Consider the following 1153433-nt stretch of genomic DNA (forward strand, 5'->3'; position numbering starts at 1 on the left):
CTCTCACAATACAGCACCCCGGAAATGTCTGTCGCATCCCGTGACAGTGGCCAGACTTCGTGCCCCGTTGCACAGGAGCACACGAGGCTCCGCACCCTCGCACGCAGGCCCTATGTTCCATCGTCAGCATCTTCTCAGGCAGGACCACACTGCCTGTTTCCACTCTCAGCATCTAGTGTGCTCATTATTCCTGAGGCCTCATGTTGCAGACCCCAATAGCCTCCTGTCCTCCTGCATTGCCCCTCTCTGAGGGCTCCTGTGCATCTTCTCGTGCTCTTTCTTCTCCGTGCCCCAAGTGCCGTGGGACAGGCTCTCCCCATGGTTGGTGTTATTCCCAGCACAAGTTAGGGGGCAATTTGGGCTCAAAGAGTGCATCTTTGTTTCACTTTTATCTGCCATCTCAGTCATGAATGTGAACATTTCTGAATAAGGCCTCATCTGTGTTAGTTCTAAGCTCACCAGTATTCATGTTTGGTCCTCATTTATTGCATATATTTATATAACTTTTTAAGTTGTGGCAAAGTGTGGGCCAGAAAATCAAACCCCAAGCTTGTCTGGAGCCTCACCCTCCCCAGGCACCCAGAAAATGCATGAGCAGGTGTCCCTTGCCATGACTGGCTGCTCCTGTGGGCCCCACCCACACTGGTGTTCCTGGGGGTGCTCTCTGGACCGCTGCTCAGTGGCCTGCACTCTTTGCACTTCTATTTTCTGTAAGTCTCCTGCAAGAACATTTCTCTTCCAAGTCTTCCTGCTGCCTCAGTTTTCAGATTCTGCATTTAGAGTGAGATCAGCAGCTTCTTCCCCGTGCTCACTGCATGCTGAACCCAAGTGGCAACCCTTGGGGGTGTTGGAATCTCGAGACCGTGAATCACTAGCACTGGACAGACAGGACACAAGCCAGTGTCCTTGCCCTGTCCTAACTCCGCCAGCTGCTCTGCAGGGAGCAGGCTCTGCTCTTCACTCCCAAGCCCAAGGACCTGCAGGGCCAAGGCCAGACAGGTCTTTCTCAGATATGGTGGTTTCTTTGTTTTTGTCATTTTGAGTCTGGCTTTTTCTAGACTTTCAATAAGAAATGGTTTTGGTTTAAATAAATTCTTTCTCACTATTTTTTCTTTTCAGGAGCCTGTTCATCCCCTAGCACAGGGTTGATTTTTCATAATGAGGCTCTAACTACAATATGTGACATGACAACTTAAAACCATCTCTGTATTTTAACACTCCCTTGCCCTGTGTCAGCCTTTACTTAGGAAACCAAGAAAATTGAAAACATGTTTTCTGTTTCCACAGGTCTTAGTTGAGGGTCTTGTTCAAGGCAATGTGAGAAGAATGTTTATAACAGTAAAACTGAATAAAGTGAGAATGTCACCCCGCAAGGCCATTCTATTGAATGGGAAGAAAAGCAAGAATAACCAAATGCATTTCTCAATTTAATTTCTCCATAGATTCACCAAGGCCTGAAAAGAGGGAGACCAAGTGCCCGATCCCTGGATGTGATGGCACAGGACACGTGACGGGGCTCTACCCCCACCACCGCAGCCTTTCGGGGTGCCCCCACAAAGTGCGGGTTCCCCTGGAAAGTGAGTACCACTTGTCCCTCAAAGCTTCTGCTTATGCACACCAGATCATCAAGATGTTATCCTCTTTGTCTCCCAATTTGGAATTAGGAATGGAAACAAACTTTCTTAAACTATGTCAAGCCAATTCCATCTAGCTGTGGGTTTTAAAATATAGTGTATTTATAGAAAATTCAAGGTGCAAGAAAGCCAACAGATCAAGAGACAATTGCCATAGGAAAGACAGCTAGTTCCTCACAGTGTCCAGAGGAAGGGCCAGGCCACAGCACAGAGGGCCACACAGGAAAGCACCAGGGAGTTCAGGGGTAGAGGGAGTGCGGACAGTGGGCCAGAGTCTTTATGGTGGTTTCTGATGGGATGGGGTAAGCAGCCTTAGGACTGGCCAGTTTGACTGATTTCAGTAGGCTCGAGGGCATAGGGATTGTCCCTAGTTGTCTGGTACCTGCCTCTGGAGCGATCAGGGCAGAAGAACAGTGCCCCAGAGGGTGAGCGCCCAGTAAAGGAGGTAGTTGGGCTGTGGGTTCCAGATTGGCTGGATTGCATTTTTAAAGTGTGCTTGTGGGAAAGTTGTTCATTCTCTCTGGGAATTGGCTAGCCTGGGAGGGGCAGTCCCTCCAGAGTTAGCAAGGCCCCAGATGTTAAATCACCGGAATATAAAAATAAGTCATGGTTATTAAACTGTGTGACTACACAATTCTGTTTCACCTGGAGGTATGGATTCCTTAAGCTCAGGACCAGTCAGCCTTGACGCATCACAAAGCAGTCACCATTGTCCTCCTGGCCTCCTCTCGCAGTGGGAACATACTCCTTGGTGTTGTCTCAGGACATCCTGCAGCAGTGGAGGGCCCTGAGTAGGAGCAAGCCTTGGCCCCCTCTCCACCCTCAGCCCCGCTGTGAGCTATCTACTGGCAGTGAAGCAGAGGGCTGCCACCTTCTACATTGTACAATGTCAACCTGTTACATCTTCCACTTTGTGAACCTACTTATTGACACATCTTTTGGGCCAAAACAAATTGCAAAAATGGAAGTGCTCAACATCATTCTTCTCAAAAGTGAGATTTTGCAAGTCACTAAGTCTAATCAGCTCAGTGCTGTCCTGCCGGATTAGCAGTTCCTCAGACTGGTTCTCTGGCTCTTCGCTCAACCATACTTTTCTCCCAGTAACCAAATGGCAGTGGGGTGTGGGGAGTAGCGGGTGGATGGACAAAGAATCAAAATAATATCACTTAGAAAATAAAGAAGACCATACGCAGAACTTCAAACTGCAGGGAAAAGATAGAAAGAACTATATGACAAACGGTGTGCTCCATCCATCCCCCAGGGAAAATCACATTCATGTGATGGGAAGGTTACAAGCTTTTCAGTTTACGTTAACTATAAGCAGAATCATCTCACTGAAGTCTAGTGTAAACACAACGTGGAGTTTAGAGAAATTACAACTTGATCAAGCTTGCTGGATTTAATTTCTGAAGTTCTTCCATGCTCACTTGTTTGTGTCTGAATAGAGAGAGAGAGCATGGTGGATGATGGAACTAAAGTCATTTAAATGCAAAGTTGAGAGATACATGTGTTAGTGTGCTTTGTATTTATGGTAAAGTATTCTTTCCTTTATGTGTTGTTTTGTGCTTAGTTCTTGCCATGCATGAAAATGTGCTCAAGTGTCCCACGCCGGGATGCACAGGAAGGGGTCATGTGAACAGCAACCGCAACACCCACAGGAGGTAATTCTCATTAGATGATAATCATTTTGCATTTAAAAAATGTGGTAGAAACGTTCCGCCAATAAAATAATGGGTTACCAATGTGTGATGAAAATTGCTGCATCATTATCCAATATGTGACACTTGAAATAGAGAAGAAATATTCTCAGCATGTGCATTGTCAAAAAGAAAGGACCTCATCATTTCCTTTCTTAGAAATTTGTATATTAGCAACCAGTTATGATAATGAAAAAATATTATATTTGAAGTTGCTGTGGTTACCTATTCATATAATCATACAAATAGAATGTGCTGTCTTTTGCTCCAGAACCTCACCATTGCTGTTTTGACATTGCAAAGAGTTGCTTCTAGGTTATCCTGGATCCTGTCCAATAGACATTAAAAAGGTACCAACAGGGCTTCAATGGTTGTAACTATAAATCAGGTGTAGGGTAAACATCACTTCACTGAAATTGCAACTAGCATAACACACACATATGTGCATTTACATGAAAATGTATTGTGTGTCTATAAATATTTGGGGTGAAAATGCTGATTGTTTGATATTCACATTTTATATTACAAGTCGATTATGTGGCGATGAGGTACTATTTGACTTATAAGCACTATGCCAGCAAACTTCACATTCTGCACTTTGAATTTCAACTAAGGTGAAAAACTGAGTTCCTAAAGTTTTTCTAAAGATGCTAAGATAAGTCAAGGAGTTATGCTAACTTCTAGAGTTGGATACATTGCAATTGGAATGAGCACATTCACTTAGAATATTAAGAAGTTTCCAAATGCTTTAGTTATTTATCCCTTACATAATGTTTTGACGTTTAAAAATGAGTTTGTTACCTTTCACCTCTGAGATGGGGATGGGAGCAAGTGTTGACACTGTAGTTTGCAAAACCCTTTGGGATCTTTCAGTGTGTGCGTGGTGCTAAGTGAACTATTAATATGACTTAACATTTAGTGTGTGCCAAGTGTGCTGTGAGGCACATGCCAAAACAAATCATATTATCATTTTAACTAAAATCCTCCTGTGTTTCTTTTTTTAAACAGTCTTTCTGGTTGTCCAATTGCTGCAGCTGAAAAAATGGCAATGTCCCAGGATAAAAATCAGCTTGATTCTCCCCAAACTGGGCAGTGTCCTGACCAGGCCCACAGGTATGAACCCCTAACGATGTTCTCGGTGCTCTCTTCATCCAGGCTCCTGCACAGCAGGGCCTCTGGTCCTTCATGAGTCAGTTCTCTGTGGCTTGACCTCCCCTCTCAGCCCCAGTAGACCTGGGTGTGCAGCCCACTCCACTAGACCAGAGGCTGGTCTAGTTAATGACATCGTTGCTGAAATGAACTACTAAACTCTCCAGAAGTTTAACTTGAAAGTCATCTCTTTGCAAAGGTAACATAATAGGGGTGAATCTAAAAGAATTAATATACCATAGCTTACATTAATCAGAATTGTGGGTTACTAAGTATACCCACAAGTCAGATGAGCACTCCTTCATCACCTTTCTGCCTGGAGAAAATGCCATCAGAAGTCACTCCTGCCTTTCCTAAATATGTGCTGTTATATATTCATCCTTCAGTTCCACAAACACATATAATGTATTTAAAACAAAAATTCATTCCATGATTGACAGCTATTAATAAAATATCTCCTATTGGTCCTGGTAGCTCCCAGCCTCTTGGTGATATCTAGAAATTTGGAAGATTTTATATCTAAATACTAAAGTATATATGATGATATTTAATGTGAAGTTATATGTTTATTGCCATAAAATCATTTTTGTAAGGAAAATGATTTCAGGATTAAGCTAGATGATCAGATAACTATTGTTACTGAGTCACTGAAATATAAAACCAGTTATTAGACATTTCAACATTTTCAAGATACGGCTTCCCTTAGTATTTTGCTTCTATAGATTTGATGAAGAGAGTCAAAATTGGCATTTAAATCACATGCGTGAAGAACATATGTCAAGTGAAAATTATGAATTACTGAATAAGTAGCAATTAAAAATCTTAAAGTAAGATTCTTGGTTGGTATGACTGTACACTCTAGTTTCTCCCCAAGTAAGTTAGTTAGCAAATATAGAAAGAATATTGAATTTCATTTTGCTCATTTCTTAAAAGATTAATATTATTTTAGATTAGAATATATATGCAGCTTTAAGGCTCTAAACCAAGTTATACAGGCAATAAGATCAACTAGTTGCTCAGATATTTTTATATAGCAGCTAAAAAGCTTTTCTAAAATCTAATCCAAAAAAAACTCATTGGAAACTTTGGCATTCTGATGAGTTTGACAGTTTTTGGTGGAAAAAAGAGAAAAATATATTTTTTAATATTGCTAAATTTTGAAAGGTATATTTGTTTATGTTCTCTTACCATTAGACCACAGCAGAAAATCATTTGTGTTTTATTTGGCTGGAATCAGTGCTACACAAATCTGATGCCCTTGTTTAATCCAAATACATCCATTCTAAAAGAATATATAATTCACATTTAGCTTAGATTGTGATAATTATGTTGAAAATGTGATAGATACTATAAAACAGTAATTTTGATTCATATTAAGATGATGGCAATTCGATCGATAAAATATTGAAGTGCCATTTAAAGTATTACTTAAATCAGCAAAAACATTCTGATTGAAGGCAGGGAAAAAAGGTGAAAAGCCCAGGAAGAAACTCCCGATTCAGGAATCAAATCTCTGGTGTCTGTACTGCCCCTCTTAGGCATCAGATTTCTGCCAGCTCTGCAGGACTGAGCAGAGCCTAGCATCACTTCTGAACAGAATATGATGACACTTGCTCACTGGTCACAATTGTGACTACTCATTGCCAATCTAATGAACAATTCTAACAAGCAGAATGTGCACACCTTGTCAGCACCTTAACCAGTATTTACTGATGGTAACATGGCTTTTTTGTTTTTTTTGAGATGGAGTCTTGCTCTGTCTCCCAGGCTGGAATGCAGTGACATGATCTCAGTTCACTGCAACCTCCGCCTCTTGGGTTCAAGTGATTCTCCTGCCTCAGCCTCCTGAGTAGCTGGGATTACAGGTGTGTGCCACCACACCTGGCTAATTTTTGTATTTTTAGTAGAGACGGGGGTTTCACCATGTTGGCCAGGCTGCTCTCGAACTCCTGAGCTCAGATGATCCACCCACCTTGGCCTCCCAAAGGGCTGGGATTATAGGCGTAAGCCACCACACCCACCTGACATGGATTTCCTTTAAGAAGTTTAAGAACTCAAAATGCTAATAAGCATCAAATATTTGCTCATGATGTCTTCATAAGATGAATGGAGGATTGCATATTCTTAATTTGCTGATGGGAGGACTAGGACCCAGAGTACGCAGCATCACATAGTGATGTAGAGCCCAGAGCATCTTTCCGTCTCGCCCTATGGGTCCGGAGCACGCTGCTCTGTCCTGCCATGGCCCCATCTCTCTTATTGTTCAGTGTCTCTGTGGATACCTTCAGGAGTGACGCATGTAGCTACTGTAAATTCTGACACTAATGTGCTCACCAGTAGTTTCATTGTATTTCTTTTGAACTGCTTCACCCCCCTTTCCAGGACAAGCTTGGTGAAGCAAATTGAATTCAATTTCCCGTCACAAGCCATCATCTCTCCCAGAGCCACAGTGTCAAAAGAACAAGAGAAGTTTGGAAAAGTACCATTTGATTATGCCAGTTTTGATGCCCAAGTTTTTGGTAAACGCCCTCTCATACAAACAGTGCAAGGACGAAAAACACCACCATTTCCTGAATGTAAGCTTTGAGCTCTAATGCTCGTTTCCCCAAAATGCTTCTTGTGTATGGGTGTATGTGTGTATTGGGGGCCACGGGGCTGTACTTAAATATATGATGTACTACATACAGCTGGCAGGAGAGAAAATATATTCAAGTGAAATACCATAAAGAAAACGATAATAAGTTGATCAATGTTATTGATTTTATGCTGAAGTTACACATAATATAGTGAATAGTTAATGAATTAATTATTCTACAAATATGATGCTATTGTTGAATCTAAGTACAATAATTCTAAAGAAATATTTAACTCACAGTTAGCTGGAGCTTGGATTACTATATTGAAAAATGTGATGACTGTTGTAATGCAGTAATATTTATTTGTATTGAAATTATGGAAATCTAATAGGTAAAATGTTGAAATGCTGTTTAAAATATTATTTAACTCAGCAAAAGCATTCAAACTAAAGGTGGAAGGGAAGGTAAGAAGTCTAAGAAACAATTTGAAAGTCAGGATTTTACTATAATAGAAAAAATTGTGTGCTGTGGAAATCTTTACTCCCAAACTGAAGCATGAATATGGAAACACTTAAAATACATTAATATTCTTTAATGCTAACACATCCGTATAGAAGACCATAACTCACATATGGTATAGTGTATGAAACCTGGTGTTTTTTCTTCTTACACATTTCTTCAAGTTGTTGGGGTCCTTAAACATTCTAATGAAAAGGTGTGAAAGTAAATATTGGGAACCAATAGAAGTCATGATTTCTTCATTATGGTCACTTGACTTCCAGAAAGGAAAGAGCTAAATAACGTGCACATTGAGTTCTCCTAGACAATGAATTTTTTACAACATTCTGCATAGCCATAGAATCCCTTTGAACTTACACCAGGCTATGGAAACTGAGCGCTCTTAGGAGCACAGAGTGTTTACCTCATTGTGTGATGTTGATGAATTCTTTCAGAGAACTAGAATTTCATGTAAAACCCAGTAGTAAACAGACTTGAAAGGAATTTGCCCATCAGGGAGAGGTACATTACACTCTAAAAGATATTTTACCTAATCTTACCAAAAATAGCTTCCAACTAACATAAATAACCACTAACAACCTGTTAGATTTAAGGGAAAAGTTATACACACACAGTTTTATATCTATCTATCCATGCAATTTTGTGTGTGCCTATACAGATATACAATTTTATTATATATACACACAATATACGTACATACGTATATGTTTAATTCCAGCCAAGCTAGTTAATAAGAGCATTCAATGTACTCATATAGTACGGACATTGATTTTTAACAGTGCAAAACATTCAGTGACATTTTCATATTCTTGTAATTATAGAAATATAACATTTGCCAGTGTTTTAAGTTTTGTTTTATGAAAAGAATCAAATATTTAAAATAAAAAAAGTTAATATAAAATAAAAAGCTAAATGCTTTTTTATTAGCTCACATTAAATCTTGAGTGTTTCTCCTGTAACCTTGAGTGATGTTTACAAATACTCAAGAATGAAGAGAAATATGTTTAATTCTATCTCTCAGTAATGCCTTGGTACCCACAACAGAAACATAAAATGGAAGCTCAGCCTTGATAACTAAATTGCCTTTCTGTTCACCTTGAGAACATTTCCTCCCTACCCTTTATTTATCTCTCTCTCCCTAAATATGCAAAATGCCAGCTCATTAAAGACTCCACCATCTATTTAGTTCCATCTAGTTGGATGAAGAACAACTTCTACTGGTTTAAGGACAAAACAAGTCTGCATATCAAATAATAAAAATACAATTCCATGTCTAAGTAGAAATTGTTATTGTGAAAACAAATATTGAAAGGACACATTTTTTTTTCCGCCACTGGAATCACTGGTCCTCACATATATGCAGTTTTCCAACGGGCATGCCTTAAACTCTCTGTAGTCCCTGGTAGGTTTTGCTAGTGTGTTTTTTTATCTACAATTTTTGCCACAAATGTTGCCAGTGCACCTGCCCCATAACATTAGTTATGGAGTTTTTGTCATAAGAAGCGTAAATACAAAAATATTAAGAGAATAGGCATTCTCTCCCAGCAATTATGTCATTTGTTCTGTGAATCTCTGTGAAAACCGGTCTGGATAACCTTCATTTAATGTTCCCATGGATAATGGAATGTGTTTTAATTTATTCTTCACATATTTTAATGCAAGAAGTTACATTTTTAAAAAAACAAATCAATTTAATGACTAAAACCATATACATGCAATTGCTAATCAAATCTCTCTTCAACAGCAAAGCATTTTTCAAATCCAGTGAAATTTCCTAATCGACTGCCTAGCGCAGGCGCCCACACCCAGAGCCCTGGCCGTGCCAGCTCTTATAGCTATGGTCAATGTAGTGAAGACACCCACATAGCAGCAGCTGCTGCCATCCTGAACCTTTCCACCCGCTGCAGGGAAGCCACAGACATCCTCTCCAACAAGCCACAGAGTCTGCATGCCAAGGTAGGCCAGTCCAAGAGCCCGGAGGGTGGGCCAGCGACTGAACTGTGAGAATAAACTGCCTTTCATGTTCCTAACTACATTCACTACTACTCTGCTCCCCAACCTCTGAAGCGATCCCCTCCCTGTCTCAGGAAGAGGCTCAGAGGAACGCAGGCAGGGATGAGCTTGGTGGGGTCAAAGAAGGATGAAAGTGTGCACATCCTGCTCTGTGGCTCCTCTTGAAGTTGGGGTACCAAAGTTTGGGGAGAAGTGAGTTACAGAGATGGGTTGGGGAGAATTTACACATTTCAAAGCTATTTTTGCTATGGGGAATTTGGCACACAAGAAAAGAGGATTGCTATTAAAATAAATCTCAACAATGGAAGCTTTTCAGTGTCTGCAAATCAAAGAAGGTAAGAAATGTGTGATCAAATGGTGACTTGTAAAACATTTGCAAAATTGACCCATGAAATTTTATCATTGCGTATGTTACTACTGTGTAACATTAGATAGTCTAAGTTGCCACAGTATTCTCCAGAGACACATGGTAGAACATGAATACATTAAATCAACAGGAGATGATTCAGGGAGGGTTGAGAACTCAGGGCATTCAAATACAAAATCACATTCTGTGAAGTTTTAAAAACACCACACTTCTGAAGCCCATGAAATTAATCACATTTCTCCAATACCCTCTCCTTTCCTTCCCAATTGACAATGAGAAGTAATTTTATGAAAACCAAAAAACAAAGATCCTTCATGCCCTTTGACAGCAAAGGGCTTCTGATGCCACAGTCACAGCGATCCACAGAGCTTGTAAAAGCGGCTCAGCCATTTGCCCCTGCTGTCAGCTGGAACAGGAACTCCTATTTACAGAAAGGGCTTCAGTTCAAAGAAATGATTTCCCTACCTAGATGGCTGAAGCCACTGAAATAAGTTGCCTAGACTTACTTGAGAATAAATGTTACCCTGCTTTATGTGGAAGATTTTCTGCATCGAATGCTAACCCTGAAACCTGGGTACTTGAAGACCATGGCTCCCCTTTCCCTCTTCAAGTGTGCCGGTCCCCGGCATGGTCAGCTGCTGCCTGTGCTGTGCCAGGCCTTCAGGAGAGCAGGTAACACGGTGCCACCAAGCATTTGACAGAAGAATCAGAATTAGCTTCTGGACAAAGCTGAGCCAAGTAAACCCCAGGAAGAGTTGGTGGCCAAAAACCACTCAAAAACAATTTTTAAACAAATGAGGTTCTTAAACAAAGAGAAACACATCCTCTAAAAATAAAAAATACATGCATATGTATACCAGACGATCCAAATTCAAAAGATTCCTAGTCACAAATTATTTACATAGGTGATTTAGGGAATTTTTAAATGCAACTTTATTTTTAAATTCATTTTTTTAATCTGAATAAATTCCTTCTTTTAAAAGGTATATATTCTAGTAGCCATCTACTTGGAGAAATACTAAAATCGCTTCCTTCTTAGTGCCTTATCATTTGGTTATTCAGGCTGTCCTATGAGAATACAGGAACCAATATTATAATTATTGATGTTACTGAAATGACTGCGGTAAGTGGTTCTAGAATGAATGCTGTCCATCTGTGCCTGTAGATGTGTTCCTGTTCCTCAGAATTCTGCCTCTCACCTTCAGATGCTCCATCTTCTATGACAATGACACCAAGCAACATATCAAACAAAGATGACTAAAATTACAGGGCTTTTTCCCTTATCAATATGTGTTCTATTTTAAAAACATATCTTTGGTTAGAAAAGCAATTGTTAAATGGACACGTTTCAAAAAATCAAATAGTTGATTTTTAGTGTGTGTTCTTGGGCTCCTGGTGGGAGTGCTCTGTGCCAGACTGCTCCACGGAGCTCATCCTGCATGCCCAGGTGACAGGAGCTCACCGCATGCCTCAGCCTTTCAGTGCCAACCAAGTCTTAACCACAGAAGCCAAACAATTGATGTGGTGACGAGGGTGGAAGAAACAGAGAGCACACAGATTGACTTCCCAAAGGAGTTTGTTATGCTGGGAGTTCTAAAAACCATTTTCCCATGAAAATTGTCTCCTTTGCATAGTAGTTGCTAAAATGGGATAAACATGGTGCCCTAGATTATCACTTTGTGCTGAATCCTTCTGCCAGTGCATGCGCACACACACACGCATGCACACATGCACACACGCACGTGCACACATTTGCACACAACTGTAACAGTTTCTAGAATTCTGTCCTGGTTGGACCTTATTTTCTTAATGTTGAAGAGAATCTCATTTATTCCTGAATTAACAAGATAATTATTTTAGCAAAAGTGAGAGAAAGCCAAGGTAATTCACCCTGAAATGGAGCCTCTGATGAAACCATGCCTGATGTAGGCCTTTTCTGTTGTCAGTGCTGCCATTTACTTAATGTAGGATTAAGCAGAGACCGACTTCACCTCCACATTGAATGCTAGCCTGATTATCTCTCTGCTATTATTTGATTCTTCCACCATGGCAGGCTATTGAGAACACAGCTCATATCCATAGATCTCTGGAGTTTCATGTGTAGAAATAAGCGTTCTGAAATGTACAGCTTCTCCTTATTCCAGACTTTCACAGCTGAGCACTTTTGATATATTAGCAAGACATCCTGGTGATGGACTCATAGCTGAACCAACCAAAGGTCTCTAAGTGCTGGACTGCCCCGGCCACAGATTAGGGTCAGTCATAGACTTTGCCCTTGAGGAGCGTACCAGCAAAGCAGGAGAAAAGAAGTGACCCTCTGGGAGCTGTCCCTGCCTTGCATGGCTCTGGGTAAAGAGCTAAGCTTGAAGAAGTGAGCTTCCTTTCATCCAGGGCAGGCCTGGTGGCTTTGCAGGGAATTTGACCAGAACTTGGGTGAGGGCTGATTTCTCAATTCCCTTCTGCTTGCATCCAGTTCTTTCCTTTACACAATGAGCATCTCTCATTTGCATAAAGCACCTCATAGGAGTATGAATTACAGACCTTACTGTCACCCATGGGCACAATCTTTTTGACATCAAGCCAAAGAACACTAACTTTGAAATTGCCTTCATGCCCATATATTGGGGCTAATACATGTTAACTGGCGTATGCAATCTCACAACAGACTCCAAGCTTAATGGGCAATCTGAATTGGTGCTTTGTAAAATTGCAAATGATCTTATAGAAGATCATGGGAGCAGAGGTTGTTTTCAGAGGGGCAAAAAAACTTTGATTTCCTACACACTCTAAAAATATAACGAAGGATGATATGGACATTCCAAAATGCTATCCTCCTTGCAAAGTCTCTTGGCCTCCAAAACTGGAAGACGTCACTGATCCACCCCTTCCCAACACAGAAGGCTCATGCTGCTGTTCACATGGTCATCCATTCACTCAACAAGCATCCCTCAAGTGCCGGCTCCCATCACACCCCAGCCTGAAGGCACCAGTGCTTGTGACATTGCCAATCACTGCCCAAACCAGAGCCCATTATGTCCCAGAGGCAGAAGATTTTCAAAGGAATTATTTATTTGTTAAAATACAATCCAACATATATATAACATATTTGTACCACCAATATTGCCTACATATGTTTTAAGTATCTCTTTGAGGAATTAAATCAGAGAAAAACAATTAACACTACTGGTGCTTAGTGGATGACATAATGGTTAAAGGTAAATTTGTCTGAAGTATTAGCTTTATTTATTTAATTTAATTTTTTTTTTTTTTGAGATAGAGTCTCACTCTGTCACCCAGGCTGGAGTGCATTGGTGTTATCTTCACTCACTGCAATCTCTGGTTTCTGGGTTCAAGCAATTCTCCTGCCTCAGCCTCCCGAGCAGCTGGGACTACTGGTGTGCACCACCACACCCGGCTAATTTTTGTATTTTTAGTAGAGACAGGGTTTCACCATGTTGGCCAGGCTGGTCTTGAGCTCCTGACCTCAGGTGATCCGCCTGTCTCGGCCTCCCAAAGTGCTGGGATTACAGGCGTGAGCCACAATACCAGCTTTATTTTGATTCTAAAACTTTTTTTTTCTTTTTTTTTTGAGAGGATCTGCTCTGTCACCTAGGCTGGAGTGCAGTGGTGTGATCATAGCTCATTGCAGACTTCAACTCCTGGGCTCAAGTGAGATTCTCCTGCCTCAGCCTCCCAAAATTCTAGGATTACAGGCATGAACCACCATACTCAGCCTGATTCTAGAACTTGGTTGTAAGATGCATATAATGTCCTTCATTTTAATTTGGAATTAATATCATTTGGAAGACACAAAGGGGCCACAGCTCCAAAGAGCTCCCCTTTGGTCTTGCCACGGGGCCACAGGTGGGAGAGAGTCCTGGGTCTGCTGGGCCTCCTGAGCATCTTTCTCCGGTACAGGCCCCAGGCAGATGCACTCCCGTTTTCTTCCTTCCTCCCACCCTGATCACCAGAGGTAGGAACAGGCCTTGCAGTCTATCTTTATCCTCATCGCTGCTGCTTGCCAGGCATTCTGTTGTTTGTTTTGGTGTTTTCCCCACCTGTTTAGACAAAATGGCATATGCAGAGTGTGCCTTAAAAGAAAACAAAAAATTGACACTTGCTTGAAATGTTTAAAGTTCAAAGTCTGTTTTGTGCTTGAACAAGGCCTAGAAATAACATGATGTGGCACCGCCATTCTTGCCGCCTGGTATCAGGAAGTCTGGCGGCCCTCTGGGCGGTGAGAACCCTGATGCCACCTTTTCTGGTAACTTTAAGAGCAGGGCAGATTTGCCACACATTCTGAGTGAAATGTTATGAGGGTCTTGGGTCAGGGATCACAAGGCACTGGTTGATACAGGTGCAAGGAAACAACTATTTAATAATTGGCTTTTTAGCCCTGTGCACAGTAGCCTAAGAACATGTCTCTTTTCGTATTCAAAAACCTAGTCCAATCCCCTGAATCTAAAGTAGAAGTTGGAAAAACAAACTCAGTCAAATTATTATGATTATCAGCTGTCATTTATGGAAGACGTATTATGTGCCAGGTACTATAAGCAAGCATGTGGCTCACATTAATCCCTTTTAATCCCTCTAGAATTTCTGTAAAGCAGATATTATTATCCCATTTTGCAGATAAAGAAACAGTAGTACAGAGATACTAAATTACTTTCTCTGAGTGGCACAACTATAACTGTTGAAACAGAAATTTGAACTCATGCCTGTCTAACTTCTCATCTTAAGATCTTAGAGTAGCTAAGCTGCTGGCCAACCAGCGTGGACCATGATTCCAAGTCCCAAAGATCTTGGGGAAGCTGTTTTAAATTTCACTTAAATTTTATACCTTACATTAGTTATTTCTCCTCTGATCATTTCTCCTCTATTTATTTTGAGTGTATTTCACAAATTTATAATCTAAACAGCTTTAATAATTACCGTTTAGTAAGAGTAAGATATTTTCATTTCATCTGTTTACTGTTAATACCCTGCCTACTTTGAAAGCATATTTAAGATAGCTTTCAGTATGGAAAAGATACTCCCAAAACAAAAACCTTGAAGCAAGAATAAAAAACATCAGCTGCTAGATGAAAGCCAGGGGCTAATTATGGCAGAAACCTAATCAGAAGGACACTTAGTTTTGCACTTCCTCTCAGCCAAGTCAACAGGGAAAAGATGGCAGGTGACCCATCCTGTATTCATAAGACAGCTTGCCAAGTCAGGAAAACAGTGCTTTCTTGTTTTATCAATGTTTGGAAAATTAATAATTTTCACAAGATAACATTTAAGTTAAAATTCCAATTTTATTTTTACTTCATCACAAACTTTGAGTGTGTGACCACTTAAAATTGCTAAAACAATATAATGTTGTCATTTGCCTGAAAAATAATGGAAGAAAATAGCCACAAGCCTACCTTCTACATACAAGGACCTACAGTCGCTTTTGTGTTTTCCTTTTTGTTCTTTTTCAGAAAACACATTTCTCTCTTTTTTCCCTAGTTGTAAACATAGTAGGAATGCCACATTGTTCTCTGCTGTCAGTGATACAAGTATTTTCCATGTGGAAACAGTGTTCATAATTATCACTTTCCTGACCACATAATGTGCCATTAAATAGGGGTAGCATATTTTCATTAAGTATTTCTCTGTTGGTGGCCATCTAGGTCACTTCTTATTTTATAGTAAAGGTAAGGATTACAATGAGTAATTAGTTCAACCTTCAGTTTAATTATAATTTACATTAAATTTATAAAATTACCTTCACTAAAAATCTATATGCATAAAAAAGAAATTTGTTGAAGGTAGAAACAACCTATTCTCCAATTTTACTTTCCCTAGAATATAGTGTCTTAAAAATATGAAGTACTTTCTTAATAACTTAATGAATAAATAAAATGTAGGTAGCATCAGGTAGCTCAAAAGTGGCTGAAATCGATAGCCTGGGATGTCCCCTCTAAGTCGGAAAGAACATGAATAATAGTAATCCTATACCTACCCCCAAGAGAACTTTACATTTAAATACTTAAACTAAAGATCCAGAATAGCACTTGAAGAAATCAGAATATTAGAAGTTTGAGGGGGTGGGGATGCATATCTGCCACAGCTTCCCCAGCCCCTCCCTCCTTTTTGTGCTGCCATTTGGAGTTTCAAGCACAGAGAGAAGTGATGCCCATTGATACTGCTCTGAATAAAAGCCCATGCTGTAAACGTGTGATCGCCCATCTATGGGCAGAAAGGGACCCTTCTCTGGTACTGCATGTAATTGTTGAAGGCATCTGTGCGCTCACTTAAAGCCCATCTGTACCCTGCTCCCCAGTGAGCCGCCCGCTCTCTCCCAGTGAAGTCAGGTGCTCAGAGCAGCAGGCTGGGAGCAGGATGCAGGAAAGCGCCTCTTTTAAACATTAGGAGTAATTGACTTGAAATGTATAATCGTAACAACTCCTAGAATCTATCATTGTCTTAATGGACTATTTAGAATTTTTGCCTGTAAAAACTAAAATATATATTAGTCTTGTCTTGGAAGAGTTGATATTTTTCAGAGAAATCGAATCTGCACTATTTATGGGTTTTACACTATAAAACTCTGCAGCCCAGTCACATGGCTTCTTTTTCCTAAGCCATCTGTCACAGAGGTCTGGAATTTTATGTGAATGTTGGTTGTGCAGTCTTAACCCAAGTTTTTTTTTTATTTTTTTATGAAAAATGTCAGCAACTACAATATTTAGCATTTTACTTTACATTGGCCATTAAACTTGATTACTATAGCTCTGTTTCATTGCTATTTACATATCAGCTACGAAGCCAAAAATTGTTCTGATGCACTCCTGGCAGAATACATTGTGAGATCATGGAGAGAGAGCACACGTGGCACTGATATGGTTAATATCTTGGATTTTTGTAACTAAGGTTTATTAATGCTGGTATAAAAATGTATTTGATATTATACAGATGGCATAAGATGTTGTGGTTACTAAGTTATTATCCCGGATAAGCTGTACTGCCAAATTCGGGGCTTAAAACTATCACGAGAGATTAAACTATTTACTAAAAAGGGACAGAAAGATACGGCCAAAGCATCTTAGTACAACATATTAGAAGCGTATTTACCTCCCACAAATATAGTAAAGCATATCTATCTCGTAGGCTGAGAGATTCAAAATACAAACTGTGCAGGTAAAATAAGCAAATAAAAGAAGGGCTTTTATTTTCTAAGTCGGGCACAAGCAGCAAGCCCAGCTGATGCAGCCCAGTGGCGCCTGTTTGGGGGTTGGGACTGGGGGTTGTTTAAAGGGAAGAGTTAAAACAAATCCCCTGGGAAGTAGCTGGTTACCACAAGAGTTAAGGATCTTGCTAAATATTCAAAGAAGAGTGGCCAGCCAAGAGAAAAAAGAGAGTAGCCAAATTGTCAAGAAGTTAATTTTAAATTGATGGATGATGGCGAAAATACTAGAAAGGTGTTATTCGACCCATTTAGAAAAATGACAGGCAGCTTCCTCCTACCTTCTGAGAATGACTGCACAGTAATGTTCACAATTCATGACACCACATGAGCCATGCCAGTGTGCGAATCTTGTAGAACATACAAGGCACGTGAGCAGTTTGCTGGAGCTTGAACCAAATACAGAATGGGGTACTGTTCCTCCCGACACAAAAAAAACAAAACCAAGAAATAACACATGGCAAAAGGTAGAAGGTATCTCAAGGAGAAATATTGTGCGGTGGATTTAGTTTTAAGTCTCACACTAAGTGTGGAGAAAATAAGCTGTTTTATAGTATTCTTAAGTTTGCACTATAGGGCTTCAACCTCAGTCAGGCTGTCAGCTGCTACCCAAAGCACCCCCCCACCACCACCGGTGTGAAGCATGGTTTGCACTCCCTGCCTCCCTCTCCCTGCCCCCCACAATTTAGCAAAGCATTTCCGGCTCACATAGCCTAGGGTAAAATGTTGCTTTTATATTAGTTTAATATTCCAATAAAAATTCTCTTCCAGTGGGTTGTTTTGCATATTTCTCATGTGAGATTAATATTATGATTTGAAGGGTTGGAAAGTTATACATGCCTTTTGATAAACACAAATGTGAATGCTTTAAATGGTGAATTGGGAGTGATAATTCTGTAAACTAGAAAAGAAGATTTAAAGCTAAACTTGTAAATGTGTGTGTGTGTGTGTATACACACACACACACACACACACATTTTCATAAAACTGTTTTAGCCAATATATTTAGTATTTGGAGCATCTTATTTACATTAAGCTTACTTTATTTAAACCCAGAAACACAAAGCTCACTAATGGGGCTGTTCTTAAAGTCTGCCTAAGAATTGAACATTACCCAACGCAAATCAGAAAGCTAGATTTAAAAGCAGATATACTTACATAAAAGCTTACATTTAAAATGATCCCTTAAAAGCCCCACATGGCTAGGCTGTAACTGCAAACTGCTTAAATGTTTTTCTGTTTCCTATTGTATACCAGGGAGCCGAAATAGAAGTGGATGAAAATGGCACATTGGACTTAAGCATGAAAAAAAATCGAATCCTGGACAAGTCTGCACCCCTAACTTCCTCTAACACTTCTATTCCAACTCCTTCCTCTTCCCCATTCAAAACAAGCAGCATTCTGGTCAATGCAGCATTCTATCAGGCTCTTTGTGACCAAGAGGGCTGGGACACTCCTATCAACTATAGCAAAACTCACGGGAAGACAGAGGAGGACAAAGAGGTATTGTTTCCATATGTCAATCAATAAGTTGAAGACAGCATGATTGCAGGGTATCACTAGCTTTTCCCTCCTAAATTATATTTCACATTCCTGTTTAGATAATACATAATTCTGTACTTTGTTTTAGATTTTGATAAAGTGGTGATTTTTAATGTCAGAGGAAATTCATTAACAAATCCAACTTTTATTATCACTTGCCTAAAATAATGTCACTATAGTAGATTTTATTCCTATTAAGGCTGAAATTTTGTGCCCTGCACAAGAGATTATATTATCTATCCCTTCATATAGCAGCTGTAAGGGGCAATGTATTGCTCAACATTGAAATGCCAGCTTACTAATTCTTTCTGAACCAGAGGGTTGAAGATGAAATCAAATCAGGGTCAAGTAAGAATCTTTGAGTCATGTCAAATTTCTTTCCATGGTTTTGTGAAGGAACTGTGTTAGCATACCTATGTATAGACTCATTGTTTAAGGCATTGGATCGAAATGTTGGATGTCTAAATTGAATTAATCTTGAAGTCAAGGAGACCTATTTGTGTATTTGATTATCTTGGAGGTGGTTTTGGCCCTGAAAGCCAGATGGTCCGACAGTGCAGGATTTCATCTAACCTTCGCCTTATGGCTTGAGCCACCTGACTAGGCCTGATTAGCCATGGACTACTCGGTGTCATTCGAAAGAACTGACAGCCAGAACCCTCAATTGTTTAGACTCTATGTAATTGCAGATGTGACCTTAATTATTACAGTAAGTCAATCCTATTTTGCTCTTTGTCAGGGAAGTTGCTGATGGGCTTGCCAGTTGATATGTGTAAAGAACTGAAATAGCCATTCTCTGCAGAAGTGTGCAGCGCCTTTTACAGCTTTTTGAAGTTTAGAGACTTTGGGTGATGAGATCTAATTTGATTTTTGCACATGCTTAACATCTCAAAGTATAAGTCAACGTACACAGTTTTGATCACAAGATTGGGCTGTTTTTCTTTCCCCCTTCCCTTCCCTTCCCGTCGCTCCCCTCCCCTCCCCTCCCCTCCCCTCCTCCCCTCCTTCCCTCTCTCCCTTCCTTCCTTCCTTTCTTCCTTCTTTCCTTCAGCACAGTTTTGCCAACATCTCCAAGTCCAGTCAGTGACATGGGACCTGGAGATACAGCAATGAATAGGACACACTTCCACCATGCTTGTGTGCCACAGTCATGCATGTGCTCAGAAGACTGACCTGTAGCCAAATACACTGATAAACAGAGTAGCACGCACAGGCACACAATGTGGAGAGGGAGGAATGGCTAACTGCATCAGGAGGCTGGGTGTGGACCCCTGGGAGACATCCTCAGCATCTGAGGCAGCCTGTGTGTCTCCACCACTCAAGCCATCACATGGAAGGATGAGGGGATTCACACACTGCAGCTTTTGATTAGATTCTGTCATACTGGCCTTAGTCATTTTATTCTGCTTGGCTTTTCAAAATTCACCCAAAGCATCCAAGGATGGCCTTAATCAATCTATCATAGTACTATTTTAGAAGAATCATTTATTAAAATAATACATATTTGACGATAACGAATGTGAAACTGATGCCAGCAAAGTTTAAGAAGCTCATTTGCCTCAAATGACGACCACAAACTGGCAAGTGTGCATCTTTCCCCTGACCACTGTGCCCACTGCCACCTCAGGCTTGTGCCAAAAAACAGAGGTTGCACCTAATTATGTCTACGTGTATCATCTAAAAGTCTGTCAGTGTTCACATCCCTCGAGTATCCTGCACATCTTGTCTGAAATGGAATTAAGCAGCAAGCCAGGAAGTGGACAGGTTAAGAGGCACAATTGTGATGAGATCAAAATTGTTGGCGCAGTCCTACTACATACGAGTTAGCTTTGGGTAAGGGAATGAGCTTCAATTCACATGACTGCTTAATCTCCAGCCAGGCCACTGCTGCTCAGATCATGGCACATTGCATCTACAGACCTAAAGGGAAACCTGACCCTTGGCCCAGGATGTGTGGATGTGGGTCCAGTAGAAGTCCTTATGCTACAGGAAGGACAGTGTCTCATGAATTAAGTATAACTGCTTCATGCAGGTTCAAAATCCCAACATGTTCTCATTTCTGGGAGTATCTCGATGCCATATGCAGAGTGGCACTTGGGCTTTCTGCACTCATCCTTATGATTATGGCGAATGTATTCACCAGAAAGTGTCAGGCATAAGCCTCCAATCCTGGGTAGTAACAGAACACATTTGCTTCACATAGGTTCTCATCTTCATCTAGGGTGTCTTGCGTTGTTTGACACTGATTATACTTTTGTGCCCTCAGCAACGATGTCAACATTGCACTCTTCAGATTCTCGGAAACCCGTTCCTATCACTTCCTTAGCCACAGTTCTTATCACCCAGGAAGCCAGAAAACGAGATTTCATAAGAAATATTTTATGTTACTTTTTAGTCTTGTTTTTTGCTTAATTTCAAAAAATCATCTGGATTCATCTTGGTAGACTTGAGTCTGTTTTTATCTCATGCATATATATCTGGGACAGTGTTTCATTTCCCAGCAAATTCACACACACAAGATGGGATTCTTTAGAGTGGATTGATGCTCTTTACAGAATGGCTTACTTACTCCAGGTCTGACAACACAGGCTTGGACTGCTACAGTTTTCAACCTAAGTATTGTGACATCTGGAATTTAGAAGCTATGTGGGAATTCAGTGTCACTAAGAGTATCAGAGAGGACTTTGGAGATGCTAAGTGAGGTCTTGGACTCAATGTGCTTGCCCTAGGTTTGAGCTGACAGAATATTTGTTTAAGCTAAATGCTTATTGTCCCAGCTATCTGAACAGGGTGATTCATTGGTTGGGAAAGCTGAGGCTTGGAGACACACACATAAAAGTACTTCTGAATCACTCTAACTCCTGATGTGGTTTCTCACTCTTGCTCTCTGTTCCTTCATCCGTGCCAAGGTAATCTACTAACAGTATTTTTCACATCCTGTTCTGAATCTTGAAAACGAAAAATGTAATGTTTGGTAGGCATTATTTTGAAAAATTAGATTGTATTAAATGCGCTCATTGACAAGCTATCAGAGGGATACCACGTACAATAAAATACAGATAAGGAACCTTTATACGCAATGTCTCATTATCCCAACAATCTTGAAAAGCAGGATTATTATCAGATTTTTTAGAGGAGAAATGTGAGGGGGGTAAAGTTTTTGCTCCTGGTCATATGAAATTAAGTAATAGGCCTGGAATTCCCTACAACGAAGAAAAAAACGAGAAGAAGGTAAATGAGGAAAAGGAAAAGAAAAAAAAAATCACCGAAAACTGGAGACTGCTTAGGGGATATTGAGAAAAATTTAATAGGAAAGAAAAAAGAGAAGAATGAAGAAATGCAGGTGGCAAGGTGTGTTGGCGGCAACAGTTGTCTAAAATGTTTCTGCGGGTGCAGGACTGGAGCTCCTGTGATCCAGGCAAGTCCACGCAATGTGACCACAAAAAACAGTTCCAGGACTGATCCTTTCTTGTGACTTTCCAGTGAGCTTCCCTGGAATAGCTATGTGCGTTCCAGACAATCTATTGTTCACATTTGGAGACTGGAATATGGTATGTCCCTGCTCCCACCCACATCTTTCCCTTTGCCACTTCCCTCTCCCCCCACCACATAAGACACATACACAACCAGAAATTGAGTGGTTATTTCTAATTCATTGTTATCTAGTTCATATGCACAACAGTTGCTTAATTTTGGTGGTAATTTTCAGAAAATATTGTCTGTCTCTCTCAGTGAAATAGCCTGTCCAGATGCCCCCTAAAAAAAATTCCTGAATCTGGAAAAAACTCAAAATATCTCGAAAGGAAAATGTTGAGAAATAACTAGGGCTGTCAGTTTCATTCAACTGTCAGTTCTCCAAAGATTTCAGGGCTTAAAATGTTAAGAGTGCCAGATGCTATTATCTGTTATTCATGTTACCATTATGTCCTGGTCTTTACTGAAATCAATATAAACTTCCATCTGTACGTTAAAGGAATTTCATTGCATGCATGTACTCTCTAAACACACACATATATACCACATCCTCTTTTACACAACCGCAAAATAAAATTATTATTTTCAAAATTATACTTTAAATTTTGGAAAAAGATTTTTACAAATGCTATTGATTTACACTGGCTGCTGTTTAGGTATTCATTCAATATAAAATGCCTCCATAACAAAACTAATTATTTAGTGACAGCCACCTGGATTTTAATACATACACTCTCTGCAGGTTTCTAAGGGTAGAATGTTGAGCAAAGAAAAGGGGAAAAGACAATTATTTCATAAAACGATTGTATGCATATGAGTCTATGTGTTAAAGTTACAAAATATTTAAAAGGTCATATGCAATAAAATTATCCTGTTGAAACATTACCACATATTACTATACCAAAATAAATAACATATATCCTGCAAGCTTTATGTTTATATTATTTAGTAAAATAACTTAAACTTTCATAATTGATTATTTCTTTCAAAATTCCCCATTCTCTTGCCTTCCATAATTATAGATTCAACCCTAAAACAACAGCTAGAAACTTGTGATAATCTGTAAATATACATGTCTTCTTAGAGAGACTTTGTTCATAACTTTGCCATAAATAATAAAATGGCTCTTTTTACTTTACGCCGTTTTCGTTAAAAAAAAAAATCAGCATCTAAACAGAAAAACAAAGGCTGTTCCACATCGAGACAATATCAGATTTAGCAATTGTATCTACTTTCAAAAAGCCAAGACATTTCTAAATTATAGTGGAAAATACTACTCAGGCCAAATCCAGATAGGACTAAATAAAGTAGATGGTGGAATTATCAGGTTTAAGGCCTTAAAATTTGGAATTTTTTCATTTTAGCCATTTACAGCATAAAACTTTAAAAGGTAAGTGTTAATCATCTATTTTGCTGTGGATCCCATGGAGGCAGCATTAAACTAGCACTTCTCTTTGCATCCTAGTGTGGAATTATTATCAAGCACACATTTCTCTTTATTTTAAAATCCTGTCTTTTTATCGGCTTCTGTTTTCAAACATTTACCAGTAAAACAAAATGAAACACTTAATACCATCAATAATATGGATAAATTGTACTAAATCAGGTTTCATTAATGTAATCTGAAGACAATGTCACTTGAGACTGTGTACCAATGTATTTACTACGGTATGCTCTTGTGTAAAACAATTGATCGAATTGTTAGCCAAGTAATTAATGAAAAAAATTACATTTGCCTTGATGACTGAGATCGGCGTTTAGAATTTTTCTTTGGCTGGGAAAATCCAGGAATTTTGTTTTCTTCACATTGCTTTTGAATATAGACTCAGACTTACTAAAATTATATTTTGCTATAGTATTTTTATATTCATTTAATTTTAAAAAATTATTTTGAACGATTCAAAATAGTTTACTTACCTTAAATACATCAGTACTTATGAGATTTAGAAGACAGTTTTTTTATTAGTTCATCTGATTTTAATATTAAAACCAGAAAGTATTATATTTACTGGATACAAGATTAATGATGAAAGTAAGCTAATTATGTGATTGAGAAAAACCATCATTTGTTGTCTGTGAAATAATACATCACTTGGTAAATAAATTGTTTGATAGGATTAGTGAGTCTTCTTTATGAAATCAAGGTCAGTATTAAACTTAAGAGAAGGGCATGAAAATTAGGAATATCCAACAAGAAATTCCATCCAGGAAGGAAAGTGCTATAAGATACCCATTTAGCAAAAGAAGTAATTTCAGAAAAACAGGAAGTAATATAAAAATAAAAACAATTATCCAGAAAGATCAAATTAAATGCCTAAATTTAATTTAGCCTCAGTTATTACATATTTAAACAAATAATTTAGGTCTTAATTATCTGTACATTAGAAAGGGCATTCAGTTAACCAAAAATTCCCCCTTTTCTGTCTAAAAGTTTGTGTGATTCATTTCTGCAATATTTCTTTGGTTTTACTGCTGTTATGACTGCTGGACATAGAGCTGGAATGCTCTCTAGGGAGCATTCCTAATACAAGAAACCTTGAAATATACTAAAATATTAATTACATGGCTCAAGAAATACCTACCTCTGTAATCATATTTGCCAAAATGTGAACTTTTGAAAGGTCTTCCATATCAATTACACTTTTTCATTCTTCACTTGGGATAAAGATCTGTAACAACCAGGACATATTATTATTATCTCATTTATTTCTTTTCTTTTTTTTTGAGATGGAGTCTTGCTCTGTCGCCAGGCTGGAGTGCAGTGGAGCCATCTCGGCTCACTGTAACCCCCGCCTCCCGGGTTCATGCAATTCTCCTGCCTCAACCTCCTGAGTAACTGGGACTACAGGCACGAACCACAGCGTCCAGCAAATTTTTGTATTTTTGGTAGAGACGGGGTTTCACCATGTTGGCCAGGATGGTCTCAATCTCTTGACCTCGTGATCCGCCTGCCTCGGCTTCCCAAAGGCCAAGGATTACAGGCATCAGCCACCTCGCCTGGCCTATATTATTTATTTCTTATACAAATCCTCTAAGGTATTTCAGCCAAGTCCAAGTCCAAAGCCAAAACTCAAACCTGGCTTCAATGATTTTAAATCTAGTTGTCTTTCCAGGGTTCCCTAATGGCTTCTGTGTTTTGTTTGTTTTTTGTTTGTTTTCCAGAAAGACCCAGTGAGCTCTCTAGAAAATTTAGAGGAAAAAAAGTTTCCTGGAGAGGCCTCTATACCAAGCCCTAAACCCAAGCTTCATGCAAGAGATCTCAAAAAGGAACTAATCACGTAAGTAGTGCCCAATGCCATGCCCTCTAAGATTCTGGAATGAAGATTCAAGTTCATGACTTAGAGTTACAACATCCTGGCTTATACAGTTGATGTTAGGGTGATTTCTACCAGTCAGCAGTTAAACGTTAAACATGCATCTAACCTGAACTAAGAGGGTGTACGTGATCTTATGCTAACAGAATTAAAAGCATGTTGATTAAAAAACAAAATAAGATAACACAATTAGAAATGCTTCTTAACCTGATAACCATTTACCTCCAGATCTAAGGGTTGGCTTCGGGGACTCTACTAACCTTCTAACTGTTGATGCAAATTGTTATTTGGGCAAGGGAGTTATTGATTTTCATCACATTTTCAAAGGGGTTCTGAGGCCCAGAAGAGGTTAAAGAGCAGGGTGCCCGAAGGCAGTAAGTACGAGTTATGTACTAGCGGGTGAACGAGTGAATCAAATGCAGGAAACTGTTTCCCATGTGTAAGTGATTAAATATTAATCAAGTCTACTCATATATAAATCTATTTAAAGCTGCCAGTTAATGAGAGTTTACAGCAAGGAGTAACGCGTCCACTTAGGAATCAGGCCTGTACCCTCTCTTCTGTATCCCTCATCAAAAAATACGTTTAAACTTTTCCAAAAAAAAAACTGTAAAAACCTCTCCTGACCCAGCTTCCACCTGGACTCTCTGTCTCCCCTTCCTTTTCCAGCTGAACGTATCAAGAAAGTTGTTGCTACTGTGTGATGCAGTTTCCCTCCTGAATCTTTCCCAGACCGATCTCCAGGGACCTCCCTTCCCTCGGCATCCCCTTCGCCTGTCAGAATCTCGGTCCTGGAGCCTCCTGTTCCTACTTGACAGATAGCAGGATGCCACAGAGCTGATCTCCCTCCTCCACAATCCATTGTCTACACTTGGCCTCTAGGATGCCTCACCTCTGGACTCTTCCCTCATCTCACTGCTAACCCTTCTAGACTCATGTGTAGCCCTCTAAAGAGCGGGATGCCTCTGAGCTCCGTCCTGGGACCCTTCCTTCCTGCTATCTGCACTTATTCCTGCTGTGGACTCCTTGGCTGCCACCCCGCTGTGACCTCCAGATGCCCACCCACCACCCCACAGGGGCAGTGAGTGCTCCCATCCCCCAGCCTCCCACTCTGGGCTTCTTGCTTCCCCTAAGCTCTCTAGGAATTAGGCAGGGCCTTAGGGTTGCTGTTCCCTCTGCCCAGAATGCTGTCCCCAAGGCTTCTTCAGGGCCCACATCCTGTCCTCCCTCAGCGCAGCTCTTCTCTCAAACATCACTTATGTGAGAGGCCTTCAGGCTACTGTGCTTCCCCACCCTCAGCCCTGATGCTCCCATTCCCAGATCTTTTCTTCACTTCCCTCCACTCTCTATTTTCTGCCTCCTTTCCCAAGAACAAAGCCTCAGAGGGCACAAAGTGGGGACGGGGGGTCTTCTCTCCTCCGTCTTTGCTCTCTACCTTGTCCACATCATTGATGCATAATATTTACTATGCAACCTCTTATTTCCCCTTATTTCCTCTTCTGTACCTTGTCCACACCATTGGTGCATAATATATGCACTGTGCTGTCTCTTATTTCCCCACCTACATGGACAGTGACTTGGGAGCAGGGAATGCATTTCAAATGCTGGTGCCAAGAACAGGGCCTTGCACATAGCAGGTGTTCAGTAAAAATTATTCCGAGTCCGTCATCAGTTTGCCCTATTGGTATGTGAGCGACTTTAAAATAAGCTTAGACTTTGCATTCTCGAAGGATTTTGTAGGCAAACATTACTGGCTGAAATAGCATTCTCCCTTGTAAACTTGATGTCCACCTGAGGCTTGGTGGTTGACGATACAACGGATGGTTCCAAACATGCTGGAACTTAAATCGGCTTGAACACTGTTTCAGGTTCAGTGACTTGAGACCTTAGAAGTCACTTCTAACTTCTTAGAAACTTCTTAGAAGCCACTTAGGCCAGCCAGACACCTTTTCCCACATGGACCTGCTGTTTGAAACTTTTCATCTTTGTATGTATTTTTTTCATGTGTTATTTTTAATATCTTCAAAAATGGCAAAATTTTATCCTTTGAAGGTAGATTGTTGGAAATTGCTAAAAGTCATGCCAAACTAAATGTAGTGTAAATGATTGAAAATTAACCTGCAATACCATTTTGGGTAAGAAAAATGAAGCATGATTATTTTGCAAAGGGCACTTCTCCATGGTATGAGGGTAAATATAAAAGGGGAAGGATTTCAAAAAGATATTGAATGATTTTTGGAATATAATCATTCCAAAAATTCTTAAGAAATTACTCTCTCAGAGGCCTCTTAGTTCATCCATTTTATCTATCTATCTATCTATCTATCTATCTATCTATCTATCTATCTATCTATCATTTATTTTGAGATGGGGTCCCGCTCTGTCGCCTAGGCTGGAGTTCAGTGGTGCGTTCTCGGCTCACTGCAAGCTCCACCTCCCAGTTCAATCTCCCACCTCAACCTCCCAGGCAGCTGGAATTACAGGCACCCACCACCACACCCGGCTAATTTTTGTATTTTTAGTAGAGACAGGGTTTCGCCGTGTTGGCCAGGCTGGTCTCGAACTCCTGACCTCAGGTGATCCACCCGCCTCAGCCTCCCAAAGTGCTGGAATTACAGGCGTGAGCCACTACGCCCAGTCTAATTCATGCATATTAGACAGGGTGAGTGCTTTGATGGATATCACTTATTTGCATGTGTCTGAGTTGGTATATTTGTCTTGTAAAAGTCATACTACATTCCATGTCACCCTGTCCTTATTATATTTTGCTTTGTGTTTCTAACAGTACCTTGATTGCTTACCAAAAACTTTGTTTAGATTAGGACTTTTTGGATGTCACTAATTGTCTTAGAATTTCCTTACGGTTTCAGTGCCACTTACTGAGAAAACTAGCTAGTTTCTTTCTTCCAGTTTTTGTATTTTCATCTGAAAACCTTCCCAAAATATATCACCCAACTAATATTGGCACATGTCATTATGTAAAATTTTTCACTGTAGATTAGGAATTTAGTCTAGCTATCAAAATTCCAAACTGCAACTTTCCCCTGTATAATGTTGTCTCCAGTTCTTTATTTCTTGACCTTTTAATACCACCAAACTTAAAAATAAATTATCAGCTAATTGAATGCATATTTCATTATCATATTTTATAGGTAATTTATAGCTGATGTTTAAAAACCTCTGGCACTTCTTGGCTTCTCCTGGCAATATTAATGGGAGTAATTTAAAAATATAAAATAGGCCGGGCGCGGTGGCTCATGCCTGTAATCCCAGCACTTTGGGAGGCCGAAGCAGGCAGATCACCTGAGGTCAGGAGTTCGAAACCAGCCTGACCAAAATGGTGAAACCCCGTCTCTACTAAAAACACAAAAATTAGTCGGGCATGGTGGTACACGCCTGTAATCCAAGCTATTCGGGAGGCTGAGGCAGGAGAATCGCTTGAGCCCAGGAGGCAAAGTTTGCAGTGAGCCGAGGTCGCGCCACTGTACTCCAGCCTGAGCGACAAAGCGAGACTCTGTCTCAAAAAAAAATAAAAATAAAAAATTATATATATATACATATAATGCAATGCTGTTTGTAACACTAAATGGCAATGTATTTCTAAAGTGGGAATTCCCAGACAATTGAAACACCTCTCACTCTGAATACTCCAGTTGTATAATGTTCAGAAAAGATTTTTTTACATTTAGTGAGTGAATGGCACTTGCAAGATAACTCAGCCGAAATGTTAATAACTGGTTTTTGTCTCTACTTTTTAACATATATTTATAGCTTTTATAGTTTTTTTTCTGATATCTTATCCAGGAAAAGGGATGGGGAAAGGAGATAGATGACTTAGCTTGGATCAGACCCTGAAAATCAAACATTCCTTTGAAAGATGGGAATGCTCTAACTCTTACAGTTTCTTTAGATACCTGAAAATGATTGGAAAGTGGATCACAGGAAGAAAAATACTTAGAAAGTGATAACTCAGAAAATATAGGAATAGCGTTAGTTTATCCCAAAATGTCCCTTCAAAAGGCCAAAACATGTGTTCTGTATATCTGGATAAGTCCTCGCTTTAGGCAGGATGTCAAAAAAAGATCAGATGCATGACTGGTGTAGTTGATGTTCCCCTCTGATAATTGACACCACCGCAAATAACACTGAGTAGGCTGGGGTCCACCTGCTTATTACAAATGAGTGACTTTCAAACACCATCAGAGGAAACTAAATGACTGAGAAACCAAGGAATCTATTAATTGTGGAAGAAAACTGCTAAGGATAACTAACTACCTTCTTACATGATTATTATTATTTTAGAGATGGGGTCTCACTTTGTCACCAAGGCTGGAGTGCAGTAGCACAATCATAGCTCACTGCAGGCTCGAACTCCTAGGCTCAAGCAATCCTCCTGCCTCAGTTTCCTGAGTAGCTGATTACATTATTTTTACAACACACATAAGGTGGACAGGATATGACCAGGTTCAGAGATAAAATGAAATGCAGGGGCACACATCTTAATGGAGTGAGATTCTTGGCAGATGGCCTGAGAGCCTATTCTTAGGCTAATGGTGAATTAGCAATTGTCTTCGCTGGCTTCAAGCTTTGGATGAAATTGCTTGAATGCTTTACAGACTAAACTTCTTGCCTGCTTCATACTGTCAGCAACTTTCCCACCTAAAATATCAGTTTACATTTTAGTCAAAGATTTTCAGTGGTTTCTAAAATGTTTATAAAGTTACTAGGTTGCCTTGCTCTTAAAAACTCACAAAAATTTCTTTCTGGAATATGTCATATAATGGGTGCTGGTGTTCCTAAGATCTGCTATCATAGTAAAGCGTGGGTTTCTAATATTTATTTTTTATAACATACGTATTTTTCTTTTTCTTTTTTTTTTTTTTTTTTTTGAGACAGAGTTTTACTCTTGTTGCCCAGGCTGGAGTGCAATGGTGCAATCTCGGCTCACCACAATGTCCGCCTCCTGAGTTCAGCCGATTCTCCTGCCTCAGCCTCCGAGTAGCTGGGATTACAGGCATGCACCACCATGCCTGGCTAATTTTGTATTTTTAGAAGAGATGGGGTTTCTCCATGTTGGTCAGGCTGGTCTCGAACTCCCAACCTCAGGTGATCCACCTGCCTTGGCCTCCCAAGTGCTGGGATTACAGGCGTGAGCCACCATGCCCGGCAACATATACATTTTTCAAATGAATTAAAACATCTTTGATTGCTAACTGACAACATCACTAGGACATCACTTTCCCACATCAATGGAATCAAATAATCGAATGTGATGTTGAAACAGATACCTAAGGAAGTAACTCATCATGTTATGATTTTTAGTTTTCTTTCAGTCCACTATATATATTATATAAGAACTAGTAGTCCACTGGTTCTTATATAATATAAATCCTTGATACACTAGCTTCTGCATGTCCTATACTGTGTTAACTTATCTTGCACAGAGAAGCTACCTCCTCCATAATCTACTGGGCAGAGGAAATGAACCTGGGAAATGTGCTTGACTCTAATGATGTATTTTCTATTGACTCAGCTGTCCAACACCAGGATGTGATGGAAGTGGCCACGTGACAGGAAACTATGCATCTCATCGCAGGTACCCTATGACCTCATGTGCAGTCAGATTTTCATGGTCTTGTTCTATTTTAAATACTTATTCTCACCCTTTCTATCCATGTATTATCTGAAGCAGGAAATGGAGAGTGAGTTGGTTGGGTTTTTGGTTTATTTTCTTTTTCAAAAATAAAATTATGTGATATAAAAATCATGATTCTTGGTCAAAATGGTTTTCTGATCCTGTAGTCCAGGTTATAAGTGAAAAGTTGAGCTCATGTCAGGCTTCGGTTCTGTGTGGCTTGAGGACTCATGTGGAATGAGGAATAAATACAACAGTGACTCAAATCGACCATTTGCCCGAGGAAAAGTAATACCCTCAATCCTGGGCAAATAACAAATTGAAGCATTTGAGAGATTAAACAGTGCAAAGGAGTTGCTTTAATCTTTCTACTCACCATCTCCATTGATGGGATTTGTCTTCCCTTTGGAAAAGCACCATCACCTGGCTGTGCAGCAGGAATGGACAATGTGTGTGGGTGATCATTGCATCCCTGAGCTTTAGAGTTGAGGGGTCTCATTGGGCTAAAGTCATTCATTTGATAAAGTGAAAATCTGAGTCTATGAGAAATAGTTGAAGTGCCACCAGCCCAGACTGGCAAGAAGAGCAAAGCCAGATTCAAAGCCAGTTATTTTTTTTTCCCAATCCCCAGTCACCAATAATTTAACGTATGTTCACGACTCAGGATGCCATTTGACTCAGATTTGTATATGTCACTGTTGTGTTGTGTTTTTTTCCTCATCCCTCTCTAGTGTTTCTGGATGTCCTTTAGCAGATAAGACTCTAAAATCCCTCATGGCTGCCAACTCTCAGGAGCTTAAGTAAGTGCGGGAAGCGTGGCCGGCTTGCCCTTCATCCACACGGTAGGACCCTCTCGTTCAGTGCCCATTCATTGCCCAAGTGATCAGCAACAAGCAGTATGTCCTGCCTGCCGGGATCACAGCAAAGGCACTTTCTCACTAAAGCGCTGGGATGACTGAAACAAAATCACTGTAATTTAATTTAGTTAATTTGCTTGCTTCCGGGGCTTTGTATTTTATAATAATTTTTAAAAGAGTGATGTAATAGTTAACACAATACTTTTTTCTGTAAATTTCACAATCTATGTATTAAATCAGACCTGTGAAGGAGTCTCAAAGCATACCTGCCATTTAATTTTAAAGAAATTGCATAGTCCTTAACCTGCTGGGTATTTTGATTCGTACAACTGCCTTTCACCCTTGGGTGCCAAAAGCAGTTTGGGCTCATTCCTGCCTCACCTACGAGATCTCAAAGTCACATGTATATTAACTTTTACTTTGTGATTTCATTTTTACTGCTCATCTTCTTTTAATACAAAGTTCTCAGTTGTTTATTTTCGTATCTTATTATATTACGTATAGAACAATAAACATTTATAGTCTACCTTTTAGTCCTTAAAAATATGATAGGGCATAAATTTTTGTAAAAGATAAAGAAATAGGATTAAACAAAACTAATTACATCTTTTTACAAATAATAAAGCTTTAGAAAAAATGAGTATTACTACATCTACTGGTAAAACAATATGCGTAGACAGCAGCATCAATGTTTGGTGTCTAAAACACATGTAACATTTCATGTATTATATTTTCTTAGTATTTTGTTAGTCTTTCACTTTTTTAAGCTGTTTAAAATTTTTTTTTATCTAAAAATTTTAAAACCTAAGTTTATGAAAGAAGATGTGATAATGGACAGATATGAAAATTTGGAATCTTAGTACCAAAAGTAGTAAAATAAACTGTGAAATATACTTTTCTCATTTTCTTTCTTTTTTTCTCTTTTCTTTTTTTCTTTCTTTCTTTTTTTTTTTTTTTTTTGAGATGGAGTTTCGGTCTTGTTGCCCAGGTGCCCAGGCTGGAGTGCAACGGCACAGTCTCTGCTCACTGCAACCTCCACCTCCCAGGTTCAAGCTATTGCCTGTCTCAGCCTCCTGAGTAGTTGGGATTACAGGCATGCACCACCAGGCCCGAGTGCTTTTTGTATTTTTAGTAGAGACACGGTTTCACCATGTTGGCCAGGCTGGTCTCAAACTCCTGACCCCAGGTGATCTGCCCGCCTCGGCCTCCTAAAGTGCTGGGATTATGTGAGCCACCGTGCCTGGCCACTTTTCTCATTTTCAGTGTAAAGTGCAATTTACTTTGTCAGTGTGGATTTTAGAAGTCATTTTATTGACTGGCATTTTTCTAGACTAAAATATAAGTAGTAAGTAGAGACTAATAATTAACAGACTGAAAAGTGAGATGTACCAAAACATCTTACTAAATTGCTCTAAACTTCTACATTGCCACATCTTAATTATAGCTATTGGGTCTCTTAAATATTTTCTCTAAAACTTGCTTCTAGAAAAATGTTGGTAATACACTGAAAACATGTAAATTGAGAGATCCTATAGGAATACTCATTATTTAATATTTTATACAGCTATCTAATAAGTAATGTCTTTGGTTTTTTCCATAGATACGTTTTTTCCATACAAGAAAATTTCTTCCATGCAAGAAAAATCAAAGAGACATTTTATTGACCTCTTGTTTAGATATTCATGGGGAATGCCCCAAAACGGTTACTCAGCACAGATATTTCCAATCAATATGCTATAAAACCACTTTTTTACTAAAAAATGTTAATAGTAAAAGACCAGCATGTAAAACTTTCTTATAATGGAAGATACATATTATGTCTTTAAATGGTTGATAAAAGACTCAGTGCAGGTTGCTCTGGTTAGCCAGAAGAGATGCGTGCTCATTTTATATTACATTTGAAAAAAGAAAAAAAAAAGGCATTTGTTCCCTATTTTCTGACTCAGGCTTGAATATAAATGCATTCTGTGAAAGTTCAGGGGAATGGAATGTAAGGAAAGGGATAGTAAACACATTTTTCTTTGGATTATTGTTTTTCTCAAATGGAAATTTGATCTGAACCACAGTGTGCATTCAGAAAAGCAAGTATTTTGTGATGGCCTCTAGTTTTTGTTTGTATTGGGGATTTTCTAAAAAGACAGCAAAAAGGTGAAAGTCTGCGTAAAATTTTATATTTAAGAATATTTTGAAACCTATTCCTAATCAGCATTCCTAGTAGAAATTGGATTCCCTGTCATCTTTCACTTTTCTCATTCCAAATTTAATGGTTGATTGTTGATGTAGTTATTGGTGGATTTTCCCCCAAAGACTGTTTAACTTGGGCCATGAAGCAGGACAGACCAGGTGCAAATTATTGAGGTTCTTTGATAATCCCATAAATGTTCCAAGTCTCTGCAGTTCACGTGTATCACTGTTGTTCATCTGAAATCAATGGATTATCATAGTCGCACAGCGTATCAGAGAAAATAAATTATTCATAAAAATCATTTGGAGGCGGGGCACAGTGGCTCACGCCTGTAATCCCAGCGCTTTGGGAGGCCGAGACGGGCAGATCACCTGAGGTTAGGAGTTTGAGATCAGCCTGGCCAACATGGTGAAACCCTGTCTCTACTAAAAATACAAAAATTAGCTGGGCATGGAGGCATGTGCCTATAATCCCAGCTACTCGGGAGGCTGAGGCAGGAGAGTCACTTGAACCTGGGAGTTGGAGGTTGCAGTAAGCCAAGATCGCAGCATTGCACTCCAGCCTGGCCACAGAGCGAGACTCTGTCTCAATAATAATAATAATAATAATAATAATAATAATAATAATTTGGAAAACTTTTCTTTTTACATAAAAGGTAAGAACTTTGCATGATGTAGACAGAAGCCCAGCAATAAGTTGTGGACTGATTTTCAAGTCCCTTCTATATGAGGTTAAAAAAAAAAAGAATGTACAATAAATAACAACTAATCCATTGTCACTCAGTAGTCATATATCCTTAAAAAATATTTAAATTGATTATTAACCAAAAGATAATTATATTTAAGCAAAAACAGTCTCACACAAAAAGCAGCTCATTGTTTTTAGTTACATTTGGCTGTGTGACCCCGCCTCCCTCCACGTGAACTACAGAGACTTGGAACATTAATGTGATTACTGAAGAACCTAAATAACTTGAGTGTGACCCCCACTCCCCCAACTACAACCTCTCAGCCCATGCTCTCTTCCTGTGCCTTCCAGGTGTCCAACCCCAGGCTGCGATGGCTCGGGGCACGTGACTGGAAACTATGCTTCCCACAGAAGGTAGGATTGATCTTATTTCTGAGATGTGGAAATGAGCTTGCCGGCAGCAGTCAGAGAGATCACATAATTTTGCTTTGTTCTTTGTCGGGTCCCTATTTCAGCTTGTCCGGATGCCCTCGTGCAAGGAAAGGTGGTGTCAAAATGACCCCTACCAAGGAAGAAAAAGAAGACCCTGAACTGAAGTAAGTGCAACAGTTGAGACATGGGGGTCAGCAGTCTCTTCTTGGTAAAATGGGAGGGAACTTGGTTGGGATGCAATCGAACACAGATTGAGTTTCAGGGAAGGTGTACCCTATTAAATATAAGCAAGAGTCAAACTATTTGGTGGTTTGAGAAAAGTTTCCAATTTATAGCTACATTTCCACAGCTCTTTGATAATGCAAAAGATTGTTTTAAAAATTAACAGTTTCATACATTTCTCAATTGTTTTAAAGGAAAGTAGTATTGTGGAAGTACTATACAATGATAAATATGGCAGCATTTTCCCCCGAAATTTTAATTTTGCTTAAGGTGAAATTATATCTAAATTGAATTCCTTCCTCTAAGAAAGGTCATGGATGATATATGCAGATATAGATTAAGTTGTTTTCTCAACAACAGTTCTAAATGCAATATTTAAACATTTAGAAACTCAAATTCCAATTCTGTGAGTAATGTGCTATGCAGCATCTGCTAAGGCAGTTAACATGTTATACCTTTGGTCTTCGGAAGCAACATAACATAGTCCTTATGTGGTTGGCTCTAGACCTAAAAAGTGTGGGCATGAACTTGGCTCCACTTCTTATAAAATGGGCGGCAAGTTACCTGAGCTCTCTAAGCTTCATTATTCCTCATCTACAAAATGGGATAATAATACTCTCTACCCAGTAGATTGTAGTGAATATTAAGTGAGATAATGCATGAAAATCACGTAGCTCTGAGCCTGTTTATGCAATGCTGTTTTGCTAGTTATGGTGGCATCTTTTATTAAAACTCTATAATTGCATGGTTTGTTCTCTGGAGAGCATAGGACTATCACTGCCTTCTTCCTGGCTGGTAATGTCTCTGCTTTCTCTCTAGATGTCCTGTGATAGGGTGTGATGGCCAAGGTCACATATCAGGTAAATACACGTCACACCGCACAGCTTCTGGCTGTCCTCTGGCTGCCAAGAGACAGAAGGAGAATCCTCTCAATGGAGCCTCCCTCTCCTGGAAACTGAACAAGCAAGAGCTACCACATTGTCCCTTGCCAGGCTGCAATGGGCTGGGCCATGTAAATAATGTTTTTGTCACCCACCGAAGGTAACATGAGTTTTCTGTCTTTTTGTTGTAGTGTTGTGATCGGTTGTCACCTAGGCTGCCTTGGGGAGAGGGTTGTGAACAACCCCCTAAAGGTTGTTCACTGTAGCAGTTGAGATGTCATAACATGAAGTCTTGCTGTACAGATATTGGATGAGCATGAAGAATGAAAAATGTTATTTTCTCTATTTCTTAAAATTACTACACAGTTTTCAAGTGCTCTAGAAAATGTACAGTTGGTTTTATTTGTATTCTAAAATATTGCTTAGGCTGCTATTTCTTAATGGTTCAGTCATTTAATGGTTTACTTCAGTTCCAAGTGGTGATATCTATTCTATTATGTTATGTAATTTCAAACTTGTACTTTACATATTTATAGCATTCCCTCTGTCTTATGGACTGGCTCAATTTGGGGGCAAAATTGCGGTTATTTTGCTACTGGAAGGATGTGACTCATCCGCAGCAGCCAGAAAGAAAATGACACAGTGACTGCAAAGTGTGCAGCAGGATACAGGAGATCTAGAAACCCTTTTATAGTTTCCCAATGACTGAATTCCTTTACCACCAAGTGTCATGCATTCAACCAAGCCCTTTCTTGGGCAACAGTGATCTTTGTCCAGCTTTTTGGTTCACATTCCACCTAAAGGAAAAGATTAGAAGCTTCCCTACATATTTCTCCCAACAGTGGGGTCCTGTCTTGTCTTTTGGGCCACTGTACCTGATGCTGGTTTAAAATCCAATGAAGCTTTAGGAAACCGTTGATGCTTTGTATATGAGCAGTGTAAACATTGAGCAAAATTGGGGCTTTTTGAGATTTTGCTCAGTTCTAAAGATATATACGGATGATATCGGAAAATAAAGCCTTCCAGGAATTGCTTGTTTAAAGATATTTAAATATTCAGTAAAACCTGTTTATGGAGAAAACTTGACTTTTTCCAGTGGTTTATTTTTTGACGGTTTTCAAATGTAGACCTATGTCCACAATAGCACACATTATTTTATTCTGAATTTGAATTAGTATTTCATATTCAGGAACTTCAGTCACAAATCAAGTGTGCCTAATGGCACATTTACTGTACAATAGCTTGAATTCCTTGTAATGACCTCAGTAATATCCATGTTGATACTCCTAATGAAATATTAATGCTGTACTGTGGTGAGCACATCCCTCAGTTAGCAATAATGAAGTTATCTTTAAAAATTGTGAAGAAGTTTTAAATGATGATGCCAAGGCTTGGTGAGGATGTGGAGCAACAGATACTTCCATACTCTGTAGGTAGCAGAGCAACTGGTAGTGCCACTTTAAGAAGCAAATTATCTTTAAAGAGTCAAGTTGAAAACAACAAATGCACTTGCCCCAGCACACACTCAGACTTATGCCCGGAGGATCTCTGCATATGAGAACCCGGAGATCTGTCTGACCACATCTGAGCAGTGTTGCTCTACTAACTCCAAACTGGAAACAACCTTGGTGCCCACTAACAGTGGAGTGGGTAAATAAGTAGTGCTTATTGATGGTGGTACATGCCTGTGGTCCCAGCTACTCAGGAGGCTGAGGCAGGACGATTGCTTGAGCCTGGGAGTTTGAGGCTGCAGTGAGCTGTGATTGCTCCACTGCACTCAAGCCTGGTGACAGAACAAGACCCCATCTCTAAAAATAGAATATTCTTTTAACTGCAAATACACATCAGAGGTTCCTGTTTACATATTATGTATTTCATAATAAGAAAAAGAAAATTCTGATTTCAAAAATATAGGCTGCAATATTAATGCCAAAGTACTATTTTCTTTCCTTTCTTTCTTTCTCTTTCTTTCTTTCTTTCTTTCTTTCTTTCTTTCTTTCTTTCTTTCTTTCTGTTTCTCTCTCTCTCTCTCTTTCTTTCTTTCTTTCTTTCTTTCTTTCTGTTTCTCTCTCTCTCTCTCTTTCTTTCTTTCTTTCTTTCTTTCTTTCTTTCTGTTTCTCTCTCTCTCTCTTTCTTTCTTTCTTTTTTGAAACAGAGTCTCACTCTGTCGCCCATGCTGGAGTGCAGTGGGCTCGAGCTCGGCTCACTGCAACCTCTGCCTCCCCAGTTCAAATGATTCTTCTGCCTCAGCCTCCTGAGTGGCTGGGACTACAGGTGCATGCCACCACACCAGGCTAATTTTTGTATTTTTAGTAGAGACAGGGTTTTGCCATGTTGGTCAGGCTGGTCTCGAACTCCTGACCTCAGGTGATCTGCCCACCTTGGCCTCCCAAAGTGCTGGAATTACAGGCATGAGCCACCGCACCCAGCCTCCAAGTTATTATTTTCTAGGAGATGGGAAGCAGTGAAGAATTTAGACAAAGGTAATTCAGATTTCAGCATTCTTGACTCGAAAGTTCTCTTGCAATTTAAAATATTTAAGAAATTGGATTTAACTTGGGGTATACTCTTTAAGGTGGAATACTCTTTCTTTTCTATGTGTAGAATTTAATGGAATTGAATTTCTCTTGTGATTTCAAATACTTAAGAGACTGTATTTAATGTGGGGTATTCTCTTTAAGGTGGAATGCTCTCTCTTTTCTGTGTGTGGAATTTCTTTTCTTTTCTTTTCTTTTTTTTTTTTTTGATGGAGTCTCACTCTGTCACCCAGGCTGGAGTGCAGTGGTGTGATCTCAGCTCACTGCAACCTCCGCCTCCCAGGTTCAAGCGATTCTTCTGCCTCAGCCTCCCAAGTAGCTGGGACCACTATACCCAGCTAATTTGTTGTATTTTTGGTAGAGACGGGGTTTCACCATGTTGGTCAGGCTGTTCTCAAACTCCTGAACTCAAATGATCTGCCTGCCTCAGCCTCCCAAAGTGCTGAGATTACAGGTATGAGCCACCGTGCCCGGCCTATATGTAGAATTTAATGGAATAATATGGCAAAACGCCTCGCTTATGCCTCGCACGCAGTAGGGGTTCAACACAGATGATCTTCTTTCCTGTTTGTGAAGATAATATTAAGCCTATATGTATATATGCAGGATGACTTACATGACTTGGAATATAACTCACAACTGGCTTTTATATGTTACGTATTTTGAATCTGAAATCTCTGAGATTGTTCATATTCTTTCTCATCACTTGTTACCTAGTAATAGCTGACATGTATTCAGGGTTCTTGCCCGTGAGCTATAGGTATTATAATTATCCTCAGTTGACAGAAAATGAAACAAGCACAGGAAAGTTATGGAATTGCTTTGAATACAGGTTGGCACATGAGAGCCGTTGTCATCCCACTTCCCCTAAGGTTTAATGATGGGTCCTCACCATGGGCCAGGCACCAAGCTGAGGTGTCACAGGCACTAGTGCATAGACTTTTCTCAACCAAAATGGGAATCATTACAAAACACACTTTGTAGGATGTTTAAGAACAATTTGACCCACACACTATATCCACATTATATTTATATAATAACTACCTTCAAACCTTGCTTTAAATCTCTATGTGACAAAATTTTCCCTTTGAAAAAAATAGCAATCTGAGAAGACAAGTGATATATTAAAACACACACACAATTATGGATGTTTGTAGCTTTAAAATCAGAAGTCCTGTGATTGACAGAACTCATTTAGTGCTATGCCATATCTTTGTGGTTTTATTGAAACTTAGTAATAATATATTGTAAGCAATTATGTTCACGACATACATTGTATCACCTGCCATTTTGCTTTAAGAAGGCAGATGAAGATATAATTTAAAATTGCAGCTGGGCACTGTGGATCACGCCTGTAATCCCAGCACTTTGGGAGGCCAAGGCGGGCAGATCACTTGCTGTCAGGAGTTCAAGTCCAGCCTGGCCAATATGGTGAAACCCCGTCTCTACTAAAAATACAAAAATTAGCCAGGTGTGGTGGTGTGCACCTATAATCCCAGCTACTTGGGAGGCTGAGGCAGGAGAATTTCTTGAGCCCAGGAGGTGGAGGTTGCAGTGAGCCAAATTGTGCCAGCGCACTTCAGCCTGGGTGGCTTGGTGAGACCCCGCCTCAAAAAAAAAAAATCCCTTAATATGTCATAATAGAATGGTAATTTTGGTCAAAACCATATAAGGCACGTTTTTTTCTGCCTTTCCAGTATGGAGCCAAATACCTCAGCCTCTTAAAATCTGCCTTCAAAAGGAAAAAGGACTTTTAAAATATTTTTCCTGCCCTTTTTTTTTTAATTTAAGATTCATTTTACATCCTGGAAGATATTAAATCTCTACATTGGAAGACACAAAATCAAGTGGCATTTTGGAAGCAAAGCCTCTCTTTCATAACTATATTCTTTGCTTCTAAGTCATGTAATTATGGATGGATGCTTCATTAACTTTTCCACAACACTGTGTCACCCTGAAAGTTCTCTGGCATGTTGTCTGCACAGAGTAGATCCTTTAAGGGTGAGGATCAGAGAAGTTCTAGTGAGGTATTAATATCCATTATGTTACAAATGGACTTACTGAAGGTCACCTTTAAATATCCAGTTTACCAAATAAATATTCATGATTATTTTCTCAGAATACAATATGTGACATAAAACAAGACAGACATGCAAACTCCCCATAAAACAGATAATGAAACTTTTATAGGCCACAGTTGACAGTGAGAAGCTTCTGAAAATAGAAGACACAGTTTCCAAGTTGAGTTTGTGCTTTTCATTATTTTATTTTTCAGTGTAGAAAAATCTATAGCTTATCAAATTAGGCAAACTGCATAACCTTTTCTATATATGTAATAGTATATGTCTATTATTTTCTATATTTCATAGACTCTTAGTGTAGAATAATTAGTATTCTTGAAAAAATACAGTAATTAAGCACACATTTATTAAGGGCTTTTCTTCAGAAATATTTTCTTTCACCCTGCCAAATGTCCCAAGCTTCAGAGTGAAATGATTTCTTTACAGATGAGTTGTAACTAACTTTCTGCAGAAAAAAAGACTTTAAATGACTGATTATGATCATCACTATTTTGATCTAAAAATTGTTTCTACGAAAACACAGCAAGATTGCAAAAGAATTAATGGCTGGATAGAACAACAAAATTATCTGATCATAAACGATGAAAAACAAGTTTTCTTCAATGTTGTCATTTATCATGCTGGTGCAATTTAAATAAAACAGATGACATTAAGGGAAAGAAACCCTGCTGAAGAGTGCCACTACTAAATGGAAGGGTTATAAACACCACTGCAATGTAATAGACTGCCTCTGCAGTGATTGCATCTGAATACACTTGTGGCAGCTCCTCTTATTCTCCTTCCAGGGTAGAGATTTTTTTAATGAAAAATGTTGTAAAAGTTAAAGAAAAAAATTAAAAACATTCCCATAACCAAACTGAATTTGCCATGGGGGCGTGGGGTAGGGCTTTATTTTGAGTTGTATTAATTTGAGTCATTCTATAAAGGTCAAGGGACACTTTATATAAAGGCAGGAAGAACTAGATTCTGCTTTATTACTCATGGAATTTTGACTAATTGGGAACAATTCTTATTCATAATATATATGTACAATTTCACATTTACAGAAAATAAAGTAACCACTACTAAACAAAAGAACTTACTTGAATGGAGATGGAGAGCAATTTAACAAAATAAATTAAATAATAATTGTGTATCAGCAGTAACTATTTGTACCTTGATTTAAGGAAAGAAAGCAAAACATTTTACATTATTTGAGGGCCTTTGGCCTTTGCTTTAATGGGTATGTATTCATTACTCTCTACAAAGAGACTGTGGGTTATAATGTAATTAATCGGCAGCAAAAACACAAATAGTAGGTTGTGAACAAAACATTTTAATTTTTATAAGAAATCATATACATTTCATACATTAGTACAATTTCTATTTTCACAGCTTATCTGGATGTCCTCTCAATGCACAAGTTATCAAAAAGGGCAAGGTTTCTGAAGAACTCATGACCATCAAGCTCAAAGCAACTGGGGGTAAGAGCACAGGGCTGGCTGTCACCACCTCCTGCAGGGTGTAGACCCTGGCTCCCCAAAGCGTTCCGTGTGTCAAAGTATTCTCTAGGTGGGAAGCATAATTTTAATGTACAAGAAGAAAGATTTCCTCAGATTTGAACTAAAATTATAACTTTGTTTAAAAACAATTTTTTGGTGTCTTCCTTATTTTTAAATGAGTGATCTCCAACAGAGAAAGTCAGGCAGTGGGGTATGATGGATTAAGATACACTTGTGGTTGGCAGGGTATGCTGGCTCACGCCTGTAATCCCAGCACTTTGGGAGGCCAAGGATAGAGGATTGCTTGAGGTCAGGAGTTTGTGACCAGCCTGGGCAACATAGCCAGACCCCATCTCTAAAAACAAAAATATTAGCCCAGTGTGGTGGGGCACACCTGTAGTCCCAGTTACTCTGGAAGCTGAGATAGGAGGATTGTAGAGACCAGGAGCCCAGGATCGAGGCTGATGTAGTGAGATATGATAGGGCCACTGCACTCCAGCCTGGACAACTCCGAGAGACCCTATCTCTAAACAAAAAAACAACAACAAAGATACACTAGTGGAAGTTTTGTCCTTCAGTCTCTCTCATGTGTGCGTGTTCTCTTTCTCTCTCGTGTGTGTGTACGTGTGTGTGTGTGTGTGTGTGTGTACATGCACGTTTTTCTGGTATAAATCTGCTATAAAATTTCAGGAAGCAGTTTCTGGCATCTGTATGTGAATCCTTCAATTGTGTTCTTCTGTGCTCAACATGATATTTTTATAGAGATTCTGGAAGGTTTGGACTTAGCATCCAGATCTTTACCTACGTCTACATTTCCCTAGATATATCCTTAGTGTCAATCCCCTCTCCAAGTTCAGAGACACAGTTTCTGAGTTCTCTGTTTGGATCCTCCAATTTTCCTTTGATTCTTGAATGCATTTTCTTGAGATTTCTAATGAGCATTATCTGGGGCCTGTGTTGTTTTCCATCAAAGATCGTTCCAAAGCATTTGAGAAACAATGACAGAGCGATTATTTTGCTCTGGAGACTTTATTTGATGGCATCTTTGGCACATGACTAGAATTGAGCTGGGGACTTTCACTGTTGCTACTTTCCCTGAAAGCATTGCTCAATCTTTTTAATTTGTGTGTGTGATTTTTAAAAAGAAGACATGCAGTATCCAAGGGAGGGAAAGCACTCGAGCTTCCTACTGTTTCCTTCCGAGGCCTTCATCTGCTTTATTTAAAGCGGTCCTTGTGGGGGATGCTCTCCCTCCGTGGGTCCTCACCGCTAAGCGCCAAAGGAGGGGAGTGTACATGCAGAGGAGGAATAAAGCCCTGGCTGCTGGGTACAGGCCTGCCTCTTCCAGTCTTTCCAGCATTCACATGCTCCGTAAAAGAGCTTTTCACTAGATGTTCTGACTGCTCCTTGGAAATACTGCCCATTCCCTAAATACCTCTCAGTACATATTCAGTGAAGTTGGGACAATTTAATGTGTATTTATTTATCTCCTTATTTCAAATAGTATTTAAAGGATAAGGACTGCAAAGCTACATGAAATTTTTCTAAAATGCTGGTTAAAAATTTAATTCAGCCAGAAACAGTGGCTCACATCCGTAATCCCAGCACTTTGGGAGGCCGAGGCGGGCAGATCACGAGATCAGGAGATCAAGACCATACTGGCCAACATGGTGAAACCCCATCTCTACTAAAAATACAGAAAAATTAGCCAGTGTGGTGGCACACACCTGTAGTCCAAGCTACTCAGGAGGCTGAGGGAGGGAATTGCTTGAACCCTGGAGGCAGAGGTTGCAGTGAGCCAAAAAAGCATCACCGCACTCCAGTCTAGGCAACAGAGTGAGACTCTGTCTCAAAAAAAAAAAAAAATTAATTCAAAAATGAGACAAAGGAAAGTCGAAGATAAGAATGCAAGATGGAGCAAGCCTGAGGACACTAAGACATGTGCAAAGAGTCATTTCTTGCTGGGTAAATAAGGATTGCAAATTTGACCTTGCCTTTTAGAAGCCAACACAAAAGAAAGCTATAATCGCCGTGTGAATCACGTGGTAGTAAGTAAACTCAGAGCAAAACTCCTTCTGGAACCCAGTGCATGAAGAAAATATTTCTTATGAGTTCTCATTATGAGAACACCACTACCATCCATACTGTAAACAGAATATAAATTACAAGGCCACTCCTAAGAAAGATAAAAACAGAACAGTCATCTGGCATTACATCAAATTATGATAGAGCTTTGCAGGGGGCCAGCAGCAGGTGGTCTGTCTGAACCCACAATAGACTTGCACAGAGACCCAGGAGCAGCAGGGCTGAGCACATACACGTCAAAGGGTCCCTATATGTCTAACATCTTCAGCTGAGCTTTCAAAGAATATAGAGCAGCAGCGAGCTGGGTTGAACCCATTGACAAGTGTCAGGGTGCAGTCATTCTATGTGGACAGGTAACTAACTGGAAAAGTACACGTTTTACAATCCAAGAAAGTAGAGGCTGATGCTCTGTAAAGCTTAAGAACCTACAATGACTTTTCATGAGAAAAAGCCCACCTGAATTCAGGTCAGAAGGACCTAAAGTGGTTTGGGGGTCTGCTCTAACAATGCTATGTTTCATGATCCCTTACCTTAAAGTGTGGCCACAATAATTGTTCTCTGGATGATCTTTAAAGTAGATGTAAACCAACACACCTTCAGACATTACAAATGTTAAATCAAATTGCAATGAAATACAAAGTGCATATGGCTTTACCTTTAGCATACTATGTTAATTTAAACTAGGTACAAATCATTCATGTAATTAGCTGAATTAGATAATATTTTAGGGGAATATTACGTACAAACCATTTCAAACATGGAAGGTCTATATCAAAAAATGTGTACATTAATTTTAGAATAATTGATCTTTAGTTCTCCATCCTTGCCATAATTAAATTGCCACATTAATTTTTAAAGACCTTTACTAGTCCTTGATAATAAAATTAGGCCATCTGTACAAGAAAGAATGCCAGTCCTTCTGTGCTTTGTAGAAACAAGCAGAAGTTATGATAATTGATCTATGTATATGGTCTTGCATTTAGGAGCTCCTTCTAGCTCTTCTCATGTGACAAAATAGTGTGTCCTAAATATCGTTATATATAATTTATTTCTAGATATTAACTCTCCTCACTCCTTTAGTAACTAAATAGCCAAATTTACATTAACTCATTTTCCCCTAAATAAAAAAAAAAGTACAATTTTGGTATGCAAACTCAATTTAAAAATAAAAGTTCGGCCGGGCACGGTGGCTCATGCCTTAATCCCAGAACTTTGGGAGGCCGAGAAGGGTGGATCACGAGGTCAGGAGTTCAAGACTAGCCTGGCCAACATGTTGAAACCCCATCTCTACTAAAAATACAAAAAAACACATTAGCTGAGTGTGGTGGCAGGCTCCTGTAATCCCAGCTACTCAGGAGGCTGAGGCAGGAGAGTCGCTTGAACTCGGAGGGCACAGGTTGCAGTGAGCCAAGATCGTGCCACTGCACTCCAGCCTGGGTGACAGAGTGAGACTCCATCTAAAAAATAAATAAATAAATAAATAAATAAATAAATAATAGAAGTTCACTCAAGAAATATAATAGAATTTGTTTGAAATATAATAGAATTGCTTCATTTGTATAATATGAAAAAACATAACTATAGTACTTAAAGCCTCATAAGTTGAGAATACTTGCTCTATACAGGTATATACATTGCTTGTATAATTATACAGAATACAAAGAAAATATAATATATGATATAATCCCCAAATATGCAAATGAGGCACAGATTAGTACCAAATAAATATTAGAATTATTAAATGAAAAGAAAGCATAATCTATTGCTTTTACATAAATGGATTATATAAAGAATCAAAGTCACTGAACAGTTAAGTAAAATATTTAGTGGAGGCTAGGCGCGGTGTCTCACGCTTATAATCCCAGCACTTTGGGAGGCATGGAAGGCGGATCAGCAGGTCAAGAGATTGAGACCATCCTGGCCAACATGGTGAAACTCTGTCTTTACTAAAAATAAAAAAATTAGCTGGGCATGGTGGCATACGCCTGTAGTCTCAGCTACTCAGGAGGCTGAGGCAGGAGAATCGCTTGAACCTGGGAGGCAGAGGTTGCAGTGAACAGAGATTGTGCTACTGTACTGCAGCCCGGTGACAGAGTGAGACTCCGACTCAAAAAATAATAATAATAATAATAATTTAGTGGATAGTTTATACGGTTTCCTTGATAATCAGCAATACCTAGCTAGTCCAACACTCTACTAGAAGTATGTCTGTAAACATCAGGGCACACCTTTTACTGATACTTCCAAAACAGATGAAACATCTATGAATAAAGATAGTATTTTCATGGTTAAAAGAACATATTCTGGAACCAGAGAGCTTATATTTGAAACCCCGCTGTACCACTTACTTTATACCTTGGCTTCCCATCCATACTTTGAGGTAATAAATGTTTCTACCTCATGGTTTTTAAATGAGGATCATACGATTTAATATTTGGAAGTGCAGAGTGAAATCCAAAGGTTCTTAAAGACTGTGTGCATGGAAAGAAGTTTGGCAGATGAGTGACTCAGTGGAAACAGATAAAGTGATATGTTAACAGGAAACATTACAAAGAAATTAGTTGAATTTGATCCTGTGGCTAAAATAGCTCCCCAGATCCCAGAAATTATAATCAAAACATTAGTTCCTTCACTGATTAATTCTATGAGCATGTATAGGGAGCCTGTTACGTATTAGATCCCATGACAATGTTTCCTTTTTGAGATCTCATCTTATGATCTTCCCTCACAAGCTCCAGCCATCTTTTGTTATTAGGCATCTTCCAAACAGCCCCATCTTGATTAAGAGGCTGGGGTGTCTTCAGGAACATTGGCCCTCAGCGAAACATAATCCTAACGAAATCCCAGAACCAAGAACTCAGGCTGTCACTTAAACAGTCTTCTCACAAGCACTCATAACTTAGCCAAAATTGAACTTTTACTTATCCTACTACAAGTTTCAGCCTCCCAGTCTGCCTCATCACAGAGACAGCTCTACAGTTACCCACCTGCTCTGGCAGAAACAAGCAGTCAGGGTTGATTCCTCTCTTCTCGGTCGATTCCTCTCTTCTCTCACCCCCTACCTCTAGCCCTCACAAGTCCTGAAAATTCTGCCTACAGATTAGATCCTGAGTCTGTCTCCTTCTCTTGACCTCACTTCCCTACACCCAGCCAGGACTCCAGCAATCATCTCCTCATGGGTCTCCTCGCTTCTGCTCTGTCTCTTCTCCAATCTATCCTCTACTCAAAACTCCAAATTATGTTTGTGAAAATTCAGCTCAATCACCCCAGTTCCCCTACCTAAAGCCCTTCCCTGGCTCCTGTTGCACTTGGAATAAACCTAAGCTCCCAGGATGTCCCCATGGCCTGCTCCCATCATTCACTTTCTTGCTGTCCATGGGGCACTCACTCCCTTCCCAGCCTGGGCTCTGGGCTTCCTTCCTCCTCTTGGATGCTCAGCTGCTGGCTGGTTTTTCACAGGCCTGCCTCATTCTGATCTTGAAAGTCTTGAAAGGAGTGCATCTTCTCCAGTGAAAGGCCTCCCAGAACCCTTTGCGCTTCCTTCAGAACACTTCATGTTTTACAAGCATCTCCTTGGTTTTTGTCTGCCTCACCAGATATTATGTAAGAAAATAGCATTCTTTGAGGTGGAGTTTTACTATAAAAAGACAGAAAAGAAAAACAATATGTCAAAGAAATTTATAACAATAGAAGTTTTCGATTGCTCAAATCAGAAAAATTTCAAGTGCTGATAGCACTCCAAATACCTGTTTCATTGAGAATCCAGATATTTCAGTCCTTTCTTCCCCAGCTCTTACCCATCAATTGTCTGAGAGGAGATCCCTGTACCAGCACACCAACCAGTAAAATACAGGGCTCCAAGATGCAGTACAATTCTCCAGACACAGCTGGCCAGTGCAGAACGAATCCTGAGTCCCAGATACTATAGTTCCATGAGTATGGTCCTGGGTAACTGTTGGTTGTTTTCTTAATAGCCATGTCATACTGTTGACTCATATTTAAACTGGTCTAACTACTAAGGTACCTAAGTCTTATATGTTGGTTTGTTTTCCTTTTTTCATTAAATCTTAGAGCCCAGAGTTATATCAATCTTTTGACACACTCTCTTCATTGGTCCATGCATGGCTCACTTTATTCAGTAGTTACTTTTAATAAAGCAGTAAGTACCCACAGAATAGCCATCTGTTTTATCATGCTGTATGTGATGTAACTTTCGGCTTACTTTTTTTCTCTTCGCACTAAATTACTGAGAATCTCCCGTGTTGTTTTTGGTGGGCATGTGGTTTCCTTTCAAGTTGTGCTTTTGGCGAGCAACACTGCTGTGTACACCTTATGCATGCTTCCTGTGTACAACCATTTGTTTTGGGTGTGTACCTAAGGAAGAAATTGTAGGGTCATAGAGAATGTGAGCATCCACCTTCAGGAGGTAATGGATTATTTCCTAAAGTAGTCACCCTAGGAAAGTATAAGAGCCCAGATCTCTTTCAAACCAATGGTCAAGCCAAGCACCCTTTATCCTCCTCTCATGAAATTGCTCCTATGAAGTCTCTACGTGGAAGTTCACATGTCCTTCTTCATTGTCACCCTGGTTCAGATTCATTCTTCTAGGAGGTAAATTACCTCCAATCCTGCTTCCCGCACCCTTAATATTAACTACCTTCCCCAGGTCCTTGAAACCTTTCAAATGTAGTCATACTCCTTCTACAAAGTAATCATGGGAAATAACCCCCATTCACTGAGAGCCTGTGGCATGTTTAGCGCTCTACATTTTATTGCATTCATTCTCACAGTGTAGATAACATGCCTATTTTACAGAAGAGGATACTGAAGCACAAAGAAGATAAGTAAGTTGCCCAAGTTGCAGAACAGGAGTCAAACTCCCAAGCTGATGTCCTTCCCCCTAAATTACATTTTCCTCATCCATGTCCACGCGGAAGACTATGCCAATGTGTTTCTGGACGCTAATTCACCTGCCAGCAGCCCCGCAGCTCTGCCTCCCATCATGGGTCCTAAGGTCTAACTCAACTAAACAGATATTTAATTACTCAGCATAAAACTGTCCTTGCAGCATTTTGAATAAGAGAATGCAAGGGCTTTGAGGTTTAATCCCAGCTCTGCCTCTTAATTTGAACTTGGGCAGGTTATTTAACTTCTGTCAGTGATTCTTGAGGCCTCATTTAACCTCTCTGGGCTCGGTGTCTTCATATGTGAGGAGGGTATAATGCAGCGTGTCCCACTGTAGGGTGCGGTGAGATGTAATTGAAGACATATTTACAAATGCGTCTGGCAGCACCCCTGGGACATAACTGAGCTACATGCAATGGTGGCACTTTTCTACTCCCTCTTTTCTTTCTTACCAATAAATTAAATCTGTAACTTCTCTTATCCACTTTTTCAGAATCCTAGATATGCATTGTTTTGGTAAAAACACTAAATGAAAGTCTCATTTTCAAGTAGCAAATCACAAATTAAACATATAACGACTCATTTGTTAACAGCTTTCAGTTCGAACTAAGGTAGTCTTACTCTTTACAGGAATAGAGAGTGATGAAGAAATTAGGCATTTGGATGAAGAAATAAAGGAACTGAATGAATCCAACCTTAAAATTGAAGCAGATATGATGAAACTTCAGACCCAGGTAAAAAAAAGAAGTAATTCATGATCCTTAATGTAATCATAATCTTTGGTGGAAACAAAACATTGAGATTTTAAAACTTGTGTGAAAATATATGGTATCTTAGAGTCAATATGCTGAGTGTTTCTAGATTCCATAATTATTGTAAAATTCTGAATAGGTGGATCATCCCAGGTTACCATTTATTCAGTAGCTGTGGGCAAGCTTTCTGATGTTTTTGCCCTGGTGGCATCAAAGTTTTTATAACCAAACAAGGCAGATCATCCTATAACCAAAGAGTCTCTGGTGCATTAGAAAAAAAATGTGATGGAAAGGTAAGAATCCTTGGTTTTATTCAAAATTCAAGTAAAATATAGCAACTTTTTATTTAATGTTTTTGGAACACCTCTGAATGTGTAAGTATTTATTAGAAACAGATCTTACTGAACATTTTCTTGAGCAAATTCTTTACGTAAAAGCCCAAGCAATTTCTCAATTCTGCATTCTTCTTTGTGATGTCTGCCTCATCTCCTGGAAATCAACAGTTCAGTCCAAGATTTTTAAAACACGAATCATAACTCTCTTGCAACAAGTTAGCAGCAAAAGAATGAGACAGAGCATACGACTGTCTTTCTCCCCTTCCCTTCTCTCCTCTTCTGAAATGCAGGATTTTTATGCCACCATGGTTACTGGATCTCTTGGAAGTCCTCACACAACAGCTTAAGACAAAGGGTTTTAATCCATCTGAAATTTAGGTTTCCTTACCCAGAGTGACCATTGTTGCCATCATCAATTAATGGCCATCTGGTCCACAGATTGATACTTTTGTCTAGAAATCATGGGAATTCCTCGAGAAAACCATTAGCAAAGAACACAAAGCCCTCTGCCCTCCTGAGACTTATAGTCTAGAAGGAGGAAGCAGACAATAAACAAAAAAGTCATAAATGATCAATGGTGTTGTATGCTAGAATGGCAGGGGGCTGGGCGAGTGGCTGTATTTCAATGCTAAATGGGACCACCAGCCCCCCAGGGAGAAGAAAGCCATCCACAAAGACTTGAGGAATGAGGGAGTTAGCCAAACAAGTATGGAGAAAGAGTGTTTCAGACAGAAGAAACCCTGCAAGCGCAAAAGTGCTCATCATGAGAAGGCCTGGGGATTTCAGAAATAGCAAAGGGAAGTGTGGCCGCAGGTGAGTGAGCTGGGTGGGGCAGGTCACAGGAGAACAGTCTCAGAGACAACAGGGCAGCTCACACGGGGCATCTTAGGCCATTTTAAAGACCTTGGTTTTTATTCTGAATGTGTGCAGAACTGTAGCACTGTTTTGAGCTAACGAGTAACGTAATCCCATCTGATTCACATGCTGACTTGCATTTTAACAGGCGCATCTTGGTGGCTGTGTTGAGGAAAGGCCAAAAAGAGATTAGATGGGGTAATGGCAAACACAGGGCCACCCACGAGAAGGCAGAACAGTCACACTGATGGCTGGGCCCAGGGGGCAGCAGAGTGGAGGGGACAGTGGTCCCATCCTGGATATTTTGAAGGAGGCGCCAGTGGAGGTGAGGTATGAAAGAAAGAGCCATGGGGGATCTGCACTACAGATGAGTTGCTGCTGACTGGAAAAGGGAGACAGCGGATGGAGCAAGTTTGGGGAAAATAGCAAAGTTTACTTTAAACATGTTGAGTTTGAGATATCCATCATACAGCCATGTGGAGAAGTTCTACAATTCATGAGGAAGTCTGGGCTGAAGATGAAAATTTGGGGATTTGATTCCAGCACTTCAAACAATCCAATGGGGCTGCAGCTTCATGTCGAGAAGTTACACACATGCATCTCTGCATCTCTTAGTATTCAGATGCACTTGGTGCATTTTCCTTCAGGGAGAAACCTTTTATGCTCCTTCCAAACTCCACTACTCACATTCCCAAGTTATTTCTATTGTAGATCACATCTATGGAGAGCAACTTAAAGACGATAGAGGAGGAGAACAAACTCATAGAACAGAATAATGAAAGTCTGCTGAAAGAGCTGGCAGGTCTAAGCCAAGCTCTCATTTCAAGCCTTGCCGACATCCAGCTTCCACAGATGGTAAGTTCAAGGCCAGAAACTTGCCGTTCCATTACAAGCGTTTGCAGTGTCATCATGCATCTACCCACGGGGTTGCCACGACTGAGCTTTGAGGAGACCTGTGAGCAGTCACAGAGTGACCACACTTCATCACAGTCTGGCTTGGAGTAATCTCCCTCTCTGGGAACATGGTAGATACACTTATTTAAATTATATGAAGGCCAAGAATTTTTTAGAGGCCAAAGTCATTTAAAAACAAAGGATTTTTTAAAGCTCGGTTCACAATGTCATGTGAAAGTTGAAGGGCAAAACTCCCTCAGTGAAAATGTATTTCCAAGTAGAAGATTCCATGTCTTACAAAATTTGAGACCATTATTTGCATCATCCACCCAAATCAGGAACTGTAACCAAAAATGTTCAATTCCCAATGGACTAGGTGCTTTCTTCATATGGAAGTATGAAGAACCTACTTCAGTTCTCCTCATATAAAATAAAAAGCAAAAAAAATGAACAAGGAATCCTCATTTTCAAAATCTAAGCATGTCTTTTAGGTATGCAACTATAGTCCTCTATCACCTAGTAACGGGCACACGTTCTAAGAAATGTGTCCTTAGGCAATTTTGACGTTGTGTGAACATCATACAGTGAACTTTCGCAAACCCAGATGACAGACCCTACTTTACTTACTTTGCACCCAGGCTATATGGTACAGCCTACTGCTCTGAGGTTACCCACCTGTGCAGCATGTTAGTGTACTGAATACTTTAGGCAATTATTAGTATTTGTGTATCTAAACATGGAAAAACATATCTAAACCATAAAAACATGCTATTGTTATCTTATGGGACTATCATCATATATTCAGTCTATCATTGACTGAGATGTTGTTATGCATTGCATGACTGTATTTGGAATTCATAGAAAATTAACTTCTTTTATATATTCTTAAATACAGACAAATCTTTGGAGGCGAGACTACATTGCTAAATGCTTTTAATTTCCTCAGAACCTAAATTTTTAGAATAATTTTTCCAAAGATGCCCATTTTATATATGAAATTATTTATAGAAGCAGCAATGTGATAAAGAAATGTAATTGGTTTTGATTAAAACATTAAGCCCCTCCATTTTACCCAAGTTCCTAGCATGGAGTTCTTATCTTAACCAATTCCAAATATGTTTCTTGACTCCCACCAGCCAAAAAATCAATAATGTAATAATGAACACAAAGCAAAATAAATGATACCACTATGGTAAGGATTAAGGTAATTATTAAAAATCATTGCAATGTTATTTATTAATGTTGCGTAAATCATACTTTGAATATGCATTCCTTAGTATTTTCTTCTTCACCACTGCCATAAAAAATAGGTACCACACAAGTTAACCTGTGCCTTGTATACTCACCACACAGGGCACTCTAGTGGTGATTTTTAGTGCTGATCACACAAAATGTTACGAAAGCACCAAAGAGTGAGCATTAGTATTCCCATTCCATAGCTGAGGAAATCAGGGGTCAGAGAGCTTACTTAATTGGATCAAGTTTCCAAAGCTAACACAAGGCAAGTGGGCCCGGCCCTGCAGAGTGGCCTTTACCCACTGTGCTACCTGGGTTCCCATCCAATCCCCTGACTCTCCAAGAAACACAAGGCACAACAAAGGCAGGAAAGAGAAGGGGACAGAGAATCATGATTGGACAATACTGATAATTTAGATCAGCGCTTTGCCGAGCAGAGCACAACCAAATAGCTTCAAATTTAGAAAGCTTATTTCCTTAAATAGCAACAATAACAGTACTTTGACATTTAAATGTCCTTTCTTCCAAGCACCTTTGCAAAGTAAGTCTCACGTCATGCGTTTTTAAAGAGGAGGGAAAATGGTGGCAACAGAAATGACTGAGTAGCATTCCCCTTGTGACATTCATTCCGTTTCACATTTGTGTGAAATTTACATGTATCCAGCATTTGCTCTCCTTGAAGCATCACACTGGGTAAAGGAGAGACCAAAACATACAAAAAGAACAGGGAGGCCAAGCATGGTGGCTCACACCTGTAATCCCAGCACTTTGGGAGGCCGAGGTGGGTGGGTCAACTGAGGTCAAGTGTTTGAGACCAGCCTGGCCAACATGGTGAAATTCCATCTCTAATAAAAATACAAAAATTAGCTGGGAGTGGTGGTGTACTCCTGTAATCCCAGCTACTTGGGGGGCTGAGGCAGGAGAATCGCTTGAACCCAGGAGGCAGAGGTTGCAGTGAGGTGAGATCACATCACTGCACTCCAGCCAGGACAATAGAGTGAGACTCTGACTCCAAAAAAAAAAGAAAAAAAAAAAAACCAGGGGATGAATAAATTTAAACTTTGTGAAACTGATATTCTGCTTACAGAGACTGAGAAATTTTTAAAAGTATATTGCAATGATGCCACAGGAGAGAAACAGGCTAAAAGGATCTGAGGATGGAGGAGGAAAATTTTCCATCACAACTGTTACTGAGCATCTTGCTCAAATCTTAAATTCCTTAAGTTTCTGCCCAGTGCTGTTAAAGGCACCACTTAGTACAAGCAACCCTTCCTTCCCAGCCTCACAAATATTCACCTTCCACAAACAGGAGGCATATGTTGTGCAAGGCATGTGCAGTCAAGGCTGAGGCTGCCTCCCAAGAGAAGTAGAAAAGTTTTGTGGAGTCCGAGTCCATAGCCAGACATATACTTTATGTGCTCCAAATCAACCCCAAATACTGTACAAGCCAGTCATATTCGTCTCCTGAATTAAGAGTGAACAGATGAATCCCACACACACTCCGTCTCTCTCCATCCCCTGCAACTCCAGCAGTCATATGCACCCTTGCCTTCCCTCCCGACGCCCGGATCACTGATCTTCAATGTCACTGGGTCCTTCTTTTCCCTCAGCCTGAACCACTGTGATTGGGTCAATGTGTTTTGTCTCCATTTAGGGACCTATCAGTGAGCAGAATTTTGAAGCATATGTAAATACACTCACAGACATGTACAGCAATCTGGAACGGGACTATTCCCCGGAATGCAAAGCTCTACTGGAAAGTATCAAACAGGCAGTGAAGGGTATCCATGTGTAGGATCACAGCGCTGCCGGGCAACAGAAGTTACCAACAGCAGTAAACTCCAGATGGATCTGTTAGAGGTTCATGTACTGCTAAGGCGTGGAGGTTGCCGTACTGCATTTACAATTTGCAACATTGCACTAATTTTATTTTCTCCAGCTGATATAAAAAGGAAAGAAAAACTATGATAGACTTCTTGGATTAAAAGCAATGCAGTCAATTATTAGATCTTATTTATTTTCATATGTTTTTCTTTTATTTCTTCATTGTACTCTTTTTTTGTAAAGTATATGTAAAATAAATGTGACATTTTTATAATTTATTTATTACTAATCAAAGAGTTTTTTATCTTTTAACTGCATTTTGAAGTCTGCCGTATTTTTACAAGTGTGTTTATTAATTTATTTTCCAATAGGATTTAAATAGAAATGCTATTCTCAAGTCATCTTTCTTGCTGGGTTTTAATGAGGAAACAGGAAAGGGTGAAGGAAATCCTTGTCTAAGGACTGCACTATAGTTGAGTTTGATTTTTATTGCACACTTCTTCCCCCACCTTTCACTGGTTTTTGTATTTATAAATGAATTTGCGGTAAGGTGAGCTGCACGGAAGGAATAAGAAGACAAATGGCGCCGACTAGTGGGGAATCCGCACTCACAAAAGCACAGGATGCTGGAAAACAGCCTGCTCGGAATTTGTTAGCAATAATTAAATATAGCAATCAGCAAAGTATTCGACTTGGCTGGACGGTTTTCGTTAATATGAATTATTTATTTGAAATGTTTTAAAGAAACATAAGCCTTTTTAGTGATGCAGATTTGTCTGTTTGTTTTTCAAGTCATATCAGATCGTTGGCAACTCGTATCCCAAGATGAAAAATAAGACTTGGTGTGACCAGCCAGGCTTTCCTGCCATATGTTGGTACAATATACAAGTGACAATATTGGTGTAGATTTGTACTTAGCAAATACAAACACATCCAAATGAAAAATTTTGTAGATACCATATCCCCTGAAATAGCATTTATCTTACTGGGTTGACTGGAAAGGAATGGAAAATATAGTAACACATGAAAAAATGCTACTCCAATCTGAATGATTACTTCAAACACTGGCAACTTGGGTCTCACCCTCCATAGGAAACAAGACAACATTCAATTTGATAGAAATCTTGCCGTAAAACTTCAAATGCTACAAAATATACACACACACTCACACACAGGCATACTCACACACAGACACACACACACACACACACACACAGACTCATCCACACTTCAAATTGAGCCCACTATCTTGAATTTCTGAAAGGATCAGAGTTTCATAGTTTCTATAGTAAAGGCAATGTCTATTTCAGGGATTGTAAAGTAGTTAAGCATTGTTTCAAAAGTTTTTTTATATTTATTTTTTTTAAGGAAAAGGTATAGACAACCAGCTAAACTGCCTTTTTGGTGTGCACAAACATTTCATGTGCAGACGTGCCTCTGTGTAAATGTACACATGAACTTAGTGTGGGCTTAATTTTCTGTGCTATAAACAAAAGTGTTTATTTTTTATTAACCTTATGGATATTTAGATGGAAAGTGATGGCATTCACAGGCTTGATATATTCCACTGTTATTACTGTTACCTGCACAAATGAAAAACAATACTCAACAATAATTCCACTCCCATGAAACTTTGGTCATTGTTATGCATTAAGTGGGGCTTATCTTTGGTTTGGAGTTCATTTGAACTCTTGAACCTTAGTTTAGTGAAGATGAACTGTCTGTTCTTAGGTAGAAACGGTGTTTATTTAAAAATCAATTTTAAAAAATGAGCTACCATATGTGCTGTCTATTATAAATGGGACACCAAACAAAATTTTCTATTACAGTTGTGTACTTGCAAACATTTTGCTATACAGTACTTCATAGATGCATACAAATGAGCTCACTTATTACAAAGACAAACGTTTAATTTGCTAAATATTTTAACAAGTTTGTTATATATTTTATTTAATTTAAAAGAAATCTCTTACCAACCTACATATTTATTACTATAATTTGCTATGACTTCAGGTTAATTTATTTGTGTTTGCATAGTTTGAGCAGGATGTTTTGTGAAGTATGTTTGTATTTATTTGCCTACTTTGTACTTGATGTGTTTTGTAATGTGCACTGAATTTGTTTTCTTTTCAACTATGTTAATGATCAATACTGTAAATTGGGTCTTTTGTAAACAACAAAAAGGCAATGATGTATGCATTTTTTTTAATTTGAGGTAGTTTGTTTGTATACTGTTTCTCCAAACACTTAATATTTCTTACATCAAAGCAACAAAATTGTGTTCAGTGCTGTACATTTGGTGTATGGTAGGAAATAAAAATTGATAACGAGTTTTGATGTGATCTTTCTCAGGCTGTTATCTGGAGACTAGTATCCCCTTCCCACGGAATCCACTGTCCAGAACGAGCCCTGGTGAGGTCCCCAGAGTGCACTTGAGCCTGCCAGTCATTCGGAGACATTTCTGTTCTGACAGCCGGTTTGCTTGCCTTAAAGTGGACAGGACTTTTGGCCAGTTGACAAGCTGTCACTGCCTTTGATGTGGCATTCACCTCCAGAACAGGGAATGCTTTGACATAAGGAACACCTTTGCTACAAGTAGCAGCAAATTCACTCAGATCTAATAAGTGGCAAGATAGAGGGCCCACCCTCCTGATTCCAAAATTACTTTGGATACAGAGTATATCTCTAGATTCATATAAGCTAAAATTAAAGAAACTTGAATTAAAGAAAAATAATAATAAATTACTGATAGCACCTCTTCTGCTTATGTGTTCTTTCTATCTAATGTCAAATAGTCAGCCTAATTTAATTTTCCAGTTTCTGCCCAGATTCATACATCTCTAGAATAAGTTTCCACTTACATTTGATCTGGTTAAAAAAAAAATCTATTTAACCCATGTAATGAAGCCAAATTGACCGAAGGGAAGTCTGGGTCCAAAGAGGAAAGCCAGGGTTGTACTTGGGAGACCTTCATTTACCAGGAGCCAAAACATAACCATTAATGCACAATATAGCTTTCATTTAGTCACCACACTCACGTGTTGAAGATGCGCATAAAATGGATCGCAAAATGCAAATCTGCTCAGTCAGGCTCTTAGCTTACCCTTAGCCAAGCATGTGCATCTTGCCCTGATTGGGACTTTTTTTTTTTTTTTTTTTTTTTGAGGTAGAGTTTCGCTCTTGTTGCCCGGGATGGAGTGTGGTGGAGCAATCTCGGCTCACTGCAAACTCCGCCTCCCGGGTTCAAGCAATTCTCCTGCCTCAGGCTCCCAAGTAGCTGGGATTACAGGCATGCGCCACCACACCCGGCTAATTTTTTGTATTTAGTATAGATGGGGTTTCACAATCTTGGTCAGGCTGGTCTCGAACTCCTGACCTCAGGTGATCCACCCACCTCAGCCTCCCAAAGTGCTGGGATTACAGGCGTGAGCCACCACGCCCGGCCTGATTGGGATTTTATACCAAGGAGTAGTGTCTACAACTCTGTCAACAAGGCGTCATAAGAAGAGCACCGGTCTTACCGGAAATGGTAAGAGCCATCCATTCATCAGAAAGATGTTTACTTGGAACACGATTATGCCGGGCCCACTTCCTTACTCCCATGGGAGTTCAGCCTCGTAGGAGACAATGAAATAAGTGATAGGTATTTCAGTTTGGGTACACACAGGCTCCTGTGGAAACCATGTGAGGGTTACCTAACAAACCTGGATTTCCAGGAAGAATACTGCTTCTGATTCAGCAGGGAAAGTTTGAGAAAAGGTGCTGCAGGCAGTGACAACCGCATGTGCAAAAGTATGGCAATCATCAAGGCAGCAGCTTCACATATTTAAAACATTGAAAAATTGGTGAGAAGTGAGAAGATGAGAGGCCAAAGCCCAGATGAGTGGGAAGAAGAGGAGGTCATATCATAGACTGCCATGCTGAAGAGTTCTAATTTCCACAGACTTCAGCATGTGAAAGAAAAATTTTAAATCAGAGAATGACAAGATCAGATTTCACTGCAGATAATTTGTACCAGCAAGGCAGATGATTAACATTTCATACATCAGGGCAAGAAAATTGTGTTCAGTGCTGTGTATGTGGGGTACGGTACAAATAAAAACTGGTAACGAGTATTCCCGAGATCATTTTCAGGCCAGTGTATAGAGACTATCATTACCATCCCAAGAAAAGTCCTGGGGCCTTCAGACACAGGACTAAAACCCTTCTACTGGAACCAAGGACCTGAATAAAAAGAAGGGGGTGAATAATTATTTGATTTTCCCCATTAGAAAAAGTTTTAAAAATTAACTTGTTATGGTACATAAACATTTTATTAATATTTGTAAAAACTAATGTTTTCTACATCTCTTTCCACACATTACATTCATTTTATTGTGGTCTGGGAAAAGTGCCCTGCTATTTCCTCTCATTATTCAGCAGATAATTATAAAGTAAGCAGATTTAATTGGCTAATAACTATCCACGCTGTCAGACACAATCAGTGATGTTTTGTATACTTCATCTGACAAAATGTATCAAGCAAATATCGCCATGCACAATTAAACTGATGAGGAAACTGGTGTTTAGCAAAGTTAGTAACTTGCTCAAGACCGTAAAACTAGGAAACAGTGCAGCCAGGATTCCACCCCAGATGTGCTTGATTAAAGCAAGGCAAGCCCCTTCTCACTATTTTTACAAAAACAATTCTATTGTGGATAGTCCTTCTCTAATGAGGACAATAGCAGGACTCACTGACTCACACATTTAGAAATAATTGAGCCTCGTGTGGACCTCTCAACCTAGGTGCTGTAACCAACATGATCTGTCTCATCACCTGTCAGATTTTTTTTCCTCATCTGGAGGAAAAAAAATAAGAATGAGGTAAGATTAAGATACATGCCAGGATCCAGACATATTCCAATATTCCTCAATCTCAACACTACGATAATGAGTACATCCCTGAATTCTCTCTTGTAAGCTTCATGGCCACACTGCAACAGAATTATTATGATCAGCATTATACTAAGAGACAACCAAGGGTTAGAGAGAGTAAACTCTAATCATTGTTTGATGCCCCAGAGATAAGTAGCAGGGTCAGTATTCAACTCAATTCTGACCCAGAGGCAAGCTCCTGTCCCTTCTGCAGGCCGCCATGACTGCATTTAGCCATACTTGCTGTGCTGGCCAGCACCTTACCAGCCTCTGTGCACAGTCATTCAGCAAGAAACAGTTAAGATACATGCCAGGGCCCATTCCAGGAAAAGTTGTTCAAAGAAGCATCATTTTCACATTTACACCACACTTTATGATGTATTTTTCTTGCAAAAGCATATCATAAAAATGTGACATCCTAATAACGTATTTGATGAATTGGGATTGAAAAATCTTAATATTGGTTATAATAAATAGCCAAAAATAAGAAAAATGCAAATCCCTCTTTTTTTATTGTTTTTAGAGCAAAACAATATAATTATTTTGTTCTGTCACTGGCCACTTTGTGTATGCCTGACAGTTTTGAATTGGCCTCCGACAAATAAAAAGACAGTTTGTCCTGACCTTTACCAGCTATTAAATATTTAAAACATAAAGAGAATGTAAAGTTCCCTGCTCTTCAGAAACAGCTGCCGTTTTAGTAGAGTTTTCCACCAGATGTATATTCTCATATATAAATGTAGTCATTTTCCTTCTGTAACTGATGGCCTTGTTCAGTTTTAAATGAAATCCAGGGTTAGATTTATGGGTTAGATATTTGAAAGTGTGAGTGGCACTTTGGGGATATGTCGTGCTGCTCTGGTTTGGATATTTGACTCCCAAAACCTCATGGGGAAATGTAATCCCCAGTGTTGGAGGTGGGGCCTAATGGGAGGTGTTTGGGTCATGAAGATGAATTCCCCATGAATAGATTAATGCCCCTATGGGGGTGGGGAGTGAGTGAGTTATCATTCCATTCATTGAGAGAGCTGGTTGTTGAGGAGAGCAGGGCACCTCACTCCGCCCTGCTTCCTCTGTCGCCATGTGACCTCTGCACAGTCCAGGCCCCCTTCAATTTTCTCCATGAAGGGAAGCTTCCTGAGACCCTCACCAGAGTGGATGCCAGCACGGGGCTCCATGTACAGCCTGCAGAGCTGTGAGCCAAATAAACCTCTTGTCTTTATAAATTATCCAGCCTCCGGTATTCCTTTATAGCAACACAAAATGTATGAAGACGCACTTTAACAATGCTCTTAAAGGATCAAACTTTTAACCATCAGAAATCTTTGTAAATATTGATCCCTGAGACTAGTATACTTGAATTTCAAAAATATGCGAGAGAACGCTCAAGTTCTGTGTCTCATCAAAGACCCAAGGACCAAAAACATCCACACCCACGAAGCTGGCTGTTGCCTGGGCCACGGGTCAATGTCTGCATGGACAAGCCTCCACTATGGGATTGACTCCATTAACATGAATTTACTATTCCAGGAAATTCTTGCCCAGGATAAAAAATGGAAAACATCTTCATTATCTGTTCCAAGAACTTCCTAACAATCTATTTACCCGAACCAGATAAAACCAGAACTACTCAATGTACTCTCATAATAAATACCCCTTCTCAGGACACTCATTCATGTCAAGTGATTGTTTACTCTTTGAGACTCACTTTGAAACCTTGGCTTTGCTGTGTGTCTTTCTCCTAAATTGTTAAGTTGTGAACTTGCCCAATTCTAATCATGCCCTCACATTCAAGGGCCCTCCTTAAGCCAGACCCCTCATATCACATAAATACCCTATGCTTGCTAGCCCCCTTTCCTCACATGCTGTTAAGATTCTGTCAAGGTAAACTCAGTTTTGTTTTATCAATAGATTATTTTGGTTGTATTTTGTGGCAGCCAGCATTTGACAGACCCAGGTAATGTCTACATACACCCACCAATGTATCTTCCATCCATATCCCCAATTTTTTGGTAATTAGGTACATAAATGCTTCAATTTTGAATCATCAAAAAGCTATAAGTGTAACTGTAAATGCTTTCAACAACTTTCTTGGATATTTCTGTGAACAAAAAAAAAGGGAATGTTTTTATCTCTCCCATGTACCCTTTTCATCACCAGAGATTCATCTAGATCAGCAGGAAAACTGTACGTAATCTACAAAATCAGGAAAGGAAGAATGGAGGAAAGGAGAAGAAACAAAAATAAGAAAATTTATTCGTACTGATAACATGAGGTTTTTAAAAGTAAGTCAAATGTCAGTACAAATTCCTCAAGGGCAGCAGCAGAAGCTAACAGGTGGGCTTGGAAATGTTCAAAGTCCCCACAGGCACAGCAAGTCACCCTGAAGTTTTTTATAAAGGTGTGTCTGTGTGTTTTAACATTAATTGGGCATTTAGTATTCACCAGAAATTTCCCAAGTGCTTTACACATATTATTTAGTTCCCACAACAATTCTGTAAATTATGAGTTATGATAATCAAGAGATTTTTTTAAAGCATTCGTAAAGTGGCTCAGTAGCGTGGGCACAGCTGTATGCATCTTCTTCTCAGCACTGAGCGGAGCCTTCTCCCCATCACATGGAGGGAGTTCTGCCCTCCATCCCTCCAATCTCTCCTCTTAGCCTCTTGCCCCACTGGCTTCTCCTCCATCACAGCCTGGCTGCACTTCTTAAATCAGTAGCTGTGGAGCACTGAATTATGGCTCAAGACCACAAGCTGAAATAAAAATGTGTTGAATATATTGAGTTAAATAAAGTCTAGTTTTAAAATGAGTTTTCCCTTTTCTTTTTATTCATTTTCAGTGGGAATGCTAGGGAATGCTAGAAAATATATAATTATATGTGTCGCTCTCACCAAATTTCTAGTAAACAGTGCTATTTTACCATTTTTTCTGCAAGAAACAAAAAAGGTGTTCAAAAAGAAAAGCCAAGGAAATAACCTAGTTTTTATCTTTTCTACAGCTCAGAAATCACAATGTTTTTTTCTCTTTTTGTGAGGGAGAAACACCCCAAAACAGAAAATATCTAAAAAGAATGACAATTTTTACATGATCAGACAAAGTAAGTGGCTAAATCACACTCTAAAATCCACAAATGTATCAAATGTGCCTGATTTGATACAACCTGAAAACCTACTCATTTTAGCTTTTTTTTTTTTTTTTTTTTTTTTTTTTAACAATTACCCATCTACATAACCAAATTCTGGCTCACAAGATGACCGTAATAGTTGGAACAGGATGGGCACGGTGGCTCTTGCCTGTAATCCCAGCACTTTGGGAGGCCAAAGCAGGCGGATCACTTGAGCCCAGGAATTCAAGACCAGCCTGGGCAATGTGGTGAAACCTCATCTCTACTAAAAATATAAAAATTAGCTGGATATGGTGGCATGTACCTGTCGTCCCAGCTACTCAGGAGAATTTAATTACCATTTTCACAGAAATTCCATTTATCATTAGGGTCTTAAGAATCACAGAAGAGCTATAGGATGGCTTGGGTTGGCTTATGCAGGCTACCTACCATTCAGTGAATGGGGTACAGTTCATCTCAGCGGGTGTATTTTCATATTCTTTGTGCTGTATTACTTAAGTTGATTATGTTTTCATTGTCTTGTTTTGTTGTATTATATTTCTGATGCACACAAATGAATCAAGCACACAAAACACTTACTGAAGTGAAATGGAGAGGTGGGAATTCCAATATAAAAATTTAAACTTAAAGAAGCATATTCCCATGAGGCAGATACTAACACTCTCACCAATGATAGATGGGGAAACTGAGGCACGGTTTTATTTCATGTCAGCTGCTATAACAAACTGCCATAGGCTGGGTGGCTTGTAAATGACAGAAATTTATTTCCCATGGTTCTGAGTCTGGGGAGACCAAGATCAAGGCAAGGTGAGGGCCTGCTTCCTAGCTCATAGATGGCTGTCTTTTTGCTGCATCCTCAAAAAGCAGAAGAAATCAAGGTAACTTTCGGGGGTGTCTTTTGTAAGGGCACTAATCCTATTCTTGAGGGCTCAACCCTCATGACCTAATCACCTCCCACAGGCCCCACCTCCTAATATCATCACCTTGGGGGTTAGGTTTTCCACACATACATTTTAGTGGCACACAGAGATTCCTTAAGATAGGATTACAAAGCTCCTAAGTGGCACAGCTTGGATTTTAACTCTACCATAGTGGGTCTGGAGCCCGCACTTGCAAACACTATAAAATGCTGCCACAAAATGAGTGAAGGAGACCTGTGCTGTTATTACCCAAAGCCTGTGAGATTTCTTGCTAAATTAATGACTACTTTTGATCCATTATTTACACTTAGTTAGTACTAATTTGGAGCACCTGCTAGGTTTGAAAAAAAGAAGGGCATTAATATTGGAATAAAACTGGCTAAACCTGAATGCCCATCCAGAAACTGTTTCATTCACAGACAGCAGCTGGCACTGCAATATGTCTCTTGATCTTAATGCTGTGTTGGAGGAAATAGGGGACACTGAAAATTTATCAAGAAAGGGAGCGCATGCTTGGTGAAGAACTAGAAAGTGAGTTTATTTTTTTACATATTAGTATGCTCTCTAATAAAGGAGAAGGTGTAGGTGAAATTCAAGATTTTTTGTTATTTATTTACTTGTAGAGACAGGGTCTCACTCTGTTGACCAGGTTGGTCTTGAACTCCTGATCTCAAGAGATCTTCCCTCCTTGGCCTCCCAAAGTGCTGGAATAACAGATGTGAGGCACTGTGCCTGGCCCCAACATTTTTTTGAATAAAGAATGAGATAAAAATATTTCCTCATTACCCTGATAATGCTACTTAAAGCCATCTCTAAGATTTCATTGAGCTTTATCAATTTGGGATCTCAAACACATTCAGCATCTTACCTACACTGAACCTGAACTTTAAAGCCAAAATGTCACAATTTTTAATGTTGAGAAACAAGATGGTAGGGTGTCCTGAATAAAGCAAACTATGAATCAAACAGTCCAATCACCTGAAGTTCAATGTTTCACAGTACTTGATTACTCAATTATTTCTTCACTCACTGAAGAAAGAAATCAATGGCTCATTATTAGATTATTTATTTATAAATGACACTAAGACCAAATAGTTTCCAAAATGCTTCCAGCCCTACAGGTACAACCAAGGAATGAATTAGGACTCCACTTAGAGCTATTGTTCAAGTTCACACTTAATCTCCCAGTGTTTGAATGTGAGGTGTTTGTCACCTTAATACCTTTGAAGAATTGAAATTAGTAAGGAGAGAGAAATTGCAGCATTATTTCTGGGTCCAGTTTCAATTCAAATATCCAGAACTTCCTCTCAGAATCACTAAACAATTGCTATCATCTTAATGACTTATAATTATGTTAGGGTTTCCCAATTTAATAGAAATAAAGAGTAATACACTTAATTGTATTAGATTTGGTTTATCTGGACAACATTAAAGCCCCAGAAAGAGTAATTTTAAAAAAATAGGAAATTCTCTCTCTCTCTGTCTCTGTCTCTGTCTCTGACAAGAAGTCAGCTGGTAAGCAATACAATGAAGCTTTAGTTTCATCTACCTTTCTAATCAATCAACCTGTCATCCTCAAAGTTATCACATCATCTAAGATGGCTGCTAGAACTCCAGCCATTTCACCTGTGTCCTACACTATGGAAGGAGGAAAGACCAAAGAGAAAATGGAACCCCCAGAGCTCAGCCAGATCCCTTTAATCAGCCACCCTAGACATCACCTATTCCACTTGTACTTACATTTCAGTGGCTGGAATTAGTCACATGGCCTTACCTAACTCGAGGGAAGTCTTTTCTTCTGGGTAATAATGTGCATAGCTAAGAACTGGTGTTGGGAGTTCTGTTAGGAAGAGAGAATGGATGTGGGGGCGGACATCTCACTTTCTCCACCAGGAGATGTGAGCCAAGTGCATGTGGAGCTTGAACCTGTGGCTTACTTACCCTGGGTAGAATTGGATGAAAGTTTTTCAAATCATGGTATCACTTTTACTGCAATTTTAAAATTCATTATTTTTATAAGCATTATTTTTGTTTTATTATTTTTAAAATTGTGAACAGTCTTTTTTCTTCCTAAAAATGGACACTTGAAATTGTTGGACACTCATTAACGGATTAAATATGCCCAAAGTTTGATATGCACTTACCCATATGATTCAACTAGAAGGGGCTAAAAGGCCCAGTTTTCCTGGACACCCATCCCAGTGGGTTCCACTCCCACTGAGCCTAACATCCCCACTGACAGGATGGGCACGTATTTGGGACTTCAGATACACCAAACACTTCACAATTTGCGTAAGACTGTGGAGCTGAAACACGAGCTACAGGAGGACCAGAACTCTACCCTGGTCCTCACTGTTCTCAGGAATGGGGAGAGGCCCCGGCACAGACTTGGAATAACGGAGTGAATGAGTCAGTGAAGAAAGGACTTAGCCAGTGACATTGAAAAGGTGATATTGAATAGATACTCCCTATTCCTGTTTTCCCAAATGTAAAATAATATATGACCTAGTTCTGCTCAAGGTTCTTGAATAATAACAGGTGTGAGAACACAGGGTTAACTTTTAAAGAGTAGAGTTGTGTCGTATTTATCTCATTTATATACTCTATATCAACTGCGATCACTATTAATCTTCAGTGCGGTACTGCTTTTCAGTTTTAGAAATACTTGAGGTGCCCTGAAAAATTACCCAATAACTCATGTGACATAATCACTAGTTCTGGAGTTTCTTTCCATTTCCACCATTCTTAATACCGTATGACCTTTCAGGAAAAAAAAAAAAAAAAAAGCACTGAACTTGTCTAGACCCCAATTCCTTCTCCTATGAAATGCAGAAATACATAAAGTTCTAGAAAATGTGGAGAACTCAGTTATTAGGCAGGGTATGCTGAAAAGGATAGGGTTTGAGCCCCAGCCCTCCGCTGGCCAACGGTGCCTGCAGAAAGGTATTTAACCTCTCGCTGGGTAGGGCCGGGAGAGGCCTCGCAGCGTTCCCAGCCCCAACTCTGCCTGGAGCACACAGCGCACAGGTGGCACGCCAGAGCCGCCCCGCCGCCGCCACCCGGCCTGCAGCGCTCCCCCGAAGCCGGCTGCAGCCTCCCCACGGCCCGGGAACCTCCCGGAACCGCACTCAGCCCCAGCCTCTTCCACCTGCCCCTTTATCTCGGTCAGACTCGCCCCAGGTTGAAGTCTGGGCCCACCTCTCTTCCCCTCCGCGCCCTGGCAGGCACTCCCCCCACCCCGTCCGGTCCTGTCTGGGCGGATACTTCCCAGCAGCCCTGAGCTAAGAAGTAGCCTCAGCTTCTACCATAAAGTGGAGATAATCCAGGATAGTTTCCAACATAAGTTCAGGCTTGAAATGTGACACATGCTTCGCCTGGCACACTGAGGGGCACGTCGGAGTCTCCCCCACCCCCCGCCCTCCCACCTATTTGCAGTAACCACGGCTAAACTCCCCCCACCCCCCCGATCGTGTGAAAATCTACATGTGTGGACAGGAAAGGAAGCCAGAGAGGACGGAGACTTGGGAGTTCAAGTATATCATCAGGGATAAGAAGAGCGAAGTGGAGAGGAGGTCCTGAGGTCTGGGCAGGTCCTGAAGTCTGAGCAAGAAGCTGCAGTCCCAGCAGAGGCGGCTCCGGGAAGGGGACGGGAGGGTCCTCTCAGCCCTGCCTGGGGGTTTGAGGTCTCAGCGCCCTGGATTCCTTTAAGAGTGGTGTGCCCCCTGCCTGGGGTGCACACCACTGATGCACCCACTGATGCACGCACCCGTCAGGCTGCCGTGGTGTCGCCAGGGTAGCAGGGCCCGGGGGTTTGCACCCGCTCCCCGAACAATGCCCTTCTCTACCCAAGCTCCCTCTCCCTGACCTACAAGGCTTGGAAGCAGGAGCTACAAGGCCCCCAGAGCTCCCCTGTGGGGTGAGCCCCTAGCCTGGCCCTCTGCCCTTCCATATTCCCATTCCCTCACCATTCTTCCCAGACCAGTTTTCCTTAAGAACACCTCCTACTCTCACATTCGCAAGAATCTTGGTCTCAGAAACTTCTGGTGGATCCGGGCGTGGCCTAACACTTGGCGGATCCGCCTCCCGGTAACCCCTTGAGTCCGTTGTCTTGATTGAGGCTGCCTGTGTGCGCCTGGACGATTTCAGAAGGGCCAGGCGCGGACAGGCAGCCTCACAAAATCCTACTGAGCAAGCTAATCGTTGTTATTGTTGTTGTTCCCACCCGAAACTTCTGAAAAACCACAATTCATATTAGCAAAAACCGTACGGTGCTTCGGCGAAATATGTGTCTTAGAGCCAAAAACATCTGCATCTGTATGAATACAGTTTTCACTTCTCATCTAAAGGTTTTTGGCACTAAGTAGGCAGAGCCTGAAAAATATTACAGCCTGACTCACGTTAGCTAATGTTATATTGATTTAGAAAAACAAATTGGCCAAGACGCAGTTTTTCAAAACTGCTATGCAATAATCTAGTGCTAATTTTTCCACTGCAATTACATTTGGATCTGGCACCAAACAATGAGTAAATCAACTGTTCAATAGCCTTTTTTAGCCTGTTCCTATGACTGAATTACACACATTTCCCACGATGCTCTTAATTTCAAAACTCATTTCCTACCAGAGTGGATAACATTTTTCTGAATGTCCTTCCATGATTTTGAGGCTGTTTCTGTAACTAATTCCTCAAACACCTGATTTGGTTAGGACACAGAGTGCGAGGAAAGTTTATGTCACATATAAATAAACTTTTAACTCTTTAGTGAAAGGATTGGTTTACATGATGTGTGGATTGTAATTCATTAAAATGGGCAGGGGGGGATTTATATGTATTGCCTAGACAGTAACAACAACGACCTTGTTTCATCAGCTTTTAGCACCTCATTGTAATTCTTCTTCCATCTCTTTTGCTCTAACAATTCTCTTTCAGTCAACCCTATGCAGTTTTCTGTTTGAAAATTAGTCTGACATGTTCTCTGATTTAATTTGTCAAAAGCCCTGGTTAATAGATATATAGTCTATTGATTTTCACTCTTTGATTTTGTAGATCTTAATACAAGTTTCTCTTTATAATGTCCTTTAATTGTCTCTAGAATGTTTGGGCTTCTTCTAAAAATTCCCATACTAAGTTTACTTTTATTACCTTTATGGAATGCAAAGATGTGATAAGGCAAAAGCATAACATATAGCTATAGTGTGGCATGTCCTGTTTCTCCCAAGGATTACCAAGCAGACATCACTGCACTGTGTGCAATTTCTTCAGGGGTCATCTGCAGAGCAGCCCCCCAAGCCAGAAGGAAAGATTATCTTCCCTCAGTAATTTCCCACCTAGAACCACAGAGAGAATTCATCTCATACAGCTGGGCCATGAAGCTGTCAAGTGGATGTAACCTCCTCCCTTCAGGACACGTGGTCCTGCCTTATCAGAGAAGAAGATGGAAATGATGAGTTCCAGGAAGCTACTTCCTTGGCATACACCTAACGCTAACCCACTGTATGACAGCTGGGGCTGTCATAACAAATACCACATGCTGGGTGACTTAAATAACAAAAATTTATTTATTTTTTTTCACAGTCTGGAGGCTGGAAGTCCAAGATCAAGATGTCAACAGGTTGGGTTTACTCTGAGGTCTGTCTCCGTGGCTTGCAGATTTGTGGACGGTTGTCTTTTCCCCATGTCTTCACATGGTCTTCCTTCTTGTGTGTCTACATCCTAATCTTTTCTTCTTATAAGGACACCAGTCCTATGGGATTAGGGCCCACCCTCATTACCTCAATTTACCTTAATTACCCCTTTAAAGACCCTATCTCTAAACACAGTCACATTCTGAGATACTGTGGGTTAGGGCTCCAACATAGGAATGGGGAGGGACACAATTTAGCCCATAACCCCCACTTTGGGTGTGTTGCAGCCATTTACTCTACTGGCTTTGGCAGGTCCATCAGGAATTCAAACCATAGATTTGGGGTAGGCTACGGTTTGAATGTGTCCCTTCCAAAATTCAGGTGTTGCCAATATGATAGTATTAAGAGGTGAGGTCTTTAAGGGGTGATTAGACGGTGAGGACTCCTACCAAGTTAACGGGAGTAAGGTCATTTTAAAAAAAGCTTCACACAGCATTTAACTAGCTGGCTAGCTTTGTTTTCTGTTTTTCTGCTGTGTGAGGACTTTAGCAGCTGTCACTGACAACTGAATCTGTCAGCACCTTACCTTGGACTTTCCAGCCTCTGGAACTGTGAGAAAATATGTTTCTGTTCTTTTTAAATATCCCCATCTCAGGTATTCTGTTATAGCAACCCAAATGAACTAAGACAGGATACAATGCTGGAGACAGAAGCCTGAGCCCTATTCAGTTCACTCTCCAGTTCTGCCAACATCTCATAGCTCCTTACCACAGCACTGCACTGCTGGACACGGAAACCCCAAGGGGTGCCCAAGACAGTTGATGCCTAGCAGGGCAGAGGGTGCACATTCCTGCTGGAGACCTGGGGGCTCTTAATCCAAAGCTACTGTGGACTCACATACAGAATTACTCATGACTCTGTGTCCAAGTTGACTCTCCCAACTATTGCTAGAGAACGCCCAGAAAAGAGCCCAGGCTTCAGAGAGACAAGGAATGCCTGGATTTTAGTTCAGCAACAAAGTTGGGCCTGAAACATGAAGACCAATGTAGAGCTAAACTCCTTTTTATTCTTTTCTTTTTTTAATTTCTATAATGATTCAGTTGAAACAAAGACTATCAGAGACTGTAAGTCATAGACTCTATATGGATGGGAAGATGTCCTTACTGTGGAAAGGACCAAGTTGCAGATCTAGTTCTTTTATGTGTGATCTCGGATGAGTTTCTTTAACTGTTTCTCCCACTGTAGGAAACATAGATTTAATTTAATTCAATATTTGTTGCATTTTCATCTAAGAATAAAAGACCCAGTCTCCTAGATAAGTCCTTTAAACAACTCAAAGACGTCATGAGAGCAAGAGCTAGACTGGATACCTTTTTGATATTGGGCTTTGCTTAAAAGATAGGACCAGGAACCTCTCTTCTGCTGAATCAACTCAGTGTCATTACCTCCGTAGACACAGGCCAAGTGCTGCCAATGAGGAAAAGGTGGGATCCCAGGAAAGAGATGCTGAGGTAAAATTTGCATGGAGGAAACTTAATGGGGAATGCCCTTGGGATCAAGTCCTAAGGAGTGAGAAGAAAGCAGGATAGGACAGAAGGAAGAGTTGAACTGTGATGTAGTCACCACCAAGATCTTGGCTGAGTCAGGGGAAGCTCTGGAACTGAGACAGCCTTGTAGAGCTCTTTCACTTTGAGGCAAGGGGACTTGCCCTTTGTAAACCCAGCCATCCCAGATAGATGAGTCCTTAGACTAGCAGCCCAGGAAAGGGTATACTACCTGGTCAAGTCAGCTCGGTTCTAGAAAGGGACTCAGCTGCCAGGGGCCAGTCACCTATACTCCCAGCAGCTGGGAGCTCAGTGCTTCGCCCTGGTCGTTAGAGACCTGGGTGGTGCACACAGCATGCACCTCAACTGCACTCCATTCACCAAGAAGCCTTCTTTCTCATCACTACATCGCAAAGCAGAATGTAGCAAGCAGTGTGATAGAGGGAAAAAATATCCTCAAAATAATGCTCTGAGAGCACACAAGAATAACTCTGATGAGATCAAAGAAAGCCCAGTGGAAGCAATAGCATTTGAGCTGGGATTTGAAGAATAAATGGAATTTTGGAAAACAGGATAAAAGATGGGCATTCTAAGTGAAGGAACCAGCATGAAAAGAGGAAAGATGTAACATGCAGGATGGAGTTTTTAGGTAAATATTGAGTGGTACAAACTGAGTAGAGTAAAGGCAATAAAGGAAAAGAAACCAGGTGTCACAAAAGAATGGTGAGAGAAGACAGGAGGAAGCCTGGGGCCTACAATAAAGAATTGTGACATATCAGTGACACTCAGCAATGAGGTACAGTGAGCTAATAAGATGGACTTTTAACCTGTAAAGTCTGTTTTAGTGCACAGTCTGTCACAAGATAAAACAATAGCTCTGGGCAGCATTATTGATAAGTATTAGGAACATCCTCAAGTTCTAGCTTCTGAATCATTTGGCTATTGAAGGAAACTGTGATTTAGCTCAAGTCTCTACCACATATCCTATGGGCATTCCAGCACCTTCTCCAATACATATTAGGGTTCTCAGAAAGAGTACGTTCTTCTGGTCGCCACTCACTATAAATTCCTGCCCCACAAAATTTCTGGTCACTGCTCAAAGCAGTCACAGCTGCTGGCCTTGTTTCACGAGACCTCTTCCATCATGAACACAAGCAGTGCCCTCCAGAGAGGTTGATGACTAGCCTAAGATCACAGGGCCACCAAGATCCTGGCCCAGAATTAAGACCAGGTTTCCCTGACCCCAAGCCCAGCTTTTCAATCTTTCAACATTAGTGGATGCAAAGGGGGAAAAATAAAACTCCCAGTACCATGTACAGATTTTACTGTTTTAATGTTTAATGTAACTTTTAAAGAAGACATATTATAATGTCTAATATATATTCACTACAAAGATGTGTGTGGCCATCTACTTATTATAACAGAATTATGAATTCTTTTCTCTGATTCACATTGTTTGCCTTTAATAAAAGATAAGGAATTTCATATATCCTTAGGAGAGTCACTTTAGCAACAGCTGGATAAATAATATAACATTATAAAAGCCTACAATTTTGTTACTAGTTCATACACTATTCATTTTGTTTAAAAAATCAGAGTAATAAATGGCTACAATTTCAACAATATAATTTACAGTAATAGACTCATTCTCTTTTCCCTCAATGGAAAAGCTGAAAGAAGTGCAAAGTCTGTGACTGTGTTTAATATATACTGCAAGCAGCTCTTCTTTACTGTATTTCAGGAAGGATTCAGGAAAAAAAAAATCTCCGTATGTTTCTCTTGTCTGACTTCTAGTGGAAATAACAATAATCTTTTTCATTGTTATTTAATATCTGTGCATTTTTTTCTTGCAAATTCTTCTTTGACATGCAAGTGCGTTAGCAAGTAAATATAGAAAAGAAATTACACAAAGAAACACTACAAACAGGTTTTTAAAAATGTTAATCATTAAATATACACATTCTTTATCAGCAGCCATTTCTTTACGTAGCAAATTGTTTATCCTGCCTTCCTCCAATAGTTCCTGAAGAATTTTCCTAACACCTATATATTTTTATAAAATTTTTATCATTAAACAGAGGAGTTGAAAAACCTGATCAGTAAAAACCTTCTTGAAAAACTAGTCTGAAGAAAAAAAATCTGTAATTTTATCCAGAAAAAACATATTACCAGGTGCTTTTGTGTGTCCCGCTGTTCTCAGAAAACATGAAAATTGGATGTGAATCTTGTTTTGATTATACATGCCAATCTCATTTATCAGAGTGCAATGATGAGGTGGTGTGTTAAAGTAGGACAGCTCTGGTGCATCTAGACATTTTTACACCTACTCCCCCCCCCCCCATTTTTTAAATTGTATTTCCCAAAACAACAAAAACAGCAAGGATTAAAAGAACCCAAAAAAACAAAAAACCAACAACAAACCAAAAACCACGAGCATGAAGAATACTACCCAGTGAGAGAGATCCCTGTACAACTGCATAGGTTTTTCTCTGGCTCAATGGTACCTGCAAGACATGAATGAGGGTAAAATCTAGTCCTAACCAAACTTACGTCCTGGTCTAGGCTGTGGCACAAGAGGAAGTGGCTCTGCCTTCTTCTAATTCATCTACTTAAAAGGGGCTCACTACTTGGGAGGCTGAGGCAGGAGTAACCCTGGAGCTCAGGAGTTGGAGTCCAACCTGGGCAAGAGAGAAAGACCCATCTCTACAAAAACAAGGGGGACCATTGTGTGTAATTCACTCAAAGGAAGTCTTTGTCCTCTCAGTGGCCTTAAAACAAGAGTATACAAAAGAGAAGAGCGGTGAGGAGTGTGATGTTTACAGTGGGTGAGAGAGACCTGCCAAAAAAAAAGACCAAGAAGTACCAGTCAGAAATGTAGAAGGCCCAGGCCAGGTGCGGTGGCTCATGCCTGTAATCCCAGCACTTTGGGAGGCTGAGGTGGGCATATCACAGTGTCAGGAGTTCAAGACCAGCTTGGCCAACATAGTGAAACGCCATCTCTACTAAAAATACAAAAATTAGCCAGGCATGGTGGCACGTTCCTGTAATCCCAGCTACTTGGGAGGCTGAGGCAAGAGAATCGCTTGAACCTGGGAGGTAGAGGTTGCAGTGAGCTGAGATCACACCACTGCACTCCAGCCCTAGCAACAGAGTGAGACTTTGTCAAAAACAAAAAAAAAAAAAAGAAAAAAGAAAAAAGAAATGGAGAAGCCCTGGGAAAAAGACAGTATCATGGAATTCAGGGAAGCAGAAGCTCTGAAGTAGGAAGAAAGTTAATATCAAATGATCAAATGTAGCAAAGAGGTCCAATAAGATAATAATGGAAATGTGTTCTTTGGATAAAGCCTCTGAAGATCATTAGGACCTTCCTCGAGCATTAACACTGGCAGTGGAGGCAGCAGGGGCTGTGGCAGAAGACGAAGAAGGAAAAGAGACAAAGGCTGGTGGGGCCCGGCGGTTGAATTTGTGATTGTCTTCAGCTGACTGCAGTAGAGAAAATGTGTGTTTGAGTTGGTTTCAGTAAGAATAAAATTTTTTAGAACACTGTAAATAGTGGAAGTTAAATTTCCTTAATTTCTGGGAATTTTAGGAATATTCAATGATATAAATGCTTATTTATCTGCAAGCCAATCAGAGTAGTGTCCCTTTAAGATATTTTTATAATTTAAGTTACTAATACCATCTGGAGGAAGGAAAATATTACACACTCACACAATGAGAGATAAATGTCTTTCCAAATTACAGACATAGAAACATAAACAATATGACATAGAGAGAAAGCTTATAGCTTCAGTTCAGAATTTCAGCCATGGGTCAAAGTAACACAGAATTACAAAACTCACCAGGCCATATTGACAAGCTGTTCTCTTCCCAGAGAGTATGAATCCTTAACTGATTTGAGCTCAAAATAGATAGTTAGAAAAGATGAACAGGCTAGGTGAAGTGGCTCACACCTGTAATCCAAGCATTTTGGGAGGTTGTGGCATTCAGATCACTTGAGCCTGGGAGTTCAAGACCAGCCTGGTCAATATAGAAAAACCCTATCTCAGCCAGGCACGGTGGCTTACACCTGTAATCCCAGCACTTTGGGAGGCCGAGACAGGTGGATCACCTGAGGTCAGGAGTTTGAGGCCAGCCTGGCCAACATGGCAAAACCCTGTCTCTACTAAAAATACAAAAATTAGCTGGGTGTGGTGGCAAGCACCTGTAATCCCAGCTACTTGGGAGGCTGAAGCAGGAGAATCGCTTGAACCCAGGAGGTGGAGGTTGCAGTGAGCCGAGATCGTGCCATCGCACTCCAGCCTGGAGGACAAGAGCAAGACTTCGTCTCAAAAAAAAAAGGAAAAAAGAAAAATCCTGTCTCTACAAAAAATACAAAAATTAGCCGAGTGTGGTGGTGCCCACCTGTAGTCCTAGCTACTCAGGAGGCTGAGGCAGGAGGTGTGTTTGAGTTTGGGAGGTTGCAGTGAGCTATGATGGTGCAACTGCACTCCAACCTAGGTGACACAGCAAGACCCTGTCTCAAATTTTAAAAAAAGAAAAACAAAGCAGGTTCTCTGTCATTTTTCACATAGCAGACATAAGATTTCTATAAATCATCATTTCATTTACAGAGAATCCCAAATGGTTAGACAATAAAGTCAAAAGAAGCTGGCACCAGATATCAAGTGAATACTCAAAAAGAAGCATAATCAAATCTTACAAGGGGAGGATTTGGACAACAGGCAGAGCACAGGACCAAATGTTGGACATACCCTTGGTCCACAGATGGTGGGTCAGGAAAGAGCCCTGTGAAGAAGGCCTCCTTACTGGGCAGAGTGAACAGGGCTTCACAGATGAGGTCCAATCCTGTGGAGTCACAGCACAAACCAAGTCACAGTGACAAACCAAAGGAGTCACAGTGACAAACCAAAAGCACAGGACAATTCCAGAGATGATTTTATTCAGGTTATTGCGATAGGGAGAGTGTTCATTTATAAGGAACATCTCCGAGAAAAGGAAGCAGCTAAACAAGAGATTCATTGAGTCTTCAAATGGGAGTCATGAGGAAAGATGGAGAAGGATCTTATCTCAGAATATTTGGGTTTATGATTTGCTCTTTCTTTGGGAAATGATGAGAAGATTTTTGAAAACAAAAGGTTGTAGGGGAGTTTCTTCACCATTACTGTTTTTCAGGAGCACAGGGCTCAGGTCAAGTTCAATGTTGTCAAGCATTTGGCTGGGTTTGGAGTATAGGGTAGAGGAGAGGCAAGAGGAAGGATTACCAAGGAGGACCAGGAAATTTAGGGTGCATTGTTCACCCTCTTATCTTGATGGAGATGATGGTTTTACCCATTACAGAAATGTGAAAGAATGCACATTTTAAATATGTACAGTTTATTGTACATCAGTGAACCCTCAAGAAAGATGTTTAAAAACCTGCTTGATAGATTTGCCTCACTGGCATAATATTTCTTCTGAGGAAATATGCTAATTTTGTAAATTACTATATAACGTTCAAAATTTTGGAAGTCTGACTACTATTCAAGAGACATTTCATGTGTTCAAAAAAAAAATGAGCCTTTGTACCAAATTGTATCCTGTATTTCAAAACTAATAATCATTTGGGAGATATAATTATCTTAGATGTCATAAATTGCTACCATTTTTAGAAACACTTAAAATTCAATTATTTGACTTAGGTTTATTTCCTCAAGTCAGCAATTATCATTATAAAAGAACAACTTTTCTGTCTTGTTCAATTCTACTCTGCTTTAATATATTAGAAAACCACCTTTGCAGCTGGGCGCAGTGGCTCATGCTTGTAATCCCAACACTTTCGGAGGCCGAGTCGGGTGGATCACCTGAGACCAGCAGTTCGAGACCAGCCTGGCCAACATGGTGAAACCCCATCTCTACTAAAAATACAAAAATTAGCTGGGTGTGGTGGCACACACCTGTAATCCCCATTACTCGGGAGGCTGAGGTGAGAGAATCACTTGAACCTGGGAGGCGGAGGTTGCAGGGAGCCAAGATTGTGCCACTGCAGCCTGGGCAACAAGAGCGAAACTCCATCTCAAAGAAAAAAAGAGAAAGAAAGAAAACTACTTTTACACACCTCAAGTGGAAACATATTGTGGCATTTAATTTTGCTGTATTGAATTATGTAAGAAACTGCTACAGTCATCTGTTACTTTGCATTAAGTTCTTAATCATTGAAATATATCCTGATCGTATATGGCCATACCACTCTGAATGTGCCTGATCTTGTCTGAAATATATCCAGATTATTTCAGCAGTATTTTTTAAATGAAATCTAAGTTCATTTATATCTACAAAATTGGGCCTACGTATTGCCCACATATTGTGATTCTGTTCACATTGTTTTTGCTCTTCTGTATACAAATTACTTATAACAAAAATACTTTATTCCTGTTATGGGTTGAATTGTGTGCCCCAAAATTCATATGTTGAAGTCCTAACCCCTAGCACCTCAGAATGTGACTATAGCATTTGGAGATAGGATCTTTAAAGCAGTAATTAAATTAAAATGCGGTCATTAGGGTGGGTCCTAATCCAGTATGACTGGTGTCCTTATAAGAAAATGAGGCCGGCACGGTGGCTCACACCTGTAATCTCAGTACTTTGGGAGGCCAAGGTGGACAGATGATAGCCTGAGTTCAGGAGTTCGAGACCGCCCTGGGCAACACGGTGAAACCCCGTCTCTACTAAAATACAAAAAAATATATATATATAGCTGGGTATGGTGGCGCATGCCTGTAGTCCCAGCTATTCGGGAGGCTGAGGCAGAAGAATCGCTTAAGCCCCAGACGCGGAGGTTGCAGTGAGCAGAGATCACACCACTTTACTCCAGCTTGGGCTACAGAGTGAGACTCTGTCTCAAAAAAAAAAAAAAAAGAAAAAGAAAAAAAGGAAAATGAGATAAGGGCACTGCATACAGGAAGAATGCCCTATGAACATGAAGACAGCCACCTACAAGCCAAGGAAATCCTTCCCTCAGGACCCGCAGAAGGAACCAACCCTGCCCATGCCTTGATCTCAAACTTCTTGCCCACAAAACTGTGAGATGATAAATATTTCCTGTTTAAGATATGCAGTTTTTGGTACTTTAACATGGCAGCTCTAGCAAACTACAACAATCCCCAACGAACTTTTATTTATTTTTCTTTTTTTCCCATATACTTTTTTTTGTTTGTTTGTTTTTGAGACGGAGTCTTGCTCTGTAGCCCAGGCTGGAATGCAGTGGCACCGAAACCTCCGCCTCTTGGGTTCAAGCAATTCTTCTGCCTCAGCCTCCCGAGTAGCTGGGACTACAGGCGCCTGCCACCATGACCGGCTAATTTTTGTATTTTTAGTAGAGACGGGGTTTCACCATATTGGCCAAGCTGGTCTTGAACTCCCGACTTCATGATCCACCTGCCTTGGCCTCCCAAAGTGCTGGGATTACAGGCATGAGCCACCGTGCCCAGCCTCTCTTATGCTTTTAAAATGTATCACTTACTCTGTTTATACTGTATTAGATTTTTTAAAATTTTAACCTTTCAGCCAGTCTTAAAGACTGTCATGTGCAGTTCGCCCTGACTGAGATATAAGCAGCAGGCTGACAAACTAATTATCTTGTTACTTCTTCTATCTTGTTTAAAACAAACAAAGAAAAAATAAGTGTGGAAGAGAGGAACTGCTCACACTAGGTAGCTGCAGTTTCTCCCTAGGCAGCTGAGGGGCGCTCAAACAAACGTCCCCACTGGGGCCCCTGCGTAGCTTGTTTCAGCCACAAAAGCAGTCAGTCAGCGTGTGCTGTTTACCTTCCCTGCACCAGCGCTGGTGTGCGGGTCTGAAACTCAGAGACAAAAACAAAGTGTTTCTTATCCAAGGTAAAGGAGCATTTGACCTGTTCTGAGTAAATCCGGGAAACTTGCCTGATAAAAAAACACAGTTTTTGGTAGAAAAAAAAAATGTAGTTGATAAACTTGTTAAAAATTAGTGGGAAACATAAGTCTCAGCTTTCAAAAGTCCATCCTAGCATTAAAAATTGTTGTTAGCTAAAAATGTGAAATAACAGTTCTGTCATTTTACAACTCATGGTATTCTCTCTCACGTGCTCCATATGATAAATTTCAGTAAATACTCAAACACTCATTACGGAGTTGGAGTTTTGTGATTTTCCAAATTCCATTTTTATGAAGGCTGGTTGCTGGTGGGAGAGGGATTCGTGCTGTAGGTGGATAAATTGGCAATACTGCTGTGAGAATGTGGAAGTACATTTTCAAATGATTAAAATAATAATACTAAATGTGGGTGATCACATTTCCTATTGAAAGTATACGATTCTTCATGTTGAATGGATTTTTTAATTAAGTAAATTACTAATTGATGCCATATGTAAGAGTTTTTTTGAGATTAGCGGCCAGGCGCACTGACTCATGCCTGTAATCCCAGCACTTTGGGAGGCCAAGGTGGGCAGATCACTTGAGGTCAGGAGTTCGCAACCAGCCTGGCCAACGTGGTGAAACCCCGTCTGTACTAAAATACAAAAATTAGACAGGTGTGGTGGCAGGTGCCTGTAGTCCCAGCTACTCGGGAGGTCGAGGCAGGAGAATCACTTGAACCCGGAAGGTGGAGGTTGCAGTGAGCCGAGATCACACCACTGCACTCCCACCTGGGCAACAGGTGAGACTCTATCTCAAAAAAAAAAAAAAAAAAAGATTAGAACATCCCTGGTAATTCAAGGAGTAATTTAACTTCTTGTCTTTGGTGAACTGTCAGATTCCTGCAACTTTGGAGTCTAGTGTTACACATTTTCCAAAGTTCTGCTACAGTAGTCCCCCTTCTCTTCAGGGGAATATATTCTAAGACCTCCAGTGGATGCCTGAAACCACAAATAATACAGAGCCCTATATACATACATTTTTACCTCTGATAAATAATTTATAAATTAGACACAGGAAGAGGTTAACAATAACTAATAATAAAATAGAACCATTATCCCAATATGCTGTAATAAAATTTATGAGAATGTGGTCTCTCTCTCTCTCTCAAAATATCATCTGCTTGTGATCTGTTGATCTGATGGCTTGGGACAGCTACTAAGTGCTTACTGGGTGGGGAGCATGAACAGTGTGGAGATGCTGGACAAAGGGATGATCGACATTCCGGGAAGGACAGAGCATGACAGCATGAGATCTCATTTTGCTACACAGAATGGTCTGCAATTTAAAACTTGCAACTGTTTTTTTCTGGCATGTTCTATTTAATATTTTCCAACTATTGTTGACTATGAGTAACTGAAACTCCGGAAAAAGCAAAACCACAGATAAAAGGGTACTACTGTATATACTTTGTAATGATTTCTATTAAGCAGCTGCTCTTAACCCTTTCTTCCCCTTACATATAGTTGTAGGTTCTCTATCCCTATCTCTGTCTCCTGTCTCTATATATAACTGTCTCTTCTTGTCCTCTCTTTATCATTCCACCCCCATCCTTCATTTCTGTAGTTAAATAATTCCATTTAACTTAATTACTTTGTAACCTCTTGTCAAGTTGCATCAGTTAGGTTGCATTGGGCAGCGCATAACATACCCTGGCTACAACTCGATTAAACAAGGACACATGCCATCTCACACAATGAGGTGTCTAGAGATGTGGGGAGCTTTGGGGCTGGTTGGCTCATTGGCTCAGTGAGTTCAGCCAGACTCCAGGGTCTTCCCGTGTCTGTGCTCTACTCTCTTGAGCAGTACCTCTACTCCCCACAGCTCAGGCTGATGTAGACAGAGGATGAAGATGGTCCCCTTCTTCCTATGGCACTCCCTTAGGAACAAGGATTCATTTCCTGGAATATCTGATACAGACATCTCACCCCTCTTCAGCCTTTCCTTGAACCAATTGCTCATTAGGGAATGCGAGACAAATTGGGCTCCTGCTGTCTCTTTCCCCTCCACTCTAGCTATGGACTTTCAGTGCAAAGTAGACTGACACTATCCTCCTGGTCCTCGCCATGCCCAAGCTTCTTGCTTTCCAGCATCCCTGTATTTGCCTAGCCTCAAAGATCCAGCCAGTCATGACCCATCACACAGGACTGATGTTCTCCCCCTGGGGTCCACAGATCCCTTACCTTCAAGATTGCCCTAGCATCTTCAGCCCTTCAGTCGCTATCACTAAGCTGCCCGTGAGCTAATTGCCTGGCCTATCACCATAGAACAAAGTGCCCAGGGACATTCAGCAGAACTTGAGATCTCTCCCAAACCCAGAGCTTTGCAGGTGATAGTGGCCACAGATCTAAGGAGATGCATGATTCAGTGATAAATGGAGAGGAAAGGAAATGTCAGGGCACAGTGTTTCCAGAACCTTCTTCTCAACAATTAATTGCCATTCTTATGGGAGCTCATTTGATTTGGGATTCTCTCACTTCAACCAAAAGAATCCTGTCTTCTCAACCACCCACTAGGTGGGCCTCCCCAAGGCTTGGAGGCCTTTGCTGGAATTACCATCCTGGCCAGAAGAATCACACAGAACTGACATGCCCAGTTTCCCACAGAAAAAAATAAAGCAAAAGCCTTAAGGAGCTTCAAGGACAGCTAGGAAGATCAAATGCTAAGTACAAAGGAATGAGAGTGGGGTTATAAAAAGGAAACAGAGATAAGAACCAAGAGGGTATGAGACTGAAAGAGGGAGGTGCAGACAGAACAAGCTGGGCGGGTTTGCAGATGGGTATAGGAGAGTGACATACTGGCTAACAGGGACAGACTTTGGGTGATGTCCATCTTCTTAAAATAGGATACAATTCTATTTACTCTCAAGGATGATGTGAGGTAACTTTCATAAAGTGCTAAGCACATTGTCTGGGCAAATGGTAGAACTTTTTCGTCCTCAGTTTTTGTCAAAATGAAGAAAATAATGCATAGATGAGTAGTGGAGAAATGTCATATTCTACTTCTTTAATTAATAAATGTTTCTTGTTCCTCCTGCCCTTGTACACTGAGGAAACAGATGTTCTGCATTATTAGGGATCTGAATTCTCCCAGGTAACCACTTCCTCCATCAGTCTCTCCTCACCTTTGTTAATGTCTTGGCTCTGAGTCAGAATCTTAGAGGTAACGTAGGTTCTCTTATCTCTAAAATAATTGATTGTGTAATTAAAAAGTGCTTGGCACATTGGCTGTTAACATTTTATTATTATTAGTGTCATTAGGAACTAAATCTGAGAAGTAAATTTCTGATCTACAACATCTAAAGCAAAAATATATTAATAAAGTTTTACTTAGGTCAGGAGAAACACATGGGCCAAGCAGAGATTTATTGATCTATCTTTTTCTATTGTAATCCAAATATTTTTGTGTGTCTTCCTTCTGAAGCATTTTTCCCACAAGTAGTATATTCATCGAGCTTTGCTACCACAACCTCATTTCTTTGGCAGGTTAGGTGACTTTGCAACAATATATTAAATTAGTAATAAATTAATTATGATGTATAGAGGTGATAAAAATATGTTAATGTGAGCAATATGTAATTTAAATCCCCAATTCAGAATTAGTCAGTTAAATTCTTTAGTAAGCATGTTTATATTATTTCAAATTCTGAGTTTCCTTCAAGAATCAAGGTCACATAGTCTGGAGGAAATTGTTCTAGACTTTCTTTCAAATTTAAATACTTTCTGAGAACAAAATACTGCAAAAAATTGTACCCCAAAATACTACACACACACACACACAGAGAAAGAGAGTCATGATTACATAGATACTGGCATAGAGATCAACAGATGGTTGGGTGGGTGGATGGATGGATGGATGGATGGATGGATGGATGGATGGATGGATGGACAGATGAATAGAGACATCAGGGTAGAAAGAACATTAAATTAAACTCAGTTAACACATATTCTAGCTTTCTACCTGCCTCTAACCTTGGTTGAGCCATTTATGTCCTCTAGCTCAATGTTCCACAATAATACAATACAAAGTTGGATTAGATGATCTTTTAGGTATTTTTTCTTCAAAGGACATATTATTAAAATCCTCCTAGTGAAACAATTTCAACTCCTGCAGTCATTTTGTCACCTCTCTATTGATTCTTGTATCTCCCTCTGAGTCTCCTTTTTAACACAAGCACTGATAATAGAAGCTAACACTCTTAGAACAAAAGTCATCTGGTCAAGGCTGCAGTTTACAATGGATGTTAGATCTAAGCAAAATTAAGAAGGTTAGAGTTTGCTTAAAAAACATATTGGAACAAACAAAAGAAATTCTATGCCCATCAAGAGAATTGTTCGGGAACGAGTAATCTCATTTAATCGAATATTTCCACATTAATATAATTTTCTGTTTGGGGCTGAGTCACATGCAAGCTTATTTATGCATGAACAGATCAAATCAACATCTTTCTTCTAGATTTTACAGCCACTTCCCTAAGAGGACCTAAGGGAAATGATTCTAGTGATGACAGGTTATACTAGAATATCAAATTCACAGTAGAAAAAGATTACAATATGCGTTGAAATTCCTAAAAGGTGGGTACTTTCTAACTTTAGAATGGAGAACCATTAACACATGGTAAATTTCTTCTGATGTATACCATGAGTAAAAAATTTGTTTCGTGACATTATTTGTGGAAAGAAAAAGTAATATTTATATTTTAATTCAACTATCACAAGCTTGGTTTTGAAATAAATGCTATAACTGGAAACCTTTGGTCAAAATTAATGATGTCCCAAATATTTCAGCTAAACTAAATATTGATTCTTTGAAAACGAACAAGGTGTTCATTATGTAGGAATAAGAGACTGAGGCTAGCCAAAGTTTTCTATCATCCATTTATCCTCTACTTTAAAAAGTATTAAACATTTAGATATGATTTACATTAGCTTTAGCCTTCTACTGGAGTTATCCAAGCCATCTGCTAGGGAAATTTCTTTTTTTTTCCAGAGGTTCAAACCAGTTCGGACCCCTACCTTCTTTTGAAGGGCACATAGAGAGTTTAATGTGTAACCACAGGACTGTTTAAGGTCCCCAGCACCCCATATTACTTTTCCTGGGGTAACAGAGCTGATGAGCCATTGTGCACGGAATCATTCTGTATTTGAGGAAAGTTCAATAGGCTGGTCCCTCTTTTCATTTAATAAGAACGTTAAAAGTGCCACAAGAATTAAAAACAGTCGTAGCTTGCTGCCTTCACAGGACTATTTCCATGAGGAAGGGACAGCAATCATGCCTATAAAGGGTCTCTAGAAATGCTTGGTCATATACATTATACTGATATATATGTGTGTGTGCATGTGTGTATGTGTGTGTGTTTGAGACAAGGTCTTGCTCTGTTACCCAGGCTGGAGTACAGTTTCACAATCATAGCTCACTGCAGCCTCAAACTCCTCCATTCGAGCTATCTTCCCACCTCAGCTTCCTGGGTAGCTGGGACAACAAGCACATGCCAACACACTTGGCTATCTTTTCTTTTCTTTCTTTTCTCCTTTCTTTCTCTTTCTTTCTTTCCCCTCCCTCCCTTCCTTCCTTCTTTCCTTCCTTCCTTCCTTCATTCTTTCTCTTTCTCTTTTTCCTTATTTCTTTTTTTTCTGTAGAGATGGGGTCCCACTACATTGCCCAAGCTGGTTTCAAAATCCTTGGCTCATGATCCTTCTGCCTTGGCCTCCCAAAGCACTGGGATTGCAGGCATGAGCTGCCATGCCCACTACTGGTGTTCTCAGTGGTAGAGATGATGAAGAAGAATTGCGACACATAAGAGAAGCTATTTTTACTCTGGACCAGAGTTTCTCTGCATTTCCCACCTGCAAATCTGTGAGCAGCCACAATTGTCTCTTTGTTGCTGTTGCTTTATCAGTTGGATGGGCAGTTGGAAGTCTCCAGAAGGAAGTTAGGTTTTTCTGTCCAGGATGGAGGCTGGTATAAGACTCTTCAGAGGCTGCACCCTGTCATGCTCCCTCTGCACACTCCAGACTGCCTGTATGGATATAGCAGGTGCTCATTTAACTCCTTTATTTATGTCCTTGGGAGTGCTGGTGAAGGCACACTGTTGTCCTCCCTCATTAGCCAGCTCCTTGGCAATCCTATTTCAGAAGGGGCAGACACTTTGTGTGTCTTCCCCATCATCCCTCCCTACCAACTTCCCTGGAGACTATCTCAACATGTTCACCTGAGATGCATCATGTGTTAATGCAAAGTAAAGACACCTGTATAATAACATTTTTAAATAATCAAAAAAAATAGCAAGGTATCAGTGATGACTGTCCTTCACGGATCTCCGTGACTGAGGTCTATGAAGGAGACAGGAAGGCAATGGTTACAGCTGGGAAAAGACAAAGCCTTAGACTCCGGTGCACTGTTCTCTTTCAACTTCAGATGGTTATCATGGCATTTTAATTACTCTCCTATAATAATTTCCAACTGGGTTCCTGTCCCAGGGTTACTTATCCTCTCACTTTCATTCTCTTTCCCCAGGCATCTCCAGACAATTCATACGTGGGTTTACCAAAGCTTGAGCTAGTCTCAAATTTCCTCGTGAAGCAGGCCCAAGGCTGATAACAGCCATGACTGAAGGTCCCTTCTCCTGCCTTTATTCTTCCTTGCTGGGCCTAATCCTTAGCGCTTCTCAGTTCCTACCTGGTGTGAAATCCAAAAGAGCTTTTCTTCAAGTCATTCATTAAACTTGGTGTGCTCAGTGCTTAAAGTGGGTGTTTAATTCTTCCTATTTTATGCTCATCTGCATACAACTTTTTAAAAATCAAAAGGTTATACTTCTAAATGTTAATGTATTAGATTTTATATTATTAATTAAAATGAACTATCTTTATTCATCAAATTAGCAATGATGGGGGTTTTGGAAAATAAGCTTTCTACCAGACTGCTGTCAGAAGCATTGATTGCTTCATTTCTGGAGGAAGATTTGGCAATATGTATCAAAAGCCTTAAACATGTTAGTACCGTTGACCTAGCAGTTTTATTTCTAAATATGAGACCTAATAAAACAAATATATGTGCAAAGATGCTCATAGAAGCCTTGTTTATAAGGAATATATAGAAATATTTTGTTAAGCAAGTGGATACTTTAGTCATTTATGGCACATGTTTACGGTAGAATGCTATATGACCGTTGAAAGGTGATGAAGAGTTAGTCTTCCTCAGTATCTGGGGATTGGTTCCAGGACACCTTCTTCCCCACCTCTCACTGTGGGTATCAAAAGCCCACAAAGCTCAAGTCCCTGATATATAATGGCGTAGTATGTGCATATAACCTACACACATCCACCTGTATACTTCTGTTGTTATTATTTATTTATTTATTTATTTATTTTTGAGACTGGGTCTCCCTCTGTCACCCAGGCTGGAGTGCAGTGGCGTGATCACAGCTCACTGCAGACTTGACTTCCAGGGCTCAAGTGATTCTCCCATCTCAGCCTCCCCAGTAGCTGGGACTACAGGTGTGCACCACCACGCCCAGCTAATTTTTGTAGTATTAATAGAGACGGGGTTTCACTGTATTGGCCAGGCTGGTCTCGGACTCCTGAGCTCAGGCAATCTTCCTGCCTTGGCCTCCCAAAGTGCTGGGATTACAGGCATGAGCCACTGCACCTGGCCCTCCTGTATACTTTAAATCATCTTTAGGTTATTTATATTACCTAGTACAATATAAATGTTATCTAAATAGTACTTGTACTGTAATGTGTAGGGAATAATGACAAGAGAAACGTTTGTACATGTTCAGTACAGACACAATTATTTTTTTGAATATTTTCAATCCTCAGTTGAATCTACAGATGTGGAACTCACAAATACGGAAGGCCAAATGCATATGCACTAATACAGAAAAAAGTCTTACATACTTTCAAGAAAAAAATGTAAGCTCCAGAACAATGTAAAATTGTACAAAATATTATCAGTGGTTATCTTGGGTTAATAAAATTATAGTTGAAATATTTTTAAATCTCCTTTTCATGTGAACTTTTAAATTTTATCACCATAAACTTATTATATCTTTCAAGATTAATTTTTTAAATTTTCATGTTGATTCAATTTTTTAAGATATTAACTTAATGTACCTACTTCTTAATAATATTGAGACAAATTATTAGAAAGGCAGATAAACATTTTTGTAAATGAAAACAGAAGCCAATGAAGGCATGAATAATTGAAATCCACAGGTAGTTTAAAAATTTATCTTTGATCCTCTGTTTTTTACCAAATATGCAAATAAGATATACAGTTACTGAGTTTTGTTTCCACAATTCCTGTGTTCCCTGAAAATTTTGAGGAAATATGTAATAATGAAAATTGTGGGATAATGGAGAGTGACTAGAGCAGGAAGAATCATATATAACCTGCAAATAATCAACCAGTTATGCATATATAGAGCTATTAATTTGCTCAAGTTTGATTATAAGCCCTTGATAATCACTATCCATATTGATCAAAAGAGATTGAGGGGGCCCAGGAATTCTGTGGGGGCTAAGTTACCAGAATAAGTTGTTAAGGAGTGAAGTGTAAACACTCATAGTATTTCTTATCAGAGTATTTTCCACATTGCTTTTTTCTCATAATTACTGTATCAACCTCCTGTTAGGTTGTAAACTGTTAAGAGAAAGGACACATCTCTTCTCATGATTGTAATTTCTTTTCCCTTCATATGCCTGGTATGGCTACACTGGCAATACATTGCCATGTCTTTAATGAATGAATAACGAACTCTTTGTTATTGATGCTCTTCTACCCGTAAAGCATATCTTGAATCTTCAGTTTCCACTGCTCCCTGCAGCCAGGTTGGGCCAGATTCCCTGCCCGCCACACCAGGGGAGACCTTGGGCAGGTTCCCTTCATCCTCTCACTCCCTCCTCCTCAGCCTCAGTGTCCTCATCCAACAGGAGCAATTTTACTTGTCACGGGGAACTGCTGTGAGATCAAGTAGCCAAATGAGCACCTTGAAGGCAGCAACAGGGTCTTAACTCCCCTTGAAACCTTATGGACTAACTGCGGACCTCACCCCACTGGCCTCCATAAATGTTAGGTACTTTTCTCCCCTCCCCTTGGCTATGAGGTTCAACCAGAATGCTAGAGAGGCTTATTTGTAACAGAGAAGAGAAAACAAGTTGTTTTACCAGTGCTTAATTCAATTCCACACATTTCTGAGTCTCAGAATGTCTCAAATAGGAGAATTGGTCTGAAAATCTTCCCTCAGTAATTCTCCAAACTACCATTTGGCGCCTGAATAATTATTAACACCAATCTAATAATGGGAGGACAATCTATTTATAGATATTTTCCTGCAAGTGATTGTGATGGTTTTAGTCCACTTTGTATTATTTGTTTTAAGAGTTTCATCCTTTTATGTCATCAAGCTGTTAAATTTTATAGTTGAAAACTTTCAATTCCAAAAAGGCAAATACTTTGGGACATTCTCCTCCTACCTTTTTTCATTATTCCAAGTGAATCAAAACTTTTCTTCAATAACGAAAAATCATATATTTATCCATAGATTTTGCGTATGCTTCTGTTCCCTTATATATTAAGGTTTTCCCTCAATCCTTTTGCACTGTGCTTTTCAGATAAGGAGCACAAACCCCAAATACAATTCTTATGTAGAAACTCCTAAACGTGATACCCTACCAGGCTTTCCACTGAAACTCCTAGCAGTGCCTTCCACTCAATCGCTAACACTAAGTCCAAGGAATATCATAAACTCCTCCCCATAACTCATTTCACTTCTCTTCTTGGCTTCTAATTTTGACCACTATTTTCCATTCTATTCTAAGCAGTAAAAATTATCTTTATAGAGCATAAATCAGATCATTTCAACCCAAACTACTACTTAAAACCCTTCAAAATCTTCCTATTGCAGTTTGAAAAAAGTACATAAGTTGTATGATATTTTTTTTTGTTTCTTTTTCCCATGGGCTGACTAAATACTATTTCTGTATCCTACCAGACACAGGAGCCAGGCATATAGAGGTCGAAGCATAACCTTTACTTGGGACAACACTGGGGAATGCAGCCTCTGAGTGTGGGCCTGTGAGCTGCTGGCACAGAGGCCTGGGCTAGACAGTGGTACTGCTGGACAACTGTGGGTCCCAGCACAGGAGAGGGTGAGTTCATCCTATGGTGGAGCACGAACCTGACACGTGCCCTCTGCAGGCAGGTGGATCCCCAAAAAAGGGAGAACACAGAAGGGTTGCTCTGCCACTCTCCATGTCTCACCATCTGGTGAACTCACTGGTTTCTCTCAGACAGAAAGAAGCCAAGACCCTTCTCCTAGTGGAAAGCCCTCTCCAGGGGGACATAGGACTCCTTCAACATTCACCACAGCTACAAGCCCCTCCACCATGGGGGTCCCTGCAGCTACTCCACCCTGCAGCACTCTTTCACTACACCTCAGCCACAATGGCCTCCTCCTAGTCCTCGACTCTGTTAAGTGTTTTTCTGCCTCTTCTCTTTGCATTTGTTCTTTTCTCTGCCTCCAAAGGGCACGTCCCAAGGCTGGATGCTTTTCATCCCTAAGGTCTCAGATCAAATGGCCTGGCCTCAGAAATGGCAAACAGAACACAAAATAAGATGGTAGAATCATGTCTAAATGCATCTGTAACCATTATTACTGGAAGGAGTTTTTTTTAATCCAGCAATGTGGCGCTTATGTAAGACAGAAGTAAAGCAAAGAAGCTCAGAACGTTGAAAATAAAGAATTAGAAAAAGATATGACTGGCAAACAAAAGATAGGGCAGAGATATTAATACCAAACAAAAGAGACTGTGAGGATAAAGCATTAAGACAGATGAAGTGAGATGATAGGTAATAATTATAAGGAACAATTAAGCTAATAGATATAAGAAAATTATGAACTTGTATGCACCTTAAAAAGTGGCTCTGTGATTCATGTTGATATAGCAAAACCTGATGGAATTTTAAGGGAAATTGCCAAAACGATCATCATGGTAGAAGACTTTACCACCAGGCTGTGCCACATTAGCTTTGAGGCCAGGCAGTGAGGCAAGCCTGAAGATGCCTCGCCGAGAGGGAAGACCAGAAGCTCCATAAGAAAATGGGGGCAGAAGAATACACAGAACTGTTGCCTTCGTAAATGGACAGGAGAAAGAGCTCCTAATAAAATGATGGATCTGCCTAAGGAGCTTCTTTCAGCTGCCTATAATAAAACCCTGGAGCAATAAAATAAGATAGAAAAAAGTTTTGTTTTCAAGCAGAATTTAGGGTAAATATAAAGAAAAACCACGACTTTAGGATTCCAACATAAAACTGTTTCTCATCCCATCTCTCATAACAAAATATTCTCAGAGTGAATTGGTAATTTCCTCAGAATAAAGATCAAATCCAGGGCCCGCTCAGTAAAAGAGTTATCACAGGAACAAAAATATGTGAAACACTTTGTTAAGACTTCAGAAAGACTTAAGACATTATGGAACAATTCAGATAGACAGTGGGGCTTTTAAGAATCTTAATTCATCCCCTATCACTCTGATTTTGAGGTCCAAGTGGAAAGAGATCTGTCTTGAAGATATTTATGGGTACAGCTTTTATTGAATAAAGTGAATTTGTAATTTGATACATAGAAAATGTATTAACTTTCTAAAGAAATTATACTATATTGAACTCAAAAGACCAGAGAGAGTTTCAAATGAAAAACGAATTTTAAATTGTGCAAGAAAGGGTTAACTCAGTAGACCCACGTTACTCAAACCCTGCACATTCTGAGGGAAAGTCTGTGTTCAGGACTAGTCTTTGGCTGATTCCTGGGATATGAGCTCTATGACCCTGGAATATGCTGCCTAATGAGTGTTTTGGTATGCCTGAGGCCTTGGGACATGCAGTAACAGTTTGACAATTAGTTTATGCTGACAATGTGACTTACAGTGAATGCCTATTTTGCTGAGGGGAAAAGGATTCTGAGTGACTTCCCAACACAAGCACTGGACACCAAGGTTCAGGGGAGCTTCTCTGGTTGTCATACATCCTTGCTGAGAGAATTAAGTACCTTCCACAGGAATGGGACACCTGGAAGCTTGCACCAGGTTACTCCTGGAAGTCACACCATTTGCATCTTTCCTTTGCTGATTTTAATCTGTATCTTTTCACTGTAATCAACCATAAGTGTGTGAATAAAACTTCCAAGACCAGTGAGTCTTTCTAGTAAATCATTGGGCCTGAGGTGGTCTTGGGAACCCCAACATATAGGCTGTGAAAACCACTCAACTCCAAATAAAAGCCATTTCTCATAGGAAAAAAATTGCTTCTGAGGGTGGAACCAAGGGCCATGAAGAAACACTCCCAGAGGGCAGAACTGGGACCTAGTCAAGGAATGAAAAATTTATGTCTTGCAGGATTTCAAAATTTCTATGAATCAGTGGCTACTGTGGGCCTTCTGTTTTCACCCTTTGTAAATAGGAATATCTTTTTGGTTTTCCTGGCACAGCCTTACCTATGTGTGTTAGGGATATGGAAGACAACTTGAATTTTGATTTCATTAGAGAGCCCACTTCTGAAGAGCGTCATCTGCACATGGACCTACATTAGATAAGGAGACCCTGGACCTCAAGCCTGAGCCCTATGTCATAATAGAATGACATCTTTGGAAGGCATTCTAGAGAGTGAATATATAATGTATATGGTAGAAATGTGAATCATTAGGGGTCAGGATTATGGTAATTCATTAAATTAATACCTCCATTTACCCATACTTCTCATTATTCATGCCTATCCTTGAATCTAGGCTGAGCCTGTGACTTAATTTTTAAAATATGTCAGGAAAGATGTTGTGCCCATTCTGACTAATCTTGAGAAGTTCTGTAAGCTTCTACTTTTGCACTCTTGGGAGCCCTGAGCTTTCAAGCAAGAGGTCTGTCTAGGCTGCTGGAAAGATCATTTGAAGAAACCATGTAGTAACACCATGTAAACAGGATACCGGGGAGGGGGAGAGGGGGAGAGATAGAGAGAGACTCCTGAGACTACAACAGTGCAGAACCAAGGAACACAGCCAACAAAGAAATCCAAAAATCCTAGGCATAGGTATATCGTCCCCATTAAGCAGCCCCAACCAGCCCCGAGTAACTGAAGTCAACTTAGCTGAGAAGCCAGAAATGAGTGAAGTGAACATCTTGTATATTCCAGTCTCAGAAGACATCACTTGGCGTGTGATGAACCATCCTGCTGAGCCTTCTCTGAATGCCTAACCTGCAATGATTGTGGTGTTAAGCTACAAAGTTTTAAGTAGTTTGTTTTGCAGCAACAAATATAAAGTTTTAAGTTTGTTTTGCAGCAACAAATATATTCTAGCCAACTTTCTTCTAAGAGTCCACTCACTTTTTGTTTCACCAACCAGTTCTTTCTTCTTGTTCAGAGTTAATTATTAAGTATTCATTCATTTAGTGGGTAGAAAGAGTATGAGATACTGAGTCTGAGGACCTGAGTCAGAGTCCAATTCTACCACATTGGCTCTGTGACTGAATCCCTTACCTTTAAGTTTTGTCTTCTCACATAGAAATGGAAATAATATTCCTCACTGCCTCATGATGATGATTAAGTGAAATGACAATAGTGAGATGTCTTTGAAACAACTAAGCTTATTCTTCCATCCTTTTTCCCCATAACTGAGACTCTAATTTCTAGACATGGGAACTTCCTTCTCCTTGTGTGCCCACTGCAGGACCATGGGTGTGGTGACTGCATGCGGCAGGCTCAGTAGGTGTCTTGGTTACTATAAGATATTAGCTATGCCTGTCATAGAAGGAGAAGCCACAGCCATCCTAGGGACACATTCCATACTTATTTATACAAATATATATATATATATATATATATATATATTTTAAAGTGACTATTTTGATAACCACTGAGATTATAGATCCTTTGAACAGCTGCTTTTCCACTTGGCATTAGCATGAACTTTAAAATTAAACAAACATTGTTTCCTTGTGAATGAGAAAAAAATAAAATTAGTCAAACAGACTTGAAATATTGGCTTTGTTGGTTACTCTGTGTATGATTTTGGATGTGACTTAACTTCTTTAAACTACCTCCTTTTTCCATAAAATGGAAATAGTATACACATCACGTTTAGTATTACATTTTTGATGGTTGGATATAATATTTTGATATTTATCAAGTTATTTTTCCATTCTTCTTCAGCTTCGGCCACAATGCCATAAAAACAAAATAGGTCTAATAAAAATAATTATACTTAAGTACTAGCACTAGAATTTATATTTAAATCTCCATCATAGAGAATTTTTTTGAAAATTTTACATAATTCTACAAAGAATGTACATATTTTCTATTCCATAAATAGACTTTCCGTAGTGGTTGTTTTTAACTAATGTTAGAATAAATTTTTATTGTGTGAATTAACCAATAGATGGCCAAACTTCAGAGAAAACTGAGGTTCTGCTGTCTCATTGCAAAATGCTATCTGCGTAATCCAAAAGATAATTAACAAAGATACAAAAGCTCCAATTCGGAGTCTTTCATGCAAGCTCTGCTTAAGTGCTGTGTTGTCCTCTTTCAGTCTAATCATAATTTGCAAATGTGCATAATTTCAATACAAAAATATTCTATTAAACATGAAAATATGATAATGTGATATAGTGCTAAGGGAGAAAATGCTTTGTAAAATACTAAAAAAGATACATAATTCATTTTAAAATAGATGGCTCTTAGCTTATGAAAATATATTTTCCAGGGAAAAATAAGGTTTTTAGGGTGTTATCTGGAAGGAGATGGAGAGGAAAAGAAAGCTGATTTTTGCAGATTAATAAAATGATAGAGAGACTAGGAGAGAGAAATTGGGAATTATCGGAACCAAGAGAAAAGGCGAGGTGAAAAAGACCCCATAAGAGGGAGCTATCTAAGCTACATGCCTCCCTCCTGTTCTTATAACCACATTTGAACTCTCCTGCAAGGTCTGCAGACTCCTGAAGCATCTTGTCCTTTTGAATATTCTTTAATAGCTCCTCTTGGGTCTTGTGACCTCAGGTACTTTAACGGGCTATAAACCTAGGGCTTCGTTCTGATGTCTATTTGCATACTTTTGCAAATGTTCTACTTTTTTTTTTGGCAGAATCTGCCCTCAAATTCAAATCTACAAACAGCAGCTTGAGTAGGTTTTTGTAAATTAAAATAATTTTCAGGCACATTGGGACATTCACAGCCTATGTTCTGCTGGCACTCTTGGCAGGAGCCCAAGAGTAATTGTACACTACATTAATATTAAATACGCCCTTTGAAAATTTTTCTGAAGGTGGTGATGCAATTTCAGTAACTTTTTCTCCCCCTAGGCATTTATAAATACCAAATTGGTTTAGTAAAGAGGCACTATTAGGGGACTTCATCATAAATTTGCCTCTTAAAATAATCCTTCAACGAACTATGTGGAAATCCCCCAAACTGTGGTGTTGAAACAGATGGCACAATTGTGCTATTGAACATCAATGCCATCCATGGACTGTTAATTTCGATTATAAAATGTAAGTCACGGAGGGGTGGATTATGTCACTGGTAATGGTCACAGTATGTTTTCATAAGGTCACAGATTTCTTGATGTTAAGTTACAAAGTGGGAGAGAGGTATCTTATGACACTTGTACCCAGACCACACCAGAAATATAGAAGCTTAGTTTTTGGACATTCTTGGTTTGCCTCAAGATAGATGTAAAGTCTTTTCAGATAGGTCTCAAGAAGGAGGCTGATGAAACTGCAAATTTCCACCATCTTTCTTCTATTTGAGAGGCTCCTCTGAAGCAAGATGGCAGAATGAAATAATAAAATAATGGCACAATGAGGCCATAAGATAACATCTTGTTTTCTGAACTGAACAAAATAAATATTAACAAAGCTTTAAAATTATTAAAACCATACACTAAGGAAGTGGAATAACCTCATGAGAAAATCTTGAAATCAGCGAGAGAAAAATAAGTGATTATCTAGATGGTGTCCCAAGTAAGATTATAGTTGATGTATCAGAAATTATGGATTCCAAGAAAATGCAGTATATACAGAATGGGATACTTTTCAGCCTTAAAAAATGAAGAAAATCCTGTCATTTGCAAAAACATGGATGAACCTGGAGAACACTGTCTTAAATAAAATAACCCAGGCACAGAAAGACAAATACTGTATGATCTCACTTATATGTGGAATTTAAAAAAGGAATTCATGGAAGTACAGAGGAGAATGATGGTTAACTGGGGTCTGGGAAAAGAAAGTGTGTTTGGGGAGATGGTGGTTAAAGGATACAAAACTTTAGCTAGGATGAATCAGTGCAAGAGATCTATTGCACAACATAATGACTATAGTTAATAACAATGTATTTTATTCTTGAAAAATGCTAAGAGAGTAGATTTTAAGTGTTCTCACCATAAAAAGTGAGGTAATGCATGTGTCAGTTAGCTCAATTTACCCATTCCACAATGTATACATACTTCAAAACAACATTTTGTACACCATAAATATATACAATTTGTACTTGTCAGTTAAAAACTAAGTTAAAGAAAAGTAATGAAGGAGGTCAGAAGAAATGGAAAAAAACTATCAATGAAGAATCTTATATTCAGCAAAGTTATTCTATAGAAATGAAGGCAAAATATAGACACCCCTATGCAAACAAACACTAAGAGAATTTGTTGCTAGCGGACTTACCTTACAAGAAATACTAAAGAACTTTATTTAATATGAAAGCAAGTGATAATAATTATAATCCACATGGAAAAAAATAAAAGCTAAAAATTAATCATTAAAGGTATTCATGTATTTACAAAAGACAGCATAAATGCATATTTCTCTCCCTTCCTTCTCCTAACTGGTTTAAAAATTAATGATAAAAAACAAAAATACATATAATTTTATTGTTGGACCTGTAACATATAAAAATGCAATATATTTGCCAATAGCATTACAAAGGAGGTGAGTTGGAATAAAGCTATACTGGACTATGGAAAGGGCTTCAGATGGCAACTCAAAGCCACAGAACAAATGAAGAGAACCTGCACTAATTTTAAAAAACAGGGTTAATATAACAAAGACTATAAATATTTACTTGCTTTTCTTTTCTCTCTCAGCTTCTTTAAAACTCTTATAAGATTGTATAACATAATCATTTATAACAATATATTGTTGAGGAAGGGCATGGTGGTTCATGCCTGTAATCCCAGCACTTTGGGAGGCCGAGGCGGGCAGATCACAAGATCAGGAGGAGTTCAAGGCCAGCCTGGACAACATGGTGAAATCCCATCTCTACTAAAAGTACAAAAATTAGCCGGGGGTGGTGGCACATGCCTGTAATCCCAGCAACTTGGGAGGCTGAGGGAGAAGAATCACTTGAACTCAGGAAGAAGAGGTTGCAGTGAACCGAGATTGTACCATTGCACTCCAGCCTGGGTGACAAAGCGAGATTCTGTCTCAAGATAATAAAAAAGTATTGTTGAATTTGTAACATTTATAGATGTAATATGTATAACAATGATGCCACAAAAAGTAAAAAAGAATAGAGCTTCATATAAGTAACATTTGTATATTTCATTGGAATTAAATTAAGACAAATCTGAAACTGATTTTCATAAGTTAAGGTGCATATTGTAAGCCCTAGAGCAACTACTAAGAAAACAACTTAAAAAATAGCAAAACTTTATTGAAGAAATAAAAATAGTACTTTAGAAAATATCCACTAAATGCAAACGAAAGCAAAAAAGGGATAATAAGGGAACAGAAAAAACATGAGACATTAACAAAAACAAAAAAGCAAAATGGCATGTAATCATTTAATGTTATTATTGATAGAGTTGGATACAAATCCAATATATGGAATTACAGTTCCATAAATTGGATGTTATAGTTAGATGTAAATCCAACTATAGCAATAATAACATTAAATGTTATCAAATTAAATAACCCAATCAAAAAGCAACTTGTCAGATAAGATTTAAGAAAAACGAGATAGAAATACATGCTGTCAACAGAAGACATACTTTATATTCAAAGATAAAGAAAAACTAAGGCCAGGCGCAGTGGCTCACGCCTGTAATCCCAGCACTTTGGGAGGCCGAGGCAGGCGGATCATGAGGTCAGGAGGTCGAGACCATCCTGGCTAACACGGTGAAACCCCGCCTCTACTAAAAATACAAAAAAAATTAGCCAGGTGCGGTGACAGACGCCTGTAGTCCCAGCTGCTCGGGAGGCTGAGGCAGGAGAATGGCGTGAACCCGGGAGGCAGAGCTTGCAGTGAGCAGAGATAGCGTCACTGCAGTCCGGCCTGGGCGAAAGAGCGAGACTCTGTCTCAAAAAAAAAAAAAAAAAGAAAAACTAAATCAGAAATGAAAGAGAAGACTTTATTTCCAATCTTAGTAAAAAAGAAAAAGGATTATAAAGAAATAGCACAAGCAATTCTGTCAATAAATTAGAAAATTTAGGTGAAATGGACAAATTCCTAGAGAACACAAATTACTGAAACAGACAAGAAGAAATAGAAAATCTGAATAGGGAGAGTGAAGGAAGAGGGCGGATAGGAGACAGGGCTAACGTGCAGCTCCCACTTGGACAGACAGAACATGTGGAGACTCACACCATGAACTTTTGCTCCAAGAAACGCTGCAGGAACATATCAAGAAAACCAAAAGAATTCACAGATCCTTTAAAAGGAGAGGCCTGTCGCTGTAAATTCCATGAGACAGGTGAAAAACTGTGAGTTCCCAAAGTGTGAAGGGGGAAACCTACCTCTGAAAACACATCCCCACTGGAGAACCTGAAAATCCAGATCCCAGGAGAAGGATTTAACTTTACCTGGAGCTGAAACGGATTTAGGGAGCCATGCAAAACATAAAAGTAGAAGCAGCAGCAGGAAGAGCCTTGTAGGCACTCCCAGTATCCAGCCTGGGCCCAGGGAAGACAACCCTGACTATATCTCACAGGGGCCTTGGGGAAGGCAGCCAGTGGAATTAGGGAGGGGTCACAGGGTGAACAGGGTAAAAGAAGTTTCCAGCTGAATTTTGTAATAATTTTGACTGAGCACAAATTTCCTTGAGCAGAATCTGGGGATTGAATGGGAACTGCTGCAGATATGAGCACAGGAGCCACTGCTGGTATTGTGGGCAGATGAGGAGGGATGAGGCCTGAAAGCTGTGCTTGCTTTCTCAGCAACGAAGCTTATGGCCTAGGGCAAGGTCTGAGTCCCATGCACTGGCTGCCTGGTTCTAAACTCACTGTTAGCAGAGCACTGCAGGAGGAAGACCGGCCTCGCCAACTGCATGGTAGCTGAGTGGGGCCAATCACTACTGGCTTTCCCCCATTTCCCTGGCGAGCTAGATGGCACAGCAGAGGCAGCCATAATCCCCTCTGGAACATAACCTCATTGGCCTGAGAACAATCTTTCATCCCCCATAGTGGCTGTGGCAAGCCCTGCCCAAGGAGAGTCTGAGCTCGGACCTGCCTAACCCTGTTCCCACCTGATGGCTTTTCTTTACCCACCCTTGCAGCTGAACATAAAAGACATAAACCCTGGGGAACTTTATGGCCCTGCTCACTGCCTACCCTGGCCTTACTCATCCTGGCCAACTTAGGGCAAGCTTATATCTCCCTTCTACGACTGCAGCTGGTGCTCTCTTGAAAGTGCCACTTCCTGGCTGCAGGCCACCAACTCAGGCTGTTACAGCAAATCATGACAGAATAACTCTACTCCCAAGAAATAGGGTTAACAATAGCTAATTCCAATGCCTGCAACATCTTGGCTAACCAGAGGTCCTGAGCCTACCCATGTATCAACTTCACTACTAGAATACCCAGCATCTGAGAAAGCCAGCACACTAAACGTATCTACAACCAATGACTGTCACACAGTCTACTTCACTCTCCTGCCACCTCCATCAAAGCAGATGCTGGTATCCATGGCTGGAAGACCTGAAGACAGATAACATCACAGGACTCTTTGCAGACATTCCCCAGCACCAGCACAGGATAAGGTAGCCCCACTGGGTGGCTAGACCCAGAAGAACAATAATAATCACTGCAGCTCTCAGGAAGCCCCATCCCTAGGAAAAGGGTGAGAGCACCACATCAAGGGATCACCCCGTGGGACAAAAGAATCTGAACAGCAGCTTTTGAGTTCCAGATCTTTCCACTGAAATAGTCTACTAAAATGAGAAGGAACCAGAAAAGTAATTCTGGTAATACAACAAAACAAGGTTCTATAACACCCCCAAAAAATCACATGAGCTCCCCAGCAGTGAATCCAAACCAAGAAGAAATCTCCAAATTGCCAGAAACAATACAGGATATGAATGAAAAATTCTCCAGATAAATAGATAGCATGAAGAAAAAACAACCATAACTTCTGGAAATGAAAACCACACTTAGAGAAATACAAAATGCACTGGAAAGTCTCAGGAATAGAATCAAACAAGTAGAAGAAAGAAGTTCAGAGCTCAAAGACAAGGTTTTTGAATTAACCCAATCCAACGAAGACAAAGAAAACAGAATTTTTAAAAAATGAGCAAAGCCTTCAAGAAATTTGGGATTATGTTAAATGGCCAAAACTAAGCATAATTGGTGTTCATGAGGAAGAAGAGAAATCTAAAAGTCTGGAAAACTTACTTGAGGATATAATTGGGGAAAACTTCCCTGTCCTTGCTAGAGATTTGTACATCCAAACACAAGAAGCTCAAAGAACACCTGGGAAATTCATTGCAAAAAACCGTCACCTAGGCACACAGTTATCAGGTTAACTAAAGTCAAGACAAAGGAAAGAATTTTAGGAGCTGTGAGACAAAAGTATCAGGTAACCTATAAAGGAAATTAGGGTCTGGGGTTCTATCTTTAGCCTCCTCAAACAAAATAATTGTCAGCTGAGAATTTTATATCCAGCAAAACTAAGCTTCATAAATGAAGGAAAGACAAAGTCTTTTTCAGACAAACAAATGCTACAGAATTGGCCACTACCAAGCCAGCACTATAAGAAATGCTAAAAGGAGTTCTAAATCTTGAAACAAAACCTCAAAATACACCAAAATAGAACCTCCTTAAGGCAAAATTCTCATAGGGTCTATAAAACAATAACAGGATAAAAAAAACCACAAGGTATTAAGGCAACAACTAGCATGATGAATAGAATCATATGTCACATCTCAATACTAACACTGAATATAAATGGCCTAAATCCTCCATATAAAAGATACAGAATGGCAGAATGAATTAAAAAGTCCCTCAACCAAGTATCTACTATCTTCAAGAGACTCACCTAACACATAAGGACTTACATAAACTTAAGGTAAAGGGGTGGAAAAAGATGTTCCATGTAAATATAAACTAAAAGCAAGCAGGAGTAGCTATTCTTATATCAGACAAAACAAATGTTAATGCAACAACAATTTAAAAAGACAAAGAGAACATTATATAATGATAAAAGTCTTACTCCAACAGGAAAGTGTCATGATTCTAAATATATAGGGACCTAACACCAGAGCTCCCAAATTTATTAAATAATTACTAGCAGACCTAAGAAATGAGATAGACAGTAGCACAATAATAGTGGGAGACTTCAGTACTCCACTGACAGCACTAGACAGGTCAGCAAGACAGAAAGTCAACAAAGAAACAATGGACTTAAACTATACCCTAGAACAAATGGACTTATCAGATATTTACAGAACATTCTATCCAACAACATGCATTCTATTCATCAGCACATGGAACATTCCCTAAGATAGACCATATGATAGGCCACAAAATAAGTCTCAATAAATTTAAGAAAATCAAAATTGTATCAAGTACTCTCTCAGACCACAATGGAATAAAACTGGAAATTAACTAGAAAAGGCACTCTCGATACTATATAAATACATGTAAATTAAATAATCTGCTCTTGGATGATATTTGGGTCAACAATGAAATCAAGATAGAAATTTAAAAATTCTTTGAACTGAATGATAATAGTGACACAATTTATCACAACCTCTGGGATATAGCAAAAGCAGTGCTAAGAGGAAAGTTCATAGCATTAAATGCCTACATCAAAAAGTCTGAAAGAGCACAAATAGACAATTGAAGGTCACATCTCAAGGAACTAGGGAAACAAGAACAAACCAAACCCAAACCCAGCCGAAGAAAAGAAATAACAAAGCTCAGAGCATAACTAAATTAAATTAAAACAAACAAACAAAAATAATACAAAAGATAAATGAAACAAAAAGCTGGGTTTTTGAAAAGATAAACAAAATTGATATACAATTAGTGAGATTAACCAAGAAAAGAAGAGAGAAGATCCAAATAAGCTCAAGTAGAAGTGAAATAGGAGATATTACAATTGATACCACAGAAATACAAAAGATCATTCAAGGCTACTATGAACACCTTTACACACACAAATGAGAAAATCTAGAGGAGATGAAAAAATTCCTGAAAATATACAACTTTCCTAAATTAAATCAGGAAGAAATATAAACTCCAAACAGACCAGTAACAAGTAGCAAGATAAAAATAGTAATACAAAAATTGCCAAAAAAAAAAGTCCAGAACCAGATGGACACACAGTTGAATTCTATCAGATATTCAAAGAATTGGTACCAATCTTACTGAAACTATTCCAAAAGATAGAGAAAGAGGAAATCCTCCCTAAAGCATCCTATGAAGCCAGTATCACCATAATACCCAAACCAGGAAAAAACATAACAAAAAAAGAAAACTACAGACCAATATCCCTGGTGAACATAGGTGCAAAAATCCTCAACAAAATGCTAGCTAACTGTATCCAAGAAACAGCTAACTGTTTCATACCAGGGATGCAAGGATGGTTTAACATACACGAATCAATAAATGTGATACATCACATAGACAGAATTAAAAAGAAAAAACTTATGATCATCCCAACAAACATAGATAAAACATTTGACAAAATCCAGTATTCCTTGATGATTAAAACCCTCAGGAAAATCTGCATAGAAGGAACATAACTCAAAGTAATAAAAGCCATCTATGCCACATCCACAGCCAACAGTATATTGAATGGGGAAAAGTTGAAAGCATTCCCCCTGAGAACTGGAACAAGACAAGGATGCCCACTCTCACCACTTCTCTTCAATGTAGTACTAGAAGTCCTAGCCAGGGCAATCAGACAAGAGAAAGAAATAGTGGGCATCCAAATCAGCAAAGAGGAAGTTAAACTATCGCTGTTGCTGATGACCTAGAAAACCCTAATGACTCATCCAAAAAGCTCCTAGATATGCCAAATGAATCCAGCAAAGTTTCAGGATACAAAATCAATATGCAAAAGTCAGTAGCACTGCTATACACCAACAACAACCAAGCCAAGAAACAAATCAATAACTCAATCCCCTTTACAACAGCCAGAAAAAATAGTACTTAGGAATAAACCTAACTAAGGAGGTGAAAGATTTCTACAAGAAAAACTCAAAACACTGCTGAAAGAAATCATAGAAGATAAATGAAACAAAAAGTTGACATAAACAAATGGAAACAAATCTCCTGCTCATGGATGGGTAATATTGTGAAAATGACCATACTGCCAAAAGCAATATAAAGAATCTTGGTGGGACTGTAAACTAGTTCAACCATTGTGGAAGTCAGTGTGGCAATTCCTCAGGGATCTAGAACTAGAAATACCATTTGACCCAGCCATCCCATTACTGGGCATATACCCAAAGGACTATAAATCATGCTGCTATAAAGACACATGCACACGTATGTTTATTGTGGCACTATTCACAATAGCAAAGACTTGGAACCAACCCAAATGTCCAACAATGATAGACTGGATTAAGAAAATGTGGCACATATACACCATGGAATACTAAGCAGCCATAAAAAATGATGAGTTCATGTCCTTTGTAGGGACATGGATGAAACTAGAAACCATCATTCTCAGCAAACTATCACAAGGACAAAAAACCGAACACCGCATGTTCTCACTCATAGGTGGGAATTGAACAATGAGAACACATGGACACAGGAAGGGGAACATCACACTCCGGGGACTGTTGTGGGGTGGGGGGAGGGGGGAGGGATAGCATTAGGAGATATACCTAATGCTAAATGACGAGTTAATGGGTGCAGCACACCAGCATGGCACATGTATACATATGTAACGAACCTGCACATAGTGCACATGTACCCTAAAACTTAAAGTATAATAATAATAAGATTTTTAAAAAAAGAATCAATGCTATTCCCATCAAAGTACCATCATCATTCTTCAAAGAACTAGAAAAAAAAATCCTTAAATCCATATGGAACCAAAAAAGAGCCTCCATAGCCAAAGCAAGACTAAGCAAAAAGAACAAATCTGGAGGCATCACATTACCTGACTTCAAACTATAATACAAGGCTAGAGTTACCAAAACAGCGTGGTACTGGTATAAAAATAGGCACATAGACAAATGGAACAGAATAGAGAACCAAAACAAAGTCAAATACTTACAGCCAACTGATCCTCAACAAAGCAAACAAAACATAAAGTGACGAAAAGACACCCTATTCAACATAGTGGTGCTGTGATAATTGGCAAGCCACATGTATAAGATTGAAACTGGATCCTCACCTTTCACCTTATACAAAAACCAACTCAAGATGGATCAAAGACTTAAATCTAAGATCTGAAACCATAAAAATTTTAGAAGATAACATCAGAAAAACTCTGCTAGACATAGGCTTAGGCAAAGAGTTCATGACAAAGAACCCAAAAGCAACTGTAACAAAAACAAAAATAAGTAGATGTGACCTAATTAAACTAAAAAGCTTCTGCATAGCAAAAGAAATAATCAGCAGAGTAAAGAAATAACCCACAGTGTGGGAGAAAATATTCACAAATTATGCATCTGACAAAGGACTAATGTCCAGAACCTACAAGAAACTCAAACAAGCCAGCAAAATAAAAAATAAAAAAAAATAATCCCATCAAAAAGTGGGCAAAAAATAGTTCTCAAAAGAAGATATACAAATGGCCAAGAAACATGAAAAAATGCTCAACATCACTAATGATCAGGGAAATACAAATCAAAACCACAATGTGATACCACCTTACTCCAGCAAGAATGGCCATAATTTAAAAATCAAAAGATAACAGATATTGGTATGGATGTGGTAAAAAGGAAGTATTTTTACACTGCAGGTGGGAATGCAAACTAGTACAACTGCTATGGAAAACATTATGGAGAGTCCCTAAAGTAATAAAAGTACAACTACCATTTGAGTCAGCAATCCCACTACAGGGTATCTAAGAGAAAAAGAAGTCATTACATGAAAAAACACGGCATACACATGTTTATAGCAGCACAACTTGCAATTGCAAAAATATGGAACCAGCCTAAATGCCCATTAACCAATGAGTGGATAAAGAAAATGTTATATATGTGTGTGTGTGTGTGTGTGTGTATATGTATATATAGTAGTATTCCATGGTGTGTGTGTGTGTGTGTATATATACATATGTACGTATACATATACACATATTTGTATATGTATATACACATATATATGCATATATGTATATGTATATACACACACACACACACCATGGAATCTATATATATAGATAGATAGATAGATTTTATATATGTATATATATAGAGAGAGAGAGATATAGAGAGAGTAGTATATATGTATATGTATACATATATATGTGTATACATATGCACACACACACACCATGGAATACTACTCAGCCATAAAAAGTAACAAAATAATGGCATTCACAGCAACCTGGATGGAGTTGGAGACCATTATTCTAAGTGAAGTAACTCAGGAATGGAAAGCCAAACATTGTATGTTCTCATTTGTTAAGTGGGGGCTAAAGCTATGAGGACACAAAGGCATAAGAATTATACAATGAACTTTGGGGACTCGAGGGGAAGGGTGGGAGGGGGTTGAGGGATAAAAGGCTACACACTGGGTACAGTGTACACTGCTCTTGTGATGGGTGCACCAAAATCTCAGAAAGCAGCACTAAAGAACTGATCCATGTGACCAAAAACCACCAGTTCCCCAAAAACTATTGAACTAAAAAATTAATAAATAATAAAACATTTTTTAAAATTAACAAATTAGATGGGCATGGTGGTGCATGTCTATAGTCCCAGCTAGTTGGGAGACTGAGGTGGGAAGACAGCTTGAGCCCAGGAGGTCAAGTCTGTAGTGAGCCACGATTGTGTTACTGCACTACAGCCTGGGCAACAGAGCAAGACCCTGTCTCAAAGCAAACAAACAAACAAAAAAATTAAAGTTCAAATAAAATAAAAAAATAAAAATCTGAATAGGCCTATCACAAATAAAGATATTAAATTAGTAATCAAAAAATTACCCTCCGTGAAATGCCTAGGCCAAGATGGTTTCACTAATAAATTCTAAAAATATTAGAGATGAATTAATACCAGTTCTTCATAAACAATTCCCCTTCATAAAAAGAAGAGAAAACACTTCTCAACTAATTATATGAGACTAGTTATTAACCTGACACCAAAGCCAGCCAAAGATTTTTTAAACTACAAACAAATATATGTTATGAATATACATGCAAAAATTCTCAACAAAATACTAGCAAGCTAAAACTTGAAACATTAAAAAATAAAAATTATACACTATGACCAAATTCGAATTTATACCAGTAATGCGAGATTTAACATGTAAAAATTAATTGATGTAATATACTATATCAATTGAATAATAAACAAAAACCACGTTGATCTCAATTAATGCAGAAAAAGAATTTGACAAAATTCAATGCCCTTGCATGAAAAAAACATGTAGCAAACTAAAAATAGAAGGAAATTTCTTTAACCTGACAAAGGAAATTTGTAAAAATCCCATAGCTAACATCATACTCAATATGAAAAACTGGTTACTTTCTCCTAAGGTCATAAATAAAAGAGGAATATCTGTTCCTACCATTTATATTCAGCATTCTACTAGAGGATCTAGCCAGGGAAATTTGGCAAGGAAAAGAAATAAAAGGCACCAGATTGGAAGGGAAGACTTAATAGAATTTCTATTCACAGATAATATGACCTTGTAAATTTTAAAAATCCAAGCTAATCTATTTTAAAATTATTAGAATGTATTCAGCAAAGTTGCAGGATATAAGACCAATATACAAAAATCAATGGTATTTCTAAATACTGATAACAATCTTTAAATATAATTATGAAAACAACTTTATATATAACATCAAAAAATGCTTACCTTTAAATTTAGCAAAAGGAGCATAAAACTTATGCTACAAAAATTACAACTCCTTAGTAAAAGAAATTAAAGAATATCTAAATAAATGTAAAGCCATCCCATGTTCATACCCCCCAAACCAATCAATATATCCAATGCAATCCACATCAGAATACCAGCTGACTTTTTTGTATAAATTGACAAGATGATCCTAAAATTCGTATGGAAACTCAAGTGGCTCAGAAGTGCCAAAACAGTCTTGAAATAAAAAATTCAAGGACTTAGTATTCTTGACTTCACATCTTACTATAAGGCAACAATAGTCAAGACAAATTAATACTAGCATAAGTATAGACATATGATCAATGGAATCAAATGGAAATAAACCCATGTATTTATGATCAATTGAGTTTCTACAAGAATGCCTAGACTATTCAATTAAAAAAGAATAATGCATTCAACAAATGGTCCTAGGACAACCAGATACCCACATGCAAAAAAAAAAAAGAAAAAGAAAAAATGAATTTGAGTTCTTAACTTTATACTATATACAAAAATTAATTCAAAATGGATTAAAGACCTAAACTGAAACCTAAAGCTACAAAACTCTTAGAAGGAAACACAGGAATAAATATTCATGAGATAAAATTTGGCAATGGATTCTTAGATATGACACCAAAAGCACGAGCAAAAAAAGAAAAATTAAAAAATTGGACTTAAAATGTAAATGTTTTGTGCATCTAAGGACACTATCAAGAAAGTAAAAAAGACAACCCACAAATTGAAAAAAATTGTAAATCATGTATCTGATAAAGAACTCATATCTAAAATATATAAAGAATTCTTACAACACAATAATAAAAAGACAAATAACACACTAAGATACGGCCAAAGGTAAATCAGTACAGTCACTATGGAGAACAGTTGTGAGGCTCCTCAAAATACTAAAAATTGTATGTGTGTACCCAAAACAAAGGAAATTCGTATATCAAAGAGATATCTGCACTCTTATATTTGTTGCATCTCTGTTCACAATAGCTAGGATTTGGAAGCAACCTAAGTGTCCATCAACAGATGAATGGATAAAGAAAATGTGGTACATATACAAATGGAGTACTATTCAGCCATAAAAAAGAATGAGATACAATCATTTGCAACAACATGGATGGAACTGGAGATCATTATGTTAAGTGAAATAAGCCAGGCACAGAAAGACAAACATCACATATTCTCACTTATTTGTGGGATCTAATAATCAAAACAATTGAACTCATGGACATGGAGAGTAGAAGGATGGTTATCAGAGGCTGGGAAGGGTAGTGGGACTGTTGAGAGAAGGTGGGAATGGTGAATAGGTATAAAAAACATAGAATGAATGAGACCTACTGTTTGATAGCATGACAAGGTGACTATAGTCAATAAAAACTTAATTGTATATTTAAAAATAACTAAAAGAGTGTAATCGGATTGTTTATAACACAAAGAATAAATGAAATGCTTGAGGGAATGGATACCTCATTCTCCATGGTATGTTTATTATGCATTGCATGCATATATCAAAACATCTCATGTATCCCATAAATATATACACCTACTGTGTACCCACAAAAATTTTTTAAAAAATTTTTAAAGAATGCCATCATGAAAAAATAGAAAAGATATGAGCAAAGGATATAAATAGACATTTCTCCAAAGAAGATACACAAATATCCAAAAAGTGCCTGCATGAGATAAACACAGGTCAAAAACCGCAGTGAGATTTCATTTACCACCCAAAAGGATGTCTATAATTTTAAAAAATTGAAAATAACAAACATTGGTGGGCATTTGGAGACATTGGAACCTTCATACATTGCTGGTGAGACTACAAAATTATTCAACCACTGTGAAAAAGTAGTTTGACATTTCCTCAAAAAGTTAAACACAGGATTTCCAGATTATCCAGGAATTCCACTCCTAGGTATATATCCAAATAATTGAAAACAGGTAATAAAATAAATACTTGTAAAGGAACGTTAATACCAGCACCATTCACAAGAGCCAAAATATAAGATCAGCCCAATATTCACCGACAGATGAATGGATGAACAAATTACAGTATATACACACAATGAAATATTATTCAACCATAAAGAGGAATGAAGTACTGATACATGCTGCAATACGGATGAACCTTGAGAACATCAGGTTAAATGAAAGTACTCTGCCACTAAAGACCACATATTGTGTGATTCCATTTATGTGAAATAGCCATAGTAGGCAGAAGTAGATTGGCGGTCTCAGACTTTGAGCCATTGCCCATAGACTAGGTAAATCTCCCTAGCTATGCTCAGTGTGCAATAATACACAGCCCTCAACTAAATCCAAAGTGAAGAAGTGCAGGTCTCAGAGAAGGGATGGACTAATAAATCATCCACATGATGTGAAAGTAATGAGAGGATGTCAAAAACAGTTGCCTACTTTAAACATGGGTGGGGAATGGGGAAAGGAAACAATATTAAAAAAATCTAAGAAAGCGTAGTAGGAAACTAGGTTGGTTATTTATTCAGATAATTAGCCGTGCTTGACTGTACTGAACAAAATCATGTCAAAAGAGCATGGGCTTTGGAGACCTAATTCTTATTTCTGGGCATATTCCTGACTCTTCTAGAATCTTGAGCAAGTCATTTAATGTCTCTGTCCCTAGCTGTAAATCTGCAAAATAAAGTTAATGCCATGTACTTTGCAGAAATTGTCGAGGGGATTAAATGAGGTAATTTATTGAGAGAACCTGTATGACACTCAATCAATGATCACTATTTGTCCAGATTCCAGGGCAGAAAACACAAAAACATGTAGGTGAAATGCGAACTTCAGGTTGATTTGTTGTGAGGACAGAGGGAACACAGAAAATAAACAAGCAGGGACATAGGCATGAATGAGACCCACAGATGACTCCTGACATTGCATGCAATAAAAATTACCATGGTCGTTTCTAAGATCTTACCCAACACTACTAGGCATGTTATATCTGATAGTTCACTTAATTCCCCTAGCCATATGAAGTAGACAATATGATTAATCTCATGTTATAAATGAGGAAACCAAGGCTTAAAGTAGTTAAACAACTTTCCCAAAGTCATGCAACTAGGAGTAATAACATTAGCCAACTCTTAATAGTGCTCTTACTCTGTTGCCCAGGCTGGAGTGCAGTGGTGGGAACATGACTCACTGCTGTCTTGACTTCCTGGGCTCAAGTGATCCTCCTGCCTCAGCCTCCCTAGTACCTGGGACGATAGGCATGTGCCACCATGCCTGGCTAATTTTTTTTATTTCTTGCAGAGGTGAGAGTCTCACCATGTTGCCCCAGCTGGTCTCCAACTCCTGGGCTCAAGTGTTCATCCTGCCTCTGCCACCCGAAGTGCTGGGATTACAGGCATGAGCAACCATGCCTGACCTAAGGCACTTTGCATAAGCTCTTATAAGTCTGTACTATCCTCTCCTCTCTAGGATACAACATGTGAAGATTTAGGTCAATTCCTATAGTGTCGTATTTCCTCAAATCTAAAGTGCATGATTTTTCACATTTTAACACTTCTGCAATTAGTATGCGCTTTACAGATAATATGGTTTTTTTGTTTGTTTGTTTTGTTTTTGAGACAGAGTCTCACTCTGTTACCAGGCTGGAGTGCAGTGGCACGATCTTGGCTTACTGCAACCTCCACCTCCCAGGTTCAAGTGATTCTCCTGCCTCAGCCTCCTGAGTAGCTGGGACTACAGGCATGCACCACCACGCCCGGCTACTTTTTTTATTTTTAGTAGAGACAGGTTTTCACCATGTTGGCCAGGATTGTCTCAGACTCTTGACCTCGTGATCCACCCACCTCAGCCTCCCAAAGTGCTGGGATTACAGGTGTGAGCCACCACGCCCGGCCAATAATATGTATTTTTAATGAAATCATACTTTCTTTTTTTCTAAACCATTACTATTAAATCAGTGGTACTTTTGTAAACTTTCTGAATTTGGGCTGTATATCATACCAATGTATTATTCATAGTTTTTGCAATATAATAGTTCCTTGATAATTACTTGTGAAATAACAAATTTTCAATATTTTTGCATAGGTAGGTCAGGGCTTTAAATGTAGAGCTCCTTTACCCAAATGCTTCTCACACTCCTTATTTAATAAGCAGCTACTTTGCTTCCAACATCTTTTATTTTCAACACTTAAAAAAAAAATCTGCCTTCACCAGATTATTATGGTGATGGATACCTCCTGACAGGGGCTTTTCTGCTTTTCCCACCCCGGTATCAAAGGAATCCTTCTTTTAAATCTCTAACAATCCCACATGAGCTTCCTGAAACACTATGATATTCCCAATCATCAAAAATCCATTTTCATCCCTACTATGTGCTTTTCAATGCAAGAATCCATCCAAGTATCTTTTTTAAATGATGGCACAAACAGACTAAAAGCCAAGGTACATTATGCCAAAGCTAGTCCTGAGACCTGCGATGCCACAGCCCATGTACCCCTAGGACCCACCCTACACAGAAGGGTGGAGCCAAGAGTTGTCAGAAGACTCACAAAAGAGGGAAATAAATAAATGCTGGGAACAGATCTTTTTTCTTCATTTTTTTTATCATGAGATATTTCATACATATCAAAAAGCACTGAGGCTAATATAACAAACACTCATGTACCATGAATCCAGTATAAGAAATCAGACAATATGGACACGTTTTTGTCCGCTCCTGTTTTAACATTCATTTCACTTGTTCAGTGGCCTTTATTCTAACTACACAACAGGAAGTCTGAAATAACATGTGAGCAAGAATTAGAATCAAAAGTTCAGCTCACATCCTTTGGCCGAAATACAGATTGGCTGAAATTTTTTTGCTATAGTTGCTATCAGCTACAACAGGTTTTTATTTTTACTTATTCAAAAGCAAGTAGACAAAACATCACACAAAAAAGACTGCTTCAATATCAATATATACAAAACCTTTTAAAAGTCTCTGACACTTGCCGATGAATGCACATTAAAGAAAGCTTTTAGAGCATCATTGTTAATCACTTTTAAATTTTTTTAGGCTTTTTGTCATTGATTAGAGGTATTCAGATAATTAATGACGGTAACATCCGGTCGTTTTTATGAATGCATACAACACAAATGTGGACAATAGTCACTTCTTCTTTTTGAGAGTTTTCAGGCTTTTTGAATCAAGAAGTTCCCTGAAAGGATTGACAATGGCACACAGACACGGATGTGTCAACTAGCGGCAGAGATCATGTTATTTTATAGTCCAGGAACTTCCCAACATTCCACCAGGAAGAATGGATTTTGAAGTGTAGCTAGTTCCGATTGCAATCAAGTCTGGGAAGCTAGAATAATCATTCAAGCATATACTTAAAAGTCTTGTAAAATTATCTTTGTTAGAAGCAGTTGCGGAAGTCTGAGCAAGGCAAATTTACATTCCAATTTATGAATACTGGTTGGTTTTATGTTGGAAAATATTTCACTAAGACCCTTAAAATCCTGACTTCATTGAATAGTGTTTTGCTTCAATAAGTCAGATGCTGTCCTCCCAACTGTAAAATGGGTTCATTCCCTAATTTAATGGAATGTATATGTCATGTTTATTTTTAGAAGAATTTGGATTAATCATAGTGTATTTTTTAACTTTGGAATTGACTCAAAATTATAATCTATCTGTTATCATTCTCACAAAACATACCACTTGGTAGGAGATAAGGATTTGAAGATAGAGCTCACACATGTTCTCCTTGCTTTCTTGGAAAAAGGGAGATTGTGAGGCTAAATCAGGGTAAACGCTTCATTCCCTATTGTTCATTCAGACCAAAAGTGAAAAATGAAATGAATGTGTTACTGATTAGTTTTCTAGTATGCCATAACAATGTACCACAAACTGGGTGCCTTAAACAACAGAAATGTATTTTTTCACAATTTTGGAGGCTGGAAATTCAAGATCAAGATGTCATCAAGGTTGGTTTCTTTGAGGCCTCTCTCCTTGCCTCACAGGTGGCTGCCTTTCCCCAGATGTTGCAGGGGTGTCTCTCCATGTGTGCACTTGTCTGGCATCTCCGTCTGTGTCCTAATCTCTTTTTATAAAAACACCACCAGTCATATTGGATGAGGGTCCACCCTAATGACCTCAATGTACCTTAACTACCTCTTTAGAGACCCTGTCTCCAAATACAGCCACATTGTTAGGTACTGGGATTAGGATGTCAGCAGGTGGATACGAGGCACATGATTCAGTCCATACAGTTACATGGACGAAAACACTCCAGGAGCCCCAGCTTGAGCTCCAGGTGCTCACCACACTCTGCAAAGCCTGCCCTCTCACCAGCAGGAGCAAGGCTGGGCTCACACACAGTGCCACTTTCTGAAAGAAGCTCTTTGCTTTAATAAAATGAGATGATTTTTATACTCATTTTCAATTCTAATGAAATGTTCACTACTACAGCTGAGTCAAAGAATCTCCTAAGTATCTTCAGAAAGAAAAATAAATTTTTGGACATTCAGCTAAAGAGAAAATGTTCGCCTTACTTTCCTAAGACTAACAAGGTTAGGCTCCCACAGTCCTTCTGCATTTCTGGTGGCTCTGGCATCAGCTAACTACAGAAAAGCTGCTGGGCCCATAGCAAATAGGTCCAGTGATGCCGACAGGAGGAGAAATATTACATTTCTCAGCTGCAAGTGTGATCAGCAAGACACTGGGGCCCCTGACATCCAGGCTGTCTGTACTTCCCTCTCCAGGAACAAGCTGAGTCCTGCTCCAGGGAGGTGAGGTGCCAGGTGCCTGCCTTTTGCCCTGACAATGTTTTCTCCAGGAGTGCTCAAACTTAAGCTAAATACTTTCAATACAGGGTACCTTTGTATGCACGTAAGAAACACATTTTGCCATTTTTATTTTTATATATGCAAAATATGGAATTTTACACAGAAAGTATTTTTATAAATCACTTTATATTCTGGGCACCTAACATTTCTAATCGCTAGGACTTGAGGACTTATTACCATAAAACCTTCATGGTTTCAGGATGCTTGAGTAATCCTTGGTCTTACAACCTCTGGAGTTCAGGGGTCAATTCTAGGTTCAGTGGAGAAGCCCCAGGACAGGACATTGCTCTTGGGAGCAATGCCCTATGGCCAGGGGGAGCTATGAGGGCCATGGGAGCCACAGGAGCAAAAAAACCAAGGAGCCAAGCAGGCAGAGGAACCACAGAGCTACCGGAGCTGCCTGGCCTCTGGCTGAAAGGAGAAAGTATTCAGGCTGAGCACCTTCCTGTGAGGCTCATGCTAGATTTCTCCAGCTCATCTGCTCACTTCATATTCACAAGCCTGGGAGGGATATATTAATTCCTCTCCTTCTTTTCTCTTCCCCTCCCTCTTTTCCTCCCTCCCTTCCTTCCTCCCTCCCTCCTTTCCTTCCTTTCTTCCTTCCTTCCTTCTTCCCTTCCTCCCTTCCTTCCCTCTTTTCCTTCCTTCCCTCCCTCCCTGCTTCCTTCCTCCCTTCCTTCCTTCCTTCTTTCCTTCTTTCCTTCTTGAACCTGAGGTTCAGGGCAGTTGCTTTCCTTTTGGCAAACAGGTTCCAAGTACAAAAACCGATGCTCTTTTGGTAGCACATGCCTTCAGCTGTGTGTAGGGGGGAAATGCATGGCCCTGATTGGCCATCAATGTGTGGCAACCTGATATGTGGCATCTTTTGTGAAATGTTTTCTCAATAGCTTCTTAGAGAAAGCTAATCCACAGGAAAGAAACCATGTAGGCTTTTCACATGTTTGAGGATATGATTTCAAACAAGTATGTTATATGAGTTATTTTTATAAGAACTAACGAGGCTCAGAAGACTGGTTTATGTGAAGGAGGTCTCTGAGTGCTTGAGTATTTGTGCGTGACAGAATAGAGGTGCTTCAGACCCGGTCAGCTGAGGACAGTGGGTTTCTTTGGCAATGAGCATGGCTGCTGATCATGGGGCCTCGGTCCCAGCCCTGCCCCTGCCTCCCTTTGTGTATGTGGGGTTGGGTAAGTTGTTAACCCAAAGTGCCTCAGCTTTCTTGTCAGTAAAATGAATATAAAACCAGTAGATGCATATATAAACAAACTTTGGTACATCCAGAAAGTGGAATGTTATTCAGAGTTATAAAGACATTAGTTCTCAAGCCATGAAAAGACGTGGAAATCTTAAATGCATATTACTAAGTGAAGGAAGCCAACCTGAAAAGGCTACACAATGTATGATTCCAACTCTATGACATTCTGGAAAAAGGAAGAGTATGGAGACAGTAAAAGAATCACTGGTTGCCCACAGTTAGGGGAGAGGGAGGGATAAAAAAATGAGTATAAACTGAGAACCTATCTCATTAAGGCTGTCATGAAGACTATTGAGTTGCTCTTCGTGAACCACTGGAGCTGGCTGGAGCACAGGCAGTGTGGGGAGCTCTCACTACAGTGCTACGATGACCTCTGCTATACTAGCTGTCTAGAGAAGGTGAGCTGCCACATCCATGAACCCTCCAGAACTCTCCAGTGGGCCAGGAATAAAGGAAGGCCTTCCTCCTAACCCGACGTGGCTGAGCTAATCAGAGCCTAGATATTGTTTAAGGCAGTGGCTCACAAACTTGAGTGCTATGGGCTGAATGTCTGTGGGCCCCTAACATTCCTACGTTGAAATCCTAACCCCCCGGTGTGATGGTATTTGGAGGTGGGACTTTTGAGAGGTAATTAGGTCATGAGGGTGGAGCCCTCATGAATGAAATTAGTGCCCTTATGAGAGGATTAAAAAGAGACATGAAAGAGATGACCTCTCTTTTTCTCTCTCTGCCAGGTGAAGACATAGTGAGAAGGTAGCTGTCTGCAAAGCAGGAAAACAACCCTTACCAGGAATCCAACTGGCCCCTACTTGGATCTTGGATGGCCCAGCCTTTAGGACTGTGAGGAATAGATTTCTGTTGTTTCAGCCACCTAGTCTATGGAGGTTTTACTGAAGAAGCCTGAGCTAACACATTGACTGAGCTTCAGCAGTTTAAACACAGATGCTGGCCCCACACCCAGAGTTACCAATTCAGCAGGTATAAGGTGGGACCCAGTAATTTACATTCTAACAAGTTTTCAGGGGATGATGATGGTATTGGCCTGGGAACCACAGTCCTAGAGTCACTGGTTTGCTGAAATGCCGGGTTCTTGGTTAAAGCTGTGTATAATGTCAAATCACCCAGGTAACCTTCCCTACATAGTGGGGAGGCAAGAGGATGGATGCTGCCAGCTGACCCAGAACTCCTTGACTGCATATCTTTTTCTGTGAGGTAGAATCTAAGAACATCTGGAAATATATAGGTCTAAAACGATGGAAATAAATAAAGCACTCGGTTTCAGCAAATTGCAAAGGGAGGGATCAAATGTTTCTTTAAAAAGCTAAACTTGTAAAAATTCATCTGATTATTTTAGAAGAGATCAAGGGAATGGCAGATAAAATAGAATACTAGAGGGATATTACACTACTTTAGAAAATCACGTGGCAGAAAGAAGCATCTATGTTGTTATTAAAGAATCACAAGATATTCATTGCCTGAGAAATGCGAAGTGAGGAGAGGAAGGGTGTGGAGGAGGAACACTGGCAGGGCTGATCCTCTACAGAAGCCGCAGGGCTCTGGCTTCCACAGCATCAGTTGTGTTTCTTCATCTGCCAACAGTGACTCTCCAGGGGAGAACTCCTGCAGCAGAGGCAGACAGCACAGTCCCTGCAACTCAACAGCCAGAGGCAGTGGTGGCAGCCACTGCAGCACAGACGAAGCTCAGGAGGAGGCGCAGGAGCTGTGGCATTAATCAGAGCCCTGTCCTCAGCTCAGTCCTGAAAGGTCAGGGCCACCAGAAAAAGGGGGCATTAGAAATAGAGGTTTGATTACGCTGGATGGGAAAGAAATGCACCTCAACATATCAAGGGTCTACAGCAAGCCCATTACTGGGTATATACCCAGTGGAAAATAAATCATTCTACCAAAAAGACGCGTGCATCCATACATTCATTGTAGCACTATTCACAATAGCAAAGACATGGAATCAAGCTAGGTGCCCATCAATGGTGGACTGAATAAAGAAAATGTGGTATATATACACCACAGAATACTATGCAGCCATAAAAAAGAATGAGATTTTTCTTTTTTATGAAATTCCTTTGCAGGAAAATGGATGCAGCTGGAGATCATTATCCTAAGCAAATTAACACAGGAACAGAAAACCAAATACCCCATGTTCTCATAAGTGGGGGCTAACCATTGGGTACACATGGAAATAAAGATGGCAACAATAGACACTGGGGACTACCAGGGTGGGGAGGGAAGGAAAGGGGCATGGGTTGAAAAACTGCCTATTGGGTACTATGTTAACTGCCTATTGGGTACTATGTAACTATGTGATTGGACCAGTAGAAGCCCAAATCTCAGCATCATACAATACACCCGTGAAACAAACCTGCACATGTACACCCTCACTGAATCTAAAATTTTTTAAAAAATTAATTTAATTAAATGCAAAAATAAAAGTTAAAGAAATCTATGGTCTACAGCTGTGAGCAGTGCAAATGTCTAAATTTTGCAAGAAAATTTTCAAAGCACTGAGGAGAAACAGCCTGCGGAGATGAGCTTTTACCCCAACTATGATGAGCCTGATGAATGAGTCCTGCCATTAAACCCAAGTCTATATAGTGGCCTCCTGGCTGACATCAATTTTCTTTCTTCTGTCAGATGTCACCTTGTCTTTCCCCGGTTGGTCTCAGGTTGGTGCCAACCATGTGGTTCTAGATGATATTAACCGCTGGGTTCTTTGCTTGGGTTAACTGTGATACCAAGAGTGATTTGCTTATGCATGTGTGTATTTGTGTGTGTGTGTGTGTGTGTGTGCGCGCGCGTGTGTGATGGAGTCTTGCTCTGTCGCCCAGACTGGAGTGCAGTGGTGCGATCTCGGCTCACTGCAAGCTCCGCCTCCTGGGTTCATGCCGTTCTCCTGCCTCAGCCTCTGGAGTAGCTGGAACTACAGGCGCCCCCGCATCACACCCGGCTAATTTTTTGTATTTTTAGTAGAGATGGGATTTCACCGTGTTAGCCAGGATGGTCTCGATCTCCTGACCTCATGATCCACCTGCCTCGGCCTCCCAAAATGCTGGGATTACAGGCATGAGCCACCATACCACGTGTGTATTATATATGCACATGTATACATACATGAGCATATGTATGCATATAAATGTACGTACCAAGGGCTGAAGAGTAGAATAGGAAATGACTGCCAGCCCTGGGACAACAATGTTCTGGAGCAAAATGGGAATAATTAAACTGGTTCAACAGAGCAATGCTGCAGGCAAACCTGAATGTCAGGGCACCCACCTCAAATAAACTGGAGCACAGCTGATGAAGAAAACTGCTCATTTCCTGCATTTGGGGATGAACCACAGCCTGTTTAAGGAAACTAAGTGGCAGGGTGTGGTGGTACATTCCTGTGGCCCCAGCTACTCAGGAGGTTGAGGTGGGAGGATTGCTTTAGCCTAGGAGTTCGAGGCTGCAGTAAGCCGTGATTGTGCCACTGTGCTCTGGTCTGGGTTACAGAGCAAGACCCTGTTTCAAAAAAAAGTAAAAATTGTGGCCAGGCGTGGTGGCTCAAGCCTGTAATCCCAGCACTTTGGGAGGCCAAGGCAGACAGATTGCCTGAGGTCAAAAGTTTGAGACCAGCCTGGCTAACATGGTGAAACCCTGTCTCCACTAAAAATACAAAAATTAGCCGGGCGTGGTGGCAGGCGCCTGTAATTCCAGCTACTTGGGAGGCTGAAGCAGGAGAATCGCTTGAACCAGGGAGACAGAGGTTGCAGTGAGCTAAGATCGCACCACTGTACTCCCGCCTGGGTGACAGAGTGAGACTCCATCTCAAAAAAATAAATAAATAAAAATAAAAATAGAAAAACAGGCCCTCAGGGATGTTCACATGCCTTGGCTATTACTGTGGGAGGCTCCTGCTACAGAAGCACACCTGGCCTCTGCCACTGCCTCTGCCTGACACTTGCTATCCCCAAAGGAGGCGTGGCTTCCCAGTTGTCCCCAGAGGAGATGTGGCTCTTCAGATTGGTCAGTTCCAAGAGGGAACTGTGTCTGTATGCATAGCTGTCCTTTCTTCTGTGGCTAGCTGCTTGTCCTCATGACCTGCAAGCTATGTTTGTTCTTCAGTCACCCTTCCCCTGCAGGGAGGCCTGTGGCTTGGGAGGTCAAGTCTACACAGGTAGCAGGAAGTGGGCATGGGGTTGCTGCAGAGCCCAGTCGTGTCCAGACCCCTCTGCACTCCCCACCTTAGACTCCTCAGGAATACAGTGAATACGACTTGGACCACCTGTCTGATTTCTGCATCTATTTTTCTGCTGCTCCCAGGCTTGGAGAAGGAACCAAAGTATGCAGGATTATAGCCACTAAAACCTCAATCATGGTAACAAGGGTTTTACTGGATAAGCCTGGGCTGGTTGAGACTTACAAACAGTGGTAGCTCCAGCTCTCTGTTTCCCGCCTGAAACTGCCTCTCCAGCTCTCCCACCACTCAAATGCCTGGACGTGTGCTCCGGGGAGGCATGACATCTGTCCCTTCACAGGATTTTTTAATCTCTGAGAATCAGCTGACAATTATGCTAGGTGGGGAGGTGAGGGAAAATAAATCTACTTCACTGTATACATAATTCTAAACTACAGTTCCAACTTCCTTCTTAATAGCCTCTTTAACTGCTACTAGTAACAATGACAAAGCCAGGCAACGTTAATTCCACTTTCTTTATGAATCTTTCCTTCCTTTTCCCAGTCACAAGTGCTTGTGTCCCTTCTATGAATTCTCAGAGCTCTTAATGCTTCTCTAGTGACATTTTCCATGTTCTGATACAGTGTAGTCATGGCTTATCTGCTACTGGACTCTAATCTGCCTGAGGGCAAGGGCGTCATCCTATTCATTCCTTGTCTTTAGGATGATGCCCTGCAAAGAGTACTTGAAGCAAGTGTGTTCCAGACATTTTACCTCCTGTCAAAGGCATTTAAAGAGCTTAGCATTACAGCTTTGCACTGTCATCCTGTGGGGATTCATTCTTTACCACCCAGAAATTGTGAATTGCATTTCAGATGAAAGCTTTTGATTAAAACAGGCCTTGCTGGCAGAGGCACCTCATGTCACTGGCTGCAAAGTGGTGCCAGGATGTGAGAACGAGCCAGGTCTCACCCAGCTTTGGGATTTCAATAAACATCAATACTCATATGTTTAAAACTGAAGCAAAATCCCTCAAAAGATCTTAAACTGCATTGAAGTGGGGATGAAAGATACTGCTGATCTTAGAGTTGGCATGACGAAGAGAACTTCGGAACTCTTTGATCAATGCTGAAATAGGCTATGAGTCTCACAATGGAAAATAATGACATAGGTTATGGAGTCAAGACCTTACTTTTATGGGTGAGGAAACTGAGAACCGGGGAGGATCAATGATGGGATCACAGCTGGTCACCTGTTGAGACCGGTCAGAACACTCACTCCCCTGGCTACAACTGAAGTTGGGCTGTGAGGGGCTAGGGACGTCACTGCGGGGAACTCAGAGTTCATTCAAGTCTGGCTGCTGAAAGCCATTAACAGGTTCTGAGCACAAGATACCATGGTCGGCATTTAGGAAGAACAGTCTGGAGGTCCATGCTAGGGGGAGGAAGGAAAGGCAGAGGACAGGGAGGGTTCTGCAGAGACCTGGGCCAGCAGGAGCCATGTGAGGACATGATGACAATGCAGCCATACCAGGGGATATTTTGGATGGACCAGCAATGGCAGCATGCCATTGTATAGGAATAATTTCTTGATAAATTGCTTTCCAAATAAATTGTTGATTATTAACCCTTCACATGCTTTGTTACACTTATTTTCCAATGTCTCCTACCAGATGTTCCTTCTGAGAAAGACATAAGGAAATGGTGAAGTCAGAAATTTTGTCCACAAAAAGGAAGATGTATCCCCTTTCATCTGCCTCAGAGAAGGAAACAAAAAGCTATGATGCACAAAATGGAATGCACCCTTACTTTTGAATACCATGTGGCCATTAAAAGCCTGAGGTATCGTGTGTGCAGTGATGTGGCACATGGACGTTGTTCTGTGACTAATACAAGTCAGGGAACCATCATCATGGCATCACCTTAATGATTTCAAAACAAATCAGGCCATACCAGCATATTCATACCCCTGCTTTCATAAGTACACAGCCAAATACCTCATTGCTCAAGAGATGAAAAGGGAGCATGCCCTCATTAGTCTATATCTATCCCCACTTCACATTTTTGCCAACAAGAGTGTATTTATGTAATTTTTTTAATTTTTACTTTAAGTTCTGGGATACATGTGCAGAACGTGCAGGTTTGTTACACAGGTATACATGTGCCATGGTGGTTTGCTGCACCTATCAACCCGTCATCCAGGTTTTAAGCCCCACATGCATTAGGTATTTGTCCTAATGCTCTCCTTCCCCTTGCTCCCCACCCCCTGACAGGCCCTGGTGTATGATGTTCCCCTCCCTGTGTCAATGTATTTATGTAATATTTAAAAATACATTTTAAAACAGTTGCTGATGTTTGTATTGCCACCAGAAAAGAAATCTCTACCTGATTTTCTTAGCATGTGGAGAGGAGCAAAAACTAGAATGACAAAGCTTTGAGAGAATGTGGCTCTAAAAAGATGGAGTTGAGCTGGTCCAGAAGCCTGTAACTGGGTAGATCCTGGGGGGTCCCAGGAGGGTGAAGTATGCACCTGTCCCAGGAGCCTTCAGCTGTCAGCATGATGAGGTGGCATGCCATGGCTGGCCAGCTTTTGGAAGGCCACAGACATCCCTGAACCTGTGCTATGGGGAGAGCAATTCTAAGTTGTGGGCTATAAGACTTTATTGTATAAGCTACCATACAGTTTAAGAAAGTGTCTGTGTTTCTGTTTCTCTTCTTGATTTTCTATCATGAAAATCTTTCCTTTTTACTCAGTTGACCTTTGAAGATCAAATAAGATCAGCTTTCCATAGTAAGCAGATTTCTTCAACTCAGAGAGCAGCTAAGATGACATTAAAATCTTTTGTCCATTCTCTTTTCTCTTCATTTTTTCTTTTTTCTTTCTTCTTTTTTTCTTTTTTTCTTTTTTTTACTTATTAAGATGATTTGGGAGGCCAAGATGGCCGAATAGGAACAGCTCTGGTCTACATCTCCCAGCATGAGTGACGCAGAAGAGGGGTGATTTCTGCATTTCCAACTGAGGTACCGGGTTCATCTCAATGGGGAGTGCCAGAGAGTAGGTGCAGAACGGTGGGTGCAGCGCACCGTGCGTGAGCCGAAGCAGGGTGAGGCATTGCCTCACCCAGGAATTACAAGGGGTCAGGGAATTCCCTTTCCTAGTCAAAGAAAGGGGTGACAGACAGCACCTGGAAAATCGGGTCACTCCCACCCTAATACTACACTTTTCCAACAGGCTTAAAAAACGGCACACCAGGAGATTATATCCGCACCTGGCTTGGAGGGTCCTACGCCCATGGAGTCTCTCTCATTGCTAACACAGCAGTCCAAGATCAAACTGCAAAGTGGCAGCGAGGCTGGGGGAGGGGAACCCGCCATTGCTGAGTTAGTTGTTTGATTAGATAAACAAAGCGGCCGGAAGCTCAAACTGGGTGGAGCCCACCACAGCTCAAGGAGGCCTGCCTGCCTCTGTAGGCTCCACCTCTGGGGGCAGAGCACAGACAAACAAAAAGACAGCAGTAACCTCTGCAGACTTAAATGTCCCTCTCTGACAGCTTTGAAGAGAGCAGTGGTTCTCCCAGCACACAGCTGGAGATCTGAGAATGGGCAGACTGCCTCCTCAAGTGGGTCCCTGACCCCCGAGTAGCCTAACTGGGAGGCACCCCCCAGTAGGGGCGGACTGACATCTCACATGGCCGGGTACTCCTCTGAGACAAAACTTCCAGAGGAACGATCAGGCAGCAGCATTTGCAGTTCACCAGTATACGCTGTTCTGCAGCCACCACTGCTGATACCCAGGCAAACAGGGTCTGGAGTGGACCTCTAGCAAACTCCAACAGACTTGCAGCTGAGGGTCCTGTCTGTTAGAAGGAAAACTAACAAACAGAAAGGACATCCACACCAAAAACCCATCTGTATGTCACCATCATCAAAGACCAAAGGTAGATAAAACCACAAAGATGGGGAAAAAACAGAGCAGAAAAACTGGAAACTCTAAATATCAGAGTGCCTCTCCTCCTCAAAAGGAACACAGCTCCTCACCAGCAACGGAACAAAGTTGGATGGAGAATGACTTTGACGAGCTGAGAGAAGAAGGCTTCAGACAATCAAACTACTCTGAGCTACATGAGGAAATTCGAACCAATGGCAAAGAAGTTAAAAGCTTTGAAAAAAAATTACACGAATGGATAACTAGAATAACCAATGCAGAGAAGTCCTTAAAGGACCTGATGGAGCTGAAAACCAAGGCACGAGAGCTACGTGATGAATGCGCAAGCATCAGTAACTGATTAGAACAACTGGAAGGAAGGGTATCAGTGATGGAAGACGAAATGAATGAAATGAAGCGAGAAGAGAAGTTTAGAGAAAAAGAATAAAAAGAAACGAGCAAAGCCTCCAAGAAATATGGGACTATGTGAAAAGACCAAATCTACATCTGATTGGTGTACCTGAAAGTGATGGGGAGAATGGAACCAAGTTGGAAAACACTCTGCAGAATATTATCCAGGAGAACTTCCCCAATCTAGCAAGGTAGGCCAACATCCAAATTCAGGAAATACAGAGAACGCCGCAAAGATACTCCTCGAGAAGAGCAACTCCAAGACACATAATTGTCAGAGTCACCAAAGTTGATATGAAGGAAAAAATGTTAAGGGCAGCCAGAGAGAAAGGTCGGGTTACCCACAAAGGGAAGCCCATCAGACTAACAGGTGATCTCTCGGCAGAAACTCTATAAGCCAGAAGAGAGTGGGGACCAATATTCAACATTCTTAAAGGAAATAATTTTCAACCCAGAATTTCATATCCAGCCAAACTAAGCTTCATAAGTGAAGGAGAAATAAAATACTTTACAGACAAGCAAATGCTGAGAGATTTTGTCACCACCAGGCCTGCCCTACAAGAGCTCCTGAAGGAAGCACTAAACATGGAAAGGAACGACCTCTACCAGCCACTGCAAAAACATGCCAAATTGTAAAGACCATTGAGGCTAGGAAGAAACTGCATCAACTAACGAGCAAAATAACCAGCTAACATCATAATGACAGGATCAAATTCACACATAACAATATTAACTTTAAATGTAAATGCTCCAATTAAAAGACATAGACTGGCAAATTGGATAAAGAGTCAAGACCCATCAGTGTGCTGTACTCATGAGATCCATCTCACGTGCAGAGACACACATAGGCTCAAAATAAAGGGATCGGAGAAGATCTACCAAGCAAATAGAAAACAAAAAAAAGGCAGGCGTTGCAATCCTAGTCTCTGATAAAACAGACTTTAAACCAACAAAGATCAAAAGAGACAAAGAAGGCCATTACATAATGGAAAAGGGATCAATTCAACAAGAAGAGCGAACTATCCTAAATATATATGCACCCAATACAGGAGCACCCAGATTCATAAAGCAAGTCGTTAGTGATGTACAAAGAGATTTAGACTCCCACACAATAATAGTGGGAGACTTTAACACCCCACTGTTAACATTAGACAGATCAATGAGACAGAAAGTTAACAAGGATATCCAGGAATTGAACTCAGCTCTGCAACAAGCAGACCTAATAGACATCTACAGAACTTTCCACCCCAAATCAACAGAATATACATTCTTTTCAGCACCACACCACACCTACTCTAAAATTGACCACATAGTTGGAAGTAAAGCACTCCTCAGCAAATGTAAAAGAACAGAAATTATAACAAACTGTCTCTCAGACCACAGTGCAATCAAACTAGAACTCACGATTAAGAAACTCACTCAAAACCGCTCTACTACACGGAAACTGAACAACCTGCTCCTGAATGACTACTGGGTAAATAATGAACTGAAGGCAGAAACAAACATGTTCTTTGAAACCAATGAGAACAAAGACACAACATACCAGAATCTCTGGGACACATTCAAAGCAGTGTGTAGAGGGAAATTTATAGCACTAAATGCCCACAAGAGAAAGCAAGAAAGATCTAAAATTGACACCCTAACATCACAATTAAAAGAACTAGAGAAGCAAGAGCAAACACAATCAAAAGCTAGCAGAAGGCAAGAAATAACTAAGATCAGAGAAGAACTGAAGGAAATAGAGACACAAAAAACCCTTCAAAAAGTTAATGAATCCAGGAGCTGGTTTTTTGAAAAGATCAACAAAATTGATAGACCTCTAGCAAGACTAATAAAGAAGAAAAGAGAGAAGAATCAAATAGATGCAATAAAAAATGATAAAGGGGATATCACCACTGATCCCACAGAAATACAAACTACCATCAGAGAATACTATAAACACCTCTATGCAAATAAACTAGAAAATCTAGAAGAAATGGATAAATTCCTCGACACATACATCCTCCCAAGACTAAACCAGGAAGAAGTTGAATCTCTCAATAGACCAGTAACAGGCTCTGAAATTGAGGCAATAATCAATAGCTTACCAACCAAAAAAAGTCCAGGACCAGATGGATTCACAGCCGAATTCTACCAGAGGTACAAAGAGGAGCTGGTACCATTCCTTCTGAAACTATTCCAATCAATAGAAAAAGAGGGAATCCTCCCTAACTCATTTTATGAGGCCAGCATCATTCTGATACCAAAGCCTGGCAGAGACACAACCAAAAAAGAGAATTTTAGACCAATATTCTTGATGAACATCGATGCAAAAATCCTCAATAAAATACTGGCAAACCAAATCCAGCAGCACATCAAAAAGCCTATCCACCATGATCAAGTGGGCTTCATCCCTGGGATGCAAGGCTGGTTCAACATATGCAAATCAATAAATGTAATCCAGCATATAAACAGAACCAAAGACATACACCACATGATTATCTCAATAGATGCAGAAAAGGCCTTTGACAAAATTCAACAACCTTCATGCTAAAAACTCTCAATAAATTAGGTATTGATGGGACGTATCTCAAAATAATAAGACCTATCTATGACAAACCCACAGCCAATATCTTACTGAATGGGTAAAAACTGGAAGCATTCCCTTTGAAAACTGACACAAGACAGGGATGCCCTCTCTCACCACTCCTATTCAACATAGTGTTGGAAGTTCTGGCCAGGGCAATCAGGCAGGAGGAGGAAATAAAGGGTATTCAATTAGGAAAAGAGGAAGTCAAATTGTCCCTGTTTGCAGATGACATGATTGTATATCTAGAAAACCCAATCCTCTCAGCCCAAAATCTCCTCAAGCTGATAAGCAACTTCAGCAAAGTCTCAGGATACAAAATCAATGTATGAAAATCACAAGCAGTCTTATACACCAATAACAGACAAACAGAGAGCCAAATCATGAGTGAACTCCCATTCACAATTGTTTCAAAGAGAATAAAATACCTAGGAATCCAACTTACAAGGGATGTGAAGGACTTCTTCAGGGAGAACTGCAAACCACTGCTCAATGAAATAAAAGAGGATACAAACAAATGGAAGAACATTCCATGCTCATGGGTAGGAAGAATCAATATCATCAAATGACCATAATGCCCAAGGTAATTTATAGATTCAATGACATCCCCATCAAGCTACCAATGACTTTCTTTACAGAATTGGAAAAAACTACTTTAAAGTTCATATGGAACCAAAAAATAGCGTGCATCACCAGGTCAATCCTAAGCCAAAAGAACAAAGCTGGAGTCATCACGCTACCTGACTTCAAACGATACTACAAGGCTACAGTAACCAAAACAGCATGCTACTGGTACCAAAACAGAGATATAGAACCAATGGAACAGAACAGAGCCCTCAGAAATAATGCCACATATCTACAACTATCTGATCTTTGACAAACCTGACAGAAACAAGCAATGGGGAAAGGATTCCCTATTTAATAAATGGTGCTGGGAAAACTGGCTTGCCATATGTAGAAAGCTGAAACTGAAACCCTTCCTTACACCTTATACAAAAATTAATTCAAGATGGATTAAAGACTTAAATGTTAGACCTAAAACCATAAAAACCCTAGGAGAAAACCTAGGCAATACCATTCAGGACATAGACATGGGCAAGGACTTCATGTCTAAAACACTAAAAGCAATAGCAACAAAAGCCAAAATTGACAAATGGGACCTAATTAAACTAAAGAGCTTCTGCATAGCAAAAGAAACTACCATCAGAGTGATCAGGCAACCTACAAAATGGGAGAAAATTTTTGCAATCTACTCATCTGACAAAGGGCTAATATCCAGAATCTACAATGAACTCAAACAAATTTACAAGAAAAAACAAACAACCCCATCAAAAAGTGGGTGAAGGATATGAACAGACACTTCTCAAAACAAGATATTTATGCAGCCAAAAAACACATGAAAGAATGCTCATCATCACTGGCCATCAGAGAAATGCAAATCAAAAACACAATGAGATACCATCTCACACCAGTTAGAATGGCGATCATTAAAAAGTCAGGAAACAGCAGGTGCTGGAGAGGATGTGGAGATATAGGAACACTTTTACACTGTTGGTGGGACTGTAAACTAGTTCAACCATTGTAGAAGTCAGTGTGGCGATTCCTTAGGGATGTAGAACTTGAAATACCATTTGCCCCAGCCATTCCATTACCGGGTATATACCCAAAGGATTATAAATCATGCTGCTATAAAGACACATGTACACGTATGTTTATTGCAGCACTATTCACAATAGCAAAGACTTGGAACCAGCCTAAAGGTCCAACAACAATAGACTGGATTAAGAAAATGTGGCACCTATACACTATGGAATATATGCAGCCATAAAAAGTGATGAGTTCATGTCCTTTGTAGGGACATGGATGAAACTGGAAACCATCATCCTCAGCAAACTATCGCAAGGACAAAAAACGGAACACTGCATGCTCTCACTCATAGGTGGGAACTGAACAATGAGAACACATGGACACAGGAAGGGGAACATCACACACTTGGGACTGTTGTGGGGGAGGGGGAGGGGGGAGGGATAGCATTAGGAGATATATCTAATGCTAAATGACGAGTTAATGGGTGCAGCACACCAACATGGCACATGTATACATATGTAAAAAACCTGCACGTTGTGCACATGTACCCTAAAACTTAAAGTATAATAATAATAAAATTTTTTAAAAAAAGGTGATTTGAGGTTTTACTGTTCTAATTTATTTTAGTTTTGTTTGGAAAATTACTTTGGCTCCAAAAAAAAGTGATCCATGAGTTAAGTAATTGATTATTTTCAAGATTGAGGATTGCCTAAGCAACTATAATTTTATTACAAATGTATTTTCCTTAAACTACAAAAAAAATCACCGACTTTCTTGAAGCTGGGGGAGCATTATTTATGTAGATTGAAACACATGCTGAATGTGCTCCCTTTTAAAATGAGAAAATAACCTTCAGCTCCTCTAAAATGTAGAGTCTGGCATTTTACTAAATTTCATAGGGAGAAAATGTAATGAGTCAATAAACCCAATTTGGAGGCTGGTTATTGTCACATAAATTAATTTGCCTGCTAAATGATCAGATTCACATCCACCTTTTTCCCCACCATCTGCCTCACAACAAAGTTGGCATTGTACTTCTTTGAGGACGGACTGTAAAAATGTCATTATTTAAAGGCTTATTATCCACCAAGTCATGTTAAATTCCAATTTCCTTGTGCTTGCAGGCTGACCAGGTAAACAACGTAGTTTGGAATTTTCAAAAGAATTACATGTACCGGTGGTGTACCTTGAGGCATCTCTGCATTGGGCCCTTGTCCAAAGGCGAGGTGACTCCCATGACCTTGGACTCCTGCTGGCAGGCCACTCCCACTCAGTGCGACGCAGCCACGTTTCCATGGCTCAGCTCTGACTTGCCTCTCCAAACACTTGTGATCTGTGAAATCTCTCCTGACTGTCACACTGAGTGATCCCATCCTATTTCTCTGCACAATCAGGCACCTGGCAGGCTTTGCCAAACAGAATGCTGGTTAGAGAGGGGTAAGCGGCTGCCAAATCCCCGCTCCAGCCAAGTCCTAAATATGACCCCAATGGAATCCAAAGACCAAGATCATCCTGACCATGATCTTACTACAAGCCCTGTTTGACAGGGGAAGGGGAAATGTGTTCAACAGAAAAAACATGATAGCTATAAGAGAACAGCTTAATAGTTAAAGATTTTTAAAAGTCAGAAACTAAATTCAGAGTCACAATTAACAACCTTTAAAAAAAAATGCTATTGACAGGTAGTTTTGTGTGTGTTTTGTTTTTACTTTTTCATTTGTTCTCCCCCAGCAGTCTAGATGGCTTTATACACACTGATTCATTCTGCATTGGGTAACTCCTGCCATTTAGCCTCACTATATTAACATGGTATAAGCTTGTTAGATAACTCAGTTTGTTGGAAATATGTAAAGTGTAAATAATGACAATTACTCAAGAAATTATTGATAATTATATAACTTTTTTAAAAGTTACTAGGAATATAGTCTGGCCTCAGATTTTTATAAATATGTATTAATCCAACTGTAAGTTCTGAGGACTTACTCTATGTTAAATATGCAAAGACAAATACAATCTAAAGGGAGAAGTCTGTGCTCATTGAGGCTCCTTGTCTAGACTCTGGAAGGAAAATCAGACAAGTAAAAAATAATCGACTGCAGTGTATGAAATAAGCAAGTGTCATATTAGGTCCATTAGAAGGGCAGACTGAGGTCATGGAAGGCCTCCCTTCCATGTGACAGGGCCAGGGGTCAGCACAGCCTAGCATGGATGTGACTGGGAAACATGCAAGAAATAGGGACGAATTCTGTTCTCAAGGGTTTCAAATGCCATGAAAACGATTTTAGAATTTGTTTAGTTGGAAACCTTTGAAGAATTTTAAGCAGGAGTATCATCCCATTGGGTATGAGTTTTAGAAAGTTCCTTTATTCCACCAGCATTGTAGCAAATGTGTTGAGGCGAGGGTGATATTTGAGGTGTAGCAACCAGACTGGAGGCTTTTATGGCTTAATCCAGGCAGGAGATTATGCAGGTGGGAACTGGGCAGTGACAGCGGGAATGAAAAGAAGGGGTGTGTTGAAGATGGGGGTAGGAGCCATCCATAGCAACTGGTGAAAACAACATGAATGGAGAGGCAAGGCAGATGTTACAGATGACTCTCAGATGACTGTAGAGGATAATTCACCACAACAATAGAGTGAATTTCCATTTCCAATTCAAGTTGTGAAAATTAAAAGCAACGAGAGATATTAATGACCAATTTACTTAAAGGACAGACAGTTAACTTTGCAGATGAGAAGTAATGAGATCATGCTAAACCAACAGCTTGGAGGTGAAGCAGAAGGAAAATAACAGAAATGAATCACCAAGTATTGTCTATTGCTCAACCATCTAGAGAAGGATTTGGGGAAAGTAGAACAAAAAGTGCCCAGAGAGAGAGGGAGATATGGAGCAAGTGGGTTTGTGTTTTAATTTCTCGATTTGGGTTGGAAAGCAATGAAAAGGCAAATAAAACATTGGAACATGCTAAGTATGTCTCTCATGGATGGCAGTGGGAGGGATCTTAAGGTTATTAGGAAAAGAAGATTTTGACAAAAGCACAGAGGTCCAGGGCTACCCACCTGCATGTGAACCACCCAAGCACAGAGAGAGAAGCATTGGGTCTTAGAGGAAGGAAACCCCGAAAGCAGGCGAGGGTGCCAGCCCCCATCCGGAGCCCCAAGTTGTTTTTTCAGAGCTTGCCATGTGCAGTCCCTGAGCCAGTGAAGGGGTCCTGCCTCTGTAAAATATCTGTTACTCTTTGAGTTTCCTCTCCAAGATACTGAAACATCTGGTTCCTCTGAATGTTGGGACTCTAAAGAGGAAATGAGAACATTTTAAACAACGGAAGAATACCAAGGCAAGTTCCAAGTGTTGAGAGTTCTAGGCTGACACAAAATTTGTCAGGTTAATTTAAGTTGTAAAAGCTAAATATTGTGGGCTGATTTCTGTCCTTTCAAAATGCATGTGTTGAGGTCCTAACCTCCAGTACCTTATAAGGGACTGTATTTCCAGATAGGCCTTTAAAGAGGTGATTAAGTTAAAATGAGGTTATTAGGGTGGGCCCTAATCCAGTACAGCGGGTGTCCTTTTAAGAAGAGATTAGGGGGCCGGGCGCGGTGGCTCACGCCTGTAATCCCAGCACTTTGGGAGGCCGAGGCGGGCGGATCACGAGGTCAGGAGATGGAGACCATCCTGGCTAACACGGTGAAACCCCGTCTCTACTAAAAATACAAAAAATTAGCGGAGCATGGTGGCAGGCACCTGTAGTCCCAGCTATTCGGAAGGCTGAGGCAGGAGAATGGCGTGAAACCGGGAAGCAGAGCTTGCAGTGAGCCGAGATCTCGCCACTGCACTCCAGCCTGGGTGACAGAGAGAGACTCCATCTCAAAAAAAAAAAAAAAAAAAAAGAGAGAGAGATTAGGATACAGAGAGACACAGAGGGAAGCCCATTTGAAGACACAGGAAGATGACATCCTCTACAAGACAAGGAGAGAGCCCTCAGGAGAACCAACCCTGCTGACGCCTTGATCTCAGACTTCCAGCCTCTAGAACAGTGAGAAAAGAAATTTCTGTTGCTTAAGTCATGCAGTCTGTGCTACTTCGTTATGGCAGCCCTAGAAAACTAATTAACTAAACAAGTCATTCTCCAAGTATTTACCTTCAGATTTACTCATCTGAACTTGGTACGGTTATTCACTCCAAATTAGATAATTTCCACAAAGTCCTTTCAATTACAGTTATGTGTTGCTTAATGATAGCAATACCTTCTGAGAAACGCACTGTTAGGCAATTCCGACACTGCGAACATCATAGAGTACACTTACACAAACCCAGATGGTAGAGCCCACCCCACACCCAGGCTATATGGTACAGCCCATTGCTCCTAGGCTGCAAACCTGCATAGCATGGGACTGTACTGGATACTGCAGGCAATTGGAACACAACGGTGTTTGTGTATCTAAACATATCTAAACCTAGAAAAAGTACAGTAAAAATATAGTATTAGACAGAATAGGACCATCATTACATATGCAGCCCACCATTGAGTGAAATGTCGCTATGTGGCTCATGAATATAATACCGCATAGACTCAGCTTGAGGGATTCATTTCAGAAAAATTTAAACATCCAGGCCGGGCGCAGTGGCTCACGCCTGTAATCTCAGCACTTTGGGAGGCCGAGGCGGGAGGATCACGAGGTCAGGAGATCGAGACCATCCTGGCTAACACGGTGAAACCCAGTCTCTACTAAGAAACACAAAAAATTAGGCAGGCGTGGTGGCTGGCGCCTGTCCAACCAGCTACTCGGGAGGCTGAGGCAGGAGAATGGCGTGAACCCGGGAGACAAAGCTTGCAGTGAGCCGAGATCACCCCACTGCACTCCAGCCTGGGCGACAGAACGAGACTTCGTCTCAAAAAAAAAAAAAAAATTAAACATCCAATCATGCCTTCACTGTAGTAGGCTTCAAGAGGGTCCCTCGCAAATTTAATACCAAAGAAGGCCTGAAGTTCGTTCTACATTGTGTCTTTATGAAAATAATTTCAACCTTCCAAATATAGCTTGAGTATCTGGGGTACTATTAGAAATGAAAAAGTATTCTAGTAAGCAGAGGAATTACATTTACAAATTGTCATGTTTGTATTTTTTAAAATAACATCTATTGTAAAGGTACTCTGTGAATTAGTTACATGATTTCAGCCTACTTACCTGAACAAATGCTTCCATTACTAACTCTAGCACCACATACCAATGTTTAAAACTCTATCCTACACTTCATAAAAACATCATTTTTGGTCATTTATATGTCATAAATGTTAGTGACAAGGGCAAAAATACATGTGAATTAATACCTATCTGGTCTTTATTTCTATGTACTCTAAATTTTCAAGTTTAAAAAAGATTTTAAAAAATCAGCAAACTTTTCCAAAAATTAGCACTAAGTTCTACATTGGCTTCCTTTAAAAGTTTATTCTATTTTAAATGTAGTGAAATAAAGGAATTTTTTTTCCTCTAGAAAAGAGCTCTCAATGTCAAAACAACTTTTAGGAATGTTGACTCACTTTAAATTTTGGAACAAGTTTAATTATGACTACTTGAGTATAACATAGAAAATAAATTTTATTATTAAGATCTTTTCTAGATCAAATCTTTTATGGCTCTGTAAGTTGCATGATTGATTGTGATTTTTGAATTCCTGTAAGATGTATTGTTCTGCCCTTTTTCAGCTTTATTTTTATTTCAATTCATTTTGACTTATGAATTTTTATTCTTTCCTGCTTTTCCTATAGAGTGAAAAACTGCGTATCTAACATGTCCTTGAATATTACACTATTATTCAACAATAATAAAGCACAGGTTTACTACAAACATGTTGGTGTAGAATCAGCTCAAGTCTATGAATGTCTACATTTCCTTTTTCTTCCTGAAAATTGTGACAGATCTGAATGCTAGTCAAGGAAAAAAGCTTGCTATTGGATAGGATTTGCATTCTTTCAATGAAGATGGAAAAAGTAAAAGCTAGTCAAATTTCAGGGATGTATTTATTGCCGACACACACTCATAAACACACACCACACACAGTCACACACACACTACACCCATATCACACACATGCCCTCACATACACCCCACACACACAGAGGTCTTCAGTTTATCAGAAGCATGTTAGAAAGTTTGAAACAAACAAGTATTCATCTCAGAGTCAGATGCCAGAAGATCTACAGTATATGCTCATTATTCAGATCTGTATAAACAAATTTGAATTGGTATTTAAATTGGATTTCTGTTAACTCACTTTGATAATAGGATTAAATGGCAGAATACTATTTGCTCACCCAGAAGCAAGTACAATTCACCATTCACACTGTTCTAACTTGAAAAATACATCGTGTTTTCAGTACTCCATGGCTCTAAGTATTTCTTAAAGTCTGTGAAAATACCAGGTCTGCTATTCAACATAACAAGCATATTTTAACATATTGATTACATTGAAAAATCTGATGAAGAAGAACAACTTTGATTTTTAAGACTCCAGATATCATTCTGAAAAACTCAAAAAGTCATCACTGATAATCATCCCAATGCAGCATTTCTGTCTCTATCTTCTTATCACCACTTGTGATAAACATAAATATTTTTAATTAAGAAAACATTTTCTTAGCTTGTCCTCACAAAATTAATATGGACTCCTATATAGCAACCCCAGCAGATTTTTAAGGAAATAAACCAGCTGGGAAAGGCACTGTCCACTCTCTTGGCCTTGTCCAAGGAGACTTTTCAGATCAAATCCTGGTAGTTCAAAGGCTGTCATCTTTTACCTTAGGATGAGCATATATGCAAAATCTCAAATCCATTTTATAAATATGGCAGTAGGCCCAAGAAGATGAGGTGTCTCTCTCTCTCTTTTTTTTTTTTTTTTTTTTTTTGAGATAAGGTCTTGCTCTGTTGCCCGGGCTGGAGTGCAGTGGTGCAATCCTAGCTCACTGCAAAATTCTGGGCTCAAGTGATCCTCCTGCCTCAGCCTCCCAAGTAGCTGGGACTACATGCACGTTCCCCCATACTCTGCTATTTTTAATCATTTTTTTCTTTTGTAGAGATGGGGTATCACTATGTTGCCCAGGCTGGTCTTGAACCCCTGGCTTCAAGTGATCCTCCCGCATTGGCCTACCAAAGTGCTGGGATTACAGGTGTGAGCCACCGTGCCTAGCTATTTCTATCTATAACTTCTCTGTCCTCAGCCTTACAGTATCTGGTATGTAATGGATATTTAACAAACATTTGCTGAATGGACAAAAAGTCCCTAATACTAATATAATAACTCAATGACAAGAAAAGCTTCAGACAGAAGATGAACATTTCATACATATCTCATATTATGCTGAATTCTGCTTTGCAATGATGGGCAAAGCTCAATATATAGTGAACATATTGATTGGCATTACCAGAGAGTACTCCTCATTACAGGTGGCGGTACACATTGCTCAGAAGGAGCAAAGAGATCCAGGCACAAAGATAAATGCAAACACATCAGCACAAAAGCCTGGGGATGGTGAAAGCATTCTTGAAGCATGACTTGAAGCATGACTTCATGGAGAAGACACCAGCAGTGCCTGGCTTGTATGGCTGAAGACATGTTCCCAAGCACACCAGAGAACGCTGTGTGGAAGCATAGCCCCCAGAACTGGACGTAGAAGAACTCTGGAAATGCACAAGACAATTGGGTGACAACGGGAGCCTGCAGATGGGCAGTGGATACTTTTGAGTCAGAAAATCATACCTGTGCCTCCTGACAGCTGGGTCCCCTAAAGCAACTGGATCCTCTAAAAATTGAGCTTGCTTTCTTTCTTTCTGCGCATTGCATTTCTCATAGAACACTCTATTCCTTTCTCTAAAGATTGGCTGTAGGGTTGTTCTTATTACTCCAGTTCCCTTTCTCTTTGTTGTTTCAGAGTAAAGAATCACATTCTTGTTATATGCTGGCTTTTATTCTACCAAAAGGCAACAAGAAATTTGGATAGTGGAGAGCATGGGACAAGTTTCAAAGGCTCAAGAAACCACCTGAAACTAACCAGCATGAGTCCCTCTGTGAGCTTGATGTTGTTCTAAGCACTAGCTGTGCATTACCATAGCAGAGAAGGACAATCATGATTCACCCTATTTTTAAAGTGAAGACACCAAATTTTACATAATAGTTAGTCCATTACCTGTGTTGTAACGTAGAAGAAAGCAGGCCTTTTCACAGCATTTTCTTTGACTTGCTTCTAAAACGTCTAGGGGTTTCTCTTCTATGAAACTATTTCTCCCTTGATTCCTGGAATTCATCCAGTCTACTCTCACAACCCCCTTTTGACATTCTCTGAATGTCTTATGCCCTCTCTGTCTGGAATAAAGGAAAGAGATGGCACTTACTGGGCATTGTACTAGTTGCTTCATATACATTATCTTATTTAGTTCTCACAGAAAACTTAGGAAGTATTTTCCCCAACGCTCTGAAGAAGAAAATGAGACTCAAAGAGATGAAATGATTTCCTGAGTAGTGGAGCTGGCATGTAGCCGTAGGGATTTGATCCCATGCACTTACATCCCTCTGTGCTGCCTGCCTTTCGGGCAAGTAGTGCATGATAAATGACGCTGCTCACAACAAAAGATTAGTGGAGGTGAAGAAGGCAAACAGCTTGTAGATTCAGAAAATGAAGTCAGTTGCACAGGGGCCAAAGTCTAGAAGTCTGGACTGAACAGGAAGAGAAATAGGGCCCAGGTGTTTACACAGATGTCAGAGTCCCAGTTTCCGCTGGGCACAGAGCAGGAGACTTGCCAGATACGGGGGCTGAGCTAGGCGCATTTCACCTGTGTTGTGCCTGAAGTAAGTCGGCGGGAGTGCATGCCTCGCTTTGCTCTCATACCTGTCTTGCAGGTAATTTCAATGTGCCTCTTGCCGCTGCAGCCTTCGTCCTTTTTCCCTCAGCCCTGCACTGCCTCCACTGCAGCTCCTGAGCCTGGGCAGGACAACTGAGGGAGGAAGGAGAAGCTATGCTTTTATTCTCTGGCCCGCCCCAGCCTAGCCAGTGAGTCCCTCCACCTAGGCCCCAGCTCTGCTAACGCAGTGGCTGCAAACGACTTTCCTTTGCATTCCGGGCATAGCCCTGGTGGTTTCGTACAATCGGTCCACTCCTTGTATGTAGCCTTTTATTAAATCTTCCTAAAATGATCCTCATTAAAGAGTGTCTTCTTATCGCCACAGGTCCCCTGTCTGGTACACACATATAGTTACAAAACCAGTTCCAGGAATATTTTCATCATAGATTCTTAGGAAAGTATAGAAAATAATAGAAAATATAGAAATAGTATAGGGAAAGTATCAAAAAGAAATTATACTTTTCCTGAAAAGTATAATTTATTATACTTATTATCTAAAATTGATTTAAATACATCTATTAAAATTTTTATATTATGTATTTATTTAAAATTAATGTTTGAACCATTGCAGCGATACATTTCCATGCCATTAAAGTCTCATAGTCTGCCCCTGTCCTGCCCCTTCACCCCTCCTGGGCATCCTCCTCAGAGCCTGCCACATTCAATTCATTTAGCTGTTTCCTCAGCATTGACCTTCCTGTTTCCAGTTTTAGGTAGAAACTGTCTCAAATATGTTCGTTGATTTGTTTAGAGAGATTCTCCTGACACCAATGTGAAGGACAGGGATTTAGGTCCTGGTTGCCCCCACTTTTCTCCAGCCCTAAAACACAGTTCTGTAGAAAAGAGGGTGTGTTCCCTGACACCAAGCACGCATCAGAATAGAATAAGAGGCAGGTTCCAGAGAACAGGCCATGAGACACAGAAAAGAGGGAAGCGGGGCCCAGGTGGACAGCCGTGCAGCACAGCTTGGGAGCACCCAGTGCCAACAGGAGCCTGAGCATGGGGGATTCTAGGGAAGAAGGAAAATGGGACCTGATAAACTGCAGGAGGTGTGGGCTCTGCAGAGGACCAGGTCCAAAGGCGTTCAGAGAGCACTGGTGGGAAATTTAAGAATTTATTCTATTGGGAGGAAAATAGAAGCAGATCACAGTTTCCTGATTAATACTGAGTGTAAACACTATTGACAATCTTTTTTTTTTTTTTTTAACTCCAGAGCCAATCAGGGTATATAAACACATTTTCTTTTTTTGATTGTTTGTTTGTTTAATTATACTTGAAGTTTTAGGGTACGTGTGCACAACGTGCAGGTTTGTTACATATGTATACATGTGCAATGTTGGTGTGCTGTACCCATTAACTCGTCATTTAACATTAGGTATATCTCCTAATGCTATCTCTCCCCCCTCCCCCCACCCCACAACAGGCCCCAGTGTGTGATGTTCCCCTTCCTATGTCCATGTGTTCTCATTGTTCAATCCCCATCTATGAGTGAGAACATGCGGTGTTTAGTTTTTTGTCCTTGTGATAGTTTGCTGAGAATGATGGTTTCCAATTTCATCCATGTCCCTACAAAGGACATGAACTCATCATTTTTTATGACTGCATAGTATTCCATGGTGTATATGTGCCACATTTTCTTAATCCAGTCTATCATTGTTGGACATTTGGGTTGGTTCCAAATCTTTGCTATTGTGAATAGTGCCACAATAAACATACGTGTGCATGCGTCTTTATAGCAGAATGATTTATAATCCTTTGGGTATATACCCAGTAATGGGATGGCTGGGTCAAATGGTATTTCTAGTTCTAGATCCCTAAGGAATCGCCACACTGACTTCTACAATGGTTGAACTAGTTTACAGTCCCACCAACAGTGTGAAAGTGTTCCTATTTCTCCACATCCTCTCCAGCACCTGCTGTTTCCTGACTTTTTAATGATCGCCATTCTAACTGGCGTGAGATGGTATCTCACTGTGGTTTTGATTTGCGTTTCTCTGATGGCCAGTGATGACGAGCATTTTTTCATGTCTTTTGTCTGCATAAATGTCTTCTTTTGAGAAATGTCTGTTCATATCCTTTGCCCTCTTTTTGATGGGGTTGTTTGTTTTTTTCTTGTAAATTTGTTTGAGTTCATTGTAGATTCTGGATATTAGCCCTTTGTCAGATGAGTAGACTGCAAAAATTTTCTCCCATTCTGTAGGTTGCCTGTTCTCTCTGATGGTAGTTTCTTTTGCTGTGCAGAAGCTGTTTAGTTTAACTAGATCCCATTTGTCAATTTTGGCTTCTGTTGCTATTGCTTTTTGTGTTTTAGACATGAAGTCCTTGCCCATGCCTATGTCCTGAATGGTATTGCCTAGATTTTCTTCTAGGGTTTTTATGGTTTTAGGTCTAATGTTTAAGTCTTTAATCCATCTTGAATTAATTTTTGTATAAGGTGTAAGGAAGGGATCCAGTTTCAGCTTTCTACATATGGCTAGCCAGTTTTTCCAGCACCATTTATTAAATAGGGAATCCTTTCCCCATTTCTTGTTTTTGTCAGGTTTGTCAAAGATCAGATAGTTGTAGATATGTGGCATTATTTCTGAGGGCTCTGTTCTGTTCCATTGGTTCTATATCTCTGTTTTGGTACCAGTAGCATGCTGTTTTGGTTACTGTAGCCTTGTAGTATTGTTTGAAGTCAGGTAGCGTGATGACTCCAGCTTTGTTCTTTTGGCTTAGGATTGATTTGGCAATGCGGGCTCTTTTTTGGTTCCATATGAACTTTAAAGTAGTTTTTTCCAATTCTGTGAAGAATTGGTAGCTTGATGGGGATGTCACTGAAACTGTAAATTACCTTGGGCAGTATGGCCATTTTCACGATATTGATTCCTCCTACCCATGAGCATGGAATGTTCTTCCATTTGTTTGTATCTCTTTTATTTCGTTGAGCAGTGGTTTGCAGTTCTCCCTGAAGAAGTCCTTCACATCCCTTGTAAGTTGGATTCCTAGGTATTTTATTCTTTTTGAAGCAATTGTGAATGGGGTTCACTCATGATTTGGCTCTCTGTTTGTCTCTTATTGGTGTATAGGAATGCTTGTGATTTTTGCACATTGATTTTGTATCCTGAGACTTTGCTGAAGTTGCTTATCAGCTTAAGGAGATTTTGGGCTGAGACAATGGGTTTTCTAGATATACAATCATGTCATCTGCTAACAGGGACAATTTGACTTCCTCTTTTCCTAATTGAGTACCCTTTATTTCCTTCTCCTGCCTGATTGCCCTGGCCAGAACTTCCAACACTATGTTGAATAAGACTGGTGGGAGAGGGCATCCCTGTCTTGTACCAGTTTTCAAAGGGAATGCTTCCAGTTTTTGCCCATTCAGTATGATATTGGCTGTGGGTTTGTCATAGATAGCTCTTATTATTTTGAGATATGTCCCATCAATACCTAATTTATTGAGAGTTTTTAGCATGAAGGTTGTTGAATTTTGTCAAAGGCCTTTTCTGCATCTATTGAGATAATCATGTGGTTTTTGTCTTTGGTTCTGTTTATATGCTGGATTACGTTTATTGATTTGCGTATATTGAATCAGTCTTGCATCCCAGGGATGAAGCCCACTTGACCGTGGTGGATAAGCTTTTTGATGTGCTGCTGGATTTGGTTTGCCAGTATTTTATTGAGGATTTTTGCATCGATGTTCATCAGGGATATTGGTCTAAAATAATCTTTTTTTGCTGTGTCTCTGCCAGGCTTTGGTATCAGGATGATGCTGGCCTCATAAAATGAGTTAGGGAGGATCCCCTCTTTTTCTATTGATTGGAATAGTTTCAGAAGGAGTGGTACCAGCTCTTCCTTGTACCTGTGGTAGAATTTGTCTGTGAATCTGTCTGGTCCTGGACTTTTTTTGGTTGATAAGCTATTAATTATTGCCTCAATTTTAGAGCTTATTATTGGTCTATTGAGAGATTCAACTTCTTCCTGGTTTAGTGTTGGGAGGGTGTATGTGTCAAGGAATTTATCCATTTCTTCTAGATTTTCAATTTTATTTTCATAGAGTTCTTTACAGTATTCTCTGATGGTAGTTTATATTTCTGTGGGTTCGGTGGTGATATCCCCTTTATCATTTTTTATTGCATCTATTTGACTCTTCTCTCTTTTCTTCTTTATTAGTCTTGCTAGCGCTCTATCAATTTTGTTGATCTTTTCAAAAAACCAGCTCCTGGATTCATTGATTTTTTGAAGGGTTTTTTGTGTCTCTATTTCCTTCAGCTCTGCTCTGATCTTAGTTATTTCTTGCTTTCTGCTGGCTTTTGAATGTGTTCGCTCTTGCTTCTCTAGTTCTTTTAATTGTGATGTTAGGGTATCAATTTTAGATCTTTCATGCTTTCTCTTGTGGGCATTTAGTGCTACAAATTTCCCTCTACACACTGCTTTGAATGTGTCCCAGAGATTCTGGTATGTTGTGTCTTTGTTCTCATTGGTTTCAAAGAACATCTTTATTTCTGTCTTCATTTGGTATGAATCCAGTAGTCATTCAGGAGCAGATTGTTCAGTTTCCATGTAGTTGATTGGTTTTGAGTGAGTTTCTTAATCGTGAGTTCTAGTTTGATTGCACTGTGGTCTGAGAGGCAGTTGGTTATAATTTCTGTTCTTTTACATTTGCTGAGGAGTGCTTTACTTCCAACTATGTGGTCAATTTTGGAATAGGTGTGGTGTGGTGCTGAAAAGAATGTATATTCTGTTGATTTGGGGTGGTGAGTTCTGTAGATGTCTATTAGGTCTGCTTGGTGCAGAGCTGAGTTCAATTCCTGGATGTCCGTGTTGATTTCTGTCTCGTTGATCTGTCTAATGTTGACAGAGTGCCTCTCCTCCTCCAAAGGAACACAGCTCCTCACCAGCAATGGAACAAAGCTGGACGGGGAATGACTTTGATGAGTTGAGGGAAGAAGGCTTCAGACGATCAAACTACTCCAAGCTAAAGGAGGAAGTTCGAACCCATGGCAAAGAAGTTAAAAACCTTGAAAAAAGATTAGATGAATGGCTAACTAGAATAACCAATGCAGGAAGTCCTTAAAGGACCTGATGGAGCTGAAAACCACCGCATGAGGACTACATGGCGAATGCACAAGCCTCAGTAGCCGATTTGATCAACTGGAAGAAAGGGTATCAGTGATGGAAGATCAAATGAGTTAAATGAAGCGAGAAGAGAAGTTTAGAGAATAAAGAATAAAAAGAAATGAACAAAGCCTCCGAGAAATATGGGACTATGTGAAAAGACCAAATCTATGTCTGATTGGTGTACCTGAAAGTGACGGGGAGAATGGAACCAAGTTGGAAAACACTCTGCAGGATATTATCCAGGAGAACTTCCCCAGTCTAGCAAGACAGGCCAACATTCTAATTCAGGAAATACAGAGAACGCCACAAAGATACTCCTCGAGAAGAGCAACTCCAAGACACATAATTGTCAGAGTCACCAAAGTTGATATGAAGGAAAAAATGTTAAGGGCAGCCAGAGAGAAATGTCGGGTTACCCACAAGGGAAGCCCATCAGACTAACAGGTGATCTCTCGGCAGAAACTCTGCAAGCCAGAAGAGAGTGAGGACCAATATTCAACATTCTTAAAGGAAATAATTTTCAACCCAGAATTTCATATCCAGCCAAACTAAGCTTCACAAGTGAAGGAGAAATAAAATCCTTTACAGACAAGCAAATGCTGAGAGATTTTGTCACCACCAGGCCTGCACTAAAAGAGCTCCTGAAGGAAGCACTAAACATGGAAAGGAACAACCAGTACCAGCCACTGCAAAAACATGCCAAATTGTAAAGACCATAGAGGCTAGGAACAGACTGCATCAACTAACGAGCAAAATAACCAGCTAACATCATAATGACAGGATCAAATTCACACATAACAATATTAACCTTCAATGTAAATGGGCTAAATGCTCCAATTAAAAGACCCAGACTGGAAAATTGGATAAAGAGTCAAGACCCATCAGTGTGCTGTATTCAGGAGACCCATCTCACGTGCAAAGACACGCATAAGCTCAAAATAAAGGGATGGAGAAAGATCTACCAAGCAAATAGAAAACAAAAAAAGGCAGGGGTTGCTATCCTAGTCTCTGATAAAACAGACTTTAAACCAACAAAGATCAAAAGAGACAAAGACGGCCATTACATAATGGTAAAGAGATCAATTCAACAAGAAGAGCTAACTATCCTAAATATATATGCATCCAATACAGGAGCACTCAGATTCATAAAGCAAGTCATTAAAGACCTACAAAGAGACTTAGACTCCCACGCAATAATAGTGGGAGACTTTAACACATTTTCTTTTCTGTACAGTTTTATTCATTAAATCATTTATATTAGCTTGATTTTCTATGTCCCTATCATTAATTCTTCTTAAATTTCCCAGAAACTAGTGTCCTTCAGATTTTTTGTTATTCTTAACAAAATTTTAAAAATGTATTTTTTCATATAGAGATGGGAGTCTCACTTTGTTGCCCAGACAAACTCCTGGACTCAAGAGATCCTCCCACCTCAGCCTCCCAAAGGGCTGGGATTACAGACATGAGCTACCGTGTCTCTCCATGTCCTTCAAATTTAAAAAAACAAACAAAAAAAACCTGCATTTTAAGAAATATTTTCTTCTTTTCCATTTTTTTCTCTTCTTTTAATGAAATTCTTAAAAGACATTAAAACTCACAGACTTTTAAAAAAATTATTATCTTTCCTCTCCTGTTTTTCTCTTTATACCTTTTTAATTGCTTCTGGAAGGCTTTCTCCACTCTATCTTCTGAATCTTCAACTGAGTTTTTCTTTCAGTTCTTATATATTTTTCAGAGTTCTTTGTTGTTCCCTTTTACTGCCCTTTTCTTACCTTTCTGATATGTTTTCTTGAATAAAATGTCATCTCTTATTTTTCCAGGGTCTTAAATGTAATTTTTATTGTTTTATTCTAACATATTTATCATTTTTCCCCATTGAGTTCCTTTTTTTTTTCCTATTTTGGTTCGTTCATTCTTTCTCCTTTTCTTCCTTCCTCTCCTTACCTCCTTTTTCTTTTTCTTTTTTTCTTTCTTTCTTAGTTTCTTTCTTCATTGTCTTTCCTCAAATGGCTACTGATTGTTGGCTATTATTTCATAATTAAGAATGAGAGACTAGGCCAGGCACAATGGCTCATGCCTATAATCCTAGCCCTTCGGGAGGCTGAGGCAGATGGATCACTTGAAGCAAGGAGTTAAAGACCAGCCTGGGCAACATGGGGAGACCCCATCACTACAAATAAATGCAAAAATTAGCCAGGCATAGTGACACATGCTTGTAGTCCCAACTACTCAGGAGGCTCAAGTGGGAGGATTGCTTAAGCCTGGAAAATTTTGAGGCTATACCAAAATTGTGCCACTGCACTCCAGCCTGTGTGACAGAATAAGACCCTATCACAAAAAAAAGAAAGAAAGAAAGAAAAAAGAAAACAAAAAACTTTTCTCATGGTTAAATTATTACTTTTCTTTTTCGTTTCATAGAACATTTTGCATTGAACTATTCTTCAAGATAGTGGAGGAAAAACTTCCAGAGAGGAAGCTGTGCTTAGTCAAAGTGTAGTACTCAATATTTTGGACATATAAGGACTCTGTTGAGCTGTCAGAAAGGAGAGCCAAAAGCTGGCAGTCTTTGTAAATAAAACGTTTGTATTTATATCTGTATTAGTTCATTCTTGAATTGCTATAAAGAAATACCTGAGACCGAGTAATTTATAAGAAAGGAAGTTTAACTGGTTCACAGTTCTTCAGGCCATACAGGAAGCATAGAGGCTTCTGCTCCTTGGAAAGCCTCAGTAAACTTCCAATGATGGTAGAAGGTAAAGGGGAAACATCTTACGTGGCAAGAGCAGTAGTAAGCAAGAGAATGGGGAAGGGGAGATGCCACACACTTTAAACAACCAGATCTCAGGAGAACGTACTCACTATTTCGAGAACAGTACCAAGTGGATGGTACTAAACCATTCATAAGAAATCCACCCCCATGATCCAGTCACCTCCTACCAGGTCCCACCTTCAACACTGGGGATTGCAATTTGACATGAGATTTGTGTGGAGACACAGATCCAAATCATATCATTCCACCCTGACCCCTCCCAAATCTCATGTCCTTCTCACATTGCCAAATACAATCATGTCTTCCTAATAATCCCCAAAGTCTGAATTCATTCCAACATTAACTCAAATGCACAAAGTCCAAATCTCATCTCAGACAAGGCTAGTCTCTTCCACCTATGAGCCTATACAATCAAAAGCAAGTTAGTTACGCACAAGATACAATGGAGGTACAAACATTGGGTAAATGCTCCCATTCCAAATGGGAAGAAATGCTCAAAACAAAGGGGCCACAGGTCCCATGCAAGTCTGAAACATGACCAAGCAGTCATTAAATCTTAAAACTCCAAAATCTCCTTTGACTTCATATATCACATCCAGAGATGAGCTCCCAAGGCCTTGGGCAGCTCTGCCCCCACAGCTGCTGTCAAGCGCTGGTGTTGAGTGCCTGCAGCTTCCCCAAGGACATGGTGCAAGCTGTCAGTGGATCTACCATTGTGGGGTCTGGAGGACAGTGGCCCTCTTCTCACAGCTCCACTAGGCAGTGCCCCAGTGGGGATTATGTGTGGGGGCTCCAACCCCACATTTCCCTTCTGCACTGCTCTAGCCGAGGTTCTCCATGAGAGGTCTGCCTCTGCAGCAGACTTCTGCCTGGACATCCAGGCTTTTCCATACATTCTCTGAAATCTAGGTGGAGGCTCCCAAACCTCAATTTTTGTCTTCTGGGCACCCACAGGCCCAACACCATGTGGAAGCTGCCGTGGCTTGGGGCTTGCACCCTCTGAAGCAATGGCCCAAGCTGTACCTTGGCCTCTTTTAGCCAGTACTGGAGCTGAGTGGCTAGAACACAGGGCACCAAGTACCAAGGATGCACAGAGAAGTTGGGTCGTAGGCCTGGCCCACAAAACCATTTTTTCTTCCTAGGTCTCTGGGCCTGTGATGAGAGGGGCTGCTGCTAAGATCTCTGACATGCCCTAGAGAATTTTCTCCATTGTTTTGGCTAATAAGATTTGGCTCCTCATTACTTATGCAAATTTCAGCAGCTGGCTTGAATTTCTCCCCAGAAAATGAGTTTTTCTTTTCTACCATATGGTCAAGCTGCATATTTTCCAAACTTTTATACTTTGTTTCCCTTTTAAACATAAGTTCCAATTTCAAACCATCTCTTTGTGAACACCTATAACTGTACACTTTCAGGAAAATCCAGGTCACTTCTTGAATGCTTTGCCGCTTAGAAATTTCTTCCACCACATACCCTAAATCATCTCTCTCAAGTTCAAAGTTCCATAGATCTCTAGGGCAGGGCAAAATGCCACCAGTCTTTTTGCTAAAGCATAGCAAAAGTGCCTTTGCTCCAGTTTCCAATAAGTTTCTCATCTCCATCTGAGACCACCTCAGTATGGATTTCATTGTCCATGTCACTATGAGCATTTTGGTCAAAACCATTCAATAAGTTTCTAGGAAGTTCCAAACTTTCCCACATCTTCCTGTCTTCTTCTGAGCCCTCCAAACTGTTCCAACCTCTGTCAGTTACCCAGTTCCAAAGTGGCTTCCGCATTCTCAGGTATCTTATAGCAATGCCCTACTACCTTGGTACCAATTATCTGCATTAGTCCATTTTCACTTATAAAGAATACCTGAGACTGGGTAATTTAAAAAGAAAAGAGGCTTAGTTGACTCAGAGTTCCACATAGCTGGGAAGGCCTCAGGAAACTTACAATCATGGTGAAAGGCAAAGGGGAAGCAAGATATATCTTATATGGCAGCAGGAGAGAGAGAGAGCAGGGGAAACTGCCATTTTTAAATCATTAGATACTGTGAGAAATCCCTCACTATCATGAGAACAGCATGGGGGAAACTGTCCCCGTGATCCAATCACTTCCCATCAGGTCCTTCCTGGACACATGGGGATTACAATTGGAGATGAGATTTGGGTGGAGACACAGAGCCGAACCACATCAGTGCTTGAAACACAGTCAGTACTTTATTCCATCACTTAAGAAAAGTGTGTCAGTTTCCTCCTGTGTGGCTGTCCTGTCCTGGGTTCTGGGGAATCACATCTACCTAAGGACAGAGGCCCTTCTCTCATGGGGCTCACACGGGGATGGGGGTGGGGGAGGGGGAGGGCAAGCATGTCAGATGGGGCCTGTGAGAGGAATGAAGGAGGGAGGTCAAGGAAGGCCTCTCTCATGAGGTGCACCTAAGAACCGGCCAGGCATAGACCAGGAGAGAAGCAGACGAACTGCAAGCACCAAGGCCTTGAGGTGGGAATGTGCTTGGGGTGCTCAGGAACCATGCAGAGGCCGCAGTGGCAGAAATGGAGGCCTTCAACGGGAGGCTGGTGGAGAAGCCGTCCCGCAGCAGGCCAGCCCGGGGAGCTGGTAACCACAGTCAGCACTTTGGATTTTACTTCAGGTGAGCACAGGAAGCCTCTGGAAGGTTTTGGTGGACAGAAGAGTGTCATCTTTTTGGGGTCACTCAGGCTACAGATGAATATTAACCTAAAGGAAGGAGGGGACAAAATGGTTATTATAATTATTATTATACTATCACTATGACTGTACTATCATTAATGTTATAGTTATTATGACTAAAATGAAAAATTACATTTGGTGTAGAAATGAGTAGCTGGAATGGAAAGGCCTGAGCCAGTGCTTCTCTGCCTAAGTGGACATCAGAATTCCCTGAAGGCCCTGCTCAAACACCTGCTCAAACATCTATTCAACCACTTGCCCAAGCACCTGCTCAGACACCTACTCAAATACTCAAACATGGATTCCTGGGCTCCGCTGTAGGGCTCTGCCTCAGCCTGTCTGGAGTGGAACCAGGAATGCAGGCCTCTAACAAGCTCCAAGAGGATAGCAGTGCTGCTTGTCCCTGTTCACACAGAGCAGCCTCGTCTAAATGACATTGATTCACACATTGTACTTCCTTAATATCAATCATAGAATGCCCTAGTGGAAAAAAAAAAGGCAAGAATGCCTGTTTGGCCAAAAGTAATCATGAGATGGTTGAAATGTGAGTAGTATAAGTAACTATTTGATTGGAGGCAAATAATAACTCCTGATGGATAAACATTGACTTACATTTTGTTAGTGTTTTGCACTTCAGAAAGAATTCATGATCTCATTGAATTCTTACAACTTAGGACAGATTAGATTTATTTGGCAGATAAGGAAAGGGTGTAGAATAGAAAACCAATCTCCTAAAGACACAAAGGTAATGAATGAGGAGCCTGGCCTTGGACCCCAATGCTCCTGTTGACATTAAGTGTGTTTTTCCACTATACATCGCTGCCCCTCAAGAAGGACGATGAGGACTGATGTTACTTTTTTTTTTTTTGAGATGGAGTTTCACCCTGTCTCACAGGCTGCAGTGCAGTGGCATGATCTCAGCTCACTGCAATCTCTGCCTCCTGGGTTCAAGAGATTCTCCTGCCTCAGCCTCTCGAGTAGCTGGGATTACAGGCATGCACTACCACATCAGCTAATTTTTTATATTTTTGATAGAGACAGGGTTTTGACATGTTGGCCAAGCTGGTCTTGAATTCTTGACCTCAAGTGATCTGCCTGCCTCGGCCTCCCAAAGTGCTGGGATTGCAGGCGTAAGCCCCTGCAGCCAGCCTGATGTTACATTTTGACATAGAAAAAGGCCAACTGAAATTGTTGATTAGATACCATGATATTATCCCTCAAAACTCTCTCAAAATATCTAAGTATATACTCTTTACTATGCATACTCATTAAACACAAAACAAAGCAATGGCCATCTGGAGATTGTTGCAAACCAAAGCAAAACAAGGAGCCATCACACCTGCTGGGCATTGTCAGCGTTCAGATATGTGGATTTCACACTTTTGGATAGAGTTGACTACTTCTTTGAAATACTCACTATGAACACAAAAATATCCTCATGGTAATTTTTTTGTAGGAACGGTTCGTGTTATAGGAAATGTTTGTTAAAAGAATAAATGTAAGCTAAATACCTTACGTTACAGAGTGCTTTGTGATTCGAAAAACACTTTCATTCCTTTTTAAAAAAATTTCCTGTCACAGCAAGCCTAGTAAAAAAAGAGTATCTAGTAGTTTTATGATCATCATTTTACAGATGAGAAAGCCGAGCTCTGGAGGGCTGGCAGCCCGCTCCCAGTCACAGGAGCCATCTGTTGTCAGACATTGATCATTCTACAGTGGATTGATTGGGTATAACTACTTGACATTGCATAACATAATGCTGGGATTAAAATATCTTTCCCTGTAAAATAAATTTTCCTGTACGTATTAGTTAGGATTCCCTGGTTATAAGTAACAGGAACCCACCCTTTGTAAGTGAAAAGGGATTTATTGTAAGGACCTCAAGTGGTTCCCAGAATTGAAGGGAAGCTGCAGAACTGGCCTTTGGGCAGACTGGAACGAAGGGCAGCTCTGGAGACCTGGGAAGCAGGAATGAGTAGACACCTTGACATCTGGGTGTGGTGTCCAAGATGGGTAGAGAGCATCTGGTTGGCCTAGATAGGTCACCATTGATGGCAAGGGACAGGAAAGTACGCCTTGGTTTACAGTGCTGGCAAGACTGAGGCAGTGCAGGGGGTTAAATCCCTAATGCAAAATGAGGGTGCTATGACCAGAAGGAGGAACAAACACGGGGCTGGCAAAATGACATCTGTCCACTCTTCCTGCTTCACAGCCGTGGCTTACTCTTAGTGATGCTGAATGCAAAGTAGCTGAAGCTAATTTGTGCAATTTCCCCATGCACCTTACTCCTAACAAGAGGGAAAAATATGTGAATAAATGTAGAGTTGGGTAAAATCCCAAAGAACTTGAAATTTCCTAGCCAACAGAAATAACTGTTTTATAATTGTTGCTGTTTTCTTCTAGAGAATATAGCTATCAAAGCTGAATAGAACATTAGGAGCTCTGTAATTAATGGCCTGAATTAGGTTTGATTTTGTATTTAACCAAATTTCAAATGATTGAGGACCTGTGAGTTATAAATTCTGAGTTTAAAGGATAGAAGCCAGTTGTTTCATTCTGAAGATAATTTTCTACAAGTAAATCAAGGAAGTAGAATTTGGGTTTCTGGTTTGCCTACCTAATCAGAAGTCAAATTGAAAATACTTTATTATAAGATGACAAGATACAATTTTCTCTCCGTGTTAACTATACCTCAAGTCCAGCTAGAGTTGATATTAATAGAGTATATCATATATATTTCAGTTGCATTCTCTGCCAATGCCTATAGTTAATCTCTGCTTAAATATGCTATCATTCATTCAATAAATATTTGAAAGTTTACTTCATGCTAGACTCTATGCTAGGTACTGGATACAAAGATAGAAGGATGACTAGAACCATAAAGAGATCATAATCTGGACAGCATGTATGGAGAACAAACAATACATCTATTGATTGCTTCATACATAATAGCACCCCAAGATAGACATGATTATTCTCTCTGCATAGAAAAGGTTGTATCTAAAGTCTTCAGAACTGCAGGTGGCAGTGCTGGAATTTAAATCCTGTGCTTCAAAGCTTGTGTTATTTTAATAAGAGACTTGGCTTTCTCAAAGGAGTTAGATTTGTACCATTGCATATACTTTGAACAACGCTCTAAGATTGGACACACAGCAATGGGGCCACAGAAGAGTGCATGATTCTTTCTTCCTGGAGAGACAGTGACAATTGACTTAGGCCTTGAAGATTATGTCATGTTGTGCCAAGCAAAGAGGGGAAGAAAAGACATTGCATCTAGAAAAAACAATTTGCCAAAAAGAGCACAGAGACATAAAACACACAGTTTTCATGGAAGGACTGATTGCCACGTGGTAGGCTATATGCTGTAATGAGTACCTGAGGATGATGCTGAAAAGACAGGCCAGAGCAGGTTCATGAAGGTCACGAAAGACATCCAAATTAGTTTTGTATTCCTTGCATGCTGGCTTGGTTTTTAAGCAGAACATGGTCAGATTAGTGCTGTATAAGATACAAAGTATCACTGGCTATGTGGAAAATGGGTAGAAAGGGGAGATGCCAGAGTGAAGGGGAGCAGAGTGAGAATAGTACAAAGTCTTATTGAGATGGGAAGTCAAGAACAGATTGGAGATGCTGATGAGGTGGCGTACGTTTGATCAAAAGGGGTCTGAGGAAGGTGAGTGGGTGCTAAAGCCATCCATTCTTGGCCAGTCAGGAATATTGCCTAAGCAAGGAGCAAGTGCATATTCCAATGTTGCTTGCTCGATTTATTCTTGTACTCTCAAAATACTGACTGTGGCTGAATGTGGTCATTTGGCAGGAATTATAAACTGAAACTTTCATTTTCTCAATGTAAAAGATACAGATTATAAGCCTAGGGGCCAGAGAAAGAGAGGAGAGAGAGAGAGAGAGAGAGAGAGAGAGAGAGAGAGAGAGAGAGAGAGAGAAATACATAGATATATATTAGAATTAGTTTTCTTTTAATTTGGAATATACATGAATACATTCTCAATATTGACAGTGAAAAATAAGTACTAAATTCTATGTATTACTAACATAATTATAATCAAAACAGTGGTTATCAAAAATAATGCACCTAATTTTACAACTCTGGTTTTTTTAATTCCAGTTTTACAACTTTGGCTTTTTAAATTCTAATTTTCTAAAAACTATGAGATATAATCTTACAGGTACAATTATATCTCATAGTTTTTAGAAAATATATACATTACAGAATGATATGTAGGTATCTAGGTACGTATGTTTTTTCTTTTAGAACCATATCTAATTCAGAGAAAATATATTACAACCTAATCTCTTACCCAAACTCTTAGGGTAGACATAACTAAGAAAGAGAATACTGAGGGAAGATGGAATTGTTTTCAACTGAGATCTTCCAGGACTGTTTGAGGGTAGAAAAAGAAGATTAAGAACAAAAGAAAGTAGATGCCAAGAATAAAAGGAAAGGGTGGCAAATATAAAAAACATGATTTTAAAAATATTTATTTAGGCATCTTCGCTTTCAGAACTATTTTCAAAAACATTTTTTTTCACTTTGTAAAACACGCTTTATAAAATTGTTCATAGTCTAGACATCCTAAATCCTGAGTAGCATTTCACAAGGAATGGGTCAATAGCAGAGGGAAAATAGACAACCTAAAATCACAAAGATGTGGTGAAAATATCATAGAAATATTTAAATAGCATCAACAGTGTTTAAATTAGATGGATATATTGCATCCATTTGACATCAAATAGAATCTTTCCCTTCCCACTGCCTGTCAACAAAATCACATTAAGTCTGTTAATGTCTACGAAAATATCTAAGGCTATTTTTTTCTCATGGAAGTATGCTGACATCTGTGAAATCCAGGTGGTAGGTTCTTGTTACATTTTTTACTGTGTTTTTTGAACATTTTAAATATTTAATAATTAGATATTTAAATGATTGATAGTAAAAAGGAATATTTGTCGGTGCAGAATGATATGAAATTTTAAAGAAGGAAGTTATCTGAAGAGGATCTTCACATTGGTTTGTTCAAGCCTGGCATGACAGGCTCAGAGACGTTCTGTGATCAGGCAGCCTGGCAAAAACCACATTTCTCTAAATGCTCATTTAATTCCAGAAAGGAGGACAAGCTTTATTACGCTTCGACACAACCTCTGAGATGTTTTTCTATGTGTTTGCTTAAGTGTGTATCACTGCATGTGCTGACCGATAAGCTTCAACTTTTATTAAAATAAAAGGATGACTAAGTAAAATACAAAGTTCTCCTTTACTTCTACAGTATAATATAATGTGCCTAGTAATTTCCTTCTTTTTTTACTGTTTAAACTAATGTAATTAAGTGCAGTGAAGATGTCAGAGAGACCCAAGTAAAATTTTTACAGATTTTTTTTAATGTTCAAAACTTTGGTTGAATTTTTGATAAAAGATAAATGACAACTAATTTTATATTAGTTTATTAAATAAACTAATTAATGGCTTAATTATGAGGTATTATAGTGGAGTGTGCCACTGCATTCCGGCCTGGATAACAAAGCAAGACACTGCCTCAAAAAAAAAAATCAAGGTTGTTATTTTTCAGGTAGTATTCTGCCATTTTCAGTAAGATATAATGCAAGACGCCTTGACAAAATCTGATCACCAGGAAGGAGTATTTGAAGCCACTTTATGAAAGATTAGTACATAACTTTAAGTCTTCCTAAATATAAAGTTCCTAAAGGAACTTTAAGTACTTCCTTAAGTACAAAACTTTAAGTCATATTGTAAAATAAATTCTCCACCTAGCATCTCAGGTGGTCCTGCTTAAACACAAGGCGAAAATGGTATTCTTTTGTTCAAATACTGGAGTGGCTTCCTGGTTCCTCAGAATAGATGCCAAAGTTCTGGAAAAGATCAACATGCCGCTGACATCCTGGTGCTAGTCTGGCTTTCACAGCTAAGCCTGGGTGTTCTATAGTGTTGAACACAAACTGTTTCACAGAACACAAAAATCAGACAAGGTCATTCTGTGGTCATGACTGATTAAGACAACCATGATCGATCAAGACAACCATGATTCATCAAGACAATTTCCCTTTGTAAGAAATTCAGAGGTCGGGTGTAGTGGCTCACGCCTGTAATCCCAGCACTTTGGGAGGCAGAAGCGGGTGGATCACGAGGTCAGGAGATCAAGACCATCCTGGCTAACACAGTGAAACCCTGTCTCTACCAAAAATACAAAAAAAAATTAACCAGGTGTGGTGGTGAGCACCTGTAGTCCCAGCTATTCAGGAGGCTGAGGCAGGAGAATGGCGTGAACCTGGGAGGTGGAGCTTTCAATGAGCCGAGATCACGCCACTGCACTCCAGCCTGGGTGACAGAGCGAGACTCCGTCTCAAAAAAAAAGAAAAGAAAAAGAAATTCAGAAAGTAAGTGACAAGCTCCAAGCTCCTGCAATCCATGAAACCTGACTCACCAAAGCTGGTAGGGAAATTTGAGACACCCACTCACTGGGGTCCCTGTCCCTAGTGCAGTGCCATATAATCAGAAAGAGACCTCTTAGCTCCTGGTTTCTCCCAAGTGGGGAAGGGGTTGGTTCCCATATCCAGCACCCCAACTTTCCCAAGAGGGCTCCCCAGAAGATCGACCACTGTCCTGCTATACTTGAAGTGACTCAGATAGGTCTACCACAGCTTACCATCCTGGAGGGGAGTGGAAACAGCAGCCCGGGCTGGCAATGACCATAGCTCCCCATCCCACTCCCCACAGAGTAGCTGAACAAAATTCATAGCTGCTTGCCTCTTCCTGGAAAGGTAAAGATTTGTTAGAGGCCCCCAGAATCTCTGCCCAGTCTGACTGATGGGGGTGATCTTCTGTATGAGGCCAGTCCATGAAGACCAGCAGAGGTGGCTGCTTTGTCTAATGGGCAGACATCAATACAAAGAGTATAAGAAAAACAAAACACAAATAAAGACAGCAAAGGAGGAAAAGAAATGCTCATCATCTCTAAGTATTAGGGAAATGCAAATCAAAACCACAATTAAGTATCATCTCATTGACACCTACCAGGACTGCTATTATCAAAAAACAAAGGACACCTGTTAGCAAGAATGTGGAAACTTTGCACACTGTGGGTAGGAATGCAAAATGGTGCAGACACTGTGGAAAACAGTATGGAGGTTCTTCAAAAAATTAAAATGAGAACTACCATATGATCCAACCATCCCACTCCTAGGTATTCAAATGAATTGAAATCAGGATCTTGCAGAGATGTCTGCCCTCCCACACTCATTTGCAGCATTATTCACAACAGCCAAGAAGTGGAAACAATCTACGTGTTGTTTAATCATCAGTGGATGAATGGATAAAGAAAATGTGGCATATCGGGTACAGTGGTGCATGCCTATAGTTCCAGCTATTCAGGAGGCTGAGGCAGGAGGACTGCTTGAGCCCAGGAGTCCAAGACCAGCCTGGGCAAAATAGCGAGACCGCATCTCTAAAAACAAAAAGGAAAAAAAAGTACATACATAAACACACGTGTGTGTAATGAAATACTATTCAGCCTTTAAAAAGAAGAAAATTCTGCAATATGACACCATGAAAGACCTTGAGAATGTGATGGTAAGTAAAATAAGCCAGATATTTAAAGCCAAGTACTGCATGATTGCATTTATATGAGGTATCTAAAATAGTCAAATTCATAAAATTAAAGAATGAAATGGTGGTGACTAGGGCTTGGTAATGGGGAAATGCGGAATTATTAATCAACAGACATAAAGTTTCAGTTAAGCAAGATGAATATGCTGTAGAGATCTGCTGTATAACACTGTACCTAGAGCCAACAATAATGTATTGTACACTTAAAATTCATTAAAAAATAGATCTCATGTTAAGTGTTCTTACCACAATAAAATGAAAAATTCTTGAGAAAACATTTTTCAAACCACAAAATGACCAAACATCTCCCTCTCCTGGCTAGTATAAGTAACTGCTGCTTCTTTATAAATCACAGCTTCAGCCTTGTTTCTCATCTTGTAAGAAAAGATTCAGCCATCCAGCTGTAAAATTGCCCCTGCCTCCTGACAGTATTGATTCTTACCAAAGCCCCATTCCCTGAAACCCTCTTTCAAAATCACCTACTCCAAACCCAAATCCTATAATAGTTTCTTTTCAACACTCTCTTCCTGAGACATCCACGATTTTCCATGGTGTTTGTTTTCTCTTGCTGCAACAAGCAAGATCCATCTTCCTCAACCACAGTTGTGTTCCTGAGGGTCTTTGGTAGTTCTCCAATATGATGTAGCTTTTTGCCTTTTGCTATGAGTACAAAAACTGAAAAAAATAGACATAAAAAGAGGCTTTTGTGCTGAGATTTTAACTTTTTTCCTAGCAACCAATACACAGCACTGGGTGGTTACCAGGCACCTTCTATCTTAATTAACATGTCTACAAAAATGTAGAGATCTGTCTTTTTGTTCCAGATGTCTGCTTTGCAGGTATTTGGCTATCTATGGTTGCTTTTTGCTAGTATTCACATATCTATCAAAACACTAGGGTGAGGCTCATTATTACTGGTATAAATGTATTTTTCAAATTTTTCTTACTGATAATTTCAATTTTTGTGTGATTTATTGTTAGGTCTGATTTTTTTTCCTGCCTTATATGTGACTGATAATGAGCTTGGTTTGTTGTTGTTGTTGTTGTTGTTGTTGTTGTTGTTGTTGTTGTTTGGAGACAGAGTCACTCTGTCGCCCAGACTGGAGTGCAGTGGCGAGATCTCAGCTCACTGCAACCTCTGCCTCCTGGGTTTAGGCAATTCTCCTGCCTTAGCCTCTGGAGCAGCTGGGATTACAGGCACACACCACCGTGCTCAGCTAATTTTTTGTATTTTTAATTTTAATTAAAATTTAATTTTAATTAAAATTTAATAGAGACGGGGTTTCGCTATGTTGGCCAGGATGGTCTCGAACTCCTGGCCTCAAGTGATCCGCCCGCCTCGGCCTTCCAAAGTGCTGGGATTACAGGTGCGAGCCACTGCACCCGGCCACAAGCTTGTTTTAGGTGTTAGAGTGAGAACTCTACCATTTCTTATTTTTAGCTTGTGTTTTTATTGTTGCCATTATCTTCATGATTTCTTCACATGAATCTGTTTAGTCTCCTGTTCATTTTGTACTGTTGGTTTAGTTAGTATCAGATAATGTAATCTGCAAATATATTTAACTAGGCTCAGCCAAACTATTGTAATAAACTATTACAATATGTTGAAAGCAAACAGAGAGAAGGTGATGCTCTTGATCCCAGGTATAGTGGATTCACACTGTTCTCTGGGAAGACCTGGCAACTGTTCTTGAAAAGTGGCCACACAGGCCTCATTTTGACACAGAGTCAACCCAAACTGAACACTCTTCAAGTTCATTTGCCTTTCTAATACATGAATACATGCAAAAAAGTTCTAGTATTTTCCTCATGCACCCAAATCAAGCAGAATATTGCTTTTCATTATATCTTTAGTGAAGGGCTAATTTTTCTCCCCTCTTCTTGGACAGATACTTTTGTAAGAATACAATAAAAATAAATTACTAGGAAAGTGATTGTTTTAAACATACAAAATACAAATAAATTTTTGTTATTATGAGATGCATAAAATGTAAAACTACTCTGTTATGTCATCGCTGCACGTGTTTCTGAATGCTCACTCTGATTTCCATTCTGATCTCATTGCAGGCCAAGAGTCTGCCCGCCAGCACCAGCCCTGCACCTCCCTCTCGGGAGCTCGGCTGAGACCCGTAAAGGAGACGACCGGCTCCATGAGGGTAGGAATGGCAGCAATACCATTTCCCCCTGTGTATCCAGTACCTGCCATGAAGTCTGGAACGGAGAGTGTCCTCAACAAATATTTGTCCAGCGAATGAATGAATATTAGCAGGAACAATATAAAAGGAGTACCATTCATTCATTTACATTTATTTAGCATTATTATGTATTAGACATTGGTGGAACTATTGGAGATAAAGCATTGAACAAAATAGACTAAATCCCTGGTCTCATGTTGCTTGTTGGAATAGAGTATTCATTAACACTAAATGTTTATCCTAAATGTTAAAAATCAAGAATATGTATCAGGTAAATATCTTTAAAAGGTTCATACCCTTTGGTCTTATTAATTTAGGGAAAAAATTCTAAACATATAGAAATATATATATGTTATATAAATATATATACAGAAACATATACTATGTATACAGAAAACAATTTATGCTCAATAGTAAAAAGTCTAAAATCTGCCACCTAAAAATCTGGCAGGCTACAAAGGAATGTTTAAATACACGTTTAAAAGGTCTACTTGGTAAAGTATGATGCAACTGTTAAATTAGATTTCAATCATACTGAAATACTTGTGGATGAAATGGTATGTCTTGGGTTTGCTTCAAACCACTTCAGGAGGGAAGAAGGAAGAGGGTAAGTAAGTAAAGGTTCAGATGCATCAGTGGCCTCTAGCCCAAACAGTGAACCTGTGCCTTTGCATTCTGACAGCAAATAATAGCATAGCAGATACTTACATGGTGCCCACCACATACCTCGCACTGTGCTAAGTGCTGTAGTTATTTAATTTTAATCTCACAAAAGCATGTTGAGGTTGGTACTAATGTTAGCACCAATTTTCCGGGTAGGGAAATGAGGCACAGAGTGATGAAGTAACCAGCCCCAAATCACACACTTGCCGAGTGACAGAGAGAGGCTTCACACTGGGCCCTCGAGTACATCCTGTAAACTTCCACACACTACAGGTGTAACTGCAAAACCCATGCCAATGGATTTCCAGAATAGACTTCACTTCACCCCAAAGGTGAATAACAGCCTAATTCCTGTCAAAAGAGTACACAAGAGGAGGCTCTGAATCTGCTTTTACCTTCCCATCAAATGTTTATTTCAAACCTCGCAAGGTCAACTGTTGTTCACGTCTCAAAATACTTGTACCTCCCTAATCCCTGTCGAGCAGTCTCTGCTGGAAAGAAGTGTCTACCAAGTCCTTGCCTTAGGAAAGGAACGTAGCCCAGTGTTGATGACAATGAAAGTCTTCTTTTCTCTTTGACATTTAGCTTCATGGATTGTGACACTTCCTTTTTCCATGTGCCACATTCACAAAAACGAAGGCGTCACTGTTAACAGAAGCATACCATATTCAAGAATTTCAGGTGGCTTGGCTTGACCTAAGCAGAGTTTATGATGCTTCACAGGTACTGTTATGCTATGTGCTCTCATCTCCAGGCTTGTACATATGCTATTCCCTCTGCTAAGACCCTCTTCTCTGTCTTCACCTGCCTAATTGCTAACTCATCATTCAGGTCTCAGCTGAGATGCACTTCTTTTGATTCCCAAGTATCAGTCAAAAACTCCTTTAAATTACTCTGGGCTTTCCCTAACACACCTGGATTGTAGTCACCTATTTACCTATACCACCCCCAGGGTGTATGCTCCAAGAGATCAGGAGCCATGTCAGAAATGTTCACCATTGTAATCTGAGCACTGGCACAGTTACTAGCCTGTAATATCCACCAAAAGACTGGATTAAAAAATGCTATAAGGGTATCTTATTATGAATAAGATCCAGCATATCATTGGTATTCAAATGCTGCTAATAGCACATACACTTTAGCAGCAGCAACGCCCAACAAGATGTTCTTGATGTTACGTAGTTTATTCCATTTATAGACTGGGTAAAAATGAAGTTTGGGAAAACTAAAGAATTTATGAATGAATGTTTGTTAAACGGGAAAGGTTAAAAGATAGCAGGAAAACCAAATTAGGTTGTCTAGCAATACGAGATTATTATGTATTTATACAGATCCATTTTAGGGAAGTATTATGTATGTCACCTCAGAGTTACTCTAAGCACAGAGTTCATAGGAGAAAGTGATGGCAAGAGCTGAGATTTTGAGCACCCTTCTATTCATACCACACCAAAGAGTTTTCATTTTTTTACAGCAAGTGGCAAAAGGCATTCTGCAGGCACTCAGTGATCAAGGGACAAGGAAGTAACTTCAGCAGATTCATGTTTTTGTGTGAGGAAATATCTGTACAGTGTGCAGGCAAACAAAGGCAGGGAGAACACCTTGGAAGCTCTTACAACAGTCTAGGAGAATTGATAAGGGCTGAATTAGGGCTGTTTCCTAAACTCGAATGATAACCTCGCATTTTTACTGTTTTTATATGTACAGTAAATATTGGTATCTTTTTCTTTTCAGTGACTCGTTTTAAAAGGAAAGCTTATATTCTTACTACCACCGTAAGTGGCATGACAGTATTACTTGTCATAAACAGAAAGTAGAAAGAAAAAATAAACTCAGGAAAACAAAACCAGGCTCTTGAATCCTACCTCAGCCAGAGGCCAAATTAGAAAGGCTGCTAGGCTGCTAATCTCTCACACCACCAAGCTCCACTCCCTTGCTGGATGTTGGGGTCAGCCCAGTTAAAGAAAATGTTAAGTAATTTCAGGCAAACAGTATAAAAAGTGAAAGATATGAAAGAGAAAAGTATACATATATATGGCAGAAATCACGGAAGTCAGAGAAATGGCAGAAAAAAAGGTTATTTTAAATAAATACATGGCAATGGTTAAGAATCTGTAAGACTATGGGCCCCAAATTCTTTGACTGAAACTTGATTTAGATCATAGTTGAAACTAAGAATCCTAAGTTTTTCACTAAGAAAACCTTGACAAATGCACTTTAACAATACAAAGTAGCAGCTTATCCATTACTTTGTGTTTAGAAAGAAAGACAAGAGAGCTGGGCCAGCAACTGGAGCCTATAATCCAGGACTGATCATTTGAGGCTGCCAGGAATTTGAGGCTGCAGTGAGCTATGATCCTTCCAAGAAAAATATGAAGAAAATTACATCTCTAGTCACTCTATGTTTGTGTATCTCTTTCCTTCTGTCGGTTTCTTAACAACAACAAAAAACACTTTTCTATACAAATGGAAGGTTTACCTTAGTAATTCCAAGGATTTGTAAACTTAAGATTTTGAAACTATATTTTAAGCATATTAATTGTAGAAAACTGTTTGTTTCCTTAAAGTTATAGACAATTTTTCTCATAGGAGATTGATTTTAGTCAACTGTCACATCATAGTGAACTACTAAGACTTCATAGATGTTATTACAATTAAGTAGGCTATTATTTATGAACAGGTCTTTTTTTTTTTACTAAGTTAGAAACATCTAAAAGTATTCACTTCTCCTTGCACAAGGTACTATTTAAGTAAAATATGTAAGTACTTTGACAACTTTGCTTTAATACATAATGAAAACAATCCTAGTTTTTCACAAACTAAAAGATAACACAATGGAAAGGAGAATACAGTCTCAATCATCTAAATCTAAATTAATTCAATCTTGTGTTAGTCAGTTTCCGCTGCTGTAACATAAACTTATTTCTCACACTCCTGGAGGCTGGAAGTCCAAGATCAAGGCACCAGGAGATGCCAGGTCTGGTGAGGGCCTGTTTCCTGGTTCATAGGCGGCTGACTTTTTGCTGTGTCCTTACATGGTGGAGTGGGGAGGCAGCTCTTTGGGGTCTCTTTCACAAGGGTACCAACCCCATTCATGAGGGCTCCACCCTCATGACCCAATCACCTCCAAGGGCCCCAACTCCCAATACCCTCACACCAGGGATTAGGTTTCAACATATGAATTTTTAGAGAACACAAATATTCAGACCATAGTAAACCCACTTTTCCTTCCTAACAAGTGAGTAAAAGTACACTGCAGGAGAGCCTGGATTTCAGTCAGTTGGAGAAGGGAGAAGTGCGTGCGCCCGTGCCCAGGCGTCCAGCAGAGGGCAGGGCATCTGCATCTGAGCGCCGCTGGAGGGCAGGGTTGGAACACGATGTGGCTGAGCCCCGAGAGGGGAAGAGCACGTGCTGCTCCCCTGCAGAGGGGAAATCTCCTTCCTTACCATAAGCCGATAGGCAGTGCCTGGGGCTGTGCAATTGCAGGGTTTACACTTGCTAGAAAAGAGAACAGAATGTTGCTACAACGGTGGAATTGAACCAATTATGGTGAATAGAACTCAAGTCAGTCTGGGGAATTGCTGGAATAATAAGCGAGTGGCTAAAGGAGAGCTAAGTCCCTGTCAGTTTACTTGTAAAGAAAACTAAAATGAAGCTCAGCGCTTTCCTTACATGCAGGAAAGATGGGCCCAGGCCATGGCCCTTGCCCCTTAAGTCGTCCTAGGGTGTCCCCTCCACACCCTCCAGCTACGAGGGACTCACAATTCCTTTCCCAAGCTGCCCATGAGCATCCCCAGGGCCTTTTGCTCCTCTTCCTGGGCCTATGCCCCAGAGGCTGGGCTTGGCCCCCATTTGTATCCTTAGTCCGAGGAGGACTGGCCCGGCGGTAGCTTTTGAGAGTCACAGGCTGCAATGGTGCGGGAGGGAGCCGCGGCTAGCGGAAAGCGAGACCACCCGGTCCACCACCGCATCCTAGAGGGGCACTCAGAGAGTCCCAGAGCTGGAACGTCATGCCTGGACTCCCTCACTATTTGGAAAGGTACGAGGCTAGAACAGGCATTTTAAAACAGTTTTTAGCTTGACTTATACCTTCTAAGTTGTACTATTGCCCCTTAACCTCACAAAAGTCATGGAATCGTGACAGAATCTGTCTCGTAGGTTGGGTGTAATAATGAAAGTCTAAAAGGAGTTCAGAGAAGGGAAATACAAATAGTGAAAATGTGCCAGCAGGTCAGACCTACCCGGGAAGCAGGGCGTCTGAGATGAACAGCGCTAAAAGCAGAGCGCGATCCAGAAACAGATGGAGCAGTTCAGCCTGTGCCACATGCACTTGCTGGCTAAGGCTGCCGGAAAAAAGTATCAAGGACTGGGGGGCTAAGCCAACAGATACTTATTTCTTCATAATTCTGGAGGCTAGAAGGTCAAAACCAAGGTGAGGGCAGGGGAGGTTTCTCTCGAAGCCTCTCTCTATGGCCGGTAAAGAGCATCTCCCCATGTCCTCACACAGCCTTCCCTGTGTGTGTCTGTGTCCTAATCTCTTCCTCTGATAAAGACGCCAGTCATACTGGATTATACTGGATTAGGTCCCACCCATAGGACCTCATCTGAACTTCATCAGTTCTTTGTTTTTCTTTTTTTTTTTTTTTGAGATGGAGTTTCGCTTTGTCGCCCAGGCTGGAGTGCAGTGGTGCGATCTCGGCTCACTACAACCTCCACCTCCCAGGTTCAAGCTATTCTCCTGCCTCAGCCTCTGAGTAGCTGGGATTACAGGCGTGCACCACCACGCCCGGCTAATTTTTGTATTTTTAGTAGAGACGGGGTTTCGCCATGTTGGCCAGGCTGGTCTCGCACTCCTGACCTCAGGTGATCCGCCTGCCTCAGCCTCCCAAAGTGCTGGAATTACAGGCATGAAACACCGGCCTTGGCGTCATCAGACCTGGGCTCAAAAACTACTCTGCTTCTTACGAGCTGTACAATTTCAGGTGCCGTGGTGAACATGCACGATACACGTTTCTCATCTGTAGCTTCCCTGCCCTGTGCAGTGGCTACTGACCGCAGGTGGTCATTGAGGCTTGAAATGTGGCTCTCCAAACAGAGGATCTATAACTGTAAAATTCACAAAAGATTTCAAGAACTTGGCACAAAAAGGAAGAATGTGAAATATCTCATTAACTATTTTTATGTTGATTACATTAGAAATAACATTTTGGATATTTTGGGAAAATACTGAAATTAATTCTACCGGTTTATTTTACTTGTTAATGTGGTTACCTGAAAATGTAATAATACTACATGTCCGGCTCACATTTTCTTTCTACTTAAGAGCACTGATCTAGAGCTCGAGAGGGATGGCCATCTGTCCTGCGGCAGCCGGAACAGTCTAGAATGATGCCCAGTGCCCTTACGAAATCATCCAGTTTCACACTTTCATTGGGTTTTTAAAAAAAAATTAAAGCAGTACTAATAGGTGCATTAAAAGAAGTTGGAATGGGTTTGTGGACCTGCACTCCATACTTCCTGCTCAGTCAGCTACTAGTGTGTGAGACACGTGTGACAACAGAGGCTAACTGAGGTATGCTTGGTTCTGCCAGCACCTGCCTCTCCCTGACCCTGGCCAGAAGCGGTAGTACTCACACCTCCCTTTTACAGACACCTGCAGGCACTTGCAAATTAAAGAAAATTGCGCTCAGAAACTGCTGTATTTACAAATAAGTGTGCATTCTGACAGCTGCAGCTTTTCTGTAGATTGAAACAACACTGCAGCTGGTGTGGACACAACTGTGAATTATGTCTGCACCACAGCCAAATCCAAGTCTTTTCTGTGTCACAGCTTTCTCGACTTAGTAAGATTCCTGTTTTTACCATGCCTCCGACAAAAATGTTTTGTATTATCATCCCCAAACACATTATCTTCTACTTGTCAGAATTTACCCTAGGCTAAGTGCTTCAAAATCTGTAGAGAATTTTCTCAACTAAAAGTTATTATGGTCCATAGACCGAAGTCAGGGGAAAGTACCAATAATTTCAAGTTTATTAGCTCTAAATGCAACTTTGAAAAAGACTGCAGGCAATTTTATTTTTAAAAACTTAAAATAAAAGCTACATTAAAAAATAATTTCACCCAGGCCTGATGGCTCACACCTGTAATCCCAGCACTTTGGGAGGCCGAGCTTGGCAGATCACTTGAGGTCAGAAGTTCAAGACCAGCCTGGTCAACATGGTGAAACCCTGTCTCTACTAAAAATACAAAAATTAGCCGGCATAGTGGCACGTACTTGTAATCCCAGCTACTCGGAAGGCTGAGACAGGAGAATAGCTTGAACCCGGGAGGTAGAGAGGTTGCAGTGAGCTGAGATCACACCACTGCGCTCCAGCCTGGGCCACAGAGTGAAAAAAAAAAGTTTCAGAAAAATACCAGTGCCATAGTGTTTTTTAAATGTCTAAAACATTAATTTAAACATTCGAATATATACCAAGAATAATGATTCTGCTTGTATTATTTTAATGATATCATCAATATAAGGTAGTTTTAAATATTTTAACATACATACATATGCACTATTTTTAGAATTCATATTTGAAAATAGTTGTTAATGTAATAGTTGTTAATGTAATGTAATGTTATGAGTCCGTCCCTATAAGAATACCAATTTGTTGGTTAATCAATTGGTATTTCAAAAATTATAAAATTTTTAGAATTTAGGGGCCCCTTTTCATTCTCAAAAGTGTCCCAGGTTAGGTGGTCTACCATATGGTTACCAAAGCCCAGGGACAATCATGCTGCCTGGACAAAATTCAGGGAGACCATCAACTCTCCAGGGCTGGATGGTGACTCCATGATGACATCATTAGGGACACTTTACATGCACAGCCTTCCAGCTGCATCAGTCCCCTTGTGGCTTCCCAGCCTCCTATGGCTTTTCCCCTCATTTCCACATGCTTCACCTTGAAATGCCTCTACAGTTAGTCTCAAAGTTATTATATCTTATTACTATGTTAAAGAAGTCAATAAGAACTGAATGGTTAGCATACAAAATCTCTCACTCAATTTGTCTTTTCTGAACAGCAAATCTTCTTTTAGGGACTTCATAATATCATATGGGACCAAGGGAAGTGTCTTTTTCTTTGAAATCATTAAGTGATTTATAATGACAATTTATAATGAAATGACAAAATGTCTAATTTTTATCACCTAGCAACTGTACCTGTCAAGAGAATACTAATTAAATCAGGGCCCTAGTGGTGTAATTGTTAATCATTATCTAACTCACCAATATATGTTTAAGTGTTAAACAAAATACAAAGTTTAATTTGTTAGGTTATAATTATTTTAATTAGACTAATTTACTGTATTAATTATTAAAACATCATCAAATGCCTAAGATGGCTTAAAGTGAATGTGTAAATGAAAAAGATGACAATGGTCTCAGAGAGGTTGAAACCAAACTTCTTTTATCATTTTGGGTGAGATTTATGTTTTCTAACAAGTGGTCCTTCCACATTATTTATTTAGACTTTATTGTTTAAAATACAAAATCAAGGCTAGTGAATCAGTAAAAATTTATTCTGCTTTAAACTCTAAAGAACATGGGGATCATGAATTCAGAGAAAAGACGCCAGTTTTCTTTAACTCCTTTAGGGTTACTTTCTCAGCCTGTGCCATGAAGCCACCATGCACAGAAGAGAGCAGCACCCAGGCCAGCAGAGCGAGCGCGGCCTCAGCCACGTGGGCACAGAGCTTCCCCAACAGTTTGGGACTGGATCAGCAGTAGCCTGAAAAAGCTCCCCATTTCTAGAGCTTTCTACAGCTGTATTCTTTCAGAAACTGCAACTATAGGAAGCTTGCTGCAGATAAAGCTCACTGCTGAGATTAAAACAGATTTTAATCAATCTGTGATCTGGATGATGGATTGTTTGAACTTTGAAAAAATTGTCTTGTCCTGCCTTGATGCTCACATAAAGTAACATAGTTTTTTGCTAGTTTATTTAAGTACCATAAACTTTGCCAGTGGAGTTGTTAGAGTGTGCTGAATCAATGAAGTGGTATGAATTGGTATGAATATATTATGTTATTATTCATTGCTTTATTATTTTTATGAGATGCACAAGAAGACTGTATCTTAGGCTTGAATCCTGGATCTGCTGCTCACAAACTGCATTATCTAAGGCAATGTATTTAATTTTTCTGGAATTCTGTATCAGGATTATGTTTGGTTATATAAAGGAAAATCCAAAATGGCAGTGACAAATAACATAGACATGTATTTCTATTACATATAAGCTCCACAGTTATCTGCCCTCCTGAGACTTTCCATCTTTCTGCCCTTTCACCCTTAAATCCTGAGTTCAGTGACTTCCATCTTTAAAATTACTTCATGGTCCAATATGGCACCTGGAGCTCAAGCTACCACTTTCATAGTCCAGAAGGCAGGAAGAATAAAACGGAGACAGTCAGAAGCCCAGTTAAGTTCCTTCAATAGACTCCCAGAAATCTCAAACAATACATTCACTTACATCTCAGTGAACAGAATGTGGTCACATGACCTCACCTAGCTAAATAAGAGAGGGTAGAGATTTAGGCTTTTAACTAGGTACATTGTCAGTTACAAATATAATCAGAATTATGCTGCTAAAGAAGAAGAAAATGGATGTTGGGCAGCAATCATCTCTAACACTGTATTTATATGTAAAGTTGTATAAATAATGCCTACTGAATTGTTTTGAGAATGCAAATAGTATATGTGCAGCACCCAGTTTAGTACCTGACCAATGACTATAATTATTATATTATATTTTGGAAAGCGACAGTGTCATTTAGTATGTACCACTTCAGGTGGATAATTTTGATATACTGGGAGTCATTGCTACCATTGAAAGTATACAATATTATTGATTTTGTATTCTTCCCCTACATATTTAATCCAAAGTTAATCGTGAGAAAACTATCAGACAAATCCAGAAACTGGGACATTCAATGAAAACTGTGGTCTGGACCTTTCAAAAAGTCTATGTCATAAAAAACAAAGGGAAGATGGGAGGAAGAGAGGGAGGGATGGAGGGAAAGAAAGGAAGGAAAAAAAAGTAAGGGAAAAGAAAAGCTGGTCCAGATTAAAGGAGACAGGGCAACCAATTATAAGAAGGAAACTTTATTGAGTCCTGAATTTTAAAAAACAAAAAGAACTTTGAAGGATTTTCATGAACCATTGGATAACTTTGAATACAGACTGGATATTAAATATTATTGAATAAATATAAAATTTGGGGTAGATGGGAATAATAATGTAAAAGGAGAATAGGAGAGATGTATTTAGGCATAAATATCATGATGTCTGATATTTATTCTGAAATGATTCCAAAAAAGTATCTATTGTATAAATATATATACACATACCCATATTTTATATACACGTATATAAAATACAACAACATCAGCCACCAGGCAGTCCCTCCTTAGAAGCCAAGGTCCCAGCCCCACAGTGTCTACATCAGCATCAGTCAAAGGGCATCCTAGTCCCAGAGATCTGTGTCTCTGGGGTCCGTGGGTCTCCAAGCTTCTAAATTTCAAATATTCCAACTTCTTGTTCCACCAGCCCTAGGGATAGTATCTGCTTCCTCAGGTTGCTACCTCGGTGATGTCTGGGTTTTTGAGTTGTCTGTCCTTCAATACTTGGTGAACAATTCTTTGTATTAAATTATCTGCTAAAATAACTTGTGTGGTTCTGTCTCTTGATTTGACTCTAAAGAAAATATAGAAATTTGTGCTATAAGTGGTCCCAGTAAGTATACCCCAAAAAGGCATGGTTTGGATTGTGACTGGGGCCCAAGCGTGGTGCTGACCTCCCTGCTGGGAGGAGGAGCTAGACCTCCCAGGCCCATAGGAGCATCCTGATCAGGCATAACTAGTTACCTGTGCTTGAGAGTAATTAATGACCACAGGATCAACTGGCTGCTGCCATTGGCATTTTGCAGGAATGAATTCTACAAAGACCATGATTTGGAATATCTTCCTCTAAGTGCCCTGGATTGCTCACAGAAAGAAAATGACTGGGCAGGACATGGCTGCACACCTGGAGTCCCAACTGCTCCAGAGGCTATGGTGGGTGGATCACTTGAGCCCAGGAGTTTGAGACTAGCCTGGGCAATATAGCAAGACCCCCTCTCAAAGATAAAAATATGGAAAAGAAAAGACGCACAACTCAGGTGTTTAAACCCTCAAAATCACAGAACAAAAAAAGCTTCTACAGAAGCCCTAAAAGCTTATTTTCCTGCTTTTGCTAAATCTATCATTGGAATAAACACACTCAACAACCGGCAGAATACCCACATTGACCTTCTGACCCTTGGAGCAAGGTCCGTTATGATAGGAAAGGCCTAGTGGAAGCCTTTGAAACATTCTCTATCAGGATAAGAAAACCAATGACAACACCTGATAACCCTCTCACAAAATTTCACTTCCCATTACTGAAACTTTGAGTTCTGCTAGTCTAGAGGTTTTGGTTCACACGTCAGAAATTCTTTCACCAGGGGCCTTTTGATAGCCCCATTGAACTGGAAGTAGAGAACACCATTTGGCCTTTTGGAATCCTCATGCTACTGAAGCAATAGGCAAAGAAGGAGGCTACTTCTCTGGTTATTCGATCCTGATTATCAAGAAGAAATTGGGTTTCTCCTACACCATAGGGACAAAATGGATTAATGTCTGGAAGACAAGGGGCTTTTATGAGTGCTTCTTAGTATATCCATGCACAGTTTAAAAATTTCCAGGAAAATCGTAGCAACAAAAACAACTACTACAAAAATGCAGAACCACTGATAATTCAAAAACTTTGGCAAAGAAGGTTTGGGTGGTTCTGTCAGGTAAAATATCACAATCAGTTCATTTCCTGTAAGAGGGCAAAGGAAACATACAGTAAGTAGTAGAAAAAGAAAGTCAGAGGACTAGAGCAGCATTAACTCATTTTCTCTTCTCCTTCCCTTTATTTTTTATTCAAAATCTGTGGTGATAGTTAGCATGATAGTTTCCTGCTTAGGTAACAGAATATTCACATAGGTTTGGGACTGAATTTGAATAGGATTAACAGTGTCCAGAAATACAGACTATAACTATTGGGGCTTTGTGTGTCCTTGTTTGGAGGAGAGATTGGGAAAGTCTTTGTACTAAGGATAATTGCAGCTAATTAGGAACATGTAGGGAATTGTTTTGGATATTGTATGAAAATCCAAAAATGTGTGGAAAGGAGTGTGCATTGACTATGTCAATTACCAGTGTACTGTCAGCGTTGAACCCATCCTTCTAACTCTGCTAGGATCCTGCAGAGCACATTTATATTCTGGCCACTGGCTCCATGTCAGGTTTCAGCAACCTAAGCATGCAAGAGGGTGACCCACCGGGAGGCTGAAGAAAGAAGAACGGAGACACCACTTCCTGTTTCTTGCCTATCCTGCCTCTGCCTCCTCTTCCTGGCAGCCAGTAATGTTCCCTCACACTGGCTGTGGTAGTTTGTTTCAACAGCATTAGTGGATTTACAGGCCCAGCCTGTTCACGTGCCCTCAGACGGAGGCCTAACTCTGCAGAGGCCCTTCTCCAAGTATCTAAGTTCTGTTGATTCCAACCACTTCCCTTTGTTCTCCTCAGCCCAAAAGGTAGTAGCTGCTTTCTGAAGTTGTTGCCACTATGAAAAATTAGTGTCCACCTCACCAGTTGTTCGTATTAGTTAACAGTTGTCACATAGATTCTCTCTCCTAAAGCAATGGTGTGGTTTCTATTTCCTAACAGTCCCCTGACTGATCCAGTGGGCAAAATAACTTTGGACTCTGGGGATCTGAACGCAAAACCTGGGTGCATCACTTACTAGCTATATAACTTTGGGTCAATTCATCAATCTAAGCCTTAGTTTTCTCATCTGTAAAAATGAAATAATAGTATTGCCTAGGCCGGGCGCGGTGGCTCACGCCTGTAATCCCAGCACTTCGGGAGGCCAAGGCGGGTGGATCACGAGGTCAGGAGATCGAGACAATCCTGGCTAACACGGTGAAACCCCGTCTCTACCAAAAATACAAAAAATTAGCCGGACGCGGTGGCGGGCGCCTGTAGTCCCAGCTACTCGGGTGGCTGAGGCAGGAGAATGGCGTGAACCCGGGAGGTGGAGCTTGCAGTGAGCGGAGATCGCGCCACTGCACTCCAGCCTGGGCAACAGAGCGAGACTCCCTCTCAAAAAAAAAAAAATAGTATTGCCTAAAGCTGTAAGGATTGAGTAACAAAATTCAAGTAGAACAAGGTTATTAATGAAAGTCGTAACTCAAATATAAAGAACTAAAACAATGTTTTTGTATTACAGAAGTTAACTTAGGCTGGGAACGGTGGCTCACACCTATAATCTCAGCACTTTAGGAGGCCGAGGCGGGCAGATCACCTGAAGTCAGGAGTTTGAGACAAGCCTGGCCAACATGGCAAAACCCCATCTCTACTAAAAATACAAAAATTGTCTGGTCATAGTGGTACACGCCTATTAATTCCAGCTGCTTGGGAGGCTGAGGCAGGAGAATTGCTTGAACCTGGGAGGCAGAGGTTGCAGTGAGCAAGGATTGTGCCATCGCACTCCAGCCTGGGTGACAGAACAAGACTCTGTCTCAAAAAAAAAAAAAAGAAGTTAACTTAGCTCTGAAACACACATTTCTACTGATGGTGGAAATAATTTAATCTTGCCTGCCAATGTGATTGCTTCTGTTTAACCCCATCACTCTCAAGTTAACTCCAGTTACAGTCCCTTCTCAGGGTTTCTCTCCTGTCTTTTTTCCTGGCCTCATTGGCTTTGAGATTCATAGGAAGCCTACCACCAGGTCAACATATTGCATCCTGTCCTCATGGTTTTCTCTGAGGCCTTTCATCCACTGTGTCTCCAGGTGTGTGATTCCAGCCTTGGTCCCTACTTCAGGGTTCAGACCACACCAGTCTGTTCTGATGACTCTCAATGTATTGAGTCACCTTCTCCCTCCAGCCACCCCTCCACATGCTTGCACCACCCAACACCCTAAGTCAGACCCTTCCTCAGTCTTTGCTCTGTTCCCAAGGCCTCTGCATCCCACACCCAGAGCTTAGGGAGGTAAAAAAAAAAAAAAAGCTTGAGCCCATTGCCTCCCTGCCTCCAGCACCCCAGGGGCATCATCCTTTCACCCTGCTAGAAAGACACAAAAAATGTCCTCGAACGACCTCAAGGCACTGGCTTTGTAGAAAGAGAATGAGGTGAAAAGAAATGCAAAGGATTTACTTTTCACTACAAATTATTTTGTACACTTTTTGAATTTTCTACCATTCATGTATTTCCCGTGTTTTTTTGTTTGGTTGTTTTTTGTTTTTGAGAGATGGAGTCTCGCTCTGTCACCCAGGCTAGAGTGCAGTTGCGGGATCTCTGCTCACTGCAACCTCCGCCTCCCGGGTTTAAGCAATTCTCCCACCTCGGCCTCCCGAATAGCTGGATTACAGGCATCCACTATCATGCCTGGCTAATTTTTGTATTTTTGTAGAGACAGGGTTCCACCATGTTGGCCAGGCTGGTCTTAAACTGCTGAACTCAGGTGATCTGCCTGCCTCAGCCTCCCAAAGTGTTGAGATTATAGGCATGAGCCACCATGCCTTGCCCCATGTTTTATTTTTTTAATGGCACAGAGATTATCTGGGCAGTGGGACTGTGAATAATTTTCTGCCTTCTTGTAATTTTTTTCTACTAAAAATGAGTCCATGCTTGACTAACGGAGAGAGGGGTACACTGAAAACTTGCAACAGTGTTTGCAGATTCTAAAAGGTCTTGTGACTTGTCCTGTGACCCCCTTCTACAAGGACTCATTCCAACTACTTGCCCACTTGAGACCAAGCGGCCTCAGCACCGTGAAGGAAAGGCACACAATTTGGGAGGAGCAGGACAATTCTCTGCTCCAGTAATTGTGGATTTTAGTCACACAAAGAATATTGCAGGTTTATGCTAAATGAGGCTTGCTTCCAGTTTATTATATATTATTCTGTGAAGCATTATTCATTATTCCACATTTGTGTGAAAGATGATGTCTTTAGTAGGCAAGAAGCAGAACGTGGCTAGGGAGTTTACCAAAAAGAATTGATCCAAAACCATGCTCACTGATTATTATCCTCATTGGAGCAGGGACAGAAAAAGAACTGGTTATGTATTAGCAAAAATCAAATTGTGATTTAAAGGCATTAATTTAGTTAACCACATGTATGCATGTGATTAAAATGCAATATTGCTGTGATTATAATGCAATCAGCAAATTATTAAACTGCAATCAAAATGTAAACAAGTCCTGTGTGTCTGCCAGTCCTCATCTCATTATTTTAACTCAATCTGTAAACTAGTTTATAGTAAATAGACTCTTTCATATTTCTCAGTTGTCACATTTCATTTTTTCTCTTAATTTGAAAACTGAAAAAAAAATATCAGCGAGACATTGTTAAGGAATGTAATGTATCTTTCCAAATGTGATTTTAAAAGTTATACAAATCAGGGTTTATCCATATTACTATACTAAGTTTGATGTGCTAAAAGAAAAATAATTAATGTAAACACCTTGTTTATATATTTAAAACACAAAGATTAAGCAACATATTAATGACAATAAGCTTAACACTATTTTCACGATTTGTAGATTAGTTTACAAATTAATTTTTAAAATATAGTAGTATGTGCTGAAGAAGACACTAGCTAAAAACAAAGATAGTTGTATATAAACGTGTTTTGTTCCCGCAATACTAGCACTGAATATGATTGCACTTTTAAAAATACTTTAATGCAGATAATTTTTAGATGTCAAAATTGGAGAAATGGTGTATTTTATTTAAATCCCATGTTAACAAAATCCCTAGTTCTCTATGTTCTGCCCACATTAAAAAAAAAAAAATACCTTCCTAGGCCGGGCACGGTGGCTCACGCCTGTAATCCCAGCACTTTGGGAGGCCGAGGCAAGCGGATCAAGAGGTCAGGAGATCAAGACCATCCTGGCTAACACAGTGAAACCCTGTCTCTACTAAAAATACAAAAAATTAGCCAGGCATGGTGGCGGACACCTGTAGTCCCAGCTACTCAGGAGGCTGAGGCAGGAGAATGGCATGAACCCGGGAGGCAGAGCTTGCAGTGAGCCGAGATCATGCCACTGCACTCCAGCCTGGGCGACAGAGTGAGACTCCGTCTCAAAAAAATAAATAAATAAATTAGCTGGATGTGGTGGCTCACGCCTGTAATCCAAAGTACTTGGGAGGCTGTGGGAGGAGAATCACCTGAACCCAGGTGGTGGAAGTTGCAATGAACCAAGACCGTGCCACTGTACTCCAGCCTGGGCAACAGAGTGACTCCATCTCAAAAAAATATAGATATAGATATAGATATAGATATAGATATAGATATAGATATAGATATAGAGATAGAGATAGAGATAGATATATATATATATATAGATAGATGTAGATATAGATATAGATATATAGATATAGATATAGATATCTTGCTGGTTTTCTGATCCTAAGTTATACCAGAAGGAAATAAACACTCTCTAAAATATTTCACCCATCCTATCCCAGTACATGCCCTAAACGAAAACGTAAAATATTTTTCATCAATGGTATCCTAATTTCTATTTTAACTTACATTATACTGCCTATTGTTTAATATGAGCTTTTTTTCCTCTTTTCCAGACTTCTTTGGAGTCCTGTCATCTAAGATACAATAAAGCTTTGTTCTTCATTGGAAAAATCTTGCTAGAAAATCTGAGTCTAGCTGTGGTGTTGTAATATAGGTGGGTTGGGCTGCCTTCAAAAGGTTGAGACACAAAGGGCTATTTCATTTAAGAAAAATAGAGTGTCTTGGAATCATTTCCTTAGACTAGGGTGGGTCCCAGTGGCAATTATGGTGGTGGAGCCTTTGCTTCCAAACAGCCTCGGTGAAAGCAGGCATTGTCTATGCCCATGACTGGAAGAGCTTAGAGGTACCTGAAAATTGGCATGGTTGTTAAATAAATCACAGTGTCTCTTCTCTTTACCTTTGCCTTTAAAATAATAATCCACCATGTTAAAAATGGTAAAGTACAACTTTTCTGATTCCATTCTTTAAGAACTCAAAGTTATATATAAAATCAATGGAAAAATAACATTATTCTATTTTTTCTTGTCTCTTTTAATACAAAAATTTTCATGAATCTATTTTTGCATGTCTGCCTTTCAATTTATAATATATTCTGTGGTTTACTTATTAATTCTATAATTGTTATATATTTGAGTTGTTTGTAGTTGTTGATATATTGTGCAACTATTTCATACAAATAATGTTGCTCTACCTTAAGAATAAGTAAATAAAATGAATTGTTGGTGCAATCTATAAAACCAAACATTAAAAAAAATGTTAAAGAGATAACTCATTGAATTTTAAGAACATATTACATAAAACAATAATAATATGTGTGCCAGGCAATGTTCTAAGTGACTTACATATATTCACTTTTAATCCTTGGAACAGTCTCATAGAAGACTATTCTGTGGGACTAAATGGGATACAAATGGAAACTATTTTTTATCCCATTTTACAGATAAAACTGAAGCACAGAAAAATAAAGCAACTTGTCCAAGGTCACACAGATATTATGCAAAAGAGCTGATATTCTAACTCAGGCTGTCTGGTATCAGAGTACACCCTCTCAACCATTATACTACCTTACCTCTGTAATGAGTATACAAACTGCGAAAGTTTATCATACAAAGTGGGTCATTCTTCTTTATCATACAAATTGAATGAAGAGGCCAAGGGTAAAAGTACTCAGGGCACAAAATATTGCTCCAAAAATGTAATTTTCTGCAAGCCTGGCAGCTGAAACTGCCTGCTGTAACTTGAAAACAGTTTCATCTAATGACTACCGAAACAACCTGTTACAATTCTAAGACTAGTTTTGCCCACTGCCATCGCTCACCAATCAGAACTTGCCAGCTCCTCAGAACCTGCCAGTGAAATTTCTCAAACAGCAATATGCAATATTTCTCCTTCCTATAAAACTTCTAACCTCTTTTTCCTTGGGACTCACTAAAGACCTTCCGGTCTGCGTGTACGCCCTGAACTGTGATTCTTTTCTCCCAAATAAAGCATTTTCATTTTAGGGATTTGTCTCTTTATTTTATTTGACTTTGACAAAATAAAGTGTCAAATAAACAATAAAGATTGGATTAAGATAGTAGACTGAGAACAGAGTCCAATTTCTTTCCAAACACAAATCCCTTAAAAATGACACAACACACAAGAAGAAGGAACTGAGGAAAGAAGGGAGAGAGGCAGAGAGGGAAGAAGGGAAGGACAGAGAGAGGCCAAAAGAAAAGAAGGAAGGATAGAAACAAGAAATCCACAACAGTGGTGGGAAACAGGGAATAGGTATGAATGGAAGAGAACTTTTGAGCAATTCCTGGAGGACAGATTGAGGTGTGTAAAGGAAACCATAGTGCAAGCCACGGGGCAGAAAAAAAGACGAAAAGGTGCACACCACAGGGAACCTTAAGCCCCGAGGCGAGGCCAAGGGATCTGGGCCATGATAATGAGCATCTCCTGTGGAGCAGGTGGACCGGTTGCCCCCAGATCCACCCCCACAACACACACACAGAGACTACAGTAGCAATCAGCAGTGGGTCTCAACAAGTGCTTTCCAGCTGAAACATGCCATCAGAAGAAAGAGAACTACTGTCTCAGGAAGGTTTCTAATGGGGAGTAGATACCTGAGAGAGGGTACGTGTGTCTCAAGAACCTCTGGCCCTTCATGACAAGCATAAAAGAATAAAGAAAGGAACTTTCACCCAGAGTGGAAGTCCACAGCCAAGGTGAAGGCGGCTTTCCTTTGCTGCCTTTGGGAACCTCAGTCCATCTGACTGCATCGTGCCCACTGGCCCTAAAGTAAAGCCTGCCGTGCACACAGCCTGCTCCTCTTACGGGTGGCACACGCCTCCACAGATCCTGCATGCATGCAGCTCTCACTCAAGCGAGAGACTTGCTGGAGAGAGAAAGGGACCTGTGATGAATTGCCGAGAAATCCTCATCAGCAATCTGTGGCGGAGGGCGGAGAACCACCAGACAGAGCAATTGATTCTGAAAAGTCTAAAATAATTCAGGAAACAGAAAATATTTCAGAACAAAATTAATTTGCTCTAAAAAAAAAAGCTTTCTTTTTTTTAACTTTTTTTTTCTTCAAGTTTCATTTTAAGTTCCAGGGTACACTTGCAGCATGTGCAGGATGTGCAGGTTTGTTACATACATAAATGTATGCCATGGTGGCTTGCTGCACAGATCAACCCATCACCTAGCTATTAAGCCCAGTGTCCATTAGCTATTCTTCCTGATGCTCTCCCTCCCCCGGACCCCCAACAAGTCCCAGTGTCTGTTGTTCCTCCCCATGTGTCCACGTGTTCTCATCGTTCAGCTCCCACTTATAGGTGAGAACATGTGGTGTTTGGTTTTCTGTTCCTGCATTTGTTTGCTGAGAATAAGAGCTTCCAGCTCCATCCATGTCCCTGCAAAGGACAAGATCTTGTTCCTTTTTATGGCTTCATAGTATTCCGTGGTGTATATATACTGCATTTTCTTTATCTAGCCTATCATTGATGGACATTTGGGTTGATTCCATGTCTTTACTATTGTGAATAGTGCTGTAGTGAACATATGTGTGCATGTATCTTTATATTAGAATGATTTATATTCCTTTGGGTATATAGCCATAATGGGATTGCTGGGTCAAATGCTGCTTCTAGATCTTTGAGGAATTGCCACATGGTCTTCCACAATGGTTGAACTAATTTACACTCCCACCAACAGTGTAAAAGCATTACCTTTTCTTTGCAACCTCACCAACATCTGTTGATCCTTGACTTTTTAAAAATAGTCATTATGATTAGCATGAGATTGTTTCTAATTGTAGTTTTGATTCGCACTTCTGTAATCACCAGTGATGTTGAGCTTGTTTTCATATGTTTGTTGGCTGCATTTCTGTCTTCTTTTGTGAAATGCCTGTTCATGTCCTTTGCCCACTTTTTAATGGGGTTGTATTTTTCTTTAAATTTGTTTAAGTTCCTTGTACACTCCAGATATTAGACCCTTGTCTGATGGATAGATGGCAAAAATTTCCTCCCATTCTGTAGGTTGTCTGTTCACTCTGATGATAGTTCCTTTTGCTGCGCAGAAGCTCGTCAGTTCAATTAGAGCCCATTTGTCAATTTTTGCTTTTGTCACAATTGCTTTTGGTGTTTTTGTCATGAAATATTTGCCCATGCTTATGTCCTGAAAGGTACTGCTGAGATTTTCTTCTAGGGTTTTTATAGTTTTAGGTTTTACATTAAGTCTTTAATCCACCTTGAGTTAATTTTTATATGTGTATTGAAGGGGTCCAGTTTCAATTTCCTGCATATGGATAGCCAGTTCTCCCAACACCATTTATTAAATAGGAATCCTTTCCCCCACTGTTTGTTTTTTCAGGTCAGGTTTGTCAAAGATCAGACGGTTGTAGATGTGCAGTCTTATTTGTGAGTTCTTTACTCTGTTCCATTGGTCTATGTGTCTTTTTTTGTACCAGTTCCATGCTATTTTGGTTACTGTAGCCTTGTAGCACAGTTTGAAGTTGGGTGGTGAGATGCCTCCCGCTTTGCTAAAAGAAAAACTTTGCATAGAAAAAGGAACCAAAACAATAATTTAAAATGTGATTGTAATTTAGGGTAATGGAATTATTCCATATCTTAATTGTGGTCATGGTTCCACAAGTCTATGCCTTTGTCAAAATTCATAGAACTATACCCTAAAAAGGGTAAATTTTATTCTGTGTAAGTTTCACTTAATAAACATGACTTTTTAAATGGTTTTAAATGCAACTGCAAAAATTTTTTTTAAATTAGAACAGCCATGCTTTAAAAAATAGACACGATTAAAGTAAATTAATAATCTAAAATACAGAGTCAAAAGACAAAGTCAAAACTTCTCCAAGAACATAAAAAAGAAAGACAAAGAGATGGACAATATTAGAAAACATTTTACAAGGCAGGAAGGATAAATCCACAAACTCTAACATGCTTTTAGCAGGAGTTCTAGAAGGATAAAACAAATGAAATAATAGAGGGAAAGAAATCAAGAATAATATTTCCCACACACAAGTCCTTTTTTTTTTTTTTGGTCTTGCTCTGTCCCCCAGGCTGCAGTGTAATGGTGGGATTACAGCTCACCACATCCTCACCACATCTTCAACTTCCCAGGTTCAAGTGATCTGCTTGCCTCAACCCCCTAAGTAGCTGAGGCTACAGGTATGCACACCACACTCAGCAAATTTTTTTGAATTTTAGTAGAGATGAGAACTTGCTATGTCACCCAGGCTAGTCTTGAACTCCTGGACTCAAGCAATCCTCACATCTCAGCCTCTCAAAATGCTGGGGTTACAGGTGTGAGCCACCGCACTGGGCTGAAACATACATCTTTAAATTCAAATTGCTAATTGTATTGATCAATTTTGTGCTGCTATAAAGGAACGCCTGAGGCTGGTAATTAATAAAGAGGTTTATTTGGCTCATGGCTCTGCAGGTTGGACAAGGAGCATGCCTTCAGCATCTGCTTCTGGTGAGGGTTTCAGGAAGCTTCCACCCATGGCAGAAGGAGAAGGGGACCTGGCATGTCACATGGCAAGACAGAGGGGAAGGTGCCACGTTCTGTTAAACAACTAGCTCTCACATGAACTAATAGAGAGAGAACTCACTCCTTGCTGCAGGGACAGCACCAAGCCATTCAAGGGGGAATCTCCCCCCATGACTCAACCACCTTCCATTCAGCCCAACCTCCAATACTGGGCATCAAATTTCAACAAGAAATTTGGAGGGGAAAAACGTCCAAACTAATATCACTAATCAGATACCATTTGGGATAAGTAGTCCCAGACCAACACCTGTGCACATCCTGATAAAATAAAAGAACCCAAAGGACAAATAAAGCTGTTAACAGCATTCAGATAGAAGCTGGGGGAATGAGAACCAAATTGGCAGCAGAATCCTTACTGCCCATTAAGTTGCTATTAAGCGATGAACATTATCTTCCAAGTCCTGAGGGAAATGGCAGTTTTCTCCACTGTGAAGATGCTCTTTTTCCCTTTCTGTGCCCCATTTGTTAGAAGCCAGCCTGCAGTCAAGGGGAGGAGAGTCAAGCTCCACCCCTGGAGGGAGAAGTATCAAATTCTGTATGGATCTGTATTAAAAGTACCATAGTGAGGAGAAAATATTTTGGAAGCTGTGCAAACATACTGTTTCTCTTTAAAGTTTCATGCTCAGCCTTTTGCTCCTCCTCAAGTATATCTACCATGTCCCTGCTCCCAGGTGCCTGCCTGGGTGCTCTCCCCCAGAAGGGGAGCATGTGCTCGCCCCACTTCTTCCCGCCTGCACTCAGATGCCTCCTTTACAGCCCTGTCTTAACAGCACCTGCCACCCTTAATCCTTTGACCATCTTTCCTTTCTCTTGGTAGCATTAACTGAGCTCACATCACACAATTACCTACTGCTGAAAGCTCACCATCACACCCTGCCTCACTAGGAGCATAAGCTCCAGGAGACAGGGATTTGCCTCTGTCCTTCTCTCCTCTACAGAGGGCCTACAATAGAGCCTGTTTGCTAAATGAAAAATTGAAAATTAGGACTATTTGGAGTCAAATGATCCTAAGATTGTAATTTATACTCATGCTAACTAGTGTTTCTTGTCATTGTAAAGCCTTAGCCTATTATTCAGCCAACGTTGGAGTTCCTACTGTATGTGGTCAGTGGGTGGAGGGAGAAGGGAAAAGATAATGATAAATAAAACCTTGCCTGGACTCTTGTTTATTCTTGTGTATAAATACACAGGTCTTCACAGTGTTGTAAGTGATGAAGGTGATCATTGGCAAACAGTCTAAATGCTATTGGAACAAAGGAGAAATAACTAGTAAGTCTACCTGCACGAATCAAGAATGATCTCTTGGGTAGAGTTGCCAGTTTAGAATGAATTAGCCACTTAGAGAAGAGAGCAGAGGGTATTCTAAACAGAAGAGGAAACCAGTGAACAGTTGTAATCAGTCATGCAGTCTTGAGGACACAGTGAACAATTGGTGCAATGGGAGCTAGCACTGGCTTACTGCACAACCTTTGCAGTCACGTGTGGCTTGGCTTTCAGAAGCACCCATGGTTGGCTAAATTTTCTGCTGTCGCTGGTTTAAAATTCTTAATAATTTTATCTCTGAACTTGTGCTTTGTCAGTGAGGTACAATGGGACAACGGAGCCTGTGCATGAGCACAGGAGATCAGGGCTGCTCCTTGTAGCCTCATTGATATATAGAGCCCACTGACGCCCCATGACAACAGAATTCCAGTGGACCCGGGTCACACTGGAGTTCAGAGAGATTCAAAGTGAGGACCAGGTGAGTGCCTAAAGTCTATCAGCCAGGCGCAGTGGCTCACGCCTGTAATCCCACACTTTTGGAGGCCGAGGAGGGCAGATTACTCAAGGTCAAGAGTTTGAGACCAGCATGGCCAACACAGTGAAACCCTGTCTCTACTAAATACAGAAAAATTAGCCGGGCATGGTGGCACGTCCCTGTAGTCCCAGCTACCCAGGAGGCTCAGGCAGAAGAATCCCTTGAACTCAGGAGGCACAGGTTGCAGTGAGCCATGATCACGCCACTGCACTCCAGCATGGGTGACAGCAAGACTCTGTCTCAAAAAAATAAAATAAAATAAAAATAAAGTCTATGGCAGACAGCCAAGAGAGGACAGGCTTTCCCTGCAAGCCAGAACTTGCCAGTAGAAGGCAGAAACTGTGCTAAGAAATACGAACCACCAAGGAGTCCTCTCATACTCATTCCTGCTTACATTCTTCCCTACATTTGCTGAAGATAATGATGGGAAGAAAAGGGAAAAGGGGCAACACAAAGTACTTTTACCTTTCAGTTCTCTCTTACTTGTTGCTAAGCCAAAGGCAGAGAGCATTGGTAGAATGTGCACATATCAAGAACCAAAACAGAAAGTTACTTCGTGCAACGTGTCCTCCAAAAGACCACCAGAATTGCTAAACAGTAGAAAGGAGAGCTTTTTTGGTGCTATGAGTTTGCAAATCAGGAAAAGACAGTTTGTAGCAAGGATCGAAGGTGCTCTCTTTGAAGAGGGAAAGGGCAGCTTGGGTTTTATGCCCTGCAAGGTCTGTGTTACATCATAGAGTCCTACGGATTCAGCATGTTGAAGGGGGAAAGCTAGACATACTTATTAGGGGAGCCAAGCACATATGCAATGGGTAAACATGTATGTAACGTCATCCCATGTTTACTTTGGAGTGGGGTTTTAGCATCAGAAAGAGGTGGGACCAGGTGGAGTTGCTCACACCTGTAATCCCAGCACTTTAGGAGGCCAAAGCGGGTGGATCACTTGAGGTCAGGAGTTTGAGGCCAGCGTGACCAATGTGGTGAAACCCTGTCTCTACTAAAAATACAAAAGAATTGCTGGGCATGGTGGCGGGTGCCTGTAATCCCAGCTACTCGGGAGGCTGAGGCAGGAGAATCACTTGAACCCAAGAGGCAGAGGTTGCAGTGAGCCAAGATCCTGATTCTGCACTCCAGCCTGGGTGACAGAGCAAGGCTCCATCTCAAAAACAGACAAACAAACAAACGAGATGGAATTTGGTTCTTTACATCAAAAGGTGAACTACAAGACACAGGGACAGTTTGTGTGCACTTTCTATAAGCTGCTGAAACTAGCTTAAGGTCTGCAGTTGCTTGTCAGAAAAGAGTATTTGTAAGGTCAGTCCTCTGTCCAGAGTTGCAGTGATCTGAGTTATAAATCAAAGTTAGGAGGAACGTGATAATTTGTTTAATAGCTCCTATTCTTAGCAAATTTAGCAAGACCGTGGTTTTTCTTGTAGCTGTAGAAATTTAGGGAGTTGCCATGCCAGCTGCCCTGAACCCTGCACCCATAGGTAACTTTTCTTTCCTTAACTTTAGAGTTCATCTTAGTTGATAATGGGGCATCTATTTTGGTCTCTCAGATCACAAGTATTTTCACTATTCTCTTAAAAATGAAATGCATAGACATGTACAAGTATAACTTGTGTAATTTCTGTGATAAGAGTTAAGTGCTTTACACCTGCATTTAAAAATGGCATTGCACAGTATAAAGATGAATGATAAACTTCATGCTAATATTTAAAATTTTAAATCTTCTTTACTTAATACTAAATAACAAAATGAAAACAGAAACAAAAACCAGTTCAGAAATAGATTTTAGATGAAAAGAAAAAAACTTTATATTTTAGTACCTGTAATAACACTTTTTCATGCTTTTTGAACATGGGACCTGTGTTTTCATTTTGCACTGGGCCTTGTCAAGAGATAAACAAAGCAGGAGGACACTAGTTCAAGTGGTAAGGACAGCGTTTAACCAGGGATAACTGTTGCAATAGGGAAAAGAGTCCAGAATGAACTGAACTCAACTCAGATTTGTGCAGAGGTGACTTTGTGCTATAAAAGGAGAATGAGGGAGCAGGAAGAGGGCCAGTGGGGGCTCAGTAGAGTCAGAGAAGTGAAAAAATACAAAAATCAGTCAGGGGCTGGTCCAAGTGCCTAGGCCATCCGGGTTTGCTAACAGGTGCTCATGGAAGACAGGGTCTTACCCTCCCACAGAGCCTAGAAGACGAGCAGGTTTTAGCTGGAACACACAGTGAATTGTTTTGGAAGCCTTGAGCTTTTCCAGGCAAAAACTTATGGGGTTTGGAGTCATCATTCCAGGGGCATGGCCTTGAGCTGTTAGAAACTATGTGACTGTTTATTCAATCTCTTAGTGCAGAAGGTGAGCAAACTCATCTGTGCTGAGAGTCTACAGTTTTCAAGTTTTCACAGGCAAAGGTTGAGGTTGAGGCCTAGTCAAGAAAAGGGTTCAGAGGAGCCTGACTAGAGTTTGGTCAAGAAGCGAGTCGTTGTCAACCTAGAAAATTATGTAGGCTTTGTGGGGGTGCCTACTGTTCATGACAGAAATGACTGAGGTGTGATAGAAATGAGAAGGGCTTACATTCCAAAATGGAATTTTAATTCTAAATAAACATAATTTTGTAGTACAGACTTTTTCCAAAGGAACCACAGCATATAGTTAGTAAATTCCTTCTAAAAGTGATCCATAAATTTAGTAGAAACCTATCCTCATAGTATCTCAAAAGAATTTAGAAACCATTCCAAACCTTTATGTTAGGTAGGAGAAAACTAGGAACCCGAGAGGTTGACCAGTGGAAATTAAAGGGAAAAATCTGTGTCTGTTGATTTGACATCCAATCAATACAATAAGGTGTGTATTCACTTATCTCTCTTCTTCCTTCCCCTTACACCTAAAATATTTCATTGTTTCTCCCTCCATAAGATAGAAATGGCAGACATAAATCTTAGAATAAACAAAACCTTTACTCATGTATGAGTTTTTACAGATTTTAAGGCATTTTTCATATCAGTGTTTCATCTCGTCCTCACACTATTTCAGAGAGTGTGAAAGGCAGACCGTACCATTTCTCTATGAGTTGGAAATTCTTAGGCCCAGAAAAGTGACCCGACCAGTGTCACTCACCAAATGCTGGATTGTCAGGGACAAGATGGTCTTCTGAGAACCAACCCCCATCCCCACCGCCAAATCCTCCTGAGCCCTCCTCTGAGCCTCATGTGAAAGTTCACTCTTGGAAACCTGCTATTCAACTCAGGCTGCTATTTTAAAAAATACCACAGACTTGGTAGGTTAAACAACAAATATTTATTTCTCAAAGTTCTGGAGGCAGGAAAGTCCAAGACCTAGGTGCTGGCCTATTTAGTTGCTGGCTCGGGCTCTCCTTCTGGTTTGCAGATGGCCACCTTCTCACTGTGTCCTCAGTCTCTTATATAAAGAAACTAATCCCATTCATAAGGGCTCCACCATCATGATCTAATTACCTCCCCAAATCCTCACCTCCAAATACTGTCACATTTGGTATTGAGCCAGCTTCAATATATGAATTTTGTAGAGACACAAATATTCCACCTATAGCAAAACCCTAGCAGCACATGAATGTGAGTTAAAAAATAAGAAGTGTGCTATCCCTGAAGCTGTGTTCACATGCAGTGATAGAGAAAGGACAAACAACATTTGCTTTGGATGCCACCAAATTATAATGCCTTCCAGCTATGCATGTGATATGAAAGGTATCAACCATCTTTGGCTGAATATGTGTATATATATATATATATATATATTTTTTTTTTTAAATATCTTAAACCTCATTCCTGACAACCTAAAAATAACACTTATTCCTTTCAGTATCTGTATATTGATTCTTTAAAATATCAATTTAAATATCCTCCATAATATAGAAAATATGTTATTTTAATATTTACTTATATGTTTAAGACCACATATCTTACGTAATGTCTGACTCCAAATTAAGAGGATTTCCTCTAAATTCAGTGGTGGAGAAAATTAGCTTCATAAAAGTGATTTAGGATGAGATGAAAATGTTTTGGTTCTGTATTTCAAGAAAGCAAAGTAATGAGTCTCTAGGATCATTAAACTCTAAATTAAAAATTCCTCTGCTGAAACATTATTATTATTATTAGATAGTGAAAATATATTTAAAGCCAATAATATGCTATGTAAGTTTGGAAAAAACAACTCATTAAGGGAGTGTGAATGTCACTAAAATATTTAATGAGCCTGTTCACTACTTAAGATGAGCCAGTTCATGATGAGTGGATGTGTTTGCTGAAATAGAGAAGCAACAGGGAATCTAACTTGTTGAATTTTAGAAATCCCTTGTATTACCTTATGGCTCCTATGGGACATCTTTCATTCATCCATACATTTATTCATTTCACAAAGAATATGTTAAGAGTCAGATCAATAATATAAGGCCTTTGCCACCCATCTGGCAGGAAAGGAAGGCACATTCGGATCCTGACCCTAGTGAGGTCGGTCCGGGCATAGTGCATGCAACCTTAAGTAATTTTGAAATGAGTCGAGTCCTTTCTTAGGTTCTCCCAGGACCAGACTCTGAAAAAAGGAGTATGTAAGTCAATGATTTGGGAGTTGATTCCAAGAAACTCTACCGGTAGAGGGTGGAGAAATGAAACAGGAAGGGAAAGAAGCCACTAAGGTGTGTGATAACAAGCGGGTTCCCCTTGGGGCTCCTGGAGCTGAGTCTCACGAGGACACCAGATGCTGGCTCAGAAGTCAGGTCTACTGGCCCTTGGTGACTGCTGGGGACATCGGGAGGGAAGGCACCAGCCATGCATCCCATGGACTTAAGACATGTTTCTCAAACTCTCTACATGAGCATAGAGACCCTGGGAATACTGCTTGCATTTCCCTCAGTCTTCCTAGAAAAAAAAAACAAAAAACAAATAAGGCTAGTTTTTCTACTTCTACTCCCTTCAGCTTTTAGTCTTGTCCCTTCCACTTCTGGTTTGGAAAAACATGACAGGATGAAAACAATCTTAAATGATCCATTTTGCCGCTAATCTTCTTTAACCCAATAATGGCTGCAGCAGAGGTACTAGGATGGTGTCATGGGAATGCAGCGAGGGAGTGGCAGCCTCTGCTTGGCGAGGTGGGGAAGGCTTCTGAAGAGGTGAGGCTTGAAGGGGTGAGGGGTCTGCAAGGTGCAGAGGCAGGTGCAGCTGGCCCTGGGTGAGGAAAGTATTTGAGGCCCCGGGGTGCACTCAGAAGGGTAAACTGCCCTTTGTGCCTGGAGCACAGGGTACCAGGGATACTAGAAAAGAGGCCTAGAGTTAGATAGGGCCAGATAGCAGGCTGGAGGATTAGGGAGGGTGGTTGCCAAAAAGCATGCTTTCCTCTGAACTTGCTAATCATGCTGAATGCAAAGTCCCATAAAACCATATAATAGCAAGCTGGAGAGAAAGGAAGTTGTGGGTGGATAACATGGCTTAATCTTCATTTTCCAAAACAGAAAGTAAAAAATCGTGAGTAATAAAGACAAATTTTAAATGACAACAAGGACGGGCATGGTGGCTCACGCCCGTAATCCCAGCACTTTGGGAGGCTAAGGAGGGTGGATCACCTGAGGTCAGGGGTTTGAGACCAGCCTGGCCAACATGGTGAAACCCCATGTCTACCAAAAATACAAAAATTAGCCAGGTGTGGTGGCAGGGTAGTGCCAGCTACTCAACAGGCTGAGGCAGGAGAATCACTTGAACCTGGGAGGTGGAGGTTGCAGTGAGCCAAGATTGCACCATTGCACTGCAGCCTGGGCAACAGAGTGAGACTCCATCTCAAAAAAACAAAAAATGACAACAAAATATGATATTTAAAAGTAAGACCATTGGACATTGCTAAATAAGCTAAAAGTGATTGTAACTAGGAGCAAGATTTGGGATAGGGAGGTGAAGACAGGAAATTGATGAAGGACAATTTGACTTTTAAAACTATGTGAACGGCTCACACCTGTAATCCCAGGGCTTTGGGATGCTGAGGTAGGAGGATCACTTGAGGCCCAGGAGTTGGATATCAGCCTAGACAACATACTAAGATCTCATCTCTACTTAAAAAAAAAAAAAAAAAAAAAAAATTAGTCAAGCAAAGTGGCTCACACCTATAGTATCAGCTATGTGGGAGGATGAGCCAGGAGGACTGCTTGAGCCCAGGAATTCGAAGCTGTAGTGAGAACTATATCATGCCACTCCGCCACTCCACTCCAGCCTGGGTGACAGAGCGAGATCTGATCTCAAACAAAATAAACAAAAACTACAAATAAGTCAAAGTCATATAAAATATAGAGATAAATCTCTAAATTTAAAACATTTTGTTTGGGAAGCAAGAATTGCAACTCGGGGCATACACACAGATGAGATGCTCTTCAGTGTGTCTGAAGAACAAAGAGAAGTTTGGGCATTTTACAAAAAGGAGCAATGTTACATATTGTTTTGAAAGAAAATTTATTGGCACTAGTAAAGTTTTGGCAAGCTGGCAAGCTCTGATTTGTGCATGACTGGTGGAGTTTCAACAAGTTATTTCAGTAGCTATTAGGTAAACCTGGTTTCAGGCTACAGTAGCCAGCTTTAATAGCCAGCTTGCAGTGGATTACAGTTTTGGAGCAATGTTTTGTGCCCTAAGTGCTTTCTCCTCCTGGCTCTTGACTCTGTTTCAGTTGAGTGTGACAAGAATGACCCCATCTATATGACCAACTTTCAAATATACAAGCATGTGTGTTACTTCAAATAAAAGTAGAGATAATTACATTACAACCTCACAGTTGAATACCTAAATTAATGTAGGTCATCAAAAAATGTTATTTACATGATGCTCTGCAAAGTGTGTCCTATTATCACCCATGCTTCCCTCTAAAAGAGCCATTGCATATTCTGACTGATTGGGAAAGCTCTGAAAAGTATTCTTGCTTCCTTGACATTTATTAGAGTTATGGTCAACAAATGATCATAGCTGTTTAGTGTGTTAAAAGTTTGCTCTGGCTGGGCACAGTGGCTCACACCTGTAATCCCAGCACTTTGGGAGGCCGAGCCGCGCAGATCACAAGGTCGGGAGTTCGAGACTAGCCTGACCAACATGGTGAAACCCCGTCTCTACTAAAAACACAAAAATTAGCCAGGTGTGATGGCACACCTGTAGTCCCAGCTACCCAGGAGGCTGAGACAGGAGAATCGCTTGAACCCGAGAGGCGGAGTTTGCAGTGAGCTGAGATTGCGCCACTGCACTCCAGCCTGGGTAACAGAGTGAGACTCCATGTCAAAAAAAAAAAAAAAAAAGTTTGCTCTGGCTGGGCACAGTGGCTCATACCTGTAATCCCAGCAGTTTGGGAGGCCTAGGTGGGTGGATCACCTGAGGTCAGGAGTTCGAGACCAGCCTGGCCAACATGGTGAAACCACATCTCCACTAAAAATACAAAAAATTAGCTAAGCGTGGTGGCAGACACCTGTAATCCCAGCTACTCGGGAGGCTGAGGCAGGAGAATCGCTTGAACCCGGGAGGGCAGAGGTTGCAGGGAGCCGAGATTGCACCGTTGCACTCCAGCCTGGGTGACAGAGCGACACTGTCTCAGAAAAAAAAAAGGTTTGCTCTATTGTCTGCTTAAATAATTTCTATAAACACAGTCACTTTGAAAATCACTAAAGGCTGCATTAGGAGAACAAAATTAACAGTTCATCATTCCCTCCTTAGAACTCAGCAACCCCTTTGAAGTATTGAACTTTTTAATCTAATTGTAATTTGCAAGTTTGAATGCTAAAACCTTAAGGGAGAGAAGCCACTACAAGTGTACGCTTGGTTTTGGGTTTTCACAATGGAAAGGACTAAACATTAAAATGTTTTCTGAGAAAAAATATCAATAGCCAACCACTATTGTGTAAAACTAATTTTCTAATTAATTTTTTTGCCTTTTTTTGCCCATAGGTAAATGTTATTAACTCTTTACCTAGCCCTGCCTCCACTCCCACAACACAAACCTTGACTGTCGGGTGAGAAAAAAACAACTGAGAGAGGCATTCTTATTTCTAACAGAAAGACAGAGCATTCTTTACTATTATTATATTAAATTTTTTATTTCCATAGGTTTTTGGGGAGCAGGTGGTATTTGGTTACATAAGTAAGTTCTTTAGTGGTGATTTGTGAGATTTTGGGCACCGTCACCCGAGCAGTATACACTGAGACAGAGCATTCTTACGCAGCTCAGCTCCATGGTTTTGTCAAGCACATCTATGTGCTCGTGTGGGTGAGGCTTTCATATAACATGCACATGTGTGTGAGGCTTTCCTATAATGACTGGAAAAGGACTGGTGCTTTAAAGTCCTTTTGTAATGTCAAATACAAATAAAATAAATAATTTTCTCAAAAGTTTTCTATCTGTGACAGTGTATCTGTCACTGGACATTAGTCATTTGAAACGCAAAGATATCTGTTCATCTGGACTGTCATGAATAATAAATAATCCGTCAATAATTTGTTACATAGTGTTTATTACCTCAGATTTAGGATAACAATGACAGCCAGTTACCAAGGAGGATAGTTGCCTGAAGCTGGTTTTCTGTGGTGTTGGTGGATTTCTACCTTGTTATCGCCTCTCACCCAATCCGCTGGATAACTTTTGGTGCATATTTTCACAATGGCTGACCACAGTTAGTTAAAGCCACATTCTATGTCCATGAGATACCACAAAGCTAAGTGACCCATATAGAAACTAATGGAGTTTTACATTTCAAGATTGACTACATTTTCTCTGTTAGCAAAACACATGAATTGTCTCATCTATGCTACTAGGTAAAAAGAAATAAGAATCATGTTACAAACTCTGGTAGATTAAGAACTTTAAGAACCCTGAGTAATACATTCTTCTGCTACTCTTCATTACTGCCACAAAGAGAAAAGGAAAGAATGAACAAAAAGGAAGAGATTAAGTGACATTTTCTTTGCAATAATATTAATTAACAATTTTGGCAAGGAATGGACTTACCAACAATATCACATAAATATTTGTATTGTAAGAGTTGAGTCTGTAACTCTTTTAGGACTACTGTAACCACCCAATGGGTTCACCTTGTCTGCTGCCTAGACAGAGCCAATTAATTTATCAAGACAAAGGACTTGCAACGGAGAAAATGTAATTCACCCAGAGCCAGCTGTGTGGGAGACCAGAATTTTACTATTACTCAAATCAGTCTCCCGGAACATTCAGGGATCAGAGTTTTTAAAGAAAATTTGGCGGGTAGGAGCTTGGAAAGTGGGGAGTGCGGCCAGGTTGGAGGTGGAATCATAGTGAGTTTTTCTTGCTGCTTTCTGTTCTGGGTGGGATGGCAGAACTGGTTGAGCCAGATTACTGGTCTAGATAGTGTCAGCTGATCCACTGAGTGCAGCTATGAGATATTGCATGAGATATTGCAAAATATCTCAAGAACTGATCTTAAGTTTTACAATAGTGATGTTATCACCAGGACCAATTTGGGAAGGTTCAGACTCTTGGAGCCAGATACTGAATGACCCCTAAACTGTCATTTCTAATCTTGTAGCTAATTTGTTAGTCCTGCAAAGGTAGACTGGTCCCCAGGCAAGAAGGGAGTCTTTTTGGGAAAGGGCTATTATCAGTTTTGCTTCAGAGTCAAACCATGAACTGAATTGCTTCCCAAAGTTGGTTTGGCCTACCCCCAAGAATGAACAAGGACCGTTTAAAGGTTAGAAGCAAGATGGAGTGGGTTAGGTCTGATTTCTTTCACTGTCATAATCTCCTCAGTTATAATTTTGCAAAGGCAGTTTCACTACTCCTTGGGCAGTGCTTTGAAATCCACTACAGAAATATTTTGGACTGGAAATTTTGTAAGTAAGAGTTACTCTTCACTTAATTTTTTTTGGTGTCAGTTGTCTTATTTAAAAAATAGACAACTTTTTTGACACAAATGTGATTTAGAAGTATCACAACATGGTCCTATAATGCAAGGTTTACAAGATTAACAAATGACCTTATTTCCTTTAGGACAGGGGTCCCCAACCCCTGGGCCGTGGACTGGTACTGCTCTGTGGCCTGTTAGGAACCGGGCCACACAGCAGGGGGTGAGCGGCGGGCGAGCAACCAAAGCTTCAGTATTTACAACCACTACCCATCACTGGCATTACTGCCTGAGCTCTGCCTCCGGTCAGATCAGCAGTGGCATTGGATGCTCATAGGAATGGCCGGGCACGGTGGCTCACGCCTGTAATCCCAGCACTTTGAAAGGCCAAGGCGTGTGGATCACCTGAGGTCAGGAGTTCAAGACTAGCCTGCTCAACATGGAGAAACCCCGTCTCTACTAAAAATACGAAAAAAAATAGTTAGCTGGCCATGGTGGCAGGCACCTGTAATCCCAGCTACTTAGGAGGCTGAGGCAGGAGAATCACTTGAACCCGGGAGGTGGAGGTTGCAGTAAGCCAAGATAGAGCCATTGCACTCCAGCCTGCACAACAAGCGCGAAACTGCATCTCAAAAAAAATAAGAAAAATAAAAAATAAATTAAAAAAAAGATTCTTATGGGAACACAAACCACACTATTGTGAACTGTGCATTCAAGGGATCTAGGTTGCATTTCCTTATGAGAATCTAATGCCTTATGATCTGTCACTGTCTCCCATCACCCCCAGATGGGACCTTGTTGCAGGAAAACAAGCTCAGGGCTCCCACTTATTCTACATTATGATGAGTTGTATAATTATTTAATTATATATTGCAATGTAATAGTAATAGAAATAAATTGCACAATTGCACTTGAGTCATCCCAACACCATCCCTCCCACCCTGGTTCATGGCAAAATTGTATTCCACAAAACCAATCCCTTGTGCTAAAAAGATTAGGGACCACTGCTTTAGGCAGTATCCCTAAAATTTGTGGCGTGTGTCACCAGGTGGCAGAGGTATACTGCTTCAAGTAATCTAATACCGTAGTTTCTTGAGATCCAATTTTAATCAGGAATTTTCCAGAAATATGTAAATCCATATTTACCCCATGGTGTGTATGCTCATTGAAATGGCTAGACATAAGAGGCATGAAGAGCACATAAGGCACTCTTAAGAGCACATGCCTGGAAGGAGGTTTGTGTCTGTCTGTTCCCTGCTGTGCCCAGATCCTATGGATGATCTGACACTAATTAGCTGCTCAACAAACATTCGTGGAGCGGATGGAGAATGAATAGAAGGAGTCTTCCTGAAGTGGGTATAATTTGGTATTCTCAATAATGACAACTTTATCATTCTCAACAATAAATTACTATATTCTATTTACAGACCTTTTGCCTTGGAGTAAAATCTCTCAACAGACTTGTTTTATTCAATGAACATTCAGTCTGACCTGCGTTCCAGAGTCCCTCTGGGGAAATTTAATTGGCCATGTTTGGAATATTTACTCCTTCAAGGGTATCAATGTGGATTAAAGTAAAAATGTTAATTTGTATTTCCAGCAGTCTTCAATATATCAGGGAGAGGAGCAGATAGGAAAGGATAGGAATGGCTCTGCGGCAAGAATAATATTGTTACACTCAATAGGTGTTGAAATGAGCAGTTTCTAGTTTTCTTTGCCAGCATATGCTAAGTACTGACTGCAGGTTTCCTTGTTATCCTGTTGCGTAGTCTCACCTTTCTTACCTTTAAAATGAGGACAATATTACCTGCCTCCTAGGGTCATTAGATCAATGAACTGCTACACGTAAACTGTCAAGCACAGTACTTAGCAACTCTCACCCAGCTGTAATCAACATTCTAGACTTGGACTATATAGACAATACACTGTGGGAGTGTCTTAGTCAATTTCAGTGCTGTGACAGAATATCTTAGACTGCAGTGATGAATAAACAACAGAAATTGCTCATTGTTCTGGAGCCTGGGAAGTCTGAGATCAAGGCACCAGCAGATTTGGTGTCTGCTTCATAGATGGTGACTTCTTGCTGTGTCCTTACATGGCAGAAGTGGGCAAACTCCTTCTGGCCTCTTTTATGTGGGCACTAATCCCATCCCTGAGGGCTCTGCCCTCAGGACTTAATCACTTCCTCAAAGGCCCCACCTCTTACAACTATCACATTGGAGATTAAATTTCATCATACAATTTCGGGCAGGGAACACAAATACTCAAACCATAGCAGGGATGCTGAATAACTTTGCTCACATGACAATTCTAGTTAAGTGATGGAACTGGACTTTGACCCCAGATCCACCAATTTCAAAACCCATACCTTTTAAACTGTCCTGCAACACTAGCTCTTTTTGTGTTAAGAAAACCTTTGGCCGGGCGCGGTGGCTCACCCCTATAATACCAGCACTTTGGGAGGCCGAGGCGGGCGGATCACGAGGTTAGGAGATCGAGACCATCCTGGCTAAGACGGTGAAACCCCTTCTCTACTAAAAATACAAAAAAAATTAGCCGGGCGTAGTGGCAGGGCGCCTATAGTCCTAGCTACTCGGGAGGCTGAGGCGGGAGAATGGCGTGAACCCGGGAGGCGGAGCTTGCAGTGAGCTGAGATGGTTCCACTGCACTCCAGCCTGGGCAACAGAGCGAGACAACGTCTCAAAAAAAAAAAGAAAGAAAGAAAACCCTTTATGACTTGTTTTCCCCATCAAAATATTACTTTTCCTTCTTCTTTTTACAGTTTCACCTGTTGGGTTCCTTTTGTAAATTTTCTCTGAGCGGTTCTTAACTTTTTTGAGTTTGCATATTCTTTGAATATCTGATAGAAGTCCTACCCCCGCAAAAAATGCCTAGACAAGAAAGTCAATCCCACAAATCTTGCATAGAATGTAGTCAACAAAAGTCTATTCTAAATCCTGTTTTTCTAAGTAGCTTGTGTCTTTAAAAATCACTTTTCAATGTTCAATTGGTACCTCAATAAGAAATATGTCAAACCCAAAACTACTTAATGTCTGTTTCAAATTTTAATTTTAATTTTTTTTTTTTTTTTTTGAGACAGAGTCTCACTCTGTTGCCCAGGCTGGAGTGCAGTGGCATGATCTTGGCTCACTGCAACCTCCACCTCCTGATTCAAGCGATTCTCCTGCCTCTACCTCCATTTTCAAGTGATTCTCCTGCCTCGGCCTCCCAAGTAGGTGGGATTACAGACATATGCCACAATACCCAGCTATTTTTTTTTGTATTTTTAGTAGAAATGAGGTTTCGCCACATTGGCCAGGCTGGTCTCAAACTCCTGACCTCAAGTGATCCACCCATCTCAGCCTCCCAAAGTGCTGGGATTACAGGCGTGAACCACCATGCCCAGCCTAAATTTTAATTTTTTTAAGAACTCCAGCTTATAGAAAAATTGAAATATATAGCAAAGCAAAATGAGTTAGCAATTTACTTTTTTTTCTAGGAATTAAAGATAACTACTACACAAAATTTAGTATGCCTTCTGAAATATAAGTTGAATCATGTTACACATATAATTTTACATATATTTTCAGGTAACATTATGTAAAAACATTTCTCAATTTTATGCATGAAAATAACTGCATTAAACTCCCTCAAATGTGAACATTTTCCAGTTTAAGTTATTTTTCATTTTTTTGACATAAATTTTTGAACATTTGATGCTACTCTTTGAATTAGTCACAGTATGAGATCACTGAATCTAATGTATGCTTTTTTAAAGGCTTGTTGGTACATTCTGACAAACCGTTTTCCTAAATAAAAAATTGCTTTTTATTTTCTGTAGGCAATTCATGCGTGTGTAAATATATGCACAATTTTCATATTTACCAATTTCAATTTTTATGATTTTGTTAAATAACACCAGCCTAACAGCTTAAATCTTAGTTTCCATGTATGTGTAAGAAAGAATTTGACCTTGTCCCGAGAGATACTCTCTAAAACCTTGGAATTTTGGAACGATAGGAGCACCTTTTTTTTCATGTTCATCCTCCTGCAGACCAGAGCTAATGGTTCATGTTAGCAAGTCGACTCATGGTAGGTCCATTTGGCCATGTGATATCAGCCCAACCTTTGGTGGGAAGACTGAGTTCAACCACGGGATAATCAATCAACAGTCAATCATGCCTACAAAATGAAGCCCCAATAAAAACTCTGGACATTGAAGCTAGGGACGCTTTTCTGGTTGGCAATACTGAGCATACTGTCATACATCAATGCCAAGAGGGTAGCATGTCCTGGCGTCAATAGAAGCTTTGCATTTGGAACCTTTCCATAAATATCCAATATATGATAATATATCAGAATTAACCAGTTCCTACAGATGGACATATATGTACATACATGGTTCTTAGAATAGTTTTGAAACACAATAAAACTATTTATTTGTATTGTGATTTTCAGTTTTCAGTACTTTTACATTGCTTGTGTTATTCACCACTGAAGACACTCCTGAGGCTGACCTACCTCTGGTGGCAATCACTGTCCATTGCTTTTTCTAGAGCTCATTCCTCCTTCTTTGTCTGAATACTCAAAAAGTAGGTCAAATCAATTAGTGCCAGACAACGCTGTGGGATTGTCAACCTTCAACCCTCTCTGAGAATAAGAATAAGCTGAGAAGCTTAAAAATAATATTGCAGAGGCTTGGGTCCCACCCACAGAGATTCCAGTTCAATTTGCCTGAGGTACAGCCTCAGCGTCAGTATTTTTAGAGTTCCTTAGGTGATTCTAAAGTACAGTCAGGAGCAAGAGTCAGGGTTCTCATGCATGATAAATTCGAGAATTAAAATCTGAGGCTTTAAGTGAAGTAAAATAAGTTAGCAGCTACTTTTTAAAAATAACCACACCTCATATATTTAAAATAATTACTTAATATTTAATGTAAATGTTTCAGTGATTAGATTAACTAAATAAGGTTTACCTATGTAACCCCTGGAACTTGTATGGAGCAAAGCTGATGTAAAAAGTAAGGCTGGGAGGCGGGGCATGGTGGCTTATGCCTGTAATCCCAGCACTTTTGGAGGCTGAGGTGGGAGGATAACTTGAGGCCAGGAGTTCAAGACTGGCCTGGGCAACATGGTGAAACCTTGTCTCTACTAAAAATACAAAAATTAGCCAGGTACAGTGGCATGCACCTGTAGTCCTAGCTACTTGGGAGGCTGAGGCAGGAGAATCGCTTGAACCCAGGAAGCAGAGATTGCAGTGAGCTGAGATCACAGCACTGCACTCCGGCCTGGGTGACAGAGTGAGACTCTGTCTCAAAAAAAAGAAAAGAAAAGAAAAGAAAAGAAGTCTGGGAGAAACACTTCCAAATTGGTGGGATAAGGACCTCTGAAAATCTGTTCCTCCAAAAAGCAACGTGAACACTGTCAACATGGTCAGAATAAACATCTTCACAACTCTGAAAATTAGCCAAAGGCTCACAACAATCTGAGAAATATTTATTCAAGAGCATGGCAGAAACAGTGAGCTTCACGATGTTGTAAACAGCCTCTTCCACCCCTCTGCACCTATCCCCATGGCAGCCTTGAAAGGCAGCAGCCTGGCAGCTGTTCCTGCTATGAAAGTCAGCAGCCACCGGAAGGAGCAGGACAATGACGGAGCTCCCGGCAAGCCTGATCCCAAGATACAGCTGGGGAAAGCAAGAGCCTGGCCACAAATATTAAAACGAAAATTCAGGGAATGAGGTATCAATAGGAGACTTTGAATACGTCCAAGATATCATAGGAAAAATAAAGACCCACACATGTATAAGGCTGTGTACATAACCAGTAAAGACTTGAAAAGTCCCAAATCTCTCACCTGGAGGTGACCTTAAGGCCTTATGCAAACAGGAAGTCAAGGTTAAGGCAGAGTGGCAAACTGCCAGAGCATTGCAGATGTGCCCCACTATGTACTCAGAGCCCCTTGTAAGAGTGGGAGACATTGGCTCAAGGCCTTCAGGGAAGTTTCTGTCTAATCATTAACTGACCCCTAAGCTAACCAGGCACATACTTCAGAGGCTACACAGAACAAAGAATAGAGGCTTTACTTGTAAACTTTAAACAAACAAAAAGCAACATAAACAACAACAGACCCTGGGGATTGAGGGGAAACTGGTTTTAAGAGTTGCCACATTATAATAGTGTTTTCATTAATAGATTTCCTTTTGTAGAGCCATTTTAGGTTTAATAAAAAATTAAGCAGCTAGTGCAGAGTTCACACGGCTCCTCTGTTTCTTTTTTTTTTTTTTCTTTTTTTTTTTTTTGAGAGGGAGCTTCGCTCCGTTGCCCAGGCTGGAATACAATGTTGCGATCTCGGCTCACTGCAACCTCCGCCTCCCAGGTTCAAGCAATTCTCCTGCCTCAGCCTTCTGAGTAGCTGGGACTACACCTGCCTGCCACCACACCCGGCTAATTTTTGTATTTTTAGTAGAGACAGGGTTTCACCATGTTGGCCAGGCTGATCTCAAACTCCTGAGCTCAAGTGATCCTCCTGCCTTGGCCTCCCAAAGTGCTGGGATTACAGGTGTGAACCACCACACCAGGCCAGCTCCCCTGTTCTTAACAATGAATTAGTGTGATATATATGTTATAATTGATGTGCCTATATTGATATATTATTATTAACTGAAGTCCATAGTTTACATTAGGGTTCATTCTTTTTTTATTTTTTATTTTATTTATTTTTTTGGTACAGGTCCTCCAGTCATTGCTCAGGCTGGTGTGCAGTGACATAATCATAGCTCACTGCAGCCTCAACCTCCTGGGTTCAAGCAATCCTCCTGCCTCGGCCTCCTGAATAGGTGGGACTACAGGTGTGTAAACCACCACACCCAACTAACTTTTTCTTTTTCTTTCTAGAGATCAGGTCTCACTATGTTGCCCAGGCTGGTCTTGAACTCCTGGGCTCAAGCAATCCTCCCACCTCAGCCTCCCAGAAATTACAGGCATGAACCACCACGCCTGGCCCTTTTTTTTTTTTTTTTTTTTTTGACTCCTGGCAAGCTGGGAAAGGTTCACTCTTTATGTTTTGCGTTCTATCAGTCTAAAGACATGAATCCACCATTATAGTACCATATAGAATAGTTTTACTGCACTAAAACTCCACTGCGCTCCACCTATTCATTCCTCATCCCCTCACCGTGAAGCACTGACAACCACTGATCTTTTTACTGCTTCTTTCTCTGCCCCTCCTCCAGCAATTTATTTGTCAGCCCTCAAGGGGTCACAGCTCAGGTGGGATCTGACCACTCTCTACTCCAACAAGGTCAAAATAAGGGTTCTCCCAATACTGTGAAAATGACCACACTGTCCAAAGCAACCTAGAGATTCAATGCAATTCCCATAAAAAATGACAACACTGTTTTTCACAGAATTAGAAAAAACAAACAATCCTAAATTTCATATGGAACCAAAAAAGTGACCAAATAGCCAAAGCAATCATAAGCAAAAAAGAACAAATCTTGAGGCATCACATTACCAGACTTCAAGTTATACTACAAGGCTATAGTGACCAAAACAGCATGGTACTGGTATACAAATAGGCACATAGACCAATGGAACAGAATAGAGAACCCAGAAATAAAGCCAAATACTTACAACCAACTGATCTTTAACAAAGCATGCAGAAACATAAATTGGGTATTTAATAAATGGTGCTGGGATAACTGGCAAGTCATATGTAGAAGAACAAAACTGGATCCTCATCTCTCACTTACACAAAAATCAACTCAAAGTGGATCAAAGACTGAAATCGAAGTCCCAAAACCATAAACATTATAGAAGATAACATTGGAAAAACTCATATAGACATCAGCATAGGCAAAGAATTCATGACTAACACCCCAAAAGCAAATGCAACAAAAACAAAAATAAATAAATAGGATATGATTAAATTAAAAAGCTTCTGCACAGCAAAATAAATAATCATCAGAGTAAACAGACAAACCATGGGATGGGAGAAAATATTTGCAAACTGTGCATCTGACAAAGAACTAGTATCCAGAAGCTACAAGGAACTCAAACAAGTCGGCAAGAAAAAAGGCAAATAATCCCATCAAAAAAAAGGGAAATAACATGAACAAACATTTCTCAAAAGATACACAACCAGTGCTTCTATGGTGGCAATGTAAAAAAGAAGAAGATATACAAATGGCCAAAAAACATCTGAAAAAAATGCTCAACATCACTAATCATCAGGGAAATGTAAAGTAAAACCACAATTAGATGCCAGCTTACCCCTGGGAGAATGGCCATTAGTAAAAAGTCAAAAAACAATAGATGTTGGTGTGGATGTGGTGTAAAGTGATCGTTTATACACTGCTTGTAGGAATGTAATTAGTACAACCTTTATGGAAACAGTATGGAGATTCCTTAAAGAACTAAATGTAGTTCAACCATTTGATCCAGCAATGCCACCTTTGGGTCTCTACACAAAGGAAAAGAAGTCATTATATGAAAAAGATACAGGCACATATGTTTTTTGCAGCCCAATTCACAATTGCAAAGATATGGAACCAACCTAAGTGCTCATCAACCAATGAGTGAATAAAGAAAATATGGTATATATGCACCATGGAATACCACTCAGCCATAAAAAGGAATGAAATAATGTCTTTTGCAGCAATTTGGATGGAGCTGAAAGTCACTATTCTAAGTGAAGAAACTCAGGAATGGAAAACCAAACACCGTATGTTCTCACTTACAAGTGGGAACTGAGCTATGAATACGCAAAGGCATACAGAGTGATATAATAAACTTTGTAGACTCAGAAGTGGAAGGGAGAAGGAAGGATGCAAGATAAAAAACTACATATTGGGTACATTGTACTGTATTCCAGTGACAGTGCACTAAAGCCTCAGAATTTACCACTATATAATTCATCCATGTGACCAAAAGCCACCTGTACTCCAAAATACAGGTGGGCACAGGACACGGTGTTCCAGGTGTCCATGTAGCAGTCTGTTCACATGAGGATGCACTTCTCCTTGAAATTGAAATAAATGATAATAATAAAATAAAACAAGGGTTCTCTGCCCAGGGCACGAAGATGACCTGGGCACACCAGGGGAGGAACCACCTACCCTCAGGCCTGAAGGAGGTGCCACTGGGCTGCCAGCACTTTAGGAAGGAACCAGACCCAAGCCACACTCACTGGCAGGGAGTAAGGGACAGGGGGCAGGGTGGGGGCCAGGAGTAACACAGTCCCATCTGTCCAGGCATGGTGCCATCCCCATAAGCAATGGCCAGTCAGTGCACACATGTTGGCCCCCACCTCATAATGCACATACATGGAAATAGAAATGGTGTGGGGAGGCCGGAGGGTGGCCCTCTGGCTAGTGTCATGCCTCCTGATCACATGTTGGCTTGTTCTCGCTGAAGCCAGGAGTTGTGGGCACAAGACACGGTGTTCCAGGTGTCCATGTAGCAGTCTATTCACATGAGGATGCACTTCTGCTTGAAATTGTCCTGGGAGGCCCCAACCCACCTTCCCAATGTGCTTCCAGAAGCACCTTTCTGCAGGTGCCATGCAATCTGCACCTTCACTTGCTCCACAACGAGCCCTGGGTCAAGACTTCTGCTGCTTGAACCCCTGAAATCCAAGCAGAAGCTGCCCTCCATAGCTCTGCAAAGTCAACCAGACTGAGGCTGCCTGTGCCCACCTAATCTTTTTACTGTTTCCATACTTTTGCCTTTCCCAGAATGTTATATGGTTGGGGCCATACAGTATACAGTCTTCTCACACTGGCTTCTTTCACTGAGTAATATGGGTTTAAAGTTCTTCCATGTCTTTTCTTGGCTTAATGGCTCATTTTCTTTTTATTATTGAGTAATATGCCATTATATGGATGTACCATACTTTGTTTATCCATTTACCTATTGAAGGATATATTGTTTGATTCCAGTATTTTGCAATTGTGAATATAAACATTTGTGTACAAGTTGTGTGAGTAGACATAAAGCTGTAAACAGTAGACACTGGGGACTCCAATGGGGAGGAAGGAGAGGGGAACAAGGATTGAAAAACCACCTATTGGGTATTGTGTTCATGATTTGGGTGACAGTTTCAGTAGAAGCCCAAACCTCAGCATTACACAATATATCCATATAAAAATCCACATATATACCCCTGAATCAAAAATTTTTTAAAAAAATGCCATGGAGGGGGGAGTGAATTATGAACATAAGTTTTAAACTCATTTGGGGAAATAGGAACAAAGTTGTTGAATTCCATGGTTAGATTACGTTTTGCTTTGTAAGAAACTACCAAACTGTCTGCCAAGGCGGCTGTACCATTTTGCATTCCCACTAGTGAAGAATGAGAGTTCCTGTTGCTCCACATTCTTGCAGCACTTGGTATGGTCAGATGTTTGGATTTTAGCAATTTTAGTATGTGTGTCATAATGTCACTATTGTTTTAATTTGCAATTCTCTAACGTCATATGATGTTGAGTATTGTTTTCTATGCTTATTTGCCATCTGTGTACATTCTTTGATGAGGTTTTCTGTTCAGATTTTTTTTTTTTTTTGCCTATTTTTAAATTGAGTTGTTTCCTTCTTTACGGTCAAGCTTAAGGGTTCGTTGAGCTGGGCATGCTGACTCACTCCTGTAATCCCAACACTTTGGGAGGCTGAAACAGGTGGACCACTTGAGCCCAGAAATTAAAGACCAGCCTGGGCAACATAGTGAGACTCCATCTCTACAAAAACTACAAAAAAAAATTAGCTGTAGTCCCAGTTACTTGGAAGGATCACTTGAGCCCAGGAGGCAGAGGTTACACTGAACCAAGATTGTGCCACTGCACTCCAGGCTGGGCAACAGAGTGAGACCCTGTCTCAGAAAAAAGGTGGGGGTTTATTTGTATATTTTGGTTAAAAGTTCTTTATCAGATATGTGTTCCATAAACACTGTCACCCACTCTGAAGCTTGTCTTTTCATTCTTTTAACAGTATTTTTCACAAACCTGACATTTTAAATTTTAACGAAACCCAATTTATCAATTTTTTTCCTTCATGGATAGTGCTTTTGGTGTTGCATCTAATAAGTCATCTCCCACCTAGATTTTCTCTGTTATCTTCTAGAAGTTATGAAACTGTAAAGTTTCTATGGTTTACATTTAAATCCATGATCCATTTTGAGTTAATTTTTTGTGAAAGGTCTAAAGTTTGTAGATAGATTTATTCATGTATTTTACATGAGACATCTAGTTGTTCCAGTGGTCTTTTTCTGGTTTTGGTATTAAGAAAATGCTACCTCATAGAATGAGTTCAGAAGTCCCTCTGTTTCTATTTTCTGGAAGAGAATGTAAAGAATTGCTATTATTTATCACTTAATTCTTTGGTAGAACTTACCAGTGAAACCATCTGGGCCTGAAGCTATCATTTTGGAAGCTTATTGGTTGTTTATTCAATTCCTATAATAAATAAGACTTAATAATATTACATATTTTTCCCTGAATGAATTTTGTTAGATTATGCCTTTCAAAAAAATTTGTCCATTTCATCTTGGTTATCAAATTTGTGGGCACAGACTTGTTTATAATATTCTTTTATTAGTCTTTTTTTTTTTTGAGATGGAGTCTCACTCTGGCACCCACGATCTCAGCTCACTGCAGCCTCCACCTCCTAGGTTCAAGCAATTCTCCTGCCTCAGCCTCCCAAGTAGCTGGGACCAGAGGTGCACACTGCCACGCCCAGCTAATTTTTTTTTATTATTATTTTTAGTAGAGACAGGGTTTGACCATGTTGGCCATGATGGTCTTGATTTCCTAACCTCACAATCCGCCCACCTTGGCCTCCCAAAGTGCTGGGATTACAGGCATGAGCCACCACACCTGACCCTCTTTTATTATTCTTTTAGTGTCCATGGTATCAGCAGTGATGGCTCCTCTTTCATTTCCTATATTAGAATTTTGTACTCTTTCTTTTTGTCTTTGTTAGCCTGGCTACAGTTTTATCAATTTCATTGATCTTCTCACAGAAACAGCTACTGGTTTTGTTGATTTTCTCTATTGATTTTCTGCTTTCAATTTCATTGATTTATGCTAATTTTATTTATTTTCTTCTGCCTGCTTTAGGTTTGTATCCTTCCTCTTTCTCCAGTTTCCTATGGTAAAATTATGAATTTTTATCTTTCTTCTTTTTTACTATATCTATTGAATGCTGTAAATTTCCCTGTAAACATTGTGTTTACTACATCCCTAAAATTTTAATAAGCTGCATTATGATTTTATTTAGTTCAAAATACATTTTAATTTCTCTTGTGACTCTCCTTTGACCCATGTGTTATTTAGAATTGCATTATTTGGTCTCCAAATACTTAGAATTTTTCAGTTATATTTCTATTGTTGACTTCTAGTTTAATTCTATTATGATGTAAGAATATATGTTGTGTAATTTGTATTTGTTGAAATTTCTCAAGGTGTTTTATGACTTAGAATATGGTCTATCATCTCCATAGTCTATAGTAAGTGTTCCATGTGAAATTAAAAATCATGTGCATTCTGCTGTTGTTGAATGATGTGCTCTTTAAATGTCAGTCTGATCCAGTTTATTGATAGAAGTCTTCAGTTGAACTATATCTTTGCTGAATTTCTGCCTGCTTAATCTGTCAGTTACAATAGAGAGGTGTTGAAGTTTTTCAAATATAATCATAGATTTTTCTATTTTTTCTTGCAGTTCTATTAGTTTTGATCCCATATATCTTGACACTTTGTAGTTAGGCACATACACATTAACGATGTTATGTCTTCTTGGATAATTGATTCCTTTATCATTATGTAATTATGTCCTTTATTCTGGATAAATATCTACCCCAGCTTTCTTTTGTTTAGTGTTTGCACAACTAAACATCCATCCGTCCTTTTGCTTTTAATCTATCTGTGTCATGATAAAGTGAATTTTATGTAAGCAACATATAATTGAGACTTTTTTTACCCACTCCATCTGTCTCTATTTCTTAGCTGGTATATTTAGACCATTCACATTTAAAGTGATTGATATAGTTCAGTTAATATCTACTCTATTTGTTACTGTTTTATATTTCTAGAATTTGTTCTTTTTTTTGGTCATGCCCTCTTTTTCTGCACTATATTTTACGTGTTCACTTTTCAACAAAAATTTTATGACACATGCAAAGAAACAGGAAAGTATGGCCTGTGCATAGGAAAAAATGCAATTAATAGAAACTTTTTCCAAGGAAGCTCAGATACTGTACTTTATTGCTGATATAGTACTGATATAGCACTTTACTGCTAAAAGACTTTAAATCTGCTATTATAAATACATCAAAGAACTAAAGAATACAATTCCTCAAGAAATAATATATGACAACGTTGCCTTACGAGATGAAGAATACCAAAAAACAGAGAGAAATTGTAGAAATTAACCAAATAGAAATTCTGGAGTTGAGAAGTATAATAACTGAAAGAAAAAATTCACTGAAAAGACTCAGCAGCAGATCTGAATGGCAGAAGACTCATAAAAGTTGAAGATAATCAAAGGAGTTGAAGATAATCAAACTGAGGAAGACAAAGAATACGAATGAAGAAAATAAAGAGAGCCTCAGAAACCTGTGTAACACCATCAAATATGCCAACATACATGTAACGGAGTTCCTTAGAAAGGGGAGGAAGAAGAAAGGGAGGCAAAAAGAATATTTAGGGAAATAAAGCTGAAATTTATGTTATTATTTTATTATTAAATTTTAGAGAAATTCATGTAAAACATTTATCTAGACAACTAAAAAACTCTATAAACCCCAAATAGGATAAATTTAAATAAATTTACATTATAGTCAAACTGCATCATAGTCAAACTGCTAAAAGACAAAGACAAAAATAGAACCTTGAAAGCAGCAAGAGAAAAATGATACATTATATACAAGTGATTCTCAATGAGATTAACAGTTGATTTCTCATCCAAAACTACAGAAGCCAGAAGACAGTGGGATGACATATGTAAAAGTGCTGAAAGAGAACAACTGCCAACCAAAATTTCTGTATGCAGCAAGACTATTCTTCAAAATGTAGAAGAAATTAAGATACTCCCAGAAAAACAAAAGAAAATTTATCACCAGCAGCCCTGCTGTACGAGAAATACTAAAGGAAGCCCTTCAGGCTGAAATGAAGGACATTAGACAGTAATTCAAATCCACATGAAGAAATAAAGAGGGTTGATACAGATAGCCACACAGGCAAATATAAAAGACAATACACATATAACTGTTTTCTTCTCCAATCTGATTTAAAAGAAAATTGCATATAGCAATAATTTTTAAAATGTATTGATGAGCCTGTCATGTATAAGGTAATTTGAATGACAATCATAGCACAAAGGAGGTGGGGAAGGAAAGAGTGTTATTTTTGTGTGAAGTTTTGGTATACTACCGAAATTAAGATTTTTAAAATTGGGATGCTAGTTGTAATCTCTAGGGCACCACTGAGAAAATAACTCCAAAAAATATAGTAAAAGAAACAAGAAGTAAAATCTAAAGTAGTGAGTAAAATAGATAGTAAGAAGTCAATCAAGAAGTAGAAAGTATAGTAAAATGATACAATAGGAAACACCTATCTAACAAAAAAGAGAAACCAACAGGATGTAACAGGTAAGGAAATCACATAGCCAAATTCTAGAAGTAAATCTTACCTCACTGGTAATTATGTTAAATGTAAATTGATTAAGCATTACAATAAAAAGGGAGAGATTGGCAAAATACGTTTTAAAAGAGAAAAAAATGCTCCAACTGTATGCTGTCTACGAGAGATACACTTGAGGATCAAAGACACAAATTGGTTGAAACTAAATGTAGAAAAAGATCTTGTAAGAGAATAGTAACCAAACTAAAGATAGAGTGGCTATATTAACATTACACAAAATGATCTTTAGACAAAAATTGTTTCTAGAAATAAAGGATATTTTTAATAATTAAATAATCAATCAGGAAGACATAATTATAGACAAGAAAGTAATTTAATAAGGAATAGGTAAATTAATATAGACAGAAAGGTTGCCAGAGGCTGGCAGGAGAAAACAGGCATGAAGTTTCTTTTGAGGTATTATAAAATGTCTAAAATTAGAATATACTGTTAATATGCTATGAATAGACTGTATCTGTGAATATACTTAAAACTACTAAATTGTACATCTTAAAAGAGTAGATTTTGCAGCATATGAGTTACATCACAATAAAGTTGTTATTTAAAAAAAAAGCAAAGACTGCTAGGATGTTGCTATAGTCTTATTATTAACTTTTAGGTAAGTAAAGGAGTCTGGGACGGCATATGTCTAATGTTAGCTTCATTGTCCTCAATGATTCCAGTCTTAAACACTTTTGAAGATAAAACTAACTCCATTCACCTTTGGTAAATAATAGCTAATAGCCTAAATGGTTGCCACATATTTCAGCTGTTGACTAGGAGTGAGAGAGCAAGACATGGAATACTTACACCTTCTGTAGAGAAAAGCATACTGAACCAGTGATTGAAAGACCAACTGTTTGCCTGGTATTACCTTACAATCTCCCTAAGTCACCTCTGACTGAGCAGTTGATTTTCTTCCCAGTCGTTTACTGGAGAAAAAGGAGGCCGAGGGTCCACTGGGATTCTGAGACACCTCCAGAGCTCACCATTCCTGGTGGGTGTTGCTCATGATTGAGATTGTGTCAACAGCATATTTTCAACTATGTGACAAATAACCAGATGCCAAATACTGCCCTATAAAAGCCACCACCTAAAGGAAGCAACGTAGTTGGAACTTACTTAATGAAAATCTACTCTCTTATGTATTTCTAGATTTCTTGAATAAGTAGAAGTATAGAAATCTTAGACATGAATACACACATCTACATAATATGTCATATGCATGGGAGCCTTCCTTATTTCTCTCTCGCACTGTCTCCACTGGGTTTAATACCAAAGTTGTTTAGCTATCATGTCATAAACCTGGCAGAGAAGTGAATTTATATTTGGAAAAAGGTCATGTGATAATGCTGTGTTATGGAAATATCTTCTATGTTACAAGAGTCGACTATGTACTAAATCCTATTTTGCAGTTGTAATGATTTAAGGAGCACTATTTTGGTGTCTCTCAGTTGTCCATGAAAATCAAGAATCCAAGTGGCTTCAAGGTTTCTATTAACATTTTACGAACACTAGTCATCCACTAAGATTTCAAATAATAGAGGAACCATTTGATACATTGGAAATAATTCTGTACTCACTAATAATTTTATAATAGAACTTTTTTACATTGTTGCATGTTTATAATCAAAGCAATGGTAAATCAAACTTTGTATACAAACTACTGTGTTTTAGGAAGTAGAATCCCTCACGAGGCAGATTTATCATCATTTAATCTGCAACTTAGCAAAAAGTTACTGCAAAGAGCAACATTCCAGATCTAAAGTGTGTTTTTCTCTGGCTTTCATCATGCTCTGCCCAAATGCAACCCTTCATGAGCTCATGCAATCACCCTATCTCATGAGCTTATGCAACCTTCCCTAACTTTCTACTATGCTTTTGTTTCTTCACAGCATTATCCCTGTCTAAAACAACATTACGATTTTGTTTAGTTTTGTGATCCTTTCCATCTCCACTACCAAACTTTATATGCAGACATTTTCTTGTTCACTAACACTGAAGAGAATGGCACCTGCACACAGTGAGCACACAGAACACTATTTGCTGACTGAATAAATAAAAGTTCACTTTAGGCTGTGAACACAAAAAGTAGTGACCTTTTCCTAGCTCCCCAGCTATAAGGAAATGTGAAAGTAAATGAATCTCAAGTTCTTCACCAGGGAGGAATTTGGTTTGACCTTCTGGCCTCAGGCAAACTTTTGTCCTCCCTCAGGGCTTGCTTGTGGACACCCCTGACTCTAGTCTAGAGGGTCCTGCTTATCAGGTTCAGGCAGTCTGAAACCCAGACACGTGACATGGACCGCAGAAAGTCTCAGATTCTAAGAAAAGACTTAATGCAAGTTGATTTGTTTAAGCTCAGAGAGGAACAGAAACAGACAGAGGTGCAATTGGCAACAGTTAATATTTGGGAAAAAGAGTGATAGCTTCTATCTAAATGCTTGTGTTATTTTAAACCTCTCTCACAATTGCACACTATTTTAATTTCTAGTGGTGAGTGACGCTTGCCTGGTACAATCCCATCTGCTTCCTTCTGCCTTCCAGAGCAGCTGCGTGTTGCTACAGGAAATTACAAACCGAGCTGAATGGTTTCACTTTAAATTCATGACCACAAAACTGAAATGGGCCCTTATTGCTGCCCAGGAATCCTACTGTGTTTCTTTAGTAATATAATGCTGCCATTTCCCCAGGCAACTGTTTCAAACTTTTTTTCTTTTCTAATCTTTTACCCATAGTTGTCCCATTGAGACTAGAAGCCATGAAATTAGGCACCTTTCTATCTTTCACCACCAACCTGAACACCTAGCCCTGCCTTCCCCAACCCTTTCTCATTCAGTTACAGGAGAAGAAATGTTTTTCCTTGTTACAGGATGTATTATATCCCCTCACCCACCCCCAACATCCCCAACCACCAAATTCATATGTTGAAATTCTTAGCTCCCAGTAACTCAAAATGGGGCTGTATTTGGAGACAGGGTCTTTAAAGATGTAAAGTTAAAATGAGGTCATGAGGGTAGGCTCTACTCCAATGTGACTGGTGTCCTTACAAGAAGAGGAAATGTGGGCACAGACACACACAAAGGGGAGGCGATGTGAAGACCTGGGAGAAGACGCCACCTACAAGTTGAGGGATGAAGCCTGCACAGATGCTTCCCTTGCAGCCCTCAGAAACAACCAACCCCACCAACGCCTTGATCTTGGACCTTCAGCCTCCAGAACCGTGACACAGTTCTTTTTTGTTATCCCTGATACCCAGTTTGGGTACCTGATTATGACAGCCCCAGCAAAACTAACACACTCCTAATACCCAGGGACAATCTCATTATCTGTAGTTTGGTACATCTCTCTACCTGTCTCCCCCAGACAGCACCTTCTTCTGTCTACTCTCTCTTGAATCACCAGTCTCTTCCTGTCTCCAAGATTACTCCTTGCCAGTGTAGAAACCATCTCTTGATCCTTTGTCCAGGCACCACCGAAATGTTTTCTGTCTACACATACGCTGACTTGGCCTCCTTGGCTCACCTTTCCTCTGAGGAAATCCAGTCTAGTTCCAGCCTTGATCACACCACCCAGCCTTGCCAAGCTCATTGGCTTCCCTGTCACTCTGTGCAGGGAACTTCTCTGCCTTTATCTTGGGCAACCTTTCAGTAGCATCCAACACAGCTGCCCAGCCCCAATCCAGCAACACTCTCTCCCTCAGCTCCTGGGCTCTACCCTCTCTGGTTATTTCCTCCTACCTGGTTGATCCCCCTTAATCTTCTTTGCCAGCTTTCTTCAGGATTAGACCCTTGGTGCTCTTTTCTCTCTACACATTCCTCATAGGTGGTTTCATCTTATCTTATGTCTTAAATATCAACTATGTCAGATGCCTCGTACATTTATCATTTTAGCCCAGAACATTCCTCTGAAGTCCAGACTTACATGTTTGACTGCTTGCTTGACTTTTTTATTTAAATATCTCTGTAAACATTCAAATTGGAATGATTTTTTTCCCCTCTAAGCATACCCTTCTTCCCCAATCTTTCCCACCATCCTCCTAATATCTCAGGTCAAAGTCTAGTGATCTATCTTGATCCCTATCTTTTGTTACCCATTGTATCCAACCAGTCAGTAAATCCTGTCGATTTTCCCCTTAAAACATATCTGGAATCATCTACCACTCTCTCTCCCATTCACTGGTGTAGATCACTTCTCATTATAGGGTTTGTAATAATGTCAACAACTTACTAACTGGTCTGCCCCTTACTCAAATCAGTTTTCACCCAGAAACCAGAGTAAAATTCTTAGTACCTAAATTGGAGCATGTGTTAATTCCCTCCTTCAAATCCTCAAGCAGCTTCTGGTTGTACATAAATTGAAACCCCAGCTCAGCTGGGCGTGGTGGCTCACACCTATAATACCAACACTTTGGGAAGCTGAGGCGGGTGGATCACCTGAGGTCAGGAGTTCCAGACCAGCCTGGCCAACATGGTGAAACCCCGTCTCTACTAAAAATACAAAAATTAGCCTGGCATGGTGGCACATGCCTGTAATCCCAGCTACTCAGGAGGCTGAAGCAGAAGAATCCCTTGAACCTGGGAAGCGAAGGTTGCAATGAGCTGACATTGCACCATTGCACTCCAGCCTGGGTGACAGAGCAAGACTCCATCTCATAAAAAAAAAAAAAAAAAAAGAAAAAAGACAAAAAAAAAAAAACCCCAGCTCACAGAACGCAATGCCAATGCCCACCTGGATGGCCTCTTTCCTGCCCCAGATGGGTTCCTTGGTTCCCTTCAGCACTCCATGGCCACTCTGCATACTGCCAGCTTCTTTGCTTCTTGCAGGGCTGGGTTTATATGTTGCCGTCTAAGACAGGACTTCCCTGACCATCGTCCACAGCAGGTTTCCCTCTGTTTCTCTTTCCCAGTGCCCTGATCTCGTTTTTTAATTCATTGCATGTGTCACCATTTTTATTTTATTCATTTTATTTATGTCATTGTATTTTTCACCATCTCCTCCACCACACTGTAAGTTACACAGAGGTAGGGACCATGTTTATCCAGTTTATCATTTTAACTCCAGCACCTGTCACAGAGTCTAGTGAGTAACAGATCAATAAACATTAAGTCACAAAGGGCACATATTATAGAAAATGCACAAACAACTGTACTCTCAGCTCTCAGTTATTCCTAACTACAAAAACAAACAAACAAACAAAAACTAGGATTTTAGCCCCTAACCCTTGAAGCTTCAAATCTATAAAATGGTGACTCCAGTCACATCTTCAACACAGGCAGCACATCATTTACTATTTCCTGACTACTAGTGGGAGGTGTCACAGTGTACTAGGGTAAAACAAAGTAGCAGAAAAGGCAAAAATCACCAGATACTATTTTTTCAAGAATAATCAGCACCCTGGCCTGCATAAGATTAATGTTCCCTATAGCAATATCACACTTTGTATGAAAGAAGAGGCCACTTGGCCCCAAAGGTATTATGTAAATGCCTAATATCATGAAAACATGATTCACTTAGTTCAAAGAGGTAGAGAAATCCTAGGTAAATCAGTTGATTTTCTGTGTGGCATCCTGTCTAACGAGATAAAATTCAAAGGTTAGCTTTACAGTGAAAGCAAATCTTAGATTTCAAGAAACACCTGTGTTAGTCCAGATATTTTATTTTTTTATTTTATTTTATTTATTTTTGAAATGGAGTCTCAGTCTGTTTCCCAGGCTGGAGTGCAGTAGCATGATCTCAGCTCACTGCAACCTCTGCCTCCCAGGTTCAAGTGATTCTCCTGCCTCAGCCTCCCAAGTAGCTGGAATTACAGGCATGCACCACCACGCCCAGCTAATTTTTTGTATTTTTAGTAGAGACGGGGTTTCACCATGTTGGAAAGGCTGGTTTTGAACTACTGACCTCAAGTGATCCGCCTGCCTCGGCCTCCCAAAATGCTAGGATTACAGGCACCAGCCACCGTGCCTGGCCTTTTAAATTTATTTTATTTTATTTTATTTTTCAAAGATGAGCCAGACTCAAGGCTTCAGCTTTGAATGTTTATCTGAGAGGTGCACAGCCAGAATGGTGAGGTGAGGAAAAGACAAAGTGAAGCAAAGGAACATGAGACAATACACTGTGTGTTACAACATGCCACAGTCATCTGCAAATTACAGACAGCCTTTCAACCAGCCTATCCTCATGCAGGACTCTGGAGTAGTCCACAGCAGAATGAAAGGAGGGAGAGGTGTATTTGCCCAGCTCCTTCTGAGGTAGGAAGTGGGACTTGACTTTGGAGGCAGGGTTCAGACACAAGAACAGATTGAGAACTAGCCAAAAAAAGGAAAAGGTGAAGGCACTTCTTCTTAAGACACACCCACTGGTGTGCCATGGCAGTTTACCATTGCTATGACACTCAGAAGTTACTGCCCCTTTCCCTGGCAAAGACCTGATGACCCAGAAATTACCACCCTTTTTCTAGAAATTTCTGCATAATTCTTCCCTTGGTTTGCATACAATTAAAAGTAGGTGTAAATATGCCTGCAGAACTGCCTCTGAGCTGTTACTCTGGGCACATTACCTATGGGGGAGCCCTGCTCTGCAAGGAGCAGTCCCTCTGCTACTGCTGTACACTGTCGCTTCAATAAAAGGTACCGTCTAACACCACTGGTTTGTCCTTGAATTTCTTCCTGGGTGAAGCTAAGAACCCTCCCAGGCTAAGCCCCAATCTGGGGGGATCACCCGTCCCCCATCACTTCTATGTTCCATTTCTCATTGTTCAAAGGTCACTCCTTTGAACAATGTAGGAGTTAGAGGACTAACTCCTACACTTGTGGATTTTGTCATCTGGCCTCACGGTGGCCAGGTGAGAAGCTAACACCCATATCACTTAATGTTCCGTCATCTGTTCTGAAAATGCAGAGGTGACTCAGCATAAGCAAGCCACCAGCTGAGAGACAAAGGAGATAGGGGTCAGGGGAATGCAGCAAGCCCATCTGCAATCTTAAATTGTCTCTCTAATTTCCTTAACTGGAGACAATCCCAGTTAAATTTTAGCACTTCCAGAATAAGTTACCTCCTTCTTTTAGGAAGTTCTAACTTATCTTCAGCCACAGTCTGACTCCCAATGACTGTGTTGTTATTACTACCACTTACAGTGTTTTTATGGAGCACCAGGCAATGGACGGAGCACACTACAAATGTTATCTCATTTTTTTTTTTACAATAACCCTATGAGGTTAGTATGAGTTTCCTTAGAACAAAGATGAAGAAATGAAGCTTAAAGAAATTGACTACCATGTCCAACCTCCCATAACTACTGAGGAGTGAGCTGGCATGTGAGTTTGAGCTGCTGGACTCCAGGTTCAGGCTTAACCACCTTGGTGGACTGACCCCTTCACAACCCATTCATCAGGATTGTTCCTCCTGGTGATACAAAAGCTTAATCTCTCATCAAAGTATAATTCTTCAAGTACTAGAGGCTGCTGTCACACCCTAAGCCATGACTCCACTGTCCACTCTTTATTTATATTTGTCTTGGTCAAGCCACATCAGTCCTATAAAGGTTCTTGGAGATCATCTCTTTATACAGCCATTTCCTAACTTGGAGTGCAAATGAGGAGACTATAAAAAGACCTCCTCCATTCTCCATTTTAATTTGATCTTTCTCCAAGTAACATCACACACACACACACACACACACACACACACACACACACACACACTCTTAAATCTTTTCTCACAGCATCTGGTACTAGAATCTGATATGAAGGAATTTACAGCTGCACTCCACAGCTTGTTTTTCACAACACTTAGGAGTGTTTTTGTTTTCCAGCAGAATTATCAAGTGTTACTATATTAAATGTATTTACAATGTTTCTATTTTGTTTCCAGAAAATTATAATTTCTCAAGGACTTCGTGAAAATTAATTGCCAAAGCCTGGAAAAAGAAAACTAAGGCCAGGCGTGGTGGCTCATGACTGTAATACCAGCACTTTGGGAGGCTAAAGCAGGTGGATCACCTGGGGTCAGGAGTTCAAGACCAGCCTGACCAACATGGTGAAACCCCATCTCTACTAAAAATACAAAAAAAAAAAAAAAATTAGCCAGGTGTGGTGGTGCGCACCTGTAATCCCAGCTGCTTGGGAGGCTGAGGAAAGAGAATCGCTTGAACCTGGGAGGCCGAGATTGCAGAGAAGCGAGATCACACCATTGCACTCCAGCCTGGGGGACAGAGCAAAACTCCATCTCAAAAAAAAAGAAAGAAAGAAAGAAAATTAATGCCAGAATAATATTTGCTGCTCTGTAATCTTTATTTCAAAAGTTCTAAATTCTATATGGTCATAATCCTTATCAATCAAATCTCTAATAGTCACAGAATATTAAATCACTCGAAGTAGAGATTACATTTTAGAATAGAGAAGTACAGAGAATAGTTGGAATACAGATTTGTACAAACTTTGCTTTGGATCATAGCTTTGCAACTTTTACTAGCTGAATGATCTTGGGAAAATTACTTCAATTATTTAAGCCTTGCTTCTGGTAAATCAAGGGTAATGGTTTCTATCTTAGAGGATATAAGGAAGCTTGACACAGGATAACAATAGTTTCAGATTCATTTTTTTTTTTTTTTTTGAGACAGAGTCTCACTCTGTTGCCCATGCTGGAGTTCAGTGGCCTGATCTTGGCCCACTGCAACCTCTGCCTCCCGGGTTCAAGTAATTCTTCTGTCTCAGCCTCCTGAGTAGCTGGGATTACAGGTGCGTGCCACCACACCTGGTGACTCATCTTTAATAGTCAATAAATGGTCTGAGTGTTTTTGACAATGGCTATTCTTACCATAAATTCATAATGTGGAAGTAAACAAGCTTTGTAGTCTTCAAGATAACTGATTAATATCTTTGCTTTATCACATTCAACCCTCAAACACTTTCCACCATACTTAGTGGCTCTATGCAGTTTTTTTTTCAGGCAAATTAATGTCAATATCTCAATATGGCTGCATATTCAAAGATGGGAATACAAGTACAAAGAGAATACCTCGCAATATATTAATATGTTAAAAAATACCCCACGATATATTAATTTTTAAAAAATTCTGAAATGAATACATTTGGGAAACAATGAATATGCTAGTCCCTCTTGACAATCCACATGTTCACTGGAATAATAAAGACTCAGAAAATCCTTAAAGAATCTGTTTAAATTTGTTTTAACCTATGTTTTCTGAAATTATTTGGTCACAATTTTTTTTTCTTTTTTACAGAACATCTAGTACTAACTTGCTGAACTCTAGTGTTACAGAGAACATGGTTTGGGAACACTTTATTGGAACATGTAAGATGATACTACTAAGGTAAAAATCAGACAACTGCAAGCATGACCGACCACAAGGGAGGAATTCTGGAAGAGCTGAGAATCATTATTTGGTGTGTGTTTCCCTGCTGTTAAGGAGCTCTGAGTTACAGAGTAATTACAAGGCAGTAGCACAGTTGCAGTTATCAAGGAAGTCATTTTCATTCAGATCATTGGTGTGAAGCGAAACAGCACATTTGTATATAAGGCAAAAAAAAAGTGTACATTTCTATTGACTCCGGCACTGTGAAAACAATCTGCTAATTTTGGTAGTGCCTATATTAGCATTGCTTTATTTTTACTAATATTGATTTAATTTGTGATTCTGTATTTCAAATACTGCATTCCTTTTTAGAAAGTAAGCAGTCACGCAGGGCAATTTTGTGAGTCTCCTAAAGACAGGGTCTGCTGGCCGGGCTCACGCCTGTAATCCCAGCACTTTGGGAGGCCAAGGCGGGTGGATCATCTGAGGTCAGCAGTTCAAGACCAGTCTGGCCAACATGGCAAAACCCCATCTCTACTAAAAGTACAAAAATTAGCCGGGCATGATGGCGCAAGCCTGTAATTCCAGCTACTCAGGAGGCTGAGGTGGGAGAATCGCTTGAACCCGAGAAGAGGAGGTTGCAGTGAGCCAAGATTTCACCACTGCACCATTGCCTGGACGACAGAGCAAGACTCTGTCAAAAAAAAAAAAAAAAAAAGATGGGTTCTGCTTTGAGGCTGAGCAGTGAGGATGCGAGGGCAGGGCCCACACTTGCAGCCACAGACACTCAGCTTCAGCTCTGCTTCTCGGCTTTGTTACTTGCAGGCTGTTGCAGCCTTCAAAGATCAGCGTCCTCTGCAAGCCTGGAGCAAGATTACTCATGCAGCAGCGTTTTCTATAGCGCTAAATTCCATGTACACATAGGTATTGGTATCAACGTTAATGTGGTTAGAAAATGGGGAAGAAAGGTTTACAAATGTGTTTGAGCAAAAAATGTCATGGCCACAAACTTGGTGGGGATTCCTTTCCTCATTGCTGATGTTTGTAAGTGGGGATTGCTGCTCCAATCCCCCAAAGAGAACTCTAACTGAGGACCAAGTTAAGCCTTGGGCACTGCTTTCCACGTATGAATTGATTTCTGTGAGCAGGGAGAAGCCAGTGTTTGACTCTCATCTGCTCCCTGGTATCTACTGGTTATGATGCTCACCTGGACCTCGAGGCCTGGCTCTTTGCTGCCTGCTCTCATGGCTTCCTGCTCATCTCCTCTCCAAGGTGGTTTCACTGGGGAGGCTGGGACTCGTCTGGATGGTGGCAGGAGAAAGGGAGGGAAGCCTGCAGGCTGCAGTGAATAATTTTTGTTCAGAGGAGACATTATTAGAAACCTTATCTACTTGCCCCAAATCTAAGCCACATTCTCCAATCTAGCTCTGCCTCAATAAAGATATCTTTGATATCCTTGCCTCCTCCTCCCTCCCCAACTGTGAGGAGTGTGAATGGCCTTTCAGAGAGAAACCCGACAATCAAGAGCATCACTTATCATAAAAACCAAGTGACAAGGCTATAGAGAATACAGCAATCCATACCAAGGGATGGCAAGGAAGTGGAAAATACAGAAGCCTCACATACACTGGTGGGAATGCAAATGGTGCAGCTGCTTTGGAAAAGAGTTTGACAATTTCTTAAAATGTTAAACATGAACTTACCATACAACACAACAATTTCACTGCTAGGAATCCACCCAAGAAAAGTAAAAGCATATGTCCATACAAAGATATATATGTGAGAGCCAGGTGTGGTGGCTCATGCTCATAATCCCAGCACTCTGGGAGGCTGACACGGGTGGATCACTTGAGGTCAGGCGTTCGAGACCAGCCTGGCCAATATGGCGAAACCTCATCTCTACTCAAAATACAAAAATTAGCCGCGTGTGGTGGTGGCACAAGCCTGTAGTCCCAGCTACTCAGGAGGCTGAGGCAGGAGAATCACCTGAACCCGGGAGACAGAGGTAGCAGTGAGCAGAGATCATGCCACTGCACTCCAGCCTGGACAACAGAGACTCCATCTCAAAAAAAAATAAATAAAAATAAATAAATAAATAAATAAAGATACATATGTGAAAGTTAATAGCATCCTTATTCATGATAGACCCAAACTGGAAACAATTTAAATGTGTACCAAGCGGTGAGTGCATTACAAAATGTCGTAGGCTGGGTGCAGTGGCTCACTCCTGTAATCCCAACACTTTGGGAGGACAAGGCAGGAAGGTTGCTTGAATCCAGGAGTTTGAGATCAGCCTAGGCAATGTAGTGAGACCCCATCTCTACAAAGAGAAAAAAAAAATAGCTGGGTGTGGTGGCAAGCCGCTGTAGTTGCAGCTACTCTAGAGGCTGAGGTGGGAGTTTGTGCTTGGGAGGTCAATTCTGCAGTGAGCCGTGATTGTGCCACTGCACTCCAGCATGGACAACAGACTAAGATACCATCTTAAAAAAAAAAAAAGAAAAAAAAAAGTTGTGTACCCATACAATAGAATACTATCAAGCAACAGAAAGCAATGGACTACTGATAGATGCAAAAATATGGCTGAACTTCAAAAATATTAGGCTACCTGGAAGAAGCCAATAAAAAAGCCTACATATTATATGTCACCATTGATATAAAATATTCAGAAAAGGCAAATTCTTGGAGCTGAAAAGCATATCAATGATGGCCAAAGGGTGAGAGTAGGGGTGGGAATTATCTTTTTGGGGAGATGGCAGTGTTCTAAAATTGGATTCTGGTGATAATTGCATAACTCTGTAATATTTACGAAAAATCATTGAATTGTACTTTTGCAGTGAGTGATGATTTTGCATGTCAGTTAAAATCTCAATAAAAGTGTTGAAAATTGACAAAGACACATGATAAAGATTGGTGTGCTTAATGTAATTATTGAAATGTAGGAATTTTATTTGAAAAAAATGTTTTCCACAATATTATAGTTCTTTGGGGGTGATTATTGCCCTCTGCCATATGTTAATAATCATGCTAGAGGGTGTGTACAACTGAAAATTCTGCTGCAGTAAAGACTTTCAGGTGGGCCACTACCCTATCTGAGAAGGCCCAGGTGTACTTGTTACCTTAGGACCTCTTTCAACAGCAATGCTTCTGGAAGGGTTTTAAGTGTGGGTAAATATTTTTTAAGATTATCTTAATTTTAAAATTTATTTTAAATTTTATTTTATTTTAATTTTAATTAAAAGTTTTAAATTTTTTGAGACAAGGTCTCACTCTTTCACCCAGACTAGAGCACAGTGGTGCAATCACAGCTCATGGCAGCCTTAACTGTGTGGGCTCAAGCCATCCTCCCACCTCAGCCTCTCTAGTAGCTGGGACTACAGGCACTTGTCATGACAGCTGGCAACTTGTTTAATTTTTATGTACAGAAAGGGTCTCAATATGTTGTCCATGCTGGTCTCAAACTCCTGGACTCAAGTAATCCCCCTGTCTCTGCCTCCCAAAGTGCTGAGATTACAGGCATGAGCCACTGCATCTGGCCAGGATTCTCTTACTTTTGATAAGATCCTTACAATTACTTAATATAGTCTCCATTATAGTGGGTTGTTTCTTGCTTTTCTCAGAGGCTGTATGTAAATTATCACCTAATTCCCATTGCCCTAACATCCCTGCTAATATTGGCTACATGAAATCTAACTGGAAATATTTCCTTAAAATAACAATTTTATATCCTACAATGCCTTCAAGAGTGGTGCATTACATTTTCCATGGCAAGTTTTTGTTTGTAAAACCAAGTAAATGTTTATAAAGCTATACAGATGGTCTGGTTCAGTGAACCATTAATTTATTAAATAATACCCTTAAAGTTTAAGAATCATGCCCAACAAACTTATTTTCTCTGTGAGGCTTACTGGTAGGTTTAGGAACATTAATAATGTCAGAATTCTTTTAACATTCTATAGGCTGCGATAGTTAACTATTAATTAAATTAAATTAATTAAATTAAATTCCACAGTGCTATGAGATAAATGATAGATAGATAGATAGATAGATAGATAGATAGATAGATAGATAGATGATAGATAGATAGATAATAGTTTGAATTAGATAGCCAGCACAAAATTTGGAAAGCAGTTGTTTAGAGTTCAATGGTTATTTCTCTCATGCTCTGCGGCTACAAGTTCAGACAGAAACCAGTATTGTAGTTCCTACAACGAGTATGAAAACGGCCATCAGAATCAAGAGGTAGAACACTGATTTTTTTTATCAGCCGCGGATGATTATAGAACTAAACACCATGAAAAGAAAGATTCCATAATTTTTAAAACTATGTAGAAATGGGAGAGCAACATGGCCAAGTGAATCCTATAGCTCTGTACCTGGAGGAACTAGTAAAGTCTTAAAACTCTATCCCAGATGATCAGAAAAGTGAAAAACTATCCAGCAAGAACTTCCACTGTCAACCAATAATTGAGTTCCATAAAAACTGTGGTGAATTGAGGCAGAACAATGTGACTTTTAGCCACTTTTTTTCCTATGATATTCCAAAAGATTAAAGACTATTCCCTATGTTGCTCAAGAAAATGACTTTACATACAGAATAACATTACCAGATCCATTCAGGATTTTTTTTATGGGATGTATTTATTTTTCCTCATGGCAAAATAAGGCCCAAGACTTAGAAATCTTCATAGCTGTTTTTTTCTTTCTTTTAAATTTTTAGTTGTGGTAAAATACATCTGACGTAATCATTTCTAAATGTACAATGCCATAGTGTTAACTATGTTCATATTGTGGTGCAACCAATCTCCAGAGCTCTGTCATCATTTCCAAACTGAAACTCTGGACTCATTTCAACAGCTTCCCATTTTCCCTTCCCCCATCCCCTGGCAACCGCCATTCCAGCAGACACCTTGTATCTCTATGAATTTGACTACTCTGGGTACCTTATGTAAATGGAATCATATAATATTTGTCTTTTTGCTTCTGACTCATTTCACTTATCATACTGTCCTCAAGGTTCACTCATGTTATAGTACATGTCAGACTTTCAGTTCTTTTCAAGGCTGAATAATTTTCCATTGTTATGTATATACCGTATTTTGTTTATCTGTGCATTTGTCAATGGACATTGGATTGTTCCCAACTTCTGGCTACTGTGAATAATGCTATTATGAACACGGGTGTACAAAGGTCTCTTTGAGATACTAATTTGACTTCCTTTGGATGTATATGCCCAGAAGTGGGACTGCTGGGTTACATGAGAATTCTATTTTTAATTTTTGGAGAAACTTTCATACCATTTTCCACAGTGGCTGTACCATTTTACCTTCTTGCCAACAGTGCACAAGTGTAACTGAAATAGGTTCATTGCCCCATGCACACAGCAAATAATAAGCTGAGACACCAGGTTGTAGCAAGGAAAGGGGTTTAATCATAGGGTCACTAAATGAGATGGGAAGAAACCAAATCTGTCTCCCTGAGGCGTTTGGGGGTAGGGGTTTTTAAGAGTGTTGGAATGGGCTGCAATGTGGAGATCACTGATTGGTTGGAAGAGTAGAGGGTGAAGTCATGAGATAGGGAGATGAAGAAGCTGTATTCTTATGCTGATCCCATTACTCTGTGGGAGTCTTCAAACTGGCTGCTGGATTTTGGGGTGTGAAAAACATCATAAGTGATCCTTAAACAAAAGCCTTATGATTCTAATGTCAGAGATCTTATCTATAGGAACAATGCAGATGTACATGGTCAGCATCCAGGGCTACATGACTTTTAACAATGAGGAAGTGGGCCCAAGTGCAGACTGATTAGTACTTAATTGGAACTACTTCTGTCCAGAACCCAGCATGCAATTCTTGTCAACACTGTGGGATGGTTTCACAAGGGTTCCAATTTCTCCACATCTTTGCCGACAGTTGCTATTTTCTGTTTTGTTTTACTTTTTTTTTATAGTAGCTACCCTAATGAAAGGAGGTGATTTAATTATGGTTTTAATTTGATTCGTGATACTGAACATTCTTTCGTATTATTGTTGGATTTTGAAGCTAATTTCAAGTTGCAAAAACATCACAAATCCAATTAGGGCAGATTATTTTGTCACTAGATCCCCATTAATCATGCTATTTGTCCAGTAGATTTCCTTTTCTTTGAAAGAATTTTCCAAAAATTATGCCTCAGAACATCTACATATCTGCAACACAAAGACATTTCAAAGTCTTATACTTTTAACAAGAAACAATGTATTTTAATAAATACATTGAGAATCTCAATATCTGTATCCTTTGAAAACAAGAATCTATTGCAAATAAGCTTGGCCTAACAGCTAGAGTTGGGAATGTCCCATTTTCACCCTGGGTTGGTGACTGCATTAGTTTGCTAGGGTTGCCATAACAAAGTAGTACAGATTGGGTGGCCTAAACAAGAAAAATGTATTTTCCAGTAATTCTGGGGGCTGGAAATCCAAGACGAAGTGTCATTGGGTTGGTTTCTCTGAGACCTCTCTCCTCGGCCCTCTTCTCTCTGTGTCTTCAAATGATTTCTTCCTCTGTGAGTGTAAGTGGCCAAATTTCCTTTTCTTATAAGGGCATAAGTCATTTTGGATCAGGGTTCACAGTAATGACCTCATTTAACTTTAAGTACCTCTTTAAAACCCTATCTCCAAACATAGTCCCATTCTGAGGCACAGGTGGTTAGGACTTCAACATATGCATTTCAGAGGACACAAGTGGTTCCAAAACAACAGATGGGGCAGATGAGGATGAGGTGATGGCAGTACTGCTGGTAGGAACCAGCTGAGGCCAGACTCCAATTCTAGCAGGGTAGAAGGGTGCATGACAAGGCATGTTATAGAAAGTCATGATACACTTACACAGACTGAATCTCACTCCTTGAGGATGTGTTGAATCATGAGAATAGTAACCTTGAAACTGCCTTTGAAAAATTATGACAGTAAGATAAATTGGACATAGTTGACTCCATCTTGCTTCTGCCCTCCCAGCTGTCCTTGTCATTCCTGGACGTAGACCAAGCTAACTTTGGCAGGAATCTAGTTTATAGTTTAACCTGAAATAAAGGATGATAATAGTCCCTCCCAAAAACAAACCCCTCCTTGCTCAGGGACTGAAAACTGCCTTTGTAAGATTAATGAAGGGCTACAAGATTAGAGTTGTGGGAAAGGCATGAACTCTGCTAAAATGTAGACATAGTAATCTCTTACTGCCCAGGAGTCATGTGGCCAGGGGTCACAAGCTTTGTGACTTCTCCAATTGCTCCTATAGATAACATCACTATTGTAGAACCTAAGATTGATTTTTTGATACATTCTTCACACTGGCCTCACCTGGATTCATGATTCAGCTGGTCCTGTGGCCCCACCCAGAGGAAAACTCAGCACATCAGGACTGTTTTCCACACCCCTATGATTTCACCCCCTACCCATCAGCAACACCCATTCCCTAGCTCCCTGCCCACCAAATTGTCCACAAAAATCCTGACCTCCAAGCCTTTGGGGATACTGATTTGAGTGATAACTCCAGTTTTCCCACATGGCTGGCCTCACATCAAACTCTTTCTTTACTGCAATGCTGTGGTCTCTGTGGACTGATCTTACCTGTGCAGTGTGCGGAAAGAACCCACCAGTTGATTACAACCTAAGTTCTATTATTGTACCAAAAATAAGGGCTAAAAATGAGTTAATTAGGTTCAATGAAAAATCACAGCAGGCCAGGCATGGTGGCTCACACCTGTAATCCCAGTACTTTGGGGGGCCAGGCGGGCGGATCACTTGAGGTCAGTAGTTTGAGACCAGCCTGGCCAACATGGCAAAACCCTGTCTCTACTAAAAATACAAAAATTAACCAGGCATGGTGGCACATGCCTATAATCCCAGCTACTTGGAAGGCTGAGGCAGGAGAATTGCTTGAACCCAGGGGGCAGAGGTTGCAATGAGCTGAGATGGCACCACTCTACTCCAGCCTGGGTGACAGAGTGAAACTCTGTATCAAAAACAATAAAACAAAAAAACAAAAAAAAAACCACACAGTAGCGAGTTTGGCATTCCCCTCTGCAGACTTGCTGCTGCTGCTGCTGCTTTTCTCGCTCCATAATTCTTGTCTCTCTCATCAGTCTCTCGACCAGAACAAGATTAGCAGCACGCTCAGTCCTGCACTCTGGAAGTCTTCCTGCCCTTGGAAGCTGCCTCTAAAGACACAGAGGGCCCAGTTTGTAGGGACTTTCAGCTGGATCATATGTGATACAGATGAGTTCTTCCAATCCTAGAGCTCCAACCTGCAGAACAGCCACATCTTCTTTCACAAGAATCCTGGTCTATGATTGGGAAAAAGGAGTCCGCAGCCTCTGTGTGCAGAATGGGGCTCATTGTAGATAGCAGTGGCAGGTCTAGTAACACTTCTCTGGCTGCTCCAGCACCATGGGGAGTTTAGAGCTGGGAAGGAGAAAGCAGCAACACAAGAAAGAAGGTGGTAAGGAAGTGAGAGAAGGTGGGCGCCAGCCAGCTCCCGGGACGTCTCCAGGCCACACAAAGAGCTTCCTCGTCATGCCCTGGACACCATCATCTCTGGGATGCAGCTGCCTCCCCCAGTGGCCACACAGACAGTGCTCTCTGTGGACAGGCCATCCAGGGATGGGACAGTGGCTGGGGGGGTAGGGGGATGTGCTAGGAAAGACCAGCTTCACTAGGAGGCTTTTGTCTGGGTTGGAAATTAGAAAGTGGTCCACAAAATCAAGAGAAAGTGTAATTTCTTGACAAACACATTTTGAGGTATTTTTGCAAGTGACTTTGATCCTCTGGGACATGGAAGTGTTTAATTCTGAGAATCTGTGTTGACCTAAAAAAAAGAGAAACGGAGGCAAAATTAACAGAAATAGTTTATTTGGGCCAAGCTTGAGAACTGCAACCCAAGAGCATTATTCAAGTTGCCCCGAATATACACTCTGAGTAGCAGCAGTTACAAGTAGATTTTTAAAGGCAGAAAAGGGGGATAGGGAGTGGACTCATACAAAATGTTTGTCAGGAATTCACATTGGTTTACAGAAATGACATTAAATAGTGATTGGCTATACCTTGTTAAGCTACTGGGTATGGGTTATAGTGTCCAGTGAGGCATTATTAGGTTAATTGATAGCTACTTGTGGCAAGAGCGAGCAGGTTTTTATTTATTTATTTATTTATTTTTATTTTCTGTAGAGACAGGGTTCTCACTTTGTTGCCCAGGCTGGTCTTGAACTCCTGGTCTCAAGTGATCCTCCTGTCCTGGCCTCCCAAAGTGTTGGGATTACAGGCACGAGCCACTGTGTCCACCCGCAAGCAATTTGAAGACGTGAATATGTAGCTCAGTGGGGAAGTAGGACATGATTCCTGTCTCATTATGTCTCTCTGGGCCTGATTGTTTAAAAGGACTCATAGTCCTCAGATAAAAGTTCTTATCTTATCTTTTCTCACCTGGTATCATAGGGAGAGGGGGAATGAGAAGAAGTTTTAAATCTCTGGGCCTGATGGTTTAAAAGGACACATAGTCCTCAGATTTACATCTCTGGGCCTGATTGTTTAAAAGGACTCATAGTCTTCAGATAAAAATTCTTATCTTTTTTTTTTTTTTTTTTTTGAGGTGGAGTCTCACTCTGTTGCCCATGCTGGAGTGCAGTGGCACAATCTCGGCTCACTGCAAACTCCGCCTCCCAGGTTCAAGCGATTCTCCTGCCTCAGCCTCCCAAGTAGCTGGGACTACATGTGCCCGCCACCACGCCCGGCTAATTTTGTGTATTTTTCAGTAGAGATGGGGTTTCACCGTGTTAGCCAGGATGGTCTCCATCTCCTGACCTCATGATCTACCCACCTCAGCCTCCCAAAGTGCTGGGATTACAGGCATGAGCCACTGCACCCGGCCACAAGTTCTTATCTTTTCTCACTTGGTATTATAGGAAGAAAGGGAATGAGAAGGGGTTTCAAAAGCATGTCTATTTAAAAGCATGTCCTTTTAAAACCCCTTCTCATTCCCTCTCTCCCTGTGATACCAGGTGAGATTTAAAGGGACATGCTTGGCCAGGTGCGGTGGCTCATACCTGTAATCCTAGCACTTTGGGAGCCTGAGGTGGGTGGATCACTTGAGGTCAGGAGTTCGGGACCAGCCTGACCAACATGGCAAAACCTGTCTCTACTAAAAATACAAAAATTAGCTGGGCGTGGTGGTGCACGTCTGTAGTCCCAGCTACTTGGGAGGCTGAGGCAGGAGAATCACTTGAACCTGAGAGGCGGAGGTTGCAGTGAGCCAAGATTGCACCACTGCACTCCAGCCTGGGCGACAAAGCGAGATTCTGTCTCAAAAAAAAAAAGACATGCTAATCAGAACCTCAGAACCGTGATCTTATAGTATGCATCACAGTTGAGGGAGGGAGCTCTGAAACCCAGACCTGCTTTCAGTGGCATTTCCCCCACTTTAATCTCCAGGATTAGACACTGTCATAGCCTTTGGGCTGTCAATTTCCTTTTCTACTCAAGAGTTCCCTCAGATAACCTGCCTTCTTATCTTGTCAGGCCTTCACCCTCCCCAAGTTAGAAAGGGGTCTTTACAAGTTAGTAAATAGACTTTACATGTTAAGAGAAGGAAGATTTTTGTTTATAGCGGAGCCTTGACCAAAATCTCCTTTGAAGTAAGATTGAGATACGATGTTTTACCCCATGATGCTGATGCTACATCAAGTCAGCATTTTATTTATCCACTAACTTAACAACCGTTGGTTGAGCTCCAAGAATTTCATGCACCACTCTAGATCCTCAATCTACACCAATAAATGAGAGTTCAGCTGCCTCCTTTTGTGCAGTTTATTTTCTTGTGTGGGGACAACAGTCAACTGACAAGTAAGCAAATAAAAAAATAATAATATTATTGAGCTAAAAGGAAGAACCTGAGGCAAAACTAATATAAGAGAGTTTATCTGGGCCAAGTTTGAGGGTTGTGTAATTACCAGATGAATTCTTCCTGCTTGCTGCATAGACAAAACCAATTCACTGAGACCATGCTATTGCAGGAAAGAAAGAGTAATTGACATGAGACTGCCACATGGGAGACAGAGCTATTACTCAAATCAGACACTCCAAGGACTCAGAGGCTAGGGTTTTTATGGACAATTTGGTGGGCAGGGACCTAGGGAATGGGTGGTGCTGATTGGTTGGGGAGGAAATCATAGGGATGTGGAAAATGGTCCTCTGGGTGGGGCCACAGGACCTGATGGGTCATGAGTCCCCGTCCGGATACAGTCAGTTTGAAAAACATTTCAAAAAATCAATCTTAGCCTCCACAATCATGATGTTATTTATAAGAGCAATTGGGGAAGTCATGAATCCTGTGCCTTCTGCCACATGACTCTGGAGCAGTAAGAGATTATAGAAACTACACCTACATCTTAGCAGAGTTCAGGCCCCTCTCATAATCTTATTCTTGTGGACTTTCATTAGTTTTACAAATGCAGTTTAGTTTTGTGAAGAGCTATTATCATCTTTGTTTTAAGGTTGAACTAGAAACAAAATCCCTCCCAAAGTTAGCTTGGCCTCTACCTAGGAATTAACCGGGACAGCTAGGTGGTCAGAAGCAAGATGGAGTCAGCCCTGTTAGATTTCTGTCACTGTAGTAATCGTAATCTTTGCAAAGGTGGTTTCAGTTGCAATTCCATAGGTTGGAGTTGCCCTCAACATACATCCAGTTAGCAACAGTTACAAATAGGTTTTTAAAGTAAAAGAAAGAGGCAGTTCCTAAGTTGTTTAGCAAAAAATTACATTAAAATAACATAAGCTATTGATGGACTACATACTGTTGTTTGTATCACAAACTCCTGCAACATGAAGATACTGGGTGAGGCGGCTAGTCAGGAACTAAATGGCTTTAAACCACGGTGGGAGCGGGGTGGAATGACTGCAGGCCCTGCTCCTGTCTCTCTGTGCCTGCATACTTCACATAGTGCAGACTGCGCTAAGCTATTTTTCTTTTCTCAACATCAACAATAAGTGCTATGAAGAGTGTCTTAAAGAGGGATATGACATGGATGTTACTCCACATTGGGTGACTGGGGAAGCACTCTGTGAGGTGAGATTTGCGCAGATCCTGAATGACAGGAGGAAGCCCCAGGTGCAGAGGTCTGCCGGCAGAAACATGCCCGGAGTTTTCAAGGAGCAGAAACAATCACCCCTTGTGGCTGGGAGGTCATGAGACCTGGTGGGCAGATCTAAGCAGTCCTGTGTGCTGCCTTGTTTTACCTAGGACCTCAAAGATTCGCAGTGAGTGGAGAGGGGACCAGGGACAATACAATTTCAGGAGCAGCAGGGGCCATGAAAGCAGAGAAGGAAGCGCTCAGGCAAGGCGTCCTAGGAGGTGAGGCGCTGGTTGTTGGGGCTCAGAAGTTAATACCCCAACAATATGGCACCTTGACATGCTGAACTGAAGAAGCCTCAAGGTCTTTCTCCCCGGCCCACCCCCTACCATTTCTCCCAAAGCACAGAAGGAAGTTAACATTTCTTTATCTGCCTAATAGCCAAACCTATTAAGGAGAACAGTTGTTTTAAATTCCCCTCCCTATAAGACCAAGAATGTAACCATGCCTGAATAGACCCACTCACAAGACAACGTATGAATTAATCTCTATTCTCTGATCTATTCATTCTTCCTAGTAATCCCCTTAACAGAATTCCTCTTCTCTCCCTCCCACACCCTGTTTTGCCAGGATGGCAGACAAGCTTCTGAACCCCATTAGGAGGTGGGTGAGTACTCTGTGGTTCTCCTTGTGTGCATGTTAATAAATCTGTATGCCTTTTCTCCAACATATGTGCCTTTTGCGAGTTCATTTTTTAGTGAATCTTCAGAGGGTGAAGGAGAAGTTTTTTCCTGTGGCCCATATATGGCCAAGCATCATGCCCTGTCAGGCATGCACAGTGCATCTGAGCGACTCGCAGCAATGGCTCAGGATGCCACACTCTGAGGAGATCCTCCGAGTATCCTACCCTGCAACGCTTCAACCCACCACTTCCCTCTGCCTTGGGGAACTTAGAGGTCAACTTATCACCATTTTTAGGCCCTAACCTGAGTTCTGCAATCGTAGAATGGCTTTTGTTGCTGGTTGACTTACATGATTCCTTCTCTTAGTCATTTTCATTTCTAGACAACATTCTCTTCATTATATGGATGGCCTTGCCTTTCCTCTCTCCTCTTCTTCCAGTTTTCTTCACTGAGTGTTATTTATTCCCAATAGACAATGTTGGAGTTTGTCTGAGGGTTACAGAAAGGGAAAAAGTGTCCCTTAAGAACATTCCTAAGGAAAAATATGTCTTCTGATTTCTTGAGCTTAGAATATGTTAAAAGTAGAAGAAAGGATCCTAACTGATGTGAACTTACATCATCAGGGTCAGTTTAGTTTAAAAAATATTGATTTAATTTCTAATTTGTACTAGCACTACATATACAATGAGTTCATAACTATAAATGAGGTGAGATTGAAAAAATATATATAGCCAGGCATGGTGGTGCACTCCTGTACTCCTGTATTCCTACCTACTTGAGAGGCTGAGGTGGGAGGATCCCTTGAACCCAGGAGTTCAAGCCTGCAATAAGATATGGTAGCAGCATTGCACTCTAGCCTGGATGACAGAGTGAGACTCTGTCTCTAAAATAAAAAAATATATACACACACACACACACACACACACGTGAGTGTATTTATACACACATATATACACATTAAATATATACAAATATATATATAAAGACGAATGAGTTTGGGGAAACATAATGAGTTTGGTTTTTTTCCAAGAGACGGCTGGATATATGAATCTGGAGCTTAGGGAAGACGTCAAGGGTGGAAATATAGATGTCGACATCCTCTTTAATTTCAGGTAATTATCTTAGGATCAATCTTCCTCTACAAATTAGAAAGGACATATACTCAGAAGCTAGTAGTTATAAGATTTCCACAGATTTCATTCTACTTCTGGCATGCTGCTGCACGCAAGCAACTAGGAACAGCACCAGGTATAAAATGCTTTATTGATCTGAGTGAGTCCAACTCACGACCACTCTTTCTCCACGGTATTTATCACGGTGGTTTTACTGACATCAGTGACTTGTTTTTTTCTAATATTGGCTCCTCCTCCTGTTTCTGTTATCTGTTTTGATTTGGTTTTGCCATCAACGTCTTTGGCTGGAGTCATCTGCAGGATATCTCTTACTATAGGAAGTAGTCAGACAGGTGGGACTGTGGCATTGCATCTCACAATGTGGAGTCTGCATGGAAATGCACAGGTGATGCCCTCTGGGCCTAACCAAAAGCAGAACTTGGTCATTTGTCTCCACCATCATATCCTAAACCTACAACTTGAGACAAGCAGCACAAAATCACAAAGGTCCTGTAAGCACCCAATGGGTTCCTCTTGCCTGCTGCCCAGATGCAGTCAGTTTATCAAGATGGGAATTGCAATAGAGAGTTTAATGCACAGAGAGTTGGATAGGTGAGAGACTGGACTTTACTCAAATCAGTCTGTTTTTTAAGTTATAAAGAACTAGGGTTTTTAAAGGATAATTTGGCAGGCAGGAGACTGAGAAACGAGGAATGCTGATTGATCGGGTTGGGAACGAAATCATAGGGATTCGAAACCATCTTCTTACACTGAGTCAGTTTGTGGGTGGGGGCCACACAACCAGTTGAGCCACTTTACTAGTCTGGGTGGTGCCAGTTGAGCTATCAGAATGCAGGGTTGGAAAAAATACCTCAAACACCAATCTGAAATTTTACAGTAGTGATGTTATCCATAGGAGCAATTGGGGAGGTTGGGAATCTTGGGGTCTTTGGCTCAAGGAGGGTTTGTTTTTTTTTGTTGTTGTTGTTGTTTTGTTTGTCCTGGAAAGGGCTATTAGTATCTTTGTTTCAAAGTAAAACTATAAGGTGAGTGTGGTGGCTCAGCATTTAGAGAGGCAGAGGAGGATGAATCATTTGAGGTTAGGAGTTTGAGACCAGCCTGGCCAACATAGTGAAACCCCATCTCTACAAAAAATACAAAAATTAGCCGAGCGTGGTGGTACACACCTGTAATCCCAGCTACTTTGGAGGCTGAGGTGGGAGAATCGCTTCAACCCAGGAGCTGGAGGCTGCAGAGAGGCAATATCACACCACTGCACTCCTGCCTGGGCAATAGAGTGAGACTCTCTCAGAAAAAAAAAATAAAAAGTTAAACTATAAACTAAATTCCTTCTAAAGTTAGTTTGGCCTGTGCCCAGGAATGAACATGGGTAGGCTGGAGGTTAGAGGCAAGCAGATTTTTTACTGTGATAATGTTCTGATGTCAATTTTTTCTCACTGTCATAATTTTGCAAAGCCTGTTTCAGTCCTCATGCCTGCTGATACTAGGAAATATCTTGCCTTTAAGTTCTTTCAAAGAGATGTGACATTTTAAATCTGGTGATTGAAATGGAAAAGTGGAAAACAGAGGAATAAAATTTTAAACTACTCATATAATATACAAAAGTATTGTAATCCCATGGAAATATCTGAAAGTTTTACATTTGACTGATGTATACCACAATAATTGCATGTTAAATAAATAAACAAGCAAGCAAATAAACTTGAACATACAACCCAGATAAAAGCTGCAACGTTTCACATTCCCACTCAAGGAGAAAATGAAAATGAAAGGTTAGGCTGTTATTTTAGTTGTTTTGGCAGCTCTCAGTGGCCAGAGTAGCCATATGGCATCAGGAGTCACGCAGAATATGGTTTTTCTCACCATTAAAGCATCTACCAGAAGAAAAGATCAAAGATCAAGGGTTGCTCACAGACAGGTGCTAACAGCTACAGGGACCTGTGAATGTGCTCGGACCTCTCATGTATGCAACACTGACCAGACTAGCTTCCTGGGCAGAAGCCCTTCTCACAATCTAAAGAAATCCTTTAAGAATAAATAGTGACAGCTTTCCAACACCCATTTAACTCTACGTAGCAAGAGAAGCTGATTGCATAGTTGTCAGGAATCTTAAAGAGAGAAAACTAGCAACACAGGAAGCTGGAGTTCTATTGTTTACTAATGGTGTGCAAACCCCGTGTTCTGAATGAGCTACCCATCAGCAAAACAGGAATAACAAACCATAGTAATCCACTAACAGTGACCAGCTGTAAGATGAGTCAGTACATTCAAAGTGCACTGATGTCTACAAACTTGAATCCAAACATGTCTTATCCTAAATTTACCATCATTTATTTACCATAATATGAAATGTTTAGTGTTGTAAGACAGTATTGGTGGACATTGAAAAGTAATCTAAGCAAGGGGAAATTACACTTCAAATAGGGGCATCATAATGTTGAATATTAAATGCTTATTAATTAAAACTGAAAATTATTAGCAATAAAATTTTAATGACTTGTACAATAATACTGAGTAAAATTAATTTGCTAATAAAGTTAGAACACTAAGTGACCTTACATGAAAGAATGTAAAAAAGTTAGTTACAAAATATATTTATGGCACCACATAATATTTTAAATTAAAAAAAATGAGTATGGGGAAAGAAAGAAATACAGAAGGTAAACTGAGTAATGACTCTGGATTGGATATGTTCTAAAAGTATAATTTGAACTACTTCAAGTCCTTGTATCCTCTGCAGATTAGATTCTCATGGTAAAGTGGGTTTCTTGGAATAGCCTTTTTAATGCTAAGAAGAAAAACATGAGTCCTAGTCCTATAATCTGTCTAAATAGAAATCAGAATGAAATGAGAGCTTAGAGATGAAAAAAATAAGGTCCAAAGAATCTGAGTGACTTTCTGGAGGTCACAAAGGGAACCATGCTGAGCAGGGACTTGAAAACAAATCTTCAGACAGGTGTCAGGTTAACCTTTGGTGGTGCCACACTTCCTATGATGAACTAAATCATTGCATCTCCTCTCTATTTGGAGAATGCCTGCTTTACAGAGGTAGGTTTCAACCTTCTCTTTAAGATGATAATTGGCTTTTCTTAATGCCCCAGGACAAGATGGGAGCCGCCTACAAGACTGCAAAAAAAGTCCTCACCAGGCACCAAATCCACCAGATTTTCCAGACTCCAGAAGTGTAAGAAAAGGAATTTCTGCTGCTTAAGCCACGTGGTCTACGACATTTTGTTATGGCTGTCCTAGCTAAGACAGCCACTTATAGAATGGGAGAAAATATTTGCAAATTATATATCTGATAAAGGATTAATACTGAAAATTATATATATTTTAATACCCTAACAACTCAACAACAAAAAACAAAAAATCCAATTCAAAAATGGGCAAAGAATTTGAATAGATATTTTTCCAAAGAAGATATTCAAAAAACCAATGACCATATGAGAAGATGCTCACCGTCACTAATCATTAGGGAAATACAAATCAAAACCACATTGAGATATTACTTTACACTCACTAAAAAAAAATCTGTTATCAAAAGACTCAATAAAAATAACTAGTGTTGGTGATACCGGAGCTAGAAAGGAAATATTCAGGTAGTTAGTAAGGGTAAGAGAACCCCTGGTAAGGCTTCCCTTTTAACAAAAAGCAGCCCCCAAATCACATCGTTTCTAACAAACAGCAGCCTGAAAAATCAAGCTGCAGACATAAATAAGCAAGCTGGAAGCTTGCATAGGTAAATGCTGGCAGCTGCGCCAATAGAAAAGGGCTACCTGGGTGTCAGACACGTTCAGCGTGGAAGTTCCCACTTCCCTTTTCTTTGTGGCCACATGTGCACTAAAAAGACAGGCAATATGGTGCAGGCCAGATAGATACCCCATTTGCATAATAAAAGATTAGGGTGGGGCTGGGCCCTGGTGGCTCACGCCTGTAATCCCGGCCCTTTGGGAGATCGAGGCGGGCGGATCACTTGAGGTCAGGAGCTCGAGACCAGCCTGGCCAACATGGTGACACCCCATCTCTACTAAAAATACAAAAATTAGACAGGTGTGGTGGCATATGCCTGTAATCCCAGCTACTTAGGAGGCTGAAGCAGGAGAGTTGCTTGAACCCAGAAGGCAGAGGTTGCAGTGAGTAGAGATCAGCCAATTGCACTCCAGCCCAGGCAACAAGAGTGAAACTCCGTCTCAAAAAAAAAAAAAAATTAAATTAAATTAATTAATTAATTAAAATAAATTTTAAAAAGATTACAGTGGGATGGCCAGCTTCTTTGTGCACTATGCAAATGACACACGGGTCCAACCAATCCCTTGGGCCCTATGTAAATCAGACACGACCTCCTCAAGATTGTCTATAAAAACCCCTGCATTTTACCATGAAACCGGAAGACCCACTTGGGAACCCCTCTCTGCAGGAGAGAGAGATGTTCTCTTTTCTCTTTCACCTATTAAACCTCTGCTCTTAAACTCACTTCATGCGTCTGCATCCTTGATTTCTCTGGTGTAAGACGACGAACCTCGGGTATTTACCCCAGACAGTTACACCACTTCATTGGCAAGGATGTGGATAAATAGGAACCCTTGTTCGTTGCTGGTAAGAATGTAAAATGGTACAGCTCAGAAAAAAACAGTATGGCAGTTCCCCCCAAAATTAAACATAGAATTGTTACAGGAAGGGGTCCCAATCCAGACCCCAAGAGAGGGTTTTTGGTCTCGTGCAAGAAAGAATTTATGTTGAGTCTGCAGTGCAAAGTGAAAACAAGTTTATTAAGAAAGTAGAGGAATAAAAGAATGGCTACTCCATAGACAGAGCAGTCCTGAGGGCTGCTGGTTGCCCATTTTTATGGTTTATTTCTTGATGATATGCTAAACAAGTGGTGGATTATTCATGCCTCCCCTTTTTAGACCATATAGGGTAACTTCCTGACATTGCCATGGCATCTGTAAAGTACCATGGTGCTGATGGGAGTCTACTAATGAGGACGACCAGAGGTCACTCTTGTGGCCATCCTGGTTTTGGTGGGTCTTGGCTGGCTCCTTTACTGCAACTGTTTTATCAGCAAGGTCTTTATGACCTGTATTTTGTGCTGACCTCCTATCTCATCCTGTGACTTAGAATGCCTTAACTGTCTGGGAATGCAGCCCAGTAGGTTTCAGCCTCATTTTACCCAGCTCGTATTTAAGATGGAGTTGCTCTGGTTCACACACCTCTGACAGAATTACTAAAGGATCCATAAATTATACTTCTGAGTAAACACCCAAAAGAACTGAAAGCAGCAGGGTCTCAAACACATCTTTATATACCCATGTTCATAACAGTATTATTCACAGTAGCCAAAAGGTGGGAACAACCCAAATGTCCACCAATGGATGAACAGAAAATGTGTTATATACATACAATAAAAAACTGTTCAGCCTTAAAAAGGAATGAAAGTCTGACACATGCTACAACATAGATGAACCGTGAAGACATTACACTAATAAGTAAGACACAAAAGGACAAAGACTGTATGATTCCACTTTTATGAAGTAACTAGAGTAGTCAAATTTAGAGGGACAGAAAACAATGTCAGTTAGCAAGGGCTGGGGAGAAGGAGGAATGGGGAGTTAATTGTTTAATGGATAAAAAGTTGCAGCACTGATGAAGAATGAAAATGAACTCTTACATAATATCAATTTATTAATAATGAAGGATAAAGATGAGTTCTAAAAATGTTTAACACCCACAATTATTTGAATAGAAGACTGCTTAATTTCTCAAAAACATTCATCTTTAACCTCTAAAACACCTCAGTCATTTCAAAACTGGCTTTCTGCCATATTATTACAGAAGAGGTAAGAAATATCTCTTAGGATGGTTATGTTTAGATAGTTTTTCTGTTACAAAGGTCTCTCTTCTGCTTCAACCAAATCTCTTACAATGAAATTAAATCTCATTTCTCCATTTTTGATGTCTGGTTGATCTGTTGTATTTTATTTATTAAAGATTTCTTTTCCAAAATTAAAAAAAATATGGTAATTAAGCAATCTTTAGGAAAGCAATCACTTTATGCTACATTTCTATATAGCTTCATCTTCTTCACAGGGCAAGTCACCAAACTGAATTCCTGAGATTGAAGCTTTTCCATCAGGAGCTTTGGTTGGATTGGCATCATAGTGGTTTGGGTAAATCCCTGTGATGTTACTGAAACAACGAGGATCATCTGCTGTGTGCCAACACTCTCACCCTGGTGGAGAGCTGGGTTTATTGGTTAAATTTAATTAAGCATAGGTTTAGATTTCTGTGACCAATCTGTTTATATTCAAGTATAACCAGCCTTCTTGATGTGCTATTTATTTAATGAATAAAGAATTCAGAATTGTAGAGTTATGAAATTTTAAAAATATATTTTTAAGCAGTTTTCCTTTCAGAACACTCAATCACAAAATATATCTAATAGATGCCATTAATCTCATTGTAACTAAAATAAATTTCTACAATGCAGTTTCCTTCTATTCAAATATTTGCATGATCTGGAAGCTAAAATAAATATTTAGTGGGAAGCCAGAGGACAACTGTTTTCTGCTTTTTTGTAGTTCCTTACTTTGCCATATTTGTATTATGCTAAAATTTACAAAAGAAAAGTATCTCTTATAGGTAGTTATACATTTTGATTCATGAATGACAATATCATAAGCATTATATATATATATTCAAGATATATGCAGGTTTATTATATGGATATATTGTACAATGGTGAGGTTTGGGTTTCTGGTATGCCTGTTGCTCAAATACTGAATATTGTAGCCATTAGGTGATATTTTAGCCCTCACCTCCCTATTCTCCCAGCTTTTGGAGTCCCCAGTGTTTGCTATTTTCCTCTGTATGTCTGTGTGTACCCAACAAATATATATTTTAGCAAGGAGATAATTCTAGTTAGTACATGGGCTATCGGCATCTGTTTTTCTTAGTGTAAGTTATTTTATTTTTTGCTGTCATTTATAATTTGAAAAATGGCTTAAGAGCATAGACCTAACTGGACACATTTTGTGAAAAATAAGCTTATGGCTTTGATAGGTAGAATGGCATCCTTGCCTCCTGGCTTCAAATTCACACAGCATGCTGCATGGTGTTTGAGAGTTTGCCTGGAGCCTGAGATCTGAATGTGCCGAGACCAGCTCTGTCAGGGAGACCCTAACCCAGCGGCGCTAGAGGAATTAAAGACACACACACAGAAATATAGAGATGTGAAGTGGGAAATCAGGGGTCTCACAGCCTTCAGAGCTGAGAGCCCCAAACAGAGATTTACCCACATATTTATTAACAGCAAACTAGTCATTAGCATTGTTTCTATAGATATTAAATTAACTAAAAGTATCCCGTAAGGGAAACAAAGGGATGGGCCAAATTAATTGCAGCAGGAACACGCCCTTAAGACACAGATCGCTCATGCTTTTGTTTGTGGCTTAAGACTGCCTTTAAGCGGTTTTCTGCCCTGGGCAGGCCAGGTGTTCCTTGCCCTCATTCCTGTAAACCCACAACCTTCCAGCTTGGGCGTTAGGGCCATTATGGACATGTTACAGTGTTGCAGAGATTTTATTTATGGCCAGTTTTGGGGCCAGTTTATGGCCGGATTTTGGGGGGGCTTGCTCCCAACATGGATGAAACTTTCCACATTATGAAGAGACAGACACAGAGACAGAGACACCAGGAAGGGTCAGGGTTGGCTGAGGGTTGTCACCTCTCAGCCTTGTCATTTTGGATGTCAGCTGTACTGCCTGGTGTTATATCTTTAAAACAAGCCACAGATATTTTTATAACACTTGGGAAAGTTATATTGGCTAAAGGAGAAAAAAATTACAGAATTAACTGAGGTCTACTACAATTTAGTCATCCCTTCAGCCAGGCTCTAGACAAACCACTGGGGTTAACAGAATGCATAGTCAAGTTAGGGTAGCCCCTACCCATAGCTCTCCATGGAACTACAAATCTGTGATCCTGTGGTGCAAGACATCCTAGGCTCACCTGCCCTGAGTGGACCTCATCTCACATCCTCATGCTTCCCCAATCCACTGGTTCTGTGCCCTTCCTCAAACATACTAAGCACACTTCCTCCCCACCCCCAGGACTATTGCACTGCTGTTTCTGTGGCTAAAAGATTTACCCTCAGATAGTCTCACATCATCCAGGTCTCTGCTCAACTACCAGCTCTTCACTCAGACCTCCTGGCAACAATTCTGTCCTCATCTGGAGACTTCTCATTCTAACACAGGTCATCTCTTGGCCTGCTTTATTTATCTCAATACTACTCACCTTTACTGGATAATCATCAATCTACTTGTTCACAGATGTCCCCTCACTAGAATATAAACTCCATGAGGGCAGGGACTTTGTTTTGTTGATGCTGTGTTTCCATGAATTTATCACAGTGCCTGGAACATAGAGGATAACTGATATTTGTTTGGGGGGAATGGATAAATGAATGAAGATATAATTTCTGTGGGGAGACAGACATGCCATAAATTATTGCATGGAAGCACAGAGTTCAAGTCTTTCCAGGGAGGAGGTAAGAGGAAAGGCTTCTCAGACAAGCGACGTTTGTGAGGGATCTTGAAGATAAAGAGATTGGTGCTAGGCAGAAAAGGAGGAAAAGGCACCCCATTGCAGGAGGAAGCCCCAAGTGCACAAAGACATGAAGTTAAAACACTGTTAGGGTCAAAGAAAGGTAGGAGGTTTGGTGAGCATGGGAACATAAAGTGAGGCTGCACTGTAAATGCTTCCTACGCTATGTGTCAGCAAGTGGAGAAACTATGACTGTCACAATGTCAGGCACCATATCCCTCATAGGAACTCAGGGTCTTGGCATACTCAAGCTGGTTTATTTGAGGAGTATTAACAAGTTATCTGCAAAGGCGGGTCTGAGTTTAAAGATACCAAGAAGGAATAATGTCACCCCCTAGAGAGCCTTTGCCAGCCCTAGGCCTGAAGGAGCAAAGGAAGGAAGATCAGAACCCAGAGAGGACAACTAGAAGAAACACAGAGCACCCTCAGGACCTGGTGCAGAGCAGGGGCCAGGGGAGGTCCCTGCCACAACTTGCCTTCCCCCAGGCCCGTGCCATCTCTTGCTGCCTCCCATTGGCTGAACCAACCTGGAGGCCTAAGATAAGAGGTTTTTGCTGATGCAGTTCCCACCCTTCCTGGACCACGGAGAAGGACAGCAAGAAAATTCTGAGGGACAACAAGAAAATACCCAGCACTGGAGAATTCTCTTTAATGGGAAGAATGCTTTAGCACCTTGAGATAGATGGTGAGACCCAAAAGTCATGTCCAGGCAGCTGAAAGCATTGCTAAAAGCCTCACATGCAACAGTGAGAGAAGCTTTGTTTTGCCCCAAAGAAGGAGATGAGGGAAGAATGTGGAGAGAGAAGAGAAAAGGGAGGCAGAGAACCACTGTGTCTAGCCTGTACACAGTGTAGCTCCTCCTCAAGAAAGAACCACAGGTGTTCAGTGACTCTGTATACCCCGAAGTAGACACATTGTGTGACCATATCACTGATTTATTTTCTTCTGGAAACTGATCAAGAAACTAGGTTTCCTTGGAACTAGGTTTCCAAGGAATCAAAACAACTTGGTGGTACCCAAGGACAGCCTTTGCACAGAAGTGTGGAGGGAGAACAGGCCCTGAAATCCCTATAACTCTTTCAGGGCTATTGGTCTTCCATAGACTGTAAAGTTGCCAGGGTTTGCTCAGTTTTACATAGATCTTACAGTTCCAAACATTATGGGTTATTTTTTGTTTATTTATTTATTTATTTTTTGAGACGGAGTTTCACCCTCATTGCCCAGGCTGGAGTGCAACGGCGTAATCTTGGCTCACTATAACCTCCACCTCCCAGGTTCAAGCAATTCTCCTGCCTCAGCCTCCTCAGTAGCTGGGATTACAGGCATCCGTCACCACACCCAGCTAATTTTTTGTATTTTTAGTAGAGATGGGGTTTCACCATGTTGGCCAGGCTGGTCTCAAACTCCTGACCTCAGGTGATCCACCCACCTTGGCCTCCCAAAGTGCTGGGATTACAGGCATGAGCCACCACACCCGGGCGGGTTACTATTATTAAGAAGTTTGGGATTTTTTCTCCAAGTAATGGTCAAGATATAAAGGCCTTAACGTAGAGGGTGGTCATGGTGGTCATGCGAAAGTTGGGCTGGAGTTGGGAGAGACTGAGAACGGAGTGGTCACTTAAGAGGCTAAGGAAATAGCTCAGGCCAAAAAGACAATGCCCTCACCTATGATGAGGCCAGGGAGTTTACTCTTGAATTTTCTTGATGCACTGTTCCAAACTTAAGTCATAAATATCATCCTTAATAAAATCACTCAGAGCCTGTATGATTTCACTTAGCCTTAGTCCTGATGCTGTTTCATTCAACACCTGCCATTTGTTCAATTGCCGCTAATCACTTCCTGTGTGCATTTTCTGAGTTTCTTTCTCTCTATCTGTTTGTTTGTTTTAAATAGGGTAACAACTTCGCTTTTCTCTCCCTTGCAGTGTGACACTGTAGCTCCTCTACTCCTTACCTTCTGTTGTTTTTGTAAATTAATCATTTTAACCAGGGAATGATGGTTTCACCTTCCAAGATATAAATCCTTCAAGGTTCTGTTATGTCATATTGGAAGACAGAAGACATTTTTTTTTTAACTAAATGGCATTCTTTTTCTTTAAGAGATATTGAAGAAAACAAACACTGATTTTTCAGTGGTACGCTCCTTTTTATTTTCAACTAAGACTAGCAGGGTGCTGGGCCATAACATAGTAAACTTGAGCATTTTGAAAAGATCAGAGCTTTTGTAATACCAAAAACATAACCAAAATTCACTGTAGATAACCCCCACTGTCCCACATGCTTATCTAAAAAGGCGTGACTTAAAAGGAATGTCAAGATTTAAAATGCCATTGTCTTTGGTGTAGACAACTTCCTAGAATTCAACAGTTCTATTTCCTGTAATTTTCATCTTGGGGAAAACCATGAATTCTATGAGATGTGATATTTATTTATGGCTCTGTTTTTTAAAAATTGTCGGACATGAGCCATTTTCCAATACTTATATAAGGACAAAGTTACAAATTAAGCCTTGGGTAATATTCACCTGCAAATATTCTCATGTTTATCAACTCAAAAAAAAAAAAAAACGCCAACACACTTTCATGTACTAAATACATGCTATGGCTAAAAGAATACGTATTTTAATAGCAGGATCCATCTTGAATTTTTCCTTATTTTTGATAAACCTAGTTAAACCATTGTTGGACTTTCTTCCATGGTGTATTGCAGGCACACTAAACAAAATCCCAGGGTACAAAATTACACTCATTGCTTAGATGCTGGGCTCACACCTAGACAAATGGTATGTTTTTAAAAATACATGCACCAGAGTTGCTTGAATCTCTCAATTGCTTTTCAGCAGTTTATAAAACAGTAAAAGAATTAAAGACTCTAATGTGGTTTAATGTCAAGGATTAAATTAGAAATGCTAAATAAAGAAACCTGCTCTTATTCAAAGAACATGCATTTGCATGTAAGATTCCAGCATAACTGTTACTAAGTCTTTTATTTCCATCTCATCTAAAATGACAAAGAATGGAAAAGCTCAGGCAATTTGTCCAATTAAATTATAATATGGGAGAGACATGGTGGCTCATGCCTGTAATTCCATTTTGGGAGGCCAAGGTGGGATGATAGCTTGAGGTCAAGAGTTCGAGACCAGCCTAGGCAACATAGTGAGACCCATCTCTACTAAAAAAAATTTAAAAATTAGCCAAGTGTAGTGGCACATGCCTGTAGTCCCAGTTATGCAAGAGGCTTAGGCAAGAGGATTGCCTGAACCCGGGAGGTTGAGACTGTAGTAAGCTATGATCATGCCACTATATTCCAGCCTGGGAGACAAAGTCAGACTCTGTCACTAATAAATAAATAAATTAAATAAATAAATACATAAAATTACAATATATATTCAAAAGTTATAAGTTTGATTGAAATTTAATAAGGGTGACTTGTGTTTCTCAAAGTGCAATCCTCAGACTGATGAACAGGAGTGGGACATGACTTCTCCTTCATACATTTTTTATTTTTTTCTTCTCTTCACAAAACCCACACCACTACTTCATGGATGGTATACCCATTAACCCTGAGGCTTCTGTCACACAAAGCAAATAGCCATTCTTCTGTGCTCTCATAATGTTCAACCATTCCTTTTACTTAGAGAATTCCAGAAACTGGCCTTAGGAGAGCTAAACATCAAACAAGGTTGTGAGTGTCCTTCCTTGGGAAGAAAAACTGAAAAATTGATTACTGCTTCGCTGCCCCCACCAGACCACCAGGTGGTTCATTACTCAAGAGAACCACCACAACCAGACATGCTGACCTGCTTCCCCCACCCTTCACATGCTTTGCCCAGCCCAGCCTGCATACGCTAGTCTTGAAATCAATTCCCATGTTTTGTCTAATTAAAAAAAAAAAATCCCTAATGGCGTTTTTTTGGGAGCTAGCCAGAGGATCTTTACACCTCACTGTTGCTGTCTCCCTTGCACTTGAGCATAAGCCCCATAATAAAAGTCTTATCTGGAAAATCTGCTTGGCCATGAGTTAATTTCCATTATACGGGTAGCCAAAGAGTCTGTGGTCTGTAACAAAGCTAGCTCTATCAGAATTATCTGAGATGTGTATCAAAAATACCATTTCCTAAATGTAGCAAGAAAGCCTTGGCCACTCTTGGATCCCACAGTTTGCGCTCTTGGCTCACTGCCATGTGGCAATGCTTCCTTCACCTCTGCAAAGCTGGCTTTGATAAACTGTCATAAGGAACATCTGGCGCTGCTACTCCAGGCTCCAGATAAATGCCAACATGGGAACAGAACAAAAGCATAAGGTGATGATATGGTTTGGATTTGTGTCCACACCCAAATCTCATATTGAATTGTAATCCCCAATATTGGGGGAGGGATCTGGTTGGAGATGAATGGATCATGGGGTCAATTTACGCCCCTGCTGTTCTGGTGATAGTGAGTGAGTTCTCACTAGCTCTGGTTGTTTAAAAGTATGTAGGGCTTCCCCCTTTGCTCTCTCTCTCTCTCTCCTGCTGGCCATGTGAAGATGTCCTTGCTTCCCCTTCACTTTCTGCCATGATTGTAAGCTTCTTGAAGCATCCCCAGCCATGCTTCCTGTACAGCCTATGGAACTGTGAGCCAATTAACCCTCTTTTCTTTATAAATTATCCAGTCTCAGGTAGTTCTTTATAGCAGTGTGAGAATGGACTAATACAGATGTTCTTTTTGTTTTTACACCTTGTTCTAGCACTTCTGTATGCTTAAGATTTTGTTATATTTTTGTCACAAAGTGAAGTTCCCCCCTTAGTACCCCTAAATAAGAAAGGTAGAGTTGCAATTTAATGCTACTAACAGCTATAAAAGAAAGCAGCAGTTTCCCTTGGCCAGGGCAAAGCAGCCACTACAAAACTTGACCATGGTTTCACTTCACAAACTGATAAATGGCACTCCTTATGGGCGAGGCAGTGACCTGAGTGCTTTACAATCAACGTTGACTTATGGAATCTTCTAGATGAGCCTGTGAGGTAGGTACTATTGTTAGCCTCATGATAAATAAGGAAAGAACATTTTTGTAGTCACTTCTCTGTGAGGTTTGAGGCTCAAGTTCTCGGAACTTTGAAACATCAGCCAATAACAAAACACTACCAACAAAAAGTTTGCTGCAGTAGAAGATGTGAAGCAACTGGTGCATAAAATATCTTGTTATTTTTAAGTGTTACTCTGGGTGAAAAATAAAAAGACTATTAAAAAACTCTTCTGTCAGGGGTCCCTTGGAGCTCTGAAGTAAATTTAAAACATAATGATTGGAAAGGAGCCTCCTTTCACACTTGGAAAAGAAGTCCCCAAAACTCTGGGTGCTGTCTGAGACCTTGCAACTTCAAATTGCTGGGGGTGGAGCCCAGGACACTAGGGTGGAGGCTGTCACTCCCCATACTACTGGGACTTAGAGACTCAGAGCCAGCTCTTGGTCCTCTCTGCAAAGAATACGTAGGAAGTAGTTTAATTTTCAGTAAAAGAAGAAATGTTTTTCAATGTGGTCACCTGCAGAAACTACAGTCCACCTTTATAGTGGTAAAATATAATCATGGTCTTGAGAATTTCCCTAAAAGATTCTGCATGGGTTGAAATTTGGGCTTCAAATCAGCAAAGGGAGGACAGGACACAGCTTCTGTGAAAGTTCCTCTAAGGAGGATGCAGCTTCAAGTGAGTAACCTGTGATACCTTTTCATTCTGGATGGATAGAAGAGCTTATCTGAAAATAAAACCTAAATTTGTGTGGGAGTTTTTTTTAACTCCTTGCAATACCCGGATGGATGGATGGATGGATGGATGGATGGATGGATGGATGGATGCATGGATGGATTGAGACAGTGTTTCCTTCTGTCGCCCAGGCTGGAGTACAGTGGCACAGTCAAGGCTCACTGCAACCTTGACCTCTCAGGCTATGGGGATTTATTGAGAAGCAAGAAGTAAGTAATCAAGAAAGGGGAGTAGGGAGTGCAATTGTACTCGAGAGAGAGTAGCACCCAATGGGGTTTGAGGCTTCTACTTCTTTAACCAAGGAATGTTCACACAGATTCCTGGAAAAAGGTGAAGATTCCTTGGAACTGCGGTACCACCTATTTTTACCCCAAATATAGATGTTCCCAAAACTGTCATGGCACTGGTGGGTAATGGATTTAATGTTTTACTGAGCATATAATGAGGTCCTAGGTAAAACCTAGGTCAAATCCAGCACCATGTTGGGTCCAGTTGGTCTCAGTCAGCTTGGTCCACTCCCTGGTTTTCAGGTTTTCTCATCCCCTAGCTCATGCAGCCATTTCAACAGTTTTCTTTGGCTAGCCATGTGAAACTGCTGCCTAGAATTTTCTCCTGTGACCACCCTGTATTATTTCTGTCTCAACCTGAGGAGCTCTTCTGGTAGTCTTCATGTGGCTAAAGCTTAAGTTACAACTAGCTGGGTGTAATGGCTCATGCCTATAATCCCAGCACTTTGGGAGCCTGAGGCAGAAGGATCACTTGAGCCCAGAAGTTTGAGACCAGCCTGGGCAACATGGTGAGACACTGTCTCTATAAACACACACAAAAAAATTATTTTAAAAAAAGAATGAACTGTTAGTGCACAGAATAAATCATGGGCTTTGGAATGAGAATTGGGATTAAATCCAAAATTAGGTGACCTTGAGCAACACCTATAAGTTTCTATTCTGTTTCCCCAACTATAAATGGAAATACGATTATTCATTCTTTCATTCTGTAGGGACTAATGAAAACTTTCCTTTCACCCTCTGAAGGTTCACTGAAAATAAACTGACAAAGGCAGATTGATAGGAGAAATGGCATACCCATTGATTAGTGTGCAGGGGGCAGGAGAAATCACAGAGTGATTGCTGCATCACGCATAAAGTATACAGATGGTTATATACCTTTCTTCTTAGGGGAAAGGATGATGGAAAAGTGTAGATTATTTTAGGGGGTAGTAAATTATTTTTAGGGGAATTCAATGGGCTTGAAAAACATGCAGTGACCTGGGACAAACTCTGTTTGGGCCCACAGGGCAGACAATGGTTTCTTGCTTCCCGTGATATGAGTTTGAAATAGGCCCAACTGTCTCATGGAAATGATATATATGGGTTTTTGAATAACACAGAAATGGACCCTCCATCTTAATATTTAAAACTTATATTTGTCTTAACTGAGTTCCTTCCTCAGGAAACTGACCCTCAGGCAAGGGACTAAAACTCGTCAGATCACCACATCCAGACAATGAGATGCCAGACCTCGTATCCATTTTACTTGCTTCCTTACTCCTCCCTAATTTCTGTTTTCCCTGCCTTCCCCTCTATATAAATGATAGATGCAGGAGGCAGATAAGGGAGGCTACCTGGAGAATCTCCAATCCATCCCACAAGTGTTCATATCAGATGCTTTTGTGCAGAGGGGGAACATGCCCAGGGCCTTGTCTGGACATGCCCACAATGGACTGGGGGCCTGCCTGCACACTGGGAGTACGGGGTGGAGCCACCAGGGATCAGCACCTTATGCAGTAGGGAGGAGCCTGGACTCTTCAGCTTGTATGTGTGGTGCCCTGATATTCAATCTGTGAGGTGGGAGCCTGTTGTCAGGACCCCCTTTTTGTTCCCTGAGAGCTTTCTTTTAATAAGTTCTGCTCTCCTCACCTTTCAATGTTTCCACATGCCTAATTTTTCCTGGTTATGTAACAAGAACCAGGATTTTAGGTGAACTAAGGAGCAAAAAATCCTGCATCATAAACATCCCAATTTTGGTCAGTTGGAGAGACAGATTTGAGACTGACCTCCCATTCTCCTCCACTGAGCACCCAATAAAGCCTTCTTCCCTGGCAATACTCATTGAGTCAGTGATTGGCATTCTGTACATGGAGCAGCAAGTCCTAGACAGAATCCCTGGTGTTTCAGTAAAAAGTTCAGTTAATGAAAACTCAGGGAAGAAATCAGAGATAATTGTTTTCTTCTTTGGTAGGTCTGGACTTTGGGCAGACAAGGGAACTTCAGAGAACAACTTTAGCCTGTGTTTTGGGAGAGACAGAGGATTGAGAGACTAGAGAGAGGGGAGAGTCAGAGAGACCTTGAGGCTCCTTCAGTTCAGCATATCAAACTACCATATCTTGGAGTATCAGTTTCTAAGCCCTAACATTTTGTTCAACAAATACTTATTTAAGACTTACTTTATTAGGGTAAAAAGCTAAGCTACTGAGGACTAAACTCTGATTTTTTTTTATCTTGCCCAAATTCCTATCTAAGGTGTCTAGGGAGTCATGCCCTACAAACCATAGATTCTCATCAGATAGGTTTTATTTAACCCTATATATTGTGACTTATTTTCCAAACCTGATTCTGGCATAACTGTAAATTAAAGAAAGAGGAAAGAAACATGAAAAGTGGCTCCACAGTCAAAGACATATTTATTTTGGAGAATAAACCTGAGAGGGGCTTCTGGCCAATTTTGGTCAGGAATGCTGTCTCTTACAGACTAAGAGAATTTATTGGTTTTAGGGTGAGAGAGCTTATCACAAGCTTGGAATGTTTCCGTGTAGGGGAGAAGTTTATGGTGGGGTTGGAATGTCTCTGCTCAGAGGGGAGGTTATCTCGGGGCTGACATCTTTCCAGCAGGAGGGGGGTTATCTTGGGGCTGACATCTCTCCAGCCGGAGGGGAGGTAATCTCGGGGCTGGCATGTCTCTGGTCGGGGACAGGTTTATCTTATGGTTGGAATGTTTCTGGTCATAAATGTCATTTGTGCTTTATGATCATGCTGACCTTAGCCATTAGGCTGACGCCCTTTGGATATGGGCAGCTTTTGATCAAGCTGAACTTTAAAATGGTGGTGCTCATCCAAGACGGCGATGCTCCTGTTCTGTCAATAACATTATGAGACAAGGGAGAAAATAAAAATATTTTACCTGCAAAACATGTTTTTTGTCACATTTTGAAATAGCTCTGCAAGCCATCCTTTGTGGGGGAAAATTCGTATCTGTAAAGAATCCCTATTAACACAGCTAGACATTTTCCTTCCAGGCCCCTCCAATTCTAAATAGATTAACTGAGAGGCTAGCACTCTTTAAAGGGTCTGAATAGGAAACATTTGTCATCTATTGTTTCTAAGGGGAGCCGCCATGAGACTTCAAAAGAACTTTGGTTTCCACAATCTTCTATCTTTGCAAGGTCAGCCGAGAGAAAGGACAAGAGAGAGAGACCCAAGTTCAGGCAAACCTTTATTCAACCTGCCGGCTGCTCCACTACAGACAGAGGAGGCAGCCCTGAGCTTAAAAAATGAGGGGTTTATATGGGGCAGAGAGACCCTGGGGTTGTTTGCTGGTTAATTCTGCCACAAACCACCTTATGATGTTTATGATACATGGGGGGTGTAGGTAAAGTTTGCTTATGCTTCCCACGACCTCCCCCTGTGTGGTCTGGATGGTTTGTAATTGGGATTTGCTCACCGCAGCAAGGTCTGATAAGTGGTCTGCTGGCTCCACCACGGTGCCTAGATAAGGGCTTAGAAATGTAAAAAGTCTTAGGGGAAGGGGAGGGGTAGCCCGGAGAAGTTTAGAGGGGGGTTGTTGGCGGTACCAAGAAGCTTTTTCAGGGTGATTTGTCCCTAACAATCTTAATCTGAATGTTTGCTTTCTATTGATCCCAGGTCCTTAGACAAAAACTCAATCAACTGTCAACCAGAAATGTTTAAATTTACCTATAGCTTGGAAGCTCCACCCCCTTCAAGTTGACCTGCCTTTCTGGAACAAACCAATGTATTCCTTAAATGTATTTGATTGATAGATTACGCTTCCCTAAAATTTGTAAAACCAACCCGCACCCCAAACACCTTGGGCACATGTTCTCAGGACCTCCTGAGGGCTGTGTCATGGGCCATGGTCACTCATATTTGGCTCAGAATAAATATCTTTAAATATTTTACAGAGTTTGACTTTTCGTTGACACTACCGTTACAAAGCGCCTCAACAATACAAAGACTCAAACAAAAAACCTACTTCTTTTCACATTAACAGTTGCAAGCTATAAGCTATCTTTTTGGTGGGGCAGCTCTACTTTTGGAAGCGATTCATATTCAGGAACCTCATTCTTTCCCTTAGGGCATTGGTGACATCTGCCTGGCTGAAGCTGGATCATTGGGAGAAAGGGAAGGAGACCCTGGAGAATGCAGACACTGTCGTAAGGCATGAGTCTCCAAGGGCACAAATCACCACTGCTCACATTTCATTCACGAACATTTAGTCATTTGGCCAAGCCACTACGCAGCTTGCTGGGAAACATAGCCTGGTTCTGTACCATGAAGTAGATAGATAGATTTTGTCCCTTCTAACAATCTTCACTAAGCCACTCCCTACTGGTCACTGTTGGCTTTCAGGATACAGCACTGAGAGAGAAAAAGGAACAAAGTACCTGCTAGCACAGAATTCACATACTAGTGGGGTAAGAATCACAAACACACATATGGCATCACTGCACATAGCTAAAAGAGCTACAATGAAAACAAAAAGGGGACCTGGGATGGAGAGTGACTGGGGCTGGGACAAGAAGGAAAACTTCTCTGAGGAGCTGATGTTTCAGATGAGATAAAGAGAGAATAAAGGATAGTAAAATATAAACTGCATAGTATGTAACAGGTTGTATGTCTACCAGAATTCTAACTATTAAAATTCAGGCAAGCATATACACGCACCCTTCTTAGATTATATAAAACCAAAATCAAGTGTTTTATCCACCTTTTGTGGAAGAAAGACATTCTTGGAAATCAAATGGAAGCTATTAATAGAAATTGAAATCTGGAGCCATTAGAGGTGCAGAGACTGAGAACTGCTTTAAGCAAGCACTTGAGATTGATGCTATAATTTCCTCCTAAGGGAGCATAGTATATTGCATTCTGCTGTCAAGATATGTGAAACAATTGTACCCAAGACTAGGTCAAAGGATGTTTGAGTAACAAAGTCCACCTTGTCCACTGACATAGATTCCTTGCTTGGCCAAACTTTAGTCAGGCTTCTGAATCTTCTGCTAAGGCCCATCTCTGTGCTTTCTTATAAAATCCAGTTTTAGCAAAGTGCACTGCTTAGGTAGTTTAACAAGAAGCTCCTATTCTCAATACTGGATCATCCTCAATATCTTGATCAGGTTCCTCATCCCCACCAGCTGCCAGGTGATGCCTGATCACCCTGCCTGCCTTCGGCAAGAATCCTGTAGGTCAGTTTAGCCAGAATTCCCCTTTCCCTTATGCTACCTCTTACTAATTTTCTATTCATTGACCCCAACCCTACCCCTTGGCTATCAACTCCCATTTGCCCATGATGTATTTGGAGTTAAGCCCAATCTCTCTCCCCATTGCTATGCAAGACCTTGTTACAATGGTCCCTATACCTATTGAGATCGTCCTGAATACAGTCTTCCTTAACTGTACTTTAACAAGCGTCATTGAATAACTTTTTCTTTTCTTTTTCTTTTTTTTTATAGAGAGACAGAGTCTCTCTCTGTCACCCAGGCTGGAGCGCAGTGGCGCAATCACAGCCCATTGCAGCCTCAAACTCCTGGGTTCAAGTGATCCTCCTGCCTCAGCCTCCTGAGTAGCTGGGACCATAGGTATGTGCCACCATGCCCAGCTAATTTTCAAAAAAAATTTTTGGCAAGACAGGGTTTCACTGTGTAGCCCAGGATGGTCTCTAACTCCTGGGTTCAAGCGATCCTCCAGCCTCAGACTACCACAGTGTTGGGATTACAGGCATGAGCCACCATGTCCAGACAGAATTTTTTTCTTTAACAAGATTCAGCTACAAGTAAGCAGCAAGCATTTGGTGCAGATACATAGTAGGCGAAAACTGCACAGGGTTGACGGAACTCAAGCAACAAGAAAAGAGGGAAATATACAATAGATAAAGCTAGCTGGCTAAAGTTTTTATCAGTTTTAAATGAAGAAAGAGTGAAAGCTAATCTAAGAATACCATTTAAGCATATTAATATATGTTAGGTATAATTGTTGCATAAAATCATGCTACTTAAACTGCAAACTATGATTCTCATTCCATAGTAAGCTTTATCCTTAAATCCTTTGTATTGTCTATATTCATAAAGTCCCAGGTTGAAGAACACTTATAATTTAATTATAATTATAATTTTATTATAAATAATAAAAATGACATCGACCTTGAGCACTTGCATAGATTGGAAGGTGGGCCAGGAAGAAGAGGTAAAGAGAAAGTGTGGAAGTGAATGTCATCCTTTTATAGAGTAGGGACTCAAGAGACTGCCTATGCTCAATGGAATAGGAAATTTAGGCTTATGTAGATTTTTTTAAAGACAGAAGATATAGTCAAGGAAATAAAAAATAGGAGAGCAGCAATGAGTGTACTAAGTGAAGAATCTCTGCAACCGTCATTGCAAGAGGATGACAATGTCTGAAAATAAGTATTAAACAGCACTTAACATAATTTTGATTAAAGAAATGAGCACCACAACAAAATTAAAAAGGAATGATTAAAAGTGGGTTTCCCGGGGATAGGTGGGTCAAGGGTGAGGAAGGATGGGGTGAAGGAACTGTTGATTTTGTTACAAGTCCAGCAGCAATATATGATTTATATTAACCAGGACATACATGTTACTTTGTTCTAATTTAAAAATTTTAATTGTTAATTTCCAGATATCATTACAAATAAATATGTGAATCAGGTGGAACCTCAGGTGAACTGTAAGCACTGTTGTGATGCTTAGAGTGCTTACAACTGGCAAACGATGATGACAATAGTTATCTCTGTGCTGCCTGTGCCCATGAGGCCTGCATCAGCATCCCCTAAGGCATATGTCATAAACTACAACTCCTGGGCCCAACTCAGAACTAAGACTCTGATTCTAAGAAAGAGAGAATGGTGAGAATTCACATTTTTAACACAAAAAGGCTCAAGTCTTCAAGTTGGAGAGTTACGAGACTAAAGAGCATTTGAATAATATATTCTATAAAAGTCTGAGCTCTCAAGGCCACCTCTGTTTGAAATACAATGATATCTCTTAAACCAACAAATGTTTTAAAATATAGCGGATAGAGTTAATGCCTGAATCCATATGCAGTAGAACGAATGTTTGCATCCCCCTAAACTTCCTATGTCACAATCCTACTTCCCAGTGTGATGATATTAGGAGGTGGGGTTTTGGGAGGTGATTAGGTCATCAGGTGGACCTCTCATGAATGAGGCTAGTGCCCTTATAAAAGAGACCCCAGAGAGCTCCTTTGTCCCTTCTACCATATGACGACAAAATGAGAATCCAGCTCTCTATGAACTAGGAAGTGGGCCCTCACCAGTCGCCAAATCTACCAGTGCCTTGGTTTCAGACTTTGCAGTCTCTAGAACTGTGAGAAATAAATTTCTATTGATTTTAAGTCATGCAGTGTGTGGTATTCTGTCACAGCAGCCTGAATGGACTAAGACACTGTAGCTATTAGGTGTCTGACTGGATCCATAGCTACCAGAGCCCGTGGGTTGGCAGTGAAATGGGAAGCATGGACACTTGGGATGACATGGACAGTGACAGGGAGAAGTGACACATCCCTAATCTGCAAGACCCAGAGAAGCTACAGCAGTTAAGGTCAAGACAGCAGAACAGAGCATGGCCCCAAGGCTGCAGCAGGTAGACACAGGAGGCACCCATCCCTGCACATTTCCAAGGGAAGGAATGCATTTGGAAATGAGGTAGCACCTCCACTTATTAAACTGGTAGGGTCTGAGACTAAGAACTATTTCTCTTACTGCAGTTATTTTTGTTCATACCTTTTGGTTATCCTTACTGGGGCTGCTGTTGCCTGAGAAAGAAAATGATGTTCCAAACAGAAAGCAAAAGATTGTGAGTGTTTGTTTCTCTTTAGACTAAGACCCAGAAACCATTTTTAATTGATGTATTTTTAGCAAGCACTTACTACACATAGTTTGTGGTTCACTTAACATCTCTTGACTATGGGTCTGACATTATGGTATGAAAGGTGAGTAAGAGAAAGGGTTTGCCCTCAAAGAGTCAATTCAGTTGAGAAGGCAAACAAATATGCAATTATAAAAGTGGTAAAGAGGTTGTATGTTTCTCCCTGGAAGAGTCAGTAAAGGTAGAATACCTTGCATTGAAACCTCAAAGACAGTAACAAATGCATAAGCAGACTCCACGGCAACAAGCTATTTGATATAACTAGAGGTATAGTGGCAATAAATTACAGTGGGGAAGGAGGCAGTGACTTCAATGGTTCTTACCTAGGCTCCTCACTAGAGTCAGCCAAGGAAACTTTAAAGAAATAACCAGCGATCAGCAAAAATGGCAGAGTATACAGCTTCAAGCACCCTGTCCTCCACAGAAACAACACACAAATCATGCAGGAACTCTCAGAATTTGCTTTGCCAGAACACAAAAACAACACAAAAACAACACAAAAAATCAAGCAGAAACTCTCAGAATTAGCTTTGCCAGAAATGTGGGAAACAGAATCAAAGTGAACACTGTAAAGGAAAAGCCAACTTACATATTGCTGAATTCTCTTTACTATTACTTTGTTAAGAATGTCCGCATATTTATTCAAGAAAGATGTTGGTCTGCAGTTTTCTTTTTTTCTGATGTCTTTGGTTTTATTATTAGGGTAACATTTACCTCATAGAATGATTTACAATATGTTTCTTCCACTTCTAATTTCTGGAAGAGATTATGTATAAGTGGTGTTACATCTTTAAACCAATGTTTGGTTTGTATATCTTCTATTGGTTTTGAAGATCTCTGACTGACACAATGAACAAATTAAAACCAAAGTTAACAGAAGAAAAGAAATAATAAAAATTATAGCAACAATAAATGAAATTAGAAAACAAAATAATCAACAAAACCAAAAGTTGGTACTTTGAAAAGATCAACATAATTGACAAAGTTTTTGCATCTTCTTGCTTTTTTTTAAAAAAAAAAATCAGTCTAGTTTAGCTGATATTTTTAAAAAGCAAGAAGACACAAAAACCTAAAATCAGAAATAAAATTGGTGACATTCCAATGAACTTACAGAAATAAAAAAAAGTATGAGATGATACTATGAACAATTGTACCCCAATAAATTAGATAACCTAGGTGAAGTGGACAATTTTCTAGAAATATGCAAATTACTCAAGAAGAAATTGACTCAAGAAGAAATAAAAAATTTTATTAAGCCCATAATAAGTAAAGTGATTGAATCAGTAATGAGAAATCTCCCTACAAAGAAAAGCCAAATAGTAAATAGCTTCGTTGTTGAATTCTACCAAATGTTTAAAGAATTAACACCAACACTTCTCAAAGTCTTCTAAAAAAATAGAAGATAAGCAGACAATTCCTAACTTATTTTCTGAGGCTCATATTACACTGATGTCAAAGCCAGGCAGGGAGACCACACTACATGAAATAAAACTACCAACAAATACTCCTTATAAATATAAATGTAAAAATCCTCAACAAAAAATTAGCAAACAAAATTCAGCAGCATATTATGAGAATACCTTCAGTTTTATAAAGAACATCTATAAAAACACCCTATAAATAACATATACTCATTTATGAAAGGCTATTAATTCCTCTTAAGATCAGAAACAAGGAAGGATATGCCCTCTAACCATGTGTAATCAAAATAGTGCTAGAAGTTTTAGGCAGCACAAAATGACATGAAAAGGAAATAAAGACATACAGATTGGAAAGAAAGAAATAAACTGCCTCTATTTGCAGATGACATGATAACTGACATAGAAAACCCTAAGAAATATGCTCACATAGACACAAAAAACTTCTAGAAATACTGAGTTTAGCAAGGTGGCAGGATACAAGATCAACATACAAACATCAATTGCATTTCTATATTCTAGCAATAAACATGTGGAAATTGAAATTAAAAATTCAGTACCACTTACAATTACTTAAGAAAGGTGAAATACTCAGATGTAAATCTAATAACATATGTACAGGACTTATATGGTGAAACCTATAAAACACAGACAAAAGAATCAATGATACTATAAACTGGGAGATATTCTGTGGCCATGAATGGGAAAACACAATATAGTATACCAATTCTCTCCAAATTGAGGTACAGATTTAACACAATTTCCAAGCTAAACCATCATATACCCCGTGACCTGCATGTATACATCCAGATGGCCTGAAGTAACTGAAAATCCACAAAATAAGTGAAAATAGCCTTAACTGATGACATCCCACCATTGTGATTTGTTTCTGCCCCACCCTAAGTGATCAATGTACTTTGTAGTCTCCCCCACCCTTAAGTAGGTTCTTTGTAATCTCTCCCACCCTTAAGAAGGTTCTTTGTAATTCTCCCCACCCTTGATAATGTACTTTGTGAGATCCATCCCCTGCCCACAAACATTGCTCCTAACTCCACCCCCTATCCCCAAACCTATAAGAACTAATGATAATCCCACCACCCTTTGCTGACTCTCTTTTCAGACTCAGCCCACCTGCACCCAGGTGAAATAGACAGCCTTGTTGCTCACACAAAGCCTGTTTGGTGGTCTCTTCACATGGATGCACATGACACTATTAAAATCCTAGACTATTATTTCTGTAGATATAGATCATTCTAGAATTTATATATGGAAAGGCAAAATAATTAGAACGGCTAAAACAATTCTGAGAACAACAAAGTAGACAAAGTCTCTATTAATTTTCAAAACTTTTAGCTAGAGTAACAAAGATTGGGTGGCACTGGTGTAGGGACAGATTCATAAATCAATGGAACACAATAAAGAACCCCAAAGTAACTCCACATATGGACTGCCACTGATTATTGACAAAATAATAGAAAACCAGCTAAAATAGCAACAGCTATGTAATAGAGGAAGAATAGTCTTTTCAATAAATGGTCCTGGGGCAAATAGATATTATAGGAAAAAAATGAAATCCAACCTAAACTTCAAATCCTATATAAAACATTAATTTAAAATGAATCATACAGATTTAAATATAAAACTTTAAAACTTTTAGAAGATAATAGAAAACTCCTGGGACTTCAAGTTTGGTGAATTCTTGGACGTGACCCCAAAATATCAATTCATAAAAGATAAAAATGATAAACTGAACTGCATCAAAATTAAAAACTTTTAGTCTATGAAAACCCCTGTTAAAAGATAAAAAGACAAGTACAGACATGGAAAAACTATTTGCAAATCACATATTTGACAAAGGATCTAGAACTCTCGCTGGGCGTGGTGGCTCATGCCTGCACTTTGGGAGGCTGAGTAGGGAGGACTGCTTGAGCCCAGGAGTTGGAGACCAGCCTGAGCAACATAGTGGGACCTCATCACTACAAAACAACAACAGAAAGTTAGTTGGACATGGGAGCGCATGCCTGTGGTCCCAGCTACTTGGGGAGGTTGAGGTGGGGAATTGCTGGGGCCCAGAAGGTCAAGATAGCAGTGAGCTGTGATTGCACCACTGCACTCCAGACTGGGCTATAGAGTGAGATCCTGTCTCAAAACAAACAAACAAACAAGCAAACAAACACTTTCCAAAAATGTAAATTTGGGAGGTATTAAATATATCAAAAAAGTTCAATTAGAAAATCAGAGAAAGACCCAAAATAACATTTCACTGAAGGGGATATACCAATGGCAACTAAGCACATGAAAAGATATTCAACATCCTTACTTATTAGAATAATTAATGTAAAAAGTAGTGAACTTAAGACTGGTAAAGCTGTGGAGAAGTTAGATCTCTTAGACGTTGCTGGTGAGAATGTCAAATGGTACGGCTATTCTGGAAAATATTTTTTTGCACATCCTTAAAAAACCTAAACATATGCTTACCATAGGACCCAGCAATTGCACTTCTGTGTATTTACCCCAGTGAAAGAAACACTGTCTGCAGAAAAACCTGTACACAAATGTTCATAGCAGCTTTATTTGTTATAGCCCAACATAGAAAAAAACAGCCTAAGTGTACCTCAATAGGTAAATGGTTCAATTAACTCTGGTACATCCATACCAGGTGTATTAGTTCATTTTCTCAATGCTGTAAAGATACTACCTGAGACTGGGTCATTTATAAACAAAAGAGTTTCAATCGACACACAGTTTTGCAGGGAAGGGAAGGGAAGGAAGGGGGGAGGGGAAGTGGAACAGGAAGGGGAAGGGGAAGGGAATCACCTACCATTTGGTCCCTCCTCGGACACATGGAGATCACAATTCGAGATGAGATTTGGGTGGGGACACAGAGCCAGATTCCCATATCATCAGGGATTCCCATATCACAGATTCCCATATCATCACAGATTCCCATATCATCAGGGAATACTGTTTAACAATAAAAGAGGTATTATTGATATATGCAACAGCTTCAATGAATCTAAATGGCAGTATTCCGAGTGAAAAGGAAAAGGCAATCTCAAGAGGTCATATACTGTGATTCTATTTTTAAACCATTCTTACCAAAAAAGAAATATAGAGATGGAAAACAGATTAGTAGTTCCCAAGGGTTAGGGATAGTGGTGGTGAGGAGTGGATATGATTATAAAGGGGTACTAGAAGGGACAGCTTTGTGGCGACAGAAGAGTTCTATCTTGATTATGGTGGCAATTACAGAAATCTACGTATGATAAAATTACAGAAAATTATATACATATTGCACCAATATCAAGTTGTTGGTTTTGATATTGTTCTGTAATTATGTAAGATATAGCTACTGGGAGAAATTGAATGATGGGTACATGGAAATTCTGTACTATCTTTACAACTTCCTGTGAGTATATAATTATTTAAAAATAAAAAGTAAAAGCAGAAAAAAAATTGAAATTTATTCAAATAGGCCAAGCGTGGTGGCTCACGCCTGTAATCCCAGCACTTTGGGAGGCCGAGGTGGGTGGATCACGAGGTCAGGAGATGGAGATCATCCTGGCTAACATGGTGAAACCCCATCTCTACTAAAAATACAAAAAAATTAGCCGGGCATGGTGGCGGGCACCTGTAGTCTCAGCTACTCAGGAGGCTAAGGCAGGAGAATGGCGTGAACCCGGGAGGCAGAGCTTGCAGTGAGCTGAGATTGTGCCACTGCACTCCAGCCTGGTCAACAGAGCAAGACTCCGTCTCAAAAAAAAAAAAAGAAATTTATCAAGTTAAAGAATGAGTATGAATTTTAAAGATAATAGAAATATGTTGAAGAAAAAATCTTTAATAACAAGGAAAACAAAAGCAGTTTCTAAAAGAAAAAAACAAAAATCTGTGAGAAAGCAAAATGAAAACATGGCATGATTTTAAGAAAATGGTAGGCTATAGGAAATGAATATCAATTTGAATATTTCTTCTAAAATGGTACATTGTTTCTGAAGAAAACAGTATTTACATAGCTCTAGTAATGAGGGAACTGGGCTGGGCACAGTAGTGGCTCACACCTGTAATTCCAACACTTTGGGAGTCCAGGGCAGAAGGATTGCTTGAAGCCGGGAGTTAGAGACCAGCCCGAGCAACATAGTGAGACCCTGTCTCTACAAAATAATAATAATAATAATAATAATAATGATAATAATAATAAATTAGCTAGGTGTGGGGGCTTGTACCTGTAGTTCCAGTTACTCAGGGAGGCAGAGGTAGAGGATGACTTGAGTCCAGGAGTTTGAAGGTGCAGTGAGCTATGATCGCGCCACTGCACTCCAGTCTGGGTGAAAGAGCAAGATCTCAACTCTACCAAAAAAAAAAAAAAAAAAAATTAACCTACATAGTAAGATGGCAGAGAGCTATGGCTGCAGAACAGAACATAATCATGATCAACTCTGATATACAAAAGCAAAAACACAGCTTATATAAGTTGGGAGATGGAAAGACAGAATAGAGGTGGAAGGAGGATCAAAGGAATACATTTCCATTTTTCTTTTTTTTTTTGAGATGGAGTCTTGCTCTGTCTCCCAAGTTGGAGTGCAGTGGAGCGATCTTGGCTCACTTTAACCTCCACCTCCCAGGTTCAAGTGGTTCTCGTGCCTCAGCCTCCTGAGTAGCTGAGACTACAGGAAAACGCCACCATGCTCAGCTAATTTTTGTATTTTTAGTAGAGGCGGGGTTTCACCATATCGGTCAGGCTAGTCTTGAACTGCTGACCTCATGATCAGCCCACCGCGGCCTCCCAAAGTGCTGGGATTACAGGCATGAGCCACTATGCCTGGTCCATTTCTTCAGTTGCAGAGTAGGGACAGTCTATCTTTGTAAATGGAACATGATACGATTTTGAGTTACAATGGTAAATGCCAAAGTTACAAAGGTAAAAAAGAAAAAAAAAAAACAAAAAAAAAATGCTGATAAAACTGTATGGGGGCATTAAATCTAAATTCTCATAATATCCTAAAGTTGATAAAAATTAATGAACCAAGTTGGTAAATTAAGCAATAATGGCATAATCACCTTATTTAAAGAAGAAGTAATAGAGATATAGAAGTATAGGACTAAAAGCAGAAATAATTAAAACTTGTTGATTCTGGGGAGTGAATGTAAGGGTGGGGTGGATTCAAACAAGGGGCTATTGTATTTCATTTTAAGTCCCATTCTATATGCTTGAAATACTACAATGAAAAAAAAAGATGAATGTTTCCAATTCCTTTGTACAGCTCTATATCAATTTTTGACTGCTGAATATTTAAGCTTTGGAAGTAGGGTAAGCAGACTCCAGTTACCCATCTCTCATAATAAGGAATGTCTGCATGTTGTTGATCCTCTCTGACAGGGGTGAGCCATTGCCTCCTCTGTTTCCCCCAAATGAATACTCAATGATCTCTGACGTAGGCTTAAGTATTTCAAAAATTAAATTAAGTGTATCTAAGCACTGGAGGATCAGGACCTACGATTTTATTTAGCTTTTGTTTTCTTGTTGCATGTAAGGGGCACAAAACTGTACCATGTCAGACAAAAGGATGGTCTTTTATTCTCTGGTTGTAAAACATCTCCAAAATCCTCTAATATTACTCTTGCAATCTAGACCTCTTTTTTTCATGAACAGGCACCACACACTCCACCATTTCATATCCCAGTTTTATTTATTTGGGAACATTTACTCTTGTGGATAACAGAATACCAGTCACAAGATCCTTCTTCTGTATTACAAATTCTGCCACTTTGTTTCAGAACTGGGTATCAGGATTCCTCCTCTGCCCAGGTTTCTGCTGTCCCCCAAAAAGAAAGACATGTAGCTGGGCATGGTGGTGCACATCTGTGGTCCCAGCTACTCAGGAGGCTGAGGCAGGATTGCTTGAGCCCAGGTGTTCAAGGTTGCAGTGGGCTGTGAATGCTCTACTTCACTCCAGCCTGAGCAACAGAGCAAGACCCTGTCTCAAAAAAGAAAAAAAAAAAAGAAAAGAAAAGAAAAAGAAAGACTTACAATCTTTCTTTGGATAGAGGAAAAAGATGGTGGGCTCTTCAATCCCAGGTTGAGTACTCCATAAATATAATACTGTCTGTGGCAAGATTTCTTCAGAATTTTCTTGTCACTATGAATATTAATCTCCTTCTAAGTCCAGCTAGTCTGGTTTTACATGATTAACATGACTCTGTCCATATTAATTATAATTAATCCTGGCTTAAAAGAGGCACTCACCTCTTTAAGTCTGGTTTTCATTACAAAAAGCATTTGCTGGGTATTATGAGATAAACGATGCCACCATTCTAAAACAACATCTTTGGCTCCCCATACTTTTCTTAATAGTGAGGTAGAAAATATTGAAATCCTTTGATACACCAATAAGATTTTGTTATGTTATTTTACTTTACCATACATAGATGGAAAGATTTTATACATGTATTTTCAGGCACTCTCAAGTGCATTTGAAGTCAAGGCCTTTGTCTTATATATGTCCTCGACTTCTTCCTAGCACCAAATACTACCCCAACACTCATAACTATTTGGTGTAAGAGTTAGCTAGATTATTTTTTCTTTTGCTGCATCATAGCAGATGGCCAGTGACATCTAGTTGGGCAATAGTTTTCACATCTAGTGGGAAATACTTTTCACTGAGGAGTTTTCATATCATAGCTATGTTACAATTTCAAGCATGCTGAATTTCATACCAGAGTAAAAAAGCTTCATATTTTTTACATACTAATATCTTACGCAAGTCTTTCATAAGCCAATAAATGGTTAATTTTTACAAAAGATGCTAATAGACCATTAATGCAAATATATGTATTAGCTTATGGTTTTTATTCCTATTGTTTTTGATTTTTTTAATAAAAAAAATTTTTTTTTTGGAGACAGGGTCTCCACTCTGTTGCCCAGGCTGAAATGCAGTCATGTGAACATAGCTCACTGTAGCCTTGAACCTCTGGGCTCAAGCAATCATCCTGCCTCCACCTCCTGAGTAGCTGAGACTATACGCGTGTGCCACCACACCTAGCTAATTTTAAATTTTTAGTAGAGAAAGGGTCTTGCTATGTTGCCTAGGCTAGTCTCAAACTCCTGGCCTCAAGTGATCCTCCTGCCTCAGGCTCCCAATGTGCTGGGATTACAGGTGTGAGCCACCATGCCTGGCCCTGGCTACTGTTTAAGTTCAGGATTATCAAAGAAAAAATGTGCCAGACAAGTTAAACGGGCAAGGTAGACTTTATTCAAGACAACTGTAATAAGGGAGAGAGACTGAACTCAACTCTAGATACCTGGGGATTTATAGCCAGTGGGCAAGGTGAGGTGTTAATGGATGAAAAATTACTAAGGGGAACTTGATTTATTGTTATGGTGTGAACGTCTGTGTCCTCCCTCCCCACCCAAATTCATTTGTTGAAGCCCTAATTCCCACTTTGGCTATATATGGAGTAGAGAAATAATTAAAATTAAAATTAAAATTAAAGTTAAAATGAGGTAATAAGAATATGGCCCTGGTTCACTAGGATTAGTGTCCTTATGAGAAGAGACATACTCTCTCTCCCTGCTGGTGCACAGAAAAGAGGCCATGTGAGAACACAGTGAGGAGGCAACCAACTGAACTCAAAAAGAGAGCTCTCACCAGAAACCAACCATGCTGGCAAACTGTCCTTGACCTCCGGAACTGTGTAAAGACGTCTGTTGTTTAAGCCACCCAGTCTATGGTATTTTGCCATAAGGCAGCCTGAGCAGACTAATACAAGTACCAAGGGTGTGGGGATTCTTGCAAAACCAGGCCTAGCAGGTCAAACATGAAGCCTAGCCAAGAAGAGGGCTGAGAGTAGTGGGACAAAAGTTTGGTCAGGCAGGCTGCAGTGGCTCACGCCTATAAACCCAATTCTTTGGGGGACTGAGGCAGGAGGATCACTTAAAGCCAGGAGTTTGAGACCAGCCTGGGCAACAAAGTGAGACCGCCTATCTGTATATCAAAAAAAAAAAAATTAGCCAGGTTCAGTGGAGTATACCCGTAGTCATAGCTACTCAGGAGACTGAGGTGGGAGGACCTCTTGAATCCAGAAGTATGAGGCTGCAGTGAGCTGAGTGTACCACCACACTCCAGCCTGGGTGACAAAGTGAGACCTTGTCCCAAAACACACACACACACACACACACACACACACACACACACACACACACAAAGAAAGTTTGGTCAGTCTTTTCTCTTGTTCAAGGAAAGAACAGACATTTTTCTTTCCTCTAAATAGTAAGTCCATTTCTAAGTTGGCTGCCTTTTGTTAATTAAGGAAAAGCTAAACTATTCTCTTGAGACTTGCAGTAAAGACTTTTTGTTAGATGGCAAGAGCATTTAATGAAGGGTATTCCTATGAAAATAAAAGAAAAACAAAAATTAATTGTTGGAGCAGACTATGAACCCAGCTGGTGATTCTATACTTCAGGCGTGAAGCACCTGTAGAAGATGGAATAAGGATGGCAGTGACAATCCAACTGCCACTGCAAACCAATTTCTGGTTTGCAGTTTGAACATTTTGGTGATGACGCAGACCTCAGGGAGGTTTTCGTGAGATTGTCACGATCATGGTTATTTCCTGCAGCAGAGTGTGGCAGAGGCAGGAGTTCCAGTGAACTTCCTGAGTGGCCTCCACAGCAGTAGCTCTGGGCATGAAGGATGCCCTAACATGATCTTTTGTGATGATGAGCACCTGGAAATTTATCCTGCAGGATTTCTGCAGATCTAGGAGAAAAGGCTGGCTACAAGACAACCTAGAGTCCCAATAAGAATCTGGATAGGCAGGTTTTAGTTAAGTCAGGAAGGTAGAAGTAAATCAGAAACATTTGGAGAGTTGTAGCCAGATATTAAAGGAAACTAGAAGAATTGAAAATTTGATAAAGACTGACACTATGTGTGAAAGAGCAGAGTCCAGTACCATTTACAAGTAGGCAACAAAACTATGTAGGGTTACAAAGAGGTGAAAAATAGCTCAAAGTCAATGTACAGGACTAGAATCTGGTAACCCACAAGGGGGTGTTAATAGTTTTCTACTGAAACAAAGAACTTGTCTCTACAGTCAGAGACAGTTAATTTTCCCAAGATATATAATAGACTATTAATGCATGTACATGAATTAACTCACAGTTTTTGGCCAGGGGCAGTGGCTCACACCTGTAATCCCAGCACTTTGGGAGGCCAAGGCGAGTGGATCACCTGAGGTCAGGAGTTTGAGACCAGCCTGGTCAACATGGCGAAACCACGTCTCTACTAAACATACAAAAATTAGCTGGGCGTGGTGGTGGGGTTCTGAAATTCCAGCTACTCAGAAGGCTGAGGCAGGAGAATTGCTTGAACCCAGGAGGCAGAGGTTGCAGTGAGCCAGAGACTCTGTCCCAAAAATAAATAAATAAATAAAAAACCTTACAGTTTTTTATTCCTGAGTATTATTTAAGTTAGGGGACTATAAAATGCACATATTTGTGAAGTATGCGTTTCTGTTTTACAACTTTTATTTTTTATTATTCCTGTTATCTAAAAGGATCTTGAATCATGTTTTGGATTTTGTTTTCTTCTTTGCTACTGCTCCTCTTGCTTACTGACAAAACTTTAAAAACTCTTATCTTGACCATAAGAACTGTTTTAAGTTAGTATCCTCAAAGACTTATCATTACCAAGATTGTGACTAAGGTAGTGGCAAAAGGAACTTACCTGCCCATATAAGAATACATTTTTCGTTATTAAAATAAGTAATCTCATTGGTATGTGGCTTCTTGTTTGAATATGTAACACTGGGACTTTTCATACTCATATTCTGTTCTTCTTGGAAAATGGGAAAAGTACCTGTCCCTCTGCAGGTAGTCTGAGCCATATAAATGTGGACAGAAGTGATGTGTGCCATTTTCAGGCAGGATCACTTATTTGCTGGCATAAGACACTGCAAGAACTCTCTTTCCATCATAACAATAGAAAGCACACGTCAGTATGATGGTGTTACGAGTACTGAGCCAACTCATGGAGGACAGCTGCCCTGGAATACTGTCTGATATATAAACTTTTGCCATGATAGGCCACTGCAATTTTGTGTCATTTGTTAGAGCAGCATAATCTAGCCTATCCAGACTGATACAGTTAAATGAGTTCTGTATTAGCAGTGCCCAGGTTTGGATGATAAATTATATATATATCTCTCCATATAATTTATATAGATATACATATATTATATATATAATATCTCTATATAAGATATACTGATATAATATATAATTTTAATATATAAATTATATATAGAGCTATATAACTAATTTTTTAATGACAAAAATTATAACTACATAATTTATAGATATAAATATATTATGGATATATAAATTATATCTATATATATGATATATATTATATATATACAATTTTTATATATAAATTATATGCAGAGAGATATATATATATAATTTATCATCCAAACCTGGACACTTCTGAGAGTGACATGGAACACCATTAGTCATTCCATCAGGATAACAGTCATAAACTGGGACTGACTTGAGCAAACCAGGCTGTGTGGTCGTCTGAAGTACGTGGCAAGCAAAAGTAGAGGTGTTGAGAACCCCTGACCACCAGACAGCTTTCCAAGAATATTTTCTGATGACATGTTGGAATGTCATTAAACAACCACAAGAGATTGTTTAAGTTTTAGATCATAAGGTAATATAGCCTAGTCAAAGAGGATAGCTCAGTTTAGAAAATCTGGTAAGCCAAGTATATTCTAATTATTTAAATTTTTTAAAATAATTAATAAATTATTTTTGACTTTGAGCTCATATTTTTTGAAACAAATGAGAAATTTTTCTTTGAGTTATACTCTCAGGTCTCCTATCTACAGGATGATTAAAATATTCTGGAATCTCACATATAGTCAAATCATTGAGGAGGCTCTGTGGGTCATAAGCCATTGGTTGTGAGAGGCTTGTTGTCCTAGCTGGAATGGACCCTTCAGTTCTGGAAGTTCTGCAGATTCGATTCTATATGTGGGGCATGAGGAAATGAGGCAAAGGTGGAAACCCCAAGTGGAAAACTCCTGCCTATGTGTAGCATGCATCCATTTCCCCTGAGGTTTTGCCACCTGCTATGATGCTGTTTGGTAAACAGATTTTGGCTTGTTTTACTGCTCAATGAATCCATATTCCTCTTTTCCATTTATAGTGTGGGGAGGAAATTAGGGTCTTTGCTGTACAAGAAAAGTCTGCTTTTTGACCTGCCAAAAACTTCATTACGTCACCGAGGCAAGGAATCGCACAATTGGCTATCTGCTAAATTACATTAGGGGAAAAGAAAACGGTGTAAAATAAAAATACAGTTGCCCCTCGGTATCCATAGGGGGTTGGTTCCAGGACTTCCCACCCTTGGATACCAAAATCTGGATGCTCAAATCCCTGATATAAAATACGGTAGTATTTGCATATAACCTATGCACATCCTCCCATATATGATAATGTCTAGATTACTAATAATATCTAATACAATGTAAATGTTATATGAAGTCTTCCTTTCCTGTTTACCTTGTCTGGTGCTTTTGTTTTCTTTTTCTTTTTTTTGGGGGGGGATGGAGTGTCACTCTGTTGCCCAGGCTAGAGTGCAGTGGCGCAATCTTGGCTCACTGCAAGCTCCGCCTCCCAGGTTCACACCATTCTCCTGCCTCAGTCTCCCGAGTAGCTGGGACTACAGGTGCCCGCCACCACGCCCACCTAATTTTTTGTATTTTTAGTAGAGACGGGGTTTCACCGTGTTAGCCAGGATGGTCTCGATCTCCTGACCTCGTGATCCGCCTGCCTCGGCCTACCAAAGTGCTGGGATTACAGGTGCGAGCCACCGTGCCCAGTCGTCTGGTGCTTTTTTTCTTTGATATTCCTGAACTTAAACAGTAGCTAGGGCCAGGCACGGTGGCTGACACTAGTAATCCTAGCACTTTGGGAGGCTGAGGCAGGAGGATCACTTGAGGCCAGGAGTTTGAGACCAGCCTGGGCAACATTATGAGACTTCCATCTCTACTAAGAATTTAAAAATTAGCTCCATGATGTGGCACGTGCATGTAGTTCCAGCTGCTTAGGAGGCAGAGGCAGGAGGATTGCTTAAACCCAGGAGTTCAAGACTGCAGTGAGCTATGATTACATCACTGCATTCCAGCCTGGGCAACAGAGTGAGACTCTGTCTCCAAAAAATACAACAACAAAAAACGGTAGCTAGGAACAAAAACCATAAGCTAATTCATGCACTGGCATTAATGGTCTATTAACATATATTTTGTGAAAATTAACCATTTCTTGGTTTATTAAAGTCTTGCCTAAGATATAAGTATATAAAAAATATGACTGAAGCTTTTGTCTCTGGTAGGAATACAGAGCATGTATTGTTTAGGGAATAATGACCAAACAAAAGTCTACACATTTAGTACAGATGCAACCATCCATTTTTTGGGGGAATATTTTCCATCTGTGGTTGGTTGACTCCATGGTGTGGAATCCATGGATATGGAAGGCCAACTATATAAACTAATATGTCAGAGATGTATCTCATTTTTCAACCTTTTAATTAGAAACCAAGGGAAGCTAAGAACACAGAAAGTCCTCCTGCCTAAAACAATCTAGCTATAGCTTACTCCTGAGGCCTCAAATTCCCTATAAGTAATAGAACATCATTATTTAATTCCTTTGTAAAAATTGTAGATTGAGTTTTTAAGAACTGTTTAAATAAAAATATTCCTGGAGGGAAATAAAGCTGATTTCATATATTAAGTATCTTGTCATTAACTTTCTTTTTTTTTTTTATCACATGGTCTTTCTAACATGGTTCTAGCTGAGTCCCTTGTCCAGCAGGACACACTGCAGATAAGGAGAAGAAAGGTGGGGTCAAAGGACAGCACTGATGGAGAAGGCATGGATGACACCACAGAGGGGGCACCCGCACAGCTGCAGGCAGCCTGAGGGCACTGCTTACTGAGGTTACGGAAAAGAAAGGAGGGAGGATAGCTGCAATACATGCTGCTCATGTTACACACTGGTTTATAGCTAGTCCTGGCAGCAGGGGCAGTGGAAACACTGTGATCCAACCACCTGTGTTTTTTTGACTACATTTATCACTCAGCCATGACCTTCAAGTTGGGTAACACTGAACACTTTTCCAGGGACTTTGGTGTGGATCACTCTCTGTAAATATCTCCTTGAAGGAACATAGAATTGAAATAACATTTTGAGGTATTTTTGCTGAAAAAAAAAAAAAAGAGTTCATTATCGAGGCTAGCTTTTGTTTTAGGATTTTTCATTTCAAAGTCTCTGTTCTGCCCTAATAATGAATTTGTTGTCACAGCTCCTATTTTTACTATTATTTTTAGCAAACTATTCTATTTAGTGGAATTAAAAAAAAAAGATCAGTTGGTTCTAGTCAACTCTTCATAATTGCTCTGTTCATCAACCTAGAGCCAAGAAGAATCCATACATATGAATTATCATTTCAGTGCCTGGACTTACTACTGTGGTTCAGTATCTGACCAAGAAAGATAGGCTTACTGACCAAAGCCTTTTTCATCTTCATTTCAGAATTCAAATGTCATACTTAAAAAAACACATACATACATATAATGTGCACACACACACACATAAACACAGTAACTTCATTTACACTATGAATCACTAAAGCAGACTCTGAAATGGTTTTACCTAACTACAGTAATAGTTATATACAGCATAATTTTTAGTTCTAATACAAGGTACTTGCGTCAGCTATATTTACATAAAAGTGAACACTTAAGTTTTGGCTCCTTGCTGGCTGTTGCATCCAATCTAATGACCACCAAAATCTGGCTGCAGTCTATCTTTCTAGGCTTAGCTCCTATTATCCTTTTTGCATTCTATGTTCTAGCTAAATCAGATTAATCTCTGCTCTTTGAAAACAAATGATCTATGTAAGCGTTATTCTTTTATATTCCATGTTCCTAAAATAGCTATTCTCTTTATCTCCATAATTCAAAAATTCTATTCAAATTTCAAAGCTTGATTCAAATTTGACTTCTGCCATGGAAAACTACTATGGAGCAAGAGTATTTTATTTGTACCCTTACTATTATGTCAAGGGTCACTTTCCTCCTTCTATTATTTGAATGTAAGTTTATTAAGACAGAAGCTATATCATATATTATTGCAATATCCTCAGCATCTATCACAGTGTCAGAAAATGTTTATTGAACTTTAATAGATTCTTTAAAAAATATTAAACTTTACATATACATTAAAAAGATGTTTATCCACAGTTTTGATGAACTTAAGTTTACAAGCAGAAGTTTTCCTTTTTCTCCACTCCGTGATTGTTTTTTAAGAAGCAGAATTTTTAATAAAGGAAAGATATCAATATAGATTAAGCACCATATAAGAGTAATTTTAACTTGTGAGTTAAAGTCACTTTTTGTTTACTGTAGACAATAAATTATAAATGCTTATTTTTCTAAAAGAAATCCATTTTTTTGATAACTTATATTTCCTTTTATTGGAAGATTATCCTAGCATTAAAATCTATGTAATTGAGGGATTATATGTGCAATTTAAAATAAAATTATGCTTTCCCAAAGTCATTTAATCCTATTGTCAAGTGAATACTTCAGAAATTACTGACCTTTTTAATACTGAAAATGAAATCTGCCTGTGCAGACTACATCCAATTAGAAACTAACTCCTGGGCTCAAGTAATCCTCCCATCTCAGCTTCTGGAATAGCTGGGACTACAGGCATGTATCACCACACTCAGGTAATTTTTAAATTTTTTGTAGAGATGAGGTCTCACTATGTTGCTCAGGCTGATCTTGAAATCTTGCAACTTCTGAGCTCAAATGATTCTCCCACCTCTGCTTCCTATAGGGCTGGGACTATAGTCGTGAGCCACTGTGCCTGGCCAATGACAATTCTCTTTAAGAGAGAAAATACTTCTGTTTTTGCTTTTTTTTTTTTTTTTTGCAGGGGGAGGGGGATGATGAGGTAGGAGAGGTGATGAATTTAACTGTACTGAAAACGGTACAAGGAAATCAAACTGCAGAAAAAAACAGTTCCATATTTAGTTACATTTTAGTTTTGGGTTTTCCCCAGACATTGCAGGCCAAATTAAGAGTTAAGACGAGGAAATCCTTTCAGTCCTCACAGACCAGACTTGGCTTTATAAAACATAATCAAGTCCCACTATACAACCTAGGTGTTAGGAAGCAACTAGAGTTTTCAAGGTAGATCTGGGCAACACGCAGACACCTCCATTTCTGAGGCTGAAGGAAACATGCACCAGTGCTAACTGCCACGCATATGAAAAATATGAACTCCTAGCATGGTGACAGTAGCTGTATGCTGAATACCATTTAATTTAATAAGCATTTGTTTGTTGAATACCTTATGCATTCAAATAACAGAGCACTTCTGATACAACAATGCTTCAGCCTACACAGTATTCTGAAAGGAGTCCCAAATAGCTCAGTTTTACTTTGGGTATTTTCTGCTTAATAATAAAAGTGAAGCAACCTCATATGAAGAATTAAGTTATCACAGTAAGTGTTATTGCTGTTGCCAGGACCAAACTTACTGTAACAATGTATCAAGAACTCCAGGAATAAACTGTGTGTGGGTTATCTAAATTTATCAAAGTCTAAATAAATCTCTAAATGATTCTAGATGATAATTTAAAATCTACTCATTCAACAAATGCAGAGTATCAATGTTGTAGCAGCCACTGTATCAGGCCCTGTAGAGAAATAGTGAGCATACTGGGTATGTGCCCAACTTTCATGATTACATATTAGTAGGAAGTCACACACAAGAAGTGAATTATAGCCAGGCGTGGTGGCTCATGCCTGTAATCCCAACACTTTGGGAGGCCGAAGAGGGTGGATCACTTGAGATCGGAGTTTGAGGCCAGCCTGGCCAACAGGGGAAACCCCATATCTACTAAAAATACAAAAATTAGCAGGGCGTGGTGGTGCATTCCTGTGATCCTAGCTACTTGGGAGGCTGAGGCAGGAGAACTGCTTGAAGCCGGGAGGTGGAGGTTGCAGTGAGCAGAGATCACACCACTGCACTCCAGCCTGGGAAAAAGAGCAAAAGACTCTGTCGCCCCCACCCAAAAATGAATTATATGTGTAAGGTATGGAGGCATAATCAGAAATTACGTGAAGGTAGAGATGGGGTGTGCCTACCACAGGAAAATTACAGGTGATAGAGTGCTTTACTTGCTGTTCAACTACTCACCCACAAGACTAGCATTTGGCGTTGTTTATTAAGAAGGTATTTACTAGCAGTCTTATTTAAAAAATGACCTGTGTTTAACTTTCCAGCCGCAGAAGAGAAAAAAGGTCTAGAACCCTGAAAAATTCCCATAGCAGAAGGAAGAAAGTAAAGGAAAATATGCTTTTAAAAAATGGAGAGAAAACAGGGGAAACGGCTGTAAGAGTTGTTTAATGATTTTAGCTATTTTCCTTAGATTACCATTTGTACTTTTTTTGTTTGTTTATGGTAAGATAGCTTTCATGTGCCAAAATTTCTGCTTGGACTAACACAAAATTCATCCTGTAAGACTGTTATATGATCCCACAACGGTTAGGAGTGCCCTGGGTCCAGGCAGAAATCCAAAGATGGAGCTAATACATGTGACCCGCAGCTCTACTCCAGAATGCAGATGAATAGAGATTTTGAACAGTTCGGAGCTCAATGTCCACTGAATATGCACTCATACTTTAAACCTAACTAAAGTGAAGCCTTTGAGTTAAATGGCAGAGCGCCTCAGCAGCAATTTTGCTCGTTTTCAAGTTCTTATTTCGTGATTTGAAGCTTTTGACCTTGCTAGCATGTTCTTTCTGAACGCTTTTGCAGATGGTTGGTTATGGTAGGGAGTAGTAACCCTAGCATAAAGACGTTCTATTACCTTAGGTAACCTATAAGGGTAGCTTACGCTCACTCTCATACTTGAAAATCAAAACCGAACAGAATTCACACGATGGAAGCAAATCATGCTACAACCTACTATTAGAGACTGGAGGGAAACGCACAAAGATTAATGAACAACAAAGAACACTTCAAAAAGTACAGTATTTGTAAAAGACATGCCTTTATGTACACTAAAACTAATTGAAAAAAATTAAATGCAGTTTGCTAGGAGTCTTACAAGTATTAACAGCATGTTCACTGCTTAGGATCCTTAGTAGCAATACTTTCCCGGCTCGCCTGCCCCTATGTCTCATTTCCTCTTCTTTTTTTTTTTTTTTGAGATGGAGTTTCGCTCTTGTCGCCCAGGCCAGGTGCCATCTCAGCACTGCAACCTCCGACTCCCGGGTTCAAGCGATTCTCCTACCTCAGCCTCCCGAGTTGCTGGGACTACAGGCGCACGGCACCACACCCGGCTAATTTTTGTATTTTTAGTAGAGACGGGGTTTCACCATGTAGGTCAGGCTGCTCTCTAAGTCCTGACCTCAGGTGATCCGCCTGTCTCGGCCTCCCAAAGTGCTGGGATGACAGGCGTGAGCCACTCCACCCGCCCCTCTTCTCGACTTTCTATCCCTCCTCCTCAACACCCTTTCCTTCTGGAAATGGGCTTTGGGGTGGTTAACCAAGCCCAGGGAAACTTGCGTGACCCAGCATCTTCCGTCCGCTGCAGGAGGAGCACACGCCCCCGGCTCGGGTCAGCAAGACGCGAGAAGGCGGCCACGCCAGGCGTCCGGGAGCTGAGGCCGGAGGGCGCCTGGCAGGCAGGGCGGGGCCCAGGCGGCGGGAGTGCTTATGACCGGCGCTGGGGGGAACTTCTGGACGTCAAGGGGCCACTATAAAGCGGCACAGTCTTGAGCCTTCGCTCTTCACCTAAGTCAGTGAGCGCCCTTCGCAAAACCTCTGTGGAGATAACCATTGGGGGTTCGCCTCCAAATCCAGGAATGCACCTCAAAAATGCTCCTACACCGTAAGACCCTGTCCTTCAATGCAAAGGGGACTGTGCGGCGAGGCACCGACAAGACGTAGCCCTGAGACCACTGAAAGCCTGCACCCCAGCGCCGGTGCGCGAACGTGGAGATAGGGGTGGGGAGGAGAGATGGAGGCCATGCTCTCGCGTGATCTACCCTACAGCCATCGTCTTCTGGCCTGTCAAGGCCTCGCGTTGTTTGGGCTTGGGGGCGGAGCGAGCCCTGAGGGGGGCGGGGCCAGATGGGGGCGTCTCCCGGCCTTGTTGACTTTGGCGTCCGCGGGGAGCTGCCCCTGTGCCCGTGGCTCTCTGCGCATGCCCGGACCCCGGCGGCTCCGGAGTCCGGGAGGCTCTGGCTGCTCCAGTCGCGGGTCCGGGCCCCGCCTCTCCACTCGGCGGTGGCGTCCGTGTTGTTATTGTGGTGGTAGCGGCGTCTGGCTGCTGCGGACCCCGCCGAGTCCTAGCGCCTGGCCTGCGCGCCGCTGCCCGCGCCACAGGTAACGCCGCCGCCAGTGGGGGCTCGGGGTCGTGGGGTGTGCGAGTCCCGCATGCTGGGGCCGGGCGGGCGACTGGGATGCGCTTGGAGGCCAGAGAGCCAGGGGGACGGCAGCCGAGAGTCGGCGGCAGGGGGACTTAAGGGCGGGCAGGTCGGGGGCCAGGAAACTGAGGCGCTGCGGGGCAGGTTGGGGGAAGGACGGGCCGGGGGCGGAGGACTTGGGAGGTCGGGGAGTCGAAAGGGGCCCAGCGAAGCCTGGAGGTCGGGAGCCGGGGTCCCTGGGGCCGGGGAGGTCGGGGGCCCGAGGGAGGCCGGGGCGCCGCGTCCTCGGCCCGTCCTCGGCTCTGACCTGGGCTTGGGGACCAGAGTCCCGAGGCTGGCGTCTTGAGATGCCCGCGGGCCCCTTAGGGCCGTTTTGGATCCGCCCAGTGACTTCTGTTGTTTTGGTTTTGGAGGGAGAGAATCCAGTCTACGTAGACTCGGGGAAGCCTCGGGGGCTGGGAGGGGACTGAGAGGTTATAGCAGGCACCAAGGCCTCTTTTTGTGTTTTTGAGCTTCTACTACCGTTCAGGGGAAGTGCAGTGCCCGCGTTTTGCTTGGGGAATTTCAGACACCGGCATGGGGAGGACCCACGGGCAGAACCCGAGGGAGTAATTTTGCAAATCCAAGATTTTTTGGAACTTCTATAATTTTGTTTTCGTGTGTCCTCTTTTTAGAATCGAGAAACCAGAGATATATTTTTAACATTACAAATCAGAAGAATTTGCTACGGAGGAAAAAAGTATGCTTTTAGCAGTGTTTTTCCCCTATTTATTTTTTTAATTACAAAAGTACTGCGTGCTCCTTGAGAAAAACATGAAGCAGCCAAACAATGAGGAAACCTGCCCTCTCTCGCGCCCTTCCCCCCATATTTCTCCTTACTACCCAGGGTAGCCAGTCTCCAAGTGTGGTGGGTAGTTAGTTATTCAGGATTTTTTTTTCTGTGCATTTAATGAGTGTGCTTTAGAAACAAGATTGAGATCATATATAGTACAGTATATCGTTTTATTAGCCAACAATGCATCATGGATATTCCTCCATTTTATTACACACCTCATTATTTTAAAAAATATTATTACTGTGTATTAGAGAATCCAATCTACGTAGGCTCGGGGAAGCGTTTTCTTCATTGTTAAACATGGTCGCCAAGTTTTCAATAACCAGTAGCTTTGAAAAGGGCTACAAGCCAATATTTTGAAACAATGTGGCAAAACTTTCAGAATGTCTGCGGCCAGACGACATTACTTTCGTATTAAGCAGATTAATATGTTTACGTATTGCTTAATGGTAGTTTACATGAGGCTAGATGACTCCATAAAACATAAAGTTGCTGAATTAGTTTACTTTTTGGTTTTTTTTGATTTCATTTTTTTCTAAGTAAATTTTAATTCCATATGGTCAGTTGAACACTTGTAATTTCTTTAACATGAAGTAGCTAATATGTGAAGGAAAGGTAAGGTAGGAAAGATAGAAAGCTAGTGGCCCTAGCCTGAGACAAGAAAAAAAAAGCAACAGGGATTAAATATTTTGGTAAGTAAGCCATAGGGAGTAAACTGGAAGTGGAAGGGTGATACTACACTGCCTACTATTAAGTAAGACAGAAAGCTAGGAAATTCCCATTGCATACTGTATTTCTGTGTGCAGAAGAGCTGGAGGCTTTGTTGATTTAATCACTAGCTTGTATTTATTAAAAATGTACTGTGTTCATCTTGGTGCTAGCTTCCAGGGAAAGAACAACTGAGGAAGATAATCACGAACAACGTCTGGTTCTAAACATGCACAGCCTGAAATTTTAAGCCAAATTGTGTAGTATTTTATTATTTGGAAACTGTGCTTGAAAGGAATAAAAAAATCCATGACATTTTAGTTATTTTTGGTAATAATATGCTCATATATTTCTCATAACAACATAAGTGACATTCTTCTCATTCTATAGAGTAATAAACAGAGGCTTTGAGTAAAAGAACTGCTCAAGATCCCATTGCTTTTTTTTTTTTGTAATAGTGCGTGTTTATATTCAGGAGTGCTTAATCCAAGAACCTGTGTTTTCTGCTCTTGTTTTATCTCCTATGAACGAAAAATTGTTGCCCTTACGGTTTTTTCTGCTTTCTTTGAAATGTTCCTTACAGAATAACTACATGAATGTAATCACATGCATTTAAAATAGTCTAGAGAATATAGTGTGAAACTATAATGGAATTTTTTTAGATGAGGTTTCTGGTGGCATATTACTAAAATTTTAAACTCCTTGATCTTATGCTGTTAACCAAGAAGATGGGTGTTTGTGTTACTTTAGACACTGCTGGGTGCCATGGTAAATTGGGATATTATTGTAAATTGTAGCTCTCACAGCTGCGTATTGCTTACAAACTCGGAAGGATAGTCTCATATCAGTAAACATTTTTATGAACGTAATTGAACTTTTTTGTAAACTAATGTGCTGGAAAGAATACCAAGAGGGCCCTAAAAAAGTCTAAAAGGATTGAAATTTACTTATGTAATTATTGGTATTTTAAAATATTTGGTAGTCACTTAAAATGCATAATGACAGACAATAGGGTGTCATAATATGGTTTATTAATCTTTTTTCATTTTCCACTAGATGTGGCAACTACGTAGTTGGAAGAAATGTGGCGGCCGGGGGCAGTGGCTCACGCCTGTAATCCTAGCACTTTGGGAGGCTGAGGCAGGTGGATCACCTGAGGTCAGGAGTTCGAGTCCAGCCTGGCCAACATGGCAAAACCCCGTCTCTACTAAAAATACAAAAATTAGCCGAGCTTGGTGGTGGGCACCTGTAATCCCAGCTACTCGGGAGGCTGAGGCAGGAGAGTCGCTTGAACCTGGGAGTCGGAGGTTGCAGTGAGCCAAGATCCCTCCACTTCACTCCAGCCTGGTCAAAAGAGTGAGACTCTGTCTCAAAAAAAAAAAAAAAAAGAAGTGGGACAAATACTAACATTAATAAAGTATGGTCAGTTGTAATCTGTATTTGAGAAGAAACCAAAAATACAGGAAAAGCTTTGACATTTTACTGGCAATTGTTAAGGATGATAATTGGATTCATACCTAAATGGCGTATCTGCCATTGATTATCTCTCGGTCAACTTAACATTGGATGTTGGATGTGAGTGGGTTTTATAATTAGGTGGCACAGAAATATTTCAGCCCCCTAAAGACGTTTTTAGAATATGGTAAGATTTTTTCAGCTGTTGAAGTGGGGAAGGACTGTGAATCAAACACTATGTGTATGTATATTCTCAAAAATTAATGAGAGGTATTGCTGATGGGAAGACATAGCATATTTTCCAGTTTAACCTGAAAATCCTTTTTGGAACATTATGCACGGGTAGCCAGAAATAAATCAACTTTATGTCTTGATACAAGACATGCATCAGGTATGATTTCTAGAGCTTAAAATATTCTTGGAGTTTAAAAACTAATTTGCATAAAACACTCTTCTGTGTTTTCTACTGAGCACTCTTCAGTAACTTGCAGGCTCTTAAAAACCTTTAATGATAATCATGTTATCAATTGATGAAGTCAGTTCAGTTTATAATCTAAAGTTATAATGAGCATTGAAAGAGCTGTAGAATATGAAATGCTGTGAAGGTCTGTCTTGGTGACTTTCACAAACTGGCATCTCCAACTCTCCCTTCTTGGGGCCTTTGTTTGTTTTTCTCTCTCACTTCCTGAAGTATAGATAGGTGTTGCCGGTAGGTGTTACCTTAAGTTTAGTTCTTTTCCTTTTTAGAGTTTGTTCTCTTTTTTGGCAATCCCACACAGATCCGTGGTTTCAACTGCTCATTCCTATCACCCTCTTTGCTCAGGCTTCCACTTCTGTATCATCAGCCTTATTTTCATTCCTAAGCTTCAGATTTGCCAATGTTGTTCTCCCTGATCAACTTAGTAGCTGTCATTTTGTAATCTTGAATCAGTAGATTCAGAATTAAACTTTTTTTGCAAGCCTGATTCTTCTTGCTTGTTTATATTAATGACCTTTGCATTTTGTTAGTCATCTAGACTCAAAATCAAAAGGTCATCCTTGGTTCTTCTCTCTCTCCTTTTCTTAGAATTTTTTTTTTTTGTCATCTTACTGCATTGTGGTTCCTGATTTCTTCTTTCTTCAGTTCTTCCAGCAGCCATATACACAGCAAGAGACATTAATCTCTAGGTTTGTCATTCATTGTAAATACTGCTTATTAATGGTCCTAAATGTAGTTCTGATCATGTTCCCTGCCTGATGACAAGCAAACAAAACAAACCCACTTGGGTGTTTATGTCAGTCAGTGTGCTGAATCCTTTGTTCTCATGTGGTCATTATAATTTATATTATCCCCATTCTACAGGTGAAGAAATTGGAACTTCATGATCTTGAAGGAGTTGTTAGTAGGTAGAAGAGCTCTGGGATTTGAATCCCAACCACGTCTTCTTCCAAGTCTGTGTTCTTGACCACTGTGCCTCTGCTGAGTGGCTCCTGATCCACTCTGGAAGAAAGCCCGAGTTCCTCAGTGTTGCCTTTCAAAACTGCATTATTTGACTTCAGTGCCCCTTTCAAAACTTATTTCTTGTTTTAGTTTAAAATATTAAGTTACATTCTTTCTGTCCCAGCAGCTGTTCCAAAAAGAATGTAAACTTCAGTTTTACTTTACTTTTTTGATTTCTTATGCATTTCCATTTCTTGGAATTTTTTTCTTTCTCCCATCTCTGCCTTTAGAAGTCCTCCATGTAAAAGTCTAGTTTATACAGCATACACCGTATTTCCCTAGAGCCCCCACCTCCCAGTCTGTGTAGTATAGTAGTAATATCTCCTGCACATTCATACAGCTGTTTAACCTGTGATGATACTTTGTACTCTAAATTTGTTTTGAGTACTCTAACAGTTGTAATTGTATTATATAAGATGCTTGAAGCACAAACTATGTCTTACTGTTCCTTGTGTCTTCCAGTGGGTGCTCAGGAAGTATGGGTAAATAAGTATGAAAATGATCACTGGTAAACTACCCCTTTCATTGGTATTTAAGCAGTATATTTGATTTTAGTTTCTCTCTCTCTGTCACACATACTAGCTTGTTTGAGTTTTTAATTGTGTGTGTCCACAACAGAACTAAATTTCTTGTTGTAGGCTATCATGAATTGTTTTCGGATTATAAGGTAATTATATTGTTTATTTAAGACAAATCAGTTTTGTCTTTCCATGTGCACATATCCTTTCTTGGTACTGTATATAAATTTTTTAAAAAATTAATGATTTAGCATTTGAATTATTTTCCATGCTGTTGAGTCAGACAAGTTTTCTAAGGAGCTGCAATATTCTCATAAACTCTCTGATCTTACAGTTTCTTTAAGCTTGCATAGATGTGAAAGATGGAGTACAACTCTGTCTATACTTTAGTATTGTTTTCTTCCTTTTGGTGATATCAGGAAGCTCCAGCTGTACAATCAGCTGAAATGCCCTCACACAGATTATACATAATTCTTACATTGCTGAAGAGTTCATATGAAATTTCAGACTTTCTTAAAATAATCTATCGATGTTAATGGTTATCATGCAGAAGTTACAGTTTTTTCTTATATCTGCCATTGTGCCCTGTATTGTTTATAGTTTATCTCACTAATAAGTAATTAATTCTTGCTTTATAAAGTAAAAATATAATTCTGTTAAGAATTTTGAATGTAGGATATCTTGGTGATGGGAAGAGACGTTTTCTTTTTGGAATGTTAAAATGCATGCTTATAAAGGAATGAGACTGATTCTCAAACTAATCCGTTTGTAGTCTACCTGCCCTTAGCTTTATAAAATATTAAAGTAATAATAAATACTTCTTTGAAGATACAAATTGTAAGTGAGCTTAAAATAATTCACTGACTTTAAAAATAGTTAATATATCACATGTTGCAAATTTTAAGTGATACAAAAAATATATAAACTGAAAATGTATCTTCCTCAGCCTCCCATTTTCCCCCCTGGGTTGGGAAGTAGTCACTTATCTCTGGAATGATATAATGGAAACTATTTTTTTATTTGTATGTACAAGGAAATATAAATAAATTTTCTTTCCACTTACATAAAGATGAGGTACACTGCTGTTTTTTCACTTGGATTTTCACATAACGATATATCTCTATGAGGAGATAAAGAACCACTTCATTCTTAAAAAACAATTTCAGCCTCAGAGTATATTATAGATAGCTACAGCTATAGATTGTATTTCAATTATAATTGATTTAACTATATTCCCTACTAATGAGCATTTAGTTTCTAGCTATTACAACCGTTGTGACAACACTTTGAAGGAAGAAAAGTAAAAAGTAGGTGGTCTTTTCTTGTAGGGGAAAATAAAGTTTGAAAGCTGAAATGGGCTTTTTGGTTCCTTTTCTGACCTGATGATTAGTGTGTAAGTGAATGGAGAGAACTGTGGGGTTATGTGAAGACATTTGCTAGAAGCCATAGTTGACAATCGAGTTGGAAGAGTTGGGATGGTAGTGGTGATGGGTAGCAGCTGCCATGACCAATGGTCCACTCTGGGCAAGGGTCAGCCCTGCATGTGTTAGCAGTTCAGTGTTTAGAAATGATACGTGGTATCTGGAGTTTGGTGTCTGGATCTATGGCCTATGCTAGTATATTTAACATAGGAAACCTATTCAGGGGATGAATTTAGATCCCTTTGTGTCATCTAGAAGGAAATGTTGTGGCTTATAATATTGTATGTGGTCATTAATCTTTTTATTGAAAAATTATTGTATATTCAGAAATAAGATTTAAATTACTAAATTAAATGGAGTTAAACAAGCAGGCCCCCATCATCTGTGTCTGCTTCTCATGGTTTGCTGGGGTAATGGTTTTTTAACAGTTTGGTATGAATGCTTTCAGACTTATGTATAAACAGAAACAATATATTTGTGCATATTAAAAATGTCAGAATTCTGTTGAATAACAAGTACATGGAATGAATGGTAAAAGTCAGAATCTTTAACAAGAGAAGAAGGTGGTGGTGGGATACCAGGTAATTATATAGTGAATGTTCTTTGATTCCTTTAGATCCAAGGGGGCTGTAAATACACACTGTTAATTGTGTAAACTGTACTACCTATTTAGCCTCTGTAGCTAGTTTATCAGGTTATTTCTACAGATCATTTAAGGTTTCTGAAGCCATATATATATATACATATATATGTATATATATATATTTTGTTTTTTTTTTAACTAGTGGCATATAATTTACTGAATAATGATATATTCTCTTTATTTTCCAGGCATTCTATGCTAAATTTGGGATTTGAGTGTTTTTTTGTTTTCTTTTTTTTGAGACAGGGCCTCGCTGTGTCACCCAGCCTGGAGTGCAGTAGTGCGATCTCGGCTCACTGCATCCTCCACCTCCTGACCTCAAGCAATCCAACCTCAACCTCCCCAGTAGCTGGGATTACAGGCATGTGCCATGATGCCTGGCTAATTGTTTTTTTCTTTCATTTTTTGTAGAGATAGGTGTCTCAGTATGTTGCCCAGGCTTGTCTCAAAGTCGTGGGCTCAAGCCATCCTCCTGCCTTGTCCTCCCAAAGTGGATTAGAGGAGAAAGCCACCTTGCCTGGCCTCATGTCATTTATTTTTAGGGTGGTATGTGTATGCTGCCTAGGTTCATATGGTTTAGATTTATTTTTAACAGTGGTTCATTTGCACTGACCCATTTCTGAGCTCCTGTGATTCTCTTTGGTCAATTATACTTCCCTAGATATTGTGAACATAATAAGTAAAAGCTCATTTATTTGATTTTGCGTTTTTCCCTGTATAACAGCAGTAGAAATTTATTGTGGAAAGACTAGAAAATATGGATAAAGAAAAGGAGAAACAGGTTAACGGGGATGTTATCACCTAAGGCTTGTATGGTTTTTAATTCTGAGGGACCTCTGTGTTAATGAAAACACCACTAGAAATGTCCAGCTTTGTAAGTCTTGCTGCCATGTAATCCTCTGGCAGATGTAGTTGGTGGTAGAAGTATGGAAAATGTGAGTGCTTGCATTTTCTCTGACCTGGATGCATCTGTGCTAGGAAGTGGTGTTTTAAGTAACCAAGGTTGTGTTAAGGCCTTGACTTAACGTTATTAGGGGATTTCTACATTTATACAGCCAAGCACATGGGTGTTTAGCTGTTGGTTATGGGAGCCACAGGTGTGCTGGTGGATGGATCAGTCGGTGCTTCTCTGTCGCTGCTACTGCGTAAGTAGTGCAGAGGTTTTGTTCTGATTATGTATCATTATATCTTTGTAGTCCATATTTAAAATACTGGGCCTTGAGTAGAAGGAACTATTTAGAAATGTCATAGCTCAAAAAGCAAATGCAAAACAGTCTTTGTTTTAGAAGGATGGTTTATCCCTGTTACTCCTGTAAGTCTCGGTATTCTAAATTTTCACGTTTTCATTGTAGCGTCTTGGCGGCTAGAGCGGATTTTAAATTTTCTGGTCAGTCTTCATACTCAACTGGATAAGAACAAATTTTGGAACATGCAAAGGCAGTCACTCTAATTTTAGTTTCAAGGAAAAGCCTAGCAGTGATATATACTGATTTACCAGACATTGTAAATCCCATTGTGAAAGAATTATTTTAAATACATCTAAACCGTTTTTAATAGGCTTGACTTTTCCCTGTAAATAGAGTAATTTGAACCTTTATTTTATGAACCAGAGAAATTAGAAATAGAAAGATGTAGGCATTTCTACAATGATCTATATAAAGATCTGTGAATATAACCATTCATGCAGTTGATTTGGCTTTAAAGAAAAGGGAGGCAGTCACCATGGACTTGAAGTAGTTTAATTACCTCATTATTTATGACAAAAAGGCTTTATATAAGCTTTTTTTTTTTGTTAAGGACTTGTTCAGTTATCACTGTTTAGTAATCACTGGTTTTATTGTATCTAGGCAGCACAATAAAATTAATTCACTTCACACTAATATATTTTTGTGTGTACACACACACACACACACGTATATACTTACATATGGCCATTTGTGGTGCACAGCTCAGGAGACACTATTAACATAGAATCTAATATAAATGGCATTCCCTTTACTGCTTCAGGAAAACTGACACTTTCTGTGGGAATAGTGCTTCCTGGCATTGTGTAGTCAGCATGAGACCCTGTTAAATTTGATACTTTCCACATTTTCACATTTTCGTATAACTTTGCATCTTGTCAAAGAGGTAGGAAAGTATTGTTATTCCCATTTTATAGATGCATGAACTGAGACTCAGAATGACTTCAGTTTCCTCAGTCTGCTTTATTTTCTATAAAATGATGATACCAGACTCAGCAATCAACAGTGTTGAGGGACACAGGGTTTGGTGTCAGATAGATCTAGAACTCAACCTCAGTTTTGCCTCCTACTAGCTGTAAAAGCTTAAGGAAGTTATTTAATCCCTTTCCTTCTTTTCCCATCCCTAAAAATAATGCTGTTACATGAAATTTTATGAAGACTTAAATGAGTTAATATACTTAAAACACCTCAAAGCTTTATTCTGTAAGTGCTCAATTAATGATAATTGCATTAATAATCAGTAATAAAGGTTATATATCATTTTGTGAGTCGTATACTACTTTTCAGAGATTATGAGGTCAGTTAACACTTGATAGAAAGTGACGGACCTAACCTAGAAGCAATATCCGTTTTAAGTAGAGGCCGAACTTGGACTGATAACCTCATGCTCTCTTACCAATATTGTAGGCAGTGAGTGAGGAGTTAACAATAACAACAAAAGGCCTAGGAAAAGCAAGGAGAATGTGTCCTATATAGTCAGGGACAGACTGTGGAGTCACACTAGTCCCAACATAGTTGTGTGTAAAATAAAGCAGATTTGAATCATCTAGTCACACAAAAAAGAAACGAGAAGTTACTGCAGTGAGAGAGCAAAGCAGTTCCAGATGGTGGAATGCTTTTACTGTGTGTGTTGGTCTCTGAGGTGCTCGTGACATACCATTATCATACTATTCCTCATAATGACCCTGAGCCACTAAGAAATGGTTGAGTTATGCGGGATAATTTGCTAAGACTGTAGAACTAATACACTATATAAAGACTTTCATTACTTTGTTTTTAATCTTTGCAACTTAAAGGAGTATTTTTCAGTTATCAGTAACATTAATTTGTTTTACTCGGTGCTAGATAAAAATTACTAAATTTGAATATGCACATTATTTTATTTGATTCTTAAAACTAAGTAGATCATAGAAAGGTTAATGGCCAATGGTAAAATAAAGGCTATGAGTTCAGACTTTCATGAATATATTTGATTCTGGGTCTCTTTCTCATTGTTAACCCAAAGCTTATTTATAAAGGTCAGGGCCTGCTTGTTTGTTTTCATACCCTTTAGTGCCTTCTACTGTGGGAGCATTACGAAAATCAGGTCCTGCTCCTAAATGTCTTAATATTTTGTTATCTAGTGTATCTTCCCATTCATTTTTTTGTGATACACAAAAGTCATTTACCTGAAGGGGAATCTATTTTTAAAAGGATGCCCCCTCTTGAGGCCAACCTGGAATCCTTCTGCATTGAATTGACAGTTTTGAATCTGCTACTATATCCTGTTGGATGTCAACAGCTAAGGAAAGGTATGGACCATCATATACAGGGTCTTACTCTATTGAACTGAACTTCTGTAAGCACTCAGAATGAATCTATATGGTAGCTTTCTACTATCCTAAAAGTGAGGTCAGGAGTTAGGAATGAACTCTAAACAGTTTTAAACTTGAAGTTTATATTTAGGCACAGTTTCTTCTAATAGAGTAAGATATTAGAAATTATGAAAACTTGGCCGGGCACGGTGGCTCATGCCTGTAATCCCAGCACTTTTGGAGGCCGAGGTGGGCGGATCACGAGGTCAAGAGATTGAGACCATCCTGGCCAACATGGTGAAACTCCGTCTCTACTAAAAATACAAAAAAATTAGCTGAATGTGGTGGCACGCGCCTGTAATCCCAGCTACTTGAGAGGGTGAGGCAGGAGAATCGCTTGAACCCGGGAGGCAGAGGTTGCAGTGAGCTGAGATCGTGCCACTGCACTCCAGCCTGGTGACAGAGCAAGACTCTGTCTCAAAAAAAAAAAAGAAATTATGAAAACTTTTTTTGTGAAACTGTTCTCAAATGTTGGGACTGAGCGTACTCTTTTTTTTTTTAATTTATTTTAAACGAGGAAAATGATTGCATGGCTTGATAATTACTATACCAAATGATTGATAGTTTTGTTTTTTTGCAGTTTCTAGTTGCTACTTAAAATTGAGTTTCAGGGTGTTCAGTTAGTTTATACATAGTTATTGCTTTAGTTAGAGGATTTTAGACTGTCTTAAGAACATAACCTTGCATTATTTACCTGTAAGAGAAAATAAATTCCAAGTCTGTCAAGGAATAATAAGCATATTTCTTCTGCTGAACCTTTCTGCCATATTGTTTCTTCACCTGTATGCTGGATGAGAAATGGGAGAAGGGATGGATTTGGGCTGCCGGTATACATTTTAAGATGGATTGTATCCGATTCCCTATGGAACAGCATTACCCTGAAGAGTAGGAGTCAAAGTTTGGGTAGTTTGGTAGGCAAATAGTAGCCCCCCAAAGAGGTCCATGTTCTAATCCCTGGAACCTGCGAATATATGACCTTATATGGCAAAGGGGAATTAAGGTTGCAGATGAATTAAAGTTCCTACTCAGTTTAAGATAGGAAGATTATCCTGGATTATCCCGATAAGCCCAGTGTAATCATAAGGGTCCTTAAAAATGGAAGGAGGAGGCAGAGCGAGAGAACCAGAGAGACAGCAGAAAAGGAATCAGCTTCATGTTTCTTGCTTTGCAGATGGAAGAAAGAAAGGGCCATGAGGCAAGAGAGAAAAAAAAAAAAGCAGATGGACACTAGACACTGATGCAAGGGAACAGATTTCTCCTAAAGAACCTTCAGAAAGGAACAGTCTCCCCAACACCTTGATCTTAACCCAGTGAGACTTGTATCATGAAACCTGTGTCAGACGTCTGACCTCCAGAACTATCAGATAATAAACTTGTGTGATTTTAAGCCATTAGGTTTATGCTAATTTGCTATGACAGTGATAGAAAACTAATACAGGTAAATATACTGTGGCCATTTGATTCCTTATGGAAATGATTTCTAAACAGCCTCTCCCCAACAAAAGATTAAGATGACATTTATAAAACTGATAAAACTAGTGCAGCTGTGTTTAAATGGGGGTGGCATTGAGTCCTGCCAGGTGAGATTTCTTCCCATTTTCGTAGAATCTTGGGGGCACCTCTGGATTTTTGGAGCTTCTTTCTTTATTGATAAAAGTTGTATGCTGGGCAGATGAATCAAAATGGCATATAGGAATCCCATTGAAATTGGGATAACTACAGGTATGATCATCTTGAAGTTCATTGCAGTAATCTAGCAAAAATTGATAGGGATATTGACAAAAGGGCTTTTCACTAAGGGGAATGGGAGTAATTGAAGAGTAGCTGGTCTGAAAGGTGAGGGGCTATAGTTTTAGATATTCTAAATTTGAAATGATAGAACTTCCCTCCCCAGTGAAATTAATCTAGAAACTTACTGAATGCACTGGAAAATTTCTGCTAAAGAGGATGATGATTTTGAATAAGTCGAACAGGGGAAAGGAAAAATAGCTGTTCTGAAGTCTCTTCGGCAATATGTTGGAGGAAGGGATGAAATTAACAACTATTTAAATTGCAGAAAAGAAACAGAAGTTGAGGTCCTTGTGGATTTGCTGCAAGGATTCTTACCAGTTTGGAGGAAAGAGCCTTGTGCTTTAAGAAACTGTACATAGTCTTTGTTCTTAGTAGGAAAGAATATCCCTGTGCATTCACTGTAAGTACACATTTAAAAATGCATTTCCAATGCTCACTAGTTGTTAAAGGAGAAATTATAGTAATGTCATTGGATAACACAAATTACAAAAAATTGCTATCTTTGAAAGTGTTTTTGTTTTTCCAAAACACGTATAACCTTCTGACCCAGCACAAACAACGTATGCCCCTGTAGAGACATAAGGCTGTCTATCCGACAGTTACCACTCTTCTGTGGTGTTGAGTGTATTGCATTTTAATACAGTGGCAAAGTATGTGATTTATTTAGTGTCATTTACTGTTGCTTTATTGTAAAATTGTTTTTCTGCAAATAGCTCCTTTGTGAATTTGTATTTTTAGTCTGCCTACCCATGCCTACATGAAATTTAAGGAGTTTTTCAGTGGTTTTATTTTATCATTTCCCATGTGTGTTAATAATCATGTAAGTTTATAGGAGAGAAGCAAGGGCACCAGAAAGAACATGTGCTTCAGTTAACAAGTTCTTTTCAAGCCGACTGCAGTAGATGAAGCCACTAAGGCATCCTTCTGTCTAGAAGTTTGTATGATATATTGTCCTAGGCAGGAACTTGAAGATGGCAGAATTGGTAACTGCCACCCTCGGTACTCTTAGTCAGGGCTGGCGTCTAACTTCCCCTCTCTGATCAGCGTGACAGCTCTCTTAACACAGAAAATGTGGTGAAAAGTGTTTAAAATTTTGCCATGAAGCGAAGATATCCTCCCTGTCCCCCAATACTTAGAAGTTAAAGTAAAAAGGATGAGAGAATGTTTGTGGGATATAGTAATTTCAGTTAAATTGAGGAGGTTGTGGATGCTTTAGCCAAGTATCAGTATCTGTTGTATTTTAGTTAATTTTATTGCTCAACTGCTGTCTTTATTTCAGTGGCTTGTGTGTAGTCTTTCTGGTTTTCAGGATTATATAAATCTGGGTCCAGTCAGGAAAGAGAAATCATGCAGTAATTTGAGCAGAGAATGTTTAGTGTAAAGGATTATTTACTGTAACAGAGCCAGTGGGAAGTATAGAGAGTGCTACAGGATATAGAAATAGATGTAAGAAACAGCCACTACTTACAGAACTACAATTGAGCACCCAAAGAAGAGGCCCATCCCAGGCTGAGATCAGGTCTTGTTGGAGAGGGTACCTCAATGGCTTATTGGATGGCAGAGAAGTTGATGGAATTTGCCAGAAGTCTATACTCTAGGATACCGTAGAAAGATGTTCCTAGAGAGGCATTTTGCTAGAGGTTGTGTTCTACAAACTGTCCAAAAGAGAGTGCTGGGGAAAGCTGTCTGTTGTCCTGCACTGCAACATCCTCATGCTGGGGAAGCCTGCCAAGCAGTGCACCAGGCCGGGAAACAAAGTCCTTTCCCCTTGCAGTGTTTTCTCCAATGCTGTCTGCTGAACATTACCTATCAGTTGGGATTGAGACAGTGGGTATTAAAAAGACTATTTCTTTGTGCCTAATCCCTGGTGGGATCAGGGCAGCATATTACTACACTAGGATTTTCTTGAAGAACATACTTGTTACTTTATTCCCTTTTGCCATTCAGAAACTTTTCTTCTAGGTAAAATGATGGTACATTCCATTTGACTTAGAGGCCAATTCCTGCTTTTGTGTTTGATTGTTCCCAGTCAGCTGATAGTGGCTATTTCCTGCTTGCTTCCGGTATTCTCTCATACTGAAATATAAAAATGGAGCCATAGTCCTGGACCAAATATTTAGGCACTGCTTGTTTTTACTACACTGACTCAGATCAGTGGCTCTGTCTATAGCTTTAAGAGGTACACCTGGTTTATTTTAATAATATAAGGCTTTAACACTGTCTCAATCTCAACTGATAGGTAATGTTCAGCAGACAGCAACAGACCCAAAGAAGGCATTTTATCTCAGAAAATGTCACATTTTGTAGCTTTTATTTTAGGAGGTATTGAAAAGAAACTCAAGACACGGAGCCACAAATTCTGTCAGTATGCCCTTGAACGAGTAGTTTTGTCTGATGCATGACAGCGAACTAGATAATTTTATGATTTTCTTTATAATTATTTCTCTTGACCTGCTTTTCACAAATATCAAAGTGCCTATTTTGTTTGGGTTTATTTGCACGAGAATATTTATGAACTATGTCTTTGTTTTTGTAAATGCAAATGGTTTTAAAGTTCTGGAATGAGGTTTTTAAATGTCAACAACATAATACGACTGATTTTTACTTGGCCTCATTTTGTTGCTTTTGTCACAGTAATTCAACTGCAGAGAATTCAGATGCCAAAAAAAAGCTCTTGTAACCTTATGCTAGCTAGGTCTGTACATCAAGGGAATGATTTAGAAAATACACATACCTTGGTTGTTTTCAGTTTGACTTTCTGAACACGTTTTAAAAATATCGGGCATTTGCCAACCTTTGTGTACCTCCTTATACTTAATAATATTTATAAAACTGTTTACTCTTTTGTGAGATTTACTGTGGTTTAATATTGTATTAATAATTAAGAAAATCTGTTGAATTTCTTTCCTCTCCCTGTTTTTGTGTGTGTCCCTCTTTTATTATCTATATATGTATATATATACATTTTACTCTTAATAACAGTCTCCCCACTTGCTAGCCTTAGGACACTGAAGTATCAACTCTTTCACCTTTAATGGGAACTGTGGCATCTGTACTACAGTCTTTGCTACTTAATTTAATTCAGGCCATGGAAAATTACAAGTTTAAATACTTTATAATCTGATGATAATAGTTTTGGTTTCATAGGTTTTATTCCATCTAGCTATTATATTCCTTGTTGATTTGCTCTCATTTTGAACTCTGAAGCATTTACCTTACTTTTTTTGTATGTTCTTTTTTTTTGAGACGGAATCTCGCTGTGTCGCCCAGGCTGGAGTCCAGTGGCGCGATCTCAGCTCGCTGCAAGCTCTGCCTCCTGGGTTCACGCCATTCTCCCGCCTCAGCTTCCTGAGTAGCTGGGACTACAGGCGCCCACCACCACGCCTGGCTAATTTTTTTTTTTTTTTTTTTTTGTATTTTTGGTAAAGACGGAGTTTCACCGTGTTAGCAAGTATGGTCTCTATCTCCTGACCTCGTGATCCGCCTGCCTCGGCCTCCCAAAGTGCTGGGATTATAGGTGTGAGCCACTGTGTCCGGCCGTTTTTTATTTCTTTTTTTTTTTTTTAAGTATGATATTCATAACTAAATTGTAAGCTTTTAAAGACTTGCGTTTTCTCTCCAATGAAATATAATACCCCAAACAGGATATGTTAATGTCCAGTGGAGTGTATAATTTGTCAAGTACATAGATGTATGTCTTCTGTTCTTTTCATGATCTTAAATAACTGAGAAACTACACTCAGTTACTCATTAGCAGGGATCTTGAATAATATCTTTGTTATAAGGCATTCAACTAAGTGTCAGAAGTAAACAAGTGACTAGCATATAGACCCTTACTTTGAAGAGGCCACAGTCAAGTGGGTGGGAAACAGGATAATCACTTTGTGGAGAGATGATACAGAGATACATAGGCTCAGGGTGTTTGAGAGCTTTTGAAACAAGGTACAGTTATGAATTGAATGTTCATGTCCCCCTTAAAGTCACGTGTTGAAACCCTGACCGCCCCCTACCACATGCCCAGTGCAGCTGTACTTGAATATGGGGCTTCCGAGGAAGTAATTAAGATCATAATGGTGAGGCCCTGATCCAATAGCGTCATTTTAAAAAGTGACACCGAGAGTTCCCTCATGCTTTTTTGTGTGTACAAAGAAGAGGTCATGTGAGAACACAGCAAGATGGTGACCATCTGCAAGCCAGGAAGAGAGGCCTAGAGGCCTTACCAGAAAGTGATTCTGCTGGCACTTTGATCTTGGACTTCTAGCTTGAGAAAATAAATTTGGGTTGTTTAAGGCACCCAGTCTATGGTACTTTGTTATGACAGCCTGAAAAGACTAAGGCTTATAAGTGTTTTGGGGTTGGACTTAGAGATTTCTAAGAGGAGGGGGACTCATTAGTGGCATCTTAGTGAACAGGGAGAACTTTCTAGGTAGAGACTTAATGCATATGCAAAAACATGGATGCTTGAAGAAGTTTATTGTGGTTAACGGAACTTCAGCAAAGGCTGTGGGAGGAGAGATGGCTGGAGGTGCCCCTGAAATAGTATTCAGGGCTCAGATTAGATAATGCACTTTTGAAATCGAAAAAAATGGAGCCCAGATATGAGCAAAGTTCTGTGGCTTTTGACTTACACCGAGGTTTTAAGCCCAGCTCTAAATTTTTTTCTTTGTAAAATGGGTATAATAAAACCTACCTTGAAGGTTTTTTTGAAGAATAATTAAAAGACAGTTCTAAAACGGTTGAATGCCAGGCAACTACTAAGTGTAGTAATTATTAATTAAAGTGGACAAAATCAGATCTGTTGGGCTCCAAATGAAGGTTGAACTTACTACACTCTGCCTGTCTGTAGATGTAAATATAGATGCTATCATATTTGTAATATTCTTGTCAAATGGGATGGGATTAGGATGACAGTCCGACAAATTGAGGCGTTTTGTCTTATGACCTGTTTTTCTGTGGAGGACGAAGAAGGACCCTTGTGGAGCCTAGTCTTGAGGGGTTGTTGGTTGTAGTAGTGGTAATGAATTTGCTGTGCAGATGGGAGCCAGGGGTAAATAAACACAAGAGATATTGCTGGGCATTATTGAAAATCCAGTTAAGCTTGAAGAATATAAATTTTTAGCGGCACCAACACAGGCACTGGATTTCTTTCTTAAGTAACACTTCACAATATAAAACAGTCCATGGAGAAGAGAGATTATTGGCTTGTTCCATGATCAGAAGTTTGCAAGATGAGTGAAGCAGAAAGTTAGAATGAAGGATTGAGAGTAATGAAGACTCAGTAAGTGAAGCAGTGTTCTTGGGGTTGATTTGGGAAGATGAGAGTAGGTGTTAGCCGGTTGTAGCCCATGGGCCAAACTTGGACTACTGTCTTTTTTTGTGTGGTCTGCAAACTAAGAATGGTGTTTACTTTCAAATGGTTGGAAGAATATTTTATGACATGAAAATGATATGACATTCCAATTTTAGTGTCCAGAAATAAAATTGTATTGGAACAAAGCCATACTCTTTCACTTTTAAGTTGTCTATAGCTACTTTTGCCCTACAACAGTGGTGTTCAGTCTTTGGGACAGAAACTATTGCCTGCAAATCCTAAAATGTTTATTATCTGGCCTTTTCAGAAAAAGTTTGCTGATCCTTGGGGTAGAGTACTAGTGACATTGACTGTAGTGGCAGACAACAAGCAAAGTAGACATAAAATCAGGTCAGAGAAAAAAGTAAGGATTCAGGTTGGACAATTGGGTGATATAAGTCCTCAGTTAAAGGTGTCATAGTTGTTCCTTTGGAGATTGAAAAGGTTGTTCATGTACATTGAGGATGCCCCTGATTATGGTATGAGTTGGGGAGTAGAGAAGACTACAGTAGAGATGCTAGAGTTCCCAATAAAGGTGGAAGAGTTGATATTTCCTAAGGATAGGAAGTGGGGGATTATTATTAATATGTAAGAAAACATAGTAAGAAATGAAAATACAAAACATGTTTTCCTATCCCTTTTTCAATAAGATTTTTTTTAAAAACATCATTATGAATCTTATAGGCCTAAAGTTGTCTTTCTAATTTTGCATTTTAATTGCCACTGAGGTTGGGCATAATTTCATATTTACTGGTGGTTTAGTAATTCTTCTGGCAAATACCTATTGTCTCCTCTGCCCCCCTCCCCCCTTGTTTTTTCATTAAAAGGAGACAGGATCTTGCTGTGTTGCCCAGGCTGGAGTGCAGTGGTGGTATTGTAGCTCACTGTAACCTCAAACTCCTGGTCCCAAGGGATCCTCCTGCCCCAACCTCCTGAGTAGCTGGGACTTCAGGTACATGCCACCACTTTGCCTGGCTATTTTTTTTTTTTTTAACTTTTTTTTTTTTTTTTTTTGGTTAGAGATGATGGTCTCGTTATGTTGCCTAGGTTGATCTCTAACTCCTGGCCTCAAGCAATCCTCCAGCCTTGGCATTCCAAGGTTCTGAGATTATAGGCATGAGCCACTGCACCTGGCCTTCGCCCTTTTATTAAAAAAATTAAAAATGTTTCTTTGTAAATAATTCTTATAAATTTGGCTATCAACCCTTTGCCACATGTTGCAATTTTTTCCCCCAGTTTGGTTTTTGTGTTTTGATGTTTTACTGTGTGCTTTGCCAGATAGAATACATCATTTTTATCGTTTTTACGTTTTGCCTGTGGCTTTTTAATTTAGAATGTCTTCTCTGCCTGAAATGAGATACATAGTTGTCTCACTTTTTTATTGGTTATTTTGTTTTGCTTTGGTTGCTCAGAGGCAGGTGTGTGACTGAGCTTTGAGTAGAACCTGTTGACTTGTAAATTGTAAGTACTCAGTTTTCACATAGTTTCATTTTCCTATTAATCTTTGTTTTCCTTGACCTGATTTATATATGAATTCCTATAGCCCACCTCAGATTCTTAAATGATAGTTTGATGGGACAATCATGAACACGAATATACTGACTTTAGTTTTAATTTACCATTTTCTTTAAAGCTTTGTTGATTTGTTATAGTTTGTTCCTATGATTTGGTTTTGGCTCTTACAAGTTTCCTGTTACATTTCCAGCTTTATTTTATTTTAGTCATGCCACTTTTTTCTAACTTAAACTGAGAATAACACTATGACATTCATTCCTAAGGTGATTTTTCTTTTTTTTTTTTCCCCTCAAGTGACAGATCTAGGAGTGAGCTTTAGGACATATATACTGTGAAGGAATTATCTTTGCTGATTGCTCAGTTCTTGCTTTTTTTCTTTTTTCTTTTGAGACACAGGGTCTTGCTCTGTCTCCCAGGCCAGACTACAGTGGCATGACTACGGCTCACTGCAGCCTTGACCTCCCAGGCTCAAGCAATCTTCCCACCTCAGAGTTCCGAGTCGCTGGGATCACAGGTGCACATTACCACACCTGGCTAATATTTTAAATGTTTTATAGAAATAGGGTCTCACTATTTTGCCAGGGCTGGTCTCGAACTCCTGGGCTCAAGCAGTCCTCACACCTTGGCCTCCCAAAGTGCTGGGGTTATAGGCATGAGCCTTACTCATAGTTTTAAAAGTCAAATTGTCTTTCATCTGTTTCCTGTCTGCACAAAATAGCCTTCTCTTCCATTAATCTGCATATTCCCTTAGGCTTTATTTGTTTTTGAAACAGGGTTTCACTCTATCACCCAGGCTGGAATATAGTGGTGTGATCACAGCTTGCTGCAGCCTTCACCTCTTGGGCTCAAGGGATCATCCTACCTCCATTTCCTGAGTAGCTGGGACTATAGTCACGAGCCACCATGCCTGGCTAATTTTTTAAATTTTTTGTAGAGATGAGGGTCTCACTGTGTTGCCCAGGCTGTTCTCAAACTCCTGGGCTCAAACAGTCCTCCTGCCTCAGCCTCCCAAAGTGCTGGGATTACAGGCATGAAGATCTTGCTTGCATTTTAACTCACAATTCATGTAGTTATATAACTTCATTTTGAAATAGTTTCAAACTTAAAGAAAAATTGTGAGAAATAGCACGAGGAACTTCTTCCTGCACACCAGGGGTGTCCAATCTTTTGGCTTCCCCAGGCCACATTGGAAAAAGATTGTCATGGGCCACACATAAAATACACTAATGCTAAGGATAGCTGATGAGCTAAAAAAAAAAAACACCAAAAACTCAAAAAAAATCTCATAATATTTTAAGAAAGTTTACGAATTTGTGTTTGGTTGCATTCAAAGCCATCCTGGGCTGCATGTGACCCATGGGCTGTGGGTTCGACAAGCTTGCTATACACCGTTTGCTTAGATTCACAATGGCTTACATTTATGTATCTTTTTATTTTGATAGAATTTCAAGCTTGTAGAAGAACTGGCACAACAGTACAAGGAACTCCAGTATACCCTTTGCTTAGATTCATTAGTTGCTTGCATTTTGATGCATTTGCTTTATTACACACACACACACACACACACACACACACAGTTTTCTGCACCATTTGGAGTAGTTTGGAGTAGATTTTTTTTTTTTTAACTTTAGTACATATTTTCCGAGAACAAGGATGTTTTCTTAGAGAAGCACAGTATAGTTATTAAAATCAGGAACTTTAATAATGATACAATGCCATTTATATATAAGCTGTATTCATATTCTGCCACTTGTTTTCAATAATGTGTCCTGTAGGTATCTTTTTCCCCCTTAGTTTATGATCTAGTCCAGGAATAATATCACTAATGTGATGAGTATCCATCTCAGGGCATATATCAGTAGGTGCATTGGTTTGGCCTATGAAAAGTAAAGTAAAGTAAAGGTTCCTCTTCAAAGACTTTCCTCCCCATCTAATTAGGAATAAATAGTAACTTCTTTTAAAAACAAAATTAATTCAAAGACCTGTACTAACACTCTGAAATATCTGCTAGCCGTAATAAAAAAATTAATGTACTTTATGTTCTTAGCTCCCACAATTTAGCCTAAATATTTGCCCTAGCATGCTTATATTGAGTCCAAGCAAACATTAAGTCATAGCCTGTTCCTCTTCTTTATTTAAAAGTGTTTTTACCTTTCTCAGCATCCTGCAAGTTACTTCCTCCTTCCTTTGTTCTCCTCTACCTTTGCCTCTTTTAAAAAGTTCTAAGTTACTATCCAATCAGGACAGATACAAAATGTAAGGTCCTGTTCCAGCCAGTGAAAACCGGACAGAGCAGTAAAGTGACCACATCAGGTTATAAATGACCCTGTCTCCTTTGTTCGATGTACTCTCAGGGCAAAACTGCTGGCGAGTGTACGCTTTCTACAAAAAGTAAAAAAATGACCTTGCTAAAAAACCTAAATTTATATTCAAATACTAGTTCTTTACGGCACCAAGAAGCAAGCATTTCAAACCGGCCCAATGTTGGTGAAGTTAGTTTTGACTACTTCAGATGGCATTCATTGGGTTTCTCCATTGTGAAGTTACTATTTTGTCCCTTTATTAATTGGTAATTTGTGGAGAGATACTTTGAGATTACGCAGATAATCCTGTTCCTCACCAAATTTTCACACACTGGTTTTAGCATCCATTGGTGTTTTTCTAACACCATTATTTCTTCTACATTTATTAGTTGCCATTCTACTGTGAGAGCTTTTCTTTCTCCCCCAACTTATTTGTTCATTCATCATTTAGGTGTGGACTCTTTGATTCTCATTTTATGACTATTATCATCAATCTCTATTGTTTAGATTCCCAAAATGTATTCAGTTTGGCCAACAGAGGACTCTTCAAGCTGGCTTCTTTATCTTTGACATCTCATTTTTTGAGAACTTCCATATTTTGTCTTAAGAAGGCGTTTCAGACTCATATGTTCCCTGCCTGAATTTTAGAGTCAGCCATTTTACCAAGGAACCCTAGTTTCTTTTCTTTGGCTAGGAGAACAGTATTTAGAAACCCAGCTCTGGGCGCTAGATTTTCTTATGGTTACTGGTGGGTTTCTTACATCTGCCTGTGTATTCTAGGCCTTCATAAGCAAGGAAAAATATGTATATGTGTGTATTTCTGCAGTTTTCTATTTTTTGTGTGTGTGTGTTTATGTATATTTTAAAACTCAAACTGTTGACTTCCCACTGACTCCTCCATTTCCATCCATCATCATAGGATATAGTCTAGGCTATACCCAATCTTTCCATGCTTTGTTTTCCCTCAGAAACACCATGAAGCTGCTGAGATCTTGTTGAAAATTGGCACCTAAAATCAAAAGCATTTTATGTGTATTTAGTAACTGTACAAAAATCTCCCGGTTTTATCAACTTGACTAATGTTTCTTGAAATGGTAATATGTTTGTTTATGGAAGGATTAAGTAGTTTCTGTATTAAGTAATAGAAGCGACACCTATTGAGCATGTGGGTAGGCATCAGGGACTATTGTAGACAGTTTATATGTATTACATCAGTAATGATATAATAGTGATAACACACGCATGCGTTCGCGCACGTGCACACACACACACACACACACACACACATTTTTGAGATGGTCTTGCTCTGTTACCCATGTTGGAGTGCAGTGGTGCAATCATAGCTCACTGCAGCCTTGAACTCCTGGGCACAAGTGATCCTTCTGTCTCGGCCTTCTAAGTAGCTGGGACTACAGGTATGTGCCACCATGCCTGGCTGATTTTTAAATTTTTTTTTGTAAAGATGAGGTCTCTTCATGTTGCCCACGTTGGTCTCAAACTCCAGTTGTCCTCCCTCCTTGGCCTCCCAGAGTGCTGAGATTATAGGCATGAGCCACTGGTCCAGACACCCACACTATATGATCCTTTACTTACGTGTAATTTTTATTTATGTTGAAAAGAGCACTTTCTGTTAGATTATGACTTATAATGAACATACAACTTGATATGAAATTATGATTTGATATACTAATATTCATTCTACAAATGATCCTTCTAAGGAGTAGCAAGTGAGTTAAGTAAAATTAAATTATATTCCTACTGATATAAATCCTATTGAATTGTGACCAGTAGAATTTTACATTTGTTGAGTGTCATGACTTAACCACCATAACCTGTGTGGATTTAGTCTAGATAATACTTACTAAATTGAATAATATGTGTTTGGAGGTTGAAAATAATTCATGAAGTTTTTCTGTGAAGAGAGTGAATCCCTTAAGAATAAAAATAATAGGAAAACCTGACTTTGTTTTCTATAGTGCTTCACTTCTTGGTATTTTTTTCCTTAAAATGTTCTACAAGCTGTCATAAGTTTCTGTCATATTAGTTACTGTAAGTAACTGGAATATTGAAATAAAGAAATTCTTTTTAAAAGAAGCATTATGTTTACTTAGTTTTAAGAAATACAAGCAAATGAATACATTAGATCTTTTTGGCCTTGTATTCCTGTGTTCTAATATTTGAAATAGGTTTTCTCTTTTCGGAGAATATATAACTTGCAACTAACTTGTGTCATCTTGAACAAGGCAACTGCTGAGGCTCAATTTCTTAATGAAATGGAGTGATCTATTCTGCAGTTCTTACCTCATAAGAGAGCTCTTTAAGTTGAGTTTAGCTTCTGGAGTATGGTCCCTGAATCCTCATACTTATTATAGTTCCTGAGGCATAAACAAGTGATCAGTTTTTGTTTATTGAATGGGGAAAACATCACATGAAATCTTTTTGTATAAGACACTTAAAAATTTAAATATCCAAATGCTAGGTAATGCTGTTGAGTAATTTTTTATTGAAAACATTTTAAAGAGCATTTGAGAGCACTTGTTGAATTTAAAATATGAAGTGTATTTTGAAATACACTGTTAATAAAGGTAATTTTACTCACACTGTTTGGCTGCTATTTACAGTTTGAAGACCAATTAATATGAAATAATTCTTTATGATTTTAAAGGTCTTTAGTTTTATGAATTTATTATAACCAAGTTGAAAGTAATTTTTAAACAGTTTATTGAAAATACAGTAACCATTTAAGAGACTGGTTTTCTGGAGCAAAGACTATCTCTGGGACCTGAAACCATTCTTTGAAATTCTTTCCCTGGTGTGCCTGAGTCTTTCTTAACTTGGTGGTTCCATGTTGAAGGAGTTGTTAAATGCAGCCCCAGGGGCGGGGAATGGGTGGGGCGGTGGGGGAAGTTCTGAACTGTAGTTTAAAAAGCTTTCACAAACATTTTGGTTACTCAGTTTGGATGGTGTTCTTTAAGTGAGTTTTATTGACTTGTGGAATCATTGATGACAGATTAATAATTTAAGGTTCAAGTCTGGCATTGCTATAGAGAAATACCTGAGCATTTGGCAGGCCAAGGTGGGCGGATCAGGAGGTGAGGAGATCAAGACCATCTTGGCCAACATGGTGAACCCATCTCTACTAAAATACAAAAAATTAGCCGGGCGTGGTGGTGCGTGCTACTTGGGAGGCTGAGGCAGGTGAATTGCTTGAACCCGGGAGGTGGAGCTTGCAGTGAGCTGAGATTGCGCCACTGCACTCCACCCTGGTGACAGAGCAAGAGTCTGTCTCAAAAAAAAAAAGAAAAAAAGAAAAAAAAAAAAGAAATACCTGAGCCTGGGTAATTTTTAAAGAAAATAGGCTTGTTTGGCTCATGGTTCTGCAGGCTTTACAGGAAGTGGGGTACTGACATCTGTTTGGCTTCTGGCGAGGCCTCAAGAAGCTTTTACTCATGCTGGAAGGTGACTCGGGAACAAGCAGGTTACATGGCCAAAGCAGGAGCCAGAGAGAGTAGGGGGAGGTGCCGTATACTTTTAAAATACCGTATCTCAGGAGAACTCACTCCCTATCATGAGGACAGCACCAAAACAGGAGAGATCCACTCCCACGATCCAATCACTGCCTGCAATTGGGGATTACAATTCAACATGGGATTTGGGATGTGACAATATTAAAACTATATCAGTGACCCTCCCAGCACTTTAGAGCCTATACCATTACTATGATTTGATGATGGCAGTATATTTTCAAGAATTGATTAAACTTTCTCTGGTTCATTCAGAAAAGTAGGGATAGAATAATTTGCTCCAGTAAATGAAATTAAACTACAGTATCATTTTTTAAGTGTGCATTTCTCAGGGGTCTCAGACTTTTTTTGTTATGGTTTCTTCTTACAATATTTTTAGTAGTGCATAAGATTTATGAATAAGATTGAAATATCCCTTTATTGTATGGGAAATCCGGAACAAGTAATTTACTCTTTCTGTCTGTTTTTATTTTTATGGTGCAGGTTAATACTTTGCATCCTGCCTCTATTCCTATGGTACTTAAGAAATTGTATGAATTGATGTTAAAGTGCTTTGAAAACTTATGGATAATACTTTAGCTATTTTGTTTTATATAGCTTTCACTTGTGTTCATCCGTAGATAAAATTAGCATTTTGGACTTTGGAAAGATGCCATTTTATAAGTCCAAAAACTTTGTAGTTAACCTGTGTATGTCTTTGTAAATAAGTAAATATGCTTAGATTTTTTGAAAGTTCTTAAAGGAGTCATTGAGATAATTTGAATTAATGACTTTATTTTGCAGGTGAAAAAACCAAAGCCAGAAAAGATAATGACTTAAAATCATATAGTGTGACAAGGCCAGTTATGCATTCCACAGTACATTAATATATGGAAAGAGTATATTTGATATGAGCTCATGTTTTGGTTTATTTTATGGTGTATTCATGGAAGGGAACAGATACAGATCATCTGAAGTGATGAGTAGTCCCCAGTTGTGCATTTTTGCTTTGGAATATTCTTATATTCGAATATTGTTCTTTATAAATTCATAGCTTTTCAAATAAAATAAGCCCCACTATGAAATCCTGACCCAGGAGGAGCTGAAAATGTGTTTTTTTTTTTTCAATCATGCTTCCCTGTTGATCTTAGTACACATCCTAAGAACTATTGGCAGTTAATGAACATATTTTTGTTTATAGACTTTTCCTGAGTTAGAGGAGGTGAACAACTTGTTTTAAAGGTTTTTCTAGGCTGCAGTTCCCATAAGGATATATATTTTAAAAAGTGTTAAGGATGGTTAGTGTAGCACTTCTGTTTCTTGAAAAATCCAGATAATACTAAGCAGTAATCCTTAAATCTGAGGCCATTATTCCCTGAGGATTAATTTTGTTAGCTGAAAGATATGTGGATCTTTGCATGTAGAGGGTGTTGGTAATAGGCAGTTGTGTTTAGGGAGATACGTGTGGTAATATAGGTTTGAAAAAGTCTTGTGTTGAGTAAAAGGGAGAGGAGGAAAGGCTTTGGGGATACATAAAGTCCTATAACTTTCAAAATAATAGAATTTCAGCTAGATGAGCCTCATATCTTGTCCTTTAAAGTTTTATATATTACTTTATCACTTCAAATATTATACGCTAAAACTGTCATAGAACTACCATCTACTGTTTCTCTATCTTGGAGTTCACACTGTTTCCAAGCCAAGTGGAATATGAAAATTAAAAGGATGTGGAGGAAGTTGGAAGCTACATCTGTGAATATAGGCATCTTAAAACTCACCATGTATCAAAATGTGTAATGTGGATGTTTCCAAGAGAGCTTCTTTTTAAAAAATTATATGTAGTATTGAATTGGAGGGGTAGGGGAAGAAAGATAGTCAAGAGAATATAGAAGAAAACATATACTTCATGTACTTCGACTTTGCTGTAGCCGTTGGGAGCATTGAAATTTGACAGGACTTTCCAAAGTAGAAAACTATAACTTTCATGTGTTTTTACACTTAGTCAACAGTTGTTTCTTGGACGTTCGCTAAGACCATGCAACTGTGATAAATATATTAAATATAAGATGTTATTTTTCTCTTCAGTGAGTTTACAGTCTGGACAGAAAGGATAGGTGGAACCAAAGAAAACTTTACAAGACAATTTTTGCTAAATTATGTAACAAATGCTCTATAAGAGGAAAAAGTATTAGCCAGGGCAAAAGTTAGCTAGTGAGATGGAATTAAACCAAAGAGTTTTGGTATCTGACTGCTGTCTTAGCCCAGGTAAGCTCATCCTTCCTTCTGAGACTCCCTGTGAGCACGGAAGGGCAGCTACTCTTAATTTAAGCCCTTCAGCACAGTTGATGGCCCAGAGCATGGCAGAAGATAACTGTGTTGTCTTTTCTTCGCTTTAACTTCTCTCTTGCAGTCATCTTATGTGTGAATGTAAGTTTTCTTCCACAGACTTCTGTATGTACTGTCCTTGACTGTTTTTCTTTTAGACACCTCTCACTTCAGGATTTCCATTTCCACTCTCTTTAGTTCCTCTTTAAGGAGGTCAGTAGGCGATAGCTTTGCTAGATTTGAGAAGCAGTGTTTTTTTGTTTCCCCTTTCCAGTCTTCTGTGCTTAAAAATGAAAGTTTTGAATGTGCCCTTTCTGTCACAGAAATGAAAGAAAGTTGGTATTATTGGACCAGCTATATGTTAGAAACTTTATATTCAGTGTATTATTTAATCATCACAAATTTATGATGTAATTATTTTCATTTTATAGATAAAGAAACTGGAGATCCCATTAAGTAATTTGCCTGAGGCTGCACCACCAATAAATGACATCAGATGCTCACCCCAGCCCGCCCCCTGCTGCTTCATTCTTCCTATGAAGCTGAGAGTACTAAAAGGAAAAAGAAAAAATGGGAGATTGTAAGAGACAGCTGAATTGAACATCTTTTCAGCTAAAAGTTAATGAAAAGTTTAGTTTTGAATTATGCGTCAGGAGCCTCTGAGCAAATTGTTCTGTGTCAGAGGGTTTCATAGCTTCACAGACTGGATTTGAGTTGTGTTTCAGTTATTCAAGGGCTGTGAGCTTCTCATATGATCTTGTGACTCTTCATAGAAGTATGGTAAAGAACTAGAGCACAGTGCTAGGTATATAGTAGGCACATAGGAAATTGCTGCTATATGTTATCACTACTTAAACAAAATTTAAGATTTGTATTCATCATTGAATATGGAGTAAAGTAGATGTTCTTTGCAGCTTTTGGCAAGTGAGTAGTGAACCTTAGTTTAGCCATTTATTTTCTTTAATAATTGTTTATTTATATTTCATCATATCTCTTTATCAGCCCCATCACTGAGAAGAATTTTTTCCCTGTATAGTTGCCTCTGCACTTAAAGCAGGCTTGGTCCATGAATCCCATGACAAGAGCTTTGAGGACATGAGGAGCATTCTTTGTTCATGGCCACAATTAGTGTGTTTTCCTTTGGATCACTGGTGAGTAAGCTTCCCTCTAGAGCTGGGTGAGCTTAGTCCTCAGTTTTGCAGAGAAAGGAGCAGCAAGGAGCAGTTGACTGCTTCCCTCTGGGTGCTAGGAGGAAAGGAAAGTGAGTCAGCATTCATTTTGTTCTCCTCCCACCTTGCAACACCTGTCTGCCATTGGTCTGCTTCCTACCTCCTTTAACTTGTCAGTGCTTAATCCTCCAGAAGGCATCCTTAAACTGCCTAAGAGACACCATAATATTGTATGGGGCCTTTGACAGTTCTTTCCTAATAGATTTAAGTCACAATTCTAAATTTTGGAATAATAGCAAGAAACGTTTGGAACACTTTGCAAATAGTTTCAGGTGTGCATATGTGAGTGTACCCTTTATTTTCTCTGCAGCCCTTACCCAACACACAGCAGAGAGAAAAATACCAAGGAGTGAAATTGTGTTTTATGAGTAAACATGATTACTTCCTTCTCAAACAGACAGAACTCTAACTGCTTAAGTTGTTGAACCTTTTATTCTGTTCTTACACTTGATCTTTTTCTATATTTACCTTTTTCGTCTTTCTCTCAAATTCCTTATTTTGCTTTCATTGTTCAGTGCAGGACTTGAACACTCCTAAAATTGTTTCTTCTTTGTGGAAAAGAAAATGGCAGGAGTGAGGCAGTAAAAATTGTGACTGAAGTAACAGAAATGCCAAGGCATGGACAGCAGCCATTACTAGATAACTAAAACTTGATTATATTGAATTATAGATTTGACCAATGCTGAAATAGCATGGAAATTAGAGCTCTGAGGGACCTTAGGAGCTGCAGAATATAGCCTTTTTATTTCACAGGTGAGGAAACGACATTTTGGGGATTTGGCCGGATCAATACAGCAAAGTTATCTGTGGAACCGTGGCTACACCTTGGTCTCTTGACTTGTATTTGACTTTTCCATGATTGAAATGAGATTATCTTAGAAGTAACAAATGGCAGACACTGATGACCTAATGCTACACTGGGTTTTTATTAGTGTTTATTTTACTTTCATAAAAAAAATTGTACATTTCAAGTTAGGATTATTATTGAATTATCACAGTATTCACTACAGACGTCGATTTACGAGTTTCTCAAGTGTACATCAATTATAATCAATTCTAATATTGATTATATTGATTATTCATAGTCTAACATTGGGGGAATTGGTTACATCCTGCTGTATCCATGTGGTAGAATATCATACTTCTGGATTTGGAAAGAATGTCTCATGGTATTAGGAAATGCTTATTAAGTGAAAGTCCTGAACAATACATACAGTATAATACCAGTCATATGTTTAAAAAAACGAAGTATATAGTTCCTTAAAAGTTAATAATGACAGTGGTTCTTTGAATGCTAGCATTATGAAAATTTTAATTTTACTTTATTTTCATGTTTTCTGCAAAGGCACATTATCATCAAATCAGTGAGTATAATAAAAACGTAATTTATAATTCAGTTTCCACATTCAGCAATAATGTATGTGGTAAGAAGAGCTGTATCTGTGAAACTCTTTGGTGTGGTTTAAGTTATTATTTATGTAATAATCTTCTGTTTCTGTATCTTTATTTTTCTGCCCTAGACTGTCTTATTAAATATTTTTATTCCTTAGGAAATTTTCCATATGGCTTTATTATACTTCATCTGTGCTTTCTCTATAACCCCTTTAATTTTACCTTTACTTGCCAATTTTGTTCAAATAATACATGTAACACAGTTTGTAAAGATACCACAAACCTTGATGCCAAAGCATAGCAGTCCCTGGCTTCACCTGTTTTCACCCCCAGGCTCACATTCCAGAAGGAACTTAACACATATAGCCATTTTGTAGGGTATTTGATGTACACATTGCTAACTAAGATGCTGCTTTTCCTTTTTATTCATTACTTTTGGACAGATTTACTTTCTGTCATCATAGATGAGGTTTTAGCTCCCATGCCCCTCTTTTCCTCTTCTCTCTCACTCAGTGTGGTTAAACGAGTATTAAAACTAAATAAGGAATTATGTTTATAGTATTTTGACTATGTAAACTGTGTCATTCTCCCACACCCCCCCACACCAAGTAATACAGTTCTCTTTATTTTATACTTTTGGTTTTTCCTTAAAATCCTATTTAATCTTTAGCAAAGAATAATTGTATATTTATGGGGTGCAATATGATGTTTCAATATATGTTTACAGTGTGGAATGATTAAATCAGGCCAGTTAAAAAATTTGCCTCTCAAAGCTATCATTTTGTATGGTGAAAACATCTACAATTTACACTTTCAGCAATTTTGAGATAACACAGTGCATTGTGATTTATTATAGTCACCATTCTGTAAAGATTACTAAAGCATATTTCTCCTGTCTAGCAGAAACTTTGTGCCCATTGACCAGCATTTCTCCTTTCCCCCATCTACTCTCCTGCCCCAGCCTCTGGTAATCATCATTCTATGCTCTACTTTTATAAGTTTAACCATTTTAGGTTCCACGTGAGTGAGATCATGTAGTGTTTGTCTTTCCATGGCTGTCTTATGTCTTAGTATGTCTTATGACTTAGTGTAATGTCTTACAGGTTCATACATGTTATTGCAAATGACAGAATTACCCTTCTTTTAAAGGCTGAATAGTAATCCATTTATATATATATAAATGGATTTTATATGTATATAATGTAAGTCTATATTTATCTTTTTCTTCTTTCTCTCAAATTCCTATACACACACACACACACACACACACACACACACACACACACACACACACACACACACACCGTTTTCTTTACCCATTCCTCTGATGATGGACACCTAGCTACCTAGCTTGCTTACGTATCTTGGCTATTGTGAATAATGCTGCAGTGAACATGGGAATGCAGATATATCTTTGACATACTAATTTCAATCTTTTTGGATATAGACTCAGAAGTGGGATTACTGACTGGATCATAAGATAATGCTGATTTTAGTTTTCTGAGGAGCCATATTGTTTTTCATAAAGCTGTATTTTCATTTCCACCAACAGTTCACAAGGGTTCTCTTTTCTCTACAACCTTGCCAATACTTGTTATCTTTTGTCTTTTTGATAATAGCCATTCTGACAGGTGTAAAGTGATAACTCATTGTGGGTTTTAATTTGCATTTCTGCGATGACCATTTTTTCATATGTGTTGGCTGTTTATATGTCTTCTTTTGATATTGTTTATTAGGTCTTTTGTTTGTTTTTTGATTGGCATATTTGTTTTCTTGCTATTCAGTTAAGTTCATTTTATATTTTGAATCTTAATCCCTTATCAGATGTATGGTTTGCAATCCCTTATCAGATGTATGGGTTGCAATCCTTTATCGGATGTATGGATGTATGGTTTGCAGTTTTTTTGTTTTGTTTTGTTTTTTCAATATATGTTATCACTTCACTTTACTGCTTGTAAACAATGAGTAAAGCTTTACTGTATAGAAGCTTTCTAGTTTGATACAGTCTCATTTGTTTTATTTTTGCTTTTGTTGCCTGTGCTTTTGGGATCATATCCAAGAAATCTTTGCCCAGACTAATGTAATGGAGCATTTCCCCTATGTTTTCTTCTAATAGTTACACAGTTTCAGGTCTTATATTTAAATCTTTAATCTGTTTTGAGTTGATTTTTGTATATGGTGTGAGATAAGGATTCAATTTCATTCTTCTGCTTGTGGATATCCAGTTTTCCCAGCAGCACTTATTGAAGAGACTGTGCTTTCTTAATTGTGTGTTCTTGGTATCCTTGTTGAAAATTAATTGACCATAAATATGTGAAGTTTCTTTCGGGTCTCTCCATCTACTTTGATTGGTCATTGTGTCTGTTTTTGTGTCAGTACCATGCTGCTTTGATTACTATAGCTTTGTAATAGATTTTGAAGTCAGATAATGTGAGGCCTCTAGTTTTCTTCTTTTTGCCTGTATGATTCCTCACAGATTTTAGGATTGTTTCCTATTTTTGTGAAAAATGTCATCGGAATTTTAATACAGATTATGTTGAATCTGTAAACCACTGTTGGTAGTACAGACATTTTAACTATTATTTCTGTGAGTCCATGAATACCTTTCCATTTATTTGTGTTTTCTACAATTTTTTTCAATATTTAATAGTGTTTAGTATACAAATCTTTCACCTCCTGGGTTAAAGTTTACTTTTAGGTATTTTTTTTTTGATGTTGTTGTAAATGGGATTGATTTCTTAATTATTTTTTCAGATCATTTGTTGTTAGTGTAAAGAAATGCTACTGACTTTTATGTGTTGATTTTGTACCCTGCAACTTTACTGATTTGTTTAGCAGTTCTAATAGTTTTTTGGTGGGTCTTTACAATTTTCTGCGTATAAGATTATGTTATCAGTTAACATAGGTATTTTCAATTTTTGCTTTCCTATTTAGATGCCCTTTATTTTTTTTTCTTGTTTAATTGTTCCAGCTAGAATTTTGTTCTGTGTTGAATAGAAGTAGTTAAGAATGGAAATCCTTATTCCTGATCGTGGAAAACCTTTCAACTTTTCATCATTGAGTATGTTTGTTGTGGGATTTTCATAATAGCCTTCATTATGTTGAGGTATCTTCCCTCTATGTCTAATTTATTGAGAGTTTTTATTATGAAAGGATATTGAATTTTTGTTAACTGCTTTTTCTGCATCTGTTGAAATGATCATAGGGTTTTTGTCCTCATTCTGTTAATATGGTACATCCATCACATTATTGATTTGTGTATATTCAACAATCCTTGTATTCCAAGGATCAGTCTCACTTGGTGGTGAGTGATCCTTTTAATGTTCTGTTGAATTTGGTTTGCTAGTATTTTGTTAAGGAGTTTTGCAGATATGTTCATCAGGGATATTAGCCTGTTCTTTTCTTTTCTTGTAGTGTCCTTATCTAGCTTCAGTATCAGAGCAATACTGGCCTCGTAAGTGGAGTTTGTAGGTATTCTCTTCACTTTGATTTTTTGGAAGGATTTGAGAAGGAATTGGTATTAGTTCTTTAAATGTTTGGCGTAATTGCACCTTGAGGCATCTGGTGCTGAGCTTTTCTTTGATGGGAGATTTCTTAATTATTGATTCAGTCTTCTTGCTTGTTATTGGTTTGTTCAGATTTTCTGTTCCTTCTTGATTCAACTTGGGTAGGTTGTACATTTCTAGGAATTTATTGTAGGTTATCCAATTTGTTGGTGGATAATTGTTCATAGTCTCTTATGACCCTTTGTACTTCTGTGATATCTTCTGAGTTGTGGTATCTCCTCTTTCATTTCTGACTTTATTGTTAGAGCCTTCTTTTTTTCTTAGTTGCTAAAGGTTTTTTGATTTTGTTTATCTTTTTAAAGAAACAACTCTTAGTTTCACTGATCTTTTCTGTTTTCTTTCTGTTTTCTATTTTATCTATTTCTGTTCTGAATCTTATTTCATTCTTTCTGCTAATTGGGGTTTAACTGGTTCTTTTTTCTCTAGTTTCTTGAATTTATTTGAAATCTTTACTCTCTTTTGATACAGGCATTTATTGCTGTAAACTTCCCTTTTAGAACTGCTTTTGATGCATCTCATAAGTTATGGTATGTTATGTTTCCATTTTCATTTGTCTCAAGATATCTTTATTTTCTTTTTAAATTTCTTTGACCAATTGGTTTTTCAGGAGCATATTGTTTATTTCTGTGTGTTTGTGAACGTCCCAAAAGTCCTCCTGTTACTGGTTTCTGGTTTCATTCCATTACGAGTAGAAAAGATATGTGGTATCATTTCAGTCTTAAATTCATAGAGACTTATTTTGTAGACAAACATATAATATATCCTGGGGAATACTCATTTCAGTTGCTGTTGGATAGAATGTTCTATATGTCTTTTAGGTCCATTTGGTCTAAAGCGTTGTTCAAGTCCACTGTTTCTGTCTGGATGATATGTCCATTGTTGAACGTGGAGTTTGAAGTCCTCTGCCATTATTGTATTTCAGTCGATCTCATCCTTCAGATCTATTAGTATTTGCTTTATATATTTAGATGCTCCAATATTGACTGCATATATATTTAAAATTGTTCTTTTCTCTTAAACAGGACATAAAATAATGGCCTTCTTTGCTTCTTTGTCTCTTTTTGCAGTTTTTGACCTAAAGTCTATTTTGTCTGATGGAAGTATAGTCATCCATGCTCTCGTTTGGTTATCATTTTTCATCACTTTATTCTCAGTCTGTGTGTGTCCTAAGGCTAAAGTGAGTCTTTCATAGGCGGCATATTGTTGGGTCTTGCCTTTCTAATCCATTCAGTCATTGTTTTTAAAAATCCATGCAGTCATTTGATTGGATAATTTTTTTTTTTTTTGAGAGGGAATCTCACTGTCGCCCAGACTGGAGTGCAGTGGTGCAAACTCAGCTCAATGCAATATCTGCCTCCCAAGTTCAAGCAGTTCTCCTGGCTCAGCTTCCCGAGTAGCTGGGACTACAGCTGTGTGCCACCACACCCAGCTAAATTTTTTTTTGTATTTTTAGTAGAGACAGGGTTTCACCATGTTGGCCAAGCTGGTCTTGAGCTCCTGACTTCAAGTGATCTGCCCGCCTCGACCTCCCAAAGTGTTGGGATTACAGGCATGAGCCACCGCATCGGGCTAATCTTTGTATTTTTAATAGAGACAGGATTTCGCCATGCTGGCCAGGCTGGTCTTGAACTCCCGGACCCAGGTGATCCACCCACCCACTTTGACTTCCCAAAGTGCTGGTATTACAGGCGTGAGCCACTGCGCCTGGCCTGGGTTATAGTAATTTTTAATGAGCTACAAATACACTCAGTACAGTGTTTGTCAGTAAGTGGTGGTAGTTCTTACTTATTTCATTCTTCTTCTTGCCTTTTTCTCACCAAAAATGTGAGCTATGTGGTAAAGACCGTATTTGATTGATTGTTTTGCTATGATAATTTTTTTGCTATGATAATTTTGAATTGAATGGAATTCAGAAGGACCTAAGGAGGGTCAGATCATTCTTCTTAAGCCCTAGAGCCCACTCAAAGGGAATAATTTTTTAGTAAATTGTGACATTTACCGTACAGCAATTTGCCAAATATCTTAGTAGTCAGAATTATTCTTATGAAATCCTTAGGCAGATGCCACACTGGATACCGACAGAGACTATCTCCTAGTGTAATATAACCATTTTTTCTTTCACCTTAGGAAGAGATTCACTCTGAGTGCCAGATGTAAAAGTTGACTTGTGCTAAAGGCCATGTTATTAAAAAAAAAAAAAAAGTATTGAAATGCTACAATTGGACTCAGCAAGTTGAGATGCCACAGCTAAGACCTGTTGAAGGAGTAGTGAATTGGCATCTCCTATTGCACTGCATTCTACAAAGTATATTCATTGAGGAGAACGGTGCTGTAAGCCCTTGTACTTATATATTTTTGAGGACTGAAGGTGCTAGAGCCAGGCAACTTTTTATAAGTGAGTTTGAATGAATTAAATGTGAATTCACAGTATGTCCTCTACTCCAAAAGTTCTTAAGGCAATTGTAGGAAAGGACAAAGTGGACACAAACAAAGACAATATGATAGGCTGTGTTAGGGGAGCTGCCCTCGTGGTGCCAGGGGCTTGAGGACCCTGGGGATACTTGAGACCCTAATTGGTATACTTCTCTATGGTCAAGAGTTGGAGTACAGCCCTGCCAGAGTTAACTGTCAAAACTCTTGTTACTGGCCATGGGTATTTCATTTCACACTTTCTCCTCTACTGATTTATTAATTCGGGAATTGATACATTAACTTACTAGCTATAGTTGGATAAAGCTTAAATTGTATATTCAGTATTATGTTTTGAAATTTTTTTAGTTTTCTCAAATTGCACTTACATTTCCATTCAGATGCTGAGTTTAATCTGTTAAAGAAGTTCAGTGTATGTGTGTGTGTGTGTGTGTGTGTGTGTATGTGTATAAAACATGTTCTAGTGCTTGGACTATTGAAGTTATTAATAAAATTTGTGGTTTCTGTCACAACAGGTTTCACTAAACAAAACAATCAGCACACAAGCACATTAATAAACATGAATGTGGGGTTTGTTTATTTTGCATTTTATGTTCAGTGTTTCAAGTAATATGTTATTCTGTGTGTTAATGTTGTAAATTTAGGTAGTGCATTTTTGAATTGTGGTTTTTAAGTTCAGAAATTTAAAATCAACTAATTTTTAAAATTAATCTATACTATACTGTACTATACTATACTATACTATACTATACTATACTGTACTATAAAGAAGCCAGTGTGGCTCAGTGATCAAGAGCATGGAGGTCGGGCACGGTGGCTTACGCCTGTTATCCCAGCGCTTTGTGAGGCCTGGGTGGACGGATCTCTTGAGCTCAGGAGTTTGAGACTAGTTTGGGCAACATGGTGAAACCCTGTCTCTACAAAAAAATACAAAAATTAGCTGAGCATGGTGGCATGCACCTGTAATCCTAGCTGCTTGGGAGGCTGAGGTGGGAGGATTACTTGAGCCCAGGAGGGGATGAGCCAAGATCATACCACTGTACTCCAGCCTGGGTGACAGAGTGAGACTCTATCTTAAAAAAATAAAATAAAAAAAAAAAAAACATGATTTCTGACTCTAAAGACCTAAGACCAAGTCTTGACGGTGTCACTTTGCAGAGCAGCACTGTCCAGTATGGTAGCCACTAGCTACAAGTAGCTATTAAACACTTAAAATACAGGTAGGTTGACTAATGGAATTTTAAATTGTATTTAATTTTTATTAATTTAGATCTAGGTAGCCATGTGTGACTAGTGGCCACCATAATGGGCTTCACGGTACTAGGTGACTTACTTGACTTCTTTGTGTTCCAGTTTTCCCAGCTGTACAGATGAGATCATATAAGTTACCTTTTGTGGTTACTATATGAATTAAATAAAATAATATAGTTAAGAAGGAGTTTAACACTATGCTGGAGCAGAATATTTCCATGAGAAATGGTAGTTAATTATAATGACATACATTTAATAAACAAGTTATTTTGCTTTTGAGCATTAATTTAAACCTGTTTATTTTTGTTCTTCCCTTCCAGGATTAATTTATTTTTGGAAATCAAGTGCAATATTGGAAGCCATTTCTACTAATTTTATTTCACTTTTAAATTTATGATTTGATTTGAATACTATCATGGGAGGAGCTGTGAGTGCTGGGGAAGATAATGATGACTTAATTGATAATTTAAAAGAAGCTCAGTATATTCGTACTGAAAGAGTGGAGCAAGCCTTCAGAGCGATTGATCGTGGAGATTACTATTTGGAAGGCTACAGAGACAATGCTTACAAAGACTTAGCCTGGAAGCATGGAAACATCCACTTGTCAGCACCTTGCATTTATTCTGAAGTTATGGAAGCATTGAAACTTCAACCAGGATTGTCTTTTCTTAACCTGGGAAGTGGAACCGGATATTTAAGTACAATGGTGGGCTTAATTTTAGGTAATTTTATTTTTGTAAAATTCTATTTTAAAAAATAAGCCATTTTGTATTATGGTTTATGATTTATAGGAGTTGTAACTTTGTGTACAGTATGTTTGAATGTGTATACTCAGTGTAGGTATCTTCCTTACTTAGATGTGAAAACACAAAGTAGTAGTAATCTTTTTTCATTCCCAGTCCTTACCTCAACTTACAGTAGCTCTGGAAACTAACTGTTCTCTGTTAGTCATTGTCTGTACTTAAAGTCAAGCGCTGGTAGGCAGGAAACTCAGGAGTAATATTTAATCTGTTTCAGGTAGAGTGTTCTGTCTTCTGGCATATAAAATTTGATGGTTATCTAAGAGCATTGTGCCAGGTTTTTGTTAAGAGAGACAGGAGAATGTGGGATATATAAGATGTGGCACTGTTAGGGTAAAGCAAGGGATTGGAGAAAAATAGAGAAGAAAGAAGTATATGTTCATTAAGCTTTCAGCATACTTAATGAGTGTTTGCTCTGCCAAGCATTGTTCCTGGCATGTGCATATGCCAATGATCAAAAGGGACTAAGATTTCTGCCCTCAAAGAGCTTACTGGGTGTTAAATGCTAGGTATTGTTTAAAGCAGTGTGTGTGTATTAACTCATTCAGTGTTCCTAATACTCCTTTGAAGTACAGACAATTATTAATCCTTTTATATGGGCAAGTTAAACGAAGGCAGAGGGAGGTTAAATAACTTGCCTGAAAGTCACTTATCTAGGAAGTGACAACTGGATAACATGGAATATAGGTGGAAGACGCATGGGTGGAGGAAAATCTGCTATAAGACATTATGTTGGATGGAGGATGACCAACCATGAAGTTTACCAAGCCATTTAGTTCAGCTGCCATATTCACTGGCCGCTACCGTGTGGCATACGTTAAAATAGAGCATTATTTAGGGGGGTGGGGTGTGAGAAGACATAAGAAAATCAACAGCCTTCATCTAGTCTGATAGGTACCATAGTTGAGGTATATCCCTAAGTTAATAAGGATGAGAATGTGGTGTAGAATTCATTCTAAAGTGATGGGGAATCATTGAAGAATTTTAAATAGAGAATGACATATCCTCTAGTAGGGTGACTCTATGTTCCACTGTGTTGGGACAGTCCTACTTTATCACTGTTATCCTAGTGTCAGTATTAATAATGTCCTTTCATTCCTTGAAGTGTCTGAGTTTGGACAATAAATTATGTGGTCACATTATGACTTTTAAGGTATAGTCAGGTCTGAAATTTCCTCCCTACACACTAGCTGATTCCTTACTCTATTAGTCATGGGACCTCCCATCTGTTTCATTTGAGAGTGGGGATGGAAGCCTTTCATTCCGCAACTGGGTTAGTTCTTAATGTATAAGAACTGTTCAAAAGTGATAGGAAATTATTAATTTTCATCGATAAAGAGAAATCTAGAAGCTTACATTTAAATTTGGCGCTCTTCCGTGTCCTGAGACAGGAATTTCTTAGCAGGTTGGAACTTCCAGATATCTGTCACTTCTATCACCGGTTTCTTTGAAAAAGGAATCTCTAGGGTTTGAGACAGTCTGAAAAATCTAGAGGTGAGAGTAGGGAGAGCTGCTTCTTTAAAAAAAAAAAAAGGGGGAATTGCTGTCCATGAACATTTCTTAACCAGCTCTGGCAACTCTGGGCTGGGGTCCAAGCCTTATACCATGTTTGGCCAGCCTGAAAGTGCCTGTTTATTCTGTCTTCCCCTTCTCTAGTATGTGCCAACTGGCTCGTGCTGAGGGAGGTCAATCTAGCCAAACTTGGGATGGGGGAGGTATGCATCATAATTTGCAATCTTGCCAGCAGTGATGTTGCCTTCTTAGACTCATTGCCTTAGTCCCAGGCTCCAAGAGATTAGATGTCTGTGGCCAGATGGCACTGTAGGCAGATGTCAAACTTATTGTATCATGAATGTCTTAATCATGACATGGGCAATGTGGGGCAAGAGACCATTATGTAAATGATCTACAATGCACTGGATAGTTTCCTCCTGTTACAAAGCTCTAGGGAGTCATGGATCTTTAGTTACATATATGGCAGTGGCTCCTGGATGCTATTCCAGGATTTATCTTCGTGTGATCCTGCTAAGTTAAGACCAAGATATAGTTGTTCTCGTTTTGATTAGGAATATTCCTTTGGTGAGAAAGATAAAGAAGGAGAAGCAGAAACAACAGTCTGTAAAACTATGATTACAGCTAATAAGTCTTAAATTCACCAGGCTTCTGAGGAAGCTTTATCTTTTTTTACCCTGCTCTCTGTTTTTAGTTTGTGTTTTGTGTGTGTTTTATGTCATGGAGGGGAAGGTATACATCCATAAAAATCACTTAGAACTGGATCCAGAGGAGGATGCTCACATGCTCCCTGTGATTATTGAGTATAGTGAATCAAATTTGGCTCCACTGCTTCACAGCCACCTTATTAACAGAAGTTCTTTCTTTATTAAAAACAAAAAACTATAACACTATGGCTCAGCCATTTTTCTTTTCCACTCACAAGGTAGGGATAACAGGTGCTCCCCATAAACAGTGGGTCCTATGGGTACTACATATTTAGTAGTAAACTCTGGAGGAGTCCCGGCCAAAGCAGGGAGAGCGGGGTATCTGTGATTTGGTAACACAGCTAAGGAAGATACCCCTTGGGGAATTTCCACTTCACTCCAGAAACACAAATCCAGAAACAAATTCAGTGAGAGTAGGGCATCTGTGATTTGGTAACACAGTTAAAGAAGATACTCCTTGGGGAATTTCCACTTCACTCCAGAAACACAAATCCAGAAACACAAATTCAGTGAGAGTAAGTTAGGTTTTTCTTTTATTATTATTATTATTAATTTATTCATTTATTTTTAGGTAGGGTCTCACTCTCTTGCCTAGGCTGGAGTGTGGTGACACGGTCTTGGCTCACTGCAGCTTCAACCTACTGGGCTCAAGTGATTCTCCCGCCTCAGCCTCCTGAGTAGCTGGTAGTACCAACATGCATGGTTAATTTTTGTATTGGGTTTTCTTCAGAAAATTTCTTAGGATTAAAGCACACTTTAGGGAATTATTCATAAATTTACTTTTATCGAAGACAGTGGAGAATAGATCAACTCCTGAGATGTTTCATTGAGACATGTTTTTCAATTTCAAATTGAAGATAATTCTTCATGTCCTGTTTGCTTCTCCTTAAATATTTTCCCTGAACTAAGGGTTTGCGTAAAGATCTAGTATTTAGTTGATTCTCCTCTCAGTACTGTCGTTTCATTCTCAGGGAATTCCTTTGAAAAACAGGATGCAAATAAAGGAGCCTCCCACGTCCTGTATTTTACCTCTGCTTTCCATAACTGAATTGAGTATCAGAACCACGAAGGCAAGTTATTCTGATAAACTCTTTGTGATTCAGGTAGGGATTCTGAATTCTGATCCTTTTTACTTAGGGATTCATTTTCATTTTCTTGTATAAACCATAATATAAAAATTCTAGGTATCTTATAAAACATACACGGATTCGTCCCACCTAATGACTTTCTCTTAGTCTCTTGCCTAGTTTCCTAGTTAATAGGAGTGACTCTGGGGAGACTGCTAGTGCCATCCAGCACTGTGGATGCCACGACCTTGCTGCTACAACATTCATTCCTAAAGGTGAAACAATTGATAAGCAGGAAACTTACTGCAGTTGCCTTATTGTTCAGAAGCATTAGTTAAGCTATCTGCTGCCATCATGTTTGACCTCTACACTCTCTCTCTTTGTCATGGGACGTTAAATGGTCCTTATTCAGCTAACCTGTATTGCCTTTGACCTCAGTGCTCATGCTTTCTCTCTTTTGCCTGCATGCTTATGCATGTTCTCTCTTGCTCGCTCTGCCTCTAATGAGGTATGATTCACATACCATCAAGTTTACTCATTTAAGAGTACAATTCAATGATTTTCAATCCAGTTTGAGGATACTGCCAATGTGCTAAAAAGATTATTCCCCATGCCTAGTTGCATCCCCTCCCAGTACTCAGCCAGTCCCTGACAACCAGTTACCTACTTTCTGTCTCTATAGATTTGTCCTTTCTGGACATTTCATATAAATGAAATCATAACAATATATGGTCTTCTGAATCCAGCTTCTTTCACTTAGCATTACATTTTCAGGGTTCATCCATGCTGTAGCATGTCTCAGTACTTTATTCCTTTTTATGGCTGAATGCTGTTTCATTGTATAGATATACACTACGTTTTGTTTATCCATTCACCAGTTAATGGACATTTGAGTTACTAGTTTTTGACCAAATGCATAATGCCATTATGAGCATTTAGGTACAAATCTTTGTGTGGATATACATTTTCATTTCTCTTAGGTAGATTCTTAAAGAGTAGAATTGCTGACCTGTATGGTAAATTTATGTTTTTAAGAGACCAACAAAGTGTTTTCCAGAGTGGCTGCACCATTTTCCGTTCCCACCAACATTATATGAGGTTCTAGTTTATTCACATCCTCACTAATACTTGTTACTTCATTTTTTAAAAAGCCGTGTTAGTGGATATAAAGTAGTATTTCATTGTGGTTTTAATTTGCTCTTCCCTAATGACTAATGATATGGAACAGCTATTCATGTGCTTATGGGCCATTAGTATATTTTTTTGGTGACATGACTAGTCAAATCTTTTCCTGTTTTTTAATTGAGTTGTTGATTATTGAGTTGTTAGTATTCTTTATATATTTTGGATATAAGTCTTTATCACAAATATAATTTTCAGATGTTTTTTCATGCTCTTTTAAGTGCCTCTTAAAGAATGTTCTTTATTAGCTTACTTTAGGCCAAAAGATTAGGGAGATCCAGGGTGGTCAGTTCCCCCGTCCCTCAACTCTCATTCTTCTTGGTAAGATAAAACACATTCTGGGCCAGGCGCGGTGGCTCAGTCTGTAATCCGAGCACTTTGGGAGACCAAGGTGGGTGGATCACAAGGTCAGGAGATTGAGACCATCCTGGCTAACATGGTGAAACCCCATCTCTACTAATAATACACACACATCAAAAAATTAGCCAGGCATGGTGGCGGGCGCCTGTAGTTGCAGCTACTTGGGAGGCTGAGGCAGGAGAATGGTGTGAACCCGGGAGGCTGAGCTTGCAGTGAGCCGTGCCACTGCACTCCAGCCTGGGCGACAGGGCGAGACTCTGTCTCAAAAACAAAACAAAAAACACATTCTGCAGGTATCAAGGTTTCTGTATAAGATATACTCTGTTTTATGCATCAAACCGAACCTGAGTTTTTTCTCTATACTGTGTTACACTTTTTTTTAAAAGGAATTTTTTGTTTGTTTGTTTTTGAGACGGAGTCTCACCCTGTTGCCCAGGCTGGAGTGCAGTGACACGATCGCAGCTCACTGCAGCCTGTGCCTCCCAGGTTCAGTTGATTCTCCTGCCTCAGCCTCCTGGGTAGCTAGAACTAAAGGTGCACATCACCACGCTTGGCTAATTTTTTTTTTTTTTGTATTAAAGACGGGGTTTTGCCATGTTGGCTAGGCTGGTTTTGAACTCCTGACCTCAAGTGTTCTGCCCACTTTGGCCTCCCAAAGTGCTGGGATTACAGGTGTGAGCCACCATGCCTCGCTCTGTTTTTTTTTTTTTTCTTTTTAGGAATTATAAATAATGTGTTTTTTGTTTGTTTGTTTGTTTGTTTTTTTGAGATGGAGTTTCACTCTTGTTGCCCAGGCTGGAGTGCATGGCATGATCTTGGCTCACCGCAACCTCCGCCTTCCACGTTCAAGCTATTCTTCTGCCTCAGCTTCCCTAGTAGCTGGGATTACAGGCATGTGCCAGCATGCCTGGCTAATTTTGTATTTTTAGTAGAGACAGGGTTTCTCCATGTTGGTCAGGCTCGTCTCGAACTCCCGACTTCGGGTGATCCACCCTCCTTGGCCTCCCAAAGTGCTTGGATTACAGGCGTGAGCCACCACGCCTAGCCTTTTTTTTTTTTTTTTTTTTGAGACAAGTCTTGTTCTGTCAGAGCCCAGGCTGGAGTGCAGTGGTGCCATCTCCACTCACTGCAACCTCAGCCTCCCAGGTTCAAGCAATTCTCCTACCTCATCCTCCCAAGTAGCTGGGATTGCAGGCATGTGCCGCCATGCCCAGCTAATTTTTGTATTTTTAGTAGAGACGGGGTTTCACTGTGTTGGGCAAGATGGTCTCGATCTCCTTACCTTGTGATCTGCCCACCTCGGGCTCCCAAAGTGCTGGGATTACAGGCATGAGCCACTGCGCCTGGCCCATCTGTTCTTGATATGTGATTTATTTGGGGCTCTGTGAGCAAATCTGTTTTGAAAACAACCTTGTATTTTAGGCTAATCACATTTTATGAAATTCATGAAACTCTTAACTATTTGAACTATTATTTCTTAGTCCTAGTTAGGCTTCTGGGCATCTTTTTTCTGCCCTTGTGCTCTGTATGGAGTTGCCACCACTGTTCTATTTCTTAGATTTTTTTTTCCCCCTCTCACTTACACTGGTTGTGGAGTAGAAGTCATTACTGACAACCACCTCTTTCATTGCTGCTAACTCTGAAAATCAACATCCAGGTGATTTTGTGTTTATGGATAATATTACTGCTGATTACAGGGTAATAGTAAATAAAATAATAAATATTAGAAGGCAATACAGGTTTTACAGAGTTTTCATAGTAATTTCTTCTGGTTATATTTTTTCATACTATTCTTAGAAGTTAGGAAGAAATTTCTCTAGTGATGTGAAGTGGCTTAGGTGGTTCTCTGAGCATTTTGAGTTTTATCTTTGTGATTAACTGTTTCCCAACCAAGATTGTCTGTAGCAAATACAGCCAATCCTTACTATTTGCAAATTTTGTCTCTTAAGAATTCACCTATTACTAATACTTATTTGAACCACCCAAATCAAAACTCATACTGCTTTTATGATCACTAACAAGCTTGCAGAGAGGAACAAAAAATTTGAGTTTCCTGCTTTGCATCTTCCTAGCTAAGGTGGGATAAAGTGAAGTTCTCTCTGCCTTCTTGTCTCTGTGGTCATACAGAGATGACCAAAGGCATGTCATAAGGTCCAGTCTGCACTGGGGCCTGTTGATGGCTTGAATCCCAATTCTGGCAACAGTTCGTGGGGTGGCTCAGGCAAGTCACTAACACTTAAGTTTATTTTCTCTTTTGTAAAATAAATAATATAGTCTCTACCAGGATGAGTTCTCAGGATTTAATATTATAATCTATTTAATATATTTATGTATGTACATATCTTCCTAAGGAGCAATAGTTCATCTTTCGCTAATTCAATGTTTGCTGTATTTTTTTTAGAACATAACTATTATACAGTAAATAATGACAGTTGACTGTGTGTTACTTTGAGAAAAGTACTAAACCTTTCTGAATTTGTGTCCTTAAGTGTAAAATTTGTGAATCTCTATCTCCCTGTGTAGGAGCTGGCACCTACGGAATTGTCTTTGTTTTTCTGTGACAAAGTCTTCCCTAGGCTGAGTTGGATATTGGACTGAATGCGTCAGGTTAGAGCCAGAGGTTGACTGGAGTTGGCAGGGCTACTTGGTCTGCTGGAGTTATTGGTCTCGTCTGGAACCCGCCTTCACATTCTCTCTGGGTTTGGCTCTTGCAGGGTCAGTCCATCTACCCTCCTACACCCTTGCCAAAAATTGTTTCCTTGGATTTCACATCTCTGTATGTTACGTTTATAAATACTTTGTCCTTTTTTTGGGAATGAACAACTTTGGCTTTATCCTGTAGTGAAGGGTGAATCTTTCTTCTTTCTTCAAGTAACATCCACATGCAAAGGATTCATAGATTTCTGCCTCCAAGGTCTGGCAGCTGAGCTCTGGACACTCTTGATCTTCCAAGCTGAACTCCAAGCTGGGTTCTTAAACATGTGGTGCCTGCATCCTGTTTCTTCTCCAGTGTACAAAAGATTCCAGAAGTGAGGCCTGTCCCCAACAATTCTTTTCCTGCCCTCTTCCACACGTGACAAAAAGTTTAACAAATTCTCTTCTTTCTCCTCTGTTTCCTTTCTTAGTGAAGAGTACTTTTTTCTTCTAAATTACATAATGCAGAAACTTGAGTACCAGTCTCTCCTCTTTAATTTTATTTTCTGGAGCAGGTAACATAATCACAGGGCTGAAAATTCAAAAGTATCAAAAGGCATACTTTGAAATATTTTCCTTCTCTTCCTCTCCTATATTTTACCTAGTTGCCTCCCCACTTTGACGATAACTTTATAGAGCTCTGAGGACACTGCGATTTTTGCAAATACATACCGCTTTATAGGGATGATAGTTGGCTTGGAGTCAGAAGCAAATTTAGGAATAAAAGGAAAATATTTGTTGAATTTTGACAGATTTCTATCAAGCAGCTAAAATTAATAAGAAATTAATTTTGAATGGAATATACTTAATAACATTTACTTCTGTGGTATGCATCATTCCCTACCATCAGATAATATAGATTTAACATAATTTTTGGTCAGGCACTATTTTAAAAATCAAGACATGAAAAATATTTTTATGCTTTGTGGATATCATTTGTTTCAGTCTTCGTTGTGAACCTTTTAAATTTGAGACTCTAGCTACATTTGTGTACTTTATCATTCTTTAAAGAAGTATTATGTTAGACCCTGTGCCAGCTGCTGAGGATACGGAAGTGTTCAAGACACATCTCCTACCCTTGAAATTGTGCATGATGCTTCTGAACTAGCAATAAAAGTGTGGTGTTAATCTTATTGGCTGTTCTTCATTTAGTCTAGTAAATATTTATTGAGTATTTATGTGAATCTATCACCATGCTGGTCCCAGGTATCTTCATGTACTTCACAGACAGAAGTGCAGTGGAATGAAAGAGCTGATGAAAATGTCTTCCAGGGAAAATGATTGCATTAAGAAAAATTTGAGGCTGGGCGTGGTGTCTCATGCCTGTAATCCCAGCACTTTGGGAGGCTGAGGCGGGCGGATCACTTGAGGTCAGGAGTTCGAGACCAGCCTGACCAACATGGAGAAACCCCGTGCCTACTAAAAATACCAGATTAGCCGGGTGTGGTGGCTCATGCCTGTAAGCTACTTGGGAGGCTGAGGCAGGAGAATCACTTGAACCCGGGAGGTGGAGGTTGTGGTGAGCCAAGGTCATGCCATTGCACTCCAGCCTGGGTAATAAGCGCAAAACTCCATCTCAAAAAAAAAAAAAAAGAATTTGAGTCAAAATCTGAAGCTGTTTAAATTAGCTTTTGAAACTATTCTGTATTATATATACCTTAAGAAATTTTTTTCTCAGCTTATTGAATTTGCTTTGTTAGAAATTTAATCTCTATTTTAATATTCCATTGCGCACATTGAGGTATAGTCATAGGTTGTTCTTGACCTGTTAGTCTTGAATATTAGCACATTGTGTAGAAATATGTAAATGAACTAATCGTGACATCTGTTGTTGATATTTCGACATTTTAGAGATACGGTTTACTTAGGGCCTTGGTTCTATTCTCTGTAACTGTGAAACCAGCACTTTGAGATCTTATGTAAACATATTTCTGAGATTCATGTGTGATAAAAGAGAGTAGCATTTACATTGCCGTTGACTGAGAGGAGCCTAAGGGACTAGAACTTGTTTCTGGCAAATTCCAGGACTTGTTTCATGATGCCTCCCCCAAAACTGGAGAGCAAAGAACAAGGTCTAATCTTATTAGCTTCAGAGTGGTCAAGCTAACATGGCAAGACTCAGGACAAATTTGACAGTGTTTGATGTTTTTCCCAATGTGATATAGTTGAATGGGAGAAATAAGAAATTAAATATATCGTAATAAGTGTTTGGAATATATTAGAACAGCTTCTCTTATTTGTCTAGGTAATAATTACTTAGACTTTCGCCGATTGCTTTCCTCCTTTTTCCTTTATTCACCTTCGGTCTGTTTTATTTTTGTGCATTATACCACAGGATATTTGTGAAAAGAAAGAGTGAAACCTATTCCTGTCGACTTTTTACCCTTTACTTTCCCTGAATACTTACAAAGTTGCTTATAAATCTTTATAAAGATACCTTATTTTATCTAACTAAAATTAGTAATAAAATATCATTGTAATTTATTGAAAGATCCTTTTATATTTATATTTTAATTCTCATTGACTTTATATTAGTTTCGTAGAAACCTAATGACTGATCCACCTACTCCCCCTTGTGGTGAATATTTAGTTTTAGCCAAAATACTTTTATTGGTAGCTATTAACTCTTGATGTTACTTTACTATAATGAGAACAGAGATTTGGATAGTCCAAAACAGATTTTAAAAAATAATTCAGATGGGGCTTTATCATAATTAGGAGGGGTGGCTAGTACTGCTCAGCGCCAGTTGCATGTTAGGATTATCTGCAGACCCTGGGTCACACCCTGAGAGATTCCATTTTATCTGTTTGTGGTAGGACCCAGGCATTTACAGTTTAAATCAAATTAAATTTAATCTGCTTTCAAAAATTAAAAATTCCCAGGTTATTCTAGTAGGCAGTCAGGGTTGAGAACCCCTTATGTAGGTTATAATTATGCTTCTATAACTATTTCTGTATATGGGGAGAGAGCACATCATAATTTTTTAACAACAGTTTGTCGATTACATTATAGTGTGCAAAGTACTTTTACATAATTTAATGCTTTTTCCCAGGGACTACTATTACACAGTGGGAACCGGTCTTACAGTGACTGGTCTTAGATTATACAACAGTTAGGAGGAATTGGGATTGGAAGCCAAGACATCTGACCTTTAATCTCCTATCTTTCTCACCACACCAGTGTTTTGACCTCAGAGTCCTCAATTGAAATGATGGATCTTGAATTATTTCATCTTCAGAACTTTATGTATTGTGAAGTACTTTTTGCCTGTGGCTGTGTTCTGTAAGTTAGCTTTACACAAAATACTAAAGGCACAGTGAACTTCATTCAAATGCAGTGTGGAACTCAGGTTTCCTTGGTCTGCCTCAGTCTTCTACTCATCAGCACCACACTGTCAAAATGTTGGACATTACAAGGGGCGAACATAGACATAAATAAAAAATATTGGTATTGCATAGACACTTGATGCCTAAACCTAATAATTATTAAGTTTTATGTGCAAGCTTGGATTCTTGACTAATTGGTAGATGATAAATGAACTAGATTAGATCCAATTATTAGAAAAGCACTCTTAAGAGTGCAATGAATGTGATTTGAAAACTTGAAAGCAGCCTAGATTTTACTATATTTGTTATTGTTATCAATGGGGGTTTGTCAACCTTAAAAATTATTTTTTATGTAAAGATACCTAGGAATTTCTAATAACTGTATTTGTTTTAATAAACTTTGACTTTGCTGTATGTTTCTATGTTCTCTTTAATATTTAGCTATTAAAGGTCAACATTTTCTTTTTAAAAAAAAGTTACAAAAATTAAGCCCTTGTTTCATAGAAAAATCTTTACATTGGCGAATACAAAATAACATTGGAATTCAGAGTCAAATTCATGCCTCAGTTGGCCTGTTAATATCATCATCTTTTGGATACCATTTCACTTTTTTCCGTTGACAACTTGTACCTTTCTATTAGCTATATATTACTTGTTTATTTATTTGAACATTTATGTTCTTTTATTTTAATCTTTCAGTAGCCCATTGTTTTTTGATTGAAAAAGTTATACATGCAAATGGTTAAAACAAATTTTATACAAGAGCATATAATGATAAAAATGTTTCCTTACCACCCTAGATCTCTTAGTCCCCTTTCTCAGAAGCAGCTATGTATGCTTTTTCAGTTTTCTGTTTTATTTTCCTGTTGTTCTATTTAATACAGATACCAAATGTGAGTTGTAATAATCAGCATTGCATTACATTTTTATACACTTAATGCACTCAAGGTGTATATCACATTCTAAATAAATGAGAGATTGGTGACATTGCTATTTAAATTCTGCCTTTTATTAATGCATTTTTCTTTTTAATTTACTTTGAACATGTTAGTTACCATTCATATTGTTAAGTAGTGATCATTACAGATGTGCCTCCATGTCATTGAAAATTAAACAGTTTCATCTATAAAAAATCATAAATGGTGTTTACAATTCAGTATTAATGCATAGCATATTTTACATGTGTATTTATATTGTTTGTCAAATTCTTTACATATTAATGAGTTGTCTATCTTTCATTATTAAATATCTTGTGTCAAGGTAGTATGAAAAACAAGTTATGTGAAAAAAATTAAGAAATTTTCTTTAAGCTTATTTGCAAAAGTTGACACTTTGCTTTTAGATAATAAGCAGAAAGCAGGAAAAATAAAACGAAAAAGAGACCAGTGGCGTCTTTAACTGAGAGCCTAGAACTTTGAAATTCAGATTCTTTCTGTTATTAATGCAGTTTGAACTATGGATTAGAAGCCTTGATTACAGATTCTTAACACCTTTGTTACTATATTTATATATTCTGTCTTATAGGAAACATGGAGTGCCAGCAGTATTGACCTTTTTAATTGATCTCGTATCTATGCAGCCCTGGTTTTTCTTTTTTCATAAAAATGTAACTAGATTTTTTTTTTTCTCTCTCTCTTCTCTTTTTTTTCTTTTTAAAGACACGGTCTCACTCTGTTGCCCAGCCCGGATTGCAGTGGCAGGAACATAAGAGTCTTACAGGAAACATAAGAGTGCCAGCAATATTAACCTTTTTAATTGAACGCCTATCTATGCAGCCTTGGTTTTTCTTTTTTTATAGACATGTAACCAGATTTTTTTCTTTCTCTTTTTTCTTTCTTTTTTCTTCTTTTAAAACAAACAAAACCGCGGTCTCTCTCTCTTGCCCAGCCCAGAGTGCAATGGCAGCAACACAACTATCTCACTGCAGCTTCTACCTCCTGGTCTCAAGCAATCCTGCCTCAGCCTCTCGAGTAGCTGGGATTACAGGCATGCACCACTAAGCCCGGCTACTTTTTTGTTTAGTTTATTGTAGAGACGAAGCCTTGCCATGTTGCCCAGGCTGGTCTCGAAGTCCTAGGCTCAAGCAATCCTCCCACCTCGGCCTCCCAAAGTGCTGGGATTATAGGTGTGAGTCACCGTGCCTGGCCCTTGGTTCTTAATGGATAATGAAAATGTAAACATCTCATGTTTTATAGTCAATGGATCACCCTAAAAGGAAGAAAGGGAAATTAGGTTTATGTCATAGGACAGTATTTTTCTTACTATGTACATAATGTTAAGTAAGTGTAGTTTTATTTCATTTTTTTTTTTCTTTTTTTGAGACAGAGTCTTGCTCTGTCACCCATGCTGGAGTGCAATGGCAAGATCTTGGCTCAATGCAACCTCCGTCTCCTGAGTTGAAGCAATTCTCATGCCTCAGCCTCCCAAGAAACTGGGATTACAGGTGTGCACCACCACACCTGACTAATTTTTGTATTTTTAGTAGAGACAGGGTTTTGCCATGTTGGCCAGGATGGTCTCGAACTCCTGGGCTCAAGCCATCTGCCCGCCTTGGCCTCCCAAAGTGCTGGGATTACAGGCATGAGCTACCACATCCTGCCTGTATTTGAATTATTTTAAATGAGGTAAACTATTTGGTTTTTTAAAACATTTTATATGTTGACATCTATGGAAATTCAAATTCTCAGAATATTTACATTTAATATATTGAAAAGTGACTTCACTGTGCTTTTCTAAGTTTAATTTTTTGGCTGCTTTATTATTTTGAATATAAAAATTTTAGATTTACTCAGTTTATCTGGAGTAATAGGAATTACAAGAAGTCATAAATGATTTTGGGCAGACGTTCCAGTTTTCAGTTGAAGGCTAAGAGTTCATAAGGAAGGAAACAAGCAAAAAGTTTGACATTGCTTTAACCAGGACAATTTATAAAATGTAAAAACATTGCAAAGGAAGTTAATTCTGTTGTGGTTTGATGAATCAAGCACCTTTTTATTTAATTTTCCTATTGGAACACATTTTTCAAGTAAAAGCAATGTTTTTATAAAAGTATAGTAGGGGAAGGCATTATCCTTATCGGATTTTGGGTTTAAGATTATATCTGAACATTTTGGTTAAATTTTTATAGTTTGGATATTTCCTAGACGGCAAACCGTATTTTACATGTACTGTTACAACATTCAAACATGACAATTTATGATTGTGATTTTTTGGTTAAAAGTACCTAATGGTCAGTAGAAACAATCCAAATATGCACTGTCGTTTTAGACATTTGGTAGAGGGCACATCCAGTTAAGTATTTCCTAAAGATACTGAAAATAAGACACCTTCCAGGACCAATGTCAAAGTGAAACAAAAATGTTGAGTGGAAAACCTGGTTGGCTCAATTTCAGAAGTTGAAAAGGGACTAACTGTAATTTGTGTGTTATATTCTCATGTGGGTCATGGGGCAGGTTAGTATGTATGTACAGTAGCCTTAGGAGACACTGAGTCCTCGTATTTTCAGGGTGAGGGAAAAGAGCCAGCCCAATAACATCTCTGGGGGCTGGGAAAACTCTCCTCTATTCATTCCCCTTTTCCTGGGAGGTAGTCCGTCCATGGGCATATGTAAAGAGAAAGCCTAAGTGAGAAGTGTAAAAGATGCTGGAGCATGAGAGTCAAGTCCAGCACGCTGCCCAATGGCCACATTCTGCTAGGCACTGGGAGCTCCAAAAGGCATGGAGTGGGGTGGGAATTTAGCCTCTACTGGCTGGAGGTAGCGATGCCCTGAGACATTCATGTAATATCTGTGTTAGCCCATGGTTTTAGGTATTTTGAATTACCAATTTTTTAGCAAATGATAAAATAATAGCAAGTAACTTAAACTTCACTTAGAAATACTATTCTTTTGGCAGTTTTGTCCTGCCAGATAAGCTACTCTCTTGGGAGAACTCTGTAGGTTTCAACCTTATCCCTGGTAGTAGTTTTTGATAGAAAACTCAGGCGAACTTTTTTTTTTTTCCCCTTTTTTTACATTAAAGCAATGTACGTGGATTTCCATTCAACTTTTAATTCTGTGGCTAGGAAGTATTTGCATATTTCAAGCCATCTTTAAATACTCCTGTGATGTATAAATGAGCAGAACTTAAAAGAGCTCTGTAAGGGCATATTATTAATATTTTTTATAAAAATGCTGCTACGATTGCAGGTCCTTTTGGAATAAATCATGGGATTGAGCTTCATTCAGATGTGGTGGAATATGCCAAGGAAAAACTGGAGAGCTTCATCAAAAATAGTGATAGCTTTGATAAGTAAGTATTCATATCTATAGTTTTGGTTTAAAATCACTTAATAGATACATGCAACATGTCTATTCTTGAACACTATTATTGATCCTGACTGGCTCAATTGAATGCAGCAAAAATCAGTGCACCATAAAATGAGAAAAAGTTAAGATTATTCTGTGCTATAACTTTTACTATATGTAATTCTATAGTAAATTATAAATAATGTAGTGATTTTTTGCTACTACCACTTTATTAGTAATGTTGAATTCATTAAACATTCGGCTATCTTTTCTGGAGATACAGTGTAATAATGCTGTGATTGCAGTATTTGTCTGGAACTGGTTTTTTACCTTTTGGATAGTAATTTAGTAGTTCTGTCCTCTTCAGGACATGAGAGGTGGTACCAGTCAGTATACAAAGACTTTAACATATTCAGCTACTTTGTAATATATCCAGAAGAAATGATCATAGAAATACATTGATATATCTTGTGATAGGATTGTTAATAAGAAATTGGTTTATAAAACCATTGTTTTGAACTCACAATATAACTCCTCTTAGAAGAAACATTGCACAGGCTTTGGTCCTTGGGCTGGCAGGAAAAGTCCATTTGGTGTGTAATCCTAAAATTCTGCATTGCTATAGAGCAAGAGCACTTATGCTGAAATCCATGAGCTCTTTGAAATTGTGTAAAATTTGGAGAGCTTTTACATCTCTCATTTCACTGTGTATCTGATTTTCAAAGAGAAAGTGTTAAAAAGGATAGAAAACACAAGCTTAGAACAGTCACTTTAAAGAACAAAGTTTTAGGCAAAAACACTGAGAATTTCAACTCGGCTTGTTGGGAGTTGGCCCTCATTTATATCCAGCCCTTGGCTATGACCATCAACAACTTGAGGGAGGGGGCTACATCAGAACTGAGGGCTTTTCTCTAGAAAGATCTAGATTGAAGGACACCACCAGAGAGAAGAAGCCAAAAAACCTTGTGAATATCTTCAGAGGAATGTTTATTTTCCCCCTCCTGCCTTTGCCCTTCCTCCCCTTCCTGCCTTTGGCCTTCCTCCCCTTCCTCTTGTACTTTTGTTTCATTCCCCTTTGCAATCCCAGTTTGTATTTATCATCTGGCAAGTGGCATTTGATTGGTTGAAGAACAGAAACCTGATGTAATGGAGCAAAATCCTCAGTACTTAACAGTGAAGGCAAGGTCTTGTGTCTACCTAGGTGTGATTGTTAACTGTTAAAAATTGCAGGCAGGCATCGGGCAGTTGGGAAATGCTCAGGTTTTTTTTTTACTGTAGTTCAATGAATTTAAGCAAGCCACTTGAATTTTCTGCATTAATTTACTGAGCACCATCCTGTATCTTATTTATGCTTGTCTTTATAAACAACACGTAATGCACATTTTGATTCGTTTTTCAAGGCTTACTGTGTTGGTTCATATCCTAGTTCCAAGAAAAGCACGTTTGGCAGAAATAAAAGTTTTTACTCCAAATTATTTTATAAGAAATTTGGATTCAATTTTAGCATCCTTTTGTGTCTTTATTGTTTCTGTCTGTCTTAAGGATTATAGTGGCATGGTAAGTGCTTAAGATGCAGTCATGAATGTATTTTTATACAGTTAGAACTATAGAATTTTGTTCATTTTATTTAATTGCTATTAAGTATTTGTTTTGATCTTGAAACTTAATGTACACAGAAGGGCTTTTTGAGTACATTTGAATTTAGAAAATATAAAAGTATTAGTAAAAGCAAATTTTTAAGGTCTATTTTAAGCTCTGTTGTATGTTAGTTATTAATAGATTTCACCTATTAATACATGAAGACACAGATAATTCCATTTTGGGTCATTAATTGAGCAGAACAGACTCAAGGAAGACTCTTGAATCAGTGAAGCAGCTCTGTGCAAGTGTCTGTGGAGCTCAAGCTTATTGCTGGCAAGAGGGTATAGTCCTGGGAAACAGTAAAATATGTTGTGATTTGAAGTGTTTCTGTGTTGATGTAATTTAAATAATCACAACACAGATAAGTTTGAAGACCACTTATATAAGTATCTCAATTTTTAAAAATTCTCAAATTGTTTTTTTTTTTGTTATTGTAAAATACTCAAATTTCCCTGGCTTATATTTCTTTAGTTTTATTTTCATTACTGTGTTACCCAGGTTTGTTATTCATAATATGATGAATCATAAAATACAGTGATATGACTGGTATAAATGTTTCTCTGTAATTTTTAATGGCCTTGTTTTAGTTATTATATGTAGTTGTTTCTAAAGTGTTTGTTACAGCTTATTTTTGAAACAGATTCTTATATTCATGAACTAGTCTTGAAGAAGACAGTTCTGAAAATTTTATTATCCTAATCTTTTCAGTGTACTAAAACATTACTCTTATGTATTTCAGATTATAAAGTAGCTTATATACAAGGAGTAGTAGGTACTAGGGAAATGTTTCATTTTGCATAATGTAATGAGTGGCTGGATTCAATGGTTTTTTTTTTGTTCCTTTTGTACAGTTTGGTTTCAGTGACAAACTATAAAAATGATATTGTTCTTACATGTGTTTTGATTATTTTCAGTTTGTCTTGATGTTTGTGGGTAATAATTAAACTTATTTTCAAGTTTAAAATATTTTACAAACTTGCTATGCAAAGTGGTTTTAAAAATCTCATTTCTAAGCAGTTTTATTTAATTATGTATGGTTCATCAAAATATATGTTTTAGTTAACAAAATATAAGATAACTGAGGAAAATTAATTGCCATTTGTATATTCCTTAGTACCAGATTATCCTTATGTGTAATGGAGAGAGAATAAATAGCTGAAACCTAATATTCTTCCAGTTTTTTTTATCCTGTCGGTTTGGATCTTTTTTAATCAGTCCCCTTTTCAAAAGTATTACCATGTCATGATTTGAATTGCATTTTTAAAGTTTTCTTATATACATATATTTAAGATCATAGTAAACTCCCAAATACAGTAGAGGGGGTAAAATCCATATGCTAATCTGCATTAGAATATATAAAGTTAGATGACCTTTTTAAGAATACAAATATAGGCTGGGTGTGGTGGCTGACACTATAATCATAGCACTTTGGGAGGCCAAGGCGGGCAGATTGCTTGAGCCCGGGAGTTTGAGACCAGTCTGGGCAAAGATGGCAAAACCCTGTCTCTACAAAAAAAAAAAAAATTACAAAAATTAGCTGGGTATGGTTCCACATACCTGTATTCCCAACTACTTGGGAGGCTGAGGTGGGAGGATGCAGAGGTTGCACTAAGCCAAGATTGCACTATTGCACTCCAGCCTGGGCGACAGAGTGAGACCCTTTCTCCAAATAAAATACAAACATGTTTTTATGTTGTATAGAGCTTGATTCCTGTGTCTTGAAAGTAGTATTCTTTCTTTAAAAAAAAGTATTGTAAATACTTTTAAACTTTGTATGTCTTAGTCTTATATCATCAAATGAAATAATGTGGAGAGTACATAGCACTAGATTTACTGTACTGGAGATGGGAGGGAACGGGGAAGTTTCATGTCTGATGTATTCCGTTGATACATATGGTATTTTAAAATTCACTGAAATTCTCTTATAAAAATGATGTGATTTCAAGGGTCCTCTGAAACATTGGCAAGTTTTTCCCACAAATCCCAGTTAGTAAATCTTTTAGCCTTGCTAAGCTAGATGGTCTCTGTTGCCCCCACCTGACTCTGCCTTTGCAGTATAAAACTGGATGCAAATGCCATGAAAATGAACGGGCTTGAGGGTGTTCCAGTAACATTTTATTTACAAAAACACTCTGTTTACGAGCTGTAGTCTGGACTTGGTCTACTGTCTGTAAACAGTTTGCTGACTCCTATTGTACTTTCATACATGCTCTCCTAAACATCCTGTTTTTAGCTAGACAAGTAAAGGCCTTTAGATATCTGGCTTTTGAGAGGAAAGGAGGATATTGGGAAAGTCAAATTATGAGTCAGTATTTGCTCATGTACAGTTAAAAAAATATCTCCAGCTTTATTAGAAGAGTATGTTAAAGGAGCCTGAAGTATAAACTTTTTACCATGTAAATACTTTGAAAATGAATTATTAGTATAGCATTTATTTATAACCACACATATGTAATGCATATACATGTATGTATTTGATTTGGCTTCCTAGAATGCATGCTTTGGAGAGGGCCATTTTCTCGTAAAGCATTAATTAGGCCAATAGATCCTATATTCATCCCCTTTTAGGTGACTTATAGCTGTGACTTTGAAAGTATGACAGTGTCAGTAGCCAAATGAGTATAATGTAGTTTGAATTATTGGAGATTTTCATTCCATATGAATGGAAGACCATTGACTCTGTATAGTTTGCCATATAAATGAGTCATGATATGAGTAATGAAAACAATAATGAGATGATAAAAAAATAATAGCACCTAATATGCATTGTCTGTTCATTAGTGTTAACCATTCTAAATGTTTTATCCACAGTTCTAGAGACAATATTAATTGGTGTTCACATTTCCCAGATGAGAAAACAGAGGGTTAGAAAAAGAGGCTGTAACCTGAGCCTGGGAGTCTTCTTACTTAGTTCTGTTTGGCTCTTACGATGTAAACGTTGATTTATTCTAATATTTCTTTCCAGCAAGTTACTGCCATCAATGAATTACAGCCTAGCAACTTGTATAGGAAAGTTTCCTGGATAGCAAAGTTTCCTAGATAGGAAAGTTGAAGGAGTACTTTTATTTTCATCATTTACTTTTTTCACATTAGAATTAAGGAATGCTGTTAATGCACTTAATTCACTATAGCATTTATATTAAAGAGCATACCTTGTTCATTAATGAGACTTGCCTATGGCATGAATTTTTATTGGGGTCAGGGATGGGTGGGGGAGGCAATTCATTACTCATATTTGGTTGAGGTATAAGTTTTATATGTAGAGTTAGAGTAGACTTTTGTATTTTAGAAGATTTAGTTGACATGGTCATATCTACTATCCTAATTTTATTTTAAATTATATGTTCATTTTTCACATATGATTTGCATTTGAAAATTAGATGCTTCTATATTCTGTCATCTTTTATTCACTTCATCTTTAAGAGAATTACACTTATTTAAAGGAGTTTTCCTATATATAATTCATTATATATTCAATATTATTCCAAAATATTTCTCAAATATGTGAACATTTTGGTATTCTAATAATGTTTAGAAGTAGTTTTATAACAATTGTTAGAGATTGTAAATATACTTTAAAGTTATGACAGATATGTAAATACATTTTAAAATTATGACAGACATTCAGATGTTGAGACAGAAATCCTTGAAAATAGTCATCAGGACTATCGGTTATATGTTTTAACCTCTGTTAGAAATGGTATGGGGAAAAATTTCATGGCTTCAAACACATTTTTAGGAGAAGAAATTGTTGAAATACAATTTCAGCAATAAAAGGCTCACCTTTATATGACTTACCTGTCACATTTCCTGTAAAATGTTTGGAGATTGTTTTTGTTACTATGAATTTCTCTGATGCTTTCTTTAATGAACAGTAACTGTATTTACTTGCAACACATTGCTTGGAATAATGCTTGAATTATTCTGAGATGAGTTTGATTCATTTGAAATGGAAAACACTTGAAAATGTAAAGTTTTGTTTTTCAAAAAATTGTAATTAAATAGCTTAATTATTGATTGCAAGAGTCCTTGAATGGTATCAGTGTATCTGGAGATCAAGAGTTTAACATTTCCCTTGGTTTTCTTCACAATGGAAAAGTCTGAAGTTTTATTTTGTCTTAATAAAGCAGTCATGGCTCTTGAAACTCAAAATGTGTATTTTGACAAAGTATTTCAAGAAAAAGAAGTTTTTTGATTCATTTGGCAGGTTGTTTTGGATGAGGTGTGAGAACAAGGTAGGATTCTTTTCCACGTCCTTGAAATTTCTCTATTCCACTGGAATAATTGTCTAAAATTTCAATAACAGCATCCTGTGGCACGTGATAAACTAGGTGTGCAAACTGTCAGCCCCACTTCAACAGTGTATTGAAGGGGAATGTTGTTTTTTCTACTCTCAGTCAGCTCCTAGACCTAGACTATCCGTCTAAGAGGGAAGCTACAGGGCAAGGCTAGGTCACCCTGATCTCCTAGCAGCTTATCAAAAGAATTATATGGGCAAGTTGGCAAGGTCCCTGCTGTGAACGAAATCATCTGTCCATCTCAAGATGAAGATATTCCAACATGCACCTATAAAGAAAACCACTGCTAAGGTAAGTGATTAGAATCCTGGTGTTATTTTGGGCAAGTCTTCATGTTCTAAACCGAGATATCTGTGTGCTCTATATTTTTTCATAAATCATTTTCAGGGTACATTTTATTAAGAGTATGTCAATTACTTTTCCTTATCTGCATAAGAGAGTCTGAGAATATTCATTGGATTTTCAGGTTTAAATCAATAAATGATTATAAGCTTAGAATGAATGATTTTGTGGTTATTATACACATTTCAGGACTGTTGATTTTTTTTTTCTTCTGTATACATATAACATTTTTGGTAGTGTAATTTAGGAGTGTGGGTCATCTCTATCTTGGAAATTTTGTTTTGAACATTTTTTTCAAAGAATAAAAATGATTGCTACTTTTTATTTTACTTACAAACATAAAATTTTAATGAACTCCTAAATCAAGTATAAGAAGTATAGGGAAGGAACACGCCAACCATTCTTTTACGAGTAATTATAAACACATATTAAGTATCATTTTAGTAGACTTTTTGCCATTTTTTTCCTTCTCAGATTTCATTTATTGTGTCGTTGATGTAAAAAGGTAGATTTCAGATTTTCTCTGTCACCATTTTTAACCTATGTGTGTAATTTTATAAATAGTGTAGTATTATTTTGTGATAAACTGAGAACTTTCGTTGAGTTTATTGTTCAGTCTTAGAGATTATACAGAAATTGCATTTGTAGTTTAAAATATGTCCTTTACCTCTATAGGTTTATGGAAACTTAGGTAACATACAGTTTTCAGAAGATAGTCAAGGCCTAAGGAGGAAAAATGTTTATTTTCTTCTCTACTTTGGAAGAATCAATAGGAGTTGTAATTTACTGTGTTCGATAACATGGTAGCCACCATCTGTGTCTTGAATCAGTCATCTAGTTATTCACATATATAAATGTATATATAAATATCAGTAAACATTTACCTGAATTCTTTTTTTTCTTTGAGACAGGGTCTTGCTGTGTCGCACAGGCTGGAGTGCAGTGCCATGGTCATAGCTCACCGTAGTTTCCAGCTTGTGGGCTCAAGCGATCCTCCCACCTTGGCCTTTGGAGTAGCTGGGACTATAGGCGCGTGCTACCATGCCTAACTGATTTAAAAAAAAAAATTTGTAGAGACAGGGTCTTGCCACATTACCCAGACTGGTCTAGAACTCCTGGGCTCAAGTGATCCTCCTGCCTTGGCCTCTGAAAATGCTGGGATTACAGGAGTGAAGAACCACACCTGGCCTACCTGAAAAATTGTAATCATAGACTTTTGGAAAAAATATTAACTGAAATTTTGGCCACTCTATAACCTGATTGGTATGAATTTGTTTACATGAAATGCTGTATAAAAATAAGTTACTGGCCGGGTATGGTGGCTCACGCCTGTAATTCTAGCACTTTGGGAGGCCCAGGCAGGTAGATTGCCGGAGTTCAGGAGTTCAGAACCAGCCTGGGCAACATCTCTACTAGTACAGCCCCATCTCTACTAAAATACAAAAAATTAGCTGATTGTGGTGGTCCACCAATGTAGTCCCAGCTACTCGGGAGGCTGAGGCACAAGAATTGCTTGAACCCGAGAGGTGGAGGTTGCAGTGAGCTAAGATCGCACCACTGCACTCCAGCCTGGGCAACAAAGCAAGACCCCCTCTCAAAATAAAAATAAATAAATAGATAAATAATCATGATATTAGTATCAGAATACAAAACGTCTAAGATTCTTAACAGTGTGCCCAGTCAGAAAAACCTAAGTTCATATTATAAGTACTTTATTAGAAAGTTAATCCATAATCGCTTTACAGATTGAAAAAAAGTGAGAATATGCAGTTTGAGAGCTTTTTTCTTTAACTGATTGTGAAGTTCCATGTATTATGGCTAGAAAAGGTTAAGCCATATTTAAATAATAATCCTTAGATAGGACACTAAAATTGGTAGTGTTACAGTTTTCTTTGTAATGTGTTTGGCAGATGAGTTCTCTAATATGTTCTAGATTTTTTAGTGCCAACATTTAAAGATAACCTTTTTTGTCCAATTTTGTTTATATCTTTCAATTTTTATTTTTAAATTTAGTAATAGTATATCCCTTTTTGAATATTGTCTTAAATTCAAGGAAACTTTGAAATTCGAGTATTCTGGTAAAGGAAATCAATTTAAACATGTTAAAGGAAAGTATGAAGACCCCTTTTGTGTTTGCTAGAAGTGGAGTTGCAATTACTAGAAATTTATTAATTTAGAGATTTGATTTTTCTCTGCAGTTATCCTTTGTATTAATAATTTCCCTTAGATAGAAGTAGTTATACTTGTTCTGCTTTACATTGGAGGGAGAAACATTCATGTTGTTTACTAGAATAATAAGGATGGTTGATTTGAGATCTTCAGAAAGGCCCCCCTGGCCCAAGAAAAACCTGTCATTTAGTTATAGGAGAGTTGATTATTCATTAGAGGTAAGAGTTTGTTTTGTTTTTCCTTTTTTTGGCCTGTTGGGAAAAAACTGTATTCTGTAACATGAAGCTCCAGTTATTACAGTAACCAGTTTAACAAAACATAAACCATTGTATTACTACAGAGAAGTACCATAGGTGTCTGGTCACAGTGGCTCATGCCTGGAATCCCAGCATTTTGGGAGGCTGGAGTGGGAGGATCACTTGAGGCCAGGAGTACAAGAAAAGCCTGGGCAACATAGCAAGACTCTGTGTCTGTATTTTAAAAATTAAAACAATTAGAAGAAGTACCATAAGCATATATGCTTTTTCTGTAACTTTATTTCTAGAAAAGCTTCTCTTCTACTTCTGAGATTTTTAATTTCTCATACTTAATTTGTCAAATTTGGGTTCATATTCAACATTGGTAGGTAGAAAAGTTAAAACATTTATGTTTCTTTTTTTAATTTAGTTCATTTATTTAATAAATGTATTTTGAGGACTAATAGGTGATGGAGATACAATTAAATTCAGAAGAAATATTCAAAGACAGCAGGAAAAAAAATTTTAAAAATGTTTCAAAGGGAAGATTGTGATAAGAAAGTATTAGAAGCAACTCTTTATTAAGTAAAAGGATAGTTATTTAGTATTTTCATTTTAGGTGACTTAAAAAGTATGTATATTTTAATATGCAAATATAAAGAATTAGATATTTTACATTGTTCTAAAAAGTCTCTGAAAACCCATGCGCATTACAGATGATCTAAACTTGAACTAGCCACATTTTAAGGGTTTACTCATCACAGTGGTTGGTGGCTTTCATCTTGATAGTGCAGCTCTAGATTGTCCTGTCTCATCTTTCAAATCCCAGCTTGCCATTTCTCAGGGAGCCCTTCTCTGATCCCCATGCCTGTCAGTTTCCCTTTAAGAGCATTTATCACAGTTGTAATTTATATTTCAATTAGTAGGATTGTTCGATGTTTGTCTCTTCCATTAGATATAGACACGAGTGTCTCCCATTGTATTCTCAGTCATTGCACAAAGCTAGTGCTCAATAAATAGTATTTGACTGAAGGAAGTGTGCAATTAGTGGTATAAGGTAACTTGCCCAGTGTCATACATTTAATTTTAGAATCACACACTAAATTATTTCTAATTTATTTTGCTGTGATGAACATGTATAAAATACCACTAATTAATGAAAAGTGGTTTTAATTGTAAGTTGTCATTACCTGTAATGGTGATTTCCTTGGCAGTAGTTCTGTAAGCTACCACATATTTTTAACTAGTAGGAAGCTTTTAAAACTGTAAGCATATTTTTTAGTTGATTTAACATATTTGATAAAGTGGTTTAATAATTCAAAAATTTTTAATTATTTAAATTCCCTAGTCACATTCATCCTGAAAATTATGAGGTTGAAATAAATTATGATAAAATTAAAGCATTTAAAATGAATTTCTGTAAGATTTTTAGATAGACCATACTGAAATAGTCCAACTTATTATTAAAGAATGCTTACTGTGAATTTGATAAGATGATAAAACCATGTGATCTACAGTATCTAATTACTTAAAAGCCAAAAATTATATTTTGGCCATATTTTAAACAGTCTGAGATTATGGCATAGTTTTGAATATAAAAGAGAAATTAAATATGATTCCCTAACCTAGGTAAATTCACATTTTGTGTGTGCTGTGCAAGTAGAAAGGATGAGATGCTATTAAAGAATTGAGTAAGATTTCATTGCAAAGCTGATATTTCAACTATATCTTGAAGGGATATCAGGCATTTATTAAGGGTAGAAGGAGAGGGGAAGGATATTTTAAGTTAAGGGAACAGCAGATACACAGATACAGGATTTCAAAACACTGTGTGATGGTTCCTGTAAGGAATTAGAAGCAAGTAATTCAATCTGCCTGCAGAGTAGTACGTTCAGGCTGGGGCAGAGACAGGAAAGGAGTCTAGTAGAAAGACTTGATGGTATTCTCATAAAGATTCCCCCATAGCACTCCTAGGAGCTTGAACTTATCCTGCGCAGTAGAGAGCAAAGGGATGGAAGAGAGCCCTGAAAAATGTGATCAGTGAGGTGACAGTTATAGTAAAAGAAATAATGGGGCATGGACTGCCTTAGCGTGGGGGCATGAAGACAATAGTACAGTGACACCCTTGACCCTTCCCACCCCACCTTTTATACCCTTCCAACAAAAAGACAAGAAATGAAGGGCAGGGCATATATTTTGGTAAATTTTCTTCTTTAGGAAATAGATGTTTATAATGTGTCTGTGTTTTAGTGACTCTGAATGGAAACTTATTGTGTAATAAGTCTATTAATTACTAAAGGACAGGATATATTTTACAGAGTAAAAATGATTGTGATTCAAATCAGTGTTATTTTTAACTGCATGCCAAACCTTTTAATATAAATTATTTCATCCTCAAATAATAGTGTGCTTTTGCTCTATGATCATATTAACTTTATTCAACTTAAAAGTGAAAGGATACGAATTAATTTTAAAAAGATTACCTGTCTTATTAGTGCATTGGGGTTTTAATTATGTTTATATTAGAGCCTGTTTTCAGTTTTATCAAAATTTAAGAAATAAAGTAGAAGTCCAAATAGGATAGTTTGTAAAAGCATAACTCCGTGTACCATGAACCAACACTATTACCAGGAACAAGCAGCCCAGATAAAATACCTTTGAAATCATATCTCTTGTTGCTTAGGGAGATCATCGGGGCCAAAGCAGCAATATGAAAAAAATAGTATTAATTCTGGTCTTTGTCCCATTCGGTGATGTTCCTCAGCCAAAATTTATTAGAAACTCTTCCTAACCTTACTGGTTGCAGGGGTATATGGTCAGGACACTCGCATCTTTTTTTGATAAAGCTCTCCCACTTTTACCTTCAGCAAAAATGTCAAACTGAGATGAATTCTACACAAACCCTTCTCATTTCTGCTGGCCCCTCACCTTTTTTGGAAAGGACAATGCAAAGTGAAGCCTTTTCTCATTTATTGATCCTTATGATTCTCATTGTTATGTTATTTTGGGGGGTGTCACAATATTGAGGTTGTGATGGACTTTTCATTATATTTACTTCTGAAGACCTAAGTGAGGTTTCAGTGTGGGCAAAAATGTTAATGTTTTGAAAACACATGTCCGTCCTATGTCATTGATAATATAACAATACATTTGATGAGTGCTAAACTTAATAAATATTATATTTAAATAAAGTTTATAATCATTTTATCCTTATAAGTAATTTTGGTAACTTCATTATTTCAAAGGACTGGATTATGGTAAATTTTTTAGATCTAATGTTTTGCTTAATTGAATTAAAATGTTTGTTTTTCAATGCAGATTTGAGTTCTGTGAACCTGCATTTGTTGTTGGTAATTGCCTCCAGATAGCATCTGACAGTCATCAGTATGATCGAATTTATTGTGGAGCTGGAGTCCAGAAAGACCATGAAAACTACATGAAAATATTACTAAAAGTTGGAGGCATATTAGTCATGCCTATAGAGGATCAGGTAACTTCCACTCTCCTTTTCTTTAGTGGCCTAGGAAGCAAGCAAATTTGTTTAAGGTTAAGAAATTTTATTCAGTGAAAGGTATATTGTAACTTTTAAAGAAAAAATTACTTTTCACCAGATTTATGTTATTTGTTTAGAAAAAACTTGAAACATCTTAATTATTTAAACAAAGGAGATAGAGAAAAGATCTCTCTACTATGACTAGAGGTAACTTGGGCTTGAAAGCTCAGCTCAGCTCAGCTACTCCCTGTGCCTGGTGTTCAGCAAGCTGCTTCCTCCTTTGTTTTGCTTACCCAAAAGTTGAATGTGATGATCTCTACTAGTTGCTCAGTTTCCCATATTCTTCAGTTCTTTGAACATACTGAAAGGAAATCCTAGCCAGGCATGGTGGCTCACGCCTGTAATCTCAGCGCTTTGGGCGGCTGAGGCAGGCAGATCGCTTGAGCCCAGGAGTTCAAGACCAGTCTGGGCAACATGGCGAAACCCCATCTCTACAAACAGATACAAAAATTATCCAGGCGTGGTGATGCACCTGTAGTCTCAGCTACTCAGAAGGCTGAGGTGGGAGGATCACTTGAGCCCGGGAGGTTGAGGCTGCAGTGTGCCATGATTGTGCCTCTGTATCCAGCCTGGGTGACAAAGTGAGACCCTGTCTCAGAAAAGAAAATAAATCCTGTTTGTGGTTTGATTTTGAACTACTTAACTTCATTAATAAAACAAGTGAACTAAAAAAATCTTCATTAGTACCGAATAGACTCATTGCAGCTATTTATGAGCATTATTAAATTTATTTTTTTAGCCTTGGTTTGGAATTATTAGGTATAATGAATAAAATACTAATTTACTCAGAAAATGGGTATACCTTTCAAAAGCAAATTACTTTAAAAAGTTAATAAAAACACATTTAAAAAATATCTCTAATATTCACATCAACTGAAATCTGAAATGTTTAAAATAACCTTGTAGTTGTGTAGTAGAGGTAGAGTATCTAAGATGACTGAGACCTAGCATGATAGTTGTGGAGTTTATACATCTTGGGGTTCCCTTAACATCACCATGTGTCGTTGGCAGCTCAGTGGATCTCACTATCACCATGTACTGTGCTCTGTAGCAAGTCATTTGTCAGATATTAAAAAGGCAGAGTATATAAATATTCATTTTTAAAAGTTCATAGAAATGTTATTAGAATGCTTCCAGGGCTTAAACTCCCAGTTAAACAATTTGTTTTTTGTTTTGTTTTCCTTTAACGATACATTTTCAAATACGTAAAATATGACTTCCTCCATCAATATTTTGTTAAACATTTACTCTATACTATTTTACAAACATCAGATATAATAACGAGCTGCTTGTTGTGATAGAAGTTGAATATACTAATTAAACTTGAACAAGATGTGTATTGAGCTAATATTTTTTTCCCGTGACCAGTGATGGGCATTTGCTGAAATGATAAAACTCCTAGTCTCTTTGTAATTACATTTATTTGTGAAATATCAAGTTGGGGGTCGAATTAGAATCTATATTCCATTAATATCATGGAAGAGCATGAAGTCAACATGTAGTCAAAATATGGTCTTATTAATATAATGCCTTAACCAAATTACTGAACCTGTCTCAGACATGTATTTTGAAAGGCAATGGCATGTATAGATTGTAGTGCTTCTCCTAGACACTGTCAGACCACAGATCTAACATTGCAGACTCACTTGGCCAGGCCATATTTGAGTATCCCATTTGCATTAAAACATCTGTATTAACAGCAAATATTTCCATTCCTTTTATATCTTATAGTAAATATTTAAATGGAATTAATTTGGTCACATTTACATTTAAGTGATTGTGTAGCTCTAACTGGCAGTTGTTCCCTTAAAACAAAGTTTTGACTGTAAGGTGACCACATTGTTGGGATTAAGTTGTTCACTTTCTTTCTTTTTTTTCTCTAAATAGTTAACACAGATTATGCGAACTGGACAGAACACTTGGGAAAGTAAAAATATCCTTGCTGTTTCATTTGCCCCACTTGTGCAACCAAGTAAGAATGATAATGGCAAACCAGATTCTGTGGGACTCCGTAAGTAGCTCTTCATATTTTCTGATTGAATTGTGACTTAATGGTGTTTGGCTTTTATGCTTGGGATTTAAGACTATGTAATTATGAAGAATTAAATACTTATGCAGTAAGATATTTGGTGGATTTATTCAACTTTTTTTTTTTTTTTGGAGACAGTCTTGTTCTGTTGCCCAGGCTCGAGTGCAGTGGTGCCATGTCGGCTCACAGCAACGTCTGCCTCCTGGGTTCAAGCAATTCTTGTGCCTCAGACACCCAAGTAGGTGGGATTACAGGTGTGCACCACCACACCTGGCTAATTTTTGTATTTTTAGAAGAGACGCTGTTTCACCATGTTGGCCAGGCTGGCCTCAAACACCTGACCTTGAGTGATCCACCCATCTCAGCCTCCCAAAGTGCTGGGATTATAGGCATGAGCCACCCGCACTGGGCCTCAATTTTTTTTTTTTTTTTGGTAAAATAAAGCCCTTACCTTATACCAGACACTGTTAGCTACCTTCATGGAAACATAAGAAGAAGGGGCAGGTCAAACCAAAACCAAATTTATTATATTATAGTTTGTGATGTGGTGGCAAGTTACTGGTTGTGGGAAGGGCATCTACTATAGGTAGGGTGGTAAGGAAGAACTTTCTGCCAAGGCAACATCTAAATTATGACCAGAGTGATATAAAAGAACTTGCCACATCAAGATTTAGTGGCAGCATTTTTTCATAGAGAGAGACAATAAATACAAAAGGCTTTAGGCTGAAGAGAACTTTGGTCATTCCCAGATCAGGTATAAGGTCCAGAGTGGTGGAAGCTCATTGGCTGCCTGTGGAGGATGGATTATCATAGGAAAAAAAGGCAGGCAGGCCAGTCAGGTGGCTTTTCTTACACCCACAGGAGAGTGGATGTTGGTGTGGATAGTGTTGTCTAAAGGCAGAAGAATAGCTGACTCGGGAGTGTGGGTAGAGGGAAAAGAAGAATTCGTTTTCCCTTGAGGCTAGCTGAGTGCTGGCATTATTTACTGTTGCCAGGAAGACTGGAAGTGGCATAATTTGGAAATAGGCATAGAAAGGTCTGACATTTTCCTTTCACCGTGTTTGAGTTGTCTGTTACCATACAGACAAATGTCAGGTGGCACGAACCTGCTTCATGAGCAAGTTATAAATGGAGACCCCTCAACATAAACATGGCATTTTAGGCTAGGGTTAGATAGAAATGGATGAGATCATTTAGCGGAGAGTGGAGATAAAGAGGAGATACTGGAGTTGGACCTGAGGTCCACCAATTTAGCGATAAAATGGAGGAAAATGGATTAGCGAAGGAGGGGCCAACAAAGGTGGTGGGGGCAAACTAGGGTCAGGTCCCCAGGGTGTTGAAAACCAAGAAAGAAAAGTTTCAAGGAGGGAGTGATGAACCTAATGGGGCAAATGAGAGCTTGAAATGGAGAGGAGAGGGTGGTATTAATTGGTTTGACTTAGATCATAGTTTTTTTTAACCATGAGGTAAAATTCTTTACCAAAAAGGAACCTCTTGACTTAGTTTGCCTTTTAAATGAACTTATTGCATAGGAATTTGGGTTTATAGAAAGATACAATTTTTTTTTTCAGTGTTCATTCTACTCTGTTTTGAGCTGCATGACTTTGGGACTTTTGGGTGTTTGTGAAAACTATATGGAGTAATATTTGTTTTGTTTTATTTTTACGATGGAGTCTCATTCTGTCACCCAGGCTGTAATGCAGTGGCACGATCTCAGCTCACTGCAATCTCCACCTCCTGGGCTCAAGCAATTCTCCTGCCTCGGCCTCCTGAGTAGCTGGGATTACAGGCTCCCACCACCATGCTCGGCTAGTTTTTTTATATTTAGTAGAGACCGGGTTTCACAACCCTTACATTAGGCAGACCCAACCACCCACCCAGTTTCAGGCAGTGGCACCAGCCTGCCACCATGGGAGTCTACCTGTAAATACATGGTGAATAGAGCCTAGTCAATGTGTGTGACTCCCAGACTAAAGTAGGCACATCCCAGAGGAAAAGAGAAAGGAATGACAGCCAAACATGGCCAGCTGCTTTTTACACACCTGAAACATACAAGCCTAGCTGTTCCTCCACCCTTGGGAAGAATGTGTACGATGATGCAGAGAGGCTCGCATGGCTCTGTGGTGAGTGTTGCTTGCTGAGAGTGTTAGTGGCATAAATGTTTCTTCAGCTTGACCTTGGGAGAGTGCTTTGTAAGCATTTTTCTCTAATGGGAGCCACCATCAAAGGAGATATGTTGACCACTTTTTACAGATTGGTGAGAGTCATAGATCTGATTCTGTGCTCTTACTGTGATCTCATTTAGAAAGAAATTAAGCAGTCAGTTCTAAAAAATTTTCAACCTTTCGTAATTCAGAAAATGTTAGCAACCAGTTTTTTCAAATATACTTGTTAGTAATGTATACTTTCGCTACTTACAAAAAGGACTTTAATCCATATATAACAATCCATATAAAACAAGAAAATTAAAGGTAAAATAAGAATGATAAAAAACAAAAGATTATCATAAGGGAGACTGGAAACATGAGGTTACTGTGTTGAAATGTTTATTTAAACTTCCTGTCTAGTCAAAAATGGGTATCACTGGGTATTCTCTGGGACACAGAAAAGTACAGGACATCCATTTCTTTCTAGCACCAGAATCAGTGATTATCACTTGGCTGTGTATGCATTATATGATTATTTCCATGAAGTCTACTTTTTAGTAGACTACAGATGCTCCTTGACTTATGGTGGAACTATGGCCAGATAAACCCATTGTAAATCATAAATATTGTGAGTGGAAAATGGATTTAATGCTGGCAACACAGCAGACGGTCCCCAACTTAGGATGGTTCGACCTTACTTTGGTTGCAAAAGTGATACTTGTTTAGTAGAAACCAGAACCCCATCATGAGACATAAGGAGCTCCTCAGCTTGAGGTGGGGTTACATCCTGATAAACACATTGTAAAGTGGAAAAATCCTACATTGAACCATTATAAGTCAGGGACTATCTGTGTACTCTATATATTTATGCTATATTAGTACTATTTATTATAGTAGACTATACTGTAGTTACTGGTCCCTACTTAAACTCCTTGCAACAATAGTAACAAAACTGTTTTCTCCTTCCTAGTTTTCAAACACTAGAATTATAGTTTATGATAATTTTGTTTAAATTATCCTAACTTGATGGGAAGTAATAAAAGGAAGTAATGAAAAAAATTTTCTGACACAGCTTGGCTTTGACCATGACCCAACCATAAGTATCATACCTAGGAATGCTTATAGAATCCCTTGTTGATTTCTGTGCAGCAGCTGTTTATCTATTTTACTTTGTAACTGACACTTAAAATCTCAGAATTCTATCAGTAGTCATTCCATTTTTTTATCTGATAGTTTTCTTAGTTTATTTTAGAAGCATTTTGGTTATAAATATGGTTTTATAATAACATAATTCATTAATGACATAGATAATATGCTGTGAATGCACAATTTCCATTTTGCCTCATTTTAAGAATTTCAACACAAATCTGAGTAGCTGGTAAGACTGCCATTGGTTGGATTGAATGACATTTGTAACTGTGAATGTAAAATAGGAATAAATTCAGTAGAATAGGGTAAAATGGAGAGGAGCCTAAATTAAAAAAAATCCATTATACCTCTGAAATATTTACAGACTAAATGATATATCTATAAATATTTCATCAAAATAATCTGGGGGGTGGTGATGGGAAGAGTGATAATTGTTGAAGCTGAGTGCCCAGATATATGGGAGGTATTAAACCATTGACTCTTTTTTGTGTATACAGTCATCCCTCCTTTTCCTTGGGGGTATGTTCCATTACCCTCCAGGGGATGCCTGGGCCTGCAAATAGTACAAAATCCTGTATATATATATTATGTGTTTTTATCTGATAACTGAGGCAGCTGCTAAGTTACTAACAGGTGGGTGGTATGTATGGTGAGGAAATGGTAGACAGAGGAGTGATTCACATCCCAGGCAGGACAGCATGCAATTATACTACACTACTCAGAACGCTCACAATTTAAAACATATGAATTGCTTATTTCTCAATTTTTCCATTTAATATTTTCAGACCTTGGTTGACCATAGAAAGCGGAAACCGTGGAAAGTGAAACTGTGCATAAAGGGAGACTACTGTACTTGAAATTCTACAATAAGGAGAAAAGTCATCAGTAACCAACAGTAACTTATAAAAATAAGTCAGGAATTATGTGAATTTCTAAAAAATAAAAGCTTCATATAGTAATATTCAGAGCATGAAAAAAGTTTTGAAAATTGATATTTGCCAAAATTTAATAGGATGTATGGAGAATAAGTTTTTGTGGGTGTGTAGAAGTAAGTCAAAATAGCTTTCTGTTGAGAGGACATTATTCCTTAATTGCAGGAAATTAAAATATGAAAAAATGCGACTCCAAAAATCCCAAAAATAATATATATATAAATTCTTTGCCAAATGTATCTTGTAGTAATCAAGTTGCTCATATTAAACAACTTACTAAAGTAGAGTCATAATTTTTCATCTTGATTCACCACTAATTTTATTACATTTAAAAATCCTATTTCTTTTTGTGGTTTTTTTGTTTGGGGTTGAGGAGAAGACATTCTAAAAAGAAAGATGCATTGTTTAAAGTTCAGGGGCATAAGAGACTTCATAAATTTTGGGACTATATCACATTGAGCTATATGAAGTTGCTGTTTTTGAAGGTCATAAAAGACCCCCAAATCATTAGTTTTATATGGTTCAACGTAAATAAAATGCCCTTTTCAATCTTTGTTAACAAAAATGATTTCTGACTCCTAGGCTCCTATACAATCTACATACAGCCTACCTTTTGGGAAACAAGTGGAGCCTAATGTGTGTGTTAGAGATAACCTGAACTGTAATTTTGGAGTAAAAGTTTATTTTATTTTTTATTATATTTTAAGTTCTGGGGTACATGTGCAGAATGTGCAGTTTCGTTACATAGGTATACATGTGCCATGGTGGTTTGCTGCACCCATCAACCCATGACCTACATTAGGTATTTCTCCTAATGCTATCCCTCCCGTCCCCTAGCCCCCCATCCCTTGACAGGCCCTGGTGTGGTGATCTTCCCCTACCTGCGTCCATGTGTTCTCATTGTTCAACTCCCAGTTATGAGTGAGAACATGCAGTGTTTGGTTTTTGGTTCTTGTGATAGTTTGCTGAGAATGATGGTTTCCAGCTTCATCCATGTTCCTGCAAAGGACATGAACTCATCCTTTTTTATGGCTGCATAGTATTCCATGGTATATATGTGCCACATTTTCTTTATCCAGCCTATCATTGATGAACATTTTGGTTGGTTCCAAGTCTTTGCTCTTGTGAATAGTGCCGCAATAAACATACATGTGCATGTGTCTTTATAGTAGAATGATTTATAATCCTTTGGGTATATACCCAGTAATGGGATTGCTGGGTCAAATGTTATTTCTAGTTCTAGATCCTTGAGGGATTGCCACACTGTCCTCCACAATGGTTGAACTAATTTACACTCCCACCAACAGTGTAAAAGTGTTCCTATTTCTCCTCATCCTCTCGAGCATCTGTTGTTTCCTGACTTTTTAATGATTGCATTCTAATTGGCGTGAAATGGTATTTCATTGTGGTTTTGATTTGCATTTCTTTAATGACCAGTGATGATGAGCATTTTCGTATGCTTGTTGGTTGCATAAATATCTTATTTTGAGAAGTGTCTGTTCATATCCTTTGCCCACTTTTTGATGGGGTTGTTTTTTTCTTGTAAATTTAAGTTCTTTGTAGATTCTGCATGTTAGCCCTTTGTCAGATGGATAGATTGCAGAATTTTTCTCCCATTCTGTAGGTTGTCTGTTCACTCTGATGATAGTTTATTTTGCTGTGCAGAAGCTCTTTAGTTTAATTAGATACAATTTGTCAATTTTGGCTTTTGTTGCCATTGCTTTTGGTGTTTCAGACATGAAGTCTTTGCCCATGCCTGTGTCCTGAATGGTATTGCCTAGGTTTTCTTCTAGGATTTTTATGGTTTTATGTCTTAGATTTAAGTCTTTAATCCATCTTGAGTTGATTTTTGTGTAAGGTATAAGGAAGGGGTGCAGTTTCAGTTTTCTGCATATGGCTAGCCAGTTTTCCCAACACCATTTATTAAATAGGGAATCTTTTCACCATTGCTTGTTTTTGTCAGGTTTGTCAAAGATAAGATGGTTGTAGATGTGTAGTGTTATTTCTGAGGTCTCTGTTCTCTTCCATTGGTCTGTATATCTGTTTTGGTACCATACCATGCCGCTTTGGTTACTGTAGTCTTGTGGTATAGTTTGAAGTCAGGTAGTGTGATGCCTCCAGCTTTGTTCTTTTTGTTTAAGATTGTCTTGGCTATGCAGGCTCTTTGGGTTCCATATGAAGTTTAAAGTAGTTTTTTCCAGTTGTGTGAAGAAAGTCAGTGGTAGCTTGATGGGGATAGCATTGAATCTATAAATTACTATGGACAGTATGGCCATTTTCATGATATTGATTCTTCCTATCCATGAACATGGAATGTTTTTCCATTTGTTTGTGCCCTCTCTTATTTCCTTGAGCAGTGATTTGCTGTTCTCCTTGAAGAGGTCCTTCACATCCCTTGTAAGTTGTATTCCTAGGTATTTTATTCTCTTAGTAGCAATTGTGAATGGGAGTTCACTCATGATTTGGCTTTCTGTTTGTCTGTTATTGATGTATAGGAATGCTAGTGATTTTTGCACGTTGATTTTGTATCTGAGACTTTGCTAAAGTTGCTAATCGGCTTAAGGAGATTTTGGGCTGAGACGATGGGGTTTTCTAAATATACAATCATATCATCTGCAAACAGACAATTTGACTTCCTCTCTTCCTATTTGACTACGCTTTATTTCTTTCTCTTGTCTGATTGCCTTGGCCAGAACTTCCAATACTATGTTGAATAGGAGTGGTGAGAGAGTACATCCTTGTCTTGTGCTGGTTTTCAAAGGGAATGCTTCCAGTTTTTGCCCATTCAGTATGATATTGGCTGTGGGTTTGTCATAAATAGCTCTTATTATTTTGAGATACGTTCCATCGACACCTAGTTTATTGAGATTTTTTAGCATGAAGGGGTGTGGAATTTTGTCGAAGGCCTTTTCTGCATCTATTGAGATAGTCATATGGTTTTTTGTCATTGGTTCTGTTTATGTGATGGATTACGTTTATTGATTTGCATATGTTGAATCATCCTTGCATCCCAGGGATGAAGCAGACTTGATTGTGGTGGATAAGCTTTTAGATGTGCTCTGCTGGATTCGGTTTGCCAGTATTTTATTGAGGATTTTTGCATCGATGTTCATCAGGGATATTGGCCTGAAATTTTCTTTTTTTGTTGTGTCTCTGCCAGGTTTTGGTATCAGGATGTTGCTGGCCTCATAAAATGAGTTAGGGAGGATTCCCTCTTTTTCTATTTAAATTTAAAATAAGTTTTCCTAGCAGTCAGGATTAGTATTGTCTTATCTGTTAAATCCTAATCTCATAACTGGAGGCATTGGAAATGAGACCGTTAAGGAATAGACAATATGGAGGATGTTTAAATAATTAGGACTGAGACTTATCTAAAAGGTTTTGTGTCATTCAAAAGAACTGTTTTTATTAATTGTTTGAGACAGGGTCTCACTCTGTTGCCCAGGCTGGAGTGCAGTGGCATGACCATGGCTCACTGCAGCCTCGACCTACCCAGACTCAGATGATCCTCCCATCTCAGCCTGCTGACTAGCTGGGAATACAGGCGTGTACCACCATACCCGGCTAATTTTTCTGTTTTTTGTAGAGACAGGATTTCACCATGTTGCCCAGAGTGGTCTCAAGATCATGGGCTCAAGTGATCCACCTGCTTCAGCCTCTCTTACAGGCTTGAGCCATTGTGCCTGGCCCAAAAGAACTTTTAAATGAAGCTCACATGAATGCTACTTTAGGAGTCCTGAGTGTTAGCAGCTACTGAAGTCAAGTCTGAATCTTTTTCCATGCTGGGTCCAGTTGGTCTTGATAAATTTCAGGTATTCCTCTGATGATTTAGGATTGAAAGATACATCGCTGGAATAGCACACAGTGTTGGCAAAGGAAGAACATAATTACAGTATTGGCAAAGGAAGAACATAATTACAGTGTTGACGGAGAATACCAGTAACAGAAAAATTCAAGAGCCAAGATCAGTGGAAAAGACTGATATAGTTTCTATTTCCTAGCTCCTTTATAATTTCTAAAACTTTAGGGTAGATTTATTCTTCACTCTGTCCCTTTACAGAGCTCTTTCAGGCTTAGTTCTGGGTGCTTTCCTCTACTCTTGGTCTTTGCGTGTCACGATGGGCTGATGACATGAGATTAGCATCTCCAGCCCGGACCTTGCCCCTGAGCTCCAGAGTCATGATCTTATGGTGGCTTATGGTGGGAAAGGCAGCATACACTCTGCAGTCAAAACCTGCATTCAGTATGTAATCTCCTAGCATTCAGTTATTACTTGTAAAACATTGAAAATGGTGACGAGTATAACATTGTAGTTATTATTATCTCTGAAATCTCCACTTTGGATAAATGACAGACAATTCACATCTAACACAAACTAAGTACACTTTAAAATTTTCTTCTCAACCTGTTCTCCCCTGTATCTTTGTCATGTCAGTCACTGATATCAGCATCTGCCCAGTTGCTCAGGCCAAAACCTTAGATGTTTTCCTTGATTATTTTTTTTTCCCTCCCTCATCCCCTACAGCCAATCCATTTCCATCCTATCTTCAAAATATATTATACCTGAAATTTGTCCATCTCTCCCATCTATACTGCCACCCTCCGTCAGAGTGTGTTCATATTTCTAGTGGATTACCAAAGTATTCCAGCTGATCTCGTGCTCCCAGCTTCATCTGCACTAGTCTTCCTTCGGTTCCTTGAACATGCTAAGCTCGTTTACCTTTTAGGTTCCCTCTGCCCCCAAGATGTTTACATGGCTGTTATATCATCTAGATCTTAGCTAGGACAGGATCTTCTCGGGGAGACCTTTATGACCACCCAATAGAAAGCAACCAGGGCCACGCCTGTAATCCCAACACTTTGGGAGGCCAAGGTGGACGGATCACGAGGTCAGGAGATTGAGACCATCCTGGCTAACATGGTGAAACCCCATCTGTACTAAAAATACAAAAAATTACACTGGTGTGGTGGCACATGCCTGTAGTCCCAGCTACTCGGGAGGCTGAGGCAGGAGAATCGCTTGAACCCGGGAGGTGGAGGTTGCAGTAGCTGAGATCACACCACTGCACTCCAGCCTGGTGACAGAGTGAAACTCCGTCTCAAAAAAAAAAAAAAAAAAAAGAAACCAGAACCCCACTTTCTATCATATCATTGGCGTTTTGATTTTTTTCTTGTATTCCTTATTTTTCTTCTTTATAATTGATTTTTGTTTAGCAACTCCTCCCTGATGATGCAAGTTGCATAAGTGCAGGGAGTGCAGACTTGGTAGTCTAAATCATCCAGTGTGTCTGCATGGGTTCTTTAGCAGTGCCTGGCAGATATAGGTTAATACTTACTTGATGATGAATGTTAAATAACTTAGTGAACAATTTTGGAAGATGGGCAGAGCAGATGGTTTTTGTACATTTTTACATGTAGAGGGCTGGGCATGATGGCTTACACCTGTAACCCCAATATTTGGGGAGGCTGAGATGAGAGGATCACATGAGCTCAGGAGTTAAAGAGACCTGCCTAGGCAATATAGTGAGATCCCGTTTCAACAAATAATTTAAAAATTATCCAGGTGTGCTGGCGTGTGCTTATGTCCCAGCTACTTGGGAGGCTGAGGCAGGAGGATCACCTGAGCCTGTGTGGTTGAGGCTCCAGTAAGCCATGATTGTGCCACCACACTTCAGCCTGGGCTATAGTGAGACCTTGTTTCAAAACAAACAAACAAAAACTTCATAGGGGATGGGATCTCACATCTGTTGTTATGAATAAATAGTACTTTTCATATGATTTATACATCAAAAAGTATAAAAGATACACAGGATAGTCTCTCTCCTGGTCTTGTCTCCTAATTACTTCACAATCATGTACCCTGTTTGCAAATTCTTATGCTTCCAGAGAACTTTTATGCATATAAATGCCAACACACAGACACACACACATGCCCCTGTACATTTTAACTTCAGTGCTATCCGTCGGTCCTTGGCATATAATGACTACTCCAAAACCTTTGTTAGATGAAAGGTAGAGTTTTCATATTTTCTGTATTTTCTAAAATATGCTAAGAAACACATTTTGTTCTATGAAAAAAATAATAGATAATGTTTTATTTTTAATATTTTCTTTCTTGTGTTTTATGTTTGTTTTTAGCTCCCTGTGCTGTCAGGAATCTACAGGACTTGGCTCGTATTTACATTCGACGCACACTTAGAAATTTCATAAATGATGAGATGCAGGCCAAGGGGATTCCTCAAAGGGCTCCACCCAAAAGGAAAAGAAAGAGAGTTAAACAGAGAATTAACACTTACGTATTTGTGGGTAATCAGCTTATTCCTCAGCCTCTAGATAGTGAAGAGGATGAAAAAATGGAAGAGGATAACAAAGAAGAGGAAGAAAAAGATCACAATGAAGCAGTGAAGCCAGAGGAGCCACCTCAAAATTTACTGAGAGAAAAAATCATGAAGCTGCCCCTCCCTGAATCTTTAAAAGCTTACTTGACATATTTTAGAGACAAATAACTTAGATCAAGAAGAAAGAATGCCTACTGATAATTCCTTTAGTCTTGAAAATGTAGCATTTGTTAGGAGTTAAAGGAGAGAATTATTTCTTTCATCAGAGCAAATTATAGTGGAAAAAAATATCACTTGTTTCTGTCAGTAACACAAATGATGTATTCAGTTAATAAAAGAATCCCTTTTATAAAATCTATTTTTCTTTAAATCTTGGAAAAATGTTGTTTTAGCTCAGAGTGATTTCAAAGTGGAATGCAACAGTAGTCAAGACTTGTGTACTATAAATCCTTTTCTGATTCCTTACAGATTTGTAGTGATGAGGGTTAGATTTAATTTTATATATGGTTTAAATAATTGTTAAGCTTATATAACCTGATCTGAATTGCAGTTGTTTGCATTTCCTCTATGAAAACTTCATTTATCTAATAAGGAAATCAAATGCTTTGTAGACTATTTACCTTACTTTTGTTGCAATCACTGTTGTTGGGTTGCTGTATATATATTCCGGGCAATATATGAGTGCAATAACAATACAAGATATTGAATAATTTAGCTTTAAAAAATCCCACAAATTTTATGAAATTTTACAGCCCTGCTACTTTTGCTTTTGAATCTCTTGCCAAAAGACATGGGTAAAATATCTGCCTCTCTCATAGAGATTTTAAGAGCACAGCAAGTGAATTATTAAAACAGAAAGTATATACTTAATACAACTCTTTATATGGACCCTTTACATTTTCAGTATTTAAAAAAATGAGGTTATCTTAACTCTATAGAATTTTAAAAGTATATTTAGAATTGTTTTTTCTGTAGTTCACTGTATAAAGTATTTGGTTTTTTAAAAAAAGCAAAACCATTGTTATGTGTGACTCTTGATAGGACACAGAACGAGTGAATGAGCATGAGTGAGGCCACTTTCTTGGATGGCTGTAAGTAGCAGGGCCAGGGTAGACCTGGTCAGCGGATGCACTTTAGCAGATGGAACTTCTAGTTTATCTGAATATTTATCTTTGACAAGGTAGGGCTGAGCCTACATTTGCTTTTGATCTATCTAGTATAAGAAATATTCACAGAAATTGTATGTAGATACCCTTTGTTTTGAAAATCCTGTTCAGAATCATAGTGTAATCTTTGGGACCTATGCCATGTTCATTTCACTCCTTCCCATATTTTTTGTGTTTCTTTTGGTAAAACTATAATAGTTTTCATTTTTTACTTAATATCACACAATTAAACTGTCCATATTTGAGCTTTATTTTAGCTTATCAGTGATAAAAAAACAGGTAGTAACTGCCATTGTTTGTTTGTTTTCCTAATAAGGCCTGAAAACAGCCATTCCTTGTTAAGGAAGTGTACAATGTAACATATTTGCTAGAGTTACATGGATTATATATTTCTTAAAGGGAAAATTTGAGAGTATCATGGACTACCACCAGCATTATTATTACAGTAGTTACTCAGATTTGGTTAAGGAAGCCCAAGCAATGTATAGTGAAAGGATTATTATCTCTCTGCTAAGATTCAGATACTGTTTCAGAAATCTCAGCTCCGGTAATTCCACAACATCTAAAAACAAATGTTTGTGATCATGTGTAAGCATGAAATTGTTCCAAGTAAGTGAGGATATTTTAGTTATGTGAAAGACAGTTTCATGGAAGGTATTTGTTTTATGCCAGTGGCTGGGATGGTGGAATTGGGGTTATTTCTACAATTATTCTTAGACGATTACTAAACTGTTAAGAAATGCCCCATATCATTTTTGTATCTAGGAAAGAAAAAAATCAGTTTCATACTGTTGTCATCTGTCAGAAATGCTCATTTTATTTTGAATTAAATGTGGCTTTTGAAGTACCTACTTACCTTGAATTCCTGGTGACCACATGTTTTTATCTGGAAAACCTGGAGAAAGTTATCTGTCCCATCTCCCCTGCTTGTTTTTTTTTTTTTTTTTTGGTTGGAGCTGCTGTTTAGATGATGCTTTTACTATGCAGGAGAGAGTTTTTGTTAAGGATATATTTGAAGATTGGCTTTTCCATATTGTCTTTCATTCTTTGACCGTGGCAAAGTGTACAGTAGATTTTCATGATCATTGCATATTTCTTGTCATTGAAATGTATCTTTTATGTTTTTAAATGCATTCATTTTACACTTGTGAGTTTATCATTGACTTTAAGAGGTAGAAATGAAAAATGAAAATTAAAGCTAAAGCCTTTTTATCTATTAATGCAGATATATTAGAATAAGAATATTTTGGGTTTGTGTTTATTTTTTAATGAATTTATGTTTACTTGAGTATGGAAAATTATGCTTTATAGGTGGAAAAGTAGCAAATAAAGATTAAGTAAAAGTGAGTGAAAATGATGGGGAATATAGTATTGGAATTTTATAGCTAGTTAAAACAATAAGTATCATCTAATTTGGGTGTTTATTTTGCAGATGAGAAAACAGACCTAGAACCGTGGCATGTTTTGCCTGAAACATACAGTGAGTTAGAGACAGGGCCTAAGATAGCTTCTAGCATCAGATCAATCCCAAGAATCCATCAGCAACCTCAGACCAACCCAAGAAGATAATTTAAATCTATACTGCTTATTGGTCAATATATTTGGTTCTAGTATTAATAAAGAAAAATGTTATTAAAATAGCATACATAGTAGTAAAATAAAATACAAAAAGTGTGTTGATTTATAGCTGTTTGAGATGATAAAAGTGAAGCAAAGCCTGTTAAATCATTGGAAGACTTGGAAAATTATTTTAAATAAACAATTACATGTAATTAAGCATTTTTCTCCCATGGCCTGACTTTTATGTTTGTCTTCTTCTTTTTAAATTTAGGCAATCTCAGTACACCTATGGATATGCTCAATTATGGCATACAATTGTCTTTATTTGGACATCTCACTGTCTTTTGACTATTGCCACTTCTGAAGAGTATGGAAGTTTTTTAAAATTTATTTTTATAAAATAGGGAAATTTATAAAATATTCATGAAATATAAGAAATAATTTAGTGTACATGTAGGTACATGTGTGTGTACCCATTAGGTTCAACTAATAGCTTTAGAGTCTCCTGTGTGCCCCTTCCCATCCACATCTTAATCCCTCCCTTCTCAGGAGGAGGGATTTTGTGTTTATCATAATCTGCCTTTTTGTTCTCAATCACGTGCCTGCATCTCTGAACAATGTATTTGGCTTCATATATGCTAGGATCCTACTGTACGCATTCAGCAGCTCTCTTTTTCACATTACCTTTCTGAGACTGCCCCATGTCGTATGTTGTTCTGTTACATTCACACTTCACAGTTTATTCTACTGTTGGTGGACATTTTTTGTTCCCTCGAATAGTTCAGTTGTGAACATTCTTTTATATGTCTTGTGACTACATGTGTGAGAGTCTGCTTAGGGTGTACATCTAGGAGTAGAATTACTGGGTCATAGGAAATCATTTCTATTCACTTTTACCTAGATGGTGCAAATTTGCTTCCCAAAATAGTTTAACAGTATGTTTCTTCTAGCAGTGTCTAAATGTCCCAGTTATTCCACATCTTCACCTACACGTGACAGACTTTTGCCTGTTTAGTAGTGTGACGTGTCTTCTTAGGGGACTTTGTTACTTATAAAGGTTATTTATTAAGGGGGTTTTATCTTCAAGTGTTTCTTGGTTTTAGGATTCCTTTCTGCAAAGTGCTGTTCAAGTCTTCTGTAAATTTTTTTATTGAGTAGTTTCTTTTAAAAAATTGTTTTGTGGGATTTCCTTTTGCAGTCTAGATATATTCCACTGTCAATTATATGTGTTGCAAGTATCTTTTCTCAGTTTATGGTTTCTTACTCTGTTTATGATGTTTTTTGATGAATTGACATTTTCAATTTTAATTGTCAGATTCATCTTCCTTCACCCTCAGTCTCAAGGTCATGGAAATATTAACCTATATTTTCTTCCAGAAGGTCTGTGATTTTGCCTTTCACATTTAAATCTGCACAATAGCTGGAATTGATGTTTGTGTATGGTGAGAACTAATAGTCCAGTTTCTTTTTTTACTTTATTGATCAACTGTTTGAGGACCATGTTTTGAAGTTTCTTTTTTTCTTCTCTTATCTGCAGTGTTAACTTTATCGTAAGTTTTCATATATTTTTGCTATGTGTCTAGGCTTTCTTTTTTGTTTTATTAGTCAGTTTATGTAACCCGTCGCCAACACTACACAATTTTATTTACTGGAGATTTACAATAATTCTTGATCTAGGAAGATAAATCCCTTCACTTTATATGCTAGGAGTTTCTTGAACCTGTAGACTGTAGACTTTAATATAAATTTCAGAATTGGCTTCTCAGATTACATACACGCACACACACACACTCTTCTTTGGGAGTTCCTTGAGAATCACTTTGAATTTATAGATCAGTTTATGCAAGAATTAACATGTTTATGATAGGCAGTCCTCCAGTCCATGAATATGGCACTTCTCTTTTTTTTAGTTAGGACTTATTAAGTATGGTTTGGCTCTAAGATCTAATATCTTTTGTCAGATTTAGTTGCAGATATTTTATATTTTTCAATGATGTTGTAGTTTATTAAAATTGTATTTTATTCCTTTTATTGGTTTTTGTACACTGATTAAATCCAATACTATCTCTTTTGATTCTTTTAGATTTTCTGTATAGGAAATCATATATTTGAATACATTTTAGACAGTTTTATTTTTTTTCTTCTGGGTTTTTTTATTTTACCAGATTTGCCAGTTGTGGCCTCCAGTGTAACTGAATAGTGATGAGCAAGAGCAGCCTTATTTCTTTATTTTAATTTTTTAATTTTTCATAGGTTATTGGGGAACAGGTGGTATTTGGTTACATGAGTAAGTTCTTCAGTGGTGCTTTGTGAGATTTTGCTGCACCCATCACCAGAGCAGTATACACTGCACCCTATTTGTAGTCTTATCCCTCACCCCCCTCCCGTTCTTCCCCCTACATCCCCAGAGTCCATTGTATTCTTATGCCTTTACAGCCTCATAGCTTAGTTCCCACATGTCAGTGAGAACATAGATGTTATCACGGTATTTGATTTTTCCATTTTTGAGTTACTTCCCTTAGAATAATAATCTCCAATCTCATCCAGGTCGCTGCAAATGCTATTCATTCATTCCTTTTTATGGCTGAGTAGTATTCCATCGTATATATATATACACCACAGTTTCTTTACTGACTCGTTGATTGATGGGCATTTAGGTTGGTTCCATGATTTCGCAATTGTGAATTGTGCTGCTATAAACATGCATGTGCAAGTATCTTTTTTGTATAACGACTACTTTTCCTCTGGGTAAATACCCAGTAGTGGGATTGCTGGATCAAATGGTAGTTCTACTTTTAGTTCTTCAAGGACTCTCCACACTCTTTTCCGTAGTGGCTGTACTAGTTTACGTTCCCACCAACAGTGTAGAAGCGTTCCCTGATCACCGCATCCACGGCAACATCTACTGTTTTTTTATTACGGCCATTCTTGCAGGAGTAAGGTGGTATCGCATTGTGGTTATGATTTACATTTCCCTCATCATTAGTGGTGTTGAGCTTTTGTCTCACGTTTTCATGTTTGTTGGCCATTTGTACAACTTTTTTTTTTTGAGACAGAGTCTCACTCTGTCGCCCAGGCTGGAGTGCAGTGGCGTGATCTCGGCTCACTGCAAACTCCGCCTCCTGGGTTCACGCCATTCTCCTGCTTCAGCCTCCCAAGTAGCTGGGACTACAGGTGCCTGCCACCGCGCCTGGCTAATTTTTTTGCATTTGTACATCTTTTGAGAATTGTCTATTCATGTCCTTAGCCCACTTTTTGATGGGATTGTTTTTTTCTTACTGATTTAAGTTTGTTGGAGATTCTGGAAATTAGTCATTTGTTAGACATACAGATTGTGAAGATTTTCTCCCACTCTGTGGGTTGTCTGTATACTCTGCTGACTGTTCCTTTTGCCATGCAAAAGCTCTTTAGTTTAATTAAGTCCCGGCTATTTATCTTTGTTTTTATTGCATTTGCTTTGGGTTCTTGGTCATGAAATCCTTGCCTATGCCAATATCTAGAAGGGTTTTTCCGATGTTAACTTCTAGAATTTTTATAGTTTCAGGTCTTATATTTAAGTCCTTAATCCATCTTGAGTTGATTTTTGTATAAGATGAGACATGAGGATCCAGTTTCATTCTCCTGTGTGTGGCTAGCTGATTATCCCAGCACCACTTGCTGAAAAGGGTGTCCTTTCCCCACTTTGTTTTTGTTTGCTTTGTCAAAGATCAGTTGTCTGTAAGTATTTGGGTTTATTTTACTGAGTTCTCTATTCTATTCCATTGGTTTATGTGCCTATTTTTATACCAGTACCATGCTGTTTTGGTGACTGCAGCCTTATAGTATAGTTTGAAATCAGGTAGTGTGACATCTCCAGATATGTTCTTTTTGCTTAATTAGTCTTGCTTTGGCTATGTGGGCTCTTTTTTGGTTCCATATGAATTTTAGAATTGTTTTTTCTAATTCTGTGAAGAATGATGGTGGAGCCTTATTTCTTATTTTACTGCCTTTGTATGGTCATTTTTAAGTAAATAGCATGGTGTGTTTACAAAGAATGTTCTGCAGATGTTCATTGTAGTGTTCTGTTAATGCTAATTGAATGAGTTAAAATTGTGTTCAAATTCAATATAGCCTAAGTAAATTTGTGTGTGTACCCACATCATCTATCAACTGTGGAGAGAGACTTGGCAAAAACTCTCATTTTGATGGTAGAATGTCAGTTTTTTTCTTGTAATTCTTTTGATTTTTGCTTTATTTCAGTGTGATAATATGTGGATTATGTCCATTTGGTGATTTGAACCTTTAACATCATGTAGGAGCACTCTTTATCTTTAGTAATATTCTTTGCTTCCAAGTCTATTTTGTCTGATACTCATTTAGCAGTTTTCTTTTGGTGAGTAGTCACCTAGTATATCTTTCTATTCTTATTGTCAACCTTTTTTGTATCCTTATGTTTTAGGTGTGTTTCTTATAAACAACATATAGCTGAGTTTCTTAAAAGTTACTCTGGCAGTCTTTGAATTTTACTTGAAGCATTGCATTCTTTTCATTTTCATTGTTACTATAGAGTGATATTTTGTGCTATATATCTATCAAGTTTTTTTCTCCATTTTTTAGGATTGATTATTGTTTCGTTTTTTTGTCCATTATTAGTTTGAAAGTTATATATTTATTTTTTCTGCTCTCAGTGATTTCTCTCGACATTTTAATGCACTCACCTAACTTACAAACTTCTAAAGTTAGTTTCTTCCTACTTGATACAAGCCACTTTAGAATACTTCGATAAACTCTGGAGTCATTACCTCAAAATTATATGCTAGTCTATTGTGTTTGAACTATATAATTTTAAGCCCCTATGGTACACCATAACTATTATTTATCTAACCAATGCTTAGTTTTACTCCCACTTACACTTGTTTTTTGCTCATTATTTCTTCTTCATTTTGGACCGTCTCAATTTCCTTTTGCCTAAAGTACATCTTTTCAAATTATTTTAATGAAAGACTGTAGCTAACTCTTATTTTTTTCTGTCTGAAAATGTTTTATTTTGACTTTGTTCTTGAAAAAAAATGTCCATTTGTTATAGAATCTTAAATCAACACTTTAAAACACAAGAATTATGATTTCTTTGCATTCTGGCTTTCATTGTAGCTATTACGTCAACTGACAGCCATTCCTTTGAAGGTCATCTGTCTTTTACTTCTGTGTGCTTTAAAGATTTCATCTTGACATTGTTAATATTATTGTCTTGGCACTGTTAATTTTCTGTAGTTTGATATAATGTGCCTGGGTATGAATTTCTTTTCATTTATTCTGCCTATTCTTGTAGCTGTGCGGGTTCATCTCTTTCATCAGTTCTAGAAATTCTTGGCTGTGTTTTTTCTTACAAATGCTGTCTCAACTTTATGTTTCTCAGCATTGAAATCTAGATTTCCTTAGATAATATCTTCTTATCATGAATCTTCTCTTTAGTTGCTTTAAATCTGCTGTTAAACCTTTACATTGAGTTTTAATGTTTGTTGTATTTTAGTTTATAGTTCTGTGTTTTCAAGTCTGCCTGTTTGTTTTTATGGTCTTCTACTCTTTATTAATATGTTCAACTCTGTAAACATACTGCCTAATTCTATTCTATGTTGGATTCCAGTATGTGAACGCTCAAAGTGGGCTCATGTTCATAAGGTTTGATGGCTAGCTTTCATAACACTGTTTCTGTTTCTTTTGTATTTTGTGGGTTTTGACTGAGCTTGTATTTTAAACTGTGGGAATTACTAGAGGCCCCAGGTTGTTTTTGCGAAGGAGCACTGCCAATTTATGACCTTTTTAAATGCTCCACCTAAAAGTTTTTTGTACCATCCAAGTAGAGTGGCCCGAAAATCCATGTGAAGGCTACTTTGGAGATAGCACGCCTCCAGGAAGATTTGTTTGCTGCCTCCCCATAGCAAGCTTTGAAATAGGTCATTTTACTTGTGTCTTCTGGGTTTTATAGGTATGTGGGTGGGTGGAAGTGGAGGCAGGGGGCAGAATTATTTCTAGTTCATCCTTAAGATATGGCTGTGGCTTTATACAGGAGATTTTTGAAATAAGACTCTCTCATAAGAAAGGACTTTTCTTTTTCCTGTATCCCTGCTACTCCAATTCCTGCAGTTCTTTTCACAGGGTTGAGCAGACAGTCTCAAGCTGCATCGGCCTTCATTGTTTACCCACCTTGCTGGCTTCTTATGTTCACTTCATTTTTTGGACTCTTGTATATGTCTTACTGATTTCCTCAGTAATAGCACATTGATGCATTTATACAATTTTAAAGGTATTTTAATAAATGAGCGCATTTAGTCGTTTTCAGCTGGAAAGTTGTCCTAAGTCACTGTCCAAAAGGACTTCCGATCATGAGCAGGGCCATGCCTTGCAGTTCTTAGTCCTGTACTGACGGTTGGTAATCAGTAGATTTTTTTTTTCATTCAACATAAGTTTAGGTTTCTAAAGTGGAAAGTTTTTTGTATTTTTTTTTTTCTGTAAAAAAAATGCTTTATGGGCCGGGTGCGGTGGCTCACCCCTGTAATCCCAGCACTTTGGGAGGCCAGAGCGGGTAGATCACAAGGTCAGGAGATCGAGACCATCCTGGTCAACATGGTGAAACCCTGTCTCTACTAAAATACAAAAAATTAACCAGGTGTGGTGACAGGCACCTGTAATCCCAGCTACTCAGGAGGCTGAGGCAGGAGAATCGCTTGAACCTGGAAGGCAGAGGTTGCAGTGAGCCGAGATCGCGCCATTGCACTCTAGCCTGGCAACAGAGTGAGACTCTATCTCAAAAAAAAAAAAAAAAAGCTTTATGAATGCAAGATTTTTTTTTATAATTCGAACTGAAAACAAGGCACAAAAACTTGCAGAATTTTTTCCCTTCGACCTAATTATTATACACCCTTAGCTCAATGACTTTTAGAACCACGTCTTGCCTTTTTCTCCCTCCTGAACTTACATATTTCTGAGTCCCTACCCTTTTTAAGTCTACTTTATGAATGCAAGATATTTTTATATTTTTGTATTTTATATATTTTATATTATTTATATTTTTTTGTATTTTATATTTTGAACTGCAAACAAGGCACAAACCTGCAGGTCTTGTCTATGTCCTCCAAATCACAGGCACTGCCAAGAGCATAGTGATTGTTGGGGGGGATTTAAAGGAATAAATTTCCTTTTTTGGCTTTATTGGTATACTTGGACAATAAAAGTCATGTGAACAATGTCAAATGTAAAGTTTAAAATAAATCATTCTTGTTCATGGAGATTAGTTTGTTTTTTAGATCTTTTTACATTTTAATCTCCCCAAAATCACATATTTAGATATGAACATTTTGCCAAAAGAGGGCAGTATTCGCCTACAGTAGAATGTAAAGGGACTGAAACATTTCTGCAGAGAGAAGGATGAACTTATTTTCCTCCTAAGATTGGTCTACTAGTCTGATCATCTGGGATTGACCATGCAAGTTTTAATTTGTTTTCTATTACTTTTATGGATTTAAAACATTTTTGTTTGAAAATGTTAGTCTTTAAAGATAAAGCCAAAAATCTGTTTAAAAATACCTGCTTACAGAATGACCAAAAAGTAGATGTTTTCATATTTATTAAGTTTTCACACACGTCCTCAACGAGGTGCTGCTCACTTCAGGGAAAGATGGCCAGTTCAAACTGCTGATGAAAAGTCTGCAACCAGCAAGACCACTGCTGCCAGTGTGTCCTGAGGGAGCTTGCATCTGTTTGACTTTACATATACATACTTAGGTTTGTCCATCAGTTGTATCCTCTTCAAGGAGGTATGTGAGTTCATGGTTTTAAGCATATAAATTTAAACGTTAAAGGAAGAAATCAGAAGTAGCCCGTTTGAGTCTTACATGAGTGAAATGTGTTGGGTTTCAGCAGCAGAATATATAGAAGGAAATGAAACAATTTTTTTAAAGAGCATAGTTTGGAATAAAGAAAGAATATATGCACCTAGATGAACGAATTAGAACTCTGCCTGCCCTTTAGGGTTTGGTAATGTTACCAGATAAAGAAGAAAAGCTGTTCTGCATTGTTTCAATACATTCTTAATCAACTTGGGCTTCAAAAGGACAGCTGGAGGCTAAGAGGTCGGGTTTTTCATCAAATGTGCAGTGGAAGTAATTTTGGAAAAGTTTGTTTGCATTATGCTGCCTAAAACACGGTGTTTTAGAAAGAGGCTTTTGCATTGAAAAGCTTCTCGTTCTCGCCTCTGGGAGTCTAGTGCTTCCTAGAGCTGCTTGTGCCCTCAGCCCTGTAATGTGATATCCCTCCTCCTGGATTGGTCAGAGGGGTGTCCTTTCCCTGGGAGCCGCTTTCCACCACGGCTCCCAAACTTGGCTCAGTCCAGCAGCCACCATCACCACCACTGCGGTTGCTGCTGCTGCTGCAGCTGCAACTGCTGCTCTCCCTCCGGCTGCTGCTTCGTGTGGCCAGCAGCGAATGGAGCGATGGAGCCCAGACTGTTCTGCTGGACCACTCTCTTTCTCCTGGCCGGGTGGTGCCTGCCAGGGTTGCCCTGCCCCAGCCGGTGCCTTTGCTTTAAGAGCACCGTCCGCTGTATGCACTTGATGCTGGACCACATTCCTCAGGTACCACAGCAGACCACAGTTCTGTAAGTTCACATAAATTCCCCAGAAACCCTCTTCCCCAATGCTTCATTGCTTCTCTGCTAGGACCTGTGTCCTTTTAATTTACGATTCCTAATGCTCTCCCTTCTTGTATACTTAGAAGAGGCTTTTCACTTTTCAAACAATTTCATGGTTCTGCTCTGTTAGACTAGAAAATGTAAGCAATGATGAGTTGACATAAATGTATTTGTTTTGGATTCAGTTCTCTTCCAGCATCTTCCAGAACTTAGCATTGAGAATTCTCATCTTCATTCCTCCTTCAATAATTTTCCTGCATACTTTCTCAATTTATTCCTATTCATCCTCTACTCCCAAATCTTTGGGCCTCTTAATTGGTCAGCACGTGTCTGCCCCATTTGGAAGGAACTAATTTAACTTTAGAATGTGGTTTCAATTGATTATGTGCTGACAAATTGTTAGGCTTTGTACTGTGTGTACCTCCTGGGAGGGTGAAGTCCTGAGCCCTCAGCACTTGAAGCACTGTCTGTCTCCAGAACAGACCCTCAAATGGTCCAGCAGAGTTCTTGAATGCTTAAAAGCCTTGTGGAGCAGCCGCTTAGACTAATCGGCATCTAGGAGGCATTACGGGATAGTAGGGAAAACCAGAATTTGGAAGTCAAAAAGGTCTGAGTTCAAATCCTATCTTCTCATCTTTAATATTCAGATAATAAACCCAAACATTTAGATTTATTTAGATTAAATTAAGTCATAATTAGATAATTAGAAGGGCAAATCACCACAAAAGAAGAAAAGGATCTGTTTCTAGGGTCTATTTTTAAAGAAAGAAAAAGACAACAAATTCAAAAATTTAAGAAAAAATAAAAGGAGAAAAGGAAAAATGCTGAAAGATGCAGACTAAAGAGGTTTCCTTCTCTATAATAAATATTTTGTGGGTTGTGTCATGTTCATGGAAGACAAAACTGCTTGCGGTGTTTCAAGTCCATTCTTGGGCAGAGGGAAATAGCTTAAAATTCCTGGAATTTAGAGATATAAATGTTTAAGAGGATCATTGCCACACATTTGTCAGTCATAATCATGAAATGAGGACTTGGTAATAAAAAGTCCAATTTGATGGTATTTACATAGAAAATGACATATTATCCATAGATTTTCATTTCTATAAAGCATTTCATTAATTTTGTATGCATGCAAATATCAAAATATGTCTTACTGTAATAACTAAAAGGATTCTTGAACTTGGGAGCACTGCTTATTGCTATGTGGACAGCACAGTTCTGCAAGTGCCTTCAGACTCAGAACCAGCCATTTGTCCTTTTGTAATGACAGTTTTTTGGTAGATAGCAGCAAAGCCTTGGAGAAGGGGCTGCTTGTCTAATCAAGTGTCTTGGAGCTACGTGAGGTACAACTAGACCTAAATTTTGTTTCCTAGGTGTTTCAAAGAAGAGATTAGCATGCATTAGACACACACCTCTAAATGTAATGAGCAGAACTGAAATGATGTTGTCAGTGTTGTCATGCAGAGCCTTCCACTATGTTTAAAAATAAAGCTTAATGGTGGATTCTCAGGCCCTTGGCTAGATTCCTGTCTGGGAGTCTGGTGCCACCACTTACAAAATGTGTTGTCTTGGACAAATTCTTAACTTCTTGGTGTCACAGTTTCCTAATCTGTAAAAATGGAGATGCTAACAGTGTTTGATATGGTTTGGATCTGTGTCCCCACCCAAATCTCATGTTCAATTGTAACTCCCAATATCGGAGGTGGGGTGCAGTGGGAGGTGATTGGATAGTGGGGGCAGATTCTTATGGTTTAACACCACCTCCCTTGGTGTTGTCATGGCGAGAGTGAGGTATCACAAGATCTGGTTGTTTAAAAGTATATAGCTCTTCTTGCGTCTCTCTTCCTTTTGCTCCGGCCATGTGAAGTTCTCACTCCCTCTTTGCCTTCTGCCATGATTGTAAGTTTCCTGAGGCCTCCCCAGAAGCCAAGCAAAAGTTGCTGTACTTCCTGTACAGCCTGCAGAACCATGAACAAATTAAACCTCTTTTCTTTGTAAATTACCCAGTTTCAGGTATTTCTTTATCACAGTGTGTGAAAACAGACTGATGCACTGTTCACCCTATTGGTTATCTTGAAGATTTAATGAATTAATGCATTTTCAGTACCTAGAAAATTGCTTAGCTCTAGTAAACACTATCGAAGTTTTCACTATTAGTATCATGTTTGCAATTCAGGACAGGAATTACAAACCTAAATATCTCTGGGAACCTGCCAGTAAACAATTTGAGGGAAGTGGGGTAGATGAAAGGCAGACTACTGTGTGATGAATAGCAACTAGCCTGAAGCTTGGAGTGTGTGGGGATGGTAATGAAGGCAGAGGCAGCTCTTGCTAATGGGGCAGCCAGTTACTTAGCTAATTGATGGCCTTTGGGGATTTGGGCCATAGTTTCAAGAAAATATGGAAGCCAAAAGTGACATTCCCTAGCTTTTCAATATTAGCAGCTAATTACATTTTTAGAAATGGAAAGGCAAAAATACACAAGCCCAACCATGCATATTTGTAGGTTGCTTTTTGCCTAGGACCTTCAGTTTGTGACTTCTAGTAGAGAAATGGTATAAAAGCTGAGAAGTTTATGTAAAGCCTGTAAAAATTGCTCCTCTACTCCTCTGGGGCTAAAAATCCTTGATGTAGGATTGCATTTTATGTCAGCAATATCATGAAAGATGACAATAACAATTATGGAAAAACGCCAATTAGTTTTTGAAAACTAAGGCAAATGGAAGCTGAATGAATTTCTCCCCAGCAGCAGAACCAATAGTTTTTGTTAAACCGCCCTTATGTATGTTTATTGTCATTGTAACATGGAAATGATGTAAATAATATATTTAGCTCTGCAAATGGCCAACATGCTTAGTAAATGCTAATTAGTAGTAGTGTTAAAATTTCCTTGATTTTTTCCATTTTTACATGTTTTAAAATTTTAGCCTGAATGCAGAAAATATTTTCCTAAATCATAGATAAGAAAACTATTATTTTTAAGATTGGTTACAGTTGATCAGGGTTTTAAGTTTAGAAAAATGCAAAACTGTCCCTCCAATTTTTAATTTCATTCTGCCTATAAAAGATATCATTGTGTTTCTAAACTAATATCATTTACCAAAAAGCCTGCTGCCATTGAGAAAATCTCACTCTTCGTGCTGTGGATTTTAGTAAAACAAATCTTTCAGAATTAGAATTTGCAAACAAAAAAATGTCCAGTAATGAACACAGCATCTTTAGGGAGCCTATTCAGTAATCAGAAGCAGTGTATGGTGAGTGTGATTTGACTCCATCCTATTCCAGGGTCATTAGGTTGTACTTTCCTAATTTCCTTAGTTACTGGTTAAGAAATGGACTCAGTGACTGCAAATTGAACATGCTCTAAAAACCACCTTGATTAGAAAAAGTTTTAAGCTTAGGGCTGTTTTAATGATCGAGGATTTTCCTAAAAGTCATAAATACAAAAGTATTTACAATGTGAAATTCTAAACATTTAATTTAAAGACATTTTCTTTATGTGGAAAGCTTTCTTTGCTGTCCAAATAATAGAAAACTTGAGGAACAAGATGGGGGTGGGGAAATGGAAAATGTCTTATGCTCAGTTATGAAAAAGTGTGTCCAGCTGATAAAAAATTTCACCTTGTTCAAGAAGAAAATAGAATTCCTTCAGCTCTTCCAATTTCCATTCATTTTATATATATATTTTATATATCATTTTATATATATATAAAATGATGTGTTATGGAATAATAGGGAGTAGCTGCAATCTGAGGCAGCAAACATATATATAATTTTATAATTTAAATTATATATAAAGTTTTATGTTATATATAAAATTGTATAATTTAAAATATATATATGTATATATAAAATACAACTTAATAGGGCTTACTTTTACCTTTGTTACAAAATTTTTTGTATTTTGTTTGTAACCGACATAACTTACTGGCTTTGAATGACCACTTGGCAGTAATGAATAGGCCTGAACTTTTTGGACCTTCCCCCACCTGGCATTGTTGAGAGGAAGCACAGTGGGACCCAGATGAAGTGTGTCAACATTCAAACTTCCCCCAGTGGTTGACTTGTTGGGGAGAGAAATGAAACTGAAAGTGGGCTGTCACTGACCTCCTGACTCAGGCCAGTGTGGTCCTGTGGAGAGGGGCTGGAAGAGGCTGTTCTGGAAGGAAGGGCAGGTGAGTGTGGATGGAGCCTAAGCAGGAGAATGGACATAGGGACAATGTGGAGGGGACAGCTTGAGGAGGTAGAGGAGTAAAGGCCAGCACCACTGGCTGGGGTGTAATGTACCCTGGAGACTTGGGAGTCATCCTTCAAGAAACAAATGGACAGACAAATTGTTTTAGAAGGTCAGTGGAGCCAGGATATCCTACAACAGCCTGTACTTAGATGGTATATGCTGATTAAAGTATTAGAACAGTGTTCCCTACACTAAGCGCTGCCTTTCAACCCTACTGTAGATTCTATAAATGAAGTGAAGGGATGTGTTATGGAATAATAGCTTTGTGGGGAGTAGCCGCAACCTGAGGCAGCAAAGCTGTGGTCCCTGTGCTAGTTGGAGAGCTACTGCACATGGGAAAAGTTGAATGACAGTACAAGTCTGGTGTTAGAAGGACCAATTCTGCTTCTGTATTTATGGAGTAAAAAGGGATGGTGAATGTCCTCGTTTGTCAACTAGATGGGCAACAAAGACAGTGAAATGAGTGAAAAAGAGGAGAAAAAAAATTGAATCATGGAGAGTGTGAAAGCAAAATAAATCTTGGGTCCCCAAAAATCACTAAGCTAAAGGGAAAGGTCAAGCTAGGAACTGCTTAGGGCCAACCTTCCTCCCATTCTACTCGAAGTCACCCCTCCGCTCACTGAGATATATCTGTATCCGATTGCCTCCTTTGGAGAGGCTAATCAGAAACTCAAAAGAATGTAACCATTTGTTTCTTATCTATGTATGACCTAGAAGCCCCCTCCCCACTTCAAGTTGTCCTCCTTTGCTTCAAGTTGTCCCACCTTTCCAGACCAAATCAATATTCATCTTACATAAACTGATTGATGTCTCATGTCTCCCTAAAATGTATAAAACCGAATTGTGCTCTATCATGTCATCAGGACCTCCTGAGGCTGTGTCATGGGAGTGTGTCCTCAACCTTGGCAAAATAAACTTTCTAAATTAACTGAGACCTGTCTTGGATATTTGAGGTTCATACATTGTTGAATTTTGTTGTGTTTTACCTGGGCATTCTGGTAGAAGGGGTAGGGGCTCAGAAATATATAAGCTCAGGAGGGAGATAGAGGCAAAACATGCAGTTCTGAAAGTCATTGGGCTAACGGTGTACATTAATTAGGTTGAACAGAAGAAATGAGATTTCCCAGAGGGAAGAATGGGAAAAGGCCACATAGGCTAGAATTCTGGAATGCTCCACGGTCAAGTAAACACAAAGAAGAACAAAAGCCAGGACAGTCACCAGTGGTTGTGTAGGCTGTGTACTGCACAACTCCAAAGTGTGCTGGGAAATGTGCCCCCCTTGCAGCTGTGCAACACCGTGGTCCTGGGGGAGAAAGAGGGAAGAGACAGAGGAACACATCTACCAAAGACTCAGGAGGAGCCCAGAAGACAGTATCGTTTGTTCTTCAAGAGAGAGGAGGGGGGCCACATCTGTCAGAGCTCGAGGTGGCAGAGTGCAAATTCCACCTCTAAGAAGTTGGAAGAGAGGGACAGGGTCAAGTGGATTTTGTTGTTTATGTTGGTCTGTTTGTTTTTATGAAGGACAGGGAGAGTTTTTTTGTGTGGTAGGCAAAGGGAATGAGAGTAGTGTGGGAAGAGGAAGGATGTGAGAGCTGAGAAATGGATAGGTTTTCTATTGGACCTTGCAGTTTCCAAAGAGAGATACTCGCTGAGATATTGATATAAGCAAGTAACTGAGAGCTTCCTGTCTAGATCAACAGGCAGGACACAGACCTCCTTATCTGGGAGTCAGGGAACCCAGCAGGACAGATGGAGGCCTCCAACCCACAGTGAGCCAAGGCCTCTGGAAGACTCGCTGCTGCAGCACATGTTCTAACCCAGGTGCAGAATAGGTCTGACATTGATGCTTCTGGCCCCAAAGGGAGAGAGAAACATTAGAACAATTTTGAGGATACCTGGATGTTCAGCTACTACATTATTTTGTAAATGTATTCCTTTGCTTAGACATCTTTCACAAATAATGTTTATAAAGTTTTGTTTTATTCAGTGAAACGTTAACTTTACTCAAGGTGATGTAGGTTTAAGTTATGTAAATGTTTATCAAAAACAAATAGGTACCAATATAACTTAAACATCCTGGTATGTTCTTTGTTAGCCTGTATATTCCATTCTGCCATGAAGTTCAATAAGCTACTTCACAGGATGCATGAAGGGGTACATCACACAGCCCTTGTTCTTGCTATTATGTAAAATTGGCCATGTCTGACCAAAATTCAAATCACAGACCCTTTTCAAATGCAATATAAAAGCATTCATATGTTCTGCCTTTTGTTTCAGGCAACAGAGTAGCCACAACAAATGACACAGCACAGTTTTATTGTCAAACTCTAGACCAGCGATGTCCAATCTTTTGGCATTCCTGGGCCACACTGGAAGAAGAATTGTCTTGGGCCACACATAAAATACACTAACACTAACAATAGCTGATGACCTGAAAAAAAATTCACAAAAAATCTCATAATGTTTTAAGAAAGTTTACGAATTTGCTTTGGGCCACATTCAAAGCCATCCTGGACCACATGTGACCTGCAGATTGTGGGTTGGACAAGCTTGCTCTAGACAATGAAGTGGAGAAACTCAGAGTTATGTTTAAAATCCATGTTGTTTTGCTGCTCCTTCTGATTAATTTACATAACTTTGTTGGTCTTCTCCAGTGATTCTTCATTGGAGTAGTAAAAACACCAAGAAACAGTAACTGTGCAATTCTGACTGTTTTATGCATGCATTTTAAAATTAAAAAAAAAAAACCTTGAACATGACTCCAGCTAAAAATACTTAAAAAAATTCCTGTCTACTAACTTCCTTAAAAAAAAATCAGAACTAAAAGCCCTCATTTAACCACAAATGCTACAGAGTGCTAATGGTTACATATGCTATGAGAGACATGCATGATATTTTGTGCAAATGATTTCCAAGAGTAACAACACAGATCTTAAGATTCATGTACTCATGTCGCCTGGAGTGTGAGCCCCAGGAATAAGTAAAAGAGGCACCTGCCTACATGCATGGTTTGAGACAAACCTAGAGGTCCCCCAAATGTAGATTTCCCAACAGCTTACCAGTTCAGCTAATATCCTAATGAAAGATATACATTTTATCTAACTAAATAGAATGACCTCAGCTTATTAAATTAGTGCCTACCAGTCCAGCCACAGTACAATTAGAACATAAGTGGATTGTGTTTATGAAGGTGCAGCAGAAAGTCTAGAGAGGCAGGAACCCAAATGGGCTTTGTGCACACTGTTCTTTATCGGGGGAACCAGCCCCCAATATTTCAACATAGGTCCTTTCTATTTTCCCTAAGTGTCAGCCGGTCTGAGAAATAAAGAGTGCAAAGAGAGGAATTTTACAGCTGGGCCTCCGGGGGTGACATCACATATCAGTAGGTCCATGATGTCCGCCTGAGCCACAAAACCAGCAGGTTTTTATTAAGGACTTTAAAAGGGGAGGGAGTGTATGAACATGGAGTTGGTCACAAAGATCACATGCTTTAAAGGGCAATAAAGATCACAAGGCAAAGGGCAAAATTAGAATTACTGATGAAGGTCTATGTTCAGCTGTGCACATATTGTCTTGATAAACATCTTAAACAACAGAAAAGAGGGTTCAAGAGCAGAGAACTGGTCTGACCTCAAATTTACCAGGGTGGGATCTTTTCCCCACCCTAATAAGCCTGAGGGTACTGCAGGAGACCAGGGCGTATTTCAGTCCTTATCTCAACCACATAGGACAGACACTCCCAGAGCGGCTGTTTATAGACCTCCCCCCAGGAATGCAATTCTTTTCCTAGGGTCTTAATATTTAATATTCCTTGCTAGGAGAAGAATTTAGTGATATTTCTCCTACTTGCACGTCCATTTATAGGCTCTCTGCAAAAAGAAAACTATGGTTCTATTCTGCCCAACACCGCAGGCAGTCAGACCTTTGGTTGTCTTCCCTTGTTCCCTAAAATCACTGCTATTCTGTTTATTTCCAAGGTGCACTGATTTCATATTGTTCAAACACCCATGTTTTACAATCAGATTTCATATTGTCAAACACATGTTCTACAATCAATTTGTACAATAGTGGTCCTGAGGTGATGTACATCCTCAGCTTACGAAGATAACAGGATTAAGAGAGTAAAGTAAGACAGGCATAAGAAATTATAAGAGTATTATTTTGGGGAACTGATAAATGTCCATGAAATCTTCACAATTTATGTTCAGAGATTGCAGTAAAGACAGGCATAAGAAATTATGAAAGTATTAATTTTGGGAACTGATATGTGTCCATATTAAAATGAAATCTTCACAATTGATGTTCCTCTGCCGTGGCTCTAGCTGGTCCCTCCGTTCAGGGTCCCTGACTTCCCACAACAGTTCTTCCTGCCAGGAATGCATCGTTGGCCATTTTCTCCACACTGAGTCTGCTTGTGCTTGTTCTGCAGAAGCAGCTCAGAGCTCACCTTGGGGAAGCCTTTCTTCTCCCTGTTACTCCCAGGCTGCAAGACACACCTGTCCTGTCTTATCTGAATCAGGGAATATACCACGTGGAATTAGCATTATTAACTTGTCTTTCTGAGAGACTGAGTTCTTTCAGGGCAGAGAACAGAGAAGATAGACAATATAAAATATATTAACATAAAATATTTTTCATACCAACATATTTTATGTTGGGATATTAATATAAAATATGTTGCATGCAGGAATGAGCCAATTGGCCCAGTGAAACTTGAGGGGTGCTGAAAATATTGCCCGTTTGAAAGTTTGACATGGGGCAGGCCCTCCATTCTAAGAGTGCTGTGGACCACTCTGTGTTTAACAGGGAGTTGCCCGGACTGAAACGATTTTAGTTGTAAGCCTCACTTACTACCTCACCTGTGTTGATGACTACTTTTACAGAAAAGGCTTGTGGTATGTGCCCGTTCAAAGAGGAAAATAGATTCCAAAGACAAAAATTTCTAGGGAAAATCAGGTAAGGGAGAAAAGAGAATTAGAGGCTAAATATTCTGACAAGCAGATATGAGAAATATTTGAGTGCTGATGTGATGGTTAATCCTGTAATGCTGTGAGGGTTGGGCATGGGTAGGGAGAAACTTACAAAGATCTCCATCTCTCTAGTTGGCACCCTTGTTTTAAGCCAGATGTAGGTGCACAGTAAAATGGTTTGTTCTTCATACCTAGATCAGAATGCCTCCTTACCTGGAGCCGTTCCCTTCCTGGCTTACCTTGCCCTGTTATAGAGAGGCTGATTTTGCCATGGTCTATATTTTGGCCAACTCTAAAGACAAGTATAGTTGAAAAGCTGTTGCAGTGTTGAGAATTTATTTTTAAAATGTTCCAAGTTAGCTAAAAGCAGCCACCAAGTAGGGACTATAACTCTGTTTGCATGGGAATCCTAGACAGCTTTCATGGCACCAGCCCAAGACAACAATCAATTATTATATTTTGACACTTCTCAATGTTGGTTATAGTAATAATTATTTTATTTACTTGTACCTCACATTTTCTCAGGAAGAATATCTTTTTTTAAAATTTAATTTAATTTTAAGTTCCAGGATACATGTGCAGGACTTGCAGGTTTGTTACATAAGTAAACGTGTGCTATGGTGACTTGCTGCACCTATCAACCCATCACCTAGGTATTAAACTCCATATGCATTAGCTGTTTATCCTGATGCTCTCCCTCCCTGCCCTGCCCCCACAGGCTCCTGTGTGTGTTGTTCTCCTCCTTGTGTCCATGTGATCTCATTGTTCAGTTCCCACTTATAAGTGAGAAAAAGTGGTGTATGGTGTTCTGTTCCTGTATTAGTTTGCTAAGGATAATGGCTTCCAGCTCCATCCATGTCCCTGCAAAGGAAATTATCTTGTTCCTTTTTATGGCTGCATAGTATTCCATGGTGTATATGTACTATATTTTCTTTATCCAGTCTATCATTGATGGGGATTTGGGTTGATTCCATGTCTTAGCTATTGTGAAGATATGTGTGCATGTATCTTTATAATAGAATGATTTATATTCCTTTGGGCATATACCCAGTAATGGGATTGCTGGGTCAAATGGTATTTCTGATTCTAGGTGATTTATATTCCTTTGGGTATATACCCAGTAATGGGATTGCTGGGTCAAATGGTATTTCTGGTTCTAGGTCTTTGAGGAATCACCACACTGTCTTCCACAATGGTTGAACTAATTTACATTCCCACCAACAGTGTAAAAAGTTCCTGTTTCTCCACAGCCTTGCCAGCATCTGTTGTTTCTTGACTTTTCAATAATCACCACTCTGATTTGCATCAAATGGTATCTTATTGTGGTTTTGATTTGCATTTCTCTAATGATCAGTAATGTGCCTTTTTTCATATGTTTGTTGACTGCATAAATGTCTTCTTTTGAGAAGTGTCTGTTCATGTCCTTTGCCCAGGTTTTAATGGGGTTGTTTTGTTTCTTCCTTGTAAATTTGTTTAAGTTCCTTGCAGATTTTGGATATGAGCCTTTCTCAGATGAATAGATTGCAAAAATTTTTTCCCATTCTGTATGTTGTCTGTTCACTCTGATGATAGTTTCTTTTGCTTTGCAAAAGCTCTGTAGTTTAATTAGATTCCGTTAGTCAATTCTTGCTTTTGTTGCAATTGCTTTTGATGTTTTCATCATGAAATCTTTGCCTGTGCCTATGTCCTGAATGGTGTTGCCTAGGTTTCCTTCTAGGGTTTTTATGGTTCTGAGTTTTACATTTAAGTCTTTAATCCATCTTGAGTTAATTTTTGTATAAGGTATAATTTTTGTATAATGAGTCCAGTTTCAATTTTCTGCATATGGCTAGCCAGTTTACCCAGCACCTTTTATTAAATAGAGAATCCTTCCCCCATTGCTTGTTTTTGTCAGGTTTGTTGAAGATCAGCTGATTGTAGATGTGTGGTCTTATTTCTGAGATCTCTATTCTGTTCCATTGGTCTATGTGTCTGTTTTTGTATCAGTACCATGCTGTTTTGGTTACTGTAGCCTTGTTGTATTGTTTGACGTCAGGTAGCATGATGCCTCCAGGTTTGTTCTTTTTGCTTAGGATTGTCTTGGCTATACGGGCTCTTTTTTGGTTCCACATGAATTTTAAAGTAGTTTTTTTTCTAACTCTGTGAAGAATGTCAGTGGTAGTTTAATGGGAATAGCATTGAATCTACAAATTACTTTGGGCAGTATGGCCATTTTCATGATATTAATTCTTCCTATCCATGAACATGGAATGTTTTTCCATTTGTTTGTGTCCTCTCTTATTTCCTAGAGCAGTGGCTTATAGTTCTTTTTGAAGAGGTCATTCACATACCTTGTAAGTTGTATTCCTAGGTATTTTATTCTCTTTGTAGCAATTGTGAATGGGAGTTTATTCATGATTTGGCTCTCTGCTTGTCTGTTGTTGGTTTATAGGAATGCTTGTGATTTTTGCACATTGACTTTGTATCCTGAGACTTTGCCGAAGTGGCTTATCAGCTTAATAAGCTTTCAGGCTTAAACAATGGGGTTTTCTAGATATCGGATCATGTCATCTGCAAACAGAGACATTTTGACTTCCTCTTTTCCAGTTTGAATACACTTTATTTCTTTTTCTTGCCTGATTTCCCTGGCCAGAACGTCCAATACCATGTTGAATAGGAGTGGTGAGAGAGGACATCCTTGTCTTGTGCCAGTTTTCAAGGGGAATGCTTCTAGCTTTTGCCCATTCAGTGTGATATTTGCAGTGGGTTTGTCATAAATGGCTCTTATTATTTTGAGGTATGTTCTATCAATACCAAGTTTATTGAGAGTTTTTAACATGAATCTGTTGAATTTTATCGAAGGCCTTTTCTGTGTCTATTGAGATAATCATGTGGTTTTTATCTTTAGTTCTGCTTATGTGATGAATGACATTTACTAATTTGCATATGTTGACCAGCCTTGCATCCTGGGGATGACACCAACTTGATCATGGTGGATAAGCTTTTAAATGTGCTGCTGGATTTGGTTTGCCAGTATTTTATTGAGGATTTTTGCATTGATATTCATCAAGGATATTGGCCTGAAGTTCTCTTTTTTTGTTGCATCTGTGCCAGGTTTTGGTATCAGGATGATTCTGGCTTCATAAAATGAGTTAGGTAGAAGTCCTTCCTTTTCAATTGTTTGGAATAGTTTCAGAAGAAATGGTACCAGCTCCTCTTTGTACCTCTGGTAGAATTCAGCTGTAAATTCATCTGGTCCTGGGCTTTTTTTCGTTGGTAAGCTATGTATTTCTGCCTCAATTTCAGAACTCGTTATTGGTCTATTCAGGGATTTGACTTCTTCCTGGTTTAGTCTTGAGAGGGTGTATGTGTCTAGGAATTTAACCATTTTTTCTAGATTTTCTAGTTTATTTGCATAGAGGTGTTTATAGTATTCTCTGATGGTTGTTTGTATTTCTGTGGGGTCAGTGGTGATAACCCCTTTGTCATTTTTTATTGTGTCTATTTGACTTTTCTCTCTTTTCTTCTTTATTAGTCTAGCTAGTAGTCTATTTTATTAATTTTTTTTTTTCAAAACACCAGCTCGTGTATTCATTGATTTTTTTGAAGGTTTTTTTTTTGGTTGTTGTTGTTGTGTGTGTCTCTATCTCCTTTCATTTCCACTCTGATCTTGGTTATTTTTTGTTTTCTGCTAGCTTTGGAGTTTGTTTTCTCTTAGTTCTCTGGTTCTTTTAATTGTGATGTTAAGGTGTCAATTTGAGATCTTTCTAGTTGTGGGGGTTCATTCAGGCTTGTGGGAAAAATATTAAAGATAGTTATAGTAATAGCCACAAACCTTCTTGGAAGGCCGAGAAGTTTGCATAGCTTTAGTAAGGATTATAGCTGAAGGCAACCTGATCCTCACCTTAAGTAAATAGCTTAAAGTGAGTACAAAGGAATGTGGGGAGTTTACCTAATGAGCTTATTTACTCATGTGGTCTTAAGACCAACCTTTGATCATTTGCGGGTGCATGATGTCTCTCTCCGGGGTTGGGGTGACCAGGTTAATTACCCACAGGTGTGTTTAGTCATGACCTTTGTCAATTAATCTTTACTGAATAAATGTAAGTCTCACTGGCAAGTCAGGGCCACAGTTGCAAATAGTGGCCCAGACACTCAGCTGAACTGGCAAAGCAGAGTATCTGTGTGTCAGTGTACTTTATTCATCCATCATTGGGTCAGGGTCTGCAGGACAGACCCCCGCATCTAGCTTTTTGGGCATTTAGTGCTATAAATTTGCCTCTTACCACTGCTTTAGCTGTGTCCCAGAGATTGTGGTACATTGTCTCTGTGTTCCCATTGGCTTCAAAGAACTTCTTGATTTCTGCCTTAATTTCATTATTTACCCAGGAGTCATTCAGGAGCAGGCTGTTCAATTTACATGTAGTTGTGTGGTTTTGAATGAGTTTCTTTATCTTGAGTTCTAATTTGATTGCACTGTATTCTGAGATACTGTTTGCTATGATTTCAGTTATTTTGCATTTGCTGTGGAGCGTTTTACTTCCAATTATGTGATTGATTTTAGAGTAAGTGCCATGTGGCACCAAGAAGAATGTATATTCTGTTGTTTTCTGGATGGAGAGTTCTGTAGATATCTATCATGTCCACTTGATCCAGAGCTGAGTTCAAGTCCTGAATATCCTAGTTAATTTTCTGTCTTGATGATCTGTCTAATATTGACAGTGTGGTGTTAAAGTCTCCCACTATTATTTTTTGGGAGTCTAAGTCTCTTTGTAGGTCTCTAAGAGCTTTTTTTATGAATCTGGGTGCTCCTGTATTTTGTGCATATACATTTAGGATAGTTATCTCTTCTTGTTGAATTGATCCCTTTACCATTATGTAATGCCCTTCTTTGTCTTTTTTGATCTTGGTTAGTGTAAAGTCTGTTTTGTCAGAAACTAGGATGCTTTTTCCTACTTTCCATTTTCTTAGCAAATTTTCCTCCATCCCTTTATTTGAAGCCTATCCGTGTCTGCATGAGATGAGTCTCTTGAATACAGTACACTGATGGGTCTTGACTTAATTCAGCTTGCCATTCTGTGTCTTTTAATTGGGACACTTAGTCCATTTACATTTAAGATTAATATTATTATGTATGAATTTGATCCTGTCATCATGATATTGGCTGGTTATTTTGGAGACTTGTTGATGTAGTTGCTTCACAGTGTCATTAGTCTTTGTACTTCAGTGTGTTTTTGCAGTGGCTGGTAACAGTTTTTCTTTTCCATATTTAGTACTTCCTTCAGGAGCTCTTGCAAGGCAGGCCTGGTGGTGATGAATTCCCTCAGAATTTGCATGTCTGAAAAGGATTTTATTTCTCCTTTGCTTATGAAGCTTAGTTTGGCAGATATGAAATTCTGGGTTGGAAATTCTTTTAAGAATGTTTAATATTGGCCACTAATCTGTTCTGGCTTGTAGGGTTTCTGCTGAGAGGTCTGCAGTTAGTTTGATGGACTTCCCTTCATAGGGGACCTGGCCTTTCTCTCCAGGTGCATTTAACATTTTTTCCTTCATTTCGACCTTGGAGAATCTGATGACTGTGTGTCTTGGTGTTGATCTTCTCATGGAGGATCTTACTGGGGTTCTCTGGATTTCCTGAATTTGAATGTTGGCCTGTCTTGTTAGGTTTGGTAAGTTCTCCTGAATGATATCCTGAAGTATGTTTTCCAACTTGGTTCTATTCTCCCCATCTCTTTCAAGTACCCCAATCGGTCATAGGTTCCGTCTTTTCACATAATCCCATAGTTCTCAGAGGTCTTGTTCATTCCTTTTCTTTCCTCTCTAATCTTGTCTGCCTGTCTTGCTTCAGCAAGATAGTCTTCAAGCTCTGAAATTCTTTCTTCTGCTTGGTCTATTCGGTTAATGATACTTGTGGTTGCATTGTGAAATTCTCATGTTGTGTTTTTCAGCTCCATCAGGTCTTTTATGCTCCTCTCTAAACTGGTTATTCTGGTCAACAGCTCCTGTAACTTTTTTTTCCATCTTTTTTTTGTTGTTGTTGTTGTTGTTGACAGAGTCTTGCTCTGTTGCCCAGGGTAGTGCAGTGGCATGATCTTGGCTCACTGCAACCTCTGCCTCCCAGATTCAAGTGATTTTCATGCCTTAGCCTCCTGAGTAGCTGGGATTACAGACATGTGTCAGTCACCATGCCCAGCTAATTTTTGTATTTTTAGTACAGATGGTGTTTCACTATGTTTGCCAGGCTGGTCTTGAACTCCTGACCTCTAGTGATCTGACCACCTTGGCCTCCCAAAGTGCTGGGATTACAGGCGTGAGTCCTTGTGCCCAGTTCCTATAACGTTTTATCATGGTTCTTAGCTGCTTTGCATTGGGTTAGAACATGTTCCTTTAGTTCAGCAAAGTTCATTATTACCCACCTTCTGAAGCCTACTTCTGTTAATTCATCCATCTCACTCTCTGCTCAGTGCTGTGCCCTTGCTGGAGAGGTGTTGTGATCATTTGGAGGAGAAGTGGTGCTCTGTCTTTTTGAATTACCAGCATTTTTTTATTGATTCTTTCTCATCTTCATGAGTGATATTATCTGGTTTTGATCTTTGAGGCTGCTGACCTTTGTGGAGTTTTTGTGGGGGCTTTTTTGTTGATGCTGTTGTTGTTATTGTTGCTTTCTGTTTGTTTGCTTGTTTGTTTTTAACAGTCAGACCTCTCTTTCATAGGGCTGCTGTGGTTTCCTGGGGGTCCACTCCAGACCTGGGTCCCTCGTGCAAGTGTCATCAGTGGAGGTTACAGAACAGCAAAGATGGCTGCCGCTCCTTCCCCTGGGCTGTCTGTCCCAGAGGGGCACCAACCTGATGCCAGTGGGAACACTCCTGTATAAGGTGTCTGGCAACCCCTGTTGTGGGGGGTCTCACCCAATCAGGAGGCGTGGGATCTGGGACCTGCTTAACAAAGCACTCTAGCTGCCCCTTGGTGGATAGGGTGTGCTGTGCTGGGGGACATCCCATTTGTCCAGACTGCCTGGTTCTCAGAGCCCACAGGGGTAAAGACTAAGTCTGCTGATTCATGGAGACCACGGCTGCCTCTCCCTACAGGAGCTCAGTCCCAGGAAGATCAGAGTGCTGTCCCTAAACCCATGGCTGGAGTTGTGGAAACTCCAGCAGGGAGGCCCCGCCCAGTGAGGAGGGCTGGGTCAGGGTCTGGCCTGAAGAGGCAGTCTGGCCGCAATCTACCACAGCCATTATCCTGTGCTGTGGGGAATTCCTCCTGGGTCCAAACCATCCAGTCTCCCCAGCACCAGCAGGGGGAAAAATGGCAGACTGGAGCTGCGGTGATGGCTGCCACCCCTGCCCTGGGAGTTCAGTTGTCTTAGGCAGCAGGCAGCTGCAGTGATGATGAACACCTCTCCTGCCGGGAATTCGGTAGTTTTAGGCAGTCTCCAGCTGAGTGGTTGCTGAGAAACTGCACAGCTCTATGCTTGGGACCCAAGGCCCTGGTGGTGTGGGCTCATGAGGATCCCCCGGTCACATAGATCGGTGGAAAAAGTGTGGTTTCCCAGACAGGGTAGCACTATCACTCATCACATCTCTTGGCTGGGGGTAGGAGCTCCCCTTGCCCTGTGTGGCTCCCAGGTGGGCTGTCACACTACTCTTCTTTTCCTTGCTGTCCGTGGGTCATGCCAACCACCTAGTCAGTCCCAGTGAGAGAACCTCGATACCTCAGTTGTGGTGCAGGATTCACTCGCCATTTTCATTCTTCTCAGTGGGCACCTCTGACCGCAGCTGTTTTTAGTCAGCCATCTTGGCCCCTCAAGGAAGATTTCAAGTAGCTGATTGCTCTTCTTAAGGCAGAAGGTAAAACTCAATGTTTTCCACCTACTTTTTCTAAATCATTTATTTTATTTTTTTTGTATAATTTCTGATTATATTTTTCTTTTAATATTTCTTTGAATTTTTTGAATGCAAAAGAAGGGTAACAGATTCTGTAAACAGAAAAGAATTTATTTTTTCTAAGTGGGACATCATCAGATTTACAATCTATTGCTAAATCTTACTCACCCGGGCATCTAGGTCCTTGTACTGAGAATAGAGCCTATACAAAAAATCTAACTTTCAAGAACAGCCCCTATAATGATTAAGCATTGAAGGATTTTATATACACTATTGAATTTTTCTTTGCCACTATCTAGTAAAGCAGGACAAGTACTAACCTGAACTGTCTAGAGAGAGTGGGAAGCTAACTCTACTAAGGGGAAGCTATATGAACACCTGACTTTTAGGGTTGCATGCACCGGCAGGGTTGATAAGTTATGCAAAACTACTTGTGTACTCTTCCATACTTTTCTCCGTCCAATGAATTTGACCAACGAGATGGAATTAAGGCAGCAGAAAGTCACCTGGATGACATGGTCACAGCTGTGTTGGGTTAACCCAGTCCCTGGGTACTCTCTGACTGTTAGAGAATGGCTTTTCATTTCATGACCTTCAAGCTCTGAGCCGTTGTTTGTTATGGGTGCCTTCCTGAATGATTGCAGGTCACCTCTGTGTAGTATGGAAGGCACTGTCACCCACAGTCCTGGCCAATTTGGACTACACAGTTGTGAATATGATCTGAGTCTCACAGAATAAAGCCCATGGAAGTCATGTGACCACATGATCTACCGGTCTTTCTCTGTGTAAGAAGACGTCTCTTAGCAAGCTTAGGCTTTGCCTGCAATGTATTTCTGGCTCACAGATCTAGTTGAGGGGCAAGAGAGCTCAGTAGTTAGGACCCTGGATCCCAGAGCCTGACTGCCTGCACTTGAATTTTCCCTTCACAGTTTATGAGCTGTGTGTCTTTGGGCAAGTAGCTTCAATCCTTTGGTGTCAGTCTCCTCGCCTATAATTTTGTGCTTATTTACCATGTACCAGAAACTATTCGAATGTTAGCTGCACCTATTAGTACTAGTATTATTGTATCCATTAAAACCCAGAGGTGAAAATGGTAAATTCTAAAAGATTCTGGATCTCTTTTTAAAAATTAAGGCAGGGTACAAAGAAGTGTATTTACAAAGATTACGAAAATGATCAACTAGTGTCTCTTGAAGCCAAAAAGTTATTTTTGTTGAGAAAGCACTGGAAACACTCACTCTTAGCATGACTTTACTAAGGTTGCAAGTTCCTGAAATGATGATTTAATGTTCAGAAACATTCTTTTTTTCCCAGAAACTAAAGTTTTTACTGGGTGTGAGAGATACATGAGCTACTGGAGAGTATGTTTAGAAGATGGTAATCTAATAAATTCTTGGACTTGGGGTTTTCAGCACAGAGGCACACTTGTTTTCCTATAATTGTCATTGTGCTCAGAGCTTGCTTTGGTCCCAAACCACCACTGTATTTTAGCAAGCATCTTTGTGTAATAGAAAGGGGGCAATTCTTCCAAGTCCCTGCTGAACACAGAAAAATTCCTAGTTCTCCAAGCCATGATCGTCAAAGTTCTGCACAAAGTTTCATACCAATTAAAATCATAGCTTGTATATCATAGTATTTTTTCCCTATCTCTAATTTGTATTTATCAGAATTCTGAGATTTGTGCTATTGGAAAATTGCCCCCTCATCTTTCCCTTGAAAGATATGTGTGGGGAAGAAGGAGACTCAAGGGTTTTATTTGTTTGTTTTTGTGCACACACAGCTGTAGGAGCCTGGAGCTTTAGAGTTTTTAAAAATAAAAAGGAATCCCTGGGGAGGTAGAGGGTGGTGGTCTAGAAAAAATCAGAAAACTCTGGAGATCTAGAAAGTACCTAGAAGCAAGGGAGAAGGGGCAGATTGGGAGAAGTTTTCACTTTTGAGTTAAAATCTCTTGGGTATAGGAGAGGAGTGAAGCCAGCATTAGCTTTGAAGAGGGAGCCCTGGAGAGGGACTGCGCTGGGCAAAAATAGAGGAGCCTCCTGACAGACCTGCAAGGAAGGCAGGCCTCCTGGTGGGGCTGTTTACATGGCTGAACAGGCAGGCCTCAGGATTTGGGATTTGAGGATCCCATACACAAATGTTTCAACAGGTTGGGTCCTGCTGCTCTGTGCTTCAGTGGCATGCTGTGTACTTGTTTTCTGACAACTTTAATCAACATTTGTATTTACTTATTTAATGTTTTCCCCATGACATTATAAGCTCCACAAAAGGGATCATTCTGTCTTCATGAGCACTCCATCCCAAACTCATAACACGGTGCCTGGAATACCGGATGTGTGCAATAAGCATTTGTTATGTGAAGGCTCTGGCCGCATGAATGATGCGCCGGTAGCTTTTTTGCAGCAAGTGTTTCTTTCCCGTGTGCCTGGCGCTTGACTAAAGGCAGTAGGACACAGGCACACAGATCAGTTCTCACGACTTCCCCTGGGAAGCAGGTAGCACCTTTAGGGTTCCATTACTTTACAGATTCAGCTTTGCACTTGTTCCTTGCTGGGGCCCAGACAGGCAAGGCCCTGCCCCGCGGAGCTCTCCTTGTCGCAGCAGGGCCTGATGAGATGCTTTTCCCTGGTGCTGGGGCTGTGAGACCTGCGGTTTGGGCGGGAGGATTCGCTAGTCTGGATGGAGTGAGGAGAGGGTGTTGGTCCTAGGATCTCAACCGCAAGAAGGAGCAGCCTTTCCGAGGTCGGGACTGAGCACGGCCATACAGGCACACAAGGTGGGGACAGGCCGGGCACAAGAAGGGTGGACATGTAGAAGCAGACGAGGAGGGGAGGCGGGGGCCTACCCACACCGGTCCAGGGTGGTGACTGTGCTCTAAGTGCAGAGGGAGCCCTGAGTACCCGCGAGACAGGGGACGTAGTGACCCTAGACCTCGCGGACCGGGGCAGAGAGCGCAGGTAGAGACAGGGCGGCACGGAGACATCTGGGGCCTGGGGCCTAGCGGGTGGGGCAGCGGAGCGGGGCAGGAACTTCCCCTACCCAGCGCGGGGCTCTCCCTCGCCTAGGAGCCAGCGCAAGGCAGCTGCGGCCGCCGACCCTCTGGGAGCCCCACCTCGCCTGCTCCGCTGGCTTCCCCGCAGCAGGTTCTAGAAATGGCGGTCATCCAGTTCTTCCTGACATGGGGCGGGTGCTTGGGAACAGTTTGAGTTTAACAGATCATTTTAATGCCGTTTTTTAACTTGGCAATTGAGAACTTACAAGAGGGATTTTTTTTTTTTTAAATGAACACATTTTCCAAATGAAATTTTTTTGTAGTTAGTGTTTATGTATCAAGAAAGATACGTTAGGTTTTTTTGTTTGTTTGACTTTTTTGAGGGGGGGACTTGTTTTGTATTTTTGAAAAAGGGTTTGTTAATTTTTCTAATTTTACCAAAGTTTGCAGCCTATACCTCAATAGAACAGAGATATTTTAAATCACATACCTGCAGACAAACTGGAGCAATGTTATTTTTAAAGTTTTTTTCACCTCCTTATTCTGTATGTATTCTGTACAGAATTCTGTATGAGGGAAGAAATAAGACAATTTGGTGTAGGCTTTTTCTAAAGTCCAATATTTTTTGTCCAGATGTTAGATTCCCAGAATAAATGTTTTTCACACACACACACACACACACACACACACACACACACACACACACACACACATATATAAAAGAGTGGCAGCCCTCCTCAACGCTGTAGCAGGAGCAAGGGCTGCTGGCACCTGGGGCTGGGCCCATCCGGACCTCGCCCCCGCTGCCCTTCGCCGCCTCCAGGCCCTTCCCTCGCCCATCAGTGAGGACAGTGTCGCAGAGAGCTGCGACTCCGGCATGGGCCCACGTGTAGCCTAGGGAAGAAAGGGATCCTGGAATCTCTGTGCCTCATAGAAAAAATAATGCTGCCGTTAGTTGCTCCTGGATGCCAGAAGAGAAAATAAGAAAAGGTTTGCAACTCAGGACCTCGTCTTAGAAAACAGAAGGCTTTATCTTAAAAAGGTGGTAGAACCTTCCACCAAAGTATTAGCAAACCAGATAGGAATTTAAAGGCAAAATTTAAAGTAATTTAATGTTTCTTTGAATAGTCATTCTTTGGAGTCTGAGGCCAGCTGTACCTCACTTTGTGGTGGAGGAAATCCCACACTTGCCATTTGAATGCCTGTATGGTTGACAAAGAATCGTCCTCCTCTTCCTTTTGAATGATATTTCATTTCATTCTCTTTCAAAATGGAGGTTTGTGCAAAAAAAAAAAAATCTATTAATGAAAATTAACATGAAAAAAAATTGACTTGTTCCCAGGCCTGTGTCTAATTAATTTTGTTTTCTTTTTCCATACTGTCATACTGTGCTTTTTTCCCCTTTTAAAACATCACATTTAATTATCCTTGAATAACCTCATAGATTTCAATGCATTAGAGACATTTTTAAAAAACAAGCATTGGATTGTTCACTGTAAGTCTTGTTACATCTTAGATTGATGGCTTAAACTTCCAAGACTTGAAAAATAGTGAAAAAAATTTACTAGAAAAATATTTTGTATATATATTTAGGGCAATAATAACAATAAATACAATAATTCATTTTTTAAAAATGATTGAGTCTAAAGATAAGTAACACAAGTTCCCTTTAATTTCCTAATATTTGTTCTTCCTTCTAAACTCTAAGCTTCTTTGTGTGCTCTTTCCCCTGAAGGATACTCCTTGGGTGGATTTTATCTTCTAAAGATAAGCCTTTTGTCATTCAAGTCTGGTATATGTTAGGAAAAAACAGACCAAGTGCAAGCAGAGTGCAAAATAGAAGATAATGGCTACAGTTTCTTTTGTGTTATTTATTGTGATGTGATTGTCATTTGCACAGGCATGATGTCATGGAAGGCCACCAGTCAGAATACCTGTTTTCTTCTGGCACTAAGAAGGTGTATGATCTTGGGCAAATAATTTAATCCCCAAGCCTCTGGGTTTTCCTTTTTTTCTCCATCTATATAATGAAGACTATATCCAAGAGCTGCCCTGGCACTACTGAGTGCCCCTCATTGTTCATCCCTGAAGACTTGTGTCATGCCCAGTCTCACCTTTGTTCACCATCTGTGCTTGTTAATGCTTATCCTTCCTGGAAAAGAGAAAAATTGAATTTTACCTCTTTGGCAGGGCATTCTGAGGACAAATCTTTTCTAGAAATATTCTTATATATATCAATCAAGGATAAATCTCCAACTTGGAGTGAACTCACCGTATGAGTAACATAAAAACACAGCAAAAAAAAAAAAAATGGGTACAATGAGGAGAGAAAACTACAGGCCACTCTTTGCAACACTGATGACTGCTGAGAACCTGAAATTTGTCTTACAGAATAGGGAAAGCAGGAAAGTATTCAGTGAGGCTGCCCTAAAAAGGATGGGCAGATAGCACTATGTCCAAATAAATGGGGTATTAAAAAAAAGAAAAAGAAAAAGGAAAGGCACTAGTGGTGTGCATTCCCAGGGAGAAATCAGGAATATTAATTCTGTATCCACAGGACAGGGAGTACTGGGGTTCATTTGACTTGGCCCTTGTGGAGTAGTTGGTGCTCTGGAAGGCAGTTAGTGTGGAACTGAAGCATAGGGCACTGAGTCCTAAAGCCTTGGGAACCAGAGCTTGGAACACCCCTACTTGAGATCTGCAATGTGAGAATGAGGTTGTTTTTTCCAGAAAAGCTGAACCAAGGCCAAGAACACATCCCAGCACTGGGACCACGAGCTGTGGGACTGTGAGCACTCAACTTCACAGGTGGTCCTGAGCAGTAGTGAGAAAGGGAACCACTGGTTCGACTAACTCCCTATGGGGCAGAATTTTTGACATGTAGGGGAAAGAGGGAGCCCTGAGAGAGATTCCAGACTCCCTACTACAAAGATGTCTGAAGTCTAAGATTGTGAAGCAGCTCATACTAGTTACACTCCATAGGACTTAAAGTGCAAATACATCTTTATCTATGACATTTCTACTCCTGGTTTTTCATTTCATGTCCAAGCTGGAATGATTACTGTCTCTTCCACTCCAAAGGCTTTCCTTGAACAATTGAGTGGTGGCTTTTGCACCCCCACCACTTTCCCAACAGGGGACTTTCCTTTGGAGAATTCATCCTTGCCCCGTTCTCAGCCACTCATTCTGGGTGACAATAATTTCATTCCTAGCTCCAGAGGAGGAATATCTCCTGGTCCTCAAAATCATTAATGGTCCTCAAAATTATTAGCTAATTTACATACAGTCATTACAAAGATATTGCAGGTTTAGTCCCAGACAACTACAATTAAGCTAATATCACATAAAAGTGAGTCACACAATTGTTTTTTGGTTTTGTAGGATATATAAAAGTTATGTTTACACTATATTGTAGCCTATTAAATGTGCAATAGCATTATGTCTAAAAAATGAACACAGCTTAATTTGAAAACACTTTATTGCTAAAACATGCTGATGATCATTGGAGCCTTTGCCAAGTTGTAAGCTTTTTTTCTGGTGGAGGGTCTTCCCTCACTGTTGATGGCTGCTGACTGATCAGGATGGTGGTTGCTGAAGGCTGGGGAAGCTGTGGAATTTTCTTAAAATAAGATGAGGAAGTTTGCTGCATTAATGGACTCTTCTTTTCACAAAAGATTTCTTTTTGGCATGTGAGGCTGTCTGATAGCATTTTACCTACAGTAGAACTATTAAAATTGGAGTAAATTCTCTCAATCCTTGCTACTGCCTTATCAACTAAGTTGATGTAATATTCTAAATGCTTTGTTGTCATTTTAACAGTGTTCACAGTATCTTCACCAGCAGTTGACTCCATTTTAAGAAACTACTTTCTTTGCTCATCCATAAGAAGCAAGACCTCATTTGTTCAAGTTTGATTATGAGATTGCAGCAATTCAGTCACATCACGGGCTCCACTTCAAATTCTAGTTTTCTTGAGATTCTCTACCACATCTGCAGTTACTTCCTCCACTGAAGTCTTGAACCCCTCTAAGTCATCCCCGAGGGTTAAAATGCACTTCCAACAAACTCTTGTTAATGTTGATATTTTGACTTTCTCTCATGAATCACGAATGTTCTTAATGGCATTTAGAATGGTGAATCTTTTCCAGAAGGTTTTCAGTGTACTTTGTCCAGATCTGTCAGAGGATTCACTATCTATGGCAGCTGTAGCCATAAGAAATGTATTTCATAAATAATAAGACTTGAAAGTCAAAATTACTTCTTGATCCAGGCTTGCTGAAGGAATAATGTGTTAGTAGGCATGAAAAACATCGTTAATCTCCTTGTACATCTCCATCAGAGCTCTTGGGTGACCAGGTGCATTGTCAATGAGTGGTAATATTTTGAAAAATTCTTTTTTTTTTTTTTTCTGGGAAGTAGGTCTCAGCGGTAGACTTAAAATATTCAGTAAACTCTACTGTAAACAGATGTGCTGTCATCCAGGCTTTGTTGTTCCATTTCTAGGGCGTAGGCTAAGTAGATTTAGCATCATTCTTAAAGGCTCTAGGATCTTAAGAAGGGTAAGTAAAATTTGGTTTCAACTTAAAGTCATCAACTGCATTAGCCCCTGATAGGAGAGTTCAGCCTGTCCTTCAAAGTTTTGAAGCCAGGCATTGCCTCCTTTCTTGCTACAAAAGTCTTAGATGGCATTGTTTTCCAATAGCAGGCTGTTTCCTTTACATTGAAAATCTGTTGTTTAGTGTGGCCACTTTCATCAGTGATTTTAGCCAGGTCTTCTGGATAACTTGCTGCAGCTTCTAGATCAAAACTTGCTGCTTCACCTTGTACTTTTATGTTATGGAGATGCCTTCTTTCCTTAAACTTCATGAACAGCCTCTGCTAGCTTCAGTGTGTCACAGTTGCTGGCCCTCTTCTTCCCAGGGCACAGAAATGCTCTCAGCACCACATTGAAGAGGTGGGCATGGGGGTGGGGGTGAGGATGGGGGTGGGGGAGTGAGGAAGGGTTGTCATCAGTGATTCAAGAATATTTTTCCACACTTTGGGAGGCCAAGGCAGGCGGATCACTTGAGGTCAGGAGTTCAAGACCAGCCTGGCCAACATGGTGAAATCCTGTCTCCACTAAAAATGCAAAAATTACCTGGGGATGGTGGCGGGCGCCTGTAGTCTCAGCTACTAGGGAGGCTAAGGCAGGAGAATCGCTGGAGCTCAGGAGGTGGAGGTTGCAGTGAGCCGAGACTGTGCTACTGCACTCCAGCCTGGGCAACAAGAGTGAAACTCCATCTCAAAAAAAAAAAAAATTGTTTTCTTAAAAAGTAAAAAGAATGTTTTTCCTACCTCTTCAGTTCCTCTTTCAGTATATGAAGTTAAAACCAGGTAATGTGAGTGCTCAGCTGATTTTTGGTTCTTACAAAGGTGCTTTTTTCCTGTAGATAGTTGTTTAATTGGTGTCCTTGAAGCGGGGACGGTTGGTGGAGTCTTCCATTCTGCCATCTTGCTTCACCCCTCCTAGCTTCAAACTTTTCTTCTCTAGCCTCCTCATCTCTCTCAGTCTTCACAAAATTGAAGAGAGTGAGGGCTTTGCTCTGGTCTAAGGTACAGAGGCCTATCTTGGCTTTTGACATGCCTTCCTCACTAGTTTAATCATTTCTAGCTTTTGATTTAAAGTGACAGACTTGCCACTCTTCTTTTCCCTTGAACACTTAGAGGCTGTGGGAGGGTTATTAGTTGGTCTAATTTCAATACTGTTCTTTCTCAGGGAATTGGGAGGCCCAAGGAGAGGGAGAGAGATGGGGGGAACCGCTGGTTGGAGCAGTCAGAACACACACAACATTTAAGTACACCATCTTGTGTGGCTGTGGTTCGTGTTCCCCCAAACAATTACAATGATAACACCAAAGATCACTGAACACAGACCACTATAACAGATATAATAATAATGAAAACATTTGAAATATTGGGAGAATTACCCAAATATGATACAGAAACACGAAGTGAGCACATGCTGTTGGGAAAATGTCACCAGTAGACTTGCTCCACTCAGGGTTGCCACAGACCTTCAGGTTGTAAGAAACACAGTATCTCTGAAGCACAGTAAAGCAAAGCACCATAAGACAAAGTCTGCCTGTACATGTATTACTAATGTGCATTGTATGAATCATCGTAATAATAAAATGGCATTTGTTCCTTTGAAATATGCCTTGAATATACATGTCCTCAGGCATTATCTAATGAACCATGTTAATCATTTCATTCAAGTTTTTTTTTTTTGGCAGATACAAACAACCAGCATTGTATTTTTGGTAATAAAATCAAAACAGTGGATTCTGGAGTTAGAGTGAGGACAAGTTTTAGAAGAGTGTAAAGGACCACGATCAAGTGCATCCTAGAAACAGCTTGTTCCATCTAAAATGTTTAATTCCACTAAAGATCTTGATGGTAAGCCCAGGAGTTTCACTGAAGACCATTTGCCTGAGAGAAATATATAACCACTGATGCTTAAAATGTGTCTTGGTTGTTTGTTTATACTTTTATGATCATAGAAGCATTGCTTTCTGGGGTATTTACATTATTTCAATAAGCAAAACCTATATATGAATGTATTTTAATTTTAATAGAAATATAGTTTTTCCTGCTAAAAAGAGGGGGGTTAAATGAGTGATTTTGTGTTTTCAGTTGCTTTGGGTATTAAAGTATTATATTATTTTTTCTACACGTATTATTCTATGCTATGAAATTTATAGCAACATTGTAAAGGGAAGCAATGCAGAATAATTTTTTTTTTCTAACTGCAGGAAAAATTTCTGTGCCTCCTAATAAGTGCCTCTCTGATGAGCAAGCACACTCTTTACTGTGTGTTCAGGCATTCCTTTGTCTTTTATTACTAGAAGCATGTTGCACTTGTTTCCATGCGACATTGATCCAATTAGGAGCAATGCTGAGATTGACTATAATGAGAGGAGTACATCAACTCAAATATCTGACTATTATATTTTCTATTTAATGTTTATGAACTGTCTAAAGGCCCTATGGTTACTCTGCTACTTACAAGGATTTCCCATTGCCTTTATGGCAGATGTGAAAGAAACATATAAAGTTCATGAACGAGATTCTGGTATGAGTGTATTATGCTGATTGATCTGCTTAAGAATTCGTAAAAACAATAGAAAAGCATAATTTGTCAAGGAGAAATAATTAGTTTTGACTGATAAAATATGCAGTTTGGTTCCTTGGTAGTTTTACAGGGATCTTTCACACATTAACAAATATAAAAGTGATGTCTTATTGAAATGTCTTTTCAAGAGTTGACAGAGAAAGTAAAATTATTTATCAAATATGTCCACCTCTTGCTAGAAAAAGAGAGGAGAGTCTTGTATAGTATTTGGTCTCAAAAGACTTTACAGTTTGCTAAACTAAGAGTATGCTGAGCAGAGATTTCTGAGTAGTGTTGTTATGCCATATCTATTCTATCAACATATACCTGCTAGTTCACATGTTTTTCAAATTGATTTTTTTTGGGGGAAAGAAAATATTTAATCACAGTCTGTGTATCTTTCAGAAGACATGAACAATCATGACTTTGGAATTTCAAGAACTGAACCTCCAAATCTATCTAAAAACATAATTTTAGCCCTATTGACTTGAAATGTTTAGTTCCATTTTACCAATTTCTTTCCAGTGAGACTATTTCTAAGGCTCGCTAAACATATCAACAGTTTCGTGGGGATGCTGTGGGAGAAACTTGGCTATCTGGCTAATACACCCCTTTCATTCAAAATTCCTGTTACACATGGAATTTCTCCCTGTTGCTTAGAGATCACCTTTCCCCCAAATTTAGATATGTGTATTTCAGCAATGGCTTTCCAGTAGTTTATCCATTGTTTGTTCCATATCAAAGGTAGTAGAGCATTATTTTTATACGGTTTAGTTATAATAATGCATGAGTAGAAAAAAACTGAAATTCAAAGTATCCTGTGTTATCTTTTTGGCTTCCATCTCCTATACTGCTGGGGTGAACTCTGCCAAGTTTTAAAGGGATGTGAACATTCCAGAAGGCCAATCAAAAGCATCTAGCTGGGATAAGTTATTCAATTTCCATTCTGTATTTCTTCCTTAAGGACAACTATTTGGAACCACTTTATTCTCTATTAGTGAAGGCATTACGTGTTATTGGACTCAGCAGCAGAAGGAGGTTTTCTGCAGTGTCCAGTAGTTGCAGGCACTTCGGGCTGTGCATACATCCTGGTGGACATAATAAAGCACTTCACTTGATGGTGTTTGGGTTGTGCACAGCTACATGATGCCAGCTGGTTTCAAGGCACCAATTGCTTACAACTTATCAATTTATCCTGTAGCAAAAGAAACTGGAATAATGTGGTCTCCAAGTAAAACGACACTGATTTTTAACCCATCTTGACACTTTTTACCCAGGAGGAAGCTATTCTCATAATTATGCAATAATACATTTTAACTCAAATTTTATAAAATTGTATGCATGTCTGGATATTGCCTATTGCCTAAGCCATTAGCCACTGTGGATGCTTGAATGCTGTACCCTTTTTGTAAGTCAATTTGCTTTATTAATATTAAAATCGCAGATTGTCATGTTTCTTAAATTGAATACAGAGGGAATGCTCAGTAAGGAAACAGTCTGAAATATTCAGGACATTCATAAGCCACTAAAGTGAATTTTCTGCCTATAAGAGAAATTTTATGGGATAAGGTTATGTTAACCCCAGAAGATTGTTGTTAGATAACTTGGCTTCATGATAAGTACCATGACTTGGAGACGTTGGTTGGAAGCCATGCCTCATAGACTGAAATTCTTCCTTGCATTTAGCACGCCATAAAGGAGTGAGAATATGCTAGACAGATTATTCAGTGTAAGTCAATACATATGAGAAGAGATTAAGAAGCATCTGTAAGTATTCTTGTGTGGAACAATTTGTTCAACAAATATTTTATCAGTGACTACTATGTGCCCTGCACTGTAGCAATAATTAGGCAGAAGATGATGAATAAGTTATTTAAGGAGCTGATAGTCTATGGAGAATGAGAGTAAACACCTTCCAAAGGCTGTGATTAGTCCTGCCATAGGAGGGAACTGATAGGAGAAGCATTTATCCTGATATTTAACGATTCAACACTTCTCTTTCTTGGTGGCTTTGAAACATGGTGGCTGATTCTTTGACCCTCTTGCCCTTGAGCTTGGAGCTAAGCCCTTCTCCTTGAACCTGGAGGTGCTGTGACTGCTTTAATCCACACAATAAGGGGGAAGCCCAAGGCATCTCTGAAGGCCAGGCAGCACTGCTCTATTTGCTGGAACACTCACTCCTGGAGCAGTAGGCCCCTTGTAAGGGTCCAGCCCCCGGAGGCTGTGGGTGGGCACTCCTGGCAATGGTCCTGTGAGGTCAGTCTTTCCTTCTTATCATCTGAGCCCCTAGACACCAATGGGCAGAGAACAGCCACCCTACTGTGTTTTGTCCAAATTCCTGACCTACACTATGGTTAACTGTGTAGCAGCAGGTCATTTGAACACATGTGGTGAGGAGGCCATAGCTAAGGATGAACTGGAAGTCACCATGAGGAGGATGGGGCAGTGTTCTGGGCAGGAACAGCCTTGGCCAAAGCTGGCGGTGAGAGTGCACATGTGCCTGTGTTCCAAGAGGGCTTTTGCTTTTCTTGCTCTGGATTGGATTATGACATCAGAGGATAATATCTGGAAATGGATATTGAATAGCAAGGATCAATGAGTTCATGAGCTCATGTGAGCAGCAGATATCAGGCACCTCTTGCCAGGCTGGACCACCCTGTTTCTCCCCTGTGGTAACATATTTTCCTTGGCCTTTTCCTATCTCTGGCAGGGTAGGAGCCCAGGAAACACATTTTATGTGAATGCAGTTACGCCACTGAACAGTTTCCACTAAAAGGAAGGTTATGAGTAGAAGAAAGTAAAAATCAGAAAAATTGTAAAGTGAATCAATATCAAGAGACCAAACCCTACAACTGGATGAAGAGCCACAGGAAAACTGAGGTGTTCCCAGAAAGCTGATGTATCTCCATGCATTGTGAAGTCCCAGGTGATGGTGACTTCGCAGCCCAGAGCCATTTGAATCAGCAGCTCTTTTATGATGGCTGCAAGTATACTCATTCTTTAACACTTTCAAACAACATGGCAGAAAATAGCAAATCAAGGCCACATGCATGCATGTGCACCAAGCATCTACACAAGGCACACAAAGTCAGAGAAATAAGAGGCTGCATGCTTCCTCTCCACTTTTTCATTGTAGAAAACATTCGTCACAAAGGAAACAGCCTTCTGATTTATAGAGGTCTCCTTTCCACAATGCATGCCTATAATGTAAATATTTTATTTAACCTATGTGCTGTAGACCCCTAAGTGTTTGTGACACCCAAAATTCATGTGTTAAAATCCTAACCCCAATGTGTTAGTATTGGCGGGTCCTCTGGGAAATGATTAGGTCATGAAGATGGAGGTCTCATTAGGTCATAAAGGTGGAACCCTCATGAATGGGGTTGGTGTTCTATGAAAGAGGCCCCAGAGGCCAGGTGCAATGGCTCACACCTGTAATCCCAGCACCCTGGGAGGCCGAGGCGGGTGGATCACCTGAGGTCAGGAGTTCGAGACCAGCCTGGCCAACATGGCAAGACCCTGTCTCTACTAAAAATACAAAAATTAGCCGGGCATGGTTGTGCACACCTGTAATTCCAGCTACTCGGGAAGCTGAGGCAGGAGAATCACTTGAACCTGGGAGACGGAGGTTGCAATGAGCTGAGATTGCGCCACTGCACTCCAGCCTGGGTGACAAGAGTGAAACTCCATCTCAAAAAAAAAAAAAAAAAAAAGAAAAAGAAAAGAAAAAGAAAAAGAAAGAGGCCCCAGAGAGCTACCTCAGCTATCCATTATTTGAAGACACTGTGAGATGTGTTTATAAGCTACTCAGCATATGGCAGTTTATTACAGCAGCCCAAACTGACTGAGAAACTCCCCATCCATGAGTTTTAAAGGTTTCTCATTGTAGGATAAACAAGTATGCGCACTGTCTCCTAGAACAGTGTTTCTTGAACTGGGGTTCTTGGAAATCCATATGGGAATTTACATATGTATTTTTGGGTGTCTGAGAATTTTCTTTGAGAAAATATATATTATTTCATTTTGGTGGCATTTTCAGCTATCTACATTAGTGTCCCTCAAACTTTATTGTGCATGCAAATCACTGGGTTATACAGCCTGTTTGGAATCAGCAGGTCCTAGGAGGGCCTGAGGCTCTGCATTTCTTTTTTTTTTTTAAGACGGAGTTTCACTGTATTGCGTGGGCTGAAGTGCAGCAGCGTGATCCTGGCTCACTGCAACCTCTACCTCCTGAATTCAAGTGATTCTCCTGCCTCAGCCTCCTCAGTAGTTTGGGATTACAGACACCTGCCATCACACCCAGCTAATTTTTGTATTTTTAGCAGATATGGGATTTCCCATGATGGCCAGGCTGGTCTTGAACTACTGACCTCAGGTGATCCACACACCTCAGCCTCCCAAAGTGCTGAGATTACAGGCATGAGCCACCACACCAGGCTGAGGCTCTGCGTTTCTAACAAGCTGTCTGGTGACTACAGTGTGAATGTGGGAACAGTGCTTTGAAAAGCCAGGCTCGAGATGCCCCCTTACAGCCTGCAACTGCCAAGTGATGTCCCTGCCTGCCTTGTGTTTGTGTGTGATTATATTTGATCTAAGTTGTGCTGCTATCATTGTCACAGCTGAAAAGGGATGAAGACAGCCAACTATTATGTGGCAGCCTTCTTGTTACCAAGAACATGCACAGTTGTCAGAGCGGAATCCATGAGATAGAATTTATGGGCACACATACTTGGTGGACCAGAACTGGGAGCTGCGTGCCATCAGCACTCTCTGTCTCTGCTCATCCTTTCTTTCTGCTGCCTGGGCCTGACTTCTCTGGGCACAGGCTTTCTCCAGGTAATGGGCCAGTTCTCAGTGTCAGCCCCATCCCCTCCTCTCTGTGCCCTGCATGACTGTACTGTGCCATCTCCACTGGGCCTGTTTTGATTCCTTTCCTCACTCTTACTGTCAGGGGTTCCCGACATCTGGGATTTTTGTGACAGGCTGTTTGGATTGGATGGCAGTTCTCACTCAGATACCCTGGAAACTCACATAGGTGCCCACAGGGACTTCGCCTCACTGTCAGATCATGATATGTGTGGCCTTCCCTTGCACACAGCCTTGGCCTAGAGGACACTTGGAAACTGGTTGATGAGGTGCATAGGGGAGGAGGGCATGTTTTAATCACACAGAGCTTGTGTACTGATGGGAAGCTATCAACCTATAAACATAAAATGTTAATATCTATGCATAGTCTCACTACAGTATTATCTTTTCTGCTCTACCCCCTTTTTATTAGTGGTTATTTATTTTAACATGTTTCTTTGTTTATGGTTATCAGTGGATATAGTGTTTCACAGTCCTATGAGAGCCAGGTCAGGGTGATATCCCTGAAGTGGAAAAAAGCCAAGATCCAGTGAAAAGTCATCAGCAACATAAAAGTTCCTCCTAGATTGTCAGTTTTTAAATCTCAGAACTGTAAATAGCAAAATTCAGTGTGTTCTTTAGAAAGTAAAAGAGCATACTGTTGGAAAGGAAGAATACTCGCAAGAACTGAATCAGAAATAAAATATAGCTTCTGGCAGCAATTGGGATGCCAAAAAGAAGACATAGCAGTTATTTTAAGAATTATCATTATCTTTCATTTAAAAGTGAAAGCGTGGGAGGCTCCAAAGCAGAGAAGAACGAGCTGGATGTTAAGTCTAGCTGACTTGAGCTTGGATCATGACTCTGCCACTTTCCAGTCCTGTCATTTTGGGCAACATGTGCAGTCTCTTGGAGCCTGTATCTTCTTCTGTAATAATAATAATATCTCACTGGAAAAGTTGTGAGTAGGAAATAAATAATGAGCATAAAATCCCTCAAGAGCTCCTGATCCATAGTAACCACTCTATTAGTGAATTATGTCTTAAAAAATGTGTGTGGAGAGGAGTGATGAGGATATTACATAGGTTGAGTTAAGAAACATAGCCTGCCGTGTGGGAGACAGGAAAGAACTTCCCAGTAGCCACCCTCCAAAGTCACCATCATGAAATTCATAGTAGTGAAAAATCTTTTGTGAAGAAATACAAGGTCTCACTGGTTTTGTTTATTTATTAATTTATTGATTTTTTTTTTTGAGACAGAGTCTTGCTCTGTCGCCCAGGCTGGGGTGCAAGTGGCGCGATCTCGGCTCACTGCAAGCTCCACCTCCTGGGTTCACACCATTCTCCTGCCTCAGCTTCATTTTTAGTAGGGGTTTCATTGTATTAGCCAGGATGGTCTCGATCTCCTGACCTTGTGATATACCCGCCTCTGCTTTCCAAAGTGCTGGGATCACAGGCGTGAGCCACCACGCCCGGCCAATTGATAAGTATTTACTTCAGGTCTTGAGCTTGTGAGCATTTGCTAGTATCTTTGGCTTTCATCCCTGGCTCTATATTTCTGTTCCTTTTGTATTTTCCAATACACACCAAAGAATAACTTTTTTGTTGTTGTTGTTTTGTTTTGTTTTGTTTTTGAGATGGAGTTTTGCTCTTGTCTCCCAGGCTGGAGTGCAGTGCCACAATCTCGTCTCATTGCAACCTCCGCCTCCCGGGTTCATGTGATTCTCCTGCCTCAGCCTCTCGAGTAGCTGGGATTACAGGCGCCCACTACCACGCCTGGCTAATTTTTTGTATTTTTAGTAGAGGCAGGGTTTCACCATGTTGGCCAGGGTGGTTTCAGACTCCTGACCTCAGGTGATCTGCCCATCTTGGCCTCCCAAAGTGCTGGGATTACAGGCAATGAGACACCTTGCCTGGCTGACACCAAAGAATAACTTATGACATCCAGTTGACTTCATGAAGGCTGTGTACTTGGTACTGACTAAATTTGTGTTAAAAATTCACTGAACCAAAACTTGAGAACTGAACGTAAACTTGGAAAATAAGTGGACCACTTTCTGTGAATGGCTGATTTTGATATTTTATCTGGCAGTTGGTACCCAGTGCAGCTATGGGTTCACTTTCTTGTTCTGATTTATTTTTGTGCAGTTTATGTTGATTGAGAATTCTTGCATTCCAAGTGTCATCCCAAGCACTTGGTGTGTATTGACACATTTAATTATCACAGCCATCTTATAAGGTAGATAATAATGTTATTCCTACTTTGGGGATGTGGAAGCAGGCTTAGAGGCATTAAGCAACTTGCCACAGTCACCCTACTGGGTCAATGTTGGAAGATTGGAACTCGTATTCCCACCATGGGAGGAAGCAGTGATATTTAACAGGTTTTAGAGACTATCACCCATTTCGCATATATTAAATGGGCATGTGGCTGTAAGACATCATATAGGAAATGAGTAGATAAAGCATTTTACTTTGTATACTTGCTTTGCTTTTACTTTAATATGAAAATATTGGAAGTTTGAATCTGGACTTTTGTAAACCCATAGTGACATAAGTTGCCAGCTGTAAGGTGTAGAGGGGCCATCTGTTGTGGACTGTCTATGTCTACATTTGTTCCTATGCTAATAAACAGCATTAAAACCAGAACAAAACAGAAGGGAGAGTGTTAAAGAAAAAATTATTTAGGACTATTGTGATACATATCAAGACCATTGCAGGAGGGGAAAGAGGTGGGGCTCTACTTTAAATACAGTCAAGACAGCTGGGGAACTACACCCAGCAAGCAGAATGAGGGAATGATTGGATGGAAAATGACTTAAGAGGGGACATCAAGGGTGGGAGGAATTCTTGCTAAAAAATACAACTTAGCAGTATTCTTGCTACCACTGGACTAGCAGACCAAAAGCAAGGTGCCAGGTCAAGGCCTCGTTGAGAAGAGGGGGTTAGAGGAGCCTGTATAAGGTTTAGTCAAGGAGAGAGACTTTGTCAGGGTTATTGGGGGAAACCAGTCCCCGATAATTCAATGTTATTTCACGTAGGTTCTTTTCTATTTCTCTAAGTGTCGGCTGGCCTGAGAAATAAATGGAAAGAGTACAAAAGAGGGAAATTTTAAAGCTGGGTGTCCGGGGCAGACATCAAATGTCGGCAGGTTCTGTGATGCCCCCCAACCCGCAAAACCAGCAAGTTTTTATTAGTGATTTTCAAAAGGGGAGGGAGTGTACGAATAGGGTGTGGGTCACAGAGATCACATGCTTCACAAGGTGATAAAATATCACAAGGCAAATGGAGGCAGGGCGAGATCACAGGACCACAGGACTGGGGCAAAATTAAAATTGCTAATGAAGTTTTGGGCACGCATTGTCATTGATAACATCTTATTAGTAGACAGGGTTTGAGAGCAGACAACCAGTCTGACCAAAATTTATTAGGCGGGAATTTCTTCGTCCTAATAAGCCTGGGAGCGCTACAGGAGACCGGGGCTTATTTCGTTCCTTACACAACCGTAAAAGACAGCCATTCCTAAAGCGGCCATTTTAGAGACCTCCCCTTGGGAACGCATTCTCTTTCTCAGGGATGTTCCTTGCTGAGAAAAAGAATTCAGCGATATTTCTCCTATTTGCTTTTGAAAGAAGAGAAATATGGCTCTGTTCCGCCCTGCTCTCAGGCAGCCAGACCTCATAGTTATCTCCCTTGTTCCCTGAACATCGCTGTTATCCTGTTCTTTTTTCAAGGTGCCCAGATTTCAAATTGTTTAAACAATTTGTGCAATTAATGCAATCATCACAGGGTCCTGAGGTGATATTCATCCTCAGCTTATGAAGATGAAGGGATTAAGAGATTAAAGTAAAGACAGGTATAGGAAATCACAAGAGTATTGATTGGGGAAGTGATAAATGTCCATGAAATCTTCACAATTTATGTTCAGAGATTGCAGTAAAGGCAGGCATAAGAAATTATAAAAGTATTAATTTGGGGAACTAATAAATGTCCATGAAATCTTCACAATTTATGTTCTTCTGCCATGGCTTCAGCTAGTCCCTCCGTTCAAGGTCCTTGACTTCCTGCAACACAGGGTGACATTGATGAACCCTGTAGAGAATCAGAGAAATGTATTCCATGTGGACTTGAAAATGTTACCCATTGGAATGGCAATATAACGAGCCATTTAAGTTGGTTTTGGTATTTTTGATTAATTTCATGATAAAGTTAATAAATATTAAGACAACTGATTTTCTGCTTATTCTCTACATAGCTTCTTCTCTTTGGGGGATGCAAAATTTCATTAGCTTTGTTTTCACTCTTAAACTACTGAGTCTTCTTATTTTAGTAATCAGATCAGCCTATAAATTTGTAGTAATGGCCTTTGTGGGTGGATAGATAGTAATTAATAAGCAACCTACCTAAGTGAATAACAATTGTATAAATATATGTTCAATGTATTTAATGGGAGAACAAAACCCACTACATTATACTTAGGTACATATTTAATTTTAGAAGGAAATAAATCATTCTGTTACCATAGACTTTCAGAAACCTCTTGATTGTGTGAATTCTATGCAGAGTAAAATTTCACAGTAACTTTAAAATGTATCATGTATCTGAGGATTGAAAATGTATTATGATATTAAATGTATTTTTCTTGACATTTTATGTAAACTTTATAAAACAACATAGGGGAATTATTTTTTATTTTTATTTTTATTATTGTTTTTGAGATGGAGTCTCGCTCTGTCTCCCAGGCTGGAGTGCAGTGGCGTGATCTCAGCTCACTGCAAGCTCTGCCTCCTGGGTTCACACCATTCTCCTGCCTCAGCCTCCCAAGTTGCTGGGACTACAGGCGCCCGCCACCATGCCTGGCTAATTTTTTGTATTTTTAGTAGAGACAGGGTTTCACTGTGTTACCCAGGATGGTCTCGATCTCCTGACCTCATGATCCACCTGCCTCAGCCTCCCAAAGTGCTAGGATTACAGGCATGAGCCACTGTGCCCAGCCCCCTAATTTACCTTTTTAAGCCTCTTTTGTGAACTTACATAGTCAGAAGGTTTACATGGTTAAATTAAACACCTACTCAATCTAAAGTTGTTAATATTTTAATCTTCCTAACCATGGATAATTTAGAAAAAGTAATACTGAGCATACTTCTCTGGAAAGCAATGAAGAATAGCCTTTAAAAATGATAGTTAGTAAAAAATATTTTATTAACTAGTGAGTACTATTGGAAGTTACATTCCTTTTAATCTTAGGAGGTGCAACATTATTGCTTTTAAGTGGGGAGAACTGTTTTGATATTCCTCTCAAACAGTAGTAGAAACAGAATGCAAATCACAGTTTAAACAGTCATTTAAAGTTTTGAATATTATAAAATGAAAGAATCCTGTTGTTTCAACTACCATTAAACAGTTAAAATTGCAGAATTTTACTTAAATGACTTTTTTCTAAATTAGACTAAATAAAAACATTCATTTCAAAGTGCTGAAATTACACTTACAATTAGTATTTAATGCTCATTTAAAATTCTGTTCTACATATTAACTATCTTTTCATTATCTCAATTTACATGTCCCTAAGATTTTCTGAATCTTAATCCCCATAGCAGTGCTAATGTTTAAGCTAGTATTTCATGAAAGAAAGAAAGGCTACAAATCAGTTTTTCGTACATTACACATAAAGATTCAGTTCAGTGGAATAATCTTGAGGAATTAGTTGTGCAAATGGATTACTGCTGAAAATGGTAAATTGTATATGCTTAATTAAGGAAGGACTTTTCAATGTGAAAGTTTGAAAACATTGTTTCTTAGCAGAATGTTAAACTTAATAAATGTGAATAAAAGTAACTAGCATTGTAAAACTGTAGCAAAGTAATTTGACTTCATTTGGCTTCTAAAGAGGAGTCCCAGTACAAAAATAAATCTGGGTTGCCCTTCTTGTTTCCTGAGATGGAAACTTGGGAACAAATTCTAGAAGATGGTCTTGGAATTCTAGAAGGTGGTTGGGCTATTGGTCTACCTTTTTGGTGTCTAGTTCACCCTGAGTCTGTTTCTTTGCACTATGATGTCCCTCCCTGCTCATTAGTAGCATTATGCAGTGAGACCGTCTTACAGCCCCTTATTCTCCCAGAGGGTCCACAGAAGCCTGTGTCTGTGTCCTGTGGCTGAGTGAAAGAATGGCTGTAATGTGATGCTTCCCACGTCATGCTCTAGAGGCAGAAGCTGCGGCTGGCTCCCTGCCTTACTAGCACTGACCTTGAATATGATTTTTTAAAAAAGAAGGGTGGGCAGGGGGGTAAGAAAACTACTTACCTCCTTGTTTGTCATGAGGATTAAATGATATATGTAAAGGCTAAGCATGGTGTCTGACATAGAGCAAATAGTCAAATGTTAGCTAGTGCTTTTGTTTTCAAATGTGTGGGTTTGCATATATCCATAGTTCATCCTATTATCATCCTGCTATTTCTGACCCTCTTTATTCCAAACTATTTTAGCCCTTTCTCTTCATATTCCAGGCTACATCTATCTTTGAAACTCTAGAGCACAGTTGTGTTGCTATAAGTGTTGAAGTAGGTGTGTGTAATTTACCTGGAACCATAGCAGGCACATTAGTGTGCAGTGAATGCCTTGTCTAGTTGCCTTGCTGTTGCCTTTAATGGGGTCAGTGCCTCTCAGTTTTCCAAGTTGGACCCTCCAAGACACTCCTGTGGCACTCCCTGTAGTTGGTTCCCTGGTCCTCTTGGTTCTATGGTGACTCTAACTTCATTAACTCTGCCCCTGACCTTTGCAGGACAGACCCATGCTACCTTGTCTCAGCCCCATGTCTTCAGCCTCTTCCTCCTTCCCACCTTCCACACAGACTTCATACAACCCTAGAGACACTGGGTCACCCCAGCCTGAATGCAAAATAAGATCAGTCCCGAACTTAGGATCCTCAGCCTCCCCCTGCTCTGAACGAATTCCCCCAGAACCTTCCTGGAGTCCTCAGGGCTGACCTGGCCTGGTGGTTTCTGTGTCTCCCTGCTCTGCCCAGCTTGCTGATGACCACAGTAGCTGCTTGAGGTCTGCCTAGACGACCTTAGGCCACCCTGGCTCCAGGCTCTCCCACCCACCCTCAAAATAGTTTATCAGAATCTTCTTCTGAAAAAATAAATGGGATCCTAAAAGTCCACAAGGTTCTCTGACACCACACGATTTCCCCAGAAAGCACACGTATCCAGCCAGAAAAGAGAGAGTGGGGCATGCAAGGAGGTGTGACCCATTGGAGCAGCTGTATATGTGTGTGTGTGTGTGTGTGTGTATAGAGAGAGAGAGAGAGAAAGAGAGAGACAGAGAGAGACAGAGACAGAGAGAGATAGAGAGAGAGAGAGAGACCCAGAGCCAGGCAGTGCTGCTGGTTCATCAAAGAGAGTGGGAAATAGGAGGAAGGTGAGACATGGTGTGCAGGGTGAGTAACCTACGAGGTGAGCAGGAGAGGGAGAGACACCAAGGGGTGGTGTGGGCATGGAGGAAGAGGGGACCACAGTGGACCCTCCCAGCTGCTCCACTGGACCACACCTCCTCACATGACCCACTCTCTCTTTTCTGGCTGGATACTTTTGCTTTCTGGGGAATCGTGTTGTGTCAGAGAACCTCGCAGATATTATCAGTGCCACAGCTGGAGGAGAGGGAGGCAGAGGAACCACGTGTGTGGACCAGTAGCTGAGGTGTGGAATCAAGGGAGCACTTGCCACCCACAGGCAGCACCGCCTGGTCCAGAAACTTCATGCTCAGCTGCTTCCAGGTAGAAGAGCCCTGTCTCTTTCTCTCTGTCTCTCTGTCTCTTTCTGTCTGTCTCTCTTTCTTTTTCTCTGTCTCTCTCTTTTGTCTCTTTTTTCTTGTTCTCTGACTTTCCCTGCTTCTGTCTTTCTTTTTCTTTTTCTCTCTGTCTCTGTCTCTATTCTGTGCTCAAGGACTACCCCAAAAGCAAGTGACATACTTGCAGGGTTGTCTTTCCTTACCTGCCCCCAAGGATAGGGGTCTTTGGCATCTGAAGGACTGCTGGTCAGGGAGCAGGGTCAGGGGCCATCCGTGACACACCAAAGAGCACTTTGCGTGTCACCGCGGGCCATGTGAGGATTACAGTGGGTAGACTGTCTCATTATTCATAATTTAAATGTTTATTTTTCCTCTAAATTATAAGCTTCTGGTGTAGATAGTAAAGTGTACTCTTTATAACTCTTAATTCAATGTTTGCTGTAAATGAATGGATAAGTGTAATCTTTGTTTGCTGAAGTTTGTCATATAGGACTGCTATGGATTGGCTTTGTTTGTTTTGAAACGTTCCCTTAACGTTCTCTGTGGTGTTGAGATTTATCAGGAGCACAGAATGTTTCTTGTGTCACTTGGTGAGTTTGGCTGGACATATTTTTATTTTGGACATATTTTTGAAAATCAAACTGTAGGTCCATGATTTTAAAACACTCTTCAGTTTTCCTGTTGTTTTTGTCTTCCAGAGACAAGACTGATAGCAGCATGCTTTGGAATGTGTGTCATTGTCTTTAGGATTCCAAGATTCTGCCATCGCTGCTGCTGCCGTCCATGTGTCTGTGATGGCTGGTGGGAACAGCACTTTCCTTTTGTGGGAAGATGGTGTGGTGTGCAGTAGTGGTCACTGTTGGAGAAATGTTTATGTCTTGTACATGAAGAGCTGCTCTCCCTCTGAGAGCTGCCCTCCCTCTGATAGCTGCCTGCCAAGCGGCTCCATCCATCATTGAGGGCGGGCACCACACGGCTCACTGCCCCAAGGTATCCTGAAATATTTCTCCCAACTTTAACATGTTCATTCTCTCCACCTTAATTTGCTATGAAGACATCTATCTCACTGGTGATATAAGAGTGATTTTCCTGGTTTAGAACTATGGTGTACCTGTTTTGACTTTAAATTAGATTAGTAGTTGACATCTCAGATCCTGCCGAAGGCCTATGCATTCTGATCAAGAGACAGGAAGAGACAGCAGGAGACATGGAAAGGATTATATAAAGACTGTTGCTTCCTGGACTCATGGACCAATGGAGAGAAAAGCTAGTTACACTCTGTAACAAGCAAAAAACCGGAGGAAAAAACTCCTTCAGAGCAGAAGTTTGGACACCTCCGTCCCCATGCTGAGCCCCTCCAGCTAAACCAGTGTTCTTGGAGCCCTGTTTTTGCTTTACTATTAGCTCCATGAAGGCCAAGACTGTCTTTTTCACTTTGATCATAGCTATTCAATCAGAGCTTGTTGAAAGAATGGTGTGTGGTGGTTCTGTACGAAACCAGGCTCTTTCTGCCTGTTGCACAGTAAGCCAATTGCTGACATGACAAGTTTGCAGTGGAGAAAAGATTTTATTCACAAGGCAGCTAAGTGAGGAGATGGGAGAACAGCTCTCAAATCTGTCTCCTTGGAGATGGTGTTTTAGGGATATTTATGGGATAGAGGAGAAAGGTGGTCTGAAGCATGGGGAAAGGTGATTGGGTATAAGGAAAAATGAGGTAATGAGTGATCTGTGCAAATGTAGTCAAGCTTCATAGCTCTTCATGGGATGCATGTTCACAAAATAGCATCATTACCATGATCTGAGAGTGGAGATTTTGGCCCTCTGACCTCAAAAGGTCACCCATTGGACATTCACTCAGGTCCAGTTGAAGGGTCAGTGGTCTCAGCTAGCTTGAACTGGACAAGAGCTGACTCCAAGTTCCTGGAAAACACCTTAAGCAAACATTTCCATGGTGACCTATGCATCGGAGATACCGTCTATAAGAAAGATGGTGGGAGTTTAGTTATATATTGTTTAGCTACATGGCTTTTAGCTATATGGTTTTTAAACTCAACTAAAAGCAAGTGACTAAGAACAAGCAAGGCAGGTCAAGATTGGTGAGCCTAATCAGATTAGCTTTCAGTTTTAGTTCTAAGGCATGGTGGTTCTAAGTTTCTTTTAGTATGAAATATCTATGATTACATGTCAAAACATGTATCACAGGAAAAAAGGGCATCATTGAAGAATGACAAATCAGAAACTGGGGCTAATAGTTGTGAAGGCAGCTTCAACTACCAAATATCATGAACCAGAATAAAGTCTACTCAGCCACAAATCCAGAAGTGGAAAACAAGCTAAAGGTTAATCCCATCATGAGTTAGAGTAAGAGTAGAGACAGGTGGCAGGAGCCCAGAGCTGGCAGAGATTTGAATTCTTCAAGCTTTTCCAATATTTGAGCAGCATTTTGGAGTAGTGGTAACTACTGGACCAGTTTTATGAGAGTGGATGCAGGGCTGGCTGAGTCTTCATCTGATTCTGGGTCTCAACTACAAATTCTGAGGAGCAGTCAGCATATCTTCCCATATGAACTGTTGGGCACATAGTAAACCATTAATAAATGGTGGAATGACTTTGATATGACTCAAATAGAAAATGTGCAGTTCATTCCACAATTCCTCTGTTTGCCAGTGATGCACATTCTTTTTTTTTTCTTTTTTGAGACGGAGTCTCGCTCTGTTGCCCAGGCTGGAGTGCAGTGGAGCAAACTCAGCTCACTGCAAGCTCTGCCTCCCGGGTTCACGCCATTCTCCTGCCTCAGCCTCCTGAGTAGCTGGGACTACAGGTGCCAACCACCACTCCCGGCTAATTTTTTTTATTTTTTATTTTTAGTAGAGACGGGGTTTCACTGTGTTAGCCAGGATAGTCTCGATCTCCTGACCTCATGATCTGCCCACCTTGACCTCCCAAAGTGCTGGGATTACAGGCGTAAGCCACCATGCCTGGCCAATGTGCATTCTTATTCATTCTGTTTTGGCCTAATTTATAATACATAGAATGGTGGTTGTTGGACATGCCGCACTTCTGTGTTTTGTAGTTATAAAGTGAGTGTGTGTGCACATATCTGCATATAAATGATTCAACCCAGCTTAGAGCTCGCAAGTTCCTTTTCCTTTTTTTCTTTAAATTATTCATGGCTTGTTTTGAATGCTGAGAAATCTGTTCTAGCCCTGTATTAATATAATTATCTGAAAATTTAGAACTTGGTTGTTATTGACATCATGAGTTTTCTCATGAGTTATTTTTTCCCAGAAGTTTCACTCATATATAAACTTGAATATAATGAAGTTAACTTCCTATAATTTATTTACTCCTATTATAGCAGAAAGGTCACCAAATTTGACATAAAACTCTGTTCATATAAAGCCTCAATTATCAACTAGCTGTTGACCTTGAACAAGTCAGTTAAATCCTCTTGGCCAGAGGAAACACTTTTGGAATGGCAGAGCAAGGACTTTCAAAAATCCACTTCTCCACAAAAGCAAAAACAAACAAAACAAAACAAAAAAACACTGATAAAATCTGACAAAATAAATTTAAAAAAATCAGAAGTCTGAAAATTAACTAAAGGCTTTCAACAGTTGAAGGAACATTTATACAAAGTGACTGAATCTCAGTAAGAATCGTGAGCTTTGTTCACTGCTTTGTGATGTTTTAACTTAGCTGATCCCCTTCACTTTCACCCCAGCTCCGCAGTAGCCTTGAAAACCAACAGCTTCACAGACATGGTAACTCTGAAAATCAGGAGCCTAGAAACCACTAAGAGGAAAGAACAGGTTTGGAGATCCTAAACAAAGAACAATGATTGTCATTTTTTGTTCTATCTGGAAACTTTTTGGAAAATTCAGATTCACAAATGTCTTGACTTGACTTGACTCATAATTATCTCTGTAACGTGTTATCCTCAGGGCTTTGGCTGAAAACATCAGCAGCAATTGTTTAATATATCAGAGTTGCCCATGGCAGTGATACAAGTTAGGGCAAACAAGAGGACGGCCAAAAATCTTAAAAGGAAAATCTAGAAAACGAAACACCTGTAGCAGGCTTTGAAAACATGTTTATCTGACATATTCCAGGGGATCTAGAAGACCATGCAAATATGCAGTAAAGATTTGAAAAGAGTATCTGTAGGTGACCTTTGAGGCCCTGCAAAACAGGAAGTGAAGACTAAGGCATAGTAGTAAGCTTTCAGAGTGTTGAAGGCATGCCTCAGGACACATACATATACAGCCCCTGAACAAAGCATGGGAGACTGATTGGTTCAAGGTGTTTAAGGAAATCTCTGTCTAATAATTAGCTAACTAACAATTAGCTAACTGAGTAGAAACTTCCGTGGCCTCACATGACAAAGAATACAGACTTTACCAAACTCATTCAAGAAAATCACTAAACAAGCAGCAAAAACATGAAAACTAGGAAGGGGTTCAGATTTTAAGAGTTGCCTTATTATATTATGTTAAATGTTCAGTTTTCACAGAGAAAGGAGAAGGGTAGAAGAAGGAGGGGGAAAGACAGAGAGAAAGGCAAAGAGGAACATATATAGGAAAGAGGAAAGTATGGCTCAAGCATAGGAAAAGTAATCAATAGAAACTATCCATAAGAAAACTCAGATGTTGGACTAACTAGATAAAGACTTTAAATCAGCTGTTATAAATATGTTCCAAGAACTAAAGGAAATTATATCTAAAGAATAGAAGGACAGACATAGGAATGATGTCTAACCAAATAGAAAACATCAATAGAGGTATAAATTATTTAAAAAGTGTGAAGAAAAATGAAGACAATCTAAAAAGCTCCATGGGGTACCATCAAGGGCACCAACATACACATGATCATAGTTCTAAAAGGAGATGAGGGAGAGAAGGGGACGGAAAGAATATTTAAAGAAATAATTCCAGCAAATTCCAAAATTTGATGGAAAACAATTATACACATCAAACAAGTTCAATGAACTCCAAGTAGGATAAACTCAGAGATCCATCCCTAGAAAGACCATAATCAATCTGTTGAAGACATCTTTTTTTTAAAAAAGATGCATCACAAATAAAATAATCCTCAATAAAACTAATAGCTGATTTCTCATCATAAACCATGGAGACTTCAGGCAGTGGGATGACATACTCAAAGCGTAGAAGGAAAATGACTGTCAAACAACAATTGCATATCCAGCAAAGTTATCCTCCAAAAGTGAAGGAAAATTAAGACATTCCCAGATAAACAAATATGGAGAGGATTAATCACTAGCAGACCTGCTCTATGAGATATGCTAAAGTGAATTTTTTAGGCTGAAATAAAGGACCCTAACTAGTTCTTCAAATACATACAAAGAAAAAGCACTGCAAAGTATACTACATAGGTAAAAGTGTAAATTTATTTTTGCTAGTAACTTGTTTCTTCTGATTTAAAAGAAAACTGGATAAAATAATAATGACAAAATGCTGTTGATGGATTTTAAAAATACAGAGGTGAAATTTGCATGACAATAGTAATATAGAAGAGTGGGAAGGGAACAGAGCTGTACAGCAAAATTTTTTCTATACTATTAAAACTAATGTGGTATTAATGCAAACGAGTTGTTTAAAATGTTAACTGTAATCCCTAAGAAAACAGCTCCAAAAATATAGTAAAAGAATAAACAGCTCGGTGGCTCATGCCTGTCATCCCAGCACTTTGGGAGGCCAAGGTGGGTGGATCATGAGGTCGGGAGATCGAGACCAACATGGTGAAATCCCGTCTCTACTAAAAAATACAAAAAATTAGGCGGGCATGGTGGCGGGCGCCTGTAGTGCCAGCTACGTGGGAGGCTGAGGCAGGAGAATGGTGTGAACCCGGGAGGCAGAGCTTGCAGTGAGCTGAAATTGCACCACTGCACTCCAGCCTGGGTGATAGAGTGAGACTCCATCTCAAAAAAAAAAAGAATAAACAGGGGAATTAAAATGCTACAGTAGAGAATTTTGATTTAACAAAGAAGTAGGCAGTAATGGAGAAATAGAGGAACAAAAAGATATAGAAAACAAAAAGTAAATGGAAGATGTAAATCCCACCTTATCTTTATTTATAATAATAATGAAATATGATACAAATTAATATAATTCCACCTTATTAATAGTTGTGTTAATTATTTAGTAATACAAATGGATTAAACATTTAATCAAAAGGCAGAGATTGGCAGAATGCATTAAAAAACATGAACCAACTATATTGTATTAATGAGACAAACTTTGGCTTCAAAGACACAAATAAGTTGAAAGGAAAAGAATGAAATAGTGTTGTATTAGTCAGTTTTCATGCTGCTGATAAAGACATACCCGAGACTGGGTAATTTATAAACAAAAAGAGATTTAATGGACTCACAGTTCTGCGTGGCTGGGGAGGCCTCATAATCATGTCAGAAGGTGAAAGGCATATCTTACATGGTGGCAGGCAAAGAGAATGAGATCCAAGCCAAAGGGATTTCCCCTTATAAGACCATCAGATCTCATGAGACTTTTTAACTACCACGAGAACAGTAAGGGGGAAACCACCCCCATGGTTCAATTATCTCCCACTGGGTCCCTCCCACAACATGTGGGAATTATGGGAGCTACAATTCAAGATGAGATTTGGGTGAGACACTGCCAAACCATATCAACTGTGCAAGTAGTAACCAACAGAGAACTGTAGTAGCTGTAGTAATATCAGACAACATAAAATTGAAGACAAATTTATGCTAGAGACAAGGGAGACTGTTTTAAAATAATGAAATGCTTACTTCATCAGAAAGACACAATAATTATATATGCACTCAATAACAGAGCCCCAAAACACATGCAACAAAAACAGATTAAACTGAAGGTGAGAAGTAGACAATTCAACAGTAATAGTTGGAAACCTCAATACTTCAATAATGGATAGAGTAACTAAGCAGAAGATCAAGTAAATAGAAAACTTGAACAACACCATAACTCAGCTAGACCTAACAGACATCTGTGTAATGCACCATTCAACTACAGCAGGGTACACATTTTTCTCAGTGCACGTAAAACATGCTCTAGGATAGTTCATATGGTAGCCCATATAACAAGCCTCACTAAATTAAAAAGGACTGAAATAATACAAATGTAAAGTATGATCTCTAACTACCTGGAATAGAATTTGAAATCAATAATAGAAGGTAAATGGGGGAATTAACAATTATGTGGAAATTAAGCAAAACACATCTAAATAAAAAATGATTCAGAGAAGAAATATTAATGGAAATTAGAAAATACTTTAAGATGAATGAAAGTAAAAACATAACAACACTTATAGGGTGGAGCTGCAGTCATGGCCAGAGAGATATTTGGAGTTGTAAATGCCCATATTGAAAAAAAAAGACATCAAATAAATAAACTTTTACTTAAAAAAAAAAAACTAGAAAAAGAAAGGCAAACTGAACCCAAAGCAAGCAGAATGAAAGAAATCATAAAGTTCAAAGCTGAAATAAATGAAGTAGAGACTAGAGAAAAATAGAGAAAATCAACAAAACCAAAAAAGCTTGTTCTTTAAAAAGGTCAAAAAATTGACAAATCTTTAGCTAGACCAAAAAGGAGAGAGAGAAAAGACTCAAATTACTACAAATTACTAGAGTCAGGAATAAAGAGAGGACATTATTTCTGAAATTATGGAAATAAAAGGGATTATAAGGCAATATGATGAACAAATTAGATAATCGAGATGAGATGAACAAATTCCTAGAAAGGCACAAACTACCAAAACAGACTTAAGAAGTATTAGAAAATCTGAGTGGATATATCTATAACAAGTAAAGGGATTAAATTAGTAATTTTAAAAATTCTCATAGCTATATTCCAGGTCCAGGTGGCTTCGCTGAAGAATTCTACCATACATTTAAAGGATAATTAACAATTCTTCACAAATTTTTCCAAAAAATTGAAGAGGAGGAAATATGATTTGGCAATAAAAAGTAGTACGTATTAATTCATGCTACAACATGGATAATTTTTTTTGAGGTCAATGTACACAAAGCAATTTTATTTGTATGTACTTGTGGTAAACAATTAGAAAATTTCATTCATAATAGCATAAAAGTATAAAATATTCAGGAATAAATTTTTTTTTTTCAGAGCAGGAATGGAAGTTTATTAAAAAGCTTTAGAGCGGGAAGGAAAGAAAGGAAAGTACACTTGGAAGAGGCCCAAGTGGGCATCTTGGAGGTCAAGTGTGGCATTTGACCTTTGACTTAGGGTGTTATATGTTGGCATACTTCTGGAGTCCTGCGTCCCTTTTTCCTTGATTCTTCCCTTAGGGTGACCTGCCAGCATGTGCAGTGGCCTACTGGCACCTGGGAGGTGAGCATGCGCAGTGTGTTTACTGGAGTCTGGCGCTTGCTTGCCTGGGGCTTCGTCCCTTTTCCAGTGGAATGCCCCAGGAAGGTCATACTCCGCCATTTTGGTTCTTTTTTTTTTTTTTTATACTTTAAGTTCTAGGGTACATGTGCACAATGTGCAGGTTTCTTATATATATACATGCGCGACAACATGGATAATATTTGAAAACATTTTGCTAAGTGAAAGAAGCCAGTCACAAAATGCTGCATATTTTATGATATCATTTATATAAATATCTGGAATAGACAAATGACAGAGACAGAAAAGCAGGTTAGTGATTTTCTGGGGCTGGGTATAAGGGATAATGGGGGAATTACTGCTAATGGATATGGAGTTTCTTTATGGGGTGTTGGAAATATTCTAAACTTAGGTGGTGGTGATGGTTGTACAAGTATGTCAATATGCTAGAAACCACTGAATTGTACATTTTAAATAGATAAATTTTATGCAAAGTATATCTCAAGAAAGCTGTTATACTTCTTTTTTCCCTTTGGCTTGTTTTCTCATTTGAAAGATGAGAGGCTGGGGTTGATTATCTATATAGCTTCTGGTGATGAAAAGAGTCAAACTCTGTAAAATGATTTTAAGTGATTTATTCTGAGCCAAATATGAGTGACGATGGCCCGTGACACAGCCCTCGGGAGGTCCTGAGAACATGTGCCCAAGGTGGTCGGGGTACCTCTTTGTTTCATGTATCTTAGGAAGACATGAGACATCAATCAAATACATTTAATAAATACATTGGTTTGGTTCAGAAAGGTGGGACAACTCAAAGTGGGGGCTTTCAGGCTATAGGTAAATTTAAATATTGTCTGGTTGACAATTAGTTGAGTTTGTCTAAAGACCTGGGATCAATAGAAAGGAATGTTCAGGTTAAAGATAAAGGATTGTGGAGACCATGTTTTATTGTGCAGAGGAAGCTCTCAGATAGCAGACTTCAGAGAGAGCAGCAGGTTGTGAACTGTTTCTTATTGGACTTAAAAGCTTGCCTGGCTCTTAGTTGATTATCTCCTGGATCTAGGAAGGAAGGAAGGAATACAAAGGGGAAAGGGGATTCTCTATAGAACGTGGATTTTTCCCACAAGAGACTTTGCAGGATAATTTCAAGGTATGGCAAGGAAATATATTTTGGGGTTAAATATTTTTTCCTTGTCTCATAATGTTATGCCAGAGGCAGATTGAAAAGTAAGTCACAATATATATCTGGTGAGAATTTATGGTTTATAGGGCATGACTCCCCAGGCTCCTTAGATAAGAATTTAGGCAAGATAAAAAAAATCAGAGCTCTAGTCCTCATTTCTTCCAGCTCATTTATTCAATGGATGTATGCCTTTGAAGTTATACAGAAATAAATCTTAAAAGCAGAGTCCTATTTACTCATTGTTTTATTCTCAGGTATGCTTTACTTTTATTTCCCATGTTCTCTGTTAATCCTACACTCTAAGATTCTCTATCTTCCAGTTGCTCTGTAGAGCACAGAAACATTTCACAGCTTCCAAAAAATGCACACTTATTTAAAAATTAGTGTGTGGGCATGCAATACATTATGAGTGTTAGGTTTAAAAGAGAATTTTAATCTAGCAAGTGAAATGATTTAAATAAGGTGAAATTTTCTGTTATATTTATTTTTTTCACTAAGCATCTTTGGAATACCTTTTCTCAGACAACAAACTTTAGAGGCACTAAAGTAAGTGAAATATTTCAGATAAGGTAAGTACAGTCATCACAGGTGGAAGTACATTTTAAAAAAGAATACCAGAAAACCCCGGTTTAAATTTTAACTCTGACATGAGCAAATCTATTAAGAGCTTTAAATCTTAGCTTTTTGTTGTAAATATACATTATATATGCATATTATACATATTTGTATATGCATACATAAATACGGTGAGGCATAGCCTTAATATTTATCAGGGGTAATAATAAAATAATGGCTGACAGTTAGTGAGCACTGGATATGAGCTAAGAAATTCATGAATACAGTCTCATTTAATCCTCAAAATAATCCCTTATAGCAGAAATTATTTCTCATCCCGTTTTACAGATGAGTAAAACCAAAGCCATCAGGTTAGCAAGTATCAGGAACAGAGCTGTTAGCTTCTAGGAAATGTTCTTCATAATACATTCTCAGCAAATGCCACGGGATTTTGGAGAACCCTGCTGTTTGTAAATATCAAGTAACGCCTCTCATTCAATTCAAGGAGATACTAAGCAGTTTAAGTGATTTCAGGCCGGCAGCGGTGGCTCACGCCTGTAATCCTAGCACTTTGGGAGGCCGAGGTGGGCGGATCACGAGGTCAGGAGATCGAGACCATCCTGGCTAACATGGTGAAACCCCGTCTCTACTAAAAATACAAAAAAAAAAAAAAAAAAAAAAAAAATTAGCCGGGCGTTGTGGCGGGCGCCTGTCGAACCAGCTACTCGGGAGGTTGAGGCAGGAGAATGGCGTGAACCCAGGAGGCGGAGCTTGCAGTTAGCTGAGATCGCACCACTGCACTCCAGCCTGGGCGACAGAGCGAGACTCCGTCTCAAAAAAAAAAAAAAAAAAAAAAAAAAAAAAAAAAAAGTTTAAGTGATTTCCTTCAGGCTAACCATGAACCTGGCTGGGAACAGGGATTTCACCATGAACTAAAGCACACAAGTATTACTGTTATAAAGAGACAAAGGGAATTTCAAAGTTACTTTGGAATCCCAATGTGCACGCATGATTATGACTATGGGCACTCTTTGCTGGTACAAATAGTGGATGTTAAATGCTAAAGTTTTAAAATGCCACCAGTTCATATTATTTTAAAAACTGCTTTATAAATGATGTGCTATTCAAATAGAAGGTGATCTAAATCTCATTGCAATACATACATGGAGTTAGAAAGTTCAAGCACTTCATCAAACAGCAAAATTTGCATTTGAGTAAATGAGTAAGTCAGTGTACATGTTTGTCTCACACTCTGTGACAAATTTCCAAGGGAGGATTCATTTTATTTCTGTGCTCTGAATATTAATTTAGAACACAATGCTACTCATTGTAATTTCACAATAGCTTTTTTTTTTTTAATTAAGCTTAGTAAACCATACTACTTTGTGAGCTTTACTAACTTCACTAACTCTCTTATTCCTTCCTACTGGTCTAGCATCTTAGACTAAACACCAGCTAGAATGTGGAGTTAGGCAATCAAGTGTGAAACTTAACTTGTACTTGTGTAAGTATTAATATATACTTTTACTCTTTAAACTTGTTAAGAATGAGAGATTTCCAAATTAGTCTTGACAGGGAATCAGTTTTTGATGGACTTCCGAGTTTTAACATATGAAAATACATTTTTGTTTATAAAATATAAATTCCAACAAGGGTAGCTAGGGTTCTGAGCTAATTATTAGGGAATTCGAGTTTCTTCCTTTACCTGGAGAAGAGTAGCCTCAGAACTGATAGAGAAGTTAGAGAGGGGCCTTAAGTGGACCCTCAAGAAACACCACCTGAACTTTTGGGGCGGCTGAGGTCAGCAGGATTTACTGAGGACTGTTAGGTGCCCCGAGGGCATTGCCTTGGCCAATTCATCCTTGTAACAACCCTGTCACCAAGCAAGATATTTCACTGGGCAGGAAATGAAGACCCACGTTAAATTAAATGTTCAGACATCTGTCTAGGAAACTGGAGCAGGTGGGGAACTTGGCTCCTTTGACGTTCAGTCAAGTATAAGAACAATGTAATTTGTGTTCTTCTTGCTTATTGCTATTTAGTTTCTTGCAGCACAGCTGTTAAAGCATGACAAAGGAATGGTCATCTCTGGAAGTATTTTTAAATGGAGAACGAATCCATCAGTCATTCTTGCCTGAGGAGGATTCTCTGCTCTCCTACTCTCTCTCTCCCTCCAGTATTTAGGGCATGCCTATTTTGTGCTGGTCAGAGTGCTTCATGGCCCTCCCTGTGGCTCTCACACTCAAATCGGGGACATAGATAATCAAGAGAAAATGATTAAATACAGAGTGCAAATTCTGAGACGTCCTATGCAGGAAGCGGAGTGCAGTGAGGGGGCACTGGTGGCGGGGGATGAGCTTATTTAGAAACTTCATCAGGGCTGGCCTGCCAGAGAAGGTGGCATTTAAATTGACGCTTTCAGATAGAAGAGGCAGCCAAGCAGAGATGTGAATTCTAAGATAGGAATAAATTTGGACAGAGACTGAAAGAGGGCAGTGAGGTTGGCTAGAGCTTAGTGGCTGTGGGAGAGTATCACAAGACTGAGTAGATGAGGTACCTTCTTCAACCAATGCGGGGGCAAACGAACCCCTGGGAGCCTCTGTACATCAGGTCCAGTACTCAGTGCTGGCACAGAGCATCCTGAAACCCTGACTGCTATTCTCATGGTCCATTCTATTCCAGCCCCAGGAAATGCTTCTCCCCATGTCTTGCTCTTTGTCCTCAAAACAAAAGGTGGTACTGAGTTTCCAAATCTGCCAAGATTCATAGGTAGTAGCAGTGGCAACACTGGAGAGAGTCATTGCTTTGTTGCTCAGGGAGGATTAGAGCTGTGGAAATTTGTAGGTAAGAGAAAGCACAAGCACATTAACTGGCTGTATGAGTCCATTTTTACACTTCTGTAGAGGCCTGCCTGAGACTGGGTGATTTATAAAGGAAAGAGGTTTAATTGACTCACAGTTCTGCATGGCTGGGGAGGCCTCAGAAACTTACAGTCATGGCAGAAGGTGAAGGGAAGGCACCTTCTTCACAAGGTGGCAGGAAGGAGAATGCATCTGGGAGGAACTACCAAACATTTATAAAACCATCAGATCTCGTGAGAACTCACTATCACGAGAACAGCATAAGGAAAACCACTACCATGATCCAATTATCTCCAGTACGTCTCGCCCTTGACACATGGGGATTATGGGGATTATAATTCAAGATGAGATTTGGGTGGGAAACAAAGCTTAACCATATCACTTGTCAAATCCCTTCCCTCAGCGTGAAATAGCATTCTAATTCTTGCAAAGTATTTTTTCCATGTAGTGTTGAACATCTATTTCCTTGCATTTCTTTATGAACCAAATATGGTCGGGAATTACTCATACATTAGCATGGAATTTGTGATACTTGCACATGGTGGCTAAGGAATATTAGACAATTCATCTTATTAAATTCACAATATTCTTACATTCATATATATGTATGTTTAGCTATAATACGTGTGAGGTGGTGACTCCACTGGTGACTAGGAAGACCTTGAAAGTTTAATTACAAATAGCTTTACTTTTGTAAAAATATTTAATAAGATGTAATTAAATCTTCATAAGAAAAAGATTTTAGTTTAATTTCAGTAAATTTAATTTAAAATTTGACATTATTATTTACATTAGCCTTTAATTTTAAGGTAGTTTATATTATTAAAAAACTTTTCAAAGTACATGAAAAATATGTTCAGTTTTTTATATTTAATTGGTATTTTCATGAGAATATATTCTAATTTTGTAGTCTTTGGATACAATTACATTTTTTAAATTTCTTTAGATCACTTAGAATAAGTTCATGTCAAGATGGGGCTAGAAATAGAAGACAAAAATAGAGCTCAGAAAAGGGGCGGAAGCAGCAGAAAAAAACCAAAGACATTCAGAGGCAATCTGCTTACATTTTTAAATTCCTGAAACAATGAAAGAAAGAGTAGGCTTCTGTCAAGCATGACCCATATAAAATTTGCAAAGAGTACATAACACATTTTCCAGATTTAGTTACTGATCAAAGTAATAAAAACAAGCCAATTGGACATTGCAGATGATTTAGACTTTTGCTACTGGCCATAACAATGGAGATGAGCAAGAAAATTTTTCTCGTCATATCCCATGTAATCAGGTCTGATAAACTCCATGAAAGTTTATATTTTTTACTAAGCAAAGGTTGAAATACTGATCAAAATCACAAGAATAAATCACAAAAGTGTTCCCATCTAATTCCCAGCTTAGAAGCAGCAAAGGCAGCTGGGCCAGCTGATAGACAAGGAAAGCTGTCCTCCCAGAACCAGCAACGGGTGCAGATGATGGGCACTGTGGAGCCTGCTGTCTTACAGAAGCTGATCCTGGAGGGTGCCTTTCAATCCTCGATGTCAGGAGGTTTTCTTTTAGAAAACAATCTGATTCAGAATAATGACTGCAATTTTTCACTGGATGGAAAACAAGTCTAGAGGAATTGACCCTTATTTTAAGTTCAAAGATAGTATATCCTTGTTACTACTGTTACATGTTTTATAGCCAATCTTCAAGACCACCTCTGGGCAATGAAGTTATTTGTGATGGAAACACTTAGGTTCTTGATTAAGTGAATATTAAAAAAAATCACTATCAGAGAAAAGTATACCTGATACAATGACTAGAACTGAAAAATTATGAACAAATAGCAAAACAATTAGTACTATTTGACAAAAAGAAGTAATCACCAATATAAAACTTTGGTATGATGTTCTAAACATACGAATATCCACTTTTTAGCCAAACATAATGATGCTTCTTTTGACACTGACTATCCAACATTTCTTGAGAAGAATGGATAGTTTCTAAGTCTAGAAGACATGATTTTGGAATTTGAAGCTAGAATGTCTGAACATGTAGTACAGATTAAAAAAACAAATTAAAACTATCTAGAATGGCAAAATAAAAATGAAATTATCTTTTAATGCATAATGAAGTGAGAGAAAAAATTACAATAAAATAATTTTTAAAGTTTTTTTCTAAATTGAAAGATATTTCATGTGATACATCTAAAGTAACATAGCTGTAAAATATAAGGACATTAGAAAAAGGAAATGGAAATATTTGCATTACTATGAAGCTTCCTGTACAAATAATTCCAAAACTAATGTATATAGTATTTTCTCACCATTATATACTGAGATGTCTTAATCATAGGTTTTCTATGAAATATTTCAGCAAAGAAAAATTTGAAAAAATTTATAAGTATTGTGTGGGTTCAGGCATTTCTTTTTCTTTCTCTCTTTCTCTTTCTTTTTTTTTTTTTTTTTTTTCCTTCTGTGATGGAGTCTCACTGTGTCACCCAGTCTGTAGTGCAATCATGCTATCTGGACTCACTGCAACTTCTGCCTACTGGGCTGAAGCCATTCTCCTACCTCAGCCTCATGAGTAGCAGAGACTGCAGGCGCACCACCTTGCCCAGCTAATATTTGTATGTTTTGCAGAGATGGTATTTTGCCTTGTTGCCCAGGATGGTCTTGAACTCCTGACCTTAAGTGATCTGCCCACCTTGGCCTCCCAAAGTGCTGGGATGACAGGGGTGAGCCACTGCACCCAGTTGAATTCAGATTTTTTTTAAGAGATGGTGTAATTTATAATACATGTGATACTCATGTATATGATACATTTAAAAAATATTGTAGTTTTATCCTAGGATAATGATAATTTTATTTGCAACCTGTCCTTAGAATTTCTAATTCCATTGAAAGCAATAGCAAAAACCGCAATTACTTTAGCACCAACCTAATATATGTAAAATCTATTTTTTTCTGAGTCTAAATATCACCTAAAAATAATTTTATTGACAGTTGCTGCTGACTTAGCAGAATGAAATTTCTCTATACTGAAATAAACTACAGTGACTCAAGAAAGATGCCCTAATTTTAGCATTACCCTCAACAGAAGAAAATTACATGGAAAATTTTGACTGTGAACACACAATTAGTGATTTTGTTAATAAAAAGGTAAAAGATAAATTTTATGAAATATATAGATGAACATTTATGAGTTATGTGTGTCTTGATTTTCTTATTCATCTACCATCACAGCACATCAGAAGGACATCTCAAAACTGGGTAATAGGCCGAGCATGGCGGCTAATGCCTGAAACCCCAGCACTTTGGGAGGCTGAGGCAGGTGAGTCACCTGAGGTCAGGAGTTTGAGACCAGCCTGCAACATGGCAAAACCCGTCTCTACTAAAAATACAAAAATTAGTCGAGTGTGGTGGTGGGCGCCTGTAATCCCAGCTACTCAGGACGCTGAGGCAGGAGAATTGCTTGAACCCAGGAGGCAGGGATTGCAGTGAGCCAACATAGTGCCCCTGCACTCCAGCCTGGGCGACAACAGCGAGACTCTGTCTCAAAAAATAAACAAAACATTCTATTCCATCGTCATGAATATATGACCATGACTCTACCATTTTAACATTTTATCATTATGAAGGTATGCTTCTCAAGATAGGAGAATAGAACATATTTTATTTACAGTTTAATTTACTAGATTTCACTGTTTAGATGGATGGGGCCCATTTTTCCTTTTGTTCAGACTCTAGAGATGTTAGAGGCCAGCCTGAATGGTGGAACTTTCATCATTCCCTGTGTTCTCTCTTGTATTCTCTAGTAACTTGTGCAGAGTAAGCATTTAATAACTGTTTGCAGTGCAGGGTGCCTAGGCTCACACCTGTAATCCCAGTCTCAGGCAGGAGGATCCCGTGAGGCCAGGAGTTTGAGGCCAGTATAGGCCACCTGGCGAGACCGCATCTCTAAAAAATATATATTTTTTAAATGCTGAATGAACAAATATTGCCTTCTCCTACTTCTCTAAAAACTACTTGTTAAAAATGACCTGTCAGAAACGACTTGACTTTTGGCCGGGCGCGGTGGCTCATGCCTGTAATCCCAGCACTTTGGGAGGCCAAGGTGGGCAGATCATGAGGTCAGGAGATTGAGACCATCCTAGCTAACACGGTGAAACCCTATCTCTACTAAAAATACAAAAAATTAGCCGGGCGTGGTGGCGGGCGCCTGTAGTCCCAGCTACTAGGGAGGCTGAGGCAGGAGAATGGAATGAACCCAGGAGGCAGAGCTTGCAGTGAGCTGAGATCGCACCACTGGACTCCAGCCTGGGTGACAGAGCGAGACTCTGGCTCAAAAAACAAGAAATGACTTGACTTTCAAGGCCTGGATGAACTAGCTCATTCTCAGGGAAGCCTTTTTTATTACCTTCAGCCAGAAGCCATGGCTTTTCCCTTGCCCTTGGGCAGGCTTCTCATCGGGGCTGCGTCCTGTGGTGGGTTTCTTTTGTGTGCTCTCAGCACCTCCAGCAATGGGATCAACAGCCCCTGGGGGCACATAAAACCACGCTTCCCAGTGCTCACAGGATTTGGCACCTGGGTATTCATTACATTTTTTTTTTCACTGACAATCTACATTTTTAAGAGATTAGTATGAATAAATTCCTATAGTAAAATCCTCTTCCCTCCACATATGTGAAGTAAGAACTTCTGCTTTTATCTTGTTGCATTGGGCTTTGAAAGTCATTTTGTAGCCTTGTATTAAATACACACATAACAAACACTGTACATTTTCTGAGACTGAGAATAGTTTTGACAAAACTTTCTGTATAAATCCTTGGGGCTTGTTATCAAAATAGCTGAGAGAAAAATGTAGAAATAAGCCTCAGGTCTCCAGTGGCTTGATAATCGAGATACATAATTTCAGGGCCAGAGGCATATTAATCGGTTGAGGTTAAGTGAGACTTTCATCAAATCAGACAAAGGAATGCCCACTGTGTGTAAGGAGCCAAGCTGCAGTCCAGCCAGGCTGTGGGTCAATATCTCTGAGCCTTGCTTATTTAATTGTACATCTGCTTTTGGAACCACCTTTGCCCTGTTTGCTGTAGATGATCAGCTTTCATCTGCTATAATTTCCTCATCAAGGTTTATTCCCCGTTATGTACTTGATTTCTTTTTCATTTTCCTTCCTTGTAAAGGAATATTCCCAATATGACCTCAGCTGAATTTCTCTCTGTTCTTTTTATTCTGCTTGCTTCAGGCAAAAAAACCCAATGAACCTTTTAGTGTGCAATGCACAGATTAAAGTACTTCATTGAGTTCCTGTTTAAGGATGATCGTGCGATACTATGGATCAGAATGAACACATAAAAAGATACTCTTCTTTTTTGATTAAAAGGCAATTCCAAATGAAATTATTTCAGTTTATGAGCACTTGAAATACATTCTCATCCTCCAACTGGTAGAAATGAGGGATTATTATAATTCTTGTGGCTCTCTACTCTTTCCTTCAGGACACTCTTTGTTAAGTATTCTGCCTGGTATTCGTCAATCATCTCCTACCTGGGAAATCATGTGACAGTAGCTTAAACAGGGAAATGAGTGATTCATATTCAAAAATACCTCTTTTTTTTGTCTTAAATAGCCAATAGCACATTATGGCTTTGGATAAATTGAAATGGACAATGGAAAGGGGAATTTGATTTCTCCAGAAACTGTATTCCCTGTTAGATGTTACGCAATCAAGAGAAATCCATTTGTAGGATAAATCTGTGCTCTGAATAATAATTGTGCGATTCCATATTTACTGTTCCATTGTAAATGGCCAAATATTCACTGATGTGCAGGACGAATGGCACCAGCTGGAGGCAGCCGCATGTTGGCAGTCGCCGTGAAGCCTTTCCCCAGGATTCTGGCAGAAACCTTGGTCTTGATCTGAGACATCACAGCCACCCCATTTGTAGACATTTGTGCCCCTGGGTATGCCCCATGGATGCTCATTCTCTGTGAGCAGACTTTATAATGTGGCAAGTATTCACAAGGAGCTGAGAGGTGACCACCAAATTAACTTCCATCTGCCATCAAAGTCAAGATTTTTCCTTCAAAGCCAAACAGATTCCCTAGGGTATAACTTGATGCTTTCTTATATACAAATATCACTAAAGGCATGAACAGTAATTTTAAATAAGATGGGCATTGGGAAAATGAACAATGAGGACAGTACACCTTACTGTGCAGGTGTGGGCACACCCAAACCCACCCCACATCCTTTAGTCAGGAGATTGTAGGTGACAGAGGTTCATGATGCTGGCATACATGATCTGTATTAAATAGCCCTTCTGTGGCAGGCCAGGTCTCACTAACATAGGCCTCCATAGCAACTGTTTCAGCACTGACTGAGTGGTTAAATATTAAAAGCTGAGAGAGCCAGTGCCCTTATACAAAGGCTGGAATGTAACAAAAGCCCACCAAGAGTCTTGCATAGGCCTTTCGTGGGCCTTAAAGCATGACAAGATAATGAAGGAATTCTTAACAGGACCCATTTAGGATTAAACAAGTTTTATTGGGGGTCTGAAGAAACTCCCCAGGCCTCCGCAAACAAGTTTATTAGGGGTCCAAAAGAGCTCCCCAAACCTCCGTGATTTAACAGGAGACGAGATAAGGGTAATCACCCCAGCACCTGGACCCACTGAATTTAAGTAAATTTTACTGAGGCTCCAGAGGAAGGTCTTCAGGACTCAGAGCTTAGTTATAGATTAAAAGAAATTAATCACTTATTTGTTTAGATGAATGCACACTTACAGTTAGACATAGAGTTTAGAACATGTATAAGCCCTGGAAAACTTTGTAATTTTGAGTTGGTCTAGTGATAATTTCCAGGCCTTCTCCTTGTAACTGGTGGCAGAAATAAAAACTCTCTTCCTCCCCAGTTCATCTGCATCTTGTTATTGGGCCACGAGAAATAGCAGCCCAACCCTCAGTTTGTTCCGGGAACACTTCTATGCCTGAGTTGAAGTACAGAAGTATTTCTCTTAGCTCATAAAGAGGGGAAATTAGAAGGAAAGTACAATCCTACAAGAATTTACTTTTCTAAACCTTTATTTTCTTTTAGGATTATTGAGGACTGGGTAGAATTATGAGGAAGTCAGAAAGAAAAAGTATTAAAGCACACATCTGTTTCCCACCCCAGCCCCAGCTTCTTATAGTTTGTTCACTGTGGAATCTGGGCATGATCAGATGGCATGCTTGGAGGACTTAGTTTTTAATGAGACCAAATATTCTAATGCAAATTCCCTTTTTTCTGCTGAGACCTTTCGAATCTGTGGTGACTTGGGGTCAGACAAAGTCATCTAATATCTGAAGTAATTGTGTGAAATATCAGAGAAAACATAAGCTCCAGCATGGTGTAAAATAAACACGCCAATTCATTTATTCATTTCTCATGGAGAAGTCATGGATTGGAAGTGGTGGTAAAATTTTAGAACAAAGTAAAAGATACTTTGATAGGGACAAAGTGTGTAAAAGAATTACTCAAAAATTAAGATTTAATAGTATTTGATCTTAAAAACATGATCTTTAATAGTGATATATGTCAATAGAGTCTCATGTCATTGTAAATTATATTTTATCAGTAATTTTGAGCTTTCAGATAATTAAGATTAGAGCAGATCTGCTTACATATTTAGCCTTGTATGACTGAGCATTTTGTTACCCAGAACATGTTGATATGACCTATGATGAAGTCTTCCAATTTTTCTTGGCAAAATAAGAGCAATGATATTTCTTTTTTGAAAAATCTTTGCAATTGTCTGAAAGCACTTTTCCTCTATAAAGATTAAAACTTTTCAAAAAAAAATAACTGGCATTTTCTCTGGATAGAGTTTGTATTTTTTACCTGCCTCAGCAGGAAATTAAAAACTACCAAAGCATTTGTAACTTTTGTCCCTAGCTAGGGAAGAGTTCTTTGTCTAAACTGTCTGTTTACAACCATCCCCCCTTCTCCATGGGGGATACATGGCAAGGCCCCCAGTGGATGCCTGAAACCACGGATAGTACTGAACCCTATATGTACTCTTTCTTCCTATACGTACATACCTATGATAAGGTTCAATTTATAAACTAGGAACAGTAGATATTAACAATATCTGGCTTGAAGAAAACGACTTTCAGGTAGATTTGATAACTGGTAGGGTAGTAAATAAGAGACCATCATCTCCTGCCATCTGGAACTAAAGAAAGATTTACAAAGAGCCCTTGCTTAAATGTTATCCTGGGTTTACACTGATTGTCAGATAATACAGTCATGCACCACATAATGACGTTTTGGTCAATGATGGACAGTGTATATGACGGTGGTCCCATACGATTATTATGCAGCTGAAAATTTCCTATCACTGTCATAGCTGTCTTACTGCCATAGAGCAATGCATTACGCAGGTGTCTGTGGTGATGTTGGTATAAATGAACCTACTCAGGAAGAACCTCAGACAGGTCCTTCAGAAGGTATCGAGAAGGAGGCATTGTTATCATAGAGATGACAGCTCCATGCGTGCTTTTGCCCCTGAGGACCTTCCAGTGGGATATGATGTGGAGGTGGAAGATGGTGATGTTGATGATCCTGACCCTGTGCAGGCCTGGGATAATGTGTGTGTCTGTGTCTTAGTTTTTAACAAAAAAGTTTAAAAAGAAAAAAAAAAATTTAAAAAGCTTGTAAATAAGGATATAAAAATTTTTCGTACAGCTGTACAATGTGTTTGTGTTTTAAGCTAAGTGTTACACAAGGATAAAAATGTGGAAAAAAATACAAACTTTCTAAAGTAAAAATGTTACATAAGCTAAGGTTAATTTTTGTTGAAGAAAGAAAATTTTAAAAAATAAGTTTAGTGGACCGGGCCTGGTGGCTCACACCTGTAATCTTAGCACTTTGGGAGGCCGAGGTTGGGAGGATCACAAGGTCAGGAGATTGAGACCATCCTGGCCAACATGGTGAAACCCCGTCTCTACTAAAAATACAAAAATTAGCTGGGCATGGTGGTACGTGCCTGTAATCCCAGCTACTCAGGAGGCTGAGGCAGGAGAATCGCTTGAACCAGGGAGTTGGAGGTTGCAGTGAGCCGAGATCACGCCACTACACTCCAGCCTGGCAACAGAGTAAGACTCTGCCTCAAAAATAAATAAATAAATAAAATAAGTTTAGTGTAGCTGAAGTGTTCAGTGTTAATGAAGTCTACAGTAGTGTACAGTAATGTCCTAGGCCTTCACATTCACTCACCCCTCAATCACTGACTCACGCTGAGCAACTTCTATCCTGCAAGCTCCATTCAAAGTGAGTGCCCTATGCAGGCGGACCGTTTTTAATCTTTTATGCTGTATTTTTACTGTACCTTTTCTATGTTTAGATATGTTTAGATACACTATACTTACCAATATGTTTCAGTTTCCTACAGTATTCAGTGTGGTGACACACTGCACAGGTGTGGATGGGTATACCATATAGCCTAGGAGCATGGTAGGCTCTATCATCTAGCTTTGTGTAAGGACACTCTATGATGTGTGCACAACATTGAAATCTTCTAAGGACATATTTCTCAGAACATATCCTTGTCATTAAGTGACCCATGACTCAGTATCTATTTAAATCTTAAACCTTCCAAGAGTGTCGTAGGATATAGCTTAGAAGATTATTTTTATATAATCATCTGCAGACATTCCTTGAAGTAATTATACCTCCTTGTACTACATAATTAGTATCAATGAATAATTTAGAGCATGTAATTAATACTGATACCAAAATGTTTAAAATTATTTTTAAAAGAATTCATAACTATTCCTTTTAACTTGATTTTTTCAAGTTTTGGCTAAATTTATCCTATCATACGTACACTAGTTATGCCTTCAAATTCATAATGAACTCTAAGGAACTTGAAGGAGACAATAGGTAGTTTTAAATAAATTGAGTTTCTTAAATGAAATGCATTCTGCTTATTTTTAGTGCCCTAATTTTGAAAACAAACACTGCACTCTCCCAGTAGTTTTGCAGGTTGTTTCGGACTGATGAGTATTTTAAGGCAGGTTGTTTTGGACTGATGAGTGTTTTCCCCATGAACCAGGGGGAAAGACCCACGGCAGGAGGCTACTAAGGAAGGTAGGGGCTTCTGGACACTTGGGTGGGCCCAGGGGCTCGTGACCTCGTGTTGTTCTTTGTCCAGATCCTCAATTCCTTTTTAATTCTATGGTCACTTGTTCACAGTTTTTTAAAATAACTCCTGCTTCACCCCCATGCCCAAACAAACTTTCCAGCTGTTCTTGCTAATCCAGGACAGTGAACCTTGGCCCAGGCAGTGATGCTGTGCTCCAGTTGGGACCGGGTGTCCTGTCGGAATGCAGTGGCACTCAGGAGTGTGCCACCCCACCTGCCTTTATGCCCACCCACGATGCAGGGTTTGAGCTGCTCACCGTCTGGGGCAATCCCAGCTCTCCCTCTAAGGGCCCATGTCAATGAACAGAAAGATGATCTCCACTGAGGACAAAACCCTTTCCATCCCCACTTCTGAAACATGCACTAAAAGAAAGAAATCGAACTTATTCAGTTCACCTTATTCATTTGGAGGCAATCTCAAAAAAGGAGGCAAATGTTAACTTGTTATTTAGAGAATCAATTACTGATGCAAACTGACCATGTGCGTGTAAGTCCCCAGTGTGTCTTATGATTTGTCACTTAGTAGTTTAGCGGCTGCTGTCATATGACTAGGAGGCTTTGAGTTAGAAGCCCTCTGACTGTGTCCTACACTACCAAACTATTCAAATGAGCTTGAGTAAATCACCTTGCTAATCATTCTCAATATATTAACTCATTTACCACTCACACTCAGATACTTATAGAGGTACTGTTATTGCTGCTATGTATACAAGAGGAAACTGCGACCCCGGGAGGATAAATAACCCTTTTCCATCCTGCCAGCTTGTGTGTGAAGGCTGAGATCAGACCCCAAGGCAGGCTGTTCTCTGAGAATGAGCTCTTTCCCTACTCCTGCTATTTTGGAATAAGGTCACTCTATACACAAACAAATCTTTTATTGCTTCAATGACCAGGTTGAATTCATTAAAACTATGGCCCGGGAATTGACCCAAGTTTGATCCTATTTAGCTAAAAGACAGAGCTACTGTGACACCAGCTAATTGTACTTGAACTCGTGTCAAGGTGTAGCCTGGAAGTGTTTCTGGACAGCTGGAGCATTGCCCTAGCTCTGCCACTCCCCTTATTTCCTGGTTCAATTGCTATCCAAAACCCAGCTCAAGAAAAGGGCATCAACTTGGACCTCTCCTTGGCATTCGAGGGGAAAATGAGTTTCTTCTTAATCCTTGCTTGCATGCCACATTAAACATGCCACATGTTGTTTCTGTCTACATTGTGTTGTGGTTAGTTTGTAATTCTCCACTGTGAGTAAATGAGTAAATTAACTCATACTTCTCCCACCCTTCTACACTTTGAGTTCACTTAGAAATACTGGAGAGCAACTGAGTTCACCTGATGGTGGTGGCAAAGATGGCAAAGAGCAATGCAGAAGAATGAAATAACATTGACAATTAAAAAGAAAAGTGAAGGAGCACAGTGTTTGCCTGCAGCAGTGCATGGTGTGTGTGTCTGTGGTACCCATGTCCAGTGGAGAGGGTGGGCACCAGGAAGGAAGGTTGGATCAGGTCTTTGAGTCTCACAGGGAGAAGCCTGAATTTCATGCTATTGACAAACAAAACTCCATCATGAGTTTTTTTGTTTACAACAAAATATTTTCCATATTAGTCTATAACTTTTTATTTTTCTTAAAAATTTTTGATAGCTTTGTTAACTGTAAAAACAGCACATTTGGCTTGGCACAGTGGCTCACGCTTTAATCCCAGAACTTTGGGAGGCTGAGGTGGGAGGGTCCCTTGAGCCCAGGAGTTCAAGACCAGCCTGGCCAACAGGGCGAAACCCTGTCTCTACAAAAAATACAAAAGTTAGCTGGGTGTGGTGGTGTGCACCTGTAGTCCCAGCTACTTGGGAGGCTGAGGTGGGAGAATCACCTGAGCCAGTGAAGTCTAGGCTGCAGTGAACCGTGATCACACCACTACACTCCAGCCTGGGCCACAGAGTGAGAGTTTGCCTCAAAAAACAAATAAACAACAAAAACATTTTCTTCAACCACAAGAAGCAACAAATAGACATTACTGGAGCTTACAAAGTAGATAATAAAAGTTCACCTATCCACCTCCTTAATACCACAGCCCCGACATAAACGCTACATGTGTAACAAGCTTTTGAGGGGGACTTATCTGTTGCCCCAGAAATGGTAATCAAGACTCACCAATGCCAAAAATGGATGCTCAGTTTCCCCTCCTTATAAAGAAAGTTAATGATACCCTAATAGGACACAGACAAGACCCTTCTATAATTATCCATTACCTAACACCCTCTGCCTGTTCTAGATGAAGAGAGGACAGGGGAGAAAATCAACTGTTATCAGTGTCCTTTGGGCTTTCAAGGAGTTCCGTGGTTGGTGGCCACTCCCTCTTCTACTAGGGGTGGGACTGCTGTAGGGCAATGTGTTGGAGAGATTGAGAAGTCCTGCAAGAAGAGAAGACTGACACCTGATTCCTCAAATGGATACTTCTTTAATTGCAGGTGCATTTTGGCATTGTCCCTTGAGAAAGAATTCTTGAAGATGAGGGGTTTAACTAAATCTAGAGATGATGGCTACATCTCTGGAGCTTTCTGGAGATGGAAGTCTTGCTAATAGAAAGTCTTGCTAAAGATCTATGGAATTGTGTGTCTTAAAAAATAATGGTAGGGCTGGGCATGGTGGCTCACGCCTGTAATCCCAGCACTTTGGGAGGGTGAGGCAGAAGGATCACCTGAGGTCAGGAATTCAAGACCAGCCTGGTCAACATGGTGAAACCCTCTCTCTACTAAAAGTACAAAAATTAGCTGAGCGTGCTGTAATCCCAGCTACTCGGGAGGCTGAGGCAGGAGAATCACCTGAACCTGCGAGGCGGAGGTTGTAGTGAGCTGAGGTCGCACCACTGCACTCCAGCCTCACCACTGCACTCCAGCGACAGAGTGAGACTACATCTCAAAAAAAAAAAAAAAAAATGTTAGTGGTGGAGAATTCCTCTCATGTTGCCGTGACTCTTGGAAGAGTGTGGAGGTTGACCTCAGGGTGCCTGTACCTCTGCACCTGAAGGAGTAGGAAGGTTAGAGGACAGGATGGAGGCAAGGTAATGTTCCACCGTCACGGCCTGAAAGGAGACATGACTCTGGGAACAGGGTGGCCATTTGCCTTCTGGTTTAGATCAGGTAGCCTGAAAATGAATAAATCTGCTGCTTTAGTTCATACTTTCTTTTAATTAGCTTTATATAAGAATATAAATTTGAAAATAATTTTGTATTTTAAAGACTTGCTAGAGAGATGGATAGGATTTTTAAATGGAAGCAAGGTAGAGAGGCTGGACTAACAGAATCAGAGTTATTTTTGTTGTTATTTGTTTGTTGGATTGACTTTCTTCTATTTGTTTTGTATTATTTTTTCTTTGAGTAGGGTTTGAGGTTTTTTGAAAGCTAGAATCTTAATCTTGACATACCATTGAATTACTGATGAAAGGTCCTTTAAGATTTCATTCTATTGGATAGCAATTATCTAGAGCCAGTTTTATATTTAAGTTATCTTATAGGCACTTGGTATTTTCTCAAAGTAAGCAATAGATGACAAAATAACAAATAAGTGGGTTTCTCAACAATTTGTTGTATCATAAACATGCATCTTAAAATTAACTAACAGTATTATATCAGTAAATGTCATTACCATCCATATTTTAAAATTGATTTCTTTCTTTCTTCCTTCCTTTTCTTCCCTCCCTCCCTTTCTTTCTTTCTCTTTCTTTCCTTCTTTCTCTTTCTTTTTCTTTCTTTCCTTCCTTCCTTCTTTCCTTCCTTCCTTCTCTTTCTCTTTCCCTTTTCTTTCTCTTTCCTTCTTTCCTTCCTTCCTTTTCTTTCTGTCTTTCTCTTTCTTTCTCTCTCTTTCTCTTTTTCTCTCTTTTCTTTCTCTCCTTCCTTCTTTCTCTCTCTTTTCTTTTCTCTATCTTTTCTTTTTCTTCTTTCTTTCCTTCCTTCCTTTTTTTTTTTTTTTTTTTGAGATGGAGTCTTGCTCAAGTGCCCAGGCTAGAGTGCAGTGGTGCCATCTCGGCTCACTGCAAGCTCCGCCTCCCGGGTTCATGCCATTCTCCTGCCTCAGCCTCCCGAGTAGCTGGGACTGCAGGCGCCTGCCACCACGCCCAGCTAATTTTTTTTTTTTTTGTATTTTTAGTAGAGATGGGGTTTCACCATGTTAGCCAGGATGGTCTCGATCTCCTGACCTCGTGAGCTATCCACCTCGGCCTCCCAAAGTGTTGGGGTTACAGGTGTGAGCCACCGTGCCCAGGCTTCCTTTCTTTTTTTCTCTTTCTCTCTCTTTTCTTTCTCTCTTTCTCTCCTTCCTTCCTTTCTTCTCTCTTTCTTTTCTTTTTCTTTCTTTCTTTCTTTCTTCCTTCCTTCCTTCTTTCCTTCCTTCCTTCCTTCCTTCCTTCTTTCCTTCCTTCCTTCCTTCCTTCCTTCTTTCCTTCCTTCCTTCCTTCCTTCCTTCTTTCCTTCCTTCCTTCCTTCCTTCCTTCTTTCCTTCCTTCCTTCCTTCTTTCCTTCCTTCCTTCCTTCTTTCCTTCCTTCCTTCCTTCTTTCCTTCCTTCCTTCCTTCCTTTCTTTCTTTTCCTCTCTTTTCTTTCTCTTCTTCCTTTCCTTCCTTTCTTTTCTTTTTTTCTTTCTCTCTTTCTCCCTTCCTTCTTTCCTTCCTTCCTCCCTCCCTTCTTCCTTCCTTTCTCTTTCTTTCTTTCTTTCTTTCCTTCCTTCCTTCCCTCTTCTTCTTCTTCTTTCTTTCTTTCTCTCTCTCTCCTTTCTCTCTCCTTCCTTCCTTTCTTTTTTCTCTCTTTCTCTTTTTTCTTTCTCTCTTTCTCTCCTTCCTTCCTTCCTTCCTTTCTCTCCCAGCAGAGAGAGAGAGGTTCCAACATTTATTCCAGATCTTCCCAACTGACCAAGATAAACATCCTCAAACAAAATGAAAGTAGGGGCCAGACACTGTGGCTCACACCTGTAATTCCAGCATTTTGGGAGGCCAAGGCTGGTGGATTGCTTGAGGTCGGGAGTTTGAGACCAGCCTGACCAAATGGTCAAACCCTTTCTCTACTAAAAATACAAAAATTGCCCGGGCATGGTGGCTCATGCCTGTAATCCCAGCACTTTGGGAGGCTGAGGCAGGTGCATTACCTGAGGTCAGGAGTTCAAGACCAGCCTGGCCAACATGGCAAGACCCCAACTCTACTAAAAATACAAAAATTAGCTGGGTGTGGTGGCAGGCACCTCTAATCTCAGCTACTTGGGAGGCTGAGGCATGAGAATCGCTTGAACCCTGGAGGTAGAGGTTGCAGTGAGCCAAGATCGCACCACTGCACTACTCCAGCCTGGGGGACAGAGCAAGACTCTGTCTTTAAAAAAAAAATTAGCCAGGCATGGTGGCAGGCACTTGTAATCCCAGCTACTCAGGAGGCTGAGGCAGGAGAATAGCTTGAACCCGGGAGGCGGAGGTTACAGTGAGCCGAGATCACGCCACTGCATTCCAGCCTGCATGACAGAGTGAGACCCTGTCTCAAAAAAACAAAAACAAAAGTAGGGATTATTAAAAGTGGAAGTTACCTCCTTCATTCCATCTTGGCTCTCACGTGGATTTCCAGGTAGTGTACTTTTAAAGGCACTTCTTTTGTTTCATTTAATGAGATGGCAAAAGAATTTTAATTTCAAATGAAGAGAGAAGATCATTTTGGTGTCCCTTTGCCCTTCTGCAAATTGATAATGTTGCATAAATAGTTTACTGGAACTGAATGACTACCTATTGTTCCACTTATATTTCAGAGTTTATTAAATTTTAGGAAACTTTTGATTAAATTATAGATCACCAACAGGCTCCATTGATTCCAAAGCCTGTGCTCTTTCAGCATGCTGCATTTGATTGTCTTTACAGTATCTGCGAAGTGCTTCGGGCTTGGGTCACATTTCTTCTTATCAGGAAACATTCTCTTTCTATTTTCATGTGACAGTTATGAAATGCCTACTGTGGCAAACAAAACAGTCACTGTCCATGAAATTTGTTATAGCTTATTTGTCTGGCTTCACTTCTGCCATGTTGTTCTCTGATATATATACATTTATATGTAAAGTTTTTGTATTGTTTATATATATAAAATGTTTATATATATAAACATTTTCTTCATTTGTTGATGTTTTGTCCCCCTTCTTGTCTAAATTTAAGAAACTGCTTGAGATAACTGTGGATTCCCATGAAGTTGTAAGAAATAATACAGAGAGATCTTGTATACCAGTCACTTGGTATCCCTTAATGGTAACTAATGTCCTACAAAACTATAGTGCAATATCACAGTGAGGAAATTAACACTGACATAATCCAGGGATATTATTCAGATTTTCTGTTTTTATGTGTACACTGTTCTCCCCCAACCACAGGAGTTTAGTTCTACTCAGCTTTACCACCTGAGTAGATGCGTGTGATCACTGCCACAGTCAAAATAACAGTTTCGTCACAAGGATTGACCCTGCCCCCCTTTTATATTCCCTGTCATCCCTCCTCATCTTTACTAGCTCCTGGTAACCACTAATCTCTTCTTGTCTCTTTAATAATGTCATTTCAATAGTGCTGCATAGATGGACTCATGCAGTATGTAACATTTCAGATGGGCTTTTCACTCAGTGTCATTCCCTTGAGATCCAGCCAAATTGTGGCATGCATCAGGAGCTCATTTCTTTCGCTGTTGCTGAGTAGTATTCCATGGTATGGATGTAGCACAGGTTGTTTAAACCTTTGATTAAACACTGAAGCATATTTGGTTGTTTCCACATTTTGGGTGTTATGAATAAAAACGCTGTGATCTTTTATGTACAGGTATTTTTGTGATAATTTGTTTTCATTTCTCTAGTACAAACGCCAAATAGAGTAATTGCTGGGTCAATGGTAAGTACACATTTAGTTTTATGAGAAACTGCCACATTCTTTTCCAGAATTGTGATATTTTACATTCCCACTAGCGACGTGTGAGTAATCAGTTCACCCGCATCACTGACATGTGACCTTACTACAATCTTTTATTTTAATTATTCTGATGTCAAAATTATTTGAATAGATTTGTATGGCTCTATTTTGGGGTTCTCTATTTTGTTTCATTGACCTATGTGTCTACTTCTCCTCTAATACCACACTGTCTTGAAACTGTAGCTATGTAGTAATCCTTAACATTTCTTAGATTGATTCTTCTCAGTAAATTCTTCTTTTTCAAATTTTGCGAGTTGTCTTTTTTAGCTGTTTAGATCCTGTGTCTTTCCTTGTAAAACTTAGAATAAACTTGTCTGTCCTTTAAACCAACAAAGATAAAAAAAGACAAAGAAGGACATTACATAATGGTAAAGGGATCAATTCAACAAGAAGAATGAATAATCCTAAATATATATGCACCCAATATAGGAGCACCTAAAATCATTAGACAAGTTCTTAGAGACATACAAAGAGACTTAGACTTCTACACAATAATTGTATAGTATAAACACCTCTATGCAAATAAACTAGCAAATCTAGAAAAAATTGATAAATTCCTGGACACATACACCATCCCAAGACTAAACCAGAAAGAAGTCAAATTCCTCAATAGGCCAATAGCAAGTTCTACAATTGAGGCAGTAATAAATAGCCTACCAACCAAAAAACAAACAAACACACAAACAAAAAACCAGGACCAGACAGATTTACAGTTAAATTCTACCAGCGTTTCAAAGAGAAGCTGGTACCATTCCTTCTGAAACTATTCCAAACAACTGAAAAGGAGGAACTTCTGCCTAACTCATTTTATGAGGCTAGCATCAACCTGATACCAAAACCTGGTGGAGATACAACAAAAGAAGGAAACTTCAGGCCAGAATCTCAGATGAACATTGATGTGAAAATCTTCAATAAAATACTGGCAAACCAAATCCAGCAGCACATTAAAAAGCTTACCTACCATGATCAAGTTAGCTTCATCACCGGGATGCAAGACTGGATCAACATATGCAAATCAATAAATGTAATTCATCACATATCCATCTGACAAAGGTCTAATATCCAGAATCTGCAAGGAATTTAAACAAAATTACAAGAAAAAAAAAAACAACCCCATTAAAAAGTGGGCAAAGGACATGAATAGAAAAATTCTCAAAGGAAGACATTTATGCAGCCAACAAACATATGAAAAAAAGCACATCACTGATCATTAGAGAAATGCAAATCTAAACCACAATGAGATACCATCTCATGCCAGTCAGAGTGGCGATTATTAAAAAGTCAAGAGGCAACGGATGCTAGTGAGGCTGTAGAGGAATAGGAACTCTTTTACACTATTGGTGGGAATGTAAATTAGTTCAACCATTGTGGAAGACAGCATGCTGCTTTCTTAAGGATCTAAAACCAGAAATACCATTTGACCCAGCAATACTATTACTAGATATATAGCCAAAGGAATATAAATCATTCTGTTATAAAGATACATGCACACTTATCTTCTTTGCAGCACTATTCACACTAGCAAGGACATGTAATCAATCCAATCACTATAACCAATCACATTAACACAGTAAAGAAAATATTATATAATCATATCATTTTACTAGAAAAAGAACCTTGTTAAATTTTGATAGGAATTGCATTACACATCAGGATTGATTTGGGAAGTAGTAACATCCCAAGTAGTAAAATCCCAAAATGTTTGTGTTATTAAATCCACAAACATTATATGTCTTTCCATTTATTTAGATATTCATTAGTTTCTTTAATCAGCATTTTGTAATTTTAAGAATACAGATCCTATACACATGTTCTAAGTACTTCATTTTCTTTGGTGTGATTGTAAATTGTTTTGTGTTTCAGATTGTGAATTCTACAAGTTCATTGTTAGCATATAGAAATAAAATTGATTTTTTTTTTTTGAGATGGAATCTCGCTCTTTTTCTCAGGCTGGAGTGCAGTGGTGCTATCTTGGCTCATTGCAAGCTCCACCTCCTGGGTTCACGCAATTCTCCTGCCTCAGCCTCCTGAGTAGCTGGGACTACAGGTGCCCGCCACCACACCCAGCTAGTTTTTTATGTTTTTTTTAGGAGAGACGGGGCTTCACTGTGTTAGCCAGGATGGTCTCAATCTCCTGACCTTGTGATCCACCCGCCTAGGCCTCCCAAAGTGCTGGGATTACAGGCATGAGATGAAATTGATTTTTGTGTATTTATCTTATATCCTGCAATCTTGCTGAAATCACCTGTTATTTCTAGGAGATTTTTAGTTGTTTTTAGTATATTCCTTTGTAATCTTTGTGATTTTCTCATGTACAAATTACAACAGTTTTATTTTTTTCTTTCCAATTTTTATGCCTGTTATTTCTTTTTCTTGCCTTATTGCATTGTCTAGAACTTCTGATACTTATCATGAATAAAAGCGGTGACACTCCTGTTTCTAATCTTAGGGGAAATCGTTTTCTTGTTCTTGATGTTAGGAGAAATCTTTCAGTCTTTTACCACTGACCATTGTTTACTGTTGGACTTTTATAGATGCTCTTTATCAGGTTGACTTCTGCTCCATTTGTAGTTTTCTAAGTTTTTTTTTCTTTAATCATGAACAGATGTTGGATTTTGTCAAGTGCTTTTTCTGTGTAAAATGATAAGATTATATATTTTTTTCTTTACTGTGTTTACTGTGATGTGGTTATAGTGGTTGATTTTTTGAATGTTGAATTAGGCCTGTACACTTGAAATAAATTTCAGTTGGTCATGGGAAATATATAATTCCTTTTATATTTGCTGGGTTTGATTTGATAATGTTTTGCCAATAACTTTTCTGCCTATGTTCATGAGAGATATTAGTGTGTAGTTTTCTTTTTTTTGTACTATTTTCGACTAATTTTGTTGTCAGAGTAATACTGACGTCAATGAGTAAGTGGAGATGTGTTCTCTAGTCTTCTATTTCTTGGAAGAGATTGTGTAATGTGGGTGTTATTCTTTAAAAAGTGTTGTTAGAATTCTCCAGTGAAACCATCTGGGACTGACTATTTCATTTTTGAGAATTTCTAAATTACAAATTCAATTTATTTAATAGTTATAGGACTACTCAATTTGTTTATTTCATCCCAATTGAGTTTTGGTAGTTTGTGATTTTTTGCTTAGGAAGTTTTCCTTTTTTTTTTTTACACTGTCAAGTTTATGAGCATAAAGTTGTTTGTAGTATTCCCATAGAGTATCTTGTGTGTGTGTGTGTGCGTGTGTTTCCAGTTTAGCTAAGTTGCAATATAAAATTGTAAAGAGGAGGCCCTAGAAAGATTTAATCTGAGGAAGTGACATTTGAGGACAAATTTGAAGAGTAAAGAGGAATTACCAAGTGGGGAGAAACTGGAATGTTCTTGGCAGAGGGAATGTTAGGTGCAAGAGTCACATACTGGATATGCATACCGGAAGGAGCACAGCACGTTTTGGGAGACAGAAGATGGTGGCTTTGGCTGAAGAGCAAAGGTGAGCTGAGCCTGGAGAGCAGGGCTGGCTATCAGGGGCAGAGTCTCATAAATCACTATAAATTTCTACTTAAAACAAAACCCTGAAAACAATAGGAAAACACTGACAGATTTTAGGAGGAAGGTCAGTAAGACTTGCTTTTAAAAGCTCACTATATTTGTAGTGTGGGTGGGATAAAAGGATGCAGAAAAGCCTGCTAGAAGGCCCTGTGGAGTCCAGTTGGTGCGCATTACTGACTTTGGTGTGTCTGCCCAATACTCAATGTGAACTCTGCTGCCAGCATCACAATCCTTTGTTTGTGGTTCCAGTCATCTGCGTGACTAGAGGACAGAGCACATGAGAGATTGGAAAAGAGTGAGACTGAGAGCTGGGGCCCCTGGGTGGGCAGGTGGGCAGGTGGCCATACCATGTCAATCATTGGGAGCTTCACAAATCGACAGGGACAGGTATTCAGTGAGAGCGAATCTTAATCCCATCTACATATAGAAAGCATGCCAGCAGGAGCAATGAGTATTAATGGGGGCCAGTGAAAAGAGATGGGCAGAAAGGAGTGGTGGGGGGGTCTGACAGTGAACTTTGCAGGAGGATAACTGCACTGAATGTGAACATCTTTCAGACATCAGCAGGGTGAACTGGAGGAGCAGGCAGGATGGAGAACTGTCTCAGGCAGAATGAATAAGTCTTGGCCATGAGTTGGTTATGCAGGTGAGAGGAGCAAAGACCATGAGGTCTTCCTGTCTAGTTGGGAGAGATACTCTTCATCAGGGTAGAAACAGGAGAAAGGGGAGTGCTTGGCCCTGGCTGGGCCTGGAGCAGGGTGCTCATTCCTTTATTCATTGAAGAAATGCACATTAATGCCTGCTGGGTACCAGGCTGCACCTGAATGATAAGCCTAAGGGATTGAATTAGGTAGTCTTGGTCATTGCCCACATGAAAGTTAAAGTCTCATGCAGTGCTTCTTTTTGGGCATATAAGTTTGTCACATATGAAGTCGCAGAACAAAACAAAATGCAATAAAATCCGATGTCATTCTTACTGAAACTACTGTAAGGGTTTAGAGTAGAGGATACATGATGTTTCCATTATCAGAAAAACAGAGTTTTATCTTTTATTTGCATTTCTTTTTCAAATGAGAGAAATGTGGTAAGGAGATAGTCATTTTGGTGGCCAAAATGAAGGTGTCTTTGGGCAGCTGGAAATTCAAACTGGAATCTTGAGGATATTGATGAATGAAGAGGTGCCAAATTTGTGGGAATGAAAAAACAATCTAGGGAGTACATTTTGAAAATTAGTTTGAAATTCTTTGTATTATGTGCCAATTAATTTTTTAGAGTTGTTTTGGTATCTAAAGAACAACCGCTGTTATGGATAAAGAAATTCATTTTAGGTATTAAAAATGTCAACCTTAAAACTTTGTATATAGTTAACACTTGAAGAAGTGGAATTGCTTTCTTTCATTAGTTTTAAGACTCTTGCTTTCCAAACATTTTCATTAAAATTAAGATTTCAGCAATGAATATTTGTTGAAATAAGGGATGAAGGAAATGATGAACTTATCATTTATTCTTTACAACTGCACTTATGTACCACAAAGGTCTGTCTACCTAAGGGAAAAAACTGGGGCACAAAATGTAATGTATAGAGTTGACCTTAGCCAAAGTGAGGATAGCTGCCAGGGACACACTTTCAGGTTGCCTTGGGGAATGCTTCTTTTGCCTTTGTTACAAGCAGGTTTTTAAAGACAAACAGGAACAAGGAGTGGGCTGATCCAAAGTTGTTTGACAGGCATTCTCATTGGTTTACAGAATAACACTGGTTAGTGGTTGGCAGTACCCTGTTGAACCATAAGGTGTATGGCATTTTACAGCTACTTGGAGTCAGTTAGTCTGGAGCCTGCCTAGCAAGTGGCTTTAAGGGGTCATTATTTTAGTTAAAAGTGGAGTGAGAGATGTCTGCTGTCACATTTTAAATGCCTCTCTGGGCCTGATAATTTAAAGAGGTTCACATTCCTCACATAAAAAATTTATTTTCTGTCTTAGGTCTATGATAAACATCAACTGGCATAGTGCACATTCACTCTATACAAATGTATATAACAATGCCATATTCTGTGCGACATAAATGTATGTTCCTCTCCTCAGAGCTGTTTCTTGCAAATGATAAATATTTTGAAATCCCCTCTCTTAATTTATTTAGACATAAAAATCACAGGAAAAATGTCAATGATGTTATCTTCTAAATGTCTAACTTTAAAAATTATGGCTCTCTCAAGGGTACAGGCCTCAATTAAAATGTCATTAACAATTCAACTTGGGAGTTTATTAGGTTTAGGGTGTGGTGGTAGGCAGGTAGGGAGAAAGATAACATTTTCTGGGAGGAACCCCCTAAATCTGTCCAGAAACAGTTATAGAACTTTTATCTCTTTTTAGGCTATTAAGTTGAAGAATTAATTATGATGAAAACAATTTTTAATTAATTAATTAATTAATTTTATTTATTTATTTTTTTCTGAGACAGTTTTGCTCTCTTGCCCAGGCTGGGGTGCAGTGGCAGGATCTCGACTCACTGCAACCTCCGCCTTCAGGGTTCAAGTGATTCTCCTGCCTCAGCCTCCTGAGTAGCTGGGATTACAGGTGCGCACCACCATGCCCAGCTAATTTTTGTCTTTTTTTTTTTAGTAGAGACAGGGTCTCACCATGTTGACCAGGCTGATCTCAAACTCCTGACCTCAAGTGATCCACTCACCTCGGCATCCCAAAGTGCTGGGATTACAGGCGTGAGCCACTGCACCTGGCCACATTTTTAATTTATTTTTAAATGTACAAAAATTGTATATATTTATGGCATATAACATGATGTTTCAATATATGTTTACATTGTAGAATGACTACATCAAGCCAATTAACATGCATTATCTCACATACTTATCTTTTTTTGTGATGAGAACACTTAAAGTATACTCTCTTAGCAATTTTCAAGAACATATGTTGTTATTAACCATAGTCACCATGTTGTACAATTGATCTCCTGAACTTATTCTACCTGGTTAACCAAAATTTTATATCCTTTGATCAACATCTCCCCAATCTCTCCAACCCTATTATGTTTATTTCAATTCAATGTTTTAAACCTGAGACTTCCAAGACCTTCACTGTATTTGCCTTTCATGCTCAGATTTCTGCAGTTCTAATTTTGCTACGTAATATTGCTTTGAGTCTCAGCAGCTGCATGCTTGACTTAACACTGTCTTTTAATTTTCCTTGCAGGTTTTAAAGAGCAGAGTAGAAAATATTATCTTTACTTGATTTATTAGGTGTCAACATAGGAAATACCAGATGGTTTTGTCTGGTATTTCTGCCATGTATTTAGAAAAATACTTGTTTGAAATTGCTAGGCAAAATGCCTATTTTTATTGTCTATGTCTTTTATCTCTCTTATATTAAGATGTTAAGATTGTCATATAAATATTATGTATTGATGTTGATGAGCTGTGAGTTCCTAAAGAGTTAGAGATTATTCACTCATCAACTTAGACTCCCGTTTCAGAACCCAACTATCACAACCAAGTAATTTCCACCATTTTGAAAGGTCAAGTGGGACTTAAATAGACCAATTTACCTAAACCGTATGCCAAAAGGAATTTAGGGTGTTGAAAGAGTATTTTCTAATATGTCCTTTTTTACTTTAATTTCTTTGATTCTTATTCTCGGTGTATAATTTAAAAACTAGTTTGTTTGAATTCACTGTTAATCTCTACTCTTCCCTAACAAACTCTTTTTTGAAAATAAAAAATTTTGGAGCTTTAAGTCCTAAAATAATTATCCAAATAAGAAACGTAAAAAGGTGCTATGCTATTGATCTTTCAAAGCTCCACATTATACTGATAGTGAGGTTTCATGTAATGACAGGAATTAACAGCCCTTTGCCGATAAGGTGAGAACATCATTCCTCAGCTTGAAAGATACACTCTAAGTCAATGATGTCTAGAGTTAACCATAAAACATCTATTCAAGATGTTTATTAACATAAAATGGAATATTCTTTTGCAGATATGTTACTCAAAATTCAAGCAAACCTTCTCATATCCCTTCTTTTGTTTTTTCCTTTATATGTAATATATATAAAATATATCATACATCATATATATCATATATATATAAAATATATATTATTTGAGACAGAGTCTTGCTGTGTCACCCAGGCTGGAGTGCAGTGGCACGACCTTGGCTCACCGTAACCTCCACCTCCTGGGTTCAAGCGATTCTCCTGCCTCAGCCACCTGAGCAGCTGGGACTATAGGTGCCCGCCACTATGCCCAGCTAATTTTTGTATTTTTATTAGAGACAGGGTTTCGCCATGTTGGCCAGGCTGGTCTCAAACTCCTGACCTCAAGTGATCTGCCCACCTCAGCCTCCCAAAGTGCTGGGATTACAGGTGTGAGCTACCATACCTGGCCTGTTTTTTCCTTTGTTTATATTCCTCCCTCACTTTGTTCTTCCCTCCGTCATGTTTCCTCCTTTTCTGAGAACAAATCACCAAGAAATGGCAAGAATATGGTTAGTTTTATAAGAAACTAAAATATAGGGTGTGCAAATCTTTTACTTTGTTCTACTTTTCTGAAACCAAAATCCACCAAATGAGCACACTTGAGTTACATTTTGGAAGCCCATAGCCTTAAACTGCTTGATAGAAATGAGGGAAGACGGAGGAAAATACGTTACTTATCTGTATTCTTCAGAATGCTAGTGAGTATGTTTTACAGTCTCAAGTAAGGTCACTACAGGGTTTTCCTTTTCCTCTTAGATTTGATCTTGGATTTGGTTCTAAAGCAACTGTTTCTAGAAGTCATGCTCATCCACAGATAACTACTGAGCACCTACCATGTGACAGGCACTGTTGCCAGAACAAAGCAGACAAACAGAATTTAGACTCTTACTCAAGGTGACAAATTGCTCTAAAAATGGCCACAGGGCACCTGGGGTTTGTAGTGAACAGAGAAGAACAGATTGTTGAAACCCTCCTGGGATCCCATGTGATATGGTTTGGCTGTGTCCCCACCCAAATCTCATCTTGAATTGTAGCTCCCATAATTCCCACACATCATGGGAGGGACCTAGTGGGAGGTAATTAAATTATGGGGATGGGTCTTTCCCAAGCTGTTCTCATGGTAGTGGACAAGTCTCTTGAGATCTGATGATTTTATAAAGGGGAGTTTCCCTACACACGCTCTCTTGCCTGCTGCCATGTAAGACGTGTCTTTGCTTCTCCTTTGCCTTCTGCCATAATTGTGAGGCCTCCCCAGCTATGTGGAAATGTGAGTCCATTAAACCTCTTTCCTTTATAAATTACCCAGTCTCAGGTATGACTTTATTAGCAGGGTGAGAACAGACTAATACAGTAAATTGGTACTGGTAGAGTGGGGCGCTGTTGTAAAGATACCTGAAACTGTGGAAGCGACTTTGGAACTGGGTAACAGGCAGAGATTGGAACAGTTTGAGGGGCTCAGAAGAAGAGAGGAAGATGTAGGAAAGTTTGGAACTTCCTAGAGACTTGTTAAATGGCTTTGACCAAAATGCTGATAGTGATATGGAAAATAAAGTCCAGGCTGATGTGGTCTCAGATGGAGATGAGGAACTTGTTGGGAACTGGAATTAAGGTGACCCTTGCTATGTTTTAGCAAAGAGTCTGGGGGCATTTTGCCCTTGTCCTAGAGATTTGTGGAACTTTGAGCTAGAGAGAGATGATTTAGGGCATCTGGCAGAAGAAATTTCTAAGCAGCAAAGTGCTCTTGGGTCCTGTTAAAAGCATTTGGTTTTATGTATTCACAAAGATATGCTTTGGGATAGGAACTTATGTTTAAAAGGGAAGTACAACATAAAAGTTTGGAAAATTTGGAGCCTGATGATGTGACAGAAAAGAGAAACCCATTTTCTGAGGATAAATTCAAGCTGGCTGCAGAAATTTGCATAAGTAATGAGGAGTCCAGTGTTAATTGCCAAGACAGTGGGGAAAATATCTTCAGAACATGTCTGAGGTCTCCACAGCAGCCCCTCCCATCACAGGCCTTGGAGGCCTAGAAGGAAAAAAAATGGTTCCGGGCCCCTTGCTGTGTGCAGTCTCAGGACTTGATGCCCTGTGTTCCAGCCATGGCTAAAAGGGGCCAAAGTAGAGCTCAGGTCATTGCTTCAGAGGGTGCAAGCCCCAAGCTTTGATGGCTTACACATGGTGTTGGGCATGTGAGTGCACAGAAGTTAAGAATTGAGGTTTGGGAACCTCTGCCTAGATTTCAGAGGATGTATGAAAATGCCTGGGTGTCCAGGCATAGGTGTGCTGCAGGGCAGAGCCCTAATGGAGAACCTCTGCTAGGGCAGTGCAAAAGGGAATGTGGAGTGGGAACCCCCACACAGAGTCCTAGTGGAGCTGTGAGAAGAGGACCATCATCCTCCAGACCCCAAAATGGTAGTTCCATGGATAGCTTGCACTATGTGCCTGGAAAAGCTGCAGACACTCAACGCCAGTTCCTGAAAGCAACCAGGAGGGGGCTGTACCCTGCAAAGCCACAGGGGTGGAGCTGCCTAAGACCATGGAAATCCACCTCTTGCATCAGTGTGACCTGGATGTGAGACATGGAGTCAATGGAGATCATTTTGGAACTTTAAGATTTGACTACACCATTGGATTTCAGACTTGCATGAGGTCTGTAACACCTTTGTTTTGGCCAATTTCTCCCATTTAGAATGGGTGTATTTATTCAATGTCTGTACCCCCATTGTATCTAGGAAGTAACTAACTTGCTTTTGATTTTACAGGCTCTTAGGTGGAAGGGACTTGTCTTGTCTTTGATGAAACTTTGGATTGTGGACTTTTGTATTAATGCTGACATGAATAAAGACTTTGGGAGACTGTTGGGAAGGCATGATTGGTTTTGAAATGTGAGAACATGAGATTTGGGAGGGGTCAGGGGCAGAATGATGGGGTTGGCTGTGTCCCCACCTAAATCTCATCTTGAATTGTATCTCTCATAATTTCCACATGTCATGGGAGGGACTCAGTGGGAGGTAATTGAATCATGGGGGTGGGTCTTTCTTGTGCTGTTCTTGTGATAGTGAGTAAGTCTCATGAGATCTGATGATATCATAAAGGGCAGTTCTGCACATGCTTTCTTGCCTTCCACCATGTAAAACCTGACTTTGCTTCTCTTTCACCTTCCGCCATGAATGTGAGGCCTCCCCAGCCATATGGAACTGTGAGTCCATTAAACCTCTTTCCTTTAACAATTACCCAGTCTTGGGGTATGTTTTTATTAGCAGCATGAGAACAGACTAATATACAATGTCAGTGTTTATTTGTACATAAATGTTTATTGATTGTTTACTTTTCTGCCTTCTTCCATTAGAGAATTAGAGGGTTAGCCATTAGGGACAGAGATTTCATCTTAATCTTCTCTACATCCATGGCATATAGACACATCAGTGGTACATAGTAGACAGTTGGTAAACTGTTCAGAGATTACTTGGGGGTTTTCTTCCTATCACTCCAAAATAAGGCTTATAGTTTGATGACATCCAGATTATGAAAATATAGCAATGATATATTCATAGAATGAGCTAGACATAAAAATTGGTTTTGAAATCTAAAATATGTAATGAAGGAAAAAATTCAGGAAAGGTTATTTGATTATGTTGACACTTTAAAGCAGACTTTATTATTTAGAGCAGTTTTAGGTTCATGGCAAAATTGAGTGGACAGTACAGAGAGGGCCCATATGCCATCTTGCTCCTGTAAGCTACCGCCTGTCAATACCCTGAATGAGATGTTACAAGTGATGAACCTACATTGACACATATTTATTACTTAAAGTTCATAGTTATCACTTGGGTTCACTCTTGGTGTACATTCTAGGGGTTTTGACTGATGTGTAATGGCATATATTCACCGTTATACTATCATACAGAATAGTTTCCCTGCCCTAAAAGTCCTCTGTGCTCCACCTATCCTTCCCCCTTCTCTTCTAACCATTGGCAAACATTGATCTTTTTATTGTCTTCATAGTTTTGCCTTTTCCAGAATGCCATAGTGTGTCACATAGCACATAGCCTTTTCAGATTGGCTTCTTTCACTTAGTAGTGTGCATTTGAGTTTCCTCCATGTCTTTTTATGGCTTGATAGCTCATTTCTGCTTAATAGTTCCTGGTGTGGATGTACTACAGTTTATCCATTCACCTGCTGAAAGACATCTTATTTGCTCCCAAGTCTTGACAATGATGATTAAACCTTCTATAAACATCTGTGTGCAGGTTTTGTGTGAATTAAGATTTCCTCTATTTGAGTAAATGCCAAGGAGCACAGATGCTGGATTATATGGCAAGAGTATGCTTATTTTTGTAAGAAACTGCCAGACTTTCCCAAAGTGGCTCTACTGTTTTGCATTCCCACCAGCAACCAATAAGAGTCTCTGCTGCTCAGCATCCTCACCAGCATTTAGTGTTGTCAGTGTTTTGGATTTTGGCCATTCTAAATGATTGTGTAGTGGTATCTCATTGTTTTAATTTGTAACTTTCTAATGACATATGATATTAAGCGTATTTTCATATGCTTATTTCTCATCTGTATATCTTCTTTGGTGAGGTGTTAGTGGGGCTTTTACCCATTTTTTGTTTTCTTATTGTTGAGTTTTATTTTTAGGTATATTTTGGATAACTATCTTTTATCAGAAATATATTTTGCAAATATTTTCTTTCAGTCTGTCACTTGTCTTTTCATTCTCTTGACAGTGTCTTTCACATAGCGTTTTTAATTTTAGTGAAGTCTAGTTTAAGTTATGTGTTACTTAACAATGGGGGTATGTCCTGAGAAATGCATCATTAGGTGATTCTGTCATTGTGCTCTCAGGCTACAAACCTATACAGCATGTTACTGTACTGAGTACTGTAGGCAACTGGAATACAAGGGTAAGTATTTATGTATCTAAACATATGTAAAATAGAAAAGGTACAGAAAAATACCATATAAAAGGCAAAAACTGGTACACCTATATAGGGCACATACCATGAATGGAGCTTGCAGGATGGAAGTTGCTCTGGGGGAAGTCAGTGAGTGAGTGGCGAGTAAATGTGAAGGCCTAGGACATTCCTGTACACTACTGTAGACTTTATAAACACTGTAGACTTAGGCTACACTAAATTTATAAAACATTTTTGTCTTCAATAATAATTAAACTAAGCCTACTATAAAGTTTTTCATTATAAACTTTAATTTTAACTTTTTTGATTCTTTTATAATAACACTCAGCTTAAAACACAAACACATTGTAAAGCTGTACAAAGATATTTTCTCTCTTTATCTCCTTATTCTATACTTTTTTTATTCTTAAATTAAAAAATTTTTTTTTCATTTAATACTTTTTGTTAAAAATGAAGACACAAACACACACATTCGCCTAGGCCTGCACAGGATCAGGATCATCAATATTACCATCTTCCACCTCCGTATCTTGTCCCAGTAGAACATCTTTGGGGCAGTAGCACCCACAGAGCTGTCATCTCCTATGAGAGCAATACCTTCTTCTGGAACACATTTTGAAGGACCTGCCTGAGGCTAATTTACAGTTTACTCTGAAAAAATATATAAGCAGAAGGAGTAACTAAAATAATGATTAAAAGTATAATGAATATATAAATCAGTCACATAGTCATTTATTATCATTATCAAGTATTATATACTATACATAACTGTATGTGCTAGACTTTTATACCACTGGCAGCACAGTAGGTGTGTTTACATCATCATAACCACAAACATGTGAGTAATGCATTACACAACGACCTTACTTTGGTGATGACATCACTAGACAATAGGAATTTGTCAGTTCCATTGTAATCCTATGGGACCACCAGTGCACGTGTGGTCCATCGTTATGTGGTGCATGACTGTATTTCATGTGTTAAGCAATAGAATACATATGTGAAATTTAAGAGAGCAAAATTTTACTTTTAACTTTTCTTTTTTGTTTACTCTCTTAAAAGGAAAACTTTAGAGAAAATAAATTTAACGGAATCTATTTAAACAAAGAACAATTCATGAACTTGGGAGCACTCAAAACCGGCAGAGCGCAGAGTGCTGTGCTAGAGTGAGCAGCGAGCTTTCAGAGGCTGAACGTGGAAGCAAAGTTAAGACATTTCCTGATTGCCTACCATAGGGGTTTGCCTCATTTAGGCATAGCGTGATTGTAGATCCCTAGTTCCACAGCTAACCTGGTGCTTGACTGTTTGTGATCGACTGAGTCTAGGTGTTTCTTCCTTTTTTTTCCTTTTTTTAGTCAGTTAGAAAAAAATGCCCTCCAAGCCAAGTTTCAGTTTGCTTACATAGTGCTCTGGGTACAGAGGAAACCTTAGGCCAAGGGTCTCCTCTTATTTGCTTTAACAACTCTATATTCTCAAAGTAAATTTTTGGGTTTTGTATTATTCTAAGTGATCCTGCAACAGTAGACAATTGTAAACACCAGCATTGCCATGAAGAGAAATGTTTTTATAGTATTTTGCATTATTGTTTAACTTCATTCATTTTTGTTATGTTGGTTATGGCACAGATGTTTATGGACCCCCACTGTGTAGTAGTACTATGGAATCATTTCTATGTGCTTTTACTTTGATTTGAGTGTATGTAATTGTAAAATGATACTATAGATTAAAAGCAAAATTACAAAACAAAATGCCATGCTCTTTAGTACAAGCAACATAAGGCATTTAGGGTCAGTGTTTGAAATTCCCATGCAAACTATCTTGTTCCTAGTCTGGACTTATTATAAATACTTGTTTTCTAGCATCTCAGGAACAATTTATTTCTTGATGCAAAACATTTCTTCCAATTTGTATTATATTGGTGTCATCTTATAAGTACAAATGGAGTAGTTAGACTTTCATTCAAGATATGCTTCATACTCTTGGCCATGGAGGGAGGCCCGCCAAGGATCATGATTGTTCTGTCATTTATGAAGATGATAGAGCCTTTCTTGAACTGGAGGAAAAGGGTTGAAAGTCCTTACTAAAACTGTAAAGTATTGCCTGGGTCTAAGAATCTAGTAGTACTTTGAAACTTATTCAGGTAGATTATTCCAAAATGGTGATAAATGAAATTAAACTTTTCAGTATAGTAGGTTATTTTTTTCAAATCCTAGATTTTTTTAAATGAGCTTTTAGTGGCTCAATGTAATGAAAATATTGAAAGGAGTCACACCAGATTCATTAGCTTTGTAAGTCACTGCAAGATTTATTTTAGATGAAGCTTTGTGCTGCTTTAAGTATCACGTAACGTTGAACATTCTAGGAATCTGCTATCTTCTAACCTAGAATGTGAGTTAAAGAATAGTTCAGGTGAACGGCAAAGAATAGTGATGAATAAAAAGGCCTTATAGGCAAGTATGAAGACCTGTCTTCCTCATCTTCTATGTGTTTGCATAGTCACGTCTACGTTTTTCTGGTCCCAGGCGGTTTCTGTGGACACAAAGAGACGTAAGACAGGGAGGTAAGGGCAGCCATCATGGCCCTTTCAATGAATTCCATTTCTCTTGGGTTCACCAAGCCAAAGGTGAAGTGGGGTGTAAGCAGGCTAGAGGATCCAGAAGTATGAGAGCTGGCATAGAGCCGGCGTGTTCATCCACTAGGTAAGGGACTTTGGGCCCATGGGTGCTGAGAGCTCTTCGCTCTACCTGGGGCGCCAGAGGTAATGGGACTCATTCCTGCTCCCATGGAGCTCGTTTTAGTGGGAGAAATGAACTATTCAAGAACTGGTTTGAATAGATTGCAGTTAGAGCTGCAATAGAGATATACACACAGGGCATCAAAAAACGCTGCATTTCTTTCTGTAATGTTTAAGTCTCAGAATCAAGGATAGAATGTCAAGAGATTCAAGATGACATTGGACAAATCCTTTTTATTTTACAGTTAAAGCTGAAGTTCAGAGACTGAAGTGATTTTATCAAGGGTACATCAATAATTAATGACTGAACCAAAACATAGAGGCCAATGTTGTTGAAATGGTCAGTGGTCACACTTAAGCCTAATGAAGCAAAGTTTTTGAAAAATTAGGGCCCATAAAATCAGCTTACACATGTAAGATGACCTGTGTCTTACCTGTGTGTGAATACTTGCCTGTTGACCATTTACCATCTGTCCTTGCAGAACGCAAACACCTTAAGGTGTCTTACTAAAGAGAACTGGGTTCTATCCCCAATCAAAATGTTCTTTAGTTGTTCCCACTCTCCCTGGACTTATAATTCATGCCTGGGAGTGCTTGGTAACACAGATTTCACAACCAGGCAGCTAATGCAACGAGGAACTTCAAGGGCCTGAGGTGGGAGATGTTCTTCTCCTTCCATGGTGGAGGCCAGGACAACGCTCCTGGGAAGGAAAGAGAACACTCTGACCCTTAATGTGTTCTTATTATAGAAGTCTTCTATTCTGGAAGTGCTACTTTTATTTTGTAGCTAAAATGATCAAAGAAAATAAAATAAGTGGTGTTAGAAACACGTTTACAAAAATAAATAGAATTTTCAATCAGTTTACTCAGATTTCTTCAAGTACTACTAATAAAAACACATCTTTTATTTCTAATGCTCTTATTTCTTGCCAATGGGAAAGACAAAAACACCGACATGCCCACCCACTGTGGCAAATGTCGTATTATTTCTGCGATCGACGGACATGGTGCCATGGGAATGAGGATGGGGCTATTGATTGTCAACAAATATTTATGGAAGATCTGATACTTTCTAGACATTGTGGGTGCAGAAAACCCATAAAATGATCTTGTTCTCAGCACTTTATTACATGGTTGAATAGAAAAGACAGCAAATACCCAGAAATTAGTAATAAACACCCGGAGTTCGAACCTGCAGAGAGCCATAATGGTGCCACTGCACTCCAGCCTGGGTGACAGAGTGAGACCCCATCTCCAAAAAAGAAAAAGAAAAGAAAAAAAAAATTAAGTGTCCAAGGACAATAGATGGAGTCTTTGAGAGTTAGAGGAGTCTGGCTCCTGGATGAGGGGAGCAATTAGGGGGTAGTTCCTGGAGGAAGAGCTGGGCTGGGGTGAACTGAAACACACATGAATTTTAGTGATTGCTGAGAAAGGCAATAGAGTTCATGGCACTCACAAGGACAGGGCAGGGGATCCTTAGACGATAAAAAGAATGGACAGGGAGCTGAGAGCTTTCAGACTATTTCAGGTCTCATATGGGCTAAGATGGCTTCTACAGGGCTGGGGCGACCCACACAAAGCCTGTTACTCACCTCTGCCTATGGTAGACTTTGCTAGTAGTGTCCATGGCATTTTATGGACTAAGGAGAACTATTTATGGTGGCTCACAGTGGCCTACTCTCGAAGGGCAGAAACACCCTCCACAGGTAAACACAACTTCAGGTTCTCTTGAGAATGCTCTTCTTCCTGAGATCTGATTTTTCCTTTTTTTTTCTGCGATGTCATGTGGTCATCAGCAGCTGATTTACATAACAGATATGTCTGTTGTCTCAGGCCTTGTTTGGAGACCTGAGACTGCAATGGAGAACCAAACAGATGGGGTCTCTGTTCTCCAGCAGTCCCAGGGTGTGCTTCCCAATCTCCTCTGATGACATCTCTTACTCTGCCTGCTCTTAAAAGCAGCTGTTCCTTATGGGCCTGTCCTCTAGGATCCTTTCTCTACATACGCTCCCTTTGTGGCCTCGTCTACTCGGATGCCATCAATTAACAACCTTGCAGAGATTCCCCAAATAGCCATTGTAGCCCCAAACTCTTTCCTGAGCTCTGGCCAACAGTCTCCACCCGTCCTCCCAACTTGCTCCTGTCTTAGATGGGTCACTGCTCTGTGAGTAGCACCCCACCCCCACCCCTGGTCCGGCAATAGCCAAGAGAGGCCTGTTCCGCTGGGTGCCTCCCTCTTTCCTTTTCTGCACCTTCCACTCCTATTCAATTCAACCCTCAAACTCCTCCATCTTATTTCTTCTTCTCCACCCCTGCCTTACAGTCGTCTTGTTCAGGTGCAGATCATCTCTCTCCTGGATTATTCCAAGTGGCTCCCACCAGACTCCCTGCTACCAGTTTTACTGTCCGCAATGCAGTCCTCTCATTGTCAACAAAAGTAAACTTTCTATAAAGGCAAGCCTGACCGCGCCCCCTCCCTGCCTAATGTTTTCAGTGGCTGCCGACTGCCCTTAGGAAACAGCCCCACCTCGCTCAGAGGAACTTTGTCGACCTGCTGGTGCTCCCGCAGCCCAGGGCCCACCTTCGGCAAGTGGCTCACTGCTGAATTGCTCCCACCACATAGGGACCCTGAACTGCTGTCGCAGTGGAGCCCTCCCAGGTCTCTGTGACTGAGGAAATGCACACAATGTGTTTCTCTCCTTGATGAACTTCTCTCCATTTGGGCCACAGCAGAGCCTTTCCTAACGTTCTGGACTAGGGTAGTTGGGTTGGCTCAGGGCTTGCTTGAGGCTGATATCGCCCATGCAGGACTGCCTGTCTAGTGTCTCTTTTACCTGATAGGGCACGAGTTCTGGGAAGCCAGCATCTGAGTCTGGTTTCAGTTTTGATTTTTCCTTTTGTCATCTGTAGCTGCAAGGCACAGATGAATTAGGAATAGTAAATTCGAGTCTGGATTTGAATCCAGGTCCATTTGACTCTCAATTTGTGTTTCCTTTACCACATTCCTGTTTTCTCTAAGTTAACTTCACACTAATTAGAAAAGTAAAGATTTTTTTTTCTGAATACTATCCAGAAGGGAGACTAATTGTCCTTTATAGATTTTTCCCCCAGATGTTCTGCTTGTAGACTTTGGCTAATATAGCTCTATCTTGTGTCTTTTTCTTTTCTTTTCTTTTTTTATTGTGTGTGGGGCAGGTATATGCTATAGAAATGAATTCTTGAGGCCATTTTGCATCTCCACATAGAGCACCTAATCTCAGCTGTTCTACCTGAGACCCCTTGAGTGCCATCCCTAGTGATACAGACTGGAGACAGGGAAATACTGGATAGAAAAAAGAAGTTCCCTGGCAAAGGCCCCACCCACAAGGTTGGAAACCCATGGCCCTAAATGAGAACAGGCACTCCTATTTTTGCTCCCTAAAATAGAAAAAAAAAATTGCCTTTTGGTCTGCCATGTCCCCATCCTGTACTCATATAAACCCCAAGCCCCAGGCTCCATGAGGGGACAAACAGAAGAGCAGAAGAACGGCAGAATAGTGCAACATAAAGAAGAGAAAGAGTGTCTGAATGCTGAGAGGAGTTTGGCTGGGGACAGTTGGAGACAAGATTGGCCACTGGGCAGCCAAACCCCAGGGGAAGATCGTCTTCCCACTCCATCCCCTTTCCAGCTCCCTATCCATCCCACTGAGAGCCACCTCACCACTCAATAAAAACCCTACATTCATCCCTGAGTCTGTGTGTGACCTGATTCTTCCTGGATGCTGAACAAGGACCCAGGTACCAAGAGGGCACTGAGTTGGTTAATATGTAAGCCATCTGCGAACTGCAAAGCTAGAAGAGTGCACTGTGACATGTGCCCACTTGGGCTTCAGGAGTCTCAGGCTACCACCCCTGGATGCCGCTGTGGGGTCAGAGCCCAGGGGCTCTGGCCCTGGCTCCTGCACCTGCTCGTCTGTGTGCTCCCCCTCCCATAGGGGTTGGAGTGCGCATGGTGGCCAAATAGATGAGCCACATCCCTGTCACATGTCCTGCAAGGTGGATCAGGGAACTCTCCCATTTCACTAGTCCCTCTTGCTGCCCCTTTTCCTCTCCAACAATTTGAAAGCAACAATCATGAACCAGGGAAAGCTCAGCTGACTGCAGGCACCAGTGTGCATTGGTGAGAAAGCAACTGCTTGCGGAAGGAAGAAGGTGGTCCATAGAACAGCTGCAGCAGATTAGAAAAAACTTCAGCTCTCCTTAAAGAAGTTAGGGGTAAACACTATCTCTGGTACTGAAGAGGTGAATATGTTTACAAACCAATGAACAGCAATCCACTTTAGCAACCCTAAAGGTCAGGTATCTCTGGGAACACTTTCACCATGACAGGCCATGCTGGGACAAAGCTGCTGAAAGAAATGCTACCAGCTGGTTTACCATTGTATACCAGCTTGGTGCAGACTGACTAGTTTAAGGGGACTGGCTGGAGCTCCACCAAACTATCTGCAGATGGAAAAGCAGCACTTGCTGCTGGAGAGGATGATGATGATGATAATGAAGTTCCCGATCTTGTGGAGAATTTTGATGAGGCTTCCAAGAATGAGGCAAAGTGAATTGAGTCAACTTCTTTTTTTTTTTTTAATTTTATTATTATTATACTTTAGGTTTTAGGGTACATGTGCACAATGTGCAGGTTTGTTACATATGTATACATGTGTCATGTTGGTGTGCTGCACCCATTAACTCGTCATTTATCATTAGGTATAGAATTGAGTCAACTTCTAAAGAAAGTAGAAGTTGAAGAAGTCACTGGGAGCTGCTATTTTATATTATGACTGCTTTTCAAAATTGTTTATGGATCTCATAAAATCTAAATCTATAATATTTTTAAGCCCAAGTCCCTTGGATACTGCAGCTGTTTTTAGTTTTTGCTTATACACAATTCATTCTTTGCAGCTAATTAAGCTGAAAAAACCTGGGAATAAAGTTTGAAACAAAGATGAATAGAGTTCTTTGCCTAATTAAAAAAAAAAGAAGTGAGTTCTTGAGTGTGAAGAGTGTTTCAGTTTTCGTGGTCTCTGCTCGTTTTCAGTGCCAGCCTCACTTTCATCCATCTTGATTCTGGAGTGCTGGTGTGCCCTTTGAAGGTTGTCTGCAGGTTGAAGCTCAACCTGGAGCCAAAGCTCTGAGTCTTGGGGTTCAGCCAGGAGGCTCTGAGACTTGTTCACGGGCTCTGCAGCCTCTGAGACAGTGCTTCAGCTCCCTCCCTGTCACTATCCGGAAGAGCCACGGATATTCTGGGGCCGTGGTGGGACAGCTTTGGGAGGAAAATGAGATTTTCCTTGCATGCGATCGAGCGTCTGTGTCAGCCTGTGGAGTTCCCTCTGTTGTGCCTGGAAGTACTGAACACTTGCTCTTATCTTGCCTTCACCGGCCTAGGCAGGAGCCTGCACAGGGCCAGTGGGGAGCTGGCAGCAAGAGGGAAAAGCGCCGTGACCACTAGCCGACTGTGTGAATATGCTCTTTATTCTGCTGTAAAGGTGATGGTGTTGGTGTCCTAGATAGATGCTTCACCAAAATATCCAGCTAGGAAGTGAGAAATATATCTAATTTTCAAGAGTTTATTAAATTAATCTGATGAATTTAGGTATTATTCAATTGAGACTTCATCTATGTGCTGCTCAGAAAATACCCAAAATATTTACAGAATATCAGGATAGCACATTTCTTTTTAAAATTTTGGTTAATAAAAATAAAAATACTATGTATAAATTCTCAAAAAAGAACATACTTATTCACATGTGATTCATATAAATAACACCACAATTATGCCAATAAGTCTGATTTATAAATAGTATCTATTTACAAATAACAGCTGACAGTAAAGTAGGAGGTTGGGAAAATAAACATGAATGAAAACCCTTCCAAAAACATTTTCAAAGTGTAATAAAAAATTACTGAGTATTAAACATAGCTTTAAAAAAACAGTTCAGACATAAAGGATAAAATGTCACATAAGTTGTTTTTTAAGAACAATTTGCTTCTGTATAAAACTTACCCCAAACTTAGGAAGTCTGATTTTTAACACAAATGACTAGTTCAGGATCCTGGTGAATTGAAAATACCCACCTTTTAAAGTGTAAAATCAGTGGAGGAGCTCATGCAGATGATCAGCATGAGTGTACCCTAATACACCACAGAGGGGCCAAGAGGCAGTCCTCAGGGAGCATATGAGCTGTCACAGTGGAGACTGTGAAACAAGATACTTCAAGCAGATGTGTCCATCTTTGAGTTTTATAGCACAGGGAATGAGATGTCACAGCATACTTTTCAAAAGAATTCTATGAAAACTATAACTGAAGCAAATGTGACTAGTAAGCAATGAGAAGTGTGCCCCTTTAGGGCAATGTATGAAAATGCAGTTAGAGGCAAACTATGAAGTTCGAGCCACGGTTGGCATTTCTTGGTTCACTTTGGAAGACTGCTATCTCTTTTGAGAAGAAAACCAAAAAGATGAATGCTGGAAAGTGTATGCATGATTGAATTACAGATAACGTCTACTTTTCTTCACCTAACCTCCAGTACAGCCAAAGACATTGGCGCTCCCCATTCCTTGTCACTCACTAAAGGGTGGAGAGCTTCCCTGCTGGGTCCAGTGCTAAAGATGGAATTCCCCCACAATCTCCCAGCTCCTCCCCCTCAGTCCCTGGCCCCCACATGGAAGGTGATCTCCCTCCTTCCAGACCCCTGAGGCTGCCTGTGGCTGTGGTGTTGGGGTCTGCTTGGGGCAATCAATCCCAGGCCTTGCTTTCCTTCCTGTGTACTTGCCCATGCTCCTATTCCTTCCAACCAGGCCTGCCTCCTCAGGCAGCTGTGTCAAAAACAAGACATTTAAGACAAGTGGTGACTGCTCTCTGCTTTCTCTTGATTAGAGAAGAATTTAGCACAAGTTGTAGTAATTAAAAAAAAAATCTGGCTCATTTGCTCAAAGGACAACAGTTTAAAAGAAAACATATTCAGCATGACTCTCACTTTGCTTTTAGGTGACAAAAAGTTTTTGGAAACCCCCCTTATAATTAGCCAGGGAGTGGCAGCTGACTCTGGTGGTGGCTTGCCCAGCATCCATTCTCGTTCCCTTTTGCCAACAGAATCCTGCAGGGTGACACTGCCTGACCACAAATACTCATCTTCTCTCCCTCTCCTGCTGCTGCAGAGGCCAGAAAGGTTGGGCCAATGAGGCCTATCCTGGCCCCACTCATGGGCACTATTTCCTTTTCCCTGAGCCCCTCCTCTGATTCCAGCTGCCCTGTGGTCTCTGGTCACACACAAGCACTGATTATGCAGGGACAACCTTGCAGCTTGTGATTCCAGCCCAGGTCATGGCTTTCATTTTCTGCTGTGGGGCTTCTCAGATCCTGCAACATGGGAAGCCCACACTAGAGATGTGGGATGTTAGCATTCGTGGAGCACCTGTGACTGATGGGATGGCAGCAACAGACAGATGTGTCCCCTTTTCTCTGCCAGGTCTAAGTTCTGAGAAGCATTTGGAAGACTCTGCAGTTCTTTTGCAAGACATCTATGGTGCTGGCCAACTGGATAATGTGTCCTTAGAATGGTTTTTCCCCCTTTCCAGCTTTCTTCATTCCTCACACCTGCTCCCTGAGATCACATTCCTATGTAAACTCCGTGCAGCTACGTCTTTATCTCAAGCTCTGTTTTCTGGGAAACTATAGTATTATAAGATGTCTGCAAGAGCAGGAATCCAGGGCATCTTTTTAAAAGGGAGAGACAGATAAAATTGGTAAGCCCCTTCTTTCTCATTCCCACTGGTAAAGACAAAAGTCATTTTGTCATGATGAGTGTGAAGGCCACATACTAAGGATAATAAAGCACAAACGTTGTCCCTGTTGACACTGCTGAGCAACTACAGCCACCTACACAACCACCTCTGGTCTTGTATGGTGCAAATAGTTCATCTGTTTGGGTCTGATTAGGATTTTCTGTTATTTGCAGCCCAAATCATTCCTAACTGATAGAGTAGAAAACAACAACAAAAAAAGAGTTCTTGGATTTACAAATCTTAGGGTAGTGATTAGAATCTTGCCTTTTGAAAAATCTTGCATCTCTTCCCCTTGCTTGCTGTGAAGGGCCCGAGGGAGCCTTCTCTGCTCTTCCTGACAATTACAGGAGCTAGAGGTGCAATCGTTTTCCACCTGCCTTTGGGGATGCCTGGTGTAGGTCCAGTGCTGCCAATGTTTTCTTCTTGTTCTTTTACTTTTCCATATTATTATTTACTTTCTGAAATATGAGTTAGATACACAAAAAGTAATATGGAGAAAATCATGGCAGACGTTTGGAGCTCTTACACTATTATCCTTATGGATTCTAAAACGTCTTTTATCGCTCACAGGGCCTTTTCCTCACTAAAGGTACATTTGGCTTTCATTGATTCAGCCGTGTTTCACAGCAAGAGTGCAGTAGTTTACAAAAACACATAGCATGAAGTGAATTAGTTAACTGCACCTCACTTCAACTAGCTCGATTGAAAGTTAGTCTCATTCCATGGAATCAGCAAGAGGGAAAGGGGAATTTATGTGTTGTGCACTTCAGCATTTGAATACATGATTGTTTTAGGATTTTTGTCTTTTTGAAGGTGTAGCAAGGCTGCCAGAAATGCAATGGCCCCAAGGTACAGCTGTCAAGAAATATCTACCGAAAGGGTATTGCTTCATTAAACATAGATCTTTCCTTTGTTCATTAGGATCTTGCCAGATGGGAGTTCAGTGTTTTGAAAGCAGGCACCCACATGGAATTTTGTTTCTGACATTGACGAATGACTGAATCTCTCCATGGAGTTTTGTTATGGGGTGTCAGTGAATGTTAGCTGAGGGCGTGACTGTAACTTTTCATGATACAGAGATCTGTAGGTGTCAAGCCAGTCTATGGTTGAGCAATCATAGTACAGCATCCGTATCTATAAATCAAAAGGGTAGAGGCAAACTTTTGAATTTAAATTTGCATATTGTAAGATTCTTCCAAGTGGACTGAATAGCATTTTTTTTTTAAACTTCTGTTGAACTTTCAGGTAACGTCATTTACTGTGCCTGATGAGAAATACAGGCAGCACAGATAAAACACTGGGTTGCTGATCAGAAGAACCAATATCCAAAGCAATGAAGTTACCCCTGCCTTAGGTTACTGTACCTCCTGAGTCAGCTGACACCTGGTACCTCCGCACCATTAACTTGACAAGAAACCCCGCCCTGTATTCATAAGGATCTTTGGAGGGTGAATAAATTATTTCTATTGTAGCATTTGCAGACCTCCTCATATGGCAGGTGCTTTGCTACGTGTTGCTCTTTTGTTACGTTCTGCCGCAGGAAGTCAGTGAGGTGCCTGTTTATGGAGTTGGGGAAGCTAAGAATCAGAGAAGTCAACACTTACCTCAATCACTTAGCTAGTAAATGGCACAATTGACGTTCAAACCTAATGTGTCTGACTCAAAAGACATTTTTTTCATTATTCTCTACTGCTTAGTGTAGTGATTAAAATCATGTGTGGTGGAGTCAGTCGGAGTTCAAGTCTCTGCTTCGCTGATGATTAGCCATGTCTTTCTGCAACTAACTCAATCTCTCACCCTCTCTGTTTTGCCATTCAGAATCAGGTGTATCTTATCGTGGTTTTGATTTGCATTTCCCTGATGATCAGTGATGTTGAGCATCTTTTCATATTCTTCTTGGCCCTCGGTATGTCTTCTTTGGCGAAATGTCTATTCAAGTCCTTCACTTATTTTTGAATTGGGTTGTTTGTCTTTTGTTGTTGAGTTGTCAGAGTTTTAAAAAATACTTTGATATTAATCCCTTATCAGATATATACTACATTTAATATTTATCTTTTAAGAAGCAACAGAAGCCTTTTAAAGAGCTGAGGAAAATGGCAAAAAATATTGGCAACTAATGCTGCTCTCATGATATTCCCCATAGTGGAAACTCATGAAGGGTTTTCATTTGGCAACTGGAGAAGTTGGACATGCTCTCTTTATGGCACTTACAATTTATTCTTTAGTAGAAGGAAGAATATTAACAACTCAGTAATGTTTTCTCTGTTTCCTTGAAAAAAGACAATTGCAGCTTTTGAATTTGTAAGTTGAGTAGGAAAACAGAGGATAATACCAAAGCAAAAAGGTGTCTGAATGGAAAGGTGTTTCATTTGTCCATTCAGGAGATTTGTTTTACTTTACAAAATGGTGCAATGGAACAAATACCTATGTTACCATTTTCCTTCCCCTCTTGTCATTTATTTTTCCTTTGGACTGTTATCCTCTCCTCTGAACTGTTCTCTGTGTGAAAATGTTATACCTTCTTGATTTTCAAATGCTTTCAGAATAGCAACAGGTAATGGGAGATCAATATTTAACAATCTCAATATTTAAACTTAAGCATTTTCCACAATATTATAACCCCAAAATCTTTTTTTTTCCCATTGAGCCATTAAAAAAAGAAAATAAATTAAAAGCACAGAGAGCCTCCCAGAATGACTGAAGTGTCTGTTTGCTCTAGATGTACTTATATGGCCAACAGTATAGTGGTAATAGAATGCTATTCCTCAGTGCTATGAAATGAGGATGGTGGATAATAGCGCAGCAATATTACTAAATCAGAGAAATGATGTCTTGAATTCATTAAAGTGCAATCTAGCCAATGATAAGTCATCCTTCCATGTGGCAAAAGAGAGAATCTGGGTGCACAAAATATGGGCATATTTGTTAAGTCAAAAATATAAGGCCTAGAGGATAACATTCTACATAATGTGGCCAATTTATGCTATAATCATTAGGGATGACTTAATTTTACTTATTACAATATTCTAATCTTTAAAAGGAGTTGAACTCAATGTACTATCCATTTTGAAGAGCTTTAAAAAGCATTTCAGTGTGATAAAAATTACCGGCTCTTGTTATTTTGTAAAATTTTCTTCATTTGAAAACTCCAAAAAACAATTCATGGTTTTATTTATATGGATTTTGCAAACATAAATATGTAGGGAATTAAAGTGATATGGAGGAAAGGTAAGATTGTGGGTTTTTTTGGTAGATCACTTTTATTACAATAAAACAAGTGACTATTTTGCTTGGATCTAACATTATTATCTGTTGGGAATACATTTCAACCCTAATTGAGATTAAAGGCCTGCAACAGTAAATCAGATTTTGCTAATCAGCTCTTCTTATACTACAAACGATTCCTCAAAAAAATGGCAAGCAGTTTATTTCTTCATTGAATTTTTTTTCTACTTTGATTACAAAAGGATAAAGCTTGTTTTGACTAACCAAGTCTTTTAGCATATTAATTTACACTTAATGAATTTTTTGTGGTGAAACAATTGGCCCTTAATATACATGGGCCTGTGGTTTTATCTTCAGATTACTTGACAGAAACCGGCTCAACGAGGTGTGAGGACAATGTTGGCCAGCCTTGCATATTCAACTGGGGTGGGTGACAGAAGGCTCTGTTTCTGGGTGATGGTTAAAGGTATTTCATTTCATTCTCAAGTGTCCTTGTTTGAATGCCAAGTTATATAATCATTCTACATTTAGCCAGCTGCTGCTTATGATAAGACTGCCTAGGAATTTAAAGTTCCTTTATTTAAAAAAGGCAGGCATATCAAACCTGAGAGAAGGAATGCCTTGTGGTGCTATCTATTTCAGGTGAAACTTTCTACGTGTTTAGCCTTAGGGCAGCTATGCCTTTGCATAGCAGCAAGCGGATATTATAAATACTTCCTAAAGTACAAGTTTATCTAACATGATTTTCTGAAGATTCAAATGTATGCTTGTTTTAAGTTAATGCTTTTCATATTAAGTCATTTAGAAATAGCCAGACATATTTAAACTCCAAATACTAGTTTAGCAGAATTTTTATTGACTCCCATTTTTAGGAGAAAGATAAAAATAATCTTAAAATTAGCTCACGTTAGAGATTTAATTGTGATGAGTATCCTTTCAGCTCAGCCTTCCAGACTTTGTATTTCTATGGTTTATTGTTGCATAATGAGAAGTAGTGTTTAAAATGAGTGCCCTGAGACTCTGCAAAATTATGAATAATTGAAAAAGTCATATTTTTCTTACCCATTAATCATAAGGTATTAGAAGTATTTTCAAAACAGAAGTTTGAAAGGAATATTTTAACAGTTGCCAGGAATTCAATAAACCCAATTATACAATTTCCTGAGCATTGTGTTTAATCTAGATTTGTCTGTAAAATGTGCCATAGATAGAATGTAGACTTTTTTTCTTATACTATAGAAGCTAAAGTCATTATATTTTTCTCATACTATAAGAACTAAGGTTGTCTGTTTACATTAACTTTGATACATGTGATCAATGTCCAAATACTTATTCAACAAATGTTTATTAAGTTAGTACTATGTCCCAGGCATGATTCTAGGTGCTTGGGATATGAGTGAGTTAAGCAGAGAAAACCTACTGCCCTCATTGGGCTTACATTTTAGCAGAGAGAGAAAGAAAATACATTAGAAACACAATAAATAAACATATGCTATAGTATTTCAGATGGTAAGGAATTCTACATAAAAGAAAAAATGAAAGTAGAGCAAAGCCAGTCAGATGTGCCTAATGAAAATTAGCCGAAATCTGCCCAGTAGTACCATAGGTAGTTTTTTTTTAGATAAACACAGAAATGGACACTTTTGGTCTTAAAGGTTGAAATTACATTTGTTTTATCTGAGTTCCCTCCTCAGGAAATGACCTTCAGGCCTCTCAAAAAAAAAAAAAAAAATCAAAGAACTGAAACTTACCATGTTACCACACCCAGACAATGACATGCCAGAGGCCTCATTCCTCATAATTGCTTCCTTGCCTCTCTCCTAGTTCCTGGTTTCTTATACATGGTTGCATTTCTTCCCTGCTATTTAATCCCCTAGTTTTAGTCAATCAGGGAGATGGATTTGAGACTGAATTCCCGTCTCCTTGGCTGCAGTACCAGAGTAAACCTTCTTCTTTGGCAATACTTGTTGTCTCAGTGATTGGCTTTCTGTGCTGCAAGCAGCAGGACCTAGAACAAACCCCTGATGCTTCAGTAACAATAAATGCTGGATAAAAAGAAAAATGAGAATAAGGTAAGGACAGTGAGATATGCCTAATGAAAATTAGATAGCTACAAGTATTTTTTGTTGACACATTATAAAATAACTGTATACTACATATATATATATATATATATATATATATATATATATATATATATATATACTTTTGGAAACAGTGGTCTAGGCCAGCATTTCCATTTGGAAATTGTAGAATACAAAGTTCCTTAACAAAACAAAGTCACTTAACAAAAGTAAGTTAACAAAAGTAATTGGAGAATAGAATACATGTAGTTTTTAGAACTCATAGCTCTCTGGTTCCCAACCATGTATTATTTCTTTTTCATAATTCTGGAGCTTCATGACAAACTCTCAACTGTATTAGATCTTTGTAATGTTTATAATTTGAAGACAAGCCATATGTATAACTGAAGCAAACAATCACAATGCATTGATATGTTCAAGAGATAATTTCGGCTGGGTCCGGTGGCTCATGCCTGTAATCCCAACACTTAGGGAGGCCAAGGCAGGTGGATCACTTGAGGTCAGGAGTTTGAGACCAGCCTGACCAACATGGCAAAACCCTATCTCTACTAAAAATACAAAAATTAGCCAGGCATAGTGGTGTGTGCCTGTAATCCCAGCTACTTGAGAGGTTGAGGCAAGAGAATCCTTTGAATCTGAAAGGTGGTTGCAGTGAACCAAGATTGCACCATTGCACTCCCCCCTGGGTGACAGAGCAAGACTCTATCTCAAAAATAAAATAAAATAAAATAAAAAAGATAGTTTCAAAGTTTTAGCAGTTTTTGGCGTAATTGCTAGTTTTCTATATTTAATACCATGATATCTGTAAACTGTGACAATTTAACTTCTTCATTTCTGATTTGGATATCTTTTATATATTTCTTTTTCTTACCTGATTTCTCTGGATTTTCAGTTCTACGTTGAATACATATGGTGAGAGTGGGCATTCTTATCTTGTTCTTGATGTTAGAGGAGAAGTTTTTCATTTTTCACCATGGAGTGTGAGGGCTGTGAGCTTGCCATACATGGCCTTTTTTGTGTTGAGGTACATGCCTTCTATATCTAATTTGTTGAGTATTTTTTATAAAAAGATGTTAAAATTTGTCAAATGCTTTTTCTGTATCTATTGGTATGACCATATGGTTTTTGCCCTTTGTGACAACGTGGACGAACCTAGAAGACATTATGCTAAGTGAAATAAGCCAGGCACAGAAAGACAAATACTTCATGAGCTCACTCCTATGGGGGATCTAAAATGGTCAGACTCATTCTTAGTACCAGAGAGCAGAATGGTGGCTACCAAGGCCTAAGGGAGGTGGAGTATGTGAAGAGATTGGTCAAAGGATACAAAGTTTTCATTAGGAGAAATAAGTTCAGGAGATCTATTGTACAACATGGTGACTACAGTTGGTTGCATCGTATTGTATATTTGAAAATTGCTATAAAAGCACATTTTAAATGTCCTCACCCCCCAAAAAATTGATACATACGTGAAGTAATAGATTTGTTAGGTAGCCTGATATAGCTATTCCAGAATATATACATATATCAAAGCATCATGTAGTATACCATAAATATGTATAATTTTTCTTTGTCAATTAAAATAGATTCTAAAAATTTAAAAAGAGACAATTTCATGTTCACTTGAATGGAAGGAGAAATCTATTTGCTTCTATAAAAGTGATACAATATAAAATCTAGAGCAAGACGGATTTTGTCTGGCTGCCCAGGATCAATTTTTGGTGGAGTCTCAGAGCCTACACTGGGGGTGGTGCAGTTAAAGGGATTAGCAGAGCAAACAAAAGGAAAAGCTGGGGAATAAGGACAGGAAATATTTTTCTCTTTTTTCAAAGTTAAAATACCTTGATTGGCTCCTCTGGCTAAAAAGGCAATAGATGGTTATTATAAAAATGCTTATGGAATAATATAAACATTATAATCAAAGTTGTCAAAACTCCTACTCCTCATTAACATTTAGAGTCTATCATTCTGGACTATTTGTGTGCATAGATATTTGCATATTGACTAAAATTTCACATAGATAACGTGCAAAACTTTGTGAATCAATTTTGTTTAATGATATTCTATGAACAATATTTTTGTTATACTATATTGTGAATATCATGTAAATGATGTTGGTACATACATATATACATATGTAGTTAAGTACATGGATATCCTCTTTATTTTAATGACTACATAAAATCTCACCATGTTCATGTACCATAATTAACTTATCCTTCATTTCTTTGTAGAAATTTAGTAATTTACTGATTATAAACAATACTATGATGAGTTTGCATTCTTGTGCTCTTGTCTGGTCAGTTTCTTAGAATAAATTCTTAAAAATGGGATTGGGGGGGCCAGGCATGATGGCTTACGCCTGTAATCCAGCACTTTGGGAGGCTGAGGTGGGTGGATCACGAGATGAGGAAATTGAGAACTTCCTGGCGAACACGGTGAAACCCTGTCTCTACTAAAAATAAAAAAAATTAGCAGGGCGTGGTGGCGGGCACCTGTAGTCCCAGCTACTTGGGAGGCTGAGGCGGGAGAATGGCGTGAACCCGGGAGGCAGAGCTTGCAGTGAGCCAAGATTGCACCATTGCACTCCAGCCTGGGCGACAGAGTGAGACTCCGTCTCAAAAAGAAAAAAAAAAAAGGGATTGGGGTCAAAAGATGTTCAAAATTCATAATTACATTTTGCAAGTTTGACTTCCAACTGACATTAGTAATGAAATCTACTAATTCTTGCCAATACAATTAATCAGACTTGATCTCTTTAATTTGCATTTATTTGATTACTAATGAGGCTTACCACACTTCTACATTTATCTGCTAATTGACTCACTTCCTCTTCCTCGGCAGGGCTCCTTCTTCATCCCTTAGCAGTCTACTCGTCTTCTGCTTAAACCCCAAAGGCTGGAATCCCCAAACATGTCATTTCAAATCCTCTTTTTCTCCTATTGCCCCCCTCCCTAATTATCTCATCTGGTCCCACATTTTAAATATTGACATGCTAGTAACTCCCAGATTTATAACTCCAGCTTTGACTTCTCTCTGAATTTCAGTGCCTACCTGAAACTTCAACACTTGAACTAACGTCCTATGGAACACAGGTTTAGCAATTAATTATTTTTCATCAATTTTGTTTGGTATAAATTGAACCTAAGGTCTTCTCTCAGTTCAACGTTTTGGTCTATCATGTTTTTGAGCATTCTTTCCCATAGATTCGGTTCTCTTCTTCAAGGATTCTGATTATTCCTACAAAGGGTCTCCATTATTTTTCTTCCATATCTATGAGCTCTCTGATTTTTATATCTGTGTTCTTTTCCTTTGAATTTCAGCCTGTACTCCAGATTGCTGATGTACTTCACTTCTCTGCAATGGCAATTCTATTCTTTACAATTTCCTACAATTCAAGTTCATAAGGGTTCTGTTTCTTTTACATTATTCTTCTCTCTGTGAACTCTCTTTTTATTTTAGTCTGCTTTCTTAGCTCCATTGTCTTTTCACCGCCATTGTGCAGAGCCTACAGTAGGTGCTTATGGAAGATAAAAAGATAAATGACTACAGACAGTGACTTCCTGGAGCCAGATGTCTTGTTGACAGGCCAGATCCAGGGCCTCCCCTTCCTGCTTCAGGGTGACTCAGGTGCTCTTCTCTGTCATTCCAGGTGAATCACGATCAACGTGCTCATCATACTCTGACTTACCTGTTTTTCTCTCTTTCAACTTGGAATTTTGGGAGGACAAAAACTTTCTCTTACTTGACATATATTCTCAGGAGCTAGTACAGGAGACTGGCACAAAGTGGGCCTTTTAGAAATATTTATTGATTTAATGAATCAGTGCATGAGTAAATATCAAGAAGATTTTAATTTAGATGTGGTTACTATGATGCAATTTATTTATTGACCTTTGCTACACAAAAGGTCAAGGACATCTGAATGAATAAAGAAAATATTATATATATATTTGTATGTGCGTGTGTGCATGTGTATATATATATATATGCGTGCACACACACACACGTGGACTATTATTCAGCCTTAAAAGAAAAGGAAATCCTACCATTTGTGACAACATAAACTGATCTGAAAGATATTATGTTAAGTGAAATAAGCCAATCACAGAAGGACAAACACTGCATGATTCCATTCATATGAAGAATCTAAAATAGTCAAATTCACAGAAGCAGAGAATAGAATGGTGGTTGCCAGGGGTTGTGGGGAGGAGGAAATGGGGATTTGTTGCTCAGTAGGTATGACATTTCAATTATTCAAGACAAATAAGTTCAGAGATGTGTTTTGCAGAACAGTATCTGTGGTTAACAAAACAGAATTGTATACTTTAAAATATTTTAAGATGATAGATCTCATGTTAAGTGCTCTTACCACAAACCAAACCAAACCAAACCAAACAAAAATGAAACCACAAAAAAATACAAGAAAATTTGTGGAGGTGATGAGTATGTTTAGTACTACTTGGCTGTGGTATCATGAGTATAGGCATATGTCCAAACTCATCAAAATATATACATTAAGTGCATTTTAAATATACAAATATCAACTATGTCTCAATAGAGCTTAAAAATTCCCCTGAAAGATTTAAAAAGGGACTCTATATTTGAAAGCATGCTTGTCTAAATGTGAATTTCCTCACATGATGAACTGCTTGTCATGTGTCTGCCTCTGTTTTTATTAAAGGATTATTTATTCCACTGGACAGAGAGAGAGTGAGCAAAACAAACCACTGAAAATATCAGAGATGCTCAGTTCTATTAGAAGTGAGCATGATCTAAAACAAATTATTAAAATAGCTTGTTTCATAAATTTGTTTATGAGAACTGGGTTTAAATTTCAGGCTATCATAAGTAGTAAAACCGTCTATGTAGATTCAGTAATGGTGCAATTCTCTTTTGAATGCTACAGAGAGCAGAACTCATTGGAATCCAAGCATTTTTTTCTGCTGAAAACCCAGAGACCCCTTCAGTGGGCAGTTATGTGGAGACCCTCCATACCTGAGAATTGAAGCTTCAAAGGTTGACGTCTGTTTGATAGTCTTTTTAAGAAATTCACTGAGTTGGGAAAATTACACTCTTAGCAAAGAGGAGCGTAAGAAACCTCATATTGAAGTTTGATTTGCCAATGGCATTTATTTCAAATGTTTGACAAATCTAAGCTTTTCTGAGGGAATCTTTGAAACTCAAATAGGTAAGATGTTAAAAATTAGTCTCTTTTATTTGTTTTTCTGGTGCTCAGCTTGTAAACTCAACTTTACTATTTCAATCCTGTTACTCCTTCATTTGCATAATAAGAAAATGATTACCATAAAAATAATTCAAATTATTATGGTAGTTAATGAAAATAAATATAACTATGTTAAAATAAGTAGTTGTTCTCTTCATGCTTTAGCTCTCGCAAAATCTACTGTGGAAGCCTTTTCTGATGGCTCCAATTTGCATTGGGTGTTCCTCCTGTGTGAATTCCCTACTTCCTCCCTTGACACCAGTATTTTAACTATGCATTTACTCATTGATCTAAATAGACTGTGGAGTATTGGAGGTAAAGAGTCTTACCAATTTTTTTTTTTGAGATGGAGTTTCGCTCTCATTATCACCCAGCCTGGAGTGCAGTGGCACGATCTCAGCTCACTGCAACCTCCGCCTCCTCTACCTCCCAGGTTCAAGTAATTTTCATGCCTCAGTCTCCCGAGTAACTGGGATTACAGACACCCTCCACCAAGCCCACCTAATGTTTGTATTTTTAGTAGAGACGGGGTTTCACCATGTTGGTCAGGCTGGTCACGAACTCCTGACCTCAGGTGATCTGCCCATCTTGGCCTCCCAAAGTGCTGGGATTATAGGCATGAGCCACTGCACCCGGCCAAGTCTTAGCTATTTTCATCTTGGTGCCTTCTGTCAGTTTTGGAAAATTCTCAGCCATTATCCTTTTAAATACTGCTTCTAACTTATTCTTTCCACTTTGTCTGGAAATGCAATTAAAATAAATGTAAATTATGAATATCTTTGTGTATGTAAGAATCTGTACACATGTGCATGCGTGCACACACACACACACACAGTGTTTTCACCAGGAGGGTTTGTCTGAACTATTTGGTCTGTCTTTGCCAGAAGCTGAATGCTGTAGCTGACATTAAAGAAGGAAATCAATTGACTGAGAGAATAAACACGCTCACTCCTTTATTTTAAATGTACTACAAATCTAAGTAAAACAAGGAATTCCTAATCCAGAAAATATTATTTCTTACACACATTATCTCACCGCGTTAATTTATCTTGTTTAAGTAATATGCGCTTTCTGATAGAGAAATTATCACCTTCTCTTACTCCTACTCTTTCTCCTTCTTCTCCCTCAGAGTTAGCCAGTACAATTACTGTTTAGATGACCATGAGCTCCCCATGAAGCTTATTGTCACTATGAACCATGTTATTGTCCCTGTAGCATTAGTCCTTAATTTAATTTCTTGGATATTTTATTAGCAATATGCCAGACCAAGTAACCTAAGGAGCTCTTCCAGTACAAGACGTGTAGCAAGAGCTTTCCTTTAATTTTACAGTAGACATGAGAAAAAATGAGGGCTATTCTCAAATGTTAAGGTGAAGAGAGAGCCCGGACATAGAGAAGTGACTGAGTCCTGGGGCAGAGGTCTCCTAGAGGGTGGGTCACTTCCCTGGTGGCCCAGGGCCCCCTTCAGTTATGTGGAGACCCCCCATGCCTGAGAATCAAAGCTTCAGTCAAAGGATGATCCAGCGGGCAGTACAAATTCTTTCTGGTCTCAGTCTTATCACCAAGTGAAAAAACGGAAACCATTTATTTATTTTTTTTTTCTGAGAAATCCTAACCATAAGCCAGCCCACAGTGTTGGGGCATGAATTCACATTACTTGAATGGCTCCAGTATCCCTGAGATGAGAATTTAGTATAAAGTGTTTATGTGTAGGTGCTGTTTACTAAGGTCCAATAAAGAAAATGTATATATATTACATATATCAGACTAGTGATTAAGATCTAGAATATACACAGTCCTAGAAATCAATAAGAATGGAAAAAGAGTAGAAGGGAAACTACAATACAAAAGGCATTTTATATAAGAGATCACATTCATGTCCAATAAACCACCAAAAAAATGCTTAACCTCATTAGAAATCAGAGGTTGCAAGTTGGTTGCAACAGCAATAAGGTATATTTCACATCCTCCACATTGGCTAAAATTAAAGTTTGAGTACCCCAAGTGTGGTCATCCATGTGGAGCAATGAGAAGTGTTATACACTGCTGGTGGGAGTCTGAATTGATACAAACACTCAGGGAAACAATTTGTTCTTAACTAGTAAAGTGGAATATGTGCATAACTTAGGGCAGGTAATTTAATTTCCAGGTACATAACTTAGATACATTCTTGCACACAGACACTAGGAAATATGAACAAGACTACTAATGACATCTTTGTAACAGCAAGTAACTGTTAGCAACCCAAATATCTTCGAATAGTTGAATGCACAGACTGTGGTATACTCACAAAATGAAATACTATACAGCAGTAAAAAATAAATGAACTGCTACTACACACATCCACATAAATGACTCCTGAAAACATCAGTTAAAAAAGCAATTTGCAAAATATATGCATATGATCCCACATTATATAGTGCTTAAAACATGTAAAACTTAAATATATATTGTCTACGGGTACACATTTATATGGTAAATTGAAAGAAAATCCAGGAAGGGACAAAGAGAAAAGTGTAGGTTAGTGATTGCATCTCTATGGGAGCATGAGACCAGAAAGGGGCACATACATGGGACTTCAATGTTCTTGGTAGTTCTCTATTTTATAGGCAATGCCATGAGTACATGCATATTTGTAGTATGTTGGTTTTGGGATTTGCCAAGTCGGAAAGACTTGTGATAATAGTTTTTTTCCCAACTAAAACACAGATAAAATAAAAATACTAACATAATTTTATACTGCTTTGCTCTGGAAAACATTAGAAGAAATAAAGGCAAACATTCTAAATTAATTGTCCAAGAAAAGATTTTGGCGTGAAAAACTATGCAACTCAAATTTACAAAAGGATTTTTAATCATGCTGCATTTAAATTGCTTATTCTTTAAAATGTATGAACACATTAAATTAAATAGAAAATCCTACAGGGATTGATTATGAGTGGACACAAGAAGTTACTCTCAGGACTAGGCAGTACTTGCTGGCCACAGTTTCTGATAGGGTGGCTCAGCGAGGCTGGGTCTGGATTCTAGTGTTTTTATCAAGCATACCAGATGCAGGTGTTCTAGTGACCATATTTTGAGAAGCTTTGGGTTAAAGTTGACATTAATAGTTTGCAAGATGGCAAATAAAAGGTAGAGAAACAAAAACAAAAACAAATCAAATCCTGAGATTGTTGGCAAAGGTAACGACTGTACTGGTTTATTTGAAAAATGCAATAAAATTAACAGACAAATTAATGATCAATTCCCCATAAATAACATGTAATTGTTGGGGAAATATTTTGAAATGTTTTCTTTGGCTGCATTCTGTGCACAGCTGTTAATGAGAAATGCCACTATCTTTTTTTTTTTTGGTATGAAAAGAGCCTCAAATTGAAGAATCTGTGCTCTACTGTTAAATTACCCCTGTGTAGAATGAAAAATTTGATTAACGTATTCAATTTAAATTACTTAGATAGCACAGAAAATTAAAAGAAGTTCCCTGAAAACTAAAAGATTAATGGCAAAATGTCATGGGTTCAGCAGCTTTGCACACAGTATACCTGGTACTGTATGCACATTCAACATTAGCTGTTTAATAAAGAGTTCAGATAGCATTAGTGAATGTAAAGTGTAGAAAAAGATTGTTACTGAAAAAGATTATTCTGAATATAGAGGAAACGTGATGATAAAAATGAGATAATGAAAAATGTGGAATCTACCCAAGTTTTCAGATTCCAGAATCCCTCCTTGTGGCCAAATAGATTATGTTGAAATAGACCTCGGAAGTTTTCTTTTGTTTCTTTTGTTTCTGCGTTTCAATATATTTCTGGATTGATTGGATACATTTGACAACAACTGATCAAGTGGGTGCCATTGATGTACTTAGACCAAATTCTGATGCTCTAAGTACAGTTCTGGGAACATGATAACAATTCACATTGATTCTTGAAGTCGGTGATGTTATTTAATCTTCCTATCAGTGGAATGGCATAGGTACTGTTATTACATCCATGTGATAGATGGGGAGATTGAGGCACCCCGCTTAAGTACCTTGTCAATGTCCCACAGTTAATAAAAAGCAGGATTGAAATTCACGCCCTAATAACTATGCTAGAATCTTTCGAACAGGATTGTTGGAAAAAGGGAGCGTGTTAGTTGATTCTGACCTGCAAGTTCTAGTGAAAACTGCAAGGTTTGTTCGCATGGCTATGTACTTGGATTTAAAACAAGTTTTTCCCTCTACCATATTGCCAAAGTTTATTACTGAAACCTTTACCTCTATTCTCATTCAATTCTTACCCTAAATTTCCCAGGGCTCTGATGTGGAAGAGTCACGTTTCCACTTCAGCGCTCAGTTCCAGCATTCCATCACTTACGGAAGTAGCAGAGTCAATGCCAATTAGCAAACAAGTCATTCTGAAGTCAGTCTAAAAGTCAGTCTTTCTTCATCCAGCTTACTATAGAAGACAAATGGATAAAATAACAGGGTGTGCCTCTGCAATATTTATCAGATACATTATGCAAATTGACCATTCTGCATTTGAAAAATTGGGAAAAAATAAAAACCAGAATAAGTTGTTTCAAAAGTGAGCCTGGATGGAAAACATTTATTTTTCTAGTATTGTAAACATATTTAAACAAGTAATTTTTAATTAATACAGTGTTTTCACTTTCAGTGTTGTAACAAAAAATAAGTTGATTAATGGCTGGGATGGGGCTCAGGCTTCAGGAGTTTAAAAATTCACTTGGGTGAATTTCATGGGCAGTCTGAGCTGAGAACCACTGGCTTCAAGATTTCCCATCCAAGAACCACTGGACTTGGTTCTAAACAAAGAGACTGCATTTCGAAAATTCCCATGTCTGAAAAATCTTGTCCTTGCTTTTAAATCAAGATATAGTTGAGTATCTCAACTTCCCTTTATTGAAAAACAATCAGACTGTCAGAGATAAAATTTGTTTTGCAAGAATTAGAAAAATTTATAATGGAAAAGAGAATTCTCACTAATGTAAATCAATTGTTTTGTTAATAGATTTAATTACAGCAATGTGGAATGCAGTGTGAAATATATGACTGCAGAGATGATGCTAATTTCTTTAATTAGCTACCAAGACTCAAAACCAAGAGGATCACTTAGTATAGGCAAAGTAGAATGGAAGAACAGTTCTGTAATTTTTTGGCCTGAAAGCTAAGCCCTGGAATTTCTAACTCACCCTCCTCTAAGGCAAGGAGAAAATGATTATAATTGAATAATGCATTAAATCTGTTCTGAAGTGATAGTCACTGCAAATTATTCAAAACAATATCTGAAGACCTATTGAATTTGAAAGAGAAGTATATAATGCAGGTTGGGTGAAGGAGGCCAGTGACTCACTGTTTGAAATTTGCCTGCATCCATCAGTTTTTATTTTCACCTGTAATATACATGTAATATTATTGAAAAAATATGAAGGCAAAAATGGTAAATGCTAGCAACTGAATTGCTAATAATAATTCATACAATTTATCATCTAATGTAGAAACTGGTATCCTGAATGTACTTGTAATCATACAATTTTGAAAAAAAAAAGACAATGTTCAATGTTAGGAAGCTTTCTATAAGAAACCTGGATAGTATTGTATTAGTATTTCTCTCTGTGTGTATATGTGTGTGTATCTGTGTGTGCATCTCTGTGTCTGTATGTATATGTGTGTATTATGAATTTGTATGTGTGTGTATGTGTCTGTATATGTGTGTATATTGTGTATGTATATGAGTATATTGTGTATGTATATGAGTGTGTGTATATGTGTATATATTTGTGAGTGTATGTGTATATGTGTGTATGTGTGCATATGTGTGTATATGCATTTGTGTGTATGTGTTTATATGTGTGTATGTGTGTGTATATGTGTGTGCATATGAGTGTATAAGTATGTGTATTTATGTGTATATATGTCTATGTGTGTCTGTGTATGTATATGCATGTGTGTGTTTATGTATGTTTATATGTGTGTATACATGTGCATATACTTGTGTGTGTATGTTTGTGTGCACATGTATTTGTGTCTGTATGTGTGTATATGTGTGTATATGGGTATATGTGTAAATGTGTATGTGTGTATATTTGTCTATTTGTGTGTGTCTGTGTGTATATATGTTATGTTTATATGTGTGTATATATGTATATGTGTGTATGCATGTGTGTGTAGATATATGTGTGTATATATGTATGTGTGTGCATATGGGTGTGCATATGTTTGTGTGTATGTATTTATGTCTCTGTGTGTATGTGTGTATACATGTGCACATACTTGTGGGTGTATGTATGTGTGTGTATATGTGTGTATTTATTTTTGTATGTGTGTATACATGTGTACATGTGTATGTATGTATATATATGTGTATGTGTGTGTTTGTGTGTATATGTGTGGGTATGTACATGTGTCTGTATGCATCTGTGTATATGTGTGTGATGGTATGTGTGTGTGTGTGTGTGTGTATGCAGGCATACCTTGTTTTATTGCACTTCACTTTATTGCATTTCACAGATGATTGCATTTTTTACAAGTTGAAGGTTTGTGACTACCCTGCCTCCAGCAAGTCTGTTGGCTCTATTTTCTTAACAGCATGTGCTCACTTCCTGTCTCAGTCTCACAATTTGGTAATTCTCACAATATTTCAAATCTTTTCATTATTATCATATTTGTCATGGTGGTCTGTGGTCAGTGGTCTTTGATGCTGCTATTGTAATTGTTTTAGGGTGCTACGAACCATGTCCATATAGGATGGTGAACTTAACTGACAAATGTCCTGTGTGTTCTTACTACTTGACCAGCTATTTGTTACCTCATTTGTTTCCCTCTTCTCAGGCCTTCCTATTCCTTAAGACATGATATTGAAATTAGGCCAATTAATAACCCTACAATGGCCCATAAGTGCTCAAGTGAAAGGAAGAGTTGCATGTCTCTCACCTTAAATTAAAAGCTAGAAATGATTATGCTTAGTGAGGAAGGCATGTGGAAAGCTGAGACAGGCTGAAAGCTAGGCCTCTTGTGCCGAACAGCCAAGTTGTGAATGCAAAGGAAAAGTTCTTGAAGGAAACTAAAAGTGCTACTCTAGTGAACACATAAATAAGCGAAACAGCCTTATTGCTAATATGAAGAAAGTTGCAGAAATCTGCATAGAAGAGCAAATCAGCCACAACATTCCCTTAAGCCAAAGCCTAACACAGAGTAAGGCCCACACCCTCTCTCTTCAATTCTATGAAGGCTGGGAGATTTGAGAAAGCTAGAGAAGAAAATTTGAAGCTAGTAGAGATTGGTTCATGAGGTTGAAGAGAAAAAGCCATCTCTATAACATAAAAGTGCAAGTGCTTAGCATCGAGTTATCCAGAAGATCCAGCTAAGATAATTGATGAAGGTGGTTCCAGATTTCTACTGGAAGAAAATACCATCTAGGACTTTCATAGATAGAGAGGAGAAGTCAATGCCTGCCTTCAAATCTTCGAAGGACAGATTGACTCTCTTGTTAGGGGATAATGCAGTGGTGACTTTAAGTTGAAGCCACATCTCTTTTACCATTCTGAAGATCCTAGAGTCCTCAAGAATTATGTTAAATGTACTCTGCCTGTGCTCTAGAAATGGAACAACAAAGCCTGGATGACAGCACATTTCTTTACAGCAAGGTTTAGTGAGTATTTAAAGCCCACTGCTGAGACCTACTGCCCAGAAAAAAAGATTCCTTTCAAAATATTACCACTCATTGATAAGCACCTGGTCACCCAAGAGCTCTGATGGAGATGTACAAGGAGATTAATGGTTTCATGCTTGCTAATACAATATTTGCTTTGCAGCATATGGATCAAGGAGTAATTTTGACTTTCAAGTCTTATAATTTCAGAAATACATTTCTTAAGTCTATAGCTGCCATAGACAATGATTCCTCTGAGGGACCTGGGAAAAGTAAATTGAAAGCTTTCTGGAAAGGATTTACCATTTTAGATAACGTTAAGAACAGGCGTGATCCATGAGAGAAGGTATAATAAAAATATCAACATTAACAGGAGTTTGGAAGAAGTCGATTCCAACTTTCATGGATGACTTTGAGGGCTTCAAGACTTCAGTGGAAGAAATAACTGCAGATGTGGTAAAAATAGCAAGAGAACTAAAATTAGAAGTGGAGCCTGAGGATGTGACTAAATTGCTGCAGTCTCATGATCAAACATGAATGGATGAGGACTTGCTTCTTATGGATGAGCAAAAAAAGTGGCTTCTTTGAGATGGAATCTGCTGTCAGTGAAGATGCTGTGAACATTGTTGAAATGACAACAAAGCAATTTAGAATATTACGTCAACTTAGTTGATAAGGCAGTAGCAAAGATTGAGAGAATTTACTCCAATTCTGAAGGAAGTTCTACTGTAGGTAAAATACTATCTGACAGCATTGCATGATACAGAGAAATTCTTCATGAAAGAGTCAATCAATGCACCAAACTTCATCATTGAATTATTTTGAGGAATCGTTACAGCTCCCTAAACTTTCAGCAACTACCACCCTGATCAGTCAGCAGCCATCAACACTGAGGCAAAACTCTCCACCAGCAAAATTTATTGTGAACTTGCTGAGGGCTCAGACGGTCATTAGCACGTTTTAGCAGTAAAGTATGTTTTACTTAAGTACTTTTTAAAGTCATAGTGCTATTGCACACTTAAAAGACCATAGTATAGTCTAAACATAACATGTTTGTACAGGAAAACCAAAAAATTCATTTAACTCATTTTATTGTGATACTTGCTTTATAGAGTTGGCCTGGAATGGAACCCACAATAGCTCCAAACTATGCTGTTATGAGAAAAACTTAGGACTGTAATGTCCTCCTTGAAACTAGGAAGGAGCCAAGAGACCAAAGAATGACTCAGACAAGTTCAGCTTGATGAATAGATGAGTTTATTAAGACTTACAGACAGGGCACTCCTGGATGGTGCAGGGATGCTCTAGGGACCTGCATCACCCCTGTCTCTAAGCTACTTTTAATCTAATTTTCTGGCTCTTTGCTTAATATGTGTGTGTGAAGACACTGTTTTCCTTGGTAGGTTCTCAGATACTCTCCAAGATGTTTGAGCTCTCAGGGACATCTACTCCTTGGCTGGGCACTGTGGCCTTGGCTCACTGCCTGGCCTGCAGGGTTCAGGCAGTGGACATACATCCTTAAGTAACCCTGTGGGGACCTGTCACACTATATATGCTTGTATTAAATATATGTAAGCCAATAAACCCAGTGAATCTTTTAAAAATAAAAATAATTACCTTTGCTATTTCCTTATTTAGTATATTTCTTCCCCTCACAACACACCCCCACCCCGCAAAAACAGAGTCTTGCTCTGTCGCCCAGGCTGGAATGCAGGGGCACGATCTTGGCTCACTGCAACCTCTGCCTCCCAGGTTCAAGTGATTCTCCTACCTCAGCCTCCTAAGTAGCTGGAATTACAGGTGCCCGCCACCACGCTCGGCTAAGTTTTGTATTTTTAGTAGACATGGGGTTTCAACATGTTGGCCAGGCTGGTCTCGAACTCCTGACCTCAAGTGATCCTGCCACCTCGGCCTCCCAAAGTGTTGGGATTACAGGTGTGAGCCACTGTGCCTGGCCTATTTCTCCATGTTTAAGTGAAAATCTAAAAAACTTTCTTCACCTATAACTTTCCTGAGAGATGCATCTATTAGTGTTTATTGGTTTCTGCTTTGAAACAGCAACAATATAATCAGCAAAGGCTGTTGCAGAGTAGAATGTGTGTGTGCACATGTGTGTGGACCTGTGTGTGGATGCGTGGACGTGTGTGTGTATGTGCATGGACCTGTGTGTGGATGTGTGTGGACCTGTGTGTGGATGTGTGTGGAACTGTGTATGTGTATGTGTGTGGACCTGTGTGTGTGGATGTGTGTGGACCTGTGTGTGTGGATGTGTGTGGGCCTGTGTGTGGATGTGTGTGGACCTGTGTGTGTGTGTGTGTGTGTGGACCTGTGTGTGGATGTGTGTGGACCTGTGTGTGTGTATGTGTGTGGACCTGTGTGTGGATGTGCATGGACTGGTGTGTGTGTATGTGCGTGGACCTGTGTGTGTATGTGTGTGGACCTGTGTGTATGTGTGTGGACCTGTGTGTGTGTCAGGACCTGTGTGTGTGTGTGTGTGTGTGTGTGTGTGTGTGTGTGTGTGAAGACCTATGTGTGGGTGGGTATGTGTGTGGACCTGTGTGTGTGGATGTGTGTGGACCTGTGTGTGGATGTGTGTGGAACTGTGTGTGTGGATGTGTGTGGACCTGTGTGTGTGGATGTGTGTGGGCCTGTGTGTGGATGTGTGTGGACCTGTGTGTGTGTGTGTGTGTGTGTGTGTGGACCTGTGTGTGGGCCTGTGTGTGTATGTGTGTGGACCTGTGTGTGTGTGTGTGTGTGGACCTGTGTGTGGATGTGTGTGGACCTGTGTGTGTGTATGTGTGTGGACCTGTGTGTGGATGTGCATGGACCGGTGTGTGTGGATGTGCATGGACCTGTGTGTGTATGTGTGTGGGCCTGTGTGTGTGTGTGTGTGGACCTGTGTGTGGATGTGTGTGGACCTGTGTGTGTGTATGTGTGTGGATCTGTGTGTGGATGTGCGTGGACCTGTGTGTGTGTATGTGTGTGGGCCTGTGTGTGTATGTGTGTGGACCTGTGTGTATGTATGTGGACCTGTGTGTGTGTCAGGACCTGGTGTGTGTGTGTGAAGACCTATGTGTGGGTGGGTGTGTGTGTGAAGACCTATGTGTGGGTGGGTATGTGTGTGGACCTGTGAGGACCTATGTGTGGGTGGGTATGTGTGTGGACCTGTGTGTGTGGATGTGTGTGGACCTGTGTGTGGATGTGTGTGGACCTGTGTGTGTGGATGTGTGTGGACCTGTGTGTGGATGTGCATATGCCTGTGAATGGATCTGTGTGTTTCCTGTCGGCACAGAGAAAGTCATGTGCCTTGAGTTGTGTCTAGCGGGGAGCAGGTTCCTGCATCCTGCTCTGCCCAGAAGATCCTCCCAGTTGAATCAGTGTTTTAGCCAGCGAGGGCTGCCATAACAAAGACCACAGACTTGGTGGATTAAATGACCAAAATTTATTTCTCACCGTTCTGGAGGCTGGGAGTTTGAGATTAGGGTGCCAGCATAGTGAGAATCTTCTTGGCTTGCAGACGGCCGCCTTCTCTTTGTGTCCTCACATGGCAGAGCAAGAGATCTGGGCCTCTTCCTCTTCTTATAACGGCAATAGTTCCTTGGATCAGGGCTCCACCATTATGACTTCGATTAACCTTAATTACCTCCCTGAAGGCCCTGTCTCTAATGCAGTCAGATGGGGGTTTAGGGCTTCAACCTAAGAATTTTAGGGGGACACAATTAAGTCCACAGCAGCCAGGGTCTCTCTGTTGCCTAAGACGAAACCAGTGCTATTTTCATTGCTGTATCAAGTGTACAAGGCGAAGAACTAAAGTAGATCATGGTGAAATGAAATGCATGACATTTGTTTCAGACAATGTCAGGCCTGAATTTGTACCTTTGTGCAGTATTTTAGGAAATTGGGAGCTGAAATTTTATTCACCTCTAAATGTACTTCTTTGTGTCAGCCCTGTTCTGTTCCCCGAGGAAACTGCAAAAGCTGGTTGTCCAAACCACTAGCCTGTGAAGGATGCTCAGTAATAGTCGAGGGAGCATGGAGTTAGAGATCAAATAACCTTCCAATTATCAGAGTCCCCAGGCACTCAGTTCTTGAAGCTTCTCAACTCTCACATTCACTTGCTTTCAGAGTCACCTTAGCTTTTCTAGCAGAAGAAAGCTCATGTTTTCTTTAAAATAACGAACAAGTTGAATCATTTAATGTGCAAGTGAGGGGAACCATACTGCCTCATACAAATGGCTGCCATTTTCACTTGGGGAGGGAACAGTTAATGAGCATGCTGGGGTGCCCTGTGCTATGGATTGTCGTCTCTGAGGTCTCACTCACCCAACGAATTTGTTAAATAATCATTATGACACCAAACACAAGATGTATGCGTGCGTGCGCGCGTGCGTGTGTGTGTTGTAGCACTGGAATTTACTGCTCTGATCTGTCTCCCTGATATAATTGGTAATAATAATGATGAGATGGGAACCTAATATGTGCCAATTCTGTGCTAAGTGCTTTAATAGGTGATACCAGTTCATTCTTGCAAAAATCCTCTGCTGAAGGTAAACGTAACCCCTATTAAATGAGAAACTAAGCATGACTACTGATAGGAAATGATAATTCATTTATTTTCACCTTTTCTTTCATTCTTAAGCAAAAAACTATATTGATTAAGTGGGGTAGTGGGAAGTAAAGGGAACTATGATTAAATAAAAGTGCTGTTACAGTCAGAACAAACCACAGAAACACAGCAGGTACAGACAGCAGCACAGGTTCTGCTGACACAGCCTCTGAAGGTATCCAGCCCTTAGCATCCATCCTTTCATTTCTAATAAACATAGTTATGCACATGGCCTCACCTATTGGCCCAGCCTTCAGAGAGGCTCTGAACCCACTCAGATAGAATCACGATGTATGGTTTATTGGTTTCAACTTCTCTGTAGCCAGAAAAAGACAATAGAAGTCTTAGAGCTTAAACATTAACAATATACTTTGAATGCAATGTACCATAAAACATCATAAGATTTGGATGTATGTAGATTTCATAAAATGTTATTCTAGAAAGTACACTCAGATGGTCCTAATGTCTACCTTACAGCTCATTGTCTGTTTGTTTAACTTTAAATAAAGTTAAGTCTAATCTTGCCTTGTTATGTTACAAATGGAAAAGCTGGAGAATAGAGAGGTTAATGCTTTGTTTGAGATCACACAGCTTGCTAATAGAAAAGCCAGGGAAAAACCCCAGATGACTTTGCTTAAAATTCATTGCACTTGCATGATTGACAATGCCTAGATACTAGAGATTAGTTTGGGAGTCACGTGGTTCTTTTAGTGTCAGACAATATACGAATCAAGATTTAAGGCATCAGCAGCTCTCTCTGATGAAAGGTTACTGTAAATGTGAGAACGTGGGCACCTAAGTTCCTGTTGGTCTATTTAACATATCTGCGAGGCTGGAATGTGAGTGATCCCTCAGTTGTGTCACAGAGTTATTGGTGAAACCCTTTTTTTTGTTTGTTTGAGACAGAGTCTCGCTCTGTTGCTCAGGACGGAGGGCAGTAGCACCATCTTGGCTCAGTGCAACCTCCGCCTCCTGGATTCAAGTGATTCCCCAGCCTCAGCCTTCCAAGTAGCTGGGATTACAAGCACACACACCACCACCCCCAGCTAATTTTTGTATTTTGTTTAGCAGAAACAGGGTTTCACCATTTTGGCAAAGTTGGTCTCCAACTCCTGACCTCAAGTCATCCGCCCACCTCGGCCTCCCATGGTGAAGCATTTTTCCGCAGGATACTAGGCTAACACATGTTGCCTCCCATTGGTGGGTGGAAGGTGATAAGAAGAAAGTGGCTGTTTCCCTAAAAAGAGTGATGCTTTGGAATATTACTTGAAAAACAGAAGTGTGATTTGGTGACTTTGAATATATTATCATCTTCATTAAGATAAAATTGTGGTTTCTAGAGATTTCCTCAAAACAACATATGCTTTGATCACATACCTATCAACAATGAAAGATGTTTTGTGTCATTTATAGTCTATGTATTAAAAGCCTGAATCAAAGAGATAGTAGAGCTGGTTTCAAATTCCTTTTTGTTGCTGTTATTGTTGTTTTTGAGACAGGGTCTTGCTCTGTCACCCAGGGCGGAGTGCAGTGGCGTGAGCTTGGCTCACTGCAACTTCTGCCTCCCTTGCTCAATTGATCCTTTCACCTCAGCCTCCCAAGTAGCTGGGACCACAGGCGCACACCACCCTGCCTGGCTAATTGTATTTTTAGAAGGGAGGGGGTTTTGCCATGTTGCCCAGGCTGGTCTCAAACGCCTGGGCTCAGTGATCTGCTCACTTCCCCCTCCCAGAGTGTTGGGATTACAGGTGTGAGCCATCGTGCCTGGCCATGTTTCAAATTTGAAAGATTGAACAGGTTATGTTGTGCAAGAAACTTAAACTCAGTCTGTGCTCATGTGTAAAATGAGGATAAATAATGTAGAGCATAAACCTAGTGTTTCTCATGAAATAAATACCTTGTATTGCTACTGATCCTAATGTAATGACAGCATACACTGGTAGCAGTGATTTAGAGCTTAGATACAAATCTTCAGTACATTCTTTACCACGCTAAGCTTGCTTAGTGTTTTGAACAAATTGGACTGTTTACTCTTTTGTGCTGCCCTCCTGTACTAAAGGGAAAAGATTTTCTTATTGTCTGCAACTTTCATGGCATTTCTTTTTATGTTAGAATTGACATAAACAATTTCAGTTATTTTGAGTGTATTAGGATCACTGAGTGATATTCTTTGGACAGACAGAGGCTCTGATCTCTTTGAAGACATAGATTATGTTTAAGTCTGGAGGATCTGCCTGAAAATAAATTTCAAATTTTCCAGCAAGAATAATGATTGAAGCTACAAAATTGTGACTTCCGATGTGAGCCTAAATATAGATATAATCTGTAAAATGTATTTAACTATTGTATTTTGTGTAATTTTTGTGTTTCAATTTGGAACAGTTGAGACAGGAACTTATGTAACTCTGCTAGGGCATGTTTTCCATGGGGAAGATGAGAACTTTTACTTGTTTGTTAAAGCAAAGAGTATTTTCAGTGGGAGAAGTCACATTTTAGACTGTGGTGTACCACACCTAGTGAGCTGTGGTTTAATCATAGTTAAGAAATTAGTCCATTTTGACTTGAAGCCTTAGAATTACGGTGCTGGCATGGGAAGATGTGTCCATCTGGAAGCCGCTCCCCTCCCTGACTTCAATGGCTTCTTCCTTGATTTTCTCTTGGGTTATTCTCCAGTGAAATTTGGTCCCCACCCATAACCCCTCATTTCTTTGACCTTTTGATTTATTACTACATTTTCAAAGACTTGTTTGAGGGGTTTTTGTAAAAAAGGCAAAGAAAATGTGTTATACTTTCATGGACTTTCCTCATGTAAAACTTAATTTTTCTGTTTCCTTTATTCCCCTTGAACTTACTACATTTACCACTCCAAATTCCCATGTGGATACTGACTAAAAAATATTTTAAATGATTTAATATTCAAATAATTTAATAGTTGTCTTTCTCTGGACTTCTTTTTGTGTTTCTTGGAAAGAGATTTTTGAGAACCAATGATAATTAGCAAATCTAATTGGTATTGGATATTGTTTTATGCTCATCAGTCAGATCCTTGTAGTTTGTAATACAGCACACGTTGACAGAAAGAATTGAATAATAAAAAATCTCAGACTCTGCTTTTAAGGCTTGTTGTCCTTTACAGGGTGGCCTAGGTAAAGAGGGGATGGAGAGGGATGGCTTATATTACAGATCTTAATCAGGGGCCCTTGCTGCTACTTGCAACAGCACGAGTCTACTTTTGCCTCAGATGCTTATGGTTGTATTGGTTCTACCTATGAACAATTCAAATTTAGGTTATAAGTTCAATGGAGACCTGAATTAATAAGAGACTGCTTAGTTAGATCACGTAAGATGGTGGGGATTTGAAATGCAACCTTTGAAACTTCCTCTATGGATGTACAGAGTCACACATTTGCCTTCCTCCCTCTGCTGGCCGGGGCTGAGGATGAGTGTTCTGAAAAATAACAAGATATGGTAAAAACGTTCATAAGGTAGTGCTTTTAGAAGTATGCATCATGGAAGAAAGAAAAGAAGGGAAGAAAGAGGGATTGTCTTGGCATTGTTTAGTGGTACTATTAATTAGCTGTGCCTTTGTCTTAATGACTTTTCATGACCTTCCTTAGAAGGTTTTGTTCAACTTTAAACTTTATTTTATATTTAGGTTTTTTTTTTTCATTTTAAATTAACTTTCTTAAGTCAAACTAACTTGTAAATGTTTGTCTCTAGCTAAATAGCCATGTTTTTTAGAAAAACAGTATAATGCCGCATGTCTGCAACTATCTGATCTTTGACAAACCTGACAAAAACAAGCAATGGGGAAAGGATTCCCTATTTCATAAATGGTGCTGGGAAAACTGGCTAGCCATACGTAGAAAGCTGAAACTGGATCCCTTCCTTACACCTTATACAAAAATTAATTCAAGATGGATTAAAGACTTAAACGTTAGACCTAATACCATAAAAACCCTAGAAGAAAACCTAGGCATTACCATTCAGGACATAGGCATGGGCAAGGACGTCATGTCTAAAACACCAAAAGCAATGGCAACAAAAGCCAAAATTGACAAATGGGATCTAATTAAACTAAAGAGCTTCTGCACAGCAAAAGAAACTACCATCAGAGTGAACAGGCAACCGACAAAATGGGAGAAAATTTTCGCAAGCTACTCATCTGACAAAGGGCTAATATCCAGAATCTACAATGAACTCAAACAAATTTACAAGAAAAAAACAAACAACCCCATCAAAAAGTGGGCAAAGGATATGAACAGACACTTCTCAAAAGAAGACATTTATGCAGCCAAAAGACACATGAAAAAATGCTCATCATCACTGGCCATCAGAGAAATGCAAATCAAAACCACAGTGAGATACCATCTCACACCACTTAGAATGGCAATCATTAAAAAGTCAGGAAACAACAGGTGCTGGAGAGGATGTGGATAAATAGGAACACTTTTACACTGTTGGTGGGACTGTAAACTAGTTCAGCCATTGTGGAAGTCAGTGTGGCGATTCCTCAGGGATCTAGAACCAGAAATACCATTTGACCCAGCCATCCCATTACTGGGTATATACCCAAAGGACTATAAATCATGCTGCTATAAAGACACATGCACACGTATGTTTATTGCGGCATTACTCACAATAGCAAAGACTTGGAACCAACCCAAATGTCCAACAATGATAGACTGGATTAAGAAAATGTGGCACATATACACCATGGAATACTATGCAGCCATAAAAAATGATGAGTTCATGTCCTTTGTAGGGACATGGATGAAATTGGAAATCATCATTCTCAGTAAACTATTGCAAGGACAAAAAACCAAACACCGCATGTTCTCACTCACAGATGGAATTGAACAATGAGAACACATGGACACAGGAAGGGGAACATCACACTCTGGGGACTGTTGTGGGGTGGGGGGGAAGGGGGAGGGATAGCATTAGGAGATATACCTAATGCTAAACGACGAGTTAATGGGTGCAGTGCACCAGCATGGCACATGTATACATATGTAACTAACCTGCACATTGTGCACATGCACCCTAAAACTTAAAGTATAATAATAATAACAAAAAAAAAGAAAAACAGTACTTTTTTCCACATATGAGATTAGCTCATCAGCCATTGACAATCCAAACGCAGCTGTGTTGGTTTGGTCTTTGCACGAAGGAAAATATAAAAAGCTCGGTTTTATTATCAGAGAGGTTAGGAGGACATGACTTTCTTTAGTATTTCTTTACTACTTCACAGAGTCTGATATAGTCTTTATTAGACTTTCTCCACTAGCTGTTTGGAAGGAAATTGAATATGCAGCCTGTGAACCTCGAGGAGACATCCCTGTGGCGGTGAACCTGTGCCGAAGGCTCGTATTTATCAGAGATGTTAAAAGCTAAATCTGTGCTAGTTGAGTGATGGCCCACATTGTGCCTCAGTGGAACGTCATTCTTCTCAGAATGGCTAAATCCTGTTTTCTTAGAACCATGCTCCTCTCTATGTTATTTCTTTATATTACCGGAATCAAAGTTGCTAGGACATAACTTTCCAGAAACTTCCCTGTTGTTTTGGTTTTCTCGTAAATATACTCACAGTCTGTCTTCTTTTCCTTCAGCATAGGGTGCACTGGGGTGGGAAATTAAGGGAGCAGTTACCTTATTGGGGGAAAAAAAAAGAGTCGGATAACAGCCTCTTAATATATCATTACTTGGGGCATCACCCATAAGACTAACTGGTACACATGAGGAAGAGATAACCAACCACTTCCCCAAGCAAAGTAAACTAATGAGTCAAAAGAGGATAGAAAGATTTGCCCTGCGTTGGTTTGATCAATAGAGAGGTTGTGAAATGCAGGTTATAAATATTTAAAGACGTTCTGCAGTAGATTTACATATTAATCCCCAAAATGAAGCAAAAAAAAAAAAAATCTGGATGTCTGAGATGGCCCATAAGCTGGAGCTGAGTGCAGACAGCTGAAAGAAATCATGAAGAAGCTGACAGCATGGTTGCTTGGGCAGATGATCCTCCTGCTGCAGAGCAGCTCCCACACTTCAATAGATGCCCAAGAAGACTCTGTGTGGCTTCATCCTTGACCTGTGGCTGGGCTCCAAGAGACTTGTGGGCTGGCAACCTGCTGTTTGAACAGATGGGCCCCATACAGGCAGCCCCAGGAGTGCGACTGTTGGGTGATTCCCAGCCAGGAGTGTCTGAAAGGCCGATTCCCGATTCCTAATGGCGTGGCAAGGGAGACGTGCTGGGGCCCATCCAGCCAAGAGATGTCTGAACTTCCTCATTTACAGCAATGTAAAGCAAGGCCCTGAAACTTGGTGGGTTGCGAGGATTTCTGCTGAAGGATAAAGATGGTGCTCTTCCTGGAGATCTAATCCACCTGGCTTTCTTGCAGTAATAATGAAGTTAGCTTTTGTAATTAGATTATTCTTTTAAAAAATATGCATGCCCTCCTTTATTTTGGAAACATCTGTTCCCCTCAGGTTGATTTTCTGTCTTCAGATTGGCTAGTGCTTGATTTCTCCTTAAAGAGTAGTGACTGTACAGATATGGTTGTGGCACCATGCCATCAGGATGGGAACTGCAAGCATTAGAGGTTAGGATAGAGGGGCTAATAAAAATTAAATGTTACCATTGGATGTTCTTGCTGTCACCTGTGTCAGAAAACTCAGGATCACCCAAGATTCCGCCCTCTTCCTCCAACTGGCCGCAGTCCACAGGGTCACCAAATTGTGTTTGTTCAACTTTCTTATCATTGAACCCAGACCTGCCTCCATAAATTGTTAATGTGTTGCTTTGACCTCACTTTCTGTTCTGCAGTGTGTTCTGTGTGTGGTTCTTGTAAATTCCCCAGCCAACAGAATGCCCTTTCTAAAACACAAATCAGATTATTTTATTCTTTTTCTTAAAATTCTTAAATGAATACTAGACACTTGAAAGATAAGGTCACAGTCTCTTTGCCTGACTATGAGGCTGACATGCTTCTGACTCCAGTCTTCCCGCACCCATGCCACTGGCTCCCCTCCCCTCACCCAGTGGCATTGCCTCTGGTCATACTGATCTGCTGCAGTGGCTGTGTAGCAAGATTTGTCATATTAAGACATGTAAGGAAAAAATGTTTACTGATCACGATTTTTTCTTGCCAAAGGTAAATGATTTTCTCTTGCTCTAGGAAAATCTATATTTTCTTGTAATCTAGATTTCCTACTTCACTGAGCAGAAGAATATCATTGAGATCATTGGAATTGTGCAGAAATTGAAATGTCAATATCTGTGCTATTTTAAAAATGGCAACACATTTGCAGCTTTCTAATCCTTCATGCTGGAAATATGCTGAGGGCTCTAAAGTGAAGTTATTCAGGCTATATTTGGCACATGGGCCATGGTTCACTCATTACATACAGCTTTGGTGACTGAGGCCTGACTTTCCCTCCACTCCCATGGAATGTCTTTGGCTTCTTCACTAGGACAGCTCCATTCTCATTATCACTCTTGTCATACTTTATTACAATAACTATTTTTAAAAATTATCAGTCTCCTGCATTGGACGATGAGTTCCATGAACACAAGAACTTCAATCTCTGGTGATTACACTTGGCCTGCCACACAGAAAGAACCCAATAAAACTGTTGGGTCAAGTGGAATCAGTCATGTGACTTTTCTAATTCCATTCAGTAGGTCTTTTGTGATCTTCTAATAATAAAATTATTTACATTCTCACATAGAAAACTTAGAAAAGAAGCAACACTCATTTTTACAAATTGGAAGTGGTTATAATTAACATTTTCTGCTAGGTTTACTTCTAGCTATATACCGTATATAATACAGTTGAGATAATGACTATAGACATACTTTTTAAACATTGTATCATCAACATTTTTACCATATCTTGTTATTTTTCATATTTCTAGAAATGCAATTGTTAGACTAAAGCATCTGACATATTGAGACTCCTAAAATATAATGACAAATTGCTTTACAGAAGGGTGGTTGACAATTTCTGTTTTCATAGCAGGAGTGTTTGGTTTTGCTACATTCTTGCTACCGCTGACTATTTAACCTATATTATGTAGAAACGTATATATTTTGTTTTGTAGTTACTACTTCCTAAGACTCTTTAATATTATTATTTAAACTTTTACCATGTCATATCACATCTTATCACAAGATGAGAAATTGTATTTGCATTCCTTTGGTTATTAATAAGAATGACAATTTTCTTAAGTCTAGAATTAATTTCTATTTATTTTACTGAAAAATGTCCCTTTATTAATCTTTATCAAAGTTTCTACTGGAGTTTTTGATGTTTTCCTTATTTATTTGTAAAAGGCAAAATAATAAGACTATTAACCCTTTCTAATTTATAATAATCATTTCTTAGATTGTTTGCCTTTTGCTTTTTATTTTTTATTGTGAGGTATTACATTTTTAAAGTTATACATATCTTTTGAAGTAATCATTTGTCATTTGTTTCATTTTTTATGCCCACAAAATATTTCATCATTCAAATCTTATATTTTTACTATTTGATTTTTTTGAGTTAGATTTAACTTCTTATCTATTTGGAAAAGATTTTGATATTTCAGATGAGTTGAGGATTTAACTTTTTTCCATTAATTCTAGGTTAATTCTCATGCATATAAAGCAACACGATTATAAAAACTACTGTTGTCTCCAGGCATCCTGCTCAATGGGTGCTGCAAATACTGGTCTGGGAGCCTGCTAGTCAAGTAGGACTTATTAAATTAGAGACCTCGCCCCCCCGATTGGGGAACAGGAGGAGAACCACTAGCAATTACTGCTATTTTGCTGATTCCTATTTCATTGTATGAGGCGGTGGGGCGGCAGAGGCTTCCATGCTTCTGTTACTCCAAGTACCGGCTCATGGCCACTGTGAATCATTCCAGGCTGGGAAGAAAGCATGGCTGTGGTTTCTTATATTACATTATCTCCAGGGACATGGACATGCCAAGCCATTGCTTTGGGCTGTTATCACATTACCAAGAGAGTTCTAGAGGACTGTTTGAAAACAACTTCATAGTGTACTTGGCTCGAGAGTGAATCTGTTTCCCAGACTGATCTCTTCCTCATCCCATTGGGAAGAAGAACTGAGGACAGAGATTACCCATACTTCCCTATGGCTCATTAGAAAGAATGAGAATATTAGTGGCAGAGGATGTTAATCTTTAAGCATTCCATCTCAGAGTGTGGCAAGAGTATTTGAATTTACTCAATGGGAAGAACTCTGAAATTTGAATATCTAAATCGATGCTAAAATATATCATGTTACTTATACTCCTTATGTAATATTCATTAATTCATTAAATATTTGTTGCTGTGGGTACACCTTTAAAAATGTAATGGAAAACGTAACGGATAACACAAAAACATAACAATATGCCAACATTCTTGATAAATAATATAGCAATAAAAGTAAAAAATGGATTCAAGAAGTTGGGAGACAACATGTTCATTAGCGTGTATGAATAAGGGAGATGAGGTTCTGAGACTTCAAGAGGAAGGCAGATTTGATGAGTGCTTTGAAGCCAACTTTTGTTTTAAACACCACAATGCCTATGTTTATATGTATGTATGTGTGTATGTAGGTAAACAAAGAAGGCGTTAAAATTGAAGAGGATAGAGAAGAATTCAGAGTGGAGAAAATGATATTAGCCCTGACCCAGAGAATAAGTGACAGCAGAGTTCCCAGAGAGGCTAAGTAGGCAGCAGTGAGACTAGGAGAGCCCAGCTATATGGGGCTAAATTAGTGGTTTTTGGGGAGATGGCTTTACTCTTGAGGGCTTTGCCAAATGTAGGGCTATGATTTTGGTTGCCATAGTAATTGGGGAACATGAACTGGCATTTGAAGAATGAAGGCATGGCCTGTTAGACAACCTGTATTATGTGGGGCAGACCTAATTGGTAAAGAACTTTCCCATGTCCTGAACTTTCAAAATTTCCCAGCAGACATTAATCTAGGTGAAAAACTGTGCATAGTGATCTGAGCCCAGAACCCACCTGCATTTTACACGAGGTTTCTAGTAGAGTTGTCAGAGTGTGGTGATACCTATAATCAGAATAGGAAGGGAAGAGAATAAAAGCAGCACAGTGAGACACATTGGTTTGTGCCAATGACAAAAACAAACAAACAGAAATTGTCTGAATTTGTTTTCTATTGCTGAGTAACACTGAGTGCCTGCCTACAATATCCATTTATTAGTTCCCAGTCTGCCAGTCAGCTGTCTGGGCATCCCATGGCTAGGTTCTTGCTCAGGGTCTCCCACAGCTGAGATTGTGTCAGCTTGGACTGCTGTCTCATCTGAGGCTGGGGTTCTTTGCAGGCCACGCAGGCTGTTGGCAAAATTAACTTCCTTGTAGTCATAGGGCTGAGGTCCTGTTTCCTGGCTGTCATCTGGGGACCATTCTTAGCTCTTCGTGACTGCCCACTGCTCTCTTCCATGTGGCTTTCTCCACAAAATGTCCATTTGCTCCTTCAAGACCAGCAAGAGAATGTCTGTTGCTTCCAATCTCTGACTTCCTCTGACCTCTGGACCCAGATTTAAAGAGCTCATGTAATTAAGTCAGGCCCACCTGAATAATCTCCCATTTGATTAAGTCAAAGTCAACTGATTAGTAACCTTAATCACATCTCCAAAATTCCTTTTGCATGTAACAGTATAATCACACAGTGACATCCCATAGGCTCTGCCCACACTGAATGGAAGAGAATTATACAAGCATATGCAGTGTGTAAAATGGAGTTGGGTTCTGGGCTTAGATCATTATGCACAGGTTTTCCACCTCGATTAATGTCTGCTGGGAAAGTTTGAAAGTTGAGGATATGGGAATCTTGGGGGCTATCCTGGAATTAATGCCTTTTACACTGCCTAGAAGCATCCAGACTACTTTGCGCTGGGACACATGTTCATGGTGACGGTGGAATACTTAATCAGACCTGGTAAATCCTAGTCTTAACTTTTTCTTTGGCCTTGACAGTGGATCAGTTGCAAAGAGATTATGTGAGATCTGTGAACTGGACACAATGACTGCTCCTTTCCTGTTAGAAATCATTATAGATATTTTATAAGCATGTGGATGCATGTGCTAGCAGCCATAAAACCAAACGCAGCTTTGATTTACTGCCCTCTAGGTGGGAACACATAGCATAGATATTGGTGTCATATTGTAGTGATTCTGAACTGCTAATTTAAACTGGCTCATTTGTCAAGTGTAATTTTCTTTTATACATTATTTTATTCAATCTGGAGGTTTTGACATGTAAGTGGGTGGGAGGGAAAGGGGCAGAAAATCCATTTTGGAACACTTAAGGTAAGGACAATATATTCAAAGGGGAAGAGGAAAGTGAACCTTGAAATCTGATTGTGCTTCTGCCTTCCTCCTTGCTACACTGCAGCTGTTTGCCTACACATCAGTCTCTCATGCCTTGGAATCTCTGCCTCTTTTCTTATAGTCCTGCTAAAACTCAGGACAGCCTGAAAGCATGTTCTATCAAGAGGCTTTTTTGTTCAGGGAATTTAGAGGAGCTTAGAGGAGAAGACAAGAAAAAACCACCTCTTAGGGGAGCTTCTTCTTTGCTCCAGGATCTTACTTATGAACAAAATTTTAAGTGTAGAATACCACATTGCTAATTCCGGGGGCGATGTTGTACAGCAGATCTCTGGATCTCTTCCCTCTTGCATAATTGAGACTTTATGTCTGTTTCTTACTAATTCCCCATTCCCCTCTCCCCAATATTAGGTAAAGGATTATTTTCCAAAATATATAAGGAGATTCTATAACTCAGTAGCAAAAAGAAGCAAAAATATGATTTTTAAAATAGGCTAAAGACTTGAATCATTTCTCCAAAGAAGACATACAAATAGCCAACAGGCAGATGAAAAATTGCTTAATGTCACTAATCATTAGGGAAATGCAAATCAAAGCCACAGTGAGGTATCGCCTCAATTGATACCAAATGAGGTATCAGTTGGGGTGAGGTGATACCTCACTGTGGCTTTGATTTGCATTTCTAATAGGCATATATATATATATATATGAAAGACAATTGGTGTTAGTAAGGTTGTGGAGAAATTGGAACCCTTGTACACTGTTGGTAGGAATGCAAAATGGTGCAGCCACCATGGAAAACAGTATGGAGATTCCTCAAAAAATTAAAAATAAAACTACCATATGATCCAAAAATTCCACTTCTGAATATTTATCAAAAATGATTGAAATCAGGATCTCGAAGAGATATTAGCGCTCTGGTGGTTCCTTAATTGTAGGATTGGCAGCACCTGGGAACTTGTTAGAACTGGAAATTCCCAGCCTCCCACTCCAGCACTACTACTTCATCAACCTCTAGGGTGGGGCCCAGCAATCCCTTCTTAACAAGCCCTTCGGGAAATGCTGATAACCTCTGGATTGAGAACCACTGCTTTAGTCAAATCATACAAATTTCTCCCTCTCTCTCTCGTATGGTCATATCTGCATCATTTGTTTCTCTACTTTGTCTCTGAGCTTCTTACTGAAAAAGCAATAAAAAACATTATACACATTTCTAAGAAAACAGACTATTTGGGTTAACAAAGGCAAGCTTGATTGCAGCTGAAGAGGAGGTAGGTTAGGGGAGAATAAGTGGCATGAATCTGTCGCAGATGTGCAGCCCAGTCATTCAGCAGCAAACAGGTGAAGGACAGAGCTGTGTGTGAACATAGGGCCCTGAATGCATACGTAGAGCTGCTCATTCTCCAGGCATGTGGACACCGTACCAATTACAAGGGCCCCTCACCCCCTTCAAAGAGTTCCTCAGCACTCGCAGGAGGAGATGAGGCAAAAGACATGCTATAGGATTCTTGGTGTCATTGCCTATTCTCTTTTGGTTTTTAATATTTGAACAATGCAATGGTAGACAGTAGCCCACAGTAGCAAACATATCCAGAAAATGCCAACTGTTTTGGCAGTCCTTTCAAATAAAAATTCCCTGGCTGGAATTTTTTTCTATAAAACTCCTTCTGAGCATGTAAGATCATATTTAAAATATTCCATGCAGATCATTTTATGGTCTTTGTAATGTTCAAGATATAATAGCTGTCTTTTTAACCATAGCATTTATATAACATAATTTGCTAAATGTATTTTAGCATTGGAATGTAAAAATCACTTTCCTCTTGCAGTTATCTCTGAATGGTATGATTCTACGTACTTTTCTGCTTTATAGCTTTTCATATTTTAAAATATTTTTACAATGAGCATATACTAGTACATTATGAAATATATCTTAAATGTGATCTTAGCCTATCTGCTGTCATTTGTATTATAGATTTATACAGATCTCATAATCAAGAATGTTGAGTGTACTCATGCCCAGTGGAAACATAGTGCCCACTAAGAGGTGGAGTCCCAGTGGGTGCTGTGTGCAGACCATGTGCTACAAATATGGCATTGCACATATGTGGAAAAAATGCTTCAAAACTGCAGTAAAGCTATGGCTTCAATTTACAAGTTGGATTATTTTGAAAATGCTAGTGTTCTTTTCAATTAATGTCACAACCTCATAACAATATTGTTGTCCGTGGCCATATGCTGGACATTTCCTGAGACAGGGTGGGAGGAGAGGGCAGCAGGGCTTGAGACACATGCCAGGCCCTGGGTGACTCTGCAGCCCTGTTTACCCGCAGATTTGCAGCAGTGTGTGGGCTGAGGGCCCCAGGGCCCTTGCCCAGGAATACCAGAGGATGCATGTAGACTCCTCCAGGGAACCTCAAGAATGAATACATACCAGGGAGCCAGATACCCATTTTTGATTCTGTGGGACCAGAAGTGGGAGAGAAAGTTCAGAGAGAAATGCACAAACAATTCCGGGATTGGTACTGATAGGCAAGGTGGGGGTGGGGTGTGGAAATAAGAGGTAAAACAACAATGAAGAGCAGTTCTCTTATGGGGACTTCTGTAGGGTGACTGGTGGCGTTAGGGGGCTGGGGTCTTGGGGATGGGAGGGTTTGTGTTTGGCCTAAGAAATCTGAAGAAACCTCCTTCTTTGTTTTCCTGTGTTCTTACAAAGAGTTTGGTCCATTGAATGGGTCAGCTCCATGCATGCTCAGGTCCACTGAAAAAGGTGCACCAGTCCTGTATTGAATCGACAGTCTTAAGATCCCCTTCTGGCTCTGGGGGTGACAGTTAGCTCTCTCTTCTGGACGAAAAACCACGTGTCTGGACGAAAAACCACATGTGTCTGGATGAAAAACCACAACATGTCCCACTGACTTTTCTGGGCAAATCCCAAAACCCTGGTCTTCTAGGGTTCAGTTAGTTCTAGAAATGTGGTGTGAGGGGAAATTCCATACTAAAATAGCACCATCTCCTGCTGATTAACTGAACGTGTTCCACCTCATTAATTCCCTTAATCACATATCTTCACAACAGTCCTATGAGACAGAAACAATTTGACAAGAAAATTGAGGCACAGGGACGCTAAAAACCTGCCCAAGATCACACAGCGAGCGAGCAGTAGCCCTACATGGGAGACTCGCTGTTCGGCCACCTGGCTGCAGGGCACCCATGGTCACTGCTGTGGCCTCGCACCTCCGTGAGATGACAGGAAGGCACCGGAGATTTACTGGTGTTTTTTTTTCCCCACTCAATAAAAGTAAATTTGTGTTTGCCACTAGGACTTAGTTTCACTGAATAATACCAACAAAGCATTGTTTTTGAAAATATGTATATATGTAATCAGTTTTTTTAAACACACATATACAGGATTAAATATATCAAGAAACAATTTTTTTCTCTGTAATACACCTTCATTTATAAAATTGTCACTGGAAGATGCCTGTGCACTATTAGATATAAACTTCATTGTCAAGGCACTCATGAAAACTCTGGAAAATTCAAGAAACAGCCGAGCAAAGAGTATTACCCCTAGTTTTCTGTGTTTTGAAGACGACAACTCTATTTCACACCTCAAGAGCCTCTTCCCAAGCCACACGCACCCCACATGCAGGTACCACACAGACACCCGGCCTTTGGTGAAACCATTTCTGCCTACGCAGTGACTCTCCATTGTGGATAAGATGAGATCACAGTGCTAGGTCATCAGCATGAGCCTCGACACTTGGATGCTCCATCATAAATGGGAAGGAAATAATCAGAGCTTATTGTAAATGAAGAGAAAGTAAATATTTTCAAGCATAAATCAAATAGAAGTGATAGGAATAGAAGTAGCCTGTGAACTTTACAGTGTCTCATTCACATACAAGTTTCAGGGAATAACTTAAAATTAAATGAAACAATTCTTTGTAGCTAATGAGCATGTGTCCCAGGAGAGAGTTATGAGTGCACAAACAGGGATAACTTTGGCCCTTTCATGAAGCATCCTGACTCTGGTGAAGTTGTTCCGATGGGATGCTTAGCTTCCTGAGGGCGGTGCTTATTCATGAAATGAGCACTTATCAGGCCATTGTTCTGTGCAAGGTAAGGACATTCAACTACCACGCTTTGAAGTTCTAACAAAGCATGCACAACACTACACCTCATGCCAAAATGTCCCTCTGGAAGTCAAAGCATGAAGCCCACATGCAAAGCAAAATGTCTAGTCCCTGACTCCTCAGGAATGACAACATTAAATAAAAAGGATGCATGTAGATCCAAGGATGGGCATAAAGTCATACTACTACTAATAGTAGATATAAATTATTGAGCATGATGTGTCAGTCGCTTAATGTCAGCAATCTCTATATTCTCCACCCCTGATTTAGCAAGTCCTACTCCTATTTACAAATGATATGTTAAGTAATTTGTTCAAGGTTGCACAAGACCTATGACTGACCTAGGGTGTTTTAGGTGATCTATATGTGTCATAGTATCTCATGGAATCCCTATTTGTAGATGAGAAGACTGGGGCTTAAGGGGTTTATGCAAAGTACCTGATGTCATAATACTATAAGTGCGAGGCCTAGACTTCTGAGCAGGTTTCTCTGTCCAATATGTGTGTACTCTTTCCACTGTAACAGCCCATTTCCCAGGCTTCAAAATAAAGAAGATGCATTGTCTAGCCTGAAACAAATTTTCAACTAAAAGGAAGAAGGAATGCTTATAACTTTAGAATGGGAAAAGTGCCAGTTTTTTCCTCTGCATTACCTCGATCATAGGACTGCGTCCACCTGATTTCTTGGGACTATTTGCTTATATGTTTTTTCTGCCAAACCAGATTCTTTGAAACCCTTGTCTTCAAAGATTTGTGTCTCACTCATCATTTCTCCAGAACTTAGAACAACGTCAGGCATGTGGTAGGTATGAAACAAATGCTGATAGATTGAGTTTGGTTTTATGTAGTCAAAACAATCCAGTTAAAATAAGTAGTAATTTTTTTTTATTATACTTTAAGTTTTAGGGTACATGTGCACATTGTGCAGGTTAGTTACATATGTATACATGTGCCATGCTGGTGTGCTGCACCCATTAACTCATCATCTAGCATTAGGTATATCTCCCAATGCTATCCCTCCCCCACCCCGCCACCCCACAACAGTCCCCAGAGTGTGATGTTCCCCTTCCTGTGTCCATGTGTTCTCATTGTTCAATTCCCACCTATGAGTGAGAATACACGGTGTTTGGTTTTTTGTTCTTGCGATAGTTTACTGAGAATGATGATTTCCAATTTCATCCATGTCCCTACAAAGGACATGAACTCATCATTTTTTATGGCTGCATAGTATTCCATGGTGTATATGTGCCACATTTTCTTAATCCAGTCTATCATTGTTGGACATTTGGGTTGGTTCCAAGTCTTTGCTATTGTGAATAGTGCCGCAATAAAATCATTATCAGATTCCATTTTTTTATGTTAAATTCTACAGAGTACCTTCGGGACACACAAAAATAGGTGTGGACTAAATGTGTAAGTAACCCATTACAACATGACAAGCAGGTGCTATGCTTTAAGCGTTTCAGTGATCTCTACTGAAGAAACAAGTCTGAGAACTGATGACACTAAGGTACCCAAGAATGTAATTCTCCTTCAAGTTTGGTTCTTGAAGATCCACCATATGCCTCCTACTTCTCCTTATACTGAGGAGTGCCAGAGCTGCGTCAGGACAAATGCTTCAAGAATAATGTTTTATGCCACAATGGAGATCCAAAGATATCCTTCTTCATACACAATGTTCTGTGAGCAACATGCCTTCTCTTTACAAGAGGTTTTATGAGAAAATCTTTATGGCCCTTCTTAGTTATGTGATTTTAAGCCCTGCAAACTCTTTATTGTCACTCAGCATGTACTCCAGGAACTCATCATAGCCTTTCTGAGGAAGGAGGCCCTGTTCCTTCTAGCAGTATTAGCTGGAACCCAGCTATCCTTATGGTTTAGTGCAGCTACCAAATACTTGAGGAGTTAAACTGAAGGTTCTATATTTACTTTCATTATGGAATGATAAATAAATTAGTGTGCTTTTAGAAAAGTTATAAATTATTCAAAGATTTTATTTTGGGAAACGATTTTATATGAAGTAGTATATGTCTATTTAGAAGAAACCACCATTCTACATTATGTTTTAGGCTATTTCCTAAGTAAAAGCCATTTGTTTTGGAAATGGTGACTTCAAAATAATTGTTATTTACTCATTTATTTTTAACTTTTTAACACCTAAGTCCATTAATTAATACAGGAGCTATCAGTTCTATTGCATACCGGAAATATAGCACAAAATGATGTTTTATAAGCAAGGCTCTCAGATAACTCTGGATTGAGTCATTTTATGCACTGGAACTGGTCAGTCACTGTATGATCAAGCAAGTCTTTAGGTTTTAACTAGGTTATCACTCTAAATCCTCATCAAACATTTGAAAAATTTATCTTCTCCTGAACGGAGTAGACGAATACATTTTTTTCTGTTGCTTTAAGCAGCAAAGAATAATGATTTGGCTGATTATAGGAAACGTATGTAATATATTACACAGATTATCTGTTTGTGTCAAAAAATAATCAGGAGATCATGTGATAATGACCAAGAGGTATGCAGGGTGATGCCAGGCTCTGAACAACGGAAAATTACTCAGCTATTTGGCAAGAGAAATGCTTACTAAGTATTTTCCTCCACTTCACCAAAACAAATGGGAAAAGTAATTAGAAACAAAGCAGTAGGCTTTCATCTTCTAAATTAGAGCTTCAAGTAAACAATCCTTTTTGAATCCTGCAGCTACTGCAACTGGAACTGTTTTGGCTTAATGATTCAGTTAAGAGGATAAGCCTCTGTGCTCTCTGGTTCATTTTTCTTCGTATCTTGACCCATTTCAGGAGCTGATTCCCACCTGGAATGCTACTCTTAGCCCTGAGGTGTTTATTCCCGGGTTGTCTGAAAAAATTTTTGACAGGGTTACTTATTGATCTTCTTCTTTTTCATTAATCAAAGAATGCTTATTACTTGGCCAAGGGATATATGACACTGAGCTAGATAATACATAGTGATGAGAAAAGAATATGAAAATGAACCTGTCCTAATTATTCAAAAAACTAATTGTGATAGAAGAGATGGAGGCATTTGGCAAGAGATACGTTATTTCCACACGGTTTGGTAATTCTACACCAGGTAGGAGCAGCTAGACAGTTCTGGCACAGGGGCTGTTGGAGAACAGGATAGGGAGGACTGGTGGTCAAAGATGAGTCCGGCCAGGCATGGTGGCTCACGCCTGTAATCCCAGTATTTTGGGAGGCCAGGGCGGGCAGATCACTTGAGGTCACGAGTTCGAGACCAGCCTGGCCAACATGGTGAAACCCCATCTCTACTAAAAATACAAAAATTAGCCGGGCATGGTGGCATGTGCCTGTAATTCTAGCTACTCGGGAGGCTGAGGCAGGAGAATTGCTTGAACCTGGCAAGCAGAGGTTGTGGTGAGCCGAAATCATGCTACTGCACTCCAGCCTGGGTGACAGAGCAAGATTCCATCTCAAAAAAAAAAAAAAGTGAATACATCCTGGGAGAACCACAGAGAAAATGGACACTCATCAGAGAGCAAATGGCCAGCATAGGTGAAGGCACCAAAGGGTTTAGAAGATGCAAGTGGAGCATTCTTAGGAGGTAAAGATAACAACGTCAGTAATAGAGTCAACAACAATCTAAGTAATAAGGCACGTTTACTGAGGACTTACCATCTATATCTGTTCTTCCATGTGATTATCTTAACCCTGTTATAAGGAGGAACAAAAGCTTAGAGCTGTTAGTAACTTGCTCCAAACAACACAGATTATTGAATGTTATGCAATGGATGACCAGATAAGAATTGTAAGAGATGTAATGGGTTATGAATCTATATACGTGACTTTTAGAAAGTCTGCTTTCTATATTGACTGAAGTGGAGCTCCGTTGCAGCAGGAAAACCATCGAAGGGTGTCTTTGTCTATCTGTGCTGCTATAACAGATTATGAGTCTGGGCAATTTTTTTTTTTTTTTTTGAGACGGAGCCTTGCTGTGTCGCCCAGGCTGGAGTGCAGTGGTGCGATCTCGGCTCACTGCAACCTCTGCCTCCCAGGTTCGAGTGATTCTCCTGCCTCAGCCTCCCAAGTAGCTGGGACTACAGGCACATGCCACTGCACCCAGCTAATTTTTGTATTTTTAGTAAAGACAGGGTTTCACCATATTGCTCAGGCTGGTCTTGAACTCCTGACCTCATGATCCGCCCGCCTCTGCCTCCCAAAGTGCTGGGATTACAGGTGTGAGCCATCGCGTCTGGCCGAGCCTGGGCAATTTCTACAGGACAGAAATTTATGTCTCACAGTTCTGGAAGTCTGAGATCAAAGGGCTGGTAGGTTTGGTTGTCTGATGAGGGATGCTGTCTGATTTCAAGGTGGTACCTTGTTGCTGTGTATTCTGGAGGGAAGGAATGCTGTATCCTCAGGTTGCAGAAGGTGGAAAGCAAGTGAATCCAATGCTGCAGGAAGCCTCTTTTATAAGGGCCTTAATCTCATCCACAAAAGAGGAGCTTCTGTGGCCTAATCACATCTTAAAGGCCCCACCTCTTAATACTATCGCATTGGCAACATCTGAATTTTGGAGGGGAGACATTCAGACCTCGAAAAGGGGAGCAACAGTGCTCCAAATGCAGAAATGACTAGGGTTTATAAGAGCAAGTGAGTGCCAAGGGTGTGGAACAGGTGCATTGAAGAAGTAGGAGAGTGCTTAGCAAATGATGGGCCATATAGAATAAATGGCAGGTAATAGCTCAGAGTTAGTTCTCAGTTTCCCAAGGACTCATGGACCGTTTCTACTAGAGAAGGCCTTCCAGGTCATCGAATTAAGAAATCTAAGTCCAGGGGAAATAATGTAATTTGTCCACATCTAACAAGGGGTAGCAGAGTGTTAACTAAACACTTTGGAATGAGACAAATCTGGACCTGAAACCAGGCTTGGTTTATGCTTGGGCAAGTTAATATTCAGTTACATTTTATATAAAATAGGAGCGGCATGCCAGTCTAACATGGCAAAGTGTAAGAAGGCTGCACAGCGCCCATGGGGTAGTCACTTTTGCTGCCATGATGGGTATGGCAGGACCAGGAGCCAAATCCCTGACGCTCAGGTCCATGCTCCTCAGCACAGCAGGCTGCCACAATAGCCACACCAATGCCACTTGGAATTTCAGAGTAAAGACTTTCATCCAGGCTAAACTCATGATACAATCCATTTCAGTGTGCTGCTTTCCCTAGAGAACTTATAACTCAATCATAGTCACTTATGTTAAGTGAACAATACAAAACTCCTGAGTCCGAGGTTATCTGAAGGAAGCAATCTGCAAGAAGTTTCTCTTTCCAAAGTCATGACATCTAATTATTTCAGGTATTCTCCTTTACGCTCAATTCAAGACAGTCAATTTGCCATTATTTCCTTTACGTTTCAGTTAACGAGTGCTGAGGGGTTCCAGCTCCCAGGGCTATTCAGCTGGAGTCATCGAATCCATCTCAGTACCAGTCAGCCTGAGTTTCATGCGTCACTGAGCAGATTCACAAAGCCTCAATGCAATCTTTTTGTCTTTTTAGGATATGCAATAGAGTGCCTTCTCAGCAATAGTTGGAGGAAGAGAGGCAATGACTTAAATCCTGTTCCTAGTACATAGGAAATAGAAGAAAAATGTATGTAATTCAGAGGCGCTGAGTATTAAAGAGATGAAAAGGCATTTCTGAAATTAAATGGTTGAAAACCATCGAAAGCAAGAAAATACATGTAGGGCCCATACACTCAATGCAGCTTTAAGTTTTTAGTCTTATTGTTTTAACCAATGCATTTAAAAATAACTTCTTAAGTTCTTATTTAAGTCTTCAGGGATTTTTATTTTATTTGGCATCTGTGACCTGGTGGCATGCCTTAATTACATATGAAAAAAGGTATGCCCACATGAAAAACCTATAAAAGGCTAAACTTTTAAGTCTAAATTGCTGAAGTCCTGATATTTTTCTGTTCATCATCTCCATATTTAACTAAACTATGTAGAGAGGCAGGGCTTTTGCATTCTTGGGTTTCTAATCTTGGTTTGCGCAGTTAAGGGGTTATAGATTCTTCGCATGAAAAGGATTGAGAAAGTTAAAAACATCTGTTAATTGATTTTTCTTTATGCTATACCAGTTGGGTCATCATTTAGTCTTTATCAAAATGCCCATAGTCAAGGGCATTGCTTGCTTCTCAAGGTCATTCATTTTCCTGATTGAGAAACTTAAAATGTTTATTCAGCTGAAATTTGTCTCTACAGCTTCTGATCTTTCTTCTTATCTTTTTGGAGGAACCCTATAAGTATATTTTTTATTGTAACTCATGTTGTTTGAACTTATAAAAGAAGTATTTGTTCATTGTGTAAAGTTTGGAAAATGTAACAGAGTAAAAAAGAAAATGAAATTCACCTATATTTCTACCCTGCAGCAATAGTCACTATTATCATTTAGTATCTTTTCTTATAGGTTTTCCTATATGTGCTTATAAACACATTCAGCTGCGAAATTGTAATTGAACTCTGGCTTGATAACGCTATTTTCAGAACTACATTTTATGTTGTGAACATTTCCCCACATCATTAAATATTGATGTACCATAATTTATCATTCTCTGTTTGTTGGTCACTTAGTTCAGTTAAACATACATGTGTAAAACTTGGAATTTCTATACTTTCTAATATTTGAAGAATGTGTGTGCGTATTTCCCAAGTGTTTCCAAATTTAACACCCCTCAGATTTTTTTTCAATCGTTTCTCCTCTAATATGGTTTATCTGCATTGCACCACCTGAATCTATTTCTCCTGAATTTAATCCTGTTTTCTTGTAACTTTCACCCACAACCAAAGCAGTTCACAGAAAATCAGGAATATATTTTCTTAAAATTGGTGAATTTTCTTCTATAGTCTAGTAATACAGTATCCTATTTTCTTAGTTCTTTTCATTGACTAATACTGGCTAATACTAGCTTTCCACAGAACTAATTATTTTTAGTTTATAGAACCTCAGGGAATACCTAGTGTGTAGTCCTTAAAAGCACTAATTTATAATATAAATTAAGTCCCAAAGTTATTTCTCCTCACCCTAGACTTATATAGTATGTTATTTGTATTGGAAAGAACATTTCATTATTTTATATTTCTTTTATATTTAAAATGTGCCATGATTCCAACAACCACTTAGGGTATGACTGTAATAGGCAACATATGACCTTTCCCCAAGAGCTTCAGGTTATTTGTAATTTTGACATTTTCTTCTCTACTATTCTTCTTTTCATTAATACCATGTTGAGCCAGGCAGAAACGAAGCCATAGGATTCCAGCAGCCTTGTAGAAACCTCCTTCTAATGTGAAATTAATCCATTCATCCTGCAGCTATGGACCAACTTCTGACAACATTTCCACCTGGTCCTTGTGAGATAATTTACTTAAAGCCACTTCTATTATGTTTGCTGCATTAGTCAGTTTCCAAGACTCTGTTAAAGAATGATTTGAAGCCAGGCACAGTGGCTCATGCCTCTAATCCCAGCACTTTGGGAGGCCGAGGCTAGGCAGATCACTTGAGGTCAGGAGTTCGAGACCAGCCTGGCCAACAGGGTGAAACCTGTCTGTATTAAAAATACAAAAATTAGCTGAGTGTGGTGGTGTGCACCTGTAATCCCAGCTACTTGGAAGGCTGAGGCACAAGAATCACTTGAACCTGGGAGGCGAAGTTTGCGGTGAGCTGAGATGGCACCACTGCACTCCAGCCTGGGTGACAAAGTGAGACTCTGTCTCAAAAAAATAAAGAATGATTTGACTTGCAATAGTTAATTTATTCTTGGTGAAACCATGCTAATTTTTGGTAATCATTATTTAAAATATGTGCTCATCAGCCTTCTTCAAATAACTCAAATTTGTCTAATTCTGAAATGTTTATGACTACTATACACTGGTGAGTGTGAGATAGGGAGGAGACGGAGAGAAAGTGAGTGTGCAGTGTTCTGACACGTGATGAAGTCAGTGAGGATGGAGGTTCAGGGCAATTTGGGATAAAGGAGAGTGGAATGAAGGTCTGTAAGTGATCAAGTGTTTGGCAGAGCCTGCTGGGAGCTGGTCTGGGGCCACAGTCCTGGGGGAGCAGTCTGGAGAGACAGGGGCCTGGGGCTACTGAAGAACAGTTCCACTTAGTTTCTGGTTTTCCTTCCGGTTTACTGTAAGTAAATTCTGAAAATAAAATTAGTAGGTTATTTGAAAAATGATGGTGGTAGTAGAATGTTTAATTTTTTTCTACTCTGGAGAAAACTCAACCCTTTATTTTTTTAAATAGATTTTGTAAAAAGTGAAAAATTATAGAGGTCTCTGTTGCTGTTATTTCTGGAAGACCACAAAAGGAGAAAACTTCCCAGGTTGAACTGTAGCTTCTAATTCCAAAGAAGGAGGACACTATAAAATTTTTGTTTGGGGCAAATGAATTTCAAGTACCATGCACAACTGCTGTTTTTCTCTGTGCATGAATATGTGTATTTGTGTACTCACGAAAACATTGGTTCTTTCTAGTCACCAGCTTCAATTACAATTGAATGGAATTCTATCTGTCGATCTCTTCCAAATAAGGATATACAGCATAATTCATACTATTTTGAGTCAAGTCTTCCAAATAAGAATATACAGCAAAATTCATACTAGTTCAAGTCAAGTCACACAACAATTGTTTCTTGGCTAACAGAAATGATCTTTACAAAGATTTTGCATATTCTTTGAACCCAATACTTAACCAAGTCTTATTTTTCTTAGTCTTGTTTCATTTTGAAGTTTCTTAAGATGTCTCAATAGAATATTGAGTCATGGCATTCTTCTTTATGCATGGCAATGAAAACATATCGGTAAGAATTATTAAGCTAATACAGACTAATGGTGATTTTATAATTTTATACATAATTGTTAAATTTGCCAGGAGTGCCACTTAGTACAGAGCCAAATACAGTTCCTGTTTTCCTCATTGGGGGACACATTAGTTTCTAGATGTTAAAGAGAGTTGCCAGTGTCATGCAGTGGGTTAACAAATCTCATTGTAAAATCTAGTGATCTTTCTACTGCATCACATTTTATCAGCAATGAAAAATTTAAAAACGATAAATAAAAAATTGGAGATACAGTCATGTGCCACATAATGATGTTATGGTTAATGATGAGCCACATATGATGGTGGTCCCATAAGATTATAATATCATATTTTTATTATACCTTATGTATGTTTAGATACACAAATAGTTACCATTGTATTACAGTTGCCTACAATATTCAGTACAATAATATGCTGTACATGTGTGTAGCCTAGGAGCAATAGGGTACACCCTATACACTATATAGTTTGTGTGTGTAGTAGGCTCTACCATGTGTAGGTTTGTGTAAATGCACTCTATGATCTTTGCGCAAGGACAAAATCATCGAACAACATATTTCTATGAACGTATCCCCATCATTAAGTCAGGCATGATTGTATTCTCTTCATGTAATTCTTCCAACTGAAGCAAGAAATCTTTTGTGTGTGTGTGTGTGTGTGTGTGTGACGGAATTTCACTCTTGTTGCTCAGGCTGGAGTGCAAGCATGATCTCGGCTCACTGCAACCTCTGCCTCCTGGGTTCAAGCAATTCTCCTGCCTCAGCTGCCCTAGTAGCTGGGATTACAGGCATGCACCACCACAACCGGCTATATTTTTGTATTTTTAGTAGAGATGGGGTTTCACCATGTTGGCCAGGCTGGTCTAGAACTCTTGACCTCAAGTGATCTGCCCGCCTTGGCCTCCCAAAGTACTGAGATTACAGGCATGAGCCACCGTGCTCAGCCTGAAGCAAGAAATCTTCATAATGGTATTACTTCATGGTTCACAATTTGTTGAATTAGTGAACATACGAAAAGATGGAGTATATTTATATTCTTACGGTATTCATGGAGTTATTTTTTTAAATGTGTGTGAAAAAGTACAATTTTATAAATGGTTAAGAAATCCCATCCATCAGATTAGCGTGTCTTTGTTTTGGATTCCAGGGGTCAGGGAAGCTCAGCTAAATTTAATTCTGCCCAGCATGGACATTTTGCTTTTGATAGTCATTTTCTAATCCTTGGCTAATTAAATCAGGAATTCCATCTAACTTTTGGAGTGTGTGTTGTGTGTATGTGTATGCCCATATATGTGGTAAATTCCTGCCAATCTACAGCCCATATGAAACCCTGAAATTACCCCTCCAAAGTCTGACCAACCAACCATCTCTTAAGAGACTAAAGGATGCTTTAAATTACAAATTGGCTGGGAGGTTGGAAATGTTTCCAAAACCTAAGTAAGCAATTATAATTATTCCATCATTCCAGTCACACAATAAAACTGCTGACTAGAAACTACAATGAATTGTACAGTATTCCTTCACTCATTATAATACATTCTGAAAGTAGGTCATAACAGAAGTTTTTTCTTTTTAGTTACTAGAAGTAAATAATGTGCTCTAATGGAATATCACTTTAATCAAAGTCAGAAGACTTAAAGTCTAGTTCTCTTTTTGATCCTAGTTAATTCCGTGAACTTTTCTACATTAAGTTTCCTCATTTAAAAAATCTGAATCAAAATACTTGATTAACAAAATTTCTTTCAGCATAATGTTGAAATAATTGTTTTTAGTTCACCTGAAAGAAAATAAGTTGACATTTTAATATATTCATTCATTATTATTCATTAATTCATTGATTTATTTATCATAGAATATCTGAGTGACTTCAGTATGCAAGCTACTGTGTTACTTTTAATAATACTTATTTTAATTAATATTTATTTTCTCCAAAGAGCCTCCATCCATCCATCCATGCACTTGTCCACCCATCCATCCATCTATCATTTGTCAACAAATGGTTATTGATCAGTTATTATATGCAAGAACATTTAAAAGTTTATGGACCTTCTGACTAGCTAATATTTCTATAAATTTCTGGAATAATTGACAAAAATATGTTAAAGTGTTTACCACACATATCACCTAAAGGAAGAATAATTTTTTGAAAAGAAGATGATATTGTTTAATATACTATTAGAATTTTTAGTAATATTGATAATGATGCCAGAATTGTGTATGTAAATGGGATATGGAGAATATTCTGTGATATGAATTATGATTGGATCCTCTGAACTGAAATACAGCACCAGCAGTCATATACATTTGTACAGACATGTTGTAGACCCTGCTGAAACCATAGGTTAAGCAAAATCCTTCTCGTAAGGGTGCTTTTCTCCTTTTAGCCTTTTGTCTTATTACCATGGTCCTGTCAGAAATAAGCCTGGTGGCCAGGCATGGTGGCTCACTCTTGTAATCCCAGGACTTTGGGAGGCCGAGGCAGCTGGATCACTTGAGGTCAGGGGTTCGAGACCAGCCTGGCCAGCATGGTGAAACACCATCTCTACTAAAAATATAGAAATTAGCCAGGCGTGGTGGTGCTCGCCTGTAGTTCCAGCTACCCAGGAGGCTGAGGCAGGAGAATTGCTTGAACCCAGGAAGCAGAGGATGCAGTGAGCTGAGATAGCGCCACTGCATGCAGCCTGGGCAACAGAGTGAGACTCTGTCTCAAAAAAAAAAAAAAAAAAAAAGAGAGCGAGAAGGAAGCCTTGTATTATGGTAAAAACTTGCGGAAGAGGAAGAATAACATTCATCAAAATACCCAGCTGGTCGGCTCTTCTTTTAAGTGGCTACATTGGTGGTAAATTCTGGTGTTGGTACAAGAATTCCTCACCTGTGACATCAGAAATTGTGAGTCCGGTGCCTCCTCACCCGGTGTTCAGCTATGTTGCAGGCGAGTTCAGTGTCAGCTGACATTTCACACAGAATGATTTTCAGGCATGGAATGCAGATGGAAGCAGATTTGTGAAAACTCATTTCTGACCTTTAAAACAAAAGGTTTTTGCCATGGAATGAGCAAACGTGATGTAATCATATACTAGAGGCTAATTCTAAGCATGCCTCTAGTGCAAACAGATTTAGAAAAAGCAACCCCCTCCTTGTGCGTTTTTAGCAAGAAGAACTGAAGCTGTACTTCCAAACAGTTCTGCTGTGAATAGCCCTTAGCTCTTGTGGTCACATTCTTGGCACATTGATTTCTCTGGGTTGCTATCTAGTTCTATAGTGTAGTGAGGTTGTAGACATTTATGTATTTGGCATCCACAGCTCTTTGGATGAGAAGTTATTGCTGATCTCACTGTAGGGAAAATTACAGCACAAAAATACTGTTGCAGTAAACCAGCCATGAAAAATATCAAATTGGTGAAGAAAAGAGGGCAACCATTTTTGCGTAAGTAGTAGATAAATACATTTTGTGCAGTTTTCACCACGTGTAAAGTTAGTAGTTTACACCACGTGTAAAGCTAACATGGAGGGTTGAGAAAGAAAAGCACATTGTTTTTGGAAAAGGTACATTTTGTTGGAACTGCAAGGAGTGTAAAACATTCATTAATTCATCTTTTTGTTGAATGAACACAGTGACTTGGGGCCATGCTCTGTGCGGCACAGAAGCTGTGGGCTGTCGGGGCACTTACAGTATAGTAGCCAAGGGAGGGGCTATCACACCCGGGGCATATTCAGGCTTTCTTATCAGATTCAAGGCTTTATGGAAGAGATCATGATTGAGCAGAATTTTTGAAGACAGATGGGTATTTTCTAGGATTGGATGGTGAGAAGGAATTCTAGAAAGAAATTGGGTGGGATGATGATGAGTATGACACGTCCTGCAGTGTGATAGGGTGGGAAGCACTGGGCTGGGCTCATGCACAGTGTGTCAGAGGCAAGCCTAAGGGAGGGAAACAGAAAATCAGGGTGGGTCTCAGAACACACAGGCAGCTATGGTTGGGCTCTGCTGGTGATGGACAGCCATGCCTGGAAGGATTTTAAACTGGGAGAATTAAAATAAATTGACAGAAAAACCAACATAGTTTGCTTTCCTACAAAAATCCCCCACAGCTGCATGCAAGAGGGGCATATAGAGTGCAGGAGAATGGCCCATCAGGACAGTGATGATGCAGGCACGGGACTTGACTTGGGAGGTGCAGAGGACTTGGTAGCTGCATGGATGTGTAGGGTCGGAAAGAATGGGTGGCTCCTAGGACTCTGATTTTGTGTCTGGGCTGAGAATAGAAAAATAGTGAGAAGAGAAGGATTTTTTAAGACTTTGGGTAAAGTTGACAGGTATCTTTGGTACACTCATTTATTAGAGAGGTCAAATGGGTAGATGAATATCAAGTATGAAGGGCATGGTCAATATCTAAGAGAAAGGGAAAGATTTGGTTTATGTGTATGTATATGGATATATGCATGTATATATGTATATGTATCTCCCTAAGTATAGACACACACTTATGCTTCCTCATGCATATACTTTCTGCTTACTTACTTATATATAGCTGCATGGAAACCAAACAGTGGATGGAATTGCTAAAGGAAGGTCAAGGGAAGAGGGAAGAGGGCTCATACAGAGGCAGGCAGAAGAACATGGTCTGGGAAAAGAGTCTGAGACAGACTGTTTAAAGAGAAAGGAGAAGATCAAGGATAGCTTAAAAAGGAAGGGAGCTAACATGATCAAATGCCACCGGAAGATCAAGTAAAATGATGACTCCAGTTCACTGACTATGCATCAAGAATTCAGAGGTGACCTAGGCCGGAATGATTTGAATGAAGTGGTAAAGGAGGAGGTTAGCTTGCAGTGGGTTGAAGAAGAAATGCAACAAAATTGCTAAATATTTTTTCAGTTGTTATCATTGGTATCCAAATATCGGTGTAAGAGATAAAGCAAAAATGTTAAATAAGTCACTAAAATTTTGACAGAAAAATATAGTTTCCCAAAAGGACATCTCATAGTTGACAGTTCCAGACTATTGCAAAATCCACTGTCTCTGTCAGCTTCCTCACATCATCACAGGAATGAAGTGGTTGGTGTATGGAGATCTGATTTTTGTGGTGTACAGTACACATTTCCCAACACTCAGGCAGATCTGCACAGAACTGCAAGTGACAGTGACCGGCTTGGCTATCCTTGTAGAGGAATGTACATTCTGTTAACTGGATTTTTCTTTTCCTTAATTGATTTTGGATTGGAAGGAAAGAATACTTTGAATTTTGCCAATTATGAGCCATAAGTGATTCATTCACTAGCAATATTATTATTGCTATTATTTTGGTTCAATACTCTGTGTCAGTATTTATGCTTTATTTTGCATATAAGGAAGATAGTTAGACATTTCCCTGCTCTTCAAGAGCTCTCAGTTTGGCTGTGTTGCGTGGGAACAGAGACACTGTTATGAGACAATGACAACATGGTGTTTAAAATGTTATAAAAGCAATGTCTGTATTGATATTGGTCATGTCATGACTACAAGCACTTATTAGCCACTATTCTAAATGCTCTGGATAAATCCTCACATTTAGTACTGAGCATCATTATGCTTATTTTATAATGAGGAGTCCTGAGAGTGTGGGCCTGTGCAAGCTGCCAGGCTCAGGGGTGTCCAGGGAGACCCACCGCAGGTTTGCTTTCCTGGCTGAAGCCTGGACTCCCAACCACTGCGCTAACTGCCTCCATTGCAAAGGCCTTAGGGGAGCACAGGGGTTCCCAGAGCACAGTTGTCAGGGAATGTCTCTCTAAGGAAAGGAAGGGTGAATTTGAAATCCACATTCCAGTGTGGCAGCCAGTCCTGGCATTGGCAGCAAGAGGCACCCGAGCAGATGGTGCAGCTGGCAGGGCAGCTGCCGCCACCTGTGCTTCTCCTGACCTCCTGTGTGGGTGCTCCCAGGAGATGTGGTGCCCTCGACTTCACCGCGGATGTAGGAAGGAGAGAAGAAAGGCAAGGGCATTACAGGAAGAGGAACCACATGTGCACCTGCATAGAACTGGAAAACAGTATGACCAGGCTGTGATGAGCAGGTTCAGTGTGCCTGGGAGGGCTGGGGGAGGCCAGGGTGTGGAGATGGGTGACAGCCATGCAGACAGGCTCAGCTTCATCCACAGTGGGACCGCAGGGCACCTGGGAGCGCATCTCACTCCTGCCAAGTCCCAGGTCACTATATAAATGGTCAAGAACCAGGCTGGGAGGATGTGTCTGACTCCCCCAGAGTCAAGCAGCAGCTGAGCAGTAGGAGACAGGAAGGACTATCAAGGTAAATATAATGCCAGATAAAAATACAGCCAAGTCTGATCTCAGCGATTCCATCATTTTCTGCCTTCATGCTGTGTTTATTGGCTCATGTGCAAATGGGCTGGTATTGTCTAGTGAGATCCAGTAATGCCAGTCTGTCTTCCCAGGCACACGGGCATTTGGAGGAGCCACATTCAACATGGAGTGTGGGGCACAGAAACAGTAGAAATCATTGCATAATATATCAATGATCCTAAAACTGTGAATTATGTTAATTCATTTGGAAAGTTAAATCTTATTACTTTTAAACTCACTTTCTCCAGAATGACAAAGTTAGCAATTCGAGAGGTTATGCTTTAGTTTTGTGTAAAAATTCACTTAGAGCTTCTTGTTTCCAAGTGAAAGACATTACTTTATATAACATGGTATATGATGACCTCAGAGTTAGACTTTGCAGTTGGAAGCTATTTTCACACGCCAGTGAATGTGACCCAATGACACTGTTCAGATGTAGCCTAGTCCTTCTCCCATTGCAACGTTCAGGACAGATCAAACCCCCTCATTTCTCTCTTTCTCGCTTTTTTTTTTTTTTTTTTGAGACAGTCTCGCTCTGTTGCCCAAGCTGAAGTGCAGTGGTGCAGTCTCCACTCACTGCAATCTCCGCTTCCCAGGTTCAAGTGATTCTCCTGCCTCAGCCTGCCAAGTAGCTGGGATCATGGGCGTGTGCCACCATGTCCGGCTAATTTTTGTATTTTAGTAGAAACGGGGTTTCACTGTGTTGGCCAGGCTGGTCATGAACTCCTGATCTCAAGTGATCTGCCTGTCTCGGGCTTCCCAAAGTGCTGGGATTACAGCACCCACCGTGGCCCCCTCATCTCTCTTGATCAGCTCTCTGACCTGTAAGAGAGGGCTACCTTTTAGTGACACCTGCTGGAAGAACCAGGTATGTAGCAGATGAAGAAATCTGGAAGGGACTTTCTGTCCAGGTTTTCTCAGTTTACTCTGGGTTCCCACATACACGGATACCACCGTCAAAACTGCAATGTTCTCCTTACTTTCAGATGCTTTTAATGATCTGGAGAAGGTGGCTGCATACCCCTGTCAACGCTGACTTGCCTTGAACTGGTTAACACCTTCCATTAACTCGGTCAATGTCAGTTCATTAGAGGAAATAAAGGGTGTTTATAAGCTCTAACCACATAATCCCTGAAAAAGAAGGGATTTAACGTGGAACACTAATTGCCCTGCCTGAGAAAAGTGGGAACTTGGTTTAGGATAATGAGGGGGAAATTGTACTAACAAGGAAATCAGGAGATGGGTTTTCCGGTGCAGCCTCGGGCCCTTGGTAGTCAGCCAATGGTGGGCCTGCTGGTCCATCACTGGGGTCTCAGCTTCCTCACAACACATTTAAGCGCAGGCAGGGCAATGGAGGCAGTGCCTGCTGTGTCAGCAGATACACTTGAGGGCCATTTCCCGGGTCCACTGGCTTTGCTTTGAGGGGAATCTGATGTTCTGGGTCTTAACTTCTTCAGTTCTAAAATCATGATGTTAACACCTGCCTTGAAACAGTGTGTGGAGCTTCAGCTGGGATGAGTATGTGAGTGCCTTACTGTTCTCTCCACTTCCCTTTTGGCTTTCTCTTAGGTAAAGCCAAAGGCTGGGCCAATTCATTGGCAAGCCAGATTCGTTTAAAAAAGATCAAGTCTTTCAAGTTTATAAAAGTAGTACTGGATGTTTATAAAAACTGGGATGTTGATGAAATGTGCACCCCTTAGTGTTTATGTTTATACATATGTGTGCTCCCTTGCTGCTGACCTATTTTAACTTCCCATGAGTGCCTGACAGTGCTTAACAGTAAGACTCATGAAGTAGACTGTTTTTTTGGTATCTGAGGGGGATTGGTCCCTGGAACCCCCAGGATATCAAAATCCGTAGCTGTTCAAGTTTCTGATGGAAAATGGTGTAGTATTTGCTTATAAACTATGTACATTCTCCCCCATACTTTCAATAATCTCTAGATTGCTTATAACTAATACAAGGTAAGTGCTGTGCAAATAGTTATGATTATTTTTTAAAATGTGTATTTTTATTGTATTTTAAAATTATTTTTTATTTATTTTATTTTTTGAGATGGAGTCTCACTCTTTCACCCAGGCTAGAGTGCAGTGGCACGATCTCAGCTCACTCCACCTCCTGGGTTCAAGAGATTCTCCTGCCTCAGCCTCCCAAGTAGCTGGGACTACAGGGGCCTGCCACCATGCCCGGCTAATTTTTGTATTTTCAGTAAAGACTGGGTTTCACCATATTGGCCAGGCTGGTCTTGAACTCTTGACCTTGTGATCTGCCTGCCTCAGCCCCCCAAAGTGCTGGGATTATAGGTATGAGCCACCACGCCCGGCCATATTTTTATTTTTTATTGCTTCTTCCAAATATTTTTGATCTGCAGTCCATTGAATCTGCAGACCCGAAAATAAGGAAGGCCAATTGATTTTCTGATCCCAGGGACTTTGAACAAGCACTTTAGCAGAGCAGGTCTCAGCTCTCCTTGGTCTAATTCATGAGCTTGAGAGGGAATTAAATTGATTTCTGGAAAATAGTGTAGATGTGGGATGGGAATTTCATTGAGGAGCAAAGTGAAGACGCTAGATAGAAGAAGTTTTACAAAGCTGTTTGAGTGTCTTCTTTGAAGCCTTTATAGTATTCCTATTTATGTATAAGTGCTGCTTTAGCCATTGTTGGAGATCTGTAGATAAGTATCAAACATGTACCAAAAAAAAAAAAAAAAGAAAAGAAAAAAAAATCACCCCACTGCCACCTGCCCCACACTAACTGCAGACAAGTTTCCCACAGGGAATGCCCTTCCTTTTTGGCTTTCCTCACACTGTGGTCTCCCTACAAATTTTGCCAGACCAACAGCTGCACACCAAGGAGCAGGTGATGTGCGTGTGTATAAGGAGAGGGAGATTTTAAGGAATTGGCTCACACAATTGTGGGGGCTGGCTGCTCTGATATCTTCAGGGCAGCCGGCAGGCTGGGGACCCAGGAAAGAGCTGATGTTGCAGCTCAAGTCCAAGGCAGTCTGGGGGCAGCTTCCCTCTTCCTCAGCGGACCTGGGGCTTTCCTCTTAAGGCCTTCAACTGACTGGATGAGGCCCAACTACGTTGTGGAGCGTGATCTGCTTTACTCAAAGCCCACTGATTTAAATATTAATAATATTGTAAAAAATACCTTCAGAGCAAAATCTAGACTGGTGTTTGGCCAAAAGCTGAGTTTCACGGGTGCTGTGACCAAGCCAAGTTGATCCCTAAAATTAACCACCACAGCAGGTTAACACTGGGCCAGCAAACAACAGCGGAAGATGGCCTCAAGCTCTGGCCTTGAGGCAGCTGGGAGGCAGGAAGTGCAATGGAGATTCGAGAAAATTCAGGAGCCTTCCTCAGCTGGGAACATGACTGGGAATCAGGCAAGATGGAGGGTGTCCTCCAGATGCTTGTCTCAAGCCTGGAAAATGTATTTCCAATTTCTACAATGACAGGGCTGTCAAATGAAATGATGAAGAAGACTTGTTTTAGAGCAACAGGGAGAGGTGTGGAAAAATCTCCTTGATTCTTCCCCTGACTCCAAGACCGGGCAGCGCGGCAGCGTCCCGACAGTGTCCCGGCACCGTCCTGAAATGCTGGATGAGGGGCGGGCGCAAAGGGCATCGCCTGAGGGAAGGGTTGTGGTGGGGAGCTGGAGCAGGGCTGATTGGAGTGACTGACGGCCTGGCTACAGGGAGCAGAGTCTGCCCTCACTTTGATGCCAAAAATGGGCTGCAGGGCAGGAGTGCACAGGAGTGCATGTCTCCCAATAAAATAACAGCCCAGCTTTTAGGAATCACCTTCTCCCTCCCGCCCTTCATGGTAGCTCAGGGAGACAGGAACCTGCTTGCCTTTCTTTCTGCGGTGGCAGGCTTGTGCCATTCCAGTGACTTAATTGCATCCTTACCTTCAATAGGAATGCTTTTGGCTCAGGTACAGATCTGGTTGATCTTTTTCTCAGGAAGACAGGCTTTCTCCCAGAAAGAATATTTCTCGGATTTGAGAGAAACAAGTACCACACGCAAACAGAAATCAGTCTGGTAAGACGGCACTCTCTGAATCTTTCAGCTCATTTGTTTTGCTCTCTGAGCATGAGATTCTTAGCTATGATAGCCAGGCATCTACTCACAACAAATCTGGAGACTGTGTTCAACCCAGGGATTACCAGGAGGCCCCATACCTCACTGGATGAGCTGTGTGGCCTGGGTCTCCTCAGGAAGGGGCTCAAGTTCAGACTTGATTTTATGTCTTAACGACATTTTGCATTCAGTCTCAGCTACACATAGTATTTCAAGAAGATCACGTTTATCTTACAACTTATACTGGACTGCACCATCTGTACTGCGCACACTATTTAATATCTTAAAATAAATTCTGGGCTGGGCGCGGTGGCTCATGCCTGTAATCTCAGCACTTTGGGAGGCCTAGGTGGGCAGATCACCTGAGATCAGGTGTTCCAGACCAGCCTGACCAACATGGTGAAACCCTGTCTCTACTAAAAGTACAAAAATTAGCCCGACGTGGTGGTGGGCGCCTGTAATCCCAGCTACTCAGGGGGCTAAGGCAGGAGAATCGCTTGAACTCGGAGGTGGAGGTTGCAGTGAGCTAAGATCTCACCACTGCACTCCAGCCCGGGCGACGAGAGCAAGACTCCTTCTCAAAATAAATAAATAAATAAATAAATAAATTAATTAATTAATTAATTCTGCAATTTGTGAATTGGACAGTCATAGATAACTGTATTCTTTATATTAAATTTCTGTTTGTTTATTGTTAATGTAAAATTTGCCCTAAAATCCACTGGGAACTTCTGGATTTTAGACAAGGCCTGGGCTTTTCTATCACTCTGCTAGGTCTTTCTCTGCACATTTCTGCACATCCCCTTGGTGTAACTCCATGTAACCCACTGAGAGGAGGCATAATGGGCTGTGAGGTGAGTCTGGTGTGCACTGTTAACTTGGGGACCAACTGACATGACTTGGAGCTATGAGAGTTCGCTTGGAGCTAGTTCATGTTGCTCTCTGTCCATCCCTTTTCTTCATCCTCAATCTGCCACGGGGAGTCATTTTCATCTCTTTTTGGCAGCAGGAATTTCTGAATTGAGTTTGAGCTAGAAACTCACATCTTATTAGTTAAAAATGTTGATTCCAAATTGCTTGTGCAGAAGAGCATTAAACATTTCTTCCCCAGCTTCATCAGCTTGTGCTGGGGTGAGTAGAGGAGACAGACAGACACACTTGTCTAACCACTCCCAGCAGATTCCATGTGCCCAACTTTTATCTTGGTACAATGACTAGGATTGCTTCTGAACTGAGTTCCAAAGAACAATGAATGAGATGAAAATTGTGTTACACAAGGGTTGTTATTATCATAAATATTATTTCATCAATATTATGTATATTACAATGGGATGAAGGAGATATAATAACTCAATTTCCACTCTATGTAAGGAGCAAAAATACAATGCTACATTTTAGGCTAAGGGAAGTTTTATATGAATGACAAATTTTGTATAAATGAAATTGCTAGTGACCGATCTTGAGTAAAACATTTAGCATAGGCAAACATTTTTTCAAGTGTACAAGGAGACATGCATGCATATTTATTGCAATATTGTTAGTAAATAATGTTGCAAAAATTTGGAAACAACCAAAATGTCTGTCAGTAAAGGAATCTATAAAGGAACGGTGTGGTCTGTCTGCACTGTGGAGTACTGTGGAGAAGTTAGACAAAAATACCTAGTCCTTTATGTGTAGACAAGGAACAACATAGAAAATATGTAGTGGAAGGGAAAAGGGAAGTTTTAACAACCATATAACATGGGAAATGAATTGTATTTCTGGGTAAATGTACATACTTACACAGTATCATTATCCAAATTTGGTGGCCATTTGAATTTAAATAATCTAATTTTCAGAAATATACTTACCCTACGATAGGTAATACACTGTGCAAGGCCCTGTATGCAATCCTAAAGACCTGGGATTCAAATTAGGAAGGGGTATGTTTTCCTAGAATTTCAGCTTATAATGTACTTACCTATAAAAATTTATGTGCCAGAATGTACCAGCCAAAGAGGATCGAGTGCTAACATATTCATTTTGGTGTATTTGAATATGACTTATTGGAGTTTAAGTCAATCTCGAGAAAATCTTTGGGTGTCCAACCATACTTTTTTTTTTCTTTTCTTTTCTTTTCTTTTTTTTCTTGAGACAGGGTCTTACTCTGTGGCCGAGGTTGGAGTGCAGTGGTGTGATCACGGCTCATTATAGCTTTGACCTCCTGGGCCCAAGCGAGCTTCCCACCTCAACCTCCTGAGTAGCTACAACCACAGGTGTGTACCACCATGCCTGGCTAATTTTTGTATTTTTTGTAGAGATGGGGTCTTGTCATGTTGCCCAGGCTGGTCTCGAACTCCTGTGCTCAAGGGTCCTCCTGCCTCAGCCTCCCAAAGTGCTGGGATTACAGGCATGAGCTACTGCACCCAGCCCAGCCCACACTCTGCTTCTCAGAAAGAGAGTGAGTCCCTGAGCATGCCTCACTGGTGAGAATAGGGTGTGGCCAAAGTCAGTGGGCAGAGTCTTACAGTCCACTGAGCCTGGGTACCCTGGAGACCTTGCTATGGCACCAGCTTACAAGCAAGACTGTCTTTATGGCAGAAGAGCTTATCTCTGCTTACTTGTGGAGAAAAACAAGAAGGGAATTCTGATAATAGATACATATAGCACCTTGGCTTTCAAATCAATCCAGTGATAAGTTTAAATCTATAATTTGGTGATGAGTTCAAGCATCTTTTCACATTATTTTCAGTTAAATTACCATTATATTGTATGTAGCTGAAAATAAATTTGCAGTGGCATCATTTTGTACAACTGAAAATGTACCTACCCTATAATCTAGCAATCCCAATTCCAAATATTTAGCATAGGCAAACATTTTTCCAAGTGTGCAAGGAGACATGCATGCATATTTATTGCAATATTGTTAGTAAATAATGTTGCAAAAATTTGGAAACAACCAAAATGTCTGTCAGTAAAGGAATCTATAAAGGAACGGTGTGGTCTGTCTGCACTGTGGAGTACTGTGGAGAAGTTAGACAAAAATACCTAGTCCTTTATGTGTAGACAAGGAACAACATAGAAAATATGTAGTGGAAGGGAAAAGGGAAGTTTTAACAACCATATAACATTTGATAGCTTTTTTGTAAATTTAAAAGCACAAAATATTTTAAATTTGCCTATATATTAGGTTTATTTTCGTATATAGACAGTTGTTGACTTACAATGGTGCAACTTATGATTTTTGACTTTACCATGTTGTGAAATGGTTACAATTTTGATGTAATGTACAATAGTGAGTAAACTGCATGAGATAGTCAACATTTATTGTAAAATAAGGAGTGTGTTAGATAGTTTTGCCCCACTGCAGGCTAATGCAAGTGTTCTGAGAGTGTTTAAGGTAGGCTAGGCTAAGCTATGATGTTGGTAGTTCAGTTGTATTAAACGCATTTTTGACTTACAATGTTTTCAACTTACAGTGGATTTATAAGGACATAACCCCGTCATAAGTCAAGGAGTATCTGTATGTGTTTACATTTCATCTTATATTTATCCACATATATAGAAATGTTATGTCTGAAGAGGAGCGTCAAATACACGAGTGGTTACATCTGGAGTGGGAGGCAAAGCTAAAATTAAGATGGTGCTTAAAAGATGTTCATTTTTTCTGCAATGTGTTTTTATATATAATTTGTGTAGTAAAAATACACATGTGAAATTATGAGTAGAAGCAACTACATCAAGGTATAAATATTAATAGTAGTTAATTCTGGATGTAGACAGTAAGGATTATTATTTTCTCATTACTTTTCTGAATTTTTCAGAAATTTCAAAGCCGAAAGTAAGGAAAATGGTTTATCTTTTTATATTTGCTTCCTTGTTGTATTGTTGGAATCTCATTTTGGGAGAATTATTAGGATTATTGTTTAATGCAAGAGGAGAGCCCTTTCTATAACTGTTAATTTTTAGCTTCTGTTTTTAAGAGAAACCAGTGGTTTCCAGGGTATTTGGGTCTATATAACTTAATGTCTTATATGTTTATAGGGAGGATCTCATATAACTTACAGTTTCTTTTACCGATATAGTCTAGACATACCAAACAGCAATGGATGGTGTATAAGCAGTGCATTCCATTTAGCAAGGAGGTATAGTCACTGAGTTATTTAATAATTTTAATTGAAAATAATAGCTCCTATAAAATTTTGCTCATTTTGGCAAAGTCTAGAGAAAGATAAAGTGATAGATGATAGATTTTAAGGTACTTTTATAAAGTTTTGTGAGTCAAGTATTCTAAGATAGAACAACTTTTTATGGTGGTGAAGAGTTTTGTTTTGAGAAATTAATTGAGGGGAAGTAAATAGTTTTTTGTTTTCATTTTATTCTATTACTGCCACTCTAGCATCCTATAAAATTTCCCTGATATACTTCTCCTTGGGCCTAACATTTCCAAGCAAATAACTTCATCTTTTTTCTATACTCCTTGCATTAGAGAGAGAAATTCAGCTCAAATTAGTTTATCAAAATGACAGCTTCTGGTGTCAGGAATCTGGAAAGTCAAGGAGTAAATTTGGTCTCAGGCAATCCTGGGTCCAGGGCTTTGTTTCTTTCATTTGCTATTTTGGCCCTATGTGTTTCTGCTGGGCCTTTATTCCTAGGCTGGCGCTTTCTTGAGTGGACAAGTTGAGGTAGTGGCCCTAGATGTTCATTTTCCTTAGAGCTCTGAACCCCAGAGAGAGAACATGACTTTTATTCAGCAGCCATGTCAATGCTTAAAAACAACTCCAGCTGGCCTGGCTTGGGTCATATGTTCCCCACGGAAGAAACAGTATGCCCGTGGAGATGCTGCCCCAAGTTAACCACCCTGTTCCGGGCAGGAAGAGGCCCCTGCTTGACGTCTCTACCATAATGACATGGAGTGGGGCGCCTCGTTTTCCAACTGAAAGAGGGGCTCTAGGCAGAGCAGTCCCTAAGTCTTCCAAGTGTGCATGGCATTTGTTTGATCCTCTGTTGTATCACAAACACTATGCACCCTAGTCCTGTAATAACTTGCTTGACATCCCCCCACTGAACTATCTGTGCTCAGTAGCAGGGACCCTATCTTGCTTATCTTTGCATCCCTATTACTTAACATGATAGGTGGCACATAGCTGACATTCAATTATTTACATGCTGAATAAAAAAGATGTGGACTCATGAAACAGAGTGTTGGTTGTGGACTAACGTCTCTCTCAAACTAATTGTTCTGTTGATTTAATACTTTGTAGAATGCCATTGTATTCCTGTACTGTGAAGAAAAATTAAGTAATTAATAATTTTTGCTAAATTCAAACAGTGGTGTTGAGTTGATATGTGACATCTAATATATCAATTATTTTCCAAACTAAATGTACTCAATTGACATGTTGCCATGTATAGAATTTGTTTTACTGGCATACAAATAAAACCTAAAATAAATGGTGTAACTGTCTTTAACACTTTGCAGAACTCTATAAATAGCCACATTTGTCTGGCATCCTGTGACAAGCATATGGCCCCAGAGACGCAAAATTTGCTGTAAACAGTGCACCTCCCTAATGATTAGTGTATGATGTGCACTAGTTCTGTCTTAATTATATTTAGTCCTTTAGTACTGTATGTTTGATCATAAAAGGAGATTTAGCCTTCAAGCTTCTGGAAATAATGGCAGAATGCAGTCAACATATTATAATCGTTCTTCACCTTTTTATGTTCCCAGAGACTTGAGGTTTAACAGAATAAGAGAAATTCCAGGGAGCGCCTTCAAGAAACTCAAGAATTTGAACACACTGTGAGTACTTATTGCTTATCTGTAAGGTTCCTAAAATTATATGCTGGTTGGATGGCAATTTACCGTGAAAGTCATTCTGAGTGTCAAGAACAGCTAGCAGAAGAATGACACCTTGTAGATGTCTTATAACTGGGAAAATTCTGCTGCTTCTTTACACTGCCTATGTTTTTATAACCTTTTGAACATGGAAGAGATTCTTATTTATCCAATTTATTTGTATTCTATTGGTTTAGAAAAGCTTCATGAGAAGAAGAAATAGAGAGAAGGAGGGGTTAAGTAACTTGTCTATGAGTCCCCTGGCAAGAGAGCAATAGAAATGAAATTAAAATTCACAACTTTCTAACTGCAAAGCCCATGCTCTACTCAGTATGCTACTAGGCCTTCTTATTTGTGATACTCTAAAACAAAGAATAGCTTTAGAATCATGTAGAGATGCTGTTTTATGATAGTCTTAAATGAAAACATATCATGTAGAGAAGAAAATGACAACTTTATGGCTAAGCACTGATAAATGTTTCTAAGTTTAAAGGCATTTATTTTATTCACTCAACAGTATCTATTATCTATTGTGGGCTACCAGTTGGCTGGTTTTGTATTTGGATCCGAATGCACATGCCCCTGCTATGATACAACTGATGGTCTGACATTGTGGGGCAGTCAGGTAGCCAACACCCAACTGTAATATGTCTGTAATAGAAAAAATTCCTATGTATAGTAAGTGCTATAAGGAGAAGAGACCTATGAGAGATGATGACTGGAGGTTCAATATGTAAAATCTTCCTATGCTGCATTTAGATTAATCCACTGAGTGAACACACTGAAAGTTAAGAATCTTCAGTGAGGCTAGACCCATGTGGGTGTGTTTGTCTTCTTGTCATAATATTCTCATGATAGAGTTAGCAATTTTATCAACTTGGCTGAACTCACCATACTCAGGCCAAGCTAGCCCTTCTAACTTTAGAATTGAGATCATAACTTTACACTTGTGCTTCTCCCATCTGGTTTCTTTCCAGTAACTGATGCTGGAACACACATATTTTTATCACAGTATCTCTGTTTGGGATGATGTAAGAACATAAGAAAGTAAGGACTGCAGGGTTTATTCTTTGTTTTACAATAAAGCAATGATTATCAAAGTGCAATGTACAAAAACATTTCCTGGAATGCTTGTGGACATGCAAATTCCTAGCCCTCTTCCCCAGGGATCCTAATTTAGGACTTCTCAGGATGGGCCCAAATATCTGCATTTGATTATTATTATTTTTTTCTTTGAGACAGAGCCTTGCTCTGTCGCCCAGGCTGGAATGCAGGGGCACGATCTTGGCTCACTGCAACCTCTCCCTCCCGGGTTCAAGCAATTCTCCTGCCTCAGCCTCCTGAGTTGCTGGGATTACAGGTGCCTGCCACCATGCCCAGCTAATTTTTGTATTTTTAGTAGAGACAGGGTTTTGCCATGTTGGCCAGGATGGTCTCAATCTCCTGACCTTGTGATCCACCCACCTCGGCCTCCCAAAGTGTTGGGATTACAGGCATGAACCGCCATGGCCGGGCTATTGAGTATCTTCTAATGAGTATTTCTGGGTGAAGCCTTTCACCACTGTCTACTGAAACATGTATATGATAGATAATCAAATATTTTATCCATTGATTAAATTGTGAATATGATAAAATGTTATCAAATATTTTCATTAGAGATAGTTGCCATTTAAAAAATTCAAGGAGTGTGACAAACTGATAAAATCTATTGGGGTTTGGCCACTTTTTGGAGTTACAGTACACAATTATTGATGAACACTAATTATTGATGAATAATCCACTTCTTCACTTGGCAGAAACCATGGATAATATTAATTTGTTTCTAAATATTTTTTATTAGAAAACCATAATAAAATAGTAATTATGTTGTTAATTGCAAGCCTCATTTTATACTAGCTGCTTTATATACATTATCTATATTCCTTTCTTTCATGCTTTGTGGTAGGTGTTACTATGTTCATTTTACAGATGAGGAAATTGAGGTTCATGGCTGTAATGTAATTTACCCAAATTGAGGCTGATAGTAAAGAGCAGAGTCAGGGTTCCACAGAGTTTGATCTGTTAACTGCTGGACTATATGGTTTCTCATGATAGCATTCAGGAAAAGTACTTCCCTGGAATACGGATGGTAGATCATTTAAACAGTAAGTTGTGTGTACATGTGGTTGGTGTGTGTGTGTGTGTGTGTGTGTTTGTGTGTGTGTGTGTGTGTGACAGAGAGAGAGAGAGAGACAGAGAGACAGACAGAGAGTGTGTGTGAGAGAGAGAGAGAGAGAGAGATTTCTGTCTAGAAAATGAGTTAAGCAATGAGACACTTACCATTCCTGAGACTTCAGAGGAATTTGTTAGTCCAGTTAAGTGAAGACCCAAAGGTCTTTACTAATTCATTGTAAAAGCAAAAGAAATAAGGACACATTTTTTAAAAAATAAAGTTAAATTTTTCATGAAGAATATTAAAAATTTTGACCATATGGCTCTTATACGAACATAGCATCACAAAGTGAAATCAAGCATCTGGTGATTCTATTTCCTTGGGTTGCCTTTATAGTAAATTGCACAGAAACTCCACTGTTTTCTTACAGTTTAAAAAAATGCCAACCACATTGCTTCTCTATTGTAAAAGAGAGGGTTTTCTCAAAAACAGTTGGCATTTTTGTATTAAACAGAGCTTGCTAAGAGGTTTACTTAATAAAAAATCCAGAAATGTTATGTATTGCTGGAGCCTAAGAGCTAGAGGGTAAGATCAAGGATCTGTTATCAGACCCTGAATTTCACCCGCTGCAGCACAACCAAGTGGTGCCTGGCAGAGCTCTGTGACTTGCCAGGGTGCCTCCGCCTTCCAGTTTCTGGATGACACTGATAAGAGTAATACATTTGGGAAACAGGCTCAAATTCAATTGTGGACAACACAATCATGCTTATAAAAAAGATGATTGAGCCCTGGAGGAACAGCAATAGCTAATAAATGCCAAGGACAAAAGGTTAGACTATACCACAAAAATAAAATAAATGCATGCCACTATTTAAATAGCAACAACAGAAATACGAAGATCTGATTCTAGGGCTGACACTCCTCACTCATCTGCCTTCTGGAAGGAAGGCCTAATTGAAAAGCAAGGTGAAAAGAACCTTGAGAAGAAAGTCAAAAGGGAGGGGTTGGGGGGTATTTCTGGTCCTTCCAATTGTTTTGTGAAGTGTGGCAAGTTATTTAACTCCTTAAACCTTAAGTTTACTAACATTTCCTCTGATGTTTTTTTTTTTGAAAATTTCAAAGCTACCCAAATCTCAAAAGAAGGGCGTGATAATTGCTTTGTACCTTTTACATAAATTCACTAGTTAACATTTTGCCCCATTCACGTTTCTCTGTCTCCCCACACTCATCTATGTGTGTTTATTCTAATTTGGCCAAATCGCTTCCAAATTATATACTACGCTTTATTCCTAGGTAAGCTATATAGATATAGGTGCAGTTTGTAGAGTGTTTAACTAAATATCACATATAATTAGTTAATGTACGTATTAATATTATTGTTAAATGGCATTAAATTATATGTTCTATTTATTTCATGCTAGTAGATAAAATGCAATTGATTTTTGTATATTGATATTGTATCCAGTGACCTTACTAAATTAATTCTCACTTATTCTACTCATTTGCTTATATCCTTTGGGTTTTTGTAATTACACAATCATGTCCTTTGGAAATAAACAGTTTTCCTTTCCAGTCTGTGTACAGTCTCAGGGGACAGCACGTGATATTAGCTGTAGTTTTTTTTGTAAAGCTTGTACTGAGAAGATAGTGGCATATGATGAACTAGTGATCGATTTGTGGCAAAACCACTGATAAGAGTTAGGTCATTTTGTCTTTGCTCTTACCAAATTCAAAACTAAATGCATTATTCTCACTTTTGCTGTTCAACAATCAACCTTATCACTAGTGGCTAATAGACTAATTTATCTCCACAAACTTGGCACTGCAGCATAAATTGCACTGAACTTCACCAACATGAGACCAATTCTTCTGCCTATTGACCTGATCTGATCCTAGAGGTAGTTCTCCTAGGGCAATTTCCACAAGCAATAGGGCCTGAGCACTGAATACAGTGCTAGCTTATTGGAAAATGGTCATGGTAAAGCAATGTAAGAAGGACTCTGGCTGATCTCTTCCTAATACATTTCTCTTCCTCGTTATCCTACAAAACAAAATCACAACATCAGGAGAATAAAACCAAGTTAAGTGGTCTTGTCTATTTTTCAAACTTTTATACTCGATCATGGCAGAAACATTTTGAGTGGCTATAGGGTGAGTGAGAAGAATCCGGGCAGATCAGAGCAAACTTCCAATTGGTAAATAGTTGACTTTAAAATCTACTGGAAGACTTATTTTTTTTTTCTCTATGCCTGTACATTGTTAAGTTTTGAATATTACTCTTAATCTCTTGACTTTGTCTGTATATAATACTATTTTGCTGTATATAATAAAGGAGCATTTAAGATACAGTACTCCTATGGAATCAATTCAAAGGTGACTAACTGGAATTTTTTTTATGTTTTTATTTTTGAGACAAAGTCTCTCTTTGTCGTTGAGGCTGGAGTACGGTAGCAGATCTCAGCTCACTACAATCTCTGCCTCTGGGGTTTAAGTGATTCTCCTGCCTCAGCCTCCCAACTAGCTGGGATTACAGGCATGCAGCACCACACCTAGCCAATTTTTTGTATTTTTAGTAGAGATGAGGTTTTACTATGTTGGCCAGCTGGTCTCAAACTCCTGACCTCAGGTGATCCACCCGCCTCGGCCTCCCAAAGTGCTGAGATTACAGGCATGAGCCACCAGGCCTGGTCTGCATTTTCATTGTCCAAAGAATATTTCATCTGTGAAACAGATCAATAATGAGATTTTTTCTAAAGTCAATAAAATGTTTAATCAAAAATAAAAACTAAAATAAAAACATAATTAAAAAGAAATAGCATTAATGTATGCACAATTTGCAATACTAAATATATTACAGACTCCTCCCCCAACTAGAAATATAAAATTAAAAATTATAAGAGGATTTTCTCTTTACTGTAAACATGTTATGTGTGAAGTGTTGTGGTAGGTGCTTTACAATGACTAAATACGTGACCTTGAGTAAATTGTTTTACTCCTTGGATCACAGTTTCTTCACCTACAAAGCTAAGAGATTATGTCTTCTAGTATTAAACATTTACCCAATTTCCAAAAGAATAAAAGATTCAGCTCTAGAGAAGATTTAAAAGGAAAATTGTTATAATTACAGGTTAAAAAACACAGTATGTTTAACGGGAAAGTTTCAAGTCTCTTAACAGGTGTGTTATTTGCCGACTTTCCTCTTCAAGCTGAAAAGGCTGTTTTCACATTCATGAGAAAATGACAAACCAAGGCTGGGGTCTGTGTTGGTACTGCAACTACTGCCGTTTTTTTCCTCGAGCGTGTCTTGTCTGAAGGGCTGAAGACACAGTTACCAGCCAAAGAGGTTTCTCTTTTCTTAAAGCATGTTGTTTGACACAGAAATTTTACTAGTTTTTCTTTATAAATCCCTTAAAAATTAATGATGAAATGTTTGCACCCATATTAATTTTTTCATCCTCTTATTCATTGTTCTTCACTTGTGTGTCCTGTTTGTAGAAGAAAAAGGAAAGTATATAAGTAGGAAATGTATGAGCACTAAATCAAATTTGGAATTTCTACCCATTTGTAATTTTTTATTATGTTGTTTAAATGTGATTTTTGACATAGTTTTTAAGCATACTAAAACATTTTAGTAAGACCACATGAAATTATTATAACAGCACAAGTATAAACATAATGATAGCTTTTAGAATCTTCTACCTGGGTGAGAGCTCAAGTTCTGACTTTCATTAGCTGTATGATGTTAGTTTCCATATCTATAAAAGAGGATAATCATAGCTCATATAATTAATGTAATGATTAAACAAAATAATACATGTAAAATATAGTGTGAGGAACGCAAAGAAGTTATATTGATTTTCTAGGGCTGCTGTAAAAAAAATCACCAAAGCCTTGGTGTCTTAAATCGAAAGAAATGGATTCTCTCACAATTCTAGAGACCAGAAGCCTGAAAGGAAGGTGTGGGCAGGACTGCCTTCCCTCCAGAGGCTCTGGGAGAGAAACTTCTCCTTGCCTCTTTTAGCATCCAGGCCCTGCTGGCATCCTTTGGTGTTTCTTGCCTTGAGTCCACATCACTCCAATCTCTGCCTCTATCTCTCACTAAGAATTGCTTTCTATTCAGTGTCTGTAGAGTCTCTCTTTTACATGGATAGTTGTGATTGGATTAAGGGCCCACTCTGAATAATCCCATTTCAAGATCCTTAATTTAATCACATCCCCGAAGATCCCTTTTCCTTATCAGATAAAATTTACAGATTCCAGGAATTATGACCTGATATTTTTGGGTGGCCATTATTCAGCCTACTACAGAAAGGTAAAAGTTTATTATCATTAGTTATGATTGGTGGTGGTAGTAATAGTAGTAATGAGAGTAATTATAGTAGTTGTACTGTAAGAGTGACATATATTTAGACACCCTAATTTTGAGTTGCAAAAAGAAGAATGATGCATGAAAAAGGCTACACTTTATGTGACTTTGGAAACTAACACCATAAAAGCAAACATTATATGAAGCCCAAGATGTCATACCATCTAAGAATCAAATATTCAATATTTTACAGTGCTCTTCTTGATATTAAAAAATAGGCAAAAAGTAAAAAGAAAGAAGCTAATATTGTTGAGTCCCTTCTCTGTGTCTAACTATAAATTCTAATAATAAATATTAAAAATAAAGTCAATATTATGGAGACACTATTTTAAGTGTTTTTCATTTACTTGTGATTTAATAAACCCCATGAAGCACTATCATGATGCTTATTTTATAGCTGAGGAGACTGATGCACAGAGAAGTCAGTTAACTTTGTCAGTCTTGCAGAAAAATGCAGTGGTAGATCTTTCCTTGACACAGGGGCTCTGGCTACAAAGTTCATGCTCCTAGCCACTCCATAATACTGCCCCTCATGTACTACCGTCTCTTTGTGATTTGGGGAAATTTTAACTTCTGCATTGTAAAATGATGACTCACATTTTTCTACATAATGCAAATACAGAACCTGCTGTATTTTCCAAAAGGCTTGCACAGTGCTCAGTTGAATTGTTTAGTTTCTCTCTGCCTCGTTTTGGGGAACTCCCAGAACACATAGGTGAAGCTTCAGTAGCACAATTACCATCACTCACCTTCTCTGAGAAGTTCTCTTCACCTTCATTTCCCCCTTGGCCCAACTTCTTGTCATGTGTCGGTATTTTGATACTGGCCAGAAATAGAGAGAAATTTCTGGGGTGGATGCCAGGAAAATTTGGCTTATAAAAACTCTATGTTGCCGTTCTCTGATTGGCACATCCAAGATATTTCTTGGCTCTAAGGTGTGGGCTTTACTAATTGGGCCATGAAGTCTCCTTAGAGACTTCTTATCATTTGCCTTTGCCTCAATTTATGTTACTCAGAATTCATAGACCCTGTATAAGGGATGATACATCCTGGCTTCCAAAAAGAAAGCTCCAAAATGGTGAAAACACCCAAGAGCATACATTTCTCTTAAAAGTACGTTGTATCCTTTTTACAGCATATCTATGTGCTGAAGTACCAGTAGGAATAGACATTTGCACTCCCAGGCCATCGGCTCTCTCTCCACTCCTGCTGCACTGAATAAACCGTCCTGGCCCCTTTCTACAACCACCTGTGCCCTGGATCATTTCCTTTCTCTCCCAGGCAGTGGCAGATTCTTGCGATTGTCCCCTATCTCTCCTAATCATCGGTTTGTCATTTTCTTTTGTACTTTTCACACAAACATACTGACATTTAATAATTTCTGTAACATGTCTTCCTTTGATCTGACACCTCTTTCCCTCTCTCTTGCTATCTCCCTATTTTCCTGCTCCCCTTAGGAGCAAGGCTCCTAGAAGTGCTGTCATTTCTCATTCTATCTGTGTGCTTTCCTCCCTTCCTCTCTTAAACCTACCCAGGTCAGTCTGGAGCACTACCACGCCACTGAAAGGTAACCGTTGGCTGCCATGGAAGTGCCCCATCTCGTGGGTATTCTTCAGTGCTTGTTTTGCTTGCCCAATCAGCAATATCTGACACGGGGTCAACTCCTCCTTTTTGAAATATTTTCCTTAATTGCACTTTGTGTTATCACTTGTATTAGTTGGCTACGGCTATCACAACAAAATGCCACAGACCAGGTGGCTTTAAAAACAGAAGTGTATTTTCTCACAGTCCTGGAGTATGGAAGTCCAAGATCATGGTGCCAGCAGGTCTGGTTTCTCCCGAGGCTTCTCTCCTTGGTGTGTAAATGTCATCTCTCCCTGCATCCTCACTGGCCTTTTCTCTGCACACAGATATCCTGCTGTCTCTTCCTCTCCTTATAAGGACACCAGTGTCACTGGATCAGGGCAGTGTCCTTAAGACTTCACTTAACATTAATTCCTTCTTGAGGGGCCCTACCTGCAAATTTAGTCACATGAGGGGTTAGGGCATCAACATACCCATTTCGGGGAACACAGTTCATCCCATAACACAGTCCTTTCCTTGGTATCCTCCTAACTCATTGCTTGGCTCTTGTTTTCCTTTCCCTCTGTCTTTCCTCTTCTCAGTCTTTATGCTGCAGTGCCTCACAGCTCAGCACGCAGCCCTTTCCTTACACTCACCTTCAAGGTGAGCATGTCCAGCACCATGGTTTTCAACACTGGGCCCTCCACATTTATGTTTTCACTATGACTTTGAACTTCGATTTCACGTAACTGTCTGCACAACATCTGAGGCCTGTCAGCATCCCGAGCTCAGTATTTATAAAATCAAACTTTTGATTCATATATTTTACCAAATTTGCTCCTCATGTAAATTTCTCCATTTCAGGCTGTGTTACTTTTATTCTATCAGGTGGCCTGTAATATTAAAGTCGTTCTAATCTCCTCTCTTTACCTCAAACCCTACATCTATCAGCAAATGCACTTCATTCTGTCTTTAAATGTACTACAAATCTGATCTGTTCACCACCTCACTGCTATCAGCAGTCACTCTGGCTTCACTGCCTTTCACCTAAAGCCAAAGCTAATTAAATGGTCTCCCTGTCTCTTTTTACCAGCTCCTCAAGCAGCCGTGTGATCCTCTAAATAGATGTTATATGATCTCAATCATCTGCTCAACACCATCCGTTGATGGTATGATGGTTAATTTTAAATTAATCAGGGTGCAGGATGCCCAGATATGTGATTAGACACGATTTCTGAGTGTGTCTGAGAGGGTGTTTCTGGAAGAGATAAGCATGAATTGGTGGCCTGAGGACAGCAGATGGCTGTCCCTAGTGTGGGTGGGTGCTATCCTATCCACTGAGGGCCTGCATAGAACAAAAAGTCAGAGGGAGGAGGAATTTGCACTCTGCCTGAATGCTGAGCTGGGACATCCATCTTTTGCCCATGGCTCTCCTGGCTCTCAGGCTTCAAAACTGGAATCTGCACCAACAGCCGGCCAGCTCTCAGGCCTTCAGACTGTACCACGGGCTTTCCTGGGTCTTCATTTTGTAGAGGGCAGATCATGGGACTTCTCGGCTTCCACAACCATGTGAGGCAATTCCTGTGTAAATCTTCTCTTTTATATCTCCATGTATTTCCTATTGGTTCTGTTTCTCTGGAGAACCCTGACTGATTCAAAAGTCTTCTCTTCCACCTACGGATCCGTGTCCCCGCCATAACCTATGTGGCCGTCTACAATCAGCCTAGGGCCCTTTTCTGACGTGAGCTCCTAGACTCAGCCCCCTTCATGCTGCTGCTGATACTATAGGCTTTTATTTTTTTAAAAATATAAATATCGTCCCGGCGCGGTGACTCACGCCTGTAATCCCAGCACTTTGGGAGGCCGAGGCGGGTGGATCACGAGGTCAGGAGATCGAGACCATCCTGGCTAACACGGTGAAACCCCATCTCTACTAAAAATACAAAAAATTAGCCGGGCGCGGTGGCAGGAGCTTGTAGTCCCAGCTACTTGGGAGGCTGAGGCAGGAGAATGGCGTGAACCTGGGAGGTGGAGCTTGCAATGAGCTGAGATAGTGCCACTGCACTCCAGCCTGGGCGACAGAGTGAGACTCCGTCTCAAAACAAAAACAAAAACAAAAATAACCCATATATATATATATGTGTGTATATATATATGTATATATGTGTATATATGTATATATATGTATATATATGTGTGTATATATATGTATATATATATGTGTGTGTATATATATATATATATAAATGTGCCTTTGCTACAGGGTTTATATATTTGCCCTGATCTCCACCCAGACTATTAGAGACTGGCATAACTGTCTCCTTCACTTTATTTAGTTCTCTGATCAAATGTGATCTTTTTAAAATATTATAATTTTTTTATTTTACTTATTTAATTAATTAATTTATTTATTTTTTTGAGACGGAGTCTCATGCTGTTGCCCAGGCTGGAGTTCAGTGGCGCGATCTCGACTCACTGTAAGCTCCGCCTCCCAGGTTCACGCCATTCTCCTGCCTCAGCCTCCCCAGTAGCTGGAACTACAGGTGCCTGCCACCATGCCCGGCTAATTTTTTGTATTTTTAGTAGAGATGGGGTTTCACCACGTTGGCCAGTGATGATGAGCATTTTTTAACGTGTCTGTTGGCTGCATAATTGTCTTCTTTTGAGAAGTGTCTGTTCATATCCTTCACCCATTTTTTGATGGGGTTGTTTTTTTCTTGTAAATTTGTTTGAGTTCTTTCTAGATTCTGGCTATTAGCCCCTTGTCAGATGAGTAGATTGCAAAAATTTTCTCCCATTCTGTAGGTTGCCTGTTCACTCTGATGGTAGTTTCTTTTGCTGTGCAGAAGCTCTTGAGTTTAATTAGATCCCACTTGTCAATTTCGGCTTTTGTTGCCATTGCTTTTGGTGTTTTAGACGTGAAGTCCTTGCCCATGCCTATGTCCTGAATGGTAATGCCTAGGTTTTGTTCTAGGTTTTTATGGTTTTAGGTCTAACATTTAAGTCTTTAATCCATCTTGAATTAATTTTTGTATAAGGTGTAAGGAAGGGATCCAGTTTCAGCTTTCTACATATGGCAGGCCAGTTTTCCCAACACCATTTATTAAATAGGGAATCATTTCCCCGTTGCTTGTTTTTTTCAGGTTTGTCAAAGATCAGATGGTTGTAGATGTGTGGTATTATTTCTGAGGGCTCTGTTCTGTTCCATTGGTCTATATCTCTGTTTTGGTACCAGTACCATGCTGTTTTGGTTACTGTAGCCTTGTGGTATAGTTTGAAGTCAGGTAGGGTGATGCCTCCAGCTTTGTTCTTTTTGCTTAGGATTGTCTTGGCAATGTGGGCTCTTTTTTGGTTCCATATGAACTTTAAAGTAATTTTTTCCAATTCTGTGAAGAAAGTCATTGGTAGCTTGATGGGGATGTCATTGAATCTATAAATTACCTTTGGCAGTATGGCCATTTTCATGACATTGATTCTTCCTCTCCATGAGCATGGAATGTTCTTCCATTTGTTTGTGTCCTCTTTTATTTCATTGAGCAGTGGTTTGTAGTTCTCCTTGAAGAGGTCCTTCACATCCCTTGTAAGGTGGATTCCTAGGTATTTTATTCTCTTTGAAGCAATTGTGAATGGGAGTTGACTCATGATTTGGCTCTCTGTTTGCCTGTTATTGGTGTATAAGAATGCTTGTGATTTTTGCACGTTGATTTTGTATCCCGAGACTTTGCTGAAGTTGCTTATCAGCTTAAGGAGATTTTGGGCTGAGACAATGGGGTTTCTAAATATACAGTCATGTCATCTGCAGACAGGGAAAATATGACTTCCTCTTTTCCTAATTGAATACCCTTTATTTCTTTCTCCTGCCTGATTGCCCTGGCCAGAACTTCCAACGCTATGTTGAACAGGAGTGATGAGAGAGGGCATCCCTGTCTTGTGCCAGTTTTCAAAGGGAATGCTTCCAGTTTTTGCCCATTCAGTGTGATATTGGCTGTGGGTTTGTCATAAATAACTCTTATTATTTTGAGATATGTCCAATCAATACCTAATTTGTTGACAGTTTTTAGCCTGAAGGGCTGTTGAATTTTGTCAAAGGCCTTATCTGCATCTATTGAGATAATCATGTAGTTTTTGTCTTTGGTTCTGTTTATATGCTGGATTATGTTTATTGATTTGCATTTTTTTATTTTATTTTACTTTATTTTATATTATTATACTTTAAGTTTTAGGGTACATGTGCACAATGTGTGGGTTAGTTACACATGTATACATGTGCCCATGCTGGTGTGCTGCACCCATTAACTCATCATTTAGCATTAGGTATATCTCCCAATGCTATCCCTCCCCCCTCCCTCCACCCCACAACAGTCCCCAGAGTGTGATGTTCCCCTTCCTGTGTCCATGTGTTCTCATTGTTCAATTCCCACCTATGAGTGAGAACATGCGGTGTTTGGTTTTTTGTTCTTGCGATAGTTTACTGAGAATGATGGTTTCCAATTTCATCCATGTCCCTACACAGGACATGAACTCATCATTTTTTATGGCTGTATAGTATTCCATGGTGTATATGTGCCACATTTTCTTAATCCAGTCTATCATTGTTGGACATTTGGGTTGGTTCCAAGTCTTTGCTATTGTGAATAGAGCTGCAATAAACATACGTGTGCATGTCTCTTTATAGCAGCATGATTTATAGTCCTTTGGGTATATACCCAGTAATGGGATGGCTGGGTCAAATGGTATTTCTAGTTCTAGATCCCTGAGGAATCGCCACACTGACTTCCACAATGGTTGAACTAGTTTACAGTCCCACCAACAGTGTAAAAGTGTTCCTATTTCTCCACATCCTCTCCAGCACCTGTTGTTTCCTGACTTTTTAATGATTGCCATTCTAACTGGTATGAGATGGTATCTCATTGTGGTTTTGATTTGCATTTCTCTGATGGCCAGTGATGGTAAGCATTCTTTCATGTGTTTTTTGGCTGCATAAATGTCTTCTTTTGAGAAGTGTCTGTTCATGTCCTTCGCCCACTTTTTGATAGGGTTGTTTGTTTTTTTCTTGTAAATTTGTTTGAGTTCATTGTAGATTCTGGATATTAGCCCTCTGTCAGATGAGTAGGTTGCAAAAATTTTCTCCCATTTTGTAGGTTGCCTGTTCATTCTGATGGTAGTTTCTTTTGCTGTGCAGAAGCTCTTTGGTTTAATTAGGTCCCATTTGTCAATTTTGGCTTTTGTTGCCATTGCCTTTGGTGTTTTAAACATGAAGTCCTTGCCCATGCCTATGTCCTGAATGGTAATGCCTAGGTTTTGTTCTAGGGCTTTTATGGTTTTAGGTCTAACATTTAAGTCTTTAATCCATCTTGAATTAATTTTTGTATAAGGTGTAAGGAAGGGATCCAGTTTCAGCTTTCTACATATGGCTAGCCAGTTTTCCCAGCACCATTTATTAAATAGGGAATCCTTTCCCCATTGCTTGTTTTTGTCAGGTTTGTCAAAGATCAGATGGTTGTAGATATGCGGCGCTATTTCTGAGGGCTCTGTGCTGTTCCATTGATCTATATCTCTGTTTTGGTACCAGTACCATGCTGTTTTGGTTACTGTAGCCTAGTGGTATAGTTTGAAGTCAGGTAGCGTGATGCCTCCAGCTTTGTTCTTTTGGCTTAGGATTGACTTGGCGATGCAGGCTCTTTTTTGGTTCCATATGAATTTTAAAGTAGTTTTTTCCAATTCTGTGAAGAAAGTCCTTGGTAGCTTGATGGGGATGGCATTGAATGTATAAATTACCTTGGGCAGTATGGCCATTTTCACGATATTGATTCTTCCTACCCATGAGCATGGAATGTTCTTCCATTTCTTTGTGTCCTCTTTAATTTCACTGAGCAGTGGTTTGTAGTTCTCCTTGAAGAGGTCCTTCACGTCCCTTGTAAGGTGGATTCCTAGGTATTTTATTCTCTTTGAAGCAATTGTGAATGGGAGTTCACTTATGATTTGGCTCTCTGTTTGTCTGTTATTGGTGTATAAGAATGCTTGTGATTTTTGTACATTGATTTTGTATCCTGAGATTTTGCTGAAGTTGCTTATCAGCTTAAGGAGAATTTGGGCTGAGACAATGGGGTTTTCTAGATATACAATCATGTCATCTGCAAACAGGGACAATTTGAGTTCCTCTTTTCCTAATTGAATACGCTTTATTTCCTTCTCCTGCCTAATTGCCCTGGCCAGAACTTCCAACACTATGTTGAATAGGAGTGGTGAGAGAGGGCATCCCTGTCTTGTGCCAGTTTTCAAAGGGAATGCTTCCAGTTTTTGCCCATTCAGTGTGATATTGGCTGTGGGTTTGTCATAGATAGCTCTTATTATTTTGAGATATGTCCCATCAATACCTAATCTATTGAGAGTTTTTAGCATGAAGGGTTGTTGAATTTTGTCAAAGGCCTTATCTGCATCTATTGAAATAATCATGTGGTTTTTGTCTTTGGTTCTGTTTCTATGCTGGATTACATTTATTGATTTGCATATATTGAGCCAGCCTTCCATCCCAGGGATGAAGCCCACTTGATCATGGTGGATAAGCTTTTTGATGTGCTGCTGGATTCGGTTTGCCAGTATTTTATTGAGGATTTTTGCATCGATGTTCATCAAGTATATTGGTCTAAAATTCTCTTTTTTGGTTGTGTCTCTTCCTGGCTTTGGTATCAGGATGATGCTGGCCTCATAAAATGAGTTAGGGAGGATTCCCACTTTTTCTATTGATTGGAATAGTTTCAGAAGGAATGGTACCAGTTCCTCCTTGTACCTCTGGTAGAATTCGGCTGTGAATCCATCTGGTCCTGGACTCTTTTTGGTTGGTAAGCTATTGATTATTGCCACAATTTCAGCTCCTGTTATTGGTCTATTCAGAGATTCAACTTCTTCCTGGTTTAGTCTTGGGAGAGTGTATGTGTCAAGGAATTTATCCATTTCTTCTAGATTTTCTAGTTTATTTGCATAGAAGTGTTTGTAGTATTCTCTGATGGTAATTTGTATTTGTGTGGGATCGGTGGTGATCCCCTTTATCATTTTTTAATGCGTCTATTTGATTCTTCTCTCTTTTCTTCTTTATTAGTCTTGCTAGTGGTCTATCAATTTTGTTTATCTTTTCAAAAAACCAGCTCCTGGATTCGTTGATGTTTTTGAAGGGTTTTTTGTGTCTCTATCTCCTTCAGTTCTGCTCTGATTTTAGTTATTTCTTGCCTTCTGCTAGCTTTTGAATGTGTTTGCTCGTGCTTTTCTAGTTCTTTTAATTGTGATGTTAGGGTGTGAGTTTTAGATCTTTCTTGCTTTCTCTTGTGGGCATTTAGTGCTATAAATTTCCCTGTACACACTGCTTTAAATGTGTCCCAGAGATTCTGGTATGTTGTGTCTTTGTTCTCCTTGGTTTCAAAGAACATCTTTATTTCTGCCTTCATTTCATTATGTACCCAGTAGTCATTCAGGAGCAGGTTGTTCAGTCTCCATGTAGTTGAGCGGTTTTGAGCGAGTTTCTTAATCCTGAGTTCTAGTTTGATTGTACTGTCATCTGAGAGACAGTTTGTTGTAATTTCTGTTCTTTTACATTTGCTGAGGAGTGGTTTACTTCCAACTATGTGTTCAATTTTGGAATAAGTGTGATGTGGTGCTGAGATGAATGTATATTCTGTTGATTTGGGGTGGAGAGTTCTGTAGATGTCTATTAGGTCTGCTTGGTGCAGAGCTGAGTTCAATTCCTGGATATCCTTGTTAACTTTCTGTCTCGTTGATCTGTCTAATGTTGACAGTGGGGTGTTAAAGTCTCCCGTTATTATTGTGTGGGAGTCTAAGTCTCTTTGTAGGTCTCTAAGTACTTGCTTTATGAATCTGGGTGCTCCTGTATTGGGTGCATATATATTTAGGATAGTTAGCTCTTCTTGTTGAATTGATCCCTTTACCATTATGTAATGGCCTTCTTTGTCTCTTTTAATCTTTGTTGGTTTAAAGTCTGTTTTATCAGAGACTAGGATTGCAACCCCTGCCCTTTGTTGTTTTCTATTTGCTTGGTAGATCTTCCTCTATACCTTTATTTTGAGCCTACGTGTGTCTCTGCACGTGAGATGGGTCTCCTGAATATAGCACACTGATGGGTCTTGACTCTTTATCCAATTTGCCAGTCTGTGTCTTTTAATTGGAGCATTTAGCCCATTTACATTTAAAGTTAATATTGTTATGTGTGAATTTGATCCTGTCATTATGATGTTAGCTGGTTATTTTGGTCGTTAGTTGGTGCAGTTTCTTCCTAGCCTCGATGGTCTTTACAATTTGGCATGTTTTTGCAGTGGCTGGTGCCGGTTGTTCCTTTCCATGTTTAGTGCTTCCTTCAGGAGCTCTTTTAGGGCAGGCCTGGTGGTGACAAAATCTCTCAGCATTTGTTTGTCTGTAAAGTATTTTATTTATCCTTCAGTTATGAAGCTAGTTTGGCTGGATATGAAATTCTGGGTTGAAAATTCTTTTCTTTAAGAATGTTGAATATTCGCCGCCAGTCTCTTCTGGATTGTAGAGTTTCTGCTGACAGATCTGCCGTTAGTCTCATGGGCTTCCCCTTGTGGGTAACCCGACCTTTCTCTCTGGCTGCCCTTAACATTTTTTCCTTCATTTCAACTTTGGTGAATCTGACAATTATATGTCTCGGAGTTGCTCTTCTCGAGGAGTATCTTTGTGGCATTCTCTGTATTTCCTGAATTTGAATGTTGGCCTGCCTTGCTATGTTGGGGAAGTTCTCCTGGATAATATCCTGCAGAGTGTTTTCTAACTTGGTTCCATTCTCCCTGTCACTTTCAGGTAGACCAATCAGATGTAGATTTGGTCTTTTCACATAGTCCCATATTTCTTGGAGGCTTTGTTCATTTCTTTTTACTCTTTTTTCTCTAAACTTCTCTTTTCACTTCATTTCATTCATTTGATCTTCCATCACTGATACCCTTTCTTCCGGTTGATAGAATCGGCTACTGAAGCTTGTGCATTCATTATGTAGTTCTTGTGCAATGGTTTTCAGCTCCATCAGGTCATTTAAGGACTTCTCTACACTGTTTATTCTAGTTAGCCATTCGTCTAATCTTTTTTCAAGGTTTTTGGCTTCTTCGCGATGGGTTCGACCTTAGTCCTTTATCTCGGGTAAGTTTGATCATCTGAAGCCTTCTTCTTTCAACTCGTCAAAGTCATTCTCTGTCCTGCTTTGTTCCGTTGCTGGTGAGGAGCTGCATTTGTTTGTAGGGGGAGAGGCACTCTGATTTTTAGACTTTTCAGCTTTCCTGCTCTGTTTTTTTCCCCATCTTTGTGGTTTTATGGTTTTATCTACCTTTGGTCTTTGATGATGGTGACATACAGATGGAGTTTTGGTGTGGATGTCCTTTCTGTTTGTTAGTTTTCCTTCTAACAGTCAGGACCCTCAGCTGCAGGTCTGTTGGAGTTTCCTGGAGGTCCACTCCAGACCCTGTTTGCCTGGGAATTAGCAGTGGGGGCTGCAAAGCAGTGAATATTGTTGAACAGCAAATGTTGCTACCTGATCGTTCCTCTGGAAGCTTCATCTCAGAGGGGTACCCAGCCATGTGAGGTGTCAGTCTGCCCCTACTGGGGGTTGCCTCCCAGTTAGGCTACTCTGGGGTCAGGGACCCACTTGAGGAGGCAGTCTGTCCATTCTCAGATCTCACACTCCATGCTGGGAGAACCACTACTCAGGACAGGTTTTCTACTTCTGCAGAAAAAAAAAAAAAGTCATTGGAAATTTTATAGGGATTGTATTACATCTGTGTATCACTTTGGTAGTTGTAATCTCAACATCTTAAGCTTTCCAATTCATAAACATGAAATCCTTTTTCATTTATTTAGGTCTTCCTTATTCTTTTAGCAATGTTTATAGTTTTTAATGTATAAATGTTTACTTTGATTAAATTTATTTCTAGACATTTTATTCTTTTTGATGATAAGTATAATTGTTTTCTTAATTTCCTTTTCAGATTATTTATTGCTGATGTACAGAACACAGCAGATTTTTGCATGTTGACTTTGTACCTGCAAGTGTGATAAATTGATTTATTATCTATAGTAGTTATTTTCTGAAATCTTTGAGATTTTCTAGGTACACATTATGCCATCTGTGAATAGAGATAGTTTTACTTCTTCTTTTCCAGTTTGGATGCCTGTATTTCTTTTTATTGCCTAACTGCTCTGACTAGAACTTCCAATATAGCGTTAAATAATAGTGATGAAAATAGGCATCTTTGTCATGTTCCTGATCTTAGGGGGAAGGTTTCTTTCACCATTAAGTATAATGTTATCTGGATTTTTAATAAATGTCCTTTATTATGTTCAGAAATTTCCTGCTATTACTTGTTTTTTGAGTATTCTTTGTTGATTATAAAAGGGTGTTGAATTTTGTCAAATACTTTTTACGTATCATTTGATAGGATTGTGTTTTCTCCTCCATCATTCCATTAATGTGGTGCATAACATTGGTTGACTTTCTTATGTTAAACTATCCTTGCATTCTTAGGTTAAATCTACTTGATCCTGGTGAATAATGTTTATGTTATGCTTTTTATTCAATTTTCCAGTATTTTGTTGAACAATTTTTGCATCACTATTACTAAAAGATATTGCTCTGTATTTTCTTCTCTTGTGGTGTCTTGTCTGTGTTTAGTAGCAGGCTAATACTAAACTCATAGAGTGAGTTAAGAAGCGTTCCTTCCTCTTCTATTTTTTTGGAAAATTTTGAGAAGAGGTGGTATTAATTCTTTAAATATTTGATAAAATTTATGAGTGAAACTATCTGGTCTTGAGGTTTTCTTTGTTTTGAGGTTTTTGATTATTGATTCAATCTCTTAAAAAGTACTTCACCCCCCACTCAGATTTTCTGCTTTTTTTGAGACAGTTTTTGTAATTTGTCTATTTCTAATAATTTCTCTATTTTATTTAGGTTATCTAATTTGTTGGTGTACAATTTTAATAGTACTCTCATATTTTATTTATCTCTTTTAATAAAGTCAGTAGTATTGTCTTCACTTTTTATTTTTCTTGCTTTCATGGTTAGCCTAGCTAAAGTTTTTAAAATTGTATTGATCTTTTCAAAGAACCAACTTTTGGTTTCATTGACTCTATTTATTGTTTTTCTCTTCTCTGTTTCATTTATCTCCACTCTAATCTTAATTTTCTTCCTTCTGGTTGCTTTGCATTTAGCTTGCTTTTCTGTTTCTAACTCCTTCAGATGTAAAGTTAGGTTATCCATTTGAGATCTTCTACTTTTTGAAAATGTAGGCCTTTACAGTTATAAATTTCTCTCTCAGCACTGCTTTCACTGCATCCCATAAGTTTTGGTATATTGTATTTTTGTTTTCGTTTGTCCTAAGTATTTTTAAATTTCCCTCATGATTTCTTCTCTGACCCATTTGTCATTTAAAGAGTGTGTTGTCATCTGACATCATACTGGATGGGCAAAAGCTGGAAGCATTCCCCTTAAAAACTAGAAGAAGACAGGATGCCTACTCTCACCACCCCTATTCAACATAGTACTGGAAGTCCTATTCAGAGAAATCAGACTAGAGAAAGAAATAAAAGACTTCCAAATAGGAAAAGAAGAAGTCAAATTATCTGTCTTCACTGACAATATGATTCTGTACCTAGAAAACCCTAAAGATTCCATCAAAAGGCTCCCAGAACTGATAAGTGACTTCAGTAAGGTTTCACAATACAAAGTCAATGTACAGAAATCAATATCATTTCTATACACTAATAATGTTCAAACCGGGAGCCATATCAAGAGTGCAATCCCATTTTCAATAGCCACAAAAAAATAAAATATGTAGGAATACATCTAACCAAAGAGGTGAAAGAGCTCTATAAGGAAAAGTACAAAACACTGCTGAAAGAAATCATAGATGACACAAACAAATGGAAAAACAGTCCATGCTCATGGATTGGAAGAATAAACATTATTAAAATGGCCACACTGCCCAAAGCAATCTACAGATTCAGCACTATTCCTATCAAACTACGAATGTCATTTTTCACAGAATTGTAAAAAACTATTCTAAAATTAATACAGAACCAAATGACAGCCCAAATAGCCAAAGAAGTCTTAAGCAAAAAGAGCAAAGCCAGAGGCATCACATAACCCAACTTCAAACTATATTATGAGGCTATAGTAACCAAAACAGCATGGTACTGATTCAAAAACAGACATATAAACCAATGGAACAGAATAGAGAACCCAGAAAGAAAGCTGCACACCTACAGCCAACTGATCTTTGAAAAAGTCAACAAAAATAAACAATGGGGAAAAGACTCCCTATTCAATAAATGGTGCTGCGATAACTGGCTAGCCATATGCAGAAGAAGGATACTGGATCCCTACATTTCACTGTATAAAAAAATTAGCTCAAATTGCACTAAAGATACAGATATAAGATCACAAACTCTAAAAATCCTAGAAAACCTAGGAAATACCATTCTGGATGCTGGACTTGGGAAATAATTTATGACTAAGTCCTCAAAAGCAATTGCAACAAAAACAAACATTGACAAGCAGGACCTGATTAAACTATAGAGCTCCTCCATAACAAAAGAAACTATCAACAGAATAAATAGGCTATAGGATAGAAGGAAATATTTACAAACTGTGCATCCAATAACGGTCTAGTATTCAGAATGTATAAGGAACTTAAACAATTAAAGAAGCCAAAAACACATAACCCCATCAAAAAGTGAACAAAGAACATGAACAGACACTTCTCAAAGAAAGACATACAAGCGGCCAACAAACATATGAAAAAATGCTCCACATCACTAATCATCTGAGAAATGCAAATTGAAACCACAGTAAAACACTATTTCACACCTGTCAGAATGACTATTCTTCTTCTTCTTCTTTTTAGAGATGGGGTCTTGCTCTGTCACACAGGCTAGAATGCAGTGACATGACCATAGCTCACTGCAGATAATGGCTATTATTAAGAAGTTAAAAAACAACAGATGCTGGTAAGGCTGCAGAGAAAGGAGAACACTTATATGCTGTTGGTGGGAATGTAAATTAGTTCAGTCTCTGTGGAAAGCAGGTTGGAGATTTCTCAAAGAACTTAAACTACCATTCGACCCAGCAATCTCATTGCAGGGTATATACCCAAAGGAAAAACAACTGTACTACCAAAAAGACACATGCATTCATATGTTCATTATAGCACTCTCACGATAACAAAGACAGAATCAACCTAGGTGCCTATCAACAGTGGATTGGATACAGAAAATGTGGTACACATACACCATGGACTACTATGCATCCACAAAAGAGAATGAAATCATGTCCTTTGCAGTAACGTGGATGCAGCTGGAGCTCATTATCCTAAGCACATTAATGCAGAAACAGAAAAACCAAATACCATGTGTTCTCACTTGTAAGTGTGAGCTAAACATTGGGTACATATGGACATAAATATGGGAACAAATTGACACTGGGGGTATTAGAATGGTGAGAGAGGGAAGGGTGCAAGGACTGAAAAGCTACATATTGTGTAATGCGATCACTATCTGTATGACAGGATCATTTATACTCCAAAACTCAGCATCACCCAGTATACCCATGTAACAAACCTACACATGTACCCCCTGAATCTAAAATAACAGAAAATCTAAAATTACAGAAAACAAAACAAAACAAAAAACAAAAGGGTATATAGTTTAATTGCCACATATTTATGAATTTTCCAGTTTTACTTCTGTTACTGATTTCTAAATTCATTCTATTTGGTTAGGGAAGATATTTTGTATTATTTCAATCTATTAAAGCTTATTAATACTTTGGATTTATGGTTTGATATGTGGTCCATCTTAAACGTTCTGTAAGTACTTGAAAAAATGTTTATTCTATAACTGCATCGTGGTGTAAATATTTTTATTTATTTTTATTTTTTAAATACTTGATTGATTGATTGATTGATTGAGATAGGGTCTCATTCTGTTGCCCAGGCAGTAATGCAATCATAGTTCACTGCAGCCTTGAACTCTTGGCTAACATGATCCTCCCACCTTAGCCTCCTGAGTAGCTGGGACTACAGGCATGTGCCACCATGCCTGGCTCATTTTTCTTTACATTTTGTAGAGACAAGATTTTGCCATGTTGACCAGGCTAGTCTTGAACTCCTGGGCTCAAGTGATCTGCCCGCCTCGGCTTCCCAAAGTGCTGGGATTACAGGCATGAGCCACCACACCCTGCCTGTTGTGGTGTAAATATATTTATATAGCCTGTTAGATGTAGTTGATTTACAGTGCTTTTCAAGTCCTCTATATTGTTATTTATCTTCTGTCTACATGTTCTATCCATTATTAAAAGTAGGGTATTGGAGTCTCCAACTATTACTGTAGAACTATCACTTTCTCTCTTCAGTGGTCCTTTTTTCTTCATATAATTTGGGGCCCTGTTGTTTGTTGTTTTGGGGTCATAGCCAAAAAAATTATTTGCATCATGTTTTAAAAGTCATTCTGCTGCTCTCTGCCTTTTGATTGGAGAACTCAATCTATTTATATTAAAAATAATTACTGGTAAGAAAGGACTTACTTCTGTCATTTTCCTGTTTTCTGTATGTTTTATACCTTTCCTGTTCTTCTTCTCCTCCATTACTACCTTCTTTTGCATTTAATTAATTTTTTATTTTACTATTTTGATTCTGATCCCATTTCCTTGAGAAATGAGACACGAGGTAATTGATATCGTTACTATTACATATTACATCTTTATTATGGTGTGCCTGTGAACATAAATTTATAGCTATTATTTTATGTATTTACATTTTAGATCATATGGGAAATCAAAAGAAGACTTAAACCCTGAAATTTAATAATTGTGTCCTTTATAATTACCTATATAGTTATCTCTACTGGATATTTTCACTTCTCTGTATTGTTTAGAGCTGTTATTTAGTGTCCTTTCATGTCAGCTCAAAAGATTCCCTCTAAAATTTCTTGTAGGATAGGTCCACTAACAATAAAATCTCTTAGCTCTTGTTTATCTAGAAATGTCTTAATATCTTCATTTTTAAAAAGCTTTTATTTTAGGTTGAGGGGTACATGTGCAGCTTTGTAATACAGGTAAATTGCATGTCATGGGGGTTTGGTGTACAGATTATTTCATTACCCAGGTAATGAGCATCATACCCAATAGGTAGTTTCTCAATTTTTTTCCCTCCTCCCGTTCCTCACCCTAAGTAGGCTCTGGTGTCTGTTGTTCTCTTCTTTGTGTCCACGTGTTCTCATTGTTTAGCTTCCACTTATAAGTAAGAACATGTGGTATTTGGTTTTCTGTTCCTGCATTAGTTTGCTAAGGATAATGTCCTCCAACTCCATCCATATTGCTGTAAAGAACATGATCTCATTCTTTTTAATGGTTGCACGGTATTCCATGGTGTATATATACTACATTTTCTTTATCCAGTTTACCGTTGATGGCCTTTTAAGTTGATTCTGTGTCTTTGTTGTTATGAATAGTGCTGCGATGAACATAGATATGCATGTGTCTTTATGACAGAACAATTTATATTTCTTTGGGTATATACCCAACAAAGAGGTTGGTAGGTCGAATGGTAATACTGCTTTAAGTTCTTTGAGAAATAGCCACACTGCTTTCCACAATGGCTGAACTAATTTATGTTCCCACCAGCAGTGTATAAGCATTCCCTTTTCTCTACAACCTTGCCAGCATCTGTTATTTTTGACTCTTAGATAATAACTATTCTGACCGTTATGAGACAGTATCTCATTGTGGGTTTGATTTGCATTTCTCTAATGATTAGTGATGTTGAGCATTTTTTCATATGCTTGTTGGCTGTATGTATGACTTTTTTGAAAAGTGTTTATGTCCCTTGCCTACTTTTTAACGGGGTTGTTTGTGGTTTGCTTGGTGATTTCTTTACATTCCTTATAGATTCTGGATATTAGACCTTTGTTGGATGCATAGTTTGCAAATATTTTCTCCCATTTTGTAGGCTGTCTGTTTACTCCGTTGATACTTTATTTTGCTGCGTAGAAGCTCTTTAGTTTAATTAGGTCACATTTGTCACTTTTTGTTTGTGTTGCAATTGCTTTTGGCATCTTTGTCATAAAATCTTTGCCAAGGCCTATGTCCAGAATCGTATTTTCTAGGTTATCTTACAAGGTTTTTATAGTTTTACATGTTACATTTCAGTGTTCAATCCATCTTGAATTTATTTTTATATATGGTGTAAGGAAGGCATCCAGTTTTAATCTTCTGCATATGGCTAGCCAGTTATCCCAGCATTATTTATTGAATAGGAAGTAATTTCCCACTGCTTGTTTTTGTCAATTTTGTCTAAGATCAATTGATTGTAAGTGTGTGGCATTATTTTTGGACTCTATTCTTTTCCATTGGTCTATGTGTTTGTTTTTGTACCAGTACCATGTTGTTTTGATTACTATAGCCTTGTATTATAGTTTGAAGTTGGATAATGTAATGCCTCCAGTTTTATTCTTTTTGCTTTGGATTGCCTTGGCTATATGGGTTTTTTTTTGGTTCCATATTAATTGTAAAATAGATTTTTCTAATTCTTTGAAAAATGTCATTTGTAGTTTGCTACGAATAGCATTGAATCTGCAAATTGCTTTGGGCAGTATGCCATCTTATTATTCATTTTCGAGGGATAGGTTTGCTAGATATAAAAGACTTTTGTTGACAGTTTTAAAAATTTTCAGCACTTTAAAATGTCATTCTGTTTCCTTCATGTCTGCATGGTTTCTGATGATAAATCTGCTGTTAATCTTACTGTGGGTCGCTTGTACATGACAAGTTGCTTCTCTCTTAGTGCTTTAAACATTCTCTTGTTTTTGGCTATCAAAATTTGATAATAATGTGTCTCTCTGCGGATCTTTTGCATTTATCTTTCTTGGAGCTCACTGAACTTCTTGGATGTTCAGATTCTTATCTTTTATCAAATTTGGAAAGGTTTTGTCTACTATTTCTTCAAGTATTCTTTATTTTCCTTTTTCTCTCTCTCTTTTCCTGGGATTTCTCATTTATGTGTATGTTAACATGCTTGATAGTGTCCCACAGTCTCTTAGGTTCTGTTCATTTTTCTTCATTCTTTTTACTTTCTGCTCCTCAGGCTGGATAATTTCAGTTGACCTATCTTCCAGAGTGCTGATTCTTTCTTTTGCCTTCTCAAATGTGCTGTTGAAACTCTCTAGTGAGTCTTTCATTTGGCTACTGTATTTTTCAGCTACAATATGTCTTTTTATATTTTTAATCTCCACTATGTCTGCTTCCTTTACATACTTTCTATTTCTCTATGGATATTCTCTATTTGTTCATACATTGTCCTCCAGTTTCCTTTATCTCTTTGCCGTGGTTTCTTTTGGCTTTTTTAAAAGCATATTTAAGACAGTTGATTTGAAAGTCTTTGTCTAGTTAGTCCAATGTTTGTGTTTGTTTCATCATGGACAATTTTCATTAGTGCCTTTTGCGAACTGGACAAACTTTCTTGCTTCTTTGCAAGGCTCATAGTTTCTGTTGCAACTTGGATATTTTGAATAGATAATATGGTGACTCTGGAAATCAGTTTTTTTCCCCTCTTCAAGATTTGTTTTTTGTTTGCTATGGTCTGTAGCTGTTTGCTGTTAGTGACTTTTCTAAACTACTTTTTTGTAAAGTCTTCTTTTTGTTACATGTAGTCTCTGAAGACTGTTCTTTTTACTTGTGTTCAGCTAGAATTTTGGTAGAGATTTCCCTAATGCCAGGAATCAAAATGAAAAATAAAAAAAAGAAAACAGAGGCAGGGCGTGGTGGCTCACGTCTGTAATCCCAGCACTTTGAGAGGCCAAGGTGGGTGGATCACAAGGTCAGGAGATCGAGATCCTCCTGCCTACATGGTGAAACCCCATCTCTACTAAAAATATAAAAATTAGCTGGGTGTGGTGGCATGCATCTATAGTCCCAGATACTCAGGAGGCTGAGGCAGGATAATCGCTTGAACCCAGGAGTTAGAGGTTGCAGTGAGCTGAGACAGCGCCACTGCACTCCAGCCTGGGTGACAGAGCGAGACTCTGTCTCCAAAAAAAAAGAAAAGAAAAGAAAAGAAAATAGAGAGAGATGAAAAAGGAAAGAAAGAAAAGAAAGAAAGAAAGAAAGAAAGAAAGAAGGAAAGAAGGAAAGAGAGAAGCCTCTCCCAAAGCTTGTAGATTGACTCGTGCCTGGGGACTCCTTCAGTGCTTAGCCAGACCATTTACAACTCTGTCTCAGTCTTTACTTTCTGTTTGTGTTAAACCAAGAGATCAGCCAAAAAATGCAAACAGGGTTTTCTTGGGTCTTTTCTGAGCCTGAGTTCAGTCCTGGATATGCTTGTGGCTTTCTAAATTTCCCAGTGTACACAGCAATTTTGAATATCCTAATTTTCCGAAGAAACCCTTTTCTCAACTTTCCTTCTAGGCTTTTGCTGCTCTGTTATTTGCCTACACTATAATCTTGTGCCCACATGTCTGTGAGTTGTTTTTTGGCTTTAGAATGGTTTTGAGGAATGGCTGCTGCTTTTCTTCCCTGAGTGAATTCTAAGTTCAGTGAAATGAAGACAAGCACCTTGTCTCAGTCTTTTAGGTAGGCCCCAGACAGGTTCGAATGGACAAACACTTTGAGAATTCTCTGAGAATGAATCTGCTTTGCTCCTTCCAGAACCAGGGCCCAGGACCCTGGACTGCTGATTTCAAGACTACCTTTGAACCCAGGATGGGGGTGGGGCAAGGGCAAGTAAAAACATCACAAAGCTTTCTTACAATTTATAAGCTGTCTTTTTCTTGATTCAGCCTTTGCTTTGTTGCTGTAAACCTTTGACTTTCCTAGAGTTCTGACGAAGTTGGTTTTGACAGTTACTGCTTGATAGTTTAATGTTTCTCTGAGGACCCCTTGGAGCTACCTACTATTTTATGTTTGCTGACCTCACCTCGTCTCATGGTATTTTTTTTATTCTGACATTTTATCTTTTGTTTCTTGCCACTATAATGAAATATAATAAATATATATGTCTAGTAGTGCATAATTGATATTCAATGTGTATTCCTTAACCACATGGACATAATTGCCTAATGAAGGTTAAGATTTTTAAAATTTTCAGTAAATTGTATGATCATATACAAATAATTAAAAACAGCTGACTTCCTATTAAATATCACCTGTTAATTTTTCCAAGTGTCTTGATTTTATCTTTTGGAGGCCCTGCTCTGAATTTTATCTCTTTAACTTGGTAACCACTAGTGACCTGCTAGTATTCAAATTTATCCAGAATCGCTGGAAGCAAAGTCACAGAGAAATTTAATTGTACTCCTAAAAGTACAGTTGGCTTGCTACTTTACACATGGTTCATGATTAATTTGTTTCAGGAAAATATACCATTTATGATTACCCAAATCAAAAATATCCAGTCAAATAAAGATATATGCTTTGTTGATGTTAAAAAAACTTATTAAATGTGCTCTTGTAAGTTTTTTAATCTCTATTATGAGAAAATATAGATTCAATATAAGTATGACTGGGCAACCTCAAGAAAGCACAGCTAATGTGAACAGACATCAAAGGCTGCTCAGTGGACAGGGCCTGGATGACGACAGCTTTGATTCTTTCTGCCATCACCCACCACTTACATTTTTATCATAAAAATTGCCTCTTTGGTTCATCATAACAAACTGGCTTGTATATGAAGTTATATTAATATTTTACTAGGTTTACTGATTTGGGTATTTAAATTAAATATTTGTCAAAATAGAAATTGCCTCTTTGGTTCACATTGACGAGCTGATTGGCTTTTGAAAGAGGTTGTATTTACACTTTTCTGGGTCTACTCTTGAATGGTTGCTGACATAATTAAGTTTACCTGTGCCAGGTGCTGTTAGGTAAAAACCGAGTGCAGCAAGCTTGGGTATCTGTTTGGAGGCTCCAAACAGGGCACATATCTGCTGCCTGGGAAAGCTGTGAGGATAGCAGAGGGAGTAGTTTAGTGTAGAGATAAAAAATTAGAGAAAGAAGGGGCCCTCTGCAAGTCAGCCAAACTGGGAATCTCACCACAATGAGTGACAGCTGTTGCCATTAGAGCACCCTCATTACCAAATGAGGTTTTAGAAGCATGGATTGAGATAGAGAATGGTTTGCTTTTCATAACCAAACTGTAGTTTTTATATCCATACATCAGATAGAATAAAAGCCACTGAAGTTTGCACGGTTTATGTAGTTGTATAGATGAGTAGTCAGGTAGACATAGATAGGTAAGTAGGCAGATAGAAAACTATCAGAACAGTGGCAGGTGCATAGCAAGTATTATATGTGTTCATTCTCGTTATTATCTATGATAAAATAATTTTTGTTATTGCCTCCTCATTAATGCAGGTCATTTGATGGTGGTGATTAGCACATTTTTAGCATACCAATAAAATTAGGTTCTAAAATTACATTTTTTTGTTGCATCTTTAGATTATTACTTTATGACAGACATTTGTATGTAAAAGAACTTATTTCTGGTATGGTACAATGAAATTCTAATTTGCTCATTATTTTGAGAAGGCTCAAAGACTGTAAGATAGTCGAAGGCAAACTCTAAATCTTCGCTTGGCTGTTAAGTAAGTCTGATTATGAAGAAGAGGAAAGAGAGAAAATGCCAGATCACAGAGTACTAAAAAAATCTGTTTTAAATAAATATTTTAAAGAGAGACAATTATTGGGCATTAGCCAGGAAATCATTATTTCAATGCTGATTTTAATTTCCCTCTATTTTTCAATTGTGTGACTATAACTTTCTACGTTGTTCTTTCCAACTTACCAACTTGATTTTTCCTTTAAGCAATTCCAGTCATGTGCTATCATGTTCTGATCAAAATTTTTACTTTTCTTCCTGCTATCCCTCCAGACCATGGCAAGAAATTTGAACCCTGATATTTTTCACAGTCTGAATAGATTTTTCTCTAAGAGAAAGAAATTATCGTGTATTTTATTTTTTATACTGGTTTTCAATTTAAATGAATCTTAAAGAGTCTATGCAGTTGGTTGTAAAATGACTGAATTAGTCAGTGTGATTTGACTTGCTTGGGATTGAGTATTATTCTATTTACTAATATTTGCCTTTATAAATATTTGATGGTGGTGATGTTTAGAAGTCACAGGGGTGCTACGTAATTTGAGAGTAATATTTTAAAATCATACATCGCTTTTTTCTCTATTGAAGAAAGAGTCTTAGCTTGCTTTTGTCTTTAGCATCTTAAGGATGCTAACAAAGTTTCTGATAAAGTCATCATTTTCCCTGGGAGCAGATGTTGGGTGACTTAAGCAAGAGCTTATGTGCAGTGACCTTTCACTCTGACTCCAAAGTAAATGCTCTCTCTATTGTGTAGCTACCTTTTCAGGTACCTTCAGTAACTTTTCAGGTTTTCATGGTCTGTATTTTATTATCTTTATATCCTCCAGGATTTAGGAATATGTCTTGAACATGGTAGGTAACTTTTCATAATAACTATAAAAAATTTTAAATTATTTAAAACTCATGATTTAGGTGTTAACTATTTAACATTTAGAATATGTTATGTAAAATATAAGTTTTATTAATAAGACATCTGCACAATAATAGATGGGTAATAATGACCATCAAATATACATAATTCCTTTATCTTCACTCATTGATTGCAGATTCATGTTTGATATGACACCTAAGCTCTGGCTTTCAGACTGGGAATCCTGAGACCTTGGCTATGTCACATTCCCTGGGCAGGGTTTGATTTTAATGATGTTGACTCCAGTCTGAAAAAGGAAGGACATATATATTATATATATAATATATAATATATATATCATCAGAAAGACATGTTAAGGTAGAATAGCTCTAAACACTATTTTATTTCTTTATTTTTAATGTTGGTAATTATATTTGTGATTATTTATAGTGAGTTATAGTTTGTTTTAGAAAATATTATTTCTAGTCAACAGAGCTATAACAGACTATGAGAACAAATGTAAATATTTCCTACAGTACAACATAAAATGACTGCAGTAAGAATACTATGATTAGTAGCAATGTGAAAAGGCTACATTCAAAGGTAATAGTACCAAAACAATTTTGGTAATAAGTACTTATCTCGTGGTTAAACTAGAAAATAAAACAACGCCTGACTTACTGTTGTATTTTCTCCCCGCCTTGGGTTGGATGAATTACTCCTGGCAAGGCCTGGTCTGGTGCTGCATAGAGAGGTAAATACCACCGGTCTGTGGTCCTTTGGCTCCCCAGTATCTGGGGTCAGGTGGATCTTCAGAGTCACTTCTGGCTGACTTTATGCTCCGGGGGCAGATAGGATTCTGACAAGGAAGAAGGAGGTATTTTACCTGTGTGGATTGTTTTTTTTTTTTTTTTTTTTTTTTTGTAATTTGAGACAGGGTCTTGCCCTGTCGCCCAGGCTGGAGTACAGTGGTATGATCACAGCTTGTTTCAGCCTTGACCTCCCAGACTCAAGCGATCCTCCCACCTCAGCTTCCCAAGTAGCTGGAACTACAGGAATACGCCACCACAGCAGGCTACTTTTTAAATTTTTGTAGAGATGGGGTCTCCCTCTGTTGACCAGGCTGGTCTCCAACTCCTGGCCTGAAGTGAGCCTTCCACCTTGGTCTCACAGAGTGCTGGGATTACAGGTGTGAGTCACCCACCATGCCTGGCTTGTGGATTCATCCTGATTGCTAGTTTCACACACTTTAAACGAACTTTATGGCATCCCTTTTTCGAAACAGCGAAAGAATGGAAATAACAGTGTGAGAAAGGGAGGAACACAACAGCTGGGCTGCGCTCTGCGCACTCGGTGCTGCCGAGAGCACTTATGGAGCCAGAGGCGTGCCCATGGGTCTGCTGGGTGCTGTGGATGGTCCTCAGGGAAAGATAAAAAGCCCTCCAACACCTTCCCCACAATGGAGGAGGGCAGAGAATGCATAATTACATGCTAATATGATAATGTGCCAAATACACATGCATGCTCATGCACAGGCACACACAGGTGCTTCTAGGTGGAGAGTGAAACAGCCTGGAGCAACAGAATAGGGAAGACTTAGCGACACTTACCACCACCTCTTCTAAGTGCTTTGCATACAGAATTCATGTGATCTTTTTAACAGTTCCTTGTGGTACTACTATTACCCACTGGAGAAACTGAGGCACTGCAAGGTTGGGTGAAACAAGGCTACCTTAGGTGTGGTGCCAACATCAGACCTAAACAAGCTGGGGCCCAGAGTGCTGCTCTCTGCCTCTGTTCCCTGCCCTGGGGAATCGCTTTCTCCAGCAGAGGCAGAGGCTTTTCGTCTTAGAGGCTGTAGCCAGAGAGAGGACAAGGAAAGAGGCCCTTTGGGTAGTGCGGCTAGGAGATACAGGCTAACAAAAACTGAAAATTGAAATTTTAAACCAGGAAGTATGGAAACCTTTGTACTTCTTATTGAAGTAACAATAGAAGCTTTATACTGAGCAGAGCAGGTTTTGAACAGCTACCTATAATAGGGAAGGCAGCAGTTCCTTTTGTCTTCCCACTTAGATATGAATGTGAAACTGCTGAGCTGCTTAGCACCCCCGTTTGTTCCATGTTGGGGTGAGCTGGGCCCAGCAAGTGTGGCCCAGTGGGCAGGCAGGCAGAATGAGCACAGGAGCTCCGGCCAGAGTGGGCCCAGGGTAGGTGCCTTCAGAGAACTGAGAGTTGGTTTAGTCTTTATCAATCATTAGAAATAAATTAGTACACTTAACTCCTTTGCAGAAGAAACTGAGCCCAGGTGAGCTATTTGTATTGATCACTTGGTAGGAGCACCAGCTTCCCTTATGTCCTTATCCAGAGCGTTTTCTACCACCGCTTGTTCATCTGGTTGTTCGTGGCTATTATGTTATCACGCAGTCACTTTTTATTAGGTTTCTGCTTCTTAAATGTTAATACATCATAATAAAAATGTGTAAGGCATTGTTCTAGGTGATTTCTAATATTAATCCACATTGCTTAATTTATACATTGTTGCATTGCAGATTTTCAGGCATTTATATAACCCCAAACAACAAAGTATTCCTCTGTACTAATTTTCAATGGCAGCATAGCAAATTCCCACAAACACAGTGGCTTAAAGCAGTGCCCATTTATTAGCTCACAGTTCTGTGGGCTCAAAGTCTGGCAGCTTCAACTCTCATCATGGAGTCTGTGGCTGGGCCCTCACCCAGAGGCTCTGGGGAAACACCTACCTCCAGGCTCACTCAGGCAGGGTTCAGTTCCTGGAATTGTGGATCTGAGATTCCTGCTTCCTTGCTGGCCAGTGGGTGAGGTTATTCTCAGCTACCAGAGGCCCCTCTTTGATCCTGACAGGTGGCCCCTGCATCTTGGAAGCCAGCAAAGGACCACTAAATCCTTTTTATGCTTTGAATCTGACTTCCCCTTCTGCCAGAACTACAGAAAACTCTACTTTTAAAGGGCTCCTGAGATTAAACCAGAACCACCCAGTTAATCAGTCAACTGATTAGTAAACTTAACTACATCTGCAAAATTGCTTTTTTTTTCTTTGAGACAGGGTCTCACTCTGTCACCCATGCTGGCCTGCAATGGCATGATCTTGGCTCACTGCAACTCAACCTCTTCCTCTTGGGCTCAAGTGATCCTGTCACCTCAGCCTCCTGAGTAGCTAAGACTACAGGTGCAAGTCACCAGGCCTAGCTAATTTTTGTATTTTTTGTAGAGACAAGGTTTTGCCATATTGCCCAGGCTGGTCTCAAACTCCTGGGCTCAAGTGATCCGCCCACCTCAGCCTCTCAAAGTGTGGGGATTACAGGTGTGAGCCACCACACTCGGCCTGCAAAATTACTTTTATATATGTAAGGTATCATAGTCACAGGCATGATATCTCATTATATTCAAAGTCCCATTCTTGAGGAATAGATCCTGGGGTCTGGCATCTTAGAATCCCGTCTACCATATCCTCCAAAGTCTGAATTTCTGCTGCACTATATAATGCTTTTGCTGTACACACACACACACACACACACACACACACATACTCATTCTTTTGTAATGTTATTTTATATAAATGCATAATAGTTTTATCAACAATATTTTAATTATACCGACACATAACAGGCAATTATTTTAAGTGCTCTATAGTTTTAGAATACCAACTGTTGTTATCATTCTATTTATATTATACAGAATACATGTTTGTGTATTACTATTTAGCAATCAACCACTATTCTAGAATCTACAGATGGGTAGAAATTTTATGATGTGTAGATATTTGTAATATATCCTTATTCATGAGAGCAGAGAAATTTGAGAATAATATTTATAAAATCCATTTGAATACAGATATGCTTGATATATGCTCCTACCAATTTTTAAAGGGAGGAATTAGCAAGATAGAAAGTAGTTCATCTTTATTTCATAGTATATTAGTAATATTATGAAAAGTGTGACTCATGAATCAATCCATGACTAAGCTCTTAAAGGGCAAACAACATTGGTATTTAGCAATCTAATTCTCATATCTGTAGCAGCTTACAAAAATAACAATATATTGTCCTGAGGAAGTGCACAAAAGGAATTTATTCAGTTGTCAAAAGAAACTATTTTTGTAACAATAAAAGAATTTAAGGCCAGGCATGGTGGCCCACGCCTATAATCCTAGTACTTTGGGAGGCCAAGGCAGGTGGATTGCCTGAGCTCAGGAGTTCGAGACCAGCCTGGGAAACACGAGGAAACCTCGTCTCTACTAAAGTACAAAAAAAAAATTAGCCGGGCGTGGCAGCATGCACCTGTAGTCCCAGCTACTTGAGAGGCTGAGACAGGAGAATTGCTTGAACCTGGGAGGTGGAGGTTGCAGTGAGCCGAGATCGTGCCACTGCACTCCAGCCTGGGTGACAGAGCGAGACTCCGTCTCAAAAAAAAAAAAAAAAAAAAATGATTGAGTTGTAAGAAAGTCTCAGTTGGAAATATGCAAATGCCATGCTCACACAATGAATTTGGCTTTTATAATACCTGGAATTCTGAGAAAACAGTAATAGGCAAGAAATTAAGGGAAAATGTTGGCCATGTGTTAGCTAAAATCACTCTAGGAATAAACTACATTGTTGTGTACAGCAGATTTGGAAACTTCTTTATTTTCCATCTCACATATTGAGATTTTTTTTGACCTCTTCAGGATTAGAGGCATTCGTGAAACCTTCAAAATATAGAAAATTACTTTGGGATATCTAAAAAATATGGCCATATATTTTATCTGGTCTTTGGCTATTATTCTCAATTCATTGACAAATTTTATCCAAATTTGTCTTTACAACACCTTCATTTTGTTCAAAACTATATTTTCAGGTGTTCTTTTAAAACTAGGTTTTCACAACAAAATTTTTGAGATATGAGGGCAAAATGGTTTGTTGCCTTTCCTTCCCCATCATAAGGGTGATGGCCGATACTCCAGTAACAAAAGACAGGCTAACAACAGAAAAGTAGAACGGATTTATTTAATCAAAGCTTTTTGAGATATGGGAGCCTTCAAAATGAAGGCCTCCAAATACAGAGAAACAGCCCATTTTTATGCCTAGGTTTGATGCAAAATGAGCAGCTGGGTGGAAATCTGATTGGATGAAAAGGGTATGATCTAATGCTAACAGACGGAGTGAGAAAACCCAGTGTATTAGTTTGTTCTTGCTCTACTATAAAGAAATACCTGAGACTGGGTAATTTATAAAGAAAAGAGGTTTAATTGGCTCACAGTTCTGTAGGTTGTACAGGAAGCATGTCTGGGAAGCCCTCAGGAAACTTACAATCATGGTGGAAGGCTAAGGGGGAGCAGGCATGCCTTACATGGCTGGAGCAGGAGGAAGAGAAAGCAGGGAGGTGCCACAGACTTTTAAACAACTGGATCTCATGAGCACTCACTCACTATCATGAGAGGAGCACCGAAGGGGAAATCCACCCCCATGATCTAATCACCTCCCACCAGGCCCCACCTCCAACATTGGGAATAAAAGTGGGACATAAGATTTGGGTGGGAACACAGACCCAAATCATATTACCTGGCAAGGCCTGTCTGCTCAGATTCTTCTTGGCCTCTTCATGCAGCGTTCCTTTCTCCAAGGTGTGAGGCTAAACCCTTTCTGGAAAGGGGGTCATATGATGTACCATTAAACAAAATAGGTCAGAGAATTTCTTTATGGCCAGCCCTTACACAGAAAGGCAGGGAAGGCTGGAGAAATATTTTTATGGTTTATTGCTGACTTTAGGGAAAGGGCCTTCTGGTTTCTATATCCACCTTGGGGAAGAAGAATTCTAGTTTCTATGTCCACCTTGGGGAAGAAGAATTCTAGTTATTATGGCTAGACTTGAGGGAGAATGAATGGTGAGAGACAGAAGAGCAGAAGGTCAGAGAGAGACTTTGCTTCTGAGGCTAGTTTGGAGGCTATCACTTTGGGGTATCATTTTCTGAACCCTATGAGAGGTCTGATCTATGTTACAGGTCATACTCTCAGAACTGTGCTTCCAAGTCTAGAAATACTTCTTGAAATATAAAGAAATACTAAAGCATCTGCCTGCGTAAAAGAATGCTGGAGCTCAGGAGATTCACCATTCTTTTAATAAGAACCACCGACATTTTTTGAGTGCTCATGAAAATCCAGACTGGGCACCACTCAGAATAATTGTACAAGGGAAGGAAGGTGTTATTACGTTTCTTATTTTGCAGGCTAGGAGGGTGGACCTGGATCTGGGATTCAAACTTAAGTCTGCATGAGTGCAGAGCACAAAATGTCAGTCACTGTTCCTCACTGCTTCCCTTTAGGAATTATCAGTTCCCACAGGGAGTTTGATTTCAAGTTTATTCTTCTGCAAACCTGCTCCTCCCTGGGAGAGGTCCCAGGCACTGACTTTTATTGCGAGCCTCCTATCAGGTTCCACATTCTCAGGCTGACTTCACCATGAGCTGAGAAAGGTGAGCTAAAACATGAACCATGCAGCAGGTAGCTGGAGACTACTGCACTTTCTCTTTAAAAGCAGATAAAGTTTACTGGAGGATTATTATAGCATTTCCATGATGCCTGGTTCCCAGTTGCAGCTGCATCCTGATTCTGCCCCTAGTCAATCCATCCAGCAAGTTTTTTTCAGTTTTTTCATTTACTATTAAGTATATTGAAGTCCAAGGAAAAGAACTTTCTCCTGAATGCCAACACCTGCTGATTTCCAGGTTGTAGGCCCTCGCCTTTCAGACTTTGCTTTGTTTGTATTTCCTATTTCTGTCCCATTCTCTGCTCTGGTAATCACCAGTGTCTTTGCCCTTTAGCTTCAGTCCTGCTGTTGCCATCTGGAGGGCTGGTTGACTGGCAGCTTGCGTGGCAACGCAGCGCCTGGGGGCCCAGAAGGCCATTTTTGTTGCACAATGACTCACCAGGGAGCTGCAACTTGGCAGTCAGAAAAGAAGCAGCGACTTTCAAAATGGTGGGATTTTCTTCAAAAGGCATTTTATAACCACTTGGAAATCCCCGTATTGGAGCAAGGCTGTCACAGAAGACCCCTCACAGTGTGTGCGTGTGTGCCTGCATGCATGTGTGTTTGTGTGTTTTCCATTACAGGCAGAAGGAAAATGAAAAGGACAATTGTCAAAACCTCTTTCTTGGCTTTCTCTTCCCTTTCCATTGTCAGTGGGAGAAGTAGCTCTGCTGGGCATCTCTTAAACCAATATGTCATTTGTGTTTTCAAATTACTGTGCTTGTTTCATTTTTTTTAATGCAAAATTAATGCATACTTGCTACAGACATTTTGTAAAAGACAAAAAAAATGGAATGTTAGCCATTAAACCTGAAAGAAAGTCCCAACACTTAGAGAGCACCAGCTTACTAATGTTTAGTAGATTTCCATGCAGTATTGACTGAGCCTGAAGTCATTATCTGTTCGAAGTCATATTTCTCTAAGCTTCCCAGCCTCTATGTGGCACATGTGAAAACTCGGTGGAAATCCAGCATTCTTTTCGGCATTTCTGTTTGCAGTGGCAGTGAAACAACCAAGACACTTATAGCATTTAACAGAAAAGCATCATACTTGAAGAATGCAATTCTAATTTGAAGTTAATTCAAACAATTGGCAGAGTGTTTGTATCCTTTATTTGCATTATTTTTTGCTATCTCCTATTAATCTCTGGAAATTGAAATGACCAAATATACAGTAACAAATGCTGTCTTTTAATGTCAACTAATTTTAAGAAATGGATCCATTAAAATTATACTGCTTTTAAATTTCATGTGCATTTATTTAATTTATAGAGATTGAGGAAGGTTGAGATGCCATTTGGCCAAACTGACAAATTGGCGAATTGTGTTTTTTGTTTCTTCCTCTCAAGCTTCCCCAGGACTCCCTGTTAACAGTCTCTTCTCCCAATTCTTCTCAAACTCCCTTTTCCTCTTTTAGATATACATGTAAGTACAGTTGGCCCTCTGAATCTGCAGGTTCTGATTCTCAGAGTTCAACCAACCACAGATAGAAATATTTAAAAGAAAACAATAAAAAACAATTAAAATAATACTAATAAAATACAATATAGAATAACAACAATTTACATAGCATTTACATTATATTATATTATAAGTAATCTAGAGATGATTTAAAGTACAGTCAATCATATCTGTGGGTTTCAAATTTGGATTCAACTGACCTCGGATTGAAAATATTTGGAAAAAAAATCCCACAAAGTTTCAAGAGAAAAAGTTGAATTTCACACCATGTGCCTCATTGAATCCATGGGAATGAAGTGATGTGTAGGCATTATTTTAGGTATGTAAGTAATCTAGAGATGTTTTAAAGTATACAGGAGTACTGAAAGTATACACACGTAGGTTATATGCCAATACTACATCATCTTACGTAAGGAACTTGAGCATCCTTGAATTTTGGTGTCAGAGGAAGGTCCTTGAACCAATGCCCCACAGATACCCAGGGACCGCTGTACATACACAGATATCCGTATAGCTATGGATACAAATGTGTGTGTGTGTGTGTGTTTCTGTGTATTTTTCCCTAGAAATACATTCTTCACTTTAGTTTTTGGCCCAAAGAAAATCTCTTTCGAAGGTAAGTTGTAGGGAGTACGGCATCGTGGCTGATCCCAGAGTGGACCTTGGTAATCTCTCTCAGACAAACCTACACACATGGCTGTGTCCTCCCTTCTATCTGTGGCTGCTCTCATATGGACGCTTTAGAAAAGTACCAGAAACCATCTGTGCAGATTTTTCAAATGTAAGATTTCCTGCGTTTTTCAAAATACGAGACTGAAAATGAGCTGTCTGTTGGTCCCTGCATGTGTGCAGACATCTTCAGAGGCACAACCTAATTGCTCCTTAATTCCCTCAGGGTAGTCCATCTCAGGCGTGGGCTCCACCCCACCTGCCAGATACTTTTGTATGTCAGTTGGAGTGGATCTTTGTGGTTTAGCATGTGGGGCCATTGCTCTGATAGAGAAAGGCCGTCACTGGGCAGAGCCAGCGGCTGGGTGGTGGAGGGCAGGAGACACTTGCATAGACAGTCTCATAAGAGGCACCATGTTCAGGCTGCCGTGGTGATGGCCATTCTCTGCTGCCATGCTAATGCACTGTCATCATGCACTGATGGGCTACAACACCGAGGAGCAAGGAATGTACGCAGAGGGCTTATCTTAACATCATATTGGAAATTCTCATTTGTTAAATTGTATCTTTGACTTATTATGAATTGTAAATGTGTTATTTCGGTGAATTGTCATCATTGGTAAAATCTGTCTTAAGGAGATTACCTTATAATGAATACTTGAAACCTGCCAGTGATTGAAGCTTTGAAATTTCACTCACATTGAATAAATTAACTCTCAAACTAAATTCCTGTTTCTAGGTGCAATCCCTCATATAGATTTATGTAGGACTTTGTGACTCCATTTCCAGCCTTTTCCTCTCTTTTCCCCCCAGACTCTTTAAGTTTGAATTCTCTACTTTAACAATGCTAAAAAAATTAATTTTGCTTTGATTAATTCTGAAATACATATTTCAAGAGAAAATATAGTGTAGTCTGACATCACAGAAATAAATATTTTTGTGCCCATAATACAGCTGGGCAAAAACCATTTACATAGATAATATTGTCTATTTTCTATTTCATATAATTTTCATAGAGAAACTGATGAAAAAAAACAAGTCAGCTTCTTAGGTTGACTGAGAAGTAGAAAAAAATTGTAAGGATTTTTTTTAAATGAGCAAATTCTCATGCATTTAAAAAATGCCAGTAAGAAGGAATAGGTTTGTGAGCTCAGACATGCTATTTTATGTTGTACTGCTAGTGGAAATTTGTGCCATTTACAACATAGAGATTAACTTGCACATTCTGAGTAGAAAACCACTGAGCATGTCTGATTGAAGTCACAGGGAAAGGTATGAAAATCTGCATTTGATTTTCTATGAACATAATATAATATTAAACTTTTTGAAGTTCAACTATAAAATGGAATTCGAAGCACATAATTAATAACCAAAATATCTGTTTTTATTCAAATTAACTGAAAAAGAGATAGTTTTTTATTTGCTTAGATACTTACTTCTATCATCTTGTACTTTTTAAGTTTCTATCTTGAGATTATTTCTCCTACTAAGAAGTTGAAATATTTCCAGATCGTGTTGCCCTCTGAGGAGTCTTATATTTACTTCCTTTATGGAAACATTTAAGTTTTTCTTAAATTCTTGTACTATGTCAGATACAGGCAGATGATCATTATTTTCATAAAACTTGTAGATAATAAAAATGTAAAAAAATCTAAAGTCGATTTTAAAAATCATCTGAGTGAATTTATAAGTTGATCTCTATAATACAGGGTTAAAAGAAAAACTTTAGACAAATTAAATTTAACAGAGTTTAACTGAGGAAGTAACAATTCGTGAATTGGGCATCTCTACTCCCAACCAGAATAGGTTCAGAGTGATTCAGGTGCTGCCACATGGCCAGAGTTTATGGGTGAAAAAGGGAAAATAAGGTATAGTAAATGGAAGTGAGGTAGAGAAACAGCCAGATTGGTTATAGCTTGGAGTTTGCCTTATTTGAACAGTTGGCCACCTGCAATTGGCTGAGACTCAGCTGCGTGTTACAAGAGTAGGTTACAGTCTGTTTACACATACAGTTAGGTTACAGTTCACTATGTACGAAGAAACCTTTAGGCCAAACTTGAAATATGTAAGGAGACAGCTTTAGGCTAATCTTAATTTAACAACAGTAATATGGCTGAAATAATCGGTAGAGTAATGGAAGATAAATTATAAGAGAATGACTGGTGCTGACTGATCTGTTGCTCTTAGATTCTTAGATTCTATAATTCTGAAAGTTATTTCTCATATATCATTTCTTTAAAGGAATACATGAAAATAGCTGTTCACTTAGTCAATAGTGTACAAAATATGAAGATGGCACAACCATCAGGTGGGAGGGAGGCTAATGCGACAAGCAGTGCAGAATCACTTCCTGCTGCTTCAGCACACTTTCTTTCAGGCCCAGAAACCTAGGACAGAGAGACTGGGGCACCTAACACTACAAAAACAGAATAATTTGGATGATGGTTAGGTTGAGACAACATCAAAAGATAATAATGGCCTCCTAGTTCCTTGACTTTCACTTAAGCAATGCATATTCAACCATGCTTGCTCCCTTGATGTAAGGATGAACAAGCAATAGAAGATGCGCCTCATGGAGTTTGCATTTTAGAGGGTGAGACTATCATATAAAAAGTAAATATCATGATTAATCCTATGAAGAAAATGGAGAAAAATAGAGACAACCTGAGGAAGTGGCATTTTAGTTACAATATGTCAACGTCCATGAGAAGCAGTTGCTAAATTATTGTGGACAGCCAAGTTTTTCTCTTATTCGACTTCTTAGTAATTCTGATAGTAATGATCACTCCATCCTTGAAATCATCTTTTTCTTTGCAAGCTTGTCTTCCCCCCCGACCCCCTTAAGCTGTGAGGTTTCCCCGGATCCTCTTTACCTAACATCTCTGGGTGATCACGTGTACTTTCTTGTCTTCAGATACTGCCTGTACATCAAGTGATGCTCAAATTTATGTCTTTAGGCCTTATCTCAGTCCTGAGATCTGAATCAATGTGTTTACACTTTGCTGCCTGTAAAGCACCTCAAATATATTCTCTCCTAAACTGAACTCATGATCAACCCTGGCTTAACATCTTCACATCCCTCTGGCCATATATATACATATATATATATATTTTTTTTTGGTGAACAGTGACAGCATCCTCTGGTAATCCAGATCTGAAACCTGAGAATAACCTTTGACATTCACTTATGGCCCCATAGTCAATTGCTTATCAGCTGTGATCAATTTTCCATCTAATCCTTCTGATGCTTCCTCTCCCTATCTGCAGCCTTAGTTTAGGTCCTTGCGGCGTCTGCCTTACATCGCAGCAGTAACCTCCCAAGTCAGGCGCCCTGTGTGCTGACAGGAAACAGATGACATACAGATTGGGCATTCTGAAGATAATTTAGTTTAGGAACTCTTACAAAGGTTCAGACATGGTGTAGAAAAACAAGGAAAAATGCAATATCCCATGTGTCTTAGTTTATTCAGGCTGTCATATAACAAAATATCATAGACTGAGTGGCTTATGAATAACAGAAATTTATTTCTCACAATTCTGGAGGCCACAAATCCTGCGTCAGGGCACCAGCATGGCCAGGGGCTGGCGAGGGCTCTTCCAGGAGGCAGGCTGTCAACTTCTCCCTGTGTCCTCCCATGGTGGAATTGGGGAGGGAGCTCTGTGGGGGTCTCTTTTATAAGGGCACTAATCCCATTAAAGGGAGCTCCTCCCTCATGACCTGATCACCTCTCAAAGGTCCCACTTCCTAATACCATCACCTTAGGAGTTAGGATTTCAACACAGGTATTTGGGGACAGTGGGGGGCACAAACGTTCAGACCACAGAACCATGCCTGGCAGACTTTACCAGTCTGCCAGGGGACAGGGGACAAGGGGACAAGGGGAAGAAGCAAACACCAGGTAAAGAGATGCAGAGAGAGTTGCGTGGAGAGAGATACTCAGCATGAACTGTGGGCTTTTCGATGGCGGTTGTTAGCCCCCCGCAAATCTGTAGGTAGGGATTAAATATCTCAATTTTACTCACCTTTCTCCTCCTATATCTGCTGCTGCCCATTTCATGAAGCCAACTGGAGGTCAGAGGACAAAGGAAGCAGGCCCCACAGAACAGGACAGGGTTGCTGGGAAAGAGAGGAGGAGTGGAGGCCGGGAGCAAAACCACCAATGTGCTCTTCAAAACTCCAGCCTCCTTTCCTCTACCTTCCTCTACCTCCCTCCAATTCAAACTAACAAAGGAACCCACTTTTATCCTGTTGCCAGGTCGATATTTGTCAATACCATTATTCTTTTGGTTAAAGGACTCTTGAGTCCCCAGTGCTTTCAAGAGAAGGGGAAGCACAGCAGAGTGACCCAGGTCTTTCCAGATATGCCTGCATCTGCTCCTCTGGCTTCCTCCCTACCCCATAGCCCACTCTGAGTTGCCCATCGCTGGTGCCCTGGGCCTTCCCTTAGGCATCCCAGCTGCTCCTGGCCTCGCTCCTCCTACTCCGCAGACAGTTCCCACCCTTCCTCCAGTGCCGTGCTCCTTCCTGGGAAACTCTGGCCTTGCTCCTCCTACTCTGCAGAAAGTTCCCACCTCTCTTCCAGAAAGCAGTGCTCCCTCCTGGGAATCTCTGGACTCACCCCTCCCACTTGGCAGACAGTTCCCACCCCTCCTCCAGAGTGCTGTGCTCCCTCCTGGGAAACTTCCTGCTTCTTTCATTCAAACCTTGGTTTGGGTGCATGACCTATCCCATAGTCCTTTTCACACAAAAATTTGTAAGACATTTGTCATTTCTTATTTCTCTGGTTCTTCCCTTGTTAGGTTTTTGAGATTGTTGAAGGCAGAAGCTTTGTCACATAACTTTGAAAACAGAGTCAATTACACAAAAAAGTGTTTAATCACTATATTTAAATATTTATCATAAAATAGTTAAGACTCCTTAAAAGGTCTAAAACAATATAATAAACACTCATGTAACTACGATCCTACTTAAAAAACAAACCAAAAATAAACCCAATTACATTCTCTTTTTTCATGATCAAAGTAACTGCTATGCTGAAATTGCTATTTTAAATGTCTAAATACTTATTTCTGTTTCTAATAAGGGTGTCATATATCCCTAAATAAAGCATAGTTTCTTCATGTTTAATGTTTTTATTAAATATTACATGGCGGGAAGGAGCCAAGATGGCCAAATAGGAACAGCTCCAGTCTATAGCTCCCAGCATGAGCGACACAGAAGATGGGTGATTTCTGCATTTCCATCTGAGGTACTGGGTTCATCTCACTAGGGAGTGCCAGACAGTGGGCACAGGTCAGTGGGTGTGCGCACTGTGCGTGAGCCGAAGCAGGGTGAGGCATTGCCTCACTCGGGAAGTGCAAGGGGTCAGGGAGTTCCCTTTCCTAGTCAAAGAAAGGGGTGACAGACGGCACCTGGAAAATCGGGTCACTCACACCCGAATACTGCGCTTTTCTGACTGGCTTAAAAAACAGCGCACCAGGAGATTATATCCCGCACATGCCTCAGAGGGCCCTATGCCCACGGTGTCTCGCTGATTGCTAGCACAGCAGTCTGAGATCAAACTGCAAGGCGGCAGCAAGGTTGGGGTTGGGGGGGCGCCTGCCATTGCCCAGGCTTGCTTAGGGTAAACAAGGCAGCTGGGAAGCTCGAACTGGGTGGAGCCCACCACAGCTCAAGGAGGCCTGCCTGCCTCTGCAGGCTCCACCTCTGGGGGCAGGGCACAGACAAACAAAAAGACAGCAGTAACCTCTGCAGACTTAAATGTCCCTGTCTGACAGCTTTGAAGAGAGCAGTGGTTCTCCCAGCATGCAGCTGGAGATCTGAGAACGGGCAGACTGCCTCCTCAAGTGGGTCCCTGACCCCTGAACCCTGAGCAGCCTAACTGGGAGGCACCCCCAAGCAGGGGCAGACTGACACCTCACACGGCCGGGTACTCCAACAGACCTGCAGCTGAGGGTCCTGTCTGTTAGAAAGAAAACTAACAAACAGAAAGGACATGCACACCAAAAACCCATCTGTACATCACCATCATTGAAGACCAAAAGTAGATAAAACCACAAAGATGGGGAAAAAACAGAGCAGAAAAACTGGAAACTCTAAAAAGCAGAGTGCCTCTCCTCCTCCAAAGGAACGCAGTTCCTCACCAGCAACGGAACAAAGCTGGACGGAGAATGACTTTGACGAGCTGAGAGAAGAAGGCTTCAGACCATCAAATTACTCCAAGCTATGGGAGGAAATTCAAACCAAAGGCAAAGAAGTTGAAAACTTTGAAAAAAATTTAGAAGAATGTATAACTAGAATAACCAATACAGAGAAGTGCTTAAAGGAGCTGACGGAGCAGAAAACCAAGGCTCGAGAACTACATGAAGAATGCAGATGCCTCAGGAGCTGATGCGATCAACTGGAAGAAAGGGTATCAGCGATGGAAGATGAAGTGAATGAAATGAAGCGAGAAGGGAAGTTTAGAGAAAAAAGAAAAGAAGAAATGAGCAAAGCCTCCAAGAAATATGGGACTATGTGAAAAGACCAAATCTACATCTGATTGGTGTACCTGAAAGTGATGGGGAGAATGGAACCAAGTTAGAAAACACTCTGCAGGATATTATCCAGGAGAACTTCCCCAATCTAGCAAGGCAGGCCAACATTCAGATTCAGGAAATACAGAGAACGCCACAAAGATACTCCTTGAGAAGAGCAACTCCAAGACACATAATTTCAGATTCACCAAAGTTGAAATGAAGGAAAAAATGTTAAGGGCAGCCAGAGAGAAAGGTCAGGTTACCCACAAGGGGAAGACCATCAGACTAACAGCGGATCTCTTGGCAGAAACTCTACAAGCCAGAAGAGAGTGGGGGCCAATATTCAACATTCTTAAAGAAAAGAATTTTCAACCCAGAATTTCATATCCAGCCAAACTAAGCTTCATAACTGAAGGAGAAATAAAATACTTTACAGACAAGCAAATGCTGAGAGATTTTGTCACCACCAGGCCTGCCCTAAAAGAGCTCCTGAAGGAAGCACTAAACATGGAAAGGAACAACTAGTACCAGCCGCTGCAAAATCATGCCAAAATGTAAAGACCATCGAGACTAGGAAGAAACTGCATCAACTAATGAGCAAAATAACCAGCTAACATCATAATGACAGGATCAAATTCACACATAACAATATTAACTTTAAATGTAAATGGACTAAATGCTCCAATTAAAAGACACAGACTGGCAAATTGGATAAAGAGTCAAGACCCATCAGTGTGCTGTATTCAGGAAACCCATCTCACGTGTGGAGACACACATAGGCTCAAAATAAAAGGATGGAGGAAGATCTACCAAACAAATGGAAAACAAAAAAAAGGCAGGGGTTGCAATCCTAGTCTCTGATAAAACAGACTTTAAACCAACAAAGATTAAAAGAGACAAAGAAGGCCATTACATAATGATAAAGGAATCAATTCAACAAGAAGAGCTAACTATCCTAAATATATATGCACCCAATACAGGAGCACCCAGATTCATAAAGCAAGTACTTAGAGACCTACAAAGAGACTTAGATTCCCACACAATAATAACGGGAGACTTTAACACCCCACTGTCAACATTAGACAGATCAACGAGACAGAAAGTCAACAAGGATACCCAGGAATTGAACTCAGCTCTGCAGCAAGCAGACCTAATAGACATCTACAGAACTCTCCAACCCAAATCAACAGAATATACATTTTTTTTCAGCACCACACCACACCTATTCCAAAACTGACCACATAGTTGGAAGTAAAGCTCTCCTCAGCAAATGTAAAAGAACAGAAATTATAACAAACTATCTCTCAGACCACAGTGCAATCAAACTAGAACTCAGGATTAAGAATCTCACTCAAAACCGCTCAATTACATGGAAACTGAACAACCTGCTCCTGAATGACTACTGGGTACACAACAAAATGAAGGCAGAAATAAAGATGTTCTTTGAAACCAATGAGAACAAAGACACAACATACCAGAATCTCTGGGATGCATTCAAAGCAGTGTGTAGAGGGAAATTTATAGCACTAAATGCCCACAAGAGAAAGCAGGAAAGATCCTAAATTGACACCCTAACATCACAATTAAAAGAACTAGAAAAGCACGAGCAAACACATTCAAAAGCTAGCAGAAGGCAAGAAATAACTAAAATCAGAGCAGAACTGAAGGAAATAGAGACCAAAAAACCCTTCAAAAAATTAATAAATCCAGGAGCTGCTTTTTGAAAGGATCAACAAAATTGATAGACCACTAGCAAGACTAATAAAGAAAAAAAGAGAGAAGAATCAAATAGATGCAATAAAAAATGATAAAGGGGATATCACCACCGATCCCACAGAAATACAAACTACCATCAGAGAATACTACAAACACCTCTACGCAAATAAACTAGAAAATCTAGAAGAAATAGATAAATTCCTTGACACATACACTCTCCCAAGACTAAACCAGGAAGAAGTTGAATCTCTGAATAGACCAAAAACAGGAGCTGAAATTGTGGCAATAATCAATAGCTTACCAACCAAAAAGAGTCCAGGACCAGATGGATTCACAGCCGAATTCTACCAGAGGTACAAGGAGGAACTGGTACCATTCCTTCTGAAACTATTCCAATCAATAGAAAAAGTGGGAATCCTCCCTAACTCATTTTATGAGGCCAGCATTGTCCTGATACCAAAGCCAGGAAGAGACACAACCAAAAAAGAGAATTTTAGACCAATATCCTTGATGAAGATTGATGCAAAAATTCTCAATAAAATACTGGCAAACCGAATCCAGCAGCACATCAAAAAGCTTATCCACCATGATCAAGTGGGCTTCATCCCTGGGATGGAAGGCTGGTTCAATATATGCAAATCAATAAATGTAATCCAGCATAGAAACAGAACCAAAGACAAAAACCACATGATTATCTCAATAGATGCAGAAAAGGCCTTTGACAAAATTCAACAACCCTTCATGCTAAAAACTCTCAATAGATTAGGTATTGGTGGGATGTATCTCAAAATAATAAGAGCTATCTATGACAAACCCACAGCCAATATCACACTGAATGGGCAAAAACCGGAAGCATTCCCTTTGAAAACTGGCACAAGACAGGGATGCCCTCTCTCACCACTCCTATTCAACATAGTGTTGGAAGTTCTGGCCAGGGCAATTAGGCAGGAGAAGGAAATAAAGCGTATTCAATTAGGAAAAGAGGAACTCAAATTGTCCCTGTTTGCAGATGACATGATTGTATATCTAGAAAACCCCATTGTCTCAGCCCAAATTCTCCTTAAGCTGATAAGCAACTTCAGCAAAATCTCAGGATACAAAATCAATGTACAAAAATCACAAGCATTCTTATACACCAATAACAGACAAACAGAGAGCCAAATCATAAGTGAACTCCCATTCACAATTGCTTCAAAGAGAATAAAATACCTAGGAATCCACCTTACAAGGGACGTGAAGGACCTCTTCAAGGAGAACTACAAACCACTGCTCAGTGAAATTAAAGAGGACACAAAGAAATGGAAGAACATTCCATGCTCATGGGTAGGAAGAATCAAGATCGTGAAAATGGCCATACTGCCCAAGGTAATTTACAGATTCAATGCCATCCCCATCAAGCTACCAAAGACTTTCTTCACAGAATTGGAAAAAACTACTTTAAAGTTCATATGGAACCAAAAAAGAGCCTGCATTTCCAAGTCAATCTTAAGCCAAAAGAACAAAGCTGGAGGCATCACACTACCTGACTTCAAACTATACTACAAGGCTACAGTAACCAAAACAGTATGGTACTGGTACCAAAACAGAGATATAGATCAATGGAACAGAACAGAGCCCTCAGAAATAACGCCGCATATCTACAACTATCTGATCTTTGACAAACCTGAGAAAAACAAGCAATGGGGAAAGGATTCCCTATTTAATAAATGGTGCTGGGAAAACTGGCTAGCCATATGTAGAAAGCTGAAACTGGATCCCTTCCTACACCTTATACAAAAATGAATTCAAGATGGATTAAAGACTTAAATGTTAGACGCAAAACCATATAAACCCTAGAACAAAACCTAGGCATTACCATGCAGGACAAAGGAATGGGCAAGGACTTCATGTCTAAAACACCAAAAGCAATGGCAAAAAAAGCCAAAATTGACAAATGGGATCTAATTAAACCAAAGAGCTTCTGCACAGCAAAAGAAACTACCATCAGAGTGAACAGGCAACCTACAAAATGGGAGAAAATTTTTGCAACCTACTCATCTGACAAGGGGCTGATATCCAGAATCTACAATGAACTCAAACAAATTTACAAGAAAAAAACAAACAACCCCATCAAAAAGTGGGCGAAGGACATGAACAGATACTTCTCAAAAGAAGACATTTATGCAGCCAAAAAGAAGATGAAAAAATGCTCACCATCACTGACCATCAGAGAAATGCAAATCAAAACCACAATGAGATACCATCTCATACCAGTTAGAATGGCAGTCATTAAAAAGTCAGGAAACAACAGGTGCTGGAGAGGATGTGGAGAAATAGGAACACTTTTACACTGTTGGTGGGACTGTAAACTAGTTCAACCATTGTGGAAGTCAGTGTGGCGATTCCTCAGGGATCTAGAACTAGAAATACCTTTTGACCCAGCCATCCCATTACTGGGTATATACCCAAAGGATTATAAATCATGCTGCTATAAAGACACACGCACACGTATGTTTATTGCAGCTCTATTCACAATAGCAAAGACTTGGAACCAACCCAAATGTCCAACAATGATAGACTGGATTAAGAAAATGTGGCACATATACACCATGGAATACTATGCAGCCATAAAAAATGAAGAGTTCATGTCCTTTGTAAGGACATGGATGAAATTGGAAATCATCTTTCTCAGTAAACTATCACAAGAACAAAACACCAAACACCGCATATTCTCACTCATAGGTGGGAATTGGACAATGAGAACACATGGACACAGGAAGGGGAACATCACACTCTGGGGACTGTTGTGGGTTCTGAGGAGGGGGGAGGGATATCATTGGGAGATATACCTAATGCTAGATGACGAGTTAGTGGGTGCAGCGCACCAACATGGCAGATGTATACATATGTAACTAACCTGCACATTGTGCACATATACCCTAAAACTTAAAGTATAATAATAATAAAACTAAATAAATAGATAAATAAATATTACATGGCATGCTAATTAAAATAGTAATAATATTTTGATTGGATATACAAATAAAGCCAAGCAATCTGCCTCAATTACTAATCCCAAACTCAAGGTGATAGGAGAAATTCCAAGATGACCTCCTAATACCCATACAATGACCCTGCCCTGGAATGTGGATGGGGCCTCTGCATATGATGGGCATCACTCATGTCACTCATGTTGCTTAGACTCAGTGTTTGTGATTACTTACACTACTGCAAAGATGGAGAGATTTTTTTTCATATTTACTGAAGGTCTGTGAATTGACTTTGAGTCAATCAAAAGGGAGATCATCTTTTGTGTGCCTGGCCTATCCAGATGGGCTCTTTAAAAGAGGCTGGAAGAAGAAACGGAGTATGCCATGAGATGCCTATGGAGAAGTGTGGCCAGTAGCAGCTGAGGGCTGCAGTTCTCTGGCTGCAAAGTCCTGAATTCTGACAACTTGAAAGAGTTTGGAAGAGGACCCTTACTCTAGATGGGAATTCAGCCTGGCCAACACTTTGACTTCAGCCTGGTGAGACGCTTAGCAGAGGATGCAACAGAGCCATGCCTGTACTCCTAAACCAATTGAGATAATAAAGGAGTATTGTTTTCAGCAATTGAATTGGCGATAATTTGTTATATAGCAATAGAAAATGAATAAATATACTCACCCTCCTCCCTAAAATAGTTTCTCTATTAAACTTCTTCCAGGAATATTTTGACATAAAGAGAGGGGAAGGTCTATTAATGCTGGTAGTCCTGAAGACTGAATACTAATAGAATTATAATAGCGAATGTATAGTTTTTAATTTCTAATATTTATATACTATTGTAAATAAAACGTTCACACTAGTTTATTAAAAATGTATTCTTTATAGCTCCAGAACTATGGATGGTGCTAATGATGCCTAAGGAACTTGAAACAATGTAATCTAATGTGGACTCCAAGTCCAGTTAGTCCCAAATGGCACAGGCTTCTTGTTGCTTAAAATGGGTGTCTCTTCTCACAAGGACCAACAGGTGTAATTTGTCTGTAGGGTAACCACCGAAAGGAACTTGACCTGTGGACAAATTCTTGTGCTCTCTTTTCTTTGACTTTAATTAAATGCGAATTATTATACCTATTCCTGGTTGCTAGAACTGCGTGTTGAAAAAAATGGAAAGATTATTGTATTAATAGAAGGCCAGTAACATGTGACCTTGCAACTTGATCTCCTTCAGCAAATGGTGACAAGCGAGTGAAAAACGGGGCTTTGCAAACATATACAGTGGGACAGAGAACCCCCAGCTCCCAGAAATTGTCCAGGTGTGATCTGGTTATCTGGTTGTTAGCAGGTGATGTCAGAAGCACTTCTCTCTGTACATTTAAAATGTTGAGAGCTTCCCCAAATCCTGTGAAGAACAAGTGGAAACAAAAGGCATTTCAAGCAGTAAGCAGCCCTCCAGAATAATTTCTTCTGCTTTCACAACTCTCGCTGCTATTTTCCCTTTAACTCTTCCTGAGATTTCCCATTTCTTCCCATGTTATTCTTGTTCTTGGATTTATCCTTCCACCTGCATTTGTCCATCTATGTGTGTTTCACCTTTGTTTCCTATTTCCTACCAACTCTATTCATCTCTATCACCATGTTGACCCATTTTGGCTTAATTCACTTTAGTTACCTGGTTCCCACTTCTGAATTTACCCTGTTAATCACGCTACAATCACAGGACATCACCCCTCCCAACATGGAATTATGCGGCCCCAAAGGTCAAGAGCACAGGGGTCAAGGACCCCGGGCTAGAGGACACTTCCTGATGTGTCCTCCCAAGGACAATCCCATATTTCCAGGTAGTCCATTACCACCTGCCCCCACTGGAGTCCTCATACTCTATAAATTACCACTTGAATTTTTTCTAGTTTTTTATTCTTATGTACAATATTTTAATCAACTGTGTGATATCAGTTGTTATTACTTTTTCTTTTTTACAGATGGGAAAAGTCAAACTCCAAAATAGTAAGTAATCAAGAAGATTTATTGAGAATTAGAACACATGACCTTGAGTTATTAAATACTGCTCCTTGCAGTGCATTGGAGTCTCTCTTTCAAGGTTGTCATTCATCCTCAGAGAACTGTAAATCCTTAAAGATGCCTTTGTGAGAACAAGGAGTCGCTAACAGTGAAATCTCTAGAATTTTCCACTTAATCCTGATAGAGTTGGGAGAGGACTGGGATAAGTGACTTGAGAGAGCACCTCGTCAATTTGAGTATTTTCATATTCAAGAGTTATACATAAAATTACATTCAGAGAAAACATATGCTTTTCCTTAGGCCTCACTCAATGCAATACTTTCTTTTTTTGTTTTTTGTTTTTTGTTTTTTTTTTTGAGACGGAGTCTTGCTCTGTCACCTAGGCTGGAGTGCAGTGGCGCAATCTCGGCTCAGTGCAAGCTCCGCCTCCCGGGTTCACGCCATTCTCCTGCCTCAGCCTCCCGAGCAGCTGGGACTACAGGCACCCACCACCACGCCCGGCTAATTTTTTGTATTTTTAGTAAAGACGGGGTTTCACCGTGTTAGCCAGGATGGTCTGGATCTCCTAACCTCGTGATCTGCCCGCCTTGGCCTCCCAAAGTGCTGGGATTACAGGCGTGAGCCACCGCGCCCGGCCTGCAATACTTTCTCTTTACCTTTGTCCTATTAATGCTTTTTGGCTTTGTAATAAAAACGAAACCTGGAAGTCAATTGAAGAGTTGTCCTGAGATGAGCCTGATGACATCATGACTTTGGGCCCCTTTCTTCCTTCCTTCCTTCCTTCCTTCCTTCCTTCCTTTTTTTTTTTTTTTTTTTTTGACGGAGTCTCGCACTGTCGCTGAGGCTGGAGTGCAGTGGTGCAATCTCGGCTCACTGCAAACTCCGCCTCTCGGGTTCACGCCATTCTCCTGCCTCAGCCTCTACAGTAGCTGGGATTGCAGGCACCTGCCACCACGCCTGGCTAATTTTTTGTATTTTTGGTAGAGACGGGTTTTCACCATGTTAGCCAGGATGGTCTTGATCTCCTGACCTCATGATCTGCCCACCTCGGCCTCCCGAAGTGCTGGGATTACAGGCGTGAGCGACCGTGCCTGGCTTGCTTGCTTGCTTCTTTCTTTCTTTCTTTCTTTCTTTCTTTCTTTCTTTCTTTCTTTCTTTCTTTCTTTCTTTCTTTCTTTCTTTCTTCTTTCTTTCTTTCTTTCTTTCTCTTTCTTTCTTTCTTTCTCTCTCTTTCTTCCTTTCTTCCTTCCTTCCTTCCTTTCTCTCTCTCTTCCTTTCTTTCTTTCTTCCTTCTCTTTCTTTCTTTCCTTCCTTCCTTCCTTCCTTCCCTCTCTCCCTCCCTTCCTTCCTTCCTTCCTCTCTTCCTTTTTTTTGAGATGGAGTCTCACTCTGTTGCTCAAATTGGAGTGCAGTGGTGACATCTCAGCTCACTGCAGCCTCTGCTTCCTGGGCTTAAGCAATTCTCTTGCCTCAGCCTCCCAAGTAGATGGGACTACAGGCATGCACCACCGTGCCTGGCTAATTTTGTATTTTTAGTAGAGATGGGGTTTTGCCATGTTGGCCAGGCTTGTCTCAAACTCCTGACCTCAGGTGATCCACCCACCTCGGCCTCCCAAAGTGCTGGGATTACAGGCATGAGCCACTGTGCCCGGCCCTTCTCTGCTTTCTTACAGTGCCAAGCAGTATTGGTGGGTAGAGGTGGAGTGGGTTCCCAACAATTGCAGTTAGCAGCCCCAGCACTTACTGGCAGTGGGGGCAGAAAATTGGTTAAGGTATGATGATCACAACCAGCCCAAGAGCCAAAAATAACTGGGCTTCGTGCCTCCTTTGTTATGAACATCAGGGATTGAAGGCTCTGGAAGAAAGAAATGAGATCATAGTAATTACTTCTATTAGTGCCAATTAACTCTCAAAAGTGGCATGTGATGTTTGGCAGGTGGAGACCTGTGAGCTGCATATGGACAATCATCTGAAGGGTTTAGGAAAGTGCTTCTAGCTGTGTCCCTCCCTATTTCCTATGTCCACTGCTGTACAGATCAGTCTGTGGGATCATGGAGCCTGAGAGTCAATAAATATTGGTTTCTAAAGTGTTCAGTTAAAGATATGGATCAAGTAAATTATATTCCACAACATATTTAAGTACGTTATTGTATCAGAAAAAAAATCCCAAACACGTAAGTTTTACTTTGTATGAAGAGGTGATGGTGATGTGAGTTCTTCCTGGGTTATAGGGCATTTTTAGAGAGGAAAGATTTTGTAGGAGACTGTTGACAGTGAGCAAAAGAACTATGCTGTCCAATATGGTAACCACATGTATGAGCCACAGGTGGGTGCCTGTTGAGCACTTGATATGTAGTTAGTCCAAGTTGCTATGTGTTGTATGTGTGAAAGACATTCAGATTGCAAAGACATGTGAAAATAAGAATATAAAATATCTTATTTATAATTTTTATATTGGTTACACATCAGAATGATAATCATTTCAATACATTGAATTAGATGAAGATATATCATAAAAATCAATTTTACCCAGTTGTTTTTACTTTTTTAAAATGTGGCTACTAGAAAATTAGAAATCACATATGTGACTTGCGTTTGTGGCTCAGATTATATTTCAGTTGGGCAGCACAGTTCTAGATGTTAAAGGCTAGTTTGAACTTCTTTAAAACTCTGCTTTTAAAAGTTTGGTTAAAGAACTTTATAGTTAGAGTATTATTTCTACTTGTGGCAAATGCATATACCTAAAGGTTAATTGTATTTTGCCTTTTACAATGAGCTATGCAAGAACCACAAACACAAAGTGTCATATGTTCTGCATTCCCAGTGGAACATGAAGGATCCACTGCTAGCAGGCACAAATAGACCCATTCCCTAAAAATATGCTATGATGAGAGATAAATTCATGTTTCGTTAGTTTTGTTATCACAAAAGCCAAAACAGACAAAAAATTCAAAGTTAAATAACTTTTGAGATCTCTTTAGGTCTAAAACTCTATGATACTCCATGGCAATGTCACTTCAGCCTCTCATGGCATGTATGTGAGTAATTTAACAACAGGAGATTTTCTTCGTTTGCTGAATGTTAATCTTATCACAATTCACAATCTCATAGCATCTGGCATCTTTTCTTTTTTTAAAAAGAGATCTGTCTTAGTCTATTTTATGTTGCTATAACAAGATAATATATGAATAAAATAAATTAATTTCTTACAGTTATGGAGACTGAGAAGTCCGAGTGCATGGCACTAGCATCTCGTGAGGGCTTTCTTGCTGCCTCGTAATGTGATAGGGGGCATTACATGGTGAGAGGGCAAGAGCAAGAGAATCAAACAGCTCATTTTTATAACAAAGCCACTCTGGAGATAATGAACCCACTCATGTGATAGCAACATTCATTCATTCATGAGGGAGATTACAAACCCACACCTTTGATAGCAACATTAACTCATTCATGAGGGCAGGGCCCTCATTAATCCATTAATTTATTCATGAGAACAGAGGGATTAAGTTTCCAACACATGAACTTTTGGGGGACACATTCAAATCCAACAACATCTAAATATAATTTTTCTTTTATTCTACATTTAGGAAATCAAATGATTCATTATTAAACTCATACATTTAAGAGCCTCATCTTTGATCTTAGATTTTAAAATGTATTTAGCAAATTGATATTAAACATGGCCTTGTGATTTTCTTTTTAATAATGAATATTTATATTAATAATTTTAATAATGACTATATCTGTATGCATTTCACATTTTTGAATTCAGATTGTTTCTTTTTTTCTTTTAAAGTTACATAAAGCATATGACCATAACCCACTGGCAACAAATAGTCATATGGCCAAACCTGGAAGAAAGACCAGGAAGCCGTGGAAAATAGTAACCAATCTGACTGCTTTTATGTTTCAGCAATTCTTTAAAATTACTTTATCAAATTGATAGTTTCTCATCTTGACTCATTCAAAATTATTTAATCTTGTGACCTATATGTCCATATGAGAGAAAATTATTGCTTTTCACTTAGTATATGTCATTATATCTATCATAAATATGTCCTAGAATAATATTTATATTTTATACAGTACAAGGCAAGAATATAAGAAAATACAAAATTACTAGCTGCTGATCATGGGCAATTTATAAATATTGAGTAATTCTAAAACTTAGAAGATATTTACCAAAATTAACTTGGTATTTCTGAATAGTGTTTTTTCTTTTAGTTTTACTTGGGCAAATGTGTATTTTCTAACTTTTATATAATTGTCATGGATTACTTATGTGATACATGGTAGCATTATAGTTCTACTAAAATGGAAGTCGTGATAATATATATTCCTAATACTATACAAACTCTGACGAGATATTTGCTCTGTGTGTCAGAAGATGACACAATAGCAGTTGCATGTGTGTTTGGATGTATATACAGATGTATTGTGTATCCAGATACAGGATGGTAAAAAGTCTTGAAATTAATAATGTCTGAAAATAACAGAAAGACCTAAAACTGTTTAGAAGCCTAAATTTATGGGCAAATGTTTAAGTATTTTTTTAATTATTATTATACTTTAAGTTTTAGGGTGCATGTGCACAACGTGCAGGTTTGTTACATATGTATACATGTGCCATGTTGGTGTGCTGCACCCATTAACTTGTCATTTAGCATTGGGTATATCTCCTAAAGCTATCCCTCCCCCCTCCCTCCACCCCACAACAGTTCCCAGTGTGTGATGTTCCCCTTCCTGTGTCCATGTGTTCTCATTGTTCAATTCCCACCTATGAGTGAGAACATGCAGTGTTTGGTTTTTTGTCCTTGCGATAGTTTGCTGAGAAAGATGGTTGCCAGTTTCATCCATGTCCCTACAAAGGACATGAACTCATCATTTTTTATGGCTGCATAGTATTCCATGGTGTATATGTGCCACATTTTCTTAATCCAGTCTATTGTTGTTGGACATTTGGGTTGGTTCCAAGTCTTTGCTATTGTGAATAGTGCCACAATAAACATACGTGTGCATGTGTCTTTATAGCAGCATGATTTATAATCCTTTGGGTATATACCCAGTAATGGGATGGCTGGGTCAAATGGTATTTCTAGTATTAGTAATGGATTTTAGGAATTGAATAATTTAACAAACAAATTTTATTATAATTTTGGGGGAAGGTTTCTTAAAGCAATTATAATATGTTGACAGTATTATGAAAAATGTACTACTTCTTTAGTTTTGGTATAGATCCAAAAAAAAGCCATATCTTTAGTACTGCTTATGATAGTAATTACTTGTGGTAAGAGAAAGCATGAGCACAGTGACACTACTTTGTCACTGCCCTGTTTCCTGATTTAGCAACAGAGTTACCTGGTAAATATTTTCTTTACAATTTTTTCTCTTCCAACCTGACTAGTCTGAAACTATCATAATTATTAAGGGCAAAACTCTAAAAGAATGTCCATTATCATCATTATTTCAAAGCTAATTTTAAAGACATATTATCTACTATTATTAGGTCTGGGATAGAAATAAATTATAATTACGGAAAAGAGAAAGCAAAAAATCATGGTCATTACAGGATATGCTTATATAGTGCAACCCACATTCACGTTAGAAATGGTTAAAAACAATAAGGAAATATAATAAGGAAGTATAGTAACAACTGATAAGAAAAAATCAATATCCTATATTCAAAAAGTCATCAGTTACAAAATATGATGAAAGAAAATATCCAACTTAGCAAACTGGAAGATATAAGAAGTATCAATAGACTCATTAAGAACTACATAGCACACACAAGGTGACTACTTCAAAAACATACTAAGATTAAAAAGATGGTTTAGATAAGCAGAAAAATGAATGATGTTGTTAGATAGGTAAAGTTGATATAGTAAAATTTGAATATTAGTCAAAATATGCAAAGGAAATTTTTGAAGCTTGAAGGATGTTCCTAAAATATACCCAGAAAAAAATCTTTAAAATTAATCATTAAAATAATAAAAAAGAGGGGTAGAAACTATCCTATATAAAGAGTAAAATATTAAAAAACAATGATATTGGAAATATTTCCATTGCAGTATGTCTAGAAAGGGAACCAGATACATGTTGCAGATTTGCATATAATTACATTAATATTGCATATCACAGGGGAAACTATAAATATATCAATCAATAGTAATGATAATATGTAAATAATTTGGAAAAAATATTAATTCAAGATGATTCAGAGATTAAAGCATTAAAATGAAACTACAAAGCTGAAGAAAAATATTGGGATTTTAATGTAATCTTAGATTCAGGAAAGCCTAAGTATGATACAAAATCCAAAGCCGTAAAGAAAAAGAACAATAAATGTTATTATATAAAAATTTAAAACATCTGTATAATAAAAACAATAAAGCTAAAAGTAGAAATTACATAAACTTTGAAAAAATAATTCTAAAACATAAACAAACGTTTAATTTTTTGCTTACAAAGGGTTTTTAATAAGTTGATAAAGAAAAGATACAAAACGAAGTGAAAATATGAGAAAAAGGATTTTTTAAGTTAATGTCCATCAAAAGAAACACATGGTTCTTAACATAAATTTTGAGAATAACTAGATTTTTCTTTCAAATAACATTTGTTTCAAATAACATTTGAATTTTGAAGTCTTAGAATTTGTCACTCCTATATTTAACATGTAAATCTGCTTTTTTTGAGAAATATGCATGAAGAAAAAAGTTAACGAATTCACTTAATAATAAATTTATGTGGACTAAGCAGATAAAGGAATTTCAGAGCTTGAAGACTGGTCTTTTGAATTAACATAATCTGATTTAAAAAAAGGAAGAAAATGTTTAAATAAGCGAAGTCTTTAAGAAATATGGGATTATGTAAAGCAAAATAACCTATGAATTATTGGTATTCCTGAGAGAGAAGGAGAAAAAGCAAATAACATGGAAAATGTACTTGGAATAATTCAAGAAAACTTCCTTAATCTAGTTGGAGATGTAGACATCTAGACACAAAAAATCTAGAGCACACCTGTGAAATACTACACAAAACAAACATCACCAAGGCGTATAGTCACCAGACTGTCCAAAGTCAATGCTCAAGAAAAAAAAATCACATACAAAGGGAAGCCCATCAGGCTAACAGCCTTGCAAGTGAGGAGAGTTTGGGGGCCTATTTTCATCATTCTTAAAGAAAAGAGATTCCAACCAAGAATTTCATATCCCACCAACATAAGCTTCATAAATGAAGGAGAAATAAAATCTCTTCCAGACAAGCAAGTGCTAAGGGAACTCGTCACCACTAGACCAGCCTTACATGAGATTCTTAATGAAGTTCTAAACATGGAAACAAAAGAATGATACCTACTACCATAAAACACATTTAAGTGCATAGCCTACAGACCCTATACAGTAAAAAGAAAACCCTCAGTAGAAACTACTACAAAGCAAATAGCTAACAACTTTGTAATAGGGTCAAACTCTTACATATGAATATTAACCTTGAATGTACATGTTCTAAATGCCCTACTTTAGAGGCACAGAGCGGCAAGTTGGATAAAAAAAGAGGACCCATCCATCTGTCTTCAAGAGATTCAACTCAGACATGATGACACCGATATGCTCAAAGCAGAGGGTTAGTGAAAAATCTGCCATGCAAATGGAAAAAAAAAGCAGGAGTTGCTATTCTTATATCAGATAAAACAGAGATTAAATCAACAACAGTAAAATGAAGACAAAGAAGGGCATTACATAATGACCAAGGGTTCACTTCAACAAGAAGACTTAACTATCCTAAATATATGTACACCCAACAATGGAGCAGCCAGACTTATAAAAAAAGTATTTCTAGATCTGCAATGACTTAGACAGCCACACAGTAATAGTCATGAACTTCAACACCCCAACGACAACATTGGACAGAGCATCAAGGCAGAAAATTAACAAAACAAAACTATAGACTTAAACACAACCCTTGGCCACTTAAACCTAATTAACATTACGGAATACTCCATGGATCAACCACAGACTATATATTCTCTTACCTGCACATGGAGCATATTTATTATTTAGTTTAGATTTATTATCTAAACAATATAATTTATATAAGATGTGATTTATTATCTAAACTGTATAATTTATATAAGATGTGATTTATTATCTAAACTATATAATTTATATAAGATGTGATTTATTATCTAAACTATAATTTATATAAGATGTGATTTATTATCTAAATTATATAATTTATGTAAGATGTGATTTATTATCTAAACTATATAATTTATATAAGATGTGATTTATTATCTAAATTATATAATTTATGTAAGATATGATTTATTATCTAAATTATATAATTTATGTGAGATATGATTTATTATCTAAATTATATAATTTATGTGAGATATGATTTATTATATAAATTATATAATTTAGATAAGATATGATTTATTATCTAAATTATATAATTTAGGTAAGATATGATTTATTATCTAAATTATATAATTTATGTAAGATATGATTTATTATCTAAATTATATAATTTATGTAAGATACGATTTATTATCTAAATTTTATATAATTTATGTAAGATACGATTTATTATCTAAATTTTATATAATTTAGGTAAGATACGATTTATTATCTAAATTTTATATAATTTAGGTAAGATACGATTTATTATCTAAATTTTATATAATTTATGTAAGATACGATTTATTATCTAAATTATATAATTTAGGTAAGATACGATTTGTTATCTAAATTATATAATTTAGGTAAGATACGATTTGTTATCTAAATTATACAATTTAGGTAAGATACGATTTGTTATCTAAATTATATAATTTAGGTAAGATACGATTTGTTATCTAAATTATACAATTTATGTAAGATACGATTTATTAACTAAATTATATAATTTATGTAAGATACGATTTGTTATCTAAATTATATAATTTATGTAAGATACGATTTATTAACTAAATTATATAATTTATGTAAGATACGATTTATTATCTAAATTATATAATTTATGTAAGATACGATTTATTATGTAAATTATATAATTTATGTAAGATACGATTTATTATCTAAATTATATAATTTATGGAAGATATGATTTATCTAAATTATATAATTTATGTAAGATATTATTTATTATCTAAATTATATAATTTATGTAAGATATTATTTATTATCCAAATTATATAATTAATGTAAGATATGATTTATTCTATAAATGATATAATTTATGTAAGATATGATTTATTCTATAAATTATATAATTTATGTAAGATATGATTTATTCTATAAATTATATAATTAATGTAAGATATGATTTATTCTATAAATTATATAATTAATGTAAGATATGATTTATTCTATAAATTATATAATTAATGTAAGATATGATTTATTCTATAAATTATATAATTTATGTAAGATATGATTTATTCTCTAAATTATATAATTAATGTAAGATATGATTTATTCTATAAATTATATAATTTATGTAAGATATGATTTATTCTATAAATTATATAATTTATGTAAGATATGATTTATTCTATAAATTATATAATTTATGTAAGATATGATTTATTCTATAAATTATATAATTTATGTAAGATATGATTTATTCTATACATTATATAATTTATATATGATTTATTCTATACATTATATAATTTATATATGATTTATTCTATACATTATATAATTTATATATGATTTATTCTATACATTATATAATTTATATATGATTTATTCTATACATTATATAATTTATATATGATTTATTCTATACATTATATAATTTATATATGATTTATTCTATACATTATATAATTTATATATGATTTATTCTATACATTATATAATTTATATAAGATATGATTTATTCTATAAATAATTATATAATTTATATAAGATATGATTTATTCTATAAATTATGTAATTTATATAAGATATGATTTATTCTATAAATAATTATATAATTTATGTAAGATGTGATTTATTCTATAAATTATATAATTTATATAAGATGTGATTTATTCTATAAATTATATAATTTATATAAGATGTGATTTATTCTATAAATTATATAATTTATATAAGATGTGATTTATTCTATAAATTATATAATTTATATAAGATATGATTTATTCTATAAAGTATATAATTATATAAGGTATGATTTATTATATAAATTATATGATTTATATAAGATATGGTTTATTATATAAATTATATGATTTATATAAGATGATTTATTATATAAATTATATGATTTATATAAGATATGATTTATTATATCTTGATATAAGAATAGCAACTCATACCCTTGGGCCACAGTGGAGTAAAAATATATATCAATTTCATTTCTGAAAACCACACCCTTACATGGAAATTAAACAACTTGTTTCTGAATGCCTTTTGGGTAAACAATGAATCAGAAATCAAAAAATTATTGGAAATAAATAAAAACAGATACATAACATATCAAAACAAAAGCAATGTTAAGAGGAAAGTTGAGAGCAATAAATGCCTACCTCAAAAAATTAGGAAGATCTCAAATTAACAATCTGATATCACACCTGGAAAAATGAGAAAAACAAGAACAAACTAACCCCAGAACTAGCAGGAGAAAAGAAGTAAATAAAATCAAAGCAGAAATGAATAAAACTGAGACCCAAAATCCATACAAAGAATCAACAAAAACAAAAGTTGGTTGTTCAAAAAGACAAAGAAGATGGATAGACCACTAGCTAGATTAACAAAGAGAAAAAGAGAAGATCCAAATTAGCACAATCAGAAATGACAAAGGAGATATTACAACCAATCCTACAGAAATACAAAAGATCCTCAGAGACTGTTATGAACACCTCTATATACACAAACTAGAAAATCTAGAGGAAATTGATAAATTCCTGTAAGCACACATCTCCCAAGATTGAATCAGGAAAAAATTGAAATACTAGATGGGCCAATATCAACTTCCAAAATTGAATCAGTAATAAAAACCTGTCAACCAAGATAAGCCTTGTACCAAATGGATTCGCAGCCGAATGCTACCAGATGTACAAAAAGAGTTGACATGAATTCTGCTCAAACCTATGTTAGAAAATCGAGGAGTCACCTTTCCATAACTCATTCTCTGAAGCCAGCATCACCTTGATATACAAATCTAGCAAAGATACAACAAAAAATGAAACTACAGGCCAATATCCCTGGTGAACATAGATATAAAATTCCTCAACAAAATACTAGCAAACTGAATCCAGCAGCACATTAAAAAATTAGTTCACCATGATCACATATGCTTCATTTCTGGGATTCAAGATTGGTTCAGCATATGAAAATCAATAAATGTGAGAATGTGATTCACCACATAAGCAGAATTAAAAAAGAAAAACCATATGATAATCTTAATAAATGCAGAAAGAGCTTTTGATGAAATTCAACGTCCCTTCATAATGAAAACTCTCAAGAAACAAGGCATTGAAGGAATATACTTCAAAATAATAAGCCATCTATGATAAGCCCACAGCCAACATCATACTGAACAGGCAAAAATTGGAAGCATTCCCTTTGAGAACTGGAATAAGACAAGGAAGCCAACACTATTTTGAATCATTCCTATTCAAAATAGTACTAAAAGTGCTAGCAAAAGCAATCAGGCAAGAAAAAGAAATAAAAGGCATCAAAATAGGAAAAAAAAGTCAAACTACCTCTCTTTGTGGACAATATGATTTTATGCCTTAAAGTTCTAAAAATTCCACCATAAACCTTCTGGAACTGATAACAAAGTTCAGGATACAAAATAAACATACAAAAAGTAGTAGTAGCATTTTTATACATAAATTACCTTCAACCTGACAGCCAAATTAAGAATGCAATCCTAGGCCAGACACAGTGGCTCATACCTGTAATCCCAGTGCTTTGGGAGGCCAAGGCAGATGGATCACCTGAGGTTGGGAGTTTGAGACCATCCTGACCAACATGGAGAAATCCTTTCTCTGCTAAAAATACAAAATTAGCCAGGCATGGTGACACATGCCTGTAATCCCAGCTACTCGGGAGGCTGAGGCAGGAGAATTGCTTGAACCCAGGAGGCGGAGGTTGCGGTGAGCTATGATTGCACTATTGCACTCCAGCCTGGGCAACAAGAGTGAAACTCCATCTCAAAAAAAAAAAAAGAAAAAAAAATGCAATCCTATTTACAGTAGACACATACACACACATACACACACACACACACAAATACTTAGAGATATATCTAACAAAGGAAGTGAAAGACCTCTACAAGGAAAACAAAACAAAACAAAAACTGCTAAAAGAAATCACAGATGACACAAGCAAATGGAAAAATATTCCATGCTCCTGGATTGGAAGAATCAATATCTGCTAAAATGGACATTCTGCTCAAAGTGATCTATAGATTCAATGCTATTCCTAGCAAAGTACCAGTGTAGTTTTTCACAGAATTGGAAAAAAACTATTCTAAAATTTATATGAAACCCTAAATAGCTCCAAAAACCAAAGCAATCTTAAAAAAAAGAACAAAGCCAGAGGCATCACATTACCCAACTTCAAACTATATTAGAAGGCCACAGTAACCAAGACAGCATTGTACTGGTATAAAAACAGACACATAGACCACTGGAACAGAATACAGAGCCTTGAAATAAGGCCACACACCTACAATCATTTGATCTTTGATGAAGTCGACATAAATAAGCAATGGGGGAAAAACTCCCTATTCAATAAATGGTGCTAGAATAGCTGGCTAGCCATATGTAGAAGAATGAAACTTGACCCCTACCTTTCACTGTATACAAACATTAACTCAGGATGGATTAAATATTTGAATCTAAGACATCAGACTCTAAGAATTCTAGAAGAAAACCTACAAAATACCATCTGGGCATGGGCATTGGGAGAACATTTTTGACTATGTCCTCAAAAGCAAATGCAAAGAAAACAAAAATCAACAAGTGGGCCCTAATAAAAATAAAGAGCTTCTGCACAGCAAAATAAACTAAAACAGAGTAAACAGACAACCCACAGAATGGGAGAAAATATCTGCAAACTGTGCATCTGATAAAGGTCTACTATCTAGGATCTTCAAGGAACTTAAACAATTGAACAAGCAAAAAACAAATAACCTCAATAAAAATGGGCAAAGGACATGAACAGAGACATCTGAAAAGAAGGCATACATGTGGCCAACAAGTGTATGATAAAATGCTCATCATCACGAATCATCAGATGAAAGCAAATCAAAACCACAATAAGATACTACCTCTATAATAATAGTCAGAATGGCTATTAGTAAAAAGTAAAAAAAAAGCAACATCTGTGGTTGAGGCTGTGGAGAAAAGGGAATGCTTATACAGTGTTGATGGGAAAGTAAATTAGTTCAGCCGCTGTGGAAAGCAGGTTGGAGACTGCTCAAAGAATTTAAAACAGAACTACCAGTTGACCCAGCAATCCTATTACTGGGTATATATCCAAAAGAAAACATATCGTTCTACCAAAAAGACACATATGCTCATATGTTAATCACAGCTCTCTACATAATAGCAAAATCATGGAATCAACACAGGTGTTCATCAGTGGTAGACTGGATAAGGAAAATGTAGTCCATATACACCATGGAATACTATGCAGCCATAAGAAGAATGAAATCATGTTCCTTGCAACAACATGGATGCATCTGGAAGTCATTATCCTAAGTGAATTAATGCATGAACCAAAAAAACAAATACTACAGGTTTTCACTTATAGGTGAGAGCTAAACACTGGATAGTCATGGACATAATGAGGGCAACAATAGACACTGGGGATTACTAGAGTGGAGAGGAAGGGAGTGTGGCAAGGGCTGGAAAACTATTTGGTACTATTCTCAGTACCGGGGTGATGGGATTATCCATACCCCAAACCTCAGAATCATGCAATATACCGAGGTAACATATCTGCACATGTGCCCCCTGAATCTAAAATAAAAGTTGGAAAAAATAATAAATTTATATTCTTTAAATCAGCCTGATGACTTCCTTTCCTTGCTCCTTTTCCTCTTTTTTTTCCTACAGTTTTGAACTGCAAATGATTTATGCGTTGTTTATGATCACATAAATATTTTTCTGTGGCTGTGACAGATTATCAAGCGTAGCTATAAGTGACTTTTGCCATGAATCTCTTGCTTGGTGACTATGCAAATCACTCCAGAATAATGGTTTATGCTCACTGAAAGTTTCATACTATGTTTACTTTGGTACGCACAGAAATGAAGTTCACAACCCTTTCATGTTAACAGTAGCAGAACCATATTTCTGGAGTATCCAAATGAAAATAAGCGTAACCATAACAAGCAGGAACAGACCAACATGATTGCCCCTTACAAAAAATATATTATTTGTATTTAAATGTAGAGATAATGATTCACTTGTGGAGTAAATCTTGGCGTTATCCTAGTAGAAATTTTATGTGAGGTGGGAGAGAGTTCTATTTTTCTTTATAAATTTTATTATTTTTATTTTTTATTTTACACTTTGATGAATTGATGACTATGCAAATAGGCTTAATCTTTTCTAGCAGTCACTTATTGGTTTTTAATAAAATATTTCCAACCACACTATTTACTATTTACTATTATAGAACTATACATTTCTATAATAGTAAATATGCAAGTGTATATGGGCATACTCTGAGTGAGGCTTTGTGTTTCAGCAAAAAAAGATACAGCTAATAAACTGGGCCATTGGTCTATATTGCTGGTTCCTCTTTTACCCCAAAAGTTTGATCATCAGTATATTCAGATATCCTGTTTTCAGAAATTGTTTTATTTTCTCAATAAAAACTGTAACATTTTTACATTTTCTTCTTGGGAGTTTGCTTGCTTCTTTTTCGTTTTGTTTCGTTCCTTTGGCATCATGGGCATCATGAGGATATAGGGTACACCCACAAATTTCCCTACGCTTGTGCTGATTTTTGATGAAATAATGTTAGGTATTGTTTTATGCCCTGAATTTTAGCAGACCCACTCATAAATTTTGAATGCATTTTCTTTCTGAATAATAAAACAAAATAACATAAATGACAGTTTCTATAACCACTTAACCAAAACATTACTTGGGTAAGGTTCCAACCATTAAAATTATAATAAAGATATTTTGATGGAAACCATAATGCTTTGAATAAAACTTGACAAGAAATATGTACTTGTGATTGGAAAATACATTCAACTGTGAACCATTTTAATGAGTTGGTTTCTTGTCAGCAATAAAACAATTTTCAAGAAAACAAGTTAAATTGTTTGAGCTCATACTTTAGGTTATGCACATCATAATTTCAGTGTAATTTTTTTGAAATCTTATGTTTTATTTTTGTTAAAATTTAAAGAACTCTAAAAGAATATGCAGAAACATAGGCTTCAAGCACATTTAATATACTGAAGAAAGACTAATTATGGTATGTAACATCTTTTCCGTTTCTAATTGTGGCTTTGAAAGATAATTAACACTAATGCCCAAAGACATCTTTTGTATGCCATGAGTCAATTTCTCTCTCCTAGGCACCATCGTTGGAAGATTTAAGAAAATAGTCACTCAAATTGTTTTTTGTGATCTGTGATTAATATGAGGTTGAGACTATATACATGTGTCACATACCACACATACACATGCATCATAGCAGACGTGCAAATTACATACACACATGCACATATGTATGTATACACACGTATAGTTTATTCTACATGCATTGGTGCATTTTGTATTTAATAGACTAAGGTGGACAGAATAGTCATTTCTTCAAGTAAATATATTTGCATGGTGGTGGTTTGGGGACCTAACAGAAGTGCATTAATTGATTTTGAACAATAGAATGAGAGAGTACCTAAACAGCAAATTCTCCCAGGACAAAGTTTGTGTCTGGTATTAATTACACATTAACTACTTATATTGCTTTCAGCCTGTTTAAAAATTCCTTGAACACATGGTGGACTATAAAGTTGAATGGCTCATTGACTGAAGCTTAGAATTATCCTTGAAAATTGACATTATCTCTGTATGGCATCACCTCCAATGCAAGCTGTAGATTGGTTGTTCTGCCTCCCAATGGCCAGGACACTAGGCAGTCACAAATGGTGAGAAATGGCTCTGGTGCCATAGGTGAGGTGTCAGCCACTTCAGATGCTGTTTGGGGAATTTAACAGTGAGGCCTACAGTGAATCAGTTAGGAACAGATGAGCTTGGGGATCTCTAGGCTGCCTGTGAAATTGTGCATAATAACTGAAATAATCACCTGCTCCAGTGGCCAAAACACTTCTGTTTTCCTAATCATTCATACAAAAACCCCACAAAACAAATATTTTATAATATGCTAAAAGTGAATCCTCCAGCATTGGACTTTGACAGTAGATTTTTAGAAGCTTTGAGGGTTTTAGACATTATAGAATATTCAGGAACGTGTGTGCCAATCTAATTAGCAGACTTTCCCTTTATATTTAGACATGCCATAATAATTTAAATTTGAAAGAAATTTTAAGTGTTTTTACTAGAAAAAAATTTATAATTTTCATTTGCCAGGGTGCTTTTACTGAAGCTTTCAAGGTTACTGAAAGTTGATTTTTCTGTAACTTGTTTTACGGTTCAAATTCGATTTATTTCTGCCACCTGTTATTTTTCTCCCTGGATTTTTTAGAAATCGTTTTTGGACCACTGGATACTACTATAATAAGAGCCTCACTTCCTATGGTGTAATTGACTCTTGGTTTGACAGTTTAGCAAATACACAATGAAAGTCTACTGTGTGTCAATATCTGTGATATTTATTTTTCCAAGGAAGATGCTTAAGCCTGAGTGTTCAATACTCTCCATCTGTTTAGGAATATGTTCCTTTGTTACCATGACTATGTTGATAATTTTCTTTTTAGATGATATGCTTCAGGAGAACAAGAATTTTACCTCTGGTTTGCAGTGTTGTTTTAGGAGTGTTTTAGGGTAATTTAATAAATATAAATTATTTTTGAAAAGTCTTTGTGACAAATTAATGTTTTATATCACTTTTTTGAATAGGGAATTAAAGTATAAATTTCCAAATTTAGTGAACCATGTCAGTAAATATTTTTCTGTTGTGTAAAGCACTATACTTAGCAGAACTATTTTAATGTTTGCAGAGTCTGTTTCTCATTTGGGAATTATTTGTTTGTTTTTGCTTTTTCAGTCTGCTGAACAACAACCACATCAGAAAGATTTCCAGAAATGCTTTTGAAGGACTTGAAAATTTGCTATATCTGTAAGTTATAAGAAAAAACAACAATGCCTTATGGTGTTGTTTGACTATTTTTGCCTTTTTTGTGTGTGTTTACTTTAAATTAAAATAATTCTTTACCTTCGTGAAAAGCAGTTTCAACCTTTATATAAAACTCACATATGAACATGTCTTAAGTGCAATAAATTATTGCTTTCAATAGATTGTGCATCTGAAAACATTCAAATATTTATGCACATTTCTCCTGCCACAAGTTCTAAATTGGAGAAAAATAAAAACAAAACAGTTTTCCAATATTTCACATTCAAATTTAATTGCTCAGTAATTTAAAAAAATTCCATACACACAGAAAAGGGTTTTTTTTTGTTTGTTGGCTAAAGGAGCTTTATGCCAACAGAGTATCCATCCAAGACCTTCCAAAGCCAGTGAACACATTACAGTTAGGAACTTTAATAAACTTGGGTAAGGACCAAATTTCTGAAAAATTAGGTCACAAATATGATCACTGACAATTGTCATGGTTTTTGTGTATTATTGGTAAATGGGAATAAAGATATTTTAAACAACTGCCTGTTTGACTCAGAAACATTGGTGTTTGGTAATTTGAATGTTGGGAGGTCATGATTGGATATGGTTATGTTGAAGGCTGAAGAAACAAACTACAAGGGCTTTTATCTCCGCTAGAGTGAGTGCTACAACCTTCTTTTTAAAAAAATGTTAAGGCAATAATGGGCCGGGCACGGTGGCTCACGCCTGTAATCCCAGCACTTTGGGGAGGCCCAGGCGGGCGGATCACGAGGTCAGGAGATGGAGACCATCCTGGTTAACGCAGTGAAACCCCGTCTCTACAAAAATACAAAAAAATTAGCCAGGCATGGTGGTGGCCACCTGTAGTCCCAGCTACTCTGGAGGCTGAGGCAGGAGAATGGCGTGAACCCAGGAGGCGGAGCTTGCAGTGAGCCGAGATGGCGCCACTGCACTCCAGCCTGGCCAACTGAGTGAGACTCCGTCTCAAAAAAAAAAAAAAAATGTTAAGGCGATAATGAACATTTTCCTACAAATATGTTCATCTGCAGATTAAGCATACTGCTAAAAAGTTAATTATTCTCTTAAAGAGAAGACACCATTCCAATCTTTAGCTCTGACCAAATTTATACAACTGTAGTATCTCCCAAAACCACTGAAATTCCTATTAAACCCAGGTCAAGAGCCTCAAAGATTCCTGTGTTCAGCTGAGACACCTCAGCCTAACACAGAGGTCTCCCACAGCTCTGCTAATTACTGAGTCCTAAAGTTTCAGTTTCCTCTTAGGTCAGTCAATTCCATCTGCTCGCCTAACCTTTCATAACAAATCTGACATACCATCTTAGTCAATTTTCTGCTGATGTAGCAGAATACCACAGACTAGGTAATTAATTTTGTTTTAAAAAAGTTTATTTGGCTCATCATTCTGGAGGCTGGGAAGTCCAAGATCAAGGGGTTGTATCCTAACATGATGGAAGGACAAATGAGCATACAGACATGGAGAAAAAGGGGGCTGAAATCCCTCAATCACTAATCCACTCCCATGATAATGGCATTATTGCATTTATAAGGGCAGAGCCCTGATGACCTAATCACTTCTTAATAGTCCCTCCTCTTAATACCATCACAGTGACAATTAAATTTCTATATGAGTTTTAGAGGAAACAAACATTTAAACTGTAGCATTCTGCCTCTTCGCCTCACAAAACTCATGTCCTTCTTATATACAAAAATACATTTATTCCATCTCAGTGGCCCCAAAAATCTTGACTTATTTTAGCACAAACTCAAAAGTCCAAAGCCCAGAATCTCATCTGAATCTGGTATGGGTGAGACTCAAGGTGTGATTCATCCTGAGGCAAATTCCTCTCCAGCTGTAAGCCTGTGAAATAAAAAAAAACAAGATATCTACTTCCAAAATATGACAATGGTGCTGGCATGTGATAGACATTCCCATTACAAAAGGGAGAGATAGGCAAAAAGAAAGGAGCAAGAGGCCCTAAGTTAATCCAAAATCTAATAGGGAAAACAATGTTAAACCTTAGACTTCCACAATAATCATTTACTCCATTTGCCACCTTCTGGACACTGGGGAATTTGGGTCTCCAAAGCCTCAGGTGGCCATGACCCCATGTCTTTGCTGGGCTCAGCCAGGCTTCAGTTCTCTTGGGTTGGAGTCTCATGCCTGTGACCTTCCCAGGCTGGAGTTTCCACTCTGGCTATAGGTGGCCCTGTAGCTCTGGGGTCTCAGTGGCAGCCCCAATCCCGCAGATCCACTAGGCTTTGCCCTAGTGAGCACTCTCTGTGGAGGCTCTACCTGTGGCAGGTTTCTGCTTGGGTTCTCAGTTTATTTGGTACATCCTTTGAAATCTAGGTGAAGGGAGCCATACTCCCACAGCTCTTGTATTCTGTGAGCCTGGAGACTTATACCATGTGGACACTGTCAAGGCTTACTGCATGCACACTGCAGGAACCCACTTAGGCTATAGGTGGGGTTGGCCGAGGCATGCACTGTGCTGGAACACAGGAAGCAGAGACCCAATGTGGCTCTGAGCAGCAAGTCCATGGAAGGTATCTTGAGCCCATTCCCTGAAACTATTCTGTTTTTCTAGAGCTCAGGGTCTGTGATGGGAAGGGGCAGCCTTGAAGGCCTCTGAAATGCCTTTGAAGTCTTTCTCCTGTTCACTTGATGAATAGCACCTGAATCACTATCTACGCTAACCTCTTTAGCAAATGGTCACTTGGGCACACCTGTAGTATTCTCTCTTTTACATGATTTTTCACTCTTTGCATGGCCAGCCTGCAAATTTTCCAAATCTTTCTGCTTTTTACCTTTTAATTATAAATTCCATCTTTAAGTTTTTTCCTCTAGCATCTCAATGCATGTGGTTAGAAGTAGCCATGCAGCAACCTGAGTGCTCTGCTCTTTAGATATTTCTCGCATGAGACATCTTAGTTAATAACCCTTAAGTTCTTCATTCCATAAAGTCCTAGGACACCAACACAATTCAGCCAAGTTCTTTGCAACTGTGTAACAGGGTGACCTTTAATCCAGCTGCCAATACCTTGTTCTTCATTTCTGTCTGAGACCTCATGAGAATGGCTTTTACTGTCCATATTTCTATCAACATTCTGGCCATGACCACTTAATATCTAAGACATTCCATACCTTTTCTACAGATTCTTCTTTCTTCTAAGCCCTTAACAGAATCACCTTTAACATTCTGTTCATGGCAATCTAGGGTTTTTCTAGCCTGCTCCTCCAGACTCTTCTAGCCTTTACCCATTACCCAGTTCCAAAGCTACTTCTGCATTTTTTGGTATCTGTTAGAACAACAGATCCACCTCTCAATACCAATTCTCTGTCTTAGTTTTCTGCTACTATGAGAGAACACTACAGACTGGGTAATTTATAAAGAAAAGTTTATTTGACTCATGGTTCTGGAGGCTGGGAGCTCAAAGACTGAGGGGCTGCATCTGGAGAGGGCCTTCTTGCTGTGTCACAACATAGTGGAAGAACAAACAAACACACAAGACAGAAAAAGGGCCAAACTTCTGTGATAACCAACTCACTCCTGTGATAATGGCATTAACCCATTCATGAGGGAAGAGTCCTCATGACCTAATCACCTCTTAAAGGTCTTACCTCTTATCATAGTTACACTGGAAATTAAATTTCAGTGAATTTTGGATGGAACATTAAAACCACAACACTTGCCCAGGTGCATGCCATTCTTTATTTCCATATTTTACATATTACTAAGGATCCTTCAAACTTTGGGGGTGTGCAAAGCCTGCTCCTTGTTAGTGAAGGAGCTTGACCTTCTCCCTGTGTTTCATCTCAATCCTGCTCTGTAGTTCTCTACTCATGGGCATGTCAAGAGTAACTCCCTTACAGTAAGACAAACAAATTAATAAAACAAAACAAGAATCTTTATGGCTTTTCAAATATCAATTTAGAAGGAATCTCATTACTAGCACTAATATTCAATGAAGAAATAAGTAAAATGACAGTTATTAGCAGCAAATTAATTTTGAATAAGACAGATGTTCAATGTTGCAGAGGCTTGGATCAATTACACACACAAATGTATTCTCTGCTCTGAGTGAGAACAAAAAATCATTTCACACAACTTCTAATCAATGCTCTGGCCAATTAAAAACACTAGTTATTAAGTGAAAAAAGAGTCTGGGCTCCTGTAAGACATGTTATTTAAAAGGCAAGGATAACAGATGTGTGAAGCAGTACATGGTGAACACATTCATGTGCCCACTGCAGTAAATTTTGCCATGTTTTCAATAACATTGCCAAGTAACCATTGCCTTTCAAACCAGGGAATTTTGCAGAGAAAGAGGGTTGTGAGTTAGAAGACCCATTCAATGCATACAGTACCTGCAAGTTCTTATATCTTTTCTTTGCTCTTTATACTTGATCCATTGCTCTTTTATTTCTTCAAATATGGTAAGCACTGCCTTTCTACTCTCTGACCCTGGGCATGTCCTGCTTATTGTTTGTTCCTTGGCTATTTTCCCTTTCTTGTCCCAGCTTTAATGTCATGTCCTCTAGCAATCACCTTAAGCCAACCAATACTTCTCTTTTTCTCCCTAACATGGTGCCCTGTGTATTTCATTTATTGCATATACCACAAAAATTTATTTTTTCTCATCTATTTGTTAAATTATTTATTTTCTGATTTCCCCACTGGATTCTGTGAGGTCGGGTGGCCATGCTCTCCTTATTTATCACATAGGTCAGCATCTAGAATTAGTATCTAGAACACAGGAACTACTCATTAAATATTTGTTGAATAAATGTATGAACATAAGGTACTCAATAAATGCGTGATATTTGCTTAATTAAGACTCTCAGTTATGTTCAGTTAATTATTCTTAAGAGAGGAATTATAACACTATTAAATGCCTCTGTTGTTTCAACATGTGTATTTATCAATTATTTATAGCGTGCATTTTCCCAAAGGTTACAAGTATTTATATTACATAAGGTAGTTATAGTGCTTGTATATTCAGGAGGTTAATTTTCATTTGACTATACCACAGAATTGCAGTTTTACCCTGCCAAACACAAAGGATAGCATAGCTTTTCCTCTAAGACACAAGCATTTGTAAACTCATCTGAAATTCTAGTGTGTTTTGATCCAAAATGTATCTCTGATCCCCTTGGGAAAAAATAAATTGAAATGTCTTAAGACAAGTTGTGCTTTCAAATTAAAAAAATACAATTGTTTGAGAATATCTTTGGGTATAGTGATTCATTTAATGTTAGCTGAATTTTAGAGCTAAGATTTATTGAAGATCTAAGAGCAAAATTCTCCTTTTCTTTGGTTTAGCAGACACTTAAATTTTAGCTTCTTTTCTTTGATTTAGCAACCCTTAAGAATAGCATTTGCAATGTTCATTATTTTTAACCATTTGACTTAATCTAATGATAAACTCCAAAAATGAAGTTTATTTATTCAGAAACATCTTGACATCCAAATTTTAATGATCTTGTTACTTACGGGCATTGATAATGATATCAAATCACTGTAATACAAAATGTGATAACAGTCATGTTACTTAAGGGCACTGATAATTTCACAAGTTTCAAATTACCCATGGGGCAAAAAACTGATGCATCTCTGTGCATGTTTACGATAAACTAGGCATCAATGCTAGCATTTAAAGAGGAAATTTATTCCATATTCAAATCTGTGATTCTGTTTCTGGCCATGGTTATCATTCTCTAAGTTTAGTATTTTCTCTGAATTATAGCTTCTTCCTACTAGCCCAGCTCTGAGCAGCTTTGTCCTTTTGAACTCCTATTACTAAATGCTGCTCCTTTTGCACAAACTCACCTACTTAGATTAATCTATTGGCTGAATGCGTCACTTGCAATTGTATCCTCAGCATTGGTGTTTTCCATTTCTCTCCAGTTTCTTTGAATTTATTGGGAGTCTGCCCTATTTCTATTGTATCCTATAGATAAAAAGATTTTTTTTGAAATATTAGGCAAGTAAGTGCCATTGAAGAATGTGACCTTTAATAGTGTAAGCTTGAAGGACACAACTCTCACCAGTTCTGAAATCTCTCACTCCCTGGGTTTTAATGACAATCTTAACAAAATGAGTGCAATTTCCTTGTGGTTTCTTGTCCACTCTCTCAGTGTTTGCTGTGAAACAAACCACTGCAGAATTTAGTGGCCTAAAACAATCAAGCATTTCTATCTCTCATGATTGTTCCATGGACTAATGAGTCAGTTCTTTTTGTCTAGGCTGGCTCAGACCTTCTGGTCTAGAATGACTTTTTTCACATAGCTGGCAATTTCTCAGTATTAGCTGGGATCCTTTTCTTTTCCATGTGGCTTCTCTTTCTCTAGCCTACTAGATTGTGCTTGTTTACACAATGATCTTATCCCTAGCATAATCAGGGATGAGTGCTTTCCACGCCTTTCTTCTGTCAAGTTTGCTAGTGTTCCATTTGGCCAGTTAAGCCACATGACCAAGATGTGATTCAGCACTGGAGAAACAGGCTCCATATTTTGGTGGATGAAGCAGCTTAATCACCTTGCAAAGGGGTGTGAATCGGGGATGGGAGGAATTTTTTGCCATTTCTGCACTCTGTCACATTCATATAGGTCTGGGGCTTCCAGGGGTTGAGGTACAGGTTGCAATCACAATCAAGCACATCCTGGGTTAGTATCCAGGATGGATTATGCAGTAGGAGCTCAAAGAGAAAAGGGGCCATATCTATCTGGAGAGCCACAAGGGGTGGGCGGTGGGTTGGACTCGATGGAAGGAGCAAGAGGGTTGTGAGAAAACTCAGCAAATAGTCTGGTATGTTTGTGTTATGGCAAGTATCTTTTAATGAATGGATGGAAGGGCCTGAATGGAGCATAACGAAAAATAAGGCTAGCAAGTTTGACAAGGACCGAATCATGGGGGAAGAGGGTTTGTGTGCCAAGCTTTCTGTATCTGTGTAGTTAGCTCTTACTTACTTCTACTCACTCCAAACCAACCTTCATTCCTACCACTCTACTAAAGGTTTTTTGATGAAGGCCACTCATGTTGTTAAACATATGGCACCATTCTGTGTTTAATTATGTTTCATGAGGCTTCATGGTCTCCTCCATTGACTACTCACCCTCTAATCTCCTTGGTGTTAGTGACATTGCATGTTCCTGGTGTGCCATTTGCTGACCTGCCTGCTCAGACTCCTTCACCCTGAGTTCTTGCCCATGTGCTGTTCTCTTTTCCCACTTTACACCTCCCTGAGGTGGAACATATCTGCTTCCATGGTTTCAGTCATTATGTAGATGCTCCTGGCTCCCAAATCTTTATTTCTAGCCTGGATTGCTTTTATGTTTCCCAATCCATACACATGCAATTTCTAACTCAATATTTCCACTGATATGTCCCACAGGAGCTTCAAACTTAACGTGACTAAAATTTAACTCATTATCTTTCTCCCTTCAAACGCACTCCTTACTTTCCTCTTCAAATGTGCTTATTTTGTGAAATGATGACAGACTCATACAGTCATCCAAACTAAATATCTGTGCATCATATTGGCCTTCTCCCATTTTCTCTCCTGCTGGGTCTAGTTAGTTGTTAAGTCCTAAAGTTTCTAGGCTAACATTGCTCTATTCCCCTCCAATCTACCCGCATTGTGCTGCCTTACCTTCTATCTTCCATATCCATTACCCTTGCCTGTACAAAACTTTATTTCTTTGTCCAAATCTTTCCCTTTCTAAATCTCTGAAGGGCGACTAGTCATCTTTTCTAAAAAAAAGACTTGATTAGCCCACTCTTCTTAGAGTTCTTCAGTGGCTCCCATTGCTTTTGGGATGAAGTAAAATCTCGTTAACAGAACATATAAGATTCAACTTTATTTACATCTTCAGCCTTCATGACAATCACCTCCTCAAACTCTGAGTTCTAAAGTTCCTGGATGTGGCATTTGATATCCTTCTGAATTGCCACCTTCACATACTCTCTTGGCAACTGTATTATGCTGGGATATTGTGTCTTCCTGAAAATACGTCCCGCTGCATGACTCTGATGATCACATAACAGATCACTTATTTTTACCTACTATGTTGTTAGAGATGTACATTGTCAGTAATCTGTGCAACAAACCTGTAAGGTTTTATATATGGAGTAGATGAAAACAGCAATTAATTTTACCAAGGACACAAATATGAAAATACCAGGGCCTTCTAAGAAAAATTGTAGGAACAGAAGCAGAGCAGGCAGTCTGGGGTGGGAGTGAAGAGCAGTGACACCTCTCCTACCCTGCCTGGGAAAGTATTCCCTGACTTACAGAGTGGGGTGGACTGGTCACTCAGCAGGTTTACCCACTTAGAGAAATAGCTGCATCAAATGATTATAACTCAATGAGAACAAGCATTAGCATCATCTAGCTCTGAATCCGTTTTCATCAAGCATCCTGATTGTCATCTTGTACAGATTTGCCATCAAGGAAAGAATATGCTGACTACCTGAGAAAAATAGCCCAATCTTCAAGGAAGTAACATATCTTATTAATTAATTTATTTATTGATTTTTTTATGACTTTGGATAGGGAAAATTAGTTTCCAAAAGAATAAAATATATTTAGATGCTCTGACTAAATTCATTTTGTAGGCCATGTTGAGGAACCTCTGGAAGGTCCTCTTTGGGTGACTCATCCAGCCTTCCTATACGTCTATCTTTTCTCTCTGTACTGGCAACTATTTTCTCTTTGTGAAAATTAGGTAGCATTACTTTATAATCTTGACATATAATTACTTTGTCAGCATATTTTGATTAAGAAATTTTAGTTTTCATCCATGTGTTCATCCATCTGTCCATCCATGCAACAGTCTATCTATCTAATATCCATCTATCCATCTATTTATCTATTCATCCATCCAACAATAATGTAATAAACACCTACCATGCAAGTACTATACTAGGCTCTAGTTATGTCGTGGTGAGCAAAAAAGATTTGGCTCTGTCCTCATAAAATCTATGAACTGATATAGTAGAGGAACATTATTCATTTATTTTCTGTCTTATTATTTTAATAGTAAGTTACCATGTCCTATGCATTTGGAGTCAAAATGTCCAGAATGAGATTCAGAAGTTTGAGGAGGGAAGAGGAGACATTGCAACTAATACCACAGAAATGCAAAAGATAATGAAACTGCTATGAACAACTATACACCCCAAAATTTGATAACCTAGAAGAAAGAGATTTCTAGAAACATGCAACCTTTCAAGATTGATAAGGAAGCTTTTGCTTCCTTTCTCCATATGTGATGCTGGGTCCCCCTTTGCCTTCCACCACGATGGTCAGCTTCCTGTAGCCCTCACCAGAAGCCAAGCAGATGCTGGCGCCATGTTCCTCATACAACCTGCTGAACTAGGAGCCAAAATAAAACTCTTTTCTTTATAAATTACCCAGCCTCAGATATTCCTTTAAAGCGATGCCAATGGACTAACACAATCACCTAAAAAATATTTTGGCACCTTGTTCTTAGTACTTTTCAATTCACTCACAAAATTTACTTTGGTTCCCTGTGAGAAAAATATTTAAATAATTGAATATTATATACTGTGACAACCATATTTTTCAGATTTTAGTGATAGATGGTATTTCCTTCCCCAGATGAAACACTACATTTATAAAATTCCTTCAATGTAACTATCCTATTCTGCAATTGATTATGTGTAGATCAGCCATCGTTTACCAGGATTTTTTTTTGAGAGTGAAAGCTGGCACTGCTAACAATTATGCCAGTATGGAGTATAAACCAAGGCTGTCCCAAGCAAATCAAGCATGTGGTCATTCTAGTTACATAAGACTAATTTCAAAAGACTGCTTTAACATAGGATAACTGTAGTGTCTTACTTTTGAGGAATTTAAAGCATATAATTTTATCATAATTGATGAAGTCATTAAAAAAACATCATTTTACATTCTATCTGCTCAAATCATAAAATCAAGAGTAAGAGGGAGTAATAAGTGATAAATATCAGTGTTACTAAGCATCAGATAAGGTAATGTAGGATTTCTTATAAAGTATCATAACATTGTCCTTCAAAAGAACTCTATGACCCTGAATATAGACAAGTGTTTTTGTGTGCAACACTTTTTAAATAAAATTTACCTGTCAGAGCCTTTCAAAGTTGTTGCTGTTGCTGAAAAGATCTTTTTCTAGTCATGAGAATAACATACATTTACTGTATATCTTGATCGGCTCAGGATACCATAACAAAATACCATAGACTAGATGGCTCAACCAACAAACCCTGATTTTCTCCCAGTTCTGGAGTCTGGAAGCCTGATATCAGAGTGCTAGCATAGTCAAGTTCTAGTGAGTGCTTTCTTCCTTGCAGACAGCCACCCTCTTTCCTCAGTACATGTGCTTTGTAATAATCCTGTAGGATTAGGATCCCAACCCATGACCTCATTAACTCTATTTTATAAAAGTCCTATCTCCAAATACAGTCACATTTGAGGTTAGAGCTTCAACATATGAATTTTGAGGTGATGCAATTCAGTCCATAGCTCCATAGGAAACTTAAAAGTAAACTTTTTATACATACACATAAATTTTAAAAAATTATATCATTTTGTAACCTGCTTTAAAAAAATCCTAATATATTCCCATGTGTTCCATGTAATTAAATTTTTCTGTGACAGGTAAAAAAAGATTGATGAGGGAGAAATAGAAAATCTGAACAGGCATATGAATAAGCAGATTGCATCAGTAATGAAACATCTCCCATCAAAAAAGCTGAGGACCTCATGGCTTCACTGCTGAATTCTACCAAACATTTCAAGGACTAATGCCAATCCTTCTCAAAATCTTTCGAAAGATTTAATATTAAGGAATACTTCCAAACTGCTTTTATGAGACCAGAATTGCTCTGAAATCAAAGCCAGGCAAGGATGCTACAAGAAAAGAAAATTGCAAGCCAGTATCCCCGATGAACACGGGTGTTTCAATTTGACTCAAACTCTTTGATACCTAATTTTATGCTTTCATGAATTTCTCACGAAGATAACTTATTTCATTTCTTTTTCTGGTGCATATGTTTTATTTTCTAATTTAATTTTTAATTTTTAAAATTTATTTATTTATTTATTTATTTATTTAGAGAGAGGGTCTCACTCTGTCATCTAGGCTGGAGTGCAGTGGTGCGATCTCAGCTCACTGCACTGCAACCTCCGCCTCCCAGGTTCAAGCAATTCTTGTGCCTTAACCTCTTGAGTAGCTGGGATTACAGACACATGCCACCATGCCCAGCTAATTTTTTTGTATTTTTAGTAGAGATAGGGTTTTGCCATGTTGTCCATGCTGGTCTTGAACTCCTGAGCTCAGGCAATCTGCCCGCCTTGGCCTCCCAAGCATATGCTTTTATGAAGCTGTTTGGTAATACAAGGTCAACCTTACAGATGATTGGAATCAGTCATACTGTTACCCTAACCAGAATGATCCAAGGCTACAAGATTTCTTTTCCTCCAGACGTTTTTCTCACTCCTTCCTCTTTCCTGATTTTTCTTTGATTTCAGGCTACTCAAGACCAGTTCTCCTAATCAGCCACCTTTCTGCCTGTTGCCTACTCACTAGGGTAAGGTCCACAGTGAGAGAATCCTTTTCAGGTTTGTGAAAAGAGAGGGAGAAATAGACTCAGCACTGTTTTGCATTGTATATTTGCTAATTATGCAAAAAAGTATCTATGGAGTTTGCCTTCTATTATGCATCTATTTCATGAACAGCCAGCAGCTCACATCCTTTATGTAACTTTTCTAGATTTCCCCAACCAGAGTTATTTCTCACATGTGAGACGTTATTTCTTTTTCTCTCCCTCTGGTTTCAATATTTGAGTTTGTCATATAGCTGTTGTATCCTTCTGTTCTACAAAGTGATAAGCTACTTGGTATCAAGGAATTTTTTAGCTACTTTTGTCTTCCAGGCAATGGTATGCAGTCTCTGGTACTTACACATGTTAAATAAATTATTATTTACATCAACTGTATTTTTAATCTGTAGAATGGATGACTTTGGTGGAACATGATATTCAAAAGTCTAATGAGCAGATGTGCGGAACAAATTAGTTTTGTATGATAAAGTGGATTAAATTAATCTTAGTAGTTCCAGAGAATGGAATTTGGACTTAGATACAGTTACAGGGAAAATGATTTCAGTTAACTTATTCATTCATTTCAATCTCCATTCATTCAACAGACATTTTTTAAATAAAATGTTTTATTCTGGGATAATTATAAATTCACATGCCACTGTAAGAAATAATACGCAGAGAGATAACATCTACTATTTATCCAGTTTCTACTGATGATAAATATAGCAAAAATATAATGCAATGTATGACCAGAATACTGGCATTGATACAGTCAAGATAAAGAACATTTCTATCACCCAAGGTCCCTCATATTGCTCTTTTATAGCTGCATTTGCTTCCCTCTGCCCACCCCTTCTTCAAATCCTGGCAACTACCAGTCAATTCTCCATTTCCACAGTTTTATTTAAAAATGTTATTTAAATGGAAACATAAAATATATAACCTTTTGTGATTGCCTTTTTTCTTTTTATTTGTTTATTTATTTTTAAAATTTTATTATTATTATACTTTAAGTTTTAGGGTACATGTGCACAATGTGCAGGTTTGTTACATATGTATACATGTGCCATGTTGGTGTGCTGCACCCAATAACTCGTCAACTGGAAACCATCATTCTCAGCAAACTGTCACAAGGACAAAAAGCCTTTTTTCATCAGCATCATTCTCTGGAGAGTCATCCTGGTTTTTGCGTAATACCAATAGTTTATTACTTTTTATTGCTGAGTAATATTCCATGGTATCAATATACCAGTTTGTTTAACCATTCACCTATTGAAAGACATCTGAGTTATTTCCAGTTTCTGGCTATTAAGAATTAAAATCTTTATGGTGGTGATTAACGTTGCTTCACACATAAATAAAAATTTACACAACTGTTTTTGGGTGAATTTAAATTTTTTATTCTTTAGAATAAACATCCTGGAGTGTGATTGCTGGGTTATATGGTAATTGGATGTTTGGTTTTAAAGACACTGATAAATTGTTTTCCAGAGGAGCTGTACCATTTTATATTCTCACCAGTATGTGATCCAGTTTCTCTGTACCCCTGCCAACATTTTGCATTGTCACTATTTTTAATTTTAGCCGTTCAGATACGTGTATAGGAATATCTCATTGCAGTTCTAGTTTATACTTCTCTGATGGCTAATGATGTTGAACATCTGTCATGAACATTTACCATCTGTTTATCTTCTATTCATGTCTGCTCATGTCTTTTGCTTAACTTCTAATGAGATTGTGGGGTTTTGTACTGTTAAGTTTAGAGAGTTTATATATTCTAGAGATTAGTCCTTTATCAGATATGTACTTTTCAAATATTTTCTTCTAGTCTGTAACTTACTTTTAGTCTTCTTAACAGGGTCTTTTGAAGAGCAGGTGTTTTCATTTTGATGAAGTTCAATTTATCAAAGTTCTTTTCTATGGATTACACCTTTGGTGTCAAGTCTCACAGTTCTTTTCCTGCCTATCCATCCAGAAGATTTTCTCCTGACTTTTTTTCTTAAAAGATTTATAGTTTACATATTTACATTTAATTCTGCAACCCACATAGAGTTAGTTTTTGTAAAAGGTGTGAGGCTTAGATCAAGGCTCGTGTTTTTGCCATGAATGTTCAGTTGCGTCAGCACCTGTTGTTAAGATGCTTTCTTTCCTCCACTGAATTGCTTCTGCACCTTTGTCAAAAATAAGTTGGCTATATTTTGCGGGTCTATTTCTAGGCTCTCTATTTTATTACATTTACCTATATGCTTACACCTTTGCCAAATAATCTTGATTACTATAGCTAAATAATACATCCTGAAGACAGGTAGACAGTTTCCTTCCATTTTATTTTTTTTTCAAAAGTTTTAGTTAGTCTAGATTCTTTGCCTTTCCATTAAAACATAAAATAATTTTGTCTACATGTACAAAAGTCTTGCTTGAATTTTTATAGATTGTTTTAAATTTGTACGGCAGTTTGGGGCTAAATGACATATTTACTCTATGAAACTTTAAATTCATGAACAAGGTAAGTCTCCATTTATTTAGATCTGTTTAATTTTTTAAAATCAGTGTTTTATAGTTTTAAAATAAACATTATCTAAAGCTTTTGGTAGGTTTATACCTAGGTATTTTGTTTTCAAGTGACTGCAAAGAGTATTGCTTTTTAGTATAATTTCAGTGTTGACATTTTCATTGCCAGAAACTAGTAATGTAATTGATTTTCATATTCCCTTGTATACTGTGACCTTGCTGATCTCACTTTTTAAATTCTAAGATTATTTTGGGGGGTAGATTCTTTGAAATGTTTTACATACATAAGCATATTATCTGTAAACAGGAATATATTTTCTTTCTTTCCTTCTTTCTTTCTTTCTCTTTCTCTCTCTCTCACTGTCTTTCTTTCTTTCTTTCCTTCTTTCTTTCCCTTTCTTTCTTTCTTTTCTTTCCCTTTCTTTCTTTCTTTCTTTCTTTCTTTCTTTCTTTCTTTCTTTCTTTCTTTCTTTCTTTCTTCCTTCTTTCTTTCTTTCCTTCTTTCTCTTTCTTTCTTATTTGTATGTTATTTTTCCCAATCTGTTTCACTGCCTAGATCTTCCAATGGAGTGGTAAGAGCAGACATTCCTGCCTTGCTCCTGACCTTAGAGGGAAGGACTCAGTCTTAAACCATTACTGATAAGATTACCTGTAGGTTTTTTGTCAAACTCTTTACCAAGTTAAGGAAATTTCCTTACAGTTCTATTTTCCTGGAGCTTTGATCATGAATGGGCATAGAATTTAGTCAAAGGTTTTTTCCTTATTTATTGCTGTGACTATATAACTTCTTTTTTAGCCTGATCATATATATATATATATATATATATGTAGATAGATAGATTTTTTATATATATATAATATATGTATTTGTAGTGATTTTTTCATATTGGTACTTGTGTTTTCTCTTTTGTTCTTTGTCAGTCTTGCCAGAGGTTTTTCAATTATATTGATCTTTTCAAAGTAATAAATAAAATCCACCCTCTCTATATACATAAATACACAAATACATACATATATAAATGCATATATACACACATAAATATGTAAAGAGTGGATTTTATTCATTAATTTTTGAATATTGAACTACTTTTGTATTCCTGAAATACACTTCCCTATATTATGGAGTATAATTCTTAAATATATTGCTCAAATATATTGCTAATATTTTCTTGACAATTTGTGTATCCATATTCATGAGGGTTATTGATATGTTGTTTCCTTTTTTCTTACTATCTCTCAGGTTTTGGTATCGTGTTAATACTAACTTTGTAAAGTGAGTTGAGAAGTATTCTTTCTCTGTTATTTTTCTGGAAGAGATTGTGTAGATTTGGTATTAAATTTGTCATTAAATGTCTGATAAAATTCCTCAGTGACACAACATGAGCCTGGAGATTTCTTTTTCAAGAATGTTTAAGTTCTGAATTCAATTTTTTAAATAGTGATAGCACTATTCACATTATCTCTTTCACACTGAGTGAACTGATAGTTTGTGCTTTTTGAGGAAGTCGTCCATTTTTTCTAATTTGTCAAATATATATGTGTAGAATTGTTTGTTGTGTTCTGTTAGTATCCTTTTGATGTCTGCAGGATTTGTAGTGATTTTCTCATATTGGTATTTGTGTTTTCTCTCTTTTGTTCTTTGTCAGTCTTGCTAGAGGTTTTTCAATTTTATTAATTTTTTAAAATAATCAGCTTTTTTTTAGTTCTCTGATTTTCTGTTGTTTATCTGTTTTGAATTTCATTAAGTTTTGCTTATTTTTATTATTTTCTTCTTGCTTTGTGTTCATTTTGCTCTTGTATTCTATGTTTCTGAAGTGGTTGTTTTGATTATTAACTCAAAACTTTTGCTCTTTTATAATGTAAGCATGTCATATGATAGATTTTCCTTTCTATACTACCTTATCTATATCCCATTAATTTTTGATGTTGTATTTTCACTTTGATTTAGTCCGATTTTTTTTTAGCTGTTTTCAGATTTTCTGACTCAGGGATTATTTGTAAGTACGTTGTTTGGTTTCCAAGTGTTTAGATATTCTCCTGTTATCTTTTTGCTATTGGTTTTTTGTGTGTGTTCAGGAAATATACTCTGTATGATTTCAATATTTTAAATTGTTGAGGATTCTTTATAGCTCAGGACATGATCTATCTTGATATGTATTCTCAGGGAACTCAAAAAGGATGTGAATTGAGTTTTTTTGTTTGTTTGTTTGTTTTTTGGAGCAGTGTTCTAAAAATGTGAGTTAGACTGTGTTGTTTTATGAAGTTATTGAGTTCTTCTATTTCTTGGGTGATTTTCTGTTTAGGTCTTCCATCAATTGTTGAGAAAAGGGTATTAAAATCTTTAACTATAACTATGCATTTATCTGTTTCTCTCGTCAGTTCTATTTTTTGCTTCGCATGTTTTCTAGCTCTGTTTCTTGATGCATACATTTAAGATTTCTATGTCTTCTTGGTGGACTGACCTTTTTAAAATAATTATAAAATATTCTTCCCTAACTTTAGTCATTGTTTTTGTTTGGAAGCCTACTTTATCTGATATTAATAGAACCATTCCTGTTTTCTTTTGATTGATGTTTGCATGACCTAACTTTTTTCATACTTTTACTTTCATATCATTTTACTTGAACTCGTTTTTCTTATAGACAGCATATAGCTAGTCATATTTTAAAATCTGTTTTGCCAATCTTTGTCTTTTTCTTTTTGAGAAGGAGTCACTCTGTCCCCCAGACTGGAGTGCAATGGTGTGATCTCTGCTCACTGCAACCTCCACCTTCCAGGTTCGACCAATTCTCCTACCTTAGCCTCCTGAGTAGCTGGGACTACAGGCGTGCACCACACCACCTGGCTAATTTTTGTATTTTTAATAGAGATGGGGTTTCACCATATTGGCCAAGCTGGTCTAGAACTCCTGACCTCAAGTGATCCACTCACTTTGGCCTCCCAAAGTGCTGGGATTCAGGGGCAACCTTGTCTTTTAATCAGTGTGTTTAGACTAGTTTTATTTAATGTAATTATTGATATATTGGGTTTAAGTTTCACATTTTAATTTTTTTTCTGTTTATTTTCTCCCTTTTCTGTGCTTTCTCTTTTTTCTACCTTCCTGTTGGTTACTTGTACATTTTTTAGAATTTTACTTTGATTTATCTGTTAGTGTTCTTATGTCTTTGTGCAGCTTTTGTAGTGGGTGCTCAGGTATTAAATAGATATACATAATTTATCACATTCTCCTCAAGTATCATTCTATTTAAGTATAAAAATCTTTCCTTCTCTTAAGTCCCTTTACCCTCCCTGATTTATAACATAATTGTCTTAACTATTTTCTCTACAGACATTGAGAATTACTTCAGAAAATGCTATTATTTTTTATTCAGTTATCAACCATAATTTAGGATGCTGAAGAGAAAAGGTAAAATGTATTTATCCATGATTTTTACTCTATTATTCTTTCTTCTCGACACCTCATATTTCCTTCTTGTATTATTTTCTTTCCCCTTAGAGAATTTCATTTAACCATTCCTTCAAAATAGCTCTGCTGTTGACAAATGCTCTTGATTTCCCCTCATCTGAGAATGTCTTGGTTTACCCTTTATTCCTGAAGAGTACTTTAGCTAGATATGGGATTCTGGGTTGACAAATCTTTCCTTTCACCCTGGAAAAATGTAACAATTCCTTTTGCGTCTGTGGTTTCTAATGAGAAATCTGCTGTCATACCTATGATTCTTCGAGCTCTCTTTCCTCTGTCACTGCTTTCAAGATTTTCTTTTCCTTTAGTTTTCTGATATTTGAATATGAAGTATCTTGATTTAGATTTCTTTGAATTTACCCTGTTTAGGGCTCACTCAGCAACTTGAATCTGTAGATTTATTTCTTTGGCCAAAATTGGAAGTTTTCAGTCATTATTTCTTTAAAGACTTTTTAGCCTCATCCTTTTTTTCTCCTCTCTTCCTAGGACTGTGTTGAAAAAAAATACCAGATATTTTGTTATGGTCCCACATGTCCCTGAGACTCAGTTTATATTTTAATGTCTATGTTCTTCTCTCTGTTGTTCAGATTGAGTAATATCTACCGCTCTTCATCAAGTTCACTTCTTTTTCTGTTGTCCTCTCCATCCTGCCACTGACCCATCCATTGAGTTTTTTTTTACTTCAGTAGGTAAGTATTTTTCAGTTCTAAAGTTTCTGTTTGGGTGTTTTTTATATTTCCTATTTGTTTTTTAAGGCTGATTTAAAAAAATTATTTCCAGCTTGTTTGTGATTGCTTCCTGAGGCATTTTTATGATGTTCTTTAAAAATCTCTATTATATAATCCTAACGTCTCTGTCATCTTGCTGTTGTCATCTGTATTACTTTGCTAGGGCTGCCGTAAGAAAGTCCCGCAGGCTGGGCGGCTTACAGTAGAAATGTAATTTTGGCCTCTTCTAAAGCCCCTTTCCTTGGCTGACAGAATGACTGTCTTCTCTCTTTGTCTTTACATAGTCTTTACTCTGTGTCTGTGTCCTAATCTCATTTTCTTCGAAATACTAAGGATGCTAATTTTATAAAATTAGGGCCCATCTATATGACCTTGTTTTACCTTAATTTCTTCTTTAAAGGTCTTATCTTCAAATAGTCACATTCTGAGGTACTGGGGGTAAAGACTTTGACATTATTTTTTTGGGTGGAGAGGAGATCCTGGATCTTATTTGAATTTTCTGTTTTAGCTGACTTCCTCCTACATTGCTGTCAAAGGAAGGAATGCTGCCTTGTTATTGTCAGGTGCAGGTAGGAGTCTAGTTTTCCCATGTGGCTTCCATTGATTCCCACATGGTGGTGAGATTCCTTGTTACTTCTAGTTGGAGTTGGGAGTGCGGGCTCTCCACTGATAATTTCTTTGCCAAGAGGGTATAAATGCTTTATTATTGCTCCCCATAGGAACTGCACTGATACCATGTAGTGGGGGTGGCATCATCACTGCTTCATATTAGTTAAAATACTGACTATCCACTGGTTCTCCTCTGACACCATTCCAGTGGGGAGCAGGAAGGACAGCTCTTCATTGCTGGTTTGGGTGGAGGTCAAGGCTTTCTGTGTGGTCTGTACTGATACCAGAGCGGGTTTCATTATTATCACCATTTGGGAATGAAAATTCCAGCTGCTTACTTTACTTCTCTGACAACACAGCTATGGGGGTGTTGGGTGCCTCAATATAGCCTCACAAGTGTGAGGATCTAGGATCCCCAGCTGACTTTTAATGGAATGAGTGGGAGTGCAACCATAGTTTCTTCTGTAGTGTTTGGCTAGAATAGAGTTATTATTTTCTAAAAGTTTTCTGTCTTGCTAGACTTATTTCTTCCCTTATTTGTTTGGACTTTTTGTCATCTGTACTCATTGATATTTTCTAGGCTTTTGCTTGTTCATCTCTAAGTTTGAAATAAATGAGCAAAAAGAAAACCTAGAAAATTACCATTGTGTCATATCTTGGGCCCTGAAGTTCCCAGGAGATTTGCTTTCTACCTTTCAGAGGCTTTTTAGTTTGTCTTATATGTAATGTCCAAGATTTCTAGTTGTATTTAGTGGGATGAATATGATAAAGGCACTTTTGAGCATTTTTACTTTATGCGTGTGTGTGTGTTTTTAAAAAAAGAGAACTAGCTAATAATGACAGCTGTCCAATATGTGATAAAATTTTATTCCTTAAAATGTGGTAAGACATATATTACATAAAATGTGCCATTTTAATCATGTTAATATCATTAAGTACTGCCTAGTACTTAATGTTTAGTATCATTAAGTACATTCACCATATTGTGCAACCATCACCACTATCCATTTCTAGAATTTTTTCATCATCCCAAACAAAAACTATACTTATTAAATAATCCTCTATTCCTCCCACTCTCAGCCCCTGATAGCACCCATTCTACTTTCAGTCTCCATGAATTTTTCTTTTCTAGATACTTCATGAATAATTCAGTATTTTCACCTTCATTTTGGTTTATTTCATTCAGGGTAATGTTCTTAAGATTCATCATGTTGCAACATGTATCAGAATTTCATTTCAAATGCCAAATAATATTCCTTTGTACAGATATACTATATTTTGCTTAAGTGTGGCATATCTGTTCAATGTTATTTCTATATTTTGGCTATTATGAATTATGCTGCTATGAATACTGCTTTGCATGTATCTCTTTGAGTAGCTGCTTTCAATTCTTCTGGTATATCACAGAAGTAGAATTCCAAAATTTATTTTCATGCAATTATTTATGCATTGATTACTTTTATTAATTTACATACAAGTGCTGCTTAACTTATGATGGGGTTATGTCCTGATAAACCCATTATAAATTTAAAATGTTGTAAGTAGAAAGTGCATTTTTGATCTACACTGTTTTCAATTTACAATGGGTTTATCTGGTTGAAATCCCATTGTAAGTCAAAAGCATACTGACTGCATATGGCTATTGATGGCTATTGCACTGTCATAAAGGGAAACCATTGTAAATAAGGGATAATCTATAGTCATTCACTTATTCTACACATTTCTTGATCATTGTTTGTTTGCCAAACACCTTACTGATAGTAATTTTTAATATCTTACTTTTGTATACTGTCTTACAAAATATTTCTATAAGTGCCTCATTGAATTTTCAGATTAGTTTTATGATTTCATGTATTCTCTAACTACACAAATAAGCTTAATATTCTGAGCGTTCCATAACTGAGTCAAAACTCACATTTCTGTCCTATGACATTGAGCTTAACACGCTTTTGGTTAACAGCCTTGAGATTTTAAAGCAAAGTTTAAATTATCATTTGAGAAGAATGTTCTAAAAATGTGTTTTTTAGTTCAAAACTCCAGAAGCTTTGCCCTTAGAAGGAGTCTTATAGATTATGTATAATCCATTTTCTATAGTTTAAAAATCATTTTAGCTTATGTCTTATTTTTACAGTTGGGCACAATCTCTCTCAAAATGACATCATCAGTGTAAATACATAGGTTGATGCGTAAATATTTAATGAAACATGTCAACATAAAATTCTTATCAAATTATTTATTTTCCATACATCTCTGTTATGTAAATATATTTTTCTGGATTCTGTGAGGATGTTTCTCAGCTGATGACTGTATTCTTGGAGCTCACTGGCAATAATCTAATACCTTATTTCCAAAATGAATAAATGTTGAATCAAAAATGATGATTGAACTTCTTAGCTTTGATTGTTGCAGAACCAACATAAATTTGTTGTTGGAAGACCACACTCTAATCTCAAGTGAAAATATTTTTGGAATGTTTGTACATGTTAATAGATAGAATTTTACTGTCATTGGCTTATCTGACAATTTTTTTTTTCAGAAAAAAAGAACTGATATAAGTGGTGAAAAATTTTTAATTGTCTTTTTCTATTACTGTTTAAGATCTTTGGAAATTAGTGAATTATTACACTCTGAAATAATGCAGAACATAGTTTTAGGATATAGGAGAAACTTCAGTTTGCCCCCAAGTATAGTGAGAATAGAAATGACTTCAGCACAAACTTTGCCTATTTAACTACTATTGCATATATATCATCTGTTTTAGTTACAATATATATAATATATTTTGAATGTATTGAATTATGAGTAAGAATTTTGTATATATTTCTCATTTACCATTTTATACAGTTTATGTCTACTTCTTTGACCCTTATGAATTCTAGCTTGAATGTTGGAATTATCAAATGAGCAAAATGTAACATTATAAGTATACACTATTGTTAGTAAACCTACATGAATAGTGGATAAAAGGACAGGGGACAGCTTCCCATGTTAGTATTGTTAAAAATAAAAATGCTTCAGATTTGCTGGGTTTTCATGTTGCTGAAGCCATTATTAGGAAGAATTCATAGACGAAAAGGATGAGGAGGCAATGATAAAAGAAAAACGAAAATTTCTTTTTTTCCCCTTCATTTCCTTTCCTTTCTTTTTAAAAAGTATAATGTCAGGTTAGATTCTCTTGGTGACAATAGACCAAAACAAACAAATAAAAACACAAACAAACTGCTCAGGTAGATATAAATATCTTAGAAGTAATGCTGACTAAGACGAACCTAATGGCTCAAGCAATTTCGCCAAGAGCCTAGTTCATCTGCATCTCTCAGGATGGGCGGGCCTCTCCCAGCTTTAATTCATCCTTAGCTCTACCTAGTGGACCCCAACAGCGTCATGTTTTCCCCTCCAGTTAGCAACACTTCTCTGCCAGACTCTTCATACTGCCCCATCCAGGGAAAATGATGGATTTCTTCTGATGCCTCATGAGGAAGAGAGATTAAACTTTTTTAATATATGAGAATCCCAGCAAATGTCTACTTGTGTCTCACTGCTCATGTCTTTCTCTGAGCCGGTCACTGCAGCCTGAGGCTGGGTGTAAACACTGTAACTAAGAAATGAGGAAGTTGGTGCTGCTAAAGCTGCTCTGCAGCTTCGCAGTGATCCCAGGCAACAAAAGCACTTGCAGAAAATTGTGCCATTTTCTGTAAAACATCTAAATGTATTATTTACTGAGAAAAAATTTTAACTCTTTTTTGGAAAAACTGTCTCAAGCAAGGCACTTTAGAAGATTTTCATGCCCGTGTATCTCTGATGTGTTATTGGTCAGAAACATGGCTTTACAGAATTAAATTAGCTGTCAGTTTTGCTGGAGTATTAATTTGATTTTAGATTTACAGTTTTTCCTTATATAGAATTATCTTCCTTTCAAAATGTTTAAAATATTTTAATGATTTGAAAAAATTATGATGAGTAAATATGATAATAAAAACTATCTCATAATTCAGTAGTACCAAAAATTTTAAGTTAATGTTACTTTTAGATAGCATTTTCACATCTTGGAAGAAATTCCTAATCCTTTTTGAAGGGATAATACTGAATACTAAATTATGTTGCTTTTAAATAAAGGAAATGTTTATTTGCCTTCCTAGAGTATCATACAATTGTCATGTGTGTTTATCTCTGTATGTTCATCATAACATTTTTGAAAGAACAAAAAGCATGTGTTTCAGTTATCAGCATCCTAATCTGTTTATATTTGCTCTCCAAATTTTACTTTGAAAATTTGCAAGCATGCAGGAGAGCAAACACCTGTAAAACCACCATTGAATGGAAATTAATTAGAAATTCGCATATTATATATTTGTATGCATTATACATCTTACTGAACCATATGAAAATAAGCTGCAAGTCACCTTTCAGTACTGAAAAATTATTTACCTCAGTTCCTGTTACAGGACACGTCATTTCCACCTTTTAAAAAAATTATAAGGAAAGTTAAAAAGCAAGAAAACATGCAGCCAGAAGAGAGAAAGCTGGCATCAGAACTAGACTCAGACTCAGCAGAGATTTTGGAATGCTCACTCAGGAATTTCAAACAACTATATTAATGTGTCAAAGACTCTAATGGGAAAAGTGGAAAACATGCAAGAATAGGTGGGTAATTTAAGCAGAGAAACAGAAACTCTAGGAAAGAATGAAAAGGAAATTCTAGAAATAAAAACACTGTAGCAGAAGTTAAGAATGCCTTTGATGGGCCCACCAGTTGACTGGATATGGCTGAGGAAAGAATCAGTGACCTTGGTGATATGTTAATAGAGACCTCCTAAACTGAAATACAAAGAGAAAAGGATGGAAAAATGAAACACAATACTCAAGAAAGGCAGGATAATAACAAAAGGTGTAACATACATGTAATGGAAATACCAGATCGGAAGAAAATGTGAAAGGAGAAGAAAAAACATTTGAAGTAATAATGGCTGATAATTTTTCAAAAATAATGACAGATGGGAAACACAGGTCCCAAAAGCTCAGAGAACACAAAGCAGAATAAATACCAAAGAATCTACACCTAGGCATAGCATATTCACATTGCAGAAAAACAGACAAAGAATTAAATCTTGAAAGGCAGGGGTAAAAACACCTTACCTGTATGGGAAAAAGGATACAAATTACACTGGACTTCTCAGAAAACAAGTAAGCAAAAAGAGCATGAAGTAAAATATTTAAAACATTGAAAGTAAAAACCACCAGTTTAGACTTCTGTATTGATTAAAAATCCTTCAAATTGAAGAGGAAACAATGACTTTCTTAGACAAATAAGAATTGAGGAAATTTGTTACTAATAGACCTGCCTTGCAATGAATGTTTAAAAAAATCCTTCAAAGAGAAGGGAAATGATGTAGATCTGAAACTCAGACTTATACAAAGGAAGGTGGAGCAATAGAGAAGGAATAAATCAAGGTAAAATATAATCTTTTATTTTTTATTATTTATTGATATAACAGATAAGAATTTGTTCAGAATAAAAATAAATACAATAAATTTGGTAGCTTATGGATAAGTGGATGACAGGAATAATTGTTAAAAGGGATAGAAAAAAGGAATTGGAAATACAGTCAGCCCTTCATATTTATGAGTTTCACATCCATGGATTCAGCTGATCACAGATTGAAAATATTGGGAAAAAATTGCATCCGTATGAACATATAGGGACTTTTTTCTTGATATTATTCTCTAAACAGTTCAACAACTATTTACATAGGTTTTTATATTGTATTAGGTATTATCAGTAATTTAGAGATAATTTGGGGTATATAGGAGGATGTGCATAGGTTATATGTAAATGTCGCATCGTTTTATATCAGAACTTGAGCATCTACAGATTTTGGTGTCCTTGAGAGGTCCTGAAACCAATCCCTTATGGATACTGAAGGATGACTGTACTCTGTTACAAGGTACCAGCACTACCCATGAAGTAGTATAATCAATTATAGATAGATTAAAAATAAAGAGATGGAGAAAGTTGCATCATGCTAACACAAATGAAAAGAAAACTAGAATAGCTATATTAATTTCAGATAAAGCAGACTTAAGGACAAAAACAAAAAGTATTGAGGGATAAAGAGGGTATTATGTAGTGATAAAGGGATTCATTCTCCAAGATGACACAGTAATCCTTAATGTATATGCACCTAACAGTAGAGCAGCAAAATATGTGAGGCAAAAACTGTTAGAGCTGCAAGAAGAAATAGAGGAATTGACTATGATAGTTGAAGGCTTCAACATGCCTCTATCAGCAATTGACAGATCCAGCAGGCAGAAAACTAGTAAGGATATAGTTGAACTGAACAAAACCATCACTCAACTGGGTCTAATTGAAATTTGTAAAATACTCCACCCAGTGACAACAGAAATACACATTCTTCTCAAGCTCACATAGAACATTCACCAAGAAAGACCATATTATATGCCATACAACACATCTCATCTAATTAAAAAAATAGAAAGCATACAAAGTATGTTCTCAAACCACAATGGAATTAAACTAGAAATTAATAACTGAAAGATAGCTGGAAAATAACAAAATATTTATAGATTAAACACATTTATAAGTAACATGCTGATCAAAGAAGTCTCAAGGGAAATTTAAAAGTATTTTGAACTGAATAAAAGTAAAAATACAACTCATCAGATTTCGCGGGATGCAGTGAAAGCAGTCCTTAGAGGTATAGTGTTGAATACATACATTAGAAAAGAAAAAAGATATAAAATCAATAATCTAGACTTCCAATCATAGGAGACAAGAGAAAAAAAGCAATATAAAATTAAAGAAGCAGAAGAAATGAATAATTACAAAATAGAGCAGAAATCAATAAAAGTGAAAATGGGAAACAATACAGAAATTTGACAAAAGTAAAAACTGGTTCTTTGAAAAAATTGTGAAAATTGACAAACTCCCAGCCTGGATAGTGAAGAAAAAAAAAGAATAAACATAAATTACTAATATCACACATAAAACTGGGCCATCTCTAGTGAACCATAGATGTTAAAAGAATAATAAAAGGGTATTATTAGCAATTTTAAGCCCATCAATTTGGTAACTTAGATAAAATGGACAAATTTCTTGAAAGACACAATGTAACAAACCACACAAGAAGAAAGAGGTAATCTAAATAGGGCCATATTTATTAAACAAATTGAATCAATAATTAATAACCTTCTAAAACAGAAAGCACCAGATTCAGATGATTTTACTGGTGAATTCTACCAAACATTTAAAGAAAAAATGACGTTAATTATCTATAATTTGTTCCAGAAAAACAGAAGCAGAGGGAATACTTCCTAACTTTAATTATCTGAGGCCAACATTACCCTAATACCAAAACCAGAAAAATATATTACAGGAAATAATAACCACAGACCAATATCTCTCATAAAGATGAATGCAAGAATCCTCAACAAAATATTAGCTAATCAAATCCAACATTGTATAAAAGTAATTATACTATCCCAGGTATACAAAGGTGGTTCAACATTTGAAAATCAGATAATTTAATCCATCATATCAACAGGTTAGGGAAGAAAAGTGATATGATTATATCAGCAGATGCATAAAATGCATTTGGCAAAATTGAACACCCATTTGTGATAAAACCTGAGCAAACTAGGAAGCAAGGGTACTCTCTTCACTCAATAAAGAAGATCCAAAAAAAACCCCTATGGCTAATATAATGCTTAATGGTGAGAAACTACAGGTTAAGCATCCTTTATATGAAATGCTTGGGACCAGAAATGCTTTGAATTATGGATTTTTTTTATTTTGGTGTATTTGCATATACATAATGAGATATCTTAGGGATGGAATTCATATAAACATGAAATTCATTTATGTTTCACAATACATTATATGTATTCACCTGATGCACATAGACTGATAGTAATTTTATAAAATATTTTAATAATGTTTTGCATGAGACAAAGTATGTGTACATTGAACCATCAGAAAGCAAAGGTGTCACTGTCTCAGCCATCCATATAGACAATCTGTTGTTGTTTGACAGTACTCTCATTCCTGACTTGGAATCTTTTTTTTATACTTATTCACACATAAGTACTTAATAGTAAAAAACAACATATTATTATTACAGTGAAAAAATATTGTGTGCAGAGTACCTAAGCAGGGCAGTGGCATCACCAAATACCTGCATCAGCTGTTGAACAACAGCAATGACAAACAATGGCAGGCTTTCAGCCTCCACCTATTATGTGGTTTTTCAACTAAAAAGTTACTGTGCACTTTATTTATTTATTTGTTTAGGAAAAGATATATTGCAGCTGAAGGGGGCTAGGAGAGCCCTTTTCCTTTGGGGACACTGAATAAGCTGTATGTTGTGTGACTGAGTTTTAACTACGACCTCTCACAGGAAGTCAGGTATAGAATTTTACCCTTGTCCGCACTTAAAAAGTTTTGAATTTTGGAGCATTTCAGATTTCACATTTTTGGATTAGGCATGCTTAACCTGTATTGCTTTCCCACTAGGCTCAGGAACAAGGCCAGGATGTCCCCTCTCTCCATCCCTATTCACCATCGTACTGGAAGCCTTAGCTAATGAAATGTGGAAACAATAGATTGGGAAGGGAGAAGTAAAACTGTCTTTGTTTGCAAATTACGTGATTACTTATCAAGAAAATCCCAAACAATTAACACAAATCTCTTAGAACTAATAAGTGATTATAACAAGGTTTATAAGATTCAAGGTTAATGTATCAAAGTTAATTGCTTTCCCATATACAAAATTTCACCAATGGTTTTGGCATCATTGATGAGCCTTGCATAAATATACTTTTATATTGTATTGCAAAATTATGATTTCCTAATTTTATGACTGCCTGTACTAGCTGGTATTCTTCTTAAAAGAAGGAATCTGTTCCCATGCCCCATCATGTTGTGTCTCTGTCATTTTCTCTTCTTCTGCCTTATCTCAGTGGACTCATGAAATGCTAAACGTTAAGTACATATGGACACAAATGTGTCCAAGTAGGCACCAGTGTGCCTACTTAAGGGTGGAGGTTGGGAGGAGAGTGAGCATGGAAAAACTCCCTAATGAGCACTAGGCTTATTATCTGGGTAGCAAAATAATCTGTGAACCAACCGTCTGTGACCTGAAATTTACGTATGTAACAAACCTGCACAGTACCCTCAGAACCGAAAATAAAAGTTGGAAATAAAATAAATTCTACGTATTATAATCAGTTCCATTATCCCTTTTTCTAACCCACAAATAGTCCCAAATTTGGCCAGTGGAAGACTCTTCCAGCTAACTCTTTTGTCCTTTTGACATAATCCCATTAGACTTTGAGTGCTTTTTGTCAAACGTTGTGTCATATACTTTTGTTGCCCCAGACCTGGAAGCAGCTGTGTCTTCAAAGAGTTGGATTTCTTCTAGTGAAAAATAGTAATTGAAAATAAAATCTGAATAGCAAGTGTCCTTTTATACTGGGAGGTAATTAAATGTAGGATCTTTTAGAAAACAAGATTTCAATTTCCTTGACATTTCATGTAGACAAACATTTTTTCATGACTTTTAGATTTTGTGTGTATAGAAATGACTTTCCAACTTTGAATTAACAACTAGATTTATTTCACATTTTAAGTTATTTTGCATTTTTATTTTCACATATATTATTACTTGAAAATCTGCATGGAATTTTTATAGATAATAGAAAGTTACATTGCTCTGTACTGTCTTTTAAATATATTGAGCAGAGCATGATACCACACAGAGACTGAGGTGTGCAACTTTTGCAACTTACTGTGTAGTTCTTCATATGGAAATATGTTTACAATGGGGTGTGTATCAACTGTGAATTTGTCAGTCTATGTATTGAGTAGTGCAAAAAATAATTTTTTTGTAAGCCAATTATTATTTTGGACCTCATTCCACATAATGGCAGAAAACATCTTGGCCCAATTTGGGTAAACTTACCATTTGGGGTAAATAGAGTCCATTCAGAATCTCTGTTACTCATTCTTTTCTCTCTATTCAATCTAAAATACTGTTATGGATTGAATGTTTGTATCCTCCCAAGACTCCTATCTTGAAGCCCTAAGACCCAGTGTGAGGGTATTTGGAGGTGGAGCCTTCAGCAGGTAATTGGGTTTAGGTGAGGTCATGAGTGTGGAGCCCCTGTATGGGAGTAGTGTCCTTGAAAGAGGAAGAGACATGGGTGCTTGCTCTCACTCTCTCTGTGCCATGTAAGGGCACAGTGACAAAGTGGCTATCTGTGAGCCAGGAAGAGAGACTTCAGAAACCAAACAGTGCCAGACCTTGATCTTGGACTTTGCAGCCTCTAGAACTGTTAGCATATAAATTGCTATTGTTCAAGCCATCCAGTCTATGTACTTTTGTTATGGAAGCCTGGGCTAAGATGGCTGCCCAGGCTCCATATGGCTTCATGAGACCTCTTGGTTGTTTTCATGGAGGTATTATGCTTGCTCTCTAGTCTGTGATCATTCTCATTCTGTGAGGTGAAACACAAGTCTAGGTAGTCCTTGAGCACAGTCATGACATCTGGGGCTACTCTGTTTCTTTCTTGTCACAGGGTTGCAAGAGCAAACCAACCTCTACTGTGACATCTCCATTACAACTGCAACTCCCTCGCAAGTCCATGACTCTTGGTGTCACATCCACCCACTATAAGGCCTGCAAAAACCTTTTTCTCTTCCCCACCCCATTGAAGAGCTCAGTGATTTGTCAGGTTAGTTTTATGCCTTGATGCATCTTACAGCCATCTCAGCACCTCTATGGTCCCATGGTAGATTAGAAACCTATCTGTGATGTCTGTCATCTTCCAGAGCAACCATCAGGAAATGGGGGTACAGACTCTATTCTCACACCTACCAACTATTTTGATTTTTATTACTCTTCCCTTGGAACTAATTCTGTGTTTGATGGGGAGGGTTTAGGCTTTTCATTGCTCCCCTCTATAACATTCCTTGGTCCAAAAGCCCAATAAGTTTTATCTACACTGAGAGGGTGGAGTGAAAAACTCAATACATTAGTTCAGCAAGCATTTCCCCAAAATTTTAGTGTCAAACCTATATAATAGCTATGTGAGACTTAAAAGGAAATAAATGATGTTTGAGTTCTGTGATTTCATTCGTTTAAGTTATTATTGGGGCTATAAATTTCACATAGTATTTTTTGGAATTAGGGAAAGAATCTTTTGTTATCTAAAGAAATTTAATGAAGCATGAAGCATGGAGGGATAAAATAAGTTGGTTAACGTCTTCCAGTTGTTAAGATAAAAAGTAACAATATTTTATACACTAAATATCATTTTTATAAAAAAAAACACAAAATATAAAACAACACATTTTAAAAGTAATGTTATTATCCAGGGTGAAGAACACATAGATGAGTTTGATTTATTTCTTTAAAATTATATATTTTATAAAGGGATATAATTTCTTACTTGTATAATAAAAATAAATATGAAATAAATATGAAAAAGCAATATATCAATATATAATCATCTTAGAAAATATTGAAATATGAAAAAGAACAATGAAGAAAATAAATTTGTGCAAAACCCCAGGCCTGTTATCACTGTCAATGTTTTGGATGTAGTTTTAATTTTTATGTAGACACAGTTATTTTATATAATTTAGATGATTTTATGTCCGTTTAACATTTTTTAAAAAGTGTAATTGTGGTAAAAAATACAAAACATAAAGTGTACCATCTTAAACATTTCTAAATGATTTGGTATTATTCAGTATATTCACATTGTGGTGTAATCAATCTCCAGAACCTTTTAATCTTGCAAAACTGAAACTCTATACCCATTAAACAACTCTCGATTTCCGTCTCTCTGTAGCCCCTGGCAACCACTACTCTACTTTCTGTCATTACGAGTTTACTACTCTATCTTCCTCATACAAGAGGAATCATATAGTATTTGTCTTCTTGTGACCGGTTTACTTTACTTAGTTTAATGTCCTCAATGTTAATCCATTTTGTAGCATGTGTCAGAATTTCCTTCGTTTTTTTAAAAAAAAATTAATTCAAAATTTTTTTAGTAGAGATGAGATCTTGCTATCTCATCTTTCCAGACTGGTCTTGAACTCCTGGGCTCAAGTGATCCTCCTGCCTTGGCTTCCTGAAATGCTAAAGCTGAATAATATACCATTGTATGTATATACCACATTTTGTTTTTCTATTCACTCGCCAGTGGACATTTGGGTTGAATCCACCTCTTGGCTATGTGAGTAGTGCTGGTGTGGAACATGTGTGTGCAGATATTTCTACTTTCAATTCTTTCAGATATATGCCCAGAAGTATATTTGCCTAGGAATTGCTAGATGGTAATTGAATTTTTAGTTTTTGAGGACTCTCCATACAGTTTTTCATAGTGGCTGTGCCAATTTACATTCCTACCAACAGTGTACAGGATTCTTATTTCTCCACATCCTCACAAATGCTTATTTTGTCTTTTTGAAAGTAGCCATCCTAACGTGAGGTGATAGCTCATTGTGGTTTTGATTTGCATTTCACTAATGATTAGTGAATTCTTGTTGGTCACTTGTATATTTTCTTTGACAAACTGTCTATTAAAGTCCTTTACCCATTTTTAAATGGTTTTTTTTTTTGGTTGTTGTTGAGTTGTAGAAGGTCTTTGTATATTCTGGATATTAACTCCTTATCAGATATATGATTTGCAAATATTTTCGTCCATTCTGCAGGTTGCCTTTTCACCCTGCTGACTGTATTCTTTGACATATCAAACTTTTAAATCTTGGTGTAGTCCAGTTTACCTATTTTTACTTTTGTTGCCTTTGCTTTTGGTGTCACATTTAAGAAATATTTGCCAAACCCAAGGTCATGGAGCTTTCTCTGTATGTTTCCTTCTAAGAGTTTTAGGTCTTCGCTTCATTTTGAGTTAATTTTTGTATATGGTATAAGGTTCCAGTTTTATTCTTTTCCATGTGGAGAGCTAGTTTTCCCAACACTATTTATTGAACAGATTTTTCCTTTCCTCATTGTGTATTCTTGGTAGTCTTGTAAATAATCATTTGACCATACATGGGAGGGCTTATTTGTGGACTTCCTATTGGTCTGTATATCTGTTTCTATGCCAGTACCATGCTGTTTTGATTACTATACATTTGTTATAAGTTTTGAAATCAGAAAGTATAAAATCTTCAACTATGTTATTCTTTCTCAAGATTGTTTTAACTGTTCAGGGCCTCTTGAAATGTCACATAGATTTTAGGATGAGATTCCCTATTTCTGCAAAAAAAAATGCCATTGAAATGCTGATAGGGATTGTATTAAATTTTTAGATCACTTTGAGTAGTATTGACATTTTAACGATATTAAATCTTTAAGGCCATGAGTATGGGAAATCTTTCCATTCATTCACATTCTCTTTAATTTCTTACAGTAATGTTTTGTATCTTTCAGTGTAGAAGTCTTTAACCTGCTTGGTTAAGTTTATTCCTAGGTAGCTTATTATTTATAAGCTATTGTAAATGAAATAGTTGAGAAATATCTTTTTGATTTTTTATTTAGATTTTGATCAAAATTTCTATTTCTAGGTTTTCTATTTCCATCAAATTTAGTATCAGATTTGTTTTTCTTAATTTTCCTTTAGTATTTACAGGTAATTTTCCTTACAGTGATTATCTTGGTACACAATAATCTTGATTTTTAAAATCCTGGTCCGAATTTATTTTACCTTTGACTTCTTGCTTTCTTCTTTCCTGTTAATACCAATTCTCCACAAGTTACCCCATGCTAGCAAGGTGCTTTCTCCCACTCATTTTCCAAGCCCTTTCTTTCAATTCCTTAGGAGCCAGGGTTCTAATTTCCTCAATCTTAAGTTCTCATCAGGATGGTACTCTCACCCTTTGTTGTTCTACCCCTTCTGCCACAGTCCCTTCATCTGTAAAAAGTGGGGATTCCCACTTGACTCTGCTGAGGGTGGACTCTAGAGATGCTTTAGTGTTTTCACCACTTACATGTAAACTGAAGTTGCTAATGCTCTCTTTCTCTGGTTTTGTGGTAGCTTGTGCTCTGGGTGATGTGTTTTTCTTCTTTCGTTGAACTGTGTGGTTTTCAGAGGTGTGTGGAGAGATTTGAATTTAGCTGAATACCATTATCCTATGGGAAACTGGAAGCTGTGTGACTGGTGTTAATGAAACTGTCCCTATAAACTTTATAAAATTAATCAGGAAAGAAGGTGGAGGGGGGGTGGGAGGAAACAAAAATAAGCCAAACTTTCAGCACATCAGCATTCATCATGAGATCAGCTGCTCTCTGACCCCTTCCTCATAGCTGTTTGGTGCCTATTGTCCTAAAATCACATAGACCCATGAAGATTATAGTTCTCCTTAACTGCTCTGTAGATAACAACTTGAGAATTATAAAATGTTAAGTTTTCCATTTGAGATATCCTTTTAGGTCCTGCACACCAATAAGGTCTGAAGGACCTCATGAGGAGCTGACTCACCAAAGAATGCGGTTTCCACATCCAAATAATATCCCCCTTATTCCAGCCAATCAACAACCCCAATTTTCTAACCTCTTTCCCTCTACTAATCCATTAAAAACCCCAGCCCAGAACTCACTGGGGGGAAGAATTTGAGGGTCCTTTCTGTCTCTTTATTTGGCTGCCCGTTGATAATTAAACTCTTTCTCTGCTGCAGACTCTGCTATCTCAGTGTATTGGTCTGTTACTCTTCAGCGAGCATACAAACCTGTTGGTCCTATAACATGAATATAGGTAGTAACATATCTGGAATTCATACTTTACTGATTTAATCAATTTGTGCAGATCTGATTGCAGAAGTTCTATTCTTTTCCCCCTACTTTGTGCTTATTTTTCCTGAACCATTTTCTACAATATAACAGTCTAAAGTGAATCTGTGTATCTGAGATAAAATATTATGGGAAACCTTTAGTTTTAAGTTTTGAAACTCCTTCATGAATATTTTATGATTTCATTTTATCTTTATGAAACAACCCCTCATTATTTAAAATTGACGATAATAATAAAAACCAAGTATAGTGTTTGTATGCCTCTCAGTAGAAGTCAACTTCTTTATGCTCAAGACATGACACCCTTGAAGTCATGTGGCTCTCAACATTCTAATAGTCTAAGGGCCTTTACCAGGAGGTAGTTCTGAATCCAATGGGGTACATTTACAGGATACTTTCACCTGTTCTCTACCTAGTAACAGTAGCTTTCAACCTTGCTGCATATTATTATCTCCTGTGGAGCTATGAAGAATCTCAATGTCTAGTCTGTACCCTGGACCCATCATTAAATCAGAATTTGTGGAGGCAGGGACCCAGACATTACTATAAGGCTTGGGTAGAACTCAAAATGAGGCCTTACAAATACTACTGACTCACGTACCTACACTATGATTTGCATACTTCCACACTTGAGAACCACTAGTGAGTTTTGAGACCACTTCTCAATGCTTCTTATAAACTGTTTGAAGAAACATGGTTCTAGAATATTGTATTTCTTGAATTCTAACACGTAGCTATATTTCTGAGATTTGGAGTAAAAGCAAAATCTTCTGAAGTATCAATTAATGCTGAGGAAAAACAACATCTAGTTAGATGTAAATCCACACTAGTCACTGCTACTTTTAGAAACTGACTGGAGTCCTAAATTGGGGGAAAAGAAACTGGTTTGGAACTTTCAAAGCTTAACTAAGCAAATTATAGAAAATCAGTCCCTTCTTTATTTTTAGGCAGAACTGTGATTTTGATGGCCTTTAAGGCAGGACTGCAGATGAGCTGCAATTGAATTATCTAGAAAATATCCTGAGAGAGTCCGATTGAGTAGGTTTGTGGGTGAACTTTAGAATTGGTGTGTTTAACAAACCACCAGGTGATTCTGATGCACTGACAATATGCAAGAGCACATTCTGAAGACACTTGATAGAAGGTTTCAGGAATTCTGATTGTCTCAAACCCTGAGAGGCACAAGTAGAAAAGATCCAGGGCTTCATTTTCATGACATTAACAAAGAGTGTGGAGAAGAAATCACCTTACTAACCTATGGTTAAAGAAAAACGATGGAGAAAGTGCTCATATGTCACATAAATTGTTTTCTTTAAACCCTTTGGTAAAGATTAGTTGTATCATCGTATTTATAAATCCATTTATAGTATTCTTTCCTGCAGATTTTCAACAGAAGCCACAGGAGGATCAAAATTCATCTTATGCATCTCTAAGATGCTTTTATCCCCTTAAGATGAATCCCATGGTGGTATTTGCCAGCTTTATAACTACCAGTTGAATATATTCAGTGTCATAAAATAAATTTTAAAAAATTGTTTATAGTCAAACTTATATTTTTCTTAGAGAAGTTGTTACTCAGTATATATGACTCCATTAGTCAGAATTTCTCCACAAATACTCTATGTTTCTTAATATTTTGAACCAAGGATCCATTTGAGAATTTGATGAGAGGCTTAGAACTCTTACCAATTGAACACATTTAAGTGAAATAACAGTTTCTATATATTGTTAGAGAATCTATGGACATCCCACAAAGCTCCTAAGGTCCACAGCTTATAGTTTAAAAAGTTTGTATCTAAGACATGTGGTATCACTACTAATTTATAATTTAATGAGATTCTATATATTTTCCAGGTACCTGTATAAGAATGAAATCCATGCACTAGATAAGCAAACATTTAAAGGACTCATATCTTTGGAACATCTGTAAGTAATAGAAACTTTTTTATTAAATCACTCATGGTGACAGTTCAAATAGACAGCTTTTTAAATGCCATTATGTGATAGTTGAACAATTATTTTAAGCTTCTCCATGTGGTTTGAATGATTGAATATCTGTCATCAGTTGGATAAAAATCAGAATGTATGACTGAGTTGGCATAAGGATAAGAAGACAGACAGAACTCAGCTGGAATTCCAGCACTGCATTTATTACTTGTGTGACATTGGGCAACTTACCCTCCGTGAACCTTTGTTTCCAAATCCTGAAATGCACTTATTTCCGTGGTGCATGTTAAAGTACTGCATGCAAAGAGCAATAATGTTTATTAAGCAAAAATGTTTATTACTTGACTTAAAATAGGCATTTTATAGAAGGCAATTTATAGCTGTGACTATAATTTATGAAACAAGTTCAAGCTTTTAACTGACATCAGAACTTCCAAAACATGGGATTATGACTCTCATTTTACAGATAATAAAATTAACTTCAATGTTAGTTAACTGATTTGCCTCAAATTAAGAGTCTGTATTATTATTATTATTATCATTATTATTATTTTTGAGGCAGAGTCTCTCTCTGTTGCCCAGACTGGAGTGCAGTTGTCCCATCACAGCTCATTCGCCTCCTGGGTTCAAGTGATTCTTGTGCCTCAGCCTCCCAAGTAGCTGGGATTACAGGTATGCCCCATCATGCCCGGCTAATTTCTATGTTTTTAGTAGAGACAGGGTTTCACCACATTGGCCAGGCTGGTCTTGAACTTTTGGCCTCAAGAGATCTGCCCGCCTCGGATTCCCAAAGTGCTGAGATTATAGTCATGAGCCTCCATGCCTCGCCCTGTAGCATTATTATTACAACTCAAACTGACTGCTATCTTAGTGTACTTTTTAGCATTTGATACTTTATGAAGACCTCAGATTCACCATCATAATTTCAGTGTGAAATATGAATTCTTCAAAATAAAAAAGTCATATTGTATACTAATACTGCTATTAAACTGCAATTTGATGTTTTATTCATAGATTTCTCTCAATTACAAGTGTTTGAAACACAAATACTAATTAGATAATTAAAAAGATTTTTCTCATTGATGACAACCTATGGGATAGTTCTGAAACTCGGATATGTAGAATGCAGACTGGTTTTTAAGTATTGGCAGGATTTCTGTATATCAGGAGCTTTTGATCCTGAAATTTGTTTCCATATTCAATGTGGCTTCTTAATTTCAAAACATGATTTTATTTCTATAATAAATATGGTTAGAAGAAATCTAAATTTCTTTTTCATAGAAGGCCAAACTATTAGGTTATAGTATTAAAACACAGTCAACCAATCAAAAAAATTTTTTTAAATTGCCTTTGCTCTACTTTTATCTCTTATTAATTTCCTTTTACATGACTGCTATGGTTTGAAACTCATGCTGAAATTTAATTGCTATTGTAGCAGCATTAAGAAGTGGGAACTTTAAGGGGTGATTAGACCATGAAAGGTAATGAATAGATTAATGTTGTTATTGTGGACGTGAGTTTCTTATTGTGGGAGCAAGCTCTTTATCATGGGAGTGGGTTCCTTATAAAAGGACAAACTTGGTTTCTTCTTGCTCTCTCTCTCTTGCCCTCACTTGCCCTTTTGCCATGAGATTATACTGCAGGAAGGCCCTTAAAGGATGCTGGCCCTTCAATCTTGGAATTCTCATCGTCTAGAATTGTGAGCCAACGAATTTCTGTTCATTATGAATTACTCCATCTGTGGTACTCTGTTATAGCAGCATAAAATGACTCAGAAAGAGAATTGGTACCAAAAAGTAGGGTGTTACTGTGACAAACACCTGAATATTTGGAAGTGACTTTGGAACTGGATAATGGGTACAAATGGGAAGAATCTGGAGAACCAGGATATAAAAAGCTTGTATTGCCATGAACAGATCATTAAGGGCAGTTCTGGCGAGGGCTCAAAAGAAAAGGAGAGCTGTAGGGAAAGCGTAAAACTTCTTAGAGGTTGCTTAAGTAGCTATGATCAGAAAGCTGGTATAAATATGGACAGTAAGGCAATTCTGATGGGGTCTTGGACAGAAATGAGGAACAAGGTAATGGAAACTGGGGTAAAGGCCATTATTTTCTAACGTAGCAAATAACTTGGCTGAATTGTGTCCACACCAGATGGCTTTATGTAAGGCTGAATTTAAGAGAATGAACTGGGACATCTGGTGGAATAAATTTCTAAGCAAAACGTTGAAGGAGCAGCACAGCTTCTATTAAATGCCTAGAGTAAAATGTAGGAAGAGATGAATGATTTAAAGATGACATTTATAATTAAAAGGGAAGTGGAACATAAAGATTTAGAAAATTCACAGCCTGGCCAAGTAAAGAACAAAAAAAGTGCAAGGGTGCAGCCAATTGATCCTTTGATAAAGGGATTAGCATAGATAAAATAAGCCAGGTGCCATTCATCAAGACAATGGGAGAATGACACCCAATTCATTTCAGAGATCTTTGAGGCAGCCTCAAGAGAGCAGCTCAGCATGCCTGAAAAAAATCAGCATTCACTACCCTGCACCACCTTAAGTCTCTGCCCCCCAAATTCCCAAACAGTGATCCTTGGTCACCTCAGCTGTCACTCAAGTGGGCTTAGGTGTGGATTGTGCCCCTAATTTGAGGAATGCAAGTGGTAAGCCTTGGCAGCAGATTTATGTTTTAGTATGTATTTGTAAACCTCACACGATAAGTCTTTAAACTTATTGGTAAAGAACATCTTTAAAAACATTTTATATGCTTGTTTACAGAATTCACAGAATGGTAAATAGTCCAATTCACTGTAATAAGTCAGCTCACAATACATCTTTGAAGTAACATACTTCGATTCATCTTTTAAATGTGGATGTATAAACTCCTCACATTATGGCTTAGAACACAAGGGCAAGGGACATCTTTAAAGAGCATGTCTTAAACATGTGGTTAAAAAGTTCACTGTGTTAAACAGTTCAATTCATTTTAATAAAGTGCTTCACAATGCATCTTTGAAGTAACATGCCCAGATTTATATTTTCAGTGTGTATATATATATATAAAATCCCTCACAATAAGGCAATAAACTAAATGATAAGGAACATCTTTTAAATGTGTATTTGTACATTGGTTGACAGAGTTCATTGTTTGGGAAGCGGTTCAATTCACTGTAATAAAGGAGCTCACAATGCATCTTTGAAGTAACACACTCATTTCATGTTTTCAATGCGCATATATAAACTTCTCACAGCAAGGCATTGAACTAACTGATGAAGAACAACTTTAAAAAGCATATTTTATACACTTACTTACAGAGTCCGTAGTTTGGTATTAATTCTGCAGATGCACAGAATGAGTGGGCTATGGGGTCAAAAATGGTCTCCACCTAGATTTCAAAGGATGTTTTGGACAGCCTGAGGCCCCAGGCAGTGCCTTTTCACAGGAGCAAAGCCATTGCAGACAGTCCATACGAGTACAATGCCTAGGGGAGTAATGGGAGTGGGACTGCCACCAAGATCCCAGAACTATTGAGCTGCCAGTGTGCAATGTCAGCCTGGGAGAGCTTGCAGCACAAGACTTCAACCCATGAGAGCTTTGGGTGTGCTGAGCCACAGGGCTTGGGCTGCTTGAGGCCTTGGGGGCCCAACCCCTACCCCACCTTGTCCAGGAGGCAGGACACAGAGTCAAGGAAGATAATTCGAGAGCCTTAGGATTTAATGTTATTCACCCTGTTGGATTGTGGACTTACCTGGGAACAGTTGCTCCTTTTTTCTTGCCTGCTTCTCCCTTTTGTAATTGGAATGTCTATTCTATGTATGTCCCACATTGCATTGTGGAAGCATGTAACTGGTTTTGATTTCACAGGCTCACAGCTGTGGGGAAATTTGCCTCAGGATGAATCATGCCTTGAGTCTCACCCATATCTGATTTATTTAATTTTTTGTCTATCTTTTATTATTGTTACTATTAATTATTTCAATAGTTTTGGGGGGAACACATGGCGTTTGGTTACATGAATAAATTCTTTAGTGGTAATTTTTGAGATTTTGGTGCACCCAACACCTGAGCAGTGTACACTGCACCCAATGTGTAGTCTTTGATCCCTCACCCCTGCTTCCATCCTTACTCCGAGTACCTAGAGTCCCTTATATAATTCTAATGCCTTTGCATCCTCATAGCTTAGTTTGCACTTATGAGAACCTACTATATTTGGCTTTCCATTTCTGAGTTACTGCACTTAGAATAATGGTCTCCAGCTCCATCCAGTTTGCTGCAAGTGCCATTATTTCATTCATTTTTATGGCTGAGTAGTATTTCATGGTATATATATATATACCACATTTTCGTTTTCCACTTGTTGGTTGATGGGCATTCAAGCTGGTTCCATAATTTTGCAGTTGCAAATTGTGCTGCTATAAACATAGTTGTGCATGTGTCTGTTTTATATAATAACTTCTTTTTCTGTGGGTAGATACCCAGTAGTGGGATTGCTGGATCAAATGGTGGTTCTACTTTTAGTTCTTTAAGAATCTCCATACTGTTTTCCATAGTGGTTGTATTAGTGGTTGCCCCACCAGCATTGTAAAAGTGTTCCTTTTTAACCACATCCACACCAACATCTGATATTTTTTGGTTTTTTAATTACGTTATGGCCATTCTTGCAGGGGTACGGTAGTATCGCATTGTGGTTTTGATTTGCATTTTCCTGATAATGAGTGATGTTGAGCATGTTTTCATATATTTGTTGGCTATTTGTATACCTTCTTTTCAGCATTGTCTATTCATGTCCTTAGCCCACTTTTTGATGGGATTACTTGCATTTTTCTGACTAATTTGTTTTAGTTCCCTTACAGATTCTGGATGTTAGTCCTTTGTCAGATGCATAGTTTGCAAATATTTTCTCCCACTCTGTGGGCTGTCTTTTACTCTGCTGATTGCTTCTTTTGCTGTGCAGAGGCTTTTTAGTTTAATTAAGTCCCATCTATTTATCTTTGTTTTTGTTGCATTTGCTTTTGGGTTCTTGGTCATGAAGTCTTTGCCTAGGCCAATGTCTAGAAGAGTTTTTACAATGTTATCTTCTAGAATTTTTATGGTTTCAGGTCTTAGATTTACATCTTTGACCCTTCTTGAGTTGATTTTTGTATTAGATGAGAAAAGGATCCAGTTTGATTCTTCTGCATGTGGCTTTCCAATTATCCCAACACCATTTGTTAAATAGGGTCTCCTTTCCCCACTTTATGTTTTTATTTGCTTTGCCAAAGATCAGTTGGCTGTAAGTATTTGGCTTTATTTCTGAGTTCTCTATTTCATTCCATTGTTCTACTTGCCTGTTTTTATACCAGTAGTACCATGCTGTTTTGGTATTTATAGCCTTGTAGTATAGTTTATAGTCAGATAATGTGATGCCTCCAGATTTGTTCTTTTTGCTTAGTCTTGCTTTTGTGGGCTCTTTTTTGGTTCCATATGAATTTTAGGATTGTTTTTCATAGTTCTATGAAGGATTATAGTGATATTTTGGTGGAAATTGTATTGAATTTATAGATTGCTTTTGGCAGTATGGTCATTTTCATAATACTGATTCTACCCATCTGTGAACATAGGATGTGTTTCCATTTGTTTGTGTCATCTATGATTTCTTTCAGCAGCATTTTTTAGTTTCTGTTTTAGAGATCTTTTACCTCTTTGGTTAGGTATATTCATAAGGTTTTTGTTTGTTTTTTGTTTGTTTGTTTGTTGTTTTTCAGCTGTTGTAAAAGGGGCTGAGTTCTTGATTTGGTTCTCAGCTTGGTCACTGTCGGTGTATAGCAGTGCTACTGATTTCTGTACATTGATTTTGTATTTTGAAAGTTTACTGAATTCTTTTATCAGATCTAAGAGCTTTTTGGATGAGCCTTTAGGGTTTTCTGGTACAATCATATCATTGGTGAACAATGACAGTTTGACTTCTTCTTTACTGATTAGGATGCCCTTTCTTTCTTTCTCTTGTCTGATTGCTCTGGCTAGGACTTCCGGTACTATGCTGAATAAAAGTGGTGAAAGTGAGCCTCCTTGTCTTGTTCCAGTTCTCAGGGGTAGTGCTTTCAGTATAATGTTGGCTGTGGGTTTGTCATAGATGGCTTTTATTACCTTAGGGTATGTCCCTTCTATGCAAATTTCACTGAGGGTTTTAATCATAAAAGATGCTGAATTTTGTCAAATGCTTTTCCTGCATCTACTGAGATAATAATACGATTTTTTGTTTTAATTCTGTTTATGTGGTGTATCACATTTATTGACTAGTGTATGTTAAACCAACCCTACATCCATGGTATGAAACCCACTTGATCATTGTGTATTATCTTTTTGATATGCTGTTGGATTTGGTTAGCTAGGTTTTTGTTGAGGATTTTTGCATCATGTTCGTCGGGGACATTGGTCTGTAGTTTTCTTTTTTTGTTACATCATCTCCTCGTTTTGGTATTATGGTAGTGGCTTCATAGAATGATTTACGGAGGATTCCCTCTTTCTTTATCTTTTGGAATAGTTTCAGTAGGATTGGAACCAATTCTTATTTGGATGTCTGATAGAATTCAGCTGTGAATCCATCTGGTCCTGGACTTTTTGTTGTTGTTGTTGTTGGCAATTTTTTATTACTGGTTCAATCTCACTACTTGTTATTGGTCTGTTCAGAGTTTCTATTTCTTCCAGGTTTAATCTAGGAGGTTTGTATATTTCCAGGAATTTATTCATCTCCTCTAGGTTTTCTAGTCTGTGCACACGAATGTGCTCATAGTAGCCTCAAGTGATATTTTGTATTTCTGTGGTATTGGTTTTAATATCTCCCATTTCATTTCTGATTGAGCTTATTTGGATCTTCTCCCTTCTTTTCTTGGTTAATCTCACCAATGGTCTATTGATTTTGTTTATCTTTTCAAAGAACCAGCTTTTTGTTTTATGTATCTTTTGTATTGTATTGTTTGTTTCCATTTCATTTAGTTCTACTCTGATCATTGTTATTTCTTTTCTTCTGCTGGTTTTGGGTTTGGCTTGTTTTTGTTTCTCTAGTTCCTTGAGATGTGAGCCTAGATTGTCTGTTTGTGCTTTTAGATTTTTTGATTTATGCATTTAATGCTATGAACTTTCCTCTTAGAACTGCTTTTTCTCTATCCCAGAGGTTTTGATAAGTTGTGTCACTATCATCATTCAGTTTGAACAATTTTTCAATTTCCATCTTGATTTAATTTTGACCCAAATATCATTCAGGGGCAGATTTTTTTAATTTCCATGTATTTGTATATTTTTGAGAGTTCCTTTTAGAGTGAATTTCCAATTTTATTCACCTGTGATCTGAGAGAATACTTGATATAATTTCAGTTTTCTTAAATTTCTTGAGACTTGTTTTGTGGCCTGTCATAATGTTCTATCTTGGAGAATGTTCCATGTTCTATCTTGGAGAATGTTCCATGTTCTGATGAAAAAAATATATATGTTCTTCAGTTATTGGGTAGAATGCTCTGTAAATATCTGTTAAGTCCATTTTTCCTAGGGTATAGTTTAAGTCCATTGCTTCTTTGTGGACTTTCCGTCTTGGTGACTGGTCCAGTGCTGTCAGTGGAGTACTGAAGTCCCCATTATGATTGTGTTGCCATCTATCTCATTTCTTAGGTCCAGTAATAATTGTTTTATAAATTTTGGAGCTCCAGTGTTATGTGCATATGTATTTAAAATTGTGATATTTTTCTATTGGGCTAATCCTTTTAGCATTATATAATGTCTCTTTTTGTCTTTTTAAACTGTTATTGCTTTATAGTGTGTTTTGTCTGATGTAAGAATAGCTATTCCTGCTTGCTTTTGGTTTCCATTTGCATGAAATCCCTTTTCCCACCCCTTTGCCTTAAGTTTATGTGAGTCCTTATGTGTTAGGTGGATATCTTGAAGACAGCAAGACTTGGCTGTTGGATTTTTGTGCATTCTGCCATTCCATATCTTTTAAATGGATCCTTTAGGCCATTTACATTCAATGCTAGTATTGAGATGTGAAGTACTGTCCTATTTATTGTGCTAGTTATTGCCTGAATACCTTGTTTTTTTTCCACTGTGTTATGTTTTATAGGTCCTATGAGATTTGTGCTTTACAGAGGTTCTATTTTGGTGTACTTTGAGGGTTTGTTTCAAGAGTTAGCATTTTTTTGTAGTGCTGGCTTGATAGAGGTGAATTCTCTCACCATTTGTTTGTCTGAATTTTACTTTATCTCTCCTTCATTTATGAAGCTTAGTTTTGCTGGATACAAAATTCTTGACTAACAATTATTTTGTTTAAGGAGGCTAAAGATAGAACCTCAATCCTGGCTTATAAGGTTTCTGCTGAAAAATCTGCTGCTAATCTGATAAGTTTTCCTTTATAGACTACCTGGTACTTTTGCCTCACAACTCTTAAGATTTTTCCCTTCATCTTGAATTTAGATAACATGATAACTATGTGGCTAGGTGATGATCTTTTTGTGTTAAATTTCCTGAGTATTCTTTGAGCTTCTTGTATTTGGATGTCTAGACCTCTAGAAAGATCAGGGAAGATTTCCTTGATTATTCCCTCAAATAAGTTTTCAAAAGTTTTAGATTTCTCTTCTTCAGGAACACCAATTATTCTAATGTTTGGTTGTTTAACATAATCCCAAATTTCTGGGAGGCTTTGTTCATTTTTAAAATTCTTTTTTCTTTGTCTTTGTCAGGTTGGGTTAATCAAAAGCCTTTTTTTTTTTTGAATTCTTAAGTTGTTTCTTCTACTTGTATGATTTTATTGTTCAAAACTTTCCAGTGTATTTGTATTTCTCTAAGTGTGTCTTTCATTTCTAGAAGTTGTGATTGTGTTTTCTTTATGCTATCTATTTCTCTGCAGACTTTTTCATTCATATTCTGTATTTTTAAAAAATATCTTCTTCACCTTTCTCTGATGCTTCCCTGAGTAGCTTAATAATCAACTTTCTGAATTCTTTATCTGGCAATTCAGGGATTTGTTCTTTGTTTGGATCCATTGCTAGAGAGCTAGTGTGAGCTTTTGGGGATGTTGTAGAACGTTGTTTTGTCATACTTTCAGAATTACTTTTCTGGTTCCTTCTCATTTGGGTAGACTGTTTCAGTGGAAAGATCTGGGACTCAAGGCTGCTGTTCAGATTCTCTTGTCCCATGGGGTGATCACTTGATGTGGTTTTCTCCCTTTTTCCCTAGGGATAGGGTTTTCTGAGAGCCAGACTTCGGTAACCATCATTGCCCTTCTGGGTCTAGCCACCCAGCAGGGCTACTGGGCTGTAGGCTGGTGCTGGACAATGTCTGCAAAGAGTCTTGTGATGTGATCTGTCTTTAGGTCTCCCAGCCATGGATACCAGTATCTGCTCTGGTGGAGGTTGTGGGGAAGTGAAGTGGACTCTGTTGGAGTCCATTGTTGGAGTTTTATTTAGTGTACTGGTTTTCTTGAATGCTGATTATGCTAGTGGTGAAGCTGTCACATGGGCAGAGTCAGGATCTGTGGTTAGCCAGGGTGTTGCAGCTGGTGAAATTTGCTGTTGTTTGCTCCTTCTTTGGAGCAGGGTTGTTCTGTTATGAGTTGAAATAATAGCTTGAGTTGGTGGCCTCCAGCCAGGAGGTGGTACTTTCTAGAGAGTACCAGCTGTGGCAATAGGAGGGGGATATGGGTTTGCCCTACATTGGTCAGGATAGGTACTCAGGTTTCTCAGGTGATGGGCGGGGCCATAGAGCTCCCAAAAGTTTATGTCTTTTGCCTTTGGCTATAAGGGCAGGTAGAGAAAACCATCAGGTGGGGGCAGGGTTGGGCAGTACCAAGCTCAGACTCTTCTTTGGTGGGGCTTGCTGCGGCCACTGTGGGGGACTGAGCGGGTGGTTCTTTGGCCAATGGAGTTATGTTCCAAGGGGGATTATGAATGCCTCTGCTGCTTCATTCAGGTTTTCAGAGAACTGGGGGAAGCCAGCAGTGACAGGCCTTACCCTGTTCCCATGGAGTCAGCAAGGCCAGTCTCACTCCTGCTGTGCCCCGCCCATCTGCACTGAGTTTATATCCATGCAGCCTCTGTGCAGGGCTGAGATCTTGCCCCAGGCTACAAGCCTCCTGACTGAGAAAGCAAGTAGAGCTCTCAGGCCTTGCCCCTTCCTGCCTGCCTGCATCATCCGCTGGAGTTTCTGTGCTCATTTCTGCACTTCATGTTCACCCTCCACCCAAGATTTTGTTCAGGAAAGTTCATGCTCAGTTGCAATTATTACCAAGTTCAACTAGGAGCTTCCTTTACCCTGTGGCCCCTCCCCAATTCTGCTAGCTGCCTTCCCTTCCCCAAGGACCTCTGTGAGGTAAGGCTAGGAATGGCTTCCCTGGACTCAAGCTGGTGACCAGGAGTGCCTACAGGGCTCTTTCTGCTGCTTTATCTACTTTTATATTTCACTCAGCTCCCTAAATCCCATGCAAGTACTAACCAGGCTGGATCTTGCTTAGCTTTTGAGATCAAACAAGATCAGGCACTTTCAGGGTGGTATGGCTATAGACTCAGCTCCTTAAATCCATTTCAGCTATAGGTAAGGTTAAATCCTTCTCTTGTGATCTGGATTTTTAGGTTCCCCAGTGGGAATGCATGTTCAGAGGCTGAATTTTCCCCCTCTAACAATTTAGGAACTCACAGTTTTCTGGCTCTCTCACAGCACTTGTAGCAGCAAGCAGCTGCTATAAAGGGTCTGTGAATTCTTTTGGTTTTCCTCATATGTTCCTATAGTGGTTATTGAAGCAAGAGTTCACAATGTAAGTCTTCAGATGCTGTTCTGTCTGTCCAAATGGGAGCTGCATGTTAGTCCTGTCTTCTGTCCATCATCCTCCCTACCCACCCATGTCTGATTTAAATGAGACTTTGGACTTTACACTTTTCAGTTGATGCTGGAATGAGTTAAGATTTTGAGGCTATAGAGATGAAAATAACATATTTTGTATGTAAGACAGACTAAGTTTGAATGTTTGTTTCCTCTGAATATCAGATTGAAATTTAATTGCCTTGTAGCAATATTAAGAAGTTGGACTTTTAAGAGGTGATTAGACCAAGAAGGCTGTGCCCTCATGAATAGATTAATGCCATTACTGTGGGGGTGAGTTCCACATCTTGGGATTGGGTTCCTTATGAAAGGATGTGCTTTTTTCCCTTTTGGCTCTCTCTCACCCTCTCTTTGCCCTTCTGCCATGGGATGACATAAGGCCAGGGGATGCCCTTCTGCCATGGGATGACATGGGATTGAGGGGATGATTGGCCTGTCAATCTTGGACTTCTCAGCCTTCAGAGCCATGAGCCAATATGTTTCTATTCATTATAAATTACCCAGTCTGTGATATTTTTTTTAAGAGCAGTACAAAACAAACTAAGACAATGACTACTAAACTATCACTGTGATAAAATGTGTGCCTTCGTCTTTTTAAAAAATAATTTTAAATTGTGTAATGCTTTGGGTAATTTTTACTATATTGCTGAATCATCACATTAACCAATCAAGTATACATTTTTAAATAAAGACAAAATGGAAAGCCCTTATCACTGTGATGTTTTTCATCAAATATATTTACAGATGGCTTATAAAAATTAGCATATGAAAAGTTCTAATTCACATTTAAAATGCACATAATTCTCAGCAGTAAGTGCTTTATATTCTGATAATAATTACTGGTCTTACTAATATTGAGTAATCTTAGTATTTGAAGCCAAGAAAACAGGCATTTTTGCTTTCTATTTTAAAACTGATTCCATGCTGTTGTGAATCACTATTCAAAGAGAATTTTTGGTTTCCAAACATGTAATCTATAATCCTTAAAATTTATCATAATTTTAATCATAACTTTGAAATTCAATTTTATTTCAGTATATCTTGGCAAAACAATGATAGATCTTAAGGTGCCAGAGATGTTTGTTTTTTATACTGCCTTTATTTTAATGTTTCTTATTGTACGTCATCCATTTTAAATTAAATTTATTTTTGAGGAAGGCAGAGATAAATAATAGATCCTTTCAGAGGTCTTGACAGTAGCACAGTATAGAAATGCCAATCCTGCTACAGATATAAATATTCACAATTAGTATAAAAATACACTTTTTGATTTTCCTGTTGGCCTCATGACATAGCCTTTGACCCTAAAAAGTAGGTTGTGGGGGGTGAGGAAGGGATATTGAAGAAGGATTTGTTAGCCTTATTCTTTTCTTGATTGTTTGCTGATTGAAAATTTGCCAAACTACATTTGCTTCAAGTATAAATGTTCTCTTTATGTTGCATTAGGTTATTTTCTATGTGTTGGCTACATCAGGAGAAATTTGGTAAACACAACAATGTCATAGAATAAACAACAATGTTACTTTAAGCATCAGTGAGGGCTAGATAGTTCCGAAGAATAACCTGATGTTATATTGATTGTGTCAGTGCAGAAGATAGCATAGGGAGGAGTAATCATCTTGTAAGAATTATAATCATCGAATTTTTATGAAAGAAAATGGATGATAATTTATTATCAGGCCTCAACCCTCCCCACCTGCCTGCACCATCTGCTGGAGCTTCTGTGCTCATATCTGCACTTCATATTCACCCTCCACCCCAGATTTTGTTCAGAAAAGTTCATGCTCAGTTGCATAAAGCATATCATACTTTAAAATGATCAGACTTGAGAGGATATAATGAACCTTTACCAAAGGTAAAGACCTTTTGATTAGGTATTATTTTCTCCTTTTACATACACATCCTGTTAGCTGGATGTTTCTGCTCTACAAATGGCACAGAGGACTCTTTAATCACTCCACTTTTCAGAACAAGAGTAATCGGTATGTTCTTAGAAAGCACTGTTTAATAATGCTGATGTTAATCAATCATCCTGCTTTCAGTTATTCCTTATCTACAATTTCTGCCTTTATTTCACTGATAGAGCTGACATGTTTTCATATTTTTATTGATTATCCTTGCCAATAAATTTTTCTTTTTTCTTGCCTCCTTAGTAGGCAACAAATATCTCTTTTGTAAAAACTGTATCTTCTAGCCATGTTCCTCATATGACCCTTGAACTAGAAGTGTTATAATCCACTTTGACTGGTCATTATTTCTTTCTTTTTTTTTTTTTTTGATATGGAGTCTCGCTCTGTCACCAGGCTGGAGTGCAATGGCGTGATCTCGACTCACTGCGACCTCCACCTCCCAGATTCAAGTGATTCTTCTCCCTCAGCCTCCCAAGTATCTGGGATTACAGGTGCACACCACCATGCCCGGCAAATTTTTTGTATTTTCAGTAGAGAAGGGGTTTCACCATGTTAGCCAGGATTGTCTCAATCTCCTGACCTTGTGATCCGCCCATAGTCATTGTTTTTTAACTTACATTTCCTCTTCAGTATATAGCCTTATATTTATTACCTCTTCTTTTCTTTACCTGTTTACTTATTTCTAAGTGGGATATTTTACTAGAGTACCTTTTTTAGACAACAGCAGGCTTCTACACCTGTGTAAAACTGCTACATATTGCATCATGTATTAAATATAAACTTTTTATCTCTCCATCTACTAAATTTATGGAAAGAGGCAGAGTAGTATCACCGGGCATAAAGTCTTGGAAATCAAACAGACCTGAGTTTGAACTGAGTGAAAATTTGGCACTTAACTCTTTGATCTTGAGAATTCTGCTTTAAAATTCTAAATCTTAGAGTTTCTTGGTATTGTTTATAAAATGAGAATAATTACAGTGATTTGACAGGCTGGTTCTGAAATCTAGAGGTAATGTATGAAACACTTGGTAAGAGCAGATTCTGAAATAATGATACCTATTTTCTTTGTTACCATATTAATTATTTTGTTATTATTATTTCAGCAATTACTTTCTGACAGAGCTAACTTTAAATGGTGTATTTTAAAATACATAATTAAATTTAGCCAGTGATATAAAGTATCATTAACTTAATTCTTTTGGCCTTTCTTGATCTGTCTAGTTTATTTTAAAAGAGTTTCTCATTTTCTTTCTTTTTTTTTTTTTTTTTTGAGATGGAGTCTTGCTTTGTCACCTGGGCTGGAGTGCAATGGTGCAATCTTGGCTTATTGCAACCTCTGCCTTCTGGGTTCAAGCGATTCTCCTGCCTCAGCCTCCTGAGTAGCTGGGATTACAGGCGCCTCCCACCATCCCAGCCTAACTTTTGTATTTTTTAGTAGAGACAGAGTTTCACCATATTGGTCCGGCTGGTCTCAAACTGCTGACCTCATGTGATTCATCTGCTTCAGCCTCCAAAATTGCTGAGATTACAGAAATGAGCCACAGCACCTGGTCGACTTCTCTCTCTCTCTCTCTTTTTTTTTCTATAAGGGCATTAATTCCATCACAAGGGCCCTACCCTCGTGATCTAATCTAATTCTATTACCTCTCAAAGGCCCTATCTCCAAATACTATTATATTTGGGGTTAAGATTTCAACATATGAATTATATGGAACATAAACATTCAGTCCATAATATTCAATAAACTTGCTTTTGTCTATGCTGAGACAAAATTATAAAGTAGGATTGCTTTGGCCCATTTTATCATCGCCTCAGGGTAACCTTGTCTGAGGTTGTGTTCTGTTAGGTAATATTTAATAGGAGAATATCATGGACTGCCCTTGAGTGTGAAACCAGTTTTTAAATGTTGAGGATACTCTTTTTTTCCCCCTTTCTCAAAATAAATTAAAGCCTGAAATTCAGAATAAAACATAGACTATTGTGGTGGTAAATGTTCTTTACGAAAGACTTTATTTACTGTAATTTTTTTCCATCATGATGACTAGCAACTTATTAGTACAAAAAGCACCTTTGATATATAATATCTGGGAGAGTTTTCACTGAATTATAAAACAGAGACAAGTTTCTGCTTTTAACCATGATGGAATAGGAGAGACCAGATTAATATTCTGCTTAAAAAAACTTGTAGAAAACCAGAAAACATGAAACGGCAGTGTTGGAGAACTGGAGAGCAGGCTGCGAGGGGCTGTGGTCCATGAGGGAAGGGACACACGGGGTGATCTCTGTGAGTTTTCTCTGGTGTTTTCCAGAGGTGGTTTCCATGCTGAAGTACAGAGAAGGGTTCCCAACCAGAGACCAGCAGGCTTGCTAAGTTGAGGATACAGAGACTGGGGCTCAGGAAGCCTAGTGTGAAAATTAGTGGTGTAGGAGACCAGTGAGCAGGGAGCTACACAGAGAGCCCTAGAGACCTGCAGAGGCTTCCCCTAAAATCTTTGGCCGGACAATGATCTGCACGTGTCGGAGGAAACTACTTGTGGCTAGAAAAGAACCAGTAAAAATTCCTGGGCCAAAAACTTCCCAGAAATCACTCAGGGTGGGGAATACTTTGTGTTACTACCAGCTAGTGTGGAAAGACCTTGCTGCATAGCATTGGATGGAGCCCTCAGAAAGGTGTCACCTTAGTAGAAAGGCTATATGAGCCCTATTATGAAGATCATTCTGGGCTTGCTTTATAAAGCACAAAAGTAAACCTGAAAGGATCAAACCAATCCCAAGAAATGTAACTGTGTGGCAGAAGAAAGTCCAATATTCTTTTTCTTTTTTTTTTGATGGAGTCTCACTCTGTCGCCAGGCCGGAGTGCAGCGGTGCGATCTTGGCTCACTGCAACCTCTGCCTCCCGGGTTCAAGTGATCCTCCTGCCTCAGCCTCCTGAGTAGCTGGGACTATAGGCACATGCCACCACGCCCAGCTAATTTTTGTATTTTTAGTAGAGACGAGATTTCACCATGTTGGTCAGGCTGGTCTCGATCTATTGACCTTGTGATCCGCATGCCTTGGTCCCCCAAAGTGCTGGGATTATAGGCATAAGCCACTGCGACCAGATGAAAGTCCAATATTCTTGAAAAAAAATAACAATATCTGCACCCAAGAAACTAAAAATCACAGTTTCCATCATCCAGTCAAAAATTACCAGGCAAGCACATCATACAAGAGTTACAAAATACAAGGTGCCAAAACGTGATACAACTGAAAAAAGAAATAAACAAATTCCATGCTCCTCTTTTAGTAACTGATAGAACAAGTAAACAGAAAGTAAGTATAAAGAAGACCTGAATAACAAAATCAACCAACTTGACCTAACTGATATTAATAGAGCACTACACCCAAAGCCAGAAGAATACACAACTTTTTCAACCACATAAGTATCATTCCCTGAGATAGATTATATTGTGGATTACATAATAAAGCTCAATAAATTTTAAAGGATTGAAGTAATATAAAATATATTTTCCTATCAAAACAGGATTAAACTAGAATACAATAGTAGATGTCATAAAAATTCTCAAATATTTAGACCTATTAAGTAATCAATGTGTCAAAGAAGACATTATAAGGAAAGTTAAATATCTCAAACAGAATAAGAACGAAAACTCAATATTCAGAAATTTTGGGGATATATCTAAAGTGAAAGTAGAAGTTAGATAGAAACTTATAAAATTAAATGGTGATATTTGGAATTAATAAAGACCTAAATCAGTGATGCAATCTTCTACCTTAAGAATCAGAACAAAAAATGGAGAATTGTATTCAAAGTAAGCAAAAGAAAGGAAACAATAGAGATAAGAGTTAAACCATAGAGAGAGAAACCAGAGAGATAACTGGTCCAGACCCAGTGGCTCACACCAGTAACCCCAGCACTTTGGGAAGCTGAGGTGTATGGATCACTTGAGGCCAGGAGTTCGAGACCAGCCTGGCCAACATGGAGAAATCCCGTCTCTACTAAAAATACAAAATTTAGGTGTCATGGTGGTGTGCACCTGTAGTCCCAGTACTCAGAAGACCTGAGAGGCAGAGGTTGAGATTGCGCCACTGCACTCCAGCCTGATTGACAGAGTGAGACTCTGTCTAAAAAAAAAAAAAAGGTAGTAGATAACTGAACAACAATAGAGAGAAGTCAATAGAACAAATTATAGCTGAGAAGAGTAATAATATTGATAGACCTCAAGCTGAACTACCATAAAAAGGGAGAAGATACATAATATCAAGAAGGGAGGCATCTCATTACAGATAATATGCATATTAAATGGATAAAGAGGAAGCACCCTGAAGAGTTTTATATTAGTAAATTTGACAACTTAATGAAATGAAAATATTTGTGAAAAATACAACTTTACAAAGTTAACTCAAGAAGAGAGGATAAACTGCATAACTAAATCTTTTAAAGAAATCATATTTGAAGTTAAAACTTTTCCAATTAAAAAAACAAAACAAAACAAAACTCTACACCCAAATGTCTTCACTGTTAAATTCTAACAAATATTTAAGAAACAAACAAATTCAATTCTGTACAAATTCTTACAGTGGGATAATTCTCAACTCATTTTATGAGTTAGAATTATTTTATGACACCAAAATCACAGACATAAGAAAAACCTTCAACATAACTATATTTCTCATTAAAATAAAACAAAATCCCTTAATCAAATATTAGAAAATTGAGTTCAGCAATATAAGAAAAAGATAAAAATATATCATGCATAAGTAAGTTTAATTTTAGGAATGCAAGTTAGTTTATCATTTGAAAAACAAAAATGTAATTTATTATATTAACAGATTAAAAAAGAAAAATAGTAAAAACATCTCAATATATGCAGAAAAAGCATATGGAAAAATTTAATGTCCATTCATGACAGAAAACCTCTATCAAATTAAGAACAAATGAGAACTTCCTTAACCTGGTAAAAGACATCTAGGAAAGACCCTTGGTGAATTTCATACTCAGTGGTGAAAGACTGAATAACTCTTAAGGTGAAGAACAAGGTAAAGATGTCTGCTTACACGATTTCAACTCAGTATTTTACTGGAGATTCTAATGATTCTAATAAGGAAAGGAAAATAAATGGAAGGAATTCAAATTGGGAAGGAAGAAACAAAAAACATAAACAAAAAGCAAAGACAAATACATTATTATTATTATTCACCACATAATTGCATGATTTTCCCCTTATTTTTGTTTAGTGGTTTATAGCAAGTCTTAAAATCAGACAGTAAAGTGTCTCCAACTTTGATTTATTTATTTATTTATTTATTTGAGATCGAGTTTTGCTCTTGTTGCCCAGACTGTAGTGTACTGGCACGATCTCGGCTCATGCAACCTCCGCTTTCCAGATTCAAGTGATTCTCCTGCCTCAGCCTCCTGAGTAGCTGGGATTACAGACACCCACCACCACACTCGCCTAATTTTTTGTATTTTTAGTAGAGACGAGGTTTCATCATGTTGGCCAGCCTGGTCTCAAACTCTTGACCTCAGGTGATCCACCCACCTCAGCCTCCCAAAGTGCTGGGATTAGAGGCGTGAGCCACTGCACCCGGCCGATTTATTTTTAAAAATTGTTCACATTCTCAGATGTATTTTAGAATTAGATTGTCTATTTCTAATCATCCCCTCAGTCTGAAAAAAAAAAGCCCTCTGAATTCTGATTGAAACTATATTGAATCTATGGATCAGTTTGTTGGAATTTCTATCACCAAACACACTACAAATGTACAGACAAATGAAACGTGTTATTTTTTGGTAGAATTATACCAGAGCAAAAATTTTAGTTATCTAAATTGTTTGGAAAAATCAAAGTGCATGTTTGGCTGGAAACAGCATCCTGTGTATCTTGGGTAGAATCACTGGTGTCTCTTTCACAGAACCTCAGGGATACGAGGGCTGGAGAGCAGTTTTGGGCATTGCAATTTCACTGTATTCCCTGCACATCAGTAAAAGTCTATTTGTAAGTACCTCTCTAGGAATAGCTCTATTCTGCATTATGCAATTCTTTGTAACAAGTTTGAGATACATTTGATAAGAAAATAGTAATACAATATTCTCTATTGTTAAGTTGTGAGAGCATCCTTTTCTGGGGCAGGATTGGCTGCATGTCATGCTAGCTGGAAGTGGTGTGGCTTTTCCGATCTATTCCATTCTGATTCCTCATTGATATTCCTTCTCATGAGTCTAACACTGGTAAAACCTCTTTTTTGGGCACCGCATGGAAAAAATAGGGTTTGAAGACCTTTCCCTCTTCTGTGCAATTCTAGATAAAACCCGTATGATGTAAAGAGCATAACTTACTTTGAAAATGCCCAAGTTTGTTCTTCAATAGGAAGCACATGTTAAAAACAGAGAAGTTCTCTGATATCCTTTGGGGGCTCTTCAAGGTTTCCAAGGAAAAGGCCCAGACACTCACACTGAGAAATAGGTCAGTGGAGGGGGTGGAACTGAACATCCCTCTTCCCCCCTGTTGCTCTTTGCTTGCTCACAGGTACTTGTGACTGACTGGGATCACAGGGAGTTAGGGGACTCATGTCCAGCTTCAAGCAGTGCAGTTTTTAAAATGGCTAGAGGGGAGAATAAAATTTATAGGTCTGAATATGTTTTGAAGTGACTATGTAAGCAATTGCTGCCAATTTATATGTCTGAGTTTCTGATTAAATTTCCTTTTCTAAGTCATGTTTTAAGAGGATAGGTGGAGATTAGTGAAAACTTTTCTGTCTTATCATGGTGCTCAGTGGTGTCCCCAGCCAGAGGGTGTCCAGCCTGCAGCATGTTAGAATCACCTGGGCACTGCCTGCCCACACTCACGGTGAATCAGAATCTCAGGAGGAGGGTGCTGGCATCAGTGGTTTTTTTCAATGTTCCCCAAGAGACTCTAATGTGTGGTCAGGGTTAGGAATCATTATCTCTACCTTAAAGGTATTACATGTCCTAGAGATACTATCCGAGTCTTATCTGGGATTTATGTTTCCTTTTCTGTCTACAAACCTTGCCTAACAGTCATCACCAGTATTTTACAAGCCCCATTATCTCAAGTCAGCCTTTATCTGGCATAAAAGCTGTGCCAGGCACCAGCCAATAAGCACGTTAGGTTTGGGCTTTAAATGGATTTTTATAAACATTGAGTTGAGGTACCTAAGAAATAGAAGTCGTGAAAATGTCAACTTCTTAACTTACTTTTCTGCACCTCAGAGCACGTTTGTTGCAAAAATCACTTTCTCAGACATTCATTTTTTATGTAATTGTGTGAAAACTGTTGGGGACCAGACCTCTTCAGTTCCATTTAGTGTTGTAGCAAATATTCATGTTTGCCAAGCATAAACCTTTGAAAATTGAATGAAATTTGTGGTATATTATGAAGAAAGAAGAATCCAAAAGCTTAAAGAATAAATGCATTAAAAAAAAAAACTGAAAGACTTGGGATATTGAAAAAACTCGGTGCCACCCTGTCCTGGGCACTGTCGCGCCTGTTGCCTGGACGGTGTCATGCTCACTCTCTGGGCCCTTCCCATTCTCTTTTGCTTTTCCCCTCCATGCCTTCATTACCTTTTTCATTTCAGCCTAGGCTCAAGTTTTTCTTACCAAGAAAGCCCATTCTTGAGCCAACATTCCCGTTTAGCTACTGTTCTTTTTCTTCCCTTTATGTATATAATTAAGCATACATTACACTGTAAGTGATAGAGAACTCAACCTCAACTTGCTTAAGCAAAAAAACAAGGCCTCATAGTCTAGATGCAGACGTAGTACAAGGTTTTTTTCTCTCCATTTCCAGTTCCTGTGTCCTTGGTGTCAGCTTTATTCTCAAGCTCTATAACTGTATAAAAAGGTTGCTTCGGCTCTAGCCTCCTCGTTTTATCCCCATTCTTGTTCGTTAAGATAGAACTTGGTACTCAAATATCCAGGAAAATTTCAAGGCCCAAGAGGGTGTGGCCCTGAGTGGACTGACTGGGATGGTCAGGTGCCTGTTGCTGGCCCGATCACCATGGCCAGGGGTCCACATGCTCTGGTTGCACTAAACTTAATCACTTGTTCCATCCCCCAAGTCCAGGGCTGGGGTCAGCTTTACACAGATCACAGAAGCTGGAAACCTGGTAAGAACTGTAGTCACAGTAAAAGAGAGCGAATGCAGGGAGGGGGCAAGAGCAAAGCTCCACTATACCTGTCTTGTGAGATTCTATAAGGACTAAGGAATATTTTTTTCTTTTTAAGGAAAATAAAAGAGGAAAGATGGGAGAAAGGAGAAAAAGAAAGAAGAAAAGAGAAGTCCATACCAGTTCTTCTCAAACTTTAAACAGTGTATGAGGCTGGGCACAGTGGCTCATGACTGTAATCCCAACACTTTGGGAGGCCGAAGCAGGTGGATCACCTGAGGTCAGGAGTTCAAGACCGGCCTGGCCAACATGGTGAAACCCTGTCTCTACTAAATATACAAAAATTAGCCGGGCGTGGTGGTGCGTGCCTGTGATCCTAGCTACTCTGGAGGCTAAGGCAGGAGAATCACTTGAACCCAGGAGGCAGAGGTTGCAGTGAGCTGAGATCGCGCCACTGCGCTCCAGCCTGGGTGACAGGGCGAGACTCTGCCTCAAAAAATAAAAAAGTAAATAAATATAAATAAATAAACAGCATATGAATACTTGGTGATATTTTTTAAAAGAAGATTCTGATTCAGAAGTTGTAGTATGGGGCCATGTTTCTGCTTCTTGAATCAGCTTCTGGAGATGCTGCTGTGGCTGTCAGGAGGCCACACTTTTTTTTTCTTTTCCTTTTTTTCCTACTTGATTCAATTAGAATTGCATTCAATTTCACATTAAGCCAGAGTTGTGGCTTAATCAAAAAAGCGGTTCATTTATTTAATTCAACAAGATGTTTGGGTATAGGCATTTGGGAGTTAGTATGGTACCTCAAAGATTACATCTGAGAACAAAGCTTATTCTATCATTTGTTTTAATATCTTTAGTGAAGGCTGCTCTGAATCCATGTTCCAGGGTAGTGAAAGGAGAAAATAGAAGAGACAGCACCAGAAGACTATGGCTAATATCTCGTTGGGGAGACTTTGTCAAAGAGACCACACTTTGAATTAGCAAGCTGTCTGAAACCTTTACATTCTGCTTGCATCTTTTCAATTGAACCTGCACCAATGACTTACCAAAGGATAAGTTAAAAACCAAAAAACAAACAAACAAACAAACAAACTCAGAGATGCTACTCTCAGTTCTACTGAAATAGCAATAATAGTAATAACATCACACACTGGTGTCAGGCATCCTTGTTAGCAGTGTTTTTGTACACATTGTGGCATTAATGCTGTAGTAACTGTGAGGTAACCATTGCTGTCAGAAAGGTTGTAGAAGCAGCAGAGTCTCAGAGAGTTTCACCCACTCACACATTGTTGCACAGTTGGTGAACGGTACTGCCAAATACAAACTGAAGTCTTTTGCTTTTGAGTTCTGGGTCTTCATGAGAATATCACTATATAATACTGTGAAAAATAACAAGCTTTGCTGTTTTAGCAATCTTTTTTTTTTTCTTAATTCTGGCCACTGATTCTCAAGTGGTAAGTATAAAAGTTGTTTCTAGTGTCAATGCCTCTAATGCGAAGGTTATTACTAAGCCAGCTTAAGAGAAGCATGCCTTGCATTAGTCATACTTACCTGCATTCTGCACCGTAGACAGACCAGACCCCGCAACCTCAATTTATAATCTTGATCTACACAAGAAGCCATCACAAGGATTTGCAAGCTGTTGTAGCAAAATTTAGTCAAGAGAAGGTATACATTAAACCGTGTTTGAGGAGTGTTCTTGCTTCTTGGAATGTCTGCAACTGAATGTGGATGATGACGGTGGGAGGAGCACTTCACCATTACTTTATGATTGGAGTTTGGCAATGGCCAAATCCTGTTTCTATACTTGAACTTGTGTGTTGTCTACTGTGGTATGTGATGACAGTCCACATCCTTTCTTTGAATGCCTTCCCTCTTCTATCACCTCCAAGACTTTTCAGATTCTCTCCACCATTCCTCACATCTCATCCCTATCTTCTTCACTTGACTTAAGCTCCTTCTTGCCCATAGATCTGTATAAGTTAGGGTTTACATACAACACAGCAGCAAAAAGCCCACCTCACAGTGTCTCATGCTCCATCTCTCTGCTGACCCAACAGAGCTCTGTGTTCATGCCTTACTTGCTATAGAATGCACCTACCTTCTCCCTGGGGACCAGCCTGAGCCCATCTCATTCAGGCCAGCAGCTGAGTGCCTGAGATCTCTGCACCATGCCATTCTCCACAGCTGCTCCAGATGTGGCCCTCAGGGGCCGATGGCTGGCGGACAGGTTATCCACTCCCCGGCTTCAGTATATGTTGTGGCAGTGGGGCGGAGGGAGGAATAGAACAGGTTTAATAAGAGCAAGCAAGCAAGCAAAGACTCGTTAGAGAACATGAAGAACTTGAAGGACACAGTCATCACTGGTCTATAATGCATGGCACATCCTGACGGGCAAAATTATAACTCCTTCCACTGGAATCAATTCCTTGGTTAAGCAATTTGGTAGCTCTAGACGGCTTTAGCTAACACACTTTTGGGGGCATTTGTTGGGGAGATTTTTCTGCCTGTAGACCTGGAAGTTTTAGCTGCCCTCTTCCTGTTAGTGTCAGATGAGAGGCTCATAGACTGCTTTAAAGTTTAAAAGTCACAGACAGTAACTTTCCGTATTTGGACTTTCTTGTGTTTACAATTCATTCATTTACTCACTCATTTATTCTTGTGCACATTCAAAATATTTACTGAGCATCTATTTTGTGCTAGGCATTTTCTTTCTAGGCACTGGAAATCAATCAGTGAATAAAAAACAAAGTACTGGCCTCAGGGTTCTTCCTTTTTAGGGAGGAGAGAGAAATAAAGGAACACATTAATATGTGCAGTAGCAGAAAGAGAGTTGTAGCTACTGGGAAATGGTGCAAGGGTGGGGTGTGGTGTTAAATAGGGTGTAGGGAAGCCCTCACAGCAGAACTGAGGCCTGGACGGAGGGAAGGAGCCTCAGGAACAGAGCACTACAAGCAGAGTGTGAGGGCAGAGGCCACAGGTCGGAGCTAACTAGGCACTGTGTGTTTAAGGAAAAGCAGGGAGCTGGTTGGGCAGATGTGTTGTACTTGGGTGAGTGGAGAGCCGCAGAGACACCTGAGCAGCAGTGGGCAGTCCGGGTGGTCATGGCAGCAATGTTGGCTCTACTTTGAGCAGGAGAAATATACTGGGGATTTCCAGCTGAGCAATGACAGATCTGATTTATGTTTGAAAGGATCATTCTGGCTGCTTTGATCTATTTAGAAGAGAGAAGGAGGAAGACTAGAGGCCAGGGACCTGGAGGAGCAGGGGAGAACTGTTTCTACTGTGGATTTAGGTTGAAGGTAAGGAAGACAGACGTCATGAACAAATGGATTTATAAGGTGAGCAAAAAGGAGAAGAGAAGAACTTAGAAATCACTCGCTAGATCCCTTTTTGCCGCTAGGTATACTCTCCCTAATCCATCTCATCCATCTTTTGAATTTAAATTGTATCCATACAATGATGAGTCTCAAATATTGATCTCCCAACTAGACCTCTACCGCGAACTCCAGATGCACACACCCAGCTGCCAACCCCACATCTCCCCTTGATCATCTGATAGTTTATCTGCTTTATCTTCAACCTATATCCACAAGAACTCCAAAGCTCTTGGCCTAGATGAGTGCTTCCTCACAGGAGAGTTGAGGAAGTTGCCTCCCTAGGGATCATTTAACAATGTTGATGCATTTTTGGTTGTACAGCTGGGGAAGGGGGATTGCTATAGGCATCTTGTGAGTAGAGGCCAGGGATGCTGCTACACTTCCTACCAAGCATCGGACAGCCCCTCACAAACATCCATAGTGCCTGGCCTAGAAGAAGAGTTTTCGTGTACCAAGATGTGGAAGAATGGAAGGGGTGTGGATGTGGGGAGAGATTGGGAACTCAGGTTGGACAGGTTAGACTGCAGGTGGCTATCAGATGTTTAGGGGCAGGTAGCTGGCTGTGTGCATCTGGAGTTCACAGTAGAGGTCTTCTTGGGAGATCAATATTTGGGAGTCATCATTGTGTGGATACAATTTAAATTCAAAGGATGGACGAGATGGGTTAGGGAGAGTGTACCCAGTGGCAGAAAGAGATCTAATGTTTGAATCCCAATTCACCCAGACATCTGGAGATCGAGAGGTAAGAACGAAACATCAAAAGAGACTTAGAAAAGGCAAATGAAATTACAAGGTCCTAGGGGAGGCTTCCCAGAGCCCAACAAGCAACACTTTTAGGTCTTCAGGAGTGATAACCTGTGGGCAATGCTGTTGATAAGTCAAGTAAGATGATAGTGGAAGCAGCATTCGACTTTGCAAACTAGTTACCCATTACTATTGCTCCAGGTGCAAACATGGAGGCAGAAGCCCAGTTGGATTAGCATCCAGAAAGACAGTGAGTGGGAGAAGGGATAAGAGGGAGTGACGATGGGTAACATATCCAGAGGAAATGAAAATGCCCATAATCCCCAAACTCTGACGAATATTTTTGTGTACTTCTTTTCATCTTGCTTGTGTATATACAACTGGGTTGTGATTGACGTTAAAGTATCTATGTAGTGCTGATGCTGGGCTTTTTAAAAAACCTGACATCGTCCATAATGTTTATAACTGTATAACAATATACAGATTTGTAACTATATTCGTTCCCATAACAAATCACCACAACCATAGCATCTTAAACAATACAAATTAGTTGTTTTACATTTCCATGGGTCAGAATTTCCATGTGGGTCTTGCCTGGCTAAATCTAAGTGTCAGCATGGGTGTGCTCCTTTCTGGATGCTTTAGGGGATAATTCGCTTCCTACTCACTTGCGTTGTGGGCAGAATTCAGTTTCTTGCGGTTGTGGAAGCTGTAAAAACCTAATTTCTAGAGGTTGCCTGCAGTCGTGGGCCTGCAGTCCCATTTCCAGCTTCAAAACCAGCAAGAGTAAAGTGAGTCCCTCCCATGATCTGAGTCTCTGCCCTTTTCCTCTGCCACATCTCCCTGATGGGCTCTTCTGCCCCCTTTTCCACTTTTAAGAACTGGTGTGATTAGATTGGACCTACCCAGATAATCCAAGATAATCTCTCATTTCAAAGCTCTTAATCTTAATCACGTCTGCAAAGTCCCTTTTGTCATGGAATGTAACACAATCTGGTTTGGAGATTAATGCATTTACATCTTTGAGGGGCTGTCTATAACAACACTAAACATGTAACACAATTTAATGGCTGTATATTTTATTAACTATATGAATGTACTATAATTCATTTTAAACATTTATAATTCATATAAAACATTTTAAACATTTAAACATTTAAACATTTTAAACATTTCAAACATATATTGGGCATCTGCGTATTTTTAAATTTTGCAAATAGCACTATGGTGAACACACTTTTTGTCTTCAGTTTTTGTTATATCCTTAAGTGAAATTATTTGCATCTTTATGACACTAGCTGGTAGAACTTGTTTCTTGATTTTCTGCATCCCTGAGTCACCTTCTCAGCTGCCAGGAGAAGCGGGGTCTGTTGTTTTCAGTCTCATGGTAATTGTATAAATGACTTAAGGATGAGTCAAGTGACCATTTTTATTAATATTTGAATCCTCTCCTGGTTGTAATATTGCAATGGCCCTCTGATTAATTCTGATGACTTTGGTTTCTTCTTTTTCCAAATTATCTTACACACAAACTACTAGATTAGACAGATGAGGAAACTGGGGCACATTGAGGTTAAACTCCTTGGCCAAGCACAAACAGCCAGTAAGTGTTGGAGCCAGGACTGGAACCCAGGAGCTGGGTCCCAGATCCACACTCCTAACCTCCAAGCAAGCTTCCTTTTCTCCATATTTTCCCTGACTGATTCTCTCTTCAAGGCTAAGTACAAGTAACCTCTGTCTCTCCATCATGGATTCCCACTGTTGCACCCTCTGCACAATTTCATGATGGCAACTCTAGCCTTCCTTCACACTCCTGCAGATGGTTCTCTCTCCTACATGTAGGTTATAAGGATTATGAGATCCAGACCTGTGTTGGCAATCACTACCATTACTGCCTGCAGCTCACTTTAAGTATTTACACTTAGAAAAGTCATACCACTTAGACAGGACAGCTGTTCTGAGCCCTGGGCCATAACATCTCCTGTGGATAATAATACTCACCTCACAGGGTTGTTGTAGAACAAATCGGATACTTCATATAAAGCAGCTGGAACAGTGTTTGGCAACCATGAAATGCCACAACCTGTTTGCTCTCCTTGTCATTCTGGTGGAGGTCTACAATGAGGAGTGAATATTTACCAGGTGTGGATTGGAATTTGCGGGTAGAAGGCAGGTAAAATGAGCCTATCAAGCAAATGGAAATATGAGGTGGCAGGGAGCAAACGTGCTAAATCATGAAAACATGGCAGGTAGGGAACTGAAACAACATCCTCGCAGGAGGTAGGAAGGGGGTGTGTGAAGGCAAGAACCCATGTAGGTAGGTCCCAGCTCATTGTGGGTCTTCTATGGCAAGCTCAGGTGTCTGGCTGATCAGGAGGACAAGACTTTCATTTTGGGAAGATATTCTGGCAACTCTTCAAGAAATAGGCTGCATGCATCCAAACTGAGAGGCAGGAAAAGTAAAAGCTTTTTAAAAATGAGTCAAATTGAAGACACTTGCAGTGGGGAAGGGTAAGAGGTATATGAAGAAGGTAGAAGCCACAGAAGCAGATGGCTGAGTGGGAAGGAGGGTAAACAGAGGCTCATGGTTGACCGGGTGAATGATGGTTATTTCCAGGAGGGAGCACAGAGGGGGGCTGGCAGGAGGAAGCCTTGCTGTGCCAATGTGAAGGTGCCTGCAGGACAGCCAGGTGGAGATGTCTGGTAGGCAGCAGGAGACGTAGGGCTGACCTGGAAGAATAAATGGAAAGTCATCAGGATAGAGAGGTAATGGTGGTCCAGGCACTCTCTGAGGTGACCTGGTCATTATTAGCAACAGCATCTTTAAATTCCCACTCCACGCCAAATGCCCCTCACATCACATCACATGTTAGGAAATAACATATTGGATCAGAGGGATGTGTTGTGTGCCTGGGAATGCAGAGCTTCAGTGACAGGAAGAACAATTATTTAGTGACAGAAATACAGAGGCAGGAGGAGGCTGGATGGAGAGACGATAAAATAGCTCTCCTTAGCTTTTATACCCCAAATGGAAACTTTCCTTAACTGCTGGACATTTTTTCTCACATCCCTTCTAGATGGATGTATAACCTCAGCTACCATCTGTCACATAACCTTTAGACACTATTGGCTTCATATGTTGAATATCAACATTGGCACTGACCTCGTAGGCTGTTTCACAAAATGAAATTAAAAAAGAAAAAGAAAAAAAAACAGATCAGCTACTTAGTGGTACGGGAAGATTTCTCATTCTGAAACAGAGCTGTTTCTGTTGCTGATATGCTCTGTTATGCCGTCTGTGCCCTGAAGGTGGCACTGTTAACTCGCAGTACCTGCCTCGCCAGCCCCATGCCCAGCTGCAGAGACCAAGAATGCGTCCACCTGTCTGTCCTGGATGATCCAGGACTCCTGTGATTGACACACACACATTGGGAACATTCTGAGGACAGATTATAGTAAAATGATGGCATTTCAGTGACATTTTCGTTTTGGTGAGGGGAAAAAACTATATATGCAAAAAATTTCAGATGGAAAAATTTCTGCAGTTTCAGCAGCATTTCCCCCTAACAAGAACTGTATGAGTGAGCATGCCATTTGACACACAGCACAGTATTCTGGGTTGGGTTTTCCTCTTTCTTATTTGCCACAACTCCGTTTAACCAGTGTTTGTGTCTTTAAGGCAAATATGTGGGAGGGTTCACAATGGAGTTCTGGCCTGCACATTTCCTGGGTGACGAGCTGTCCCCTGGCCCTGCTATCTGCTTGCCATCATTGCGACCGCTGGCCACGGACATGCTCTGGTTCCTTCAGTGCTCAGGGGTTGCTCTGCTAAGAGGACAGACAGGCTGCCAGAATCTTCCCTGAGCCAGGATCATAGGTTTTAGGGTTTTTTATTTTTATTTTTATTTATAGCATCAGACTTACCACACTAGAATGTTTTTTATTTTGTCCAGCATTTTGGACTAGGCTGATGCTTTTAGCTGGGACTTGATTTTCCTTCTGTCTCCATGTTAGAACTTTGTTTACCAAAATGGAGGAGGGAAAAAAGATGTTATATTAAGCTGGAGACACGTTTCTGAATGTGTGTGATTACAGATAGAGAGCGAAGCAGACCGAGGGGCAGTGACAAATGTTACATGTGGTAATTACTGGACAGTTGGGTTTTTAGGGTTTGTTAATGCACTTTTCTGTATCGTTTGAATTTTTCTTAACCCATTTATCATTTTAACAGCTTTGTTGAACAGCTATAATTTACATACCATAAAATCTACCCATTTAAAGAATATGTAATCTTCACAAAAATGACAATGCCGTTAGAAATCATGAGCGGGTCAGAGGAAAGGTAAATAAGGCTTTGCAGAGCTTTCCTGCACTTTTCCTGTTGTGGGGGAAGTGATGTGTGAAGACTTTAAAGAGATTTTTTTTTTTTTTTTATAAAGGTGACACATAAACTTAGCTAGCAATTTTTAAAAATGGAGAAGCAGTGTTTGCTTTAAAATTGTTCTTCCTTCCTGTTAGTTTTCAGTCTTCTGGGATGGCGCATCATCAGGAAGAGTTCAACACGCCCCTGTTCCAGCAAGGTGAGGGTGTATGAGTCAACAGTTTTAGTGTTTTCTAGGTTGGTTTGGAACTTTTGCATTTCTAACCTTAAGCTTGCTCAGAGATTCCAGAAATCTCAAGATTGCAGTATTGGGTTGGAAAACTCCCAAGAGCAATTTCCTCTGAAATTGTGCTGTTTCTATTTCAGTAGAACAGTGACCACAGAAGAGAATTTGATGATTTCCCATTCTGTAACTAGGCACACACAAAAAGTAAAAGATGCATTTTCCTGACACATTCAAACTGTTCAAAAGATACCTTTTGAAAGATAAGTAAAAAATTAATTGAGAAGTACTTATTTTACAGAAATCTTTTTTTTAGTTAATGGTGGCATCATAAGAAAATTTCACATCTAAAATAAAAACTGAATTGTATACATTTATGTTTTGTGCTTCACTCCATATTAGGTGGAAAGATTTGCCTCAACTTTGAGATTTGTGATGGTATTTCACAAAGCTTAGAAAAAGAGATTTAGGAAGTAGTTTTTGAAAGCTATTATAACTGTTTAAATGTATTGCCCTTTTAGAGAAAAAGGAGGCTACCAAGCCAATTGCCAATGACATGCCAGCCATAAAAAATGTATTTCCAAGTTCTACAACATGTTTCTCAGCAAGAACTTTAATTTTTAACTTTCATTTAATAAGATCTACTATTTATTGTATACCTATTATGTGCTTTGAAGTTATCTGTTTTCATTACAAGAAAACAGCTTTTCAGAGGATGAAAACAACTAGATGTCATGTTAGGGAGCGTATCTAACAATGTGTCATAACAGGATTGTATTTAAAACTAGGTCATATATCAATTGGTATGACTCCATCATAATCCCTTGGGTGCCATGAGGAACCGAGGTGGCAAATCCCTGTGGACAAGCCCATCGTATGGGTGGTGCCACACAGGCAGTGGGGTGCCCAGATCCTGCTGCAGAGGCCCCAGTTATATGTTTAAAGCATTTATTAAAGGGATTGATCTTGACACAGTTGAGACATGATTCTAACTTTTTTCCCCATCGGTCTCTTTAAACATCATGGAGATTTTCCTTTTCCAGCCCTGATTTCATCTCTGAAAGATCAGAGAATTCTCTGATTTCTTTCAGGGATTGAAAAAGAAATCTTGCCTGGTCTAGTTCAATTTTTAATCAATTAATATTCTTCTGTCATTGCTCAGGCTCACCCCTGGGCCTGAGGGACCTCCTGTACAAAGGGGAAGATCATGCTTGCCAACCTTAAAGTAAAAGTATGGGAGCCTCCATGATAGCAACTACAAAAGCAGGTGCAGTTTGCAGTAATACTGGGTTCCTGGGATAATGTTAACTTTCATTTTCCTGAAAGCATTTTCATATCATGCTGGAAGGGACATTGGGCATCATCTAGCTGAATTCTTCTGTGTTTTCTTTGTTTTGTTTTTCAGTTGATACACTTAAGAGCTAAATGTTGGAAAAGAACTAGATACTTGAGAAAGAACTGAATTTCTCAAAATCACAAGATAAGTTAGTAGCAGAACACAATTAGAATTCAGGTTTTTAGACCACAAGTCAGTGATTTTCCCATATGCCACAGATTGTTGGCTATGTTGATGGGATACACAACTTGCATAGAGAGAAAATTTTATTTTCCAAATGTAGTTTACAGCTGTTATTACCAAAAGCATATTAGTAAATAATAGAAGTGGAAAAATCTTATAGATGTTTTACAACATTATATCATAAGTGAGAATATTTTTATATCTATATCACTCAAAAATCCTACTATCTTAATCGACTTTTCATATACTATTTCTTTAGACACATCATAGATATTTAACTGTGCTCCTCTTACGCTCTGTTTTTCTTAAACTGCAGGATACTTGGCTGGTTTTTTAATGATAGGTTAAAATAGAATATATACAATTTTAAACTATCATTAAAATAGTTATCTTTCTCTTTTGGTGAAGCTTGATTTCATAAAAAGATATCACTGTTGTAGGTAATTCCATCTCTAGGTAAAGAAACTATATCAGTTAATGGTCTTAAGTTTCCCACAAAGATAAACTATTTTATTAAATGAAAAGAAACTTCTATTACATTCTCTGTTTTTTTGTTTTTTTTGTTTGTTTTTTGTTTTTGTTTTTTTGAGATGGATTTCACTCTTGTTGCCCAGGCTAGAGTTCAATGGCACGATCTTGGCTCACTGCAACCTCTGCCTCCTGAGTTCAAGCGATTCTCCTGCCTCAGCCTCCCTAGTAGCTGGGATTACAGGCATGCACCACAATGCCCAGCTAATTTTTGTAGTTTTAGTAGAGATGGGGTTTCATCATGTTGGCCAGGCTGGTCTTGACCTCCTGACCTCCGATGATCCACCCACTTCGGCCCCCCAGAGTGCTGGGATTACAGGCGAGAGCCACCGCGCCGGCCTTACATTCTCTTATAAGGCCAATTACAATAGAAGAAAATGGACGTATTATATTTTCAATGAAAAATGAACTTCTCTGGTAGTTTGTTCTAGTTTCCTCTACTCTACTATAAGTTTTTCAACGAGTCCTTTAATGCTGGAGCTGAGCGTGCCAGTCTGCCTGTGGGGCATGGTCATCGTCTCATTTAGACCCATGCTCATTTCATCACTCATTCCACAGACCTGACCCGATGGCAGCTAAAACAGAGAACCCAGAACAAGAGGGACTACAAATACCTTTTCACAGATTTACTAAATAGTTTCTCTATTTTTGATGATCTTTTTCTGAAAAACATCACTTAGAATATATTATTCCTTCCTATTTGATTCCCATTCCGTATAGTCCAGGTTCAATCAACTTGTTAGTTTTAAAGTTTGCACTGTATTTCCTTTTCTCATTAGAATTTTAGAGAACTTAAAAATAAGAAAAATAAAAGATTATTCTCTCAATTTTTTGTATGATGCTCATTCCTTGTTTGTATAGATCCCAGTTTCTGACCTATTTCATTTCTTTCTGCCAGAAGAATTTTCTTAGTTATGTTTATTTTGCCTCAGTTTTTGTTTGTCTGAGAAAGTCTATTTCTCTTTCACCTTTGAAGTCAACTTCACTGGGTGTAGAATTCTAGATTGGCAGTTTTTCCCTTTTAGTATTTTAAATAATTCACTCTGTTTTCTTTCTGCTTGCATGGTTTCTAATGAGAAGTTCAGTGTAATTCTTATCCTTGTTCCTCTGTAGATAAGTTTATCTTTTTTTCTTTTTTCTTTCCTTTTGACTGACTTCAAGGATATCTCTTTGTCTTTGTTTTTCTGCAGTTTGAATATGTCATGCATAGATGCAGTTTTTGGTATTTATCTTGCTTGGTGTTTCTAAGCTCCTCGGAGTTTTAGCTTGATATTTGAATTTTGGAAACTTTTATTTCCTTTATTGCTTCTATAAAAAAGCCATTGTTTATTTCTTTAAATATTTATTCTGCCAGTTTCTGTTTTTAACTAGGTACACATCACAACTTTTGCCATTTTCCCACATTTCTTGGATATCTGTTTATTATTATTATTTTAGTTCAGTTCTCTTTGAGTCAACTTTTGTTGACTTTTTTCAAGTTAGCTACTCTTTACTCAACTATGTCAAATATGCTAATGAGGCTGGAGCATTTTTGTTGCTATTGTTTTTGAGTTAAAATATTTTCTTTTTTTTATAGTTTCCATCTCTCTGAGATTATCTATCTAGTCTTATAAGTCATTTACTTTTTCCAGTAAAGACTTTTTTATTTTTATATTTTTAGAGACAGAGTCTCACTCTGTCACTCAGGCTACAGTGCCGTGATGCAATCACAGCACACTGTAGCCTCATACTCCTGGGCTCAAGCGATCTTTCCACCTCATCCTCCCAGGTAGCTGGGACTGCAGGCAGGAATACAATGCCTGGCTAATATTTTAATTTTTTTTGCAGAAACGGGGTCATGCTATGTGCTCTGTTGCCCGGGCTGGTGTCAAACTCCTGGCGTCTAGCAATCCTCCCAACTCCGCCTCCTCCCACCCAGCCGAAGTGCTGGGATTACAATCAAGAGCCACTGCACCTGGCCTAGTTATAGTTTTTTTAAATTCCCTGTATGATAAATGTCAACATCTTGGTCATGTTGGGTCTGGTTCTGGTGATTGCTTTGTTTCTTCGGAATGTTTGCGTTTTTATGACTTTTGGTATGCCTCTAAGTATTTTTTTGTTCGAGGGCCAGGAGTGTTGAGCAAGGCAGCAGGTGCTGAGGTATGCAGGCTTCAGTGTGAGGATTTGCATTGCTCTGCAGGAGCTGGGCAGTGTGAAGTTTGTTGGCTGTGAGGGCAGGAGAGTCTCCCGTTTCTTCTGGTGCACCTTGTTTCGCCTCCCCTTTCGGGTTTGGCCTTTGTGATGCTCCTTAGAGCTTTTCTCACTCTGACCCATAGTTCCTGTTCCTGAAGCTTTATTAGCATAGGTGGGAGGACATGGTGGGTGGCCATCCTCGGATCTTCCGATGAGATTTGGGTCCTCTGGGTGCAGGGCGGGCCTGTGTCTCCAGGGTGTGGCTCTCACACGTGTTTCCGTCCCTCTTCCTGGTGCGGTGTGGAGTGATTGGCCCCAGTCACTTCCCTGCCCCAGTCCCTTCCCTGCAGCCAGGTTCCAGTCCACATATTCAAAGCGCTCGCCCCTTCTAGAGGGATGGTTTCTTTTCTTTCTTTTACTTATTTTTCTGAGGGAAAACAGAAGCTAGAGTTGGGTTGAAGAGGGGCGGATAGGGCGGGATTTCACTATTGCCCTCTGGCCGTGTTCTTCCCAAGGTTGAGACTTGAATTCTGTGAGGGAGCAGGGCCTGGGCAGACAGCACTGTGATAATTCTTTCCCTTTCCCTGCCGCGTGGGAGGGAAGCTCCCTCAGATTCCCCAGCATTCTTTCTGTGGGTCTCAGTGAACTCCTTCCTGGAGGAAAAGCCGGCAGATACCCACAACCGCAGTCCACACTTGGACGCCAGCAACTCCTCCAAATTCCCACCTTGCTGTTCCCCCTAGACTGTTGCATCCCGCGGTGTTCCGCTCTAGGTAAGCAAATCTCAGGTGGTTTTTTTCTGCCTGAAGGTGCCTGTCTTTTCAGATTTAGGGATGGCTCACTGCTCTGAGACCTCAGTTCTCTGGTGGGTCCAAAAAAAGTAGTTATTTTCATTTCGTTGAACTTGTTTTTATTGTAAGGACAGGAATCCTGACTTCCAGTCTCTTGGGATGCCCCAATCTCTCATTATTGTTTACCCCTTGAGAGAATTCACCCTTTCGGCACTTACACAACCATTGCAGTTTTTGTTGTTGATGAACTCTCTTGCTTTATTTTTTGATGAACTCAGTCTTGAGATGTGTGTAGCCATTCCAGCTTGAGCCCTTCCATATGATAAGCAATTTATCTTTCCTCCTCTTTCTCCTCTTCTTTGTTTTCTTTTTCTCCATTTTCTTCAGGAAACTTTGTTTTTTTGTTAGATGGCGCCTCACTCTGTTGCCCAGGCCGGAGTGCAGTGGCGCTATGTCTGCTCCCTGCAACCTCTATCTCCCAGGTTCAAGCAATTCTCCTGTCTCAGTCTCCCAAGTACCTGGGATTATAGGCGCACACCACCACGCCTGGCTAATTTTTAGTAGAGATGGGGTATCATCATGTTGGCCAGGCTGGTCTTGAACTTCTGACCTTAGGTGATCTGCCTGCCTCAGCCTCCCAAGTTCTGGGATTACAGGGGTGAGCCACCGCACCCGGCCTTCTTCAGGAAATTCTTGATCACTCTTGTACTTAGATATTATTTATATGTTAGTTTTGTTCTACATATCCAATCTAGATTTTTATCTTACTTTAATTTTTTATCCTACCATCACAGAATTAAAATTACCAATGACAATTTTTACTTGTATTTCTTCTCAAATTCTCAAAATAAGAAAAATCCATCTTATGTCAGTACTTTCACTTTCCTAATGGCCAAATCCATTTCCTATCCCAAAGTTTCCATTTCTGTTTTAAAAAAATTTCTGACCAAAATCCTGGAGTCCTTGTTTATTTCCTGTCCCTTTTGTCTTTCATATTAGCCTTTAATTATTTCCTTCCTCCCACCCCGTCTTCCTTCACGTGTGCCTCTCTTCATTAGGTGACATCTGCAATTATCACCTCCCAGGTTTTTCTGCTACCATCATTTCTCCTATCGAGCCCATTCTTTGTGTCTCTGTCAGACTCATCCTCAGCCACTTTCTTTCTCATTAATAAGTAATTGCTGCATGTCTCCTACAGTGATGAAATCAGATTCTCTCCCTCTCATTCTCAGGGTGCAGTGTAATCTAACCTGTCAGTCACCTCCTCCTTTTTCTGCAGTGCAGTGAATCCTCTAGTGAGGTTAGTATTATTTTCTGCTATGATTTATGCTATTTTCCCATCACTGACTTCATTCTCATGTTCCTGCCTCTGTAAGAGTTTCTCAGGACACAAATCAAGATTACATTAACATCTTACCTGACAACTTCAGTCCATAGTGATCTCTACCAATGAAAACACTCAGCTGTATTCCACAGTTTTGAGCATATTATATGTTCTATGCTTGTATGCATATGTATATATATATATATGTATATGTTTTATGCTGTGATTGTTTAATGTGCATAGGTTTGATGTGCATAGAAACACTTGATTCTCCCAAGTATTGTGTGCTCCTTGAGAACAGGGACTCTGGCAGTCTTGGCCCAAGAATCAGTGACATGTGCCCAGATGGAGCTCCAGGAGCTCTCATAGGCCAATTGGAAATTCAGCATTGGAATCCGTCTGTGGGTTTACAGAAGTCCTCACAGAAGTTCTTATTCAGTAGGTATGAGAGTTAGCCATTTCCTTTTTACTTGTGCTTCAAAAAGATTAACATGTTAAAGAAGTCTCTGATAAAAACAAAACAAGATACACTGACCCTGACGTTAGGAAGAACACTGTTAAGAAACAGTAGCCTTAAAGAGGTTTGTTAGAGACACAGCCTTGCTATTATATGAAGATAAATTAAGGAACTAACTACACCAAACAGAAGCAATCTGTTAAAGTCAACATTAATCACACCGAAAAGTACGTTTCATTTGATTTTACACCCAACTATAAAGAAATAGAGTGGAGAACAAAAACAACTCTTTGCCTTTAGCTGTTAATTTAGATGGGCTAAAAAAATAGTCATTAATATTTTATTGATTAGATGCTGATCTTCACAAAGAGGAAGCAACAGTTACAATGTACTAGATTGCTATTAATCTCGGCTCTCCCTCTGAAGCTAGTTGAAAACTTGCCACCAGTTAGGAAAAAGAACAAGATCATATAAAATTATCCCTTGATAAAACATGTAAGAGGCAATTACACATATAATAGTGTTATCACTCATCTTTGATGTGCCATAGAATGCTAGTATGATACATTTTATTTTGCACTGGCATTTTAGAAATAACAAATCTACTGCTCTGGCAAAGAAGCTAGACCAAGTCTTAGAAAGCATGAGCAAGACATAGTCAATTGTGTCTACAATGGATAGGAAAAGGTTCTATTACTATTTTAGCACCCTGAGCATTATTATATATACCATTATTATTGGTTTTAAACTTGAGTACAGTAAAAGCACTTTGCACAGTATACACTAATATTTTCTTCAGAAAGTACTTCAATATATTTTAGTATATTTTGATTATGATATGGCATCTATATTTCATTGCTATAAAACAATGGTTTTCTATTAGAGTTTTATGTAAGAATCACCTGGAGAATTTCTGAAAAATAACAGTGCCTGGGTATCACCCAGCCCAATGAAATCAGAATCTCTCAGGGTGGATACTTGATAAAAAATCTAAAAAATCTAGATTTTTTAAAAAAGTTATCCAGGCAAATATAATATTCAATCAGAGCTGAGCATCAGTAGTGAAAGGTTGCAATGAATTGAAATAAATCACTACTAGTGTTCTACTTATTTGTTTTATACTTTTCCTGAAAAGAAAGTAAAAGGAAGAATATACAGAACATGCTAAAATGAAATAAAAGGTGGATAATTAGAACTTGTGATAATTGGGGTTAATAATAAATAGGAATTAATAGTGTCAAGCTCTATGGCTTGCTAGCTTCTAATTCTTTTATTTATCAGGCTTTGGTGTTGAAGTAGGACCTCAGAGGCGTTTTAACTCTTTTAGGCAAGGAGCATCTATTAAATGCATAATTTATACATCTTAATTGGTCCCTAGTGTCAGGAAACAGTTAAAGGGGCCCTGGCAGCATTTTACTACCAAGGAATGATTTACGATGTAGCCAATGGCAAGAACAGAAAGGACTGTGTGATTTGAGGCAAGTTATATCATTTCTTTGTATGTCTCATCTCATTCTGGCAGATGAGAATAATATGGCACTCTCTAGAAAATGCTAATATTGTAAAACTAATTTTGTCTAGAAATATACTGGGATAGAATGTCAATTTAAAGTAAAATAAAGCGCCACGAACAAACCCTAATTACTTATCATGGTGGATTTTCTGACTATCAATCCTCTTACTTTGAAGGAGAAATACAAATGAAAGTATATTCTTGGAAAGGCTGTAATTTGTGTCTGTCAAAGCCAAGATACTCACAGACGCTCAGGCTTAAATACCAGTTTATCTGCTCTACAGGCCAAGTGAAAATTAACTTCTTTCTAGAGTTGACTTGAATTTGTGTTTCTAATCAAAAGTGGCTGTGCTATATTTTCACAATCAGGGCTCTGCTTTTCACCATGCATATTTTACATAAATTGAATAGAAGAAATATAACATGTTTCTCTGCTTTAAATTATAGGATGCTGTCACTCATCTCAGAATGATCTTTGTAAATATAAAATTTGTTTTTTAAAGTTACATAATTTTATTTCAACAGAGGCTTTAATAATATCCTTTAAAAGTCAGAAACACAGAAAAAAATCCACCCAAAGCTGAAGCTATATCCTTTCAATTGTTTTATTATTGAAAATATGTCTTCTTATACCTCAGTTATGATTCGAAATTGAAATTTCACCCCCCAGAGGCTTATAAAGTTACTTAGAGGGTTTTAAAAACTACTATATATCTTTATTAATATAAAAACTTGAACCAGATGAGTACTTTAAAATCTTGTAAAACATGAAATTAGGAAAGAGGAAAAAACTAATAGAAATCTGATATCAAAATGATCACAATTATTGTGACAGTCTGTACTTTGTGCTTTGTATGTCTATATATGAGAATATTTCACTCACACCCATGAAACTTCCAAAAGATTGTTATTTCCACTTGTGACAAGTAAGAACATTAGCTCTCAGGGAGTTCTGATTACTTTCCAGAGATCAGACAAGTCAAGCCAAGAGCTTATTCTCTCCCCTGTGGGAGGAGGCTGACAGTCCATCAATCCCGTGAGATGTGCACGAGGGAGGACAAGAGGAACAGAAAATGAAGGCAAGGAATGTGTCTTCCTCACAGCTCCCAAGGACTTTTGCCACGGACAGGGAAGAGAAACATCTAAAGAAGCATCTGCAGTGCGCTTGGGTACATGTTTAGTGGTGTGTGTCAAGAGTGCCTGGAGAACATGGATGCCGGGCACTTTGTTTCCAAGTCAGCTTCCCAGAACTATCAGGTATGTGTTCACAGTGGGTTCCTTCTCCACCTCTCGACAATGCCTCCACCCCTGGAGCCTCACAGCAGCACAGACCAGCTAGGGTGTGGCCTGCCCCCTGGAACCCTAGCGTCTGTGGATGATCTCCCCCTGCTCTTCCATCTAAGCTCTCTTCCACTGAGCCCCTGAAGAGCCTGCAAGTCCATGACCAGGGTGCTTCCATATCACCCCGATTGTCCCTCACTGTCCTTGCCCCCTTCCCTCCTCAGCAGGCATCCACCTGGGGGCTTCAACACTGAGGTTCTCACGCCCCTGTAAGGTGAGGCTAAGCTCTGGCGAGGACGCAGCCTCCTCCTGGCTTCACGCTGCTGTTTGCATCTAGTGTAACTTTAGGTCTAATTCTCTTTATTCTTTACTATGTATTTCTCTGCTTAAGACAATGTCATGATGCTTCAGACCAAAGTTTCTCCAAGTATGTTTCTCCAATGTGTATGTTATGAAATGGGAATTTTGCACAGAGCAACAGTGATTGTGGGGATGAAAAGGACATTGGCTTGTCTCAAATGCCTCTTTTCTTCAATACTTTGGTTTCTGGAGGTCAGTGTGGGGATGTAACTTTCTCCCATTTCCAGGGCTGTATTTATTATGTCTCTGGGCTTTCCATCAAGCCCCAGAGGGTCTTGCTCAGTTGCTTGGACTTTGTGGAGTGGCATAGTGGATGTGGGCATGGGCACACTTAAGTGGTGTCATTTGCTCAAAGTATTGAACAGGGGGTTCAGGAGCACCAACTGATTTATATTCTGCCTTCCTTTGTCAGTCCTATGTATTGGAAGGCATTTAGATTGTACTATTGGAGGATGCTACCTGAAGGATTGGTGCATTACAGACAATTATATCGTAAACATTTGAATTATCAAAGCATGTGAATTTTCATAATATAGTATTGAGTCTGCTGCCCCACGTCTTAAATGTTGCATTTGGAAAGCTTCATCCAGGGATGGTTCCGTATATAGCAACCTGACACTTTCTATTACATCTGAAATTAATGATTTAAAAGGAAAGAAATAAGGATTGCAATTTGGAAATATGTTTGCTGACTGAAACAATTGAGTCTTTTTTGCAATTTTATTCATTAACTATTTCATACAACTATCATTATGGTTTTGTCCTAGTATCTTTCCATTCCCTATTATCTTCTAAATGTTAAAAGCCTACTATTAGTTTATTTCTCATGCCTCCAGCTGAGATAAAAGCCACTTATTCTCCATGCAATGCAAATATGCTCAGGATTTCAAGCATCAACCAACTTCCTCAGTGAGGAATAGAGCTCTGTGTTCTTCTTCAATAACTGTAAGGGGTTCTATTTATGGCAGAATGTCCTCCTCTAATTTGTATATGGCTTACATCCAGAAGTGAAATGTAAAACAAAACCATTGTTATGGAAATAGAGGAGAAACAATATTCATTTATGGTCAGGTTTGGTTAAAGCTGTGTCTAGTTCTCTCTGAGGTGTAAATCCCCAGGTGACAATCAACTATGTCTACGTCTGAAAACTGATTTTATGGGTTTAATTGGGAGAGTCTTCCAGGCCAGAATATTTAGAACATTGTAGAATTTTATAGTTGGTTAGACTCTTGTGGAGCAAACTAAAATATAACTTTTTACAGTAGATGCATGTAGAAAGTGAATTTGAGTTTCTAAAGCCAATTTAGAATAAAGGAGGAAGGCATGCCTGCATGCCAATACTAATCTATAGTGTGTTGTTCTCTTTCACTATTGTGAGAAAATATATTTATAGAAAATGTTTCAATATTGTGCATCAGTGACTAATGCTAATTTTTCTGCAACTTTCATTATAGCTTCATTCTCTTTCTTATTTAAAAGTTTCTGTTGTTGTAGTAATCAAATGCCATGCTTGTCTGAAGTCACAAAAAGAATGCGGTAAGGTTGCATTGTGTGCAAGCTGAGGCTTCTTCTGGTCTCTTGCACAGTGTGACTCATCTTCTCCTGCTACTAAGATGTGGGCCCACCACCTTCATGCTCGGGGTGGCCCTGAAGCAACTTTCACAAGGCACAGTGCAGGGCATGTCAGTGCTGACCTCTTGTACTTCCCTTTCCTCACTGCTTCCATCCTCAGACTGTTTATGCCGAGGCCCCGCCTGCAAGTGCACAGCCTCACCTGGAGAGCAGCACAGCCTCACCTGTGGGCATCAGCCTGCATCACGACTCCTCCACCCCACCCACCACTTGTTCAACTCCACTCTGCAACCAGGTCTTCAACACTGCTGCTAGCTAGAGTCCTGTTTTGTTTGAACGAATCTTAGCTTCCTGATGGTTATGTACAATTGATTTTGTTTGTATGAAAACTCAAGAAGCAGAGGGAAAGGTGGATCTTTCCACAGCATGCAGGCACAGACCCTTCCAGGATGCCTTCCTTGCCTTATAATTGGAACAGAACCTAGGTTGGGCTGCTTGCCTCTTGAGAGTTGGTGGGAGGAAAAGCAGCTTTATTCAAGAGCCAGCAAACTGAGAAGATGGCAGACTAGTGTCCTAAGTAACCATCTTAAGTCAGTATAGATTTCAGACTCTTTTTTATGTTAAGGGAAGCAGGGTGGGGAGGAGGGAATTGAGATCAAGAGTCACGTGATTGTGACTGCAGCCATCTGGGCACCAGCGAGGGTCCAAGAAGGTTGGAAACTTTGTCCTTGGCCAGGTCATAGTGCTTTTGTAAATCTTCAACAAAACATCATTAGTTGTTTACATACTTCCTCTTTAATCCCAGAGTTAGCTTCAAAAACTACATGTGGCTGTTTCTGCATTTTATCCCAGTGCTCTAAAGTTATCCTAGCCTACATGCAGGATTGGGTAAAGACCCCTTAAACAAAAATGGAGTGTGTTATATTCATTCATTTGCTGTTTCCCTGTTACAGAATCAATGCCGCCATCTCCCTTTTTCTATATTACTCTTCCAAAGAGATCTTCACTTTATGGCTGAGAGGGGGACGTATTGGAATATCTCCTCCTTTGTGATCAGGTCCTTCTTCTCTGATTTCTCTCTGTGCTTCTCTCACTTCTTAGAAATCCCACCATCCGTGTCATGTCAGGTCTACTTCTTAGCCCTGTCCTCACATCTCAGGAGGCTCAGTCTTTGCTCCTCTTCACACATTTATTTCCTCCCCTGGATCTAACTTTGTTGCTCTCTTTTCTTCATGGCAAGAGTTCTGAAATTTCTACATTATGCTGCCCTTCTCTGAAATACCCTGTACTTGTTCCGTGTTGAAAATGTCAGTAGGTGTATAAATTGTGCACACCTGCCCACTTGAGTTTTTTTTATGGGAATGGTTTCAGAGGGAGCCGTCTGATCTGACGAGCATTGTTCACGGCCACAGTGCCATAAAATCATGGTGCATGAAGGAGATTTCAGAGCAGGCAGCCATTCCTTTGCTTTTAAAAATTCAACTGAAATCTTTTAGCCAGTAACTTGGCTGGATGATGGGGGCATTCAGGTTCAAGGCTGACAAGAAATATAGCAGATACAGTATACTGGGGAAGGGGGCTTTACCTTCTCCTTTTCTTGTGTTTTTCTCACATTTCTTCTCAAGCCTACTGTACCCATGAGAGGGAGCATTGCACTCTTCATCCTGGGCATTTATCCGCCTTCTCGGGCACTTCTCCCTAGAAAGGGGGAAGTGCATTTGATTGGTTGGTGATTGATGTCCCTGGATCAGGGTGGCTCTGCGGTGACCTCAGTCATCCTTTTTCTGCCCTGCCTGCCTGAGTCTGGCCTGCAGCCCCCTCCTTGCAGCTGGTCAGTGAGTGGCTTTGGAGTACATACTCCAGGCCCTGCATATCTCTGTACATAAGCTTGGGAAGGGGACCCGATGATTTTAATTTGGAAACAGGAAGTAAGAGTCTACGTGCTGACCTCAGCACCAACCAAGTTGTCCATTCCAGTGTTTCACAAACAGGCCTGCACTGGGAGTCACTTCTCCATCAGCAACCAGCCCCTCTATTATTGTATTGCTCTATTGTATGCTGTATTAACTCTGGAGGGAAGGAGGCCAAATACTGCTAGTCCCTGTCTAAAGTTCTAAGCCATAAGGATTTTCTCAACCTCCTCTGCTCTCTAGTTGCCTTGGACTTCTGCTATGTATCAGGAAGGTGCTAGGTGATTTTTACAGATGATCTGCAATCTTCCACTGCCCCGGCATGAAGTATCATCAGCCACAGCATCACAGAGTGATTGAGGGGTCAAATAAGAAGATGAGTGCAGGCCTGCATGTGTCCAGTGCTCAAGCTTCTCTTGCCCCATCCTGCCCCTGTAAAAGCCTCTGGGATCCATTTCTGCATTTTCTCTTGGGATTATCTCTGCTTCACATGAGACCCGCTGCCTCATTTCTTCTTTCCTAGACCATGATAGCATCCTCATAGCTAACACATCCCTTGATCTGTTCCATTGTACCACCTTTGACTGAATTGTGACCCTAAATTGCAGCACTGACAACATCAATCTCCTGAGCCTGAAACCCTTTAATTAGTGCTTAAAAAAATACAGACCAGCCCCTACATATCTCAGTGTTCACAGGCAAACACAGTAATGTTTTTGCCTGTGTTGGCTAAGCTGGTCACAAACTCCTGACCTCAGATGATCCACCCGCTTTGGCCTCCCGAAGTGCTGAGATTACAGGCGTGAACCATAGTGGCCGGCCCCAGGAATCTTAAATTCCAAAATATCACCCGATGAGCCTCAGGTCTCCTGTGCTTCTTAGGTCATGTCTCAGGCCTGCCCTCATGGGACGGTTTTATCTCATCTAAAATCTATCCATGCCTTCCAGATTTAAGTCCCTCTGCATGTGGCCTATTGTTCCTTTCCCTTGTATGCTTTGTCCTATGCTCCTGCTGTCCTTTAGATTCAAATATGAGCCAACCTCAGCATCTATTTCTTTATTTCTGCTTTCTACTCCACTGTGTTGGAGGAAACCACAAAATCACCAGGCTGTACTATTTTGAGTCACAACAAACCCATCTCGAATTTCAAGTAGATCCTCAAATAATTCAATTTTTCCAGAAACTCATGTTTGGTAAGAGGAAGTCTTAGCGTGATCTTCTAGAACTAGGTGAGATGGGTTTCTCAGTAAGATCATGCTCTCGATGGGTCAATAAAGGTGAAAACTAAAACTTGACCATGGTCTAGCAATGACAAGGAGCACAATGGAACTCCTTCTCTCGCTGGCTCTGTGGACTCTTCCCAATGTGCCTTTCTTGCCTTAGATCCAATACTCCCCCTACATTTCATAGGTGATTTGGCCTTCTGCCTTTCTAGAACCTTGTGCTAAGGGTCTGTAGGGCATTATCTCTGATCTTGCAGCAGCCCTGCAATATAGATAATATTGTCATTTTTCAGTTTTAATGGGTGTTTTTGCATGCCAAAACTCTTTAGGATCTGGGCTGTGGCACTAAACAAAACATAAAATCCCTGACCTTGAGGGACCTGCTAACATTCTAGCAGGGAAGGCAAGCTTTAAAACTAATAAATGAACAAGCATATTGCATAGTATAATGCAAGTTTTTGGCAAATATTTAAATCGGTATATACACACACACACGTATATGTATATATATACATATACGTGTGTATGTGTGTGTGTGTATATATTTATATGTGTGTGTATATATATAAAATATATATAATATATATATTATATATATATATAATATATATATTATATATATATATATACAGAACCAGGGGAGGGAGGGGTTGAGAGGTGCCAGGACGTGGGAATGTGGTTGTAATTTGAAAAAGGAAGGGTCACAGTTGGGCTCATTGAGTGGGTGGCATTTGAGCAAAGGCTTGGTGGGCAAGGAAGGAGACACATGCATGTCAGGGAGGCACAGTGCAGACAGAAAGGCAGCCACTGCTAACACCCTAAGTTAGGAGTGAGCCTGGCATGTGAGAGCAACAGCTTGAATGCTGATGTGGTTGGAGCAGAGAGACAGGCCCAGTTAGCACAGAACTGTGTAGATCAGAGGAACAGATTTGATTTGTATCATCGTGAGCGATGTGCATTTTATTCTGAGTGAGCACTGGAGGGTTTTGAAGGACAGTTGGCATGCCTGATCCAACAGGCCTTATAATGGTCACTCTGATTTCTGTGTTTCTTGCATTCTTCTTTATAAAAATGTATTTGACAAATAAATGTTGTATATATTTATAATGTATGACATGATGCTTAGATACATGTATACATTGTGAAATGGCCAAGTCAAGCTAATTAACCTATGTCTTACCTCATACGCTTATTGTTTTGTGTGTGTGGTGAGAGCATCTAAAATCTCGTATCTCAACAAGGACGGCTACGTAGACAATAGGCTATGGCCTGGCAAGGGTGGGGGACCAGTTGGTTGCTTTGCTGTACACTAGGCCAGAAATGGTGTGGCTTCAGAGTAAGGAGGCAGTAGGGTAGGTTTGGGATGGGTGCAGCATCTGGATCTCTTTTACAACCAACCACTTAGATGTAGGATGTTCGAGAAAGAAAGAAGTCAAAGGAATTACTGAGATTCTTGCCCTAAACAACTAGAAGGAAGTGTGGTCCTCAGCTGAGATGGACATGCTGGGAAGTGGGCATGAAGACTAATCAGGACTGCAGATTTGCACACAACAAGTTTGAGTTGTCTACTAGGCAGCCACATGGGCATGGGGCTGGCAGTAGGGCATGGGTCTCCAATGTAAGGCAGCGGTGAGGGCTGGCTGTGCAATGTGGGTATCTTTGGCACCTGAAAGTGCTCATGTTCCTGGTACTGGATGCTGTTGAGTTTGGCTGGAAAAAAGGAGAAGCCTCAGGACTCAGCCCCAGGCACTCCAGTCCAGGAGGCTGGGGAAAGAGAAGGAAGCAGTGAAGGGCCCTGAGCAGGAGGTCCATTGAGGTGGGAGAAGATCTGGGAGGATGGCGTCCTGGAAGCCAGGGAAGAACATGGCAGGGAGAGGGACTAACGGACGCATTCCAATGCTGCTGAAAATCCACTCGGGAAAGGACTAAGAAGTCAGTCCCAGCTTTAGCAGCAATGATCAAAAGGAGCTGAGCTCCTTGTCCTGCATGACATAGCCACAATTCAAAATTCACACCCCTGTTTTTCTTTTCTACATTTCTCTTACATTTCACAGTTGACTTTGCCTTTTACCTTAAGGGGAAAATTGAGGGCAAAGCTAATAGACCTCTCACTAGCTTTCCTTGTGACAAGAGATGATTGTGAGTTAGTGCCCATTTCCTTTGTTCCAGCCTATTTCACTGGGACACATTCCTGCCTCCTTTTTACAGTCACATCTTCCAATAGCCCTTTCGGTGCCATCGAGTACCATTGGTCCTGTGCAGGGTCTTCCTCACTTTGCTTCTATTAATTCTTTCCCCTTCTTATTTGGCACCCCTTTAATAGTTTTCTATCATTTCATTTTTCTAGGATCCTTTGGAAAAGCTCTTGCAGCCTTCAATTGAGGCTCCACATGGCAGGCATCGTCACCACCACTCCTTCCTGCTCAGAAAATAAAGCAGGCTGTAGCTCAGGTGTTTCTCAACCTGGCACTGTTGACATTTTGGGCTTAGTAATGTTGTGGGGCTGGCCCAGGTCATGTAGGATAGGACGTTGAGCAACACCCTGGTCCCTACCCACTGGAGGCTAGTAGCACCACCACCTCCAGCTGCGACAACTAAAAGCATCTCCAGACATTGCCAGATATTCCCTGGGAGGATGGAGGGGGACAAAACAAAATCATCCTAAGCTGAAAACCACTGCAAACCATTGCTCTAGCTGGAGTCTCTCTCTAGCTAACTTCCAGTCCTTTGTTTGCATAGCTGCTGGCAATGTTGTAAAATAAAAATTTCACTTAGAAATTTCATTTCTTTAAATCTTGTCATGTGTCCTTATATCTTTAAGGTAAAGTTCAAATCACCTTGTTGAGCACAAAGGAAATGTATGATTCAGTTCCTGCCCAAGTCCATCTTTCCAGAGTTCTGCAGGCAACCAGTGCTTCTGTTCCGCTCAGCTCCTTACTGTTCTGTGCAAGAGTCCTGCATTTTCATGTCTCTGCACTTCACATACATTTGTCTCCCCACTTTCTACACTGTCTTTTCTCTTTTGCACCTAGGTCAGTACTGTTTGTCCACAAAAGTTAGGTAGAGAATCCTTTTCTTTGTATAACCTTTCTTTATCTTTAAATCGAATGTAGATATTTGGATTCTCATGGTATTCCTTGCATCCCATTATTATAATAGGTATTCTACAAGACTGTGGTCATTGATTCCTTGTATTTTACCACTCACCTAATTCCAGTCTCTGAGAAGGTCAAGGATCTTGTCTCACACTTCACAGGCACTCAATAAGTACTTATTAATGTTTTAATATACTAAAGGAGGCAGAGGAATGAAGTTACATCTGACACAAGCAGTCACTAAGTCCTTAATGGAAAAAAAAGTACTGTTGAGCTTAAATGGGTGAGAAAACACTTTGACTGTTAGACACTATGAAAAAAATCAGAGAGATTCCAGAGATAATGAATTTGGTTAGAGGGTGCTCAGACTTATGAGGGAGGGGAAAGTCACAGGTTGGCGCTGAATCTTGAAAAGCCTTGAATTCCTGCTAAAGACAGTGAGAAGACATTGATGATCCTTAATAAAGGGGATGGTCTAATCTGCATTTTTTCAGGAAGAACCACCAAATAATTCAACATAGTGTAGATTGGAAAGAAGAGACTGGATTTACATGGAACATTTATAGCTATTAGTTCAGGCAAAAAGAGGTAGAGATTGAACAAAGAGTGAGAAAGATTTTTCATAACTCTCAATCATACTGTATCTAAACTATTGTAGAAACATGGCTTTTTCTGTAACTAGTCTTTTTTTTTTTTTTTTTTGAGACAGAGTCTCACTCTGTCACCCAGGCTGGAGTGCAGTGGTGCGATCTCGGCTCACTGCAACCTCTGAATCCCTGGTTCAAGTGATTCTCCTGCCTCAGCCTCCCGAGTAGCTGGGATTACAGGCACGCGCCACCATGCCCAGCTAATTTTCGTATTTTTAGTAGAGACGGGGTTTCACCATGTTGGTCAGGATGGTCTCAGTCTCCTGATCTCGTGATCCGCCTGCCTTGGCCTCCCAAAGTGCTGGGATTATAGGCGTGAGCCACTGTGCCCAGCCTTTTTCTGTAACTATTCTAATTTAGGATTGAAATAACTTCCCAAAGAGTGAAGCTTGTGCAGTATGATTTTTAACTGGTTTTAACTCTTTAAGAATAAATATAATTCTCTTTATAATGAATTTTGGTAGAATACACTGTTATTGACTTTAGCACAGCATGCAAATGAGATGCTGGAAAGCTTTTCTCTGGAAACTAACAGATTATGATAATTCAGTCAATTTTTCCTTTAAAATCAGTTGAAATAATTTACTGTGCTCTGAAATAAGGATCTTCATTCAGATGTTTAATTAATTCCTGAATGGTATGAATAATTTGTTGGTGTAATAGATAATTCTTGCTTGCTATTGTGCAATGAAGCTAAAGCATGCCTGTTTTAATCTTAGCTGAGATTATTATACAGAAAGTTTGTGTCATCTCAATGCACCCAGCCTGTGGATGTGAGGCAGGACATGGTGGATCTCCAAGCCAGCTGTCAGCAAACTGCTTTTCCTCTGAGCTCTGTTTCATGTGCTAGGATTGTTGACATCTTATATTCAATATCCCCTGTATTGCAGGCTTCAGATTCAGTTGTCCTTAGCTTATGTTACACACATATAGACACATGCAAAATTACATACACCGACACACAGAGACACAGAGACACTCTGGTGTGCAGCCTCCTTCTGCCAACAGTACTCCTTTTTTCTTTACAATCTCATGGATTTTGAGAAAATAAAAAGCAGCCACTTTGTACAAAAAGGTTGAGAACGTTGACTGTATATGCTATTTTGATTGTGCAGTTAGATACAGATAAATATAGTGTTTTTCTCCCCATCTCTGCTCTTGCCTTAGATCGGGGTTGCCAAGGTGATCATACGGCACAGAACATTTGTTTTTATGTGGCTCAGTGAGTTCACGCTGAAAGCTAAAGCGATACCAGCAACTTCTCACACTGAGAATCATTCTCTCTCTATTATTTTTGTTGTCATTCTCTGACCACATGTTCTTGCTCTGCATGTTTTAAAGATCATAGGAAGATTTTTGTCCTCACTTTGGTGGCCTGATACCTCGGGGTGGTTGTGTAAATAAATATTTACTCAGATAAGAGATGTCAAATGTGTTGTCAGTGCTCACAAAAATGTGTGATTCAAACATGTCCCTTTGGAGTGAGATGGATTCTTTTGGAGAAGCCCCAGGAAGACTTTGCTAGATGCCCTCTAGGTTCTTTAGTGCTCAAGGATTCTACAAAGTTTTAGGAGATACAATTAAACATACATTATGACAGATCTTACTAAAGTCAGACTTGTGTAAATGTTTGGGATGGTTCTTCCCCAAGGAAATGTAATGCCGTTATAGATTGTTGAGCTGATATTAACTCAGAAAGCTTTTATTAGGGTTCATACTCCCATCTTTTGCTTTATACCATAGAACATATGAAAAGTTCAATGTCTTATCCTCACGTTTGCAAAGACAATGCTCATGCAAAAATACTGGCTGGGCATTCATTCTTTCAGTGATCAACTATGTACTGACTATCTATTTGTCAAACTCTGCTAAGAAACTGGGGATGTGAATATTACTTTAAATCCAATATGATTTCTGTCTTCATGGATCTTAGAGTTTAGTTAAGGCAGACAGACATGGATTACATAATCACTCAAATATTACATTGCAACAGTACAATGCTGGGTGAGCCCATAACAGGGGGATTTGACCAGGAGCTCAGGGAAGGCTTTCCAAGGAAAGAGCACAGTAAGATCTGAAAACAGGTCCAGAATTACCAGGCAAGAAGGGTGGGAAGGTTTACTGGGCTACAAAGACAATCATTCAGAGACTGCTGTAGGCAGGAGTATGGCAGGTATGTGGCTGGGAGGAGGCCAGAGCACTGGGATTGAGGTAGAGCAAGAAGGGGATAAAGGGGATACTGGAAGGGCATTTACAGGCAAGACCAGGCTGGAACTTGGGCTCTGTTAAAAAAATTCTGTCTTTATTTCTATAGAAATTAAAAGCCATTTAAGGGTCTTATATTTCTATTGAGGGTAGACCAGATAGATGTAGGCAGACCAGTTTGTTCTTGTATTTTAGTAACCGAGGGTATAGTTTGCTCTAGTGTGGAAGTAGTGGGTAAGAGGAGAATGGAATACATTCAAGAGATATTTAGGAGGCAAAATAAAAAACGCAGAATTGGGTAAGATACAGGGAGTGAGGGAGACAGAGGGGTCATTGCTAGTTTTCTGAGTTGCGCAAATAGATATACAGCAGTGCCATAAATTGAGACAAGCAAAAATGGAGGACAGCCAGTATGGTGAAGGAGGATCCTGGGCTGGGTTTCAGACATGTTGAATTTGAGGTTCCTTGAGACATCTAGATGATATTTTAAGAAGACATTGGGTGCATGAATGTAGGTCCTAGAGGTAAATTTGGGTTGGATATATAATTTGTAGGTCTTCTGCATAGAGATAATAATTGAAGCCATGGATGTTGATGAAATCATCTGGGGAAGCTAAGTATGAATCAACATGACATGACAATGGCAATAATTTCCTGCCTGCTTTAAATAAAGGGATAACTAGTAATTCATTTACATATAAACTTTATGAAGTGACTTAAACAGATTTAAAATCCTCTCAAGTAATCATTCATATTTATCTACCTGCAATAGATATCCAAAAATGGCAGGGTTATCCACAGCCTAGAAAAATAAGATGTAGGAGAGGATAGTCTTGGTATCTTATCAAGGCACAGAAGGGAGTGGAGATCAAAGCTGACTCCCTCCTTATTTGAATCTGCTAAAGCCATCACATAAATCAAACACATATAACCTAAAACATCCTACTGCTTTAAATTGGCTTAAAGTTTTAAAAAATTTTTGAAAAAGATTTTGTTAGAAAATTTGTCAAATCATATGGACACAAAACTTAAATATGCTTGCACTATAATCAACAGAACTCTCTGGGTTGTCTTACTTTCCTGCAAGGAACAAAGTCTACTTACATGCATTTTTCTCATTCATTAGTAGTGAATTCCAATACCAGTTGCTTACCCTACTGTGTATTAGATTGAAGTCCAGCAGAAAACATTTGTCCTTCAGGGCATCTCTGGGTGAGTCTAAGATTGCAGTGATTTATTCTAGGGAAGCGTGGCTGGAATGGGGAATAGACAGGGCTCTGTGATTAGTGGGCTCTCAGTGGGTGCACTGTGGAAAAGGAGATTATGCATTTCTCATGAATTATGAGCAATTGATAGTAAATATGAATTGCTACCTGTGAAATATTTAAATATTAAATCAATAATTATTAATTACTGTGGATAATAAAACACATAGTAGCTATGTGATATTGGATAAGCTGTTGTATGTTATTCTACCCCTTAGATTGTCTCTTTGCTCCAATTTTAGGTGGCTCAGTATGTAAGATGCCCTCCCAAGCAAAAGCTGTCTTTCTACTTCTAGCAATGCAGACACCTGTGCAAACTATGGAGGATGCACATTTGATCAATGATGGCAGGAATACTAGTGCTACTTAAAAATTCTTATTCTAAACTCAAGTTTTCTTTATAATAAATTGTTTCAAAGCATTAAAAAGTTGAAAGGAAAAAAAAAACACTTCTGCTGGGCTTATACATAAGCTAGAATACTCCCTTTGAAAATCTGGGAGTTGTTAGGTTGGCTAAACCACAGACCCGGCTCGTGACTCCTTTCCTGTGACCTGTTAGGTTGTTTTATGACTGGAATGTGATGCTTGCCTCCAGTTAAGAACCCCACAGCTTCACATTTAAAGAGCCACTAATGTAGGCAAACTGAGAACAGGAGTGTAGAGAGCATGGGTTTTGCTGGGTTTGTGGCTTGGATTTACCATTGATTGGCTTTGTGGCCTTGGGCACTTTCCTTCTCCCTGTGGAGTATCTGTTTCCATACCCAAGAAAGGCTCTGCTCCGGGATTCTTGGATCAGGTTTCCATAGCTCATCTCTGGGTGATCTGTGTCAGCTGAGCCTGTGCACGGCCGCCCCCCACTTGCTGCTAGAGAGGCTGGCTGTGTGAAATTGAACAAATTACTTTATCTCTGTACCACATTTTGCCTAAGTAAATAATGGTGTATTTATAGAACCTACCACACAGTGTAGTTGCAAAAATTAAAAATGACTAAATACATGTAAAGCACTTAGGACAATAAATTTTTTTTTGCTGTTGCTCTTATTTACTTTATGCTAAGTTTGATGCCCTCATCAGCACTTATTCCTAGTCTTCATAAAATGTCTATTTGTACTCTACAGGCCTGGGCCTGTCCAGTATACACAGAGATTGGAATCCAACCATGCGATACATTTCACTTGGGAAGAGAAACCTTGTAATGGACCCTCCTTCTAACTCTTTCTTCACTGCAGTCACAGAGACTTCTCTCTCTTCCCTGCTTTTAGCAGCCAGTCTCCGCTTAACACTCCTCCCCCACATCCTCTTTCACTCTCCCAGCCCCTACCTCCTTTTTAATGTGCTAGACCAATGACACAGGTAATGATTTTGTGGGGGACAGTGTGTGAGTGTGTGGGAGTGAGTGTGTGTGTGTGACTGTGTTAGTGTATGTGAGCATATATGTGAATACATGTGTCAGTGTGTGAAAGTGTGTTAGTGTACATGAGACAGTGTGAGTGTGAGCATGACAGTGTGTGAGTGTGTGAGATTAGGTGAGTGTGTGCGAGTGTGTAGATGTGTATCTGAGTATGACGGTGTGTGTTAGTGTATGTGAGTGTATGTGAACAAGTGTGAGTATGCACGAGTGTCCGTGTGTGTGTGTTAGTGTAAGTGTGGTAGTGCATATGAGTATATGTGAGTAAGTGTGTGAGTGTGAGCATGTGTGGGTATGAGGGAGTCTGTGAGCATGTGAGGGTGTGTTCATGTAGGTGTGTCAGAGTGTGTCAGTGTGAGACAATGTGAGAGCGTGTGTCTGTCAGTATGAAAGTATGTGTGAAGCTGAGAGTGTCTGTGTGTGTGAGAGTCTGTTAGTGAGTGTGAGTGTGTGTATAATTCAAGGCAACCAAGGTAAAGTTGTTTCATGCTAACCCAAAGGCAATTATTGCCAGGTCTTATACAATGTCACCACGGTAAAATGTCACCACTTTTAAAATGAACAGAACTCCTGGGAGGAATGCATGGGATACGGGCCAGGATGCTGAATTTCAGAGAGTAGTACAGTGTAGCACTGATTCTGGATCCAACCTAAGGCAGTCTGAAACAATCATACCTTTCCAGTGACATGGTTTTCATTCTCTTGTGATTATTATACTTTTTCATTAGGTGTCTGAAGTACTCTTACTATAATAATGATTTATAAGAAGGAAGCCTAGGAATGAAGTAAAAGTATTTCTTTTTCTTAAACATTTTTCTTTTCTCCTTTCAAAAACATTTCTAACTGTGATGAAATAAATACATTTTATGCAAACGTGGGTTGTAAAGCTTTCTTTTTACTTGCCTGCCATTACTTCAAGTCAGAGAGCTCCCCATTGACAAAATCAAGTACTGTTCACTGTGTCTTCCCACATAAATGTACAATATCCTCTTTTCCAATTTGGTGTGAAAGTTTGTTACTTTTCATGGAAACTTTGTATCTGCAGTGCTTTCTTCAGCAGTTCACTATAGACTGCTATATATCACTGTTGGTTTCACCGAGATTATTTGAAAAAGCTGTGTTCAGAAGTCAGGTGCAGGGAATACACTTAAATTTTCTAAGAGGAGTGTGCAGCCTTCCCCATGGATCTTTCTGTCTGTTGGGAAGATTTGCTTCACAAAGGTCTGCTCAGCTGTCTGCTTTGGAAACCTGCTTCTCCATTTCATCACAGGATTTCTGAAGGAAATGCAAGCCTTTCTGTCTTCAGTTGCCCTGCTTTAAGAGAAGCCTTTCTGAAATGGAAGCTTAGGAAATAACTCCTGGATCAGTTGCACAGAGGGGATATCAAGGTCTGAAAAAGTCTAAATCCTAATTCCAAAAGGATTAAAACAAGACACATTGCTTCTCATCCATCCCCCAGGGTTAAGATTAATTCATTTCAAGTGTGATGATCATATGACATCAAATATGCCATCCTTTGACTCCGTCAGACAGGACACTTCTCCCTGTTCTGAAATGTAAATGAGCATGTGGTCACTTGTAATGTATCTTATTATGTTTGTAATCTTAATTATTACCCTAACTTTGCTTACTTTAAACATTTTAATGAGTAAAAGAGTAATTTCAACAACCAGTTAGCATCGACTCAAGAGGCTCCCTGGGAAAAGGGGGCAGCATCATGCTCCTTTCTGGGTGGGCTTTGGATTCCCCTTTGGAACATCAGGTTTGTAGACCCAGGACTGTGACGAACAGAAGAGACAAAATATCTCAGAGTTTCTGATTTTTGTATGTGATATATAGTGGTTGGGGCCAGTGAAATTCATAATTTCAGCTGAAGCAATTGCTAATTCTTCAAATATTTTATTTTACTCACCAGCACAAGGAATAACCAACTTGATTTTTTGCCTTCCAGGTATATTCATTTCAACCAACTAGAAATGCTACAGCCAGAGACCTTTGGAGACCTTCTGAGATTAGAGCGACTGTAAGTGTTGACCCTTTAGATGTCCTTTGCTTCTGCTTTACATTTTCCATTTATACAACCCATCTGACTGCCGTGGAGATCAGGCCACTTTGCTGTAAGCTTTAGAGGCATAGCCTGTACCTTGGCACTATAAAACAGAGTTAATATAAAGCTTCTATAGTTTAAGATCAATGGAGAAAAGGTGAAATAGCCAATGAAAAACAGGGCAAAAGAGAGGAAGAAGCACTTCACAAATGAGGGAAAGCTATTTAAAAAACTTACATCAGGGGTCGGGCAAGGTGGCTCACACCTGTAATCCCAGTACTTTGGGAGGCCGAGGTGGGCAGATCACCTGAGTTCAGGAGTTCGATACCAGCTTGGCCAAGATAGTGAAACCCTGCCTCTGCTGAAAATACAAAAAAGTAGCTGGACCTGGTGGCACACTCCTGTAATTCCAGCTACTCAGGAGGCTGAGGCATGAGAATCACTTGAGTCCGGGAGGCGTAGGTTGCAGTGAGCCGAGATCGTGCCACTGCACTCCAGCCTGGGTGACAGAGTGAGACTCCATCTCAAAAACAAACAAACAAACATAACCTTATAGCAGAATCTAGTATAGTTGAACATATACATCCCCTATGACCTAGCAGTTTCACTTTCAGGAACATGCACAGCAGAAATTCACATATGTATGCACCAGAAGATGTGTTCTTGTATTTGCAGCAGCATTGTTTCTGGTAGCTCCACACTGAGAACTACTCAAGTCTCCAACAACAAAAGAGTAGAGAAATAAGCTGTTGTATATTCATAAAATATAATACTATACTGCAACACAGAGGGATGTCAGAAACATTCTGAGAAGAATAATCTAAACGCTGAAACTTGCATAGTTCTCTTTTATTCTCAAAAGAAATTTTAAAAGAGATAGCAGAAATATATGTGGTATTGAGAAGTTGAATGGTGCTTACCTTTAGTAGGAGAGAGGCTGTTGGAAATGGCAGGAGGAGCCTCTGTAGGCCTGGCAATGTTTTGTATTCTTTGTTTTTCCTGGGTGGTAATTACACAGCTGTGTTCACTTTCAGGCAAGGCATTGTACTCTACATCACGATGTCTACACTTTTCCAGATGAATGTTGTATTTCAGTAAAGGCTTATTAAACAATGACAAACCACAAGGGCACCTGGATATCCTTCTTCTGTTTTGTCTTTTATCAAATGAAGTTACTCTGCTACTTCAGTTTTTCTAATACCTTATATTAATAAATTTATTTATTTATTTAATTTTTTAAATTATACTTTAAGTTTTAGGGTACATGTGCACAATGTGCAGGTTAGTTACATATGTATACATGTGCCATGTTGGTGCGCTACACCCACTAACTCGTCATCTAGCATTAGGTATATCTCCTAATGCTATTCCCTCCCCTCTCCCCCAACGCCACAACAGGCCCCGGTGTGTGATGTTCCCCTTCCTGTGTCCATGTGTTCTCATTGTTCAATTCCCACCTATGAGTGACAACATGTGGTGTTTCGTTTTCTGTCCTTGCAATAGTTTGCTGAGAATGATGGTTTCCAGTTTCATCCATGTCCCTACAAAGGACATGAACTCATCCTTTTTTATGGCTGCATAGTATTCCATGGTGTATATGTGCCACATTTTCTTAATCCAGTCTATCATTGTTGGACATTTGGGTTGGTTCCAAGTCTTTGCTATTGTGAATAGTGCCGCAATAAACATACGTGTGCATGTGTCTTTATAGCAGCATGATTTACAATCCTTTGGGTATATACCCAGTAATGAGGTGGCTGGGTCAAATGATATTTCTAGTTCTAGACCCCTGAGGAATCACCACACTGACTTCCACAATGGTTGAACTAGTTTACAGTCCCACCCACAGTGTAAAAGTGTTCCTATTTATCCACATCCTCTCCAGCACCTGTTGTTTCCTGACTTTTTAATGATTGCCATTCTAACTGATGTGAGATGGTATCTCATTGTGGTTTTGATTTGCATTTGTCTGATGGCCAATGATGATGAGCATTTTTTTAAGTGTCTGTTGGCTGCATAAATGTCTTCTTTTGAGAAGTGTCTGTTCATATCCTTTGCCCACTTTTTGATGGGGTTGTTTGCTTTTTTTCTTGTAAATTTGAGTTCATTGTAGATTCTGGATATTAGCCCTTTGTCAGATGGGTAGAGTCAAAAATTTTCTCCTAGTCTGTAGGTTGCCTGTTCACTCTGATGGTAGTTTCTTTTGCTGTACAGAAGCTCTTGAGTTTAATTAGATCCTGTTTGTCAATTTTGGATTTTGTTGCCATTCTTTTTGGTGTTTTAGACATGAAGTCCTTGCCCATGCCTATGTCCTGAATGGTATTGCCTAGGTTTTCTTCTAGGGTTTTTATGGTTTTGGGTCTAACATTTAAGTCTTTAATCCATCTCGAGTTAATTTTTGTATAAGGTGTAAGGAAGGGATCCAGTTTCAGCTTTCTACATATGGCTAGCCAGTTTTCCCAGCACCATTTATTAAATAGGGAATCCTTTCCCTATTTCTTGTTTTCGTCAGGTTTGTCAAAGATCAGATGGTTGTAGATATGCGGCATTATTTCTGAGGGCTCTGTTCTGTTCCATCGGTCTCTATCTCTGTTTTGGTACCAGTACCATGCTGTTTTGGTTACTGTAGCCTTGTAGTATAGTTTGAAGTCAGGTAGCGTGATGCCTCCAGCTTTGTTCTTTTGGCTTAGGATTGACTTGGCAATGTGGGCTCTTTTTTGGTTCCATATGAACTTTAAAGTAGTTTTTTCCAATTCTGTGAAGAAAGTCATTGGTAGCTTGATGGGGATGGCATTGAATCTATAAATTACCTTGGGCAGTTGGCCATTTTCATGATATTGATTCTTCCTACCCATGAGCATGGAATGTTCTTCCATTTGTTTGTATCCTCTTTTATTTCATTGAGCAGTGGTTTGTAGTTCTCCTTGAAGAGGTCCTTCACGTCCCTTGCAAGTTGGATTCCTAGGTATTTTATTCTCTTTGAAGCAATTGTGAATGGGAGTTCACTCATGATTTGGCGCTCTGTTTGTCTGTTATTGGTGTATAAGAATGCTTGTGATTTTTGCACATTGATTTTGTATCCTGTATCTTGAGACTTTGCTGAAGTTGCCTATCAGCTTAAGAAGATTTTGGGCTGAGATGACGGGGTTTTCTAAATATACAATCATGTCATCTGCAAACAGGGACAATTTGACTTCCTCTTTTCCTGATTGAATACCCTTTATTTCCTTCTCCTGCCTAATTGCCCTGGCCAGAACTTCCAACACTGTGTTGAATAGGAGTGGTGAGAGAGGGCATCCCTGTCTTGTGCCCATTTTCAAAGGGAATGTTTCCAGTTTTTGCCCATTCAGTATGATATTGGCTGTAGGTTTGTCATAGATAGATCTTATTATTTTGAGATACATCCCATCAATACCTAATTTATTGAGAGTTTTTAGCAAGAAGGTTGTTGAATTTTGTCAAAGGCCTTTTCTGCATCTATTGAGATAATCATATGGTTTTTGTCATTGGTTCTGTTCATATGCTGGATTACATTTATTGATTTCCGTATGTTGAACCAGCCTTGCATCCCAGGGATGAAGCCCACTTGATCATGGTGGATAAGCTTTTTGATGTGCTGCTGGATTTGGTTTGCCAGTATTTTATTGAGGATTTTTGCATCGATGTTCATCAGGGTCATTGGTCTAAAATTCTCTTTTTTTGTTGTGTCTCTGCCAGGCTTTGGTATCAGGATGATGCCAGCCTCATAAAATGAGTTAGAGAGGATTCCCTCTTTTTCTGTTGATTGGAATAGTTTCAGAAGGAATGGTACCAGCTCCTCCTGGTACCTCTGGTAGAATTTGGCTGTGAATCCATCTGGTCCTGGACTCTTTTTGGTTGGTAAGCTATTAATTATTGCCTCACTTTCAGAGCCTGTTATTGGTCTATTCAGAGATTCAACTTCTTCCTGGTTTAGTTTTGGGAGGGTGTATGTGTCGAGGAATTTATCCGTTTCTTCTAGATTTTCTAGTTTATTTGCATAGAGGTGTTTATAGTATTCTCTGATGGTAGTTGGTATGTCTGTGGGATCGGTGGTGATATCCCCTTTATCATTTTTTATTGCATCTATTTGATTGTTCTCTCTTTTCTTCTTTATTAGTCTTGCTAGCGGTCTATCAATTTTGTTGATCTTTTCAAAAACCAGCTCCTGGATTCATTAACTTTTTGAAGGGTTTTTTGTGTCTCTATTTCCTTCAGTTCTGCTCTGATCTTAGTTATTTCTTGCCTTCTGCTAGCTTTTGAATGTGTTTGCTCTTGCTTCTCTAGTTCTTTTAATTGTGATGTTAGGGTGTCAATTTTAGATCTTTCTTGCTTTCTCTTGTGGGCATTTAGTGCTATAAATTTCCCTCTACACACTGCTTTGAATGTGTCCCAGAGATTCTGGTATGTTGTGTCTTTGTTCTCATTGGTTTCAAAGAACATCTTTATTTCTGCCTTCATTTCGTTATGTACCCAGTTGTCATTCAGGAGCAGGTTGTTCATTTTCCATGTAGTTGAGCGGTTTTGAGTGAGTTTCTTAATCCTGAGTTCTAGTTTGATTGCACTGTGGTCTGAGAGACAGTTTGTTGTAATTTCTGTTCTTTTACATTTGCTGAGGAGTGCTTTACTTCCAACTATGTGGTCAATTTTGGAATAGGTGTGGTGTGGTGCTGTAAAGAATGTATATTCTGTTGATTTGGGTTGGGGAGTTCTGTAGATGTCTATTAGGTCTGCTTGGTGCAGAGCCGAGTTCAATTCCTGGATATCCTTGTTACCTTTCTGTCTCATTGATCTGTCTAATATTGACAGAGGGGTGTTAAAGTCTCCCATTATTATTGTGTGGGAGTCTAAGTCTCTTTCTAGGTCTCTAAGTACTTGCTTTATGAATCTGGGTGCTCCTGTATTGGGTGCATATATATTTAGGATAGTAAGCTCTTCTTGTTGAATTGATCCCTTCACCATTATGTAATGGCCTTCTTGGTCTCTTTTGATCTTTGTTGGTTTAAAGTCTGTTTTATCAGAGACTAGGATTGCAACCCCTGCATTTTGTTGTTCTCTATTTGCTTGGTAGATCTTCTTCCATCCCTTTATTTTGAGCCTATGTGTGTCTCTGCACGTGAGATGGGTTTCCTAAATACAGCACACTGATGGGTCTTGACTCTTTATCCAATTTGCCAGTCTGTGTCTTTTAATTGGAGCATTTAGCCCATTTACATTTAAGGTTAATATTGTTATGTGTGAATCTGTTCCTGTCATTATGATGTTAGCTGGTTATTTTGCTCGTTAGTTGGTGCAGTTTCTTCCTAGTCTCGATGGTCTTTACAATTTGGCATGTTTTTGCAGTGGCTGGTGCCGGTTGTTCCTTTCCATGTTTAGTGCTTCCTTCAGGAGTTCTTTTAGGGCAGGCCTGGTGGTGATAATGTCTCTCAGCATTTGTTTGTCTGTAAAGTATTTTATTTCTCCTTCAGTTATGAAGCTGAGTTTGGCTGGATATGAAATTCTGGGTTGAAAATTCTTTTCTTTAAGAATGTTGAATATTGGCTCCCACTCTCTTCTGGCTTGTAGAGTTTCTGATGAGAGATCTGCTGTTAGTCTGATGGGCTTCCCTTTGTGGGTAACCCGACCTTTCTCTCTGGCTGCCCTTAACATTTTTTCCTTCATTTCACCTTTGGTGAATCTGACAATTATGTGTCTTGGAGTTGCTCTTCTCGAGGAGTATCTTTGTGGCGTTCTCTGTATTTCCTGAATTTGAATGTTGGCCTGCCTTGCTAGATTGGGAAGTTCTCTTGGATAATATCCTGCAGAGTGTTTTCCAACTTGGTTCCATTCTCCCTGTCACTTTCAGGTACACCAGTCAGACGTAGATTTGGTCTTTTCACATAGTCCCATATTTCTTGGAGGCTTTGTTCATTTCTTTTTATTCTTTTTTCTCTAAACTTCTCTTCTTGCTTCATTTCATTCATCTGATCTTCCATCACTGATACCATTTCTTCCAGTTGATCAAATTGGCTACTGAGGCTTGTGCATTTGCCATGTAGTTCTCGTGCCGTGGTTTTCAGCTCCATCAGGTCCTTTAAGGACTTCTCTTCATTGGTTATTCTAGTTAGCCATTCGTCTAATTTTTTTTCAAGGTTTTTAACTTCTTTGCCATGGGTTTGAACTTCCTCCTTTAGCTTGGAGTAGTTTGATCGTCTGAAGCCTTCTTCTCTCAGTTCGTCAAAAGTCATTCTCCATCCAGCTTTGTTCCATTGCTGGTGAGGAGCTGCCTTCCTTTGGAGGAGGAGAGGCGCTCTGCTTTTTAGAGTTTCCAGTTTTTGTGCTCTGTTTTTTCCCCATCTTTGTGGTTTTATCTACTTTTGGTCTTTGATGATGGTGACGTACAGATGGGGTTTTGGTGTAGATGTCCTTTCTGTTTGTTAGTTTTCCTTCTAACAGTCAGGACCCTCAGCTGCAGGTCTGTTGGAGTTTGCTGGAGGTCCACTCCAGATCCTGTTTGCCTGGGTATCAGCAGCGCAGTCTGCAGAACAGCGGATATTGGTGAGCAGCAAATGTTGCTGCCTGATCGTTGCTCTGGAAGTTTTGTCTCAGAGGAGTACCTGGCCATGTGAGTTGTCAGTTTGCCCCTACTGGGGGGTGCCTCCCAGTTAGGCTACTCAGGGTTCAGGGACCCACTTGAGGAGGTAGTCTGTCCGTTCTCAGATCTCCAGCTGGGTGCTGGGAGAACCACTACTCTCTTCAAAGCTGTCAGACAGGGACATTTAAGTCTGCAGAGGATTCTGCTGCCTTTTGTTTGGCTATGCCCTGCCCCCAGAGGTGGAGTCTACAGAGGCAGGCAGGCCTCCTTGAGCTGCGGTGGGCTCCACCCAGTTCGAGCTTCCCGGCTGCTTTGTTTACGTACTCAAGCCTGGGCAATTGCAGGTGCCCCTCCCCCAGCCTCGCTGCTGCCTTGCAGTTTGATCTGAGACTGCTGTGCTAGTAATGAGAGAGGCTCCGTGGGCATAGGAACCTCCGAGCCAGGTGCGAGATACAATCTCCTGGTGTGCCATTTGCTAAGACCATTGGAAAAGCGCAGTATTAGGGTGGGAGTGGCCTGATTTTCCAGGTGCCATCTGTTACCCCTTTCTTTGACTAGGAAAGGGAATTCCCTGACCCCTTGAGCTTCCCGGGTGAGGCGATGCCTTGCCCAGCTTTGGCTCATGCTCAGTGTGCTGCACCCACTCTCCTGCACCCACTTTCTGACACTCCCCAGTGAGATGAACCCGGTACCTCAGTTGGAAATGCAGAAATCACCTGTCTTCTGCGTCGCTCATGCTGGGAACTGTAGACTGGAGCTGTTCCTATTCGGCCATCTTGGCTCCACCCCAATAAATTTATTGTATCTAGCTGATGATATGCTATTTCTCTCTGAAAAGAAAGAAAATGCAGAATTACTTAGCTAACCTTAAGCAGAAAAATGTTTTCCCTTAAAGAAAATTTGAATTAAAAATTTATGTTTAAAAAAGGATTCCCTTAACTAATATACAAAATAAATTAGTAAAATTAAAGGCTAAGAAGAGCCAGTCAACCACTTTCTTATGCAGTTACTGCAACCTCATTTGCCTATAGAAGTATAGCAGTTGCAAGGCATAAAATCACATGGTTTGCTTTTGTTTCCTTTGTGCTGGAGACAGGTGATCATGAATACGAAATGAGGTAGGAAATTGTGTTATACTACTCCTTTTCTGCTCTAACCTGTGTGAGCAGGGAGCCAGCCCTGTGCAGGACAGCCCTGGTGTAAGACAGATGGATTGTTCAAGATTTAGCATCACAATGGTTAATAACTTCAAAACACATGGGACACCAACTTTAATTTGGGGGAAATTTTTTTGTCACATTGTTAACCTTGTGTTCCTGTGGTGTAGCAATAAACCACCAAGCCTTGTATTTTTGTTGTGTAGCCAATAAACCACCAAGACTCAAAATCCTCACCAACAGCAGCCCTGAAAACTGTGAAGATGGGAAAGGGAGAGTCCTGCTGCCTGGGGAGGTGTGGAAGCCCTGGCAGGCAGGCCCATGGCAGTGGTGGTGGGCTTGCCTTTATAGAAGGGACTTCTTAGCTTGGGATCCATGAATGGGCTTGGAAGGCAGGGAATGGACTAACTAAAAAAGTTTTAGCTTCTGGTTTCTTTCCTATTGTCTAAATATATTTGCATCTATTTTAACCTTGTAGTACAGACATGTGATATCAAATCATATCATACAATAGAGCTCCTGAAAGAAAACTTGAGCCTGGACCCTCTCTCCAGAGGCAGCTTCTTTTAGGTATTTCTCTTTTATATTCTTTGGTTGTTGCCATCATAATTGTCTAGTGTATTAGGGTTCTCTAGAGGGACAGAATTAATAGGATAGATAGATGTATAAAAAAGGGAGTTTATTAAGGGGTATTAACTTACATTATCACAGGGTCCCACAATAGACCATTTGCAAGCTGAGGAGCAAGGAAGCCAGTCCAAGTCCCAGAACTGAAGAATTTGGAGTCTGATGTTTGAGGGCAAGAAGAATGCAGCTCAGTAGAAAAATGTAGTTTGGGAGGCTAAGCCAGTCGAGTCTTTTAGCGTTCTTCTGCCTGCTTTTTATTCTGGCCACGCTGGCAGCTGATTAGATGGTGCCTACTCAGATTAAGGGTGGGTCTGCCTTTCCCAGTTCACTGACTCAAATGTTAATCTCCTTTGGCAACACCCTCACAAGCACACCAAGGATCAATATTTTGCAGCCTTCAATCCAATCAAATTAACACTCAGTATTAACCATCACAGCTAGGTAATAGATTTTTATTTCATTCATTTTCAACTGTAGAAGATATCAATTTTCACTCTGAAGATGAGGATTTATCTTGCTTATGCTATCCCTGTGTGATACACACACACACACACACACACACACACACTAGAAAGTCAATTACATACTGATGAGTGAACTATATGTATGTGTATATATATGTATATATGTATATATATATGTGACTCATAAATAAAGTCCACTAAATATATATACATACATACACATATTTAGTCCATTCATTGGTATGTAATTGACCTTCTGATTCTTGTGGCATTAATTTTGATAGCCTGTCTTCTTTCTTTAAAGTTTTGAAACTACTACCCAATCCCATACTTACTTGCATTTTCTTCACCTTTTACATCTTCACTCTGTTAGCTATGTTATTATCTTTATGTTACTCAGATATTCAACATGTTTTTCCTGCAACTACAATGAAATTTCTTGCTGTTGACCATAAATTACCTTGAACAATTAAAAGTATATATCATTTTAACTAAATTATTGTAGGATCAGGAAACATGCTCAGATTTTATTTCTTTCTCTATGTGTAAATATTATAAATCTGGCCACTTCAAAAATAATTGTCTTAATAAAAGGGCTATTTTCTTGTGTGATTTAAATTATTTAAAATAATGTCATGTCTTTGGTTCATATTTGAACTGTTATTTTCTTATATAATTTTTGCATTTCCTGGACATTGTAAATGCATTATGTGTCTTTGCAATATCTTCACATTTTTTATACAATCAAATTATATAAACCATGTCATTTCTCTTTTACACCAGAGACTCCTGTCTTCTAATTTGAACTGGCTTTTCATTAGGATTAGTGTCACCTGCCATCAACCTGGGATTTCCCTTCACTAATTGCTTGAGTGAAGTCCATGGTTTCTGGTCTCCATTCTTCCTTTTTCTTGTGTTACTTCTTTGTTCTGCTGGAATACATGTTGGAGAACTTACTATGAAAAGGCTTAAGGGAGATAGTTTTGATAATCCTTGAATGCCTGAAATTGTATGTATTATTTCCTCATAATTAGTTCATAGGTCGTCTGTTATAAAATTATAAGTTCAAGAAGTTTCCCTTGATCTTTGAAGAATCCATTCTATTTCTTCTATCCTATTATGATTCTATTTTATAGGAAATCAATTTTATTTTCACAGAGAGGTTTAAAATTTTATGATTATTCTTTATTTTTAAAAATCTTACAGGTCAAATGTAATGGCCTGCACTTTGAGAGGCTGAAGTGGGAGGATTGCTTGAGCCCAGGAGTTCCAGACTAGCCTGGGCAACATAGCAAAACCCAATCTCTACAAAAAATAAAAATAAATTAGCTGAGCATGATGGCAGGCACCCGTAGTCTCAGCTACTTGGGAGGGTGAGGCAGGAGGACTGCTTGAGCCTAGGAGGTTGAGGCTGCAATGAACCATGATTGTGCCACTGTACTCCATCCTGAGTGAAGGGTGAGAACCTGTCTCTAAATAAACATATAGTTAAAATAAAAATAAGATCTTATAAATTTACATCAAGGAATGAGACTTTTCAATTATTGGAGTTTTCAATGTAAAGACAAATCCATCCACAATTTTGAAAGATTCTCTTTAATTATTTATTTGACTATGTTTCCCTTTATTCTTTCTGTCTTCTCTTCTAGAGATACCTTAATTGAATATTAGATCATCTGGATCTCTATATTTTTTATCTTTTGTTTCATAATATCTGTTATTTCATCATTTTGATTCCTAAACTGGTATGTTTTACTTACTTTTTAACATTTACTACATAAAAACATTTTTTAATCAGAGTTTAATTCCTAAGAGATCTTTCTTGTTTCCGATTTATCTTCTATAGAAACTTATCCTTGTTTTACAAGTATGATACATATTGCAATCTCTGAGTACATGTAATAATTGTAATGCTTTCTTACTCTTTTTCTCTAGTTCTTGGAATTTCCCTGTTTCTTCTGGCATTGTTTTCCTTTTTGAAAATCTTGGCCTTTCTTTTTCATGTTCCTAATTAACCTCCCATGCCTTGTGATTCTTCATTGTCTATTGATATTTGAAATTAATAGCATTTCAATTGGTAGTGTGAGTTTCACCTGCTCTCCTTTAGATAAGTTTATTTTCTTACAAAATTTCCCCTTTGGTGTAAATTTTAGTTTGAACAATTGGATGTAAAATGCAGATTTATCTTCCTAAAATTCCAGAATGAGGAAGGCTTTTTCTCTTGAGTTTCAGCTCCACAAAAATTTCGTTACTTTTCTTCTTTCAATTTGTTCAATTTCTTTGGAAAAAAATCTCTATTTCTATGTCTATCTCATCTATCACTATGTCAATAACATTTTCCTCTTAGCTGTCAGTGTTCTGTATGGATGGTGGTTACTAATTATTGTGTTTCTCCATCCAGGTCTTTGTGAACCCTTGTTTGCAATCTCACTTCTCCCTCCTCTGCCCCTGCCGTAACTGTTTGGGGTCTCTGGGCGACACACAGTCAGATTGCTCCTGCCTCATAGAATTCTCTGGGCTGCAGCTTTCTCTCCTATTTCATCTGTCAACATTTTCTCATGTATTTTATTTTTCCAGAATTTGCTGAATACTCTTATCTGTTGGTGATCTTCCACATTCTGCCCTCTTGATGAATATGGATATATTTGTTCTTATTAAGCATCCTGGTAATTATTTCAATGGAGACTCAAAAGAGATTGAGGAAGATTTGCATATCTACTTCACTATTTTGGACTAAAATTCTTTTCCCCATAACTTTGAAATTTGTTTACTGAAATAATATTTTTTATTGCCAAAATTATCCTACTAAGGCATTTCTAAATTCAAGCAAATTTACCATGACTTTATTTGCAGACTGCACATAGTCGAGTAATGTGCGTTCAGCAGGAGCAGCACAATGCCTAGAATGGTTCTTTATTGTTATGATTTGACAAAAGCCCCTTTGTGTTACATTCATAAGTACTAACCTCTAACACCTGGGTAGGAATGTTCTTTTCAATGAAGTCATGATCTCAATACAATCAAGAAAGTCCTGCATCTTCCTCTTTTCTATTAAAAGAAGGATTGATTTGAAAATCTTCACTTTACCAAGTTAGGTTTTCTCCAAAAGATAAGTCTTATCTTCAAACACAATCAACTTCTTACTACTACGTTACCAAGCAAAAGAATCCAAGCACATTTAGTGGAGCCATGTGGTTTAAAGTGTTCAAGTTACTTTAGAGCTTGGTGCTCAGGCAGAAAATTGAATGAGTGCTTTCGTTAAAGTATGTCAAGCATTACAGAATTTGGACTTTTTGGCTAAAAATTTATGGTTGATATTAAAGAACACGGAGTCGACCAGACTGGACAATGTTTTCTCTATCTGGTATGCACTTCACTAAAGCTGAGGCCATTTCACGAAGTTTTCTCAAGGAGTAGGAGCTGAATATGACTTTTACTCTACTTCTCAAAAGTCTCCTGGATTTTCAAGGGATACATCTTGAAACATTAACCTAAACCTTAGGCAGAAGATTTACTTTCTTAGAACATTTATGAGGAAAATCCTCATTCATGACTTGACTTTTTTAGATAATATGCATGTTTCTGTCACAGGAAGGAGACAAGTCTTTGTATAAACTCTGTATAAACTTTGTATAAAAGTAGATACTGCTCAAATATTATTTTTTTGATCAAGCATCTTTGACAAAAGACAGCAGCAGCAAATAATTATATAAACTTTTCGGCCGGGTGCGGTGGCTCCCGCCTGTAATCCCAGCACTTTGGGAAGCCGGGGCGCGCCGATCACGAGGTCAAGAGATGGAGGCCATTCTGGCCAACATGGTGAAACCCCGTCTCTACAAAAATACAAAAAATTAGCTTGGCAGGGTGGCGTGCACCTGTAGCTACTTGGGAGGCTGAGGCAGGAGAATTGCTTGAACCCAGGAGGCGGAGGTTTCAGTGAGCCAAGATTGTGCCACTGCACTGCAGCCTGGCAAGAGTGAGACTGCGTCTCAAAAAAAAAAAAAAAAAAAAAATATATATATATATATATATATATATATATATATAAACTTTTTAACATAGGAAGAAGTGCTTTTTAGCTTCTTGTTGGGAGTAAAGCAATCAAAGTCATCTACAAGCAGAAATCAACAAATACATTGCATAACTGTTTTGAAAATTAATTTCAGGAAAGTTGGAAAGAAGAAAGAAAAAAAGGAAACTACAAGCATACATTTTTACACCCCATGCAAATCAGTACTGCTGGAACAGTACTACTGTTTTAATTTACTGAATACTACTGGGATAGTATTCCAGGAGATAACCAATGACAGTTATTATTATCATAATTTTTCCTTTATACATAAAGGGACTGAGACTTAGATTAATCTGCTTGAAAGCAAGTTGTTATAGAAATATCAAGTAGCAGTAATATCTGATTTGGGAATCATATATCATGTTTGATATAAACTGATGTAAAATATCGTTAATTTGGATATTTTGTCACCATTTGTACAAAATTAAGAAAAAAATTCAAGAATGATTTTTCAATATTTACATACCTTGCTTCAAAATCTGTGATGATGGAAATGTTTTACTTTTCTTTTGATTTGTTTCACCTGTTAAGCAATTAATTCTGGTCTGCTTGGATTGGAAAATAGATAATATCTTTCAATATTCAATCATGGATGCAATTTCCAGCCTCTAAAATACGTTTAAAGAAAGAACAACAGTCTTTCTACTGTGGTTATCTTGCAGAACTGCACCACTTATAAAATAATGAAGAAAGCTTTCACTTTACCTAGCAAAAATAAAGCAGGCATAAATTGTCCTGGTAATTTGGCTTTTCCCGAGGTTTAGTGCAATCTACTATAAGCTGTTTCTCCATCATGAAACTCTGTTCCAGTGTTCCTTACGATAAGGAAATGGCATATGGCTAGGGCTTGTGCTAGAGAATGAGAATTACTGTGTCATCCATCTGCACACTGTTGAAGAAAAGGTTATTCAACAATACTTGTTAAAGCATGGCAAGAAAGATGTTATTCAAGGGGGACCATGGTGATAGGTATAGGGACCAGTGCAATGGAGTTTTGCACTGAAGGAGAAAGATTGGGCTGAACTCCAAATACGCCATGAGCAAGTGGGAGTTGATAGCCCAGGAGCAGGGTGGAGCCAATGGATGGAAAATTACTCAGAGGAAACATTAGGAGAAAGGCTCAGGCTGACCCTATTTAACAGGATAGGGTGATGATCTTGGTGATGATCAAATATCACCTGGGAAATGATGGGGATGAGGAATTTCAGGTATCAAGGGGTGGGAGGTACTGGTTAAACTTAGCAGCAGGGTTCTTGCTAAAATTGGACAATGTAGAGATGGACATGGAAATCCGAAAGTCAGGTCTAGTTGGAAAAGAGCTCAGGAGAACCTGAGTAGAGTTTGGTCAAGAAGAGAGTCTTTGTCAATATCCATGTTCACATCATCATTTCTTTTCTAGCTACTGCTTCTGAGTTGGGTAAATTAGATGGGGCCAGTAAAGATAAGCACAGGGAATCAAAATAGGAAGGATCAGGAAAACTTTTTATCTTCTCAGATGTGCATCAGTGAAATTCAAGTTCCCAAAATAGTAGAAATAGTTTGGCCCCAGCTCACTCCCCCGACCTTAACACTTAATACAGTTAAAATAAAGCCAAAAACATAAAGCCAAAACACTGATAAGAAAATATGGCCACATGATTTTATTTAATTTTGTGTCAGAGATACTAGTCATGAAGTACAGCTCATAAAGTGGCTGGATGTAGCTAATTGTTAAGTTTCAGATATAAATTGATTATTTATGCTCATATCCTTGAGTCTTAAGAAAACTGGTCTCCATCTTTTCTCTATATTGCAGAGACCATCATGTTTTCTCTCTTCACACATAGGCTCTTTGCTGAATATGTATTCAGTAGTCCTGGTGACTAGACAATCCCTGGCTGGTGCTTTTCTTGGTCATAATTTCTCTGGTTATAATGAGGGGAATGGGTATAGCCAAGGCAGCATGGAGGGAGCCAAAGCAAGTGCAAGACTACTCAGGTGGAGGGAGAGGGAGAAGTACTGAGGACTGGATCTTCTCCTACTCCCACCACCCTCCATCACCTGGCATGGGGCATGACCTCATAAGTGCACCTCTCTGTGATCCAGCTCCGGACATGTAGAAATGGCTGGCTGAGCAGTAACCATAGCAGCACCCAACGGGACTCTGGATCAGCAAAACTGTGCTGGCCAGTAAGTGACAGGCAGAGCTTGCACATCTCCACGTGATCCCACATTTGCAGGATTACAGCAGTTACTCATGCTACAAATGTAGGCATCTGTTGTCATATATTGTTGTGCCTTTTTTTTTTTTTCGAGACAGAGTCTTGCTCTGTCACCCAGGCTGGAGTGTAGGGGTGCAATCTCGGCTCACTAAAACTTCTGCCTCCGCAGTTCAAGCAATTCTCATGCTTCAGCCTCTGGAGTAGCTGGGATTACAGGTACCTGCCACCATGCCTGGCTAATTTTTGTATATTTGGTAGAGACAGGGTTTCACCATGTTGGCCAGGCTGGTCTCGAACTCCTGGCCTAAAGTCATCTGCCCAGCTTGGCCTCCCAAAGTGCTGGGATTACAGGTGTGAGCCACCACACCTGGCCTGTGCCATTATTTTTAAATTTAAAATATTTAGTTCACAAATAAAAATTGTAGGCATTCAAGGTGTACAACATGCTGATTTGATATATGTATACATTGCCTGCTGATAATGAATACATTGACTATTTACTTTGATTTCCTCATACTTAAATATTTATTTTTATGTATTTCTCATTAGCATTTGTAATCTCTAACTAAGTAAACTAAAAAGATCAAAAGTACACAGATGTGAAAAAATACCCATATAGTAGTGGTAGATAGAGATATGTAAATCTTTAAAACAGATGGTTGTATAAATGACACTCTGACTTCTGTTTGCCCTTTCTCACTGAAATATTTCAAAAAAGGTATTGGATTCACAGTTAGGTGAAAGAAAGGTTTTGTTTGTCAAACTCATTATTATTGTATGGTGATTAAAGTTTATCTTTTCTTTTTCAGATTTTTGCATAACAACAAATTATCTAAAATTCCGGCTGGGAGCTTTTCTAATCTGGATTCATTAAAAAGATTGTAAGTGAAAGCAAGTGCATTAACACAAAAACATTTTATAATTTCCTTCAAAATCCATCCCAAACAATGGTTGGTTGCCTTCTCCTGCTTTTCCTGTGAAAGACATTGCAATTCTAGCATGTTAGGTAGAAAATGGTTTTGTTAACTGCAGAGCGATAGAGAACCCAGATAGTCTTCTGGGCTTTCATGTATTCTCTTAGAAGTGACATTCAAAAGGAGTATTGAAAATAGAAGTTTTCCTCGTTTCTCTGTAATATCCTTGCTGGCTAAATCTAAAGGCTCCCAAGACTTCTTTTTTCTTTAACTTTTTCATGAGATAAGAGATGTGAGAAGTTCCAAAGAAAGTCTGACTCCTCGGGCCAGGCTTCAGTTTTCCCTTGTAGTATGGAGTTGTCTTCCTGCTCATTTCCTCCTACATTAAGCAAAACAAAACAAAAATCCCCATGCTTGCAAGGTCTGTGTTCTCCACAGCTTCCCTGCTCCCATCCGTGGGCTGATGTCCATCACTTTTTTCCACCTGTGTCTCCACCCTCCTTCATTCCAGCTGTGTCTTCACTCCCATCTGTGTGTAGCCTTCTACACTGTTGATGTCTTTATTTTATGGTTATCCACCCCCTCCACTAATCCTCAACCCCAAACACAAGTATAAGTTCCAGTTATCAGAAAAGGATAGATGCCTGCTTCCCAGATGTCAGTCAGAGAGCACATAGTGGAAAACTCACACAGGTGTATCCATCATGGGCCTTGGAGGCTGTATTAGTCTGTTCTCCTGCTGCTAATAAAGACGTACCCATGACTGGGTAGCTTATAAAGAAAAAGAGGTTTAATGGACTTACAGTTCCTCATGGCTGGGGAGGCCTCACAAACATGGCAGAAGATGAAGAGAGAGCAAAGGAATGTCTTACATCGTGGCAGGCAAGAGAGCCTGTGCAGGGAACTCCCATTTATAAAACCATCAGATCTCATGAGACTTATTCACTACCACGAGAACAATATGGGGGAAACTGCCCCTATGATTTAGTACCCTTGTTACATGGGGATTATTACAATTCAAGATGAGATTTGGGTGGGAACACAGCCAAACCATATCATTCTGCCCCTGGCCCCTCCCAAATCTCATATCCTCACATTTGAAAACAAATCATGCCTTCCCAACGGTCCCCCAAAGTCTTAGCTCATTTCAGCATTAACTCAAAAGTCCACAGTCCAAAGTTTCATCTAAGACAAGGCAAGTCCCTTCTGCCTATGAGCCTGTAAAATCAAAAGCCAGTTAGTTACTTCCTAGATACAATGGGGGTACAGGTGTTGGGTAAATACAGTCATTCCAAATGGCAGAAATTGGCCAGAATGAAGGGGCTACAGGTCCCAGGCAAGTCCAAAATCCAGTGGGGCAGTCAAATCTTAAAGCTCCAAAATGATCTCCTTTGACTCCATGTGTCACAATCAGGTCACATTGATGGAAGAGATGGGATCCCATGGTCTTGGGAAGCTCTGCTTCTGTGGCTTTGCAGGGCACAGCTTCCCTCCTGGTTTCTTTCATGGGGTGTGTTGAGTGTATGCAGCTTTTCCAGGTGCACAGTACAAGCTGTCAGTGAATCTACCATTCTGGGATCTGGAGGACGTTGGCCTTCTTCTCACAGCTCCACTAGGCAGGGAGTGCCCCAGTAGGGACTCTGTGTGGGGGCTCCAACCCCACATTTCCCTTCCACACTGCCCTGGCAGAGGTTCTCCATGAGGGCCCCACCCCTGCAGCAAACTTCTGCCTGGACATTCAGGCATTTCTGTACATTCTCTAAAATCCAGGTGGAGGTTCCCAAACCTCAATTCTTGACTTCTGTATGCCCACAAGCCCAACACCACATGTAAGCTGCTAAGGCTTTGGACTTGCACCCTCTGAAGCAATGGCCTCAGAAGTATGTTGGCCCCTTTTAGTCATGGCTAGAGCTGAAACAGCTGGGATGCAGGGCACCATGTTCAGAAACTTTATAGATCAGGGGGGCCCTAGGCCCAGTCCATGAAACCATTTTTCCCTCCTAGGCCTCCAGGCTAGTAATGGGAGGAGCTGCTGTGAAGGTCTCTGACATACCCTGGAGACATTTTCCCCATTGTCTTGGTGATTAGCCTTTGGCCCCTCATGACTTTTGCATATTTCTGCAGCCAGCTTGAATTTCTTCCCAGAAAATGGGTTTTTATTTTCTACTGCATCATGAGGCTGCAAATTTCCAAAATTTTTATGCCTCATCACCTCTTGAATTCTTTGCTAACTAGAAATTTCTTTTACCAGATACCTGAAATCATCTCTCTCAAGTTCAAATTTCCACAGATCTCTAGGGCAGGGGCAAAATGCCACCAGTCTCTTTGCATAGGAAGAGTGACCTTCACTCCAGTTCCCAACAAGTTCCTTATCTCCATCTGAGACTCCCTCAGTCTGGATTTTATTGTCCATGTCACTATCAGCATTTTGGTCAAAGCCATTAAACAAGTCTCTAGGAAGTTCCAAGCTTTCCCACATCTGCCTGTCTTCTGAGCCCTCCAAGTCTCTAGGAAGTTCCAAACTTTCAAACATTTTTCTATCTGCTTCTGAGCCCTCTAAACTGTTCCAACATCTGCCTGTCATCCAGTTCCAAAGTCCCTTCCACATTTTTGGGTATCTTTACAGCAGTGCCCCACTCCCAGTACCAATTTATTATATTAGTCTGTTCTTATACTGCTAATAAAGACATACATGAGACTGGGTAATTTACAAAGAAAAAGAGGTTTAATGGACTCACATTTCCACATTGCTAGGGAGGCCTCACAATCATGGCAGAAAATGAAGAAAGAGCAAAGGAATGTCTTATATGGCAGCAGGCAAGAGAGCCTGTGCAGGGGAACTCCCATTTATAAAACCATCAGATCTTGTAAGACTTATTCACTACCATGAGAACAGTATGGGGGAAACCACCCCCATGATTCAATTATCTTCAACTGGCCCGACCCTTGACATGTAGGGATTTTTACAATTCAAGGTGAGATTTGGGTGGGGACACAGCCAAACCATATCAGAGGCTGATATAGTTTGGATGTTCTCCCCTCTAAATCTCATGTGCAATTGTAATCCCTAATGTCAGTCGTGGGGCATGATGGGAGGTTCATGGGGGCAGATCCTTCATGGCTGGGTGTGTCCTCCCAATATTGAGTGTGTTTTCTTGAGATCTGGTCATTATAAAGTGTGGCACCCTCCACCTTTTCTCCTGCTTTCACCATGTGAAGTGCCTGCTTCTGCTCCTCCTTCCGCCATGAGTAAAAGAGGCCTCCCCCAGAGCTAATGCTGGCACTATGCTTCCTGTACAGTCTACAGAACCATGAGCCAATTAAATCTCTTTTCTTATGCATTACCCTGTCTTAGGTATTTCTTTATGGCAATGCAAGAATGGCCTAATACAGAGGCCCCTTTTGTTGTGGTTGCTCTTCTAATATTGTGTTCCTAGACACAGGTCCATGAGCAAGAGAATGTTATGATTAAGTAAAAATCAGAGCCCTGAGGAAAATAAATCCAGGCCCAATTTGTGCCCAGAAATAATGCTTGTAATCTTTAAGTTTAATCAAGGAGGCATTTCACCCACTCCTAATCCTTTTCTTGAAGTCTGTATTTCCTACTTTCTTGGTAATTCTCATGTCAGACACACATAATGCTGCTTCCCAGTCTTCTTGGTGTTCTTTGATCGTATCCAAGCCCTCAAAAGTCTTGGATATGGTCATCAACTGACCATATGGTCAGTCTATCTGTCTATCTAATCTATCTGTAAAGGGGTACAAGTACAGATTTGTTACATGGATATATAACATAGTGGTGAAGTCTGGGTTTTTAGTGTAACCATCACCTTAATAGTGTGCACTGCACCCATTAGATAATTTCTCATCCCTCACCCCCACCCCACCCTTCCACTTTTTTGAGTCTCCAGTGTCTATTATTTCACTCCCTGCGTCCGTGTGCATGCATTATTTAGCTCCCACTTGTAAGCTTGAAAACATGAGACATTTGACTTCCTCTTTCTGAGTTATTTCACTAAAGATAATGGCTTCCAGTTCCATCCATGATGACTCTGCTTTTTGCCAACGTTTTCTTACTTGTCAGAACTGGCTGCAACAGCCATTTGGAATAACACATCCATTTATTCTTGTTTTTCAGTCCTATGTGGGATATGCAAAATGCCAAGACATTTTGTAACAGGGTCATAGGATGTTCCATTTTGGTGGTGGGAGAAATATTGTGTATTATTTTCTACTTGTCTGTTTTCTCTCTTTTTTTGGATTTGTTACATCAGTTATGGTTAGAGTCACTGTCTTTGTATATTTGCAATTATAATTCCTATGCAGTGTTTCTTGTCTACATAAATTTCTATCTGGGTCATTCTTGCCTTCTGTGACTCAGAGAAAATCTTGAAGTGCCAAATCCCTTAGTCTTTTCTAATCTCTTTTTATTATTCTTTCATGTTAAATCTTAGTAGCAGCTTTTTTGTTCTAGCCTCCTCTTACATTTACTGAAACAGCATTCACTCCATTGCTGGAACACACATGCAAAAATAACTGCCAATAAAGAGGCCGAGGGAGTTCTCCTTACAGTGATGTGCCAGTATGCACCTTACGTGCATGCGCTGTGCTTATTCCAAATGTTTTAAGATGATTTTTTTGGTTTGTTATTTTGACAAACTATGTTTATGTTATGAATTTATTTTATGGGAAACTGATATACAGATGATTTGAGCAACCTGCTCAGGGTCCATGAAATCCCGATGGGTCCAAGACGGGGTGGAAACTGGGCACCTGTTTATTCCAAATCCTCAACTCCTGTCCTATTTTGGCTACAATTTAGATGAGAACAACAGAATACAGGAGAGCAATAGAGGGCTACACCTACTATTAAATGAATTCCACCTTCAACAATAAAGTTTTTCAACTGAGGAGTGTCCATTCACTGATAGCTTGTGAGGACAGAGAAACCAGCGGGAATTCTGCCCTTGACTCCGGGCGTGGCACTTTGAAGGATCACCCGACACTGGGTTCTCCATCTGTACCATGCCATTTCTAACTCATGACAACCACACTCCTCACAAGTGGACTGTAAAAATCAATAAAATGTTTTTGATTTTGTTTTGTTTAAAAGTGTTTTTGGATCTTTAAGTGAAAGGGATTGTGTAAGTACAAGTGAGGTGTTACTGTTTTCAAATAGAAAAGATTAATTTACCTAGCACCACTTATTTCCTTTGAAATTTTTCATTGAGCAGAGAATATATTCCAAGTGAGTAATTATTTTAGTGCTGTGGTTCTTGACTGCATACCATCAGAGGGCTTTTATTTATTATACTTGGTATGATATTTGATGTAAGAGTACTTTCAAAATGGAGAACAGTAAAATGATAATGATTTTAAACATAGTGTATTCAATATTTAGTATAGTCTAATAAAGAATCATAAGAACCATCTTTCTTATTGATTGACTCTATTGCTCCTTGGTTTTCAATATTCGTGGCTCTAAATTATAGGCAAAATTTTGAAAACGTTTTCTCATGATAAATTTGAAAATTATTTATAAAGATTACTCAGATTATCATATAAAAGTATACTTTTACTACTAGATTATTTTCCGAACATAAAAGGAGTTTTTCAACTGGCAAGTGAAAATCTGTATCCTTTTGTTGTTTTCTTCATGTTTTACATCCCCACTGTTGGTATCTTAAGTTGAAAATAATAATTAGAAAGAAATGAAATCTTGTGCTCAGTTATTACCAAAACACATAAGCATGAGGTTGTGTTAAGGGAAGGTATGACTGAGGGAGGGTGATGAGCAAGCAGTGATGACCTCTGGGAAATGGGGCAATTGCATGGTGAGGCTGCCATGCTCGGGATGCTCCCAGGGGATGTGTATTCACATCCTTGCTTATGTTCAACTCAGAGGCACGTCATGGTGATGCTGAAGCGAGGACTTACTCCTTTATATTTAGAGGAGTAAGTTCTTGTATGTTCCTTTTTGATAAAATTACGAGAAATTAAACTCAAAATATAAATGTGAACTTCGAACACGATACTGTTGAACTAGATCTGTTTTATAGCCACGTAGCTGGTACAATAAGTCAGTCAGTGACAAGGAACAGCCGAGGCCCACTGAACCAACAGCGCTGTCCTGAACAAGGGCTAATTGACTTTTATGACTTACACCTCACTCCCGGCAAGGCTGACAGAATTCCCTACTTTAGCCATGGCTTTATATTCTCACGTTAATGTGAAGTCTTGTTGGAAACATTAAGCAAATAATATGTATATGGTTAACTAACTTTTCAATAAGTGCAAATCTTTTCCCTTTAGCAATTTAAAGCTACTAAACATAGCTATCATTTTCAGGGTAATATAATAAAATTTAGATACAGTTATAAAAATTAGTTTTATGAATTGGGTATCTACAAAACATTTTACAAAACTGTAAGATAATAAAACTTTCTTAAATTTATTAAAATGTATACAGTTGTTTTAGGAAGCGTTTTAGTTTCTAAATCCAGAGAATAGCACAATTTCTTTACTTTCAGGTTTGTCTCTTCCAGTAACGTGATATTGATGCAAATTTCCAAATTAATACAATGAAGTGATTTTTTTATTTGCAAATTGGTATCTTTAGATTTAATTTGTGTTTGTGTATTTGTTTTTCCATGTATGTAAGGACTTTTTGTGCAAGAATAATTTTGATTAAAAGTTATTAAAATTATGGCATTTTGTATTCTCCTCCAGTCACATTGGACACTACTTCTTACAATCAGTTATAAGCAATCTAACACCTATCATAAAATATGTTCCCATTACCCTTTTATTGCTGGACTTCCTTGCATAGAGTGTGATCCAACTGCCACCATAGACAGACTTGTGAATTCTAATTAGCAAAAGCTCTCTCTTCAACCCATTGGGACAAATGAAAAAAAGTATTAATCATTTCTGCGCCTTTTTGCCACACATCTTTTGGCAAGAATGGAGGTATATACCATAAATCTCTTTGGTGATCTATTTTATTTCATGAGGAAAAATATGACAGAAAAATTAGTGAAGTATAGTATAACTTGGCAAAAATGAATAACTTGTGTGCCTATCTTAGGAAACACCATAAAGAAATGAAAAGAGCCATCCCCTTCCTGTTACAGTCTACATGTGGCAATTCCAGAGGGGGACCTTCTAACTGGGACTTTGAGCATTATAAAAAAGGAAAGCTTGGCTTCTGTCCTTTAGAGCAAGTGGAAAACACAGAGAACACATGCCTATCCATATTGATGCCAAGGAGTTTACAAAAGAAAAAAGCCAACTCCTGGGGGAGCTGCGTGGATCACACGTCACATTTATAAGCCTTCTTTGGGCAGCAAAGCTTCTACCACTCTTTTAAGTAATCCAAAAATATTGAAATACCACCACCACATTACAGCTTCCTTGTTCTGTAACACATAAACAAAGCAAACTGGAACACTTCAGTACTTACAGCTTTTTTGTTTGTTTGTTTGTTTGTTTTTGCTTTTGGGACAGGGTCGCACTCTGTCACCCAGGCTGGAGTGCAGTGGTGGCTTCATAGCTCACTGCAGCCTCCAACTCCTGGGCTCAAGTGATTCTCCCACCTCAGCCTCCCAAGTGGCTGGGACTACAGGTGGGTGCCACCATGCTTGGCTAATGAAAAAATTGTAGACACAGCCATAAAAAAGAATGAAGTAATGAATTGATGCAGGAACAGTAAACCAAACACCATATGTTCTCACTTATAAGTGGGATCTAAATATTGGGTACTCATAGTTATAAAAATGACAGTGATAGACACTGGGGACTACTGGTGAGGGAAGGGAGGGAGGGGGGTGAGGGTTGCAAAACCATTGGGTACTATGTTCAGTACTTTGGTGATGAGATCAATAGGACCGCAAACCTCAGCATTATGCAATACACCCAGGTAACAAACTGCATGTGTACCCTCTGAATCTAGAATAAAAGTTGAAACTATAAAGAAATTAAAGAAAATTTTTATCTTTGGAGAGGGAGCCTTGCTAGAATGCCCAGGCTGGTCTCAAACTCCTGGCCTCGAGTGATCCTTTTGCCTAGGCCTCCCAAAGCACTTGAATTACAGGCGTGAGCTACTGCACCTGGCCATACTTACAGTTTTAATTCTACATTTCTCTGAAACAAATAAGGATTCATTTCACCTCACAATTATTTATTTATAATAGACATAGTGCACATTAAGGGAAAACTGCTTTTCCAGTTTTAAAGTGGCTTCTCAAAAACATGGTTAATTTGAAAATGTGTCTACTCTGTACAAGACATGCAATGAGTTAAGTGATTCTTAAAATCTGTTTATTGGTTAATAGAATCCTGGAGTCAAAAATGTAACAGACAAGGTAAATCAGGGGAAATTAAATATTACCACTCAAAAGATTCATCATAGAAATTAATAGTCCCTTTTAACAGTTGTACTTCTTGCCTGCATGCCTAGGCGTCTGGATTCCAACGCCCTGGTTTGTGACTGTGATCTGATGTGGCTGGGGGAGCTTTTACAAGGCTTTGCCCAACACGGTCACACCCAGGCTGCGGCTACCTGTGAATATCCTATGAGACTCCATGGGCGTGCAGTTGCTTCAGTAACAGCAGAGGAATTCAATTGCCGTACGTAAATTTCAATGTGTACATCCAAGATAGAAATGTCTCTCATTTGCTCTCTTTTTGTAAAGGCTTATTATATAATATTGCATTTTAGAAGAACGTGTTATCAGAAAGTGTTTTTAAGGAATGTGGTAAAAGTATGGCCAATTTCCTTTCCATCATCTGCATTTTCATGTAAAGACGTTTTTATCAACATAAAATTAAGAGCTGAGAGAGTCTTTGAGGAAGATTTAATATAATTTCCATAATTTCAGAGGAGAAATATTGAGAAAACTGATTTTCAACAAGGTCACCAGAAGTGGTGTCCAACATTAAAATCTCCACTTATTCCTTGGTATGACTTAGTGTTAATAATCAGTAATTTAGGGGTTTCAACTTTAAATCAAATAATTGCTAATATTCATTGCTGAGATAGCCCTCAACAAATCCAGTAATTGATTTTTTAAATGTATAATGGGACCATGAATATGACGACTAAAATAATGAAAATCAGTTTTACCATCTGTTTGTAAATTTTTAAATAATGGAAACCTTGGATTTAATAAGCATATGGCTATATTCTGACAACCTTACTAAAGCAATAAGCTTTACCTAAATAATTTATTACGGCTGCTTACAATATTATTTGATTTTCATTTAAAGCTTTTCATGTGAATATAAGAATATATCTCTAGGCATCTCTATTCCTATATTTCAGTTTAAATAGAAATAAATGAATACCTTCGTGTGTGTGTGTGCGTGTGTGTGATAATTCGTGTCTTGGAGATTCACTCACATGACTGCTGTAATTACAGCAAAAATTTGCTTTCCACTCCCTCACTGGCAAGCCATTTTTTGAATTTCTCTAAACAAGTAATTAAAAATCATATCAATATAATTAATTTATATTCAAATTGACAAGAAAATTGACTTGGTCTTTACTGCCAAAAAATTCTCAAACTTGTCCATAGCTCCCATCTTTACTACTAACTTCCAGTTCAAACCACAATCAAGTTTGGCTGGATTGCTTCACATCTTAACTGATATCCCAGCTTTCATTTTTCTTGCTCCTTTATGTTTGGGAAAATTGTTTAAAAACACATCTTATTACATCATTTCTTCACCTATAATCCTTATATAGGTTCCTACCTTAAAATAAAGCACAAAATTCTTAACGTGGTTGATTCTTTTTGTACGGTCCTTCCTGGCTACACTGTGCTCCTCCAGTCACTTACTGGTTTTTTTTTTTTTTTTTAATTAGACATTAAGTTTTAGGGTACGTGTGCCCAACGTGCAGGTTAGTTACATATGTATACATGTGCCATGTTGGTGTGCTGTACCCATTAACTCATCATTTAACATTAGGTATATCTCCTAATGCTATCCCTCCAGTCACTTACTCTTTTCTCAGTGTTGTAGCCAACTCAGTGTTCTCCATTCTTGGAAGTTCTTAAGCCTTTCTTCAACCCAAGGACTTTTTACATGCTGTCTTTCCTGCCTACAATATTCTGATTCTACTTATTTTAATGGTCCTCCTTTTAAATATGAATTACATGGAAAGTCTTCATTTAAACCCCCTTCCCACTGACCTACCTATCCCTCCAAACTGAATCAGGTCCCTTTTTATAATCCATCAAAACATCGTTTATTTTCCATCTAAGCATTTGCCGCATATGTTAATATGTATTTGTGTGTGTGTGTGTGTTTATTTTCTACTGCTTCAGTGAAACTGTAAACCCCTTGATATAGAGACCTTGTCTATTTTGAACACTGCTTCATCACTAGTCCTAGCGCCTTGTCTGGCACATAACTGAAGTTGAATTTTTTTTTAAATTACACACATGAATAAAATCATTTATCTAAAAAGAATAAAGCCAAGATATTAATTATATGGACTTTTAATGAAGTAAGCAAGATTACTAAAGATCTACGGAATGTTCTACAGACATAATAGTCACGGTTAATGACAGGAAATTTCAGATAAGGCACTTATAAAAGGAAGAGTTTTATTATTTAGAAAGGTTTAAAGAGAATTAGGTGAAACTATAGAAAACTAAAAGTCCCTTTTGTACATTGTTCTTTATAATTTAAGTTCAATAATATTACCTGATTCATTACAAAATCAATCACTCCATCTTCTTATTAAAATAATTTAAGTGTTTTCATGTTTTACCACTTAATTATTATTGGAAGATGGAATCATTCATTTATATAGATAGGAATTTTGCTCAACCAGTTTTGAGGTCTAGACATATCACTTGTTGTAAATTGTGTAAAGTGGGTGGTTGGGTGCTTAGATAGCTAATTGTCTAGGAAGAGTGCCTGCAAAACTGCAAGCTCAGTTTAAGCACTTGGTTTGAAAAATTGACCCATAAAATCAAACTCCTTCCATAAATATGGTTGTATTGAGCTCCTAGAAATAAAAGCACAGGAAAATTTACTTAATTTACTTCATTGGAGATCCCTTTGTGCAGTGAATCTTTCAAACTTCTAAAGTATAAGTCAAATATATGTCTAATCTCTAACCTGGTACATGTATTACTGGGTAAATGCAGTTCGATGTGTAAAACTTTAATGTAGAAATAAATTTAAATTGCCTATATCTCTTTCTCAGCATCTTGGAAGGCCATAATTTTGTATCTCTGAAAAATATATTAATAATTCTTTTGTTGCAGAGAGCCCCCGAATTACTTTTGAGCCACAGGATGTGGAGGTACCATCAGGAAATACTGTCTACTTCACCTGCCGGGCGGAAGGAAACCCCAAACCTGAGATTATTTGGATACACAACAAGTAAATACTGAGCATGGACATGGGTTGTGATTCTCTTTCTGATTCCAGCGATCTTTTTAATTCAATTTAACTCCTTTATCTAGAGAAGAAATTACTAAAATTTTCAGTTTCTTAAAGATAAAATGCCTTTTAACTTTTATCTATTGACTTACTCAAGCTATATTAAGGCCTTTTTCTTAAAACACACATTTCCGGCCGGGCGCGGTGGCTCATGCCTATAATCCCAGCACTTTGGGAGGCCGAGGTGGGCGGATCACAAGGTCAGGAGATCGAGACCATCCTGGCTAACACGGCGAAACCCCATCTCTACTAAAAATACAAAAAATTAGCTGGGCGTGGTGGCGAGTGCCTGTAGTCCCAGCTACTCGGGAGGCTGAGGCAGGAGAATGGCGTGAACCCGGGAGGCGGAGCTTGCAGTGAGCTGAGATTGTGCCACTGCACCCCAGCCTGGGCAACAGAGCAAGACTCCATCTCAAAAAAAAAAAAAAAACTTATACATTTCCAGACCTCAGTGATTCTGAAACTGACTAAAATAATTCTGTGTTATTTCTAGAAGGAAATGTTGGGATTAATAACAAACTAGTTTGTTTTAAAGCTGAATATAATTTGATATAGCCACATCTAAGTTATTTCAGATTTAAACTGATACTTCGTATTTGACATTGCAACTTTCCTATGGTAAATCAGTATAGGATTATTTAAGCAAACTGGCAAAAATGGCATGCAAAATTATTTAAATGGCTAGTCATTTATTTTATGCCCATGGTACTGTTTGATAAAACATAAAACCAATGAGTCCAAAAACCTGTGAACATAAAATTAAATAGTAATAACAAATGTTAAAAAAGTTAAATGTGATCACCATTCTAACTGGCGTGAGATGGTACCTCATTGTAATTTTGATTTGCTTTTCTCTAATGACCAGTGATGAAGAGCTTTTTTTCATATGTTTGTTGGCTGCATAAATGTCTTCTTTTGAGAAGTGTCTGTTCATATCCTTTGCTCACTTTTTGATGCTTTTTTTTTTTTGTAAATTTGTTTAAGTTCCTTGTAGATTCTGGATATTAGCCCTTTGTCAGACGGATAGATTGCAAAAATCTTCTCCCATTCTGTAGGTTGCCTGTTCACTCTGATGACAGCTTTTTTTTTGCTGTGCGGAAGCTCTTTAGTTTAACTAGATCCCATTTGTCAATTTTGGCTTTTGTTGCCATTGCTTTTCATGTTTTAGTCATGAAGTCTTTGCCCATGCCTATGCCCTGAATGGTATTGCCTAGCTTTTCTTCTAGGATTTTTATGGTTTTAGGTCTTATGTTGAAGTCTTTAATCCATCTCGAGTTAATTTTTGCATAAGGTGTAAGGAAGGGGTCCAGTTTCAGTTTTCTGCATATGGCTAGCCAGTTTTCCCAATACCATTTATTAAATAGAGAATCCTTTTCCCATTTCTTGTTTTTGTCAGGTTTGTCAAAGATCAGATATTTGTAGATGTACGGCACTATTTCTGAGGCCTCTGTTCTGTTCCATTGGTTTGTATATCTGTTTTAAAACTGAACTGGTAGTTAACATAAAATAGAAACATAAAGTGCACTATATACCTAATACAATTCAACGATAGCACTTGGACAATTATATTATCATTAGTTATGGTAATGATAATTACCATGGTTTTCATGTGTCCCTTCCATTCTTGCACAGACTTTCACTGACTTTCTTTTGTCACGTGTATAATCAACTCTGATTTTTTTTGCTTGTCTGTATAAAACATTCTAAAATATATTATACAATTTTTTTGCTTTTTGAATATAATTTGGATTTATGATTGTAGCCAGAAACTCAGCCATGTGTTTTAAATTCTTGTAAAAAGTCTAGTAAGTGTAGGTTAAAAATAGCTTGTATAGAAGGCAATTATGAATACTATTATATCTGGAAACTAGCCCACGAGAAAGACTTCAATTGATAGAAGTGTTCAACTTATTTCCATCTTTAGATTGCTCAAGTGCACTTGAGAAACAGAAATCGCTGCTTGTAATGTCTTAAAACTGCTTTTTCTGCTTTCTTACAATTTAAATTTTAAAATGATGTGTTCAAGGTTACAAAGATACTCACTAGTATTTAGAAAGAAACAAGTGAAAAAATCACATTGCCTGTTTTAACTTATGACATAAAAGTTTCAAATACAGTGACTAAAGAAGCTAAGATGTATTTGAAAGGAAAACAAAGAAATCTAAAAAGAAAGAATAGAATAAAGAAAAGTATGGGTAAAAATGTCTGTCAAAATGTTAATCATTTTATACCAAAAAATGAAAGATGAAAGAGAAGAGTTTATGACAAGAAATGTTTAACATGAGTAACTATTAACTTACTGATTATTTACTGTTGAGTATTTTTTATAGAAAGATAATATATATCCTGAAAGTGCATGGAGCACAAAGTGTGGTATAGCAAATTATTTTAAACAAACATCTGTTCAACATGAAACAGGCTAAGAAAAAATACCCCAACTCAGAAGCTACCCATGTTTCCTTTCATTATCATTATCCTTTTCTACTCCGCTGGAGAGGACCTGGATTTAGGATCCTTAGAGGAGTGGATTAAAAACTGATTAGACACAACCAGAGGTAGAATTGGAGGATTAGAAAGTAGGTATGTGGGAATAACCAGATTTAAGTGTGGTTAAGAGACATCGAGACTACAATGCAAAGGTCTAGTGTCTATCCAGTAGGAGTTCCAGAAAGACAGGTAGGAAAGAATGAGCTAAACGCAACATTTGAAAAGGTAATGATAGAATTACCCAGAAATAAAAAAATAAGAAAATTTCAGAGTGAGAATTATATTGATTCCAAAATAGGATTTAAAAAATACATCTATACTCTTCACTGTGATCACAACATTGAAGGTAAGAGACAAACTCTTTCATTCCCAAGTAATCTGCAGATTACCTTCAAATGTACAGCAATTATATTTGCGGTAAACCTCAGACAGAAGACAATGCAATACATTTAGAGTGTTAAGGAAAAATAACTGATTTCCTTCAGTTTTACATCCAGGTAAGTTATCTGACAAGGTGAAATAACATTCTAAGGCAAAGAATAGAGCTTTATTCAGGAGTATTTGCTGAAAGAACTGCAAGTGGTTGTGTTTCAGTAAGTAGGAGTTTGGTCCAGTAAGAAAGATGTGATTTGCAAAAAGCAAAGTTGAACAAAGAAAGTTTTAAACATGTTGATAAATATGAATACACTTAGATTATTAAGGACTGAAGAACTTTAAAGTAAGGAAAAAGTAGAACGTTAGACAATATTAATAGAAGAGTTATAAGGAGAGAGAACATAGTTAAATTATTTTACATGCCTCATTTTTGAGGTGAAGAGTGATACTGTGAATTCTGTTAAGTCAAGAGTGCATATTAACAATTAAGATGGAATATTAACAAATAGAAAGATCCTTCCAGACTAGGAGGAGAAAAAAAGTGGATAAAGAAAACTGGATCAATCCACAAAAGGGAAGCAGGGATGGATTAAAAATGCAGAGAAAAGGCTTGGGAAAGAGAAAATATAAAATAACTCATCAGAAGTAAATTTAAATACATTCGTGAAAACAATAAATAGTCTATTGGAAGACATAATATTGAATTTTAAAATCCAGCTATATGCTATTTATAAGAGGTGTATCTGAAACATTATGACACTGACAGGTGGAAAGCCGATAGGTAAACAAATATATCAACCAAGTTATACTGATCAAGATAAGGATGATGTAAGACTATTATAGTGTAATCACAAATCATTAGATCATACTTAATGATAAAAGATGTAATTTACCTGAATTTAAAATTCATGAACCTTTATATACCTAACAAAATAGCTGCTGAAGAATAAAACAGGATTGAGAGAATTATAAGGATATATTTACGCAAATCCAATTATAGCAAGAAATTTTAATACTGCTTTCCCAGAAAGATTAGGAACAAAAATTAGCAGCAATATCTAAACATAGCTTAAAACACTGATGATATCTACTACATACAAAGCTAAACCTTACTATCTTTTCAAGCAGTTATAGAACACTTATCAAGATTGATCACATGCAAAGATACAAAATCTCAACTCATAGCCAAGAATCAATTTCATAAAAATCCCTTTCTTTTATTACAATTTAAACAAGTTTTAGAAAACAGCCATTTGTCAAGATAATTTTAGAGATTCTTTACATTTCTCAGTAGGAAAATGAAATGATTACCAGCACTTAATAAGTAGTTTTAGAATAACTGAATAGATTCAAAGATAAGAGAAACCTGCCAGGCTGAAGGAAGAATAATTAAAAGCTCAGAATGAAGGTTAGTTTCAGGAAAGTGTGTAGAGCAAATTTGTGAGAATTAAGGTTTTACCTTGGGGAGAAATAGAAAAAGATTGCATAATAATGGCAAAACTAATGACTTGGGCTTTCAGTTTATAAACTTTGAGACCCATTAGAAGATGTTGAGCAAGACAATGACTTGATGAAAGAGATTTAAAAACCAACCAGACTTTTCTATTTCTTTTTCAACTTTTATTGTACATTCCGGAGGTACAAGTGCAGGTTTGTTACAAAGGTATACTACATGATGCTGAGGTTTGGAATATGACAGAACCACTACCCAAGAAGTGAGCATAGTAACAAATAGGTAGTTTTTCAACACTTATCTCCCTCCCTACCTCTCCATCATGTATTCCCCAGTGTCTAATATTCCCATCTTTACGTCCATATGTACCCAATATTTAGTGCCCACTTACAAGTGGGAATATTTGTAAGTTTGTAGACTTACAATATTTAGCTCTCACTTACAATGAGAATATTTGTAAGTTTGTAAAGACAAACAGTATTTGTTTGTTGTTGTTGTTGTTCCTGCATTAGTTCACTTAGGATAATGGCCTTCAACTGCATTCAGGTTGTTGCAAAGGACATGATTCCATTCTTTTTTATGGCTGCATGGTATTCCAAGGTGTGTATGTAGTACATTTTCTTTATCCAGTCCACCATTGATAGGAACCTGTGTTGATTCTATGTTTTTGCTATTGCTAACAGTGCTGTAATTAACATACAGACACATGAGTCTTTTTGGTAGAAGGATTTATTTTTCTTTGGGTATCCAGTAATGGGGTTGCTGTGTTGGATGGTAGCTCAATTTTTACTTCTTTGAGAAATCTTCAAACTGCTCTCTGCAGTGGCTAAACTAATCTACATTTCTAACAGTGTGGAAGCATTAGCTTTTCTCTGCAGCCCCAACAAGACCTGTTATTTTTTGACTTTTTAATGAAAGCCATTCTGGCAGGTGCTAGATGGCATATTACTGTGGTTTTGATTTGCATTTGTCTGATGATTTGTGATAATGAACATTTTTTCATAAGTTTGTTGGCTGCCTGTGTGCCTTCTTGTGGGAAGTGTCTGTTCTTGTACTTTGCCCGCTTATTAATAAGGTTATTTGTGTTTTTTTGTTGATTTGTTTAAGTTCCTTGTAGATTCAGGATATTAGGCTTTTGTCAGATGTGTAGTTTGTGGATACTTTTTCCCAGACTGTAAGTTGTCTATTTACTCTGTTGATAGTTTATCTTGCTGTGCAGAAGCTCTTTAGTTTAATTAGGCCCCACTTGTCAATTTTTGTTTTCATTGCAATTGCTTTGAGGACTTAGCCATAAATTCTTTGCCAAGACTGATGTTGAGAAGGGTATTTCTTAGGTTTTCTAAAATTTTTACAGTTTGAGGTCTTATATTTAAGTCTTTAATCCATCCTGAGTTGATTTTTGTATATGGTGATATATAGGGGTCTCGTTTCATCTTTCTGCATATGGATAGCCAGTTCTCCCAGCATCATTTATTGAATAGGGAATCCTTTTCCATTGCTTAGTTTTGTTGACTTTGTTGAAGATCAGATGGCTGTAGAGGTGCAGTTTTATTTCTGGGTTCTCTATTCTGTTCTGTTTGTCTATGTTTCTGTTTTTGTACTAGCACTATGTTTTGTTTAGTGTAGCCTTGTAGAATAGTTTGATGTTGGATAATGCGATGCTTCCAGCTTTGTTCTTTTTGCTTAGAATTGCTTTGGCTACTCAGGCTCTTTTTCTGTTTCATATGAATTTTAGAATAGGTTTTTTTTTTCTAAATCTGTGAAAAATGACATTGGTGGTTTGATACGAATAGCATTGAATTTGTAAATTGCCTTGGGCAGTATGGCCATTTGAACAATATTGATTCTTCCAATTTATGAGCATCAAATGCTTTCTTATTTATTGGTGTCATCTGTGGTTTCTTTCAACAATGTTTTGTAGTTCTCCTTGCAGCAATATTTCACTTACTTGGTTAGATGTAGTTCTAGATATTTTTTCTTTTTGTGGCTATTGTAAGTGAAATTACATATTTGATGTGGCTTTCAGCTTGAACATTATTGGTGTACAGAAATGCTACTATTTTTTACACATTGATTCTGTATCCTGAAAATTTACTGAAATCCTTTATCAGTTGTAGGAGGCTTTGGTGGAGTGTTTAGGGTTTTCATGGTATAGAATCATATTATCAGCAAATAGAGATAGTTTGACTTTTCTTCTATTTGGATGTCATTTATTTCCTTCTCTTACCTGATTGCTCTGGCTAGGACTTCTAGTACTATGTTGAATAGGAATGGTGAAAGTGGACATTCTTGTCTTGTTTTGGTTCTCAAGGGGAATGCTTCCAGCTTTTGCCCATTCAGTATGATATTGGCTGTGGGTTTGTAATTGATGGCTTTTATTATTTTGAGTTATGTTCCTTTGATGCCTAGTTTGTTGAGGTTTTTTTTTTATTATGAAGGAATGTTGGATTTTATAGAAAGCTTTCTCCACATCTACTGAGATCATCATATAATTTTTTAAAATTCTGTTTATGTGGTGAATGACATGTATTGATTTGCATATGTTGAACCAACTTTGTATCTCAGGAATAAAGCCTACTTGGTCATGGTAAATTAACTTTCTGATGTACTGCTGGATTCAGTTTGCTAGCATTTTGTTGAGGATTTTGGGATTTATGTTTATCATGGATACTGGCCCATGGTTTCCTTTTTTGTTGTGTCTCTGCCAGATTTTAGTATCAGGATGATATTCACTTCATAGAATGAGCTAGGGAGGATCCTTCTTCCTTGACTTTTTAGAATAGGTTCAGTAGAATTGGCACAAGCTCTTCTTTGTATGTCAGGTAAAATTTGGCTGTGACTCCATGTAGTCCAAGCCTTTTTTGATTGGTAGGATTTTTATTACAGATTCAATTTCAGAACTCATTATCATTATTATTGTTATTATTATACTTTAAGTTCTGGGATACATGTGCAGAACGTGCAGGTTTGTTACATAGGTATACATGTGCCTTGGTGGTTTCTGCACCCATCAACCTGTCATCTACATTAGGTATTTCTCCTAATGCTATCCCTCCCCTAGCTCCCCACCCTGCGACAGGCCCTGGTGTGTGATGTTCCCCTCCCTGTGCCCATGTATCAGAACTCATTATTTATCTATTCAGGGTTTCAGCTTCTTCCTGGTTTAATTTGGGAGGTTGTGTTTATGGGAATTGTCCATTTCCTCTTAATAGACTCTCTGGTCTTTTGTATTTCTGTGGGAATTGTTGTAGTATCATCTTTGTCATTTCTGATTGTGCTTATTTGAAACATCTCTCTTTTTTTCTTTGTTAACCTAGCCAATGTTCTAGCAATCCTCCTTATCCTTTCCAATAACCAACTTTTGGTTTCATTGATCTTTTGTATGGATCTTGTGTCTCAGTTTCATGTAGATCTGCTCTGATTTTGGTTATTTTATTTTTAAAAATTGATTTTTAAAAAAATTAGAGATGGGGTCTCACTCTGTCACCCAGGCTAAATTGTAATGGTGCAATCATGGCTTACTACAGCCTTGACCTCCCGGGCTCAAACAATCATTCCACCTCAGGCTCCTGAGTAGCTGAGACTACAGGCACATGCCAGCACACCCAGCTAATATTTTCATTTTTTGTAGATACAGGGTCTTGCTTCATTGCCTAGGCTGGTCTCAAACTCCTGGGCTCAAAAAGTCGTCCTGCCTCAGCCTCCCAAAGTGCTGGTATTGCAGGCATGAGCCACTGTGCCCAGTCAGTTATATTTTTTCTTCTGCTTCACTTTGGGGTTAGTTTATTTTAGTTTTTTTTTTTTTTTTAGTTCCTCTAGATTGTTAATTTGAGATCTTTCTTAACTTCATGTAGGCTTTTAGCTTTATAAACTCTCCTCTTAACATTGCTTTTGCTGCATTCTAGAGATTTTGGTATGTTGTGTTTCTATTTTAATGAATTTCAAAGAATTTTTTGATTTGTTTTAATTTTGTTGTTTACCCAAAAGTCATTCAGGATTAAGTTGTTCAATTTCCGTATTTTGAGAGATATTCTTGGTATTCATTTTTTATTTTTATTACACTGTGTCTGAGAGTATGGTTGGTATGATTTTGATGTTTTTGCATTTATTGAGACTTGCTTTATGGCTAAGTACATGGTCATCTTCCATGTACAGATGAGAAGAAAGTATATTCTGTTATTATTGGATAAAGTGTTCTATAGCTATCTATCAAGTCTGGTTGGTCAAGTGTCAAATTTAAGTTCAGAATTTCTTTGCCTTCTTGTTGAATTGAACTAATTATCATTATGTAGTGCCCTTATTTGTCCTTTTTTTATAATTGGTGGTTTAAAGTCTATTTTATCTTATATAAGAATAGCAACCTCCTACCCTTTTTTGTTTTCCAATTACATGAGAGATCTTTCTCCATCCTTTTACTTTGAGCCTTTGAGTGTCATTACATGTGAGATGAGTCTGTTGAAGACAGCAAAAGATTGGGTCTTTTTAAAAATCCAACTTGCTACTCTGTGCCTTTTTAATGGACCATTTAGACTATTTACATTCAAGGTTAATATTGATATGTGATGTTTTGATCTTCATGTTTAGCTCGTTGTTTGGTAGGCTTGACTGTGTAGTTGCTTTATAGGGTCTATCTATGGGGTATGTACTTAAATATGTCTTGGTGATAGTAGGCATCATTCTTTTGTTTCCATGTTTAGAACTCCCTTAAGGTCCTCTTATAAGGCTGTTGTGGTGTTAACCAATTCTCTTAACATTTGCTTGTCTGGGAAGAATTTTATTTATCCTTCACTTATAAAGTTTAGTTTGGCTGGATATGAAATTCTTGGTTGGAATTTCTTTTCTTTAAGCATTTTGAGAAAAGGTCCCCAGTCTCTTCTGGCTTGCAAGGTTTCTGCTGAGAAGTCTGCTGTTAGCCCTATGGGGCTCCGTTTGTAAGAAATCTAACCCTTTTTTCCAGCTTCCTTTAAGGTTTTTTTTTCATGTTGACCTCGTAGAATCTGATGACTATGTGTCTTGGGGGCATCTTGTGTAATATCTTGCAGGGATTCTCTGAATTTCTTGAATTTGCATGCTGATGTCTCTAGCAATATTGGGGAAATTTTTGTGGACTATATTCTCAGATATGTTTTCCCAGTTGTTTACTCTTCTTCATTTTCTCTCAGGAATGCCAATGAATTGTAGGTTTGGTCTCCTTATGTAATCCCATATTTCTCAGAGATTTTATTCCTTCTTTTTAATTCTTTTTTCTCTCTTTTTGTCTGACTGGGTTGATTCAAAGAACCAGTTTTTGAGCTCTGAGATTCTTGCCTCAGCTTGGTCTGTTCTGTTGTTAATGCTTCTAACTGTATTACAAAATTCCTGTAGTGATTTTTTCAATTCCAGAAGTTCAATTTGGTTCTTTCTTAAAATGTCTACATTATCTTTCAACTATTGAGTCATTCTATTGGCTTCCTTGGATTAGGTTTCAACTTTCTCCTTATCTCATTGCGCTTCCTTGCCATCCAGATTCTGAATTCTATGTCTGTCATTTCAGCCATTTCAATCTGGTTAGGATCCATTGCTGGGGAGTCAGTACAGTCATTTGGAAGTAGTAAGATGCTCTGACTTTTTTAATTGCCTGAGTTCTTTCACTGATTCTTACTCATTTGAGAGGGCTGGTGTTCCTTTATCTCTTTGAAGTTGCTGTCAGTTGTATGGGGCTTTTTGTTTTTATGTTATTTCCCTGGAGGTTTTGACTGCGGTGTATGTTGAATATCGTTGAATGACTTTGCTTCTGTGTGCTTTCTGAATATCAAGGCCCTGTGTGGGAACTTAATTTGTGGCTAGATTTTTGCATCGTGTTTCATGGGTGAAATGTGCTGAAAGAATTTTTGTTTGGTGGTGTATTTCAGGCTGCAATTCAGTAGATGGTGCTTAAGAGTAAGGGCTGACAGATAGACTCTTCCTCAGCTGTGCACTTCTTTTGTATTTCAGCTTGTTCTTATTTGCTACAGTGCTCTGGGGGTGGGGGAGACAGGAAGTGAGAGATATACTTCCTTGCCAAGTCTATTCCTGGGCCTTGGAAGACCCTCCTCCAATCACTGTTGACACACCTAGATTTTCTTAGGCCCAAAGGGGCCCTGACAGGCTGTGCTACCCTCACTCTTAGGGGAAACCCGAGCCAAAGGATTGCTTATCAGGAGACTTGCAGCTCCCTAGGGGCCCACTGGTCCTCTGTGCTTTGTGATATGTCTATGGGTGGTGTGTTTGTGTAGGAGGTCAATGGCAGAGGACCCCAGGCATGGTGGAGTTGTTTTGGCTATGCAGTTGGTGTAGTGCCCATGGCTTGGGTTTTTTGCCCAGCAGATGGCTGCGGGGACTGCCCAGCCTGTGCTCCCTTGACTAGGTCTCCTGGTGGCTGCCCTCTAGCTTACTCGATCTGTTGGTTTTATCCCAAGGTTTCTGCACCCAGATCGCTGGGCTGTCAGGTGTTTCAGGCCATGGAGCTCCCTCAGGTAGAGGCTGTGGCTAGCAGAAAGGCCACACCCTTCCCATACTAGCCCTGTGGCGGGGAGGCACACCCAGCTCCTGTGCCAGAACACAGATCTGCATTTCACTCTTCTCAGTGTTCTGAGATTGGCAGTTCCTCCTCTGCTCAATCTCTAGTCACAGATCTCAGCTTGATATCCTTCAACTGTGTGCCTGGACCCTGGGAGGATGGGATTGGGCCTGTGGTTTTGTCCTTTAGCCCTCTGGGGTCTAGCACTGGCTGTGCTGGGGAGGCTGTAGTGCTCTCAGGCTGCTGGCAAAGCACTCACCCTGGGTAGTGGAGGCTGTGTTGTGTGCATGCTCTTATGGGAGCAGCCGGGCGGGTGCCTTGGGAGGGTCCAGAGACAAGGGAGCATGCAGATCAGATTGGTCCCAGTCCTGTAGGAAAGGCAGCCCTGCTCTATCCCAGCCCAGCAGTCAGCAGGGGCTGGAGTGACTCAGAGCAAGATGGAGAGCCTTGGGGCATGGGCACCTATGGTCACATTTTGCTGGAGTTGCCCCATGTGTAAAACCTGGGCTCCATGCAGGCTCAAGCTCTGCCTCTGCCTTCTCTCCGGCAGGTCCTCCGCCAATTAAAATGTCTATGGGGGTCATGGGATCTCTTGCAGCTAGGATCCCAGAGGTCCACTGTGGGGGTGTGGTGCCCTGCAGTTTCCTTCACTCATCTCTTCTTTAGGACCTGATCAGGACTAGGAACGGGTCTTGGCACTTGGCGACTCTGTGCAGGCTTCCCAGCTTCCATCCTATTCAGCCTCAGTGGCTGTGTTTCCCCTCTAGCAACTCTCAGTGTTTTCCCTCAAAAGATCTGTTTAAAGTGTGATGGCTTTTTCAATATTTTGGCTTCTCTTGGTGGGAGAAGGGCTTCCTGGCTGCATCTAGTTGGCTGTCTTCCACACTTTTCATAATGTTGAGGTTTAGCTATGGAAATTTAGGCCATTCTAAATAAATTCATATTCTAGTAAACATGGTAAATATGATTGATAGTTCCAGTAGATTATAAGCAAACTTTACAACTATACTATAATTTGTGGTTGATGGTGGTTTTGTATATGGAGGATTTTTTTTTTTTTGAGACAGACAGAGTCTCACTCTGTTGCCCAGGCTGGAGTTCAGTGGCACAATTATAGTTCACTGCAGGCTTGAGCTTCTGAGCTCAAGCAATCCTCCCACCTCAGCCTCCAAGTAGCTGGGACTACAGGTTTATGCCACCACATCTGGCTAATTTTTAGATTTTTTTTGTAGAGACAGGGTCTCACTGTGTTGCCCAGGCTTGTCTCAAGCTCCTGGCCTTAAGCAATCCTCCCACCTCAGCCTCCCATAGTGCTGGCATCACAGGTGTGAGTCGCTGTGCGTGACCATAGAAGATAGTTTAATTTGTGTGGTGATAACTTATTTGTCAATATTTCTGGTATCTAGCTACAGCACCTAGTTCTTAGAAAGCACTTAACAAATGATTGTTGTGATGAAACACCTTAAAAGAAGTTATTTGTATGTCTTCATTAAATCAAATATGTTTATTTGTACATTTTCAAGGAAAAATAGAATATATTCACATATATTCTACCTCTGCAAACCTTTGTGTTTTTACATATGATTGCTATTTGCATCAAACTGACAATGTGAATGGAATATATTGAAACATGAAGACTTTGATTTTTTGGGAAGGAACATCATGATTCATGAGCAAACAAGTTTTATGAGCGTAATGAAGAGGTTATGGACAAAGAGGGAAATTACTAGGAAAAGGAATGATGCATTTTGAATTTATGGGTGTGATGTGCTACTGCCTGTTTTATATCATTTTTAACATAATGAATCTTGGTGAATTCTATTGCATTGTGTAGCCAGATGATAGATAGCACACACACATCTGGTAGTCTTTGAAATTTTGGGCTGCAAAGTTTTGGAACAAAATTCCAGGAACTTAAATCACCTTCTGAAAAATGTGACTTCATCATTTGTCATATTCCTTTGCAAGTAGTTTTATTTGGGTTCAGTGTTAGATAATTTTAGAATTGCATTTAAAATAATTAAATTGCTTAATACTAAACGAGCCCCTTGAATGGGGAACTTTAAGAAAAAATATTGTTTCTTGAACTCCTGACCTCAGGCAATCTGCCTGCCTTGGCCTCCCAAAGTGCTGGGATTACAGGCGTGAGGCACTGCACCAAGCCTTGAAGAAACATTCTTTCTGATGTTCGTTTCATGCTACTTACACTGAGAAACTTCACAGGTGATATGGATGGGAGCATCCAGTTTCTCCTTTTCTTGCTTTTGTCTTGCATTGCTGGCTTTTCAAAAGCATGCCTGTTTTTTCTGAGACTAATCTATTAAAAAACGACAACTCGAATTTCTTTTTTGGCTAATTGGTACTTCTTCTTCACATTGGGCTTTTCTCACCCAATGGCTGAAGAAGATCAGATTGTCTCCATCTTTCCTGCCTTTACTCTGTGATTCCACTCTAAAATGTAAAAGTCACATATGGCTATTGTCTGTTTCTTTCTTATCTTTCACATCAAAAAATGGTTAGATAAGAATGAGGGTGTATTCATCTCTTTAACAAGCTTTACTGTTTTTACCTATGTGGGAATAGGTTGTTATTCTTTAGTGTGGGTACATTTTGAAATTGGTGGGAAAATATTTACCTGGCTTTATAAAACAAATACATGAGTTAAAGGGAGAACTGTGGAATTCTCCTAATGGACTTTTTCTTTCTCTGGGAATGATGTTTTTGTGGGTGACACCTAGTCGGTGTTTAGAAAATATGTATTGAGTGATGAAGATGGAGGAGAGTAGATTTCCTTTATCTATGCCTAACATGTTCATTAGTACTAAGTATACACATGTGAAAATCTATATACCTTCTCATACATAATCATTAAATATTTTTAAAGGAAAAAAATCTTTGCCAGAAAAAAAATCTGTAAACATTTCTAACATATGTTTCTGTGTCAATAGCTTTGCATTTATTGTTAAAAATAACTCATGCAGGCACTCCCTTTCTTACGATTATTGATGTGATATGGTGTTGCACATCTGAACCTACTTGCACTCAATGGATTATGCACTTAATTGATAAATGGGACTTTTCTAGTATATCCAAATGGTGCACATCAGAGAAGGGGGCCTAATATTCAACAACTTGGTAGGTTAGGTGTGTTATTTATTGCTCAGTCATATAATTATACTTGGCTTTGAGCCCGTGCTGGTTTGAATAGGAATTATTTTTTTACACTTTAACAAAATATGAAAGAATACTGAATGACTCATGGAAGGAGGTAAAAGGATTACATATTACCATCTGGTGATTTCTTTTCTGAAAAGTGGGCATTCAAATATATAAAAAAGTGTCTGTCATATGGGAGCGCTTGCTTCAGTGTCTAAATTCATGCCACTCAGGAAGGCAGAACATCTCAACCTCATTTCCCTCTATCAAATGTTGACTCAGAGCCTTTGTTCAGGGTGTAATCTTGAAATAGGAACAAGATAACTAGGATTTAAAGTGAAATAATTAAAATTATTCAGATAAAATAAATTTAACAAATTTGGTAGACATTAAACATAGCTATATAGTACTATATTCTCAGTCTTGTTAAGAGTTTTAAACATGAATGGGATTAAATAATATACATGTATAACATATATTTCCAGCCACTCATTGGATTTGGAAGATAATACTCGACTTAATGTGTTTGATGATGGCACACTCATGATCCGAAACACCAGAGAGTCAGACCAAGGTGTCTATCAGTGCATGGCCAGAAATTCCGCTGGGGAAGCCAAGACACAGAGTGCCATGCTCAGATACTCCAGTCTTCCAGGTAAAACTATTATTTTCTAGTTCTATCAATTATCTGCACTGGAAAATGATCTAATATTGCTGCTTTAGAGTATGTAATGCTTCAAAGTGAAACTATTCCCATTGGCTGTGATTTTTTAAATTTCGTTTTAGAGAAACTTGAATTTTTTCTCTTGAAGTTTATTTTAATTTCCTGCCTTAGTTCCTTTCTGGTACAGCACATTGTGGTTCCAAGACTTTTCTATTCTCCTTTTGATTCCCCATCCAGCTATCCAGCATCCTTATGCAGAGTGAACCAGTGTTACTTAGGCAGGAATATTACTCTTTTCAGAAATTCATTCAATCATTCATTCATCATGAATTAATCCAACACATATTTATTGAATGCCCACTGAGCCAGCTGTTGAAGATTGCATGGTTATCAACCACGTTCCTTATTCAACTTTCCAGGGGCTTTGCTTTGTCATAATTTTGTGGCTTATATAAACCAGACATAATGACTGCAACAAATTTTCATTAATAGCATGTTGACATGGTGGAAATACATTGTCTCTCACCTTACTGAGCCCATCATCTATTAGATGATAGCCGTAATTCAAGAAATAAGTTTTATGATGTGTAAGGAGAGGGAGAGAAGCATAAAGGACAGTTGTGTGCTGGTAAATGTTTGTAAATTGGCTCTGAGGAGCAGGGAGCCCTGATTTGCAGCATTTGTCAGTATCTGTTGTATAAATAATCTCACCGTGGCCAGTTCCTAGTTACCGAAATGATATCACTGAATGTGGAGTTGGGAAGAGATGCACAGAAGTTCATCATAATATAGCATTTCTAGTGTGCAGACACAGTAGGCATAATAACCCTGAGACCGAAGATAATAATAAAATGTAGTGAAAAATAGGGATGAATTTGTTAGTTTTGATGTTAATAAAATTTATTTGATTGTAAGTTTACTTAGTTAAAATTTTAAGAATGGCTATGTGTAGCAGTCAGCTTGCAGAATACTGAAAATTTGACAACTGGCTCTCCAGAGCCGGCTCCAGCCCATCCCAGTGGAGGGGAGCACTTGGAGCAGCAGCCTCGGAGGATTGCATTCATTCAAGTCTTCCCAAGAGCATTGACCTTTAAGTTGAAAGCAACAACAAGTGGGAGAGAGCCAGAGAAGTAGGGTTGAAGCATCATTTCAGGAGAAAAGACAGCATAGGGAAGACAGAGCAAGGCATATTCAAGAGATGGAGATCCTGGAGCATACAGAGGAGAGGCTGGGAATGACACGAGATTTGGTGAGGTATAAAGTGGGGTCAGATCACTCAGGCTATTCATGACGCTACACTGAGATGATCAAAATTAGATTTTTCTTTTAGAAAAATGTCTCTCGTGGCAGTTCAGAGAACAAACAGGAGGGCATGGTAAGATAGGCATGTCAGGATGAGGAAGTCTGCAGTGGCAATTGCCACAGGGCAGAAGAGAGCTGGTGGCGGCATGGATAGGGCAGTGGCAAAGTGAATGGAGGAAATTGCAGTGAATTGAGGTTTTCCAGGAAAAAAGACACTTGAGTTAGCGATTGATTGAATATGATAATTCCTCACATAGTTTCCAAGTAATTTCTTTAAAAAAATGTTTGTAGAGACAAGGTCTCACTCTGTCACCCAGGCTGGAGTGCAGTGGCATGATCATAGCTCACTGCAGACTGAAACTCCTGTCCTTAAGCGATCCTCCTGCCTAGGCCTCCCAAAGTGCTGGGATTACACCAAGTAATTTCTGATTGAAACACCACTGTCTCCTTCCAAAGCCTCCTTCCCTTCTGCCTCTAGGTCAAGTCTGACCCTGCACACAGGAGCATTTCTACTTTGAGAACATGACTTCCTCTTGATCCTTTCCTAATGTCCTCAATTCTCTTTTTAAATCTCTTTTGCCTGCCTAAAATGTGGTGTTCCTTATAGCGCTGTCCTCCCCTCCCTTTCTGTAGTCCCCCGTGCCCTAATCACATTTTTTTCCTCTTCCATCTGAGCTCTTCCCAAACCTTCAGCTTTCATACTTCATGTAAAATTTATAGTCTTTATTGCTGAGATCCTTCCTGAGATTTCAATGGACATTGCCAGGACTTTGTTTTTATCTTCACATGTAAATCTTTACATCTGTCAAACACATTTGCCCACACAAACCCACAGCATCCTGTGTTTGCTATCTCTATTGGTATCATTACTCTCCTCCAGTAACCTCCGATTCACCGTCTGGTGCTACTCCTTCTTCCACAATTCTCTAAAAATTTAGTTCCATGCATGCATCAGATTATCTCCTTTTCCAGTTCTACTGCCACTGACTTACCTCGGAACATTTATTTCAATTATTATGATAACTTTCCCTATACTTTCCCTTACCTCTTGCCAGAATGTTCTCCTATCACATTTACACCTAACTCTGAGACAATTCTTTCCGAGGCATGTTGTGGTTTTACAGATGATGTGTTCTGTCCTCTGTTCATGCAGCTAGAGTAGGAGCACACAAGGAGGAGTGTGTTTGTTCATCTCTGTATCTTTCCAACATCCAGTATGTTACTAATATACTTAAGACATTCAATATTGTTAGGAATTAAATTAAACATTTATTGTTGAATTGGATTAATTTAATTTATTTCCGCTCTCCAGAGTATATTCATCTCAGGAATGGATGATCCCCCCTCCCCAAACTTAGAATCAATCATTAGGCATTTTTAACACCTTAGCAAATATTTAATTTGTGCTTGAGATTCCCAGAAAAGAGAAACTCCTATGAATTTGTAAGAGTGGAACTCCTTATATGAAAGTCTAAATTTTCTATTTACACGGATACTTGTTGAATCAATTTATAATACGTTTAGCTGAAAGTAACTGAAAGCTTGGCTAGATATGGCTTAAATGCATAGCTTCTATGTGTGTGTGTGTGTCTGTGCATGTGTATTTTAATTGTATGCCACAAGTAGGACAAGGGTAGCCTGTCACAGAGCTGCCACATTACCTATAGTGAGCCAATAATATTCTTCTTTCTGCTTTTTGATCTGCTTTGCACATAGGTTTCTTTATTCCTCATAATTTTCACCTCTTAATCACAAAGTGGCTCCTGTAACCCAAATGCATTCCTGCCCGACTTCCAGGTAGCCAACAGGAAGAAGAAATGACTACTTAGACTTAGCACTTTTATTTATTCCCAGTGACATGTGCCTAAACTGTGTTTAAAAAAATGTGAGTATTCTTAAGAGGAAATGTTTAAACATTTAGCCCCTAAAATAAGGAATATGTATTGGGTAGGTGCTTTGCAGTATCTATAATACATCGTGATATCAAGGCAAGCAATCTTTTTAAGAAAGTGTGTACTTACAGCAAATCCACATTTCATTATTTTAGATTTAATTCTCTGGGAATTAAATGTATATATATATTTGTGTAATATTTTAGTTTAAAGGCATTTTGAAAATGACAATAATCTTAAAACCACAATGCAGAATAAATAAATCTTCCTAACTGCTACTTGCTGGATTTTGTTTTGTTCCCCCTTTACCATCAGCCAAACCAAGCTTTGTAATCCAGCCTCAGGACACAGAGGTTTTAATTGGCACCAGCACAACTTTGGAATGTATGGCCACAGGCCACCCACAACCTCATATCACTTGGACCAGGGACAACGGATTGGAACTGGATGGATCCAGGCACGTGGCAACGTCCAGTGGACTTTACTTGCAGAACATCACACAATGGGATCATGGTCGATTTACCTGTCATGCCAACAATAGCCACGGCACTGTTGAAGCTGCAGCAAACATAATTGTACAAGGTATGGGAGCAGAAGGTCGTGATTGAAATGTTCCTCCTGCCACACTCAGAAAATTATTTTTCAACTTAAATAATGTCATGTACATCAGTGGAGAGATATTTTTATTTGCCAATTATTTTTTGACACAATAAGATTTTCAAAGCTAATCTGTTTCAAGTTAAAAGTTGTTTTTTTTCTTTTCTACTTCAATCTTTATCCAAAGGTCAGACTCAACCATTAGCAACAAAAGAGATGGAGTCATTAATCTGGAAGGAAACTGTCAAGAGATATTTGTGCTTCAGAATATTTTACAGATACAGGAAAGACAGTACAGATACGAAAGTGAAAAGGCTGTGCCCCGTGTTCATAGTCACTTACCAAACTGTCTACTCAACAGAGCTTGAGGACATGCTGAAGGCTCCTACGAGGCCAGGCTGTGTAACAACAGCAATAATAAAACTATTCTGAATCCAGAAATTAATTTATATGCATGGGTATGCAATCGTGTTATAAAGAAGGCACATTCTTCTTTGTACTTTGGTTCTCAGCCTGGGGTGGCCCCTTCCTTTCTGGTGTGTGTGCGTGCATGTGTGTGTGTGTGTGTGTGTGGATGTGTTTGTGTGTGTGCGTTTGTGTGTGTGTACATGTGTGCTTGCATGCCATCTTCCTGTAGGGTTAGAGTTTAGTAAACAGCAGAATATAAGTGCTATTGGAGTCATATCAAAGGTCCAGTTTTTTCTAAACTAGTTTTTCATCAGTTGACGACAGTACGGTAATTTACATGATCCGTTTTAGGGGCTTCCTGATATGTGCATATTTTGATTGAGTTAAGTTTCATTATTTTAAGATTTGCATAGGATGTTATCTACCAAAACACTGAACCCTGTGAAACACAGAACAGAGAAAAAGGGAAGTGGCCAGCCCAGTGCAGTGCCTGGGTTGGGAGGGCTTCAGAACAGTGAGCCCCAGTGGCCCCAAGAGTGATCTTGGCCCCCACAAAGCACAAGGCTTCCTCCAGCCTAGTCTTCCTGCATTCAGAGAATGTTTTCTAAATTGAACTGTTTAGCATCAACTCCTTAAGTAGCAATAGATCAATACTTTCTTGTTCCTATTTACATGTCTCAGGAAAAAAAATTGTGTTTTTCCCTAGAATTGCTAATATCCCAAAAATACTTCCCTTGCTCTAATAAGAAGGCACAGAAATGAAATATTTTCTTGAGGTCTTTGGTAACTTCTGGGGGAAATTACTTTTAAAGGACCCAAACGTTATTTTTAAACTTTTAATATGTTGAGATTGAAAAATGCCTTCAAAGAAACTGTGTTTGGGTTTTGTTTTGCTTACATCATTTTGTGTTCAATGTCTGTTTTTTAGAATGCCTAATGCCTGATCACTTTCACTCTTTAGTGGTTGCCTGTATTCCACACTGTGCTAGGCTTTTGTTTCTCAGCTTTTTCCATGTACTTCCTTTCTATGCTTCCATCTGCCCATCTGCGTCAATCATTGCTTAACAGAACTCTGGTAACCTTTACCATCCTGCCTATTTCTTCTACCACAATATGCTAATGATTTCTTGTTGCCAGTGAGTTTGAACTGAAATGGCCATCTGCTTGTCCTTTGTTATTTGTGACCATGTACTTGTGTCACTTTTGGATCTGTGTGCCCAGATTTTTAATTGATTTTGAAACGGTCCATTAATCATTCTATACCTTTATTTAAAAGGCTGATTTTATTTGCCTAATCATAGATTAAACATTTTAAGATGTATCCTTTTATGTCATTTTAACAGGTTTCTATCCATGTTCTTGATCTTTTAATATCTATTTAAACTGAGATCACAGTTACCCACAGATAAACTTCCTTTTTTAGACTGACTGGAACAAATATAAATAATAAATAAAATGACACAAAAAAGCTTCAATGAAAGATATGAATCACAGTGTGGACATATAGGTAAAAAGGCCTATGGTCATCAACAGTGTAAATCAAAATGCTTTGTGTGTGAGGCAGCACCTTAATGAGTAGCCAGAATCTTAGATTTTAATAAAATAGCAAAACACTTCATCTCGGCATGTGCTATTTTAGCACTGGAGGTGAGACTCAGAAGGCCATCATTTTAAATGGAAAGCCCAAAGATGTCAGCTTCATCATTCCTGTGTAATTATTCCACCTTCTCTGCCTGCTTTGGTGATGTTCATAATTTCTTCATCGACCTAGCAAGCTGCTCATTTGAGTGTTAGAAACAAATGTAAATTGACTATTTTCTTAAATGTTTTCTATGCTTTGCTAAGATGTGGATCTTGGGTTCTGTTAAAAGTGAGAACACGTGAAGTTTAACAATTCTTTTCACACAGACTTGGCTAACCGTGAACTTTAATTATTATTAAAGTTATTAGATGTTAATATTTTTAATAATTAAAATAAAATTAAATTTTAATATGTTAATTATTAAAGTTATTATTATTCAAAAGTTGAAATCAAATTTCCCAACACTAGAACCAGGACTACATTATTTCTCTTAACTAATACCATCTTTTGTTATATAGCTCTTTTACTGTGTCATGAATCTATTTTTTAATGTAGAAATATTTTTGTTCTTTTTAAGTTGTTCCTAGTAATTTTGGGAGTTAGTGTAATGTTCTGGAAAGAACACCAGGCTGGGGGTTGAGCAGCCCAGATTCTCTACTGTCTTTTCTACTTATTAGTTCTGACCGAGAGAAATTCAATCCTACCTCCCAGAGTCTGAATTTTCTCATCTGTGCAGTGAGGAGCCTGAGATTGCTGATTTGTGGGCTGTTTTCCAGCTTGACTTTTCTAGACCTCTATTACAAATAGCTTGCAGGCATTCCTGAGGGTTTCCATGAATTTGTGTGACTTGGAAATTTATTTTCTACCATAGTTATTTAGTCCAGCACCTTACCTAGAATGGATGAAGACTTTAAAAAACTCTTTAGTACTTGCACACAGTATGAAACTTGCAACAAATACACTTTGCCAAATATTTAGTTTATCATGTTTCTTGTATTTCCAGATGCAGGTGAAAAGAAGGGGGTAGTAGGAATTGTGCAAAAATCTAACAAGGCAGAGAAATGATTTGTCGAGTTGTCAAAGGCATTTGAACCAGAGTGACTCCATCTTGAATGAGGGCTGGGTAAAATGAGGATGAGACCTGCTGGGCTGGATTCCTAGCAGGTTTGGCATTTTTAGTCACAGGATGAGATAGGAGGTTGGCACAATATACAGGGCACAAAGACCCTGCTGATAAAACGTGATGCAGTAAAGGAGCTGGCAAAAACCTGCCAAAACCAAGATGGCGATGACAGTGACCCCTGGTTGTTCCCACTGCTCATTATATGCTAATTATAATGCATTAGCATGTTACAAAACACTCCTACCAGCACCAGGACAGTTTACAAATGCCATGGCAATGTCAGGAAGTTGTCTTTTATGGTCTAAAATGGGGAGGAACTCTAAGTGCTGGGAATTGCCCACCCCTTTCCAGAAAACTCGTAAATAATCCACCCCATGTTTAGCACATAATCGAGAAATAACTGTAAGTATACTCAGCCCAGCAGCCTATACTGCTTCTCTGCCTGTGGAGTAGCCATTCTTGATTCCTTTACTTTCCTAATAAACCTGCTTTCACTTTACTGTATGGATTTGCCTCATATTCTTTTTTGTACAAAGTCCAAGAATCCTTTTTTGGGATCTGGATTGGGACACCTTTCCAGTTACAAAGTCATCTGCGAAAGTTCTTTTGATCACTTAGGCGTTACTGGGGATCATTGCGCTCTTCTTAAATGGCCACATTGATTTATTTTTTTATTCAATCAAAGAGTCACGGACAGAATCCCTTTTCAGGAATGGCATATGCAGCTATTAGCTATTTCTTATTTATACAAAAGCAATAATACAAAATCTGAATATTTGGAACTCTGAATTTTGACATAAATGTGACTTTTTCAAAAGTATAATTTCAAGTGTTGCAGGAACATTAATCTTAAGGAGCTTATTTTTCTTTCTGAAATAGAAAGATCAACTCGTTTCAAATTTTATTGTGCATGTGAAAGTTTGGAGAAGACGGTTTTGTTAATAAAGTACAATTTGTAGCTTTAAATATGTTTATCACATCTACTAAAATGATAACCAGTATGATTCAATCATGGGAAACAGCTGCCGTAAGATTTAGAAATGGTTTCTTCTTGTTGGCTACTGCTGTTTTGCTTTGCAGACCAGATGTGTGTATTTCTGGCTTCCTTGCAAACAGGCACAAACATACAGAAGCACCTCCACACTCTTTATAACCTTGTTTATATATAATTGTAAACAAATTCTGATCACATGACATATTTGAAGACATTTTCTTTTTTCTATTGGCACTGAAAATTTGTAAAATAATTTTCAATTTTGATGTATGTTTCATTCTCTTTAGTTCCTCCACAATTTACAGTAACCCCCAAAGATCAAGTGGTGCTGGAAGAACATGCTGTAGAGTGGCTCTGTGAAGCTGACGGCAACCCACCTCCTGTTATTGTCTGGACAAAAACAGGTATTAGAACATCTGCAGGTAATTGTGGGGAAAAATAAGTGCCTTCTTTTGTGGATAGTAAAAAAAAATAGTTTAAATTAATTATCGAAGGTGTATCATGGACATGAAAAAATTACACAGAAAATAATCTTTGATCTAAATATGACATCATCATAATTTTCGTGGTGTTTTGAGTTTTGGCATTTGAGTGTGTGGCCTTCCTGAGATCATCCCCTCTGGGACTCAGTTTCCTGATTTTTAAAATAAAATTACTGGAAAGCGTACAGTTGTTTTGTTTGTTTGTTTGTTTGTTTGTTTTGAGACAGAGTCTTGCTCTGTCGCCCAGGCTGGAGTGCAGTGGTGCAGTCTCGGCTCACTGCAAGCTCCGCCTCCCGGGTTCACGCCATTCTTCTGCCTCAGCCTGTAGCTGGGACTACAGGTGCCCGCCACCATGCCCGGCTACTTTTTCTGTATTTTTAATAGAGACGGGGTTTCACCGTGTTAGCCAGGATGGTCTCAATCTGCTGATCTCGTGATCCACCCGCCTCGGCCTCCCAAAGTTCTGGGATTACAGGAGTGAGCCACCGCGCCCGGCCGCAAGTGTAGCAGTTTTAGACATTTCTTTTTAGTGGGATAATTTTCTTCTAGTACAAAATGAAATCATAAGTGAAATGAAATCCGAAGTGAAGCTCCAAAAAAGAGCTGCTGTTCCTGAAGTGTGGGTGGTGGGGCGTGGGCCTGGCAGGCAGGATCTAACCCCCTATGCCCCACCAAGGGGTCAGGCACTTACAGGGAATCTGGGCACATAACAGAACAGGATTGACGATTGGCTGGATGAGAGCTTGTCTAAGATTCCTCCGGGCTTGGGAATCCTACTTTCCATATTAGTTCAGGTACGAAATAAAATTCAAAATCTACATTTATGAATTTCTTGTCTTAACATTTTTGCTCTATTCTTTATGAGATTAGTTGATAGGAGGTAGACTTTGGAACCATAAAGCCTTGGTTCACATCTCCACTCCTCCTTGTCATGTGACCTTGAGCAAACCTGTTAACTGCTGTTTGCCAGTCTTTGTTGCTGTGTTGGGGGTGATGACGTTTCCTACATCATAGGGTGGTTGTGGGGTTTGATTTGAATAATTTACACTCTTCAACATTTAGAATAGTTGATGGCACAGTGTGTGTACGCTCAATAGGGTTAGCTATTCCTTCTTCCATCTGTAACAAGACATTCAATAAGATACAAGTTTTCACTGAACTAGTTGAAAATTATAATCTTATTTAATTGTTGATGACCATAAGAGTAAAGTGTTAAGAAGGATTTAGAGGCTCATATAAGCTCAGCAGTGCAAAGTACAATGGCCACTGGTTGACTGTGTAGATTAACAGCATGAATGTCACAAAATCACCATTTTTGATATGCTGCCTCTGCATTTTAAATGTATTTTAATCACGTTATTGTATTCCAAATATTGCATACACATGATAAACAACTGTCACGAAGATATCTGAAAATCAAATTTAAGAATCAGGTTGGTTTTGAAATTTGCTTTCTGATTATAGTAAGGCCGAGGGGCACAAACATGAAGATTAAAAATTCATTAGGAGGCTGGGCTGTTCTGGTGACAGATGAGAATTCCTTATGATACAGTGGCAGAGTTTCGGGGACAAGCGGCATGGGGGTGCTGTGTTTCTGGGGTGCAATCCTAGGGCACAACGCACACAGTACACCCTAGCACTGAGAATTTCCTGAAAGACAGGCCTCACCCTTTACCCAGGACAGCCAGCAGCTCTGGCTTTCAGTGCTCTGGGCCATGAAGAATACTTTCTTTACCTCTTTTTGCAGGAGGGCAGCTCCCTGTGGAAGGCCAGCATACGGTTCTCTCCTCTGGCACTTTGAGAATTGACCGTGCAGCACAGCACGATCAAGGCCAATATGAATGTCAAGCAGTCAGTTCGTTGGGGGTGAAAAAGGTGTCTGTGCAGCTGACTGTAAAACCCAAAGGTAATATATATTGTGGTTCATATTCACATTCCAAAGTGTGCCCTCTGCCTGTGTCTTTAACACACCTGACAGGGATCTTATGACATATATGACTATATATAGAGAGAGAGAGAGTCTATATATATATATAGTCTAAGAAATTTGCATTTCTTAGATCATATGCCTCTATATATATATAGTCATATGATCTAAGAAATGCAAATTTGATATCTTCTTCCAATCAGTCTTTTATATAACTTCAGTTTTTAGAATTCTATTTTCATTCATACTAATTATGATTATGTTTTCCTTAAAAATGCCATTTCAGGTTTTCTTACAAAATTTTTTACAATTACTATGATTAATTAGTCCTACTTGCCTAGACTGTCTTACAAAAGAATGCAGCTTCTCGGCCTGACGTGCCGAATCTCACTCTGACACTGAAGTATGTTTTATGCTGAGTGGTATTAGGAATACAGTGAAGACACTCCCCTTCAGACTCTTCATGTGACAACTGTACTTAGGTTTATCCTACATAATATATATTGTGGAATGAGATTGTGTTATGCATCCATAATTTATTGTCAACTGATACATAAAAAGGGAAAAAAATCAAGATTTGAATTTTTAAAGATAATTCCAATATAAAACTGAAAAATGGTTGTTATTAATTACTATTGAAATTTTTTCTTAGTTTCTGGCTTATGGTGAAATGATGGAACTTAATTACAAAATGCATAGCACCTAAACTGCATTTTCAGCACTGCTTTACGTTTTGATATAATTTCCTAAGTCTCTCCACAATTTGCTACAATTTGTTCTAATGTATTAGATCTCAATTCAGAGGTAACATATATTGAGATGAGAGCATAGGAGAAGGAAAAGCAAAGCTCTGCTGCATGCATCAACGTAGGTGTGAGAAGAAGCATTGGGAATGCTGACATGTTCATGATGCCTGAACACAGATGAAGGCCTACACTGAGCTACTGTCTACATATGGTCTGTTAGCAATTACTTTCCCCTTATATTTTAGACATATCAAATGTTTTTTTTAAAAAGAAGTTGAGGTTCCCTTATATTTTAGACATACTAAATGTTTTTTTTTTTTAAAGGAAGTTGAGGTTCTACGAGGAGGAAAAAGGATTGTAGGGAAGATATGAAAATAGCAACTCAAACGAGTGGGAAGATTTGAAAATACAATTGTGGAAAGGTGTCAGGCTATGACGTGCCCTGGCAAACCTTTCTGTCTAAGAGGAAATACCAAAAGCTTGTCTGCAGAATGTTTCAAACTACTTTTGAATTGGTGTTCAACTAAAATCCAAAAATTAGGTGGTATTTACATTATATCTTCTAAAATGGGACCAATAGTAAGTCCACACATATTATTAAAACAAAATATGAGGTAAGGACACTAAAGAGCCTCATCTTGATTTTTCCCTATTGCCAAATCCTTTCACTTGACTTGCTCCTGTTGATGCTTTAGATCTCAATCTAGAAGCCACTTCACTTCCCTACGGAGGCTTCCTCGACTCTCTAAGACCACTGTAAGTTGCCCCTGTTGAAATTAGTGTTAGAATACACCATTTAATCTAGGAGTTAACATATGTAGAAGAATTTGATAAATCTACCACATATCCGTAGGTGAGAAAATACCACTAGCAATTGGCATGAATATGGAAGCAAACAAGTTTTTTAGAGAACAAAGGGCCCTAAGCGTAGCACCAGATTTTGTGAATGGTGGCAGGTGAGAGCCATATGGAAGGAGTTAGTTGGGATTGTTGGTTGAGTTGGAACACACCAGATCTAGACTTCAGACTATAGAACTATTGAAAGTCTTGATCATATCGATTATTCAGAATATTCATTAACCTGGGGCGAGCGTGGTGGTTGCTCACACCTGTAATCCCAGCACTTTGAGAGGCTGAGGCTAGTGGATCACCTGAGATCAGGTGTTCGAGACCAGCCTGGCCAACATGGTGAAACCCTGTCTCTACTAAAAGTACAAAAATTAGCCGGGCATGGTGGCATGTGCCTGTAGTCCCAGCTACTCGGGAGGCTGAGGTGGGAGGCTGAGGAGGGAGAATCGTTTGAACCTGGGAGGTGGAGGTTTCAGTGAGTCAAGATCATGCCACCGTACTCCAGCCTGGGCAACAAAGCAAGACTCCATCTCAAAAAAAAAAAATAGAAAAATAATATTTGTTAACCTAAAGAGGATAGGATAGGTTGGAATGGAGAAAAATGAAAGTCAGAAACCACTGGAGCTACTACTGTCACCAAGTGATACGTTATGAGATCTATAAACTAGGATCACAATGGTGGGAATGGAAGAGTGAATTAATTCAAGAAAAAGTATAGCAGGTTGAATCATTTTATCTCTGAGATTATGAGGAATATTTCCCCCCCCAGTACCTGTTCCCAGTAATACTTTGCAGAACCTTCATCTGTTTCCAACTAGGAATCAGCTTCCTTAACTATATTTTGGGCATATTGCACATGAATTTCATGTGCTATGACAGTCTTATTCTGCCTAAGGTGTCTTAGTGTTGAATTTCCTTCGGGTATTAGGTGTTTTTTTTACTATGAAGAATCAAATACTATTTTATTTAAGGAATGTTCTCTTGAATTAATTCTTTTAATATCACTTGTCTCATTATTTGTTTCTTTTTGGGGAACCTCCACATTTTGTGTATGTTGCAATACTTCTCAAAGTGTGTTCTGTGGTTGCTGGTTGAGGGAGATCCCGAGACCCTTGAGGGGGTTTCCTAGGTTAAAACTTTCTCATAATAGTATCAGTAATTTGCCTCTTCACTGGATTGACATTTGCGCTGATGGTGCAAAAGTCATGGTGGGTAAAACTGCTGGAACCTTAGCCTGAACCAAGACAGAGGGTGCCAAATGGTAGGAATATATCATTATATCCTTTGTTTGTAGCAGAAAGTAAAAAAGAAAAGTAATTTTACTTGATACTGTTATTGATGAAACAGGGGGAAATATTACTTTTATTGAATCTTGACCTTTACATACGTATACTTTCAGTAGTTTGTGTGATAAAGGAAATTGTCAAAAGAAGCTACCTAAAGTTAAATGATGAGTAAAGTTAAATGATGAGTTACTGGGTGCAGCACACCAACATGGCACATGTATACATATGTAACTAACCTGCACATTTTGCACATGTACCCTAAAACTTAAAGGATAATAAAAAAAAAGAAGCTACCAATTGTCAAATTTTGGTATAGCATAAAAGAATGTTTACAGTTATCTGAAAAATCTTTAAAAATACTCCTATACTTTTAAAAACATGTCTTTGTGAGGTAATACTTTATTCGTAGACTTCAACCAAAACAACTAATTGTAAGAGATTGAATTTGAAAGCAGTTCTTCTACTACTGAGATTTGTAAAACAATGCTACTCTACTCACTACTTTTTTGTAGAAAATATAATTAATTTTCATAAAAACATGTTATTTAAAAATGCTATGAGTTTATAATTGTAATTTTAAAATGAACACATAAATTTTTAAAGTCTCAGTTTTAGTTCCCAATGCAGTAAGCATAGCTACATGTAAGCCATGTAAATAAAAGCTCTTAGTGCTTGTCAATAATTTTTAAAAGTAAAGGGTTCCTGAGGCCAAAATGATTGGGTGTCACTCATCTGTTGATCTTCTTTGCCCAATTTCTAGCTCTCTCTCTTTCTCTTCAATCCCTTTTAGCTCTTTGTTTTCAGAGCATTATGCTGGCTTTTTTCGTATCTGTCTTCATATCCCTCATGTGTTTTGACAGTGTCTTTTCACTCAAGAGATGCTTCTAACCCTTACTTATGCATTTTATTTTTTCCACTAGTATTGTGGATAATTATATGCAAATATTTGTAAGCAATGAATAAAATTAGTAATTTTACAGAAAAATGTAACTAATGAAAATTTATGTCAAAAGAGAGAGAAATCTAAACAGAATGTTACAAGGAGAAAACAAGTTGCCAGAGATCAGAGCAGAACAGATACTCAAATTATGACTCTCTGGCATGGCTGTAGAGGTTGTTAATTATTCCACGTGTTAAACCTGTGGAAGAGCTACCTTTACTAAATCATGTGGTCAGGTGCTTTTCCAGGAGGAACTATCATTCGTTTAAATAACATTTCCAATGTTACTTAAATTGCTTAGAGGATTAGAAAATAATTAATGCCATAAGGTATTTTTTAAAAACAAGCATAATCTTGATAATAAAACTCTAAGAATTAATTAAAAATAAAAAAAGCAAAGCCCTTGTGTATCCACATGAAAATCCAAAATGAAAATAAATAAATGTAATCATAGATATCAAAGAATCCAGTAGCACATTAAAAACATTAGTGGTATTTATTCCAGAAATTTAAGAACAAAACAGTAGTAGAAAAGAATATATTTTATTAATTAGCATATTTTATATTAATAGATTTAGGAAGAAGAATCATGAGTATTTCCATAGCTACTAAAAAGGCATTTGTTAAACATTCAACATTCATTCTCATCAAAAACTCTTCATAACATAGGTCTGAATAGATATTTCTTTAACATGATAAAATAGGTCTACTGAACTCATTAGCTAGAATCTTACTTAATCAATAAATGAGATAATATTTTCATAAAGAAAGGAACAGACCAAAGATTTCTACTGTCATCACTGTCATTTAACATAGAGTTGAGTGATAAGTCATCAAAATTAGGTAAGATATGCAAGAAAGAATAACCAAGAACATTCTGAAAAAGAACCAGAATCAAGGAGGGCTAATCATACTAGATACTGAAACACATGATAAACCTACAATAATTAAAACGTACCCAGATAGTATATTGGAAAACAATATGTAACCCACAAATTTGTTCCATTTTATCTGGGAATTAATGTGTGAAAAAGGTAGCATCTTTTGTCAGTAAAGAAAGCAACTCAATAATAAAAGAGTTGGGAATAATAACTCAGTAGACATATGGAAGAGTGACCCTGGGTCCATGTCACATGGGTTTTGTTCTGGAGGTGTCCTTCCCAATAAGGGTACAGAAAAAAAGGAGAAGAAAAGCCTGCTGACTGGAAGCCAGCAGTGTGGCGACCTCTCCTTCTGTTGCTTTGTGGCCTTACTTGGTCATCAGGGTGCTCTGCATGGCCAGCCCCCAGGCTTCATGTGTGTATTATTCAGAGGCCATATTGAAGTCCTCCCAGTACTCTATTCCCTGATGTGGGACATCCAGCTCCAGCATTTGGTCTTTCAGCCAATCTTACCTCCTCTTAGAACCAACCCCAGCTAATAGGGTTTCCTCATTCAATGGACAGTCCTACAGGGCATTTATTACCTGAAAGATAGCTTAAGTCACCATTTTCTATGGGTACCACTAACCATCACAGTGATCAATCTGTAATAATCACAGTGATCTATCTGTGTACCAGTACTGAGGGACTTCAGAAAGTTCATGGAGAATGTATGTTAGGAAAAAACTGTGCATTGATTTCAATTTTTTTTTGCACTAAAATAAATTGGCACTGACTTGTTATAGCATGTCACATTGCCATGCTGCTCTGTCTCTCAGCTCTGCCTTTGCTTTCTAGTTCTCTGCTGCTGTTCACCTCTACCATGTCATCAAGTCCACTGAGCAAGCAGACATCTGACTAGGGAAGTAAATGCTAGTCTCCGCTTCTGTGTGACACTTTCAATTTGAAGGGAGGCAACTCTCTTCTCCATATCCAAGAAAATGAAGGGCCTTGTATTAGTCTGTTCTCCTGCTACCATGAAGAAATACCTGAGACTGGGTAATTTATAAAGAAAAGAGATTTAATTGGCTCACAGTTCTGTATGGCTGGGGAGGCCACAGGAAACTTACAATCGTGGCAGAAGACACCTCTTCACACGGTGGCAGGAGAGAGAATGAGTGCCGAGCAGAGGGCGAACCCCTTATAAAACCATCAGATCTTGTGAGAACTTAATATTACTAGAACAGTATGGCGGAAACCACCCCCATGATTCAATTATCTCCACCCAGTCCAGCCCTTGACACGTGGGAATTATTACAATTCAAAGTGAGATGTGGGTGGGGACACAGAACCAAACCATATGAAGTCTCTTCCCCTCAGCACTGCACTGCCCAAAGACATGGGTCCCTCTCTCCCACAGTCACCTGGACAGGCTCTGGATCTGCTCAGTAAGCCCCACAGGGGAGAGGCAGTGCGATCCTGCTGGCCCTCTGCACCTCATGGCTGGGACACATCTCACTCTTCTCCCTGTGCCATAGGCCCTAGCAGCAACACTAAGACAGCTGGAAAAGCCCCCTTAATACCCTGCTGTGTTTTCAGGCCCTTCCTGGTCTCAGGTATTTCTCTGTGTCCCAATTCAGACTCAAATGTGTAATTTCCTTCCTAGATAGATACTTCAGCTATTTTTTAATTTTAAAATATATTTTGTAAGCAGAAGGTAAATATTGAATAAATGTGCACCATCAGTCAGCAAGGGCAACATGTGTTGTGAGCTATGTAGAGTGTTGTGGGATAGCTGCAATGTGGGAGAGCTTTCATGGATGGTGTGGACTCATTCATGATGTTTCACTGGTAATATCCCCAGAGGTCACTGCCACATGAATTATTATTATTATTATTTTTCAATGAATTTTTTTAAATTTCAGTAGGTTTTGGGGGAATAGGTGGTGTTTGGTTACATGAATAAGTTCTTTAGTGGTGATTTCTGAGATTTTGGTGCACCCATTACCCAAGCAGTGTACACTGTACCCAATGTGTAGTCTTTCATCCCTCACCACCCTCCCATCCTTTCCCCCGAGTCCCCAAAGTCCATTGTATCATTATTATCTCTTTTCATCCTCATAGCTTGGCTCCCACTTATGAGTGAGAACCTAAGATATTTGGTTTTCCATTCCTGAGTTACTTCACTTAGAATAATAGTCTTCAATTCCATCCAGGTTGCTGCAAATGTCATTATTTCATTCCCTTTTATGGCTGAGTAGTATTCCATGGTGTGTGTGTGTGTGTGTGTGTGTATACATACATATATATATATATATATATATATGTATATCTGTCTCACAATTTCTTCATCCACTTGTTGATTGATGGGCATTTGGGCTGGTTTCATATTTTTGCAATTGCAAATTGTGCTGTTATAAACCTGCATGTGCAAGTATCTTTTTGGTGCAATGACTTCTTTTCCTCTGGGTAAATATCCAGTAGGGGAATTGTTGGATCAAATGGTAGTTCTAGTTTTAATTCTTTTTTTTTTTTTTTTTTGAGATGGAGTCTGACTTTGTCACCTAGGCTGGAGTGCAGTGGTGCGATGTTGGCTTACTGCAACCTCTGCCTCCAGGGTTCAAGCAATTCTCCTGCCTCAGCCTCCCAAGTAGCTGGGATTACAGGTGTGTGTTAACATGCCTTGCTAATATTTATATTTTTAGTAGAGACAGTTTTTTGCCATGTTGGCCAGGCTGGTCTCGAACTCTTGGCCTCAAGTGATCCACCTACCTCAGCCTCCCAAAGTGTTGGGATTACAAGTGTGAGCCACCACACCCAAACTGTACTGTTAATTCTTTAAGGAATCTCCACACTCTTTTCCATAGTGGTTATACTAGTTTACATTCCCACTAGCAGTGTAAAAGTGTTCCCTTTCCACTACATCCATGCCAACATCTATTATTTTTTTATTTTTTTGATTATGGCCATTCTTGCAGGAGTAAGGTGGTATCACATTTTTGCTTTGATTTGCATCTCTCTGATCATTTGTGATATTGAGCATTTTTTCATATGTTTGTTGGCCCTTCGTATATCTTCTTTTCAGAATTGTCTATTCACGTCCTTAGCCCACTTTTTGATGGATTGTTTGTTTTTTTCTTGCTGATTTGTTTGAGTTCCTTGTAGATTCTGGATATTAGTCCTCACTGGATGCATAGATTGCAAAGATTTTCTTCTATTCTGTGGGTTGTCTGTTTACTCTGCTGATTATTTCTTTTACTGTGCAGAAGCTTGTTATTTTAATTAAGTCCCATTTATTTATCTTTGTTTTTGTTGCATTTGCTTTTGGATTCTTGGTCATGAAGTCTTTGCCCAAGCCAATGTCTAGAAGGGTTTTTTCCGATGTCATCTTCTACAGTTTTTATGCTTTCAGGTCTTAGATTTAAGTCCTTGATCAATCTCGTGTTGATTTTTGTATAAGGTGAAAGATGAGGATCCAGTTTCATTCTTCTCCATGTGGCTTGCCAATTATCCCAGCACCATTTGTTGAATAGGGTATCCTTTCCCCACTTTATGTTTTTGTTTGCCTTGTTGAAGATCAGTGGGCCATAAGTATTTGGCTTAATTTCTGGGCTCTCTATTCTGTTCCATTGGTTTATGTGCCATGTTTTTTTTTTCTTTGACGGAGTCTCGCTCTGTTGCCCAGGCTGGAGTGCAGTGGCACAATCTCGGCTCACTGCAAGCTCCATCTCCCAGGTTCACGCCATTCTCCTGCCTCAGCCTCCCGAGTAGCTGGGACTATAGGCGCCCGCCACCATGCCTGGCTAATTTTTTGTATTTTTAGTGGAGACAGGGTTTCACCATGTTAGCCAGGATGGTCTCGATCTCCTGACCTCATGATCTGCCTGCTTCAGCCTCCCAAATATGTGCCTATTTTTATAACAGTTCCATGCTTTATTGGTGACTATGACCTTATAGTATAGTTTGAAGTCAGGTAATGAAATGCCTCTAGATTTGCTCTTTTTGCTTAGTCTTGCTTTGGTTATGTGGGCTTTTTTTGCTTCCATATGAATTTTAGAATTGCTTTTTTTAGTTCTGTGAAGAATGATTGTGGTATTTTGATGGGAATTGCATTGAATTTTCAGATTGCTTTTGTCAGTATGGTCATTTTCACAATATTGATTTTCCCCTTTCATGAGCACAGGATGTGTTTCAATTCATTTGTGTCATCTATGATTTCTTTCAGCAGTGTTTTGAAGTTTTCATTGTAGAGCTCTTTCACCTCCTTGATTAGGTATACTTCTAAGTAGTTTATTTTATTTTATTTTTTGCAGATATTGTAAAAGGAGTTGAGTTCCTGATTTGATTCTCAATTTGGTTGCTCCTGTATATACCAGTGCTACTGATTTGTGTACATTAATTTTGTATTCTGAAACTTTGCTGAATACATTTATCAGTTCTAGGAACTTTTTGGAGGAGGCTTTAGGATTTTCTAGGTATACAATCATATCATCAGCAAACAGTGAGTTTGACTTCCTCTTTACTCATTTGGATGGCCCTTATTTCTTTCTCTTGTCCAACTGCTCTGTCTAGGACTTCCAGTACTATGTTGAATAGAAGTAGTTCTGAGGGATAGTGCCATCAACTTTTCCCCACTTAGTATTATGTTGGTTGTGGGTTTATCATATATGGCTTTTATTACCTTAGGATATTTCCCTTCTATGCAAATTTTGGTGAGGGTTTTAGTCATAAAGAGATGCTGGATTTTGTCAAATGCTTTTTCTGCATCTATTGATATGATCATGTGATTTATGTTTTTAATTCTGTTTATGTGGCATATCACACTTATTGATTTGCATATGTTAAACCATCTGTGCATCCCTGGTATAAAACCCACTTGATCATGGTGGATTATCATTTTGATATTTTGTTGAATTTGGTTAGCTAGTATTTTGTTAAGGATTTTTGCATCTATATTCATCAGGGATATTGGTCTGTAGTTTTCTTTTTCCGTTATGTCCTTTCCTGGTTTTTGATATTAGGATGATACTGGCTTCATAGAATGATTTAGGGAAAATTCCCCCGTCTCTATATTGTGGAATAGTGTCAATAAGAGTGATACCAATTCTTCTTTGAATGTCTGATAGAATTCAGCTATGAATTCTAGACTTTTTTGTTGACAAATTTTTTATTACTGTGTTAATCTCACTACTTACTGTTGGTCTGTTCAGAGTTTCTATTTCTTCCTGGTTTAATCTAGGAAGGTTGTATATTTCCAGGAATATATCCATCTCCTCTAGGTTTTCTAGTTTGTGCACATGAAGGTTTGCATAGTAGCCTTGAATGATCTTTTGCATTTCTGTGGTATTGGTTGTAATATCTCCCATTTCATTTCTAATTGAGCTTATTTGGTTCTTTTCTCTTCTTGGTTAATCTTGCTAATGACCTATGAATTTTATTTATCTTTTCAAAGAACCAGCTTTTTTTTCATTTATCTGTTGTAATTTGTTTGCTTCAATTTCATGTAGTTCTGCTCTGATCTTTGTTATTTCTTTTCTTCTGCTGGGTTTATATTTGGTTTGTTCTTCTTTCTCTAGTTCCTTGAGGTGTGACCTTAGATTGTCTGTTTGTGCCCTTTCAGACTTTATGGTGTAGGCATTTAAGGCTATGAACTTCCCTCTTAGCGCTGTGTTTGCTTTATCCCAGAGGTTTTAATAGGTTGGGTATTATTGTTCAGCTCAAACAATCTGAAATTTCCATCTTGATTTCACTGTTGACCCAATGATCATTCAGGAGCAGATTGTTTAATTTCCATGTATTTGCATGGTTTTGAGGGATCCTTTTGGAGTTGATTTTCAATTTTATTCCACTGTGGTCTGAACAGTGGGATCATGTGGAAGAAGGATCTTTGGCTCTTTCTTTCTCAGTTTCTGCACAACTTTCGCTTGCTGATTCTCTCTGTATTTTGCAGGTGTGATGGATCTTATGACATGGCAATGCATTTTTGGTGCCTGGTAGAGAGAATTTTTATATAAAGTTGGTCCTCCAAAACTTCCCTGAATAATGTTTATGAGATTTAAGACAAAACAAGGTCCTATTTCTATAAGAGCAACACCTTCTTCTGTGATATAAAACTTCTGAAACCATATCTTATTATCCAAAATGGTGAAAGTCAACACACGGCCCACGAATGGTTGGCTTTTGGGATGATACCACGGTGTACTAAAGATCTGAATTAAGAGTTCTTTTAACAAAGCATAATGTAGTAATTCATCAAAAGCTGGGTCAAGACAAAAGGGGCAAGAACCTTTCAAAAGGTTTCCAGTCATCTTCAGTTCAGCTAGGCTATGACTATTTTGAACAAGGAATTTAGCAGATGGTCCATGAGGTGAATTTGAAAGCTACATAAAGAGATCCTGTTTTTTTCTTAGCTTCAAAGTAGATGCATTTATTACAGTTTTTCATTTCACAGAACTCACTAATCTCAAATTATTTATGCTTACGATCCATTTTAGCATCTGCTTTAGAATGAGGCATCAACATTCTCAAGTCCTGCATAAAATGTCTTGTTCTGAAATTTATTTATTCCTCTGGAAGAAAAGATGAAAATCCATTCCTTGTTTTTTCACTCCCCCTTGCAAACGGGGCCTGGGATCCAGTCTCTATCTTCTTCTTCCACCTCCTTTGCAGTGGCACCCAGCTTAGCTGGCTGCTCGGCCTCTTTTTCGCTTCTTTCTGGGTTCTTCGCCTGAACTGCCACGCCTCCATGCTGTTTCCTCTTGGTTGCCGCCATCTTGCCTCCACATTAATTATTTGTTCTCATTATCTACATCTTCTATTTGTAAAGAAAATTCGATTTAATCTGAAAAATTCCCCAAATTTATTACTTTTTTAAATTTTAACTTGTTTATTTCAGCCATTCTACCAGGCTGCAACGATACCTTTCCATTCTTGACTAGAGTCCAGTGTAATTATTTTCTCTTCCAAATATGTTGCATCTAAAAACAAACAAACAAACAAAAACAAGCAAACAAAAAACACTAATGAGGACTTTTTTTTTTAGTTTTTTGAGACAGAGTCTTGCTCTATCACCCAGGCTGGAGTGCAGTGGCGTGATCGTGGCTCACTGCAACCTTCACCTCCCGGGTTCAAGTGATTCTCCTGCCTCCGCCTCCTGAGTAGCTGGGATTACAAGCATGTGCCACCATGCCTGGCTAATTTTTTTGTGTTTTTAGTAGAGAAGGAGTTTCACCGTGTTAGCCAGGATGGTCTCCGATCTCCTGACCTTGTGATCTGCCCGCCTCGGCCTCCCAAAGTGCTGGGACTACAGGCCTGAGCCATCGCATCCAGCCAATGAAGACTCTTTTGTGTGTTTTTGTCCATGTATTTGATGAAATGTGGAAAGGACAGAGCACTTTATCTGGGTGACATTGATCTATTAATTGTTATTTCTTGGGTATAGATGTTCAATCATTATATACCCTTAAGAGCTCCTTTCTACCTGTTTTTACTACCTCATCTCTGTAAAGAGGCAATCTATAGAATGCTAAAATCTAGATATATTGTGTCTATGGCAAACTGATCTGTGTTACATTCTGTCATAATTCTGTGACTCAGTTTCCTCATCTAATAAATGCTCATGATTATAATTTGGGGGGAATAATATCAGTGCCATTACTCTGCAGTAGAGCATACTAGAATTCATAGTGTCTTAATTCTAGTATTTTTAACCTTCTTATTTCCTAGTAGTTCCAAAAAGATTATTAGCAAACATTCTGGAACCATTCGTTACATGGTAGAAAATATATTTAATGTATATTGAGTACAAACCATGTGGTATCACTATTTTACTCACTGGTGACTTAGCAGTAAATACAGCAGAAGAATCCCTGTTCTCTTGGAAAAGATGCTCCTCATCTAAAGGGAAAGAAAATGAAGTAAATATCGTGTATTCCAGAGAGTGTTAAGTGTGATGAAGAAGCAACAAGGCATAGGGCCAGAAAAATGTACCAGGACATGTCATTTAAAAAGAGAGGTCAGGGGATACCTCTAGAAGGACATGACATTTGAGCAGAGAGCTGAGTGAAGTGACAGTCACAGAAAAAAGGCAAATCACTTACAGCATTTAAACTAACAACAGGCTTTATGTCAGTAGCAACAGAAGCCAAAAGATGCTGGAATCGATTCTTCAAAGTGTTTCGACAAAAATAACTGTAAATTTAATACTATATAAGCATCAACTCCTTCATGGATAGGAGCTAAGTAAAGATATTTTCAGAAAATAAAACTGAGAATATAGTATTGAATATTGTATATTCAAGAATGAGGGCTAAAGATTATCTTCTTGAAGAAGGACAAAATCTTAAAAGAGCTGAGATTCAAAAAAAGAAATTCAACAGTGAATAAAAGAACCCAATGAACATATAGATAATATTAAAATATTTTCTTTAATAATAATAATTGTAATCATTAAGGTGTGACATTGAATAAAATTATACAATTAAATACTGACTTACAATGGAATATATGTTGGAAAAATGGTTATTGAAGTTAAAGTTTTATAATATTCTTATATATCTGAGATGAGGTGTTGGTTAATAGGTTGGTTAATCTGTTAATTTCAGGCTCGTAAGTATGAATGCCACAGATACTAAGGGTAAATAGTAAAGTATAAACATACGATTATAAGTTTCAAATTGGAAAAGTGAAAATGATGAATTAGAAAACCAGCAAATTAATTGTTTAAATAAAAGCTAAGAAAGGAGTAGTGGCAGCAAATTTACAGATGAATTCTGTAAATGTCCTAAAAGTCAACCCAGTCTTAAACAAAGTTTTGCAGATAATATAAGAGGAAATACATTTCAAATTAACTAATAAAGGAAATTATGGACAAAAAACTTAATCTCTGTACAAAATATTGCCCCACTGACTCCACTGACATTGCTAGATTAATGGAGGACAAATCATTTTAACAGATGCAGGGAAAACATTTGATCAAATTTATTAACTAATTATTAAGAGAAGATCTTAGCAACATAGACATAAAATATTTTCTACAAAAAAACCCTTTTTTTAGAAATAAAACAATAGAAAATTACATTTTTAAAGATGAAATGTTAGAAATATTTCTATTATTATTATTATTATTATTATTATTATTATTATTATTATGATTATTTGAGATAGAGTTTTACTCTGTCATCCAGGCTGGAGTGCTGTGGTGCGACCTCCGCTCACCGCAATCTCTGCCTCTCAGATTCAAGTGATTCTCCTGGCTCAGCTTCCCCAGTAGCTGGGACTACAGGGGCACCCTGCCACATCCAGCTAATTTTTGTATTTTAATAGAGACAGGTTTTTACCATGTTGGCCAGGCTGGTCTCAAAGTCCTGGGCTCAAGTGATCCCCACCCACCTTGGCCTCCCAAAGTGCTGGGATTACAGGCATGAGCCACTGCGCCTGGCCGAAATATTCCTTTTAAAATTAGGAAGAAGATTGCATGCACTCAATATTGTAATGGAAGGTCCTAGCCTTTACGGAAAGGCAAGGCATAGAAAACAAATGTTATGACTTTAGAAGAAATACGTACAATTTTATTTGTATATAATAGGATTCTCCTCAAACACAATCCAAAAACATCTACAAATAAACTATCAGACCTAAGAGTTCAGCAAGATCATTGGATATGACATTAACAAGTAAAAACTATTTTTCATTATACATGCCACCAACAAAATGCCTAATTTTATTTTAAAAGCAAAGCTCCTTAAAATGACAAGAAAGTATAAGTTAAAAATAAATCTAACAAAAGATGCGCAAGAATTGTGTAGAAGAAAAATAAAATGTCATTGAAAGAAATTGAAGAAGACAGACTTACTATTGTAAAGATGCTAATTCTTCCAACACTGATTTATAGATCAATGCAATTCCAATCAAAACCCTAAAAGAGTTCTTGATGGAAACTGAAAGGATGATTCTGGAAGGCATATGGAATAACAAAAATCCAAAAACAACCTAGATCATCCAAATAGCAAGATGGTATTACTGTATACTGCTCAGGGATAACATATTGTATGGTTGGCTCAAGGATTAACAACTTACCAAAGAGACAAAAAACCCGTATGTATAAGCAGTGTCATTGCTCATGGCTGCAGAAACTATGGCTTCTCAGTAATAGTCCTGGGCAACTCATTATCCACAGGGAGAAGGTGAAATTACATCTTTACATCACCCTACACACCAAAATCAATTCCAGATAAAAAAGTTTTAATATTTAAAACATTTAACTCTTTTTCAATAAGAAGTAAAATCATTATGATAGTATAGAAAGATTTGCAAAACAAATTACAGAAAACTATTAGCCTATCAGAAAAGATGAAAATCTTATCTACATTAAAATTTGGATATTCTGTTCGTAAGTCAGAAATAGAAGATATTTGCAATATATATAACTGACAAGTGTGTTTTGATATGTGTAATATATAGAGAATTCCCAAATTTAATAAAAAGAATTCAATTAACAAATGGGAAAACACAGTCAATACAGCTTGGGAAAAAGTTAAATCGGTATGCTTGCTGAGAATTAATGTAGATGTCCATGAAATGGTTGGTTTCTGAGCGTGGACCTAAGATGTAGAGTCCATGGTTATTAATGAACTAATTTAGAACTAAGGTGGTGCATTGAGTGATAAGGTGAGAGGACCAAGAATTGGACCCCCTTGGAATGTAGAGAGAAGAAAAAGCTATGAGCGATATTATAGAGGAATTCCCAGCCTCTGGGTTACACAAAAACCCTGAGGAGACAAGAGTCTTAGCAGCTAAGAAAAAGTTATTCCCAGAAGGAGAGAATCAAATGTGTCAAAAGCCACAAAAAGTTGCATTCAATAAAGACTGGAATTTTGTTTAAGGGCCTGAACAAAGGCAGTTTCATACAGTCAAGGAAATCGAAGCCTTAATGAAGTGGGTGGGCTGTGGAATAAAGGGTATAGAAGTGCCATGAGCAGAGAATGTTTTTGTTTTCCAAGAAACCAGTAAGTTTCTTATTCCAAGAAACCAATAAGTTTCTTGGAAACAAGTGAAGAGGGAAACAGTAAAGAGACAGCAGTGGAGATGGGGCTGGGTCATGCAGAAATAAGTGGAAGGGCCTGTTTTTCCTAGGTATTTTCTAAAGGAAGGAGAGGCTGAAAAGATGGAAGAGCATGAGCATTAAATAATTTAAGATCACTCAGGTGGCAAGATGGGGTGAGATTTGCAACTCTAATGATCCAATTGACCTTTAAGAGAAGAGTTATTTTTTTCAGTTTAGATGAGGATAGGAGGGGAGGTAAGAATGGTTGTATGGATTGAATGATACCTCTGTGGGAGAAGAGTATAGGAGTTGAGGAATTTATAATCTGATGGCTTCTGTTTTCTTTGTGGAGAAGTCAATATTGTGTAGGAGAAGGGTATTCCAAGAGATGAAGTAGGTGACTTGAAAGGAAGTAAATGCTTGAAATTCGTTGCTGTTGATGTGAAATAGGATCTGAATTGACAAGGGCAGTTTGTTCCTGACAATCCAGGACATAGAATCACTCTATTTTTACTGCAGATATTTTGTGAGAAGAAATGCAAGAAAATGGTGGAGGGTTGTTGAATGAAAGAATAATGGGGTAAAGGAGTTTAGCATTTTGGAAGAAAAGTGGTAAAGGTGACAAAACTTGGGATCTTGAACAAAAGTTCTTTGCAAAGGAATTTGAAGCAGAGACTTTATTCCAGCGAACAGTTTGCAAACTGGAGAGACACAGCCCCTAGTGTAAAACAAAGGTGCGTTCCAGAAAACAAAGAGAGAGTTCAAGTTCTGTAGCAAAAGTTTCCACCCATGTTCCCAATCAGGTCCATTTATGCAAATGAAGGATTCAAACTTGCTGAGTTCTGATTGGTTGGTTCAGATAAGCTCTGAAGGTCTTGAAGTTAAAAAGGTGTGTGTTTTCAGGGAACTCAGAGCATGTGTGTCATCTCTAGTCAGGAAATGGCTGTTTGGCTCTATTTTAAATTTAAGCCCAGTTAGCCGCCTGGGACTCATCCTGAAGGACTGGATCTTTTAAGCTTCTATTTATTCACAGGAGCTTGGCTGAAAAGGAAAGGGAATGGGACTAGAAGATTGTTGGTCAACAGGAAAGAAGCAGATCGCCTTCCAAGTCTAGGTAAAGTCCAAATGAGGAGATGCAAGGGCATAGTGAGAAGAGCTTTGCTTTAGAGTGTGGTGTTAGATATTTCCAAAATATTATAAGTGATGGCACAGCTTGTGGTAGTGAGCAACTGTTGTGACAGGAGGTGAAAGCAGCTGGCGATAAAGGACATCAGACAAAGGAGGCTATGATGTGAAGAGTGAGACACTGGAGACTTCTTGATTGGATCAGGAGCATCACTGGCACATAGGCTGACCCTGGTTCTCATGAGATGTCCATTATGCATTGTCAGGCATCAATCAGCCATGGTCTCAGCATTCTGAAATGCATGTGTTAACTTAGAATATACCATGAGATTTAAATACATAAGAAAAATAAGATTCCAACAGAGGAACTGAACCTTTTTATCTTTCTCAGCAATAAATGTTTCATGTTACTATAATTTTTTTCAGAAATACAGAAACATACAAGAAAGATATGATGCAAGCTCTTATTTCCTTAGTCGAAGATCCAGCCTGGGTGACAGAGTGAGACCATGTCTCATTAAAAAAAAAAAAAAAAAGAAAGAAAAAAAAGAACACGAGGAAGACAGTTTGGTAGCTTTCCTAAAATGCTACATATTTTACTACCACAGGACTTAGCTTGTGCACTTTTGTACTTTTTTTGCTTTATTTTGTTTTGAGATGAAATCTCACTCGGTTGCCCACGCTGGAGTGCAGTGGCTCACTGCAACCTCCACCTCCCCAGTTCAAGCAATTCTCCTGCCTCAGCCTCCCAAGTAGTTGGAATTAAAGGCTCACACCTCCACGCCTGGCTAATTTATTGTATTTTTAGTACAGATAGGGTTTCACCATGCTGGCCAGGCTAGTTTCAAACTCTTGACCTCAGGTGATCCGTCAACCTCGGCCTCACAAAATGCTGGGATTATAGGCATGAGCCACTTCACCCGGCCACATGTTTAAATTTTTAAAGAAGTTTCCAAACTCTTTTCCAGAGTGTCTGTACCATCTTACATTCCCACCAACAATGTATGAGTAATTCAGTTTCCCTGTATCCTTGCCTGCAATTTGTAATGTCATTATTTTGTATTTTCACCATTTTCGTAGGTGTGTAGTGATATAACATTGTAGTTTTAATTTGCATGTCCCTAATGACTTCTGATCTTTAGCACCTTTTCATATGCTGACTTGCCATCTGTATATCCTCTACAGTACAATGTCATGCCTTTTGCCCATTCTCTGAAGTGTTTGGTATTTTACTGTTGAATTTTTGGGTTCTTTATATATTTTAGACACTATTCCTTTCTGCATATGTGGTTTGCAAATATTTTCTCCGTCTATAACTTGCCCTTTGATACTCTCAGCATGGTGTTCACAGCACAGAATTTTTTATTTTGGTGAAATCCTGATTATCATTTTTTTTCTTTAATAGATCAATTTTTTTAGGCAAAGTCAAAGAACTTTTGGCTTAAATATCATAGATTTTCTCCTATTTTTTGAATAATAGTTTTACATTTTATACTTAAGTTTGTTGTCCATTTCGAGTTAATTTTTTATAAAGTATGAGACTTAGGTAAAGGTTTATTTTTCTGCCTATGGTTATCCATTTGCTATTTTACTGTTGGTTGAAAGGCTTCCAGTGAACTGCTTCTGCTCTTTCATTAAAATCAATCGAACATATTTGTATGGGTCTATTACTGGGCTGTCTGCTGTGTCCCATTGATATTTGTGTCTGTGTCTCCCATTTTCCTCAATACCACACAGTCTTGATTACTGCAGCTATATGACCCGTCTTAAAATCTAGTAGATCAGTTGCTCTCACTTTATTCTTTTTTGTCAAAACCATTTAGCTATTCTAGTTCCTTTGCATTTCTGCATAAATTTTAGAATAATCTGATCTATATTTATGAAAAAATCTTGCTGGGATTTTAATGAGAATTGTATTAAACCTGTATATCAATTTGTAAAGAAATGACATCTTTACTGTCTTTAGACTTTCAATCCATGCATATATGCTTATTCATTTCTTTAAATATTTGATTTTGTACTTCAGTATTTTGTAGTTTTTAGTTTATAAGTACTGTAGATGTTTTGTTAAATTTATACCTAATTATTTCATGCTTTTGAGCAATTGTAAATGGTATTTTTTTAAAAGATCTATGTCCATATGTTCATTGATTGTATATAAAATAAATACTATCTATATATTAATACATTTGTCTTGTATCCAGAGACCTTGCTGAACTCACTTTGGAGTATTTTTAATATATATTGGGATTTTCTACATAGACAATAATTTCATCTGCAAATAGGGACAGTTTTATCTCTTCTTTTCCATTCTGTTTGCTTTCTATGTTCTTTTCCTGCTATGGTGCACAGGCTAGAACTTGCAGCACTGTGTTGAATAAGACTAGAGAGAACAGATATCCCTGCCTTATTTTCTATGCGAAAAGTATTCACTGTGTTTAATTACTCTAGGGCTTTTGTATATGTTCTTTTCCAAGTTGTGGAAGTTCCCCTCTACTTTTATTTTCTTTCTGAGGGTCTGTAACTCATAATGAGCATTGAATATAGGCAAACACTTTTTATGTATTGATACTATTATGTGACTTTTCTTCTTTAGCCATTAATATGATGGATTACATTTATTTATTTTCAAATATTGAACCAGTATTGCATCCTGGGAATAAACCTTACTTGCTCATGGTGTATAAACCTTTTCATATTGATAAATTCTATTTGCTGATATTTTGTTAATGATTTTTGCATATATGTTCATAAGAAGTATTTGACTGTAGTCTTTTTTTTTTCTTTGTTTGTAGTTGTCATCTGGTTTTGATATTAGGATGAGCCTTCCAAAAGGAGTTGGGAAGTATTCCCACCTCTGTTATTTTACAGAGGAGAGTCTATAAAAATCCTGTTAAATTTTTTAAACACTGGGTCAAATTCTCTGGTAAAATAATTTTAATTCCTTCCTGGGGATTTCTTATTTGGGGAGTTTTAAGGATTAGGAATTCATTTTTTTAATAGTTATAGAGCTATCTCAATTATCTATTTCATATTAGGTGTGTTATGGTAGTTTGTGTTTTTTGAGGAAATGAGATGCTCACTGAAGAGCTGGATCTTTTTATCTTAGCTACAAATAAGTTTTGATGTTACCGTATAGTTTTATTTCACACTTAACAAAAAGTACTGAGAAAGAATAATGAAAATCCTGTACCCACAGCTCAGCTGAAGAGATGCATGTTAAAAATACAAATGTAGTTGAAGTTTCAGTGTATTCCTTTTGCCTAATTCCTGCTCCGGCCTCTGCTGTACTTGCTGCCAGCCTGGGTGTGATGCTTGTTATTCCCCTAGACGTCCAAGTAATTGATTTTTAAAAAACTAGTGTGCTTAACCAATATGGCATTCAGGTTCATACCTTTGACTCAGCTGGCATATGTTGACAAAAATGATATTATTTGACATGATGTTATTTTGGTTTGTTTCCACAGTTCTTGCAGTGTTTACTCAACTTCCTCAGGATACAAGTGTCGAGGTTGGAAAGAATATAAACATTTCATGTCATGCTCAAGGAGAACCACAGCCCATAATTACTTGGAATAAGGTAAGATCTCAACTAAAAGTACGGTAATATTAAAAACACTGACAGATGTATTGACCCACTGAAATGGAGGTAATGATTCTCATATTGATTTTTTACTGTTGCGACTTTTGCTAGCAAATAATACTTTTTACATTGCAGCAGGTTTATTTCCTGTTTCTTCTTTTTTTTTTTTAAGTGACTCTATCTGATTTTGGTTCAGTGTTTTGATAAGGTTTATCCTTTCTAATTTGCCTGGTGATGAAAACTTCATAAGCATAACTGAATTCCTCTAAGGAAAATTGGTTTTGACACGTATAAATTAAGAGTTTAGTGGCTAATAAGAAACCATTTTAAGTTAATAACTCAGAAGTGGATTAAAAGTAGGTCATTGGCTGAAACAGGAAAGGAATGAAAAGCTTGGTGTTAAACAAGAAAAAGTAGTTCTGAAGTTTCAAAACCTGAATGGCTTTAAAGAAACAATAGCTCCTTATTTATATATCTTACATCTTTTGGAAGCCATATTCTTCCAACATAACCGCTTCTTCTGTTTTAAGTTTTTCATCAAAACAAAATGGTTGGTCTCAGATTTCAGTGTTCTTAAAAATCTACAAATTTGCACACTTGAATGTCAGTTTTTGAAACATTTTGACAAAATATAAAATCTGTGAAAGGTTACAAAGCTGTTTTCCAAAACCACTTGGCTTATTTTTATTGCTACCATATATTAACAAGGCCTTCTTTTGTGCTGTAGCAAGTCTCACGTGCCAGTCTCTATGAAGAGTAAGTTTAGGGGTCTCAATCTTGAGTCTTTCGGTTCATGTCCTCTCAGTAGTCTGAATTTTTTTTTTTTTTTTTTTTTTTTTTTGAGATGGAGTCTCACTTTGTCGCCCAGGCTGGAGTGCAGTGGCGCGATCTCGGCTCACTACAAGTTCTGCCTCCTGGGTTCACGCCATTGTCCTGCCTCAGCCTCTCCGAGTAGCTGGGACTATAGGCGCCCGCCACCACGCCCGACTAATTTTTTGTATTTTTAGTAGAGACGGGGTTTCACTGTGGTCTCCATCCCCTGACCTCGTGATCCTCCTGCCTCAGCCTCCCAAAGTGCTGGGATTACAAGCCTGAGCCACCACGCCCGGCCTAGTCTGAATATTTTTATAACCCCCTTTTAATTTGATATTATATATTAAAATATTTTTATGCTAAAAATAGAAAGTGTGAAAAATATACGTTTTGGGCAGTCTCTAAAGCCTTATTCGACACTGTACGACATGCATCATTATGTAATCACATCAGCAGACTATCTCAGTGTCTACTTTGTAAAAGGTAGCTTTTAATCACATACTGAGTGAGTGCTGACTCTATGCCAGACATTTTACACACACTATCACATTTACTTTTCATAACAGTCCTCTTCAGCTCACAAGTTTGGAAAAGGTATGAGTTAGCATACTTTGCTACCAGCAATAGAAACGCCCTACCATAAGCAGATAAGGAATGTGCTGGAAAGCCATCTAATTGCTGAGACTCCAAGCAAATATTTCAGAGCAATAAATTTAGTCTGAAGTTCTGGCAATAGGTGAGGAGAAGGGAGCAACTTTGAAAGAAAATTTAGAAGTGGCCCAACCTGAGGCAGAGAAAGTGTGGTTCTGAAGGAAGGACCCACTAGGCCCTGTGACCTGTGCACCTGGTTGCCTCATCCATGCCTTATGTCTGGTCTGTCTCATCCGCCCTCTCACCTGGTAGGGCCCTGCAACTTCTCACTCCCTGCTCTGAGTTACCAGCTACCAATCACCTGGACTTGTTTTCAAACATGGGGTAAAGTCAGCTGTGAGAATCCGAAGACCTGTGAAATGTTATTTTCACTCTAAACGTTCATGGTTACACTCTGGCCTATTGGCCATAGCTGGAGTGTGAGTTCTTTTGAAAAAATATCTCCCATCCTCTGTTTCCTGTGAGTCTTTTGTGGAGAGGCAGGGCAGAGGCACACCATTTTAACTGCAATTTCATAAGGCCAATTCCTTTTACTTTTTAAAATTAAATCCATAATAATGAAAATGTATGTAAATCTATATTAATTAAAAGTAAATGCACTTTAATAATAGCTCATATAAAATGTAGTTATTTTTATCTTCTTATATTTTTAATTGTGTGTATATATATAATACACATATCAGTGTAGCTATACAAAACATATGAGTACATACAAGGAAGAAATAGAAGGGAAATTAGAAATACGTTAATAAAAATATTTTGATGTTTTTAGATGATGGATTTGTGAGCATACTTCTCCTCGTTAATTTTTATTTTTTTTATTTTAGATATGGGATCTTGCTATGTTGCTCAGGCTACAGTACAGTGACATGATCATAGTTCATTACAGATTCACACTTCTGGACTCAAGCAACCCTTTTACTTCAGCCTCCTGAGTAGCTAGAACTACAGGCACACACTACCATGCCTGGCTGACTTTTGTTCTATTTTTTTTTGTAGGGATGGGGTCTTGCTATGTCACCCAGGCTGGTCTTGAACTCCTGAGCTCAAGTGATCCTCCTGTCTCAGCCTTCCAAAGTGCTTGGATTATAGGCATGAGCCACTGTGCCCGACCAAATGTAGTTGTCAGAATTATCTTTAGCACTAAGCAATATATGAATCAATTGTGTCTATCCATTCATTGGAGTGATAATTTTAAAATAATTATTCTGTTAAATAATTACGTGATTGAACTTTTGGTTATCATATTTAATAATTAGAGAGAGAGAAAAACCACACTTCCTAGAAACCTCTTTTCCTCTCTTCCTTCTCTCCACTAGATTCATGTATCTCCTCCAGTACTTGACACACAGCAGACATGCAATAGATGTCTCTTGAATAAATGAACCCACATTTTAAAAAGTAAATAAACGATTTTTTAAGGAACCACACTCATTCAGTGGCAACTCTTTTTTGCTCCCTAGGAAGGTGTGCAGATTACTGAGAGTGGTAAATTCCACGTGGATGATGAAGGCACGCTGACTATCTACGACGCAGGGTTCCCTGACCAGGGAAGATATGAATGTGTGGCTCGGAATTCATTTGGCCTTGCTGTGACCAATATGTTTCTTACAGTCACGGGTAGGTGTCTATAGCTCCATTTACAACATCCAAATAACTGTCTCTGAACAGCTTCTACCCCAATCCTATTTCACTGATCTCACTAATCATGCTCTCTTATACTTTCTTTCTGGTCAAGTGTGTTTATAGTCAAAGCTGTTTTATTCTTTTTAAAATAAAAAAATTTAAATATAAACAATCTTAAAGGATATAAAGTGAAAAATAACAATTTAAAAAAAGAACATAAATAGCAAAGATTTGCAAATGTATATCATGTTTTCTTACAAACCAAAAATACTAGAATGCAAGATGTATTTATAGCCAAAGTGTGGAGCCAGAGGTGGAAGCATAATATGGAATTCAACATGTACTACATACTCTAGCCTAGTATATTTAATCCCAGTTTGAAATTAGAAATCAATCCATCAAACTCCCAAGTAAACTTTACAACCACTAGAACAAATATCTCAATGTTTGCAGGCATTTATAATTGGCCAACATAATTGACATAGCTTTTTACATTCTATCATCAATCTGGTTATATAGCTGGAACCCTCTGCAGGTTGATTATATATAATGACTGTTTAAAATACTGTTTACTGTAGTCTTATAAAAACTATTTTTTTTCTTTTTTTGATTATTTAGTTCACAAAGGACATGGGAGAGTCCATTTGTAGGCAGACTTGAGTAGACTGTACTGAAACTCAGCTGAGGTTATTTACAAGTGGAGACAGGCTGTTAAGATTGCCTGGTGTGTTCTCTACATGGAGAGGCATTGAAGGAAAGCACAGCATGTCTGCATGTGGGAGTTGACATTAGTGTTGCTTTTTTTGCAAATGGGTTCAGGAGTTTTTGCTGTATTGACAATCCACAGTTGAAATAAATGAGTTTAGCTACAAGCATCTGGAGTGCTATTTTGGGCTTTGCTCAGCTTTCAGTTTCCTTAAAAATGAACAAATTTCATAAATATGGTTTTGCAGATTCTTTTTTACCTTTTAGTTTTTCCAGGCCTTATGGGTTTATAAAAGAAATTGGGTAACTGTTTCATTACGTACAATAATATTTCATAACACAGGACTCATTAAAAATAGATTTAACTTATCAACTCATATTTATAAAGATTTGCCATTTTCCTATCCTATGAATACTTTCACATTCTTCCACTTACATATTCTGAAATATCAAACTTCTGAGCATTTATTTTGCCTAGGTCAGTGGTCCCCAACCTTTTTGGCACCAGGAACTGGTTTTGTTGAAGACAATTTTTCCACAGACCGGGGTGGGGAGATGGCTTTGGGATGATTCAAGTGCATTACATTTATTGTTCACTTTATATCTATTATTATTACATTGTAACATATAATGAAATAATTATACAACTCACCATAATGTAGAATCAGTGGGAGCCCTGACCTTGTTTTTCTGCAACTAGATGGTCCCATCTGGGGGTGATGGGAGACAGTGATAGATCATCAGGCATTAGATTCTCATAAGGAGTGCACAACCTAGATCCCTCACATGTGCAGTTCACAATAGGGTTTGTGCTCCTATTAGAATCTAGTGCCCCTGCTGATCTGACAGGAGGTGGAGCTCAGGCAGTAATGCTCGCTTGCCTGCTGCTCACCTCCTGCTGTGTTACTAACAGGCTGTGACCAGTATTGGGGGTTGGGGACTTCTGTCATAGGATCTTCAAACATCAGTGAGGAGTACGGATTTATTCTGAAGGTGCTGGGGTTGGGAACCCCTGGTCTAGGTATTTTAAATAAAATGTATCCATATTGTAAAAATGTCTTTTGTAGAATAATATTCTTAAAATTGTAACAATGTAGTTTAGTAACCAGCAAATATTTGTCCTAATAATGTCAGAGGTTGTTTAAAATTGCTTTTTATTTTTTTTGAGATGGAGTCTCACTCTGTTGCCTAGGCTGGAGTGCAGTGGCACAATCTCGGCTCACTGCAACTTCCGACTCTCGGGTTCAAGCAATTCTCCTGCCCCAGCCTCCCGAGTTGCTGGGGTTACAGGTGCCTACCACACGCCAGGCTAATTTTTGTATTTTTAGTAGAGATGGGGTTTCACCATGTAGGCCAGGCCTGTCTTGAACTCCTGACCTCAGGTGATCTGCCCACCTTAGCCTCCCAAAGTGCTGGGATTACAAGCCTGAGCCACTTCGCCTGACCTAAAGTTTCTTAATGTTACAAAATCTTAGTCTCACTCTGCTCTTCTCTATGAGTTCATGATTTTTCTGATTTAAAATCTGTGGTAGTTGTGCTTCCTATAAATTTATGGAGTTCACATTTTGCTATTCAACTATTTATGAGACCTGTGGAAAAATGCCCTTGAGATAGTTTGGGAAAAAATTATTACAGAATTTATATTAATATCACTATGTTTTAGAAATGCTAAAAATCTTTACCATTAAACAAACACACATACAAACAAACATCCTCTCTCTCTGTATTGCCCCTCTGTCTTGCTCTTCCACATACAAAGAAGCACTGTAATCACAGTGAAAAAACATTTCAGAATCTCCAACACAAGAATTTCATCTTCTTTAACAGAAATTTAACTAATTGTAATTATACATACATATTAAAAGTAAAACATTCAGGCTGGGTGCAGTGGCTCACGCCTGTAATCCCAGCACTTTGGGAAGCTGAGGCAGGCAGATCACAATGTCAGGAGTTCGAGACCAGCCTGGCCAACATAGTGAAACCCTGTCTCTACTAAAAATACAAAAAATTAACTAGACATGGTGGCACTTACCTGTAGTCCCAGCTACTTCGGAGGCTGAGGCAAGAGAATCACTTGAACCTGGGAGGTGGATGTTGCAGTGTCAAGATCACACCACTGCACTCCAGCCTGGATGACAGAGTGAGACTTCATCTCAAAAACAAAACAAAAGTAAAACATTCAGTAAAATGTATTAATCACTTTATTTACCAGATTTTAGAATAGTGATAGCATTCAATGATATTCTGTTCTATGGTGTTGAAACAGGCTATAAGGAGATAATAATACAGTAAAATACATGTTATTCCACAAAGAAAAATTTTTTGTCTCTGGGGCATTTATATGTCAATATGAGGGAAAAGTAATTTATACCAAATAAATTTCATAATGTTAGAAATATTTTTTAATAAAGTAAAAGAAAGATGAAAGAATACAAATGTAAAAGTTTTGGGTAAATTTAAGATCCAAGACGAGGAGTGTGTATGTGTTTATAAAACCCAAATTAGCAGAATAAGGGGAAATATGGCAAACTAAAGTAACATTTGCTGAATGTTTTATGACTGAGACCCTTTCATTCACCAGGTCATTATAACTAAAAGGAAAAGTTCATACATTACAGGAGGATTTTCCAATCTTGATGCCCCCACTTAGTTATTGTAGAATGTTGTGATTCCATTTGTGGAATAAATGACACAAGTAAGTGATCATGACTTTTGAGTTTCTAATTTACATTTGGAATTACAGCCATAGAAAGTAATGCACAATAATGAAAAGTACACAACCATCTAGGCATTATATAAAATTTACCTTTTACTGACTGATGTTTATAGCAGGGCATCTATGATAGCAAAAGAACAAAAAGATTTCCACAGTTGTAATTTTTTCAGAAAGCTCATTTTCCCTTTAGAGTTAATAGATTTGTAAACAGTTTACATAAATAACCTGTAAGACTGATACAGTATTTCCTGGGAATCTATCCTTTTGTTTAGGATGTTGTCAATGTATTTTATATCAGCAAATATTAATTCTATTTGCCCACTTCTCTCTTTTTTTCTAGATAATATTTTGTATCCAAATGCTACACATTTTAGATAAAATATTTATATATTTATTGTTTTTTAAAAATATTTAATAATAACTTACTGTAACACTCCCTATATTATATTAACTACGAAGTGCTAGTAAGTGCTGTGAAGTATAGACTCATTTCGTCCTCGTGAAAATGATTCGGTTTGACTGAAGACACAACAAATTTATATGAAACATTAGAAGTGTGAGATAGTGAGAAGAAAACCCTGAGTTAAGCCATCAGACTTCATTGATCTTGGCCACTTTGGACAACTTCCTTACCCATAACTGGAATTGATTTTCTTATTTTTTAAAAGATGGACCTGAATTCTCTCAAGAGTATTTCTTGGCATAGAATTTCTATGTTTCCATGATAGAATTCAAACAATAGTTACGAAAATAGTACAACGGTAATGAGGAAACACTTTATAGCATGTCTGTGATAAAATTCTTACCATTGAGACATTGAACTAATATGTGGACAAAGTGAAAAATGCAAAGATGACCCAGAATTTATTAAATGAAAAACTTGGACCATGTAACATGCATATACTGGTTTAAATTGTATGAAAATAATGCTAGGCAATGTTATCTCCTCTGAAATTCCTAGGTAAGTGTCTAATTGTCTGTGGGGAACCTCATTTTGGTGGACCCACAGTCCTTGCAATTCCTCATGTTAAAAACTGATCTTGAACATATTCGAATCTGAACCCCTGGTCTTTCCCCAAAGACCTTGTCTCCTCCTAGCATGCCTTCATAGCAGAAGCAGGAAGCTGAGCCCTCACGATTTATCTTCCTCCCCAGCTCCCTTACTCCAACTCAATGCCTCCCTCGTCTTTCCTTCCCTAAAATTGCTTCTTTTCCATGTCTCTTCTTTATGTGACTCCTGTTCTATGGCTCAGCCTTTCATCATTTTGAATGTAGGTTTGGAAATAACTTTCCAAATTATCCTCCCACCCATAATATTTGCTACTTCAACTGTATCCTTAACCCAATAAATTATTATCAAACTAAACTGATTGAAGATTTAAGGCTACGTTAGCTGACTTTAGGTTAGTGGGACCTTTTCTTTGAAGTTAATGAAATAACCTATACTAAACTCATAGGAATATCAGTAGTAAAAATAAACAGTTAACATTTATTGAGCATTTACCATGTGTTCCAAATGCTATACATTAATTAACCTGTTCAATTCTTGTGAGTTCTAGTTATTTTCCAAAACTCTGTATAAACAATTCACTATTTGAATTATTTGACATTTTAATCCCAGTATTTGTCATGGTGTAGACAAACATCAATTTCTAAGCCACTGAAGTTGTTGCAGAGTTATAAGTGGACAATAAAGTATCAAAATATTTTCATTAGTTATATTTATTCAAACATTAATGAAGTGAAATTGGTAATTGAAGAGTTTTAAATTGCTATTTTACTACATTTTAAAATTTACTCTGAATAGGGTATGAATTAGTTTACAAACTAATTAAGAGATACATGACAATCTTTGCTATCTTGCCAAGCTTTTAATTTTGTTTTCTATTTTATTTTTGTCAAACTTTAATAATACAATGAGTGGGGAAATATTTTTGTAAACAACAGCATCTACCTAGTATACATACACATATGTTTGTATTAGCTTTATGTTAAAGGTAACACATTTCTCATCCATTTTATACATAAAATATACAGTGACCACATACTTCTATCCTGAGATAAATGCTCTCAAAATTTTAACATATACATTTTAATATGTGTAAGTAGCATTTCCAGATTTTTGGTGTTGTAGTGTTTGAATAGTTTAAACATTATAAAGAAAACAAATAAAACGTCATAATCTAAGCACCATAACCTTAAACAAAGTAGATGGTGCCTTTCCTTTTCCAGTCTCTGAATAAACAGTGGAGCTCTCCAGGGCAATGAATTGGTTTCCATGTTTAATGATGCAAAGTGATGAGTAAGACAGATTCTCTGCTGTTCAAAGAAAATGATTTCATAAAGGCAGTCATTACCATCAGTGTGTATGGAAATGTGGACCTGTCTCTGGTGTCCTGGGACAGCCCTCCCATGTGTCAGTTTTAGCATCACTCTTTATAGGGAAAGACGGAGTATGATAAGACCTATTTGGTTACGATAGTTACATTATCTGCTAATTTTCTTCCCCAGGGGGAAAAAGGGGGAGGATAAAAAATACTCAAAACCCAATTGGTAATTGTGAAAAAAATCTCAGCCTTTATTGAGGTCTAGGCATTTTTTAGCAAGGGTGACAGAGGAGCACAGCTGTTTTGTTTCTGCATCCCATCTCTAGGTCCAGTCCCCAAGTCACCCAGAGCCAGGCCTTTCATGCAGAGCAGTGAGTGGCCATGTGGCCTAAGCTCCCCCTTTTCTGAAAGGACTCAATATTACCATTGGATTTTACCATCAATAGTGGTGATAGCCTCATAGATGCAGGGATAGGATTGCAAATAGATGTGCATCAATAACTTTAAACATGTTTATTTTGTAAATATACTGAAGCCTTTTTCTCATTTTTATTACCCTGAGACTTAACAAAGAAAAATGATGTAGTTGTCCCTCTACTCCTGTAAAATTTTGCATAAAAAGATGGAGAATATGGTCAGAATTTTCTGATTGTTCTATTCCTTAAGCCATTAACTAAGATGATTTTTGAGACAAATAACTACAACAGTATTGATTAATTCTAATGTGTCCCCAACACATTGGATTTGCTTACATAACACAGTGCTGTTCTAAAGAAATTTATAAAAATATTTTTGCAGTTTGTACCGAATCAAACAAAACAACACTGAAATCAAATGAATAATAAAAGAGTTAGTTTTAGTTTACTCTTAAACCACATAAACTTAAAAAATCATAACTGACATAAAAACGAGAAAGCTTTATTATCAAGAATGTTTTTGTTTGACTATATCATGTATTTAATGTGCTTTTAAGAATCTGAACAACTTTATGTGTTTTCTATTTGTGTAGTTCAGAGTTTAAATATTTCAAAAAATATTTTCATACTATTCCATTTTTAAAATTTTCTTCTCCTTTTCACTTTTACACACTGGTTGACTTCTGATTCATATAAATAAATAGCAAATCATATTGACAGTATAACACAGTATCAATTGATAATCATGTGAGGATACAGATTGCCTATAGGTTTTAAAACACATTAATCGTGAAAGCCACCTTATATGTGCATTGCAACATGCAGTTTTAAAAGAACTTTGCGTATCTTTGCTATCTGATAATCACATCAGCCCTGAGCTCTGTGCTGAGCAAGGCTTGCTCTCTCCATTTAATGGATGAGCTAAAAGATGAAGACAAGTGCTGCAAAATCCCTATGCTTGTAAATCTTATACAACTATAACAGCAAAACAATTTTATAAACAGAATAAAAGCAAAAACATCAATCCAATTCACATTCACATATTAAATGATGGTTTCCTGAAATTTATACTTTATATCAACTTCTGTCCACCATTGTGAATAGCCTTTTAAGTTTTGGCATCTCAATAGCCCTATGTCCTGTATGGTAACTCAGTCCTAGCACACAACCTTCTTACTTCCAAATCCACGTAGACCTTTGATAACATATTTTGTCCCAGATGCAGTGGCCCAATGACAATACTTGCCACAAACAGAAGCATGTAATTAATGCTGCTTTCTATATTTGAGGTCCAAAAGTGAAGGAGTAAAAGGGACAAAGAAAAAGCTAATATGTTGATTAAATAATCAAATCATACATGCCAGTGCAGATTGATTTGATTGATTTTAGTTTCTTTATTTCTAAGGTAAAAGTAAATTAAGTAGGCTCATTCCTACTGACTTTTTATGAACACATAAGCAGACTAATGTAGCTATGTTTATAGTATTGTTTTCTCATAATCACAGTAATTATATTGATTGATTACTCAATTGGTTAACTAATTAATTCATTACCTTTTATGTCCATACTCTGCTTTCATCATCCTTGCTATATATGTAACTATACTACATCTAAGTATTATATATTTTAATTCGATCATTTTATGGTAATCTCTTTCTAGTTTTCTAATTTTTACCTTAAGCATCTTTTAAGTGTCCATCCATGTATGCCCAGACAATTCTAACTGTTGCATGACATTCCATGTTGAACATCCACCACATTTTCCTTGCACACTGGTATGGTTTGGATTTGTGTCCCTATCCATATCTCATGTCCAGTTGTAATCCCCAGTGTTGGAGGAGGGGCCTGGTGGGAGGTGACTGGGGTGAGTTTCCCTCTTGCTGTTCTTGTGATAATGAGTGAATTCTCATGAGATCTGGTTGTTTAAAATTGTGTAGCCTCTCTCCCTTTGCTCTCTCTCCTGTTCCAGCCATGTAACATGTACTTCCTTCTTCTTCATCTTCTACCACTACTGTAAGCTTCCTAAGGCCTCCCCAGTGATCCTTCCTGTACAGCCCGAGGAACTGTAAGCCAATTAAATCTCTTTTCTTTGTAAATTACCCAGTCTCAGGTAGTTCTTTATAGCAATGCGAGAACAGACTAATACACCCATACTTCCACTGTTGTACAACCAATTTTCTACAATTCCTACTGCACAAAGTTGCAATAAACATTCTCATACATACCCTTGTGGATTTCAATTATAATTTTTCTGCATATATGCATGGGATTGAAATTACTGGATGAGAGCATGTGTGCATATTCAATATTACAAAGTAACAACTGCCATCTCCCCCCCGCCAAAAATGGTTCTAAATACAATCCCCAAAATAGGTGTCAATTCCGCAGTCCTATCAGTCTGCCTGAGGATTTATAGGAACTCTCACTCCTGTCAAAATTTGGCTTTAACCAGCTTTTTATTTTTTGCTAGAATAAGCATAAAATGGTAGTTCATTGACACTTTTTCATTTCTGAGGTTACAAGTGATTTTGAGCATGTTATATCCTTATTAACTTTTGAGCTTTCCTCTTTTATAACTTGCCTATATATTTGTTTCTTAGTGTATTATAATGTTTCTTTGTATGAAACAGAATATCATTTCTACCTCAGAGTTTGAGATTGCAAATATTGTCAGCTATTTGTGTCATTTATTAGTTATTTTGTTCATGTTCTTGAAATTGTTAATTTCATCCAATTGAATTAATCAATTTTTGTCTTTTTTTCTTTCAATTATCTTTAGCTAATGTGTGGTCAATCCCATGTATTTTTTGGACTAGGAAAGGCAACATTGGCCATTTAGAGCCTCAATCTTGTGGTCATCATAAAGGCTGCAATGACTTGACAGTGGAGCCACCTACTTACTCACAATTGCTGCACATAATCTAGTTTGCCAAGAAGAATTTTCAGTATGGTCCTGAATTTTATTCTTTCCTTATAATATTTCCATACCATTGGTATTTTTTTCTTAAAATTATTTTATGTTGGTGGTCTTTTTAAGACAATAAAATCTAGGGTATATAGATGGTCATAATATACAGGAGTTTGCCTGTAATAGCTAGATGGAGAATGCTATATGGGCCCATCTGTTGTCAAATATATATTCTTAAATATGTATAGAAACACATATATAGATATATACATATATAATAGCATCATACTATATTGTGGTAACACTTTGACTTAGGCTTATATTAGTGACTTCATTGTGAGTTCTTTTGGATAATACATACAATACCTTCCTATTACTGTTTAAGTTTTTAATCACTTTTACTTCCCCTAAATGACATTATTTTCAAACTCAACATTTAAAGCTATATTGACTTTTGCTTTCAATATTTAGCAGTGCTAAAAAGTTATTGTTTTCATTGCCTGTGTCATATAAAATGTTACTGTACTTTTAGTATCTCAGAAATGAACTAGATACTGTGCTGATTATTTCTCTGATATGAACTGTAAATATTCATTCGTAATTATTTTTATTTAGTATTTGTTCCTTTACTGTTAAACTTCTTAAACCATTATTTGAAGAAGATTCAATAGACTGGAAATGATCAGCTGTAAGTAAATAGCTTCCTTTGTCTACAGGATTCAACTTTGCAGTATTTTCACATGTTGGAGAGCTATAAAAAAAGCATAAATTAATTTTCCCATAAATCTTATTGAGAGTTCAATTCTTGCCTTAAGAAGCCTCTATGGGATGGGAGAATATTTACTTTGCTTTAATGTTTAACATTAAAGCAAGGTGGCTGAAGAGATAGGTATTTCATACCTTCTCCAAGATGACAAATTGCTGACATACTTGGATCCCGTGTGAATCAGCGTTGTTCAAAAGGAAATATTTTACATAGCTTTACTAGATTTTGGAATACTTTAATTCCCTAAATAACATTATTATTGTTAGATGAAGCTTTGCTTCAGGATAATTACCTACCTCTCTGCAATGGGCATTATCATGTAGATATTGTATAACATTTTCATTGTCTTAGAGGTTTTAAACGTAATGGCATTACATTTAAAAATGTAATGCCATTCATATCATATCATGCCTAACTTCAAGGTCTGTTTGATATTTTTAATCATGGAATTGATTTTCAAAGCTATACAGGGTAGACAAGCTGGCGATGACTTTGTTGAATCTTCCATTCTTGATGCTGTACAGAGAGTTGACAGTGCAATTAACTCCACACGAAGACATTTGTTTTCACAGTAAGAATTTATTTTATATAGATTGAAACCTTGTTTTCATTTCTGTTCTACTTAGTTTTTATCATCTCCATAAGTCACATTATAGTGCATAAGATTGCAAAAGAGTGCTTTCTTTAGTCCTTGTGTATGCGTCCCCATCTGGGCTAGCCATTATTATCAGTTCACCCTAAAAAAGGGGAAACTTCTTCCCCATAGAATCTAAATGGCATTAATTTATGCCAAAGGTCCATGCTATACAGGCTGACAATAGACACTAGGCAATGGGCTGGGTTACCTCAGCATCCACCAAACAGTGTCAGATGCAGTGCTCCTGCAGTGTGTGAATTGAGAATGATTATCAAGTTGAACACACCTTGGTATAAACTGGGAGCTTACGACAAACATTATGTTTAGGATATTTAGCATTTTACATTATTTTAATTTGAATTGGAATGTTCACGGACTAGTGAAACCTTCCAATCCCATTAACTTCTCTGTGTTTGTAACATCAGGATGCATTAACAAAAAAATGATTGTTGGTTTCATCATAATCGGATAAAGTATATATTCAGTATTTGCAGTTAGTGGTCAAAAAGGGACATCATAAAATCCCAAATTGAGTCTCTTCTGGCTTCCTGCACATCCATAAATAGAATGGCTTTGTGATCATGCATGTGTGTTCTAGAACCACGCAGCCGATTTAGATTTATATTCTCTTCTTGATTCCTCACTTCATTACTTTCTGTCTGGGTGACCTTGGGCAAGTGACTTAACATCTTTGTACCTCAGGCTCCTTGCCTGTAAAGTTGGGATAACAGTAGGATCTACTTCATGGATGTGCTTGCTAGGAAGAAAAAATAAGATAATATGTAAAAAGTGCTTCAACAGTGCCTGGAGAATAGAAAGTGCTTAACCAAAGTGAACTATTCGCATCATTGTTATTATTCTGTGACCTCAAGTAGTTAAGATTCAAGACATAGAGGATGAGATGTGCCTCAATTGATCAAAGTCTCTAAAACAGTTTGCTTCACATTCTCAGTGCTTTTAAATCTCTTTTTAACATATTTGGTTCAGTTCTACAAATGTGCATAAACTGCTATTATGTGCTGGTCAGTGTGCTTAGTATTTGGGATACAAGATAAATAATAGGTCAACATCTCATCAGTAACCTAGTTCTTTCTTTAGCAGAGGAGACAATATGTCAGCAATTCAAGTACATTTTACTGAGTATATAAGACACATATTTAAGGATACAGGAGTACTAGAGAAGATGGAGTGATAGCTTGTCAGAGCTCTCAGTGAACCTCTACAGGGAGAGTGAGGCCTGAGGAGGATTCTAAAGGCAAGGAGGAACTTCTAGGAGATTACACTCAGGGAAAGAGAAGACACAAAATGCCAAGTCCTGCAGACCGAGAGTATTGCATAGTACTTCAGAAGGTTTACTGAGCCCCCTATAATCCATTCATCAACCGACCCCTCCAGTTTAGAACCCCACCATAGATGTTGTTTCCTAAAACTATTGTTTAAATCATCCATTCATTAAAAATATATATTTTTGAGTTCAGCACTGGGACTAACATTTGGAATAAGTTGTTAGCAAAATAGGAAAAGAACCCACAGCTCCTCTGTAAAGCCTCTATTGTAGTGGTGGAGCTTTCATTCTTCTCGAATGTTTGGGAAATGCCTTTTTAAATGCACAGTATTTGCAAGCTTCATGGATTCTGCTGTTTTGCCTTGTAAAGAATCATGTGTTTTGTCATTTGCAGAAAACCTCACACCTCCAGTGACCTGCTGGCTCAGTTTCATTACCCACGTGACCCACTGATTGTGGAAATGGCAAGATCAGGGGAGATTTTTGAGCACACGCTGCAGCTGATACGGGAACGTGTGAAGCAGGGGCTCACTGTGGACTTGGAAGGCAAAGGTCAGCCACAAAGCCATTTTATTCTCAGCCTACTGCCCACAGCAAAACTGACCACCACCTTAGCAAAGGACACTGAACTTTTAATCTCCGGAATATCATGGGATTTAGAAATTAATTTACACACTACTTTTACCAAATAAATGCAGATGTTTCTCATAGGAACTGTAATTCCAAAGTAAGGATGATAAATATATATTCAAACTTGTCTCAACTTTTAAGTTATATGTATAGAGAACAAATCTAGGGAACCTACGTTAAGTGAACTTGTGTTTCAAATGTAAAAGATATTATTGTGTCTTATAGAGAAATGCTTTATTACCAGGGGGATATTTTTCTACTTATCCTTTCAATCACCTAATCATTCAGTGAATTTACTTGAAATTTCTTCTACCACTTATAATATTTATAATACCTCCCCAGTTCTTTTGATTTTTGTTTTTTTGTTGTTGTTGTTTTGTTTTTTGGTATATCCAAGTTCTTGTGTATTTCTTTTTAAAACCAGACATCTACTTAGTAGATGTGAAATGAGATGATATAGAAAGCTTTCGGATTTTCTAAGTTGTTCTCTTTCAAATGAAATAAATGAATGTGATTCTTTGATATATACTATTTGTGCTGTGAGTACAGCATCAATTTCTATCGGCTTACCCTTTCTTTATTCTCCTTTAGGAAATCAACCGAGACGTGGTGCAGAAGGCCTATCTGTGAGCTTGCCTCAGCCCTTAGAGCTCTGTACAATTTCTCTAACGGGCATTTGACTGTCCCTGGTCACCCAGTATGATGGGTTTTCAAAGCTTCCTGAGGCAAAATATCCAGATACCCAAGGATTAAGATATCTCAGGATCCAGCCAGGGACTGGCTAACATGGATAAAGTGCAAATGGTCCCATTATTGCTTGCCAGTTTCTGAAGATTAAATAAGGATGGTAACTTTTAGTATGATTAGTGAACAGTCTTTGTAGCACTGGGAGAATGCTGGAATTTTAAGCCCTGTTAAAAGGTAGAGCTCCAAGCATGTCCCTTATTATTTTGCCCGTTTGCCAGGGAATGACAGCTTGTAGTAGTTCAGAAAGTTGCTGCTTAATCCCTCCTTGTCAAGTATCATGTGGGTTAATATTCACATGATGCATATTGATATTTCTTTGACCTTGTTCTCTAGAAGCACAAAACTTGAGAGAAAAAATTCTGAAATGAAACAAACAAAAATCAACAAAACAATTCTGGGATGTGGAAGAACAAATCCTTGCCAACATCGTTCTTGTAAAGGCACAGAGTAGAAGTTAGGAGCTGGCTGGCACCTGTTCTCTTTCCATTTTGCTTCTTCTAGCAGCTAGCCATTGTTTACAGGATGAACAGCACAAAAGTAATCCCGGGTCTTCTGGAAACATCTTTTAGTGTCTGGCTGGCATCTGCTCTCCTTCCATTTTGCTCCTTCTAGCAGCTAGCCATTGTTTACAGGATGAACGCTCAAAAGTAATCCCGGGATCTTCTGGAAACATCTTTTAGTGTTATAGAATGATCCCCCCTTTTGTTGTGAGCTAACGAAATGTTTTTGGAAGTAAGAAAGGCCTCTTTTCACCCAGGGCGGGCGGGGTGGGAGGTGGTTCCCGCAGCAGCTGGAGTTCCAAGTTGCCCGCGCCCTCCCAGGCCCGCCCTCCTCACCGCTTTCGCCGCTTGCCTTTCAGAATTCCGGTACAATGACTTGGTGTCCCCGCGCTCCCTCAGCCTCATCGCCAATTTATCTGGATGCACAGCTCGCAGGCCTCTGCCAAACTGCTCCGACCGGTGTTTCCATGCGAAGTACCGCGCCCACGACGGCACGTGCAACAACCTGCAGCAGCCCACGTGGGGCGCGGCGCTGACCGCCTTCGCGCGCCTGCTGCAGCCAGCCTACCAGGACGGCATCTGCGCGCCCCGCGGGCTCGGCCTTCCTGTGGGCTCCCGCCAGCCCCTCCCGCCGCCCCGGCTGGTCGCCACAGTGTGGGCGCGCGCGGCGGCCGTCACCCCCGACCACAGCTACACACGCATGCTCATGCACTGGGGCTGGTTTCTAGAGCACGACTTGGACCACACAGTGCCTGCGCTGAGCACAGCCCGCTTCTCGGATGGGCGGCCGTGCAGCTCCGTCTGCACCAAGGACCCTCCGTGCTTCCCCATGAACACCCGGCACGCCGACCCCCGGGGCACCCACGCGCCCTGCAAGCTCTTCGCGCGCTCCAGCCCCGCGTGTGCCAGCGGCCGTCCCTCTGCGACGGTGGATTCAGTCTATGCACGAGAGCAGATCAACCAGCAAACAGCCTACATCGATGGCTCCAACGTTTACGGGAGCTCGGAGCGGGAATCCCAGGCTCTCAGAGACCCTTCGGTGCCTCGGGGTCTCCTGAGGACAGGCTTTCCTTGGCCTCCCTCCGGAAAGCCCTTATTGCCCTTTTCTACAGGCCCACCCACCGAGTGCGCGCGACAGGAGCAGGACAGCCCCTGTTTCCTGGCCGGGGACCACCGGGCCAACGAGCATCTGGCTCTGACCGCCATGCACACCCTGTGGTTCCGGGAACACAACAGGGTGGCCACGGAGCTGTCCGCCCTGAACCCCCACTGGGAGGGAAACACGGTTTACCAGGAAGCCAGGAAGATCGTGGGCGCGGAGCTGCAGCACATCACCTACAGCCACTGGCTGCCTAAGGTCCTGGGGGACCCTGGCACTAGGATGCTGAGGGGTTACCGAGGCTACAACCCCAACGTGAATGCGGGCATCATTAACTCTTTTGCTACTGCAGCCTTTAGATTTGGCCACACATTCATCAATCCTATTTTTTACCGACTGAATGCCACCTTAGGTGAAATTTCCGAAGGCCACCTTCCGTTCCATAAAGCGCTCTTTTCACCGTCCAGAATAATCAAGGAAGGTGGGATTGACCCGGTTCTCCGGGGGCTGTTTGGCGTGGCTGCTAAATGGCGGGCACCCTCCTACCTTCTCAGTCCTGAGCTGACCCAGAGGCTCTTCTCCGCGACTTATTCTGCGGCCGTGGATTCGGCTGCCACCATCATTCAAAGGGGTAGAGACCACGGGATCCCACCATATGCTGACTTCAGAGTTTTCTGTAATTTGACTTCAGTTAAGAACTATGAGGATCTTCAAAATGAAATTAAAGATTCAGAGATTAGACAAAAACTGAGAAAGTAAGTAAGCAAATGCTGCCTGGATTTAAACATTTCTTAGAAGAGATAAAAGTGTTAAAGGTCATTTTGTGTGGCTGGAATTTGGTTCCCTGGGGGTGTTGCAGAGCTTTTAGTACTTGTTATTGTTGGAGAGGTTTAATATTTTAAGGAAGGATTCACCAGAAACTGAAATCCCCCTTTCTGCTCCTTTTTCTATCCACCTCCTTGGAAATGCAAATATTGCTGCCTCCTATTAACTTGCATTTCAGTTAGGAGAGGTGAGGTAAGCATATCTAGCCCATTCGTGTTCTGTGGTAATCCAAGCGAGGCCCTTTTGTTGATATGAGGCCATACATTCGATATAAATTCATAAAATAAACTGGCCCATCACATAGGCCTTCTTAGGGAGAGAAAACTAGTGATAATAAAAACAAATTATTTTTTGTGATAGTTCTAAATTCATGGTCGGAATTTAAGTTGGGGCTTTTTCACTACATCCTTAATGTCTTTCGATAAAGTATTACTGTTACTTTTTCTACATATGGGATTTGAAGTTTCATTAAAACTACAAGTATACATTTCCAGGAATGAGATTCAACTGTTCCTCATGGTCACCAACATTCCTCCTTTAAAAATATTTTTTTAAAAACAGTTTCACAAAGAAGTTTTGTCTGTAGTAGGTTAAATATAGGAGACTAATATTTATTACTATTTTAAGGTATATTTGTGTGAAATATTTCAAAGAAGTTTAAAATTATAAGTTCTATAGCCAATTGTCAAGATTAGGCCTTTCTTTGCAAAGCTAAGGCTATAAATACTTCTGTGTCAATAGAATTTGTCACATATGTGGAATATCAAACTGTGAAAATGTGTAATGTATTTAAAAGAAATCAGAGTACCCTGCAGATTGAATTTGCACATTTCTTTTGGAAAGGACATTGATTTGGATTCACGAAGACCTGGTTTAAATCTCTGTTCTACCACCCAATAGTATGGAGAGCCTGTGAAAAGTAAACAGTTTTCAATCTCAGGATACCTATAAAATGAGAAAGTAGCATCTTCTTCTCAGAATTGTTTAAACATTAAATTACATAAAATGCATCATATACTTGGCCCCATTCCTCCTGCGTCACAGGCAATCAATAAATGTTAGCCGTAGATGTTTTATTATGACATGATCATTTCAGTTGTCAGGGGCATTACGATATTTGCACATCTGCTCAGATCTAGCCCTGTGGTAGGCGTGGGAGCCGAGATGACTGAAACAGCATCCACACGGGGAAAGCCTGACAGCGTGCAGGGGAGCCAGGGAGCTGCTGTGACCAGTGTGGAAAGGGCTTGGTAGAAGTCACAATTAAATGCTGTGAGCGCACAGAGCTGAGAAATGGAAGGCTCACAGCAAGCCACTGATAAGAGATGTCATTTCATCTGGTCTTAGAAGTTTAAGTGTAAGAGGCTAGATGATGGGGGAACACCAGGTGGCATCTGGGGTGAGGGACTGGAAGCAGGAAGGCATGGGGTTGAGTGTCAGGAGGAGAGAACAAAGAGGTAATAGGGCACGGGTTTTAAAGAGGCTGTGTGCCATGCAAGGGAATCTGATCTTCACTCTGTATTTAAATCTAAAGCAAGAGAGTGACCTGAAGAGAGACTCTTCCCTGACATGGTAACTGGCAGGCATCTGGAAGGTGTATTGCAAGGAGGAGAGACTAGCATAGGAGCCAAGAATCCAACAGCTGCTAGAGTCATCCAGGAGAAGCTCAAAGATGGCACAGATAGGCTTGTGGCCATGTATGCAATCCTATCAGAATTTTAAATGTTTCCTGTGGGTAGATTATCTGGATTGGAAAAAGTTAGGGGTATGACGTCTTGTGCAATTTGAGTCTCACTTCTCAATTGGCAGCTAACTTGTAAATTCACCACAAATTAGAGTACCCGGAATGTTTCTTCTTACAAATTTCCTGTCCCAAATTCCTCCTAAATCATGTGGTTCTAGTGTTAGCTGTATTAGCCTCCACTGCCGGCCACTGTCCATCCTTACAGTGGCTGATGTGAAGTATGAGTGGCCTTTCAGACAGACAGCAGCTGGGGAGACTTCATTGAGCATTCACTTAGTAGCCTTTCTATTTGTTCTTTTCATGCCTATGGGATATTGGCCCCAAGAGTCTATGCAGCCTAAATATTGAGTCATTATCCTTGTCTGGGAGAATGTTTGAACTAGTGGAACTCTACGCAGCCTGGTGCTTGGCATCAGCCAGAGGAGGAGAGAGCATTGCTGACTGGCATGGGTGGGTTGCCAGAAGTCAGTAGAAGCCAGATGCTTTTTGCTTAGGCTGTCACAGATGCCTGACTTTCCCCTTTCATTAACGGCAAATTTGTAAAATATGAAACATATACTCATTCAACTATGAGTGCAAAATAAATTGGAATGGTTTTTACAGTCAGTTCTCAAATATGTAGATTGCAATTTCTCAGGAGCTGCTGAAGATGATATAGCTTTAAGAAGTTTAATTTACATAGTATTTCTTTATCTAATTCTTTTCCTTTTTGTATTAATTTACAAGTGTGGTTTTAGGACTTTGTTTTTAAATCACTTCAGTCCACTGGGTGGAGGCCCTTGTCTCTGCCTCTAAGATGTGTCTTGAGCCCCGTATCCTCACATGGCCGAGTGGAGGGAAGACAAAAGGAGCAAATGTCGTGTGAAGCCTCTTTTATAATTCATTAATAACTTTAATGAGGGCTTCACCCTCATTGAGAGGTGACGGCATGCTGGCAGCCCTCGCAGCAATCCCTCGCTCTGGGCACCTCCTCGGCCTCTGTGCCCACTCAGGCCGCTGTTGAGGAGCCCTTCACCCCGCGGTTGCACTGTGGGAGCCCCTTTCTGGGCTGTCCCAGGCGGGAGCCGGCTCCCTCTGCTTGCCAGGAGGTGTGGAGGGAGAGGCGCAGGCGGGCCAGCGCCAGTTCCGGGTGGGCGTGGGCTCAGTGGGCCCCGCACTCCCAGTGGCTGGCCGCTGCTGCTGGCCCCAGGCAGTGAGGGGCTTAGCACCAGGGCCAGCAGCTGCGGAGGTCCCGGTGCTGCGCTTGAATTCTCCCAGGGCCTCAGCTGCCTCCCCGCGGGGCAAGACTCGGACCTGCAGCCCACCATGCCCGAGCCTCCCCCCACCCTTGCCGTGGGCTCCTGCGCAGCCCGAGCCTCCCTGACGATCACTGCCCCCTGCTCCGGGGCACCCAGTCCCATCGACCCTCCAAGGGCTGAGGGCGCACTGCGTGGGACTGGTGGGCAGCTCTGCCTGCCACCCCAGTACAGGATCCACTAGGTGAAGCCAGCTGGGCTCCTGAGTCTAGTGGGGACTTGAAGGACCTTTATGTCTAGCTAAGGGATTGTAGATACACCAATCAGCACTCTGTGTCTAGCTCAAGGTTTGTAAATGCACCAATCAGCACCCTGTGTCTAGCACAAGGTTTGTGAATGCACCAATTAGCGCTCTGTACCTGGTTAATCTGGTGGGGACTTGGAGAACCTTTATGTCTAGCTATGGGATTGTAAACACACCAATCGGCACTCTGTGTCTAGCTCAAGGTTTGTAAATGCACCAATCAGCACTCTGTATGTGGCTAATCTGGTGGGGACTTGGAGAACTTTTATGTCTAGCTAGAGGATTATAAATGCACCAATCAGGACTCTGTGTCTAGCTCAGGGATTGTAAACCCACCAATCAGCACCCTGTCAAACTAGACCAATCAGCTCTCTGTAAAATGGACCAATCAGCAGGATGTGGGTGGAGCCAGATAAAGGAATAAAAGCAGGCTGCCTGAGCCAACAGTGGCAATCCACTCTGGTCACTTTTCACAGTGTGGAAGCTTTGTTGTTTCGCTCTTTGCAATAAATATTGCTGCTGCTTACTTTTGGGGTCCACGCTGCCTTTATGAGCTGAAACACTCACCCCAAAGGTATGCAGCTTCATTCTGGAGGGCAGCGAGACCATGAACCTACCGGGAGGAATGAACAAGTCTGGACGGGAGGATCTAATAACTCGAGACACGTGGCCTTAAGAGCTGTAACACTCACCGCAAAGGTCTGCAGCTTCACTCTTGAAGCCAGTGAGACCACGAACCCACCAGAAGGAAGAAACTCTGAACGTGTCCGAACATCAGAAGGAACAAACTCCGGACACACCACCTTTAAGAACTGTGACACTCACCGTGAGGGTCCGCAGCTTCATTCTTGAAGTCAGTGAGACAAGACCTCACCAATTCCAGACACATCATGACCTAATCACCACCTAAGGCCCCGCTTATTAATACCATCACATCGGAGATGAAGCTTCCACATTTGAATTTCGGGGAGACACATTTAGATCATAGCAATGCGGAAACCCAATCCTAAAGCAGATGGCAGCTGTCTGTGAAAGACTTGGCTGTGAGTGCCAAGAAGGACATGTGAGATACATGAGAAGTAGGGTGAAGACTGGCACCAGGGCCCATGTGATATGTGTGAGACGTGAAAAGCCATGGGTCTTGCTGCACCAAGGAGTCCAATCCTAGAATTAGCATCGGACTCATCTCACCCCCAAAACATTAAGATGCACCAGGGAAGCTGACACTTTTTTCTAAGTGGAATTGTACATGGAACACTGCCCCCTAGAGGGGAGGACAGCAGAGGAGTTCCGGGAGAGGCGGGCGGGGGCTGGGTGGGGTTCCTTGGCATCTACTCCTCAGAGTTCACTGCTGTCAGATCCACAGACCATAGCATTTGCCAGAAGGATTTGTGACATGTACAAATATCCTGCCTCCTTCAGTACCAAGAGCTCAGGAAATCTTTTTTTTCATTTTTTTCTTGGTCAAAAGTGTTTTATTTTTTAAAGAGCTTATTTTATTCCAGGATCATATGAAAATGAATTATTTTCTTTTTATAAGATTATTCTTGCTCTCAAGAATCACACTGTTTTTTTTTTTTTCTTTTTCTTTTTTTTTTTTTTTTTTTTTGGAGAGGGAGTTTGGCTCTATCGCCCAGGCTGGAGTGCAGTGGCGATCTCAGCTTACTGCAAGCTCCACCTCCCGGGTTCACGCCATTCTCCTGCCTCAGCTTCCCGAGTAGCTGGGACTATAGGCGCCGGCCACCTCGCCCGGCTAATTTTTTTTTTTTTTTTTTTTTGTATTTTTAGTAGAGACTGAGTTTCACCATGTTAGCCAGGATGGTCTCGATCTCCTGACCTCATGATCCACACACCTCAGCCTCCCAAAGTGCTGGGATTACAGGCGTGATTACACCGTGGCGCCTGGCCACTCTGTTTCTTTTTATTGTTTCTAAAACATTTAATGAGTAGAAGGTGAAGATCAGTTATTCACTGAATGGTGAACATAAATTTCCAGAGAGGCCATTTTTAAAGCTATTTTTGAATCCTCTTTTGAAAATATAATACTGTGTGTAATTTTTTGTGGATACAGTTACTTTTGGTTTTGAGTAAGTATATTTGTCACTCATAAACAGAGGGATGTGTAACTGCCTCGGCTTTATTTATTTATTTATTTATTTATTTTGAGATGGGGTCTTTCTCTGTCACCCAGGCTGGAGTGCAGTGGTGCGATATTGGCTTGCTGCAGCCTCCACCTCTAAGATTCAAGTGATTCTCCTGCCTCAGCCTCCTGAGTAGCTGGGATTACAGGTGCATGCCACCATGCCTGGCTAATTTTGTATATTTGGTAGAGACTGGGTTTCACCATGTTAGCCAGGCCGGTCTCAAACTCCTGACCACATGTGATCTGCCTGCTTCAGCCTCCCAAAGTACTGGGATTACAGATGTGAGCCATCGTGCCCAGCCCTGCCTCCACTCCTTAAAAGAATATCTCATATTTCACCAATTAAGTAACTTATATTCCGTATATGTACCTATTTTATGATAGCTTCACTCGATATTAAAAATAGATAAATTAACAAAAAATTCTTAATTTCTTTCCTCTTTCCACTCTTGGGTTTCAGGAGGTCAAACCGCATGATTCCTTCCCAAAAACTTGCATTCTCTGTCTTTGTCTTCCTGTGCCTGAAAAGGTTGCCCCTTTCCTGTGGGCTTGGCTTTTCCGTCTTCTGCATGTTCAGCTGTCATTCCTCTGCTGAATATTTATCAACTTTCATATTCATGCCAGCCTTTAAAGACCTTGCATCGACACCACCCCCTCACCTTTCCTGAGTGTTTAGTAGGCCCAGGAGCAACTTTAATTGCTGTAAAACAGTGATTGTTGACCATTTCATGTAAGACCATTTCCCAAATCTAGTAGAATCTATGAGCCTTCTTTCGCAGGAAGATACAGCAAAGAGAGAAAAGTAGACCCAAATCTGTGTGTATTTTCAGAAGACTCACAGATTCCTGGGTGCCCCCTATTCCTTCACTGATGTAGTGTCTCTTCGTTGCTGGCATCTCAGACATACGAAAAGGGTGCTTCTCTCCCATATGCCTTCAAATGACTGCTCTCTTGGCCAAAAAGCAGCCCCCAGATTAGTGACTACCATGAGCTCTTAGTCAAGGACCAGTTCTTTTATCCTATCCCATTTGGAGGCAGTGACTTTGTTCTTTATGTCACAGAAGGGTACTGGGCTGCTCAAACATAGCTGGCCCTCTGGAGGACCAGCGTCTTGTCTTCATCTCTAGTCTCTGCTGCTTTCTGTTCAGCGTTTTATTCCCTTCTCCCTCAGATCTCCTATCTCCTTACTTATGCATATGGTGCACTGAGGAAGGCTCTCTCCTAGCTCCCAGGTTTACATAGTCTTTTATGGTAAAGCTAGCACAAGGGTTTTGAGTATCACATTTTTTTTCTAAACAATACTTTTATAGGGGTATTGTACAATTAGACCAAGTCCTGTTGTTTGACTCTAAATGCCAGTTTTAGAGCCTTGCTACCCCTGGTCATTTTCATTGCACAGTATTTCTGCTTTTCTAGAGAACATATTAATTGAATGACAGGTTCCAAGAGTATGTACTCCTTGGTTGCAAATAAATTGTCTAATTTATCTTTGAATCCCCAGAGTTCAGTCCAGGGCCTAGCACAAAGCAGCTGCTCTCTAGATATTTCATTAGGGGAAGTGGGACATGCTTGGGTGAGACTCATTTTAATTTTCCAAGAGGCTTTGATTTGAAAATTATTCTTTGCTTGAACACCTTTGACAAGACAGATTTTCTTAGGTGAAAACTAGATTTTTACACTTATTCCTACCAATTTATTTTTTCATCAACTATTGAGTGGCATCAATGAACTATGATGTATTATAATCTTTTATACAAAGGAATGAGAAGTTACAACAGAGAACAACACATTTGATTCTTACATGACCTTAACCCCAATTTCAAAAAGTTAAAAATGCACACACTTAACCAATCAAAACTCATTCTGTCAACACTATAGACCTGCAACACAGAAGACACACATGCCTGAGCAAATAAAAAGTGACAAGGCCATATTAAAAATAAGGTTGTCAGTCAATTATCCTCAAAGGTCCTTTTCTTAGAAGGCGTGCAGCTCTATTTGTCTAGCAAAAACAGAGTGCAAAATAATTTAATGCCTTAAAGTATGACATTAATTTAACATCAGTTGTGTAGACAGTGGTGAGTCTTAGTAATGTGTTTTAGAAGTTATAAATATATACAGGTTGAGCATCACCAATCCAAAAATTCAAAATTCCTGAAATGCTCAAAAATCAAAAATCCAAACTTTTTTAGTACTATCATGATGCCACAAGTGGAAAATTCCATTCTGAACTCATATGACCAGTTTCAGTTAAAACAGGTGCACAAAAGCATCCTCAAGGAAAAAAAGACTTCCACAGCCCCCTTCAGCTGCAATATATCTTTTAAGGTGTATGTGAAACATAATGAATTTGGTGTTTAGAGTTGGTTTCCATTCCCATGATATCTCATTATGTATGTGCAAATATTCCCAAATCTGAAAAGATTCTAAATCTGAAACATTGCTGATCCCAAGCTGGATGAGGGATACTCACAACCTATATATAACTTCTTCACTTTTAGAATCTACTTTTTATTCCTGCCTTTGAAAATTGTTTAGTACTATGATAGATTATTTTACAGTTATAAAAATTCAACTGAAGAAATCTTTACCATTATGTTATCAAAATCTAACACAGAAATAAAGATATTCAGTTGTTCCTCATTATATACCATACAAAATCATAGCAAATATTTTATAGAAAACTTTATGCTTTATTTCACTTCAAAATTCTATTTTACCACCAGAGTATACATCTGAATGCAATTTAATGCATTTCGTCTTTAAATCCCCAAAATCTGACTAAACTAAACTAAATTTTCAGTTAACATCATGTATCAAAAGTGGCATGTGGTACAATGCACACATTTTAAGTGTACAATTTGAAGCCTTTGAACAATATTCATACCTCTGTAATCTTTACCCCAGTGAAGACAAAGAGCATTGTCATCATTCCAGAAGCATAGCTCATGGTCTTTGCAGTCTGTCTTCTCATCCAGACCCTTCCCAGCAACCACATATTGGATTCCTCTCACTGTACATTCATTTTGTCTCTTCTAGAACTTCACATAAATTGAATCACACCGTATGTATTGTTTTGAGCTTATTTTGCTTGGAATGTTTTTGGAGTTCACCTATATTGTGAAGTGCACCTGTAGATCATATATTTTGTTCATTGTGAGTGGTATTGTTTGTATGAATATACAAATATTTGTTTACTCTTCCATTTGAAGCAGCCATTTGGGTTGTTTCCCGTATTTATCTCTTCTGAATAACTGCGATGAACTCTTACATGCAAGTCTTTTTGTGGGCCTATGATTCCATTTTTCTTGAATAAAAAACCTAACAGTATAATTTGTAGGTCACTTAGTAACTCTGTATTTAACTTTATAAGAAACTGCCAAATTGTTACCCAAAGTGGTTGTAATATTATTCACTCCCACTGGCAGTGTAAAAGACTTTATATTTGCTTAATTTTTTTCTCCTGTCTGTTCTTCTGGTTGGAAATATTCTATTGATTTTTCTTGCTAGTTCACAGACTTTCTACTGTCATCTTCAATCTCCTCTTACATATATCAAGTGAAATTTTCATTTTGATTATTGTACTAGTTCTAGAATTTACATTTTTATGATTCTTAATTTTCTTTCTACATTTGTTTAAATGTTAATTCAATAAGAGCATACCTTCTTTAATTTGTTAAATACATGTATAATAGTGGCTTTAATGTCCTTTTCTGATAAATTAAACATCACAGCCATCATTCAGGGGTTCATTACTTTCCTAAGTGTGAATTCCAATTTTGCTTCCCTCTCTGTCTCGTAATTTCTAAATGCATATCAATTACTGTGATTCCGCCTTGCATTTGCATAGGTTTTGCTTTATGCTTCATTTGGGTGGAAATGTAGAAACCCCAGGAATGTTGCCTAAGCTCCGCTGATGTGGAGTGGCTGAACTTCCAAATGCTGTTGGCCATGCTAATCTTGGCAGGGCTTGGTTTTCAGCTCTGTTGAGTAGAGTTTATCCTTATAAGGATAAAAGTTATTCTGTTAAGACTTGGCAAGCTGCTGTCTGGCTGCTCTCTGGGTATTACTGAGGTGTTACAGCCATCACCGTGTTCTGATTCAACTTCCTGCAGCAGTTGCCCTGTGTATACCTCATGCAGTCCCTCTTGCTCAGGTGTCAGCCAGCCATCCCCAGGACTGTGAGGGTCCCCAAGGTAAATGTCTGCCCACTCCCCACCGCAGGTCCCGCCACCTGTTCCCAGCTGCTTCAGCTTTCCGGAACTGGGATGGCAGCCTCTTGAGTGCAGCTGCACCTTGCTCTGCTGGGATTCTAGTGCCCTGTGCAGTGTGGGGGAGATTTCTCCCGAAGGGAAACTGAGGCCATTGTCATGAGTTTCCCTCTTCTTAGGCTCCTCAGTCTTAGGCTGCTTGTTGTCCAGTGTTTGGAAGCTGTGGGCTCACACATGTTGTCCTCTTTTGTGATTGTTTATAATGGGAAAACTAGTCTCCTTTCCATCACACCATAGCCAGAAACAGAAGCTTACATTCATTCTAAATTATATTTTTCTCCTACAATTTTAGCTCCTGAGCAATTGTTTAAACGAAAGATTTTACCATAATTAACTAAGTGTCTTCACACCGGGGCCTGTTGTGGGGTGGGGGGAGCGGGGAGGGATAGCATTAGGAGATATATGTAATGCTAAAAGACAAGACGAGTTAATGGGTGCAGCACACCAACATGGCACATGTGTACATATGTAACAAACATGCACGTTGTGCACATGTACCCTAGAACTTAAAGTATAATAATAAAAAAAAAAGGCCTCTCCCTACTTAGACCTGAGTGTTCACACCAGCTCTCTTTATGTCCTCCTGCAATGCATTTCTTCTTTTCTATGGCACCTAATATTGTTACCCCTGCAGAGCTATTTTTTCTTTAGTAATATTGCAGGACTTTGCACCTATTAATATTAAAATACTTACAGTACATTGCAACTATTTATGTGTGCAACTTCCACATTAAAATGTGAACATTCTGGAGGAGTATGGCTTATCTCCTTAAATGTCTAACAATGCCTGATTCTTAGTATTTGTTAAGCAAGCAGAAGGATTAATGGATGGATCTCATAAGTTTTGTTGGTTTAGTTTTTTGTTTTTGAGGTATTATATTTCCTGTGGCCTTAGATTAGGGATTTGAACTATGTAAACAATTTGCATTTTTAACAAATCTAAATAGCAAACCAGAAATTTAAACAACAGTTCCAAAATCTTTAAAAGTAATAGTATAATTTGGTCATAATTGTAACATGAATATAAACATTAGAACTGATTCAAAACCCATTTCTAGCTAAGGAACTAAAATTGGAATTGTTAGCAGGCATACTTATATTTTATTTCATAGGTACAAGAATGGTCCGCAGTTGATAATCACTTTAAGAACAGCAGTAGACTAAAATGTGTTCAACTTTTTATATATCTGCCCAAACCCTTAATAACATATTTTGGTTTTGTATCAGACCTAATATATATGGGTTCATTTATGACAGATGTGTGAAGACCACAGTTGAGTGGCTATGGCAGAGACAGCCATCAAAATATTCAAAAATAAAGTATAGCAAATAAGTTTGCAGGTTTCAAGCGCAAAGTGACTGTTTAGAGGCTAAAAATATAAGTAAGTCCTTTTTTTCCTTCCATGAGGAAAAGCTTGAAAATTGCTTCCAACACAAGATCTTGTAGCAGGGCTGATTGGAAAGAATATCTGGACTACAGTATGAATGGTTTATTTGTTTATTATTATTATTATTACCATTATTTTTGAGACGGAGTTTCATTCTTGTTGCCCAGGCTGGAATGCAATGGTGCAATCTCAGCTCACCTCAACCTCTGCCTCCCACGTTCAAGCGACTCTCCTGCCCTCAGCCTCCCGAGTATCTGGGATTACAGGCATGCACCACTATGCCGGGCTAATTTTTGTATTTTTAGTAGAGACGGAGTTTCTCCATGTTGGTCAGCCTGGTCTGGAACTCCCGACCTCAGGTGATCCACCTTGGCTTCCCAAAGTGCTGGGATTACAGGCATGAGCCACCACACCCAGCCTGTTTGTTTTTAAATCCCAGATTGATGTTTCTGTGCAGCCAGGCATTCTCAGGCCACAGTCATTGCTGAGTCACGTGGAGACACAGGCGCTCTGCACTCTGGTCGGGAAGGCCTCTGGGGACAGTGGGTCTTCCCACATCCCTGTGCTGCACTACTCCATCCAGCAGCACATATGGTTCCTGCAGCCAGAGGCTTGCAACCAGGTGTCTGGCGCTGGCGTGTGGAAAGAGAAAAAACTCAGTTTAGCCACCCATCCAAATCACACATCATACACACGTGAATCCTGCAGTCAAATTCCCATTCCCCGTCTAGCCCATCCCTTTCTTCTCGCAGGCATAGGTGGTCTGCTGAAGCTGCGTTCCCTGCTGTAGCTGTGTTTATTGCCGATCTATAGAACTGATTTATTTCTCAGCCAAGTGCAGCTAAGATCCATTAGTGTCAGTACCTGTAGCAAGAGAGGCGTAAGTAGTCATAAATTAGCTATAATCTTAGATAATCTTCCTTTAGAAAAACAAGAAAGGAGCAGTGGGGAGCTGTGGGATTGTCCTGTGACAGTCCCATTACTCAGTGGCGTTCTGCTGGCAGAGTTGGGGGTGGTGGGCTAACTGCCCTGAGAGTAACTTGGAGTTAAGCATGGGTCTCATTAGGCAGTAATAGATTTTTTAAAGTTTTCTAAAGCTCTTTTATTCTTTGCCAAAACAAAAGCCAGCAAGCAAGAAGGAACATAGCCATTTATTTCCTGTTTTTCTATGTATCTCTTCTCAGTATCCAGTCTTCTACTGCTTTTTCAGTTCCTCTATAACATTTTGTATCCTCTTTGAAACCAAATTATATCATCTTTTAATCTTTCTAGATCCTCTCTTTCACAGCTTCACCCTTTATTTTTCAATTCAGTATATACTTAAAAAATATTGGTTGTTTCCTGCCTAATTGCCCGGGCCAGAACTTCCAACACTATGTTGAATAGGAGTGGTGAGAGAGGGCATCCCTGTCTTGTGCCAGTTTTCAAAGGGAATGCTTCCAGTTTTTGCCCATTCAGTGTGATATTGGCTGTGCGTTTGTCATAGATAGTTCTTATTATTTTGAGATACGTCCCATCAATACCTAATTTATTGAGAGTTTTTAGCATGAAGCGTTGTTGAATTTTGTCAAAGGCCTTTTCTGCATCTATTGAGATAATCATGTGGTTTTTGTCTTTGGCTCTGTTTATATGCTGGATTACATTTATTGATTTGCGTATATTGAACCAGCCTTGCATCCCAGGGATGAAGCCCACTTGATCATGGTGGATAAGCTTTTTGATGTGCTGCTGGATTCGGTTTGCCAGTATTTTATTGAGGATTTTTGCATCAATGTTCATCAAGGATATTGGTCTAAAATTCTCTTTTTTGGTTGTGTCTCTGCCCAGCTTTGGTATCAGAATGATGCTGGCCTCATAAAATGAGTTAGGGAGGATTCCCTCTTTTTCTATTGATTGGAATAGTTTCAGAAGGAATGGTACCAGTTCCTCCTTGTACCTCTGGTAGAATTCAGCTGTGAATCCGTCTGGTCCTGGACTCTTTTTGGTTGGTAAGCTATTGATTATTGCCACAATTTCAGCTCCTGTTATTGGTCTATTGAGAGATTCAACTTCTTCCTGGTTTAGTCTTGGGAGAGTGTATGTGTCGAGGAATTTATCCATTTCTTCTAGATTTTCTAGTTTATTTGCGTAGAGGTGTTTGTAGTATTCTCTGATGGTAGTTTGTATTTCTGTGGGATTGGTGGTGATATCCCCTTTATCATTTTTTATTGCATCTATTTGATTCTTCTCTCTTTTTTTCTGTATTAGTCTTGCTAGCAGTCTATCTATTTTGTTGATCCTTTCAAAAAACCAGCTCCTGGATTCATTAATTTTTTGAAGGATTTTTTGTGTCTGTATTTCCTTCAGTTCTGCTCTGATTTTAGTTATTTCTTGCCTTCTGCTAGCTTTTGAACGTGTTTGCTCTTGCTTTTCTAGTTCTTTTAATTGTGATGTTAGGGTGTCAGTTTTGGATCTTTCCTGCTTTCTCTTGTGGGCATTTAGTGCTATAAATTTCCCTCTACACACTGCTTTGAATGCATCCCAGAGATTCTGGTATGTTGTGTCTTTGTTCTCCTTGGTTTCAAAGAACATCTTTATTTCTGCCTTCATTTTCGTTATGTACCCAGTAGTCATTCAGGAGCAGGTTGTTCAGTTTCCATGTAATTGAGCGGTTTTGAGTGAGATTCTTAATCCTGAGTTCTAGTTTGATTGCACTGTGGTCTGAGAGATAGTTTGTTATAATTTCTGTTCTTTTACATTTGCTGAGGAGAGCTTTACTTCCAACTATGTGGTCAGTTTTGGAATAGGTGTGGTGTGGTGCTGAAAAAAATGTATATTCTGTTGATTTGGGGTGGAGAGTTCTGTAGATGTCTATCAGGTCTGCTTGGTGCAGAGCTGAGTTCAATTCCTGGGTATCCTTGTTGACTTTCTGTCTCATTGATCTGTCTAATGTTGACAGTGGGGTGTTAAAGTCTCCCATTATTAATGTGTGGGAGTCTAAGTCTCTTTGTAGGCCACTCAGGACTTGCTTTATGAATCTGGGTGCTCCTGTGTTGGGTGCATATATATTCAGGATAGTTAGCTCTTCTTGTTGAATTGATCCCTTTACCATTATGTAATGGCCTTCCTTGTCTCTTTGGATCTTTTTTGGTTTAAAGTCTGTTTTATCAGAGACTAGGATTGCAACCCCTGCCTTTTTTTGTTTTCTATTTGCTTGGCAGATTTTCCTCCATCCTTTTATTTTGAGCCTATGTGTGTCTCTGCACATGAGATGGGTTTCCTGAATACAGCACACTGATGGGTCTTCACTCTTTATCCAATTTGCCAGTCTGTGTCTTTTAATTGGAGCATTTAGTCCATTTACATTTAAAGTTAATATTGTTATGTGTGAATTTGATCCTGTCATTATGATGTTAGCTGGTTATTTTGCTCATTAGTTGATGCAGTTTCTTCCTAGTCTCGATGGTCTTTACATTTTGGCATGTTTTTGCAGCGGCTGGTGCTGGTTGTTCCTTTCCATGTGTAGTGCTTCCTTGAGGAGCTCTTTTAGGGCAGGCCTGGTGGTGACAAAATCTCTCAGCATTTGCTTGTCTGTAAAGTATTTTATTTCTCCTTCACTTATGAAGCTTAGTTTGGCTGGATACGAAATTCTGGGTTGAAAATTCTTTTAAGAATGTTGAATATTGGCCCCCACTCTCTTCTGGCTTGTAGGGTTTCTGCCGAGAGATCCGCTGTTATTCTGATGGGCTTCCCTTTGAGGGTAACCCGACCTTTCTCCCTGGTTGCCCTTAACATTTTTTCCTTCATTTATTAGGCAGGAGAAGGAAATAAACGGTATTCAATTAGGAAAAGAGGAAGTCAAATTGTCCCTGTTTGCAGACGACATGATTGTATATCTAGAAAACCCCATTGTCTCAGCCCAAAATCTCCTTAAGCTGATAAGCAACTTCAGCAAAGTCTCAGGATACAAAATCAATGTACAAAAATCACAAGCATTCTTGTACACCAATAACAGACAAACAGAGAGCCAAATCAGGAGTGAACTCCCATTCACAATTGCTTCAAAGAGAATAAAATACCTAGGAATCCAACTTACAAGGGACATGAAGGACCTTTTCAAGGAGAACTACAAACCACTGCTCAATGAAATAAAAGAGGATACAAACAAATGGAAGAACATTCCATGCTCATGGGTAGGAAGAATTAATATCGTGAAAATGGCCATACTGTCCAAGGTAATTTACAGATTCAATGCCATCCCTATCAAGCTACCAATGCCTTTCTTCACAGAATTGGAAAAAACTATTTTAAAGTTCATATGGAACCAAAAAAGAGCTCGCATCGCCAAGTCAATCCTAAGCCAAAAGAACAAAGCTGGAGGCATCACACTACCTGACTTCAAACTATACTACAAGGCTACAGTAACCAAAACAGCATGGTACTGGTACCAAAACAGTGATATAGATCAATGGAACAGAACAGAGCCCTCAGAAATAACGCCGCATATCTACAACTATCTGATCTTTGACAAACCTGAGAAAAACAAGCAATGGGGAAAGGATTCCCTATTTCATAAATGGTACTGGGAAAATTGGCTAGCCATATGTAGAAAGCTGAAACTGGATCCCTTCCTTACACCTTATACAAAAATTAATTCAAGATGGATTAAAGACTTAAACGTTAGAACTAAAACCATAAAAACCCTAGAAGAAAACCTAGGCATTACCATTCAGGACATAGGCATGGGCAAGGACTTCATGTCTAAAACACCAAAGGCAATGGCAACAAAAGCCAAAATTGACAAATGGGATCTAATTAAACTAAAGAGCTTCTGCACAGCAAAAGAAACTACCATCAGAGTGAACAGGCAACCTACAAAATGGGAGAAAATTTTCGCAACCTACTCATCTGACGGAGGGCTAATATCCAGAATCTACAATGAACTCAAACAAATTTACAAGAAAAAACCAAACAACCCCATCAAAAAGCGGGCGAAGGACATGAACAGACACTTCTCAAAAGAAGACATTTCTGCAGCCAAAAAACACATGAAAAAATGCTCACCATCACTGGCCATCAGAGAAATGCAAATCAAAACCACAGTGAGATACCATCTCACACCAGTTAGAATGGCAATCATTAAAAAGTCAGGAAACAACAGGTGCTGGAGAGGATGTGGAGAAATAGGAACACTTTTACACTCTTGGTAGGACTGTAAACTAGTTAAACCATTGTGGAAGTCAGTGTGGCGATTCCTCAGGGATCTAGAACTAGAAATACCATTTGACCCAGCCATCCCATTACTGGGTATATATCCAAAGGACTATAAATCATGCTGCTATAAAGACACATGCACACATATGTTTATTGCGGCATTATTCATAATAGCAAAGACTTGGAACCAACCCAAATGTCCAACAATGATAGACTGGATTAAGAAAATGTGGCACATATACACCATGGAATACTATGCAGCCATAAAAAATGATGAATTCATGTCCTTTGCAGGGAAATGGATGAAATTGGAAATCATCTTTCTCAGTAAACTATCACAAGAACAAAAAACCAAACACCGCATATTCTCACTCATAGGTGAGAATTCAACAATGAGATCACAATCGACACAGGAAGGGGAACATCACACTCTGGGGACTGTTGTGGGGTGGGGGGTGGGGGGAGGGATAGCATTGGGAGATACACCTAATGCTAGATGACGAGTTAGTGGGTGCAGTGCACCAGCATGGCACATGTATACATATGTAACTAACCTGCACAATGTGCACATGTACCCTAAAACTTAAAGTATAATAATAAAAGAAAAAAAACTTAAAAAAAAATATTGGTTGTTTCTTTTGTCTCATAATTTGAATTCCCGTTTTTCTAATCTCTTTAACTCACTAAATAATTTTTTAAAAATATTTTCTTTTAGAATGACTTACCTTTTCTCCTGCATTGAATGCATTGATATCTACATTTCACAGACATTTATTAAGTCACTGTTATAAACCAGAATATGAGGGAGAGGCAGCACAAGTGAATTGAACACCATATCTGCATTGATGATTTCTGGAGGGTGAGTGAGCAGGTGATAGTTCTGAATTTGTTGAGCCCCATCCCAGTCCTCTGAGAGCTCTTTTGTTGAGTGTGTTCACCCAGCATCTGGAATAGTGTCTACAAAGTCAAGGAGGGCCTGACACTTATATGCACACACACTTTATGCACACTTGTGACTGTGTGAATACCCTGCAGGCCCTCTCTAGGGTCTTGGGAGTGGCCCTTGTGGTTAGGGCTCTGCAGAGTCATCTTCACTTGCTTCCTGGGAACTCTGCCTCTGGGTATTTACTCAGGAAATACAGACCCATGACACATCCTTTCCCTTCCTTTGAGCAGTTTATATCTCATGGTGTTGCTGAATGTGCTTATCTTTGTGAAATGTGAGGCAGACGTGGGATGACCATTGTACCATATGTCTAGGACAGTCCCTATCTACACTTGGGGTCTTCCAAGGTGAATAAATACACCTTGTATTCCACAATCAAGTGCCTTTATTGGATCCTGGGCAGAGCAGAGACTTCTAGGCCTATGTGGCCATAGTACCAGGGCTATGTACCCCAGGGCATTTTTGAGAATAAAAGAGGGCACTATGAATGCTAGTTAGAGTGAACACCCTTCAGGTCAAGATGCCACTTTAACACAGGGTTTGGCAAACCACAGCTTGCAGGCTGGCCATTGTTCTTATGAATAGTTTGTTACATAGGCAGACATACTTACTTAACATTCCCTATGTCCCACTACCTGGCAGAGTGGAATAGTTGCAACAAAGATTGTATGGCTTCAAAAGTCCAAGGGTATACTAGCCTCCCTTTAAGAATAGTTTGCCGATGCCTACTGTTACAGAATCAAAGCACGATTGAAGAAGGATATTCTTTGATGAGTTTTTCTAATATATCTCAGGACTTAGGAATGATACTGTTCCTCTTCAGAGTTATAATTTTCTGACCTCAATATGAGACAGTCATATCAAAAAAGTCTCCAAATGGAAGCCGTATTTTTCTTGTTAACCTCTTAGGTTTTATGGATGGGATAGCTTTAGTCTAATAGTAATAATATTTCCTTCATATTTGGCTGGCGTTTGTTGTACAAAAAGGAGTGTTTTGTGACATACATCACCTCTCATTTTGTAAGACAATTTATTACATGAAGTGCTATTTTTTAAAATAATTATTCGTGCTCCAACATATATAGAATAGTTTGAGGCAAATCTCTTCTGTATATGCCCTGGGCACATTCACACTTTTCATGAACACTTTTGTTATCTCATGAGCTGGTGTTAACTTTCCCAAGGACACGGAGTTGTCAACTGGAGAATGCGGGTTTTAATCTGAATCTATATGATTCCAAAGTTGATGCTTTTAGCCACTATATTATTTCCTGCGACTGCTGTAATGAATTACCATAAAATAGATGCCTTAAAAAAAGACAGATTTATTGTCTTGTAGTTCAGAGGTCAGGAGTCGGAAATTGGTCTTGCTGGGCTAAAATCAGGGCTGTGCCCTTTCAGGAGGCTTCATGGGATGATTTGTTTCCCTGTCTTTCCCCCTTCTAGAGGCTGCCCACACTCCTTCGCTGGGGCCCCTTCTTTTCACTCTCCTATTCCCTTTTCCACTTTTAAGAACTCTTGTGATTACATTGGGCCCACCCAGATAATGCACAATGGTCTTCCCCTCTTGATATCCTTTGGTGAATCACATTGGCAAAATCTCTTTTGCCATGTAAGGTGACATATTCACAGGTTCCAAAGATTAGGCCATGGACATCTTTGAAGGGTGGTGCACTGCTATTACGCAACTGCCAATGTTTGTTTTTATTTTCTGTTTTGCTTCAGCTTTAGCACAGAAGGAGACTATGAGAAACAGCATAACCCAGCACTTGGCAATACAGCAATAAAGGCTCTGATGTCAGACCATGGTGTTATACGTGCTCTCTTCATTTCCTTCTCACTATGGAGGCTTTTGTACTTGTTCTTAGTCTCATACTTCTCATCCCTAATATGAGGATCACTGTATGTGTCTCATCAGTTTACTGAGAAGATGAAATAATTTAAAGTATGTCAAGCACTTAGCAGACTGCCTGGATGCTAAGTCTATGCACACATCTGAGTGCCATGTGTAAGTGAATCTGCATTGGTCTCCAATTATGGAAATTTAGGAAATTAAAATTCAGGAAAATTAAAGAAAAGACATCTCTAAGTAAAGGTGGAAACCTGTCTTTCTATAGGTAGCAATTCTTTCCTTTTCATTTCAGAGTGGCATGACATTCACATAAAATGTATACTTCAGAATGAAAACACAGGAGACTGGCTTTAAATTAAGTAAAATTCATAGTCAGTGACATGTAACTCAGTATTTTCTTTTGCTCAGGAAATATATTTTCAAATGGCTGTAAGTGAGAATACTCCCATTCGTGTACTCTCTAATCTTCTCTTTACACTAAAATTAAGGAACTTTGATATTAATTTTTATGCCAATCAATTTCTCCTAACCTCACAATAGAAATGGCACCACTGTTGCTGTTGAAAATCTGTGCTTTCAAGACAGGGATGCCCTCTCTCACCACTCCTATTCAACATAGTGTTGGAAGTTCTGGCCAGGGCAATTAGGCAGGAGAAAGAAATAAAGGGTATTCAGTTAGAAAAAGAGGAAGTCAAATTGTTCCTGTTTGCAGATGACATGATTGTATATCTAGAAAACCCCATTGTCTCAGCCCAAAATCTCGTTAAGCTGATAAGCAACTTCAGCAAAGTCTCAGGATACAAAATCAATGTACAAAAATCACAAGCATTCTTGTACACCAATAACAGGCAAACAGAGAGCCAAATCATGAGTGAACTCCCATTCACAATTGCTTCAAAGAGAATAAAATACCTAGAAATCCAACTTACAAGGGATGTGAAGGACCTCTTCAAGGAGAACTACAAACCACTGCTCAATGAAATAAAAGAGGATACAAACAAATGGAGGAACATTCCATGCTCATGGGTAGGAAGAATCAATATCATGAAAACGGCCATACTGCCCAAGGTAATTTACAGATTCAATGCCATCCCTATCAAGCTACCAATGCCTTTCTTCACAGAATTGGAAAAAACTATTTTAAAGTTCATATGGAACCAAAAAAGAGCCCGCATCGCCAAGTCAATCCTAAGCCAAAAGAACAAAGCTGGAGGCATCACACTACCTGACTTCAAACTATACTACAAGGCTACAGTAACCAAAACAGCATGTTACTGGTACCAAAACAGAGATATAGATCAATGGAACGGAACACAGCCCTCAGAAATAACGCCGCATATCTACAACTATCTGATCTTTGACAAACCTGAGAAAAACAAGCAATGGGGAAAGGATTCCCTATTTCATAAATGGTACTGGGAAAACTGGCTAGCCATATGTAGAAAGCTGAAACTGGATCCCTTCCTTACACCTTATACAAAAATTAATTCAAGATGGATTAAAGACTTAAACGTTAGAACTAAAACCATAAAAACCCTAGAAGAAAACCTAGGCATTACCATTCAGGACATAGGCATGGGCAAGGACTTCATGTCTAAAACACCAAAGGCAATGGCAACAAAAGCCAAAATTGACAAATGGGATCTAATTAAACTAAAGAGCTTCTGCACAGCAAAAGAAACTACCATCAGAGTGAACAGGCAACCTACAAAATGGGAGAAAATTTTCGCAACCTACTCATCTGACAGAGGGCTAATATCCAGAATCTACAATGAACTCAAACAAATTTACAAGAAAAAACCAAACAACCCCATCAAAAAGCGGGTGAAGGACATGAACAGACACTTCTCAAAAGAAGACATTTCTGCAGCCAAAAAACACATGAAAAAATGCTCACCATCACTGGCCATCAGAGAAATGCAAATCAAAACCACAGTGAGATACCATCTCACACCAGTTAGAATGGCAATCATTAAAAAGTCAGGAAACAACAGGTGCTGGAGAGGATGTGGAGAAATAGGAACACTTTTACACTCTTGGTAGGACTGTAAACTAGTTAAACCATTGTGGAAGTCAGTGTGGCAATTCCTCAGGGATCTAGAACTAGAAATACCATTTGACCCAGCCATCCCATTACTGGGTATATATCCAAAAGACTATAAATCATGCTGCTATAAAGACACATGCACACATATGTTTATTGTGGCACTATTCACAATAGCAAAGACTTGGAACCAACCCAAATGTCCAACATAGACTGGATTAAGAAAATGTGGCACATATACACCATGGAATACTATGCAGCCATAACAAATGATGAGTTCATGTCCTTTGTAGGGACATGGATGAAATTGGAAATCATCATTCTCAGTAAACTATCGCAAGGACAAAAAAGCAAACACCGCATGTTCTCACTCATAGGTGGGAATTGAACAATGAGAACACATGGACACAGGAAGGGGAACATCGCACTCTGGGGACTGTTGTGGGGTGGGGGGCGGGGGGAGGGATAGCCTTAGGAGATATACCTAATGCTAAATGACGAGTTAATGGGTGCAGCACACCAGCATGGCACATGTATACATATGTAACTAACCTGCACATTGTGCACATGTACCCTAAAACTTAAAGTATAATAATAATAAAATAAAATAAAAAAAGAAAATCTGTGCTTTATGCCTTTTAGTGAGGTCGGCTTGTCACCTCATTAAACAAATAGCGATCCTCAGAGAACCTGAATCCACATCACTTCTTGGCTAGAAATGAGGAAGGCAGTCAATGTGCTTTATGTTTTTGTGTGAAGAGAGCCATAACTGTTATCGTGCAAATTTATAGAATACACAGAAAATATTTTAAAGGCTTTATAAATTATAATAAAGATATTTGTGAATTAATATTTGTACTTATTTCATCCAGAATTAATATGGAGAAGGCAGGGAATTTCAGAAAATGTGCTGAAAATACTACCTAGGTGCTTTTTTGGGTTCCTAGTAATTAACTTTGTGATCTTAGGCAAATTGCATGATCTATCTGAGTTTCCACTTCCCTGGGCATATTATTCATTGGTTGCAACAGGAAACTTACTAAATGCTTTTAAATGGCTCTAAAATATTCTCCTTTGCAAATACTTATGAGCCTAAGGCAGACAAAAACTAGTTTGAATCAGTTTAGAATGTTTTTAAAGAGTGAATTAAGTCAACATTTACTTTCATTTTGCATAATGCCAGATGTTCTTTGCAACGTTTGGATAGTTTGGCCTATATCCTCATTTTCTCATTAACAATGAATGGTACTTCATAACATTTTTTAGCTAGAATACAATTTTTTTTTGATGGGGGGGCATGGCTTCCATAGCCAGTGAAGTCATTAGCTTATTTTGTATTTTTAATTACCTGAAATAATAATTGAAAATTAATTAAAATATATAAACATTTGTGCTATATATAATATTAAAACATTTTCTTTGTTTTTCTTGCCTGTTCCATTATGGCGAAATGTGACATAAAAGCTACTTTAAACAGAGAATGATGTGTTTTATAAGGCATTTGACTAATAGCCTCTTTTCACTAGCAGTTTGAGAATTTCTTGGCAAATAATCAGTTCAGTAAAATGAGCTTCCTTTTTGCTAAAACATACATAGAACCATTGAACAAAAAGTAAAACTATAAAGAATGGCTTTAAACATAAAGAAGCTCAAACAAATGGGCAATTCTTATATGTCACAAAGGACAAGGAAACTTAAAAGCCAGGGAGAAATCAGGAATGAATGTGCTTTCTTGGCCCATGATTATCAGTCATAGACATTGCACCGAGGGATCAGAAGTTGAGGTTTTAGTACCCATACAGGGTAAGGGGATACAGAATCCACCTAGTCAGAGGCCTGAAACAGAGTTCTCTGCAGAAAGCCTGAAATCCTGCCTCATCTCTGCAAGGATGAAGGGAACTGGAAAATGCCTTCCCATCAGGAAAGAGGAAGCAGCAATATGGTTTCTCAAGTAAACATCAGGGACTGAGGCTGAAATGAAACAGGAAAATTTTTGAAATTCGAAGCCCAGCCTGTGTTACACAGGAAAAGAATCTGAATTTACTCAAACATCATGGTGCTGGAAAGACAAGAAGATAAATTAACATGAAAAACAGCCCAGGGGCACATGAAACCCCTGAAATCCTCGCACAAGCTCATGTCAAATCACTCTCTAGGCATTCTTTTACTACCCGGTGCATACAGACAATCACCGGAATGACAAACCAAACTCCCGAGAAGTTCTCTCCTTCTCACACATGCAAGTTAAAATTCATTTCAGCAAATATGTAGCTGCAAGATAGTCAGCAATGAGAATAAATGAAAAGCAACAAAACAAAACAAAATTAAAATGGAACTTATGGAGATTAAAACAATAGGAGAGACTCTGTGCATTTAACATTAAATTAAGTAAGAGAATGAATAGAAACCATGTTAAAAGGAAAAGGTGAAAATACAGGTATCTGAAAAACTGAATTTCAAGACATGATATATATAATTTAAATTAAGATCTCAGTAGATAGTGAAACAGCATACTAGAAATAGCTGAATTAAAAAAATAGTGAACTGGAAGATAAATCTGAAGAATTCACTCAGTGTGTAGTACAGACAGATGAGAATAATAAGTAATAAGGGAGATTTAGAGATAGGGAGAAAAGATTGAAAACATCAAATATTTATAGAAGTTCCAAGTGGTAGAAAACAGGAATGAGAGAGAGAGACCCAGTTTGAAGGGTTAGCAATAGAAGAGTTATAAAATTGAAGAAAGACTTGAGTCCTCACATTTAATGAACAAAACCAGTACCAATGTACTCATCTGCAGAACATCTCACTTAGGAAGTAGAATGTATGTATTTGAAACCTGTATCAGTCTAGATATGCGAGATTATGGTAATCAACAACCAAAATCTCACAGGATGAGCATAGCAGATATTTTTCACTTACGTTAAGTGTCTAACCCAAGTTGGAAAGAATAAATACAAAAGCAAAAGTTAATAAAGTAAAAAGTTGAAAAAAAAGACTAATTGATTAATATATTCCCAAACTGAAAGTTAAGTTACAAAAACATAAAAAAACCAGATTTCTAAGAAATTACTATTTGTGTTTTTATAAAGATAGCTTGAAAATAATAGTAATTGAATAATTTTCTATTTGGTCTTCGAATAATAAGAAAGCCAATATCAAAACAGAGCCTACATCAATTTGAAATCATTGAAAAATTACTTTTAATAGTTTCTGAGTTCTAGCTAGACAAAATATTTCAAATTTTAAAGAGCACATTATACAGTATTATGGAATATATAAAAAGATGATAACCTACTTGATCTATTAGCTGAAATTAGCATGCCTCTGGTATAAACCTTAAGAAAGGATCTGTAATGTTAACCCTGAAGTGATTTTTTATAGGGAATAACATTAAAAAAATGCTTGTCAGTCAAATCATGAATAGTTTAAGAATAGTGCAACATGATTAAGGAGGAATAATTAATATAAGTCCAGAATATAAAACTGAGTTAGTATCAATATAGGGCATTATATTAGAATATACAGTTATAAAACCCATTCAGTCATCTCAGAGTATACCAAAATGACATTTGGTAAAACTTGAAAACATATTTAAGGTGAAAATAAAAACAACAAAAACATTTTTAGCGGTTTTGAAATAGAAACATCTTTTTACCATAATATTCATGTATTCATTCAATTAGTAATTACGTTAATTCATAAATATGTATTATATCTACTTTATTCCACCTATTTGCTTAATAAAAGGTACGCAACTGATACTGTAGTGAATGATGAAGCACTCACTGGCTTAGAACCGGCAAAAATCTAGCAATTGTGAGACCAGTCTCCCCTACTGCATCTGTGACAAACACTGCTAAACTCTCTCAGGACTTTTTCCTACCGAACATAGAGGCAATCTCTGACTTCTTCTAGACATGGCTCTCATGACAGCCAGCAGTTACTCTATTTGATGGGACCTGGCATACAAAATGAGACCTCCTTATAGCCCCTCACTGGAGCATGCCCACCTGGAAACAAAACATGGCTCTATTACCATAGTTAACATTGCTTTTAAATTTCAATGCAGTAGGCCCTATTGGGACTTATGAGCTGGAGAAACAAAATGAAGCCTGCTCATTTTTATAACTGCATAATTTTCATCAGTCTAGAATGTTGTCTAAAAGGGAGAATTGTAAGAGTGGGTGGTAATTATGAGATCTATGCAGTGGCATGGTTTGTTGTGGACAGTTGAGGAGGTCCTAACTATAGGCTTCCTTTGCTGAATGAAGGATAAGCTTAGTTCATCTCTGACTGTGAAAGAGTCAGTGGGAAATCAGATTTGAGTGGAGAAGTTCTCACATCGTAATGGACTTCATAAGACTGGAAAAAAGTCAGAGCATCAAGCCAAAATAGTTTTGCAGTTTTGAGGACATAAATGAAATTTATAAATCAAGTGTATACAGTTGATTAAATAAAATAATAGAAATAAAATGCTTGTCACTTGGCTGGCATGTAGAAAAGACTCTTTCTTTTTTTTTTTTTTGAGACGGAGTCGTGCTCTGTCATCTGTCACTCAGGCTGGAGTGCAGTGGTGCTATCTTGGCTCACTGCAACCTCCACCTCCTGGGTTCAAGCAGTTCTTCTGCCTCAGCCTCCCTAGTAGCTGGGACTACAGGTGCGTGCCACCATGCTTGGCTAATTTTTGTATTTTTAGTAGAGACAAGGTTTCCATCTATCATCTATTTATCCACTTACCTACCTATATATCTATTATCTATTTCTATTATCTCTTATCTATCTATATCATCTCTACCTCTCTTTATCAGTCATCTATCACTTGCTTCTAATTCTCTGTCATCTCTCTATATCTATCTTTATCTCTTTTTCTATCAGTCATCTATCTATCTTACTACTGCCAGTATCATGACATAGGGGTGTGATTTCTGAAGCTTAGAATAAATCACCCGGCCGGGCACAGTGGCTCACGCCTGTAATCCCAGCACTTTGGGAGGCCAAGGCAGGCGGATCACGAGGTCAGGAGTTTGAGACCAGCCTTGCCAATATGGTGAAACCCCATCTCTACTAAAAATACAAAAATTAGCTGGGCATGGTGGCACATGCCTGTAGTCCCAGCTACTCCGGAGGCTGAGGCAGAAGAATTGCTTGAACCTGGGAGGCAGAGGTTGTGGTGAGCTGAGATCACGCCACTGCACTCTAGCCTGGGTAACAGAGCAAGAGTCTTATGTCAAAAAAAAAAAAAGAAGAATAAATCACCCAACATTTCTGTTAAATGTCCACCAATGGAGAGCTATTCTTTTATTTGTTATCTGCTTTTATATCAATACCATGGTCTATTAGTCCATTTTCATGCTGCTTGATAAACACATACCGGAGATTGGGTAATTTATAAAGAAAAAGAGGTTTAATGAACTTACAGTTCCACTCGGCTGGGAGGCCTCACAATCATGGTGGAAGGTGAAAGGCATGTCTTAACTGGTGGCAGGCAAGAGAGAATGAGAGCCAAGTGAAAGGAGAAACCCCTTATAAAACCATTAGCTCTTGTGAGACTTACTCAGTACCAGGAGAACAGTATGGGGAAACCACCCTATGATTCAGTTATCTTCCACCAGATCCCCTCCACAACACATGGGAATTATGGGAGCTACAATTCAAGATGAGATTTGGACAGGGACACAGCCAAACCATATCACATGGTACAAAAACGTAGTTTATGTTTTAAATATCTGTTTATGCCTTCTGACTGGCCTATGCTCTTTAAATCAGGGGCTGTTAATTAGTCGTTTTTTAGTCTAGATTGGTGGCTAGAAAACTCAGGGAATCCTTAGGAATATGTGGATTGAATGGAAAGTTAATCTTTAATTTCTCAATCAGAAATTAAAAGCATGATTTATTACTGTAGATTACTTACCCCAGAATGTATGCTAACTAATCTTATGTAGTGTGTAAACATAACATTTAATGACATTGTCCTACACAGTGGAAAGTGTTTTTTTTTTTCCCCCTTTTTAGCTATTTTTCTGCTTCTGTGGTTATGATGTAGGGAGTCTCACCTGGAGACTGTGTGTCTTTAACACTTGATGTTTATTTAGTCAACCTTTTAAATAAAAGGAGAATATGTCTCAGGCCCAGGATTTCAAAGGGTTACTGTATGTAGCCAGAAGAGAAAGCAAATTTCTCCACTGGAGTTAAAAAATGATTTAATTGTTAATAGCTGTCATGCTGTAGGTATTGTTCAAATATGCTATTGTTCAATACATGTGAATTTTTATTGGATATGGACCTGTCTCTTTTCTTATGTGGAAGTCTGTCTGAGTCTCAATGACTGCCTGGACTTATCTCTGTCTTGTTGTTGATGTCTCTGCCTTCATTGATTTTATTCTGTTTCTTAATTTTCTTCTTATATTTATATCCCTTCTTTCCTTTTTCCTCTAATCAAAAAACAAAGTACAAATGATTATTTTTATTACTAGACATAATTACAGAGTTCTATATTCTGTACTCTGCTTTTAAAAATTTGATGACTATCACATTTTAGTTCTATGTAAAATCTTATATAAATAGCTTAGATTATTTTCCTCCTTTAAAGTAGTACTAGAAAGAAAAGTTCCTCCTCCCATAAAAGCAAAAAATGAATAGTGTTATATACTTGTTTAAAAACAAAAGTCGCTTGAGTCATTTTTCCCATTTGTTTACTTTTCTGTGCTATTTCTGTTACAGAGATGTTTGTTAACATAGAGCTTTATATATAGTTTTCTAAAATGCATACGTTTTTAATTGTAGAAGAATTTATTTTTACAAAAATGTGATGTCCTTAAGATTTTTGAGGAAATTAGATATCTAGAGTCCCGAGATAGCTTTTAATAAAAAGTATTCTGGGAAAATTTTCTTCCAAGTAAAGAAACAATTTTTCTGTCTGGTGTTGTTAATGACAAATTAACCATAAGATTTTTTTTGTCATTCACCTTTATTTCAGTGCTGGTAACCATAAGATTATTTTGTACCATGTGTCTGATCTGACTAATCATGCTAGTGGGGTAGGATGTTTTCATTGTTTTAATTTCTCTGATGTAAAATGTCATTTACTTCCCTTAAATTGATGCAGTCATCCTGAGGCAGAGAAAATTTTGTTCTGTGTGAGAGTACACAAGGGCATTTTGCCTTTTTTGCCAAAAGACATGTTTCAAATATATTTTTTCTCTAAAAGCTACTAAATGATCATATTTGCTCTGAAAATCCAGATGTCTCTCAGAAAGCTTTTCCACAAGGACACTTTATCACAAAGCACCTTTCCTTTGTGTTTTGGGGAAGGATTTTTATTTGTTTCATTAACACCATACATTGCTGCATATCTATCTTGCACTCTCTGAATCAGGTGAGCATGTATAACCCTGAAAAGATTCCATACAGGACCTCTGCCCTTGTGTCTCTGTGAATGATCCAGCTGAATGAAAGTTATTATTATTATTATCCTTCCTTCTAAAGCCAACTTTAAGTCAAACTGTCATTATGAAATTAGATATGGATTGACACTGTGGTCTCTGTGGCAAGAAATAGTTCATTTCAAGGTCTGCAAATCTTTTCTTTCAACTCTCTGTATATCAAAATACCGACAAAAGCACTTTTTTTTAAATATAGCTAGACTGTTTACTCTTATTATTCCATGTGTGTTTTTGGTTTGCAATCATGGAAAAGGTTAAAAGGTAAATTTAAACACAGTTAGATGGTACATTACCAAAGCCAGGAGATTTTATGATGGCAGTTTGCAGCCCTGCTTTGGGCAGTACTCTCTCATGTTGTCTGCATTTAGGGGAATTCTGGCCAAAGGTACCAGCGCCCTTTGTATTTGCTGCTGCACACAACAGAAAGGGGCTTGGTGTGTATTGTTATTCTCACTTTCAGGGACAGTGCCCTCGGATGCCATCTCAGATTACAGATGTCTTTGCTGTCTGTCATAAAACCATGCCGCTTTGTATTGGATTATCATTTTAAGGTATGGAACAAATGTTTAACATTAGGTTTGGGGGCGAAAGTTGACAAGTGAAATGACATACCAAAGCTATTAATACAGAAGCTGCTTTATAATCTTACTAATGACCAATTATAACCACAAAAGAAGAGCTACAATGTCTACGATTGAAAAAGTTAAAAAAAAAATAGAATTGACATTCTCCAGAGTAATGCAGATGAATTAATAAGAAATGTTTTGAGAGCTTATGGATCTCAGACTTCCCTCTAAGGAAAGTGGAGAGGACTTATTTTTCCAGACATAGGCTCTACATGATTAATAAGTTACTTATATAGGATATGCACGAAGACTCCCAACATTTCTTGGAGCTGCTGTGGTGAGCCATGGTAAAGTAATATAGAACAATAAGGATAGGAATAGTTAATGTTTAGCTGAATTATTTAAGACATGAGAAACAGATCAATGATGAAGAACTGAAATTAACAAAGCCAGGATTATACTCTCTGGGAAAGTTCAATGTTCTAACTTCTAAAACTTCTAAGTACTATTTTTTTCTGGACTCTTATAGTTCATAGACATAAATCTGACCCTATGTAACTTTCTGATTTCCATTATTATTATTTCTCATATTCTGCATAATTTAATTCTAACCATTCGGAGATCAATATATCTTTTTTTTAACTTATTTTAAAGAAGTAATGCAGGGGTGTATGATAAGTCTCTGTACCTTTCACTCAGTTTTGCTGTGAACCTAAAACTGCTGTACAAAATCAAGCCTATTAAAAAATTGATTGAAGGGTCTCTTCAAAGATACATTAAAATTACATTATACTAAAAATAAGCAGGTGTAAGATTTAGGACAATAGTCTCATTTTTGGCAGGCAAATTGTTTTAAAAATTAGGAGTGAATTTAGCATAAAGTCAATGGAAGGTCATAATTATATTAGTTTTCTAGGCTGTCGTAACAACGGACCACACACTGGGTGGCTTAAGACATCAGAAGTTTATCATCCCACAGCTCTGGAGTCTGGAAGTCTGGAAGTCTGGAATCAACGTGTCAGCAGGGCCACGCTTCCTCAGCATCTTGGAGGAGAGAATCCTTTGCTTTTCCTAGTTTCTGGTGGTTTCCCGGCAACCCTTGGTTTCCCTGGCTTGCAGCTGCAGTGCCTCAGTCCCTGCCTCTGCTGTAGGACAGCATTCTCACTCTCGGTCTCTGTTCAAACTGCCCTTTTAAACATAAGGACACCATGGCCCGGAGCGGTGGCTCACGCCTGTAATCCCAGCGCTGTGGGAGGCCAACGCAGGCAGATCACAAGGTCAGGAGATCGAGACCATCCTGGGTTAACATGGTGAAACCCCGTCTCTGCACATGCATACATATGTAACAAACCTGCACGTTCGTGCACATGTACCCTAAAACTTAAAGTATAATAATAATTTAAAAATTCACTATTGTTATGAAAGTTAAAGTCAGCAGTAGCCATAATTTAGCAGTTAACCTGTCATTAGTGTTTCTATTTTTCTTATTAAATCATATCTTTTGGGCCTCTGGTCAAAAAAAAAAAAAAATTAGCTGGGCGTGGTGACGGGCGCCTATAGTCCCAGCTACTCAGGAGGCTGAGACAGGAGAATGGCATGAACCCGGGAGGTGGAACTTTCAGTGAGCCGAGATTGCACCACTGCACTCTAGCCTGGGCGACAGAGTGAGACTCTGTCTCAAAAATAAATAAATAAATAAATAAATAAATAAATAAATAAATAGATAAATAAATAAAGACACCAGTCATATTGGATCAGGGTCCACCCTAATGACCTAATCTTAACTTGATTACATCAGCAAAGATCCTACCTCCAAATAGTATTACCATATTAGCAGATACTGGGGGGCAGTACTTCCCCATGTTAATATCTTTTCATGGGAACACAACTCAACTCATAGCAATAATTAAAATTTAGTTCTTACCTAACAAAATATTGTTTACTTATTTTGGAGGTTGGTGCCGCCTTGGACAAAATTTTTTTTTTTACTCATTTTATTGGAAACACAGGATAAGACACAGAACAATAAAGAGAAACAAAATGCTTTGGCAAAAGACTCTAGAAGACCTAAGTGAGAAAGAAGATTTTCAGAAAAAGTTTTGACATATGCTCTTCAATCAAACCTAGTGTTCCATTTATAAATGTAATTTGGGTGGTTCCAAAGGCCCATGGAGTCATTTAGGGAATGCAAAAGAAGGAACACTATCTAACTTACTTTCTCAGGCCAATAACATTTTGATATTAAAATAAACAATAACAGTACGAGGCAAGGAAATTTACAAGACAACATCTCATATAAATGTATATAAAAATTATAAACAAAGCATTGAAAACTCAAGTTGAATGCCATATATACATACATATATAACATGATCATAATAGGTTCGTTTCAGTAATATAATTTGTCCAAGATTTTTAAAGTGTTGATATAATTTAGGTCATAAGCTGATTAAAAAGAAAAAGGTGATCATTTCAGTATTGGCATAAAAAACATTCCATGTAAAATGCAACATTTCTCTAGAATTTAAGAAAGGCTGTTAGAATTCTAGGAAAAATGAAACATCCTAACTAAATAAAGAACATCTCAAAAATATATTGTAAGCATTAATTGTTAGAAGCATTCCATTTAAAAACATGAATAGACATAAATGGCAGCAACTTCAAAATTGTATTGAAAAGTACAATCAAGACAATAACATAAGAAAAAGATAAAGATCAGAAAGGATAAAACTGCCATATTACTTTTTTTTGCAAATACTCTATGTAGTAAATGGGAATGAATATAAAGAAAAATTGCTCTTCCAAAGAGAAGAAAAGGTAAAGAAGAAGTCTAACAAGTTGTGCATTGTGTTGTAATGATAATTAGAAGACTTACAGATAGTTATTAAAGAGTGGAGACAATGAACATTCTCAGGTGTAGAAAGATTCAGTAATATTGATAGGTCAGTACTTCCCACAAATGATATACTTATTGTAGTGCCAATGAAGAGCTTAGTAGTGCTTCTTTGTGGCATCAACAGCTGATTTTAAAATTAAACTGGTAAAGCTGATGGCCAAGAGGAACATGGTAGGGTGGCTTGATGTTCCAGTTAGCAACCCTTCCTATAAAGCAAACTTGTCCAACCTGCAGCTTGTGGGAGGCACGCAGCCCAGGATGGCTTTGACTGTGGTCCCATACAAATTCATAGACTTTCTTAAAATATTATGAGTTTTTTGTGATTTTTTTTTTTTTTAGCTCGTCAGCTATTCTTAGTGTTCGTGTATTTTATGTGTGGCCCAAGACAATTCTTCTTTTTTCAATGTGGCCCAGGGAAGCCAAGAGATTGGATACCCTGATATAAAGCTTTTAGTAATTAAGACAATAGAATAGAAAAGAAAGCCACAAGAAAAAGGGCTCATATATGGAAATATCCTATTTGAAAGAGCTGCAAGAAACATTAGTGAGAAGTGAGGACATATTCAGTAAGTGGTGCGGTACCGAGTGGCTACCCTTGGATTAAAAATGAGTATGGATTCTGATCTCATATCATATATGAAAATCAATTCCAGATAGATATGGGAATTACATCTGAGAGGCAAAATTTTAACTTCACAAAAAATAAAAGAGAATATCTCTATGGCATTGGGGAAAGAAAGAAATTTTTAGTAAGGTACACAAAACTGTAAAATTGATATAAAAGTTGATAAAATGACCTTAAGATTAAGAAAATATTTTCATCAGAATCTAACATAATGAGAATGATTAAAAGCACCACAAATACAAGGAATACATTTGGACATAGATCACAGTATTAGCATTCAGAATATATGGAGAATTAACAGTAAGAAAAAAAACCAATTAAAAAAGGGTAAAAGGTATAAATACACATTTCACGTAAGAAAAAAACTAAATTTTCAATCAACACGTAGAAGATATTCAATTGCATAATTAGGAAGATCCAGAATCATAATGAAACACCATTTCACACCCGTCAGATTACCAAAAATTTTTTGAAAAAGACATATTTTCAGGTTAGCCCTAGGAAAATAATTGTCCCTTACTTCTAAATCTCTCACCACAGCCTTCTCCAAATCTGTAAGATCAACAAAGAGAGCACAAAATAACACGACTCATACCTTCAATTAGTGAGACACAGAAAATGGCATGAGTTTCAATGGCAAGTTTGAAAATAACAAGTTATCGGAGCTGCCACTGGAACTCCACGTTCACTGGAAGTTTGTGGATTGGGAAAAAGAAGGGTATGCTAATTAAAAAAATCTCCATGGACAAAGAAATGGGAAGGACAGAAGAAAAAATACAGAAAAGGCTGGGGCATCCTAGCGCTGTGGCAAGAGGAGCCCTTGAGCGCAGGAGCTTGAAGCTACAGTGAGCTGTGATTGTGTGTCCGGAATTGGTGGGTTCTTGGTCTCACTGACTTCAAGAACGAAGCCGCAGACCCTCGCGGTGAGTGTTACAGTTCTTAAAGGTGATGTGTCCGGAGTTTGTTCCTTCTGATGTTCCGACATGTTCGGAGTTTCTTCCTTCTGGTGGGTTCATAGTCTTGCTGGCTTCAGGAGTGAAGCTGCAGACCTTCGCGGTGAGTGTTACAGCTTTTAAGGCCGCACGTCTGGTGTTGTTCGTTCCTCCCGTCCTGTCCCAGTGGGTTCCTGGTCTTGCTGGCCTCAGCAGTGAAGTTGCAGATTTTCACAGTTAGTGTTACAGCTCACAAAGCCAGGGCACACCCAAAGAGTGAGCAACAGCAAGATTTATTGTAAAGCGCAAAAGAACAAATGTGGAATGGGACCCCAGAGGGTTGCCACTGCTGGCTGGGGCAGCCTGCTTTTTTACCCTTTTCTGGCCCCACCCACATCCTGCTGATTGGTCCATTTTACAGAGAGCTGATTGGTCTGTTTTGACAGGGTGCTGATTGGTGAGTTTACAATCCCTGAGCTAGGCACAAAAGTTCTCCAAGTCCCCACTAGATTAGCTAGACAGAGCAGTGACTGGTGCATTTACAAACCTTGAGCTAGACACAGGGTGCTGATTGGTGCATTTACAAACCTTGAGCTAGACACAGAGTGCTGATTGGTGTATTTACAATCCCTTAGCTAGACATAAAGGTTCTCCAAGTCCCCACCAGATTAGCTTGATACAGAGTGCTGATTGGTGCATTTACAGACCTTGAGCTAGACACAGAGTGCTGATTGGTGTATTTACAATCCCATAGCTAGACATAAAGGTTCTCCAAGGCCCCACCAGATTAGCTAGATACAGAGTGCTGATTAGTGCATTTACAAACCTTGAGCTAGACACAGAGTGCTAATTGGTGTATTTACAATCCCTTAGCTGGACATAAAGGTTCTCCAAGTCCCCACTAGACTCAGGAGCCCAGCTGGCTTCACCCAGTGGATACCGCACGGGGCCGCAGGTGGAGCTGCCTGCCAGTCCCCTGCCCTGCTCCTGCACTCCTCAGCCCTTGGGCAGTTGATGGGACCTGGTGCTGTGGAGCAGGAGCAGGCGGTGGCGCTCGTCTGGGAGGCTGGGGCTGCGCAGGAGCCCACGGTGTGGGGGAGGCTCAGGCATGGCAGGCTGCAGGTCCCCAGCCCTGCCCCGCAGGGAGGCAGCTGAGGCCCCTCGAGAATTGGAGCGCAGCGCTGGCCAGCCGGAACTGCTGGGGGACCCGGCACACCCTCCGCAGCTGCTGGCTCAGGTGCTAAGCCCCTCACTGCCTGGGACCGGTGGTGCCGGCGGGCTGCTCTCGGTGTGTGCTAGCTGAGCCCACGCCCACCCGGAACTCGCGCTGGCCCGCAAGCACCCTGCGCAGCCCCGGTTCCTGCCTGCACCTCTCCCTCCACACCTCCCTGCAAGCTGAGGGAGCCGGCTCTGGCCTCGTTCAGCTCAGAGAGGGGTTCCCACAGTGCGGCGGCGGGCTGAAGGGCCCCTCAAGCGCCGCCAGAGTGGGCTCTGGCCACTGAGGCTGAGGAGGCAGAGACAGTGGGTGAGGGCTGCCAGGGCTGCCAGCACGCTGTCACCTCTCAATTGCACCACTGCAGCCCAGCATGGGTGAGAAAGTGAGACCCTGTCTCTTAAAAAGAAAAAAAAAAATCCCCTGGAAGGAAAAACTCCAGCACCAAGTACTAAGTTGTCAGGTGAAATTCTGGAAACCTGGAAGTTATCAACACCAGTTACAAATCTGAGAGTGTCCAGAAATGGCTTTGGCTTTGTGTGTGTGTGTGTGTGTGTGTGTGTGTGTGTGTGTGTGTGTAAAGGGTAGAGTGCCACTTCAGATTTGATGGTGACATTAAAGCAGAATGAAATGAAATTAAGGATGCTCTAGCACTTAAAGAGAAACAAGGCTGGGCGCGGTGGCTCACGCCTGTAATCCCAGCACTTTGGGAGGCTGAGGAGGGTGGATCAGGAGGTCAGGAGATCGAGACCATCCTGGCTAACACGGTCTCTACTAAAAATACAAAAAATTAGCCGGGCATTGTGGCGGGCGCCTGTAGTCCCAGCTACTCGGGAGGCTGAGGCAGGAGAATGGCGTGAACCCGGGAGGTGGAGCTTGCAGTGAACTGAGATCCTGCCACTGCACTACAGCCTGGGGGACAGAGCAAGACTCTGTATAAAAAAAAAAAAAAAAAAAAGAGAAGAGAAACAAAACATGTTAACTCTCACTTCTCCCCATCACCACCAAAACAGACATCAAAAAGACTGCACTTCCCTGTAGTGAAAGAAGAGTATGCTACCCAACCAGAAATTCATTTCGTGAAATGCATAGGAATTAAAAGAGAGAGAGAGAGAGATGTATTTCAAATAAAGCTATGTAACAAGAAAACAGAAATGCAAATCAAAACATTTCAGAGGAAAAATCTCTCAGAAAAAGAATTGAAACAGGAGGAAACAATAACACAACATTCAAACCGGAATTAAACAGCACTCAAACATTCAAGCAGGCACTTGGAAATCTAAAAAGTCCATCTATTATCAGAAACCAAGAAGGAGAAAGTGGGGAAGGGCAGCAGTGATGAGAGTTGACTAACAAAATAAAGTAAAATGGAATAAGTTACAATGTGTCAAGGAATAATGTGCCTGCCTGTTTCAGGCTGTACAGCTCTCCAGGTGACATTGAGAATTTTGATATGCTTCTTGTGGATGTATGAATTGTACATCCATTTTGGATAGCAGTTTGGCATTGTCTTTTAAAATTGAAGATATACATATGGATATCTATCATAGAGTAATTCTGTGTACTCATTATGGGAATATGAATCATACATCAATTTCATATAGCAGTTTGGCATTAACTATTAAAATTGAAGATACTATACTCTGCCCTCAGAATTCTAGCTCTTGCACAACATAATCTAGAGCAGGGATCTGCAAACCACAGCCAAGTGGCCAAATCTGACCTACTTTTCTAATTTTGTAAATAAAGTTTTATTGGAACACAACTATGTCTGTTTGTTTATATGTTGTCTATGGCTGCTTTTATGCAAAACAGGAGTTGGGTAGTTGCAACAGAACCCACAGTTGTCCCACAAAGCTGAAAATACTGGCTCTCTGGCCCTTTATGGTAAAAATTTTCTGACGCCGCCTAGTCTAGAGAAACTCTTGTGCATATGAAGAAACATGTAGAGAATGTTCATAGTGTAAAAGTTGAAAACCTCACAAGTATTCATCACCAGTGTAACTAAACTAAATTGGAATGGTTTCCAATAATAGACTGTTTACTATACAGCAGAGAAAATGAAGAAAGTACAAATATATGCAACCACACAATTGCTTCGCCAAGTAAACTGTTGAGTGAGAAAAAGGAGGTATGAATACTATATTTCCATTTGTGACAAGGTTAAAACATGCAAACTAAACTATTTGTAGTTTAGGGAATCATATGTATGAAATAAAATAAAACAAGGGACAAGTTAAGTTGGTGTCATGTTTATCATTAGAGAACAGAAAAAAAAACAATCAGAGTGGCTCCTACTGGGAGTGTCAAGCATATGGACATATTTTCTTTCTCTGAGTGGTGAGCCAAGGCTGTTGGCTTATAATCAACATTTGCATTGTGCTTTTTTGTTTGTTTGTTGTTTTTAAAAATTGCTTCAAATCTTAGATCAAATACTTATTGCCTTTTTATCAAGAGAAAACTTACCTAACACTTATTATCTTATCATCTCCGCAAATTATGATTTTCTATTAACTTTTTAGCATACCTAGCATATACACGGACGTGGACATTTCTCAGTGATGAATTGTTAATTTTCTATGTATTTCTGAAGGATTAGCTAGATGCATTTATACATGACATAACACACACACACTTGCATATATATATATATATATATATACAGTTATACTCCATATGTTTGGAGAATAATTGTAAAGAATTGCACAGGGGACATTGCATGAGGCTTGGTGTCATATGTCCTTGGTTAGGTTATGACTCTGCCTCCTGCCTATGGGGTGATCCCTGAGGGTTCCTTCATTTAAGTGCTTTCTCCCGTGAAATGAGAATACAGTAATCATATCTACTTTTCTTTTTGTGTGTGGATAAAATAATGCTTGGTGGTCATTCACATAAGGAATATTTTCAATTCCACTTCCAGTCTCAGGCGTGCGCTGTCTGCCTGTCTCTGTTCCAGGTTGTACGGCTCTCCAGGTGACATTGACCTCTGGCCCGCCCTTATGGTTGAAGACCTGATTCCCGGTACGAGAGTGGGACCAACACTTATGTGCCTGTTTGTTACCCAGTTTCAGCGGCTAAGAGATGGAGATAGGTGAAGGATTATCTGTTATACTTATTAAATATCACAAAAGTTGTTTTTGACCCAAAATGTATATGTTTAACATTGTGATTCATATTTTTATGATTTAATGCATATTGAGTATAATGAATATCAGACAGCATTAGGTGACAGAACTTTTGTAACCACCAATATTATCAGATAACATTTATTTTTGTAAATCTTTGTAAGAAGAGAAGAAACAATTTCTCAAAAGGCAATAGAAGTTGGTGATTGAGAGAATGAAGGCTAGATGGACTACGTTGTGCTTAAATCTGAGTCTCACCACTTACAGCTGTTTAACTTTAGACATGTATCACTCAGAACCAGGTTCCTCATCTGTAAAGTGTGAATAACCATTGTACCTATTCCATAGGACATCTGCAGCCTTCAATGATGTTGAGAAGGAAGGAATTGATAGCAGCCTTGAGATTCCCTCCCTTCATTCTCATGGAGGAAGACCTGATGACCCTAGACCAGATCTCCTTGTAAAATTACATTATGAGGGCATTTACGAGTGGAAAGATAACTGGGAACTCTTCTCTAAAATGTCTTGGTTTATCTAAAGTGTTCATTGTAAATAAATTTAATCATGAAATAATGGGAAACAGCAGGCTGGAGAATGTAAGTTAGTCATGTAATCTGTTTACTGTTCCAAGACTAACCAAGAATAAAAACCAAGAAATACAAACCTAAGCAGCCTCTCCTGAGTGGACACGTGCTCTTGTATTGTTTGGAATCAAGTATGTTCCAGGGCATGGTATCTTTGAATCATTAGTGAAGCTTAGTGTTGAGTAAGATCTAGGAATCTTGTGAATCTGTTTGACAATATAACCTTTTGTATTATTTCAGTGATGATGTATATAAGACTTGAAACAAAGCCCAGAGCTTAGTTTTTAATTAAAGTTACAATAAAAATTATTCTTTACTTTAAATCCCTTCCCTTTACAAATTATAGAGAAAGTAGCAAAGGATTTAATTCCCTTTATTGCACATTGGTAACAATTAATAGTATATTTCATTAATTTTTTAAAATCATTTTTAACACTGAATTTCTTGACTCACATAATTGGGTTAATGTGCTCAATTGGCAATAGTTTAAAAATATGTGTAGTCAAAGACTGAAAATAATTGAAAAAGCTTCAGTTTGGGGGTTAAGCTGTTTTCCCCATATATATTAGTTTGCCAGGCTGTTGTAACAAAGTCCTGTAGCTTGGATAGCTTAGACAACAGAAATTTGTTATTCTTACAATTCTGGAGGTTAGATGCTGATCAAGGCATCAGCAGGGTTGATTCCTACTGGGGCGTCTCTTCCGGCTTGTATATGGCATCTTCTCCCTGTGTCTTCACGTGGTCTTCCCTCTGTTATCTATGTCCACATTTCCTTTTCTTATAAGGACACCAGACATACTGGGTTAGGGCTCACACACGTGATCTATTTTTACCTTAAATACCTATGTAGAGGCCCTGTCTCCAAATAGAGTCACCTTCGAAGGTACTGGGGCATAGGACTTCAACATATACATTTTAGGGGGACACAGCTCAGTCCATAACATCAAGATAGTGGCAAGAAGTCTTTTTGCCTACCATCTTAATTTCCTGCTCTATACTCAGCACAAAAAAGTGCTTGGCATATGATATTCAAATATTTACTGAATGAATGAACCCAAGGATTGACTTTGCTGAATGTACCCAAAGATTGACTTTAATAGTTCTTTCATTTAAAATTGATTGTATCCTTTCATTTAAAATTGAATGTGCTTATTCTAGTTAGTTGATGGATATAACCAAATAGTATATATTAATTATCAAAAGTGCTATTTTCTTTTTAGGCAAACATGTTAATGTTACATTGCTCAGACAGTTTCTAAGGTTAGTTCATGGAATTTAAATGTAACAATAGGGCTAGGTGCGGTGGCTCACGCCTGTAATCCCAACAGTTTGGGAGGCCGAGGTGGGCAGATCACTTGAGGCCAGGAGTTCAAGACTAGCCTGGCCAACATGGCGAATCCCCGTCTCTAGTAACGATATAAAAATTAGGCAGGCATGGTGACAGGAGCCTGTAATCCCAGTTACTTGGGAGGCTGAGGCAGGAGAGTTGCGTGAACTCGGGAGGTGGAGGTTGCAGTGAGCTGAGATCAAGCCACTGCACTCCAACCTGGGCTACGTAGTGAATGAGACTCCGTCTCAAAAAATAATTAAAAATTTAAAAAAATTTTAAAATGTAGTAATGGACTTTTCTTTTTTGGAGGAAAACCGTAGAAAACTTTCCTTTGAATCATTTTGTAAAGCTTGAGTAGAAAGTGATAGTTCAGAAGCATGTGATTTAAGAATGTTGTAAATATTGGAGAGAATTAAAAGGATACTCAGTTGGAGAACAAGCATAATTCTTTCAGTATGCGTCTTTTATGTTGAGCTCTTCTTGGTGCATTGTGGCTGTTTGACATGCAGCTGAGTTCTCAGGCCACAGACCCACGACAGTGTTTTTTTTTGGTTGACTACCAGGTTCTGGTATGAAAACCCTGGAGTATTTACCCCGGCACAACTCACTCAGCTGAAGCAGGCGTCCCTGGGCCGGGTGCTTTGTGACAATGGTGACAGCATTCAGCAAGTGCAGGCTGATGTCTTTGTAAAGGCAGAATACCCACAGGATTACCTGAGCTGCAGCGAGATCCCGAAGGTGGACCTGCGAGTGTGGCAAGACTGCTGTGCAGGTCAGTAATAATGCAATGAGCACGATCTGGATTGATGTGCATGTTCTCATGCTTGAATTGTTTTCAGTGGTAAAGATTATGCAATTTAAAGAAAGATACGCAAAAAGCCAACAACACAGAACTTTCCTTTTGGAAATCTGGCAGATGATGAAGGGGTGGACACCAGGAAAAAGAGAGGCTCCCAACCTGCCCATCCTCTTCCATTCCACACTAACCTTGTTAGAATGGGGACACTTGCTGGCAAAACTGGCCTCTGCCGTCTTACTGCATTTCAGATTTCTGCACCAAAGATCAAATGCCAATCACTTGGTACTGACTATATCTACTTCTTAGGGTTCATCTAACAAAAGAGAAATGAAAGTTTATAGTAACTTGGCTAACTTACGCTATTCATTCTTCATAAGACGTTGCAGTAGTGCTCATTGGAAGTACAAGGAAATTTTGATAGAGTCAGGAAAAAAACTTTCCCTAATGGCACAACAGAATTGGTGATATCTACAACATCACCGTTTACGAACCAAACTTTCCCTAAGGTGCTTCTATAAGCATCTGTTTTGTTCTCACAATATCCCTTTAGAAATGTGGATTTCTTTCTCCTTTGATGAAAGTGTAGCTCAAAAATATTAGATGACTTTCTCAAAGTCCAAAAATAAGTAAGTGGTGGAGCCAGGGCCAGAGAAAAGATGTATTGTTTGTTGAAACCTAGAGGTGAACTGAGGACTTGATGATTCTGGAGCAGAACATGCTGACATCTTCACAGGTGAGCAGGTGTCTGTCACATGGAGGATACTTGCAGCTCCTCTGGACGCCAATGACACAAGGGCCACCATAGCCTCATGCTTGCTCCGTGTAGTGGCCATGGGCCTGGGAGTTCTGATGTTCTCAGGGACTGAAATGATCATTCTCAGTACCTAAGTAGTACTAGAGATTTGCTGTCAGGGGAGGAAATTGAAAGCCACTGCTAGAAGTGTGATGGAACACTGGCCGGGTGCGGAGGCTCACGCCTGTAATCCCAGCACTTTGGCAAGCCAAGGTGGGTGGATTGTTTGAGGTCAGGAGTTCAAGACCAGCCTGGCCAACATGGCGAAACCCCATCTCCATTAAAAATACAAAAATTAGCCAGGCGTGATGATGGTCACCTGTAATCCCAGCTACTTGGGAGGCTAAGGCAAGAGAATCGCTTGAACCCTGGAGGCGGAGGTTGCAGTGAGCCCAGATCGTGCCATTGCACTCCAGCCTGGGTGACAGAGCCAGACTCAATGACACCTGAGTCACGGTTGTCTTTTTCACTGTGGTGGTGCTTTATCGGACACAGCAAAAAGGAATGTGGTACTCCGGGGAGGGTGGCATTCTTTCCCTTACCTCAAGTTCTTAGTGATTAGATCCAGGAATAATGAAATAGTCCCCCCTCTTCAGAATGTTGGAGGAGCAGAGAGCAATATACAAACCATATAAATGGCAACTTGTAACACTCCTTTGCTTCTTCTCCAATGTCCCTGGGATGGGACATAGGGCCTGCTGAGCAGAGAGAGAGATAGATGGCATGGCAGGGTGTGGGCTGTGATGACCAGAGCGGTGCCCTGCAAGGAAGCAATGGCTCTGTGTAGAGGCCAGGGCTGCGTGCCCCTTATACTGACACATACCATTTCTAGCTCTTCTCACCTCTGGCCATGTGATATGTGATTCATGGAAACACCTAGCTCATATAATTGTCCTGAGTCTTTCAAGGTGGTTGTTATTATCCCTGATTTACATATGAGGAAAATAAGGCTCCTGGAAACTAAATCCATTTTCTAAGGTCCCACAGCTGACCTGAAGGCCTCGGCTCTTTCCTCTGTGCGCACCGCCACCTGGTAGCACCTGTAGGGTAGGTGCATGGCACAGAGACAGTGAGCAGGCCCCCACCAAGGGCAGTTCCTCTGCTGCCCTCCCCCCTTTGCCATTGTTCCACGTTGAAGACTCGGAGGAGGGCTCCTCTGGTTATTTAAATGGTAATGAATCTGCTGTGGGCAATGTTTGTTATGGAAAATGCAATGCAAGGATGTAACAGACCAGAGGAGGGTTGGGGTCTTGAGTTTGTGCAGCGTTCTTATCAAGATCTGTGGTTCCAATCAATAATAAGAATACTCTTTCTCTGTGAGTGTCTTTAAAAAATGTCTGAAAATTAATAAGCCAGCAGTAAACATCTACTCCTTAACTGGATACAAACATACAGTGTTTTTTTTTTTTTTTATGGCACTATAAAAATGCTCAGAAGTCATGTCAGTAGCAAAATTACCTAAAGATATGAATATGCCTGATGTAGTTCCAATCCTAATGTAATGTTTGTAATGAGAACCATTACAAATGGATACATGTGTATTTTTCCGTGTACTTTCTGACTAACAAGCATGGATTTTTCAGAAAAATTAAAAGACAGTTTAAAATGAGTGGCTTAACAAAAGGTGTTTAGTAACTGCTCAAAAGTGGACCACTTTCTTATGGGATGGGCTTCTTACACTTCCCAATTAACAGAAACATTGCTCTATGTAGATTAGAGGCCTGCTGGAACATTCAGATCTCTGAGGAACTAGTTTCTAGACTGTGGCTCCGTAGTTTCAGGTAGGTTATACATTTTAATGGTCTGAGTTAAGTAAGGCAGTTGAGAAGTGCTGGTATTGACTACATTGAGTCCATCCCTGAGACCTGAAGTTGTGAATTTCCCAAACAGAGAAGGTGTATTAAAGGACCTAGAAACTATGTCACTACTCAGTACACTTGTCTTTGTTGTGTGTTCATTCATGTTGTATTAATAGATTTCTTCCCTCTCCTTTGCTAATCTCACTCTCAGATTAAAATAAGCGATGGTGTTTAAATGATTTACTTATTTATTTTTATTTTTATTTTTTTTGAAACAGAGTCGTGCTCTGTTGCCTAGGCTGGAGTGCAGTGGTGCAATCTCGGCTCACTGCAACTTCTGCCTCCCAGGTTCAAGTGATTCTCCTGCCTCAGCCTCCTGAGTAGCTGTGACTACAGGCCCGCACCACTGTGCCCGGCTAATTTTTGTATTTTTAGTAGAGACAGGGTTTCACCATGTTGGCCAGGCTGGTCTTGAACTCCTGATCTCAAGTGATCTGCCCGCCTCGGCCTCCCAAATTGCTGTGATTACAGGTGTGAACCACCATGCCCAGCGGATTTAATTGTTTTAACTGGCATTATCCTAGAGTAAAATAGAGACCTCTGTTTGGGATGTAAATGGCCACTCCAAGCAGTCCTAGTGGTTCATTTTGTTAGAATGAAATGTATGATTAAATTGACCCTCAGCTCTTTATGTTGTTTTTAAAGAATAATTTTATTTTCAACAGGGCTATTTTTTTTTTCATTTTTTGTTTCCCATGAATAATAGCCTACTGGTTAATACTGATACCAGCATCTTCCAAATTTAACTACATTTTTTAAAAATCCTGGAGAAACTCTTCTCCTAAATTCCTAAACACATTGAAATGGACTCTGAGTCTGTTTAAACAGTGATAATATAAATGCAATCAAGATTTACATCATTATATCTTGTTATTCTTTGTAGGTAGAAGGCATGAGATCTAAATAATGGAGCTGGGATTTCTGTCACTTAGCTGTAAGGCTATGGGTTTGTATGGGTGATCAAACTGGAAAAAGTTGGGGTGTTAAGGACTTGGTTTGTAGTTTTCGTGTCATTTATTATGTTCGATGAAGAATTTTGTTATCCACCATTTTGTTTTGTTTTGTTTTGTTTTGAGATGGAGTTTTGCTCGTTGCCCAGCCTGGAGTGCAATGGCGTGATCTTGGATCTTGGCTCACTGCAACCTCTCCCTCCCGGGTTCAAACGATTCTCCTGCCTCAGCCTCCCAAGTAGCTGGGATTACAGGCCTGCGCCATCAGACCTGGCTAATTTTTGTATTTTTAGTACAGACGTGGTTTCTCCATGTTGATCAGGCTGGTCTCAAACTCCTGACCTCAGGTGATCCACCCGTCTCGGCCTCCCAGAATGCTGGGATTACAGGCATGAGCCACTGCACCCTGTGGCCCTATCCACAGTTTTTAACCCATGAATTTCAGTTTCTCTTCAAACTATTCTAAAACAGCATGGAGTTTTTGTTTTTCTTTTTGCCCTTAACTAAATCCATTGTCGTGCATTTTTTTTCATAAATTTCCTCAAGTCATTCTATGTATCTGTTATATAAGTAATTCCTTTAAAATATTGCTTAGTATTTAATGGATAGGATTGTATATACCAAAATTCATGCAGCCATACTTTGCATATCAGGGCTTATATGTCCATAGGCTAGGTTCTTATAGAATTCCCAAAGTAAAGTTGCTGAGGTACAGGATATAGGCTTTTTAATGAAAAAAAGTGTTGTCAGATTTATTTCTAAAAAGATAAACATGACGATTCCACAAACAATTATATTAATACCCACTTTATTTCCCCACCAGCAATTGGTAATATACTAGCCCTTGGTTTTTTGATAGTGCAGTGAGTAAAAACTTAATTATCTCAAGTTCATTTTAATTTTCATTTCTCTGTTAGTGTGTTTAAACAGCTTTTTCCATGGTTTTTGGTTTTGGGGATTGGCTATGTGCATTGTGTGTTCATAGTCTTTGTCCTTTAACCAATCTGTATGAGCTCTCTGCAAATGCTGTGTGTTAACAATGGTGAGGGTGAACATCCCAGGCTTACCACTAAATTGAAACGGTTTCATCATTTACCCAGCAGCAACGTACTTGCTTCCTTTTATGTGAATTTTTTTTTTTTTTTTTTTGAGACAAGAGTCTTGCTCTGCCGCAAGGCTGGAGTGCAGTGGTGCGATCTCAGCTTATTGAAACCTCCACCTCCCAGGTTTAAGCGATTCCCCTGCCTCAGCCTCCAAAGTAGCTGGGACTACAGGCGCCCACCACCACACCCAGCTAATTTTTGTATTTTTAGTAGAGAAGGGGTTTCACCATGTTGACCAGGATGGTCTTGAACTCCTGACCTTGTGATCTGCCTGCCTCGGCCTCCCAAAGTGCTGGGATTACAGGTGTGAGCCACCACACCCAGTTTATTTGAGTTTTTTTATGCTTAAGAAGATTTCTTTCAGTCCCTTGGTCCTCTCTGTAACAAAGTAGCTGCTGCATTTCACCTGTGCTGCTCCTTCTCCCTGGGCACTGCCCACTGTCAGGTCCTACTGTACAGAGGGCTTTCTTTAATTTAGTTACTTCATTTACTGTTATTTAGAGCTTTCCTCTTCAAATTAGCCTTATTTATTTTTCCCATTATTTGCATATGCATTATATACATAAATACGTAAAACGTATCTTCTATGTCTGTATACATGTATAGGTGTGTACACATACAGATGTGTACATTGTTAAAAACCTTAGACAAATTAAATTTAACAGACTTTACTTGACAAAGGGCAGCCTCCTGAGCCAGAGCAGGCTCAGAGAGACTCCAGCACAGCCACGTGGTGGAAGAAGATTTATGGACAGAAAAAGAGAAGCAATGTACGGAAAACGGAAGTGAGGTTCAGGAACAGCCAAATTGGTCACAGCTTGGGCTTTGCCTTGTTTGAACCCGATTTGAAGAGTTGGCTGCCTTTGATTGGCCAACTGATTATGAGGCTCAGCTGGTACAGGAGTTGATTACAGTCTGTTTGCACTTCAAGTCAGGTTCACTATGCCTAGACATCTTTAGGCCAAACTTAAAATATGTAAGGAGGCAGCTTTGGGCTAAGCTTAATTTAGCAATTTCCCTCTTTTGGTCATCCTCTCAACTTTGGGAGACAGACCAAAACTTTAGGAATTAATGTCACTCTGTCATCATCATAAATGTCAAGTAATTTTGTGTGTGCATGAGGGTTACAGTAGGGGCAACCTTCTTTTGTTGGAATCTACTGTTTACAGGAGGAAAAAATGGTCACTTTAGGACCTATCTCCTTCCTTAAAGTTTCAGTTTGGTTATGTTGCATTTAGCATAAGTGCCTCCATTTTGCTTTTGTCTGGTTTGTTGGGGCCTAGTGCAAGAGCTCAGTCCAAAACAATGACCTCCCATAATTTTGTTTAAAAACCTCCTCTCCCTTTTTGGTAAGGTTCTCACTTAGGTGAGCATGTGACCAATACTTAGGGCCTTATCACCACTCTCAGTTACCATCTTTTTGGGTTTTCTGTCTCAGCATATCACTCATAGGCTACGATGTTCTCATGATCACATGTTTCTTTGAGTTTTTGTCATTCCAGTTGAAGAAAGGCCATTTGACATTCTACAGATGGCTGCATGCAAACGTTTAAAATTTTTGAGAGAATACAATGCAGCAGGGAGACTACTGTTATGATTATCAGGAGGATAATACCAAGAGCTTGGAGTATGCTCCTTACCTGGGGTCCCGTAAACCAAACCAACCAAATAAAATCAAATAGATCAAAGAATGTGCTAGGTAAAGAATCTACTCACTTTAACCAAGCAGTCTATTCATTAATTCCTTACAACTGAATCTCTGTAATACCTGATGTGATGTATTTCTCCATGGGTGACAAGAAGTGCCAACAACTGCACAGACACTTCTCTGTTAATCACTAAGTGATCTGGAGCAATTTTATTATTTAGCACAACTTTCAAAGGAGCATTTAAAATCTGTTGTATAACTGGCTGGGCCTGGTGGCTCAAGCCTGTAATCCCAGCACTTTGGGAGGCCGAGGTGGGCAGATCACTTGAGGCCAGGAGTTTGAGGCCAGGCTGGCCAACACAGTAAAACCCCATCTCTACTAAAAATACAAAAATTAGCTGGGTGTGGTGGGTGCCTGTAATCCCAGCTACTTGGGAGGCTGAGGCAAGAGAATTGTTTGAACCCAGGAGGCAGAGATTTCAGTGAGTCGAGATCATGCCACTGCACTCCAACCTGGGCTACAGAGCGAGACTTCATCTCTAAAATAAAATGAAATGAAAAAAAAATAAAGTCTGTTGTATAACATAGCATTTACAGTATTATCTGCTATAAGAGCCTATCATGAGGGATAAATTTCTAATCATTGCTTCATTTACTCCAAACCATGGGAAAAGAAACCTAACAAAAGATGCCCATTTGGAAGAGTGAAGTCTTCCTATTAATTTTCTCCATAACCGATGGCAGCAATGTTCTCTTTAACCTATGATGTAGGTTAAGAGGAGGGTATCCGTGTTCTGTTTCTGACTGATTATGAGACAACAAATGTACGATGAACATTTCTCACATACACTGGCCCTTCATCTTCCATCTATCAAAGCATAAAGTTGTCTAGGTATATAAGGCTGGCTTCAATATCTTTCACAAAATAAAAGTATACCCCATGAGTCCACACAACCATCTCCTTTTTCACTTTTATTGTTCATAGAAGTATAAGCAAGGAAAATAAATAGAAAGATAAGAGTCTTATGATAGCAGAGAAGTCTTGATTCTTGATCTGGTGAAAAAGCTACCCACATCAATGGTGTCATCTTCTTCTGGGGAGAAATTTTCCTGGTGAGCTTTAACCTTAAGGTTTCCAGTGGGAATACAGTAAGAGTGTGGAGGGGACCTTCTGAGTTGTGAGGTCATGAACCCGAGGTTCAAGGTCTCAAAGTTTTGCTACAATGTGATGGCAAAGGCCAACTCTGATGTTGTTCTCAGAAAATTCAGTCTTCAGGTTCTAGATTGTCCTCAGTCAGATCACCATGTAAAGCTTTCTTTACCTTGTGAAAATACGCCTTGACATAGTGCATTAAGGCTTTGCAGCATTTAGTTATGTCAGAGTTTATTAGTGGAAGATACATGAGACTGTGTTATTAGGGGGATAGTCCTTTCAATGACATAATAAAGGTGTCAACTTATGTTTTACACTGGAAGTGGATGTGACTGTCATTAATCTACAATACCTTTGACCAAAACAATTCAGTCAGTTCAGCTAGCTTTGCCCAGTACTATAGTATCTATAATACCTTATTTAACTGTTTTATAACTTGTCCAGTGAAATAAGTATGCTATCTCTGGCTATTTCTCCAGGAATAATCTTTTAGCTACTGTTATAACATCAGCCCTCGTGCATGGGAAAGCTTTTATACAACCAGAAAACATACACTGAAAATGTCTTCCCCCAGGTACTAAGGGAGGAGACCACCCCTCATATTATCTTATGCCCAATTTCTGCCTCCAAAGAAAGAAGAAGTAAAAACTAAAAGGCAGAAATGAAATCCACAGACATACAGTGCAGTGCCACGCCCTGGGCCTGGTAGTTAAAGATGGACCCCTGACCTAATCGGTTATGTTATCTATAAATTACAGACATCGTATGGAAAAGCACTGTGAAAATCCCTGTCCTGTTCTGTTCCATTCTAATTACCGGTGTATGCAGCCCCCAGTCATGTACCCCCTGCTTGCTCAATCAATCACTACCCTCTCACACGGAACCCCTAGAGTTGTAAGCCCTTAAGAGAGACAGGAATTGCTCACTCAGAGAGCTCGGTTTTTCAGACGTGAGTCTTGCGAACCCTCCCAGCCGAATAAAGCCCTTCCTTCTTTAACTCGGTGTCTGAGGGGTTTTGTCTACGGCTCATCCTGTTACAGTACCTTCGCTAATGTCTTCCCCCAGGTACCTTCCCTAATGTCTTCCCCTATATGCCATTTAGCCATGTGGCACCCAGGAGGACTATGAAGGGCAGTGTTTGTCTAAGTCCTGAATTTCCATGCCTGATGTAGAAGTCAGGACAGAAGACAGCTGTGAGGAGGATGCCTGGAGGATACAACCCTTCCCAGAATAGCCAGGAGGCAAAACTGGGCCAGGGAAGAACGGGTCATGTTGGGCTTGATTCTGGCTGGTAGCTGCTGTTCTAGGAACTGAGAACTTAGCCCCAGGCCTCACTATGGCCATCTGTCCAGATCACTGAATCCAGACTCTCAAAACCAAACCGTAAGCTCACAGTCAAATCAAACAAGTACCTACTTATATTTAACTGACAATTTTGAAACCATATTTTGCCAACAATTTAAAAACTAGTTTTATTTACCAAATTTTATCACATACACTTAACATATATAGTAGACATATGAACACAGACAGAAGCAGATCTTATAGCTTTCATAAAGCGAGCTTATAATTTTTCCTTTCTCTCTTTAGACTATCCCTCTTTCAATCACATGCTTCATTGCCCTAAGCAACCGCCAGCCAGGCAATTCCAAATCTGTACTTCTAAAGGGCCAACTCCCAGGCCAAACAAGAAAATCTGTATTTCAAAAGCACAGAGCTAAGACTTTAGACCTAAATATTGTATCATCAGCTCAAACCAAAGAAAAAATAGTGGAAGTAAAAGTTCAGTTAAGACAAGATAGTCTGAAAAGCACTTTAAAAAAGGTTTGACTTGTTGCGTAAATTGAAAACCATGGCAAGAGTTTCTAATGTACATAGGCAGATATCCTTAAAAATGGAGATTTCCTTTATAAATGTAGGTTTTTTTTACAAAAAGGTTTAAAGATAGCCAGTTAGATTCCAGAAAGGCATATTTTAGTTCCATGGGTGTTCTTTTTAACTTAGCTACTGTTTCTTAGCTAAAATTACTGAGTTCAGCATGGAGCCCATTAAGGAATAGAGCAAATAAAGCATTTTCCATGACTGGATTCAGCATGGATTGCTGTGAGAAAGAAGCAAGCCTACTTTACCGGAGGTCTTATCTTTTGTAAACACTTTAGGATAGCTTTCTTTTTGCCTTTGGGGCAGAATAATAACTAAACCAAAATGTTAACAGATATTTTCTTATCAATTAGTCACTTAAACTTTTTATTTGCCATTTGTAAAAAGTCTCTTTTAAAAAACAGTAAAGATATTAAAATCTTTTTAGAAGCTTCTGCCTATCAATAGGCATCCCTAGATAAAACTAATTCAAGAATTCTCGTTTTCTTTTTCTTTTCTTTTCTTTTCTTTTTTCTTTTCTTTTTTTTTTTTTTTTTGAGATGGAATCTCACTCTGTTGCCCAGGCTGGTGTGCAGTGGCAAGACCTGGGGTTCAAGTAATTCTCCTGCCTCAGCCTCCCAAGTAGCTGGGACTACAGGTGTCCACTATCACTCCTGCCTAATTTTTGTATTTTTAGTAGAGATGGGGTTTCACCATGTTAGCCAGGCTGGTCTCAAACTCCTGACCTTAAGTGATCCACCTGCCTTGGCCTCTCAAAGTGCTGAGATTACAGGCATGAGCCACTGCACCTAGCCAGGAATTCTCATTTTCAGATGCACTGCTTAAAGTGTGGTATTATTCATTTGGAACATTCCATTCTAATTTTAAATTACCTTTAGTAAGATTTTACCACTTCTGTAAGTGTTTGCTGCTTCCAGAGTCTGATATTTATACATGCAAATGTAGGCATAGCTGGAAGGTGGATTATTCAGTTCTTTAGAAACTAAGGATCTCCTTTTTACCTTACATCTTGGCTTTGGCTATCAGATCTCCTTGATCAACTTAGTCAATGATTTTTTTTTCCTACCTAAGCAACCAAAAAGAGAAAAGTGCAAGGAAGGGGTAGAACACAAAAATCCCTGTGAATTTGCAAAAGCTGAAATTTATACCTTCTGCAATATTTCCATTTATTATCAGTTTCCGTCTGACTGGGTCAGACGTAAGAGGCCTCTAACTGGATCCAAGCCAGTTAATATCAGATCCAACGTGATTCTGCATCCAGTCCAGTTTCTGTTGTGTTTTCTGAACCCAGTTCAGATAAAAAAATTTGCTCAAACAAACTCAGAGAGCTAAAAACAAATCCGTGGAGCTTTGGAATCTGAGAGAGAATACCATGATCCCCAGTTGCTGTGAGAGAGCAGTGGCCACAGTGGGCCTCGCAGGGACCTCACTTGGTCACATGTTGCTCCTGGGCATTGGAGGAAGTTCTACTTCAGGTCCCACTTCTGACACCATCTGTTAAAAGAAAAACCTTATGCAAATTAAATTGAGCAAAGAATGATTTGTGAATTAAGAAGACTCTCGAGCCAGAGTAGGCTCAGAGACTCCAGCACAGCCATGTGGTGGAAGAAGATTTATGGACAGAAAAAGAGAACTGATGTACAGAAAACAGAAGTGAGGTACAGATACAGCCAGATTGGTTCCAGACCAGCATTTGCATTATTGAACACAGTTTGAAAGAGTTGGCTGCCTTTGATTGGCCAAAACTTAGCGACTGACACAAGAGTAGACTACAGTCTGTTTACACATCCAGTTAGGTTACAGTTCACTATGTCTGGAAAAACATTTAGGCTGAACTTAAAATATGTAAGGAAGTAGCTTTGAGCTAAACCTAATTTAACAACATGCGTATGTATGTGTGTATATAACTGTGTACATGGATAGGCATGTGTATGCATGAGTGTGTACACATATGGGTGTGTGCATGTGTATTTGTGTACATATATACATGTGTATGCATAAGCATGTACATGTAGATGTATGTATTGTATAGGCATGTATAGCTATGTGCATGTATGATGCATGCATGTTTAAGTTACGCATATGTACATGTATAGTCATATGCATGAATAGGTATTGTATGTATAGGCATGTACAGGTGTGTATATGCAGATGTGTGTGCATGTGTAAGCATGCACATGTATGGGTGTATGCATGTTTGAGTGTATGCATGCATAGATGTGTACACATATTGGTATGTACATGCATATTTGTACACATGTATGGGTATGTTTATATGTGTACACAAAAGTGTATACGTGAATGGTTGTATACATGCATATATAGGTATATATGTGTCCGGGATACACGTGAGTAAGTGTACACATGTATAGGTGTGTGCATATATATAGGTGGAAAATGCTTGCCTTTACTACTCATTGCTTTTTTTTTTTTTTTTTTTTTGCTTTTCTCTTTTCCTAAAGTGGCCTATCAAGTAATGCTTTCAAATTCAGTACTTGTGTAAAGTATTCTACAAATGGCATTTTATACTCAAGTATCTTTTTCCCGCTGAACAGTGAAGAGCATCTTACTTGCACAGGATTCCTGGACTGTGGTCTTTCCCATTCTTTGCCAGTGTTCCTTTCCTGATTTCTAGTTTCTTATATTGCAATTGGAAGGATAGGTGCGATAGGTGCCAGTCTGGATTTTTTTTCCCCTGCTTAAATAGGTGTCTCTAATGCTTTTTAAATGGGATTCCGTAAGATCTTTTGTTCAGAATTAGAGCAGAATATGCTTAGATGTAACTTTCCTTATCAATCCAGTGTCAAACTTAGGGAACAATTTCAATTCATAGATTTGCATATTTCTTCAACAAGGGGAAATTTATACATATATTTCCTTATTTACTGTATATCTGTATGTGTCCTCCAAATATTTTTTTTCCTTCTGAAACATTCTTTATTTGAGCATTAGGTCTACCCTCCAAATCTCTGTTCTTTTTCTTCATATTACTCTCTTTTATATTTTTGCTAAATGCTCTGATATATTTTTTGCCCATGACCACTTATATCAAATTCACTAATCAGTCTCAACAGAGATCAACCTCCTTTTACATTTATCTATTTAACTTCTTAGTTCCAACATCATCTGATCATCTGTTTAAGTTTTAGGACATCATTTTCTGCAGCATCGGAAATGCCCTAACTGTTTGTATTATTATTATTTATTATTGTTACTATTTTAAACAGATGTTCTTTTGTCATCTCCGTCTCTTGGGTCATGTTTTCACTGAGAAAGTGGCTCCTCTCTCTGATAACTATTCGGGACCCTTTCATGGACAGTGACTTTTTTATCTTGGCTCAAGTTGTCAAGTTTATCTCCATGGCAGAAACCTAGCAGAAGGAGACAGGTTCACTGGGCTGAGCTATGACATCAGCCTCCCGTAGGCTAAAGCAGGAAGACAGCCCACTTATTCAGTTCATTCTTGGCTTTCTGAGAAGTGGAGACACACTGCACGCTCTGAGGGCAGAAGCTCTCGGCCAGAAATCTGAACATGAAGCCCTTTCAGAGGTGAGCTGCTCTGAGTCCTCAGTTGGGCAGGGCTGGGCGTGGTTCCCCCAGGCCTGCAGGCTTCAGGAGGATTGTGTGCTGCATTTTTTCCCCAGGGTTCCCCTGTCCTCTCAAGCACACTGTGGCCTCTATATTCCTATGCCACTTGCCCAGGGGAGGCCTGTCCCCTGGGGTTGTGGGGGAGGGGAAGAAGGCCCATCTTTGGGGTGCTCATCTTCAGGGCACCGTGCTCCCAAATCCCTGTGAGCTCAGTGTCCGTGTGCTGCAATGAGCGTCCTGTGATGAGGACCTCATGCTGGGGCCAGGCAAGACCATTCCTCTTGTCTTTGGTTGAGGTGCATGCTGATCAAGGCCTGAGCTCTTCAGGGAGAGCACAGGCATGTGAGCTTTCCTGTCTGACAGCATTAATCAGCATATTTGGTTTTTCAAGGTCACAGAAGATTCTGTTTAATCATTTTTTTACACACTATTATGGGGGCCAGGAATGTACTGACACAAGGTCTGAGAAAACCAGTTTTGATCTGAAGCTAAGGGGTGACCTGGAATTCAGTTCTAAAACACTGATTTCTTTGAAGACCAAAAAGCTCTTAGAAGGATCCTCAGGATTATCGTAAGTAAAAAGCAAAACTGGTACTACCTGTTTACTGTTTCATCTAGCCCCCTCCTGTCTTTTAGCCTGGGAAGAGAGAAGATGAAATCCCATGGGCTCTGAGCCCACATCATCTGAGAATCTATTTCATTTAAAGGTAATTCATTAGGTTTCATTTTTAATCTTATACTAAGATGAAACTTATCATAACAGGTTTCTATCTGGTCATTTTTCTCCTTGTGGAGAAACGTGGGATAATTCTAATTCTCCTTTGGTGTGACATCATGTTTATCCTGTGAAGATGGCTTTCTTTTTTATAATGAATCTTTTCTTCTGCACTAAACAGACACCCTCCACCCCAAACTCCCTAGTTTCTTCATGCTGCATGATTTAGAGTTGCTTCATTATTCTGATTTTGCTTATTTTTCTTTCAGAACATTATAATTCATCAAGGTCTTTATTAAAGTGTGATGCCCAGAAGTAGGCATAGCTTTAAAGGTATGTTGTGGATATTGACAGAATTGTCCAATCTGATATATTTCTTACCTACTCAAAAATAAACCTACAAGCCCTCCATTAGGAAAAAAATAAAAATCATGTGGTTAATCTCCAAAAAAAGTCAGGGATCCTTTCTTCCCTAGGCATCCCATTTGTTCCACTCTGGTGTTGCCAACTTCTTTCTTTTACCTTGTGGGTTAATTTCTCTGCCCATGTTATTTTGACACATAGATTTATACTCTCTATTGTGTGTGTATACTGACTCCGATTTTGTCAATATGAGCAAGTTGCATCTAAATATGTGTGAAAAAATATGTGCAAATGCATCCAAAGAAGCCACATCAGATACTGTCTGCTTAGATGACCTCCTTCAGGGACAACTTCTTGATATTCTCTGTATAATCACTTATCTTTGGGCCACCCAGCATTTTACTGGAAGTCATTCTGGGAATGCTGTGATTTGCACAGGAACTGCCATCAGTAGTACCAGAGAATGTGGAAACATGGCAGAGGCAAGCCAGGAGTTCTGTGCTGCTTCTGTGTATACTCTTGCCTCAGGTAGATGGATGTCTTTGGTACAAGATACGTAGGAGAAAACCAGTATACTTATAACTTAGTCCATTAATACAGCACTCTGGAAGGATTAATACTGGTAAGGATAATGAGACTATATTCTGATTCAAATAATGGGATATTCTGGCCAAAGATTATGTTGCTTGTTGTCCATAAGGAGGGGTTTTTATTTTTCTGGGTACTTGAGAAAATGCTATTCCATTGACAGTGTCCAAATTATGTCAAAACAACTTACAAGTTGACTCAGACCTTATATAAACAGTAGGGTGGTTTGGGGGATAATTATCAGATGAATCAGCTGCTTGATTGGAGTTTTTGTTCTTTTAGCCAGCAGAAACATAATAATTCAGTGCTGTAGGTAAGGCCTAGGGAATAGTAAGTGCCCACTGAAAATATTAAGAAAAGATAAGGAACCAAGAGAGCTCCGACAGAGGTGTAGCTGGTGAAGTGATAAGCAGCAAGTGTTCAAAATGTTGTTTGATTGAATTTTCTTTTAAGGAAAAGGGAAAAAGGGAAACCTCATGAGACAAATGCTAAATTTGTAGTTATCAAAAGATCACAGTAACCAAGACTGATAAATGAATGACTATAACGAGAAAGCCAAGAATCTTATTTCACCAGCATAAAAGATAAAGCAAAAATGTTCAAATTTTCTTTGAGATTTAATATTTTATATCACTTAACATACTTTACAGAACATTTCACATTAAAGTCCTAGGTTCTTTTCTTTCCTTAGCTATCTTAGGTAAGGATTTTCTTTTTTTTTTTTTTTTTATTCTTTTTTTGAGATGGAGTTTCACTCTTATCACCACTGGAGTGCAATGGCGCATCTCGGCTCACTGCAACCTCCACCTCCCGGGTTCAAGCGATTCTCCTGCCTCAGGCTCCTGAGTAGCTGAGATTACAGGCACCGGCCACCACACCAAGCTAATTTTTGTATTTTTAGTAGAGATGGGGTTTCACCATGTTGGCCAGGCTGGTCTCAAACTCCCAGCCTCAGGTGATCTGCCCGCCTCGGCCTCCCAAAGTGCTGGGATTGCAGGCGTGGGCCACCACACCCAGCTAGTTATAGATTTTTGAAGCTGGAGGTGGCTTAAGAGAGTATTTGACTAAGAAACAAGACCAAAAAAACCAACACTTCATCTTAAGATTAGGAAGCAAAAGTTGGAAAGGTTTAAGTAATTTGCTCTCAGTTATTTATTAGCAGACCTAGGGATAGAGCTCAGACTCCCCATTGCCAAGTCCATTTGTTTTCCTCACCCCACCATGTCACCTCATCGCTAGTTTTCCTTTCGTTATACTTTCTGTAATTTTCTCCAAATCTCTTTCACCAGTAGTTAACATAGGAACTCTTCTTTAGCTGGGTGGCCTTCTTTTTTAGAATCTTGTCCTAAAAAATTGCAAATGCAACAATCTTGACATTTTAACATCAAATTAATTTTGAGTATCAGCTAATCAATAGATCAAGAGTCTTTGCATAATATTGTAGGCATTACAGATGCAATTAAATAATATTCACAAGTTCTTGTTACCAATCTACTAATTTCAGCAAACTCTACAATTGACACATTTGTTTGTGTCATAAATCAGTCAAAACTCTACTGATAAAATCGACTTTGCATAGAGCAGAAAGCATTCTCTTCAATATGGAGCAGAAAATGATTTAATCTCATTTATTTTAGAAATTAAAAACTTACACCTAAGGCAGGTGGGATGTTTCCTAAGACAAGATAAGTGACGTACTAAGACACTATACCACTCAATTAAATAAAACTTCATTCAAATAAAACAATTGCACAAAGAGTTAACAGATGTATATTTTCTACTGGGATTTATTGAACCATCTGGTCTTGTAAGTTCCAGCTGCATACGTCACATTAAGTTCTGTCTTTAGAGCATCAAGTAATTGTAAATACAGTATATTTTATGTACAAATGTAAATATATTTAGGTTTGCTCATGACTTTCTTTCAAATAAATTGTGCTTATGTTTGTGAACTAATGAAAGTTTAATTTCTTTCATAAGAGACTAATTTTATTACCATCGTATTTCATGACGCTGTGGTTTTTTCATGCTTAACTTATAAAATGCCTTCGAAGTATTACTAAAGAAGTAAGATTTCAGCAACTCCTATAAAGCTTTAATGAAGCAATTACATTGCAACAGTGATCTCAGGTTTGTCTTTGACAGTTTTTGCTATTTTTAATAGAACACCATAAGGACATCTCCCACTCTCCTTGGGTCTGTTAGTACCTAATATCTTGTGTGAAAAACTTGTTGAAATCAAGGTGAGAACATTACAGTAGGAAAAAGGGCAAATAAGTAGCCTGAAATGATACAAAACAGAATGAGTGTTCAGTGATATAGATGATTAATCAAACTCTACTGATGATGTTGACTTTACATAGAGTACAAAGCATTCCCTTGAAAATAACCCTCTCATAAGTTCTAAGGATAAGTTATCTTCCAAATACAGCATTCTGCATTTATTTACAATCTATTCTATCACATAAGAAAGAAAAATTTTTCTGTATCAGGATTAGGTAATTCATTAGCAGGGCTTCACCAAGTTGCTTAATTTAAGAAAATGGTTTCTTAATACTAGAAATTTATTTTACCATAAGATAAGTGCCTCTTAGTATTTTCCCATCAGATATGTTTCTCTTAGTATTTTCCCATTAGATATGTGCCTCTTAGTAAACATGAGAACTGTCTTGTAGCTGATGACCTTCCCTTTTACAATCTTATGCTAATGAATTATAAATGCAACAATCTTGACATTTTAACATCAATTTAAGCTAATTTTTCATATCAGCTAATCAGTAGGATCAAGAGTGTTCGCATAATACTTTAGGCATTGCAGGTGCAATTAAACAACATTCACAAGTCCTTGTTACCAATCTACTTATTTCAGCAAATTTTGTAATTGTCCATTTGTTTGTGCCATAATCAAATAAGTCAAAATTCTACCGATAAAATTGACTTAGCATAAGCATGATGATAAATGATAAAAATTAGAAAATTTAGAAATCCTCATTACATTTGTAATTATTAATATTGTTAAAGTATGACATTGATAATTAATGAAATTTGGTTTCAAATATGTTCCCATAAACGGCAAAATATTTGGTAAACAGGATATATGCTCTGCAGATCACTAGGGAAAACCAACAATGTGGAGTTTAAAGGAAACATTGAAGAACAAAAATCTTAAAATCCTCATAAGACCCAAATGTGCCTGAAGTTTCAGTGCATTAAGAGAATTACTGAAAGTCGAAGACTGCTTTATCTATCCAAAAAGCAGCTTTTAACTCTATACCATTAACAAGGGCCATACATAAGCAAAATATTGATAATGGTCACATATAAAAGCATACATCAAAGTTAAGTCAGGCACACAGAAACAGGAGTGGCAATAACAATACACAGTTGAATGTAAGTAAGAAAAGCATTAACTGAAACAAAGTTTATTTCAATCTCAATTTTGAAATAGCTTAGCATCCATTCAGCACAGCTTAATACAATTGTGTCTGAATATTACTAATGAGATCAATTTGTGAAAGATGTCTTTAACTTTGTCCCTATAAGCTAAAATTAACTTTATCTTCAAATATTCATAAAGATTCTCAAATATTGATTATATGCTAGGTCACTAGGAACACTAAAATTCCCAGAAGCAGACTTCATTATCTTTTACCACAGTGCAACTAATCTAAAATAATCAAATTTAAAAGAAAATAGCTACTTAGAATTTTTTAGTCATTAGACCAAATAAATATTTTATCAACAAGAAGTGTAATATCTAAAAATATTAATTACAACATTATTATCAAAATTTATGGGTTACAGAGGTAAATACAGAAGCAAACTTGTAGTTTTATTAAAAATGAAATAATAAAAATAAATTAACAAAACACACAGCTTAAGATGTTAGAGAAAAGACAGCTAAATAAATATGAATGTACTGAGAAAGCCTGAATAAAGATATAAGCGGAATTGATGAATAAATCTAATAGCTGGCTTAAAAAATAAAGGAAGGAGAAGTAATAACTATAAGAAATTATATATTCATCTAATATCTAATATGTATTATATAGGTATAATATATATATAATACATAGTAATATACACAATAACATAATAATAACATGCTTTTTCCAATAATGACAAAGAGAGAAAAATGAAATTGAAAATTAGAAGAAGATTGTCGCCATTTTCTTTCCTGGAGTCTTGAGACATAGGAATGCTTTTTAGTTGTATACTTCTTTGTACCATTGTACTCAATAGGTAATCTTCAATACTCACTCCCCTCCCACTATCCTACCTTTCGGAGTCTCCAGCATGTTATTCCACTCTGTCTATCCATGTGTACCCATTGTTAGCTCCCACTCATAAGTGAGAACATGTGCTATTTGCTTTTATGTTTCTGAGTTATTTCACTTAGGATAATGGCCTCAAGTTCCATCCACGTTGCTGCAAAAGACATGATTTCACTCTTTTTATGGCTGAGTATTATTCCATTGTATTAGTCCATTTCCACACTGTTATAGAGGTACTACCTGAGATTGGATAATTTACAAATAAAAGAGGGTTTCTGACTCACAGTTTCACATGGCTGGGGAGGCCTCATGAAACTCACTATCATGTTGGAAGGCAAAGGAGAAGAAAGCACCTTCTTCAGAAGGTGGCGGGAGGAAGAGAGAGCAAAGGGGAAGTGTCATACTTTTAAACCATCAGATCTCGTGAGAACCCCCTCACTATCATGAGAACAGCATGGGGGAAACCACCCTCATGGTCCAATCACTTCCCACCAGGTCCCTCCCTGGACATGTGGGGCTTACAATTAGAGATGAGATTTGAATGGGGACACACAGCCAAACCATATTATCCATGGTGTGTATATACCACATTTTTTAATCCACTGATGCACTTTTAGGTTGATCTCGTGTTTTTGCTCTTTTGAGTAGAGCTGTGATAAACATGTGAGTGCAGGTGCCTTTTTGAAATAATGATTTCTTTTCCTTTTGGTAAATACCCAGTAGTGGGATTGCTGGATCAAATGATAGTTCTATTTTTAGCTTTTTGCAAAATCTCCATACTACAGTACATTTTTTTTTATGGTGGGAATTATCTTCCTGATTCATGAGAGCAAGTCGAGGGCAGTGTGCAGTGGATGGTTGTTGAGATGACCACACACTAATGTAACCCTGAGGAGTCACGCCCTCATGTCATCCCTTTTCTTTAGTGAGAGCAGAACCTGTGACCTGCTTCTAATCAGCAGAATACAGCAAAGGTGATGAAATGTCCCTCCCGTGATGAAGCTACCTCATATTAGACTCTGTCTTACTAGATGGAGGGAGAAAGATTCCCCTGCTGATTGTGAGAAAGCAAACCACTATGTTGTGGAGATAACATTTTTCTGATTTTTATTTATTATGGAGAGGGCCTCATGGAAGGGAACTGTGGGTGGCCTCCAGGTGGCCTTCAGTAACACAACCATGAGGAAGTGATTTCTGCCAACACAGATTCTGCCCCAGATGAGATGAGAATGTAGCCCCACTAACAGATTGGAGCCTCATGAGACTGAGCAAAGGACCTGCTAACCTGTGCCAGGAGTCCTGCATTCTGGCCACGGAAGGTGTGATGTGCTGCGTGTGGTAGTTTGCTTGGGATTCTGTAACAAAGCACCACAAACGAGACAGCAAAATGTGTCTCCCCACTCCAGAGGCTGGGAGTCTAAGATCAAGTGCTGGCAGGGCTGGTTCCAACTCAGGGCTGTGTGGGAGAATGCATTCCATGCCCCTCACCCTACTTTTCATGGTTTGCCAACATCCATTGTTTCTTGGCTTCTGCTGTATCTCTCTGACCTCTACCTCCATGTTCACACAGTATTCTGTGTTCATGTCTGTGTCCAAATTTCTTCTATTTATAAGGGCATTAATCATGTTGAATTAGTGGCCCATCTACTCCAGTGTGGTCTCTTAACGAATTACTCTGCAACAACCCTATTTCCAAATAATGTTATAGTCTGAGTTACTGGGGATTAGAATTTCAACATATGAATTTTGAGGGAATACACAGCAATCCATAAAAATGCGTTTGTATCATTTTAAGCCATTGCGTTTGTAGTAACCTGTTAACACTGTGATAGATTCCTAAAACAATTGTAATAAGAAAGTGAAATATCAGTAAGAGTATGAAGAAATATTGATCGGGTGCTACTGGAACCGTCTCACTTCAAAACAATTGTGGGGATAGTTCAGTATTGATTCTAATTGAGGTGAAACATCATCTAAAGATATGATGTATTAATATACTCAGTTCCTTTATGAGAACTAGAAGCCACTTTGCTATTAATACAGGAGTTACTAAGAAATTATTTTGGGAAGTTAGCGAGGGTAAAAGTTCTCGGTGGAATTTTCCTTTAATAAAAAGCAGCCCCAAATCATTTCTTCTCTAACAAAAAGCAGTCTGAAAGGTCAGGCTGCAAGCATAGATATGCATGTGTAAATACATGTGGCTAAGAGCCAAGTCCATCCAACATGGCGGTTCCTGCTCCCTTTTCCTTGTCACCACGTGTGCGGGTGTCATGGCCGCTGCCAGGTAGAAGCTGCATTTGCGGCTGGGCTCGATGGCTCACACCTGTAATCCCAGCACTTTGGGAGGCCGAGGTGGGCGGATCATCTGAGGTCAGGAGCTCGAGAACAGCTTGGCCAACACGATGAAACCCCGTCTCTACTAATAATACAAAAATTAGCCGGGTAGTGTGGGCCTGTAATCCCAGCTACTCAGGAGGCTGGGGCAGGAGAATCGCTTGAACCCGGGAGGCGGAGGTTGCAGTTAGCCGAGATCGCATCATTGTACTCTAGCCTGGGCGACAAGAGTGAAACTCCCTCTCAAAAAAAAAAAAAAAAAAAAAGAAGCTGCATTTGCTAATAAAAGACTAGGGTGGGAGGGCTAGTCTTTTCCTAGGTTATCTAAATGGCATACCTGGTCAGACCAATCCCCTGGGCCCTATGCAAATCAATCACTGCCTCCTCAAGCCTCTGTACAAAATTGATTGCATTCCGTCCCAAACCAGAGACCCTATCTTGGGCGACCAGCTTTCCCAGAGTAAGGAAGCTTTTTCTCTTTCTCTTCTTTTTTGTCTATTAAACTTTATGCCTCTAAACCCACTCCTCGTGTGTGCCAGTGTCCTGAATTTTTTCTCGGTAAGAGATAAAGAACCAGGGTATATACCCCAGACAACAGAGATGTTTCATATGCAATATGAACGCATTCATTCTCAAAGTGTCCCCCAAATTTATTGTCAGTTTTGTAAGTTTGCTTTCAGTTATTTGTACTTTTTCCCTTTTTGCAAGCAAATAAGAGGTGTTGAAAGTGTTGAAAATAAAAATCAGATATATTTTTGCCAATTTGAAAAATCAATTTTGACATATTTTTAATCTATGGAATGCAGCATTGGGATACTAGTGTTCCAAAGTTGCATAGTTTTGATCAATTCGTGGAAAGACATAGGATTGCCTGAGCTACTATAGGTCAATCTCCCAAACTTGACCTTGTTTATTCACCACGGACTGTCAATCCACTCCAATGAACTGCAAAATTCAGACATATTCTGAAAGCAACCTGCTGTCTTGAGAATTTTCTAGTTTTATTAAAGCATTTACTAGGCACCTGCCACAAGCATGTGCTGAGGATTAACCGGTAGGTAGGACAAGGCCCTTCTCTTCTGCTCTTCTCAGAGAATGTGAGGAGTAAGACCCAATGTATCCAGAGAATGCTGAGGGAGTGCAATGAGTTTACATTCGACTTGCTCTTGGCAGTTAAGAAAGGCTTCCTGGAGAAGGCTGACATGACACCTATGGCATTTGTCACTCAAGTGAGACCAAATGAAGCTGGAGCAGGATCACTGGCTGTGGATTGTGCATTAGGGAGAAATGAGACTGGAGAGGCAAGAAGGTGCTGCATAGGGAAGAACCTTGTTTCGCCCACTAAGAATCTAGGTCACCATTCACAAAGCAAAGGCAGGAGCAGGGTCAGGGTGGGGGCAACCAAGGCTGCCCTGAATGGGAAGATTCACACACACACACACACCCCCACACACACACCCACCCACCGTTATGTCTCTTGAACACGAGTTATCTGGCTGTATCTTCATCCACATTTGTTGCTGTCTTCAAACACCCTATCTGCTGTAATTCATACCCGCATGTCACACATAGACCAGAAATTTAAGCTGATCTAAATTTAAGTTATTTCATTTTACTTTCCACACTAGACTCATCCATCCATTCATTCAGTTAACAAATAATGACCCTATTATTTGCAAGTTGCATAAGCCAGAAATCTAGGAGTTAACCTTCTTCTGTTTTCCTCATTCTGTGCTGTAGCGTTATGGCTTTTGAGTCTGACTGTCCTGATTTAAACCCTGTCTCTTCTGTTGAAAAGCTGTAGGACTTTGTACAAGATAATATAATCTTTCTGTGCCTCAGGTTAACAATAGGGAAGATAATACTGAGTATGGGTTATTGTAAAGTTTCAAATAAATAACTCATGTAAAGCCTAAGAACAGAGCTTGAAAACATGTATGTATATATACACATGCACATAGATATATATGTATGCATATGTATATATTTATATAAGATAAATATGCATAGGGATAAAATCAAAGCATCTACTATACTAACATTGCATTTAAATGTAAATGTAATGTTGTTTGCTTAAGAGCCAAACATTCAGCAATCAAATACTCTGCTTCTTTGGCAGTATCTAGGAATAAATAACGAAGTGAATTAAAAGAAATGATGTCAGAACTACAACATTTTAGCTGTCACATTACAAGAAACCTGCCATGTCACTGCAGTCTGGTGGGTTGTTTCTGTTCAGGTGTACTCATCTCTGTATACCTGCAGTGTTATATACATGATTCTTTGCTTTTTGGGTTTTATTTATATGACCTTGAACAATCTATTGGTGCTTTAAAGTAAATAAATTCTAAGGCTTCATCTTTCTAAAAAATAATGAAAGACCATAGATGATGAGAGTTTATCTGCAGAGCGTTTTCTCTATATTTTTTCCTTTTTATATGAGAATTGAAAAGAAAGATATTTGGCTTAGCTGGAGATGCTGCATTGTAGTGGGGAGAATACTTGCAACCTATTGAAAATCAGGAACCATGCCTTATCCACTTTTATTTTGTCTACAGTGCCTAGCCTAATACCTTAATTCAGTAAAATCTCCATAAATATTTATTGACAAAAGCTGTGTGCTATTCAGAAATAGAAAGACTGAGTTTCATTTTATGATTGAAGTTCACTTTCTTTAGTTGTATTCTTCGTAAATATTTCTATGTATTTTTTTTTTACTCAGAGCTGCAAATATTTATGCGTTATTAATTATCAGTAAAGTACTAAGTCGAGGTAACAGCATAACAGTAGGGGAAAATAAGTACCTGTGGGTCCCTTAGTATAATGTACAGCTTTATCTAGAATGTCTTGACTTCACCGTTATAAAAGTAGCAATAGGTCGGACGCAGTGGCTCATGCCAGTAATCTCAGCACTTTGGGAGGCCGAGGCATGAGCCACTGCACCCGGCCTCCGTAAATTTTTTATCCAATTATGGTAATATACAACAATATGATAATTAACTTGCAACCTTATAAGAAGGCTTGGATTTTCTTCAGTGAACTGTGTTTGGATTTTATAAATAAAGACATTTTTAATTGAAAACAAAAGGTAGAAGTAGAAATAAAAAAGAAAACAAGTAACAACCATAACCAGTATTCTAGACAATGTCACTGTGGTAATTTTGGGATGTTTTCATTTTAGTTTATTTCTGGTATGTTTTAATACCAGTGAGTTCATATGTATAAGTTTTACTCTTATTTTGTTTAGCGTTATAGCATTTGCAGTTTGTTGTGTTATTTTAAAAATCATCCTAAATTTCATATTCATGTTTGCTTAATAATCTTTCATGTCATATTCCTCTTGAATTTAATTTACATATGATAAGGTGAAGAGGTAAGTGTTTTTCACTTTCTCTTCTTTTAAGAATAACTTGCTAGCTGCCCAGAACAAAAGTACTCTCTGCCTATTTTCCAATTTATGCTGCCTAATATAATGTGTTAAATTCGATTGCATGGTAAGATGCTCTCGGGTTGTTATCCTGTTTTATTTTTTCAGGTATTTTCCCACCAATATTAAGAATTTTTATTTTTGAACTTCATATATAGTAGTTTTACTATCTGGGAATGTTGATTCCTACATCATTCTTTTTCATTTTCAAAATGTCTTAGTTTCCAGACCATCTGTTTTCATATGAAATTTTAGAGAGTGTATTAGGCAGTTTTTGCATTGCTATAAAAAATACCCAAGACTGGGTAATTTATAAAGAAAAGCAGTTGAATGGGCTCATAGTTCTGTAGGCCGTACTGGAAGCCTGGTGCAAGTTATCTGCTCAGCTTCTAGGGAGGCCTCGGGGAGCTTTCACTCATGGCCAAGGCAAAAGGGAGCAGGAGGCAGGGCACATGACATGAGTGGGAGCAAGAGAGTAGGGGAGGTCCCACGCACTTGTAAACGACAGATCTCCAAGAACTCACTCACTATGGCAGGCACAGCACAAAGACGTGAGGGAGCTGCTCCCACATCCAGATACCTCCCACCAGGCTCCACCAACACTGGGAATTACATCTCAACAGCAGGTTTGAGGGGGACATCCATACTATATCAGAGACCACTTTTTAAAGTTCCATATTTATTTGCAACAAGTTTTTCATGTTATTCTCATATCTTTTTGATTGTGACAAAAACACATAACATAAAACTTACACTTTTAACCACTTGGAGGACACAGTACAGTTGTGCAACAGGGGGTATCTTAAAAAACAAATCCCTAGTGGGTATCAGGTGTGCCTGAGACACTTTGAGGAGTTGCCAAATTTCAAGCATTCCACTCAGGACTCTCCTGCTTCTTTCTTCATTGTGCCAAGTCCTTAGTGAATAAAAGATACCATGCAATCCATGCCCTTACTAAGTAAGATTCAGCATCACTCTGCCTGGGGCTCCTCCAGAGGTTCTGCAGACTGCCTTGCATCCCACTTGCTGCTGCAAAACAGATTCAGTGACATGCAAAAGCAGGTATCTGAGACTGTGGTCACCCAGCAAAATGGAACGGACTAAATGAGTCTCTCTCACTCTCGTTCTCTACTCTTTCTTCTTGGTACTCTTGCCCTCTCTGACTGTTAAATAAATGATCTAGATGAGATCATGACATCGCATCTCACATGATGCTATTGTGGTTACTTCTTTCCCCACAGACTGTAGGAGTAGAGGACAGTTCAGAGCAGCGACGCAAGAATCTCAAAAGAAACGCTCAGCTCAATACAGCTATCCTGATGATAAGGATATGGAGTTAAGTCATCTAAGAAGCAGGTATGTATAGAAATACCTTATTTCTTTAGGCAACTTACTATAGATTTGCTTCAAACCTACAATTTGTTTTTATCTTTTTTAATAGAGACCACAGTTAACTTATTTACATATAGGATGAATCACATGAAAAGGAGCAAACACAGAATGAATTCTGTAATGTGTTTGGGTTCCATTTCACTCTGCAATAGCCCAACCAGAGCGTATTTGGCAATGAATTTTTCTCAGTAAAGTGCAGAAAACTAAGTGTGTTAGATGCTAGTTTTGATCCCTTAAATGACATTATGAGTTGATATTTTTCAGATTCTTTTTGAAAATATGAAACAGCATATTGTTTGCGAGAAAGGTAATAGTATCTATTGAAGCTAATTCATGTTAAGTTGATTTGAATTCATGAATAATATATGGCAAGCAAGGCTTGATTTGTGACCAAGACAGAATATTTTTGAACTCTTAGAAAATTGAGAAATGTCAGTCTTATTCCTTTGAAATCCCTTAGGACTTCTTTTGTGTAGCTTGTATATTAGCTTGATACAAAGTGTTGCCTTAAAAAGTTTCTCCCTACCATTGACTTGGAAGCTTCTGAAAGCAGAAACACTACCTTGAGCATAGGTATGTCCAGTAGCTCCTTTTCATTGAATAAGGAGTCAGTACATACTTGTGAAATTAAGTTACCAAAATAAACATTGCAATTCACAGCTTCATAGTCCATGCAGGTTCTTTCAAGGAACCATATATCCTATTTTTGTTGTCCATAGCTGCCTTCTAAGTAGTATAATTTAGTCAAATTCAAAATCCATTTTTGGCATCCATTTCTTCAATTACAGTTGTCAACTTGAACAATATACGGGCCCTGTACTCTAAGATTTAAAATTGAGGAGAGGAGATAGTGTTGTTGGACAAGAAGTGTGAAGGCTTTAGAGTCAGGCACATGGATTCAAATACTGTTTCTACTGCTTCATAACTATGCATGTTATATAAAATTTCCAAATCTCCATTTCCTCTGCTGTAAAATGGGCATGTAATACCTACTTTACAGGATTATTGTTTTAACTTGAGGATACATATGTAAAGCACTGAATACTAATATAGTACCTAGCATTTTACAGGCATTCTAAAACACACATTCTGTAATGACACATGCTGTTGTAGTGTTCACTGAATGCCAAACATTCTTTTAAGCATCAAACAAATATTAACTCACTTAACGAAAGTGCTTATATGAGTACTGATGTGAAATCCAATCATGGAGTGAGTAGTGCAGAGCAAGGGGTGATTAATTCTTATTGGGGCCCTTTGACCGGGTAGACAGAGGAGGGATCTTGAAGGGTAAGCTAAGATTTTGATAGCATTTAGGGGAGTCCAAGTCTGAAAGAACAACATGAGCAAAGGTAAGTGAGGTGTGTTTGGAGAATGGTACAACTCATGTGTCTAAATGAGTTGGTCCCAAATATTCAGGAAGCTGAGGTGGGAGCATCACCTGAAGCCAGGAGTTCGAGACCAGCCTGGGCCACAAAGCGAGACTCCATCTCTAAAAAAGTTTTTTTTTAATTTAAAAAATTAGCTGGGCATGGTAGCATACACCAGTAGTCCCTGCTACTAGGGAGGCTGAGGCAGGAAAATGTCTTGAGCTAAGGAGTTTGAGGCTCCCATGAATTACGATCATGGCACTATACTCCACCCTGAGTGATAGAGCGAGACTATCTATAGACCTCTATAAAAAACAAACAAAAACCCCAAAATGAATGAATGAATGAATGAATGAGTTGGTGTGTTCAATAACTAGGAATGAAGAACATTCTTCCAGAACGTTCTGAAAGAAGGTTGAGGCAAAGAGTGAAGAGCTGTAAATTCCAGGGTGATGAAATGAAATATATTTTGTGTTCCTGGAGCTAATCCCTGCAAGGTAATTGGAACTCTGATCAGGAGTTGGAGTCCTAGTGAGAACCATTTTTAAATAATTTGAGTGTTGGAAACATTCACTTGGCCCTTTTATTTGGCATTTCATCTGTTTTTCCATTGATTCAGGTGAAGCGTTTTACCACTGTGTCATCAGAAGTGGGTACCGGACTCAAATATTGGAGGGCAATTTCCCTTGTTTTATAAGATGGTGATGGGGATCAGTCCCTTCCAGTGGTGTCCACAAGCACAGGCATGGATAACAACACCCATTACTACCTTCTGTCCTTTTCTACAGCCACATCCAGGTTTTACCTCAAAGACTCATTTTGCTTGTTTTTGAGATAAAATGAACTTATTATCGAAACACTTAATACTCTGGGTGGCCCATTGAAGCCCAGCTCAGATGTTGCCTCAGCTAAAGATTGGCTAATTGTATTTTCAGCCTCCTGCCAATCTTATCAAACTTTTACTCAAACATACACCTTACAATTATGAGTTCAGTTTATCATTAATCTGACAATAAAAAGGTAAGAAGAGCTCTGATTTGTTTTGTTTTATAACAACACACGCTTTAGTAATCCTTTATAGATTGTTTCTGTTGTGCTTAAATGTACCATAGTTGTTTAGACCAGAGGAGGTCAAATTCCCTCAACCAACATGCACAAAGAATTGCGGTTGTAATTTCACTTCTTGTTTTCTCTGTTTGCCCATTTTACTTGCTCTTATCCTCTCTTCTCTATCTTTTCTTTCTTCTGTCTTGGTCACAAATTAAAGCTAGCTTTCAATACAGTATCCAAGAGTCTTTTTTTTTAAGGAATATGTTGAGTTTTATGTTTTTGGTAAGAATCCAAAATATAGCAACATTCACAGTGTCTTGGGTTTTTGTCTTTCATTTTTTGCAATAACCTTCCTACCTGGGCTCCTTGCCTCTCTTCTATCCTTCCAAATGGTCTAAAATGTAAATCTGATCATTCTTTAAATCACCCACCACTCTCTATGGATGGAAAATAGACTGTGTACTGGTTAGGAGCAAGGCCTTTTTCTTTTTCTTTTTTTTTGAATCTTAATCTGCATCCCAGCTGTGCAGTTTAACAGTTCTATATACTGTGGACATGTTAACAACTTTCTAAGCTGCAGTATTCTTACCTGAAACACAGGATAGTTAAAGTGTCTTATAGAACTACTAGGCAGTTAAGTGACACAGAGTGCACGCTAGCACTTCGACTCCTGCCTGCGCAGAGCAGGCACTAACTACATGGACCTGACATGGGATTCTCTTTACACAGCTTCCCAGACTCATTACTGCTCTTCTCCCAGGCAGAGGGCATTGCCTTCTTACTTATTTTTGCATTCATGTTTGTTTGAGACTATCGTGGATTTCATTCTTCATATTGTGTGCTTTTCAGAGATTTCTAATTTTTTTTCAATCAGAAATCAACAATGCAAAGTAATTTTTGAGACGAAAGAACCATTTTTCCTGATTAATTTAAGTGGTATTTTTTTCTTCTGAACTTCTGCTTAAACAATTTTTTTCTAAAATAACATGTGCTACCTTTACTATGGAAAAAACCTATTTGTAAATGAAATAATAAACTAAAAATATAAATAATTATGTTAAAAGTTTATTCTGATGAATATAGGTCATCCCTCCCCTATTTTTTAATTGAGTACTGATGATTTTTCTCTTATACTTTACTGCATTTTGCAAATCTTCTTAAATAGCATATACTATTTTTTATGGGTAAAACCTTATTTTTTATATATTTTATTTTACTTTATTAATTTTATTTTATTGTGATAAGAACACTTAACATGAGATCATGCCTCTTAACACATTTGTCAGTGTACAATACAGTATTGTTCATCTGTCCATTGATGGACACTTATATTGTTTCCATATTGTGCTAATTATGAATAATGTTGCAGGTAACATGGGAGTGCAGACATCTCTTTGATATCCTCATTTCAGTTATTTTGGCTGTATACCCAGGCGTGGGATTGCTAGATGAAATGGTAGTTCCGTGTTGCTTTTTGAGGAGTCTCCATACTGTTTTCCACAGTGTCTACTCCAACCCACATTTTCACCAACGTTGTATAATCCTCACTAACACTTTCGATATCTTTTGTTTTTTGGTAATAGTCATCCTAACAGGTGTGAGGTGCTATGTCATTGTAGTTCTAGAGGACATTATGCTAAGTGAAATTAGCCAGTCACAAAAGGAAGATATTGCATGATTCTGTTTATGTGAGGTATCTAAAATAGTTGGATTCTTAGTGGCAGAGAATAGAATGGTGGTTGCCAGGGGTTAGGAGGAGGAAGAAATGGAGAATTGTTGCTCAATGAGTAAAGAGTTTTACTTATGCAAGACAAATAAGTTCTAGAGATTCGCTGCACAACCTAGTACCCATAGTTAATAAATGGTACTGTATACTTTCAAATAGATTGAGAAGATAGATCTTATATTAAGTATCATCATGAAAATAAACGAACAAAAACCAAAACAAACCACATGCCAAGTGAAAAAAAATAAGGAAATTTTTGGAGGTGGTGAATATATTTATATTTAGTACTTTGTAATATCACAGGTATATATGCACATGTCCAAACTCATCAAAATGTGTACATTAAATATGTGTGTTTTTGTGTGTATCGGTTGTACATCAGTAAAGCTTAAAATGTAGTATTGTTGCCTACAAATACAAGGTTATACCTCTTATTTGTCTTCCTAATGCAGATGCTATGTGTCTTGCTTCTTTGCCAACTGTTCTGCTTTGAAAGAATGTGAGGAGCCTAACGGCAGCACCCTCACATCCTGCACCCATCTACCTGAGCAGAATGCCTGATGCATGGCCCATACCCACACATATTTGTTAAATTGTGAATACTGTCCTACTCCACAACATCTGGGCTCACCAGCATCAGCCACTTCCCCGTGTTCCCACATGTGGTCTTTTGACTGTTGGTTATATCTTCATACATTCATTCAGGCTTCTTCAGGATTAAATACCTTTGATTAGACACTGAAGATTTACAGAAGAGAGCATTATGAAAGTAAAATGTGCAATCATTTGCATTAATATTATCCCTAACAACACTTGTACATTTAAACCATTGTAACACAGTACTGTATAGAAGCTAGCATGTGGTCAGTACTGATTCATGGTGCCTCTAGCTCACAGTGTCTCAGAGGACATGGAGTTATCCAGTGACTAAACTATTGCTGTTGGTAACTTTTGTTATTTTTCTTTGTTTCCCTTTTTTAAATTCCCTGATTGATGTAAACTCTATACTATGTCTCTGATTTATGACTTGTTTTACAAGCTCATAGAATGCACTGTTTCTGGCAAGCCATTTTCTTAGTAAACAATGGAAGACGTATTTCAAATAGAATAAAGCAGAACAATTTTGAAAGTTATAATGGTTTCTTCACAAGGAACAACTTTTTACAAAATTTGGAAAAACATTGAGAACTTGAAATGCAGATATCATACCCAATAAATCAAATCTATCTAAAAATATTTTAACAATACATGATAATTATAAATAGAAAGAACTTTCATTTCTATTTCCCAAATTAGTTATTTGCTTCTGTTTTTTGAAAGTTTCAGTAAACTCAAAGAAACATATCTTAAATTCAACCCAAGGTTTCCTTATATCCTTTTATTATCAACAAGACTGAGCTATTTTGCATCAGGTTAAAGGTTAGATTTTTGTCACTCATAGTATCCTTATCTTATTTTAGTTCTTGCCATGAATTTATAATAGAGAAAGCAGCTTCCCTACCCGGCTACTGGATAATATGTTATATTAAATTTGTCACTGCTCTTTCACTGTTTAAAGTGAAATGAAGAATTCATTAGCAAAAGACATACTTTAAGGTCTAAATAATATATCAAATATATATGTAATACAACATGACATTTCCTTTATGTCATAAGAAATACTTTCTTATCATTTTAGATAAATTACATGAACCAGATGTGACACTCTGGATTATCATCTTATCCGCCATTTAACTTTAATTTTGAATTCCACTCATACCATTTTCCTTTTAAGATCACACAGAACACCAATCACAATGCCTTGTACGTGCCAAATGACCAAAGAAGATTTGATGATATTTTAAAATTCTCACACAACTTTTATTTTTCAGCATTTTATTTGCTTCTTGTTATAAATAGGCAACAAGATAAAATATATGTGGGTGAAGATGCTAGAAATGTGACAGTTCTGGCAAAAACAAAGTTCTCCCAAGATTTCAGCGCGTTTGCAGCGGAAATTCAGGAAACCATCACAGCACTCAGAGAGCAGGTTTGTTTTCTCCTCAAATAACATGTCCTTATTGTATGCGTTGGAATAACTAAACATAAAAGATTTGTCCAGTAACTCTCCACAATTACAGCACAGTATCAGAATAATAAAAACCTATACAGGGAGTTGTATTGCTTTTTTTTTGTTTTTACTTTTGCTTTTTTAAAGTCACAGTCTTGTTCTGTTGCCCAGATGGAATGTAGTAGCACAATTCTGGCTCACTGGAGCCTCCACCTCTTGGGTTCAAGTGATTCTTGTGCCTCAGCCTCCCAGGTACCTGGGATTACAGGCGTCCGTCACTACACCCAGCTAAGTTTTGTATTTTTAGTAGAGATGGGGTTTGGCCATGTTGGCCAGGCTGGTCTTGAACTCCTGGACTCAAGTGATTTGCCCTCCTTGGCCTCCCAAAGTGCTGGGATTACGGGTGTGAGTCACTGCACCAGCAGGGAGTAGTATTGTAATAAGAAGTGAGTTAGGGAAGGAGGCCTTGGGGAAACACACTACAAACAGGCAGAGAGCCTCATCCTTTCTACCTAACGCTCAGGGCTCTGATGGGCATGAATTTGGTCGGCACTGGCTCCGCTTGCTGCTTCCAACTGCCTCACCAGCACTTTTCTGAATAACTGTGAGCTTGATGCCTGCTTCATCTCCACAGATGGAGATAATTTTTAACAGTATGATGTATACTTTTCTTATCAATTTTTCTTGGAGTAGAGTCAAAGAAGCTTCTTAGGAAGTACTGTTTTCTCTGGCTTTCTTTTTCTGACAAAGTTGTGGAAAACAACATTCCCACACCCCGCTATACTTTTGCTTATTTTGCCAGTTGTTCTGGCTCATGCCTTATTTCATTTTTCCAAAAACTTGAGGATGAATCAACAAGAAGGAAAAGGCTTGTATTAGAAATTGCGATGTAGATGTTTTTATTCAAAAATATATGTCTGATTTCTTTCAAGGCATGGTGCCAAGCTGTCTGCTTCTTAGACAGTAATGTCACTATGAGGTATATGCTTTTCTTCATAGCATCAAAGCCTTGAAAGCAGAAAACACTGTAGGAGGATGGGCTGAGCCCAGGCTGTGCCATCAGGAAGTTCTGCCCTCACTATTGGCCTGACCCAGTCAATTTATTTAATCATTCAGAACAAGTATCCTCATCTGAACTTCAGGGCTATTGTGAGGATCCAAAGAGATTCTAGAACAGAAGGACTTTGTGAACTACAAGCCCCTTAAAATATGATTGCTTCTTTTGGATGTGAACACGTCTAGTCCCAGGTGGAGGGGTGTGATTACCAGGTGCATATGCTTCCTTGAGAGGCTCACATTGGGAGGCTAAGCTGCCTGCAGCTGTGGTCTGTATCAGTGCCTTCACTTGACCAGAAATAGCCACCATTGAAATCACTTGTCCAATCTGAATCTTTTTTCCTTTTTTTTTTTTTTTTTTTGAGATGGAGTCTCGCTCTGTCACCCAGGCTGGAGTGCAATGACATGATCTTGGCTCACTGCAACCTACCTCCGCCTCCCGGGTTCAAGCAATTCTCCTGCCTCAGCCTCCCAAGTAGCTGGGATTACAGGTGTCCACCACTGCACCTGAGTAATTTTTGCATTTTTAGTAGAGATGGGGTTTTGCCATGTTGGCCAGGCTGGTTTCAAACTCCTGACCTCAGGTCATCTGCCCGCTTCGACCTCCCAAAGTGCTGGGACTATAGGTGTGAGCCACTGTGCCTGGCCATCCAATCTGCTTTTTTTTTTTTTTTTTTTTTTTTTTGAGATGGAGTCTCACTCTGTTGCCCAGGCTGGAGTGCAGTGGTGAAATCCCAGCTCGCTGCAAGCTCTGCTTCCCAGGTTTAAGCACAGCCTCAGCCTCCCATGTAGCTGGGGGACTACAGGCGCCCACCACCATGCCCAGCTCATTTTTGTATTTTTAATAGAGATGGGGTTTCACCATGTTGGCCAGGCTGGTCTCAAACTCCTGACCTCAGGTGATCTGCCTGCCAGCCTCCCAAAGTGCTGGGATTACAGGCCTGAGCCACCATACCAAGCCCAATCTGAGCCTTATAAAAATCTGAAAGACATGAGGCATTGCTTCTAGAAGGTTACCCTTAAGATAGATAGCATGCAGTGGTTGGGGTGACTGAGAACTCTGGACATAACAGAGTCCGGAAACCCTGTTTCATCCTCGTGAGTTAATGTGTATCAGGGAAGAGATGTTGTAACAGCAAAGAAAAGTCCTCAGAGCTGGGCTAGAGAAGGTGGGCCCAAACAATTTAAACATTAACTCATATATCACTCAACAAACTATTTTTTCATAAATTTAATTTATGGATTTACAGACACAGGTAGATTCCACGAGCAACATTTCAGTTCAGTTTCCATTTCATTACATATTGGTGGTGATAATTGTGTATTTGATATGTGCTGTAGTGATTAAAAACATCCCAGAGATGTATGTTTTTAAACACACCCCAAGACTGCAGTAGTTGCCCCTTCTAGGTGTTTAGTAGCATTCTTAGTACTTATCTCTAAATTTATCAAGATGGAGTGTTTTTGCCTGTTTAATTGTCTGTCTCTTCCATTCCATTGTTAATTTCTTAATAGTTGAGACTATTTCACAGGGGTATCTTCAGAGCCTGATACAAAGTCTGTGTTTAAAAATAGCCAGTTTCTTTGTGTTGGAACATGAAAAGTTAGCTCTAGATCTCTCCATAATCTAAGGTGCGTGACAGGCTGGACAAGGTTCAATGAGAGAATTAGAAGGTCCTGTGATCTCTTACAGAGGTCAGAGACTTACTCAAGCTATGACCAGGCTGTAGAGGTGGAAAGAAGTTGCAGCAGTTCCCAGTGCCTCATGTACACTGAGTGACATGTAGCAAATGCCTGACTGATAGGAATTAAACAATAAATAAACATGACATAACACCAGCAGTAAGAAATATTGACCAAAGCCAGAAATCAACCCAGATCATCTAAAGGGGATTGAGAAAAATAAAGAACCCAGGATAGATAGCAATGATAAACTGCAGATTTCCTGGGTGACTGTCAGGTGCAACTATAGTAGAGTGGGGAGCACCCAAAGGTAGATGGGGATGATGAAGACAGACTTTTGTGAGGGCCAACGGTCTTTTGAGATGCGACAAGCCCTGAGTATTTGTGAAATTAGCACTTACTACTGATCTGTCACTTACTATACTGAGACATAAATTTTAATGGTCCACATTGAAAGGTAGGTTGTAACAGTGAGCCTGTTAGCTGGAGAAGGAAATGTCTGATTGTTCAGTGTATGCCACTTTGTGGTTTTTCTATTACTCACCATTGTGGATGCAGTAAGTCCTGTGAAAAGGTTGCTTTTTACAAAAACCCTTTGTTTTGTGAAAAATCAGCATAGAGATAAAGGGCATGTATATTTCTGGAAGTGAAATTAGACAGCAAAGAAATAGATTAAACAGAATCTAGAATGTTTAAGAGAATCTATATACCATAATGGGCCTCATCATGGGAGATTACTAATGTTCTTGAGACTCATCCTTTAGATGTGAGGGGATTCCAAACTTCAGCCAAAGATTTCTTACCTTTACTTCCTAACTCTAGGTGACATTACATTTATGGTCTGCAACATAAGGTCTGTCTTGACATTTCACACTGTTGATGTTTTACCTTTGTTAAGTGACTTTTGAATGTCTAGGAATGATGATTTTTGGTCTTGATTTATCACCATGATGGCATCAAGCTAACCAAAGTGGTCTGCAAATTTTCATACATGTTATAGCTCTTGTGTAAGTAGTTGGGCCCAGTAAATTATATTTGCCCTTTTCATTTGATTCTGATTATTGTGGGAATAACTAGAGCCATAATTACACTCAGAACATTTTATTATTTCTATTTGAGATTGTATCTAGTTTACCTGACTGTAGAGAGGGCATGGATGTGTGTGTGTGTGTGTGTGTATGTGTGTGTGTGTGTGTGTGTAGGGTATATAATGAACAATGAGATGAGATATAAGAATTTACACTTTTAATTATAATAAAATGTTAATGAGGCCTTCACAGATATTACAAAAATGTGTGCATGCATGTACTCGAGGTACTACAAATAGGAGAGGTTTTAATAAAAGAAGTTAGAAAGAAGTTAGAGATTCTCACAACTGTTGGAGCAGTGAGAGCAAAGGTCATGGAAACAGCTACTGAAAGGAGCTCACCAGGAAGCCATAGCACATCTCAGTCATTTGTACAGGATCCCCAAGCCCAGCCCTTCTTTATGCATTTGCTGACAACTGCACTTAGGATAGTAACGGCGTCTCCTTCCAAATCTTATATCAGTGCCTCTCACTGATAGACCCTAACCCAAAACCACAAAGGGAAAGAGATCCAGGAAAGATGGTACATGAGGCCAGAAAAATACTTTGTGGTCACAAAGGCAGAATTCTGATCTGAATGCCAATTACATAAAACAAATAAACAAACTGATATAAACAGAGATATGGAGATCACTATGTTGGCCACTATAATTTGTTAATCTAAAATTAATTAGGTCTGGAAAAAAACACATACATTAGAACTGTTCCAGAAAATCCAGCCTCCTCACTTTATTAAACAAGTAAATGTAGATGGTTGAAAGGAAGGAATAAAAGATACTCCAGAGGCTTTCTTAAAATTAGGAGACAGGTAATGTTATTACTAAATAACAATTATAGAAGGTGAAACAGTTAAGATTAAATAGGTTATGACATACCTAAGGAACAGATTGATGTTCAGTGTGGCTGGAGATTAGCTAATCAAGATTGTCAAAACAGTGTACAAGGTGCCTGGTGAGGCAGAAAGTTTCTAGATGAGAAGACCTAATAAGCTCATATTAGATTTTCTTCTGGACTCTAAGTATATGAGGAAGGAATATATTTTTTTTCTTCTGGATGGATAGGAATTCCAGGAATTTATCCATCTCTTGTAGGTTTTCTAGTTTATATGTGTATAGGTGTTCATAGCAGCCTTGAATGATCTTTTGCATTCCAGTGGTGTCAGTTGTAATATCTCCTGTTTCATTTCTCAGTGAGGTTATTTGGATTTTCTCTCTTCTTTTCTTGGTTAATCTTGCTAATGGTCTATCAATTTTATTTATCTTTTCAAAGAACCAGCTTTTTGTTTCACTTATCTTTTGTACTTTTTTTAGTTTTGATTTTGTTTAGTTCTGCTCTGATCTTGGTAATTTCCTTTCTTCTGCTGGGTTTGGGTTTGGTTTGTTCTTATTTCTCTAGTTCCTTGAGGCATGATCTTAGATTGTCTGTTTGTGCTCTTTCAGACTTTTTGATGTTGGCATTTAGGGCTATAAACTTTCCTCTTAGCACCACCTTAGCTGTATCCCAGAGGTTTTGATATGTTGTGTCATTATTGTCATTCAGTTTGAAGAATTTTTTAATTTCCATCTTGATTTTGTTTTTGACTCAATGCTCAATCAAGAGCAGGTTATTTAATTTCTATGTATTTGCATGGTTTTGAGGGTTCCTTTTGGAATTGATTTCCAATTTTATTCCACTGTGGTCTGAGAGAGTGCTTGATATGATTTCAGTTTTCTTAAATTCATTGAGGCTCATTTTATGGCCTATCATATGATCTATCTTGGAGAAAGTTCCATGGGCTGTTGAATAGAATGTGTATTCTATGGTTGTTGAATGGAGTGTTCTGTATATATCTGTTATGTCCATTTGTTACAAGGCATAGTTTAGATCCATTATTTCCTTGTTGATTTTCTGTCTTGATGACCTGTTTAGTGCTGTCAGTAGAGTATTGAAGTCCCCCAGTATTAATGTGTTGCTGTCTATCTCATTTCTTAGGTCTATTAGTAATTGTTTTATAAATTTGGGAGCTCCAGTGTTAGGTGCATATATGTTTAGGATTGTGATATTGTCCTGTTGGACAAGGCCTTTTACTGTTATATAATGTCCCTCTTTGTCTCTTTTAACCACTGATGCTTTAAAGTTTGTTTTGTCTGGGTGTCTACTTTCATAAAATGCTTTTTTCCACCCCTTTACTTTAAGTTTATGTGAGTCCTTATGTGTTAGGTGAGTCTCCTGAAGGCAGCAGATAGTTGGTTGGTGAGTTTTTATCCATTCTGCAGTTCCTTATCTTTTAAGTGGAGCATTGAGGACGTTTACATTCAATGTTAGTATTGAAATGTGAGGTACTGTTGCATTCATTGTGCTCTTTGTTGCCTGCATACTTTGTTTTTTGTTTTTGCTTTTTAACTTATATTTTTGTTTTATTGGTCCTGTGTGCTTTATGCTTTAAAGAGATTCTGTTTTGATGTGTTTCCAGGACTTGTTTCAAGATTTCGAGCTCCTTTAGCAGTTCTTGTAGTGGTGGCTTGGTAATGGTGAATTCTCTCAGCATTTGTTTGCCTGAAAATGACTGTATCTTTCCTTCATATATGCTGCTTAGTTTCACTGTTTACAAAATTCTTGGCTGAAGATTGTTTTGTTTGAGGAGGTTGAAGATAGGGCCCTATTCCCTTCTAGCTTGTAAGGTTTCTGCTGAGAAGTCTGCTGTTAATCTGATAGGTTTTCCTTTACAGGTTACCTGGTGCTTCTGTCTCACAGCTCTTAGGATTCTTTCCTTCATCTTAACTTTGGATAACCTGATGACAATGTGCCTAGGTGAAGATCTTTTTGCAATGAATTCCCCAGGTGTTCTTTGTGCTTCTTGTATTTGCACGTCTAGGTCTCTGGCAAGGCTGGGGAAGTTTTCCTTGATTATTTCCCCAAACATGTTTTCCAAGCTTTTAGAATTGTCTTCTTCCTAAGGAACACTGATTATTCTTAGGTTTGGTCATATAACATAATCCCAGACTTACTGGAGGCTTTGTTCATATTTTCTTATTCTTTTTTCTTTGTCTTTGTTGGATTGGGTTAGTTCAAAGACCTTGTCTTCGAGCCCTGAATTTCTTTCTTCTACTTGTTCAATTCTATTGCTGAGACTTTCCAGAGCATTTCACATTTCTAAAAGTGTGTCCAAAGTTTCCTGAATTTTTTATTGTTTTTTTCTTCAAGCACTCTATTTCATTGAATATTTCTCCCTTCACTTCTTGTATCTTTTTTTTTTTTTGATACAAGCTCTTGCATTGGGCTTCGCCTTTCTTTGGTCCCTCTCTGATTAGCTTAATAATAACCTCCTGAATTCTTTTTCAGGTAAGTCAGGGATTTCTTCTTGGTTTGGATCCTTTGCTGGTGAACTAGTGTGATTTTTGGGATCATTGATGAGCCTTGTGTTGTCATATTTCCAGGGTTGGTTTTCTGGTTCCTTCTCATTTGGGTAGCCTCTGTCAGAGGGAAGGTCTAGGGCTGAAGGCTGTCGTTTAGATTCTTTTGTCCCACAGGGTGTTCTCTTGATGTAGTACTCGCCCCCTTTTCCTGTGGTTGTGGCTTCCTGTGAGCTGAACTGCAGTGATTGTTGTCTGTCTTCTGGGTCTAGCCATCCAGCGAGTCTACCCAGCTCCTGGCTGGTCCTGGTGATTTCTGCACAGAAATCTGTGATATGAACTCTCTATGGGTCTCTCAGCCATGGATGCCAGCACCTGTTCTGGTGGAGGTGGCAGAGGGTGAAGTGGACTCCATGAGGGTTCTTAGCTTGGGTGGTTTAATGTTCTATTTTTGTGCTGGTTGACCTCCTGCCAGGAGGTGGTGCTCTGCAGAAAGCATCAGCTGTAGTAGTATAGAGAGGGACTGGGCCCTAGAACTACCAAGATTATATGTCCTTTGTTTTCCACTACCAGGGTGGGTAGGAAGGGACCATCAGTTGGGGGCCAGGCTAGGCGTGTGTGAGCTTAGACTCTCCTTGGGCCAGTCTTGCTGCGCTGCTGTGGGGGATGGGGATGAGATGCCCAGGTCACTAGAGTTGTGTACCTAGTACCTAGGAGGATTATGGCTGCCTCTGCTGAGTCATGCAGGTTGTCGAGGAAGTGAGGAAAAGCCGGCAGTCACAGGCCTCATCCAGCTCCCATGCAAACCGAAGGGCCGGTCCCACTGCCGGTCCCACTCCCATCGTGACACCTGCAACAGCCCCTAGTCTCTTTCCAAGTGGAGGGCAGGCTTGAAAACTTGCCAGAAGCATTCAGGCTTTCTGCCTCCCAGCTATGAAAAAAAAGGGCTTTAGTTCTTCCCCTGCCTCTGATGTCTGTAAGCCGGATTCATGCCCTCCCCAGAGTTCTGGCTAGGAAGCTTCTGTCCCCACTGAAATTGTTACAAAGTTCAGCTAAGGAAATCCTTCTCTCCAGTGCGGTTTTATCCCCTGCTCCTCCAGCCTCTCTCCTGATGGATCCCTGTGGTGTCAGGCAGGAATGGGCTGCTTGGGGATTCAGCGAGCTCCCAGGGCCTCCCTGCTGCTTCCTCCACCCCTGTATTTCACTTGGCTTGGCTGTCTAACTCAACTCAGCTCCAGGTAAAGTCGGGAACATCTCCCACAAACAGACCTTAAGCTTCTCCAGTGGGGGTGTGTGTCCGGGAAAGGAGGGTTTCCTTTTCCCACTTCTGCAGTTGGGGCACTTACAGTATTTGGGGTGTCTCCTGGGTCCTGCAGGAGCAGTCTGCTTCCTGCAGAGGGTCTGTGGATCCTCTCGGGATTGCTGGTTTGTTCTTGCAGTTGATCTGGAGTTAAGTTTCACAATGCAAGCCTCCGCAATGCTGCAGTATCCGGATCTGCAATCTTGTCCTGCCTCCTGTGTGCTATGATCTATCGGAAGTCCTTATCCATTGTATTCTGAAAGCAAATAACTTGTTTGGTTTCTGAGGTTCACAGATTGAGAGGAATTTTCTCTCAGGATCAGTCATACTCTAGTCTTACCCATAATTGGTTTAGATGATATTTTAATGAGATGTGAGGCTTGGAATGGATTAAGACTTTAGGGGCTATTGCAATGGGGTGAATTGATTATTTTGCAAGTGAGAAAGACATGAATTTTAGGGGTTCAAAGGGTGTAGTGTTATGGACTAAATTGTGTCTTTTCCTCAAATTTTCATGTTGAGTTCTAATCTCCAGTACCTCATAATGTGAATGTAGTTGATAACCATCTGCAAGCCAAGAGAAAGGCCTGAGAAGAAATCAACCCTGCTGGCACCTCGATTTTGGACTTTCAGCCTCTAGAGCTGTGAGAAAATAAATTTCTGTTGTTTAGGCTACCCAATCTGTGGTATTTTGTTATGACAGCCCTAGCAAACTAAGATACCGTTTTTGCAGAATGAAACAGCCTGTCAAAAATTCATATGGAATTATAAGGGATGCTGAATAGCCACATTTTTTTTAAATATTGCCCTGTAGTTCTTAGATTTTATATTAGTTTTCCATTCTCAGTTTTTTCTTTGCATTTTAGTTTGGGAAGTTACTATTGACATATCTTCAGGTCAACAGATTCTTTCCCCTGCAACCTTGAGTGTGATAGTTAATTTTATGTGGCAAATTCTGGATCATGGGATGCCCAGCTATCTGGTTAAACAGTATTTTTCATGTTTCTGTGAGGGTGTTTCTGAAGAGATTAGCATTAGGATTGGTGGACTAAGAAAAGCAGGTGCCCCTCCCAGTGTAGGGGGGCATCCTTCAATTTGTTCAGGGCTGACTGGAACAAAAAATTGGAGGAAGGTTGAATTATCTGTGCCTGACAGCTTGAGTTGGGACATAAGCCTCTCCTGCCCTCAGCACCCCTGGTTCTCAGGTCTTCAGACTCAGACTGATCTATACCATTTGTTCTCTGGCTCTCCAGCCTTTGAACTATACCACTGACATTCCTGGGTCTCCAGCTTGTAGACAGAAGATTGTGGCCCTTCTCAATCTCCATAAACATGGATCCAATTCCTTATAGTAAATCTCTTTATATTCACGTCTTATTGGTTTTATTTCCCTGGAGAATCTTGACTAATACATTAAGTCTACTGATGAAGCCATCGAAGGCATTCTTCATTTCTGTTATAGTTTTGATTTCTAACATTTTCTTTTAATTCTTCTTTTGCATTTTTATCTCTCAACTTACATTACCCATCTTTTCCTGAATGTTGCCTACTTTTTCTACTAGGGTGATGAATGTATTAATCATAGCTATTTTTATCCCTGCCAGATAATTTCAACATCTGTGTCTCATGTGGGTCTGCTTCCGATGCTTGTTTTGCCTCTTAAAACTGTGTTTTTTCCCTTTCTTTGGAGCATGCCTTGTAAATTTTGTTTAAAGCCATACATGATGTCTTGGGTAATAGGAACTGTAGTCGATAAGCCTTTGCTTTAGGTTTTTGTATTGAAAAGGCTGACTGTTGTGCTGTGTTTAGTGTTTCCTGTAGCTGTAGATGCCATGGCTTTAAATCCCTCCAGTGTCTTTGTTTTTGTTTTTCCTACTGACTTTGGCCTTTCTTATGTATTCTTCCTCAGAGAGAGTCTGTGTCTTTCAGCTGCTTCAGCAGTAATCACTGTTATTATGCTGGCATCCTGTTGATGTTCTGGTCAGGTGTGGGGATGGGAAATATTTTATCATCTTCTGATGAAACCTCAGATTTCTAATGGGCTTATGTTCTGAGGCTATGATTTTCACAAGCATTGCTCCAGTACTGTGGCCTTTTCTCCACCTCCTACTCCTTTCCCTGGCTGGTGTGCAGCTAATTGATTTCACTGAAGGGTTGACCCCTGGTTTTTCTGTTGGCTTTTTCCTGATTGAGTCAGGAAGCCTGGAGTAGGATGCAGTGAGTAAGAATCCCTTTTCCCAGTTTGTTTTAGGATTTAGTACTGTACCCTGGCAAGTTCCTTTCCCTTGGTATAGAGGCCTTTTTTATGGAGAAGGCTTTGGGTGTTTTTCATGAAGGATATCTTCCCCTCCCGCTGCCAGGGCCAGGAGGGGCTGTTTCTTGGATCTCTTCTATGAGAACCTCGTAAGTTTCCTTAAGGTAAACTTCTTGAATACCTTACCTCACTAAGACAGTAACACCTAGTAGTTTGTCACGCTCACATTTTTTATATTGCCCTGTAGTTCTTAGATTTTCTGTTAGTTTTTCATTCTCAGTTTTCTCTTTGCACTTTAGTTTGGGAAGTTACTATTGACATATCTTCAGGTCAACAGATTCTTTCTCCTGCCACCTTGAGTGTGATAGTTAATTTTATGTGTCAATTTCTGGATCGTGGGATGCCCAGCTATCTGGTTAAACAGTATTTCTGGATGTTTCTGTGAGAGTATTTCTGAAGAGATTAGCATTAGGATTGGTGGACTGAGAAAAGTAGGTGCCCTTCCCCAGTGTAGGGGTGCATCCTTCAATTTGTTCAGGGCCTGACTTTCCAGTCAAAAAAGTGACTTCAAAAAAGTGAAGGAAGCCTCCAGCAACTTCTTAAAATTTACCATTTAAGAGTTTGTATTAGTCAGAGTTCTCCAGAGAACTAGAACTAATAGGAAATGTCTGTCTGTCCATCCGATATGTGTATTAAAAGGCATTGGCTCACACCATTATGGAGGCTGGACAGTCAAAATCTTGGCCTGACAGGCTGAAGACCCAGGACAGCTGATGGTGCAGATGAAGTGGAAGGCCATCTGCTGGAGAAGTCAGTCTTGCTCTGGGAGGCTGCTATTTGTGTTCTATTCAGGCCTTCCCCTTACTGGATGAGGCCCACCCACATTATGGAGGGCAATCTGCTTTACCCAGAATTCACCAGTTTAAATGTTAATCTCATCCAAAAGCACTCCCCAAGCTGACTCATAAAACTAACCATCAGGGTGTTCCCACCAGTGTGGCTCAATGCTCAGTCAGTCTGTCCCAGGTAAGCAGATCTTGGTTGCTGCCTCTCTTGTTATCCTCCTGTCCCTTCAGATTTCACCTTAGTGGTTTGCCCTGCAACCTTAGTTCTCTAAGAAATTATTGATTTTCAGTGTGTCCAATTTTTCTTGTCGTGAGGATGGGAGTGATGATTTACAAGCTTGCTACATGCTGAAACTAATGCTGGAGTTGCTTTATGTTTTACTCATATTTCTGAACACAGAGAGATTTCTTTGCCAATTTAAAAGTCCTGGTATCTTGTAGGAGATGTGGCTCTTCAGGTTTATGGGCTATGCTCTTGCATAAAACATTTGGAGATGCATCTTAAGTACACTGAGCAAAAGTATTGAACTTTACAACATTGAGTCTTGGAGTGCCCTTGACTTTATAGTTCAAGCTTATGTAGTTACAATTCTGCAGTACTTTCCATTACCCTTTTAATTTTGCATACAAAAGGTTTTCAGCAACATGAATTGTTTAATAAGAAAGCTCTTCTAAATTTTCCATAACTGTTTCCGTACAGCTCCCAGTGAAAAGACACTTACATGATTGTATCAGGGCCATCACTGAAGAAGATAACTTGATAATTCTTGTTGTTGTGATGAGAGTTTTTTCTTTCATGGGGGTTTTATACAGCGGCTTGGTCTAGATTAAGCCATGAATTAGACAGGTTTTGCTAAGTTTCGCTCTAGTAACAACCCAAATCTTGGTTTACGGCAACAAGAAGGATTGTTTTTCACTCATGTTGCATGCTCTTTGGGGTTCAGCTGTGTCTCTCCTCCACAGTTTTTCAATTTTCCAACCCAGAGGAAGGAGCATCTCTAACTGGAGTATACCTTCCTGTTGCAGAAGGAGATAGGCAATAGAAGTCTCATTAGACAGTACCTCAGAATGTAATGTTTTTTGGCTTGTAGATCTCTGTCTTTTTGTTCACATGGGATTATCCCTGTGTGCCAATCTGTGTTCAGATTTCCTTTGTTTATGAGAGCATCAGTCATATTGAAGTAGGGGCTCACTCTACTCTGACTTTATCATAACTAAATACATCTGCAATACTCCTATTTCCAAAAAACATCACATTCTGAGGTACAGAGGGTTAGGACCTCAAGATTTGAATTTGGGGAGTGATGCAGCTCAACCCCAAGCAGGAACCATGCAGATAAGGATGCTTCTGGAATGCAGAGCAATGATGCAATCATTGTCAGTATTACCTACTTTGACACAGCAGCTGCTTTTTGGGGAATGCAGTGAGGCTGAGAAGGCTACACTTTTGATTATATATCCTTAGGAAATCTAAAACTGCAATAGTTTGAATAAATTAAGTAAAAATGTTACATGAAATAGTGTCTAATGAGAATTCTATTTCTGGGAAGGCCGAGTAGATGTATTTTTGCCTCCTGCTTATTTTTCTTTTATTTTTACTTTTTTTCTGAGACTGAGTCTCACTCGCCCAGGCTAGAATGCAGTGGTGCAATCTCGGCTCACTGCAACCTCTGCTTCGCAGGTTCAAGCGATTCTTGTGCTTCAGCCTCCTGAGTAGCTCAGATTACAGGCGCCTGCCACCACGCTTGGCTAATTTTTGTATTTTTAGCAGAGACGGGGTTTCACCATGTTGGCCAGGCTGGTCTTGAAATCCTGACCTCAGGTGATCCACCCGCCTCAGCCTCCCAAAGTGCTGGGACTACAGGCATGAGCCACTGCACGCAGATGCCTCTTGATTATAGTATAGACAGCTACAACCCCTGGATATCACGTTTAAAACAAACATAAGATGACTCAGAATGGTGAAGAGCAAGAAAGCAGACTGATCAGGGACCTTGGGCTCCAGGAACAATGTGATGCTCTTTCCTGAGTAGTTTTTCCTCACGTAGCTCAGGCTTGAAACTGAAGAAGCCAGCAACCTGAGCACATCAACAGACACAGAAAAAGGCCCAACAAAACCTGAGTCCCTCTAGACAACAGGCCAGAAAAGTGGAGGCCTAGCAATACAGGCAACTTCTAGACAATAACCACTCTACCCCAGCCAAACAGCACAGAAGAACCTGTGGCCCCCACCTCCAGCAAGACCAGCAAAGGCCAAGTGAGGAGGTGGCTTTCACTCTCCCCAGGGTATACTGAGGCACCTAAGGACACCTTGAGGCTGCTGTCTGAGAAAGCCAAGTAGGAAACTAGGGGGTCATCATGCCAGATGATTGCCCGCAAAAGCTTGGGGTCACAAGGGGAGCCTGGGCTTCCGTCCTAACCCAGCAGGAATGAAGCTCCCCTCCCTCTTCACTGGAGTGGTTGCAGAGAAGGCCTAGTGGAGGTTCCAGGTGCTCTCCATTTACCAGGGGGTGATAAGGCTGCCCTGCCCCTCACCATCCTGAGGTGCATGGAGGCCATGTCGGGAGGAGTCACAGAATACTATGCGTCCCATCCAGGAGGGTTATGAGGTGGCCTGACAGGGAGCCAGAACCTCAACTCCACCCAGCAGTAATGAAGAGAACCCCTTTGTGTGTCAACGGAGGCCAAGGAGGGAACCTGGACTTCTATTCCCACATAGCAGTAATGATGTGGGACCCCTCTTCCCATGCCAGAGCAGTTTCAGAGGAAAACACCTAAACTAGAAGGCTTAAGTAAGATCCAAAGCCTCCAGGTTTATTGACTTATTGCACTGGAAATTATTCATCATACCAAGAACCAAGAAGATCCCAAATGGAATGAAAACAGGCAATCAACACTGAAGTGATAGAGGTGTTGCAGTTATCTGAAAAAGATTTCAAAGCAGTCATAAGCTGGGTGCAGTGGCTCACACCTGTAATCCTAGCATTTTGGGAGGCCGAGGTGGGTGGATCACAAGGTCAGGAGTTTGAGATCAGTCTGACCAACATGGTGAAACCCCATCTCTACTAAAAATACAAAAATTAGCCTGGTATGATGGTGCATGCCTGTAATCCTAGCTACTGAGGAGGCTGAGGCAGGAGGTTGCAGGGAGCCAAGATCACACCACTGCACTCCAGCCTGGGCAACAGAGTGAGACTCTGTCTCAAAATAAACAAACAAACAAATAAATAAATAAAGCAGCCATAAAAAATGCTTCAATGAGCAATTTCAAACACACTGGAAACAAATGAAAAATGGATGCAAATTTTCATCAAAGTAATACAAGACACAAAGGGAAACAAGATGGAGATTTGGGAACTGAAAACTACAATAACAGACATAAAAAAGATCAGTCGATGGGCTCAAAATGGAATATAGATCAGAGGAGAAAGAATCAGTGAACTGGAAGATAGAAGATTAGCAATTATACATTCTCAACAACAGAGACAGCATAGACAAAAACAAGATGAGCAGAGCCTCAGAAGCCTGTGGGATTATAATAAAACATCCAACATTTGTGTCATTCAAGTCTTGGATAGAAAGAAGAGAGAAGGTGAGGACAATTCCAAAGAAATGCACACGAAGACACATCATAGTCACACTTTTGACAACAAAATAAAAAGGAAAACATTTTGAAAGCAGCAAAAGGGAAACATTACCCTGCCATTTACGTGCTGAATGGTGAATGCTTGAATGCCTTCCCCATAAAACTGCAAGGTATTGCAAACAAGGCAAGGATGTCCATTCTCACCACTCTTATTCAACCTAATGCTGGAAGTTCTTGCCAGTGCAATAAGTCAAGAAAATGAAAAGGCCTATAGATTGAAAAGGAAGAAACAAAACTATTTTCAGATGATACAGCTGCCTACATAGAAAATCTCAAGGAATCTACAAAAATACTCCTAAAATGAATACATGAGTTGAGCAAGGTTACAGGATACAACATAAACCCAAGATAAACATAGAAAAAATTAATGGCATTTCTATATACTAACAATGAACACATGGGTGATAGGAAAAGGAAAGTTACATCCTTTTATTATCAAGACTTTTTAGTTAAGCCTGGAATAAAAGTGCCATGCACTGTATTTCTTATACTAATGATCCATACAAGATTCTTTTTTTTCATTTTTTATTTTATTTTATTTTATTTTATTGAGACGAAGTTTTGCTCTTGTCACCCAGGCTGGAGTGCAATGGCATGGTCTTGGCTCACTGCAACTTCCACCTCTTGGGTTCAAGTGATTATCCTGCCTCAGCCTCCCGAGTAGCTGGGATTACAGGTGCCCACCACTACGCCCGGCTAATTTTCTTGTGTATTTAGTAGAGACAGGGTTTCACCATGTTGACCCGGCTGGTCTTGAACTTCTGACCTCAGGTGATCCCCCTGCCTCAGCCTCCCAAAGTGCTGGGATTATAAGCATGAGCCACCGCACCCAGCCCTGGTACATACAAGATTCTTAAACTATTTATTTCCCTTCTTAGAGCAGGGTGTGGTGGTTTAAGCCTGTAACCCAGCACTTTGGGAAGCCAAGACAGAGTGATTGCTTGAGCCCAGGAGTTTAGGATCAGCCTGGGTAACATAGCGAGACCCCATCTTTACAAAACAACAGCAACAACAAAAAATTAGCTGGACGTGGTGGCGTACACCAGTGGTTCCAGCTACCTGGGAGGCTGAGGAGGGATGATCACTTAAGCCCAGGAGGTTGAGGATACAGTGAGCCATGATGGTGCCACTACACTCCAGCCTGGGTGACAGAGCGAGACTGTCTCAAAAAAACAAAACAAAACAAAAAAAGCAAAACTATTTCCCTTAAATAATTTATTAATTTGTTAGCTTATTTAAATTTGAAAAAGCTTTACTGTCCTAAGTGCCTAAAGTTTAGAATAGATGTGCATTTTCCAAGTGTTTTTGGACATAAAAGTTTTCTATGTGTCCTAGTCTGCTAGGACATATTCATTAATATCTTTAGAGATTTTTTTGTGATTTTCATACTTCAAACCCATGACCCCACTCAAGAATGGATTATTTAGTTCACATATGGTTATTGTGAAGCCTTGTCATTCAAGCCTGCATTGTAATATTTGTCTTATCATCCTCTCCATTCTCACTGCTCACCTAAAGTCAGGGGTCAAGTCCTGCTAGTTTATTAGTGTATTAGCTGGTACATATCAGGTACTGAATGTATCTATTGAGTAATGAATGGGTGGATGCCACTGCCCAAGTGTAGGCACTCATGCTAAATTATCTTCCAAGAGCCAACCCTCCTGTCCTACTTCAATACAAAAGCAGTGAAAAGAATTTACAGAATCAAAATTCTTTCACATCAAGACTTTTTGCTTTCTAAATGAAGTCTGAGTTCATCGTGATTTTTTGGGTTCTTCTCTTCTCCTTAAACCCACATCTAGCCAATCTCCTCTACCTGCTACATGGCTCTTTTTGTCTCACTCCCTCCTTCCTCAGTGGAGCCCATATTGGTCTCCATGTTAGTTTCTCACCAGTGATCCGTCATGTTGCCACGGGAGTGATCATCGTGATGTTATTTCCCATTGCCTGGAGACTGCACTTAATTAATTTATGTGACTTTTAAGGGCCTAATTTTCTTCGCTGCCCACTCATCCCACCTCAGTTCCCACTAACATGTTCTCTGTAGATCTCCCCAACAAAGGAGGGGAGAGAAATGTACATTTCTGAAATACTGATCTGTTTCTGGTATCCATGCTTTAACACATATTTTTTTTTCCATTTGCCTGAAATGCCTTTTCTCTGCTTGTTCTCCTGAAAGACATGGTCATCTCTCACAGCTCAAATGCTTTTTTCCATATATTAGTCTGCTCAGGCACCATAGCAGAATACAAGAAAATGGGTAACTTAAAACAGTTTGTTTTTTCACAGTTCTGGAGGCTGAAAGTCCACAATCAACGTGTCAGCAGGGATGGTTTTTTCCAAGGCCTCATGCCTTGGCTTGCTGATGGCCACCTTCTCCCTGTGTCCTCACATGGCCTTCGCTGTGTGAGCACATCTGGTGTCTCTTTCTCTTTTTACAAGGACACCAATGTTATTGGGTTAGAGCCCCACTCCCATGACCTAATTTAACCTTCATTACATCCTTCGAGGCCTTATGCCCAATGCCCAAATATAGTCACATTGGGGATTACGGCTTCAACTTATGAATTTTGGGGGAACACAGTTCAGTCCATAATATCAGGCATCCCCTCATTCCCTGAGGCAGAATTGAGTGTGGCTTCTGTGTTAGTTCATTCTCACACTGCTATAAAGAACTACCTGACACCGGGCAATTTATGAAGAAAATAGGTTTAGTTGACTTACAGTTCCATAGGGTTAACAGGAAGCATGACTGGGAGGCCTCAGGAAGCTTACAATCATGGTGGAAGGCAAAGGGGAAGCAAGCACCTTCTTCACATGGCAGCAGGAGAGAGAGAGCAAATGGGGGAGGAACTGCCACACACCTTTAAACCATCAGATCTCATGAGAATTCACTACCACGAGAACAGCATGGGGGAAATCCGCTCCCAAGATCCAATCACCTCCCACCAGGTCCCTCCCCTAGCATTTGGAATTACAATTCAACATGAGATTGGGTGGGGACACAAAGCCAAACCATATCAACTGCCCTTCTGCTCCCCTTGGGATTCCTAAAGACCGTCATTATCTAAAGGCTTATAGCTGTGGTTTGTTGGCCTTTCTACCAAATTGTAAAGTCGGACAGACCCTGGTCTGCTTGCTTTCATCTTTGAAACTTAATAAATATTTGTTAAATAAATATTATTTTATAACAACTTGGGGGACAAAAAATAAATAAAATACTTATTAGTTGAATTTACATTTGTGCTTATTGAGAAGATTTTCCAAATATGTAATTTCATTCATTTGATTTTAATTCCCCTTCCTTTAGAAATTAACTCTTTCAGACTCTAGGTCCATGTTCAATATTTTTTAACACCTACAGAACTGTTTATTTGTTTGGATACTGGATGATTCAAGCTCATTAAGTCCTGGGGGAAAATGAAAAATTACGTAGGCTTTGAAGTTTCTTTTGCCTTCTAGGTGTGTGCTTACAGAATAGAGCATTTCATCAAACCATGTTATTGATTGGCTTTGTTGCTATCTGCTTCAATTCCCACTCTTCTTTCCTTTGCCTCCCCTTTCAGATAAACAAGCTGGAGGCACGCCTGAGGCAGGCAGGGTGTACAGATGTTAAAGGGGTTCCAAGGAAGGCCGAGGAGCGCTGGATGAAAGAAGACTGCACTCACTGCATTTGTGAGGTTTGTGCTGCGAGTTTTCCCATCCAACTCCCCCTGTTTCACTTCTTCTAGCCAGCCAGTTGAAGCATACTTGAAAAATTCAAAAGGAGAAAAAATATATTTTATGTCGATAGATTCTAGGCATATTTTTAAGATCAAGGTACTGGTGTGAAATTTTGAGGCTTTTGCTTATTAATAAAAGAGTATAGTCACAATCTAATGAGCAGTTGCTAGAGACCACGAGCTTTTTCCATGTTCACTGATGGACGAGAGAACCAAGGCTAAGGAAGTTTATGTCAGTAAGTAAACTGAGCCAACCTGGGACTTGAGTTCATCTCATTATTCTTCAGTCAGGCTCACTATAAATGCTGCCTAAAGGCACTTGGTAAACCTACACAATTCTATGGAAAAATAAAAAAGTGTCATCATGGTGTCTACCAAAACAAAAGAAAATAAAAATGCTCTATATTCGTTATTTAGTTTGCTTTTTGAACAGAGCTGATTCTTTCCAGCCATGTAGAAATGCATGAACTTCCTCAGCTAATCCTACCATATGGTACAGTAAGGTAGGTAACATTTTATAGGGCAGGCTTGCTGTTCGTGCTGCAAATGTGTAGAAAGAAAGAATGAATAGAAACCATGCAAAAATGAGCTCATACTATGAGCATTTTTTATTATATTGAGACAGTCAGCTTATTAGATTATGTATTATAAGAAACGTTTATTTGTCTTTTAAGTTCTTTGACTATAAGAAACATGGAGGTGATATGTGCATGCTGCCTTTCAGAGTGGCCAGGTCACCTGTGTGGTGGAGATTTGTCCCCCGGCTCCCTGTCCCAGTCCTGAATTGGTGAAAGGAACCTGCTGTCCAGTCTGCAGAGACCGAGGAATGCCAAGTGATTCCCCAGAGAAGCGCTAATAAAAGTTTTGTGCTGTTGAGCTCCAAATGGGAAATTTCTCAGGAAGAGACATTTAGGACTTCAGAACTTTTAACTTGTAGTCACATTGTTGATATGGAAACCACTGACTTAAGCAACTTAGTTCATCTAATCTTACATATACTGACGATCTTTTATTTTTTTCATTTTCTAACATACCTTGAAATAATTCAAAACTAAAATCAATAAAGTGCATAGGAAGTGTTTGATCATAAGAAATATTTCTTACTGTAAGCTGTCAGTTTTATATGCCACACCTGGAAATAAAAAGAATATCATGGAATATTTAAAAAATATATGAGTATTGTGGAAAATCTCTAATTTTGGAATTCAGAGAGGTTTCAAGGTTTCATATCTGCAGGAATTTTGAAATAATGAGTTTTGCACTTACAGAAAACATCTGGAAGGGTCTGTGATACATTCGTGACAATGTTGTGATGCTGTTCTCCCCACTGACCCCCCCTCTCTCAGATCTACAACCTAGACAATTGTCAGACTTTGCTGGGAAGGCACTTATCTTAACCATCATTAGTCGCTAAGTCCTCGGACATAAGGAAAAAGTCAGTGAAGGAATATCATTATTTTAGGGAGCTTGTTAGTTCTGCATGTGGCTGAAAAATGCAAACTCTCTGAGAGAAAGAGACTTTAAAGTAGAATTGCTCAATATCCATCTTCCTCTTACTTGGCATTATTGCCATTCCTGAGATGTCAAAATTGAAATATAACCAAGCCTGAAATTCAGGAGCAATCTGAATTTACTATAAGCAGACTTGAAAGTGTTTCTGACTTTTACAAAAGGTGTTGCTGTGGGGTTCTTCTAATTCGGGCACTTTCTTACAGCATTTGACACAGAACCCCATAGACAAGTATATTTATACTCAGAATTGAGTATTAAGTAATTTAGGTGATTTTGACTTCATATTAGATCAGAGCCTTTAAAATCTGATATAAAAATATGTACCCATATGTGGGGTTGATAGATCTTTTTAAAGAATACTTTGTGCCAAGACTTTTTTTTTTTTTTTTTTTCTGAGACAAGGTCTCACTCTGTCACCCAGGCTGGGGTGCAGTGCAGTGGTGCCTTCATGGCTCACCGCAGCTCCACCTCCTGGGCTCAAGCAACAGTCTCATCTCAGCCTCTTGAGTAGGTGGGACTACAGGTGCACGCCACCATGTCCAACTAATTGTTTTTTTTTTTTTAATTTTGTAGAAATAGGGTTTCACTGTGTTCCCCAGGCAGATCTCAAACTTCTGGCCTCAAGCTGTCCTCCCTCCTCAGCCTCCCAAAGCACTGGAATTACAAGCATAAGCCACCATGACAGCCAAACCCTTTGAGGAAAGATTTCATGTAGTGTCCTGCCAAGAGAGGGCCTCGAAGAGAGAGCGCTACTGTTTTTCAATTACAAAATAAACTTTTAAAAATAGGCATCATTTCCCAATATTTAGAGTTCTTTTGTAAAATGCAGTATTCGTTTTAGAGAAAATATTCTGGTGGCTTTTGTATCATGAGTGAGGAAAGATGTTTCTAGAGTTTGTAGTGTATTTCATCGATTTAAAATGTGTTAGTGATTCCCAAGATCCAAATTAATTTTTACTAAAAAGGTTTCAAAGGATAAATCCTAATATGCCATAAAAGTTTCATATTTCATGGCCTTTCAAAATCCAAAATAATTTTTAATTATACTAAGTTTTAAAAGATAAAACCTAACAAATCTCAGATGCTTCACATTTGGTGGCCTTTTAAGGTCCAGCATTGTGAAATGCAGCTAAATCTTACGAATGTAAGTGTAATGTGTTTCTCAGAAACAGTCACAGTAAGCTTACCTGCAGATGACAGTAACAAATGACAATTACTGGCCGGGCACGGTGGCTCACATCTGTAATACCAGCACTTTGGGAGTCCGAGGCGGCAGATCACAAGGTCAGGAGATTGAGACCATCCTGGCTAACATGGTGAAACCCCGTCTCTACTAAAAATACAAAAAATTAGCCGGGCGTGGCGGTGTGAGCTGGTAGTCCCAGCTGCTGGGGAGGCTGAGGCAGGAGAATGGCGTGAACCTGGGAGGCGGAGCTTACAGTGAGCCGAGATCACGCCACTGCACTCCAGCCTGGGCGACAGAGCAAGACTCCGTCTCAACAAACAAACAAACAAAAATGACAATTATGAACGAACTTTGTTAAGTTTTGTTTTCTCATAATATTCATTTGCCGTTGTTTCATCTTACTGCCATTTAAGCAAGACCTATGTGATTGCTCATTTTATTTTTTACACACTGACCACATGTTAACTTGGATGTCACATGGTTAATATGACTGGCTCATATAACATAAACAAATATTAAAATAACTGAATGAAATTATCATTTAAAATAGAACTGGATTGACTACATGAGGATTTTAAAAACTGTATGTCAATTGACAAGAAAACTTGAAAATTCAGCCAACTTTATAGACATCATTATAATTCAGTCATATAAATTGCTTTTTGCTTTGTATATTTTACTGTACAACACTTATTTGTCTATGTTTTTAATGTTGTTTTTATTCTTGAAAATAATATTGCAAATGGTAAAAATTTCAAGTATTTCTTTCCCAAGGATATACCCTGCCCTTCATTTCTCCAGTCTAAGTGCAATGATTATTTTTAGTTTTAGGATGTGTGTGTGTGTATGTATATGTGTGTATGTGCCTTTGTGTGTGTGTAGTAGAAATTTCCATTTATCAGATTTTAAAAGAAAGTACCACATCAAAATAAATGAGCTGGGTAAAGGCTAGGTAAGCTGATAAGACTTACACATGTGAAGTGGTAATGATGTCTTGAGAGAAAAGGAACTAAGTCAAGTTAGAAAAGAACCTGGATTTTTAGAAATTTAGAATTGTTTAGAAGTGGAAAGTATCAAGTAATCTGTTTTTTGGAAAAACATGTGAAAGAAACAACACGACTAGCTGTCGGGGAATGGAATATGTGATTGACAATATGATATTGTTTGCCCACAAAAGAAAGAAAAAATGTATAAAGGTAAAACACATGAACTGGATGTGCCAGTAACTCTGAAGGACAGAGCATGGAGGCAGAGCTGAAGGAGCAGGCTGGAGCCACACAGATCTTTGCTGATGAATCTGGAGAACATTCCAATTTGATCCTGGTAATGAACCAAGCACAGTGAAGACAAGGAGCTCTAGTGGCCAGTGTTAAATCAAAGCCCAGACACTAGAAGTGCAAAGAGCCTGCAAGACTACGTTTTATGTTTTAAACCCATGCCCCAAATTTCTAATAACATGGAAAACTGAACTAACCAGAATCCTGTTCTGTTTCACATTTCTAAAATGCTGAACAAAATATGGTACAGAAAATGAAATATGTAATTCAATATGAGAGAAAAAAACACAGAAAATCTCTGAGTTTTATAACAGAAGGAACCTAAATCAAGAGATACAAAAGGCAAGCCAGGGGCAAAATAAAGTCAGATATAGGGCCCAGTAAAGTTGAGGCTGGTGTTTTAAGTTCACACTCGGGACTGGATGGTGCAGCCTGGGGCCAGGACAACACTAAGAGCATAAACCAAGTTGCTTCCTTAGGACGTCCTTCCCATGGAGGATACCTGGAAAATCTGATCTCCAGTCCAGGGATGCTGCAGAGAAGGTCCTTTCTATTCCAGCTTGGGATAGAAGAAACTCTTATCTCATGGCCTGTGGAAGTCTGCAACCAAATTGACACTAGCCTTAAGGTTTGGAAATTCCAAGCTAGGAAACGGATGTGAACAGTTGCCCTGTCCCAGTAAAGAAATCACAAACCATATGAGGAAATGGCTCATCACACAGATTAGTCAAGAATCACAACAAACAGGATTATGAGCACCCCAAGAATTTAAGATAGTAAAAATTTCTGAAGGATACTAAGAGAAGGAATGGAGCTGGTGGAAAATAAGAAACATTTTGAAAAACTGACCCTGTGCTGCACTTTATATTTTAACAAATTTCAGTGACCAAGTGCTTTTTACATTGTATGTTACTTCATAACAAATACAATCAAAATAGAAAACTAATAATTAACAAAATGATAGCATATACATACACTTTCATAAAAAATACACTTTCATAAAAAAAAGAGATTAGAATGGAAATTATAAAATATTTAGACTGAACCCAAAACTAAAAAGTAAAAAAATAATATATATCAAAACTTGTGGAAAGCAGTTACAATTGTGAAGTATAATTGAGTGATGAGCATTAGTTCACTTTGATCATATCTGAATGATTTCTATTTTTAGCCTCTGCAGTTCTCTCTGACCACAGGTAAGCACAGAAGACTTGGCACACAGGACTCTGATGCATAGGCCGCGCCACTGTGGGCGTTTGGGGTGGAAGGAAGTAATGGAAAATATGAGAAATAAGCTTGAATCTTAGAACATTTTGGAAAGAAGGTGACAGTCCTTTAGTCACTGTCTCCCCTCTGCACTAGCAGTGGAGGGTTATAAAAATACCCAGTGGGGAAAAAACACCTAAGTAGAGCCTTCTAGTTGATGTCGGCTTAGGACTCACCCGTCTATTGAGATATCACCACTATTGGGAATGACAAGGCATTTGAAATGGTATCTTTAAAAAAAGAGAGCATGAGGCCGGGCACAGTGGCTCACACCTGTAATCCCAACACTTTGGGAGGCCGAGACAGGTGGATTACCCGAGGTCAGGAGTTTGAGACCAGCCTGGCCAACATGGCAAAGTCCCGTCTCTACTAAAATTACAAAAATTAGTCAGGCATGGTGGAGCACACCTGTAATCCCTGCTACTCGGGAGGCTGAGACAAGAGAATCACTTGAACTCAGGAGGCGGAGGTTGCAGTGAGCCGAGATTGTGCCACTGCACTCCAGCCTGAGTGACAGAGTAAGACACCTTCTTAAAAAAAAAAAAAAAAAGTGTGGAGCGCGGTGGCTCAGGCCTATTATCTCAGCACTTTGGGAGGCCGAAGAGGGCAGATCATGAGATCAGGAGATCGAGAACATCCTGGCTAACACGGAGAAACCCCGTCTCTACAAAAAAATATAAAAAATTAGCCCAGCATGGTGGCCGGTGCCTCTAGTCCCAGCAACTTGGGAGGCTGAGGCAGGAGAATGGCTTGAACCCAGGAGGTGGAGCTTGCAGTGAGCTGAGATCGTGCCACTGCACTCCAACCCGGGTGACTGAGCGAGACTCCATCTCAAAAAAAAAAAAAAAAAAAAAAGAGCATAATGTTGGCCAAAATGCATACTGCTTGTTTTATAGCCAGTATGTATAGTCACGGCCTTGTGGCATGGGACCGTATGTTAAAAGTCAGTCATATACCCTGAAAGAAAGCAACACTGCTTCTTAAGAGTACTGAATATCATGTTGCCTCAGATGTTAAGCAGCAGAAAATGTAAAGGATGTCCTCCTAAGCTCTCAAAGGATTTGAAGTTTAAATGAAAATAGAAGAGTCATGCAAAGCAACTTATTTGACTGATACTGTCACAGAAGCAAAGTTTCTTTGGAATATACATACACACAGTGTATGTGTGTATCATGTACATATATGTATTTGTGTATGCATGTGTATATGCTTGTATATATTTGTGTGTGTATATATATAGTCCCAGAGTCTTGTCCGACCTTTCTCCTACCTCCACTCAAACTGCATTTCTTTTCGTCTTTTTTAATTTAATTTTTTTTGAGGCACTGTCACCCAGGCTGGAGTGCAGGGGCATGATCTCGGCTCACAGCAACCTCCATCCCCCAGGTTCAAGCGATTCTCCTGCCTCAGCTTCCCAAGTAGCTGGGATTACAGGCACGCACCAACAAGTCCAGCTAATTTTTGAATTTTTAGTAGAGACAGTGTTTCACCATGTTGGCAGGCTGGTCTCGAACTCTTGACCTCAAATGATCTGCCCGCCTTGGCCTCCCAAAGTGCTGGGATTACAGGCATAAGCCGCTGTCCCTGGTGACAAACTACATATTTTTAATGCATAAATTATACAAGACAAAACTGCAAAAGCAAATCCTAAACATTTGGTTAAGATCCTTCTGCACTCTCCTCCCGTGACAAAATACAGTTATGATTTCTTCACTCCATTAAAATAATCCAGATTAGAAAATCCAGGCATCTGGATCTCCACGAATTCTTTATTTTGTCTTTATTTTTGTAAAGAACACTGTTTACATTAGTTGCTGCAAATAGTTCCAAATCCTTTCATATTTATTATAACTGGGTTTAATTACTGTTATGTGAAAACAGGGCCAGTAAATAAACCAATTCTTAGGAGTAGATTCTTTGGTTTATATATTGTGACTGATGGCATGTTGAAAAATTTAAAGCAGTTTGGGTTGCAAGAATCAGATTTCTCCCCAGTCACTTTTAGTACACGTCTCTTTTAATGGAATCCACTATCTTCTCATTTCCCTCATGTTAAAATCCTTCATTTGGTTTCTGTAAAACTCTGACATTTATGAATTATTTAAATTTTCTTTTGCTCTCATCCATTCTTCTTAAAAACAGTTCATATTTGCATAAGTTAACTAAAATCATTTCTCCTGACAAATATATATCCATGATAGTAGGCTATGGAAAAGATATAAATTATATTTTTGTTCAAAGAATTCCCATGGTATGAGTGAGTTTTCTGCAATCTTGAAGAGAAAATTTTATAAATAATGTATTCGTTTATTTAATCACTTCCTATTTGTAAGTGACGAAGGCCACAATAGAGTATTTTGGTCTTCTAAACTGATTTTGTTGGACTAAATGGATGTTAAATTTATTAATTAGACATATAAAATATGTATCTCCTGAAAGTGTTTAATGTATAAACTAACTTTCTTGATTATAGATGAAAGATTCATGTGTTCTTCTTGTCACTGCTGGAGATTCCTGTGTGAGCAAAGGGAAGAAATCAGCATGAAATATGAGCCAGTCTTTTTGTATCACGATGCGGGAATGGCTCTTTTACACAATTACCTTCAGGCAATATGATAGAATTTTTTTCTTTCTTCCTTTTCTTTTTGCTTTAAAACTGAAATATGTGTGCACTATGAGATCCAAGAATGGTAAAGGATCTTAAGAAGAAGCAATTTACTGAAGCACAGTTGGAAGCCATGTGTCATTACATTAACGGCTAGGAAATTACAGGAGCCAGCACACCACACTGGCTTCAGGGTTGCGGATGGCAGTCCAAAATGGAGTGGCTTGACTTCCAAAAACCTGAGCTGACCTTTAAATATGAAGTCATGCTGACTCGAAGCCCTAGGCAGTGCTCCAAGTAGCAAGATGCTCTATGGGTAGCAGCAACAGTGGTAGTTTCAAAACCAGCTATAATTTTGAGAGGCCACCCACAACACTTTCACCATCTTCAAATATTTTTTGCAAAGGCAATGACACTAGAACAACCAGACAAAAAATAAAGACCTCTGTTACAGCCATTTAAATAGTATAATCATGAAATATCTCAATTGCAAAAGCAGAAAAGTGGTCTTGTTGATGTAGGCCTACAAAGAATCTATACAGCTTTAAGTTTCCAAAGACTGGGATTAGGAACATAAGTGAGCTTGTTTCTTTTTGATAGTCTCAACGAACCATCAGATTTGCCCTTACCCTCCCCCAACCCCCACGCCAAAACACATGCAAATCTCAGGCCTACAACAAACACACTGGCACAAAATCCTAAATTACCTGTGGAGTTGAAAGGCCAAGACAGATAATGGGTATGTCTGGGAGTATCACAGAGCTCAGGGGGCTGCCCCTTTTCCAAAGTAGAGACTGGGCATGGACACTGGGCTTTGCATGCTTGACTATGTACTGAGACTGGAACAGAAATCCAGTCTATACTTGAGATTAGTTATCAACAAACACTAAAAATAGAAGCAAGAAAGGGGAATCAATATTCAATAACTAAGAACCCAATAATCAGAGTGAAAATTTGTAGGGAAAGATAAATACATATAGTATATGTGTTATCTTCTACATCAACATGACACTACTTTTCTGCTTCTGCAATTGAGATATTTGAAAAAATCCAACATTGATTTGTTAAGCCTATATAGCAGCTATTTTCATTCTCAAAACACATTTTTAATATTCTTTTGTGCAAGGAAAGTTGAGACAGATGTTAAAGTATCCTGGCTGGAGAGCAAAAGCAGCGTCTACTTTATAATAATATAGTTTAAAGTTCATATCACTTTATTGTATAACATCAAAAACAAAATAGGTTCAAGGCTTCCTGTAGTAGTAAAGCAAAACAAAAATATAACAGTTTTTTAGCTATAATATTAAGCAGCACTAGTATACCATATACACTTGGTAAGGATAAATTTTGTGACAATGTACTCTTTCATGCTTAGGGAGCTGACTGAGAGAAATATATTCACTTTAAAATTAGTCTAAAAACCTGATCAAAAGGCAGAAATTGCCAGGCGTTGTGGTTCATGCCTGTAATCCGAGCACTTTGGGAGGCTGAGGCAGGTGGATCACCTGAGGTCAGGAGTTCGAGACCAGCCTGGCCAACATGGTGAAACCCTGTCTGGGATTACAGGTGTGAGCCACTATGCCCAGCCCAGTTAGCTATGTATTTTTAGGATTTTTGCATCTATGTTCATGAGGAATATTGACCTGTAGTTTTATTTTCTTGTAGTATCCTCATAAAGCTTTAATATCAGGATCAAACTGGCCTTGAAAAATGAGTTTGAAAGTGTTGCCTCTTCTTAACTATTTTGGAAAGTTTTGAGAAGACTGATAGTTCTTCTTGAAATGTTTGGTAGAATTCAGCTGGGCTTAAGATACTCTATTTTGTTGTGATTAAATCTTGGTAGGTTGTATGTGTCTAGGAATGTATCCATTCCTTCTAGGTTATCCTATTTATTGGTATAAAATTGTCCAAGTAGTTTCCTATGATCCTTTGCATTTCTGTGGTATCAGTTTTAATATATCCGCTATCGTTTCTGATTTTATTTATTTGAGGCTTTTTTTCTTAGTCCAGCTGAAGGTTTGCAATTGTGTTTTTTTTTCAGGAAACCAACTCTTAGTTGATCTTTTCTACTGTTGATCTAGTTTCTATTTCTTTTATTTCTGCTCTGTTCTTTAGTATGTCCTTCCTTCCATTAACTTTGTGCTTGGTTTGTTCTTCTTCTTCTAGTTCCTTGAGGTGTAACTTTAGGTTGTTTATTTGAAATCTTTCTTTTTTTGATGTGTTTTTTTTTGCTATAAACCTCCCTTCTAGAACTGCTGCAAACTCCCCCAAAGAACACAGGAAAAGGGAACACTTTCAAACAAACTCCATGAGGCCAGTATTACTTTAATACCCAAATCAGTCAAATATACTACAATCAAAGACCAATATCTCTTATGAATATAGATCCAAAAATCTTCAATTAATACTAGCAAACAGGACACAGCAACATATATATGATATATGCACAGCCAAGTGAAATTTATCCCAAGACTGAAAAGTTGGTTTTACATCTTAAAGTCAGTTAATATAATACACAATATCAATAGAATAAAGGGCAAAAAACTCACAAAATTATCTTAAATATGTGGAAGTCGCATTTGTCAAAATTTAACATCTTTTCACAGTGAAAACTCTCAACAAATTAGAAATAGAGGGACATTTTCTCAACTTGAAAATGGCGCTTATGTAAAACCCAAAGTTAATATAATCATTTAATATTGTAAAGCAATGTTTTGCCCTTAAGATCAGGAGCAAAACAAGGATGCCCACTCTCAACACTTCAGTTACGTGATGGAAGCTCTAGCCATGCAATAAGGCAAGAAAATGAAAAAAAAAGCATTCAGTTTGTTCAGTTTGGAAAGGAAGTAAAGTTATTTCTGTTTGAAGAAAACCATGATCTTATATAGAGGAAGTCTTAAGAACCCCACTAACAACTACTAGAAATAATAAACAAGTTCAATAACATTGCAGAAATATGCCATCAATATATAAGATTCAATTATACTCCTATAAACTAGTAATAAGCAAAATGAAAAAAATCAAGGAAATGACTCTATTACCATCAAAAAAGAATAAAATACTTTGAATAAATTTAACAAAAATACTTATGAATAAATTTAACAAAGGAGCTGAAAAATGTTTATGCCGGAAACAATGAATATTGTTTAGAAAAATTAAAGATGACTTAAACAAATGGAAAGACATTCTATGTCTATGAATTAGAGAATTAATATTGTTAAGATAACAAAACTTTTTAATTTGACCTATGGACATGTGCAGGACATCGCAGGTGGTAAAATACTGCAAACAGGAAAGAAAATTAGGAATGTATTGGAAAACAATGAGTAGACCATCTTGGTAAAAGTAAACATATATATGGAGGAACTTCAGGAGAAAAAGAGAGTCTAAGTTATGAGGAATCTTGAATGTCAATATCAGAAGTTTAAATTTAATTTTTTAAGGCATGAGTATCCCATACAGCTTTTGAACAACCAGGTGAAATCACTTAGTGCTTTAGAAACTTAAGTCTGAAGAACATGTGCAAATTTGGTTAGACAGGAAGGCACCAGAGACAACTAAGTCTAAAATTTAGTCTGAAAGCCCTAGTCATAGTGAACTTAGACTGCTCTCTCTTGATTTCTGTAGTCTCTACTGTCCAATATGGTAGTCACAAGGCAAAGACACATTCAATTTTAATTAAGTAATATTAAGATTTATGTTCTTCATTTGTGCTGACCATATTTCATATGCTTGATGGCTAAATGTGACTAGTGACTACCATTTTGAACAGCACACTAAAGGGCATTTCTATCATGAAGAAAGTTTCTGTTAGCCAGAACTATTCAGAGGCTTATCCCTTTATCTTATGGACCCAGATTTTATACTTGGGGTAGATTGTGTCAAGACAAGATGGATGAGACACAGAGAACAGATGATAATGGACCCATTATCAGCTAAATGCACTCTTTCATCTAATGCTCTAATGACAAAGGTGCTAACTGAATTTCTGGCATAAGATGTGAGAATCTGAACTATAAAGAAAAAATTAAAAGTAGTATGTGATTGTAAGAGATATGTGAAAAAATAGAAACTAATTCTTTATAAATCAACTAGCCAGATTAATAGAAAGATTATTTATTTGGTGTTTGAGTTAGAAGTACCTTTTGTTTGTGAGCAGATTTTAGCCTTTGTATTATCTGTTTTCACACTGCTGTAAAGAACTATCTGAAACTGGGTAATTTATGAAGAAAAGAGGTTTGACTCACAGTTCCACAGGTTTGACAGGAAGCATGACTTGGGGGTCTCAGGAAAGTTACAACCATGGCAGAAGGCAAAGGGGAAGCAAGGCATGTCTTCTTGTGGCGGCAGCAGAGAGAGAGAGAGAGCGTGAAGCAGGAAGTGCCACACACTTTCAAACAACTAGATCTCATGAAAACCCACTGTCACAAGAATAGCAAGGGGAAGTCTACCCCCATGATTCAATCGCCTCCCACCAGGCCCCTCCCCAGGACATGTGAGGATTACAATTTGAGATGTGACTTGGGTGGGGACACAGGGCCAAACAATATCAGCCTATTTATAATGTCTTAAAAACACAAGTGTGAATATAGTGTCTGTCAGCATTCATACAGTGGCAGAGCCAACCTCTTTGATGCACTCTTGCTCTTCCTGCCATGTGTGGTGCCTCAGGTTTTTCATGTAACTGTGAACACCAGGAGACATTTATACTTAAGGCTTTCTGTCCTTTTTGTTGGAAAATCAAAACCTGCACAGAACCTCTTTCCTCCAGTCAATTTCTCTTATATTGGCTAGTACCAAGCTGCTTCAGCACCCATAAAAGCAAAGGAACCTTGGAACATGAGTGATTAAGTTTCATAGTTTCTGTAGTGGGATGGCTACATAGGAGAAAAAGGTTGCAAATGGCTGTTGATCAGAGGACTTTAGTGTCAGTCACAACTACATTGATTTCTATATATCAAACTTATATAACAGTTAGTTAATGGGTACAAAATATGTATAGTTAGAAAGAATGAATAAGACATACTATTTGAACACACAGCAGGGTGAGTGTAGTCAACAATAACTTAGTTGTACATTTTTAAATAACTAAAAGAGTATAATAAGATTATTTGTACCACAAAGAATAAATGCTTGAGGGCATGGATACCCCATTCTCTATGATGTGATTATTTCACATTGCATTCCTGTATCAAAACACTTTATGTATCCCAGAAATATATACTTCTACTATGTACCCACAAAATCTAAAAATAAAACATTTAATTTTAAAAAGGCAAAAAAAAGGTAAAGGAATTATTCCATATATTGGGCTCTATTATGAATTCCCAGCCAAGAATCAATGAAGTATACAAGTTGAATCAATTATTCTGGCTTTTGAGTATCCCTCTATTATACTGAAACTGTGTCATCTGACAGATGTATATTTCAGATTTTTATTATAGAAAGAATGATACATTTCAGCTGTCTCAGTTCTGTTTTTCTTCAAGAATGTCAAATGAGCAGATATCACTGTGAACAGGCAGTAAGTTGGAATTGAATGCCAAAAAAGTAGCAATTTATTTTTACATAAAAGTGGATTAATACTATTGAGCTCTACTTTGTTTGATGTATTATTCATATCTTGAAGTTATTTATGCTTATATATCTCAAAAAAGACATGGAAAACCATGGAAAATAACCATTTGACAGAAACACGTAATTTATGATATAATCAAAACTACTGACAGTGTATCACAATACTTTCTTAGTGGTTGAGCAGAATGCAATTAAACATTTGTAAAATTAGATCAAAAGCAGATTAGTCCAAAGTACATTTAAAAGGGTAGTTAGAAAACATTAAAACTAGACATAATCTTCTTAATGACAGTAACTACTATATTAGACTCTGGAAATAAATAAATAAACTTTTCATCCTGAGGAACACACTGCTACTTTTTTTTTCCTTTGAGATGGAGTTTTGCTCTTGTTGCCCAGGCTGGAGTGCAATGGCGCAATTTCCGCTCATCGCAACCTTTGCCTCCCGGGTTCAAGTGATTCTCCTGCCTCAGTCTCCCGAGTAGCTGTGAGTACAGGTATGTGTCACCACACCGTGCTAATTTTGTATTTTTAGTAGAGATGAGGTTTCTCCATGTTGGTCAGGCTGGTCTCAAACTCCCAACCTCAGGTGATCCGCCCGCCTTGGCCTCCCAAAATGCTGGGATTACAGGCGTGAGCCAACGTGCCCGGTCTCACACTGCTACTTTTAAGCGTTCATGTTTGCTTTCTGGGTGCACCGTGCAACGGGCCTCTAGCTTCACAGTCTGGTTCCCAGGGTGTCTCAATACACTGGGGATACCGACCCACACTGGAGGTTTGGAATGGAATTATGTCAATGGAGATGAGTCCCTAAACACTATCCTGTCAGTATTCCATCCAGTCCTAAAAATTCAGAAGATTCCATAAACCAGAGCTTGTGCATATATGTAGCTCAGAAACAAAGGGGTAGTTTTCCAGGACTCTTTCTTGGACATTCACCCCAAAGGACATCCTGCTTCTTTGCTGGACCTGGATTAGTGAGCGCCAAGCTTCTCAAATAAACTGTTAATGTTTTTGAGCACACATTAAATGCAAAATATGTGACGATGATAGTGGGGAAGATAGAGACATGAATGAGATATAATTATTTTTATTCAATAATTCCCTTTCTAACAGGAAACATAAATGCCTAGAACAATTTTCCAAAAGTGGAGAGGTTATTAGTGACACAATTAAGAATAAAATAATGTGTTATAGAAGCACACATTATAGTAAGTTTTCAGGTTAGCTAAAAAGATTTAAATTCTCATCTGGGTATATGCACATGCAAACATTCTTCACCTTCAAAGAAAGCATATTTTCATTATGAAATATTTAATAGAACAGTAGAGAGAATGCAATGAATGTATACCCTCATGTGTATATGTGAATGTATTTAATATAATTTCTGGTTCATAGTGTATGCATATATTTCTCAAATATTGCCAAATTACTCTGCAAAGTGGTTGTGCAAATTTAAAATTCCACTAGCTGAATGCTAGAAATGTTATGTTCCCATATGCTTACTTAGGAGCCTTAGCATCATCAGACTTGCAAAATCTTCTTGCTATATTCTGTCTCATTGTGATTTTAATATTCATTTCTCTTCCAAGAAATAAAAAGGAGAGTATTTTTGTATGCTTATTTTCCACTAGTATGTCCTATAAGTTTTATGAATTACCTTTCCATATTGTTTGCTTGATTTTCAACTAGGATTCTCATTTAAAAAATATATTGATGCCTGTAATCCCAGCACTTTGGGAGGCCAAGGCGGGCAGATCATGAAGTCAGGAGTTCAAGACCAGCCTGGCCAACATAGTGCAACCCCGTCTCTACTAAAGATACAAAAAATTAGCCGGGCATGGTGGCACGCACCTGTAATCCCAGCTACTCGGGAGGCTGAGGCAGGAGAATCACTTGAACCCGGGAGGCGGAGGTTGCAGTGAGCTAAGATCGCACCATTGCACTCTAGCCCAGGCAACAGTACAAGACTCCAACTGAAAAAAATATATATATATAATATATATACACATTTATATATTATATATATTATAATAAGTGAAGGAGAAATAAAATACTTTACAGACAAGCAAATGCTGAGACATTTTGTCACCACCAGGCCTGCCCTAAAATGTACATGTATATATAATATATATGTATATATAATACATAATATATAAATGTATATATATTATTTATATATATGAAATCTATATATATATATAGATTTTTAGGAGTTCTTTATGTATCTTCCATTCAAATCCGTTGTCACTGGAGAAAAATTGCAAATGTTTTCTCCAGTCTAGACATGTCTTTCTACCTGTCATAGTATTTTTTGTAATATAGAAGTGTCGGGCTCTAAAATAGTTGACTTTATCAGTTTTTCCTTTATAATTACAATTTTGAGCTTTTTGAAGAAAACTTTTCTAGCCTTGAGTACAAAATATTCTCCAATAATTTTTTCATAAATTATTGAAATTATTTTTCAAAAACAATGTTAAAGTACTTTTCTTTTTTCACACATTAATCTTGGATTTACCTGAAATTTACTTTTTATGTATGTCTAATTGTAATCTTTCAACAAGGATAAACAGCACTATTCATCAAAGCACTTTTCCACTGCTTCTTCAAGCCTCCTCTGCTACTTATGAAGTTTCCTTGTGTTGTGGGTTTGTTTCTGGGCTGTCTACCCTGTTGCATTGGTCTATCCTGGTGACAGCTCTGCAAGACATTCATCACCATAGCTTTATAGCAGGTCTTGATATCTAGGAGGGCTAATGTAGCCACTCTTTTCTTCAGGAGTGTCTTGACTAGATTTAGACCTTAGCATTTCCATATGAACACTTAAGTCAGTTTTAAAAGTTCCCTAAAAGGAATCCCATTGGGATTTTAGTTGAAATTGCATTGAATTAATAGGTAAATTTAGGCAAATGATATTTTACTGTATTGAGTGTTTTCACGTATGATACACTATGTCTTTCCATTTACTTAAGTCTTTTCTGGTCTTTTTTTCAGTAGTACTGCATTTTCCCTCATCAATGTGCTCCATATCTTTTTAGATGAATTCCTATAAATATTAAACTCTTGCAGGTATTATAAAATGTATGCCTTTAAAAGTATGCTTTCTGTATGTTTGTTGCTGACATACAGGAGTACAATCAATTTTTATATCGATAATAGAGCTAGAAACTCTTTTGAGTTCTTTAGTCCTATTAATATATTTCTAGATTATCTTGAGTTTTTGGGCAAACTATGGTACTCTAGATGAGTATTCAAATTTTTATTTCTTCCTTTCTAATCCTATACATTCTATTTTTTCCATAGTTTTTTATTACTGTATTGACTAGAATCTTCCACCCAATTTTGAGTAGAAGTAATGACAAAGAACATTCCTCTTGGTCTTGAATTTAAGTGGAATGATTTTAGCATTTCGCAATTAAATTTGATATTTGCTGTCAAACTTATTAGATTGTCACATCAATACTGTGAGGCAAGTGTGGTCATTTTGCAGTTGAAAAAACTGAGGCTTAGTAATGTTAAATGATGTGCGTAAGATCACTCAAAATGGCAAAAATAGGAAGAGAACCCAGAACGAATGACACTGATATGGTTTGGCTGTGTCCCCCCCAAATCTCATTTTTAATTACAACTTCTACAATTCCCATGTTTCACAAGAGGAACCCGGGGGGAGGTAATTTAATTGTGGGGGTGGGTCTTTCCCATGCTGTTCTCATGATAGTGAATAACTCTCACGAGATCTGACGGTTTTAAAAATGGGAGTTTTCCTGCACAAACTCTCTCTCTTTGCCTGCTGCCATCCATGTAAGATGTGACTTGCTCCTCCTTGCCTTCCACCATGATTGTGAGGCCTCTCCAGCCATGTAGAACTGTAAGTCCAATAAACCTCTTTCTTTTGTAAATTGCCCTGTCTTGGATATGTCTTTGTCAGCAGCATGAAAATGGACTAATACAGACCCCAAGGCCCTTTCCCTTTCCAAGACATAGGCTGCCTTGCGAAAGCCTCCCTGGGCCAAGTGTTGTTCATGCATGGAATGCAGCAGTGTGTGCACAGTCTAGGTGTGAACTGTCAGCTCAAGCAGTCTCCAGATGAGCTCCACCAGGGACCAAGCATTCCCACTCAGAGGCACATTTCAGTGCACTGCTGGCTTCAAGGTAAACCCTTTCCCTCAGGTCAGGGGAGCAAGTGCGGCAGTTTCCATGCTGCCAAACATGATGCCACTGTGCACTGGGAAAGGGTTCTCCCTGTGATGTTTCTAATGAATTAGAAAGTCTTCCATCTTTTAAGTGTCATGCTCAGTGCTGGAGCAGGACTTTTAATAAAGAAATAAGCCAGCTGGGCAAGGTGGCTCACACCTGTAATCCCAGCACTTTGGGAGGCCGAGGCAGGCAGATCATCTGAGGTCAGGAGTTTGAGACCAGCCTGACCAACATGGTGAAACCCCATCTCTATTAAAAAGGCAAAAAATTGGCCAGGCGTGGTGGCGCACACCTGTAATCCCAGCTATTTGGGAGGCTGAGACAGGATAATCTCTTGAACCCAGGAGGTGGAGGTTTCAGTGAGCCAAGATCACATCATTGCACTCCAGCCTAGGCAACAAGAGGAAAACTCCATCTCAAAAAAAAAAAAAAAAAAAAAGAAAAGAAAAGAAAAAGAAAAAGAAAGAAATCAGTCTACTTACTTGGAGCTGCCCCATGCCTGTCATGAGCCCTACCCTCTGGCTGCTGTACTTAGGATTTTTTGTAAGCCTGAAAGGGAGAGTGAGAAGGCTCATTAATACTTTTGTAAGCTTTACTGTTTATTTATTTGTGTTGTTTCATTTAACCAAAGGATGCAGATATTGCTTTTTTTCTTTGTTGCATGAATTTTAAATTCAGCTGTTGAACTCTTTATTAATATATATTTTTATAGACAGCCAGCTTATCTGTATTCATCTCAGCCTCTAATTGGCTGCCCATCTCTCCCCCTCTGCAAACTCTCATGGATGCTGATAGCATGAAAATCACTAGGTCTGCCAATTCCTACTTTTTCCCTCAGAAACATTGTCTGTATTGTGACACATGCTCAGTCTTCTATAACTTGAAATTTCCAAGGTTTTATTTCTATTTCTAGACCAGATAAAATAAGAACAAAAATAGAAGGTTGAACAATGTCAACAATGCAGACACAGTTTAATTTCTTTCAGAGCATACAAAACAATACAAACTTTACCTTGAAGAATACTATTAGAATATGATTTTTGAACAAATGAAAAATAAACTATGTAATGAATATAGACAGGTTGAATGAGGCACCTGGGTTTCTGAGATATTGTTTTGAATACAAAGTTGAGTGTTTTTACCAAGCAATTAGTCGAGTTAATATTTTCTATGAAAATCATGTTTGCATTTCATTTATAAAAACCCCAGTTTATTATATGAAAATTGGAGTAAGAAATGACAAACCATGTCTGTATAAAAAGTAATTAAGTACAAATTAATAAGCATAAATTCAATAACTAGCAAAGCAAATGTAATGAATGAAATAAAAATAAAGTATAAGTCCCTCAGATTTCTCAAAGAACTTAGAACTACAGAACTACATTCAATTCAGTAATTCCATTACTGGATGTATATCAAAAAGAAAACAAATTGTTCTACCAAAAAAAGACATGCACTCACATGTTCATCACAGCACTATTCACAATAGCAAAGACATGGAATCAAGCTAAGTGCCTATCAGTGGTGGACTGGATAAATAAAATGTGGTATATACACACCATGTAATACTATGAAACCATAAAAAAGAATGAAATCATGTTCATTGCAGTAACATGGATGCAGCTGGAGGTCACTATCTTAAGCAAATTAATGCAGAAACAGAAACCAAATACTGTGTGTTCTCACTTATAAGTGGAAGCTAAACACTGGGTACACATGGATGTAACAGGGCAATAATAGACACTGAAAACTACTAGAAGAGTGATATGGTTTGGCTGTGTCCCCAACCAAATTTCATCTTGAATTGTAGTTTACATAATACCCACACATTATGGGAGGGAACCAGTGGGAGGTAATTGAATCATGGGGGAAGTTACCCTCAGTTTGCATGAGTGAGTGAGTTCTTACAAGATCTGTTGATTTTATGAGGGACATTTCCCCTTTTGCTCAGCACTTCCGCCCCATGAAGGACTGTTTTTTTCCCCTTTCACCATTATTATATTAATAAGTTTCCTGAGGCCTCTGCAGCCCTGAGGAACTGTGAGTCAATTAAACCTCTTTCCTTTATAAATTACCCAGTCTTGGGTATGACTTTATTAGCAGTATGAGCACAGATTAATACAGTAAGTTGATACCAGGTATTGGGGTGCTGCTGTAAAGACACCTGAAAATGTGGAAGCAACTTTGAAACTGGGTAACAGGCAGAGGTTGGAACAATTTAGAGGGCTCAGAAGAAGAAAGAAAAATGTATGAATGTTTGGAGCTTCCTAGAGACTTCTTGAGTAGCTTTGACCAAAATGCTGCTAGTGATATGGACAATAAAGTCCAGGCTGAGGTGGTCTCAGATGGAGATGAGGAACTTGTTAGGAACTGGAGTAAAGATCATTCTTGCTATGCAGAGACTGGTGGCATTTTGTCCCTGCCCTAGAGATCTTTGGAACTTTAAATTTGAGAGAGATAATTTAGGGTATCTGGCAGAAGAAATTTATAAGTGCCAAAGGTTTCAAGAAGAACCAGAGCATAAAAGTTTGGGAAATTTGCAGCCTGCCCTGCAATAGAAAAGAAAAACTCATTTTCTGGGGAGAAATTCAAGCCAGCTGCAGAAAATTCACATAAGTAATAAGAAGCCTAATGTTAATCACCGAGACAATGATGAAAATGTCTCCAGGGCATGCCAGAGACCTTCACAGCAGCCCCTCCCATCACAGGCCAGGAAGCCTAGGAGTTAAAAATGGTTTAATGGGCAGTGCCTAAGTCTCCCTGTTGTGTGCAGCCTAGTGTGCAGCCTCAGGACTTGGTGCCCTGCACCCCAGCTGCTCCAGCCATGGCTAAAAAGGGCCAAGGTACAGTTCAGGTTGTAGCTTCAGAGGGTGCAAGCTCCAAGACTTGGCAGCTTTCACATGTTGTTGAGCCTGCAATTGCACAGAAGTAAAAAATTGAGGTTTGGAAACCTCTGCCTAGATTTCAGATGATGTATGGAAATGCCTGGATGTCCAGGCAGAAATTTGCTGCAGTAGTGGAGCCCTCATGGAGACCCTCTGCTAGGGCAGGGCATAGGGGAAATGTGAGGTTGGAGCTCCCACACAGAGTCCCCAATGGGGCACTGCCTCATGAAGCTGTGAGAAGAGATCCACTGTCCTCCAGATCCCAGAATGGTAGATCCACTGACAGATTGCACCATGTACCTGGAAAACTCATAGATGCTCAATGTCAGTGCATGAAAGCAGCTGGAAGGAGGCCTATACCCTGCAAAGCCACTGAGGCTGCCCAAGGCTGTGGGAGCCCACCTCTTCCATCAGCATGACCTGGATGTGAGACATGGAGTCAAAGGAGATCATTTAGGAACTTTCAGGATTAATGATTGCCCTACTGGATTTCAGACTTATATGGGGCTTGTAGCCCTTTTGTTTTGGCCAATTTCTCCTATTCGGAACAGGCGTATTTACTAAACGCCTTTACTACCATTGTGTCTAGGAAATAACTAACTTGTTTTAGATTTTACAGGCTCATAGGCAGAAGGTGAGAGGTGAAGCCAGCTGGGCTTCCTAGGTTGAGTGGGGACTTGGAGAACTTTTCTGTCTTACAAGAGGATTATAAAATGCACCAATCAGCACTCTGTAAAACACAATAATCAGTGCTCTGTAGCTAGCAAGGAGATTGTAAAATGCACCAATCAGTGCTCTGTAAAATGCACCAATCAATGTTCTGTAAAACGCACCAATCAGCAGGATCCTAAAAGTAGCCAATCACAGGGAGGATTGAAAAAAGGGCATTCTGACAGGACAGAAATGGAACATGGAAGGGGATAAATAAGGGAATAAAAGCTGGCTACCCCCAGCCAGCATCAGCATCCCACTCTGGTCCCCTTCCACGCTGTGGAAGCTTTGTTCTTTTGCTCTTCACAATAAACCTTGCTACCGCTCACTCTTTGGGTCTGTGCCATCTTTAAGAGCTGTAACACTCACTGCAAAGATCCACAGCTTCACTCTTGAAGTCAGCAAGACCACGAACCCACCAGAAGGAACCAAATCCAGACATCCTGGGGGCTCGTCCAAGGTATTGCCATGCAGTGAGTATCTTTGGACCCCTTTCACTTACTATTCTGTCCCATTTTCCCTTAGAATTTGGGGGCCAAACAACGGGCACCTGTTGGCCGCCGGACTAAAGACACGGGTGTCAGGCTTTCTGGGAAAGGGCGCTCTAACAATCCCCGACTCTTCAGAGTTAGGAGCGTTGGTTTACATGGAACCAGCTTCCACTTTTCCTGTACTTCAGGGCTGAGCCGGGGGTTGACAAAGAGGGAAGCCATTCAGCTTCGGGGTCCCGACAAAAAGTTGGTTGACCCTGCAGCCATGAGCAGAACTCTCAAAGTTACATTGCCCAAGCAAGACTCACCCACCTTTCTTATCTATCCTGACCCTTGCCTCCTGGGTCCTAACACTTGTCAGACAAACTTCCTTCTGCCCCTCTTCTCCAAGGCTAGTCCCACTTCTAAAAACCACTCCCTGTTTCTGGTACTTTTCTAGTTTCTCCTATAAGAATGATTTCTAGTATAAATTTTGGGAATCTGTTCCCTTCCTTAGGCACCTAGGCTCACCAATGAGAAAGACAATTTTTGCCCAAAGCCTCATTGGGGAGGGTACTATCTGGAATTTTAGAATCCCTCCTCAGACTAGCAGGCCTAACAAAGGCTATTCCCAAAGCTAGGATATAGGGAGCCTCAGAAATCATACCCTTTCTATTCATATGATGAGAAGTGAGGACAAAAGGCATCATTCTTCCAATACTGGAGATCCCTTCCCTCCCTCAGGGTATGGCTCTCTGCTCCATTTTGAGGCATATCATCTTTATAGGACAAGGGTAAGGTCCCAATACCAACAGGAGAAAATGCTTAGGACTCTAACAGGTTTTCAAGAATGCATCAGTGGCTGGTCATGGTGGCTCACGCTTGTAACCCCAGCACTTTGGGAGGCCAAGGTGGGTGGATCATGAGGTCAGGAGATCGAGACCATCCTGGCTAACATGATGAAACCCTGTCTCCACTAAAAAAATAAAAAAAATTAGCCAGATATGGTGGCAGGTGCCTGTAGTCCCAGCTACTTGGGAGGTTGAGGCAGGAGAATGGCTTGAATCCAGGAGGTGGAGCTTGCAGTAAGCCAAGATTGCACCACTGCACTCCAGCCTGGGCAACACAGTGAGACTCTGTCAAAAAAAAAAAAAAAAAGACTGTATCTGTAAGGGCCACTAAATTAGATTTTTTCTTGATCCTCTTTGTGGTCTAAGAGGAAAGGCAAGGGGGCAGGTTTTTGAGAATGAGTTGGTAAAGGCCACTAAATCCGAACTTCCTCAGTCCTCTTTGTGGTCTAGGAGGAAAACTAGTGTTTCTGCTGCTCCTTCAGTGAGATCAATTATTCCAAACAGCAGGGTCCAGGGACTGCTGTGGGTTCTTGGGCAGGAAAAAAAAAAAAAAAAGCGGATTTTTTTTTTTTTTTTCTCAGATGAGAAACACTCAGGCATCAACAGGCTCACCCATGAAATGCATCCTAAGCCATTGGGACCAATTTGACCCTCAAACCCTGAAAAAGAGGCAGTTCATTTTTTTCTGCACTATTGCCTGGCCCCAATATTCTCTCTCTGATGGGAAAAAATGGCCACTTGATGAAAGTATAAATTACAGTACTATCCTGCTGCTTGACCTTTTCTGTAAGACGGAAGGCAAATTGAGTGAAATATCTCATGTCAAAGCTTTCTTTTCATTGAAGGATAATCCACAGGTATGCAAAGCTTGCAATCTACATCACACAGGAGGACCTCTCAGCTTACCTCCATATCCTAGCCTTCCTACAGCTCCCCTTCCTATTAATGATGAGCCTCCTCTAATCTCCCCCACCCAAAAGAAAACAAGCAAAGAAATCTCCGAGGGACCACAAAAATCCCCGGGCTATTGGTTATGTCCCCTTCAAGCTGTAGGGGAAGAGGAATTTGGACCAACCTGGGTACATGTCGCCTTCTCCCTTTCTGAATTAAAGCAGATCAAAGTAGACCTGGGGAAATTTTCAGATGATCCTGATAGGTATATACCTGTCCTACAAGGTCTAGGGCAAATCCTTGACCTCGCTTGGAGAGATATCATGCTATTATTAGATCAAACGCTGGCCTTTGATGAAAAGAATGTGGCTTTAGCTGCAGCTTGAGAGTTTGGAGATAGCTGGTTCTTAGTCAAGTAGATGATAGAATGATAGCTGAAGAAAGGGTCAAATTCCCTACTGGTCAGTAAGCTGTCCCTAGTATGGATCCCCACTAAGACCTCAACTCGGATCATGGGGACTGGAGTCACAAACATCTGTTCACCTGTGTTCTAGAAGGACTAAGAAGAATTAGGAAAAAGCCCATGAATTATTCAATGATGTCCACTATAACTCAGGGAAAGGAAGAAAATCCTTTTGCCTTCCTCAAGCGACTATGGGAGGCCTTAAGAAAATATACTCCCCTGTCACCCAACTCCCTCAAAGGTCAATTGATCCTCAAATATAAGTCAATTACAGAATCAGCTGCAGATATCAGGAGAAAGCTCCAAAAGCAAGCCTTGGGCCCTGAACAAAATCTGGAGGCATTATTAAAGCTGGCAACCTTGGGGTTCTATAATAGGGACCAAGAAGAACAGGCCAAAAAAGGAAAAGTGACATAAAAGAAACGCTGCAGCCTCAGGCATGGCCCTCAGACAAACAAACCTTGCTGGTTCAGACAGGACAGAAAATGGAGCAGGCCAATTACCTGGTAGGGCTTGTTATCAGTATGGTTTGCAAGGACACCTTAAAAAAGATTGTCCAATGAGAAACAAGCTGCCACCTTGCCCATGTCCACTATGTCGAGGCAATTACTGGAAGACATACTGCTCCAGAGGACAAAGGTTCTCTGGGCCAGAAGCTCCCAACCAGATGATCCAACAACAGGACTGAGGGAGCCTGGGGCAAGCGACAGCTCATGTCGTCACCCTCACTGAGCCCCAGGTAAGTTTAACCATTGAGGGCCAGGAAATTGACTTCCTCCTGGACACTGGTGTGGCCTTCTCAGTGTTAATCTCCTCCCCCAGATGGCTGTGCTCAAGGTCTGTTACCTTCCAAGGAATCCTGGAACAGCCTGTAACCAGGCATTTCTCCCACCTCCTCAGTTGTAATTCAGAGACTTTGCTTTTTTCACATGCCTGTCCTGTTATGCCTGAAAGTCCCACACCCTTATTAGGGAGAGACATATTAGCTGAAGCTGGAGCTATTATCTACATGAATATGGGGAACAAGTTACCCATTTGTTGTCCTCTACTTGAGGAGGGAATCAACTCTGAAGTCTGGGCATTGGAAGGATAATTCAGAAGGGCAAAAAATACCCGCCTGGTTCAAATCAAGCTAAAAGACTCCACCACTTTTCCTTATCAAAGGCAATATCCCTTAAGGCCTGAAGCTCATAAAGGATTATGGGATATTGTTAGACATTTAAAAACTCAAGGCTTAGTAAGAAAATGCAGCAGTCCCTGCAACACCTCAATTCTAGGAGTACAAAAACCAAACAGTCAGTGGAGACTAGTGCAAGATCTTAGACTCATCAATGAGACAGTAATTCCTGTATATCCAGTTGTACTTAACCCCTATACCCTTCTCTCTCAAATACCAGAGGAAGCAAAATGGTTCACTGTTCTGGACCTTAAGGATGCCTTCTTTTGCATTCCCCTGCACTCTGGCTCCCAGTTTCTCTTTGCCTTTGAGGATCTCACAGAACACATGTTCCAACTTATATGGATGGTCTTGCCTCAAAGGTTTAGGGATAGTCCTCATCTGTTTGATCACCCACTGGCCCAAGCTCTAGGCCACTTCTCAAGTCCAGGCACTTTGGTCCTTCATTATGTGGATGATTTACTTTTGGCTACCTGTTTGGAAGTCTCATGCCAGCAGGCTAATCTAGATCTCTTGAACTTTCTAGCTAATCAAGGGAACAAGGTTTCTAAACCGAAGACACAGCTCTGCCTAAAAGAAGTCAAATATGTAGGCCTAATCTTAGCCAGAGGAACTAGGGCCCTCAATAAGGAATGAATACAGCCTATGCTGGCTTATCCTCACCCTAAGACATTAAAACAGTTGTGGAGGTTCCTTGGAATCACCGGCTTTTGCCGACTGTGGATCCCCAGATGTAGCAAGATGGCCAGGCCACTCTGTACTCTAATCAAGGAGACACACAAGGCAAATAATCATCTAGTAGAATGGGAACCAGAGGCAGAAACAGCCTTCAAAACCTTAAAGCAGGCCCTAGCACAAGCTCCAGCCTTAGCCTTCCCACAGGACAAAACTTCTCTTTATATGCCACAGAGAGAGCGCAGATAGCTCTTGGAGTCCTTACTCAGACTTGTGGAATAACCCCAAAACCAGTGGCATACCTAAGTAAGGAAATTGATGTAATAGCAAAAGGCTGGCCTCACTGTTTACAGTTTGTTGTGGTGGTGGCCATCTTAGTGTCAGAGGCTATCAAAATAATACAAGGAAAGGATCTCACTGTTTGGACTACTCATGATGTAAATGGCATACTAGGTGCCAAAGGAAGTTCATGGCTATCAGATAACTGCCTGCTTAGATACCAGGTGCTACTCCTTGAGGGACCGATGCTTCAAATACACACATGTGCAGCCCTCAACCCTGCCACTTTTCTCCCAGAGGATGGGGAACCAATCGAGCATGACTGCCAACAAATTGTAGACCAGACTCATGCCGCCCAAGAGGAACTCTTAGAATTCCCTTTAGCTAACCCTGACCTTAAACTATATATAGATGGAAGTTCATTTGTGGAGAATGCAATACAAAGGGCTGGCTGTGTCATAGTTAGTGATGTAACAGTACTTGAAAATAAGCCTCCTCCCCCAGGGACCAGAGCCCAGTTAGCAGAACTAGTGGCATTTACCTGAGCCTTAGAACTGGGAAAGGGAAAAAGAATAAATGTGTATACAGATAGCAAGTATGCTTATATAATCCTACATGCCCATGCTGCAACAGGGAAAGAAAGGGAATTCCTAACCTCTGGGGGAACCCCCATTAAATACCACAAGGAAATCATGGAGTTATTGCACCCAATGCAAAAACTCAAGTAGATGGCAGTCTTACACTGCCAAAGCCATCAAAAAGGTGAAGGAGAAATGGCAAAAGGAAACTGCTGGGCAGATGCTGAGGCCAAAATTGCTGCCAGGTGGAACTTCCCATTATAAATACCTATGGAAGGACCCTTGGTATGGAACAACCCTCTCCAATAGATTAAGCCCCAGTATTCCCTGACCAAAACAGAATGGGGACTTTCACAGGGGCATAGTTTTCTCCCCTAGGGGTGGTTAACAACAGAAGAGGGAAAGGTAATCATACCTGAGGCCAGCCAGTGGAAAATACTTAAGACCCTCGATCAAACTTTTCATATAGGTATTGAGAACACTCATCAAATGGCCAAATCCCTATTTACAGGGCCAAATCTCCTCTGGACAATCCGACAAGTAGTCAAAGCCTCTGAGGTGTGCCAAAGGAATAACCCCTTGCTTCATTGTAAGGCCCCTCTGGGGGAACAAAGAATAAGTCACTATCCTGGAGAGGACTGACAGTTAGACTTCACCCATATGCCTAAGTCAAGGGGATTTCAACACTTGTTGGTCTGTGCTGATACCTTTACAAATTGGATAGAAGCCTTCCCCTGCAAGACAGAGAAGGCTCAGGAAGTGCTTAAAGTCCTAATTCATGAAATAATTCCTAGATGTGGGCTTCCCCATGGCTTACAAAGCTACAATGGTCTGGCTTTTAAAGCCACGGTAAATCAGGGAATTTCCAGGGCGCTAGGGATACAATACCACCTTCACTGCATCTGGAGGCCACAATCCTCAGGGAAGGTCAAGAAGGCAAATGAAACACTCATGAGGCATTTACGGAAGCTAACACAAGAAACTTATCTCCTATGGTCTACTCTCTTGCCCATGGCCTTGTTGAGAATCCGAAATTCTCCTTACAAAATGGGGCTCAGTCCATATGAAATGCTGTATGGACGACCTTTTCTCACAAATGACCTCCTACTTGATCAGGAAACAGCCAAATTGGTCAAATATACAACTTCTTTGGCAAAATATCAACAAAACCTTTAAAACCTACCCAAAGGATGTCACAGATAAAAGAGAACGGAATTGTTTCAACCAAGAGAACTAGTGTTGGTCAAATCCCTCCCCTCTACCTCCCCATCTATGGATTCTTTGTGGGAAGGACCATACTCAGTAATCCTCTCTACCCCCACTGCAGTGATGGTGGCAGGAGTGGAATCTTGGATTCACCACACCTGAGTTAAACTTTGGACATCCCCTGAGGAACCTGCAGGACTGACAGCTCAGGAGTCCCAAGTTCAGCAGACCAGCCATGATACACCTGTGAGCCATTGGAGGACTTCCATCTCCTATTTCAGAAGGAAACATCCCAGACTAAAAAGACTCCTACAGCTGATCCTGAGGAAAAACCTTTCCACGTAAAAAGATAAGTGAAAACCTACATAATCTTTAACACCTCTCCTTTCCCCTTGAATGGAATCCTTTTTCTGTTTCATTGAATTATTAAGCAGTATACTACCATATTCTTTGCAGTAGGACTATATACTGTAGCTTCTGCAGGGACAAAAATCCTAATCACGTCAACCTTTTTTCTATCATCCTTCCTGCTGACAGCAATTTACTACTACCTTTAACTCAGACTGGATAAAATGATCTCATCTTCTACGGCACCCTCTTTACCCTCCTGCTTACTCTTTGCCTATCTATCCCTCCTGCTTCCTTGGACACCCCAGATAGTCACCCCTCCCCTTCCACTAGCTCCTAATTACCTCTACAAAACTCTCAACTTAACCCACTGTCTGTTAAACCAGTCCAACCCTTCTCTGGCAAACGACTGCTGGCTTTGTATCTCTCTATCAGCCACTGCATGTGTTGCCACCCCTGTTCCTGCAAAAAACTCTGTCTTTACTAACATAACCTACCACCCTCGTTATGAAGGAAAAGACCCTTTCTGACTTCTAAATATGCAATCATTAGCCAACTTCCCCATCTTTGATAGGACGAAGAATACCCTAATAGGATGCACAATCCAACTTTTACGGTCTTACATTTCCAACTTCACTTATTACATGAGCAATGAAAAGCCCTGTAACCACGAATACCGTCTTAACTTTTCAAGCCCCCTTATACATCCAACACAACCTTTTATCAGGCCTGCCCCTGGGGCACCTACTATCCCATCAGTGAATTACACCCTTCAACTTCAAGCCCCAATTTATCATAGTAACTTCTGAGTCACCCAAACAGCTCCATTCAGATGGCTTGTCTGCTTCTCAGGGCCTCCAAAAATCATCACCTTCTCCCTGCCTAACAAACAGTCTGGATTTTGTAATGGCAAAAATGCTCCCTGCATGACGATTCACCCCTGGACCCCCTGCAGCAGTGCCCCCACCACTAATGAATGATTTCTCATCCCCTCTTTCAATTACTCCCTTGAATGGTTCCTAGCAGATACAAAACGATTTTTTCTCTAATGGGAAAATAGAACACAGGGAGCCACTCAGTTTGCTCCCAACACTCCTTTCCAGCTGCTCACCGGAGCCACATTGGCAAGTACTCTAGGAGTATGGGAAAATGAAAACAACAAACTCACACACCTTTTTAACCTACACAACCAGTTCTGTCTACACAGCCAAGGCATATTCTTCTTATGTGGAACTTCAACTTATATCTGCCTCCCCACCAACTGGACAGGCACCTGCACCTTAGTCTTCCTGAGTCCCAACATTGACATTGCTCCAGGACATCAGACCCTATCAGTGCTTGTCAAAGCTCAAGTCCATCAGCACAGGGCCGTACAACTAATACCCCTACTTATAGGGTTAGGAATGGCCACTGCTACAAGAGCCGGAATAGCAAGTTTGTCCACTTCACTATCCTACTACCACTCACTCTCAAAGGATTTCTGACAGTTTGCAAGAAATAACAAAATCTGTCTTTACAACCCCAAATAGACTCTTTGGCAGCAGTGACTTTCCAAAACCGCAGAGGCCTAGACCTCCTCACTGCTGAGAAGGGAGGACTTTGCATCTTCTTAGGGGAAGAGTTTTGCTTTTACACTAATCAGTCAGGGATAGTACAAGATCCCTCCTGGCATTTACAGGAAAAGGCTTCTGAAATCAGACAATGCCTTTCAAACTCTTATACCAACCTCTGGAGTTGGGCGACATGGCTTCTCCCCATTCTATGTCCCATGACAGCCATCTTGCTATTACTCGCCTTTGGACCCTGTATTTTTAACCTCCTTATCAAATATGTTTCCTCCAGGAGTGAGGCCATCAAGCTACAGATGGTCTTACAGATGGAACTCCAAATGAGCTCAACTCACAACTTCTACCGAGGACCCCTGGATCAACCCACTGGCCATTTGACTGGAGGTTGCAGGAAGTCAGAGACCCCAAATGGAGGGACCAGCTGGAGCCATGGCAGAGGAACATAAATTGTGAAGATTTCATTTTAATATGGACATTTATCAATTCCCAAATAATACTTTTATAATTTCTTATGCCTGTCTTTAATCTCTTAATCTTGTTACCTTTGTAAGCTGAGAATGTACATCACCTCAGTACCACTATGATATTTGAATTAACTGTACACATTTATTAAAAAAATGTGTGTTTGAACAATATGAAATCAGTGCACCTTGAAAAAGAACAGAGTAACAGTGATTTTCAGGGAACAAGGGAAGACAACCATAAAGTCTTCTTGCAGAGAGCCTATAAATGGATGTGCAAGTAGGGAAGATATCACTAAATTCTTTTCCTAGCAAGGAATATTAATAATGAAAACCCTGGGGAAGGAATGCATTCCTGGGGAGAGGTCTATAAACGGCCACTCTGGGAGTGTCTGTCTTATGTGGTTGAGATAAGGACTGAAATATGCCCTGGTCTCCTGCAGTACCCTCAGGCTTACTAGGATTGGGAAACTCCACCCTGGTAAACTTGTGGTCAGACTGGTTCTCTGCTCTCAAACCCTGTTTTCTTTTGTTTAAGGTGTTTACCAAGACAATACATGCACAGCTGAACATAGACCCTTATCAGTAGTTCTGAATTTGCCCTTGTCCTGTTTCCTCAGAAGCATGTGATCTTTGTTCTCCTTTTTGCTCTTTGAAGCACGTGATCTTGTGAACCTAATTCCTGTTCTTGTACACCCTCCCCTTTTGAAATCCTTAATAAAACTTGCTGGTTTTGTGGCTCAGGTGGGCATCACAGTCCTACCAATATGTGATGTCACCCCTGGAGGCCCAGCTGTAAAATTCTTCTCTTTGTACTCTTTCTGTTTATTTCTCAGCTGGCTGACACTTATGGAAAATAGAAAGAACCTACATTGAAATATTGGGGGCTGGTTCCCCCAATAACTGGCCTAGAGATTTCCCCTCCAGAGAACACTGCAACTGCAGGGCCCCTTCTTCACTCCATCCAGCAGGAAGTAGCTAGAGCGGTCATCACCCAATTCCCAACAGCAGTTGGGGTGTCTTGTTTAGAGGGGGTATTGAGATGTGAAGCCAGCTGAACTTCCTGGGTCGAGAGGGGACTTGGAGAACTTTTCTGTCTTACAAGAGGATTGTAAAATGCACAAATCAGCACTCTGTATAAACGCACCAATCAACACTCTGTAAATGCACCAATCAGTGTTCTGTAAAATGCACCAATCAGGCTGGGTTCCTGCCTGTAATCCCAGCATTTTGGGAGGCCGAGGTGGGCAGATCACAAGGTCAAGAGATTGAGACCATCCTGGCTAACATGGTGAAACCCCATCTCTACTAAAAATACAAAAAATTAGTTGGGTGTGGTGGTGGGCACCTGTAGTCCCAGCTACTTGGGAGACTGAGGTAGGAGAATGGCATGAACCCGGGAGGCAGAGCTGGCAGTGAGCCAAGACTGTGTCACTACACTCCAGCCTGGGTGACAGAGTGAGACTCTGTCTCAAAAAAAAAAAAAAAAAAAAATGCACCAATCAGCAGGATTCTAAAAGTAGCCAATCTCAGGGAGGATTGAAAAAAGGGTATTCTGATAGGACAGAAGCAGAACATGGGAGGGGACAAATAAGGGATTAAAAGTTGTCCACCCCCAGCCAGCAGTGGTAACCCACTTGGGTCACCTTCCGCACTGTGGAAGCTTTGTTCTTTTGCTGTTCACAATAAACCTTGCTACTGCTCACACTTTGGGTCCGTGCCATCTTTAAGAGCTGTAACACTCACCGTGAAGGTCTGCGGCTTCATTCTTGAAGTCAGAGAGACCATGAACCCACCAGAAGGAACCAACTCCGGACACAAAGGGACTTGCCTTTTCTTAGATGAGACTTTGGACTTAGACTTCTGAGTTAATGCTGGAATGAGTTAAGACTTTGGGGGACCATTTGGAAGGCATGATTGGTTTTGAAATGTGAGGACATGAGATTTGGAAAGGTCTGGGGCAGAATGATATGGTTTGGCTGTGTCCCCACCAAAACCTTATCTTGAATTGTAGTTCCCATAATCCCCACATGTCATGGGAGGGACTTAGTGAGAGGTAATTGAAACATGGGGTCGGTTACCCTAATGCTGTTCTTGGGATAGTGAGTTCCCACAAGATCTGATGGTTTTTGTAAGGGACTTTTCCCACTTTTGCTCAACACTTCTCTGTCCTGCAGCTCTTGAAGAAGGACGTGTTTGCTTCCCCTTCTGCCATAATTGTATTAATAAGTTTCCTGAGGCCTCCACAGCCCTGCAGAACTGTGAGTCAATTAAACCTCTTTCCTATATAAATTACCCAGTCTCGGGTATGTCTTTATTAGCAGCATGAGAACAGGCTAATATAAGAGGGGAGAAAGGGAAGGGGGAATATGTTGAAAAATTAAGTATTTAGTACTTAATTAAGTATTGAGTACTCAGTATCTGGGCGACAGCATCCATTGTATTCCAATCCTTAATATCACACAATATACTCAGGTAACAAACCTGCACATGTATCCCCTGAATCTAAAATAAAAGCTGAAAATAATTCATTCCTGCTTAAAATAATTTAAAAATACAAAATTTTTACTTAAAGGAAAGTATAATTCTCCAAATACCTCTCCTTGCCCTGACATGAAAACAATGGTGACTCTAAGCCCTGAGGTCCTCTCTGGCATCCATTTAAGGGAGTTGGGTGGATCTCAGAATTGTTGCAGGAAATCAAATTGGTGAATGTGAAAATAGTTTTAAAAATTAACAATATGAAATGTCCATAATTAAAATGTAAAGAAAAACTATAGATGTTGGCATAGATGTGAAAAGGGAACACTTTTACACTGCTGGTGGGAATGTAAATTAGTACAATCACTCTGAAAAACAGTATGCAGACTCCTTAAAAATTAAAAGTAGAACTACCATTCAATCCAGCAATCTCACTACTGGGTCTCTACTCAAAGGAAAAGAAGTCATTCTATTAAAAAGACACATGCAAATGCATGTTTATAGCAGCAGAATTTGCAATCGCAAAGATATGGAACCAACCTAAGTGATCATTGACCAACAAATGGATAAAGAAAATGTGGGTCAGGTGCGGTGGTTCACATCTGTAATCTTTGCACTTTGGGAGGCTGAGGCAGGCAGACCGCTTGAGGTTGGGAGATTGAGACCAGCCCGACCAATATAGTGAAACCCTGTCTCTACTAAAAATACAAAAATTAGCCAGGCATGGTGGTGGGTGCCTGTAATCCCAGCTACTTGGGAGGCTGAGGCAGGAGAATCACTTGAACCCGGGAGATGGAGGTTGCAGTGAGCCGAGATGGCACCACTGCACTCCAGCCTGGGCGACAGAGTGAAAGTCTCAAAAAAAAAAAAAAAAAGGGAAAATGTGGTATATATACACCATGGAATACTTCATTCCACAAAAAGGAATGAAATAATATTGTTTGCAGAAACTTAAATATAGTTGGAGGACATTATTCTAACTCAGAAGTAACTGAGAATGAAAAACCAAGTATCACGTGTTCTCACTTATAAGTGAGAGCTAAGCTATGAGGACTCAGAAGCATATAGGGGGATGTGATGGACTTTGGGGACTTTGGGCGGTGGTTGGGAGTGGGCTGAGGGATAAAACACTACATATTGTGTACAGTGTACACTGCTTGGGTGACAGGTGCATGAAAAATCTTGTAACTCATCACTAAAGAACTCATCCAAGTAACCAAAACCACCTGATCTTAAAAACTATTGAAATGCATAGAGACAGAAATATATTATTCCTCTTACTTTACTTACAACTTCTAAGAAAAATTGTCAAACAGCATTTACTTATACAAACTCATGTCAATTAGGTTTATTTCTTTTTTTTGAGACAGAGTCTTGCTCTGTCACCCAGGCTGGAGTGCAGTGGCTGATCTCGGCTCACTGCAAGGTCTGCCTCCCGGGTTCATGCCATTCTCCTGCCTCAGCCTCCCAAGTAGCTGGGACTACAGGCACCCACCACCATACCTGGCCAATTTTTTTTGTATTTTTTAGAAGAGGCAGGGTTTCACCATGTTAGCCAGGACGGTCTCGATCTCCTGACCTCATGATCCACCTGCCTAGGCCTCCCAAAGTGCTGGGATTACAGGGGTGAGCCACTGCGTCTGGCCAGGTTTATTTCTTAATTGACCGCATTTGGTATCTGACAAAAGAGAGAGAAAGAAATAGTGCTGAAATCTAACTTTAAATGGCCTGCTTACCAATATGCATTGGAAGTAAGGTCACTTCCATATTAGTAATCTTTATTTCATTAAATATTAAAATTACCATATAAGTAATCTTTATTTGACACAAAATCTGATCAAGTCCTCTCCCCTCCACCCCCATTCCTGGAATCCTTTAGCTTCTAGTTGCTTCCATTGTTTGAAAAGGGTTTTTTTGTTTTTAATTTTAGGTCAAAAACACATGTTATATTGAAGTATTTTTTTCTGTTTCTCACTGGATTTGATACTAAAACATATTTACTAAGATAGTAAGTGTAATTTTTCTTGTGGTCTCAGAAATTTAATTAAAGTCCCAAAGTTAAGGAGACTAGGTGATAAGTACCCACGTTCAAAGAAAAGGTGCTTGTGCTAGTCAGATTCTCCAGAGAAGCAGAGCACATAGGATGTGTATGTGTATGTGTGTGTGTGTGTATGTGTATACATAATTTGTATATGTATATATGTATGTGTGTGTGTATATATGTATATATGTTCATATGTGTATATGTGTATATATAATGTGTATATGTATATATGTGTATGTGTGTTTATATGTGTGTATGTATATGTGTATATATAGTGTTCATATGTATATAGGTGTGTATGTATATATGTGTGTATGTATGTGTGTGTATGTATATGTGTATATATAATGTATATATGTGTATATATGTGTGTATATATAATGTGCATATGTGTGTATGTATATGTGTATATATAATGTGTATATGAATATATGTGTGAGTGTATGTACACATACATATAAAGGGATTTACTATAAGGAATTCATCACAGGAGTTTGGATGCAGACTAACAAGTCCAAAAATCTGCAGGGTAGATTGAAAGCTAGTGACCTCACAGAGATAATGGTATAGTTTCAGTTGGAATACAAAGCCTGAGGCCCAGGAGAACTGGCCATGGTGTGGTTCAAGTCTGAAAGTCATCAGGCTGAAGACCCAGGAAGAGACAATGTTTCAGTTCAAGGCAGGAAAAAGCCGGTGTCTCAGTTCGAAGGCAATCAAGCAACAGAAACTCCCTCCAGCCCAGGGGGATGGTTGGCCTTTCTTGTTCTATTCATTTTTTCAACTGATTGGATGAGGCCCGCCCATATCAGAGAGGGCAGTCTGCTTTACTCAGTCAACTTATTTAAATGTTGATCTCATCCAAAAACACCCTCACAGACACACCTAGAACAATATTTGAACAAATATTTGGGCACTGAGTTGATTAGACACATAAAATTAACCATCACAGTGCTGAATAGAGAACAGATTGAGGGAGTATTAATAACTCACCCCATCCCAGTCTAAATGTCTGAAAAGAATTATCCAAGCTAGAAAAAACTGGCTACCCAGTGTGGAAGCAGTTGGCATTCTCCTTTCATTGGTCTTTCTCCAATGAGCCACATGTAAAACTCTAGGGGTACTGAGGGAGAGGCCAGGGTATGGAGAAAGTAAACACTGAGATCTCCCTTCTCACAGCATGTTTTGGAGCCAGGATGCACAGACTCTTTACTGTTTTCTGCCTGTAGAAATCAGAAAGTAGGAGGTTGGCAGTGCTATCTGCTTTGATTGAAAGAGCAGCTACATGGAGCAGTGCCTTCATTATTTGAAGTGGCGATGGTATGTAAATTTCTCTTGGATATCTTGGACAACTCAGGAGGTAGACAGGTTAGAATCCTCATGGTAAGATCTTTCCAAGAAGGTGCTTTCTGTCAGAATGAGGGAGACACAGCAGGAGCTGAAGGTAAGTCACAGTAGTTCAGTTGGACTATTAGAAAGGGAAATGTCTAAGCTAATAAAAAAGAGATCCTACAATACAATGGCCTACAGATTTTCTGACATAACTTTTCAGAGGTTGGTGGTGCAGATTGAAGAGGCATCTCTGCTCCACATAATCATTCAGGGATCCAGGATCCTTCCATCTGTTGTTTCATCATCTCCTAGGACACTGTCCTCCTCTGTATGGTCAAAGCTGGCATGCGATACCTCTGAGTTCTAGCTGAGACTAGCTGAGTTCTATGTGAAAATGGCTTATATCATTTCCATTTCCCATCAGTGAGACCTTAGTCAGGCAGTCACTGAAAGCTACAGTTTATGCTGAGAATTATCTTGCTTAGCTTGGCTTCCGTTTGTTCAGTTAATCTCTGTTACTACAGAAAAACTGGCAACAGGTAGTCTCCTTGGCAATTAGTGAATGTTCTGCTTGCATTGGGAAGCGCTGAAGACTTTCAAGAATCCATAAGATACTGCATGTGCGTACTGACATTTGGAGATATACTAAATAGGAAGCATGTTGACCATTGTCATATTGACAAGAGAGAACTCTAGTAACAGAATCCATGCCATGCCATGTACTACTTCATGTACGAACCATCTCCTCTAATTGACTGTCCACTGCCCTATTCTTGAATTCATTGAAGAAAAGGAGCCATATAGAAAGAGGAAGACACTGGCACAATCTCTTTTCCCATTGCAGGCCACCCAGCCAAGGATCATGGCTAAGCAGGCAGGTGGGAAGAATTCTTGCATTGCACGTGAGATAGAGCTTCCACACTAGCCTGCTCAGGACCAACAGAAAAGCTGTGAGATATGCCCTGGACGGGGGAAGAGGCTGGAGGTAGAAACGGGTTAGAAGCCATCTGAAGGCAATGAGGGTAAATAAACCAAGCTCTTTCCTATTCGTCTCCCATTTAGCTTAGACCATCAATAAACCTGTTAAAGTGTTTTAAATATCTAGCATTTTCTCCATTTTACTGCCAATATAGACTTAGATACAACTGGTGTGTTGGTGAAGCACTTCATATGTACCCCTCTGAGTAGGGCAAGGATGTTCACTCTGTCAAGAATTCTTTTCTTTCTTTTTTTTTTTTTTTGATGGAGTCTTGCTCTGTTGCCCAAGCTGGAAGTGCAGTGGCATGATCTCAGCTCACTGCAAGCTCTGCCTCCCGGGTTCATGCCATTCTCCTGCCTCAGCCTCCCAAGTAGCTGGGACTACAGGCACCCGCCACCACGTCCAGCTAATTTTTCAAATTTTTTTAGTGGAGACAGGGTTTCACTGTGTTAGCCAGGGTGATCTTGATCTCCTGACTTCATGATCCGCCCGCCTTGGTATCCCAAAGTGCTGGGATTACAGGCGTGAGCCACCGCGCCCAGCCAGGAATTCTTAATACGCAATAGATATGGGTAAACTTATTTAAAATTTCATAACTTTAATGTGTTATCAATTATCTTCTTAGGAATTATGCAATTATTATTTTCCTAAGTGTGAGTATATTTATAGAATCTAAATTATTAGAGATGACAGTAATTTATCAAGACAGAAACTTTATTAACACACTCCTGAAATTATGATATTCTTAAATATACAAAGTCATATTCAAATGAAAAACAAAAAAGCCAAAGTTTGTCATTTAATCAGCACAATTTTACACTTACTAATGACTGCTGGCATTTTGAGTTATATTCAGTGTAACATTCGTATGTCAAATTATAGACAATATATTTGTTGGGTAAATTCTCTCATCTCTATTGCAGCTGGAAGAGGAAAAAAACCTTTTGGTGTGATGGATTCTTTAGAAGCCATATTATCTTTATATCTTATTAAGTATTGTTACTGTAATTTTTTAGTTCAAAAAATCATATATATTTATATTGTCTTATAAATCTCTCATTGACTTCTTAAAGTTGTAATTTGAACCACATTTGTCAAAATCTCCTCTTTGAATAAAAATTTTCTCTTCTTGTTCATTGCATCAATGAGGCTTTATTCAGTATTTCCGACACCTGAAACCCATCATAGAAATGGCGCAAAAAACAAAAGTACTCAAGATGTGACTGAGAATAAATGAAGAAAAAGCACAGGACTTTTTTTGTAGGTAGGATGCAAATGGTTAAGGTCTTTGGAAGGGTGATTTTGATAGAGTAAGTGTGAAAGAACACATTTCACTACACTAACAAATTGTTGGTAAGGAAATAGTAGCTATGGGTATATAACATTTGTTTCACGATTATAACAATGGAAAAAAGCTCCTCTCAAGTGAGGAGGAGAAATGAGTTAAGCCTTTATTTATTTTTGTTTGCTTGTTTTTTTCTTAAGTTTATGTAGAGACCAACAAAAGTTTGGAGACATTGGAGACCCCACGGAGAGAGGAAGAGAGTGAAGATAAGAAATTAGGAGGTGACAGATATCTTGGCAAGGTTGCTGAAATGGCAAGCACACAAAAGGAATTCTTAATTCAGTAGAGGAAAATAAAGAGCTCCCTTTTTGAGCTTCAAATTAAGAATTAGAGAATGCCAGGAGGTATAAAGTTTCTATCAACTTATTAATAATAATCATATTTCCAATATGTTCACAAATCTCCAAAAGAATTAAAAGCTGCCTTTTAGGTAAAGGCCCTGGTGGATTTCTTAGACTTCCCAGCCAGGGAACCTGGTAATTTTCTGAGTCAGGTGAAACCTCCTCCAGGTGGAGGCAGGTGACTCCCACTCAGCCTACGCAGCAGCTCTTGTCAGTGTCACGCACCCAGGCAGTCCTCTTCAATGCCATGGGATCTGTCGGTGATGGCTCACCTTGGATCACTTTCAGTAGATCCACAGTTGGCCAGTAGAAAGCACACCCTGTGCCCTGCCATAGGGAGAACGCAACCCCTTCCAGTCATAGCCCTCTCTGTTCACTGTCTGAGCTCCACCTAGAGTCGTCTCCTTGTGCCTCTTAAGTCCCTGTGTCCCACACAGGCCATGGGAGAAGTGGTTTTTGAGCCCCTCTCCTGTGACATTTATGCAGAGTGTGTGAGAACAGAACTCCAGCATTTTTTGTTGCCATAGCAGTCCCCCTTTTTATCTGTAACTTCTTACTGAATTCCCAACTTTGCTCTCCCTAGGCAGGAATGGATGGTGGACTAGTGACAGCAAAGCTGGATTCATGTCATGGCCTGCTTGGCACAGAGCCTGCACCTGGTCATTCCCTGGACACTCTTCATAGCTAACAGCATCGAGCCCCAGAGAAAGTCCTGACATTTTGTTCTTGTTGAGCAAGAGGCAACCTTCTGAAACATCAGTTTGAGAGACCCAAGTTCTCAATAATAACATATCTTAAGTAGCAAATGTTCTGTTGATGTTGCCTTATCCTCAGAGTAAGTGTTACAGATAGGCCAGAATATCTTTGCATCCTTGAGAAGATAGCTATAAAAAAGTCTGGGAGTTGATTGTTCTCTGCAGCTAAATCATCTAGATATTATTAGTGACTCAATTATCATCTACTCTATCTCTTCTCTAAAATGTTTTCAAGTTCAAAAGAAAAAAATATTTTTTTCTTACCATCAAAGGCAGTTTTGCTCACTTTCCAAGAGAAGGTATAACAATAAAAGCCAAGTCATTGTTGATCATTTATTTTTTTTTTTGAGACAATATTTTGCTCTTGTCACCCAGGCTAGAGTGCAATGGTGCAATCTTTGCTTACTGCAATCTCTGCCTCCCGGGTTCAAGCAATTCTCCTGCTTCAGCTTCCTGAGTAGCTGGGACTACAGGCATACGCCACCACACCTGGAAAATTTTTGTATTTTTAGTAGAGACGGGGTTTCACCATGTTGGCCAAGCTAGTCTCGAACTCCTGACCTCAGGCGATCCGCCCGCCTTGGCCTCCCAAAGTGCTGGGATTACAGGCATGAGCCACTGTGCTTGGCCTGATCATTTAAAATTCTTAAGATGCTAGAAATTCAGGTATATTTATCAAAAATATTATAATATGAACATTTAAAAAGAGTTCTAAAAACTTTGATAAAGAAACTTAGCATTAAGTTTAATTTCATTACAAAATATACAAATAGATAAATTTCAAACATTTTAGGTTTATTTAAAAAATATTGACACTGTCTAAGGGAGAATCAACACCAAAGTGTTGGCTACATTTCAAACACAATTTTAAAAAACATTCTTATATGAAAGTTTACTTAGCATGCTTAACTGTTTCTGAATATTCATCTAGATTCTCTGAAGAACACTAATTTTTAAAAAATCTCTCAATGAAATTAGTGCTGCAGCTCTTGGTCTTTGCAAACTCTAAAAGCCTAGTTAAAAGCATATAAGCCATATGTAAGCTTCACTCTTAATTATTTTGCTTATTATTTTAATGTTTATTGTACAGTCATTAATTTGAAATTTTAGAATTTGGCAGCTGCAACACATGCAGCATTAAGGCTTTTAATAGCACATTCCATTTTGCTTCTCATGAAAATTGAGAAGTCAGATATTATTATCCGTTTCCTGAAATATATGAGACATACTGTTTATTTGTGCCTAGAGCCAATGAGTAATTTTTAGCATTTTCAAAATCTAATATACTCCAAAATATTCTTAGAAATGTTTAATTAAATTGAATTAGATTTGGCATCTGTTTTTATTGAGCACTATAGAAACCATAACTCGCTAAGGTGGTGTTTAAGAAGTCTGTTAATTCTCTTTACTCATGACACTATACATATTTGCAAGTAATAAATGCTTTTTTATTATTCCTTAATTCATTATGTGATAATTTATTGAGTGATTCATATTAAAAATAATTGTAATATAAAAATGATTAAATATGCTCACAAATTGTGATTTATTATACATAAATTCAACCATTTACTCTAAAAAGCACCTTCAAATAGTAGGAAATGTGGAAAATCATTCCATTTTTGTAAAGTTGCTTTTCTAAGTATATTTTGGTGAAAAATTTTAAACTTTCATTTGCATTTAGTTTTATGTAATTGATAGAATGATGATGGAATTTATTGGTTTTGTTTAGTGACACAGTAAAAAAGGTTATCATGGGACAGTGGATTCTTTATGGAACTTAGAAGCTAATCAGTCAAGAAGCGAGAGCTGGTATCTACATAAATAATCAATCTGCACAAATATTTTTTCTTAAAATATATATATATATATTATGTATTTGAATACATATATTCGAGGAAGAGTAAACACGTTTCTATCTGTAAGTTCCAAAATCAGTTTTCCCAGGATCGCGTAGAGTTGGGGTTGGTAAACGTTTTCCATAAAGAGCCAAAAGGTAAGTACTTTCAGCTTTGTGTATTATGCAGCCTTTGTCATAGCCTCTCAACTCTGTCCTAGGGAGGCAGCTCTGTCTGTCGGAGAAAGCGGCCATCCACAATGTGCAAACAAATGGGCCCGGCTGTGTTTCTGTACTTCATTTGCAAAAAAGCTCATCTCTCAACCTCCCATGACTGACGTATCTTTGTCTTCTTTTTTCTTTTACCACAAAACATCTCATATGGCATATTTAGGTTTACCACCTTTTTTTCCTTAAGCCTATTATTACCTGTATTGTGTTCTCACTGCCCTGAAGACAGATAATTTTCAACCCATTCCACACTTGTTCCGTGTTCAGGTTATTGAAACTCTCCTCAGCATCTGGCAAGGTTCACTGCTCTTTCCTCTTTGACCCCTGTCCCTTATTTTTCTCTGAGTTTTCCACTGCTGGCTCATCCTCCTTTGTCTTCTCAATTTGGGGAGTTGTCCCAGGTCAGTCTTAGCTTTCTGTCTCCTAACTCTTCATTTTATCCTTGGGCAACTCTACATAGTCCTATATCCTTACCTACATCAGAATGGCCCCTCTTCAATATCCATTAGGACTTTAGAAGTAAATTCTTAACTGATTCATCACTACTACCAATAGTACCACCACTAACTACTATCACTGCTACTGTCACTAGGACGACTACTGCCATTACCCCTAATTATCACCTCTGGCACTACTAAGTTATCTCTCATGCTCACATTCCAGAGGGATGACAACCAATTATGCATCTATTTTACAAATGATATATTTCACTTAAGAGAGTTATAGTGACTTAAAAAATATATAGCCAAAATGTGGTCAGGGCAATATTTTAAGTCAGCTAATTCCAGGGATCATATTGACAAGTAAATAATTAAATAAGTGGTTCAAATATGTCATGTAACATTAATCTCCACTTGTAAAAATATTCAAAGAAGAAGCTACCTCTCAGTTTGTTAAATTCATAGTAACTGAAGAAGGGACTAATTCACATTTTTGAATTTTATTTTCAGTATTAGATGAGTTATTGTAACCTCTGAGAAGATTATGAATTATCCTAAATTATGAATTATTCAATAACCTGTGTCTGTGCATGTGTGTAAAGAGTTAGAGAGCAGGAGATACTGATAATACTAGGATATTTAATGAAGAATACTGAGTTGTTTGGAAGAAAAACCAGAAGCTCTTTGGAACATGAACACATGTTGGAAACTGTTATAAAATTGGGGGAAATAAACTTTCAAATAAACTTCCATCACCAAGACAGATATGAGAGATAAAGTAATGAATCAACTGAAGTAATGAACATAATGAGTGTACTGAAAACAAGAAAGTAGGTTCTTCAGGGTTTTTTTTTTTTATGACAATGAGGTAGAGTTTTACTAATCTATTCTGAATCTCATATTTTTTTCTCTGCCTTGTGACAAACAGTACACCTTTGAGGGGATGAAGGCCAAGCTAACATTTGTATTCATCTTCTAAAGGAATTACTCATACACTCTCAGGCTCATTAGCAGCATTGTCTGACATCCTGAGCAACAAGGGCACAGATGCGGAATAACAGGACTGTTAACGAGGTCTACACTTTGCTGGTATAAATGTGAGCAGACAGAGGTATTGCCAAATTCCGCAGCTGTGTTGACATGCATATTTATTGAATGCCCCCTTCGAAATAAAGAGCAGAGTAATCTCCAGGCCAGAGTATCAAAACAACCTTACTTTATATTCTTTGCCTCAGCTCTCTCCACTAAGAGCACAGCTTGCATGTTAGCTAGCTCTCACTCCAACTGCCAATCAGAAATTTCCAACTGCTAAGTGAGAATCCTACCAACATGTTCCACCATTGCATCAAAGAATATATCCAAAACAAACCAGCATTTTTTGTTTACTTCTTTCTTGAAATTATCATCTTCATTATCCTGATCACTTAAAAACCTGAAAGCTTTTTTATTTTCTCTTTCTCACTTTACTAGTTCTCATATGTAATCAATTGCTATGTTCTATACATTCTATCTTTGTGATGCTTCTCAAACTCTTCCCTTCATTTTCTTCCCCACATCTGTGGCTCTATCTCTACACTTTAATTACCTCTCACTAGACTGAAAATAGCCTTTTATCTGGGCCACTCTACTTCCAGGTTTTCTGAAATGTAATCCAGCCAAAACACTTATGATAACTTTTAACTTGTAGCTTCCTTGCTCAAATGCATTCAGTGCATAGCCTGTCCCCACCAATCAAATGACATCCAAACCCCTCAGCATGGCAGTGAAGGGAGGCCATCTGCTACCCTGTCTACATCATGTCACATTGAAAGCAAACTGTCCCCTATGCTCTGAATGGTCCCTGGATATTCCTGATTTTACAGTTTGTGCAAGCTAGTCTTTCTACCAAAATTGATGTGAAGTCTGCTTATCCAAACTCTTCACAACCTCCAGGACCCAGTGCAAAACACAGCAACAACCACAACGAAAACCACAACAATCTCCACACCAGCATGTTTAGCATGTTTAAGGCACTCACACATTCTGCAGTCCTTAGCTCATTTAACATTAAAAACAATAACATTGTGGGTTCTGTTATAAACCTTTTTAATTTTACTAAGGAAAACAATATTGCTGCTTGAAAGTGTTAAGAATTTTGAGGAGCTCTTCCTTTTTAACAGGTTATTTATATGTCCCTTGTAGCACTCATTAAATTCTGTGTGTAGGGTTAATTCTGTGGCTGTGTCACATTCCTTGCTAACTTGCAAGTCCATTGAGAGGAGAAGCAGTCATTTTTTTTATATTCCTCACAGGATGTAGCTCATTTTTTACACATGGTATGTGCTTATCACAGATTTGAATATGCACATAATAACTCCTACTATAGTGTGTAAAACTGCTCAGCTACTCTTTTCTTTCTTCTGGATTTACACCTGACAACCTCTTGTCTGAACCAAATCTCCAGTCCAAATGTTACATTTTTCTGCCATGTCTTTTCTGATTTCCCCATGCACATTTGGCTCTTCCTATGATCTGCTTTAGAACTTGTATGAGAGTTCATATTCTAGTTATTTGTCTGGTATTTTACTCTGTTATTTCTTCGGATACCTCCAATAACCTAAAGCTCCTTAAAACATTGATCATCTCTACCTGCCTGTGTTTTTTCTCTTCCCCACAATACCTAGTGCATTCTGTAACAATAATAATTGCTAAACAATAATTTTAATTGAAGTGAACTATCTAAAATTCTTTTAAAATAAAAAGCTTAGCTTCCACAATAAGAGACTTCAAAAGAATAAGACAAAGGACAAAGTACTTTATTTTTCACATATATAAGAATTCGCAGTGTGTCCTATACTTCACTGAGCAGCTCCATAGTGTCTTTGTCTTGAAAAATCATTCACAGACATCAACTGACAATGGTTCTTCTCTCTGGATCATGGAACTTTCAAGGTCTTTCTGGTTACTCCAGCCAGCAAGAAGGGAGAAATGGCATGGCAAGGTGCATGCTAAAGACTTTCCAGGACACACCTGTGCTGCATTCACTCACCATCCATTGGTTTTGAACAGTCACGTGGCCACAGCTAGCAGTAAAGGGACTGATAAATGCAGTCTCCATGTGGTCTATATCGTAACCACAAGCTATAATTCTGCTCTTCAGAAAGAAAGAACGTGTGTGTGTGTGTGTGTGTGTGTGTGTGTGAACTACCGGTTTCTGCCAGGTGGCCCCATTTACCTTTCTTCATGCAATAGATAGTCATCCCTTACTCAGTCAAGATAATTGGGGTGGAACCACTAAATCTAGGATTTGTGTGTGATGTGCAGTATTTTTCATGAGATTGGGAGGTAGCTCCTTATAACTTTTAAATTAAAGGCAAATTATGACAAAGTGAGACCATGCATCTTAAAAATACAAAGAAAAATTGCCTGCATCAACCTTCTCCTGCATCCACACACTTGGATACTTCCACTGGTGAAGCACACTCAAGTTATTTATGATGTGATGTTACCAAAAACACCAGGGCTTCAGCCTAGGCCCTGCTGCTCACCGCACAGAAAGCCAATCACTGAGATGACAAGTATTATCAAGGGTGAAGGCTTTAATCTGGTGCTGCAGCATGGAAGACGCGAGCTCAGTCTCAAATCCATCTCCCTGACAGACTAAAACTAGGGGTTTCCATGCAGGGAAGAAATGTAACAACGTGTAAAAAACAGGAACTAGGGAGGAGTAAGGAAGCAATCATGATGAATGAAGGGTCTGGCATATTATATTGTCTGGATGTGGTGATTTGGTGCGTTTCAGTTAATACTTTTTTTGAGACCCGAAGGTGGTTTCCTGAGGAAGGAACTCAGATGAAACAAATGTAAGCTTCAAGCTTTAAGACCAGAGGGTCAATTTCTGTTTATCCAAAAAACTATCTATGGGACTGTTGCGTCAGTTTCAGTAACCCCCACTAAGAGCAAGAAAGGATGGAAAACACCAAGATGGCATTACTTTATAGCAACTATTAAATCCTGCTGGACAGGATTACAAATATTCTCTGCCCCAGCTATAGCATCTTTTCAGGTTTAGCCTATCCATCTTTCCCTAGTGCTGAAACATGTAAAAATTCCCTTATCTTATTCTCCGGGGCCTCCAACTCAGTCCCTTGGAAGATTATTCATTGACCTTTGTACTTCTGGCCACATTTGCAGTGGATGTTAGAGAGTATTCATTTTTTGAAGACTGTTGCATTTAACAACCTATTCCTGTAGTGGATTGAATAGTGGCTTCCCAAAATAGCTTTATGTCCCAATTCCTGGAATCCCTGAATGTTACCTTATCTGAAAAAGGATTCTGGATATATAACTAACGATTGTGAGATGAGAAAATCCTGTATTACCTGAATGAGCCTTAAAGGCAAAGACGACTGTCCTTTTCAGAGAAAGAGAAAGAGACCTGGGCACAAGCAGAAAGTGGCAAAGTTGGAGGCAGAAAATGGAGCTAGACAGCCACACGGTAAGCAATGTATGGAGCTACCAGGAGTCTCAATATACATGGAAGTTTCTCTCCTAGAGCCTTCAGAGGTAGCATGGCCTTGCCAACACCTTGATTTTGGACTTCTGGTCTCCAGAAATATGAGAAAATAAATTTATATTTTTAAGCCACTCAATCTGTGGTAATTTGTTAAGGCAGGCATACAAAATTAATAGACTGGATAAGTTTGAGAGCATAAATATCAGTTTGAGACTTAAAAACTCACAGACGTTTTCAGTCCAGGCTTATAGTTGCATAGGTAATGCACCATAACAGATATTTCTGATTCAGGTGTTGCTTCCTTCACAGCGGCACCACGCACAGCCCAGGCGATGCTGCCATCACCCTTGCTGAGCTTCCTAAGCCGGCTGGAGTCCTCATGAAGGCCCAGACCTTGTGGCTTACATGCCACCTGCATGCCACGCCTCAGATTGAGTCACGCTCCCATTCCTTGGCTTGGCTGAGAAGCCACATCAGAGAGTATGTGGCATGCTTTCTGCATACCAACATGCGACGGGGGGACACAACCTGGAATGACCCACCATGAGAAACTCTCCACTGACAGAAAACGGGCATGGGAAAGAGTGAAGCCGATGCACCCCCTTCCTCTGTCCCTTCTGTAAACTACTTTGAGATAGGATTACAGCCCTGCCTGAGAAATCCCCCGTGTCTCTGAGGCTCATCCTGAAACTTTCATCTCTGTGTGCTTCACTTCCATTTTTTCATTGCATTCACAGCCCTGGGCCTGCACTTTCCAAATAAAGTATCAACACTTGAATCCTGGCCTCAGGCTCTAGGTTCTAGAGGCCCTGACCTAGATGGTAAACTTTTGATCTGTTGCCTCCACCCAATTCCATCGGCCAGTAGCCAAAATCAAAGTGTTCTTCTGAAATTAGTTTGTGCCACTGCTTAGTTTCTTTACTTCCTTGTTCAACTCAAGCATTTCTCTCAATTTAATGACAGATGGCTGGAGGCCATCTGAAGAGCTTGTTCAAGGCCTCCTTCCTGTTCTGTAGGTTTCTGAAACATCTGGCTTTCCATCCACACAGTTCCCAATTTCGGATCTTTCCTGTTTTCCTTTCATTTCTGTTTGCAATTTGGCTAATTCATACCTGAGATCCTGTCAGATTCCTCTATTTCACCTGAGGGACATATAATCTTTTGAATTAAGAGCATATTTTTTCCCTTGTGGAGGTAAAATAGATGATAAAGAATATCACCTACTTGGTAGATGTGTTTAAATTCTGACTTTCTACTGAGTTGCATTACTTGAACAAATTAATAAACTTGCCAAAGTATCATTTTTATTTCTAAACTATGGTCATATATTATATATCCTATATAATTGATGTAAGAATTGAATTGAGAATGGCTATTAAGTATCCAGTAAATTAAGTATCCTGTAAATTAGAGAAATTTAGTGAACTTAAACTAGTAGTAAATAAATAGTAGTTTTTGTTGTGAAGTCTCAAGGAACATAACAGGTCAAAGAGTTTTCCATATGTTATTAACCACCTGAATTAAGTAGAGTTGGAAATAATTGGTATGTGTAATCCATAAATTTAATCACCAGTAAACATTTTGAGTCACTATCATTTGTTCAATCTTTATCCAAATGAAGTAGTTATTTTTTCAGCAATTTCAGGGGAATAAATAGTTATATGAAATAAAAATAAAGTATATATTAAAGCAAGAAGAATAAAGGTCATTGAAAAATAATAGGCCCAGGGCAGTGGCTCATGCCTGTAATCCCAGCGTGTCCGGAATTGGTGGGTTCTTGGTCTGACTGACTTCAAGAATGAAGCTGTGGACCCTCGCGGTGAGTGTTAGAGTTCTTAAAGATGATATGCCCAGAGTTTGTTCCTTCTGATGTTCGGACGTGCTTGGAGTTTCTTCCTTCTGGTGGGCTCGTGGTCTTGCTGGCTTCAGGAGTGAAGCTGCAGATCTTGGTGGTGAGCGCTACAGCTCTTAAGGCGTTGTGTCTGGAGTTGTTCTGTTCGTTCCTCCCGTCTTGAGTTGCTCATTCCTCCTGGTGGGTTCATGGTCTCGCTGGCCTCAGGAGTGAAGCTGCAGACCTTCGCGGTGATTGTTACAGCTCATAAACGCAGTGCGCACCCAAAGAGTGAGCAGCAGCAAGATTTATTGCAAACAGTGAAAGAACAAAGTTTCCACAGTGTGGAAGGGGACCCCAGCTGGTTGCCACTGCTGGCTCAGGCAGCCTGCTTTTATTCCCTTATCTGGCCCCACCCAGTTCCTGCTGATTGGTCCATTTTACAGAGAGCTGATTGGTCTGTTTTACAGAGAGCTGATTGGTCTGGTTTGACAGGGTGCTGATTGGTGCGTTTACAATCCCTGAGCTAGACACAAAAATTCTCCAAGTCCCCACTAGATTAGCTAGACACAGAGCACTGACTGGTGCATTTACAAACCTTGAGCTAGACACAGGGTGTGGATTGGTGCATTTACAAAACTTGAGCTAGACACAGAGTGCTGATTGGTGTATCTACAATCCCTTAGCTAGACATAAATGTTCTCCAAGTCCCCACTAGACTCAGGAGCCCAGCTGGCTTCACCTGGTGGATCCTGCACTGGGGCCACAGGCGGAGCTTCCCACCAGTCGCTGTGCACCCACACTCCTCAGCTCTTGGGCGGTCGATGGGACCAGGTGCTGTGGAGCAGGGGGCGGCGCTCCTGGGGGATGCCCGGCTGCACAGGAGCCGACAGCGTCGGGGGAGGCTCGGGTATGGTGGGCTGCAGGTCCCGAGCCCTGCCCCGCGGGGAGGCAGCTGAGGCCTGGCGAGAATTAGAGCACAGAACTGGCAGGCCGGCACTGCTGGGGGACCCAGTGCACCCTCTGCAGCTGGTGGCCAGGGTGCTAAGCTCCTCACTGCCCAGGGCCAGCGGCACCGGCTGGCCGCTCTGAGTGCAGGGCCCACTGAGCCCATGCCCACCCGGAACTTGTTCTGGCCCACAAGTGCTGCGCAGCCCCCGGTTCCTGCCTGCACCTCTCCCTCCACACCTTGCCTCTCCCTCCACACCTCCCTGCAAGCTGAGGGAGCCGGCTCTGGCCTCGGCCAGCCCAGAGAGGGGCTCCCACAGTGCAGTGGCAGGCTGAAGGGCTCCTCAAGCGTGACCAGAGTGGGTGCTGAGGCTGAGAGTGAGCGAGTGCTGCCAGGGCTGCCAGCACGCTGTCACCACTCACCAGCACTTTGGGAGGCTGAGACGGGCAGATCAGGAGGTCAAGAGACCAAGACCATCCTGGCCAACATGGTGAGAAACTCCATCTCTACTAAAAACACAAAAATTAGCAGTGAGTGGTGGTGCGCTCCTGTAGTCCCAGCAACTCGGTAGGCTGAGGCAAGAGAATCACTTGAACCAGGGAGGCGGAGGTTGCAGTGAGCCCAGATCACGCCACTGTACTTCTGCCTGGCAACGCAGTGAGATTCCATCTCAAAAAAAGAAAAATAATAAAAGAGTAAAACAGCAAGGTGTCTTTGAAGGAGAAAAGGAATGAAATTTAATAACCATTTTGGTGATAAGATAATAATAGAATAAGAATATAGAAGAATAGGAGTGTATTACTTAAAATTTAATAGTAGAGACATATTATGTGGCATAAAACAAAATCAGCCAATTCTTGCAAAATACCTTGCTTAAAAAAATTATATTATTTATTTGAGGTCTGAGTCTTAAAATTTACTATAAAGACAGCATTAGACAAAGTAAATTGGGTAGAAATTTAATTCCAAGGGCCCTATTAATCCCTATGCTATGGTTAGTTTACAATTTATTTCATTTGCCACATTTTTCCTAAGGGCATTTCTGCTCTGGCAGGTGCTGATACTTTTCTGTCTCTCTTCCTGGTAGAGATTGCCTTTGCTTTCTCCTCTCCACCTTCAATTTCATTACAGAACTCTGCACTCTAGCATATATTACATTTATTTTGCTGCAAATGTAAAATGTGTCATATGAATAACAGAAATGAAATAATTTTCTTAGTTACAGTAAAGTTTCATCTTTTGCTATTATGACTACTTTAGTAAAAAGTAGAAAGAAAAGAAAGATATTTTGTAAACACATCAGCTGATATCCCTCCATTTCTACTTTTTATAGTAAAAGTTGCATAATTATTAATTAGATATTATAATATGTAAAGATTAGCTAAAGTTCATACTGGACAACCATAAATCTTCTCGTCTGAATTCTGTTCATATATACAATTGAAATGGACAGATGGAGCCTTAAGCCCTTTGCAGCTTATACGAATATAACAAGTTTACTATGGTATAATTATATTTCTCCACACCTGTCTGCTATAAAATACTGTAGTGTTTATAATAACAAAACACCTTTTATCTTCTTCCATTCTCAGTCTAACACAGTGCCTATTTTCTTAGTAGGCATTTCACAAATATATGTTGACTAGGTTACAAACTGACTAAATAAAAAAGTTTAAAACATTGTGACTTTAAAGTATAAAACATTTAATCTGCAGTTTACAAAATAAGGTTATTGAAGATGGGTTTAACCTATAAGAGTAGCTTAAGGTGCCTGAAATTTGTTTTCTGTATAAGAATATGGAAAGTGTATAAAATGCTTACTTTCCTGAATCTTTTAAGGCATTTTTTTTAATAGTTGATGAGGATGAAGATGTAGAAAAGTTATTTACTTAGTTTGTATTAAAAATCTTAGAAAAAAAGAACTGGTCAGAAATATAAAAATTTTAATCCATATTAAAAGTCAGTTGGTCAGGTTCCACATGACCTCGGATGTTGCTCTTTTCTTAATCACAGGAAAAAAGGTAAACACAATAAAAAACAACTCTTCTGAGATTCATAAGGGAAGTGAGGTCACAAGGCAAACTACTGCTACCAACATTGAAGAGACAGACAGGTAGAGAAAAATAATTACAACATGCTAGAGTAGAAACCTCCACAAGAACCTGTGTTGGAGTAGGAGAACCTGAAATGTAATTGAGAATTGCTGGAGTCCAAGTGTGGACAAATCTAAGAATTAAAATCCCCAGGTTTACACCAAGCTTTTGTGAGTTTTACCTTCAGGAGCTCCACAGTGTTCTCACAGTAAAACCAGAAAAATCCACTCATACTTCCAGCAGGAGAAAAGGAAAATGAACCGTTTTGAAATATGCTGGGGCACTCTGTTCATAACAAGTTTTGCCCTCTTAACTTGAGAAATAAGTACTCTCGAAGGCTGTGTGTACCTTGAATGGTGCCAATATATGGTACTCTTTCTCCTATGGCCAGGATTCATGGTTCCAGGAATCAAGGGGTAGAAGTGGACGTGGCACCACTCACCATCACCCCTAGGGACCCACTAGCAAAATTTTGTTTCCTGTTCCCAAGACATTATGTTCTGCTGGCCAAGAGGTCTTAGTTTCAGTGGGAGGAATGCTGCCACCAGGAGACACAACAACAATTCCATTAAACTGGAAATTAAGATTGCCACCTGGCCACTTTGGGCTCCTCTTACCTCTAAGTCAACAGGCTAAGAAGGGAGGTACAGTGTTGGCTGTAGTGATTGATCTGAACTAGCAAGATGAAATCAGTCTACTACCCACAATGGAGGTAAGGAAGAATGTGTGAAATACAGGAGATTCCTTAGGGCATCTCTTAGTATTACCATGCTCTGTGATTAAGGTCAATGAGAAACTACAACAACCCAATCCAGGCAGGACTACTAATGGCCCAGACTCTTCAGGAATGAAGGTTTGGTTTACCCCACCAGGTAAAAAATCCATGACCCACTGAGGTGCTTGCTAAAAGCAAAGGGAATACAGAATGAGTAGTAGAAGAAGGTAGTCATCAATACCAGCTATAACCACATGACCAGCTGCAGAAACAAGGACTGTAATTGTGATGAGTATTTCCTCCTTATTTTGTTAAGAACATGTTTGTGCATGTATACACTTGTAGTAAGAAAATATCTTCATTTTCATTTTTTTCTTTATCATGTGGCATAATATTTACTGACTTCATATCAGCATTTAAGTGTTTGTTAACTTTATGTAATAGCATTTAGGTTAAGGATTAGTGTGTTTCTGGTTGTATGAAGGATAGCTATATTATGTTAGGCATAATTATGACCTTACTATTGTCTTTGTTTGAAGATTATATATGATTTCTGGAGATGTGTATGGATTCAAGTTGAAAAGGGGTGGACTTGTGATGGTTAATATTGTCAACTTGATTGAATTGAAGGGTGCAAAATGTTGTTCCTGGGTGTGTCTTTGAGGCTGTTGCCAAAGGAGGTTAACATTTGAGTCAGTGGACTGGGAGAGGCAGACCCACCCTCTACCTGGGTGGGCACCATCTAATCAGCTGCCAGCATGGCTAGAATAAAGCAGGCAGAAGAAGTTGGAAGGAGTAGACATGCTAAGTCTTCCAGCCTTCATCTTTCTCCCTTGCTAGATACTTCCTGCCTTGGAACATCAGACTACAAGTTCTCCAGATTTTAGACTCTTGGACCTACACCAATGATTTGCCAGGGCTCTCCAGCCTTTGGCCACAGATTGAAGGCTGCACTGTCAGCTTCCCTACTTTTGAGGTTTTAAGACTCAGACTGGCTTCCTTGCTCCTCAGGTTGCAGATGGCCAACTGGGGACTTCACCTTGTGATTGTGTGAGACAATACTCCTTAATAAACCCTCCTTCATATATACATCTATCCTATTAGTTCTGTCCCTCTAGAGAACTCTGACTAATACAGTTAACCAGAGCCAAACCAGCTGGAGTTATGTCTGAGCATAACTTACTGGAGAAAAGGGAAATACCCAGGTCTAGCCTACTTCAGCCTTGCATGCGGAATAACAGAAAAAGAAGAAGAAAAAATGGAGAAGCACTTGTGAAAGTCACAGCTCAGAAGCAGAGATTTACCAAAAAACAGATACCTAATCATAAGACTATAGAATTATTCCCAGCCCCACACCTTACCACCACATTACTAAAGACCTATTCATTGAAGTTCCTCTTATACAGTACATCTTATCTGACTATCAACAAAAAAGTGCAAGCATACTAAAAGGCACACGCGCTCTCTCTCTCTCTCCATATATATATATATACACACACACACACACACACACACACACACACACATTTTGAAGAGACAGATCAAGCACCAGAACCAGACATGGCAGGGATATTGGAATTATCAGACAAGGAATTTAAAACAACTGTGATTAACGTGCTAAGGGCTCTGATGTCTAAAGTAGGCAATATAAAAGAACAGATGGGCAATTCAAACAGAATGATAGAAATCCAAAGAATGAAACAACAGATGCTAAGGATCAAAACACTGTAAAAGAAATGAAGAATATCTTTGATGCGCTTTTTGGTAGACTGGACACTGCTGAGGGAAAAAAATTTATGACCTTGAGCATATATCAATGGAAACCCCCAAAACTGAAAAGCAAAGAGAACAAAGAGTGAAAAAAAAGAACAAAATATTCAAGGGTTGTTTCACAACTACAAACGATGCAACATACATGTAATGAGAATACCAGAAGCGAAAGAAAGAAAAAAATGAACAGAATAAATATTTGAAACAATGATGACTGAGGATTCCTCCAAATTAATGTCAAACACCAAACTGAAGATTCAGGAAATTGAGGGAAGGTAACACAAGATAAATGTCAAAATAACCCTACACTTAGGTGTATCATTTTCAAAGTAAAAAAAGTCAAACATAAATAACAAAACCTGAAAAAGTCCAGAGAAAAACACATATTACTTATAGAGAAGAAAAATATCATACCTATATCTGACTTTTCCTCAGAAGCCATATAAGCAAGAAAAAAATGAAGTGAAATACTTGAGTGTTAACAGAAAAAAACAACCCTGCCAAGATGATTGTTGTATTCCCAATCAGTCATCTAAGTTTCCACCTTAGCAAATTAGAAAAGAAAGAACAAATTACATCCAAAATTGGCAATATAAAATAAATAATGAAATAGCAGAAATCAATAAATTGAAAACAGGAAATTAATAAGAATAAGTAATGAAACAAAAAGCTGCTGCTGCACAAAGATTAATAAAATTGACAAGCCTCTAGCTAGGCTAACTAAGAAAACAAGAGAGAGAACATAAAGTACTAATGTCAGAAATGAACAAGGAGACATCAGTACATTAAGTGGACATTAATGGACCTTGAAAAGATAACGAAGGAATACTATGAACAACTCTATGCTCACAAATTTGATAACAGATGAAATGGACAAATTCCTTGAAAGAAACAATCTGATAAAGCTTACACAAGAAGAAATAGACAATCAGAATAGGCCTATATCTATTAAATAAATTGAATCAATAATTAATAACATTCCAAAACAGGATGAATCTGGCTCAAATGAGTTCACTGGAAAATTCTACCAAACAATTTAAGAAATAAATTATACCAAATTCTCTACAATCTCTTTATTTGTGATGGAAGCAGTGAAAATACTTTCTAGCTCATTCTATGAAGCTAGAATCACCCTAATACCAAAATCAGATGAAGATATTATGAGAAAGGAAAACTATAGACCAAGATTGCTCATGAACACAGGTGCAAAAACCCAGAATTAGAAAATTGAATTCAACAACTTATAAAAAGAATTATACACCATGATAAAAAATGGAATTTATTTGAAGTATGCAAGCTGGTTCAACATTCAGATATCAACTAATGTAATTTATCACATCAATGGGTTAAGAAGAAAAATAAAATGATCTCAACAATAGATGCAGAAAAATAATTTGACAAAATCCAACACTCATTCATGATACAAACTCTCAGTAAATTAGCAATAGAGGTGAACTTACTCAACTTGATAAAGAACATCTACAGGAAATCTAAGCTAACATCATGCTTAATGTGAGAAATTAGAAACTTTCCCACTAAGATCAGAAACAAAACAAGTATGTCCTCTCACCACTGGTTTTCAACATTGTATTGGAAGTCCTAGCTACTACAATGAGATAAGAAAAGGAAATAAATGATAGACATTTTGGTAAGAAAGAAAACTTTTCATTTGCAGATGACTTGATCATCTGTGCAGAAAAATGGAATGAATCAACAAAGTAGTCTTTGGACTAATAAGCAGTTATAGCAAGTTTGCAGGATGCAAGTTTAGTAAATAGGAGATAACAACTTTCCTATATTCCATCAATGAACAAGTGGAATTTGAAATAAAAAAACATAATACATTTATATTAACACTTCACCTCAAATTAAATACTTATGTATAAATCTAATGAAACGTACAAAATCTATACAAGGAAACCTCCAAAACGCTGATAAAATAAATCAAAGAAGAACTAACAAAACAGATATATTTCATGTTAATGAATAGGAAGACTCAATATTGTCAGTTCTTCTCAATCTATAAAGTAAATGCAATCCCCATAAAAATCTCGTAAAAGTGGTATATGAATACTGACAAACTGATTGTAAAGCTTACATGGAGAGGCAGAAGACCCAGAATTGATGACTTTTTTGAAGAAGGACAAAGTGGGAGGACAAGTATTACCCAATTTTAAGACTTACTATGAAGCTAGAACAATGAAGACAATATTGTATTGGTGAACAAATAGACAATTAATTAATGGAACAGGATAGAGAGCCCAGAAATAGACCCAGGTAAATATAGTCCACTGATCTTTGACAAAGAAGCAAAGGCAAGACGATAAAGCAAAGATTATGTTTTTCCCAATTGGTGCTGGAACAAGTGGACATTCGTTGCCAAAAAAAGGAATCTAGACACAGATCTTACACTTTTCACAAAAATTAACTGCAAATGGATAACATACCTAAATGTAAAACACAACACTATCAAATTCCTAGATGATAACATAGAATAAAATCTAGATTACCTTGAGTTTGATGATGACTTTTCAGTTATGACACCAAAGGCACAATCCATGAAGTAATTGATAAGTGGACCCTCATTAAAATTAAATATTTCTACTCTGCAAAAGATACTGTCAAGAGAGTGAAAACACAAGCTGCAGACTGAAAGAAAGCATGTGCAGAAAACATACCTAATAAAGGACAGTTATCTAAAATATAGAAAAAACTCTTAAAATGTAACAATATTAAAACACTCAACTAAAAATAGGCCAAAGACCTTAACAGAAACCTCACCAAAGAAGATATATAGATGGCAAATAGGGAGAGAAAAAGTGCTCCACATCATATATATGTCATCAGGTAAATGAAAATCAAAACAACAATGAAATACCACTACAAACCTATTAAAATGGGCCAAATTCATAACACCGGCAAGTGCTGGTGAGAATGTGGAGCAGCAGAAATCCTTATTAATGGCTGGAAGGAATACAAAGCAGTACAGACACTTTACGAGACCGTTTGATGATTTCTTACAAAACTAAACATACTGTCACCATCTGGTCTAGCAACCATGCTCCTTGGTATTTTCCCAAAGGAGTTTAAAACTTATGTCCACACAAAAACCTGCACATGGATATTTGTAGCCTTTTTATTCATAATTGATGAACTTTAAAGCCCCCAAGATGACCCTCAATAGGTAAATGGATAAACAGATACATCCAGACAATGGGATAATATTTAACACTAAAAGGAAATAAGCTCTTAAGCCATGAAGAAATCTTAAAAGCATATTATTAAGTGAAAAAAGCCCGTCTGAAAAGGCTGCATACTATGTGATTCAAACTACATTATATTCTGAAAAAGGCAAAACTATGGAGACAGTAAAAAGATCAGTGGTTGCCAATGATTAGAAGAGACAGATGAATAGGTAGAGAACAGAGGACTTTAAAGGCACTGAAACAATTCTATATGATAACTACATGTCATTATACGTTTACCCAAACCCAGAAAATGTACAACACCAAGAGTAACCACAATGTAAACTATTGTCTTTTCAGTGATAATGATGTGCCAATATAAGTTCATCAGTTAGAAAAAATGTACCACCTTTGTGGTGATATTGATAATGGAGGAGGCTATGCATGCATGAGGGTAGGAAGTTATGGGATATCCCTGTATCTTCCTTTCAACTTTGCTCCTAACCTAAAAATGTTTTTGTAAAAATAAGTCTAAAAAAGAAACCTTATAATAAAAGTGAAACTTTTAATAATATATAATATTTCCAAAGTGAGCATCTCATTTTATATTATAGCTGCCCTGCTTATTTATTTAAATAAGATGCCTATGTAATAGAATAGATTTTTTTTTTCAGTTGTACTCACAGCTCTAATTTACTATAGCTGAAGGATATCAAGAAAAATCAGCAAAGGAAAAAGGTGCATGAAAGTCTCAGGAAATCAGGCACAAGCTTCCAAAAATTCTCTCCCAGTAATTACACAGGACGTGGATGGCAACACGTATGAAATGCTGTCTGCCAGGGAAGTTTATTAGAGACTCACTCCCCAGGGGTTTGAAAAATTATTTTTAACTAACAAATAATAATTATGTATATTTTTGAGGGTAGTGTGATGTTTTGATCTATGTATATATTATTAAAAGATAAATCTAGCTAATGAACATATATGTCACCTCCCCAGTTTATCTTTTTCTGTGGTGAAAACATTAAAAATAAATTTTAGCAATTTTGAAATATGCAATACAGTATTATTAACAGTGGTGAACATGGAGTGCAATAGATCACTAAAACTTCTTCCTCCAGTCTAACTGAAACTTTGTACCCTTGGATCAGCATCTTCTCTTTCTCTCTCCTCCCCTTACCACTGTCAGGCTCTGGTAACTACCTTTTTACTCTCTGTTTCTATGAGATCTACTTTGACAGAATACATGTATGAGTCAGAATGTGTAGTATTTGCCTTTCTGTGCCTGTCTTTTTTCACATAATGTAATATCCTCCAGTTTCATTCATATTGTCTCAAATGACAGGATTTCCTTCTATATTAAGGATGCATAGTACTCCATTGCCTCTGTGTGTGTGTCTATGTGTGTGTGTATGTATTTTTTATATATTTTTATATTATATATATACAAAATTAGAGCTGTGAATAACTAACAAAATCCAGATAGTTCAATTCTATTATATAGGCATCTATTTAAATAAATAAACAGGGCAGCTATAATATAAAATGAGATGCTCACTTTGGAAATACTATATACTATTAAAAGTTTCACTTTTATTGTAAGGCTTTTTTTTTAGACTTATTTTGTAAAAAACAATTTTAAGTTAGGAGCAAAATTGAATGGAAGGTATAGGAATATCCCATAACTTCCTACCCTGATGCATGCATAGCCTCCCCCATTATCAATACATACATATGTATACATATATATATATATATATATATATATAATCACCCTTTCTTTATCCATTCATCCATTGATGGACACTTAGATTGCTTCTCTTTCTTGGCTAAAGTAAAAAAATGCTGAAATGAATACGGAAGTGCAGATATTCTTTAACATACTAATTAAATCCCTTTGGATATACACCCAGAAGCACTGGATTATATGGCAATTATATTTTAAGCGTTTTGAGAAACCTCTATATTATTTTCCATAATAGATGTACTAATTTACACTCCCACCAACAGTGTACAAGGATTGCCTTTTCTCCACATTCTCACCAACACGTCATCATTCATCTTTTTGATAATAGCATTCTAACAGGCAGGATGAGATATCTTGTGGTTTTAACTGCCATTTCTCTAACGATTAGAGAGGTTGAAATTTTTTTAAATAGCTGTCGACCAATCATTAATCAACATTCAAAAATCTGTAACATATCTATATGGTAAAAATAAACTATTCAATAAAGAAATCCAGAAAACAATCCCATTCATAATTTAGCTGCAGAAAATAAAATATGTTGGAGTAAATTTAGCCAAGAAAGTGAAGTATCTGTATACTGAAAACTATATAATATCATGAAAGAAATTGAAGAAGACACAATTAAATAAAAAGATATCTCATGTTCATAGATGGGAAGAATTAATCTTGTTAAAATATGCATACTACCCAAAATAATCTGCAGATTCAATACAGTTCCTATGAAAATTCTAATGCAATTTTTCACAGAAATATGAAAAACAATCCTAAAATTCATATGAAACCAAAAAAGTCCCAAAATAGCCAAAACAATCTTGAGCAAAAAAAACAAAGCCGGAGACATCACACACCTTTATTTAAAATGCACTATGAAGCTATTGTAACCCAAAACAGCATTGCACTGACATAAAAAGTAGATACATCAACCAATGGAATAGGATGGAAACCCACAAATAAACCCAACTTTTCTCAGTCAATTGATTTTTGATAAAGGTGTTAAGAACACAATGGTGAAAGGATTGTTTCTTTAATAAATGGTGCTGGGAAAACTGGATATGCACAAGCTGAAGAATTAAATTAGAACTTATCTCACATTGTATTTTAAAAATCAGCTCAAAATGGATAAATGACTTACAAGTAAGACTTTAAACTGTAAAGCCACTAGAAGAAAATAGGAGAAATGATCCACAACATTGTTCTGGGCAATGATTTCTTAGATAGGACTCCAAAAGTACAGGCAACGAAAGCAAAAACAAACAAATGGGATTGCATCAAACTAAAAATCTTCCACACAGCAAAGGAAATAACAAAGTGAAGAGACAACCTGTGAGTTGGGAGAAAATATTTGCAAACCATACATCTGATGAGGGACTAATATTAAAATTATATAAGGAACTAAAACAACTCAAAAGCAAGAAAACAAGTAACCAAATTAAAAAATGGGCAAAGGATCTGAACAGACATTTCTTAAAGGAAGAAATATAAATAGATCATTTTTTTTTTAGATAGACAAACCAAAAACGTTTTTGGTTTGCTAATTCATTTTTCTTTCTTCTTATTATCAGTATTGATTTCTACAAGAGTTTATATTTATTTGGGACACACAAGATAGTGTGGACTAGAAGGACTAGATGACTTTCCTCGTGTGGATATTGTGATATTATTACACTGCATGTACTTCCTTGATCTGATGGAAAAAAGACACTGCCAGAGAGCAGAACATTTATTTTTTCTTTCACAGGGAAGACCACATCCATTATACATGGCTTATTGGAATGCGGTGGAAAAATGCTCTACAAAAATTAAATGTGAATATTTATATTTCTAATAGATGGAATAAAATGAAATTTATTATTTTTCTAAATGAACTATTTCAAAAATAGCAGCTCTTTAGTATCATATTTAGATATTCATTGGTTAGGTCAGTGAGTGACAAATTAGTCACTGAAAAAAATCACTAAAATTTTGGAGATGATGAATATCTACTTTGTGTACTGCAGAGAAGTGGACTACCCAGTGGAAAAGAGATCTGTAGTATCCTACTTTGAGGCAAATAAAACCAAAACCAAATAAAACTAAATCAAACCAATCACAACAACAAATGGAGTAACTGAAGAATTCTGACATGAGACAGCAATGTCAAGCTATAGAAAACAAACTGAGCACATCAGGAATTTCAAGTGCCATCCAGCAAAACTGAGGATCCAAAGGCTTTTTAAAGATTTCACTTAATTAACCAGCAATTCTTAGAGACTGAAAGAAGGCTCCGAGAGAAAATGTCATTCTTCAGAAAGTACAAGTAACAACTTGAGTGTTTAGTTTTGTTTTCTGGCTAGTAGTTATTCTGTATATAGAATAATGTCACCTAAAATCATTCTTAAATTTGTATATTTCATATTGTGAATATTAACATATTTCTCATTGTTTTGATACATTTGTAATGCAATGCAGATGGAGACTATTACTTAAAAATTGCAAAAGAGCATTTTGGCTTATTTAAATTACTAAATTATCATTAAGCCAAACATGTAAAGAGTTCTGTCAAATGAAAGTTCTTAAAGTAAAAATTTCAAAACGAGCCATAATAATAAATTGGCTTCTTGTAAAATACTAACATGTAAAAATGATAGAAACAAGGAAAGCAGATGATTGGTTTGTGGAAATCCATTTTTAAAACAATCCCAGGTAACAAAGTTTAGATTTATGTTCTTGAAGAATATATAATATATTTAATAATTTATCAGATCATTCTTATATTTTTCAATTTTGATATGCTTTCAAAACAACTGAGATTAAGATGAATAAAAGATCAAAATATATTGAGATAAATGCATATATAATAGAATAGATATATGCATCATTTCAGTTTGAATAGATTGGAACAGTTGGCATTTATCTGAAATTTTTTTAAAACACTAAAATGAGAGAAAATAAATTTTCTAAAAAAAGTTAAGGTTGTAATATGGGATCTAGGACAACAATTGGATGCTTGTGTTTTTCCATGCATCCTTTGCCCCCCAATATCTTTGAGAAACAACACATTACACTTCATTGGTAACTATCCTGTTCTAGGTCTGCCATATAACTATAGAACGCGAATTTGAGATAATTAAAATTGTTTAATAAATATCTATTTAACTTCCTTACACATGTGTACACTTAAAGAGGCTTTTACATTAATTATGCACGTGATCATATTAATTCTTTTCAGTGTATTAAAATTATTTTTCTGCTTGGATCCTCTTCTCATTCTTCTTTCCATTCCCAGTACCATTTCCTTTCTCTCTTTAAGTTGTCTTTGTAACAACTTCATGTATATCCTTCAGCATTCTTTTTTTGTAAACATAGAAGTATTTATAAAGTGATATTTTTTTCTTGAACCAGAGTCTTGCTGTGTTGCCCATGCTGCTGCAATCTTGGCTCACTGCAACCTCCACTTCCCAGGTTCAAGCGATTCTCCTGCCTCAGCCTCCCGAGTAGCTGGGACTACAGAGGCCTACCACCAAGCCCGGCTAATTTTTTTGTATTTTAGGTAGAGACGGGGTTTCACCGTGTTGCCCAGGCTGATGTCGAACTCCTGAGCTCAGGCAATCCACCCGCCTCGGCCTCCCAAAGTGCTGGGATTACAGGCGTTGGCCACCACACCCGCCCCATAAAGTGATTTTTTTTTTAAGTTAATGTTGACATTTTTCTTTTTTAATGACGCTTCATTAAGCACACTTTCCCACTTTTTGTTTTTCTTCTTCATTCCAAAGATGAGACACTATGGAAATCATTTCAACTCACTGATTCTAATTTATTCTTTTGAATAACTGAATGATATATCTTGATGTGGATATATCAGTGTATCTATAGCAAAGCCCCGAATTATAAAACTTCTATTTGTTTGAAGTCCACAGACTTCAAAATAATATTATTTTTCATATGTTCTTTGAATTTTCGTCTTTATTTCTACAGTGTTGATTCTAAGAGGCAACTGAAGGATTTACTTCTATTTTTGTGATCATGAAACTTACTGACAAATACGCTCTATCTGCGGCAGGTGAACCAGGCAGCAGGCAGTTTTCCCTGTAGCTTGTCATCACATCTGACGATTCTTCTACCAGCTCAAGTGTGCTTTACAAAGTTGCCTTAGGAGTGGCTTCCATTCCACCTACCGTGTGTGTAAAAAGAGAACATGAAGAGCTTTCATAATTTTCCATGGCCCAGGTATGCAAGTGGTATACCTTTCAGAATTTATTAGCAAAAATTATTCATCTGTGGCTACATCTACTTTCAAAGAAGACTGGAAAATGTAGACTAGTTGTTGTATACTCAGGAAGATCCCCTGGTGTCTGTGTGTGTGTGTAAATATGTATGTGTATTTTCCTCAATATAGATTGGAACTCTATGAACCCATTTGATTTTCAGACTTCAATGTTTCTATTACATTGTTTCCATCATGTAAAAACAATTATTTTTCTGTTAATTATTTGATTACTGTGTCTCCATGATCTTCTATTTCTTTTATCCTGTGTGTGTTTTCGACCCCTAAGACTCCAGGTTATCATACATTAGGTCTTCTGACTCCATCACTCAGTTCCCTGACCTTCCCCTCATGATTTTAACCTCTTAATTTTTGATCTCTGACTTGATATATTTCTTGCTCATTATAGGTCTCAGTGATGACCCAATTCCTTTAATTTAGTTACATTTTTCATAATTTTGCGTGTCTGACAGACAGACTCTAAGATGATATCTAGTAACTTCTCCTCTCTGGTGTTTACTTCCCTCACAATCTCCTCCTTTGAATGGGGGCAGGACTGGGACTTATTTCTAATCAATAGAATATGACAGTGTCGATGGATGTTACTCCTCCTGGCTCTGAAGAAGAAAAATGCCACATCAGAGAGGTCCCATGTCAACTGAAGTAGCTCTCAGACAATAGCCAGCAAGAAGCTGGGGCCCTAAATTCTATACCTTGGAGGAAATGAATTTTGCCAACAACCTGGACGTGTTTGGAAATGGCTGCATGTCCAGATGGGAATGCAGCTCGGCTGGTACCTTCATTGCAGCCTTGCAGACCCTGGACATAGGACCCAGTACTCCTAACCTGTATTCCTAAACCATGGAAACTGTAGAAAACAAACATCTGCTTTTTAAACTGCAGTGTTGCCATTGTTACAGAGCAGTAGAAAACGATCAGTGCAGTTTGAAGTTTTTTGTTTGTTTAAATGTCTTTTTAAAATTTGTTTCTCTTTTTTGAAAGAAACCTTACTTGAAAGTTGAGTAATTTATTTTATTTCACTTTTACTCCATTTTCAAAATCTAAGTCCGATTGTTCTCATCTTTCGAATGATTTGTGGTAAGTTCTTGTGAATTCAGATTGGCACTCCGCTTCTCTGTTGTCAGCTCCTGTGTATCCAGGCAAGGTGGCTGCAGCATTCTAAATAGCAGAGGTTCAGTGGGGACTAAATGCAAATGGGCTTCCCATTTCTGTCCCTGCACTTGAGGTCTAAAAGCAGGTTCTGTTTTGAAGTTCTTGAAGAAAGGCTCTTTGTTTCACTATGGCCTCATTCTTACATTTTGGAAGTCCCAAAAGACATCATCCTTATACTCACTCTTGCTTTCTGGGACTCTGGGGACTCAGAATGGTCAACAGTTTCCTTCTTTCATGGAGTCCCCAGATATCAGCAAAGACAGATCTTCTTAATATCAACTCCTTTCCAATTCCTATTGTTAGGCTCCCACCTTAGTGGATGGACTCTCACACCAGTTATCTCCATCAAAACCCCCAATATAACCCAAAGCATCAAACGCTCTCCCCTCTAAGTCCTGGTATTTATTTGAAGAGGTAGTCCCATGCATTTCACAGTAAAGGGAGATGAGGGCTCAATCAACTGGCTGTGTTTTCAAAATCTTCTTGTAAATATAATCCTCAATATTTTATAGATATACATTTCTTAATTTCCCAAGTGATACACATTATTATAGAATATATTTAAACAAATAAGCTCAAATAAGATTAAAATTAACTTTTCTCCAATACTTAAATTATTACTGTTAACATATTAATGTATATATTCCATTTTTTACATGTTTGGTTATTTATTATTTCTCATACATTCAGAATTATACTGTGGAAACTTTTATAAAGTTTTTTCATTTACTAGTATATATTATGTATTATCACATCAATAAATTTACTCTTGAATCTATTATTTCATTTACTCCATGTAAGAAACTTTATTAAACACATTTCACATTGTTCATGTCATTTTAATATCTCATATTATCATTAACAGCACTATAATAAATATCTGTATAAATCTGACATTATTAGCTGTTTGTTTTTTTATTTCAAATAATTGCTAACCACCAATCAGATCGAAGGATGAGAACAATAGCACTTAGGTTTTGAAAAAGGAGTAAAGCAAATTAAAATAAGTCACTCAACTTTCAAATAATTGCTAAAGGTGAGATTGCTAGAGTGAAGGTATATATAAAATTTGAAGATGAACAAAAAAATCTGGCATTTGGATTGCAGGAGACAAGGAGAAGAGAAGTTGAGACTGGAGAGGTAGGCAGAGGCTATATCGTGATGGATCTAAGAAGTTGGATTTTATTCTAAGTATTATTAACAGCCAGTGGTAGTTTCGAGCAAGAGAACTTCTGCATTTTTGGAAGTTTTCTGAATGCTGCATGAAGAATTGCTTATGAATGTGACAAGAAAGTCACCATGGAGACCTGTTTGGAAGGCATTACCAGTAAAAAGTGATAGAATAAAGTGGACACATTCAAGGTGTAATTTCAAAGTAGGATTTTCTGATTGATTGAATGTAGGTTTACTGGAAAGTAAAGAATAAAGGTTAAAGGGTAAAGTGTATTGAGTTAGACTGTTCTTGCATTGCTATAAAGAAATACCTGGGACTGGATAATTTATAAAGAAAAGAGGTTTAATTGACTCATGGTTGGAAGCATGATGCTGGCATCTGCTTGGCTTCTGGGGAGGCCTCAAGAAACTGACAATCATGGTGGAAGGTGAAGGAGAGCAGACATGTTACTTGGCTGGAGCAGGAACAAGAGATGGCACACAATTTTAAACTACCAGAACTCATGAGAACTCACTCACTATTTCATGGATGGCACCCAGGGGATGGTGCTAAGCCATTCGTGAGAAATCCGCCCCCATGATCCAATCACCTCCCACCATCCCATCACCAACACTGGGGATTACAATTGAACATGAGATTTGGGTGGGGACAGAGATCCAAACCATATTATGTATGTTTTGGCCTAATTACTCAAATGGTCATTCTGAGTTTGGAAAGACCAAAAAGGAAAGTATTTTTAAGGAGTGGAGTCATCACGATTCAGACATTTCCTTTTGCTCATGTAAATTTTGGTGTGATTGGGCATGTCAATAGAAAACTGAACAAGTAGCATAGAACTCTAGGGGAAAGTCCAGAACTAGAGGTACATATTTTGTAGTCATAACAGTGACAGCCATGATACAGCATGACATCACAAATAGAGGGAGTGCAGTTTGAAAAGGAAAAAAAGGCAAAAAACTGAGGTTTAGGGCAATCCAAGATTTAGGTAAGGGGAAAAGGGAGACAGCAAATGAGATTGAGAAGAATGTCTAGTGGGGTCAGCAGAAAAGCAAGGAAGTGCATTCTCCAAGACTAAGTGAAAAACGGCAGTTTCCAGTAGAACAGTGAACAGTTGAATAGTGATTTGACCATGTCAATCATTGCTAAGGGTTTGAGTAGATGAAGAATAGTAAGATGTTAGGTCATTTGATTTGAAGAAAGGAAGGCTCTCAGAGGCCTTGATGAGAATGATTTTAGTACAGTGATGGTGGGAAAACTCACATTAGAGTGTTTTGTGGGAGATGAAAAAGGGGAGACTGTGATTAGGCACCTCTTTAAAAGAATTTTGCCATTAAAATGAGCAGAGAAATGAGGTGGCAAATTTATATGGTTAGGCTTTGTGTCCCCACTGAAATCTCATCTTGAATTGTAAACCCCATGAACCCCACGTGGCTAGGGAGAATCCAGATGGAGGTAATTGAATCATGGGGGCGGTTTGCCTCTTGCTGTTCTTATGATAGTGAATGAGTTCTCACAAGATCTGATGATTTTATTAATATAAGGGGTTCTTCCCTCTTCTTTTGCCATTCTCTCTCTCATCTGCTGCCATGTAAGAAATGCCTCTTCCCCTTACACCATGATTGTAAGTTTCCTGAGGCTTCCCCAGCCCTGCAGCACTGTGAGTCAGTTAAACCTCTTTCATTTATAAATTACCCAGTCTTGGGTATGTCTTTACAGCAGTATGAAAATGGGCTAATACACAAATGAAAAAGCTTAAAGTGTTAAGGATATACTTTTTTTTTTTTTTTTTTTTTTTAAAGACGGAGTCTCACTCTGTTGTCTAGGCTGGAGTGCAGTGGTGCAATCTTGGCTCACTGCAACCTCTACCTTGGTTAAGGATATACGTTGAATAAATGGAAGCAATTTCATCCAATTTCTTGGATGTGATTATACAGAGGGAAATTTATGATTTAAGAGAAAGAAGAAATAATTTTAGGAGTTAAGCTTTAGGAAGATAAGAGAAGGTAAAATCCGTTCATATGTAGAAGGGTTGTTCTTATGTTGGACAAGATACAGCTTTCACATATTATCAGGAAGATTTGTAGTTAGTTGGATGGTAGAAAAAATTGGTAATTTTATTCTTAGAGCTTGTATTTTCTCAGGAAATACAAATGAAGATGACTCACTAAGAGAAAATAATAAACAGGGTGCTGGCAGTTGTAGAAGACAGAAAGGGAGAGAAATAGTTCATTCAGCACAGTGAGTAGCAGGGCTATTGGGAAAGCTTAATAGAATTTTGGGGGTTGAGCGTGTGGAAGCTGAAGACCCACTTGAGAAGTGTGGTCATAAATTAAAAGCTAGATCAGAAAGCACAGTTGATATGCTTTATGATGATACTAATTTTTACTTAATACTGCCAATTTCCATAGAGGGGATTTGTGGATTCTATTCTTATTTGCCATAATCAGTGCCGTAATCAGTGATGATTTTATTAATATAAGGGGTATAATAATTTAAATTAGCATGAGGCATAGAAGTTCAAAAGTTAATCACAATCAGAAAACAGAAAGTAAATGTTCACCAAAACCTTAATGAAGTGAAATTGACAGCTCATTCCAAAAGTTTGCCTTGGTTAAATTCTCACATTATTTGTAATTTACTTTAACATTGGATGCGTTTTACAGTTAAATTAACTACTTATTGAACTATGTGTAATGAGTATGAAACCAATATACTATTAATCATCTCTATGTATGATTATTGACAATGAATCTTAATGATCAGACACAAGGGACTTTAAGAAGTATGTGAGTGATCATGAATAGCTTCCTGGAATTTATTAAATGTAAGCCAAATTTTAATGGAAAGCAGGATTAGGGAAATGTTTGACTGAAAAGAATTTCAATTGAATTCCTGAAGGATCTTAATGAGTAACTGTATGTAGGTGAAAATTAGCGGATTAGGTGGAGACACAGGGAATGATTTGCATCAGATAAATAGTCTGATACAGTGGAGATAAAGTTTTAGTATCCAAGTTGTAATCTGGACTTTTCTTCTTCTGCCTCGCGTGGACTTGGTTAGTTTCTTCATTTGTGAAATGGAGGAGTGATGGTGAAGAAATTGTTTAAGATTCCTTACATTTGTGGTGAAGTGTTCCATACAAGTGGGCTGAGGACAGAGGATGGCTTACCTTAAATTACTTAAATAATCTCAAGGAGATTTTGCTGTTTTTGTTTTAAGTAGAGTGTTTTGAAAAAAATCAATATTAGCATATCTTTTAAATGTGAATCATCTGAAACTTATGTAATGCTTATTGTTTGTAAATAAAATTTTCTTCCCTTCTAATTTTTATCTTTCTATTACACCCCCCACCACACAGACACACAGACACACACACACACACACACACTGGCTTCTACATTTCATTCTCTTGTAATGACATTGCTGGTATATCAAATTATATATTTTGTTCTCCCCTCGTGGCTTGACTGGCATGTCAAATTTAAGGACCAGCTACATTAAGACAAACCAGCTGTCTATTCTGGTGGAAAATAGCAGTTTTCATATTATAAAAACTTGCTAAAACATAAGCAGAAGCAGATGGCTTTTAGTTATAATTTTGTATTATGGAATGGCATGCCTCTCTAACACATGCATAATCAAATGCTAAATGTGTGATGGTTGTTGGGTGAGTATTTGTTGGACAAAGCAAACTTATTCCTGACTTTATTTGCTGCATTTAAGAATCAGCTTTCTTCCTCTGTATTGTTTATAATTATTTAGAAATTGACATTGTTGTATTAGTGAACCATCTCAAAACTGATAGACGTGCTTTTATTAAAACTGGTAGAAGTGAAGTTTTGATCAAGCTGTTGGCATTTAAAAATAATATTTCTTGATTCATTATTTAGTAAAATAGTTATTTCATAATTGACATAACATTTATCACTTTATTATTAAGTATTCTAATATTGTCTTTATTGAAGCATGAACACATTACTAATGTACCGATTTACGAAAAGTACAAGTGTTTTGTTATATTGTATTTGCTCATTTTAGACTCATGTGAACCAAACACAGGTCAGAGCTAATTTCCTAGGCAAGATGTAATGCCTAGAGTCCCAGGATACCACACACACTGGCAGTGGATGCATGCAAAATACAAATGACCTACCTGAAGACTTGAAAATTAGGAACTTTTCTTCTTTCTAGATCTCTGTGCTTAGGAAGTACAGTTGGTAATGTGGCTATTTCTCCAAAATGTTTCCATGTGTCCTTCTCTCTTTAGTAGCTCTGTGCTTTGAGAAGAGATTGATCATTTTTCCTGCTTCATGATAGGCACTGATTATTTTACCTAAATTAGATTACTCCCATCTCCCTTCACACAGTGATTTCTTCAGACAATGTTAGTTGCTCCAATTTTCTTGGCCAAAAGCATTATTTCAGAAATGAGCACTTGGCCAGCTATAAGCCAATAAGACACAGTGGTTGTTGTGAGGGCTGACTAGGGAGTCTTGCTTTTGACTCTTAAGAGTGAGCTGGCTGGGCATGGTGGTTCATGCCTGTAATTCCAGCACTTTGGGTGGCCGAAGCGGGCAGATCACTTGAGGTCAGGAGTTCGAGACCAGCCTGTCCAACATGGCAAATCCCTGTCTCTACTAAAATACAAAAATTAGCCGGGGGTGGTGGTGGGCCACTATAATCCCAGCTACTCATGAGGTTGAAGCCAGAGAACAGCTCAAACCCAGGAAGTGGAGGTTGCGGTGAGCTGAGATCGTGCCACTGCACTCCAGCCTGGGTGACAGTGCCAGGCTCTGTCTCAAACAAACAACAAAAAAAGAGTGATCTGCAGAAAGTCGGTTCCCTCTTCCTCTGGGCCTTGAACAGATGTAAAACTTGAAGCATAAAAGCAACACAGAGAGGTGAGAAGACTGAGAGAACTTCAGAGACGTTGAGCTGAGTCCTATTTGAACAACTTTTTTAAATTATTTTATTTTAAGTTCTAGGATACATGTGCAGAATGTGCAGGTTTGTTACATAGATATGCATGTGCCATAGTGGTTTGCTGCACCTATCAACTGCCATCTAGGTTTTAAGCCCCACATGCATTAGGTATTTGTCCTAATGTTCTCCCTCCCCTTGGCCTGCCCCCCAACAGGCCCCGGTAGGTGATGCTACCCTCCTTGTGTCCATGTGTTCTCGTTGTTCAACTCCCACTTATGAGTGAGAACATGCAGTGTTTGGTTTTCTGTTCCTGTATTAGTTTGCTGAGAATGATAGCTTCCAGCTTCATCCATGTCCCTGCAAAGGACCTGAACTCATTCTTTTTAATGGCTGCATAGTATTCCACAGCATATATGTGCCACATTTTCTTTATCCAGTCTTTCACTGATAGGCATTTGGGTTGGTTCCAAGTCTTTGCTATTGTAAATAGTGCTGCAATAAACATACCTGTGCATGTGTCTTTATAGTAGAATGATTTATAATCCGTTGGGTATATACCCAGTAATAGGATTGCTGGGTCAAATGGTATTTGGTCAAATGGTATTTCTGGTTCTAAATCCTTGAGGAATCGCCACACTGTCTTCCACAATGTTTGAATTAATTTGCACTCCCTCCAACAGTGTAAAAGCGTTCCTATTTCTCCAGAGCCTCTCCAGCATCTGTTGTTTTCTGACTTTTTAATAATTGCCATTCTGACTGGCATAAGATGGTAGTTCATTGTGGTTTTGATTTGCATTTCTCTAATACCAGTGATGATGAGCTTTTTTTCATATGTTTGTTGGCTGCATAAAGGTCTTCTTTTGAGAAGTGTCTGTTCATATCCTTCACCTACTTTTGGATGGAGTTGTTTGTTTTCTTTTCACTGTTATTTTTAAAGGTTCACATTAATAGATGTTTTTAATCAAATTATGTGGAATCGATGCTTGTCAAGCTTTAGATAAAAACGCTTCCTGCAAGCTTTTTACAAAATGCTGGTTTTGACCATGAGGTAAGCTTTCCCACAGGCTGCCTCTGCACACTGATGGGTGGGCAGCACTTGACAGCACAGAGCGCAGAGGCTGAGCTTGTCAGGGAGAATGTTCTACATGCCCACTTCAGACTTGTGAGACATGTCAAAAGACATTACTGTTCTGCATGATCCTTTTGTTACCTCATTTTTTCTCTTATTATTGACTCTTCACTGGCATTTCTGTTTTACCTAATTTTCATTCAGTTACAGGGAGACAGCATATACATTGCTTTGTTAATTTCCTTGAAATATTTAGAAGACTCATAATTTAGAGTAGGTGTATCAGGATAATTTAGTGGATATACTTCATTAAAATTTGAGCCAAATGAACCACATAATGTAACTAGGTGCTTTAGATTCATGCAAAGACAAGTAATATTTTGTAAACAAACAAACCAACAAAAAACTGGAAAAGGGATGGTAAGTCACTATGGCATAGTTGCATTTTTGATAATTGACAGGCAATTAGTAAATGCTTTTGTCTCAAAGTAGGGAGATTGAATACTACAAAAATTTTGAAACTAAAGAGCATTTACATTTATGTTGGGTAATGAGTTATTACACATAGTTATTTATAGTGATATTTCATTAACCTGTGCCACTAATGAATATCTCATTATTAATAATATTAAGCACTATAAATCAGTTTTCTGCTAATGTCTACATATCAAACATACACTGTTCAGTAAAATACAGGGCAGAATTGATTGCTCCAGATAACTGCACTTCATATGTAAACTTCTATGACAATTTAATTGGTTATGAGTTGTTTACCGCCTTCCTACTAATAAGACAACAAAACAAAACCAAAGCTCAGGTACCAGCTCAGATACCTCAGTCTGTTTCCTAAGCTTGCTAGTTGACTTCATGAAATACAAAGGCAGATAGTCGCTTAAGCCACTCATCAATGGGCAGAGAGATAACACTTTTCTTTGCATCAGTGAAAACCACCAACGTGATTTTAAAAATGACACCTATCACTCATAGGAAATAAATGCTTGAAAACAGCTGTGAATACAATTCCCTAATAAAAGGTTTGAGTTCATTGCTGGCCTTTTAGATCTCTTTGAGATATAATAAATGGGTGTTAACTGAGATGAACACTTATTCTAACCCATTTCTCAATTAACTTGTAATGCAAGTAGTCTCAGAGAATACAATCAAAGGTTTGAAACAGCAAATTCTTGATTGAAGCTGAAATTATTTTTTTGGTAAGAAATGCAAACAAACAAACAAACAAAAAAGCAGGCAATAAAACATAACATGAACATACCCCATCCCTGTCAGCCTTAGTGCAGTTATCTCATTGGAAATTGGAATGAACAACTGAAACATATGCTCCTTAAGCAGATAGGAAAAAAAAAGTTTCAAAGGTTGACTTAATTGTGTAGATGATCTTGTCTTTATAATGACTATGAGGGAACATAAGGAATGGAAGTAAGGTTTATTGGGTTGAGAAGAGTGAGAATCACAAGTGAAGAATGCAATTACAAAAATTTATATTTTCCTTCTCCTAAAATGTTTCTTCATTTTTCCCAATTCAATGGTTCTAGGCCCATGTTTAATCTTAAGCATATCCATGCAAGGTACTATTAGTTCATGAGTGATAACATTCATACCATTAAGTTTGACATCAAATTGCTATTGTTAAACTTCTTAAAGGTACAGTAGAGTAGGTAATACCTTCACCCCAGGTACTGATTTATAGGTAGTTGTGAAAATAGTTCCAAAAATAAGCTCTGAATCCTATGGCACCTCCTTAAGGGTGAAGCCAAGGAGAAATAAATGTCCTCAAGGCTGCTACTACCGCAGGCTCTATGGTGTGAATGTATGTTTTCCTTCAAAATGTATATGCTGGAACAAAAACCCCAACATGATAGTATTAAGAGGTGAGGTCTTTGAGGAAGTGATTAAGTCATGAGGGTTCTGTCTTCATGAATAGGATTAAAGCCTCATAAAAGGGTCTTCAGAGAGCTACCACCCCTTTTTCCCCTTTCACCATATGAGGACACAGTGTTTGTTCCCTCTAGAGAACACAGTGACAAGACACAATCTTGGGAGCAGAAAGAGAGAGTCCTTATCAGACAGTGAATCTGCCAGCACCTTGATCTTGGACTTCCCAGCCTTCAGACTGTGGACAAATTAATTGCTATTATTTATAAATTTACCAGTTTCAAGTATTTTGTTATTGCAGCACAATTAGACTAATAAAATGTAAATATGGCTTCCTGACCTATATAATTTTTCTTCTTTGTGAAGAATTTGCTTTAACATTTCTTGCAAGGCGGGTCTAATAGTAACAAATTCTCTCAATTTTTGTTTATCTCAGAAAATCTGTATTTTTCTTTTACCTTTGAAGGATAATTTTATAGAAAACAGAAATTTAGGTTGGTCACATTTTCTTCTTTCACAGTTTTAAATATTTTGTTATACTCTTTTCTTACTTGCATGGTGTCTGAAGTCAGATATAATCTTATCCTGGCTTCTCTATAGGTAAAGTGTATTTTTGCTTTTGACTTCTTTGAATATTCTCTCATCTTGATTTTCTGCAGTTTGAATCTGATATGACTAGGGGTAGATTTTTATCTTGTCCACACTAAGCCTTCAACACTTTTTAAATTACAGTTAAGTTTTCTTACCTCGCTACTGGCTCTAGCAGCAGTTTTTGCTCCTTGACTTCTGCTGTGATATATTGTGATACTTTGTATGTGCCTGTCTGTCTCTCCAATTTTTTTTAACTTTTATTTTAGGTTCAAGTGCCCATGTGCAGGTTTGTTATATAGGTAAATTGCGTATCATGGGGATTTGGTGTATAGGTTATTTTATCACCAAGGTAATTAGCATAGTACCTGATAGGCGTTTTTTGATCCTCACCTTCCTCCATCCTCTGCTCTCAAGTAGGCCCTGGTGTGGGTTTTTCCTTCTTTGTGTCTATATGTACTTGATGTTTAGTTCCCACTTACAAGTGAGAACATGTAGTATTTTGTTTTTGTATTCCTGTGTTAGTTTGCCTTGTCTCTCTAATTTTGGGAGACAGTGATTGACTTTGTGACTTCAATTATCAGATAGATATAAAAGGAATTGACGATTTTCAATTTGTTCAGTTTCTTTTATCTTCTTGTAGAGATGGAAGTGATAACTTTTGGAGCCCTTAGATGCCAGATTGGAAACTGGAAGTTACCCTAAGCCATTTTTATCTTAACTTCATTTTTATTTCATCTTGTAATCATGAATGATGGATGTACAATTTTATCTAAAAATTTTATTTAAATGAACTCCTCTAAGAGCAACTAGTATGATAATTTTTTCCTCAAACATCTTTTGTCTTATTTTACCTTTTGAAGAAATACATATAGGTAACATTCACCAGGCTGGAATGCAGTGGCGTAGTCTCGGCTCACTGCAACCTCTGCTTCCTGGGTTCAAGCAATTCTCCTGTCTCAGCCTCCCGAGTTGCTAGGACTACAGCCGCATGCCACAAAGCCCAGCTAATTTTTGTATTTTTAGTAGGGACGGGGTTTCACCATGTTGGCCAGGATGGTCTTGATCTCTTGACCTTGTATTCCGCCTGCCTCAGCCTCTCAAAGTGCTGGATTACAGGCATGAGCCACCACGTCCAGTTGATGATAAGTATGTTATATTGAATTTGTCTACATGCTGTGTCTTTAGAATGCTGAGCAACTATGCATAACTCACTCGTCTTTAATCTCCAAAATTTCAAATATTTCTAAGGCAAAATATTCATAGGTCAATACTCAATTCCAAATACTTCCACTTAAATATATATTTAGAGACATAGATATAAAGGCATTGCTATTATTGATTTTTATAATCCACTAGAGTTTAAAATTGAGATTCTAATTAAGTTGGTTGTTGGACTCTAACTCAAGTGTTGGCAAACTAAGACCAGGAAGTCAGATTTAACCCATCACTTGTTTTTATAAATAAAGTTGTATTGTTTCACAAACAAAAATTTATCTACATATTATCTATGGCTGCATTCACATTACAGTAGTAGAGTTGAGTAATTGCCATAGAGCCTGCATGTCCTATAAAACGTAAGACATTTACTCTCTTACCCTTTATGGAAAAAAAGATTACCAACTTACTTGAAGATATAGAGAAGATTTTGAGTTTTTTCAGTATACATATATTTAACAAGCTAAACACTCTATAGGGGTGAATTTGCATTAGTTTTGTGGGTTTTTTTAAGACCTGTATTTGTTATAGGCCATCTATATTTCTATGGCTATAAGGTGGTAATTTAAAAGGAAGAAAATTTGATGTTTATATACTTCATTGAAAAATTTACAAATATAGAGTATAGAAATGGCAATTTTTTTAGTTACTATTCCCTTTTATTAAGTCTTCATTCTGAATTTTAAACTTTCATGTTGTCTCTGCTACCTCTTCTTGTTACTTATAATTTACTTGTCTCCTAGTCATTTCTATTTCATTCATTTGTGACTTTAACATCCTGCTTAACATCTCCCCTCCCATTTCCCTTTCTATCACTATTCCTTGTGACTTCAACAATTGTAGATAATATTTGCCTTCATTGCATCTCCTCACTGACAACATTTTTACTTAGCAGCACCACCCAGTCCATTTCCGTATTATATCATTAACCTCATTGCCAACAACAAAACTGCATCACCACTTCTTTTTCTCATTGTCAGTTGCCCTGTTGTGCTGTCAAACCCTCCCTGGCCGCCTGGATTTCATGGTACATTGCTATAATTTATCTTTTGCAGACATTCTTAGTTCTCTCACTTCTTTCTCCGGTTACATTACTTTGACAGAAAATCAAAGATTGCAGGCTTCATCTAGCCCCTATTCTGCCTGAGAACATGACAAGATAGTGCTAAAGAGTCTAACTCAAATTCATGATCACAGATTTCAAATGGATATTTGGAATCTTTCAAATATGACCAAGCAATCTGGTCATATTTTCTTACTATATTTCTTACTCCCTATTTTCTATTTTCTTGTCATAAAAATAAACTGTTCTAGTTCTTACCAAACATCCTACCAAAGATCCACCTCTACTTGAGTACTAGATCTCATCTGGTCTTACTTCTCAAATATTAAATTATTGCCAGTTATCTCTTCCTTCCCCTGCATAAGCGTATCTCTATTTTTACTGTTTTAGTTATATCAGCATAAAATCATGTTCTTTTAATACTAAACTGTCTCCTGACCCCTTGATGCCACATAGGTTTCTAGATATTGTCTCATCTCTCTACTAGATTAACAAGAATAACAAGATAATGTGTATTTGTTGAAAGAATTTTCTACAGACACTACCATAATTTCCTTACTTCATATTCTCTTCTCAATTCTCTCTAGTCAGGCTCTGACCTTACTTCTGTGTTGTCAAATCCAATGTTCACTTCTCTGTTTATATCTCACCCAGCTGATTTTCAGTATTTGACACTGTTGACCATACCTCCCATCTTGAACTCTTTTTTCCCTGGGCTTCTAAGAAAACAAAATGCTCAGTATTTCCTTCTATAAAATATTTCACCATCTACTTTCTTTCTTTTTTTTTTTTCTTCCTGGCTCGCCCTTCTTTGTTTCTCATCTACAAAATATTGCATCACTTGCTCCCAGGCCCTTTGATCTTGTTCTCTCTACCTACTCTTTTTATTATCTCAGCTCTTTCATGGCTTTAAATACACCTATAAGTCAATGACTCTAAAATATGTTTCTTAGCCCTGATTTTTCTCCATTAGCCCAGACGTATATCAAATGGTGCCTTTCACATCACCATTTGGATGTTAAATTGACATTTCCAACTTAACATGTCCAAAATAGAACTCTCACAACCATGATTCTCAAACTCCAAATTTCAGAGTAATACATCAACAGTAATAATTGATTTTCCCTTCTACCCTCAAAGTCCAGATTCAGTCCCTCAGCAATACGTATTCTAACCCTAAAATATATCCTGAGTTGGACCATTTCTTACCACCTTCATGTTTATTTCCTTGGTTGAGTTCCCAAAAACTGGCACCTGATTAATTGCATTCTTATCTCACTACTTTACAATCTAGCTTCTTAAAATTAGTTTACATATGGTAATCAGTAGGGTTTTTATTTTTTAATGCACCCATGTGCACCTTTGCTTAACACTATCCAGTGACTTTTTTATTCCATTTATCCTTGCCTAAAATTGTTTGAAAGATCTGACCTGCAGGTATCTGTCCAACCCTTCCCTCCTTAATTTACTATGTTCTGGCCTGCTTGCCTGATTTTGAGACGCTTAAATACGTTATGTTCGATCCTAATGCATAGCAGTTCCTTCTATTCAGTCACATTTCTTCCCTGATCTTAAAGTTTCTGCTCATTTTCTATTGGGAAAAGGCTTATCTGACCAACTAATGAAAGAAGTTACTTGGTTACTATTCCGTAATCTTATTTAATTTTCAATGCAAGCCCTAATCAGATGCTGACCCCATGAGAATGTAAGCCTCATGGGAGAATGAATTTTGTGTCTCTTGGTTCTACATCAGTGCCTAGGGCAGTACCTGATATTAATGTATGTCAAATGTGAATTATGTGACAAACTTTTGAGAGATGAAAAAAATCTAATGGGATGTAATAAAAATAGCTATATAAATTGTGGTCCTATCACATAGGAGAAAGAGGAACAATATTTTAGAATAGAATTTGGCAGTAAATTAATTAGTTGAATTCAATGAACAGATTAGAAAATTTGGTTGGTAGGTTTCTGATTTAAATCAGGTGAATATGTAGGATTATAGTTCTTAGTAAATCATAGAAATTTGTTTTTGTGACTACAGGGGTTCATGGTCTCAATTAGTATATTAAGCAAGAATTGACATCAGCATTCTGATCAAATATCTCTATGGATGATGTAAAAATACTGAAAAGAGAATCCTGATTTTTTTGGAATAATACAATTGGTAGTAGATAAGCACCAAATATGAATTTTAGAATAACCAGAAATAAATATTCAAAATTTCGAAGCCAAACTCATCATTTGAATATTTTTGTGTTATATTTGTAACAACTATTTATATTTAGTATTGTGGTATTTGTTATGTTTAAAAGAATTTGGTAGACTAGAGACCTAACAGATAAGCCTCATTTTTCTGTTTGAAATGTATAAAGAGATTAATTATGTTTACACTTAATATTAAAAAGTATAAAGGGATTTTCATTAAGATTGTAAGCAACACTGAAATGCTTATGTGAATTTAAAATTTATCAACTTTATGAGCTTAACTCATTAGATGTATAGGACATTTAATAATTGGTAATGTTTTGTTAGACATTTAGGTATTTAAAAAATTTAATATGTTAAATTTATAATGTAATAATATATAAGGGATTTTAGCTAAGATACAAAAATGTAAAGAATTGATAAAATATAGTATATTTATACATAGAGTAATAATATTTAAACATTTGACTAACTAAAATTGTTTTTCTACTTGTACTTCAACAAACTGAATAACAGTTAATAAGAAGTTTAGAAAAGTCTTTACTATGAATAGAAGCCACCCTAGTGAAACTAGAAATACTCCAATTCTCATATTTATTCTCTAACATTTCCATTTCATTTGCTCTTTATAAATAGATCCCTGTAGGGTAGGTGTAACAAGCATTATAGTTCCCATTTTGAGAGAAAATATAGAAATTCACACTGGTTTCATCAATGAACTCTATGTCATCTGTTCACCTTATGTCCATGTTTTTTTCTGTCAGAAAGAATTTGTTTATCCTTATCTCCCTCCTTCTTTTGGCTGATTTCTGCTGTATTTCTCCAAATACTCCTTCCTTGATCCCCCAAAATACAATAGACGTGGTTTCCATTTATCCCCCTGGCTATCTGTACAAACCTCATGACTGTATTTATTGCCCTGTTTGTAGTTATTTAGGTGTTCCTAGACCCTAAGCTCATTGTTGATACGGTGCCTATTGTTTCAGAGTTATGTCTTAAATGTCTTGTATGTCTTTTTAGTGCATGGTAGGTATTAAGTAAACATTGCTGTGATTGAAGGAGTTACATGAATAAAGCCATGCAGCTAGAACAGAACCAATTATTTTTTACTGTACAGACTCTGCTCCTTCCAAGTTCATCTTTCCTTTTCCCAAATCATTGCTTATATTTTAGAAGTCCTTGAATTAAACATATTATGAAAATAGTCCCTAATGATTGGAATTGAAAAGTTGGATATTAAAATATTGACATATCTTTTGCAATTAAGTAAATCAGGATATTTTCCTGTGAAGTTCAAATTTATTTTCAGTAGGAAATGAGCCAGTCAGCTCAAATAGCTCATTGGGAAATAGAGCTAGAAGACACTATACGTGAGTTGGAAGTCAAAGAATATACATTCGTAAAACACGTGTTCAATCTCTAGACCTGCTGCATACTGCCCAGAATACTCAGCATCCCATCAGCATCCTCTGAGCTTCACAGTGGGACACTGATCAGTGCTGTGTGTAGAATAAAATCACCCCCTCTAGTAGCTGACACACCATGGGTGGAGGAGGTGGCTATCCTGTGCAATATACAATACAAAGCAGTTCAGGCTAAGTGACACTAGGTGGGATAAGTAGTGAGAGCTTCAGGAAACCCAAAGGGTCCTTTGCAGGCCACAGCAGAGCAGAATGCTCCCCTGGTACATGTGCCTGAATGGTTACTATACCAAGAATAGTGTCTGGCCCATACAAGGAAATATTTGTGAATGAATTAATTAACGTGGAATTAAGTTTCAAACTTTATGAATAAAAGTTATTCATAAAACCCTTAAAAATATTTTCAAAATTTTTGGATTAATCTAGTCTCCCTCTACCTGCCACCCCATTGCCAATTAATTCATATGTATTTTAATGGGGACATTTTAAGGCCTTAACCTAAAGCATGATTATTGTGAAATATGAGAGTTGGATGAGTGGCTTGTAGAGGAAAGCTTTCAGAACCATTCACAGCTGGGCACAGGAGCAGCTGCTCACTCTAGTCTGAATAATACACTTTAAAAGAGGCATCAGAGGTCTCCTGGGGGAAGCCTTCGAGCTTCACATTAGCACTTCTTCTCCAATCAGAGGCTAAGTCCATAAGAAAAGAATGTAAAGAAGCTTGGAAACACAGTTTAGTGTTTATTTTCAATGTTTATTTGTGATTGTCTGCATTTTTGCTACTTTTACCTTTAAATGTATTTGTGCTCAACAAGCAAACACTTGCAAATTCTGAGACTATTTGCAAATGGGAATTTGAAGAAATCCTTCAAGATAATAACACCTCAGGCAAAATTATCATAAGATCAAATGCAGTTCTTAAGCTATCAAAGTTATTAAAATGAAATGCAAAATCAAGATTAATTTTATCATATTAAATAAACTAATGAATTAATTAAAGCCCTCAAATATACAACAGTTTGAAGGAAAATTCGATTTTTGAAGCTATGTCTTGGGGAATCATTTCTTTTGAGTAGGTCAAAAGATTTAATTATTTTGAATTCACAAATGCTTTTAACAACATTTTGCAACAATAATGGAAAACAAGAATTAATGGCAACATTCACATTGTGCTTGATATTGCTCTCATAACATGAGGAAATTCATTTGCTGTGTTTTATCTATGGTACTTAGGTTTTCATTACCATTACAAGTGTTTTCTGATGGAGTTAGATCAATGTATTTCCACAAGTACCATTAGCTTCTATAAAAAAAAAGTGTAGGAGATAATTTACTATCCAGATTCATCAAATCAGGTTAATACATTATTTATAAGAATTCCAGCTAGTTTTTGAAAATAATTGTGAAAATTTCATAATTAATAGCACCCTGTCAAACCCTTTCTATCTCTAAAGCCATGGTGCTTTGAAAAAGATGTCATTTAAATGTGTGGAGAATATTCCAAAGTAGTTTGGAGTCTATAACGCAAATTTGAAATTCTTGTAATTCAACTTTACTTAAGAATACCAAGTTAAATATTAACTATCTTATCTATGAAAACTATAAATGAAGAGAAAAGAAAAATTAAAACCTTATTTCTTGGGTGACGAAGACCATATTTTTTACTTCCCATTTTCTGATATCACTTATCTTTGTAGTTTTATCTCATAATTAGAATTTTCCATTTTCCTTCATAATATTCAATATACCCAATATGTTTAATGTGAAACATTGTGCTTATCATGAAGTACTCACGTTATTATTATGAGTCTTAAGTGAGCTAACCAGGTTTCCTACTCATGCTTTTTTCATCACTGACAGCAGGTAGAGGCATTATTATTAATACAGGTATTATTGGGGTAATCTTATGTAATTATCCTATATCGAGTTTTATTCAATCATTACTACATCCTACAGTATAATGTACATTATTTGCAATTATAGTTATTTAAAAAAATAAATGTGGACGACTAATCCTTCTAAACTTTAAATTTTTCAATCTGGCATCATGAATTTACAGTGTATACATCTGGGGATGAGTCATGTTTCTATTGGGTTTACCTTCTCCATGTCAAAGTGTATTTAAGAATGACCGCACCGGCCGGGCACGGTGGCTCATGCCTGTAATCCCAGCACTTTGGGAGGCCGAGGGGGGTGGATCACGAGGTCAGGAGATGGAGAACATCCTGCCTAACACGGTGAAACCCCGTCTCTACTAAAAATACAAAAAATTAGCCGGCGCCGTGGCGGGCGCCTGTAGTCCCAGCTACTCAGGAGGCTGAGGCAGGAGAATGGCATGAACCCGGGAGGCGTAGTTTGCAGTGAGCCAAGATGGAGCCACTGCACTCCAGCCTGGGCGATAGAGCAAGACTCCGTCTCAAAAAAAAAAAAGGATGACCGCACCTCATATGTGGTTGGTAAATATAGTTTTGCTCAGGTGCAGCAAAGAAAAATGACAACAAAGAAAAAAAATAAAACCCAAAGTATGTTTATAGCAGAACTTGGCCATATTTCTAATTGCTCAATTGAATCATTTACCTCCATTCACCACCTTTTTCCTATTGCTTCTAATTTCAATGTATCATAAACATGGAGAGGTTGTATTTACCTGCTGAAATATCTTTCTATCTTCAGGGGTTCTGCTGAACATGCTAACCAGCCAAGAAGAGTTGGAATTTGTATGATTCTTATCATATGGCCAAAATATAATTAATATAAGTATTTTTGTTTATTTAGATCATCTTGATTAATCATAAAAAATCATTTAAATCTCCAAATGATCATGTTAGAAATCTGAATACCTGGATTTATATTTTTGGTCGTATGTTTCTGGTTGGTAGAGTTACATGGAGATCAGGGAGCCAGACTCTTCTTAAGCTCTGCTCTTCCTGAGGGGCTGCAGGCATAAATGTAATGAGAGGCAGGGAAAGTGTCCCATCCATTGTGATAACAGGTAAATAACTCAAACTCTCTGGACTGTTATTTCTTCGTGTACGTGTGTGTGTGTGTGTGTGTGTGTGTGTTTGGGTGGGTGTGGGGAGAGAGAGAGAGAGAGAGAGAGAGACAGAGAACAATTTGGCTTTTACATACTTCAATTCTTAAAATTCCTTTCTCTTTATGTCAGTTAAAGGGCTTGGGACAAAGTAGATGGCAGACTTCACTAACTGCATCAGAAATTAAGAGCGTTTGCCTTGCAAATATGGAAGTCAATATTTAAAAATTCAGGGCAAAGGCAATGATTGGCAACACTGATTTAAACAGGCAAGTGTACCAAGGCACTGCACATTTTCCCTCATCACTGCCAAATCCCAGGACAATGTACTAAGCCTCCCAGGTCAAGTCATGCTCCTGAGACCTGTTCGTGAGAAAGGCATCTGTTGCTTTTCTAATTTTAGTCAAATTTCTCATATAATGCTCTAATCTCTCAGGCTGTCATTCCTCTCCAGGATTAGAGTGCTCTCCCTGTCCTCACACGAGTGTATTAAAACAATTGATTTGTGGTGAGAAGAAATGTATTTAGAAGGGAGAGTAAAATTGTAAAGACGTTAATAAATGGGTAAGTGAGGTAAAAAGAAATTGGGAGAAGTTATAAATCATGTTAAGGATTCTTAAACTAGGGCCAGGGAGAGACAAAAACCTCAAAGCAAAATTTATATTTTTTGATTTGTGTGATGAGCCATTCACCAAATCCAAGCTGTTATGTTTTGTGGAAAACCTACAAATGAGGTCAAGCAATAGGAAGAAAAAAGAATAAACATTGATGATATCTTTCTTAAAGGATATTTAAGGAAAAAACAAATAATTAGCTCTCTGAGAAAGAGATAAATACATTTTACAGACATCAAAAGAAATGTCAGAGGACTCACTCGCCATTTGTGTTCTAATGGATTTAAAGAGATGTAAGAGATTATTTTCAGGAGCTTAACAACTTAGCAGCATCTGTAGTTATAGTGGTTAAAATGAAAATACCTTTATAATCCACTTATTTGATTATTTCAAGTACAGCTGGATTTTAAAAATATAATTATTTGTAAACAAGATGCAAGCACACATATAAAACCAAACCACTGTAATTTAGAACAAAGTAAAAAAAATATGTTTGTTCATCTAGAATGAGTTGAAATGGGTTGTATGAATCCATTCTTGCACTGCTATAAAGAAATACCTGAAACTGAGTACTTTATAAAGAAAAGAGGTTTAATTGGCTCATGATTGTGCAGGCTGTACAGGAAGCATAGCAGTTTCTGCTTCTCGGGAAGCCTCAGGAAACTTAGGAAGGCAAACGGGGAGCAAGGAAGGCATCTCACATGGCCAGGAAAAAGAGAGAGGGAGGGTGGAGGTGCTACCCACTTTTAAACAACCAGATCTCATGAGAATTCTATCATGAGACAGTACAAGGGGGATGGTGCTAAACCATTAGAAACCGCCCCCATGATCTAATCACCTCCCACCAGGCAGCACCCCCAACATTGGTGATTACAATTTGACATGAGATTTGGGTGGGGACACAGATCTAAATCATATCATGAGTAAAGCTCACATATCTATCTATCTATCTATCTATCTATCTATCTATCTATCTATCTATCATCTATCTATCTATCTATCTGTCCATCCATCCATCCATCTTACTGCTAAAGAAAATCATTAAAATAGTCGAAAGTTATTAAACTAAAAAAAAAAGGGAGATCAAAATCCAGGTCTGTAGAAAGCAAATCAATTGGATCATTTACAATGATTTGGCTCATTCAGGCATTTCTTCAGCAAACATTAAGCGGCTAATCCACACCCTTGGTTAGGCAGTGAGAATTGAATAGTGAAAAGAAAGACAGTTTTGTGCTTGTATCTTATATTCCAGGTGGAGATACTGGCAAAAACTTAGTAAACACTCATGAGCAAACTTTCATTGTGGTAAGTTATAAAGAAGCAAACATAGGGCTGGGACACAAAATATTTGTGGCAGGACAAGACTACTAATATCGTGCTGTGTCCAATCACAAAACTAAAAACATACCATGTATGTTTGTATTATACATTCATAAGGAAGTTGATTAAAAATAATTCAATTGTCATAAAATTCAAAGTAACAGGTATGCAAATATTTCTAGTAAAAAATTAGTGACATCAAGGCAGAATACCATGGAAGTTAATTAAGGTTATTGAAATCAAATGCCTCATCTCTGTCACAGTGACCTGGTAAAAAGAAAGAAAGTGCTTCATTCTACAAACATGTTTCTTCATTGGGATTCACATTTCTAATGAGATGGTAACTATGCTATTACCCAAAATGCTGGATGACTAGGCAGCTTAATTATAGAGAAAAGTAACACCTGGATTAACAACTTCCACTGACATACATAAACATATTTAAAAAGTTTCAGAAGCATACAAAGATGTCCTACCACCACTGGCAAAAAACCAAGAGTCCAAGAGTCAACCATGTTAGCAGAACCGAAGCTTCAACCTGGAATCTTTGCTTTAAAATTTTTGATTTGATGGCTCTTTCCTTAAACCATCTATAGCTTATTTATATGTATGTGGCAGTTCATTTGAAATGGATTACATTAGTAATGTTTTAGTCACTTTATCATAGTTTTGAGATTTGGAATTCTGAAGACAAGACTATCCCCATGTATTGGAAGTAGTAATAATTGCCCAATTCAACTTGAAGGCCTGATACTGATAGGAATGTTTGAGATTCAACATTACAGGGGATCTTTCTGTCACCCCCTTTCTGCTACATTTTGGAGTATGCAGACTACCCTAATGACTACTAATATCATGCAGTGTCCAATCACAAAACTAAGAACCATACCGTGTATATTTGTGTAATACATTCATAAGGAAGTTGATTAAAAAGAATTCAACTGTCATAAAATTCAAAGTAACAGGTAGACAAATATTGGTAGTAAAAAATTAGTGACATCAAAGCAGAATACCATGGAAGTTAATTAAGGTTATTGAAATCAAATGTCTTTTTGATTGAAATCAAGTGTTTTTTGTCTTAAGCCTGCACTCTTGTTTCTTGATCCTATTCTCTCCTTTTTCTTTAGAACACTCTTTCCAAATTCCCTTCTTCAGTTGCTCCTTCATCTCCGCCTTTTGCTTCTCAAGTCAACAAATATCCTCAAGTTTCTGTCATCTTATTAGAACCATACTAACCTAACAAACTAAGCAATTAAACTAATAAAGTTTCATGCTGATTTGATCTTATTTGTGCATCTAGATACTCTCAAACCTTTCCTTGACTTTGGTCTGCAAAATCCTTGAAAACCCTTGTCTTCTATCTCACCTCCAATTTCTATTTGCTCAATTGATACAATGATCATTGATTTTTCTTCTTCCTCAAACATGCTATGCCTAATTTAGGTGGCATTACCACTCAGGAAGTTACCCAGGGTCAGAAACTGGGCACTGTCTTTGTCCACCTCATCTCTACTCCACTCACATATTTGGAATAACAGTGTTCATATATTGGCTCTGCAATTTACCTACTTTTTACCTTGGAAAGCTAGCTTGAATCTTTCTAGTTTTCAGGTTCTCATCAATGTGATGGAGATTGCATCCCCTTACATGTATGTTGCACATGTTAGACAAAAACTTATGGAAGGAAAATGAAATAATACCATTTCTGTAAAAGGCAGTATACTTTATTATCTGAGAGCAGCAGCTTTGAAATCGGAAAGATTCGAGTTTGAACTTAAGGAGAGATTCTTGTTAACGACAGGAATTATTTCTTATTGACACCCAACACATATTTGTTTAATTAGTATATGGCCACAGAGAATGGAAAGAAAAGACAAATCAGTTTCCTAGTTAAGAGGACAAGGGAATATTTTGGGTGTGGAATGTGGGTCAAGAGGTATGTGTCTTGACTCTGGACTTTCTGTGAGAAGCAGAGGCTTTGTTTAACTTTCCTTTATTACAACCTTTGAATGTGCTATTAGTCTGATGATGTGGTCACTGAGTGTCTCTTGATTCATTGACTAATGGAATGATTGCTTGGGAACCCTATGGGGAGGCATCCATTTGGAAGCCTCTTCATGGGTAATGAAACCAGAAATACTCTCCTGCCTACCACAAGAGGTAAGCACACTGGAAACAGCTACAAGGATCCTGCTCATTTTCTTCCTTAGAGCCCCTACATCTTCTTCCCCTTAAATGCCATCCTAATTTCCATTTCCCTTATTTCAAGGAAATAAAGGAGACCATAAAATTAGAATATTGAGGTGGAGCCTCAAATTACTTCACAGCTTTCTTTCTTTTGTGTTGACACATGTTGTTTACTTTATGATATATAAACATTATATGTCCAAGAAAAGCCAAAGCTTAGATAAATTTAGGTAAATTTCTTGCCTTCTGCTATGAAAGACGAAGATCATGTAAAATAAAAGCACAGAGCTTTTTAGGGTACATTGGGATGGATTTCTTTATTTTAAAAAATAGTGACATGTTTGAATTTGAATTTGAGAAAAGAGATTTATTTTATTTATGAGAATTATAATTAGCAATACAGTAGCAAAATTTTCTGGTTTCTAGACTTATCATAGTCAAAGGCAATTTCACTCTTTGTGTTCATAAAACACACATATCTACATTTAACATTGTTTCAATTGGCATAGGGTTTTTGCCTCAATTGTTGGAACCTGAAGTGATTATTTATTGTATGCTTATCTGTATTTTATAGTTTTTCCAAAACAAATATGAATTAGTTGAGCAATATATTCATTTAAAAAGAAATAGCTCCTAGACTTTAATAGTCACCTCCTAGGATCTGTAGACCTGAAAACCTTTGGCTGGGAAAAATCTGAACAAAAGAATAAACAAATAACAGCACCACTTACCTTCTAATTCTGGGGGTCCTCACTAATCTTGTGACCTCTATGATCCTCCTTCTCATTGGCTTCCTCATGAATATGGAGGAAAAAATGCAAGGAAACTTAAGATTAACAATTGTGTTTTGTTTGTCTTTTCAGTGTATATGAATAATGTTTTGGCAATAGAAATAATAAGTATTGATATAGGTGATGGTAACAGTCCAACAAAATGTATTTAATAATACATGTATTACCTATTTGTCAATTTTTCTTCTTTTTATTTTTAAAAACTTTAAAGCTGATCAGCGGCAGTCTGCAATACCACTCTGCCCAGTTGTGTGTAATCCTAATGAAAACTTCTTGTATGTTGTTGGGATCACATTGCTAGTGCCTGTGGAATCTCTGACAAACCAGTCTCATAGATTCTCATACTTTCATGCCTCATATTTTTAAAACATACTTAAATTGCTCTCACATTTTGTCAGCAAATTAGAATGTTTCTAAAATATGTGAGTTTTTAAATTGGTTGTGTAGAGAAAAGATTGAAGGCTAAATGTTTTCTTTCTTTCTTTTTTTTTTTTTGAGACGGAGTCTCGCTCTGTCACCCAGGCTAGAGTGCAGTGGTGCGATCTGGGCTCACTGCAAGCTCTGCTCCCGGGTTTACGCCACTCTCCTGCCTCAGCCTCCCCAGTAGCTAGGACTACAGGCGCCCGCCACCATGCCTGGCTAATTTTTTTTCGTATTTTTAGTAGAGACCGAGTTTCACAGCGTTAGCCAGGATGGTCTCGATCTCCTGACTTCGTGATCCACCTGCCTCACCCTCCCAAAGTACCGGTGTGTCCGGAATTGCTGGGTTCTTGGTCTCACTGACTTCAAGAATGAAGCCACAGACCCTCGCGGTGAGTGTTAACAGTTCTTAAAGGCGGCATGTCTGGAGTTTGTTCCTTCTGATGTTCAGATGTGTTCTGAGTTTCTTCCTTCTGGTGGGGTTCATGGTCTGGCTGGCTCAGGAGTGAAGCTGCCCACCTGCGTGGTGAGTGTTGCAGCTCTTAAGGCGGGGCGTCTGGAGTTGTTCCTTCCTCCCGGTGGGTTCGTGGTCTCGCTGGCTTCAGGAGTGAAGCTGCAGACCTTGGAGGTGAGTGTTACAGCTCATAAATGCAGTGTGGACCCAAAGAGTGAGCAGCAGCAAGATTTATTGCAAAGAGCGAAAGAACAAGGCTTCCACAGTGTGGAAGGGGACCGGAGCAGGTTGCCACTGCTGGCTCACGGCAGCCTGCTTTTATTCTCTGATCTGGCCCCACCCACATCCTGCTGATTGGTTCATTTTACAGAGAGCCCAGCGGTCTGTTTTGACAGGGCGCTGATTGGTACGTTTACAATCCCTGAGCTAGACACAAAGGTTCTCCACGTCCCCACTAGATTAGCTAGATACAGTGTGGACACAAAGGTTCTCCAAGTCCCCACCAGAGTAGCTAGATACAGAGTGTCGAATGGTGCATTCACAAACCCTGAGCTAGACACAGGGTGCTGAATGGTGTGCTTACAAACCTTGAGCTAGATACAGAGTGCCGATTGGTGTATTTACAATCCCTTAGCTAGACATAAAGGTTCTCCAAGTCCCCACTAGACTCAGGAGCCCAGCTGGCTTCACCCAGTGGATCTCGCAGGGGGCTGCAGGTGGAGCTGCCTGCCAGTCCCGCGCGGTGTGCCCACACTCCTCAGCCCTTGAGCGGTGGATGGGGACTGGGTGCCATGGAGCAGGGAGCGGCGCTCATCGGGGAGGCTGGGGCTGCCCAGGAGCGCAAGGTTGGGGGAGGCTCAGGCATGGCAGGCTGCAGGTCCCGAGCCCTGCCCTGCAGGGAGGTAGCTAAGGCCTGGCGAGAAGTTGAGCACAGCAGCTGCTGGCCCAGGTACTAAGCCCCTCACTGCCAGGGGCGGCTGGCCGCTCCAAGTGCGGGCCAGCCCAGCCCACGCGCACCCGGAAGTCGCGCTGGCGAGGGAGGGCTGCCAGGGCTGCCAGCATGCTGTCACCTCTCACTGGGATTACAGGCGTGAGCCACGGCGCCCGGCCGAAGGCTGAATGTTATCTTGAAGATAATCACTTTTAATTTTATAATAAGGTTTACTGAAAAATGAGCTTGAAATTTAAAATATTATTTTGACACGAATTTTTCAGAGACATCTATTTCATTTGTAATGTACTCAGTGATTAAATTGAGTTTATCAATATGCCTTCATGCATAACAAAAGCAAAGAAGAAAAATGAGCTGTTACGTGGGTAGTCTACAACGGCTAATCTCAGGATTCAATAAACAGTAATTACATTCTATAACAAAAATTGTAAGCTGTAGCAAAGCTTAGGAAAGCAATTGTTTAATGCCACATAATAGATTTTCCTTGAAGGTGAAAACATACTACAGTATATTACAGTATAGGTGACTTGGAATTTTGAAAATGTGATACAAGAAACATTTTAGCGATTTTATAAGAAATGCATAGCAAATATGACTATCTTGCTTTGACAGAGTTGTGGGGTGGTATGTATGGTATTTATTTAGAAGTTAATTAAATATCTTAAAATAGTCTCCACACCCCTCCCCCTTAGAAATATGCTCAGAACTTTCTGTCTTAGAGGATTATAATCTGAGATATAAAATATCTCAAATTATCTCAACTATTTCAAGTATCAAAAAATAAAATCATTTTAAAATAGTGAATTTTTATACTAAAAATAAGCTGAACGTTGGGTGACATAAGATGCTTTAACCGTATGTGTTCTGAGGAACTGCTGATGCTTGCCTATATCTTCAGCGAAAGAATGAGTATCAAAACATCTCCCCATTGGTGTAAAGAAGCAACAAGATCAAGTTCACCTGCCTCATCTGGGCACTGGGTGGACAAATTTCATCTAGCAGACTCATAATCATATGTCATCAGTCATGAGTTTGAATTTATATTCACTTCATTGTCCTGAAAACTAGAGGCTTATATATAATACAAAATGGTAATGACAGCGAGATAGTGCACTCACATATCTAGTAAAATAAATCTCAAAACATCTCTGGAGTCAGCATCTTAGAGTGGTAGTATGAATCCAGAAAGAATGGAGTATTTAATCAATTATACTGGAGCTATTGATTATCTATACGGAAAAAATATATCCTTACCTAAAACATAGAAAGATGTTTTGGTTTAAGAAAAATCAAAGTATGAAAATAAAATATTAACAATTATATAAAATGCCCACCAATTTTAAAGACAACCATTATTTCTCCTCCATTAGAACAGAGACTTTAGGAATCTAAAAAAGACTTTACAAACAACAAAAATAGGCATATCAGAAGCTGAGAAAGGATATTTGCAATAAAGATTCCTACAATTCCTATACATATATAAAAGGAAAATGCTGCAATTAAAATAATAGAAAATGGGTAAATCATATAATGATTTTTTTTCTGATTTGTAAATGTAAAATAAATAAGCATTTAAAAACCTACTCTATTTTACTAGAAATTAGGAAAATGCAAAGTAACATCACAATGATGTACAATTTAAAAGCAATTCACTAAAAAAAATAAAGTCTGACAATAACAAGTATAGGAAACAGCCTCAAAAACAGGGATGACATAGTGTGTCAGTAGGAGAGTAATTGGTCCATTGCTTCCTAGAAAAATATGCCTTCATCTAAAAAGTTTAAGATAGGCTTATGTCATAACACAAAAATTGTTCTCTTCAATATAAAATTCCCCTTTATGAGTATAAGGAGAAATACACAAATTACTCATGTATAGAAATAAGAATACATAAACATTGTGTATTCATACAATGGAATGCCATGCAAAGGTTAAAAATAATTAATTAGAGCTTTATCTGTATTTTCAAAGTATATAGTGCCTATGAAATACAGCAAGTTGCAGAACCATCTAGTTTCAATGGATCCTGATGATGCCAGTTTCTCAGCTCAAGGCCAAGACTAGGGGTTCAGTAAACCTCAGGGACTTTCAGATATTCTTCATTTTTTTCAGTTGTATGGAGTTATGGTTTACACACTGTAAAGTTCATCTGTTTAAAGTACACAAGTCAATGGGGTGTAGTATATTCAGAGAGTTGTGCAAATATGATCATAGTATAATTTTTGAGTATTTTTATCACTCCAAAAAAAAATATTTGTACCTACCACCACTTCTTCACCATTGTCCCGCCCCACCTCACCTCCAGTCCTTGGCAACCACTCGCAGACTGTCTTTCTCTATAGTTGCTTATTTTGGCCTTTTCTTATAAATGTTATCATACAATAAATAGTATTTTTGACTGGTGTATTTCACTTAGTATTATGTTTTTTAGATAAAACTGTGTTGTGAATTTCTTTCTCTTGCTAAATTTTTAGTTTGAAGTAATTATATAACCACAGAAAGTTGGATAGATATTCCAGAAAAGACCTGCATCCTTTACCCGGCTTCCCTCCATATATCTTGCATAATTCTAATACATCATCAAAACAGGAAACTGATATTGGCTCAATGTGTAAATATAACTCTATGTCATTTTATTTCATGCTCATATTTGTGTAACCACCACTGCAATCTAGATACAGAACTATTTCACCTTCACAAAGATCACCTTTGTGCAACCCATTTAGTCGCAGCCCTCCCCCAACCCCGTTTGCCATTGCTTACCCTGGTGAATCTTTAATCTTTAATCTTTTCTCCTATGATTGTGTCATATTAAGAATGTTATGTAAGTGGTATCACATAATGTGCAACATTTTGAGATAAACTTTTTTCACTCGGCATAATGCCCTTGAGATCCATACAAGTTGTGTGTATTCATAGTTAATTCTACTGAGTGGTGAGTAGTATTCCATACAAACATAGAAGTATATCTCATCATTCACCTATTGAGAAACATTTTAATTGTTTCCAGTTTGGGGCTATTTTAAATAAAGTTTCTGTGAGATATTATGTACATATTTCTGCATGCCATAACTTTTTGTTTCTCTGGGATGAATACCCAGTAAGGCGATTGCTGGATTATCTACTAAATGTATGATTACTTATGTTTTCAATTAAGAAACTGAAAAATTATTTTACAGAGTGTCTGTACAATTCTAAATTTCTGCCACCAATGATTGAGAACACCGGTTTCTACAAATCCTGGTCAGCATTTTTGTATTGTCAATACTATATATAATATTTTTGCCTTGCTCTTTTAATATGCACAAAGTGACATCTCATCATCGTGTTAATTTGCACTTTGCTAATGACTGGTGATGTTGAACATCTTTTCATTGGCTTATTTGGCAGCAGGTATCCTTGGTGAAATAAGTCTTAATGACTTTGTCCATTTTTGGATTAGATTGTATTTTTCTGTTGTGTTCTTTATATATTCTAGATACTAGATTTCTGGCAGATAACACGTTTGCAAATATTTTCTCCCAGTCTGTCAATTATTTTTGCATCTTCTTAACAGGATCTTTTCCAGAGGAAAAGTTATGTATCTTGCTTTTGGTGTCATGGCTAAGAACTCTTTGCCAAAGATCAATTGATCATAGATATTCAGGTGAACTTCTCAACTCTTAGTTTTAATACATTTATCCATATGTTTATTCTTATTCCAGCACCATATTGTCTTATTCCAGCACATACCTTTCTTGTAGCTTTTGATAGAACCGTGACTCCTCCAACTTTTTCTATTTCAACATTGTTTTAACTAATTATTCTGGTTCTTTGACTTCCATGTGAATTTTAGGAAGAGCTTGTTAACTTCTCCAAAAAATCTAGCTGGAATTTTGAATTTCATGGTATATGTATAAAATTTGAGGGAGTATTGTCACTTTAATAATCTTAACTCATTGCTATATGAATAATTTAGAACTTAATTTCTTTCAACAATATTTTGTTGTTTTCAGTTTACAAATACTGCACTTATTTTGATAAATGTGTTTCTATGTATTTTATTATCCTTTTGATGCTATTATAAATAAAATCATTTCTTAACTTCCTTTTTACTTTATTCGTTGCTAATGTATAGAAAGATGATTAATTTTTGTATGTGGAATTTGTATCATTTAATCTCCGTGAACCCATTTATTAGTATTTTAGTAAATTTGGGGGGTTGTAGATATAAAATACTATGTCATCTGTAAACAGACATTGTTTTACTTCTTCCTTTCTAATCTGGACTTCTTTTCTCTAGCTTAACTTTTCTGGCTAGAACATGTAGTATGCAGTGGAACAGAAGCAGTGAGAGCAAACATCGTTATCCTCTTTCTTATTTTAGAGGGAAAACATTGTTTTTCTTTATTTATTATGATATTAGCTCTGGGTGTTTCATACATGCCGTGTGTCAGATTGAGGAAGGTCACTTTTACTTCTAGTTTGTCTAGTGTTTTTATTATGAATGGATGTTGGATTTTGTTTGATGGTTTTTCTGGGTCTCTCCAGATTAACTAGTGTGGTTTTAGTCCTTTATTCTATCAATATGGCATATTGCATTGATTTATTTTCACATGTTACACCTATCTTTCATTTCTGAGCTGCATCTTACTGTTGAAGGTGTGTAATCTGTTTTGCATGTAGCTGGTTTCAGGTAATTAATAGTTTCGTGTTTATTTTAATAAGAAGCATTGGTCTGCAGTTTTTCTTGTGATGTCTTTTTCTTGTTCTAATATCAGGGAATTCTAGTTTCACAGAATTAAGTTTGAATGTGTTCTCTATTTTCAACTTTTTGAAAGTTTATGAGGCATTAGCCTTAAGTTTTCTTTAAATGTCTGGTAGAATTCATCAGTGAAGCCATTGGAATTGGATTTTTCTTTGTGGGAAATTTAAAAATGACTAATTCAACCTCTGTGCCTTGTAAATAAGTGAAGGAAAAAAAGACCATTTATCATATAGTTATTTTATCTTTTGTCGTTATCTGCAAAATTACCTTTACTGACGCTATTTTGTGTGTGGGAGTGTGTATAGTTATATTACTGTCTGTTGTCATATTCGCATCGAAGAATTTCCTTTATTATGTTTTTAAGGCAGGTGTGTTAGCAACAATTTTCTGTTTTTCTTGTTTTGGTACATCTTTATTTCTTCTTCATTTTTGAATAATATATATACTTGGGAATAAGATTTTTGGTTGACTATCTTTTTGTCTTCAGGATTTTTAATATGCCATCTCAGAACCTCTTGCACCTATTGTTTCTTTCTTTCTTTTTTGGGGATGGAGTGGGTGGATTTGTGCTCTTGTTGACCAGACTGGAGTGCGATGATGAGATCTCGGCTCACTGCAACCTCCGCCTCCTGGGTTCAAGCGATTATCCTGCCTCAGCCTCCCGAGTAGCTGTGATTACAGGCACCAGCCATGACCCCAGCTATTTTTTTTTTTTTGTATTTTTTAGTAGAGACAGGGTTTCACCATGTTGGTCAGGCTGGTCTCGAACTCCTGACCTCAGGTGATCCATCCGCCTCAGCCTCACAAAGTGCTGGGATTACAGGCCTGAGCCACCGTGTCCGGCCTGAGTTTTTATTCTCTTGCTGCTTTCACAGTTTTCGTTTTATATTTGGCTTTTAACCTTTTGACTATGATGTTTCTTGGTGGGGATGTTTCTGTATTTATCCTACTTAGGGATTGTTTATTTTCATAAATATGTAGAGTATTTGTGTTTTTTCATCAAACTTCCAGCCTCTGCCACTATTTTGTAATGGTATTTCATTCCTTTCTCTCTCTCTTCTTCTGTATTCCTATTATGCATATTTTGGCCTGCTTAAGTTGTACCACATTTATCTGTGGTTCTGTTAACTTTTTCTTCATTCTTACCTGTTTTTCTGATCATGAATTAGCTATTAATTTTATCAAGCTTATTTATTCTTACTTCTGTCAACTCAAATCCACTGATGAGCACTTCGGTAATTTTTTATTATTGTACTTGTCAACTTTAAAATTCCATTTGATTCTTCTTTATGATTTCTATTTATGTGTTGATATTCTCTAGTTGATAAAAACTTGTCATTATACTTTAATTCTTTAGATATGGTCCCTGGTAGTCCTTTGAAAAAATTTATAATAGCTGTTTTGAAGTTTTTGTTCACTAAATCTAAGATCTGAGCTCTCTTTAAGGCAGCTTCTGGCACCTGCTTTTCTTTTTTTCTCTCTATAGCTTACATTTTTCAGGTGTTTTGATTCTTATATTTTTCTTTTCAAGAGTGACACCACTGTTCCATGAGTGGGCATGGGAGTGGAGGAGAGGGTTGATAGCCCCTGGTCTTCCCATCATTCTTTCCTAGTATGAACTTCTGTCATACCACTTAGCTGTGGCAGGAAAGATATGGGCCCTAGTATTATTTTAACATGTCTGGATAGAGATTCTGCCCTATGTGTGTCAGCTGGGTGAGGGAAGGGAACCCTAATCCTCTTGCTATGCCTTCTTGTATTAAGACTTCTAAGATTAAGACAGAGAGCTGGGGTATGGAAGATAATAGTTACCAGTGTCATGCTCCTACTTGAGCGAAATATTATTCAGGCTACCACCAGTGGGAAAAGGGAGGCTTCTTTCTTGGTTGTACTGTCAGGGTAGAGACTCCTTACAACATGCATGGGAGGATAGTTGAAGCAGATTGCGGTTCAAATGCTACAGATTCTTGCTGTTCTTACAGAAAGTTAGCAGATGTTTTTGAATAACTGTTTCTCCATTTGCTACATGCAATTAGATCGATTTTCAGACACTTTAAGTTAAGTGGATGTTTCTTATATATTTTACCGGTTAACTGGTTGTTTTACTGGGAAAAGAATTGCCAAGCTCCTCACGTAGCCATTCTGGAAATCATTCCATTATGCTTGTCAGCTCATTCCTGTGAAACACTTGGGATAGTCCCAGACATCATGACCATTATAAAGGTGGGAAGCTTGGGAAGGGGAATGGAGAAATGGCACCAGCTGCGAATGCCCCCTTACTCTAAAAGCATCAAGACCTTCTATACCCTACTGTTATAATTCTGTAAATCCTTTATTGACCAAAATGATGTCACAGGGTTGTCCTTAACTACAAAACCATAATTATACATGGATGTTTTATTTATTTTTTATCCTTTCTAGTGGAAGTGACCATTGAGAAAAGAGCTGGAAATATGTTTGTTTCGTCAATAAATTATGTTTGAAACAAGCAATTCAGGTATATTAAACATTGCTTTTATACATGTAATTGCAACTTTGATGAAATTGGCACTCCAAAGAAAAATACAAATGTTTATTGCCTCAGAGTAAAATAATGATTGCATAAAAAACTGGATAATATATTAATGGATATGGGTACAAAACTTGGGGTTAATTTTGAAGTAAAATAAGTAAATATTTTCTGAATCAGACTGCTAATTCAGCAACAGGTTTCTTTGTTTTTTTGTTTTTTTGTTTGAGATGGAGTCTTGCTCTGTCACCCAGGCTGGAGTGCCGTGGCGCCATCTCGGCTCACTGCAACCTCCGCCTTCCGGGTTCAAGTGATTCTCCTGCCTCAGCCTCCTGAGTAGCTGGGATTACAGGCACGTGCCACCAAGCCTGGCTAATTTTTGTATTTTTAGTACAGACGGGGTTTCACCATGTTGATGAGGCTGGTCTTGAACTCCTGACCTTGTGATTTGCCTGCCTCCTCCTCCCAAAGTGTTGGGATTACAGGCGTGAGCCACTGCGCCCAGCCACAACAGGTTTTTTTTTAACTGTAAAGTTTTATTTTGTTTTATGTTATTTTATTTTAATCCAGAAGGTACATGTGCTTTTTCGTTACATGAGTATATAGCGTACTGGTGGGGATTAGGATTCTAGTGTATCCAATATCCAAATAGTGAACCTGTGCTTGTTAGTTTTTCAACTTCCCCCTGCTTTTGGAGTCCCCAGTGTCTATTATTTTCTTATTTATGACCATATTTACCCATCGTTTAGCTCCAACTTATAAGTGAGAACATGTAGTATTTGGTTTTCTGAGTTTGTTCACTTAGGATGATGACCTCTAGCTCCACCTCCATTGCTGCAAAGGACATGATTTACTTCGATTTTATATCTGCATACTATTCTATGGTGGATATGTACCACATTTTCTTTATCCAGTCAAACACTGATGGACACTTAGGTTAGTCAACTTTACTATTGTGAATAGTGTCATGATGAACATGCAAGTGTAGCTGCCCTTTTGATATAACAATTCATTTTCCGTTGGATAAATGCTTAATAGTGGGATTGCTGTGTTGAATGGTAGTTTTGTCTTTAGTTCTTTGAGAAATTCCCATGCTATTTTCCATAGAGGTTAACTTAATTTACATTCCCAGCGACAGTATATGTTTCCTCTTCTCCGTATCTGCGTCAATATCTGTTGTTTTTGGTGTTTTACTAATAGCCTTTATTGATAGTATAAAATGATATATCACTGTGGTTTTAATTTGCATTTCTCTGATGATTAGTGATGTTGAACACTTTTTTCATGTGTTTGTTGGTTGTTTGTATTTCTTCTTTTGAGAAGTGTCTGTTCATGTCCTTTGCTCAGCTTTTAGTGAAGTTGTTTGTTTTTTTCTTGTTGAGTTGTTTGTGTTGCTTTTAAGATTCTGGATATTAGTCCTTTGTCAGAGTCATAATTTGCAAATATTTTCTCCCATTCTGTAGGTTGTCTGTTTATTCTGTTAATTATTTCTGTTGTTGTACAGAAGTTTATGTGCAGGTCTTATGTCAAGATGGTCATTAATCCATTTTGACTTAATTTTTGTATATGGTGAGAGATAGAGGTCCAGCTTCGTTCTTCTGCATATGGCTAGTTAATTTTCCAAGCACTATTTATTGAATAGGATGTCTTTTCCCCATTGTTTATTTTTGCCAACTTTGTTGAAGATTAGCTGGTTGTAGATATGTGGTATTATATCCAGGTTCTCTATTCTGTTCCGTTGATCTATGTGCCTATTTTTTTGGAACAGGTTCACGCTGTTCTAGTTACTCTAGCCTTATAGTATAATTTGAAGTCAGGCAGTATGATGCCCCTAGATTTGTTCTTTTTATTTAGAATTGCTTTGGATCTTTGGGGTCTTTTTAGTTCCATATAAACTTTAGTGTTGTTTTTTCTAATTCTGTGAAAAATTATGCTGATAATTTGATAGGGATTGCATTGAATGTATAGATTGTTTTGAGCAGTGTGGCCATTTTAATAATATTGATTCTTCCCTTCCATGAGCATGAGATATTTTGCTATTTGCTTGTGTCATCTATGATTTCTTTCACAAGTGTTTTATAGTTTCTCCTTGTAGAGATCTTTCACCTCCTTGGTTAAATGTATTCCTAGGTATTTTATCTTTCTTGTGACTATTGTAAATAGAATTGGGTTATTTATTTGTTTCTCATCTTGAATGTCATTGGTGTATAGAAATGCTACTGATGTTTGTACATTGACTTTGTATCATGAAGCCTTATTTAATTTGTTTGTTAAATCTAGGAGGCTTTTGGAGGAGAATCTGGGGTTTTCTAGGTATACATTCATGTAATCACCAAACAAAGACAATTTGACTTCCTCATTGACTTGAATGCTTTTTATTTCTTTCTCTTGCCTGATTGCCCTGGCTAGTACTTCTCGTACTATGTTGAATAGAACTGGTGAGAATGGACATACTTGTCTTGTTCCAGTTCTTAGGGTAAATGCTTTCAACTATTCCCCATTCAGTATAATGTCGACTCTGGGTTTTTCATAGATGGCTCTTATTATTTTGAGGTATGTTCTTTCAATGCCTAGTTTATTGAGAGTTTTTAATTATGAAGTAAAGTCAGATTTTATTGAACACCTTGCCTATGTCTATGTCTATTGAGATGATCTTATGCTTTTTAAGTTCTATTTATGAGATGCACCACATTTATTGACTCGTAAATATTGAACTATTCTTGCATCCCTGGAAGAAAACCAACTTGAAAGTGACGAATTATCTTTTTGATTTGCTATTAGATTCAGCTTGCTAGTGTTTTGTTGAGGACTTTTGCATCTCTGTTCCTCAGGGATATTGGCTTGTAGTTTTCTTTCTTTCTTATTTTTTTTGGTAGTATGCTTGACTGATTTTTGGTATCAGGGTGATACTGGTTTCATAGAATGAGTTGGGAAAGAATCACTTCTGGAATTTTTGAAATAGTTTCAGTGGGATTGTTACCAGCTCTTATTTATATGTCTGGTAAAATTCAGATCTGGTCTTGGCTGGTTCGTTTCCTCACCTTGGAAGATTTTTTATTACTGATTCAATTTCATTACTCATCGTTAGTCTGTTAAGGGTTTCTGTTTCTACCTGGTGCAATCTTGGGGATCTGCTGTATGTTTAAAGGAATTCATCCATCTCCTCTAGGTTTTCTTTTTATTTATTTATTTTTTATTATTATACTTTGTGCTCTAGGGTACATGTGCACAACGTGCAGGTTTGTTACATATGTATACATGTGCCATGTTGGTGTGCTGCACCCATTAACTTGTCATTTACATTAGGCATGTCTCCTAATACTATCCCTCCCCCCTCCCCCCACCCCACAACAGGCCCCGGTGTGTGATGTCCCCCTTCCTGTGTCCAAGTGTTCTCATTATTCAATCCCCATCTATGAGTGAGAACATGCGATGTTTGGTTTTTTGTCCTTGCAATAGTTTGCTCAGAATGATGGTTTGCCAAGTCAATGCTAAGCCAAAAGAACAAAGTTGGCGGCATCACGCTACCTGACTTCAAACTATACTACAAGGCTACAGTAACCAAAACAGCATGGTACTGGTACCAAAACAGAGATAGAGACCAATGGAACAGAACAGAGCCCTCAGAAATAATACCACACATCTACAACCACCTGATCTTTGACAAACCTGACAAAAACAAGAAATGGGAAAGGATTCCCTATTTAACAAATGGTGCTGGGAAAACTGGCTAGCCCTATGTAGAAAGCTGAAACTGGATCCCTTCCTTACACCTTATACAAAAATTAATTCAAGATGGATTAAAGACTTAAATGTTAGACCTAAAACCATAAAAAAGGAAAAAGAAAAAAACCTAGGCAATACCATTCAGGACATAGGCATGGGCAAGGACTTCATGTCTAAAACACCAAAAGCAATGGTAACAAAAGCCAAAATTGACAAATGGGATCTAATTACACTAAAGAGCTTCTGCACAGCAAAAGAAACTACTATTAGCGTGAAAAGGCAACCTACAGAATGGGAGAAAATTTTTGCAATCTACTCATCTGACAAAGGGCTAATATCCAGAATCTACAAAGAACTCCAATAAATTTACAAGAAAAAACAAACAGTCCCATCCTCTAGGTTTTCTAGTTTGTGTGCTTAGAGCTGATGATCTTTTGTTTTTCTGTAGCATCAGTTTAAATGCCTCTCTTTCTCATTTTTGATTGCACTTATTTGACTCTTCTCTCATTTTTTCTTGGTTAATCTAGCTAGTGGTCTGCCAATTTTGTTTAACCTTTTAAAAACCAATATTTTGTTTAATTAATTCATTGTATCATTTTTTTGGTCTCCATGTCATTTAGTTCTATGCTGATCTTTGTATTTCTTTCCTTACCTTTGGGTTGAAATTGTTTTTGTTTTTCTAGTTACTTGAGATTTGATATTAGGTTAGTAATTTGAGATCTTTCTATTTTTTTGATGTGGACATTTATTATTATACACTTTCCTCTTAGCACTGCCTTTGCCATCTTCATCTTTCAGAGCTTTTGGTATGTTTTTTCTCTATTTTTATTCATTTCAACAATTTTTTTGATTTCTATTTTAATTTCATTGTTTACCCAAAAGTCATGCAGGACCAATGTGTTTACCTTCCATGTACTTATGTAGTTTTGAGAGTTCCTCTTAGTTTCAATTTTACACTTTATTCAGTTGTGGTCCAAGAAGATACTTGATGTGATTTTGATTTTTTGGCATTTATTGGTACTTGCTTTATGACTCAGCATATGCTAAATTTTGGATAGTGCTCCATGCAGAGGTGAGAAGAATGTATATTTTGCACTTATTGTATAGAGTGTTACGTAAATGTCTATTAGGTTCTTTTGATCTATAGTACAGTTTAAATCCAGAGTTTCCCTATGAATTTTCTGTCTCAATGATCTCTCTAGTGATGTCAGTGAGGTGTTGAAGTTGCTCCTCCCCCACCATTTTCCTATTGCTATCCATATGTTTTCTTAGGTCCAGTAGCATTTCTTTTATCAATATGTGTGCTCCATTGTTGGGTGCATATATATTCAGGATACATATATCTTCTTGTATTGAACCTTGCCCTTCTTTGTCTTCTTTTACTGTTTTTGGTTTAAAGTATTTTATCTGGGGCCGGGTGCAGTGTCTCAAGTCTGTAATCCCAGCACTTTGGAAGGCCGAGGCGGGCGGATTGCCTGAGGTCAGGAGTTTGAGACCAGTGTAGCCAACATGGTGAAACTCCGTCTCCAATAAAAATACCAGAAATTAGCCGGGCTGTGGTGGTGTGCGCCTGTAATCCCAGCTACTCAGGAGGCTGAAGCAGGGGAATTGCTTGAACCAGGGAGGTGGAGGTTGCAGTGAGTTGAAATCGTGCCACTGCACTCCAGCCTGGGCACAGACTGAGACTCCATCTCAAAAAAAAAAAAGGAAAAGTATTTTTCTGATATGAGGATGGCTACTCCTAGTTGCTTTTGTTTTACATTTGCATGATGTATCTTCTTCCACCCTTTTACTTTGAATATGTAGCTGTCTTTAGCCAGAAGTCTGTCTCTTGTAGGGAGCTAAATATTCTTTAGGGGTTATTTGACAACTTACAATTGCTTTTCAAGAGCAGATTCTTGATATATTTTCTCTAATCCTGTACGTCATTTCTATTTGGCATTATCTGGGTTAAAAATTATATTTTTTCACATATAATTAATCATTTGGGGGTCTATACTGAATTCAACTAAATAAGATTTTATAAAACACTCTTGACCTTTGCAAATCGTAATATTTATGTTCTATATTTGCATAGCATATGTAATATCTTAGCAGTTTTTAGTACCAAAGTGTCATAGATAGAAGTTATAGTATAAGTTATCTGAGAGCATATAGAAAGATAGCTTGCAAGTAATAGATTTGTAGAAATGTAAGGAAGAGAAAATATAACCTTGTTTTTAAGAAAAGTGAATGTTTTCATCAACTTTCCAACTTCTATCATTAGTAGGCTAGAATATAAATTCAACATAGTTGTATTCTGAGGATAAGGAGATAGTCTCAAAGATTCTATGCATCATTTATTTATGCCTGTATCTCTGTACATGGCTGGTTTAAATTTATAAACTGATTTAGCTCCTTGATCTGTACAAGTGTCTGTTTGTCAGTCACTTACATCAAAGTAGTTAAGTCATAAATTTATGTACATCTAGATCATAAATCCCTGGGAGTATGTCTCATGAGTAGTTGAAGCCATAAATCATTCAGGATGGTCAGTATTTGGCCAAGGGCCTGAGGCTAAATCTGCTAGGCAAGGTGCAGGGAGATAATAAAAAAGTACCTAAGTATGCCTGACTCTTTTCAGAATTAGGATTTATCATCGTGCATCACTTAATAATAAGGATATAATCTGACAAATGCATAATTAAACCCCAGATGGTAGAGCCTGCCACACTCCTAGGATTCATGGTAAAACCCATTGCTTCTATGCTACAAAGCTATACAGTATGTTACTCTACTGAATACTGTAGGCAATTGTAACACAATGATAAGTACCTGTGTATCTAAACATACACAGTAAAATGTACAGTAAAAATAGAGTATAAAAGATGAAAAATGGTACCCCGGTATAGGGAACTTATCATGAATGGAGTCTGTAGGACTGGAAGTTGCTCTGGGCCACTGAGTGAGTGGTGACTAAATGTGAAGGCCTGGGACATTACTGTGCATTACTTTATAAAACTGTACATTTAAGCTACACTACACTTAATTTTTAAAAATTTTCTTTTCTTAATAATAAATTAATCGTAGCTTAGCATAACTTTTTTACCTTATAAACTTGTTTTTTTATACTCCTTTACTCTTTTGTAATAATACTTGGCTTAAAACCAAAACATGGTTGGGCACGGTGGCTCATGCCTGTAATACCAGCACTTTGGGAAGCCGAGGCAGGTGGATTACCTGAGGTCAGGAGTTTGAGACCAGCCTGGCCAACATGGTGAAACCCCGTTTCTACTAAAAATACAAAAATTAGCTGGATGTGGTGGCGGTTGCCTGTAATCCTAGCTACTTGGGAGGCTGAGGCATGAGAATCGCTTACCCAGCAGGTAGAGGTTGCGGTGAGCTGTGATCATGCCAGTGCACTCCAGTCTAGGCGACAGAGTGATACTATGTCTCAAAAAAAAAAAAAAAAAAAAAAGAAGAAGAAACCAAAACAAAACACACTATACAACTGTACAAAAACATTTTCTTTCTATCATTTGTCTATATGCTTTTTTCTTTTTAAACATTTTTTACTTTTTAAAATTTTAATTGCAAACTAAGATACAAGCACACACTTTAGGCTAGGCCTACATGCAGGATCAGGATCATCAATATCACGGTCTTCCAACTCCACATCTTGTCCCACTGGAAGGTCTTTAGGGGTGGTAACAGTTCCATTATCTTTTTTTTTTTTTCTAGACGGAGTCTCACTCTGTCACCCAGGCTGAAGTGCAGTGGCACTGGGTTCACTGCAGCCTCGACTCCCTGGGCTCAAGCAATCCTCCCGCCTTAGCTCCCAGAGTAGCTGGGACTACAAGTGTACACCCACACGCTCAGTTAACTTTTGTATTTTTTGTAAAGATGGGGTTATGCCATGTTGCCCAGGCTAGTCTCAAACTCCTGAGCTAAAGCAGTCTGCCCACCTCAGCTTCTCAAAGTGCTGGGATTACAGGTGTGCACCACCAGGCACAGCCCCTTCATTATAATCTTATAAGATGAATGTTCAATTCACCATTGATCAAAATGATGATCTTATATAAGATCATATAAGATTGCAAAACTCTTATCAAATATTATATAAGATTGTAATAAGTGATTGTATAAGATTGCAAACTCTTATAAAATTTTTAATAATTAATATAAACTTTACTCTGCAGAAAAAGTTGATATTTATGTGATATCAGCTTTATCTGCAAAAAATATTTGGATATGTTTGTGGACTTATCCAGAAACAAACAAATAACTAATTTATATTTACAAACGTAAATTTGTCCCCAAATACTATTATAATTAGATCTGTTCACCACTCTTAGATATAAGAAAATTTTAAAAATCACATGAAGAATTTTATTTTATACAGAAAATTTAATAATTAAAAAATAAAAACTAAACATTTTTATTACATATGAAAAATATCCTTTTTGTTCAAAAGATACATAACTACAATTACATAGAAGGAATATATTTCAAGAAATCTATTGCACAGAAGGTGACTATAATTATGATACATTCTATTTTTAAAAAGATTAAAGAATGTGAAGTTTGTGTGTTATCAAATCACAAAAATGCATTTGCTTTTTAGTTATATTTAAGCATTCCACAATATGATAGATACTTCAAAACACCACGTGTACATGATTAAAACATACAAGGCTGTCTTTCAACTAAAATTAAAAAATTGAAAGAATAAAGATGGATTTTTCTTTAATAGATAATTTAAAATTATTATTTACTCAAACTTGCCAATGTTCTCTCATAAAAGATGAGCAAGTTGATGCTCTATTTTGCAATTAATGGTTGGATGTTTAAGAAGATTCATAAAAGATTGTGGCTCCTATGAGATTTTTGAAGACTTTTGCTGTTTTTAGAGGGAATCATATTGAGTTTAGGAATCGTGCATATTTATATCATCTGAACTAAAAAGAGAATATAGTATATAATTAATTCAATTGATCTATGATACAGATGATATCATGTTTAAATATAATTTATATTATATTTTAAAAATTGTTTGTTAAAGCTGTATACAGCTTTCTGGCCACCACAAAGCCTATATTCTTGGTGCAGCTTGACTTATTTATACCATAGTATTTTTAATAAACAGATAAATCATATAACTCTAAATTACTGAAGGCTGCAACTTAAAATGATCATGTTCATATTAGAAAAATATGCCTTCATTTTCTGAAAGAACTTCTAAGACTGAGTGGTATAACCAAATGAGTAAGTACATCTAAATTAGTATGTAAATATCATTGATTCAACTGCAAACAATGTGTGTTGATTGCGCTCAAATGAAATTATTTTGTTCTGTAAATAAGTCCTAAGAAACTTCTAGAATTTCTTGTACTTTCATGTATATGTATATGTGTATATATATGTATATTTATGTGTGTACACACATGCATATATGTTTATGCTGATAATTATTAATATTAACAAACCTCAACTGTGTACTATGCACTGAGCATTCTATAAATAATTAATATTTGTTAATTAATTTAAAACTTAGAATAGCCTTGAGATAGGTCCTAATATTATACTTAATTTGATGGACTAGGAAATTAAAATATAGTGAGGCAATGTGAGTTCAGATCCCATGCTTTTGACTGCTACAGGTATAAATAATATGAAATTAGCAGTTATAACTATTCTGTTAACATTTTCTTTAAACATTTTCTATAACGATAAATTAAATTTATAGCAAATTTATAGAATATATAAATTTATAAATGTGTGTATATATATAAAGATCTATTATAAAGTGATAGTAAATAAGGCAATATGAAATTGAAACAAGGACAGAATCCAGGAATAGAAGTAATTCACCTGCTAATGAAAAAAATGTAATACTGCAATGTAGTGGTAGAAAAAAAATGGTCTTGGAAATAAGTAATTCTTAATCTACTAGATTTAAAAATACGTCTTGTCTCTACTTCCTGACTTTTACAATAATCAATTCCACTTTTTTATAGATATAAATATATAGACTTATATAAATATAAATTATAGATATAAATATAAACAATGAAACCTTTAGAAATATACGGAGAAGAATATTTTTATGACCTTAAAGGAGGTAACATTTCTTAAAGGAGGAAAAAATGCACTAATCACAAAGAAAATATTGCTGAATCACACTTATTTATAAATAAGAACTTCAGATCAAAAGACAACATTAATTGGAAAGATAGCCTACAGAGACATAGAAGATAATTATTTAGATATAGATCTATATCTATGTCAGTATAGATGTAGATCCCAAAACACATGAATATTCAGGGTATATAAAAAACTCCAATATATTAATAATAAAGAAAAAGACAATTCTACACAAAGTGGGCAAAAGTTTTGAACAGACATTTCACATAAGAGGATATTCAGATGTACAGTAAACACATGAAGCACTATATTTTCCATCTAAGAAATGCGAATTAAAACCACAGTGCAATGTCACAATCACCAATGATGCTAAAAAGAAAACAGTGATCCAAGGTCTGTCAAGAGTATGGAACAACTGAAACTCTCATACACTGCTAACGGGAATATAAATTAGTACAACCATATCAGAAAACTGTTTGGAAGTATCGTCAAAGCTGAGTATATGTACACTTTATGACTCAACAATTCCACTCTTATGTAGCTAGTGAACTAAAATAAGGACATATATTCACCAAAAGATATATCAAGGATTATCACTGCAGAGCTATTCATAAGCTTCAAGATTTAAAAAATATATAAAATGCCTTCAACATAAAGTTTATCTGTATATGCAGAAATAAAGTATAATCTATCAATGTATATATTTAAAAGCATATATAATAAGTGTATTCTCTCAATTGAAATGAAATACTGTACATTGAGATGAATGAACAAAGTACAATTGCATTCAATAACTTGGATAAACTAATATAATATTGAGAGGGGTTTGTTCTTCAGGTTGGCCCTAAGGGTTCCAGCAATGTTTGATATAGCAGAGTCTGAAGATCCCAGCTTGTTTCCATGGAAAATCATGCATCATACCAAGAGACAGGAAGATCTCAACTTGAATGAGAAAAGATAATCCACAGACGACAACATCAAGATCATACAGATGTTAGAATTATTAAAGACTTTCAAGCAGCCATTATTAAAATACTTTAAGGAGCAGTTATAAATATGCTTTATACAAATGTAAAAAAATGAAACGTCTCAGGAAAGAAACAAGAAAATAGAAGTTTTAGAACTTAAAAATATAATAATTGAAATAAAACTTCCATATATGTGTGTAACAATAGAATGGAGGGGGCATAAAATGAAAAAGAGAACTGAAAGATAGAATAATTGAAATGATTCAATCTGAATAACAGAAAAAATCGACTAAAAAGCAAGGAATGGAGCCTCAGAAACAGAGAAGTTTGTAATAAAATTTCTAACATTCATGTTATCAAACTGTTGCAAGGAGAGAAAAAAGAAAATCTGGCTGAGAAAGTACTTGAAAAAATAATGGCTGGAACCTTCCCAAATTTGGCAAAAGACGTAAACCTGAGTGAACACCAAACAGGATAAACTTAAATACATTCACAGCAAGACACATCATTTTCAAACTTCTAAAACTAAAAACCAAGAAAAATATTTTCAAAGCAGAGAGAGAGAGAGACAGGCCTTATTTGTGGACAAAAAAACAATGAGAATTTCAGCAGAGGAACTTTTAAACATTTGAATGAAGTTCTATATGTTATTATTTTTTCCTTCTACAGATTATGCTTTTCATGTCAGTTCTAAGAATACTGCCTAGCCAAAGATCATGACAGTTAGAGAACTTCCTTCTGCGCTCTTTTAGGGTATACCTATTGGGGACAAGTTCTGTATGTTTTTCACCATCTGAAAAGTCATGACTTCCCCTTTATGCCTGAAGAATATTTGTGCTGGAATCGGATTCTGGGCGAACAGTACTTTCCTTTAAGCACTTGAAAAATATTTTGCCTTTTTCTGGTGGCCTTGGAGATTTCCAAAACATCCCGGGGGATAAGGATGCAGAGGGTGAGAAATGAGAAGAGGTGAAGATAATTTAGGCATTTTACACCTCCCAACTTCTATAACATCCTTCCTTACGGGAGTCAGGAGTTGGTCTGATTTTCATTAATATTGTACTGTTATGAATTACCACTTTTCCTGACCTTTTTCCAGCAAGATGTAGTTATTTTATGTTTCAGTGTCAAAATATCAACTCTAGTGTCACAGCAAATGTAAAAGATCAAAGTTCAAATCATCATAGCCTACATTCACCTAATATTGTTCTGGAGACTGGACATAAAAATGTATATTTTCCAAAAGAGGAAAAATTTGTTTCTGCCTGTAATTTTTTTTTTTTTTTTTGAAACGGAGTCTCGCTCTTGTTGCCAGGCTGGAGTGCAGTGGCACGATCTCGGCTCACTACAACCTCCACCTTCCTGGGTTCAAGTGATTATCCTGCCTCAGCTTCCCCAGTAGCTGGGATTATAGGCGCCTGCTACCACACCCAGCTACTTCTTTTTTGGTATTTTTAGTAGAGATGGGGTTTCACCATGTTAGCCAGACTGGTCTCAAACTCCTGACTTCCTGATCCGCCTGCCTTGGCCTACCAAAGTGTTGTAATTACAGGCATGAGCCACCGTGCCCAGACTGTCTGTGAATTTTATTAAATTGTCATAACCTTATAAACCCTTGGCAAGTGTGAGTAATTAATCAATAAGTGCTTATAATCTGCAGATTTGAGTGGTTCTTCTTGGGATAACAATCCATAAAATAATTTTGTCAAATATCAGATATATTAAAAATCATCTGGTAAAACTACACTTTAAGATGTTAAATGTGTCTGGATATTCACTAGATTTAGAAGTGAGTCATTTTCACCTGCTGGGACCTGGCAGGGTAGATTGTTACTGGAACTGAACACTCTTAGGGAAGTGTAGCAATTTATGTTACCTCAGCAGGACACGTACCCTCCAGTCACCAAAAAAATATAGTTTGATCTTAGCAGGAGGAATACATTAACATTTTCTTATTCAAGAGAACAAACTTGTAATTTCAGTGTTTAGTAGAGAAAATGATAAAGAAAAAAATACAATTAGATTAAGAGAACCATGTAAGATCGTTATAAACTATAACCTGCTTTGCAATTTCACATATTGCAGAATTGATTGATAATTAGTTAATTAGCATTGCCTAACTGTTAAAGAATAATACTTCAATAAATCACTTACAGTGGTCTATTGAAATATAACACTATTTTTCTTATCCCACCATCAAGAAAATGCATTGATTCTCAATGACGATATATGTTTAAAACTATAGAATATTTGGCCAATAAAATAACTGATTATCAAAAGTGAATATGTTGACATTATAAGAACTACTGCATGATTCAGTGAGTTATATATCAAACTCTTTGCTTGTATTAAACAGATCTACCTAAAACGAGTTGGTGTCTGCAATAAGACCCATGGTAAAATGCAGTGAAGATATACAACTATAAATGTGGATTTCTATCAAAAATTCCTATTGGTTTAGGAGCTCCACTAGCTTAGAAGCTGCACTCCCTCACCAAATCCCTGTAGTAGCTCCATAACCATAGTTTTCAGTGCCCTATAACCTGCCCATTCACAAGTTATCTCATTTAAAAAAGCCAAAAGACAGAAGGGCCACACTGTTTGTGGTAGTGCCTACTTCTTCACAGAGAATGCATTCCAAGACCCCAAGTGGATGCCTGAAACCACGGACAGTGCTGAACCCAAATGCCATAATAAGGAACACATTTCTGCTAATATCTTCCACCCACAAATGTAATGCCTTTTCTAAATTAAGCACCTTTCATGTACTGTGGTTGTAATTTTACGGTGTCAAGTTAAGACAGTTAAACTAGCCTGAACTTCTTTATCCTTCTTCACAATTTCACAGGTAAATTTGTTCTTTCAATAGATGCTAGCAATCACAGCATACCTTTGATTTTCTCTCCTTATAAAGTCGTGAACTTTCAACTTTTCACTTAAAGAAAGCACTTTACATCTTCTCTTTGGTATATCCAAATTGCCATTATTTCTACTCTTGCGCTTTGGGGCCATCGTTAAGTAAAATAATGGTGATTTGAACACAAGTACTGTGATATCACCACAATCCATCTGTTAACCGAGATGGCTGCTAATTGATTAACAGGCAGACAGGAGATCCCCACAGAGTGGAGATACTGGAGAAAGGGAAGATTCACATCCTAGTCAGGATGAAGCAGAATGGTGCAAGATTTCATCACACTACTCAGAATGACATGTAATTTAAAACTTAGGAATCTGGGGGGTCATTTTCCACTTAGTATTTTTGGTCCAAGGTTGACTGGGGTGACTGAAGTTGTGGAAACAAAACTGGAGATAAAGGAAGAATATTGTATTTGTAATTGCCACTACAGGAGCGATGTACCTATCCAGGGTCAGCTTTTCGATAAGCAGCATTGTCTAGTAAAACATGCCATTAGTTTCTATGGAAACAAAAGCAGGAAATCAACCAAAGACCAAATTTTCATGAACAAAGGGAAAGGAAAGTTTTTGTTAAACCTTACACATAGTCTTTTATTCTATTTATGATTTAAATATTAAATTACATTAATATATTTATTAATGTAAAAGCAAACTTGTAATTCTAATATAAATCCCACTTTGTAATAATAGATTACACTTCTTGTTTAATAATAGTTTTGATTTATACTACTTTTGTTTATTTTCTTTTGGCCAGTCTGTTGTGAAGAATAATTGGTCATAACATTTGTTTCTTATAATGTCATCGTAAAGCTATTTTTCTTCTATTTTCTAAAAATGTATTATTGATCTCTTTCATAAAACTTTAGCAGAATTCACCAGTAAAGCAATTAGAGCTTTGACATTTTTTTCTATAGAATGTTTTGAGTGCAAATGTAATTTCCTTAAGATTAATATGTAATGTTAATTTTATTCTTGTATTTATGTTAATGAATTAATTTTTTCAATATTCTTGTAGAACTTATCTAAGTCTTGTAATTTATTGACAGAAGTGATTCAAAACATGTAGGATCTGTACTGAAATTCAATATGTCACTTCTGATATTAGTAATTTGTATTTTGACTGTTTTCTCTTGCTCCAACATTTTAGACTTTTAAAAAATCTGCTAATCTTTTAAAGAATCAATTTATGGTTTTGCTAATTTTCTCCTCTTTTTTATGTTCTATTTCATTGATCTCTGCTCTTATTTTTATTATTTTCTTCTCTAACAAAGATATACAAGTGGCCAATAAGCACATGAAAAGAACCTCAACATCATTAATTGTTAGCAAAATACACAGTAATACCACAATGAAATATCACTTTGCATCCACTAAGGTGGTGGCAATCAAAAAATAATAATAACAAACAAATATAACAAGTGTTGGGAAAGATATAAAGAAATGAATACCTTTGTACATTGTTAATGGGAATTCAATATGTTTTAGCCACGATGGGAAACACTCTGGAGGTTCCTCACAATTTTAAACAGAATTACCATATGACCCAGGAATTTCACTCCTCAGTATATACTCAAAAGTAGTAAAAATAGATATTCAAACAAATATTTCCACATAAATACTCGTAGCAGCACAATTCACACAGCCAAAAGGTGGAAACAACCCAAATGCTTATCAAGGGACATTTGATATTTGACAAAAGGTGGTATATCCACACAATGGAATATTATTCAGCCTTAAAAAGGAATGAAATCTACTATGTACCACAGTATAGATGAACCTTGAAAGCATTATACTAATATAAATAAGCCAAGCACAAAAAGCGACGTAGTGTATGGTTCCATTTATATGAACTAGCCTAATAAATACATTCGTTTAACAGAAAGGAGATTGGTGGTTTTGGGGAGAAGGCAGTAGGGGATAACTCCTTGATGTGCCTGGGGTTTATTTTGGGATGGTGAACACGTCTTGAAACTAGATAAAGGTGATAGTTTTACAACATTGTGAATAAACTAAATGACACTGAATTGTTCACTTTATAAAGATTAATTTCATGTTATTTAAGTCTTATCTCAATTAAAAAAATACCAAAAATCCCCCAAACAAAATACCAAAAAAGATTTCTAATGTGTTAAGAGCTCTAATAAAAAAGTAAGAACATAAAAGACCAGATGCATAATAGAGATATGGGATTTTTAATTAAAAATCAAAGGTAAATGTTAAGAATAAAAAACACTATAACAAAATTAAAAATCCCTTTTGACGTCATCAGTAGGCAAGGAAGCAAGACAGTATTGAGTAAAGGATCAGTGAGCATTAATATAAGTTAACAGAAACTTCCTAAAATGAAATTAAAAGGTGAAGTTGGGGGGATGAAAAATAGAACGGAATGTCTGTGTACTGTTGAACAATGAAAATGATGTAGTATATGTGTAATTGAGTATCATGAGGAGAATAAAAAGTGAATGTAGCAGAAAGTTGCGAAGTAATGATGCTGATAACTTTTTAAAATTAATGACAATCAGTCACAGATTCAGGAAGGTTATAGAACATCCAGCAAAATAAATACAAAAACAAGAACACCAAAAACCTTTCACCTTAAACATATATTAAAACTCCAGGAAACAGGAGACAAAGATCAACTTCTAAATAGACCCAGAGTTGAGGAAAACACCTTATCTATAGAGGAAGAATAACAGAAACATCAGATTCTTTATGGAAACCACATAAACAAAAGAAAATCTAGTTGAAAATAGTTATGTCTTTAAAATGTTGAAAGAACAAAAACTACCAACCTAAAATCCTATATCCTGTGAAATTACCTTTCAAAAGTAAAAAGAGATAGTCTTTCTCACATAAAAACAATTCATGGCCAACAGACCTACCTAGTAAGGTTTATTATTATTTTTTATTCTGGAAGAAAGAACCATTTGGGTCAGAATATTGAATCAACATAAAGAAATGCAGAACAACAGAGAAGTAATGACTTTTGGTAAATTAATATGTTTTATTATTTATAATTCTTAATGATGTAAAAGATAACTATTTATTATAAGTAATAATAGTAATAAAGTATCATGCATTTACAGCCTATTAATAAGTTAAATGAAAGACAGCTTTGTCACAAGGGATGTGAGAGTGAAAATTTGGATCCTCCGTTATAAGTTGCCTGAAGTAACTATAGTATCATTTTAAGGTGGCCTTGAAGTAGCTAAAAATTTATGTTGTAAACTGTAAGAAAAACACACACACACACAAAATCAGACGAAGTACAAGTGAGGCCAAGCATCAGGACTCATTCCTGGTCCTGAATGGCTTCTAAGGAAGGGGTGAGCGAAATAAATATAGAACAGCTCCCTGTCTCCACAGATCTCCGGGATCCTAGTCTAGATGACCCCATGATCCCCATGGTCATTTGAATTGGCAGGAGAAACTGCCCAGAGATTTGGCAAAGACAGAGCTTGAATCTGCACAGAGCCCAGTTGAGTTAGTGGGGGCAAGGATGTGGTGGAACACAGCTATAGACACCCATCCCCCAACATTCTCCATATTCCTCCAGGTAGCTTTAACTTTGTTATCTGCTGCACTTGGAGAGAACATGGCTGCCTTTCTTCTGGCACAGGGGTGAGTTTCATCTGTGCACCCTCACCCGCTTTCTGCTGGCCCCATCCAGAGTCCCTGCCTGACAACACCAGTTCACAAACATCTTCAGCTGTCTCACTAAAGCACTTTTGCAGTCGCTATGGCCATAGTGCTCTTGCAGGCAACCCCTGTCACCCCACCACAGCACTTTTGCTGACAGTCCCCCACCAGAGTGTATCCCTCCAAGATGCCCCCCCACCAATCGCTGCCCTACTGGAATACATTTGGCCATGACTCTGCCACAGCCCCACTGGAGCACCTTCACACACTGCCCCCATGCTGCCTGCCAGTGCACTTTTGCACACAACCCCCATGGAGTGCTGCTGCCAGTGGTCTGGGAGCATCTCAGCCCTGCAGTGCCGCCAGTGCTGCACCTCAAGGGCCAGAGGACAAAGCTAAGGGCCTGATTCCAGCCACGCAGGGTGGAGCATGCAGTCCAGGATTGCTGAGCTGAAACTTGGCCCTCTGAAAGCATCTGGAAATGAAGCCATTCGACTATACACAACTCGCACCACAGTCAAACCCTCAGGGGCAATAAAGAACATAAAAACAAAAAGCCCCTTTCAAAGGACAACAACCTCAAAGAATAAAGGGACATCAGACCTCACAGAAGCAAAAGAACCAGTGCAAGAACTCTGGCAACTCTTAAAGTTAAGAGTGTCTTCTTACTTACAAAGGATCACACTAGCTCCTTAGCATTGGTTCTTAACTAAATAGAAATGGCTGAAATGTCAGCAATGGAATTCAGAAACTAGATGGCAATCTAGTGCAATGAGATACAAGAGAAGGTTGAAACCCAATCTAAGGAAAACAGCAAAACAATCCATGAGTTAAAAGATGATGTAGCTATTTTAAGAAAGAACCAAACTGAATTATTAGAAATAAAAAATTCACTACAGGAATTTCATAAAACAATTGAAAGCATAAATGACAGAATAGACCAAGCTGAGGAAAGCATCTCAGAGCTTGAAAATAGCTCCTTCGAAGCAATGCTGGTAGACAAAAATAAAGAACAAAGAATATTGACAAATGATGAAAACCTCTGAGAAATATGGGATTATGTACAGAAATATGGGACTGTGTAAACATATGACTCAGTGGCATTTCTAAATGAGAAGGAGAGAGAGCAAGCAAGTTGCAAAATATATTGGAGGAAATAATTCATAAAAATTTCTGCATTTTCAGCAGACAGGTTGACATGCAAATTCAAGAAATACAGAGAACCCCTGTGAGGTACTGGACAAGGTGACCATACCTAAGACATAAGAGTAATCAGATTCTTCAAGGTCAACATGAAAAAAAAAATTCTTAAATGTAGCTAGAGAGAAGGGGAAGGTCACTTACAAAGGGAATCCCATCAAACTAACAGCAGAACTTTCAGCAGAAACCTTACAAGCCAGAAGAGATTGGGGGCCTATTTTTGACATCCTTAAAAAAAAGAAATTCCAACCGAGAATCTCATATTCCATCCACCTGAGCAAAGAAGAAATAAAATCATTTTCAGACAAGAAAATCCTGAGGGAATTAGTTGTCACTAGACCTGCCTTACGAGAGGTCCTAAAGGCTGTGCTAAATATGGAAATGAAAGAATATCTGCCATCACAAAACACACTTAGGTATATAGCACATTGACACTATAAAGCAACTATACAATCAAGTCTATATAACAATTAGCTAATGATAGGATGACAAGATCAAATCCTCACATATCAATATTGATGATTAATGTAAACAGGCTAAATGCTCCGCTTAAGAAGCATAGAGTGGCAAGTTGGATAAAGAAGCAAGACTGAGCTGTCTGCTGTCTTCAGGAGACCCATATCACAAGTAACAATACACATAGGCTTAAAGTAAAGAAATGGACAAATATTTATCATGCAAACAAAAATTTAAAAAAGCAGGCATCACTATTATTATAACAGATAAAACAGACTTTGACCAACAATGACCATTCAAAAAGATAAAGACAGGCATCACATAATGACAAAGTGTTTAATTCAACAAGATGACTTAACTATCCTTAATACATATACATCCAATGTTGGAGCACTCATTTTCACAAAACAAGTTCTTAGAGATCTACAAAATGATTTAGATAACCATACAGGAATAGTGTGATTTGAAATCACACTGACAGTATTGGACAGATCATTGTGGCAGAAGTCCAATAAGGATATTTTGGACTTAAATTCAATACTTGATCAATTTGTCCTAGTAGATCGCTAAAAAACACTCCACCCAACAATAACAGAATATACATTCTTCTTATCTGTACACAGCATATACTCAAGATTGACCAAATCCTCCACCATAAAGCAAGTCTCAACAGATTCAAAAAAACTGAAATCATATCAACCACATTCTCAGACCACAGTGCAATAAAAGTAGAAATAAATACCAAGATAATATCTCAAAACCACACGATTACATGGAAGCTAAACAACCTGCTCCTGAATGACTTGGTTAGAAATAATAAGGCAGAAATAAAAATAATTATTTGAAACTAACACAAAGAGTGACACAACATACCAGAATCTTTGGAATATAGCTAAAGTAATGTTAAGAAGAAAATTTATAGCACTAAACACTTACATCAAGAAGTTAGAAAGAACTCAAATTAATAACTTAATGCCACACCTAGAAAAATTACAAAAACAAGAGCAAACCAACCCTAAAACTAGCAGTAGACAATAAATAATCAAAATCAGGCCTGAATTGAATGAATTTGAGATGCAAAAAATCCATAGAAAAGATCAAAGAAACCCAAAGTTGGTCTTCAATAGAATAAACAAGATGGATTGATAGCTAGATTAATAAAGAAAAACAAAAGATTCAAATATATACAATCCAAAATGACAGAAGTGACATTACAACCACCCCTATAGAACAACTCACCAGGGATGTAAAGATCTCTACAATGAGAATTACCAAACACTGCTGAAAGAAATCAAAGAAGACACATTCAAATGGAAAAACATTCCACGCCCATGGATAGGGAGAATCAGTGTTGTTAAAATGACAATACTGCACAGGGGAACAGACTCACTGCTATTACTATGAAAATACTTTGTCATTTTTCACAGAATTAGAAAAAAAATTACTCTAAAATTTATATAGAACCAAAAAAGAGTCCAAATCACCAGCACAATACTAGACAAAAATAATAGGGCCGGGCGTGGTGGCTCACGCCTGTAATCCCAGCACTTTGGGAGGCCGAGGTGGGTGGATCACGAGGTCAGGAGATCGAGACCATCCTGGCTAACACGGTGAAACCCCGTCTCTACTAAAAATATAAAAAAAATTAGCCGGGCGTGGTGGCGGGAGCCTGTAGTCCCAGCTACTCGGAAGGCTGAGGCAGGAGAATGGCCTGAACCCGGGAGGCGGAGCTTGCAGTGAGCCGAGATCGTGCCACTGCACTCCAGCCTGGGCGACAGAGCAAGACTCCGTCTCAAAAAAAAAAAAAAAAATATAAAGATGAAGACATCACACTATCTGACATAAAACTATACTATAAGTCTATAGTCATCAAAACAGCATGGTATTGGTACAAAAACAGACACATAGACCAACGGAACAGAGAAAAGAACCCAGAAATAAAGCAACACACCTGCAATCACCTGATCTTTGACAAAGTTGGCAATAAGAAGCAATGGGGAAAAGACTCCCTGTTCAATAAATGCTGTTAGGATAGCTGGCGAGCCATATGCAGAGGATTGAAGCTTCCTTTTACCATATACAAATATTAACTCAAGATGGATTAAAAATTTAAAAGTGTGATCTAAAACTATAAGAATCTGAGAAGAAAACTTATGAAATATCATTCTGGAAATCGGTCTTGGGAAAGAATTAATGACTAAGTCCTCAAAAGCAATTGCAACAAAACCAAAAATTGACAAGTGCAACCTAATCAAACCAAAGAACTTCTGTACAGCAAAAGAAACTCTCAACTGAGTAAACAGAAAACCCACAGAATGAGAGAAAATATTCACAAACTATGCATCCGAAAAAGGTCTAGTATCCACAATCTACAGGGAACTTAATTCAACAAATAAAAACAAACGACCCCATTAAAAGTGTACAAAGGGGCTGGGCGTGGTGGCTCACGCCTGTAATCCCAGCACTTTGGGAGGCTGAGGCAGGTAGGTCATGAGATCAGGAGATTAAGAGTGTCTTAGCCAACATGGTGAACCCCATCTCTACTAAAATACAAAAAATTAGCTGGGCGTGGTGGTGCCTGCCTCTAATCCCAGCTACTTGGGAGGCTGAGGCAGGGGAATCCCTTGAACCTGGGAGGCGGAGGTTGCAGTGAGCTGAGATCACACTACTGCACCCCAGCCTGGCAACAGAGCAAGACCCCGCCTCAAAACAAAAAAAAAAAATAAAATAAAATAAAAGAAAAAGTGTACCAAGGACATGAACAGACATTTTTCCAAAGAAGACATGCATATGGCCAACAGATATACGAAAAAATACCTTTTTTTTTTTGAGACAGAGTCTCACACTGCACTGTCGCCCAGCTGGAGTGCAATGGCATGATCTCAGCTCACTGCCACCTCCGCCTCCTGGGTTAATGCTATTCCCCTTCCTCAGCCTCCCGAGTAGGTGGGATTACAGGCGCACACTGCCACACCCGGCTAATTTTTTGTATTTTCAGTAGAGACAGGGTTTCACCATGTTGGCCAGACTGGTCTCGAACTCCTCATCTCATGATCCACCTGCCTCAGCCTCCCAAAGTGCTGGGATTACAGGCCATTATTCTAAGTGAGGTAACACCAGAACAGAAAACCAAATGCTGCACATTCTCACTTATGAGTGGGAGCTAAACATTTGATACACATAAACCAAAGCTGGAAGAATAGACACTGAGAACTGCTTGAGAGGGGAGAGTGAGAAGGTTGTTGGGTTGAAAAACTACCTATTGGGTAGCATTATTATTACCTGGGTGATGGGATAAATCATACACTAAACCTCAGTGACCTTAAATATACCCATGTTACAAACCTGTCCATTTACCCCGAATCTAAAATAAAAGTTAAGAAATCAAGAAAACATAATAAAATAAATATTTAAAAACGTATAATTGCTATCTTGAAAGAGAATGTAAAATTGAGTCATAGAAATACTCATATAAATCCACAGTAGGCAGAAAAAGAAGTCTCCAGCAATATATAGAAAGGAGTTACAAACATAGTTAATATTGTTCCAAATATAGGAATAATTGCCTTAAATTTGAATGGTCTAAATATGCCAATGAAAATGCAGAGATTGTCAGTGTATATGATACAACAAGACTCACTATGTGTTGTGTACAATGAATCCACTTTTAAAATAAAGACAGGTTAAAAGTAAAGAGATTGAGAAAAATGTGTCTTGCTAACAAAAATCAAAAGAAAGCTTGAGTGGCTATATTAACTAAAGACAAATAAGTCTCTAGAGCAAGGGAAATTATTAGTGAAAAGGAGAGCATTTTACAATCGTAAGGGGGCAAATTTTCCAAGAAAACATACAAATCTTAAATGTATAAACACCAAACAATAGATAATCAAAATATGTGAGACAAATATTGATAGAACTGAAAGAAGAAGTAGATAAATCCACTATTATGTTTGGAGATGTTGGCATACCTTATCAGTAATGTATAGCTCAAGCAGCCAGAAAAGCAGTAAAGATATATTTTATTTGAACAGCACTATCAGTCAGTTTGATCTAGTTAACATTTATAGAATGTCACATCCAACAACTGAAGAATGCACCTTCATCTCAAGCTTGCATGAAACATTTATCAAGATAGTCCACAATCTGCATCATAAACACACCTTAAAAATTTTAAAGGAATTAAATTAACACCAATCTTCCTCAAATTTTTCTAAAAAATTGCAGAGGAGAAAATAGAGTCAAACTGATTTTATGAGGCCAGCGCTATCCTGATACAAAGCCAGACAAAGAACTATAGGGAAAAACAAAACAAAAACAAAAACAAAAACGAGAACAAAAAAAATGCAGACCGATTACCCTGTTGAAAACTGATGCAAAAATCTACAACAAAATACCAGCAGACAGGATATGGCAGCACTTTAAAAGGATTATACACCATAACCAAGTAAGGGTTACTCCTGGAATGCAAGGATAGTTTAGCATATAAAAATCAATCAATGTAATACACCACATTAACAAAATGAAGGAAAACATTTAAACTGAAAACATACTGAATATGTCCTTAGGAACAATTTACTTAAACTAGAAAAGACTAACAGAAAGGCACCTAGAAAATCCGAAAATATTTGAAAATTAAACTACTCACATCTAAGTAACATATGGATCAAATAAGAATTTTTAAGAGAAATTTAAAAATGTTTTGAACTAAGAAAATAAAACACACTTTATCAAAATGGGTGGAAAGCATCAAAACAGTGCTTAGAGGAACATTTATAGCATTCAAAGTATATTTAAGAGAGAAGAAAGATCTAGAATCCTTAATCTTGTTCTCACCTTAAAAATAGAGACAAAAGAACAGTTTAAGCTAAAGAAAACATAAGAAAATAACAAAAACTAGAACAGAAATTAATAAAATTTAAATTAGCAAACAATCCACCTTTGAAAAGTTTAATAGGAGTAATAAATTTCTAGGCAGGTGAAAGAAAGAAAGAGAGAGAATAAAGAAATTACCAATATCAGAAATACAAAAGTGATCAACACTAATATCTTCAAGCCCTTTAAGTGAATTAAAAAGAAAATATGTATGAGCAATTATCTGGCCACAAAATTGATAGCTAGATGAAACAGACCAGTTCCTTGGATGACACAAACTACCATAACTCACATAAAGCAAAAAGGCAGCCCAAATTGCCAGTGCTTATATGTATTAAAGTAATTGAATCAATAACTCATAAATCTCTAAAGAATAAATCAGCAGTCAAAATAGTTTCACTGGTGAATTGTGCAAAACACAGGAAGAAATGATACCAATTATTCATAAACTTTTCCTGAAAATAGAAGCAGAGCAAAACTTTCTAATTAATTTTAAAAGTGTGGAACTATCCTAATATAAAAACCAGATAAAAGATAAAAAGAAAGAAATATAACAACATTATCTCGCAGGAAATGAGATGCAAAAATACTAACAAAATATTAGTAAATTAATTCTAATAATGCAAAAAAATACATCATGACAATGTGGGATTTACTACAGTTGTGAAAGTTTAGAAAATAAACGTATGTAATGTATCCAATCAACAGACAAAAGAATTAAAATAATATAAAGATATCAATTGACTCAGAAAAATAATTTGACAAAATGCTATATCCATTCATTATAAAAACTGTCAGTGAACTATGAAGGAAAGAGAACAGTCTGAATTTGATAGAGTAGCCACGGAAAACCTACAGTAAAAATCATACTTAACGAAGGAGGTCCTCTCACAACTCCTACTCAACATAATGCTTGAACTCCCACCTACTACAGTAAGAAAGACAAGGAAAATAAATATATACATATTGAAAAGAAATAAACTCTTTCCATTTGTAGATTATATGATTTTATATGCAGAGAATCCCAAAGAATTGTGTAAAAAACTTCTACAACTTATAAGTAAGTTTAATTTATGCAAAAATTCAGTTACTTTCCTATGAATAATTAGAATCTGAAGTTAAAAATGTAATATTAAATAGTACATAAATAGAATATTTAAACTAAAATTATAAAAAACCTAAATGTGAAGAAAATATAGAACATTGATAAAAAGCCAAAGAAAATCTAAATAAATGAAATGATATTCCAAATTCATGGTTTGGAAGGCCCAATATTGTTAAGATATCAGTTCTTCCCGAATTGATCTCTAGGATCAACACAATCAAAATCAAAATCCCAGCAAGATATTTTATAGATATTGACTGTTATGGATAGAATTTTGCACCTCCGTCCAAATTCATATATTGAAGCATTAACCCATAGTGTGATGATATGTGGAGATGAGGCCTTTGAGAGCTAATTAATTAGATTAGATGAGGTCATGAGAATGGGGCCCTTGTGATGGGATTAGTGACCTTCATAAGCGGACAAAGAGGGTTATCTCCCTTCCCCATGGGAAGGCACAGGAAATGGCAGACATTAGCAAGCCAGGAAGAGAGAGCTCTCTCCATAAACAGAATTAGCCAGCACTCTGATCTCAGACACCCTAGCCTCCAGAACTGTGAGAAATAAATGTCTTGTTGCTAAAGCTTCATTCTATGGCATTTTGTTACAGCAGCTGGAACAGATGGAGATATTGACAAACTGATTCTAAAGTTTGTATGGAAAGGTAAGACCTAGAACAGCCAATACAGGACTGAAGAAAAAAGTCAAAATACTCAAACTACCTGATTGTAAGACTTACCACATAGCACAAATAATAGTGACAGTCTGCTATTGGCGAAAGAATAAACATGTAGAAGGATGAACCAGAATAGAGCTACCACAAATAGACCGACAGAAATATAGTAAAGTGACTTTTGACAAAGGATTCAACTCAGTGAAGAAAGGGTAGTCTTTCAACCAAATGCTGACGAAAAATTAAAATGTCTTTATGTAAAAAATTAAAAAAAAAATCAAAACCTAGACAAAGACCTTAGACTTTTTACAAAATTATTTCAAAGTTGATTATAGACCTAACTGTAAAATGTAAAATAAATGCAACTTTTACATGAAAGTATAAGAGAAAAAATACTTACCAATGATTTAATTATAATTATAATTTTATAGAGACAATACTAAAAGCATGACCCAAGAAAGAGAAAATAGATAATTTGGACTTTATAGAAATTGAATTTTTTTTTTCTCTGCAAAACACATTGTTAAGAGAATAAAAAGACAAGCCAGAGACTGGAAGAAAATATTTGCAAAATACAAATCTAATGAAAATCTCCTATCAAAAATATACAAAGAACTCTCAATAATCAACAATAAGGAACACACAACCTAGTTAGAAGTAGTCAAAATCTGGACAGACATTTCAGCAAAGAAGTTATACAAATAGGAAATAAACCCGTGAAGAAGTACTCAACATTATTTGTCATTAGGGGATTTCAAATGAAAACCACAGTAAAATAAGATATACACCCATTAGAATGTTTTAAATTCAAAATACTGAAAATACAAATGGCTGGGGGGATGCAGAGCAGCAGAAATTCTTGGTGATTCACAGTGTGAAAGCAAATGGCACAGTCACTTTGGAGGGCTGTTTGGCAGCTTCTTATAAAGCTAAACATAGTCTTACCATACAATGCAGTAATTACACTCCAATAAACTTATGTCCATATGGAATCCTACATGCTTGTATTTCTAGTAGATGCGTTTATAATTACTCAAAACTACATGTAACCCAGATGTCTTTCAAGAAGTGAATGGATAGACATTGATAGACAAACTGTGGAATATCCATACAATGCAATATTATGGAGTGATTAAAAATGGACTATTTAACCACAAAAAAAAAGACATAAATCTTTTTTTTTTTTTTTTTTTGGAATGGAGTCTCGCTCTGTCACCAGGCTGGAGTGCAGTGGCGCGATCTCGGCTCACTGCAAGCTCCGCCTCCCGGGTTTACGCCATTCTCCTGCCTCAGCCTCCCGAGTAGCTGGGACTACAGGCGTCCGCCACCACGCCCTGCTAATTTTTTGTATTTTTAGTAGAGATGGGGTTTCACCGTGTTAGCCAGGATGGTCTCAATCTCCTGACCTCGTGATCCGGCTGCCTCGGCCTCCCAAAGTGCTGGGATTACAGGCGTGAGCCACCGCACCCAGTCCAGACATAAATCTTAAATTCGTAGTGTTTTGTGAAAGAAGCTAGCCTGACTGAAAGCTATATACTGTATTGTTTCAATTGTATGTCATTCTGTAGAAGGAAAAGCTATAAAGACAATAAAAAACATCAATGATTGCCAGATGTTTGGGGTGAGAAAGGATTGAATAGGTGAAACATAGGACATTTTATAGGGCATTGGAACTATTACATATGATACTCTAATGGTGGATCCATGTGATTATGCATTTGTCAAAACCCATAGAAAATTACAGAACAAAGATTCCACCTTAATGTATGCAAATTTAGAAAATTATTTAGGAGATTGGGTGACAACAGGATGAGGTATAGAATGTGATAAAATAATCTAATAGTATTAAAAATGTCAGCAAAAACCTTACTGATGGAAGTGGGCAATTAGTTGGTGACCTAAATATCTTTGAAAATCAGTGTGGGATCCGTGCACAAGAAATTGGACAAAAGAAACTGTGCATAAGAATTGCATTTTAGTTGATAAAGTTGTTTCCCATAGGGATATGGGTTAATAACTCTGAAGCCACCATACATGCACACTGGAATTGAACAATTTAGTAAATAGATGGCAGAGGGTGAGAGCCCTGTTTTTAAGTGTTGGAGTAGGAGCTTACAGATAAACCAGGGGAGAAGTTGCGACTGTTCCACGTAGAAATGATCACAGTTGGAGATACCAGTGTGAACTCATGTTTACCTTAACATACATAAAATAATATATAGAAATATTTATGCATATGTTTTTATACACAGATATATGCACACCTATATATCTTCTTGCCCTGTCAGTTGAAAAGCCCTAGATAAAAAGATATCCCACATCTTGGATTTTAGTACCATTCACTGACAAAAGAAACCAGAACTCCTTAAAGAAATGGCTGACTCTATGGCTGGAACAGGAAATACAAGATCAGCCTTGAGCATCTTGTAGGATCAGAAAATAAGAAAATGTTAAAACACAACACACACACACACACACACACACACACACATGCACACACACACACACACAATGATGGGATATATCAAAAGGATAGAGGAGCCAAGTGAAAAGTGTGCTATACATAGTGACTTTCTTTTAAAGATTACATTATAGAAGGGAGAAATGAAACAGTGACTTTACGGTGGAAATAATGGACAAAACCTTCCTCCACCAGATTTTCAAGGTTAGTATCAACAGTGACAAGTCATGCTGATAGTACATACCCTTGATATAATGTGATGAGAATAGAACTTTGCCTCTGTGTTTTTACTCCCCAAACGCATAACCCCAGTCTTATCGGGAGAAAAACAACAGACAATTCTCGATTGATATTCAACAAAATATCTGACAAATAATTTTCTAAATTCTAATGACATTCAAAAGCAAAGTCTGAGAACCCCAAAAGGAACCTAAGGAGACATAACTACAAAGTAAAAGGTAGTATCCTTGATGGGATCCTGGAACAGAAAAAAATAGACAAAAACAGAAAATCTGAATAATTCATAGACTTTCGTTAATAATAATATAGCAATATTTTTCATTAATTGTGACAAACGTACCATACTGATATGAGGTGTTCATAAGGGAAACTAGGGATTAGGATGCATGGGATTCTCTGCTCTACCTTTGCAATAATTCTATGAATCTAAATCTCTTCTAAAATAAAAATCTTTTGAAAAGGAAAAATCAAAAGGCTTATTTCTCTGATAAAAATATAAATATGTTTATTTCTGATGTTCTGGAATATATTTAACTTTTGTATTTTTCCACAAAGACACACAATTTTAAATTTAATTATGGAGGCAATAGCATGTACCTGTCATTGTAGGTGACCCTTTGTTGTTACTGTCATTGTTTAAAATATGTGTGTATCCCTGAGAGGGGTTGGGGAGCCTTCCCTCAAGTGAGGAGGGGCAGGACATCTCAGTTGCCTCTTTTTCCTTGTTGCTGAGAAGTATCCCAATCTTCCTTCTTCATCTATAGTTTCCATATTGTTATTTGTATTTATTTTAAAAAATGACCTCAAATGTATTTGACTGGAAAAGTATAAGAATAAATAAATATCCACATTGTTTATTCTAGTCATTTTACTCTTCTTTGAAATTTTTTATTTTTGAAATTTTTTTCTGAATGTACAGTTATTTTAAGTTTTTGACATCTTGGAGCATTTGCCATAAAGTTGTCCATAGGGAAAAAAAAAAGTAAAAAGCAAAGCATCTTCATGGAGCTTGTCTTGAAAAGTTTTTTGTTGTTGTTGTTCAAAAGAATCACACAAGAAAAGAGTGCTTAAGTGTTTAAGTAATTTTTAATTATTTACATAAACCTGGGGTCAAAAATAAAAATTCTTTATTTTTTAAAATGAAGTACACTGAGCCAAAGTTTCCATGTGTCTGAGTTTAAAGGTTTTCCTCACATAGACTGAGAGCTTTCATGTGTAATTTTCAAAGTTTTAAATAACGATTATCAATATAAGAGATGTCACAAGTCTCTTAAAATGAACCAAAGACAAACCAAACAAAAAATTCTTTCACTTCGTTTAAGGAATAGGTGGCCTTGCAAATTTAGGATTTTCAGGCCCCGCCCCAACAGCATTTTATTGTGCCCCTTTCTAAATATGTTCCATATTTCCTCATCTTAGTGAGCAGAGTGACTACAGAGTGTTGTTCTGACCTGCAGGTAGCTTGGGTACCCTAGTTGTCACTGTAGCTGTCTGTGTAAACAGTTAGGTACCCAGAGCCGAATGGTGATCACTTTCAACATATTGAGGGAGCTAACAAACTTCAGAAGTCTATACCAATCCCTTCACTTATTGCTAATAACGACCATAGACCATCCTTCTGTAATCTAGATATTAAGCTAGGGCTTAAGACTTTAAATAACATGACAGAGGTAAACCAGTAAGTGGGAGGAGATGGAATATGTCTGACTCCAGAGCCCATGTTCTGTGCAACTGAGCTTGTTGCCTTTAAAAAACTCCCACTTTATTCAGAAAAAGTATTTATTATTAGAAATATACACACATACATGTGTGAACATACGCACACATACACATAATCATGGTGAAACATTTTAAAAAGTACAAACACCACTCTCTGACCCTTTCCACAACCAGTCACCAGTTCCTTGCTGTAAAGGGCCAGCACTATTTACTCAAATCTCAAAGTCTTTCTATACATATTCTCTTCAGCTTGCTTTTAAAAATGGTATTTAAAAATCTAACCATCTATACATTATTTTTTTCAGTTGACCGGTGATCTTTGTAGCATAGTTTTCCTTCTGCACAGGTTTTGACTGGAATTGGTTATTTACTTGGCTGCTGTGTTTCTTGTACTCCATGGCTCTTTCCAGCCCTTGGCGTCCTCAGGCTCACAAGCAGTGCATGGGGGCTTGAATCTATCAGATTCGTTATTATTTTGTCGCTATTTACAGTATTTTGAAGATTGTCACTTCTGTATTTCCTGAAACTGTAGTCTCATGTGGACTTGTTGTCCTTAGTCATGTTAAGAGTGATTTGTTCTACTTTGCTGGGAGGGAAGGGATTCAGAACTCAGCGATAGCCATTGTTCTCCCTGAACACGCTGTTTTTGAGGCTAACAAATTCTTCCCTACAAAGCGAGTTAGTGCTTTATATTCCTATTTCATGCTGATCTCATTCAATTTCTGATGTCCTTGTCATTTGGACTGAGTCCTACTTACTATTATAGAAACTTTCTCAATGATCTTTTACCGGTTTTCCATTTTCTATTGTATTTACCATATTCATTAATCATGATTTTAAAAATATTCCAGGGACTCAAAATTCCATCTGCTCTAAGTATAATGTCCTAAATCACTCATTTTCTGTGCTTGGCTTGACTGATATATTTGACTAACCCTGTTTTTCAGAACCATCTCACTTCCCCACGTACCTCAAAGTTACTTCGGGAGTCATTTGTTTCATGTTGACCTGGGTTGAAAACTATACAAACTTCATCTATTGCAACACAACTTCTTCATGTCAGTTAGCTGCCATTTACTGTGTGCTGGGCCTTGTATCAAAAGCTTCACCTTCAATATCTCACTGAACCCTCACACATCTTACCAGTGTAAATGTTAGTGCTGGAAGTTTGGAAAAAAGAACCTTGGGGCACAGATTAGACCCAGCTATGATTCCAAAATCCAGGCTCTTAACCACTTTACATTAATGTATCTTACTTTTTAAGACATTATTTTATGCTTCCAAATTTATTTGGTGGCACTCTCTTGACCTAATTAATCATAATACTATTTTGCCAGAAAAAAAAACAGAAGACTGAAATAAGAAGCCATACCCTTGACTAAGGATGATTGCAGACCTGCTCTAGAACATATTCGCTCAAAATCTTGAAATGAGATTGGTATTCATTTGTCCTTTCAGATCTCCCTGCTCCCATGTCCACCTTTCTCTGTCCTGGGAGGATGAGCCAAATGTTCAGCATCTGTAGATTAGAGGGCCTATGGATTATTACTGGATTTGGGCAAAGGGAGCAAGTCAGGAGGAAGCCATTGAGCAAATCAGTGTATAGAACATTACCCACCTGAGAGGACCTCCTCAGGACACCTCTGAGTCAGCTGCCAATGCTATTCAGATCACCATCTTTACAGACCAGTTTTGCCTGGTTTTGTACTTCAAACGAATGAAATTACTCAGCATGAAGGTTTTTTGTGATGTAAAATTTATTTATCTTCTTGTTTATGATAATAATTAGTTTTATTTTGTTGCTGTGTCAAATACACTTTTATAAACATGTCTTGCTATATTTATTCATTCTGGTGTTTTCAGACATGTGAATTGTTTTCATTTTTGGCAATTATGAATTACACTAGTATGGACATTCTTTTGCATATAATTTGTTGGGGATAAGCACTTATTGGCAGGAAGGGAAGGGCTAGGTCATAGTGTGTATGTATGATTCGCTCTAGTAGATACTGCCAAATGATTCACCAATGTGGACAAGCAATTTACACTCCCACTCAGCAATGTATGAGAGTATTTTATTTTTTCTCTCTCCCTCTGTGTGTGTGTGTGTGTGTGTTTTGTAGCGATGAGGGTCAACTATGTTTTCCAGGCTGGTCTTGAACTTCTGGCCTCAAGCAATCCTCCCAACTTGGCCTCCCAAAGTTCTGAGATTACAGGCATGGGCCAGCACAGCCAGCCTGTATGGGAGTTTTAATTGCTCCATGTCCGTGATACACTTGCTGTTGTCTCTCATTTTTGTTTTAGATAGTTGAGAATGATTGCAGTAATATTTCATTCTCATTTTAATGTTTAATTTTCTGATAATTAGTTTTCTCTATTTTTCTGGTTGATTTTAGGAGTTCTCTATATATTATGGAAGTAAAACCTCTCTTCAGTATGTATCGAAGCTATTTCCTCCCAGTCTTCCTTATGTATTCACTAGCTTAAGGAGTGTTGTTAATTAGTTGAGTTCTTTTTTTTTCTTTTATTATTATACTTTAAGTTTTAGGGTACATGTGCACATTGTGCAGGTTAGTTACATATGTATACATGTGCCTTGCTGGTGCGCTACACCCACTAACTCATCATCTAGCATTAGGTATATCTCCCAATGCTATCCCTCCCCCCTCCCCCCACCCCACAACAGTCCCCAGAGTGTGATGTTCCCCTTCCTGTGTCCATGTGATCTCATTGTTCAATTCCCACCTATGAGTGAGAATATGCGGTGTTTGGTTTTTTGTTCTTGCGATAGTTTACTGAGAATGATGATTTCCAATCTCATCCATGTCCCTACAAAGGACATGAACTCATCATTTTTTATGGCTGCATAGTATTCCATGGTGTATATGTGCCACATTTTCTTAATCCAGTCTATCATTGTTGGACATTTGGGTTGGTTCCAAGTCTTTGCTATTGCGAATAATGCCGTAATAAACATACGTGTGCATGTGTCTTTATAGCAGCATGATTTATAGTCCTTTGGGTATATACCCAGTAATGGGATGGCTGGGTCAAATGGTATTTCTAGTTCTAGATCCCTGAGGAATCGCCACACTGACTTCCACAATGGTGGAACTAGTTTACAGTCCCACCAAGAGTGTAAAAGTGTTCCTATTTCTCCACATCCTCTCCAGCACCTGTTGTTTCCTGACTTTTTAATAATTGCCATTCTAACTGGTGTGAGATGGTATCTCATTGTGGTTTCGATTTGCATTTCTCTGATGGCCAGTGATGATGAGCATTTTTTCATGTGTCTTTTGGCTGCATAAATGTCTTCTTTTGAGAAGTGTCTGTTCATATCCTTTGCCCACTTTTTGATGGGGTTGTTTGTTTTTTTCTTGTAAATTTGTTTGAGTTCATTGTAGATTCTGGATATTAGCCCTTTGTCAGATGAGTAGGTTGCGAAAATTTTCTCCCATTTTGTAGGTTGCCTGTTCACTCTGATGGTAGTTTCTTTTGCTGTGCAGAAGCTCTTTAGTTTAATTAGATCCCATTTGTCAACTTTGGCTTTTGTTGCCGTTGCTTTTGGTGTTTTAGACATGAAGTCCTTGCCCATGCCTATGTCCTGAATGGTATTGGCTAGGTTTTCTTCTAGGGTTTTTATGGTATTAGGTCTAATGTTTAAGTCTTTAATCCATCTTGAATTGATTTTTGTATAAGGTGTAAGGAAGGGATCCAGTTTCAGCTTTCTACATATGGCTAGCCAGTTTTCCCAGCACCATTTATGAAATAGGGAATCCTTTCCCCATTGCTTGTTTTTCTCAGGTTTGTCAAAGATCAGATAGTTGTAGATATGTGGCATTATTTCTGAGGGCTCTGTTCTGTTCCATTGATCTATATCTCTGTTTTGGTACCAGTACCATGCTGTTTTGGTTACTGTAGCCTCATAGTATAGTTTGAAGTCAGGTAGTGTGATGCCTCCAGCTTTGTTCTTTTGGCTTAGGATTGACTTGGCAATGCGGGCTCTTTTTTGGTTCCATATGAACTTTAAAGTAGTTTTTTCCAATTCTGTGAAGAAAGGCATTGGTAGCTTGATGGGGATGGCATTGAATCTGTAAATTACCTTGGGCAGTATGGCCATTTTCATGATATTGATTCTTCCTACCCATGAGCATGGAATGTTCTTCCATTTGTTTGTATCCTCTTTTATTTCCTTGAGCAGTGGTTTGTAGTTCTCCTTGAAGAGGTCCTTCACATCCCTTGTAAGTTGGATTCCCAGGTATTTTGTTCTCTTTGAAGCAATCGTGAATGGGAGTTCACTCATGATTTGGCTCTCTGTTTGTCTGTTGTTGGTGTATAAGAATGCTTGTGAAAAAAATCACAAGCATTCTTATACACCAACAACAGACAAACAGAGTTCTTTATTTTAATAAGGTCAACCTTTTTATCTTGTGGTTAATGCTTTTTGTGCCCTCTTTAAGAAGTCTTTGCCTATTCCAAGATAAATAAGGTATCCTTCTTCTGTTTAGAGACATGGTAGTTGTATCTTTTACATTAGGTGAATTATGTATTTCTATATTGCCATCAGTCCCTGGAAGGAGCTCCCACAGGCTTATGTTAATGTAGGAGAATTTGTCTTCCTACCACAATAAATTGGCATAGGATGAATTCTTTTGTCTCCATATCCCTGAGGATATTATCCCCCACTATGCAGCTAGAAAGAGAGAATTCCTCTAAGTAAGTGAAGAGAAATTGTGTAATTTTATTAACTCAAATTGCCTCGTGTAGTAAGAAGCAGACACGGAAAAGTCTATGATCAATGACTCTCATGCATCCATTAAGAGGATTTCCTCCAATTGTGCTAGCCAAATAGGGGTTAGAAAAGAATGTCACAAAATTTCTAATCACAGAAAGGGTAGACTTTGATTATCCCCTATAATTTATTTTTACCTAGGTTTGTTATGAATTTTAGGATAGGAGAAAGACATTTTCAAATATATATATTTCATACTGATTATTAGATTATTTTCTCTTATCCTTATTTGCAATTTTGGATGCTAACAATGATTGCAAAAGCAAGTTAGGAGATACTGTTAATTTTCCAAAGAATTGGCTACAATAAATACAACAATTAAACATTCTCCAAGGAATGTAGATAGGCAATTTCCAAAAGAATAGTGATGTGTTCAAACAGCTTTTCAAACATTGCTGGTTAGATATTTAGTCATGGGACCCTTTTTGAACATGGAAAGCTGAAAGCATAAACTAAATTATAAAGGTAATAATGAGATTTGCATGTTCTTTTTATTCTTTTCAGGGTCCATCTTTATCAATATAAAACTATGCTCTTTTTTTTCAAATTTCAACTCATTAGAACATCAGCAAAGTTAAATGAAGGTGAAAGGCTCAATAAAACAGAAGCAAGTAAATAAATGTTACACAGAGAAAGTCTGCACGCTCTTAAAAAACAAACACTTAAATCACTGGATTTCTCTTCTTTCAGACTCATCAAAGAATTTAAATTAAAGACACATCATGTAAAAGTATTTTTAAAAGAGACACATCACATCAGCATTTTTACCCTAGCTCTTTTTACTCACTGTTAGAGAGACCCATGTGGTCTACCCTAGTTAATGCATTAATTGCATGTGTCCATTGTGCTTAACAGATGAGAAACGTGTTTGGCAGAAATTACTCTTATTTATAAGTAAGTAAAACAGGGACAAGCAGATTGTGTAGAAAAAATTGCAATTAAAAAGCCAGGTTGAATGATGGATGGTAATTAAGAACACTATATAACCTCTATGGTGAGCTCCAGGAAGGTTCTCGGAAGTTCCTGTTTCCTCACTATTGCTCATCATGATAGGCATTTGATCTGAATGAATAAAAATAAAGAGGGGCTAAAAACTCTCACTGCCACTTTGAAATAAGGCTGGATAACAAGGGGAGAAAGGCCTAATGAAACAAAGGACTTTTTTTTTTTTTTTTTTTTTTTTGAGACAGGGTTTTGCTCTCGTTGCCCAGGCTGGAGTGCAATGGCATCATCTCAGCTCACTGCAACCTCCACCTTCTGGGTTCAAACAATTATCCTGCCTCAGCCTCCCCAAGTAGCTGGGATTATAGGTGCACACCACCACACCCGGCTAATTTTTGTATTTTTTAGTAGAGATGGGGTTTCAACATGTTGGCCAGGCTGGTCTTGAACTCCTGACCTCAGGTGATTCACCCGCCTCGGCTTCCCAAAGTGCTGGGATTACAGGTGTGAGCCACTGCGCCTGACTAGACTTTTTTTAAAAAAAAATTATAGTTAGTATTACTTTACTACATTTATTATCTGTTTAGCCTACTGCAAAGTCAGCCCTGTTGTATGAGAATAGGGCCATTGTCTGCTTTCTGCACTGTTGAATTTTCAACACTTTGAAAGTCCCTTTCATATATTAATATGAAAGCCCATGAAATGTCAAAGAATAAAAAAACTAAGGATTCTAGTTACTACCTTAAGATGTTCTATAAGCTTGGGACTATAAATTATTGAATAGATAATTGAAATAAATGAGTATGCATGAAATTGAACTATTCATGTCAAACCAATTTATTATATTTAATTAAAAATGACATGAAGCTATACACTGTGAATAAGAAGGATCACCAGGATAGATTGCCTTTGCTGAATTCATCCACCCTACAGCGCACTTTTAATTGCCAATGAGATTAAGAGTTTCTACAAAATGCTAGATGAAAGCTACCAATTGGAAATGACTAATTAACATATAAAATTTGTAGCTTAATGTCAGACATGTAGCAGGCATTCCCTAAATATTATTTCCTTTATTCTTACCCTCCTAAATTGTATTTTGTTTAAAGTAAATTGGAAGCAGAGTAGCTCATTTTTGAAGTTGAAGACATTTCAAAAGTAAAGAGGAATTGTGCCGGCATATGCAAATGTAAAACACACAACTTATGAAATCTATAATTATACAATGGAAGCATGCAGATTTAGGAAACCTGCATTTGAATATGCATCACATATTTATTAATTGATTATCCTTGGATAGTTGCTTTTTGCTTAATCATTGTTTCTCCATATGCAAAATATTGGTAATATTACCAACATTATAATGAAGCCAGTGACACAATGCTTTCTGAGTTCCAATTTGACTCATTATTGTTAGGTTAGCCAGGGTATCAAGTGTTTTAACGGAAACCCACTGAAAAGTGACAAAAAATGAAGTAGACAAACTGCAAGTGGGTGTACAAAAGGAACACAAAAGGGGTAGTCCAAAGACAACGTTCAGGTAAGAACATATAGCATTAAGCCACTGAGTAACGACTGACTTGAAACAGAACTATTTCACGTTTCTAGAAAAGTGCTATGCCTACATTCTATATTAGAATTATCCAATTTAAATAATAACATTTTGATCAACCAAAATAGCTGTCACTCCCTCTCTAGAAATGTGGCTCATTTGGCAAACATTTCCATAGCTGTTCCTGAAAGTTATGCAGCCCTCAGGGTAAAAAAGAAATCATTCTTTAGGACTATAATGTTCTGAGTAAAATGATGGATGACACATGTGGTCTGTGCGGAGTGGTCCTGGGTATTTTAGATGGTAACTCTGCTAAGAGCATCATCTTTCAAAGGAAAGAGATGACATATGCACTGTGTTTTCACATCTAGAGGAAATGTGGCTGCAAAATCCATCAAAACAAATGTACTCTTGGGATCTAGCAGTTCTACTAAAATGTGTGGAAGGGATTATGGTAACATAAATTAATAAAACAAGATATATGGTATGATTTCAATTTTTTAAATTGTTCTTTAAGCCATAGTTTATGCTTCTATAAAACTTTCTCTACAAAAATAAATTTAAATATGACCAATATTGATATTCTAGCTTGCAGATTTGAATAACTGGTCTTTTTGACATTGTTCTTTACGAAACAAAGACAATGTATCATTGTATGTAATATTCTACCATTTAAGGTGGCACAAATGACTAGAAATGACTAATCTTGTCTACACCAAATACTGTCTTTACTTGGTGAACCACCCTGAGAAATTACAGCAATTGCTATATTTTAAAGCTACGTTGTGTTCATGACTAACATAAATGCTAAACTGAATACCAAAAATAGCCATGTAAGGCCTGTTTCTATCTACTAAGGAGTTAATAACATCTTTAGAAGAACCAAATGCAGCAAATCTAAGGGCTCAGTCACAGCACTCCCTTATTCAACATGTCTGTGGAATAATGTTATAATTCAGTGCTGAACAGGATCAGAGGAAGGAAGAACTGTTTGGATTCAGTGATGGGGGAAGGGAAGAGCAGGTAGAAGAGACTGGATTCAGGTAGAGAAGTAGGAGTGGAAATAGGTTTGGAGAAGCTAAAGAAGACACAGAGGAAGAAATACACCTCAGGTATGAAAAGGACAGTACGTAGATTAATTGGTAATGAGGTTTTTGGTAGGAAAGCGAGGAGTACTGAGTTTGGAACAGATACCTGAGTGTTAAAATGTATAGAGAAAAATGTTAAAACTTGGTGTAGTAGTTTGTTTTTTTAGTCTCTAAAAATTGGCAAACAAGGGGATGGCACAGCAAATTAGTGTTTGCTTCTTTGAGAAATATATCAGGGATGGTGGTGAATGAACTGAAGTAAGGAGTGACAAAAATAAGGCAACCTCCTGGAAGACTGTAGCACCCAGACATGCTGGACTCAGACCTGCTTCAGGGAGAACTGCTGCCCTGCTTTGAGGGGTGTCATTGGTTGGCAGTAGCCAGATGCTAGCTCTGCCCAGCACTCACCTCAGCTCACCTAACAATTTCTGCCCAGCATGCATCCAATAGCTAATGCCTGGAAGCTAGATGCCACATTCATTTCATTTGTTTTAATTACCCAAAATATATAATTCATCATTAAGTCTTATTAGTTTGATCTTCGACATATACCCTGAACCTTTCTGATTTTTCCATTTCCAAATCCTAGACCAAGTCACAATTTTACTTAGACTAATATTATTTAGAATGAAACAAATTAAATTGCTAACGCTTGAATTTTTTTTTCACCTTCAGGAAAAGCAATGTCAAATGGTTCATACTACTAATACTCTATTAACTAGCCTTGACATTTCCAAATATTGCCTATGTCGTGTAAGATTAGGTTCAGTTGTACAATGCAGAAAACTCATGCCTTCAATATAAAAAGGCTCACTTTTCTCTTGCAAAATAAGCAGTTTTAAGGTAGGTTATAACAGCGCGGTGTGATGTTTCTACAGTTATCAGGGACCCACGCTCATATATCCTCTACTCAGCCATCTTCATTGTGAGGTTGCTATCCTCAAGGTCACTTTAATCCAAGATGGCTACAGAGCTTCTTCCATCATGTCATTATCTCAGGCTGCACAGAGAAGTGGTGGGTAAGACCTCGCCACCCAGCTGAAACAGCTGTCTCTCAGCAGACTTCTCAGAGGTTCCACAAAATCTGGCTTACATCTGATTAGTAAGTAAATAGAGGCTTGCTCCCACAAAGGAGTTTGGGAGATATAGGATCTTAGCTAAGTACACATAGGTAATTATAAAGAAGGGAGAAAGAGTACTATGTAGGCAAGCACATGCCCCAAATCTCATTCTTTCTAGAGTAGCCAGAGTAATTTTTTGTTCATTTTTTAAGCTAAGCTCCATATTTTACTTGGATGTGTTAGTGTTTCCCTATTTGTGTTTTTTCGGCTCCAGGAGCCCTTCCAGAATACTGCATTAAGTCACTGTATCTCCTTAGGCTGCTCTGGGTTGTGCCAGTTTCTCAGATGTTCTTTGATTTTGATGACCTCAATAGTTTTGAGGAGTATTGGTCAGAGAGATTCAGTAAAATGTCACTCAGCTTGTGTTTCTCTGGTGTTTTTCTCAAAGTCAGGCTGGGGTTTTGTGTTTTGGGGAGAAGATGACAGAGGTAAGTGCAATTCCAACATGTCACACGTGTCAAGGGCGGTGCTGTCAACGTGACTCATCACTGTTGACACTCACCTTGATCATCTGACTGAGGTAGTGTTCCCCAGGTGTCTCCATGTCAAGTTACTTCCTCTCACTTCTTTACTATACTCTTTGTAAACAAGTCGCTAAGGGTAATCCCTATAGTGGTCTAGTTTCTTGACGAGGGAATATCTAGATACTTTGGTATTCTCCTTGGGAGATTTTTCTCTTCTCCTTCATTTACTTATTTATTTAGTCATTTAATTATATTGGTAAGAACTCATTAATATTTATTTTATGCTTTGGGTGATTCTCCAATATGATTTTACTTATTTTCACTTCAGTGCTTCCAGCGTGCCATCAAGAGCTCTTTCACTTGGCTCCTGTATCTCTTTCAGTCAACCCTATCATTTTATTTTTTAGCACTTCCTTACTTTCTGGATCTGCAAAATGTTCTAGTCTCATCTTATGTAACCTCTCTCCCAGCACTTGAATGAGCCATTTCTCCAAAGAGTTCTTGTTCCTATACTTGGAGAATGGTATCAGAAATCAAGATAAGGGCACTGAATGTGCTTCTGGAATGTTATTGTTTCTAGGCCTTTTTAGTGCACAGAACTATGAAATATATGTATGAATGGATACTAATTGTATTTATTTGCACCTCTGTAACATACACACACACACACATACACACATATATATGTATGTATGCATAGATGTCCATCTGTATTTATATTAAGCTAAGTGGTTCATACTGATGTCACTGACCCTAATCCAGTACCCTGTGATTTCTTCTAGCATTCCCCATTGTTTATCTCTACAAAATGATTTTCTAAATATATAATTCAAAAAAGTCCTCCTTTCTACTTATGACCTACAAACCTTCCCCACCTTAGGATAAAATATACACTTACAACTTTGAATATAGCAAGGTCTTAAGATACACCAGATGACGTAAATTCCTTATTTTCTTAGCAATTAGAGATAATCCACAGGACTAAAAAAATTTTGTAGCTACTTCTTTCTTCACAAATGTGATGAGACAAGAATCATAAAGCAAACAACATCTTAATTTGTTTGAACTGTTCATTTCACAGTCAAATAAATTTCGTTAATTAATATTTAATAAATTAACGAAAATTAACAGTGAATCAATTGTTATGTATGCCATATTGTGTTAAAGTAAAAATAAAATTATATTAAATTTAGAATAATATTTCTCAAACTGTTGGCTGCTGTGAATCACTTAATCATGCTTATGCCACACATGAAAAAACAAATTTAAGAAAAACTAAAGTTGCAATAATATGCATTCTGCGTACACGTGTATGTTTGCACACTCATATCAGGAAGTTATACTGTTTGCAATTCTTCACAAATGAATTTTTATAAAACTCAATAAGAGAAAGCTTGGGCAATAAGCAAGGTTTAATATTCCATTAGTTTCTATAATTGATCTTTATTTAAGGCAGTCATTTCTAATTCAAAATCATACTCCTAGGAAAAGGAAAGGGGTGTTGGAAGCTTTGTAAAACAGTACTGGAAACGACTTGCCTTTGACAACTTCAGAAACTTTGGAGACATTTTTCATGGTACGTGAGTAATAAACATACTGAAAGTCTAAAGTTTTGGCTTTGAAGAAAGCAAGGAAATAATCTCCTATCATCTCTTTGGTTGCATTCATGTCTGGAATAAATTTCATCATGCTTTGTTGTTGAATTTAGACATGGTTTTAAAAGACTTAACAATTGGGTAAAATTCAATTAATTATTCAGTTGTCGAGTTTCTTTCTCCACAGTTTGCTTTCTTAAGAAATGATAATAACTTTTTCTGAACACTGAAAAAAAAAAAAAAAACACCTCATCAGTGAAGTGAGAGTGTCAGGAATTTCAGTGAACCAAATAAGCTAAAATATGCATATCTGAAGAATTTTTAAAATCCTGTCTCTCATTTTCATAAATTTAGTGTGTGTCTGTCCCTCGGACACAGAACAAATCTTTGTAAGTGTGGCTTGGCCCTACTGCCCATTCACGACTGAGAGTCCAGCAGTCATGTCGGGAATTGACCGAAGCCATACTCGACCTGGGGGGTCTTTTGACCCTGAAGTCCGCTATCCATCACCAAGGATTGTCTGTGGATAGAACAGACAACTCTGCTGGCTGGCATTAAGGCATTTTCTTGCTGTACCTAGAAATGCAGCCTAATTCTGAAATATGATTTCAGTCTCTGCCATGGCTCAAAAAAATGTTCAGTAAATATGAGACACTTTCTGACTTAGTGAAAACCACCGAGGAAGCGTTCTCCCTTAAATGACTACCACATGTGCGCTAAGAGGTGCTTCATGTTCTCGCCAGGCGCGGTGGCTCACGCCTGTAATCCCAGCACTTTGGGAGGCAGATCACGGGCAGATCACGAGGTCAGGAGATTGAGACCATCCTGGCTAACATGATGAAATCCCGTCTCTACTAAAAATACAAAAAAATTAGCCGGGCGTGGTGGTGGATGCCTTGTAATCCCAGCTATTCAGGAGGCTGAGGCAGAGGATGCTTCATGTTCTCTTTTGACTTCGCTTATGTAAGATTAATCATTCTTCCACTTTTGTGCAACTTCCACAGCATTATAATGATAACTAATTCTGCCAACATTCATTCTGTTTCTGCCTTAATCATAAGATTTTTAAAAATTAACTTTGGTATAAGTTGTTAATTTTCTCAGTAAGAGTTTTTGTTTCTTTCTTTTTTGAGAGAAAGGGTCTCACTTGTCTTGCCCTATCACCTAGGCTGGAGTGCAGTGGCGTGATCATAGCTCACTGTAACCTCAAACTCCTGGGGCTCAAGAAATCCTTCCTCCTCAGCCTCCTTGGCCTCCCAAAGTGCTGGGATTACAGGTGTGGGTCACTGTGCCTAGCTAGTAATAAAGTAACTTGAACAAGTTTTTGCTATTACTAGTATTCCTTTAAATTATATTTCCTTAGTTTAGGTTTTCTGTAAGCCTTCTGGGCAAAAATTAATGTATCACTTTAGAAAACCTAAATTCAATTTTAGATAACCAAAATTTTCAGAAAATGAGAATGATATGTTTGTTAGATTTATGCCATTTTCTAATAAAATTTGTAAAAGATAATATACAGGGAACTAAGGATTTTCAATATTAGAACGATACTTTTTAGATGATTATGTTTGTTCTTTCTAGCCAATGTCTGCTTTTTCAGAACGTTTGTGCAATCAGAACATTTCAATATTTACTTCTCACTCATATTCCAAATCACATTCCATGATTCATGTTCACCATTTACATTTATATTATCAGTTGTTTATTTTTATACTTTATATGTTAGTATTATCTTCATTAGTAATTACTATTCTTTGCTTTAATTAATCCTTTTAAGTCAGTGATGCATGTTGATGAATTGCTGGCACAATGAACGATATTTTAATAAGAGAAATACAACAAAAGTAAGCAATGTGAAAATAGGTTGCCCAAGAGGAATGGTACTTAACTAACTTAAGTTAGATATGAACCAATTGAGTTATTAGCCATGCTTGTTACTATTATTAGGTACAAAATTAAGGGTGCACCAAAAATCTCATTAATACAAATAAATAGTGCTGAATGCAAAAATTCATGATTAAAAACATATCAACCTTTTACATTAGGATCAGCTTTATTGAATCTTCTTTTTTCCTTGAAATGACCCAAGGTACTGACAGACATCAGAAAATCTCTAAGTAAAACTGTCGATGGGAAATACATGCAAATTGAGGAATGTTTGTAGACAAAATTGCCTCTGCCATTTCTTCTGAAACTGCCAAAGGAGTTATGAACCATTTGATAGACAACTGGGGACATAAAGTATATTCTAAGAAAATTTATTGAGAAAAGCTAACCCGTTCTGTGTTTGTTTTCTGATTGGAAAGACATGAACTGTGTGTTGTGTGTATGTGTGTGTGTGTTTATAACAGTCAACTATGTTTATAAAATTTCTTCACTAACTGTAAAGATGTATCTATATACAGTCAGCCATCTATTCATTGGTTTCACATCAACAAATTCAATCAACTATTAATAAAAAAATTAAAAAATTTTAAACCAACAAATTAAAATACAGTATGATAACAATTGACATAGCATTTTTATGTTAAGTATTATAAATAATCTAAACTTGATTTAAAGTATAGGAGAGGATGTGTGTAGATTATATGCAAATAGCCATTTTATATAAGGGACTTCAGCATCCGTGGATTTTAGTATCGTTGGGGTCTTGGAACCAATCCCCGCTGGATGCCAATGGGTGACTGCATTAGTTATTGCCATTATACTTATTAAAGGATAGTCTGCACTCTATCTTCCATTCCTAAAGTTAGAGTTGCTAAAATTATATTATTTAAACACCATTATGATTCAACAGACTATTTTATTTGCATTATTATACATAATTATATGAAATAGAGAATTAAACATCTTAGCTGTATTTTAATTCTCTTTTACTTAGACTTCTATGTGAATCCATCCATATAGAGGCAAAACTGGGGTGATTTTAATGGTGATAATGACCTAGTCCTTGTAACTTTCAAATAGCGTGTCAGTGTTACATATTCTGGTTTGTGATATAGTTTTGGTTGAAATATATTTTCGAATGTTGAAAAATGTGCAGTAATGAATGATACATTTTAAATTTAAGCTCCAGGCATCCTACATCAAAGGCAAAAATTTCTGTCAATAGCATATAAAATGTTTATGATCCCTGAGCAAATGAAATCAGTTAAGAGATTATGTATGCAAAATAGTTAGCATGCCAGGAAAAGATGAAAGAAAATACAACATGGCATAAAAATCCCACGTTATAAAAAGCATGAGGCCAAGCCTCAATCATTCCTTCCATTATGCAAGAGCTCAAGGGCTTGTCTTTATGTGACAAAAGCAAGTGAGCAACTGTCACAGTGACCAATCCACATTTCCCCACCTCTACTTTCACCTCACAGGAGTTCTGGGAGCCCTTTAAACATGGAATGTCTGCTTAGAGGCTTAGATTTTCAAACATGAAATGGGTATGAGCAGCCAACTGCTCCCTAAAGTGAGGCTTCTCAAAAGCAAAAACAGGAGTTGGCCTGAGACTATTAGGTCAGAATATTTAAAGAGTTGACATAGAGAGCAGTAAAAATAACTTCCTTTTAAACTAATTTGTTGTGTTCAGCTTAATGTTTTGAAGACACTTCAACTCAAAAAGTAACTTAAAAAGCAATTAATGTCATTGGGCACCTTGGAAAAGATCTCAAGGCAAGAAACACATAATAATGTTAATTGTAAAAAACATAAAGGCATGGGCGTATTTTGTATATTAACATTTTGAAAGAGTACCCATTTCAAATCACTGTTATTAGCAAGCAGACTTAATAATACTGAAATGGGGAAGGTTCCCTTGTCTCCTTCACAGGGCGTGTGATGGGGGGTGGCTCGCTTCTCCAGTGCTCTCCTGCTGAAACCTCTAGGGGGTCACACAGACAGGCAGGCTGTGGGGGCTCCGTTCCCATGGCAGTGTCTAGGGGTGAATGTTTACAGCTGAAGCCCCAGTGGGTGTGTGTTACAGGATGCTCTTTTAGTTTTGGTCTTTTAATTTTGCCGTCCATAGGCAGCTTGTGTTGACCAGATCAGTTAGACCCTCTACCTTGTCACAAGGACAGAGAGATTTCTGTATCCGGGGATTCTTGCCTTAGTGTACTGGAAGAATCAGATCACCTGTGGGCTTCGGGAATGAGTGCAAAGTTTTGTGGAGTAGAAGTAGCTCTCAGCAGATGGGAGAGCCAGAAGGGAGATAGTTTTAGCCTAGAGTTGGGCTGCTCAGCGACCCGGCTCTCCTCCAAATGCCCAGGTCAAACTCCACCTTGTTCCACTAATCAGTGGCCTGCGGGAGTGCCAGCACCTGTCGGTTTGCTGTTTCGCTGGTGTGCTCCCCTCGAAGTCCTCTTGATGTCCAGCCACTTGTCTTCTGCTGATGTGTTCCTCTTGCCATCCAGCAGCTCTGTCTGCCCGCTAGGGTCTCGGGTTTTTATAGGCCCAGGATGGGGGCATGGTGGGCCAGGGTGGTCTTGGAAAATGCAAAATTTGGGTGCGAAGGCAGAAGTGTCTGTATCCACCTAGGTCCCTAGGGGTACAGCCCTAGCCAGGGACCATGCCCTAGTCTACCCAGCACTTCCCTTCCCCACTTCCATATCATTTAAAGGGACCACACTCTTCCCTTTCCGGCACTCAAGTATCAATATTAATAAATTGAGCTAATTTAAAAGTAGTATTTGCCACTGTGAAAAAAATATGAAACATTGATTTCTTTGAAAAAAATATCACTACCTTAGCTGTTTAAACATTCTCAGTAAATCAATAGGATGATTGAGTTGGAAGATTTTCTGACTTTTATTTTACTGATTTAATTTCAAAAATCTACTACTCCTGTGAAAGATGACTGGAAAACATTAACGTGGACTGACTTACATCAGGTAGATAGAAAGTAATGGACTTAGAAAGTGTTCTCAGCAGTGCAGAAAGGTATCAATGACCTTGAAGGAGTCATTTATAGATGAAACAAGTTTTAAAAGGAGGCTGTTTAGATGTCACATTTGGGAGATTTGGAAGGGAATGGTGAAGAAATGTATCCCTAATTAGTAAGACAATGTTATGACAGGAATGAATCACTTTAAAATGAATCACTTTAAATTGTAAAATATATTTAAAATTTAAAATAGAAACTATGAATATGTCTCTTGGGGAAGATACAGTACTTGGTGCATCATAAGTGAGTTCTGTTTAAATAGCTACAAGGTGGCTGTTCAGTGAAATAAAACTGAGCTAATGCAGAAGTAATTGATAATCAGTTCAGAATGATTTTTAAGAAGATTCATGAACTTGTTAGAAGAAAATCAAGCTTTGATTTATTATTTTGTACAGCTTAGAGAGAAGATAAGGAGGAAGGGGTCAGGCTTCAGATTACAAGTGACTAATAATAATGATGATAATTGTTAATATTATTATAAAGGTTTTATTTGAACTTTTTTAATACCTAAAAGATGCATTTGGTCTAAGTGATTTATTTATATTATTTGCATAACTGTATGCTCACATGCAGTTGTGAGAAATAATACAGAGCCCACACACTTTTTACCCAGTGTCATCCAGTGGTAACACCTTGGTTAGATAAAGTAAGATATTACAATAGGAGAATATTAATATAAACCATTGGCTGTATTCAAATATCATTGGTTTTAGATGTAGTCGTGTGTGTGTGTGCGTTTTGTTCTTGGCGATTTTATTGTGTGTGAACTTGTAGAGTCACCACTGCAGTCAAGCAAGAGGACAATTCCATCACAAACCTCCCTTGAGCGATCTTTTATAAGCCACAACCTCCATCTTCACCCATCACTACATTGCCCTAAAAGGCAGGAGCTGAGGCTAAATGAATATAGAGGGTTTATTTGGGCCAAGGTTTGGGACTGCAGCCCGGGACTGCAGCCCAGGGCACAGTTCCAGGTTGCCATGGAGAGTGTTCCAGAGAACAAAGGAGAGGCTCAAGGTTTTAAAGAAAAAAATGATGAATCAGGAAAGGAGGCAATTATGTAAATTGCTCATCAGGAATTGTCATTGGCTTACAAAATAACATTGGTTAGTGACTGGCTACACGTTGTTGAGCTATAGGGTGTATGGCATTTATGGCTACTTGGCGTGAGTTAGTCTAGAGCATAGCAAGTGGCTTCAAGAGGTAATTATTTAGCTCAAGGGGGACTGAGACCTGACTGCTGTGACACTATAAATGCATCTTTGGGCTTGTTAATTTAAAGGGGCTCCCCATTCCTCAGATAAAAAGGTTTTTTTTTTTTCTCACCTAATCCCTAGAAACCACTAATGCCTTCTTCAGGACCATAATCATCACATTTTAATAATGTTAATTAGATGGAATCTTAAAGGATGTAATCATTTGGAACTGCCTTTTTTCACTCAACAGAATCCCCTGGAGAGCCATCAAGCTGTGTGTATCAATAGTTCCTTCCCTTTTATTGCTGCCTGGTATTTCATGGTATTGATGTACTGCAGTTTCTTTAATCATTCAACTGTTGAAGGACACATCCGTGTTTTTTCTGTGGTTTGACTATTACAAATAAAGCTTTTAGAAACATTCACATGCAAAACTTTGTGTGAATATACACTTTTATTTTTCTGGGATAAATGCCCAGGAGTGCAATTGCTGGGTTACATGCCAAGCACATTGTGAGAAAGAGAGTTTCTGGGGTGCCAGTTGAGTTGGTCTCCCCTGTTTGAGACACTCATGGGGAGCCATGGGCAGCCTCTGAGGAGAAAAGTCTCCTTACTGCCTTCATGTCTTTATGCCCTGAGAGCATAACCACTCAGCAGCATTCCACAGGTTGCTCAGGGAAATAACACTCCCTTGAAGCAGTGGAGTATAATCAAACATCTTGGCTCCTCCTGAAACCTGCTCCCACCCGTTTCAGTCCCAATAAGTTAAAGATCTTAAGTAGTTTAGACACACGCCTTTGCTCAAGGAAATTCACAGAAACTGCCACTGCTATACATCTTACTGAATGACTCACAAGTTCTCCTTCACTGATTAATCCTTTTCCTCATCCCCTCCTCCCCTTCCCATCTGCCCTAACAACAAAGAGCTTGTAAACCTATAAATTGGGTGGAGCCCGAGAGATCTGGGCCGTGAGAAAGCCTCCGATGCTCTGGTCCCCTGGACCCTCCTTTTAAAGGCTTATTCTGTCTCTTTCTAACTCCTTTGTCTCCACCAGACTCAGGGTACCCTCTGGGTGGTGTGGGGCTGGTTTCCCCAACACACATGTTTAGTTTGTAAGAAATTGACTAACGGGCCGGGCACGGTGGCTCACACCTATAATCCCAGCACTTTGGGAGGCTGAGGCGGGTGGATCACCTGAGGTCGGGAGTTTGAGACCAGCCTGACCAACATGGAGAAACCCTGTCTCAACTAAAAATACAAAATTAGCTGAGTGTGGTGGTGCAGGTCTGTAATCCGAGTGAAGCAGGAGAATTGCTTGAACCTAGGAGGTGGAGGTTGCGGTGAGCCAAGATCACACCATTGCACTCCAGCATAGAAAACAAGAGTGAAACTCCTTCAAAAAAGAAAGAAAGAAAAAGAAACTAAAAAACTGTTTTCAGAGAAGCTATGCTAGCTGACATTCCCAGCAACAATATATGAGTAATCAGGTTTTCCAGATTCTAGTCAGCATTGTTACTGTCATTTAAAAAAATTAGCTATTGTGATAGGCATGCAGGAATATTTCATTATGGCCTTAATTTGCATTTTCCTAATAGCTAATGATACTGGCCATGTTTTAATACACTTAAATGCCAGAGAAATGTCTGCTCATGTCTTTTGTCTATTTTCTAATGGGCTTTTTTTTTCTAGCAGTGAGTTTTGGAAGTTCTTTGTATATTTTAGACATGAGTCCTTTGTCAGAAATGTGGTTTAGAAATATTTTCTCCAGGCCTATAGCTTAATGAGTGCTTTTATAGAGTAAAAACAATTAATTTTGATAAGATACAATTTAAATTTTTTCTTTTATGGCTTGTGCTTTTGATGTCAAGTCTAAGAACTCTTCACCAAGCTAAAGGTCAGATTAGTTTTCTCTTATTTTTTATTTTAAAATTTTATAGTTTGATGCCTTACACTTATGTCCGTGATCCACTTTTTAAAATTTTTTTTATGTTTTATTTTTGAGACAGAGTCTTGCTCTATCACCCAGGCTGGAGTGCGGTGGCACAAGCTTGGCTCACTGCAACTCCTGCCTCCTGCAACTCTAGCAATTGTCATGCCTCAGCTTCCCAAGTAACTGGGACTACAGGTACACATCACATTGCCTGGCTAACCTTTATTTTTAGTAGAGATGGAGTTTCGCCATGTTGCCCAGGCTTGTCTTGAACTCCTGGCATCAAGTGATCCACCCACCTTGGCCTCCCAAAGTGTTGGAATTACAGGCATGAGCCACTGCACCCAGCTGTGATCCATTTTGAGTTAATTAAAAAAAAATAAATTGTGAGGTATTGTTTTTATTTTGTTTTGTTTGTATAACTTTAAGGGACACAGCTACAGTTTTGTTACATAAATATATTGCATAGAAGTCTGGCCTTTTAGTGTAACCATCAACCAAACAATGTACATTTTATCCATTAAGTAACTTCTCATCCCTCACCTTCTTCCCAACCTCACTCCCTTCTGAGTCTCCAAGGCCTATCATGCCACTTTCTGTGTCTGTGTGTACAAAGTATTTAGCTCCCACTTATAAGTGAGAGTAACTATTGGCAATTATTACTGATAGTGGCAGGAGACAGACAAATTCCTAGGCAGACAGGGGTGGGTCCCTGAAGAAACCCAACCTTCAAACCAAAGATAATTTAAAGCCTGAACTGAGCTGCCAGTTCTGGGTAGAGTCCACAATGGGAGTGAGAACTTCCTCAATGTCTTTTACCCAATCAAATGATGCTTTTCCTAGGCCCACCCATGGACCAGTCAGCATTCACTCCCTCATTCTGAGCCCATAAAAGCCCCAGACTCAGCCACACATTGGGCTACTGACTTTTGGGACCCTCTCACACAGAGGGTTACCCACTCTCAGTCCCCTCTCTGCTGAGAACTTTTCTTCTGTTGCTCAAAAAATCTCTTCTCCATCTTGCTCACTCTCTGGTGTCAGCGTACCTCATTCCTCTTGGACGTGGGACAATAACACAGAACCTGCCAAACAGAGGGTGCGAAAGCAGCTGTAACACCATAAACCCTCCCTCCAGTTTGCCAAGCTGCAGGGCACCACACACCCCTATTCATCATGCTACAAGTGGGGAAAATGAACTGTAACACGAAAAAACTGTAACGTGCCCCAACTCCACCATTCACTGCACTGTGGGTGGTGGGAACAAACATGAGCCATAACACAAATGAGCTGCAACAAGCTCCCCACTGCCCTTGTTTGCCATGCTGAGTCCTTGGGGACTCAGACCTTGGGAATCCCCAAGCAAAAGCCACAACACCACTTGGGGCTCCGCGGTTGCTGGTATTTCTGAGCTTTTGGGCATCACTGAGTTCCCCTCATCCAGATGCAGGCGCCCAAGGTGGAAGCAGGTCATGGCATGTCAGACCCAGGCCTGGGTTGAGTGCAGAGCACATGGTGGTTGCAAAATCCAGACATGAGCCAAGCACAGCCTGTTGGGCTGAGTGGGCAGAGTGAGCCCAGTGGTGAGCCCAGAGCCAAGTGAAACCAAGTCAGAGGCACTGCTGACCATGGAGATTTCTGGCTATCAAAATGGCACCAGAAGAATCCTGTGTAATTTCCTCAACTCGGTGATCAAAGTCAACTTCAATGATGATGTCATGTTGATAGTATATACCCCTAATATACTGGAAGAAAATGAACTGTATCTCTTTGGTTTTTCTCCTCAAATCCCAAAAGTCCAAGTCTAATGAGAAAAATATAAGGCAAATTCTAGTTGAGGGACATTCTACAAAATAATTAAGCAGTAGTCATCAAAATGATTAGAGTCATAAAAAAATAAGGAAAACCTAAGAACCTGTCACTACCAGAAATGTGGTATCCTGAATTGAATCCTGGAACAGAAAAAATGATATTAGGCAAGAAATTAAGAAAATCTGAATAGAGTTTATATTTCAGTTAGTACAAAGGTTAACTTACTTTATGGTAAATACCTTCCATACACCAGATGAAAACTTACTGATAGACTTACAAAGGAAATTTGACATTAGCATGCAGGATTATAGCACGGTTCCCTAAGAATTTGATCAGTTAAACAAACATAAACAAGAATATAGCCATTCCGAATGTCATAAATGACATGTAATTTTGTGGACATTTTCAAACTCAGCATGCAAATGTAGAAACCAGGTTTAGAAAGACAAATACTGCATAATCTCATTTATATGTGGAATCTAAGAAAGTTGAACTCTCAGAAGCACTTGAGAGTAATGGTTGCCAATACCTACAGGGGGGAGGAAATGGGGAGGTGTTGGTCAAGGAGCACACAGTTGAAGTTGTGTAGGATGAATAAATTCTGCAGATCTAGTATACGGCATGGTGACTACGGTTAATAATAATATATTATATTATTGAAATTTGCTAATGGGATAGATATTAAATACTGTCAGCACACACGCATGCATACAAAAGTAACTATGTGAGGTGATTGCTATGCAAATTCATTTGACTGTGGTAATCATTTAACAGTGTGTACATATATCGAAACATAAAGTTGTACACTTTAACTACTTTTGAATTTTGTGTGTTAATTACTTTACCAAGCAATGGGCTCACTGTGTGATGGGCATAGAAACCAACACCATGACACTGGCTTTTGAGAAAAGAAAAAGCTTTATTGCAAGTCAGCTGGCAAGGAGACATGAGGCAATGTTCGAATCTGTCTCTCCAAGCTGGGGGTGAGTCAAGCTTTTACAGCGGTCCCAGCTAGTCCCTGGTGATGCCAACAATCTCTGCTGTTCTGCCAGGCTGATGGTGTTCAGAGTTAGGAGGTTAAAGCCCTTTCCATTGCCCATGGCTGGGCAATTTTGGCTCTGTACCACCTGAAAGAACTTCAGCAATCATTAGTCAGCTGGAGCTGGTTCCATGGTTACATTTATACCTCAAAAATGCTGGAAAATAAAAAATAAAAAATAAAATTTAGAAATATCCAATATTTTTAAGCACACAAGACACATTTTGAATATTGATTATTTTCTAAGCCCTACATCCAACTCTTACAGATGTCAAAAAAATTAATATACACATGACATTCTCTGACAACAAAAATATTGGATTATAAATTTACAATAAAATATAAACTACAAATTATATATCTAAGTAAAATGTAAAATCCCACCTGTAAATATCTCATTGATAAATGAAAATGTACAAAAAGACCTTAAAATTTTGTACTTGTGAAAATATTTTTTGATAGGAATTCATGAGATGTAGCTAAAGCATATTTCAAAAGAAATTCAGACCCTTAAATGCTTATGTTTGTTTAAAAGGATGAAAATTAATGAAACAAATTTCCAACTTAATAATTTAGCAAAAAATCTGTATCTGTATAAGCCCACAATAGAAAAAAATGATACAATACAGGTGAAATCAAATACCGATACAATAAAAATGCACTCAATAGAGTATCAAAGATTTGATTGTTTAAAAATAATAAACAGAAAAGTATATGGTAAGATTTATCAATCAAAATAGAAAGAAAACCAGTTTGCATAAATGCATGCAGTGACAAAGTTATGTATTCAATAGTGCCTAACATATTACCAGGAAAAAAATGTCATGCCAATCAACTTTAAATTTATATAAAACAATGGGAAAATTTTCCCAAAGTAATCACTTATGAACACTGAAATAGAAGGAAATAAGTATTAAGAAAAAGCTAAAAAAAATCAAGACAGTTGAATCAGTAGTTTAAATTTTGCCTACTCAAAGCAACAACATAAATAGTTTTAGAAGTAGTTTCTAAAAAAGAAAGGCTACATTAACCAAATTAGGATTAAACTGCAAATAAAGTGATTATTCTCTATTTTATTTATTTGAAGTCAATATGTGTTAAAAAGACAAAATAAAAGCAAATAATGCAAAATCCAGAAAAAAAAACTGGCCAAACTCACTTATGGCTCTAGATACCACCATTCTAAAAGGAAATTATTAGCACAATAAACTCTGCAGTTTTATATGAAAATAGAAATCATGAGCAATTAAAATCTCATCAGGATAATTTAACTTTAAAACATTTATGAGTAATTCAATGCAAAACTTATTTTACAAGGAAAATTAGATTGACCATATCAATGAATCCAACAATAAAATTCCTCATGTAAGAAAGATCATAGGAAATTTTGCTTATTTAAGAATTATCCCCTTACATTTTCTTTAAAATCATGTAAGAATATATCTATGATCATTTCTCATCAATATTGTATTGGCAGCCGTTTTCATCAAGGAAAAATTAAAAAAAAGATATAATGATTTGACATGGCAAAATCAAAGAGTCATGGTTAACAGATAATTGAAAGGATACATGGAAAATCTTATAGGATCCATGGAGAAATTATTTTTATAAGTAAGATAATTTCCAAGGTGACTAAATTTAAGTTTAGAAAAATCAAGTGTATTTCTGAATACCATCACAAAAATGTTCTCACAAAGAGTGAGAATATATAAGTATTAAAAGAGTTAATATTTATGATAACCCTAGAACTAATAGAAATAAGTCTGGGAAAATATTTGTGGTTGCTTTATGTAGAATAATTTGTTGTTCTTTATGTATTTGTTGGAATACATATGAGAAGACTTTAACTGAGAGGTATACCACATTCTTAAATATAGTCAATAAAAGCACATTGATTCTTTTTAAAAAGTATCTATAAGCAGTTATTCTTTATAAATAATGTTAGCACGTGTTTTCAAATAAAATTTAACAAGCAGTGTATACATTTATTTTGGAAAAGTCAGTGGCCAAAAATATCCCCAATTATACTGAAGAAATAGATTGAAGACAAATATTGCTTTACCAGAGAAAATGTATTGGAAAGTTGTGATAATCCTAAAATACAACCAGGTTATACAATTGTTTTATGTGTTATATAATTGCTGTTATATGATTTGGATACACACAGAACAGTGGGGGAAGAATCAACCAATTATACTCTGACCACTGGTTATTCATATGGATAAACAAAACACTGAAACACTACTCTTTGTTAAGGATGAATTAGAGATATAAATATAAAAGTAAATAATTATGAACTTTAGAAGAAAATACCTGGTGTAATCTTTATTGGCCCAAAGTATGAATATCTATTAAGATAAAGAAACAAAAACTCTAATGGACATGACCAACAAAATATACTACAGTAAGACTGAATTTTAGTGGTTCTTAAATGATGACACTAAAATGAAAAAAGCAATTCACAATCACTTTTAGAACTGATAAAACATTTTACATTAATAATTTAGACATTATTACTATTAAGATTATGTAAATAATTTCTACAACAAATAAAGACAGGCAATAACAAAACAGGCAAACAGTAAGAGAGAGCAGTGCACAGGAAGGGAGGTCTAAGTTGCAGAAAAATGTAACACATTTCTTAGCAAAATGAAATAAAAATTTGCAGTCAGTGTAGAAAAATAAATCTAATACACAAAAAGTGTGTGTAAATTCTTAGGAAAATAGAAAATTATACACAGGTGATGAAATATTGCATAGATTCGATATAAAAGGTTTTTTACTTGTGTGATTATTAGACATTCTGAAATACCTTCAGTCTGAAGGCTGACAAAAGCCAGAACCAGAAAAAACAGGGTTTGTTTTTTTTTCTGCTTTTTTTTCTCCAAAGCCAGAAAAAAAAAAAAAAAAACAGTTTCAGTTCAAAGGCAGTCAGAAAGGCAGAATTCTCTCTTGCTTGGAAAAAGAGTCAGCTTTTTGTTCTAGTCAGGTCTTCAACTGATTGGACGAGGCTCACCATCATTAGGGAGGCCACTCTGCTTTACTCTGCCTTCTGATTTGTATGTTAATCTCATTGAAAAATGCCTTCAGAGTCACACTCGCAATAATGTTTGACCAAATATCTGAATATCCTCTGACTTGGTCAGGCTGACGTATAAAATTAACCATCACAGTTAGTAAAAGTAACACGTAAATTTACTTCCTTTTTCATAATCTGCAATGGTTTTATTGGCATAATAAATTTCTGTTTCTTATAGATTTGAATGAATTTCATGAGGTGCAGAACAGATGTCACATAAGGAGTGATGCAGAAGTTGGAAAACTAGAGAACATATTTAAAGGCCTAAAAGCCTTTAAATTTGAACATTTTTTTGCCATCCCTTCAAGACAAATAACATATTCTGGCAGTTTGCATCAAGACTACTGATTACATTGTGGAGCTAGGAAAATTAAAACCATCTATTAATATTCTCTGTCATTTCTTCTATCTGAAGTTTCTCTGTTTTGATGCTAGTTTATGTGATACATTCAAATTCCTCAATAATATCTTTATTACAGAACTTTTTCTTTATGAGAATAAGGCAACTTATCGGTCCACTTTTTGTTGTAGAAATATGAAGCTGTCTTAATTTTGACATTCGATACTCTGCCAATACAATCAACACTAACTGCAGTGTTTATTTAATGTAATCACTTATTCTTTCACTTTAAATTTTTCTGAGTCAGTATATGTTTATACTTGTTTTATCTTACATATTATGTGGTTTTTAAAACAAATCTGAGATGTATTTTTTTCTAATGTTAGATTTAGCAGTATTAAATGTAATAAATGTTAGCCCTAATTATATTATCTTTCTTTATATTAAAATTGTGTTTTTATAATAAGTATTGATTGTGTCTTCCTCTTGGATTTGCGAATTTATTTTTGTCTTCAGTTCCTCTGATGATTAATAACTCTAGAAGATATAGCAAAATTGTACTTTAGACTGGCAATTCAACTGCTGCTGTTAAATATAAGAAAGTTTGCGGTTGACTTATTATTTATATGTATGTTATACATAAAGAAAACCATACAAATATAAATGTGTATGTTGATGAATTATCACAAAGTGAATGTAAGCTTATAAATAACCCCCAGATCTTTATCCTTACTCTCCCCAAATGCAAGTGTTATCCTGACTTCTAAAGATCATATATGTTAGTTGCTAGAGTTAGCATAAGTGGGATTATAGAACATTCACTCTTGCATTTGGCTTCTTTCATTCAACACAATGCTTGTGAAATTTATCCATGTTATTGCTTATAACAGTAGATTATTTATTTTGATTGCTGTAGCATATTTTACTGTGCAAATATATTCCCTAAATTGTAGCTACTAAAAACAGAATTTGTTAACTTTAATTTTAATGTGGCATTTTATTAATCTTTTCTTTATGGTTAAAGCCTCTTCTCTTTTGAGACAAGGTCTCACTCTGTAGCCCAGGCTGGAATGCAGTGGTACCAACATGGCTTACTGCAGCCTTGATCTCCTGGGCTCAAGCAACCCTCCCACGTCAGCCTCCACAGTAGCGGACTATAGATGTGTGCAACAACACCCGACTATTTAAAAAAAATTTTTAAATAGAAACAGGGTCTCCCCATGTTACCCAGGCTGGTGTCAAACTCCTGAGTTAAATCCTTTTTAATTTCTGTCAAGAACTAGTTCTCCAAACCACATGTATATTCATAATACCCATGACAGTTAATTTTATACGTCAAGTTGACTGGGCCATGGGGTATTGAGATATTTGGTCAGATATTATCCTGGAAGTTTCTATGTGAGTTTTTTGGTAATATTAATATTTAAATCAGTAGACTGAATAAAGCAGATTGCCCTCTCTAATGCAGATGGGACTCAGTCAATCAGACAAAGGCCTGAATAGAACAAAAAACCTAATTTCCCCAAAGGCCTTCAAATTGGGACATCACATTTTCCTATTTCTACAGTAGCTTCTGCCTTTGGACTCAAGCTGGGACATTGGCTCTGCAGATTTTGGACTTTCTAGCCTCCATAATCACGTAGACTATTTCCTTGCTATCAATCTTTCTATATCTCCAATTAGTTCTCACTATCTGAAGAACTTTGACTAATATATTACCCATGTTTGAGATGAGAGGTTTTATCATCATGTCTTTTACATTTAGATCTATAGTCTACATGTAGTTGGCTTTTTGTCTCATGTGGAGTAACAAATTACAGGAAGTTATTTTGGCACATTTTTACATGAATTTATGTAAGTTGGTAAATTTACATAAATTAATATATTCTCATCGTTATAAAAAATTTCCAGAGGGAAGCACTAGGAATTATTAAAAGTGATTGTTTCAGTGGAGAAAGACAGATACATCATCAAATGTAGGGGACATGAGTTTTTACTTTATATGGATCAAGCAGAATATACCGTCCTACTTAAGTGTGCTTAAAATCTGTCTCTTGCCAAACAGATCTCTAAAGCCACTGTTTTGTTGGGTACCAGAAAAGACTCAGATGAAAAACGCAACAGAAGGTGTCTCTCGGGAAGCAAACACTGTCTTTGCTCTTTTTAATTTTTGTGCCAAAGATCAAAATTATGAAACATTTCTTCTTGTTGAGAATCATTACATCTCCTCTAAAATGCTACTTGGATGGCCTGGAAAAACAGTGTGATCTTTAGTAGTTACCCTGGGTTTTTTTTTTTTTAATAAGGTAATACAGAAAATACACGCTGTGAATATACCAAGTAATAAAGCCTGGAGGAATTAAGAGGTTTCTATAAGCCTCCTGTGATTTCCAATAGACAAAACTAATTAAATCAAGTCCATCCCTGGTTCCATTTGCTTATTTTACGGCACGACATGGTATTGAGGGTGTCTTTGGAACAAACCTATAAACACTTACTGTGCCTGATGGACTTTCAAAGCCAATATCTTAATGATTCGAAGCATAACAGAAAAGATTTTTGCAATTCCATCTGAGAATAGAAAGGCACTTTAGTGCAATACAAGTTAACACTTCTGTTCCTCGTTCTGTCATGTAGGAAAAAAATGGAATCGTGCAGTAGCTTAAAATGATGACTGTATCCTTGAGTCTAGATTAATAAAAATATAAGTTTTCTAAAGAAAGATTTACTACCAATGGAAAAACAAAATAAATAAATAAATCATTTTCACCCAGCCAATACACAGATATTCTGTTATGTTGTTAAAATAATGTAACTGGTCATTGAGTATTGATCTAAAGATGAATTGTGTCAAGACACAGATAAAGGCATTATCTGTATAGGGGAAGATGGTGGTGGTGGTGAAATTTTGAAAACAAAAGACGGATTTCCTGGAGCTCCTGAGGAGTAGGCACTGAGGCACTTGCTAGTGGCTTCAAGACCCTTGGCAATGGGCAATATGCAGAGGTCTGAAATGGGAAAGGAGAAACTGTTGATGGCACTTTGGAGTTCACAGACATATTAAAGAGTACACGTGAAGCACCCCATACAACATATCTGAATTCCAAGAAATAATCAGTTGCAAGCTGATGCAGGGACTTGGAACTCTGTATGGCACGTGAACTGAGATCCAGTGAACTATGTGTAATGGTTGAGAACATGTTCATGTTTGCATCTTCAGGCTGCCAGACTTGACAAAAGTGGGCTTTATATGTTCATATATTATTCTAATGCCAACACAGTCTAAAACTATTTGAAATAAGCTTTAAACATTTGATTATTAGCATAGACATATTAACTTATACAATGTTCTTTCTAGAAAAAAATACTTCATATAAACAATAATCTAAAATCCTTCCTTTGTTGATGAAATTTGCCCCTGGTCTAGCACAGAAGAGCATTTTCTTCATCAGAATTTATGATTCTTGTAACCCATTGTTTTATGTGTAAATCTTGACAGAGAACAGCATTTCAAAAATCCCATTATGCTTTATTTGGGAAGTCAGCTATTTGTGTTATAAAATATATGGGGATATACCTCTAGAGAATGCAAAGAGTTTTGAAAGAATTATTCCATGAATAGAAGAATGACATAAATTGGATGATGAAGATTAAGAATTCTGCTAAGTATCATATCTACGACATTGAAAACTAGGTGGTTATTATTTGTTTTATAATCATATCACTTTCCTTGGAAATTGTGTTAGTACTAAAGCCAACACAAATTATCTTTATGTCTGCTTTGCCTTACAATATTCAAGACTTAGTCAAAAACTTTCAAAGTTTATTTACTTGCTTTACCACTGATGAAAGAAAGAGAAAGATACTCTACCAAAGGTAGATTTATTAAAGATAGCTTTACATCTCAAAATTTAAAAAAGCTTTATATCTCAAAATTTTTAAAAGATAGCTTTATATCTCAAAACAGAAATTACCAATTTGTACAATATGAATCAATGTTACAATAGAAAAATTAAAAGTGTGTTAAAATATTTTACATCTAGAAATTAATGACTTCGACATTTTAGAGTTACAGTCTACTTTCCCTTTACATGACTTTTTCTTACACAAGACATAATTTTATCGGTTTTGTTAATTTAATGTCAGAAAAAAACAATGCTTACTTGCAACAGTATGCTAATGCCACTTTTCTGGGAACTACTTATTCACTCAATCTTAAGTAATTGTGTGTGTGTGTGTGTGTGTGTGTGTGTGTGTGTGTGTTTAGGTACATAGATCAAAAGAGAGAGACAGAGACATAGAGACTCTTACAGAATAATAATTTGACTTGAAGTTGAGAGGTGTGTGTTCCAGTGCTGGCCATGTTAGTCCACACTTTTAATTTAGGTACATCTTTCACATGAGGACAGCAATGTTGCAGCTGACAAGAAATAAGTGAGGGTTGTTCTCTAGGGCATCCATCTAGCTCACTGAGCTTAGTTTCTCCAGGAGGCGTCATGCCGGTGACGCTGCATGGTCTAGGGACTGGTCCTCAGCTTTAGACGTATAGAAACTGAAAATGGTCAATTCCTCCAAGTGGGTTGGTATCCAGCGTTATTTCTTGATGACAAAATTCACAAGGAGGTAGTGTATGAACCAAATTGCAATTTGAAAATATATGATTCACATGGAAGAAGACAGAAGACAGAAGAAGATTTTGGTGGTGTACAAAAAAATTCCTTGGAAGTAAATATACTTGCAAAGACAAACATATTCAGAAGATGCTTGGTGAGCATGGAGTCAGGGGATGATGAAAGTCTGATGACTTTGCATAAATTAAACCTACCATTTCTCATTTGTTATGTTCTAATATAAATTTCTCAACTTAAAAAATATATTTATTAATTTGATTATACTTGAACAACTGATAGATTAAAATTGGATTTTCCCTAGAACCATTTTAAATAAAATAGTAAATCTGTGATAATTTCATAATTTTTAAGTATTCCCATGTACTTATTACAAAATGACTATGATAATATAACCAATTTTTGTCAGCAGTGCTTATACTTACTACAGTAAGAACTTTTCTATTTTTAGTTTTGTTTTGGGAGGATAAAAATGAACATAAAACTTCCTACAGTCTTCTTACATCAAGTCATCACCCAGAATCTAGCAAATTATTAGGTGGCCTGCAGCAAGGTCATAGATTCTTTTCTAAAGCCAAACATTTACTGGCTAAATGATTTTGAGCAAGTTGCTTAAACATTGTGTGTTAGAATACTCTTGCATGAAATCTGGAGATAGAATATTTAATTAGTTCATATGTTGTTTGGGGCATACATACATCATAATAATAGAACAGTGCATTATAGCTATAATATTATCTTTCAAAAGCGACATGAAGATCTTTTAAAATAAATGACAACTTCCAGTTCCAACCAAAAGAGATTCACCCTTCCCTTTTAAACCCCCCTTTTCCAACTATGAACCTGCGGAGCTGCTCAGTGACCTTGCAACTTGAGGAAGCACACTTTTGAGTCCCTGGATTTTCTTATGGCCTCCCATATACTCTGAACAGAGCACTGTAGAACCTCTAACTCAGAGCCACCAACAGCTATCTATATCCGTATACCATTTCTATACAGAAAGTCAAATAATATTTTATTTTTTACTAAGTTATTTTACTTAGTTATATATATAATATATATAATATATATAATATATATAATATATAATATATATATATAATATATATTATAATATATATATATTATATATAATATATTATATATTATATATATATTATATAATATATATTATATAATATATAATATATTATATATAATATATATAATATATAATATATATATATTATATATATTATATATATATAATATATAATATATATATGTATATTTGAGACAGAGTGTTGCTCTGTCACCCAGGGTGGAGTGCAGTGGCACTATCCTGGCTTACGGCAACCTCTGCCTCCCGGGTTCAAGCAATACTCTGCTTCAGCCTCCCGAGTAGCTGGGATAATAGGTGCCCACCACCATGCCTTGTAATTTTTGTATTTTTAATAGAGATGGGGTTTCACCATCTTGGTCAGGCTGGTCTTGAACTCCCAACCTCATGATCCACCTGCCTCGGCCTCCCAAAGTGCTAGGAATGCAAGCGTGAGCCACTGCGCCCGGCCTAGTATAATATTTTCAATGCTCAACCACACATATTAGTACTGTGTTCCTTTTTATAAGCAAATAATATTCCATTGTAGAGATAGACCATATTTTGTTTTTGTGTAAATATATACATTGTCAGTTCTTTTGAGTATACCTAGAGTATCCCTAGGAATGGAGTTGCTGGGTCATAGGATAACTATATGCTTAGCATTTTGAGGAACTGCCCACAGGCTCCCTTTTTTGTAATGCCTTTTAGCAGGTTAAAAACATTTCCTTCTATCAATTGTCTGCAGATATTTGTATCATCAAAGGCAGTTAATACTTTTTCACACTTTTCCTATATCTATTAAAATAATCAATGATGTTTTTTCTTTTTAATTATTCTGGCCCAAATCAGAATTACCTTTCTTTACTTCACCAAGTTAGCACCATCAATGCCCATTTTCACTTATTTTCTAAGTTTTTTTTCTTATATTAATTAACACAAAAATACAGTTAGTTTGATGTATACAGCTTCTCTTACCAGGTTGGCCCTGAAATAGGATCCTTGAGGCATATTGTGATCTGACACAGATTGAGGCCTAGAGTCTTTCAACATTTTACAGTAATGCTTAAGTAACATTAACACACTTCTGCTCACCAAAACCTTAGGTAAGGTCCTCACAGGGTCCAGGCAGATGAGAAAGGAGTGGATTCCACACCTGGCATGAAAATGCAGTGTGTTTGGTCTAAAAGGCCAAAAAGAGAGGCCTAAAAGCACCTGAATCTCCCCAACATCAATCCTTCACTTGTCAGCGGCTCAGCTTGTCCCACTATGTCTTAAATTTTATATAGGAAATTTCACATAACAGACAAAACAACTGTTCACATATACACAGTAATATTTAGGACCTGACTCTGACTGATTTTCTTTCTTTGCCCTGATCCACATACCACCAAAGATTAGAAACTCTTTTGTCAGTTATGGAAAATTGCTCATTCTCTGACCATAATTCAAAGCAAGAAATTAAAATCAGACCTTTTCATATTAAATTGCTAAGTCCTGTAGTGCACATAAAAGTGGCCAGCTCACTCCCCATTTTTAGCATCTCCTATGCCCATCCTAACAGCATGGGTCAATAGTCACACAGTTGAAACCAAGCCTTGTCTTTGACACCTCATTCTAGGTAATAGCTCCCTGCTGGTATTCAGAGCTACCAAATATTTTATAATTTAATGCTAACCCTCACAGGCTTCCAATCAACTAGACCAGATATTAAATTCTGATTTCTAATATCTGTTACTGTATTGGTCAGCTTATTAGTTGTAGACCAAAACATTCTTTCCTTCTAGCTTAAATAGAAAAGGATTTATTAAGTGATGTTAACATAACAAACCTAATAAATATAATAAATTAATATTTATGTATAAAAGTTGAACAGATACTGCATATAGGTACAAACATTTCATTTAAGCAAAAAAAGTAAAGTACATATTTAAATGGCACAGTAGCACTATAGAAGGAAACCCAGATATCAGTACCTCTGTAAGAAAAAATTGTCTTTGACTTATAATAAGTGGAATATTTATTTTCTTACAGCATCTATGTTCTAAATGTTTTTGCCAAGAACTTTTATCACAGTTATTCAGGACTCTACCGCTCATTTGGTTGAACAGCCAAGCATTTCAGAAACTGTATAAAGAATGCTTTTTGATAGCATGGCTTACTTAAAGACATCAAATTCAGCAAGCAAATTGGAGTTGCTAAAACTTGGTATTTTCTATCAAAGTCATCTTCTCCTTGACTGAAATCAATGAAACTGATGCTGTTTGATATTGTCAGGCAAGCTTGGCATCTTCAACATTAGTACATTTTTAAATTTGTTCTCTTATCTGCTAAGTCAGATCTGTGGGTTATGACCTGGTATCGAATAACTTCTCAGAACATGTTCTTGTAATAGAAGTGAATCAAATAATCATACATGCACAGGAATGCTACTAAAAAGGTAAGAGGGGTGCTTATTGCTTCGTGGTGGTGAGAGAATATCTTTAGCTCTTCACATATAAGATGTCAAAAGTACCTGATACTTAACATCTAAGCATGCTCCCTCTACGCTAAGAGAAGAGTTCACTCAAAGTATTATATATCATTTTAAGGCTTAAACACTGTGAAGAGCATAATTATATTTTAAAAAATTTGAAAGAGAGATATAAATGTGGCAAAAAAGGCTTTGGTGAAGGCACTTAAACTACAAATGTCATCACTAAATAGCAAAGAGAGGTGTAAAAATTTGATTTGTGAAACATATGGCCTTGTCAGAGAGGAACTGACAATCCTCCTCATGTTTCTAACTGAGTAATTCAAGAAAATTTGATAAGCTAAGTTGGTTGAAAAAAAAAAGGTGAACATCTGTAAAAGCTCAACATTTTCTGCCATGAGCTGTCACCTGAACAAGTTCAGATGTTACTGCTGGTGTGTGCAGTATTGCTTCATGTGGTGAAAATATTTCATGCTTTTCTCCTTGAAAAATAAGGCCTCACAGAAACATGTTGTAAACAGGAAAGGGTATCATTGTAGTTGACAGAAAACTGTTGATGATTCCAGCTTGCTAGAAGTTGATCCCAGAATAAACTGCGATCATACCAGGATTGGCTTTATAAGTTTTGACCAATTAGCTCCCCATATATTAGAAATCATTTTACATAGAAAAATTCTGAATTTTAGATCAATATAAGTTAGTTTTTTATTATGAAATATTTCTCAATCATTTGTCTTGTTCAAATAATAATAACTACAAGGCTATAAGAACCAAATGTAGTAATGAATATGAGAACACTTTTCAAGTTTTAATCTCTAAGTAAATGCTGCTTAACATTTCTAAATATATGCTTGTTTTCTGTGAATGGGCTTATTTTATTTCTGCTGTTCCAGGATCTTATTGATAAACTTTCAAGGTGTTAATATGAGACACTTATTTATGAAGATAAGCTATGATTTTTCACACATTACATATAATAATAAAGTATATCAATATGCACTGATTACCACATTTTTCAGTCTTTAAGTGGAGTCAACTCACAGTGCATCAGCTATGTTGCAACTTATTTACTTTTTCTACACTTAGTCTGAAGGCAGGTTATGACCTTGCAGTGGAAATTTCATTGTATTAATACCAATTTAGATTCTCTTGATGGAAGTGGAAGTTAAAATTCTGCTTGACAGAAAGCTTGAAATTTTTACTGAATCACAAAATATATCTTTAAATTCATTTTCATTCATGTAATCACACAAATCCAGTAAATACTAAAAATTCAAATTTGTGAAGTCATCTAATTTCTCCCACTATTAAGAAGTTTGCATCCTTGCTATCATTTTAAGTGGCTTTAGAACCAGATATACTGATGACTTACCTCACCAAATGCAATAGCCAACATTAGCAAGTTGGCTTTAGATGAAAAGTATAGCGATGCTATTACTACCCAGAAAAATCAAATTTCTTGAAGAAGATACGGACAAGGAAAGTTTTGTTAATAAGTAGTTGGGGTTTTTCCAACTCTACATAGTTGGGAAAAAAAGTTATTTACTTAAATTGAAGAATTGAAGAACTGTTTTAAATAAATAACATTTAATATTTGCAAATTACTTTTAAAACGTTGTTTATTGCTCTAACTTAAAGATAACAGTAAAACAAAGAGAAAATTCTTATGTTGACCAAGGCCTCATTTTTTTTCAAATGATATCTCATATTTACATGAGTCTGTATAAGAAGTATATTCATGAAGAGGAACTTGAAACTGTTGAGCATTCACTTTTATGCAAAATGAAAAATAGGCAGAACATTTCATCATATGCTCAGTATGAGAAGGTGACCTAGGCCTGGACAATCTGCACTCTTCTCTGCAGTATTTTTAACTGGAGATGGACAGCTGCCCACTTGTCTGCTTGAATGCTAGAGTGTAAGCGTAAGGCCTGGGCCCTGACAACCAACCTCCCTGCCATGGGGAGAACCAACATGCAGAGAACAGAGCTGAGAATCAGAGGAGGAGAGTGTGGGAGAGAGGGTTACTCCCACCATCACTGTGTGCCCAGTCTCTGAGGCCCTCGCTCCCGCAATGCTTCGTCACTGAACCCTCCTCAGGCTGTCCCACCTGTCACAGTCAGTAAATAATCTTTCTGCTTAGAAGACCGACTTACATATAATACTGCTCTTAAGAATTCACAGATACCTATGGCATTGGAAAGAAAAGGTAAAAGTTTTAAAATCCACTTACATTATTATAACAGAAACTGGCAAGAATATAAATGAAATGATACCAAAAAATAGGGGTGGAAAGAGTTTGATATTCTAAAGAACTGAAGCACAACCTTATTTTCTTGGATCTCCGTAGCTTTTTATTTTTACTAACATGATTCCAATAAATAGAAAAATATTCATTCTATCAGTTCTCTGCTCCTGTATCCTTAAACAAAGTGGTATTCAAGTATCTCTAGAGTATTTTTAATGGTGTGCTTTATGGAAGTTCAGGAAATCTCTCCTGTCATTTCTCACTGGCCATCTGCTGAGAACAGGTGTTTCCCACCAGGTAACCTGAGCACCACCACCTCTGTATACCACCATCACCTCGTCCCACTCCTCCCAAAGTGGGAGAAACCTCAAGATGGCAAAAATTGTAAAGTGTCCTGCTGAATATTTGCAAGGAAACTGCTCCTTTTATGTTACAAATTGATGGAGAGGAACCTTAGTAGTGCTCCTTAAATCTCAGTGTCACTCTTAGTTTTATGAAATCGATCTTTCATTTCTATTTACCGTCCTCTCAGGCAGGACTGGGGTGAACCCTGGGAACTAAGCAAATAGCAATAGTGGACACTCTGCCCCTGACCTCCCTTCCTCTCCTAGAAGGAGGCACTCACTGAGTCAAGCTTATTGTTTCTTGTTTGTTTTTCCTTTATTATAACTTCTCTTCCAAAAAGATTTTTGACACCTTTGAAGATAAGTTTAAAGGGGAAGTTTTCCACCTAAGCTTGTCAGGAACTTTGTGTTTTTTTTCGTTTTTTTTTTTTTTTTTTTTTTTTTGAGACAGAGTCTTGCTGTGTTGCCCAGGCTGGAGCGCAGCAGCGTGATCTCGGCTCACTGCAAACCTCTGCCTCCCAGGTTCAAGCGATTCTCCTGAATCAGCCTTCCGAGTAGCTGGGACTACAGGCACCTGCCACCACGCTTGGCTAATTTTTTGTATTTTTAGTAGAGACGGGGTTTCACCGTGTTATCCAGGGTGGTCTCGATCTCCTGACCTCATGATCCATCCCCCTCGGCCTCCCAGAGTGCTGGGATTACAGGCGTGAGCCGCTGCGCCTGGCCTTGTCAGGAATATTTGAATTTACTTTAGGTTCAGGCTGGTGGGCCACTATGGATGCATTGATAAAGAAGAGGAAGAAGTGAAAGCACAATAATAAACTATCTGGACATAGACAATCTTTTAATGACATAGACATTTTACTTGATTTTTTCTTAAAGAAATAGAACAACCTCTAAAATAATTATCGTTTATTCTTTATCAGCCACAAAAGTTCCAGTATCCAATCCAGCTGCAAGCTCTCCTACTAAGTTTTCTAATGGAATAGGATATCATTGTTGATTTCAGCCGAGTTACAACTTCTGGCTTTATAGTTTTCAATCCTGGTATCACTTCAAAAACCACTCTACATAAAAATCAAGAAAAGCTATTACCATAATTTTGTAGAAAAGAATCAAATTTGTTTTTTATTTAGACAAGTCACTTCACTTTATATTTCATTTACCTTGAGCTACATGATGTGGCTTTGCAAAGCAAATTAAAGACTAATAGTAAAGTTAAGGCTTCTCTTTGCCAAAAGATATTTCTTAATGTTCTTTTAGAGACAGATTTATTTTTCAGCAGTTAACTTGCATTCTTCGTAATGATATACAAAATATGACTTAAAAAATACTTCTTTAGGCAGTTATAGAATCATTTACGGCTAGCTTTGGCTCCAGGACACAAAAACAATCCTTATGAGGCTTAACAGCATGTTTTACCTTGGATCTCTGGTCCATTTTTCCTTGAGTCTCCATTGTGAGTGTGATTTGGTTCATGTTCTGCTCATTCCCATGGTTAATGGGTATTGTTATATTCTCAGGTACTGACCGTTCAGTTAGTCTCACTTCTGTGGTTATGGACTTCCATTTGTGAGGTAGTTAAAATAATATCCTTGTTTTCCAAAATTACCAGTTGAATCATAGTTGAGCACTGAGGTGAACTAATTTATCGGAGATCCATTCCAATACCTGATTTTTAAAAACCATAGGTTTCCTGACATTTTTTGGTATTTATTATTATTATTTTCTGAGATGGAGTCTTGCTCTGTCGTCCAGGCTGGAGTGCAGTGGCGCGATCTCAGCTCACTGCAAGCTCTGCGTCCCAGGTTCACCCCGTTCTCCTGCCTCAGCCTCCCGAGTAGCTGGGACTACTGCTCGCCGGGACTACTACCACGCCCGGCTAGGCTAATGTTTTTGTATTTTTAGTAGAGAGGGGGTTTCACCGTGTTAGCCGGGATGGTTTCGATCTCCTCACCTCGTGATCCACCCGCCTCGACCTCCCAAAGCTCTGGGATTACAGGCGTGAGCCGCCGCGCCCGGCTAGTTTTTACTATTATTTGAAAACAAAGATAGTGGTCTCAGAACACAGTCAGCCCTGTTACTGCACCTATAGTCCTGGTGAAAGACTTAATTTTGTGAAAGGAGTCAGTAAGTGAGAAAGGTCTGTGATAAGTGTGTATCACCCTCTTGATCGAGGCTCTTTTTTTATATTCTTTGTTGCCGAGACACCTAGAGATGCAGAGGTAGCTCTAAATCCCCCAGAACCCTCCTGGCAACTCAAATTAACTGACTCAAGCCAAATAAACAGGAGGATTAAAAATTGGTTTATTGGGCTACACACCAGTGGACTTGGATTGGAGGTTAACTCCCATCAACTAAGCACTAAGTAGAGACTATAGGAACGTTAATTAGGGGCTGCTGAGGTTGGCGTTGTGTACAGCTTGGAAGTGAAAAGGAAGCTACTCTGATTTCCCGTGTTGTTCTGCAATCACTTCACAACAGTTATGTCTGGAATAGAATTTGCCTTGTAAGGCTGGTGCTATAGTTATAAGGAAGCATGTCTGTGCAGCATAGGAAAAGAAAAATAGAACAACCTTCAAAATACTTTGTAGCCCTATAGACTTTTGTAGCTCAAAATTTCCTGCTTTTGTAATTTGACTTCAGAGGCAACTAAACTCAGTATCAGTGGTTCTATTTTTTTTCTGAAATGCTGAACAGGATTTTCATAAAGTTAGAACCAGCAGTTTTGCAGAACAAAACTGGAGATTCACAGAATGTGTGTCATAAATAGAGATAATTTTTAAAATAATTTATAACTTTTTCTTCATTTTGTATATTGCATAATCAGAACTAAAACAGGATAGAAGGCAGCTTTATACACAATTATTACAGTCATGTTATTTAGTAGCTAATTAGCAGAAACAGTCAATAGAGAATTGTACTATTTCTTAATCAGTTTCAAATCCTCCCCTTCAGTATGAATATAGATCTTTTATGAAATTATTTGAAAAGAAGTAGCTAATTCTTAAAAGTTGGCCACTTGTGAAAATAATAGATTATATTATATTTCCTCTCTTTCCTCGACATAATAGGTGAATCTGTGAGTTAAAAAATATACCCACAACTTATACCCTTCTCTCTCAGGTATAGGTACATAATATCGTGTATCTTTTACAGGGAGCAAAACTGGGTCACCCAATAAGCACACTGAGCACATATGTGCCTAGGAAAACAGCAAAAAGGGAATGTTTACAATTTTTGTTTGTTTGTTCATTTGTTTGTTTTGAGATGGACTCTCGCTCTGTCGCCCAGGCTGGAGTGCACAGTGGTGCGATCTTGGCTCACTGCAACCTCCACCTCCCAGGTTCAAGTGATTCCCCTGCCTCAGTCTCCCGAGTAGCTGAGGCACCTGCCACCACGCCCAGCTAATTTTTGTATTTTTAGCAGAGATGGGGTTTTGCCATGTTGGCCAGGCTGGTCTTGAACTCCTGATTTCAGGTGATCTGCCCGCTTTGGTCTCCAAAAGTGCTGGGATTGCAGGCATGAGCCACCACACCCAGCTTAGAACATTTACAATTTGTTAATGCGATATTTTTTCAAAGACAATGTTAATCATTAGGATAAAATAAATAGCATTATTTTAACTTACATATAGAATTGTCAAAATGTTTTCGGTATCTAAAGGTCTTAATCTGCCTCTTCTGGGGAGTTCTGTGACCACTTAGTGGAACTTTCTCTTTTAGACTGCATAGTTACCACTCAGGAAACCCTAGCTTCAGCTTCATCTCCAACATTTTCTTTTCTCCTTTTGATGGGCAGACCCTACTGAGCCCACTCAATTCTATCCACTGGAGTTCATATCCTGCATAACGTCCTCCTCCTGGACATGGGTGTGACCTGTTACTTGCTTCTGGCTAGTAGAATATGGCCAATGTGAAAGAATTAAGGCCTCAAATGAGTTAATGTTAAATTAATCAAAAGTGACATGGGCCAGGCTCAGTGGTTTGCACCTGTAATCCCAGCACTTTGGAGGCTGAGGTGGGAGGATCACTTGAGGCCAGGAGTTCGAGACCAGCCTGAGTAACATGGTGAGACCCAGTCTGTACAAAAAATTTCAAACAATTATCCAGGCATGGTGGTGTGGATCTGTAGTCCCAGACACTTCAGGCTGAGTTGGGAAGATTGCTTGAGCCCAGGATTGTGCCACTGTACTCCAGCCTATGTAACAGAGCAAGACCTTGTCTCAAAAAAAAAAAAAAAAAAAGAAAGAAAAAAAAAGAGAAAAGAAAAGAAAAGAAAAAGAGAGATCATCCTGAGTGGGGTTAACCTACTCAGGTAAAGGCTCTTACAAGAGGGATGAGGTCTCTTCTTCAAGTGAGAGACTCTCCTTGCTGGCTTAATGAAGTAATTGGCCATGTTGGAGGAGTCTGTGTGACAAGTGACTGTGGGTAGACAAGTGACTGAAAACCCACTGCCAGCAACAGCCAAGGTCTCAGTCACACACCACAGGGAATGATTTCTGTAAACAATGTGAAGGAATGGGTTCTTTCCCACTCCAGCCTCCAGATGAGAATGCACCCTGGCAACATGGTGAATGACACCTGTGATACCCTGAGCAGGGAACCCAGTAATACCATGCCTCAACTTTTAACTCCTGCAGAGTGAGAGACAATAAATGTGTGTTGCTTTAAGCCCCTCAGTTTATAGTAATCTATTATGCATCAATAGAAAATTAGCGTACTCTTCCTTCTTGTGACCAGCCATAGAGACAATCTGGTTTTTCTTTCCTAATTTGAATAAAATTTTCTAAAATACTTAGAGACCCATTACTTTCTAGCAATTCCTGAAGAAAAGGGTCTCATGTCTGTTGAACTAGGTTAAGTCCCTTCCTCTGCAAATATTCCTTGACTCACTTTGGTAGATTTAATTGTTTTCACCTTTTTGGTACCACCATCATAATCAATGCAAATCACTAGCCTCCCTCTCTGCTCTTACTGAGTTCACCGATGAACTTATTCTTGTGCCAAATCCAATTAGTACCTTGCACATTTTCCTTGGCCATATGTTACATTTTATTTTAGCTGCAAAATGGAAAATTTTATCAATACACGAATTGTTATTTTCTCAAGAGCAAAGCCATCCATGCTTTGGATTATACAAAAAAACTCTCATAACAGTAAAAGGTAATTCTCTACAATCACTAATCTTAAATTTTAGTAGATTTTTTTTCTATTAAACTTTGTAAGTTCCTTTCTATGTAAGCCTATCCTTTCAAATATATATTTTTAAGACTGATTTGTTATAGTTGCTTTTATTTAGTTTCCCAAGGAAAATAAAACAAGTTCTCCAATTACTCTTCAAGTCATGTGTACACCACAATGAATAAAATCATCATGAACTTGCATGACATTCACAGAAGGTCACTGGGAAATGGGATAAAATCCATGTTACAATCAAGAGGTGAAACAAGGTGGACAGACACAATCTTACCATGGATTATTATGACAAGAAAAAATATTTTCATAATCAGGGGCAGAATGAGTGTGAGTGTCCTCCTCCATCATCCCAGGCCGTAACTTGGAGTAACTTGTTTAGGCAACTCCACTGAATTCAGTGTGTCATCTGCTGGTTCCAGCATAGTAATTTCTTCTTTTAAAAACTGATCTTATTTAAATGCAAAATAATTTCATACTGTTTATCTGCTCAGATTATCTGAAATTTTCTTATTTATTAAAAAGGAAAAAGTCATCTGTCTTACATTAGGATGTTTTATTTATATTGATGTTTCCTTTTGACTATACATTTTGCATGATATATTGTTAGTTACGGTCTGTAATTTCCACGTAATTCTGTAATCTTGTGTAAGGAAATAGATTTTCAGGTTCATTTGCTTTGACAGAACGTGTCATACACAATAAGGCAGGTTCTTTTGTCCAAGTTATCTCATGATATAAAAGTTATACAATATTAACACACACTGATGTTGAAAGCTTCTGATTATTTCTTGTTTAAATAAATAAATATTAGAGAGAAAGAAGAAGAAAGGGGAGTGAAAACTGACATTTACTGAAAGCAAAACACCTCAGGCTTTTTTATCTGTCTTACAGAATCCTAATAAATAAGCCACTAAAATAAGTATTGTGGGCCCATTTTGATGTCAGTGAAACTTAAACTCAGATAAACACATTGAGGAATTATGTTTAGAGCATCTTGTATGTGAGGGACATTGTGATAGGTACTGCATATTTCAAAGTCATATAACTAAATAAGAAACTTCATTCTAAGTCTAATTTTTAAAGTCCATTTTTTTCACTATGACAAGTTAGTGAAGTAAAAACAAACAAAAACATGTTTTTTGGAAAAGATGAGGCTTGTTTTTAATTCTCACTCTGTCATTTACAAGATATAGAACCAGAATCAAATAGCTCCATCTTTCCAAATGTCATTTTCCCTATCTGATTCCTAAAGGAGGGTTCCTGAATTTGATGGCATCTTCCTTGTAGTGCCTCCTTGTGAGGTTTAGAGAGAATGTGGAGAGAGGACCTAGGCCAAGTCTGGGTGCAGCAAACTGAACATTGCTGTTTTTCTTACTGCCTAGCAGCCTAGGACATGATAGATCTTTTATTTTTTTTAATTATACTTTAAGTTCTAGGGTACATGTGCACAATGTGCAGGTTTGTTACATATGTATACATGTGTCATGTTGGTGTGCTGCACCCATTAACTCGTCATTTACATTAGGTATATCACTTAATGCTATCCCTCTGCCCACCCCACAACAGGCCCCTTTGTGTGATGTCCCCCTTCCTGTGTCCAAGTGTTCTCACTGTTCATTTCCCACCTATAAGTGAGAACATGCGATGTTTGGTTTTTTGTCCTTCTGATAGTTTGCTGAGAATGATGATCTGTCACCACTCCTATTCAACATAGTGTTGGAAGTTCTGGCCAGGGCAATTAGGCAGGAGAAATAAACAAAGGGTATTCAATTAGGAAAAGAGGGAGTCAAATTGTCCCTGTTTGCAGATGACACGATTGTATATCTAGAAAACCCCATTGTCTCAGCCCAAAATCTCCTTAAGCTGATAAGCAACTTCAGCAAAGTCTCAGGATACAAAATCAATGTGTAAAAATCACAAGCATTCTTATACACCGATAACAGACAAACAGAGAGCCAAATCATGAGTGAACTCCCATTCACAATTGCTTCAAAGAGAATAAAATACCTAGGAATCCAACTTACAAGGGATGTGAAGGACCTCTTCAAGGAGAACTACAAACCACTGCTCAACGAAATAAAAGAGGATACAAACAAATGGAAGAACATTCCATGCTCATGAGTAGGAAGAATCAATATTGTGAAAATGGCCATACTGCCCAAGGTAATTTATAGATTCAAGGCCATCCCCATCAAGTCACCAATGCCTTTCTTCACAGAATTGGAAAAAACTACTTTAAAGTTCATATGGAACCAAAAAAGAGCCCATATAGCCAAGTCAATCCTAAGCCAAAAGAACAAAGCTGGAGGCATCATGCTACCTGACTTCAAACTATACTACAAGGCTACAGTAACCAAAACAGCATGGTACTTGTACCAAAACAGCATGGTACTGGTACCAAAACAGAGATATAGACCAATGGAACAGAACAGAGCCCTCAGAAATAATACCACACATCTACAACTATCTGATCTTTGACAAACCTGACAAAAACAAGAAACAGGGAAAGGATTCCCTATTTAACAAATGGTGCTGGGAAAACTGGCTAGCCCTATGTAGAAAGCTGAAACTGCATCCCTTCCTTACACCTTATACAAAAATTAATTCAAGATGGATTAAAGACTTAAATGTTAGACCTAAAACCATAAAAACCCTAGAAGAAAACCTAGCCAATACCATTCAGGACATAGGCATGGGCAAGGACTTCATGTCTAAAACACCAAAAGCAATGGCAACAAAATCCAAAACTGACAAATGGGATCTAATTAAACTAAAGAACTTCTGCACAGCAAAAGAAACCACCATTAGAGTGAACAGGCAACCTACAGAATGGGAGAAAATTTTTGCAATCTACTCATCTGACAAAGGGCTAATATCCAGAATCTACAAAAACTCAAACAAATTTACAAGAAAAAAACAAACAACCCATCAACAAGTGGGCGAAGGATATGAACAGACACTTCTCAAAAGAAGACATTTATGCAGCCAACAGACACATGAAAAAATGCTCATCATCACTGGCCATCAGAGAAATGCAAATCAAAACCACAATGAGATACAATCTCATGCCAGTTAGAATGGCAATCATTAAAAAGTCAGGAAACAACAGGTGCTGGAGAGGATGTGGAGAAATAGGAACACTTTTACACTGTTGGTGGGACTGTAAACTGGTTCAACCATTGTGGAAGACTGTGGCGATTCCTCAGGGATCTAGAACCAGAAATACCATTTGACCCAGCCCTCCCATTACTGGGTATATACCCAAAGGATTATAAATCATGCTGCTATAAAGGCACATTCACACGTAAGTTTACTGCAGCACTATTCACAATAGCAAAGACCTGGAACCAACCCAAATGTCCAAAAATGATAGACTGGATTAAGAAAATGTGGCAAATATACACCATGGAATACTATGCAGCAATAAAAAATGATGCGTTAATGTCTTTGTAGGGACATGGAGGACATGGTAGATCTAAGCATGCTTACAATTACAGCTTCCAAGTACTTACTGAAGACTGTACTAAATGCTACCTTACTGATTCTAAACATGGTGATTAAAATAATATATCTCCTGCTTCATGGAGAAATTATTTGAAGAGTCTTTGAATCTTCAACAGCCTTTCTTGTACAGTAAACAGTAAACAAGCAATACATGGTTGCTATCCTCTACTCATTTTTAAACTTTACCCTCTTTCAAGGTGTTCTATACTCCATTAGATAATTTTCACCAACAAATTCATTGGCAATCAAAACCCTACATATTATTCCTCAGGGGTTATAGTTATGGCATGAGGTGGGTTAGAGAAAGGGCTTAGAGACAGGCCTGCACATGCAATGTCCATGTAAAATGCTGCATTTCCTATGTAGCCAGGATCTGTCCTTTTCCAGTGGGCTATGGACTGGACTATTGGATGCTGGAAGGAGAAGTGGTGAGAGGGAAAAACTTGTGCACCATTTCTCCAGCTCCTCCACAGTCTGCTCCATTAGAACTCTCAATGCTTCTGAAGTGCAAGTGCTCTCAATCCAGTCAACAAAAAGGCCTGGGGGAAAGCATACATCAAAATGGGTGAGGGGAGTGCTATAAGGTGAACTCCCATTGCCTTGATTTTGTGAAATACTTTCCAAAGTTCATTTGTAAAATTAGCATTTTGCAAATCTGTAACTAGAGAACCAAATGTAAGTTTAGGAGTTTGTCTAGGGAAACATCAGGACTTTTTCTAACATGTGTTAAATTTACAGTTGACAAAGAAAATGCATCAGTTTTGGACCACTAGTAAGCTCAAGTTGTGAGGTTTGATGCACTCACCCATAAAGGACTAGAAATCTCTTACATTCCGGTTTAAAGGGGACAGTGAGCTGCCCTTTAGAAACAGCACCCTGTATGTGCTTGTTGGAGATGCTGAACCATCCAAACAACAGAAAGATGGGCGCCAAGAGCACAGCGCACTATGGTTTATTACAGCAGCTGGTTGTAGGCCACAGACACTCAGGCAACATCATGGTTTTCCATCATGAAAAGCATCAAGAGGTTTATTAGTTCCCTAAAACTGCCATAACAAAGTACCAAAAAACAGATTTTTTTAAAACAACAGAAACTTTTTGTCTCACAATTCTTGACTTCAGAAGTCTGAAATCAAGGTGTTGGCAGAGCCATGCTCCCTGGGACATCTTAGAGGAAGCATCTTCCTTCCCTGTTCCAGCTTCTGGTAGCCCCAATTGTTTCTTGGCTTTTGGTAGCATCACCCCAATCTTCACATGGCTTTCTCTTTGTGTGTCTTCACATAATCTTCCCTCTGTGTGTATCTGTCTCTGTGTCAAAATTTCCTCCTTTTAAAAGTCATATTGAACTAGGACCCTCCTACTCCACTTCAAAAAAGATTCTTTTCCAAAGCAAAAGGATGGCTAAAGCGAACATTCATCCTAAAGCCAAATGTGTTTATGTTATTAACTAGTAAACACTATCCTCTTCTCTTTACTAATTTAGATACTCAAGAGATTACAAAGGTGATAACCTTATCTGAAAGTTGCAGTCATACTTCATATGTCAATGAATAGGGCATATCATTAAATGGTTATTAATTTTCATTTAATCCTGATTTCTTTTGTGACTTCTGGGGTGATGCCCATGTTAATTTATCAAGAAGCTTTCTTAGGAGAGTGAGATTTGATCTTTCCTACAAGGAAATAAACTCACTACACCCTTCTATACTGTTTTGCAGATGTATTTATGAGTTAAATGCAGCAACATTTTCTGTGAAGTTTTAAAGGCATAGCCATATCTTGGAACTCTTCTTGGGTAAAAAGGGTGAGTAGTGGCAGAAAACACAAGAGGTGAGAGTCACTTTTAAAGTTTTTGTCATCCCTTAATATTACTGAACATGCCAATGAGGAAGAGAGAGGAACAGCATCCAACCTGAGGGACACTCATGAGAGATTATGCCACAGTATGCTATTCCCTGGCCTCTAAAGGCTCATAGCCACAGATCAAGTAGTCAGACCCATGGCGGATTTGAGATGATTTTTCACTTTTCTGTATTACTGTTCCCATTGGCTTTGCCCCAGAAAGACAAATAAAAACCTTTCTACCAACCCCAATTTATTTTCTCTGAGACCTCTTTAATCATCCTTTATTCACAGTGCCTACAATTTCATCTCAATATGCTTATATAGAGTTTTCATTTGTAATTTAGAACATATATAATTTTCATAATTAAGTAATTATAATTGATTACAAAAGTATCTATTTACATTTTTTATCCTCTGGTTTTCAATGACTGCAAAAGTTGAATTCTTATCACTCCAGTTGGAACTATATTGGCCTATCTTAAATCATTCTAGTTTCTATTGCAGCCCATGCTAAACTCACCTTAACCATCTGCAATTAATGATACTTCAGTGCAAATTGTTATTCATTTGAATGTGCCTCCTTTAATCTTCTTTGTCTTGTTTTTACTCTTTCCTAAGGATTATATTCCTCTTCTGTAGCTCTTTTTAAATCTTTTGTATTTCAAAGTGCATTAAGGATTAATGCGTGATGTTCTGTTAAGATGCACAATAATCTTTTTGAAAAATTATACAAAGGTTATAAAAGTCCTTTATTCACTGCTGTGAAGATGGAGATACCGAACTAAATTAGTATCTTAATATGCTTTTTAAAATTCCTAGAAGCAGACATCATGATGCCCATTTGACCAACAATCTTTTCCATAAATTTATGCCTACAATTGAGGAAGCTAACAGAGACAGTGAGATTGTTTTGCCAAAGACAAGTAGAAATCTTCAGTGTTTGAGAAGTACTGGATCCCCCTCTTTAGAATCCTGAGAGTCCTCTACTCCCACTTAAGGGACATAACATTAAAATAAAACATTTTAGAGTTAGGTGATCATTGGGCACCAATCCAATCATGGAATACAAATGCACGCGCTGCATCGCAGTGTTCAAGTAAGAAACGGTTGTTGAAATCAGCTGGAACAGGTAAACACACACACACATACACACACACACACAAGATTAGTGACCAAAAAAAGGGGAAATTTTTTTAAAAAATTTTAAATGTTTTAATTATTATTATGCTTTAAGTTCTAGGGTACCTGTGCAGAACGTGCAGTTTTGTTACATAGGTATACACGTGCCATGGTGGTTTGCTGCACCCATCGACCCGTCATCTACATTAGGTATTTCTATTAATGCTATCCCTCCCCTAGGCCCCTACCCTCAGACAGGCCCCAGGGTGTGATGTTCCCCTCCCTGTGTCCATGTGAACTCTTGGTTCAACTCCCATTCATGAGTGAGAATATGTGGTATTTGATTTTCTGTTCTTGTGATAGTTTGCTGAGAATGATGGTTTCCAGCTTCATCCATGTCCCTGCAAAGGATATGAACTCATACTTTTTTATGGTTGCATAGCATTCCATGGTGTATATGTGCTACATTTTCTTAATCCAGTCTATCATTGATGGGCTTTTTGGTTTGTTCCAAGTCTTTGCTATTGTGAATAGTGCCACAATAAACATACATGTGCATGTGTCCTTATAGCAGAATGATTTATAATCCTTTGGGTATATACCCAGTAATAGGATTGCTGGGTCAAATGGTATTTGTAGTTCTAGATCCTTGAGGAATTGCCATACTGTCTTCCACAATGGTTGAACTAGTTTACACTCCCACCAACAATGTAAAAGCGCTCCTATTTCTCCACATCCTCTCCAGCATCTGTTGTTTCCTGACTTTTTAATGATCGCCATTCTAACTGGCATGAGATGGTATTTCATTGTGGTTTTGATTTGCATTTTTGTAATGACCAGTGCTGATGAACTTTTTTTCATATGTTTGTTGGCTGCATAAATGTCTTCTTTTGAGAAGTGTCTGTTCATATCCTTTGCCCACTTTTTGATTGGGTTGTTTGTTTTTCTTGTAAATTTGTTTAAGTTCTTTGTAGGCTCTGGATATTAGCCCTTTCTCAGATGGATAGATTGCCAAAATTTTCTCCCATTCTGTAGGTTGCCTGTTCACTCTAATGATAGATTCTTTTGCTGTACAGAAGCTCTTTAGTTTAATGAGATCCCATTTGTGATTTTGGCTTTTGCTGCCATTGCTTTTGGTGTTTTAGTCATGAAATCTTTGCCCATGCTTATGTCCTGAATGGTATTGCCCAAGTTTTCTTCTAGGAATTTTATGGTTTTAGGTCTTAAGTTTAAGTCTTTAATCCATCTTGAGTGGCTTTTTGTAAAAGGTGTAAGGAAGGGGGTCCAGTTTCAGTTTTTTGCATATGGCTAGCCAGTTTCCCAGCACCACTTATTAAACAGGGAATCTTTTCCCCATTGGTTGTTTGTATCAGATTTTTGAAAGATCAGATGGTTGTAGATGTGTGGTGTTATTTCTGAGGCCTCTGTTCTCTTCCACTGGTCTATATGTCTGTTTTGGTACCAGTACCATGCTCTTTTTGTTACTGTAGCCTTGTAGTATAGTTTGAAGTCAGGTAGTGTGATGCCTCCAGCTTTGTTATTTTGGCTTAGGATTGTCTTGGCTCTTTTTTGGTTCCATATGAAGTTTAAAGTAGTTTCTTCCAATTCTGTAAAGAAAGTCACTAGTAGCTTGTTGGGGATAGCATTGAATCTACAAATTACTGTGGGCAGTATGGCCATTTTCACAATACTGATTCTTCCTATCCATGAGCATGGAATGTTTTTCCATTTGTTTGTGTCCTCCCTTATTTCCTTCAGCAGTGGTTCGTAGTTCTCCTTGAAGAAGTCTTTCATATCCCTTGTATGTTGTATTCCTAGGTATTTTATTCTCTTAGTAACAATTGTGAATGGGAGTTCACTCATGATTTGGTTCTCTGTTTGTCTGTTATTGCTATATAGGAATGCTTGTCAGCACCTCATCACACTTATTCTAAAATTGACCACATAATTGAAAGTAAAACACTCCTCAGCAAATGCAAAAGAACGGAAATCATAGCAAACAGTCTCTCAGAACACAGTGCAATCAAATTAGAAATCAGGATTAAGAAACTCACTCAAAACTGCACAACTACATGGAAACTGAACAACCTGCTCCTGAATGACTACTGGGTAAATAATAAAATGAAGGCAGAAATGAAGATGTTCTTTGAAACCAGTTAGAATGAAGGCAGAACATGCCAGAATCTCTGGGACACATTTAAAGCAGTCTGTAGAGGGAAATTTACAGCACTAAATGTCCACAAGAGAAAGCAGGAAAGATCTAAAATTGACACCCTAACATCAAAGTTAAAAGAACTAGAGAAGCAACAGCAAACAAATTCAGAAACTAGTCAAAGACAAGAAATAACTAAGATCAGAGCAGAATTGAAGGAGATAGAGACACGAAAAACCGTTTAAAAAAATCGATGAATCTAGGAGCTGGTTTTTTTAAAAGATCAACAAAATAGATAGACCACTAGCCAGACTAATAAAGAAGAAAAGAGAGAAGAATCAAATAGACTCAGTAAAAAAGATATAGAGGATATCACCATTGATCCCACAGAAATACAAACTACCATCAGACAATAATATAAACACTTCTATGCAAATAAACCAGAAAATCTAGAAGAAATGGATAAATTCCTGGACGCATACACCCTCCCAAGTTTAAACCAGGAAGAAGTTGAATCCCTGAATAGATCAATAACAAGTTCTGAAATTGAGGCAGTAATTAATAGCCTACCAATCAAAAAAAGTCCAGGACCAGATGGATTCACAGCCGAATACTACCAGATGTACAAAGAGGATCTGATACCATTATTTCTGAAACTATTCCAAACAATAGAAAAAGAGGGAATCCTCCCTAACTCATTTTATGATGCCAGCATCAGTCTGATAACAAAACCTGGCAGAGACACAACCAAAAAAGAAAATTTCAGGCCAATAGTCCTGATGAACATCAATGTGAAAATCTTCAATTAACTACTGGCAAACTGAATCCAGCAGCACATCCAAAAGCTTATCCACCATGATCAAGTCGGCTTCATCCATGGGATGGAGGGCTGGTTCAACATACACAAATCAATAAATGGAATCCATCACATAAACAGAACCAATGACAAAAACCACATGATTATCTCAATAGATGCAGAAAAGGCCTTCGACAAAGTTCAACACTTCTTCATGCTAAAAGCTCTCAATAAACTAGGTATCGATGGAACATATCTCAAAATAATAAGAATAAGAGCTATTTATGACAAACCCACAGCCAATATCATACTGAATGGGCAAAAACTGGAAGCATTCCCTTTGAAAACTGGCACAAGACAGGGCTGCCCTCTGTCACCACTCCTATTCAACATAGTATTAGAAGCTCTGGCCAGGGCAATTAGGCAAGAGAAAGAAATAAAGCGTATTCAAATAGGAAGACAGGAAGTAAAATTGTCTCTGTTTGCAGATGACGTTATTGTGTATTTAGAAAACCCCATTGTCTCAGCCCAAAATCTGCTTAAGCTGATATGCAACTCAGCAAAGTCTCAGGAAAAAAATTTATATTGAAAATTTAGACCACTAAGAATATATTCAGAGACACTATTTTAGGAAATAAAAATATAATTGCAAATAAAATGTAATGTGCAAATAAAATATAATTAGTTACAAAATTTAAAACTCCCCATTATAGTATTTTAAAATTACTTATTCTAATTATGTTAGAAGAAAACACTCTGATGAGAAACATTTCTTTGGCATGAACAGGCTTGAAAGAACTGTTCAGGACAGGTTTCGTCCACCATCTCTGTTTGAATCCCAATTTTAGCTTTTTCTCATGGAAAATTTCAATTTATTAAAGCTTTGCTGCTGTTTATTCAGCTCTTTCTGAAAACTTTAAAGGCTTATGAAACAAATTCAATAAACATTTTGTCTAGAACTCTTCCTTCTATAATAAGTGTTTTACTCTTTGCTTGCCTTAGTATTCATTTAATACAAAAGATCATTTGTCTTTTTTATTATGTATACATGAATTTCCATATTAGTGACAGTGACCAATACAGGGGTATCAATGACTTTATTTTCTATTGTGTCAGTGAAATATTTAGTTAGCAACTGTGTTTGCTTGCTTGTTTGTTTTACAATTAACTGCTTAATTGGGGAAGGATATTGTATTAGTCTGCTTGAGTTGCCAAAACAGAATACCACAGACTGGGTGGCTTAAACAACAGAAATGTATTTCTCACAGTTCTGGAGGCTGGAAGTCCAGGATCAAAGTGCCAGGGTGTCTGACGAGGCAGACACTTCTTTCTGGCTTGCAGATGGCCACATAATTCCACTACACGTGGTCGTTTCTCTGTTCATGCCTGGAGAGAGAGAGAGAGTGATATCTGGTGTCTTTTCCTCTTCTTAAATGGGCCTTGGATTGAGACCCCACCCTTAGGATCTCATTAACTCTTAATTACCTCCTTAAAGTTCTTGTCTCCAATACAGTCCCATTCTGAGGTCCTATGGGTTAGGAATCTTAGGGGCACACAATTCAATCTATGTCAGGTATTTATTACATATTGTTCACATTAAAATAATAAATTTTGCTAGAGCAGTAATATCTTACTCTGTTGCCTGCCTGTTCGAGATGAAATAAAAAACCTTTTGTTTGACACCCAATTTGATTTCCATTTTAGATATACACAGATAGTTTTTTAGTTAGAAATATGTCCCAAAGATTAAATATTATATATTTATGTTTTTTTAATCTGAAATTCATATTAAACTGAGCACCTTGTACTTTTATTGGTAAATTTGGCAAATCTAATGCCTCCACCCCTCCACCTCCAAGATTAAACACTTATTCCCTCCGCCTTTGACAGCTCTCAGCTGATTCGTCTTTGGGGATTTGCCTTTAACTGAACAGAGCCTCCTTGACCAAGGTTATGTCCCCTATATAGAGCATGTGTGCTTACAGTGGATACCTCCATAAAAACATATAGGCCCGGACCCCTTGCACGAATTTAAGTCCGAAAGTCTATCCCAGATGTAGAACTCCCTGAAAGATTTGCTGAGAGCTTTTTTGCAACTAAAATCACAATTTAACAATTTGTCTCTGCCTAACCCCATTTTCTTCACTCCTCTTGAAGTGTTATCCCAAGAATTCCCCCCAGTGAATTTCATGAATACAGACCTCCAGCTCAGAGTCACCTTCCTGGGAACCAGGTGCATTAGCTGTATTACCCAAAAGATCCCCCACTTTGGCGTGATTACCCACTTTTAATAGGACTTAAAGAAGAAAAGGGCTCTGTAAAAGATCCAGACTACTGTGCAGCTAGTCCTATCATTTGGGACACATGTCCTGTTAATCCAACCATATTAGACTCTAATTATTTTATCATCCCTCAAGGCCTCCTGAGCAAGGCCCAAACACAAAATTATAACATTTACCTTTAGGGTATTGAAGTAAGGTCAAGCCATATGCAGAAGAGAATTATACATTAAAAAAAAAAACAAAGCAATTTTTGACATGCTACTGGACCTAACAGATATGAAGTGCCTGACCATGGGGCACTAAATAATCTTGTGGCCAAAATTCGCCCATCATGAGCTGAGCTATATCAAAGCCATCAAGTCATAATATCATTTGGGCACAACAGTAATCCATATAAAGACAAAGGAGGTACCTCCTTGATGAGAAATGGGCAGAGTCAGAACAGAGTAAGATGCATTAGCAAGTGTCCCAGGCCCTGTATCTCTCACTGTCCACCAGGACTCTGCCTCTTGGTGTGTGTGTTGCGGGGGTGATGGATAAAGAAATGACCAAGCTTGGTTCACAGATCAATCAGCTTGGTTGTGAACATATGACAAAATAGAAAGTGATGCATTTGAGCCCCACTCAGGAGAGTGCCTTGGAATACAGTGGAGAGTGGAAATTTGCAAGAGTACAGAATAATGTCCACTGCGTGTGGAGAGAGAAGTGGTGTGAGGCAGGGGCATAGGCATACATATGGTTTGCCTCATTGATCAAGGACCCAGAAAAAGAAAGATTGGAAGATTAAGGGCAAGGAGGTCCTGGAAAGACCTGATGGATGAGTTACTCAGACTGGGCACAGAGTGTGAGGATGTCCATGATCCTGGGACCACCCCTGAGCAGGTATCTGTGGTAAGGCAGATGCCCTTTTATCAGGTGGAACAGATGAGGATGGAAAGACAACCGAGCTGGATGTCACCAAGCTTCTGTTCCCTGCTTTTCCCAGCACTTACGCAATGGATTTACTCATCATTCCAGGCAGGGGTGGAGGCCATGCAGGGGTTCGATAACAGAGACCTCCTCTCACCAAAACAGGTCTGGTTACCACTTTCACTAAGTGCTAACAGCAGAGGCCAGCACAGAGTCCCTGACATGTTGCAACTCCCTGGGAATTACAGATGGGGGCAGCCAGCCTCCCAGGGGTAGTAGGAACTACTGGACAAATTCCATCCCATAGGGAACAGTGATGTTTTCATGAGGAAAGAGATGATTTTCAAATGTAATTTTTCTTCCTTTGCCCACATGTTCCTGCCAGCATTGTCCTCTGTGGACATTCAGAATTCTTTACTTGCCAAGATGGTATTCCACAAATGTTGCTTTTGACTTAAGAATTTGTTTTACAGGGAAAGGAGTGTGGTATAAGACTTGCTACTTGATTTTTTTTTTTTTGCAAATTCCATTACAAACTGCTGGCTTGATAAATCTGATGTGAATTATGGAACAAACAGTGACAGCATCATCTGAGAGATAGGATGTGACAGTTGCTTGTCTAAGAAATAGACTCTAAGAGGGAGCATAAAGTCTGGTATGCTTCTCATTGAATGTCCTTAGGATTGACATCTGCAGAAAGTGGGGAAGGAAGCATAATTGGACAGGGAAAGAAGACAATCTGCTATTCAGACCTGATAGCCTCAGGAACTCTACATGACACCCTGGAGCTGGAAAGGGCTGAGTTTTTCCACACTGGGCCAAAGGATCCAGAACTTTACAACCCATCTCAGTAAGTCACTGGATATATGATGCATAAAGGAAGGGAATGATCTTAGAGGAGGCAGCTCTTCAGAGCTTAGGCAGTCCCTGAAGGGGCAGACCAGTGAAGACCGTCTGCTGCTTACCCTCTCAGCCTTGGGACAACAGTCCCTGAAGGAGACCTTGGTAATGTATCTCCATGTCTATCATCATCTATCCTTCAAATCGAAATAAGGACTCACTGGTTGCAGCATTTGCTTTAAACTCAGAACTAATATATGGTGCTGTTTCCCCCCATCTCCAGAATACAAGAGTCCCGGGCCAGGGATGTGGTGGAGGGTTTAATAGTGAGTATCCCTCACAGTTTCAACTTTCAGCCTTTAAGGACTTTCTGATTCTTGTGTCTCCCTTGGATGTTTTTTGGAGACCCTACTTCCCAAGAAAACAAACACTTCCACCAAGAAAGGCTGCACGGAATTGGAAGCTGAGATATGTCTCATGTCTTTAGGTCATTTTGGCCACCATATGCCACTGAAGGGCAAGCAGAGAAGAAGGTGACACTCTTGGCTCAGAAGATTAGTCCCCCTTGCCAAGAAGAAACCATCTGGGCCAAAGGGACTAGATGTAGAAGCTAGTTGTCCCAGCGCACACTGTGGTACCCCTGTGTCCAAAACTAAAGGCCAGCACCTTGACAGATATGAGACCACTGAGGACTCAGATCCATTAAGATTAAAGACGCAACCGGCCGGGCACGATGGCTCACGCCTGTAATCCCAGCACTTTGGGAGGACGAGGCGGCCGGATCACGAGGCGGCCGGATCACGAGGTCAGGAGATCGAGACCATCCTGGCTAACACAGTGAAACCCTGTCTCTACTAAAAATACAAAAAAATTAGCCGGGCGCGGTGGCGGGCGCCTGTAGTCCCAGCTACTCTGGAGGCTGAGGCAGGAGAATGGCGTGAAACCAGGAGGCAGAGCTTGCAGTGAGCCGAGACCGCGCCACTGCACTCCAGCCTGGGTGACAGAGTGAGACTCCGTCTCAAAAAAAAAAAAAAAGACACAACCTTATTTAGGCAAGGTATAGGCAGAAGAAAAGGGGAACATAAAATGAACGACAGAAGGAGGAAGGTATGCTCATAATCGTGGTCTAGTGTTCATTTACAGAGGCCAATCATGGCAGGTATGGGTATTTTATCTTAACCGTTTCTTCCTACTTCTCCTTCAGTGTTCTACTGGTGCCTAAATGGAGTCTAACATCCTAATTTAAGTTCTAAAAGGAAGTGTGAAATTTACATCACATAGTGATATACAACGGCCAATGATACTTTATGACTCCCTTCTACTTAGCATGAGAATTTCTTCACGTGAACAAAAGGCAAGAAAGAATGCCGGGTGGATAGGGTTGAGTTTTGCTGGTTAGTCTCCGCTGGTCTCTCCCAGACACATTCTCTGATCCCGCTGCCCTGCTCTGTGATCTCCAAGGCTCTGCCCAATGCTTGTCGTCATTCAGATCCTTAGCAGCTGGCTTCTAATTGAAAAAGAGTGATGGGATGCTATAGGGACAATGCAATAGAGGTCAGGGTGTTTCCTCCCTGCTCCCTCCATGCTGTAGTCTCAAACCGTTGCTCCTTTAGATCTCAGCATACACCATTGTTGTTTTTCTTAATCCTGACCACACTCTATTAATAGTCTCTTATTTAGGTCTCATTATTTAAACCATTTTCAAGTGGATGCTGTTTCTTGCTGAGACTGAATTTCCGGATTATTTGAGTTAATAGTATCCATATAGTCTAACATAAATATGTGACCTTTAAATTTGTTAATTTCTTTATGTCCAAGCATCCATTGGTCTCATTTAAAATAGCTATGCTGTTGGTGATTCCGTAGGGTGGCAGGTTGGTGATTCTGTTGGTGATTCTGTAGGTGACCGGTGTTTCTAGATTTATCTGAAAGTGTCACCATACAAGTCTGTCATTATCAGTCATCTGCTCCTGATTCATTTGGTGTGGTCATCAATACAGGACTTCAACCAATAGTCAGTAAGTTGAAACCCACTCTTAAATGAATCATCTACACGTTTATAAGAGTTTTGGAAATGAAGTTTCTTAATGAATATAAAGTGAAGCAAAGGAAGTGCCTATGACAGGCAATATCCTCCAAACCACCGAATGAAACAGTTTACCATGATTTGATGATAGAAATGAGAAACAGCTTCCAAGGGCTGAAGTGAGATGCTCGGCCCACAGGCTGCATGAGGGGCTGGATAATAAGTGCTCCTTTGATGCTGTTACCTGGAGCCCCTTAAGTACTCTTCCTGCATTTCTATTTCAGGGTAGGTCTTGAGTCTGTTTCGCCTTCTCTGTTATCTCTGTTTTCTGATTAACAATTCAAGGACTAAAAACCTGGGTGTCTTCCATTGATTAAATTGGTCTCCTGGCTTAACTTTTACCTCAGATCACTTCTAAGTTTTTGGACTTATTGTAAATATATATTTCGAATTGATATTTTAAGTGCCTTAGGCCAGCCCTGGCACATATGTGCTCAATAAAAATTCTTCCTCAAAAATAAGATGGGCTTTTGACAGATTACAGAGATGTGGGGAGAAAGAGCAGCACTGTTGTTCTAACCACGCTATAGCAAATATGTGGGATTCAGAATCTCTTGCACCATCATTCATTTTTATTAAATGCATGGGCTGCCACCACAGGCGTCTGGCAACTCCTTACAAAGTTATTATTTCTTTACTCTGGGTGACAGGAGATTGATCAAAGCTGCTTGTAGAAATCTAAATAGCATCAGTAATATCAGTGAGTTGGTCATGTTATTTTGAACCTCTCCAGAATATTTTCCCAGAACAAAAGTCTGTAAATGAAATTTTGAGACGTAAACCTGAGCTGATATTTTCAACCAATAGATATATCACCTTAGTTTAAGATTGTGAGATAAAAGCTGATAAGCCTAAACGACCACATGCACTTTTCTTTTGTAATTGCTTTAATTAAATACTTAAATATACATAGTATATTATAATTATATGACTCAGGTATATTATATATTATATTATACAAAAAGGAATTTAAGATTTTTTATTTTGTTACATTGAGACACAGCTTAAGAGAAAATTGTAGATGTTTTACCAGGACAGATATTTATCTGCCTCGTAAGCTCAAATTTGTGCATATCAGGCCTTGCTTCTGACTCAATGGAATAGTCTTTTAAGACATCCTGATAATATAAACAAATAGGAAACACACAAAAAAGGTTTCAATTTTTTAATATTATTAGTTTAGCTATCATTAACCTATAAAATAGCTATTTTGAAAAAATTCATTTCATAAATGTTTGTTAAATTCTTTCATTTATCCTACAGATTATTTCTTGAACCTCTATTTTTTCCAGGCACCTAAAAATAGAATAATATTTGAGTTCCCACCGAGCAAGCATGTTCAATGCCAAACACTGCATTTAACCTTGAAAGTTATATTGTAAAATGTCCAGTGTACAATTGTTTGTTTTATAGTATAAATACTCATTTTGCTTTATATTTTTAACTAGGAATTTCTTCCTCAATTGTTGTTTTCTTCCCAGTAAGGCATAAACATGCAAACTGTTGTTTATGGATAGTTTGCTTAGGTGACAACTACTCACAATAATCATAACTGCTATTATCTGCTGAATGTTTTTTCATTCTTCCAGGAATTGAGTTGAGTGCCTTACACAGTTTTCATTTAATCCCAACAACCCAAGTACTGTAGTTGTCCCCTTTTTACAAATGAGGAAATTGAAGCTAACACATAAGAAGTTTGCCCAAGGTCCTCAGAGCCTATCGTTAGGAATATTGACATCTGAGCACAGACATTTAACTCTCAGGATGGAGCAATGCAACGAGCCCCATGTTCCACCCCCATTTCCACTATGGCTTGGTCCATTGCAGCAACTGAGGCAACGGCCCTTGCTGGGCTGGAGTTCCCTGTGCCGCACCCCTAGGGCAAGGGCGACTGTTGGGTAAACTGACTACAGCAAAGGGAAGGGACAACTCCAATTGCACTCAATGCAAAATGGCAATTTTCATAGGAAAGTTATCTCAAAAGAAAATGCTACACATGTGGTAAGTCATGTCTGCAATGGCAGTCATCAGCGATCTAGCCTCCTACTCCAACTGGGCACTTCTTTTGTTGACGATTTAAATCCAAATCAAGTAAATTTCAACCTGACCCTTCCTCTATTATCAATATATTCTTTAAATGAAAATGACATTTCTATCCCATCAGTGATTTGTCAGCAAACACCAGGCAATTGAAAAGGATTGTATTTATGAGTACTGTTAAAAACTTGAGCCGAATTCAATTTAAAGGATTTATATGAGCAATGAATAATTTGTGAATTGGGCAGCCCCCAGATTCACAGCAGATTCAGAGAGACTCCAGGTTGCCTTGTGGTCAGAATAAATTAATAGACTAAAAAAGTAAAGTGAGGTACAGAAATAGGAAGTGAGGTACAGAAACAGCTGGATTGTTTACAGCTCTGTGTTTGCCTCATTTGAACATAGTGTGAACACTCAGTCATGTACATGTATGAAGTATGGCCGCTGGGATTGGCCAAGACTCAGCAATTTTTACAGGTGCATACTCCCGAGTTACGTTTTTAATCTTGTCTACCAATTAAGTTAGGTTGCAGTTCACTCACAAGGACTCAAATACAGAAGTACAGAGTCCTTCTCAGGCCATATTTAGTTTGCTTTAACAGTATTAATTTTTATTATGAAAAAGAAAGTGGTTTTTTTTTTTTTTTTTTTACAAAAGACTAGAATTTGACTTTAGAAATACTGGTCCCTTTCACCAGTACAAATTAATGACATGACACAAATCACTATACCGCATGCAATTATTTGATAATGACTTGTAATCATAAGTAATTTCTCAAAGAGTAAATTAAATGTTCATTAGAAAACATAACCACTATTAATTGCATTAGTTATTTCCATTAAAAAGCAAAAGGTGTTTTTACATAAATCTGAGGATTATTTTAGTTTCCATCTTTGAGAATTTTCTCATTCTCTAGATTTTTTAAAAGTAAAAGGAAAATGAGCATATGGATATTTATATATATCTTGTGTCTACAGTGTTTGATGACTTACTGAAATGGTTTCTGTAATGATTTTTACTCTGTGCTCACATTAAGTTGTAGAGCCCTAACACTGATTCAGTATTTCCACAAAGAATGCAAAATAGTTTTTGTACCACAAAATATGAGGTATCTTTCGTATTTTAATACTTACCACCTGTATGTATGACGAGTAGCATTATAATTGCTTTAGTACAATGTTATGACAAAGACTATTCTCATAATCACAGTAGAATTATTTTGATAGGCTTATTTTCCATTATCCCTTGTTATTTATTTTGTATTCTTTGAAGCCGGGCTATACACTAGATCATGAATATTACCAGTGCTTTTCTGCTTCTATATCTTAGCTTGAATTACTTCTTTCTTTTCTTTTTTCTTCTTTTTTTCTTGGTGCATCAATGTATTCAACTTACAGAGTTCATTTACATTATATTTTAATTGAGGTAAAATTCACATAACATTAAGTTGATTGATTTTAAGGGAACAATTCAGTGAGTGAGTGGCATTCAGTACATTGTTTTGCAAATTCTGTATCTACCTAGTTCCAAAACATTTTTGTTTCACCCCAGAATGAAACTCAGTAACCGTTAAGCCGTTGTTCTCCATTTCCCCCCTTCCACCTTCTAACACCTACCAATATAAATTCTGTCTGTATGAATTTACCTATGCTGAATACTGCATTTATTTATTTATGTATTTTATTTTTTAAGTTTTTTTGAGGTGGAGTTTCACTTTTGTTGCCCAGGCTGGAGTACAATGGTGTGACCTTGGTTTACTGCAACCTCCGTCTCCCGGGTTCAAACGATTCTCCCACCTCAGTCTCCCAAGTAGCTGGGAATATAGGCTCCTGCCACCATGACTGGCTGATTTTTGTATTTTTAGTAGATACAGGGTTTCATCATGTTGGCCAGGCTGGTCTCATACTCCTGACCTCAGATGTTCCACCCGTCTAGGCCTCCCAAAGTGCTGGGACTACAGGTGTGAGCCACCGTGCCTGACCTGAATTCTTTATATAACAGGAATCAGACAATACATGATGTTTTGTGCCTGCCTTCTTTTACTTAGTATGAAGTTTCTGAGGTTTATCACTTTGTAGCATATATCGATAATTATTTCATTCTTTTTTATTGCTAAATAACTTTTTATTATGCATATATACCATGTTTTGTTATCCCTTCTTCTATTGATGAACATTTGGGATGTTTCCACCTTTTAGCTATTGTGAAGAGTGCTGTTTGCTTTGAACATGCATGTACACGTATTCATATGACTACAAGTTTTCAATTCTCTTGGGTTTATAACTAGGAGTGGAATGGCCGGGTCATAGAGTAATTCTATGTTTAACATTTTTAGGAGCTATTTGTTTTCACAGTGGCTGTATCATTTTACATTTTCACCAGAGTTTATGAGTGTTCCAATTTCTCCATATCCCTGCCAACAATTGTTCTTTTCTTTCTTTATTTTTAAATCACCATGCTAGTGGGAGTAAAGTGATATCTCATTGTGCTTTTCCATTTCCGTAATAATTGATGATGTTGAGCATCATTTTATGTGGTTACTGGCCATTTGTATATATTCTCTGGGAAAAGGCCTATTCAAGTTCTTAGACTAGTTTTTAATTAGGTTGTCTGTGGTTTTGTTGTTGAGTCATAAGGGTTCTTTATATATGTTGTATATTAGTTTCTTATCAGACATAATATTTGTAAATATGCTCTATTGTGTAAGTTATTTTCACTTTATTACTGATTTTTTTGATACAAAAAAGCTTACAATTTTGATGAAGTCTGACTTTTTTATTCTTTTGCTGCTTCTGCTTTTGGTGTCATATCTAAAAATCTACTGCCAAATATAAGGCTATAAAAATCTACCTCTTTGTTTCCTTCTAAGAGTTACATGGTTTTAGTGCTTATATTCAGGTCACTGATCCATTTTGAATTTAGGAGTCTAACATTATTATTATTCTTTTTAAATCCTCTAGTCTGAGAGCATTTTTTTGTTTGTTTGTTTGTTTGCTTGCTTGTTTGTTTGAGACACGGTCTCAATCTGTTGCCCAGTTGAAGTAAGGTGATACAATAATGGTTCACTGCAGCTTCAATCTCTCAGGCTGAAATGACCTTCTCATCTCAGCCTCCTAAGTAGCTGGAATTACAGGTGCATGCCACCACTCCCAGCTAATTTTCTTTTTTTTTTTTTGGTATTTTCTGTAGAGACAGGTTATTGCCATGTTGCCCAGGCTGGTCTCGAATTCCTGGACTTAAGCAATCTGTGTGCCTTGACCTCTCAAAGTTCTGGGATTATAGGTATGAGCTACTGTGCCCAGCCTAATCTTATTTTTCTGTGTGTGAAAATCCAGTTGCTCCTGCACCACTTATTAAAGGGGTTTCAGCTAATATTTATCTCTGTCTACATACAAATAGTTAACATATATGTTAATATACATAGTATATATGGTTAATATACATGTTTATATATAGTTAGTATGCATAGTTTATATATGTTAATATATATTACGTATACTATTACATATAAATTATATATATTATGTATATGATATATGTAAAATATTATAAAATATATAATAAATTTATATTTAAATGGTGATATGGTGTAAAATGGTAAAATGGTGTTTTACAGATCCCTAAGACTCTGTTCACTGTTCTTCATGATTTTTTCTTTCTTCTCTTCAGAAATTTTAATTGTCTTATCTTCAAGCTGCTGATTCTTTCTTCTCCCTGCTCAAATCCTGTTGAACTTCTTGAGTGAATTTTTTATTTCAGTTATTGCCCTTTTCAGTTTCAGAATTTCTATTTGCTTCCTTTTCATAATTTTTATATCTTTATTGATATTCTCATTTTGTTCACATATGGTTTCCATCGTTCCCTTTAGATTTTTGTCCATAGTTTCCTTTAGCCCTTTGAACATATTCAAGATGGTAGATTTAAAGTCTGTATCTAATAAGTTTCATGTCTGGATGTCCTCAGGGATGGTTTTTGTCAATTTAATATTTCCTATGAATGGGCCATACTTTCCTTTTTCATTGTATGCCTTGCAATGTTTTGTTAAAAACTGGGCTTCTGAGTATTGTGTCCCGGTAACTCTGGAAGTCAGCATCTCACCCTTCCCTAGGTTTACTTGCTGAGATCTGTAGTTGTACAGCGGTCTAGTAACTTTTTTAAAACTATTTTGCAATACTGCAATTCCTTGTCATGTGTGATCACTGACATCTCTGTTCACTTTCTCACTTATCACCAAATCACAGAGAAGTAATTTTATTAAACATTTATAGCCAAGAGGGGAAAGGGAGAGAAAAAATAGAAGGAGAGAGAGAAAAAAAATTTCTGTTTGGCTTTGAGCTGGAGCAATCTCTGAATGCTAAACTGGGCTGCTCATAATTCAGCTTTGCTTTTCCCTTTGCTTCTGCAGAGTCTGCCGTTTGGCCAGGAGGGTAAGCACAGGGTCCTCTCCAGTCTTTTCTGAGCCTGCATCTGGTGCTGGGCCTGCACGTTCCACTCCCTCTTTTCCCAGTATATGTAACGGTCATTCTGAGCCATTATTCCTCCAAGGAAATTTCTTTTCTGCCTTCTTCTTCCTGTCCTTGGGTTTATTTTATTTTTCCCTGTTTACTGTCCCTTTCTCCAAGTATAAATGGGTAGAATATGTCTCTAAATTTTTAGACAGACCACCAGTGTCACTGCCTGGATAGTCATCCCAACCCAAGGAGGAAAGAAGAAAACAAAATAAAGGTCAGCCTTTGTGCCTGTTCCTCTGGGAGCCACAAAAAAAGTCGAAACACAATATTTTACTAACATGAATTTTAAGAGCCAGTCTTTTGAGAACAAGGTGCGTATTAGCCTCTTGGCACCAGCAAGGCATATTTGGAACATGGGTTGCCAAACTCACAGCCGTGACCACTCTCACCGGCTGGAGACTGGGAGATGGTGGACAGGTGAACAAAACTACCACAATACTTTCTTACAAAAACTCACCCATCCTTTTCTTCATTTAAACAGTCCATCTGGTTGCTCTATGTTTTGGATTAGATTCTAGAATTCCAAAAAAATAATTTTAAAATTTTCTTTTGATTTGAAATTCTCTTTCTTATCCTTAAACATTTAAATTTTAAACTTAACCCAAGCTAAACTGAGCTTTTGTTACTCTGTCCCTCAGGGCAGGCCGTTCTTGATTGTGCTCATCTCAGTAAATAATAACTCTGTTTTTCCTGTTTTATTTGTTTGGGGTTTGCCTTCCTATGCTGCAGGGAAACCTATAAGAGATCAAGACTTCTGTCTAGTTCACTGTTATGTGATTTATTTCTGGAAAACATGGTAAGCACTCAATAAATATTTGTTGAATAGAAGTCGAATAAAGTTATTATCTACCTGGGTTCCCTAATGTGAATAAATCTCTTTTATTTACATGGCAGTTTATTCGTCTCTTACTATAATTTGTATTAAAATCTGTCTGCCTAATTCAGCAGGAGTTTACACATTTAAATAACTGCAATACTAGTCTGCAAATGCCTGGAGAATGAGAACATGCTTTGTTTACCTATCACAGTTACCTGGCCAGGCACAGACACTCAGACACTGTTAATGGTTTTTCAATCCTCTTGTGAACTCTAAATGAGCAAAGAGAGGTGTTATTTACAGGAATGCTGTGAGTCTGCATCGCATAAGTAGCTCTACTTGTCCTCTGGAATGTCTATCTGCTAGAGATGGTCATTTTCAAGTCAATCTAAGCTTATTTAATACAACATCCTTGTTGATTAGCGGCTCGTGCTACTTCTTTCTTCTTGCCTCATATTTTATGGAGTCTAACAGAGTGCTATTATATTTATCAATTTTTGTCAAAGACCCCAGCTACATTGGTTAGATACAATGATTATGTGAAATAATCAGAGGTTTGGGTTAAATGGAGCAAAAATTCTTTTCATGGGACTCTAAAATAAATTATCCTTTTCTTTTTCTATTTGTAGAATTTTATTGCTTAGAAACACCACAATTTTTTTTTTCGTGGGCCTTTAATACAACTTCTATATTGATCTTTAGACATTTCAGTCTTTCAGCATTTCTTGTAGTTTTTCAGTAACAGACTGATAATAAAGGAAAGACAATAGCAATTAGGTCAAGATACTGTTAGGAGGTAATATGGTTTGGTTCTGTGTCCCCACCTAAATCTGACCTTGAGTTGTAAAAGTCCCCATGTGGCAAGGGGGGGGCAAGGTGGAGATAATTGAATCATGGGGGCAGTTCCCCCCACGCTGTTCTCATGATAGTGAGTGAGTTATCATGAGATCTGATGGTTTTATAAGAACAGATGCCTTCCTTCTTCACTCGCATTCATTCTCTCTCCTGCTGCCCTATGAAGTGGTGCCTTCTGTCATGATTGTAAGTTTCCTGAGGACTCCCCAGCCATGCAGAACTGTGATTCAATTAAACCTCTTTTCTTTATAAATTATTCAATCTTGGGTATTTCTTCATAGCAGTGTGAGAACAGACCAATTATATAGGAGTTAAGAAGAAGTTACTTAGGCAGATGGTGAGGGTATGGAGTCCTCGGTAAGGTTTTCCTTATTAATGAAAAACAGTCCCAAAATCATTTTCTAACAAAGAGCAGCTTGTAAAATTGAGCTGCAGACATAGACAAGCAATCTGGAAGCTTGCATGGGTGAATGCCAGCAGAAAAAGCTACCTGGGACTAAGCATGTTCAAAACAGCAACTCCATCTTGCCTTCTCTCTTTGCCAGCCACGTGTACAGTAAGGAGCAGACAAGATGGCACTGGTCAAGTGGAAAACCCATTTACATAATAAGACTAGGGTGAGGTGGCCAGCCTTCCCTGTGCGCTATGTAAATATCACACACACCTAATCGAACCAATGTGTGGGCTCTACATAAATCAGACACTTGCCTCCTCAAGCCGGCCTATAAAATTCAGTGCATCCACCACTGGCTGGTGTTACCTTTCAGAATCCCCTCTCTCTAAGTAGGGAGAGAGCTGTTCTCCTTTCTCTTTCTTTTGTCTATTAAACGTCTGCTTCTAAACTCCTCATGTGTGTCCATGTCCTAAATTTTCTTGGCACAAGATGATGAACCCGAGGTATTTACAATCGACAACAGAGCCACTTCACTAATACAGGAGGTAACCTGAAACAAACACTTAAGAACACACATTACTATCTATCACAGTATTACTAATGGTACATAAATGCAACAATCAACATTTATAGTTAGGTAATTGTCAATAATGTTTGGTATACTGATGTATAGGATGAGCTATCATGTAGCCTTAAACAATACTGACAAATTGTTTATATAATGTTAATTATAAAGAAAATAAAATCCAATATATTGTATGATAATAATTTTATTCAGAAAATGTCCAACAGTTAATACAATCGAAAGAAAACATATAAACAATTTTACCTATACTTCTGGGTCCTGAAAATACAGAAAATATTTATTTTAAAATTTTACATTGCTAAATCTTTCAGAAACCACAAATGTATATTCATTTTTATTATTTGTAGAGAAAAATATTCAAAAGAAAAAATATATGTATGATAGTATGGGTTGTCAGTCTAATCTAGGTAATTCTACATTCGAATTATAGAATTTCTATGAGCTCTGTTATGCCCATAATTTATCTATTCAGTTAATCAATCTAATAAATATTTTCTTAGTAGAAAAACAATGCTGATTAACGTGCTAGATGCTGGAGGTGTTGCTGAGTGAGATAAACAGGACCTTTCTTTGAGAAAGACAGGTCTTTCTTGCAACTGTTAAAACCTAGTACTATATTCCTGGTCTGCTCACCTACTGGGCTATGTGTGGTTTAAGGCCAGGGTTATGCCAATAGTAATTATATCTTGCATACCTAGCCTTGTGTCTGGCACATACCTGTGACTCAGTAAATCTTTTGACAATAGAGATACTGAGTAGTAGTCTCAAAACTTTAAACTCAATACAGATTTTCAAGTCAACATTTGCCAATGAAGGAGTCATTAAGAGATTGAATATAGTTATAAGACATACACAGGTAACACCTTAAGATATACACAGGTAACACCTTAAAGCACTGTTGAAGATTTTCTTGCCATGAAAGAAAAATGCAAGCCACAGTCCTATGATAAAACAGCATGGGCTAATAACTGAAAAGTTTTAGGTTTTAGTGTCACTAAGTTCAAATAAAAGTAGTTTAAATGTTTTGAAAAATATGTTTTAATAAAAACTAATAAAGTATAATAAAATATATTTTAATAAAAATATAAATTTAAGTAAATATTTAAGAATTACTTTCCTGCTTCTTATGACAGTACCTTTGAACTAACTTGGAAAGGAGTAGGTACTGCATTTGGAATGAATAACTTTGAAGAGATGATCTGGGAAGGAAAAGGTTCTTGCTTCTGTTTTTAGAGGGAGAAAGCTCTGAGCTTTGGTCATAAAGTGGCACTCCTGTATGCACAACCTGCTTCTTTGGGTGAGTGTGAAACCCCACTGATCCTCCTGGCTTTTCCTAGCTATAGTAAAGCCATGGTCTAAGTGGCACCATATAATCAATATCAAAATTTGGCTAATCAAGCCAAATCTGTCATGTAGAAAATGCCTCTGCTTGGCCATGAAAATATCTGGGAGAACTTAAGAGCACAGGTGACCGGTGCTCCATTCTTGGCACACTGAAATCTCTTCTCCTTTTTAAGAACCTGATACAGAGTGCACTCAATTTAATCAGAAAATGAGCATGAGTTAGAGAGACTGGTGATGAGCTCTTTCCCCTCTTCTTAATCCCTTCACCTAAAGCATTGGCAACTATAATAATTCATACACAGGCTCCCAAAAGACATTATGGATATAAAAAGTAAGGTTATAAAAAGAAGGTTAAAAATGTTTGTAACTAAACAAAAAACAAATTGACAATATAGAAATTCAAATAATTTATACATTTGAAATTAGGTTCAAGAAAATTACTTTTTTGATCCCTGGTAACTTCATAAGATTTATGGGAGCTTAATTTTTATTATTGTTCCAGTAGTTTACATGACATTTGTTCAAATATAAAGAAGGAAGTTTGCTTGTATTATATCATTACAATTTTGATCATATCTACAAGTCGAATCAACATATTTGATTTAGCTTCAGGAAAATAAAAGCAATCTACATTGTATCAAGACCACAGAGTCATGTTTTTCATATATTTTCAACGGTGATAATTATTAAAATATATGCTTAACTCTTCAGTAGTAACAGTCAAAACCTGAAAATAACCCAAATGTCCTTAAATAGGAGAAAGGTTCAACAAACTGTTCTATGTCCTTACCATGAAATATTACTCAGCAACAAAAAGGAACAAGTTATAGATACATGTGACAATCTGGAGAAATTTGCAGAAAATAATGCTGAGAATAAAAGTCAACCCCAAAAAAGTTATAAAGTCTATGAATTTATATTTATATAACATTTATGACATGACAAAAATATAGAAATGGAAATTTCTATATTTCCATTTAGTGGTTGCCAAAGGTTGAGTGTGGGGAGAATTGGTGGCTGGAGGAAAAGGTGTGGTTATAAAAGAGCAACATGAAGGTGCCTCTGCGCAAATCCATGTTTTGACTGTATCTCTTGGGAACAGGCCCCCCAAAATCTGGCCATAAACTGGCCCCAAAACGGGCCATAAACAAAATCTCTGCAGTATTGTGACATGTTTGTGATGGCCATGACACTCACGCTGGAAGGCTGTGGGTTTACCGGAATGAGGGCAAGGAACACCTGGCCCACCCAGGGCAGAAAACCACTTGAAGGCGTTCTTAAACCACAAACAATAGCATAAGCGATCTGTGCCTTAAGGACATGCTCCTGCTGCAGATAAGTAGCCCAACCCATCCCTTTATTTTGGCCCATCCCTTTGTTTCCCATAAGGAATACTTTTAGTTAATCTATAATCTATAGAAACAATGCTTATCACTGGCTTGCTGTCAATAAATATATGGGTAAATCTCTGTTTGAGGCTCTCAGCTCTGAAGGCTCTGAGACCCCTGATTTCCCACTCCACACCTTTATATTTCTGTGTGTGTGTCTTTAATTCCTCTAGCACTGCTGGGTTAGGGTCTCCCTGACCAAGCTGGTCTGGGCAGTACCATTATCAATATTTTAGTTGTGAATTTTTTTATGCTTTTGTAAGCTGTCAGCATTGAAGTAAATTAGATAGGGTGTATAAAGGCTCTCTATGTATTATTTTTCACAACTGCTTGTAAATCTGTTATTATGTCAAAATAAAAATCAATGAAAAAATAGTGCTTTATATATGAAAACAATGAGTATATTTTGAGCCCCACTGAGTAAGTCTGTGAGCAATAGAACAATAAGGAGTTAATCTCCCTGAGTCCAAATTTTTCTATCTTTAAAATGAGACTTCCATAACACTCCTTGTAGGGTTTGTCACGTGTTTAATGATATTATTTATAGAAAAGCATATTTTAAAATGTAAATAGTTGAATAAATTCTAGATGCATACATTTTGAAGTAGGTTCTTTAAGAAAATCAAATCCAACATTTATAGATTAAAAAAATCTTTAAATTCCCACAGATGCAAAAGATATAATAAAGATTGTAAATACTTGGCAGCCTGATACCATTGTTTCTGAATTCCCATAGGTTTTTGGGGGCTTTCGTTGCATCTTTTATCTTCCCTTGTCTGACCCCTGGTGGGCCCTGAGGTTCTAAACTACACACTTTAAAAACTACTCATTTATAACTTAAGGATCACATATGGTAAATACCATATAAAATCATTTAAGTACCTGTAAATTATTAGGTTGATGCCAGGTAACATAATAATTTGACCTTTTATATAGAATACAGCACTTCCTTTATATAGACTATCTCATTTAATCATCATAATTGTATAAAATTTTTATTACTCATAAATCCATTATGTTGATGAAAAATAGACACAGAGATGGCTAAATACATTTTCCAAGTCATCAACCAGTGAATGAAAAGGTGTAATTTAAATCAGGCACTCTGAGGTGTCAATTTTCTGGATGCATTTCTGAAGTCTAAATCTACACGTTGATTCATTGACCTTGTAATTTCTGGTTCTTATTTTGGTCATGGAAATGCCTGTGTTGATTGCAAAGGGCATCCTTTGGTTACTCTTGATTTAAGCTGGCTAATGACTTTGGTGCAAGGTGTTGAGAAATGGTGAATCAACCTATTTTCAAATACTGGCTCTACTTCTATTGCTATAAGTGGTAGCAGTGTCTATCACCAAAGAAAATTGTTGAGCAACAGTGAAAGTCACTGCAATATTTATATGGGCATATAGTGGTGGAGAGATTATTGCAAGCAAAGACACAAGAGGTTGAGGTTTCACAGTGTCCTCATTTATCTCTGGACAACTGTGGCTAATCCTTCTGGACTCAGTAATTCTGGCATCACCACCCCGGAAGTGAAGATTGCATAGCCTCACTGAACCAAGTGAACCACTTTCTCCAGGGATTTCCCATTGTAATTCAGTTCCCAGTCCCACTGAAACAAAGTGCCTAACATTTGTGGAAAAATTATTCTTTGCCAAGCACTTTTATTTATCATATAGGGCATTTATTTGTTTGTATGCTCCCCTCCCCTTCACTGGAAGCTTCAGAAAACAAAAATAGCTAGTGTTTTATTAATCTCTAGCCCCAAGCATTCAGTGCCTTGTACATAATGGCCCGTCATTGAGTGTTTATTATATTCAATCGAAACTTGAGAATGTTTTATTACTTTACAATTTTATTTTGGTCATTCTACTTGCCCTTTATATCTCAAACTTTTCACATTTTACAGGACACATGACTTGTTCTTTTGAAAACATTATTCATCTGCTCAGTTCATGAACCTTTCAGATATATCAGATCCGCCTCAGAACAGTCTGAAAGTATTCAATGAACTGACAAAGTACCACTAATTATAAAGCCATTACTAGTTCATCTATCTAAAGATAAGTACAATTTCCTGAAAAGATTTGTCCCTAGACATTAAACAAATGAGATCTCATCAAATTATTGTCTTTAGCTTCAGTACAATGTGGGTACTTCTGCAAATAATTCAGTCTACCTATTAGTGGTGCTTTTGTCTCTCTAGGAAACGGCATCACTATTGGCTAGTCATCAATATCTTGGCAGGGAACTCTAGTTCATTGCCTAAAAGTTTAACTGCCTAAATTTTTCAGGTACTCATTACATAATTACATGGTCACCATACAGTCACTTTCAAAATAAAGTAATCGTCACATATCATTGTTACTGTCTTCTATTTCTAATCTAAAGTGATGTCCCCAGGTAAATTCACTGATAAATATTTCATATAAGAATATGAAAATAAAATAAGACATTTCAAGGACAAGACTTAATTCTTTAACTGTCGAGAATAAATTTAAGCAACCTGAAAAATGTTCATGACATTTCATGACTACTATCTGAGCATTCATTTATTCATGAATTATTGAACTCACACTTTAAAACAGTTCCCAAAACCAGAACCTAAACATTTCTGCCCTAACAAAATCAGAAACTTTATAAGTGAGAATTTAATGCAGTATGAACAAAGACATTTTAATGACAAGAATATGAGTCATTGACTGTTGAGAAAATTAATACAAATTCTCATAAAATATTACATTTATTCTATTGAAAACATAAAACTAGCTGACAAATCTGATACATAGAACATTCAAATTTTTAATAATATAAGCAGCATCAACAATTTATAATTAAGTGAATTTAATAGTATTCAGAACTCCAACATAGTAAGCAAGTACTGATGGTTATTTCATATAAAGGACTTTTTGAAAATTCTTCTAAAACACTAATTCTATCTGTTTGACTCATTGTGGGAAGTGGTTCAATAATGAGATCAGTAAAAGGGAACACTATCCACTGAATTTTTGGTTAGGAATAAGTAGACATTAAAGGATGTCACTGGAAAAAAATGGAGATTATGGCCATAGGCAGCCATTTATTTGGGGGAAGAGAAAGAAAGGGCTGGAAGAAACAATACAGTTGAATCTTATTTTTAGGCAGAGATGAAAGATCAAGAAAAGTGCTAAAAAAGGATTAATTAATACATATTATAGGAGATGACATGGATAAGGGATCTTTATTTCACCTCCGAAGAACTGAGCTTAGTATAACTAATTTACACTTCAGCTGTTCTTGGGAGGAGGGAGAGTTTGGCCTTTAATGATTGTCACAGAGCACTACAGTCAGCTCTTCATATCCCTGACTCTGCATATAGGGACTCAACCGGCTGTGGATCTAAAATATTCGAAAAAAGTAAGAAATAAAAAATAACAATGTGACAATAAAAAATACTGCACATGAAAAGGGGTAAGTTCTTTTATCCCCCTCGCAGGGCATGCGATGGGGGTGTGGCTCGCTTCTGGTGCCCCACTGCTTATACCCCTAGAGGGGAGCACGCCGAAGGGCAGGTAGTGGGAAGCGCCAACCCCAGGGCAGTGTCTGAGGGTTGAGTGCTTACAGCTGCAGAAGCCCCATTGGGCGTGTGTTACAGTGCGCTCTTTCAGTTTCAGTTTTTGATTAACACAAGCTGCAAGTGGCTTGTGTTAATCAGCTCAGTCAGGCCCTCTGCCTTATCAGAAGGACAGAGGGCTTTCTGCATCCCAGGTTCATGCCTTAGTGTACAGGAAAAATCAGATCACACGTGGGCTTGGAGAAGGAGGGCAAGGTTTTATTAAGTGGAGGTAGCTCTCATCGAGGTGAATGTCTGTGCCCTCTAGAGTCTGTGCCCTCTAGAGTCTCAGAATTTTTATGGGCACAGGATAGGGGCATGATGGGCAAGGGTGGTCTTGAAAAATGCAACATTTGGTTGTGAAAACAAAAATGCCTGTCCTCAACTAGGTCCGCGGGCACAGGCCTGAGGGCGCAGCCCTTGCCAGGGATCTTATCCTTCCCCTCCCAGCATTTCCCTGCCCCGCTCCCATTATCACAAATAAAAGCCAATACAGTCTAAGAACTATTTACATAGCATATACATTGAATTAGGTACTATTAATAATCTAGAGATGATTTAAAATTTGGAAGGATGTATGCAGGTTATATGTAAATACTATGCCATTTCATGTAAGGGGCTTTAACATCCTCAGATTTTGGTATTTGTGGGAAGTCTTGTAACCAGTTTTCCAGAGGAAACTGTATGGAGGAACGACTATACTGATGGAAGAAAAAGTAGCCCAGCTGCTTGGAAAGGCTGCAAAAACACACTAAAGAGGTGGCTGCTGCATTTTCTGATTAAAATTATCCTTGGCTGAGTGTAGGTACAGACAGTAAAGTGATAATGATCTCCCTATTTGCTTTGAGAGACACCAAGTAAATACAACTACAGGCTTTATATTATTCGTCTAATTCCATTGACCTTTAAACAGTAAAAATATCATCTGAATTCTGACAACAAAGTCAAAATGCATTCTGGTTTTCATTGTTTACATAGATTTGGAGGTGGACTGCTAGACGTTATTTTTGTCATCTAGAACTCCCAAGATTCATAATCTCTTTCTATTACACTCTGCAAACAGAGAGAAACTGGTGAACAGCGACTTGAACACGGGCTCCCTATAAGTAAACGACAGTGGTGAGCGATGAAGAAAGAGCTTGCAGGGAGCAGCAAATGCCCTGGGAGGGGTCTTGTGTGTTTCAGGGGCAACATTTGTTGACTGGGCCTCATGGTTCAGGTGAACGATGAGTGAGGGAAAAACACTACCTTCTATAGCACAGCATGCTGAAGGGAATCTTATCAAAACCAGGGGCTGGGGGGAATCATAGACAAAAAAGAATAGAACCAATATTAAAATGAGGGTTGGACCCAAGGAAGATCTTTTTACAAACTAAGCTAAGCAATTATACAGCATGGTATTAAATAAAGCATTTCTGCCTTAAAAATGGAAATGTGTATTCTGAACTAAAGAGGTTACAATATGTTGACATCAGCCTAAAAAGGACTTCTATCTAAGCATAGACAAATGGCCTCAGAGAGTGCTGAATGAGAAAGGATTATAACTCAAGACATTTGTTCTCAGCAATTTGTATGTAATAATTAAAGTTAATAGAAAAATATTTCTGCACATGCAGGGACTCAGAAAATTCATGTTCTATTTTAAAAGAATTATTTGAATACATATGTTTGATGGTTATAAGATGAATCTAAAAGAAGAATTTAAGAATTTTCAATGACATCAAAAAACTAGCACTATTCACAATGAACCTGGATGTGAGCACCATGCTCAGTGTATTTTAAGGAGTAGAAACTCCTTGCTACCCAGTCTCAAGGTCCCTCTCTTTCCTCTACTGTGGTCAGTCCCCTCCTCTTCAGAGTGTGGGTTCCACAATCCTCCAGGAAAATCCCATCTGTAACCACAGAGGTTAGTTTTACCTGAGAGTCCTCCTCTTCCTCACATCTGGATAATCTTAGATTTCTAAAGTGGTACATTTCAGTATATCAGTGCATTCAGAGTAGTGGGGGGAAGGATGGGTGAGAAAAACAGTCCAAGAGAAATACTGTAGTGCTTAATGTTTGCTACCTTCAAAGTTTCACCACAAGGATGAGGGAAAGGTTTTCCTCAAATCCATGGAATGTGATCGCTCCTTTACACATACACACACTCACACACACACATACACACACACCCCTTAGGAGGGCACAACAGAATTCTCACTGACCTAAACCTATACCTAAATTCATAACAAAGAAACAAAATATCAATCAGATCAGACAAATAAATAAACAGCATCCAAATTGGAAAGGAAGAAGTAAAATTATCCTTATTTGAAGATGACATGAGCTTATATTTGAAAAAACCTAAAGACTCCACCAAAAACTATTAGGACTGGTAAACAAATTTGGTAACGTTTCAGGATGCAAAATCAGCATACAAAGCTCAGTAACATCTCTATATGCAAACAGTGAACAATTTGAAAAAGAAATAATGAAAAATAGTCCCATTTAGAATAGACACAAATAAAATTAAATACCTAGGAATTAACCAAAGAAGCAAAAGATCTCTACAATGAAAACTGAAAAAAGACAGATTAGGAAAATTGAAGACTTCTTTTTTTATTTTTCATAATGTAGGAACAGGAAACAGACCTGGGTTGCCTGGGCTACCTGCACTTCTGCCTCACCAACTACAAAGTCAGCAGTTCCTAGGATATCCCATCAAATTTGATCATTTGCTAGAATGACTCATAGAACTTACTTAGAAAAATACTTTACTTACTATTACCAGTTTATTATAACGTATACAACTCGAGAACAGCCAAATGGCAGAGATGCACAGGCCAAATGGCAGAGATGAACAGGCCAAATGGCAGAGATGAACAGGCCAAATGGCAGAGATGCACAGTATAGGAAGAACTTGACTATAAAGAGCAAGGGGGAATGTTTTTAGGTGGTGCAATTGTGCTGTATCTTGTGGTGGTAGTTAAACGCCTGTATAGATTTATCAGAATACAGAACTGTATAGTAAATTGGATTAAAATTTTTAAATATATTTTCTTAAAATATATTTCCTTAAAATTCAACTGACCTCTGTTCCAACAGTGTGAATGTTCGGAAGTGCAGATGGAGAATACTTTTTGATGTTCTGTACTTTGATGTCTGTTAAATTTTAAAGAATTGAAGTTCTATTAAAGACCAACATTCTTTAAAATGAAAAAGTGAAGTAATCTCTTCTTGGAAAGCCAAATGGGAACTAGACCAAATTCTTTCCTTTCTTTTTCAGCTTTCTCCTCATCTCCCACTTCTTCCTCACGGCCAATTCCACAGTTAGGAGGGCATTAGAACCCAAGATTTCAACCTTACAATCCCTCTAATTACCTTCTCCTTTCCACAGTCCTCTGAAATAGAAAGGTACAACATTTCCCTTCTATACCTGCCTAATAAGGACTTCCTTCCTATCTTGTCTTCCTGCGTCTCCAGGTGTCTTTCTCCTTAGCACTCACACTGGAATCAGGATGGTATCAGTGATGCAAGAAGAAAACCTGTCTTACTCATAAAAGAGTCTTCTGAATCTTACCCTCATTTGCACTTTTGTGAGTCGTTGTAGTTGGAGGTGGGTGCAGCTAATTCTATTGTTTTTTTAGCTCACCATCGTATGATCTGAAAATAACCCTTATGATGACTTTACTGTTATGCATAATGTTGGTGGCTGCTTTAAGATATTATATTTTCTGTTAATTTAATTTTGTTTTTTGTTCACTGTGAGATTCTATTAAGAAGAAATGTTGACATTTCAAGTGCCATTTTATATATCAGTGTAGTGTGGGAAAACAAAAACAAATGCCATTTCAGGCAGAATCAAATGAATAATGTTTTACTCATTTGCTATTTTTGAATGTATTCCCTTAATGAATCTTGTCATTGGAAACAACGTTTTCTCTTAAAGTCACTTTTTGGTGGTACCTTATAATCTTAAAGTATCAGTCTTATTTGCTAACTTTTTAAAAAATATTTTTGTCTCTATATTAGCAAGTGTTGGTAGTTTATGATTTCTTTTCCTTCTTTGTCAGTGTCTATCTCTGAATTTAATGTTTTTATTAATGAGCAGTTTTTTCCTCCTAGCTCCAACCAATTCTCTAAATATCTAATACCAACTGGGTATTCAACATAATTCTGACACTGAATACCTAGAGTTAGCATCAGACTCCACAAGTTTAAGGGACTCCCCAAGACAACCCCCATTTCAGATGCCAGCCACAGATGGGTTGCCTGGGCTACCTGCACTTCCGCCTCACCAACTACAAAGTCAGCAGTTCCTAGGATATCCCATCAAATTTGATCATTTGCTAGAATGACTCACAGAACTTACTTAGGAAAATACTTTACTTACTATTACCAGTTTATTATAACGTATACAACTCGAGAACAGCAAAATGGCAGAGATGCACAGTGCAAGCTATGGAGGAAGCGGTGTGGTGCTTCGGTGGCCTTCCCAGGTATACCACACTCTCAGCTACTGCATGTGCTCACCAGCCTGGAAGCTCTGCAAACCACATTGTTTAGGGGTTTTGATGGAGGTCTCATTACATAGACATGATTAGTTATATCATTGACTTTTGGTGACTGAACTCAGCCTCTAGCCTGTCTCCCAGTCCCAAGCATGGGGTGCGGAATTAGGAGGGAGGGACTAATGGGAATTTTGACCCTCTGTTCATGCCTGTTATTTTTTACTTCTGGTCATCAGCCCCCATCCTGAAGCTATCTAGGAGACCCCAGCCACCTGTTGTCTCATTAGCATAGAAAAGACACTCTTGTCCCTGCAGAGATTCCAAAGATTTTAGAAATTTTGTACCAGGAACCCAGACAAAAGATCAAATACTTATTTTTTGTTATACCACAATCTACCTAGTCATTTTGTCTTTCTTCCAGTTATATTATTAATTTGTCCTACATATCTCATCGATAACATTCCAGGTGTTAACTTGGAGAGATTTATAACTTAAATAGCATTTGACAGGTGCAGTTTCAGCAGGAAAATAGCTATTTGAGATGAGGACATCTGGAAGGCATCTCTGATGGTGTGGCGTATGAGCAGGTATCCAAATGACAAAATGCAGCCAGCCATGTGCAAGTCTTGAGGAAGATGCTCCAGCAAGTCCAATGGCCTGAGAGACAGGGGCTATGATTGTTTTTCCACCATTCTACTTTCCATGCCTCCCAAGTTCAGGAGCAAGTTTGCTTCTCAAGTGCACATTAGTTGAAGTGCTGTTTCTTCCTTGAAGATCTTCGTCATTTGGTCAGAGCAAGTAAGTAATATCTGTGTGATTTCTACATGTGCACACACTATTGATAGGCCACACAGTACCCATAGTTGGTAACATTCCTTTCTTTCAGATGTAGGCTGGCTGTCAGTATAGAAAATGTTAGTTACTCAGCTCCATAACCTGGTTCCCAGCTGCAACATGGCTCTGTTACCCAATGCTGACCTGAAGTGGTGTGGATAGAGGGTTGGATGCGGTCCTTACAATGTTAACAAGAATTACATGCTGGGATCTGGGCAGAAATATGGTTATAAGCATGCATTAATCAGGCTTAATTAATTGAATTAACTTTGAATTACTTCCTTGTAATTCAGAGTTACACAGCACTAGATACTGACCATCTGTATCCCTGTTGTTCCTATAGATAAGACTGCTGACCTTAGAATCATAAGGTTTCAATTTAAGAATTGCTTAAGGTGTTTTTTAGACCCTGAATTCTGGCTGAATGGCTGACACCAAACAGTTTAAAGATCCTCACAGAGAAACCTAGTCATCACGAGAATGCAGTTTCTTCCTTTCCTGGTCCCGTGACTTGGCCCTGCACTCTGACTAATCAATGATCCTCATACCCCAGCTTATGCTAAACCCCTTAATATCTCTTCCCCAAACTCCTTTGGGAGGCAGATTTGAGATTTCCTCCTGTTTCCTCATTTGGCTGCCCTACTATTATTAAGCTCTTTTTCTGCTGCAACCCTCAGTGTTGTTGTATTGACTTTCTGTGCCTTGGGCAATAGATCTGCTATGGTCACAGGTTCCTGAAAGAGATCTGCACCCCTCACCCTCATCTACTCTGCCGAGAAACTGGATGAGTCATGAGCGAAGAGAGCCACTTAGGGCATCATCATATCAGAATAGGATACTGGCACTGCTGTAGTCCCCTTACAAGCAGGCCCAGAGGTCTGTGAAATCACACTAAAGCAGACCCAAAGTTCTGGTGTTGAATCCCTAAGTAGCCCCAGAATCCCCTAACCTTGACTTCTCAATACATAAAAGAAATAAAACACAAATAGTGTCACCCTTTTTATTCAGTTGTTCAGCTAAAAGCAATATAATGCACTGCATAACAGTGTGCAGAGAGAACTACCCACATTTCGTTAGTGTGATTTGTTGTGCGTTTCCTCCTGCGCATTTTTAATATCTGATAGAAGAGCTTATGGGTGCTTATCTTTGCGTGCCTGTAACTGTTTGCAGAGTGTATGAATGCACACATTTTTCCATTTGGTGGTTTTTCTGATCCTAATTCTTCCTGTCAAATCAAGTTTCTCTCCTTCTGTAAAGCTTATTTCAACACTTAAATCCTCCCTGAAGTGTTGCTGTATAACCTGCCCTGCATAATCATGACACTCACTCACGTATCCCCACAATACCTTGTAAGCACTTATAGATTTTGAAAATTCATAGTTTCTGTATAATGCTCTAAGTGATTGAGGTTTCCTTGTGTGTCTCTAAGCCGGCTCACCAGACTGGGGAAGGAGATCAAGATATAGAGGATGCAGTAGGAGCCATTTGGAGAGAAGATACATTTTGCATTTATTCAAAATATTGAAAAAGAAAGTTAATGAAATAGGCATCCTCTGTTTCCAAAGGATCTGTTTTTAAGTCAGTTATACAAATACTGAACACCTATCCATAATTACAATGAGTTCTACAAATGGAGAAGTACAGGGAGTCAACAGGAACATATGTCACTGTGGGTTCAATGAAGGTCTCCTAAAGGGAGTGAGAGTTGACCTAAGGTGTAGGAAGTGAGTTAGTCATCAGTAGTTGCAGAAAGGTTTCCTAAGCCAAAAAACAAACAAACAACAATGAAAAACCCCAGCATATCCAAAATCCCTAGAGTGACAATGTAGAGCATCTTAAGGGGCAAAGAATTGAATTATGCTATGCCAGAGATGCCACAGTAAGGACTATGCTTTTATACTAAAAGAAATGATCAACATTCATGGTTCACAACAGCGGATTGGGAGCAGAGAGAAGGGAGAAGGAGAGAGGCCTTCTTATCAGATTTGCTTTTAAAGTGAAAATTTTGGTAATATTTGGAGAAACGAGTGGATGGAGGTGATAAAACTGGATGTTGCATAAAAACTAGAAGGCTATTTCTGTGGTTTAGAGATTTCTGGATCTGAATAACTGTGTGGATGGTGGTGGCATTTTTCTAAGCTAAAAATCACAGGAGAATTTTGTGGGAAGGTCATGAACTCAGTTTTGGACCCTGGAATTTTCAGTGTCTGATACAACTCCAGGAAAACACTTAGTCTGTAGTGCTTGAAAATGAATCTGACTAGCTGTGGGGTCTCTGTTAATTAATTGACACTGCACTGTGTATTCACTTAATTGTAGTCATTCTTCAGAAAGCCCATGCATCCCTTTAGTCACCTGCACTTTCCTGCATCCTCATCTCCATATCACGGTTCTCTGCCCTCATCAACTCCCCCTGCCCCCAATCTGGAAACCCATTGCTTATTTTAAGCACTTTCCCTAACTCCTCAAATCCACTTTTTCTCTGTGAACTAGTTATGATGGTCTGGACCCCCAAACAACTAGTTAAATAAGTCAGATACAAATGCAAAATTATTCAAACATAATAGAATTATTTCTTGCTTATGAATGATACCTGCAGTGAATAGGTCTGTGTTGGCCATTCTTCACATCAGTGCCTCAAGATGACAGAAGCTCTGCCTTCTTCCATGGCTTCTACATCCAGCCCCCTTTCCCCACCAAGTGACTACCTCCAATCCAGGCAGCTAGTAGGGAAATGGTATGGAGAACATGAGCAGGGAGTTTCATGAGCCAGGAAGAACAGAGAGCCACATTATATCTCCTTATATGTTACTGATTTTGGCTCAGTTACAAGGCCACACTGAACTATATCGGTCTAGTCCGGTATAAAAAGAAAAATAGTGGTATTAAAATGGAAGCAAAAATGACAAGGTCACAAAAAGCAGAAATACTGAGGATCTACCTAAGATTCGAGAAGACAAGGGAACCATGACAAGTAAATGCAACATGTGACCCTCAATTGGTCCTGGACTGGGAAAACGGTATTAGTGAAGCAAGTGATGAATTTGAATAAGGCCTGTAGATTAGATAATAGTGCTGTATCAACATTAATTTCCTGATTTTAATATTTGTACTGTGATTATGTCAGTTAACATTTGGGGAAGCTCAGTGTATATGAAAATAACTTTTGCAATCTTTTCGCGTCTAAAATTATTTTTAATGACAATTTTAAAAGAGAGAAAATAAAAGTCTCATGGACTCATACAGACTTGTATAAGATAAGAGGGATATGGAAGGGAACATTTTCAAGGAGCTAAGAAAAGGTATATTAAGAGTAAGTGGATATGTTTTCTATTAGGGTAAGAAGTTTTCATGAGATAGCATGGTCTTAGAATCTACTTAGAATCTCCCAAGTTGGAGTATATGTTTTTAAAATAAACTTTCTATTGCTGAATAGTACACTCATTACTCTTTACTTCTGTGTAACAACCACCCAGATTATAAAATAAAACACTGTCATACTTTTAGCTTATGTTCTTCTAAAAAGCAGAACTGGAGACAAAAACTTGTATATAGCTAGTTTAATTTGAAATATTTCAGTGAATAAAACTGGGGGAATTTAGAATAGTGAAATAAGGAAAGAAAGAAAGCCAATTGAATAGTTGAAAATTGAACTGGTTACCACTGTGTGCAGAGAGACTTCAATCCTACTGGCGATCCTCTGACCAACTGGGAAGGGCTGTCTGCTGTACACATGGAAGAAGAGATTTGCTGAACACGCCTGCTTTGCACTGCCCAAGAGGTCCTAACACCCTCACACTTCCAGATTCGTACACGTGGTTAAATGGCTCAGTAGACTCTTTCAGGTGCCCTATGTGCAGCAAAAGAGAATTTTCAGAGCAGGAAGAAAGAGATAAACAGTAAAATCAAGGACATATGTTCTCAAGCTATATTTATGCTCAACTGATTGCTGTGAATGACCAATTGTAAACATTTGGCCAAGAGAGTGGGGTACAATGAATGTTCAGTACAGTTCATCCCTTGCATCTTGGATCCACTCATGCTTTTTCATTAACTAAATCAGGACTATCACAAATGACTGCAAAGTGTCAGATAGTTACAATCTCTCCAAAAGACTCAACACAAAAGGACCAGTAAAATAATTTACAGACTCACCAACTATAACTGATCTGGGGCTGTCTTTTCTGCTATTATCTGATGTCTATTATCTCTCACTCATTTAGATTTTTCTCATCGTATCCAGTAAGGTGAACAGTATAAGGGATCAGAGTCCTTGGTTGCTTTTGCCTTAATTGAGCCATAATTGGAATGATTTCCCATTTACAGTTGCAACTGGACATAGCACCAAGAGATAAATCTGTGATTATTCTGGGGTCTAGATATCGTCCTTTCTGTCTCTATTGTGTGGTATCTTGCTTTAACACTCATATAAGTCAGTGTCAATCAATCCTACCAATATAGTAACTTCATTTATTTCTTACCAGTCAATCAGCATGAGAACTCGAACATCGTTATGGGGAATCACAGCTTTGGGTTCACTGAACCCTTACTGTTTACCTGTAGGGAAGTACTGCTCATCCCAACACGCACACATAGACACACACACACATACACACACACACACACACACGGATGCAAGGATGCAAACACTTCTAATCCAGTGTAATTGAGGACAAATGAAGTAGAAATTCCTCAACCATTTGATAGTTACAAGTGCTGATTCTATGTCTAAGCCTTGGTATAAAAATCCATGTATTTTAGGTACTACTGATTCTGTATAGTATTCGGTCACTGGTTTAGTACATATATTACATCCTGATGGACAGCACCAAAGCCCCCTACTTGACACTTTAGCTGAGCATTTAATAAAACTTTACATTCCATCTCTCTACTAGGCTGGCTGTTTCTGAGCGAAGCTATATCTGAGAGGAGCACTGAGACTTTTGGTTTAGTTGCCCATTGCCATACTTCCATGATTAAAAAAAAATTCCTTGTTTGAGGAGATCTTATTCCAGGACTCATGAAAGTAAATCAAGCCTTCTCTAAACCCTCAGATGGTGGTATTGGCAGAGGTATTTTGAGCAGGGAGGGCAAGCTCATTTCCAGAACAGATATCACTTTTAGTAAGGACAAAATTTTATCCACTTCAGACTAGAAGTGATCCAATCTAATCAATGTGCCACTAGGAAACTTGCTCATCCTCTTGAGGAATAGTGCAATTTCAAAGGCTAAATATTGGTTTCTGCTATCAATAGCTTGGTCCTCCATCAGTGGCAGTATTTAGATTGGCCTTAGTTAGACAGAGTCTATAATTTTGAACCAATAATAGGCTCCATTCTGTCATCATGAGTACTTTATTGAAAAGCCCATTGTATGTGCATAGAATCACTAGCTTGAGGCAACACTCTAATCAGCTGCTGGAAAAATCATCCTGTAAAACTATGGACTGCTTCCCTGCACATTGATTTGCCACAATGGTGAATGGCACTTTTTTGTTTTGTTTTGCTTTGCTTTTATTTTTGTTTTTTGCTCCTCTCTATTCTGGTGAATGGCTTCAGCTCCTTTGGGCAAAATATTGGGGTAGTATTTATTGTATATACATGCAGTGGTATTTAAGACCTTTCCCCAAATGAACTGCCCTTGCTGTTTCATTGTAGGTCTCTAGTCAAAGTACTGGCTTAGATCTGGAAATTTTAGGAAAAGTTGCATTTTTCTATTGTTACATCTGAATTCAATCCTTTGCTTTTAAGCTGTTGTTAGTTTTCTCTGGTTAAGCCAAACAACATCCTATTTGCTTTCTTATTTGTCTCTCTTCTTGCTTGTCTTAGTTTTTTCAGAATGCTATAGCAAAAATACTATAAGCTGAGTGGCTTAAAATAACAAAAAATTATTTCTCATGGTTCTGGAGGCTGGGAAGTCTAAGGTCGAAAAACAAGAGCACTTGTTGTCTGGTGAGGGCCTTTTTCCTGGTTCATAGATGTCACCTTCTCATGGTGTTCTCACATCATGGAAGAGGTGAGCTAGTTCTCTGCGGTTTCTTTTATAAGAGCAGTAATCCCAATCATGAAGGCTATACCCTCATGATCTAATCACCTTCCAAGACTCCACTTCCTAATACCGTTACTGTGGGGGTTAGGACTTCAGCATATGAATTTGGAGAGGATATAGGCATTCACACAATAATATTTATATCACTTTGGTTAGAATTGTATCCTTTTTGCCTCTGTCATTTAAGCCCTATCACCTAGCCTATGCTAGGAGGGATCTTATCAACTCCTTAATGTTGCCAGCGGAGACTTGGCGGTGGGAGGAGGTGTGGCATTTTTTCTCCTTGTACCTTGGCTCCTCTCATAATTATATTCTAGACTAATTCGTAGCACACTCCATCTTCTAGCTGCAGGAGATGAGTCTCTAAATGCTACCATGGAAGATCTTTGGCTTTCTCAGGGTGAGGTGAGTTGATGGTTAATCTGATTCTGCTTCTGTCTTCTTCAAGGATTCTAAATTTTTAAATAAACCCAGGTAATTATCACAGACACTATAACATTTAAGTGTCTACTAGGGCTTCAACAAATGCTTCATTTTTCATCTGTACCTCAGTATAATCAACCATTGATCAGGTTTTAGTAACCATAACTTATTACACATTGAGGGATTATCAATATTCTAATTTCACCTGCAATAAGATCAGATTCTCTTCTGATCAATAAGTGGTCTTATTCCAGAATCTGAGAGTACCAACATGTTTGGATTGGGTTTCCTCAAAAAGCAAAGCCTGGATCAAGGGATTGTTGACAAGTAGTTAAAAGTAGGAAGTAATTAAAGGGAACATAATTGAAGGTTTTAAGATTAGAAAAACCCATAAGAAGGAAAATCCAATCCAAGAGTGCATATTGAGCTAGTGTGTGTTGTGGATACTTGGGGCTCCATGTAGCTGGAGATCCCTGAAAAGCAGTGCAGAGCAAATCTCAGAACTGCCTTCAAGAAACCAAGAAAAGGGTAATATCAATTTTTTCCTGCCTGATATTGACCAAAGCAATAGAATGTAGTGACTACGTTGTATTTATATAGTTACATAATTTCTGGTATGTTTGAGAACATTCCTATAGTTATAGAATGTGACAGCTGCAGAGAAGCTCCAGATAGAAGGTAAGAGACACAGAATCCAAGTCATAAAGAACGTAGCCGAAGGACACCTATGTTCAGCTCAATGCTGCAGCAATGGCTAACACAAAAAGGTAGGCTTGAGAGAATGTGATTTGGGGAATAGGGATGAACTTTAAAAAGAGTATTCTGTAAGTCCTTCTTGTGTTCCTATCTGGTCACTACCCATCACAGATTGACTTGTAACAGCTTAGATAACTTTGGTCAGTTTTTGAATTTCGTATAAATGGGTATGTGCGTATTTTAGCAGATATTTACACGGAGTTTTCCAAGTAGGTGCACAGTTTTCATTACTACCAACCATGTATGAGGATCCCAGTGACAACATCTGTTTATTAACCCTTAATTTATCAGTCATTCTGTTTTTAACTATTCTGGCAGGTCTCTAGTAGAGTCTGCCTGAGATTCTAATTTGCATTTCCCAGACAACTAATAAAGATGCATACAGTATAATATGCTTTTGGAAGCATATAATATAGGAAGCTTTTGGAAATTTCTGTTGTGGGATATCAAGTTTTGCCCATTTTTCCATTGATATACTGTTTTTTTTTTAATTGGGTTATACAATTTGTAACTGCAGTATTTGTTTTCACCCATTCTGATATTGGTCACCTGCAGGTTTGTTTCTGCTGTCTGCTTTTCTACTTTATTTGTTTTAGCATGCTTAAACATTTTTGAATGACTGCTCAGAATTTTATACGAAAAACTAAGAATTCTACAGATAATGTTCTCTCCCTTCATACAGGCTGTATCCTGTGCTCTGGTAGTTTGTGCAGGGAACAGAAAATTGGATAACCTCAAATCTCTTAGGGACTGAAGTGAATCATGGCTTGTTTATGGTCTGTGTAAGGTGCAGTCTTTCTCTGGTTTACCCACACTCCTAGGGTGTAGTACCTGGAGGGAAATAACTGAGAGCTTGGGATGATTCCTAGAGTCTTCCTTCTTTTCAAATCCTTGTTTCCATTTTGTCTTCTAGAACGGCAATACTGCCAACCACTGCACTGTGCTTTGCAGTTCCTTTTTGCTTTGTTTTTATTCTCCTTCACTATGTAGATTATCATCATACAGTCTACCACACAGATTAATGTAGACAATGTGTTAACAGGACAGAAGGTGCTAAATATCACTTTCACATCTCTGTGCTTCCCTCCTCTCTGAGATTTTGGCCCCTTACCCCGCTGGTCATCTTGACCCATCAACTCCAATATTTTGTTCTGTCTCCTCCATCAGATGGCCGGGAGTTTGGTGGTTCCTCTTCTCGTTAACATCTGCCTTCTGTCTTGGTTCTCAGCCTTTCCCTCAACCCCCAGTGGGCAAATGCTTAAGGGGAAATGTGGCTTGCATAAACTTAGGTTCTCCTACATAAGCTCCCTTTCCTCCAGGGTCTGGCTTTTTAAGTTATGAGTACAGTGTAAACTCTCCAATTCCTCCAAACAGTTTTTGGTATTTTACTTACCTTTTCTAATTGTTCTCAGTGGGAGCATTCACCTGTGTCAAGCTTCCCCATCAATATCCAAGAGTGAAGTTTCCTAAAATAAAATCTTAATTTTATTTTTGTTATGTCTTCCAATAATTTCCTCTAGTAAGTGTTCCCTCTTTTTACTGTCACCTCTATTTTTAACCTCTTTCTCTTGACTAGAGCATTTTTCCTTTAGTTGTAAACTTTCTTAATTTTCTGTCAACTCAAAGGAGGAAAAAAATCAACTTTGACCTTGTCTTACAATTGAAAATAGCTATTTTTTTCCTAAGGCAAGTTTATATGAAACAACAAACAAAAAACCTAAAGATTTTATGTCTGCTATCTCCATTTTCTTACATCCTATTCCCTCAACAACCTCTACCTCTTCTTTCTTTCTTTCTTTCTTTCTTTATTTAATTTATTTTTGAGACGGGGTCTCACTGTCTCCCAGGCTGAAGTGCAATTGCGCAATCACGGCTCACTGCAGCCTTGACTTCCCATGCTCATGCAATCCTTCACCTCAGCGTCTCATGTATCTGGGACCACAGGTGCGCACCATCAGGCCTGTCTAATTTTTGTATATTTTTTTAAGAGACAGGGTCTCACTGTGTTGCCCAGGCTGGTCTCGAATTCCTGGACTCAGGCAATCTACCCACCTCAGCCTCCCAAATTGCGAGGATAACAGGCATGAACCACTGTGCCCAGCCTCTACTTCTTAAATATGTTTTCCAAGCCTACCACTTTGCTGAAACTATCCTAAATTCCGTAGATGCTTTCATTTGATTCAAGACTTTTTTCCTTAGTGAAACGCTATTTCATTTGATGGCTCCTCCCCTTCCTTTCTGAAACTGAAACTGGCTGACTTTTTCGCTCTGAGCCACCCTTGAAGCACCCATAGCTAGTATTTATCCTACCTTTCACATTTTCTTCACCTCTTTTTCCGCCTATATGTTTCATGCTTATGTTTTGTGAGTCCAGCTCATTGTTTTTAACTTTCCTGCTTTCTTTGGGCAACTTTATATTTTCCTTTGGTTTCAGCTACTGTCAAAATGCGGATGCCATGAAGACATGAATTTTTATCCCAAGCCTTGACTATTGTCTTGATATCATAATGGTGAAGAGTAAGAATTCTAGTGTTATCATGCCTGGGAGTGATCTTGTCCTTGAGAGTTATTATTTGGGTGAATTAATTTACTTTAATAAAATGAGCATCATAATAAAGTACCTCCTAAGGTATTTGTGGAAATCTTTCTACCTACTGAGCTGATTGAAGCCTTCTTTATTATAGTCTTTATAGGCACTGTCTTTCACCCCAAATCAGCATAAGACCGTGAGGGATAACTAGTAGTTCAATAAATTCAATTTTATGGCCTTATTGCACTGAGGTTTGTGGTACACCAGAGGCTCTATGGAATATTACTTGAAACAAAATAAAATATTGTATTGTTATTAGTGTAGGAGAAGGATGGAGGTTAAAGAAAATTTAAATAAAGCCATATATGTGTTTGTATGTGCAAATGCATGTGTGTATGTAGGTGTGTGTGTGTTATAGGAAGACACAAAGTAGCACACAGTGGTTAAAAGCTTAGCTTGAAAATGTTATTCTAGGAGTCAATCCTCGCCCCATCACTTAACATGTTATGTGACTTCGGGAAGTTTTTCAAACTTTTTTGTCCAGTTTCCTCATCCATAAATTGGGGTTACTATATTTTATAGGATCATCTTGATGATTAAATGACTTAATTAATGTAAAACATTTTGAACAATGCCTGACACATAGGAAGGGTTTTGCTGCTATTGTTGTAGTTGTTATTATTATTATTGTTATTTATTATTACTTGATAGATGCAATGGAGGAGATGCAGGAATTATTGAAGAAACATCTGATACATAAACTATGTACAGGTGTCAGTCTTAGAGAACTTACTAACTAATAATATGGATATTTCCATTTAAACAATAGTTATTCAGGATTATTCTGACAAAATTATGTTAAGAATTCCATTCCTAGCTGGGGTTGTAGCAATTTCATTAAGTTGAGGCACTAAAAAGTTTTTGAGAAGCTTTTTATTAGCTGTTCTTTAAATAATTTGGGGGCAAAAGATGCAGTTCAAAATATGAGAAATTTATCTCTGTAATAATAATTTTTATTTACCCAGTATCTTTCGTTTGAAGTTTTAAAAACTTTCAGATGAACATATATAATACATATACATATATGAAAGCAGAACAAGAGAGAGAAAAAAAGATTACATTTAAGAAGCTGGAGAATAAAAACCTTGGCAACAGTAAAGCTGATTTTTTTTTTATAAAAATACATCTTTATTCAATACTTTTGCAAACATAAAAGTAGAAAACAAAAGTATACTCAGAATTTCACTAAACAAAATTATATCAACATGAGTACACTTGTCAAAATAATTATCAATTATATGAAAATACTCATACTGAATATTTTGATAGGCATTAATTATACTGTGTAGGTGTATTTATCTAGATGTAATTTTATTTTGTGGGATTGTAAAATCTAATAATAAATAACATTTGAGAAGAGACATTTTAAAGAAAAATTCCTAGCATAAATGTATAGATTATTTGTACAATTAAGAAAGCAGTTTATTTGAGATTGTTTTCTCTTACTTTTCAGGTCTCATTTTGAAAGAAGATGTCAATACTTACATTTATTTTAGTAGACAGTTCATTCCAGTGATTGGCTCAGGTTCTGAATCTTAAGCCAGATTCCTGCCAGGATAAGTCACACAAATCATAACAAATTAGCCCTGTTGTTGGTAGCCTTTCTCATCTGCCAGCTCTTTCTTGGTCAGAAATGAACAGTCCTTTGCTGTTGCTTGACTGCTGGAATTAAGGCAGTAGCTTTTCCAGGTTTTCTGTCTTCTTGCTCCTAGATAGGAGCAGAAGGAGAACAATGACAAGAGCCCTTGTGGTTGCATTGTATTATTTTTTCAAGTCAAAAAGCAAAACAGATAATTTGTTCAAAATAATAATTTTGGTTCTCATATTCAGATTTTTTTACTTTTACAAAATATAATTTTTAATATATATTTCACCTTTATTCACTACCTCTGTTTAATGAGTAGAGGCCAAGAATTGCATGATCTATCTCTATTTCTCAAAATTAAAATATACATTTATTATAACAAATTTGCAATGTGTCAAAGAGTAACAAAGTAATTTCAGAAGATTCAGAATTATGTTCCAAAGACAGAGGGTTAATTACTACACTTTAGAAAATATTCCAAGTCATTAAAGAAAAAAATTCTTTTGAATATCAAGAATTATATTTAACTTATTGCAATAATAATTTACCCATTGTTTCCTTGGCTAACTGAGGCATTATAATATCAATGATTTCTGTACTTATATATCTATATAGAAAACTATGCTCTATATTTTTAAAAATAATGTTTATCAGGGTAGAAAACATATCAGTAATCATAATTATCTACTGGCTAACAATATCTCCTAGGTAGGTCATTTTACTTTGAAGGGAATTTTGACAACTTTATAAGCATTAATTGATTAAGGGTTGAAACTTAAAATAAAGTGTATATTATATATACACCACCATATATAAACCACCATAATGTGTGGTTTATTCACTGCTCTCAGCAGCTTCACTTTTAATATCTTATCACTGTTGGTAACCTGGAAAATGGCCTAGGCATAGATAGGAAACTCACCAGTACCCTAAAGACAGCTGATTTCACCTATGAGGATCTGGTAGTTTTATACAATTAGTTGAAGTTTCATATATACATTACCCACATAAAAAACAAACTCAAAAAGTATTTGCAGCATTTGACTAGTACAAAAACCTGACTGTTGCCAAGATATTCATCAGTAATGTTAACACATTATTAATAACTTTTTCTGAAAAGTACAATACTTAAGGCATTAATACAGGAGGTAGTTTATTTAGGGCAAGAACAAGTAACTGAACCTAGATTCCAAATGATTACATAGTATTTGTTTTATTTTTAAGTATTGATTGTCTTATAACTACTCAATAGATTAGTAGAGAAGAATACCAGTATGAATAATATAAAAGGAAAGATAATAAAAAATACTTAGTTTCTGAGCATATTTTTATCACTAAATATATTTGTTTCTTATACTATTCCTAAAGCAAGTAATATTTTTATTAATGGGTTTACATAGATATAATTCACATGCTGTAAAAATTCCTAATTTTAAGTGTGCAATTTATATGGATTTTAGTATATTTACAGAGTTATGTATTCATAACCACAATCTAATTAAAAAAAAAAAACAACTATCTCTCCCGAAATCAACCTCATTAGGAGTCAATTCTCATTCTGACTCCAAGACCAGCTCTAAGCAACAACAGACCTACTTTCTGTCTCTCTAAGATTTGCCATAGTGGATACTCCATGTAATTGGAATCACACAACATAGGGTCTATTGTGACTGACTTCTTTCAGTTAGTGTAACGTTTTCAAGGTTTATCCATACTGTAGCATATATCAGTACTTTATTCCTTTTTATAATGTGATTATATTATATTTTATTTATCTGTGTATCAGTTGATAGACATTACTGTTGTTTCCATTTAGGAGTTATTATTAAATAATACTTCTATGAACATTTATGTACAAGTTTTTTTGCGAAACTGTGTTTTTAATTTTTTCTCAGGTATATATGTAGAATTTGTAGAACTGTTAGATTATACGCTAATGCTAACTCTATTTTTAAGATTTTGAGGTGTTGCTAATGTGTTGTCTAAGTAACTGCACTATTTTACATGGCCACCAGCAATGTATAAGTGTTCCAGTTTCTATCCTCAGTCCTCACCAACACTTGTAATTAACTATCTTTTAAAAATTACTAGTCTTGTAGATTTGAAGGGGAATCTCACTGTGATTTTGATTTGCATTTCCCCATGACTTATGATGTTCATCATTTTTTCATGTGTCTATTTGCTATTTGTGTATCTTCTGTGGAGAAATGTCTATTCAGATTCTTTGCTTATTTTTAATTAGGTCATTTATTCTTATATTATTGATTTCTAAGGGCTCTTTTCTTATTCAGGATATAAGACCCTTATCAAATATGTCATTTGTAAATATTTCATCTCATCATGTGGGTTTTCTTTCCACTCTCTTAATGGTATTGTTTAAAGTACAAACATTTTTAATTCTGATGTGTCTAATTTACTCATTTTTTTCTTTTTCCACTTATGCCTTCAGCATCATATCTAATAAACCACTGCTAAAGCCAAGGCCATGAAGATTTATTCTGTTTTATACTGAGTTTTATATTTTTAGCACTTCCACCTTGGTCTGTGATTAATTTTTAGTTAGTTTCTGTACATGATGTGAGGTAGGGAGTCCAAGTTCATTCTATTGTATGTGGATGTCCTCTTGTCCCAGCACCATTTATTCTAAGAATTATGTTGTTTTATTGAGTTATATTGGCACCATTGTCAAAAATCAACTGACCATAAGTGTAAGGGCACATTTTTGAACTGAAATATATTCCATTAATCTGTATGTCTGTTCATATTCTTCTACCATCCTGTCTTTTTTCTGTAGTAAATTTTAAAATTAGGGAATGTGAATCCTCCAAAGTAGTTTCCTTTTTCTAAGACTGTTTTGGCTATTATTAGCAACTTGAATTTCCACATGAAATTTTAATATAAGCCTGTCAGTCTCTATTAAAAGCAGGCTGGGAGCTGGATCGTGTCTGTAGTCTCAGCAGTTTGGAAGTCCAAGGTGGGAAGATCAGGTGAGGCCAAAAGTTCAAGACCAGCCTGGGCAACACATTGAGACCCCCAGCTCCATTAAAAATTTAAAAAATGTTATCCACAAATGATGGCATGTGCCTGTAGTCTCAGCCACTTCAGAGGCTGAAGTGGGAAGATCACTACCACCTAGAAGTTTGAGGCTGCAGTGAGCCATAATTGTGTCACTACATTCCAGTCTGGGTGACAGAGCAAGATGTCGACTCAAGAAACGAAGATAAAATAAAAATAAATAAACAAGCAAACCAATAAATAATAAATAATTTAGAAAACAAAACTAGAAGCAGACTGTGATTTTGACAAGGATGTTGTTGAATCTGTAGAATAATTTCTGGAGCGCTGCCACTTTAACAATATTGTCTTCTTACCCAGGAAGTATGAATGTCTTTTTCATTTCTTTAGATCTCCTTTACGTTTTCTCAACAATGTTTTAGAGTTTTCAGTATGAAACTCTCACACTTTTTGTGTTCAATGTATTCCTAACTATTTGTGATGGTTAATATTGAGTGTCAACTTGATTGGATTGAAGGATGCAAAATATTGTTCCTGGAAGTGTCTGTGAGGGTGCTGCCAAAGGAGATTAACATTTGAGTTAGTGACCTGGGAGAGGCAGACCCACCCTCAATCTGGGTGGGCACCATTCTAGTCAGCTGCCAGCATGGCTAGAATAAAGCAGGTAGGAGAAGATGGAAGAGCAGACTTGCTGAGTCTTCCGGCTTTCATCTTTCTCCCGTGCTGGATGCTTCCTGCCCTTGAACATCAAACTCCAAGTTCTTTAGCTTTTGGACTCTTGGACTTACACCAGTGGTTTGCCAGGGGCTCTCAGGCCTTTGGCCACAGACTGAAGGCTGCACCATCGACTTCTCTCCTTTGGAGGTTTTGAGACTAAAACTGGCTTCCTGGCTCCTCAGCTCGCTGGCAGCCTATTGCGGGATTTTATCTTGTGATCATGTAAGTCAATACTCCTTAATAAACTCCCCTTCGTACATACTTATATCCTATTAGTTCTGTCCCTCTAGAGAACCCTGACTGTTATGTTACGCTGTTATTTTTATGCTATTCCAAATGGAAGTTTTTCATAATTCCATTGTTTGTTGCTACTTTATAGAAATATTTCTTACAGTGATCTTTTATCCTGAAACCGTGCTTAACTTTATTATTATTTCAAATAGCTTTTTCTGACCAAATTACTGAGAATTTTCTGCGTATAAGGTAACGGCATCTGCAAATAGAGATCGTTTCTTCCTTCCTTCCTTTTTTCCTTTTTTCCTTCCTTCCTGCCTTTTTTTTTTTTAATCCAAATGTCTTTTTTCCTTGCCTAATTTCTTTGGCTGGAATGTGTAACACAATGTTGAATAGAAGAGGCAAGAGCAGACACTTTACTTTTGTCACTTTCAATTCCTTTTTCTTTTTTATTCTTTTATTACCTTCAATTCCTAGTTTGTTGAGTGTTTCAATCCTGAAAGGATGTTGGATTTGTCATACTTCTTCTCTGTTTAATAAGATGATTATGTGGTTTTGCCCTTTGTCCTTTGTATGGTGTATTACATACAATAAAATAGGAAACAAAGCCTTGCAAACATAAGAAAAAATTGCCCTTTTCTATGGTACCTAATATATTTTTATATGGTACCTAATATATTTTTATATGTTGCTGTATTTTTAAAAATTACAAAACTGCATTCATGATAAAAATTCCACTTTGTCATGGTATATAATATTTTTATATATTGCTGTATCTGTTTTTCCAGTTATTTTTTATTGTGGTAAACATGCAAAGTATAATATTTATCATTTTAACCATTTTTAAGTATACAACTAGGAGGTATTAAATACCTTAACAATGTTGTGAACTCATTACCACTGTCTATACCAAAAACATTTTCATCATCTGCAAGAAAAGCTTTGTACCAGTTAAGCAATAACTTCTCACTCTTTTCTCCTCCTCAGCTCCTGGTAACCTAAATTCTACTTTCTGCCTCTTTGGATTGGCTTATTCTGGGTATAACATACAAGTGGAATTACAATATTTGCCCTTTGATGTCTGGCTGATTTCACTTTGCATAATGTTATCAAGGTCCAGGCATATTATGTCATGCATAAGAATTTTTTTTCTTTTTAATGGCTGATTATATGACTCTACCGTATTTGTTTGTCCATTCATCTTTTTATAAACATCTGGATTCTTTTCATCTTTTGGCTATTCTGAATAATGGAACAATGAATATTTGTAAACACATATTTGTTCAAGTTTCTACTTTCAGTTTTTTTGCATACATACCAAAAAAATGAAAAATGGAATTGTTGACTCATATGGTGGCTGTATATTTAATTTTTGAAGAAACACTAAACTGGTTTCCACAGTGGCTGCATTGGTTTACATCACTATCAGTAATACAAAACGGTTCTTTTTTCTCCACATCCTACACACCAACACTTGTTATATTTTATTGTGGTTTTATATGCATTTTCTTACTGACTAATAATGTTGAGCATATGTTCATGAACTTACTGGTCCTTTGCATATCTTATTTGGAAAAATTTCTATTAAAATCCTTTGCCATGTTTGAATTGGGTTGTTTATTTTGTTGTTGCTGTTGTTGAATGTTAGAAGTTATTTTGCATATTTTGAAAAGCAATCTCTTATCGGATAATATGATTTGCAATAGTGTCTCCCATTCAGTTGGTCATCTTTTTGCTTCCTTGGTAGTGACCTTTGATGCACAAAAGTGCAAGCTCAATTCATCAATTTTTTCTTTTGTTGTTTGATCCTTGAAAGTTGCCAATACTAATGTCACAAAAAATGTCCCCAAAGTTTTCTCCTAAGAAGTTTTACAGTTTTAGGTCTTAAATTTTGAACTTTCATTTTTTTTTTTTTTGTACTGGTATTTAGGTGTGGTTGACCATGTTCATTCTTTTGGATGTGGATACCTAGTTTTCTTCAGCATTATTTGATTTTTTTTTCTGCTAGCTTGTGTTTAGTTTGCTCATCTTTCTCTAGTTGCTTAAAATGTAAAGTTAGATTATTGACCCAATGTCATTTTTCAATGTAGGCATTTTCAGCTACCAATTACCCTCTGAGTACTGCTTTCACTGTTCCAATAAGTTTTGATATGTTGTGTTTTTATTATTTTAGTCATTACTAAATATTTTTAAATTTCTCATATGATTTCTTTTTGACTCAATGGTTGACGGTGTTTAAAAATTTCCACACATTTGTGAATTTTTACAGGTTTTCTTTTTTTTAAGTTATACTTTAAGTTCTGGAGTACATGTGCAGAATGGGCAGGTTTGTAACATAGGTATACACGTGCCATGGTGGTTTGCTGAACCCATCAACCCATCATCTACATCAGGCATTTCTCCTAATGCTATCTCTCCTCGGGGCCCTCCACCCTTCAACAGGACCCAGTGTGTGATGTTTCCGCCCCTGTGTCCCTGTGTTCTCATTGTTCAGCTCCCACTTATGAGTGAGAACATGCTGTGTTGGTTTTCTGTTCTTGTGTTAGTTTGCTGAGAATGATGGTTTCTAGCGTCATCCATGTCCCTGCAAAGGACATGAACTCATCCTTTTTTATGGCTGCATAGTATTCCATGGTATATACGTACCACATTTTCTTTATCCAGTCTATCATTGATGGGCATTTGGGTTGGCTCAAAGTCTTTACTGTTGTGATCAGTGCTACAATAAACATACATGTTTATTGCATGTGTGCATGTGTCTTTATAGTAGAATGACTTATAATCTTTGGGTATATACCCAGTAATGGGATTGCTGGGTCAAATGGTATTTCTAGTTCCAGATCCTTGAGGAATCGCCACACTGTCTTCCACAATGGTTGAACTATTTACACTCCTACCAACAGTGTAAAAGTGTTCCTATTTCTCCACATCCTCTCCAGCACCTGTTGTTTCCTGACTTTTTAATGATTGCCATTCTAACTGGCATGAGATTGTATCTCATTGTGGTTTTGATTTGCATTTCTCTAATGACCAGTGATGATGAGCTTTTTATTAATATGTTTGTTGGATGCACAAATATCTTCTCTTGAGAAATCTCTGTTAATATCCTTCACCCAATTTTTGATGGGGTTGTTTTTTTCTTGTAAATTTGTTTAAGCTCTTTGTAGATTCTGGACATTTGCCTTTTGTCAGATGGATAGATTGCAAAAATTTTCTCCCATTCTGTAGGTTGCCTGTTCACTCTGATGATCGTTTCTTTTGCTGTGCAGAAGCTCTTTAATTTAATGAGATCCCATTTGTTGATTTTGGCTTTTGTTGCCATTGCTTTTGGTGTTTTAGTCATGAAGTCTTTGCCCATGCCTGTGTCCTAAATGGTGTTACCTAGGTTTTCTTCTAGGATTTTTATGGTTTTAGGTCTTACATTTAAGTCTTTAATCCATCTTGAGTTACTTTTTGTGTAAGGTGTAAGGAAGGGATCTAGTTTCAGCTTTCTGCATATGGCTAGCCAGTTTTCCCAACACTATTAATTATATAGGGAATCCTTTCCCCATTGCTTGTTTTTGTCAGGTTTGTCAAAGATCAGATGGTTGTAGATGTGTGGCATTATTTCAGAGGCCTCTGTTCTGTTCCATTGGTCTACATATCTGTTTTGGTACCAGTACCATGCTGTTTTGGTTGCTGTAGCCTTCTAGTATAGCTCGAAGTCAGGTAGCATGATGCTTCCAGCTTTGTTCTTTTTGCTTAAGATTGTCTTGGCTATGTGGGCTCTTCTTTGGTTCCATATGAAATTTAAAGTAGTTTTTTCCAATCTGTGAAGAAAGTCAATGGTAACTTGATGGGGATGGCATTGAATCTATAAATTACTGTGGGCAGTATGGCTATTTTCACGATATTGATTCTTCCTCTCCATGAACATGAAACGTTTTTTCATTTGTTTGTGTTCTCTCTTATTTTCTTGAGCAGTGGTTTGTAGTTCACCTTGAAGAGGTCCTTCACATCCTTTGTAAATTTTATTCCTAGATATTTTATTCCCTTAGTAGCAATTGTGAATGGGAGTTCACTCACGATTTGGCTGTTTGTCTATTATTGATGTATAGGAATGCTTGTGACTTTTGCACATTGATTATGTATCCTAAGACTTTGCTGAAGTTGCTTATCGGCTTAAGGAGATTTTGGGCTGAGACAATGGGGTTTTCTAAATATACAATCATGTCATCTTCAAACAGAGACAATTTGGTAAGACAAAAAGATAAAGGGGATATCACCACCAATCCCACAGAAGTACAAACTACCATCAGAGAATACTATAAACACCTCTACACAAATAAACTAGAAAATCTAGAAGAAATGGATAAATTCCTGGACACATACACCCTCCCAAGACTAGACCAAGAAGAATTAGAATCCCTGAATAGACCAATAATAAGTTCTGAAATTGAGGAAGCAATTAGTAGCCTACCAACCAAAAACAGTCCAGGACCAGATGGATTCACAGCTGAATTGTACCAGAGGTACAAAAAGGAGTTGGTACCATCCTTCTGAAACTATTCCAAACAATATAAAAAGACCTCCCTAACTCATTTTATAAGGCCAGCATCATCCTGATACCAAAGCCCGGCAGAGACACAACAAAAAAAGAGAATTTTAGACCAATATCCCTGATGAACATCGATGCAAAAATCCTCAACAAAATACTCACAAACCAAATCCAGCAGCACATCAAAAAACATATCCACCATGAACAAGTCGGCTTCATCCGTGGGATGCAAGGCTGGTTCAACATAAACAAATCAATAAACGTAATCCATCACATCGACAGAACCAATGACAGAAAGCACATGATTATCTCAATAGATGCCAAAAAGGCCTCTGACAAAATGCAACAGACCTTCATGATAAAAACTCTCAATCAATAGGCTTTCACCCTTTTTTCTCTAATCTTGTCTTCTCACTTTATTTCATTGAGTTGATCTTCAATTTCTGATATCTTTTCTTCCTCTTGATTGATTCGGCTATTGATACTTGTGTATGCTTTACGAAGTTCTCGTGCTATGTATTTCAGCTCCTCAGGTCATTTATATTCTTCTCTAAAATGGTTATTCTAGTTAGCAATTTGTCTAACCTTTTTTCAAGGTTTATAGATTTCTTGCATTGGGTTAGAACATGCTCCTTTAGCTTGGAGGAGTTTGTTATTGCCCACCTTCTGAAGCCTACTCTGTCAGTTCGTCAAACTCATTCTCCATCCACTTTTGTTCCCTTGCTGGCAAGGAATTGTGATCCTTTGGAGGAGAAGAGGTGTTCTGGTTTTTGGAATTTTCAGCTTTTTTGCACTGGTTTCTTCCCATCTTCGTGGATTTATCTACCTTTGGTCTTTTAAGTTGGTGACCTTCGGATGGGGTCTTTGAGTGGATGTCGTTTTTGTTGATGTTGATACTATTCCTTTCTGTTTGTCAGTTTTCCTTCTGAAAGTCCGGCCCCTCTGCTGCAGGTCTGCTGGAGTTTGCTGGAAGTCCTCTCCAGACCCTGTTTGGCTGCATATCACTGGCGGAGGCTGCAGAACAGCAAAGATTGCTGCCTGTTCCTACCTCTGGAAGCTTCGTCCCAGAAGGGCGCCTGCCAGATGCCAGCCAGAGCTCTCCTGTATAAGTTGTCTGTCGGCCCCTATTGGGAGGTATCTCCCAGTCCGGATACACGGGGGTCAGGGACCCACTTGAGAGGCAGGCTGTCCCTTATCAGAGCTCAAACGCTGTCCTGGGAGATCCACTGCTCTCTTCAGAGCTGCCAGGTAGTGACGTTTAAGTCTGCTGAAGCTGCGCCCACAACCGCCCTTTCCCCCAGGTGCTCTGTTTCAGGAAGGTGGGCGTTTTATCTGTAATTTCCTGACTAGGGCTGCTGCCTTTTTTTCAGAAATGCCCTGCCCAGAGAGGAGGAAATCTAGAGAGGCAGTCAGCCGCAGTGGCCTTGCTGAGCTGCAGTGGGCTTTGCCCAGTTCTAACTTCCCAGCAGCTTTGTTTACACTGTGAGGGTAAAACCACCTCCTCAAGCCTCAGCAATGGCAGACGCCCCTCCCCCCACCAAACACGAGCGTCCCAGGTCAAGCTCAGATTGCTATGCACTCAGGATAATTTGAAGCTCCTGGATCTTAGCTTGCTGGCTCCTTGGGGGTGGGACCTGCCGAGCCAGGCCACGTGGCTCCCTGGCTTCAGCCCACTTTCTAGGGGAGTGAATGGTTCTGTATCTTTGGCATTCCAGGCTCCACTGGGGTATGAAAAAAAAGCTCCTGCGACTAGCTTGGTGTCTGCCGAAATGGCTGCCCAGTTTTGTGCTGGAAACCCAGGGCCCTGGTGGTGTAGGCAGAGGAGGAAATCTCCTGGTCTGTGGGTCGCGAAGACCATGGGAAATGCGCATTATCTGGGCCGGAGTGCATGGTACAATCCCTAATGGCTTCCCTTGGCCAGGAGAGCTTGCGCTCCCCTGACCTCTTGCACTTCCCTGGTGAGGTGACATCCCACCCTGCTTCAGCTCGCCCTCCTTGGGCTGCACCCACTGTCCAACTAGTCCCAATGAGAGGAATTGGGTACCTCAGTTGGAAATGCAGAAATCACCTGCCTTCTGCATTGATCTTGCTGGGAGCTGCAGACCGGAGCTGTTCCTATTCAGCCATCTTGCCAGCAAATCCTCAGGTTTTCTTCCTTTTTTTTTTTTTTTTTTAATTTCATCTTATTGCAATCAGAGAAGATAATCTGAATATCCATCCTATAAAACATATTGAGACTTATTTTCAACTGTAATGTATGGTCTATCTTGAAGAATGTGCAATTTTATTTGAGAATGATGTACATTCTGCTGTTTTGGGCTGAAGTATTCTATGTATGTTAGGCCTAGTTTATTGTGAAATTAGATTTTTCTATTCCGTACATATATTCTTTCTTTGTTTTTTTTTTTTTTGTAACCATTCCTTTAGTTTAAATTATCTAAGTCTCTAATGAAAATGGAATTATTTATTGATAACATAGATTTGGGATTTTTAAAATTCATCCTGCTGTCTTTGTTTTTTATTTGTATTTACACCATTCAGATTTAAAGTAGTTTTGACCTAATTAGATTAACACTGGTGTAGTTAGGTAAAATATTGGTGTCATTACATTAATGTTTGTAACTATTTGTCTTTGTGTTAAATTTACAAGCAAGAGGAGATTATACAATGAGATCATATAAAATACAGCTGTCCCCTTTATCTGTGGTTTCACTTTTCCTTGCTTCAGTTGCTCACGGTCAACTTTGGCCTGAAATGTTAAATAGAAGATTTTATAAATAAACAATATATAAATTTTAAATTCTGTACATTGTGCATAGCATGATAAAACTTCCCACCATCTTTCTCCACCCTTCCAGGAATGTGAATCCTCCTGGTGTCCAGCGTACCCATGCTGTATGTGCCACTCGCCACTTAGTAGCTGCCTCAGCATAGATATTTTGGTTTTATTTTATTTGTGTTTGTTGAACTCCCTAGATTTCTGGTCAGGTCTCTGTCACTAATTTTAGCAAATTCTTATCTATCAGTACTTCAAATATATGTCTCCATTCTTTATTTCTTCTCTGGTATTCCAATCACATACACATTTGTAATTGCTCCATGGTTCTTGTAATTCTATTTTTGGATATTCTTTCCCCCCATTTCCATTTCCATTTGTTCTTATCTCTATATTTCTGCTTGAAAAGTTTCCATCAATCTGTCTTTAAGATCACTGATTTTTCGACTGTTGAGTCCATTGAAGGCATTCTTCAATGTTGTTGCAATTTTTCTTCATTATTGTTTCTAACATTTGCATTTTATTCTTTCTTTAGAGTTACCTTATCTCTGCTTTCATTATCCATATATTCTGGCGTGCTGTCTACATTTTTTCATTAAAACCCTTATCATACTAATTATAGTCATTGTGAAGCGGCATTGTTTTTCTGGGGTAATACTCGAGGTTCCTTGTCTCACACCAAGGAAATCAAGGGTTCAGACACACAAGGAATGACTTTGAGAGCAGAAATTTAGGCCTGCTGTGGTGGCTCACGCCTGTAATACCAGCACTTTGGGAGGCCGAGGCGGACAGATAACGAGGTCAAGAGATCGAGACCATCCTGGCCAACATGGTGAAACCCGTCCCTACTAAAAATAGAAAAATTAGTTAAGTGTGGTCTGGGTGCCTGTAATCCCAGCTACTCAGGAGGCTGAGGCAGAAGAATCACTTGAAACCTGGAGGCGGAGGTTGCAGTGAGCCAAGATCGCACCACTGCACTCCAGCTTGATGACAGAGTGTGACTCCGTCTCAAAAAAAAAAAAAAAACCCAAAACAAAAAACCAGAAGTTTAATAGGCAAAGGAGAAAAGCTCCCTCATGCAGAGAGGGAGAGTGTTCCAAATCGATCTCCCTGTTTGTGGCAAGATGTGGTTGGTTTTATAGATGAACTTGACGAGGTGGTGTTTGATTTACATAGGGCACAAAGGATTGGTTGGACCAGGTGTGCCATTTACACAGTGCATGAAGAAGCTGGCCACCCCATCCTAATCTTTTGTTATGCAGATGGGTTACCTGACTGATCTGCGCCATGTTGCCTGCTTTTTACTGCACACATGGTGACAAAGTAAAGGGAAGATGGAGCCTCCATGTTGAACATACCTGGTTTTCAACTATCCCTTTTCTATTCACACAGCTGCTGGCATTTACCTGTGCAAGCTTCTAGTTTGCTTATCTATGTTTGTAGCCTGATTTTTTAGACTAACTTTTTTTTTAGAAAAGAAATGATTTGGGGGCTGCTTTTTATTAAAAGGAAATTCCACTGAGGATCTCTTACCCTCACTATCTGCCTAAATAATTTCTTTTTAGCTCCTGTATCAATTTTAATTTCTTTAGGTAAAAATTCCAACATTTATATATCATGTCTGAATCTGTTTCTAATGCTTGCTTTTTTTCCTTCAGATTCTATTTTTTCATGCATTTGGTTGCCTTTTATGGTTTCATAGAATGATAACATGCTGTATCAGTTAATACCAATTCAGGTAAATGGGCCTTTCTTGAGATGATTTATGCTAATATGGTTAGGATTTTAGCTTTTTATTTAATGTTTGCTGTTACTGTCAGTGCCACTGACCTCAAGTTCCTCCAGTGTCCTTGTTGTTGTGCCTCCCTTTGGCTTTCGGTTTCTGTGATATCCCTCTTTTAGAGAGTTTCTATCTCAAATCATTTAAGCTCTAAATCACTGTTTTATGGGGTCTTCTTTGGTGGTGTTTTAAAGTACAAAAAAGAGAAACTTTTCTACAATCTTATGATTAAATCTGTCTCTTCATGGGCCTGTAACTATAAGCAGTAACTTTCACTGTGATTCTCTTCTGATGGAGATTTATTTTTTCTCTCCTTATGCGAGACAGTCAGAACACAGTGGGTGGAGGTTGAGGAATGCCCTTGCTCAGGTGAGAAAAGACCCTAGGAAGTGTTTCCCTGGAGGGTGGACTTTTTTGTGGCCAGCACTCTAGGCCTATTTTGCAATGATTGCTCTTCCTCTCCTCTTCCAGAGTCATATGGGGATCTTATTTGGATCTTTACAGTGAGAAGCTGGTGTGTTCCTGGAGATAAAGCTCTGGAAAGTGCAACTGGCTCTCTGAGACTGCAGCTCCCAGAAGCTTCTCACCCTCACACTAGACCACATCCAGCCTCCTGTGATTCGTCACAATTACTGTTCCAGGGCTTGTACCAGTTAATGGCTCCAGCACTCCTGCTCCAGGTAAACAGATCTGTTTCTGTATCTCTCTGGATGTGTCTGTCTCTTCAGATTTCAGGGTGTCATTTTCCCCTCCAACTTCAGTTTTCTGATTGGCCCAATAAAATCATAAAATTTCAGTTTGTTCTTTTGTTGTTGTTGTTATAAAGATAAGAGTGACTCCTGTTAAGCTCTTTACATGTCAAAGCTAGAACTTAAAAATCCCTTAAATGCATTATTCTAATTCGCAGTTCCGCTTGTAAACCAAAAAGAAAACCCTAAGCTGCCCAACCAGCTGAGTGGACTTCTTATGGGCCAAGGGAAACCTGAAAAACAGAATTCCCAATCATGACAGGAAAGGAGTTTGGACACGCCTCATTATGCCCTCTCTCTTTTGGAGTTTAGGCACAACCGACCAGCATTAACATTAACACAGAGATCATGAAACTGATCAAATAGACTCTTTGTGGCAATAAGACACTAAATTCCAAGTTGACTCTGCTATAGCATCACATGACAAATAGCAGGCCCTGAAGGAAATAAAAGTATTTTACACCAAAATATATTTCTTGGACATATTTTGAAATGGCCCCCACTTCTGGGGTAAATTTGCATCTGTAGAAAATCCCCTTCCCTTTCTAGTTCTTTCCCGGATTTAGGAGAGATTTAACTAGGTTCTGAAACACTTTAAGGTCTCAAAAGAGACATTTACCACCTATTCTTTCTGAAGTCAGATACTTAGAGGCTTCATCTACATAACAAGAACTGTGGCTTCCTCAAAACCCCTTATCTTAACTCAAGCATGTGTTTCTAGTGACTTCCTAGGTCTTTAGACAAAGCTTGTCTCTCTCAACCAATTGTTAGTCAGATAATCTTTAAATCCACCTATAACCTGTGAGCCCCTCCATCAAATTCACGATATCCCATCTCTTTAGACTGAACCAATGTATACCTTGTATGTATTTGTCTATGTCTTTGCCTGTAACTTCTGTCTCCCTAAAACGTATAAAGCCAACTGTAACCAAACAACCTTGAGCACACATTCTTAGGACCTTTTGGGACTGTGCTTGGACCATGGTTACTCATATTGACTCAGAATAAACATCTTTAAATATTTTACATAGTTTGGCTTTTAACATCAATACCCTTAATATACATTTTTTAGTTGTTTTCTTAGTTTATGCCCTGGGGACCCCAATTAGTATTTAAACATAAAACAATCAAAAACATTTTCTTCCTTACTATGCATATTTAGTAAGTGAGGAGATCCAAATTTCAGTACCTTAAAATTAATTAAAATAGTATGAATATTAAAATTTAACGACCAGACTATATTAAAGATTGATATAATAATGAAGATAGTTGAAGCTGGTTTATAATTCATTTTCTTTAAACCTTTTTCCTATTTAGAAAAGAAAAAGTACAGTTCACTGCCAGTGTTCATTTAATTTTACATAAACACACTCTTTGAGGCTGAAGCAAATCTGACTGATTTTCAACATGAAAATAAGATATAACAGCTGTTCTTGGAGTTATTTCTAAACAGAACTAATAGCAGAATTGTCTGAATCATCAGAATTGTCTATTTTGGAAAAACTGAATTCATCAAATGAATCTTCAGCCAGCAACTGTTTGAGAACTCATGAGTAAGAATGCTATGTTTTCTAGGATTTGGCATTTTCAGCAACCCAGAATTACTATATTTTGCAAATGGAAATCCCATTACTAAAACCAGAATACTATAAATAGAATGATGTCTTTTGTTTCCAAAATTGATATCCCAGAGTTGTATGAAAATAATAATAAAACAGAAATATTTCGTGGCAAAGTTATCTCAGGGTAAACATTACAGCCACGAACACCACCAACAACTATTTTCAGGGCAAACAGGAAAAGGTTTTATGCCCTTTATTAAATTAGTTATTTATATGTGTGCAAAACTCAAACTACAACCTGACAATAATGGCAAATTAAATTGCAAGCTCTAAAGTTTTGCAGGGTTTGATGAGAGCCATCAAATTCTTTTTGCATTTAAAATATTTCTGTTCTGTTTGCCTCCATTGATTCAGCCATTATAGTTTGCATTTTTGGGGTAGTTACCTGCCAATATTTAATATACACATTTAGATTTATAATTTTCTTTGAGTCTTAGGTTAACCTCCAGACTTAATCTCTTTTAGAATAAGAAAAAACCTTTTAATGATTTCAACTCCTATAATATATATTTTCTAGTATTCTATTTTGGCACTATTGAACTTTTCGATAGTCTGATGTGACAATCACTCACTGTACAGTAATTTTCACTCAAAATTCTATGCATACCTTGTAAATATTTTACGATCTGGAAACTTGTTTTTCTGTCTGTCTAGAATAATTTTGCAGATTTTCTGATATAAATCCTTGACTATGATGGCTTCCTTCTGTTCCTCAGAGATAAATAAATCTAGTTTTGTTTATCACTACTGTCTATATTGGGTCTTCTAGTTAATCCAGACTGACTTTTGACATTTTTTCACTCTGGTTGCCTTCTCTTGCTTAAGTATACATTTTGTTTTCATTTATGATATATGTTGATATTTTTTATATACCACTTGTAAGTCCCAGGGGTTCTGTGGGTTGGCTGTGACTTGAAAGCCTGATTGATCACCAAACAGTAATTCTGGTAAGTTAATTGACAGGAATTGGACATTGCTATATTTACTATAATTTGAGACCCTAAAATTATCTGCTGACCTCTTTAGGGTTTAAGCACCAAACTGGAGAGGAGTTTCATTTACTGGTGCTTTTGTTTTGCTCTCACTGCTACCACTATGTGGCATAACGTACCAATTTTTTTTTTTTTTTTGAGATAGAGTCTCGCTCTGTTGCCCAGGTTGGAGTGCAGTGGCAGGATCTTGGCTCACTGCAAGCTCCACCTCCTGGGTTCACACCATTCTTCTGCCTCAGCCTCCCAAGTAGCTGGGACTACAGGCGTCCACCACCACGCTTGGCTAATTTTTTGTATTTGTAGTAGAGATGGGGTTTCACCATGTTAGCCAGGATGGTCTCGATCTCCTGACCTCGTGATCCACCCACCTTGGCCTCCCAAAGTGCTGGGATTACAGGCATGAGCCACCGCACCCGGCCGACACTGATGTTTTTAAAATCACTGCTGCTTGCCATTGCCATTACACCCTGTCATACACATATCTGTTTCTACAACAAGCAACACAGTTAAAAAACAAAATATAAAAACGCCTTCCTGATTTTACACTCTCATTTAATTTTTTCTTGTTTTGCTCCTCAAAAGACATATTAGAAACACTGCTCCAAATATTTGAATGTATACATTCACTGTTTGAATGTATAAATTATAAAATGTATATATCATTGTATGAAAATCAGGACATTTATAAACATACTGTTCGTATATAACATATTGAAAGTGGCTTATTATGACTTAGCATTTTAACTCCCTGTACTACTAAAAGTAACTTTTACTTCTATCTTCTCAAAGCAAGAAGAATGTTTAAATCAAAACCTAAGGTATAATGAAAGCTCATTTCTTCCCACAAAAGGGAGGAATGTGGCTATCAGTTCAAGATTTCCTTTAAAATTATGAACAATTTTTCATGTACTTACCTTCAACTTTAATATTTGCATAGGAGAAAACCATACAATACAGAATACTCCTGCTGATGGAAATACACTTAATTTGATCGCCTGCTGAATTTTTGTAAATTCCATATATCTTTCAAAAAGGCCTGAGGAAAATTATATCTTCAGCTGTGTTCACTATTTAGAAAGAGGTAGTTCGAAAAAATACAGGTTGTCATTCTTTTTTTTCCATGAATTAAGAAAAAAAGTTAATTTGTGTTTGCTCCCCTATTGACACAGATGGAATCTCACTAGCTATTTAATTAAAACCTATATAACCTATTATTAGATCATGCTTTTATTCCAAGCACTTTTCTAGTGAAGTTTTAAAAATATATATCACTCACTTTCTAAAACTTCTGTTTTCAATGTATCAAAACCTGAAAGTACACATTCTACATAGAGAAATTTGTACAAAGTAGGGCAAAATATAATGACTATGTTAGATAGTAGCTTATCATATTGACTATGACAATAAAAACATAAATACAAGTCTTACATGGTGCATTCAAGATCCTAGACTTTAGGTTTTACTAAATCAGCCCAGAGCAAGTTTTTATTAAAAGCAGGGTTTTGGTTGTCTTTCAGATGCTGTTGCTTATTAGTTATTGTAGATTATTTATTAGTCAGCTATTTCCATTTGTTTGGAAAAGAGAATTTTTTCTTTTAGTAACTGATAGTTGAAAAATAAGCCATTTCCTTTTGAACATATATATATGTTTATTAAATTTACTTTCATAGCCCCAGGTTTCTTCCCAAGAAAGTTCCAATCCTAGTGTCTTAGGCAAGGGTTAAGAGATGAAAGTTATGGAGTTTGACTCCTCAACATGTAGGTGATTCTCATTCTTTCTCATCCCTTTCTCAGAGTAATTGGTTAAAGAATGACATGAAACTATGAAGATAACACGTTGGAGAGGCTGTTGCACTTTCTAGTTGCCCTGTGTCATGTATTATCAATGGATTTGATTCTTGGAACTGTAGCAATGTTCTTGCTGTGAGATTTAGAACGAACCAACATGTCAAGGAAGATAGAGTTGAACATGCAGAGAACTGAATCTAGAGCTTTGCCACATCATTACTCAAGCAGTCCTATTTCCAGATCTCTTGTTTGGAAGGTTATAAATACTCTCCTTATTTCAGCAAAAATGAATTGAGGATCTCTTTTATATCTCCCCTGTGATATGAAATGTTTGACTGCAACTAACATTGTGAAATTTTAAGTTATTTGAAAAAATATTGAATGACTTTGTTATGGAATTATTTTAAGAATATCTATTTCTCAATATAGAAAATATAGGTGATGAAGAAAATCAAAGCATATTTTACAGAGAGACTCCTGTATTCACCTCTAATAGAAACGTGGTACTTGTATATTTTTAGATTTATATAACTTAAAATATATTTTCTGAGGAATATACTTTCATAAGAGAAAGCCATAAAGTACAGAAGCTTCCTGCTGATTGAAACACACTTAATGTGGTCTCCTGCTGAATTTCCTTAAATCCTGCAAATCTTTCAGGCACCTGATGAAAGTTATATTTTCAGCTGTGTTCAGTGTTCCCAGAGGCTAGTGGGCGAAGTTCAAGTCATCATTATTTTTTTTTCTTTCCATGAATTAAAAAAGTTTATTCTTTGTTTGTTCCCTATTGACACAGGTAGAATCTCTCTAGTTAGCTGTACAAGTTTACAAGACCATGTTTTCACCAATATTTGATGTTTGAATATATAAATTATACAATGTACATATCATTGTATAAAAATGACATTTTAAAACACGCTATTCATTTATAATACATTGAAAGTAGTTTATTATAACTTAGGTGTGAAGCATTTTAGCTCTCTATACTACTAAAATCAACTTTTACTTCTGTCTTCTCAAAGTGTAGTCACCACAAGTCTGACAACATGAGAGTTTGTAGTGTCACATGTGAGTGATGTGTCACATGTGAGTAACAGACATCACCTGAATATGATAGTCGTAATTTTACTACCTTTTGTTTTTCAACAAGAGTTTGGAAATTTTTTCTAAAAAAAACCATATTTTTCTGTAAACACTTGATCTTTCTGATCATTCACATTTCCTGATTATTACAGTGTCATTTCCCATTAATTTATGTGATAGAGATGTTAGCATTTATTCTCCTGGCATTACATTTCAGAAATATAAACAACCTAATAATATTATTGACATACAAATGTCAATAATATCCTTTTGGATGAGGAAAAATACCCTCATCCAAATTTTGTTATATACTTGAAAAGGGAAAACATAAACAAAAATCATGGTAAGTGCTCTTGCTTGATGAATTTCATTTTCCTTTGGGTGAATGGATCTTAAATTTATAATTAAATTTTTCTTATTTAAACCTAGTTACAGAGTTTCTATTATTTTCAAAGAATGTGCCTTGAATTTCAAAGACTTTTATAAATATGCTTTCTATTTCCTCTAAAATTTTATGTCATAAATAGCCCATACTCGCTCATCATGTCTCTTATTCACGTCCTGACTTCCCAGCTACCACTCCATTGCTGAGTCTAAAGTCCCAAGTTGTACCAACTGTCCAGAAGAGATAGAAGTTGATGTCACCTTTAGTTGGGCAGATAAAATGCTGCATTACTAAGTCTAAATATGCCACTTTTAATAAATTATATATATACACATTTAAATGTTTCATCAATTTCATCTTTCAAGTATTGAACTCTTGGAAAAAAGGTGTTGTGAAAGTTATGTAAAATTATATTAAAATATTCTCCCTTAAAACCAGTTTATTCATGCAACAACGATTTTACTGTAAATGAGAAAAAACAAATTGTACGTTCTCCCCATAAGCTACACTGATATTAAATATCTAACAACAGTTTTGACTATTATAGTCATAGATTATCCAAGTTTAAATTCCTTCCACAGAAAACATCCCATATATAGTTTTCTGTTTTTATTTTTCTTTGATTTTCCTTACATCGAGTGGAGAAAAATGGTTGGACAGCATCTTGGGCTTTAGGACGCAGAAGGTGAGCTGAGGATCAGGACCACATGCACTTAGTGTGGGTTCCTCTGACTCACATTGCTCGCAAGCTTTCTGACTAAGCCCAAGCATCCTGCCTGGATCCTGGCAACACTGGCCTCAGATGGTCATTATCAACTGGAGTGAGCCTAGGAAGTCAAGCCTGTTGCCAATCTGTGTAGGAGTTAATCTTTAAATTATCCAAAGAATGTGCCCCTGGAATATTTGCTCTAATACATAAAGAATAAAATTTATAATACAATTTAGAAGACTTGTATGCTAATTTTGGATTGTTTTCCAAATTAGAATTCACTAGTAGTTGTCAAGCCAATCAGGGTGCTAAAGCAACATTCTGAATTTTAGAAAGTGTGGCATACAGGTTCATTTTGTGTCACTTTTACTGGGTTTTACCTAAGAAGCCAGAATGTATGCCAGATTCCTCAGATCTGTGGCTGACATATAAAAATTCCATTTTTCCCCTCTACAATATATTCTTTTCTTGGTTAAAAATGAGATCATGAGAAATCATAATAACCTTGACCCTATGCCATTCTTAATGCAGCTGTCAGAAGCTATCCATCCTCAGGCATAGGCACTGGGGGAACAGCTAGTCTAAATTAAAGTCAGGGGCTCTCAAAACAGCTTTTTTTTTTTAACCATATTTCTGATTTTCACCAAGTCATGAGTGATCATAACGGATTATTTATAATACTTTATTTTTTCTAACCATATTATTTCATAGAAGAAATGCGACCCATAATCAATTTATAGAGGAATATAATGAGTTTTCCTAGAATTTTTGGAAAAGAAATGAGACCTATTCAATTGAAACTAACGAGCAGCAACATATAACGTGAGATTCCCACTTCCAAAAGCATGTATTCATAGAAAGAGGCACAAATGAAATATTTTAAGAGATTGAAAGGGCAGGTGTCCTCTAGAAATGCTTACAAAAATCCAGGCCTGAGTCAACAGCCTGCTGATAATAGAACAAAAAAAGAATTAGAAAATTAGCATTTTTTTAGTATTTAGTCCAGTTGGAGAGCCAGGTCATCTGATATTTTACAGTCATCAATATTTAAGTACAATAATTATGCATTTGACACACGGTTGAAAATTCTTTTTTCTAATTTGTAATTTTTAAAAAATTAAAGAATTAAAATGATTATTTGAAATTAGTAATATATCTTAAAATCCAGACATATGGTGACCCTAATTATAAAATGCTGGCTTTGGGACCACACGTTCGAAACACGGAATCTGAAGCGGGTGTTAATTCAAACTCCTTGCTATTGCCTAGTAGCCATTTTTAAAGCATAAGCACTAATAGATACTTGGCAGTGAGATCTTCAAATATGGTATTATTATCCTCTTTTAACATATGAGAAACGTTAAAGCATGGAGAAGTTTTAACATTTCTGGGAGCATATCTAAGAAGTGAAGAAGTTAGCTGGGATTTAAATTAATACTACTTTTATTGTGAGGCATATATACTTTTTGTAACGAGAGTGGAACCATGATGCATTTGATACATGTGTATAGCCTTATAACTTGAAAAATAAATAGAGGCCGGGTGAGGTGGCCCACATCTGTAATCCCAGCACTTTGGGAGACTGAGGCAGGCAGATCACGAGGTCAGGAGTTCAAGACCAGCCTGACCAATATGGTGAAACCTCGTCTCAACTAAAAATACAAAAAAATTAGCCAGGTGTGGTGGTGCACGCCTGTAGTCCTAGCTACTTGGGAGGCTGAGGCAGGAGAATCTCTTGATCCAGGGAGGCAGAGGTTGCAGTGAGCCAAGATAGTGCCACTGCACCCCAGCCTAGGTGACAGAGTGAGACTCCGTTTCAAAAAACAAACAAACAAACAAAAAATAGAGGTAGACTTCTTTCTTAAAATTCAGTTAAATCTTGGTTTCCTTATTTAGACATTTCCAATTACCTCAGGAAGAGTGAATTGTTCTTTCTTTATAATTATGCTTAAACTGCTATGATAGCTATTGCTTAATCATCATTGTTTATTCCCTTCCTTACTCTGGAAGTAGACTTCCTGGGTCCAAATTCTAGAACAACGCTACTACCTGTTTAAGGTATTCAATATCTGTGTCTCAACTTCTTCAACTGAAAATGGTAATCATAATGATACAACTACTTCGTCAGGTATAATATAGGCAAAGCTCTTAATATTGTGTCTAACACATATAAGCATTCATTATTCTTAATAGTTATGCCATCAATATATACCATAATATATGTAAGCATTCATTATTTTTATTAGTTATGCCATCAATATAACCATAATATATGTATTAACTGTATCTTAAAATATAATGCACTATAATTATATATTAATAGTGTTTATAATGTGAACAAAGTTATAGTCTCCTTGGGTACAGCAACTATGTTTTATTTATCTTTGTGTCTCCTGTACCTAATAATGCATCTGATACATTGTAGGCTTTTGTAAATGTCCAGTGAATTCACAAATAGGAAGCAGTTTCCCAAAAGCTGATAACATTTAATTTAACAGATTTGTTTCTCACTACAACATTGAATTCTAGTCAAAGGTAACAGCCCTAGAACATAAACATCCTCAGGGAAGGAAGTGAGTTTGATTCACATTTTATTCATTGTATCTGGCAAAATGGCACCTAGTTAGTGGTTGAAACTTATGTTTAATTTAAACTTCACTGATACTTTATAAGTTGGGAGAAACACTTTCTCTCTTAACTCTTCTGAATTCAGCAATAACAATTGATATAAGCAATCATAAAAATGGAATTCAATAATTAAACATGCAATGGGAATATATATTTTATAGAAGAGTGTGAAAAAATGTCATATAACTCATTTTAACTCTTGCCATAAATGGGAAAATAAAATCTTACAATGCTATGCCATGGACGTGCAAACCACTTGATGATAGGGATCCTTTCCCTGTGTTTTGTTACACAAACAGTGACAATAAAAGACAATTAATGAAAGAGTTAATATCATACCTGTGGGCAGCCTGATGGCATCCTAAAAGTATATGTACATGCCTGCACGTGGATGTGCACATGCACACACACACATAATTAAAAGAAAAACTTTAGACAAATTAAACAAAGTGTAATTGAGCAAAGAACATTTGTGATGCAAATTGGGCAGTTTTCAGAATCAAAAGTTGTTCACAGCATTTCTCAAGTTCTGCAACTTGAGTCGACAGCTTTTCTAGGCAGAAAATGGAAGTGAAGTACAGGAGCAGCAAAAATGGTTACAGCTTTGGCCTTATTTGGGCATGGTCACCAGTTGGCGGCCTCTGACTGACTGAAGTTCAACTACTATGATTGGCAGAGACTCAGTTAGTTGTTACAAAAAATATGCTAAGTTAGGCCTTCAGTTGGGTTACCTACTAAGTCAGATTGCAGTTATGTAAAAACTCAAGAAAAAGAGAAAGTCTCTGGCCAAATTTATTTTAACTCAATGTGTATATGCACAGAGACACAGATTTATATTGCCATATATGTTTATAGCTATATGTATATATATGCTTATATTTAATATCTCATTTCTGTGTTTTTATCTTCTTTCCTGTTGAGTGCTACTGCTATTGCTAAGGAATTATTTTCATGAACACAATGAAAAAATATTTAGTGCCATTTCCTTGATCCTCAAGATACTAGGTTGGAGCAAAGGTAACACAGTTTTTGCATTGTTGGAATTGGCCATTTGATTTTGGAATACATTCTTAAGTAAATGTGGTCATGTTATACATCATTTTAATGGGCAATTTTCACTTTTTTTTGCTAATAACTTACCACTTGTTTATTTTATGTTTATTTCAGACTATAGAAATGATGTTAGACAAAAGCCAAATTCGAGCTATTTTCTTATTTGAGTTCAAAATGGGTTGTAAAGCAATGAAGACAACTTATAACATTAACAACACATTTGGTCCAGGAACTGTTAACAAATGTCCAGTGCAGTGGTGGTTCAAGAACTTTTCCAAAGGAGATGAGAGCCTTGAAGATGAGGAGCTTAGTGGCTGGCTATTGCAAGTTGACAACGACCAATTAAGAGCAATCATCGAAGCTGATCTTCTTAAAACTACACAAGAAGTTGCCAAATAATTCAATGTCTACCATTTTACTGTTGTTTGACATTTGAAGAAAACTGGAAAGGTGACAAATCTCAGTAAGTGGGTGCCTCATGAGCTGACCAAAAAAAAAAAAAAAAAGAAAAAAAAATTGTTGTTTTGAAGTTTCGCCTTCTCTTATTGTATGCAACAACAACGAACCATTTCTCATCAGATTGTGATGTGGGATGAAAAGTGGAGTTTATAAGACAACCAGTAATGACCAGCTCAGTGGTTGGACTGAGAAGAAGCTGCAAAGCACTTCCCAAAGCCAAACTTGCACCAAAAACAGGTCGTGGTCACTGTTTGGTGGTCTGCTGCCAGTCTGATCCACTACAGTTTTCTGAACCCTGGTAAAACCATGATCTCAGAGAATTATGCTCAGCAAATGGATGAGATGCACTGAAAACTTCAATGCCTGCCTCCAACACTGGTCAACAGAAAGGGCTCAATTCTTCTCCACAGCAACGCAGGACCGCACATCACACAACCAATGCGTCAAAAATTGAACGAATTGGGTTGGAAGGTTTGCCTCATCTGCCGTATTTACCTGATCTCTTGCCAGCCAACTACCACTTTTTCTAGCATCTTGACAATTTTTTGCAGGGAAAATGCTTCCACAACCAGCAGGATGCAGAAAATGCTTTCCAAGAGTTTGTCGAATCCCAAAGCATGGATTTTTACACTACAGGAATAAACAAACATTTCTCCTTGACAAAAATGTGTTGATTGTAATGGCTCCTATTTCGATCAATAAAGATGTGTTTGAGCCTAGTTATAATGATTTAAAATTCACTCTCTGAAACCACAATTACTTTTGCACCAACCTAATAGGACACAACATTTTCTTTAAATATCTGACTTTTAAAAATTGCTTATGATTAAATGATAAAATATTGGCACCATATCATTTAGTATAAGATACCACAGATTGTAGGATTGACCATTATATAAGGTACTACTAAATAAAAACACCGCAGAGTGAATTACATTATAATTTTTAAAATTTGTGCATTTCATCCTCATGAACTTTTAAATTAATTCCTATTTAAACACAGATTATTGTTTCATGTCACTTGTTTGCGTAAAGAAAGAAAAATATAAGATAAATATATCAATCAAGATATTTCTTAAAAGCTTCATGTTTGCAGTCCAACTTGGTATTTCTACAGCTTTTTAATTGCACAGTCATTGATGTCTATGATTTTCCAAAAATGATTCACTTATATGTTATAACGAGCTGAGATGATAGAGCCTTTCTTAACAGAATGCCCTGCTCTGGTATTGTCTGCCATGTTGCTGATATTCATTAAGGAGATTTTGATACTGGTGCTTTCTTTTTTTTTACTTTTTTTTTTTTGAGACGGAGTTTCACTCCTGCTGCCCAGGCTGGAGTGCAATGGCGAGATCTCAGCTCACTGCAACCTCCGCCTGGATTCAGGTGATTCTCCTGCCTCAGCCTTCCTGAGTAACTGGGATTATAGGCATGCACTACCATACCAGGCTAATTTGGTATTTTTAGTAGAGACGGAGTTTCTCCATGTTTGTCAGGCTAGTCTCGAACAACCGACCTTAGATGATCCGCCCGCCTCGGCCTCTCAAAGTGCTGGGATTACAGGCGTGAGCCACTGTGCCTGGTCAGTGCTGGTGCTTTCTTGATTATACCAGCAGGTATTATTGGAATGCTTTTAGAAAAAATCTTGAAATTATATTCTTTCTTCAAATGATTTTTTAAGAGGCCTGTTGACTGGCATGTTGAGAGACTGTAGATGACCATAAAGTCCACCAGCGGCAGAATCAATTAGCCATATTTTTCACCATGATCATTTTTACCTTTTCTGGTATGTGCCATGAACTGCATTAAGAATCAAGATACTTGGCAACTTAGAATAAAAGGCTGGAAGATCTCAATTCCATAAAACGTTTACTCAGTTTTCTGTCAGGTCACTTGACACCTATCCAGTTTTTCAGAAAGCACAGCAAAATTATTAGGGAAGATTTCATTCTTTGAGACTGTTGTACAGGGTAAACTTAAATATGCAAGCAACGTTTTGTGACCAGCAGTTATTTTTAGTTTCACAGTGATATGCTGCTTTTCATAACTGGCATTCATGACCTTGTTCTTTGTAGCACTGAATTATAATTTTAAAGCAAGTCAAAAACTGTGAATAAATCAGTATTTTCTATACAGTTTTATTTTTTTCAAGATTTAAATCCCATTAGAAATTAAGGAGCTTTCGGTCAAAGTAGACAGGAGATTTCTAACACATGAATGTTTGAAAATAGTTCTAGATTATGCATGAGTCTGTCACACCAGGCTTTCTTTGTTAGGAATTTCTTGTATCTATTATGAAGAATTTGGCAATTTTTTCTCATGTTCATATCAGATACTTATCATGGGCAATCTTTTAGAATGCAGTCATGTGCCACATGACATTTCATTTACTGATGATGGACTGTATATACAATGCTGGCTTTGTAAGATTATAATACTACGTTTTACACTATGTTTTCTATGGTTAGATACATAAATACTTACCATTGTGTTCCAACTGCCTGCAATATTCTATACAATATCATAATGTACAAGGGTGTATCTTAGGAGCAATAAGCTATTCCATATTAGCCTAAGTGTGTAGCAGGCTATGCCATCTAGGTTTGTGTGAATATACTCTATGATGTCTGCATGCTGAATTTGCCTAAAAATGCATGTTCAAGATGCATCCTTATTATTAAGTGACACATGATTGTACCTGAAAGTATCCTCTTAAGTTCATTAAAGCACTTAGTTTTTTATTCACAAGCTAATATACAAACGTGGTCATTCTTCTAGATGATGAATATTCATCAAATTTATTGCTTACGTTTTTAGATTCTGCTTTATTTTCATATTTCCTTTTATTTAGTGTTGAATTTTAGTCTATTTTAACACATTAAATGCCAATTAAGCCAAACACGTGTACAACTAATAATGCACATATCTCCAAATTAATGACTATATGGATATGTTTCTAAATTTGCACATGAATTGAGCAGTATTTCATGATGGCTGTTTAGCTGACTGAGTTTTTTACGCATTGAAAGATACACTCAATTACACAGACGTTAAAATCTAAAAATTTATTTCTTAAAAAAGAGAAATCATAAGCTTTTTTTTGTTATGTTTTAAGTGTAAAGTGGTCTTTTACCTATTTCTAATTGTTAGAAGACACTGCTGGTGATTTACTACTACTGGTTCAGAAAGAGATTGTGAATGTAGTATGACTATATGTGAGAAAATCATGATGATTTATATGACAATACAGCTTAGCAATTTTTTTTTTTTTTTTTTTTTTTTTGAGAGGGAGTCTCGCTCTCTCACCCAGGCTGGAGTGCAGTGGCACGATCTCGGCTCATTGCCACTTCCACCTCTTGGGATCAAGCCATTCTCCTGCCTCAGCCTCCCGAGTAGCTGAGATTACAGGCACGCGCCACCACACCTGGCTAACTTTTGTATTTAGTAGAGACGAGGTTTCACCATATTGGTCAGGTTGGTCTCAAACTCCTGACCTCAAATGATCTGCCCGCCTCGGCCTCTGAAAGTGCTGGAATTACAGGCATGAGCCACCATGCCTGGCCCAACTTAGGATTTTAAAGTTATGAACCTTTAGTATAATATTGGAACTGTGGGCAGGGATTTATGACTCAAATTTTTTCTACCAAACCTAAAATATTAATTAGAAAATTTATGGAAGTAGGATATTATCACTGAAAAATACACACTAAAGTAACAAAACTCATGTTTACCACATTTATGTACCCAAAGTGAAAATCCTGTGTTGTTGTTTTTTGCATTGAGAAAAAATGAGAATTAGACTCACAGAGAAGTTTTTTTAAAAAGAGGTCATTGTCTTAGTCCTTTTGTTTTGCTGTAACAAAATACCAGAGACTGGGTAATTTATAAACAATAGAAATTTATTTCTCATGGATCTGGAGGCTGGGAAGTTCAAAATCAAGGTGCTGGCTGGTCTATTGTCTGTTGAGGGCTGTCCTTTGCTTCCAGGATGGTGCCGTGTTGCTGCATCCTCTGTATCCGCACGTGGATGATGAGACAGAAGGAAGGGATTCACCTCTGCAAGCCCTTTTCTAAGGTGCTAATACTATCTATAAGAACTCCACCCACATGATTTAATCACTGCCTAAATGCCTCATTTCTTCTTACTGTCACATTGGTTATTAAATTTTAACATATTAATTTTGGAGGACACACTCAGACCATCGTAGTCATTAAGAATTTATGAAGAATAATGAATCACTTTTTGAAGAGTTAAAAACAATTGATATTTGTCAATAAGTTAACATAACTATATCATTATTTTATTCTCAGTAAGTTTAAATGTCAAGGTTGGCTGCCCACCTAAAGCAAAGCTGATGGATATATATTATTCTGTAGACCTGTGACTAATACCTGCTCACATGATTTTTTGAGACAATAAACTCAGTGGTTAGATTGAAGTCCTTTATTAAGATTATAAATCAACTATAAGAAAACTAAGTAAACTACTAATGAGAGTAGTTATATATTATTTCTTAAAGATTAGACATTTATAACAATTAGAATAAAGTTGGGCTTAATAATGTGTTCAAAAATGAGTTTATATTAATAGCAACTTGATTAGGGCAAAGAGGTAGATAAATTTGGCAATATTCACTAATCAGAAATTAGGTTATAGAAGTGTTTCAGTGTTTTGTTTCATATGTTTGTAAATGCATATGGGTACTTGCTCTTTTCAGAGAGCATTTGAAACATTTTTTTTCCTAAGGGCATCAAAATGAATTTTCATAGGTATAAATGGGAAAGTATCATTCCCATTAAACTGTTTTTGGCTTTATTCTCTAGTAGTCCAGTAGAAATAAAGACACATTGCATATAAAGCTGTGTCAAAATGGGATATGCTCTTTTGTCACCACTTCAACACTTATCAAGGTAAAATATAATTTGGTGATTATTTTTCAGACTGGAATAAAAATTTTTATATCATTTGGCATGATCTATGGTACATACCAAATTATTTGGTAATTTTAAATTATTAGTTTGAAGGTGTATTTCTGGTAATTGAATAGGCAGAGCAATTCTAAACTAGTTACTGCATATTTTAGATTTGAGAAAACTAGAAAAAGTCAATATTTTTGGGAGTAAGATTGTTACTGTGAAGACATGAGATAAAAATACAAATGTGGAAAGGCAAGAAATCCATAGTGATGCAAAAAATACTTAATATAGAGTTAAGTAAAATCTAATAATAATCAAATAATAATTATTTATCATGAACAAGTGGGATCTATCCTAAGAATACAAGACTGGTTTAACACTTGAAAATAATTGAGTGAAATTTACCTATTAACAGACCAGATTAAAAAGAAAAGTCACAGTTGGGTGCAGTGGCTCACGCCTGTAATCCCAGCACTTAAGGAAGCCAAGGTGGGCAGACCACCTGAGGTTGGGAGTTGGAGACCAGCCTGACCAACATGGAGAAACCACATCTCTACTAAAATTACAAAATTAGCCGGGCGTGTTGGTGCATGCCTGTAATCCCAGTTACTCAGGAGGCTGAGGCAGGAGAATTGCTTGCACCAGGGAGGCAGAAGCTGTGGTGAGCCAAGATTGCGCCATTGCACTCCAGCCTGGCCAACAAGAGTGAAACTATATCTCAAAAAAAAAAAAAAAAAAAAGAAAAAAGAAAAAGAAAAGAAAAAAAAGAAAAATCACATGATTATCTTTATCTTAGACTGGCCAACCAAAATGTGTACAATATTTAGCCTACCACATGTGGAATAAATGTTTACAAAGCCACATCCATTGGTTTTCTATGGTCTTTGGTGCTTTTGTGTTACAAAATCAGTGTTGAGTTGTCATGACAGAGCATGACAGAGATTGTATTACATGGAAACATTAATTTCTTTCTGGACCTTTACAGAAGAAGTTTGCTGACTCCGGATATAAAGAAATGTGAACAAAGGGTTTTGGAAAAATTTAATGGTTATTCATAATACAATTAAAACTCAGTACACTGGGCATAAAAAGAAACTTTTATCAACCTGATAAATAGCATTGATGAAAACTTGCAGTTGGTAACGTACTTAATAGGAAAAGCGCTTGCTTCCTGAAATTGGAGAAAAGCCAATGTTATTTTCTCTTATCACTTTCCTTCAACACTGTTCTGGACGTCCCAGGCAGTGTAACAATGCAAAAAAAGAAAAATAAAGGATTGCAATTTAGAACAAATGCTAAAGTGTCATTATTTGTAGGTGAAAGAATTATCAATGTAGAAATTGTAAGAAAACTACAAAATATCTATGAAAGATAACAATGACTATAGTGAGACTACAGTACAAGAGTCATATAAAGATCAATTTGTTTTCAGATGTCAGGGAAAATCACAGGGCAAGGATTGAAAAATCCTATCCTCCTCAAAAGAAAAAACACCACCAAAAACACCAAAAATTGGCAGCATCAACATTTTCAGGCTCTGGAAATTAAACCTAGATTGTTATTCAGAAAAAGCAGCTAATTCTTGGTGAGAACAAGGAGGTATGTGGCTTTTTGAGTTGGCCAATCCCTATCTCTAGCCTTGAAGAACCGAAAGTCCTGAAGTCAAAGTCAGCACCACCAGTCTAGCAGTCACCTGCGGGAGCAGGACGTGGCTGGGGCATCTTCCCAGCTTCCCTCTCAGATAACCGTCCTCCCTTGACCTATCAGGTGATTCCCTGGAAGATTCACTTGCAAGGCTGTCTTTGTTTCACCAGATACGAGCTTACCCAGTTCAAAAAGACTTTTCCCCAGGTATTCCATTTTTCTAATTCTGTTTTTGTTTGTTTGTTTGTTTGTTTGTTTATGGTTGTTTTTGAGACAGGGCGTTCCTCTGTCACCGAGGCTGGAGTGCAGTGGTTTGATCTTGGCTCACTGCAGCCTTGACCTCTTGGGTCCAAGCAATCCTCCCACCTCCGCCTCCTGAGTAGCTGGGTCTACAGGCACCCGCCACCGCCCTGGCTAATTTTGGTATTTTTTTTTAAGAGATAGGGTTTCTCCATGTTGCTCAGCCTGGTCTGGAACCCCTGGGCTCAAGAGATCTGCCTGCCTCAGCCTCCTAAAGTGCTGAGATTATAGGTGTGAGCCACTTTACCTGGCCTATTCTGTTTTTTGTTTTTATCATTTTTGTTGTTGTTTTGTTTTTCCTGAAAGCAATCACAGGGATTGTATTTAAAAATATATAACCCCAATAATATTTTTATAATATTGTTAGGAATAGGAAAATAATGGAATTAATATAAATGGCTATCAATAAATAAATAGTTCTGTAATGTGTGATATATCCACAAAGAGTAGGAACGTAAAAAAAAAAGCAAGTAAAATGCTATAGTTAACTTTCAAAGTATTTAGGTAAAAAAATAAATAAATAACAAAACAAAACAAAACAAAAAAACAAAAAACAGAAAACCTCACTACAGTCCAGAGTGGGATTTAAAATATTGTTGTTTAAAATAAGACACGTGCGTGTGTGTGTAAATATGTGCAAATTTCAACAACGGCAATTATTGGGCAGGTGAATTGGGTAATATTTTTAGAGACTATTGTCATTTGGAGGAAGTGTATTCAACATTATAATATTTTAAATTTTAAAAACCAGTAAAAACTATTATTTTTGTGATTGACAAAGTTTTCTTGGGCTATAGTATACTCAGAAAAGGAAATTTATGAGTGGGGTGGCAAGAGAAAAATAATTTTGTGTGGAATGTGAATCATTCCCATATCTAGGGGGTTTGGATGTCTCGATTTCTCAGAAGTGAGATGGATTTTAATAAGCTAAGAGCACTCTTAGAGAATGAGTAGATATTATTTTTCTAGAGATTAGAGTGAAAATCTCTATTTAATAAGATTTCTGGGTCCTGACATTTATTTAGTCCATTTAGTTATATTTAATACAACACCATATTAATTGAATGAAAAAACTGAGCATCTATGGAAGTTTATCATAACTGGATTTAAATAAACACCTTGAAAGAAGAGCTTATTTAAGAGTCTGCATTACATTGGATAAAGCATGATATTGCATGGGGAATTGGGGATTATACAGATAAAACACAAAACTTGGTTTTGAGCTTTCATTCATTCAAAAGAAACTAAAGAGAAGAGAAAATGAGAATATGAGAAATAAAGCCTCCGTTTCTTATACGGTCGTATTTGTATATTTATAAAATAGATAATTAGGCCAATTAGGCCAATTAGGCCAGAAGCGGTGGCTCACGTCTGTAATCTCAGCACTTTTGGGAGGCCGAGGTGGGTGGATCACGAGGTCAGGAGATCGAGACCATCCTGGCTAACATGGTGAAACCCCGTTTCTACTAAAAATACAAAACATCAGCCGGGCGTGGTGGCACACGCCTGTAGTCCCAGCTACTCAAAAGGCTGAGGCAAGGGAATCACATGAACCTGGGAGGCAGAGGCTGCAGTGAGCTGAGATCACGCCACTGCACTCCAGCCTGGGTGACAGAGCGAGACTCTGTCTCAAAAAAAAAAAAAAAAAAAAAATTATTAATTAGTTTACCTCCCAAAGTCCTCTACAGATTGACCCTTTCTGGACATTTTATATAAATGAAATTATACAATACATGTTCTTTTGTGACTAGCTTCTTTCACTTAGCATAAAGCTTTCATTGTTCATCCATGTAGTGGTACGCATTAGTACATCATTCATTTTTATTGCCTAATAATATTCCATTGTATAGATATGCCAAATTTTTTTTTATCCATTCATTAGTTCAGAGACATTTGTGCTGTTTCCACTCTGTGGCAATTAGGACTCACGCTGCTATGAATATGTGTTTACCAGTTATTGTAAGGACCTATGTTTTCGTTTCTGTTTGGTACATACCTAGAAATTAAATTGTTGAGTCTGAATAGCTTGTTCAGCCAGTGTGGTTAGAAGTTGTACCTAAGCCCATTGTGTGAAAGATGCGTTTTCTCTGCATCAAAATATCTGTGTGCAGCTTGCGGAATGCTTGCAAGCCTGCACATAGCCTGCTCTGTTTGCTGCTGAGTGCACGCAACCTAGCACACGTGCGCGCACGCACACACACACACACACACACACACACACACACACGGCCTTCTCAATCTCCAAGGGTGACATTGATCTCAACGTGGTTCTTCTTAGCTGTCTCTTTCCCTGATTATCTCTGTTAAAATTCCAGCTGTTTTTCCATTTCACATGCTGTTACCAGAATCATGGAGCTTCAAGTAGGTTTTTAGTTGGCTGCCACTAAGACCTCCATTGTTTTGTACATTGCCCATTAGGAATAAGATTCTCCATGCTGTTTTCCATATAATTTCAGTTCCTGCATGCAGCTGTGGATTTCTGCTTCCTCCAGACATACCTCTCCATCTGGATCTAACGTCTGCGCCACCACGCAGCAGCAGAGGGTGGAATACTGACCAACATTTCCTAGAGTGACACCTCTGCCATGTGCCTGTGTGCTGGGTATCTGGTATTTCCTAATCATCTTAGCTTGCCCTCCTCAGCATTGGATCTGTACCCTACAGGTGGGCTGGGGTTTGGGAGACTGGGAACTCTGGGCTAGAGCTTACTCAGGTAGGCTGTACCTTGGGAGAGCTTTCATCCTCTAAGGAGGTCCCGGGTGGGGAATGGAACCTCAGGCCTTTGGATTGTACCCAGTCAGAATAGAGATGCAACACAGGGCTGAGGAGAGCGAGAAATGCCAGCCCCGAACACCCTATCTTGGAGTGAAAGAGTAGCCCTAGACTGAGAACTGAAAAGTGAGGAAGACCTGGAAGTTTTGACCATAGATACTGAGTAAAGAGACCACAGTAGAGTTTCTGCAACGAAACTGTGGGGTGGCATTAAAGTAGAGGGGGTGGTTCAAATACCAGACTGTAACAGTTGTTTTAGATATTTAATAGTTTATCTCGAATGAATGTTTTTTCATTTGCTGTATGTCCTCCAGATAATTTCCAGACTTTAAATAGTTATTTTCTATAATTTTCACAAGTTAAATGGTCATTTTACTGCAACGAGGGTATATCAGAATCCACATTCCACTATTCGGGCCACCCCAACTCACTACTGGCACATCAATATATTAAAATACATCCTGCAATTCACACCCTCTCTACCTATCATCTTATGTGTTTTTTAAAATGGTTTAAATGAGAAGAGGATACTCATTATTTCAACAACCCTCCAGTTTTCTCTACTCAGGGCCCCCTCATGCCTATGTTTGAGGTCTGTCCTGATCATCTGTAGTGGGCACCATTCACATAGCCATGACTTTTCCATGCTCCAAGTAATAGAACAGTCTTGACCCATGACTAAAAAGGTTACTTTTTGCAAAACAACAAATCATTGTTTAGAGTATAGTGGTTATTATCTTACAGTGGATTTTTAGAGTAACTTTGTTTTGAAACAAGTCAATGGTGATTCAAATTCAAACTCCACTAAACTATTTTCAACTTTGAATGGCCACTGGCCATCATGTCAGTTTTCTTATAAACTAGCATGTGTGTAAAATTCATTTTCTCAAAAATGTACATATTTTTATTAGTTACTCATTTTGTGCATTTTTGCACACTATTTTTACTTCTATTATGTCACTTAATTGAGATATGCCAAGTGTTTTTCTCAGGATTCAATATGCTGCAGTTATGTATTTTGGAAGGGAGAGCACAGAAGTAAAGTGCCTTTTTATCACATCTTATCAAGGGTCCATACTATGAACATGAACTATCACTGCTGATGTTGACCATAATCACCTACCTGATGTGTTTGTTATGTTTCTTCATTGTAAAATTATTACTTGTAACCCCTTTTCACACTACGCTCTTTGGAAGAGCTTAAGAAATGAGAAGAATAAAAGAGACACTCTATGATCTTGAAGTACCTACATTAAGTATTTGAAATTCTTCTGTACAGAAGATTTGTCTCTTTTTCCCTATTTATTTATTTATCCTGTCCACTTATTTGAATCAGTATGGAGTAGTGGACATTTACTTTATACGTTGAGATATAATTCAATCTTATTTTATTCATTTTGTTATTCAAATATTTCCAGCTTTGGCCACTGGGAAATCTTGCAGCTGTCTCCTAAGTACATTTGGCATAGTCCCATAATTTTAAAACACTTCCTTACTTTCTGAAATTACAAGATACTCCAGGCTCATCTTCTCTATTTCCCCCTCCAGTCCTGGAATCAGTCATTTTGCTAAAGCACCTTGCTTCCTTTTGCTGAAGGTGGGGGTGTCAGAAAGCAAGGTCTGCATGCAAGGTATCCCATTGTTCTTGGGGTATTGTTCTTTCTAGGAACTCTCAGGTGATATATCAAATACATAATTTGTGTATGTTAACCTGTGTATTTACACGTATCTATAGCTATTTCTAAATTTAATTATCGGTATCCATATTAAGCCCAACATGAATAAAGATATCTCAATTTGAATCCATTACTATATAAGTCTTCTAGCCTCTTTTCATTATTTGTAACCTCCCATCCTGACAAAATCCAGTGTCCACCTACATAGTTTCAATTTCAGCATACATGTATAGTACATGTATATACTGTATTGTTAACCCGTATTCATATGAGAAACAACTTTATCAACTAGAGTTGCACAGATTCTTTTGTCTTTCTCTTCTATACTACACTCATTTTCAAAGTTACTTAGCTCAGTAACTTTTTCTACCACCTCATTCAGAAAAGCTGCTATTTTATACATTTGCAATAGAGATAGATTGTTTTGTCACATTCTGTATTCCATCTAGTGATAACTGATTTCCTGAATGAATTTTTTCATTTGCATACATTAAGGTTCACTCCTTATGCTCTAAAGTTTATGGATTTTGACAAATATTTAGTCATATATCCACCATTAACAAACCATACACTGTAGTTTCTCTGCCCTAAAATTTCCTGGTGTTTTACTTCTTCAACCTTCTCTCTCCCCATAACTGTGGCAACCAGTAAGCATTTATAGTCTCTATAATTTTACCTTTAAAAATATAATTGGCATCACACAGTATGTAGCTTTTTTGGAATGGCTTCTTTAACTTAGTGTTACGTAAATGAGCCAAAGATGGCCTCTGTGGATTGGCCCCTATGTTATTTCTTCACTGCATGTTGAGATCCTTTTCAAAGCCCATGGCTACCAAACTCAAACTTTTATACATCCAATGTTTCTAAAAGAACCCAAATAAGCAGATTTTTAGCCATATACAGCCTGCCTGCTTTTTATACACCATGAAATCTCACCCAACAGCTGTTACCTATGGATAAGACAGTGCTTGTAGTCATAAGGCCCAACCTGCTGCTGTTGTTCAGAGACTCTCAGCCATGTTGTGGAGTGACCTCACCTGGATACATTAGGCCCTCTCTGATCCCCCTCTTCCTTAGGATTTTCTCTGCTCCTCTGCCTTTGTGAATGGTGGCCCCTTCACCATGAGTTTCTGGAACATATCATAGTGTGAGGGACTTCATCTCTCATGAAGTACAACCACTATCCAATAAAAGTTTCTTGTCCGCCACTGCCTGTTACGGTCATGTATTTTTCATTGATCAGTCAAAAATCCCATAAGCCCATACATTTAGCAATAAATATTTAAGATTCATTCATGTCTTTTTGTGGCTTGATACCCAATTTCCTTTTAATGCTAAATAATGTTAACTTGTATGGATTTTAAGAACCTGTTTATCTAATTCAAGGACATCTTGGTTGCTTCCATTTGGGGCCATTATGAATAAAGTTACTTGAAAATATTTTTGCAGGCTTTGGTGTAGGCTTGAGTTTTCAAAAAGTTGGGATTAATAGGTAGAAGCATGATTGCTGCCAAGTATGGAAAAACTACATATATCTTTGTATGAAACTGCAAAATTTTCTCTCAAAGAAGCTGTAGCACTTTGCATGCCCACCAGGAAAAAAATAAGAATTTTCCTTTATATGACTCCACATGAGCAATTGGTATAGTTGGGATTTTTGTTTCCTTGGTTTTACTTTAGGCACTCTGATATATATGAAGTAGAATCTCATTCCTTTTGTAATTAGCATTTTCCTAATGACAAAAGGATGTTGAGCATATTTCCATATGCCTATTTTCCATGTTCAATCTTCTTTGGTGAAGTGTTTTTCAGATCTTTGCCTATTTTTAATTGAGTTATTTTCTTGCAGAATTATTTGTATATTTTGGATAGAAGTCCATTATCATATGGAGGTTTTGAAAATATTATCTCTCGGGCTATGGCTTATGATTTCAATCTCTTAACAGTGTTTTTCCTGCAGAGCAGAAATTTTTAATTTTAATAAAGTCAAATTTGTTCTTTTTATCAATTACGGTACATACTGTTAGTGTTGTATCTGAAAACTCATTAGAAAACTCAAGGTCACAAAGATTTTCTCTTATGTGGTTTCTTTACTAGAAGTTTTTTGTTTTATATTTTGCATTCAGGTCTATGATTCATTTTGAGTTAATTTTCGTGAAAGATGTAAGTTCTGTGTCTGAGTCCATTTGTGTGAATATGTGTGCGTGTGTTGTGGGGATCCTCTGGACATGCCTTTTTTTATTTTTCTAAAAGGAGCTGAATATATTTGTGTGGGTTTAATTTGGGTTATCTCTTTCATTTATCTTTAACTTATCTGTGTGACTTTTCTTTACCTAATACCCACTGTTTTGATAACTGCGGCTTTACACTAAGCATGTGGTTCAGGTTGTATTAGTCCTTCAACTCTGATTGTCTTCAGTATTGTGTTGACTCTTTTAGGTTTTTTGCCTCTCTGTATAAATTTGGAATCAGTCTATCAATATCTAAAAATGATTGGCAGCACTTTTATTGGCATTGCATTAAATCTATGAATCAAAACTTGTCAAGAAGATTTGACATCTTAATTTTGAGCCTTTCAATTTATTTAGGTCATTTTCAAATTTTTTCTCAGAGTTGGTAGTTTTCTGCATAATATGTATATGTGTCATGTTATAGTAAGATGTTAGTTCTAAGATTATTTTTTCTAAATATTCTTTATCAAGTTGAGGAAATTCTGATCCATTCCTTGTTTTCGAGAAATTTTATCATGCAGAAATATTGGATTTTTTTGGTAACAGTTTTATTGAAATATACTTCACATATTATAACAATTCACACAAAGTATACAATTCAGTAGTGTTAGTACACTTATGAGGTCTTCAATTGTCACCCTATCAATTTTTTAACCTTTTGATCAACTCATAAAGAAAATTTGTACTTCTAGGTATTACCTTTCATACTCCATTTGCCTCAGCCCTAAAAAGCTAATAATTTATTTTTTGCATTGATTTCATATAAATGGGATAGTATGTGATCTTTTGTTACTGACTTGTTTCATTTAACACTATGTTTTCAAGAATCATCCACATGGTACCACACACACTTTATTTTATGGGAAACAAATATTACTTTGCATGGATATACTACATTTTGCTTGTTGATTCATCACTTAATGGATATTTGGCTTATTTTTTCCTTTGGAATATTATAAATGCTGTGATGAACACTTGTGTACAAGTCTTTGTTAGATTTTTTTTTGTCTTGGGTGTATACCTAGGAAATAAATTGCTAGGGCAAATGGTAACTCTATTTTTAGAAAATGTCAGATAGTTTTTCTAAGTGACTTGACTGCACCATTTTACATAACCACCAGTAATATATGAGGGTTCCATTTTCACCACATTCTCATCAACAGTTGTTATGGTATGACTTTTAGGATTACACCTCTCCTACTGAGTGTAAAGTGGTATCTCATTGTAATATTGCTTTTCATATCTTTAACCAGTGATATTCAGCATCTTTCCATGTGCTTATTGGCCATAGGTATATTTTCTTTAGAGAAATGTCTATTCAAATCCTTTTCTCATTAAATTTTAAAACATCTTTTCATTATTGAGTTGTAAGAGCTTGTCTTACATATTTTGGACACATGTCCCTTATCAAATATATGATTTGCAAATATTTTCTCCCATTCTGTTGGTTGTCTTTTCACTTTTTGGATAGTATCCTTTTAAGCACAATCGTTTTCAATTTTGATAGTATCCCATATATGTTTTCTTTTCTTGCTGTCATGTCTAAGAATCTGTGGGCAAATTTACGGTCATAAAGGTTTGCTTCTATATTCCTTGTAAGATTTTTATAGTTGTGACTCTTACATATTTTTCTTTATCTGTAGTTACATTTTTGTTTCAGCCTATATTGTCTGATATTAGTATAGCCACTCCAATTGTCTTATGGTTGCTATTTGCATATCTTTTCTTCATCCTTTTACCATTAATCTATTTGTTTCTTTAAATCTAAAGTATGTTTCCTACACATAGCCTGTACTTGTATCTTGTTTTTGCTTTTGTTTTTGTTTTTGAGATGGATCTCCCTCTGTCACCCAGACTGGAATGCAATGGTGCGATCTCTGCTCACTGTGACCTCCACCTCTGGGTTCAAGCTATTCTCCTGCCTCAGCCTCTCGAGTAGCTGGGATTACAGGTACATGCCACCATGCCCAGCTAATTTTTGTATTTTTAGTAGGGTTTTTGCCATGTTGGCGAGGCTGGTTAGGTGATCCGCCCATCTCAGCCTCCCAAAGTGCTGGGATTACAGTCATGAGCGACTGTGCTCTGACTTTTTTCTTCTTTTATTTCTTGGCATACCAACTTATTCAGTTTACAGAGTTCATTCACATTATTTTTTTAATTGAGGTGAAATTCACAGAATATTAAATTGATTGTTTTGAAGGGAACAATTCAATGAGTGAGTAGCATTTAGTACATTGTTGTGCAACTTCTGTATCTATCTAGTTCCAAAACATTTTTATTTCATCCCAAAGGTATTCTACCTTGAAAAAGAAAGAGTGTAGATAGTGCAAAAATGATCAGCTAAAATACTTTGGGAAATAATTCATCAAAAATTGTTCTTGGAAATGGAAGGATTGTCTTGCAGTTTTTCAGCCATGCATTGGGTGACTTCAGTTTCACAAAAACAGTACACAGGGACAGTTGGGTGCTAAGCTCATGGGAGCATAACCTTGGAAATTTTTTATTCCTTCAGTTTCAGAATCTTTTACCGTGATCAACAGTGAAGTTGAGTCTCATTATTTGGTCACATATGTACTTGTTAAGAACTCCAGAGCTATGCAACTCATGTAGACTACAGCCTTAGATAGTTGTTGATGACTGACATAAGGGCTTCTTGAGACTTTCATCTTTTGGATGACTATTAATTTTTTGAACAAGTGGCTGTGCTGAAACCACTTAAAACAATACAAATGAGAAATCCCTAGCAAGACTGAAATGAAAAAGAGACAAGGTGCAAATTACCAACAACAGGAATGAAACACTGGATATGTTTAAATTTTCTGCAGGCTATAGAGCCTGCAGATGTAAAAGTAATAGGGAACACTATGAACAACTCTACATAAATAAATTTGTCAATTTAGGTGAAACATGCCACTTCCTGAAAGATAGACAGTACTAGTAGTCAGCCAATATAAATAGATCATTTAAATAGCTTTGTAACAATTAACAAAATTGAATTAATAATTAGAAAACTCCCCTCAAAAAAGAAAATTAAAGGGTCCAATGGTTTTACTGAAGCATTCTTCCAAATGTTAAAAACAAAAACCAATTTCAGTTCTACACAAAAAAGGAGTGGATGAAATAACACCCTCAAATTCATTTTATAAAGTTACCATGGCCTTGGTAAAAAAACTAGAAACAGACAGCACAAAAGTAGGAAGCTACACATCAATATCTATCATGAATATAGAGGGAAAATGCTGAACAAAATATTAGGAAATTCAATTCAGCAACAGAAATAAAATGATTACACACCATGACTATTTGGGGTTCAGCATATTTACAGGATAAATAAGAAAAATCTCATTATCATATGAATTTATACAGAAAAAAATAGACACAAACACATATTCATGACAAAAACTCAGAAAACTAGGAATTGAGTGGAACTTCTTCAAATTGCTAAAGAGCACCAACAATAACCTCCAGCTAATGTTAAACTAATGGTGAAAACCTGCATGGTTTCCTCCCTAAGAAAGGAGACAAGCAAGGGTGTCCAGTATGCCACACTGATTTAATGTGGCATTTGGAGATCTTTCCAAGGTAATAAGACAAGAAAAGAAAATTTAAAACATTTAGATGAGAAAGTAAATTATCTCTATTTGCCAATTAGATGGTTATTTATGTAGAATATCCCCAGGAATCTACCAGAAAACAAAAAAATTTATTATTATTATTATTATTGTACTTTAAGTTTTAGGGTACATGTGCACAACGTGCAGGTTTGTTACATATGTATACATGTGCCATGTTGGCATGCTGCACCCATTAACTCATCATTTAGCATTAGGTATATCTCCTAATGCTATCCCTCCCCCCTCCCCCTCCCCCACAACAGTCCCCGGTGTGTGATGTTCCCCTTCTTGTGTCCATGTGTTCTCACTGCTCAATTCCCACCTATGAGTGAGAACACGTGGTGTTTGTTTTTTTGTCCTTGCGATAGTTTGCTGAGAATGATGGTTTCCAGCTTCATCCATGTCCCTACAAATGACATGAACTCATCATTTCTTATGGCTGCATAGTATTCCATGGTATATATGTGCCACATTTTCTTAATCCAGTCTATCATTGTTGGACATTTGGGTTGGTTCCAAGTGTTTGTTATTGTGAATAGTGCCGCAATAAACATACGTGTGCGTGTGTCTTTATAGCAGCATGATTTATAATCCTTTGGGTATATACCTAGTAATGGGATGGCTGGGTCAAATGGTATTTCTAGTTCTAGATCCCTGAGGAATCGCCACACTGACTTCCACAATGGTTGAACTAGTTTGCAGTCCCACCAACAGTGTAAAAGTGTTCCTATTTCTCCACATCCTCTCCAGCACCTGTTGTTTCCTGACTTTTTAATGACTGCCATTCTAACTGGTGTGAGATGGTATCTCATTGTGGTTTTGATTTGCATTTCTCTGATGGCCAATGATGATGAGCATTTTTTCATGTGTTTTTTGGCTGCATAAATGTCTTCTTTTAAGAAGTGTCTGTTCCTACCCTTTGCCCACTTATTGATGGGGTTGTTTGTTTTTTTCTTGTAAATTTGTTTGAGTTCATTGTAGATTCTGGATATTAGCCCCTTGTCAGTTGAGTAGGTTGCAAAAATTTTCTCCCATTCTGTAGGTTGCCTGTTCACTCTGATGGTGGTTTCTTTTTCTGTGCAGAAGCTCTTTAGTTTAATTAGATCCCATTTGTCGATTTTGGCTTTTGTTGCCATTGCTTTTGGTGTTTTAGACATGAAGTCCTTGCCCAAGCCTATGTCCTGAATGGTATTGCCTAGGTTTTCTTCCAGGGTTTTTATGGTTTTCTAGTAACTTAGTTCAGCAAGGTCACAGGAGACATGATAAACATACAAATCAATTGTGCTCCTATATACTGTCAATGAGCAGGTGGAAACAAAATAAAAGTTGCAATAGCATTTTAAGTCACTTAAAAATATAAAATAGATGTAAATATAACAAAAATTGTACAAGATTTGTATGCTGAAATCTACATAATATTGATGAAATAGGTGAATGAAAACACAAGTAAATAGGGAGGCATGTCATTCATGGGATGGGAGACCCAGTAAAAAATATCAATTCTCCTCTTTTGAAACACAAGATTTAATTCAAATTCCAGTGAAATTTTTGTAGTTATAACAAGTTTATTTTGAAACTTATGTGGAACAGCAAAGGAACTCAGATAGCTAAAGTAATTTAGAAATAAAAGAATAATATGGTAGGAATCATTCTATCATATTTAAGAATTATTTTTCAGCTATAGTAATTAAGACCCTATGGTATGGGAAGAGAGATAGACAAATAGATCAATAGAATGAAAAAGAAATCCCAGAAACAGACACAAAGATATGCCAATTTTTAACAAAGGTATAAAAAATAATTCAGTGAAGAAAAGAAAGCCTTTCCAACAAATGTTTCTGGAGCCATAGTACATCCCTGGGTGGAAAAATAAACCTTTACATCTCACACCACGTACAAAAACTAATTCAAAATGGATCACATGTTTAAATATACAATATAAAGTTAGAAACCTTTTAGAGAAAAGACTTGGGAGAAAATCGTTGGAATCTAGGTGTAAACCAAGCATTCTTATACTTAACACCAAAAAAAAATCTATTATATGAAAAAAATGTTAAATTAGACTGTATGGAAAGTAAAATTTTGTTCCATAAAAGACTCTCTTAAGAGGATAAAAATGCAAGCCACACAATGGGGGAAAATATTTGCATACTGAGTGTGGGTGTCCATTCAAAAACTTACTATTTAGCATATATAAAAAATTTCAAAAGTCGACAGTAAAAATACAAACAATGCAATTAGAAAATGAGCAAAAGACATAGATATTTCAGAATATCTATCTATCTAATGATGGCAAATCAGCACATGAAATCAATATTAACTATCAGATAAATGCAAATTAAAGTCACAATGAGAAATTATAATACACCTATAAGAATGGCTAAAATTGCAATATATATATATATATATTTTATGTTGCTACTATATGCTGGCAAGGATGTGGAGAACGTGGATCACTCATTGCTCATAAAAATACAAAATGGTACAGCCACTCTAGAAAGCAATTTGGCTCTTTAAATCTAAATGTATATTTATCATATGATGATGATTTTCTGAAAGCTTTTATCTCAGATAAATAAAAACTTATCTTCACAGTAAGTCTAGACACAAATATTTATACCAGCACACTTATTTGTTTTTATTTTTGTTTTTCTACCATAAACAAAAAGTGGAAAAAAGTCCAATGTTCTCAACAGGTGAATTAACAAACTGCGGTACACCCATACCACGGATTACTACTCAGTAATAAAAAGGAATACAGAAAAACTTTCATGAATCTCCAGGGATACACACTGAATGAAAAAAGCCAATCTAAAACAGTTAATACTATGTAATTCTATTCGTGTAACATTTTTAAAAGGCCAGTATTTTAGAAATGGAGAAAAAATTGGTGTTAGCCAGGAGTTAGTGACTGGGAAGGCTTGGAGAAGACTGATGTGATTATAAAGGGAATCCTTGCAATGAAACTGTTCTGTGCCTTCACTCTTTGGTGGATAAACAAATGTACACAGGTAATAAAATCATATAGAGCTAAATACACACACAAATGAATACAAGTAAAACTGGAGAAGTATGAATACAATAAACTGATTTTACCAACATAGATATCATAGTTTCTATATTGTACTATAGTTTTACAAGACATTACCTTTAGGAAAAATATGAATAAAAAGTGAACTGAATTTCTTCATGTTACTTCTTATGACAGCATGTAAATCCAGTTTTACAAAATAACTTTGAAATTAAAATAAATTCTGCCAGAATTTCAAATGTCTGATGCTATTGATACAGTAACAATTATACATATAAGAATTCTGACAACTATCTGGAGGCTGTTTGATACACTTGCTATTGCTCATATTCAAATGTTGGGGGCAATAAAAACATAGATATTCAGACCTTCAAAATCTCAGAACTAATCATGATTTCACCATGCTGGTCAGATCGCCGAGTAGTGAAACAAATTGAAATAAATATTTTCTGCAGACAGGAGGAAAAGTAAAGAAATACATACATAGTACTCAATCTGGGGAGGAGAACATGACAGGAGCATGACTTAGCTCTCTGCTCACAGGGACTCTACCCTTGCCAAAGTGAATGCAGAGGAGGGACAAAAGGTTGATTTATGTTCCCAGTCATGTCACTAAAACTGTTAGAGAAAAGCAACCAGATCACATGTAAGCACCCATCAGCATAAAAAACCCTCCAAAGCAGTGTGCTACCTTAGGAAAGAAAAGTGGAGTCTTCACAGGGCTTTAGCGAGAGGCGTCAACCAAAGCTCAGCTAGTTTCAGGAACAGCTATCCGCATATGATCTAAATATCAAAGACACAGGAATTGTTCTTGTGGTTTAGCAGTGTTGGTTTGAAGAACTATGGTTTAGCAAGATGTGTAGTGAAGAATACTGGAGAATTGAGACCATGAGAAGGTCATAGAAAAAGGTTTTTTTCCTTAGAGCATTTTATAACGTAGAGGAGTATTGCGGTCATTCCTATTTTCATAGTGGAAAAATGAGACAAAACACAACCAAGATATTTTCAGAGTAATTCTAGAACTTTAAGCTATTTTGAGGCTTTTGAGGCTTTCTATGTTCTTATTTGTTAGACTATTATGAGAATCTGCCCTGGATTATCAATCTGCTCCATTCACATTGTCAAATAAACATAACTCAAGGCTTTGTTCTTCTCTGAAATACCTGAACTCTAATTTGTAGTGATTAATTTTTGAACAAGTAAACTTTCCTACAGCTGACTGGGATAATAATTGTTATCTAGTAGAGTGGTGGTATTTGTGCAAAATTTATTTAGAAAGCAAAATTAATTAAGACTTTTTAAAAGCAATAGTATTTTCTATGATGAAGGCACAAAATTATTTCTTTGCAATTCAAAGAATATTATATATAAATTGTTTTGAAACTCTCTTAAATCCTATTCTGCAATGTGTGAACAATAATTTCTGTACTATGAAATTATTGATCATCTGGGTGTATGGGTTGTAGTCACTGAGTCAACTAAAAAACAAACAAACAAAAAAACAGAACAGTGACAACAACAAAAAACACCCCGAAACAGAAATATCAAATAAAGCTACCAGAATACAAGTTAAGTAAAGTAAGCCTAAGTTACTATTACATTCTAATAAATAATTTTTCCCTCAAGAACATTGATTTAGAGGCATTGCAACAGATGTTGGCACTTATGTCAGTTTTCCCTTATAAAGCCATTAAAAAGTTAAGGTGGGTCTAACTACTCACTGTATCTAAAATAAAATATTTTTTAAGCAATAAAAAAAATAAGTAGTAAACCACAGTCCTCACCTTCGAAAATTTCGTATTTTAAAAAGACGGAGACGAAGTCATCCTTGAGGCAATAGAAACTCTAAGATGGCTGCATCATGACTATGTCTGTATTCGACTAGCGGTAACTTCGATTTCTGCCACTCCTAGGGCAAGCACAGGATACAGGAAGTAGCGGCTGTCAGCTGGGTGTCAGTGCGTCCGAGGCGGCTCTGCAGCTGCAGCTGTTTCAACAGGCATGCACACATGCTTCTGTGATTGGTCTCCCTGGCCCCTGAAATCTAGAGGAAGATGAACAGGCAACTGAGTATTCAAGGATACCAGGGAGAATGGGCTCAGCTAGTATAATGGGGAATATAATTTTTAGGTGCAAAATAATTTGCAGGGCCAGGCGCGGTGGCTTGCGCCTGTAATCCAAGCATTCTTGGAGCCAGAAGGGGGAGAATCATTTGAGCCCAAGAGTTTGAGTCCAGCCTGGGCAACAGGTGAGACCCCGTGTCTACAAAAAATACAAAAATGATCCGGGCGTGGTGGTGTGTGCCTGTAGTCCCAGCTATCTGGGAGACTGAGGTGGAGGGCTCATCTTAGCCCTGGAGGTCAAGACTCCAATGAGTGGTGATAGCACACGGCAGTCCACCCTGAGTGACAGAGTGGACCCTGTCCAAAAAAAAATGGAAGTAATGAAATTCACTTCTCAGAAATTATATTTTGGGACTCACAATTGACCAATGCCTGGAGCGCACACAGTATAAAATTCATCACCATGGTTTCCTGTAGAGCCCGGCTCCCATGGGCTGCTCCCAGCCAATGACTGGATATTGAGGTGGCAGAAATACTAAAGCAGGCTGCTTCCTGGGAGACAGGGTCTTGTCTGATGGGAGATTTTGGGCTGAGCAATTTGCACCAGCCTTATCAAACATCCTTATACCTGTACCACAGTCTAGGAATCTTCCATCCAACCTCCCTTCCTTCCTAGTGTTCTTCAAGGGCGGATCTGCATCCTGCTGAGTCAGTGGGACTGCCTTCCTCTGCCCTCCTCTGACTCCTACACCGTCTTATTTCACAGGCACTTCCTTTGATACATCTCTCGAACATGTTGGGGCTCATATTGGCATCTGCTTCTCACAGCGGCCAGATTAACACAAGCCTCTTTATTTTCATTCACATTTAAGACTGCTGATTTGGTGCACCACTGATTTACTCCACTAACCAGGGGGCTTACAAAAATAATCTAACAACACATATATGGGAACCCAGAAACCAGGCAGAAGAAGAAGAAATAGAAGAGATGTCCAAAAAAGTAGAGATTCTTGATGAAATGTGACTCAAAAAATAAATGTGACTCTGAAAATTTAATAACATAATGAGAGTACTTGAGATACACAGTATTATTTTAAAAAGTTGCAAGCGAGTCTTCCAATTTAACATATAAAATCAGGAGATATGATCTACTCAAAGATGATTACTTAGGTGCAGATTAATGCCTTAGAAGATCAAGATGAAGAGTTATCCCTAAGCCCAGGGCAAAATTACAAGAAAAACTCACTACAACAGGTTCACAAAATCTTATATGTAAGTGAGAGATCTGAGTATAAAAGGGACTGATAGGGCAAAAAATGATTAAATCAATAATGTAATTTTCCTGAGCTGAAGAAAGAGACACTATTTCAGATTCAAAGAGTTCACCAAGTGTTTTGGGGAAGACTGATTAGAAGAGAAAATCACCATGGCATAGCATGCATGATTTTTACATCTTCTCAAGTTTATGAATTTCAAAAATAAAGATAACATTCTGCAGATAATCTTAGAAGGAACATACTATCTATTATGGGAAAAATTAGACAGGTGTCTGTGTTCTCATCTGAAATGTCAGGAACCGAAAGATCGAAATATTATCTACAGAATAGTGAGAATAGAGACCTGAAACTAATAAATGATATACACAGGCAAGATATCATCCCTGTTGTGACTGGAGAGATATTTGCAGATATGTAGGCATTCAGAGTGTATATCATCCATATCACATGTTAGACTATTTATTGAATTATTCTATGTAATGAGGATTTTGCTAGTGTTTTGTATACATCAACTTATTTGATCTTTGCAACTCTGTGAGATAGATGGATTTATTCTGTTTTCACTTGAAGAACTGTGGCTCTAAGAGGTTAACAAATTTAGAGAGGTGCAGTGGCTCATGCGTGTAATCCCACCACTTTGAGAGGCTGAGGCCGGCAGATCACCTAAGCTCAGGAGTTCAAGACCAAGCTGAACAACATGGCAAAACACCATGTCTACCAAACACACACACACACACACACACACACACGCACGCGCGCACACACACACACACACACACAAAGGCCAGGCATGGTGGCATGTGCCTGTGGTTCCAGCTACTTGGGAGGCTGGGAGGATGGCTTGAGCCTAGTAGGCTGAGGATGCAGTGAGCTGAGATTGTGCCACTGCACTCCAGCCTGGGCGACAGAGCAAGACTCCTGTCTCAAAAAAAAAAAAGAGGTTAACAAATATGGGCAAAGCACAGAACAGGCATGCTATCTTTGGATAAAAATCAAGTGGTTCTAATCCTGTTTACTTCTTAAAAGTATCATTTTTTAGGTAGCTGTAGTGGTGATGGAAACTAAAATACCAGTTTTATATTTATTATACTATTTTTGATTGAAAAAAATGTAGGATTTTTTCTTTGTTCAGAAAGAGACTTTCTGATAACCTGCTAGTCTTCAGCAGATGGCAGTTTGAAAAAACTACTAAATTTTAACTTTAAAATAAGATGTGTATATCTGCGTGTATCTTTAATATCTATATTTAAGGTCAATATGTCAGATAAATGCTAAAGGGAACTCATGGCTTTGCGATTTTTTTGTTTATGTTCAAAAGTCCATCCTTGTCAAATAAGTGGGGTCTCTTGGACGAAAACAGAAGCATAGCAGTAATGTTACAGATTTTGAAATGCCAAGGTAGACTTCTCAGCAAATCAGGGTAAATTAATAAGATAAATTATATATACAGTGATATGATAAATCTACTTTATTACATCTTGTAATGGTATGCTAGCCTTTTAAAGAGACGTATTAAGCATGTAGTATACCACAGTATTAACAGCATAAAAAATAACATAGTAACTAGCTCCTAAGAAGCTGGAAAGAGTTAATAGACTTCTGATACTGGTACTGATTGACTTATTGTCAGGGAATACATGAGACGCCAGAGAGAACTGACAGAGACTATTATTTCCCCTAAGCACACGCATAATGAAAGAACAGGGCTTTGACCTTTGAATTTTCTATAGCACATATTCCAGTTCACCTTCCGTACAATTCCTGCCTCTACATAACTGTTCATTGTAGGCTGTTCTGTGTACAATGAGTTCTGCATTATGAAGGCTTAGTTTATGTAATAGACCTCAAGAGAGCTGGTAATTAAAAATTTGTGCCTTTCTTTTGCCAAGTACAGAAAAAATCATGACTCATCTCAAGAATTCTAAGAAAGTGTCATTTTTCGGTGAGCATTTAATAGAAAACTGAAAGATCCCTCACTTATTTTGGCAGTGAAATAAATCAACATATTTTTTTTAAAAAGCATAGCCTCATAATACCAATGGACACTAAAGAGAAAGAAATCTATAAGGATAAAAATGAGAATCACGTATCACAGTTTTAAAGTCAATTAAATGTATTCAGAGTTAAAGTTTGAATTTATGAGGGAATGAAAATTATTTCTAATGAGAGCACTGAAAGGCATATGTTAGGTGTTGAACATTTTTTACCATGCTAATTGTTAAATTAATGTGATAACAATGTTCACATTATTGCTAGCTTCTTGTTTGGCTGCCTTAAATGGTTATTTTTATTAGCTTTGATTATGGGCTGCCGTAAATATGACACTAAAAGAGTGTTCCAGTCAGATCTATGCTGGACAATTTTATTATACTCTGGCTGGAGATGCTGGCAGTGTACCTTGTTTGAAAGACATAATTTTTAGTTGACTTTAATGCTTGGACCTTATGATGTGGCTAATAAATAAAGCATTAGATAAACAGTTTTATTAGATACTAAATATTATAATAATGACTATGACCTTTCACTTGCGTAACAGAGACTAAGTCCTCAGTACGTCTTCATCTCATACCTACTACCTTGTTCTTATAGAGGATTATGTTACTGCCCCTTTAAGAGATTATTCAAAGAAAAAATTGAATTTAAGTAATTATAACGCCATTATCAATCATTGGAATAATTTTATTGCCTATGATTTTTGAAAAGCAGCTGAAAGTCCCAATGGCTAACTATGGCATTGCACAGTGAAGATCCAAGAGAAAATTGCAGCAGAAAATAAGACAATACATTTATTTCAGATGGAATAGAAATAGAACAGCTCATTCAGAATCAGTATTCATTGGTGTCCTGACACACAAAGACACACACACACACACACACACACACACAAATACGCATGCACACAGGCAGCCCCCACAGTGAGAAGTCCCACCACCTATCTGAAAGTCGTCCTTTTTCCCATGTGCAGAGCCCAGCTGCAGAGCACTCACTCCCACTGGCTGACACCTTTGTTGTGATCTTATCACGATTCATCTACCACAGTTGTCCACTCCTGCTTCCTCCGCTTTCTACCAGATGTTGATTTGAGGGGCCATCAGCTATAAGCTCCTGCCTGCAAAAATATTCCAGAGTCTATTTCACCAGTAATCTAACTTTAGGGACTTAATGAAGCTTTAAGTAATAACTAAACAATTTGTACCATAAAATGTTATTTTCAAGTGTCTCTTTCTTAAACCAAATAAGTGTATGCATAGATTATTGTATGTAAGATCTAAGATAACCAATGGACTTTATTACTATATATACTCTCTAAAGGTTTTCGTATGAGGGCCATCTTTTCCTATGGCAGTATAAAAATGATTTCATAAGGAACACTGATAATTACAGATATGTTAAATATAGAACTGCATAATTTCACATCGAGCCTTTAGATGCTTCATGTCATGGTTCATCTTTGAAGTGTTCGGTATTTTAGGAGTTTCTATATATGTGAATATTATGTGCTGACACTGTTTGAAAGAGCATGGAGAAAATCTTTTAAGGTACACTATTTAAAGAGAAAATTATGCATATTTTATAAAGTATGATCCTTAAATTAGAAAATTTAATTTTCAAATTATTTGATATATTAAAAAGACAGAATCAGCCATTTTCATTTATTTTAAATCATACAAATGAATCTTATTTTCTCATTTGAATAGATTATTGTATTTTATTCAACTTGATAACCCTGAAATTCAAGTACTTGAATCTCTTATGAAAACCCTATGAAGAAAAATATAAATTTTCTAATCTATTTGGTCAAAGAACTAAAAAGAGTAAAATAGTTAAATTTAATCATGGCTTTGGAAAACGTCCTGTGGCTATGTGTAAGATATTAATTCACTGTTTCCAATTGTTTATAATAGAGTCTGAGTTGAATTTAATTCTTCAACTTTTCCAAATATGTCGAATAAATATCATTTATTCTACAATATACAGTATACTATGCAATCATTAAACTTCAGTTAGTGATATATTAATGTAAATATTGTGCTCCCCTCAAAAAAGATAGTCTTTTTCAGAAAAATATATACATAAATTAAAAATTAAAAGTTGAATTACTCATATGTCAAATATTGAATGATTTAATGTATATTCATTGAACTAATATAAATCATGTCATTTTAGGAAAATAGCCATGATGTTAAGATAATGGAAGGGGTGAGGAACTGACTTTGCCATGAATTGAAGGAAGACTTTTCAGAGGCAACAATATTTGAGATAAGCTTTTTTTGGTTAATAGAAATTAGGAAGGTACATAGGGAAGCAACGAGTATGTTCATTGTATAGATTAAAATGAGTTTATTGTAAATATTTCTAGAAGATAAGATTCTGTGAGCCTCAAATAGAAAAACATGAAGTTCAAGAAAGAAGGTAAGAGCCAGATTTAGAAAGCCCTTTTGTTCCTGGCCATATAATTTGGAAAATTAATATATACATAATTAAATAATTCAGTGCGAGTACTGAGTACTGTGGATGGTCGGAACCAGTTTTCTCACCATGGAATGAAAAGTCATAAACAAGTGGTGGAGACTGGGATGATTCATGGGTTATTGGATTATAATTTGACGTGTCAAAATGAACTCATCTTCAGCTTAATATAGATGCAGATATTTACTTACAGAAAGATTTACAGATATGTGTAAAGACAGCAGTGTGTATACACACATATATTCCCTTTCTCTATTAGCTTAGAGGGCCTAGAACCAATGACATCCAAATAACAGTCAGCACATCTACTGCACAGATCTTTGTGTCTAATAGTATTCAACAACAACAACAACAAAACAAAACACCACAGTGTTTTCATGAAGAAATGGCTCGTTCTAGGACTTGGCCAGAAAATTTGCAAGATAAACTTGAAGCACCCTATCATATCAGAAAGTAATAAAATACTGTGTAATAAACAAACACAATGACAGCAATACACCGAAGGGACACACAGGTTAACTGAAAGAGTTCCTAGTGGCCAAGATAAAAGTAATTTGGGAATCAAATACAGAAATCATAAAATAAATATTCACAAGTCCATACTGATATAAATTAATGATTGAATAAATATTAGAGAGGAATAAACATATCTCTCTTGCAGAAGGATTTCAAAGAGCTTCTGTAGATTCTCTGCCCTCAATGAGGCAGAGCGTAATTTCCCACTCTTTATGTGTAAAATAAGCATAGTAACTTTCTTACAAAATTAAAATATGAGAAAAAAAAGTAAATTCAATGTGGAGAAGGCTGATCAATGCTACCCTTCCCAGTTGATGAAGGTCAACATCAGCAGTTATAAATCATGTTGATATTATTTACCTTTGATAATGATGTGATGAAAATGACACTGCACCTCTCTGGCTTTTCTCCATAAAACCCATAAATCCAGTATTATTATGAGAAAATATCAGAAAAATACCAAAGGAGGAATACTCTTTAAACGCCTACTCAGTACTTTTCAAAATTATGAAGGTAATAAAAAAATAAGAAAAGTTTGAAAAAAACTATTGTAACCCAAATGAGCCTGTTAAGCAATGACCACCAAACGCAATGTGATATCCTGGATGGGACACTAGTATGAAAAAGAAAATTAAGTAAAACCTAAGGAAATTGGAATAAAGTGTGGATTTTTATTAATAAAGTATAAATACTGGTTTATTAATTGTTATATATTATTATGTCTTAATAACAAGGAAAACTAGGTTTGGGTTTATAGAAATTTCCCTACTATATTCATAATTTTTGTAAATATAAAACTATTCTAAATTAATTTTTTAAGATGAATATCACAAAAATTTCATACCTTGCTACAGGTAGGTCACAAAATTAGCTGTATGTTTTCTAGTGGCAAACACAAACAGATAACCCTTTTGACCTCACAATGTCAATAAGGAACTCAAAGAAAGAGCTAACACAATTTCCTCAGAGCAATTACATCAAGATCGTCAGGAATAGGATGTAGGTATTTTAAAAATAGTCCCGACTACTCCAAACGGTGCACAGGTTTAAATATTGGCCATGTACATTTCCTGGGTTTGTACAAATGTGTAATGACATGTATCCACCATTATAGTATTATTACAGTACAAAATACCTTCACTGGCCTAAGAATTCTCCTTAAGCATCACTTATTCATGTGTAAACTATATATATTTTTTAACGTTCCGGAATACATGTGCAGGATGTGCAGGTTTGTTCCATAGTAAACACGTGCCATAGTGGTTTGCTGTACCTGTCAACCCATCACCTAGGTATTAAGCCCAGCATGCATTAGCTCTTTTCCCTAATGCTCTCCCCAGACCCCATCCTCCAATGTACCCTACAGTGGTATTATGAAAATTAAATTACAACAGGAGTGTAAAGCACTTAGCATATTACTTAGTTGAGAATAAATAAGTAAGCCATAATGATGATGATAATAATAATAATGTAACAATATTTCTGTTGGTTTTGTTTTTCATTATTCATAGTATAATTGATGATTTAACAAAGTACGTTTCAAGAAAGTGGTAGTGACAGAAATAGAAATTGAATGGGACTGAGATGTGAATGAGAGGCGAAGGCATGACGACTGTGCTTCTGAGAAGAAGAAATCAACCTGGGGAGGAGCACCCAGGCAAGAGTTGATTCAAAATCAAGAGATGGGCTTATTTACTTATTTTAGGATAGAGATTCTTGGATTTAATTGCATTAGGTTACCAGTAAGGGTTGGCTTTGGGCTGGTGGTGTAGGTAGGATTTCATTTACCGAATGTTTTCCTTTAGAGTTACTTTTCATTTGCTTCTGTAAAATATGAAATGCTGTGCTTCTACCTAGAAATTCCATATGTTTATATAATTCAAGAGTAATGCTCCTCATAGCCAAGACATGTTTATAATAAATTTCAGAGATTTTATATTAAAAAAGCTGCTTGTGATTGACTTTAAAATGGATTAACATGGCATTTTAACTTAAAACATTATATATATATATGTACACACACACGCACACACATATATATGTTAAATACTATGTCTAAATACTTGTAAATTTTAGTTAAATATTTGTACTTACTGGTATTACAATTGCCACAAATAGCATCTACCCAGGGAAGTAATAAATATTGTTGCTATATGCTTGCATAAATATTGCACACATTCTGGGCCTCCTCTGAATTTTTCTTTGAACTTGCTATTCTCTTATTCCCTGCTAAATTACTGTTATCATTTCTAATTTGGTTTCTATGAATCATACCCTCACACCCCAGACTCTTTCTTAATTGTGGGTGAGACAAGTGGTACAACTTTCCACCGTAATCAAAACTGAAAGAGGCTGTGGCAAAAGCCAGCCTTTCCTTGTCCACAGCTGCCTATACATCCCCTTCGGTACAGCCATCAATAAGCATCTCCGTAGTGGGGCATGCAGCAACCCTCGCAGGAGACACATCACATTGGAGCTTCCCATAGTGCATCCTCCAGTGCTGGAAGGTTTATTTTGTCACTTCTGTACCTGATATGGTAAGCAATGGCCTTTTTACTTTCTATTCTCCTGAAATATTTCAAAAACAGGACTGCTTTATTATTTTCATTTGTGCCACTTGCCTTTTAAACATTTTTAGGGGACAGCAGTGTCTTTCCATTTTCCATTCATGGATTTCCCGTATGACACTGCAGGTGTTCTTTTTGTTGTTGTTGTTGTTGTTGTTTTTTGAGACGGAGTCTCTGTTGCCCAGGCTGGAGTGCAGCGTTGCGATATCGGCTCCTGGCAACCTCCGCCTCCCAGATTCAAACTATTCTCCTGCCTCAGCCTCTCAAGTAGCTGGGACTACAGGTGCCCACCACCACGCCCGGCTAATTTTTTTGCATTTTTAGTAGAGACGGGGGTTTCACCATGTTAGCCAGGATGGTCTCGATCTCTTCACCTCATAATCTGCCCGCCTTGGCCTCCCAAAGTGTTAGGATTACAGGCGTGAGCCACCTCGCCAGGCCTGCTGCAGGTGGTTTTAAAGAGAGTTAGCTAACCTGCTTGACCCAGCCACTGCAATGCCCATCTGAAAGATCACACACACACACACACACACACTCACACACAACACATATAGACAAACACACACACACACTAGATACAGAAAGAGAGAGAGCACTGGAGTTAGACAATAGGATTAAGGAAAATAATTCTGATATTAGTCTCTCTCCTACGTTTATTCCAACAAGTTGTTTTTGGTTTAGCTTTCAGAAATACAATTTTATTTCAATGAAGGTTTTGAATTTTTTATGAGAAGCTCTTTATTGCTTTTTGGTTTTGATTTTTTGGTCAGAAGTAATTGAGATGTCTTTACAAGTGAAAAATAAGGAAATCAAGGTTAAGTGCATGAAAATTTTTTCTGCTTTGAATTACTTTTGTATATAATTCAGTAAATCAAGCTATAAAGAGGTGATTATTTGGATCACCTAATAGAGTGTGGAAACGTCTTTTGCTATGTCATTGTTAAAATGACATGATGACCTTGGTAACATGGAAATGGGAGCATTTGCAGTTCTTTCGTCTATGTACTTCCCCTGTTTGGGGTCCTAAGAGAGAAGGCAGCCGGGTGGACGTTGGGCTCAGCAAGCAAGGAAAGTTTTAGAAAGAGACATTTCTTCATGGGACCTCGCCATCCCAGAAAATCGTCCTCACTGCAGTGCACTTCCACTAAAGAGAGTGTCTTCAAATCTCGGGCGATATTACTTTGTAAGCCAAATTCAGCATCAGAAGGGAGAAAACTAGCCATCCAGGGAAGCTCCTTCTCTCATCAATTAACAGAGCTTTTCTGTGAACCAGAAAATACCTAGCCTACTAATTCCACTAAGAGACATTTTTAACATATTTAAAATTTTGTCATGTATTTTGAAATTAAATTTTGAAATGTATTTTGTAATTCCTGAGGAAAACCACTATTTGTATTCTGCTGTGCTCTAATCACTTTTTTCCTATTCCTAGAATTTGCTTTTTTAAATATATACCAAAGCAAGCTGTATTTTGCTTTTTCCGTAAAATAAAAACAAACGTTTCTGCCATGTTTCACAAAATCCTAATAACATATACCTGAATAAAGTTAAGTTTATTTAACCCTTCCCAATGTTTAGATATGCAAATGATTTGATTTTTTTCACAATTATATTATTTTTTGCTTTTTTCAAATTAATATCTTCCTAGCATAAATTTTTCATATTAAAATTATTAGTTTTTAAGTTACACTATTTTAAATACATTTTCAAATTTTATTTCAATTTTGGAATAAAGAAAAATGATTTTCAAATTTTAACAATCTCACATATTTTAAACTAATATGTAGTAATTCCAAAGCCCTGAATTACTACACAACCACAGAAGTTAGTAAAATAAGAAAGTTTAACATTGGCAAAATCTTGTAATGTAACTCACAATCTATATATGCAAATTTAGGCGCACATCTCATGATGTACTGAAATCAGTCCATATCACAAGTACTGTATACCATGTGTCTATGTCATAGTTCATAAAGCAATTCTCTGCAAATGAGCGTTTTGCAAAATGTTGACATATTCTCAGAATAATAGTCCGAGTTAGATATATTGAACATCATTAGAAATTTGCATTCACCTATGTTATTTTATTTTGTTTTTCACTTTATTATGGAACATACATATCTTTGCAAAAACCTATGCTAACCTGTGCACCAGTATTAGTAAATTTGCATCTCAATATACCATTGGACATCTGTGCCTTTAAAATGTTTTTATGTTCAAAATTGAATCTACCTATGACACAGACATATACTCAATAAAAAATACCCGATCTTCTTTTAAACCAATATATTCAACAAAAAACATTAGCCTCCTGTGATTTTTTTAATTTAATAATTAACACTGGCTAAGCAGAACTTTTGTGAACATTTTGAATTTGGGCCCAGAATGAAGGTTATTCCAAGGTTAACAGCTTGTTTTGTTTAGCTTTTAAGCAAGGGCAGTCTTCCAGGCTAGCTTTTCTCTGAATTGAGTATAAGGAAATACATGTATTAAGGTATATGCAGTTTCTTCCAATGCAATCACCCAGGATGCTCTGTAATTGTATCTCATAAAAGAATAAATGATGTTCTTCTTTTTCATTGCACATTATAGTACATGTGTGAAGGATGAACAGCCAGAGTCTTGTGGTAGCTCTTCTATTCACTGTCTGCTAAATTACAGTTGGTGTGGCTGTAGAGAATCATGGTGCCTGGGTAGCTGGTGTTGACAGTCCCATCTTTCTAAAAATGCACTATTTCTGTCTTACTAGGGGCTCCCATGAGCCAGTGTTCTCCTTCAAGGACACCTCTTCTTTTATAAGCAGATAAGTTATAAATAAAAGCTTGTTAGAATTAACTCACTTCTTTGCCATTCCTTCTCTCTCATCATCCCAATTTCTTCTGCTTCACAAAAAATAACTTTGGCTTCCTACAAATCTGACCAAGCCATCACTTGCTTAAAGTTATAGTCTTCATGGCTGAGAGAAGTGAAATTGACTGCATTTTTTTTTTTTTTTTTGCAAATGGCCCTCAAAGGCCCTACAAAAAAGAGGCCTTAGTCATTTTGTCCCATGGTTGATAGACTATATTCTTGGCTCCGACCTTGTCCCACCTGTGATCACGCCGCTACAAATTAAATATCTTCATTTTATCTCTGAATATGAAGACTGAACAGCTGTTCACCTGGCGCCAACAGAAAGCTAGAATTTTAGCACTAAAAAAATTAAAATGAAAACTCTCAATTGCCTTTATGTGTTCTCTGGTGGCAAAATTCAGGGAGAAAATGAGTGACACAAAAAGTTTTTGTGAAGGCCTGCCAGGAAGTAGCCAGAGGTGGGTACAGGTGGGATAAGGAGGGGAAGCTGACATGTTCGTCCATGGCACTTCGTTCTATTTACTAAAAAGTAGCTCAGAGGCAGTTCTCAATATGAAGACACAAACCTGATGTACGGAAAGGCCAAAGAAAGCACTCCTGAGGGAACCTGGTAGAAAGTTTGGGGACTGTACTAATTTGCATTCCCACCAACAGTATATAAGTGTTCCATTTTCTTCGCATGGATGTTAACATCTGTTTTTTGCTTGTTTGTTTGTTTTTTTTCTTTAAGAGATAAAACTGGAACTACCATTCAATCCAGCAATTCCACTACTGGGTATCTACCCAAAAGAAAAGAAATCATTATATGAAAAATACGCCTGCACTCACATGTTTTTGCAGTGCTATTCACAGTAGAAAACTCATGGAATCAACCTAGGTGCTTATCAAGGGATGATTGGATAAAGAAAACGTGGTACATATGATGGAATACAATGCAGCCATAAAAATGAACAAAATCATGTTTTTTTCAGCACTACAGGTGAAGCTGGAGGCCATAACCTAAGTGAAATAACTCAGAAGCAGAAAACTAAATACTGTGTGTTTTCACTTATAAGTGGGAGCTAAACTACAGGTACACATGGACATAAAGATGGAAATAATAAACACTGGGGACTTCAAATGGGGGGAAGGTGGGAGGAGAACGAGGGTTGCAAAATTACCTTTTGGTTAAAATGTTTGCTATTTGGATAATGGGTACACTAGAATCCTAAACCTCATCATCATGCAACGTATGCATGTAACAAACCCACACATGTACTCCGGAATCGAAAATAAATAATAAATAAATAAACAAAGTGCAGGGAATTCAGAAGTGGCCTTTGCTTCCTCCTATGTCCAGTCACAGAGCAGGTAGCGAGTTTTAGAAGCCACTGTGTGAGTTTCCAGGAGCACAAAACTCTTCCCTTGCCATGCACTTCTGGCCTCCTGGGAGTGCTTTAAGGCATACCCCACAATCCCACTGTGGAAGAGCATTGGGTCTTACCACTCTCTCTAGGGGCTCAGCCAGCCTAAATGTCTGCAGAGGGTGTGCAATCAGCAGCAGCTGGGTGACACAGTGAGTGCTTTGGAGCTCAGCCAGTCAGCCTCACTCTCAGGCCACCGTTGGCTTAGGAAAAGATGAGTTATCCTTAGTGAGAGGAAAGTACAACACTTGGGTAGTACGAGGTGATCTTGGACACATTCTCCACCTTGCTTTCTGTCAAACCTATTCTGCAGGCCCTGTTATCTTCTAAACCTGGAGAGGATAGCAGGGCCTGCAGTGGACGCTGGTTAGGAAAACTGCAGAATGCCTAGAACAGCGCCAGGGACTTACCGAGTTCTGCATCAGCGTTTGTAACATGAATGTTGCATGTCCTGGATGATGAGATAGAGGATGGGGCAAAACCTACAGACATGTGGCTGAGGGAAGAGTTGGAGTCTCTGAGTGCTCCTGGGCAGCATCTTGCACTCCTCACCCAAGCCCTGCCCTCCACTGGGACTTTAGCTTATTATAGGTGCTATCAGAAATGGGTATTTGGCTGCTTTGTTTTGTTTTGGCTAATTTATCACTAATTGCTTAGCAAACTACTATTTAATAACACAAGAAAATACAGCTTTTTAGGGGGCAGTTTACTTCCATTGTTTAAAAATATTGCATTAGGTTAATAAAAAATTAACATTTGCAACTCTGATTTCCTAGTATCTCAAGGTGATATCAACACAAAATTACTTTTAAAATTTCTTAAGAAAATCACTAGAAAGTTTTAAAGAGAAAAAGGAAATTCCAGCTCCCTGTGAAGCATTAGATGCCTGGACTCCGGGGTGATGTGAGCACAGTTGTGTAGATGCCATGCGAGGATGGAGGCCCCCCGGCCATCCCCCTGCTGAGTGGGTGGGAGGCAACATCAGCGCTTCCGTTTGTATCAGGAGCCATTGACTCATGGAGTACTCAGAATCGTTCACAACAAATGCCTAAGAGACTATGTGACTCATCTGAAGTTTCACAGGCCTGGAGATATAAAATAATGATTCAAAGATGCACAGGCCCGCGAATGTGCTGCCATACCATGGAAGGCTATTGCATTGTGAATTCCCACAACTCAGATCAATGGCCCTCACCCAATTTTGTGGAGGGCGAATACCACCAGAACAAAAGAACTAATTAAGCATATGGGCCTCAAAGACAATCTTCTTTGAGTCTCTTGCCATAAAAGTATTTGACTAGATAAAATTCTTTATTTATATAACAAATGCAATGTTTTGGCAAGTCAAGATCTTCTATAAGTCACAAACACACAGAAGTGAGAAGATGATGAGAGGAGTCCACCTTGTTGGAGAAGAAGTGGAGACGTTTTCTAGAAAATGAAGGGAGAGATTCAGAGAGAGAGAGAGAGAGAGAGAACAGAGATTGAACTTATAGGTCCTGAATAACCCCTAACCCCCAACATCCATGGCCTTGTTGTGTTGTATACACAAAATAGAAACCCAGAAAAGAGAGAAATGGAGCCCCAAACACAGTGAAGAGTAACTGAGCTCTCCAGTGTGCAGCCTGGAATATAACAAGCCAGTTAGAGAGGTGCTGGCATCCACACGGCTGCTAAGTTGTATTTTAGAAGAAGCTGTGATGAGTCTGGGATGCTGAAGGCCTGGAGGACTTGTAAGAAGTGTGAGGATGGATCTCTGTGGTTTTGGAATATGCATATTTCCAGACTGGGTCCCAGTAAAATGCTGGCAGCAGAGCCAGATGATGCTGGGAAGATCCAGGTGATAAATGTCCTAGGCCCTGAAGGTGGAGACAGGGTCTGAGGACCTCTGTCCCATGCTGTCCAAGGGCCTGCCCAAGTAACTCGACACTGACTGGGTACTATTAGGGAGACAAGAAAAAAAGTCTTTTGAAAGACTAATTACCCCAAGGAATTTGAAGTTAAAACAGACAGCTTTAAACTGAAAAAAAAAAGAACAAAAAAACAAACAAAAAAACAGTTATGTATGTCTAAGGCAAAAGTTAAATTTTACATTCACATTTATCTCATTATTTCCTGCCTCTACCCAGCATAGTGATTATGGAAAGAATGATTAGATAGATCAGTAAGTTAATTGTTGGAGGCAAGGCTACATTTCCCTTCTGGAATATCAGAATATCCAGGGATACTGGCAGCACTGATATATGCAGTACCCCTGTCTTTTATCTCTATGGCAGTCCTTTGAAATAGAACTGCCTAAGCTCTAAGGACAGCCCATGCATGCATTTTGTTTGACTTTCATAGATGTAGCAGACACCAAGCTTACAAATAGAATTTGAAGTAGCTGTTAAAATTTAAATATTAGGAATTTCATAAATACATCTGGATTACAGGTTTCTGCTCACATACTAAGAATACCTGAATAACAAGTTCCTGTTTTAAACATAATGTTAACTCTCTAGTGAATGTCTGAGGTCCACACCCCTCAACTGCCACACTCCCCATGGTACCCGTGGGCTTTTTGGTTTATGATTTCTGCTCTATAGCTGCAAAGGTTTTAGTTTGTGTTACAGCTATGATCTTGGGGTAACTGCATAGCTGTGTTACAGCTATGATCTTGGGGTAACTTTGGTGTGAGTTTTGCTTCTCGGCCCCCAAGTGCTCAGAAGATATTTGGAAATTCCTGGAGACATTTTGGTTGCCACAACAGGGGATGACGCTATTGTCATCCAGTGGACAGAGGCCATGGATGCAGCTAACCATCCTGCAAGGTACTGGCCAGATCCCTGTAAAAGAGACATCATCACAAAGTGTAAGTAGTACTGAGGTGAGAAACCCTAGGTTAGAGGAGACAGAAGTGGAAAAGACTAGCCTGACATTAAAGCATTTCTAGATACAGTATTAACAACATGCCCTGTTTCTATGACATGATCCTGATGGTTTTCTGTAGATCCACAAAACACTACCTCTATTATTCATTCAACAAACATTCATTTGTGCATCACACGTGAGCAACATCCATTGAACAAAGATGAACTAAACCCATTTCATGTCCAGGTTGTTCTCAAGGGAAATGTAATTTAGAATAATAAATGACTTTTGGAGTTATCTTACACTTAATTTTGGAGAAGTGGGTAGGAAAGGTTATTTCTACTAATTTAAAAATTGGTTGTACTTTCTGTTTATCAAATAGTTGAAACTGTTGAGGGATTTTTTGAAATGATTGGTAAGAGGTTGCTTCTATCTGGAAGGAATTTGAGAGCTGAAAACTCTGGAAGTAGCTGCAGACTCAAGGGAATGGGTCCTTCTTGCACATCTGCCCTCTTGAGTATGGGGCAGTGAAGAAGCTACTTAAGTTCATACCTCATCTATGAGCTCCCTCTTAAATTTCAACTTCTACCTCTGGGTTTCTCCAGTGACTCCTACTCAAATACAAAACCTCAATTCCTTCTTCCTGAATTCTCTGTATATTATGAGCTACTACTTCTCCTCAGCCATCTTTCATTCTCTCACCCCAACACTTCAACCAAATTGAGAATATTTCCTTTTAAGATATCCTAACAGGGACAACAGTGCTTTAACTATTTCTACTCAAAATAACATTCAGGCAGCGTGCCGTGGCTCATGCCCACAATCCCAGCACTTCGGGAGGCTGAGGCAGAGAATTGCTTGAGGTCAGGAGGTCGAGGCTTCAGTGAGCCATGATCACACTGCTGCACTCGGGCCTGGGTGACAGAGCAAGATCCTGTCTCTAAAAAAAAATAAATAATTAAAATAAAAATAAACAAATAAAAACAAAATCAAATTTATCTTTTTTTCTAAGTGAAGCTTTTCAAATTTTACAATTTCTGTCAGAAACATTCTTCTATCAATGCAATCTCAAAATCTGAAATTAATGCAGTAACATTTATCAACTTCCTTTATTTCTTATTTCAAATGAGTTGTCACATTTTGTTAATTTTTTAAGATGTATACAAGAAATATGTGCATGTCTAACAAATTTTTAACCTCCATTATGGGCAGTTATTTTAAGATTTGTGTTAAAAAAGAAAAACATGGAAAATTTTATGATGGGTATATTTGGGTAATGGTTACACCAAAAATCAAGGCTTCACCATCACACAATATATCCATGTAACAAAACTGTACTAGCACCCCTTCAATTGATACAAATAAAAAATGAATACATTAATTTAAACATAAATACAATAAGGTTTTAAAATTCCCATACTGCTGTTTAGTTTCCCAAGTGTATGTTTGAACTGAATAATAATGGATGAGTATTGGCAAGTATGGCCAAATAAATATAAAAAATAATGTTTTAAGGTATTTTTGTTAACTATAATTTTTAAATATTATGATTTTTCTTAATGTCTTTTCAGAAGATTGGAGGAGAGAATTAACACATATAGCATATTTGCTATACAGTTTACATGATTTAATCTTCACAAACCCCAATAGATTTTACTACCAACGTATTCAAGATAAGGAAACCAGACTTTGTGACGTGAAGCAACATGCCAGAGGCCTGAAGTGTCCTGAAGAGTTGAGGCTCAAACAAGTTTTATTGACTTCAAAGTCCACGATCTTTCTACAGTGGAACAAAGTACAAAACACAGAAATCTAATAAATGATTGATTCTTACAATAGAAATCACTGGAAATATATACATTTCCGTCCTTAAAAAAAAAAAAAAAAAAACAGCAACAACAAAACAAAAGAACAAAAGTTCCCTGGAATCAGAAAGACCAGGTCTCTAAAATAAAGATATTATCAATGTAAGCATTTCCATAGAGTCTGCATTTGAATGTAAATTTCTGACAATTCAAAAGCTTCAAAGATCTTTATTTTTAAAATCAAATTTATTTTTTCATATATATTGTAAAAAAGACTAAAATAATCAAGTTGTATATTTAGAGGAATACCTAGACTTATCCAAATGCTTCATCCAAGCCACGACCTCTACCTGTGTCAGGTGGGCAGGCTCTGGACACCTAAGAGGGGCCCAGAATGCCACTGTCCCCTGAGGGAGAATATTTGGACTTGGTCAAACTCTCAATGAGAGTGTGGTTGACTCTGGCTAATGGATATTTTGTTTGTATTTTGATATTAATGTCTACTAGAGAACCCGATCACTTTGGTGATGACAGCAGAGCTAATCTTTACATACCCAGTTAGGTTTTTTGACTAGCCCCATGAACACTTTAGTGGTCTTTATAGACTATCAATTACTATCCCAGGAGGGTGACTTGCTTGCCTGCCTGTTGGTCTAGGTCTGCTCCCTTCTTGCCAAATTGTCTTCCATTCCTAGGCCCAAAAACATTTGCTAATTAGCATCGATAAGGCCTTATTAAAATCAAATGTTAGAAGGAAAAATAACCACTTTCAGTCTTGGTAATATTTTTAAGATATTTTGTTTTGTAATCAGAAAGTTAATATATGTTCACTATTAAAAACAAGATGCGTAAAGATGCATTGTTACACATTAGATATTGTAGATGATTTAAACCTTTCATGTCTCAGTGACTGAGGCTGAATTTTGTCTTGGAAATAAAATAATAGCACACCTCAGCTCATTTGAAAAGAATCCATCAAAATGTATAAAAGACTAAATGAAAATTATTAAAAATTTCTGCTTCAGAGGTTAAAATGTTAATGTTTTCAGGCTTTACTCTGAATATCATATTCTTATTCTTTTTAAACTAAATTTGGATTGCATTTTTAAGTTGTGATATCATAAGACTATATGATAAGACTTTGTAAATGTATATTTGTACATGTTTTTTTCTATGGCCCACAAACTGAAAAAGTTTTTCCTTTTTTTTTTTTTTTTTTTGAGACAGAGTCTTACTCTTGTCACCCAGGCTGGAGTGCAGCGGCACAATCTCGGCTCACTGCAACCTCCGCCTCCCAGATTCAGGTGATTCACCTGCCTCAGCCTTCCAAGTAGCGAGGATTACAGGTGCCCACCACCACGCCTGGCAAATTTTTGTATTTTTAGTAGAGATGGGATTTCACCATGTTGGCCAGGCTGGTCTCAAACTCCTGACCTCAGGTGATCCTCCCGCCTTGGTCTTCCAAAGTGCTGGGATTACAGGAGTGAGCCACCGCACCTGGCCAGGTTTTTACATTTTTGAATGATTGAAAAAATCAAAAGAAGGTTATATTTCATGACACATGAAAATTATATGAAATTTGAATTTCAGTGTCCATAAAGTTTTATTAGAATACAATCTGCTAATTCATTTATATATTGTCAATAGCTGTCTTTGCATTCTAGTAACAGAGTTGATACATGGGCCACAAAGCCTACAGCTTTTATTAACTGGTCCATTACAGAAAAAGCTTAGCAAAATTTGCTCTAACCTCTTAGATTTAAGAAAAATACTGGGCATTATGACTCATCTTCTTACACTCAACTGGCAATCGGACCAGGAAGAATCCTTACATAGTAGTCACTTTAGAACTTTTATTTTCAATAAAGAAAGCTCAAGCACCCAATTTTTCAAATAAGAAAAGGCATACATGACTACCATACTATTTGGTAGAGATTATAACTTTGACAGCTAGAAGATGAGATTTTCAGCTGATTTTGCAGTGTTGTGCAACCATTCATCTAGAATATCTCTGGAGAATAAAAATAATGCCTCCCCTCAGATACCAAAACCTAATCATGTACAAGATAAATGACAGTCTTCAAAACATGATCTTTTTGGTGATAAATACCTTCCAAAGAATTTATAAAGCTTAGAACACAATATTTTCTCCCAGTCATGGTTTGTTATTTTCAAGGAGTGTATAGAATTAAAATGATGCTAGGAAAGGGTAGTTGAGGAGATGCAGAACATTATCCCATGTGTGGATGACAGAGACTCTGGTTGTCTTCTAAGTATAAAGCCTGGGTCTTCAACCAGGGGAAAAACGGTGTTAGGGATGAGGTGACTTGTAAGAAACTGTCAATCCTTTGTTTATTTTTTAATATAGCAAAAGGTGTGTCAAAATCATGCAATTGTGAAAAAAGTTATGCAATGTATTTTTCATTTTATTTCCATATACCTTTTAATTTTTAGAAACTTTCCCCTGGGTTCTAATAATTTTTATGAAAATCTTGGTTTTTAATCTTGTGAGATCTTTCTTTTTTCAGAGATATTTTTGCAGAAAGCTGAGGGTCGCTGGATACATTAAAAGGAAGAAAATCATTGATTTTGAATATAAATTAATTTAATAGGGCCGGGCACGGTGGCTCACGCCTGTAATCCCAGTACTTTGGGAGGCCAAGGTGGGCAGATCACGAGGTCAGGAGTCCGAGACCATCCTGGCTAACATGGTAAAACCCATCTCTACTAAAAATACAAAAAATTAGCCGGGTGTGGTGCTGGGTGCCTGTAGTCCCAAGCTACTCGGGAGGCTGAGGCAGGAGAATGGCGTGAACCTGGGAGGAAGAGGTTGCAGTGAGCCGAGACTGTGCCACTGCACTCCAGCCTGGGCGACAGAGCGAGACTCCGTCTCAAAAAAAAAAAAAAAAAAGTAATTAATTTAAAATTAATTAAGTTTCTGGTATCCCACAGACCTTGAATGTCTTTAAGAAAAAATAGGATTAATGAATTAAAATGTAAGGAAGAGAAAGTCAAAAGGACAAACACATAGCATGGCTGACAGCTTGGCTGGAAAGGCTGAAATGGCTAGCACAGGAAATGTCTCTAGTGCACGTTGGCAGTGGACATGCCAACAGTGCAGGGAAATTATTAGAGAAGGGAGGAATGCAGAGAGGCGTGAGGAGAGAAGGGAGAGATGACAATGGCATTTAGCAGGTGAGCGAGTTGAGGAAACAAAGAAGAAATTTATTAACAAAATTACTCAAAAGTGTTTTGAAAATCTGACCAAATTCATACACAAAACCATGAGATTACCAAATTACATGGAATCCTGTATTTAAATGTTTAGTTTTATTCCTGATGTGTTCAAATCTTGGACTTTACTTGCCAATGCGCTTCAGCCACACACTACTATGGACACACCTCTAGGTGAGCAACTTGGGCTTATTTGTCATTGCAGAAATGGCAAAATAGAAAGAAGAAACCAGAGTTGGATTGACATTTGTGCTTTCCAAACTATTTTGGGTAAACTTTGACTGGTCACATTTCAAATCTCATTAGGCTGTTTCACCAATTTTGGTTTCGCTATTTTGTGTAAAGCAGGATTCAAGTGGTCCAGACCTCCAGTTCTTAGCACACATAAAATTTATAATGTAAAGCAAGTTGGTGGTGGTGGTGTAAGTAGAACACATGTCATTTGATGGTTGTTGTAGCACAGCAGATTGTTAACTTCCTTAACAACTTAAAGGTATATCTGCAATTACTAATAATATTAACTAAAGTTTGTAAAGTTGTCTAAAGTTGTGAGTAGATTCAAAAAATTAATATGTAGTGAGCACAAATTTGGTGGCCTTTTTCTTCCTGTCAAATCTACCAAATCATTTTTTCATAATCATCTCCAGATTCACTGGTTTGCTAGGAGGACTCACGGGACTTAGTATTTATTGAGTCTTATGACTACGATTCATCACAGCAAGCTGATATGAAGCAAAAGCCAAAAAAGGAAAAGGGAAAAGACAGAGGGAAACAGGCACTAACTTCCAAGAGTCCTTTCCCAAGGAAGTCAAACAGAATGTGCTTGATTCCCCCAGCAATGAATTGTGAATATGTGCAATATTTTCTACCAGGTGAGCTTATTAAGAATCCAATAACCAGGGTTTTTAATGGAGGCTGGTCTCGAGGTACCCTTTGCTTAGCACCTTCCAAATTTAAGACTCTCATAAGAAAAATAGGAATTTGGCATAAACCACATTGTTAATGCAAACAAGCCAGGCAAGTGAACGTCCTCCGGAAATCTAAGTTCTCAGATGTCACCCAAGAGCAAATCTTGCGAACAGGACAGCTCCCAGGCCTGCCATGTTAACTCTTTTCTACACAACCATGTAATAGGACAACAGAAATATCTGTAAGGAGATAAGTCTAATCTCAAGTAATTCAAAATTTAGTGCATCTTAATTCCATTTGTCTTACTCATGTTCCTTCACTGGTCATGATCTATCTTGTGAATGTTGTTGCTGGACCCCCGCCAGCAGATGAATTAAATGTTTTACTGGGGCTAGAGAAAAATATTTGATCTTCTAAGTTCTGTCTATTTTTATCTAAAAAGAAGAAAACAATTAAGCTTGTCTATTATTTAATGTATAGTTTGACACCCGTGACTTTCCTTCTTTTTAAGGACTAGCATATCATGTTTCATGTGTTATGTGAGGCACATCTGGGAAGAAGCGGTCTTGTGCAAAGTGGAGGTATTGGCAGGTGGTGAACTTTCACTTATTTACCTATTTTGGAATATCATAACACAATGTATTTTATGTGTGCTAGGTGGACAAAATTATCTAAATTAAAATGTCATAAAATATGAAGGAAAATAAAAATGCATTGTGTCAAGAAATCCTGAAATAAGTATATGAATAAAGTAAGTATAAAAGGACAACTAACACCTCGTCTGTTCATAGTAAGAACTACTTGGTTGGACTATTTCATGAAAAAATACTGATGATCTAATTATATCTGACAACGTAAGGGCAAGAAACAGTATGAAATATAAATATATATTAATACTTTCTGCATAGCTGATGTTGAACTAATGGATAAGTGTCTAGAATTATCCTTTACTGGTGGTTTGAAATCAAACATGCATTGGGAGCATGTTTAAAATTATTTTACTGCTGGGATATGCAGTCAGACTATTTGACTGTAGTGAAGCATCATGTGCAGACATTATAATGTTTTGTTTAATATCTTCCTCTCTTTCTGTCTGGGAGGAAACACATTCAGGCCATATCTCCTTCGATACATAAGTAATCATTGATTTTGTTTCACCACCACCAAGGTATTTTCCTTGGCATTAATGATTCTAAAACCATCACATCAGTCTCTTGTAGAAATAATAAAAAGTCCACCTCTAGTGAAATCAGCCCTAAAGCAGGTAATCACTCTATAACCACTGACTGGATTATGGCTCTTGTCTTTAGTGAGCTCTTCCATTTTCATACTGTCAGACAAATTAATTAAATTTACAGACTGGTCTGCTGCATTAGTCTGGGTTTTTAGATGATGAATTTTATATTACATCCTATTTCTCTGGGCACTGGACATAAAATAGTGAAAAGGACATGGTTCTTGCCTAGTAGTGGAGGAAGACAGACATATACACAGACAATTTTAATAGAGTGTGATAGACTCTACGCCAAAAAGTGCTAGTGGGTTCAGTAAAACCCCACAAGATGAGTAAGCTTTAATATGTATACTGAATCATTTTAAAACTGTCCAGAGATGTATTTTTTTTTAAAAAAAAAAACATTGAGAATACCGTTAAAAAAAAAAAAAGTAGCCGCCAAATCTCAAATCTCAATAGAGTGTTTATGGAGTAACTCTTTATCACCCTGAGTATATCCATTTAGAAAAAGTAAATTTAAAAATGATTTCAAATCACTTCCAGCTTGGCAGGCGAAAAGAGTTATCAAGAGATAATTTTAGTCCTATAGTTAGTTGCCTTTTCCACCATATAAAGCTGTAATATTTTCAAGCATGTTTTTACTATCTTTTCTACGTATGGACTCCTTGTTTTTCTTCATATAAAGTTCTCTAAGCTAACGAACTGCTTTACGTATTCTGTAGATCTGGTGAATGCTTCCACTCAGGCTAGGGAGTCTCCATTCACAAAATTCACACCTTAGAGCCACACCAAGTGTGCTAGCTTAATAGTGGTTGCATACATGAAAGAATATTGGGCAAAAACACATTTAAATTACAACAGCAACAGAAAATGATATAGAATGTATTTGCAATTATAGAAAAGGTAGAGGCACATGGAATTAAAGGCAATGGTTTAGAAAGTGATTAAAGATGAAGGCTATTCATGATTTAAAGTAGTCTTTCTCTTTCAAAAATAGAGAAATTTACCCGGGCGCGGTGGCTCACACCTGTAATCTCAGCACTTTCGGAGGCCGAGGTGGGCAGATCAGGAGGTCAAGAGATCCAGACCATCTTGGCTAACATGGTGAAACCCCATCTCTACTAAAAATACAAAAATTAGCTGGGCGTGGTGGCACATGCCTGTAGTCCCAGCTACTAGGGAGGCTGATACAGGAGAATCACTTGAACCCAGGAGGCGGAGACTGCAGTGAGCCGAGATCATGCCACTGCACTCTAGCCTGGCAACAGAGAGAGACTCATCTCAAAATAATAAATAAATTAATTAATTAAATTTAAAAAAGAGAGAAATTCTGGATAGATGCCAGCAGTATTTGTGGTATAGTTGTTTTTTTTAATTTTTATTATTTTTTAAATTTTCTTGAATTTCTAAAATGTCAAAATGACTGGATAGTAAAAACAAAGCCACAGGACTTCATTTATAAAAAAAAAGATAAGCTAGGTGACACGATATTGTCACAAACTTTAAAGCAGAAGTGGATAGAGAAATTCACCAACAACCTTAACACCTGCCTGCTATGAGTGTCTGTGCAGAAAGAATCAAAAGGGAGAAATTATGTGGATTGTAAACCTTAGAACTAAATATAATTAAAATCCCACTCTTATTAAATAAAGAGTGGGGCAGATATAGTAGCTAAAACTGGGATGAATTTTCACAATCCGAAAGCCGTTGAGTTCAATGGGTCCAATGTAGAAAGGATTGAAGGGCCCAAGCTTTCTAACCTCTATGAGCTCTCAAAACTGATGAACCAGGGCTGCCTTTCAAGTCTTCACACTGAGTGGAAAGTACTCAAATTGGAAACAAGATAAGTAGGACAGAGATGTTGAAACAAAAGAAAGTGAAAGCTCAGATAAACTTGATGAAAAGAAACAGGCCCTGGGAACCTCAAAAAACAAGAAAACAAGAGAAGAGAGGGCTCTGAGAAGTTGAATAGCTGTTCTGTGCATTACCTCATGTTGAATTCAGGAAAACAAATTTTACGTAAAGATTGAGTCACAGAAAAGTGTCAATGTCTAATTCTACACAGAGTCATTTAAGAAGAATGACTGAGGTGCATTCCTGAGAATGACACCAGGAAGACTTTCCTATAAAGCAGGTAAAAATGTCACCTACTGTTTCAAAAGGCACCATAGCACACTTAGAAAATAATGAACGACAGAAAAGAAAACAGCAAAATTAGAAAAATGCAAGAATAAAATATTTCAAAAAATTTGGAAATTGAGAAAAGAAAATTCAATATGAAGAAAAAGCCAAAAGGAACACAAGAAAAAATAAATATAATGGGTAATGTCTTAGGAGAAAAATAAAACAAACAGAAGAAAAATATGCAAGTTAAAAAAAGAATTAAGGGACTTCCAGTTTTCAATAATATGGAATAATACATTAAACAATGAGAAATCTGACAAAATATATAAAATATTGCATTGCAGGCATTAGAAGAAAGACAATACAGCATTATATTTTCTGAAAATGGGGAGAAACAAGATGAACCTGACTAATTCCTGATTTATGACTGGAATCAATTTTCAGTCTGCAGTGTAGGGAGGAGGAGCCTAACAGAGCCTGTTGATTGCACTGAGCTAAAAGATATAAATCAGAGTCAGGGAGGCCAAGCCAACCAGAATAGAGGACAGAGTTTCACAGGAAGAGAGAACTCCAGAGATATGCCAAGGGTTCCTATGATTCTCTAGCTAAGTACTGATCTGTATATGCACAAGAAAGAAGCACTTGAGGCTATGGAAAGAATCTTCATAAGTGAACAGACAGATAATTTCTAGTGTTCCAACAGAGGTGGGAATAGTCTGTGTCCCCACAAAGCAGAACAGATAAAACCTCTAAAGCTACTACCAAATCTTGAAAGCAGACCTCAGCGATCCAATTGCCTCAAGCTAACTTAACTATTTGCCAAAATAAATAAAAACTTTATTGAAAGAAATACAATAAAATGCAACAATTAACATCAAACTCTAATGTATGCTGTCAAGTAAAAAAATCAGCACTTAAAGAAGCATGAAAATAGGACTCATAAGCAGCAGAAAAAGCAATCAGTAGAAACACATGAAGATGAAGAAGATGACAGAACTACCAAAGACAACAAAGATAGATTATAAACATGCTCTATATGCTCTAGAAGACTGAAAACAAATAAATGGTGTGAGTGATTGATTGCAGAAAAGACGCAAATGGAACTTGTAGGGATGAAAAATATAGTAGCCAAAATTTAAAAAAAAATCCTGAGTGATAATAGCAAGTAAGCTGATACAGAGACAAAGAGCAGCATACTTGAATTCTTAGCAGCTGAAATTTTCCAAAATTTAGCTCAAAAATAAAAAGAAAATTAAATAGAACATCGGTGACCTATGAGACCATATTAAACAGTCTAATTTAGGCATAACTGAAATTCCAGAGAGAGAGAGAACATATCCAAGAAGCTCAATAAACAAATGTAGAATAAATCTAAATAAGTCTGCCTAAAGGCATGATGAAATTGCTGAAAACCAATGAGAGAGGGAGAGACTCATAAAGGAAACAAGGGGAAAATACTCATTACATATAGAGAAGAATAAGAATAGCAGCTGACTTCTAAGAAAAACTGCAGGTCAGAAAAAAATAATATATTTTTAAATGCTGAAAAACAAAATGTATGTAAACTAAAATTCCTTACCCATCAAAATATATTTCAAAGTTAAAGGTAAAATAAACACTTTTTATTCACAAAAAGCTGAGAGATTTTGGCCTGGCAGGGTGGCTCACACCTGTAATTCCAGCACTTTGGGAGGCCCAGGAGGGTAGATCACGAGGTCAAGAGATGGAGACCATCCTGGCCAACATGGTGAAACCCCATCTCTATTAAAAATACAAAAAATCAGCTGGGCGCGGTGGTGCATGACTGTAGTCCCAGCTACTCAGGAGACTGAGGCAGGAGAATTGCTACACTTAAAGAAATATTAAGAAAGTCTTTAAGGCAGAATAAAAATTATGTAAGAAGGACATAAAAATCTCCACAATGGAATAAAATTGGTAAAACTGGAAGTAAATCTAGATTTTTCTTATGTATTAATCTCTCTCAAAGATTATTAACTTTTTAGATTAAAAGACACTCAATGTATTGTGGAACTTACAGAATATGTAGAACTAAAGCAATAGCACAAAAATGGTAGGGTAGGGGAAAATGAAACTATATTGTGTGGGTTTCTTACATAATATGTGAAGTGGAACCATATTAAAGTTAGATTGCATTAAGTTAAAAACTTAGAATCTAAGTGACAGAAAGAGAGGAAATAATAAGACAATAGCAAAGATTAAATAGAAATATTAAACAATTTTAATTTATTCAAGAGATTAAGATAGAAGACAAAACTGAGCAAACTGTATATTAGACAAATAGAAAAAAAAAGGTATTGTGATGATTGATTTAAGTCAAATTATATCAATAATCACCTTAAATGTAAAGTATCTAAGTAGCCAAATTAAAAAACAGAGATTGCTGGATTGGATAAAATAAAGACACTACTATGTACTGTATAAGGAAACACACTTTAAAAAGTGAAATATAGCTAAAAAAGTGCAATGTTAATGCGTGAAAAAGATATATGACACAAACATTGAGCCAAAATAATTTAAAGGTTAAATGGCCATATTATTATAAAGTAGACTTCAGAGAAAGGAATATTATTATAGGTAAATAGGCTAATTTCATAATGATACAAGGATTAATTTCTCAAGAGAACTTGATCATGCTAAAGCATAAGCATGTGAAATCCAGCTTAAAGTAGAGCAGGCTGAGATCGAGAAATGTAAAGAGAAATAGAAAACTCCCTTCCTTACACCTTATACAAAAATTAATTCAAGATGGATTAAAGACTTAAATGTTAGACCTAAAACCTTAAAAACCCTAGAAGAAAACCTAGGCAATACCATTCAGGACATAGGCATGGACAAGGACTTCATGTCTAAAACACCAAAAGCAATGGCAACAAAAGCCAACATTGACAACTGGGATCTAATTAAACTAAAGAGCTTCTGCACAGCAAAAGAAACTACCATCAGAGTGAATAGGCAACCTACAGAATGGGAGAAAATTTTTGGAATCTACTCATCTGACAAAGGGCTAATATCCAGAATCTACAATGAACTCAAACAAATTTACAAGAAAAAAACAACCCCATCAACAAGTGGGCGAAGGATATGAACAGACACTTCTCAAAAGAAGACATTTATGCAGCCGAAAGACACATGAAAAAATGCTCATCATCACTGGCCATCAGAGAAATGGTCCTGGAGAGGATGTGGAGAAATAGGAACACTTTTACATTGTTGGTGGGACTGTAAATTAGTTCAACCATTGTGGAAGTCAGTGTGGCAATTCTTCAGGGATCTAGAACTAGAAATACCATTTGACCCAGCCATCCCATTACTGGGTATATACCCAAGGGATTATAAATCATGCTGCTATAAAGACACATGCACACATATGTTTATTGTGGCACTATTCACAATAGCAAAGACTTGGAACCAACCCAAATGTCCAACAATGATAGACTGGATTAAGAAAATGTGGCATATATACACCATGGAATACTATGCAGCCATAAAAAATGATGAGTTCATGTCCTTTGTAGGGACATGGATGAAGCTAGAAACCATCATTCTCAGCAAACTATCACAAGGACAAAAAACCAAAGACCGCATGTTCTCACTCATAGGTGGGAATTGAACAATGAGAACACATGGACACAGGAAGGGGAACATCACACACTGGAGCCTGTTGTGGGGTGGGGGAATGGGAAAGGGATAGCCTTAGGAGATATACCTAATGTTAAATGATGAGCTAATGGGTGCAGCACACCAATATGGCACATGTATACATATGTAACTAACCTGCACGTTGTGCATATGTACCCTAAAACTTAAAAGTATAATAAAAGAAAAAAGAAAAAAAAAGAAAAATCCTAAAAGCTGGAAATTTCAACATCAAACTCTTAAATAATTGGTAGAACAAGTGGACAGGAAGCTAGTAAAAATACACGAGACTTCAACATTACAACCAACTTGACCTAAGTGGCAATTATAAACATTCAATTAAAAACAGATGAATACATTCATCTAAATGTACATAAGCAACTCACCAAAAATAGACCATACACAAAGACATAGACAAATTTCAATTGATTGAGATTTTGTATATTAAAATGTGTATGGTCTAATCTCAGCCCAAAAGCTTTTTAAGCTGATAAGCAACTTCAGCAAAGTGTGAAGATACAAAATCAATGTGCAAAAATCACACGCATTCCTATATACTAACAACAGGCAAGCAGAGAGCCAAATCATAAATGAACTTCTGTTCACAATTACTATAAAGATAATAAAATACCTAAGAATACAGCTAACAAGGGAAGTGAAGGACCTCTTCAAGGAGAACTCCAAACCACTTCTCAAGCAAATCAGAGAGGACAAAAACAAATGGAAAAACATTTCATCCTCATGGACAGGAAGAATCAATATCTCAAAAATGGCCATACTTTAGGTAGTATGGTCCAAAGCAATTTATAGATTCAATGTTATTCCCATTAAACTACAATTGTCATTCTTCACAGAATTAGAAAAAAAACTATTTTAAAATTCATATGGCACCAAAAAAGAGCCCATATAGCCAAGACAACCCTAAGCAAAAAGAACAAAGCTGGAGGCATCAAGCTACCTGACCTCAAACTATACTACAAGGCTACAGTAACCAAAACAGCATGATACTGGTACAAAAACAGATACACGGATCAATGGAACAGAATAGAGAATTCAGAAATAAGACCTCACATCTACAACCATCTGATCTTTGACAAACCTGACAAAAACAAGCACTGGAGAAAGGATTCTGTATTTAATAAATGGTGCCGGGAGAACTGGCTAGCCATATGCAGAAAATTCCTCAATGACCTGGAACCAGAAATACCATTTGACCCAGCAGTTCCATTACTGGGTATATCCCCAAAGGAATATAAATCATTCTGTTATAAAGATAAATGCACATGTACTTTCACTGTAGCACTATTCCCAATAGCAAAGACGTGAAATTAACTAAAATACCCATCAATGATAGAGTGGATAAAGAAAATGTGGTACCTACACCATTGAATACTAGGCAGCCATAAAAAGGAACGAGATCATGTCCCTTGCAGGGACATGGATGGAGCTGGAAGTCATTATCCTCAGCAAAGTAATGCAGGAACAGAAAACCAAATACCGCATGTTCTCACTTATAAGTGGGAGCTGAACAATGAGAACACATGGACACAGAGAGGGGAACAACACACACTGGGGCCTGTTGAGGGAGGGTGGAGAGTGAGAGCATCAGGAAAAAGAGCTAATGCATGCTGGGCTTAATACCTAGGTGACAGGTTGATAGGTGCAGCAAACCACCATGGCACATGTTTTCCTATGTACCAAACCTGCATGTCCTGCGCATGTATCCGGAACTTAAAAAAAAAAAAAATAAATAAATATAAAATTTTAATTAAAAAAGGTATATAGTCTGTTGTACTTTATACTTTACACATTGTACTCTATTCAATAAAACAAAGTATCTTCTCTGACCAAAATGCTACTAAATTGGCAATCAATTACAAAAAGATAATTGAAAAACAACAAATGTACAACAATTGTCAACTACACTCTTAAATATCTTCTGGGTGATATAAGCAATCATAAAGTAAATTAGAAAATATCTTGAACTAAATGAGAGTCAAAACATACATACACACATTTGTGGAATATAGCTAAAGCACTGATTAGATATAAAGTTATAAAGTAGATACTTACATTGGAAGAAAAGGTAGAATAAAAGAATTAAGCATTAACCTTAAGAAAACAGTAAAATAAAAGAAAATAAAACCAAAGTAGCCAGACAAAAGAACACAATAATGTAGAGAACATAGATTATTGACAAAGAAACAACAACATGTGAGAAAATTAATGCAACTCAAATATGTTATTTAAAAAGATTCATATGTGAACTTCTACTCAGGCTGTTCAAGGAAAAAGTGAGAAATCACAAATTAGTAGTATCAAGAATGAAATAGAAATTATCACTACAGATTCTACAGAAAATAAAAGATAATGATTAACTATTATGAACAATTTTTATGTCGTACATTCAGTAACTTAGGAGATATGGAGAAACTCCTGTAAAGACAACAACTATCATAGACATTTAAAGAACAAATGCATTGTCTGATAATCTTACATTTTTTAAAAAATATATTATATATAAAAACCTTTCCATGATGTAAATTCCAGGCCCAGATGGTTTCAGTATTGAATTATACCCAATTTGAAGAAAGAAATATTAA

At 38.3% G+C, this 1153433-nt stretch overlaps 3 protein-coding genes and 2 pseudogenes across 6 annotated transcripts in view; 4 read left to right on the plus strand and 1 right to left on the minus strand.

Annotated features, from left to right (window-relative positions):
- Positions 1 to 57712, plus strand: part of LOC101134144 (ST18 C2H2C-type zinc finger transcription factor) — a 136047-nt gene extending 78335 nt beyond the window's left edge. The window contains exons 7-22 of one of the 2 annotated variants that reach the window (XM_031013944.3): positions 1443 to 1577; positions 3205 to 3295; positions 4340 to 4444; positions 6863 to 7056; positions 9320 to 9531; positions 18426 to 18671; positions 25347 to 25462; positions 31032 to 31094; positions 31865 to 31933; positions 35214 to 35276; positions 35378 to 35458; positions 36336 to 36557; positions 42390 to 42478; positions 50117 to 50220; positions 52140 to 52283; positions 55213 to 57712. In XM_031013944.3, the coding sequence (XP_030869804.3) occupies positions 1443 to 1577; positions 3205 to 3295; positions 4340 to 4444; positions 6863 to 7056; positions 9320 to 9531; positions 18426 to 18671; positions 25347 to 25462; positions 31032 to 31094; positions 31865 to 31933; positions 35214 to 35276; positions 35378 to 35458; positions 36336 to 36557; positions 42390 to 42478; positions 50117 to 50220; positions 52140 to 52283; positions 55213 to 55353 (2075 nt within the window). In that variant the 3' untranslated portion in view covers positions 55354 to 57712. The remainder of the gene's footprint in view (positions 1 to 1442; positions 1578 to 3204; positions 3296 to 4339; positions 4445 to 6862; positions 7057 to 9319; positions 9532 to 18425; positions 18672 to 25346; positions 25463 to 31031; positions 31095 to 31864; positions 31934 to 35213; positions 35277 to 35377; positions 35459 to 36335; positions 36558 to 42389; positions 42479 to 50116; positions 50221 to 52139; positions 52284 to 55212) is intronic. The other variant, XM_055348782.2, reaches the window with a different exon arrangement.
- A 212119-nt stretch (positions 57713 to 269831) lies between these two features.
- On the plus strand, positions 269832 to 351124 carry PCMTD1 (protein-L-isoaspartate (D-aspartate) O-methyltransferase domain containing 1). Of its 3 annotated transcripts, none has more exons than XM_055349262.2 (5): positions 269832 to 270060; positions 323250 to 323352; positions 335353 to 335524; positions 337475 to 337598; positions 347983 to 351124. In XM_055349262.2, the coding sequence occupies exons 3-5, from the start codon at positions 335471 to 335473 to the stop codon at positions 348348 to 348350; spliced, it is 546 nt and encodes a 181-aa protein (XP_055205237.2). In that variant the 5' UTR covers positions 269832 to 270060; positions 323250 to 323352; positions 335353 to 335470; the 3' UTR covers positions 348351 to 351124. The 3 variants fall into 3 exon arrangements, with proteins under 3 accessions (XP_055205237.2, XP_018888226.2, XP_055205239.2); XM_055349264.2 differs by lacking the exon at positions 269832 to 270060 and adding an exon at positions 329387 to 329578 and having other exon boundaries at positions 323268 to 323352; XM_019032681.4 differs by lacking the exon at positions 323250 to 323352 and having other exon boundaries at positions 269847 to 270060.
- A 2159-nt stretch (positions 351125 to 353283) lies between these two features.
- Positions 353284 to 862163, plus strand: PXDNL (peroxidasin like). The gene is made up of 23 exons (XM_055349261.2): positions 353284 to 359540; positions 515795 to 515866; positions 584591 to 584662; positions 620271 to 620342; positions 675206 to 675277; positions 691224 to 691295; positions 699787 to 699956; positions 702608 to 702725; positions 717280 to 717449; positions 720968 to 721234; positions 725644 to 725760; positions 727586 to 727744; positions 748083 to 748195; positions 751126 to 751282; positions 761589 to 761697; positions 763443 to 763600; positions 765285 to 766779; positions 804603 to 804737; positions 807249 to 807457; positions 833402 to 833516; positions 839598 to 839727; positions 858518 to 858631; positions 859398 to 862163. The coding sequence occupies exons 1-23, from the start codon at positions 359377 to 359379 to the stop codon at positions 859527 to 859529; spliced, it is 4392 nt and encodes a 1463-aa protein (XP_055205236.2). The 5' UTR covers positions 353284 to 359376; the 3' UTR covers positions 859530 to 862163.
- Positions 444533 to 450173, plus strand: LOC101135565 (uncharacterized; annotated as a pseudogene).
- Positions 738287 to 739218, minus strand: LOC109027906 (ribosome biogenesis protein BRX1 homolog; annotated as a pseudogene).
- Positions 862164 to 1153433: the final 291270 nt, after the last annotated feature.

Source organism: Gorilla gorilla, chromosome 7 (assembly GCF_029281585.2).
Source record: "Gorilla gorilla gorilla isolate KB3781 chromosome 7, NHGRI_mGorGor1-v2.1_pri, whole genome shotgun sequence".
NCBI classification, from domain to species: domain Eukaryota; kingdom Metazoa; phylum Chordata; class Mammalia; order Primates; family Hominidae; genus Gorilla; species Gorilla gorilla.

Excerpts from the sequence above, each read along its gene's own strand:
- PCMTD1 (XM_019032681.4), top strand. The coding sequence starts at position 269,879 with ATGCCCGGACCCCGGCGGCTCCGGAGTCCGGGAGGCTCTGGCTGCTCC. Across the intron at positions 270,061-335,352 it reads CGCCGCTGCCCGCGCCACAG|ATTTGAGTTCTGTGAACCTG; the intron begins GTAACGCCGCCG and ends TTTTCAATGCAG. Across the intron at positions 335,525-337,474 it reads TCATGCCTATAGAGGATCAG|TTAACACAGATTATGCGAAC; the intron begins GTAACTTCCACT and ends TTCTCTAAATAG.
- PXDNL (XM_055349261.2), top strand. The coding sequence starts at position 359,377 with ATGGAGCCCAGACTGTTCTGCTGGACCACTCTCTTTCTCCTGGCCGGG. Across the intron at positions 675,278-691,223 it reads CTTCTGAGATTAGAGCGACT|ATTTTTGCATAACAACAAAT; the intron begins GTAAGTGTTGAC and ends TTTCTTTTTCAG. Across the intron at positions 833,517-839,597 it reads TTAAGTCATCTAAGAAGCAG|GCAACAAGATAAAATATATG; the intron begins GTATGTATAGAA and ends TGTTATAAATAG.